This window comes from Bos mutus, chromosome 5, assembly GCF_027580195.1.
Source record: "Bos mutus isolate GX-2022 chromosome 5, NWIPB_WYAK_1.1, whole genome shotgun sequence".
NCBI classification, from domain to species: Eukaryota; Metazoa; Chordata; class Mammalia; order Artiodactyla; family Bovidae; genus Bos; species Bos mutus.
The window spans coordinates 60,736,332-61,889,764 of NC_091621.1; the positions used below are offsets into that span (position 1 = coordinate 60,736,332).

Genomic DNA, 1,153,433 nt, shown 5'->3' on the forward strand with positions numbered 1-1,153,433 from the left:
TATAACATGGGAAACATTTGAACTGAAAATGTTGAGGGAGTATATTATTGACCGATTTCATTGTTCTAAGAATTTAAGGGTGACTTCTTTAGAACAATCTGATTTCAAAAGAATTGCCTTTTGATTCAACTCTGTCAACTTCATAGCTGGTGTAATCTGCTGTTGGGTTATTGAATTAATTAATTTTTACATTTGCTTATTTAATTCTATACTCCTGAGTTCCATTTCATGTTTTTGCACAAAGATATCTGACCAATAAAGTAAATTCAACTTACTGTCAATTCAAACATTCATTTATCAAACATTTACTGAGCATCCAGTATTGAGGACACAGTGAACTAGAAAGTCCCTGCTGCTATGTTCATGGAACTACAATCAGAGAAAGTACATACTGAGCACTAACTGTACTTCTATTTCCAGTGACACAATACACTGTCTCGAGAAATTCTCTTGATATGTAACCTAAAATTTATAAATAAAATATCTAAGAAATGTAAACTGGAGGGAGATTTATCATAAGGTTTATTGAAGCTTAAGTTTCAAGGCCCATTCTAAGGCCTGAGGAAATTTGTATATATTCTTTGGCATTCTTTTTCTTAACAAATGTCCTCCAAATTATACAATGTTCAGGTCCTACCAAAGTGATCCTTCCCTGTATCTATTCACAGATGAGTGAATGAGAACACAGTAGAAAAATCTTAGAGGTAACATACATGGAAAGGCTGTGAATCCAGAAGGGTAAATACCACTAAAGTAGAATTCACCCTGGAAATATCTATGCATCCTCTGTGTGGAGAGACACACCACACTTTGGATGGAAGTTACATGGGAAAATCCCTTCACAACACCAGGATCCATAAAGGTGATATTGTCATTGGGAAAACCCCAGAAAACCAAACAAACAAACACCACCCCCTCAAGCCCAAAATACACCACAAAAAGCTATACTGATGATAGAGACTTATTTGGTATTTGTTCTGGTGGAGTGGAAAAAGTACTTCTTAATGACTCCTGAGCACAAACCTGACCTCAGGAAAATTTGGGGAAAGAATTAAATGCATTCATATAACCCCATGCTTAAAATTTAGTTAAAATGGCACACCAAATTCTGTTCATGTACTAAGCAGTTCTTTCTTGGGATTCCTTCTCTCTCCCTTGAAGGTAATGGACAATTCCAACATTCACCTTGGAAATCAATCACCTAAATCCTCAGGTTCATTAGAAATATTATATATATATAATTTATATATATAAATTATATATATAATATAATATATATCATATATATATGTATATATATATATATATATATATATATATATATATATATATATATATATTTCTTTTCTTTCTTTGTGGCTGTACCATACAGCTGGCTTGTAGGATCTTAGTTTCCTGACCAGGGATTGCACCCGCATCCTCAGCAGTGAAAACTTGGAGTCCTAACCAATGAATCACCAGGGAATTCCCAGGAATACTTTATATTTTAAGGTTACTGTGGATAACAAATTTACTAATTGCTTTGCTACTACAACAGTACAGCTCACCATGCTTCCAGTCTTTAGCACTGGATTCCTATGGCTCATTCAACCACACTGTTTCCTTGCTGCCTTTGGAGACTCTCTGCCCACTGCCCAGTCTCAAAAGTAATGTCACACGTTCTGAGTTTTGTCTACCATTTCTAGTACTAAATTCTTAATACAATAATGTATTGCTGCAAACAAATAACTCCACAACGTAGTGAGTTAATATCATAATTTAACCATTCTTTATGCTCCTGTGGTTTTGATGGATTGTTTTTCTGTTGGTTTCCAGTGGTTCCCCCATGCAGATGTACTCACCTCTAGTACTGACTGGAGACTGGTCCCTGTTTCACATGATACAGGTAGCATTCCAAGAGGGGAGGTTCATGAGTAAGTACTTAAGCTTCTGCTTGTGTTACATTTGCTGATATCCCCATGGTAAAGCAAGTCAGATGGCTAAGCCCGGAGTCACCTGTGGCGGATTCATTTTGATGTTTGGCAAAACTAATACAATTATGTAAAGTTTAAAAATAAAATAAAATTAAAAAAAAAGAAAATTATGAACATTGGAAAGTGTGATTCATTGAAAGTGGTTAGTGTACAATTTACCACAATGAGATAGAAGCCAAACTGCTGCTTTTATATGACAACATAGCCAGCCAGTTTCAACTTCATAAAACTATTCCTACTTAGAGGATGTTAGGTTAATCAAAATAAGAGACTTGGTGAATAGTTGGATCCATCATATCAGATAAACTGTAAACATTTATTAGCAATTAATCTTTGGATAATTTTATCAATACTGACTGGTAATATATTCTACAGTAGCTGATTCCCAAAACACAAGCTCTTAAATTTAAAAAGCACTACTTTACAGAGGAATGAGCAGATTTTGGATCACTTATTTGAGTTTCATTCCACTAAGTATATCGTAAAATGAGAATGTGAAGCTTCTGTTATTATTTTCTTTGCAGGGGCCATGCTGTGACAATGTCTTCTGCAAACAGAGTTCATTTTCCCAACAACAAATCTACAATATCTTGTAGTATATTCTGACACCAATGAGTCTTTGGTGACTTTAACTGTTTTCTCTCATTTCTTTTTTTGTTTTTCTTTTTCTCTTTGTCCTTACACAGTAGCACACATATTATTTATAACTGCAATAATTTATCAAATTGGCTAAATCTGTTTCCCAGGCCAAAAAAAAAATAAAAAGTTGCTAGCGATTTTGAATTTTCTACTGTCAATAGTATGTATACAAAAAAAAAAAACCCAGTTCAAAGGATAAACTATGGAAAAATTGATCTCAAAAAAATTTCTTGACATTTTTAACTCTTTTCCCAGAAATTTCACCATCACTCAATTGTATTTGAGATGGCAGTTAAAATGAGTAATGTTGATATTTAAAATAAGATATTCAGCATGATTAAATATATTAATTTACAAGATGGATAATCATACAAGATAACATTTGAGAGCTGATCATGTACTAGATATTATGTTTAGTTCTTTTTAGATATTATTTTATTTGATTCTTTAAAGCACGCCTATGAATTATCATTTACTGTTCTTTTTAACCTTTTAAAAATTGACTATAGTTGATTCATAATATCATGTTAGTTTGAAGTGTACAATATAGCAATTTGATGTTTTTATAGATAATACTCCATTTAAAGTTAGTATAAATAATTGATTATATTCCCTGTTGTATATATTACATTCTTGTATTTTATTTATTTTATACCTAGTAATTCATACCTCTTAATCTTTTTCCTCTATCTTGCTCCTCCCCTGACTTCTCTCCCCACTGGTAACCACTAGTTTGCTGTCTGTGTCTAGGAATCTGTTTCTGATTTGGTATATTAACTTATTTGTTTTATTTTTTAGATTTCACATATAAGTAATAATATCCAATACTTACTTTTCTCTGACTTACTTCACTCAGAAAAACAGCCTCCAGTTTCATCCGTTTTTGCAAAATCTTATTGTTTCTTATGGCTGAGTAATATCCTTGCTGAATCCACTTATTAGTTCTAACAGGTTTTTGGGTGGAAACAAGGGTTTTCTATATATAGTATCATGTTATCTGCAAATAGCAACAGTTTTACCTTTTCCCTACCAATTTTTATGCCTTTTATTTATTTTCTTTTTTCTTTTTTGTCTGATTGCTATGGCTATGACTATGACCAATATTATGTCAAATAGAAATGATGAGAGTGGGCATCCTTGACTTTCCCCTAAATTTAGAGGAAAACCTTTCCATTTTTCACCATTGAGTATAATGTTAGCTATGAGCTGGTAAATGACCTTTTATGAGCTCATAAATGACCTTTATTATGTTGAGATATGTTCCTTCTACACCAACTTTGTCACCAGTTTTTATTATGAATAGGTGTTGAATTTTGTCAAATGCTTTTTCTGCATCCATTCAGATGATCACGTGATTTTTATCCAATATGTCTCTTTTAAAGACTATGTGACTAAACCACCACCACCATCAAACTCAGGATTAGATAGCTTAAAAAAAATACTGAAGGTCACAGCTGGTAAGTGGTAGTGACCTAAATGTACTCAGTTCTAATTTTAAACTAATTGCCTTAACTGCTAAGCTGTATTGTCATGAGGACTAATTAGTAAATAGTAAAGAATTTTTAACGTCTCTTTTAGAAAAGTACCATTCAGACTTATCTAACTTAATATTGTGTTTTGTGTTAGTTTCTCAGTCATGTCCAGCTCTAAGCTGTAATGTCATGAGGACTAATTAGTAAATAGTAAAGAATTTTTAACGTCTCTTTTAGAAAAGTACCATTCAGACTTATCTAACTTAATATTGTGTTTTGTGTTAGTTTCTCAGTCATGTCCAACTCTAAGCTGTAATGTCATGAGGACTAATTAGTAAATAGTAAAGAATTTTTAACGTCTCTTTTAGAAAAGTACCATTCAGACTTATCTAACTTACTATTGTGTTTTGTGTTAGTTTCTCAGTCATGTCCAACTCTTTTCCACCCTGGGGACTCTATCCCACCAGGCTCCCCTGTCCATGGGATTCTCCAGGCAAGAATACGGGAGTGGGCTGCCAGTTCCTTCTCCAGGGGATCTTCCTGACCCAGGGATTGAACCCAGGTCTCCCACATTGCCTGTACTTTGCCCGCATTGCTCCCACAATGCTCCCACATTGCCTCCCACTCCGCCTGCAGTGTGGGAGACCTGGGTTCAATCCCTGAGTTGGGAAGATCCCCCGGAGAAGGGAAAGGCTACCCACACCAGTATTCTGACCTAGAGAATTCCATGGACTGTAGAGTCCATGGGGTCACAGAGAGTCAGACATGACTGAGTGAATTTCACTTTCTCCCACATTGCAGGCAGATTCTTTACCATCTAAGCCACCAGGGAAGCCTGAATTAATATTTTTAAACCGTATCTGATTGTGTAAGTTACATGGTGATAAATTACAGATTTCTTTGTATGAGAACAAAAAAGATGTTTCCTATGAACAAACATTTCCTGGGTAATATGTGCCACTATCTCTAACCCCCTCTCTGCATCTTTTCCTTCTTAGAGCAAAGGCTAGAAAATCAGTGAATAAAACAATTATAGTCCCTATCCTCACGAAGCTTACAGGCCAGTGGAGATACAAAAAATACGAAAGCAAAATATAATACGTATACAATCATAAAAATATAGTACTGTTGGGGTCCTGTAATGGACCGGAACCTGGCAGTCTGGAGTCGATGATAAGAAAGTGAAAGAGAGAAAGAGAGAGAGAGAAAGAAAGACATGGGGACACAAGCTCTGATGGAGCAAGGGTATTTTATTAGCAGAAATGCAGGCTTATATATCTTTAGTAAGATGATTACACAGCTATTACACAGAATGAAATTTTATCAATAGCCACAATATGGATAGTCTAATACATACAAGGTCACTGACTGCTGGAAAGAGTCACTGCATGTCTCATCCTATGACCTCAGTCCTGAGAACTGCGTGCAGCTCTACTTGTTCTCAGAACAGGAACTGATAAGGAACAGAGAATCCTTGAGAAATAGAAAACAGCATGCAGGAATCCTCCTGTTAAATGTTCCCTGACATGGTAAGTGCTCTGAAGCTAACACTCTGACCTGGAAATGTTCTTATCATCCTAGGTGATTCTGATTCAGGTGGTCAGGGGACTCACAGGTAAGGTCCTGGGAGGCCTAAACCAGAGGTTACTAGACATGACTATATAGCAAGGTGAGCTGGCCAGCTTTCAGAAAAGGAAGATTCTAGAGTTCCATTCAGCTAGCTAAAGCAATGTGCTCCCAGAATCTTTATTTGTATTTACAGCAAGTCAGAAGAGTTAAAAGAGCAGTGTTTAGGAAATGCTAGCATAGACAATTTTCTATGAACTTCTTATATAGCTACTTCCTGTTTAGAATGAAGGTTTCAAGTAAGTACAATAAAGGAAACATAAGAGTACACTGAGTATTCACTGAGGACTACATATTACTCCAAATAAAGACTGACAGGAGATATAAAGTTGTTAAGGTACTTACCCAGAGTATTTTAAAGGCTAGATCTAGATTTCTGAGAGATACTGAAAAACAGAAAATGTGAGGAAGTGAGCATGCATGAAGTCCTAAGCTCTGACAGAGATAAAGGAATAGAAAAAAAAATGCCCAACTTCAAGTAAGAGAAACTTCTATCTGTACCAGGGCTCAAGAATAGTGTTTTTTTCCTAATAATAACTCTTAAAGTACCAGTGAATTAGCTATTGTTTGTTACATCTCTATACACAATTAAGCATTTTCAAAGTACTGACTTTGATTTCTACTCTTTTTTGAAGCAGTTTACTCTTACTATCCTCATTTTTGAGGATGATCAAACTCAGGATTGAAGAGATCAAATAACTTTCTAGGGGGACATTCATCTTATATGTGGCAAAACCATGATTTTGATTTGTCTGACTTTCTGTTAGGACAGGTCTGAAAGCTTGAAGGGGTTGTATTCTTTCACCGATTTTAAGATGCACACTGTCCACATTTTAATACCTAAAAACTTAGATGATGTTTTATAATTATAATTGATAGCATTTTTTTCTTTTCTTAGTGGAATGTAAAATTGAGAGTACTGTTGCAATCACTGGCATTTTCAATTCAATAAAATGAGGTAGCAGGTCACCTTATGCAAATATTCTCTATAGTAATAGTGAATAATCTGCCTGCTTCCATGCCTAGTTTGCTATTCTTTATTTTCCAATCACAATCTATTTTCTTCAGCATTTAGCTTATTTTCATGTTATTGTCATAAACGTCCAGATACAAGCTTCTTGTATTGTGTTGCAGACCTCAGCTGCATCTGTGAGGGATTGTTGATTACCATCAATCCACAGATATCTTTTAAACTGATTCTGTTATACAAGGATCTCAATTTTTTACAAGCCTAGCACCACCTACTCACTTTCCAGATAAAGAATTTGAAAATTAGAGAAAGTAAATTATTTGCCTGAAGTCAGGCAACTAATAAGTGATAAAACTAGATCTTAATTTTTAGTTGACTAGCTTGTTGTTAGAGCCCTAATATACACTACTTTCTACATCAAGACATTAAAACTCATCTGTGTATTAAACTCCCTCTTCATTCTTTAAGGAGAAGTCTTTAAAAATGTCACTATTTGTAGATAAAGAAAAACTTATTTTAAAATGTTATGGAGTTGAAAGGAATTTAAATGCTGGAATCATTTTGAAAAACAAGAACAAAGTTGAAGGAAATTAAGTAATTAAGATAGTGTAGTACTGGTGGAGGAATAAGCTCATGTAATAATAGAATAGAAAAAATAAATATACTCATGCAAACATGCTAATTTCCTTCTGACAAAAGAGCAAGAATATTCAAGGAAGAATAGTTTTTTCACCAAATGACACTGGAACAATGGACACTGATTGGCAGAAAAATTAACTTTGACATAGACTTCACACTTTGTACAAAAATTAACTCAAAATGAATCAAATCTAAATGTAAAACATAAAACTGTAAAACTTGTAGAAGAGAACATATCTAAGAAGTCATCACATACTTTTCTATTAAATAGGTAATTTTAGTGATCTCTTTTACTTCCCTTGTTTCTATTACTATCTATTTTTAGATTATATTCTCTGGGGTTGCCCTGGGAATTATAATTAGCATCTTAATCTTCACATTAATAATAATTTCATTTTAATACTATACTAGAACTATGCTCTAAACTAGTCTTCTCCAAACTCACTTTTTGTGCTATTCTTTTTTTTAATTAATTAATTTATTTTAATTGGAGGATAATTGCTTTACAGTACTGTGGGGGTTTTTGCCATACATCAACATGGATCAGCCATGGGTGCACATGTTTATTCTTGTCAAGAAAATTGCTTCTTATATATTACAAGCCTATTAACAAAATTTTATAATATGGCTTTATGTTACCTTTTCAAATCAGAGAGCAGGAGAAAAGAGTACAAACAAAAATAACATACATCCTGTATTTTGTATTACCGATGTAGTTACATTTAGTGGTGTTCCTTATTTCTTCTAGTGGATTTGAGTTACTATCTACTATCATATCACTCTTTTTTAACAAACTCTCTGAGGATAGAGTCTTTTCACTGAGCAAACTTAGGTCAAATATAGATGAGTCCCGTGAATGGGGCTTTTCCAGATAGACGCCAGAATATAAAATAGTGACAATTCTCTGGGAATTAGACTTTTGAGGAAACTTCAAAATAATTCCTCCCCTTCCCGCCTCTGCTGATCTTTTGGCTTTCTTATCTACCACAGGGTGAGTCTGCTGGTTTCAAGGCTATGGTGGAACTCGGATGAGGGTAGTGGGAATAAAGCAAGTTCAGAGGTCATAAAATTCGCTGTTCTCATTAAGATTCAGCCCTCTTTCTTGAAATTGTGCTCCTTAGATTATTGCAAACCTTCTGTTTAACTTCCAGAGTTCTGAAATTTAGATTCTGCCAACTGCTGATATGGTTCTCATTGCATTTATGGAGTATTCATTCTTTAGAGGCAATAATTAGAAACTAACATACTTCCCCTAAAGTGATTAGTAGTTTTTGAGAAGATGGAATGTGAGAATGAATGCTGGGAAATCAGCCTGCAAATATTCACTACATCAAGTGGTTCCTGGAATCCTTCTATTGAGGCTTTCAGCTTATTGGATCTTACTTCATCCCTGGGCTTCCCTGGTGGCTCAGATGCAGAAGAATCCTCCTGCAATGCAGGAGACCAGAGTTCGATTCCTGGGTAGGGAAGATCCCCTGGAGGAGGGAATGGCTACCTACTCCAGTATTCTGGTCTGTAGAATCCCATGGACAGAGGAGATTGGTGGGGTATAGTCCATGGAGTTGCAGAGACTCAGACACAACTGAGTAACTAAACATGCATTTCTTCCCTATAAGGTGAGAACAAAAATGCTTGTTGTCCTGATATTTGGTTTAACAAAAAAATTTATACATTAGAATCAAACAGAATTTGGTTGCAATCATAATCTCTCTACTTATTAAGTATGTGTTCTTGGGCAAGTTATTTAACCTTTATTAATTTCAGTTTTTTCATCTGAAAATTGGGATTTTCTGAGAAAATCATGATATATGATAGATGCCATAAACATGTTGGCAGTTGTAAGCAATCATTCAATTTAAGAACATCTTTTGATCACAAATGCTAGTAAATGTTTTGATGCCTGTTGTGATGTCTTCCTATAGGACTTGACAAGTATATTTAAGTAATTTCATGTAATAATTATTTCTAGTTCAAAGTAGGGATCATGATTTGATAAGTATGTTTTTCTATACAGTGAATTTATTTATAAAATATTTTTAAAGTGTCAAAACACTTGGTAGTTAAATATCCTTTATTTGAAAGAAACACAATTTATTGGAATTAGGACTGTTGTGAACATCCTAGGACATAAAATATTCATTCCCAAATATAGGTGGTTATTTAGTGTCAAAAACTGATTAAAGAATGTAGCTAGTAAGTTATTATTAACTTTTGCTTGTTGTACTTATTATTCTAAATTGAACTTAAAAAAAAAAAACTCCTATTTTTGAACTTCAAAAAATATCCCAAACTTTAACTTGACATTTCATATTATGTTTTTTTAAAAATAAAGAACTAAAAAGTTTGTTTCTATCTTTGAAACATATAAACATAAGAGATGAAACTAACACACATGCAGACACAATCATTTTTTTTTTTCTTTCTGATACAAAAATAAGACTATGTTATGTGCACTTTACTGCGTCTTTTCTCAGGTCATGTCTCCTGTTTACATTGTGATAGTCCATCTGAGCCAGCTGAAAATTGTCAGGCAAGCTAATGCATTCTTCTGGGAATTAGCTAACATCCTGTGACATGTATTTATCACAGTGATGCACATTTGGCAATGATTGGAGATATTTTCAATTGTTATGACCTACAGGAAGTGTGGGAAGTGCTATTGGCATCCTCTGGGTAGAGGCCAGGGATGCTGCTAAAAATACTACACTGGACAAGATAGGCCCCCATAACAAAGATGAATCCAGTCCACAATGTCAATAGTGTCAATTTTGAAAAACTCTACTTAACTGTATACTTTCGCACCTCTTTCTTTTCTGGTTTTTTAATACCAAGTTGTGAAAAAGCCATTTCCTGTCTTGGTTATTATAAGCCTTTTCAGACACAAAGTTTCAAATAAAGTCTCAAGTTTTCTTCCAATATTTTTATTCTTTTTACATTTAAGTCTTTAATCAGTCTGATTTTTGTTTGTTTGTTTCATGCTGTGATTTGGAGTTCCAAGGAAAAAAGCCAATTTGCCAGCACCACTGATTAAATAACCTCTCTTCTTTCTGACTGTATTAAGATACTATCGCTTGGTACTGGGTGATCTTTATTTTGTTTCACTGATATAGTCACATACCCTCATACCAACAGCTCATAGTTTTAATTATATTGATTTTAACATCTGGTAAGCTGGTCAGGCTAACCTCCCCTTACTTTTACTATATCATACTTTTTGTTTCTTTTTTAACAGTTGTGATTTTTAAGATGATTTTTTCCAATCTTGAAAAAAATCTTTGAAAGGTATATAGTCTTTATATTGTAAACATAATTTATTTATAGGAATAAAACATTTTAATAAGTTTATATAGATATTTTATATAAAATAATAAATCAAATATATTGTTTTTACTTCTATCATAGTTTTGCTAATATATTTCTCTATTTTTATTGCTCTCTAGCTTTTCACTGGCTAAATCTACTTAAATTTATTTATCTAATCTATTGTTGATGGATATTTGACTTGTTTCCAGTTTTTGGCTCTTTTAATTTGCTATAAATGTACTGACACACATCTCTTGATGTACTTACCTGTGAATTTCTTCTGGTATATATATATATATATATATATATATATATATATAATAATAGAATATCGTGGTCACAGGGCATGGCCCATGTTCAGCTTTAGTACATACCACCAAAGAGTTTTCCAGCATGGTTCTTCCAATTCGTATTTCCACCAGTAGAGTCTGAAAACTCCTATTGCTTTGCAACTTTGCTAATACTTGATATTGTCAATCTTTTCAATTTTATACATATTGGCATTTGTACAGTTGTATTTCATTTAGGTTTTAATTTTCCTGATGTCTAATCTTCTCCATAATGGTACATTTTTTTTTTTTCCAATTGATGAATCTATACTGCAGTCCATGGGGTCACTAGGAGTCGGACACGACTGAGCGACTTCACTTTCACTTTTCACTTTCATGTATTGGAGAAGGAAATGGCAACCCACTCCAGTGTTCTTGCCTGGAGAATCCCAGGGACGGGGGAGCCTGGTGGGCTGCCGTCTATGGGGTCGCACAGAGTTGGACACGACTGAAGTGACTTAGCAGCAGCAGCAGCAGCAGCATACTGACACATCATTAACATCTAAAGTTTAGGGTTTGTATTAGGGTTTACTCTTAGTGCTGTATATTCTATGGGTGCATTTGATTTTTTATTCTGACCTAAACAGTCTAATTTAAACATTTTATTTTGTTGTGCTTGATGATGACATATACAAATACAACACTTTTAAAAATAACCTTCTGTCCAGCAAACTTGTTAAATTTACTTATGGATTAAAATTTTCTATAGATTTTATGGAATTTATAAAATGCTGTCAAATTATCTGCAAATAATATTACATTTCTTTTCTGATTTTTCAGGTCTATTTTTTCAATTTTTTTTGTATCTTGCATTTGCTTTTCTTGTTTTAGTGTTCTGGCTATGCCTCTAGTACAATAGAAATTGTGATATGCTTTATGTTTCCAAACATTTTTTAAGCTGAACTTGAATATCCTGAAACTTTTGTGGGGAGGTGAGGATAGAGGGTATTAAGATAATGCATTCATACTCTAGCAATCTAAGTTATTTAAGGGTGAGTTTATTTTGTTTCTCTTTGGATGCAGGATCACTTTGCGGTCTCTGGGTCTAATGGCCAGAGTGCCTTAACTTCACTGACAGTTACAGTGAAAGACACAAGGGTTGCTATTGTCATGGGTTACTGGTTCACTTGCAAGCAGTGTAGGGCTTTCCTGGTGTCTCAGACAGTAGAGTCCACCTGCAATGCAGGACAGCCGGGTTTGATCCCTGGATTGGGAAGATTCCTGCAGCTCACTCCAGTATTCTTTCCTTGAGAATCCCATGGACAGAGGAGACTGGTGGGCTGTAGTCCATGGGGTCACAAAGAGTCAGACATGACTGAGCAACTAACACTTTGCAAGTAGTTTCTTCACTGTGTGTTCCCTTTGCTTCTCAAAAGCTGGTACTCTTTAGTGACTCTAACAAAGAGAACTCAACTTGTCTATCTCACTTATCAGTTCTTTGGGAAAAATTAGCTTATTTTCTAAGGAACAAACATTGCTGTGAATAAACGTAAGCCAGGCTCTCTTTGGAATCAAGAGTTGGCTTTAATTTTCAGTTCAATTCTCTGCTGCTCTTACCTTGACTCTTGTCTGTACAGCTCTGTTCTTTAAGATCCCATCAGCACGCACAGCCTTGCTCACCTCCTCCAGGTACTGGAACCTGTTTGGTTTGAGAGAAACAGAGTTAGAGGGATTATATTTGGTGGACAAGGCCTGAGACAGCCATCTTCCTTATCTCTCATGTAGAAAAAACAGCAGCTGTTTCCAGCATTTTTGTTTATAAAAGGATAGTGAATATTCTCTATTAAGTTACCTATAAGTTTTATCCTATTTTTAGATATCCTGAAAGGAATAAAATTTTGCACATTTTAATACGAGAGAAAAATCCCCCTATTTTCAAGGCGTGTCCTTTTCAGTACGATAAGTGCTGCAATTATTTGAAAGAAAATATTACAAATAACTCATCTGAATGCTGAAATGTGAGCATTAAAGACTATTTATAGTGAAGGCCATGTCTAGTAAATTCCTTGTATTCTTTTGGAAGAAATGTTTGTAGAATTCTTATCAGGAATATGCTTTCTATGACACTTTAATAGTAGTTCTATTTTTATCTGGAAAGAAATGAACCTAACAATACTAATTTTCTAATTTAATGGATTTTCTTCTCTTAAATAGGCCCAGTTCTCTAATCTGGGGTGTGAAGTAGCTTGCTTTAGCCTGTGCAGAAAAGTGTGCTTACATTATATATAGGAAGTACATTCAAGTAAAATCTGATCTTAACCTCTCTTTGGGAGCTGAAGAAGTCTGTTCCTAATTTCCTTTCATGTATCAATTTAGAGGCTGGTTTTGCAACATCAAGGCTTTTAAATTACACATGAACAATTTTCTGTGATGTGTCAATTGGTAGGAAAGGACATTTTTTTAAATGCATGAAAAAATACAAAGAATATGTTTTTATTGATTTAGTAAGTATTTCATTGTGTGCCCACTCTGTGTGTGCTCAAATCACTGGAAAAACTGGTGAGCAAGACAAATGAAATACCAGTCTGAAGTCTTATTCTACAAATGTAAGAATATAAAAATTTCTCACTTGAAAAAAATCAAGCATTTCTTTTAGTCTGATAGTAATTAAAGAAAAAAAAAAACAAAAAACTGAAGACTTGCCCCTCACTAGATATTGTTTCATTATTGCCAAGGACATCTTTTAAAATAACAAATTTGATCCATTATTCCTCTGTTTAAAAACCTTTGATAGTTACCCAGGGATAAAGACGTTTTAATGTTTTCACCATATACCTAACTGGCCTGGTTTTCTGACATTTCCTCAGACTATAACATGGAAGCACCCAAACAATAAATGGCAGTAATTATTGAGTGTCATCTGCCCTATATTGGCATAAATTAGCTTCCAAAATACACCTGTGAAAAAGAAAGACAGTATCTGCCTTCATGGAGCTTACAGTTTTAAAGGAAAGAGAATTAAAAGGAGATCATATAGGGAAGGTTTTATTTTCTAAGCCTGGGAACGGAGGCTGTCACTTCTGTCCATGTTTTTTCACCAGAACCTGGTCACACTGCCAGGGAGTCTGGAGATGTGACATAGCCATCTACCCAGGAGGAGAATGCAATGGGTGAGCATTTGGCAATTTTTGCCACAGTTTTTGATAAACTTTGTGCATAAATGAAAAAGTGAATGAATAGTGCTTTTAAATTTCATAGGAAAAGGAAGACAGACCTCAGAATATAATCTCTTCCCTTTTGTAAAGGTATTTTCTTCGTGTTTTGTTTGGTGAAATTCTGGGTGTTCAGTTAGTCGAGACACTTAAGTTAGATAAAGAATGAAGAATGTTGAAGATCAATGACTTATCGACAGGAGACACAAGTAATGTGGGCACTTTCATTTTGCTTCTTCTTCCTGCCTATAATGTAGTCAATGCAAAATTAAAGTGTTGAGGTGGTTTTTCTTCCTTCATACACAGATTTTGACTTGGGTTCAATTAATTGTTGTACAGAATTCCTTGCAACAAGAATAAAAAGCTGAATTATAGTCACAAATGAATGAGTAATGTGGCATTTTACAATCTACGGGAATATAATCATCATTTAAGTGCTCACAAATCATTAAAGTTAATCTTCCATTACAGCGTTGCATGATTCCCTTATTCATTTTCTGAATATAATACTCGAATACCCTAATCTTTTTATATTTAAAAGTTCATTTTAAATGAATCCCTGTTAAATCAAAGAAATTATATCTTAAAGTGCATTTTCTTTTATACATCTCTAACAAATGTCATCGCCCATTATAAATATGAGTGGTTACTCATACTTGGTTGATTTTCTGTTGTTACAGTGAGAAATTTCCGGGGCTCAAGTATATTATTTGATAAAAATCAAACCATCTGAGAACTAGAAGATATAGAAAAGTCACCTAGTCAAACACTTTCATTTTACAGATTAGGAAATTTAAGTCTAGAAGATAAAGTAACTGGACTGAGGTCCTAGAACTTTCTAGCAACAAAGTGGAGTTTGATCCCCATGCTCATAGTCCAAAGATTTCTATTCTCATTAAATTTAAACTTAGTATATGTAAAATCCTCCTATTAAACATATATTAATAGTTTCTTTCCCAAATAGATACACATTTGTGTTTATAGTGAATATATAAAATGAATAAAATCAATATTGATAGATAATTATACAAATATTCCAGTGAGTTTTTATTATTTTACTACTAAGATCTCTTAGTGAAATATATGTGCTGTTTAATGGTGGGAGAGGCTTGCATATTGGGACATAGTAAGGGTTAAGCCTATATGAGAAACCTATATGCGGGTCAGGAAGCAACAGTTCGAACTGGACATGGAACAACAGACTGGTTCCAAATAGGAAAAGGAGTACGTCAAGGCTGTATATTGTCACCCTGCTTATTTAACTTACATGCAGAGTACATCATGAGAAACGCTGGACTGGAAGAAGCACAAGCTGAAATCAAGATTGCCAGCAGAAATATCAATAACCTCAGATATGCAGATGACACCACCCTTATGGCAGAAAGTGAAGAGGAACTACAAAGCCTCTTGATGAAGGTGAAAGAGGAGAGTGAAAGAGTTGGCTTAAAACTCAACATTCAGAAAACGAAGATCATGGCATCCAGTCCCATCACTTCATGGGAAATAGATAGGGAAACAGTGGAAACAGTGGCAGACTTTACCTTTTTGGGCTCCAAAATCACTGTAGATGGTGACTGCAGCCATGAAATTAAAAGACACTTACTCCTTGGAAGAAAAGTTATGACCAACCTAGATAGCATATTCAAAAGCAGAGACATTACTTAGCCAACAAAGGTTCGTATAGTCAACGCTATGGTTTTTCCAGTGGTCATGTATGGATGTGAGAGTTGGACTGTGAAGAAAGCTGAGCACCGAAGAATTGATGCTTTTGAACTGTGGTGTTGGAGAAGACTCCTGAGAGTCCCTTGGACTGCAAGGAGATCCAACCAGTCCATTCTGAAGGAGATCAGTCCTGGATGTTCTTTGGAAGGACTGATGCTAAAGCTGAAACTCCAGTACTTTGGCCACCTGATGTGAAGAGTTGACTCATTGGAAAAGACTCTGATGCTGGGAGGGATTGGGGGCAGGAGGAGAAGGGGATGACAGAGGATGAGATGGCTGGATGGCATCACTGACTCGATGGATGTGAGTTTGAGTGAACTTTGGGAGTTGGTGATGGACAGGGAGGGGTTGCGATTCATGCTGCGATTCATGGGGTTGCAAAGAGTCGGACATGACTGAACTGAACTGAAGGGTTAAGCAGGAATTATTTAGAAAATGAATATCCCCAGAAAAACTGTCGCAGTACTGCAATCCATTCACATACATACACGCAACACACACATACATACACTTTAAACTAACTGTCGTGTTTTTGATCAGTGATGCTCATCAGTTACCATGATCACTGTTGGTATTTAAGTGTCCATCATTCAGTCATTCATAGATTCACACATTTAACAAATACACAGAGTGTACACTGTGTGTCAGGCACCAGAGATGCTTAGTGGATATTTTAATAGCCATACAGAAATATGGAGAAAGATATTAGAATCCTGAACCCACTTATATACACATCATAACTTCTAAGGGCTGCGTTATACATGTAGGATAAAATTGAAAGAAAGAGGTCCTTGGAGGGAATTGCAGCTTAACTTGAGTGATCTTAATCTCTGAAATTAGGCTAAGGCAATCTCAGTATGCCTGTGTCCCTAGGAGACTAGAAGCAGTATACCTTAATCCTCTCTAGAAGAAGACAACATAATTTTAGTATCCAAACTGTTTCTACCAACAATTTGTCAGCTACAATGCCTGATACTAAAAGCCTAAATAAGAGAAACCAACATGAAAAAAATAAAGCAGTAAAAACACTTGAAACAGTCAGGCCCTATGATCTTAAGGAAATTGTATTGGGAAAGATGTTTTGTTGTCTATGAGAAGCCCCAGTAGGGAAATCTCATACACACACACACACACACACACACAATTCCTGGAATTCTGAAATAAGGTCATGCCATATGCAGTAGATAATGACATGCCTCTTGAAAGGTCATTTCTGGAAATGCATTTGATCCCTGATAGAGTGCTTGACCATAAGACATCAAGTGACTATTCATCTAGAACTGTCCACTGTAAGACATATGAGATCACCCAATTCATAAATAAAATCAGGCAAGACCAGTACTAATCTTAGAAGATAGAAGTGCTACGTCCAGACTGAACTCGGGCAGTCTGCATGAGCAGGTAGCTCAGACCCCCACACTATCTCCCACTCTTGTCTGGTCCCCTTCCTCAGTTGACACCTGTTTAGGGTATCCCTTATATGCAGCTGACAGAGAAGAAAAACGCCTGAGCTGTGCTGGCCGCAGTGCATGGTTGTCAAGATCAGAACACATGTCGACTCGCAGGCGGTGTCAAGTAGCCTGGCCTTTTCGTTAGGGGCCTGAAGGGGACAGACAGGAAGATCAGAAACAAAAAAAGGATTGGGGTGGAGGCACACTCATGGATATATAGGAGTGAGAAAAAGTATGAAGTTTTTATATCATGTGTTATCTCTACAGGAGAGAGGAAGGGGTAGGAGAGAGACTCAGGAGGAAGGGGATACAGGTATACTTATAGCTGATTCACATTGTTGTACAGCAGAAACCAACATAATACTGTAAAGCAATTGTATCCCAATTAAAAGTTAAAATAAAATTATCTCTCTATATATACTCCTTAAATGTGAATTTTTAAATTTTTTCTTAAGATTTTTAGGTCTCAGTTGATAACTGATAGATGTGAATTCATATTTAAGCATATTTCATCACATCAGAAAATAGATTTTTAAACCTCATAAAATTTGTGTAGCATATTTAATTAACCAAATAATGTATTCGGCAATTAGTGTAATTTTTAAACCTCTAGAGGACTGACTGTATAGTCGATGTTTCGGAAATGTTGATATTTGACATGCCCTATTTATATTATACTCTATTGATATACTATTATTCCTTAAATTATAAATGCTAAATAGATTTTTGACATTATAAATTTTATGGTAATGGTATATGTCTATATTTGAGGTATGTGCATTTGAAATAGAAAAATTCATCAAAGATTTTCAAATAATGAGTATGATATTTTTATACAATTAAAGAAAACTCAGTCTAAGGGTATGTTGATTAGATAAGAAAAACAAATGTTGATTAGATAAGAAAAACAAATGATAAGAAAGTTGTGCTCTGTTTAGCATTATGCAGAAGAAATCTGTTTACATGCTAAATATAGAAGGCATGATATTCAGCATGATAATATCTTCATTGATTTAATATTCAACATGCATTTGTGCTGAAATGGGAGGTACTTACTAATAAAAGCACGAAGATGCCTTTAAGTAAAGCACTGGAGGGGGTTGGTCATAAGTTAATAAAATAGATTTCAAAAGAGACACTTAAATTCTACCTTTTAAAAATTCATCTAAACACTAGTTTATAATTTATAGGATTACTTGGCTGATTTTAAAAATATACTAAATATTTTTTCTCTATGTGTCAATTTCTACAATGAATTTCTTTCAGAGATTTTGAAAAATATGTTTTACAGTAAATAGTTTATTTACAACCATTTTTCTGCTTTCTTTTTTTGTTCAGTTTTGCTATTGTTAAGTTTATCTTTAACTTATTTGTCTTGTGCAAATTCAAAATCTGGCTCTACTGGGTGTCAGCTGTATGACTGTGAACAATTGATTAATATATGACACTGATATAATAATGTATAACACAAAATTGTGGTGGAAACTAAATGAAATTATGCGCGCGTGTAACTAGCTTAAAATAGCACTTGGGGCATTTGGTAAGCACTAAATAAATGCCTTTTCCGGTTCTAGAAGCTAAAGAAATTCAATATCAAGGTGAAACTGATTTGGTGTTTAGTGAGAACACTTTTTTTATTTGCAGATCGCGATCTCCTCACTGTGTCCTCACATACTAGAGACAAAAAGAACTCTTTCTCTTCTTTTAATACCACTGTTCTGTCTGATCCAGGACCCACCATTGCAACTTCCTTTAACCTTAATTACCTCCTAACCACCCTGCTTCCAGATTCAGTTAAATCGGGGGTTAGGGCTACACCATGTGACTTTGGGGGGAGATATAATTCAGGCTTCCCTGGTAGTTCAGACAGTAAAGAATCTAACTGCAACAAAGGAGACCTGGGTTTGATCCCTGGGTTGGGAAGATCTCCTGGAGAAGAGAATGGCTACCCTTTCACACCAGTCACTTTCCTGAAAATTGGATGGAGGAAGGCTGCAAATGAGTTGGACACAACAACCCACTCCAGTTTTCACTTTCATGCATTGAGAAGGAGAACCCACCCAGTGTTCTTGCCTGGAGAATCCCAGGGACGGGGGAGCCTGGTGGGCTGCCGTCTATGGGGTCGCACAGAGTCGGACACGACTGAAGTGACTTAGTAGTAGTATCCACTCCAATATTTTTGCCTGTAGAATTCCATGGACAGAGGAGCCTGATGGGCTATAGTTCCTGAGGTCACAAACAGTCAGACATAACTGAGTGAATAACACTTTCACAGTTCAGTCCATAGCAACATATTTATAAAATGTCTATCAATATTTATTTTATTGAAGGAGTCACATGCATAAAACATGAATATATCCATACAAAACATATAACTATGCCTTATAGAAATAAATACGTAATACACAGTTGCACATGACATTGTCTATATTTGTGTTTAATGTATAAAATAATGGGTTTCCCTGGTGGCTCAGGCAGTAAAGAATCTGACTGCAATGCAGGAGACCTGGGTTCAATCCCCAGGTCAGGAAAAAATAATACACTTAAGTTTTTCTTATAGGAATATAATTCTTTCTACAATGAAAATGAGATTTTTGCATCTATTTACCTACAGTGATGGTGATTTTTAAAGAAAGCCACAAAAGATGCTATTGGAATGCACAAGTGTTTATACGAGAATAGATGACTGACACATTATTTAAAGATTTCCTCTTCTTATTTGTTTTCTTTACCCCACTTTTTCCACCAAGGTAGCAGATTGCTATAAATAACAATACATTGGTGAATAACTGCTGTTTTGTATGTTATTAATTTTTCCATTAAAAAACCACATGGTCATATATTCCAGTTTCAAATATAATCTCAAAGATAGATGGTCATTCTCTTCCTGGTGAATATCGAGGAAGAAGAAAATAAAAAAGAGATTATCATGGAGGATAAAAGGTAACACATGAAATTACCCAGCAAGTGTTTCTGAGATCAAATGAAATAGTTTTTTGTTTTTTTTTTTTCCAAAATGATTTCAAAACTGTCCTAACACCCTCTGTTTCATATATAATGGGAATCCAAAGGGGTACTGGTCTAGCTGAGCTGCTTGATTTGGTGAGAATATTGCTGGGTATGATGCTGTTATTGATGGGTATGAATGAATCATAAAATCAGTTTCTTTTCTGAAAAAAATTTTATAAATTTTTTACTCTTTGGGGCCTGAATTTTTTTTCGCCATGTGGTTTTTTATGGTTAAAATCAGGGGGTTAACATAAAATATCTCTTCCCACTGGGAAAGTACAAAGTAAAATATGCCATACATCAGAGAAAATAAGTATGGGTGACAACAGTTGAAGGTCTACGGTCTAAAGGGTTTTATTTTTATTTTTTAATTTTTATTGAAATACAGTTGATTCACAATGTGTTAGTTTCTCATATATATATATATATATATATATATATATATAGAGAGAGAGAGAGAGAGAGAGAGAGAGAGAGAAATAGTTCCCCACTTTATATAGCAGATCCTTGTTATCTAGTTTATGTATAGTAGTGTGTATATTTAAACCATAAATCCTAATTTATCCTTCTCCCCATATAGACAGAGAGAGACAGAGTATAGTTCCCCACATTATATAGCAGATCCTTGTTATCTAGTTTATATATAGTAGTGTGTATATTTAAACCACAAATCCTAATTTATCCTTCTCCCCTACTTCCCCTTTGATAATCATGTTTGTTTTCTGTATCTGTGAGTCTATTTCTGCTTTGTAAATAAATTTATTTCTATTATTTTTTTTAGATTGCACATATATGATATTTGTCTTCCTTCTGTTTGACTTACTTCATTTAGTATCATAATCTCTAGGCCCATCCATATTGCTGCAAATGGCATTATTTCCTTTTTTATGCCTAAGTAATATTTCACTGTATATATTTAATATATCTTCTTTATTCATTCATCTATCAATGGACCCTTAATTAGGTTGCTTCCACAATTTGGTTATTATAACTAGTGCTGCTGTGAATGTAGGGGTACATGTATATTTTCAAATGATAATGTTATCTGGATATAGGCCCAGGAGTGGATGGCTGGGTCATATGATAGTCCTGTTTTTAGCTTTTAAAAGAGCCTCCATCCTGTTCTCCAGAATGGCTGCACCAATTTGCATTCCCACAAACAGCTTTGGAGTGTTCCTTTTTCTCCACACTCTCTCCAGAATTTATTCTTTGTAGACTTTTTGATGATGGCCAGTGTGACTGGTATGAGGTGATTTAGACAAAATGAAGCAGAAATATGTTTCAGACGAGGGAACAAGAGAAAAACCCCAGGGGAACTAAGTGATACAGAGATAGGTAGTTTACCAGAGAAAGAGTTGGGAGAAATGTGCCTGACACTAAATAAATCAACACTGTTATAAATTATTTTTAGCTTATTGACCATATTTCTTTACTCAGTTCTCTTAAATCTGTTAACAGAGGTGTATCTGTGATGCTGACCCTGGACATTCAGAGTAGTCCATCTTTCTTATTGCACTAATGAGCTTGTTTGAATGTATGACCTAAAGTGGACCCATCAGAGTGTCTCCTGTGGACTTTTTTTTTTTTTTGACTTTATTTTTCTTAAACCAAGACTCAAGCTTAAGCATTGTACCACTAGTATCTATCTTCTAAAGAGAGCAGGGAGAGACAGTCTGGCAGGAGGAGGAGAGAAGAAAGAGAGTGAGAAATTTGACATTTTGAATATCTAAGTCCATTTATGCCATCAGATCAGATCAGATCAGTCGCTCAGTCGTGTCCAACTCTTTGCGACCCCATGAATCGCAGCACGCCAGGCCTCCCTGTCCATCACCAACTCCCGGAGTTCACTCAGACTCACGTCCATCGAGTCAGTGATGCCATCCAGCCATCTCAGCCTCTGTCGTCCCCTTCTCCTCTTGCCCCCAATCCCTCTCAGCATCAGAGTCTTTTCCAATGAGTCAACTCTTCACATGAGGTGGACAAAGTACTGGAGTTTCAACTTTAGCATCATTCCTTCCAAAGAAATTCCAGGGCTGATCTCTTTCAGAATGGACTGGTTGGATCTCCTTGCAGTCCAAGGGACTCTCAAGAGTCTTCTCCATCACCACAGTTCCAAAGCATCAATTCTTCGGCGCTCAGCCTTCTTCACAGTCCAACTCCCACATCCATACATGACCACAGGAAAAACCATAGCCTTGACTAGATGAAACTTTGTTGGCAAAGTAATGTCTCTGCTTTTGAATATGCTATCTAGGTTAGTCATAACTTTCCTTCCAAGGAGTAAGCGTCTTTTAATTTCATGGCTGCAGTCACCATCTACAGTGATTTTGGAGCCCAGAAAAATAAACTCTGACACTGTTTCCACTGTTTCTGCATCTATTTCCCATTAAGTTATCGGACGGATGCCATGATCTGTTTTCTGAATGTTGAGCTTTAAGCCAACTTTTCACTCTCCTCTTTCACTTTCATCAAGAGGCTTTTAGTTCCTCTTCACTTTCTGCCATAAGGGTGGTGTCATCTGCATATCTGAGGTTATTGATATTTCTCCCTGGCAATCTTGATTCCAGTTTGTGTTTCTTCCAGTCCAGTGTTTCTCATGATGTACTCTGCATATAAGTTAAATAAACAGGGTGACAATATACAGCCTTGATGAACTCCTTTTCCTATTTGGAACCAGTCTGTTGTTCCATGTCCAGTTCTAACTGTTGCTTCCTGACCTGCCTACAAATTTCTCAAGAGGCAGATCAGGTGGTCTGGTATTCCCATCTCTTTCAGAATTTTCCACAGTTTATTGTGATCCACACAGTCAAAGGTCTTGGCATAGTCAATAAAGCAGAAATAGGTGTTTTTCTGGAACTCTCTTGCTTTTTCCATGATCCAGCGGATGTTGGCAATTTTAATTGACTCCTAGACCATCAGTCAGTGAGCCATTATTTTCTATCCTCTTGTAATCCCTCCTTTCTTTCCTTCCAGTCTCCTGACCTCCTTTTTCTTTTTTCTCTTCTTTTATTTAAACTAGTTTAAATTGGCTTTCTGTCACTTGCAGTTTGACCAATACATATGGAAGAAATGAATATAATAATAATTTTAATATAGATTCAAAAGATTGGAATGGGGAATAATGCAAAGTAGACACAGCATTGAGACCTGAGGTAATTGTTTTTTCTTATGTAATATTGAATCAGTCCTATGAAATATCAGCACATATTCTATATATTTAACCTTAATACAAATTGCTTATAGGACAAAAATCACCCTAAACAGTGCCTGCTTATACAACAAAATTTATTTTGCTTCTTGAACTTATTTATTATGAAGGAAATCATTATGTGTAAACCTTTATTCAAGGAATTTGCTCTTGTATAATACACATATTGAAGTTTAATGTCATTAATGGAATTTCAATAAATTACAGCTTCCTGTTTAGATGAGAATCTATCATTGAAGAAAAAGATTCATTCATTCATTCATTGATTTCCCCCTGGTAAACATCAGTTTAATGCTTACAAGGGTAAAGAATACCAAGTTTGGAATCTTGTAGGCTTGGACTTATGATTAAACTTGACATACTTATAGACTCACAACAGCCAAATGGAGTGAGGTGATTACCTGATAATAGTTTTCAAAAATGGTACCTTGGCGTTTACGAAGATTTGTAGAAAACCTACTGGAATGAGTGCTGTGACAGTGAATGCAGAACATAACATTCAAAGAAACTGACAAAGTTCAGTTTCATTTGTGCTCTTACAAGAAAAAGGATTCAGAAGAAGAAGCCTTACAGTGGATCAGATTTGAGTATCTTAAAATGTTGCCAGCAAATAATGCATATAGGATCTCATTAAAGGCCTATTCACGGCCACATTATTTAATAGAATATGTCTGTATTTGCATGGATATGGCATATATTCAACACATCCTTGTCAAGCCATTAAGAAAAATAATGGTTTTGTATTACAGGGAAGCAAGGAAACGTACATTTCAGGACTTAACATTTCAAGACTGTCAGAATCTCTGTATTAACTCATTGACTTTTCCCTATCTCTCTTGTCTTTATTTCATTATGAAGATACAGTTTCAGAATTTTTTGTTGTTGTTGCTGATTTTACTTAGGGAAAGAGAGATAAGAAAAATGTTTAAAGCTCTAAAACTCTAAGTCTCATTAATCTTTCAAATCTGAGGTTAAGTTCTACCTACTCTCCAAATATTTGTTTGATTTACAGTCATTATTCTTTGTTCTGAGATCTTGTATTATCCTTACTAATTGTTCAGTATTCAATATTGAGGCCACTGGAGGTGGGAATAAAAATCATATCTCTATACTACTCAAATTCTGAGGCCATTAAACAAGACAAATGGGGCAAACAGGATAAGAAATATCACTTTCATTACTGATAAACTTGATATAGCTAAATGTGTCATATCTTACAGACAAACAGTGTTCACCAGAATATTATAATTCTACTGCAGCAGAAATATCAGCCACTTACCAAATCTCCATATGCTTTCAATATTTCCTGGCTCTCTTGTGTAAAACTAAATAATGTGATGAGTTCTAGAGAATGGGTTATGATGTATATGGTATATCACTTCCAGGTTAAAGCATCTAAAATGTGCCATGCAAGGTTTTGTCTTCACATTAACATTACCAGAAACTCATATGCTCAAATGGTACAATGATAAGATGCAAGCCAACTTGATCTCTGAGTCATTGTTTGAAGTGAGGAGCTTTGCAGAGCTCCTGACCCAAGCCAACTTTGTACATGATGCCACTGAGATTTTCTTATCTCGGAACTGCCTATTTCACTAGAACTAGAACTCATTCCCACCTGGTTACAACTTGTAGAATGGGGCAGCAGAATGGAACACATTCTTTCTGTAGAGAAAAAGAACAGCAAATGACTGGGTTGAACTTTCTTTTCATTAACTCATGGATCATCATGGAGGTGGAATGGGTAATGATATGCAAAAATAGTGGAGCTCCTGCCAGATATAAGTAAATACCAAGAGTGTAAAGAATTTCCTAACATCTAGCAGCTCTTTTTCTTTAGTGTAGTGGGTTTACGTAATGAGCCCGTGGATTACCAGCACTGTGGCTCTTCTCTTCGGGGGACGAAGTCACTGGCCTACCAGAAGTCCTGCTTATAGCTTCATGATACCGCTTCTTCCATATAAACTACTGCTCCTTGAATATTTTTCTCAGACCACTGATGGGCAGTACAATTTTGTTGCCACAAGGCTTTGAAATTGGATAAAAATTCAATATTAAATTAATATTCGGGTCACACTTGTAAAATACTGACAATTCATTTCCAGGTCTATTTCTCTCCCCAGATTGTTCCAATGTCGCCTATCAGGAGCTTATGACAACATCAAATGACAACATTAAGGTATTCAAATAATGAAGTCAACATGGAGATACCCCAAATTTAAACCTGAACACCTTCATTTTATCAATCATCAGGGAGAAGTTGACATTCAAAGAAATTCAATCCTCTTGCACGTAAAAAAATTCAAAATATAAAGGGATTGAAGTTTAATATCAAATACTCATGCTCTTGTTTTTTAAATTTCAAAGAAATTAAAGTTGAGGATTTCTTCTTCTTTCTCTTTTGCATCTCAGCTTTGAAGAATTTCCTGGGTTCAGGGTAATTTAGGACTTTGTCAAGAGCTGCTCCCTGGGAGAACTCAGGAGTTAATTAATTGAATTCCAAGTCTCTATGTGGCTCACTTCTTTTAAAATCCAAATACTTTTTAGAACACACATAAATATAGCTCTGCTCCCAGGCCTACTGAATTTAGAAAAGTAACCATTTCCCATTTAACAGAAGTTATTCCCAGAAAATGATATTGCCAAGAGCCATTAGGAAAGCTTCAGTTATTTGAGAGGAAGGGATTAGAATAGGGAAAGCATCGCTCCCACAGTTTAGTCTCACTAGGATCCTTGTTGCTGCTGGTGCTAAGTTGCTTCAGTCGTGTCTGACTCTGTGCAACCCCAGAGACGGCAGCCCACCAGGCTCCCCCGTCCCTGGGATCCTCCAGGCAAGAACACTGGAGTGGGTTGCCATTTCCTTCTCCAATGCATGAAAGTGAAAAGTGAAAGTGAAGTCGCTCAGTCGTGTCGGACTTCTAGCGACCCCGTGGACTGCAGCCCACCAGGCTCCTCTGTCCATGATCCTTGTTAGCCTACACTAGAAACCTGGGATTCATGATCGTGAGTCTAAGCACAAGAAGGGAAATTTTCACATTAGACTGTGAGTTTTGGCATCATAACATTATCATACCTAGGAACATAATGCTCATGCTTCCTATTTATGCATGATGAGTGAGGTGTCAGGCACAGTGTCTGGCTTAGCCTGCTGCTATAGCAAACTATCCCATAAACTTAAAAAAATCTTTTTTAAAAACATGTTAGCTACTAGTCACTTTAGAGCACCTGTGGGTCTGTTGCACATTTCTATTTTATTCCAGGATTCAGGCTGAAGAATCTTTGCTTATTTGGGACATGCTATTGTCAGAACAGAGGGAAAAGAGTAAGCAAAATGGCAACAATAGCAGTGGCTGTTAAAGCAGTTGTGTGGACGTGATGGATATCCCATTTGCTCACATGCTGTTGGACAAAGGAAGTGATGTGGCCAAATGCATCAAAGTGACATATGTGTACTCTTTCAATGGATGCACTGCAAGTCTATGGCAATGATGAGATTCATAATTCACCTACAGGAAGTAGGCTTAGTATTTGGGAACAATACAAGTGATTACTACCTCTTCTTTGCAAAATTTAAGACTTGTAAAGGAGATCATCTAATTTAATTGCTGGGTCTTCCTCATCCATTACACTAAATGTATTTTTAAGTTCTGTTTCCTTTTTGAGCCCCATACTTCAAGAGCCTTAGTATTTATTAAAATGTGGGTTTTGCCTAGTGTAATAGCATCTAAAATCTCTTGTGAGAAGACATTAATTTTCACACATTTTCAATCCCTCTTGTATGGATTTGTTTAGGCACCAAATAAACTATCCTCCTAGGAAGTTTTATTATAAATTATTTGACATGTAGTTTTGAATGGTGTATTTTTGGTGTTTGAATATACCTTTTGGATATTAACTTCCAATTTAATAGCAGTGTAGTCAGAAAATGTACAGTCAAGATAGTGATTTTTGAAATTTGTTGAGAGAGGTTTTATAGTTTAGTATGTGATGGATTGTGTAAATAAACCATATATGCGTGAAAAGAATGTGTGCTTCTAATTTGTAGGTGCAAAGTTCTGCATGTATTCATTTAATACAGACTGTTAGTTGTGCTTTTCAAACTTACTCTATTATTAACTTTAGAGTTTATTTATATAACTTAAAGAGTAAGTTTCTGCATGACTCATCAATCACTGAGAAAGGCATATTGAAATACTTCATTATAATAGTTCATCAGATTCATCCTTTATATTTGCCTTACATATGTTGAAGGTATTTTAACAAGGGCTTTCAGTTTTATAATCATATGTCTTTCTGTTCTGTTGAATTAGATGCCACATAGCCTCCTAGCAAGAGTTCCTTTTCTGGCCTCCTTTGCAACCAGCTGTATTCTTGTACCTAATTTGTAACTAATTATTGGGAGCAAAAGTGTAATAACTTATCACCTACACTGGAAAGAAAATGACTGCAGTCTCTCTGTTGGCTGAGACATGGACATGTTGGTGACCAAGCTTTATGCACCAAAAAACAAAAACCAGATGAACAACACTCCCACTGATGGTGGACCAAGGAAGCTGAAGGTCTGAGTCTTTTAATGACTTTGCTCCCTTTGCTACACTAACTCATCTCTTGCTCCTGGACTGTCTGTCCCCTGATAGAACAGCTGTACTCGAAGTATCACTTGTTTCTGCAGCTTAGGCTGTACCCTAACCAAGTTAACTGGCTTGAAGTCAAATTGGTCTGATAGGAAGAGCATCGCCCCAGCTCTCTTTTCATTAGTATTTTCCTGGTGTAATTTTTTCTAGCATCTTAGATGAAACTTTGCAGCCTATTATATTTTAGTTGCATCTTATAAAGCATATATAGGTAGAATGTTTTCTCTTCCAGTGTGAGAATCTCTGGCAAATTCAATATATTTAATTTTATTATTATTGCTGATAATTTGGGGCTTGTGTTAACTTTATTTTTTCTCTTTTGCCACATTTTTGTATCTACAGTGTTATTCAGAAGCTCTATTTTTTTTCTAATTCTTTCTTCATTTAATTTTGTCAGTGATATTGTAACATAGTTTTTACAATGATGTTTTGATCCAGTTTTGAGTTTTGTGTAAATTAAACAGCACACTCCTAAATACCTAATGGGTTAAAGAAAAAAATCAAAAGATATCTTGAAACAAAGATGAAAACATAACATACCAAAACTTATGCAACAAAAATAGTTCTAAATGGAAGTTTATTGTAATAAAGTAACAACAAATAAAAAATCTCAAGTAAACTAATACTTCAAGAGATTAGAAAGAGAACAAACTAAGCCTATGGTCAGCAGAAAGAAAAAGTACCAAAGGTCAGAGCAGAAATAAATAAAATTGAGAATAGAAAACAACAACAACAACAACAACAACAAATGAAATCAAGTTACTTTTTAGAAAAGATAAGCAAAATTGACAAACCCTCAACTAGACTATGAAAAAAGAGAAGACAAACATGAATCAGAAAAGAAAAATGAAACACTACAACTGATACTACAGAAACACAAAGAATCATAATAGTCTACTATGAATAATTATACACCAACAAAGTGAATAACTCAGAAGAAATTAATAAATTCCTAGATACATACAATCCACCAAGACTGAATCATAAAGTAAAAAATCTGAACAGACTGGTGAGTAAGGAGATTGAATCAATAATCAAAAACTTACCCAAAATCAAAAGTCTAGGATCAGATGGCTTCATTGGTGAACCAGACTTTCAAAGAAGAATTAATACGATTCTCAAACTCTTCCAAAATATTGAACAAGAGGGAACATTTCCAAACTCATTTTACAAGGCCAGAATTAGAACATTGTATATTTAAAAACTTCTTTCATATTAATGCTTATTTTTTCACAGACTATATTTTCCAAAGATGGCCATGATAATATAGTCCATCCCACAGTCCCTTCTGCAATGTGATCTTGCCACCACCTCAACAAGAAGTGAAATCAAATCTGGATGAACACTGTGACAGCTTTGACCAGTATTCCATGGTAGAGATGACACTTGTTTCAATTCTGAGCAAGGCCCTTAAATGGCTCAAAAGTCTTTCACTTAACTACTTCTTGGGATTAACATTATTAATACTCTTTGGTTTAAGTGTGTCCCAGGCAATATCCAGGATACTTCATACTAAAGCAAAATTTTTTGTTTACCTGAAATTCAAATTTAAGTGGGTATCCTATATTTGTTTTTGCTGAATACGGCAACCTTACTTGGAAGCCAACAAACATAACAGAAATGTGATTAATATGGAATTACCATCCTTGAGGCCAAACTGAGTGGCTAGAGCCTGGAAGATGAGACACCATTTGGAGAGAGAGAAAACCAAGGAGCAATAGGCAGTTGACATATCAACAAAGACGACATCTAGGAAGTAGCTCCTCCAGCCCCCAGTGATTTCAACTGATCCCAAGTGGATCAGAGATGAACCACCTGGCTAAGACTTTTCCAATTCCTGACTGTAAAAGTTTAAAAAAAAAAAAAAGAGGGAGAGAGAAAGAGATCTTTTTTAAGCCCCAAACTTTTGGAATGGTTGGTTATATTTATTAAAATAAATCTGGGGGAAAAAAAAAAAAAAAACTCATCTTTGTAGGTCTAAATTTGTTGTTAGTCCTGCTGAATCTTTTTGATTTTGGTCATCTTTGGTGACGTGCTTGTATCTGATTGCTTTTGATTGGTGAGAATCCTAAGTACCAGAATTGAAGATATTTCCCTGGAGGGAAAGGGAAACTTTGCTGGAACCAGATCTCAGGTTTAATGCAGGTGTCTCAATTACAGCTCCTTCATCTTACCAGAGGCCCAAAGTTTAGTATTATGATCTAAACAATTATATGGGCAACTCTACCTATTCAGGTTTCAGCTCTTGGGTTGTTGTCTTTTATTTTGAATAGAGGGGTGGTGACACGGAGATTTCTCTTGGTTCCTGTAAGTTTAGGTTTTATGCGGAAGTGTTTTTTAGGAGACATCCTCTCAGGTATCTGGCGTATTGCAGAATTTCCTTTGGCTGTTTCTTTAGGGATTTCAAAGACAGATTCTGAGAGACAGATTCGTATTCTGAGGTCCGAAAGGAATTACATCACCTCCTTGGTGGTTGTGAGTGAGCCCCAATTCCATAGGAACATCAATGACCCTCTCTAACACCCAGCACGATAAGAAGTTTGGGAAGAATTTTATTTTTTTAGGCCTTTCACTTAACAAAGAACAAGATGGCTCAGTTTGAGGCTTTTGTTCATTGGCTTTTGATGTCTTTAAATTTTGTCCCTAATTTCTTCCTTGGAATATAAAAAGGAAAGGAAAATTATCTCACATTTGGGAACCTTGCTTGTTATTATTACTAGCATATTCTAATTTGACATTTGATCCTATTTGTAGAATTTAGATAGTTTATATTGGACAATATTAGTTGAGTTTAATTTGAGATGGGAAATGGAAGCGAGGGTGTCCTGTTGGCTTTAAGTACAAAACAGCCTTGTAGTTAATTCCAAGTGGAACAGTCCTCCACTGTAATTAGTTGTACCCAAGGGAAAAATCATAAAGTTCAACTTTTGATGGCTCTATGCCTTCAGTTTAGATATTGTGCAGTTTTATATAGTTATATAACTTTACTTATCACATGAGTGATTGGACTGCTAAAATATTTTGAGCCATAGATCACTTCTCTGATTAAATAGAAAAGAGTAGCTGCTTGGCTAAGTAGGTCATTAGCTGAAATTTTCCAAGTAGATTCTTCAAGTTTGATTTGCAAGTTTGGCTATGGGACTTTTAGATAAGTCTTCTGAGTTAAAGTTTTAAAAATTTCTGGAGCTAAGAATAAAGATTTTTCTTCCTTGTCATCAAAAGCAGTCTGTAAATGTCCCTATTTCATAATAGTTAGATTAGCTCTAAACTTTTCATTATGAAGGGATTAGTCATAATTCTAATTTTTGTCTCAACCAACTTAATCGTTATTCTAAATCATTTCAGAAACTGAGAAATGAAGTGTACACTGTCCACCAATGATTCCAGGAAGGTACTAAAAGAAGTAAAAGTTTGGTAAGGGGAGAAGTAGGCCTATGAAAGAGGAAACAAACTGTCATGATTCTCCTGTGATCTCCATCAAAAGGACCGATAAACTCCCATTTGACCATAAACTTAATGTTTAAATTCAGTGGGTTAAGGGGATTAATAGCTAAAGAAGATTTGTAGGTGGATGCTTCTTCCCTACTCTGGATATTCCCTTCTATCTGGAGGGAGTTACAAAAGTGTAACCTTCCTGGCCTCTCTCCTACTTTCCCTTACTTCCTTCTTGCCACAGATGTAGGAAGAGTTATTTTATTGGAGAGCTCAGAAAGAGATGGCGTGCATGTGTATTTTAGTTCCTTTCTCTCTTTCAATCTTTCTTTATCTCTTTAATACAGGTGATTTTAGGATTCCTTAGAGATGCTCTTTAAAAACTTCTGGGCCCCCTTTCCAGAAATTTGATTCAGTAGGTCTGTGACTTTGCATTTTTGACATTTTCCCCGGTGATGCTGCTGCTACTGGTCCAGGAACAATGCTTTGAGAAACACTGTTGTAGTACAATTTTGCCCAGAGACAGCACACATTTCACTCTGCTCCTCACCACTAACAGTTATGCAGAGGCAGCTTCTTCCCCAATGGGAGGGTTAGCACTAGGGTTACCTCTAACAAGGTTGGTGTCTGTCCAATTCTGGGTCAAAATAAGAATGCCTTCTTTGCCACAAATGGAAGTACCCTCTCCAATTTCGATCTTCTAGCTGCCTTAACATTTTGTCTATATTTTAACTTGATTGGGATTTGAATAGGAAAGAAGAGCGCTATTGCTCCCTCTCCTCAAAATCTGAAAATGAGTATCTGTGCTCTTGTGTTTCAAAAAACAAAGATAATGGCATCCAGTTCCATCACTTCATGGCAAATAGATGGGGAAAAATTGGAAACCATGGCAGATTTTATTTTCTTGGGTTCCAAAATCACTGCAGATATTTGACTGAAGCCACAAAATTAAAAGACACTTGCTCCTTGGAAGAAAAGCTAGACAAACCTAGACAGGAAAAAGCAGAGACATAATTTTGCCGACAAAGGTCAGTATGGTCAAAGCTATGGTTTTTCCAGTAGTCATGTATGGATGTGAGAGCTGGACATTTAAGAATGCTGAATGCCAAAGAATTGATGCTTTCAAACTGTGTTGCTGCAGAAGACTCCTGAGAGCCCTTGACAGTAAGGAGATCAAAACAGTAAATCCTAATGGAAAACAATCCTGAATATTCATTGGAAGGGCTGAGGCTAAAGTTAAAGCTCCAATACTTTGGCCACCTGATATGAAGGGCCAGCTCATTGGAAAAGACCCTGGTCCTGGGAAAGATTGAGGGCAGGAAGAGAAGGAGGTGGCTGAGGATGAGATGGTCAGATAGTATCACCGACTCAATGGACATGAGTATGAGCAAACTCCAGGAGATAGTGAAGGACAGGGAAGCCTGGCATGCTGCAGTCCATGGGATTGGAAAGAGTTTGACACAACTTATCGACTGAACAACAATAAACAACAACAATAAATGCTCTCATGTAGTTTACCTATGTGGATTTTAGGAAATTTAGAGAGAAGGACAATAGTTCTCCATCTCTGTAAAGTCAGTATGCAATCCAGTAATGCTCTTTGGGCACTTGAACCCAGTGCTGATTAAATAAAGAAAATCATATATATAAATACTATTGTCACATCCAAGACAATGAAATGTTTCACTGTTAACTAGAATTTTAGAAGCTATCTCAAACATATGAAATTCCTCTTCTGCCAAGTGGACCATTAGCAACCTGCTTTGAAGGGCTGATGCTGCTGAAATTATTAAAACTGGACTTTCAGAATGATGTCCGGTGGTCGGTAAGATCTTGATATATGCTCTCCTGGGAAGTTAATTTTTCAGGTTTGATTAATCATTCACTTTATTCCTTCAAGGTTTTCTATCTCATGCTGGGTGGATTACAGTCCAGTGACTACTCTGAGCAGCTAGGCAGCTGGTGATAATTGCTGTTAATTTCCTAGTATTTGGCAACCGATTGTTTCTTGACAACTGGAGGGAGATAACGTAAGAAAGTGTCAGAAGGGAACTGCAAAAATAATACTTTTTTTTTGCCTGATTATAAAAAGTGATACATGCTTATAGCTGAAAGTTTAAAAATATGGAAAATATAAAGAAAAAAGCAAGAATTTAAACACAATCTTTGTAGTTATAGAAAAGCATAATTTTTGCATAATTTTAGTGAGTTTCTCATCTCTCATTCAGAGAAGGCAATGGCAACCCACTCCAGTAATCTTGCCTGAAAACTCCCATGGACAGAGGAGCCTGGTAGGCTGCAGTCCATGGGGTCGCGAAGAGTCGGACACGACTGAGTGACTTCCCTTTCACTTTTCACTTTCATGCATTGGAGAAGGAAATGGCAACCCACTCCAGTGTTGTTGCCTGGAGAATCCCAGGGACGGGGGAGCCTGGTGGGCTGCCATCTATGGGGTCACACAGAGTCGGACATGACTGAAGTGACTTAGCAGCAGCAGCAGCTGCATCTCTCATTATCTTTCCTTACATATCCTGATATTTACATACACACCACCACCATCACTTCTGCTAAAAATCTAGCATCATTCTGTTTTTCCAGCTCTTGATTCTACTTTTCTCCTTTTAAAAGTCAATCATCAGCATTTTCCATCTTTAATTTTCAGAAGGATTATTTCTCATGGCACTATAGTATTCTATTTTATGGTTGTGGAGTACACTGGTTTAAGAAATAACTAGGAGAAAAATGTTAATCAAATTGGCAATTGATACTGAAATTCATCGTAGAATCCAGTGGGACTGATTCTTGAAGCAGTCCGACAATGTTACTTCGCTTGTTAACTCTAGCCTCAGAGGGTCTACGCAGCCAAAGAAACAGGCCTAGTGCTGTAAGACACATGCTCTGTTTTTACTGTATATATTAATCACTCAAAAATTCATATATGGGAAAACGAACATTTATTTCATAATAACTAAATCTGAGTCCTAGCCTAGATCTATCTTCCTGAGTTTTAGATAAATTCACTCATTATCAGGACTTTCCTTTCTCCCAGGTATGCAATGTTTCCATAGTTCAATGCAGTGTCAAGATACTTTCTGCACGCAAGTGTTGTTTAAGGTATAATGCTCACTGGTCCAGCCTACAGGGGCTCCTCTGAATGCTTAAAGATTACCCTGAAAAATCAGTATTAGCCAGGATTCTTCAGAGAAGCAGAACTAATAGGGTCCATAGAGATAAATGTGAGGAGATCTTATTATTAGAATTGGCTCATCTGGTTACAAAAGCTGAGAATTCCTACAATATGTCATCTGCAAGCTGGAGAACCAAAAATGCTAGTGAAATAATTCGATCCTAGCTAAGGCCCGAGAGCCAGGAACTTGGATATCTGAGGGCAGGAGAAGATGAATGTTCTAGCTCAAGAAGAGTAAATTTGCCCTTCCTTTGCCCTTTTTTCCATTAGGGTTCCCAATGAATTGAACAATGCCATACACATTGGTGAGGGTGGATCTTCCTTAGCCAGTTTACTGAATCGAATGCTAATCTCTCCTGGAAACACTCTCACAGAAACACCTGGAAATGTTTTACCAGCTCTCTGGGCATCCCTTAGGCCTGTAAAGTTGGCACATAAAATTAACCATTATAGCATCCTTGGTGAGTACTCATTGGGCGCCTGTTTTTTAGGTGTAGAGCACAGGTATTTCTTCAGAGTCTTACCAACCTCCTCAGATTCTACCCCAAGTACTTAGGGATAGAATGCACTTTCTGGCCTCCAAATTTATTTTAGTATGTGGAATATATCTCTTTTATTTTCATGCTCTATGAAAAAATATTTTTATTGAAATAGTTGTTAAGTAAAATAAGAAGAAACACTATCTTGCAACTGTTTCTGTTTTGGTGAGCAAAAATGTCTAAGAAATAGAAGTATCAAGGACTTAGACCTGAGTGAAAAGGACATTATACAAAGTTTAATATATATATTTTGAATACAAAAATGGATGAATGAATGGTTGAATTGTTACCAAACTATGAATACCAAGGCTTTCTCTAGTGTGTTATAGTACAAAAATCATGTGTTATTTTACTTCACAACTCTGAAGTATAGAAATTATTATTCCCATTTTTAACAGAAATTGGTGGTCAAAATAGTTTTTATCTGCTCAGGGTCACATTTGTTTAAAAAAAAAAAAAGAATCAGGTGTGTGGAGTTTTCATTCTAGGATAAGTGTTTATTTTGCCAAACATGACTCATACAATGGAGTAATGACTAGAGAAAGAAGAAATAGTACAAAAGTCAAAGGACGTTGAGTATATAAAAATTCATAGCAAGCATTCAGAGAATGGAGACTGATGACTCAGGAATGAAGGAAAAAAGTCTGTACTTTCTAACTAATACATATGAGACATTGCATCAAAGGAGTCACTCAAGAGAAAATATGCTTTGTGAAACAGGATGAGAGAATATTTGGAAATCACAACAAAGCCACACAGATAAAGAGTTTAGAGAAGTGAAGTAAGCAGGAGAGTAGAAAAACAAGCTGCTCTACTGGAGCTCTAAAATCAATAAGCATGTTCTATTATAGGAAATTTAGATTTCTGGGAAAAACAATGTAACAGTGTAATAAATTCCAAGTGGCACTGATTCCAAGAATATAATATAGTTCCTGGAAAGTACGAATGGTTGAATTAACTCCCAACTGAGTGTTGTAGGCCTAACATGATCCACTGGGAGATGCGCTCATTGAGAATGGGAGGTAACAGACAGCCTACCTTCTTAATCTAATCTTCTGCATGCTAGTTGTCCCTGCTAATGTATAAGGAGGTGAATGATATTTCCAGAGAAAGGCTATCCAAAATCTTAAAGCAACTGTGCAAAGTGATTTTGAACAGAAAACTTTGAAGTACTTCAAAGAACAGTGATGTTTTTAAGTGAATTCAGATATTACAAGTGGTACTGTAAAAGGTCATTCGGAGTCTGAATCATAATGTCAGAATCCTTGGCAAAGAAATTAGCCCACCTCACAGGAATCACAAGAGTTTGCTTTTTGCCTGAAGACTACATGACTTGTCCAAAAAAATGCACTGAACTGAAAAGGGAGGAGAGATTCAAATTCTAAGATGAACAAAATTGAATACAAGTATTTTGTAGAGATTAGAAATACTGGCTATAAATAAACATAAACAATTCTTTAGAAGAGGCTACTAAGAAAATGTATGGTCTCAGATGTCTATCATAGACTAATGTTTAGTATATGGTTAATAAAAAAACTAAACATGAGATTATTGCATAATATGATAAGGTTTAACCTGGAGAATCCCAGGGACGGGGGAGCCTGGTGGGCTGCCATCTCTGGGGTCGCACAGAGTCGGACACGACTGAAGCGACTTAGCAGCAGCAGCAGCAGCAACCTCAGTGATGTCATGAAAATTGTTGGAATGGATTCACAAAGGAAATAAGTAATTGGAGATAGTAAAAAAAAAAAAAAAATTACAGATTAGGAGAGGAGAGCCAGCAGTAACCAACCTCAGGAAGACATGCTAACATGTGTTGGATTATAGAGTGAATCAGGGCTGTTACTGATAGACAGATGTGAGTACATTCTCCTCCTAACGGCAGTACATATATTTTACATCCATTCATCTTTATGGGGTTGCAAACAAGTCTTGACTTTTTCAGTACTGAGGGTGTCAGCTATATAGGCATTACGGTGAACAGGAAAGCATTGGAAGGCAAATTGTAACAGAGCAGGAGGGTAGGAGTGGAATGTCTGGCACCTGAGGAAGAATTCTTCTGAACGAAAGAAAATTTCTGATCATCAAAGGACAGCAATGGCTTTGACTATAATCGGAAACTGAAAGAAAAGTGAGTCTGTAGTTTACTTCTTACCATTTCCCTCAACACAGGCGATTTTGACCAGATCTCCTTGTCAATATTCTGAAATTTACCAGCTGGAAGATATATAAAGATTTTTCCAGGAGTCATGGTATACTGATCTTTTTAGTGGATAATTTCTGTTTTTTAGGCTGTTTATTATAAAGAAATCTACAGTGGAATTATAAGACATGATTATATTGGAGAAGAGAATTTAGCTACATATTCTTTGTAGTTACATGATTAATAGGCTATAAAGCCCGAGGGAAGCCCACACTAGGTAGCTTCCTTGTAAAATCTGTAACAGCCTTTGTTAGTGCTGGTCACTCTAACCTAAAACAGACTTCATAGGAGAAGTGATTTTAGGAAGATGGCTCTGATGGGGTAAGGGCATCCCAAGTTTTGATTTGGCATTGATCATGGCTCCTTTCTTGGGACCTTTGTGAGGTAGGAGTAAAGCTCGGTACTAGATAAAACTTATTCTTTGTGGGTCTGACTGAGAATTGTGCCCTGTGGAGGAGGGTGAGGCTATTGAGCTAAAGAAGAACTGAGGCCCTGTAGCCAGGCAGGTGAGACTGATGAGCTAGCAAAATCTGTCTTTGATTTCATGTCCAAGTGGCTTGAACGCTGGAGTGTTTATGCGAAGGTAAAAGGAGAGATGAGCTGAAGTAATATCATTATCATTTCAGTGCCAAATACGTAAAGGCTGCTTCTCTATAATCCTTACATTTGAAGGTGACAGACTAACAGATGGAAGGAATGGATGACGCATTCCTGACACAGAACACAGAACTGGCACCAAGGCAAACTGAGGGACTCTCTGGACATCTGCTGTAAGTCTCAGTTGGCTAAAATCAGAGTATCTGACAAGTTCTTGACTTGCTTTGCTGGTGACTTCATCTCTCAGAAGGCAAAGAGAGCAAGAACAGAAATTGCTATTCCAATTTTGAGCATCTCTTCAAAAGAACTGGTGGAATAGAAGAGATGGAAAGTCTTGAGGAAAAGAAACAATATTATTTTGTAAGTTACTGTGCCATGAAGGGAAGACGGCCTAACCTGACCTATAATACAGATATTGTGGAGGCTAACTCCATAAAAATCAGGAGAAAATAGGCTTCCTTCCATGAGCTAGAGCTCTATAAAGGAAGAGACCTGTGAGTGTATTGGTTTTCTATTGATATCACAAAATTACTACATAACTGATGGCTTAAAGCAATTATTACCTTACAGGGTTGTGGGTTAGAAGTCTGGGCACAGTGTGATTTAAACTGGATTCTCTGCTCAAGGCATTGAGAGGCCAAACTTAGCATCCTGGTTTATTTAGGCTAGAGTCTTATCTGGAGGCTCTGGGGAAAATTTCAAATCCCAGCTATTCAAGCTGTCAACCAAATTCATGGCCTTGAGGTCATAGGACTAAGGATTCTGTTTTCTTGCAAGCTGTCGTCCAGCGGCTAGTCTTTGTTTAGAGGTTGCCTGTGGTCCTCCTTCGGCTTTTCATGTGGCTTCTTTCCGTAACAGCAGATCGAGTCCTCTGACTTCTGCTGAATCTTTCAGATTCCATCTGGAGAAAGTCTCTGCTTCTAAGGGCTCATGTGATCACACTGATACACATGGATCACCCAAGGTCGTCACCCTTTCTTCAGGTCTATAACCTTAATTATGTCTTCAAAGTTATTTTTCATGTAAAAGTGGGGAGATTAATGCATGGCCATCTTTAGGGGTCAGCCATTCTGCACAATAAATGAAGATTTTCTTGATACTGTTTAAACTATACACAGGATCAAAGTAAGGGATGGAAAGTGCAGATAAAATTTGCCTTAAGCTCAACATTTTAAAGAATTATGGGTACCAAGTTTTTAGAAATTTAAATTTTAAGAAGTGTCAGGAAGACTAATACCCTGAATGAGCTGATGTATCTGAAAATGTTTAAAAAAAAAAACAAACAAAAGAACGATTACATTTATATTTTCATTAAGATGATAGAGAATTTTAGGCTTGGAGCCAGCTGAAAGAAGGATACTAATGAATATCCAAGAGTTGAGGGAACTTTTCCTTTAAGATAAATTATCTTCACACTGAAAAAAAATTTACTCAGAAAATATAAGAACTAATTGTTTCAGCTGCTCAAATGGGCTGCACCTTGGTGTACTCTAGCTGAATTATGTGCTAGGGCAGTGAGAGGACGTAAGGGAAAAAAGCACCAAACACAATCTCCGATATTGAATGGGGGAGATTCAAGAAATGCAAAGCATGAAAGCATTGGCTTAGTTTTGTTCCATTCGGTGTTTTGGAAAATGACATACACAGGATACAGAAAGATTTGCTTACAGTTATCTTGTTTTTTAATGAGGAAGATAAGGGTTAACACACATTAAACCTTCCCAGAATCCTGATTTGAATGTTTATTGCTGGAAACTAAGATGGCAACCCACTCCAGTGTTCTTGCCTAGAGAATCCCAGGGACGGGGGAGCCTGGTGGGCTGCCGTCTATGGGGTCGCACAGAGTCGGACACGACTGAAGCGACTTAGCAGCAGCAGCAGCAACAATGAATACTCATTCAGATATTATGAGTTGATGTTTACACAAATGGTGGCCAAATGATATTCTTAAAAGGATAAGGAGGATTGACAGTGCCTGAAGACTCTGTGTGTGCATGTGAAACAGAAATAACAAGATGATACATAACAAGTTCTCATATCAATCACTCGTCTTTCCACATTAAGGAACTGAAAATTGTTAATGAGAAAAAATATAAATTGCCTCTAGCCTGATCTGTGGTCTTTTTATTTCAGAATTTGGTAATTACAAAAAGATTGTGCCATATTCTTCTTGTCCTGAACAATTTATACTTAGTAACCACTTTTTATTTCAAATTGTAAATTAAAATAATATATTCATTTTTTAGCAACTGATTTTTGAATACCCGTTATAGGTCAGAGCTGACTTTAGGCAGAGTTGTATTCTTTCTCAAATTTCTGCTTGCTTGTGGGAGCAATTTTATTTCTGAAATGTGTTACTAGAGATGATTTCCTCCAGTGAGGATCTGTTGAAGCTAAACTTCCTCAATTCTTACGTGTCTGAAAATGCCTCTATCTCACAAGCATACTTAGTTTAGCTAAGTATAAAACAATATAATTTTATTATAAAATAAAATTCTCTTATCTTATTTCACATATTTAAATGTATAATTCCCTATTCTTACAATACTTTTGATGCTATTCAGAGAGCTATCATCTATTAATTATAATTATTCTATTGATCATCTGTTTTGTCTCTTTGGTGCTTCTTCTTGTCTTCAGCATTCTACAATTCCATTTTGATGTGTCAAACCATGGATTTGGCTTTGTTTCATTTCCTTGGAATTGTTTTTATACTACTCGATTGCTGATTTTTTATATCATTTATCAGTTTTATTTTGCCTGGGAAATCCCATGGACAGTGGAGCCTACTGGGCTACAGTCCATGGGATCACAAGAGTTGGATACGACTTAGTTACTAAACTGCTATCAACTCTATATATCTGTTAGCCATTTTTGTTCCTTGAAAATTTGATTTTACTCCACTCTCTCTACTTTTTACATTGTATACCTTTACAATTTGTCTTTTAGAGTCTTTAATCTCTCTTTTTAGAAAACATTTCTAACTCTGCCTGCCTGTTTCAGATAATTTCTTCAGTTCTAACTTCGATTTTGCTAATTATCTCTTTTTCTTTTCCTTCTGGTTTTATTGAGGTATAATGGACATACAGTACTATATAAGTTTAAGGCACACAGCATCATGATTTGCTTTATATACATTATGAAGTGATTATCACAATAAGTTTAGTAAACATTCATTCTATCATATAGATACAAAATTAAAGAAATGGAAAAAATGTTTTTCCTCTGTGATGAGAACTTTTAGGGTTCACTCTGTAAATAGCTATCATTATAACATAGAGCAATGTTAATTATATTTATCATGATGTACACTACATTCCTAGTACTTATTTATCTTATGAAAGTGAAACTGTTAACGTCTCTCAATCGTGTCCAACTCTTGGTGACCCCATGGACTGTGGCCACCAGGCTCCTCTGTCCATGGAATTCTTTAGGCAAGAACACTGTAGTGGGTTGTCATTTCCTTCTCCACAGGATCTTCCTGACCCAGGGATTGAACCCAGGTCTCCCACATTGCAGGCAGACTCTATACAGACTGAGCAACCAGGGAAGCCCATTAGCTGGAAGTTTATTCATTTTGACTACCTTGACCCAATTCCCCTTCGTTCTCATCCCATGTCTCTGGTAATGACTAATCTCTTTTCCTATGAGTTTATTTTTGAATTATAATTGACCTGAAACACTATCTTTCCTCCTGTTATACAACATAATGATTTGTTATTTCTATATGACTATCTCTTACGCAATTGGTCTACTATTTGATGAAGCCACTGAAGCTTATTTTTATTTCACAGACTACATTTTCAATTTTTGTAAGTTCCTTGGCTTCTTTTCCAAAGTTGCCTGGTTTTGCTTTCTATAGATTTATTTCTCTATTTTCAACTCTGTGCATGCTTCTGTGCTAAGTCACTTCAGTTGTGTCCAACTCTTTGTGACTTTATAGTCTGTAGTCCGTCAGGCTCCTCTGTCCATGGGATTCTCCATGCGAGAATATACTGGAGTGCCGTACCCTCCTTCAGGGGATCTTCCTTACCCAGGGATTGAACCCGTGTCTCTTAGGTCTCCTGCATTGGCAGGTGGGTTCTTTACCACTAGTGCCACCTGGGAAGCCCTTTTATTAACTTTATCTGTATAATTATTTAAAAGATACATTTGATAGAGCTACCTCATGACCCTGCAATCCTACTCCTGGGCATATATCTGGAGAAAAACATTATCCAAAAGGATACATGTACCCACAATGTTCATTGCAGCACTACTTAGAATAGCCAAGACACGGAAGCAACCTAAATGCCCATCAATAGAGATGGATAAAGATGTGGCACATATACACAATGGAATATTGTGCGCTTCCCTGGTGGCTCAATTAGTCAGCCATTAAAATGAATGAAATAATGCCATCCATGGATGGACCTAGAGATTGTCATACTGAGTGCAGTAAGTCATCAGAGAAGGAGAAATATTGAATGACATCCCTTATATGTAGAATATAAACAGAAATTATATAAACGAACTTACAAACAGAAAGAGACTCACAGACTTAATGAACGAACTTATGGTTATCTGTACACACTGTTATATTTAAAATGGATGACCAACAAAGACCTACTGTATAGCACGTGGAACTCTGCTCAATGTTACATGGCAGCTTGGGTGGGAGGGGAGCTTGGGAGAAAATGGGTACGTGTGTATGTACGGCTGGGTCCCTCTGCTGTTCACCTGAAACTATCACAACATTGTTTGCTAATCAGCTATACTCCAATGCAAAGTTAAAAGTAAAAAAAGAAAGAAGTATCCATTTGATAATTTTTGAACTAATAATTACATTGTCTGAAATTTATAAGAGTAATTACCATATATGTTGCTTTCACTGACTCTCACTGACAATGTCTGTTTCTTCCTATATTATGGAAATTTATATATTATACTTGTTTTCATAGGAGATTTATCTATAGGCACCCTGTGGGATATAGGAGATACATATATATATATATATATATATATACACACACACACACACACACATACACATATAGAATATATATACACACACATATATATAGTCAAACCCTGAAATTATATAATGGCAGAACTTAGAGAATTTTTAGGGGGAATCATTTATTCTATATTGGACAATGCTTTATTTGTTAGGGATTTAGTGATCTGGATATGAACGTAAGAATCCAAGCTAGCTTACACAGGAAAGGGGTTTAGTGGGGACAGATGACTTACAGAAAATCATAGAGTCCAGTTACTGGTAGATAAATAATACCTAACTCACCTGTCTGGATATATGTCTCTCTCTCTTTCTCTCCTTATGAATTATTGGAAAAAAATGCATATTGGATCAATTCATAAGGTCTGAAAGCATGTTCATATCATACAAAATGGATTCTAGAGGACCTGCTCTTCAGACAGCTAGGAAATTAAGGAAGGAATAATTATAGTTTTGAGAGACTGGAAACTCTTTTTGATGTTGTATAGAGCTATTAGCTCTCAGTTCTCCAATACTAGGCTATTTAAGCCAGTCATATTTGATCCTGGATGCTCTCAGCATGTGAATAGATGCACCCAGTGAACACCACAATCAGAGAGCAGAAACATTATGAAAAACCTAAGTTATGATTCTTAGAAAAGGAGGAAACTGCATGAGGTGCAACTACCCCCAAGGACTCCCTCATATATCACATCGAGCTTATGGGGGAGGGCAGTAATTCTCTGCCATAGTGAGCAGCACACCAAGGAGTGTGCTTGTCATTGCCCTCTGATGCTACAGACCAGAGGCAGCACAGTGGCCAGAACACAGACGTATGAGCTATGACACATGATTCCAATGTAAGATCCAATCCATGAACTCAAGCCAAAGGTTGGTCAGCAGCGTACTATTGGCAGCCCAGAGCCCTGAGTTCACCACATGCCCCATGTCAAAGAGCATCACACACAGTCAGCTTGTCCGCGCCATTCTGGAAGCTCATTCTTACATAAATAATCATGTGGAAGAAATGATAATACACTGGCTTGCAAGGAGCAGTTCTCTCTCTAGGTTACCTTCTTGGAAATAAGGCCTAGCCCAGGGGACCCTAAAGTGACCTCCTGGGCATGAGTCCTGGAGCTCTTTGGGGCCTCTGGTTGAACGCATGCATAGGACTGAAATTGGGAAAGTGCCTGGAGGGGAGGCACAAGGAATAGGGGCTGTAGGAGACCTAGCCTGCGCCTGAGAGTTGCTACCTGGATATCACTGCAGGCTTCAGGCTTTGGGAGGAGGACTTTGCCAATTTTGAGAAAGACCTTTCAACATCTAGGGCTCCCTAAAGAGCAGAGCCTGGGGCAGGGGCTTCACTTGCCTGGATCCAAAGGAGGTACTGGTCTCCACTGTGAGCTCTAAAGGGCCAGGGAAGAAATGCTTTCTTCACTGTTTCCTCAATACCAAACACTTGTTAAATAATTTGAAGAACGAATGGATTGGAACTTAATTACCACACACATGAAGGATTAATTAACCATGACAAAATTTTGACTTAGGGTTCTAGCCCTTTACATGTAAAGTATATATCATAATACCTTCCTCATAAGCTTTTTTTTTTTAAATTACTGTGATAATTCATGAAACTACTTAGAACAGTGACTGGCAGAACATATATATAATTAATACATATTAGTTGAACATATAAGTGAATAAATTAATCCATGAATGAAAAAGGAAAAACTTTTTAAAAGGATTTTTTCTGCTTCTGGAGCTCTAATTAGTCATTATATTCCTACCTTCTGACTCTAACATGATTTTAAAAATTAATTTTAGAAATGGTAGGTCCTGGCCCTGATTTGCCCTGGTTGGTGCTGGAGAATATGTAGACTTTCTCTCCACTATTCTTTTCTTATTTTTATTTTTTCTTTTTTAAAGAAAAGAACTTCTGAGGTTTCTGGGACCAGTATCTAGCTTAGTGTCTACATACGGTGGAGGCTTAATAAATTTTGTAGAGCTTGGTTGCTTTCACTGAAATAAAACTGATTGGTTACATTACTGTTACTCTGGCCTTGAGGGAGCCAAGGTCTGTATATAAGTTCCTAGGATTTTCTTATCTGCCCTATGTGTGCAGAGGCCTTGAAGATTCTGAGAAAAATCTGGGTTGAGGTTTAGAGACTTCCCACTAGAAGAGCTGGAAGTGAACTTAGAAGGGTTAATTTCCCTGTAATATTTCCATTTTTTTAATCTCAAAAATAGCACACTCAAAGGCTCAAAGATTACAGAAAACATAACTTAAATAATCTGAAGTCTGTAGAAAATGCTAATTTTTCTTTTATTCTTAAGTTATGTATACTGTATAACAAGCAGAAAAATGTTGGATATTTAATTTATCTGTAGGACTCTAACTCATATTAACAAAAAAGTAAGCTGAGAATTGTTCATATCATACTTTTCCTTGGAATGTCTTTGAGGGCTAAGATTATTCTTTTGTACATACACAAAACCCTCGCTCTCCGGTGTATTTTATCTTAAAATAACAACCACTGTCTGAGAAAAATGTATAATTCCTTTGTAGCTAAAAAGCTAGAAATATCTCTGCAGAGGTTTGGCATGTTCTGGAGGAGAATAAAAGGAAATCTATGTGATTTTATTTGAACTTAAGGTTAAAATAATCAAAATATGTATGCCTTTAAATTTAAAAATCATATTAATGATTTTGTATTTAAAACATCATTAGTATATAATAACACATAACTGGTGTCTCAAAACATTTCTCACCTTACATTGGGCTGCACTAGGACAGCAGCTGTTAGGATGGATGGTCTGACAGAAATTGAGGAAGCTGCTCTTTTCCTCTGTTGTCCCACATATCCATGAATTCCCAGATACCCATGAATCAACTTCAATAATGGTGCAACTGTCCTCCCCAGAGCATGTCATGATTTTCTTTATCACAGAGATTCAACCTGAACATTAGCATCATGCTAATTGATAATATATAGTTGACATTGGAGAGTTTATTTACTTTCCTACTTTGGCCACCTCATGCGAAGAGTTGACTCATTGGAAAAGACTCTGATGCTGGGAGGGATTGGGGGCAGGAGGAGAAGGGGACGACAGAGGATGAGATGGCTGGATGGCATCACTGACTCGATGGACGTGAGTCTGGGTGAACTCCCGGAGTTGGTGATGGACAGGGAGGCCTGGCGTGCTGCAATTCATGGGGTCGCAAAGAGTCGGACACGATTGAGCGACTGAACTGAACTGAGCTGAACTGAAGGAAATATGGAAAATAAATAGATGAGTTGCACCACGAAGAATGCATAGCTGCACAACAGCTATTGTTCCTTGATTGTGGATGACTAATCGACATAGCAATTGTCCATCTACTAATTTAAAATCACTGTTTGAACATAGCTTAAAATAATTCCCTAAATATTTTCTTACTTATAAATCTTAAAACAGAGACAATGACATGTACGCTTCTGATTGGCACTACGATCATTACTTAGGTTTCATTAATCTGGGATGGAGAGCACTTTCTGGGAAATGGCATTTGTTTCTATTGAGTCTCGCCATCAGACCTGTGAAATATATCAGTATACCACACACAGAATCATCTGTAAAGGTAGAATATGTTCCAAAAATGAGGAGGAGGGTGACATTTAGCCAATTTTCTTGCTGCATTTGATAATGAAAAGCCACAACATTCAAAATATTTTCAAATGCCAATTGCTCCCCACTGTATGCTTTTTATTCTTTCTTGCAATTGTAACTGGTTACAACATCACTAATTCACTTTTAGTTCACTTGTGCTCATTTAAGCTATTTTGGTATTGTGTGCATGCAATATGAATTATTAATGAAGAATGCAAAGCAACGATCTTGCTTTTTAATAAATGCAGTATGTGTGTGTACCTGTGGGTTCTAACAGGAAAAGAAAACTACTATTGTTGATACCATTCTTCTGGAATAATTTCATCAATTCAGCCCAATGCATATTACCCACATCTAGATATGGCTAACATTAAAGATATACTGTAGATAGTTACAAAAAAGTAATAACATCTAAATGAATAGCAGAAATTAGTGTCTATTTAAAGCAGATTAGTAGATAAAAAGGAAGTTCTAAGCAGGTATATGTTCCCTATATGTCTGACAGATTTCCAGATCTTATTTTTAGAAAAATATGTCACCATTACTTTAGGCTATTCACCACTGAAATAAGCAAGATTACAGACAAAATGCAGCTGTAGTAACCTAGTTTAGGCTTAACACATACTGGAAACATAGGTTTGATGTTAATTTAGGAAAAAAATTAGAATTAAGATTGCCCCATCCCCAAGCTCCTTCAACGTTCTTAGCAAGGGATATTCAAGAAATTTTAAAACAGCAGCTCGGCAATTAACTACTTTTGCTATTAGCCATGCTACAAGCTTTGCCTCAGAGCCTACAATCTGAGCTTTTGTCGGAAGTCCATCTCTCTTACGTGGGTCCCTACCACAGTTTTGTACCAATTTCTTTCATAACAGTAGATAACATCACTAACTCAACGGACACAAATTTGAGCAAACTCTAGGAGATGGTGAAGGACAGGGGAGCCTTTCGAGCTACAGTCTATGTGGTCAAAAAGAGTTGGATACACTTAGCGACTGAACACAACAGCTTTCATATTGAATTTAACACAGCTCTTATATTTTATGGTTATGTTGCATTTCCCACTTTGGAGTACCTGTATTAATTTGCTGGGGTCACCATAACAAAGCACCACAGACTGGGTGGCCTAAACAACAGACAATTGTTTTCTCAAAGTTCCGGGGCTGCAATTTTCTCCTCTTATAATGATACCAGTCATATTGGATTGACTTCAAACAGTCAATCCTAAAGGAAATAAGTCCTGAATATTCATTGGAAGGACTGATGCTAAAGCTGAAGCTCCAATACTTTGGCCACCTGATGCAAAGAGCTGTAATTAGGTTATATCTTTACTTTATAAAAAAGAAAGCTGAACGATGAAAAATTGATGCTTTTTAACTGCAAGAGCCTCTTGATGAAAGTGGAAGAGGAGAGTGAAAAAGTTGCCTTAAAGCTCAACAGTCAGAAAACTAAGATCATGGCATCGGGTCCCATCACTTCATGAGAAATAGATGGGGAAACAGAGGAAACAGTGGCTGACCTTATTTTTCTGGGCTCCAAAATCACTGCAGATGGTGACTGCAGCCATGAAATTAAAAGATGCTTACTCCTTGGAAAGAAAGTTATGACCAACCTAGACATCATATTAAAAAGCAGAGACATTACTTTGCCAACAAAGGTCCGTCTAGTCAAGGCTATGGTTTTTCTAGTAGTCATGCATGGATGTGAGAGTTGGACTGTAAAGAAAGCTGAGTGCCGAAGAATTGATGCTTTTGAACTGTGGTGTTGGAGGAGACTCTTGAGAGTCCCTTGGACTGGAAGGAGATCCAACCAGTCCATCCTAAAGGAGATCAGTCCTGGGTGTTCATTGGAAGGACTGATGTTGAAGCTGAAACTCTAATACTTTGGCCACCTGATGGAAAGATCTAACTCATTGGAAAAGACCCTGATGCTGGGAAAGATTGAGGGCAGGAGGAGAAGGAGATGACAGAGGATAAGATGGTTGGATGGCATCACTGACTCAATGGACATGGGTTTGGGTGGACTCTTGGAGTTGGTGATGGACAGGGAGGCCTGGCGTGCTGCGGTTCATGGGGTCACAAAGAGTTGGACATGACTGAGTGACTGAACTGAACTGCGGTGTTGGAGAAGACTCTTGTGAGACCCTTGGACTGCAAGAAGATCAAATCAGTCAATCCTAAAAGAAATTATCCCTGAATATTCATTGGAAGGACTGATGCTAAAGCTGAAACTCCAATACTTCGCAATGATGCAAAGAACCGACTCGTTGGAAAAGACCCTGACGCTGGGAAAGATTGAAGCCGGGAGGAGAAGGGGACGATTGAGGATGAGATGGTTGGATGGCATCACAGACGCGATGGACATGAGTTTGAGCAAGCTCTGGGAGCTGGTGATGGACAGGAAGGCTGGCGGGCTACAGTCCATGGGGTGTCAAAGAGTTGGACACAACTGAGCAACTGAACTGGGCTGAACTGAACATCCTCCTGTCAATGGTTGTTCAGCAGCTAGCTGCAATTTGGTGTTCTCATAGTAGGAGATGAACGTATTATAATGAAGCAAACTTGAAACTCTATCAGTTCAGTTCAGTCGCCCAGTCGTGTGGATCCTTTGCAACTGAACTGAATTAAACAACTTGATTTTAACTCAGTCACTTCTTTAAAGACCTTATCTCCAAATGAAGTCGCACTTTGAGGCCCTGGGGGTTAGGATTTCAACACATAAATTTGGAGGTGGCTGTAATTCAGCCTATGACAATTCCCATCTTTTCTTCTCCTTTTCACAACAGCAACAGTGATTCTTATTATGTTCATAGCTAACACTCATTGAGTATGTCTTACATGCCAGATACTATTCTCACTGTTTCACTTCTAATGTGTCAAAATGACTAGAGCTCTGATCCCACCCTTCAAATTGCAACCTTGTGACATGAAACTTGTTACCCTCTGCCAGAGTCTCTGACCTTAGCTGGTTGATACTTGACTTTGCAGAGGCGGGCTTGTCTGGTAGTTTTAAGTGTGGGCTTTTGGGCTGGGCAGCTCAAATTTTAATTATAGCCCTGCCCTTTACTGTTTGATTGATCTTGGGAAAGTTACTAAGCATTTCAGTTTCCTCATCGGTGTGAAGGAGTAGGTAATATTAGCTACAGAGTTGTTATTGATTAAATGAAGTACTCCAAGTAAAGCATTTAGTTTTTCTGGTATGTGGTAGGCACAGTGAAACACTGAGATTAATGCATCCTGCAACAATGCAATTGTGGATAAAAATGTGATTGGCAATCACCTCCCATCCTCTGCAGCAGCCTTAGGCCAGTCATTTCGTTAACTTCAAATAGTGTAACTTCACATTATAAAGGTTATGTGTTTTGGATCTCACATATGGTATAAGGGTGTACAGTTTCACTGTACTTGTTATATTTTACCTCATTACAGTTTCATTTTTCCTGACACTGGAATTCCTACTTCTGTTTCTATACTTGATAATAACATCTGTTATTATCATTTATGTAGGTATTACCTTCCCGAATTGCCACCTAACTGTTACTCTGAATACTACACCAGCCCTACTATGTTTCTGACTGCCGCTTGTCATAGGTTTGCCCCACTCCACTGGTGTCAAATTCCTCATCTGGTTTGGTCATTCCAGTGCCGACGTTCCATACTAGAATAAGGCATGAACCCTCAAGCTTCATCATCTGTTGTAAAGAACTTTGCTGTTAGTTTACTCCAGCTACTCAGCAATACTCTACTCAACAGCTCTACTGTTTTCTCAATATCTCATCCCATAGAAAGTTGTCAATAAAACTCTTTGTTTCCATGTGCTCAAAGTTGTGGGCATGGTAAAAGTATGTTTGGAAGGTGTTATGGTACATGAGTTAAGTCTATACCTCTGGAATCTATTGATGGGTCTGAGTATCAGCTCCGTCATTCACTAGCCTAATGATAGGAGCCTTAGTTTCCTCATCTGTAAAATTGGGGTATTTGCTCCATGGAGAGGATACAGTGAAATAATTTACTAATTAATTACATGTGCCAAATGCTCTGCAAACACTATCTTATCTTATTTGATACCCACAACAACTCTCGTTTCATTTATATGTGTTACGATTCAACAAGAGTAGACCTTATCATTCTTTCTACACTGTTCTACCTTTTTTTGTAAAATATCTTCTATGATTTTGATGTTCAAATCTTATTTATGAGCCTCCTGAACAGTGAAAGTGAATTATGTTTTGCATCATGCTAAAATAATCTCTTATTCCTGATAATTACACACTATTTTTGAATAAGTCACCTAATAAATTTCTTAAAAGTGATTTTATAATGAAGCTTTATCACATGGGGACATGTCAGGGCAATTTAAGAGAAGTGTATTTTTCACTTTTCTAACAGAGTAGTCATATTTGAGATAGAAATCCCATGAATAAGAATGATGATAGCAAATGACACTGACCAGAAGAGATAACTGTTTTCAGTAGAAGTCATATTTGGACTATCTTTCTTTTTTTTTTCCCTGAAAAAATGTTGCATTAGTAAAAGTTGCATTTGAAAAAAAAAAGAAGGTGCATTCATGGATTGGCACATCTCGTATTTAATTTTGTCTTATTTTAAAAGATGACAGTAGAAGCATTTTAAGAAAACAACTATAGTAGAAATGCCACACATTAGAAAAAGGTGAGACTGACTGGCATCAGAACTGTAGTCTATTTGGGCTGTGAAAGAACCTGCACAATGATCAAATCAATGCTCTCAAGATAAAAATAAGGAAACTGAACTCTGAATATACCCTGTGCTTTGGTCAAAATCACACACATAGCATCAGAGTTAGGTTTAGGACCTTGATCCTACGTTGCTAAAAATATATAATTATTGATGGATGTTGAAAAAATAGTCCTTAAAACTTTGTGTACTTTTTACAGATTTATTCTACTATAGGGGCTTCCCTGGTGGCTCAAACAGTAAAGAGTCTGCCTGCAATGCAAGAGACAAGTTCGATCCCTGGGTCAGGAAGAGTCCCCTGGAGAAGAGTCACTACCTACTCCAGTATTCTTGAGAGTCCCTTGGAAAGAAAGGAGATCAAACTAGTCAATTCTAAAGGAAATCAACACTGAATATTCATTGGAAGGACTGATGCTGAAACTGAAGCTCCAGTACTTTGGCCACCTGATGCAAAGAGCTGACTCATTGGAAAAGACTCCAAAGCTAGGAAAGATTGAGGGCAGGAGGAGAAGGGAGTGACAGAGGATGAGATCATTGAATAGCATCATTGACTCAATGGAGATAAGTTTGAGCAAACTCTGGCAGATAATGAAGGACAGGGAAGCCCGGCGTGCTGCCGTCCATGGGGTCACAAAGAGTTGGACACAGTTCTGAGCAAATGAACAACAGAACTCTACTGTAACAACCATGTTAGACTTACCTCATTTAGGTTCACATGCCATTACATAATTAATTCACCTACTAATTTGTGTATTTGTATCAAAGTCAGTCTTAGCTCTACACTGTACCCTCTTTGTCAAAACACTCATTTATGCTGTGTGCAGTCATTCAGTTTGCTCTTGGCTGTATTTTTGAATACATGAATAAATAATGTTATGTGAATATAATTTCATTTTGAATTCATTTAGAATACAACCTATGTCTAACCTCAGGGGAAGCTGCCATGACATATGGAACCCAAAACACCTATCTATCCTTCCTCTTGAGAAGACAGAGATCATCTATCCAAGAACTGGTAGAAGGGGTCGTTGTGAGGATGACCACATTTCCTGTTATTGTTCCTGTTCTTATTCTTCTCAATGTTACCACATGGCAACATTTCAGCGTAGCAGACTTTGCTGAAAACATGAAATTTAATACTACTCAATGAAAACTGCTTATAATGTCTAAAACATCCCCTTTACCCATAAGGAAGTTCTCCTCTGGTTACTTCATTTTAATTCTCTCTCTCTCTCTCCTCTGCCCTCCCCTCTCTGCACCATTCCCCTCACCAATGCCCTGTCTCACTCTCTTCCTTCCTCATCTTCTTTTTTTAAAATCCTATTTCTCACCCTGATCCTCCTTATTTCCTCTTTCTTTTCTGTTCTTTCTCCCTGAAATTCTCATCGGTTTATTATGAAGTTCTGTTTAGCTATGGCTTTTGTCTACTTCATTATTGTATAACCTAGATTCAGCTTCCTCCCTAATGAGGTTACATCCCTCTAGCAGATTTTGGAACGAGGAGTTTTGCTTCACATCTGCTGCTGAATCAGTTCCATGCTGCAGCTGCTAATCTTACCGCCTCGTCCTCTTCCTCCAAGCGATGTTTCAGGTAGATGTTATCCCATACAAAGAAGCCCGTCCCTCCCCGCCCGCCCCACCCCCCCCCCAACTTTTAAAAGCATCTAGGGCATCTGTGTTGTGATAATAATGTTTTTTTTCATCTTAACTTTAAAAAAATCTTGCTTTACTTTTGTATATGTCTTTACTCTTCATGTATGTCACTACTTGACCGTGTGTGTGTGTGTGTGTGTGTGTGTGTGCACGCGTGCTAAGTCGCTTCAGTCACGTCCAACTCTTTGCCACCCCATGGACTGTAGCCTGCCAGGCTCCTCCGTCCATGGGACTCTCCAGGCAAGAATACTGGAGTGGCTTGCCATGCCCTTCTCCAGGGAATCTTCCTGACCCAGGGATTGAACCCATGTCTGTTACATCTCCTGCCTTGGCAGGTGGGTTCTTTACCACTAGTGTCATCTGGGAAACCCACTTGACCTTGATGTTACCTAATTCAGTGCTTGCTCCTCTGGGCACTGAATTAGGATATTTCTAATTCATATTCTACTTGATTTCCACACCATTGTAGCAGGTGGTATTTGATAGGCATTCATGTTTCTTCTTCGAAGAAACACAAATGACTTATTGTATGATTCTAGTCTCAATTTTATTTCCTAACCATTGGCTTTGGCAAGTAGCATAAAAAATTAAGCAATTATGTAGCTAGAACTTTAACACAAAAAGAAAATTGGTTCTGTGCTAATAATTAACAAATGTTATATCTAATTTTATAGTTTTACTTATATTATAGAATTATATAACACATTTAACATCCCCTGAAATGGCAAGGCCCTGGGAACTCAAACAACTTCAAGGTTGTAGACCTGTCAAACTTATATCCAAAAATCAACCAATCGTTTCCTACCACAACTTGTTTTTCATCCTTGGTTTCCATGGTACCATCATACATGTCCCCTTGACCAACACATGGCTCATCCTTGACTGTTCTATTTCCTTCATTTCTTAAATCCAAATCTTCAATGTCTGCTTATTCTAACTGTTGAATATATCCTGAATATTTTATTGTCAGCCTATCCCTCCTGATAGAGACTGAGAGTCCCTTGGACAGCAAGGAGATCAAACCAGTCAATCTTAAAGGAAATCAACCCTGAATACTCATTGGAAGGACTGATGCTGAAGCTAAAGCTCCAGTATTTTGGTCATTGGATGCAAACAGATGGCTCATTGGAAAAGTCCCTGATGTGAGAATGATTGAGGGCAGAAGGAGAAGAGGGTTTCAGGGAATGAGATGGCTGGAAGGCATCACTAATGCAAAGGACATGAACTTGGGCGAACTTCAGGAGATGGTGAGGGACAGGGAGGTCTGGCGTGCTGCAGTCCAGGGAGTTGCAAAGAACTGGATGTGACTGGGCACCTGAACAGCAACAGCAATCCCTACAAATAACACATTACAACAACCTGCTAACTGGCCTCTTTGTTTCTAGTCTTGATTTTGTTCACTCTGTTCTTCACACTGAGTAACATTTTTAACATGAAAATCTGAGTGACTTCTTCCTTGGCTCAATTCAATATCTCTTAGTTGCTTTTAGGATACAATCTAATGTTACATGCTAAATACAACAAACCCATGCATTCAGTTTTCCTTTCACCATTTCCAAGAATCCTTGGTTTCTATTGGCTCCCTATGATTTTATGGATATTGATTCCATCCATGGTCCAAGCATTGAGCAGGAGACCTGGGAAAGACAAAACAGTCCATGCCTATACCTAGCTTCCATGTGATCTAAATTGACGCAACAAAAGTGAATCTCAGGATTTTTTTTGTAAACAGTAGTCACTTTCCCCTCCTTCCCCCACCTTTTTTCAATGCTGAGTGTAAAGAGGAAGCAAAAGTAGATTTGGAGAGCTGCCACTAGTCACTTTAGGACTATCACTGCAGGGGTTAGCTTGCCAAGAGTGAATCAGTGGTATCAGATTTAAGAAAAGGAAAGACTGAAGTGAACCCTAGTTTAATTGACTGCCACTGAACTGAGGATTTAGAGGTGATTTTTCTGTTGCTTGATGCTGAAAGCATCTTAATTGATACCTGTTACCTTTAATTTAAACTGTACAATAGAATTGTATGGAATTTCATTCAGGTCACTCCTTCTCTCTTTTCTGGGTCATTGTGCACACAGTTCTCCCATGTTGAACAGTTTTCTCTCTTTTATGGCCTTTAAAACACTTGGATAATCTCCAAACATTTTTCCATCTGAGTTTTGGTTTCAGAAAGCCTTCTCCCAGTTTCAGAGTTCATACTGCTGTTGTCTCTACCATCAGTAAAATTAAGCACTTTCATGATAGGGATCATATCTATATCATTTATTACTACATCTCTGGCACCTGGTTCAGTGCATGGCACACGATCATCATTTATTTATGCACTCAGTAAATATTTATAAAGTACCTAATATAAACCTGGGACTCTTCTATGATCTGGGTTTAGCATTGTTTATATTACAGAAAGAGTCCTCTTGTCATAGAGTTCATATTCTAGGGGGTGGATATACACAGCACATCATTAAAACAATAAATATATAACAGGTTGCTGCTACTGCTGTGTAGTTGCAAAGTTGTGTCTGACTCTTTGCGACCCCATGGACTGTAGCTTGCCAGGCTCCTCTGTCCATAGGATTTCCTGGGCAAGAATACTGTAGTGGATTGCCAGTTCCTTTTCCAGGGGAATTTCCTGACCCAAGGATCAAATCCACATCTCCTGTTTGGAAGGCAGATTTTTGATTGCTGAGTCACCTGGAAAGCCATATAATAGGCTATATGGTGATAATGGCTATGAAAATGAATATATTGGGGGAAAGCAGAGTAAATGAATAAATAATTTTAAGAAATTGGGCTTTTTGTTTGCTTGTTTGTTATGTTAATTTGAGAAACTTAATTATTCTGGGTATAGTTGACCTAAAATAGATTGCCAGATATTTCCCCAAGGATGGGTTTATTTGGGATCAGCAGAAAATTGCAATTTAGGGTACACAACCATGGCCAGCTGTGTGCAATAACCCTATGGCAAGGGTAGGAGAACACCTCATAGAGGGGGAAAGGAAGTTGGGATGGTTGTAACAGAGTCCACAGCTTTTCATTGGCTGAGACCTTGCCAAGAAAGAAGAGTGTCCATTTTTCCTTCCTGTTGGGCTTGGCTATTGTCAAAGGATGTGAGAGCTCCCCCTTCTGGTCTCCTGACTCTAGTGATGTTTTTGATTCATTTTTTACACACTTAAACTGTCCCTAAAATTATTTTCTAAAGAAAATGCTTTACTTTTTAAAATAAATATTCAGTAGTTAGGAGAACATTATTTAATCATCATCTACCAACATTTCTCTTAAACCTCCATCCAACTCTACATTTTTAATGCAATAAAATTATGAAGTAATAGTCCTAAGAATCTGTTTCACCTTCTTAGCCTTTTATTCATTGTGTTTGAATAGCTCAGATTATCATTAAAGTATAGGTTATTATAACTTAAAATAATAAATTCTAAAGATTATTTATGAATATTTAAATTCCTCAATCATATCTTTGAACAAGTTGTCACTTTAAAATTGCCTTTAAAATGATATCTCAGTCACTTTCACATTTTCTTTCCAGAATCATGAATTATATATTATACTATAGAAATATCTATGAAACAGGCCTGAAAAAGAGGTAGTTCATAACATCTTTGAAGTGGTTTTAAATTACCGTAATTTCAGCTTTTGAGTCCTGATATAAAATTCACTGAAATTAGATACATATGCTATGTAATAAAGGAAAGAGGTTTGTGTTACTATTTTTATGTACGCTGACTTTTAAAATATATTAAAAAACTTCTACTTTTTCAAATTATAGGTATTTGGAAATATACGTTTTTAATTTGATAGCAATATTTGTGTCCTGTGTATGTGCTTTTTAAGATTTACATATGGATATTTATTGATTTATAGTTCTTTTAAGAAGGTCCACTTTCCTTTGCAATATTAACAAAAAGCCTAACATATTTTCTTTTGTTACTTTATATAAAAAGGCAGTAGAAAGGTATCTTTAATTAATAATTTATGATGCCTACTATGTGAAAATTACTCTGTGCTCATTACTTTTAATTATTTGAGTCAGAATATAAATATAACATTATTAAAAATATCAACTAGAGTCATTAAGTTATATCATTGAAGTAAAAATTATATAGTTGTTTGGAAATCTTTCTGTACAATGGAGATGGATTCTGTAGCTCAGAGATTTAAAGGGCCGAGGGAGAAAGGATGCTTCTTCCAGAGGATAAATATGACTCAACTGGAGAACTCTCAAGAGTATCTAGACTTAAATGGATATGAGACGGTATAAAAAGTTTGCTTAAATATTTACTTGCTTGGTAACAGTGTGAGAAGCAGAGTGCTAAAGTGACATTTTGTGCTATTTCACTCTCTCAACTTTGCAACAGCGAGGCTTTCAGATTTCTCTGCTGGTTTTGCATTATACTCAGGTTAGAATAAAACCTATGCCTCTAAAATTTCCTGTTTGCTCAGTACACATTGTCTGGGCTACTGGGACAAGTAGGGCTCAGCTTACATGGTGGATCATGGCAGTTTGGTAGCCAGCCTCCTAGATTGTTCCTAATGATTCCTGCCTTTTTGTATTCATAACTTTATGAATTGTACCAGGGTTGAGATGGCTGGATGGCATCACCAACTCGATGGACGTGAGTTTGAGTGAACTCCAGGAGTTGGTGATGGACAGGGAGGCCTGGCGTGCTGCATTTCATGGGGTTGCAAAGAGTCGGACACGACTGACTGACTGAACTGAATTGAACTGAACTGTCTCTGTGATCAATAGTGATTAGCAGAGGTGATGGTATGTCATATGGTTAGGTGTAAAAGACAAGAGCATCCATCCTAGGACTTCTCTCAATCTCTCTCTCAAATGCCACTTTAGGGAAAGTCATAATGCTGTGTAAGCAGGAGAGGCCTCTATGGAGAGCCCCAGGTGGTAAAGAATTAAAACTTCCATCAGAAATTACATGAATGGACTTGGAAATGGATTTTCAGCCCCTTAAGAGGACAGCAGCTTTAGTTTATTTGACTGGAATGCCCTAAGAGATTTCAAGCCAAAACCACACAGCCAAGCCCTGCTTGAATTCCTGACCCTCTTAAATTATGCTGAGATAATACATGTTTGTCAAAGTAAGCTGATGATTTGAAGGGTATTTTGTTACATAGCGGACTTCCCTGGCGGCTGAGATGGTCAAGAATCTGCCTGCAATGCAGGAGACTGGGATTTGATCCCTGAGCCATGAAGATCCCCTGCAGAAGCGAATGGCTACCCTCCCAGTATTCTTGCCTGGAGAATTCCATAGACAAAGGACCCTGGCGGGTTACAGTCCATGGCACTGCAAAGAGTTGGACAAGACTGAGTGACTAACAATTTCACTTTCGCTTTTGTTACACAGTAATAGATAGATAAACCAGTCCATTCTGAAGGAGATCAGCCCTGGGATTTCTTTGGAAGGAATGATGCTGAAACTGAAACTCCAGTACTTTGGCCACCTCATGCGAAGAGTTGACTCATTGGAAAAGACTCTGATGCTGGGAGGGATTGGGGGCAGGAGGAGAAGGGGACGACAGAGGATGAGATGGCTGTATGGCATCACTGACTCGATGGATGTGAGTCTGGGTGAACTCCGGGAGTTGGTGATGGACAGGGAGGCCTGGCGTGCAGTGATTCTCGGGTCGCAAAGAGTCGGACATGACTGAGTGACTGAACTGAACTGACTGAACTGAATAGATAACTAAAACATCTGTAAATTGTTTTTGTCTTGTGGTTTTATTTTCCTACAAATGTGATACTTGATCAAGATGATCACAATATTTCCCTCAGTTTGATGAAACTTGAAAGTGTGTTCAGTCATGTCTGACTCTTTGTGACCCCATGGACTTTAGCCCACCAGGGTTTCTCCAGGCAAGAATACTGGAGTGAGTAGCCAATCCCTTCTCCAGGGGATCTTCCTAATCCAGGGATTGAACCCAGGTCTCCCACATTACAGGCAGATCCTTTACCATCTGAGCTACCAGGGAAGCCCAACTAGGCTACAGGTTCAGCATAATGAATTTTAAATAATTCAAATCTATTCTTAGGGTAAACTCAGGAAAACTTAGACACTTGCCATGTTTTCCATGAAGTAGAAAATGCTTATTTTTTCAGCTTTCTTTTTCTTAAACCCATGGACATGTCTTTAAGGAAGGAAAAGAAGGAGAGAGAACTTGAAAGAGGGATTGTGGAGGGGGGCTATCTTGAGGGCTTTCTATATTTCAGACCTTGTGCTAGACAACCTATATAATCTTGTCAACAATGTCAACTCATCTTGCCAACTTCCTTTTTACACAGAAAAGTTAGATAACATCATGCAGCTAAAATATTCACAACCAGAATTCAAGCACAGGTATGCTTGAGTCCAATGACTGATTTTAATTATACAAGGCTGTTAAGTGAAAACATTAAGGACTTAAGTCCACAGTAGATGAATGCCATTTTGTCCAGTTCATTTAAAATATTTGGGAAATCCACTATAAAAGGGGGAAAATATCTGTATGGACAGATTTAAGGATAAAATGAGAAAGCAAATGCAAATAAAGCTTTTACCACTGCAAAGCACAAGGCAATGTAAGACAACGATTTTTGTAGGTTTTGTGATGGATTATCTATTCATGAAAAAAACTGCTGAGTAGAAGTAATTTTAACAGTTTCTATGAAAAAATGAGTTGCCTCCTTAGCGCAGTAGGCAGCACGTCAGTCTCATAATCTGAAGGTCCTGAGTTCATAGTTTTTAATACATATTAGCTTGATAATCTACATGTTTCTACAAGGCAGCATAGATTTTAATTTTTTATATACATGTATTCAATATATACTTATTTCTTACATTTGGGAGTCTATTTTTAAAATATTTCTATACATACAAAATTTGTGAGAGAAAAAATAATCTTCAAGTATAAAAATAATCTTCATTCTACACTGTCTGAAGTACAAGAGTGTTGATGAAAGAGTTTTAAATTGCTGAAAACCTAAGTTTTAATGTCAGTTTTGATTACTTTAGTTTGCCTTATTTTTGCCACTTGGTTTTGTATGTGTGTATCATTTTCTGACTGCTTAATTTTAGCTGAGGCATTACCAATGTGCATTTCTGGGAATGATTTGTTTTGACTAATATCAAAATAGATTTGAAATTGTTCCTTTCAACTGAATGTTTGGTGGCATATTTGTACTTTTACTGAAAAACAATGTCAATTCTGAAAGCATCCATATTTACTGACAAAGAGTACTAACTTGTGGTTATAGCTAATTAAATAAGGGAGCAACTGAATAATGCTACATGTAAGCTATTGATTTATTATAGGGAAATGAAGAATCGAGTGAAAAAACCTGGAAATGGAAGTTTGGCCGGTTCTTAACAATTGCTTTGTAATTTTCAGAGCCACAGATTATATCTCAGTATTCCTATACAGAAATGTTTGTTAAATTCTTTTTGAAAGTATTTTGAGCTCCATGACACAAAAGACCAGTAATTTATTTTGTACCTACACATAATGTGTTAAGACTAGAGGTCACACAGCTGGCTGGTTAAGGCTTCTAACATGGGTTGTGGGGCAGGGTACATACTTATAGCCAAAGAATGGGAAATTGTGATTAAAAAAAAGAAACTACATAGCAGCAGGCTTGTGTTGGCTCCATATTTATTAAATCCTTAATAACTATATACATTTAACATAGGAAAATTTTTTAGACTTTTTTACTTATTTAAAAATAAAATAACTAAAAATTAATAAATGGATTAATGAAGTTGGAGAAGCAACTACGAACCAGTTATTCAGGTTAAGACAAGGCTTTTAAATAGTATCCTAACAGACCTGGGGAACCACTGAAGAGTCTTAAAGAGGAGATGAACACATCAGTTTTAGATTATAGAAAGATCATCTGATAGTAAATGAATTAAACTAGAGGCAATAAGACTGAATCTTAGCTGACCCAAGCAAGAGATGCTAGTTTGTTAGTAAGAATCACTAGAGTTAGGATGCAAATCTGAATGGTTGGCATGTTAGAAAGTAATATAAATAAAGTAATATGCTAATGTTTGGCTGTAAGTAGTAGCAAACCTGTCTTGCAGTGGTAAATGTCTAGTTTATTATTTTAACAAACTCCTAACAGTAGATGGTGGCTGAAGTTGGTTCAGAACTTGGTGATATAAGGACCAGCGTCTCTGTAGTTCTAAGGAAAATCTCCAGCTTGTTTTCTTTTGAATACCAATGTGATGTGGGATAATAGCTGAAGAGAAAAGGGTTCTGCTAGGTCCATATATTCCTTTTTTCCCATGAAAGGAAACACTTTCCCAGAAATTCCTTCAGCAGACTTCCTTTTAAGTCTTCTTGACCAGAGCTAGATCCCAAAGTCATCCTACCTTGAGGGGAGGCTGGGAACTCAGGGAAAAATATGGTCATGATTTAGTATCATGATTCATAACTAGGGAACCACATTGCTTCCCTAAATAAAATCATGATGCTACCACAGAAGAAGGGAGAATGAACAGTGTCTTCCAAATTTAGTCATTTTGATCCAAGTGGCACAGTGAAATAGGTTTCTGTGACTCTCTCTGTATTTAGGTATAAATGGGCTGCTTCACTGTGATAGCCTTAATGAATATGCAACCTAAAGGGATATGAAAATTAAATTAAAAAATAAAGTTTCTCAATTTAATTTTCCTTATCTCTTATTTTCATTTATATCATCCACCCACACAACCTGTACCCACTAAAGCATCTCTCTCTTCAGCCATGCTGCTATAAATCTTTTTGTTTCATGATGATAAAATATACGATTTTCATGTCAATGAGAAGAAACTGAAATACACGCTTCAGAATTAGAATGTCAAAGAATACCATACTACTGATTTGCATTTAAAATTTTTCATTATTCAGAATTTTATCATTTTAAACTTTTTTCATGAAGACAGTGGGTTTTCTTGCATTACTAGTTCCTCAATAGGAAGAAAATCCTATGATTATGCAGCCTTGCACAATCTGCTTCAGTTCTTTGACAACAACTGTGGAAAGGACAATAACTCCGGGATCCTTCATCAGCTGCAAGAGCTGTAGCATCTGGCATGTTAATCAGGGATTTTTGTAAAGTCAGTAAAAACAAAATATCTCCTATGTATTTTTAATTCATTTAAAAAAAAAACTGAATGCCATGGACCTTTAAATGTTATCAATTTAGTAATGAATAACAGTAATCAAGCTCTTTGTCTGTTGAAGTGCAAGTCCTATATGATTCCCTAAGATACAGTAAAAAGAGCTTGCTTCCTGATACTATGCAATAAATATTACTTAATTTATCTTTAAGGGGAAATTGAATGTCTTAAGCAGTTTTGTTATAGAGTAATATTTTTGAATAGGAACTAAAAAATATATGTCTAAATATATATAATCAGAAAAAAGAAAAGCTAATCATCGTAGTCAATGAAATTAAATGCATGTCATGTTTTCTATTTTCAAATTTTATATTTACATTATGATATACTTTTACTTTTATGTACTACAAATAAAAACTAAGATACAAATAGATGTGCCCTATTCCATAAGGTGCTAACATGTTAGATTATAGGCTGAATAAAAATATCCCACTCATATGAAAAACAAAACAATTGACAATGTAATTTTTAGAGTCATTGAATTTTAGATTATAGATATCATTTGAGATCAATTCCTTAAATCTACTTTCAAAGATAAAGAAATACATAGCTCAGGTCATTGAGTTACCTGTTTGAGATCTCATGGTTTATTAGGGACAGTCAGCACCAGGATCACAGACTCCTAATATTCAGTGTTCGATCATGATACCAAATGCATTTTCCTAATTAAATGGATATAGTAATATCTCAGTCCATGGGGTTGCAAAGAGTCAGACATGACTGAGCAACTTCACTTTCACTTTTCACTTTCATGCATTGGAGAAGGAAATGGCAACCCACTCCAGTGTTCTTGCCTGGAGAATCCCAGGGAAGGGGGAGCCTGGTGGGCTTCCATCTATGGGGTCGCACAGAGTCTGACACGACTGAAGTGACTTAGCAGGAGCAGCAGCAGTCATTTCTCAAAACAAGAAGTCCTTCAACTGTACCCCAACGTCATATTGGCCTATTATGCATCAAAGATGCCCCTAGGTAGTTACTCTTTGAACCTCAATTTGTAGAAGGGCGGAATCTGTGGGAGAATGGGAGACAGTTGACTGATAATCATTCAAGTTTTGTCTCATTCATCATTCATTCACATAATAGGTATATATGGAGTATCTGTCAAGTGCCACAGAGGGAGGAGGTGGGACTATAATAATGTATGAGACATGAATTTATTCTCATGGCATTTTCATTTAGAGAAGATAAATAGGGATTAAGCAGGCAAAGAAATAAACAAGAATTGTATTTACCTGAATACATTCATTCGAAAAGCAAAGGAGAAAAGGAACGATACACCCATTTGAATGCAGAGTTCCAAAGAATAGCAAGGAGAGATAAGAAAGCCTTCCTCAGGGATCAGTGCAAAGAAATACAGGAAAACAACAGAATGGGAAAGACTAGAGATCTCTTCAAGAAAAATTAGAGATACCAAGGGAACATTTCATGCAAAATGGGCTCAGTTAGGACAGATATGGTATGGACCTAATAAAAGCAGAATATATTAAGAAGAGGTGGCAAAAATACACAGAAGACCTATACAAAAAATATCTTCACAACCCAGATAATCACGATGCTGTGATCATTCACCTATAGCCAGATGTCCTGGAATGTGAAATCAAGTGGACCTTAGGAAGCATCACTACGAACAAAGCTAGTAGAGGTGGTGGAATTCCAGTTGAGTTATTTCAAATCCTGAAAGATGACGCTGTGAAACTTTACTCAATATGTCAGCAAATTTGGAAAACTCAGCAGTGGCCACAGGACTGGAAAAGGTCAGCTTTCATTCCAACCCTAAGAAAGGCAATGCCAAAGAATGCTCAAACTACCACACAATTGCATGCATCTCACACACCAGTAAAGTAATGCTCAAAATTCTCCAAGCCAGGCTTCAGCAATACATGAACCGTGAACTTCCAGATATTCAAGTTGGTTTTAGAAAAGGCAGAGGAACCAGAGATCAAATTGCCAACATCCGCTGGATTATTGAAAAAGCAAGAGAATTCCAGAAAAACATCTATTTCTGCTTTATTGACTATGCCAAAGCCTTTGACTGTGTGGATCACAATAAACTGTGGAAAATTCTGAAAGAGATGGAAATACCAGACCACCTCACCTGCCTCTTGAGAAACCTGTACGCAGGTCAGGAAGCAACAGTTAGAACTGGACATGGAACAACAGACTGGTTCCAAATAGGAAAAGGAGTACATCAAGGCTGTATATTGTCACCCTGCTTATTTAACTTACATGCAGAGTACATCATGAGAAATGCTGGGCTAGATGAAGCACAAGGCAGAATCAAGATTGCTGGGAGAAATATCAATAACCTCAGATATGTAGATGACACCACCTTATGGCAGAAAATGAAGAACTAAAGAGCCTCTTGATGAAAGCAAAAGAGGAGAGTGAAAAAGTTGGCTCAAAGCTCAACATTCAGAAAACGAAGATCATGGCATTCCGTCCCATCACTTCATGGCAAATAGATGGGGAAACAGTGAACACAGTGGCTGACTTTATTTTGGGGGGCTCCAAAATCACTGCAGATGGTGATTGTAGCCATGAAATTAAAAGATGCTTGCTCCTTGGAAGGAAAGTTATGACCAACCTAGACAGCATATTAAAAAGCAGAGACATTACTTTGCCAACAAAGTTTCGTCTAGTCAAGGCTATGGTTTTTCCAGTAGTCATATATGGATGTGAGAGTTGGACTATAAAGAAAGCTGAGCACTGAAGAATTGATGCTTTTGAACTCTGGTGTTGGAGAAGACTCTTGAGAGTCCCTTGGACTGCAAGGAGATCCAACCAATCCATCCTAGAGGAGATCAGTCCTGGGTGTTCATTGGAAGACTGATGCTAAAGCTGAAACTCTGATACTTTGGCTACCTGATGTGAAGAGGTAACTCATTTGAAAAGACCATGATGCTGGGAAAGATTGAAGGCAGGAGAAGGGGACAACAGAGGATGAGATGGTTGGATGGCATCACTGACTCAATGGTCATGAGTTTGGGTAATGGTCGGGAGTTGGTGATGGACAGGGAGGTCTGGTCTGCTGCAGTACATGGGATCGCTAAGAGTCGGACACTACTGAGCGACTTCACTTTCACTTTTCACTTTCATTCATTGGAGAAGGAAATGACAACCCACTCCAGTGTTCTTGCCTGGAGAATCCCAGGAATGGGGGAGCCTGGTGGGCTGCCGTCTATGGGGTCACATAGAGTTGGACACAACTGAAGCGACTTAGTAGCAGCAGCAAGGATATTATTTAGCCTTCTCCTAACATTGCAGACTAGAAAATTGTGAATAAAACACACCTAGGTTCCTATCTACACTCAAGTATACATCATATTTGTGACTTAAACTTTCATCAGCCTATCTCCTCACCTTCAAAATAGACTTAGCACTATGCCTAATGCATACTAGGTACTCAGAAGATGCTATTCCATTTTTTCCCACCATTCTTAGGGTTTGCTCTATACTGAGAAGTATATACAGTTTCAGTGTCGGAGTTAGGCCTGAAGAAATCTCCTATCTAAGGGACCTCTAACAAGAATATAATTCTGTTAGAAGTATAGAGCGAGTAATTACTAAGAGTTATTGGGTAGTAATATCTTGATATCATGTCCTCTAGCTGAGGACATAATCATATCTTCACTAGGCCTTCCTACCATTTTACAGATGATAAGACCAACAAATCCCATGGACACTAGCCCTTTGCCTATGTCTTTGCCATTAGTCTGATGATTAGAAGTAGTGTTGTGTGGGACAAAATGTCGATATATTAGTAAGTCCACAGATGGTGATTCTGAGAGAAGTATGATGAGGAAGAAAAGGATATTCAAAAACATAATAAGTGACTTTTTCAAAAAGGCTTTTTCACTCCCTCCTTCATGATGGAAGAGATCCAGTGTAGTCAATCTGTCACCTTCTAGCTGGCTGATTTTATTAGGGCATGATAGCATGCTGAGGTCCTAGAGTTAGTCATCATTTCTAAGAAACTGGGTGACAGCGGTGGAATACAGATCAGTCTTCAGGAAGACAACCCTGTGGTTCTATGCCCATGTGTATTCTTGTTCATGTCATGATGGCTGCCCACCTCATGCGTCCACTGAGCAAGCTCCAGTTTGCTCAGAAGGAGGCTAACCTAGCTTCAGAGTAGGGGAGTATGTACATCAGATTATTAATGGTTGGCTTCACTGTGGAAATGTTTTTGTTGAGTATTTCTTCCTTAATGTTCTTGGCCACAAGTCTTTAATCTTCTTTCTTACAAGTCTCTAATCATTAGCCATAGCCCAATATCAATTGGTACTGCTCCTTCCCTCAGGCCATCTATCTTTGCAAGCAAAGTGGACAATGAGGTTATATCAGCCAATATTCCACCAGCTGAAAAGATTTCCTTCAGTTTCTGACCTTCAGAGTCTTTCAAAATGTGGCTAAAGCAACCCCCTTTTGGATCTGTGCCTGGGCTTTAGCCATCTTCCACCTATTTGTCTGTGTCATGTGGTTTTGATTATATTTACTTTAGGGCAAATTTTAATAAACAGTATATATCAATACTTTCTTTCATGATTTTTCATTAAAAATATTACTATCAATACATGCATACTTCTTCTATGTGATTTTTTTTTACATTAATTTAGGAAACCTGGATAGTTCTATTGTCTAACTCATCAGTTACTCAGGACTTTTAGTAAAACTGAGTATATATATTTTTTCCTGGTTTTGAAGATTGTCCATAATAGAACTTCGTTCAAACTGTTTAACCCTGCCTCAGTGATCAATCAGGCTCTATTCCTAAGAGTCACCCACACAGCTATTTAAATTAATAACAGCAGTAAATTACTTTGAATGTACTCTAAGTTAGTTGCCAAGAACTTAGCAGAGTTGGGCAAAATATGCTTTCTTTCTTTGAGAAATTTGGAATGTAGTAAAGAGAAAATTTAACACAGGTAACAATGACACGAGTTAATTTGTAATAAATGTGGCATAGTAAAGACGTGATTCAATTATAAATGCAACCTGCCCCCATCCTGTCTCCATCACTTCCTCAGTGTTTCGTTGTTGTTGTTCAGTCACCTGGTCGTGTCCCACTCTTTGCGACCTCATGGACTGCAGCACACCAGGCCTTCCTGTCCCTCACCATCTCCTGAAGTTTGCTCAAGTTCATGTCCATTGCATCTGTGATGGCATCCAGCCATTTCATCCTCTGATCCCCTCTTCTCTTTCTGCACTCAATCTTTCCTAGCATCAGGGACTTTTCCAGTGAGTCAACTGTTCACATCAGATAACCAAAATACTGGAGTTTCAGCATCAGTCCTTCCAATGAGTACTCAGAATTGATTTCCTTTAAGATTGACTGGTTTGATCTCCTTGCTGTCCAAGAGCCTTTCAGGAGTCTTCTCCAGCACCACAGCTCAAAGGCATCAATTCTTCAGTGCTCCACCTTCTTTATGGTGAGCTCTCAAAACCCTACATGGCCACTGGGAAGACCATAGCATTGACTATATGGAACTTCATTGGCAGAGTAATGTCTCTGCTTTTCAACACACTGTCTAGGTTTGTCATAGTTCTTCTGCTAAGAAGCAAATGTCTTCTGATTTCATGGCTGCAGTCGCCATCCACAGTGTTTTTTGATCTCAGTGTTCACCCATCTTCAAAGCCCAGATCAAAACAATTTCTTATATGAGGTCTTATTTATTGACTATACTTCACAGTGATCACATTAATTCCATTATATTTCATAATATTAACTACATAACTAACACTGCATTTCCACTTTGTGCTAGATAATGTAGTAGGTGCTTTAGATTTGGAAGGTGTATTTTTCAAATTTTGCATGGAATGTCATTCTCATTTTACTGATGAGAGAACAGAGACTCAAAGAATTTTTGTCCTCTGAAGTTATTCAATTAATAATTAGTAGAATTAGAATTTGATCCTTTATCTTTTTGGCTTCTATGGTTCAGACTTTTTCCAACTTATTTCCTCTTCACTCAGATTAACACTAACTTAGATGCCACACTTTTTAGCTTCCCATTGAGCCATGTGTATTATTTTATTTCCTCAATGCCCATTTGTTAACAAAATTCTGTTAACATGTTGCCTGTACTTATTTAATGTCATAAACAATTCTTTTATATATTTAACAAATTTTGTGGTCCAATACTCCCTTAAAAAATCTTCTCTTTTACCTTGAAAATTTTTCAGTACATACTTTACTATTTTATCACTAGTTAATCCACAAAAATAGTGAGTTTAGCAAATAGTTCATAAATGTTCTAGTTTAAAAGGTCATGAGAGCCACAGTTTGATTGGCTCTACGTGATACTTAATTTTGTCTAAAATATTCACTTCATTCACTGTTCGTTTACTCAGTGTTTATGAGGGCATGGTTATAAATAAGTGAGGGTGAGAAGAGGCCAAACAGGCAGGAAACTGATTCTAGATTGCAGTGTTCCTGGAGCATGTGACACCTAACCTGAGATCAGATGGTGAGATGAAACAGAGGAAGAGCTTTTTAAACAATGGAAAAAGTATGTGTAGAAGTTCAGTGATTTAGGGAAGCATAAACAATTACTAAAATAGAATATATGTGTTGGTATGGAGTGGGACTTGGGATTATGTGACACTAAATTGGGAGACCCAAGACCTGAGTTGTGTGGAGGGGGATGGTTACACAGCTTCTGAGAAGTCTGGACTAAGTCGTGAAGTCAGCGAACTGACAGGAGACTTCAAAGAGGTGTATGGTACTCAGAATTGGGTGGTAGAAAGATTATTTTACTCTGGCTTCACTTTGGAGGATGCATTGAGCAGTGGAAGGTGATAAGACAAAAAGCAAAGAGCCTAGTTAAATGGACAAATTAAAAAGATACTCGAGGTGGAACCAGCAGGACTTTGTGATTGAATGCAGAGATTCAGGAGTATTGCAGACTAACAACAGTAGACCAGCCACATGCAACCTGAAGCTACAATTTTTTGAAGAAAATATTAAGGCATAATAAATGCAAAGATGATTATAATTATAGGTGTTACTTCTCGATAAGTTCTATAGTGGGAATGAAATATTTTATAAACAGTATTTTAAAATGGCCTTCAGGAAAAATAAATAAATAAATAAATAAAATGGCCTTCAGATGTGATCAACATGTAAAGGCTGTTTGAGATTTCTGAAATGCCATAATTTGCTCCATTCCTGGTTTAATTCACAAACAATATTTAGTCAAAGAGACTCAGGAAGACAGTGATTCTTCATTATATGCAGTTGCTTTGGCTAGTTCAAACCTAATTAACTACTGCTGCTGCTGCTGCTGCTAAGTCACTTCAGTCATGTCCGACTCTGTGCGACCCCATAGATGGCAGCCCACCAGGTTCCCCCATCCCTGGGATTCTCCAGGCAAGAACACTGGAGTGGGTTGCCATTTCCTTCTCCAGTGCATGAAAGTGAAAAATGAAAGTGAAAAGTGAAAGTGAAGTTGCTCTGTCATGCCCGACTCTTAGCGACCTCATGGACTACAGCCCATCAGGCCCCTCCATCCATGGGATTTTCCAGGCAAGAGTACTGGAATGGGTTGCCATTGCCTTCTCCATTAACTACTACAGTAACATTATTTCTGACAATGTATTTCAGAAATATGTTGCTATTATATGCAATATGTATTTCATTGTTATTATATGTCCTTGCAGCTACAAGACCCTAGTACTACACAGAAATCCATTTTTTTATCTGGTATTCATTTTCTCACTGCTATTAAACCTTGAATCTTTCCAAATTATTGCATTAACATTTTCTATTTTCCCTCAGATTATTCTGTTGTCCCTATAGGTGAAATGTGTAAGATGAAAATTAAACTAAAATTAAACATAATCAAACATGATTTCATCAAACCTCAATACATATTCTCTAATGAATGGAAATCTTTTTTCTCATTATACACTAATGTCCTAAGAATGAAAGGAAATTACATAGAAAAATCACCAATAAAGAAAAGGCAAAATGAATAAACTAATTGCAATGAGAGGACAAATAATTAATCTGTGAATATTTTTATGTTATTTAATTACAGTGCACTCTGTGGTGCCAATATTACTCAGTTATTTAATTCAAGTTACTGTCACTTGAAGTAATGTTTATTTTGTGGTACAATAGAAGGCAAAAACCATTGGTATAGTAACACTAATTAGAATTTTTTCATCATATTGGTGGGTTAAAATTGTTTTTAATGTTTTATTTATCTCTACCTACCTTTGAAAATATTTGGATATCACGTTTGAGAAAACTTTCATATTTTTTACCTTTTTTTTGATTCTACCAATAATTCTGTTAGAAAATTGTTTTTAATCAAGAAAAATTGAGATTTGGTGAGGTTAAGTAACTTTTCTGACAATACAAGCTGGTAAATATCAGAGCTGGCAGTCAAACTTAGATGTTCTGACTGCAAATCCTATTTTCTTTCTTACATCATTATGCTTAAAAAATGAATAATCATAATGGCTCATTTTCTATTCCACTGACACTCGCTGAATGCTAATTAAGTGTGTTCAGGTAGCGCTGTGCCACTCCAGGTGTAGAGTTGAACAGAAGCTCTCGTCCCAAATATAGGTAACTTCAATACATCTGGGATATGTCTTTTCATTTACATTTTTGTTGCATTAGTATAATCTCCAGTAAAGAATTTATGAATGTAAGCTTAATAAAATGAAAATATGCAAAGAAGTGCAAAAGAAATGCCATGCACTGTGAAAAAATGTGAAGAATCAAATTACAGTTCAGTTGGTTTTCACTAGATTCCAGTGGTAGGAAAGGAGGTGATAGTCTATATTAGTAACTCATCTTTGAGTACAGGTTCCTCCCCACTGTGGTACTAAAGAAAAGAGTTAAATAAATCCAATACGTGTAAGAACCCAAGTATGGCCTTCTGCCCTTTGTAAGATTTTGCACAGCTTTCTTCAGTCAAACCAACAATGCAGCACACCTCATTGCCCTATATCACAGGAACTAATGGAATATTCCAAATGCCACATTTAAAGTAACCTCTCTTCAAAGAGAACCTATCTTTCACAAAGGTTTGAGAGATGAACTCGAAGTAGCTTTTCACACACACATACGCAAAACAAATACATATTTCTAACAGGCTTCCATGTAGTCTGGGGAGCAACTTATTTTTGAAATAGGAATGGGACTTACTGGGTTTGTCCTTAAAAAGTAGTCTTAAAAAAAAAAAAATGATGTCAAAACTATCTTTTACCTATTGGAGGTAAACATTAAATCTAAGTTTATCACATTAAAAAACTTCCTCCATTATATAAACTTGAGTCTTGAGTGAGTTTAGATAATGTTTTCAATTATAAATAGTGATTTTATTAGGGATTTACTAGGAATGAAATGATTGCTGATAGAGCAAGCAATATTCTCAGCAGCAAGTTAATAGACTATAAATAGAAATCCTCATAGGTAAATGATCAATACTCTGAAATTATAATACTCTGAATGCAATTATCTTGGGGAATGTGAACATTTTAATATGCTTGCAATTTTCATTTGTAGTGTTTTTTCCCAGTTTACTTCTTTTCATAGCCAGAGAGAGAGAGAAAGGAAAAAAACTGCTTATTTATTTCTGGAAACAGTTATTAGTGCTACTTGCTGCTGAGATTCCATTGGAACCGACTGAAAGCTTAAAGAATACTGATAACTCTTCTTTCTGAGCATGAGATCACTGAAACAAAACAAGCCTCAAGAAAAAACCATACAAATTCCAAATTTTTGAACTTAGGTAAGAAGCTTCAATTTTACATCCTGAGTAGATTCTTGGTAATTATTAAGGAATTTTTAAAGAACATATCTTGAAAAGTACCAGTGAATTTACTCTGTCTTTAGAAATCTGTATGCAGGTCAGGAAGCAACAGAACTGGACATGGAACAACAGACTGGTTCCAAATAGGAAAAGGAGTACATCAAAGCTGTATATTGTCACCCTGCTTATTAAACTTATATGCAGAGTACATCATGAGAAATGCTGGGCTGGATGAAGCACAAGCTGGAATCAAGATTGCTGGGAGAAATATCAATAACCTCAGATATGCAGATGATACCACTTTTGTGGCAGAAAATGAAGAACGAAAGAGCCTCTTGATGAAAGTGAGAGAGGAGAATGAAAAAGGTGGCTTAAAGCTCAACATTCAGAAAACTAAGATCACGGCATCCAGTCCCATCACTTCATGGCAAATAGATGGGTAAACAGAGGAAACAGTGGCTGACTTTATTTTGGGGGGCTGCAAAATCACTGCAGATGGTGATTGTAGCCATGAAATTAAAAGACGTGTACTCCTTGGAAGAAAAGTTATGACCAACCTAGACAGCATATTAAAAAGCAGAGACATTACTTTGCCAACAAATATCCGTCTAGTCAAGGCTATGGTTTTCCCAGTGGTCATGTATGGATGTGTGAGTTGGACTATAAAGAAAGCTGAGCACCAAAGAGTTGATGCTTTTAAACTGTGGTGTTGGAGAAGACTCTTGAGAGGCCCTTGGACTGGAAGGAGATTCAACTAGTCCATCCTAAAGGAAATCAGTCCTGAATGTTCATTGGAAGGACTGATGTTGAAGCTGAAACTCCAATACTTTGGCCACCTATTGTGAAGAGCTGACTCATCTGAGAAGACCCTGATGCTGGGAACGATTGAGGGCAGGAGGAGAAGGCGATGACAGAGGATGAGATGGTTGGATGGCATCACTGACTCCATGGACGTGAGTTTGAGTAAACTCTGGGAGTTGGTTATGGACAGGGAGGCCTGGCATGCTGCGGTCCACGGGGTTGCAAAGAGTTGAACATGACCGAGTAATTGAACTGAACTTAAATATTTAGAAATGCCCTGTATTAGGTTGTTGGAAGATTTGAAAGCATTAGCAAGTGGGGAAAAAGTGACCTTGTGCTGCTGATGGCAGGTGAGGGAACTCCTGAGTCTGGTCACTAAGAGGCTATGTTTCTCTCTGTTACCACTATGAGAAAGTGGTAACACTTTCACTGTTGTTTGCCAGACACAGTAAGTCAAACGCTGAGATGCTGAGGTTTGCAGCAGAGAAAGGGTTTTTCATGAGGCAGCTAAGTGAGTTAATGAAGAACAAGTCTCAAATCGGCCTCCCCAAAAGAGACGAGTTCAGGATATACATAAACTTAGGAAGTAGGGTGGTCTGAAGTATAGGGAACATGGGGAAACATTATTGGAGATAAGAAAAAGGTGAGGTCATCATCATTCTATACAGACGCAAGTAAGCTACAGGCTTCTTCATGAAATGCGCATTTATAACAATTCTTAAATCATTTGACTTATCCAGTTTTTCCTTTGAAACCCAACTCCTTCACTAAGTCAAATCCCTCCTCCATTTTCTTCTTCCTCAGATTTTTTAGTCTGTTCAACATATTCTGTTCTCTGTACATGAGGCTCAAAGCTATTCTACGCTAATTGTAGTCATTAATACACAGCACACAATGCTCCCTAGATATTGCAAAAAGATTATATTGTACTCTGGGAAAACTTTCTAGAATCAAATATATTTCCAACATTTTTGTTAATTGTCTTATTCATATGTAGACCGAAGTTTCAACTTTCAATATTTTCCTCTACAGTTTACAACTTTTAATTTTAACTTAAGTTTTAAGTGTAACTTTTTATACTAGCACATGAGCTTTTCTAGGGCTCTTAATTCAATTATTTCCATTAAAATCTTTTAACTCATTTTTGAAGACATCTTTTAACTTAATAATGTGGGGGAGATAATAGCCAAAATACATTTAAATGACAGAAATGCAAAAACACGGTCCTGTTGGAAGAAAAGCTGAAATAGGATAAGTTAATTTTTAATTCTCTTTTCAGATTCACAAGCAATTTATTTTTTGTCAACACATGAATACATATTCACTGTAAAGATTTTTTATTTAGATATAGAAAATTGATTCTACATGACAGCACTCCATGGAAGCACATATTCAGATAGAGAAATTTGAACTGGAGAGAATGTGGCCAAACGGATTTCTGTTCCCGCTCCTCACTCTCTCTCCAGTAACAGAATAAGACATCCATACCCTGTACCAGGCAACTTTACAGTCCCTCCCACTGTGGGAAGACTCCCTTCTCCTGTCCCTTATCTGGGTTTAGCAAGTGACTTGCTTTGACCATATATTAGCAGATATAATGCAAACAGAGGCATGGAAAACCTTTGTAATTGTGTCTCCTTTCCACTGTCATGGGAAGAACATGCCATGTCAGTACTCTGGTCCTGGGAGGAGGATGACAAATACACGGAGCAGAACCAGCCAAGCCAGGATGACCACAGATCAGTCAACTCTCACCTTTTCCAGTGAATGAGCCAGTTGACACCAGCAGAGGCACTCAGTGAAGCCTGGACTAGAGCAGACCCTAGCCAACTCATAACTTGTGAACAATAACAACCGACAACTAGTGAACTAAAAAACATTATTGTGTGCTGAGATTTTTTTTTTTAATGTGTAATTATTGTAGCCATAGTTAATGATATAGAAGAATATTTATATAAATAACTGAAACATAAGTTTCACATAACAACTATTTTTGCATGCTAGCTTAACTTTATTGAATACTATGTACTCTGATTGTTCTATAACAATTTTATTTTCCCTCTTTTTTTTGTTTCTATTTATCCATCATTTAAAAGTGATGAATATAGTAAAGTTTCAGGATATAAAATTAATACACATAAATCCCTTGCATTCCTATACACTAACAATGAAAAAACAGAAAGATAAATTAAGGAAACAATCCTATTCACCATTGCAATGAAAAGAATAAAATACTTAGGAATAAATTTACCTAAAGAAACAAAAGACCTATATATAGAAAAGTATAAAACATTGATGAAAGAAATCAAAGATGACACAAACAGTTGAAGAAATATACCATGTTCATGGATCAGAAGAATCAATATAGGGAAAATGAGTTTACTACCTAAAGCAATCTATAGATTCAGTGCAATCCCTATCAAGCTACCAATGGTATTTTTCACAGAACTAGAACAAATAATTTCACAGTTTGTATGGAAACACAAAAAACCTCAAATAGCCAAAGCAATCTTGAGAAAGAAGAATGGAACTGGAGGAATCAATCTGCCTGATTTCAGACCATACTACAAAGCTACTGTCATCAAGACAGTATGATACTGGTACAAAGACAGAAATATAGATTAATGGAGCAACACAGAAAGCCCAGAGATGAACGCATGTACCTATGGACACCTTATCTTTGACAAAGGAGGCAAAAAAATACAATGGGGAAAAGACAATCTCTTTAACAAGTGGTTCTGGAAAAACTGGTCAACCACCTGTAAAAGAATGAAACCAGAACACTTTCTAACACCATACACAAAACTAAATTCAAATGAATTAAAAATCTAAATGTAAGACCAGGCAGTATAAAAATCCTAGAGGAAAACATAGGCAGAACACTCTCAGACGTAAATCACATCAAGATCCTCTATGACCCACTTCCCAGAGTAATGGAAATAAAAGCAAAAGTAAACAAATATGACCTAATTAAACTTAAAAGCTTTTGCACAACGAAGGAAACTATAAGCAAGGTGAAAAGACAGCCATCAGAATAGGAGAGAATAATAGCAAAAGAAACAACTGACAAAGAATTAATCTCAAAAATATACAAGCAGTTCATGCATCTCAATGCCAGAAAAATTAATGACCCCCCCAAAAATGGGCCAAAGAACTAAACAAACATTTCTCCAAAGAAGACATATGGATGGCTAACAAATATAACTAAAGAGCCTCTTAATGAAAGTGAAAAAAGAGACTGAAAAAATTTGGCTTAAAACTCAACATTCAGAAAACTAAGATCATGGCATCTGGTCTCATCACTTCATTGCAAATAGATGGGGGAACAATAGATACAGTGAGAGAGTTTATTGTTTTGGGCTCCAAAATCAGTGCATTTGGTGACTGCAACCATGAAATTAAAAAACACTTGCACCTTGGAAGAAAAGTTATGACCAAACTAGACAGCATATTAAAAAGCAGCAACATTACTTTGCCAACAAAGGTCTGTCTAGTCAAAGCTACGGTTTTTCCAGTAGTCATGCATGGATGTGAGAGTTGAACTATAAAGAAAGCTGAATGTATAAGAGTTGATGCTTTTGAACTGTGGTGTTGGAGAAGATTCTTAAGAGTCCCTTGGACTATAAGGAGATCCAACCAGTCCATCCTAAAGGAAATCAGTCCTGAATGTTCATTGGAAGGACTGATGCTGAAGTTGAAACTCCAGTACTCTGGCCACCTCATGCAAAGAACTGACTCAGGAAAAGACCCTGATGCTGGGAAAGATTGAAAGAAGGAGGAGAAGGGGATGACAGAGGATGAGATGGTTGGATGGTATCCCTGACTCGATGGACATGAATTTGAGCAAGCTCCAGGAACTGGTGATGGACAGGGAAATCTGTCATGCTGCAGTCCATGGGGTTGCAAAGAGTCAAGCATGAGTGAGCAACTGAACTGAACTGAACAAACATATAAAAAGATGCTCAACATCACTCATTATCAGAGACCTGCAAATCAAAACCACAATGAGGTACCATGTCCCGCCAGTCAAAATGGCTGCAATCAAAAAGTCTACAAACAATAAGTTCTGGAGAGGGTGTGGAGAAAAGGGAACCCTCTTACACTGTTGGTGGGAATGCAAACTAGTTCAGCCATTATGGAGAATAGTGTGGAGATTCCTTAAAAAATTGGAAATAGAACTGCCATATGACCCAGCAATTCCACTGCTGGGCATACGCATTAGAATTGAAAGAGACACGTGTACCCCAGTGTTCACCACTGCACTGTTTACAATAGCTAGGACAAGGAAGCAACCTAGATGTCCATTGGCAGATGAATGGATAAGAAAGTTGTGGTACATATACACAATGGAGTATTACTCAGCTATTTAAAAGAACACGTGAGTCAGTTCTAATGAGGTGCATGAAACTGGAGCCTATTATACAGAGTGAAGTAAGCCAGAAAGAAAAATACCAATGCAGTGTATTAATGCATGTATATGGAATTTATAAAGATGGTTATGACGACACTATATGCAAGACAGCGAAAGAGACACAGATGTAAAGAACAGACTTTTAGATTGTGAGAGAAGGCGAGGGTGGAATGATTTGAGAGAATCACATTGAAACATGTATATTACCATATGTGAATTTGGATGACCAGTCCAAGTTCGATGCATGAAATAGAGCACTCAAAACTGGTGCACTGGGACAACCCAGAGGGATGGAACGGTGAGGGAGGTGGGAGGTGGCAAGGGGCTTTGGGATAGGGGGACACATGTACACCCGTGGCTGATTCATGTCAATGTATGGCAAAAACCACCACAATATTGCAAAGTAATTAGCCTCCAATTAAAATTAAAAAAATAATTTTTTTTTAAAGTGATGGTTATAATCAGCTAGAAGAGATTACATGACCACTACAGGGTCTCCATCCCAAATATCTTCTCATTGTGTCAGTTCACCTGGACTTTTCATATGCTTGGTGACATCTTACGTTCTATCTTTAAATGCCACATACTCAATTTTGAGATGCTGTTACTGTTTAGCTAACAGACAAGATTGGCAAGGCCAAGCCCAAGGCTTGATTGATCCAATTCATGAAGATACAATGAGTCACTTGTAGATTTAGACTATTTATTACTAACATAGGCAATGAAAAGAAGATCAGGCCAAAGGTGCCAGTTCCTAGTGATTCATGTTCCACACACTAAGAAGGACAATAATGAAACCAAAGGAGCTGGAGAGAGCAATAAGATCTGTTGGACCACCACTGCTGAGGAACCAAAGACAGACTATCTATGTGGGTTTATATTCTGACAGTATACTGAGGGAGATGGGGTAGAAAGCCTCAAACTTCATCAAAACCCAGAGACCAAGAGAAACTGCTTTGTAGACTGCCTCCCAGGGGGACAACGATGAGTAGGAAATGGCCTCATAGCAGATCCTTAGAGTCATCGCATCCTCTTGTATTCTAAAAGAATCATAAAGCATCCTGCCAGGACTCAGATCTAAGCTGTGATTCAAGTGAAAGTGAAGCCGCTCAGTTGTGCCTGACTCTTTGCGACCCCTTGGACAGTAGCCTGCACCGAGCTCCTCCATCCATGGGATTTTCTAGGCAAGAGTACTGGAGTGGGTTGCCATTTCCTTCTCCAGGGAATCTTCCTGACCCAGGGATTGATCCCAGGTCTCCCGCATTGTAGACAGATGCTTTACCATCTGAGCCACCAGGGAAGTCATATGTGCAAGGTAACAAGGACATCATGATAGAGTTATTCCTCTGTAGTTAACACATTTGATTTTTGTTACAGCAAATGTTCAAAGTTCACAGATGTTACAGAAGTATGACATGCCTCCAGGACTCTATGTAAAAACAGTAATGGCCTGTTTTACTTGTTATCACAAATGGCTACACAATAAACATATTAGCATCTTTCTTTTAAATACACTTAGGAACTGATTTTTACCCCTGACCTAATAATTGTCTTCTCTTCAGTGATTAGTATTATGCTGTCCAAGGTATTTGAAAGAGTACTTAAACCTCCATTGGAAGGAAGACTAACTTTCTGTTTCAACTGTGAACTAAACACGGACTTAGTTTGGACAGTGACGTGGGGCTTCTCATGCAACACCAATGATTTTCATTCAGATCAATTTGTTCATCCAAAGATTTTAACATTTCATTTCATTTGATATTATCATATTATTACCATGCTCCAGTAGTTTTTTGATGACATTTAGGATTTTCTATATATAGTATTATGTTGTCTGCAAACAGTAACAGTTTTATAAATGAATCCTATAAAGTTAAAGGACACAAAATTAATATACAGAAATCTGTTGCATTTCTATATATGAACAATGAAATATTAACAAGAGAAATTAAGGAAACAATACATTTACCTACCATTAAAAGTAACCAAATACCTAGAAATAAGCCTATTTAGGGAGGCAACAGGAATCAAGACCATCCCTAAGAAAAAGAAATGCAAAAAGGCAAAATGGCTGTCTCAGGAGGCCTTACAAATAGATGTGAAAAGAAGAGAAGCAAAAAGCAAAGGAAAAAAGGAATGATATACCCATTTGAATGCAGAGTTCCAAAGAATAGCAAGGAGAGATAAGAAAGCCTTCCTCAGTGATCAATGCAAAGAAATAGAGGAAAACAACAGAATGGGAAAGACTAGAGATATCTTCAAGAAAATTAGAGATACCAAGGGACCATTTCATGCAAAGATGGGCTCAATAAAGGACAGAAATGGTATGGACCTAATAGAAGCAGAAAATATTAAGAGGTGGCAAGAATACACAGAAGAACTATACAAAAAAAATGTTCATGACTCAGATAATCATGATGGTGTGATCACTCACCTACAGCCAGATGTCCTGGAATGCGAGCCAAGTGGGCTTTAGGAAGCATCACTACGAACAAAGCTAGAGGAGGTGATGGAATTCCAGTTGAGCTATTTCAAATCCTAAAAGATGATGCTGTGAAAGTGCTGCACTCATAATGCCAGCAAGTTTGGAAAATTCAGCAGTGGCCACAGGACTGGAAAAGGTCAGTTTTCATTGCAATGCCAAAGAGTGCTCAAACCACTGCAGAATTGCACTTATCTCACATGCTAGTAAAGTAATGCTCAAAATTCTCCAAGTCAGGCTTCAGCAATATGTGAACTGTGAACTTCCAGATATTCAAGCTGGTTTTAGAAAAAGCAGAGGAACCAGAGATCAAATTTCCAGCATCAGCTGGATCATTGAAAAAGCAAGAGAGTTGCAGAAAAACATCTATTTCTGCTTTATTGACTATGTCAAAGCCTTTGACTGTGTGGATCACAATAAACCGTGGAAAATTCTGAAAAAGATGGGAATACCAGACCACCTGACCTGCCTCCTGAGAAACCTGTATGCAGGTCAGTAAGCAACAGTCAGAGTTGGACATAGAACAACAGACTGGTTCCAAATAGGAAAAGGAGTATGTCAAGGCTGTATATTGTCACCCTGCTTTTTTAACTTATATCCAGAGTACATCATGAGAAATGCTGGGCTAGATGAAGCACAAGCTGGAATCAAGATTGCTGGGAGAAATATCAATGACCTCAGATATGCAGATGACACCACTCTTATGGCAGAAAGTGAAGAAGAACTAAAGAGCCTCTTGATGAAAGCAAAAGAGGAGAGTGAAAAGGGTGGCTTAAAACTCAACATTCAGAAAACTAAGATCAAGGCATCTGGCCCCCTCACTTCATGGCAAATAGATGGGGAAACAATGAAAAAAGTGACAGACTTCATTTTGGGGGGCTCCAAAATCACTGCAAATGGTGACTGCAGCCATGAAATTAAAAGACATTTACTCCTTGGAAGGAAAATTATGACCAACCTAGATAGCAAGTTAAAGAGCAGAGACATTACTTTGTCAACAAAGTTCTGTCTAGTCAAGGCTATGGTTTTTCCAGTAGTCATATATGGATGTGAAAGTTTGACTGTAAAGAAAGCTGAGTGCCAAAGAGTTGATGCCTTTGAACTATGGTGCTGGAGAAGACTCTTGAGTGTCCCTTGGACTGCAAGGAGATCAACCAGTCCATCCTAAAGGAGATCAGTCCTGGGTGTTCATTGGAGGGACTGATGTTGAAGCTGAAACTGCAATACTTTGGCCACCTGATGCAAAGAGCTGACTCATTTGAAAAGACCCTGATGCTGGGAAGGATTGAGAGCAGGAGGAGAAGGAGACAACAGAGGATGAGAGGGTTGGATGGCATCGCCGACTGAATGGACATGAGTTTGGGTAAACTCCGAGAGTTGGTGATGGACAGGGAGGCCTGGCCTGCTGCAGTTCATGGGGTCGCAAAGAGTTGGACACAACTGAGCGACTGAACTGAGGGAGGCAAAACCCAAAAACTATAAGACACTGATAAAATATGTTGAATATGACACAAAAAGATGAAAAGATATACATTGTTCTTGGATTAGAATAGTCCATGTTGTTAAAAAAGACCGTATTACCTAAGGTACTCTGCACATTCAATGCAATTCCTATCAAATTACCAATAGAACTAGAATGGAAAAAATTAAAAATTTGTATGGAAACACAAAAGGTCTCAAATAGTCAAAGCAATCTCAAGAAAAACAGGTGAATGGAGCTGGAGGAATCATGCTCCCTGACTTCAGACTGTACTATAAACCTACACTAATCAAAACAATGATGGTGTCACAAAACAGACATAGAATCATATCGATTCTATCAAATGGGATAGAATGCCCAGAAATAATCCCACACACTTACAGTCAGTTAACATACCACAAAGGAGGCAAGAATATACAATGGAGAAAGGACATTCTCTTCAATAAGTTGTACTCAGAAAACTAGGCATCTACATGTGAAAGAATGAAATTTAAGCATTCTCTAAATATATATAAAATAATGTATAAAAACAAACTCAAAATGAATTGAATACCTAAAAGTAAGACTGGATACTATAAAACTGCTGAAGGAAAACGTAGGCAGGATACTCTCTGACATAAATCACAGCAAAGTCTTTTGATTCATCTCCCATAGTAATGGAAATAAAACCAAAAAATAAACAAATGAGGCCTAATTAAACTCAAAAGGTTTTATACAGCAAAAGAAACCATAAACAAACCAAAAGGTCCACAGAATGGAAGAAAATATTTGCAAATGCTGTGACCCGCAAGGGATTAGTCTCTGAAATTTACAAACAGTTCACGTGGCTTAATATAAAAACAAACAACCCAGTCAAAAAATGAGCAGAAGACTTAAGTAGACATTTCTCCAAAGAAGATACACAATGACCAAAAGATACTTGAAAAGATGCTCAACATCATTAATTATTAGAGAAATGTAAGTCAAAACCACAATGAGGTATTACCTCATACCAATCAGAATAATCAACTAATAAATAACAAATGCCGGGAAGGGTGAGGAGAAAAGGAAACCCTTCTAAACTGTTGGAGAGAATATAAATTGGTGCAACCTTGTGGAGAATGGTATGGAGGTTCCTTTAAAAATTAGATTTTCCATACGATGCAGCAATCATTCCAATCCCAAAGAAAGGCAGTGCCAAAGAATGCTCAAACTACAGCACAATTGCACTCATCTCACACGCTAGCAAAGTAATGCTCAAAATTCTCCAAACCAGGCTTCAACAGTACATGAACCAGGAACTGGTAGAGGAGCCAGAGATCAAATTGCCAATAACTGTTGGATCATCAAAAAACCAAGAGTTCCAGAAAAACATCTGTTTCTGCTTTATTGACTATGCCAAAGCCTTTGACTGTGTGGATCACAATACACTGTGGAAAATTCTTAAAGAGATGGGAATACCAGACCACTTGACCTGCCTCCTGAGAAACCTGTATGCAGGTCATGAAGCAACAGTTAGAACTGGACATGGAACAACAGACTGGTTCCAAATAGGAAAAGGAGTACGTCAAGGCTGTATATTGTCACCCTGCTTATTTAACTTCTATACAGAGTACATCATGAGAAACGCTGGGCTGGAAGAAGCACAACCTGGAATCAAGATTGCTAGGAGAAATATCAATAACCTCAGATATGCAGATGACAACACCCATATGGCAGAAAGCAAAGAAGAACTAAAGAGCCTCTTGAGGAAAGTGAAAGAGGAGAATGAAAAAGTTGGCTTAAAACTCAACATTCAGAGAGCTAAGATCGTGGCATCTGGTCCCATCACTTCATGGCAAATAGATGGGGAAACAATGGAAACAGTGGTTGACTTTATTTTGGGGGGCTCCAAAATCACTGCATTTGGTGACTGCAGCCATGAAATTAAAAGATGCTTACTCCTTGAAAGAAAAGTTATGCCCAACCTAGACAGCATATTAAAAAGCAGAGACATTACTTTGCCAACAAAGTTCCATATAGTCAAAGCTATGGTTTTTCCAGTAGTTATGTATGGATGAGGGTCTAAGAACTGATGCTTTTGATCCGTGGTGTTGGAAAAAACTCTTGAGAGTCCCTTGGACAGCAAGAAGATACAACCAGTCCATCCTAGAGGATATCAGTCCTGAATATTCTTTGGAAGGACTGATGTTGAAGCTGAAACTCCAATACTTTGGCTGCCTTATGGGAAGAGCTGACTCATTTGAAAAGACCCTGATGCTGGGAAATATTGAAGGCGGGAGGAGAAAGGGACGACAGAGGATGCGATGGTTGGATGGCATCACTGACTCGATGGACATCAGTTTGAGTCAACTTCAGCAGTTGGTGATGGACAGGGAGGCCTGGAGTGCTGCAGTTCATGGAGTCAGAAATAGTCAGACACGACTGAGTGACTGAACTGAACTGAACTGCAGCAATCTCATTCTTGTGCATGTATCTGGAAAAGACAAAAACTCTAATTTGAAAAGATACATGCACCCCAGTGTTCATGGCAGCATTCTTTACAATAGATAAGACATGGAAGCAACTTAAGTGTCCATCAACAGACAAATGGATAAAGATTGGTGTACATATATACACAATGGAATGCTGCTGCATCTGCTGCCGCTGATCACTTCAGTCATGTTGGACTCTTTGCAACCTCATGGAGTGTAACCCACAGGCTCCTCTGTCCACGGGATTCTCCAGGCAAGAATACTGGAGTGGGTTGCCATGCCCTCCTACAGGATAGAATGGAATACTAAGATTTTTTGTCTTAGAATGAAATAATGCCAGTTGAAACAACATAGATGAAACTAGAGATTATCATACTAAGTGAAATAAATCAGAGAAAGATAAATATCATATGATATCACTTATATGTGGAATCTAAAAAATGATACAAATGAACTCATTTACAAAACAGAAATAGAGTTACAAACATAGAAAACAGCTTTATGTCTACCAAAGGAAAAGGGGAAGGAGGAAGAATTAACTAGCAGTTTGGGATTAATAGATACACACTGCAAGGAGATCCAACCAGTCCATCCTAAAGGATATCAGTCCTGAATATTCATTGGAAGGACTGATGCTGAAGCTGAAACTCCAATACTTTGGCCACTTTATACGAAGAACTGACTCATTGGAAAAGACTCTGATGCTGGGAAAGACTGAAGGCAGGAGGAGAAGGGGATCACAGAGGATGAGATGGTTGGATGGGATCACCGACTCAATGGACATGACTTTGAGCAAGCTCCGGGAGTTGGTGATGGACAGGAAGGCCTGGTGTACTGCAGTCCATGGGGTAGCACAGAGTCGGACATGACTGAGCGACTGAACTGAACTGAACTGAGATACACACTGCTGCTGCTGCCGCTGCTGCTAAGTCGCTTCAGTCGTGTCTGATTCTATGTAACCCCATAGACGGCAGCCCACCAGGCTCCCCCGTCCCTGGGATTCTCCAGGCAAGAACACTGGAGTGGGTTGCCATTTCCTTCTCCAATGCATGAAAGTGAAAAGTGAAAGTGAAGTCGCTTAGTCGTGCCGGATTCTTAGCCCCTCTGTCCCTGGGATTTTCCAGGCAAGAGTACTGGAGTGGGGTGCCATCACCTTCTCCGGAGATACACCCTACTATATATAAAAAAGATAAGCAAGAAGGAGCTATTGTATAGTAAAGGGAATTATATATATATTACTAGGCCTTCCCTGGTGGCTCAGACGGTAAAGAATCCACCTGCAATGTGGGAGACCTGGGTTTGATCCCTGGGTTGGGAAGACCCTCTGGAGAAGGGAATGGTTACCCACTCCAGTATTCTTGACTAGAGAATACCATGGACAGAGGAGCCTGGTGGGCTATAGTCCATTGGCTCACAAAGAGTCAGACACGACTGAGCGACTTTCACTTTCACTTTATGTATTAGTATGCTAGATAAAGATATTAATTAAACAAAAAATAGTTGGGAATTTGTATTTCAAATAGTATTGCCAGATGTAAGTTTTCTGTGATCAGACTTTCAGAGGAGGCAAAATATTACATTAGGTCAGTGAAGATACTTTGCATGATGGATACATGTCATTATATGTTTATCCACACTCAGAATGAACCTTAAAGCAAAATGTGAACTTGAGTGACTGTGATGTGTCCAGTGTGGGTTCATCAGTTATAACTAGTGCAGTACCCTGGTGGGGGATATTGATAATGGGAGAGGCTACGTCTGTGTGGAGGAAGGGGTATACAGGAAATCTCTGTACCCTCTTGATTTTGCTATAAATCTAAAAATGCTCTTAAATAAACAGTCTTTCAAAAAGAAGACAAAAATCTATTACAGTTCAACCATTATGTTGTACTTATTAAAATGTGGTCTATTTCAAAGTAAATTTGGTTTCCTTATAAATATAGAAAAATTTGAATTAGACCTTTACTTTTATATACAGTCATAAAAATGTCTTTTTTTTTCAGAATTAGTATGATTAGAAAATTACAGAAATAATTACATTCATTATTTCATGAACATACATGGCTTGATTGTTCTGAAGGAAGTAAAACAATTAATTTTGCACATGGTTTCCACAAATGTTTTGACTAATAAATTCTTCAAGATAGTAATTTATGTCCCTTAAGATATGTTTTGTAGGACATAGGTAAAAGTAAAAACATCCCACAATATTAGAGCTAACTCTAATGATTTAAAATAGCTATTCTTGATGAAACTTTGCATGACAAGTTTAAAATTAGATAATAGTTGATGCAAAGTTGTTAAAAATAAAAGACGGGGAAAAATGTGTTCCTTTAACATATATAGTCAACAGTTTCAACACTTTATAAAAAGAAGGTTGTTTCACAACTTTCCTAGAAACTGCATTGAGAAAAAGTGCTATTTTTTGTTTCCTTTCTTCTCAGGATAAAATTGTACTCTTAATTTAGGGATCCCCCATGTTTTTGAACCACAGTCTTCCATTTTAACCTTGTGATATGTCACTTACAATTGTACCAAACATTCTTTGACTCACTGATGTCAGAGATAAAAATGGTAATGGGATCCCAATATAGCTTTCTAGTTGGGATTCCTATATATATTTAAAGTAATCTAGAACTGAGAGTACTCCTTTTGGCAGGGTGCATGGATGCAGTCTTGCTCTGGTAGGTCATCAATGAGTAGGGTGTTTTCCTGCCCTATCCCAGTAGGACATGCTGCTAATGTTAACATTCATGCATAATTCAACTCGTGTCTTCTGATTTCCCTAGACTGTGCCTATTGTAGCAAAAGGAAAAAAAAAAAATCACTGAAACAGAAAAAAAATATATGTAATGAGGCAAATAAACTGCTCTGTACGAGGAAAGGAAATATTTCAATATATTTTTTATTGATATGTTGCTGCTGCCGCTGCTGCTGCTAAGTTGCTTCAGTTGTGTCCGATTCTGTGCAACCCCATAGATGGCAGCTCATCAGGCTCCCCGGTCCCTGGGATTCTCCAGGCAAGAACACTGGAGTGGGTTGCCATTTCCTTCTCCAATGCATGAAAGTGAAAAGTGAAAGTGAAGTTGCTCAGTCGTGCCCGACTCTTAGCGACCCCATGGACTGCAGCCTACCAGGCTCCTCCGTGCACCGGATTTTCCAGGCAAGAATACTGGAGTGGGTTGCCATTGCCTTCTCCGATTGATATGCTGCTGCTGCTGCTGCTAGCACATACTAAAAAAACCCTGACACAAAGGCTAATATAATGAAAATTAAGGCTCTTTCCATTACATGCCCACAATACCACCATCCTCAGAGGAAATCACCATGAACAGACTTTTGTTTTTTTTTCCGGAAGTAGTATTCTATGTGTTTGCAAATATAGAAAGATATATTTTTAAAGGTAAAATAAGGGTATACCTTGAGAAATCATTTTAAATTAATATGCCATACATAAGTATTCATATGAGTAGAACCATTGAACATATTTCCAATGGATATATTTAAAATATTTTACTGGCAGTAGCTGGTTCTCCCTAGATTCAATTTACTGACAATAATTCAACATTACCTATAAATTATGTTAATAATCTACAAGATTCCTATAAGGAATACATTATTCAAATAGGGTATTATTAACTTGAATAATAACAATAATGAATAAATTACTGTGAGTGCTTATATTAAATCATTGAGTGCTCACTATGTAGCAAACCCTCTTCTAAGTGATTTACACCCGTTAGCTTATTTAATCATTATGACAAAAGCCTACAGTTTTTTCCATTTTATAGATGAGGAAGCTGAATGACAGAAAGATAAGTAACTTGTGAAAAATCACAGCATATAGATAGCAAAAGCTGAGTTTTAACCCAGATACTCTGATTTATGTTCTTATGTACCCTGTTATATTAGTTATCAATATTTAATTAAAACTACTTTATTGTTCTTAATTGAAAATATTCTAAATATCATAAAGCTTTTAAAGAAAATTTCTATTACATCATAATACTCCCTTTATTTTTCCTTCTCTGTCTTTCAAACACAAAAGACAAGAAATCGCTCTATTTTTTCTGTCATAATATATACTCCATGAATCACTCTCCACAATTGATAATCCTCTAAGTCCTTACTCTTTCCAGTAGAATGCTCAGAAAAAAAGTTTCTATGGGGCTGTCTTGGCAGCTACATAGAAAATGCTGGATTTATCTTGTATATCTAAGTTATAACATCAAGCTTTTGGCCTCATGCAGATCCATCTGAAAACTGACTTCCTGTCTGTTTCAGCATCGTGTGCCTCAGCTATGTGACATTTAGATAGCTATTGGGCTCTTCTTCCTGGCTTCTCTCCTACCTTCCCTGTCACTCCCATCAAAACCAAGGATCTTTTAGTGATATGTTACCTCTTCTGGGACCAAACCTTTCTTTAGAAGAGTAACTGTGATTTTACAAAAAGAAAAAGTCTTCATCAGTGCTCTGGAAGTGTTGACCCACATTATCTTCCTCAATAGCAACATTTTGCTAACTGTGTCTGAACGCAGCTGTGCTTGACCAAAATACTTCTGTATACACTTTCCAGTTGTCCTTACATAGCAGAAGCTAAACAATATTGCTGGAAAGAAAAATAACTAAGATTTGAAAGTTTTTGGGAAGATCTCAGCTTCCTTTGAAAATTACATCCAGTTCCTATCATTGTAATTAGGTATTTATTTTAAGCCCTATATCTTAAGTTATTAAATCCTTGGATTATGTCTAATCAGAAGTTGAGTCACCTGAATGAAAATGGAAAGAAAAAGGAGGGTGCCACAGGAAGATGTTCTTAAAATTATTCTAAGAAGAATAAAGGTCTAGAAGTATGATTTAGTCCTTCTCACCTGACGGGGGAGATCCTATATATGGTATTTTACATTCAATTTTATGCAAGGGGCAATTTTAATCACTTAATGATGAGCTAGATGGGAAGGACTGGAGAAGAAAACGGCAACCCACTCCAGTGTTCTTGCCTGAAGAATCCCGTGGACAGAGGAGCCTGGTGGGCTGCTGTCCATAGCGTTGCACAGAGTCGGATGCAACTGAAGCGACTAAGCGTGCATGCGTGCATAGGAGAAGGAAATGGCAATCCACTCCAGTGTTCTTGCCTGGAGAATCCCAGGGACGGGGGAGCCTGGTGGGCTGCCATCTATGGGGTCGCACAGGGTCGTACTGAAGTGATTTAGCAGCAGCAGCAGATGGGAAGGACTGCTTGGTGTCAGTTTCTACGTTTTTCATAGGGCGCAAGTCGTAAAATAGTTTTATAGGTTTGTCAGGAACTAGAGATTTTAACTGCTTAGTTTAACTGCTTATAAATATGTGTGTATGTGTGTGTGTGTATACATATGCCTATTTTTGAGAAAATGTGCTATTGAAACCATGTACAAGCCTCTGTGTCCTTGTCTTTTGACGTAAAATGTTAACTCGAGAGTTAATGATTGGGAAATATGAAGATGAAGCGAAAAATAGCTGTTGGGTTAGAGAACTGATAACAATTTAGACTATAATTCTGCTGCATAGCAGAATCACCGAGCTCCTAGTTTTCTGACAGATATAGATAAAGGCGTGACACACATTTCTAAGTTGTTTTTACAGGAAGCAGACCCCCTGCAGATGAAAACTGCTGACCACAAAAATATAGACCTTAGGCTGATTGAAACCAGAAGGTTGATGATGCTTGAAACTTCACCTTGATGCCAACCAATCCAAGAACTGACCATGAGCTGATCATGCTCTGCTCCTTAAACACTACATAACTCCTCACCACCCACTCCAAGGTCGGTTACATGGTCCTCAGGGCATTAGCCCCCTGTTGCCCCTCTTTGCCTGGCAAAACAATAAAAGCCAAACCTTTCTATTCACCCAAAACTCTGTCTCTGTGTTTATATTTGGTACCCGTCAATAGAGGCCAAGTTTTGGCAACATTATTTGGCTGGATTAGTTTCATTATAATTTTGTTGTGGTCATTATGGCTATTCACAAATCTTTCACTTCTCTGCCTTTGGCACGTTGGGAAATTGTGACCAGATATAGTATGCATAACTACCACCTGTTACCATACCAGTGCAGGATGGAGACTCTGTCAACCTGGGTCTTTTGAGTGACCTCTGTGAACAGCCATTCTGATGACCTACATTGGACATGTAGCATGAGAGAGAAACATTTACTGTCTCAAACCATGGAGACTTGTGGATTATCTGATACTGCAGCATAACTTAGCTATCCTTGGCTTATCCTAACATTCATGATTTCTGTCTTTCAAATATATCTCCATGTATGCTGAATAATTTTCTGACAAAGGTCCATATAGTCAAAGCTATGGTTTTTCCAGTAGTCATGCATGGATGTGAGAGTTGGACCATAAAGAAAGCTGAGCGCTGAAGAATTGAGGCTTTTGAATTGTGGTGTTGCAGAAGACTCTTGAGAGTCAGTCCCCTGGACTTCAAGGAGATCAAACCAGTCAGTCCTAAAGGAAATCAACCCTGAATATTCATTGGAAGGACTGATGCTGAAGCTGAAACTCCAATACTTTGGCCACTTTATACGAAGAACTGACTCATTGGAAAAGACTCAGATGCTGGAAAAGATTGAAGGCAGAAGGAGAAGGGGATCACAGAGGATGAGATGGTTGGATGGGATCACCGACTCTAGGGACATGAGTTTGAGCAAGCTCTGGGAGTTGGTGATGGACAGGAAAGCCTGGCATGCTGCAGTCCATGGGGTCACAAAGAGTTGGACATGACTGAGTGACTGAACTGAACTGATGCTGAATGATTTATAATTTGTTAAAATTTCTAAGAAATATCTTGTTGGAACACACTGGTTTTGTTATTCCAGTCATCATATGGTATTGTGTCATTAAATTACATTCCTCATAATTCTCATTCTTGTTTCAACTTCTAAGAGAATTCATACTTGATTCTCCATGCTACCTCTTGTTCAGATCATACTCATATGTTCTCTGACTTTATTGTCTTAGCCATCATGCTTTCATATAACCTTGGCAGTTAATATTAAGGAGCGCCTCCACTGACCATATGTTTGATTCTTAAAATTAATAAACAATCTTGTATAAATTGGTGCACCTGATGCATACTCATCCCACTGCTTATAATAGAGGGATATATCAGTCTTCTGAGAAGCTGCTCTGATCTCACATACTAGGAAAAGAAGTTTTCCCTCCCTCCATTTATAACATGGGGAAGACTTTCATTGGCAACACTGACTATAAATTCTTTTGGGGGTTGATTCACAAAGTCATGTAGTTTAACACCATTTAGCAATAAGGTTCAGAAATAATGCAATTAACTAAATTACCTTTTAGTCCAACAACAAAGCTTTAGATTAAGATGGATATTGAAGAACAGAAATTTTATACCAATCATCAGAACCAATAATGTTACATATGACATTCATTTCTCTTTTTGAGAAATATGACATTATTTCTTCTTTTGCAGTCACTCTCTTGTGACTTAATTTGGAGCATTTAAAAATATTTCCATAGATAATCTCTCCACCAACTGATGCTCTCTGGATTTTACCTCTTGTCCATCTATCTTGTCTTCTATCCTACCTCAGGCATGAGTTTCCATGGAAATACCTCTAAGGCCCTGTCCTTTCCACAATTACAACCACTCCAAATTTCAATTTCATGTAATCTACACCCTAACCACATCCTTCTATTTTTATTGTTTACCTTGAATACCCAGACCTCAAGCCTCCTTCAGTTTAACCAGTACTCTCACTGCATTCATATAACCTTTATTTCACTGTTCTTCACTCTCTACGTATCTTTTCTCCACTAAGATTAAAATTGTGATCTCTGATTGTAATTCCTTGTGTATATTCTCTATTCCCTTTATTTTATGTTATTCTTGCTTTATTTTACTTCCTTAGGAAAACACAAGTTTTGTCTAATTAAACTATTCTCCTATACCAGGCTTCCACCTGTGCAACATAAGGCTGGGGAGAAAAAGCACAGCTATGCTAACTTGTCTCACTTTATATTCATGACTTTGAGTCACAGATGAATCCTTCATTCTGCCCAGCTCTCCTACTCTGCATTCCTATTCATATTTCCTCTCTTTTAGATAACTATTTATTTTCTTCTCCTCCTTAAAATATCCATACCTCTTCATCCTCACCTCAATTCCTAGTTCACAGAGAGAACTGTAGCAAGTATCAGGGAATTTTCACATGAAAACCACTACTAACCATTTACCAGTATTAGCACACTCATACTCCAGTCTTCCTGCTTGCTGCTGTGTGAGTATTCAAAGTGTTTCTATTGAAAGACTACTCCTCTGTTTATACAGTAGATGCCATCTTCTGTCACCTACTCAATGCCATCGTTCTAGAAATCCTCTCCTCTCCAATATGTTAATTTTTTACTTGCTGGTGGATTAGTTTGCAAATATATTGTTACTTCTTCTGTCTGAACATATTTCTTTCCCCATTAATTTCAGTGTTGTTTTTCCAAAGAAGATATACAAATAACCAATAGGTATATGCAAAGGTGCCTAACATTATTGATCATCAGGAAAATGTTAAGTAAAACCCACAGTGAGAAATCACCTCACACCTGTCATGATAATTATTATCAGAAAAAACAGAGATACCAAATGTTGGTGAGGATGTGGAGAAAAGGAGCACTTGCACATTGTTGGTGGGAACAGAAATTGGTATAGCCATTATGGAAAAAAATTAAAATTGAACTGCTGTATGATCCAGCAATCCCACTTCTAGTAATGAAGTGAAACAAAATCACTATCCCCAAAAGACATGCACTCCCACCTTCACTGCAGCATCATTCACAGTAGCCAAGACATAGACACAATCTGAGTGCGTTTTCAGATGAATAGATAAAGAAAATGTAGCATATATGTCCAGTGGGATATTATTCAATTTTAAAAGAGAAGGGAATACTGCCATGTTTGACAACATGGATGAACCTTGAGGGGATTATACTAAGTGAAATAAGCCAGATATGGAAAGACAAATACTGTATGTTATTACCTGTATGTGGGCTTCCCTCATAGCTCAGTCAGTAAAGAAACTGCCTGCAATGCAGGAAACCCGGGTTTGATTCCTGGGTCAAGAAGATCTTCTGGAGAAGGAAATGGCAACCTACTCCAGTATTCTGGTCTGGAGAATCCATGGTTAGAGGACTTTGGCAGGCTATAGTCCATGGGGATTGCAAGACTCGGACACAACTTAGTAACTAAACCACCATCACCTATATGTGAAGTCTAGGCTAAGGAAAGTCAAACTCATAGAAACAGAGAATGGCAGTGGTTACCAGTGGCTGAGGATGGAGAACATGGGAATACGTTAGTCAAAGGGTAAAAATCACAGTTATAAAATAAATAAGTTCTGAGGAACTCACAGTACAGCATGGTGACTGTAGTTAATAATTCTGTATTATATGCTTGAGATTTGCTCAGAGCAGATCTTAAGTGTTCCCATCATACACAAAAGTATCCATGTGAAGTGATGGATGTGTTAATGAACTTGATTGTGGTAATAATTTCACAGTGTGGATATGTATCAAAACATCAAGTTGTACACTTTAAGTATATACAATTTTACCTATCAATCACATCTCAATAAAGCTGGGAGAAAATTCACTATTTCAAATTAATTCTTTTTAGAGTAGAATATGATCTATCCCAGACTTAGCCACACATTTATATATTTTAGCTTCTAATTATTTTTCATGTTGTCTACAGTTTTCTTATGAAAAATCTATTTTTATACCTTGATTTCATAATTAAAAATGAAATACTATTCCATAAAATAATTGGTATCCCTGATGTTGCAAGCTAACCCAATAGAAAATATACTCTTCAAAGAATTTGTCAAAATCCTATAAACATGTATTATTCCAATTGTATTTTTCTGTCCTCACAAGTCCTTTATAGAAAAAAAAAGGACATAATGCTATAAGTGTTTCAGATTCATCTGTGTATTTGTTTAAGAATTCTTCTAAACACGCAAAGGAAGTTGAACTTAAGGAGTATTATAAATGGTACACATTATTCTATAGAGAGGAAATATCTCATTTAAGTCATATGCCTGCTTAGTCTATAAATAATTCACAGATATCTTTGGCTAGCTCAAAATAGAGTCCTGCTAACTCATAAACTAAAAGTGGAAAATGTAAGAAAATAACAAAATGGGCAATTCTAGTTGCATAATTTTAATGGCAGATTATTGCAAAGTTTATTTGAATTTTTAACTGGTTTTCTTTATGAATTATATTTGACATATTTTAGATGAGCTCTTTACAGCATTTCATTTACAAAAATAATACCACACTTAATCCTTGCTTCTGGTTAACAGAGGTATACTTGTTTACTCAGAAAATGCTCTAAGATTCTAAGATTTTATTAGATTATAATTTATGATATTATAAATTGTTCCCTATATATTTAAGTAAAAGTTGCTACTTGTAAAATATTTTGAGCACCTTTATGATATTGTTTCAGAGTCAAGTTTTTGAGCAATAAAAGAACTAGCCTGATGAAACTGAATTGTGAATCACTCCATTTCACTGGTTTTTACATTTTTATATGCATGAGGAAAACTATGCCTGGAGTCCCTCTCTCTATATATAAATATCTACATACATATGCATATACATAGCAAAATTTTACGACATTCAACTAATTGAAAACACTATCAGACTTCTTCAACAATCACATACAGTTTTACTTGTGATCTTGATTTTTTTTTTTTTTTTCTGAAGAAGCAGACAAGGTGAGAAGGTGAGGTCATGAGACTTAAAAATGGAGTTATAGTTATATTAAGTGAGCTTTCCCTTACAAAATAATCACCATCGGGGACTGTATGTAATGTTTAAAATATTTTAGAGCACCTTCTCAAAATTATTTTGGAGCTAAATTTATGGATAAAATAATTAGCTCATTGTTAGGCTTCATATATAATGAAGTAATAGTAATATTGTTAGTCGCTCAGTAGACTGTAGCTATCCAGGCTCCTCTGTCCATGGAATTCTCCAGGAAAGAATACTGGACTGGGTAGCCATTCTCTTCTCCAGGGGATCTTTCCAACTGAGGAATCAAACCTGGGTCTCCTACACTGCAGGCAGATTCTTATACCATCTGGGTCACCAGGGAAGCCCCAATAAATAATGGAAATATAGCTGAAATTATATTCATATTTTTAGAGTCAAAACAGCATTCTGAAATTTTAGTATGGTAACTATGGGCTGCATATAAGTTTGAACAAAGAAAACTTGAAATAGTAAAAAAAAAAAATGTTTCATTTCATATATTGAATATAAGTTCTACTAATATGTGTTATACATTGCCTTAAGGAAATAATGGGGAAAAATGATTATGGAACACAATCACACATGCAAGAATTACCTGACATTATAATATAAATGTAACCGAAATTAGAATCCACTCATCAGTTGTATCATTTCATCAGTTCTTTTCAACCTACCATTGGTTTAAGACATGAATTAGCTACAGGCATGATCTATTGATTTCCATTGTCTAGAAAGTAAAATATTTCTATTGAGCCAATGCACCAATACTGAAGTTTTTTTGACAATATTTTTCTGACAACTGCACAATATGCTTCGGGCTTTGTTTAGAAAACCTATTTAAGTAAGATATCAGATCAGTTGTGGCTCTCTTTTGTAGTAAAATCAATACCATGACATTCTTCCATTAACTTTCTCTCTCTCTCTCTTTTTTATCTCCATAAGAGTAGTCATTTCTAAAATTTTTGTATCTTGTATTTATATAACTATGTAAATTAGCATAAACTTTTTAAAAAGGCATAAGTAAACAATAAAAATGTTGGTTGAGTGTAGAATAAAAAGAATAAAACTAAAAATGCATTTGTTTTTTACACAGTGAACTTGCCATGAACAAAACTAAATTCCAATTATTTAAGTAGCTTATAGGATAACTAAATGAACGATTAACTATTAACTAATCTTAAGTAAAAATTCTGGCATTCGTTCACAAGTCTTTCAATAGTACATTATAAAGGATTGAAAAATTCTTTGTTACTGAAATTTCAAATATCAACTTTTTAAACTACATTTCTCATGCTACTGAATTCTGTTTCTTGTAATTTTCACTGTGAGCTGGGAGGTAGTATGATATAATAGTTAAGAATTTGGTGGTGGTGGTTTAGTTGCTAAGTCGTGTCTGACCCTTGAGACCCTGGAGTGTAGCCCACCAGGCTCCTTTGTCCATGCGATTCTCTAGGCAAGAATACTGGAGTGGGTTGCCATTTCCTTTTCTAGGGGATCTTTCCCACCCAGGGATTGAACCTGGGTCTCCTGCATTACAGGCAGATTCTTTACTGACTGAGCTATGATGGAATTCCATTTATTTTAGGCTTTATAAAATAAATGAACAAACCAAACCAAATAAAACCAAATAGGCAGATACAGAGAACAAATTAGCTGTCACCACAGGGAAGGGTAGGGGAGGGTAAATGGGTAAAGAGGGTCAGTTATATGACGATGAATGGAAGGAAACTAAACTTGTGGCTGTAAGTACCCTGTAATGTACACAGAAGTCAAATATAATACTGCACACATGAAATTCATACAGTGTTACAAGCCAACGTTATTACCTCAATAAAATAAAATAAAAAATGAACACATTAAAAAAGAATATCCCTTAGTGGCACGTTAAAAAAAGAATTTAGGCTTTTTATTTAAACTATATATATCAAATGTTAAATGTGCCACTTTTAAGTTTTGTGACTTTTAGTAAATTAAATTCTCTGACCTTCAATTACCCCCCATGTAAAGTGGGGAGAATAAGGGTACTTGATCAGAGGTTGATTGAGGTTTAAATGAGACTGAATATGTAAAATGCTACTGAAAAAGAAAGCCTTCAGTAAAGGTAAAGTATTCAGGAGAGCATTCAATACACGTTGGCCTGTCAACTTGTAAAATTTAAGTCCTTTCTAGCCTTAAAATGGTAGATTTCTATTATTTTGGGTAATGTCTATGTAAAGCAAAGTAGAAATGTAGTCAGTTATTCGGTGAACAGAGAAAATATCCAATCTATAATCAAGGTTCATGAACAAATTGTAAGGATTAGTTTTATATTAATGACCTATTGAATAAGTACTCACTTTTCAACTGTAAGAGTCAATCTCATTAAATCTTCCTTTTAAAGTATTTATATATGTCACAGATATAGTTATATTGTATGCTAAATTGTCTTAGTTTCCAATTACCTCATCCTTTTCTTCCAAATTATATTTTTCATGTCTCCTTCACATTAAAGATTTTATAATTAGAACAAAGCATGTATAAAATTCAGTTGAGCTCAGTCACTCAGTTGTGTCCAACTCTTTGCAACCCCATGGACTGCAGCACGCCAGGCCTCCCCGTCCATCACCAACTCAAGGAGTTTACTCAAACTCATGTCATTGATCGGTGATGCCATCCAACCACCTCATCCTCTGTCGTCCCCTTCTTCTCCTGCCTTCAATCTTTCCCAGGATCAGGGTCTTTTCAAATAAGTCAGCTCATCACATCAGGTGGCCAAAGTATTGAAGTTTCAACTTCAATATCAGTACCTCCAATGAGTATTCAGGACTGAATTCCTTTAGGATGGACTGGTTGGATCTCCTTACAGTCCAAGGGACTCTCAAGAGTCTTCTCCAACACCACAGTTCAAAAGCATCAATTATTCAGTGCTCAGCTTTCTTTATAGTCCAACTCTCACATCCATGCATGACTACTGGAAAAATCATAGCTTTGACTAGATGGACCTCTGTTGTCAAATTAATGTCTCTGCTTTTCAATATGCTGTCTAGGTTGGTCATAACTTTCCTTCCAAGGAGAAAGCGTACTTTAATTTCATAGCTGCAGTCACCATCTGCAGTGATTTTGGAGCCCCCAAAAATAAAGTCAGCCACTGTTTCCACTGTTTCCCCATCTATTTCCCATGAAGTGATGGGACGAGATGCTATGATCTTAGTTTTCTGAATGTTGAGTTTTAAGCCAGCTTTTTCGCTCTCCTCTTTCACTTTCATCAAGGGGCTCTTTAGTTCTTCGCTTTCTGCCATAAGGGTGGTGTGATCTGCATATCTGAGGTTATTGATATTTCTCCCAGCAATCTTGATTCCAGCTTGTGCTTCTTCCAGCCCAGCATTTCTCATGATGTACTCTGCATATAAGTTAAACAAGCAGGGTGACAATATACAGCCTTTCCCTATTTGGAACCAGTCTGCTTTTCCATGTCCAGTTCTAACGGTTGCTTCCTGACCTGCATACAGATTTCTCAAGAGGCAGGTCAGGCGGTCTGATATTCCCATCTCTTTCAGAATTTTCCACAGTTTATTGTGATCTACACAGTCAAAGCCTTTGGCATAGTCAATAAAGCAGAAGTAGATGATTTTTTTGGAACTCTCTAGCTTTTTTAATGATCCAACAGATGTTGGAAGTTTGATCTCTGGCTCCTCTACCTTTTCTAAATCCAGCTTGAACATCTGGAAGTTCATGGTTCATGTACTGTTGAAGCCTGGCTTGGAGAGTTTTGAGCATTACTTTGCTAGTATGTGAGATGAGTGCAATTGTGCAGTAGTTTGAGCATTCTTTGGCATTGCCTTTGTTTGGGATTGAAATGAAAACTGACCTTTTCCCATCCTGTGCCCACTGCTGAGTTTTCCAAATTTGCTGATATATTGAGTGCAACACTTTCACAGCATCATCTTTTAGGCTTTGAATTAGCTCAACTGGAATTCCATCACCTCTACTAGCTTTGTTCATAGTCATGCTTCCTAAGGCCCACTTGACTTCACATTCCAGGATGTCTGGCTCTAGGTGAGTGATCACACCATCGTGATTATCTGGGTCATGAAGATCTTTTTATAGTTCTTCTGTGTATTCTTGCCACCTTTTCTTAATATCTTCTGCTTCTGTTAGGTCCTTTATTGAGCCCATCTTTGCATGAAATATTCCCTTGGTATCTCTAATTTTCTTGAAGAGATCTCTAGTCTTTCCCATTCTATTGTTTTCTTCTATTGCTTTGTACTGATCACTTTGGAAGGCTTTCTTATCTCTCCGTGCTATTCTTTGGAACTCTCAACTTAATTTAGTTTGGAATAATGTTTTTATCTTGTGTTTGGTGAAAAGACACATTTTTTTTCCTTTTCTAAAATATGTTTATTCTCTCTCTCCTTAGTACTGTCAAAGTAAATATTTGCTAAAGGTGATAACATTAATGGAAAGATGGGTCCACTTTCTCTTCCAATAGAAGAGCAAAATAGACTTAAAGTTAACAACAGAAAAACATTATTGGAATTTACAATTACAGAGGGTCTGACAGCAGAATATAACTAGGCAATTGTTTTAACAATTTAGAGATCATACACAACATTTACTTCATTTCACTCCATGTCTTGAATTGATAGAGTAAGCTATCTTACTTATAAGCAAAACAATCTTTATTCAAAATATGCTGTGGAATTTTTCCTTCAAAATTAATATCTCTAAAAATGTGTGCATGATGAATGAAATTTTATACCTTTAGTGATAATCTTCACAATTCTCAACTATTTCTTACTGTGAAGTACAAAGTAGCTATAGTAAAATAAACTTGCATCAGGCTGTCCATTGTTTTCTTTAAACTGTTCACTGATTTCTCAGTTTTGGATTTAAGTGCCTGACCTGAAATTGCCTCATTGATTGTGATTCACCTCTGTGTGCTTCTTCTAGTAATTGGTTGTCAGAAAATGTGGCTTATACATTAAATGTTAATGGTTTGTATAGGATTGGGAGATATTTGTGATGACCCAAGAATAAAACACCTAGTATATAATGAAATACTGATAAACCTTAATGACATAAATAACATTGCAACTAGCAAATTCCATGAAAGCCTTATAATTAAAAATGGCCTTATAGTCACAGACATTCATAATTCTAATATTGCTCAAATATTATCTAAAATATGGAAGAAATTAACATATATATATATTAATGATGAATGAGGAAATCTCAAATATGCTGTTGGAAAATCAGCTTAACCTAAGACAAAGAAAAGACTTCTGCCCTCTTCTCTCTGCTAAGTCGCTTCAGTCGTGTCCGACTCTGTGCAACCCCATAGATGGCAGCCCATCAGGCTCCGCTGTCCCTGGGATTCTCCAGGCAAGAACACTGGAGTGGGTTGCCATTTCCTTCTCCAATGCATGAAAGTGAAAAGTAAAAGTGAAATCTCTCAGTCATGTCTGACTCTTAGCGGCCCAATGGACTGCAGCCTACCAGGCTCCTCGGTCCATGGGATTTGCCAGGCAAGAGTACTGGAGTGGGCTGCCATTGCCTTCTCCACCTCTTCTCTCTAGTTCTCTGTTAATACTAAATTTAGACCAGGTCTCACAAGCATAAATGCCTGAGGGAACTGTACTGACATACTAACTCTACTAACATTAACTGCTAACATAAATGGGTAAAGAGAGTAGCGTAATAGACAATAAATGTGTTTAAGAATCCCATGCATGGCATCTACCTATTTTCGCTGCTGCTATTAACAAACAGCCTAAACAGATCACACCTTGGTTAAGACTAGTTTTAACAGTTTGGTTTAGACTGTGTCTGCATTTTTGTCTAACTTGTAGCACCTATTGCCTCTGCCTTCCATCTCCAATAACTCAAATATACTCTGCATGTCACTACACTGTTCTACTGGATAACCAAGCTGATATTATCATTTCCTGTTGAAAATGTCCTCAGTTTCCTTCTCATGTTCTGCTTAGTTGCTCAGTTGTGTCCGACTTGTGACCCCATGGACTGTAGCCTGCCAGGCTCCTCTGTCCATGGAATTCTCCAGGCAAGAATACTGGAGTGGGTTGCCATGCCCTCCTCCAGGGGATCTTCCCAACTCAGCGATTGAACCCAGGTCTCCCACACTGCAGGCGGATTCTTTACCATCTGAGCCACCAGGGAAGCCCCAAAATACTGGAGTGGGTAACCTATCACTTCTCCAGGGGATCTTCCCGACCCAGGAATCAAACCAGGGTCTCCTGCATTGCAGGCAGATTCTTTACCAGCTGGGCTGCCTGGGAAGCCCCAGTTGTATTTCTTTCTTGATGCAAACACTTCACTTTCCAGTACTATCTTCCACCTTTGGCTTCACTGCAGCAGCTCATGCTCCAGACATACAAATGTCTCACTGAGCCCTTCAAGTCCCTCAAGATTTTTCAAGACTAACATCCACCTTCTAATATCCCTCACTCCCTAAAATTTATGTGGGATATAATCCGTTCCTTTAAAACCAACTGTTTTGCATCCAGGACCCTGAGTCTACCTACATCAGTACCACTTCTCACACTGTATTGCAAATTTTAGTGTCTATGTAGGCTTCCAGGACAAAGAAAATTCTCATTCATGTTTAAGCAAAACCTAACAGTATCTAGTATTGAAGGGACTTTCGATTAATGTGTGTGTGTGTAGAAACAAATGAATGAGTAAGCTAGCCATGTGGTAAAATTAAAATTTGAATATGTGTACATCAAAGCATGGCAAATGTTTCCTATAATTTTTTACATAGTGAAGATTGCTTCCAACAAATGTGAAAGCATAGATATACACAAAAATGAAGCAAGAGTTTTCAAAGGAAACGTTTCCTTTATTTCCGTATTAGCTGAGATTAGTCTGTACATGTTATCTACCATTGTTTCTTAGCCTTGACCCAAATGACTTTCGTATCTGCAATTCTTTTATGATTTGCTACTTTTCTGTAGAATTTTCACCTGCTTTTCATTTAAGCAACAGAACTGTCCTTGAAATCTCAAAGTTTTTAAAATAACTGAGTTATTTAGCCTACGTTTTTGAGATAACAGAATGAGAGAGTCATTTCCTAGGCAGGTTGATAAGAAGTCTAGGGGTCCCCAAGGAGAGAGGGGTCTGGAATCCTCAAGGAGGAAGAAAGGACAAACTTTTTTTTCTTTCTCTACATTCCTTAGGATTATATAACAATAATGTATCCTGCCTGAGGACAGTCTCTGGATTAAGGACAGTCTCTGGATTAAATTTTCTGTTATCTTAAAATGTAAATTATGGGAGTAGACCTGGTCTTTACAAGGATGTATCCTGCCTGAGGACAGTCTTTGGATTAAACCTTCTGGCTAATTCTGTTATCTTAAAATATAAATTATGGGAGTAGGTCTGGTGAGGTCTTTACAACCTCCAGACATTCTTTGGATTCATTGGAGAGTATATAACTTCATTGTTAACACTAGCAAGCGGGTACTCTTTCTGCCCCCTTCTGATGCCTATGTCAGAAGCTTTCTCTATCTCCTTTATACTTTAATAAAACTTTATTACACAAAAGCTCTGAGCGATCAAGGCTCGTCTCTGGCCCCGGATTGAATTCTTCTCCCCCAGGGGCCAAGAATCCTGGTGTCTTCGTGTGATTCAACAACCTTTCAAGACTTTTCTATGATATTCTGCGCCTGGGTCTCAAATACACCTCAAAAGACACCCCCAAAAAAGCATAAAAACTTTCATTTGGTTCACAAATGTGTGTGTTTAATAGTGGGCTCAAGGTAGTGACTTAAAAATTCACTGTAGTATTCTAGAACATATATTATTACCTAGGAATTTATAAAAATCTTTATTTTTCTTTGCTAGACTTAAAATATTGCTACTGCCTATCTCTGTGATTACTCTGCTCTATTATGGGAACAACTTTTAATTGAACTTCCATTAAAATTGATTATAAAGACTGATGAAGGAATAAAGTCATTGTTTACTTTTTAAAATAAAGGCAATGGTGTATGTCTAAGATATGCCATAAAACTTTCTTTTTTTAATTTTTTGTATTTTTTCTGACATCTTTAAAACATTATCTACATTTTTATTAAATTACACTTCAAAAATGAGAAACATTTACATTTCATATTGTTGAGTCACTTTAACACTTCTTTGTCCTTCTCCAGTTCTCTGGTGTACTACAAAGTTCTAAAACTGTTCTCTGTGATTTCTGTGTTCACCAGAGAGCTAAAATTATGAATCAAAACTTTAGTGTCAGATCCAGTTAGAATAATATCTCTGCCAATTAGTTCTATCTTGATTAAGATATTTAATGTTTCTAAGCTGTAGAGAAAATAATACTATTAGAACCCATGTCATAAAGTTGGAAAGATTAAATAATAAAATGCATGTAAAACAGATTGCAAAGTGTATAGCACATAATGAACATTCATAAACATTGGTTGCTGGAATAATAATGAAGTCAATGATGATGATGCTATTTTCCCAGTGCCCATTTACATGGCAACACCCTTGCAGTCTAGCTTCTGCCTACATTGCTTTACATATATAACAACTGCTGCCTATAGTGATAACCATTCATCATATCCGTCAATAAGACATTCTAATATGCACCAAGCATTATTTAAATGGATGGCTTGGCTGGTAAAGAATCTGCCCACAATGTGGGAGACCTAGGTTTGATCCCTGGGTTGGGAAGATCCCTAGGAGAAGGGAAAGGCTACCCACTCCAGTATTCTGCCCCGGAGAATTCCGTGAACTGTATTGGACACAACTGAGTGACTTTAAATGTAAAAAAGTGAACAAAAATCCCAGTTTTTTGAAGCTTACATTTGGGCTGAGAGGCAATAAAGAATATGAACATAAAAGTGCACTGTGCTGTATTTTAGGTGTTAGTAAGTGCCATGGGGAAAAAAAAAAAGGCAGGAATGGAGTAAAGATAAATAGGAAGCAAATATGAAGTTTTAAATAGGGCAGTCACAGCCCTCCTACTAAGAAGGTGATATTTGAAAAAACACAAAAAGGGGTGAGCAAACAATGTCAATTTCCTAGGAAAGTGTATTTCAGGTATACAGCAAAAGCTTGCTAAGTGTGATGATCAGTACAAAATCAGAGGGTTATAGAGGTCAGGATATGGCTACAGATCAGTTCCACTGTGATAGAGGGCATTACCATATTTTGCTTTTCTTCAGGGGAGTGGAGGTTTTGAGCTCTTGATCAAGTCTTTTCAGTTTAGGATTGCTGTATGCGCCTGCTTACAGAAGCAATGGGACAAGAGAGCACCAGAAGGCACCCAGGTGTATCATTTGGTTTCTACACAGATCCTTTACTGTCCTTATTGTGTGAAAGCATTTCGACTTCCTACTGAATGGAGTCAGTATCCGATGGAGGATGGTGAACATCTCTTTTTGCCAGTTGCTCCTTTGATATTGGAAATCTAAAGCTCTGACAGCAGCCATATCTTAAAATTCAGTGGGTCCTTCCAACATCTCCTGACAAGAGTGTGCCTCCTTTGGGCACTGAAGCCTCCAACACTGATGAACCCAGAGTGATGGGGCCAGGAAGCACAAAATCCTCCAGTGAGTCTTTGGAAGGGATGGTATGTAGGAGAACTCCTGCTTTCTGGAAGGACATATGTATCTTTCCTATTTGAGAATATAACGCTATAGAATGGTCTCTGATTTAATGAATGCACTATGTCCCGAGGGGATAACACATCATCTTTTCAGAGTACTTTCTTCAGTTACACCTTTAGAAGATGGTTGCAGCTTTGTATGAGACTAGCTGGTTCTGGATGGCATGGTGCAAGGCTTGATCAATAGATTCTATGATCATGAATTCTATGATTCTCTGAATCATCTCATATCTCCTTCACCATTAAGAGGGTCCTCTGGTCAGTTGCTATGCTGTGTGGGATTTCATGTCTATAAATTGGACATTTCAGAAGCTCCTCACAGTAGGTTTGCCTGAGGATCTCCAGGGAGGAAAAGCAAACCCAACCCATAAAAATTTCTCATGCTATGAGGACAAAGAACTGGCCTTTCCATGATGGAAGGCAGGTGATGTAGCCAAATATTCTGCCTGACCTTACTGACAGTTACAGTAATTGCTGCCTCTTGGTTTCTGGCAATTAAGTGCTAGTTTGTGCTTCCCAGACGGCTCTAGAGGTAAAGAATACACTTGCCAATGCAGGAGACATAAGAGATATAGGTTTGATCCCTGCATCGGGAAGATCCCCTGGAGGAGGGCATGACAACCCACTCCAGTATTCCTGCCTGGAGAATCCCATGGACAGAGGAGCCTGGTGGGCTACAGTCCATGGGGTCACAAAGAGTCAGACACGACCGAAGCAACTTAGCAAGCACACACATGTGCATGTGTGCTCAAGTCATGTCTGACTTTTTGCAATCCATAGACTATAGCCCCCCAGGTTCCTCTGTCCATAGGATTTCCCAGACAAGAATACTGGAGTGGGATTCTTTCTAACCCAGTGACTGAATGCATGTCTCCTGCATTGCAGTCGGATTCTTTACCACTGACCCACCTGGGAAGCCCCATTAAGTACTACCTCTAGCATCTATTATTTCTAGGTTCCCATCATTCCATGAACATTAACAACACCAGCTTTCTAATCTCCTCTCTTACCATCCTTCCTGGACTAGAGAGGATATCCATCAAGGGACTTCTTAGTGATAATACCCCTCTCACTAAACATTGGTGACTTGCTGAATGGCGTGTTCTTTGGATCTTCTCATGGATTGTAATCTTCTGGTGGATTTTTTGCCCTTACAGAATATAGCTATTTCACTATGCCCACTTCTTTCAGCTTCTTAATTCCTTCCTCAGTTATCTTCCAGGGTAACGTAGGCATTTTTACTTCACTTAGACTCAACCATCATTCTTTCCTAGCATCTAAGAGCCACTACAGGAAGAACTTTGCTCCATCTGATGATGTTCTTAGTAGAGTATTAAATCCACACCCTGAGAAAATGCCTTGCCTCCTCAGTCAATGAATTCTTCCTTATCCTGTATTATGTTCTGGCACTCTTGAACAAGCCCTCTTCAAATGCAATCCCAGGAGCATCCCCTGGCTCCTTTTGGTAAATGCCTGCTAAATCTTGCAATTCCTTATTATATATTGTTTCTATCCCCCCTTATCAGCCTGAGCATATCCTCAGCTGGATTTTGTTGGGATTTAACATTCATTATCAGCTTGGTGTCCAGGAGAGGAGGTGGAAGAACACTTGGTGCTTCATAAGAGGGAGAGGCTCTGATTCCAGCAGAGTGACATGTTAGCTCTTACCAGTGAAGGGTGGATCACCTCTCTGCTAGACCAGAGAGTCTGAGTGGGCAAGGAGTCTCCATCTAGAGGTATCCATGTCATAGTTTAACATCTCAGGGTTTCTCTACCAGGCCCTAAGCTTTGTAAAACAGACTTGCCTTGACTGAGCATTTAAGAATTTCTGGGGTTTTGTGCCTTCAATTCATCCAGGTGCTATGTCTGTTCATCTTGTTCAGGTAATAACCTCTATCACAAAGGCTCTCTGTCCCACTTGGCCATTAACTGCTTTTGAATAGCCCTCAGTCTCTCTTAAAAGAATCTACTGTATAGCACAGGGAATTCTACTCAAAATTCTGTAATAACCTGTGTAGGAATATAATCTAAAAAAGTGGAGATATATATATATATATATATATATATATATATATATATATATGTATAACTGACTCACTTTTTTGTACAGCAGACACTAACACAACATTGTAAATTAGCTATATTCCAATAGAAATTAATTTAAAAGATAGCCTTAAGTCTCTCATTATCTTTCCATAAAGTATCAGTATAATTTAGCTGTACTCAGTTAACTTCACTGCCTTTGTAGGTATCCTCCCACTCCCAAATTTTTCAACGGCCTACATTATTTCATCTGCCAGGTTAAAATCTCCATTGGGACTGTTTTCTCACTTTTTAAATTTTCAAGTCACTACAGGTGAAATTTGTGCCAGTGACTATCCATGTCTCATTTATCAACCACAGTGACACTCTCTTCACCTTTTGGGCAGTGGGTGAGCCAACCCCAAATCCCCATCTTATTGCCCTCTTTCTCAAATCACCCTACTTCTGATATCACTTATAATAGTCCAGGTTCATCAACAAGCAGGTAGTGAGGAGCATTAAAAATAGGCAAGGACTTTAGTACAGAAAATGCCGTTAAGGCAGAAAATGAGAGGGAGCTGGAAAAAGCTGGTAGAAGCAAGTATGACCCAGGGTAAAGGAAGATTGAAGGAAAGCAGATTAGTCTGCCTAGGGAATTTTAGAAGCTTCAGCAAAGTCACTAGAGAGTCCTGGAACTATTTCAGGATGCACTCAATCATTGACTGGGAACAGCCAATAAGGAGTGTGGTGTTATTGAAGTTATAGTGGTAGGTTCAAAGTGCAGCATTTGATACCTTTGGCCAGTTAAGCTCCCTAGAATTGGAGGTTTGTACGTGCAACCTCATGCTTGCCATAATAGATGAATAAAATACAACATAGTAGTTCAGGGGGTGGAGAGGAGTGGATTATGAACTCAAAGCTATAGAGGTGAGGCAGGTAATACAAATTAAAAAAATAGGCAACTTGGTTACTGGAAACACTTCTCAAGCTTGAAGATAACTTAGTCTCAGTGTTGGAAAAACAAAGTTTGGTGTTGGGAGGGAATGATTGTTGCATGCAAAAATTGGAGTTCGCCATGGCTGCCTGGGGAGGCCTTACAAACAGCTATGAAAAGAAGAGAAGCAAAAAGCAAAGGAGAAAAGGAAAGATATAAACATCTGAATGCAGAGTTCCAAAGAATAGCAAGAAGAGATAAGAAAGTCTTCTTCAGCGATCAATGCAAAGAAATAGAGGAAAACAACAGAATGGGAAAGACTAGAGATCTCTTCAAGAAAATCAGAGATACCAAAGGAACATTTCATGCAAAGATGGGCTCGATAAAGGACAGAAATGGTATGGACCTCACAGAAGCAGAAGATATTAAGAAGAGATGGCAAGAATACACGGAAGAACTGTACAAAAAAGATCTTCATGATGCAGATAATCACGATGGTGTGATCACTGACCTAGAGCCAGACATCCTGGAATGTGAAATCAAGTGGGCCTTAGAAAACATCCCTATGAACAAGGCTAGTGGAGGTGATGGAATTCCAGTTGAGCTATTCCAAATCCTGAAGGATGATGCTGTGAAAGTGTTGCACTCAATATGCCAGCAAATTTGGAAAACTCAGCAGTGGCCACAGGACTGGAAAAGGTCAGTTTTCATTCCAATCCCAAAGAAAGGCAATGCAAAAGAATGCTCAAACTACCACACAATTGCACTCATCTCACACACTAGTAAAGTAATGCTCAAAATTCTCCAAGCTGGGCTTCAGCAATATGTGAACCGTGAAATTCCTGATGTTCAAGCTGGTTTTAGAAAAGGCAGAGGAACCAGAGATCAAACTGCCAACATCCACTGGATCATCAAAAAAGCAAGAGAGTTCCAGAAGGACATCTATTTCTGCTTTATTGACTATGCCAAAGCCTTTGACTGTGTGGATCACAATTAACTGTGGAAAATTCTGAAAGAGATGGGAATACCAGATCACCCGATCTGCCTCTTGAGAAATTTGTATGTAGGTCAGGAAGCAACAGTTAGAACTGAACATGGAAAAACAGACTGGTTCCAAATAGGAAAAGGAGTATGTCAAGGTTGTACATTGTCACCCTGTTTATTTAACATATACAGAGTACATCATGAGAAATGCTGGACTGGAAGAAAAACAAGCTGGAATCAAGATTGCTGGGAGAAATATCAATAACCTCAGATATGCAGATGACACCACCCTTATGGCAGAAAATGAAAAGGAACTAAAAAGCCTCTTGATGAAAGTGAAAGTGGAGAGTGAAAAAGTTGGCTTAAAGCTTAACATTCAGAAAACTAAGATCATGGCATCCGGTCCCATCACTTCCTGGGAAATAGATGGGGAAACAGTGGAAACCGTGTCAGACTTTACTTTTCTGGGCTCCAAAATCACTGCAGATGGTGACTGCAGCCATGAAATTGAGAGACACTTACTCATTGAAAGGAAAGTTATGACCAACCCAGATAGCATATTCAAAAGCAGAGACATTACTTTGCCAACAAAGGTTCATCTAATCAAGGCTATAGTTTTTCCTGTGGTCATGTATGGATGTGAAAGTTGGACTATAAGGAAAGCTGAGCACCAAAGAATTGATGCTTTTGAACTGTGGTGTTGCAGAAGACTCTTGTGAGTCCCTTGGACTGCGAGGAGATCCAACCAGTCCATTCTGAAGGAGATCGGCCCTGGGATTTCTTTGGAAGGAATGATGCTAAAGCTGAAACTCAAGTACTTTGGCCACCTCATGTGAAGAGTTGACTCACTGGAAAGGACTCTGATGCTGAGAGGGATTTGGGGCAGGAGGAGAAGGGGACGACAGAGGATGAGATGGTTGGATGGCATCACTGACTCGGTGGACATGAGTCTCAGTGAACTCCAGGAGTTGGTGATGGTCAGGGAGGCCTGGAGTGCTGCAATTCATGGGGTTGCAAAGAGTCGGACACGACTGAGCGACTGATCTGATCTGATTGTCAAATCATCTGATATTATTTTAAGAAGCCAGAAATGTAGATATTAATATCTATATATATTTATATAGATATTAGTTCTACACACTGAAAACTAATTTCAAAAAATCCTATTAGGCTATCAGAATAGATGGCATCAGTAAGTTGATGTTGGCTTAAAGACCTCAAAGTTTGTACTCCCCCATTTAACTAATCCTAGTAGGATTCATTCTTCTCAGCTTCTTCTCTATTTACAGACTACAGGGAGAACGCTCTAGCTCATTCTGCATTCCCAAATGTGAGGTGGGATAACCCTAGCTTCATCACCTACTCTTTCTTCTCTGTGCCTCTTAGTGTTTGAGTTCCTGGCAGTGCTGCACACAGATACCAAGTGAAGCATGTTCTGCTCCCTGTGCTGTAGTGCTGTCACGCCACTCCCAAGGATTCCTTCCACCCTTCCCTAAAAGTTTCTGGTGATCCGCTGCTTTGAGTTTTCTCTAGCCCTTGCCAATATCCTTCCCAGACATATTTGTCACCATTGTGTACCGGTCACCATTTCAACTCTAAAACTCTTTTGCTAGTTTTACACTATTATACTCTTTGCTTTAGACAAAATACTTTCCATGTGTACATACCTGTAGCTTGCCAGCTTTCTTCTTAATGCAGATGTACAAATGGAGATGATAAAAATGACAAATTTTTTCCCCTTGCTTTAGATCCTCATCATCAAAATTTTTCTAAAGCTAGAACAGGTTGAGACATCATGTCTGCTACATTAAAATGTGTTTCCCGCCCCGCGCCCCCCCCCCCCGCCCCCGCACCCGTGAGAAAATACATAGTTTTTATCTGAATCGTAAAGGAGTCCTTGACCCAGAAAATAAATATGAAAATTTGTGTTCTTTGGTGTTTTCTTTTTTCGGACTTAAACCCCCGCCCCGCCTCCCTTTCTTGGAAGGAAATGTAGTTGGCCCCAAGCACCCTTGGGGCACATTTTTGTGTTCTCTGTTTCAAAGCCTTGACTTCCTCATCTACCAATAATAGAAATTTAGAGAGGTAAACGTTCTCTTCTGCACACTCCTCCATGTCTGAACCATTCCGCCTTTAGAATTAGTCCCACTCAATAAATACATGATTGCATCCTTCCACCTTTCTTTGCTGAAGTGTTCATCCAAAGAAAAAGCATTTGAGAGGTTGAGGTCTATTCGCAAACATTATTTTCAACCCCTAGCAACCTCAATCTAAACTATTTACTTGCTAAAATGCTAAATGTTAAAATGCTAACAGCAGTGTAAGCTGAAAAAGAGGAATTATTATCTTAGCATGTGTAGATATAGAAGCCTCATTCATCCATTTCCTTATAAAAACAATTCCACATAGCTTACATGTCCCATAAGAATGTTATTGAAGATGTTGTTCAGTGCATTAAAGACGGTCTTCAGTCCACCAGAGAGGGTCTGTGGGATAAATATCACTCTGATCTCAGAACCACGAAGAGTTATTATTGCTTTTCTTGAGAAATTAGTTATTTTTATCTTAACATACTAAGAACATAGCTGAATAAATGCCATTCTTCTGGAAAGCTTGGAGCCAATCTGCGAACCCTTCAGAAAGGTTAATAGTATTTATGTTCTGTTAAGCTCATGCTGGTCCATTTTACTTCCCCATGCTTGTTTCTCTTTGTCTTGTTTCTCTTCTCGTTTTATTGTAGAATTTAATCTTACCTTGTTATATGGCATCATGTCTAAAATCACTGTATCTCTTAAGTCTTTTCTGAACCAAAGCAACATACAAATACATTGAACATAAAGTCAACACTCCTCCAACTAACAAGTTCCTAATTACCCTGAATGGCCACATCTGAGGCTTAAATATCATGTGAGATCTTATGAGAGCCTTTAGCCTGTCTGATTGCAAGACATATTACCACAGGTAGGATTAATTTTAGAGTTGTCTTCTGAGTACATGGTGACATTTATTGAAAACACATTGCAGAACGAACGCACCGAGTGAACTTCGGATATGTTTGCCAGCGGAAATCTTGTGAAGTGTGGCTGCAGAGGCTGACCTTCTTCAATCCCTGGTTCTCACGGGTGTCAGTTGTGTGAGATGAAACTTCCTGCAGAACTAATCTGAACTTCTAACCCTAGATATTTGTAAAGTAGAGAATAATTTGCTGCTCTTCCATCTAGATAGGGGTAAAGAGAAGAACATCATAAGCAGGCCAGGGTTTCACTAAATTTCTAAGGCTTCAACTCTTTCTTAGATCAATAACTTCTCATAAGAAAACACAGACCTTGGTTGATAGCGTCTTTATTTATTTATGTTTTGCTTGTAAAATAACAATTGTTGATTTCTCCAGTATTTTTTCCCTGCAAATTCTATGCTGTTTTATTGCAATGTGGATAAAATTACTCCTGCTATTTCACATGCTATCACTTAAAATGCCATTCACGTAGCTTACATTTAGTTAGACTCCTAATAGGTTAAATGGCCCCATGAAAATTTTCTATTTCAAAACGGTGGATATCACATCTCCACTGCCTAGGACCCTTCAAAAGCTCCCCACTGAATTTGGAATGAACCTAAAATCTATATCATGATATCTAATTCTCCCCTAATTTAAGGTCTTCCTAACTCCTCTGACCTCCCCCACCCACCATTCTCCCTTTTATTTCCTGGGCCCAATAATACAGATCTTCTTTTATTCCTCTAATGACCAACAGGGGTTTCCTCTCAAGCTTTTGCACTCACTCCTCCCTTTTCATGGAAGTGTCCCTGAGAATCTTGAAATGGCTGGTTCTTCTTCTTTATAAATAAACCTAAAGAGAAGACTTTAATAAATAATAGTCTATAATAGCAGAGAAGGCAATGGCACCCCACTCCAGTACTCTTGCCTGGAAAATCCCATGGATGGAGGAGCCTGGTAGGCTGCAGTCCATGGGGTAGTGAAGAGTCGAACACGACTGAGTGACTTCACTTTCACTTTTCACTTTCATGCATTGGAGAAGGAAATGGCAACCCACTCCAGTGTTCTTGCCTGGAGAATCCCAGGGACGGGGGAGCCTGATGGGCTGCCGTCTATGGGGTTGCACAGAGTCAGACACGACTGAAGAGACTTAGCAGCAGCAGCAGTCTGTAATAGACTACTTCCTTTTGTTTCCACCCAATCACCTCATCATATTATTCCATTGTTTGCTCTACACAAATTACACTAGTTTGTTTTCTTTTTATTAGTTTACTTACTTCCTGTTTGTTTTCCTTTTGGTTGACAGTAAGCTCCTTGAGGGTAAACTAGTTTGTCTAAGTGATTGTTTTTCTCCTTTCTGTGACAAAATCTAGTTGGCTCTCAATTAACACTTTTTACTGTTATTTTACTGAATGAAATAAAAAAGTACAATGGCTTATACAAACCATTGTATGTATATTGTGCTGGATATTAACCTCAGCTGTACTTTCTGACTTGGTGAATAGATATCCTAGGCATGTCTTCTCCCGCTGTTCTCTAGCAGCTGGACTGAGGAGGAGGACTAGACATGCTGAACCTTTTTTCACTCAGTGACAGGTTGTTTTTTTTTCCTACCTGCAAATATCTGGATCTGTGAAATATCTCCATCAGTTTTAGAAGGTTCAAATACATGGCAGAAAGGGCAATCTGTAAGATTTACTTCTCAATTTGGCAAATCTCAATGGTTTCACTTGCAGTTCAAGTATACTTTGTACTTGAGCCTCTTAATTGGAAATAATATATATTTTGCTTGTCTGCTTTATTTTAAAGTTAGTCTCAAAACCCTGAAACCTGGAGTCACACAATGTGATTATATAAATCAGAAAAGCATTAGAATAAAATTGGTTTCTAAATTCCATGCGACAGAGTCTTTATTCTTGTTTAACCACATATTTGATGGTAAGACTACTTCATGATGTAACCTCATATTTTGTTCAAAGTATATGAAATACTGTTGCAGAAAGTCACAATGATAAAGTAATATTAACTAAGTTCATATCATGTGCCAGGACCGACCTTCTTTTCTAAGTACATTGATGCATTATCTCATTTAATCCTAGAACAAACTTCCTAGTTCTATTTTACAAATGAGATGATGGAGGCAAAGAGTGAAGAAATAGTGTGGAATTAGACTTTCAGTCAAAGTAATCTGTTCAATGGACTTTGTGACTTTCAGAAGGGAAAAAGACGAGCATTTTCTTCCCTCTCCACAGAGGAGTCTGTGGATCACCACCTACTTGCTATTTGCTGGGATCACAGTCTAGGCAGATTGTGAAATCTTCGTTCTTCCCCAGGATTTTCCTTCACTTCTACCCAGAATTCTCCTGCCCATACTGTTGCTCATTCCTTCCTTAAACATTTGTATTTTGTTTTATTTTTCTTCCTTCCTTCTTTCTTTCTTTCTTGAAAGACAAATTTACTCAGATTTGGATAAGGAGGTGGGGGAGGCAGTACCAGCCAGTCACTTGAGGATCAATAATGCCATCAAGGCAGGAATGAACTGCCTCAGAATGTGTTGAGGTGGAAGCTTCCCATACCCTCCTGGGCAGTGTGTGGGGGCACAGGGCATGGCCTGTGACCTTCCACTCACAACTCAGATCACACAGAGCGTTAAGAGCTCACTTTACCTTCTGGGCAAACTGTGGGCTGAGTGAAGGAGCTGTCTTTCAATCAGGCGGAGGCAGACTCCTCTGTCCTCCATTCTGGAAGCACTCAAAGGGCTCCAGCTGCTGGAGCATCGTTTTCTGGCCTCTTTTGATGGCTTTTTATAAAAACATTTTCATTGGAGTATAGTTGATTTACAATTTTGTGTTAGTTTCAGGTGTATGACAAAGTGAATCTGTTATACACATAAATACATCCACTCTTTTTAGATTCTTTTCCCACATAGGCCATGACAGAGTATTGAATAGAGTTTCCTGTGCAACACAGCAGATTCTTATTAGTTATCTGTTTTATATATAATAGTGTGTTTATGCCAATCCCAGTCTCCCAATCCCTCCTTTTCCCTCCTCAACTCCTGGTAACTGAAGCTTATTTTCTATATCCATAAATCTATTTTTGTTTTGTAGATATATTAATTTGTACCCTAATTTTTGATTTCACATATAAGCAATATCATATATTTGTCTTTCTCTGACTTACTTCACACAGTATGACAGTCTCTAGGTCTTATCCATGTTGCTAAAAATGGTATTATTTAATTTTCTCTGCTTTCTCTGATTATGAAAATATTCTTCCATTCTGAACAATTTTTAAAGAGTAAAGATACATTTAAAAAATTATAAAAATTTCCTATAATCTCTAAATCGCTAACAATTCTTTCTTTTTTTCCAGTCTGTTACCATGTCTTCCCTTTATAATTAGAAGCTTTGTGCCCACATATCCTTATGTGTTGTTTCAGGTCTTCCTAGAAATAGATGCCAATGGGGCTAAACATGCAAGAGATTTACTGGAAGAAATGCCTGTGCCAGGACAAAGGGAAGAAGATGGGGAATCTTTAGATCATGATGCAGGCCTGATCCCAGGGAAGGAGCGTAGGAAGGAAAGAGGATGGAGTAGGAAGAGTTTTAACTGTAAGGCAGTTCTAAAAGTTTCAGTGCAATGGCAGATCACAGACATAGCAACTGCAGCTGTTCATCAATTATGCTCTGCATGGTTCATTGTTAAGGTCACCAAATGGCAACCCACCCCAGCATTCTTGCCAGGAAAATTACATGGACAGAGGAGTTTGGTGGGCTACAGTCCATGGGGTTGCAAAGAGTCAGACACACTGAGTGAGCAACTAAGCAGGCACTCATGAGGTCATTATGGGAGGGGTCCTAATGCAGGACTGCAATCTATTTAAGCAGATGGAAAAACCAGAACTCAGAAAAAGGCCATATGAGGACACAGCAAGAAGGTGTCAGTTGCAAGCCCAGGAGAGAGATCTCACCAGAAATGAACCAAGCTGGTAGCTTCATCTTGGACTCTAGCCTCCAGAACTGTGAGAAAATAAATTTGTGTTTTTTAAGCCACCCAGTCTGTGTTGTTATATTATGGCAACCTGAGCAGACTAACACTGCTGCCCACAGGATGGAAATTCAGGGAGGTAGCATCTGGAAGTGTGAGTCCAGTGGACTCTACAGCAGCTCTGAGAGAATGGGACAGAATCAAGTCTTCCACTCTGCATTTATTATCATATTATTCATTAGGCAGGCAACTCTGGAACAGCTGAGATTGTTTTAAATGTGAGTAAACTATAAAGAGGTGGCAAGAAAACAAAAATAACTATGCAAAAAAAGATCTTCACAACCCAGATAATCATGACGGTGTGATCACTCACCCAGAGCCAGACATCCTGGAATGTGAAGTTAAGTGGGCCTTCAGAAGCATCACTACGAACAAAGCTAGTGGAGGTGATGGAATTCCAGTTGAGCTATTTCAGTCCTAAAAGATGATGCTGTGAAAGTGCTGCACTCAATATGCCAGTAGATTTGGAAAACTCAGCAGTGGCCACAGGACTGGAAAAGGTCAGTTTTCATTTCAATCACAAACAAAAGCAATGCCAAAGAATGCTCAAACTACTGCATAATTTCACTCATCTCATATGCTAGTAAAGTAATGCTCAAAATTCTCCAGGCCAGGCTTCACAGTACATGAACCATGAATTTCCAGATGTTCAAGCTGGATTAAGAAAAGGCAGAGGAACCAGAGATCAAATTGGCAACATCTACTGGATCATGGAAAAAGCAAGAGAGTTCCAGAAAACATCTATTTCTGCTTTATTGACTATGCCAAAGCCTTTGACTGTGTGGACCACAACACACTGTGGAAAATTCTTCAACAGATGGGAAAACCAGACACCAGACCTGCCTCTTGAGAAATCTGTATGCAGGTCAGGAAACAACAGTTAAAACTGGACATGGAACAACAGACTGTTTCCAAATAGGGAAAGGAGTACTTCAAGGCTGTATATTGTAACCCTGCTTATTTAACTTATATGCAGAGTACATCATGAGAAACTCTGGGCTGGATGAAGATGAAGCACAAGCCGGAATCAAAATTGCCAGAAGAAATATCGATAACCTCAGATATGCAGATGACACCACCCTTATGGCAGAAAGGGAAGAAGAACTAAAGAGCCTCTTGATGAAAGTGAAAGAGGAGAGTGAGAACATTGGCTTAAAACTCAACATTCAGAAAACTAAGATCATGGCATCTGGTCCCATCACTTCATGGCAAATAGAGGGGAAACACTGGAAACAGTGTCAGACTTTATTTTGGGGGGCTCCAAAATCACTGCTGATCGTGATAATAGCCATGAAATTAAAAGACACTTGCTCATTGGAAAAAAAGTTATTTCCAACTTAGACAGCATATTAAAAAGCTGAGACATTATTTTGCCAAGAAAGGTCTAGTCAAAGCTATGGTTTTTCCTGTGGTCATGTATGGATGTGAGAGTTGGACTGTAAAGAAAGCTAAGCGCCAAAGAATTGATGCTTTTAAACTGTGGTGTTGGAGAAGACTCCTGAGAGTCCCTTGGACTGCAAGGAGATCCAACCAGTCTATCGTAAAGGAAATCAGTCCTGAATATTTATTGGAAGGACTGATGCTAAAGCTGAAACTCCAATACTTTGGCCACCTGATGTGAAGAACTGATTCACTGGAAAAGACCCTGATGCTGGGAAAGATTGAAGGCAGGAGGAAAAGGGGATGACAGAGGATGAGATTGTTGGATCGCATCACTGACTTGATGGACATGAGTTTAAGTAAACTCCAGTAGTTGGTGATGGGCAGTGAGGCCTGGCTTGCTGCAGTCCATGGGGTTGCAAACAGCTGGACATGACTAAGCGACTGAACTGAACTGAAACTATACAATTCCAATAAAAATTATTTTCCATTCACATTCTCATTAATAGTCTTGGATATTTAAGTTAACATTGCAAGAAAAGAAATAAAAAGGAAAAAAAATTAAAGCAAAAAGATAAAAATAACGTAATATTGAATATACTATCAGTTCAGTTCAGTCACTCAGTTGTGTCTGACTCTTTGTGACCCCATGAATCTCGGCACACCAGGCCTCCCTGTCTATCATCAACTCCCAGAGTTCACCCAAACTCATGTCCATCGAGTCGGTGATTCCATCCAGTCATCTCATCCTCTGTCATCCCTTTCTCCTTCTGCCCCCAAACCCTCTCAGCATCAGGGTCTTTTCCAATGAGTCAACTCTTCACATAAGGTGGCCAAAGTATTGGAGTTTCAGCATCATCATCAGTCCTTGCAATGAACACTCAGGACTGATCTCCTCTAGGATGGACTGGTTGGATCTCCTGGCCGTCCAAGGGACTCTCAAGAGTCTTCTCCAACACTACAGTTCAAAAGCATCAATTCTTCGGTGCTCAGCCTTCTTCACAGTCCAACTCTCATATCCATACATGACCACAGGAAAAACCATAGCCTTGACTAGATGGACCTCTGTTGCCAAGTAATGTCTCTGCTTTTTAATAAGCTGTCTATGCTAAGTCACGTCAGTCTTGTCCGACTCTGTGCAACCCCATAAATGGCAGCCCACCAGGTTCCCCATCCCTGGGATTCTTCAGGCAAGAACACTGGAGTGGGTTGCCATTTCCTTCTCCAATGCATGAAAGTGAAAAGTGAAAGTGAAATCGCTCAGTGGTGTCCGACTCCTAGCGACCCCATTGACTGCAGCCCACCAGGCTCCTCCATCCATGGGATTTTCCAGGCAAGACTACTGGAGTGGGGTGCCATTGCCTGATCATAACTTTCCTTCCAAGGAGTAAGCATCTTTGAATTTCATGGCTATAGTCACCATCTGCAGTGATTTTGGAACCCCAAAAAATAAAGTCTGACACTGTTTCCACTGTTTCCCCATCTATTTCCCATGAAGTGATGGGACCAGATGCCATGATCTTAGTTTTCTGAATGTTGAGCTTTAAGCCAACTTTTTCACTCTCCTCTTTCACTTTCATCAAGAGGCTTTTTAGTTTCTCTTCACTTTCTGCCATAAGGGTGGTGTTATCTGCATATCTGAGGTTAGTGATATTTCTCCCAGCAATCTTGATTCCAGCTCGTGCTTCTTCCAGCCCAGCGTTTCTCATGATGTACTCTGCATATAAGTTAAATAAGCAGTGTGATAATATACAGTCTTGACGTACTCCTTTTCCTATTTGGAACCAGTCTCTTGTTCCATCCAGTTCTAACTGTTGTTTCCTGACCTGCATATAGGTTTCTCAAAAGGCAGGTCAGGTGGTCTGGTATTCCCATCTCTTTCAGAATTTTCCACAGTTTATTGTGATCCACAAATCACTGCAGATGGTGACTGCAGCCATGAAATTAAAAGATGCTTACTCCTTGGAAGGAAAGTTATGACCAACCTAGATAGCATATTCAAAAGCAGAGCCATTACTTTGCCAACAAAGGCCCATCTAGTCAAGGCTACAGAATTGGCAATGGCATCCCACTCCAGTACTCGTGCCTGGAAAATCCCATGGATGGAGGAGCCTGGTAGGCTTCAGTTCATGGGGTCGCTAAGAGTTGGACACGACTGAGCGACTTCCCTTTCACTTTTCGCTTTCATGCATTGGAGAAGGAAATGGCAACCCAATCCGGTGTTCTTGCCTGGAGAGTCCCAGGGATGGGGGAGCCTGGTGGGCTGCCGTCTCTGGGGTCGCACAGAGTTGGACACGACTGAATTGACTTACCTGTAGCAGTCAAGTCTATGGTTTTTCCAGTGGTCATGTATGGATGTGAGAGTTGGACTGTGAAGAAAGCTGAGTGCCGAAGGATTGATGCTTTTGAACTGTGGTGTTGGAGAAGACTCTTGAGAGTCCCTTGGACTGCAAGGAGATCCAACCAGTCCATTTTAAATGAGAACAGCCCTGGGTGTTCTTTGGAAGGAATGATGCTGAAGCTGAAACTCTAGTACCTTGTCCACCTCATGCGAAGAGTTGACTCATTGGAAAGGACTCTGATGCTGGGAGGGATTGGGGGCAGGAGGAAAAGGGGACGACAGAGGATGAGATGGCTGGATGGCATCACCAACTCGATGGGCATGAGTTTGAGTGAACTCTGGGAGTTGGTGATGGACAGGGAGGGCTGGCGTGCTGTTATTCATGGGGTCACAAAGAGTTGGACAGGACTGAGCAACTGAACTGAACTGAACACAGTCAAAGGCTTTGGCATAGTCAATAAAGCAGAAATAGATGTTTTTCTGGAACTCTCTTGCTTTTTCCATGATCCAGTGGATGCTGGCAATTTGATCTCTGGTTCCTCTGCCTTTTCTAAAACCAGCTTGAACATCTGGAATTTCACAGTTCACGTATTGCTGAAGCCTGGCTTGGAGAATTTGAGCATTACTTCACAAGCGTGTGAGATGAGTGCAATTGTGTGGTAGTTTGAGCCTTCTTTGGCATTGCCTTTCTTTGGGATTGCAATGAAAACGGACATTTTCCAGTCCTGTGGCCACTGCTGACTTTTCCACATTTGCTGGCATAATATACTATAACACATGATTAATATAGTACCTGAGTCTTTCTGCAAGAAGGTACTTTTTGCCTTCAAAAAGACATTTTGCTGAGATTGACCAAACTAGAAAGTAGAATGGTTTGAATAACTTTTCTTGTCATTCATTTTTAAAGATCAAGTGTGAATAAACATAAATCTGATATATTTTAAAATCTTGAATACATAAGAAAACAATTTTCTACATATTTGGACATGACATCTCTGAGCCAGTAGATAAGTTCCTAAATTTTATTTTGCACCTACAATGTGTTTAGTATATGGTGGGGATAAAACAATGAAAAAGATAGATGATAGTTCCACCCTTAGGACTTTCCTGGTTGCTCAGATGGTAAAGCATCTGTCTACAATGTGGGAGACCTGGGTTCGATCACTGGGTTGGGAAGATTCCTGGATAAGGAAATGGCAACCCACTGCAGTACCCTTGCCTTGAAAATCCCATGGATGGAGGAATTTGGTGCAGGCACTATCCATGGGGTCGCAAAGAGTCGGGCACAACTGAGCAACTTCACTTTCTTTCATTTTTCACCCTTTAGAAGGTTATAGACTAAAGGATTCCTTATTAGAGTTTCACTGTAGGTGTCAAGGTTAAATATCTGTTACACCTTTTGATGTGTTTTGAGGCCTGTGTATCTGCTCTAATTCCATTACCATCTGCATCATCAAGAATAATAGCATAATGAGAGGAAAAACTGTCCAGAGTAGCTGTCATTTTATTCAGTTGAAACACACTGTGAAGATCAGAACAGATCAGATTAGTTGCTCAGTCGTGTCCAACTCTTTGCGACCCCATGGACTGCAGTACGCCAGGCCTCCCTGTCCATCACCAACTCCCGGAATTCACTCAAACTCACGTCCATCGAGTCGGTGATGCCATCCAGCCATCTCATCCTCTGTCGTCCCCTTCTCCTCTTGCCCCCAATCCCTCCCAGCATCAGAGTCTTTTCCAATGAGTCAACTCTTCACATGAGGTGGCCAAAGTACTGGAGTTTCAGCTTTAGCATCATTCCTTCCAAAGAGATCCCAGGGCTGATCTCCTTCATGATGGACTGGTTGGATCTCCTTGCAGTCCAAGGGACTCTCAAGAGTCTTCTCCAACACCACAGTTCAAAAGCATCAATTCCTTGGTGCTCAGCTTTCTTCACAGTCCAACCCTCACATCCATACATGACCACTGGAAAAACCACAGCCTTAAGTTGGAAATACAAAGAAAAGTGAAAATGAAAGTCACTCAGCTGTGTCTGACTCTTTGCGACCCCATGGACTACAGAGTCCATGGAATTCTCCAGACCAGAATACTGGAGTGGGTAGCCTATCCCTTCTCCAGGGGATCTTCCCAGCCCAGGGATTGAACCCAGGTCTCCTGCATTCAGGGAGAATCTTTACCAGTTGAGCAACAAAGGAAGCTGAAGAATACTGGAGTGGGTATCCTATCCCTTCTCCAGTGGGTCTTCCCGACCCAGGAATCGACCTGGGGTCTCATACATTGTAGATGGATTCTTTACCAACTGAGCTATGAGGGAAGCCCAAAACATAAGAACAAAGAAAGGAAACAGTGTACATGAATCAAATCCAGTTCAAACTGAATTCAAAGTCTACAGAAACGGGACCTTGATAAAAAAAAGTTAAAGTGTTTTATTATCCTCATAAGTTACATTCTATAGACTATTTCTGTAATATGTTCTAATGTGGAAAGATATTTACAAGATAATAAATAATCTCCAGTGATGGTTCTATGAAGATCTACAAGACCTTCTAGAACTAACACCTAAAAAAGATGTCCTTCTCATTATAGGGGACTGGAATGTAAAAGTAGGAAGTCAAGAAATACCTGGAAGTAACAGGCAAATTTGGCCTTTGAATATGGAATGAAGCAGGGCAAAGGCTAATAGAGTTTTGCCAAGAATGCACTGGTCATACCAAAAAGAGTTTCTTCCAACAACACAAGAGAAGACTCTACACATGAACATCACCAGATGGTCAACACCAAAATCAGATTGATTATATACTTTGCAGCCAAAGATGGAGAAGCTCTATACAGTCAGCAAAAACAAGACCGGGAGCTGACTGGGGATCAGATCATGAACTCCTTAATGCCAAATTCAGACTGAAATTAAAAGTAGGGAAAACCACTAGACCATTCAGGTATGACCTAAATCAAATCCCTTATGACTATACAGTAGAACTGAGAAATAGATTCTAGGGATTAGATCTGATAGACAGAATGTCTGAAGAACTATGGACAGAGGTTCATGACATTGTACAGGGGGCAATGATCAAGACCATCCTCAAGAAAAAGAAATTCAAAAAGGCAATATGGGTGTCTGAGGAGGCCTTACAAACAGCTATGAAAAGAAGAGAAGCAAAAGGCAAAAGAGAAAAGGAAAGATATATCCATTTGAATGCAGAGTTCCAAAGAATAGCAGGGAGACATAAGAAAGCCTTCCTCAGTGATCAGTGCAAAGAAATAGAGGAAAACAATAGAATGGGAAAGACTAGAGATCTCCTGATATGCAGATGACACCACCCTTATGGCAGAAAGGGAAGAAGAACTAAAGAGCCTCTTGATGAAAGTGAAAGAGGAGAGTGAGAACGTTGGCTTAAAACTCAACATTCAGAAAACTAAGATCATGGCATCTGGTCCCATCACTTCATGGCAAATAGATGGGGAAACACTGGAAACAGTGTCAGACTTTATTTTGGGGGGCTCCAAAATCACTGCTGATCGTGATAATAGCCATGAAATTAAAAGACACTTGCTCATTGGAAAAAAAGTTATTTCCAACTTAGACAGCATATTAAAAAGCTGAGACATTATTTTGCCAAGAAAGGTCTAGTCAAAGCTATGGTTTTTCCTGTGGTCATGTATGGATGTGAGAGTTGGACTGTAAAGAAAGCTAAGCGCCAAAGAATTGATGCTTTTAAACTGTGGTGTTGGAGAAGACTCCTGAGAGTCCCTTGGACTGCAAGGAGATCCAACCAGTCTATCATAAAGGAAATCAGTCCTGAATATTTATTGGAAGGACTGATGCTAAAGCTGAAACTCCAATACTTTGGCCACTTGATGTGAAGAACTGATTCACTGGAAAAGACCCTGATGCTGGGAAAGATTGAAGGCAGGAGGAAAAGGGGATGACAGAGGATGAGATTGTTGGATCGCATCACTGACTTGATGGACATGAGTTTAAGTAAACTCCAGTAGTTGGTGATGGGCAGTGAGGCCTGGCTTGCTGCAGTCCATGGGGTTGCAAACAGCTGGACATGACTAAGCGACTGAACTGAACTGAAACTATACAATTCCAATAAAATTATTTTCCATTCACATTCTCATTAATAGTCTTGGATATTTAAGTTAACATTGCAAGAAAAGAAATAAAAAGAAAAAAAATTAAAGCAAAAAGATAAAAATAACGTAATATTGAATATACTATCAGTTCAGTTCAGTCACTCAGTTGTGTCTGACTCTTTGTGACCCCATGAATCTCGGCACACCAGGCCTCCCTGTCTATCATCAACTCCCAGAGTTCACCCAAACTCATGTCCATCGAGTCGGTGATTCCATCCAGTCATCTCATCCTCTGTCATCCCTTTCTCCTTCTGCCCCCAAACCCTCTCAGCATCAGGGTCTTTTCCAATGAGTCAACTCTTCACATAAGGTGGCCAAAGTATTGGAGTTTCAGCATCATCATCAGTCCTTGCAATGAACACTCAGGACTGATCTCCTCTAGGATGGACTGGTTGGATCTCCTGGCCGTCCAAGGGACTCTCAAGAGTCTTCTCCAACACTACAGTTCAAAAGCATCAATTCTTCGGTGCTCAGCCTTCTTCACAGTCCAACTCTCATATCCATACATGACCACAGGAAAAACCATAGCCTTGACTAGATGGACCTCTGTTGCCAAGTAATGTCTCTGCTTTTTAATAAGCTGTCTATGCTAAGTCACGTCAGTCTTGTCCGACTCTGTGCAACCCCATAAACGGCAGCCCACCAGGCTCCCCATCCCTGGGATTCTTCAGGCAAGAACACTGGAGTGGGTTGCCATTTCCTTCTCCAATGCATGAAAGTGAAAAGTGAAAGTGAAATCGCTCAGTGGTGTCCGACTCCTAGCGACCCCATTGACTGCAGCCCACCAGGCTCCTCCATCCATGGGATTTTCCAGGCAAGACTACTGGAGTGGGGTGCCATTGCCTGATCATAACTTTCCTTCCAAGGAGTAAGCATCTTTGAATTTCATGGCTATAGTCACCATCTGCAGTGATTTTGGAACCCCAAAAAATAAAGTCTGACACTGTTTCCACTGTTTCCCCATCTATTTCCCATGAAGTGATGGGACCAGATGCCATGATCTTAGTTTTCTGAATGTTGAGCTTTAAGCCAACTTTTTCACTCTCCTCTTTCACTTTCATCAAGAGGCTTTTTAGTTTCTCTTCACTTTCTGCCATAAGGGTGGTGTTATCTGCATATCTGAGGTTAGTGATATTTCTCCCAGCAATCTTGATTCCAGCTCGTGCTTCTTCCAGCCCAGCGTTTCTCATGATGTACTCTGCATATAAGTTAAATAAGCAGTGTGATAATATACAGTCTTGACGTACTCCTTTTCCTATTTGGAACCAGTCTCTTGTTCCATCCAGTTCTAACTGTTGTTTCCTGACCTGCATATAGGTTTCTCAAAAGGCAGGTCAGGTGGTCTGGTATTCCCATCTCTTTCAGAATTTTCCACAGTTTATTGTGATCCACAAATCACTGCAGATGGTGACTGCAGCCATGAAATTAAAAGATGCTTACTCCTTGGAAGGAAAGTTATGACCAACCTAGATAGCATATTCAAAAGCAGAGCCATTACTTTGCCAACAAAGGCCCATCTAGTCAAGGCTACAGAATTGGCAATGGCATCCCACTCCAGTACTCGTGCCTGGAAAATCCCATGGATGGAGGAGCCTGGTAGGCTTCAGTTCATGGGGTCGCTAAGAGTTGGACACGACTGAGCGACTTCCCTTTCACTTTTCGCTTTCATGCATTGGAGAAGGAAATGGCAACCCAATCCGGTGTTCTTGCCTGGAGAGTCCCAGGGATGGGGGAGCCTGGTGGGCTGCCGTCTCTGGGGTCGCACAGAGTTGGACACGACTGAATTGACTTACCTGTAGCAGTCAAGTCTATGGTTTTTCCAGTGGTCATGTATGGATGTGAGAGTTGGACTGTGAAGAAAGCTGAGTGCCGAAGGATTGATGCTTTTGAACTGTGGTGTTGGAGAAGACTCTTGAGAGTCCCTTGGACTGCAAGGAGATCCAACCAGTCCATTTTAAATGAGAACAGCCCTGGGTGTTCTTTGGAAGGAATGATGCTGAAGCTGAAACTCTAGTACCTTGTCCACCTCATGCGAAGAGTTGACTCATTGGAAAGGACTCTGATGCTGGGAGGGATTGGGGCAGCAGGAGGAAGGGGGCGACAGAGGATGAGATGGCTGGATGGCATCACCAACTCGATGGGCATGAGTTTGAGTGAACTCTGGGAGTTGGTGATGGACAGGAGGGCTGGCGTGCTGTTATTCATGGGGTCACAAAGAGTTGGACAGGACTGAGCAACTGAACTGAACTGAACACAGTCAAAGGCTTTGGCATAGTCAATAAAGCAGAAATAGATGTTTTTCTGGAACTCTCTTGCTTTTTCCATGATCCAGCGGATGCTGGCAATTTGATCTCTGGTTCCTCTGCCTTTTCTAAAACCAGCTTGAACATCTGGAATTTCACAGTTCACGTATTGCTGAAGCCTGGCTTGGAGAATTTGAGCATTACTTCACAAGCGTGTGAGATGAGTGCAATTGTGTGGTAGTTTGAGCCTTCTTTGGCATTGCCTTTCTTTGGGATTGCAATGAAAACGGACATTTTCCAGTCCTGTGGCCACTGCTGACTTTTCCACATTTGCTGGCATAATATACTATAACACATGATTAATATAGTACCTGAGTCTTTCTGCAAGAAGGTACTTTTTGCCTTCAAAAAGACATTTTGCTGAGATTGACCAAACTAGAAAGTAGAATGGTTTGAATAACTTTTCTTGTCATTCATTTTTTAAAGATCAAGTGTGAATAAACATAAATCTGATATATTTTAAAATCTTGAATACATAAGAAAACAATTTTCTACATATTTGGACATGACATCTCTGAGCCAGTAGATAAGTTCCTAAATTTTATTTGGCACCTACAATGTGTTTAGTATATGGTGGGGATAAAACAATGAAAAAGATAGATGATAGTTCCACCCTTAGGACTTTCCTGGTTGCTCAGATGGTAAAGCATCTGTCTACAATGTGGGAGACCTGGGTTCGATCACTGGGTTGGGAAGATTCCTGGATAAGGAAATGGCAACCCACTGCAGTACCTTGCCTTGAAAATCCCATGGATGGAGGAATTTGGTGCAGGCACTATCCATGGGGTCGCAAAGAGTCGGGCACAACTGAGCAACTTCACTTTCTTTCATTTTTCACCCTTAAGAAGGTTATAGACTAAAGGATTCCTTATTAGAGTTTCACTGTAGGTGTCAAGGTTAAATATCTGTTACACCTTTTGATGTGTTTTGAGGCCTGTGTATCTGCTCTAATTCCATTACCATCTGCATCATCAAGAATAATAGCATAATGAGAGGAAAAACTGTCCAGAGTAGCTGTCATTTTATTCAGTTGAAACACACTGTGAAGATCAGAACAGATCAGATTAGTTGCTCAGTCGTGTCCAACTCTTTGCGACCCCATGGACTGCAGTACGCCAGGCCTCCCTGTCCATCACCAACTCCCCGGAATTCACTCAAACTCACGTCCATCAGTCGGTGATGCCATCCAGCCATCTCATCCTCTGTCGTCCCCTTCTCCTCTTGCCCCCAATCCCTCCCAGCATCAGAGTCTTTTCCAATGAGTCAACTCTTCACATGAGGTGGCCAAAGTACTGGAGTTTCAGCTTTAGCATCATTCCTTCCAAAGAGATCCCAGGGCTGATCTCCTTCATGATGGACTGGTTGGATCTCCTTGCAGTCCAAGGGACTCTCAAGAGTCTTCTCCAACACCACAGTTCAAAAGCATCAATTCCTTGGTGCTCAGCTTTCTTCACAGTCCAACCCTCACATCCATACATGACCACTGGAAAAACCACAGCCTTAAGTTGGAAATACAAAGAAAAGTGAAAATGAAAGTCACTCAGCTGTGTCTGACTCTTTGCGACCCCATGGACTACAGAGTCCATGGAATTCTCCAGACCAGAATACTGGAGTGGGTAGCCTATCCCTTCTCCAGGGGATCTTCCCAGCCCAGGATTGAACCCAGGTCTCCTGCATTCAGGAGAATCTTTACCAGTTGAGCAACAAAGGAAGCTGAAGAATACTGGAGTGGGTATCCTATCCCTTCTCCAGTGGGTCTTCCTGACCAGGAATCGACCTGGGGTCTCATACATTGTAGATGGATTCTTTACCAACTGAGCTATGAGGGAAGCCCAAAACATAAGAACAAAGAAAGGAAACAGTGTACATGAATCAAATCCAGTTCAAACTGAATTCAAAGTCTACAGAAACGGGACCTTGATAAAAAAAAGTTAAAGTGTTTTATTATCCTCATAAGTTACATTCTATAGACTATTTCTGTAATATGTTCTAATGTGGAAAGATATTTACAAGATAATAAATAATCTCCAGTGATGGTTCTATGAAGATCTACAAGACCTTCTAGAACTAACACCTAAAAAAGATGTCCTTCTCATTATAGGGGACTGGAATGTAAAAGTAGGAAGTCAAGAAATACCTGGAAGTAACAGGCAAATTTGGCCTTGGAATATGGAATGAAGCAGGGCAAAGGCTAATAGAGTTTTGCCAAGAATGCACTGGTCATACCAAAGAGTTTCTTCCAACAACACAAGAGAAGACTCTACACATGAACATCACCAGATGGTCAACACCAAAATCAGATTGATTATATACTTTGCAGCCAAAGATGGAGAAGCTCTATACAGTCAGCAAAAACAAGACCGGGAGCTGACTGGGGATCAGATCATGAACTCCTTAATGCCAAATTCAGACTGAAATTAAAAGTAGGGAAAACCACTAGACCATTCAGGTATGACCTAAATCAAATCCCTTATGACTATACAGTAGAACTGAGAAATAGATTCTAGGGATTAGATCTGATAGACAGAATGTCTGAAGAACTATGGACAGAGGTTCATGACATTGTACAGGGGGCAATGATCAAGACCATCCTCAAGAAAAAGAAATTCAAAAAGGCAATATGGGTGTCTGAGGAGGCCTTACAAACAGCTATGAAAAGAAGAGAAGCAAAAGGCAAAAGAGAAAAGGAAAGATATATCCATTTGAATGCAGAGTTCCAAAGAATAGCAGGGAGACATAAGAAAGCCTTCCTCAGTGATCAGTGCAAAGAAATAGAGGAAAACAATAGAATGGGAAAGACTAGAGATCTCCTCAAGAAAATTAGAGATACCAAGGGAACATTTCATGCAAAGATGGGCTCAATAAAGGACATAAATGGTAGGGACCTAACAGAAGCAGAAGATATTAAGAAGAGGTAGCAAGAATACAAAGAAGAACTGTATAAAAAAGATCTTCACCACCCAGATAATCACGATGGTGTGATCACTCACCTAGAGCCAGACATCCTGGAATGTGAAGTCAAGTGGGCCTTAGGAAGCATGACTATGAACAAAGCTAGTGGAGGTGATGGAATTCCAGTTGAGCTATTTCTATCCTAAAAGATGATGCTGTTAAAGTGCTGCACTCAATATGTCAGCAAATTTGGAAAACTCAGCAGTGGCCACAGGACTGGAAAAGGTCAGTTTTCATTTCAATCCTTAAGAAAGGCAATGCCAAGGAATGCTCAAACTATACACAATTGCACTCATCTCACATGCTAGCAAAGTAATGCTCAAAATTCTCCAATCCAGGCTTCAACAGTACATGAACCACGAACTTCCAGATTTTCAAGCTGGTTTTAGAAAAGGCAGAGGAACCAGAGATCAAATTGTCAACATCTGCTGGATCATCAAAAAAGCAAGAGAGTTCCAGAAAAACATCTATTTCTGCTTTATTGACTATGCCAAAGCCTTTGACTGTGTGGATCACAACAAACTGTGGAAAATTCTCAAAGAGATGGGAATACCAGACCACCTGACCTGCCTCCTGTGAAATCTGGGATGACCCAGAGGGATGGTTTGGGGAGGGAGGAGGGAGGAGGGTTCAGGAAGGGGAACACATGTATACCTGTGGTGGATTCATTTTGATATATGGCGAAACCAATACAATATTGTAAAATAAAAAATAAAATAAAAAACTTAAAAAAATTAATTAATTAATTTAAAAGAAAAGAAGCAACAGTTAGAAGTGGACCTGGAACAACAGACTGATTCCAAATCAGGAAAGGAGTACATCAAGACTTGTATGCAGAGTACATCATGAGAAACGCTGGGCTTGATGAAGCACAAGCTGGAATCAAGATTGCTGGGAGAAATATCACTAACCTCAGATATGCATATGACACCACCCTTATGGCAGAAAGTGAAGAAGAACTAAAAAGCCTCTTGATGAAAATGAGGAGGAGAGTGAAAATTTTGGCTTAAAACTCAACATTCAGGAAACTAAGATCATGGCATCATGTTCCACCACTTCATGGCAAATAGATGGGGAAACAGTGGAAACAGTGACAGACTTCATTTTTTTGGGCTACAAAGTCACTTCTGATGGTGACTGTAGCCACGAAATTAAAAGACACTTGCTCATTGGAAGAAAAGTTATGACCAACCTAGACAGCATATTAAAAAGCAGAGACATTACTTTGCCAACAAGGGTCTGTCTAGTCAAGGCTATGGTTCTTCCAGTGGTCATACACTGATGTGAGACTTTAAAGAAAGTCGAGCACCGAATAATTGATGCTTTTGAACTGTGGTGTTGGAGAAGACTCTTGAGTGTCCCTTGGACTGCAAGGAGATCCAAGCAGTGCATCCTAAAGGAGATCAGTCCTGAATGTTCATTGGAAGGACTGATGTTGAAGATGAAACTTCAACATCTTCAACAACTTCCAGTACTTTGTCCACCTGATGCAAAGAAGTGACTCATTGGAAAAGACCCTGATGCTGGGAAATATTGAGGGTAGGATGAGAAGGGGATGACAGAGAATGAGATGGTTGTATGGCATTGCCGACTGCATGGATCTCAGTTTGAGTAAACTCCAGTAGTTGGTGATGGGCAGGGAGGCCTGACTTGCTGTAGTCCATGGGGACACAGAGTTGGAATCAGTGAGCAACTGAAATGAACTGAAGTGAATATCCCCTAGGACTCAGTCTTACAGAAAGTAGCTTCAGTTCAGTTCAGTTCAGTCGCTCAGTCGTGTCTGACTCTTTGCGACCCCATGAACTGCAGCAGGCCAAGCCTCCCTGTCCATCACCAACTCCCAGAGTTTACTCAGACTCATGTCCATCGAGTCAGTGATGCCATCCAGGCATCTCATCCTCTGTTGTCCCTTTCTCCTCCTGCCCCCAATCCCTCCCAGCATCAGAGTCTTTTCCAGTGAGTCAATTCTTCGCATGAGGTGGCCAAAGTACTGGAGTTTCAGCTTTAGCATCAATCCTTCCAAAGAAATCCCAGGGCCGATCTCCTTCAGAATGGACTGATTGGATCTCCTTGCAGTCCAAGGGACTCACAAGTGTCTTCTCCAACACCACAGTTCAAAAGCATCAATTCTTCGGCGCTCAGCCTTCTTCACAGTCCAACTCTCACATCCATACATGACCACAGGAAAAGCCATAGCCTTGACTAGACGGACCTTTGTTGGCAAAGTAATGTCTCTGCTTTTCAATATGCTATCTAGGTTGGTCATAACTTTTCTTCCAAGGAGTAAGCGTCTTTTAATTTCATGGCTGCAGTCATCATCTGCAGTGATTCTGGAGCCCCAGAAAATAAACTCTTACACTGTTTCCACTGTTTCTGCACCTATTTCCCATGAAGTGATGGGACCAGATGCCATGATCTTCGTCTTCTGAATGTTGAGCCTTAAGCCAACCTTTTCACTCTCCACCCTCACTTTCATCAAGAGGCTTTGTAGCTTAGCAGGCAAATTACTCAAAGACCTTTGCCTTCCAGGGTAAGTCCTTGTTTTTGCTCTGTCCATATGACTTTTGTGAAAGGAATGTTCTTATGTGAATGAAACAGAAATGGGTCACTTGTAATAGCTAAGTGTTTGACAATCTCTAGTTAGGACCACAGCGGGCAGGCATCTTGAGGTAAGTGGTTAATTTAGCTCCTCACAGTGTTGGCTTCATGAGTTGCCAAGTTTACCTGATGATAGAGCTACTTCTGTAAAGTAAAGCAGTATTTTCATAGGAAAGTAATCCAAGGGCTTATTTCTCTGGTTTCAAAGGATCAGGCTTACCACTTGTCACAGCTTTACAGGAAAAGTGTATCTTATCTTTCTGTTTAAGAAGTGACAAGTATATTTCTGGCCTCTGTAGTGTTAGTAATGAAAATCTACATTTACTAAGTAATAAATTGCTGAATTTTTACTAACTACTCACAATAAAATTACATTAATTATATAATTATTTCTAAATTGGAATATATGTTGTCAAGTCAGGTAATACTTTCTTGTTTTGGTATTTTTCCAGAAATAAGATCTGTGAAATGTAAAATCTATTTGCAGAGCAATCATTGATCCAGAACATCTGAATAATACTCTGTGTAGAAGCTTCAAGAGTTTCTAAAAATATTTAGAAAAATTTTATGTCGTGGCAGGCTAACAGGGCCAAACAGACCTGAAAAATTATTATTGTAAATTCACACAATTGGGTTGAGATTTTGCTTTCAATTTCACATTCAATCTATTTACTTTCTCTGAATACACACACTCACACACATATATAATTGATTTACGAAAGAGAATATTGAAAATATTAGACTGATTGTACAAAAATGTCAGACATACTACTATAGACCTTACAATGCTGTATTTTAGCTGTGTCTTTTGTACTTAAGAAGTGTTTTACACAGTTGCTTAGCAACAGTCTGGTCATTTAGTTCAAAAGTGGTTTCTAAATCACAAAGCTTTCTGTCAAACAAATCAAATAATCTGATTTTCTTCATGTATAGGGGAAAAAAATGCAGAGGTCTTTTGTCATGCATGAAGAGCTATAACATTAAATGCTGAAAAATAACATTCTGACTAGATTACTTGTTGTGATCTTTAAGTCTTTCTATCTAATATATTAGTAACAATAAAGTCAATTGTTCTTCACTCTATTCAGTTGCTGGTTAATGTGACATCCAATTTATATCTGAAAGGTTAAGTGTGTAGAATGACTAATCTTTTAAGAAAAAGCTGTTTGAAAATGCATTCCTTTATTTTCTGTTTTTGTATTGCCTGAAGAAGAGATTAAGTAGGGACTTAATATATAAAAACATAAACATATAATATATGCATAGCACTGATTCCTATTATGGAAAACTTGTAACATCCTGCCTGGTAGAGCTTTGTGCATATTTTATCCTCCACACTAGTCTCTGTGTTCCTTAACACAGAACACTTTCTTATTCATCTTTGTGTCCTAAACCTAGTAGTATCTTGTATATAACAGACTCTACATTAATATGTGTCAAGTTGAGTATTTAATAATAGTAATAATCATAATAACAACCATGATATTTTTGAGCAGTTACCTATGTGTCATGTATTATGTCAAGTACTCTATTTCAACTGTAGAAGTATGGTTATTTTTCCTATTTATATTAAGGACAGAGGAGAAGGAAATTTACACTACAGCAATGAAATCAATGACCAAGAATTTGCAGTCTTCTATATTGTGATAAACAAGATACATTTAAGTGCTTATATTTTTAAGCACTTTTATATTTATGGGTTTAGAAACTGTCTTTCACAAACTTGGATCTCAAAACGTATCAAGAATAACTGGCTATCCCTTAGTGTGGCAGGTATCCTGATGGTGCCTCTGCAGCATCTACCATCTCTTCTGGTAACAATATACTGCTTTTATCTTGGGGAACCTCCTCTCCTCTATTCTCAGTTCCTGTGGTTATAGTGGGACAACCGAACCCATCCTCCAACTGCAGGTGTGGGAGCATGACCCCGGCTTGGTCTGTGACAGGGGCCTCCCCTTGGCTATCTGAGGTATCAGTTCAGCAATGAATATATGATCTAAACGAAGGAAACTACCCGTGGCACTCAGTGTTTTGTTGCAACTGGAGGAACTGGTTCTTTCATCGTGACTGCTGAGCTGGTTGGATGTCACCAAGAGCAACTTGTAGTCCCTATTTCTTTAGCACTGTCCCTTTGAGACTGAAGCTAATGAGGAAGCACAGCTGTGGCAGACATCACAGAATGATTTTTCCAGACAATACCTACCGAAAAGTGATAAAATCATTGGGTGAAAGTTTGAGAAGAAACAAGTTGTTTACATAGTCTCAAAAGTGGCTCTTCCAAGTTATTTATCAATTACAAAGAGAGAAATATTAACTAATGGGGAAACCTGGCAGAGGAAACCTTAACCAGGCGATCAAGGTGAACATCTTCAGAAATAAGATATATTGGCATTGTTTTCCTTCAATATGATGCACTTGGAGAAGAAAAAAGTCATTACTTCTATGGTGTTATTGCCAAAATTGCATGACCTCAACCTAATCATTAGATAAGGAATACCAGAAAAACTCAAATGAGACCTATCTACAAAAGTGAGTGATCAGTATTCATCAAAAGTATCAAGGTAATGAAAACAAGGAAAAAATGGAATTTTTACAGTAGGAAGAGACTGAAGTGACAAAACAACTTAATGCATGGTAGCATTGTTTATTTCCCAGTTAGACAATTGCATTATGGCTATCTAAATGACTAATGTTAGGGAAAGCTAAATAAAGGATATATGTGAACTCTTTGTAATAGTCTTCTGAATTTTCTGTAAGTTAATAAGATTTTCAAAATAAAATGGTTAAAAAAACACAAAGAAATGGAATTAAGGGATAAAGAACAATAGATTCCTGGCACCTTATATACCTCTATCCAGCTATATTTGAATACACTAGGCTTTTCAGATGCATAAACTAACTGAAAAATTCTTTAATCATTTTAGCTGGATTTCTCTCATTTCCAAGCAAAAGCCATATGCCAAATATATATCTCTTACCTTTACCAGGGAGTTTACGGTGGCTTGTCTAGAAAATGCCTCATGACCAGTGAAATGTTTCATAGAAGGGAGTTTTCCAGGTTGCTTCTATAATCAAGGCAGCAATTTTTTTACATTTTAATACTTTTGCATGGAGGCATTTCCATACTGTATTTCTCACTTTCATGTCTTTGTGGTAGAGTGTACTGAAGATGATTTTTCATTCTTCCAGCGATTTTTGAGGCATCACTCTAAATTTAAATCATCTTACATCATAGAATGTGTTGGTATCATGATCAATCGAGGTGCAGAAATGTATGTTTCTACATAGATTGACTCCTGATTAAGATTTATTTTGTCTCATGATTTTTATGAAACCCCCTTATCTTTATGGCTTTACAAATATTTTTCATCTGATAACCTTTTTATAGCAGTTCCTTCCCTCTGAACTTTCTACTATATATTTGCTGTTGGAGAACACAAACTTGTTGCAATAAAATCTGATGAGGGCGTCTCAGATGATCAGAATGGATGGGTTTTATGATATCCATTTAGGACAAAGCAATTTTGTTGGTTTTGTTTTCTTTGTATTTGTAACTATGGACTATAATCTATAATGGTGAATTTATTACATATGTGACTTTGGGATATGACAGTTGACTCGATTAGAAACTATAGTTTGTTTTTATTAATATTTTTCAGCACTTGCTTCCTTAATAAGTCATCAGTACTCCTGTTTACCATAATGCATTTCTCAAAATGGCTTAAGAAAAATGAACATCACATGATGACAAGAACTAGAAGTTACTCCCTTGAGCAGATTTAATGTGTCTCCATGTGCCAGGGCCTGTGATTACCTCTTCCTGCTTACAGAGTCATTCATGATGTCCTTCTTGTGACAGGTCCTTTATCCTAACTGATGTGAATGTAGTGTTTTTTGTCTGAATATCAATTCCCTACAGCCATCCTACCTGCTTACTCTCTTTTATCTTGAATTTCTTCAAAATGTGTCTCTGCACACATATTGGGCTCATAATTAATCTGAACTGATTGCACTTCTTCTCACTGCCCACATGCATCTGTTATTATCTATTCTTTTATTTTTCCTTCTTCAATCCAGCAGCAGCTACACTGTACTGTCATTTCCTTGGCTTGGAATCAATACTTTTCCTGCCAAGTGCCATAGATCCTACAAAGTGCTTCTGTTGCAGTAGTAATTTTGTTACCTGATATAAATGAACAGCATAGCTTCAGAGTCTTTACTATAAATAGCATGGAGTCTCTCAAAGGTCTCCCACTGATTGTGAACCAGATTAATTTAACCTCTACTAAGAGTCTTAATTCATAAATTGACATTTTAGCAGTCATTTCTAAATTTTTTTCCCATCGCAGTGTCAACTATTTTTTCTTATTGTTTGTAGGTACTGGCTCTTAATTGTTTATTCTTTGTTTACTTTACAGCACTTTCATGTAAATATATCTCCGTTTAAAGAGGAAAAGAAGAAATAAACAGGAAGATTCAGAATCTTCCCCTATTTCTTATTCTTGTGAACTATTCATTGCTTAAACCTCAGAAAAGAATGTAACTGTGAAGAGACTCTTCTGTGCTTTTTGTCAATTTCGATCAGCAGTTGTTAAGCAAATTTATTGATCGCTGACTTTGCTCAGAGTCTAGTGTTCAGTAAGAGAAATGATGTAATGGAGAAAACTTTGGGCAGGGAGCCAGGAGAGGTAGGTTTAATCCCAACTATGCCAATATATTTCTGTGTGCTATTGTGTAAGTTCAATTCCATTTCTGAAAATAAGCTGGACTACATAAACCTAAATTGATCTTATTTCCAATATTTTATGAGTCTACAATACTGTGTTACTTGAGGAATTCACAATTTAATTGAGATGTACACTGAGAAGAGTAGCATTGCCTGCAATTTTTGTAAGAGTTCTGTAGCACAGGGACCATGTCTTGCTCTACAGTCCTTAGTCCAAGTACAAAACTCAAACAGAAGTTCCAGTTTTTTCCAACTGAGACACAAATGACAGATGACATTCACATTCATAATACCGACTCAAAGGAGTACACAGGATTATGGACTATTCCATATCTAAATGGTAGCTTGCACCCTTCTCTGTCATGTCTAAACCCAATAATATTCTTGAATCTGTTCATTTATTAAAAAATCTTGTGAGCATAAATGATATACAATAAACTTTGCATACTTCAAGCATACAATGTAATATGTCATTATATGGATACACCTATAAAATGATCACAATCAGTATAATAAACATATCTATCAATTCCAACAATTTCCCTGTGATTCCTTATAATTCCCTTTCTACTTCTTCATAGTATTTTTCCATCTTCAGACTGCAACTGACATGGTTTCTATCACTAAAGATTAGTTTGAGTTTTCTAAAATTTTAAACAAATGAAATCACGGAATGAGGAGATACTATTTTGGCAAGAGGTGAGGTCTGGCTTTTTGTACTGAATAATAATTTGGTATCTATTCATCTTGTTATAAATATAAATAGATCATCACTTTTTATCCCTGTATCATTCATATTTTATTATATGAATATACCATAGTTTATTAATCCTTTTCACTGTTGATAAACTTTCACTTGTTTCAAGTATTTGACTAATATAAAGTAAAGCCTCTGTGAACATCTGTGTATATGACTTGTATGGACATACATTTTCATTTATTTTGGGGTAAATATCCAGGAGCAGAATAATTGGATCATATGGTTGCTATATAGATCATATGGTTGCTTTATGTTTACCTTTAAAAAAAATTTCTAAACATTTCAAAGTGATAGTTATACCATTTACATTCGTAGTAGCAGTGTATGAGTGTCCCGGTTTCTCCACATCTTAATCAGTATTATAGTCAATCATTTTAATTTTAGCCATTTTAATAGGTGTGGTGGTATATCACTGTGGTAAATTTCCCTTTCTTTAATGAATAATGATGCTGAGAATTTTGTGTGTGTATATGATAGATATCTGTGTATCCCTTGTAATATGTCTGCTAAAATTTTTGCTCACTTTTTACAAATTTGGGTTTTCTGTTTTCTTATTAAGTCTTGAGAATTCTTTACATATTATTGATGTAAATTATCAGATATATGACTTATACATATTTGCATTCAGTCTGTAGTTTGTATTCTTTTTTATAGTTTCCTTTGAAGAGCAGAATTTTTAAACTTTGCACTCATTTATTTTTAAAATAATAAATGGCTTGTATATTTTTGAAGAGTAATTTTGGAATACTACCCCTGAAAATAGGAGATGGCAACACAATAAGTTACTGTATGTAGAAAGATTAGGAAAGAGCTAAAGACAAATACTAGAAGTCCAATATCTATTCATTATCTCTCTAATTTTAGAGCTCCTAAGTTTTAGCAGAGCATATGGTTATCACGTACAGGATATGTTCCCAGTTTTCTCCACAGTTGGCATACCCGGGTGACTAAGTTCTGGCCAACAGGGCATAACTGGAAATAAAGAATGTCATTTATAGGCACATCCATAAAAGGAATTATATTTGCGGTCCCTTACCTTCTCCTTATTTCCTCATTGTGGCAGACAGTAAGTACTGAAACAGCATCTTTTGTCCCAAGGATGGAAGTCACGTATTTAGGACTACACATTGCCTTCTAATCTCAGAGAGATGAGAGATGAATCTACTTTCTTTGTTTCTATATTTTTTGATTTCTTTGTTATAGTAGCTTAGTAATTAGCAATGTCAAGATTATTAAGGAAAAGAGGTTATCATAAATTTCTAAAGAAGTATAGAATTTTGTTTCATATATTTTAATTTTTCTTAAGCTTGATAATATATGGACAACATTTTTAAATACTACCATTGGACTATTTTTTCCTAAATAAACTGTGTATGTTTTCACCTTATAAGAATGTTCAAAGGATTCATCTGCCAAATGATGTTTTTATATGTAACCTGAGTAAAATGGAATTCTTCAGAGATCATTTAAAAATCTCATGGATACTCTTCCGGAATGGTAAATAAAGTATCTGATCGCAAGATTAGGAATTATTGCCTAATTACATATTCAGTGGTTGCTGCTGCTGCTAAGTCGCTTCAGTCGTGTCCGACTCTGTGCGACCCCAGAGACGGCAGCCCACCAGGCTCCCCTGTCCTTGGGATTCTCCAGGCAAGAACACTGGAGTGGGTTGCCATTTCCTTCTCCAATGCATGAAAGTGAAAAGTGAAAGGGAAGTCGCTCAGTAGTGTCTGACTCCTAGCGATCCCGTGGACTGCAGCCGACCAGGCTCCTCCGTTCATGGGATTTTCCAGGCAAGAGTACTGGAGTGGGGTGCCATTGCCTTCTCCGATTTACTTCCTTCCAAACAAATTTGCTGATACACACATGTATGCATGCATATATACATACACATGATGATCAGATCAGATCCGTCGCTCAGTCGTGTCCGACTCTTTGCGACCCCGTGAATCGCAGCACGCCAGGCCTCCCTGTCCATCACCAGCTCCCGGAGTTCACTCAGACTCACGTCCATCGAGTCAGTGATGCCATCCAGCCATCTCATCCTCTGTTGTCCCCTTCTCCTCCTGCCCCCAATCCCTCCCAGCATCAGAGTCCTTTCCAATGAGTCAACTCTTCGCATGAGGTGGCCAAAGTACTGGAGTTTCAGCTTTAGCATCATTCCTTCCAAAGAAATCCCAGGGCTGATCTCCTTTAGAATGGACAAAACTGATAACTCAGTCTTTAAGAATTGTACGGATCTGTTTTTAATTGCATTATTAGGTCTAAGATTTGTACATTTCCCAAGGTCTGAGCATCTTCTGGTTAAGGCTTGACTGAGGTTTTAAGCCTTAGATTAGCATGTGGGAGTTGTGGTAGTTTTGACCTTAATAGTGTTCAGAAGCCTATGAGGTTCTTGAAGTCAAGTGTTTCCTGTTTTGCAGTTGACTTTTTATCATCCAGCCTGGGGACCTTGCCTTGATCTTAGCCTTTTGTAAGGGTTGTCCACGTGATTTTATGAATTTGCCAGGTCACTACACTTTAGGAAGGCTTTATTCACAGGCTTGTGGCAATTTTTATTTAGGTGAGCAAGTTCTATGCAGGCAAGGGGCTACCTTTAAATCAGTAGGACTATAGTAGCAGCATTAGGAAATGCAGGAGGACAGTATTGCCTTTAGCAATCTGGCACAGCAGAGGCAAGGATTCAGTTACAGACAAAAAGAGAGTAAATTAGATTATGTGACTGTGTCAACACATTTCCACAATTTTAATAGTTTAAAACAATACAAATGTACTATTTCGCTGTTTCCAGGGTCAGGAATCCAGGCAAGTGCTGGCTGAATCTTTTGCTCAGGTCTTCAACTGTTCCAATAAGGTATAAGGAGGGGATGCATTTTTCATCTGAGGTTTGAGGACCTCTTCCAAATCCATTGGCAGAATTCATGACATATTCCAGTTTTTCTCTTAGACCAACCCAGGGCAATCTTTCTCTTATACCTCATTTTATTCTGTGTCTCTGCCTATCTATCTACGCATTTATGTGTTTACTCATCCAGCTGTCTGTCTAGTTATCTACGTATATATCTACATATTATTTATTATTGTGGCAAGAATATTTAACATAAGTTCTACTCGACAGATTTTTAAGTGTACAATACAGTATTATAAATGGCAGGCATAATGCTGTATAGCTGACATCTACAACTTATCCACCTTGAATAATCAAAACTTTTTACCTGTTGACTGGCAAATCCCTATTTCCCCCTTCCCCCCGCCCCCTCCGGCAAATACTATTCTACCTCTGTTTCTCTAAACTTGAGTTTTTTAGATGCCCATACAAGTGGCAGTGTTTATCCCTCCGTGACTGCCTTATTTCACTTAGCATAATGTCCTTTAGCTTCATCCATTTACTGAATGGTGCTGGGAATGCTGAAAATTCACATGTGCAAGAATGAAATTGAACCCTTATTTGATACCACACACAATATCAGCTAAAATGTATTAAAGACTTAAACATAAAATCTAAAACTCTAAATCTCTAGAGGAAAACAGGAGGAAAGCCTTATGACAATGAGTTTTTTGGATATAACACCAAATGAAAATACAATAAAAGAAAACATAGACAACTGGGACTACATCAAACTATAAAACTCCGCACAGCAAAGAAAACAACCAACAAAGTGAAAAGGCAACCTATAGAATGAAAGGAAAATATTCACAAATCATATCCTTGATAAGGGGTTAATTTCAAAACATATAAGGAACTCCTGCAACTCAATAGTAAAAAAAAAAAAAAAAAAAAAGACTAAAAAGTAGGTTAAGGCCTTGAATAGATATCTCTTCAAGAAAGATATACATATAACCAGAAAGGTGCCCAAACTCACTAGTCTTCAGGGAAATGCAAACTAAGACCATGGTGTGAAAATACCTCAAACCAGTTAGAATCGCTATTACATATTAAAAAAAAAAAAAAAAAAAAAAAAAAAACAAGTGTTGGTAAGTCTATAAAGAAACTGGGATTTTTAAATGCTATTCATTGAAAAGATAAATGGTGCAGAACTATGTGGAAGTTCCTCAAAAAAGTTAAAAAAGGCAGTATCATATGAGCCAGCAATCCCATTTCTGAATATATGTCCTAGAGTTGAAATCAGGATGTTGAAGAGATACTTGCACTTTTGTGTTCACTGCAGCATTATTCACAACAGCTATCTCCATAACGGCATTTATAGCATAATGGCATTACCTGATATCTCCAATGGCAGGTGGCATTTAGACCACCTCAATACCTGTCAAAAGATGAATGGATAAAATGGATAAAGAAAATCTGGTATATGTATTAATAGAATTTTATTTTAGCCTTTAAAATGAAAGGAAATCCTACCACTTCACTTTACTAAAAGACTTACTGATCAGATCAGACTCCCTTAGGATAATCTCCCCGATTTAAAGCCAGTTGATTAGGGAGTTTAATTAAAGATGATTCAAAGAAATGGAAATATATCCTATGCAGTTGGATTGAAAGAATTAATATTGTTAAAATGGCCATACTACACGGAGTCTACTGACTTGATGCAAGCCCTATCAAATTGTCCATGACATTTTTCACAGAACTAGAACAAGTAATCCTAAAATTCATATAGAACCATACAAGATCACTCCAGTATTCTTGCCTGGAGAATCCCAGGGACAGCAGAGCCTGGTGGGCTGCTGTCTATGGGGTCACACAGAGTCAGACACAACTGACGTGACTTAGCAGCATACAAGATCAAGAATTGCCAAAGTAACGCTGAATAAAAAGAACAAAGCAGGATACGTAACCCTCCCAGACTTCAGACAATACTACAAAGCTATCCTAATCAAAAGAGCATGGTATTGGCACATAAACAGACATATGAATCAATGGAACAGAATAGAGAGCCTAGAAACACACCCACACACCTATAGTAAATCAATCTTTGACAAAGGACGTATGAATATCATTGTTCAGTCATCCAGTTGTGTCTAACTCTTTGTAACACCATGGACTGCAGCATGTCAGGCCTCCCTGTCCTTCACCATTTCCTGAAGCTTGCCCAAGTTCATTTCCATTGCATCACTGATGCTATCCAGCCATCTCATCCTTTGATGCTCTCTTATTCTTCTGCCCTCAGTCTTAACATCAGAGACTTCTCAAATTAGTCAGCTGTTTGCATCAGATGACCAAAATACTGGAGCTTCAGCTTCAGCACCAGTCCTTCCAACAAGTATTCAGGGTTGATTTCCCTTAAGATTGACCGCTTTGATCTCCTTGCTATCCAAGGGACTCTCAGGAGTATTCTCCAGTACCACAGTTTGAAGGCATTAATTCTTTGGCACTCTGCCTTCTTTACAGTCCAGCTCTCATAACCATATGTGACCACTAGGAAGACCAGGGAGAAGGCAATGGCACCCCACTCCAGTACTCTTGCCTGGAAAATCCCATGGACAGAGGGCCCTGGTGGGCCACAGTCCATGCGGTCCCTAAGAGTCGGACACAACTGAGCAACTTCAATTTCACTTTTCACTTTCATGCATTGGAGAAGGAAATGGCAACTCACTCCAGTATTCTTGCCTGGAGAATCCCAGGGACGGGGGAGCCTGGTGGGCTGCCATCTATGGGGTCGCACAGAGTTGGACATGACTGAAGTGACTTAGCAGTAGCAGCAGCAGGAAGACCATAGCCTTGACTATACAGAGCTTTGTCAGCAGAGTGATATTTCTGCTTTTCAACATACTGTCTAGGTTTGTTACAGCTTTCCTGTCAAGAATCAACTGTCTTCTGATTTCATGGCTACAGTCATCATCTGTAGTGATTTTAGAGTCCAAGAAGAGGAAATATATCACTAATTCCACCTTTCCCCTTCTGTTTCCCATGAAGTAATGGGACCAGATGCCATGATCTTAGCTTTTTTAATATTTAGTTTTAAGCCGGCTTTTTCACTCTCCTCCTTCACCCTCAGCAAGAGGTTCTCTAGTTCCTATTCACTTTCTGCCATTATAGTGGTATCATCCACATCTCTGAAGTTATTGACAAGCAGACCATCTTACTTATAAGTAAGGTGTCTCCTGAGAGACTGGTATGTGGGTCAAGAAGCAACAGTTAGAACCCTGTATGGAACAACTGTTTGGTTCAGTATTGAGAAAGGAGTACAGCAGGGCTGTCTGCTGTCACACTGTTTATTTAACCTATGGGCTGAGCACATCTTGAGAAATGCTGGGCTGGATGAGTTACAAGCTGGAATCAAGACTGGTGGGAGAAACATCAACAACTTCAGGCAAGAATATATAACAGGGCAAAGACAGTCTCTCCAGTAAGTGATGTTGGGAAAGTTGGAGAGCCACAAATCAATGAAGTTATAATGCACTTTCACATCATACACAGAGTTTTCTCTGACATAAATAGTACCAAAGTTTTCTTAGTTCAATTTCCCAAGGTAATAAAAATAAAAGCAAAAATAAACAAATGGAACCTAATCAAACTTATAAGCTTCTGCACAGAAAGTCATAAATAGGGTGAAAAGACAATCTATGGACTGGGAGAAAACATTTGCAAACAATGTGACCTACAAGGACTTAATTTCCAAAATATACAAATAGCTTATACAACTAACAACAACAAAAGAAAAACCCAAAAAACCCAATTGAAAAATGGACAGAAGACCCAAATAGACACTTCTCTAAGGAATACATACAGAGCCAATAGACACATGAAAAGTTGCTCATCATCATTAATTATTAAGAAGGGCAAATCAAAACTACAATGAGGTACCACTTCACACCAGTTAGAATGGCCATTATTAAAAAGTCTACAAATAAGGGGTTTCCTGGTGGCTCAGCGGTTAAAAAATAAAAAGAAAAAATCTGCCTTCCAATGCAAGAAACATGGGTCTGATTCCTGGGCTGGGAAAATCCCACATGCCACAGAGCAACTCAACCTGTGCACTACAGCTATTGAGCCTGTGCTCTAGAGACCAGGGGCCAAAACTACTGAGCTCATGTGCCACAACGACCGAAGCCTGTGGGCCCTGGAGCCTGTCCTCAGCAGCAAGGTAAGTCCCTGCAGTGAGAAGTCTGCTCGCCACGTAAAAGAGTAGCCTCCTGCTCACCACAACTAGAGAGAAGCCCACGCAGCCATGAAAACCTAGAACAGCCAAAAATAAATAAATAAATATATTATTTTTTAAAAGTCTACAAATAACAAATGCAGGAGAGGGTGTGGAGAAAAGGAAACCCTCCTACACACTTGGTGGGAATGTAATTTGGTACAGCCACTATGGAAAACAGTATGTAGGCTCCTCAATAAACTATAATTAGAGTTGCCATATCATCCAGCGATCCCACTCCTGGGCCTCTACCCAGATAAAACTATCATTCAAAAGGACACATGCTTCATATATTCACAGCAGCACTATTTGCAACAGCCAAGACATGGAAACAGCCTAAATGTTCATCAAAAGATGAATGGATAAAGGAAATGTGATTTATGTATATAAAAGGATATTACTCAGCCATACAAAAGAATAACATAATGCCATCTTGCAGCAACATAAATAGACCTAGAGATTATCATACTAAGTGAAGTAAATCAGGAAAAAGAAAAACAAAGACAAATATCATATGATATTACTTACATTTAGAATCTAAAATATGACACAAATGAACTCATCTATGAAATGGAAACAGACTCACAGATATAAAGAACAGACCTGTGGTTGCCCAGGGGGAGGAGTGAAGGAGGGTTTGATTGATAGTTTGGAACTGGCAGATGCAAACTGTTATATATAACATGGATGAACAACAAGATCCTACGGTATACAACAAGGAACTGTATTCAATGTCTTGTAATAAACCATAATGGAATAAAGTATGAAAGGGATATATATATATACACCAGAGAAGGCAATGGCACCCCACTCCAGCACTCTTGCCTGGAAAACCCCATGGATGGAGGAGCCTGATAGGCTGCAGTCCATGGGGTCGCTGAGGGTAGGACACAATTAAGCAACTTCACTTTCATGCATTGGAGAAGGAAATGGCAACCCACTCCAGTGTTCTTGCCTGGAGAATCCCAGGGACAAGGGAGCCTGGTGGGCTGCCGTCTATGGGGTCACACAGAGTTGGACACGACTGAAGTGACTTAGCAGCATATATATATATACACAACGTTGTAAATCATTTATACTTCAGTAATAGTTGATTTTTTTAATAGTTTTAAAAAGACATGAAAAGAACAAAAAAAAAAAAAAAGAAAAATTACCAGATCCTCAAGAGAAATGTGGAAGACCATTAAAAACACCAGTGTACATGTATGTAGTAGGACTACCACAAGGAGAGGAAAGCAAGAGAGACTAACAATTAAGGAAATAAAGGCTAAAAACTCCCCAAAACTGATGAAAAATAAGCATGTACTACAGCCAAGAACCTCACTAAACTATAGGTAAAATAAATGCCAAGGGTGAAACACCCAGACCAATCACAGACAAAATGTGGAAAAACAAAGAGAAAATCTTGAAAGGAACAAGAGAAAAGGAATCATAACATCAAACTGACTGCTCATAAGAAACAACAGAAGCCTGAAGGCAGTGGGATGACATATTCAACACACTAAAAGCAAAAATTGTCGCACATAGACTGTTATGTCTAGCAAAACTATTTTTCAAAACTGAGACCGAGAAAAAGCCATTCCCAGATAAGGAAAAACAGAGAATCTGTTGCAAGTAGATCTACCTTAAAAGAAATATTAAAAGAAGTTCTGCAGACTGAAAACAAGTGAAAGATAGTAATTCAAAGCCACAAGAAAAAACAGAGTGCCATTAAAAGTAATTTTGTAGGTAGTTATTGAGAGAGTCAATTCCTACACAGGTTGATAAGAAGTCTGGGGGTCCCCAAGGAGAGAGGGGTTCGGAATTCTCAAGGAGGAGAAAAGGACAAACTTTTTTGTCTATATTCCTTCACTTCAGTTCAGTTCAGTTGCTCAGTCATGTCTGACTCTTTGCGACCCCATGAATCGCAGCATGCCAGGCCTCCCTGTCCATCACCAACTCTTGGAGTTCACTCAGACCCACGTCCATCGAGTCAGTAATGCCATCCGGCCATCTCATCCTCTGTCGTCCCCTTCTCCTCCTGCCCCCATCCCTCCCAGCATCAGAGTCTTTTCCAATGAGTCAACTCTTCACATGAGGTGGCCAAAGTACTGGAGTTTCAGCTTTAGCATCATTCCTTCCAAAGAAATCCCAGGGCTCATCTCCTTCACAATGGACTGGTTGGATCTCCTTGCAGTCCAAGGGACTCAGAAGAGTCTTCTCCAACACCACAGTTCAAAAGCATCAATTCTTTGGCACCCAGCTTTCTTCACAGTCCAACTCTCACATCCATACATGACCACTGGAAAAACCATAGCCTTGACTAGACGGACCTTTGTTGGCAAAGTAATGTCTCTGCTTTTCAATATGCTATCTAGATTGGTCATAAATTTCCTTCCAAGGAGTAAGCGTCTTTTAATTTCATGGCTGCAGTTACCATCTGCAGTGATTTTGGAGCCCAAAAAAATAAAATCTGACACTGTTTCCACTGTTTCCCCATCTATTTCCCATAAAGTGATGGGACCAGATGCCATGATCTTCGTTTTTTGAATGCTGAGTTTTAAGCCAACTTTTTCACTCTCCTCTTTCAACTTCATCAAGAGGCTTTTTAGTTTCTCTTCACTTTCTGCCATAAGGGTGGTGTTATCTGCATATCTGAGATTAGTGATATTTCTCCAGGCAATCTTGATTCCAGCTTGTGCTTCTTTCAGTCCAGCATTTCTCATGATGTACTCTGCATATAAGTTAAATAAACAAGGTGACAATATACAGCCTTGACGAACTCCTTTTCCTATTTGGAACCAGTCCGTTGTTCCATGTCCAGTTCTAACTGTTGCTTCCTGACCTGCATACAAATTTCTCAAGAGGCAGGTCAGGTAGTCTGGTATTCCCATCTCTTTCAGAATTTTCCACAGTTTACTGTGATCCACACAGTCAAAGACTTTGGCATAGTCAATAAAGCAGAAATAGATGTTTTTTTGGTACTCTATTGCTTTTTTGATGATCCAGCAGATGTTGGCAATTTGGTCTCTGGTTCCTCTGCTTTTTCTAAAACCAGCTTGAACATCTGGAAGTTCACAGTTTACATATTGCTGAAGCCTGACTTGGAGAATTTTGAGCATTACTTTACTAGTGTGTGAGATGAGTGCAATTGTGCAGTAGTTGGAGCATTCTTTGGCATTGCCTTTCTTTGGGATTGGAATGAAAATTGACCTTTTCCAGTCCTGTGGCCACTGCTGAGTTTTCCAAATTTGCTGACATATTGAGCACAGGACTTTCACAGTATCATATTTTAGGATTTGAAATAGCTCAACTGGAATTCCATCACCTCCACTAGCTTTGTTCGTAGTGATGCTTCCTAAGGCCCACTTGGCTTCACATTCCCGGATGTCTGGCTCTAGGTGAGTGGTCACAGCATCGTGATAATCTGGGTCATGAAGATCTTTCTTGTATAGTGTTTCTGTGTATTCTTGCCACTTCTTCTCAATATCTTCTGCTTCTGTTAGGTCCATACCATTTCTGTCCTTTATTATGCCCATCATTGCATGAAATGTTTTCTTGGTATCTCTAATTTCCTTGAAGAGATCTCTAGTCTTTCCCATTCTATTATTTTCCTCTGTTTCTTTTCATTGATCGCTGAGGAAGGCTTTCTTATCTCTCCTTGCTATTGTTTGGAACTCTGTAGTTAAATGGGTATATCTTTCCTTCCCTCCTTTGCTTTTTGCTTCTCTTCTTTTCACAGCTATTTGTAAAGCTTCATCAGACAGCCATTTTGCTTTTTTGCATTTCTTTCTCTTGGGGATGGTCTTGATCCCTATCTCCTCTACATTGTCATATGGATGGATGAACCTCCATCCATAGTTCATCAGGTACCTTATCAGATCTAGTCCCTTAAATCTATTTCTCACTTCCACTGTATAATCATAAAGGATTTGACTTAGGTCACACCTGAATGTTCTAGGGGTTTTCCCCACTTTCTTCAATTTAAGTCTGAATTTGGCAATAAGGAGTTCATGATCTGAGCCACAGTCAGCTCCTGGTCTTGTTTTTGCTGACTGTATAGAGCTTCTCCATCTTTGGCTGCAAAGAATATAATCAATCTGATTTCAGCGTTGGCCATCTGGTGATGTCCATGTGTAGAGTCTTCTCCTGTGTTGTTGAAAGAGGGTGTTTGCTATGACCAGTGCGTTCTCTTGGCAAAACTCTATTAGCCTCTGCCCTGTTTCATTCTGTACTCCAAGGCCAAATTTGCCTGTTACTCCAGGTGTTTCTTGACTTCCTACTTTTGCATTCCAGTCCCCTATAATGAAAAGGACATCTTTTTTGGGTATTAGTTCTTACAAGTCTTGTAGGTCTTCATAGAACCATTTAACTTCAGCTTCTTCAGCATTTCTGGTCAGGACATAGATTTGGATTACTGTGATAGTGAATGGTTTGCCTTGGAAATGAACAGAGATCATTCTGGGTTTTTTTTGTTTTGATATTGCATCCAAGTACTGCATTTTGGACTCTTTTGTTGACTATGATGGCTACTCCATTTCTTCTAAGGGATTCCTGCCCACAGTAGTAGATACAATGGTCATCTGAGTTAAATTTACCCATTCCAGTCCATTTTAGTTTGCTGACTCCTAGAATGACGACATTCACTCTTGTCATCTCCTGTTTGACCACTTCCAATTTGCCTTGATTCATGGACCTAACATTCCAGGTTCCTATGCAATATTGCTTTTTACAGCATTGGGCCTTGTGTCTGTCACCAGTCACATCCACAACTGGGTGTTGTTTTTGCTTTGGCTCCGTCCCTTCATTCTTTCTGGAATTATTTCCCCACAGATCTCCAGTAGCATACTGGATCATACCGACCTGGAGAGTTCGTCTTTCAGTGTCCTATCTTTTTGCCTTTTTATACTGTTCATGGGGTTCTCAAGCCAAGAATACTGAAGTGGTTTGCCATTCCCTTCTCCAGTGGACCACATTCCGTCAGACCTCTCCACCATGACCCGCCCATCTTGAGTGGCCCCAAATTGCATGGCTTAGTTTCACTGAGTTAGACAAGGCTGTGGTCCATGTGATCACATTGGCTCATTTTCTGTGTTTCTGGTTTCAGTCTGTCTGCCCTCTGATGCCCTCTCTCAGCGCCTACTGTCTTACTTGGAATTACATTAAATCAGTATAAATGTGAAGTAGACTCTTATAAGTTAAGATGTGTATTATAAATCCTTGAGAAACTAATATCTAATACAAATTACTCAAAATATAGTTAAAATCTGTTTGTGACTAAAATTTACACTAAACAAAATCTGCTTAATATAAAAGAGGCCAATAGGGGAGAGACCAAGACGTGAGTTGGAAGACCCTCAGTACATGTCCTACTATGGACATGCCAAAATTACAACTATTTACAGAGCAATCACTGATGAGAAAGCCTGAAAACTAGTAGAAGATGTCTACAACTAAAAATACAAAGAAGAAACCACAACAAGACAGACATGTGAGGGAGAGACACAGCACAGTCAAGATCCACATTTCCTGGTAGATAACCCACAAGCAGGAGGATAATTACAATTTCTAAGGTTCTCTTCAAGGGCTGAAGGGTTTAAGCTCCACATCAGGCTCCCTAGCCTAGGGATTGTGCATTGGGAATATGAGCTCTGCCAACATCTAGCTTCAAAAGCCAGTGGGATTTGCTTTTTGGAGAACCAAAAGGATGTAGGAAAGGGAGACTCTGCTCTTACAGTGTACACAAACCTCACATGCTCTGAGATCTATGGCAGAAGCGGTAATTCAAAGGAGCCTGGAGGAGACTCAGTTGCTGATTTTAGAAAGCCTCTTGGAGAGGGCAGGAGACAATTTGGATTCACGCTGGGGACACAGATGCTGGCAGTAGTCATTCTTGGAAGCTCATTCTACCATGAAGACACTGGTGCTAGCAAGTGCCATTTTAGAGCTCTCCTTTTAGCTTACTAGTGTCAGAATCCAGTGCCAACTGTGGCCTGTATACACAACTCTCAGGACTTTCCAGCCAGCCTCACAGGGACACAAACCCACCCATTGGTAGGGTGTCAGCTGCCACAGCTCCCCACCTCCACCAAGACCCCCGCCCACCCTGGGACTTAGCACTGGCCACCATATGACCCGGCACCTAGTGACACAAACCAATGGGTCAGCACTATCTCTGGATCCTTCAGGACCATACATCCAGTCAAGTTGGGACCTGACCCTATCTACCAGTGGGCTGGCTCTGGGAGGACCTGAGCCCCGCATCCAGCCACCCCAGGAACCAGCTCCACTCACCAGTGGCTGGTAATCTATATATTAGACAACAAACAGAACCAGGGACAAACCATACCTACCAGTGCACCCACAGAAGTTGGTCCCACCACAACAGAAGGGCCAACACAACCCACATAAAGAGTGCCTCTAGACCATAAAGCTCTGAGGAACAGAGGGGAGTGTGTGCTGGACCCCGTAGGACATTTTCTACATCAGGACATGTCTTCAAGATTGAGAAAATAAATGACCTACCTGATACTTAGAAAGAAAAATAGAGAATCAGGCAAAATTAAGCAACAGTGAAACATTTTCAAAAAGAAAGAACAAGATATTTCAGAAGAAGGGCCAAGCAAAATGAATAAGCAATCTACCCAATAAAGAATTCAAGTTAATGATCTTTGAAAGTGAAAGTGAAAGTCACTCAATCGTGTACAACTCTTTGTAACCCCATCGACTATACAGTCCATGGAATTCTCCAGGCAGCCTTTCCCTTCTCCAGGGGATCTTGCCAACCCAGGGATTCAACTCAGGTCTCCTACATTGCAGGCAGACTCTCTACTAGCTGAGCCACAAGGGAAGCCCAAAAATACTGGAGTGGGTAGCCTATCCTTTCTCCAGTGGATCTTCCCGACCCAGGAATCAAACCGGGGTCTCCTGCATTGCAGGCAGATTCTTTAGCAACTGAGATATCGGGGAAGCCCCCAATGATCTTAAAGATGCTCAACTAACTCAAAAAAAAAGAATGGATAGTGACAAGTTTAACAAAAACCTGGAAAATATAAAGAAGAACCAAACAGAGATGAAGAATGCAATAACTGAAATAAAAAGTGCACTAAATGCAACAGCAAATTAAATGATACAGAGAAACAGGTCAACAAATTAGAAGACAGAGTAGTGGGAATCATCCAAGCTGAACAAAAAAACAAACAAACAAAAGCATTAAAAAAAAACTAGAAGAGTTTAACAGATTGCTGAGAAAACACCAAGTGTATTACATTCATATTGTACAGGTCCCAGGAGAAGAGAGACAGAAAGGGATGAAGAACATATTTGAAGACATAAAAATCAAAACTTTCCTAATCTAGGAGAAGAAACAAGTATTTGAGTCCAGGAAGCACAGGGAGCCCAACAAGATTAAACAAAAGACATCCACATCAAGACTGTTGTTCAGTTACCCAGTCATGTCTGACTCTTCATGACCCCGTGGACTACAGCATGCCAGGCCTTTCTGTCCCACACCATCTCTCAAAGTTTGCCCACATTCATGTCCATTGCTTTGGTGATGCCATCTAGCCGTCTCATTCTCTGACTCCTTCTTCTCCTTCTGCCCTCAATCTTTCCCAGCATCAGGGGCATTTCTGAGTCAGCTGTTTGCATCAGATGACCAAAGTATTGGAGTTTCGTTTCAGCTTCAGTCCTTCCAATGAGTATTCAGGGTTGATTTCCCTGAAGATTGACTGGTTTGATCCCCTTGCTGTCCAAGGGACTCTCAGGAGTCTTCTCCAGCACCACACTTTGAAGGCATCAGTTCTTCAGTGTTCCACCTTCTCTACAGTCCAGCTCTCACAACTGTTTGTGACCACTGGGAAGACCATAGCTTTAACTACACAGACTTTTGTTGGCAGAGTAACGCCTCTGCTTTTCAACACACTAAGTTTGTCATAGCTTTTCTGCCAAGAAGCAATCGTCTTCAGATTTCATGGCTACAGTCACTGTCCACAGTGATTTTAGAGCCCAAGAGGAGGAAATCTGTCACTACTTCCACATGTCCCCCCTCTTTTGCCATGAAGTAATGGAACCAGTTGCCACGATCTTAGCTTTTTTATATTTAGAATTAAGTCAGCTCTTTCACTCTCCTCCTTCACCCTTATCAAGAAGCTCCTTTGTTCCTCTTCACTTTCTGCCATTAGAGTGCTATCATGCACATATCTGAGGTTGTTGGTATATCTCTGGCCTATCTTGATTCCAGTTTGTAACTCATCCAGCCCGGCATTTCTCATGATATGTTCAGCATATAGATTAGACAAACAGGGTGACAGCAGACAGCTGTCATACTCCTTTCTCAATCTTGACCCAATCAGTTGTTCCATATAGGGTTCTAACTGTTGCTTCTTGACCTGCATACAGGTTTCTCAGGCAATATGTAAGATGGTCGGCTATTCCCATCTCTAAGAGCTTTCCACAGTTTATTATGATCCACACAGTCTGAGGCTTTGGTGTAGTCGATGAAACAAAGATAGATGTTTTTCTGGAATTTCCTAGCTTCCTCTATGATCCACCAAATGTCAGCAATTTGATCTCTGGTTCCTCTTCCTTTTCTAAGCCCCGCTTGATTATATCAAATTTCCTGGTTCGCATAATGCTGAAGCCTAGCATGCAAGATTGTAAGCATGACCTTACTACCATGGGAGATGAGTGCAACTGTCCAGTGTTTATCACATTCTTTAGTACTATCCTTCTTGGGAATTGGGATGAGGATTGACATTTTCTAGTCCTGTAGGCCACTGCTGGGTCTTCCAGCTTTGCTGACATATTGAATGCAAAACCTTGATGTCATTATCCTTTAGGGTTTTGAAAAGTTCTGCTGGAATTCCATCACATCCACCAGTTTTATTAACAGCAGTGCTTCTTAAGGCCCACTTGACTTCGCTCTCCAGAATGGCTCACTCTGGTGGCTGACCACACCATCATAGTCATCCTGTTCATCTGGATCTTTTTGTACCATTCTTCCGTGTATTCTTTTCATCTCTTCTTGATCGCTTCAACATCTACTAGGTCTCTATCGTTTATGTCCCTTATTGTATCTATCTTTGGGCAAAATGTTCCCTTGATATCTGCCATGTTCCTAAAGAGATCTCTAGTCTTTCCCCTTCTGTTGTATTCTTCTAGGTTTACACTCTATTCATTGAAGAAGGCCTTCCTCTCTCTCCATGCTGTTCTTTGGAATTCTGCATTTAGTTGGATACACCTTTCCCTTTCTCCCTTACTTTTTGCTTTTCTTCTTTCTTTAGCTATTTGTAAGGCCTCCTCACATAACCACTTTGCGTTCTTGCCTTTCTTTTTCTTTGGGGTGATTTTGTTTGCTGCCTCTTGTACAATATTACAGACCTCCATCCACAGTTCTTCAAGCACACTGTTTATGGGTTCTAATCCCTTGAATCTATTCATTACCTCCATTGTATATTCATGTGGGATTTAAGTCGTAACTTGCTGGCCTTGTGGTTTTCCCTGCTGCCTGATTTTTTTTCTATGAAAAGCTGATAATCTGAGCCACAGTCAGCTCCAAGATCTTGTTTTTGCTGACTGTATACAACTTCTTCATTTTTGGCTACAAAGAATGTAATCAATTTGATTTCTGTATTGGCTATTTGGTGATGTCCATATGTAAAATCATCTCTTGTGTTGTTGAAAAATAGTATTTGCTATGATTAATGCATTCTCTTGGTAGAATTCAGTTAGCCTTTGCCCTGCTTCATTTTGTACTCCTAGGCCAAACTTGCCTGTTACTCCAGGTATCTCTTAACTTCCTACTTTTGCATTCCAATTGTCAATGATGAACAGAACATCATTTTTTTTTTTTTTTTTGGTGTTCTAGGATGTCTCCTAGGTTTTCATAGAACTAATCAACTTCAGCTTCTTTGGCATTGGTGGTAGCGGCATAGATATGGATTATGTGATGTTGAATGAATGGTTTGCCTTGGCAATGAACCAAGATCATTCTGTCATTTTTGAGGATGCACCCAAGTACTGCATTTTGGACTCTTTTGCTGATTATGAGGGCTACTCCATTTCTTCTTTGGGATTCTTGTCCACAGTAGTAGATATAATGGTCATTTGGATTAAATTAGTTCCTTCCAGTCCATTTTAGTTCACTGATTCCTAAGATGTTGATGTTTATTCTTACAATCTGCTTGACCACATCCAATTCACCTTGATTCACGGACCTAACTTTTCAGGTTCGTATGCAATACTGTTCTTTGCAGCACTGGATTTTACTTTCATCACCAGACATATCCACAACTTAGCGTCGTTTTCACTTTGGCCCAATTGCTTCGTTCCTTCTGGGGCTACTAGTAGTTCTCCCCCACTCTTCCCCAGGAGTATACTGGGCGCCTTCAGACCTGGGGGACTCATATTTCAGTGGCATATCTTTGTGTCCTTTTACACAGTTCATGTGGCTCTCACATCAAGTATATTGGCGTGGTTTGCCATTCCTTCCTCCAGTGGACCATGTTTTGTCAGAACTCTCCACTACGACCTGTCCGTCTTGGGTAGCCTTACACAGCACGGCTCATAGCTTCATCAAGTGATGCAAACCCCTTTGCCATGACAAGGCAGTGATCTACAAAGGGGCCTCATCAAGATACAGTATAATTAAAATGGCGGAAATTAAAGGTAAAGAGAGAATCTTAAAAGCAGCAGGGGAAAGCCACTAGTTATGTATAAGGAAACTCTCGTAAGATTATCAGCTGACTTTGAGTGGAAACTCTATAGACCAGAAGGGAGTGAAACAATATATTTATTTATTTATTTTTTGAAACAATATATTTAAAGTGATGAAAAGAAAAAACTTACAACTAAGGATGGTTCAATATCTGCAAATTAATCAATGTGATACACCATATTCCAAATTGAAAAGTAAAAATCATATGATTATTTCAATAGGTGCAGAAAAGCTTTTAATAAAATTCAGCATCTATTTATGATAAAAACCATTCAACAAAGCAGTGGGAATATAACTCAACATAAGAAAGGCCATATATGACAAGCCCATAGCTAATATCATATTCAGTAGTAAAAAGCTGAAAGCATTTTCTTTCAGGAAGAAGACAAAGATCTAGGAGAAGACAAAGGTGCCCAACCTCGCCACTTTTATTCAACATCGTATTGGAAGTCCTAATCACAGCAATCATGAAAAAATAAAATAAAATTGAAAAGGAAGAAGTAAAACTGTCACTATTTGTAGATGACATGATACTACATATAGAAAACCCTGAGGATGCCACAAAAAACTCTTAGAACTCACCAGTGAATTCAGTAAATTTGCAGAATACAAAATTAATTGCAGCACTATTCATAATACCTGTGATATGGAAGCAGTGCAAATGACCAGTGATAGATGAATGGGTAGACGGGTGTTTGTTTGTATTTGTGTGTGTGTGTGTGTGTGTGCGCCAAAAGAAATAGTCAAAGAAGAACAAAGTTGGAGGGCTTAAACTTTCTGATTTCAACCCTACTGCAAACTATAGTAATCAAGACAGTTGTTATTCCAGCAGTACTGACATAATTATAAACATATGCTCAATTTATTTTTGAAAAGTAAGAAAAGAAAATTAAATGGTGAAAAAAATACTCATTTTAACAAATGCTGTTGTGACAACTGGATGACTACATGCAAATGAATGTAGTGGGACCTTACCTCAAATCATATACAAAAAATTATAATATAATACAACACAATATGATAAAATGAAAATAACTCAAAATTGATCATAGACTTAAATGTAAGGTCTACAAATATAAAACTCCTGGAAGAAAACACAGAAGTAAATCTTAACAACCATAAGCTAGGCAATGGTTTCTTTGGTACTACACAAAAAGCCCAAATGATGAAAGAAAAAAAAAAATGGACTACATTATTTCAAACTTTTGTGCTTCAAATGATACCATCAAGAAAATAAAATAAGCTTCACATACTGGGAAAATACACTGGCACATCATATATTTGATAAAGGGCTTTTATCCAGATATTTTAAAAGGACTTTTCAATAATAAAAAAAACAAATAATGAAAATTTTAAATGGACAAACAATTTAAATAGACATTTTTTCCAAGGAAGGTATATTAATGATCAACAAGCACATATAAACATGTTCTACATTATAAATGAAAATTAAAAACACTATGACATACTACTTTACACCCACTGCTGATGCTGCTAAGTCGCTTCAGTTGTGGCTGACTCTGTGCGACCCCATAGATGGCAGCCCACCAGGCTCCCCCGTCCCTGGGATTCTCCAGGCAAGAACACTGGAGTGGGTTGCCATTTCCTTCTCCAATGCATGAAAGTGAAAAGTGAAAGTGCAGTCCTTCAGTCATGTCCAACTCCTAGTGACCCCACGGACTGCAGCCTACCAGGCTCCTCCGTCCATGGGATTTTCCAGGCAAGAGTGCTAGAGTCGGGTGCCATTGCCTTCTCCATTACACCCACTAGAATGGCTATAATAAAAGAGACAGACAATAACAAGTTTGGTGAGGACGTGGAAAAACTGGAACTTATACCATCATTGGGGGTAGTATAAAGTGTAGCCATTTTGCAAAACAGAATGGTGGCTTTTCAAAAAGTTAAACACAGTATTATCATATGACCTGAAATTCCATTCCTAGGTATATATTCAAATGAAATAAAAATATATGTCCACACAAAAACTTGTATATGAATGTTCATAACAGCAGTATATAGCTCCAGAGTATAAACAACCCAAAAGACCATCAACTGACAAATGGGTAAATGAAATGTGGTATGTCCATATGCTGCTGCTGCTAAGTCACTTCAGTTGTGTCTGACTCTGTGCGACCCCATAGACAGCAGCCCACCAGGCTCTGCTGTGCCTGGGATTCTCCAGGCAAGAACACTGGAGTGGGTTGCCGTTTCCTTCTCCAATGCATGAAAGTGAAAAGTGAAAGTGAAGTCGCTCAGTTGTGTCCGACTCTTCTCGAACCCATGGACTGCAGCCTACCAGGCTCCTCCATCCATGGGATTCTCCAGGCAAGAGTACTAGTGGAATGTTATTCAGCAGGAAAAACTGAGGTACTGATATATGCTGTAACATGATGACTATTGAAAATATTATGCTAAGTTAAAGTCAGTCACAAAAGAACATATATTGGACTATTTCATTCATATTAAGTAGCAAGAATAAGAATATTTATAGAAATGAAATGTAAATTGGTGGTTGCTTAGTGCTAGAGTTTAATGGGGAGAATGGAGATTGATTGCTTATGGGAACAGGTTTTTTCCCCAGGGAGATTGAAGATGTTCCCAACTAAGATTTTCACAATGGCTGCACAACTTAGTGAACACACTGAAAAATGTCAAATTGTATACTTTAAATGGATAACACATAAGTATGTTAATTATATCTCAATAAAGCTGTTTGAAAACAAAAAACAACAAAAAGAGCTATGATATACAAGGCCTGAGACTTTGCAAAGCTGTACAAGACAATGTATTTAAGACCACCTGACAGAAGCTGGTCCATTCTAAGCCTCTGGGGTTACAAGCCACAAGGGGGGAAAAAAATCACAGGTAAGTTTTACCTTAGAGATATGCTGGCAGTGATTCTCCAGTTGAAAACACTAGAGGACTAGAGAAAACATTTCTTACGCCAAAGATTTCAGAAGCATCTACCCTTATTAAATGACCTAAAGTAGGAGGCTAAAATGCTTACATTTTAGTGTGAAATAATAATTGCTTACATAATAGTGTGAAAGCATACAACCCCAAAGAGAAATTGATTAGAAGGGATGGAATTAAATTTAAAGGCTAGACAGGGAAGGAGTAAGACAGCATATGGTGACTGGAGCTGACAGCAAATTTCTAGGCTTCATAAGAACGCAACAATAGCTCACATTCTGCATGAAAAGACAGCATGAGTAGGTGGCTTTCCCAGCGCCAAATGAAAAACACTTAGTGAAAAACATTAATCCCTCAATGGGAGCTTTCTCCTGATTTTGTTTATCACAAGTGTGTTTAAATATACACTGACAATGAGTAGTCTGACACTCAGCCATGGCTAAAATAAATGTTTCCCAATTTCTTCTCCTTCCTTCAAAACCAATTAAATTTCTGCTGTGGTCTATGGCAGTGATTTTTTAAACTCTGACTGGACATTAAAATACCCTGGGTCAAGATGTCCTTCAATGGGTCAATAGATATATAAACTGTGATATATCTTTGTGTTGGAATTTTATTCAACAATAAATAAATGAGCTCTCAAATCATAAAAAGACATGGAAGAATCTCAAATGCTTAGTGGTAAGTGAACACACTATATGATTCCAACCAGGGTATTCATGTGGAAAGGCAAAACTATGGAGACAGTAGAAGAATCAGTGGTTTCTAGATGGTGGGTGGAGGGAAGAAGAGATGAATAGGAGGAACCCAGGGGATTTTTAGGGCAGTTAAACCATTCTGTATAATACTGTAATGGTGGATACACATAAAAATTTTTTAATAAAGCACACAAGAGACTTTGGCTGAGATAAGCTGAACTTTATTGGTGCTGTGGGATTTATACTTTACTCAGTAGACAAAAACTGAAACTCTAGCTGCAAGTGTTGAGACCTCTTCTTGCAGAGATTAAATGATTCATGAAATTGGGGAAAACTTTAAATTAATTAGGCCTTAAAGTCATCTGAAAAAATTATTTTAGTTTTAAATATAAAATTTCTTTGGACTGCTTTTTCACATTTTCCTATGAATTAATAATGCAAGAGATTTATATTCAAATATGGCACGTATCTTAGTTGTTATTTTATCACTAGTATACTTAAAGTCACTTAATCTTATTGCTGAAGCTGATAAGCTATAATGACATGAACTGATGTAATTTGGGTTGGGAAATAGTAAAGGGTATTAATTTGGATTGAGAAACACTTGAACTTAATTTGATTGATGTATTAGGATGGGTTTAGGATGGATTGTGCAGCTTTTTCTGGAATATACCTTACCAAGCATAAGATCAAAGATAGTCTGAATAGGAGTTACTGGTATTTTGGTGGGAGCCTCTTGGGTATAGTAGTGGGATAATCCTAATGAAATTGCTGATATGCTTACCTGAGAGGGAAAACCACACCTAGGTAAATCATAAGTCAGATGATCAAGTCCTACAGCTGAGAGAAAAAAAAGTCCTGGGAGGTTGACAATGGCCGCTTCTTACTCTAGCAAGTCTTGCCTAGAAAGGAGGTTTCCAGGATGGGCTGTATATTAGATTCACCCAGAAAACTTTAGATAGTATCAATGTCTTGCTAACACCCAGGCTAATTAAAGAAGACTATCTTTGATGAGAACTAGCATCACAGACAAGTAGGCATGGCATTATTCAGTGAATTTTGGAGAACACACTGAATGTATGTAGATTACCCATTCTTTTCTTTGAGTGCAGAGAAATGTATTAGCTATACCACCTTCTTCAGGATCAGGACCTCATGAGTGAAACCTACAGTATTCCTTTTAGGTTTGTAACTGGGTATATATATCTGACAAATTTAGGGTAAGTTATTAGATTGCCCTTCTCTTAGATTTCATTACTAATTAAAGCTAACAATTTGGTCTCTGTTATGCTTCGAAGGTTGTCTCTCCATGGTTCTAGCTGGGACCTAATTGATGAGCTCCATTGTTGTTCAGTTGCTAAGTCCTGTCAGACTCTTTGCAACCCCATAGACTATAGCACGCCACACTCCTCTGTCCTCCTGTCTCTTGAAGTGTGATCACATTCATGTCCATTGAGTCAGTGATGCTATCTAACCATTGCACACTCTGCTGCCCACTTCTCCTTTTGCCTTCAATCTTTCCCCAAATCACAGTTTTTCCAGTGAGTCAACTCTTCATGTCAGGTGGCCAAAGTATTGGAGCTTTAGTAACAGTCTTTCCAATGAATATTCAGGGTTGATTTCTTCTGGATTAACTGGCTTGATCTCTTTGCTGTCCAAGGGACTCTCAAGAGGCTTCTCCAGCACGACAGTTCAAAAACATCAGTTCTTCAGCACTCAGCCTCCTTTATGTACCAACTCTCACATCTATACATGACTACTGGAAAAACCATAGCTTTGATTGTATGGAACTTTGTTGGCAAATGATGTCTCTGCTTTTTAATACACTGTCTATGTTTGTCATTGCTTTCCTTCTAAGGACAGAGTGTCTTTTAATTTCATGGCTGCAGTCATCATCTGCAGTGATTTTGGAGCCCAAGAAAATCTGCCACTGTTTCCATTTTTTGTACATCTGGAATTTCTTGTTTCACATACTGCTGAAGCCTAGCTTGAAGGATTTTGAACATTACCCTACTAGCATGTTAAATGAGCACAGTTGTATGATAGTCTGAATATTCTTTGGCATTGATTTTCTTTAGTCCTGTGGCTACTGCTGAGTTTTCCAAATTTGCTGGAATAATGAGTGCAGCACTTTCACAGCATCATATTTTAGGATTTGAAATAGCTCAGCTGGAATTCCATTACCTCCACTAGCTTTGTTTATAGAGATGCTTCCTAAGGCCCACTTGACTTCACACTCCAGGATGTCTGGCTCTAGGTGAGTGATCACACCATCATGGTTAACTGGGTCATTAAGATCTTTTTTTGTATAGATCTTCTGTATATTCTTGCCACCTCTTCTAAATCTCTTCTACTTCTGTTAGGTCCTTACTGTTTCTGTCCTTTATCGTGCCCATCCTTGCATGAAATATTCCCTTGATAGCTCCAATTTTTTTGAAGAGATCTCTAGTCTTTCCCATTCTATTGCTTTCCTCTATTTACATTTTTTCATTTAAGAAGGCTTTCTAATCTCTCCTTGCTATTTTCTGGAACTCTGCCTTCAGTTATGTATATCTTTCCCTTTCTCCCTTGCCTTTCACTTCTTTTTTTTCACTTGGCTGTTTGTAAAACTTCCTCAGACAAGGAAACAACTTATACAATTAGCTCTGTACCATCGTGATATGTCTGTGAAGCACTTAGGAACCAGAGTACTCTCAAGGAACCAAGTCATAAAGAATACAGATAGTTTCATGTGTATAAGGTTAATAAGTAGCCTCTGTTCTAATCTTTTGTCCTCTTTCTTACACTCAAATTCTCTCTTCTAATTATTTGCCTCAGGCTGCATACTGCACATTGCCTTCATTCTTTCCCTTCAGATAGGCAGTCTTGTCAATGAGTCTTTTCACAGCTCATGGTGACTCTAGGTTTCTGTTAACACTGGTTCAAACACTAATTGAAATGAACAATACCTTATAACTCCAAGAACCAATACCAACAAAGTAAGTCCCTGAATCAGAAAACATAAACTTCTGAAAGAAACAATAAGGTTAGGTTATTTTGGAATTTATGCCCACTTTTGTTCTCATTAGCAGTGCTTGCAGGGAAGTCACAGGTGCACAGGAGGGCAGTTTAACTCTTCATCAGAGCCTGGGTCTGGGGAGGCTTCTCAGATAATTATCGGCTGGGAAGATATCCCATAGTATACTTATAGAATCACTAGGTTTTTTTTTTTCTTTTCTATTTCCATATTTATTCCAGGTCTTCTATAAAATTTCAAAAAGCCATGGAAACTTTTCAACCCATAATTGCAAAATTATAAACATTCTCATTGTAAAAATAAATGAAATAATTGTATTTATCATTTTGAGAATCTGAGGAAAAGCCCAATTCATTGTAGTTTTAGATGGTTCAATTGTATATATTAAAATTCAGATGAAATAGGAGCAGTTGTTTAAACTTCAGATGTTGTTACTGCAGGTAATACTACCTTGGGAATGATAATAATCACAATCATTGTATTTCAACAATGATTCTTTTTTAGGTACTAATTATTGTTCTATAATGCTTATAGATCATGGCATCTGGTCCCATCACTTCATGGGAAATAGATGGGGAAACAGTGGAAACAGTGTCAGACTTTATTTTGGGGGGCTCCAAAATCACTGCAGATGGTGACTGCAGCCATGAAATTAAAAGACACTTACTCCTTGGAAGAAAAGTTATGACCAACCTAGATAGCATATTCAAAAGCAGAGACATTACTTTGCCAATAAAGGTCCATCTAGTCAAGGCTATGGTTTTTCCAGTGGTCATGTATGGATGTGAGAGCTGGACTGTGAAGAAAGCTGAGCACCAAAGAATTGATGCTTTTGAACTGTGGTGTTGGAGAAGACTCTTGAGAGTCCCTTGGATTGCAAGGAGATCCAACCAGTCCATTCTGAAGGAGATCGGCCCTGGGATTTCTTTGGAAGGAATGACGCTGAAGCTGAAACTCCAGTACTTTGGCCACCTCATGCGAAGAGTTGACTCATTGGAAAAGACTCTGATGCTGGGAGGGATTGGGGGCAGGAGGAGAAGGGGACGACAGAGGACCAGATGGCTGGATGGCATCACTGACTCGATGGACATGAGTCTGAATGAACTCTGGGAGTTGGTGATGGACAGGGAGGCCTGGCGTGCTGTGATTCATGTGGTCACAAAGAGTCAGACACGACTGAGCGACTGAACTGAACTGAACTGAACTGAATGCTTATTTTTTAAAAATTAGAGCTAACACCTATCCTGCTCAAACTCTTCCAGAAAATTGCAGAGGAAGGTAAACTTCCAAACTCATTCTATGAGGCCACCATCACCCTAATACCAAAACCTGACAAAGATCCCACAAAAAAAGAAAACTACAGGCCAATATCACTGATGAACATAGATGCAAAAATCCTTAACAAAATTCTAGCAATCAGAATCCAACAACACATTAAAAAAGATCATACACCATGACCAAGTGGGCTTTATCCCAGGGATGCAAGGATTCTTCAATATCCGCAAATCAATCAATGTAATACACCACAGTAACAAATTGAAAAATAAAAACCATATGATTATCTCAATAGATGCAGAGAAAGCCTTTGACAAAATTCAACACCCATTTATGATAAAAACTCTCCAGAAAGCAGGAATAGAAGGAACATACCTCAACATAATAAAAGCTATATATGACAAACCCACAGCAATCATTATCCTCAATGGTGAAAAATTGAAAGCATTTCCTCTAAAGTCAGGAAGAAGACAAGGGTGCCCACTTTCACCATTACTATTCAACATAGTTTTGGAAGTTTTGGCCACAGCAATCAGAGCAGAAAAAGAAATAAAAGGAATCCAAATTGGAAAAGAAGAAGTAAAACTCTCACTCTTTGCAGATGACATGATCCTCTACATAGAAAACCCTAAAGACTCCACCAGAAAATTACTAGAACTAATCAATGACTATAGTAAAGTTGCAGGATATAAAATCAACACACAGAAATCCCTTGCATTCCTATATACTAATAATGAGAAAATAGAAAGAGAAATTAAGGAAACAATTCCATTCACCATTGCAACGAAAAGAATAAAATACTTAGGAATATATCTACCTAAAGAAACTAAAGACCTATATATAGAAAACTATAAAACACTGGTGAAAGAAATCAAAGAGGACACTAATAGATGGAGAAATATACCATGTTCATGGATTGGAAGAATCAATATAGTGAAAATGAGTATACTACCCAAAGCAATTTATAGATTCAACGCAATTCCTATCAAGCTACCAACAGTATTCTTCACAGAGCTAGAACAAATAATTTAACAATTTGTATGGAAATACAAAAAGCCTCGAATAGCCAAAGCGATCTTGAGAAAGAAGAATGGAACTGGAGGAATCAACCTACCTGACTTCAGGCTCTACTACAAAGCCACAGTTATCAAGACAGTATGGTACTGGCACAAAGACAGAAATACAGATCAATGGAACAAAATAGAAAGCCCAGAGATAAATCCACGCACATATGGACACCTTATCTTTGACAAAGGGGGCAAGAATATACAATGGATTAAAGACAATCTCTTTAACAAGTGGTGCTGGGAAAACTGGTCAACCACTTGTAAAAGAATGAAACTAGAACACTTTCTAACACTATACACAAAAATAAACTCAAAATGGATTAAAGATCTAAACATAAGACCAGAAACTATAAAACTCCTAGAGGAGAACATAGGCAAAACACTCTCCGACATACATCACAGCAGGATCCTCTATGACCCACCTCCCAGAATATCAGAAATAAAAGCAAAAATAAACAAATGGGACCTAATTAACCTTAAAAGCTTCTGCACGTCAAAGGAAACTATCAGCAAGGTGAAAAGACAGCCTTCAGAATGGGAGAAAATAATAGCAAATGAAGCAACTGACAAACAACTAATCTCAAAAATATACAAGCAACTCCTACAGCTCAATTCCAGAAAAATAAATGACCCAATCAAAAAATGGGCCAAAGAACTAAATAGACATTTCTCCAAAGAAGACATACAGATGGCTAACAAACACATGAAAAGATGCTCAACATCACTCATTATCAGAGAAATACAAATCAAGACCACTATGAGGTACCATTTCACACCAGTCAGAATGGCTGCGATCCAAAAATCTACAAATAATAAATGTTGGAGAGGGTGTGGAGAAAAGGGAACCCTCTTACACTGTTGGTGGGAATGCAAACTAGTACAGCCACTATGGAGAACAGTGTGGAGATTCCTTAAAAAACTGGAAATAGAACTGCCTTATGATCCAGCAACCCCACTGCTGGGCATACACACTGAGGAAACCAGAAGGGAAAGAGACACGTGTACCCCAATGTTCATCGCAGCACTGTTTATAATAGCCAGGACATGGAAGCAACCTAGATGTCCATCAGCAGATGAATGGATAAGAAAGCTGTGGTACATATACACAATGGAGTATTACTCGGCCATTAAAAAGAATTCATTTGAATCAGTTCTAATGAGGTGGATGAAACTGGAGCCTATTATACAGAGTGAAGTAAGCCAGAAGGAAAAACACCAATACAGTATACTAACGCATATATATGGAATTTAGAAAGATGATAACAATAACCCTGTGTATGAGACAGCAAAAGAGACACTGATGTATGGAACAGTCTTATGGACTCTGTGGGAGAGGGAGAGGGTGGGAAGATTTGGGAGAATGGCATTGAAACATGTAAAATATCATGTATGAAACGAGATGCCAGTCCAGGTTCAATGCACAATACTGGATGCTTGGGGCTAGTGCACTGGGACGACCCAGAGGGATGGTATGGGGAGGGAGGAGGGAGGAGGGTTCAGGATGGGGAGCACATGTATACCTGTAATGGATTCATTTTGATATTTGGCAAAACTAATACAATTATGTAAAGTTTAAAAATAAAATAAAATTAAAAAAAAATATGAGAATACAAAAAAAATTATTTAAAGTGTATATTAACTGCTCTCTTGGATATGTAATTTTGTTTAAAAATAGTCGCCACAGAGTTTTACTTCTCTAGTGAACTATGTACAAATTGAGTTTTGCTTTTCAAGAAGAGTGTTGAAAGGTAGCTTGTTACAGAAAGACTGTTTCATTTTGTTTCCTTCCCCATGCGTTTCAATTTTTTTCATTTGGTTGTACTTTTGTGAATGCTACCCACTCCAGTATTCTTGCCTGGAGATTTCCATGGCAGAGGAGCCTGGCAGACTACAGTCCATGGGGTCACATAGAGTTGGACACAACTGAGCGATTAACACTTGTACTTCATGTTGTAGGACTTGAAAATTTCCTAGGGAGATGAAAGTGCCTATTTTGGTTTCCTTTTTTATTAACCAGTCATTGATTCTAAGTAGTACTTTTGATAGTTGAAAAGCACTGGACAGAACCTCAAAAGACCTGTATTTGGTTCTAACTCTCTAACTAATGAACGGTATTACTTTGGGCTGGCCACAATATTTCTGAACCTCATCTGTTTTCTGAAACTCATCATAGTTTTCTCATCCATGAAATGTTAAAATACATTTTCTTTAGTTACCCTTCTAGCTCTGACCTACTCTTCTATGAATGATTCTGTGGCATAATTCTTGCTTTATGGTTATTATGATAAACAATCACACAACCAGAGAATTACATTTTAAAATATCTATGAAACAGCATCAGAAGTTCACTGACAATGAGAGAGATTGTACCACAAGAATCTGACACAGGATCCTAAAAACTGCTAGTAAATCTTGATTTATCCACATAGGTGAGTTGATCTAAATGGTCTCTGGATTTGTCTGAATAGAATGGTATGATAGTAAAGGTGAAATAAAAGATATGTGCAGAGTAGGGTCTTTTCTGAGAAATCTGAAAGTAAGTCTCCCAAATACAAATTTAGGAAAGCTTCGTGGTTGGGGTCTACTCCTGGTTTTGTTCATTTATTCCATTATCTTTAACGTGTGCTTTGGAACAGGGATGTATGGATGATGGAAGGCATGCAAGACAGAAGTCCAGACTCTGAACTGGTATGACATCACTCCCATTGCCTTCCAGGGGTCAAAGCAAGCTACATGACCAAGCCCTGTGAGGAAAAAAGGCTTCATCTCTTAATGGGAGAAGCTGCAAAGTATTGAAGCTATTTTTCAAATCTATACATCCTTAATTGTTATAAGATTAACATATAATATATACCTGAGAGTTTTCATGAGCATTGAGTAAAATACAGTGCTTGTTTCAGTGTCTGACAAAGAGTAGCCACTCAACAGATGTACCTGTTTATCAGCGACAAGCTGCTGCTTCTGCTGCATCGCTTCAGTCGTGCCTGACTCTGTATGACCCCATAGACAGCAGCCCACCAGGCTCTTCTGTCCCTGGGATTCTCCAGGCAAGAATACTGGGGTGGGTTGCCATTTCCTTCTCCTATCAGCTACATAGCTATTGTTTAAAAATATACGGAATCTAGAAAAATGGTCCTGAAGAACGTATTTACAGGGCAGCAATGGAGAAACAGACATAGAGAATAGACTTATGGACATGGGGAGAGGTGAGGAGGGGGTGAAATGTATGGAAAGAGTAACATGGAACCTTACATTACCATATGTAAAATAGATAGCCAACATATATTTGCTGTATGGCTCAGGAAACTCAAACAGGGGCTCTGTATCAACCTAGAGGGGTAGAATGGGGAGGGAGATGGGGGGAAGGTTCAGAAGGGAGGGGATATATGTATACCTGTGGCTGATTCATGTTGAGGTTTGACAGAAAACAGCAAAACTCTGTAAAGCAATTATCCTTCAATTAAAAAAAAAAACTTACCTGTGTTTGTTGTTCAGTCACTCAGTCCTGTCTGACTCTTTGCGACCCCGTGGACAGCAGCACGCCAGATTTCCCTGTCTTTCATTATTTCAAGTTTGCTCAAACTCATGTCCATTGAGTCGGTAATGCCATCCAACCACCTCATCCTCTGTCGTCCCCTTCTCCTCCTGCCTTCAAGCTTTCCCAGCATCAGGGTCTTTTCCAGTGAGTCAGTTTTTGCATCAGGTGACCAAAGTATTGGTGTTTCAGGTTCCAGCATCAATCCTTCCTGTGAATATTCAGGGTTGATTTCCCTTAGGATTGATTGGTTTGATCTCCCTGCAGTCCAAGGTACTTTCAAGAGTCTTCTACAACACCATAATTCAAAAACATCAATTCTTTGGCACTCAGCCTTCCTTATGGTCCAATTCTCACATCCATACATACTGGAAAAAATAGAATAACCAAATCCTGTTACTTCTACTCCTATTTTGCACTATTTCTTCTCTACATTCTCAACAGTACCTGTTGCTACTGACTGAATTGTGACCTCCATCTCACCACATTTATTGAAATAACTTATTAAATTATAAGCAGTTGGCCATCTATCTCTGTTGAGGAACTATAAACTCCATGAGGGCAGGGAGCCTGACTTTCTAATTTATAGTTGCACTTTTATTTCTTGATACACTACATTCTCACAGTAGATGCTCAACAAATATTTGTTGAATATATGAAGAGAAGATTAAACTCTAGGTACAAAGAATATTTTGAAAAAAAAATCAAAATCTTGTTACTCTGCTTTTTTGTATTCTTCCAATGGCTCCCCAAAGTGTTCAGAATTAAAGTTTCTTAGTTTAATTTTCCAGAGAAGGCAACGGCACCCCACTCCAGTACTCTTGCCTGGAAAATCCCATGGACAGAGGAGCCTGGAAGACTGCAGTCCATGGGGTCGCTGAGGGTCGGACACGACTGAGCGGCTTCACTTTCACTTTTCACTTCCATGCACTGGAGAAGGAAATGGCAACCCACTCCAGTGTTCTTGCCTGGAGAATCCCAGGGATGGGGGAGCCTGGTGGGCTGCTGTCTATGGGGTCGCACAGAGTCGGACACGACTGAAGGGACTTAGCAGTAGTTTAATCTTCGTGGCTCCATGATCTAACCCTTGGCTCTGAAACTTCATCTATCACTCTTTTGGTACAAGTAACCTATTTGCTAGTTCTCTGTATCACTTACTGAAAGATGTCTCCTTCCCCTGGAGTAGCCAGATATCCCTTCGTTACCTGGCCTGGTTCTGCCTGCCTTTAAGGCTTAGGTCAATAATTTCCTTCTCTAGGACATCTTCTCTGAAGTTCCATCATTAGTCAAACATCTCTCCTTTAATGGCATGCGTAAGCCTGTCACAACAATTATCAATCCACAGATCCCATGCTACATTTTCATCTCCATTAGACCAGCAAACATCTAGCATATAGTAGATGTTTCATAATTACTATGTGAATAGACAGAGGCAGGATAGCAGGTGTGGAGGCAATGAAGCTTTCAAATTCATAGCCAGGAGTTTGATGAAGTATCCCTTGTAAGCCTGGAGATGTATATTTCTTCTATTATTAAAGTCTCATTAGAGTTTCCCCCACTCAAAGGACTAAATTGCCTTTCTTTGTTCTTGAAATAACTTTGTTGTGAGCTTGGTATTACTCTATCCCCAAAAGACTACTGTCCTAACTTTTTTTTTTTTTTTTTTACTAAAGCCTGACTTCATTTCTTTTTGACTGGTGCCTTATGTTTTATTCCTAAACAATTTCATATGAGTCAGACTACTCCAAATAAAGCTATGTTTGTATGATGCCAAACAATTCATTTGGTAGTGACTAAATTATTTTGGCATTTTGAGCACAAAGCCAGCCTCAGCTTCTTTAATAATAATAATGATACTTTGTTAGTATAAGTGCCTCCAGGAAGAAAGAGAAATCCAACATCAATTTGACAGGACTAATGCTTAAGTGGGTCCTGCTTCATTTGTTTTTCAATAGAAAAAGAAAAGTGATAGTCATACAAAGCACTGTGTGAATCCTGTGTGTGTCATTGATGCATCAGTTAAAGCAGCCCTGGGCAACCTTTTACTTACTCTTCTTTGATTTACTGTATTTGTTGAAGTGGAATACAAATGCATTCTAAACAATTTTAGGTCACCAAAGGATTTCCCCTATTTCCCAGCTATAGGTCAAATTTTAAAATTCTTAACCAGAGGAAGAGCAAGAAAAAGACACACAATTTAGTAAAGAAAAACATAGCAGAATTATCACAAATAATGCACAATATATGAGTAACCACAGTTTCCCATATTTTAAGAGTAAGTTGGAGCTAATCCTTTCATAAATACACTTGATAATTTCAGAAGATGAGGGGATTCTTTCTAGAAAAATTTTATCTCTTGCTTTTCTTTGTTATGTTACCTAAGATGAAGCATGTGCTTTCACTGTGTATTAATTAATTCCTCTCCTTATTGCACTAAAATGCAACCTAGGATGAGCAGAGGCATCCTTGATGAAAACTGACATTCTCTTTATTCAGGAGAGAAAAGTGAGGCCCAAAGAACCCATGAGACAAGGTCATACAGCTGCGGACAAAGAATATCATCTGACACTTCCATAAACAAGGCTGTCAGGGCCATAAAGCCATCACCCACTGTGACTGCCCAGAGGGTACACCCTGAAGGGAAGACAGTGTGGAGAAAAGCAGGTACGTATCAGGAGAGTGATTTCCATGAGCTTGGCATCTTGAGTTCTCCCATACATAGAAAAGCACTAAAATCATTAACTTTGAGTGTTTTTGTGATTAACAGTAATCTTTTGATGTTTTATTACTTTTTCATAAAAAACTATATATCCTGGCTTCTCTGCTACATCTTTGGAACAGTCCATCACAGCTGTCAGAGAGGCAGTTTCCTGGGCTTAAGTTCTCAATAAGTCCACCAAATAAAACATAATTCTCAAATTTTAGGTTGTATTTTTTTTTCAGTCAACAAAGGTATCTAATTCAAGAACTAAACTAGATACTAAAACATCAGTCTCTTTCTATTCTTTCTACTACATCAATATATATTTTTATTCTTTATTATTCTTTTGGTATCATCCTTCTGATTTCGTAGTAACTATGCTGCTGCTGCTAAGTCACTTCAGTCGCGTCCGACTCTGTGTGACCCCGTAGACGGCAGCCCACCAGGCTTCCCCGTCCCTGGGATTCTCCAGGCAAGAACACTAGAGTGGGTTGCCACTTCCTTCTCCAATGCATGAAAGTAAAAAGTGAAAGTGAAGTCGCTCAGTTGTATCCGACTCCTAGTGACCCCATGGACTGCAGCCTACCAGGCTTCGCAGCCCATGGGGTTTTCCAGGCAAGAGTACTGGAGTGCGGTGCCATTGCCTTCTCAAAACTATAAATTGTTTTAAAGGTAGCTATATTGTGGTACATATACACAATGGAATATTACTCAGCCATTAAAAAGAATACATTTGAATCAGTTCTAATGAGGTGGATGAAAATGGAGCCTATTATACAGAGTGAAGTAAGCCAGAAAGAAAAACACCAATACAGTATACTAACACATGTATATAGAATTTAGAAAGAAGGTAACAATAACCCTGTATGAGAGACAGCAAAAGAGACACAGATGTACTGAACAGTCTTTTGGACTCTGTGGGAGAGGGCGAGGGTGGGAAGATTTGGGAGAATGGCATTGTAAAATGTATATTATCATATGTGAAACGGATCGCCAGTCCAGGTTGGATGCATGATACAGGGTGCTCGGGGCTGGTGCACTGGGATGACCCAGAGGGATGGGATGGGGAGGGAGATGGGAGGGTGGTTCAGAATGGGGAACACATGTACACTCATGGCAGATTTAAGTCAATGTGTGGCAAAACCAATACAATGTTGTAAAGTAAAATTAATTAAATAAAATACTTAGGAATATATCTACCTAAAGAAACTAAAGACCTATATATAGAAAACTATAAAACACTGGTGAAAGAAATCAAAGAGGACACTAATAGATGGAGAAATATACCATGTTCATGGATTGGAAGAATCAATATAGTGAAAATGAGTATACTACTCAAGGCAATTTATAGATTCAATGCAATCCCTATCACGCTACCAACGGTATTCTTCACAGAGCTAGAACAAATAATTTAACAATTTGTATGGAAATACAAAAAGCCTCGAATAGCCAAAGCTATCTTGAGAAAGAAGAATGGAACTGGAGGAATCAACCTACCTGACTTCAGGCTCTACTACAAAGCCACAGTCATCAAGACAGTATGGTACTGGCACAAAGACAGAAATACAGATCAATGGAACAAAATAGAAAGCCCAGAGATAAATCCACGCACATATGGACACCTTATCTTTGACAAAGGAGGCAAGAATATACAATGGATTAAAGACAATCTCTTTAACAAGTGGTGCTGGGAAATCTGGTCAACCACTTGTAAAAGAATGAAACTAGACCACTTTCTAACACCATACACAAAAATAAACTCAAAATGGATTAAAGATCTAAACGTAAGACCAGAACCTATAAAACTCTTAGTGGAGAACATAGGCAAAACACTCTCCGACATACATCACAGCAGGATCCTCTATGACCCACCTCCCAGAATATTGGAAATAAAAGCAAAAATAAACAAATGGGACCTAATTCAAATTAAAAGCTTCTGCACAACAAAGGAAACTATAAGCAAGATGAAAAGACAGCCTTCAGAATGGGAGAAAATAATAGCAAATGAAGCAACTGACAAACAACTAATCTCAAAAATATACAAGCAACTCCTACAGCTCAATTCCAGAAAAATAAATGACCCAATCAAAAAATGGGCCAAAGAACTAAATAGACATTTCTCCAAAGGAGACATACAGATGGCTAACAAACACATGAAAAGATGCTCAACATCACTCATTATCAGAGAAATGCAAATCAAAACCACAATGAGGTACCATTTCACACCAGTCAGAATGGCTGTGATCCAAAAGTCTACAAGCAATAAATGCTGGAGAGGGTGTGGAGAAAAGAAAACCCTCTTACACTGTTGGTGGGAATGCAAACTAGTACAACCACTATGGAGAACAGTGTGGAGATTCCTTAAAAAACTGGAAATAGAACTGCCTTATGATCCAGCAATCCCACTGCTGGGCATACACACTGAAGAAACCAGAAGGGAAAGAGACACGTGTACCCCAATGTTCATCACAGCACTGTTTATAATAGCCAGGACATGGAAGCAACCTAGATGTCCATCAACAGATGAATGGATAAGAAAGCTGTGGTACATATACACAATGGAGTATTACTCAGCCATTAAAAAGAATTCATTTGAATCAGTTCTAATGAGGTGGATGAAACTGGAGCCTATTATACAGAGTGAAGTAAGCCAGAAAGAAAAACACCAATACAGTATACTAACACAAATATATGGAATTTAGAAAGATGGTAACAATAACCCTGTATACAAGACAGCCAAAGAGACACTGATGTATAGAACAGTCTTTTGGACTCTGTGGGAGAGGGAGAGGGTGGGATGATTTGGGAGAATGGCATTGAAATACGTATAATATCATATATGGAACGAGTTGCCCATCCACGTTTGATACATGATACTGGATGCTTGGGGATGGTGCACTGGGACGACCCAGAGGGATGGTATGGGGAGGGAGGAGGGAGGAGGGTTCAGGATGGGGAACACACGTATACCTGTGGCGAATTCATTTTGATATTTGGCAAAACCAATACAATATTGTAAAGTTTAAAAATAAAATAAAATGTAAAAAATAAAATAATTTGAAAAAAAAATCCGAGGATGCTTTTGCCCATTAAAAAAAAAAAAAAAGGTGGCATGCATGACACGGCAGCTCCGCCCCCTCGTCTCTGGCCTGGGCGACCTTGGGGGATGGTACCAATTAAAAAAATAAAAAAAAAAAAAAAAAAAGAAAAAAATAAAGGTAGCTATACATTTTAAAAGGAGTGAGCAATTTAGCTTAGCAAAATTATTTTTAAGAAGAATTTGTTTAAAAATAAAAGAGAATTACTATCTTGTCCTAATTTCAAAAAGCATTCTTTTTCATGGTATTTTACATAAATAAGAGAAATTACTATTTAATATATGTTACTATGAAGATTGTAAGTCTTATTAAGAGGTTATTTGGGGATATATACTATAGGGAAAATACATCTTGGAAGTAAAATGTATTATCTATTTTTAATTTGTATTGAATTTTATTTTTACTTGATGCATTGAGAATTGCTTGGAAGTATTCTAAACCATTGCTCTGGATCTGCCTATGACATCTTACGTTGCACTTAGCATCTAAAATAAAATAAATCTATATATAGAAACTAAGTATATTTATGATCAGTCTATTTTGCAGTTCTGGCTAGATCACTATTAATGCAGACAAGATATAAATATGTCTGTATAGTATTAAACAATAGCTGAGTTCCTTTCCTTTTAAACTAAATCCTTTGTATGCACATTCAAGTGCTATAATGTATATGAATTCTATACAGTTTACTATATTTGTAAATACATGAAAGAACTTGCAGTTTTATTTACAAAAGTAGGGTTATTTGAACAAGAATACAAATGTTGTATATTTCAAGATAAAAATTACATATAGGTAAGTCTGGAAAATAACATGGACGGAGGAGCCTGGTGGGCTGCAGTCCATGGGGTCGCTAGGAGTCAGACACGACTGAGCGACTTCCCTCTCACGTTTCACTTTCATGCATTGGAGAAGGAAATGGCAACCCACTCCAGTGTTCTTGTCTGGAGAATCCTAGGGACAGGGGAGCCTGGTGGGCTGCTGTCTCTGGGGTCACACAGAGTCAGACACGACTGAAGCGACTTACCTTACCTTACCTTAAGTATTTATATAGGTATTTCGTTTAAGATTTTGTCCATTTAATGTCTCCTAATTTTCTTTTACTTTTAAATGTGTATCTAATTCTTTGGAGATGTCATTGTCAAAGAACAATTTCACATGGTTCAATTATTTCAGAGCTCCTACTAATTAGGCTTTTGTAACATTGAAGGCTCAGCAGGTAAAGAATCTGCCTGTAATGCAGGAGACACTAGAGATGCGGGTTTGATTGCTGGGTCAGGAAGATCCCCTGGAGGAGGGAAATGGCAACCCACTCCAGTATTCTTGCCTGGAAAATAACCATGGACAGAGGAGCCTGGCAGGCTACAGTCCAAAGATTCACAGAGTCCTACACAACTGAGTGACTAAGTACACACACAACACTATGAGGGGTAGGTATTATAATTTTTATTAGGGGAGAGATAAAAATGTAGAAATAATTTTGTAAAATATGTGTTTCCTCAGGTAGTTTTATTGTCAAAATAGATGGGATGAGTCCCAGGTTTCTTGAGTTTATATTTTACTACCTGTCATGATCATGGCATCCGGTCCCATCACTTCATGGGAAATAGATGGGGAAACAGTGTCAGAATTTATTTTTCTGGGCTCCAAAATCACTGCAGATGGTGACTGCAGCCATGAAATTAAAAGACGCTTACTCCTTGGAAGGAAAGTTATGACCAACCTAGATAGCATATTCAGAAGCAGAGACATTACTTTGCCAACCAAGTTTCGTCTAGTCAAGGCTATGGTTTTTCCTGTGGTCATGTATGGATGTGAGAGTTGGACTGTTAAGAAGGCTGAGTGCCGAGGAATTGATGCTTTTGAACTGTGGTGTTGGAGAAGACTCTTGAGAGTCCCTTGGACTGCAAGGAGATCCAACCAGTCCATTGTGAAGGAGATCAGCCCTGGGATTTCTTTGGAAGGAATGATGCTAAAGCTGAAACTCCAGTACTTTGGCCACCTCATGCAAAGAGTTGACTCATTGGAAAAGACTCTGATGCTGGGAAGGATTGGGGGCAGGAGGAGAAGGGGACGACAGAGGATGAGATGGCTGGATGGCATCACTGGATGGACGTGAGTCTGAGTGAACTCCAGGAGTTGGTGATGGACAGGGAGGCCTGGTGTGCTGCGATTCATGGGGTCGCAAAGAGTTGGACATGACTGAGAGACTGATCTGATCTGATCTGATCTGATGTTTATACCTTATCTCTTTCTCTAGTGAAAACAGAGAACTGTGTTTAAATTAACTTTAATAGCTACACTTTCTCAAAAGAACTGTTTATTAAATAAGAGCAAAATGATAACTAGCATTTTGAGTTTGTTTCATCATGTCTGTATATGCATGCATGTGTTGACTTAGGAAAAGTTCATGATAATAGGAAAGTGAGAATGGTTCTGGAAGAGCATAAGACTATTTCCTGCAAAGGCTATTTGTCTGACCTTGGGAGAAAAATAAAGAAGTGACCAAGACAGGAACTCCGGGGCGAATGGCAGGAGGAAACATTGAGGAAGAAAGCAGTCTAAAAAATATCCCTGAATCAGCCAAATAAGCATTTGTTTGTAAGTAAGAGAAACTCAGCTCAATATGGCTTAAGCAAGAATTCTTATTACAAAACAACCCAGAGACAGATTTAGTTTCAGGTCAGCTAAATCCAAGGTTTTGACATTTTTGATGTCATCAAAATTTTCTCTACCTCTCTTAGCTCTGTTCTTGGCCTGTTACCTAGGAACAAGTTCTGTAAAAGAGGAATAAATTTAGGCATTATCACTGGATCAATGTTGATTATATCCTTGAAAAAGGATGAAATCACCCAGGAGAAGGTCCCAGAGAGAGAGGAGAAGAGGACCTTGAAGAGAATCCTGGAAATCACTAGCAAAATTTCAGGATGAGGGAAAATAGTCAAGCAAAGATTCTGAGAAAGATTCTCCTGAAAATAAAGAAAACTAGGAACGTGGGGTCCGTGGGAATGATGAAGGTGCCATACATTTTCTGACTAATTTACAGCAGTTTCTCTTTATCCAGAAGTAGTCTCTATACTCAGGTATGGCCGCCAGGATTATATGACTTGACTCCTGACCACAGCTGAACGCTTTAGTGGATCCAGTTGAGCCAAGCTGGCCCTGTCAGGGTCTTTTTTTCCAATAAATTTAAATTTAGAACTGAGAGACACAGATACCACACATGCAGGCTGGTTCAAAACAAACAAGTAAAACAAATTAAGTAAAAATGAAGCCAGGAACAAGTCGGGAAGTAAAAGAGTTTAAAGGGTCTCAGCAGAGAAAGAAGCAACTGTTGGAGAAGGTTGAGGAGCAAAAAGCATACAGACTGGGAAAGGTTTTGTTTTGTTTTAAAGTTGTAATGTCTTAATGTATTTGCCTCGCCATTCTCACCAGATGAACTTGATTCCTGAACCACAGAAAAAAAAAAAAAAAAAGAACTCAGGAAGGAGATCAAACCAGTCAGTCTTAAAGGAAATCAACCCTGAATATTCATTGGAAGGACTGATACCAAAGCTGAAGCTCCAATACTTGGCCACCTGATGCAAAGAGCCAAGTCACTGGAAAACACCTGATGCTGGGAAAGATTGAAAGGAGAAGGACAAAGGGGTGGCAGAGGATGAGATGGTTAAATAGCATCACTGACTCAGTGGACGTGAATCTGAGAAAACTCTGGGAGATAGTGAAGGACAGGGAAGCCAGGCATGTTGCAGTCCATGGGGTTGCAAAGAGTCGGACACGACTTAGCGACTAGACACCACCAACGAGGTAGAAAATTCCTCAACTCCTTGCTACCAACGCTGGAGCTATCAGCATCTTTGTTCCTTCCTTTGTTTTTCTTTGTACTGTGTCACAAAGGAAAAAGGTGTCTCTCAGGTAATTTACCCCACTCTAATATAAGTAGACCCCAAATTAAATAACGTAATATGTGAGGCTCACTTTATAGCAAGATTAATGAAATGGAGTCCAAGCCTGCACAGCAACCATCCTGAGTTCCAGGGATCTGTCTGCAAGGTACAAGTCCAGTTTGTTCTGGCTGCTGTTCAGTACCATTTAGTGCTGCTCCCCACTCTGGTTTAAATATATATGAAGATGATTTGAGGGCCTGAAGCTGGCTGTGACTTCCAGGATAGCACTTGCAATTCCAATGTTCCTAGTCATTTTGCCTCTGAGACCAGGACTGAAAAATACTGAAAGCATCACAATACTCGTATCAGATAAATTAGACTTTAAAACAAAGGCTGTGAAAAGAGACAAAGAAGGTCACTACATAATGATCAAAGGATCAATCCAAGAAGAAGATATAACAATTATAAATATATATCCACCCAACATGGGAGCACCATGAGTATGTAAGACAAATCCTAACAAGTATGAAAGGAGAAATTAACAATAACACAATAATAGTGGGAGACTTTAATACCCCACTCACACTTATGGATAGATCAACTAAACAGAAAATTAACAGGGAAAAAAAAAAAAAAAAAACATGTATCTATAAAGTTCACTAAAGCAAAGCACAGTAAAATGAGGTATGGCAATAAAAGGCGTTAAATTTATCAAATACAAAAAAAAAAAAAAGAAACTCTCCAAGCCAGGAGGGAATGGCAAGACATACTTAAAGCGATGAAAGAAAATAACCTACAGCCCAGATTATTGTACCCAGCAAGGATCTCATTCAAATATGAAGGAGAAATCAAAAGCTTTACAGACAAGCAAAAGCTGAGAGAATTCAGCACCACCAAACCAGCTCTCCAACAAATACTAAAGGATATTCTCTAGACAGGAAACACAAAAACGGTGTATAAATTCGAACCTAAAACAATAAAGTAAATGGCAATGGAAAAAAAAAAAAAAAAATCTGCAAGGCTTGCAGTTTCCCTGCCTGACTCAAACCCCCTTCTGTATACTTCTCTTTGCCTCAGAAAACAAAAGTTCTGATCTGCTTTAGTTTGAGAAGAGAAGCTGGAGGCAGGACAGGAGCCTACTGCCAGGATCCACTGGGCTGCATGTTTCTCCTCTTTTCTCAGGCACTTTCTCTAGGGTTATTGTGTCCTCATTGCCAAGCATAGTGCTCAGCACATAGTTGGATTGCCACAGAATTTTGCAGAATACGTGGAAGGATGAATAAATGAATGAACAGGTGGATGATTTATGCAGGTTTGGCAGAGGCCAGGATCCAGAGTACAAGGAGAGGGATATATTTTCAGGAAGAGGAAATTTTATTTCCATTAAAACCTTTCTATTCTGCAAGAAAGGGACAATATGGGATTCTGCCTCACACACTACAAAGAAAAAAGAAAATCAGATAATAGATATTTGATGTTCTTTTAAATTCTCAGAATAAGGTTCTTGTGAATAAAGAATTATAATAATTGGGAATATCTTTCAATGTTTACTTCTAATTTTCATTTACAAGTGAATTAATTAAAGTAGCTTGATACAATTTTCTTATTTTGGAACAACCAGAATTATTAAAATAAGTTATCATGATTTTAACAGTTGCAAGATTTAAACTAAGCATGACTATTAAAGCAATGTATCTTGTGTTTGAAAATAAAGTGGCTTATTTACATTGCTAAAATTAAAATGTGGTTGGGTTTGAAAAAAACCTTTAGGTTTTTTTTTTTTTTTTTTTTTAGAAAAATATGTATACATATCCTTTTAAAATACTAATGTTCACTTTCTGCACCTTCGTTCTTTAAAACAGGCAGAAACAAAATCATATTCCCTAATTCTCTTGGAATTTTAATCTAAGGCAGGAAGAAGCAACTATTTAGAATGGGCTTTATTTTTATTGTATGTCTAACAGTCCCTTGGACAGCAAGGAGATCAAATCAGTCAATCCTAAAAGAAATCAACCCTGAATATTCATTGGAAGGACTAATGCTGAAGCTGAAGCTCCAGTCCTTTGGTCACCTGATGTGAACTGCTGACGTTGGAAAGACCCTGATGCTGGGAAAGATTGAAGGCAGGAGGAGAAGAGGACAACAGAGGATGAGATGGTTGGATGGTATCACTGACTCGATGGACATGAGTTTGAGCAAACTCAGGGAGATAGTGATGGACAGAGAAACCTGGCGGGCTGCCGTTAATGGGGTTGCAAAGAATTGGACACAACTTAGCAACTGAACAACAGGTTACATTGGTCCTGAACTTTTTCATATTGCTTGGTTTTATCTCATTATGAAACTATCCTTGGAACACTCTATCTGTTTGATAGACCCTTTCTGATGAATAAAAAAGTAAACTGCTCAGAAATCTATTTTCAAATTGCAAAAGGTTGGAGATCCTTTAGTATACAGGGGAGAAGATCAAAAGAAGTGTAATTTTGTTACTTTAATTGCACTTGGCCTCCATGCATAGAGCAGAAACCAAAGTTATAGTGGTAATATAGTTTCTGTGGGGCACCTGTTAGGGACAGTTTCCAGTTATGGTTAATTTTGTGTCAACTTGAATGAACTAAGTTATGTCCAGGTAGGTGGTAAAACATTATTTCTAGTTAGCTCTATGAGGGTGTTTCTGGAAGAGATTAGCATTCGAAACAATAGACTGAATAAAGTTCTCCTCATCTCTGTAAGGGTGAGAATCATCAGTTCTCTGTGGGTCTAAATAAAATGAAAAAGCAAGGTAGAGGAAAGATGAATTCTCTCTTCTCTCTTCTTGAGCTGCCCTCAGACACTGGCACTACCTGCACTCAAACTTATGGACTCAGACTAAGAATTATACTATTTGCTCTGCTGGTTCCCAGTCCTTTACACTCAATTACACTACCGGCTCTCCTTGTTCTCCAGCTTATAGATGGCATACTGTGGGACTTTTAATCCTCCATAGCAGTCTGAATTAGCCTTTAATAAATCTCTTATATATATATATGATATAATTATTATAATAATTATTACATAGTTAATACATTATTATATATAAAGCCATATATATATATACATGGCAACCCACTCCAGTACTCTTGCCTGGAAAATCCCATGGATGGAGGGGCATGGTAGGCTGCAGTCCATGGGGTCGCTAGGAGTCAGACACGACTGAGCGACTTCACTTTCACTTTTCACTTTCATGCACTGGAGAAGGAAATGGCAACCCACTCCAGTGTTCTTGCCTGGAGAATCCCAGGGATGGTGGAGCCTGGTGGGCTGCCGTCTATGGGGTCGCACAGAGTCGGATACGACTGAAGCGACTTAGCAGTAGCATATGCAGACCATGTACACACAGAACTTAGCTTGAGGGGAAGAAGTCAGAAAACAGAATACCAATGTGTATGTTGGTTTTTGTTGATCACATTTGCCCAGGAATCACAGAAGGAAATGAGCTTAAAAAAGAATTTGCTAGTTCTGCAAGTAAGAAATAACGGGACTATATATCCCAGAAACTCAAAGTCTTAAAAAGCTGGCAGAGATGTGTTTTTTGAACCTAAACAGTGGCGATAACATCGAAAAACTCTTTAAGCAGCAAAGATATATGTGTGTGTATGTGTGTGAATGGGGGTGTGTGTGTGTGTGTATACCTATAATCACGTGTGATGCCATCTTACCACACTACATGTATCAGAATGGCTAAAATACAGGACACTGACAATATGAAATTCTGCTGAGCATATATAGCAACAGAAACTTTCATTCATTTCTACTGGGAATGCAAGATGGCACAGCCTCTTTGGAAGACAGTTTGATAATTACTTAAATATAGTCTTTCCATATGATTCATTAATTCTGGTCCTAAATATATACATACCAAAAGGAGATGAAACCTTATGTTCGCACAAAAAACTGAACATGAACATTTATGGCAGTTTTCTCATGATCGCCAAAACTTGGAAACAACCAATATGGCCTTCAGCTGTAAATCTTAAATTTATACAGCGATGTATGTCAATTCTTAATAAAAGTGGAAAAAAAGATGTCCATCAATAGATGAGTGGATGAGCAAACTGTGGTACATCCACGCAATGAGGTATTATTCAGTGATAAAAAGAAATGAACTATTAAGCCAGGAAAGACATAAAGAACCCTTAGATATATTTTGTTAAGTGAAAGAAGCCAGTCTAAAAAGGCTATATTCCGTGTGACTCCAACTACACAACATTCTGGAAAACTCAAAACTATGAAGACAGGAGCAAAACCGTGGTTGCCAGGGCTTCAGTGAGCCCTACTCTCTGAAAGTAGGTCAGACACTAAGATGTGGAACCAGCACAATCATTTCAGCTTTGACTGGAAATTTCTGCTGATATTTGAGTAGGCTTGATGAAGGATGAGGTTCAGCAATCAGCTTATTTCTCATCCTCAGCAAGGCCAAGGAAAACTACTTGAAACAAGAGTGAGAATCTAAGTGTTTGGTACAAATAGTTTGCATCTTTATGAGTTTTAATTCCATGTAAACTTTGGTAATATTCAAGGTAAATATTTACCTTCTTATTACACTATCTTATGTGAGGACAAATAGTTACCTTTTAGAATGTATATTGTGTGTGTGTGTGTGTGTGTGTAATTAAGTATATTGGACTCAGAGCTGCACACCTGTAAAATTAAGAATCTGTGGATATCACCCTTGTAAGAGATCTGAAGGAGAAGAGACTTGGATTGTCATAGTATAAGTGAACATTGCAGTAGTACAGTATAGTGGGAGGAACCTGGGCTTGGGGTCAGGCTTTACTGTTAGGGCCACTGAAGAATTTTTGTTAACCTCTATGAGCATGATTGGGCTTCCCAGGCACTAATGGTAAGGAATTTGCCTGCAGTGCAGGAGATGTAAGAGATGCGGGTTTGATCCCTAGGTTGGGAATATCCCCTGGAGGATGGCATGGCAACCCACTCCAGTATTCTTGCCTGGAGAATCTCATGGACAGAGGAGCCTTGCAGGCTACAGTATGTGGTGTTGTAAAAGTTGGACATGACTGAAGTGACTTAATGTGAAGTCAAGTGGGCCTTAGGAAGCATCACTATGAACAAAGCTAGTGGAGGTGACGGAATTCCAGTTGAGCTATTTCAAATCCTAAAAGATGATGCTGTGAAAGTGCTGCATTCAATATGCCAGCAAATTTGGGAAACTCAGTAGTGGCCACAGGACTGGAAACGGTCAGTTTTCATTCCAACCCCTAAGAAAGGCAATGTCAAATAATGCTCAAACTACCACACAATTGCATTCATCTCACACACTAGTAAAGTAATGTTCAAAATAATGCTTAAAATTCTCTAAGCCAGGCTTCAACAGTACATGAACTGTAAACTTCCAGATGTTCAAGCTGGATTTAGAAAAGGAACTGGAGATCAAATTGCCAACATCTGCTGGATCATTGAAAAAGCAAAAGAGTTCCAGAAAAACATCTACTTCTGCTTTATTGATTATGCCAAAGCCTTTCACTATGTGGATCACAAAAAACTGGAAAATTCTTAGAGATAGGACTACCATACCACCTGACCAGAAATCTGTATGCAGGTCAGGAAGCAACAGTTAGAACTGGACATGGAACAACACACTGGTTCCAAATTGGGAAAGGAGTACGTCAAGGCTGTATATTGTCACCCGGCTTGTTTAACTTATATGCAGAGTACATCATGAGAGACACTGGGCTGGATGAAGCACAAGCTGGAATCAAGATTGCTGGGAGAAATATCAATAACCTCAGGTATGCAGATGATACTACCCTTATGGCAGAAAGTGAAGAACGAAAGAGCCTCTTGAAGAAAGTGAAAGAGGAGACTGAAAAAGTTGGCTTAAAACTGAACATTCAGAAAACTAAGATCATGGCATCTGGTCCCATCACTTCATGGGAAATAGATAGGGAAACAGTGGAAACAGTAACAGATTTTATTTTTCGGGGTTCCAAAATCCCTGCAGATAGTGACTGCAGCCATGAAATTAAAAGATGCTTGCTCCTTGGAAGAAAAGTTATGACCAACCTAGACAGCTTATTAAAAAGCAGAGACATTACTTTGTCAACAAAGGTGAGTCTAGTCAAAGCTATGGTTTTTCCAGTAGTCATGTATGGATGTGAGAGTTGGACTATAAAGAAATCTGAACATGAAAGATTTAATGCTTTTGAACTGTGGTGCTGGAGAAGACTCTTGAGAGTCCCTTGGACTGGAAGGAGATCCAACCAGTCCATCCTAAAGGAGATCAGTCCTGAGTGTTCATTGGAAGGACTGATGTTGAAGCTGAAACTCCAATACTTTGGCCACCGATATGAAGAACTGACTCATTAGAAAAGACCCTGATGCTGGGAAAGATTGAAGGCAGGAGGAAAAGGGGACGACAGAGGATGAGATGGTTGGACGGCATCACCGACTCCATGGACCTGAGTTTGAGTAAACTCCTTGAGTTGGTGCTGGACAGGGAGGCCTGGTGTGCTGCAGTCCATGGGGTCACAAAGAGTCATACACGACTGACTGAACTGAATTGAACGGAAATGATTTAGCATGCACGCACACACCCAAGGGCAAGATTATATGTTAAGAAAGATAATTCAGAAGAAAAGGGAAATATAGGAGTGAAAGGGAGGAGCAAAAATAGACTGTGAAAAATCATAAAATGCAGTTGTTAAGTGACAGATAAAATCTGTGATAAAAATGCAAGTAGTCCATTTCTTATGATGGAAGTCAGGTAGAGAACACAAGTATTAGTGCAGTAGATTGAAGAATACCATGGTGAGAAAATGAGAATGTTCTGACAGACTAGGATATATCACTTTACTTCCTACTCTCTAAAAATTCTGAAAAAGATCTGATTTTTGAGCTTTCTTATTTCATGGGAGAGAAATGGACAAAGAATAAGAATACCATTTCTCCAAAGAAGATATACAGATGGCTAACAAACACATGAAAAGATGCTCAACATCACTCATTATCAGAGAAATGCAAATCAAAACCACAATGAGGTACCATTTCACGCCAGTCAGAATGGCTGCGATCCAAAAGTCTACAAGCAATAAATGCTGGAGAGGATGTGGAGAAAAGGGAACCCTCTTACACTGTTGGTGGGAATGCAAACTAGTACAGCCACTATGGAGAACAGTGTGGAGATTCCTTAAAAAACTGGAAATAGAACTGCCATACGACCCAGCAATCCCACTACTGGGCATACACACCGAGGAAACAAGAATTGAAAGAGACACGTGTACCCCAATGTTCATCACAGCACTGTTTATAATACACAGGAAATGGAAGCAACCTAGATGTCCATCAGCAGATGAATGGATAAGAAAGCTGTGGTACATATACACAATGGAGTATTACTCAGCCATTAAAAAGAATACATTTGAATTAGTTCTAATGAGGTGGATGAAACTGGAGCCTATTATACAGAGTGAAGTAAGACAGAAAGAAAAACACTAATGCATATATATGGAATTTAGAAAGATGGTAACGATAACCCTGTATGCAAGACACCAAAAGAGACACAGATGTATAGAACAGTCTTTTGGACTCTGTGGGAGAGAGAGAGGGTGGGATGATTTGGGAGAATGGCATTGAAACATGTATAATATCATATAAGAAATGGATCACCAGTCCAGGTTTGATGCAGGATACAGGAAGCTTGGGGCTGGTGCACTGGGATGACCCAGAGGGATGGTACATGGAGGGAGGTGGGAGGGGGGTTCAAGATTGGGAACACGTGTACACCCATGGTGGATTCATGTTGAGGTATGGCAAAACCAATACAATATTGTAAAGTAATTAGCCTCTAATTAAAATAAATAATTAGTGATATTCTGTTTAACATGTATCATGTTAAAGTTTATTCTTTAACAGATTTATTGAAATACAATTGGCAAAAATTATATAGATTTAAGGTGTACATCTTGATTATTTTTAGGACCTTACTTAATCCTGCCCCTGCCAGATCTATTAACATATAATTGACAAATAAAAATTTTGTATATTTAAGATATAAAAAAAAGAATAGGAATACCAACATTTTTTTAAATACCAACATTTATGGAATATTACTACATTCCACATACTCTAAAGAAATTTTTCTTGTTGTCACATTTTATCCTCATAAAACTCCTGAAATAAAGGCATTAGTGTGACTATTCTGTTGAGAAGAAACTGGGAGACAGAGACAATAAGCTCTTTGTCCAACATGATATGTTGAAACGACAAAGTCACTATTTAGCACAAAAGTTCGTTTGACTTTAGACTCCCTGCTCTTTCCATAACTCATCACTGCTTAAACAATTGAAAACCACATGCATGAAAACCTATTTAAATTCATTTTAATGAAAAATTAACACTAATATGTTTTTTAAGTACTTATTTTATTTTTTTAATATTTATTTTAATTGGAGGATAATTACTTTACAATACTGTGGTGGTTTTTGCCATACATCTTTCCTAGGGTGTAAATTTTATGATAGTGGTTGGACATTATTATAATCTTTCTTTCTTTTCAGTTTTCAAGGACGTAAGATCACATTGGCACTCTTGTAAGTACTTAACAGGCAATTCCTAAGGGAGGGCACTTAGAAACTAGTATGTATTTTTTAGAGTTCAAAATATGCCTTAATTTGCTAATTCATCCATTGTATTATATAATTTAATACCCAATAATTACTTATAATTTTTGAAACTGACAACACACCATATATTTAATGTAAAAAATCCACTACTATTTTCACAAAGCCTTGAATTTCAGGTAAAATATCCTCATTTTGAAAATAGTGCAATGTCAGAAAGTAACTGTACAGATGCTGCTGAATATAAGTAATTCTTTTCCATTTTTCTACACTAGGAAAATACACTGTGTATTCTTCCATTTTATTAGTGTTTACGGTTATTTATAAACCAACAGCTTAACTTTAACAAACATTTTACAACATTAGCAGATAAATATTTGATGCTATCCATACATAGGAGACTCAATAAGACTTGAGAAATCTTTATAAGTTGGAGAAAAGAAACCTCTATTCTGCTTTCTGTAGCTATTATTAATATTTTAAAAATCTCAGAAACATGTACATCACCAAAAGAGATTCTGTTATATACAAAGTTAGTAGAATGCAAAATAATTTCATGGCAGTCAAAACAAACTACACAAGGAACAAACTAATAATATATGTAACTCCACTCCCCTCATCCTTTTCAATGATGGAGACAAGTCACCAAGACAGAACAGGTCTTAGAAAATGTGAAAAAACATTAAGCCTGCTCAAAATGAAAATTTTCAGAAAAAGTATTATATGATATGTAGGGATGTATGAGACAAGTCTATTATGTTTCAAAACACAAATTATAACAATTAGAAATATTTAGACAAATTATTTTATGATGAACATTCTGGATGGTACATTATAGAAAGCCTGGATTATGTTGACTTTTTGAAAAGAGTATTGAGCTTCATTCTGGAAGGCAGTTAAGTAGAGCCTTTTGACCCCATAAAGTTTTATTCTTTGGGAAATTTATTTTAGTTTTATGCTTACTCCTAGGGTGTGTCATTTTACTCTATGCATAGTTCCCTTTGTTAAGATTTGGGCTTCTAAGAATTTTACCTGAGTAATGGCCTTACAGGGAAGTTCTCTTCACTTTCTTCAAGCTGGAATATCATGGTATGACCATCATTCAATCATGCAACACTAGGTCTTGCCCTTTGCATTAACATAGCTATTGATCAAAGACTAATAAGGAACCCCCACATAGGTTTCTGGATCATGATCCTTAGAGTTGAAATTGGCATCCATTTCATCATCCTTAATTCCAATCTGTGATCTTTAGTTCAGGGAAACCATGACTTATATTCTCTATGTAGTTTTATAATTATTTACATAGAGGATAGGTCCAATATCAATTACTCCATTGTAGCTGGATATAGATAAATTGTTTCTTATTTGTTTTTTATTCTCCCAAGACCTCTTTTCTTTCCTGAAATGTATGTATTGAGTCAATTTTAAAGTCATAGGCATCCTTTGTATGTTGTAAACGTGTCAGCCGCTCAATCATCTCCCACTCTTTGCAACCCCGTGGACTGTAGCCTGCCAAGCTCTTCTGTCCATGGAATTCTCCAGGCAAGAATACTGGAGTAGGTAGCCATTTCCTCCTCCAGGGGATCTTCCTGACCCAGGGATCGAGTAAATCAATACTATGCTTTGTAACTTATGCTATTTGTTGTTAACTGAGCTTTCTAGCCTAAAGCAACATGCTGCAGGTATTAAACCAAAGAAAGCAAGCAAATAAAAACCCTATAATTGTGCAATTCATGGGAAACAGCCATATGACCACTTTCGTTTTTCCCTTTTTAAAACTTTACACGTATTTTAAAGTAATTAACCTCCAATTAAAATAAATAAAAAAAAAAAAAAAACTTTACACATTCCTCAATTGAAAAGGCCTAGAGCCAAAGACTGGGCTTCCCTTGTGGCTCAACTGGAAAAGTATCCACCTTCAATGCAGGAGACATTAGTTCAATTCCTGGGTTGGGAAGATCCCCTGGAAAAGAGATAAGCTAACCATTCCAATATTCTTGGTCTTCCCTGGTGGCTCAGATGGTAAGGAATCTACCCACAGTGTGGGAGACCTAGGTTCAATCCCTGGGTTAGAAAGATCCCCTGGAGGAGGGCATGGCAACCCACTCCAGTATTCTTGCCTGGAGAATCTCATGGACAGAGGAGCCTGACTGGCTACAATCCACGGGGTCACAAAGAGTCCAACATGACTAAGTGACTAAGCACAGCACAGAGGCAATGACCACATACTAATATCGAGCTCTTCTAGCTCTCACATAAAATATTTTCACACTAAAAAGGGAGCCTTCTTGAAAACATGATTGATTTCAAGTCTGTGTCCTGAAATGCACAAGAAGGGCCTGGGACATCCCGGTTTTGCTAGAAAATAAGTTATAGAAAACAAATGGGGAGATATCAAAGTTCACAGGAAGTATCACTGACCAAAGATTGTTAACAGCCTTATTTGGGGATGGTAGATGAGCATTGGCTTCAACTTAAAATCACCAGCTACATTAGCTCCTAACAAGAAAGTTAGTCAACCTGTCCTTTGGAGCTCTGAAACCAGGCATTGACTTCTCTTCTCTAGCTATGAAAGTGCTAGACGGCATCTTCTTTCAATCAAAGGCTATTTCATCTACAATGAAAATCTGGTTTTCAGTGTAGCCACTGTCATTAATGATCTTAGCTAGATCTTCTGGATAAGCTGCTGCAGCTTCTACATCCGTTCTGTTTCACCTTGTACTTTGATATTAAGATGGCTTCTCTCCTTAAACCTCATGAGCCCACCTCTGATAGCTTCAGACTTTTCTTCTGCCGATTCCTTACCTCTCTCAGCCTTCATAGAATTGAAGGGAATTCAAGACTTGCTATGGATTAGACTTCAGCTTAAAAGAATCTTATGGCTGGTTTGATCTTCTATCCTGACCACAGAAACTGTCTCCATACCATCAAGAATGCAAGCTAGCTTTCTTATCATTTGCGTGTTCACTGGAGTAGCACTTTTAATTTCCTTCAAAACTTTCCCTTTGCATTCACAACCTGGCTAATTGTTTAATGCAATAGACCTAGCTTATGGCCTATCTCAGCTTTCAACATTAATTCTTTCCTCATTAAGCTTTTGTTGCTAAGTCACTTCAGTCGTGTCCGACTCTGTGCAACCCCATGGATGGTAGCCCACCAGGCTCCCCTGTCCCTGGGATTCTCCAGGCAAGAACACTGGAGTGGGTTGCCATTTCCTTCTCCAATGTGTGAAAGTGAAAAGTGAAAGTGAAGTCGCTCAGTCGTGTCCGACTCTTCGCGACCCCATGGACTGCAGCCCACCAGGCTCCTCCATCCATGGGATTTTCCAGGCAAGAGTTTTGGAGTGGGGTGCCATCGCCTTCTCCGTCATTAAGCTTAATCATTCCTAACTTTTGATTTAAAGTGGAAGATATGCAATTTTTCCTTTCACTTAGAAACTTAAAAGCCATTGAGGGTTACTAATTGTCTTAATTTCAAAATCATTCTCTCTCAGGGAACAGGGAGTCTGAGGAGAGGGAGTAAGATGAAGGATCTGCTAGTTGGTAAATGGAGCAGTCAGAACACACACATTTGTCAATTACGTTGGCCATCCTATATGGGTATTATTTATGGTGTACCCAAACAATTACAATAGTAACATCAAAGACCACTGGTCACAGATCACCATAACGGGCATAATATTAATGAAAAGTTCTGAAATATTGTGAAAATCACCAAAATGTGACACAAAGACATAAAGTGAGCAAATGCTGCTGAAAAAATGGTGCCAACAGACTTGCTCAATTCAGGATTGCCATGAACCTTCAATTTGCAAAAAAAATGCAGTATCTATGAAATACAGTAAAATGAGGCTTGCCTGTATCCTGTTCTCACCTAGAGATATATGCTTGCTGGTCCCTCTGCTTGAAATGTCTTCCCCTTAAATGACCATGTAGAATCCTCTTTAAGGTCTTTGCTCATATACCACTTCCTCAGTGGCCACCTTATTTAAAATTAAAACTTTTACCCCAACTTCTACACTTCCTATTGTTCCCTCTATTCTTTCAATGCCCTAGTTTTCCTCCATAGCCATTATCTTGTATACTATATATTTTGCTTATTTTGTTTCTTTTATGCACTGTCCCAGTGGGATGTAATCTTCCTGCCTGAAGACATTTTCTCTGTGTACTAATAATAACAAAGAGCCTGAAAGAGAAACGTAGTGCTACACATTCTCCATTTGCTTTACCAGATCTGCTTCAAGTTCTTCTCTTAAATGTTCTGTGCTATGGGAGGCTGGCCTCTACAGATTGCCAATCTGGACTTCCTTGCCCTCTGGCTTTACCCGTGTGGAATTTTGTGAGTAGGAAATACTTTCAGAGATTCAGAGGAGACAGGAAAATTAGGATGGCTGTTTATTCCCTTTAAAGTACCCAAGTAGCTAGTGGCTGTGCTCTCTAAGGCCACAGCTGTCCCATAACACCTTTCCAAAGGTTGCAGCATCCCCGGATCAGGTAACTACTAGCTGTCCTTGCCTCTCAGGGAACATGTCTCTGAATTCCTAGGTTTTCATCCTGTTTCTTTGGTTTCTTCATCCTTGTCATTTATCTTTCATCAAATTTCAGTTATTCACTAGAGTATGCCAACTATTTTCTGTAGGTATGCTGACTGATAAACTAAGCATTCAACAATAAGACCAAAAAAAAACTGTTAATAAAGCTATTTCTAGGAAAATTAGATGTGTAAAGCATGGTATATTTCTAAGTACACTGTTAATGCTCAATAAATGGTACTAATTATTAAGCCAAAATGTATTCTCAATATTGGCATCTTAATAAATTCTGTATAGCATATAGAATATAATATAACATTTTAGAATTTACTATAGCATGCAGTATAGCATTTTACTAAATCCATCTGCCCTTTCCCAGATTAAAATATGTCATCAATAACTAGAACGTAATATAGTAACAACTTGATTAAGACATAGGTTTTAATGATTAATTTGCTGTCCTTTTATAAAATGCATTCTTTAAAACTGCTGGAGAGGCAAAAATATATTTACTTTGTCTTATGTCAACTGGATGACTCCTCTGTGTACAATAATATAGTTCAAATACAGCTCAACTTATGATGCAAGAAGAAGAAGATAAATCATAGAACAATGATTCTAAAAATAGCCAGCAATTACATGTGAGCAATCTGAGTTTCAGACTGCTATAGCAAAGCAACTCACTTCTACTTAATTCAGACAGTAGCCACAAAATCCAAATGGCTTAATATAAAGCTATGGGGAATTCAATGATTAAAGGTAGGTTTCAAATTCTGTGTTCTTCTACTTAACGTTGTGGTGTGTATGTATATATATATGGAAGGTAAAATCTACATGATATTTATGACTTCTACAAATTCTCCCTAGTGGAGAAATCAAAGTTGCAGCCTTCTGTATGGAATTCCCCTTGAGCTCACACCTGAGCAAAATTTAATCTCTAAGACATTGCATGGAACCCCAGAAGATCTTTAATGAGCTTAGATAAGAATTATGCTGATGACTACAGGGAATCTTGCAAGCTCTTCACTGTCAAGAAGATAAGAGGGAAGACAAGGGTCTTTGGTAAAAAAAAAAAAAAAAATTCTGTAGTTTCACTTCTATAGCTACATCATGTAATTTATTTCATGCTATAATTATAATTTTTAAACTACATAATTAATAATTTTAGTCATTTAGTCTAGACATCTACTTTTATCAGCAGTACAAAATACATGATTCCAAAAAATCTGATGTTGTTTAAGGCCAAGTGTCCCTTGAGACATTCCAAATAAATCCATGTGGAATCTATATTTCTGTCATTCCTATTCACTATGATTACAAAAGGCAAAAAAATTCATATTCCCTTATTTTCCATAAATTCCTTTAATTCAAATTCTTCTGTGTCAACTACCTATTACATTTGTCTTCCAGATTTATAGCTAAGCAATTTGTCAGGCATCTCTCCACTCCTGGCACACAGAAACCAACCAGCTGTTTACAATTTTTATCCTTTCCAATTCTTTTGGCCCAGTGACAATATCTTACCTCAAAAAAAATCATTGATGCCTTGGAATATAATGATGAATAATAAACTTCTTTGGAAATCTCAATATGCACTATACACAAAAATTGTTGAAAATTTTATTCTATTCATCTAATCTCCAAATTGATTTGCACCTTCAACAAACAACATATTTCTCTTTTTTTTTTTTCCCACCCTGTCTGGAAATTTTTTCTCTATATTCTTATATCTCGGAGCTAGCAATGTCATACTTTCTGACTGTCACTGACATTCAGCTCTGGAGTATACAATGTCCTTGACCGTCTTCATCCGATGTCTCATTTCTGCCTATGCTAACTGTTTGAGAATGTGGGCAGACCCATAGCCACATTTCACAATTGTAGGGTCTGCTTAGGATTCTCCTGGAGTTGGGCAGTGTGGAAAGTAGGATTTCTCTGTTGATAGGCAAGATAAACAAGTTTAAAATCCTACAAAAACATTTGGTAAGTACACATCTAATGTCATGATAGAATTAATAAGGCTGACTACCACTACAAATGTGGGTACCCATGATATCACACCACAAAAAGTTGCTTCTGGGAATGAAAGGCCATTCCGGTTCTCCAATCTAATGATAAAAATGGCCACAAGTCCAGTTCGTTCACAGATTAAGATAAGGAAACGCCTTATGCTTCAGGGAGTTTAATTCTGAACATTTCCCACTCCAGAGTAAAATAAAGACTACTATGCTAACTATTTAACTTTTATGCAGGATGAAAGTGAAAATGAAAGTTGTTCAGTCGTGTCCGACTCTTTGCGACCCCATGGACTATACAGTCCACGGAATTCTCCAGGCCAGAATACTGGAGTGGGTAGTGTTTCCCTTCTCCAGGGGATCTTCCCAACCCAGGATACATCATGCTAAATGCTGAGCTGGATGAATCACAAGCTGGAATCAAGATTGCCAGGAAAAATACCAACAACCTCAGATACGCAGATGACACCACTCTAATGGCAGAAAGTGAAGAGGAATCTCTTGATGTAGGTGAAAGAGGAGAGTGAGCTGGCTGGAAACTCTGTATTCAAAAAACTAAGATCATGGCTTTGGGTCCTATCATTTCATGGCAAACAGAAGGGAAAAAGTGGAGGCAGTAACAAATTTTATTTTGGGGGACTCCAAAATCACTTGGACAGTGGTTATAGCAATGAAATTAAAAGACACTTGGTCCTTGGAAGAAAAGCTATGACCAAACTAGACAGTGTATTAAAAAGCAGAGACATTACTTTGCTGACAAAGGTCCATATAGTTAAAGCTATGGTGTTCCCAGTAGTCGTGTATGAATGTGAAAGCTAGAGCATAAAGAAAGCTGAATGATGAAGAAATGATGCTTTCAAATTGTATGATGGAGAAGACTCCTGAGAGTCCCTTGGACAGCAAGGAGATCAAACTAGTCAATCCCAAAGTAAATTAATCCTGAGTATTCATTGGAAGGACTGACTGATGCTGAAGCTGAAACTCCAATACTTTGGCCACCTAATGCAAAGAGCTGACTCACTGGAAAAGACCCTGATGCTGGGAAAGACTGAAGGCAGGAGGATAAACGTGTGACAGAGGGTGAGACTCTTGGATAGCATCACTGGCTTAAAGGACATGAGTTTAAACAAACCCTGAGAGATAGTGAAGGACAGGGAAGTCTGGCATACTGCAATCCATTGGGTTGCAAAGAGTCGGACATGACTTAGGGACTCAACAACAAAAACAATGCTAATTGTTGTGAGTGTTCATCTTAATTTGTCTAATCTACCTGCATTTTTAAAGATCTACAATGTCTAAGTTCAATGAAAATCTACAGAAGATTCTTAAAGTTAATTTAAACTTGTTGATATTAAAGTAGCTTCAAATGCAGTCAATAAGAAGATCAATAACTGTTTTTAACTCAATAATTTCATTAATTCAATAATTTTATTAATACTTTATTAATCAGACCATATGATCTTTTCTCCTCATAGAATTCCGATTCCCTACTTTGGCCACTCCCACTTGACCAACTGGAAGCTAGTCAAGAGAGGCAACAGCTGTGGCATATCCCTTTGCTAAATTGTAATACCTCATGCTTATGCCTGATGGTGAGGTAAAGGGGAAAGCGGATGAACTGGAAAGAGCAATGAGAAAGGTACAGATGATCTCTATGGTGTCTTTTGGCTTGAAGAGTCTGGGGCCTGAGATTATACTCTAAATTACTCACTTAATTGTGCTTCTGCCTAGACAGTGCTCTTTACATACACCCTCAGCAATTATAATAAAATTAAGTTTTGAGATAATTGCTGCATCAGGCATATTATAACATTTCTTTCCAAGGTTTTTTTTTTTTATGGAATTCATAGACTGTTACATTTTTCTCTTCATTGACTACTCACTACTCCAATTTTGCTTTCATATAAAGATATATATCAAAGTAATATGGAATGCAACTTAAAAATACATAATATTGCAAATCACAGTCTCCATTGCTAATCCACAGTAGTAATCATTTCTCATTCATTCAGTCGTCTCATGATATTTACCTACAAATTTCTAGGTAACATGTTAATATCATTACTTATTAATTTGTGTCTTTGTATAATAAATATTGGTTTACTTTTATTGCAGGTAAAGATTTTGTTTCCTTGTATTCTTGCTATTCCCTTTCTTTCACATAATAAAAAAACTCATAATTTTTAGTTAAATCAGTATTCAGTGTTCAGAATACCATGGCTATGTAAATGTTAAATTTTATTCACTGTTGAGTATATTGTGATTTATATTTTCTTTCTTGACTATATTTTCAAAAAGTTAGTGACTTTTTCTTTTTTCATAAATTTGTTATTGTTGTTATTGGATTCTCTGGTGAAAGTCTATAATCACAAAGATGACAAAATATGAAAAGATAATGTTGAAAAAGACACACTCATGGGAAATTCAAAATGATAACAGTCCATCATATGAGAGTTTTGTAGAGAAACAGAACCAATATGATGTGTGAATATATGTAATATGTCTATCTGTCTATCTATCTACCTATAGAGAGCGAATACGGAGCTGGCTTATACAGCTATGGGCACTGGCAGATGTCTAATGTGGAACAACAAGGTCAAAAACCAGGAGAGCTCGTGGTGCAGTTCTAGTCTGAAGGCCAAAAGATGAAGATTCAGGAAAGCCAATGGTACAAATAAACTCCAAAAGTAGCCTGCTGGAGAATTTGCTCCTTCCTGCTCAGGGGAGGCCATTCTTTTTGTTTTAATTAGGCCTGTAACTGATTAGACAAGGCTCACTCACACTATGGAGGGCAATCTGCTTACTTACACTTTACTGAATTAATTATCAATTTCAACCAAAACTACTCTCCAAGTTGATACATAAAATTATAATCATTACATCCATGATTTTATAAAGTACAAGAACTATATTGAAAATTACATCCCAGCATAACCATGTTTCCCCTAATATGCATAGCTTAGGAAAATTTTGAGAAAAAATATAATCTCCTTCATACATGATTATTTATTTAAAAGAATACTTGACTTTGTTGTATCCTCTGGGGATACAAAAGGTCAAATAAAGACAGGATATGAGCTTTGAGTGACTAGACATGAAGCAGAGGGAAAGAAATAAACTGTAATTTTAAAAATACTTTTCCTGTGCATGACATTTTAGAGGAAAATCAAAGTGCCTCATGTTTGGGGATGTGGCACATGAAGGAAGAGTGCAAGCCTATGGCAGGGCAGGTGAAGGACTAGTTTCTGAAGGTATGTAAAACATATTAACAAGTGTAGTTTTAGTCCCATGGAGAGTAGAAAAAACATTCAAAATTCTTGAACATCTAGGCAGCATAAGCAAACTACTTTCTTTGGAAGCAGCTCTCAGTTTTATGAAGAGAACAGGCTAGAAAGCAGATAGGATTTAAGAGTCAGTTTTCTGTGGATTCATATTATCTTTCCATCAGTCATAATCTGAATGGTCTGGTACAAGTTCCTTAAGCTCCATCAAGGCAAACCATTCAATATCACAGTAATCCAAGTCTATGCCCCAACCAGTAATGCTGAAGATGCTGAAGTTGAATGATTCTATGAAGACCTACAGGGCCTTTTAGAACTAATACCCAAAAAAGATGTCCTTTCCATTATAGGGGAAAGGAATGCAAAAGGAGGAAGTCAAGAAACACCTGGACTAACAGGTAAATTTGGCCTGGGAATACGGAATGAAGCAGGGCAAAGGCTAATAGAGTTTTGCCAAAAAAATGCACTGGTCATAGCAAACACCCTCTTCCAACAGCACAAGAGAAGACTCTACACATGGACATCACCTGATGGTCAACACCGAAATCAGATTGATTATATTCTTTGCAGCCAAAGATGGAGAAGCTCTATACAGTCAACAAAAACAAGACCAGGAGCTGACTGTGGCTCAGATCATGAACTCCTTATTGCCAAATTCAGACTTAAATTGAAGAAAGTAGGGAAAACCACTAGACCATTCAGGTATGACCTAAATCAATTCCCTTATGATTATACAGTGGAAGTGAGAAATAGATTTAAGGGACTAGATCTGATAGATAGAGTGCCTGATGAACTATGGAATGAGGTTCGTGACATTGTACAGGAGACAGGGATCAACCATCCCCATGGAAAAGAAATGCAAAAAAGCAAAATGGCTGTCTGAGGAGGCCTTACAAATAGCTGTGAAAAGAAGAGAAGCGAAAAACAAAGGAGAAAAGGAAAGATGTAAGCATCTGAATGCAGAGTTCCAAAGAATAGCAAGAAGAGATAAGAAAGCCTTCCTCAGTGATCAATGCAAAGAAATAGAGGAAAACAACAGAATGGGAAAGACTAGAGATCTCTTCAAAAATTAGGGATACCAAGGGAACATTTCATGCAAAGATGGGCTCAATAAAAAACAGAAATGTTATGGACCTAACAGAAGCAGAAGATATTAAGAAGAGACGGCAAGAATACACAGAAGAACTGTACAAAAAAGATCTTCACAACCCAGATAATCACGATGGTGTGATCACTGACCTAGAGCCAGACATCCTGGAATGTGAAGCCAAGTGGGCCTTAGAAAGCATCACTACGAACAAAGCTAGTGGAGGTGATGGAATTCCAGTTGAGCTCTTTCAAATCCTGAAAGATGATGCTGTGAAAGTGGTGCACTCAATATGCCAGCAAATTTGGAAAACTCAGCAGTGGCCACAGGACTGGAAAAGGTCAGTTTTCATTCCAATCCCAAAGAAAGGCAATGCCAGGGAATGCTCAAACTACCGCACACTGCACTCATCGCACATGCTAATAAAGTAATGCTCAAAATTCTCCGAGCCAGGCTTCAGCAATACATGAACCATGAACTTCCTGATGTTCAAGCTAGTTTTAGCAAAGGCAGAGGAACCAGAGATCAAATTGCCAACATTTGCTGGATCATCGAAAAAGCAAGAGAGTTCCAGAAAAACATCTATTTCTGATTTATTGACTATACCAAAACGTTTGACTGTGTGGATCACAATAAACTGTGGAAAATTCTGAAAGAGATGGGAATACCAGACCACCTGACCTGCCTCTTGAGAAATCTGTATGCAGGTCAGGAAGCAACAGTTAGAACTGGACATGGAACAACAGACTGGTTCCAAAGGAAAAGGAGTATGTCAAGGCTACAGAGTGTCACCCTGCTTATTTAACTTCTATGCAGAGTACATCATGAGAAACGCTGGACTGGAAGAAACACAAGCTGGAATCAAGACTGTTTGGAGAAATATCAATAACCTCAGATATGCAGATGACACCACCCTTATGGCAGAAAGTGAAGAGGAACTCAAAAGCCTCTTGATGAAAGTGAAAGTGGAGAGTGAAAAAATTGGCTAAAAGCTCAACATTCAGAAAACGAAGATCATGGCATCTGGTCCCATCACTTCATGGCAAATAGATGGGGAAACAGTGGAAACAGTTGTCAGACTTTATTTTGGGGGGCTCCAAAATCACTGCAGATGGTGACTGCAGCCATGAAATTAAAAGACGCTTACTCCTTGGAAGGAAAGTTATGACCAACCTAGATAGCATGTTCAAAAGCAGAGCCATTACTTTGTCAACAAAGGTCCATCTAGTCAAGGTTATGGTCTTTCCTGTGGTCATGTATGGATGTGAGAGTTGGACTGTGAAGAAGGCTGAATGCTGAAGAATTGATGCTTTTGAACTGTGGTGTTGGAGAAGACTCTTGAGAGTCCCTTGGACTGCAAGGAGATCCAACCAGTCCATTATGAAGGAGATCAGCCCTGGGATCTCTTTGGAAGGAATGATGCTAAAGCTGAAACTCCAGTACTTTGGCCACCTCATGTGAAGAGTTGACTCATTGGAAAAGACTCTCATGCTGGGAGGGATTGGGGGCAGGAGGAGAAGGGGATTACAGAGGATGAGATGGCTTGATGGCATCACGGACTCGATGGACATGAGTCTGAGTGAACTCCAGGAGTTGATGATGGACAGGGAGGCCTGGTGTGCTGCGATTCATGGGGTCACAAGAGTTGGACACAACTGAGCAACTGAACTGAAATGAACTGATCCTAGGTTCTCATTTGCAAAATGGAGCTAATAATATTTCATGAGCTGTTAAGCAAATGGAATACAGCATGTAAAGAGTCTTTGAATACTTGACATTTAATAGGGGTTTTGTAATTTGCTAGTGCATGGTCCTTCCCTTATTCACATATATTTATATTAAAGCTATAAACGATATGAAATATAAATAATGTAGGTTTATATATATTTGAGCCCATAGTTCAAGATGATTTATACACGATTTAATTGCAGGGAAGTGTAAGAAGTTTGAGACTAGTAAACAGTCTGTCAATCAGCCTGTAACAGCTCTGAGTCCAGCAACATCAGAATGTAAATGAATACCTTGTAATCGAGTGGAAGCAGACATCTGCAGATGTACTGACCACCTAACTAACCAGATATTCTAAGATCCATGGGTGTAACATTAGGCACGGTCATAATACACACAAGGGAGAAATTAGTTTTTATCATATAAAAATGTTTTTTTAGTTAGTGCTATGGTTCACTGGATACCACAAAACCACAGATGTGGTGTCAATCTTTAAGAGATGTGTATAACTTATATTTTCTACAACTGAGAATACATAATATGAATATACTTATTTGAGCCACTCATATGGCTAGAAAGCTTCCTTCCAAGAGATTCATGTCATTAATCTTTTGCTTCATTCAGGCATCTGCTCAAGTGTAACTCTTCCAAAGGCACCTCCTTGACCATGCCATCTAAACAGCAGTTTTCCATACTAATTTGAAAAGTTATGTAGGCACCCCAATGTTCACAGAAGCACTATTTACAATAGCCAAGTCAAGGAAGCAATTTAAGTATACGTAGAGAGATGAATGGATAAAGAAGATGTGGTACATATATACAATATAGCTGTGAAAAATAATAAAATTTTGCCATATATAATAACACGGATGGACTTGGAGGTTACTATATAGAGAGAAATAAGTCAAATAGAGAAAGGCAAATACTATATGTTATCACTTATATGTGGAATCTAAAATATAAAACAAACTAGTGAATAAAACAAAACAGAAACGAATAAATATAGAAAATAAACTAGTGGTTACCAGTGGAGAATGGGAAGGAGAGAGCAAGAAGGGGTGGGGGGCGGGATTAAGAGGTATATATTTTATATTAACTATAAGTGAAGTATAACTTTTAAAAATTATAAGTCCCACTCATATACCTGAAATTTGTATCATAGTGTAAATCAATTATATTCAATTTTTTAAATAAAATTTATAGAAAAAATAATTAAAAAAAGAAATGCTCAACTAGTGAATGCACTAGTAGTGCTGATAAGATTTGGTCTTGTAGTCTTGTGTTTATCTTGGATTATTCTCAAACTCTAAATTGCCACATTTGAAATCTTTCACATGTTATAATAGATGTTTATACATATAGGGACTTCCCTGGTGGCTGAGAGGTAAAAGCATCTGTCTACAATGTAGGAGACCTGGGTTCGATCCCTGGGTTGGGAAGATCCCCTGGATGAGAAAATGGCAATCCACTCCATTGTTCTTGCCTGGGAAATCCCATGGACAGAGGAGCCTGGCAGGCTACAGTCCATGGGGTCGCAAAGAGTCGGACACGACTGAGTGACTTCACTTCAGTTCTTCACTTTATACATATTGAGGTACTGTATATAATAGTAAGAAAGTCAGAAAATTTCTAAAAGTTTATGGATTAGTATATGGATACATTCTAAAAGTATACGGATTAAAAATAAGAGTTGTTATTGTTGTTTAGTGACTACGTTGTGTCTGACTCTCCTGCAACCCCATGGACTGTAGCCCACCAGACTCCTCAGTCCATGGAATTTCCCAGGCAAGAATAATTGAGTGGATTGCTATTCGCATCTCCAGGGGATCTTCCCGGTCCAGGGACTAACATGCATCTCCTGCACTGCAGGTGAATTCTTTAATGCTGAGCCCCCAAATAAGGGTACATCTAGATATTTTGCCTTCTCAAAAAATAATATACAGTAGACCTCTGAACACAACTACACTCATCTCACATGCTAGGAAAGTAATGCTCAAAATTCTCCAAGCTAGGCTTCAACAGTACATAAACAAGAACTTCCAGATGTTCAAGCTGGACTTAGAAAAGGCAGAGGAACCAGAAGTCAAATTGCCAATATCCATTGGATCACAGAAAAAGCAAGAGAGTTCCAGAAAAACATCTACTTCTGCTTCATTGCACTACGCTAAAGCCAATGACTGTGTGAATCACAAGAAAATGTTGAAAATTCTTGAAAAGATAGGAATACCAGACCGCCTGACCTGCTTCCTGAGAAATCTGTATGCAGGTTGAGAAGCAAAAGTTGGAATGGGACATGGAACAATGGACTGGTTCCAAATCATGAAAGGAGTATATCAAAGCTGTACATTGTCACCCTGTTTATTTAACTTATATGCAGAGTAAATCATGTGAAATGCCAGTCTGGATGAAGTACAAGCTGGAATCAAGATTGCCGGGAGAAATACCAATAACCTCAGATATGCAGATGACACCATCCTTAAAGCAGAAAGTGAAGAAGAACTAAAGAGGCTCTTGCTAAAAGTGAAAGAGGAGAGTGAAAAAGCTGGTTTAAAACTCAACATTGAAAAAACTAAGACCATGGCATCTGGTCCTATCACTTCATGGCAAATAGATGGGCAAGCAATGGAAACAGTGACAGACTTTATTTTTCTTGGGCTCCAAAATCACTGCAGATGGTGACTTCAGTCATGGAATTAAAAGACGCTTGCTTCTTGGAAGAAAAGCTGTGATAAACGTAGACAGCATATTAAAAACTGGAGACATTACTTTGCTGACAAAGCTCCTTCTAGTCAAAGCTATGGTTTTTCCAGTAGTCATGTATGAATGTGAGAGTTGAACTATAAAGAAAGCTGAGCACCAAAGAATTGATGTTTTTGAACTGTGGTGTTGGAGAAGACTCTTGAGAGTCCCTTGGACTGCAAGGAAATCCAACAAGTCTATCCACTGATGTTGAAGCTGAAACTCCAATACTTTGGCCACCTGTTGTGAAGAGCTGATCATTTGAAAAGACGCTGATGCTGGGAGAGATTGAGGGCAGGAGGAGAAGGGGACAACAGAGGATGAGATTTTTGGATGGCATCACGGACTTGATGGACATGAGTTTGAGCAAGCTCTGGGAGTTTGTGTTGGACAGGGAAGCCTCACGTGCTGCAGTCCATGGGGTTACAGAGTCAGACACACCTGAGCGACTGAACTGAGAGCTCTGAACAACATGGATTTAAACTGGAGGGGTCCACTTGTATGCAGATTATTTCAATATATATTTTGGAAAAAAATTTTTGAGATTTGCAGCATTTTGAAAAAAATCATAGATGAACTGCATAGCTTAGAAATACTGAAGGAAAACAAAAAAGCAGATATGTCATGAATGCATAAAATATATGTACATACCAGTCTATCTCCCATAGGTATAAGGTGAGTGGTAATATAAAATTAAGAATGTATTAGTGTTCTTACAGTTTTATAACTTTATTTTCAAAGGATTACATTACTACATAGTATGGCTCTCTCTATCATAATTGAGAAATTGTGTAATTTACATCAGCCTAGCATTACCAGTAGGTACCTTTTTTAAACAAAGTAACAATGTATCCAATACTGTAATAAGAATTTGAGTGTAGTACTGTATGCCAAAAAATTATGCAACAATCCATTCATTAGTGTATAGGCTAGGATATCTTGAAGCAATTGTATTGATTATACTAGTCTATCTTAAAGCAATCATATTACTTCTTCATTATCAACGTATGGATCATTTTACTTGTAAATAAACATAAATTTCTTTTCTCATTATCTTTTCATTTCTGATGTCTAGTGCTAGTAATATGTAGACCAACTCCAGTGTTTTGGATCATATAAGACAGTATTGATGTAGGTACTGACAAATAATTCATTTTGAAAACAGAGAATGTAAACACAGTATCAAAAAAAGACTGCAAATGTATTTTCTTTGCCTGATGACTTTCTTATAACATTTTTTCTCAGACTTACTTTATTGTAAGAATAAAGCACATAATAGCATATAATGCATATACAATACAAAATATGTGCTAATCAACTGTTTACCTTATCAGTAAGACTTCTGGTAAACCAGAGTCTATTCCCAGTGTAGTTAAGCTCTGAAGGAGTCAAAAGTTATATGCAAATTTTCAACTGCATGGGGTGTTGATGTCCCTTCCTCTCGCATTGTTCAAGGGTCAACTGTGTATCCATCTTTATTAACCTATTAAGCAAACCAATGCCCAAATTTGCATGTTATATCTACAATCAACCTGGAAGTTACTATGCATAGGGTATTCATAATTACTTTGAAACTTTGCTTATTAATTTTTTATTTCCAAATTTTCTGCAGTGAGGTTTTACTCATTATTATAACAGAAAAAATGAAATTCAGCAAAAGAAAAAGGGTATTTGTTAGGGCTACATTTATTCAGTTCAGTTCAGTTCAGTTGCTCAGTCATGTCCGACTCTTTGCGACCCCATGAATTACAGCATGCCAGGCCTCCCTGTCCATCACCAACTCCCAGAGTTCACTCGAACTCATGTCCATTGAGTCAGTGATGCCATCCAGCCATCTCATCCTCTGTCATCCCCTTCTCCTCCTGCCCCCAGTCCTTCCCAGCATTAGGGTCTTTTTCAATGAGTCAACTCTTCGCATGAGGCAGCCAAAGTATTGGAGTTTCAGCTTCAACATCAGTCCTTCAAATGAACACCCAGGACTGATCTCCTCTAGGATAGACTGGTTGGATCTCCTTGCAGTCCAAGGGACTCTCAAGAGTCTTCTCTAATACCATGGTTCAAAAGTATCAATTCTTCAGTGCTCAGCTTTCTTCACAGTCCAACTCTCACACCCATACATGACCACTGGAAAAACCATACCCTTGACTAGATGGACCTTTGTTGACAAAGTAATGTCTCTGCTTTTGAATATGCTATCTAGGTTGGTCATAACTTTCCTTCCAAGGAGAAAGCATATTTTAATTTCATGGCTGTAGTCACCATCTGCAGTGATTTTGGAGCCCCCCAAAAATAAAGTCTGACACTGTTTCCCCATCTATTTGCCATGAAGTGATGGGACCAGATGCCATGATCTCAGTTTTCTGAATGTTGAGCTGTAAGCCAAGTTTTTCACTCTCCTCCTTCACTTTGATCAAGAGGATTTTTTAGTTCCTCTTCACTTTCTGCCATAAGGGTGGTGTCATCTGCATATTTGAGGTTATTGATATTTCTCCTGGCAATCTTGATTCCAGTTGTGCTTCTTCCAGCCCAGCATTTCTCATGATGTACTCTGCATATAAGTTAAATAATCAGGGTGACAATATACAGCCTTGATGTACTCCTTTTCTGATTTGGAACAAGTCTGTTGTTTCATGTCCAGTTCTAACTGTTGCTTCCTGACCTGCATACAGGTTTCTCAAGAGACAGGTCAGATGGTCTGATATTCCCAGCTCTTTCAGAATTTTCCACAGTTTATTGTGATCCACACAGTCAAATGTTTTGGTATAGTCAATAAATCAGAAATAGATGTTTTTCTGGAACTCTCTTGCTTTTTCGATGATCCAGCGGATGTTGGCAATTTGATCTCTGGTTCCTCTTCCTTTTCTAAAGCCAGCTTGAACATCTGGGAGTTCACAGTTCATGTATTGCTGAAGCCTGGCTTGGAGAATTTTGAGCATTACTTTACTAGCATGTGAGATGAGTGCAATTGTGCAGTAGTTCTAGCATTCTTTGGCATTGCCTTTCTTTGGGATTGGAATGTTAAGAAATAATGTCAATTCAAATCAATATTTTCTTTTCTTTTTTTTTCTTCCTTTTTTAATTTTAATTTAATTTTATTTTTAAACTTTACATAATTGTATTAGTTTTGCCAAATATCAAAATGAATCCACCACAGGTATACATGTGTTCCCTATATTTTCTTAGTTCACTTCCTCAAGGCAATAGAAATAAAAGCAAAAATAAACAGGTGGGACCTAATGAAATTTACAAGCTTTTGTACAGCAAAGGAAACCATAAACAGAATGAAAAGACAACCTACGGAATGAGAGAAAATATTTTCAAATGATGTGACTGACAGGGTTTAACTTCCAAAATATAAAAACAGCTCATACAATTGAACAACAACAAAACAACCCAATCAAAAAATGGGCTGAAGACTCAAATAGACATTTCTTCAGGCATGCAGGTGGCCAACAAGCACATAAAAAATTACTCATCACTGCTAATGATTCAGTTCAGTTTAGTTCAGTCGCTCAGTTGTGTCCGACTCTTTGCGACCCCATGAATTGCAGCATGCCAGGCCTCCCTGTCTATCACCAACTCCCAGAGTTCACTCAGACTCATGTCCATCCAGTCGGTGATGCCATCCAGCCATCTCATCCTCTGTTGTCCCCTTCTCCTCCTGCCCCCAATCCCTCCCAGCATCAGAGTCTTTTCCAATGAGTCAACTCTTCGCATGAGGTGGCCAAAGTACTGGAGTTTCAGCTGTAGCATCATTCCTTCCAAAGAAATCCCAGGGCTGATCTCCTTTAGAATGGACTGGTTGGATCTCCTTGCAGTCCAAGGGACTCTCAAGAGTCTTCTCCAACACCACAGTTCAAAAGCATCAATTCTTCGGCGCTCAGCTTTCTTCACAGTCCGACTCTCAAATCCATACATGACCAGTGGAAAAACCACAGGCTTGACTATACAGACCTTTGTTGGCAAAGTAATGTCTCTGCTAATGATTAGAGAAATGCAAATGAAAACTACAATGAGGTAGCACTTCACAGTGGTCACAATGAACATCATTAAAAAGTTTACAAATAACAAATACTAGAGAGAGTGTGGAGAAAAGGGAACCCTCCTATACTGTTGGAACTATAATTGTGTGCAGCCACTATGAAACACAGTTTACAGGTTTTCAAAAAACTTAAAATAGAGTTGCCATATGATCTAACAATCCCACTCCTGAGCATATATCTGGACAAAACTGTAATTCAAAAAGATGCATGTACCACTATATTCACAGTGGCACTATTGACAATGGCCAACTCATGGAAACAATCTGATCTCTGACAACAGATAAATGGAAAAAAAATATAGTACCTCGATATAATGGAATACTACTCAACCATACAAAAGAATGAAATAATGCCATTTGCAGTGACATGGATGAGCTTAGAGATTATCATACTAAGTGAAGACAAAAAGATAAATATAAATTCCATATGATATCTCTTATATGTGGAATCTAAAAGTGAGAGTGAATGAAAGTGAAAGTGTTCATCACTTAGTCATGTCCACCTCTTCATGACCCCATGGACTGCAGTCCACCAGGCTCCTCTGTCCATGGAATTCTCCAGGCAAGAATACTGGAGCCAGTTGCCATGTCCTCTTTCAGGGAATTTCCCAACCCAGGGATCAAACCCAGGTTTCCTTCATTGCAGGCAAATTCTTTACCATCTGAGTCACCAGGGAAGTCCCATGGAAACTAAAATATGACACAAATGAACATATTTGTGAAACAGAAACAGACACACAGACATTGAAAACAGACCTGTGATTGCCAAGGGGGAGGGAGATGAGGGGTGGACAGAGTGGGAACTCAGGTTTAGCAGATGCAAACTATATACATATATACACACACATATATATAATGGATACACAAGGTTGTACTCTATAGCACAGGGATCTGTATTCAATATCCTGTGATAAACTATAATGGAAAGAATAGGAAGAAGAATGTGTGTATATATATATAAAGCTGAATCACTTTGCAGAAACAAATACAGCATTGCAAAATCAACTACATTACAAAAGGAAAAGAAATAATGTCACTGGTGATTAAACTGGTAAGAACTTCTAAGAATATTACATAACACATTAAATTTCTTTTATTTCCAATTAAAATATAGCCATATGGGAAAAGTGAATATTGTATATAACAATTTAAGCAGGGGCTGGGAGAATTGATAAGTTGATCATGCTAACTATGCCTCACTGATTTTTTTGAAAAATGTTTCTCGCCTACTATTTTAAAATTTTTGAAGCAAAAGCCTTTTTTTCTTGGATTTTTTCCATTTACAACAAACTTTGAACATTTCCAAAAGTTTCAAACTTCCTATTTCTGAATAGCTATGGATAATCTGGGGCTTCCCTCCTGGTGGCTCAGAGGCTAGAGCATCTGCCTGGAATGCGGGAGACCCGGGTTCAATCCCTGGGTTGGGAAGATCTCCTGGAGAAGGAAATGGCAACCCACTTCAGTACTCTTGCCTGGAAAAGCCCATAGTTGGCGGAGCCTGGTAGGCTACAGTCCATGGGGTCGCAATGAGTCGGACACGACTGAACGATTTCACTCACTCAGTCACTCACTCATGGATAATCTGATCTGGAACTACAATGGGTCCTCAACTTGAATGCTTCACTTGGAACTTTTCTGAACTGCAAAAGGCATGTTGTATTAGGAGTTAGAGCTTCTAGTCCCAAAGCACAATATTTTTATATAATTTATGTCACAGAGGTTGCAAACAGGATGCCCCCTTATCACATCCTGCTTCAAGTCATGTTTTCTTTGGCTTACATGGTATTTCAATGACAATTTAAAAATGCTTCATTTCTTAGCAACTGAAATTTGGGATTCTCGGCTCCATTCTTACTATCCTGCAGGACAGAAAATCTTCTGGAATAAAGCAACTGCAGGGCTACCAGGATGAGGGCTTCACATTTAAGTTTGCCACACAATATCTGCATTGCTCGTGTGTCTTACTTGCCAGACTACTTTACAGAATTTGAATTAATGATCACTTCTTTAAGCTATGTCCAAAGTCTTGCCTGACAGAAAGTGATTTCCCAAAGTGCTTGCTATGTCATCAAATTTCCATAAATAAACACATTTTTTGGTTTATGAAACTACAGAATTTTCAGGCAGAGAGCAGATATGTATCATGGAAAAGGTTAATAACTTCATCCTCATGTTAACAAAGGTAGTGTATTAATGCCCGAGTAGTGAGCAGAGATCTGAGAGAGGGCGATATAGAGAATATGAGAGTGTTCACAAGGGATGCACTTAGAAGCAATAGGTACCAAATGTCTATAAAAGTGTGAGTGGTCAGGCTGCAGAGAGTTAAAACAACAGTTCGCAAAAAATAAAAGAGTTAATTTACTTTTTAAGTTAATGGGTAACAATTCCCTGACCTAGATGAACACAAATAGGAGCAGATTACAAAGCTGCTACATTGGCTCTTGAACTATTTTGAGTACATTGCAGATTTTTTTAAATACGTGCTTAAATATACATCTTTTTTTTTAAAGAAGAATCTGCAGAGGATTCCCAAATTGAATGCTTCACTTGGAACTTTTCTGAACCCTGAAAGGCATGTTGGCTTAGGGGTTAGAGCCTCTAGCTCCAAAGGGGTTGTATTTTTGACACAACTTATGTATCACAGAGGTTGCAAACAAGATACCTTCTTGTCATACTCTGTTTGAAGTCACGTTTTCTTTGGCTTACAAGATATTTCAAAAGTGTTAAATGATTTAAAAATATACAATAATATGTTTAATATTCTATGGTCCATTGATCTCAGAAGTGCTTTTTTAAGTCTCATGTTTCCCTTGCTTTTCAATAGAAAAAAAATTGAAATCTGTTATTTTCTCTTTAAGATACAATAATTAGTTTTTTTTTACATTGAGTAAACATGATTAAATGGTAATGAAACCATTCCTACAGCCATTAATAAAATGTGAATTAAGTCTATTTTTAAAAATTCCCACGTTGTTCTTTCAGTAAATCTATTCAACTCTTTGAACTTTGTCTCAAGTAAGTTTGGAACTGAGATTTACCACAGTGAGCCATTATCAGAATCATTTGCTGCAGTAAAAGATGATGAAAACTGACTCAGGGAATATAGGTCTAATTGAGGAAACAGAGTATATGCTCTCTTTACACATTCAAAAACATTTATCAAAACCTGATTACTTGATTATATATTAATTAAACTACTCCTTGCTGAGAAGATTATATATATATATATGTGTGTGTGTGTGTGTGTGTGCGTGTGTGTGTGTGTGTGATCATTGTTATATATATTGTTGTTCCCATCCATAAGGAGCCAGCACCTTAACCAAGCAGAAAGTCAGCTAACTAGAACAACCCGATAACAGTTGTAATGATCTTGTGGCAAGTACAAAGGGAGCACAGTTCATTTCAGTTCATTTAGTTGCTCAGTCATGTTTGACTCTTTGCGACTCCATGGACTGCAGCACGCCAGGCCTCCCTGTCCATCACCAACTCCCAGAGTTCACTCAGACTCATGTCCATTGAATTGGTGATGCCATTCAACCATCTCATCCTCTGTCGTCCCCTTCTCCTCCTGCTTTCAATATTTTCCAGCATTGGGTCTTTTCTAATGAGTCAGTTCTTCGTATCAGGTGGCCAAAGTATTGGAGTTTCAGCTTCCACATCCGTCCTTCCAATGAATATTCAGGATTGATTTTCTTTAGGATGGACTGGTTGGATCGCCTTGCAGTCCAAGGAACTCTCAAGAGTCTTCTCCAACACCACAGTTCAAAAGGATCAATTCTTTGGCACTCAACTTTATAGTCTAACATCCATACATGACTGCTGGAAAAACCACAGCCTTGACTAGACGGAACTTTGTTGACAGGCAATGTCTCTGCTTTTTAATAAGCTGTCTAGGTTGGTCATAACTTTTCTTCCAAAGAGCAAGCATCTTTTAATTTCATTGCTATAGTTACCATTTGCAGTGATTTTGGAGCCCCCAAAAATAACGTCTGACACTGTTTTCACTGTTTCCCCATCTATTTCCCATGAAGTGATGGGACCAGATGCCATGATCTTCATTTTCTGAATGTTGAGCTTTAAGCCAACTTTTTCATTCTCCTCTTTCACTTTCATCAAGAGGCTCTTTAGTTCTTCACTTTCTGTCATAAGGGTGGTGTCATCTGCATATCTGAGGTGATTGATATTTTTCCCAATAATCTTGATTCCAACTTGTGCTTCATCAAGCCCAGCATATCTCATGATGTACTCTGCATGTAAGTTAAATAGGCAAGGTGACAATATACAGCCTTGACATACTCCTTTCCCAATTTGGAACCAGTCTGTTGTTCCATGTCAAGTTCTAACTGTTGCTTCCTGACCTGCCTAAAGATTTCTCAGGAGACAGGTAAGGTGGTCTGGTATTCCCATCTCTTGAAGAATTTTCCACAGTTTGTTGTGATCCACACAGTCAAAGGCTTTGGCATAATAAAGCAAAAGTATATGTTTTTCTGGAACTCTCTTGCTTTTTTGATGATCTGATGGATGTTGGTAATTTGATATCTGGTCATTCTGCCTTGTCTAAATCTAGCTGGAACATATGAAAGTTCACGATTCACATACTGTTGAAACCCGGCTTGGAGAATTTTGAGCATTACTTTGCTAGCATGTGAGATGAGTGCAATTGTGCAGTAGTCTGTCAACATTCTTTGGCATTGCCTTTCTTTGGGATTGGAATGAAAACTGACCTTTTACAGTCCTGTGGCCACTGCTGAGTTTTCTAGGTTTGCGGACATATTGAGTGCAGCACTTTCACAGCATCATTTTAGGATTGAAATAGCTCAACTGGAATTCCATCACCTCTGCTAGTTTTGTACAAAGTGATGCTTCCTAAGGCCCACTTGACTTCACATTCCAGGATGTCTGGCTCTAGGTGAGTGATCACACCATCATGATTACCTGGGATGTAAAGATCTTTCTTGTAGAGTCCTTCTCTGTATTCTTGCCACTTCTTCTTAACATCTTCTGCTTCTGTAGGTCCATACCATTTCTGTCCTTTATTGTGCCCATCTTTGCATGAAATGTTCCCTTTGTATCTTGAATTTCCTTGAAGTGATCTCTAGTCTTTCCCATTTTATTATTTTCCTCTATTTCTTTGTACTGATCACTGAGGAAGGCTTTATTATCTTTCCTTGCTATTCTTTGGAACTCTGCATTCAAGTGGATATATCTTTCCTTTCTTTTCTCCTTTGCCTTTTGCTTCTCTTCTTTTCATAGCTGTTCGTAAGGCCTCCTCAAACAACTGTTTTGCCTTTTTGCATTTCTTTTCCACAGGGATGGTCTTGATCCCTGCCTCCTGTATGATGTCACAAATCTCCGTTCATAGTTCTTCAGGCACTCTGTCTATCAGATCTAGTCCGTTAAATCTATTTCTCACTTCCACTGTATAATTGTAAGGGATTTGATTTAGGTCATACCCGAACGGTCTAGGGGTTTTCCCTACTTTCTTCAATTTCAGTCTGAATTTGGCAATAAGGAGTTCATGATCTGAGCCACAGTCAGCTCCCAGTCTTGTTTTTGCTGACTGTACAGAGCTTCTCCATATTTGGCTGCAAAGAATATAATCAATCTGATTTCTGTATTGACCATCTGGTGATGTCCTTGTATAGAATCTTCTCTTGTGTTGTTGGAAGAGCTTATTAGCTGTGACCAGTGTGTTCTCTTGGCAAAATTCTATTAGCCTTTGCCCTGCTTCATTCTGTATTCCAAGGCCAAATTTGCCTGGTTACTCCAAGTATTTCTTGAATTCCTACTTTTGCATTCCAGTCTCCTATAATGAAAAGGACATCTTTTTTTTTTTTGAGTGTTAGTTCTAGAAGGTCTTGTAAGTCTTCATAGAACCATTCAACTTCAGTCTCTTCAGCATTACCAGTCAGGGCATAGACTTGGATTACTGCGATACTGAATGGTTTGCCTTAGAAACAAACAGAGATCATCCTGTTGCTTTTGAGATTGCATCCAAGTACTGCATTTTGGACTCTTTTGTTGACTATGATGGCTACTCCATTTATTCTAAGGGATTCTTGCCCACAGTAGTAGATATAAGGGTCATCTGAGTTAAATTCACTCATTCCAGTCCATTGTAGTTCGCTGATTCCTAAAATGTCAATGTTCACTCTTGCCATCTCCTGTTCGACCACTTCCAATTTGCCTTGATTCATGGACCTAACATTCCAGTTTCCTTTGCAATACTGCTGTTTACAGCATTGGACTTTACTTCCATCACCAGTCACATCCACAACTGGGTGTTATTTTTGCTTTGGCTCCATCTCTTCATTCTTTCTGGAGTTATTTCTTGACTGATCTCCAGTAGCATATTGGGCACCTACTGACCTGGGGAGTTCATCTTTCAGTGTTCTATCTTTTTGGGTTTTCATACTGTTTGTGGGGTTCTCAAGGCAAGAATACTAAACTGCTTTGCCATTTCCTTCTCCAAGAGGGAGCACAGGGGATGGATAAATTAATATTGCTATGAGAATCAGAGAGTTTCCCCCTAAACATAATAACTGTGAATTGGAGTTAGAAGACTATGATATTATCAGATGTCACAGGGATATAGAAAAAGCACATTAAGTAGTTTCAGGGAGCCAATAAACAAACTCATGATTGAAAAATAACTTTGATGAAAGATAAGACTGTAAAAGGGTATTGAAACAAGATAGCACATTTCATACTGAGACCTTGTTGAAGGAAAATTGAGGACAATTGCAAAATAGTCCAAGAGTCTCAGAAGTTACATACGCCTCAAACAATTTAACGTACTGGAGTTTTTTCTAAGAAAACAATGTGGATAGAGTCTGACACCGCAGCAATGATGGGACTCACAGGCTTTTCTAGAAACAAACATTTGGAAGAATCTTTAAGTGGGAAACAACAGGGACCTGAAATAGGGATGGAAATTTGGAACAGACCTTTAGAATTACCTACATTTTGATATTCAAGGATAGGATTTTATAGTTAAAGGAAACTCAGTTATACAGAGACCAGCTTCCAATGTCTCTAACTCTTTCAGGAGTTAACTATTTCTCATATCCCCATCTGCAACATTCCCATTGACTTTAATCACTTGTGAAGAAGTCAGTAGACTCAGAAGCCTGGGGGAAGTGGTTGGTTGACAGCTGAGTCTTCTGGAGAGAGAGCTAGGTTTCTACATTTGTATCCATTTCTTCATTCCTCACCCTTTGGTATCTACTGTTCATACATTTTATTTACACTTTTCAGGACAAATTTATGATGTTTATGTAAAATGTGAGTCTTAGTATATCTAATATATACTAAGACAACCTCCTATCAAAGGAAAGTTTTTTATTTATTCTAGCTTCTAAATTCAGAAATGGCATGTGAAGTCAGACAGCTTGACTGCAAACTTTACCTCCACCATATTCCACCATATTCTATCTGGGTGACCTTTGGCAATAAACTTAACCCTTCTCTTTCTCAGTTTCAGTTCAGTTCAGTTGCTCAGTCATGTCCAACTCTTTGTGACCCCATGAACTGCAGCATACCAGGCCTCCCTGTCCATCACCAACTCCTGGAGTCCACCCAAACCCATGTCCATTGAGTCAGTGATGCCATCCAGCCATCTCATCCTCTGTGTCCCCCTTCTCTTCCTGCCCTCAATCTTTCCCAGCATCAGGGTCTTTTCAAATGAGTCAGCTCTTTCTCAGTTTAGTCATCTGTAAAAATTTAAAACAAATTAAATTTACCTGTTATGGCTTGAATTGTGTCCCTCAAATATTTAAATATTGATGTCATAACCCCTAGTATCTCAGAATAGCACCTATTTGGAAATAGGATCATTGCACATATAATTGTCATTGAACATATAATTAAGTAATAATCATTTAATTATTATTTAAATGATGTCATTTGGGAGTAGAGTGGGCTCCCAATCCAATGTGACTGGTGTTCTTATCAAAGGGGAAATTTAGACACAGATGTGGACAAAGGAAGAATGATACAGCGAGATGGAGGCACAGATCTTTAGGCCAAGGAATGGTAGAGAGGGCCAACAAACCCCAGAAGCCAGGAGACAGACATGGGACAGATTCTCCCTATAGCCATCAGAAGAAACCAAACCTGGGATATTTTGACTCTAGACTTCTACCCTCCAGAACTGTGAGACGATGTATTTCTGTTGTTTAGATCACCCAGTGTGTGGTATTTTGTTAAGGCAGTCCTAACAAACTGATCGGAGAAGTCAGTGGCACCCCACTCCAGTACTCTTGCCTGGAAAATCCCATGGATGAAGGAGACTGGTGGGCTGCAGTCCATGGGGTCGCTACAAGTCGGACACAATTGAGTGACTTCACTTCCATGCATTGGAAAAGGAAATGGCAACCCGATCCAGTGTTCTTGCCTGGAGAATCCCAGGGACGGTGGAGCCTGGTGGGCTGCTGTCTATGGGGTCGCAGAGAGTCGGACACGACTGAAGCGACTTAGCAGCAGCAGCAACAAGCTGATATTACTACCTCATAGGACATTTGAGAGAATCAAATGTAAAGCTTATGGAAGGATTTTTCTGACATAATTAGCTAACATTTTAAGCTATGTACTGAAATGAAAATAAAACTCTAGGTACAGTTGCTCTTTGTGATATACTCCCCAATTATGACAGCTACCCAGATCTAGTCTGTTTTCTATAAACCAGGTAAACTAAAACTTAGCACTGAAATAACCAACTCATGATTAAAAAAAAAAAAATGCAGCGTGAACCCTTCAGGAAGACTGCTCCCTATCCAAAGAATGCTGTCATTTTATTTTTTAACCCTTTCAATTTGATACAAAAGCTTCAACTCATTTTCAGCTTTTCTATTTTCTTCATTTTATTTTTTGTGTGTATGTTCAGATTTTCATAGCACAGAATTTAGACTATGTTAATGGTCTCCATATTGTTTTCCTGTTTATTGTAAACTTAGCTGCTCCCTGAAATGCTTTTCTGAGCAAGTCATTACCTTGCTAGAAAATGTAGTGTTTTCAAAAATTGGTTTAAACTTTTAAACTTGACATTCAAGACTCTTTATGATTAAACTAATATTTAGTTTCCCAAACTCATATTTCACAACCAAAGTTTATTTCCATATTCTCACATAGCAAAAAAAGAAAAAAAGGCCATCTGTGTTTGCATTTCACCTTCTGCTAAACAAATATTGTGGTTCAATTTTTTAATAAACTGTCTTCTTTGTTCCCATAATACTTCACTACTATTGTTTTTATTTTTAATAACTATGTTAGATGTAGGAAAAAGCTTAAAAGATAATATGATGCATACTTATACACTAATTACCCAGAATAAAATATGAAGCATTAAAAATATCTTCAGATGATTCATTATGTGCTCCTCCCTAATCTAACCTTCTTTCTTAACCCTCAGAGAAAGCCAGGTTCATAAATGTCTTTATATTTGTACAATGCTTCTATCTTTAAAAATACATAATATCATTTATACATTTTGTATGTTATATTTATGCTGTATGTATCCTTCTATAACATTTTTCTGCCATATTATGCCTTTGGGACTCATTCTGTTGGTTCATGTAGCTCTAGATCATTTATTTTTCCTTTTGTATGGATTTTTATGTGTGTATCAGAAAGAATCCATTGTACTGTTGGTGGATATTTAGTTCATATCTGATTATATTTCATTCATTTATCCTTCATTAAACAAATAGTTATCAAGCATCAAAAATATGAGGAAAATGAATTTGCTGTCCTCCTGAAGCTTATGTTCTAGTACAAATCCATCCTCTTTTACAAACAAACATGAGCTTATCTAGAGCAAATTTCCACTGATGAAATTGCTGGGATATTTGTTATACATATCTTTAACATCAGTAGAAAGTGTCAAATTTTTCTCCACAGAGATTGAACCAAAATATTAGAATCTTACTTGATCTACATCCTCTTTAATACTCGACAGTGTCAAACATAAATTTTACCAACCTGAAATGGTTTCTCCTTATGGTCTTAATATGTAATTCCCTAATTACTATTGATACATAGTTTATAGGACACTTACATTTTCTGTGTTTTTGTCTACTTTTTCTATTTTTATATTTGACATTTAAAAACTGATCAGTAAAATTTCTTTACATTTTTTGCATGCTAATCTTAATGCCTTTAAACACAGTTTTATAATTTTCTCTACAAATGTCTTAATATTATTTTCAATATATTAGCCTTATCCTATATATTAACTTTTGGAAATGACACTTATAAATTACATTTTCTAATTGTTTGTGTCTGTGATTAGATTTTGTTTAGAGATCTAAGTCAGGGATTAGCAAATTCTTTCTATAAAAGTTTGGTTAGTAAATATTTTAACTTTGTAGACCAAGGAGCAAAACCCATCAATTATTCTCAACAAACAGCTAAGAAGTTTTTTACATTTTAAATCATTTTTATCTCACAGTTCCTAAAAAAACAGGCAGCAAAATAGATTTTCTCTACAGGCTGTGTAGTTTGCCTATTGTTTGACTAAATTGTGCATGCGTGCCAAGTCACTTCAGTAATGTCTGACTCTGCGACCCCATGAACTGTAGCCCACCAGTCTCCTCTGTCCGTGGGATTCTCCAGGCAGAAATACTGCAGTGGGTTGCCGTTTCCTCCTTCAGGGGATCTTCCCCCCCGCCCCGCCCCCACTCAGGGATCAAACCTGTGTCTCTTAAGACATACATTGGCAGGCGGGTTCTTTACCACTAGCGCCACCTGTGAAGCCCAAGTGTCAGTACAGGGAAGCAATAATCACTGATCTCCAACGCCTGTGCTGCTGCTGCTAAGTCGCTTCAGTCGTGTCCAACTCCGTGCGACCCCATAGATGGCAGCCCACCAGGCTCCTCCGTCCCTGGGATTCTCCAGGCAAGAACACTGGAGTGGGTTGTCATTTCCTTCTCCAATGCATGAAAGTGAAAAGTGAAAGTGAAGTCGCTCAGTCATGTCCGACTCTCAGCGACCCCATGGACTACAGCCCACCAGGCTCCTCCGTCCATGGGATTTCCCAGGTAAGAGTACTGGAGTAGGGTGCCATTGTCCTCTCCGCCTGTGCAGTGCACTCTAAATTCTGTTGTTAAGCCTGGTGTGCTGCATTCCTTGGGATCACAAAGAGTCGGACACAACTGAGCGACTGAACTGAAGTGTGATAACCTGTAGATTGGTGTGAATGCTCTAGTTGGGCAATCATACTGTCTAGAATGTGGAGTACTTGTACTTATCCTGCTAGTGATCATAAAATGACACCTTTTCTATGGTATTTGCTTAGGATTTCCAGAAAAATATTTAGTAAAAGTGTGTTATGTACACTTCTGTTTTTTTAATTAATTGATTTTATTCTTTGGCTGCATCGGGTCTTTGTTGCTGCATGCGGGCTACTTTCTAGTTGCAGTGCACAGGCTTTTAATTGTGGTGACTTCTCTTGTTGCAGAGCACATGCTTTAGGGTGTGTGGGCTTCAGGAGTTGTGGCCCCCGGCTTAGTCATCCCTCACCATGTGGGATCTTCCTGGAGCAGGGACTGAACCCATGTCCCCTAAATTGGCAGGTGGATTCCCAACCACTGGACCACTAAGAAAGTCTTACACTGTTGTTTTTTGTATAAAAGGGACCATCTTAATATTTCACCATTCAGACCAGATCAGATCAGATCAGTTGCTCAGTTGTGTCCGACTCTTTGCGACCCCATGAATCGCAGCATGCCAGGCCTCCCTGTCCATCATCAACTCCCGGAGTTCACTTAGACTCACGTCCATCGAGTCAGTGATGCCATCCAGCCATCTCATCCTCTTTCGTCCTCTTCTCCTCCTGCCCCCAATCCCTCCCAGCATCAGAGTCTTTTCCAATGAGTCAACTCCTCTCATGAAGTGGCCAAAGTACTGGAGTTTCAGCTTTAACATCATTCCTTCCAAAGAAATCCCAGGGCTGATCTCCTTCACAATGGACTGGCTGGATCTCCTTGCAGTCCAAGGGACTCTCAAGAGTCTTCTCCAACACCACAGTTCAAAAGCATCAATTCTTCAGTGCTCAGCCTTCTTTACAGTCCAACTCTCACATCCATACATGACCACAGGAAAAACCATAGCCTTGACTAGATGAACCTTGGTTGGCAAAGTAATGTCTCTGCTTTTGAATATGCTATCATTGGGTGTGATTATTTGTTATGGGCTTGTATTGAAACATTTGTCAGATTAAGGGATTGTCTTCTTTTCCTAGTTTCCTGAGGATTTATTATTATAATTATGACTATTATTCTTATTTTATTATAAATGTATATTTCAGTTCAGTTCAGTTGCTCAGTCATGTCTGACTCTCTGCGTCCCCTTGAATCGCAGCATGCCAGGCCTCCCTGTCCATCACCAACTCCCAGAGTTCACTCAGACTCACGTCCATCAAGTCAGTGATGCCATCCAGCCATCTCATCCTCTGTCGTCCCCTTCTCCTCCTGCCCGCAATCCCTCCCAGCATCAGAGTCTTTTCCAATGAGTCAACTCTTTGCATGAGGTGGCCAAAGTATTGGAGTTTCAGCTTTAGCATCATTCCTTCCAAAGAACACCCAGGACTGATCTCCTTTAAAACGGACTGGTTGGATCTCCTTGCAGTGCATATTTAACCATGTTTAATTATTTTTCTTCATTTTAAAATTAAAATTATTATATATTCCTCTTATGACTAATGCAAAGCATATGGAGATATTTCTCATATTAAACTTTTCAATTACTTGTATTAAGGCTTTGCTGAATAAGATTTGCTGCTATTTTATTGAGAATTTTTCATCTATGATATATATGAGATTAATCTATAAATTTCTTTTCTCCTATTTCTCCTTTTCTGACTTGGGGATCAATGATGTATTAACTTCATAAAGTGAATTCAAAAGTATGCTCACTTATGATGCTTTGAAAGAATTTACATGTAAGTGAAATTATCTTGTTTCTTGAAAATAGGCTTCACCTGAAAAAATACTTGAGCTCAGTAGGTTTAGGTACGTATGTGTGCAGTTTTTAAATGATTGATTCCATTTCTTTAATAGTCATATAACAGTTGAGATTTTTATTTCTTAAAAGTGAGGTTTGATAAGATATGTTCTAGGAAAAATTGCCCATATTACCTAAGTCTTCAAGTTCACTGAGAAAGTAGATTTGTACTACTTTGAGTTTTAAGACATTTATTATATAAAATTTCCAAACATTCATCAAATAGATTAATAAATTTCCCTATATCCATTTGCCAACATCAATTAAAGTATATAAACATTCTACTGTTTAATTTCATTTATTTTCCTGACATATACTTTTTTGGCATAAACATTTTAAAACAAATCCAATAAACCATATATTTTCCCATAAATAATGTACTGTGTATTAATTTTAAAATTAATAATAATAAATATATTCTAATATCCATCTGCATTAAGCTTTCCTCTATTTTTTTGGAATGCATCCTTTGGGAGAAAGAACTAAGCTTCTAAGCTTAGTCTGTTTTTTTTTTTTTCCTGTAATTTCTCACTTAGAATTAATTAGTTTCAATGCTCATATGGCCCTGTTAGTCATTTTATCTTCATAGCTAAAAACTATTCTGTAATTATAAGATAATACTTCATACAGAAAAAAATATGCAACTTGAAATTAAGACAATCTGAATTTTAATTCCCACTTACTACCTATATGCAATTTGCAAGTTATTTAAGTCTTTGTATCCCTGTTTTCTTAATTGGTTCAACAGAGAAAAGTATTTTTATTTATCTCCTACTGATAATTCAAGAATTTAAATATATACTAATACACTTGTAAATTTTAAAATGCTATAAAGAGTGTCATTTGCAAAAGCAATTATGAAATGCTCTGATTAAATCAGTGCAAACGTCTCTCAACTTCTGGACTCAGTGTGCATGATCTTGATGGCATATAAGTAGCCCAATCTCTGTGTATTAGGGATCAAGTTATAAATTTGTTCTGTAATATTTGATATGAGCAGAATTTTGCAAAGGACATAATTTAATAAAAGTCTTACTGCTGTTGGTTTGGAATTGAATAACAGAGGTGATGATATTTTCCATTCCTCTTTTAAAGATTATGTTCTACCCAATGGCAAAAAGAAGAATATTCTACTGTCCCAGTAGAATTTATACTTTGAAAATTATGGCAGAGGTGGTAGGACTGTATGTATTCATACATTTTCCAGCTACCATTTGCAATCTCTTCCATTCATTCTCTTACTCATTTTCCTAACCCTTGTATTAAAATATTCCATTGGCTTCTAGGCTTAAGCCAATTTTTGGCTGCTGAGATAAAAATGAGCAAGAAGTATAAATGGAAAAGTGTGTTATGTCATCTTTTTTCTATATGCTTGTCTAATTGTGGTACTGGATACATTTGGGTGATGATGGAGTTAATTTAGCTTAGTAAAGAGGAAGAAAAATGAAGGCATCAAGGGTAAGTGGGTATCCTAATTGAGCTTATATAAAGACATTTGAAATGCTGAAATATGAGAAACTTGTTTCTATTTCCTGCCTTCCTCCCAATCAGTTTGCATATATACAGAAATGTGTTTGTTCGCAAGGACTGTTTCAAACTCTTAGTGTATGCAAGTATGTTTATATACATGTACACACCCCACCCCCTCCACACACACACAACCCTTTGGCATTTGCAATTTTGTCTTTGTAGCAAATGATGTGATTTTAGTCCAAAAAAGATATGATGAAATTGTCTTAGAAATAAAGGACATGGATATATTGTCTCTCTACTCTTCTTCTCTGTTTAGGATGATATTTGAATCTTAAATATCTACTTTCCACAATTGCTTATAACATATATTAATGTGACTATGGCAAGAGCCCATGTCAGACTGCTCATGCCAGCTGATGTCCAGTCATTAAAGAACTTTATCAGTCACCATGATGCTCAGAATTGAAAAGTAATTTTATCACACTATAGCTGGCCATGAATAAAAGGCTAGTGGCCATTTTGAGTGTTAGCCTTTTGTTTCTACAGAATATATAAAACTGTAAACTTGATCCAGCTAATAAAGTCTTGCACTTCTGCAGATACTATAAAGCTGTAACAGTTTTACTAGGACTATAACTCACTTACCATCAAAGTATCAAAAACCTCTGAGTTCTTATTTTTCACATCACACTGGAGAGTAGATATTGAATCAGCAACAATAACAACAAGAAAACCATGCAGGATATTGGCAACCTGCTCAAGCCACCATAAGATGAAACCTAACCTTGCTAAAGCTTTATACTATAGCTATATGATTCAGCTGGTCCTAATATATGCCAGTGTGACATACCAACTGGGTGTTCCGATTATTCAGGCACTTCTTTCGACAAACGAACTTCTAAAAACACTGAACTTTATCATTGTTTAAAGCTTAATAATAAAGTGAAATATGATCAGGAACAAGATACTAGTTAATATAGGGGAGAGAAAGGAAGGTTTTTGAAAAGTGGAGGCAGTGAAAAATTGGATGGGGAGAAGGACAGCACAAAATGGCTTATGCTCAAACGCTTCCACTTATTACTTTTGAAATCTCTAAAAAGAGTCCCATAATTTACAAGTGAGGGTAAATGTTGTCAAAGGGATTTTAGAACACAGGGAATATACAGTGTTGTCTCGGCTTAGGAGACAAAGTATGATGTTGAGTGATCAGAAGCCTTACTTCGATTTCTGTGAGGATCATCCTACAGCTCTGACACCATGAGAACTGAAACATTATTAATGTCCAAGAAAGCTTCACATACAGATGGAAATAAGTAGAAGAACTTGAGAGAATGTCTTTGGAATCATATAAAATACACATTGGTGACCTTCAGAAACAATTGGAGATTGGGGAAAGAGCAGAATGAGTGTTGTGCTGAAGTCATTCTCTTAAAACTAGAAGGTGGAAAAATAGGGTAACAACAATAACCTAATACATATAAGTTACATAGATAACAAGGGATGGTACTTCATGATCTGATCTTAATAGCCACTGGTATAGAAGGAGAATATGTTTTTATGTATCTCATAAGGTTAATAAATTATACATATTTGAATTCATATTCAAAAAAAAAGAGAAATTATCTCATATTCAGGGATTTTTGTGCAGACATTAACCATTTAAAAATAATTGATAAGTAGATGCTCTAATATCTGAAATTCAATATCTTTGTGGTTGAACATCTAAACATATTTTTGTTCATTGTTTCATCTGACTTTGACTTTTAGCGACTTCTTTCACATTTGATGATCTTTAATAGACTTTATGGCTTCATCTTAGCCATTGAGAATCAAGCATACCACAAATTGGGAAATCTTTTCTCTTAGACAATTTACTTCTACATTTACTAGTATCCACACTGAGATAATTTTAGCCTCCTGATGATCATAGTCAGTGTGGGGAATTATAGACTTTGTGTCTCAACTTCATTCCATCCAAGGATGAATATCTTTCAGCAGTGTTATTGCTGGAAGATGTCCCCAGAACAATCATTTTTAGGGTCATATACTGTTCTATTACCAGATCATATACATATGTAACTTTTACTATGAGGAAAATAATTAAAGACATCCTTATCTCTTATGAAACCAGCTCTGCCTTTTGGGGAGTGTTCTATTTAGGACATAGTTAGACTGTTGTAACAATGGCTTATCAAGTGTACACTTAGTCACTTAAAAACATAATGTGTGAAGCAGAAGTAACATTAACTATATACAGGCCTTTGTCATCACTATCTCCTAGAGCTTTCATTGTTAGAATCTACAAAATAATCTGAAATACTAGTGTGTTATGCTTCCTTTTTTAACTGATATTACTCTTTTCCCTTTTAAAAAACCTTGCAAGTCACCAATTAGAGAGTTTTCAAACAGTGTAAAATATTTTATGTCTGGGGTTTTTTGTTGTTAATATTAAAGTTTATGATTTTCTCATTTTGAAAAAAAATGTATACTTGGGCAATTATATATTTTAAAAAGAGGAAAAATGACAACTGTGATTCCCTCATATAGAAAAATTGTTGTTGTTCAGTCAATAATCATGTCTGACTCTGCGACCCCACAGACTGTAGCATGCCAGGCTTCCCTATCCTTCACTATCTCCTAGAGTTTCCTCAAACTCATGTCCATTGAGTCAATGATGCAATCCAAATATCTCGTTCTCTGTTGCCCCCTTCACCTCTTGCCCTCAATCTTTCCCAGCATTAAGGTCTTTTCCAATGAGTTGGTTCTTCGCATCATGTGGCCAAAGTGTTGAAGCTTCAGCTTCAGCATCAATCCTTCCAGTGAATATTCAGGACTGATTTCCTTTAGGATTGACTGGCTTGATTTCCTTGCTGTCCAAGGGACTCGCAAGAATCTTCTCCAGCACCATAGATCAAAAGCATCAAATCTTCAGCACTCAGCCTCTTTTATGGTTCAACTCTCACATCCATATATGACTACTGGAAAAAATCATAGCTTTGACTATATGGACCTTTGTCAGCAAAGTAATGTCTCTGCTTTTTAACATGCTGTCTAGGTTGGTCATAGCTTTTCTTTCAAGGAGCAGGCATCTTTTAATTTCATATCTACAGTCACCATCTGCAGTGATTTTGGAGCCCAAGAAAATAAAGTCTGTTACTGTTTCCATTGCTTCCCCATCTATTTCCCATGAAGTGATGGGGCCAGATGCCATGATCTTAATTTTCTGAATGTTGAGTTTTAAGCCAGCTTTTTTACTGTGCTTTTTCACCCGCAACAAGAGGATCTTTAACTCCTCTTCACTTTCTGCCATTAGAGTGGTACATTTGCATATATGAGGTTGTTGATGTTTCTCCCAGCAGTCTTGATTCCAGCTTGTACTACATCCAGCCCAGCATTTTGCATGATGTACTCTGCACAGAAATTATGTAAATAGGTTGACAATATACAGCCTTGACACACTCCTTTCCCAATTTTGAACCAGTCCATTGTTCCATGTCCAGTTCTAACTGTTGCTTCTTGATGGGTATACAGGTTTCTCAGGAGATAGGTAAGGCTCACTGGTATTCCCATCTCTAGAAGAATTTTCCAGTTTGTTGTGATTCACACAGTCAAAGGCTTTAATGTAGTCAATGAAGCAGAAGTAAATGATTTTCTGGAATACTCTTGCTTTTTTTATAATCCAATGGATATTGGCAAAATACCATTATCATTTTGAATTATTCAGTTTCAGCATACATAGGCATTATTACTAATATCTTTTCATTTAATATGAATAACATATTTTCCTTTAGGTAATATATTTCAAAATGAGTTCATGTGATCAACCTAGCAGTTCAAATAAACTTTAAAAGTTGAAACAAAAAATGACACAAAATTTTAGCACCCTTATGTAACCACTCTAATACTTTAATAAACACTTTCAAGATCTCTAAATAGAGACACACAAATACACACACCGTTTCCATATATAGCATATTATATAATATTATGATATACATGCTGTTCTGTAACTAGTCTTTTCTCTATGTTCCTAACTGCACAGGAACAATATTTTTTAAAAAATTACAATGAGGAGACAACTCAAGAGGATAGTTTAGTTGAGACACAGTGAAAACTTTATATGTATCATATTTATTCTTATCTTTTCAAGAGATCTTTCAAATATGTGCCTTTATAAACTAGTGCCATATGTAATTCGGTTGATTTTCATTCATTCTTGCATGCACTTATATATTAGGCATTAATTCTATTATCGAGAGTCCATTATTTTGAGTGCTAGAACTAGATGCTGGGAAACAAATGTAGCTCTGCCCTTGAGACACACCAGCTCAGTGAAGAAGAAACAGAATTAAATATATATGTAAAACATATTCATGACCTATATAGAAAACACTAGGGGTACTTAGAGGAACGGGCAATTTTTCCTAAAGGGGGAAAATGGTTTAAAAACTTTAAGGAAGGCCATCTGAGTTGAGTGCTGAAAATAAAAGATGCTTGTTTACATTATGGACTTGAAAGACTCAGAGTATAGGAGAAGAAATATGAAATAGTATCTGGTATTCAAGTTACAGCAAGTTCAATAGATTCAGTAAATCAAAAGCATAAGAGTATTAACCTATAGGTAGCAGTAGTAAAACTGCTTGCAGTAGTAAAACTAAGCAAACCTAATTAACAAGAAAGTTAATCAGGTTGAAAAAGACATTTTTCCAAATTCATTTTCAGTGATAGGTACTCCTTATATTATCAGTCATAGCAATATTATATGCTCTCCTGCTATGATGGTGAGATTAGATATTCATTTCAGTAAACACTTGAGTATGTTTTAATTAAAATGCCTTCTGAGAAAATGGAATGTCACAGTTTTAAATAGAATTTCAGGTTGCCATAGTAATGAATAAAACTGCCACTATTTATTCAAAATAACATAAAAACATCTTTAAAAATGGTAAATCATTTTCAAAGCATCCTGATCATTAGTTACTGATATTAAATTGAATTGCATTAACAATTAGTTGAATGTTTCATGTGTGAGAAACTGCAGAAAATGTATACAGAATAAGAGAAAATAGAGATACCTTTCAAAATCTTATGTGTTAAGATGGAAACAAATGTTTAATACAGCTTCTACAAAAGAGAAGACACTTTCCTGTTGCTCATCAGATCATTTGTTAAGTTCAAATCATCCAGTAAAAGTATTTTTTGTTGTTGTTCCCATGAAAGTACGCAAGCCACGGAAACATAAGGGTCGCTAACTGAGGGGAACAGTGAGTGACATAAGAGAGTCCTGCGTTCTAGAAATATGTAGCTCCTGTGGTAGAATTCCTGCAGGAATATTTTTTGCACACCTTCTGACACCAGAAACAAAAGACCAACTGCAAAACTGTTTAAATATTTAGTTTCTGCACAATATAATGAATGCAATTAAAATCTATGTGTGTGTGCTCAGTCGCTTCCATCATATCCAGCTCTTTGAAACTTCTTGGGTATCCCCCCAGGCTCCTCTGTCCATGGGATTTTCCTGGCAAGAAAACTGAAATGGGTTGCCATGCCCTCCTCCAGTAGGTCTTCCTGATCCAGGGGTTGAATCCGTGTCTCCTGAGTCGCCTGCATTGCAGGCAGATTCTTTACCACTGAGCCACTGGGGAAGCCCAATACTTTCTAATATAGTTTGAAAATTAGTGTAGTAAAATTAATACATAATCATGTCTATATTTATCCAATAATAACTGAGACTGGTATTTTTTTTTTAATTAAGTTAGGAGCTTGTGGTTAAGAATCCAAGTTTAAAAGTTAAGAAGAATGCCAGTCAATGGTTTCAAGGATATTATTCAAGGCTTGAAAGCAATTTCCAGAAATTACAAGTGTGCCTACTACTAGTGAACACCATGCTGCTTTCTCTTCTTTTAAAGAAGAAGATTAGTTGCTCAATTGTTCTAGTTGATCTTTCTCTGGCCTTCATTTCCTTATCTTCAGAATGGTGAAAATAATGCCTAACGCAAATTGATCAATGATTTTAAGGATTCGAGCACAATGCCAATAAGCCTTGTTTCCCTTCTTTTGCCCACCATCTTCAAGTTTCATAAGATTTCATAAATCCTACTTTGCCATAGGAATTTACAGAACAGTGCTTTCTTTGAAGCTATAATTTTGAAACTAAGGAAGAGTTAAAAAACTCATACAGATTTTAAAAAATGAGCCGACCACACATGGCGAAGCAAAGTAATTGCTTTCATCGATAAAAAGATGCAAAAATATTGTGAGATCTTTTGTCTTATTAGTGCTGACATGATTCATTACTTTCATTTAAGAATCCCATCCATATTGTTTTGCTTTTATGTCTTTGCATTTCCTAGATTAGTAAAAGAAAAAAAAAGTGTATTTTTACTTTTATAATGTTTTATTTGTATGTTTAAAGAATTTGAAAACTTTAGCTGAAATCCTCCTTACATTTTAATGTCTTTCAAGGTTAGTCATTTATCAGTGAGGTTTTCAGGAATTTTTTTATGAAGTAATAAAACAGACATAAGCATATCTTATCCATAAAAAAAAGTATGATAACTTGGAAAAGGAACTTAACTTTTAAATATAATTTTTTTGATTAACTATTTTCCTCATTTGTTTCAGCAATGCTTCACGGGTAACACATCTTTTCTTTAAGGTATGATCAAAAGAAAAAATTAAATTCTGTCAGAGGAAAAAACTGCTAGGCGTTCATAAGAAACTAATATTTTTGAACTAGCCCTGGACATATTAGTATTATTTTTAAAATAGTAAAACAACATAAAATGATGTCTGCTACTGCTAAGTCACTTCAGTTGTGTCCGATACTGTGTGACCCCATAGATGGCAGCCCACCAGGCTCCTCCGTCCCTGGGATTCTCCAGGCAAGAACACTGGAGTGGGTTGCCATTTCCTTCTCCAATGCATGAAAGTGAAAAGTGAAAGTGAAGTCGCTCAGTCGTGTCCTACTCTTAGCAACCCCATGGACTGCAGCCTACCAGACTCCTCCATCCATGGGATTTTCCAGGCAAGAGTACTGGATGGGGTGCCATTGCCTTCTCCAAAATGATGTCTACTAGCTAAAAATTATCCAAAAACCAGATGGCAAGAAAAAATTATTTTGGGTATCATCAATTAGTTCACATTAGTTCGAGAATTTTAAGGAAAGAAAAAATCTTAAAAAAATTTTTTTTCTAGTGTTAAAGATAATTACCCTGATACTAAGGTGGTGAAATCAAAGCATAAAAATTAGGTGCTAAAATTAGAAAATTGTGAGTTTTCATCTCATATCCACTGCATATATTGGGTATATTATTAACTGATGTAAAACCCAGTTTCCTCAACTATAAAATGGAGAAAACAGTTAACAACTACAAGTAAAATATGAGATTGTATGTGTGACACCTTTTGCAAACACTTTGTGTTGTTGATGGCAAACAATCAATAAATGTTATCATTGCACTTATATTTATTTTTCAGCATATAGTGTTTCATTCAACCTAACCAACATAAATTTACTTCATATTTTTATTCTCTTTGCATGGTTGCACTGTTGATCAAGGTAAAGCTAGCGGTGAAGCTTCAGGAAAAATACAATTTTCAACTTCATTTCTGCATTTCCCTCAAGTTTTCATGACCATTAGAAAAACATTACAACAAACATTCATACTTTTTTCCAAGGCATGCTATAATATACCAAATAATCAGCATTCTGTGAGGTGAAAGTGAAAGTTAGTCCTGTCTGACTCTTTCCAACTGCATGGACTATAGAGCCCCTGGAATTCTCTAGGCCAGAATACTGGAGTGGGTAGCCATTCCCTTCTCCAGGGGGTCTTCCCAACCCAGGGATCAAACCAGGGTCTCCTGCATTGCCGGTGGATTCTTTACCAGCTGACCCACTAGGGAAGCCCTTGCAAGGTGAAGGAGGGAACAAAATGACTACAGTTTCCTTGAGTACTTTAGTATTTAAAATACTTGCACATTCTGAATGGATATATGTTTAAGACACAGGAGTGTATCTTTATGCCACAGAATGCCCTGAAAAGCATAATGACAGATATTTAAGGATTAAAATATTAAAGGTAATTTTACCACATTATAGGAATATTCCTGAATTCCATCTAATTTTCAATTAAGTACAGTAACTTCAACCAAGTAACAGGAATAATTATACACTAAATTTGTATAAAACCATTTCATGCATACCTTTATAACTTTAACACATCAGAGGAAGGGCTGACAAATGTTTTAATCAGTGTTTTATAAACTATTTGGGGAAAAACTTGGCAATAAATTGGAGAAAACCAGTTTAGAAAGGGCTTACTGCAGTGTTTATCACATACAATCCCTCACTGTATACAATAATCACAACGTTTTATTGTTTCTGTATATAGGGATTTATATTTAAAACATTTATTAGTCTTAGAATGAGTTTCTGCATTATGTCATCAAATGTGTAGGTTTCTTTTCTCAAATCATGTTATAAATTCCTAAAGGACAGAACTCCTTTCCATCTGACTTTGAATGCACATCAGTCAGTACCTGGTACTCACGGCTGCTTGACTGGATTAAACTGAACTGCATTCAAGACTTCTGGAGTCTGATTTTAGGAGACTTAAATTCACATTCTAGGTCTTCTATAAATAATCTGTGGGAAACTGAACTGGTTGGAAACACCGACGCTATGATTTCTCAGCTCTGAAATAGGCATCATAACATTCTCTGTCCTGCTGACCTCTAAGGTCTATTTAGTGCAATAATATGAATGAAAGCCTTTGTTTTACCACAGAAGTATTGCCTCCTTTCTATCAGTCAGGAGCTGTCCTTTACCGAGTGATACTAAATTATAGGGCCCAGATTTTACAAGGCCAACCTTGGTTGGCAAAATAAACAGTCTTATTCCTATTTCTTTTATCAAAAACAAAACAAGCTATGTCCTCTAATATTAACTGATACACTTTTCTATAGAACCAATTATACAGTAAAATTAAGGAAATTGCCAAGGACAGGAGTATGGCTATTAAAATGTTGAGACTAATTTATACATCTGGATAATTTTATTACTTCTAGTACTCATTTCTAATTTGCACTGTACATTGTCAACTCTGACTGTTTGCATTTGATTTGCTTATTTATAAATTGCCCTGAACTGGGTTTGTGTCTCAACTGGGCAAAATTTTTTCAAACATAAAATCCTTCATAAACCAACTACAAACTTTTATTAGTGTTTTTATTATAGTATTTCTTGTAATTATTTTATTGAATTATTCTCACTATGATACCTAACATATATTTGACACTTTTATTAAATTCTCCATAACTACCTGTGTGAATGTACTACTTTTTTTTTTTTGAGAAAAGACATGACTTTTAATATTGTCTTTGAGGATAATACCTTTTTAAATATAAATTTATTTATTTTAATTACTTGAGGTTAATTACTTGACAATATTGTATTGGTTTTGCCATATATCAACATGAATCCGCCATGGGTGTACACATGTTCCCCATCCTGAACTCCCCTCCCACCTCACTCCCTGTACCATCCCTCTGGGTCGTCCCAGTGCACCAGCCCCGAGCATCCTGTATCATGCATCAAACCTGGACTGATGATTCGTTTCACATATGATATTACACATGTTTCAATGCCATTCTCCCAAATCATCCCACCCTCTCCCTCTCCCTCTCCCAGAGTCCAAAAGACTGTTCTATACATCTGTGTCTCTTTTGCTGTCTCGCATACAAGGTTATCGTTACCATCTTTCTAAATTCCATATATATGCGTTACTATACTGTATTGGTGTTTTTATTTCTGGCTTACTTCACTCTGTATAATAGGCTCCAGTTTCATCCACCTCATTAGAACTGATTCAAATGTATTCTTTCTAATGGCTGAGTAATACTCCATTGTGTGTATGTACTACAGCTTTCTTATCCATTCAACGTACTGTTTCTTTATGGACACTGGTGACACAGAATACACAAGATAGTAACTAAAAAGAAAAAGAAGCTTACTGTATGTGAAGGATTTTCATTTTGCTAAAGGAGTAATGACTTGACTTTATCCTATAATCAGGATTTTAAGCAAAAGAGTGGTATTGTCAAATTTCCATGATTGCCCTAATAGTAATAACCCAAGGTCATGACAACCCAACATATCAAGAGATTCTGAAACTTCAGTATGGAGAACATTCAGATCTCATTGTTTAATAAAAAAATAAATTAACAAATGGCTTGCTACTTCAGTTTACTGATTGCTGTTAAAGATATTTATCCCTGATGGGACATGATACTGGAAATAAGGAGTATCAATATTAGTCTTTTCTCAATAATACCTTCAGATTTCTCACACATTCATCAGCCTCCATTCTTAGCCCACTTTGTCATTATCATGATTTTTTCTTTGTTCTACTATATCAAAAGTACTAATTGGCATGCCCCTGACATCTTATCTTGATTTGATTTGTATGTCGTTCTCACTTCTGAGAAGTTTCAGGAACTTTACTATCCTGTATAACATATTATGCAATTTTTCTTACACTTTTTTGTCAAAGTCAGAAATTCCACAACTTATTTCTAGAGATGTTCAATAAATGTTATTTATTCTTTTTAAGGCTGCTGGAAATTTTCAAAATAAATTAAAGTTGCTCCATCTTAAATAAGTTGATGAGGGGAAACAAAAATTTCCATTTAAAATTGTGAGTGTGTGGTATGCAGGGGACCAAAGAATCTATAAAGTCAGATTTGGTTTAGAACAGCTATAGTTATTGTGTTGGAGGTTGGATGGGGTGAGGCAGGAAGCCCACAGGATGCATTTCAACAGTATCAATAAGCTAAGTGAGTGAGTATAGAGTGCAGGGAAGAGATTTATAAATGAGTCACAAAACACAGAAGATGACATTAATAGAAGAGCTGCTGGCTAAATGTGGAAGATAATATAAATAGAGAACGGTCATCATTGAGTGAGACCTGGTACATGATATGGCTATTTCTGTCATTCTATGTAGGATCTGATGCTTTTGAACTGTGGTGTTGGAGAAGACTCTTGAGAGTCCCTTGGACTGTAAGGAGATCCAACCAGTCCATTCTGAAGGTGATCAGCCCTGGGATTTCTTTGGAAGGAATGATGCTAAAGCTGAAACTCCAGTACTTTGGCCACCTCATGCGAAGTGTTGACTCATTGGAAAAGACTCTGATGCTGGGAGGGATTGGGGGCAAGAGGAGAAGGGGACGACAGAGGATGAGATGGCTGAATGGCATCACTGACTGGATGGACTTGAGTCTGAGTGAACTCCAAGAGTTGGTGATGGACAGGGAGGCCTGGCATGCTGCGATTCATGGGGTTGCAAAGAGTCGGATACGACTGAGCGACTGATCTGATCTGATCTGATGTAGGATCTCATATATCATTGCTGGGGTTATAAACTGGTACTTCTTTCTTCCTATTTTCTGTTATGCTACTCCAGTGGAAGTGCTCTTGGGAAGGACACCGATGCTTTGTATGTTGCTACATCCTTATGGTTAATCCTGTTCCCATTTTATGTGACCTCGTAGCAGTGTTTAACAACATTGATCACTGTGTACTCCTTAATATACTTTTGTTTCTGGCTTTCTGGACACCACACTCTTGATTACTTTCCTGTATAATTGCTACTTTTTACCAGTCCCTCCTCTTCTTGACCTTCTATTTTCTTCTCTATATATAATCATGTCCTTATAGTTTTGTTCAGGATATTCTAACTTTTTCCAAATTTATATTGCCTGCTAAGAATTTACTAACTCCAAACTCCCCTTTCTCAAACAGAGAATGAAGCTGTTTCTTTGATATCCAATGGCACCCCACTCCAGTACTTTGCCTGGAAAAATCCCATGGATGGAGGAGCCTGGTAGGCTGCAGGTCCATGGGGTCACAAAGAGTCAGACATGACTGAGCGACTTCACTTTCACTTTCCACTTGCATGCATTGGAGAAGGAAATGGCAACCCACTCCAGTGTTCTTGCCTGGAGAATCCCAGGGACAGGGGAGCCTGGTGGCTGCTATCTATGGGGTCACACAGAGTTGGACACGACTGAAGTGACTTAGCAGCAGCAGCAGCAGCAGCTCATACAACTCAATAACAACAATGACCCCAAAAATAACTCAGTCAAAAAATGGGCTTAAGACTTCAATAGACATTTCTTCAAAGAAGACATACCCATGGCCAATAGGCACATGAAAAAAAATGCTCATTGCTAATTATTAGAGAAGTGCAAATCAAAATTACAAGGAGGTACCACCTCACATTGGTCATAATGACCATCATTAAAAAGCCAGAAAGAAAAACACCAATACAGTATACTAACACATATATATGGAATTTAGAAAGATGGTAACAATAACCCTGTATACGAGACATCAAAAGAGACACTGATGTATAGAACAGTCTTTGGACTCTGTGGGAGAGGAGAGGGTGGGAAGATTTGGGAGAATGGCATTAAAACATGTATACTATCATGTATGAAATGAGTCACCAGTCCAGGTTCGATGCACGATACTGGATGCTTGGGGCTGGTGCACTGGGACGACCCAGAGGGATGGTATGGGGAGGGAGGAGGGAGGAGGGTTCAGGATGGTGAACACACGTAAACCTGTGGCAGATTCATTTTGATATATGGCAAAACCAATACAATATTGTAAAGTTAAATAAAATAAAATTAAAAAAAAAGTTTACAAATAACAAATTCCAGAGAAGGTGTGGAGAAAAGGGAACCCTCCTGTACTGGTGATGGAAACGTAGGTTGGTGCAGCCACTGTGGAAAACAGTATAAAAGTTCCTCAAAAAACTTTAAATGTAGTTGCCACATGATTCAGCAATCCCACTCCTGGGCATGTATCTGGACAAAACTATAAAAAGACACATGCATCCCTATCTTCAAAACAGCCCTATTTGCAATAGCCCAAGCATGGAAACAACCTAAATGTCCATTGATAGATGAATGGATAGGAAGATGAATATTACCTACCTACACAAAAGAATGAACTAGTGCCTTTTACAGCAACATGGATGGACCCAAAGATCATCACACTCAGCTAAGTAAGTCAGAAAGAGCAAGACAAATACTATATGATATCACTTAAATGTGAAGTCTAAAATAGGACACAACTGAACTACGAAACAGAAACAGACGCAGATATAGAGAACAGACCTGTGACTGCCAAGGGGCAGAGGGGGTGGGGAAGGGTTGCGTTGGGAGCTTGGAACTAGCAGATGCAAACTATTACATATAGAGAGGATAACAGCAAGGTCCTCTCATATAACACCAGGAACTGTATTCAATATCCCATAATAAATCATAATGGAAAAGAATATGAAAAACCCTGTATATTTGACATCTTTACTTGGGTGCCAAATGGATATTTTAAACTTGTATGAACATACCCAAAACTATGCTCCTGAGCTTTCTTCAACAAACTTTTTTGTTAGACATCATTTCAGTAGATGGCAACTCAAACTTCCGGTCACTCAGGATAGAAGTCCTGGGATTATATTTGACTTTTATATATCATTAAACATCATATACATTTTTTAAGAAAATCCTTGTCTGCTTAACCTTCAAGTGCAGATATCCTCCACTTTCTGAAATTTTACATTAGTCCATTTCACTTTTGTGAAAGATCTAAATACATTAGTACACACTGATTTTCCATAAAATAAAAATACTCTTTGAATTTCTTTTGGAGAGTGAAACTGGGTATTCAATTCTTGCTCGAATGAATTTTCAGTGGAATTAAATTCTTCCCTGTCCTTGCTCAACAGTCCTTTCAATACACTTAAACCTATTATACTTTACCCCATAATGCTTATCACCTTCTAGCATACTCTGTAATTTACTTGTCACATGAATCGTTTGCATTCTACACCTACCTGTAAACTCGGATGAAGGAAATATCCTTTATTTTCATTCACTAATATACCATGGGTACAAAATGATGCTTCTCACAGTATTTAAAAAAAAAAAAACTTTTTGAATAAATAAACCATTCCACAAATCACTTTGGCATTGTTTTATGATATAGAACATTTACATACTCTCCAGCAGTTTCACTTCAGATTACACATACCCAAAAGAAATGTTGGCATACACTAGGAGATATATACAATCCAAAACATATAAGGGACTCCTGCAACTCAATAGTAAATAAGAAAATAACTCAGTTTTTAAAATGGGCAAAGAACGTGAATAGTTGTTTCTCTAAAGAAGTCATCCAAATGACCAATATTATAAAAAGATGTTCAACATCATTAATTATCAAGCATATGCAAATCTAACCACAATGAGTTATCACCTCATATCTTTTAAGAAGGCTATTATCCAAAAAACAAAAAAACAAATATTACAAATGTTGGCAAGATTGTAGAGAAATGAAACTTTTGTACATTATTGGTGGGGCTGTTCAATACTACAGCCACTATGAAAAACGAAATGGAGGCGCCTCAAAAAATTAAAAACAGAATGACCATACAACTCAGTAGGAGCACTCTGGGTATATATCCAAAAAATTGGATTCAAGATCTCAAAGATGTATTTGCCCTCCCATGTTTGTTGCATTACTATTTACAGTAGCCAAGATATGGAAACAACTCAAATATCTATTAACAGATGACTGGATAAAGAAAATATGGTACATGCATGAATGTAATATTATTCAGCCATAAAAAGAAGGAAATCAAGCGATCTGCAACAAGATGGATTAACTTGGAGGACATTATGCTAAGTGAAATAATCCAGTCACAGAAGGAAAAATATTGCATGTAAGGTATCTTAAAAAGTCAAGAAATAGTAATAGTAAGAAATAGTCAAGTATAGGAAAATATGCAATGAATCTTAGTAACAATATTGAGAAAAAATGCAGGTTCAAATAGACTACATATGGTGATAATAAATATAAAACCCAGAATACAAATTTGATTAGGAAAGGAATAAATAGTAAATATAAATTAATGTTATAGCTATTTCTGCTTCATTGACTATGCTAAAGCCTTTGACTGTGTAGATCACAATAAACTCTGGAAAATTCTGAAAGAGATGGAAATACCAGACCACCTGACCTGCCTCTTGAGAAACCTGTGTGCAGGTCAGGAAGCAACAGTTAGAACTGGACATGGAACAACAGACTGGTTCCAAATAGGAAAGGGAGTACGTCAAGGCTGTATATTGTCACCCTGCTTAAACTTATATGCAGAATACATCATCAGAAATGCTGGGCTGGAGGAAGCACAAGCTGGAATCAAGATTATTGGGAGAAATATCAATAACCTCAAGATATGCAGATGACACCACCCTTATGGCAGAAAGTGAAGAACTAAAGAGCCTCTCTATGAAAATGAAAGAGGAGAGTGAAAAAGTTGGCTTAAAGCTCAACATGCAGAAAACAAAGATCATGGCATCTGGTCCCATCACTTCATGGCAAATAGATGGGGAATAGTGGAAACAGTGGCTGACTTTATTTTTCTGGGCTCCAAAATCACTGCAGCCATGAAATTAAAAGACACTCCTTGGAAGGAAAGTTATGACCAACCTAGATAGCATATTAAAAACAGAGACATTACTTTGTCAAGAAAGGTCCATCTAGTCAAGGCTATGGTTTTTCCAGTGGTCATGTATGGATGTGAGAGTTGGACTATAAAGAAAGCTAAGTGCCAAAGAATTGATGCTTTTGAACTGTGGTGTTGAAGAAGACTCTTGAGAGTCCCTTGGACTGCAAGGAGATCCAACCAGTCCATCCTAAAGGAGATCAGTCCTGGAGGTTCATTGGAAGGACTGATGTTGAAGCTGAAACTCCAAATCTTTGGTCACAGGATGGGAAGAGCTGACTCATTTGAAAAGACCCTGATGCTGGGAAAGATCAGAGGCAGGAAGAGAAGGGAACGACAGAGGATGAGATGATTGGATGGCATCACCGACTCAATGGACATGGGTTTGGGTGGACTCCAGGAGTTGGTGGACAGGGAGACCTGGTGTGCTGTGGTTCATGGGGTCACAAAGAGTCAGACACGACTGAGTGAACTGAACTATAGCTTTTAGTTGGTATTACATTTTTGGTACTATTTGTTTTTATAAAGAAGGAAAACAACTCAGAAGACTATATATTAACCAATGTTAAATGGTGTAACATGAGCTTCATAATATTTTACAATAAGCTATTTAACTAATTCTCTGCACTTAAGTTCCAAACAGAGAAAAAGAATAATATTATTTGGAATGTGGGGAGAAATTGTTTATATTTCTCTTGGTTGTACATCAACTGAATTTTTTTTTTTTTTTTATTCTTCCAATTTTATTTTATTTTTAAACTTTACATAATTGTATTAGTTTTGCCAAATATCAAAATGAATCCGCCACAGGTATACATGTGTTCCCCATCCCGAACCCTCCTCCTCCCCTCCCCATACCATCCCTCTGGGCCGTCCCAGTGCACCAGCCCCAAGCATCCAGCATCATGCATCGAACCTGGACTGGCAACTCGTTTCCTACATGATATTTTACATGTTTCATTGCCATTCTCTCAAATCTTCCCACCCTCTCCCTCTCCCACAGAGTCCATAAGACTGTTCTATACATCAGTGTCTCTTTTGCTGTCTCGTACACCGGGTAATTGTTACCATCTTTCTAAATTCCATATATGTGCGTTAGTATACTGTATTTATGTTTTTCCTTCTGGCTTACTTCACTCTGTATAATAGGCTCCAGTTTCATCCACCTCATTAGAACTGATTCAAATGTATTCTTTTTAATGGCTGAGTAATACTCCATTGTGTATATGTACCACAGCTTTCTTATCCATTCATCTGCTGATGGACATCTAGGTTGCTTCCATGTCTTGGCTATTATAAACAGTGCTGCGATGAACATTGGGGTACACGTGTCTCTTTCCCTTCTGGTTTCCTCAGTATGTATGCCCAGCAGTGGGGTTGCTGGATCATAAGGCAGTTCTATTTCCAGTTTTTTAAGGAATCTCCACACTGTTCTCCATAGTGGCTGTACTAGTTTGCATTCCCACCAACAGTGTAAGAGGGTTCCCTTTTCTCCACACCCTCTCCAGCATTTATTATTTGTAGACTTTTGGATCGCAGCCATTCTGACTGGTGTGAAATGGTACCTCATAGTGAATTTTCAATCTCTTTTCATTAGAAGGCCTCCAACTCTCCAGGGCAATTATTGCTTCCTTGTCCTGGAGTCTCAGATCTTCTTCTTCTTTTTTTTTTTTTCTCATTTATTTATTTATTTTGTTGCACTGGGTCTTCATTGCTGCACGCGGCCTTTCTCTATCTGTGATGAGCAGAGGCTACTCTTTGTTGTGGTGTACGGGCTTCTCCTTGCGGGGGCTTCTCTTGGTGTGAAGTACAGGCTCTAGGCACTCGGGTTTCTGTAGTCACAGCATTTGGGCTCAGCAGTTGCAGCTTGCAGGCTGAAGAGCACAGGGGCTCTGCAGTTTTGGTGCAGGGGCTTAGTTGCTCCACTTGAGGCATGTGGAATCTTCCCAGACCAGGAAGCCAACCTGTGTCTCCCCTACATTGGCAGGCAGATTCTTTCTTAACTATTGGACCACCAGGGAAGTCGTGAATGTCTCAGTTCTTATATAGGCATGCTCAATAAGCTATTTGAATAAACCTGTATCTGTGACCCCATGGACTGTGGTCCGCCAGGGTCCTCTGCCATGGGGATTCTCCAGGCAAGAATACTGGAGTGGGTTGCTATGCCCTCCTCCAGGGGATCTTCCCAACCCAGGGATCCAACCAAGGTCTCCCGCATTGTAGGCATTTTCTTTACCATCTAAGCCCCCAGGGAAGCTCAAGAATACCAGAGTGGATAGCTTATCCCTTCTCCAGGGAATCTTCTCGACCCATGAAACAGACTGGGGTCTCCTGCATTGTAGGCGGATTCTTTACCAGCTGAGCTACCAGGGAAGTTCCGTGATCCAGAATACCAGAAGTTCAAAACATCTCCCCACTCATGTGGTTTCAAAAATAGAAATGTATTCTCAGCATGTAGATAAGAGAATTTGGTTTGACAATATATTCTCTTTAAAACTGGTCAAAAGCAAAAGTAGCTTAATTTTAATAACACCAGATTCTCTGGTTTTTGAACTAATTTATGAAAAAAAGTAGAAATGTGAGTAATTAACTACATGGATGAATTAAAATGAAAACAGCTACAAATATGATGAAATAATATTTAAAAATCAATTTCTTTGAAATACTGTCAAATTTAATTCAGGATGTTTTGGCCACTAAGAACTCTCATTTGGCTCTCCCAATACAGATAATCATTTTATTGCTTTTAAAATATTTCTGTGTATTTTAAAATTCAGCAATATCTTAGGTTATGAATTTTATTTTACCCAATAGACATAAGATAGCAAATGTGATGATGATGGTGAAGATAATATACTATTTATCCATGATACTTTCTGAAAATAATAATTAAAAATATGTCATGAGTGCTTGCAATATAATTCAAATGAAAAATAAAATCTGGATCAAGTAATTGACATAATTTAGGAAAGAGCTAGAGTTTTAGCCATTATAATTAGTCATATTTTTCTTACTGGAACAGTCTTATGAAATATATATCTAATATTTATAATAGTTCCAAGAGAATGATAGGAGTTTTGTATTTCCAAACATGCTTAGCAATACATGAATAATATGCGGCAAATTCTGTAGAAACAATTAAAATTATTTTTTTTCTTCCTTTTTTAATTTTATTTTTTAACTTTACAATATTGTATTGGTTTTGCCATATATCAACATGAATCCGCCACAGGTATACATGTGTTCCCCATCCTGAACCCTCCTCCCTCCTCCCTCCCTGCACCAGCCCCAAGCATCCAGTATCGTGCGTTGAACCTGGACTGGCGACTCATTTCATATGTGATATTATACATGTTTCAATGCCATTCTCCCAAATCATCCCACCCTCTCCTTCTCCCACGTATAGAACAAAAGACTGTTCTATATGTCAGTGTCTCTTTTACTGTCTCGTATACAGGGTTATTGTTACCATCTTTATAAATTCCATATATATGCGTTAGTATACTGTATTGGTGTTTGGAATCAAAGAGTAGATGACAAATAGGGAAGCCAAGTTCTTTGAGTAGGAAATATTTTATTCTTTCTATAAGAAGTTATAACGTTTATCACTTTCCTGGTTCTTTACACTGCAAAAAGACTAGATAAAATTAACATGAAAAACTGTCTCTAGTGATAAAAATATAAATGCCATCACTAAAGACTTAGTAAAAATTTTTAATGAAGAAATGGTTTGTGATTTTATTAAGTATGATACTTTTATGTAAAAATTTCCATCTTGATTTTAAAACACTGGTTAAAGCCAGTTTATATTTTAAAATTTTTAAAAATAATAATATTTCACATGAAGCCAATGCCCCAAAATAAATCAGGTTCATTTATTGTGTTTTCCTAGAGATGTTAGCCAAAATTAGCCTTGACCATTATTATAACTAATTCAGGTGACAATGATAAGCAAAGCAGCATTAAAATTATTTTCACATTAAATAAGTATTTTCTAATGATAAAATTAAGTACATTAGAGTTCTTTTAATATGTGAGTAGTTGTCTATATACTCACAGAGCATAATCTGTTTGATATTGATAAACAACCTGCTGATTATTTCCTTTGTATTAAATATAATTCCATTTTGACCAATAAGAAAGCTATAGCCCTCTTGAAAAGAGAGAAGAAAACCAAATCAAAGGGGGTTAACTGATTTGCATGCTCTGAGATGTTACCAGATGTTGCACTTAATAATAAATGAAGTCATCACTTTCAACAATCTGGAAAATAAACTGAAATAATTATGTTTCAATTTTGATTTAACTGAAAAACAGTTAATGGGAAAGGAGCAAGCATTCTCCCAGTTGAAAAAAGTTGTAGTTCAATGACAACCAGGTCAAGTGTGTATTTTTCACAATGGCCTAATTTATTGTTATGCACATCCACTGAAGTGAAGGAGACTTCAGTGAGCCTGAAAGCAGAGCCCTAAGAATAAAACTCACAAAGCTCTATATTGACAGTTGCTAGATACTATTTAATAGCACTGTTTTGAGATTAATACTTATTTTTTATCTTATTTTATATCAATAGCTAACATTATCACTTTAACTTGTTTTTCTGGTACATTAAATATCACATTTAATCACCAAAATATACCTGACAGAGGTTGATGCTATTATGATGCCTATTTTAAATGTAAGGCAAGTGAGGCTTATTCACTTGCCCAAGGTCCCACAGTAAATGACAGAATATGAATTTCTACAGTCTTTCTAATTCAGAGCCTGAGATTTTTCACCCCTGTGATGCTGACTTCCTATGTGCTCATTATTAAAGCACTATTTACGATGAGGAATTAATATGTACATCACTTATTTGGTTTAAGGAATATTTTCAAGAGAAACATAACAACTGTTTATATGGGCATATAGCGTTGTACCCACAATCTAGTAGCATGAATATGTAAAAGGCCCAATATTCCAAAAGACAGAACTAAAAATATCTAGCAGATAAGTTTAAATATTTTTTTTACCTGATCTTATAAGCTAGTAGTTGTATACCTAACTAGAGCAACTCGGGGTTAACAATGTACAGTTGTGGTGCCGTACACACACAGATCTGGTGGGCGTTATTCATGTTGCAGACCGTGTAACTGAGATGAAGCACTATTAAATAAATATCCAACTTCTGTATTCGTACTTCCAGCACATTTTAGACTTTTGATTCAAAGAGCTACCACTGTAACCCATACCTTTTCTATGTATCTCACTAAGCAGAAAATAACCAGGGATTAGTATTTACCTTCTCCTAATCAAGGAACTAAAATACAAATTAAGAAATAATAGAATCTTACATGTGTGCTTAGTCATTCAGTCATGTCCGACTCTTTGTGACCCCATGGACTGTAGCCCACCAGGCTCCTCTGTCCATGGGGATTCTCCAGGCAAGAATACTGGAATGCTTTGCTATGTCCTCCTCCAGGGGATCTTCCCAACCCAGGGATCAAATCCAGGTCTCCCGCATTGCAGGCAGATTCTTAACTGTCTGAGCCACCAGGGAAGCTTACATAGTCAGGGCTTTAAATATGTTCAAAGACAGACTAAAAGCAATATGTCAACTGGAATAGGTTAGATTTTTCTAGGGAAGTAAGAGTTCTGGAGTCTGTTTTAATCTGATTTCTGGTTTTCCTTACTAGAATTTACTACTAAACTATTTTATACATAAGTTTCCTATCTCTAAAATGAGAGCTACAATAGCATCTTTCTCATAATTAACTTTGAGAATTTAATGAGGTAGCGTATGTAAACCCCTAGGCATGGTGGTTATGACATAAACTAGTTCAATTAGTGTTCAGTAAGTATTAACTAGTTTTAAAACAAAGTTGCAAATATGGCAGAAATAATTGCTTGTTTTATAAATAATTCTTACAAATTAATTAGAAAAGATAAAATAAATTATAATTATAATATAAGTAGGCAAACAAAAGAGGAAATATAAGTAGCAACTAAATGTTTATTTTTAAAAATTCAGCCTTGGTCATTATCAAACAAATGCAAAATAAAAAAAGCAATTCTTATATACTCTTTAAATAAAATTAAGCTGCAATACTTTGGCCACCTGATGTGAAGAGCCTATATTGGAAAAGATCCTGATGCTGGGAAAGATTGAAGGCAAAGGAGAAGTGGGCAACGGAGGATGAAATAGTTAGATAGCATCACTGACACGATGGGCATGATTTGAGCAAACTCTGGAAGATAATGGAAGACAGCGTAGCCTGGTGTGGTGCCGTCCGTGGGGTCGCAGAGTTGGATACCACTTAGTGACTGAATAAGAACAACAACATTCAGGAGAATATGATACAAAATAGTTTTATCCTTCACTGATGGTGACACTGTAATCACACAATTGTATTAGAAATATATTAGGCAATTATTAAAAGAAATCTTCATGTGAATAACCTTTGATCTAATAATATCTGTGCTGTGGATCTTATCTAATGAAATAATCCTGATAATAAGAACAAATATATATGTTTGGGGCACATACAGGAAAAAAGTTACTGGAGTTCAAGAGTTTAGAAAATATATTCTGGAGGGACTTATATCTCAGCCAAATCTTGATGGATGAGAAATGCGCAGAGTCAGAGAATACAGCATGAGAAGAGATATTATAGAAAAAAAATGTCATGGAAGAGGCAGTTTGGTATTATTATAATGTAATCTACCAGGCAGCGGTAGTAAGAGATGAAGGCAGGGAGATAGATATTCAGGTCATGGAAGAGCATGCGTACAATACTTAGGGAAATAAGCTCAATATTTCCTCTCTTGCTCTGGGTCATGGGCCTCTTATCACTCAACAAAACAAATTAACTGACTTCCCTTCAAAACTGTATATATTAAGAAATGTACTTGATTATTTTGTGCACAATTTACGACAGCTCACTAAGAACCTGAAATCTAATAATTGACTCACCGAATCCTGTGACAAGTGAAAAGCAAAACAAAGCAGCAAAAACTAATCTCATTAATTAAGTAAAAATTACTGCAGAAAAAAAGAAGCTGTAATTTCTTTACCAGAAGGTCTACCAGTAAATCTCACTTGTTCTAATTCTGAAATAAATTCCAAATCAATCCGCTTTTTTCCCTTCCAAAGCCCGCTCCCAGACCTAAACCACTGTTTGGCTACCTACAAGACCTCTTAGTTTATATCGTTTCCATTCTGCCTTCCTAAAATCTATTCTCTGCCTTGCAGCCAGAGTGATCTGTCTAAAAGGCATACCAATTCATGGTTGCCATTGATTAAAACCCTAAAGGCATTTTACTGCACTCTGATTAAACCCACAGCAAGTACCAGGGCCCACGAGATTGGTGCTCTGGCCAGGGTTGACGTCCCTAGACTCACCTGATACTCTGCTTTCCTGCTGTGCCTAAGCTCTAGCACTGATTTCTTCATCCTCTTCCCCTGCCAACTTGTTTCCGATCTCAGGTCTGTGAATCTGCTCTTTCCTCTGTGTTATACACTTCTCCCAGCCTTCTCGTGATTGATTCCTTCCTAGCATAAAAAAACTCAGCTCAAATGTTTATTATTGAGAAAGGAATGCCTTAATAACCCAAACAAAAGTACCCTCCCATCACTATATTAATAATGTATTTTATAGTGACTATTAATACCTGGTATGCTGTGATTATTTATAATTATTAGTCTTTTTCTCTCTTTCCCCCAAACACCTCTGAATAGAATTTGACTGTTTAGTTCCTACCATCCCTATCTGCTTGGCAAACAGTAAGTAGTCCATAAATATCAGTTAAATCAAATTCTCTAAATAACTGAGATTATGTACAGTGCAGTATTTAGACTAAGTCTAAAATATTAGCTTCCATGTGTGTCCTGAACAGATGTAGAAAGGAAAGGATAATATCTTTTAGTATTGTTTCATGTTGACATTTCTGAGATGAACAATTAACCTCTGCAAATGGATTTAGGTGTACATGCAGTGCTTTGTTTTTCAATTACCATTGTTAAAGAAATGACAAGCAATGTTGCTTAAAATTTTGACATTTCTGTATATATAAAGGGAACATAAAACTCTCTATATGTTTCCTCTCTCGCTCCTCTGCCAAGTTATTTTCTTGCTTATTTGAAGTATAAAACAGACATTGCTGAAAACTGTTTCTCAGTGTTGCTACTAAGTAGGCTCAATACAGTCAGTCCCAAGGATTTGGAATTAGTGAAATAAAAAAAAATTAGAGTTATAGATATTTAAATGCTGGAAAAACAATGACTAACATGTAGCATAACTTCTTTTTAAAATTCGTTATGAAATATAAGGGGGATGACCATATATTTTCATGTGTCTGGGCTTGTCCTAGGTTATGTCTGCTGTCTTACCTTTATTATTTATGCTTTAATTCTCAAAGTGTCTGAAAAAAGACAGCAAATTATATACTAACTATAACTACAGACAATATTTAACTTTGGCAGCATTCCTTGTCAAATGGTAAGAAAGGATAATCATAGTATCTACTTTTATAGGTTGCTTTTTTAAAGCATTTGCTGTATGTCATGTGCGTAGAAGGGGACCTGCATTTGATGCATGTGAATAAATGTTAGCCTTCACTCTCTAGTTCCAAAGGAAAGGATGGATGAGCAAAAGCTGCTCAACTAGGCAAAATGACAGCATTCAGCGGATCCAGAAGCACTGGCCTATCACAGATACCTTCTTCTATCTAGCTGTGTTCAAATTTTCACCAGATTTTTCTGTGTAAATGGGAAGCCAAATAATCACCCAGACCACCTGGAGTCCTTTGAAATGAAGCTTACTTTGTTGGTGGATTTTCCTGGCATTTGATTTCAGTAGGAATAGGTTATGTTGAACAAAAGACTTTCAAAAAATACAACATTCAGACATTATCTGGTCAAGAATAGAGTAATACATTTTTTTTTTTCATGTGAGGAAGGAATTAGATTTTGAATCATGTGAGAACTGCAAGACTGAGGTAATCTGATTAGAAGTATAGTGCTTTAGTTAATATAGGTGTTCTAGGCCTCTTGTTTTAGAATAGCATTCACTCATTTATCTTAGGTAAATCACCGTCAGATTCAATAGACTCACAATTGAAATGAAATTATATGTATTACATTCATGGTGAACACCAGAGGGCTGCACTACTTCATGTATTCATGTCTTATATTTTATAATAAAATAGGATTTGGGGATTCCTTTTTTTTAATGTTCAAGATATTAAGCAAAATTTAAGAAATAAAACACTTGTTTTCTTTATGGGAAACACAAGTTTGTTGTTTAATTTATGCATGGAGAATTCAATCATAATAAATATGAAACAGTTTACTTAAATTTCTCAGGAAACATCATCAGTAGCAGAAACATAATTGGTCAGGAGATAATCACTCTTGAATATGTCTGTGTAAAAGTTCATTATTTATTTCAGGATGACAAGTTACCAAGGTATTTATAATTATTTCTTCATTTATAAATCAATTATGGGAGGATTTTGGAGAAACTGCTGACATATTTGTATTTTTATCATTGTTATCCCATTCTAAAAATTCATCTATCAGCAGATACTTCTGAGAAATCTATAGATGAAATCATCCTGATTATTGATAGAGAACAGTTAGTTCTTCAACTCCCAAATTTTGAGTCAGAACAAAGAATTTTCAATGCTTATATTTTTAGTCCATACTTCTTCAGATTATTGTCTTCTAGGAGTATATCTGTGGGAAATGTTTTGATTTTTTTTAATTTATAAAAAGTATCAAAGTGACAAATATGGTGCATTTAAGTTGTTCATTACAGTGCAAAAGCAGATGCTTAATTTGAACTTAAAATCAGTATCACTCGCTTGGATTTATAATCCTTCCTATAGACTAAAACAAAAAAGTAACGATCATTTGCCAATAAATTGGTTGTGAAATACTCTGAGCCAGTGGAAAATATCTGGTTTGTGGATGACAGGAATCCTATATGATTGTAAGGAGCTAGAGAATAATGGTTTGTCATAAAAGGGTACTACTGTGAAAACAAGAAACTGATGACAGATACTCCAGAAGTGACAAAGAAAGTTACAGCCCAGGCAAAGAGAACTCCTAAGAAATAACATGTCTGATATAAGCTGTCAGGTAACAACTTCTGTGTTAGATAGGATTTATACATCCAACAAAACTGATAGATTGTTGATTATGAAACGAATTACTGAAGATGTGATTAGACTCCATTGAAAGGGCAACCAGAAAAATGTAGTGCTACCACTTTGTCAAAGTAACCATTTGGTTATTTTAGATACTGACTTTCTTCTACAAACATGAAGCTGGCAAAACAATTGCTGAACCCCCTAACCAGTCATTTTTAGCGCATTATCTGAAATTAATCAGTAGAGTTGCTACATGCTAGCTTTGGAGATGATTATCAACCTGGATCATGCATTTGTTCATTTATAAAATAATGACAATAACCACATAAAAAAGCATTGTGCAAAACCCTGGAGATCCCCCTTTGTCAGAATAGCTTGTTTTCTTTGACTAACACAAAATACTTTTTGGGTCAAATGGCATACAGGTAACATGGACCTAAAAAATTGGATTTATTATTTAATTCTCTCAAGTTAGAGTTGATTGACATTTTTTCAGCTGTCTTATAGAAAGAACTGATTGATAAGACAACTAAGCAAATTTCAGAAATATTTCACAGTAAAAGCACTATTTATAACATTTATTGTGCTTTTATTACAGATGAGGCTATATGTTAAATCGTTCCTCACAACAACCTTAGGTCATTTGTATTAGAGTAGGTAATCTACTTTAGGCTTTCCCTAGTGGCTCAGACAGTAAAGCGTCTGCCTACAATGTGGGAGACCCAGGTTCGATCCCTGGGTCGGGAAGATCCCCTGGAGAAGGAAATGGCAACCCACTCCAGTATTCTTGCCTGGAAAATCCCACGGACAGAGGAGCTTGGTTGGCTACTATCCGTGGGGTCGCAGAGTCGGACATGACTGAGAGACTTCACTACCAAGATCACTGTCACTAATCTACTTTAGGGGCTTCCCAGGTGGCTCAGTGGTAATCTGCCTGCCAATACAGGAGATGCAGGAGACACAATTTTGATCCCTGGGTTGGGAAGATCCCATGGTGTAGGAAACACAGCAACTCACTCCAGTATTCTTGCCTGGAGAATCCCACGGACAGAGGAGCCTGGCAGGCTACATACAGTTCATGGGGATGCAAAGAGTCAGACACAATCAAGCACACACACACAAAGTAGAAAAAATCTACTTTAACAGATAGCTCATCCCAATGGCTTAGCTAAGTAGTCAAAGGAGATTATTATGGTAGGTGGAAAGCAATACTCCACACACTGACCTGACAACAGCCAGTGAAATCAGAGAGAAAGCATTCAAGAAAAACATTCTCTTTTTAATAATCTCGGTTCAGAAGAGACAAAGATTACTTCTGTCCAGATTGCTTCAGTAAAACCTACACTAATAACATGGCCACAGCTGGCTGTAACAGTAACTGAGAAATGGAGTCTATAGTTGGGCAAATCTTGCCCAGCAAAACCTGACTAACATGGAATTGGAGAGAGTTGAATAGCCAACCTGCTTGCCTAGCATGTGTTAATGTGATCCTCATTTTACTGATGAGGAAAGTGAGTTATACAATTGTTAAGAAACTTGCTCAAGATTACATGGCTAATAAGTGATTTTGTTGAGAACGTGTTGCCTTTTTGTTTCCTATATCTTTAATTCTCAATTACTATTTTAATTAATTTATAGTTAATTGCAAGTTGCTTTTTAAATTTCTTTAGTTTTCTCACGTTTATATTTTGCATTTCCCTAGCTAGCATTTATATTTAACAACAGAGACTTTGCTTCTTCCCTTTTTTGTAACATTCTAATATCTTTGTGGTTCTGAGATCAACTCATAATTAATGTTCAATAAATTTTATCTGAAGATCTGACTACAGGTTAATGTTGAATCTAATTTAGAAACATAGGGTATGATGTAGAAATTGACATAAGAAAGAAAGGGTAGTAATCACTGAGTTAAGTGTCTTGGCAAATTTTCAGAAATAAATTACAATGTACCAAGTTGAATTATTAGCACAATTTCTGATTTACCAAAGATATGATGCATGTGACATAAAATACAACTAAAATTTTTTCTTTTGGTATCATTTGGAAAGATCCTTTCTAAATAAGCTGTTCATGCTGTATGATAAATAAAGGAATGATTGCTATAGAATGCTTAAGCTTATTTTTAAAATGCATCAAGCTCTGACTAAATGAATAATAACTATACACTTCTAATTTTTTTCAGAAACAACAGAAGCATTTTTCCAATAAAGGAACAAAATTTATTATGCAGGTAGTAATAAAAATATGCCACAGTAAGTACATTGTTAACTTACTGAATAGTCTCTAAAATATTTTATATTAATACAATGTTTCCCTTTCAATTTCTGTAGAATACTTTAAATCTAGACTTAAATGGGCAAATGTGTTGAGTATGTCCTTTTGGAAGAGAGAGGTCAGATTAAAATATGATCATATTGTAATTGTAGAATTGATGGAAATATTAAAAAAATTATATGAACCATTCTAAAACTTTATAGGTTGACTACATGTTGAAAAGATAGAGATAAAGCTTGGAATTAAACAAATGTTGAGTTTTACATAGGACATCTGGAAAAGTAATGTCTTTGCAAAAGACAAATTAAGCGGTCCTTATTTTGACACATTGAAATGCCTGGTCGCTGTGCTGGTTGAATTTAGAAGTTTCTTTATAGATTGCTTTCAAATCTTGAATATGCTATTTCCCCAAATTGAGGCACTTACATATGACTTTTGAAATTTTTACCATTTTGCAAACTCTATTAACTATTGTCTACTAAATATATTTAAATTGACTTTTTTTTTCACTTAGACTTAAAGGAAAACTTTATATCATGCTTTAAAGAAAAAAGCATTACTTTTTGAAAAAAAAATAAATGTAAATAAAAAGTTTAATCAATAAAAATAAAATTTATTAAAAATTTAACAAACATTCAAATTTTTTCCAGATAATTATTACTTAAAAAACATATATATCAAGTCTAGAAAGGTGTTAAAGACAAGCAGTAAAGTGAGATTTTCCTTTTGAAATAATTATAAATATTGAAGAGAATATTTGTCTTAGTATTTGATTTAATTTTTTAACATAGTGTTCACATAAATGAAATCATCTTTTACCACCAGTGGTATGATCCACAGTTGGGATGTATCAAGAAAAAGGTACTGGAAATTGTATTGGTATGGAAAGCATCAGTGTTTCTAAGGGAATTTGACTACATCTTGAGTTTTTGAGTTACTGCTACAGAGAATGAAAAAAATGGTTTACTTAAAGACAGTAAAATAGGTCAGGAATTTTTGCTACAGCCATTCTCTCTGCCTCAAGTATCTTCACTGCCATTTCTGCCTGTTAAACACTTCTTCACCTTTTAAATCCCAAACTTAGTGTTACTTCTTCTAAGAATTCTTTCATGATCACAGTCAGCAAAACATTTCTTCTCAGTTTATGACTGTTGACCTGGAATCTCAACTGATTTAATATATGTTCCAGAGTTTTCGCTGTTTAGTTATTACCAACAGTACATTAAAATAAACTGACATGCAATTGGTTGACCCTACCCTGCCCATTTTTTCCCATCATATTTTTTAGCAGTGTCTGAAATACATGTGTAGAGCACAGAGCTTTCACTTTAAAGTGCACACAAAATAGAAAAACAACCAGTATCAATCTACCTCTTTCCCACTGTCTTTTTCCAGGCACAAGAGAATAAACCCTCTCTTCACGGGCAGTATGAAGAACAACACTTCCCAGGTGGTTCAGTGGCAAAGAATCCTTGTGCAATGAAGGAAACATGGGTTCCACCCTTGGGTCAGGAATATCCCTAAGAGAAAGAATGCAACCCGTGCCAGTATTCTTACTTGGGAAACCCCATGGACAGAGGATGCTGGCGGACTATAGTCTATGGAGTCACAGAGAAGTCTGACATGACTCAGTGATTAAACAACAACACATGAAGATATTCTGGGCCTCTGCTGGGCACTGAAGTGACCATCAGTTCTGTCATGGCCCATTCGCAGTCTGTCAGATGTGTGAAGCTTTATGAAAACAGCATTATCCATTGGAAATTACAGGTTAGCTATATGAAATATGAGCAAGAAAAAGAGTCTCAGCCCTGTGGTTTAGAGAGCATAGAGATAATGAATGTTCCTGCTTCTATAGTTTTGCCATTTATTATTGGATATAAATGCATAGTATAAAATATGAATTTATTTCATGTTTGTTAACATTTTGAAATTTTGTTTGCTTACATTTAACATCTGCCATGGGCCTCATGATGATATCAATGGCCCATGAAAATTAAAAGTCATAAAATCTGCTTAAGAGGCATCAGCATCTACATCAAATATAAGTATTCATTTTAAGAAGATGGTGTTCCACAAGATGAGATTTCACTCTGAACCATGACTTTTTATTTAAAGCAAGTAAGTATTCTTCTAAATTAATTTCCTATTTTGCCCCAAATTTCTTTTACATGCAGAAGTGAAACACTAACCGTTAATGTGTTGTTCATTAGCAGAACTTTGGAAGCTGGTAAAGGATGGATAATTGTTTCATACCAACAATTAATTTTTTGTCAGTGTTATCTGATGCTTCAGAGAGAAAATCAGTTGTTGAGTTAATCTACAGTTTTCATGAAATCAAAGTAAAATATTAGAAGTTCATTTTGTACAAAGTGAAATACCTGACATAGTTATTAATACTACTATATTTCAGTTTAAAATTCAACATTAAACATAAAATGAGTGGTTTTGTAGTGAAAAGTTAAATTTTGATGGAGCACAGTCATGGAAAACTTGTTTTCTTATCAAACTCAGAACCCTTTCGAGGAGTAATATGGTTTGATTTTGATTACGGAACACCCCAATTTATGATTGCATAGAAATAAGCTGTGATATTCTACTAATCGAAATAAAATTGTCAACATTCACAAGTATTTTTTATACACTATTTATACTACCTAAACTATTTTACAATGACAAGTGAAAGTGTTAATTGCTCAGTCGTGTGCAACTCTTTGTGGCCCAATGTACTATAGCTCACCAGCCTCCCCTGTCCATGGAATTCTCCAGGCAAGAATATTGGAGTGGGTAGCTATTTCCTTCTCCAGGGGATCTTTGTGACCCAGGGATCAAACCCAGGTCTCCTGCATTGCAGACAGATTCTCTACTATCTGAGCCAGAAGCTGATGCTAAATACTGATACTTCAGCACAGCATTACGGGCTTGCTTTCTTTGCTGCCCATCACCAGCTGGATCTTTTAAATGTTGAGCCTTTGATGAAACTACCTTGTAAATTAAGTGCCTTAGAATAATAATGAGCTTATTTTATGAATTTGTGTTTTAAATCAGTTGAATTTGGCCAAAATTATTTAGAAGCCTAAAACCAATAAATGATGCAATAACAATCTACAGCTTTTGGAGATTTTAATAAGTTTCAGTTACTGAAATTGACACCTGCAAACAGGAATGGATGTTTCCTATCAAAGCAAGGGAGGCAGTGAACAAATTAGATGATGGAAACATAAGGGGTAGGAGAAGGCAATGGCACCCCACTCCAGTGCTCTTGCCTGGACAATCCATGGATGGAGGAGCCCGGTGGGCTGCGGTCCATGGGGTCGCAAGGAAGTTGGACACAACTGAGCCACTTCACTTTCACTTTTCACTTTCATGCCCTGGAGAAGCAAATGGCAACCCACTCCAGTGTTCTTGCCTGGAGAATCCCAGGGACGGGGAAGCCTGGTGGGCTGCCATCCATGGGGTTGCACAGAGTCAGACACAACTCAAGCAACTTAACAGCAGCAGCAACATGAGGAGTATATGAGATGTAGTTTTGAAATAGGGCCATTATTATTATATATTGATTTGTCTTAAAGCTCTTTGAAGGAATTGGTATACTTAACTGAATACACTTATATTCTATGCCAAAACTGAATGAACTGGAGAAGCCTAATGATTTTGTAGCATCTAAATTTTGTGACATGTTTAAAGAAGTAAATATAGAATTTATTTATTGTTTGTTGTTAAGTCACTAAGTCATGTCCGACTCTTTTGCAACCCCATGGGCTATAACCCACCAGGCTCCTCTGTCCATAGGATTCTCCAGGCAAGAATACTGGAGCAGGTTGCCATTTCCTTCTGCAGGGGATCTTCCTGACTGAGGAACTGAACCCATGTCTCCTGCTTTAGTGGTGGCTTAGTCACTAAGTCGTGTCCAACTCTTGTGACTCCATGGACTGTAGCCTGCTAGGCTCCTCTGTCCATGAAATTCTCGAGGCAAGAATACTGGAGTGGGTTGCCATTTCCTTCCCCGGTGGATCTTCCCAACCCAGGAATGGAACGCAGGTCTCCTGTATTACAGGCAGATTCTTTACCGACTGAGCTACAAGGCAGGTGGATTTGTTACCACTGAGCTGCCAGGGAAGCCCATTTATTGTTTGCTGTAAACTGTAAGAAAAGATTTTTGTGAGTGGAGGCATTTGAAAATCTGTGGGTTGAAATGACTATCTATTTCGGTATATAAAAAAAAAGTAGGGAGAGCCTCCATTTACTAGAATCTTCTCTGAGCTTCCTTTACCTCAGTGCCTATATGGAGATTATTTTCTCAAAGAAGATTATGGTCTCTAGAAGAGCTTCAGTTAAATATGTCAACCATAGCAAATGTATTAACCATAAATGCAATTTTGAAGATAATTCCAAAGGACAACTTTATGAAAAATTTTAAAAGAAACCCCTTATTCTTCAGAAATAGCAGACATGACATCAGAATAATACACATTTATGGATCACATTAAAGATTATGCACGCTCAGCAAGAATAACTTTGCTTATGGAGTATACCAGTGATTTTAAAGAAACTGTTATTTGAAGCAAATGTGTACAAGTTCACAAATATGTGTACATCTCTAAAGAGTTTCACTAATTGAATCCAATAATGTAATCAAGAAACAAAACACTACCAAAAGACATGAGCGCTATTTATGCCCTGCTCTACTTATTATTGGGCTTCCCTGGTGGCTCAGAGGGTAAAGCATCTGCCTGCAGTGCGGCAGACCTGGGTTCGATCCCTGGGTTGGAAAGATCCCCTGGAGAAGGAAATAGCAACCCACTCCAGTACTCTTGCCTGGAGAATCCCATGAACATAGGAGCCTGGTAGGCTACCGTCCATGGGGTCGCAGAGTCGGACACGACTGAGTGACTTCACTACTTATTATTAAGCTATACATTTGTTTTGTTAGTTTTCAAATTTTACATAAATGGAGTCATATACTACGTAGCCTTCATTTGGCTTCTTATCTAAAAATATTGATAATAATCTTTTCATATTCCCTAATAGTTATACTTGTGGGTATTTCATTCTTATTGCTCTGTAGATTTCCATTATGTGAATATACTAAATTTACTTATACATTCTCATTTTGATGGACATCTTGGTAATTTTCATTTGGGCTAGTGGATAAAAGTATTTTATGAATATTTTAATGTATGTTTTTGAAAATATATTAATGGCTTAGTGTTGAGTATATAAGTAGAAGTAATAAGGTCATATGATTGTAGTTATGGTTTAATCATTTTATATATCCACCACAAATAATAAAAGAATTTTGCAAGTCAATATTTATGTACTGATTTAATTTTAGGTCTTCTTATCCTCTCAAAACTGTCCCAGTTCAACAATAAAATAAATGACCACACTAATAATAACATTTTCTACTTTATCAGTCTGCAAACAAGAAGGGATTATTTTGTTGGGTGTGCTTTTTGTTCCCCAAGTAAAAGGAAACAATTATTCACTGTGAATAAAATATATCAGCAATTAAAAATTTTCTTTGAATGTAGCTCAAGTTGAACACAGTTCAAAATGGAGCATTAACAGAACATAAAATGTTCCTTGCCATTACTCAAATTTTTTTTTCAAATAGCGACCGAATCCAATTTCATGTGAGTAATCAGAAGCAGAAAAAATGGTTTAAAAACTAAAATGATTCCTTTTTTAAAATCTCTTTTATTTAATGGGCAAATAATATTGAAAAAGAAATAGTAACATAATTCAATATTTTGAATACCAAAACTTTCCATATTTGAAACTATTACTTAAAACTAATACTTGAAATAATTACTTGAATACTACTTTAATTACTTAAAACTAATACTTGAAACTATTACTTAAAACTAATACTTGAAACTAATACTTAAAATATTACTGTGCAAGTATAATTTAACACAGTGCTATTGCTTTTGCATAGCATTCAAAAATAGTTTACATAGAAGTATTATAGAATGAAAGAATCCTATTTGAGGTTTTTGGCTAACTATTCTTAAGAACCTATGTAATTACTTTTTTTTTATATTTAAAAGCCTTCTTTCCTATTAGTAAATAAACACATCTTTTGAGATAATATTATATAGCTAAATATATTATAAATAACCAAGTTTTAAGCTTCTTCCTATGAAGTGAAGTGCTTTGGGTTTGTAAATTTTAAATGTGTGTTTTAAATGTTTATTGTCAAAGGGTTCCACAAATAGCAAATACAGCATTCTCCAGTTACTTCATAGCTTTCAGTACTGATTGGCTTTAAAAGAAATGGTGAACTGTCAAAGGAAGATGAACTATGACATTGAAGGCATTAGGCTCCCGTCCAACAACCTGTTATGGTTGCTACAGATTCTTGACTTTTTCCACAGAAACACATCTTTAGGCTCCCATCCAACAACCTGTTATGGTTGCTACAGATTCTTGACTTTTTCCACAGAAACACATCTTTTGATATGGTGCCCACTGGTAAAAGTGTAACTAAATCAAATGATACTATCCTTTAGTAGGGCGTGTGATCATTAATCCTGATTTAGACTGCTTTTATGTATTTAACTGGGCTTCCCTGGTGGCTCAGCGGTAAAGAACCTGTCTGCAAATGCAGGAGAGGTAAGACCCGTGGGTTCAGTCCCTGATAGAGGAAGATTTCTGGGAGAAAGAAATGGCAACCCACTTAAGGTTTCTTTCCAGGCAAATCCCATGGAGCGAGGAGCCTGGTGGGCTACAGTTCATGGGTCACAAAAGATTCAGACATGACTGAGCAGCTAAACACACAAAGTATACAACTATTTGGTTTGAATTTCTACAAGCCATAAAGCCCTAGTAAATTCTTTCATTTATTTAATAAATATTAATTGAGAACTTACTTTGTGTCCACCACTGACTAGGTATCTGGACTATAGTAACGAAGTTAGATAACAACTCTAGTGAGAGGAAACAGATGGGAGGATATTTTAATATATGTTATGAGGAAATTAAAACGGTGTTGTGAGAGAAGACTATGTACTTACTGTATGGTGAGAGTAATACATCTTACATATGAAATAACGCTTAAGATGAGAACTTCCAAGTGAAAGATGATTTCAATTTTCCAAGTTATTTCAATGAGAACAGATGTTAACAAGACAATTCTATTCATATACTAAATAAATCATCGGTAAGAAGAAACAATATTTTAGTTATCAAAGTGTACAATAAGCAAATTACCTATCAATGTGCATTTCCGCCAGCCCTTTCAAAGTTCCATGAAGTAGTGCTCTTTTTTTCTCAGTAGATTTTTTTTATTAAATCACTTTGGAAATTGTAGCATACTTTATTTTACTATTACTAAATCTCAGAGTGGTAAAGAATCTGCTTGCCAATTCAGGAAACATAGGTTTGATCCTTAGGTCAAGAAGATCCCCTGGAGTAGGAAATGGCAACCCATTCCAGTAATCTTGCTGGAAAATTCCCTGGACAGAGGAGTGAGTAGGACCCAGCTGAGCTATTGTGTAGGACACACACAAGCTGTTACACTATTAAAGTGTCTAAGAAGTCCTGCAGTACAGAAACCTATTTAATTTTATTTAACCCCAAACTTTCCCAGTATTGTATTTGATATTTCACATATATATTTCATAAGCATTTATTAAAACCTTAGTAAGTTTTTGATGCATGAAATGCATTTTGAGGCATATTTGGAAAATATGTCTATATCACCAAACACTAAAAAGAGATTTGAAAATTTTAGTCACAGTCTAAAGGTACACTTTAGACTATATCTGGAACGGAAAAAAAAACCAGATTGCTAAGTCTCTATTGAATTCTGAAGGACTTAAGTCATTGATATTTACTGATGGTTGACATGAACAAGTATTATTTAGTTCTATATTTAGCTCTTATGTCCTGAATATACCTATGAACACCTGCAAGGAAAGGATACCTGAGAAACAATTATTTAAACATTATATGTAATAAATATTATATACTTAATAAATATATGCATATATTGATATTTATTTACTTAGTGTTTCATTCAAATAAATTATTAGTTGAAATGGAATATCTTAGAATATCATGGAGCTATTAATTTATTTAAATATATATTGTTGTAAAACAGGTTTAAAAATTTTCCTTATTTGTTTTGCATCCATTTTTGAAGAGATTTCCATAGCCATAACACCCTTGCTATGCTAAATGCATTTTAATTCCATAAGCCCAGCAGGATTAGGTATAAAATTTGCATAAAAAGAGGGAGGAGTTGGTCAGGATCATATCTTATTTTAAAGCATTTTATTTAGTATTTTTTGGAATATGGAAAGCATTGGGAATTTTACTCCAATTAGTTTGCTTCATTCAAGTGATTAGCTGAGTATATGTTTCTGGAAAAAACTACTTAGCTTGTAGAACACTGACTTTGTTAGGCAGGTACCAAATGATGTAGGCCATGTTGAAGATTTTTAATTCAATCCTTGGATCAAAAGAAAGACTGAAGATCTTCCAAGTACCATAATCATATTTCCAATTAAACATGATTTGAGGGGAATAGACTGAATCAAGGAAAAAACAGTGAGCTAAAGGTCAGTATAAAAGTTCAGTCTACTATTTTACCTACCTTTTGATTTTAGATCTCCTTCTTTGCCTGTTCTCCCAGTTTAAGCAAAAAATCCTGAATCTCCATTATGAAAGTTACACTCATCAAAACAAGATATAGAAGAACATCAAAGGAGAAAGAATCAAGAAATGGATTCTCAGTATAGGGCAGGTGGAATTACTTATAGGCAGGGGCATAACCAAAGGGAACCATGGAGTATGAATGCAATAGTGGTAGGCAATGTTTCAAAACCCAGAGCCTTAAAAGTCACTGCTCAAATCAATTTCACCTAATTTCTATTTCTTGGCAAGATCCTGAAAGAGAAAACAGTTTGTAGAGGTAAGGAGATAAGTAGGACAAATAGTAAGGAAAATTATTTTAAAATGATAATACTTAATCTTGAATGATATTTTAGATGTGTGAATTTTTATGTTGACTCACAAATCTGAAAATAAATCATATTCAAGTTGATTAATTATTTTTGCTAAATTCAGGTCATATTTAGTTTTCAAGTAGAATTTATCACTTTTGAAGTAACTTGCAATTTAAAAATGTATTGCTTACTTTCAACTCACCTCATGTATATTATGGCCAAATAGAAGTTATATCTTAAAAGAAAAGAATAATTATCTTTTAAATTATGTTTATAGTTTTAATGATTTTCCTTAAATTGTTTTATTCTGCAAAGCCTTTTGCTTTGATTGTATCAAAGAAAAAGCTTTATTAAGTCAAATATTTTATGTGAGATAGAACATATAGCTTTACATGTCTAAGAAATTCAACATATTTTACTTGATAATTGACACTCATGATTTTAAAAGGTTTTCTTGTGCAACTCAGAAAAATAAATAAAATGTAATCGGGTTAATAAACTATCTTTTATCTTTTATTTCTTTTTTGTACATCAATTCAAATTTTCAGTTCAGTTCATTTCAGTCACTCAGTCGTGTCTGACTCTTTGCTACCCCATGAACCGCAGCATGCCAGGCCTTCCTGTCCATCACAAACTCCTGGAGTTTACCGAAACTCATGTCCATCGAGTTGGTGATGCCATCCAGCCATTTCATCCTCTGTTGTCCCCTTCACCTCCTGCCCCCAATCCCTCCGAGCATCAGGGTCTTTTCCAATGAGTCAACTCTTTGCATGAGGTTAACATCAAGTATTACATGAAATAATACACTTGTGGCTTGTGGCTCAGATGGTAAACAGTCAGTCTGCAATGCAGGGATCCCAGGGTCAGGAAGATCCCCTGGAGGAGGGCATGGCAATCCACTCAAGTATTCTTACCTGGGGAATCCCAAGGACAGAGAAGCCTGGTGGGCTACAGGCCAAGGGGTCGCATAGAGTTGGACATGACTGAGCGACTAACACACATTACATGAAATATGTTCAATTCATTCACTTTTATCACATAAATAGTAGCCTATCAGTACTAAAAAATTAAGTATGCAACAAAATAACTTAATGTAAGCATTTTCAAAGAGATATAAAAATATGAGAGTGGATGGGAGAATGGTAGGCATCCTGAAAACTACAAATTGCTAGAGGCAAGCTCTACACTACATTTCTATTTGAAAAGCACACCCAGATTAACTATGGGTCTCATATTTTGAAGGAAAAAGGAAGTAACAACTTAAGGATATTATTATTATGGGGTAAAATTGCTAATCATTATAAAGAAAGAAATATTTTTTGAAAAATCCTTCCATCTTCAAAAGTGATTCATCATCTGTTCAATTCAGTCACTCAGACGTGTCCAGCTCTTTGTGACCCCATGAACTGCAGCACGCCAGGCCTCCCTGTCCATCACCAACTCCTGGAGTTTACTCAAACTCATGTCCATTGAGTCGGTGATGCCATCAAACCATCTCATTCTCTGTCATCCCCTTCTCCTCCTGCCTTCAATCCTTCCGAGTACAGGGTCTCTTCAAATGAGTCAGCTCTTTGCATCAGGTGGGCAAAGTATTGGAGTTTTGGCTTCAGCATCAGTCCTTCCAATTAATATTCAGGACTGATTTCCTTTAGGATGGACTGGTTGGATCTCCTTGCAGTCCAAGGGACTCTCAAGAGTCTTCTCCAGCAGTTCAAAAGCATCAATTATTCAGTGCTCAGCTTTCTTTATAGTCCAACTCTCATATCCATACCTGACTACTGGAAAAACCAAGGCTTTGACTAGATGGACCTTTGTTGGCAAAGTAATGTCTCTGCATTTTAACATGCCGTCTTGGTTGGTCATAAATTTTCTTCCAAGGAGCAAGCGTCTTTTAATTTCATGGCTGCAGTCACCATCTGCAGTGATTTTGGAGCCCCCCAAAATTAAGTCTGTCACTGTTCCCATTGCTTCCCCATCTATTTCCCATGAGGTGATGGAACCAGATGTCATGATCTTAGTTTTCTGAATGTTTAGTTTTAAGCCAACTTTTTCCACTCTTCTCTTTTACTTTCATCAAGAGGCTCTTTAGCTCTTCTTCGCTTTCTGCCATAAGGGTAGTGTCATCTGCTTATCCGATGTATTGATATTTATCCCGGCAATCTTGATTCCAGCTTGTCCCTCATCAAGGCCAGTGTTTCTCATGATGTACACTGCATATAAGTTAAATGAGCAGGGTGACAATATACAGCTTTGACATACTCCTTTTCTGATTTGGAAGCAGTCTGTTGTTCCATCTCCTGTTCTAACTGTTGCTTCCTGACCTGCATACAGATGTCTCAGGAGACAGGTCAGGTGCTCTGGTATTCCCTTCTGTTTAAGAGTTTTGCAGTTTGTTGTAATCCACCCAGGCAAAGCCTTTGGCATAGTCAATAATGCAAAAGTAGATGTTTTTCTGGAGCTCTCTTGCTCTTTTGATGATCCAATGGATGTTGGTAATTTGATCTCAGGTTCCTCTGCCGTTTCTAAAACCAACTGGAACATTTGGAAGTTAATGGTTCACGTACTGTTGAAGCCTTGCTTGGAGAATTTTGAGCATTATTTTGCCAGCGTGTGAGATGAGTGCAATTGTGCAGTAGTTGGAGCATTCTTTGGCATTGCCTTTCTTTGGGATTGGAATGAAAACTGACCTTCTCCAGTCCTGTGGCCACTGCTGAGCTTTCCAAATTTGTTGGCATATTGAGTGCAGCACTTTCACAGCATCATCTTTCAGGATTTGAAATAGCTCAACTAGAAATCCATCACCTCCACTAGCTTCGTTCATAGTGATGCTTCCTAAGGCCCACTTGAGTTCACATTCCAGGATGTCTGGCTCTAGGTGAGTGATCACACTATCATGATTATCTGGGTCATGAAGATCATTTTTGTACGGTTCTTCTGTGTATTCTTGCCACCTCTTCTTAATATCTTCTGCTTCTGTTAGGTCCCTACCATTTCTGTCCTTTATTGAGCCCATCTTTGCATGAAGTGTTCCCTTGGTATCTCTAATTTTCTTGAAGAAATCTCTAGTCTTTCCCATCCTATTTTTTTCCTCTATTTCTTATGACTGATCAATGACTAGGCTTTCTTATGATTCATCATGTCAGGATATTCATTGTAAAAGATTCTGGATGTTGTCAGCAAATCTCACAAAGCATGAAGAAAATAGAAGGGAGTCATTATGTATCAGCATAAAAGAATTTAACCAGACTAGGGCTTGAGGCATGTGACAGGATGATTAGGTATCTCTTCAGTTGAATGTGTCACAGGAAAAAGTAATGACTTTCTCCTCTACATTTCCAGAGCATTTGATCATACTTGTGTGAGCATGAGTGTGTGTGTGTGTGTGTGTTTATTTTAAAACTGAAGTCTCCATCCATACAGCTTATTGTTCTTATTTTAAGTGCATGGATGGATGAATTTTGCCCTATGATTTTTAACATGAATGCACTCATTTAACAACTACCCAGATCAAGATATTAAATTCTAGAAGTTCCCTCATTCTGTGTTTCACCCCACTGTCCTTCTACTAGAATTAACCAATATTCTGATATCTATCACCATTGGTTTCACCTATCCTTGAAGCTAATATACATTGAGTTGTCCACTGTGCATGAGTTCTTTTAATCAACAGTTTGTGAGATCTATTGATGTGTGGTTGTCACTAATTTGTTCTTTTTTATTGCTGTGTACTATTCCTCTATGTATGTATAATACACAATCTGTATACCCATTCTATTATTTAGAGCCATTTAAGTTTTTTCAAATACTTGGGTACTGTAAATAAAGCTCCTACAAATAAATCATTTATAAGACATACACAGTCTTGGGAACACCAAAATATTTAAAAGTAATGGGTCTAAGATAAATATAGGTTTAATTTTCCTAAATACTACCTAAAAGTTTGCCAACCTAGGTGTACTGATTTACACTATATTCAGCAACATATGTGGGTTTTCCTTACTCCTCTGTCCTAACACTTGGGATACACTCTCATTTTAATTTTTGCCACTCTGCTGGTTGATCTATGGTTTTAACTTGCATTTCTTTGATTAATAATTTGAAACTTCTCATATGCTTATTGACAATTTGAACATATTCTTTTGTTAGATGTTTGTCAGTCTTTTGGCCACTTTCAATTAAATAGAAACTTTTTTTTCAAAATGAGATTTTAAAAATATTTGCTTAGTAAATTTTTTATATTCTCAGTATGAGTCCTTTGTATAATATATTTACAGTGAACAATTTCTTAAATATATCTTATTTATTAACAAAATAATTTTTGATGAACAATTCAGTTCAGTTCAGTTCAGTCGCTCAGTCGTGTCTGACTCTGCGAGCCCATGAACCGCAGCATGCCAGGCCTCCCGGTCCATCACCAACTCCCGGAGTCCACCCAAACCTATGTCCATCAAGTCGATGATGCCATCAAGCCATCTCATCCTCTCTCGTTCCCTTCTCCTCCTGCCCTCAATCTTTCCCAGCATCAGGGTCTTTTCCAATGAGTCAGTTCTTCGCATCAGGTGGCCAAAGTACTGGAGTTTCAGCTTCAACATCAATCCTCCCAATGAACACCCAGGACTGATCACCCTTAGGATGGACTGGTTGGATCTCCTTGCAGTCCAAGGGACTCTCAAGAGTCTTCTCCAGCACCACAGTTCAAAAGCATCAATTCTTCAGCACTCAGCTTTCTTTACAGTCCAACTCTCACAAACATACATGACCACTGGAAAAACGATAGCCTTGACTAGACAGACATTTGTTGACATAGTAATGTCTCTGCTTTTTAATATGCTGTCTAGGTTGGTCCAACTTTTCTTCCAAGGAGTAAGAATCTTTTAATTTCATGGCTGCAGTCACCATCTGCAGTAATTTTGGAGCCCAGAAAAATAAAATATCTCACTGTTTCCACTGGTTCCCCATCTATCTGCCATGAAGTGATGTGAACGGATGCCATGATCTTAGTTTTCTGAATGTTGAGCTTTAAGCCAACTTTTCACTCTCCTCTTTCACTTTCATCAAGAGGCTCTTTAGTTCTTCTTCCCTTTCTGCCATAAGGGTGGTGTCATCTGCATATCTGAGGTTATTGATATTTCTCACGGCAATCTTGATTCCAGCTTGTGCTTCATTCAGCCCAGTGTTTCTCATGATGTACTCTGCGTAGAAGCTAAATAAGCACTGTGACAATATACAGCCTGACATACTCCTTTTCCTATTTGGAACCACTGTGTTGTTCCATGTCCAGTTCTAACTGTTGCTTCCTGACCTGCATACAGGTTTCTCAAGAGGCAGGTCAGGTGGTCTGGTATTCCCATCTCTTTCAGAATTTTCCACAGTTTATTGTGATCCACAAAGGCTTTGGCATAGTTGATCAAGAAGAAATAAATGTTTTTCTGGAACTCTCTTGCTTTTTCCATGATCCAGTAGATTTTGGCAATATGACCTCTGGTTCCTCTGCCTTTCCTAAAACCAGCTTGAACATTTGGAAGTTCATGGTTCATGTATTGCTGAATCCTGGCTTGGAGAATTTTAAGCATTACTTTCCTAGCGTGTGAGATGAGTGCAATTGTGTGGTAGTTTGAGCATTTTTGGCATTGTCTTTCTTAGGGATTGGAATGAAAACTGACCTTTTCCGGTCCTGTGGCCACTGCTGAGTTTTCCAGATTTTCTGGCATATTGAGTGCAGCACTTTGACAGCATCATCTTTCAGGATTTGAAATAGCTCAGCTGGAATTCCATCACCTCCACTAGCTTTGTTTGTAATGATGATTCCTAAGGCCCACTTGACTTCACATTCCAGGATGTGTAGCTCTAGTTGAGTGATCACACCATCATGATTAATCTGGGTTGTGAAGATCTTTTTTGTACAGTTCTTCTGTGTATTCTTGCCACCTATTAATATCTTCTGCTTCTATTAGGTCCCTACCATTTCTGTCCTTTATTGAGCCCATCGTTGCATGAAATATTCCCTTGGTATCTCTAATTTTCTTGAAGAGATCTCTAGGCTTTCCCATTCTATTGTTTTCCTCTATTTCTTTGCATTGATCACTGAGGAAGGGTTTCTTATCTCTCCTTGCTATTGTTTGGAACTCTGCATTCAAATAGGTATATCTTTCCTTTTCTCCTTTGCTTCCTACCTTTTCACAGCTATTTGTAAGACCTCCTCAGACAGCCATTTTGCTTTTTCGCATTTCTTTTTCTTGGGAATTATCTTGATTCCTGTCTCCTGTACAATGTCATGAATCTCCATCCATAGTTCATCAGGCACTCTATCAAATCTAGTCCATTAAATCTATTTCTCACTTCCACTGTATAATCATAAGGGATTTGATTTAGGTCATACCTGAATTGTCTAGTGTTTTTTTTCCACTTTCTTCAATTTCAGTCTGAATTTGGCAATAAGGAGTTCATGATCCGAGCCACAGTCAGCTCCTGGTCTTGTTTTTGTTGACTGTATAGAGCTTCTCCATCTTTGGCTGCAAAGAATATAATCAATCTGATTTCGGTGTTGACCATCTGGTGATGTCCATGTGTAGAGTCCGGAGAAGGCAATGGCACCCCACTCCAATAATCTTGCCTGGAAAATCCATGGATGGAGGAGCCTGGTAGGCTGCAGTCCATGGGGTCGCTAAGAGTCTGACATGACTGAGTGACTTCACTTTCACTTTCCTGCATTGGAGAAGGAAATGGCAACCCACTCCAGTGTTCTTGCCTGGAGAATCCCAGGGATGGGGGAGCCTGGTGGGCTGCCGTCTATGGGGTCGCACAGAGTCAGACACGTATGAAGCGACTTAGCAGATGTGTAGGATCTTCTCTTGTGTTGTTGGAAGAGGGTATTTGCTATGGCCAGTGCGTTCTCTTAGCAGAACTCTGTTAGACTTTGCACTGCTTCATTCTGTACTCCAACGCCAAATTTGCCTGTTTTCCAGGTGTTTCTTGACTTCCTACTTTTACATTCCAGTCCCCTATAATGAAAAGGACATCTTTTGGTGTGTTAATTCTAGAAGGTCTTGTAGGTCTTCATAGAACTGTTCAACTTCAGCTTCTTCGGCGTTACTGGTCGGGGCATAGACCTGAATTACCATGGTATTGAATGGTTTGCCTTGGAAATGAACAGAGATCATTCTGTCGTTTTTGAGATTGCATCAAAGTACTGCATTTCGGACTCTTGTTGACCATGATGGCTACTCCATTTCTTCTAAGGGATTCCTACCCACAGTAGTAGATATGTGAGTTAAATTCATCCATTCCAGTCCATCTTAGTTCACTGATTTCCTTGAATGTCAGTGTTCACTCTTGTCATCTTCTGTTTGACCACTTCCAATTTGCCTTGATTCATGTACCTAAGATTCCAGGTTCCTATGCAATATTGCGCTTTATAGCATCGAATCTTGCTTCTATCACCAGTCCCATTCACAACTGGGTGTTGTTTTTGCTTTGGCTCCATCCCTTCATTCTTTCTGGAGTTATTTCTCCACTGATCTCCAGTAGCATATTGGGTACCTACTGACCTGGGGAGTTCATCTTTCAGTGTCCTATCTTTTTGCCTTTTCATACTGTTCATGGGGTTCTCAAGGCAAGAATACTGAAGTGGTTTGCCATTCCCTTCTCCAGTGGACCACATTCTGTCAGACCTCTCCACCATGACCAGTCCATCTTGGGTGGCCCCCAAAATAAGTTTAATTTAATGTTGTAAGGTTAGAAATTTTTAGTCAATTTTTTGTGTGTCTTACTAAAGAAGTGTTTGCCTACTCTAAGATCATAAAGATATACTCCTTGGTTTCCTTCTATCTGTATTATTGTTTTACCCTTCTCTTTTGTATCAATAGTTGTAATTGAATTTCTTCTTTATTATGGTAAACATAGGAGCAGATCTTTCTTTGTTATTTATATTTTCTAGTGCCATTTATTGAAAAGACCACTCATTCTCCACTGTCTGACACTGGCATATTTATTTATAAATAAAATGACTCAGTATGTATAGGTCTACTTCTTGACTGTCTATTCTAGTCATTGGTTTATTTGACTAGCCTTATGGTAACATCACTTTGTCTGAACTGTTATAGCTTTATAGTAATCCTTATAATCTGATGGTGTAAATTCTATAAAATTACTTTCTAAAAATTGTCTTCAATATTGAAACTTCTTTGGTTTTTCAATAAACTTTGGGAACTCTAATTAGGTTAGAGAAAGACCAGTTCATCTTTCAGCCTGTACACCTTTACTACAGTAAGCAAGACTTTGTTATTTTCCTATAATATTACTTTTTTGCTCTTCCATTAGCCAAAATTCTTCCATAGAAAAACTGGAGAAATTAGCAGTGAGATGTAGTTTTTATTATGGGCAATTATAAATTTTTTAACGTACCACTGAAATTTTCCAGAATATCTAGACTCATCAAAAGATATGAAAGAATAAGAAATTCACAGTGTATCTGACCTCATTTTGACACAAAGGTCATTGAGTTAAAATTCCAAAGAATTAGCTAGGAAATTTTTAGTTCATCAGTTGAAGCTTTTAGAAAAATACTATAAGAGGGTTGTGATTTTGTTTTAATGCAATTTGAAAAGATCTTTATGCAGATTTAAGATTCAAAAACTTTTTTTTTTAATTTTAAAATTCCTCCATATATTCTTAGCAAAAGAAAAAAGGAAACAATTTGTTAGCTAGAAAAGTGTTTGATTTAGGAAGGTTTTGCTCTTATTTGCTGGATTATAGGCTTGATCATGCTTTAATGCAAAGACTTAAAAGGGAAAACTTGAATGTAAAGGAAAGAGAAATGATAACCTGTGGTGTGAGTTGAGGTTCCTGAGAAGGCAGAAAGGTGCAGGATAGAGTACAGATAGAAGAATTGGGTTGGGATGTGATGAGGGACAGCTCCATTGAAATGGGAAGGATAGATAGGACAATGTGGACAGATGGTTTGCAAGATTGGTGGAAGAAACTTAAATGACTTTTTCTTTCTTTTCTTCTGTGAAATAGCAAGGGAGATCACTTGATGACAGGGAAGGCCCAGAGGACAGGATGCACAGAGTGGAGAAGTTTGCAAATAATCTACAGAGTAAGAAAGCAATTTGACCAGAGAAACTTTGTAGATCAGTTGTTGGGTGGGATTCAAGGTTACTGTTAGTTTTGTTATTATACATTTGCTTACTATAGAATTCCTTCCAGAAGTAAGTGTAAAATTGTCCTCTTATGTCACCATAAGTTATTGCGTTTCTAAAAGTCTTTTCAAAATGTTATCTCACAGAAGTTTATTTCAATACAAGTCTAGGTATTCTGACTTTATAGGCAAACAGTCTTTGATACAGAATGTTGTTATACTTGGAAGTTTTAAGAAAAGTCTTTATTTTAATGTTCCTAGATTATAAAACCTCTTGTTCTGTCTGTGGTAAAGAAGGAAAATAACTGTGAACCATTACTTGTATGACTGATTATCAGCTACTTAAAAGTATTTTAAAGTCATTGCAGCTTTTTATCACCAAATTAGAGTTAGAATTATATATCTACATAGGTAGATATAGATGCAGATATACATAGGTGCTCCCCTCTAGTCAGATGAGCTTCCCTGCTATCTGCTTTATATCCTGTTTTTTGAATTTTTATTGGAGTATAGTTGCTCTACAAGGTTGTGTTAGTCCCTGCTGTACCTAAATGTCCGTCAACAGGGGAATGGATAAAGAAGATGTGGTACATATATATTACTTTTAATTGTCAGGTTTAGAACTATTAATGCCTTATGTGTGCATAAAACTTTAAAGTTTATGAAATATTTTCTCTTCTCTTGCCCAAGTTCATGCAACCATTATGCTATAGATCTACACCACAAATGCAATTCTTCTGAATCGAATTCCAGTGTTGTTTCCACTATGCTATAGGAGGAATAGTAATACACATTTACCTAAATTGATTTAATTATACTAGGAAGATTGGCTTGTATATATTCCCACATCTGCTGTTATTTGAACATTACTATTCATATACTTGCTTTTATCCTTTAGTATTTCATAAATATATTGTATAAACTCACTATAATTAGTCAGATGATGATTAAACAATGGATAAATGTTCTAAAAGGATCCTTTAATCATTTCTTTCTTACTTGTCTTAGCAAAATAACATTTTATAGTGTATATGTAATTTTACCTTAATTTATTAGTTTTATAAATGTAGAATCTTTTTTCATTCCAGTACTTTTTAGAAGGGGCATACTTGGATTTATAAAAAGGAATATTAAATAACATTCAATAACCAAGAATTTGAATACCTGCTTTTTAACTCTGTATATTTTAGGGAACAAGCACAAGCTTTGAAGACACACTTCATGGTTTAATGTCTATACTAGTTGAGATTCAAAAAGTAAACAGCATGACCAAAAAGGAAAATAAAAGCTTCTATTACCTCATGACCCACATGAAAATTTTTGTTGCTTTTTGGTAAATACTTGTTGCTGTTGTCCAGTTGCAAAGTTGTGTCTGACTCTTTGTGACTCCATGGACTGCAGCATGCCAGGCCTCCCTGTCCCTCACCGTCTCCCAGAGTTTACCCAAGTTCATGTCCATTGAATCAATGATGCCATCCAACCATCTCATCCTCTGTTTCCCTCTTCTCCTTCTGCCTTCAATCTTTCCCAGCATCAGGGTCTTTCCCAATGAGTTGGCTGTTTACATCATATATAACAGCAAAAAATAGGACAACTGAAATGTCCTTTTGAAAATCGTTTTAAACTTGAAATATTAAGACAAGGCCATTTTAAATTTCGATCTATGTGAAGGATTTGAACAGATATTACTCCAAAGATGATAAGCACATTAAAAGATGCTCAATTTCATTAGTTATTAGGAAATACAAATAAAAACCACAATGAAATATCATTTTATAATCACTAGACTTGCTGTGGAAAAAAATAGATAATAAAAAGTGGTGGCAATGCTAAGGTAAAATTTGAATCCTCATACATTCTTGCTCAGAAGACAGAATGGTGCAGCCACTTTGGGAAACAGTTTGTCAGTTACTCCAAATATTACACAGGAAGCTATACAGCAACTTCACTCTTTGGTATACATCCCAGGTAAATGAAAATATATCCACATAAAACTTGAACATGAATGCTTATAGCAGGCATTCATAAAAGACAGAAAACAGAAAGAACTCAAATGTCTATCACCTGATGAATGGATAAACAAACATGCTATAGACATAAAAATGAAATACTATTTGGCAGTAAAAAGAATTAGGGGTTCCCTAGTGGCTCAAACAGTAAAGAATGCACCTGCAGTGTGGGACCTGGGTTCAATCCCTGGGTCAGGAAGATCCCCTGAAGGAGGATCTATTCTAGTATTCTTGCAACCATTCTAGCAACCCATTCTAGTATTCTTGCCTGGAGAATCCCCATGGACAGAGGAGCCTGGCAGGCTACAGTCTATGTGGGCACAAAATGTCGCCCAAGGCTGAATGGCTAAGTACACACAAAAAGGAATTAAGTATTGATACATACTACAACATCATCAAACTTGAAAGCATTAAGTCAAAGGAAAGAAGTGAGTCAGTGACTTCAGTATTGTATGATTCCACTTATATGAAATGTCCAGAATAGCCAATAAATAGAGATAAAACATAAATTAATGGTTGCTTCCTATATGTAAAGAAAATTGCACAAGTTAAAGAAACAAGGAAGACTTTATTCAAGGCTATTGTAATAGAGGAGAGAAACTGAATCTCTAAACAAAAGATGTGAGGATTGTTAAGTGACTAAGGGTGTACGAATGCCAAGGTCAGTCGCTTCTAGGAAATAAATACAGGACTCTATTGACCACTTTTGGTTCAAGGTCACAAATGGCCTTGTCTCCATCCAAACTTCTCCATCTCTTTCACTCATTTTCAACACAGTCTGACAGCTTTTCCATCCTTCCATAGTTCCCTCTATTTCTTTATACACAAACATTTCAAGGACTATGGCAAACAGAATATGAGTTGGCATCAATACCCAGAGACCCAAAGTATTGTCTTACTCTCCTTCTTTCTCTCTTGAGTAAATGGGGACCTATGGGAGCCAGGTAATAAGTGGAGTTTTGGTGAAAGTCTGCCCCGCAGTGAGTCTACTGGGTCTGCACACCCAGTCAGTACTCATTTTCTCAATTCCTAACCATTAAGTGGAATTACTGTACTTGGCTGTAGGAGTGACTCCACATTGAGTCCCTGGTCTATGCGTATGTGCATGCTCAGTTGCTTCAGTCGTCCGACTCTTTGCGACCCTACAGGCCGTAATCTACCAGGTTCCTCTGTCCATGGGATTTTCCCAGCAAGAATACTAGAGTGGGTTGCCACGCTCTTCTCCAGGTGATCTTTCTGATCCAGGTATTGAATCTGCATCTGCTGCATCTCCTGCATTGCAGGTGGATTCTTTACCACTGAGCCACTGGGAAAGCCCCCCCTAGTCTACGGCATAAGAGCTAATGAAATTTGGAAAGTCAGATGGAATACTTGGAAGCTACCCCCCTTAACCTCGATCCAAGAAAACAATATGTTTTTCCTGAGGAGTATGATGAAGGTTAGCATTTAATTTGCTGTTGTGGTCATTGCAGAATTAAGAGAATTACCCGTAGACTATTTCAGGCTCTACCAACTAGCAGTTCCAATAGCAGCTGTTGTGTCACTGCTGGAGCAGATTAATAATACTTCAGGCACATGGTATGTGGTTATTTAGTTCACAAGTGCATTTTTTAATATTTCAATTATAAAATAAATCAGAAAGTGTTTGCATTCATGTGGGATGGACAAAATTTAGAGTTTTTTCCACAGGACTATGTCAACTCTACTGCCTTGTATCATACTTAAGTCAAAAAGATTTGGGCTATAGATAAATTCCATATAAACGATACCAAACTACATTGATGGACACAATGCCAATGTGACACAGTGAGCAAAAAGTGACCTGAGTTAAGAATTTATATAGATCCGTATTATTGATCATTGACTTGGTCAACTGGTCAGCAGCTTAGGTGAAAAAAGCCTGAAAGGTCAGAGACAAAATCTCCAGCAGAGGTGTGCAAATGGACATATGGTGCAGGGCACAAAGTAAAGTAAAATTTTATATTTACCTTACACAAGAAAACATCCATGATGGAAGAGGCACTGAATAATGAAGTAGACAAAATGATTTAGCCAGTTTTCTTCAGCAACCACCCCCAAAATGGGATGTTAAGCACAATAAAAAAGTGGCCAAAATGGCAGACATGGAGGCTATTTATGGGCCCAATTTTACAAAGTATTTCACCAATGAATATCTAGCTACAGTTGCTTCTGAATGTGTAACGTTAAAAAACAGAAGCTAGTGCTGAGCCCTCCACATGAGGCTACTCCTTAAGAACCATCCAGCTATGACCCTCATCAGCAGAAGTCTTTAAGACAGTTCTACATATGAGAGCAGGGAGTAATACATGTGAAACCCTGGTGATCCACTTGGGATTCCTCCTGATAGTCCCTGGTTCCTTGTAACTGGACAGGCATGCAGTACACTGAGAAGGGTATGACTATCAAGTGTTCAGACCATCAGAGGGAGCGTTTTATAAGGATTTTTTTTTAACTTAGTATTGATTAATTTACTCAATGTTGATGCCTTATACTGCTAAGTCACTTCAGTCATGTCCGACTCTGTGCAACCCCATAGACGGCAGCCCACCAAGTTCCCCTGTCCCTGGGATTCTTCAGGCAATAACACTGGAGTGGGTTGCCATTAGGCTAAAAAACAAACTAATTGCTTATTTTTAGAAAAAAATTTGTTTTCTCTATAGACTTTATCCATAGACTTCTATATGCACTATATAAAAGTGATAATGCAGATTACCTTGAACTCAGGGGGTATTAGCTCTGTAATACCTTGTTACAAATTCTCACAGTTTTATCTAGTATCATACCACTGTCTCACCATATTTTCATCAGTCGCTTCCCATATTAATTTAGATTAAGATTAATACAAGATTTTACTTAGAAACATATTTCAAAGATAATGATTCATCCATATATTTTCACTTTCAAGAAAGTAACGAATTTTAGAAACTATCTTCCCTTTGTTGGTTACCCTTAAACACTATTGTGTTGAATAGCATCTGTTTACCCCATCCACCTTTTTACACTCTGTTTTCTGACCTAAGAGACTGACCTGCATATCCTATATCAATGGGTTCCATTTCTGTATAGCTTGCGGGACAAAAAATTGGGAACTGTGGCAAAAGATAAGAACAAAATATGAAAATAATGTTGGAAAACTTGTTGCCATGAAATCTTTCCTGAAGAGGTTCTTTAAACTGGCTGTTTTTCTCAACAAAAGTTGTATTTCTTCTTGTCAGCCTTCTAAATATGATTATGTGCTTACAAGTTCTTTAAACTATTTCTCCTTTCTGTCTCCTTTGAGGTTAAAGTGCCTGCCTGGAATTCAGGAGACCTGGGTTTGATCCCTGGGTCAGGAAGATCCCCTGGAGAAGAAAATGGCAACCCACTCCAGTACTCTTGCCTGGAGAATCCCATGGAGGGAGGAGCCTGCTAGGCTACAGTCCATGGGGTCGAAATTCACTTTCACTTTTCACCCTCAGGTTATTACATTAACCTTTATGGTTTTCCAATATCCTTCTGCTTCTGTTGTAAATAATATTTTAAATAAAAGTATTGCAGTGGGTGGTATAACTACAGCCATGAAATTAAAAGATGCTTCCTCATTGGAAGAAAAGCTATGACAAACCTAGACAGTGTATTAAACCTAGACAGTGTAGCAGAGGCATCACTTTGCTGACAAAGGTCCATATTGTCACCCTGTTTATTTAACTTATATGCAGAGTACATCATGAGAAATGTTGTACTGGAAGAAACACAAGCTGGAATCAAGATTGCCGGGAGAAATACCAGTAACCTCAGATATGCAGATGACACCACCCTTATGGCAGAAAGTGAAGAGGAACTCAAAAGCCTCTTGATGAAAGTGAAAGTGGAGAGTGAAAAAGTTGGCTTAAAACTCAACATTCAGAAAGCGAGGATCATGGCATCCTGTCCCATCACTTCATGGGAAATAGATGGGGAAACAGTGGAAACAGTGTCAGACTTTATTTTGGGGGGCTCCAAAATCACTGCAGATGGTGACTGCAGCCATGAAATTAAAAGATGCTTACTCCTTGGAAGGAAAGTTATGACCAACCTAGAGAGCATATTCAAAAGCAGAGACATTACTTTGCCAACAAAAGTTCGTCTAGTCAAGGCTATGGTTTTTCCTGTGGTCATGTATGGATGTGAGAGTTGGACTGTGAAGAAGGCTGAGCACCGAAGAATTGATGCTTTTGAACTGTGGTGTTGGAGAAGACTCTTGAGAGTCCCTTGGACTGCAAGGAGATCCAACCAGTCCATTTTGAAGGAGATCAGCCCTGGGATTTCTTTGGAAGGAATGATGCTAAAGCTGAAACTCCAGTACTTTGGCCACCTCATTCGAAGCGTTGACTCATTGGAAAAGACTCGGATGCTGGGAGGGACTGGGGGCAAGAGAAGGGGACAACAGAGGATGAGATAGCTGGATGGCATCACTGACTCGATGGACGTGAGTCTAAGTGAACTCCGGGAGTTGATGATGGACAGGGAGGCCTGGCGTGCTGCGATTCATGGGGTTGCAAAGAGTCGGACACGACTGAGTGACTGATCTGATCTGATCTGATCTGATCTGATCTGATGGTTTTTCCAGTAGTCATGTATGAATGTGAGAGCTGAACTATAAGAAAGGCTGAGTGCTTAAGAATTGATGCTTTCCAATTGTGGTACTGGAGAAGATTCTTGAGAGTCCCTTGGACAGCAAGGAGATCAAACCAGTCAATCCTAAAAGAAACCAACTCTGAAAATTCACTGGAAAAACTGGTGCTAAAGCTGAAGCGCCAATATTTTGTCCACCTGAAAAGAACAGTTGACTCTGGAAAATACCCTGATGCTGGGGAAAATTGAGGGCAAGAGGGAAAAGGGGCAACAGAGGATGAGATGGTTGGATGGCATCACTAACTTAATGGACATAAACTCAAGCAAACTCATGGAGATAGTGAAGGATAGGGAATCCTGGCGTGCTACAGTTCACAAGGTCACAAAGAGTTGGACACGACTTAGCAACAACAAAATATAGTAACTCAATGTCTCTCAATGTTTCTTCATTATCTCTCTCCTACAGAATTTTTTTAGACATTGCTTTTTCTAATTGTGCCACCCCCACATCCTGCCCTTCTTCCATCAAATGCTATTTTGATATTTCAGATTTTTTTTACACTCAAAACTCAACATCCCCCACTTAGGGATACCCCTATTGAGAATGAATGGAAAAGCGATAAAAGAATAAGTAGCCTAATGGGGTTTAAGGGTCTTATATTCATTTCATCAAGGACCTCAATTTGGGGGAGGGAACAGGATATAGTAGGCTTACAGGATATGTGATATATGCCTTAAACCTCAGCTCATGTATACCCAGAATGCATAGATATGGGAACAAAGAGATGACAGTGAAGGTGGCCTCTCTCAATATTACATATGGTAACATTTGGAGAAATTTTTATTTTTGGCAATGCAACATTGAACTTGGTAGGTGTGGGGGCTCTAGTGCTCAAAGAAGGAATGTTAGTTCAAAAAAAATACAGTCATGATTCCAACAAATTGGAGGCTAAATTTTCTCCTGGCCATTGGGGGAGGGTTCTCATGTCCCTAAATCAATAGAAGAGAACTAACTGGGGTCATTGATCCCTTTAGTTGGGATGTACTGGACAAAAAGAAGACTGTTATTGGAATCCAGGGGTTCACTGGGTGTCTCTTTACACTTCTATGTGCTTGTTCATAACCCTGACCAGTGAAATACTGTGGCAACACAAGGCGTCAGATTCTATAGGAAAGATGATTTGGATTACCATGCTAAGGAACTCTGTCCAGAAAGTTACTGGCACAGGGTAAGGAGAATATGGAATATATCATGAATTAGTTCAGTTCAATTCAGTTCGGTGGCTCAGCTGTCTCTGACTCTTTGCGACCCCATGGACTGCAGCATGCCAGGCCTTCCTGTCCATCACCAACTCCCGGAGTTTACTCAAACTCATGTCCATTGAGTCGGTGATGCCATCCAACCATTTCATTCTCTGTCATCCCTTTCTCCTCCCACCTTCAATCTTTCCCAGCATCAGGGTCTTTTCTAATGAGTCAGCTCTTTGCATCAGGTAGCCAAAGTATTGGAGTTTCAGCTTTAACATCAGTCCTTCCAATGAATATTCAGGACTCTTTTTCATTAGGATGGACTGGTTGAAACTCCTTGCTGTCCAAGGGACTCTCAAGAGTCTTTTCCAACACCACATTTCAAAAGCATCAATTCTTCAGCACTCAGCTTTCTTTATAGTCCAACTCTCACATCCATACATGACTACTAGAAAAACCATAGCTTTGATTAGATGGGCCATTGTTGGCAAAGTAATGTCTCTGCTTTTTAATATGCTGTAGCCCTAATCAGTGAAATACTGTGGCAATGCAAGGTGTCAGATTCTATAGGAAAAATGATTTGGATTAACATTCTAAGGAACTTTGTCCAGAAAGTTACTAGCAGAGGGTAAGGAGAATGTGGAATATATTGTGAATTAAGACATTTATAATCAACCTAGATCTTTTAATCAGTTAAAGAAGTGATGACTTAGCCATATTTAATATTATTTAACTCTTTTTTTCTCTCTCTTTTTCTCCTACTTTCTTATATGAAAACTGGTTGCAGTTAATATTTTAGATGTCAGATAGGAGTTTGACTGACTGAACATGCTGTGGGTCTCTAAGTGTCTCTTGTATTTGCAACACATTCAGGCCAAAGACTACAGTGTATACTGAGAAACAAAAGAATGAATGGTGCCATATATCTTGCTTGTCTTATTAGATTCGCTCTTCACTCTACTCTCCTTCCTGGAAAGTACACCTGTTATTGACCATCTCTGAAGGCTCTCTTGTCCTCTTCCAGTTGAGTTTTGCCAATAAAGAATCCCAGGCAGATGATCAGAGAGAAGGAAGACAGACATGCTGGGTATTTAGTGTACCAGTTCCTCCCCTATGGAAGTCTTCAAAGGTTTTCACACTGCTAACTCTTAAAACAATCTCATTAATAAGCCTCTTCAATTTATCCCAAATGAATATACCATCTTTATCCTGCTGAGACCTTGACTTATACATTAACTCTGATATACTGATATTTCTGTTTATATGAGCCTAATTGCAAGATAATATATTTATATTAGTTATATCACCTATAACATGGTATTTAAAGCTAAACTGGAGGAGACAAAGAAAGTAATCTTAATCTTGAAAGCTATAAAATTAATTGGTAGTGTGTAAAAAACAGAACACAATCTGACATGATAAGTTGAATAATAACAGGGTAAGACATATGAAAACCGAGTTTGTTTTCAGAAGACTGCATGGTAATTTACATACTATTCAACTCATGGACAATAATCTTAATTGAACTATTCTCTATATTTGCATTTTTTCCACTCACATGCAGGTATAAATCATTGCATGCTTAATGAGTCTTAATGTATAATGTATTTGACTTGAAGTGAGTGAGTGAGAGTCATGTCCGACTCTTTCTGACACCATAGACTATACAGTCCATGGAATTCTCCAGGCCAGAATACTGGAGTGGGTAGCCTTTCCCTTCTCCAGAGGATATTCCCAACCCAGGGATCGAACCCAGGTCTCCTGCATTGCAGGCGGATTCTTTACCAGCTGAGCTATCAGGGAAGCAGTATGTGACTATAACCCTGTATACGAGACAGCAAAAGAGACACTAATGTATCGAACAATCTTATGGACTCTGTGGGAGAGGGAGAGGGTGGGAAGATTTGGGAGAATGACATTGAAACATGTATAATATCATGTATGAAACGAGTCGCCAGTCCAGGTTTGATGCACGATACTGGATTCTTGGGGCTGGTGCACTGGGATGACCCAGAGAGATGGTATGGGGAGGGAGGAGGCAGGAGGGTTCAGGATGGGGAACACATGTATACCTGTGACGGATTCATTTCAATATTTGGCAAAACCAATACAATATTGTAAAGTTTAAAAATAAAACTAAAAAAAAATAAAAACTAACAATTCTATTTATAAATTTTATAACCCCAAATATAAAACTAGAGGTCAATTAAAATATTTTTAAAATATAATTAAGATTATTTTCTTAGGAAAAGGAAAGTGAACATTGCTCAGTCATGTCCAACTCTTTGCAACCCCATGGATTATAGTTCATGGAATCCTCCAGGCCAGAATACTGGCGTGGTAGCCGAGCGCTTCTCCAGGGGATCTTCCTGGCCCAGGAATTGAACTAGTGTCTCCTGCATTGCAGGCAGATTCTTTACCAATGGAGCTATCAGGGAATTTTCTGATTAAATGTATCATCTTCACTGTTTCTTCCCCCAGGGTATAGCACAGTGAATGACCTACTTTCATGAATTATAATAAACAATCAATATTTATTGAATGAACAAAACCTAGTTTAAAAAAAAAAAACTACAAAAGATAATACATAAAGGATCCAAACACCTTATGTAAAATCTAAGCATCTAAGCTAAATTCAAAATAATAGGAAAATGAATATAATGTAAAATTGTTGACAATTTTCAAATTTTGTTTATATAATCTTTTAGAGATATAAAAGATAAAAAAGTAATCATTATCAATAACAAAAACATGAGATTATTCTAGTCAACTCTATCAATTAAAATGATGCATGACCCAGACATTTAAATTAATAATCACAATTTTCTAGAATGGGGAATGAACAACTTGGATTTTCCTCTTTGTAGTCCAATAAACTTTGTTGATTTAGTCCATTTTGGAAATCCACATCTTTCAAATTTGCATTGTGACCCATCAGATTAAAAAGCAGAAATATCTGTTCTATAATTCAGAGTAATCTCTGTATATAATGATGTATGTCTACCCACTTTATATATGAGAATGTATATTTATGGAACCAGCTATTGAGTAATTTTTATTAACTTAAACTGCCTATGACATTCTTGTTTATATGAACTGTGTCTATGTCATGACTTGATTGTCCATAAACCAGAAAGGTAAATGTTTATAAGTAAATAAAGGGAAGTTTTTAAAATTATCAACTAAAGTAATCATCTAACAAATTATATTAAACTCCTCTCTAGTGATTTTAATGAAATTACTAAGAACCCTAAAGGGAAAAAAATCAAAGTTCCAATCTATGTGTTCAGAAAATTTCATTCAAATAAGAGAGATAAAGAATAATCATCCTTCCCTGTTTCCTCAAGGCAGCCTGAATTTCTACCTGTGCTCCTGGCTTAATTAACAAGACGCTGCATTTATTTTCAAAGGTGGTGTTGCCATGTCAATAAATCATATGGTCACCCCAGAGATAATGCATACCCAATAACTAAAATATAAAGTGGTAAGTAATAACTATTAGGATATAAGCACAAACCAAGTACCACTGCAATTCCTATTTGGGTGAGTTCTATTCTCCCTGGAGACCAGGGAAGGCTTCAAAGCAGAGGTGGCAGTTATGTCAGATCTTAAAGAAAGAGTAAGATTTCAATAGAGATAAGATGTATGGAATTTAAAATGTGTTTATACTGAATATGGGAAAGATAAGATGTATGGAATTTAAAATGTGTTTATACTGAATATGGGAAAATCACATTAAAGTTTGAATGTATGTTAAATATGGATTTTTAAAATAACAAATTTGTTTCTCTTTATTACTGACCTTGAAGCCACTATTCAGTGGAAGAAATTTTAGATTTTAGTTTTATTCAGTTTCAACCCTCTCCCATGAAGATAATTTAATCAAGAGACAGACAATAAAACACAATGCTCAGTCTCTCACATTTTTTACTTTTTCATTCAGAAGAATATTTACTGTGAACTATTTGCAATGTTTTAACATGGTTGATTTTTTGTTAGAATTTTAAGAGTAGTACTATTGGTGTTGTTGTTCTGCTGCTGCTGCTGCTAAGTCGCTTCAGTCGTGTCCAACTCTGTGTGACCCCATAGACAGAAGCCCACCAGGCTCCGCCGTTCCTGGGATTCTCCAGGCAAGAATACTGGAGTGGGTTGCCATTTCCTTCTCCAATGCATGAAAATGAAAAGTGAAAGTGAAGTCATTCAGTCGTGTCCGACTCTTAGCGACCCCATGGACTGCAGCCGACCAGGCTCCTCTGGCCAGGGGATTTTCCAGGCAAGAATACTGGAGTGGGGTGCCATTGCCTTCTCCAGTGTTGTTGTTCAGTCAATTCTAATTAGTTAAGACTGCTATATTTTTTCACTCCAACAATATTTCCATCACAGTTTCCTCATCTTGAGTGAAAGGAGAGTGGCTGCTGGTATTTAGGGGTTCTGCTGAAAATGCTGTTGTTGTTATTGATTGGTTGCTAAGTCATGTCAGCTCTTTGTGACCCCATGAACTACAGCATGCCAGGCTACCCTGTACTTCACCATCTTCCTGAGTTTGTTCAAACTCATGTCTATTGAGTCAGTGATGCCATCCAACCATACCATCCTCTGTCACTCCCTTCTCTTGGCCTCAGTGTTTTCCAGCATCAGGGTCTTTTCCAATGAGTTGGTTCTTTGCATCAGAGGGCCAAAGTATTGGAGCTTCAGCTTCAGCATCAGTCCTTCCAGTGAATATTCAGGGTTTATTTCCTTTGGGATTGACTGATTTGATCTCCTTGCTGTCCAAGGGACTCTCAAGATCTTCTCCAACACCACAGTTCAAAAGCATTAAAAGAAAAAAAAAGAAAACACTCAGCCTTCTTTATGGTCCAACTCTCACATTCATACATGACTAGTGGAAAAACCATAGCTTTCATTATATTGACCTTTGTTGGCAAAGTGATGTCTCTGCTTTTTAATTTACTATCTAGATTTGTCATAGCTTTTCTTTCAAGGAACAAGTGTTTGTTGTTGTTGTTGTTGTTTTTAATTTTGTGGCTGCAGTCACCATTCACAGTGATTTTGGAACCCAAGAAAATTAAGTCTGTCACTGTTTCCATTGTTTCCCCTTCTATTTGCCATGAAGCAATGGAACCAGATGCCATGATCTTCATCTTTGGAATGTTGAATTTTAAGTCAGCTTTTTCACTCTCCTCTTTCACCTTCATTAAGAGGCTCTTTAGTTCCTCTTCATTTTCTGTCCTTAACATGGTATCATCTGCGTATCTGAGGTTATTGATATTTCTCCCAGCAATCTTGATTCCAGCTTGTGAGTCATTCAGCCCAGCATTTCACATGATGTACTCTGCATATAAGTTAGATAAGCAGGATGACAATATGCAACCTTGACATACTCCTTTCCCAATTTTGAACCAGTTCATTGTTTCATGCCTGGTTCTAACTGTCATTTCTTATTCTGCACACAGATTTCTTAGGTAATTTCTAAGAAGACAGTCTGGTATTCCAATCTCTTTAAGAATTTTCCAGTTAGGTGTGGAAAGCCTTTCCACACAGTCAAAGGTTTTATCATAGTCAATGAAGCAGAAGTAGATGTATCTTTGGAATTCCCTTGCTTTAGGTTAAGAGTGATATGTTTTTGAAGATCACCCTTACATCATATAGAGTTCTGTTATGCTAGCTATATCAGTGCAGCAATGGCTTCCCAGAATTGCTCCTACTACTCTCCACTGTGATAGCTCAGCCTACTTCATGACATGAAGATGGCAGGGCAAGAGGATTTAATATCATATGAACATGTCTGATGGCAGCAGAGATTAGAAGTGTGTGGGTATTGATGGAAGAGAAAAAATCTATAATGTATTAAATGTTCAGAGCCAGAAATTAATCTGTTAAAAAATGTCTTCCAATTATCAAATTATAAAATTGCCCAGGGAGTCTCTCTCTGTCTCTCTTTGTCCACCCTCCACTCTCTGTGTCTGCCTTTGTCTGCCTTTGTCTGTCTGTCTCTCTCTCAATATATATGAGATTCTATGTCAAACAATTCTATGATTGACATAGAATTGATCGGACTCCAGTTTTGTAGGGCACAAACCTGCAGCAATACTACCAAGAGTTAGGTCTGAAATCAGAGACCAGTAATACACAAAATCCATTTCCTTTCAGTTTGGTTAAAGCATGATGGTCCTTCCTTATAGACTTAGTTTCATCTCAGTACTTTCTATGACTTCCTACTTGGGTGACTCACCTGCATCAGTGACCTCAATACCATCCTCAAAACCTAGCAGTCAGCACTCTCACTACCTTCCAGGTCCCACCTCAATTCATGCAAGAATTTTGAAAAATCAAACCTTACCATTATTGTCTGACTCAGAGGTTAAAGCGTCTGCCTGCAATGCAGGAGACCTGGGTTCAATCCCTGGGTCGGGAAGATCCCCTGGAGAAGGAAATGGCAACCCACTCCAGTATTCTTGCCTGGAGAACCCCATGGACAGAGGAGCCTGGTGGGCTATAGTCCACGGGGTCGCAAAGAGTCGGACACGACTGAGCGACTTCACTTTCCTTATATGATATGACCATCTACTCCAATATTGGGACCCAAGGTTGATGTGGGAGAAAACACCTGGGAGATAGTTTTATACACTAATCCGAAAGGAAATGGATTAGGGCATGCTCTCTATTTCATTATCTGACTCTACATTCCATGTCAAAGACTAGAAAGAAAAATCAGAAGAGGAGTTTTAGCAATTTTGCTTTCTTCTGTCTCCCTGCTTCCACAATTGCATGGGACAGAGAAGGACTGGCTTGTTCCCATTCTCTATATCTTAACTCCTTTCTAGTAAGAACAAAGAACCTTCAAGCCTAGTTGTCACAGGAGGAAGAGGCATCTTCTATTTGCTATGGCTATATACTTTATTGCATGTTCAGATGAGTCTGACTCTTTGCAACCCCATGGACTGTGGCTTGCTAGGCTCCCCTGCCCGTGGGATTTTCCAGGCAAGAATACTGGAGTGGGTTGCCATTTCCTACTCCAGGGGATCTTCCTGACCCAGGAATCGAAGCCACATGTCTTGAATCTCCTGCATTGGCAGGTGGATTCTTTAGCAACCATGCCCCCTGGGAAGCCCTCAAAATGTTAAATGGGAGCTGAAACAGACTGGTCTTTTTTTTTTCCTCTTCATAGAGCCCATTCTTCATGTTCAATGTCTTACTAAAAACAGGGAGATTCTACCCTCTCTATACACTTCCTGACTTAGTTCTGGAGGTGGGAGGTGGAAAACTCAAACATGATTTAAGGGGGAAATTAAAATGCATGTGGGTCATCATTTGCAAAATATTAATCATGGTACACAGCTTGTGTCTTTAAGCAGATTTTCTTTTTCATTTATCTTGTTCATAACCCAACCCTCCTTTTCAGAATGGAAACAGAAAAATGATAAAATAAATCCTGAGATACTTTTTAAGAGTATATAATATAAAACTGATAGTTTTTAAAAAGAAAATCTCTGCTCCAGCCATTGTTAGTACCCTTTGAAACTATGAATTTTATTTTCCTGGGATAAAAGAACTTTCATGAGCAAAGTCCAGGAAACAATGCCTATATAAGAGTATTGAAACTTTTATGCATATGAATAAAAATAATATTATCAGTACTCTGTCATAACTTATAGCATAACTCTCAAATCACATCTCTGATTTATTTTCTTTTAAATACATATTTAATAAAAATAAACTGTATAGGTTAAAGTATCAAATGGTAACACAGAGTCTCAACTTATCCCACAGAAAATTCTGTTATTCTGATGCCTAAAAGTAATATAATAAAAACATCCCTTAGCTTTTGTCATATTTTCTGTGATAGGAAGAAAGGGAAGAATTCTGTCTTGAAAATCACTTTTAAAATTATTTTTTCCTATCACTGCAACTATTTATATTAGATATTTGCTCTATTGGGATAATGAGCTTGTTAATTTTCTTTAAGATCAAAAATCTGGAGGTTACAGGGTCCAAGTCCAGCAGAGCTACTCAAGAATATCTTCAGGGAACCATGCATCTATCCTTCTCTTCTGCCCCTAACACATACCTTTTCTTCCCTGACCTTAAGAAAAGTGCTGAACTTCTGGTCATCATTTTCAAGTTCTAGAGATGAGGAAGGTGATAAAAGAGGGTCAGAAGCAAAAGCCTTATTTTCAGGAGTTCTGACATTTCATTCATGAGGTAAATCCTGGGGTATCCTTCTACATTCTACTGGTCAAAACTCTATATCCTGACCAACTCTGTAAGGAAGTTGTAAAGAGACTGGAGTAATTAGTGTTTTGCTTCCTAGTCCACAGTAAAGGGATGAAGAAAGGTTTTCAGTAAGCTATGAGTATAAGCCAACTGCCAGCAGCCCACACTGGTATAAGGCTGTCTTTTGGCATGAGTTCAAACTTAAAGGATCTTTGAAATTACAAATTACATTTCTATGATAAGGATTTATTTATAGCAAATGTTCATGATTTGGGGTAAAGAGTGCATTAACTAGTGACTGTACCATTTTACATGCTATGTAGCATCTAGTACAATTAAAAATAATTCTGATCTATCATGGCAAAACTTTCTTCATGACTGAGACAAAAATTCTCAGTCAAGAACATAGTAAGCTGACAATATTTTCAGTTACAATAAAAAGTTAAGGTGCTCAATATTAATTTTTTCCCAGGAAACAAAAGCAATTGATTTTCAGCTGAAATTCTACCTGAGCCTCAGTGAAAAAATCTTTTGGTCAGCATATTCAAAGGAACACAAAAATTAAAAAAGGAAAAGGCAAAAGTCATGAATGAGGATGAACTTACTCAGGAGAATGTCATATGTAGCTCCTTTATTTCCTACAGGTAAAATTTTTATTACAGCTACAGTTAAAGGAATTATACTGGATTATGCACGATAACTATGACAGGATAAGTTTGAGGATAAGGGTCAGATGGCATCTTAAATTTGTCTGAAATAACTGACCGTACAGTGACAGACACCTAGTGACGAGAATACAGTAGCAAAGGAGAGCGATGTCAAGATCTTTGAGCCATGCTTTGAACTCAGCCTCCAGAACATGATATTACTATGCATCCTGAGTTTAGGGGCTATTAGGGTAATCAAGAATCACAGTCTAGGGTGGTGGATCTCCACTGTGGTAGAGGAACAGCACTTTAGCAGTGGCTACAATAAAAGGTCTAGATATCAGTGTGTTGAAAAACTAATGCTTTTCTAGTTGACATACTGAACCTCAGAAGTGGATTTATTTTAGTGACAAGTGTGGCTCTTGGCTATTATGTGAATACTACATTTGGGGATTAGCGGAAAACCTAACAATATTCAAGAAATAGCCACAGGTTAAAATGTCTTAGAACTACTTCCCTCCTTTGCACAATGGAGCATTAAAGGCTAGCAAATCATGAATCTTATGTCCTACAATCAACCTCAGGCAGGGTGCTGGCTTGCTGCCTGAAGATGACCATAACTATGATAGAACATTCTTTTATCAGCCCTTTGTCCAATGTGTAGCTGCCGTCCCTAAAAGGACAGAGAGCTGAGAGAAGGAAAGGAAGACTGTGGAGGAAGGCTAACCTACTTCAAAGACCTCTTTGCCAGGTACTGTAATCTACAAATGTGAAACTAAAAGAATAAAAACTTAAACACTGTGCATGACCAAGTCTACTTAAGTCGGATGACAACAAAAAATACCTTACCCTATGGACCTTACATTCTAAGAGAAATGAATGATATAGACAAAATATAGTGAAACAGTGCAAGACTTATGGAAGCTTCCCAGGACAGATCCTTACCCCACCTCACGTCCTCAGCTGACATTTTGTCTTTAGGAAAACTTTAGGCAAAAAGTAAATTTAGTCATAGAAGTGAGGAGATGCAGAATCAAAAGAAAAACAATCAAAACAGGTCAAAATAATAGTTTAGTCATTAAAGAAAATTCAAGGACCTTTAGTTTCTCTTCAAGGGCTATAGATAATATTCTGAGCCATATCCTTGGAGGTATTTTGTAGAGACTGGAACCCTCACCACGTGGAAGAAATTAATTACATAATGACTAGACTGTAGCCATGACACACACTGCCACAATTCTGAGAATTGGCCTCAAAGAAATGGGGCAAAAATCAATCCTTGGTGGTGAAGGTTAAATGCACTTAGAAAAATCAAGATAGTGCTGATCAGACCACCACCTAATTTCAAGATAACTGTCAGAGCTGACTACACTGTTATACATGTAGATTCCTCTGTCTGCAGATATACACCCGAAACTCCCTTTTAAAAACTCCTTCCCCTTGATTGACAGGGGACCTTGGCTTTCCCCCAGGTTGCAGACTTCCTGAATAAAGCAACTTTTCCTTTCTACAGCATGTTTCTCTTGAGTATTGGCTTCTGAGTGGCAAGCAGCTGGACCTGAGTTTGGTAATAGTCTATACTAAACTACTTTATTGAGTATTCATAGAATGCCTTTGAGTGAATGATGGTTGAGCCAAGATCTGAAGGAAAGGAACTGAAGCATTTTTTTTAAATTATATGAGATTTTTTTTTTTTTCCAGGTATCAACAGGATTTGGGAGCTCTTCTTCCTAAAATGTACATAAACCAAGGTTGTTGGAACTGCCTGCTAACCATATAAAATAAATAGTAGGTGGGAGAAAATAATCCTCAGTTTAAAAAAACAGTTTGGACATCTAGCTTTGACATGTGGAGAGAGACAGTGACTATACTGTACTTTATGATACATAAACTGAGACTGGAATATAAAATATTTAATGTCTCTTTCTATCCTAAAATTTAAGTGGTTCTTATTCTAAATAGTCAAGGACTAACTGCCATTGTAGACTTTGATATAAGTGAAAGTCTAGGCAAGTACATTTTTATAAGAGCTTCATTTTTCTATAATTCATATAATTTACAATTCATGGGCATACAATTCAATCACTTTCAGTAGATTTACAGAGTCATGCAACCATCACAACAATCAATTTTTATCCACAACCCCCCCAAAAAGACCCTGAACCTATTAGCAGTCTTTCACCACTTTCCTCAAACCATTCTTTCTAGCCCTAGGCAATCATTAATCAAGGTTCTATCTCTATGGATTTGCATACTCTTGAGTATCTAAAATGGCATCATAAATGGCATCATCATACAATATGTGGTCCTTTGTGATTGGCTTCTTTCACTTAGCATACCGCTTTCAACGTTCATCCATGTAATAACATTTATCACTACCTCATCTCCTTCATTGTCATATAATAATATTCTACTGTATGGATATACCACATTTTATTTATCCATTCATCAGTCGATTTACATTTTACTTGTTCTTACTCTTGCTTGCTATAAGCATTTTTGTGTGGATTGTGTTTTAATTTCTCTTGGGCATATATCTAGGAGTGGAATTGTTAGGGGAAGCACACTGATTGAAACTGCCCACTCTGGCCAGGCACCATAGTAACCATTTGCATGAGTTGTTTTATGACAGGAGATCCTGATAAGGAATACAGAACTAATAAGCTACCACCAACCGGAAGAACTCGGGAAAGGTCGAAAGGAGACACCGCATGTCCGTCCACTTCCCAGAATCCCTCTCGATAGCATCCATCTTGGCTAAGCGATGTGTGAGCCACCAGGAAAGACTCTGAATTAGAATGATTGGCCAAAGACCACCTGGAAATTAATCTCATCACCATAAAACCCAAGACTGCGAGCCATGCAGCAGAGCAGTTCTCCTGGGTTCCCTTACCCTACTGCTCTCCACCTACGTGCCCTTTTCCAATAAAATCTCTTGCCTTGTCAGCACATGTGTCTCCTTGGACAATTCATTTCCGAGTGTTAGACAAGAGCCCAGTTTCTGGCCCTGGAAGGGGTCCCCCTTCCTGCAACAAATGGTGACTCTGGTGGAACTCTTCTTCACTGAGACTGACATCCTGACCACTCGGGGTACTCAGGGGCCAGCTTGCCTGCCAATGGACCAGATCCAGCGGCCGCAACTGGGACCCTTTTGTCCCTAGTCCCCTCTGACGCAGACAACTGGCCAGAGTGCCCCAACTGGGTAAGGAACAAGAGACTTTATTGACCTCTCTCCCCTTCCCTCTCTCCTTTCCTTAACCCTTCCTATCCTTCCCCGTTTTTCTAGTCCCCCAGTCCTGAATGCAGGAATCTGGTCGAAAGGCCTCAGCCTGAGCTGAGGATTGGAGACTGATCACCATCCCTTGGCAGAGAACTCAAATTCTGGTTGTGGTCTGGTCTGATTTCTGGTAGGGCTGAGTTCCAGTCCTCCCTTTTCTGGAGGCCCAGGGTAAAGTCACATAACGCCTGGGTATCTGCAGGTGGCAGAAAACGTCTGTAAGGCCACCCCTTTTGCCCCCCTCTCCCGTCTCCTCCCCCTTTTTCTTTCAACCTGGCTTCCTTTCCTCCCTTTGAAATCTTTGAAGACCTGAGATATTTTCCTTTACTCTGTTAGTACTTGGATCTGAAATTCTGTGTCTCTATAGGACGTTTTCTGAGAGACTGTATTCTTGTATTTAAGGGAGTGTCTGATGAGGACTGCCAGGTTTATATGTGTGTTTTAACTCTGTGTTCTGTGTTGTGGTTTTTGATGGCCATTTTGCTTTGTCTGGCCACCATTTGGTTTAGACCTGCCGCCATTTTGTTAGAACTTGATTTTCTTTCCCTGTGCCTTGAGACCAGGGCTCTCAGGAACACTTATCTAGACCATCTCTAACTCCTGACACTGAGGAAAAATGGGAATGTGCCTTTAAAAGTTTTATTTATTCCAACGGTTTTTTTATAAACTAGTAAATTTTATATTGTAATGTCTAATTCATGACTAAACTTAGTAAATGAAGCTAGATCTTGCATTGTGTCTGTCTAAATATGTCTCAGTATGTCTTTATCTCTGGATAATATTTTTGAGGTTAATTTGTAAATGAGCTCTATTTAATTGGCTTAAAGAAAGGTAAGCACTTACAAATCAAATAATTCTAAATTAAACAATAAATTCCAGGTTCATGTGAACTGGTAAATATTCAGTATTAAATACCTGATATTAATGTTTGTTTGTTTGTTTGTTGATCTATCTAATATAGACATGTCTTAGAGTACTTAACATTAAATAGAATATTTACATTATACCTAGGTTTAATATAAGTTAAATATTATATCTGTTACAAGTTTGTCGACAAGGAAATTACCTTGAGTGAAGAAACTTCTAAAAAAATGTAAATGAGATATGAGCTTTTTTTTTGATATGAGTTTTATATAAACTCTATTAAGAATAATTATTCTTTAGGAATAATCTGTCTAAAATAGTCTCTCCAGATTGGCATAACTTGAATTTCTAAGGGTTGTGCTAAGTGTTGGAAGTCTATTGAGTAAGTTAGGTCATTTCCAAATAAAACAAGATTTTGAAACATTTACTACTAAACACTAATTTCCTTTTACAGAGAAACTAAAGAGATTTGGGACTATAAATGGATAATGTTTGGTGCCATACTAAAATGTTTTAAGAAACCAAGGGTTTTAGAAATTATCACGGTACTTATGCTCACCAATCTACAAAATGCTAATATAAAAGTTAGTTCTTGGTTGCTAAAGGAAAGTAGGAAGTGTGTTTTCAGTTAAAAAAAAAAGTATGAAAAAGTATTAAAAAGAATTATGCATGATCAGGATTTTCTAAAATTGGATTACAATTAGTTAGATTAATGGATGTTGTTAGAAATGGCACAGCCATAAGAAAACTGGTTAGAGTCAACCAGGACCAAGATGGCAGAGCTGACTTTCACTAGACCTTGAGCCTTGGTATTTAGGCCTATTGTGACATATCAACAAGCTAAATGATACACTCATTAACATTGACTAAATCTGACCAAATGTTCTAAACCCTTTTAATTGATCTTTTCCATAAAACTTCCTAAGTCGAATTCTTTTGAAGTTCTTTTGACCTCTAGCTAACTTTGGGGTGCTTCAGAGGGCCCCAAAGAGAGATATTAAACTGTGTTTATTTGGTTGGTTAAACTACGTGAAAAAGATTATCAAATGAGTAATAAATCCACTCATGTTATAATGTATGGTAAAATTACTAATACAGATATCCTAGAAATTATATGGAGTTTTAACATTCTGATATGTCCCGGTATTCTAATGGAAAACCTGATGACTTCACAGAAGTTAACAAAGGACAGAATGAAACAGTGAATATGCTTATTACTTTTATGGTTTCTATCTGAAAAATTACAGGTTTGAATCTTGTGTTTTCCAGGAGTAGGGTAAACCTTCCTCTCAAACTAATTATGAAAATAATTTGGTAAAATTATACATTATAAACAAAACAATTATATTTTCTCTCTATCTGACTCCTCCAGAAATTTGAAACTCTTAGGTTTCCAGTAAGTTTATCAAATGAGCTAGGAAGTTTATCTCCCTAACAGGTACAAAAATCTCAAGGAATTTTTGAGACCTTAAAAAGGGAAGAATTCACCTAGATTTGTTAGGCAAAATCTGTGATAAGCCTTTGGTGTGCGTTTCTCAGCCCTGTTTTATTTTAAAAGTTCAGTCTGAGATTCTATACATGTTTCAGCAAAATAAAAAGTCTATGATCAATTAATTCTTAAAGAACACCCTAAGTTTGTTTCTGAAGCTTATCTCAGTAATCTATCTTTGGATGAAGATCAGATGTCTCATGACTTGCAACCAGGACTGGAAAAAGACATAATTTAAGGGACTGTCTCCAACCTGGATGGAAGGACTTTTTTTATCAGGTACTCTTAACTGGCTCATGCACAATGAAACTGAAGGGAAATTAACTCTTAGATTAATTCCTACTTCCAAAGTCCCCTACACTGGATTGGTCTATAGAGAAGACAGCTGACCTGATCTCACCTTAAAATGATACTCAAGCAAGAGAAACTACACTGCACCAGGATGAGAAGATGACAATATCAGAGGTAGACAGCTTGCCCAAGATGCTGGACCTGATTCGTATGATCATTTATGTTTTCTTGACTTCTTAGACCTTTGCATATAAATCAAATGCTTTTCTATCATAGGCCTGATTCTATGCTAGTTTTAGAAATCAATTCAATTGTTGGGTTTGTGGCCAATTACCTGTGTCTAGTTCTGGGTTACCTTGGTAAATTTCTTAACTACAAGACTCTAACTGGTTGGCCCTGAGAAAATTTACTTAAAAAAAAAATTATAGTCATATTCAGGTCACTGTGATATTACTAGATGGGATCCCCTCACTGGGCCAATTAATAATGCCTGCTCAGACTCTGGCCATAAATTTGAGCTGTTTTTTATTACTCAAGCTCAATCAAAGCAACAAGAAAAGTTTCAGCAAAGGAGGAAAAAAATCTCCCACAATTATGGGATGGATCTATATATATAACACCAGACTATGGTAATTTAGGTTTAAGGTCTCCTCTGTGTTGGAAACAATTAAATCATGCAGGAGGAGAAGGGGACGACAGAGGATGAGATGGCTGGATGACATCACTGACTCAATGGCCATGAGTCTGAGTGAACTCCGGGAGTTGGTGATGGACAGGGAGGCCTGGCATGCTGCGATTCATGGAGTCACAAAGAGTCGGACACGACTGAGCAATTGAACTGAACTGAACTGAAGGATAATCAGTCTAGTAATACTAGAAAACTGGGCTATGTGCCTTATAGACGGTGGTGCCAATATATAATTTCCCTGGAAGATAAAGATTCTACAGAGCAGACTAAGTCAGATGACCTGAGATATACTGGGCTACATCTAATGGAAGCTCTTAACTTAAGTCTTACTTGTGACTTTACTAGTACTGCTGGCTATGTTATTTGTATTTCACTTGTTTTACAAAATTGCTGTTTCTTACACTGTCAAATGTGTGTCTCAGGCCTCTAATAGAATAATATATAGTCCCATATGAGATTGATAATGGTAACAGTGTAACTCTAGATATGGGAAGAAGCAACAAGAGGGAATATTTTCCTGGACCAAGAGGCTAGTAAGACAGGTGGTCCAGAGAATTTTGGATACTGTTTTACGGCCTAGTCCAGTAACAGCACACTGAGTGGCCTGTCAACAAAATCTTTGCCAAATCTGAGAATGGACATTCTCAGCACCAGGGGATAAAATGGTCATGAAATGCCTCCCTCAAAATCATGGTCAAGTTTATGAGCAAAAAGGGGCTCTTCCAACTGAAAACTGACACTTGCCATCTACATCTACAAAGATTAAATCATGGCCACTGCAACTGCTGACTTTCAACACCCCTGAAAGGAGTTCAGGGTGAAAATCAGGAATGAAGCATTCTGTGCTCTGGGAAAAACTGGCAGAACAGGCCTTCAGATAGTTAGATCTTTTCAGGAGAAGATTTTACGAGTTTCAATTCTTGCATCTTCTCATACCTTGAAAAACACTGACGTCATTAATGGTGACATCTGCTTTGGCTATTAAGGAAAAGTTTACAATTAAAAGTCAAAATAGAGTAACTATGGTTCAGACATCCTGGGAAATAACTAGGCGATGCTATGGGTGTACTTTCAGATTAGACCTTGTGTTGCCAACACTTGAGTTTTCTGAGTCGTGTCAGGCTTGGATGCCACCATTCTCAAAACAATGTCTGCTAGAAGCTAGTAACCACAACCTTACTTTTTATAAAGCTAGGTAACTGGCTACCTGGCTACAAGTCTCCCCGAAGTGCCAGGTCCAGACTGGGTTTCAGACCTATTCTTCTAAAAAGAAATGAGATTTATTTTGTCTATTAAAATTCCAGTTATCCCTCCTCCAGCTACTTCTAATTGGGTCTGTTACACCAAAATGGCAGACCAAGGGATTGAGATTTTAATCATACAAGGCTCAGATCTAGGACTTGGAACTCAGGAATACTTCCAATTCAGTGTCTGTTCTCCAAGCTGAGGCAGTCCGATGCTCCATTTTGACAGGAAGTTATCACAGTCATAGTTGCCTAGTTCCCTAAATTAAAACTGAGCAGGACTCTGTGGGGCTGTGGAGTAGAGATCTGTCCTGTATTCTCCTTTCTTGTCTGTAGGATATATGCTTTGTTCAGGCTCCTTGACCTTCCCTGAGTTCCAAAGGGTGGATTCAAACAGTTGCTAATCAGGAAAGGGAGGGGATCCAGAAACAGAGGAGAAACAACCAAATGGTGGTACAGCCTTGAGACAGGGTCCTGGTTCCTACTCAAAGAAATATGCATAAAACAATGTCTTTGAGTTCTTCTATAGAACTGGAGCCCCCATCCAGGTGGAGGATGGTAACTTTAGACTGAACACAAGATTCCTGGAGCATAGCTCTGTTGCTTCACCACCAACCATCAAAAAAAAAAAAAAAAAAAGTCACAAACCCTGCAGCCCTCACCCCAAATGTTGCCTCCTCTTTCTGGGGACCAGTGATGTGGTCATCACTGTTAGGTCACCTGTTTGGCCCCTGTCTATTTCATCTCTGAGAGGAGCCAACAGTTTCAAACTAAATTGCTGTTACTACAAGGGTGGAAGCTGGTTTCAGATGTGGAACACCCCAACTTAGATCAGGTAGAAAGAGACTTCTGCTCTGCTAGGCAGGCCTACGCCCATGCACAGCAGGAAGAAGTTACAGAAGAAAGAGACCTCTGCCCCAATTCCCAAGAAGTATCTTGAGTATGAAGTCTCTCAGGGGGGAGTTGTTAGGGGAAGCACACTGATTGAAACCGCCCACCCTGGCCAGACACCATAGTAACCATTTGCATGAGTTGTTTTATGACAGGAGATCCTGATAAGGAATACGGAACTAATAAGCCACCACCAACCAGAAGAGTTTGGGAAAGGTCGAAAGGAGACACCGCGTGTCCGTCCACTTCCCAGAATCCCACTCACTAGCATCCATCTTGGCTGAGCAATGCAGTGTGCCACCAGGAAAGACTCTGAATTAGAATGATTGGCCAAAGACCACCCAGAAACTAATCCCATCACCATAAAACCCGAGACTGAGGCGAGCCATGCGGCAGAGCAGTTCTCCTGGGTTCCCTTACCCTACAGCTCTCCACCCAGGTGCCCTTTCCCAATAAAATCTCTTGCTTTGTCAGCACATGTGTCTCCTCGGACAATTCATTTCTGAGTGTTAGACAAGAGCCCAGTTTCAGGCCCTGGAAGGGGTCCCCCTTCCTGCAACAGAATCACTAGGTCATATGATACTATATGTTTAAACTTTTGAGGAAATAACAGACTATTTTCCAAAGTTGATATAACATCTTATATTCTACAAGTAGTGTACAAGTGTTCCAGTTTTCGACATGAACATTTTAAAATAGTACCAACAGTGTATATGTATTAATCCTAATATCCTAACTCCTCTCATTCCCTCCCTTTCCTCCTTGGTATCTATGTATAAAACAGACAACTAAGGAGAACATACTCTATAGTACAGGGAGTTCTACTTAATGCACTGTGGTGATCTGAATGGGAAGGAAGTCCAAAGGGAGGGGGTCTACAAATATGTATGTCTGATTAATTTTGCTGTAAGTAGAAACTAACACAACATTGTCAAGTAACTATACTACAATAAAAATTAATTTAAAAATACGGGATACTGAAAAAAAGAGTCATGCAAAGCACCTAGAGGCTTTGTAAATTTTAATACTCCATATTATTTATTGAAGAATTGCTTTAAATTTTCTACCTTACCACATCTGAGCGTCTCACCTTTTCTGTCTGGAGAGTTTTGTGTATATGTGGACACTGTAAACAAACCCACATGGCTGCCGTTCTAGTTCTACATGGATCAAAAGGTATTGGCCATTTACATGTTACTTGTTTACAGTTCAGTCTTTTTCAGTAGATTTACAGAGTCAGGTAACCATCACAACAATCAGTTTTTATCCACCTCAAAAGAAATCCTGAACCTATTAGCAGTGATAATATTATCCACTGACAGTGCCCCGAGGGGAGTTTCAGTTCAGTTCAGTCGCTCAGTCGTGTCCAACTCTTTGCGACCTCATGAATTGCAGCACAGCAGGCCTCCCTGTCCATCACCAACTCCCAGAGTTCACTCAAACTCACGTCCATCGAGTCAGTGGTGCCATCCAGCCATCTCATCCTCTGTCGTCCCCTTCTTCTCCTGCCCCCAATCTCTCTCAGCATCAGAGTCTTTTCCAATGAGTCAACTCTTCGCATGAGGTGGCCAAAGTACTGGAGTTTAGGATGGAGGAAAAACAGGAAGCCTTCTATGCTGTGGAGTCTGGCCCTACGTAATTAAGTGAAGTAAAAAAGCCCTAAATATTCATTGGAAGTACTGATGCTGAAGCTGAAACTCCAATAGTTTGGCCAACTGATGCGAAGAACTGACTCATTTGAAAATACCCTGATGCTGGGAAAGACTGAAGGTGGGAGGAGAAGGGGACGACAGAGGATGAGATGTACATGAGTTTGAGTAAACTCCGGGAGCTGATGATGGACAGGGAGGCCTGGTGTGCAAAGAGTGGGATCGCAAAGAGTTGGACACGACTGAGCGACTGAACTGAACTGAAAAAAAGTAAAAGGGTTAGTTGCTCAATCGTTTACAACTCTTTGAGACCCATGGTGTCTGTGGTATTCTCCAGACAAGAATACTGGAGCAGGTAGCCAATTCTTTCTCCAGGAGATCTTCCTGACTCAGAGATCAAACCTAAGTCTCCTGTATTACAGGCAGATTCTTTTCTGTCTGAGCCACCAAGGAAGCCCAGATAGTTAAGATGCATATCTAAAGAAAACAATTTCAGTGAACCCAGATTCTTGCATCTTCCCACACACAATAAAGCACTAAAATCATTATCTTGAGTTTGTCTGTTCTTTGTGATTAGCAGTAATCATTTGACGTTGGACTACATTATTTTCTTCAGCAAAAAAAATTCATATACATTTTGGTTCCTCCTTTACCTCTTTGGAGTAGCCTCAGAGCTATCTGAGAAGCTGTTTCCTGGCTATACTTCTAAGTTAGGTCCCTGAATACAACTTAAATTGCAGCTATTAGGTTGCACATTTCCCTTTCAGTTCAGTCACTCAGTCCTGTCCAACTCCTTGCGACCCCATGGGCTGCAGCACACCAGGCCTCCCTGTCCATCACCAGCTCCTGGAGTTGACTTAAACTCATGTCCTTTGAGTCGGTGATGCCGTCCGTTTCAGTTAACAGTGGCTAAAACCTGAGTAATGATGTGATGTTACTGTGTCTTTCAGCCTGTCACATCATTTTTGTCACAACACTGTGTGTTCCAAACAGTGTTGCCTGGATCCCATAAACCACTGGGGGAAATCCCCTAATAGGTGGCCCCTTTACTCAACCCACCTACACAGTGCTTGGTGATAAAGAGGTTTTTGCAATTCTGAAAGCTTCCCTGGGGGCAACATCCTCAGGCCTGCCACTTGTGCGTAAATTTGTTTCTACTTTTGGGAAAGGTACCTTGTTTGCCCTGATAGAGAGACAGTCACTCAGTCGTGTCCAACTCTTTGCAATCCCATGGACTATACAGCCTGCCAAGCTCCTCTGTCCATGGAATTGTCCAGGCAAGAATATTGGAGTGGGTTGCCATTTCCTTTCCCAAGGAAGGAACTTCCAGCTCCAAGGAAGTTGCCGTTTTCCTTCTCCAAGTTATCATGCCATCTGCCATGATAACTCTCAGGCAAATATCTAATGGAGCTCAGCTCACATGGAATCCAGACTCCTAATTCAGTCCGGCATGGGGAGGGAAAAAAGCACCCTACACGAGCATATCAGAGTCATGGCTGGAAAGAAACAAACAAAATATTCTGAATTTTATGGATGATTTTTTTTTTTCAACAATGTTCACAGCAGTCCATATAATTTGATTTCATAAACACTATTTGGATTACTTAAGTGTGACATTCCACTGTCACATATGCATATGTGTAGAACACTTAGAATGCATCATCATATTTACTCTAAAAGATACCCTGGAATAGATATTATTAACCCCATTTTGCATTTGAAGAAACAAAGATGAAGATAAGCTAGGTAACTCAGAAAAAGGCACAGATAAAGGAGAGAATCGGGATTTAAATCTATGCCTACCTAATCTCCCAATAGCAGAAGGCTGTGCCAATGTGCTTTTAATCATTTTCCAAACATTGAACATGTAGGTTGTTTCCAATATCTTGCTAAGAGTTAAAAGTAATGCCACAATGATACACATGGATATTAATCTTTGTCAGAATTTTTATTGCCTCTAGTTAGAATAGTACAAAGTAACACACTAGGTCAAAGTGTATGCAGTATTTTTAAAGATTTTTTTTTAAATATATGAGATGAGATTGTTTCTCAGAAAAGTTGTTCTGGGCCATACTCGCAGTAGGTGTTAGAGTGTTTATTTTGTGCACTTTCACCCACACTGGGCTTCCCTGGTGGCTCAGAGGTTAAAGCATCTGCCTCTAATGCGGGAGACCTGGGTTTGATCCCTGAGTTGGGAAGATCCCCTGCAGAAGGAAATGGCAATCCACTCCAGTACTCTTGCCTGGAGAATCCCATGGACAGAGGAGCCTGGTGGGCTACAGTCCACGGGGTTGCAAAGAGTCGGACACAACTGAGCGACTTAACTTTCACCTACACTACTATTCTTTTCTCTTTGTGAATTTGACAGGTAATAGAATATTAATTTAAGCAATTTAGAACATTAAGCAATTCATGATGAGGATGAAAATTTTTGTATGTTTATTAGCCCTTCATATATCATCTATGAATTGTCTACTCATATCTTTTATACACACACACACATATATAAAAGCAATGCTAAAGAATGTTCAAACTACTACATATTGCACTTATCTCACATGCTACCAAAGAAATGCTCAAAATTCTCCAAACCAGGCTTCAACAGTATGTGAAGTGTGAACTTCCAGATGTTCAAGCTGGATTTAGAAAAGCCAGAGGAACCAGAGATCAAACTGCCAACATCCACTGGATCATCAAAAAAGCAAGAGAGTTCCAGAAAAACATGTACTTCTGTTTTATTGACTATGCCAAAGCCTTTGACTGTGTGGATCACAACAAACTGTGGAAAGTTCTGAAAGAAATGGGAATACCTGTCTCCTGAGAAATCTGTATGCATGTCAGGAAGCAACAGTTAGAACTGGACATGGAACAACAGACTGGTTCCAAATCAGGAAAAGAATACATCAAGGCTGTATACTGTCACCGTGTTTATTTAACTCATATGCAGAATACATCATGAGAAACACTGGGCTGGATGAAACACAAGCTGGAATCAAGATTGCCAGGAGAAATGTCAATAACTCAGACCTTCCTTTGTTCTATTTTCATGGGCTTTTTTCTGCATTGTCTTTTAGCCACCATCATTCTGGACTCCTTTTCCTTATTTCTAATAACATATATATATATATATATATATATATATATATATATATATATATATATATACACACACACACACACACACATATCTGGAGAAGGCAATGGCAACCCACTCCAGTACTCTTGCCTGGAAAATCGATGAATGGAGGAGCCTGGTAGGCTGCAGTCCATGAGGTCGCTAAGAGTCGGACAACGACTGAGCGACTTCACTTTCACTTTTCACTTTCATGCATTGGAGAAGGAAATGGCAACCCACTCCAGTATTCTTGCCTGGAGAATCCCAAGGACGGGGGAGCCTAGTGGGCTGCCATCTATGGGGTCACACAGGGTCGGACACAGCTGAAGCGACTTAGCAGTAAATATATATGTGAATATATATATATGTGTATCATGTATATATCATATATGTATGTATATATATCTTCACTGTTGTTGTTTATTCACAAAGCCATGTCCGACTCTGTGACCCCATGAACTGTAAAGCATGCCAGACTTCTCCATCCTCCACTATCTAGCAGAGATTGCTCAAATTCTTCTTCACTGAGTCAGTGATGCTATCTAACCATCTTATCCTCTGCCACCCACTTCTCCTTTTGCCCTCAATCTTTCCTGGCATCAGGGTTTTTTTCCCAGTGAATCAGCTCTCCATATCAGGTGGCCAAAAGTATTAGAGCTTCAGCAACAATCCTTCCAATGAATATTAAGGGTTGATTTCCTTTAGGATTGACTGGTTTGATCTCTTTGCTGTCCAAGGGACTGTCAAGAGTCTTCTCTAGCACCACAATTTAAAATTCCCTATGCTATACAGTAAACCTTTGTTGCTTATCTAGTTTATGTATGGTAGCTTGTATCTGCTTAAATTCTCATGCTTAAATTTTATGATGGTTTTCTTGTTTTAAAAGGTAATTATATTTAATAATATTTTCACATTAATTTTTTCCTTTATGATTTATTTCATGATTTTGTGCTTAGGAAGCTTTATTATCTCTCTCCCCTAGATCACACACACACATGTTCCTCTATAATTTCATTTGTTCCTTTGTAGTTGTGATGTAGGAAATAGATGGGCTTCAGCTTAGATATTTATAACTGGCCTCTAGTTTACATTTCATGGGGCATGAAGAAGAGGGTTTCAGGCTGGATACTTACACCTGTTAGCATTTTCTGGGACAAGAGATAGTTGTGCTCTAGTTAAGACATTTACAATCAGCCTCCTGTCTGCCCTTCAAAATGGATGCAGAAACAGGGTAATAGCAAGTGTTTGTCGCTTGTAAACACTTTAAGGTAACAGTCATGGTGAGAGTCAAGGTAATAGTCATGCCAAGGACAAAGAGGGGTAAAATCCTGTTTGACTAAAGGGTTAAGGGATCTCTCCTCCCCACTTTCAGGACATTGGAGGCACTACACATGTGCAGAAAGGCTCCCTGTTGGTCAAAAGTCAAGGGATAACACCAGATCATAGAGTCGTGTGCCTCCCAAAAACCTTCAGTTTGAGATCCATCTTGGCTGAGGGGTGCATGCCCACTCAGGAGGTTCCCAGGGTAGGTCAGGTGTGGAAAAAGAAATCAGATAATTTGCCTGAAGGAAGACGAAGACCCGAAAGAACTGACTAAAATGATTTAATCGCTCTTATTTTGCTCTTCTTCATGAGGCAGGGATGCCCACATCTTTTCTCTCCAGCTGTGCATCTCTGTCTTGCTTCTGTCTTAACTAAACGAACCATTTCTCTACGTGCACTCGTTGCTGTGCGATGCCTCTAATAATTAAACTCTGTACCTGCATTTGCAGTTTCTGCCTCCGTGATAAATGCATTTCTCACTGGCCGCTAAGATCCAGGAAAACACAGCTTCTAGCCTCTAGCCCTTGCTGATCTGGTGGCTGGGATTACTGATTCTCATCCAGGCTACCCAGGTTCAGTTCTTGGGCAGAGAATTCAGATCTGGTTTCACAGTAGAAGCTGTAAAGTCCACTTGCTGTTGCCTTGCCAAGATCAGTTGTATGTTTCACACATAATTCTTCAAACCGCTTGGCATTATTATATGGTATGAGGTTAGAATACAAGTTTTTTCTCACATTTTTGTAGATATGTCATGTATTGATTTCTTCTCAGTAGTTCTTAGTAAAGCTTTTAATTACACCTATATTACAGACATTATCCTCTACTTTTCTTTTTATATTTTTGTACTATTTTTCTAAATTTTTGTATCATTTTAATTTTCCTTTATTATCTGCAAGGATGCTTATAATTCAATAAAGCTAAATAATCAACTAAAATCATAGAGTTGATAACTGATGTGGCCAAACCTGGATTTGAATGCAAATTTTCAAGCTCTAATGCCATGGAGCTATCATCATGCCTGTCTGTCTCCATTTATTTTCCTTCCTTTACTTTCCTTCTTATTTCAGATAGCATGCATTGTTCATATATTTTAGTGACAGCACATAGTAAGTGCAGTCTAACATTTTCTCACATTTATTGAGGTACTACATTTTTAGAGTCAACTGTCTTCTACATTTTTAAGGCAATGTCCCCAATATGCCCTGCAATAGTCTTTTAATTACCCTAAGGCAATTTCCTTCCCTCAACACTTCCTACAGTTTCCTTTTTCATGAATAATGAAGCTATATCTTAGTAGTTTGCTGTTCAGCACAGACAAGATGTGGATTTTCCCCTTGGGCTCTTCAGGTCCACCTGGATGCTGCTAGAACACTCCTCTCAGATCTTCAGCTCAAGGACAGTTCAATGTAGGCATTTCCCATATTTGGCTGCCTTTAGCCAGTGTGGGCCTATAAGATTAAGGAATGGGCTTGTTCTTCTCATTTTCCCTGTTCTTCGAACTCTGAATGATGGCATTTCCCCTCCTGGATATTTTTGAGATAAATGATCTTTGTTTTGCTAGCCCCAGAATGGCTGCCCCAACATACAATGCCATTCACGTCCCAGGACTGAATCCCTGTCAGGAAAATTTCTCAGTTGGCCAAGCCACATCATGGATACTTAGTCTCCAGGGCAAATGCTTAGAGACAGGTCTAGTAATGACCTAACACTAAACAAAACAGATTCAGCTTTGGTGCAGATCGTGTTGCTCCAACGGTACCACCATTCATGTGATTGGGCCTGAATTTCAAATTAATGACTTCCCTGTGTGGTGGTGTTTGTTCCATCCACCAAAATATAGAGCAGCTCTGAGTCTTTGCAGAGTCTCGTATATCTGCTGTGTGGCAGAGGGAATGCCTCCCAGAATATGGCAAATCAGAATCAGTACTCTCCCTTCTAGAGGCATCGTGACTCGGACACTTGCGATTTCATGGGTAATCTGAAGGGAAAGTAGAGGAGGCGGATGAGTCAATCACTGAGAAGTGTTAGTCACCAACGCAAGAGAAAAGCCATACTTGTGTAAGAGTTCTAATATTACACAAACTACAAAGAGCTACAAACTTGTGACGCATCCATTCAATCCATTTCCCTGAGAACTGTTGTTGTAGTTCATGACTTCAGGCAAGCTAATGCAAAATTTCTGCCTACTTCTTGCCCAGGCTTTGTACTTTTTCCTGTCTATTTCTCTTCATGGAACCCAGCACTATCATGTCTTTGTGAGACATAACCAGTGGTTGTAGGTTGACTTGTTAGAGTCAAGTTTCCCTCTCTTACCATTTTGCTCTATAGTTTCCAAGCACTCCTAATTAGTTACTATGCTTTTCTTCATTTATGAAGATAAATGCAGATAAAAGTTGCTGCTGCTAAGTCACGTCAGTCGTGTCGAACTCTGTGCGACCCCACAGACGGCAGCCCACCAGGCTCCACTGTCCCTGGGATTCTCCAGGCAAGAACACTGGAGTGGGTTGCCATTTCCTTCTCCGGTGCATGAAAGTGAAAAGTGAAAGTGAAGTTGCTCAGTCGTGTCCGACTCAGCGACCCCTTGGACTGAAGCCTACCAGGCTCCTCCATCCATGGGATTTTCCAGGCAAGAGTACTGGAGTGGGCTGCCATTGCCTTCTCCGAGATAAAAGTTACACGGGCCCTAAAAAAACATCCGAATCATTTTCCATTCCTTCTACTTCACTTATCTTTAAAAGGCACACATGATGAAGTCCTGTACCTATTCTCTTGGATCAACAGTTTGTGATTTAAGAATATCTTCTATTTTGTTTCCTCCTCCTCATTCAGTTATTATTTTGAAACAATTTTCAAAATATAAGGCCAATTGTTAGCAGTGTTTTCAGTGGCTTTCCCATAGTCATATAACTGATATATAAGTAGTAGAGCTCAAAGTGGATGTAAGGATGTGAATCTTGTGAATCTGCAGTTTAAAATTCTTGCCAATATAGTCATTACCTCATTGGAGGTTATCATTCATATTAAAGATAATGATCACAAATTAATATGAAATATATTTTGATAAACTATGACATAATGTGAATCCTTCATAAAGCTAATAAAATAACCGCCTTGATTATATTACATTTTATAACAGCTGATTAAAGGGAGTAAATGAGACAATAAATATAAGTGGTTAGCACAGGGTCTGGCACATAGTAAGTACTCAATTAGTCTGTGCTATTATTATCTATTAAGTGGCTAACAGATGCCAAGTAAGCATTCACTCTATAGCCAAGGAAGCCTTTAAAGCAAATTACTTAATTGTTCTGGATTTACTTTGGGGCTTTGATATTTGCCTTAGGTTTATTATATTTACCCACTATCATTTCCAGTATAATTTAAATAATGGTATATTATCAAATGATTTAGAATTTATGTGTCAGAGTGGTCTGGTTTTTTTGGTTTTTTTTTTTTTTTTTTCATTTATTTAAGTTCCTTTACTTGTATGCTGCAATTAACCAGCCAGGAACAGAACTGTGTTTGATGGAAAGAAATACAGTCTCACAAGTCCAGTTATAACATTTGTCATAGTTTCTGTTTGAAAAAAAAAATGTTTAAAATGCTTTTATGCCCTAATATTTCTTACATACTTTGTATATCAAATGAAGCTCTGTGATTGAAAATAAGCAATTGCTGTGTGATAACATGGCTTCAGTTAGTACCAGATACACATTAAGGCCATAGCTGGGTAAGGGTAATTTCTAAATCTTCAAATGTTTAAAATGAAAGTGTATAATAATTCATTTCCCAAAAACATTTTTTACAGAGGGTGCCTAACAATTTCTGTGTATGAAACACTATCAGGCTGTATTTCCATTAGTAACCTAGGGTGAAAATGACAACCACAGCAATGCTCTTAATACTTTCTGTTCACAGAAAGTCTTATTTATGGTTATGATTGGGATTCCAAGACTCAGATCTTTCTGTTTTTCACAGTCTTCAAAGACAAGACCTTTCATACACCGTTTCCTGCCTGCTGGCTGGCAGCAGTGGCTAATCCTTTCAATTGTCCACAGCTGGCTTTCTGTCCCTTCTGGTGGGTGTCATGCTGACCTCTACTCATTCTTGGGTCTGTGTGAATGACTCAGACACAAGAAATGGAACATATGTGTACTGCTAGCCGTCAGGCAGGGCATTCTGTCTATTCATTTTCCTTTTCTGCCCTAATATAAAACAAGCCCACGTCAGAAGAGGTATCGTGTCTGAATATGAAGTGAGACGAACTAGGGCAACATAACATGTAGGGGGTGACATATCCCTTGAGGAGAGGCAGAGCCCATTTTCTTTGAGAAGGAAGGCTTAACCTGCAAGGAACACATATCCTTCTGTGTTATTTAGTTGTCTTCATTGAGTAATACAGATGAAGAAGCTTGATTACATTCGGAATCAGGGACATTTCCTTCAGGAATTGGAGTTTGCTTGTGGTAAATCACTCTCTTTTCAGTATTCCACATCTCCAATTTTTTTTTTTCTCCACTATAAAGAAAATCTCAGTTATTTGTAGGTCAATCCCACTAAGGTGCTGATCTGAGAGTAATCTAAGGGAAAGATTTTCAGACTACATGTATGTATGTATATGTGTGCACCAAGAGGTAAAAGAGAGAATTTGAAGCTCCAGAATAAACATAGTTAGGAGGGAAGTTAATTTCATGTTAAAGAACCTGCCTATCTACTCAACTAAATAGAGATATAGTCTAGTTGCACTATCTAATATAGTGGCCACTGGATATATGTGGCTCTTATTTAAATTTTAAAATGCATTAGATTAAAAATTGACTCTTCAGTCTTACTGCTGCTGCTGCTAAGTCACTTTAGTCGTGTCCGACTCTGTGCAACCCCATAGACGGCAGCCCACCAGGCTCCCCCGTCCCTGGGATTCTCCAGGCAAGAGTATTGGAGTGGGCTGCCATTTCCTTCTCCAATGCATGAAATTGAAAAGTGAGAGTGAAGTCACTCAGTGGTGTCCGACTCCCAGCGACCCCATGGACTGCTGCCCACCAGGCTCCTCTGTCCATGGGATTTTCCAGGCAAGAGTACTGGAGTGGGGTGCCATCGCCTTCTCAGTCTTACTAGGTGCATTTCAAATGCTCTGTAACTCCGTGAGGACAATGGCTAATGTACTGGACAGCACCTAACAAAGGAGAAATTTCCAATGGACATCAATGGCAGTCACAGCACGGGTGACACTCAGACCCCTACTAGATTCTGACTGGTGGTTCACTGTCACCTATCCATGATTCCACAGTTCAAAGTGACCGCCTCACCTTCAGGCCTCATGTCAACGCTGCAAGCAGGAGAAAAGGAAAGAGGAAGAGCCAAAAAGCTGATTACAGCTGATTCTATCCTCATTTTTTTTTTCCAGAAAAATAATAGCTTTTCCAGAACCTCTTTATAGCACATGAAACTGAAATAGGTCACACGGCCTCCCCTGACTGGGAGAAGCTCTAGGGTGGTGAATGTTTCTATTGAAATATTGCTATTAAAAACAACATCAGAGTTGTGATGTAAGACAGAAGAATCAAGTGAGTAGGCAACGTCCGAGTCCAAAACTCATGGATACCTCTTTTATGGCATCAATTTTACACAATTTTAAATATTTGCTTTAAATTTTGGGGAAGCAAATTTTAAGCAATATAGAAAACCATAGTACACATTAAAATAAACATAAATATTATGTACTGAATGGTAGAAAGTAAAAATATGGTTTGTTAGAGCTTGATAATACAAAGAAATGTCTTTGGCATGACCACTTCAGTATATACCCAAACTTTGGGATCCTTGTTCCTCTTCTGCTGTTAGGGAGATTTTAGCTAATTAAATATAGCATAATTATATTTAATTAATTATATATACATCCATACTAAATATACATACATATACATAGGAATGTGTGTGTGTGTATATATATATATACACATTTAGTTAATAATATATACATACACACACACACATATATATATACACATATAGTACTTCTTTTTGATTTTCATAGGGGAGTGTAAAAAGCTGGTAAGTCTTCAAGGTGTAAGGAAACAACGAGCTCTCCACCATGATGAGAGTTGAAAGTATCTTGGTTGTTTGGGGTTGTGTGGGGACCAAAGCTTTATGGAGTCCTTCAGATAAGCCTCAACCACAATTAAGTACATTTGTGATAATAATCATCTCCCTTAAGAGGCTCTTTAAAATTTATATACCATCTTCTTAAAATTAGAAATTAGACTTTGGATTTCCAAATAATATAGAGAGAAACCATCAATTTAATTCTTCTACCATCAAATGATTACTCTCAGGTTGTGACTATGCATTTATTAGCACATTTGTTTTGAAAGTCCTATAATATATCTTTTCAAACAACATTTGTATGTATAGAGAGGTGGGTAGAGAATGAAACCTTTTCTCCTTTCTGGCAAAATAAGCAATATTAGGAATGGCTTGCCTTTTTATTCCAATCACGGTAACTATTTTAAAAGTATAGTTTCTTTCACACATGCATGCTATGCTGCTTTAGTAGTGTTCAGTAGTCACAGAGTTGTGTCTGACTCTCTGTTACCTCACAGACTGTGGCCCGCCAGGCTCCTCTGTCCATGGAACTTCCCAGGCAAGAATACTGGAGTGAGGTGCCATTTTCTCCTCCAGGAGATCTTCCCAATACAGGGATCAAACCCATGTCTCTTATGTTTCCTGCACTGGCAGGTGGATTCTTTGCCACTAGCACCACTTGGGAAGCCCAATTTCTTTCATGGCCATTACATTCAGATCTTCCAGGATCTGAGCCCAGTTGACTCACAATGTCTTTCCTTAAGCCTCTACTTTGAATAAACTTAATAACTCATACTTCCTTGACAATGCTATTTGTTCCCTCTCAGAATTTTGATAATATTGTTCCCTTCACCAGCATGGACACAGGCTTAATGTACCACATGGGTGGGCACAATGAAGGCAAGTCTTAGTTGGGAAGAGCTATGACTTTGTAGAATAAGAGACCAACAGGGGATCAATTGTCCATGATTTTCCTGACTTCCCCTTCACACATTCTAATATTTACAGTTAAAAAATGGGTTTTGATACATCATCATTTCTTGATGACTTCATCATGAAAGTTTCATATTAGTCACAAAGACTAAAAAAAGAAATGACCCTTCATATTGTCTCTGTGGGTACACTGTTTAAGTCATGATTTAAAATATTTCATGTTTAATGTTCCTCAAGATGCAGCATTTTATTCTGTTGCTTGGACAAACCTCTACAAATTACTCTGCTCCGTATACTTCTAGGAAAAGAAAGCACCAATATAAGTAATCTCTCCCTTACAATTAGAATTTCACATGGATCCTAGGATATGTACAACACAGCAAATAGCAAGAAGTGAATAAATTTAATCATTTATGTCTCAAATACACAGAAACTGAAGCAGTAGACATTTTACCTTTGCTTTTGTTGGAATGACAAGATTGGACAAAAATTCAAAAGGTCACTGAATTCACTAATTTTTTTAACTTTTACAACCAAACTATATGGTACATACATCAGTTCAGTTCAGTCACTCAGTTGTGTCTGACTCTTTGTGACCTCATGAATCATAGCACGCCAGGCCTCCCTGTCCATCACCAACTCCTGGAGTTCACTCAGACTCACGTCCATCGAGTCAATGATACCATCCAACCATCTCATCCTCTGTCGTCCCCTTCTGCTCCTGCCCACAATCACTCCCATCAGAAGGGTCTTTTCCAATGAGTCAACTCTTCGCATGAAGTGGCCAAAGTACTAGAGTTTCAGTTTCAGCATCAGTCCTTCCAATGAACACCCAGGGCTGATCTCCTTCAGAATGGACTGGTTGGATCTCCTTGCAGTCCAAGGGACTCTCAAGAGTCTTCTCCAACACCACAGTTCAAAAGCATCAATTCTTTGGTGCTCAGCTTTCTTCACAGTCCAACTCTCACATCCATACATGACCACTGGAAAAACCATAGCCTTGACTAGACAGACCTTTGTTGGCAAAGTAATATCTCTGCTTTTCAATATGCTATTGAAGTGAATAAAATGGTACATACATAAAAGTACACAAATCAAACTGTATTGCCTAAGTGGTAAAATAAACACACCTAGGTAACCACCATCTATACCAGAATACAATAGAGACCCTGCACTTTGAAAAGATTCTTCCACATCACCCTCCAATGTTCACTCCACAGATCACCACTATTCTGACTTGAGTCACCAAAAACTATCATTGTTGCTTTTTTTGCATTTTACTATTTCTGTCCTTTATTAAGCCCATCTTTGCATGAAATATTCCCTTGGTATCTCTAATTTTCTTGAAGAGATCTCTAGTGTTTAAGAAGAGGAGGCAAGGATACACAGAAGAACTACACAAAAAAGATCTTCATGACCCAAATAATCATGATGGTGTGATCACTCACCTAGAGCTAGACATCCTGCGATGTGAAGTCAAGTAGGCCTTAGGAAGCATCACTACGAACAAAGCTAGTGGAGGTGATGGAATTCCATTTGAGCTATTTCAAATCCTAAAAGATGATGCTGTGGAAGTGCTGTACTCAATATGTCAGCAAATTTGGAAAACAGCAGTAGCCACAGGACTGGAAAAGGTCAGTTTTCATTCCAATCCCAAAGAAGGGCAATGACAAAGAATGCTCAAAGTACCACACAATTACACTCATCTCACACGATAGTAAAGTAATGCTCAAAATTCTCCAAATCAGGCTTCAGCAATACGTGAACCATGAACTTCCAGATTTTCAAGCTGGATTTAGAAAAGGCAGAGGAACCAGAGATCAAATTGCCAACATTCACTGGATCATCAAAAAAGCAAGAGAGTTCCAAAAAAACATGTACTTCTGCTTTATTGCCTATGCCAAAGGCTTTGACTGTGTGGATCACAATAAACTGTGGAAAATTCTGAAAGAGATGGGAATATCAGACCACCTGACCTGCCTCTTGAGAAACCTGTATGCAGGTCAGGAAGCAACAGTTAGAACTGGACATGGAACAACAGACTGGTTCCAAATAGGAAAAGGAGTACGTCAGGCTGTATATTGTCACCCTGCTTATTTAACTTATATGCAGAGTACATCATGAGAAACGCTGGACTGGAAGAAGCACAAGCTGGAATCAAGATTGCTTGGAGAAATATAAATAAACACAGATATGCAGATGATACCACCCTCATGCAGAAAGTGAAGAACTAAAGAGCCTCTTGATGAAAGTGAAAGAGGAGAGTGAAAAAGTTGGCTTAAAGCTCAACATTCAGAAAACTAAGATCATGGCATCCAGTCCCATCACTTCATGGGAAATAGATGGGGAAACAGTGGAAACAGTGGCTGACTTTATTTTGGGGGGCTCCAAAATCATGGTAGATGGTAACTTCAGCCATGAAATTAAAAGATGCTTACTCCTTGGAAAGAAAGTTATGACCAATCTAGACAGAATATTAAAAAGCAGAGACATTACTTTGTTAACAAAGGTCCATATAGTCAAGGGGATGGTTTTTCCTGTGGTCATGTATGAATGTGAGAGTTGGACTGTGAAGAAAGCTGAGTGCCAAAGAATTGATGCTTTTGAACTGTGGTGTTGGAGAAGACTCTTGAGAGTCCCTTGGACTGCAAGGAGATCCAACCAGTCCATCGTAAAGGAAATCAGTCTCGGATGTTCATTGGAAGGACTGATGTTGAAGCTAAAACTCCAATACTTTGGCCACCTGATGTGAAGAGCTGACTCATTTGAAAGAACCCTGATCCTGGGAAAGATTGAGGGCAGGAGGAAAAGGGGATGACAGAGGACGAGATGGTTGGATGGCATCACTGACTTACTGGACATGAGTTTGGGTGAACCCCGGGAATTGGTAATGGACAGGGAGGCCTGGCGTGTTGTGGTTCATGGAGTCACAAAGAGTCAAACACTTAGAATGTGACTCCATTCTAAGCGACTGAACTGAACTGAACTTGTGTTTATGGGAGGAGTAGAATCATAAAGTCTATGTTTTTTGCTTGGATTAATTTTGTTCAACACAATACATCTGACATGACCCATGCTGTTGTGTGTAACAGTGATTTTTTTTCAATTACTCTGTAATAATCCACTTTAAGAATGTAACACTATTTGCTTACTCTATTGCTGATGGTGATCAGCCCTGGGATTTCTTTGGAGGGAATGATGCTAAAGCTGAAATTCCAGTACTTTGGCCACCTCATGCGAAGAGTTGACTCATTGGAAAAGACTCTGATGCTGGGAGGGATTGGGGGCAGGAGGAGAAGGGGACGACAGAGGATGAGATGGCTGGATGGCATCACTGACTCGATGGACGTGAGTCTGAGTGAACTCCGGGAGTTGGTGACGGACAGGGAGGCCTGGCGTGCTGCCATTCATGGGGTCGCAAAGAGTCGGACACGACTGAGCAACTGATCTGATCTGATCTGATCTGATTGCTGATGGTTATTTGTTTTTTTTTTTTTTCCAGCTGAGTGTTACTATGAAGGGTGCTATTATGAATATACAGCACTGTATTCATATTATGTAGTTCTGTTTACAATTCTACTGTGTATCTGCCATGTATTATATCTACCTGGGGATGGAATTGAATAGATGATTAGAGTCTGTTTTTTTAGAAACCAGAAACCAGTTTCCCAAGGAGATTGTACCAATTTACTCCCCAGTAGCAGTATATAAGAGTTCAAATTTTTCCTTATCCTCAAGGACACAGCACTGACAGCTATACCTACTATTTTTTAAGGTCATCTTTTGGGTGTAGGGTCATATCTCATTATTGGTTTTCATTTTACTTTCCCCTGATGATTATGGATGTGAAACACTCCTTTATACACTTAAAGGCAATTTGGGTTTCCCCTTTTGTGAAGAGCCTGATCAAATCATTTCTCTATCATTTTTTTGTTTTGTTTTGATTCTGAAAGGGTCATCTATTTCTTTATTGGTGGATTTTTTAATTTGAAATATTCTGAATGAAAGGTCTCTTTAGTTACAAGTATTACAAACATCATCTCTAGGAAGATTGGCTTTACATAGTTCCTTTTGATAAATAAGTTTTTTAAAAAATGTATTGCAACTGGAGGGATATCGCTTCCATGCAGCAGAACTTAATAAAAATTTCTATAGGACTGTTCTTGTCTCATTCATCAGTATTTCCTCCTTCCCTTTCCTTTTCTGATGGCCTGTTTAACCAATTTGTGCCCACAAGTTCCTGTAAATCTGTGCTGTAAATTCCTTTTATTCTCCTATTCCAATCCCTAAATATATTTTATTTTCAGATATCTATTTCAATTGTGAATAAAAACACATTCATGGCAGGAAAATATTAAAATATTTCAAGACCCCAAAGCTTTATAAAGAACATGTGTTGCTTGCTGAGCTGGGTGATAAGAATGAGGAAATTGCAAGACTTGAGACGCTGAGGGATAACTGCATTCTGCTGAAGAAGAGCTGTGAAATAAGGAAACTCCGAGGGCAGATTCCAGAGGTTTAAAAGCCCTAGTCCTGAGGCTGGAGAGGCCTGTGCGGAAAGTTTGAGGGGAACAAGGAATAGAAGGTGCTTAGAAAGATTTTTCTGGAGTTCTGCTATGTGGTTGTGAAAAATTACCATTTTCAGTAAAATGTACACTGCAATTATTGCTTTCTAGAATTGTATCTACTTTGGGGAAGGGTATGCAAAACGTTCTTACTCAGGATGGGAAAAATAAATGAGATGACGACCACGGGAACGACATTGCACTTGCAGTTCTAACAATATCTGCACGGTTAAATACGCTATTAATATTTTTCAGTTGCATTTTCAGTAAACAATAAAAAATGATTTATAGCTCTACAGCAATGTATTTATTACAAAAATAAAATTATGTCATATTTCCAGTCTATTATACTTCTCTAAAATGTAGACATGGGAGAATTATACTAGATTACATTTGATTTGGGCTTACCTTCGATAATTAGTCTTTTTTGCTACATCCTTTTCATATTGTTATTAAATCACATTTAAATAGAAGGTCACTTGCTATTTTGTATCAATATTTACAAGTAGGATTTGTCTTATTTGACCTCCTTGTTTTTTCCTCTCAATTTACATAATTTAACTTAAGAGGCAGTGTGTTTTAATGTGTCCTGCAAAGAATACTGATAGGACTAAATAGTAATAGTAATAATTGCCTATCTTTTATATTGACATTTCTTTTTGAAAAATGAATGCTGCACCTTCGAAGGGTACTATCAACACTTTTATGTTTTAAAATTGTATTTCATCATGGTGTATCACTAATCTTCCCTTGATTCTCTAATGTTTTCTTTTCTATAGGTCTAGAAACTGATAAAATTTACTGAACTACTGTCCCTCATAGATAACTCCTGCCCTCCTTTTCACAAAAGAAAGACTTTCACCTAAAATTACTACCAAAAGAATTTCAAGATGTTTACCGGTTTCTATGCACGTAAAATCCTTGTAATGTACAGTCACAAAGGAACATACACTTACTGCTAAAATTATTGTTGGGGAGAACTGAGCTAATGGGAGGGAATGTCAACACGCTGCCAAGTGAAAAAGCAGAAGACGATTTTCATTGAGAACCTGGGTGTCAAAGCAAGAGTCTTGATGGAACACATTGCTTAGGTTTTCAGCGGAGATTTTCAAAGTCATGAACTTTAAATGCTGTTAATTCCAACATTTTAAAAAATGACAGATAACTCATTTTATGTTATCTTCTACCAAAATAAGTTAATTTTTGGTCTTTGTCTTGCTGTCAAGAGCTGATTAGATAGCACAGAATCTGAGTACTAAAAAAAATTCCTTTTTTAAATTAAGGAATTCATATCCACAACTTTCCAGAATGAAAAAGATGTCTACTGTTATGCCACTGGGATGAAGAGATTTTTTTTTTTTCTAATGGAGTGCACATAAAATCATGGAAAACATTCAATAGACACAAAGGGAATTTGCTGAAGTGCCTCCTCCTGTTTAGAGTATGGACATATGTCTCAGGAAATTACTGTTGCTGTATACACTGCCTTCTACACGTCTATAGACAATGACTACCAAAAATTCCCAGCAACCAGTGGGAAAAGTTACTTTGCATGAATTTCAACACCCAAGGAAGGTGGCCTAAAGATTCTTTTATTTTTTTCATTAGTCTAGAAAGAATGTTAATGAACAGGTGACAATTCTCACCATACTTTTTTTTTTTTTTCTCTTCAGTTTGCCTTACAAACTGGTGTTTAAATAAAGCAGACATTACTATTTCTGTATATTTTACTGACTCAGGGGAACTGTGTCATACAAGATCAATGTAGAGTGTCCCCAGTCCTGCTGAATGTTTGCTCAGCCATCTGTTTCATGATTTTTCACTTTGCTTCTTTTATCTGACTCCAATAAGCAAACAGAGAAGGCAATGGCACCCCACTCCAGTACTCTTGCCTGGAAAACCCCATGGATGGAGGAGCCTCGTAGGCTGTGTTCCATGGGGTCAGTAAGAGTTGGACACAACTGAGCGACTTCACTTTCACTTTTTACTTTCCTGCATTGGAGAAGGCTGGAGAAGGCAATGGCAACCCACTCCAGTACTCTTGCCTGGAGAATCCCATGGATGCAGGAGCCTGGTGGGCTGCCATCTATGGGGTTGCACAGAGTCGGACACGACTGAAGCGACTTAGCTAGCTAGCTAGCTATTGGAGAAGGAAATGGCAACTCACTCCAGTGTTCTTGCCTGGATAATCCCAGGGCAGGGGAGCCTGGTGGGCTGCCATCTCTGGGGTCACACAGAGTTGGACACGACTGAAGCGACTTAGCAGCAGCAGCAGCAGCAGCAATAAGCAAACAGAAAGGTATCAGCAGTCTCAGTGGTTTTTCTTTCATCCAGTATGTATCATCCGGATGATAATTTTGTTCTCTTGAGGCCAAATATCATTAAAAACAAAAACAAATTACTAAATGCAGTATGTTGTGGAATGAAGAGGGAGGGTTTTGAGGCCAAGAGTCTTCAGTTTAAAAGTGGCCTTATCATCTACTTGGGAGTATGGACTTAGTCAAGTCACATATTTTCTGTGACTTGGTTTCCCTAATATAAAATGGTGATAACAACACCTAGCAGGAGGTGCTGTGTAATTAGATATATGAGATATACAATGTTCTTAGAATACTACAGGCATGATTTAAATGATGCCAGAAGTTAAAAAGCTAGGAGTTAAAAGTAAAATTTAATTTCTCTGTCCTTAAGCAGCTTAGAATATAACTGGAAATACGCCACGCATACACACAATCAGTTTTAGAATACAGTGCATAATTTCACCAAATGATCGATAGGGATGGTGACTAGGGAATTTTAGAAGCCCAAGAAAAAGATTCAATGACATTCTTAATCTAGTGACCTTTTCTGAGCCAAAAACACCACAGTGAAATTCTTGTCTTAGGCAGGCTGTCTTGACAACAGTTGCCCCAAGACAGCAGCTGCAGCTGTGGAAAGTCAGAAAGCTACTGCAAAAATCTAACAAGGTGTTAAAGGCCAGAATTGTACAGAAAGATAATTCTGTTTACGTTAAAATTAACATTTAAGTACTGAGGGTGGCAAGCAGCACAAATAGGTAATTCGCTCACCAAATGTTACACAGAGATAAGTGTAATTTTCTTCCACAGAGAGATGGGTCGCATCATTGATTTAAAATGAATTAAATTGCATTGCGCTACTTATTAATCCATAGAAAACCAACTGGGGCTATGAATAAGTATCTTTCCAAAATTTTTCCCTAGCAACTTCACACCCTGGTGCTAGTGTTGAATTTAATAAAATGGGGCCAAAGAAACTGTAGCAACTGAAGCATGAAGCTTAGCTGCAGAGCTGAGGGAGGCCATGCAGGGCTCTATCAAGACCATTTCCCCAGGATATGTAATATCCACAGAATGTGCCTCATTTTTGCTCTCCTACAAATTCTTAGTCCTCCCTTTACTCTCGGCCTTCCACATACAGATACTGAAAAGATAATACTAATTCTAGTGTCCGGTAGAGTAATACAGTAACTGTATTATTCTCCATTTGCTTAGTACTTTGCCGTTGTCAAAGTGCAGTCACATACAATTTCAGGAGTTGTTATCGTCTCTTTCCTAAGTTCCTATGGATATTTTTCAAAAATATTTTATTTTTTCAAAGGCTATATAATATTCACATATTATTGGAGGCTTTTTCTGAGAATTAAATTTAAAAGGTCATTTAAGATGTCACTATTTTCAAATCACTTTAGAGATATTAGAGGAAGTTAAGTCAGACTTAGAAGTTAAGTCAGAATAATTATGTTTCTTGGTAGGAAAGACAACAGAAGTGTGAAGGATCTGAATTTTGTTTAAGAAATCAAACTGAAGTGTTTGAAATGGGGCCTTGAAGATTCTGGGCAAGAGAGAAAATGGTAACATTTCCCCCTATATCTCAATTCAGCTTCCTTAGTGCATCAGTGTAACATTATTCTGGTTTCATAAGTCTTTACAGAAAGAGATTGGAGTTTCTAGGACTGTAAACTCCAACACTGGGAAGAATAAGTATTCTCTGAGTACTAAAACTGTTTCAAATACAGCATCCTCAAGGACAAATGCCAAAGTTAACAAGTATGTCTTGTTTATCATCAACTCTAATAAAGATGAGCTATGCAAGTCGCAATGTAGCTACCAGCGTTTCTAACAAGAAATTGAGTATTTTTAAGAAGTATTGCCTTGAGTGGATGAGTGGAGATTCAGCTCTTCAACTACAGGATATCACTGGTAAAGCATAAGAAGCCAAGAACAAGTGAAATAGAGAGTCTTTTACCCTCTCTTGCTCTCTCTCTGTGTATAAGGCGGGGGAGGGGGGACACTTAGTACAGATGAACAATTGAGGTTAAAAAAAATTGAAAATGACTTTCATAAGTGCTGTAAAGCATTGTGAATTTCAAAGCAAATAGTCCAAGATTTTCATTAATACTACATTTCCTAAGAGTTTAAAAATCATATTTGGGGAAGGTATAGAAATAATTAAGACTTAATCATGTTATCTCTATTTTTTCAGTCAGTTCAGTTCAGTCACTCAATCGTGTCTGACCATTTCTGAACCCATGGACCGCAGCACGCCAGGCCTCCCTGTCCATCACCAACTCCCGGAGTATACTCAAAGTCATAACCATTGAGTTGGTGATGCCATCCAACCACCTCATCCTCTGTTGTCCCCTTCTCCTCCAGCCTTCAATCTTTCCCAGCTTCAGGGTCGTTTCAAATGAGTCAGTTCTTCGCATCAGGTGGCCAAAGTTTGGAGTTTCAGCTTCAACATCAGTCCTTTCAATGAATATTCAGGACTGATTTTCTGTAGGATGGACTGGTTGGATTTCCTTGCAGTCCAAGGGACTCTCAAGAGTCTTCTTTAACACCACAGTTCAAAAGCATCAATTCTTCAGCACACAGCTTTCTTTATAGTCTAACTCTCACATCCAGACATGACTACTGGAAAAGCCATAGCCTTGACTAGATGGGCCTTTTGTTAGCAAAATTGTGAACCATTGCAAAGAAAAGAATAAAATACTTAGGAATATATCTACCTAAAGAAACAAAAGACCTATATATAGAAAACTATAAAACACTGGTAAAAGAAATCAAAGAGGACACTAATAGATGGAGAAATATACCATGTTCATGGATTGGAAGAATCAATATAGTGAAAATGGGTATACTACCCAAAGCAACCTATAGATTCAAAGCCATCCCTATCAAGCTACCAAAAGTATTTTTCACAGAGCTAGAACAAATAATTTCACAATTTGTATGGAAATACAAAAAACCTCAAATAGACAAAGCTATCTTGAGAAAGAAGAATGGAACTGGAGGAATCAACCTGTCTAACTTCAGGCTCTACTACAAAGCCACAGTCATCAAGACAGTATGGTACTGGCACAAAGACAGAAATATAGATCAATGGAATAAAATAGAAAGCCCAGAAATAAATCCACGCACCTATGGACACCTTATCTTTGACAAAGTAGGCAAGAATATACGATGGAGAAAAGACAATCTCTTTAACAAGTGGTGCTGGTCAACCACTTGTCGAAGAATGAAACTAGAACACTTTCTAACACCATACACAAAAATAAACTCAAAATGGATTAAAGATCTAAATGTAAGACCAGAAACTATAAAACTCCTAGAGAACACAGGCAAAACACTCTCTGACACAAATCACAGCAGGATCCTCTATGACCCACCTCCCAGAATATTGGAAATAAAAGCAAAAATAAACAAATAGGACCTAATTAAACTTAAAAGCTTCTGCACAACAAAGGAAACTATAAGCAAGGTGAAAAGACAGCCTTCAGAATGGGAGAAAATAATAGCAAATGAAGCAACTGACAAACAACTAATCTCAAAAAAAAAAAAAAAGCAACTCCTGCAGCTCAATTCCAGAAAAATAAATGACCCAATCAAAAAGTGGGCCAAAGAACTAAACAGACATTTCTCCAAAGAAGACATACAGGTGGCTAACAAACACATGAAAAGATGCTCAACATCACTCATTATCAGAGAAATGCAAATCAAAACCACAATGAGGTACCATTTCACACTAGTCAGAATGGCTGCGATCCAAAAGTCTACAAGCAATAAATGCTGGAGAGGGTGTGGAGAAAAGGGAACCCTCTTACACTGTTGGTGGGAATGCAAACTAGTACAGCAACTATGGAGAACAGTGTGGAGATTCCTTAAAAAACTGGAAATAGAACTGCCATATGACCCAGCAATCCCACTGCTGGGCATACACACTGAGGAAACCAGAATTGAAAGAGACACGTGTACCCCAATGTTCATCGCAGTACTGTTTATAATAGCCAGGACATGGAAGCAACCTAGATGTCCATCAGCAGATGAATGGATAAGAAAGCTGTGATATGTATACACAATGGAGTATTCAGATCAGATCAGATCAGTCACTCAGTCGTGTCCGACTCTTTGCGACCCCATGTATCGCAGCATGCCAGGCCTCCTTGTCCATCACCAACTCCCGGAGTTCACTAAGACTCACGTCCATCGAGTCAGTGATGCCATCCAGCCATCTCATCCATTAAAAAGAATACATTTGAATCAGTTCTAATGAGGTGGATGAAACTGGAGCCTATTATACAGAGTGAAGTAAGCCAGAAAGAAAAACACTAAAGCATATATATGGAATTTAGAAAGATGGTAATGATAACCCTGTATGTGAGACAGCAAAAGAGACACAGATGTATAGAACAGTCTTTTGGACTCTGTGGGAGAGGACAAGGGTGGGATGATTTGGCAGAATGGCACTGAAACATGTGTAATATCATATGTGAAACAAATTGCCAGTCCAGGTTTGATGCAGGATACAGGATGCTTGGGGCTGGTATACTGGGATGACCCAGAGGGATGGTATGGTGAGGGAGGTGGGAGGAGGGTTCAGGATGGGGAACATATGTACACCCGTGGTGGATTCATGATGATGTATGGCAAAACAAATACAATATTGTAAAGTAATTAGCCTCCAATTAAAATAAATATATTTATATTAAAAAAAAAAAAACAACCTAAAAGATGATGTTGTGAAAGTGCTGTATTCTCTATCTTTTGGTCTGTTCAAATATGTTGTGAATATAAATTTAATCTACAGCCTATATGAGACCTTGTCCAGGGATATATTAATATGACAATACCATAATAATAATGTTTAAGTATTATTAACATGAGAAGTCTGTGCATTGCCCATGTTTTTCACCTGCTAGGTGAGATGATCGCAGAAGCTGGACATTTTGCAAGAGCAGTTTACCAAATACAACTTGCCATACTTAATGCAAAAGTTAATAGTTAGATTTTACCAAAAGATGAAAAGTCTCAGGCAAAAATAGAACTGCATTTGACACAATTGTTGTTGTTTGGTCACTAAGTCATAGAATATGACACCATAACAGCAACCATAATTCAAGTCTCTCCAGAGCAAACCAAGAAATCGCATCATTCTGATTATATAAAGACTGCAAATGCCCATTTGATTTAGCAATATGAAGCTCAAAGTTAATCTTAGGTAGAGAATATCACTGTGGGTTGTAGAATGAATGGAAGCTAATAAAATGGAGAGATCATAGATGAATATGTCAGGAGATTGGTTGTAAATAGGAAGAGACCTAGAGTAGTAATTGGGAGAAGAGATGGGTCCTTGAAGGGAATTTAAAAGATAGATGAGATTTGAGCAGGTTTATTTATTTCAAATAATAAGGAGTCAAAAGAAAATAAGAGGTTGATAATGAAAGAGAGAAAGAAGATCAATAGAACAAAACAGAGAGAGAGCTCCAAAACACAGGAATATATTTTCAACCTATTTAAATGAATTTTCAACGTTCTATAAAAAGTTCATTTGTACTTGTGTGAAACAAATCTAAAGTGAATCAGAACCAACAGAAATAACAGAAAAAATTACTCTTATTACTCTTATTAAGAAGGGATAAAATAATAAGTTATGAAGACAAGCCTTCAGCAGTTTGAAATGAATTTCCTTATAAAATACATTAAATAAATGAGAAAATATTACGAAGATTGATCTTGGCAGTAATGGGTTTTAAGTTTTATGAAATGCTGTGATAATTAGGATAGAATTTTCAAGTGGAAAATGAGTGATCATCCTTAGAGATGCAAAATATCCCTGAAACTTATAACAAGAATATCATTAAAGTACTCAAATAAATATAATTCTGGCTCAAAATAATGAGCTTTCATTTATCATCCTAATAAATTTTAGGATCCTAATAAATCCCAATAAAATTTACCTCTAAGTGTTTTTCTAGAAACTAAAATCTGTTTTATGTTTTTTACAGTTTCTGGATGAGAACTTCTAAAACTTCTAGAATTGAAAAAAAAATGCTCTTAAAGAGTTGAAAACCAGTGAAACTGCTGTTCAAATGAGATATAATTGAAAAATTCATTTGTTTAAAACTTTGATTCAATTTAGTCATTATTTCAACTTCTCACATAACCGTGTAACTCAATAAAGGTTGAGTTTATTGCCTACATTAGGCTGTGACATTCCATTCTTTTATTATTTATGCCAGTACTAGAAAGAAATCAGTACCTGTTTATCTGCTATCACTGATAAAAAGTAGGTTTCTTCATTATTAAGGTACATGATATGGTGACTCTAGTAAAAAACCTAATAATGAGAAATCCTATATCATATAAGAATGTGACTTTCTCATTGAGTAACAGTACAAAAATCAGTCTATCTTTTTGATATTTCACTGCTGCAAGTGAAACTGAATGAGTTTTCTTTTCTACAAAGATACAGCCATCCTATCCTCTAAGGCATTTTATCAATACTATTACTATCAATGATATAGTGTGTTACTAAGTTATTTTACCCAATGTGTTCAAAATTTTAATGAAATAGTTTTCACTTGCTGTCAAAGTGAGACAACATAATTTAAATGATTTTTATTTATAGTGGTGAAAAAGTTACAATGTGGGTAAGAAACTCATTCTTAATGCAGTGAAAGACTACACATAAGAGATGCCACATCTGCAGACACTTTGAGAATAACAGACAGATTTCAAAATTAAATGTCTTTTAATTGAAATAAAACATGTTTTAACGTGTGACTTCAGTCTGATTATTAAGATTATTCCAAGAAAAGGCAGAGCAACGTAAACTAAAGAAACATACATTTTGACTAGTTTTACTCTATTTTAGTGATTATCCATATGTGATTTAGTGATTATTCATAAACTGTAAAGCTGTATACAAAGATTTTCTTAGTATATTTGCATTCTGGCAGTTATTAATAAATTAATTTTATCAAAACTTGTGATATCAGGAAAGTAAACATTTAGGATGGATTTTATGAAACTGTGAAATTTTATTTTAATTTGCCATAAAGTTTGATAATTACATACCCACATATCCTGACACCAAGCTCTTTTGAAGTAGCATATTCTATGTATTCATTATTTAACTAATATATTATTAATTAACTAATTTGATGTTTTTATTGTTTTTGTGATGGACTAGGTACTATAAAACCAGAGGGGTCACTGGTTGCTAAGATGCTAAAGAATTTCCCTGCAGTGCAGGAGACCCAGGTTTGATACCTGGGTTGGGAAGACCCCCTGGAGAAGGGAATGACAGCTCACTCCAGTATTCTTACCTGGAAAATTCCATGGACAGAGGAGCCCGGTGGGCTACAGTCCATGGAGTTACAAAGAGTTAGACACAACTGAACAACTAACAGATGCTATAAAAGTATATATTAACTGTAGCTCATCATTTCTTAAGCTACATGCATTTAATTAGGTTTTGAAAAACTCTAATTACAAAATAATTCTTTCAGTGGCTTCATAGAGTTGACTAAAATTTTTCCCATATTACTGAAATAGCTTTCCTTAAAGCATCTTTTTGTTCTTCACTGTGAACTTAATCATATAATGTAAAAGTAAAGGGAAAAAATAACTTGAAAGATAATTCAGTATGGCATGTAAAGTGGAATAATTCTCCAACACTATACCACATTAGGGGAAATTTCTATTTCAAATGAATTTGGAAGCCAGAAATGCAGGGAAATTAATTTGTGTAGAGGAGGGCATTTATCCTAAAGTGGGGATGAGGGATGAAGGGTGCTTGTGAGTAAGAAGTAATTGGGAATGGTGATAGTAGCCAAAGGCCAGAGCTTGTCAAGGGGAATTCCTAGCCCATAGCAATGCTTCATGCCAGGCAAGAGTCGTTTTCCAGGTCCTAGTGGTCATCTGGCTTCCTGGAGCATATGAAGAGAAGCTGGAGTTGGGCAGCAGAGCCACTTGCAGGAGGTGGGAATCAGGAGCACTAGGCAGGGTATCGCCGAGAGCTATATGCACGGAGGTTCAGGGGAGAACTCCAACCTTGTGAGGGGACTGGAGCCGTCCGAGGAATTACAGTAGATCTTCAGACCTGTGGTTGCCAGAGGGGAGAAGGGTAGACGAGGAAAGGACTGGGAGTATGGACTTGGCAGCTGTAAACTATGTACACTATTAAGTATAGGATGGATAAGCAACAAGGTCCTACGTATAGCACAGGGAACTATATTCAATATCCTGTGATAAACCATAGTGGAAAAGGATATTTTTTAAAAAAGAATGTGTATATGTATATAACTGAGTCACTCTGTTGTACAACAGAGACTGGCATAACACTGTAAGTCAATGATACTTCAATAAAAGATAAAATAAAATATTGCTGAGTCTCTAGGGCATGCAGTCACTCACTCCTGTCTGACTCTTTGTGACCCCATGGACTGTAGCCAGCCAGACTCTTTTATCCATGGGATTCTCCAGGCAAGAATACTGGAGTGGGTTGCCATGTCCTCCTCCAGAGGATCTTGCCCAGTCAGGGATAGAACCCATGTCACCTGCATCGCAGGCAGATTCTTTACCACTGAGCCACTGGGGAAGTCCCGGGTCTCTAGTGAATAATAATAAAAAACCTAAGTGTGGACTTCTGCTTCTGGCCAAGATGACGTGACAGAAATTCAATTTAACCCAAAAACAATGAAAAAAATATATGGACAAAATCTGTAAATCAAAGATATTCAAAACATTGGACATAAAGCAAGGAAGGACAGTGATCCCTAAGAGATATGACAAAAATGAGATGAGACTTCTCCCAGCTTTTTGCCGTAAGAGAGTTCTCATGCTGTGTACACAGGGAGGGGGGACCTAGGTAGAGACCACCATCTCCCTGAGTTAAGTAGTCGGAGCTGAGGTCAGGAAAGCTGAGGTCTTTCCACAAAGGTGGAAAGAATTCTGCAAATCAGAACACCTGGGGGGGGCGGGGCGGGAACCTGCACAGAGCTCTGCAGTGGATTCCCTGAGTACTGAAGACAATACTGATCAGTGCATGGCTATGAAAAGACTACCTAGACTGGGGAGAGAAATGCCCTAAAGGATGGGGATGTTGTTTATAAGCATGACATGACACACAGTAACCCTAAAAGCAATAGGTTAATGGATTTCTTTACCAAATAGCTGAGAATACATCAAAAAGGACAGAAGACAAATAATGAGAGATAAAAATGTAAGCAATACATTAAACAGATGAGGGCCAGTCTCCTGAGTATGCAAAACAATCCATAATTAGTTAAGAGAAAGATAACAGCCCAGTGGAAAATGAAGAACCTGGGAAAGTTGCAAAGTACGTGGAAGTGTGATTATTAAGGGATCATTTCTAATTTTAAAAAACATTTTTCTATATTCTATCAACGTGAGTCTCAGTGAACTCTGGGAGTTGGTGATGGACAGGGAGGCCTGGTGTGCTGCAATTCATGGGGTCGCAAAGAGTCGGACACGACTGAGCGACTGATCTGATCTGATCTGATCAAGAAAAATGTGGTTGAATATATTTTGGTACACCCACAAACTGAAATATTACTTAGCACAGAGAAAGAACAAGAAAAACATCTATATCCAGATATGAGGAGACAAATAGGACAGATTATTTTGAAAATAACAAACTGAAGAATATCAATATAGTATAATCCTACATTTGTAAAATATGTGGTTATAATATAAAAAGAAGATGGAAGTTTATAAAATTATATACCAATAATGAATAAATATAAGAAAATCACATACCAAACGCCATCATATATGATTATATGGATGTATTAATAAAAAACTGATTTGTAAAAATATACAGTTGATAAACAGCAGTGTTTACATCTGCTGTGTAAAACAGATTTATCAAACAGGTGGTGTTAATATAACTGGATTGAACACTTTTGTTAATAAGACAATGAATGTTGAAATTACTCTTTTAAAAAACTAGAAATTCCACTTGCAAAAGTTTGGAATAATATATGTATAGTCACTCTTTATAATAGGCAAAACTTAATGACTATTTTTAAGGGACTGCATTAATAAATTAAGGCTTTAAAATAGAAGTAACATTCTGAAATATTTTAAAAGAATATGGTATATAAGAATTTTTGCCCTTCCAGATCAGCTCTCCATCTCTCCACTAAGTTTGTGCTCCCTGGTTGTGTAAAAATGTCACCAATAGACTACTTTGACTTTGGTTTGCAGTTGCTGCTGCTGCTAAGTCGCTTCAGTCTTGTCCGACTCTGTGCGACCCCATAGACGGCAGCCCACCAGGCTCCCCTGTCCCTGGGATTCTCTAGGCAAGAACACTGGAGTGGGTTGCCATTTCCTTCTCCAATGCATGAAAGTGAAAAGTGAAAGTGAAGTCACTCAGTCGTGTCCAACTCCCAGCAACCCCATGGACTGCAGCCCACCAGGCTCCTCGGTCCATGGGATTCTCCAGGCAAGAATACTGGGGGGGGTGCCATGCCCTCCTCCAAGGGATCTTCCCAACCAAGGGGTGGAACCCCCATCTCTTACATCTCTTGCATTGGCAGATGAGTTCTTTACTACTAACTCCACCTGGGAAGCTGAGTATGGGAGGCAATAAATCATAATGGTTGAACTTAAGAGATTCTGGAGTCTGACTTGAGTTCCAGCTGTACAACTAACAAAGAGGGGCTACAGGAAAATGGCTTAACTTCTTTCAGTCTTAATTCCACATCTCTAAATAAAGAAGGTGTTGTCTGCTCCACTGGGTTATCGTGAGAATTAAATGAGAGGATGAATGTAACATACCAGTCAGAAAGACTTGGGTTGTTGGTAATGAAAGGCAATCTTCACCGATTACTCACCTGTACCACATATTCTAGAAACTCTGTATTAACTGTTTAGTCTTCAATAGCTTTATGAATGGAGACCACTACATATGGTGATATGTATATATTTATATCCTATATAGTGCTCAGATTGTAGACAATATTATATAGATGTTTTATATTATTGTCACTGTCATCTTAATTTCCTAAACTTAAAGATGAGGGAACTGAGAGTTTAAATACTGAAGGTTAGTTTATTCAGCAAGAAATTTACCTTTACTGTGAATTTAGAAAGTGGGACTTTAGAACACAATCTTTATTTTATGTGCACTTACTAAGTAACACCTATGATTGTTACTGTTAAAGTATTTGATTTCTGTATAAGTGAATGTGTATGTTCAGAGACTATGTCAAGGAAGACCATTCATCAAGCCATTATTTTAAAAATACAATTTTATGAATTCATATGGATTGGAAGAATCAATATAGTGAAAATGAGTATACTACCCAAAGCAATTTATAGATTCAATGCAATCCTTATCAAGCTACCAACGGTATTCTTCACAGAGCTAGAACAAATAATTTCACAATTTGTATGGAAATACAAAAAAGCTCGAATAGCCAAAGCTATCTTGAGAAAGAAGAATGGAACTGGAGGAATCAACCTACCTGACTTCAGGCTCTACTACAAAGCCACAGTCATCAAGACAGTATGGTACTGGCACAAAGACAGAAATATAGATCAATGGAATAAAATAGAAAGCCCAGAGATAAATCCATGCACCTATGGACACCTCATCTTTGACAAAGGTGGCAAGAATATACAATGGATTAAAGACAATCTCTTTAACAAGTGGTGCTGGGAAAACTGGTCAACCACTTGTAAAAGAATGAAACTAGACCACTTTCTAACAACATACACAAAAATAAACTCAAAATGGATTAAAGATCTAAACGTAAGACCAGAAACTATAAAACTCCTAGAGGAGAACATAGGCAAAACACTCTCCGACATACATCACAGCAGGATCCTCTATAACCTACCTCCCAGAATATTGGAAATAAAAGCAAAAATAAACAAATGGGACCTAATTCAAATTAAAAGCTTCTGCACAACAAAGGAAACTATTAGCAAGTTGAAAAGGCAGCCTTCAGAATGGGAGAAAATAATAGCAAATGAAGCAACTGACAAACAACTAATCTCAAAAATATACAAGCAACTCCTACAGCTCAACTCCAGAAAAATAAATGACCCAATCAAAAAATGGGCCAAAGAACTAAATAGACATTTCTCCAAAGAAGACATACAGATGACTAACAAACACATGAAAAGATGCTCAACATCACTCATTATCAGAGAAATGCAAATCAAAACCACTATGAGGTACCATTTTATGCCAGTCAGAATGGCTGTGATCCAAAAGTCTACAAGCAATAAATGCTGGAGAGGGTGTGGAGAAAAGGGAATTCTCTTACACTGTTGGTGGGAATGCAAACTAGTACAGCCACTATGGAGAACAGTGTGGAGATTCCTTAAAAAACTGGAAATAGAACTGCCATACGACCCAGCAATCCCACTGCTGGGCATACACACTGAGGAAACCAGAATTGAAAGAGACACGTGTACCCCAATGTTCATCGCAGCACTGTTTATAATAGCCAGGACATGGAAGCAACCTAGATGTCCATCAGCAGATGAATGGATAAGAAAGCTGTGGTACATATACACAATGGAGTATTACTCAGCCATTAAAATGAATACACTTGAATCAGTTCTAATGAGGTGGATGAAACTGGAGCCTATTATACAGAGTGAAGTAAGCCAGAAAGAAAAACACCAATACAGTATACTAACGCATATATATGGAATTTAGAAAGATGGTAACAATAACCCTGTATACGAGACAGCCAAAGAGACACTGATGTATAGAACAGTCTTTTGGACTCTGTGGGAGAGGGAGAGGGTGGGATGATTTGGGAGAATGGCATTGAAATACGTATAATATCATATATGAAACGAGTTACCAGTCCAGGTTCGATGCACCATACTGGATGCTTGGGACTGGTGCACTGGGACGACCCAGAGGGATGGTACGGGGAGGGAGGAGGGTTCAGGATGGGGAACACATGTATACCTGTGGCGGATTCATTTCGATATTTGGCAAAACCAATACAATATTGTAAAGTTTAAAAATAAAATAAAATTTAAAAAATAAAAAAAATAAAAATACAATTGTATGAATTCAAAGTAAATTATGTAGGTATCTCTGTGTATATCTGTATACTCTTTACCTTTATACATGTGGATGTTAGTATCTATCTATAAATGTATACATATATACACTAAAATGTGACAATTTCTTTATACATGTACAACAAAAATTAGCATATGCATTTGGTTATTTTGCTTGCAGTTCCTAATGTAAAGAACATATATATATTTTCTTGTAGCCAATGAATAATAGTCAAAAGTTTAAAACTCGTTTCATTGAATAAAATAATTAAATATATGTGTTAACAATATATAACAGAGAAAATAAAGTTGTTTTCTATGGATATGAAGAAGAATATTTCTAGCTACCTGAGAGGCATTTTGGTTTTGTGCTAGCACTAAACTTATGTGATTATAATTTTTATCTGCAGAATGCTATTTTACACATTAAATGAAAGAGTATACCTTGTTCATTTCTGTTTTATTTAGAAGCCTCTGATATTGTTTAATATAGTTAGTTGATCTTTTAAAACCTATCTCTTATTGTATCTCCCTCATGAATAGAAGTTGCTTTAAAAATACTGGAATATGTCTCAAATGATGGACATAACACAAATTAATAGAATCTCTGACTAATGCAGAACTTCTTCTAATGTAACCATGGTTTCATAATTTCTATTGTTAGTTCTCTGTTCTAATGGAGAAAGGCAAAACTGCAGGACTTTTTGATACCAGGATAATTTGCATATAAAATGACAGAATAAAATACAAAAGGAAGGTAGCTGAGCTTTATGTGAGTATGGATTTAAGTATACATCTTAATTTCCAAAAGGTGATATGGATTCCTATGCCAAAGCAGTGCCTCTAATTTGAACTACAATCTGTTGTGAAGAATGAAATTCATGATGAAACATTAAGGCAAACTGTCAGTACTAATGCTTAAATGTTGTGATTATAGTTTCTATTTGAGGGTAGAGACCATTTTGCTTGAATTATTTGCTGGCAAATTTACTGTTCAAATAATACGGTCCCTAAAATGTGGTATACAACAAATAGCAACAATCAATAGACTTGTGATTTATGTATCTGTTGTAGGTATTTTCATTGTTAGTTTATTTTGTATAAAAAAATAAAGAGGGCAAACCTGTGGGAAAAATATTGAAGATGCAAATTACAGATTATGCTTTTCATTCACTCAGTGGCAGGGAAATTTTAGGCATACACCAGCTTCACACATTAATTGGAAGAGAGTAAATCTTCTAAAAATATGTAAAATAAAAAGCACAAGCTTCTTTGGTAAATAATATTGAACAATACTATGTGATGATGAAGTTAAATTACACATCATTTATATTGATGGACAGATTTGTGACATGCTGATTGAATTAATAGCTATAATGTGAAGTTTAAATTTAAAAGCTCCCAGAGCAAAACCTTCAAAGATAGTAAATTAAGTTCCCTTTGACATATCGAACATTGATGGACACAGAAAAGGATACTTCTTTTTCGATAATGTTGCTCTTACCCTCATCAAATTGTATCCAAATAAACAAAACCCTCCAAACTTATCCTTTAGAATGCTGTATCAGAGTTCCTAGTTAGGTTTTGGCAAGTTTTTAAAAAATTCTTTAAACTGAGATATAATAATGATGATCTAATGACCGACTCGGTTAAATAATTTCTTGAAAAATATCTCAGTGTGGCATTTTAAAATGCCCATGACATTTTTTTTTATGGAATTTAGAAAGATGGTAACAATAACCCTGTATACAAGACAGCAAAAGAGACACTGATGTATAGAACACTCTTATGGACTCTGTGGGAGAGGGAGAGGGTGGGAAGATTTGGGAGAATAGCATTGAAACATGTATAATATCATGTATGAAACGAGTCGCCAGTCCAGGTTCGATGCATGATACTGGATGCTTGGGGCTGGTGCACTGGGACGACCCAGAGGGATGGTATGGGGAGGGAGGAGGGAGGAGGGTTCGGGATGGGGAACACATGTATACCTGTGGCGGATTCATTTCGATATTTGGCAAAACCAATACAATATTGTAAAGTTACTACAGGCTTTACATATATATTTCTTAAATTGTTTAGTATTGGAAAACATTTCTTAACTAATCAGAGATGCAGATTACAGGAGTAAACGTTGTATTTGAGTTCTAGCTTTAATCCTAAAGCACTGCGCAAAATGAAAAGAGTAATTTAATACTTATGGCCTGACTACCTTAAACAGAAGGTTTTATTATTATTTGTGTCAGTATTACTAATCAATGACTAGTGGATTTTTTTTTTTTTAGTTCACAATAAGATAATGAAATGGTGTCATGTGTCGTGGTAGGCAAGAATTGGTCTTACTATGGAAATCATATTTTTCTCAAGTTCCTTACATGTGAATAAATTATTTGCACATGAAGGAGTTAGAAATTTACAAATGTATTTCAAGCCCTCCCATACTATATCTACTACTTAACATTTTATCTGATCATACTTGAAATTCTTTGAAGACATGCAGTATAATTAGCTTTATTATATTTGTGTGTATATACATATACGTGTGTTGTTGGACTTCACATGCACACAAGCATGTTTAATCACTAAGCTGTGTCCCAATCGTTGCAACTCCATGGACTATAGCCCACCAGTCTCCTCTGTTTATGGGATTTCCCAGGCAAGAATACTAGAGTGGGTTGCCATTTCCTTCACCAGGGGATCTTTCACACACAGGGATTGAACCCATGTCTCCTGCACTGCAGGAGAATTCTTTACCGCTTAGCCACCAGGGAAGCCCATATGTGTGTGTGCATACATAGAAAATCTAAATACATGTTTTTAATGTATGATACAAAGATAAGCAAATGCTTTTCTTCTGTGTGTTCTGCGCATTTTTAAGTTAAAGTTTTTAAAAGTGCCTTTACTCATTTTCAAAGATCTAAATGAAAGTGTAGTTGTAGCCCTCTGTTTAAAGCTGTCATATAATGACTACATTTTAATGCATTTTCCTTTTATAATAATTAAATTGTAAAGTGCATGGCCAGATTAGCTCCTGATGTGAACAGTTTGCACTACAGTGATATCACTTAGGAATTGATTTATCTTAGAAAACTGACAGTGTAATGGATATAACATCATTAACCTTGAAACCAAGATCTATAATTAGCCAAAGTTGAAAGGAACAAAGGTCACCATCCGAAGGTTATCCTCAATATCTTGATCTAATTTCTAAAGGACAAACTACTTCATCTAACACCCATTGTCGAACTGATCAGAAAACAATCATTGTAAATTAGTCTAAACTAAATCACCTTGTCCATCTGTAGATTTCCTTTTTCCCATAATAGGTAAATGACAAAGGAAGGGAATATTGGATTACTTTTGTTGATGTCCACCTGGTGCCTGCCCCATAAACATATGCAGCCTATTAAGCCCTTTGGTGTTTTATTAATCTTGGCCAGATTGGCCAGTGTGGTTGCTCCTTTCTAAAAGATGTTCTTCCTTCATCAAGTATAGATTTTTCTGAAGTTTTTCAAGAAAATGACATCATTGCAACCCTGGAGTCTTGAATAGTTTTCCCACTTGAATAAGTTTAAGCATATCTTGAAATGTAGCCTTCAATTTACATGATAAATACATCATTCCAGTAAAAGACAAGAAAATAAATAAGTACAACTATTATTTCAGAAAATCTTCTGATTTTAATATAATTTAATTAATTATAATTAATATAATATAATTATATATTTTATATAATATTATATATATATTATATATATAAATATTTTATTTATATATATAATATATTTATATATATTTATATTTATATATATATTTATATATATATTTATATTTATATATTTATATTTAAATATTATATATATTTAATATATTTAAAATATATATATATATTTATATAAATATATAAATATTTTATATATATATTATATATATAATAATTATATATATTAATTATATAATTATATATATATAATATAATATAATATAATAATTATAATAAAAAATAATTCTGATTTTAATATAATGTATAACATGGGTTTATAAGACAATATAAAGGAAGATATAAACGTAAATGGGCTTCCCAGGTGGTGCTAAAGAACCCGCCTGTCAATGCCAGAGACATAAGAGCCACAGGTTCCACCCCTGGGTCAGGAAGATCCCGTGGAGGAGGGCATGGTGACCCACTCTAGTATTCTTGGCTGGAGAATCCCATGGACAGAAGAGCCTGGCGGGCTACAGTCCGTGGAGTCGCAAAGAGTCAGACACGACTGAAGTGACTGAGCATGCTGCTGCTGCTGCTGCTAAGTCGCTTCAGTCGTGTCCGACTCTGTGTGACCCCATAGACGGCAGCCCACCAGGCTCCACCATCCCTGGGATTCTCTAGGCAAGAATACTGGAGTGGGTTGCCATTTCCTTCTCCAGTGCATGAAAGTGAAAAATGAAAGTGAAGTCGCTCAGTCGTGTCTGACCCTTCGTGACCCCATGGACTGCAGCCCAGGAGGCTGCTCCATCCAGGGGATTCTCAAAGCAAGAGTACTGGAGTGGGGTGCCATTACCTTCTCTCGTGACTGAGCATGAATGCATGCAAACTTAAATACCTAAAATAAGTGTGCATGTAGGAAGTAACTATAAGTAATATGAAGAGACTGGGTAAAATACTTCACAGAGATAGTTATTGATAAACGAAAAATATTCTTTAGTTGCAGGCTCATTTTACAATGTCATGATAAGTACTTATTCTATTAGTCATATCTTCAGCTATTTATCCAAATTTAAATATGCATAATGCCTTATGTACAGTTTTCATTTCTATTTAAATTATATTCATATGGAATATTATAATCTATTCATTAAAATTAGAGTTTTTGATATAAGTATGCTGCTGCTGCTGCTGCTGCTAAGTCGCTTCAGTCGTGTCCGACTCTGTGCGACCCCAGAAACGGCGGACCACCAGGCTCTACCGTCCCTGGGACTCCCCAGGCAAGAACACTGGAATGGGTTGCCATTTCCTTCTTCAATGCATGAAAGTGAAAAGTGAAAGTGAAGTCGCTCAGTCATGTCCAACTCCCAGCAATCCCATGGTTTGCAGCCCACCAGGCTCCTCCGTCCATGGGATTTGCCAGGCAAGAGTACTGGAGTGGGGTGCCATTGCCTTCTCCGGATATAAGTATAATGTAATGTCTTTTCTAAAATGAACCAAACATAAACAACACATTTAAATTCTTTTAATATAATGTTTATGGCAATAAACATAACAGGATATAATAATATTCTTAAACACTGATAGGAATAGAGTATTTTCTTACAGTTAATGGAGAAATTAAATTAAATTACATTTTCCCATATTAGAAAAACAAACTCCCAGTTTTAATCCCAATATAATTTTAATATTCAGTTTTTGATAATACAAACCAAAATATTCAAATCATCTCAGAGTCTTAAGAGATTTTCCTATAATTGTCTTCTGTTTGAAACAGTAGCTTCTGTGTAGTAATTACTTTTATTTTTTTTCTATTTTTTTAAATTTTATTTTATTCTTAAACTTTACAATATTGTATTAGTTTTGCCAAATATCGAAATGAATCCGCCACAGGTATACCTGTGTTCCCCATCCTGAACCCTCCTCCCTCCTACCTCCCCATACCCTCCCTCTGGGTCGTCCCAGTGCACCAGCCCCAAGCATCCAGTATCGTGCATCGAACCTGGACTGGTGACTCGTTTCATACATGATATTATACATGTTTCAATGCTATTCTCCCAAATCTCCCCACCCTCTCCCTCTTTTAGTAGCCCATATTTTATTTAAAATTTTGAAAATGTTTCCTTCTAAGAAAATGCAAAATCCCAAGATTTGGAGATGAAAATATTTTCTCATAAATGCTATCCTTGATGGTATCAGAAATTAACCTGAGACTGTTATCACTGCTCCATCAAATAAGTGACATTTTGGTGAAGAAGGAGGAGTAAACAAATAAATAAAACTGAGTTTTAACAAATACAACTAAGTCTGACTGAGAGTGAAGCAGTTTTGAAGTTATTCAAGTAAACTATCTTTGCATATTTCAATTTACAATTCTAAATGTAATTATTTTTTCGTTTCATGAGTAAGTTCAGTTCGTCAGCCACTTTATGCATTAGTAGAGTGATATTTAAGCACATACAACTTTATACCTTTTTAAAGCAAATATAATACCTTATAATAGTTTGATTAGATACTGTTTGCTTTTTAAAAATTGAAGTATTAGTTTCAGGTATATAGCAATATAATTTAGTTACATATGTTATATACATATATTTTTTTCAGATTCTTTCCCATTATAGTTTATTACAAGATATTCAATATAGCTTCCTGTGCTATATAGTAGGTCCTTGCTCCTCTATTTTATATACAGTAGTATGTATCTGCTATTTCCAAACTCCTAATTTATTCCTTCTCCACCCTTTCCCCTTTGGATACCATCAGTGTTTTCTATGTCTGTTGGTCTATTTCTGTTTTGTAAATAAGCTCCTTTGTATAATTTTTTCAGACCTCACTTATAAGAGATATCGTATGCTATTTGTTTTCCTCTAACATTTCATTTAGTACAACAATCTCTAGGTTCATCTAGGATGTGCAAATAGCATTATTTCATTCTTTTGAATGGCTGAGTAGCATTCCACTGGGATTCCCTGGTAAAGAATCCACCTGCAATGCCGGAGACCCTGGTTTGATTCCTGGGTCATGAAGATCCCCTAGAAAAGGGATAGGAGACCCACTCCAGTATTCTTGGGCTTCCCTCGTGGCTCAGATGGTAAAGGATCTGCCTGCAATATGGGAGACCTGGGTTTGATCCCTGGGTTGGGAAGATCCCCTGGAGAAAGGAACAGCTACCCACTCCAGTATTCTTGCGTGGAGAATCCCCAGGCAAAACAGAGGGGCCTGGCAGGCTACATACCGTAAACACAGTACAGCATGGTATTCCACTGCATATACAGTAACTCCTCTACATGTGAAAGACTTCCATTCCAAGAGCACGTAAGTCCAATTTGTTCCTAAGCCCAAAAAAGTTACCCTAGGTACCCAACTAACACAGTCAACTATATGGTACTCTACAGTAACAGGTTTATAATACTTTTCACAGAAATAATACATAAAAACACACATAAAAAAATACTTTTAATCATACAATACAGTACCTTGAAAAGTACTGAAGTACAGTACAATATCTGGCATATAGAGGCTGGCATTGGGTCAATAGGCAAAAAGAGCTACTGATTGGAGGAGGGAGAGGAGATGGGAGACGGCAGAACTGAAGGACTGTCAGCAAGAGGAGATGGAGTTGTTGTTCAGTCACTCAGTCATGTCTGACTCTTTGCAACCCCATGGACTGCAGCACGCCAGGCTTCCCCATCCTGCATTATCTCCTGGAGTTTGTGCAAATTCATGTCCACTGAATCTGTGATGCCATCAAATCATCTCACCCTCTGTCACCCTCATTCTCCTCCTGTCCTCAAACTATCCCAGTGTCAAGATCTTTTCCAAAGAGTCGGCTCTTCGCATCAGGTGGCCAAAGTATTGGACCTTCAGCCTCAGCCTCAGCCCTCCAATGAATATTCAGGATTGATTTCCTTTAGGATTGACTGGTTTGATCTCCTTACAGTCCAAGGGACCCTCAAGAGTCTTCTCCAGCACCACAGTTCAAAAGCATCGATTCTTTGGCACTCAGCCTTCTTAATGTTCCAACTCTCACATCCCTACATGACTAATGGAAAAACCATAGCTTTGACTATACAGACGTGATATCGCTGCTTTTTAATACACTGTCTAGGTTTGTCACAGCTTTTCTTCCAAGGAGCATGAATCTTTTAATTTCATTGCTGCAGTCACCATCTACAGTGATTTTGGAGCCCCCAAAAATAAAATCTGTCACTGTTTCCACTTCTCCCCCATCTATTAGCCATGAAGTAATTGCACTGAATACCATGATCTTAGTTTTTTGAATGTTGCGTTTTAAACTGTTTTTTCACTCTCCTCTTTCACCTTTATCAGGAGGCTCTTTACTTCTTCTTTGCTTTCTGCCATTAGAGTGGTATCATCTTGCATATCTGAGGTTGTTGATATTTCTTGATTCCAGCTTGTGAGTCATCGAGCCCAGCATTTTGCATGATACACTCTGCATATAAGTTAAATAAGCAAGGTGACACTACACAGCCTTGAGGTACTCCTTCTCCAATTTTAAACCAGTCAGTTGTTCCAAGTCCAGTTGTAACTGTTGCTTTTCGACCTGCATATAGGTTTCTCAAGAGGCAGGTAAGATGGTCTGTTATTCCCATCACTGTAAGGATTTTCCACAGTTTGTTGTAATCCACAGTCAAAGGCTTTAGCATAGTCCATGAAAGCAGAAATAGATGCTTTTCTGGCATTCTCTTGCTTTCTCCATGATCCAATAAATGTTGGCAATTTGATCTCTGGTTCCTTTGCCTTTGCTAAATCCTGCTTGTACCTCTGAAAGTTCCTAGTTCACACACTGTGAAGCCTACATTTTGGAGGAGATGGAGGGCAATCTGCAGTTTTACTCACTGACTCACAAAGATGGCACAGGTTCGGGCTCCTTGCTGGAACCAGATGCATGCTTGCGACTTGAATGTCTGTATGTAGGGGACTTAGTGTATATACCACGTTTTCTTCATCCATTCATCTGTTGATAGACATTTAGTTTACATCCATGTCTTGGCTACGTATAGAGCGCTGCTCTGAACACTGGGGCACATGTATCTTTTCAAGTTAGATTTTTCATCCTTTCTGGATCTATGTCCAGGAGTGGCATTACTGGATCACATGGTACTCCTATTTTTAGTCTTTTAAAGAACCTTCATCCTGCTCAAGTACTTACATTCTGAGAAAATGGAAATGACAACTATATTAAAAAGCATTTTATAAATTCATTAATAAACTAAATGGTATGTTGGTGGCATACATGCTAACATAAATTCTACGTAATTTAGCTAGGTATTTTCTAGATGAAATCTCAGAACTGAGAGGGTAAAGCAAAGTATGTTTATCTATCAAGACCATCCCTGACATTTATCTGTTTACACAAATTTGCTCTATTGTATGTGACCTCTACTTTTTATCTCAGCTGCAAATACTAGGTTTTGCCTGATTTCTCAGGTCTGGAATTACTGGTGCTAAGAATAGCTGGCATTTATTTAGCTGTGTATATAAATGATCTCCTTTATCCTATGATGCAGATACTCTTTTATCCCAATTTTACACATAATATAATGGGAAATACAGAAAATCGTTTGCCTAAGGTAAGCTGGCCTATGAGAAGACGTGAGACCAGGCACCCTGTTTAGGTGATGCTTTTAGTACTATATTTTATTTCCTTACTCAGGCAGATGCTCTCCCTTGCTCTTTCAACCTCTGAAGGACTGAAATTCTGCTTCTGTCTATTTTGGAGTAAAGCCCACATGCTGCCAGGCATTCTACTTGCCCTGCTTGATACTGGATTGTGACCTATTATGTATGGACATGATGACTCAGATGCTCTGCTTGCTGAATTATTTGTGTATAGTTTATCACTGCACCTCAGTGGTATATCTCTCTGCCTGATTTTAGTCCCAAGACTCTCTCTATATCCTGACTTCCTCCTACACTTGCTGAACTCCTTCAAGATTATTAAAAACAACTCAGTTACATGGTGCTGCTGCTGCTAAGTCGCTTCAGTCGTGTCCGACTCTGTGCGACCCCACAGACGGCAGCTAATGTGGAGTGAATATTGAGTCATGATGGTAAAAACAGAAAGAAAAATTGAGAAATATTTTGTAGTTAAAGCCAAACAAATCTAAGTATTACATTAGATACTGGATCGAAATTTAGAAATAAATGGAGATTCCAAAATTATGATTCTTACTTATTGGGAGGATGGAGGTGTCATACTCAGAAAATGGACACCATGAGGAGTTAGGAATAAAAAAAGGAAAGAAAGAAATTTGGTTTTGGCTACATTCAGTTTGAGGAAAAGGAGAAATATGTGCAGAGTATCTTGACACAACCATGTTCACAAGTTTATCAATAACTCTGCAAGATATCATGATTTTTTCTTTTACTTTTTAAAATATTTCATAGAGAGATCAAGTAGGAGCTTCGTAAGTTGCACTAAAATCTACACAATATTCAGAAATTTCATTGTAAATTTAATTGTAATTATTAGACAAAGGCATAGATGATATCTACTCGTCATTTTACTACACTCAATTGATAATGAATTTTAAAAAACACATCAAATACTCTCATTAAGGCAGAATCTGCTTTACAGATATATTCAATTCATCTCAAAAACTTTCAGTGTCAAATTTAAGAATACTGTTAATAATTTTTATTTGTGACTTTAATAACTTTAAAGTGGAATAAATAATCAGTCTAAAAGTTCCTGACTAATGATCTTAGGTCTTAACTGCAGGTAATTTTTAGATGTCATAGTAAGTATCTTAGATGTTATAGCAAATATCTTAATATAGAATTCTATATTATAAAGAAAGAGAGGTTTGAAGGAAGGTATTTTAAGATTTATTCCTGGTAATTAATGCATTAATATTTATAGAGCAAAAAATTGTTGTTTTCTTTGACTTTTTCTCATTCTCTCTTTGAATTATTTAATTCAAACACTGAAATCCAATTCAACAGAAATTAATTAAAGGAGAATTATATTCTTTGCTATAGCTTTAAAACTGAATGCCCTCAGATTCTGAAGGGGTCTAAAAGACACTAGTATAATTTTGTGCTTTTTAAAGTTTTCAAATATTATTCCAAATTTGTCAATTTTACTATAACCTGGAAATATCATAATAGTCCTAAAATCACATATGAAAATAAACAAATGCAATAAAGAAATAACAGTTTTGAAAAGAAGTTCATTTTGCATTTAAGCTTTTCTGTAACTTCATAGGAATATAGAAGTGAAATGCTTTTTTTTAATGTAGTTGACTTACAATATTATAATAGTTTCACTTGAATAACATAGTAATTCAATATATATTCTACTTCATGTAAAGTTATAAAATATTGACTATATTCCTTGTGCTTCACATTACATTATTGTTTCTTATTTATTTTATTCACAGTAGTTTACATCTCTTAATCCCCTACCCTTATCTTGCCCCTCGCTGCTTTGCTCCCTCCAAAGCTAACCACTTTTTGTTCTCTGTATCTGAGTCTGTTTTGTTATATTCTATTTATTTTTATTTTCACATTCCACATATAAGTGAAAACATATATTATTTGTCTTTCTTTGTCTGACTTATTTCACTAATCATAATACTCTCCAGGCCCATCCATGTTGCTGCAAATGGCAAAACTTCATTCCTTTTTATGACTGAGTAGTGTTTCAGTGTGTGTGTGTGTACGCATATATCTTGCTTCTTCCTTATCCATTCATCTTTGAGGGGTACTCTCAGTGTCAACTGAGGGACATTTCAGTTGCTTCTGTATCTTGGTTATTATAAATAATGCTGCAATAAGCACTGGGATTCATATATCTTTTTGAATTAGTGTTTTGGTTTTCTCAGATGTAAACCCAAGAGAAGAGTTGCTGGATTATCTGGTAGCTCTATTTTTAATTCTTTGAGGAAGTTCCATGATGCTTTTCGTTATGGCTGCAACAATTTACATTCCCATCAACAGTGCACTTTTCTCCATATCCTTTCCAACACTTGTTATTTGTTGCATTTTTGATGATAGCCATTCAAACAGATGTGAAGGGATATCTTGTGGCTTTGATTTTCATTTCCCTGGTGATTAGTGATGTTGAACATCATTCCATGTGCCTACTGGCCATCTGTCTTCTTTAGAAAAATGCCTATTCAGGCCTTCTGCATTTTAAAAGTAAGATACTTGTTATATGTTTCTAGGGTCAAAACAAATTTTTTTTTTTCTCTCTCTCTACAAACACACACAGACTGTGGGTCTATGGTTTGAAAAGTACCATATAATAATTGATATTTATAGTTATAAACTGATATTTATAATGATATTTGTAACTGAGTCCCATACTACTGATGAATCATCTGATGAAAGATATGTAATAAATATTTTGGGATGAATGAATATTAGAATGTAAACTCCATGAGCACAAGCTTGTTTTGTCTTGTTTTGCTTATTCATTGCTACATTCTCAGCATCTACAACATTGTCTGGAATATCATAGATGCTTAATAAAGCATACACGGGATGAAAGAAATTAAATTTATAAATAAAAGGTAATAACAGGGAAAATTATCTGAGCACAAAAATATATCTCAGACTACTTGGATTAACACTGCCCTCCAATCCCTATCTTCTTAATTCTCAACCAAGTATCAAGTCACACTTTGGATTTCTAACTTAATTTCTTGTTCTTCCTCTCCTGTATTTATTTTTATATAAAATTAATATAATGTCAAAAGATCTTTACACCAAATGTCTTTTGGTTTTTTTTTCATCACTAAAGCTTTAGTGATGTTTGAATAAGTTAATAGTTTCATGTCTGATCATTTAGATGTCTCACTCCTCTGTGCCCAGGTCATTCTCTCAGTCAGATGATCTTTCTCATTATTTTACCCTTTTCTCTGCTTCTCTCATGCCCCAAATAAATTCTGTATATTTGTTCAAGTTATGTACTCATACTTTCCCTTAGAGTTTCTACTGTAACTCATAAGGAACAGTTAAAACCAAATTCATATTTACTTGAGACATTACTAGTTTGATCTGCATAAATTTTTATTGGCTTATAATTTTGCTTTTTCATGCTTAAATCCCTTGTGATTTTGTCTTATTTATCCCTTAAGGGGCCAAGGACTGAGGCACCCCAGTTTTCTCTTTGCATTGTTCATATTAAGTAATATAATGTCATCATTCAATATATACTTGTTCTGTGAAAAATTTCTTGATGTAGTCCTTCCTTTTCATTACTTATATAGAATGGGGAAGGGGAAAACACCTGAAAATGGCAACAATATCCAAATAATAGTGATGTGAACACATTAGAAAAGGTATAGTTTTGAAGAGTATATTTATGTACTACTTGGGCTGCTGCTGCTGCTAAGTCGCTTCAGTCGTGTCCAACTCTGTGCAACCCCATGGACTGCAGCCTACCAGGCTTCTCCGTCCATGGGATTCTCCAGGCAAGAACACTGGAGTGGGTTGCCATTTCCTTCTCTTGTTGGGCTGAAAGAATAGCAACTATTTCAGATATATGACAGAGGGAAAAAAGGCATAGGAAGTTGTGATGATCTTTCACATTTCTATTAGGTCTTGACATGGCCACTTCTGCTCATATTCCATGAACAGAAAGAAGTAACATGACAAGGTCCGTGTCAGTATGGAAGGGATACATACTCCTTCCACAAAGGGCAGTAAAATGAGCATTGCAACAGGTAGTGATTTATAATCTTCTTCAGGGAATACTGTGAATAATGGCAAACAGTAATAAAATATACCATGATATGTTTTATAGTAAAGTAACAAGATTTGTTTTCCTGTCCCAAACCAAAAAAAAAAAGTCTCAATAATATTGTCATCATATATAAACTCAAGTCTCTTCAAGTTATAAAGATTATACAAATAGTGTATAAAACTAATGGCTATTTATTTAAATAATATACTATATACAACTCTGATTGGGCTTCCCAAGTGGTGCTAGTGATAAAGAACCCACCTGCCAATGCAGGAAACACAAGAGACGCGGGTTCCATTCTGGGTTGGAAAGATTCCCTGGTGGAGGGCCTGGCAAGCCACTCCAGTATTCTTGCTTGGAGAAACCCATGGACAGAGGAGCCTGATGGGCTATGGTCCATAAGGTCACAAAGAGTCTACTGAAGTGACTTAGCATGCACACACACAAATATAGCTCTGACTATTAATATTTTAATATTAGTATTAATGCTAATATTAAAATGAGAGTTGGACTATAAAGAAAGCTGAGTGCCAAAGAATTAATGCTTTTGAACTGTGGTGCTGGAGAAGAGATTCTTTTGAGAGTCCCTTGGACTGCAAGGAGATCCAACTAGTCCACCCTAGAGGAAATCAGTCCTAAATATTCACTGGAAGGACTGATGCAGAAGCTGAAACTCCAATACTTTGGCCACTTTATACGAAGAACTGACTCATTGGAAAAGACCCTGATGCTGGAAAAGACTGAAGGCGGGAGGAGAAGGGGATAACAGAGGATGAGATGATTGGATGGCATGACGGACTCAATGGACATAGTTTGAGCAAGCTCATAGAGTTGGTGATGGGCAGAGAAGCCTGGCGTGCTGCAGTACGTGGGGTCGCAAAGAGTCAGACATGACTGAACTGAACTGAAATAATATTTTGATCTCTGATTGCCTCAAGAATCTCATATTATAAATACTCACCTCAAATAAATGCACTTATGCATATACCCTGGTGGCTCAGAGGGTAAAGAATCTGCTACATTGCAGGAGACCTGGGTTTGATCCGTAAGTTGGGAAGATTCCCTGGAGAAGGGAATGGCTACCCACTTCAGTATTCGTGCCTGGAGAATTCCATGGACAGAGGAGCCTGGTAGGCTGTCATCCCTGGGGTCACAAAGAGTCAGACATGACTGAGTGACTTTCACTTTGATTCATATACATGCAAATTTTGGATACAATTTTGAGATTCTGGAATTTTCTAATGCCCAATTAATCACCACCTAGAGCTCTATTGACTCCAAAGAAAGGAACTTTTATAATATCTTTTCAGCTTCCTTCCAAATCTTTCATACCATTAGTAGCTACATTTCTTGGATGGCCACTATTTCAATCTGTAATCTTCTTAAGCCATAGTGATTTTTTCCCTGCAATTCCACTTCAGTAAAACTCCCCTTGTTAAATATTCTAGTAATGTCTGTTGCTAAATCTACAGAACATTTTCCAGTTTTTACCTTACTTGATTTCTCAGTCATATCTGACATTGGTCACCACTCAGCCCTTCCTTCAAATGTTTGCTCTCTTTCCCTGGTATGCATGACATGTGTGTGTGTGTGTGCACACGCTTATATTCAGGCATGTTCAACTCTTTGCGACTCCAGGGAATGCAGCCTGCCAGGCTCCTTTGTTTATGGTATTCTCTAAGCAAGAATACTGGAGTGGATTGTTATTCCCTTCTCCAGGGATCTTCCTGACCCAAGGATTTAACCTGGGTCTCCTGAATTGCAGGCAGATTCTTTACCACTGAGCCATAAGGGAAGCACCATCTGTGACATATACTCACCTAATTTCCTCCCTTGTCTCTGCCTAACTTGTTAGGATTATTTCTTAAATATTTGTATTTATTGAGGTTCTATGACTCGACCCTCATCTTGTCTAATTCTATACACTCTTCATTGTCGCAAATGTCACCAATGATTCTCAAACATTTATCATTGGCCCGGGTTTCTCATTTGATAGATTATCTTTTTCAGCTCTTTTTTAGTATCTCTAATTGGACGGCTCACAGTCAGATAACAAAATTCAACATGATCAAAAGTGAATTCACTCTGTTTTCACTGAAAATACTCCTGCCTCTTTCATACCCCCTTGAAGGATGGTTCCAACTTCATATCTTAACCATAGCTTGTTTTGTTCCCAATTTTTACCCTTTTCCTTCCAAAATGTGCTCTAACTTTTCTTGATTTAAAACTTTACTAGACTTTGCATTCCCCTCAATACATTTTAAGCTCTTTAATAAGATTTACATGTTCTTTCACACATGGTCCCTGCTTAGATTTCCATTCACTTCTGTCAGTCTAAGCCTGTCTTATCTCTATATAGCAGCCAAAGTGGCACTTTCCCCTGTTTCCTATGCAATCTATAGATTATCTGCCTCTGCTTACTTGCCCTTGCTGTTACATCTGCACACTATTCATTCACAGATTTATTTAGAAAATACTTCTCATCCTGGTCTTCCACAAGTAGATTAGATGGTTACTTGCTATGCTCCTACATCACTTCCATTATATCTCTTCATATTGTGTGACCCCTGACTCCCTACACAGCCACTTCCAAGATGATGTATGGACACCTAAAATTATGAGTGAAACCTTCATTTACAAATGTATAATATTATAACATAAGTTTCAGTACCAAAGACCCATTTTACAACTTCAAAACTCTAAAATTCATTGGGAAAGCAAATGCAAATAAAACACTGATGTATGCAGCAACAGTTATTTACTAACCATGGTGAAATGATTACTGAAATAAATTGAGTTACACAATATGCCAGTTTGCATAATTTCAAGATTACTCAAAGGGATCTTAGCAACACTGTAACCCCAGCTTGCCGGAGTCCACTTTATGGTTTCCCTGTGTAAATCTAAGTTGGGCCCAGTTACAGCTTGGCACTGTTTGATGATACTTGTCTTTCACAACATATGTTTCTGTGAGATGATTTTGCATTCTGTGACTGAAGGAGATTTCAGAGAGCATCCAGGAGGATGGCCCTTGGTTAATATCAGGGATTTTTGTTGCTGCTGTTATTGCTGCTTTTAGTTAGTTTGTTGTTGTTGTTGTGAGCCTAATCGAGAGAGTTAACACTGGAAAAATATAAAGATCCCCAAATTTCCCTTCCCACTTCCCAAGACAAAGTGTCATATGAGACATCACCCTGAGGGAATGGTAGCCTCCAAGTACATTACCAGCAAATGATGTCAGAGGTCACGGGATAGAAAAGCTCACAAAACAAAATAGTCAAAATCATTCATTTTATCAAGTCTATTAAAAACACACCAAAGCAAGGAAAAAGAGATAAGATATGTTAACACACATACGATAAGGTGCAGTGGGAAAGATCACACTATTTGAATGCTGGGTTGCTGCTGCTGCTGCTGCTATGTCGCTTCAGTCATGTCTGACTCTGTGCAACCTCATAGACGGCAGCCCACCAGGCTCCTCCATCCATGGGATTTTCCAGGCAAGAGTACTGGAGTGGGGTGCCATTGCCTTCTCCGGAATGCTGGGTTATCTATGTTCAGATGTCCTCTTCCTTCTTCTGCCGTATCAACTACACTGACTGGCGATGTGGTTATAAAGGCCAGAGATAAAGTCTGAGCTGGTGCCAAAATGCCAAAAGATGCTCTGGGTAAATGACACACACTTGTTCTACTAGAGAGATGGAGGGACGAATACACCTGGCCAATAGCTCTAGCTCTCCAATTAGCCTAACAAATAGCTAGGGATTTTATATGGTTACTTGAGCAGGTGACATAAAGGGTCACAACTGAAGTCACTAATGGGTGGCCAAATAAAGACTTCATGAAAGATAATTCTCATGTGTATCTTGTGTATCTTTATCTTTCTCAAGCCTACATTTGTATTCATTTTGTGAATCTTTAAACTACATCAAAAATGAGGATTACCCATATCAGTTATTTTCATCATTTAAGCTTGCACATGTCCTGAAGTAGTGAGCATTAAGGTAAAGCTCATTTTCACATTGGTGATTATTATTTTCCAATGATTTCTCATCCAAAGAATAGCAGTGATCACTGATCTCAACTTCATGCAGTTTATTTGTGCTGCCAATTGATTCAAAGAAATAACTGGATTAGTATCAGTGATACCAATGATCCAAGTAGGTAGGTAATCATGAATAAGTCTGAGTCAAGTTCTGCAAGATTTATATTTAATAGGAGGCATCAAAAAGTAGATATCAAAATTGAACCAGTGCCTGCTTAGTTTCTTTAGGTACTTGAGCCAGAAAACCCAGGAATTAGTGTTACTATATGCATCTGTAAGAATGGAGTTATATCAGAACTCTCAGCATAAAATTCCATGATTCTACAATTCTAAAGCAAGGCTCCCTGAATTGGAGTAGCAGCAAAAATTAAAATCTTTTCTTTCTAGATAATAAAACAACTACTGAATGCATTTAGAATGTTTCTTTTAATATTTTCCCTCACAGTAGTCTAAAGAGTAACGTAAGATAATTTTTCCCCATGAAATGTTATTTTTTCCTTAAAAAGGAGAAAATGTTACTTCATAAGGCATCACTATTCTAATTTATGTTTTCAGTGCCCTTATGTTGCTCTTCGATTTGATGTTACATAGTACTGAATGATGCAAAATAAAATTATCTGAAACCTGTCTTCTCTTATCATATTTTGACTTCAAAAAATAACAATTTTTGCTCTGCTACAACACTAAGATTCCTTAGTTATAAATTTAAATCCCTGTGACTATTTGTCAAATTGCTATATATTGTAATAATCTCATATAAATGCATAGATAAAGGCTGATTAATGTAGCCTCACAAAAAATTTATCTCGGTAGAATTGATACTCATATATTTGTGTGGAAGCACAAGAGTCAGCAACTATGTGTTTAAATAACTTTCATATTCTTCAGTTTGCTCTTTTAGACAGGTTAAAAGAAAAATGTGTAGGATAAACACAAGATACATGAAACCTCTATAATAAACAATGCTAACTGTGAGAGAATTGGGTACTGACTGTTATGACCATTGATTCCAATTAATTGCATTTTTTTAATGTACACATAACAGAAAGTTTAAACATAACATAGTTACATACTTTTTATTTCCACTGTCACTTTCACAAATAGTATGTGAGAGAAACTGGCTAAGTTTTTACCAAAAGGCTCTTTATTCTTTTTCCAGCCTTAAGGATAGACTGTCTTCCCAGGCTCTCTTGTAATTGAATGCTGCCATGTGAGTTATTCTCACCAGTGGCAAATGGAAAAAGTACGTATCACTTCTGGACCAAGGGTTTTAGAAGTGGTATGCTTATTTCTCCCATTTTTTGGACCATGTAGGTTCAAAACCCAAAGAAATGGTAGATATCAGACAAGGACCCTAAATTATTGTATGGACGAGAGTAGCCCACTGACCAATTCTTACCTTGGAATATTGAAAGAGTAAAAAATAAAGTTCACTTGAGTTTGTGACCCATTATTTATTTGGGATTGTTTTATTGCTCGCTCTAAATTATACAGCATAATAATATTATGTGGTCTTATTGTTTAATGGAAATAAATTCATGTTCTCACAAAACTATAGGTAGGTAAAGTGTATGGTAGAAGTTATTTATATTATCAATCTAAGCCATGTTAAATTTTAAATTCAACAGTAAGCATAATAAGAAAATGCAATTTAATTCTTTCAATAATGCTAGCATTAATATATATAACAATATGAATACTATTCATAATAGTTAATAAAGTGTCATGAACATAGACAAACTATGTTCATAAATGGTAAACTCTATAGCTGAAATGATGTGACACTGAAATTAAAATGTCTATTACAACTGTAAATATTTGCTTTACTTTGCATCAAAATTATATTTGAATTTAAAAGACAACTTACTGCAACTTCCTCAATCTTTGCTACTGTCATAGCCGTACTTAATTACTCATTTTCTTTGGTGCCTGATCTTAGCACACTTTATCTTGACATACAAAACCAAAGTGCTCATTATTATTATTATGCTATTATGTTACTAATATACCATGTGATATTTGGAATATCCAAAGAGATGGAAGGGCTGGCCACCACAGTAAATATGAGAGTAGCTGTATGACATGCTCCCCTTGAAAGAACATATAGACAAAAAAATGGTATTTGAAATAAAATATGTAGAATAAGAATTAATAAGTGTGGTTAGTGACACTGAATGCCTCTATGAATTACTTTTTTTCATTGAAGGTAGGCACTAAAATTAATGAAAGAGGTGGGTTCCACTACTTCTGCCTAAATGTAATTAACTTCTTAGAAGATAAGCATATTTTATCTTAACCATTGTTCCTTGGCTTCCAAACACCAGTAGGAGTAGAAGATAATCTCAGCATAATAATTAGTTTTATATTTGTGTGGGAGACTTTTTGCCTTAAATATATCAGTTGTTTTCTTGTTCTGTAATCATACTGTTCCCAAATTCCTTCAGATTTATTTATTTAGTGTTCTCAGAGTGGGATTCCTGACCGAGCAGTATTCTATTACCTGGGAACTTACTAGAAATGCAAATTCTCTAGCCAAACCACAGATTTGTGGTTGTTGTTCAGTTCAGTTGTGTCAGATTCTTTGCGATCCAATGGACTTACAGCAAGCCAGGATTCCATCTTTCATCACCTCCTAGAGTTTGCTCAAAGTCACGTCCATGGAGTCAATGATACTATCCAGCTCTCACATCCTCTGTTGCCCTCTTCTCCTCCTGTTCTCAATCTTTCCCAGCATCAGGGTCTTTTCCAGTGAGTTGGCTTTTCTGATCCGGTGGCCAAAGTTTTGGAGCTTCAGCTTTAGTATCAGTGCTTCCAGTGAATATTCAGGGTTGATTTCCTTTAGGATTAACTGGTTTGATATGCTTGCTGTCTAAGGGACTCCAACACCACAGTTCAAAAGCATTAATTCTTTGGTGCTCAGCCTTCTTTATGGTCCAACTCTCATATCTATACATGACTACTGGAAAAACCATAGCTTTGACTATAAGAACCTTTGTTGGCAAAGTGATATCTCTGCTTTAAAATATGCTGTCTAGGTTTGTCAGAGCTTTTCTTCTAAGGATTAAGTGGCTTTTAATTTTGTGAGTGAAGTCACAGTCCCCAGTGATTTTGGATCCCAAGAAAATAAAGTCTGTCACTGTTTCCACTCTTTCCCCATCTATTTGCCATGAAGTGATGGGACCGGATGCCACGATCTTCATTTTTGAGTGCTGATTTTTAAGCCAGCTTTTTCGCTCTCCTCTTTCATCTTCATCAAAATGCTTTTTAGTTCCTCTTCACTATCTGCCATTAGGGTGGTATGATCTGCATTTCTGAGGTTATTGATATTTCTTCGAGCAATCTTGATTCCAGCTTGTGATTCATCTAGTCTGGTATTTCCCATGATATACCCTGCATATAAGTTAAATAAGTAAGGGTGACAATATACAGCCTTGACATATTCCTTTCCCAATTTGGAACAAGTCAGTTGTTCCATGTCCAGTTCTAACTGTTGCTTCTTGACCTGAATACAGATTTCTCAGGAGGCAGGTAAGATGGTCTGATATTCCCATCTCTTGAAGAATTTTCCACAGTTTGCTGTGATCCACACAGTCAAAGGCTTTAGTGTAGTCAATGAGGCAGAAGTAGATGTTTTTCTGGAACTCATTTGCTTTTTCTATGATCCAACAGATGTTGGCACTTTGATTATTCATTCCTTTGCCTTTTCTAAATCTAGCATGTACATCTGGAAGTTCTTGGTTCACATACTGTTGAAGCCTAGCTTAAAAGATTTTGAGCATTAGCTTCCTAGCATGTGAAATGAGCTCAATTGTACAGTAGTTAAAATGTTCTTTGGCATCGCTCTTCTTTGGGACTAGACTGAAAACTGACCTTTTCCAGTCCTGTGGCTATTGCTGAATTTTCCAAGTTTGCTGGCATAATGAATGCAGCACTTTAACAGCATCATCTTTTAGGACCTGAAATAACAGCTGGAATTCCATCACTTCCACTAGCTTTGTTTGTAGTAATGCTTCCTAAGGCCCACTTGACTTCACACTCCAGGATGTCTGGTTCTAGGTGAATGATCACACCATCGTGGTTATCTGGGTCATTAAGATCTTTTTTGTATAGTTCTTCTGTATATTCTTTCTACTTTTTTTAAAATCTCTTTTGCTTCTCTTAAGTCCTTACTGTTTCTGTCTTTTATTATGCCCATCTTTGCATGAAATATTTCCTTGGTATGTCTAATTTTCTTGATGAGATCTGTAGTCTTTCCCATTCTATTGTTTTCTGTTTCTTTGCATTGATCACTGAGGAAGGCTTTCTTATCTTGCCTTGCAATTCTCTGGAACTCTGCATTTAGTTGGCTATAACTTTCCCTTTCTTCTTTGCCTTTCATTTCTTTTCTCAGCTATTTGTAAGGCCTCCTCAGACAATCACTTTGCCTTCTTGCATTTTTCCCCCCTTGGGGATGGTTTTGGTTACTGCCTCCTATACAATGGTATGAACCTCTGTCCATAGTTCTTCAGGCACTCTGTCTATCAGATCTAACCTCGTGAATCTATTTGTCACTTCCACTGTATAATCATAAGGGATTTGATTTAGGTCATACCTGAATGGCCTAGTGGTTTTCCCTAGTTTCTTTATGTCTGAATTTCACAATAAGGAGCTCATCATGATCTGAGCCACAGTCAGCTCCAGGTCTTGTTTTTGCTGACTCTGTGGAGCTTCTCCATCTTTGGCTACAAAGAATATAATCAATCTGATTTTGATATTGCCCATCTGATGATATCCATATGTAGAGTTCTCTCTTGAGTTGTTGAAAGAGGGTTTTTGCTATGACCAGTACATTCTCTTGGCAAAACTCTGTTAGCCTTTGCCCTGCTTCATTTTGTACTTCAAGACCAACCTTGCCTGTTAATACAAGTATCTCTTCACGTTCTACTTTTGCACTCCAATTCTCTATGATGAAAAGGACATCTTTTTTGGTGTTAGTTCTAGAAGGTCTTATAAGTCTTCATAGAACCAGTCAAATTCAGTTTCATTTGCCTATTTATCCATAGACTTGGATTACTGTGATGCTGAATGGCTTGCCTTGGAAATGAACTGAGATCATTTTGTCATTTTTGAGATTTCAGCCAAGTACTGCATTTCAGACTCTTTTGTTGACTATGAGGGCTACTCCATTTCTTCTAAGGGAGTCTTCCTCAGAGTAGTAGATACAAGGGTCATCTGAATTAAATTTGCCCATTCCTGTCCATTTTGGTTCATTTGATTCCTAAAATGTTGATGTTCACTCTTGCCATCTCCTGTTTGACCACTTCCAGTGCACTTTGGTTCATGAACCTAACATTCCAGGTTCTCATGAAGTATTGTTCTTACACCACCAGACACATCCACAACTGGGGCTGTTTCCACTTTGGCTTAGCCTCTTCATTCTTTCTGGAACTACTTCTGTGTTCTTCCCCAGTAGCATTTTGGGCACATCTGAACCTTTAGGGATGGGGCCCCCAAATCTGTTCTGTAACCATTCCTCTAGAGATTCTCTTGCATGCTAAACTTGACAGCCACTAGATTAGAACTAGTGTACAACTAGTGTAGGGTTGACTATATCACCTAAATGTTATTTACGCCCTTTGCAGTGGTTTTAAGGGTGAGAATGTGAGAACATATAGTTTCTAAGCTGAGGATGACCATAAAGACAATTTATTCTCTGTAAAATAGTCTTTACTATATGCTTCCTGCCATCCATTATCAAAATGTTCTCTTTTGTGCTATCAATTCTGAGTTGGCCTTCAACTCTGTTGTGTCAACTATATGTGGGCATTATATTTAGAATTAATATTTGTACTTCTTATATGAATAGGAATCAGACAAATCAAGACTTTTCTTGGAAATACTATTAATAACAACTTTGTGGCTATACTTGGCAAATGTTGATTACCAAGGAAATTGTAGGGAAGGAAGGAAAAAATTCTTGTACAAAGAGACATGTCAACTGTCTCTAAAAATAAGAACGTTTCTGAGGTATAAAGAACATTTTATATCTTCCAGGGGAATTCCAGAGAATGAAAATTATGAGTACTGATATATGATCAGTATGAAAAATCTGTTATTAAATTAGATCTATCTGAAAATGGGCTGGGGTGCTTTGTGACTTAGTGAGTTTTCCTGTGATTAAGAATATTTAAGTCAACATCACATAGTAGGTTGACTGGGTGATCTAGATCCTTGCTACCCAAAGTGTAGTTTCATCCAGGAGTTGTTACAGATGCAGAATCTCAGGGTCCACCCCAGTCCAAGTGAGTCAGAATCTACAATAGAACAAGATCTATGGGTGATCTATGGGGCTTCCCCAATGGCTCAGTGCTAAAGAATCCGCATACCAATGCAGGAGAAATGGGTTCAATCCCTGGGTTGGAGAAGACCCCCTGGGGGAGGAAATGACAACCATTATACTTGCCTGGGAAATCCCATGCACAGAGGAGCATGGTATGCTATAGTCCATGGGGTCCCAAAAGAGCTGGACATGATTTGGTGACCTAAACAATAGCAATAAATATGCTGTGTTTGAGAAACAGTGCTCCAGTTGACATCTAATGAATCCTTACATTAAGATTATACTTAATTCTAATACTTATACTTAATTCTAATACTTAATTCTCTTATACTTAATTCTAATAAGATTGTGTTGTGATACAGAATTTGAGTAACAGTCTAGAAGAGAAGGGGGTAAATATGTGAGCTTGAGCTCACATTCTACTATGAGGTCATCAACTTAATTAAAGGGCAACCCACTCCAGTGTTCTTGCCTGGAGAATCCCAGGGATGGGGGATCCTGGTGAGCTGCCGTCTATGGGGTCGCACAGAGTCGGCCACGACTGAAGCAACTTAGCAGCAGCAGCCTAACATAAAATAGTATGTTTCTTGAATACTGTACTTAATGTAAGTGAGCAGTTATTTGAATAGTATTTCTATAGTTAGCTTTGGACTATTTGCCTAACACAAAAGTGAAACATATCTTTTGGATTTATTGCACTACATCATAAAAGTATTTGTACTAACTTCCAAATTATACACAATGTTGAACCCTTCTCCCAATTTTCTTTTGCATGTCCTCTTCTTTATACTAAAACTAGGATATCTTAATTTCCCTTACTGAAACCTTTCCTTTTTGTTTAGAGCAGGTACCAGTTTTGTCTTCTGCATCCTCTCTATCCCTGATGGGTCTGTATGAATGGACAGAAGAGGCAGAAAGAAAGGAAAATATGTTACGGGTTGTTCAGGTATGAGACAACTGGAAAAGATCCAGGGAGCAGACCGCTCAAAGCTAAAATTTACTCTGGCAGGGAGTACTTAACACACAATTCTCATCTCCAAAGCTATGAATGGAAAAGAGCTGGAGAGGTAATGAGAAGTGACAGATGCCGCCACACCCTAGATTGACTCAGGTCTCTACTACCGCAACTACCATGCCCTTGGTCTTGAGAGAAGGAAGCCGGTTAAAGAAATGACAAGCACGGAAGGCCAGAGAGCCAGAAGGTGCTAAAGCCTGTTCTGTCCCTACCAGTACGGGCAACACACGTCTTCTTGTAGAGACCATTGTGCGTGAAGCCAGGGCAAGGAGGAACGCACCCGCCTTGTCACACCTGCCCAGCCCCAGCCCTTGCCTTTGCCGGGGGCACTGGGACCAGCGCACGCCTCAGCAGCTTTGAGGGAGTCGTGTGTATCCGCGAGTGCGTGTACGTGAGGAGGAGAGCAAAGACGTGATTACTTCAGAATTTATTTAAGGGCCGGTGGAAACCACTGCACCAGCTTCCAGGGGAAGCCCTTGTTTCAGAGGAAGAGGAGGTGGCGGCTGCCAAGGAGGAGGAAGGGGGTGGAGGTGGGGGAGACAGACGGAGGAGGAGGAGCGGCAGCAGCAACCGCACAGGCAAGTAAGAAGATGCTGTAGCATCCGCACCGGCGCCCAGCAGGTTGGTTCTCCCGGCCAACCGATGCCAGCAAAGAGGCTGGGAGGCGAAGCTGGGTGTGGGGGTTCTGACTGCTTGCCCTTTTGGAGAAGCAGCAGCTCTTTTAAGTGAAATAAGACACCTTTAGCTTGGAAATAGGCAGAGGGCCAGGAGGGGATCTGCCCTGCTTCTCGCATCCTTGCGGACTCGCTTCCCTTTAGCTTTTCAACTCCTGGAGGTAGACATAAACTCCAGAGGGGCTCCGGGTCGGGGGCTGGTTGGAGAAATTCCCTTCCAGGTTCTCCTCACACCTCTTCCCAAAGCTCACGTTTGCGGGTGACACCCTCCAGGTGGCCCGGTGGCGGAGTAGCGCCGCTTGGTTAAGTTTCTACAAGTCAAACCCAGTCCCCACATGCCGACTCCCCGCCCCGGGTCTCCAGCTGCACGCGAGGAGCTGCGGCTGCTCTGGCAAACGGGTCGCTGCTGCTTTAAGAGCCGCCTCCCCCTCTCCTCCCTTTGACAATGGTCTGAACCGAGCTCTGCTTCCCAAAGCAAAATTTGTAATATGCCATTTTTCCGATGGACGCTTCTCCTTTTGGCTGCTGACGGAGCCGCGGGAAGATGCCGAGCTGCTGCCACGCCAGCCTGCCGGGGCACGTTCCGGGAGAACGCCGGGGCACCCGAGTGTCTAAGCTGTTTTTCTCCTCCCGTTGCTAGGGAAATGGTCCAGGAGTGCCGGCTGTGAGCCTCCCCTCTCGTCAAGCCTGAGACTGCGGTTGTCATTGCTCAATTGAAGAAGCGGGACCCGAAATTACAAGACATTAGGTACAGAGACTGTGTTTGAGTTACCTGGTTTCCCATCTGCTTTATTTTTTTACCCCTTCCCCTCCCCAGCCCTGGCCCCACCCCGCCCCCAGGGAAGATGAGATGCAAATTCCCTCCTTGTCAATTAGTGTTCCTTACCTTTTGCTTTCCACCCCCACCCTCTGCCTTCTCCTATTTCCTCTACCTTGGCTGTCTCTTGTGGGGCAGGATGGACAATTTTGGTGTGCAGATCATGAAGTCAACTTCTTCAGGGTGGTGGGGGGGTGTGGCTGAGAGAGAACTGTCCAGCCAGCCTTATGGGGGTGAGCTGGCTCTTTGGCCAGCTGTAAATGCACTAGGGTGAAGATAGTGCAAAATGCTGGCATTAAAAATATAATAATATTTCCCGAGGACAGGGGACTTCAAAGAGTTAAATAGGAGGAGGAATATTCATGTAGTGTAATCAGACAATGGCTAAGATTTCTTTCACCGAATTATTCCTTGTGGATTAAGTGAGGCGGAGATAGGTAGGTTCTAAAGACTAAATCTTTGCAGAAGAAACTGACTACAGAGAATAATTAGATTTTTGTCTCCAGTAGGCTCTAAATCCTAATTATCTGTTTGAATAAAGTGAGTCATTGACAGAAAAAAAAAAAAGCTTTTGTAGTACTGTCATATCTGGATACATACTGTTGGAATAGCATATATTGCTAAGAAACACTCTGGATCTTGAAAGCCCTTGGGTAATGACTCCAGTGGGCATTCAAAAGTTTTATTTTGAAATCAGAGATTTAGAAGACAGTCAAGGTTATGTGCTAAGAATAAGGGAGTTGGTTTTCCTGGTATAAAATTCTTCAAGCTAAATTTCAGCACTGAGATAATTAAAACAGCTATTTTTTTTTTTTTTTTAACAAAAAAAAATAAACAATGTCTCTAACTAGCCCTTGAAACCTTCAGTAATTAAATGACCAGGGCATCAACACCTAGGAAGAGTATAACATAATTCATGTACCAGTTGATTTTGGGAAGGGAATGATGAAAAGGCAAATATCAAAGCAAATTGTTAGTATGCTCTCTCTAGTTTATTAGGAATTATGTCATACAATGAAGTTTTCAATATTGAAAATGATTCTAAAAGTTAAAAGTGGCAATATGAGGATGAAATAGAAGATAAGTTGAATGATCATAGCCTTCTGTACTATGCAAGTTACACTGAATACAGATTTTTAATTGCTTTTAACACCTAAAATGTACACTTAATAAGTTATAGTATATTTCAAAAAATATACAACTGTTTTGTAATTTATATTAGACGTAATATCAGTTTGATTGCAAAAAACTAAACTAGCTCATGAAAGTTGCCTTGTTTTTTGTAGACAAATGTTTTCCTTCTAATTTTGATGAAAAGACTTTAGATTTACTCATGCGGGTTGACTGTGAGGGAAAAAAAAGCATCTACCATGTGTTCATCTTATTTTCTAAGTAACTTTTGAATTGGATTTGAAAAGTCTAGAGCACCCACTGGAATTAAACCTTTAGGCATAGAAGCAGAATAAATCATAAAGGTAAAATGTTCTTTTTGCAAAGGTTAATGTTGGCCATTTTATAATAGGAATAAATAGTTGAATAAATAGTTCTTTATAATTTTACTGTGTGTTTTCAGTCAGGTATCCTATTGGAACTATGGGCTTGTTTTTTAAAAATGCCTACATTATTATTCCTACTTTACAGAAAAGAAAACTGAAGTTTGGAGACATGGAGTGAACTGCTCTGGCTCACATGCCTTGGGAATTGAACTGAATCAAGTTCTTTTGAGTGTAAATTTAATGGACTTTCTAAATCCCTTAGCTGCTTCTCATCATAGCATCTTCCAACTATGTCAAAGACCAACTTTTATATTTATTAATCAAAGAGCCTAAAGTTTCTGAATGTCTAATGTCTCCTGATGATGATGGTTGTCAGAACTAGAGTAGCGTATTCAGAAGAAAGCTGTAGCTGAGGTAATTGCTGCAGTTAAGTTTTTCCTCATAATTTAAAGTTATTATGAGTGACTTAGAGTAGAGGTTGGCTCAGAGCTTTCTTTCAGGAAGGACACATTTAGAACACAACTTTGAAAATGTCCAACCAACCTTAAACTGAAACCCTATAAGTGTTTTGGCACTGATTGTCACTGTACAACCATTTCCTCGCCCAGTATTTTGTTTTAACCTTAAATGTCAGTAGAAACACATTGGCTCTTTATAATGAGTCCTCAGAATGACACAGCTGTTCAGTGTTGTGGATTTTATGCATGGCATGTGAACCAACTGCTTTAAATATTCAAATATATTAGAGCTTTTTTTGGTTTGTTTTCCAATTTCGTTTTAATTAATGTAAAGAAATTTATAACAGAAAAGAGTCTCATTTTTCCCACCTTTGTGCTATTGTTTGAATGAAATTCAGGTTGAGAAAAAGAAAAAATAATTTATTTGCAACCATTAAGTGGTTAACAATATTAGCAAATGCATGAGTGTGATTGAGTGTGTACATGTGTGTTTTTAAATATTCATACATCCTATTTGAATCACTTACTTTAGTTTAGGGTGAAAAAGAAATTGAACAAGTCAAGTTCTTGCCTTCAGGGAGCCCAGTGTTTTGAATGATGAGCAGTAATTCAAAGCATTACTTTGAATTGTTCTAAAATTTACCCCTGCCTTAATCCTTCTGTATAGGCTGTCAGTCACAGAATACTTCCTTTTATCTTTTTAAAAGTATCTCCTAGTTTTCAGTGGGCCTTGACCAAATAATGCACAGATAATTGAATTTCTCTATTTAATAACTCAATTTATATGAAGAATTACATAAAAAGTAATTAACTATTGAACTGTTAAATCTTGACATTTTATTTGAAAATATCACCAGAAATATTTTCCCCAAGGACAGGAATATGTAGACAGAAAAATAAATTGACCTTGTATTATAAAACCAAAGAATGCTGCAGGATCAACAGCCAAACCAGCCTTTCTCCACATCAGACTTTTGCAAAACCAAGCCCTCTAATTAATAGCTTCTGGCTTCAGTGCAACTGAAACTGAGATGGATTTGATGTTTTCTTAAACATAAGAAAGAAAAGAGTAAATGAGATAATTTCTGATTTTTAAAATGCTACACAACAGGTCAATGTTACATCTTAATGTCTGTGTTTTCAATTTTAAGTAAATTAATTTAAAAATATTCTGAAGAGTTCAATTATTTTATGACTAGCTGCTTCTGATTAGCAGTTAGGATGTAAACTTTCTACATTAGCTAATGTAATTTATGGCATCTGTTTTGTGGAATATTTGAAAGAGTGTTAGTTTGTATGGTTTGGATGGAAAGCAGACAAAGTAATTTGCAGGAAACAAAAGAATAAGAATAATTAGTAGCATAATAATCTAAACAAATTTATGCATTTCAGTCTATATCCTAAAGCATGTGTCTAATTCAGTCAGCATTACTTATCTACTCTGTGTAGAATATTGTAGGAATTCAGGAAGAGAGCTTGTAATAATAAAATGGGAGTTGTAAAGTCAAGAAGCTTTAAAATAGTTGTATGAAAAAAACTTGATAAAATTAAAAAGTAAAAGCTGATTTTTACATAAATGAATACCCAATTATTTTCAGATCTTCTAAATGAAAGAATGAACATCAATTCATTCATTTATTTAAGTAACACAAACATCATTTGCTTCCTACCTGTTAAATGTCAGCCACTATGCTTGCTTTTAACAATGTAATAACAAATAAGGGTAAGATGGAGGTATTAGCTATAAGTGATTTGTAAATTTGAATGGGAAGAAAGGTGATCAATTAATAAGTGTTGTGTGACATCTTATTATAAATTGAATGAGGTGGGGTAAATCATTAAAAAAAAACAAATTTTGAGAAGTAAATGAAATCAAGCTGTGTTTTTGTAGGTAGGAGATATGTAGATTGTCATGCAAAGAGACAGCATGTTTGAGGAAGTCAGTGAATCATATTTCACTGATGTCAGATTTTTAGTATGGTAGGATTTGGGGCATTGAGGAGAGGAGAAAGGCTGATGAGCAGCAAAGAGTTGGGTGAGCTGAGAGTCAAGTGGGTTTATTGGAAATCTTGTTTTACTAAGATTTCTCTCCCCTTTAATTTCTTTAAGCAATGATGTGTGAAGTGATGCCCACGATTAATGAGGACACCCCAATGAGCCAAAGGGGTTCCCAAAGCAGTGGCTCGGACTCAGACTCCCATTTTGAGCAGCTGATGGTAAATATGCTGGATGAAAGGGATCGTCTTCTAGACACCCTTCGGGAAACCCAAGAAAGCCTCTCACTTGCCCAGCAAAGACTGCAGGATGTCATCTATGACAGAGATTCGCTCCAGAGACAGCTCAATTCAGCCCTGCCACAGGTATGCCTCCTGGGAGCTTCTGTCCTTCGTACTGCAGCTGAAAATGTGATAAGATATAATATGCTTTGCTTTATTTCCATTCTGATAATTATTTTTTCCCTTAGTAGAGATGATATGCAAATTTTGGTGAGAAAAATTTAAGAATAGATCATTAGTTCACATGCAACTTTGCCTCAAACAAAACAGTGGCACTTTGGTGGTGGGAGATTTGAAGCATGAGTCCCTATCTGGTGTTTCTCTTGAAATTTTATCTGTTTTTTGGTGGAGGTAGAAGATCACCTGTTGATCAGCTTTTAATTACCAGAGTGTGAGAATAGACAGTTTTCTCTTTCTTGCTTTTTAAATACTTTTATGATATTTGGGCTTCCCTAGCTCAGCTGGTAAAAAAAAAAAAAAAAAAAATCCACCTGCAATTCAGGAGACCCTGGTTTGATTCCTGGGTTGGGAAGATCCCTGGAGAAGGGATAGGCTATCCACTCCAATATTCTTGGACTTCCCTGGTGGCTCTGATCGTGGGAGACCTGGGTTTGATCCCTGGTTGGGAAGATTCCCTGGAGGTGGTCATGGCAACCCACTCTAGTATTCTTGCCTGGAGAAGCCCCATGGACAGAGGAGCCTGGGGGCTACAGTCCATGGGGTCACAAAGAGTTGGACACAACTGAGCGACTTAGCACAGATGACATTTGGAAAGATGTATTTTATATTTTCAGTTTTGTGGTCTGTCTTTGGATATGATAGTGCTTGGAAGTCTGTTTTCCAATAGTTTTTGTCTTTCTTTAGAAAAGGTTAATACTGCTTAAAAGTATTGAATTTATTGATGTATTACCCTCCCTTCGAAAAAACATTTCAATCAGTTTCTTTAAAAAAGAAAACTATTTTGGAAATAGGAGAATAGGCAAAAGTTCAGCTTTATTCTCACAAACTTAAAACTGTTAGATTTTAACAATTTTATTTATAAGTAAATATTTAGAAAATAATTATTTTATGTAATAACATGTTATATGCATTATTTATATGTATTAATAATAATATTATTATATGTAATAATACAAAATAACTTATTTTACTATATTATTGTCATATACTTATTTTACAGAAAAAGATATTTTAAGGATTTTCAGCTAATTTATGTACAAATTTAATAATTAGTCAGTTCTCTTACTTAAGAATTGCATATTTTAGGTATGAGAAGCATCATAGAATATGAACTAAGTTTTTAATAATCACCCCTCAATAAATGATATTTTTCTTTTAAAACAAGTTTGATTCGCCCTTCACTTAAAAGACAGTACAGCAAATGCTGAAGAGTTGATCTTTCTCCATAAATTTATATCTTGTAGGTAATATCTTTTCATAAATACTGAAAATTACATAATCAATGTTGATAAAATTCTAAACCAGCCATACAATAAACGTGTAGTATGATGTTGAGATATTTATGACTTTCAGAATAAAAAGGATCACCTAGATTGCTCTGTCACATTCCCATTAGGTAATTCCATAATTCCTGTCCCAGTTCTTTTCATTTTCAGTCTGCTTTGTGTTGAAATGCAATAATACTTCCAATAACTCTAACCTGTTGACTTACACTAACTTGTTTGCACAGAATGCATTGTATTGGTTCATTTCAAAGGACAACTGTCATACCTTCACCAAAAATTATATTTTTCAAACTAGACATTTCAGTGCTTACAACTGTTCTTCATACAGTCATTTCTAGAATGATTATCATCATGCTTACTCACCTCTAAAATTATCTGAGTTGGTTAATGCTGTTGTTAAAATATGGTCTTATAACCAATCACACTATTCATTACCTTCTGTGATGAGCATAGAATAGGGCAATCATTTCTCTTTCTGGATAGAGTGTTTCATTAAGAATCCTAGAATTGTATTATATTATAATTTGGGGGGCAAGTTCAACATAATTTTATTATGTATTAGAATGGCAAAAAACTGAAGTTTATAACTGAGTTGCAAAAATGCCATGTGTTTTTCCCACACTCTTCTTAGAAGTTGACTCTTTGGTTGTAAGTGTAGGACTATACAGGTACCCCTCCTAAAGTTATCTTTTTATATTTTATTTAAGCTTGATGCTATCAATTTGTGATCCTAACACTATTAAGATGATTCTAAGAATAATTTGGGTCTTACATTTTTTTTCTCTATCATGGTGATATGATAGAGACATGGGTGAATCTTTTATAAAGATGTTGTAAAAATAAAATATTAATGCTAGAACAAGGTATTCAGGAGGGAAAGGAGAAAACTGAAAATGTTTCGTATATAACTATATTGTGTAGATAAACCTCTTTTGAATGGTATAGGAATGAAAATATTTTAATTATAGCATTCAGTTATGTTGAAAATCTGTATAATATCATCAAAATTTGAAAGTGAAAGTCACTCAGCTGTGTCTGACTTTTTGCTAATGGGATTCTCCAGGCCAGAATACTGGAGTGGGTAGCCATTCCCTTCTCCAGGGGATCTTCCCAATCCAGGGATCGGACCCAGGTCTCCCACATTACAGGTGGATTCTTTACTGTCTGAGCCACACCTAAATTTAAAATTTTTGCTTTTAAAAAAAATAATAAATAAATAAATAAATAAAAATAAAATTTTTGACTTTTAATTATACTGGTACACAATCTCTTATTCAAACCCATTGTGTTTGAAAGTTCAGAATTTTCCTTATTATGCATGTATTGTACAACTTAAACTATGATCTCCTCTAGCCAGATTCTAGGAAACACTATATAATTATACACTTCATATTTCTGAAGAAATATGAGAAATTCCTACTGTGTGAAAAATATTAAGACTATAAATGGCCTCATACTTACAAATAAATGTCAGTTTTCAGAGTGTTTGAGTTTTGGAATTATAGATTAGGGATTAGGAGCCTGTACATTTAATGGGTATAGTTCTAGTCTCTTTTATAAACACTTTGACACAGTTTTCAATATTTATTTGTATTTTACTATTAGAAATATTTAGTACCCTTAGCAATCCACAGGTCATTAAAGATAGTGATGGTCCTGTCATTTGTTAAAGCAAATATTTAATAACCTAATCTACAACTTCAGGGATTTAAGTTTTCTGCAAGTAACAGAGGAATACAAAATTCTTCAATTTGCATCCTTGAACCTTTTAAACTATTTTGTAAGCAATGTACCTGAACTGTTTGGTGGCACTACATCTGACATTCGCTTGGGAGAAGAAAATGACTCCCACAAATGTGAGTTTTTCAGTTCAGTTCAGTCACTCAGTCATGTCTGACTCTTTGCGACCGCATGGACTGCAGCACGCCAGGCCTCCCTGTCCACCACCAACTCCCAGAGTTTACTCAAACTCCTGTCCGTTAAGTCAGTGATGCCATCCAATCATCTCATCCTCTGTCGTCCCCTTCCCCTCCTGCCCTCAATCTTTCCCAGCATCAGGGTCTTTTCAAATGAGTCAGCTCTTCACATCAGGTGGCCAAAGTACTGGAGTTTCAGCTTCAACATCAGTCCTTCCAATGAACACCCAGGACTGACTCCTTTAGAATGGACTGGTTGGATCTCCTTGCAGTCCAAGGGACTCTCAAGAGTCTTCTCCAACACCACAGTTCAAAAGCATCAATTCTTTGGCGCTCAGCTTTCTTTATAGTCCAACTCTCACATCCATACATGACCACTGGAAAAACCATAGCCTTGACTAGATGGACCTTTGTTGAAAAAGTGTCTCTGCTTTTGAATATGCTCTCTAGGATGGTCATAACTTTTCTTCGCATCTTTTAATTTCATGGCTGCAGTCACCATCTGCAGTGATTTTGGAGCCCCAAAAAATAAAAGTCTGACACTGTTTCCATATTTTTTTGCCACAAAGTGATGAGACCAGATGTCATAATCTTAGTTTTCTAAATGTTGAGTTTTAAGCCACCCTTTTCACTCTCCTCTTTTGCTTTCATCAAGAGGCTCTTTAGTTCTTCTTCGCTTTCTGCCATAAGGGTGGTGTCATCTGTATAGCTGAAGTTATTGACATTTCTCCTAGCAATCTTGATTCCAGCTTGTGCTTCATCCAGTCAGCATTTCTCATGATGTACTCTGCATATAAATTAAATAATTAGGGTGACAATAAACAGCCTTGACATACTCCTTTCCCGATCTGGAACCAGTCTGTTGTTCCATGTCCAGTTCTAACTGTTACTTCCTAACCTGCATAAAGATTTCTCAGGAGGCAGGTCAGGCGGTCTGGTATTCCCATCTCTTTAAGAATTTTCCAAAGTTTATTATGATCCACACAGTCAAAGGCTTTGCCATAGTCAACAAAGCAGAAATAGATGTTTTTCTGGAACTCTCTCACTTTTTTGATGATCCAATGAATGTTGGCAATTTGATCTCTGGTTACCTCTGCCTTTTCTAAATCCAGCTTGAATATATGGAAGTTCATAGTTCACATACTGTCGAAGCCTGGCTTGGAGAATTTTGAGCATTACTTTGTTAGTGTGTGCTGCTGCTGCTAAGTCGCTTCAGTCGTGTCCAACTCTGTGCGACCCCATAGACAGCAGTCCACCAGGCTCTGCCGTCCCTGGGATTCTCCAGGCAAGAACACTGGAGTGGGTTGCCATTTCCTCCTCCAATGCATGAAAGTGAAAAGTGAAAGTGAAGTCGCTCAGTCGTGTCCGACTCTTTGAGACCTCATGGACTGCAGCCTACCAGACTCCTCCATCCATGGGATTTTCCAGGCAAGATTACTGGAGTGGGTTGCCATTGCCTTCTCCATGCCAGTGTGTGAGATGAGTGCAATTGTGTGGTAGTTTGAGCATTCTTTGGCATTGCCTTTCTTTGGAATTGGAATGAAAGCTGACCTTTTCCAGTCCTGTGGCCACTGCTGAGTTTTCCAAATTTGCTGACATATTGAGTGGAGCACTTTCACAGCTTCATCTTTTAGGATTTGAAATAGCTCAACTGGAATTCCATCACCTCCACTAGCTTTGTTCATAGTGATGCTTTCTAAGGTCCGCTTGACTTCACATTCCACGAGGTCTGGCTCTAGGTGAGTGATCACACCATCATGATTATCTGGGTCGTGAATTTCTTTTTTGTGCAGTTCTGTGTGTTCTTGCCACCTCTTCCTAATCTCTTCAGCTTCTGTTAGGTCCATAGCATTTCTGTCCTTTATTGTGCCCATCTTTGCATGAAATGTTCTCTTGGTATTGTGAGTTTTTAGGCAGAAATAAAGTATGTAAAATAAAAACTACAATAACGTAAAAGTGAAATTTGTTTTAGGAAATGGATAGAATTTCAAAGCTGAGTCAAATTTCATGACATATTATGTTTTCAATCGCCTATACAATATTTTTTAGTTGATGATTTCATGCTTTGAATTAGTCATTTTCTCTCCTATCATTTTTTAGGAACAAATGCAGTGGTGATTTTTACACTCCTAACCATGAAAATATTTTGTAGTCATATTGTTTTCTTTTTCATTATGTAATTAAAGATAACCGTGTTTAACAAGAATTGATAATTCCACATCATTCCACATTTTAGGCCTGATGTTTCTAAGCAACACACTAATGTCTAATACACAGATCCATTTTAATGAGCCATAGAATCTGAGATTCAAGATGCTCAAACTCAGTTATCATCTGCTGCTGCTAAGTCGCTTCAGTCGTGTCCGACTCTGTGCGCCCCATGGACTGCAGCCTACCAGGCTCCCCCGTCCCTGGGATTCTCCAGGCAAGAATACTGGAGTGGGTTGCCATTTCCTTCTCCAATGCATGAAAGTGGAAAGTGAAAGTGAAGTCGTTCAGTCGTATCTGACTCTTAGCGACCCCATGGACTGCAGCCTACCAGGCTCCTCCATCCATGGGATTTTCCAGGCAACAGTAATGGAGTGGGGTGCCATTGCCTTCTCCTATCATCTGCCTTTCACTCAACCAAAGATTCTCTAACTCTTCACCCAGACACTTGATAGTCCTCATAGCTGACTGCCCAAGAATAGCCCAAGAATACTGGACTGGGTAGTCTATCCCTTCTCCAGTGGATCTTCCTGACCTAGAAGTCAGACCAGGGTCTCCTGCATGGCAGGTGGATTCTTTACCAACTGAGGTATCAGGGAAGCCCCTTTCCAGCATCGTATTTAGCATATACTGAGGGTCTTCTGTGTATTACTGAATGATTACATATGTTTGTAAAGGGGATAAAAAAAAAAAAAAAGAAACATAGTTTTTTTTTTCCCCAGAGAACTTAGGAAATAGGTATAACATTAAAAGATCAAAATTAATATAGTACCCGAAGATTACAGAGGTACTAAAAGTATTTGTACCACAACACTGATATGTAATAAACTACATAAAGTTTCATGTGGAAGATGATATTAGAGATATTTTTAAGAGAAGGTTAGAAGGGACTAGAGGATATTTTGTATCAGACAGTACAGTTATGCAGGGATGATCCTGCTGAAGGATATGTGGGGACTGGAGCTCTGCTCCAGGCTAGGTGAGGTGTTCCTAATTCCCATAAAGGAACCAGCTGGGCTAGCAGTATCCCTGATTAAAAAGAGAAGAGTAAATAGGGATTAAATAAGGAGAGTGACTCGGAGAAGGCAATGGCACCCCACTCCAGTACTCTTGCCTGGAAAATCCCATGGATTTTCCATGGGGTCGCTAGGAGTTGGACACGACTGAGCGACTTCACTTTATTTTTTCACTTTCATGCATTGGAGAAGGAAATGGCAACCACTCCAGTGTTCTTGCCTGGAGAATCCCAGGGATGGGGGAGCCTGGTGGGCTGCCGTCGATGGGGTTGCACAGAGTCGGACACGACTGAAGTGACTTAGCAGCAGCAGTAGCAGCAAGGAGAGTGACTGAGAAGTTTGTTGTTGAAGGGCTGTAGGGTAGGAATGCATCTTTTGTATAGTGACAGTGGAGGATTCTAGCCTGTTCATATGTGTGGTGAAAGGTAAGGATGGACATTTGTATACAGAGTAATCAGTAGAAGCTTGAGTGAACTAGTGACATGATAAGGCAATAATGAAGGGATATTGTTCTGCCATTTTGATTCAGAATAGGTTATATAATACTTGTGTATCAGTTATCTATGGCTAAAATAATGCTATGTAACAAACAACATAAAACCTAATTATCATGCAATATAATAGGTTTAAGGAATTCAGCTGACCTTTACTGGGCTTCCCAGGTGCTGCTAATGGTAAAGAATCTGCCTGCCAATGCAGAAGATGTAAGAGACATGGGTTAGACTCATAGGTTGGGAAGATCCCCTGGAGGAGGATGACACCCTACTTCAATATTTTGGCCAGGAGCATCCCATCTACAGAGAAGCCTGGTGGGCTACAGTCCATGGAGTTGCAAAGAGTTGGACAAGACTGAGTGCCTGAGCCTGACCTTGACTTGGATTGGTTAATCTTGGCTGGGCTTACTAGGCCACTTGTTGTCTGAAAGTTGACTCAGTTAACTGTATGTTAACTGGCTATTGTTTGATCTAGGATGGCCTTAGCTGGACCGACTTGGGCCCCTCAACTCTAAGTTTGTATCTGATCCTTCAATAAGATAGTCTTTGCATGTTTTCATGGTGATGGCAAAAGAGTAAGGGCAAAGCAAAAAAAAGCAAATACGTCTTACGCTTCTGCTTGGGTCATTTTTTTTTTTTTTTTGTAATACTCCTTGGCCAAGCCAAGAGACAGAGTGGAAAGCAATATTACATGGCAAAATTCCAAGGATGGATGCAACACAGTTACCATCAGTGTAACTAATCTACCATAAATAGGTGTTAAAAGAGTCATCTGGGTCATTATTATGTTAGAAGAACTTATTGTGATAATGTAATCATTCTGATGAGGTGTGGGAATTTGAAATAGGACTGTGAACCTTGAAACTAAGAAAGACATGTCAATGTAGAGAATACTGGGGAGAGAGAATGGACATAGCCAGAATATGAACTAAATGGCTGTGATTTGGGACTTGTTAGAAGATCTGAATTTGAATTGGAATTCTTCCACTTATTAGCTGAGCTGTCAAGGGTAAGTGACTGACTTCTCTGAAACTCTATTTTTTTAATTGGAAGGAGAGGATGATATCTATCATATGAGTGGTTAAAAGGAGGTGTGTGTATGTGCTTCAGAAACCTTAAACATTATTAAATGTCACCTGGTATTTTTCATAAATTGTGATGTGCCAGTATCTACTCTGATGAGGAATTAAGTTAAAAGAGGCTACTTGTGGAGAAGAGGGAAACATTTATACTTTAACATTAAAAAAAAAAAATTTAAGTGAAACTTACAGGAAGTGACAGAAGTCACTCTTATTCCAGAGACGCTGTACCCAGGTATATTTTTGGCTTGCTACTTACTAGCTTAATAACCTTGGTCAAAGTAATTAGTTCAAATAATGATAGAACCTGCCTCATAAGGTCATTATGAGACATAAATGAACTGGAACATGTCAAATGATCAGTTCCGTACCTCACAGATAGTACATGCTCAATAAATGTTAAATGCAGCTATTGATGTTATTATTACCATAGATATTACCATCATTATCCTTAGCCAATCTTAATGGCACAATTTTCCTAGGTAATAATGAACACCAGCACAAATTGAACGCACTAAAAACCCTACTCTCCACAATCATTATCAAATTTTGTAAGTTTTTGATTGATCTTATTTTAAAAAAATCTTAACTGCATTTTCTTTAATTGTTTTCCCAATTTCTTCACCTCCTTGATGGCCAGTCTCATGTCTCTTGATTAAGTCAAACAACAGCCTTCCTGTTGTGCTAAGAAGATCACATCTGGATTGAGAGCTCCTTCCTTTTCAGTGAGACTTAATGCCACCAGACCACATACAGAAGGGTTTTACCCCTCACTCCTGTCAAAAATAAAGATACTATTATCTTTTGCTATCTCTGATTATGGTTATTCTATCTTAAATGTGTTTCTCTTTCTTCCAGTTATTTTTCCCCCAGCCAAATGAAATGGTATTTACCCTCAGCCTTTATTGCCTGTTATTTATGGCCTTTTATTTGTCTTTATTTATAACTTTTTTGTGTGTGACTGTGCTGTGAGGCATGCAGGATCTTAGTTCCCTGACCAGGGACTGAACCCATGCCCACTGCAGTCAAAAAGTGGAGTCCTAACCATCAGACTGCCAGGGAAGTCCCTCTCTTTTCCTTTTTAGCTCTTATAATCAGGCTTCTATCATCACCATTCTCCTGAAAACACACTCCTTTGTGCCACCGATGTGTGCACATTTGGCAAATCCAGTGATCCTCTTTCATTCTTCATGTTCATGGCCTCTTTGTGCCAAAATGTGCTATTAATTATCTCATCTTGAAATTCTCATGTCCTTAATTCTTCATAACCATTCTCCTCATAGGCTACAAGGTGTGGTGTTCTTTATACTCACTCTTTTCCTACATATTCTCATATACTTATTTATATCCATACTCATCTTTATTTACCTATGTTCTCCAACCTTAAGCACTACCCTTCTTGTTTAATCCTTCCCTCCAAATCCCCAATCCCCTCCTTTGTATCTCTTCCTTTGACTTTTTTTTTGTCTCCTGTATCTTCAATTTCTCCCTCTCCTTCTCAATTGGCTTTTTGGTAACATATTCAAGTCTATTCCTTACAAGTACAGTGATGGTAAGTACAATAACAACAAAAGGCTTCCTTAACACCGTGTCTCCATTTAGCTACAAATCTCTTTTTTCCTTTATTCCCCAACTTGTCTATTTTCACTGTCTCAGTATCTTCATCTTCTATTCACTTTCTGAGCATCTGCAGTTGGGCTTTTCTTCTAAAACCTTACTAAAAATTATGTTACCAGTTACCAACTGATGAATGTAGGAGGTTTGTTTTATTAAAATTCACTGCAAAATGTGACATTGTGATTAACTCCCTTCTCAAAAAATACCTCCCAAAATAAACGAACAACAAAAATTTCACTCTTAACTTTCATGATACCACATTGTCTTCATTCCTAAATCTTTCAAACTTTTTTCTCCTAATACTTTTTTCTGTGAGCAATTCCTCACTTAGCCACTTTTAAAATACTAAATAATAAATAGAAGATGACTGACAGTAATATCTAACATTTCTGAACACTCCATCTATGCCAGGTAATATTTCATTTAAGCATCCAGATATTAAAATGGGAGGCTGTCTTTCTGTTTGAGGGGAGGCTAAATAAGTGAGGTGCAAGACTTTATTCGCAGGAGGTGCTAAGATATAATCCAACTAATTAATCCAATATTAGCTTAAACTCCATTTTAAGACTCTACAGAAGTTGGTAAAGCTAGAAGAGAGACAGAGCTGTTTTGCATGGCAGCTGGTCTGCTGTGCATAATCTACCACACCACGTATGAAGCATGGGGTGATTTCTGTTCAACTTAGTCAAGTGAGAAGGGCTTCATGAGCAATGTTCAGAGAGCTTGATGTGCTTCCTCCACAAGTTGAAGAATATAGAGGCTGAAGTCTAGAAGCCACAGGTGTGGCCAGAAATGCCCCTTTCTCTACAGCAGGTTGAAGAGTCACCTGTCAGATAAACTGCAACTCCTCCAATATCAACACAAAGGTTAGTTTTTTGAAGAGCAAGAAGTTCCCTCGAAAGGGGATATTACTTAGGGTAATTTCTGTGTAAACCCACAAAGTAGAATGTTAAAACCCCGAGTTTCTAAATGGTAAGCAATGAGAGACAAATTGGGATACTGACTTCAGAGAAGATACTGAGAGCAAGTCAATGAAAACCAAAGAAGAATCTACAGAGGGGTTTTTTGAGGAAGCCACAAATGCACCTCGGAAGAAGGACCACTGATTATCTATCTGCCATTCAGAAAGCCCTGATCCTGGATGACATGTAGGTCAGCCCATACCACTGTGATCTTTCTCCCCAGTTTCCCCTTCCACGGCCCTGATTCTTAGAATGGTCAGAAACTACTGCTATGAGTAGGGGATGTCAGGGTAAAGAGAGACCATACCCTCATCCTCCAATGCAGACCTGCTTCAAGGCTTGAAACAAGCCTGAACTATGTGTGGTGGGTGGATGGGAAGGATGGCAGGGGCAGGGAAGGACAGAGCACATCTTTAGATTGGGATCGGAGCTCAGAAGTAGTATGTTATTGAACTAGCACTATGGAATTGTGAGACTGCACAATTTCAGAACAAAAGGAAAGATAGTTTGTTTTCTAAGCATAAGCAAAAAAACGTAAGACATTTGGTGAAATTTCATTTGGGGCTAATTTCTTTACCTGAGGGAATAGGAAGAGATATAATAATATTAATTTCAGAATCAATCCTTAAAACATTCCAATGAGGGTGTTATCATTCCCATTTTACAGATGATAAAACTGAAGCATAGACAGGTTAAGTAACCTGTTCAACCAGGGTTCTATTCATGGCTTAATTTTGTTTTACTCTAAGTCATCTTTATTTCATTATATTCATAAAGAAGTATTTAACTTCTCTAGAAACCTTTAGGGCTTCCCTTAGCCTAGCTCAGTCAGTAAATAATCTGCCTGCAAGGCAGGAGACCTGGGTTTGATTCCTGGGTTGGGCAAATACCCTGGAGAAGGAAATGGCAACCCTCTAGTAATCTTGCCTGGAGAATCCCATGGACAGAAACCTTTAAGAGACATGGGCCACAGAAAGCACTCATCAGAAATACTCTTAAGTTCTAACAAGGAAGGAAGGAAGGAAGTAAAGTCGCTCAGTCCTGTCCGGCTCTTTGCAACCCCACGGACAGTAGCCCACCAGGCTCCTCTGTCCATGGGTATTTTCCAGGCAAGAGTATTGGAGTGGGTTGCCATTAAAGAAATGTGAAATGATTATTAGATCTGGTATAATTAGACTGAATATAAGTATTCAAGGACTCCAAATCTTCATATTTATGTTACCATGAATTTGCTTTTTATGTACTCAGCATACTTTTATAGCCCAAGTGACTTCACTTTCACTTTTCATGCACTGGAGAAGGAAATGGCAACCCACTCCAGTGTTCTTGCCTGGAGAATCCCAGGGACGGGGAGCCTGGTGGGCTGCCGTCTATGGGGTCGCACAGAGTCGGACACGACTGAAGCGACTTAGCAGCAGCAGGTCCATCTAATGAGTAGGACAGTATAGGCTTTATGGAAAAGTATTTAATTAGAAATTACAATACCTGGATTCTAGTTTCAATTTTTCCAAACCCTGTGACAATAGAAAACCACTGAACTTCTGAGGCTTCTGTTTACTTACATATAAAAGAAGGAATTCTAATACCATTTAATATGTTGTATACATTTGCCAATTTCAAATGATTATAAAGAGTATGCACCTCAGCTTTACTAATTTATTCACAGCCACTTAATACCCAATTATGGTTTATTCAACAATATTTTAGGGCCTACTCTGAGTCAGGTTCTGTGTTTACAGTATAGAGTGGCTGATACGTACTTTTTTTTTTCTTTAAGACTTTACCCAATTATGGTTTCTAGGAATCTGTTATGGTAATAAGAATCTAATGTCTATAATCCACTGAATATTATATTTATTTGTAAATTCTTTGAAACTATCATTTCTAGTTATTTTATTGCCTTTTATTCTCAACTGTGATGAACTGTCCATGTTTCTATAATAGGCTAGTTCCCTCTTTTGTGTTCTAAATCTCCTCCCCTCTTGCAATTCTAGGACAAAACATTTTCCCTCTTTTTTTCTACATCAACAATAATGTGTCCATCTCTAATGAATTATAACCAACAGCATTAAATATTCCTATATTTCTCCCATTTAAAAAATATATTAACAACCCTGCCATACCAAGCTGTCACCACATTTATCTTTCCATTTGCTGGAAAAGTTAATTTTTTTCCCCCTATACTTGTTCTAATTTCTCTCTCCTTATTTCTCTTGAATCTACACCACTCAGGTGTTCATCTCAACAACTTCATCTAAACTACTCTTGCAAATATTATTTATAACTTCCGTATTTGCTAAATATAGTGATAACTTTTCAGTTTCCATTTTTTTTTTTTTTTTTTTTTATCATTAGACACTTTCCTTGTACTTGGCTCTAGGTCAGCCCACTTGCCTGGTTTTCCTTCTACCCTCATTGGTTATTCCCCAGTCTTTGTTGTTAGTTGCTTCTCATCCCCCTGACTCATTAATACTTTTTACTCCCTGGGCTCAATACCTGTACCTTTTCTCTTTTTATCTCTATTGACACCACTGGTTATTTCTTCCATCTCCTGGTTTTAGACAACATCTAAATATTGATAACACTGGAATTTACATTTCTAATCCAGACATTTCCTCTGACCTTCAGATTCATAGTCAAAATGTAGCAATTTAAAATGTCCAAAACTGAGTTTGTCATCTTCAATTAATCTCATGTATCTCAATTAATAGCAATGCTAATCTTGTGTGTGTGTGTGTGTGTGTGTGTGCTTAGTCACTCAGTTGTGTCCAATTCTTTGCAACCCTATGGACTATAGCCCACTAGTCTCCTCTGTCCATGAGATTTTCCAGGCAAGAATACTGGAGTGGGTTGTCATTTCCCTCCAAGGGATCTTCCTGACCCAGGGATCAAACCCAGGTCTCCTGCATTGCAGGCAAGTTCCTTACCACTAAGCCACCTGGGAAGCCCAATCTTATGTGGGCTTAGGCCAAAATATTGGTGTCTTTCTTCTTTCACATTTGTATTCAATTTAGCAGTTAAACATTTCAGTTTTAGCTTCAAAGCATATGTAGAACTGAACCACTATAATCACCTCTACAGCTGCATCTTAATGCAAGTATGCTTGGATTTTCCTAATTGGTCTTCATGCTTGTATCCCTGTACTGTATCAGTTTATTGTAAAAAGAACAGCAAGAGAGATCTGGACTCTGATAAAAGGTAGGTCAGATTTTGTTTCACATCTGTTCAAGTCTCTGAAATGCTTTTCCATCTCAATGTAAAAGGCCAGGTCTTTAACCTGGTTCAAAGGTCTAACATCTGCCCCCTGCTCTTTATCTGTCTGATATCATCTCCTGCTATTATCTAGTTCACTCAGCTGTACTCCTACCATCCTGATGTTCTTTCTTTTCAACATGTCAGGCATTCAACTGACTTACGACTTTGCCATGACTCTTCCCAAAGCCTGGGAAAGTTGCCTTTCCATAAACACATGCTCTCTCAGCTCATTCTGGGCTTTACTCAGATATCACATTCTCAGTGAGACCCTGCCTGATCACCCTATTTAAAATTATAATCTCTCTTTCTGCTAAGTTGTGTCTGACTCTTTATGACCCTATGGACCATAGGTCGCCAGGCTCCCCTATCCATGGAATTCTCCAGGCAAGATTACTGGAGCGGGTTGTAATGCTCTCCTCTGGGGCATTTCCCAACCAAGGGATCAAAGCTGTAGGTTTCTTACGTCTCCTGCCTTGGCAGGTAAGTTCTTTACCACCACCACCACCTGGGAATAGCCCCTGCTTAATACTCCCAGTCCTGCTCTAGTTTTACTCTATAGCAATTATAAGCATCCATCATAGTGCATATTTTATTTCTTTGTCTTGTTTATTATCTCATTCTCCCTCACTATGTTCTATTCTATGAAGCCAGGAGATTCTTTTTTAATGGTTCACAGCTGTGTTTTCTGCCTACAGCAGTATCTGGCATTTAGTTGTTCAAAAATACTAAATAATAAAATGAACACAAAAACCAGTTCTTTGCTTTTTTGAACACATTTTCTGTATCCTGTGCTTATTTGGCAAGTCATATAGTCATAAACATGTTAGATAGCATATATTAAGTATCTTCATAAAACAGAAGAACAAATATAATTTATAAAGCCTTATGGCTAGAGTGTTTATAACAGTAAAGTTATAGTATATATGAGGCTGGTGTTAAAACTATACCTCAAACCCCCTCACATAATGAAATGAGTTTTATATCAAGAGGTGGTGGCGTTTTGAATATTTTACAAATCAGAGCATGGAAGATCAGAATGTAAATAACTTTCTTTGAAGATATGAATAAATTCTTCTGACTTCAAATTTGTTTTTGCATTTTAATACTTTTTACTAAGGAGTTTAGCTCCTAAATCAAGTCAGCTTTCATAAAAGAAATGGTAAAAATAGCTTTTGATGTTATAAAACTACTACCACTGTTTGGTATCTATATCTGACTTTCATTATGAGAAAACAATAAGAAAAGTAGAATGTTTGGGTTAGTTTTTTTTTTTAAGCCGTTTATTGTTCCACTCATTCTCATTTTCTCAAAAAAGAAAATATTAAGAGAAAAAGGCCATTAATATTCTCAAGATGAATTTCTAACCTGAATTTTCCAATAAATCTTATAGTCTACTTTAGTATACTTGATGTTAGCATCCATGTGATTCATTTGTTTCTTGTTCATCTTTGAAGAGAAAATCTAGATTCAATAACAAAGATATTGAAATTCACACTATTTTACTTGCCCTGGATATTTATTTTCAGAGCCTTATGGCTCAAAGCTAGGTAGCAACAACAAAAATGCTGTAGTTTGGGAAAAGAGAGTTTAGACTATAGTGAAATTCTTCTAAAACATAACTATCACACCCTGAGTAATTATATCATCCATCTTTGTATTGATTTCTAAAATTTAATTTACACAGAAGGCAATGGCACCCCACTCCAGTACTCTTGCCTGGAAAATCCCATGGATGGAGGAGCCTGGTGGGCTGCAGTCCATGGGGTCGCTAAGAGTCGGACATGACTGAGCGACTTCACTTTCACTTTTCACATTCATGCATTGGAGAAGGAAATGGAAACCCACTCCAGTGTTCTTGCCTGGAGAATCCCAGGGATGGCGGAGCCTGGTGGGCTGCCATCTATGGGGTGACACAGAGTTGGACACGACTGAAGTGACTTAGCAGCAGCAGCAGCTCTGTTCACTTATTCTGTATGGTCCTTAGCAAAACCTTACTATTTCTTGTCCAACAATTTAACAGTCATAAAGATTATGCAATTTAATCTTATTGAAGATTAGCATGTCAAAGGTACATAGGACTCAAATTTTAAATTACTCATTGTATTCTAATCCAAGTTTTATTTGTGATCCTAGTGATTTTTTTTTTTACATTAAAGTCTACTAATTTCTCCCAAACATGACAGAATTTATTAAATGAGATTCTGTTCAGTTCAGTTGCTCAGTCGTGTCCGACTCTTTGCGACCCCATGAACCGCAGCATGCCAGGCCTCCCTGTCTATCACCAACTCCCGAAGTCCACCCAAACTCATGACCATTGAGTCAGTAATGCCATCTAACTATCTCATCCTCTGTCGTCCCCTTCTCCTCCTGCCCTCAATCTTTCCCTCACTTTTCAAATGAGTCAGCTCTTCGCATCAGGTGGCCAAAGTACCGGAGTTTCAGCTTCAGCCTCAGAACTTACAATGAACACCCAGGACTGATCTCCTTTAGAATGGACTGGTTGGATCTCCTTGCAGTTCAAGGGACTCTCAAGAGTCTTCTCCAACACCACAGTTCAAAAGCATCAATTCTTCTGTGCTCAGCTTTCTTCACAGTCCAATGCTCACATCCATACACAACTACTAGACAAACCATAGCCTTCACAAACAGACCTTTGTTGACAAAGTAATGTCTCTGCTTTTTAATATGCTATCTAGGTTGGTCATAACTTTCTTTCCAAGGAGAAAGTCTTTTAATTTCATGGCCGCAATCACCATCTGCAGTGATTTTGGAGCCCCCCAAAAAAATCAGCCACTGTTTCCAATGTTCCCCCATCTATTTGCCATCAAATGACAGGACCAGATGCCATGATCTTCGTTTTCTGAATGTTGAGCCTTAAGCCAACTTTTTCACTCTCCACTTTCACTTGCATCAAGAGGCTCTTTCGTTCTTCTTCACTTTCTGCCATAAGGGTGGTGTCATCTGCATATCTGAGGTGATTGATATTTCTCCCAGCAATCTTGATTCAGCTTGTGCTTCTGCCAGCCTAGCATTTCTCATGATCTACTCTGCATATAAGTTAAAAAGCAGGGTGACAATATACAGCCTTGACATACTCCTTTTCCTAATTGGAACCAGTCTGTTGTTCCATGTCCAGTTCTAACTGTTGCTTCCTGACCTGCATACAGTTTTCTCAAGAGGCAGATCAGGTGGTCTGGTATTCCCATCTCTTTCAGAATTTTCCACAGTTTACTGTGATCCACACAGTCAAAGCCTTTGGCATAGGCAATAAAGCAGAAGTAGATGTTTTTCTGGAACTCTCTTGCTTTTTCGATGATCCAGTGGATGTGGGCAATTTGATCTCTGGTTCCTCTGCCTTTTCTAAATCCAGCTTGAACATCTGGAATTTCACGGATCACGTATTGCTGAAGCCTGGCTTGGAGAATTTTGACCATTACTTTACTAGTGTGTGAGATGAGTGCAATTGTGTAGTAGTTTGAGCATTCTTTGGCATTGCCTTTCTTAGGGATTGGAATGAAAACTGACCTTTTCCAGTCCTGTGGCCATTGCTGAGTTTTCCAAATTTGCTGGCATATTGAGTGGAGCACTTGCACAGTGTCATCTTTTAGGATCTGAAGTAGCTCAACTGGAATTCCATCACTTCCACTCGCTTTGTTCATAGTGATGCTTTCTAAGGCCCACTTGACTTCACATTCCAGGATGTCTGGCTCTAGGTGAATGACCACACCATCATGATTATCTGGGTCATGAAGATCTTTTTTGTACAGTTCTTCTTTGTGTTCTTGCCACCTCTTCTTAATATCTTCTGCTTCTGTTAGGTCCGTACCATTTCTGCCTTTATTGAGCCCATTGTTGCATGAAATATTCCCTTGGCATCTCTAATTTTCTTGAAGAGATCTCTAGTCTTTCCCATTCTATTATTTTCCTCTATTTCTTTGCATTGATCGCTGAAGAAGGCTTTCTTATCTCTCCTTGCTATTCTTTGGAACTCTGCATTCAAATGGGTATATCTTTCCTTTTCTCTTTTGCTTTTCACTTCTCTTCTTTTTACAGCTACTTTTAAGGCCTCCTCAGACAGCCACTTTGCTTTTTTGCATTTTTTTTTCCTTGGGGATGGTCTTGATCTCTGTGTCCTGTACAATGTCACGAACCTCTATCCATAGTTCATCAGGCACTCTGTCTACCAGATCTAGTCCCTTAAATCTATTTCTCACTTCCATTGTAAAATCATAAGGGATTTGATTTAGGTCATACCTGAATGGTCTAGAGGTTTTCCCCACTTTCTTCAATTTAAGTCTGAATTTGGCAATAAGGAGTTCATGATCTGAGCCACAGTCAGATCTGAGCCCGGTCTTGTTTCTGCTGACTGTATAGAGCTTCTCCATCTTTGGCTGCAAAGAATATAATCAGTCTGATTTAGGTGTTGACCATCTGGTGATGTCCATGTGTAGAACCTTCTCTTGTGTTGTTGGAAGAGGATGTTTGCTATGACCAGTGCATTCTCTTGGCAAAACTCTATTAGCCTTTGCCCTGCTTCATCCTGTACTCCAAGGCCAAATTTGCCTGTTACTCCAAGTGTCTCTTAAGATTCTGAATAATAGCTAATTTCTTTCTTGGTCCATGAATTAGGATAGATTTCTCCCAAAATTAAATTTTAAAATATTTTTGCCTCCCGTACTGAGATCCCTTATCCTGGAACTTGGAATGGGTGCCATGGGAGCAAAGTCAATCTCATCTCTCTTGGCTCTTATATCCTCCTCCCTCTTCTTTCAGAAGGTGCTGAAGAGATTTCAGGTTGCTTTCAAAAGCAGGTATAAGAACTGACAGTTATTCCTAGAGTATTTGGCAGAAGACTTCTGCTTTGAAGTGTTCCTTTGCCTGTAAGCCCATGTTAATTTTGCTATTTGCCATCTATTTCTGCTTTACTGACTATGCCAAAGCCTTTGACTGTGTGGATCACAATAAACTGTGGAAAATTCTGAAAGAGATGGGAATATCAGACCACCTGACCTGCCCCTTGAGAAATTTGTATGCAGGTCAGGAAGCAACAGTTAGAACTGGACATGGAACAACAGACTGGTTCCAAATAGGAAGAGGAGTACGTCAAGGCTGTGTATTATCACCCTGCTTATTTAACTTATATGCAGAGTACATCATGAGAAATGCCAGGCTGAATGAAGCACAAGCTGGAATCAAGATTGCTGGGAGAAATATCAATCACCTCAGATATGCAGATGACACTACCCTTATGGCAGAAAGCAAAGACGATCTAAAGAGCCTCTTGATGAAAGTGAAAGAGGAGAGTGAAAAAGTTGGGTTTAAAACTCAACATTGAAAAAACTAAGATCATGACATCTGGTGCCATCACTTCATGGCATACAGATGGGGAAGCAATGGAAATAGTGAGATATTTTATTTTCTTGGGTTCCAAAATCACTGCAGATGGTGACTGCAGCCATGAAATTAGAAGATCCTTGCTCCTTGGATGAAAAGCTATGACCAACCTAGACAGCATATTAAAAAGCAGAGACATTACTTTGCTGACAAAGGTCCATAGAGTCATAGCTATGTTCTTCCAGTAGTCACGTATGGGTGTTAGAGTTGGACCATAAAGAAAGCTGAGTACTGAAGAATTAATGCTTTTTACCTGTAGTGTTGGGGAAGACTCTTGAGAATCCCTTGGACAGCTAGGAGATTAAACCAGTCAATCCTAAAGGAAATCAATTTGGAGTACTCATTTGAAGGACTGATGCTGAAGGGGAAGTTCCAGTACTCTGGCCACCTGATGAGAAGGGCTGACTCATTAGCAAACACCCTGATGCTGGGAAAGATTGAAGGTGGGAGGAGAAGGGGATGACAGAGGATGAATGGTTGGATGGCATCATCGACTCCATAGACATGAGTTTGGGCAAGCTCCAGAGTTGGTGACGGACAGGAAGGCCTGGCGTGCTGCAGTCCATGAGGTCGCAAAGAGTTGGACAAGACTGAGGGACTGAACTGAACTGAATAACAAGACTATTGTTATTTTTATATATGGGAAACATCATTTAACAGTTCTATTAAAAATGCCATTTAAACATTTTATTGCCTGATATATTCTGTTATCAGAATATGGTCTTATGAACTATACAATATATTCCATACAAAATATTCCATCGCAGTTTCCATCGCCAGAGGCAGAAAAATTTTACCTACTGATGTCTTTTTCTTAGAAAATATTTGATCTCTAAAATCCTATTTTTCAGAACATTGTTAAGTAAATTTAATTTTTCTTCTAAAAATTCAACTTCACTTTACAATTCCAAGTTTAAAGTTCTATGTTGGTATAAATCCAAACTTTAATGCCCCCCACTATGTATAAAGTTCCCATTTCTCTTCACAATTCTATAATTTTTTGCATATGTTTTGAGGTTTTTATTAGTTGTATTCAGCTGCGTCCTTGTTCTCTTCATGGTCAATTTAATCTTATGTCATCATGAAGTTTCTTAGACAGGAATTTTCTCATCAATTCTGTTGTCTCTGAGTAATAGTATTTTAGCAGATTTCTTTTTGGTTAGCTTTTGCACTGTACATCTTTTTCTATCCTTTTACTTTCAATGTGTCTGCATCTACACATGTATCACTCACAAGCAGCATTTAATTTCTGGATTTTGTTTTTATGTAGTTTGTCAATTTTCCTTTTAAAATTATTTGGTCTTTTTATATTTACTGTGTTTACCTGGATATTTGTACTTCATCTATTGTCTTACTACAGGCTTTTCATTTTCTCTGTATGTTTTGCATTTCTGTTACTAACATTTCATGTCTCCTTTTGAATTGATTAACAATGCTTTTTTAATCATTCAGTTTTAACCTTGTACTACTCTGGCAGTTTTACACTGTTTTGCTATTCTTCTAAAAGTTAATGTATAGATTGCAACATCTATTTCAGTGTACCAAAATGTAATGTTAACGTGTACTTTTCCTGCTTTATATTTCCATGTGTATGATATGAAGATATTATTTTGTAGTTGTCTATAGGCAATTTTTATTCCTTTATTTTTTTTTATACATTTGCCATTTGTGTTACTAATCACTCTTTCTGAATCTTAGATCTTTCATTTGAGGTCATTTTTATTCTACTTGATGAGCAGTCCTTCCATATTTCCTGTACTGTTGATCTAAAGATAACTCATTTCTCAGCTTAGGACTTTCTGAAAATGCCTCTATTTCACCTTTTTCACTGGATATAGACTTTTAGATTAGCAGTATTTTTTTTTTGATGACTCAACATATCATTTCATACTGAACTTCATCATTGCTATCGAGAAGGTAGTTGCCAATTTAATTGTGGCCCCCTTAAGGATAAATGGGCTTCCCTGGTAGCTCAACTGGTAAAGAATCCACTTGCCATGCAGGAGACCCCAGTTTGATTCCTGGGTTGGGAAGATCCCTAGAGAAGGGATAAGCTACTCATTCCAGTATTCTTGGGCTTCCCTGGTGGCTCAGATGGTAAAGAATCTGCCTGCAATGTGGGAGACCTGGGTTCAGTCCTTGGATTGGGAAGATCCCCTGGATATGGGAACTGCTACCCACTCCAGTATTCTGATTTGAATTCTATGGACAGAGGAGCCTAGCAGTCTACAGCCCAGGGATCACAAATAATTGGACAAGACTGAGTGACTTTCACTAGGATAAATAGTACTTTTTGTTTTTCTTTTTGGCTGCTTTAAGGGATTTCTTAAATGAGTTTTAAAATGATGATCCTTACAATGAAATGTATTTTTTTTCCCCTGTTTTGTGTTCATAGGGATTATTGACATTGTAACTTAGTGCCTTTTATTATTTTGGGAAAAGTTTTTTTCTTTTTTTCCTTCCATTCTTGAGTTCTACTTCCCATATGCTTATTCTTCTCATTTTGTATTCTATGCCTCCTATAGCCTGTCTGTATTATCTACATCTTTGTCTATGATTTGTCAAAAATCTTATTTGTACCTAACTTTTGATTCACTAATTTTCTCTGCTGTGTCTAATCTGTTGTTGAGTTCATTTATTTGGTTCTTTATTGTGTTTACTTTCCTTTTAGTTCTACAATTTCCATTTGTTTTGCTTTTTAAAATTTTTGGTTTCCTATAAAAATTTACCATCTTGTCTTTTATCACTGAGTGCTGGAAGCATAGTTATTTTGTCTTCAATGTCTGTACCTCCTATGCCTATTTCTGTTATTTTCTATTTTTTCTTATTGCTCATTCCTACTGTCTTGTCATTTCATGTGCATGGTTATTTTTGACTCTGGCAGTCATTTATTTTAAAATTGTTAGTGGAAGTCATTTTAGTTCTAGGATTATATTATCTTCCTCTACAGGAAATATCGATTTATTTTGGCAAGGTGCCTAGGAAACACAGCAATCCTTAATTGCTGCTGCTAAGTCGCTTCAGTCATGTCCAACTCTGTGTGACCCCATAGACGGAAGCCCACTAGGCTCCTCTGTCCCTGGGATTCTCCAGGCAAGAATACTGGAGTGGGTTGCCATTTCCTTCTCCAATGCATAAAAGTGAAAAGTGAAAGTGAAGTCGCTCAGTAGTGTCTGACTCTTAGCGACCCCATGGACTGCAGCCTACCAGGCTCCTCCGTCCATGGGATTTTCCAGGCAAGAGTACTGGAGTGGGGTGCCATTGCCTTCTCCATAATCCTTAATTACCTCCATTCAAATAATTTCTGGGAAGATCCTTCTAGATTACAGGCCTTCAGAATCTCAACTCCAAATGAGGAGGACTCACCAGGGCCTTTCTACCTTGTCAGGAATTGACTCTAATATCTGTCTCTCTAGCCTCATGAAGCTGCAAAATGTGCTGATCCAGTCCCTCTAAAATTAGGGGAAAAAGCAACTAAAAGTCAGAAACCTAACCTCCTGATCCCATACTCTCTATTCTTTACTATCTTTTGTGTCATATTAGATTATAGGTGAACTTTTTTTTTTTTAATGTGAAACATTGGTAGTTTTCCTTATCAACAAAGCTGATTTTATTTGCAGTCTGCCATTATTGGAAGCAGAAGTCTACGAGCTTTAATGAGCTCAAAATGTAATTAATTGAAAAGACAGCTTAAGACAATTTTCTTAAAATAAACATAACTGGTTCTGTGAAAAAAAAGTAAGCAATTATCTTTCTTAATTCATTTCTGATGTATTTCTAGTCTTGTTACATGTTCCTGCTGGATTCTGGTTGTCAGTAACTATTCCAACAGTGTTGAAAAAATAATCTCTTTTGCTCCAGCATTTCCTCCTGCAAATACATACTCCTCACAGCTGCAAACTTATCTATTTAAAATTCAAATATGATTATACTACTCCCTTTCTTAAAATTCTTTCATGTGCAAAAGAAGACAGTGAGAAACCTCCCAAACTATCAGACCCAATAAACTAGTTCAGCAAGGTTACCAAATAAAAGAAGAATATACAAACATTATGTTCCTACCTAGTATGAAAAAGTAATAAAAGAAAACAATTCTATCCACAATAACATAAAAATAAAATAACTGAGAATAAATTTAGCAAAATACATAGCTTGTATGTACTGAAAATGAACACTGAAAAAACACATTAAAAGTTATAAAATATTGCTAATAAAAATTAAAGAAGATTTAAACAGAGACATTCCATGTCCATATTTCAAAGACTCAAAATTAAGAAAACACATATGCACACATTGATCTATATACTGAGCACATGTGTATGCTTAGTTGCTTCAGTCATGTCCAACTCTGCAGCCCTATGGACAATAGCCCTCCAGGCTCCTCAGTCCATGTGATTCTCTAGGCAAGAATACTGGAGTGGGTTGCCTGCCAACCCATGTCTCCTGCATTGCAGGTGGACTCTTTACTGCTGAGCCACCAGGGAAGCTCCATATTGAGCACAATTCCTATCAAAATGTCTGCAGACATTTTGCAGGTAGGGAGAAAGTGATTCTAAAATTTATATGGAAAGGTGAAAAACCTCAAATAGCCAAACAGTCCTGAAACATGACAAACTGAAGGACTTTCTAATTTCACAACTTATCCTAAAAGTGCTATAATCAAGCTAGCTTAAGAATAAACATGTCCTTAAGATATAATAAGCACAGACATAAGGATAGAACATGGAAGATGAGAGAATCCAAAACAAATTCTTCAATTTACAGTCAATTGATTTTTAACAAATAATGAGACAGTTTAATGTGGAGAATACAGTTTTTTCAACAAATGATGCTGGGATAATGGATATCCACATAAAAGCATTATTTTAGACCTTTATCTCATACCATACACAGAAATTAACTCAAATGGCCCAAAGATGTAAACATTAGAGCAAAACAGTACACATTTTAGGAGAAAATGTTTGAGGCCTTGGATTAGGCACAGATACATAGTACTAAAAACAATTCACAAAATACTGATATATTGGACTTCAACAGAATTTTAAAATGCATACTTTAAAAGGACCATAAAGAAAAATGAAAAGACAGAGACAACTAGGAGAAAATATTCCCAAAGTGTTTACCTGATAAAGGACTTGTATTCAGAATATAATAAAAACTCTCACAATTCAATAATGAGATATTTAAATTATTCCCAAATAGAAAGTGATATCAAAAACGTAGTCACTCATATTGCCCCCTCAACAACAACAATTTGGCACCAATTCATGCATTAAAATGCCTTTGTGGAAGCTGTGGGATTCAGCACTACATGCCAAGAGACCTGAAAGGGGTCTCCCCCATTGTGTATTGAGTGATAGACATATAGATCCTGCGTCCAACTGCAGATCATGCAGTGGTCCGTGAACCATCTCCAGCCCCTCTCGGCTGTGGGCTTCCCCGATGGCTCAACAGGTAAAGAATCTGCCTGCAGTGTAGGAGACACAGGTGACACCTTTTCAATCCCTGGGTTGGGAAGATCCCCTGGAGGAGGAAATGACAACCCACTCCAGTATTCTTTCTTGCCTGAAAAATCCCATCGTCAGAGGAACCTACAGGCTAAAGTCCAAAGGATCGCAAAGAGTCAGACATGACTGAGTGCCTAAGCACTCATGCCTCTTGACTGTGGTACGTAAGGCATTAGAGAACACTGTCTTAGACAATCACCAATAATCAGGAGAGGCTTTGCGGAAATCCAAAATTCCAGTAGACAGGCTGCAGCACCAACAAAATTGGTACTTTCACTATGGAAAAGAGTATGGAGGTCCCTCAAAAAAGTGAAAATATACCTATCATATAATCCAGCAATTGACTTATGTTTGTCATGAGATAGAAGGAAATCCAGTCCTGTAAAAACACAGATGGACTTTGAGAGCATTATGCTAAATGAAATGAGTCACATAGAGACAGAAAAACCTAAGTGATCTTACTTATATGAGGAATCTAAAAGAGTTGAAATCATAGGAAATAGATGATCATAGATTGTATGAATAGAATGATGGTTGCCAGAGATTGAGGGCAGTATGTGAAGAGAGACTAGGGAGATGTTGATCACAGGGTATAAACTTCAAGTTATAAGATGAATAATTTCTCAGGATCTAGGGTACAGCATGGTGACTATAGTTAACAACAGTGTATTACATTACTGAAAATTGCTCTCAGCACAAGGAAGAAATAGTAATTATTTGAGGTGATGGAGGTGTTAACTAATCCTAGTGTGGTAATCATTTTATGATGTATAAGTGTATCAAATCATCATGCTGTACACTTTAAACTGACACAATGTTATATGCTAATTATATCTCAATAAATCTGGAAAAAATTAAGATAGTGGAACATTAAAAAAAGTGGGCAATTTGAATAGATGTTTCACTAATAACGATAAGTGGCTATCAATGAACACATGTAAATATACTCAGTACCTTTAGTCATTTGGAAATCCAAATTTAAACCAAAATGAGATTACAGTTCACATCCAGAGAATCCTATAATCAAAAACAGAGCCAATACTAAGCGCTGATGATATTGTAGAAAACCTAAAACTTCCATGAATTGCTGATTGGCATCTAATATAATACAGCCACTATCAAAAACATTTTGGCAGTTTCCTAAAAAAAATAAACATAAGTTCAATTTAGAAATCTACCAGGAGAAATGAACTCATATGTCCACATATAACCTATTTACATATGTTGGTAAAGGCATTATTCGTAACAGCCAAAAATGGAAGTGGCATAAATATCCCTCAACTGGCAAATGTATGGACAAAACACTGTATATCTATGTAATGAAATGCTACTCAGAAATACCAATAGCGAACTACTGATACTACAGTATAAATGAAACTAAAAAGATCATGATAAGGGAAAGGAGCCAATCACAAAAGATTGCAAACTGTATGATTCCATGTATATGAAATATCTAGAAAAGGCAAAGCTATAGAGATGGAGAGTACACTAATAGCTTCCTAGAGACAGAGATTGGAAGACGGTGGTTGCTATGACCAATGCATTTGCTTGGCAAAACTCTGTTAGCCTTACGGAGTTTCATTCTGTACTCCAAAGTCAGGTGGGCCTTAGGAAGCATCACTGTGAACAAAGCTAGTGGAGGTGATGGAATTCCAGTTAAGCTATTTCAAATCCTGGAAGATGATGCTGTGAAAGTACTGTGCTTAATATGCCAGCAAATTTGGAAAACTCAGCAGTGGCTACAGGACTGGAAAAGGTCAGTTTTCATTCCAATCCCAAAGAAAGGCAATGCCAAAGAATGCTCAAACTACCACACAATTGCATTCATCTCACACGCTATTAAAGTAATGCTCAAAATTCTGCAAGCCAGGCTTCAACAGAATGTGAACTGTGAACTTTCAGATGTTCAAGCTGGCTTTAGAAAAGACAGAGGAACCAGAGAACAAATTGCCAGCATCGACTGCATCTTAGAAAAAGCAAAAGAGTTCCAGAAAAACATCTACTTCTGCTTTATTGACTATGCCAAAGCCTTTGACTGTGTGGATCACAGTAAACTGTGGAAAATTCTTCAAGAGATGGGAATAACACAACACCTGACCTGCCTCCTGAGAAATCTCTATGCAGGTCAAGAAGCAACAGTTATAGAACTTGACAAAGAACAACAGACTGGTTCCATATCAGGAAAGGAGTATCTCAAGGGTGTATATTGTCACCATGCTTATTTAACTTATATGCAGAGTACATCATGAGAAATGCTGGGCTGGATGAAGCACAAGCTGGAATCAAGATTGCTGGGAGAAATATCAATAATCTCAGATATGCAGATGACACCACCCTTATGGCAGGAAGCAAAGAACTAAAGAGCCTCTTGATGAAAGTGAAAGAGCTGACTTAAAACTCAACATTCAGAAAACTAAGATCATGGCATCTGTCTCCATCACATCATGGGAAATAGATGGGGAAACAGTGGAAACAGTGGCAGATTTTATTTTAGGGGGCTCCAAAAACACTACAGATGGTGACTGTATCCATGAAATTAAAAGATGCTTGCTCCTTGGAAGAAAAATTATGACCAACCTAAACAGCTTATTAAAAAGCAGAGACATTACTTTGCCAACAAAGGTCCATATAGTCAAAGCTATGATTTTTCCAGTAGTCACGTATGGATGTGAGAGTTGTACTATAAGGAAAGCTGAGTGCCGAAGAATTGATGCTTTTGAACTATGGTGTTGGAGAAGAGTCTTGAGAATTCATTGGGCTGCAAGGAGATCAAATCAGTCCATCCTAGGGGAAATCAGTCCTGAATATTCACTGGAAGGACTGATGTTGAAGCTGAAACTCCAATACTTTGGCCACTTGATGTGAAGAACTGACTCACTTGAAACAACCCTGATGCTGGGAAAGATTGAAGGTGGGAGGAGAAGGGGAGGACAGAGGATGAGATGGTTGGATGGCATCACCAAATCAATGGACGCGAGTTTGAGTAAACTCTGGGAGTTGGTCATGGACTGGAAGGCCTGGCGTGCTGCAGGGCATGAGGTCACAAAGAGTTGGACATGACTGATGACTGAATTGAACAGAGGTAAGAAAATGAAGTGACTCCAAGTGAACACTAGGGGTCTTTTTTAGGATAATGGGAATATTCTAAAATTGTATTATGTTGATTTCTGGTCCCATTACTTCATGGGAAATAGATGTGGAAACAGTGTCAGACTTTATCTTTTTGGGCTCCAAAATCACTGCAGATGGTGATTGCAGCGATGAAATTAAAAGACGCTTACTCCTTGGAAGGAAAGTTATGACCAACCTAGATAGCATATTGAAAAGCAGAGACATTACTTTGCCAACAAAGGTCCGTCTAGTCAAGGCTATGGTTTTTCCTGTGGTCATGTATGGATGTGAGAGTTGGACTGTGAAGAAGGCTGAGCACCGAAGAATCGATGCTTTTGAACTGTGGTGTTGGAGAAGACTCTTGAGAGTCCCTTGGACTGCAAGGAGATCCAACCAGTCCATTCTGAAGGAGATCAGCCCTGGGATTTCTTTGGAAGGAATGATGCTAAAGCTGAAACTCCAGTACTTTGGCCACCTCATGTGAAGAGTTGACTCGTTGGAAAAGACTCTGATGCTGGGAGGGATCGGGGCAGGAGGAGAAGGGGACGACAGAGGATGAGATGGCTGGATGGCATCACTGACTTGATGGACGTGAGTCTGGGTGAACTCCTGGAGTTGGTGATGGACAGGGAGGCCTGGCATGCTGTTATTCTTGGGGTTGTGAAGAGTTGGACACGACTGAGCGACTGAACTGACTGATAACTATATAACTCTATCCATTAAAATCATGGCAGTGTATACTTAAATCAGATTAATTTTGTTGTATTTAAATTATTCCTCAATGAAGGTGCTAGAAATATCTTTGTGTGGCTCTCAGTCCTTAGAAACTTTATTGAAAATAAGAATCACAATGCTTGTTGCCAATGACATCTTCATCTCTGGATATTTCGAGTTCATATTTTTAATAATCACCTTAGATAACTCATATAATTAGATTTGAAAACACTAATCTGGTAAAATAAATTATTAATCTTCTTACTATATCTCAAAATCTGATCTCAAATCTGCCTTTCTTCCTCCTCATATTCTATTGACTGCCTCATAACTTAAAATACAAGTCTAAATTTCTTATTAATGCTGTCTTACTCAGTGTCATTTCATTTATTTTCTTCTCCAAATACAGTGTAATCTCTTGAGAATATAGAGATTTTATCTTATATCTCCATATCTCCCCAAATTCCTAACACAGTGCTAAGCCTTGCCTTATCTAACAATCGTTAGATATTTGAAGAGGTTCATGTGGGTTAGAGAGAAAATCAAACTGTGAATACCACAAGCACAGGGAGAGCACCTGTCATTTTTACAACACGGTTCTCAGATTTGAGTGCTATCAGTTCAGTTCAGTCACTCAGTCATGTCCAACTCATTGCTATGCATGGACTGCAGTATTCCAGGCCTCCCTATCTATCACCAACTCCCGGAGCTTGCTCAAACTCATGTTCGTCAAGTCGGTGATGACATCCAACCCTGAGTGCTACATGTACCTTAAATAGAAAACAGTGGTAACATGAGACCATGGTTTTATCTAGGACAGTACTGAATGTTTTTAAGCTGGGAGACACTGTATTCCTACCCTTAATGATATTACATATCTTCAGAAGATACAGATTCCTAATCAAAACATTATAATAAAAGGTACATGTTACAGAGATTCATGTGACTAGCAGTAATGGAGCACAAAGGGTAGATGTTTAGGTTATACTGGGGAGTTATGGGTACTTTCCTTTATAGAAATGAAAAAGGTAAATGAAAAATATCTGTCCCTTCAAGGAATGCCTAGTTTATTTAAGGTGACTGATGATCAAACCTATATTTATGATGATGTATGATAGATGTTTGACAATGATGGAAGTATGCAGATAATGAACAAGGGCAAAAATCTCAGAGTAGTGGAATAGTGGGAGGGAAGCATGTTGATCATGTATTATATTAGTTGACTCCTTTAAATGTTCTATTTTGTTCTCAAAGAGTTTAATATAAAATAAAAATTTTTTAAATAAAAAAATAATATGACAGGAAGAAATATAAAAGAAACATCTGGATTAAAACAATCCCATAAAAGAAAAGAGTTCTGAAAGTAATCACTTTATTTTTATTTTATATATAGTAAGATAAAATCTCAGAAACATATGTTTTCTCTCTCACACTACAGGTAAATATTAGAAGCAGGGTTTAAATACAGGTTTCCCTAATTGTTTTATCATTTTATTTATTCATTACAAAATTTTATTTATTATGTTAAGGACACAGTATAAGATGTTAATTTTTTTAAGTGCACAATACAGGACTGTTAACTATAGGGACAATGTTGTAGAGCAAATCTCTAGAACTTATTCATTTTGCACAACTGAAACTTTCTACAATTTCATCTTTGAAATGCAATCTCTCTGAAAGCACTTAAGATTTAGAGTCAAAGATAGTAGAGAGCCTGTAATGCGGGAGACCTTAGTTCAACCCCTGGGTTGGGAAGATACCTGCAGGAGGGCATAGCAACCGACTCCAGGAGAATCCCCATGGACAGAGAAATCTGGTGGGCTACAGTCCATGGGGTCGCAAAGAGTTGGACATGACTGAGCGACTAAGCACAGCAAATACTCAAGAGCAATACTGAACAGTTGGTACTTACTAGTAGTTTTCTTGAAATATTATTTAACTGGAAACTTTAAGTAAAAAAATTCTTAAGAATGCTGACATACTTTAGAACCATAATTTTATCTGTATCATCATCATCATAAATTTAATATATTCTATACAATCCTACTATATAGAGACCTCAAAGGGATTGCTATCTTAATTTATAACATCTCTTCAGTAAGAGATTTGTCAAAAATACAAGATCAGCTATAACTATGAGAAATTTTTTTGGATGTTCTGAGCTGAAGATAACAAAGCAGAAGATATTAAGATATCAAGAAGATATTAAGATATTAAGAAGAGGTGGAAACAATACACAGAAGAACTGTACAAAAAAGATCTTCCTGACCCAGATATAATGATGGTGTGGTCACTGACCTAGAGCCAGACATCCTGGAATGTGAAGTCAAGTAGGCCTTAGAAAGCATCACTAGGAACAAAGCTAGTGGAGGTGATGGAATTCCAGTTGAGCTATTCCAAATCCTGAAAGACGATGCTGTGAAAGTGCTGCACTCAATATGCCAGCAAATTTGGAAAACTCAGCAGTGGCCACAGGACTGGAAAAGGTCAGTTTTCATTCCAATCCCTAAGAAAGGCAATGCCAAAGAATGCTCAAACTACCACGCAATTGCACTCATCTCACATGCTAGTAAGGTAATGCTCAAAATTCTCCAAGCCAGGCTTCAGCAATACGTGAACCATGAACTTCCAGATGTTCAAGCTGGTTTTCGAAAAGGCAGAGGAACCAGAGATCAAATTGCCAACATCCGCTGGATCATGGAAAAAGCAAGAGAGTTCCAGAAAAACATCTATTTCTGCTTTATTGACTATGCCAAAGCCTTTGACTGTGTGGATCACAATCAACTGTGGTTAAATTCTGAAAGAGATGGGAATACCAGACCACCTGATCTGCCTCTTGAGAAATCTGTATGCAGGTCAGGAAGCAACAGTTAGAACTGGACGTGGAACAACAGACTGGTTCCAAATAGGAAAAGGTGTACGTCAAGGCTGTATATTGTCACCGTGCTTATTTAACTTCTATGCAGAGTACATCATGAGAAGTGCTGGACTGGAAGAAACACAAGCTGGAATCAAGATTGCCGGGAGGAATATCAATAACCTCAAATATGCAGATGACACCACCCTTATGGCAGAAAGTGAAGAGGAACTCAAAAGCCTCTTGATGAAAGTGAAAGTGGAGAGTGAAAAAGCTGGCTTAAAGCTCAACATTCAGAAAACTAGGATCATGGCATCTGGTCCCATCACTTCATGGGAAATAGATGGGGAAACAGTGGAAACAGTATCAGACTTTATTTTGGGGGGCTCCAAAATCACTGCAGATGGTGACTGCAGCCATGAAATGAAAAGACGCTTACTCCTTGGAAGGAAAGTTATGACCAACCTAGATAGCATATTGAAAAGCAGAGACATTACTTTGCCAACAAAGGTCTGTCTAGTCAAGGCTATGGTTTTTCCTGTGGTCATGTATGGATGTGAGAGTTGGACGGTGAAGAAAGCTGAGCGCCAAAAAATTGATGCTTTTGAACTGTGGTATTGGAGAAGACTCTTGAGAGTCCCTTGGACTGCAAGGACATCCAACCAGTCCATTCTGAAGGAGATCAGCCCTGGGATTTCTTTGGAAGGAATGATGTTAAAGCTGATAATTCTAGTACTGTGGCCACCTCATGTGAAGAGTTGACTCATTGGAAAAGACTCTGATGCTGGGAGGGATTGGGGGCAGGAGGAGAAGGGGACTACAGAGGATGAGATGGCTGGATGGCATCACTGACTCGATGGACTTGAGTCTGGGTGAACTCCGGGAGTTGGTGATGGACAGGGAGGCCTGGCGTGCTGTGATTCATGGGGTTGCAAAGAGTCGGACGCGACTGAGCAACTGAACTGAACTGAACTGAGCTGAATATCAACACAGTTTATGATACATGTTTTGCTGATTTTTCCATTTTGAGTCACATACTAACCTTGTTCAATTTTGGTCTGTTCTTGGAAATTACTTTCTTATATATTGCTTTTTTTATGCTTTGCTGAAAATGTTCACTTATCTACACCCACAATTATTTAAAGTTCAGTTTAAATAGATCTTTGTCATCTCTCAAACTAGTTTAAAGGGCTTTCCTGGTGGTTCAGTAGTAAAGAATCCTCCTGCCAATGCAGAAGATCAAAGCAGGGTTTGATCTCTGGGTTGGGAAGATGCCCTGGAGAATGAAATGGCAACCCACTCTAGTATTATTGCTTGGAAAATCCAACAGATGGAGGAGTCTGGCAGGCTATGGTCCATGGCGTCACAGTCAGGCAAGACCCAGCAATGAAGCATAAGCATGAGCACACAGTTGAGACACTTTTCTCAAAGTCAGAATCATACTATGTGTAATTTTATATGCTGCTTTTCTCATTAAACTATTATGAGCAATTTTTCTTGTCTTCAAAATTTCTTTCCTTTTTCTTTCATGTTTTTTTTTTTTTTTTTTGCTTTGGCTGTTGAACTGGGTTTCTTTGGTTTATACTCTTCAATACATGACAAATACAAATTATTTGTAATCAAACTAGTGGATCCTGTTTTTCCTGAAAAAAATCACCTATATTTCTTTATTGTAATTGTATCATTTTTGCACAACTTAGAAAGTGGAAGAATTGAATGTTTCTGTATTCTTGCTCTTCTCCTGTACTAAACTTCTCCATCTCTGTTAACATAAATTCATATTATTAGAAACTTTTATACAATACTTCAATGTATATTGTCTATTGGGTCACAGCCTTATTGTGGTGAAGGGGCTTCCATAACTCAATGAATCTATGAGCCATGCCATGCAGGGCCACCCAAAATGCACAGGTCATAGTGCCAAGTTCTGATAAATCCTGATCGACTGGAGAAGGAAATAACAACCTACTCCAGTATCCTTCCCTGGAGAACCCCATGGAGAGTATGAAAAGGCACAAAGATAGGATTCCTGAATAAGAGCCCCCCAGGTTGGAAGGTGTTCAGTATGCCAGTGGGGAAGAGTAGATGGCAATTACTAGTAGCTCCTGTAAGAATGAAGCAGGCGGGCAGAAATGATGCTCAGCTGTGCATTTATCTGGTGGCAAAAGTAAAATCCAATTCTATAAAGAACAATATTACATAAAAACTGGGAATGTTAGGTCCATGAATCAAGGTAAACTGGATGTAGTCAAGCAGGAGATGGCAAGATTGAACACCAACATCTTAGGAATCAGTGATCTAAAGTGGACAGAAATGAGCAAATTTAATTCAAGTGACCATTATATCTACTACTGTGGGAAAGAATTCCTTAGAGGAAATGGAATAACCCTCACAGTCAACCAGAGTCCAAAATGCAGTACTTGAGTGCAACCTCAAAAAAGACAAAATGGTCTCAGTTTGTTTCCAAGGCAAACCATTCAATATTACAGTAATCCAAGTCTCTGCCCCAACCACAAATGCCAAAGAAGCTGAAGTTGCCCAGTTCTATGAATACCAATGACACCTTCTAGAATTAATACCTAAAACAGATGTCCTTTTCATAACAGGGGATTGGAATGTAAAAGCTGGAAGTGAAGAGATACCCAGAATAACGGGCACGTTTGGCATTGGAGTACAAAATGAAGCAGGGCCAAGACTGACCGAGTTTTGTCAAGAAAACTTGCTGGTCATAGTGAATGCCTTTTCCAACAATCCAAGAGACTCCACACATGGACATCTCTGGATAGTCAATACCGAAATTTGACTGACTACGTTCTTTGTAGTCAAAGATGGAGAAGTACTATACAATCAGTAAAAACAAGACCTGGAGCTGACTATGTGTCTCAGATCATGAGTTCCTTGTTGTGAAATTCAGACTTAAATTGAAGAAAGTATGGAAAACCAATAGGCCATTCAGGTATGACCTAAATAAAATCCCTTATGATTATATAGTGCAGGTGATGAATAGATTCAAGGGACTGGATCTGGTAGACAGAGTGCCTGAAGAGCTACGCATGGACGTTTGTAAAAGTGTACAGGAAGCAGTGATGAAAACCATTCCAAAGAAAAAGAAACACAAGAAGGCAAAGTGGTTGTCTGAGGAGGCTTTAGAAATAGCTGAGGAAAGAAGAGTAGTGAAAGGCAAAGGAGAAAGGGAAAGATATACCCAACTGAATGAAGAGTTCCAGAGAATAGCAAGGAGAGATAATAAGGCCTTCTTAAGTGGATAATGCAAAGAAATAGAAGAAAACAATAGAATGGGAATGACTCTTCAAAAGATTTCTACAAGGAAACTGGAGATTCATCAAGGGAATATTTCATGCAAGGATGGGCATGATAAAGTACAGAAATGGTAAAAACCTAACAGAAGCAGAAGAGAGTAAGAAGCGGTGGCAAGAATACACAGAAGAACTATACAAAAAAGGTCTTAATGACCTGGATAACCATGATGCTGTGGTCACACGTCTAGAGCCAGACATCCTGGATTGTCAAGTCAAGCTTGCCTTAGAAAGCATTATTATGAACAAAGCTAGTGGAGCTAGTGGAAGTGATGGGATTTCAGCTATTTTAAATCCTAAAAGATGATGCTGTGAAAGTGCTGCACTCAGCACATCAACAAAGTTGGAAAACTCAGCAGTGGCCACAGGACAGGAAAAGGTTTGTTTTCATTCCAATTCCAAAGACAATCAATGCCAAAGAATGTTCCAACTATCATAAAATTTTGCTCATTTCACATGCTAGCAAAGTTATGCTCAAAATCCTTAAAGGTAGGCTACAGTAGTATGTGAACCGAGAACTTCCAGATGTTCAAGCTGTGTTTCAAAGAGACAGAGGAACCAGTGTTCATGGGAAATTGCCAACATTCATGGGACCACATAGAAAGCAAGAGAGTTTCAGAAAAACATATTTTTCTGCTTCACTGACTATGCTAAAATCTTTGACTGTGTGGATCAGAACAAACTGTGGAAACTTCTTAAAGAGATGGGAGTACCAGACCACTTTACTCGTCTTCCAAAAAGCCTGTATGCAGATCAAGAAGCAAGTTAGAACCAGACATGGAACAATGGACTGATTAAAAATTGAGTAAGGAGTACATCAAGACTGTTTATTGTCACTCTGCTTATTTAACCTATATGCAGAGTATATCATGTGAAATGCCAGGCTGGATAAAGCACAAACTGGAATCAAGATTCCTGGGAGCAACAACAGTAACATCAAATATGCAGATAGGAAAGGAAAGTGAGGTCAACCAGGTGTGTCCAACTCTTTGGGACCCCATGGACTGTAGCCTAAACCAGGTTCCTCCATCCAAGGGATTTTCCAGGCAAGAATACTGCAGTGGGTTGCCATTTCCTTCTCCAGGAGATCTTCCCTACCCAGGGATTGAACCTGGGTCTCCCACATTGTAGGTGGACACTTTAAGGTCTGAGCCACCAGGGAAGTCTCCAGATGCAGATGATACCACCCTTATGGAAGAAAGTGAAGAGGAACTAACGAGCCTCTTGATGAGGGTGAAAGAAGACAGTGAAAAAGCTGGCTTGAAACTCAAAGATCAAAAAACTAAGATCATGGCATCTGTTCCCATTAGTTCTGTTCAGTTCAGTTGCTCAATCATGTCGGACTCTATGCAACCCTGTGGACTAAAGCACGGCAGGCTTCCCTGCCCATCACCAACTCCCAGAGTTTACTCAAACTCATGTCCATTGAGTTGGTGATGCCATCCAACCATCTCATCTTCTGTCATCCCCTTCTCCTCCTGCCTTCAATTCTTCCCAGCATCAGGGTCTTTTCCAATGAATCAGCTCTTCACATCAGGTGGCCACAGTATTGGAGTTTCAGTTTCAGCCTCAGTCTTTCCAATGAATATTCAGGACTGATTTCTTTTCAGAGGGACTGGTTGGATCTCCTTGCTGTCCAACGGACGCTCAAGAGTCTTCTCCAACAACACAGTTCAAAAGCGTCAATTCTTCGGCGCTCAGCTATGTTTATAGTCCAACTCGCACATCCATACACGACTACTAGAATAACCATAGCTTTGACTAGATGGACAGTTTTGGCAAAGTAATGTCTCTGCTTTTTAATATGCTGTCTAGGTTGGTCATAACTTTTCTTCCAAGGAGCAACCATCTTTTAATTTCATGGCTGCAGTCACCATCTGTAGTGATTTTGGAACCCAAGAAAATAAAGTCTGCCACTGTTTCCCCATCTATTTCCCATGAAGTGATGGGACCGGATGCCATGGTCTTTGTTTTCTCAATACTGAGCTTTAAAGCAACTGTTTTAACTCTCCTCTTTCACTTTCATCAAGAGGCTTTTTAGTTCCTCTTCACTTTCTGCCATAAGGGTGGTGTCATCTGCATATCTGAGGTTATCGATATTTCTCCCAGAAATCTTGATTCCAACTTGTGCTTCATCCAGCCCAGTGTTTCTCATGATGTACTCTGCATATAAGTTAAATAAGCAGGGTGACAATATACAGCCTTGATGTACTCCTTTTCCTATTTGGAACGAGTCTGTTGTTCCATGTCCAGTTACTGTTGCTTCCTGACCTGCATACAGCTTTCTCAAGAGGCAGATCAGGTGGTCTAGTATGACCATCTCTTTCCGAATTTTTCACTTTATTGTGATCCATACAGTCAAAGGCTCTGGCATAGTCAATAAAACAGAAATAGATGTTTTTCTGGAACTCTCTTGCTTTTTCAATGATCCAGTGGATGTTGGCAGTTTGATCTCTGGTTCCTCTGCCTTTTCTAAAACCAGCTTGAATATCTGGAAGTTCATGGTTCACATATTGCTGAAGCCTGGCTTGGAGAATTTTGAGCATTACTTTACTAGCATGTGAGATGAGTATAATTGTGCTGTAGTTGAGCATTCTTTGGCATTGCCTTTCTTTGGGATTGGAATGAAAACTGACCTTTTACAGTCCTGTGGCTACTGCTGACTTTTCCAAATTTGCTGTCATATTGAGCACAGCACTTTCACAGCATCATCTTTTAGGGTTTGAAATAGCTCAACTGGAATTCCATCACCTCTACTAGCTTTGTTCATAGTGATGCTTCCTAAGGCCCACTTGACTTCACATTCCAGGATGTCTGGCTCTAGGTGAGTGATCACACCATTGTGACTATCTGGGTCGTGACTATCTGCTATTCTTTGGAACTCTGCATTCAAATGGTTATATCTTTCCTTTTCTCCTTTGCCTTTCACTTCTCTTCTTTTCACAGGCTTCCTCACACAATCATTTTGCCCATTTGCATTTCATTTTGTTGAGGATGGTCTTGATCCCTGCCTCCTGTACAATGTCACAAACATCCATTCATAGAAACTTCAGGCACTCTGTCTCTCAGATCTAATTCCTTGAATCTATTTGTTACTTCCACTGCTTAATAGTAACAGACTTGATTTAGGTCATACCTGAATGGTCTAGTAGTTTTCCCCACTTTCTAAAATTTCAGTCTGAATTTGCCAATAAGGAGTTCATGATCTGAGCCACAGCCAGTTCCCAGTCTTGTGTTTTCTGACTGTATAGAGCTCCTCCATCTTTGGTTGCAAATAAAATAATCAATCTGAATTCGGTATTGACAATATAGTGATGTCCACGTGTAGAGTCTTCTCTTGTGTTGTTGGAAGAGGGTGTTTGCTATGACCAGTGCGTTCTCTTGGCAAAACTGTTAGCCTTTGCCCTGCTCATTCTGTACTCCAAGGCCAAATTTGCCTGTTACTCCAGATATCTCTTGACTTCCTACTTTTGCATTCCAATCCCCTATAATGAAAAGGACATCTTTTTTGGTTGTTAGTTCTAGAAGATTTTGTAGGTCTTCATAGAACCATTCAGCTTCTCCAGCATTAAAGGTCAGGGCATAGACTTGGATTACTGTAATATTGAATGGCTTGCCTTGGAAACGAACAGAGGTCATTCTGTCGTTTTTGAGTTTGCACCCAATACTGCATTTCGGATTCTTGTTGACTATGGATGTTTCTTCTAAGGGATTGTTGCCCACAGTAGTAGATATCATGGTCATCCGAGTTAAATTCGCCCATTCCAGTCCATTTTATTTCGCTGATTCCTAAAAGATGTCAACGTTCACTCTTGTCATCTCCTGTTTGACCACTTCCAAGTTGCCCTGATTCATGGACCTAACATTCCAGGTTCCTATGCAATATTGCTCTTTACAGCATCGGACCTTGCTTCTATCACCCGTCACATCCACAACTGGGTGTTGTTTTTGCTTTGGTTTCGTCTCCTCATTCTTTTGGAGTTATTTCTCCACTGATCTCCAGTAGCATATTGGGCACCTACCAACCTGTGGAGTTCATCTTTCAGTGTCCTATCTTTTTGCCTTTTCATACTGTTCATGGGGTTCTCAAAACAAGAATACTGAAGTGGTTTGCCATTCCCTTCTCCAGTGGACCACATTTTGTCAGAACTCTCCACCATGACCCATCTGTCTTGGTTGGCCCTACATGGCATGGCTCACAGTTTCATTGAGTTAGACAAGGCTGTGGTCCATGTGATCAGATTGGTTAGTTTTCTGTGGTTGTGGTTGTGTTTTTCATTCTGCCTGCCCTCTGATGGAGAAGGATAAGAGGCTTATGGAAGCTTCCTAATGGGAAACACTGACTGAGGGGGAAACTGGGTTTTGTTCTTATGGGCAGGGCCATGCTCAGTAAATCTTAATTCAATTTTCTGTTGATGGGCAGTGCTATGTTTCCTCCCTGTTATTTGACCTGAGGCCAAACTGTGGTGGAGGTAATGAAGATAATGGTGACCTCCTTCAAATGGGCCCCATACATGCACTGCTACATTCAGTGCCCCCAACCCTGCAGCACTTTATGGTAAATAGAAGCGGGGGCGGGGGGGTGGGCGGGGCGGGGAGTGGAAGCAGTGACAGATTTTCTTTTCTTGGGCTCCAAAATCACTCTAGATGGTGACTGCAGCCATGAAATTAAAAGATGCTTGCTCCCTGGAAGGAACAGTCTAGACAACATATTAAAAAGCAGAGAATCACTTTGCTGAAAAGGTCTGTATCATCGAAGTTATGGATTTTCTGGTAGTCATTTATCTATTTGAGAGTTCTACCATAAAAAAAGCTGAGCGCCAAAGAACTGATGCTTTTGAATTATGGTGCTGGAGAAGACTCTTGAGAGTGGAGATCAAAGTAGTCAATCCTAAAGGAAACCAACCCTGAATATTCATTGGTTGCTGATGCTAAATATCCAATACTCTGGCCACCTGATGTGAAGAACCGACTTACTGGAAAAGGCCCTGACGCTGTGAAAGAGTGAAGGCACAAGCAGAAGGGGTCAGCAGAGGATGAGGTGGTTAGATAGCATCACTTACTCAATGGACATGAATCTGAGCAAACTCTGAGAGATGGTGGAGGACAGAGGCATCTGGTGTGCTGTAGCCCAAGGGGTTGCAAACAGTTGGACACAGTTTAGGGACTGAAAAACAAAACATATTGTGTATAATTGTATTCATGGCTGCAATTAAGTGTTTAGCAGCTAATTAAATACCACTTATGTTTAATATGTTTGAATATTTGTATCATTCCTGAATACATCATTTATATATTTTTTTATAATTTTACCTTTCATTTCTTGGCCAGATGGAATGTAATCTTAAGTAACTTTTTCTGTGAAAAGATATTTGAGTGGTGGTATATTTTCTCAGTCCTTACATATTCAACAGTTTCTTTTGACTTTTTATATGGTAAAATTCCATATATATTCATCATATCATGTTATGACATAGGTTTTAATATTTGATTTTCATTATTGATCATGTTTTCTGAAATCTTTTATAACTGCTCTTCATGCAGCCTTGGACCACCAACTCTTCAGAGTGGTGACTAGGATCAGAAACAGAAATGATAGCTATTGTTTAAGAACTTATGTTCCAGAGACAGTTCTAAGGACTTTGCATATACAACATTCAATAGGAACCACTACCCTATGGGCCAAAGGTACTATTATTCTTCCTCTTTTACAGGTGAGGAAATTGGCATGGAGGTTTCATTCACCTTCTTCAGGTTGCAAAGGTAGTATAAGTCAGGGTTCCATTTCTAACAAAGTCTAATTTCTGAGCTCTCACACTGACAATCAGTCTACATTCAAACTTATCCGAAAAGGAAAGTTTAAGGTTTTTCCTGTTAAGATATTAGCAAAATAAAGCCCTTTAGCAAACCCAAGACACTGAGGTCTACAGACTCTAGACCGTGATATACAAAAAAAGCATTCCCTATGAAATTTGAAGTTTAGATTTCTAGTTACATCAATCTAGTGAAACTCTGTGCTGCAGATTTTTCACTTTTTAATAGTTACTAAGGTTCACATTGATAGCCAAGAAAAATCAGCAAAAAGGACTGAGCCTCCAAATTCAAGTATTTCACTTTGTCATAGTTCTTAGTTCTCCCAGACAGACCAGAGATAGTTTTCTTTTAACTGCTGAATTCAAAGAAGAAAAACAGAAAGGGGAATGAAAGAGAAGGCAGCAGCCAGCACCAGTCCACTGGATTAGCATCCAAAGCAAGACTTCTGAAGACAAAAACTGAATTTAGCTGAGCTTTGTAGCAGTGGTGGCAGTGATGTTCGTCAATGGAAATGGTGGTTCTTTCAGTCAGAGTTAGCAGATCCAGGAGGTCTGGAGCTACAGAGATTGTTGGCTCTTTTTTGCTATCATTAAAGAATACCGTTTGCGTGTATAACAATTTCACTGTGCCTTGTAAAAATTTTGCTTTAGTTAATGTATCTTTTTTTTACCTTAATTATTTATAATCCCAGGGAAAGTAACAACTGTTTTACACTAGAAATTTCTCAGAAGCAAAGCCTGTATCTAATTAAACTTTGGGTATCTAGCATATTGTATTAATAATTTTCATGCAAATTTTTGGTGAAGCAGCATGGGCAAAGGGCACTTTCTCCGAGTTTCAGAGAAAATTAATAGAATTAGAGATTTCAAGTACAAAGATATGTTTCAAGAAACTTTGCTATAAATAGGAAGATACAAACAGGTGGTAGTTGATAGGTAAAGTGGAATCAAAAGAAATAAATATTTTCTTTTCTTACAGATAGAATAACAGGATTTTTTATACTGTTGGTAATGATGGAAATAACCTCCAAAAATTTGTGATGTATGAAGATGGGGGGCCTTCCTGGAGTTACATCTTTCAGAAAGTTGTGGGAATGGGAGAATATATAGCATTTTACATAGATGAATACATGGTTGTTGTTGTTTTTTGTTTGTTTGTTTTCCTGTGATAGTAAATGAAAAGTTAAAGTATGTCAGCAGAGATGCTAGAGAGCCTGTAAAAGTTCTCTGCTGATTGCTTCAGTATTCTTAGTCCAGTAGAGAGCAAGGCAATCAATTAAGACTGAATATGGGAGAAGGCAATGGCACCCCACTCCAGTACTCTTGCCTGGAAAATCCTACGGATGGAGGAGCCTGGTGGGCTGCAGTCCATGGGGTCGCTAAGAGTCGGATACGACTGAGCGACTTCCCTTTCACTTTTCACTTCATGATTGGAGAAGGAAATGGCAACCCACTCCAATGTTCTTGCCTGGAGAATCCCAGGGACGGCAGAGCCTGGTGGGCTGCCGTCTATGGGGTCGCACAGAGTTGGACACGACTGAAGTGACTTAGCAGCAGCAGCAGCAGCATGGGTGATAAGTTGAGGATAGAAGAATAGATGTGAAATACATTTCTAAGAGAACAAAAGAAAAATGAATTTGAATGTAGAGTATGGTTGCTAAAAAAGCATTTAAAGATCCTCTTAAAGTTTATTATAGTACCTGTTGTTATTTTGCTGTTGTTCTCTTTGTTCATGCATTCTCCTCCTTCCTTTGTTCCTGATTAGAGTACTCCAAAGGTTATCTTTTTGTGTTGTTGTTGTTGTTGTTTCTCTTCACCTCGCTGACATTTATTTGGCTTGTGTGTTGTACTTTGTCGCTCAGTAATATCCCGGTCTTTGGACCACATGGGCTGAAGCTTGCCCGGCTCCTCAGTCCACGGGATTTCCCAGGCAAGAATAATTGGAGTGGGTTTTGACTTTCTTCTCCATTATTTGGCTTATTAGCTCTATAATATTTATGTTTCCCTATTCATCAATTTATTTTTTATCACTTTCAAATACTTTATTCTCTCACCTGTAGCTTTATTATTTGTTCTTTTTCTAACTTATATGTTGGATGTTTAAGTCAATTATCTTCAGTTTTTCTCATCATTATTTTGAGAACTAAGGATTTTTTTGCCCTGAGAATTGGATGGTGTCTCATCAATAGATTCTGATATGTAGTGTCCAAAATATTAGTATGCTGCAGTTTTTAAACATTAAATAATAGAGTAAGTAGTTTTGAACTTTTCAGATGAAATAGTTTTGGCTACTTTATCTAGTTTTATTGCTATTTTTATTTTTAATATATTCTGATCAGAAAATGTGGTCTCTACTAGTGCCAACTTTCAAATTATTGGCTTTTTAATATTCTTATATGGTAAAACTTGTGACCTTTCTAAAGCAACTTGGGTGAAAAAAAACTTCATGCTGTTATTTTCAAGGTAAAATTAATGTATATATTATGTAGACCTACCTTTTTATGCAATTCTTCTAAACTGTTATTTAATTTTGGTACAGTTGACCTCATATGAATTGAAAAAAGGGCTGAATTAATTATAAAAGAAAATTAATAACATTTTGACATTTTTAATAACTACAGAGCTTTCAAGTTATCAGCCATGTATATCAGCCAACTGTCATTTTGAAACATAATAAGTACAATGATTGACAATCACTATTAACGATGTCCAACACAATCTTTTAAAAGAAGATACTGTACAAATCTTTAGTATTATTTTTAAGATTATTCAAATTTAGAGATAACCAGTTGTGGCCAAACCAAAATATAATTGGAAATACTCTCATATGAAATAAGTTATAGTTTTCTTTCTTTCTAATATTTGCAGATAACCCCATTATTTAAAATAAGCAAAGCAATAATAATATGAAATTCCTTAAAATGTGCTTCAATCTTAGACATTTTAGTTGACAATTTAGATAAAATTAACATAAAATATTGTATATAATGCATCTCATTGAGAAATGTCTTTAATTTTATCCTCTAATTTGTGCTTTCAGATATAAAGCACCTTAAGTGGCAGGAATTATCCCATTGTATTACGAAAAATTTTCTCAATGAGCTGCTTTATAGACAGAAATTCTAGAGAGTGTTTATATTTCATAATTTGCATTATAATAGATGTTTTTTGCAAAACAATGCACTCAACTGGCAGCTCTTTAATGTGTACAGAGAACTGTATTCTATTAAGCTATGACATGATCTTTTTTATGAAGAAGAGTAATTATTTTCTTGGACACCTGGAGACTGTGTTAGAATTAAAATACCAACAACAGAATAGGTGATTGTATTGATAGATAAGACTGGGTCTCATTGATTCTCCTAAGTACATCAATATGGACAGCTTTCAACAGAGTGATAGTCTTTGGTCACTGTTTTCATGAAACTAAAAAGCGAATTATTAACATTTTATTAACATCGCTTTAACTTTATATATTGAAAAGCAGAGACATTACTTTGTCAACAAAGGTCCATCTAGCCAAGGCTATGGTTTTTCCAGTGGTCATGTATGGATGTGAGAGTTGGACTATAAAGAAAGCTGAGCACCAAAGAATTGATGCTTTTGAACTGTGGTGTTGAAGAAGACTCTTGAGAGTCCCTTGGACTGCAAGGAGATCCAACCAGTCCATTCTAAAGAAGATCGGTCCTGGGTGTTCATTGGAAGGACTGATGTTAAAGCTGAAACTCCAATACCCTGGCCACCGGATGTGAAGAGCTGACTCATTGGAAAAGACTCTGATGCTGGGAGGGATTGGGAGCAGGAGGAGAAGGGGAGATAGAGGATGAGATGGTTGGATGGCATCATCGACTGGATGGACGTGAGTTTGAGTGAACTCCAGGAGTTGGTGATGGACAGGGAGGCCTGGCATGCTGCAGTTCATTGGGTCACAGAGAGTCAGACAAGACTGAGTGACTGAACTGAACTGAACTGTAGGTGTGCCATATATTATTACAATTAATCATCACCATAAACTGAGGCAGCATGTGCAATCTTGCCTGTGTATTTTCTGTGGACTGACAATGCATGTCCTTGTGTTTTCAACTGTAGGCAGAAAGGGTGCAGTGAATTAGTATTTCAAAGTGTTAATTATAGGTTTCAAAGAGGTTGCATGGAGTTAGTGGTGCAGTGAAATATGAGGCAGGCAAGGAAAGGCACAGCATATTTCTAACCTGTGTGTTCCTGAACCTGTTTGCCTATATGCTTTAACCTGTACACATGTGCAACTAAGGTTTTAATTGAGGCTAGGCACAGATGATAGAAGGTTATGTGCTCAGGCTAGATTCTGTTGTTCGGTGTTACATAATGCCAACAGACATGTGATTCATGTGTTTCGGAGACTGGACAAGTTGAAGAGGTAATTAGTATCCTTTATGTTTGACACGAAGCACTCTGTGAACTATCAGAAGAGAAATCTGGAAATAAATCATGTCATGGCAAAGCAGCAACAATTTTGATAAGCATCAAGTAGGCAAGGTTTTTAGAACAGAGATCTTCCTTATGTGGGTTGGAATGAAGCAATCTAGAAAATCTGTATCAAGACCAACATTTTGAATACTAAAAAATTCCTCCATAGAACCAGAGCTTGCTGAGATGGTATCCTGATTTGTCTTTGGGGAGACAAGGAGAAGAAAATATAGTAACTATTTCTTAAGAGATTTTGCTGTGGGAAGCAGAAGTTTCATAAAAAGTGAAATGGGTGCTCTTTCTCTCATGTGGTTCTGTGATGTTAGACAATCCTTTGTTGATAAATAAGGAATTAAAAGAAATGTTTTTTGAAGCAAACTACAGAAGCATTGTTACTTTTTATCTTAAAATATTCCAGAAAGTTTAGTCTCAGATCTAGCCAGTTTAGATTTGGGAATAAGATATATGTACACTGTGAAAATTCCCATATGAGTTGATGGACAGTGAATCCTGTTTAGAGAAAAGTCTATATTAGAAATGGGTTGATATATATGACATCAAGTTCTTATTGTTGATTATTGTATAGTGAATTCTAATTCAATTCGAATGCAAGGTTCAAGATACCACTTGATTTTTGGTTAAGATCAAACTTTGCTGGGAAGTAGGAGCTGGGGAAGAAGAGTGAGGGTGTGTCACATCACTGAACTCTGTCTGGGTTATACCTGCTCTATACATTACATTATCTCTATGAAGTTCTGCAGAAAAACATTATTTTAGAGACAAATGCTGTAAGAAAGAGCTTTCTCTGAAAAATGGGTATTTCCCCTTCTGGACAATAGGAACAATTACAAAGCAGAGATCTAAACTAGTGACCTATATCTAACACTACAGATATATTCTGTTTTACTACACATTATTTTAAATAGTAAAAATAACTAATATCTATTAAATTCTTATATCATATATCCTATTATCTCACTGAAATCCTTTAAAAACCTCTATGAAGCTGATATTATTGTTCTTCCATATGAGGTGTAGAGAGAATGATTGTCCTGCCCACGGAAAAACAATAGTAAATGATGAAGTCAAGGCATGAGCTCCAGCAGTCATGAGCTCCAGCAGTCATGAGCTCCAGCAGTCTGATCCCAGAGCTAATTTTTTTACTTTAAACTGCTAATTATAGGTTAATTTCCAAGCTTCAAATCTGGGAGATTTCACATAAAGTCTGAAATTAAAAGTCTCTAAAAAATTGGGCAATCTGGTGACTAGAGTCTGCATTTCTTCATGGAACCAGTAAATGTGAGAGGAGCACCAAATGGCCCTTTAGACCCGTTTTGGCAGTGCTGTCACAACTGCTTACGCTCACAGGGGCTGAGATTCTAAACAGTAAAAGCGATCATGTTCTCCTCTTTGTTTCGGTCACCAGGATATTCAGAATGATGTTTGTGACTAGTAATTTTCCCCCTCTGGTATTGAATTTTAATCTTCATAGCTCACTAAATTTTTGTGTGCATTTATTTTTAGGCCTGTCAAAGCTTCATAGGATGTTTTGACTACTGTGCTGAATCTCTTCTGTAATTGTATAAAAGCCTTGGGATTTAAACAGACATAAATTTTGTCATAAATAATTTAAATAGATTGGCATTGAAGAGTATTAGAGCTTCTATAGTTCCACCGTGCTATCCTTAAGTATATGAAGTTTATGTAACTAAAAAATTCTGTGGATGGTACAGTACCAGTGCTACATATGAGATTATGAATAAAGTGGTACAGTTGCTTTTAGAAAAGACTTGTAGTAAAATAATATTTTTCTAATGGTAAAATGGTGCAAAATATGCTTTGTGAGACCCCGCAATTCTTCTGAAATTGTGTCTCAACCACAGTTACCCAATCATTCAGGGCACTCTTAGCAATCAAACTGTCACTAAATGTGTATATGTGTGTGTGTACTTATTAACAGGAATGAAGTCAACATGTGTTAATAGAATAAAAATTCTCCAAGAGTCACTCTACTAGATAGAGAAAACCTAGTAACCAAAAGCTCTGTCCAATTTCAGCTTTAAAATGCATTAAAGAATGCAAAAGAGCTTAGAACACATGGAAAACATGTCCCCCCTGCTGAGGGGACAGCAAAATGGATCAGTGGAATTTTCCTAGGAAATCTCTGGGATCAATGTGAAAGAATATCCAAACCTGGCTTCATCTACACCTGTATCCCTATTTCACTTTTTTCTTTATTGCTGATAATTTCTAATAGTAGCAGCTGAGCAATAAAAACTGTTAATTTGTTTTTCTTGATAGGGTGTCAACATTTATTCATTAATCAACTTCCTGTTTCTCTTTCCAACTTAAGGTCTAAGGCACATTTTATGTGGCAATTTTTATTTCCATACAGTAACATTTTTTTTTCTTAACATATAATATTTTATCATTTTTGTGAGCTTTCATTGGCCAGAGATTTTTGCTTATAAGTAACAAAAGTTGATTCTGGCTAACTAGAGCCAAAAAAGAATTTATTGAAAGTATGCAAGGCAATGTATACAATGTATGCAAGGTCTCAGAAAGGAAACCCAATAGTTCTCAGAAAGAATAGGAACCAAGGAAAATCCATGGATGTGAGCAGGAACAAAAGAACAGTTAATGGGGTGTTTGCATATGAGTTCTATCACCTTCAATTCTTTTCATACAAAAAGAATTTGGCAAATTCTGTTCAAAATTCACATACCCAAGTGAAAGAACTGAAGCAGGCCAAGTTGAATCACGTGCTTACATCCTGGCCACAAGGGATCAGTAGGTTAATTCAAGGTCCAAGTGTCTGTACTGGACTGGGTAGTGTTCCAAAGAATTTGAAGTCTCATTAACAGACAAGGGGAATTAATGCTGTGCTAGAAAATCCATAGATAACACTTCTGTTGTAGTCTTAAATTTATTCATTTTACTTCCATTTATATGTATATAGCTCTTAGCCAAAGAATTTACTGTGTATATGCATTTGACATGCAGACCCAAATGTATTTAGTGCCAGTAATTTCAACTCATTTTTCTTCCAAAAAACATTTTAAAATCAGTTAGAGCTTTTTCCAGAACCATTTCTCTTCCTAATTAAAGAATCCTGTTGAGAGCAACTGTCTTCACAGAAGAGAGTAACAATTAGGGATTTTATTCTATTTGAAATTTAAGATGTGGGCATATGTAGGCTATGCTTTCTCACCAATTATATCACAGATTGGTTCACAGGAATCATATTTAACTTCTTAAAAAGAGAATGCCAGACTATGTTTAAATTGCATTAAGTTTTCTTGAGGTTTACTAACTTTAAATACATTAGAATGGTTGCAATTTGTTAATAAAACAAAAATACTTTAACTGTAAGGAAAGGAAATAATGCTCTTTCACACTTAAATACTCTTTATATTTAAAACAGGGTATTTAAATAAATTAAGCTAAGTATGTCGTGATGTTATCAGAAACACCCTATTTTAGAAGTCAGTGGACACACACACTATTTTGAAATGACTTTGTCCCACCAAGATATTAAAATATATACAGTTGCAGGAAAGTACTGAATTTTTTATTCAATATCTCTTTTAAGATGTATGGTTGAATGTTGATTTAATATTGACTTAATTAAACTAAGATAGACACAGGTATTCAGGTAAAAAATTTAACTCCTCCAAATTCATCAGTGTGCCAAGTTTCTCTCTGATATCATTGGAATCTCAACATGTTTATAAAAAAAGAAGCAGAAGAAGTGTGACACAGAGATGAAAATTAGGCTTCTTTTCCAAGGACACCTCCTCAGTAAGGCTTAATCACCACATTGAGAAGTTTTTAATGGCAAATAATCAGGAAGCACTATTAGGATCAGAAATTTGTATTAGGAGAGAATTAACATCAGAGTAAGATGTGGGCTACTTAAAGTAAATAATAAATGTGTAGAAACTTAAAGACATTGTGTTTCAAGAAAACAAAGTATGGTTTTGCACTGGAGCATATAAACGTGTTTTGATTTAATAGAGGCACTGGATATAGTAACTCTTTATTAAGCAAAAACAACATCAGAGAGCTGAAGCCGTTAAGAAATATTTCTATGAAGGCTAATACTAATGAAATGGAATATTTCTCTCAAACTAATAGAAGCGACAGGATACATTAGTGTTATTGGGTATTCATATGCAGTGTTATTTTCAAATTACTTTATAACTAGTTACTGATTATCCTTCAAGGGTAGTCTGCTGTTCTCCATTCATCAACTTGAACATAAAAAAATACTTTGGACTTGCTGGAACTTGCAATTTATGGAGCTATAATCATCCTGGCAGTAGCTGACCATTGCATGTAAGGAAAATATGGCCTGCTTGCTTAAAACCATTATCACTATTTTTCTTCCCCAAAGTGATGGAATTACAGCTAGAATAAATGCCAAGCTAATGTCAGACTGTGAACATACATTCTCTGTATATCAGCCAGCTAGCTCTCATCATCAACAGTTTTGCCATGGATAAGATGACATTACGATTTAAGACTTAAACAAATGGAACCTATATATAGAAACTGTTCCAACATTTATAGCAGAATTTCCTTCAAATATATTAGACGGGAAGTTGCTTTTCATACACTTCAGAATTCTGCTTTTGCCTTTTAGCTTCAATGAGATTTTTCCACTGTAGAAACTCTCTAAAATGTAGGAGGCAGACCAGATGGCTTTGAGGGCCCTTCTGTTTTTAGCCATGAGGCAGGTATGTTATAGAACTTGGTGCATTTGTTCTCTTAGTGCAGGAGATTAATATCCTACTGTGATCTTCAAGGCTCTGTACAATCCGTCACCACCTCTTTCCTCTCTAGCCTCAGCTCCTGTCTCTCTACCCATTCTTAACTACTTCGGCCACATCCACCTTCTCACTCTTCCTAGAACATTCCAAGGCTAGTTCTATTTTCATTTATTGTCTTCCTTCTTTCAGATAGCTACATGTCCATGATTTCTAATGTCCTCATATTTCTTCTCAAATTTCACCTTATTGTAGAGGCCTTCCTTGACCACCCTAGCTGAAAGCAATCATTTCACCAACTTCAGTATCTGTCCTCCTTCACCCACACAACCATGTATGACCTGATATATTAAATATTTATGTGTTTAGTGTTCCTCTCTCCCTTTTAGTGGATGGGGATAGTTCCCTGGCTGGATCCCTCTACTGACCTCTCGCTGACGTGCCTATCTCCTTATCTTAGGAGAACTGCCCCCAGGTTAAATAGGAGCTGTCCATCCAGTGAGCCATGCTCACCCCCAGACAGGAATAATGAAGTCCAGTTCCCTCCCCTCAAGGTGCAGCCAACTGTGTGCATTCCTACTTCAAATCTTTTCCATGGGATTGATCTGAAACCAGTATCTAGGTAAAACTGTAATTCTTGCTTAGTTTTTACTTTCCTACAAAGCCTTGCTTCCTCCATTACCCTCTTCCTCAGGCTCTTGCTTCTGGAGAACTTGATCCAAGGCATCCCTCTGGAATGTAAGCTCTCAGAGGTTACACAGTTTGTCTCCTATATTCACTGCCATACCCTCAGCACCCAGGCTGGCACTATAAATGCTTAAGTGATTTTGAATGACTGTTTTGGACTTGAAGGCCCCCATTATTTTATGTAGAGCAACACCCTAGGTGGTTAGAACATGCCCTCTGCATTGGATGAAGACAATTAAGACAATGAAGACAATTAAATAACAAACAAAACGTCCACCTACCACCTTGCAAGCATCTTACAATTCAATTACAGTTTATTAACATAAATCTTTACTAATATTTTCAACTAACATTGCATTTTCTGAAGTTCTATGATAATTTAAGCCAAACTTAAGCCTGTGAGTCAAATACAGCCCTGTTTTGTCCACAAGATAAAAAATGCTTTTTATATTTTTAAATGATTCAAAAAGATTGAAGGAGAATACTATTTTGTGACACATGGATATTGCATGACATTCAATTTTCAGTGCCCATAGTTGCATCAAAACACAACCAGAACCATTTATTTATGTATAGTCTATTGCTACTTTCATGATACAAAGGCAGAGTTTTTAGTAATTGTAGCAGAGGTTACATGGCCCACAAAGCCTAAAATTTCACTATCTGTCTCACTGTAGAAAACATTTGCTGATTGTTTTCTTCTTCAGACCTAGACTCTCATGATGTCTCACTATCTCTTGGAGTCTTCTAAGCATTATTTTGGATCATGAAATGCCTTTAGTTCAATAAGACCTATGACATATTTTGTCATATCATCATTTTCTGACTTCTTTAAGCCAAACTGCTCTTCCTTGAAGAAGCTTCATTCTATTCCTTGTTAGCAGCTGCTACTTGTTCAGCTAGAATTCCTTCCTAGTTATCCAAAGCATTCACAACTAAATATATTTGGTGTCTCACCCAGGAAAACATCCCCAGCACAAGTCTTGCTAGCAGAAACAAGAAAAAAATAGAACACGAACAGAAGACAGAGGATTTCCATCTGTGGCAGTTTTCTTCTAAGAAGTCTTTATTCTTGTCATGCGTGTGTCCCACAATACTTCATTCCAAAATAATACTTCATTCCAAACTAATTTTATCTCCATCTCCTCTAACTTGCATTTCTTAGATCACCTGTATTTTCCTTCCTACACAGTGTATAGAGAAGAAAAAGTGCACACGTGTGTGTGTGTTGGCTTTCTAAGACGTAGTTTATTATCTAGTTGAAGAACAGTTGGGTGAGAAATAGAATCTCAAACAATAACCATGGATTACATTTTATATTAAAATTAAATGTCTTGGCAACTTTAGGAACTGCTTTATGCTTTAACTATCTCAGTAGTTAGACCATGATTCTAATGAGTTGAAAAGGATGAGCTAATTTTCTCTAAGCTAATTAGCTCTCTGTTCTTTGGTCACATAACTTGAATTGAGTGAAATGTTTTGCTGGTCTATTTCTTTAATGAGATAGAAAATATCAATTGAAGGAAAAAAGCACAATGTAAGATCAGTGAGTTTCAGTGTTACTGAGAACTATAACCGAGGAGACACTGTCAGATAGATATGAGGAACTGTTCTGAAGAGGTGGGGGAGAAGCAAGTATATATATATGATTTTTTGGGCGGGGAGGATCTGGGAAGTACATATAGTCAACCATAAAGCAATTACTGTTAATCATACAGAACAGATATCTCAAGTTAATGATTTTAGTGTTTTTCCATGAATTAGAAGATGCAAGAATCTGGGGTCACTGAAATTCGCCCCTAGATATGCATCTTCTCTATGGGTCCCTTTATCCAAAAACACAGAATGCATTCTATCTTTTTCATTCTAAAGTCCCCTCAGGGAGTACTGGCACTGGGCAGCTGAAGTGGGCTGTGACTTAACCCTGTGTAGAAGGGGATGATGAGTGGTACTCTTTGTTCGTTTTGTTTATGAGAATAAGGCAACAGAGTGGATGAATTTGGTAGAGTCTAATTACATATCTTGTAATCATATTCTAGAAGAAATCTTATTTTATATAAGAAATTTAGATTACATTGAATATTTAAGATTAATTTAATATTTATGAAGTTATTCTAGATGACATGTTGATAAATACAAAATCAAAGGTAAAAGTGAACAATTAGTCTTTATTATTAAGGCTATGACAAGCAGTACTAAACCAAATGTTTTTAGAACTATAGCAGTGTTAAATGTTATTATTTTATTTACTCAATAATGCTTTATTAAAGAAAATTTATTAAAGAAATTTACGTTGGTTATATCTAAAGTTTTTAACTGAACTATGAGTTGAAATTTAAAACTTATGGTTCCATGCAAATTTTAGGATATGTTTTCTATTTCTGTGAATATTGGAATTTTGACAGAGATTTCATTGTATCTGCAGATCGTTTTAGGTAACATGGACATTTTATCCATACTAACTTTTCTGATCCACGGACAAAGTCTATCTTTCCATTTCTCTGTGTTCTTTTCAATTTATTTCATTAATGTCCTACAGTTTTTAGTGTAGAGATCTTTCCCCACCCTGGTTAAATTTATTCCTATGTATTTTATTGCTGTCAATGCTATTGTAAGCAGGATTGTTTATTTTCAGATAGTTCACTATTAGTGTATAGAAATGCCATTGATTACTATATGTTGACTTCGTATCCTTAGACTTGTGTTGTTCATTCGCTCAGTCGTGTCCAATTCTTTGTGACCCCATGGACTGCAGCACACCAGCCTTCCTTGTCCTTCACTATCTCCCAGAGTTTGCTCAAACTCATGTCCTTTGAGTTGATGATGCTATCCTTAGACTTACTGAATTCATTTATTAGTTCTAAAGGTTTCTGATGGTCTTTAGTGTTTTATTATAACTTTATTCATATAACATGAATAAGTTCTGGGGATCTAATATACAAAATAGTGACTGTAGTTACTAATACTGTATTACATTTTAAAATTTCTACAACAACAATAAAAAGTAATTATGTGGGGAGATGAATGTATTAACTAATCTAACCTTATTGAGGTAATCATTTTACAATATATATGATTATCAACTCATCACCTTGTATACCTTTAACTTATACAATGTCATGTGTCAATTATATCTCAGTAAGGCTGGAAAAACTATGTATAAGGTCAATCCTAAGTATTGATATATAGTCATGTTGATAATGATATGCTTAACTTTGTTTTAAATTATTTTTATAGAGATATAATAGACATACATAACTTTGTATTCATTTTGGGTTTACCACACAGCAATTTGATATTCATGTATTACATTGTGAAATGATCACCACAATAAATCTAGTTACTATCCATCACCATAGTTACAATTTTTTTTCTTTTGATGAACTTTTAAAATCTACTCTGTTAGCAACTTTCAAATATACAATACAATATTATTAATTATAGTCCCCATGCTGTGCATTATATCCCCATGACTTGTTTATAACTAAAATTTTACCCTTTATTTTTAAATGGTAAAATATACAAGGTAAAATGAGATTAAGGATGTATAAGTTACTAGCTTCTCTTAAATGCATGTGAATCATATACTTTTGCCAGTAGTTGTTTATTTGATTTATATAATTTAGATGTCTTTGCCTAAGTTTTGTACATCCAGCTTGCAAAGCACTATTTAAATTACAAATGAGTCTTCATTATTCACCCTAGCAGTGAAGTTTATGTTCATAAAATCTGAGAGTAAATGCTGCATTCCTCTCATTAATGTTATGGCCTTAATGTTATGGAAAAAAAAAAACCAAACAGAAAAAAGCACATAACATTTGATTATTATCTAATCTGCCTATCCCCAGTAGCTTTTTTTCACCTGAACATTCAACATAAAATCATTTGATAAAAATGTACCCTTAATTATTATCCCCTATTTTAAAAATTTAAAATGTTTCTTATATAAAACTTACAGCACAAGCATGAATTTAAGAACATGTACCAGATTCTGCTATTAATATGTAGATATGAATGCAGCACATTCTCTTAATATAAGTAAAAGAGAGAAACAGGTGAATGAAGATTAAAAAAATTCTGTCTTATCAATGTATAGAAAGTGTTCTTAGAACTAGAACTCTATGTAAAAATTGTGTTATTTCTATGGTCTGTTGTGTATATTAGGAAATTTTCTGCACCAGGGTTCTTGTGCCATTTTGGGAGATCAGGGCCAAGGAGCACTTTCATTTCTCCACAACTTTACCTCCTACTGCCTGCCAGATTAATACTGAGAAAAATGACTCAGGGGAATTTGTAAACAGACTTTCCTTTCCATTAATATCAGTTGACCATTTAAAGATTTTTATAACAAATTCTCCATCTTTACCTCTTGGAAATGTTCAATGTTGACATATGCTCTTGGTCCAATACTATGCCAAGAATTAACATAAGTATCCCTGTTTATTGCCTTTATTTTCATAAAATAACATCAACTTCATATTCTTAGTTCACTGGAAATGCCAAAGGCTTTTCCTTTATTCAAATTCATTATCTCCATGAACTCTACCATGAATCTTTTATGAAAGTGTAGTTGCAAAACATAATACACATATTGTCATAGAATATCGTCTGAAGGATATTCAGATCCTATTCTTCCAGAATTTATATTCTAATTCTTCCTCATTATTTAAACAATGTAATTTCTCTATCATATTCCTAGCCTCTAAATGTCAGCTGACATCAAAGTTGGTCCTTTGTCTTTTCCTTTTACGCGGATTCTGAGGGTAAGCTCATTCAGTCTCATGGCATTGAATACAGTTCATAATGTTACACCTCCCAGATTACATCTCCAGCTAGTACTGCTTCCTCAAGAAGAATTTACAACTGCAACTGGTTATTCAATAGCTCTATTTTGACACTGAATAGGAATCTCAAATTTAACATGTCCATCAGATCAGATCAGATCAGTCGCTCAGTCGTGTCCAACTCTTTGCGACCCCATGAATCGCAGCACACCAGGCCTCCCTGTCCATCACCAACTCCCGGAGTTCACCCAGACTCACGTCCATTGAGTCAGTGATGCCATCCAGCCACCTCATCCTCTGTCGTCCCCTTCTCCTCCTGCCCCCAATCCCTCCCAGCATCAGAGTCTTTTCCAATGAGTCAACTCTTTGCATGAGGTGGCCAAACTACTGGAGTTTCAGCTTTAACATCATTCCTTCCAAAGAAATCCCAGGGCTGATCTCTTTCAGAATGGACTGGTTGGATCTCCTTGCAGTCCAAGGGACTCTCAAGAGTCTTCTCCAACACCACAGTTCAAAAGCATCAATTCTTCGGCGCTCAGCCATCTAACTTCCACCCCAAACCCTGACCCTAAATTGCTCACCCATTTGCCCTCAACATCTTTGATTAAATGCTAACCAGCATTTACTATTTCTAGCTCTACTTTAAATCTTTAAATACATAAAAATATGTGCATGTCTGCATATATGTATGTACACACACACACATTTCCCATTTCATATGCCCCTCTATCTCTTTGACCATATTATGTGTATGCTGAGTTGCTTCAATCGTGTCCAACTCTACGCGACCCTATGGACTGCAGCCTACCAGGCTCCTCTGTCTGTGGGATTCTCCAGGCAAGAATACTGGAGTGAGTTGGAGGTCCTCCTCCAGGGGATCTTCCTGACCTGGGGATCGAATCGGAGTCTCTTTATGTCTACTGCATTGGCAGGAAGGTTCTTTACCTCTATTGCCACCTGGGAAGCCCCTTTGATCATACCACTCTCCTCTATTTTTTTTCCCTCCAATCACATTGGATATTCTTCAGAACTCTTTCTGAAGAGGTCTTCTCTCAGAAATCTACCTGGATCATGCCTTTATTTCATTTAGGTCTTTAATCAAATATCATCTTATTGTTAAGGCCTACCCTTACCATCTCATATAAAATGACTCCTCCCATCTTTGATTTTTTCATCCACAGCACTTATTGCTCAAAAATTATTTATCACTTAGCACTGTTACCTAGAATATAAGCTTCACAAGAACAAGGATTTTATTTTATTCTTTCCTCTTTTCCCAGCGGCTAGAACAGTAACATATACATAGTAAGTATTGAATAAATTCTGATGAATAGAACCAGGCTGACCCAGGAGTTAGTATACATAGCAGAAAACTTCATGGCAATGACATGAGAAATATGCCTTAGACTAAATACATTGGTGAGCCCATAATACAACTCTAATGCATTAGGATTTCCAGAGCTTCTTAGGAGTAACTGCAATCAGGTTGCTGCAGAACTTGAGAAGCTAGTCTTGCTCAATCAGTGAAATGTCGATCACTTTCATTATAACCCCATCATAACTTCAGAGTATGGAAGCTGGAGAAAAGTGTAAGCTGTATGAAGCAGTTGGGGAGTGTACTCTTTGGAGGTGCTGTAGAAGCAGTCTGCCTGCCTTAGTGTTTTAGCTCTGGAACTCCTAGCTATGTGACCTTTGCTAAGTATTTTACTTTTCTGGTCGTTCAGTTTTCTTGCATGAAATAGAAACAAAATAGTACTAAACCTTATAAATTTGCTATGATGATTAAATGAATTAATATACTTAAAACTCTTAGTATACAGTCAGTCCTCACAACAACTTTGTTATTATTATTTATGGTATTTTCTAGCAAATCTGTACTGAAATAGTAAAGGGGACCATAGAAATATTAATCATGGCTATGAATCACACAGGTGAAAATTTGTCTTATGATTAATTTCTATTATGCCTAAAAAGAGCAAGAAAATTAAAAATGTTAGCCATGAAAATGAAAAATGCAGTATTTCAAGCTTCCAAAGCTGGGCTCCAGCCTTTGTCTTGAATAATGAGTTTATGATAAACGCAAACTTTACTTACACAGTGGGACTCTAGCCACATTATCACTTCTCTTGGAGATGTGGTTGAAAATAACACAACGTTTAAGGAAGTCTTAGGCACTGACAGGATGGTAGCTTCATTATCCAAGTTAAAGACAGTCAGCATAATTGGAAGTATAACTCAGTCATTTCTGCGTGTGGCTGGTGTCAAAAAAAGAACAATCATGTCCTCTAAAAATCCCTTTATGTTATTGTTACAGCCAGAGTGAAGGGGCTGAGTCACTCACTAAGCCACCTGTTAAATCATAATGTTTCAAACTGTATCTACCTTCAGAATATATTTAAGAGTGGGCTGTTCCTTAGTCACAACTGAAAACATTAGGTGGTACAGAGTGCAACCTTCACAACTGGTACTCATAACTAAACTCTTACTGTAAGTCTCTAAGTCTGTTTTGAAGTCTGCTGCTGCTAAGTCACTTTAGTCATGTCCGGCTCTGTGCAACCCCATAGACGGCAGCCCACCAGGCTCCCCCGTCCCTGGGATTCTCCAGGCAACAACACTGGAGTGGGTTGCCATTTCCTTCTCCAATGCATGAAAGTGAAAAGTCAAAGTGAAGTCTCTCAGTCGTGTCCGGCTCCTAGCGACCCAATGGACTGCATGCAGCCTACCAGGCTCCTCCATCCATGGGATTTTCCAGGCAAGAGTGCTGGAGTGGGCTGCCATTGCCTTCTCCAGTTTTGAAGTCTAGACAGCCCCTTTTAAGGCATATCCCTATAAACCAAAATTAAAGTCAGTTGGGAAAGACACATTTGCAATTAAGAGATTTTAGCATTTTTGTCCTATAGAGAAACAGTATTATTTGTGAGGTTCTCTTTGAGAGCAATAGAAAATATTTACCATTTTGCATCAGACTATTGGAATGATACATTGATATAAGCCTTAATATTTCAAACTTGCAAAGTAATTTCTCTGATACTTATAGATTTTTTTGAATAAAGATGCAAGTAAGAAAATATATAGTATATATATATGTGTGACACATTACAATATATACACATTTTATATATGAGTGTGTGATTTTCATCATCTTGGGATAAAGTGGCACTTTTTAAAACTTGATAGTAAAAATAAAAAACCTGAAGGAAACAGATTTTACTATCAAACAGCTGGAAAAAACTATATGTAACTGAGAGTTATTTGACTATATATTAAACAATCTTAATACATGAATGGGCTTCTCTGGTAGCTCAGCTGGCAAAGAATCTGCCTGCATTGCAGGAGACCCTGGTTTGCTTCCTGGGTCGGGAAGATCCCCTGGAGAAGGGATAGGCCCACCCACTCCAGCATTCTTGGGCTTCCCTGGTGTCTCAGACAGTAACGAATCCTCCTGAAATGTGGGAGACCTGGGTTTGATCTGTGGGTTAGGATGGTGGACTACAGTCCATGGGGTTGCTAAACACACATAAAAAAGATAGAATACATATTAAAAATTGGAAAAATTTATATGTAACTGACAGTTATTTGACTATATGTTAAATAATCTTAATATGTAAATAGATCTTAGAAACCATTGAGAAAGATAAACTTTCCAATGTTCCAAAGGCCATGAACAATTTATTCAAAGAGAAATGATATATCCTCCCCTTTTGAATTGACAAGTATTGATAATTTCCATATTGGCAAGACTATGGAGAGATAGTCATTTATATACAACGTTGATATAAGTAGAATGGGTAAAATATTTTTGTAGAAAAGTATGGTAATATGAGTCAAAATTTGTGTTTTTTTTTTTTTTTTACTTAGTTTATCTTAGGAGAACTTATCTGGAGGAAGTAATCAGGCAAGTGTTGAAATATCTACCTACAACATTGTGATTCAAAATATTGTTTATAACAGTGAAAAAATGATAGGAACCTAAATATCCAACAATAGAAGATGTGAGAACAAACTCTAGTATATTGAAATGGTGGAACACCCTGTAACCATTAAAACACATTCTGCAGAGATACGCTTACGAACTTTGAAAAGCTAATAGACTTTTAATAGAGAAAAATATGCTACCAAATATCAGGAGCAATATGACAATACATATATTTATAAATATATATGTGTGTAGCCTGTATGTATGTATATCATCATTTTAATAATCAGTTTGTTAGCAGAGGTGGACAACCCAAATAATGTTTCTGCTTTCATGGAGTGTGTGTTCTGCAAAGGAAAGGCTAACAACAAACGCTGCATACAAATTAACAAAATAAATTCTAATTTGATGATTATTCTGAGGCAAAGAAAGGAATAATTCCTGCATTAGGGAAAATGATGGCACTTTAATAAGGGAACTCTGGAAAGAGGCCTTCCAGGTAATAATGTTTGAATGGAGATTTAAATGAAAAGAAAGAGCTAATTATGAGAGATCTGAGGAACACTGCCTTCTTGGAAGAAGGAACAGCTAGGACGAGGATCCTCAGACTGGAATAAGCTTGCAGGGAGGGCTGCAGCAGAAAAAAGGCCTCCATAATAGGGGTCCCTGCACCCCGAGAAGTGTGTGAGAGAAAGTCTGAGATCCTGGCAGTATAATGGCCCTACTGGGTCCCGAGTATTTAAAAGAAAAAGTGTACTTTAATCTTAGTGCAGTCTATGAATTTTTTATAGTTACAAAAACAATGAAACAATTTTATTTTTAAAATTCCCTTGCCTTGGCAAGTAAAAATTCACATAGAATCTTCAGCATTGCCCTCTTAAGACAACACTGTTTTGTGTTCCCCAACAGTTTAACAGGGGATCAGGTTCACTGAATTGCAGCTAATTGTAAAGCTTTCAAAATTAGCAGAAATCTTCCATTAAGGGCCCACTGATTATGTGTACTGGTTTTTCTGGCCTGAATGTTACTAGGTAAAAGATGCCATTACAGTGTAATCTCATGCATTTTAAAAGCTGTGTTATTCCTGATCATTTGAAGAAGCTGACTGAGTCTCTTATATTAGCAGAGATTCCCTAAACAGTAAATACTAACAATCCATTTTATTTTAAGGCACTTCACAGAAATTAGTGAATCTATGTAATTAGTTAAATGTTACTGAATGCCACTATTGCTTCATGCTAACTCTGCTAAATAAATATTAGTTGTAATTTTTGTATAAGTAATAATTTTGTCAAACTCAGAAACCTTTTTTATTTTAGGTTTATGACAAGTAATTTCTAGGTATATTTTCTTAATTTTATAATAATTGGTAGATGGTCCCCCAAATCTCTAGTTTTAACCAAAAAATATTGACCATTTTAAGCCATTTTCAATTTGATTCCAAATTATGTTATCCTCTTTACTTTTATATTTCTCAAAATTAAAAGAAAAAACTAGTCACACTAAAAATAATTGCACTACATTTCTACCTTATTTTTAATTTTACCTTTCACATATACGAAGTGCTTTTAAAAATAAACAGAGTCAAAGGAAGGGTATCATACATGGATCAGAAAAGCATTTTTGTATGTTAATTTTGTATGGTTGTGGAAATAACAAAAGTAACACAATAAATAGCCTCATTTAAAAACTAAAAGTGAAGTGAGGTCGCTCAGTCGTGTCCGAAATTTAAAAACTAAAGGGGTCGTGAAATTCTCCGCTTTCTAAGTTTAATTAAAATTACAAAATACAGCTTCTCTAGGTGAAACCACTTTTTAAAAAATGCTCAATGTTTTCCCACGTGTGTAAGAGAATACTTCTGTGTCATAAAATACTGAACTTTTACGGCTTTCATTCTAATCACATAAATTTTAGAAAGGATTTTATGTGCTCAGTGTTGAACAATCCCTAATCTTCTAAATTGGTGTTGTCCATTCCTAGGAAATACTATTAATTTTGTTTTATAAACCTTTTTTAGAACAGTACTCTTTAATAGAAATAGCTGCACGTGTAGTTTAAAATTTTCTAGAAGTCATTTAAAACAGGAAAATTAAATACAGGCATACCTCATTTTATTGCATGTTGCTTTTTGTGCTTTGCAGATGTTGTGGATCATTTAAAAAAAAAACAAAAAAACAAATTGAAGGTTTGTGGAAACCCTATCTTGAGCAGGGCTTCCCTGGTGGCTCAGAAGGTAAAGAATATGCCTGCAATGCAGGAGACCCGGGTTCAATCCCTGATTGAGAAGATCCCCTGGAGGAGGAAATGTCAGCCAACTCCAGTATTCTTGCCTGGAGAATTTAATGGATAGAGGACCTTGGCGGGCTACAGCCTAAAGAGTCAGACATGGCTGAGCAACTACCACTACCTCAAGCAAGCCTGTGGGTGCCATTTTCTACAGGCTCTGCTCACTCTGTGACTCTGTCACATTTTGATATTTCAAACTTTTTCATTATTATTATATTGTGGTGATCCGTGATCAGTGATCTTTGATATTAATATAGCAAGAAGACTAAGACTCCCTGAAGGCTCAGATGATAGTTAGCATTTTTTAGCAACACAGTATTTTTGAATTACGGTATGTATATTGTTTATTTATTTTTTAGACATAATGCTATTGCACACTTAAAAGAACAGTTCAGTGTAAGCATAACTTTTATATGCATTGGGAAACCAAAATATTTGTGTGACTCACTTTATTGTGATATTTGCTTTATTGCTGTGGTCTGGAACAAAACTAGGAATATCACTGAGGCATGCCTGTAGGGAAATCATATTAATAATGTTTTATTTAAACCAATATATCCAAAATGTTCTCATTTCAGTGTGTGGTAATAGCCACGTTTCCAGTGCTCTGTGGCCACCTGTGGCTTGCAGCTCCTAATTGGGCAGTGAAGCTTTAGAACATGCACTGATCTATGTTTTAAAAGAGTTCCTATAGTTTCTCCAAAAGGTAAACTATTTTTCATTTAACGAAGATAGTTAACAAGGCAGAAAGAAATTAAATGACTGACTAGGCAGTTTTACATTGTGGTGAAACAACCAGCTGTATCACAGTATTTGGTTTGAGTTTTTGCATTTTTCCTTTAACTAGGATGTTTTAGCTTGGGTAGGCAAAGTCTTGTATGCTCCAAGAACCTACTGTATTAATTCACCAAGACTTCTTTGCATTCCATTTTCCACAGATACCTCATTTCCTCTCCGGCCTATGACTTTAAACAAGCCATTTCTTCTACCTGGAATAAGTGAAGTGAAAGTTGCTCAGTTGTATCTGACTCTTTGTGACCCTGGACTGTAGCCTGCCAGGCTCCTCTGTCCATGGAATTCTCCAGGCCAGAATACTGGAGTTCTCCCAGTACTGTAGCCATTCTCTCCTCCAGAGGATCTTCCCAAGCCAGGGATCAAACCCAGGTCTCCCACATTGCAGGAAGATTCTTTGCCGTCTGAGTCACTGACTTTGAATGAGTCATTCCTTCTACCTGGAATAAGCTTCTCTCATTTTTCCAGCAGTCAAAACACCAGGGCTTCCTTGGTGGCTCAGATGCTAAGCAGTCTGCCTGCAATGTGGGAGACCTGGATCTGATCCCTGGCTTGGGAAGATCCCCTGGAGGACGGCATGGCAATCCACTCCAGTATTCTTGCCTGGAGAATCCCCATGGACGGAGGAGTCTGGTGGGCTACAGTCCATGGGGTTGCAAAGAGTTGGACATGACTGAGAGACTAACACACACACACATTTTTCACGCAGTCAAAACTCTACTTATATTCAAGGCTTGGTTCAAATGACATACTCTCAGGCAAGGCTATTGGTGCCATTGACTCTGTGTAACTTCACTGTAGACCCCACAAGCAAATTAGTTGACTCTTCCATTGTGGCACTTGCATAGGATCTGTGTGTGCATTTCCTTCTATACCACCTGTTGATTCGGTATTTATATGATTATTTTACTTCCCTTTCCCTCAACTGCACTATGGAGACACTGTGAGTAGGTAGTATACGTTATTCATTTTTGCCAGCCTGACATCAGTCAGAATATAATGCAAGATAGGTTACTATTGTTTATATATTATATTTTGCCACCCCGAAGTATTATGTTATTTGACTTCTTCAGATAACTACAATTCTGAATTTTTTTCTGCAGGTATTAAAAATTCCCAAGGCACATTAACTTTGCATGTGTACACACATATGTGATGTGATTCTGTAACTTCAGTGGGACCTCTCATAGGTGGTCACTTTTTGAAGGGCCATGACTATTCATCAAAAAGACCATTCATTATCATTAAGTTTCCTTAAATATTCTACAGCTATTTTTCACAGTAGGAAATCATTTTCTGCATCTTTTCCATGTTGTGTATTTAAATATTAGCTCCTCTAGATTGGAACCCTTTTCAAGAGCAATGATTATCTTTATTTTTATTCAACTCTCCCTGTAACACCAAAAAACAAGCATAAGGTAGATACTGGTTTCAATAAAAACATATTGGTGAACTCAAAATATTTCTCCATAACACTTATGTATAATATTTAAACATTACTAAACTAAGCCATGCCCGTGGGGCCACACAAGATGGGTGGGTCATGGTGGAGAGATCTGACAGAATGTGGTCCACTGGAGAAGGAAATGGCAAACCACTTCAGTATTCTTGCCTTGAGAACCCCATGAACAGTATGAAAAGGCAAAATGATAGGATACTGAAAGAGGAACTCCACAGGTCAGTAGGTGCCCAATATGCTACTGGAGATCAGTGGAGAAATAACTCCAGAAAGAATGAAGGGATGGAGCCAAAGCAAAAACAATACCCAGCTGTGGATGTGACTGGTGATAGAAGCAAGGTCCGATGCTGTAAACAGCAATATTGCATAGGAACCTGGAATGTCAGGTCCATGAATCAAGGCAAATTGGAAGTGGTCAAACAAGAGATGGCAAGAGTGAATGTCGACATTCTAGAAATCAGCAAACTGAAATGGACTGGAATGGGTGAATTTAACTCAGATGACGATTATATCTACTACTGCAGGCAGGAATCCCTCAGAAGAAATGGAGTGGCCATCATGGTCAACAAAAGAGTCTGAAATGCAGTACTTGGATGCAATCTCAAAAACGACAGAATGATCTCTGTTCGTTTCCAAGGCAAACCATTCAATATCACAGTAATCCAAGTCTATGCCCCAACCAGTAATGCTGAAGAAGCTGAAGTTGAACAGTTCTATGAAGACCTATAAGACCTTTTAGAACTAACACCCAAAAAAGATGTCTTTTTCATTATAGGGGACTGGAATGCAAAAGTAGGAAGTCAAGAAACACCTGGCTGCTAAGTTGTGTCAGTCGTGTCCGACTCTGTGCGACCCCATAGACGGCAGCCCACCAGGCTCCCCCGTCTCTCGGATTCTCCAAGCAAGAGCACTGGAGTGGGTTGCCATTTCCTTCTCCAATGCATGAAAGTGAAAAGTGAAAGGGAAGTCTCTCAGTCGTGTCCGACTCTTAGTGACCCCATGGACTGCAGCCCACCAGGCTCCTCCGTCCATGGGATTTTCCAGGCGTAACAGGCAAATTTGGCCTTGGAATATGGAATGAAGCAGGGCAAAGACTAATAGAGTTTTTCCAAGAAAATGCACTGGTCATAACAAACACCCTCTTCCAACAACACAAGAGAAGACTCTATACATGGACATCACCAGATGGTCAACACCGAAATCAGATTGATTATATTCTTTGCAGCCAAAGATGGAGAAGCTCTATACAGTCAGCAAAAACAAGACCAGGAGCTGACTGTGGCTCAGACCATGAACTCCTTATTGCCAAATTCAGACTTCAACTGTAGAAAGTAGGGAAAACCACTAAACCATTCAGGTATGACCTAAATCAAATCCCTTATGATTATACAGTGGAAGTGAGAAATAGATTTAAGGGCCTAGATCTGATAGATAGAGTGCCTGATGAACTATGGAATGAAGTTCGTGACACTGTACAGGAATCAGGGATCAAGACCATCCCCATGGAAAAGAAAGGCAAAAAACCAAATGGCTGTCTGGGGAGGCCTTACAAATAGCTGTGAAGAGAAGAGAAGTGAAAAGCAAAGGATAAAAGGAAAGATATAAACATCTGAATGCAGAGTTCCAAAGAATAGCAAGAAGAGATAAGAAAGCCTTCTTCAGCAATCAATGCAAAGAAATAAGAGGAAAACAACAGAATGGGAAAGACTAGGGATCTCTTCAAGAAAATCAGAGATACCAAAGGAACACTTCATGCAAAGATTGGCTCGATAAAGGACAGAAATGGTATGGACCTAACAGAAGCAGAAGATATTAAGAAGAGATGGCAAGAATACACAGAAGAACTGTACAAAAAAGATCTTCATGACCCAGATAATCACAACGGTGTGATCACTGACCTAGAGCCAGACATCCTGGAATGTGAAGTGAAGTGGGCCTTAGAAAGCATCACTACGAACGAAGCTAGTGGAGATGATGGAATTCCAGTTGAGCTATTCCAAATCCTGAAAGATGATGCTGTTAAAGTGCTGCATTCAATATGCCAGCAAATTTGGAAAACTCAGCAGTGGCCACAGGACTGGAAAAGGTCAGTTTTCATTCCAATCCCAAGAAAGGCAATGCCATAGAATGCTCAAACTACCACACAATTGCACTCATCTCACACACTAGTAAAGTAATGCTCAAAATTATCGAAGCCAGGCTTCAGCAATATGTGAACCACGAACTTCCTGATGTTCAGGCTGGTTTTAGAAAAGGCAGAGGAACCAGAGATCAAATTGCCAACATCCGCTGGATCATTAAAAAAGCAAGAGAGTTCCAGAGAAACATCTATTTCTGCTTTATTGACTATGCCAAAGCCTTTGACTGTGTGGATCACAATAAACTGTGGAAAATTCTTCAAGAGATGGGAATACCAGACCACCTGATCTGCCTCTTGAGAAATCTGTATGCAGGTCAGGAAGCAACAGTTAGAACTGGACATGGAACAACAGACTGGTTCCAAATAGGAAAAGGAGTAAGTCAAGGCTGTATATTGTCACCCTGTTTATTTAACTTATATGCAGAGTACATCATGAGAAACGCTGGCCTGGAAGAAACACAAGCTGGAATCATGATTGCTGGGAGAAATATCAATAACCTCAGATATGCAGATGACACCACCTTTATGGCAGAAAGTGAAGAGGAACTAAAACGGCTCTTGATGAAAGTGAAAATGGAGAGTGAAAAAGTTGGTTTAAAGCTCAACATTCAGAAAACAAAGATCATGGCATCTGGTCCCATCACTTCATGGGAAATAGATGGGGAAACAGTGAAAACAGTGTCAGACTTTATTTGGGGGGCTCCAAAATCAAGTGCAGATGGTGACTGCAGCCATGAAATTAAAAGACGCTTACTCCATGGTAGGAAAGTTATGACCAACCTAGATAGCATATTCAAAAGCAGAGACATTACTTTGCCAACAAAGTTTCGTCTAGTCAAGGCTATGGTTTTTCCAGTGGTCATGTATGGACGTGAGAGTTGGACTGCGAAGAAGGCTGAGCACCGAAGAATTGATGCTTTTGAACTGTGGTGTTGGAGAAGACTCTTGAGAGTCCAACCAGTCCATTCTGAAGGAGATCAGCCCTGGGATTTCTTTGGAAGGAATGATGCTAAAGCTGAAACTCCAGTACTTTGGCCACCTCATGCAAAGAGTTGACTCATTGGAAAAGACTCTGATGCTGGGAGGGATTGGGGGCAGGAGGAGAAGGGGACGGCAGAGGATGAGATGGCTGGATGGCATCACTGACTTGATGGACGTGAGTCTGAGTGAACTCCGGGAGTTGGTGATGGACAGGGAGGCCTGGCGTGCTGCGATTCATGGGGTCCCAAAGAGTTGGGCACGACTGAGCGACTGATCTGATCTGATCTGAAATTGGCCATATAGTTAAATGTTTATATTGTCTAGTTTATAATAAACCCTACTTGGTTATTCAAGTGCATGTGGTATGCCTATTTGATACTTGAGTTCATTCATTTAGCACATTGAGTGCTTTAGGTCTAGCAAATGTGCTGGAGACTGAGTGTGCATTAATGAATACAAGGAATAAGATCCTGCCCTTTTCCATTTTATAGTGTAATGAGAAATACAGATAGCAAATAAGTAACAAATGTATACAGATAATTTTCTTAATTCATGAGGAACACATGATTGAGAAAGTACCAAGGGGAATCCACATAGATGAAGTGGGCAGGGCCTCCATGAGTAAAGGACATTTAAACTGGATTGGGGGCAGGAGAAGGGGACCACAGAGGATGAGATGCTGGATGGCATCACCGACTTGATGGACATGAGTTTGGGTGAACTCCAGGAGCTGGTGATGGACAGGGAGGCCTGACGTGCTGCGATTCATGGGGTTGCTAAGAGTCGGACACGACTGAGCGACTGAACTGAACTGAACCTGGATCTGAAGGACTAACACAGAATTGTTATTTGAAGATCAGAAGACACAGCATTCCCAGGAGAGCCAACAGCATGAGTAAGACAGAGCATGGTGACTGCTGGGATTTCAGAGATGGCCACTGCAGCTAAGACTCAGTTGCTTGAAATGAAGGTAGAAGGTTGGGCAATGCACAGGATTAAGCTGAGATCTGTAGGCAACAATAGGTTGTTACTTAAAAGATTTTGTAATGAGGGTGTCATTAATATTTAACAGAAAAATCTGCAGAAGCAAGTGGAGGAGGGCAGGAGAGGAAACAGAATAAGAGTAAGGGGCACACTCTGGGAATTCCTAGGATAGAAGACGGTTACTTGGGCAGAGTCACAGCAGTGGTGAAAAGAGAGAAGAAGACAACGTATTTTGGATTGATTTGGAGAAGACTTAAGGGATAGTACGGGAGGATTAAAGGCAAGTAAAGAATCAAGAATGACTAACACGCTTCTGCTTTGCAACTTGTGGGTGTGTTAAAACTTTTTTTTTTTTTTAATGGGCAAGACTAAGAGAGAAACACAATTTAGGAGGCTGTAAGACAAACAGACTTGAAACTTAAGTTTGAGTTATCTGTTTGAGACCCAATAAAATGCAGGATAAACACATTATTATAAAAATCTGGGGCTCGAGGAAATTTAGGAGGACAAAAGTACAAATCTGGAATTCATTGACACAGGTAAATAGTCTTTAAAACTCATGGAACTGGATGAAAACCTCTGGAGAAAAAGTTTAGAGAAGGAAGGAGGGGGTCTCCAGACTGAACCCTGGGGAACATCTGTATATGAGTTCAGGCTGCCATAATAAATACTATAGACTGGGTGACTTAACATCATTTAGTTCTGGAAGTTGGCAAGTCCAAGATCAAGCTGCCAGCAGATTTGGTTCTTGGTGAGTGCCTTCTCTCTGGCTTGCAGACATCTGCCTTTTCTTTATGTTCTCAAATGGAAGAGAGACTGAGAGCTTTGGTGTTCCTCCTCTATTTATAAGGGCACTAATCCCATCATGGGAGAAGGCAATGGCACCCTACTCCAGTACTCTTGCCTGGAAAATCCCATGGACGGAGGAGCCTGGTAGGCTGCAGTCCATGGGGTTGCTAGGAGTCAGACATGACTGAGCGACTTCACTTTCACTTTTCACTTTCATGCATTGGAGAAGGAAATGGCAACCCATTCCAGTGTTCTTGCCTGGAGAATCCCAGGGACCAGGGAGCCTGGTGGGCTTCCGTCTCTGGGGTTGCACAGATTCGGACACGACTGAAGCGACTTAGCATAGCATAGCAATCCTATCATGAGACCTTCACTCTCCTGACCTCATCTTAAGCTAATCACATCCCCAAAGCTCTCTCTCCTAATACCATTGCTCTGGGGATTAGGCTTCAACATGTAAATTTTGGGGAGATGAAAACATTTAGTTGATAACAACTGGCGTTTAGAGTTTTGTTTGAGGAGGCTGCACTGTAGAAGGAGGCATAAAGCCCAGACAGAATAGTGTCATTGGAGTCTTCCTGCCCCAAAAATCTTTCTGTGGTTTTGTAATGCACTTTGGATAAAACATCAAAAGGCTTATTGTGATGTATAAATCCCAGTGTTTTGAAAAACGATGTGAACAACTCCAGGAAATGCTGCTGAAATGTAGCAAAATGGACTTAAATAATTTGGTGATGTCAATAAGACTGGCTTCCCTAGAGTGAAGGTATTTGAAGCCAGACTGGCCTGAATGGGTGATACTTACAGAGGAGGGAGCTAGCGGAGACAAGGTTATAGTTGTGGCTGTCAGAGGCAAGAGAGCAACATAGTTACTGGGAAAGAACATGGACAGAGAAAAGATACATTTAGCAGGGACATGCTCTTGCAATTTCCATATGGAAGTGGGGTGTATGCAGAGCAACATCAGCTTGCAAAATCTGGGCTCCAGTGTGTCCCTGGAGAAGAGTAGCTGCAGTGCCTTTGTGGTGGGAGTGGGACTCAGAAAGAGAAGCTGCAGTCGGGTATTTGCCACCTGCACTATATTTCTCGTTCCTATCCAGCAGGCAGCTGCTAGGAGCAACTGATAGGAAATTCCTGCTGACATCACATGTTTTCTCTCACTTTCTTTGGTTACCAGTCTGCTGTTTCTTTCTCATTCCTTACTTATCCAACTCTTACACATCTCAGCTTTCAGCCACTTTCTTTTTCATTCTTTTTACCTTCCCAGAATATATACAGCTTACTTTTATGAGGTTAATTGAAAGCAGAAAAAGTTCAGTTCAGGCTTTACCAGAACAGTTTTGTGATGTAATGATGCATAAGTAATAAGCCTCTATTTAATAGTTTTAATGGATAACCTCATTAATATTTTTACAACACACTTGAAGGAGAAAATGGTAGATTAGGCAGTGATTGATATTTATCTATTGAGCACTATATTTCATATGCTGGTATAAGTGCTTTATGTGAAATGTTATTTAAATTTCACAATAACTCGGTCAGCCATTATTTTCATCCTCATTGTATAGATAAAGAGGTTAATGAATTAAGATCATGCATTTGCAAGTCTTGGAGCCAGGAGTTCATTCAAGTAATCTGACACAAAGCCTAAGCTTTAACCCTTAAATTCTACTACATGAGGGACCATTACATGGTACGGATGCAGGTCCAAGCAAAGTTCAGAATCATGTGGTTCCTCAGAGATGGTGCTCTCTGAAAGGATCAGTTTGATCCAAACGCCAAATGGAGAGAACCATGTCTCTGTCTAAAACTTATAAGCAGTAGTAATAGCAGCAGCTACAGCAGCTGCTTTTAATTAAGAGTTATCCTCTGAATGGTGCCTGTCAGGCACATCCCAACCACTTTACTTGTGGCATTTTCATTTCATCTTCCCAACAATGCTGTGCAGAGGGCTCATGCTGATATTCGTCTCACAGACGAGGGAAATGGGATTCACAGCGGCTGAGTAATGCACAACCTAGCCACGAAGTGTAGGAGGACTAAATATTCCTCTGCAGTTTAGGTTGTCAGTCTCAAAACCTTGGATACTTTCACTTGTTCAAAATTCTTACTGAGTATAGCCATTTCTCCATAGTCCATTTCTATTTTCTAAACCTTTTAATCTCAATTTGGGAGCCATCTGTAGGTGACATTTTGTTTATTTTTAATGAAAGCAAAATATAGAAAGTCCATATTTTGAGCATTCTCAGTGAAGCTTATTTCCATTCAAAATGCTTCCTTTTACTCAAATTTAATAGTCAACTATTTGGACTTTGTATTTTTTTGTTTTCTTCTTCCCTGCTGCCTTTACTGGTAATTGTCCTGTGAAATATTTCTGTAGTAATTTTTAGCCATCACTTTACTTTTTATATCATTCTCAACACTGTATACATTTGAAATGTAAATTCAAACATAATGCATAATGCCAGAAGTGGAACTAGTAATCTTTTATATAGTGATATAAAACTGTTTTGAAACACATGTTCTAGAACCATATGCTTTGGAATGTGAATAAAACAAAACAAAACTTTAGACAGAGAAATTTTCAGGTTCCATGTTTTATTCCTATAAAGAATAAGAATCTTTATTCCTTATAAGAATAAGCTCATCGTTTTTTCCATAAGCTATGACAAGTTTTATACTCGGCAGAAGAAAACAGCTTTAAAAAGCCTAAGAACAGGAATACCTTTTTTTTTTTTAATTTGAAAGCTATAGACATAGTAAAACTTTGCCTTTGATGAACAACTGTAATGTTTCAAAACATTTTCATTCACACATCAAGTACAATGATCTTTGTTATCACTCTTACAGTTACATAGGCTTATCTTTGCTTTTCAAAGGCTGTTTTGGTCTGCCGAGTGTGGCCTCAGAGAGCCAGATAATGTTATAAACAAGCAAGCCCAGAAATAACTAGATGGCAAAGATAGAACATTCTACTTTTCTTTTTTTGTGTGTGTCATTTTGGCCCTTACTCAGGGACATCGCTCACAGTAGGGAACAACCCTGTGGATCCAAGAGGTGTCCCCAAAGAGAATCAAAAAATACTACCCTCCCAAATCCAGTGCCACTCCTAAAGACAACAAGAAAGGATTCAGACAATTCCCAACAGTCAGTAGGAACATTAGCTGGAGAGTGCAACCCACATTTCTGTCCAGCCATGTTTTGGGGACCCCCCCACCCTCCGCGCCAGCCTGACTGTTAGGAAGCCAACAAGACAATCAAGAAGGCAATAGCTTTCCTGGAAAAGAATCAGCAACCAATCGACCTCCAAAAGCAAATTCACAAGTCAGTTCAAAGATCTTACTAGGGCTTTCTGCCTGCCACTATGAATTTGGGAAGGCAAGGACCACCTGAAATTTTACTTTCCTCTCTCCACCAAGCACCGCTGATAGAAATCTAGTAAAGCTGACTTTGATAAGCATTCTTACCCTTGGCTGTCTTCTGCCAGTTTCCCCCAGGATTCCGCAGACTCTGGAGCGAGTGGGATATCCCAGCTGGCTTTCTCCTGGTCGCCAGGAGCTCATGAGGAGGCGGAAAAATAGTTTTGAGTCTACTCTTGTTATTGAGTTTTAGCCCTCCCCCCTCGCCCTTTTTTTTTTCCACTAAGGCACGTCGTAAATGGAAAAGTTTATCCAGGTTAAAAGTTCTCGCGTTGGCCGCTGTAACTCAGGATTATCCTGGATAAGGTTAACCTGCTTTTTCGGCCTCAAAACACAATAGGATTCAGCTGATGCTTCACGCCGGGCCCAGTCCAGCTTCAGGCGGACCCACACTGACCTGGAACCAGCCCAGTCTCTAACTTGTCCGAGGTCCAGCCCCAAACCCGGTCCGTTTCTGAGTCGGACCGCAGTCAGACCCCTAGTTTGGTCCTGTTTCTATGTTGGACCCAGTCCGACTTCCGAAGATTTCCGCGCAGTCTGAAGCCCGGGAGACATTGAGAGGGAAGGACCCAGCACCTCCGGAGGCGAGGGGGCGGGAAGGATGCGCGCTCAGCACTCTGCAGGTACCGCGGCTGCTTGCTAGTGGCTCCTGGGGCCCTGGGCGTCTGCTTCGGTTCTCACACTAAGAGCTTTCAAAAGATAAACTGAGGCGTGTTAAAAAATTTAAAAGTTTATAGGAGCAAAAGTCAATTCAGTCGGGCAGCATCCATCTTAACAAATAGAAAGGGGCTCCAAGTTGAAAATGCAGAAGGGAGCAGGAAGAAGGAAAATAGGCCCAAAAGCGCGTTGGTTATAGCAGTTATTTTCTTTTAACGGATGGCAGGGGTCCTCACGCAGATTACTTAACTGGCTCTGATCTGGCGACTGATTGCTGACTGGTGTTTCTGATGCTGTTTCTGGGAGAGCCAAGCGCTGTTTGGTGATGTGCTTAGCATAAACCACTCCATTTTGGGCTTCTTGTTTTAAATAAAGAATAGTCTTTTCTAATGCAGTAAAAAATAGAAGAATAAAACATGAAAAAGAAGCAGAAAAAGGTATCTTACTGGCTTATACGGCTAAGAAAAGACAAGGTACCTTAATACATCCCCCACGCCTCCACTCCTTTCCAAGTGTTGTGCATTACCAAATGTTACAGGACTGATTTCACAACAGAGGGGTGCCTACATGCCTAACAACATTATTAGTTCCTTCTGTTCTTTGGTGTCTCCTTATCCACAGCCAATCTTCAGCCTGTAAGCGTGTTCAGATCTTGCCCATCCTAAAAACAAAATTCCTGTACTAGAAATGTAGATTTTCATCCCCAGAACCTCTGGATCACAAACTTTTGGGTGAAAGTGTGGGATATGTCTTTTTATCAGCTTACTCTCTGTGCACTGAAATTTGACACTTACAAGATAAAAGTAGCAGGACTGAGTAATTAAATATGATCAGATCAGATCAGTCACTCAGTCCTTTCCGACTCTTTGCGACCTCATGAATTGCAGCAGGCCAGGCCTCCCTGTCCATCACCAACTCCCAGAGTTCACTCAGACTCATGTCCATCAAGTCAGTGATGCCATCCAGCCATCTCATCCTCTGTCGTCCCCTTCTCCTCTTGCCCCCAATCCCTCCCAGCATCAGAGTCTTTTCCAATGAGTCAACTCTTCGCATGAGGTGGCCAAAGTACTGGTGTTTCAGCTTTAGCATCATTGCTTCCAAAGAAATCCCAGGGCTGATCTCCTTCAGAATGGACTGGTTGGATCTCCTTGCAGTCCAAGGGACTCTCAAGAGTCTTCTCCAACACCACAGTTCAAAAGCATCGATTCTTCGGCACTTAGCTTTCTTCACAGTCCAACTCTCACATCCATACATGACCACAGGAAAAACCATAGCCTTGACTAGACGAACCTTTGTTGGCAAAGTAAGGTCTCTGCTTTTGAATATGCTATCTAGGTTGGTCATAACTTTCCTTCCAAGGAGTAAGCGTCTTTTAATTTTATGGCTGCAGTCACCATCTGCAGTGATTTTGGAGCCCCAAAAAATAAAGTCTGACACTGTTTCCACTGTTTCCCCATCTATTTCCCATGAAGTGATGGGACCGGATGCCATGATCTTCGTTTTCTGAATGTTGAGCTTTAAGCCAACTTTTTCACTCTCCACTTTCACCTTCATCAACAGCTGTTTTAGTTCCTCTTCACTTTCTGCCATAAGGGTGGTGTCATCTGCATATCTGAGGTTATTGATATTTCTCCCAGCAATCATGATTCCAGCTTGTGTTTCTTCCAGGCCAGCGTTTCTCATGATGTACTCTGCATATAAGTTAAATAAACAGGGTGACAATATACAGCCTTGACTTACTCCTTTTCCTATTTGGAACCAGTCTGTTGTTCCACGTCCAGTTCTAACTGTTGCTTCCTGACCTGCATACAGATTTCTCAAGAGGCAGGTCAGGTGGTCTGGTATTCCCATCTCTTTCAGAATTTTCCAGAGTTTATTGTGATCCACACAGTCAAAGGCTTTGGCATAGTCAATAAAGCAGAAATAGATGTTTTTCTGGAACTCTCTTGCTTTTTCCATGATCCAGCGGATGTTGGCAATTTGATCTCTGGTTCCTCTGCCTTTTCTAAAACCAGCTTGAACATCAGGAAGTTCACGGTTCACATATTGCTGAAGCCTGGCTTGGAGAATTAAGCATTACTTTACTAGCGTGTGAGATGAGTGCAATTGTGCGGTAGTTTGAGCATTCTTTGGGATTGCCTTTCTTTGGGATTGGAATGAAAACTGACCTTTTCCAGTCCTGTGGCCACTGCTGAATTTTCCAAAAGAAATGCAAAAAAGCAAAATTAAATACAATAGAGCTGCTTAAATCCAGGGGTTCTTCAAAGTTTGCTGTAGGTAATGAGTGGTGATATTAATTGAGGTATGAAGGACAGTTGAAAGGATGAAGACTTCAGTTTGGATACAGTGTATTTGAGATTTCTTGATGACATTAAGCACCAGGAAAGGTAACAATTTAGAAACCATCAGTATATATTACTACTAGTGGTTATGACTCTATGAATGAATGAGATCATCCCAGGGAATCACAGTGCAAGAAAGACCGGTCAAGGATAGAATTCTGTGGGATACCAGTTTCAGGGGCACTCAGGTAAAGAAGTAATCATGGGGTTAAGAGTAGATGTCAAATATTTTATGGAAGAAAAGTTTCATGGATTAAAATTTTAAGGAGCAAAGATTCACCCATGTTATAGTAGTACTGGCATCCAGTAAGAATTTTATTTAGCAGCATTTGAGATCACTGTGCCTTTGACAAGATAAGATTCTGTACAATTGTGGAGGCAGAAATAGGTTTGGGATTGAATGATTAGTTAAGATATGGAGAGATATAAATTTATACTACATCTAGAGGATGAACTGGAAAGAGAGATAGGGAGATACCTGGGGACAATTCATATGTTCAGAGACAATAATTAATATTATTCCAATATTATAAGATGGAGAATTATCATGGTGATAAAATCCACTGAAAGCAAACTTTTGTATTTATAGAACTATCCAGAATCCAATCATTTACTTTCCTTTCATTATGACTGTACTTAATTAACCTCTTATAATCTGTAAGAGTTATCCTAAACTATTAATAATCAAGGGAGAAACTCACTTTTGTTTTAGAGTATGTTTCATAATTTTTAATCTCTATATTCTCAACAAAAGCTTATATTGCTAATATGAATAAAGTGATTTTACCACTACACAATTTTTTACATCAAATATTTACAATAAACTGAAAAAAAATTAAATCAAGAAGAAAATATCTCTGCAAAAAGTCATACTTACCCAATTATAACATCATAAAAAATTTTCAATAATTTTATGTATTGAGTTGACCAAAAGATTCATTTGTGTTTTTCTATAACATCATACAGCAAAACCCAAACGAATTTTTTGGCCAACACAATATTATTAAATTTATTCTTTAAAAAGCTTGCAATGTATAGCAGAATAGGGTCTGTGCAACCATATCACATTTTTAAACTGCTGTTGAAAACAAATCAAATTCAAATCAGTAGTCAATTGATCTGGTTTTATCTTTGAGGATAAATCTTCCCATTAAAAAAGGTTTAAACACTATGTACCACCTTTAGTAACTTTATAATTTCTTGAATCCTATAATGTTTTATTTCTGAGGTTTTGATTTTGCATATCCTTTGATGGTAGAATATCTGATCTAAAGGCTTTTCTGAGTTAGAGAAAAATAACTCTGCTTTCCATAGTTTGGAGAAGGAAATGGCAACCCACTCCAGTGTTCTTGCCTGGAAAATCCCATGGACGGTGGAACCTGGTAGGCTTCAGTCCATGGGGTCGCAAAGAGTCAGACACGACTGAGTGACTTCACTTTCTTTCCACAGTTACTAAAAGCTAGCAAATATCTTCAGAGAAGGCAATGGCACCCCACTCCAGTACTCTTGCCTGGAAAATCCCATGGACAGAGGAGCCTGGTGGGGCAGTCCATGCGGTCGCTAAGAGTCGGACACAACTGAGCGACTTCACTTTCACTTTTCACTTTCATGCATTGGAGGAGGAAATGGCAACCCACTCCAGTGTTGTTGCCTGGAGAATCCCAGGGACGGGGGAGCCTGGTGGGCTGCCGTCTATGGGGTCGCACAGAGTCAGACATGACTGAAGCGACGCAGCAGCAGCAGCAAATATCTTAGCTCTGACAATATTTGTTATAAAATCTCCTGTGCTCCAATGTATTTTATTACAGTACATGGTAATTATCATGGAACATGAAACAGATAACTTGCATTCAGGTTACTTGAAACCACTGCTTTAAAGAAGAAAAGGAATCAATCTGTTTCCATAACGGTGTTTGTGTGTGTCTGTCTGTGTGTAAGTGTGTGCATATATATGAAAAGGATAAGGTAGGTTAAATTAATAGCAACTCTAAGCCACACTTTCTGAGCACCACTCCTCCATAGGTGCAGGAAATGGTCAAAAGTTACACAAATTAAAGGATTTGCCTCAAATTAGATAAAAAGTATGTTTTATCCTCAGGGGCCTATATCTTCATGCTCCTTCTTCTGACTCTTTACCCACAGCAGTCCTACATAAACAAATCTCTTTTCTTAGAAACAAATATTTTCAACTCTTGCTCTACTAAATCAGAAAGTCTCTGAATAAGACATGACATCAGTATTTTTGTCATCTTCATGTTTCTCTTCTGGAATAGTAATATACATGATGAAATTTATATATATTTTTTGTGACTTATTTTAGAATGTCCCTCAGTAAACTTATCTGAATAGAGCTATTCTTATCACATTGGTTATAGTTGCTTGTATTGAAGACTTTTAAACACTATATATAGATTTGTTTAAAAAATTAATGTCAGTTATTTCCTTGATTGATTATTCTAGCCTGACTTGAATTGAAATGGTATATTCATCCAGTCACTCAGCCATATTCATTGAGGGCCTGTCTTATGTACACATTGATCCAGATTCTGGAAATTGAGCAGTGAATAAAACAAAGTCTTTGCCTTGAGGAAACATGCTGAATAGTGAAGGGGAGAGACAACTTGAGAGCATTTGTAACATTTTAGAAGTTTTTATTGATCGATTTTAATTTTACTAAAGAAAACCCATGTTCTCTTGCAGTTTCTAGGTCAATGTTATTGCTAGAAAGTGTAAAGTGCCCTCTTCTGAATAATGTAAATCTAAATCCAATAGTGTGATATAATTATATATAGATTTTTCAGCTGAAGTGGCCTATAAAACTCTTCATAATTACAAATATAACATTTAATTTCTCTGTTTTTCTTTTCCTTTTCTTCCCCAAACTAATTGGATATATCTCCCTAAGTCTGAGCTGAGAGTTGTTGTAAGGGAATAAAATTGTAACTACAGTAAATAATAATATTTTGTAAGTTGGTTTTAAATAGATTATTATATACTACAGCATTTAGTGAACAAACATAGCCTTAAGGTCTTAAAAATTGTTTACTGATAAATTATCTCATTTGGAATATATACTTTCCAGTAAGACCTCCCAATTGAGAGGGAGGAGGAAAGATATCTTCCTTTTTATGTTTAATTCATTACACAATTAGAAACATGTTCATTAAATAACATTTAGAAATCAGAGGAAAATCTACATTTCATATGGAAGCCTGACACTTCTCCCATTAGGTAATGTCTATCTATGATTTAGTTCAATAATAAAAATGATTCTACATTCATAATAAACCGAGATTTGAGATTAAAATCATTTACTTTCACATGCAAAAAAGTCTTTGATTTCTTAAGCGAAAAAATGAAGGTCAAAAGTCAGAACTTTTAAGTGTATGAGGTTTAAGGATGAAAGACTGTCTTTTCATCTAGTGGAGAAAAACAGCAGGGGATCAAATAGGTCAGGACTAATTGGATCCCATTTTAATAGGTTAACTTTTTTATTGCGTATTTTCAAAAAACTGTCCAAAAAAATCTTTAATTCCTTTCCTGAGAGAAGAATTCATGATATGGCTTTAAAAATTTCTTGATCAATAATGAATTCCAAAGAAATGAAAATACAGTAACATGTATTATAGATAAAAAGTTTTGCTGAAGCCATTACATATCAAGAAGACTTTAAGAGACCATACTTAATTATAAGTCCCAATTAAATCTGCAAAAATATCATGAGATCTGCTCACCTTGGTTTGTGTCTGTGCTTCTTTAGATAAACCTGGTTTCTTCATAGTTTTGTAAGTCAAATATAAAAGGTTTAAATGTAAAAACATGCATTTTGTGTCTTTTTCCTTAAACTTGACTCAGTCACAATGTATCCTGATGAAATTATAATCAGATCAGATCAGATCTGTCGCTCAGTCATGTCTGACTCTTTGCGACCCCATGAATCACAGCACACCAGGCCTCCCTGTCCATCACCAACTCCCAGAGTTCACTCAGACTCACGTCCATCAAGTCAGTGATGCCATCCAGCCATCTCATCCTCTGTTGTCCCCTTCTCCTCCTGCCCCCAACCCCTCCCAGCATCAGAGTCTTTTCCAATGAGTCAACACTTTGCATGAGGTGGCCAAAGTACTAGAGTTTCAGCTTTAGCATCATTCCTTCCAAAGAAATCCCAGGGCTGATCTCTTTCAGAATGGACTGGTTGGCTCTCCTTACAGTCCAAGGGACTCTCAAGAGTCTTCTCCAACACCACAGTTCAAAAGCATCAATTCTTCGGTGCTCAGCCTTCTCCACAGTCCAACTCTCACATCCATACATGACCACAGGAAAAACCATAGCCTTGACTAAACGAACCTTTGTTGGCAAAGTAATGTCTCTGCTTTTGAATATGCTATCTAGGTTGGTCATAACTTTCCTTCTAAGGAGTAAGCGTCTTTTAATTTTATGGCTGCAGTCACCATCTGTAGTGATTTTGGAGCCCAGAAAAATAAAGTCTGACACTGTTTCCACTGTTTCCCCATCTATTTCCCATGAAGTGATGGGACCAGATGCCATGAAATTATGATACCACATTCTTTATGACTGGATTATGAGAATGGGGAACCTATAGGCTATATACCTGGTAGAAGAATGGAAAAACCAGATTTTTCTCTCCTACTGGTATGTGGGGGCTTCCCTGGTAGCTCAGCTGGTAAAGAACCCTTCCTGTTTTGGGACAATCTCCTGGAGAGGGATAGGCTACCCACTCTAGTATTCATGGGCTTCCCTGGTGGCTCAGATGGTAAAGAATCTGCCTGCAATGGGGGAGACCTGGATTTGATCCCTGGATTGGGAAGATCCCTTGGAGGAGGGCGTGGAAACCCCCTCCAGTATTCCTGCCTGGAGAATCCCTATGGACAGAGGAGCCTGGCAGGCTACAGTCCATGGGTTCGCAAAGAGTCCTACACAACTGAGCAACTAAGCACAGCACAGAATCAATATGTGATTCAAAAAAAAAGCACATCAATGACCACTGTTGTTTCTACAATGGCTACTTATGCTACTACCAGCTAAACCTTATTTGTACTTGCTATGTGCAATCATTTACTCCCCTTTCAATCATGTGAGACAGTTACTCTTATTAGATAAATTTCATATATGAGACACTAAAGCACAGAAATGTAAAGTAGCTGCTAAGTCGCTTCAGTTGTGTCCGACTCTGTGCGACCCCATAGATGGCAGCCCACCAGGCTCCCCCGTCCCTGGGATTCTCCAGGCAAGAACACCGGAGTGGGTTGCCATTTCCTTCTCCAACGCATGAAAGTGAAAAGTGAAAGTGAAGTCGCTCAGTCGTGTCCAACTCTTAGCGAACTCATGGACTGCAACCTACCAGGCTCCTAGTCCATGGGATTTTCCAGGCAAGAGTACTGGAGTGGGGTGCCATTGCCTTCTCCGGTAAAGTAGCTAGCCAAGATTATATATCTAATCAGTGTCAAAGTCAAGATTTGAACCTAGCTATCCTGGCTTCCCTGGTGGCTCAGAGGTTAAAGCATCTGCCTCCAATGCGGGAGACCCGGGTTTGATCCCTGGGTTGGGAAGATCCCCTGGAGAAGGAAATGGCAACCCACTTCAATATTCTTTCCTGAAGAATCCTGTGGACGGAGGAGCCTGGTAGGCTACAGTCCGTGGGGTCGCAAAGAGTCAGACACGACTGAGCGACTTCACTCACCCACTCACTCATCCTGGCTCTAAAGCTGTGTAGACCCATGTATTAATAAAACACTAACATGAACTACATGACAAAACCATAATATATTGAAATTAAATTATCACCTTTGTTGAATTTCTGCTTGCAAAATTCTGGATAAATTTTGTCATTTGGGGGTCCTGCTTGTTCAGACAATTCTGTTACAACACTAGGAATTAGGAATGAGGTCAGGGAGCTGCCTAAGGAAATTAGAGTTGAGGAATATAAATGCAAAACCATTTAAAAGAAGCAGAAATCAGTCGAAGTGTAGAGGTGGTCATTGGAGGATAACATTTTTCTAAGGGAAACATTTTTTTTTTTTTGACTACCATGTGTATGTTCAGAGTGAGGCTAGACCATTTGTAAAAGCTCCTGTGGAGGAGGGGGGAATTCTATACATGGAGTTTTAGGATTGTCATATACTTCCTTGTGCCTTCTTGAATGGATGCTTTTTAATTACCTTACGTTTTACTCAAGCACTGCTGCTGCTGCTAAGTCACTTCAGTTGTGTCTGACTCTGTGTGACCCCATAGACGGCAGCCCACCAGGCTTCCCCGTCCCTGGGATTCTCCAGGCAAGAACACCGGAGTGGGTTGCCATTTCCTTCTCCAATGCATGAAAGTGAGAAGTCAAAGTGAAGTCGCTCAGTCGTGTCCAACTCTTAGTGAACTCATGGACTGCAGCCTACCAGGCTCCTCCGTCCATGGGATTTGCCAGGCAAGAGTACTGGAGTGGGGTGCTATTGCCTTCTCTGACTCAAGCACTAGATAGGAATACATTGGATGCGTATGTTCATATTTTTAATTCATGATCAGATACTGAATGAGGAATATTTTTAATCTATGTTATAAAATATCTCTGGTTAAAAATAACATATGAGTCATCAGCCATGATGGTATATTCAGCATCTAAAAATCACGATGCTATTTAAATATTCTTTTGTGTCAGTGTGACTGAGTCATTCATACATAATTGAAAAGAAATTGCTTTTTTTTTTAATAGAATTCCATGTCATAGCTGATAGTTACAAGTGGCTTTGAGGTATCAAAATTCAACCTAGTAGTAATCACAGCAAAAATTGTTTTTCTTAGAAATTTAAGAATTCTTAAATATTTAGAAATGGCTAAGACAACAGAAATGTGTATGGAAGAAGATGTGTTGTGAGTTTTGCATACTTTTATGATTCATACTGAGAGTTGTTAATAACCATGTAAGCAATTGGTTGATCACTTAGTGTTTATACCCCCAACATTCCTTTTAGAACGTTTTTGGAAACACTGTTTTTAGATAGAGTTGTATAAATGCATAAAAACCAGAACAAGAAAAATGTTATTTCTTTTATTGACTCATTGGTATAAAAATTTTAATTCTGTGAAATACTTCTACGTTATATTGAGCCCTTATGTGGCAGAAACTATTAGAAATGTATATTGAGTTTAGTTGCTGTATTAGTTATCCATTCCTATTTAGCTGCTATCCATCCCTGCATAAACAATTACGCAGTTTTATAAAACTCAAAACCAGCTGACTTAAAACAACAATATTTGTTATCTTATGGCCCCTGTTGGTAGGGATTTGGGGTGGTTTAGCAGGTTCCCCAGACTTAAAGTCTCTCATAAGTCTGCAATCAAAGAATCCACCAGGGCTGCAGCCATCTCAGTCTCACACAGGGAAGCAGTGGCTTCTGAGTTCACTTACATGAGCTCACAAGCTTTATGTCCTGGCTGCTTGTTGACATGAGACGTTAGTTTCTTACCATGTGGACGTCCCCATAATGATACTTGTAAGGGGCAGCTTCCCCTAAGGGTTGAGAGAGAAAGACAGAGACACAGAGAGAGATCACAATTTTTGCAGCCTAATCTTAGAATCTCGTCACTTACATCTCGTCACTTTTACTATGTTTTCAACAGATCCGATTCATATTCAAGGGGAGACGAGTACACAAACCTATGGAATTTAGGAGATGGGATCATTGAGATTCGTTTTAGAGTCTCTCTACCCCAATTTCTAAAGATATATTAAACAATATTGTAAAATAAGTGAGATATATCCTTTCTCCCCTTTCCCTTTTTGATAATTTTCTCCTTTATGGAATTCTCTCCCTGAGTGTTACCTCTGGTCTGAAATGATGCATCTCCTTTCCATGACTGATGAAAATTTGCTTTGAGCTATTATCCATCGGTAGGTACTTGTTGAAGTAATGTTTCATATGCAAGACATTTGGCAAATGCATTGTGGACAGTGAAAAAGGATCAACTTCTTCCCATTGAGTTTGCACTTGAGATGTTTGAGATTGGATAGAATCTGTGGAAATGATTCACTTAGTGTTAGTGACTAATTCCAATAATGTGTCATCTTTCAATGCCCTAGAATAGAAAAATAATTTATAATAGGAGAATATAAAGTTGCTGGGGCCTGAAGGAGATTACTTTTTGGCAGAGGCCTTAAGAAAGCTTTGCTACAACCCTACAGTCAGCTGTTAACTCCAAGCCTCCTTCCATGACTTTGGGGTTTTTTGAATCAATATATTTTTGAGAATCCACACAACATAGAGAGGTAGATAAATCTCTGCTAAGAGAGTTTGAGTTTCTATGGAAAGAAAGCACATAGAATGATAATATAGGGCATATATATATATATACATAAATATAATAGAAATTCAGTGGATGCAATTTTTGAAAAGTGTATTTGGCATTTTTATTTTAGGGTACAAAAACAACCTAACAAACTCCTGGCTGGGCTGGTCAAGAAAGTGTTGTTTGTTCTGAATCTGTAGTGTCCTCATACATCCTGTGATTCAGGCCAAGCCTACTCTGGCTTGCATTTTTAATATCCCCTTTGGTAGATTGAATAATGGATCCCAAGACATCCACATCATAATTCCCAGAACTTGAAAATATGTTACCTAACATGGTAAATGGGACTTTGTAGATTATGTCTAAGGATCTTGAGATGGGGAGATTGTTCTAAGTTACTTGGGTGGTTCAGTATTATCTTAAGAGTCCTTCTCAGAGGGAGGCCAGAGGGTTAGAGTCAGACAAAGGGGATGAGAAAGTGCAACAGAAATCAAACTGATGTTCTTTGAAGTTGGAGAATGGGACTATGAATCAAGAAATGTAGGTGTCCTTTATAAGCTGGATAAAACAAGAAAGTAGGTTCTCCACTGAGGTCTCCAGAAGGAACACAGCCCTGCCACCACCTTGATTTTCAGGTTTCTGGTCTCCAAAACTGTAAGAAAAAAAACTTGTTTGGTTTTAAGTCACCAAATTTGTAGTAATCTGTTAAAGCAGCAATAGAAAAATTAATAAACGTCTTCCCCCTGGGCATTCTTTTTATCCACCTCCGGGCTAGTTTGCTCTGTCCTTCTGGGTAGTCCTCTTGGGTCTACTACATTTCAGGATGCACCTTTCCTATGCAGCCAACAGCTAGTCTTAGGAATGAGTGTGTGTGCACACATGTGTGCGTGTGTGTGCATGTGTGCTTAGAGGTTAGGGAGTGAGAAAGAAAGACAGTCTTTGGTGCTCGTGTCTAAAGATGTCAAACGTCCTGAAAAACAAAGATACCATACTGTACACACAAAAAGGCAACAAATTTTGGTGAAGATATAGAGAAATTGGAACCCTCGTACACTGTTGGTGGGAATGCAAAATAGTGTAGCCACTATGAAAAACAGTAGAGATTCCTCAAAAAATTAAAAATGAGATACCATGTGATCCAGAAATCTTATTTCTGGATCTTTACACACAAGTATTTAAATCATAATCTCAAAAATATTTTTCACTGTGACACTATTCAGAGCAGCTGAGATGTGCAAAAGATCCACATGGATGAATGGATAAAGAAAATGTGGTGTTTATACACAGAGACTTACACATATACACGCACATGGAATATTATCCAGACTTAGAAGGAAATCCTGCTAAATGCAAGAACATGAATAAACCTTGAGGATATGCTCAGTAAAATAAGCCAGTCCTAGAAGAACAAACTCTGCATAATTCCATGTATACGAAATACCTAAAATAGTTCAAGTCATAGAAGGAGAGATTAGTGGTTTCCAGGGGCTATGGAGATGAGGAAATGAGGAGTTGCCAACCAACAAGTATAAAATGTCCATTATACAAAATGAGTAAGTTCTAGAGATCTGTGCAACATCGTGCCCACAGTTACTAGTGCCGCACTGTGCACTTGAAATTGTGTTAAGAGGATAGAACCCATTTTAAATGTGCTTAAGGTATGTAAAATATATATATATATATATTTATTTTTTTCCTTTCAATAATGCGAATAATGCCCCCATTAAGAGAAGAAGCTTTTTTATTCTGGCAGAACTTTTCATTACAGTAGTTTATCAAGACCTGGTGCAGCTACTTGCTTGAGGATGTGGGGATGCCTGTTACCTTAGCACTGTTCTTGGCCTGTGGGCCAACCTAAAATGGATGGAGGTTCGTGACATTGTACAGGAGACAGGGATCAAGACCATCCCCATGGAAAAGAAATGCAAAAAAGCAAAATGGCTGTCTGAGGAGGCCTTAAAAATAGCTGTGAAAAGAAGAGAAGCGAAAAGCAAAGGAGAAAAGGAAAGATATTCCCATTTGAATGCAGAATTCCAAAGAATAGCAAGGAGAGATAAGAAAGCCTTCCTCAGTGATTAATGAAAAGAAATAGAGGAAAACAACAGAATGGCAATGATTAGAGATCTCTTCAAGGAAATTAGAGATACCAAGGGAACATTTCATGCAAAGATGGGCTCAATAAAGGACAGAAATGGTATGGACCTAACAGAAGCAGAAGGTATTAAGAAGAGGTAGCAAGAATACTCAGAAGAACTGTACAAAAAAGATCTTCACAAAGCAGATAATCACGATGGTGTGATCACTAACCTAGAGCCAGACATCCTGGAATGTGAAGTCAAGTGGGCCTTAGGAAGTATCCCTACAAACAAAGCTAGTGGAGGTGATGGAATTCCAGTTGAGCTCTTTCAAATCCTGAAAGATGATGCTGTGAAAGTGCTGCACTCAATATGCCAGCAAATTTGGAAAACTCAGCAGTGGCCACAGGACTGGAAAAGGTCAGTTTTCATTCCAATCCCAAGGAAAGGCAATGCCAAAGAATGCTCAAACTACGGCACAATTGCACTCATCTCACACACTAGTAAAGTAATGCTCAAAATTCTCCAAGCCAGGCTTCAGTAATATGTGAACTGTGAACCTCCAGATGTTAAAGCTGGTTTTAGAAAAGGCAGAGGAACCCGAGATCAAATTGCAACATCTGTTGGATCATTAAAAAAGCAAGAGAGTTCCAGAAAAACATCTGTTTCTGCTTTATTGACTATGCCAAAGTCTTTAACTGTGTGGATCACAATAAACTGTGGAAAATTCTGAAAGAGATGGAATACCAGACCACCTGACCTGCCTCTTGAGAAACCTATATGCAGATCAGGAAGCAACAGTTAGAACTGGACATGGAACAACAGTGGTTCCAAATAGGAAAAGGAGTATGTCAAGGCTGTATATTGTCACCTTGCTTATTTAACTTATATGCAGAGTACATCATGAGAAACATTGGGCTGGAAGAAGCACAAGCTGGAATCAAGATTGCTGGGAGAAATATCAATAACCTCAGATATGCAGATGACACCACCCTTATGGCAGAAAGTGAAGAGGAACTAAAAAGCCTCTTGATGAAAGTGAAAGAGGAGAGTGAAAAAGTTGGCTTAAAGCTCAACATTCAGAAAACGAAGATCATGGCATCTGGTCCCATCACTTCATGGAAAATAGATGGGGAAACAGTGGAAACAGTGTCAGACTTTATTTTTGGAGGCTCCAAAATCACTGCAGATGGTGATTGCAGCCATGAAATTAGAAGACGCTTACTCCTTGGAAGGTAGTTATGACCAACCTAGATAACATATTAAAAAGCAGAGATATTATTTTGCCAACAAAGGTCCATCTAGTCAAGTCTATGGTTTTTCCTGTGGTCATGTATGGATGTGAGAGTTGGACTGCAAAGAAAGCTGAGTGCCAAAGAATTGATGCTTTTGAACTGTGCTGCTGGAGAAGACTCTTGTGAGTCCCTTCGACTACAAGGAGGTCCAACCAGTCCATCCTAAAGGAGACCAGTCTTGGGTGTTCATTGGAAGGACTAATGCTGAGGCTGAAACTCCAATACTTGGTCCACCTCATGCGAAGAGTTGACTCATTGGAAATGACCCTGATGCTGGGAGGGATTGGGGGCAGGAGGAGAAAGGGACAACAGAGGATGAGATGGCTGGATGGCATCACTGACTCGATGGACATGAGTTGGGTGAACTCCAGGAGTTGGTGATGGACAGGGAGGCCTGGCGTGCTGTGATTCATGGGGTCGCAAAGAGTCGGACACGACTGAGCAACTGAACTGAACTGATCTGAAAATTGAGAACAATTCCAGTTCTACTATTGGTTATATATAGCTATTGCACTATGTGTTCAGGATTCACATTCCAGTTTTGGGGATGCTGGAGGCAAAGGAATAAAGACTAATCTACCTTTTAAAAGTAACTGCAGGCAGTTCTTACGTTGCATGCCGCCACGTTAACTGAAACCAGTCCATGTTGAAAACTCAAGAGCTGTACTCCTGCTTTACACAGCAGCTGAATTGCCACAGACCAAGCCATTGAAAACAGGATGTGGTTCTTATATTCACCAGGTTTGATTAACACTGTATCAAGCAAAGTGTTGGCTGTCTGCATTTTCTGCCTGGGTGGCTTTATTTAACAGAAATAGTCAAATTTCTTTGCCACTGAGCTAACCTAAAGAGACTTTCACTTTGGAGTTTCTGGCTGTATAGCTCAGTTGAATTGCTCTCATTTACATCTAGAAGGAATGATAAATAAGGAAAAGTAAGTTCCAGAAATATTACAGAAAGGGGAGATAAAGATTCCAGTTTTATGTGATTTATCATGTCTTACAAATCAAAGCATATTTATTATAAACTTTGAAACTTGGTTTTGATTTTTTTTTTTTGCAACTTGTTCGGTTGAATAGAATAAAAGAAGACTATCTATAGAACATATACTGACTATAGAACATTTTGTAATTGCCTCTGAATCTCCAGGTTGGAAGACTCTTATACTATGCTATAATGTCAATTCATTTAGTAGCATAATATCAGTGCAATCATGATCTGATTTCAGTCAGTTTTATTCCTTTATTCCCTTTTATTTAATTGTATTTTTTAAATGTGATATTGATCTTGTGAACATGGATTAGTATCAGAATCTTGTTAGCATCAATTGAAATATAGCTGCCCATAAGAAAAGTAGAAAAATGATATATCCTCTTGCTATTTCTGATTACCATTATAGTCATCATTCTTTATTTCAAAAGGAGAAGAAACAGGAAATGAATGTAAAATTTACCTCTTGTGATCTAGAACTTAAGTTTTTCTCTTAAAAATAGCATTATGAAGAGAACTCGTCTGCATACCCATTAGATTCAAATTAGACTTCTTTCTGAAAATTTTGCATGTATTATTTTCCGTAATGCTACTTACCACCTGACCTGCCTCTTGAGAAACCTATATACAGATCAGGAAGCAACAGTTAGAACTGGACATGGAACAACAGACTGGTTCCAAATAGGAAAAGGAGTACGTCAAGGATGTACATTGTCACCCTGCTTATTTAACTTATATGCAGAGTACATCATGAGAAATGCTGGACTGGAAGAAGCACCAGCTGGAATCAAGATTGCCGGGAGAAATATCAATAACCTCAGATATGCAGATGACACCACCCTTATGGCACAAAGTGAAGAGGAACTGAAAAGCCTCTTGATGAAGGTGAAAGAGGAGAGTGAAAAAGTTGGCTTAAAGCTCAACATTCAGAAAACGAAGATCATGGCATCTGGTCCCATCACTTCATGGGAAATAGATGGGGAAACAGTGGAAACAGTGTCAGACTTTACTTTTTTGGGCTCCAAAATCACTGCAAATGGTGACTTCAGCCATGAAATTAAAAGACGCTTACTCCTTGGAAGGAAAGTTATGACCAACCTAGATAGCATATTCAAAAACACATGTATGCCTGTGGTGGATTCATTTCAATATATGGCAGAACCAATACAATATTGTAAAGTTTAAAAAAAAAAAAGCAGAGACATTACTTTGCCAACAAAGGTCTGTCTAGTCAAGGCTATGGTTTTTCCAGTGGTCATCTATGGATGTGAGAGTTGGACTGTGAAGAAAGCTGAGCGCTGAAGAATTGATGCTTTTGAACTGTGGTGTTGGAGAAGACTCTTGACAGTCCCTTGGACTGCAAGGAGATCCAACCAGTCCATTCTGAAGGAGATCAGCCCTGGGATTTTTTTGGAAGGAATGATGCTAAAGCTGAAACACCAGTACTTTGGCCACCTCATGCGAAGAGTTGACTCATTGGAAAAGACTCTGATGCTGGGAGGGGTTGGGGGCAAGAGGAGAAGGGGACGACAGAGGATGAGATGGCTGGATGGCATCACTGACTCGATGGACCTGAGTCTCAGTGAACTCCGGAAGTTGGTGATAGACAGGGAGGCCTGGTGTGCTGCGATTCATGGGGTCGCAAAGAGTCAGACACGACTGAGTAACTGAACTGACTGAATGCTACTTATTACTATTTTATCTATTTTTCATCTCTCTGATTCTTTCATGATTATTATTTCCAAAATTAAGGTATTATCTATACATACTTAATAGTTAGCTGAAAATCCTGTGTCAGACTTTTCTGGAAGCATGAACTTAATGAATTTAAAATGTTTTATCTGCATTCTCACCAGTTTCTCAAGATTAGCTTAAAAATTCTATGTGTTAGTTGGCCTAATACATAAAATTCAGAGAGATATTGTTAGATATTTGTTAGAAATATCTGATGTAAATCAAAAGGATACATGTCTTTGAGATACTAAGTCAGATAATAGTTGGATAAGAGTTATATTTTACTCTTTTCTCTAAAAAAGTCACCTCAGGATAATATTCAGATTTTTTTTAACCCAGTAAAAGTTTTAAGCAGTTATTTACTGAGTTAAAAATAAAACCTGATCTAAAAAAGGATAGGTAGGGTATTGTATTTTTTTCTAGTTATTTACTTGTGTTTGTATCAGATAGGAAAAGCTGATGCATCATATAATTGGAGGTTTAATTGTAAATTAAGATCATAGAAATTGAGTCTCAACCAATGAAGGATAATAAGATACATTTTCATGAATTTTGTGTACCTAGGATCATAACATTGATGCCCTCTTTTTAATGTTGTATTCTTCCTCTCACTTGCTATAGTGCATTTCAAACAGACTTAAAGCTGTTTACTATGGTATATAAATATGTGATAATGTCATATGACTCAACACTGAAAGAGGAATAAATTGTGTATACATTCATGAATTAAAAAAAAAAAATCATTGTTACTCTGCTGCAAAAAGATTGCTCACTTAGAATAAAAATATGCCTTTAAAAAAAGATACTGGTGAAAAATGTGTAAGAACTGAAGCCGTAGAAATGTGTAAAATTATAGGGATAGGTGAGGAGGTAGAATATGACACTTAGCATCTCTTGCCTTTCAGGGAAAATACATTCTATAAATTTAATGGGGATTCATACCTAGAATTAATCTGGATCTGGATCTCATCTACATGCCTGCTAATGCTTATGTTTCAATGTATATCAATATGTAATGTACCCGTAGCCCATCTTTATTTTATGCATGTGTAATCTAATCTATACCTGTGCATGCATAATAAAGCTACTTTTAATTGATAATTTACTATATAGTTTATCAATATAACTTTCTATGAACTATTATAATTAATAACCCAAGGTCCTTCTAGGATAAAGTAGTAAGACATAAGTTGACTTATATGAGACATATAAAGCAATTTGGCCACGGTAACATAGCTAGTAAGTAGTAAAACTAGGCTTGAACCTGTTCTCTTGATCACTAAGATATTTCTACTTGCATGTCTATTGCATTTTGTAGGCGTGAGGTAGAAATAAAGGGCTGCTGGCTACTCAGCCAGATTCTCTTGGGATGGTCCTCTGTTGTGTTAACAAAGATATCTAATCATCAGTTTTGTCATCTAGAAGTTTAAATTTTGCAGTAAACTCAAAGATAACCAGCTTCTCAATGGCTGGTATACACTAACGAAACCGGTAGATATATATCCATAATGAAAACGTTCTAATATAGGATAATGCACATTTCAGAGTGGTCCCAAATACTACTGTCAGCCATTTAGCTCTCCCTCTCCTTATAGGACTTCACGGGAGGCTAAATTCAACATAGATTTATTCCTTTAACATTTATTGGTCATGCTTCATAATAACTATTGAAGATACACAGAAGGCAAGTCCCTCACTGAGCTAATTTATCCCTCGAATGGCAAAGACAGATGAGGAGAATGACAATTATAAAATGATTTGGTAGAGTTGTGAATGAGTTAAGTGGAAGATGCTGTGGAAGTAGCAGCAGAACCATTACCCCAGCTCTTGGGACTCAGGAAAGTCTCCTGAGAAAAGATTGTGCCTGGGTGGAGTTTCAAAGGGTAAGATTTATCCAGAGGAGGGAAGGATGGCTTTCTAGGCAGAAGGATCTGTGGTACAGAAGCACAGAAGTAAGAAACACTTGTCACAAAAGGAAGTACAGGATTCATTATGAAGGGAGTATATGGTTTCTTTTGAGGAGGCGGTAAAAAGTGAAATAGGAAAAGAAGTCTAGAACCATATAATGAAAAACCATGCATAAAGATACTTGATATGTTTCTAAGAAGAATAAGATCTTATTATTAAGGATAGAGCATGCTGCTGCTGCTGCTGCTGCTAAGTCGCTTCAGTCGTGTCTGACTCTGTGCGACCCCATAGACGGCAGCCCACCAGGCTCCCCCATCCCTGGGATTCTCCAGGCAAGAACACTGGAGTGGGTTGCCATTTCCTTCTCCAATGCCTGAGATTGAAAAGTGAAAGTGAAGTCATTCAGTTGTGTCCAACTCTTCGTGACCCCATGGACTGTAGCCTACCAGGCTCCTCCATCCATGGGATTTAACAGGCAAGCGTACTGGAGTGAGTTGCCATTGCCTGCTCCGAGGATAGAGTATAGGAGTTAACATATACATGTTTGCATTTGAAACACATCATTCTGAAGTAGAGATTCTTAAACTTTACCCTGCATCAAAACTCAGCGGAGGGCTCAACAAGCATTAAACACAGAGTTTCTGATTCAGCCGGACTAGAGTAAAGCTCAAGAAAATGCATTTCTAAAGTTTCCAGGTGATACTGATGCTCCTAGTTTCCAGGTCACATTGCAAGAAGCACTTCTCTGGAGAAAAGACCATATTGATATAAGGATTAGAGTAGATAAAAAAGAACTCAAGAAAGACACTATTTTGGAGAAAGCTAGGAGTATGGGGAAAATTAGTTGAGGCTTTGAACTAAGGTAATGACTGGAGTGGATAATGAAAGGAGGTAGTAGAATGAACTAAGCGGAAACCCAGAAGGAAAAAATTGACTGACATTGTTATTTGAATACCAGAGTGAGGGAATACTCTACTGACCTCCAGAAATCTTGATAGACTGTTTTTTGGGAAATGCCAACAGAGATAAATGCTGAGGGAAGAGACTGGGTGGAAGCAGTTGGCCGGAGTAATGACAGAGGAGGAGAGGAGAGGAGGTCTGATTTGGCTATACTGAATGTGAGACAACAAGGACCCATCAGTGTGTAAACAAATGTTGGCAAAACCAGAGCTGAGTCTGAGTCAAGATTTAGCACAAGTTTCCCTTTATCACCTCAGCCATATGCAAGGGAGCAGACAGGGAAAAAAGTAACACACACACACACACACACATACACACACACACACGATAGTGGAAAGTGCTTCCAAGAGGGCCCTCCGTAGAAAAGGCAGAACCTTAAATCTCTTCAGTGCTTTCTTCAGAAAACCCTATTCCATGCAACGCTGACACAATTAGGTTTTTAAATTATGTAGAGTTCCTGTCCTGGTTTAAATTATTTGAGGAGGATACTTTGAATTTAGAAATATAGAGCAAAAATCTTTGGAATTTTACTTTTTTGCTAAATCCAGTGGTGTCAACGCTCCTATCTGTAGATCAAACAAGGGTGTTTTTTGTCCCATCAGAAAATATCCACCTCACTTCAGCAGAATTCTGCTTGAAATTTTATTCATTCCTTATACAAATATTAAACAAATATGTTTTATCCTAAGTCTCTGTGTGGTGTGCCAAGATGTCCTCCATAGTTTTTCCATACCTCCAGTTAGTCAAGAGAGCCTTGTTGTTAAAAATCATTGCCTCTGAAGTTAGCCTGTCTAGATTTGAACACTTATTAGTTATGTAACCATTGTCAAATCGTTTAAAGTCTTGAAGATTGTTTCATCATCTGAAAAATGATGAAAATATTAACAGCTAAATGAACTGGGATGTTAAATGAGACAGTAGAGCTCTCAGCATGGCATCTGGTACAATAGGTGCTTAATAAATGTTAATTATTGTGTCACCCAACCAAGATCTTAGGGCAGACTTACCTGGTATGCATTCAAAAATAAATACAATTCCAGCAACATGAAATACTCAGACTTACTGTCTCTCTGTGAAATTTACCCCATAACCCCGATGTGTTGTGAGTTTAGCACCTGATTTCTCTGAATTCTTCCTCATGTTGTTCTTCAGATCGATATACTGAAAGATCCTTGAAGTCAGAGAGGATGCCATAGCCTCTGGATTCCATCCATCAGATTCAGTGTGGTACCTTATGCTTATTTTGTGTGTGATATGTTTTTGACTAAGTTGTCATTGTCCTTCTGATGGCCAGCTAGACTCTGGACGCTTTGAGAGCTGTGACTTTGACTTATTCAACATCATGCTCTCTGTATCCAGCCCAGTGCCTCAGTCATAACAGGTGTTCAGTCATTCTCATTTTAAGGAATTAATTCTGTGGCTCAGAGAAAATTCATATTTGGGCCAGACTATGTTCAAAGTAAAACTGTAGCTATTTTCCTCTATTAAAAATTTTAAAGAAGTACTAAATAGAACTCTCTCTGACCTTCTTAAGGAAGACGATTTATGAAATTGGTTGTGTGTTTGTTGCTTCTCTGCCTCCCAGGAAATTTACCCTGTAAAGTTGCCAAGGGAAGACTAACAGCTTAAGTCTGGTAAAAGAGGAAAGATGCCTCATTAATAAACTCAGATTCATTATTTGGATGCTTGCCTCAAGGAGCTGGTGTTCTGTGATGAAAGATTGTTTCCATTAAGTCTTATGTAAAAAAATGAATGATTTTTTTAAGGAAATTTTGTTTTCTGACTTTTACTCATATCCAGTACTATGTACCTACACTCTGAAATGTTACATAAAAATGAGCATTTTTGATTTTTACTTTAATGTATTCAAACTGTTTATTAATGTTCAGTGCATATGTTATATAAAGTTTTCAACCATTGATTTATTTATTGTACAATAATTAGGGTATCAGGTCTTTAATTTGAAGTATTGGCAGTATTTCATCAGAAGATGAATTTAATGTTTCAGTTCAGTTGAGTTGCTTAGTGTGTCCGACTCTTATTTTCTATTAAATCATTTTGTATATTTTCCTTCTTTGAACTAGAAACCATGGGTATAGAGAAATGTATTGCCTCAAGATAAGATAATATAGAGTTGAGTGTCTTTTTTGAAGGAGGATATCTCTTTAGTGATGTATAATGGAAAAAAAAATGTATACTGTGCTTGAAGTTATAACACCCAGGATTTCAAAGGTTCTTTGGAGCATTTACCAGATGTGTGCTCTTGCACAAGTCATTCATTAATTTGTTCATTCAGGCATACTAAAAATACTTGGTATGCAGACACTATCGCCTTGAGCCATACTTTCAAAATGATACATTTATACAACAATGAGAAATACTTCAATTACATCCTCTGAGACTTGCCTTTTTTAAGTATAAATTGTATTACCTGATTTATCTGTTCAGTCATTCATCTACAAAGTACTTCTTGAGATCCCACTGTATGGCAAACTGCTCTAGAGGCTGGTGAGTGGTGATCCTCCCTTGCTGAACTCCAGACAACTCTGTTCTGTCACCAAACTCCTTTGGGCTTAGACTGGTTACGGCTTCCTGCCAGTCTCCATGCTTCACCATCGCACTGGATCCATTAAACCATCCATATCTCTGTAAAATACCCTCGGATTAAGCATCTTGCTTTTGAGTTTGCCTGTTGCTTTTGGGTGGCACCTTCACTGATTCAGACAGTCAATTGTATTTGGGTAGTTTTTCAAGCAGCAGTGAAGCCAGTGTGGCTGGGTGGCATGAGAGAGAGGGATGATGGCAAAAGACAAGATCAGTGGGACAGCCAAAACCAGATCATCAGGGGCTTGCATGCCATAGTACTAAGTTTGAATTTTATTCTAAGATTAATGGGAAACCATGGAGGGGTTTGGATCATGGGAGTAATCTGACCTAACCTTCATTTTAAATGGATAGTTCTGACTGTGTGTGGAGAATATATGCAGAAAGAAGGACCCATGAATGGACAACAGTTAGGAAAATAATTCTTTAGCCCAAGGGAGGATATTGTTGATACGGTCCAAGGGGTTAGGATGGTAGCAACATGGATGGCGGGGCTTCCTCGGTGGCTCAGTGATTCTTTAGAATCTGCCTGCAATGCAGAAGATGTGGGCTCAATACCTTGTTCGGAGAGATCCCCCGGAGAAGGAAATAGTAACTCACTCCAGTATTCTTGCCTGGAGAATTCCATGGAGAGAGGAGCCTGGCAGGCTACAGTCCATGGGGTTGCAAAGAGTCAGACACGACTTAGAGATTTAACAACAACAGCAATGGAGGTAATAAGAAATAGTCTACTCCTAGGCACCCCACTCCAGTACTCTTGCCTGGAAAATCCCATGGACGGAGGAGCCTGGTTGGCTGCAGTCCATGGGGTCGAGAAGAGTCAGACACGACTGAACGACTTCACTTTCTCTTTTCACTTTCATGCATTGGAGAAGGAAATGGCAACCCACTCCAGTGTTCTTGCCTGGAGAATCCCAGGGACGGGGGAGCCTGGTGGGGCGCTGTCTCTGGGGTCGCACAGAGTCGGATACGACTGAAGCCATTTAGCAGCAGCAGCAGCCATATTTTCGGAGAAGGCAATGGCACCCCACTCCAGTACTCTTGCCTGGAAAATACCATGGATGGAGAAGTCTGGTGGGCTACAGTCCACGGTGTTGCTAAGAGTTGGACACGACTGAGCGACTTCCCTTTCACATTTCACTTTCATGCATTGGAGAAGGAAATGGCAACCCACTCCAGTGTTCTTGCCTGGAGAATCCCAGGGATCAGGGAGCCTGGGGGGCTACCATCTATGGGGTCACACAGAGTTGGACACAACTGAAGTGACTTAGCAGTAGTAGCAGCAGCAGCCATATTTTAAACATAGAATTGGCAGGATTTGCTGATGGATTTGGACCTGACAAATTTGATAAATGGTGATGTCAAGATGGACAGTACTGGAACAGAAACCTACTTTGAGGGAGGCGTTGAGGTGAAAATCAAGTTTGATTTTGCAGTGTTAAGTGTTAGATGACTGTAATATACCCAAGTAGAAATTGGAGTAGGTAATGTAAATCTATGAGAATAAAAGCCATGGTACTGAATAAACTAAGGGGAAAAAAAGTATTTCAAAGTGGTTAGCTGTGTCAAATGTGGCTTACAGATCAAGAAAAATGATGATGGAACACTGACCATTGATTCACCCAATTAGATGTCATTACTTTGACTTTTCACTTTCATGCATTGGAGAAGGAAATGGCAACCCACTCCAGTGTTCTTGCCTGGAGAATCCCAGGGACGGGGGAGCCTGGTTGGCTGCCGTCTATGGGGTCACACAGAGTCAGACATGACTGAATCGACTTAGCAGCAGCAGCAGTAACCTTGATAAGAGGGGTAGCAATGATGTAGTGGGGACAGAAGCCTGCATTGAGAGGAAATGGAACATGAGGGACATTTGGGGGGTTTTCCATAAAAGAGATGAGAGAAATGCTGAACTTTGATATTTTTTAGTATATGAATCATGTAAACTTCTCTACAAACATAAGATACCTCATCATATTTTTGAAGACCTTGAAACAAATTTTATATGTAATCATTCAATAAATAAGTTAATGTTTTACTATTTTATATTTATTTCACTGTACTAATACATTTTTCATAGATTATTTTGTGCATAAAAATGTACTTTATATTGAAATATGGTCACTTTCCTCTAAAGAATTTCTAAAATAATTACAAGTTAAAAATATGCATACATCAAATTTTAACATACCCATAGCTGGTAACAATACTGTATTGCTTTAGGTATTTTCATATTATATAAAGTAACTAGAAGAATAATACTTGAATACTTGATATTAACTTTAAATGTAGCTATTAGGTTCTAAGATGTTCTGAATCTGATGATATGTGCAATGTTAGATTCAGTTGACTGTTTAAAACTTTATTTTCTTCATTTTAGCATATTTAATACCCAGATTACCTTATCATCTTCTCCTTAAACGTAATTGGCTGATTTTACTCTTCAGGGATAAAAATAAGGATCCATCAATTGCCCTGAGGAAAATCTCTAGTCCTAAAGTATTCCTTTTTCCCATCTCCACACAGAAGAAGCAGTATTTTCAACATCTGATCTTAATGATTTGCATGAAAAACCAAATTATGTGTCAAAGGGAAAAAAATATATCAATTTTTTGATCATGGGAAGGGGGTGCAGATAGGCACCCAAGAGCATCAGTGTAGCACAAAGTGGAATTTATTTTAAACCTGCCCTCAAAGGGCTGCCCTCAAGTCTCACTGTGTTCAGAGCTCTGACACTGATTGCTCCATCCCACTTGCAGTTCAGCCTTCCCAAGATTTCTGATTCATGGATCAGCCTTGAATTACTAACCTTCCATCTCAGGAGCAGGGTTTTCCCATATAAAAGAGACTGACTCTACATAGCTTGCGTCAAATACTGGCTAATAACCTCACTCAGGTGTTTGACACCTTGGAGAAGGAAGTGAAACTTTCATCACCTGGATTTTCTTTTAAGAAAGTTGATTACATAATTCATGCAGTTCATTAATCCTAGTTTATTTGGTTCTGTGTAGATGATAACCAGAGAAGGTGATGGCACCGCACTCCAGTACTCTTGCCTGGAAAATCCCATGGACAGAGGAGCCTGGTGGGCTGCAGTCCATGGGGTCTCTAAGGGTTGGACACGACTGAGCGACTTCACTTTCACTTTTCACTTTCATGCATTGGAGAAGGAAATGGCAACCCACTCCAGTGTTCTTGCCTGGAGAATCCCAGGGACAGGGGAGCCTGGTGGGCTGCTGTCTATGGGGTTGCACAGAATCAGATATGACTGAAGTGACTTAGCAGCAGCAGCAATAGCAGATAACAATCCATATAAAAGAGGCTATGTCATGCTGATGTTAAGCAGCAAGCCATCCCTGAGCAGCACATGGCAGGTGCCAGGTTAGCTTTCCACATTTCTGTAGATTTGACTGAGGAGACAATGAGTCCAAAGGGACTGAAAGAGTACATTACATATACAGCATGAACAGTCACCATTGTGTCAGCTTTCCACACCCCTAGAAAGGCCAAGAGTAGGGTGAGAGATATTTTATAAGACTGTTTATAATGTATACAAAGCATTTAAAGAGTATCTGCATGTAGTAAATGTTCAGTAAGTAGTAATTATTTTATTAGCTATTAAATCTAAATTCCATAACCTAAAAAAAAATCAAAGTTTGATTTGAATGTTTTAATCAAATAGCATTATTGCAATAGCAAATTTTAAAATTATCTATAAAATTAATGTTTTTACTTTCTAGTGTCTCCCTTTTTGTTATGTGTTTATGAAGACATGTAAAAACAAAATAGACACATTTATAAAAGATTTAAGTTATATTTGGCAGATGAAATATTCAACAACCATCTAAAAGACTGACTCCCTTTCAACTATTTTCAGAGTTTCTCAAGGGATTTGCTTATTTCATCTATTAATTTTACAAGATAAATGCATTTACACATGCTTCTCTTGTTCACAACTGAAAATTTTCTTGGCATCAAGTGATGGGTAAGCTGTGTTTAACTTGGGTTTCTGTGCAAGTAGGAAACTGTCTCAACTTCACTCAAAGTAGAATATAAGCTCAAAAATTGTTTTTTAATTAGAAGAGTAAAAGAATACATCTGTATTCTCTTTAAAGCCATGAATTCATAATTTGCTTTCATTCAGCATGTTAAAAATCTTGAATAACAATGCCTTTTCCATGCATCTTCAGAATTCTCTTGTTGATTAATTTTTCTCAAGACAGTGAGAATTAGAAGCATTCTTAATGACATCCAGGTGTTTGGCTGATTCTCTGATCATAGATATTTAAATTTCTTTGCCTTCTGTCTTTACTCAGTTGCCTTTCTTTCATCTCCGATTTCTGGCTGCAACTACTTCCCCAGATTCCTCAAACCTATGCATTCAACTAGAGGCAAACAGATAAGAAGTGACCAGAGTCTCAAGAAAGAAACATTTTAGCAAAAAGTGCGATTTGCTTATGTAACCCTAAACTTCTTTCTGCTACCTCTGAGCAGACTGTTTGTTTTCTTTTTTCTTTTTTTATTTGGGAGGAGAGGGGGCTGGTTTAAAAATTAAAAGCTGCAAACGTTAACATCCCGAGAGATTTTACTTAAAAATCTACAATTCTAGCTTCTTTTGAAAAGATCATGATTAGTAACCCTGGAACCAAAGCCATACAACTGATAAGAAAGAGCTGCAGTTGTCCCTAAAACAGGGCACTTGCTTTCTAGTCCGTCACAGCATCACCCATTTCTTCATTTGTGGTATCTTTGTCAATTGTAAATTTTACTTAGGCATGATCTACTGTGTCTACCAATTTAAGATTCGAAATCAGTCCTTGTGAAAGAATAGCTAATCTGTCCAGATCTGTTTAAATTTTCATCTTCTATATGTAGTAATTGGAGAAGGAAATGGCCACCCACTCCAGTATTCTTGCCTGGAAAAATCACATGGACAGAGGAGCCTGGTGAGCTGTAGTCCTTGGGGTCACAAAGAGTCAGGCACGACTTAGTGACTGAACATGTATAGTAATTGAGTGAACTGTAGATAATTCGATTTTTTTGTAGTTTGAGCATTTTTCCATAGGTTCAATATTCTTGCAAATAATGTGATAAATTGCAATTTCATTCAATTTTCTTTATTCAGTTCCACCCTCACTTCAGCTTCTTAGAGGACGAAACATCTGCTTTCTAACCTAGGGCCATTTTCTTTGCATATTTAAAGAATAATTAATGTTTGTATTTTTTTTTCTATTTACAGATTGTACAGAAAATATCTAGATCTTTAGATAACAACAATTGGCATAGCTTTACCATAAGCAAAATTATCTCAAGACAAAACAAAAATGTAGTTGAGTGCCCTCATTTTGTAGCTAAAAAATATAGTGCACTGTGGGACTGGGAAATTCTCCTTGCTGTTCAGTAGCATTTTACAATCAACACCTCTCCCCTTTTCAGGATATCGAATCCCTAACAGGAGGGCTGACTGGTTCTAAGGGGGCTGATCCACCGGTAAGTTAGATTCTTCATTAAATTTAACTATTGACAAATTGAATTATGTACATACCAGATCATCAGGATTACTTGTATACAAGTGGTTGTACAGGTAACTTTTTCGAATAGGTTCTTTACAAACTTTATAGCTATTGCAATAACTAATATAAAAATGTGAACTTGCTTCGAGGTATCATATGGTCTTTTAAAAAGTTTTAATAATTCATAAAATTCATCCCTATATTGACTCTAAAAATAAGAATGAAAGCTTCATCAGAACGTATAAACACTTTGCATCCTACTAATGCGCTACAACATCAGTTACAACATTTTGGAACTTGAGAGTTTATTGTTTCAAATAAGTGTATGATTTTGGTTGCAATATACTTTCTTGTTACTGATGGAAAAAAACACAATTTTTTTCAGGCCATTTTTTTCACAGTGTTGATTCTTGATATCATTTCTTTCCTACTTTACCCAGGAAATGCATGAAAATTTTAGAAGAGTATTATTTTTAGACAATAACAAGAGATTAATAGTCTGGTATTGGAACACTGTAGTCTTTTCTGTGATGTCTGATCTCAGAAAACATTCAGTAAAGTAACATTCCTGTGATTTCACGCTTCAGGCACAAACAAGTTCATGGCACTATCTCAAGTGATAAAATTCAGTGTATTTCAACAGATAGCCAATGTATAATTTTTTTTTTTCTTATCACTGCTTCCTTTTCTCTTAGCTCTGTGAGGTTTAATGTGAAACACAATCCTGTGTTATCAATTTTCAGCTATACTTCATCTAGGCATCTACCTGAAGTCCATAATTAAATTAAGACATGACTGAAGTGTTAAAGAAAGCTAATTGTAGCTTTTTCTCTCCTGTCTTACTCTCATGTATCTCCTGATGCTGTCTAATCTTTATCAGATTCCTCCTAAAGTAGGCTACACAACGTATTTTAGTCCATTCCTGTCCTTTTAGTTTCATTGTCTAAATTTATGCAGAAAGAAAAATGTATTTTCTTCAGATAGCTGCTTAAATTTAGTCCCTGAACCTATTATACTGAAGCATAAGAAAAGATGAAATGTAAGTCAGCCCAGCAAGTATATTATGACAGGATTTTTGGCCAGTCCTATCCACCTCCAATTTGATTGTTTACTTCGCTGCTCATTTTCTGGAGAAGGCAATGGCATCCCACTCCAGTACTCTTGCCTGGAAAATCCCATGGACGGAGGAGCCTGGTGGGCTGCAGTCCATGGGGTCTCAAAGAGTCGGACACGACTGAGCGACTTCACTTTCACTTTTCACTTTCATGCATTGGAGAAGGAAATGGCAACCCACTCCAGTGTTCTTGCCTGGAGAATCCCAGGGACAGGGGAGCCTGGTGGGCTGCTGGCTATGGGGTCGCACAGAGTCTGGACACGACTGAAGCGACTTAGCAGCAGCAGCAGCAGCAGCATAGCAAGTAGTGGAGGTCCCTGCTTCTGTGAAGCAATTCCACCCTGCTGCTTTGCATTATGTTTGTGTATAGCATTCCCCTTTTATTAGAAGAATAAGTCCATTCCCTTTAAAATACCTCCCCTCACTGTTCACTGATTCCTGAAAGAATTCTGCAATTAGAGATAAGTTGGTTTTAAGAGGATTTGTCTCCTGTTCAAAAATAAACAAAAGACCTCTCTTCTACATGTGGCCATAAAACTCTTACTTGCTATTTTCATGTTAAAATAAGTTAATCACATCCTTTCAAGAAGGCAAATTTCAAAACATGGAAGATTGAGCCAGCATTAAAGCCTCGTTATTAAAAGAAGCCACTGTAGCCAAAAGGTCACAGAAAGGAAAGTTGATGACCTGAAGGCAAACTTAACCAACTTCATTTCTAAGTGCTAAAGTGAAGTGAACATGTGTCTGTGTTTTCTACTACATGTTTGTCTTCTCTTTGGACATAATTTATAAAATCATGAGGACAGAGGTTCTCTCTTGGCATCTCCTACCATGAAGATGTGTTTATTTTATAACATTTTGTAGAGTGGAAATTCATCACACAAATGTCATTGTATTTAAGAGCTTAGACAATCTAGGGTGTTAACAGTGTACATATATTTACTGTTTCCCACTGTTAAAGAGATATCCAAAGCATATTACCAAGAGCTATGTAATAAAATCACTTTTTAATATTCTATATAGCTTATAAAAGTAGTCCAGATATGAAGGTGAAATGATAATAATGTCTACAGTTGCTTCAGTCATTTAAGACTTTGAATTGAGATACCGTTTTTGCACCCAGGGTAGAAAACTGAAAGTCAGATTAAATCATACATAACCTAAGTGCATTTGAAGTTTCATATTACTTTTTTCTTTCTTTAAAAAGGGTCTTTATAATAGATTTTCTAAATACTATTATTCATTATCCATTTCTAAAATTATGTATTTTTAATAAATGTTTACCGTGTATTACTAAAGCCATTCTGTGTTGAAATTTTCATTGGTAAGAAATTCAAGGTCTTATAATTTTTGCTCATTGAACAGAGTAATATAAAATGTTGAATGAATGATCTCTCACAGGAATGCATAGCTGTGGAGTAATAGCTTTACCAGTGTAATAGAAATACCAGATACATCTTTAAGTATGAGTGTATTTAAAGCTTGAAAAATTTTCTGTGAATGGATATAAATATTATTTCTGAAGCATTGAAAAAGAGAATGTTACATTTTTTCATATAGCAAGCATATATAAAAGTTTTTGTCAAATTTGCAAATGTGTTTATACATTTGCATATCTGGTAAGAATAAATTTGTGTAACTCTAGGAATTTAGTTTGCATTGATATTTTTAACTCTAAATGTTAAGGAGGTATTCTGAAAATTCAGTAGTCTCAGTTGTAATTCTAATAATGAAAAGGAGACTGGTTCATTCATTATTTTCAGGGAACAAGTCAAGATGTTTTATAATGGTTTTCTTCTGAAAAAATTTTGGGAAGTATGTTTTTAAATTCATAAACTGGACAACCATTGTTGCTTCATATAGAACTTACAGATTTTTCTAAACCACACAATTATCTTAGACAAAATGTCTTCTATCATTGAGAAAAATATTGCCTATTATGTTAACTTAAAATTATCTTTGAAAAATTGTATCAGATATTTTATATTCTGCATATATTTTTCATTCACAAAAATTAGACCACAGATTAACCTCTAGTGTAAGCACATTGCATATATTCACATATAGACATAGGGAAACTTCTTAACAGTAAAAAATCTGCCTGCAACATGGAGAGCCAGGTTTGATCCCTGGGTTGGGAAGATCCCCTGAAGAAGGGAATGACTACCCACTCCTGGATTCTTGGGGCTTCTGTTATAGCTCAGATGGTAAAGAATCTACCTGCAATGCAGGAGACCCAAATTCAATCCCTCGGTCAGGAAGATCCCCTGGAGAAGGGAATGGCAACCCACTCCAGTATTCTTGCCTGGAGATTTCCATGGATAGAGGAGCCTGGCAGGCTACAGTACATGGGGTTGCAGAGAGTCAGATGTGCTGCTGCTACTGCTGCTGCTGAGTTGCTTCAGTCGTGTCCGACTCTGTGCGACCCCATGGACAGCAGCCCACCAGGCTCCTCCATCCCTGGGATTCTCCAGGCAAGAATACCGGAGTGGGTTGCCATTTCCTCCTCCCAGTCAGACATGACTGAGTGACACACCCATATAAAATAAAGGGAAGACAAATAGATCATTAAAATGTCATTATTAAATTAAATAGTGCTTTTTAAATACACCATTTCACCATATTGTTTTAAATTTTAAATATTAAAAGTGAAAAACTTGTGAAATGTTAGATGTCAGGAATGTCTCATATTATCAAATTGTCAGGCCCTCAAGCCAGCCGATAGGAAGGTAAGGGTAAGGTCTAAACAACTCGGTTTCTGATGGCCAAGGGGATTTTGATGCTGAAAATCAGGTACAAAGCATAAACGGTTCACCTGCTACACCAGCTGAACCTTGTATCTGGAGAGCTGAGGCTATGCAGGACCATGTAGAATCAGCAGTATGACAGATCTCTGTCTTGTTTTGAGCCCATGAGCCAACGAGGCAGAGGTTTTGGCCACCCCTTGGCCCAAAAGCTCGGTACATCTAAGTCTGCAGGGGAGATTTAGTAGCTAAGCTTTGGCCACAAAAGTTAAGTTTAGTGATACAGAGCTAAGCAGACTAACGTACACAATGAGAGGAGTTTCTCTTTGTCATTTGGTTTAAGAAATGCTCTTACTATTTATATGCTGATATAAACCGGCTATTCACTTTCTTATTGTTTCTGATTATTTTTAAGAATTAATATGGACAAAATCTAATAAAGAATAATGTGAGAGAAACCCTAGACAGACTATGTGAAACAAATTTCTGAGCACACTGGTCAAATGTCAAAGTGTCCTGATAGTTCAGAGTGCTATGACCAGTGTTTGAATTAAGTCCACGCCATTGCCTAACCCAGGACTTAAACAGCAGTGCTGCTGGGGCTATTCAGCTCCTCCCTTAGTTTCTTTCTATTTGTTACCTTGGCGGAATAAGATCTATACATTTGCTTCCTACACAACTTAGTGTTTTAATTTTTCTAAGCTTCCTTTATTCAAATGCTACTGCTTCTCTTTATTTCTAGAGTATGGTGAATAAGTGACTATCCATCTAATCTGTATCCTTAGCTTGATATGCACACTGTCCTGAACATTCTCCATCTGTATTAATTTTTTTCCCACTGTGGAAGCAGAATTGTACATTCCATATTTTTGTACTTTCTGTTCTCTTTTTAATGGTCTTCCTGATGGTTCTTAGTAATTTGAGTAAACACGCCACAGGACTTAAAACCAATTCATTTTCCTGAGGGTGCTGTTTAGATCAGGTTATATATTTTTCAGATTGTAAATAGCATTAAAATTTTAAAGTTTCAAAACTGATTTTAATTTGATTATTCAAAAAATACCAATGTTCTAATCACTTGCTTCAAAAGATAAGGCAATGCAAAATGTGAGTTTGAATTGTGATCTAATTTAATTTCTTTCACCTTGAACATTCTATTGCTTTATTACTTACTTTCATGTCCTATTTGTTTAGTCAGATTTCAGTGTATATTTTTTTTTTCTTACAAAAGTTTATTCTTAAATGTACAATAGGTTCCAAGACAACACTTCATTCTAGCTATAGGTGGCAACAGATATTACGGCAGGGAATCCAGGTGTTTAAATAGAAATGGAACTAAGGGTCATCATTGCCTCAGGCACAAGGAACAGCTTACTTTTTGCCAGATTTCTTAATTCCACCGGTGGCCAGGGGGCCTTTCCCCGCGGCCTTTGCTTTTAGCTCCTCAAGTTTCTTCTGCTCCTCTTTCTGCTTCTGCTTGAATGCCTTATCTTCCTCGTCCATCTCCTTGGCTTCCTTCTTGGGCTGCTTCAGGGGCTTCTTCTTGCCACCTTCACGGCCCGACATGGTGCCTGCCGCCCCTTCCCCAGACCCTGCCACCGGAAGCGGTTCAGTGTATATTCGAGTGCACGCTGTGTGCTAGACGTTTACTTAGATTTTGGAAATACTGTGGTAAGCAATTCACAGTTTCTTTTTTCAGCATCTTATAATATAGTTAAAGAGACAGGTTGGTAGAATAATTACAATGTAATGTAAGTACAGGTTGAAATGAAAGTAAGTAAGACGATCATGTAATCCAAGTTGGGAGTAAGAGGTGGCTGGAGGATCAAAGAAGGCAAATAAAAGAAAACAAAGTCTAATTGTAGAATGAGTTGAAGTTTTCCAACTGAAAAAAGTCAAGCATGGAATTTTAAATAAGGAAATACTATATGTGTAAGTGAAAAATTAAAAAATAGAGTGGCTAGGGCAATGGAACCCCACTCCAGTACTCTTTCCTGGCAAATCCCATGGACGGAGAAGCCTGGTAGGCTGCAGTCCATGGGGTCGTGAAGAGTGGGACACGACTGAGCGACTTCACTTTAACTTTTCACTTTCATGCATTGGAGAAGGAAATGGCAACCCACTCCAGTGTTCTTGCCTGGAGAATCCCAGGGACGGGGGAGCCTGGTGGGCTGCCATCTATGGGGTCGCACAGAGTCAGACATGACTGAAGTGACTTAGCAGCAGCAGCAGCAGCGTATGAAATAAGCTGGAGGATGGTAGGTGGTGATGAGATAGAAGGTAAAAGATAACTCAGGGCAAGAGGAAGCAATTCCATGGAAAAACATTGAGCTCTGTACTAAAGAACATGAGGACCCGTGAAAGTCTTTAAATAGGAGAGTCACTTAATCAGCTCTGTCCTTTAGAAACAATTTTCTGGCTCTACTGAAGAGAGATTTAGAGAAAAGCTGAAGCAAGAAAGCCATTGAAAGAGGCTCTTACTGTCATCCCAAGGACAGATGATACAAATCATCATGGTGACTTTTTTTTTGGTCTTGTCCCAGTACATTATAAAACTAATTGAGGCACTATCTCAGGGGAAAGTCAACATTTTATTTTGTTAAAACATTAAATTTTTAGTTTGAGCCTATCAAGTGACAGTGAGAATGGAGGGGAATAAACTGATTCATGAGCTATTAAGGACTTGATGAACACAGGGATAGGTGGTTGGTTGGAGGGAGGAGAATAAAACTTCAGGCTGAATGAGAATGAAACATTCAGGCAGATTTTGAACTTTCTAATTTGGCAATTTAGTGAATAAAGGTACCATACATAGAGACAAGAATCCTACTGGGTGGAGCATTTCTGGAGAGGGGATTCTGAGTTCAGTTTTTCATACATTAAATTGAGGTATCAGAGGTGGGAATATATAAATGATTTTGGAATTTAAAGGTCAGATATTATTTGTAGTCACTGATTTGAACATGTAGAAGTTAGAATAGTTGAATAGAATAGAACATGTGAAATAGTTGACAAAATATTGGAGCTGATGAAATCTCTCCAAAAAATGTATTCTTTTTTTTTTTGAACTAATAACCAAAATTCATCTTTTTAAAATTTATTTTTAATTGGAGGAAAATTGCTTTACAATGATGTTTTGGTTTCTAGCATACAGCAATTCAAATCAGTCATAATAATATATTTATCCCCTCCATCTCGAGCCTCCCTCCCCTCCCCCTGACCCACTCCTCTAGGTCATCACAGAGTATCAGGCTGGGCTCCCTGTGTTATGTAGCCCAGCCCCTTCTCAAGAGTTGTCCGTTTTCCACATGGTAGTGTATATGTGTACTTCTTTCTCAAGTCCAATCGTCTCCTTCCCCTACTGTGTCCACAAGTATGTTCTCTACATCTATATCATCATTGCTTCCTTGCAGATAGGTTCATCAGTACTTAAAAAATGTATTCTTAAAGAGAAGATAAGAGAATTCAGAATAAAGCCCTGAGTAAGAAAAGTATTTAGAGGTCAGAGGAAAAGTAAAGGTAAGAGGAAGAAAAAAAGAAAAAACAGAGATGATTACAAGGAAAGAATACCAGAAAAATGTGCAGTTATGCATGTCAAGGTCACAAGAGGCTGGCGAAAAGGATTTTTAGCAGATTCATGATGTTGAGAGGGTACAGGATGGGGAACATGTGTATACCTGTGGCAGAGTCATGTTGATATATGGCAAAACCAATACAATATTGTAAAGTTAAAAAATAAAATTTAAAAATTAAAAAATAAATAAATAAAAGAACCTCTCTGGGAAAAAAAAAAAAAAGAGTTCAAAAACAGAGTGCCCCATTAAAAATTAGCAATAAGAGGATAAAGGGTGGTCTGCTATTTAGCTGCTAAATCTTGTCCAACTATTCTTCTCTTCTTGTCTAACCCCATAGACTGTAGCCGCTAGGCCCCGCTGTCCATAGGATTTCCCAAGCAAGAATACTAAAGTGGGTTGCCATGTCCTTTTCTAGGGGATCTTTCTGACCCAGGAATCAAATCTCTTTCTCCTGCATCGGTGGGTGGATTCTTTACTACTGAGACACCAGGGGAGCCCGAAAGGTGTTCTGCTGCTGCTGCTGCTGCTGCTAAGTCGCTGCATTCGTGTCCGACTCTGTGTGACCCCATAGACAGCAGCCCACCAGGCTCCACTGCCCCTTCAGGCAAGAACACTGGAGTGGGTTGCCATTTCCTTCTCCAATGCATGAAAGTGAAAAGTGAAAGTGAAGTCACTCAGTCGTGTCCAACTCTTCACAACCCCATGGACTGCAACCTACCAGGCTCCTCCATCTATAGGATTTTCCAGGCAAGAATACTGGAGTGGGTTGCCAATGCCTTCTCCGAAAAAGTGTTCTAGGTGAGAGTAATTATAGTGGAGTAACTCAAGTAGGATCTAGTTCATTTCCAAGGCAAACCATTCAATATCACAGTAATCCAGTCTATGCCCCGACCAGTAACGCTGAAGAAGCTGAAGTTGAATGGTTCTATGAAGACCTATAAGACCTTATAGAACTAACACACAAAAAAGATGTCCTTTGCATTATAGAGGACTGGAATGCAAAAGTAGGAAGTCAAGAAACACCTGGAGGAACAGGCAAATTTGGCTTTGGAGTACAGAATGAAGCAGGGCAAAGGCTAATAGAGTTTTGCCAAGAGAATGCACTGGTCATAGCAAACACCCTCTTCCAACAACACAAGAGAAGACTCTACACATGGACATCACCAGATGGTCAACACCAAAATCAGATTGATTATATTCTTTGCAGCCAAAGATAGAGAAGCTCTATACAGTCAGCAAAAACAAGACCGGGAGCTGACTGTGGCTCAGATCGTGAACTCCTTATTGCCAAATTCAGACCTAAATTGAGGAAAGTAGGGAAAACCACTAGACCATTCAGGTATGACCTAAATCTAATCCCTTATGATTATACAGTGGAAGTGAGAAATAGATTTTAAGGGACTAGATCTGACAGAGTGCCTGATGAACTATGGATGGAGGTTCCTGACATTGTACGGGAGACAGGGATCAAGACCATCCCCAAGAAAAAGAAATGCAAAAAGGCAATATGGGTGTCTGAGGAGGCCTTACAAATAGCTGTGAAAAGAACAGAACTGGAAAGCAAAGGAGAAAAGGAAAGATATAAGTATCTCAATGCAGAGTTCCAAAGAATAGCAAAGAGAGATAAGAAAGCCTTCCTCAGTGATCAGTGCAAAGAAATAGAGGAAAACAATAGACTGGGAAAGACTAGAGATCTTTTCAAGAAAATTCAAGATTTCATAATTCAAAATTCATAATTTCAAGAAAATTAGAGATACCAAAGGAACATTTCATGTAAAGATGGGCTCAATAAAGGACAGAAATGGTACAGACCTAACAGAAGCAGAAGATATTAAGAAGAGGTGGCAAGAATACTCAGAAGAACTGTACAAAAAAGATCTTTATGACCCAGATAATCACAATGGTGTGATCACTCACCTAGAGCCAGACGTCCTGTGATGTGAAGTCAAGTGGGCCCTCGAAAGCATCACTACGAACAAAGCTAGTGGAGGTTATGGCATTCCAGTTGAACTGTTTCAAATCCTAAAAGATGATGCTATGAAAATGCCACGCTCAGTATGCCAGCAAATTTGGCTGACAGTAAGTCAGCAGTTGCCACAGGACTAGAAAAGGTCAGTTTTCATTCCAATCCCAAAGAAAGGCAATGCCAAGGAATGCTCAAACTACCAAACAACTGCACTCATCTCACACGCTAGAAAGTAATGCTCAAAATTCTCCAAACCAGGCTTCAACAGTACCTGAACTGTGAACTTCCAGATGTTCAAGCTGGATTTAGAAAAGGCAGAGGAACCAGAGATCAAATTGCCAACATCTGCTGGATAATTGAAAAAGCAAGAGAGTTCCAGAAAAACAACTATTTCTGCTTTATTGACTATGCCAAAGTCTTTGACTGTGTGGATCACAATAAACTGTGGAAAATTCTGAAAGAGACGGGAATACCAGACCACCTGACCTGCCTCTTAAGAAGCCTATATGCAGGTCAGGAAGCAACAGTTAGAACTGGACATGGCCAGGTTTGGTGCATGATATAGGATGCTTGGGGCTGGTGCACTGGGATGACCCTGAGGGATGATTTCGGGAGGGAGGTGGGAAGGGGGTTCAGGATGGGGAACACATGTACACCCATGGCAGATTCATGTTAATGTGTGGCAAAACAAATAAAATATTGTAAAGTAAAAAAAGAAAAGAAGAACTGGACATGGAACAATAGCTGCTGCTGCTGCTGCTGCTGCTGCTACTAAGTTGCCTCAGTCGTGTCCAACTCTGTGCGACCCCATAGATGGCCTCCTACCAGGCTCCCCTGTCCCTGGGATTCTCCAGGCAAGAACACTGGAGTGGGTTGCCATTTCCTTCTCCAATGCATGAAAGTGAAAAGTGAAAGTGAAGTCACTCAGTCGTGTCCGACTCTTAGCGACCTCATGGACTGCAGCCTACCAGGCTCCTCCATCCAGGGGATTTAACAGGCAAGAGTACTGGAGTGGGGTGCCATTGCCTTCTCCGATGGAACAACAGATTGGTTCCAAATAGGAAAAGGAGTACGTCAAGGCTGTATATTGTCACCCTGCTTATTTAACTTATACGCAGAATACATCATGAGAAATGCTGGGCTGGAAGAAGCACAAGCTGGAATCAAGATTGCTGGGAGAAATATCAATAACCTCAGATATGCAGATGACACCACCCTTATGGCAGAAAGTGAAGAAGAACTAAAGAGACTCTTGATGAAAGTGAAAGAGGAGAGTGAAAAAGTTGGCTTAAAGCTCAACATTCAGAAAACGAAGATCATGGCATCTGGTCCCATCATTTCATGGCAAATAGATGGGGAAACAGTGGCTGACTTTATTTTGGGGGCTCCAGAGTCACTGCAGATGGTGATTGCAGCCATGAAATTAAAAGACGCTTACCCCTTGGATTGAAAGTTATGACCAATCTAGACAGCATATTAAAAAGCAGAGATATTACTTTGTCAACAAAAGTCCATCTAGTCAAGTCTATGGTTTTTCCAGTAGTCATGTATGAATGTGAGAGTTGGACTATAAAGAAAGCTGAGCACCAAAGTATCGATGCTTTTAAACTCTGGTGTTGGAGAAGACTCTTGAGAGTCCCTTGGACTGCTAGGGGATCCAACCAGTCCATTCTAAAGAAGATCAGTCCTGGGTGTTCTTTGGAAGGACTGATGTTGAAACTTAAACTCCAGTACTTTGGCCTTCTGATGCAAAGAGCTGACTCATTTGAAAAGACCCTGATGCTGGGAAAGATTGAGGGCAGGAGGAGAAGGGGAGGACTGGGGATGGCTGGATGGCATCACTGATTCAATGCACATGAGTTTGGTGAACTCCAGGAGTTGGTGATGGACAGAGGCCTGGCGTGCTGCAGTTCTTGAGGTCCAACGAGTTGGACACGACTGAGCAAGTGAACTGAATTGAACAATAGGAAGATAAGAATTGGATTCTGCTGTTAAGGAAATAATTGCAAAGAGTTTAATTATGAAGGAAGTGAAAAGAAATAATAGCCAACATTAGAGATGAGCTTGAGAAATTGTTTTAAGGAGAGAAAATTTGAGTGTGTTGAAGCCCATAGAAAGCTCATAGAGAGGGAAAAGAGTTTTTGAGACAAGAGAAATTAATAGGTCACTGGATGAAGCAGAATAAGATGGACTCCAGGGCATGCTATATAGAAAGAGCAATATCAGTTCAAATGTGAAATAAGGGTAGAAAAAATTATGGAAACTGATGCAAACATTTTTTTTTGGCGTGGGGTGGGGTGGGGCGGGGGGCTCTTATAAAGCTGAGATAGTTTCCATTGAATGGCTTCTATTTTCCCCACATTGTAAAAAAGAGCTAATTAGCTGACAGTGGTGGGGAGATGATGAGTTAAGATAGTTCAAGAACATAGAGAAGATATATTTAGCCTTTGTGGATTGCAGAAGAACTATGCAAACCATAGATGGATTAGTGGAAAGTGTTAGGGTCTGCTTGTTGTAGGTAGTGAATTTGTACTGGTTATAAATATGTAAAGCTGTGTTTGCTTTTGCTTCAACAGTGCTCTGTAGCTCAAGTATGGGACAGGGGAATGCCTGCAGTTATTTTGATTTCAGATTGTTGTTCTGACAGGCAATTACTGTGGAAGACCAATGAAGCAAGGTAATTGAAAGCATTAGCAAGAATATCATAAAGTCTAAGCTGAGTAAGAATTGCAGTGAATATAGGAAAGGATCTCAATAAGTTGAGAAACCAGTACAGTGAGGGTAAGGTGTTACAAGAGAGTAGGATGCTTGATTTAAGCACTATAAGACCAAAACATTCCCAGGTGCTGGTAAGATCCAGATTGTGGTCATGGAAATAGATGAAGTATAGAGGGCATGAAGTTCATTGGAACTGATGACATCAAGGAACTGAGAAGCCAGTTTGATGGATTATTTATGTGGACCCTGCAATCTTTTTTACCCATATTTACTCCCTTGATAATCCTAACCTATTTTACAGTTTAAGTGCCATCTAGACACTGATAATTGAATAATTTACAGCTCTAGACTGATCACTTCCCTGAACTTCAGACTTGTATAATCCAACTAAATATTTGACATACCTATTTTTATATCCAATAGAAATTTAAAGCATAATGGATTAAAAACTGGAGCTTCTGGTCTTCTCTGTCAGTTTCCACAAATCTGCATTTTACCCCTAAAAATAAATGTCTATTTCATACCACTATTTCCAAAAGTCAAAACCTTAGAGTCATCCTGTAGGTTTTGTCTTCATAATTTATTCATAATTTAACCAATTTTCACCACCCCTACAAAATTACTGCCCTGGTATGAATCACCATACTTTCTCATATATCCTTTCTCAGCGAACGAAGCAAGATAAATTTCTTAGAATATGTCAACTCGTGTTACATCAGGGCTTAAATCATTGTTGGCTTCCCATCAGAATAAAATTCCCAAAGCCCGTGGGGTAGTTTCTAAGACCCTTCATGACTTCTCTCCTTACAAAGTCTCTAGGAACTCAAGTCGTAGCTTCCTTTCCATAGTTCATTCCACTCTGATGGCACCAACGAGTTTCTAGCCCTTTACAAGGGCATGCTGTTGCCATTATTCCTTCTGCTTACCGTGATGTTTCCACAGATACCTGCTAGGCCTACTCCCTCACTTTCTTTAGGTCTCTGTTCAAAAGCTACTTTATCAGAGAGATCATCTAATATTCTTTTCTCTGCTCCTATGTGCTTATTGTTTGTTTTCTTGCTGGGAGAAATATCAATAACCTCAGATACGCAGATGACACCACCCTTATGGCAGAAAGTGAAGAGGAACTAAAGGGCCTCTTGATGAGGGTGAAAGAGGAGAGTGAAAAAGTTGGCTTAAAGCTCAACATTCAGAAAACGAAGATCATGGCATCTGGTCCCATCACTTCATGGGAAATAGATGGGGAAACAGTGGAAACAGTGTCAGACTTTATTTTTGGGGGCTCCAAAATCACTGAAGATGGTGACTGCAGCCATGAAATTAAAAGATGCTTACTCCTTGGAAGGAAAGTTATGACCAACCTAGATGTCATATTGAAAAGCAGAGACATTACTTTGCCAACAAAGGTCCATCTAGTCAAGGCTATGGTTTTTCTTGTGGTCATGTATGGATGCGAGAGTTGGACTGTGAAGAAAGCTGAGCGCCGAAGAATTGATGCTTTTGAACTGTGGTGTTGGAGAAGACTCTTGAGAGTCCCTTGGACTGCAAGGAGATCCAACCAGTCCATTCTAAAGGAGATCAGTCCTGGGTGTTCTTTGGAAGGAATGATGCTAAAGCTGAAACTCCAGTACTTTGGCCACCTCATGCGAAGAGTTGACTCATTGGAAAAGACTCTGATGCTGGGAAGGATTGGGGGCAGGAGGAGAAGGGGACGACAGAGGATGAGATGGCTGGATGGCATCACCGACTCGATGGACGTGAGTCTCAGTGAACTCTGGGGGTTGGTGATGGACAGGGAGGCCTGGCGTGCTGTGATTCATGGGGTTGCAAAGAGTCGGACACGACCAAGCAACTGAACTGAGTTGAACTGAACTGAATTATAATAAAAGCTCCGTGTAGTTAGAGACTGTCTCATTTGTTCACTATTATATTGCAAAGATCTGGAAGAATACCGGTCATATGACTGCATCAATGTATATTTGCTGAATGAATAAGAACACAACTCAGACACATGATATATATGATCATATTTGTGTGCTTAATGTAATAACTCTAGCAGAATACTGCATGGTGAAAGGGATTGAGCCTGTTATAATAATTCTGGAATCAGATTACATGAGTGTACTTCACAATATGTTAGTGGTAGCAGGAATTAAAATAGTAGAGAATAAAAACCTTACAAAGGCAGTATTAGTAGAATCTTCCAGTGGGAAAAGATTAAGGACTCAAGGGTAACTTCAAATATTGACCATTGGGAAACACAATGGCAATGCCAAAGCATAAGGATATATTTGGATACTGAATATCTTATTTGTCTCATTTAATATCACTAAATATAATCCCTTTGAAAGCAGAAAATTCTGTCTGGTTTATAACTATACACTTCAGTGAACAAATGAATGAAGAAGAATCTAGTAGGTCTTCAGACAGAATTAATGTGAATCAGGTACTGAAAATTTTCAATAAATAAGAGAGTAAAAGAAAGAAATGGAACTTTCATTGGTGGTTTAAAGTTATACTTAGGGCCTCAGAGCATAGTGTCATTGGTGGTAAGTATCTCCACATTGTATGGAGTAGTGCTAGACATACTCAGCACGCGTGCGTGCTCAGTCACTAAGTCGTGACCCCATAGACTGTAGCCCACCAGGCTCCTCTGTCCATAGGATTTCCCAGGCAAGAATGCTGGAGTAGGTTGCCATTTCTTTCTCCACATCTTCCTGACCCAAGGATGTAACCTGGGCCTCCTGCACTGTAGGCAGTTTCTTTACCATTGAGCCACCAAGGAAGACCATACTCACCATAGACTTGTTAATTAATAATTACAGTAGTGTCAGTACTGCCACTGTGAATCACCACCTTTAGCCTCTCTAAGTGGTGACCAGACAGGACTTATTAGCAGAATTTCAGCTGGTAAGAATTGGTGCAGAGTTTTAACTCTCATGATAAAGAGAAGGGTGTGCTTCTCCTAAGCCAAATGAGAATGGACCCAGAGCAATGACTCGTGGAAGAAAGCAGTGCTATCTCTCTTTGGATATTTATTCAGCAGCTACATCAGCAGGCAATTCCGTGGGATATAAGGCAAGGGGGAAAAAAATTAATGTGTATCCCTTAGAGTTTGGAGATACACATAACAACTGAATCAGATGTTTGCTTCCTCTATGCAAATATGGATAAGGGATAGGAAAGGAAGAAGTCAATAACTTCATTTTAACTATTTAATTTATTAATATTTTAGCTAGTCAGAATAGGTACTTAAACTATTAGTGTCATAAATATGTAGCAACAATAATGAAAGCTCATATACAGGGATTTTATCATGAGAGAAATGTAATGCTCAGTGTAAATAATACCAGAAGATTTACATGTTAGGTATTTTCCTGTTTATTAATGCTTTATTGATTAGACCAATTTAAATATATGTATTTCAACACTAATTAATTAGAGGGTACCTTTGAACATGGTTCCCTGTATTCAAAGATTTGAATCATCTTAAATATGAAAGGGAGCAAAAAAGATATGAATTATAGACTAACATCCAAAGGTTGCATTAGAATAACACTGAATGTGGAGGCATTTTTTTTTTTGAGATCTCTCAGGATATTGCTTCACTGGTGTTTTAATAGGATAAGAGACATTTTAGAAATGGTTTTTCTATTACAGGTGAAATTATATGAGAAGCTGAGAGTAATAAAACAATTTATTAGAAATAAGGGTCATGTAACTTACTATTAATTTCTTATCAATCTATAAAAATAAAGATATAGTACTTGAAATTTAGGCAAAAGGGAGCAATGTGATATATGAGGCAAAAGCAACATGTTAATGAAAAAGGACATAGTAAAATAAATTAGGAACTTGCATTATTGCAAAATATATTATTTTTGTTAATAATAAAACATTGAACTATATATTAATATATACTCAGTTTTCTGATCATATAAAGCTTAATATGAATCATTTTCATTTACTTATCTTTGTTCCTTAAAAGCTATATAATAATTCTGTCAAAAATAGTAATATACTTTCAATTATAGATATTGTACATGTATTATGTTATTTCCCTAGTTGCTTTTCTCTTTCTCTTTATTTTTATTATACAGGAATTTATTTATATATGTATATTTATATATATATACACACATTTAACTGTGTATATACATACATATTTATATATATATACATTTTAATATATATTTCACCCTACAAAAAATGGGATCTTTTTTAGTTTCTTGACTAAACAAGGGGCTGGTTTCTAATTAGACTGTTCTTATCCCACATAATAAAGTGGAACTATTTTTATTCTTGATCAAAGATGCTTATAATTTAGGATGTTTATCTGAAAAGACAGATGGATGAATACAGCTTTATGCATGTAACTGCTCATTAAAATGTGAAACATATAAAATAAAAATAAAGTTTTATTTAGGAAACATATTTGTAATGCCTATTATGTGTGCAATACTATTCTCAGCACTTGAGAAGAAATGAAAGATACTAATTAAGCTCTATAGATTTTTGTACTTTAACTGGTTAGCAGTTGTTTCTTTTTAAAACATGATTGATAAGTGTAAAAATGGTACATAGATAAATAATTGCTTTTCTTTTAAATGGAAAGAACCATGGTAAGTGTGTTTGGGGGATTTTATTTTTACTTTTTGTAAGACTTATTTTGAGAGGTGAATGTTGAACCAAATCTTGAAGATCTAATTTGCATTTAATTAAAACCTTTATTTTGGATGGAAGGAATTAAGGGTCTGTCTTTCTCTTGTATCCAAAAATAGTTCAATTCTGTAGACTTCGGCAACTCATAAAACTGACTATATACAGTATATCAGTTTAAATGTAATTACTTAAGCTTAGAATATAAGATTTAAGGGGTCTGGGGTATTTTTTAACTGTTTTTATTTTTTAGGAAACCCCAGACACCCTCCATGTGCCTGTGCAGCTTAATGGGGCTAAACACCTGTTCGGCCTCAATGAGATTAGGCTTCAGGCCAAGGGTTGTTTGGCTCTTCTCTAATAGAAGAGTCATAACTGCAAACAGTGAAAGTGAAAGTCACTAGGTTGTGTCTGACTCTTTGTGACCTCATGGACTGTAGTCCATGGAATTCTCCAGGCCAGAATACTGAGAGGGTAGCCTTTCCCTTCTCCAGGGGTCTTTCCAACCCAGGAATCAAATTGGGGTCTCCTGCATTACAGGTGGATTCTTTACCAACTGAGCTATCAGGGAAGCCCATGACTGCACACAGCTGGCTTTCTTAAAAGGAGGTCTGGTGGGCCATTTCATATAACCTGAGACAATAGGATTTGCACAGATTTAGGGCTGCTGCTGCTGCTCTCCCAGGGATCCCAATGAGGTGATACTCCACCTCCTCTGGGAAAATGAGAAATGAGCTCATTTTCTGAGGATTTTCCCTTTTCTACCATTCAGTTCAGTTCAGTACAGTCACTCAGTCGTGTCCAACTCTTTGCGACCCCATGAATCGCAGCACGCCAGGCCTCCCTGTCCATCTCCAACTCCCAGAGTTTACTGAAACTCATGTCCATTGAGTCGGTGATGCCATCCAGCCATCTCATCCTCTGTCGTCCCCCTCTCCTCCTGTCCCCAATCCCTCCCAGCATCAGAGTCTTTTCCAATGAGTCAACTCTTCACATTAGGTGGGCAAAGTATTGGAGTTTCAGCTTTAGCATCAGTCCTTCCAATGAACACCCAGGACTGGTCTCCTTTAGAATGGACTGGTTGGATCTCCTTGCAGTCCAAGGGACTCTCAAGAGTCTTCTCCAACACCACAGTTCAAAAGCATCAATTCTTCGGCGCTCAGCTTTCTTCACAGTCCAACTCTCACATCCATACATGACCACGGGAAAACCATAGCCTTGACTAGATGGACCTTTGTTGGCAAAGTAATGTCTCTGCTTTTGAATATGGTGTCTAGGTTGGTCATAACTTTCCTTCCAAGGAGTAAGCATCTTTTAATTTCATGGCTGCAGTCACCACCTGCAGTGATTTTGGAGCCCAAAAAAATTAAGTCTACCACTGTTTCCCCATCTATTTCCCATGAAGTGATGGGACCAGATGCCATGATCTTCGTTTTCTGAATGTTGAGCTTTAAGCCAACTTTTTCACTTTCCTCTTTCACTTTCATCAAGAAGCTCTTTAGTTCCTCTTCACTTTCTGTCATAAGGGTGGTGTCATCTGCATATCTGAGGTTATTGATATTTATCCCAGCAATCTTGATTCCAGCTTGTGCTTCTTCCAGCCCAGCTTTTCTCATGATGTACTCTGTACATAAGTTAAATAATCAGGGTGACAATATTTCTACCATTAGTATTCATCAAAACTTAGCGGGGTTAGAAACTGCAAACTCGTGGCTCCCCTTTTTCCTTATTGGGCTTCCAGAGGAGGCAGCATAAAGCTTCCTTGTCTTCTGGTCCTGTGTAGGAACTTGTGCCTCTATGTGAAAGAATACTCATCTGGAAGGAAAGCAACTTACTCTAGCTACTTCCCAGTAAAGATTATCTTTTTCAAATGAACACTCACGGAAACATGAATAAGCAAAATGTAAATGCTGAAATTACATGCATATGCTTATTTTTCACTTAACATTAGTTGCAACCACCAAAGGCACTTTAAAAAGGAATCTGATTATATGTTCATAATAAAGTTAATATTATACAGAATTCTTACTTTTCAAATAAAATCTGTGTTGTGTTAAGAACACCACATAATAGGAATCTGCCTCAGAGATGTATGATAGGCTATTAAATTGTTTTTGTAAAGATATATGAAGTTATTGGTATATAATTATAAAGTTATAAGTATTATGGGGGGGAAATGGACTTCCCTGATAGCTCAGCTGGTAAAGAATCCTCCTGCAATGCAGGAGACCCCAGTTTGATTCCTGGGTCAGGAAGGTCCACTGGAGAAGGGATAGGTTACCCACTCCACTATTTCTGGGCTTCCCTTGTGGCTCACCTGGTAAAGAATCTGCCCACAATTTGGGAGACCTGGGTTCCATCCCTGGGTTGGGAAGATCCCCTGGGGAAGGGAAAGGCTACCCACTCCAGTATTCTGGCCTGAAGAATTTCATGGACTTTATAGTCCTTGGATTCACAAGGAGTTGGACACAACTAAGCAACTTTCACTTTCACTTCATAGGAAAAATAGAAGAGTTATAATATTAAAAATTTAATATTTGTCCAAAAACATTCATCAAGCTTCCCTGAAATTTGCAAAATTATCTGTTGTCTACATAATACATTCTCCAGATATTCTTTTGTTTTACTCATAGGAATATTTTATATTCTTATTGGAGTATGGTGGAAAGTTTTGTGGTAATGCTAATTTTTCTTCTGTTTTTCCTTTTCTTCATCATAGATTAAAATGAGTAATCCACAACTGACTATTTTTTCTTCTAGGAACAACACTTTTTGCAAAAAAAAAAAAAAGAGAATTTAAAATCTTAGTATTCATATCTAGAAACACTAAGTTTCATTAAATTCGTATGACCATTCTCTAAAAGCCCAGATAATTCATTAAAGTTTGACATTGCAAACAAGATCATTATTCTAACTTTTAAGTAAATGTATGTAAGTAATTACATTAAATATAAGTGAAAAATAGTCAATGTGAAATAAAGATTGTCAGAAAAAAGTTTTTAAAGTATATGTAGTTTGTAAAAGAATTCTAAAATATAGAAATGAAGGTTGAAACCAAAATGATAGAAAAGGCATACCATAGAAAATGAGGTGACAAAATAAAGCAGGTATAACTACATGAATACCAGAAAGTGTAGTCTTTTATAAAGAAATACTAAATATAAAAAGAGAAACTTAAATATAAAAAAATGGTATACCAGGAAGATAGAAATTTTAAATGTTTATGTACATGATAACAAACACTTAAAATATATAGAAAACAAAAATTAGCAGAAATAAAAGGAGAATAAAAATGTCCTCTGTCATGGTGGAACATTTCAATAATTCTTTCAATACCTGACTGAACAAGAAGATAAAAACTGTAAAGATAATGATAATTTGATCAATGTGATAAACTTTTCCTCAGTAATGTATAAAGAATTTTGCATTTTATTTCCCCAAACTGAACAAATATGGGTCCTACAGAAAGTTCAAAAAATTTTGAAGACATGAAATCATACAAAGTATGTTCTTTTATACTATCAGAATTACACTAGAAATATAAAAATGAAGTTAAAAGTGATAAATAGGAAGTACATAAGTTTTTGGAAAGTATGCTTTATATTTTTAATTAACTCATGGTCAGAAAATTCAAAGTAAAAATAAGAAAAAAAATGTTGAATTCAGTGATATTGGACTACTACATACTGAAAAATCTTAGGATGAAGTTAGTGTCACCCCAGTCCAGTACTCTTGCCTGGAAAATCCCATGGATGGAGGAGCCTGGTAGGCTGCAGTCCATGGGGTCGCTAAGAGTCAGACACGACTGAGCGACTTCACTTTCACTTTTCACTTTCGTGCATTGGAGAAGGAAATGGCAACCCACTCCAGTGTTCTTGCCTGGAGAATCCCAGGGACGGGGGAGCCGGGTGGGCTGCCGTCTATGGGGTCGCACAGAGTCGGACATGACTGAAGTGACTTAGCAGCAGCAGTGCCACTTAAAGACATATTTATATCATTAATATAGATTAGAAAAGATTAAGGCCCCAAATCAATGATCCAAGCATTATATCAAGAAACTAGAAGTAAAACAGCAAGTAAAACCTAGGGTATAGAGAAAGAAGGCAAAAATGAAGCTGCTGCTACTGCTGCTGCTGCTAAGTCGCTTCAGTCGTGTCCGACTCTGTGCGACCCTATAGACGGCAGCCCACCAGGCTCCCCCATCCCTGGGATTCTCCAGCCAAGAACACTGGAGTGGGTTGCCATTTCCTTCTCCAATGCAGGAAAGTGAAAAGTGAAAGTGAAGTCGCTCAGTCGTGTCCGACTCTTAGCGACCCCATGGACTGCAGCCCACCAGGCTCCTCTGTCCAAGGGATTTTCCAGGCAAGAGTACTGGACTGGGGTAAAAATGAATCTAGCAACAAAAATTAATAAAGTAGAAATATTTAATATAGAGTATAAGCAAAGCAAAACATTTTTTTTAAAGAATTAACTGATTATTCCCTGGCGGGTTAGTAAAGTTTAAAACAATAGAAGTTTGAACACAGTTTATGTGGGTGCATTTAAAACTGTAGATGAAATGAGAAAATTCCTAAGCAAGCACATCTTAACAATGTTGACCCCCAAAATAAAAAAGTACAAATACTTTGTATGAAAGTAATGGAATCTTCAATTAAAAAAAAATCTCACAAAGAGAAATCCAGGACAAGATGGCTTCACCTGTGAATTATGTAACCATTTAAGAAAGGAATTGTACTATTAAAGTTCTAAGAGAAGAAGCACTTCTCAAGTTGTTTTATGAGGTATATCAGTTTCCTATTGCTGTATAACGGATTAATACAATCTAATAGAATTAAAGGAGCTTCCCTGGTGGCTCAGTGGTAAAGAATCCACCTGGCAATGCAGGAGGTGTGGGTTTTATCCCTGTTGTCAGGAAGATCCCCTGGAGAAGAAAGGGCAGCCCCCTCCAGAGTTCTGGCCTGTAGAATTCTATGGACAGAGGAGCCTGGCAAGCTACAGTCCATGGGGTAGCAAAAGAGCTGGACACGACTTAGCAACTAAACACACACAATAGACTCAAAACAACACACATCTTATCTCAGTTTGTGGGTCAGGAGTCTGAGAATAGCTTAGGGGACTCCTCTGTTGAGGGTTCTAACTGGTTGCAATCAAGTTGTGGGCTAAGTGATATTATTATATGTACATGTATGTATATGTGCATACACATATATAGACATGCATTTATATACGTATTTTATTTAATTAGACGCAAACTGTAGGCCCTGTAATGCTCAACAGTGGCCCTCATATTCATCCCTTTTGTCAACCCCCTGCAGTTGCTCAAAAAGAGGGTTTTATGGAAGGAATGAACATGGAAGCCAGCTTTGGATCTGTCTGTGATACAAGGCCAAAAAAACTTGAAGCAAAACATGATATATTAACTTAAAATTTTGGCTAGTTAAATGAAGCAATGCATAAGGTATGACATCATGGTATATCAGGAAGACAAATTTTAAATATTTATGTACACATTTATGTATACATGTTACTCTATGTCTTCTCTTATATTTATACATTTAGTGTGTGTGTGTATATATATATGTATGTCCATATATACGTATGTATTTCATATGATACATTTAAATATAGTATTGAAATTATAGTTGTTTGGCTGGTGTTGTGAAGGAAACAACAGAATGGAAGACAAGACAAGGATGTTTTCTCTGAGGAAGTGACTTCAATAAAGAAGAGTAGTAGATGAATATTTGGGCAGATGTAATAACCTGAGGAGTGTAGTGGGTTAAATAATGTCCCCTTCTAATTCATGTTTACGCAACATCTTGGAATGTGACCTTATTTGGAAGTATAGTCTTTATAGATAGAGCTTAGAATTTTGAGATGAAAACATCCTGGATATAAAGTGGGCTCTAAATCCAGTCGTTAGTGTCCGTATGAGAAGAGGAGAGCACATAGAAAGACACAAGGAAAATGCCTTGTAAAAATGGGGACAGGGTTTGGAATTTGGCACCTATAAATCAAAGACTGCTAAGGATTGCTGACAATCACCAGCAACTAGGAGAGAGTCTAGTTAGAATAGATTCTCCTTCAGACTTTCCAGAAAGAACCAAAGCTGCCCAGTAATTTGATTTCAGCCTTCCGGCACCCAGAACTATGCATTTCTGTCATTTGAAGCTACCAAGCTTTTGGTCATTTATTATAGCACCCTTGGGAACCTAAGACAGGGATCAAGAGTGACAAAAGCTTAGTAAGTTAACAACAAAGTGCATTTGCTTGGAGTTGTTGCATTTGATTGGAAGAAGAGGCAATAGCATGGTCACGTTGGGTCTTACAGGAGTTTATTTCAAGTGCTATAGGAAGTCGCTGTTGGTCAGTCACTCAGTCATATCCTACTCTTTGTGACCCAGTGCACTGCAGCATGCCAGGCTTCCCCGTCCTTTATCTTCTCCTGGAGTTTGCTCAAACTCAGGTCCATTGAGTCGGTGATGCCATCCAACCATCTCATCCTCTGTCATTCCCTTCTCCTCTTACCTTCAGTCTTTGCCAGCATCAGGCTTCTTTTCCAATGAGTTAGCTCTTCACATCCGGTGACCAAAGTATTGGAGCTTCAGCTTCAGCATCAGTCCTTCCAATGAATATTCAGGACTGGTTTCCTTTAGGATTGACCAAAGGTCAAGGTGCAGCCCAATGGACTCTCAAGAGTCTTCTCCAACACCACAGTTCAAAAGCATTAGTTCTTTGGCACTCAGTCTTCTTTATGGTCCAACTCTCAGAGAGAAAATTACTTAAAACTTATGTGCTAAAATAACATGGTGGATGCTTTTTAAAATTGAGTAGAACAGGATAAGAATTAAAGCAAGAAGAACCTAGTAAGGGGATAGGATACCATGGAAGTCCAGGTTAGAGATGGTGGGAGTTTGGTGTGGAGTCATGGCAACCGAGAAGTAAAGCAGGCTGAGATATATTTTGAAGTTAGAACTGATGACTTACTGATGGATTGTAAGTACATGTTGAGTAAAAATTAGAAATGTCTTCCTAAGATTTGAGCTGAGCTAATGGATACATGTTCATGAAATTTACCAAAACAGAGAGCATGAGGGAGATAAATTGGGGAGGAGTGAGAAAGAAGGATGATTTTTAGCTTGACATAGGTGAGTTTTTTTTTTTTTTTTGTATGGATTGAGATTTAAATTTCAGGGACTCCAGTATGTAAATAATATTGAAAGGCATGTGAATAGCTAAGGTCATTTAGGGAGAAAGTGTAGAGAGAGTTTTGTCCAAAAACTTTTTGTCAAAAGTTTTGTCCAAAAAAGAGTTTTGTCCAAAACACAAAAGTGTAGAAAGTTTTATCCAAGCCAAAACTGAAGAAAATTAGAGGAAAATATGCAATTTGTGTGTGTATGTGTTAGTTGCTCAGTCGTGTCCAACTCTCTGGGACCCAATGGACTGTAACCCACCAGGCTCTTCTCTCCATGGGATTCTCCAGGCAAGAATACTGGAATGGGTAGCCATTCCCTTCTCCAGGGGATCTTCCTGACCCAGGGATGGAATCCAGGTCTCCTGCACTGCAAGCCAGTTCTTTACCCTCTAAGTCACCATGAAAACCCCAAAATATGCAATACAGGACCTTAAATAAGAAGCTTCCTGCTGGAAAATTTATGAATGTTTGTGAATGTTATAGAAATAGAGGTAAGTAGGGAACTAAGTTCTACCCACTGCTATAGTGACTATAGCAGATTTATTTGTGTATAAATAAGGGATTCATGAGTCAAATGATTCAACGTTTAGGACTGTTTGCCTATCATCTCAAGAATTTTCCTCAGTAACACAGTCAGAGTAGTCTCTGCCACTTCTGTGTTTTTAGTCCTTATGCTACTTTTTACTATTTAAGATGGGATAAGGATTTCTGAAACAAACTGCCAATGACATTTTTGTAAATCCACAAATCTAATTCACATTGCTTTTGATAGCTTCTATGAGCAATAAATTTCAGTAGTATCCTATTCTTAATTTCATAACCAGTTCAAATAGTAAACTTTAAAATGTTTACATATGAAATCCAAATGAAAAAAAGGTGGGTATAAACCTATACCCAATCCAAACTTTGGATCATCTATATGGTAGAACTGGTCTTTTACAGTCAATTTTTATGTTTATATACTGTAGAACTAGAATTGACCTCACAGACTGTATGACTGTATACCTTTACTTTACAAGTAAGGGTGTCAGGATTCAGAAAGACAACCTTTCCATGGGGGTCATGTCTTGTTAGTGGCAGAAGTGGAACTAAGATCACTGGTTTTCTTTTGTCTGATCAAAACTGTAACTGGAAACTCTTCTTTGAAATTAATCTCAAGGGGGTGCTTCCTTTAAAATGCCGTATTAGATTTTAGTTTCATTGAGGGAAGCTAAATATTCTCTCTTTTGGAGAGGGAATATTTATTAAATACCGTGATTATATAAGATAGAAATAAAGTCTTAAGAAATGACCCTAGGGTTTAATCCCAAATTTTATCACTTTAATAAGTGTTTGGATTTTAGACCAGCTACTTATTCTCACAGAGCATCGGTTTTCTCATCTGTAAAATTAAACCCACATTTCACTGTTATGTGAGGATTTTTCATGTTCCTTTAGTAACTAATTAAGATTCTGAGCCTCTTGTAGCCTTCAATAGCACTATTAAAGTAACACAATTTTGAATCATCACCTTGGAAGCTGGCCTTGAGAGGAAGAATCAAGTAGAGGTTACTGGATAAACTCTGGCTTGTACTGATGAGTGATGTGAACAAATAATATACAATTTTGAATATTATTTTGAGCCTCAGAAAGGTGAAATATAACAATATTCTGAGAGGCTTGAGGGAACTAAGTTGCACTGAAGAAATAGCAAATTCACTCTTCTTAGCTCATATTCAAGATGGATGGATAAAAATAATCACTGTCATTATTCAACTTCTTCTTTATTTCTTTCCTTCTTTCTCACTTTTTCTATTTTTTTCTCCTGATCTCTTTGCTTTCCTCCCTTCTTCCCCGATAGCTGAAGTCTAGTTAATAAAATATGCTTACTGTATGACTTCTTTGTACTTAATAATGGAGATTTTCTAGACAGTTTCCATGTTGTACTCCAGCTTCCTTCTATTTCCAGAGAAGAACTTGTTGCATACAAACTTATATTCTTACTGTGTTTTCCTGCCATGTTTTTGCTTATGAATAGAATGCATTTTGCCATTCAGATCTTAACTCTTAAAACCTCTAAACTTTCAATAACTGAATTGCTACCACAACTTGATTGCTCATTTGATCATTTACAATATGCTGTGAAGCCTGCATTATGTCTCTGAGCACTATGCAAATACAGAAAAACTGCTTCCCATTGGAATTTTTAAATAAAGAGCACCACCTTGTGGGAATATATGCTTATATGTACTGGAAGACAGGAATATTAATAATAGTTCATTTAAAAAACAGTGCTTGTAATTTGTACTATACTAAGTTATTAACATAGAAATAAAACCTCATGCTTTTTCCTAAGGAAAATTTAAAAATGGAAAGATAAAATTAGAAAAATTTTATTTTAACCATATAAAATAATTTTATTGTACATCAACTTTTTCTGTTTAGTGAATCAATGAAAATCATCTGTAAAATTATATACTAATGATTCCTTTTATATGAACATTATTTTAGAACTAATATTTAGCATAAGATAATAAATTATAAAAAACTATTAAGACCTGATCCAAAAAAAAGCCTTACTTTAAAAATAAGGAAACCAAAATTGAGGGAGTGAATTTATTGTGTTCACCAAGTTACATATAACCAATGGAGGGCTAAATATGGCCATGAAAACATCAGTCCTGTCTGCCTGACTCTTTTTTTGATCAATTGTCAGATATTAGAATATAGTAATAGTTCATTGACCAGCACTAGGGAATCCTTCATTGACCTTTACTGGGAACTAGATTATTTAACAAAAATGAATTTTGTTATCTTAATAATAAAGCAATGCTCACATATACTATTGTGTACTTGAAGATAATACTTACTTTTCTAGCGTCTTTCTAGATTCTGGTGCATTATCCCAGTTTTTCTAAGAACAAGTAGTTTATCTAGTATTTCTTGGAATTTACCTTGAAAAAGCTTTACTATTTTTATGTATTATATTGATGCTGATTCTTTTAAGGTTCCATGTATGACATTATTTCATCTCAATTTACTTTGAAGGTTGAACTAAAGTTTTAAGCTATTCCTCTTGCAATGGAGAGCCCACAGCTGAAAAGTATTTCCTCCTCATGAGTATAAAAATAACATGGGTTTCATCATCTTGCAAACTCAGACATTGTACTCATGCTTTGGGATTCCAAATTACCTTACAGCGTTTTATAAGTCATATTACTCCTCTGTGTTGAAACTATGGAAGAATAAAATCCATTCTGGTTTTTGTGTTTTAATGGTTTATTGTTTGGTGGTTTAGTTGCTAAGTCGTGTCTGACTCTTGCAATCCTATGGACTATGGCCTGCCAGGTTCCACTGTTCATGGGATTCTCCAGACAAGAATCCTGGAGTGGGTTGCCATTTCCTTCTCCAGGGGATCTTCCTGACCCAGGAGTCAAACCTGGATCTCCTGCACTGCAGGCAGATTCTTTGCCGACTGAGCTATCAGGAAAGCCCCTAAACATCAAATTTTCTTAAGCCAGGTTTTCCTCACCACTATTCTAACATGTTTGACTTGGGCGACTTTTCTAATGAGTCTAAGCAATGTGACTTTCATCCTTCTAGTTTGTTAGAATCTTTATATGTCTTGCTTCTGTTCTTTGCTCCTTATTTCTATAACTTTGAGTGATAAACATAAATTGTAAAGGTGCCTTTCTGTCTTCATATACAGCAATGGCAAACTATTAATGGGTCAGTTAAAAAAACTTGAGTCTTATTCTGGGAACCAACATTCAGGTGACTTGTAGGCCACATATTCATGCCTTATCTTTTATCCAAAAACCTCAATTCAGATAATCATACCCACCAGGATTATTGCACTATAGCAATATTTATCTTTCTTTTCTTATAACAAATTGTAATTCAAATAAACATTTTTCTTGCATTAATAATTCATTATGTCTAATTAAAGTATGATTCTGAAGAACTGCTGCTGCTGCTGCTAAGTCGCTTCAGTCATGCCCGACTCTGTGCCACCCCATAGATGGCAGCCCACCAGGCTCCCTCGTCCCTGGGATTCTCCAGGCAAGAACACTGGAGTGGGTTGCAATTTCCTTCTCCAATGCAGGAAAGTGAAAAGTGAAAGTGAAGTTGCTCAGTTGTGTCCGACTCTTAGTGACCCCATGGACTGTGACCCACCAGGCTCCTCCGCTCATGGGATTTTCCAGGCAAGAGTACTGGAGTGGCGTGCCATTGCCTTCTCCATCTGAAGAACTAGTCACAGATTTATTGGATTTTGCATGATTTCAGACATCATTATATAGGGTAATTCATGGTAGCTTTAGGACAGGAATCTGTGAAGGCGTTTTAGTAGCTGAGAGGTCTTTGATGTTTTTCTTTTAGTTTTTAGATAGGGCAGGTGTGTTCAGTAGCCAGCAGTGGCAGAGGTTTGAAGATGGAGAGCAGAGCTTGAGAAGTCTCTTGAAACTTTGATTCAGGACTCATACAACCTCATTTCTGGACCATTCTATGGTCCTCAGTAAATCACATGCCAGCCCAGATTCAAGGTGTAGATAACTGTACTCCAGCTTCCCTGGTGTCTCAATGGGTAAAAAATCTACCTGCCAATGCAGGAGCTGTGCGTTTGGTCCCAGGTTTGGGAGGATCCCCTGGACAAGGAAATGGCAACCCACTCCAATATTCTTGCCTGGCAATCCCATGGAGAAAGGAACCTGGTAGGCTACAGTCCATGGGGTTCAAAAGAGTTGAAGACAACTTAGCAACTAAAACAGCAGCAGCAAACTGTACTTCACTTGTTAGTGGGTATATCTGCAAAAAATTGTGACCGCTTTTGTAACCTACTACAACCAGGTTTGTAGCAGTGGAAATGGAACTGGTACTTTTTTTGTATTCCTGGACCAAATTCCAGTGTGTGTGTGGGAAGAGGGATTGGGGGCAGTCTGATAATTTAGCTCAAATCTGACACTGTCTATCCAGAGATAAATCAGACTCCATAGGTTGAGGGTTCATTTTCTTAAGATTCCCCCAACCTCCACCCCATACACACACACTCAGATACCAGCCAGTTGTAAACCTAAGCATTGCCTGGGCTTTGACCAATAAGCTACAAATTGGAGGTTCCAATGGCCCACTCCTTTATTTTGATAATTTGCCAGTGTGGCTCAGCAAACCTGTTTACTCACTGGATTACCATTTCTTATGACAAGTCTAGACAGTATATTAAAAAGCAGAGATATTACTTTGCCAAAAAAGGTCCGCCTAGTCAAAGCTATGGTTTTTCCAGTATTCACTTGTGGATGTGAGAGTTGGACCTTACAGAAAGCTGAGCACTGAAGATGCTTTTGAACCATGATATTGGAAAAGACTCTTGGGAGTCCCTTGGACTGCAAGGAGATCAAACCAGTCAGTCCTAAAGGAAATCAGTCCAGAATATTCATTGGAAAGACTGATGCTGAAGCTGAAACTCCAATACTTTGGCAACCTGGTGCAAAGAACTGACTCATTAGAAAGGACCTTGATGCTGAGAAAGATTGAAGACCGGAGGAGAAGGGGACGACAGAGGATGAGCTGGTTAGGTGCATCACCTATTCGATGGACATGAGTTTGAGCAAGCTCCAGAAGTTGGTGATGGACAGGGAGGCCTGGCGTGCATGGTGTCACAAAGAGTTGGACACGACAGAGTGACTGAACTGAACCATTTCTTATAAAAGGCTTTAACTCAGGAACAGCCACACAGAAGAGATGCATATGGCAAAACATAAAGCAAAGGTGTGGTTTCACAGGTGCACCACTTTCCCCGAATCTCCACTTGTTCACCAATCCAGAAACTCTTGAAACTGTGTCCTTTGATTGTTTAGCTCTTTGGCCATTGGTGACTGAACTCAATGTCCAGCCCATCACCCTCCACAGAGGTCAGTGAGTGGGACTGAAAATTCAAATCCTCTAATTGTTTGGTTGGCTCCACTTTCATAGGAGCTAACCAAAAGACAACTTTATCACTCTCCACACTTAGGAAATTACAAGGATTTTGGAAGATGTGAGCCAAGAGCCACACAAAGACCAAATGTATGTGGGTAATATATTTTGGTCATCTGAATGACTATGTATGTGTCTGTGTATCTATGTATGTATATATATATATTTCACAATATTATTATATACCCTGTGAGATAATAATCAATGGTACCTGATATCAAGGAAAACATTGAAGAAGTGAGGAAAGTCAGGTTAAATCATTTGACCTAAGTGGCTTTGTTAATGAGAAGCAAAATAATTTTTGTGTTTAAAGATTTACAGTAAGACTGCCCTGGATTAAAAGTCTGTTCATTTTAGCACTGACTTCCCTTTCCTAAAAACTGACCTTAGACATGTCATTTATTTTCTGTAAGTTCAAATTTGTTTATTTGCAAAAAACTGGAAATGATAATAGCTACCTTATCAGGTAATTGGTTGGATTAAAAGAAATCATGCAAGTGCATGACTGTATGCTTAATATAGTAAGTGCTCAGAACATACGATTAGTATATTATTTATAGAATTAATAATTTCCTTAGTATTCTGAATAGTGTTCTGATTACAACAAAAACACATGTCAGAAAGAAAACTCTGTTGAAAGTAATCTGTGTTGGACAAGACTTGATTGGATTGTCAGTGGAAATAATTGCTGGGGCATTGAAAGTTTAAAACTGGGATTTTAGATGGAAATCACAGATAGAAGTGTCCATGTGGAGATGAACATAAAATCCTTGGCAGTGAGGTAAATTTAAAGCAAATATCTGTACAAGAAAAAGAGCAGGCAATCAAAAATAAATATTTCGGATTTTGGAAGACTAGATCATGATTAATTTGGCAAGCTTGATGAAATACATAGAATAAGATGGTATTGTGTTGTTTGCTTTTCTGGCACTATATTTTTGCTCATCGTGTTTCTAGTTATTGGAATTGTCAACTGCTAGAATCCTTTCCCTCTGAGGTGACATTTCGTACATCCCCAACTTTCCATGCTTAATGATCTCAGCCTGAAGTATAGTGTAGGTGAGTAACAATAGCTCAGGAAATATTTTAATTAATTTTAAAAGCGAAGATGCAAGGTTCATAATATAAATAAAGTTCCAAAAATGTTACGATTGTCCTTCATATTGCATAAACATTCAATCTAAACATATCTAACCGTGTATGTTTTTACATAATCATGTTCACATTTGAGGAACATCAATCATAGATAGCTAAGCTTCCCCTAAACTCAAAACTCAAATACTTATTTAAAAAAAACAACAAATAGTTATTCCCATAATTGAGTATAAAATTAACAGTACCATATACAAATGGTAGTAACTAACTGAATTGATATAGAAAACCATGGAATCATCTGGTTCTTTCAAAAACAACCTTACATTCATTTTATTAATGAATAAAATGAATTCATTAATTCATTTTGAATGAACTGGACAATATCTAGTTTGTCAACAGTCTTGGACTCCTATATAATGATCACAACCTTAGTGTGAGCTCTTTTTTAATTGAAGTCTACCTGATTTATAATGTTGTGCTAGTTTAGGTTTACATCAAAGTGATTCGGTTATTTTTAACTGAATCATATATGTATTATAGGTATATATTATTTTCAGATTCTTTTCTATTATATATATCATTTTTATATTCTTTCATATTCTTTTCCATTATAGGTTATTACAAGTGTGAACTCTTTAGTGAAATATGACAGTTTTGGTTCTATTTAATAGACATTTACTGAGCTTATATTCTTTGAAGGATGTTCTCATCAATTAAGAAAACATTTATAACCTTTGTGTGAAACACGTGTACTTTAACTTTCTTAGTTTAAATCCAAAAATATATTTCAGCATTGGTAAAACCTATTGTGGCTGAATAATGTATGATATTTTATTGCTGACTTTAGGAAAATTTAATTATTCAACTGAGTAGACATTCTCTGTAAGTGAGGTTAAAAGGAAAGTGTGTGTCTGAGTCATGTTGGCTGTGGGAGGGTGTTGTGGGTGGTTGTATTTTATTTTTCTAGGCTGTAGGTGGTGTGTTGATATATTGGGGGATATTTCAAGGCTTGGGAGTGAATGTTCTATTGTAGTTTCTGTTTTCTTTTGTCAGAGATCTGCTGAATGTTGTTTTTGTTGCAAGTGGTATTTGGAAATGTGATCCAGAGGAACATGTTTTCAGAGAAAAAGAGGGGGAAAATTGATACCAGTCAAACGTCCTCCCACACTACTCATCTGGTAGTTGTGACTGCTTCTGTAATTTTGTTCCTCAGGAGATGGATAGTGATGAACAAGATTGTTGGCTTTCCTATTTGACATAAGAAGGGCTTTGACAGTCCCCTTGCTAACAATTACTTCCTTCAAAGGACAGAAGGGAAAAGCCACAGGAACCTAGAGAAAAAATGTGGGAAGGAGACTTCAAAATATATTGGAGTGAGAAAGAAAATTTAAGGCAAGTAAAGAAAAAATTGAAATTACAGTTTTCATCTTACCATGCCATATTTGGAGCTCTAAGAAATCTTTGAATAGAGACTCCACACATTCATAAATGATAATCATCCTAGATAGAACATATGTGGATGAAATCAATTAGACAAATATTGCTTAAAGATCCCTCCTCAGATCTCTGCTTATCATCTCTCCATAAATCATCTAAACCTGTGACTGCAAATATAGTTTTAAAAATTATGTATCATTATAAAGATAAATTTATCTCAACATATGCTGCTGCTGCTGCTAAGTCACTTCAGTCGTGTCCGACTCTGTGTGACCCCATAGACGGCAGCCCACAAGGCTCCCCCGTCCCTGGGATTCTCCAGGCAAGAACCCTTGAGTGGGTTGCCATTTCCTTCTCCAATGCATGAAAGTGGAAAGTGAAAGTGAAGTCACTCAGTTGTGTCCGACTCTTAGCGACCCCATGGACTGCAGCCTACCGGGCTCCTCCGTCCATGGGATTTTCTAGGCAAAAGTACCTGAGTGGGGTGCCATTGCCTTCTCCCAACATATGCTAGTTATTACTTAATATTTATTACTTAGGCTTCTCTGGTGGCTCAGACAGTAAAGAATCTGCCTGTGATGCAGGAGACTGGGGTTCGATTAATGCATGGGGAAGATCCTAGATTTTATATTTCAGTAAATGGTTCCACCACCAAGTCGGGTGCTTTCACTGAAGCACTTAAATATTCTTGAATATTTTTTTCCTGAACTACTCTTTCATCACAACTTGCATCAATGTATTCTCCAAGCTTCATCAATTAAATCTTTAAACTAAATCTCAAACCCAAACATCCCTTCCACTGTTACAAACCTAGCCTCAATCATTGCTGTCTCCTAACTGAGCCTCTGCAATAGCCTTCTCATTAGGCTCCCCTATACACAGCTTCATTCCCTGAAATTTTCTCAAACTGCTATACTAAGTTGCTGCATGAAATGTAAATCTGATCACAGCACAGTTGCAGTGGAATACTGGAAGCAGTGAGTCGGAGCACAGGAGATGGTCGTCAAATAGATTCCTCAAGCTGGGCTTTAGAAGATCAGGACGTCACTGGTGATGAAAGATCAAGTATTGCCATATGAGTATGGGTGTCTGGCAAACTAATGGAGGCGAAGAGACTGAGAAAACTAAACTAAAAAAGGAGGCTTTTGAATGACTTTCCTTTCATTTTTTAAGCTATTAAAGATGGCAGTAGGAATAGATGGAGAACCTGGACTTCTACCTGGAATTAATGAGACAGCAACCTTTTCACCACTGGAGAGCAGACCGTGGAGGTTTGCTAAATATAAATTTTTAAAATAAGGTTTGGAATTCATACCATGATACCCAAAATGTGCAAGTTTCAATAGGGAATTATTAGCATAGCAAGAACCAGGTAGAGTTCAAACTGGATGAAAATTAACAATCAACAGACATCAATCTTGAGATGTCACAATTGTTAGAATTATTTGTAAAGCTTTTTAAAGCAGCCATCACTAAAATGCTTCAGTGAGCAACTATAAACATGTTTGAAACAAAAAGTAAAGTGTCTCAAAGAAATAATGAAGTTTTAGCAAAGTAATAGAGAATATATTGTTATTTAGTCGCTAAGTCTTGTCCGACTCTCCTGCAACACCTTGGACTATAGCCTGCCATGCTCCTCTGTCCATGGGATTGCCCATGTAGAAATACTGGAGTGGGTTGCCGTTTCCTTCTCCGGGGATCTGCCCCCACACAGGGTCTAACCCACATCTCCTGCTTGACAGATTCTTTACCACTGAGCCACCTGAGAAACCCTAATAGAGAATATGCTGCTGCTGCTGCTGCTAAGTCGCTTCAGTCGTGTCCAACTCTGTGCGACCCCATAGACGGTAGCCCACCAGGCTCCCCCATCCCTGGGATTCTCTAGGCAAGAGCACTGGAGTGGGTTGCCAGTTCCTTCTCCAATGCATGAAAGTGAAAAGTGAAATTGAAGTCGCTCAGTAGTGACCCCAAGGACTGTAGCCTACCAGGCTCCTCCGTCCATGGGATTTTCCAGGCAATAGTACTGGAGTGGGTTGCCATTTCCTTCTCCAATAGAGAATATAAATGGAACCAAATGGAAATTTTAGAACTGAGTAGTACAATAACAAAAATAAAAATTCGAGTGGCTGGATTCAATAGCAGAATGGAGAAGGCAGAGGAAAGCATTACTGAATCTGGAGATTAAAAAAGAAACAGATATCACCTAATCTGAAAAGAAAAGTCTAAATCAACTGAAAAGCAACATAAATAGTCTCATGAACATATGCAACTGAAACAAAATCTCTATCATTCATGTCCATGCAATCCAAAAAAGAAAGGAAGAAGAGGGTGGGCTGGAAAAGGCTTCTAAGAAACAATAGCTGACATTTTCCGATTTTCCCTTTCTACCTAAATTTCTGAAAACAAGACAAAGAAGATATCTTGAAAGCAACCAGAGAAAAATTACATGTTATAGATAGGGGAAAGCCAATTCAAATCACAGTGGAATTTCATCAAAAACCTTAGCTGTCTAAGAATGTACTGCGGTATGTTTTTAAATGCTGAAAATAAAAGATCTGTCAACAGAAAATTTTATATCCAATAAAAATGCCCTTTAAAAACATGGGATAATCAAGAAATTCTCAGATGAGAGCAAAGTAAGAAAATTTGGCACCAACAGGCTTCCTCTAAAAAACAATGTCTGAAGAAAATTCTTTAAACAGAAAGGAAATAATAAAAGAAGAAAACTTGGAACATAAGGGAAAAAAAATTAAAAACATGGAAGGGGCATAAATATAGACTTTCCTTTTCCTCTTGAGTATTCAAAATTATGTTTGATATGTGGAATAAAAATTATTACTCTGATGTGGTTCTCAAAACTAATTATGATGACAGGTAATATCTATGAAAATTGTATCATAATGTGCAGCATGTTCCTTAAAGGAAAAATATTTCACTTTTATCCACAAGAGGGCAATGCAAGAACCTTGGGGGAAAGGAACTTGTTTTAACTGTGGAGAATTAATGTGTAAGACAATAAAATGACTCAGTTTCAGAAAGTTATTAACAGCCTTCCCTGCTTTGAGGAACAGGAAAGTTACAGTTGAATTGGATCACTTCATCAAGTCACCTAAAGAGCAGAAATATTGCCTTTGCCATGAGGAATACAAAATAAAAGCTTAAATGTTTTCCACAAAATAAGCTTACAGAAATTCATTCTGGCTATGAAAATTAAGGTTAGTTAATTGCAGCAAGAACATTCAAAAAAAGAATGGAGACTTCTTGCCTTATCCATAATTTTAACCCTTAGTTATAGAGTTCATATTTCAAGCCACAGAAAGATGCCAACCTTCAAACTAACAATTTATGTACAGCAGTTCATGAGATCAAAACCTATTAAAAAGATTACAGACATTTCTAGAAGTGAAAGAAGCTCCAACTTCTATTTGCATTCATACTTGGTGTGGAAGGGCACAAAAACTGCTTTACTGACCAAAAAATGGTAATATTTTATGTATATTCCAAGTCATTCCAAAGTGAATACCAGCTTACCACAGTGAGTACCTGTAAGTAGACTTTCAAACTTTGCCAAAGAGTCCAGCAGAGTTTTGAGTACTTGATTCTCTCATTTTGGGGCTTCCCTTGTGGCTTAGCTGTCAAAACATCTGCCTGCAATACAAGAGACCTGGGTTCAGTCATGGGTTGGGAAGATCCCCTGGAGAAAGGAAAGGCTAACCTACTCCAGTACTCTGGCCTATACAGTCCATGGGGTCGCAAAGAGTCAGACATGACTGAGCAACTTTCACTCTCTCTCATTTTTGGCATGAATTTTCCTGAGATCCTAATAAAAATAGAAACAATCTCTCTATAACCCCCCGCAAACACTCACACACAAAATAAAAGTAAAATCACCTTAGATATCATCATAATAAGGGATTATGGCTCATTTTATACTCTCCTATCTTGTTTAATGGACTTCCCTGGTGGCTCAGATGGTAAAGCATCTGCCTACAATGTGGGAGACCGGGGTTCAATCCCTGGGTTGGGAAGATCCCCTGGAGAAGGAAATGGCAACCCACTCCAGTATTCTTACCTGAAAAATCCCATGGACGGAAGAGCCTGGTAGGCTACAGTCCATGGGGTACCAAAGAGTTGGACACAACTGAGTGACTTTCTTTCATTTTCTTTTCATCTTGTTTAATAGTTTTCATTTAGTCTTATTATCTTCTTCTATTTATACAGTTTTTATTTGTATAAATCTGTGATCTTTAGTTTATTTAGACTTCTTTCCTTTGATCATAAAATTCCTCCTGCCTGGAATACTTTATTACTGTATCTACCATATTGCACTTAGTCGCTCAGCGCTCGATTATGTCCGACTTTTTGCGACCCCATGGACTGTGACCCACCAGGCTCCTCTGTCCATGGGGGTTCTCCAGGCAAGAATACTGGAATGGGTTGTCATGCCCTCCTCCAGGGGCTCTTCCCCACCCAGGGACTGAACCCAGGTCTCCCGCATTGCAGGTAGATTCTTTACTGAGTCACCAGGGAAGCCTATTCTTCTCTATTCACCAATTCTGTTTTAGCTTTCAAGAACAAATTTAAAAGTCACTTCCTATGGGAAATCTTTGCAAGTATTTTCTTGCTGTCCTACAAGAAAAAGAAAAAAATGAAGAAGAAGAAGAAAAACCATCCTAACCTAACCATGACTACAACCATGTCTTAGCTGAGTTCCTAGGTGACCATGCATCACATTGTATTAGAATTGTTTTCCTGCTTATTTCATTGAAGAAAAATGTGCGCACCAGATTGTGGTTCATGCAGTGTATTATGTAAAGGAACATATATTAAAAGTATTTCTAAGAGAAAAATGCAATGTATTACAAAACACCTATTACTTTTTTATTTTAATGGTTTACTACAGTAGAAACATATGGACTAAATAAACATAGTATATGTCCCTAATAATGGACACAACTGTTATTCACTCAATATAGATTTGACTCATCCCTGGCTTAACATTACTGTATTTATAACTAACACGTACTGAGTAGTTATCCTCTACTAGATAATGCACCAAATCACTAAGGCCTTACGTCACTAAGTCATGTTTCTAACTTATGAGGTGAGTACTGTGATGACTACCATTTTACGGGTGAAGAGGGTTGTCGGGCGGTTGCAACTAGGTGAGAGCTAAAACTGGGTATCAGGTCTGTCAGGAATGCAGTCTTTGCTGTAGAACACAGTTCTATACTTCCTAAATGTTTAGAAGCCATTGTAATGCAGTATTGGGATGACAGTGTTCAGTTCAGTCGCTCAGTCGTGTCCGACTCTTTGCGACCCCATGAACCGCAGCATGCCAGGCCTCCCTGTCCATCACCAACTCCCGGAGTCCACCCACACCCATGTCCATTGAGTTGGTGATGCCATCCAACCATCTCATCCTCCGTGACAGTGTTATGGAAACATAAATACTGAGTAGTAGACATTGTGGTAATTATGTTGTAACTTGACTGAGATGATTATCTTCCAAATTAAAATTCAGCAATTCATGAGTTAGGTGTTATATATTTATCACCAGAAAATATTAAAAAAGAATGAAAGACCATTCTGAGTTTTGCCTTTTGTGTTTGTATTTTTATATGACAGTTCTGTAATTTCATGCAGCATTATCATTATCATTTTGTTTTCCCTTCACTTTAACACACTATCAGACCTTTGGGTTAGGTGAGGTAGAGGATTATTCCGCACACACTGCATCTTCTTTATCCAGTCCGTTCATCTGTTGGTGGACACCTCGGTTGCTTCCATATCAGTTGAATTGTATGAGCTGTTTATATATTTTGGATGTTAACCCCTTATGGGTCATAATATTTGCACATTTTTCTCCCATTCAATAGGTTGTCTTTTTGTATTGTCCATGGTTTCCTTTTCTGTGCAAAACCTTTTGTTTAATTAGGACCCATTTGTTTATTTTGACTGTTTCTTTTGTCTTAGGAGATAGATACAAAAAATTATTGCTATGATTTACATCAAAGAGTGTTCTGCCTATGTTCTCTTCCAGGAGTGTTAGAGATTAATTAGATTTTTTTAAGTCTTTACATCTAAAAAATTTTTTTTTAATGATGCATAAGTTTTGTGTTCCTGTCTACTTAAATCATACTATCAAAGCTCATTCAATGCAATATAAATTTTATTGGTATAATCAATACATTGTAACATCAACATATATATTATAGATAGGTACCTGTTCTCAGATCTGTTATATAAATATTTGCAAAGCTTAGGTGATCTAATCTATGTCCATTTTTTATTCCAGTGTTAGCACAGAGCTTATTTTACCTTTCTTCTTGGCATATATCCCTTCTGGAAGAGGTAGAAAGGTCAACTAGCTTCATTTACCCACGGGGGCCTGCTCAGCCTCCCTCTGCCTGTGGTCCTTTTCCTTCACTCTTTTGGCTGTGAGCCACATCTTGCCAACCAGCACTGAAAACAACAGGAGACTGTAAACATGGTGTGTCACTGAGTTCCTTTGTTCTGCAAAGAACCATCTCTGAAGCCTGCACACGTGAACCGGAGGCAGCAGCCTCAAAAAAAAAAATGAGAACTTGGTAGATGTTTTGACTTGCATTCTAGAAATCAGGTGGAGAGAGGAGAAATGAGAACAGAGCTGTTGATTGCTAGTTAGTTCTTGTGAATGGGATATATTAATAGATGAATCTAAAATAGGTGTTAATCAAGATCACCTGGCTCAAATTTCTTATTTTACCACTGAGGAAACCGAGGCCTAGAAAGCTTAAATAGTAGCCCAGGATCAATACATTTCAACAGCTTATGTGCCTGGTGTACCTGATTGTATATTGTTATTATTTTTATGGTGTCTTTGAGAATAAACATGCTTTAGTAAATATGTTAGAGAACCAAGAAGAAATTCTAACACCAATATCAGTACTTAGTACTAATCTTAGATATTACTATTCTATTCTAAAATTTCCTTTTCCTGAAAATTATATCATATATAGCACTAAAGCCTTATTTTATGATATTAAATCATTATATTAGTTTTATGGATCAATGCATGTTCATGGTTCGAAACTAATAAATAACCAAAGCAAACCTTTTACCGATTATATTTCTTGAAAAATTTTATTGCTGCCAATACTGAATTTTTAGAAATCAAGATTTTGCTTATAATTTAAATTGAAGAATATGCATGGTTATTTATCATTAACTATAAAGTGAATTTTCAGATGTTAATAAAACCTCAAGGCTTTTAGCTAGAACAAAACTAAACATATAGCATTTTCATTTTGTTGTTAGTAGCAGCATATATATGGCCACAAGAGGGCGATCGAAGAAAATAATTGAAATTCCAAGGATTATTTCAGCTGCATATAATGTGAGGATGTTATAAGTTATCTTTGATCATGAATTTAACATTATTGTCGGTTCTGACAATATAAAGCTCCATAGTACTCATCTTGGAAATGAAGACAAATTAAGCTCAATCTTTTCCTTTAGGTTGTGATATTCACAATTATGCAATTGATACATCATCCCATGTATGATATGAGAATAAGAATACATCCTTCTTTGTAACGATGTCATGGAAAAACAGTTGTAATGAACAGCCAGTACTCTCCCAGGAGACTGGAAGTCTTTCAGTGATCAAAATCACTCTAATTTTTAAAGACTGTCATGGATATTGATGACCTTGCCTGATCGCTGCTGATGTATGTAGTTATCTGCTTTCAAGCACATCATCTAAGACCAAGATGAAAAAAAGGATCCTGTATGAATTAAGATCTATTTTGAGAGTTAAAAGGAGATTGATTCGTAATATTGTCTGTATCCCCATAACTTAAGGTAATGTAGCATAAATAATTGCTTTTTCTAGGGCAAAGAAGAAAAAGTATTTAGAGGATAAAGAAAGATTTAATATACTGAGTACTTCAAAAATCTCTGTCCATGCTAACCTCAAATCCCCAAAATAATGCACATCATTCAAAATGTGCGTTTGCCTTGTTCCCAGGGAAATAATGCAATCGTTTCCCAATTGAATTTCTGGAAGCAGGTGTCCTTTATGATAGCATCACCTTAATTCTTGCCAAGAACATAATGTTCAGAACACAATTCCTGTTGTATTAATTTCATTATTGTTTGTAGTACTCTGCCCATTCTACCAGACATACTGCAGGGTGATTCAAATAGCTCGAGAGAATTCCTATTTATATCCAACGTTGTGTCTATTTGATCACATGCCTTAGTTTTGAAGATGATATGATTTTTTAATTTAATGAGGATGTAATAATATACTAGATTAAATAGTTTATGGATTTATATTTTTGATGGTCCCTCACACCATATAATATATAGCCTTAGATTTAAGATTTTGTAAGTTGAAATAGGCTATATTAGTAGAAAAACATCCCTTTGATGTGCAATGGAGAAAGCTTGAAAATAGCTTCCTTTTCAGTTTACAGAGAAGAATTCTTTCAACTTTAGAGTCTTTTTTGACCTAGAATAAGTCCTCTCCACTGGCTTTAATATTCCTAAAATAGGTAGGATATATAAATTACATTTACAAACTTGCTATAAATGCTATCTGCATGGGTTGCTAATCTAATTTAGAAAAGGAGTAACAAAAACTAGCTTTAAATATTCTGCTATGGGATCTAGAGATATCTGTCAATTAAGGCTCTATTTATTTAAATGAATGTAGTTTTGAGCCAAGTTTCTCTACGGCGCAGGACAACTGTAAGACAGTGTGAGTGTGGAGTGACAGTGCCTCTTCAGAGAGTGATTTTAATGAAATCTGAGAGTGATTGCTGTTGAGAATCGATCTCTCCTCTTTCTATGGCTTACAAATCATATTTCTCTCTATCACGAACAGCTAAGTCATAGCACACAAGATAATTATGGGGAGTAAAAACAAGAGAGAAAAAGTCAGGAAATGGCAATAATACTTAGAAAATACAGGAGAATAATAGAAATAGCAGAAATGAGTTTACTACTTATCATGATAATTATTTTCAAATAAGATGTTCGAATACAATCTGCTCAAGAACTCTGTCAGATATGTGTTATTGTAGCCAGTTTACAGCCTTAGAAACCATGACTTTCAAAGTCAAGAATCAAAACAAAGCAAGTCACGAATCTTGCCCAGGGACACAAAATAGCTGCTATACAAAGTAGCAGAGCCAAGATTCATGCCGTCTGAGTCCAAGCTGGGTGATCTTTTTTTTTTTCCATCTTGTGAAAGTTTCTAATGACAGTCACTAGATTACCTGAACACTGGAGATCAGCAAGTTTCCTGGCCTGATAGAAAAGATTGAGGAAGAACATAAAAGGAGGAAAAACGGAGTAAGAGCAAAGAAGAGGAAAAGTTTGCCAGAACGGGAAATGGAGAATTTGGGGCTCTGTATCTGAGAGGCCCCAGGGCCTAATGGATCTGTGTGGCCCTTCTCCACACAGATGCTCTTGCTCACCTGTGTTCCGTCCATCTTGACCCCTGCTCTATGCTCGTGCCGTCATCCCTTCTGGTCTGTGCATATGTCTCTCCCAAACGTGATAAGGCTTCCTCTCAGATATTACAGCTATGTCAGTCAACTTTGGCTGAATTTTGAAAGCTCTTTGGGCCTTTGGCTCAGGCTCTTTTTTTTTTTTTTTTAAAGCTGAGAGATTTTTGTTAAGTCTGACCAAGGAACCAAAGAAGATCATGCCGTGACATTACTATATCAGTGATACCAGCTGTGGATTTTAATACACAGCCTTCCTCTCTTTCCTTCACACTGAGTTTTCCTGCCTTGTTGGTGAGCCCTCCAAAGAGAGTTCACATTTCAGTAATGAATCTGAGCACAAGCATGATTTCTCTTGTTAAATTTCTTGTTTCAGGATGTAAACATAGGCTTTGAATCCTTATTCACATCTCTAACAACTACTTAGGGCATGTCCACACAAATCAGACATATCACAGGCAACCTTGACATATCAGTCACAGAGATTGATAAGGTTAGACCCCAAGCGTTACCCTAAAGTGTGTAAGTACATGACAGTGACATGTTCCATTCTGTCATGAATTTTTATTTAAATGAACTTGGTAGTTTTCAGCCAAGTTTCTCTATGGCGCAGGACAACTGCTTGTAAGACAGTGTGAGCGTGGAGTGACAGTACCACTGCAGAGAGTGATTAATTTATGTGAGCAGCATCATTCCATCATTAACCTCTATGCTTTAACAAACTGAGCTGATGTCATTCTACATGAAATTTGCTCAGTTATTCACATTTAACTGACTAATTAATTAAGTTACTTTGCAGTGTTTTGCTAATAATGTAGTTCATTGCAAGATAGCCTAACCTCCTTGACTTTTGCAAGTTGATATCATATTTAACATATGGAAAGATTTAAAAATGTATACAACCTGTAACTTGGAAGTAATTACTTCTATCAAAATTTTGCGTAAGGCCAAAACCAGTAAAGTGTATGTCATTATCTTAATTCTTGTTGTCTATGGTAGATTTGGGCTCCAAAATCATTGCAGATGGTGACTGCAGCCATGAAATTAAAAGACGCTTACTCCTTGGAAGGAAAGTTATGACCAACCTAGATAGCATATTTAAAAGCAGAGACATTACTTTGCCAACAAAGGTTCGTCTAGTCAAGGCTATGGTTTTTCCAGTGGTCATGTATGGATGTGAGAGTTGGACTGTGAAGAAAGCTGAGCACCGAAGAATTGATGCTTTTGAACTGTGGTGTTGGAGAAGACTCTTGAGAGTCCCTTGGACTGCAAGGGGATCCAACCAGTCCATTCTGAAGGAGATCAGCCCTGGGTATTCATTGGAAGGAATGATGCTAAAGCTGAAACTCCAATACTTTACCCACTTCATGCGAAGAGTTGACTCATTGGAAGAGACCCTGATGCTGGGAGGGATTGGGGGCAGGAAGAGAAGGGGACGACAGAGGATGAGATGGCTGGATGGCATCACCGACTCGATGAACGTGAGTTTGAGTGAACTCTGGGAGTTGGTGATGGACAGGGAGGCCTGGTGTGCTGTGATTCATGGGGTTGCTAAGAGTCGGACACGACTGAGTGACTGAACTGAACTGATGGTAGATTTTGAGGGGTAAACCTTTAAGATATCTCATCATTATCCTTATGATTAGATATTATGTATAAAAGTGTGTTCTGAGGTAAGTGCTAAGCAATGTATGAATTATAGGATTGGCCTGGTTCTGAACTTAAGAAAATTAATAATTAAAAATTGGGGTATACAGAGAGTAGTAACAGCCACATATCTACTGTGTATTTTTTGGATTTGCAAGTTGACATATGATTATCAACTACTCTAAGAAGAGTGTGTTTCGACCGTTAGTGCTTGTGGAAATGAAGATCCTCTTTTCAGCCTGTCTTCATTGAACCTGTTCCTTCCTCTGTACCGCTTCACATGGAATCTTTTCCTTTGGCAAAAGGAAGACATTGATCACAATAACCAATTAGTACAAAATAATATGACATGTGATTATATAAAGGATTACTAGCATAATGTTCTGATCAAGGAAATAGGGAATATTGTTTTTGGTTGTGTGTCTGTTCTTTTTCCTTTTTATGTAGTTATTTAAGTAGTGCCCAAAATTTAGCTGACTTGTTTACAGGAGATAAAAGAGTACTAGGTAAAATTTACCTTTTTTAACCCCAATATCACAGTCTTACTTTCATCACATCTTAGGTGGAAAATGATGTGGATAACACTTCTCTATTCAAAATAGACTCCAAACTCAAAACATGATATCTTTAGCTAGCACATAATAATTTCCATTTTCACACACAAATTTCTTGGCATCCTGATTCGTCTAACTTGAATTCTACTTGTTTAAGATTTCTTGTATAAGCTTTCTAAACTTATATGTATCGCAATAACACAGGCTATTTATTCTGATATCTTGTATTGTTAATGTAAGTTACTCTGACATCTTTAGGGCTTCCCTGGTGACTCGGATGGTAAAGAATCTGTCTGCAAGGCCAGTTTCAAGCCCTGGGTCGGGAAGATCCCCTAGAGAAGCGAATGACTACCCACTCCAGTATTCTTGCCCAGAGAATGCCATGGACAGAGGAGCCTGGTGGGCTAAAGTCTATGACATCTTTGGCAGGTCATTTCACTGCTCACCTTTGTAAACTAGTGATACATCTTTCAGCCTTAGAAGAAATAATGTCCCAATTCGATGTAGTAGATGGACGAAGTTAATGTTGTATCATTTAGGCTATTAAAGTTGCCAAAGTTCCTCATCACTTAAGTGAGCATTTATAAATACTGGTTTGTATGTCTCATGACTCTTATTTTATCTTATCTGCTCTTTTAAAATAGTCCATGCCTTTCTGATTGTCTCTATTTTCCCTATTTTGAATACCTCCTAACAGTCTCACATCTCTAAATAAGTTGGAATATTCCTCTTGAGGGACTCTGCAAGATTGTATTCTTATTCACACTTCCACTTAGTACTGGCAGGAAGGCTAATTCCCCATTTGATTAAAATAGATTAATATTGGATGCAATTGTAGGTTCATTATCGAGTGTGCTCCATCACAACTTCTGTCTTTCCCAAGGTGGTTGTGGAAGAGCATTTTCACTATCTTGTTTTCCTTTCTCTTTTAAAAACTTTTAAATGCATTTTTTTAAACCCCTTTACCTTAGAATCAATGTATTTGTGAAATGGATGAAACTCACTGAACATGTATATTCTTATTCACATCAAGTTTAGTTTTATTCTGGACTATACATTTTATCTCTTCCTTAAAATTATGGTTTATTTAACAGTATTGCTAGATGATTCTGGTCATCTCCAAGATGTTTTCTTTAGTTTGGAAGTTTTACAACTGAGATATCACAATTCTGGAGGCAGGAAAATCCAAAACATTGACAACCTGGGCTCAATCTGTCTATCTGGTCCTGTTTTCCCAGACCTTTCCTGAGAGCTTCAAATGCCAATTTTTTTCATGTCTAACCTGCTTTATGTTTAAGTCTCTGCCAGTGTTCCTAAGCCACGTTTACCAGGGCTCTAGGACTATGTCAAGATGCCCAAGAACAGTCCAGTAGGAGCTCTGAACAAGCATGTCTCTGATTCTGCTACCTCTGCTTCAAACAAAGACATCTCACTTTTATATGTCTATATCATGGGTTTCCACGTTTAATTTTATTTAACATACATTCTGTTTAGGAAAGAGTCTAAATTACTAGTTACTGGACTATATCAACATTTTATCAAAGAATCTGTAGTGTACCCCATAGCACTGACATCTGGCCCTCCAGATTATTTTGGTGTTGGTATTTAGTTCTGTGGGCTTCCCAGGAGGTGCAAATGGGAAAGAACCTATCTCCCGATGCAGGAAATATAAGAGATGCAGGTTTGATCCCTGGGGTGGGAAGATCCCCTGATAGGGGACATGGCAACCCACTCCAGTATTCTTGCCTGGGGAATCCCTTGGACAGACGAACCTGCTGGGCTACGGTTCATAGGGTCGCAAGGAGTTGAACACGACTGAAGCTACTTAGCATTCATACTCTGTATATCAGATTGCAAGCACATATTGTTTACTGATGTATTTCCATCCTGCCTGCCATTAAAGTCAGAATAGGATAATAATCACGTGATAATTTGTCACTTCATTGGTCACTACTGTGGATTTGGCAGACCTGGTTGGCTGGAAAGAGGCAACCTCCTTTTTCAGTCCACCTAGCTATTTGTCCAAATTCTTAGCTTGGACAAAAAGGCTGTCTGCTCTACACAGGAGGCTCTTTCTTCAGGAGAAGACTGCTCTGCCCATGGAACCCCAGTCCCAGCACTGTGATTGCTGACACCCCCTTTTAGGCCCCTTTAGCTACTTTTTCAGCCCTTCCTCATTTCACTGGATTCTGTGATGTCGGGGTGGAAGATTCTGTTGTTGAACTCTCCTCTTCTCGCCTTAAATTTACTCCTATACACTGAAGCCTTCCAAATGTATAGTTCTTGCTAGTACTCTACTGAAATCCAAGTTCATACATCTAACTGTCTACTTGACATCTCCCCGTGAATGTCTCATAGTTATCTAAAACACAGCTTGTTGAAAGCTGCACTCTGGATCATCCTTCCAAACCTGATCCAACCATAGTCTTCCCATCTCCGTTTATGGTTATTCTACCCTTTTATGTAGGTAAAATTCTTCAGTTTTTTTTTTTTTGTACTCCTGTTTTCCTCATATCCAAACCTACCTTCAGAATATTTTAGAGCGTAGGTAAGTCTCACCAGCTTCCCTCTACCACCTTGGTCTGAGCCACCATCAGTGTTCACCTGAACAGCCTTCTAGCCTGTTTTCCTTGTTCCACTCTGACTACCTCCCTCCATGCTTTTGTTCTCAACCCATCATTTTTGAATGGGGACTTAACTCCAAAGAAGTAGTGTGATGATGTTCACAATCTTTGTGTTTTGATTTTTATAATTATATATATAAATAGTTATATATATATATATAAAAGGCTGTTAATAATTAAAGATGCCATTTTAAAAATAATTATATCCATCTTCTGAATGTGTGTATATTCTGTGCTTAGTACAAAGTTTAGAATGTTATGAGCACTCAACAACTATTGAATTAATGAAGAGGATCTCATTTAAAGAAGTTTGGCAGGTCCTTGTTTTCTATAAAAAGTACCATGGGCATAAAAAGGCAGAATTTTAAAATAGAAATTATTTTCCCAATTATTAAGGAATAATATATTATTGAATAAATTTCAGTTTTCTTGGCTTTACCTTTTTCATTTAATAACCATGAGCTGAAGCTAATTATTACCTGCATTTATTTATTTAATAGATATCTATTATAACTATGGCAAATACTGTCCTAAGCACTAGAAATAAAACAGTTTTATATATATATATATATTCATTGTAAAATGAATAAATATATAATGTAGTGAAGAAAATAAAGCTAATTAGGGGAGTAGAGAGCTGCAGTGTGGGAGCGGGAGCATACATTTTACCCTCTTCAGATAATGATTTTCAGAAATGTTGACATTTAGGGAGACACTTAAATAATTGATATAAGGAACTATGTGAATATTGGGTGGGCTGGCAAGGGGAGAGCCAGGCAAAAGGATTAGCAGTTGCCAGTGCTGGGGGAGAACATGCTTAGCATGGATTTGAAATCACAACTAATCCCTTCTTCCCTGGCTCTTCTCCCTTTCCTCTACCCTGCTCCGCCTCTTTCTATTGTACTTATCCCTTTTGAAAGACAATATAATTTACTTATATTGCTGATCTCCACGCTTCTTCCCACTGGAGTGAAAGCTCTACAAAGATGGGTATTTGTTTATTGTATTCACCGATGTTCCCCAGATGCCTAGAATGGCATCTGACTCATAGCTTCTGATCAGTAGATCTCCACTGTATCAATTGATATTATATTCTGGGGCAGAGAAGGAGACTGTGTGGCCTCTGGATAGTGTGAAAGGGCATGGTGGAGTGCAGTGGACAGGCAGGGCCAGGATCAAATATTGATGGCTTTGTAGGCTTGGAAAGGACTTTGGATTTCCTCTGAAGTGTGATAGAAACGTACTAAAGAGATGAGAGTAAGAGAACAGCATGGTCTGATTCACATATTTACAGATATTATAGACTTCTGTATGAAGAAAGCAAGTCATATTTTCTAGGAGCTAGTTGAGTGGACAGGTGCACCAGTATGCTAATTGCTCACCTGTAGCAGGCCTTGGTAAGGGCTACAACTGAAGTACAGACTAGTGGTGTGGAAATAAAGTTTCTGGACTGGTGAGACTTCATAGGCAATGGACACTGGAGTTGGCCCCTGAATTTCAGTGAAAAGAGAATTCTGGGTGATAGCAGGCAATCAAGAAAGGCAGAAGTGCAATACAATCTATTGGTTTAAAAAAGGAAATTTAGAATGTAGATTTGATTCTGATTGAGAGTGGTGATGACACTTAGAGCTTTACCTACATAATCTTACTTGATTTTTACAACACCACCGATTGTTCAAACCTGTTTTAGTCCTCACTTCGGAGAGAAAGAAAACTGAGGCTCAGAGAGGCTAACTCAAAGTTTTATTAGTCAAGAAAATAGAAGCATGGGGATTTGAAATTGGGTCTGTTTGATACCGGTCTTCCCAGGTGGCACTAGTGGTAAAAACTTGCCTGCCAATGCAGGAGACATAAGTGATATGGATTTCATTCCTGGGTTGGGAAGATCCCCTGGAGGAAGGCATGGCAACCCACTCCAGTATACTTGTCTGGAGAATCCCCATGGACAGAGCAGCCTGGCGGGCTACAGTCCATAGGGCCTGAAAGAGTCAGAGATGTCTGAAGCGACTTAGCTTGCTCTCACTCTGTTTGACCGAGAGCCCTTGTACTGAGTCAATCATTTAATGATAATATAATTCCAAGAAATATCCAGTTCCTTGAATTTAATCAGTTCAGTCAAATTAACATTTTTTTATGACTGGAGTTGCCAGTGCTGCCCAAGACACTAAAATTATTTTGCTGATTATGTGCCCTTTTGATAATTAAAGCAAACTGCTGCTGCTGCTGCTAAGTCACTTCAGTCATGTCTGACTCTGTGCGACCCCATGGACAGCAGCCCACCAGGCTCCCCCGTTCCTGGGATTCTCCAGGCAAGAACACTGGAGTGGGTTGCCATTTCCTCCTCAATGCATGAAAGTGAAAAGTGAAAGTGAAGTTGCTCAGTCGTGCCCGACTCTTAGCGACCCCATGGACTGCAGCCTAGCAGGCCTCTCCATCCGTGGAATTTTCCAGGCAAGAGTACTGGAGTGGGGTGCCATTTTCTGCCTCTGTTATGAAGTGTTAATATTTATGTTCCTTTCATTTATGTATGTGTGGTGGATGTCAAGTACAAAGCAGATAAATTGAAGGAATTAATAAATGCCCACAATTTATCATGGAATAATAAAGTCTTAATTCTGTGTTTATACAGCTTCCTAATCAACAAGCTACCAAACTGTGACTTGATCACAGTCATTCAGTTATCTGTCTACATTTCCAGCTAAGAAATTGTATTCTGGAATAATAATTCACTGTCAGTATGTTCAAAATAAAGTTTTACTGAGGTCATTCCCTGTCTTAGTGGTGGTCAACCATTCATTCCTTATTTAATTATTGGACTGAAGAATGTACTAATAACACAAAACTGGTCACATGACCTGGATTTAGAAATGATCAACATTAAAAAAATGGAATTTAATAGAGAACAAGGTGAAAGATAATCTTCTCAGAGAAGAAATATTAGTCGGCAAATTTTGAGGATAAGGGTGTACTAGATCAGAGTTTCTCAAACTTGTTCACATAATGACACAAAGAGAAAATCATGGTATTTCTCTGTCACACTAATGCAGGCAGGGGAGGATGCTCAAGCCTGGAACTGAGCAACCTCAGGAACCTAGGAAGTCGCGACTTTGAGGAGTCACCCTGAAGCTGAGAGACTGGTGTTGCAGCGTGCTTGTAACCTATTTGCAGCACACTAGTTGAGATGCTGTGCCCTAGTTAGCTCAGAATGATTCATGGTATGACCAAGAAGAGCAGGACATTTTTATCTCTCTTATGTTCAGCTTGATTGCAAAATAAAAGAATTGTACTATGTCAGTGATCCCTTAGTGTTGACTGCACTTTGAAAAACACCAGGGGAGCTTTAGAAAAATACTAATTTGGCATCCTTAAACTAATTAAACCAAGAGGGCTAGAAGTAAGGCCTAAATATTAGTATTTTTTAAAGCACCCTAGAGAATTCTAATGTTGGAAGATTCTACTGTGCTGGATGATTGCTAGGGCCCTTTGTGTCTCTAACCGTCTGAAACTTTGTTTGGAGATAGTCTATAGCAAGCTAAGTTTGGAGGCCAATGAATAATGGATGCTTTAAAGGGACAATCAAGGAAAGAGATATGGATAAAAGATACCATAGAAGAATGATACTTAGGAAGATCCTCTTGTAGACTTGAAAAGGCCAGGAAACTTCCCTTTCTCCTTGTGACAAAATCGAGTGGAAGGATCAGTCTCAGACTTTGAGATGAGGTGAGACACAAAGATAAGCATGGGTGCAAATGTAGGTAAGAGTACAAAGAAAGGGATTTCAGTATAAAGCTTCTGTGAGTGAGTGAGCAAGCAGTGGAGAAAGACCTTAAACAGATTAGAGGAAAGTTTGTGGAAGTGCTGTGAAAGGAGACAAGTGGGAGATGAGGAGGGGCAGGCAGCACAGGGAGCACTGCTGAGGTGGAGAATGGCCCGCTTGAAAATGCATCAGTTGTGTGATGTACTCCAACAGCACATATCCACTCAGGCTGTAGGAGACAAAATGGACAATTGGATTAAAAAATATTTACTGAATGAATCAAATAAAAATGTATTAGGAAAATAGGATGAGAATAGCAAGAGAATGGAAGATGTAATAGATCATGGATTCCTGATTAGGTATGGAGAGAATGGAAATAAAAGTTAACTTATAAAGTAGGAGAAAACTGGGCCAGATGATTCCTATTTTTAATATGTCCAGGAAAAAATACAGTGAATCATAACAAACCGTGGAATATTGTTAAAGAGTTGGGAATACCATATCATCTTACCTGCCTCCTTAGAAACCTATATGCAGGTCAAGAAGAACAGTTAGAACCAGACATGGAACAACAGACTGGTTCAAAATGGGGAAAGGAGTACGTCAAGGCTGTATATTGTCACCCTGCTTATTTAACTTATATGCAGAGTACATCATGTGAATTATCTGGGCTGGATGAAGCACAAGCTGGAATCAAGATTGCTGGGAGAAATATCAGTAACTTCAGATATGCTGATGATACCACTGTAATGGCAGAAGAGGAGCTAAAGAGCCTCATGATGAAGGTGAAAGAGGAGAGTGAAAAAGCTGGCTTAAAACTCAACATTCCAAAAACAAAGATCATGGCATCTGGTTCCATCACTTCTTGGCAAATAGAAGGGGGAAAAGTGGAAATAGTGACAGATTCCATTTTCTTGTTCTCTGAAATCACTGAAGATGGTGACTGCAGCCATGAAAATTAAAAGATGCCTGCTCCTTGGAAGAAAAGCTATGACAAACCTAGACAGTGTATTAAAAAAGTAGAGACTTGACTTTGCCAACAAAAGTCCATATAGTCAAGCTATGGCTTTTCCAATAGTCATCTATGGATGTAAGAGTTGGACCATAAAGAAGGCTGAGTGACAAAGAATTGATGCTTTTGAACTGTGGTGTTGGAGCAGACTCTTGAGATCCCTTTGGACAGCAAGGAGATCAAACCAGTCCATCCTAAAGGAAATGAACCCTGAATATTCTTTGAAAGGACTGGTACTGAAGCTGAAGCTCCACTGCTCTGGCCACCTGATGCGAAGAGCCAACTCATTGGAAAAGACCGTGAGGCTGGGAAGGATTGAGGGCAAGAGGAGAAAGTAGCAACAGAGGACAAGATGGTTGGATGGCTTTGCAGTCAATGGACATGAGTTTGAGCAAACTCAGGGAGATAGTGAAGGACGGGGAAGCCTGGCGTGCTGCAGTTCATGCAGGTCACAAAGCGTTGGACACGACTTGGGGACTGAACACCAACAAGTTAGATTATGAGAATGAAAATGCGGGATGTTTGTTCTGGGAAATCCCTTCTAGTTTATGAGGCATTGTGCGTCCCCATGTGCATGTGTGCTCTGTTGCGAAGTTGTGTCTGACTCTTTTTGACCCAGAGAGTCACAAAGCCTGGACTCCAGCCAGGCTCCTCTGTCCATGGGACTCTCCAGGCAAGAATACTAGCATGGATTGTCATTTCCTTCTCCAGGGGATCTTCCCAACCCAGTGATTAACCCCCGCCTCCTGCACTGCACACAGATTCTTTCCTGCTGAGCCCTAGGGAAGCCCCCCGTGCGGCAGGGACACCACTGTAATAATGAAATGATAATGAAAGTTGCTCAGTCATGTCTGACTCTTTGCAACCCCATGGACTATACAGTCCATGGAATTCTCTAGGCCAGAATACTGGAGTGGGTAGCCTTTCCCTTCTCACTTCTGGCCTAACTGGTATTCTTCAAAGCCGAACTGATTTCCTGGGTAAGCAGTCGGAGAGAATTAACAAGAATCATGTCTTGCTTTATTCTTCCCTCCCTTCATTAGTCTCTGGAACCGCCTGCCTCCAGTGAGCCTCCATTCTAAACTGCCTTTTGCCAAGCTGAAAACTTTGTAGCTTCTCTCAGCCCAATCATCTATTGCCAAAGCCTTTAATTTAAAGAAGTAAAGTCAACTAATTTGCTCACATATCTAATCTGTGTTCTTTAATATGGATGTATTTTAATATTCTCTCTCTCCTACATGATTAATATATACCATTCTGTTACATCTCCAACATTCAAAGCACCCTTCCTCAATTTACTCTCAGCTGATAACCTTTCTTCTTAAGTCCCTGGAGACTTGCACCACCTCCCACCACCACCGTTACCAAAATAGGTATTCAGTACTCTGCCTTCCATGTGTTATCAAAGATGGGATCCTCTTCCTCTCTAAAGCTAGTCTTTTTTCTAATAGATTCTATCTCCTCTCATCTACTGCAGAAATTTGCCTCTTTTCATTCTACATCATCAGTTTTTTATCATCTGCCTAGAGCCTTTCCCTCCGCAAAATGTGTTCTTATTTCTGTCCTTTCTCTCTTTTTGCCAGCCAGTGTGCCATTTCTTTAATTCCCTTTGCAGCAATATGTTTTGCTGCACAGTTTCCAATTTCTCTCCTCCCATTTTATCTTAAGCTTCCTTTAATCAGCTTTTCTTGCAACCCTCCACTGAAGCCAACCTCTGCTTTGTTATTAATAACTCCAAGAGCCAATCTTCACCTTACTTGGTCTCAGCATCTGATACAGATGACCACTCTCACTTCTTGGATTCAGGCTGATCAGTGGTCTTTCAAACACATCATTGTTTTGGTCTTCCCTCTGCTTTGCTGATTAATTCTGCTCATTCTCCTTTGCTGGTCTACCAAGATGCTTATAAATAGAGTGCACTAGGGCTTTGGCTCTGACCTCTTTTCTTTTATATTTGCATTCATTCCAGTCTTTTGGTTTTCATCTGTATGCTTATTTGGTATCCAGATTTGTATATTCAACTGCCTTGTAAATCCCTATTTAGATACCTAGCAGAAACCTCAAGCTCACCATGTGCAAAACTGAACAACTGAATTGTCCCTAAACCTGCTTCTCTGGCAGTCTTCTTCATCTCAGTTGGTAGCTATTTCATTCTTCCATGGATAAGACAAAAAAAAAAAAAAACAAGCACACACAAAGAAAATGTTAGTTGCTCAGTTGTCCAACTCTTTCCAACCACGTGGACTGTAGCCTGCCAGGCTTCTCTGTCCATGGAATTCTCTAGGCAAGAATACTTGAGTGGGTAGCCATTCCTTTCTCCAAATATCTTCCCAACCAAGGAATCGAACCTGTGTCTCGTGTGTTGCAGGCAGATTCATTACCATCTGAACCATCAGGGAAGGCCCTTCCATGGATCAGACCAAACACTTGAGAAATTGCTCAGGTCAAAAGACTTGAAGTTGTGGATTCTTTTCTTTCACAACCCACAACTGATCCATTAGGAAAATCTGAGCACTTTAATAATATTAAAATAAATAGTTCATCAGATAGCCCATCATCTAGAGATTCTTAGATGTATGAAATCAATCATTCAATCAATCAGGTTTGTTTTTTTTTTCCTTTTTTTGTATTTCTGTACTAAATTAAAATCAGTGGTGGATAAGCAATGCCAACATATAATTTTGAGTTGTAGTGTGGTTTTGCCATTAGATAAACCTGAAAGTAAGTGACTCTCTCACATACCTGCTGGGTACCTTAGACAAGTTATAATTTTTCTAAGATTCAGATTCCTTATATATAAGTGAGAAATAAAATACTTCCTTTAACAGGTTTTGAAAAAGGCAACACTATGACTGACATATAATATCATTCAATAAATGGAAACTACTGAGCCATTGTTCTTGCTCTTAAAAGAAAATAAAACCATACAGTGATTGGCTTTAGCTTTCAAGGAAAATTCTTGGAAAAAATAAAATTAAGAAGAAAATAATGTACTTGCTACCTTGGCAACTGTGGCAGTAGAGAATTTAAAGAGTTAGAAATAAGATATTCTAAAGTTTGGAAATCTACTCCAGAGTTTTGCATAATAATGCCCTTGTTCCTGTAATCTTGCAGTCTTTCTAATTTAACATGGGATTATGAATGTCATGTACATCCATATAAATTAACGTTTTTTTAAATCATCTCATTATTCCAAGCAAACCATGGTAATAATGCTATCATGAAGGTCTTTGTATAGAATTGGTTACCATCATGATTTCTCTAATCCTATCAGTTAAATCTGTTTCTCCTGGGATGATATAATCAAGATGTTTAGTATAAAGTAAACTTATATGCAGAGTACATCATGAGAAATGCTGGGCTGGATGAATCACAAGCTGGAATCAAGATTGCCGGGAGAAATATCAATAACCTCAGATATGCAGATGACACCACCCTTATGGCAGAAAGTGAAAAGAAACTAAAGAGCCTCTTGATGAAAGTGAAAGAGGAGAGTGAAAAAGTTGGCTTAAAGCTCAACATTCAGAAAACTAAGATTGTGGCATCTGGTCCCATCACTTCATGGCAAATAGATGGAGAAAGAGTGGAAACAGTAGCTGACTTTATTTTTCTGGGCTCCAAAATCACTGCAGATGGTGATTGCAGCCATGAAATTAAAAGACGCTTACTCCTTGGAAGGAAAGTTATGACCAACCTAGATAGCATATTGAAAAGCAGAGACATTATTTTGCCAACAAAGGTCCATCTAGTCAAGGCTATGGTTTTTCCAGTGGTCATATATGGACGTGAAAGTTGGACTATAAACAAAGGTGAGTGCAGAAGAATTGATGCTTTTGAACTGTGGTGTTGGAGAAGACTCTTGAGAGTCCCTTGGACTGCAAGGAGATCCAACCAGTCCATCCTAAAGGAGATCAGTCCTGGGTGTTCATTGGAAGAACTGATGTTGAAGCTGAAACTCCAATACTTTGGCCACCTGATGTGAAGAACTGACTCATTGAAAAGACCCTGATGCTGGGAAAGATTGAGGGAAGGAGGAGAAGGGGATGACAGAGGATGAGATGGTTGGATGGCATCACCGACTCGATGGACATGGGTTTGGGTGGACTCTGGGAGTTGTCCACCAGAGACAACCAAAAAGTCAGACATGACTGAATGACTGAACTGAACTGAAATGTAAAGTGAACTGCATAAAAAAGCATTAGAATATCTGTCTTGTTTGCTTGGAGTATATGTTTATTTTCTTTAATATGATATTTCTCTCAAAGCTCTGTGAATATGTGGATGGAGATGAATTTATGTGTACATTTGGGTGAGTGCATTCATATAAGTGTATAAAGTGAGGTGTCTCAACATATATTTTTAAATATATTTTCTAAACCACTATACAGCATTATTTAATAAAAACAATATAAGTTGATAGAATATCTATATTTGTCCATTTTTATTTCTGTTCATTCATTCAGCAAAGACTTCCCTATTATATACCAAACAGTGCACTCAGCCCAAAGTTGGAACATTAAACATACCACATACTAGCTGTAAGAATCTGAGAATGAGGAAACAGATTTCTAAATGGTCCAGACTAGTCAACAAGTCAAAATGAGATAATATTAAAATGTAGTCTTTGAAAAGAGAGAAGCAAACCAATCAAAGGAGAATGTTTCAGTCATTACCCAAGTATTTATTGCATACCTGTTCTGTGGCATGGGCTTCCCAGGTGGCTCAGTGGTGTAAAGAATCCACCTGCCAATGCAGGAGATCTGAGTTTGATCTTCTGGGTTGTGAAGGTCCCCTGGAGAAGGAAATGAGAACCCACTCCAATATTCTTGCCAGGGAAATCCTGTGAACAGAGGAGCCTGGCAGGCTACAGTCCATGGGGTCACAGAGTCGGACACAACTTGGTGGCTAAACAACTCTATGCCTGCATGGCGCTGGCTCTTGTTAGGGACAGACTAGAAGATAAGTTCCATATAGGTCACAACTTTTGCACACTAAGGAAGATTCTTTTATCTCAGACTTTAACAAGGCATTATATTTCCTGATTAAAAAAGACTAAAATTCAGATCCTTTATGAGCAACTGAGAATTCTCTGAATCTTGATGCAATAACTTCAGTGTATAGTATCTGAGAACATATATGGAAACTGGGCAGTGAAGAAGAGAACACAAATTTGTCCAGAGTGAAAGTATTTGTCTGATCATGAGTAGATAAGAATTTTACCAATTTTTTAAGAAAAAGTGAAATTTAGTGCAAAAACTGTACTATATAGTACAGCATGTGGGGCATATCCAATTTCAGGTTCAGCATATAATACTATATATGGGTTATCATGCCATAGAATGGACCCACAGCTTCTCAGCTAACTGTTTTTATGTGTATAAAGTCAGAGCTCTGAAATCTTTTAAAGTATTATAATAAAAACTTGAGCTATTTGAGCATCTGATATCCAGAGTGGTAGATTAGGAAATAACATCCTGTTATAAAACTTTATGTGATTTTTATAAAATCAAATTGATGATATATATTTCAGAATATAAGCAATGTATTGTAACGAAATTACGGACTTGTAAAATTTAGAGTTCTAATCAGCTAATATTTTTTCTCTGTTATAAGACAAAACAAAATTGAATCCTGAATTTCAGACAATTAATATTTGTAATTTAAGAATTAAAGTATTCATAGTCTATCATCATAATACAGGTAAACATTTGTGGAAGATGTGGTTCAGTTAAAGAGAAACTAAAGTGAAAGAGAACAAAAAATATAAAAAGATAATATTTAAAAATTTTCTAATTTGAATTTTGAAGACAATATACTTGCATATATGTGTGTCTATATGCATATATGCAATGACATGTGTGCATGAACATGTGTATATGTATATAATTCACATATATGCATATACATGCACATATATGTACAGACATATATAAAACTTTATGAGATAATGTAAGAAAATGCAACATACTATTATCAAGATATGGATTAAAGCCAAATTTAATATTTTTGTTTTGTTATAAATGGAAGGTTGTAAAATTTTATTTCAATATGCCCATTTTTTTTTCTTGGTCTACATGGTCACAAATCTTGAAGGATACCAAGGATTGTCTTGATTTATTTGGGACAACCTCAATGAATGAATGATTAATTAGCTAAAAAACAGTCTTAAACTTGTCAAAACGTCTCTGAGACATTAGAAACTTTTTTTTTAATTGAAATACTTTAATCAAGTTCTCATTGCTAGAGTTGATGACACCTGTTGGATCAATCATGTCTTTGACATGCTACTAAATGAGTATTTCCTCTCAGTTCACCTGTCTTTCATTTCTGTCATAACTATAATGGGTATCTGACACATCATTTCTCTTCAATAAAGATTTGTTGAATTAATAAATAAGTGAATGAATGAACAACGTGCTGTGAGTGTCAGAAAATAGAAAACTCAGAAGCAGGATGTGACGTAATCTAAGAGTTTTGGCTATATGTATAGGGTCATCTTTGCTGCATCCTGAAAAGCTCATGATATAAAGACAATACAGATATGGATAGTGATGCATAATTATGAATATATATTTAGATAAATAAATAGATGTTTGATAGATAGGTAGCAATATATGCTTAACTGTCTTCCATATGCCATCCATATGGATTCACTAGGATGTATTTCCCATCTGGGCTGTAAATTTCACTCCATCTGGCATGACTTCTAACTGAATGCTTGGCTACAAAATTCTTTGTTACCTTATAATGCTATGATGAAAACTGTATTGATATCTCTCCTCTCTCCTTTCCTCCTCCACCTCCTCCTCATCTTACTCCTCTTCCTTCTTCTGCTCTCTCTCTCCTATTCTTCATCCAGTATGGCATTTATTGGAAACTAACAGCAAATGAACAGCCCTTTTCATTGTACTCCTTTAACTCTGCAAATTCTTATTTTAGCAAATGTTTGAGTGTGTTATCCAATGCCTATAAGTGAATGAAAGACAAATTATATTGAATTGCTTGTCTTGAAGCAGGATATGTTATTTGCTGGAAAAAAAATGTGTAGAGGGATGAAAAATGTTTGTGCTTAATCTTCCTGACAGGATATGAAATGGTAGCTTTAAACTATTCTCGAACTTTTTATAAAACCAAACTGATAACCTATATTTCAGAAGACTTAAGGGTAATTATTCCCAGAGGCAGAAAGATGTATTATATGATTTCTGGGAATCATCTCTGTAAGTCTATTAAAAACAAGTGTCTGGCTTGAAGAATTTTATTTTACTCATTTAAAAAAATGTAATTTATTTATCCTTTTTTATTTTCAGTTTGTTTTTTTCTGTAAAAATTCAAGCGCTTGAGATTGCTGGCATTAAGCCGTCTGGAGTTAATATTGTTAATTTACTTCTTTTTGTGGAAGATAGATCTTGAGAGATTTAAGGGAGTAATCTGTGTGTAGTAATTGAAACAGACATATTTACCCATCCTGTGGTTAATATTGCCTGGAAACTGATGATTGCTACCATCAGTGTATTAAATTTTATATTACAGAACAATAATGTACTCTTTAAACTTTTGAGTTAATACTTAACATAGTCTTAATTTAATTCAAAAACAGTCAAGCTAAGTATGGAATTTCTTGACAAGCCACAATCATCCTGGAAAGCTATTTGGAAAAGTAATTAACTATAAGTAAGAGAATATGTCTCTACACTTCTTATATTTTTAAAAGACAAGTATGTTCTAATTTCACTGGATTTCATAGGAAAAGGGTGTTGACTAAGTCTCTTTACTAATTTCACATGAGCAAATGTTTCTATATGAAAAAAAAAAAAAAAAACACCTAGCAGGGTCACTTCTTATGCCCCGCAATATTTTCAGCCATGCTTTCCCAGTCACTCTACTTCTATGCCATCTTGTGCCTTTTCACATATATATTCTTCTCTTCATCTCTTTTGAGACATTTTCCCACTCAGAACTCTTGGGGAGCAGGAGTTACATGACCCCATGCTTAACAGTAAATATGATCCCAATATTTATCTTTAAAAGGGAAGACAAAAAAAAAAAAAAATATATATATATATATACACCACTGATTACCACAACTAGTATGTGTGTATAGTTATTTGAGCATCAATGGAACAAATCCCACGTGGGCTAAGAAATCAGAAGGGGAAAAGCAGTTAATTTGAGGAATGAAATAATATGGCTACTTTACATAGAAATGGAAAAGGAAAACATGACTTTTCAAGTAAACTTGCAGTAGTAATTAGAGTTATAGTTAAGGAGACTAAAAGTAATCTTAGCAAATAATATTTATACCAGAAAAAAAAAATTTTTAAATAATCATTTGGGCTAAAAAAAAAAAAGATGGGAACATATTGAAGGGAAACAGGATCCAACCTGAAGGATTTCCCAGTGACCAATGCTAGGACAATTTAAGCATCAAATCAATTGTATTATAATCCAAAGTATGAAATAAACATACCTGAGTTCATGCCTACATAAATAAATAATTGAAAAAATAATCGAAGGAGAGATGCAAGGCTTCTGTATAGAAGAATTCCATATAATATACATACATACTCTCCCCTCAGGGAGGTAAAGCTTAATTTCATCTCTCCATATTTCTTCTTTGAGAGTGTGCAACTTCCAAAGAATAGAGTGAACAACTTCCAAAGAGTAGGGTATGGAAACAGAAAGAGAGTAATTTTATAGTTGAAAAACCTGACAAATACTTCTTTAACCAAATGACTAAAGTTAACATCGCTAGTAAAATGTGGATATCGTTCATGCCTAATATGATGTGGTGAGGTCACTTCACTAATATTAATATGATGTGATGAGACAGACACTTCACCCCTCTAGTATTCTCCAAAACCCATGCTAAGTCGCTTCAGTCGTGTCCGACTCTGTGTGACCCCACAGACGGCAGCCCACCAGGCTCCCCCGTCCCTGGGATTCTCCAGGCAAGAACACTGGAGTGGGTTGCCATTTCAACCTAGTCTAATCTTGAGGAAAACATCAGACCAAGCATTGGGAGATACCCTACATGATACTTGACCAGAAATTCTTTCTAGTCTTCAAGATCCTGAAAAATATGGAAAAGCTTAGAAGCTGTCACAGACCAGAGGAAACTATGGAAAAAAACAAAAAACGAAATAACTGTGGTACCCGCCACTGGCACCTAGATCAGAAAAGGGACACTATTGGAAAGACTAGTGAAATCCAAGCGAAGTCTGAAGTTTCATTAATAGTAATGTTCTGTATTGGTTACTTAGTTTTAAAAAATGTACCATAGTAATGTAAGATGTTGACAATTAGAGAAATTGGGTGAGGGACACATTTGCAACTTTTCTATAAATCTAAAATTATCCCCCAATTAAGCATTAATTTAACACATTATCTTCTGCTTTGTTTAGTAGCTTGGTAAGTAAACAGTTACCTACTTACATAACTTGCCAGAATATAGGAATTCTAGGAATTAAGAATTTCTTTCTATTTTCTACTATTTGATATTATGAATTAGAATCATAACTAGAAATTCAAAAGTAAAAAGGAATAGTAATTTAAGTTTTGAGAGCTCATCACCAGCATATTACTTTTATAGACTTCAAGTTCAGAACAGTTAGTTCCTGGTGGTTGGTTGTGAATAACTATGTCATCTTAGATACATTCCCAAAGACACATTTTTTGGTTCCTTTTAATCTCTGTCCTCCTGAAGTCTCCACTTTTGAACCATGTGTAAATGGAACGTTTATTTTTACCTCTGAAAAGTGTAAAGTCATCTGAATATGATCCTTTAGACAGACTGAGCAATTTGTGTAAAAAGACATAGAAAAATGGACATGCATCACAACACAGTCTAAATATTTATAATCAATATTTTGAGAGTTTGGGTCAAAATTTTCATGTATCTAAAGTATGTTTTATTAATTATTTTCTACATGTTTGAGATAAAGTTGTAATTATTTAGAATAAATGTATGGTACTTTATAAAGCATTTATTATGATATCATTTTTTTAATTAAGGTGAGGGAAATAAGAAAGCAATGATACATTCATATTCATGATGTTATTTAAAAGCAGAAATTAAAAATAATTGATACATTTTATTTGATAATATGCCTAGATTATATAGCATTACTGAATTATATGCCTTGCCCCAGAAAGTTTTAGCCAGCTGCAATATGATTTGATCTATACAATTTATACAATTTAAAAAGAACTGTTTTTTTTTTAAAGGCTTTAAAATTTAAAATCATGTTGAAAATACATGAGTAACAAAGAGATTTAGAAAGGTACAGAAATAATCGTGATGAAATTATGTTTTGTTACTAGATATATCTTTAAATGGTGTAGGAAACACGCTTCAGGTTAGTCAGGAGAGGTCCTCAGAATTACACCGTGCATGTTTCCCTGAATTGAAACTGTATGTTATTGGTTAACCAGGATATTTAGCATAATCACTCTGCTAGACTGTGGTGGAGGGAGGTGATTATCACTGAGAACAGATGGGCAGGTCCACAGCACTGCCAGATTCTGCACAAGCTCCATTTATTGTTGGTTCTTGCTTTTTTCCTTTGGTGTTTTAATTTTTTTTTTTTTTAAACACTGTATGTTCTAAAGAACTAGCTGCACAAAAGGTCAGTAGCTGATGACCTTTCAGCTTAGATTTCAAACGTAGAAGAAAGATTCAAAATGCTATCACTGTGTATCTAAGAAGGATGGAGCAGGTTTCATTTTACACTCTAGCCTCCCTCAATGCATGCACGGATTTATCTGTGTGCTAAGCTCTCTGCTCTGCATCTGTAGCTCCTTGTGGATTATATTGTCTCTCTGATCAGAAATGATCTTCTCGGATATGAACACCGTTTCTGGCTCCCCTAAAGTGCATCCTCCTAATGGGACCCGGTTTTATACTTTTCAAGTAAGTGTGCTTTAAATGGCTTCACTACCTAGGGAGTTAATCCATAGTCCAACTTTTAATAAAGAGAAAAATAAGGGAAGGAAAACTGCAAAATGGAAAGTATTAAAGAGGATGTAAGATGTAGAAAATGTGCATGTCCTTTTAATCCAGGTTTTTTGATATGGAAATTAGATAGCATTATGATTCTCTGTGAATTCAAGCCAAATAATAGTGAACTAATTTTCACAAGGATTTTTAAATCTGCTGTATTATCATATTTACAAGGTTTATGAGATAGTCTCCTGAAATTGTTCTTTATGGATATAATATGGTGAAAATTATTAAGTTCCTTCCCTGATATATTACAGAGAAGATAAAATTAAAAGACATTTTATGGAACTTTGCAAACTATGTTCTGTAGGCTTAGAAAAATTTTGTATTTCTTATACATAGCTTAACATGACTCTTGTTATTTACTTTTATGAGTGCAATATAAAATTAATCAATAATACAGTAGCTTAAGTGTCATGTTTAGTATGCTCTTTCTATTTGAGGTAAAGTAGAAACTCATTAAGATGGAAGATTTCCTGTGTTATCAAAAAGTCAAAATGATTTACAATATAAATGTAAATGTGTGTTACAAAGCTGTTACTGACTTTCAGTTGCCTTTGAATAAATCAGTCATCAGTCTAGAAAATGGTTACGTCTAAAGTAAATCATATTCTACCTCATTTTTATCCTCAAATTGCATTTTTCAGTGCTAAGGTTTACTTTGTAGTTCAATCATATCATCATTAGATTAAAAGGGGGAATGAAACTCTTCTCTGTATATTTTACACTCTGGGAATATGAACAGCCTAGCATTTAATTATTTTAGCTATAAAGTTATAATGTACTAAAAAATAAGTGCAAAAACCTAGAGAATTAATGTAGTAGAGGTAATATTTCTTGTAAAAAGAAGCTCTGAATAAATGCACATATGATTTATTAAAATCTCCTGCCTTTGCACACTCTAGCAGTAGATATAATTACTCTCTCTCTCTCCTCCTTCTTATACTTCTATTTTTAATCCTGTTGCCTCTCCTGCTTTACACTGATGTCTACTGATAGTGCAAGTCTGTGCTGTTACAGAATATTTTTGCTTCCCAGTGGCGATCAGCTTATTGTGGAAGTGATTCAAAATGCAACTGCCCTGGGGCTCTTGTACAGAATTATTACTTTTTTCTTCTCCGTACACTGAGATATAAACACTCCTTACAATATCCTGTAGCTGCCTCTTAGGGGCAGTTTTTGACATTGGGTATTCTGCTTCAGTCTCTTAAAGTTTAAGGGTCAGTAAATTCCATATGCTCAGTCACGACAGGCGTTTTACAATTCTTTCAGCAGGTCTTGCTGACACATTTCCTGACAGGTGATTTTCTTTGAAAACACACTGGAATGATTTTTAACCACTCTTTTTTTTTTGCTGATGTTATAACAATTCATGTAAAAAGCAGTAAGATTTCAGATAAAATAGAAATGTTGACAAATATGAGATCTATTTTGCTACATTTTTAAAATCACAAAAAGGTATTTGATCCTGACATTTGTGGTAACAGGCGTTGTGTGTTTAACTTTTTGTTGCTATTGTTTGTTTTTGCTTTTGGTGGAAGAGAAGGATGGTTTTTAAAGCATGAAAACTGGCTTATAAAAGTTAACTCTTTGCTTTTGTCTTCAAGGGACTGAATTATGCACGATTATCTTTCTTATTTATATATACATTAGCCTATTTTAAGGTGATGTAGTTTTGATTGTAGTACTGTCATGAGAAATGAGATGCTGTAAAATAACAGACCATTTGTCAGAAGTATATCTTGTGGAAATGATTAGTTAAATTTTTGAAAGTGGTTCTCATTATGGAATGGCATAAATGCATTTCTGAAATGATTCTGCATCAAGGAACTGAGATTTTAATGCTTACCTTCTTAAATTAATTCTAGCACAAGAGTTAACATATGCAAAAACATTTAAGATAGCTTAGCATGAATAATATTGAGTTTCAGTTCCATTTCTCATCAGATGTTTAAACTATCCTGTCATTTTTTGCTGAAATTGTATAATATCAAATTTTAAAAGTAAGATTTAGAACATATTTGACCTGAACTGTTTAAAGGTAAAAAGATGACAAATAAGAAGCTGAAGGATATTCTAATTACAAGCCTATATTTTTCACTGCATTTTAATTAGTCACATACATTTACACTTCTATTCACATGTGCAAATACTATCTTGTATAGACTAACACTTAATTTAAATTAATTTCCTTATAAGTGAGATCTCAGTTCTATATACTATGAAAATACTTGAATCTGCATTTTTCATTCAGAGGTCCCTGTACCCTGAATGATGCCAACACCCAATTTGCACTATATATTTAGTGAGTAACTTGCCTCCAAAAATTCAAGTTCTAGAGTATAGTTGTCTAGAATGATTTTTGATTGACAAAAATTAAAGTTAATTATAATATTTGAATGGATTAAAGCTGTCAGTCTATGGTCCTCAAATATGTACAAATGGGAAACCTACTTTAAAACAAAATTAAAGTATATATATGAATGCAATAAATTATTTTTAATTTTATGTCCATAAAAGATGATGTCCTAACATCATTTCATATTTAGTTCTATTTCTGCAAGTAAAACTATTTACTATATTTTACTAAACCTGTAGATAAGCTAACCAAGACATAATGTGTAAATTCTCCCAGAAGTATTGATGACCACCAAGCTACCCCGTCATTTCCTAGAAATTAAGTATCTTCATCTAGAGGTTTCATACTGTCTGCAGAATCCTAAGATTCGAGGGGTGCTTGTCAGTAGTTGCTAGAGACAGTAGGGAGGAGGAATACATTCTTCTGAGCTTATTAATGCTTCCTCATTCTACACTTACCTGTTTTATTCATTGGAACTCTATGCAAGCCTTCAGGCACAGCAAGTAACAAATGGCATATTCCTTTCAAAAACAAGGCAAAAGTGGTGTGCAAACCACTTCCTCAAACCAAAGGAGTTAATTTCTGATGGACCAGTTTTGATTTATTGAACCCACAGAGCAATTATTTCTGCTTAGGATATATTTCTTTGCCATTTAATCCTGGCATTAATAACATGTACTGCCAAGAATGTGTGAAAGTGTTTGACTCTGTTGCCTGCTGGCACCCACTGAAAACAAGAGAAAGACACTTTGCCACAAAGCAGGGAAACATATTAATGTGCCATTTCCATGTTTAGAATAGTTTGTGTCCCCTGTCCTTAGAGAGTAAAATTCATTTCTTTAGTTTGTTATAAAGAAGCTTTTCCTGATCTGGAGCTCATGCAACATACTGCTTTCTTGACTTGCTTTCCCAGAAAATTGTCTGTATGCTTCTGTTCTTTGCCTCTTCACTGAACCTGTCTATTGAAAAGTTGTTTTTATTTAAAGACTTGTTTTAAATGCTACCTCCCCATGAAGCCTTCACTCATTCACCTGATTTATTCATGATGTATTAAGTACATTTTCTTTGATCATTTGCTTGTTTATATCACTACAGGAGTACTTAATATGCTTTGTTTTAATCACTGAGAACATTTTATTCATCTACATCCCTAGCAAATGGATATAGTTATTATCCCTGTATAAAAAGTGGGGCTTGTTGGAAAGTAAATGATTAAAATTAGAAAATTCAACACAAAAACTATAATTTTTTGTTTAAACTATATAAGCATTTGTTGATATATATATATTATTAGAGAAGTAGCTAAAGATATTTAAAGGTAAATGTATTTAAAACTAAGCCTTTGAGTACCATCATTGGGTTCTTCAAAATAAATAACAGTTACATTATTGTTCTCAGAAAAGTTTTAATTTCATCGTTTTTGTAATAGATTTCTTTTACAGCTAGACAAAACATTTTTGAAATTTTTTTCTTTATACCTATGTATAATTCCTTAGTAATTGAGGCTTTTTATACTTTATCAAAAGAACTTTAAAATTGTTTAATGTATAATTTTTAATTTAGCAGATACTATTACTTGAAATATGTAGAAGAGTAATAGGCAAATTGAAAATCTCAATTGCATGAACAATTTCACTCAAAAGATATTACTGATAATTAGCGTGGGGTACCATATCTTTGTGATCATATGAGGTTGAGGTAATTCTGGCTTTTCAGAGGAAAAAAACAGATTTTTTCATATTCTATCATTTTTTTTAATACCTGGGAATCCACTGTTACTCATATTATTTGAAGCACATTATATTAACTTCCTACTGTTGATATTTTTTAAAAATGCACTGAATATATTTATCAGTATGCTTGGAACATGTTCTGTATTTAATAGAAAATGAAAGCAAAGTAGCCCAATAGAAATAAGACAGACCCTGTGGCTCTAGGGTTATAGAGTAACATAGGCAGATTTCCCCAGCTCAGTGAGAGAACCAAGCTTTTTCTCTGTCACCCAATTATATGCAGTCATGATTATGATTATAAATGGTAGAGACAACGCAATAAGTCTTTCAAGCAAGTAGACTGACAACTTCTTGGTGTGTGGGAAAGGCAGACTTTAATATAACTAAAACATAAACTGGAGACAGGAAATGGCTAAAAGTCAATGTCCAAAGTCAAGAACATAAAGGTAGGTTTGAATGTCAAGTCCAGATCCTCAGGAACTTGAACTTAGGATTCAAGGATTTTCAATGAGAAATGATAGGCTTCAATTTACCATTTAGCTGGAATACTGGATTATGCCTTGGCTGGTTGATGGGACAGCAAAAACTATTCAGTGGCTTTCCAAAGAAAAAAAAAAAAAAAAACCTAGAGGAATTATGAAATTATGATTTCCCTGCTTTAGAGATAGAAAAAACTGATGCTCAAAAATGTACTTAAAGTAGTTGTTAATAATATAAGACATATGTCTGAATCCAGAGTTACTGAACCCAAAATTCCATACTCTTTCCCCTATGTTCTTCTGCTGAAATTGTTGATGATTAAATACATCAGCAAAATTATTTCGAGGTATATAATTTCTAATCCTCTGTTGATCTATTAATTCAAAAACTTATAGAAATTTAGCTCTACTTCTTCAAAACATTGTATTTCAGACTCACTGAGTTTTTAAACTTGAGATTCTTGTTTAGTTACATCTCATTTAATCCTTATTGACACTTTTCTTTTAGTTAGAAATATGTTTTTATAGTAATCAAATTGCCAATCAAATTGTGCTGAAAGGTAAAAAGGGAAACCAAGGGGGGAAGTGTTTGCTTAATACACACCTTTATTTACACAAGAATGCTCTTTACATTAGTGAGACCAACCATAGAAAACAATGAGTAGCTCCTGGGCTCCCCATAGGAGATCATATCTCTTCCATCTGTAGAGGTTTCTGTTTAATAGATGTTGGCTACGCTATCTGTTCTGTGAGGACAGGCCCTTCTGTCCTCTTTTTTTTTTTTTTCTTTCGTTGTTAAATCACGAACACTAAGAGATTGTGCAGCACAAAACTGTAATTAGTAAATAGGTGTTGAATTGAATTATAGACTGAAAAGAATGTATCCTCATCTAGAATGACTTCCCCATAGGAATATATAAATGGTGGTAAAATTCCCAGCATGAGGTCCACAAATGTATTTCACTTATATACTTAGCTACAATAACTTAAGTTTTCAAGTATTGACTGAAGGAGAAGGAAATTGGCAGTAGGGACATTTAATTAGGGTGCTCTTAAGAGTTGAGCACCCTAATTAATGTCCCTACTGTCAATTTCCTTTCCCTTCAGTCAGGAAATGGCAACCCACTCCAGTATTCTTGCCTGGAAAATCCCATGGACAGAGGGACCTGGTGGGCTATACTCCACAGGGTAGCAAAGAGTTGGACACAACTGAGCGACTTCACTTTACTTTCTAAGAAGAGTTGACTCATTGGAAAAGACTCTGATACTAGGAGGGATTGGGGGCAGGAGGAGAATGGGATGACAGAGGATGAGATGGCTGGATGGCATCACCGACTCCATGGACATGAGTTTGGGTGATTTCCGGGAGCTGGTGATGGACAGGGAGGCCTGGCATGCTGCAATTCATGGGGTTGCAAAGATCGGACTCGACTGAGCGACTGAACTGATGCCAAGGTACCATGTTTCCTATGCCTGACTTACAGGAGGACAGAATTGCCCAAATCAAGGCGACTAGTGGGTCATGAAAGGTACAGAATTAGCTGGGAGCACATTTTCCACTCTCTGACTTCTTTATTTGGTAGACATGTATTTAGGTTCATTTTCTCTGTTTCTATTTGTGTACATGTACTCTACTGAGGGAGAAGGCAATGGCAACCCATTCTAGTATTCTTGCCTGGAAAATTCCATGGATGGAGGAGCCTGGTAGGCTGCAGTCCATGGGGTCGCTAAGAGTTGGACACGACTGAGCGACTTCACTTTCACTAAGATAAAGTATTTAATTCAGGGAGCATAGTGCCTGCTAGTTAGTAAGAGGTCAATAAGCTGCAGTCACAACAGAAGCAGGAGCCAAAGGGGGGGTCTGCAAAACACACTGGAGGTGGCAAGGGTATGAACTAAGAGATGTTAAGGGTGAGGGAAAAGTCATTAAGAGAGAGATTTTAAAAATTCATTAACATACTGAATATAGGAGACAAGACAACAAAAGGCAAGATTACCTCCGAAGTTTCTATTGAGGGAGAGAGAAATATAGAGGAAGAGTAGTTTTGAAAACCAATATATTGAGTTTGGTTGTGGGCAGACTGAGTAGACAGTTGGAAATATGGGTTTGGCTCTCAGGAGAGAGGTCTGTCTGAAGAGTTGACGTAAATGTGGGAGTCGTCTGTTTACAGGGTTAGGGGAAACTGGAAGTGGATGAAAAGACTTTGGCAGAGAATGAGGAGAATTGGGTAGAACGATGGGGCTGGGCATGAAATCCTTGAACCTACTGACTTCCCAGAATTACTGTCATTTGGAGTGTGTGTGCTTGGTTTATTTTGCAAATACAGTTTGAAAGCTTTTTCCTAATTACCTCTCCTTGAATATCACCTCAGAATCTAATTTAGAGGCTCCTGCCTTTTTGTGTGTGTCTTTGCTAAACTCCAGAAAAGCATAAAATTTATTTTACTTAACTACTTATATTTGTTTATTGACACCTAGCCTGATGCTTGTCGTATAGATGGTATGTGTTTTCTGAATGAATGAATTTGTGTGTAAATTGAAGAGTATCTAAAATTAATTCTCTTATATTAGTTTGTAAAATCATTTGATACACCTTGTTCTACATCCCCATTATGCCAGACTTTAGTGATAATGAGCAAAACACCAGATTTCTATGCTCAAAACTCTTAGAGTTGCCTTGTGGAAAATTATCCAAAAATAATAGCACATTGTTTGTTTCTCTGAAAATACTTTGACGTTAAGGGTTTATATGTTGTTGTTGTTCAGTCATTAAGTTGTGTCCGACTCTGCAACCCCATGAACTGCAGCACACCAGGCTTCCCTGACCTTCAGTGTTTCCCAGAGTTTACTCAAACTCATGTCCATTGAGTAGGAGATGCCATGGAACCACTCATCCTCTGTTGCCCACTTCTCCTCTTGCCCTCAATCTTTCCCAGCTTCAAGGTCTTTTCCAGTGAATTAGCTCTTCACATCAGGTGGTCAAAGTATTGGAGCTTCAGCTTCAGCACCAGTCCTTCAAATAACATTCAGGGTTGATATCCTTTAGGATTGACTGGTTTGATCTCCTTGCAGTCCAAGGAACTCTCAAGAGTCTTCTTGAGTACCACAGTTCAAAAGCATCAATTCTTCAGCACTCAGACTTCTTTATGGTCCAACTCTCACTGGTGTCACAAAGAGTCAGACACAACTGAGTGACTTTCACTTTCAAGAACATCCATACATGACTACTGGAAAAACCATAGCTTTGACTATACAGATCTTTGTCAGGAAAGTGATGTCTCTGCTTTGTAATAAACTGTCTAGGTTTGTCATAGCTTTTCATCCAAGGAGCAAGTGTCTTTTAATTTAGTGGTTGAAGTCACCATCTGCAGTGATTTTGGAGCCCAAGAAAATGAAATCTATTACTGTTTCCACTTTTCCCCCATCTATTTGCCAGACGTGATAGGACTGGATGCCATGATCTTCATTTTTTGAATGTTAAGTTTTAAGTCAGCTTTTTTATTCTCCGCTTTCACCTTCCTCAAGAGACTAGTTCCTCTTAACTTTCTGCCATTATAGTGGTGTTACCTACATATCTGAGGTTGTTTATATAGATATTACTATTATAATTTAGATAATTTCATGCTTATTCAGTACAACCTTATGAAGATGGTGATCATGAAGAAAAAAATACTTCCTCTAAGAGACTTTCACAAATAGTCTCATTCCTGAGCTAGCATGGTATTCTGAAAAGAGCAATGACTGTTGTTTTACTGTATCCTAAACATTCAACTTTTACTCTTTTTTAAAGCAAAAACTATTTTGCAAAACAAGAAAGAAACTATGTATTTCCTTTGACCATGTACATATGTATCCACAGAGGGTAGAGAAGACTAGAGAAATCAAGAAGGGTGAGGGTAAAGGAAGAACTGCAACATTGGCCTTGGAAGGAAGAAAGCTTCATCTTCTGAGAAATAAGGTGAAGAAAGTGAAAATGGATCAAGAGAGAGGAAGATGGCTGAGCCCGAGATAACAGACATCAAGTAGAACGAGAATTGAGCCAGGATTGGAAGCATAGTTTTGGATCAGTCTTAATAAATGAGTTTCTTGTTAATCTCCCTAAATGGAAATTGGAATGGGAATAAATATTGGCAAATGTGGCAAAAAAATCAAGCAATCAGAGTGCTAATGAGATTAAGGTTGAACTGAGTGTGGGTCAGTCTTCAGTGTTAATGAACATAGGAAGTAATTGATTGAAATTTCATTTTTTAAAGAAAAAAACTCACTGAAAAATTACACTTTACTCAATGTTTCTATAATATATTGTTAAAAACATAAATTCTGAGAAATTATATTTTATTTAACAGTGATTCCCAGAGCATTCTATCATGCCTAGTACTTAGTAAGCTCTCCAAAAATATAAGTAGAATGAATAGATGTTCTTTAATAATATAAATTTAAAGGGGTTTTTACCTCATGAAATATTACAACTGAAATAAAGTTAGTGTAGTTAGCACTATTAGGTAATTCTCATATTTATTTAAATATTTTGCCTGTATGTAATATTAAAGATTAAATGGAGCAAATAAAACATTGTAAGTAATAAGGATACAATAGTAACTTATTATAAGCTAAAGAAAATGTAGGAGACTTTGTGCCTCTGTGGGGAAAGATCAGCATTACAATCATATACATGGAATGCCCCAAACTAGATTATCCAGAAAATTACTCTTACTTTTCACATTACATTAATGTAATTTCATTATATATAGCCTGTTAGGGTACAATACTTTAAATTAAATACAGAGATAAATCTTTAATACAGAATGCTGCCAGCATAATTTATTATTGAAAAACAGATCTTTGAAGAAAAGGTGGAAAAAATTGTGGATGTTATGTAGTCAGGGAAAGAAATGTGGAAAAAAGACATCATCTCTGCTGCTAGGATTCCCTGGTGGCTCAGACGGTGAAGAGTCCGCCTGCAATGTGGGAGACCTGAGTTCAATGCCTAGGTCAGGAAGATCCCCTGGAGAAGGAACTGGCCCCCACTCTAGCATTCTTGCCTGGGAAATCCCATGGATGGAGGAGCCGGGCAGGCTACAGTCATAGGGTCACAAAGAGTTGGACACCACTGAGCGACTTCACTTTCATTGCCACTCAAAAGAGATGTTCTTTCGGTTTGAATACAGTGAAGTTGTTCAGCATATGTGGTAAGAAAACTTCAGGAATACGTGAGTCTGAATAAAAACAGAAAAGGTTTCAGTTGAATATAGAAAATGATTCTGTTCGAGTGATAAAACACCGAAGTGGGCAGTTGTCACTGACATCTCAATGGAACATTTGTATTGGAGATTTTCAACATGAGGCAGAGTACAAAAAGCAGGGAGCAAGTGAGACTCTTGGAGTCTCATATCTGCAACTTGAAATGGGTACATATACAAAAATTATTAAACTTCACTGAGATTCAATTTCTTTACCTTTAAGTAATGAGAATAATAAATATATTTTGCAGGGTTGATATGAGAAAATGTACTTGAAAGCATTTTGTACATTTAAAAACAAAGTTCAGTTAAGGCTCTTTTCAAGCAACAAAAAGTGACTGCGGTATGTTATTCAAAAGAGAAATATTTGAATGATATGGGAAGCACTTTTATTGACTCATGCAGTCAACTAAGTGCTTGCCCCTATTCTATGCATTGGATAAATTAGTGAGCAAGGAAAAATCACCTTATATTCAGTGGGGGGTGGGGAAATGGATTATAAATAGGATAATGTGTAGCAGGAGTAAGTGAAACATGAAGTTTATATTCTAGTTGGATGAAACAGTAAAATAAATAGGATAATGTATAGTCTGTTGCTGCTGCTGCTAAGTCGATTCAGTCATGTCCGACTCTGTGCGACCCCATAGATGGCAGCCCACCAGGCTCCCCCGTCCCTGGGATTCTCCAGGCAAGAACACTGGAGTGGGTTGCCATTTGCTTCTCCAATGTATGAAAGTGAAAAGTGAAAGTGAAGTCGCTCAGTCTTGTCCGACTCCTAGCGACCCTGTGGACTGCAGCCCACCAGGCTCCTTTGTCCATGGGATTTTCCAGGCAAGAGTACTGGAGTGGGTTGCCATTTCCTTCTCTGGTATCATATGTTAGATGTTGATAAATGCTAAGGAGAAATATAGAACATAGGAAGCAGATAGGAAGCATCCAAGTGCACAAAGAAGACATTCTGAAGAAGAGAACATATGAATCAGAACAGCTTTGCATCTTTGTACTGGAATAAATTGAAGAGTATTCTGTTCACAGTGCTGTCACTAAATAGGTTAACTCTACATGTATTCTCTCCATTCCCAAGATTTTAATTCAAGAGAGATAAAGTCTGTTTTATCCAACCTGGATCTCACTTAATCATAAACATGCCATCATCTGTATGTATTAACCTTCTATCTGGCTTGTTCAACCTAGGTCCCAGCAATTTTCTATTTACTCTAATGAGGTATGGGCTTTCCTGATGGCTCAGATGGTAAAGAGTCTGCCTGCAGTGAGGGAGACCGGGTTCAATCCCTGGGTCAGGAAGATCCCCTGGAGATGGAAATGGCAACCCATTCCAGTATTCTTGCCTGGCAAATCCCATGGATGGAGAGGCCTGGCAGGCTACAGTCCATGGGTCGCAAAGAGTCGGACATGACTGAGCAACTTCACTTATAATGAGGTATACTATCAAAAGACTGTGGTGCTCAAACAGGTTTTAGGCTTCCTTTAAGTCAAAAAAATTAGCAATTGCATCTCTATATTCCTCAGAGGTCCTAAAACTTTCTTTCCCCCTTTTCTATGTTTGTTCCAAACTCACTCATTCTTTCAAACCAAGTACAGTGTGTGTCTTTCATGAATGTGTCACAATTCCCAGTTAGGTTCACCACCATCCTTGGTGAGATCCTGTAAAATGCTGTGCTTACTTATTTAACACCAATCTAATTTAAGTAGGGGCTTCCCAGGTGGCTCAGTGGTAAAGAATCCACTTCTAATACAGAAAATGAGGAGACACGAATTCGATCCCTGGGTTGAGAAGATTCCCTGAGGTGGAAATGGCAACTCACTCCAGTATTCTTGCCTGGGAAGTCTGATGGACATAGGAGCCTGGTTGGATACAGTCCATGGAGTTGCAAAGAGCTGGACACAGTTAGAGACTGAGCACACACACACACAAAATTTAAGTAGGTGTAGAGTTTCCCCATTATACTATGATTTCCTTAAGGACACCATATATATTCGTTAGGTGAACAAATTGTGAGTGCTTAACAGGTATCAGTGGAGAAGGCAATGGCACCCCACTCCAGTACTCTTGCCTGGAAAATCCCATGGACGGAGGAGCCTGGTGGGCTGCAGTCCATGGGGTCGCTAGGAGTCAAACACAACTGAGCGACTTCACTTTCACTTTTTACTCTCATGCATTGGAGAAGGAAATGGCAAGCCACTCCAGTGTTCTTGCCTGGAGAATCCCAGGGACAAGGGAGCCTGGTGGGCTGCTGTCTATGGGGTCACACAGAGTTGGACAGGACTGAAGCGACTTAGCAGCAGTAGCAATAGGTATCTGACTATATAAAGGATACATGTCATTATCTCAGAAGTTACAAGTTACCTTTTATACCAAGCTTTCTGTTGAGACTATGTCAATTAAACTTGACATTGTCACTATAAAATATGAATTATCCAAGAGAAGAGAGGTGATTAACCCCATTATGTTGCCTAAGTGTCTGTGTATGCACATGTGCATGTGAGCACATGTTTATATTATTTTTGATGTTGTTTTCTTTTTTTGGTGGAGAGAAGATATAATTAACAAAATAAGTTTGGTAAAAATTTTGGAAAAAAAATTTTTAACATTCCAAAATTTTACATAAATATATTCTTTCTTATTTAATGTCTACTAAATGATGTCAGGATCAATGCACTTCATGTGAACTGCATGTAACACTTAGATGTTCCATTTCAATCTGTTTGATATTCTATATTACCATGCTGTACATCAGCTTCAATTTTCTTTGAATATCTAATATCTTCCTAAAGTTATCAGGCTTGAGTAGTAGTGGTGGTGGTTTAGTTGCTAAGTCGTGTCTGACTTTTGCAACCCCATGGACTGTAGCCTGCCAGGCTCCTCTGTCCATGGGATTCTCCAGGCAAGAATACTGGAGTGGGTTGCCATTTCCTTCTCCAAGGGATCTTCCTGACCCAGGAATCAAACCTGGGTCTCCTGCACTGCAGGCAGATTCTTTACTGACTGTTGGAAATGGCAAGCCACTCCAGTTATAGTGCTATATTATAGCAGTTTGAAGTCAGATAGACCTAAGTATTAATCATTCTCTGCCACCTACTAAACAGGTGACATAGTCTAACTTCAGTTGTTTCATCTGTAAATGAAATTGGAATATTGTCCTCAAAGGTTGTCATTAAAGTCAAGTGAATTGTTTACCATGGGGTTCAACAAGTACAGATACAACACAGTAGTATTTACAGCATAATTTTTAGTATTATTCTTATTAAAGTATCAAAGAGTTGAATGAAATACTTTGTTTTCCAAGGCTATGCTACTTCATACTGTCAATGCACATTCTCTCTGGGAATGGAAACTGGGCTTTCAGATTTTATGTTATTGACAACAGCTTATTTTATTCTTCTTCTGTTGTGGATCATAATAAAAACACTTAGAGCTGTTATATGGGTTGTCAAACTTTAGAATACGTAATTATCCAGAAATTCAAGCTACCATATTACCGCCCCCAGAGATGATTCAGAAAATCTGGTAAGGGCCAAGGAATCTTAATTTTTAAACAAAATTCCAGCTGATGTCAGTACAGAAATGTCACACATTGAGAAACAGTGGACAGGAGGAGATAGAGTTCTTTCAGCGCTATAAATGGTACTTTCTATTTGAAAGACAACTGCTGGGTAGAAGGTTAAATATCCACAAGGCCTTTTTCTAGTTATAAATAATTATTCTTCTGTTTTATAAAGGCATGATTTTGATTGGTTGTGATAAAGTCATTTAGTTATTTCTTCTTGGACCAATTTATAAGTTCAGTTGAGGTACTAATTGTGAAGATTCCAAACCATTTTTTTTTTCATTAAAATAAACTAATTATATCAAGGACTGGCCCTCCGTAATGATGACCTTTACCTTACTTCTCCTTTAGGGCATGTGTTTGTCAAGGAATTTTTCAAACTCAGACTTAATATATTGATGTGTCAAGAATGATACTCATCTGTTAGTAGTTAATGATTTATCTGTAACCCAGAAACTGTGTAAAATGAAATAAAACCTTTAAATTATCTACCATAGTAAAAGTGATCAGTTCTATTAAAAATTTTTTAATCAAATTTGATTAAAGTAATAAATGTTCATTAGAAAGGTGGTGTTACATGATTGCTATTCATTGACTAACTAATCTTGAATACCAAGAACACAGCCCTTGTGTGTTTGATGATTATGCCCTCAGCGGAATTTCAGTAATAAGGCCTATGAAGTATCACTTTGCTTTCATAAAATATCTGCCCTTATGTTAAGATATATTTGCAAGTTCAAAGTTACAAGTTCGTAGGGAAATTATGTTAAACTGTCATGAAGAAAGTCCTATTTTGTGTTTGGTTTCAGTTCAGTTCAGTTCAATTCAGTCACTCAGTCGTACCCGACTCTTTGTGACCCCATGAACCTCAGGCCTCCCTGGCCATCACCAACTCCTGGAGTCCACCCAAACCCATGTCCATTGAGTCAGTGATGCCATCTAACCATCTCATCCTCTGTCATCCACTTCTCCTCCTGCCCTCAATCTTTCCCAGCATCAGGGTCTTTTCCAATGACTCAGCTCTTTACATCAGGCAGCCAAAGTATTGGAGTTTCAGCTTCAACATCAGTCCTTCCAATGAACACCCAGGAATGATCTCCTTTAGGACGGACTGGATGGATCTCCTTGCAGTCCAAGGGACTCTCAAGAGTCTTCTCCAAAACCACAGTTCAAAAGCATCAATTCTTTGGCACTCAGCTTTTTTCACAGTCCAACTCTCACATCCATACATGACCACTGGAAAAACCATAGCCTTGACTAGACAGACCTTTGTGGGCAAAGTAATGTCTCTGCTTTTTAATATGCTGTCCAGGTTGGTCATAACTTTCCTTCCAAGGAGTAAGCATCTTTTAATTTAATGGCTGCAATCACCATCAACAGTGATTTTGCAGGCCAGAAAAATAAAGTCAGCCACTATTTCCACTGTTTCCCCAGCTATTTGCCATGAAATGATGGGACCAGATGCCATGATCTTAGTTTTCTGAATGTTGAGCTAAGCCAACTTTTTCACCCTCTTCTTTCACTTTCATCAAGAGGCTCTTTTGTTCTTCTTCACTTTCTGCCATAAGGGTGGTGTCATCTGAATATCTGAGGTTATTGATATTTCTCCTGGGAAATCTTGATTCCAGCTTGTGTTTCTTCCAGTCCAGCGTTTCTCATGATGTACTCTGCATATAAGTTAAATAAGCAGGGTGACAATATATAGCCTTGACATACTCCTTTTCCTATTTGGAACCAGTCTGTTGTTCCATGTCCAGTTCTAACTGTTGCCTCCTGACCTGCATATAGATTTCTCAAGAGGCAGGTCAGGTGGTCTGGTATTCCCATCTCTTGAAGAATTTTCCACAGTTTATTGTGATCCACACAGTCAAAGGCTTTAGCATAGTCAATAAAACAGAAATAGATGTTTTTCTGGAACTCTCTTGCTTTTTCTATGATCCAGCGGATGTTGGCAATTTGATCTCTGGTTCCTCTGCCTTTTCTAAAACCAGCTTGAACATCAGAAGGTTCACGGTTCACATATTGCTGAAGCCTGGCTTGAAGAATTTTGAGCATTACTTTACTAGCATGTGAGATGAGTCATCTGCATATCTGAGGTTATTGATATTTCTTCCTGCAGTCTTGATTCTAGCTTGTGCTTCCTCCAGCCCAGCATTTCTCATGATGTACTCTGCATATAAGTTAAATAAGTAGGGCGACAATATACAGCCTTGATGTACTCCTTCTATTTGGAACCAGTCTGTTGTTCCATGTCCAGTTCTAACTGTTGCTTTCTGACCTGCATAGAGCTTTCTCAAGAGGCAGGTAAGGTGGTCTGGCATTCCCATCTCTTTCAGAATTTTCCAGTTTATTGTGATCCACACAATCAAAGGCTTTGACATAGTCAATAAAGCAGAAATAGATGTTTTTCTGGAACTCTCTTGCTTTTTCGATGATCCAGTGAATGATGGCAATTTGATCTTTGGTTCTTAAAGTTTATTAATAGCTGTCTCAAGATTATATTGAATTTAGCTTCAATGAAGAGATAGCAATCTTATTCTAATATTATAAAATAAGTATCATCATCAAGTCAAAATACCTTAAAAATACCTGAATTATTTGTGGTGATTAATGTCTCTGTCTCATGCACTTTACGCTGCATTTAAGAGGTGCAGCAGTCACCATGCAGACATTTTTTCATCCAGCAGAATCATCCTAGAATGGACAATATTTTCTGAGACTTCATGGCATGGATAAAGGAGTGTAAGATTAGAAATCAGATCAACATATATCCTGCCACTAACTACCTGTGTGACTTTGGGCAAGTTATTCTACTCAATTTTAGTCCTCTCACTATAAAATGAACACAGTAAAAGCTATCTCTCAGGGATTTTATGCAGATTAAAAATGGGTAAACTACCAAGCATGGAGTTCAGTTCAGTTCAGCAGCTCAGTCGTGTCCAACTCTTTGTGACCCCATGGACTGTAGCACGCCAGGCCTCCCTGTCCATCACCAACTCTCAAAGCTTTCTCAAACTCATATCCATCGAGTCGGTGATGCCATCCAACCATCTCATCCTCCGTCGTCCCCTTCTCCTCCTGCCTTCAATCTTTCCCAGCATCAGGGTCTTTTCCAACGAGTCAGCTCTTTGCATCAAGTGGCCAAAATATTGGAGTTTGAGCTTCAGCATCAGTCCTTCCAGTGAATACCCAGGACTGATCTCCTTTAGGAAGGACTGGTTGGATCTCCTTGCAGTCCAAGGAACTCTCAAGAGTCTTCTCCAACACCACAGTTCAAAAACATCAATTCTTCAGCACTCAGGTTTCTTTATAGTCCAACTCTCACATCTATACGTAACTGCTGGGAAACCATAGCTTTGACTATATGGACTATATGGACCTTTGTTGACAAAGTAATGTCTCTACTAGGTTGGTCATAGCTTTTCTTCCAAGGAGTAAGCGTCTTTTAATTTCCTGGCTGCAGTCACCATCTGCAGTGATTTTGGATTCCAAGAAAATAAAGTCTCTTACTGTTTCCATTGTTTCCCCATCTATTTCCCATGAAGTGATGGGACTAGATGCCACGATCTTCATTTTTTGAGTGTTGAGTTTTAAACCAGCTTTTTCACTCTCCTCTTTCACTTTGATCAAGAGGCTTTTTAGTTCCTCTTCACTTTCTGCCATAAGGGTGCTGTCATCTGCATATCTGAGGCTATTGAATCAGGTGGTCTGATATTCCATCTCTTTCAAATTTTCCACAGTTTATTGTGATCCACACAGTCAAAGGCTTTGGCATAGTCAATAAAGCGAAATAGATGTTTCTGGAACTCTCTTGCTTTTGATGAGGCATTACCTTTTTCAGTCCTGTGGCCCACTTCTGAGTTTTCCAAATTTGCAAATTTGCTGTATTAGGTGCAGCACTTCTCCCAGTCATCTTTCAGGATTTGAAATAGCTCAACTAGATTTCCATCGCCTCCACTAGCTTTGTTTGTAGTGAGGCTTTCTAAGGCCCACTTGACTTCACATTCCAGAATGTCTGGCTTTAGGTCAGTGATTACACCATCGTGATTATCTTGCAGGGCAGGAAACTAGCATCCCATGCAACCAGAAGAAGACCCATTCAGTTCAGTTCAGTTCAGTTCAGTTCAGTCGCTCAGTCGTGTCTTACTTTTTGTGACCCCATGAATCACAGCACGCCAGGCCTCCCTGTCCATCACCAACTCCCGGAGTTCACCCAAACTCACATCCATCGAGTCGGGGATGCCATCCAGCCATCTCATCCTCTGTCGTCCCCTTCTCCTCCTGCCCCCAATCCTCCCAGCATCAAGTCTTTTCCAATATCAATTCTTGACGCTCAGCCTTCTTCACAGTCAACTCTCACATCCATACATGACCACAGGAAAAACCATAGCCTTGACTAGACGGACCTTTGTTGGCAAGTAATGTCTCTGAGGCTTTTGAGTTCCTCTTCACTTTCTGCCATAAGGGTGGTGTCATCTGCATATCTGAGGTTATTGATATTTCTCGGCAATCTTGATTCCAGCTTGTGTTTCTTCAGCCCAGCGTTTCTCATGATGTACTCTGCATATAAGTTAAATAAACAGGGTGACAATATACAGCCTTGAGCGTACTCCTTTCCTATTTGGAACCAGTCTGTTGTTCCATGTCAGTTCTAACTATTTGCTTCCTGACCTGCATACAAATTTCTCAAGAGGCAGATCAGGTGGTCTGATGTATCCATCCCTTAGGAGTCAACTGATAAGGAAAAAACAAACCAAGATAATGCTACTGTTTTGACTGGTACCCTTCTTTTCATAAGGTCTGTGACTGTCACCATTTATATAATTGGGAACTTACAGACCAGGCATGGGCCTCCTAGATGGCAGTAGTGGTAAAGAACCTGCAGGAGACATGAGATCTGGGTTTGATCCTGAGTCAGGAAGATCCCTGAGAAGGCAATGGCAACCCACTCCAGTATTCTTGCCTGGAGAACTCCATGGACAGAGGGCCTGGCGGGTACAGTCCATGGGGTCACAGAGAGTTAGACACGACTGAAAGCAACTTAACACTAGCACTAGAACACTAGAACATCTGTGTTATTTCTTTCCATCAATATGCAACCTAATCTGATAATCTAAAGATACTCATATTTGATATTTGGAGTATGATATTCAATTAAACTTATCATTAATTTAATTAATAAATTAGTTAATCAAACTTATCAATGCCTTCTTATGATATCAACCAGGCTATATTAGTTTCTATTATATATTTTACAAGTATTTTTGAATTTAGGTTATGAATTTTTGTTAATTTTCCTCAAGTACTTTCTTTACATATAATGTGTTAATAACTCACCCTTATTATTAAGCAACTAAAGGCTTTTCTAGGAAAAGAAAATGCTTTATTAAGCATTGAATTTTTTATATGATTATAATTAGGATTATAAAAACATTCTTATTATTTTTATAAACTAACAACAGCAAAGCTGACTTATTGTATACAGTTCTGTGAATTTTAACATGTATATAGATTCATGTAACCACCGCTGCAGTTCAGGTACAGAACTGTTCCATCACCAGGAAGACACCCCTCTTGCTCTCACTAAGTCATCCTACTCTCCCTCTGTCTCTGTCCCCTGGCAATTTGCTCTGCTCTGCATCATTATAGTTTTACTTTTATCCTTCAGAATGTCATATAAATGGAAGCATACATAATTTAACCTTGTGAGAATACCTGCTTTCATTCAACCTAATACCTATAGGATTCATCCAAGTAGTTGTATGTACTAATGATATGCAAGCTTTTAAAAGCTTCTTATACACTGTTCTGGTGGTAATTTTTGTTCCAAATGCCTGTATCTTTTTCTAGTAAATATGCCATGGATTAAATTATAATTGTAATATCTCTTACTAGAAGCGGCAAGCTTTAAGCTACCAGGCCAAAAATTTTTGTTTGATCTCTATTCACAATAATGGTGTGGAAAAAGGCAAGATTTTATTTTAAAAATTTGCCAGAGGCTTTATCATAAAAGCATTTTAAAATTGAATCCAAATATTATATTATGTATTGTCATTATGCCCATTTTAGGCCTTTCAAGTTTTGGCATATATTTCAACTTTTTGTTATGAAAATTTCAAAATACAGTGAAATTGAAAGAATAGTATAATGAAGATTTGAATTACCATATCTTGATTCAATATTGTTTCTTTATGCAATATTTGGTCATATTATTGACCTGCATAGAGCTTTCTCAAGAGGCAGTAAGGTGGTCTAACATTCCCATCTCTTTCAGAATTTTCCAGTTTATTGTGATCCACACAATCAAAGGCTTTGACATAGTCAATAAAGCAGAAATAGATGTTTTTCTGAACTCTCTTGCTTTTTTTCGATGATCCAGTGAATGATGGCAATTTGATCTTTGGTTCTTAAAGTTTATTAATAGCTGTCTCAAGATTATATTGAATTTAGCTTCAATGAAGAGATAGCAATCTTATTCTAATATTATAAAATAAGTATCATCATCAAGTCGAAATACCTTAAAAATACCTGAATTATTTGTGGTGATTAATGTCTCTGTCTCATGCACTTTACGCTGCATTTAAGAGGTGCAGCAGTCACCATGCAGACATTTTTTCATCCAGCAGAATCATCCTAGAATGGACAATATTTTCTGAGACTTCATGGCATGGATAAAGGAGTGTAAGATTAGAAATCAGATCAACATATATCCTGCCACTAACTACCTGTGTGACTTTGGGCAAGTTATTCTACTCAATTTTAGTCCTCTCACTATAAAATGAACACAGTAAAAGCTATCTCTCAGGGATTTTATGCAGATTAAAAATGGGTAAACTACCAAGCATGGAGTTCAGTTCAGTTCAGCAGCTCAGTCGTGTCCAACTCTTTGTGACCCCATGGACTGTAGCACGCCAGGCCTCCCTGTCCATCACCAACTCCCAAAGCTTTCTCAAACTCATATCCATCGAGTCGGTGATGCCATCCAACCATCTCATCCTCCGTCGTCCCCTTCTCCTCCTGCCTTCAATCTTTCCCAGCATCAGGGTCTTTTCCAACGAGTCAGCTCTTCGCATCAAGTGGCCAAAATATTGGAGTTTCAGCTTCAGCATCAGTCCTTCCAATGAATACCCAGGACTGATCTCCTTTAGGAAGGACTGGTTGGATCTCCTTGCAGTCCAAGGAACTCTCAAGAGTCTTCTCCAACACCACAGTTCAAAAACATCAATTCTTCAGCACTCAGGTTTCTTTATAGTCCAACTCTCACATCTATACGTAACTGCTGGGAAACCATAGCTTTGACTATATGGACTATATGGACCTTTGTTGGCAAAGTAATGTCTCTACTAGGTTGGTCATAGCTTTTCTTCCAAGGAGTAAGCGTCTTTTAATTTCCTGGCTGCAGTCACCATCTGCAGTGATTTTGGATTCCAAGAAAATAAAGTCTCTTACTGTTTCCATTGTTTCCCCATCTATTTCCCATGAAGTGATGGGACTACATGCCATGATCTTCATTTTTTGAGTGTTGAGTTTTAAACCAGCTTTTTCACTCTCCTCTTTCACTTTGATCAAGAGGCTTTTTAGTTCCTCTTCACTTTCTGCCATAAGGGTGCTGTCATCTGCATATCTGAGGCTATTGATATTATTCCCAGCACTCTTGATTCCAGCTTGTGCTTCATCCAGTCAAGGCATTTCTCATGTACTCAGCATATAAGTTACATAAGCAGGGTGACAGTATACAGCCTTAATGTACTCCTTTCCCAATTTGGAACCAGTCTGCTGTTCCATGTCATGCTGTCAGTGTTGCTTCTTGACCTTCATACAGATTTCTCAGGAGGCAGGTCAGGTGGTCTGGTATTCCCATCTCTCGAAGAATTTTCCACGGTTTGTTGTGATTACACAGTCAAAGGCTTTGGCATAATCAGTAAAGCAGAGGTCGATGTTTTGATCCCTGATTTGGTTTTTGACTGTGAGGATAACCACCAGTGATTCTCACCTCCTAAAATGCATGCCTTTTGTGTAGACCTCTCCTTCATTAAATTAAAACTGCCCTTATGTGAATAAAATGTGGCCTAAGTAAAAGTATATGCCTTCTGAAATGAGGTTATGAAGTCATTGCAGCTTCTACCTTGTTCTCTTGGAATTGTTCACAAGCCAGCTGCCATGCTGTGAGGGTGCTCCAGAAGCCCTGAAGCGATGCCCACAGAACTGAGGCCCCTAGCCAAGAGCTAGCACTAACTTGCCAGCCATGCAATTGAAATACTTTGGCAGTGGACCCTCTGGTACTGCAGTCAAGCCTTTAAACGGCTGCTGCCCAAATCAGTCTCTGACTGCAACCTTCTGAGATGCCCCAACGTAGAACTTCCCAAGTGAGCCATCCCCAAATTCCTGACTCACAAAATAATGAATAATAAATAATCACTATTGTTTTAAGACGCTAAATTTTAGGATTCAATTTAGTACTAGATGATTAGCACAACCCCCAAGGCAACCTTGTCATCTCTAAGCAAGTTCGTAGTAAGCAATTTTGTCTATATATATCTCATCACCCCTCACAGAGCTTTCCTACCCAAACCAACTTGCTCTTTCTCCACTTAATTTATCTTTGCTTTTCACTTACCTCCCTGTTTTACTTCATAAATACTTCAGTCTTACAGCGTCAATATCTTTCACATGAAAACTATTTCATTGGCCTTTCTTTCAGAAAGTCTTTTCTAAGATGTTTACAAAATACATGTATAAACTGCTTATCAGCAAGTACCTTAACTTCTCTTTTTTGTACTCTTCTGGCAGCTCATCTGGTGTAATCTCATTTTATGGAAGTTAAATAAATATATATATGCTCTCTGGTACTTACCAATGACTTTTCTTAGTAAAAAAGTCATGCAATTGAAGATCATGTTTGCTTGCTAAGATTATGCATATAGGACAGAAGCTTTTCAGGCCGTGGATAACCAGTCCAAAAACGAAATTTGGAAGAAAAAAGAAGCAACCTTCTATAGGATTTTTTTTCCCCCCAGTGGAATATTTTGATTAATTTATAGGTTTTTTTTTTCCTAAACGGAGGCATGTTTATTTTTGTAATCTGGATAGTTAATTATTTTATGAAGGATAAGATATACTATGTTTATTTTCCTTGAATAAAATAGCATTTTGCTTGGAAAAAATTGAACCTCTATTAAGTAAATATACAGATTAAAATAGCCTGGTTAGTAACGCGTTTTATTATCCTAACAACATTTGGAATAGCATGAATTCTCATATTTGAGGTTTGATAGTGTTTATGTGAAATTTTAGTATTGGCAGTGGTACTTTAAAACTATACCTGTCGACTCTGGGTTTGTCAGCAAACAAATGATTAGCTTAAAAGTATTTGAAATTGTTTTCGATAAATTTCTAATCCCCTCTCCTCAAAAAATATATTGGCGGGGATATTTTTGGAGAATGTATATATCAGAAGAAAACATATGCACTTAAACTGACTTATTTTAGCATATGTTTTTGGATAAATATTTCCTAAAATATGAGATTTTATTATCTAAACATTTTCAAAATTTTTGCTGTAGCTCAACAAAAAGTATTTCAAGCAGATCCCCTTATAGAATGTTTATGTATGTGTGTGTATGTATATATATGTGTGTGTGTGTGTGTGTGTGTATATATATATATATGTACTCATTCTTATGACATTTATGTGATCTTGACTAGATTTATTTCCTTATGTATCTGTAATAATGTTCGAAGCTTATATAAACTCATAAGAATAAACCTAATGTAATTAGTGAAAAAGCAAAAAACACTAATGATGTGCTGGGCTCAAAATAGTAAAATAGAGAACCTGGAACTTGTCTAAAGGGTTAGCAAGGGCTGTTATTTTAGATACAGTTAGGATTCAGCCGAATTGCATATCTCTAAATTCTCAAAATAGCATTGCCTACAAGAGAGAAGTTCTTTTCTCTCCTACTTAAAAGGATACTAAATACAAGTAGTCTATGTCCAGCCACGTTGGAGGCTATGTAGTCATGTGGATTGTGCATCAGCTGGGAATACGCTTCACTGTCCCCTTCCTCCCACCACTTGTTTAACATTTATGCATTCTGCAAACCTCATTTTCAAAGTCATTTTCCCAAGCAAGTTATGGTAAATACTGCTGCTGCTACTGCTAAGTCGCTTCAGTCGTGTCTGACTCTGTGCGACCCCACAGACAGCAGCCCACTAGGCTCCACCGTCCCTGGGACTCTCCAGGCAATAAGTGGGGTTGCCATTTCCTTCTCCAGCTACTTGCCTCCAAATATGTATTTTTATCTTCTCTATTTAAGTAGCTCAATTTTTAATTAGTGATATCTTATGTGACTATATCATCCTTCCTCAAAGCTAGGTATGACTGTATGAGCAAGTTCTTACCCACTAATGTAATAGGACTAGTCGTGCAATACTTCTAGGAAGCTCTTTTAAAGAGTTGAAAGGCACCATTCCCGACTTTACTCCTTATTGATAGTTGGAATGCAAAGCTGACTGTTGGAGCTCACGCAGCCATATTTGATGATGAGGTAAAAGCCCATGCTCAGATTGAGAGAAAAAAAAGAGAAGGAATATGGGCCTCCATCTTATTGGAACTTCCACAATTAGCCTTGGACCGCATACATCAATCAGTCTTTTTTATGACACAGCAGTGAACTTCTTTCTTGCTTCTGTCCCTTTTTTGTAATTTTTATGTCAACTGGACCTGATCCTAACTAGGAAAACAGCTATTGCTAACTCATTAGATAATGTCAAGTTCCTCTGTTTTACAGCTTTATAAGTGCCACACTCTTTGATGCTAGTTTTCTCAGTACATAATTATACACATATGTGTATTAGGTTTTTTAAATTGAAATCCAGAGAACAGAGCCAGTGTGTGTTTTTGCTCACTTTTCTTAACTGAAGCCTATCTTGATGCTGACCACAAACTCAATATTTCATAAATATCTATTCTATAAGGACGGTTAGTATGTATGATCTGAGATTGACAAGCTTAAGTGGAAATTTAAATTTCTCATAGATTCTCATGTTTGTACCGGTTGCCTGTCCAGCAGTAGTGGTGGATTTATAACTATCTGCTTTGTCATAAGACCTAGTTAATGAGAAAAGTAGTGTGAAATATTCTCTGTTTTGGTGTCCTCATCACTTTGATGAAGTTCTCAGTTTCCACTTTTCTTAATTACATTTATCTTTAGTTTCATGAACTATTTCCATTTGGAAATGGGAATATTGAAAAAGTAATTATTGTTTCTGATCTTACGTTTAGATCTTTAATCCATTTTGAGTTTATTTTTGTATAAGGTGTTAGAAAGTGTTCTAGTTTCATTCTTTTACAAGTGGTTGACCAGTTTTCCCAGCACCACTTGTTGAAGAGATTGTCTTTAATCCACTGTATATTCTTGCCTCCTTTGTCAAAGATAAGGTGTCCATATGTGCGTGGATTTATCTCTGGGCTTTCTATTTTGTTCCATTGATCAATATTTCTGTCTTTGTGCCAGTACCATACTGTCTTAATAACTGTGGCTTTGTAATAGAGCCTGAAGTCAGGCAGGTTGATTCCTCCAGTTCCATTCTTCTTTCTCAAGATAGCTTTGGCTATTCGAGGTTTTTTGTATTTCCATACAAATTGTGAAATTATTTGTTCTAGCTCTATGAAGAATACCATTGGTAGCTTGATAGGGACTGCATTGAATCTATAAATTGCTTTGGGTAGTATACTCATTTTCACTATATTTATTCTTCCAATCCATGAACATGGTATATTTCTCCATCTATTAGTGTCCTCTTTGATTTCTTTCACCAGTGTTTTATAGTTTTCTATATATAGGTCTTTAGTTTCTTTAGGTAGATATATTCCTAAGTATTTTATTCTTTCTGTTGCAATGGTGAATGGAATTGTTTCCTTAATTTCTATAATAGGTTCCAGTTTCATCCATCTCATTAGAACTGATTCAAATGTATTCTTTTTAATGGCTGAGTAATACTCCATTGTGTATATGTACCACAGCTTTCTTATCCATTCATCTGCTGATGGGCATCTAGGTTGCTTCCATGCCCTGGCTATTATAAACAGTGCTGCAATGAACATTGGGGTACACGTGTCTCTTTCCCTTCTGGTTTCCTCAGTGTGTATGCCCAGCAGTGGGATTGCTGGATCATAAGGCAGTTCTATTTCCAGTTTTTTAAGGACTCTCCACACTGTTCTCCATCGTGGCTGTACTAGTTTGCATTCCCACCAACAGTGTAAGAGAGTTCCCTTTTCTCCACACCCTCTCCAGCATTTATTGCTTGTAGACTTTTGGATCGCAGCCATTCTGACTGGTGTGAAATGGTACCTCATTGTGGTTTTGATTTGCATTTCTCTGATAATGAGTGATGTTGAGCATCTTTTCATGTGTTTGTTAGCCATCTGTATGTCTTCTTTGGAGAAATGTCTATTTAATTCTTTGGCCCATTTTTTGATTGGGTCATTTATTTTTCTGGAGTTGAGCTGTAGGAGTTGCTTGTATATTTTTGAGATGTTGTTTGTCCGTTGCTTCATTTGCTATTATTTTCTCCCATTCTGAAGGCTGCCTTTTCACCTTGCTAATAGTTTCCTTTGTTGTGCAGAAGCTTTTAAGTTTAATTAGGTCCCATTTGTTTATTTTTGCTTTTATTTCCAATATTCTGGGAGGTGGGTCATAGAGGATCCTGCTGTGATGTATGTCAGAGAGTGTTTTGCCTATGTTCTCCTCTAGGAGTCTATTATACAGAGTGAAGTAAGCCAGAAAGAAAAACACCAATACAGTATACTAACACATATATATGGAATTTAGAGAGATGGTAACAGTAACCTGTGTACAAGACTGCAAAAGAGACACCGATGTATAGATCAGTCTTATGGACTCTGTGGGAGAGGGAGAGGGTGGGGAGATTTGGGAGAATAGCATTGAAACATGTATAATATCATATATGAAACGAGTTGCCAGTCCAGGTTTGATGCACGGTACTGGATGCTTGGGGCTGGTGCACTGGGACGACCCAGAGGGAGGGTAGGGGAGGGAGGAGGGAGGAGGGTTCAGGATGGGGAACACGGGTATACCTGTGGTGGATTCATTTCGATATTTGGCAAAACTAATACAATATTGTAAAGTTTAAAAATAAAATAAAATTTAAAAAAAAAAAAATTAAAAAATAAAGAAAAAGTAATTATTAAGTGGAAGTTCACAAATCTACAGTAAGAGAGAAATTTAACAATCTTAAGGAGATTTTAAAATCAGTGATCTCACAAACATTGCATACTTAAATCTAGAGGATATTCTTCAACCTCCTACATATTTTGAAGATAATTTAAATATATACACACATTGCTTCAAGAGAATTCTGTCAGTTTTCAGAACCAAGACCCCACAGTTTGGTTTTAGTTTGTTTAGCATTCAAATTAGTTTTGATACAGTTCCATGAAAACAGGAGAAAATATCAAAAGAAACTGGGTTTCCTGTCATCTAACCTCAGGAACACAAAGCCTTACCAAAGCAATTTAAGCTTTGCAAATGTAAGAGCAGTGTGAAACACAAAAGAATAAATTAAATTAGGACTTTGTTTCTGTAATTGGACATGAATGTAAGCCTTCTCAGGGGAATAGAGGTTTTTTCCCCCAAGAACAACAAAGTCTATGGAGGTGTCATGGTAACTACACAGGTAGAAATGAATCTGTGTTTTGTTCATGGGAACTGGAAAGTTGAAGGCTATTCTAAGGCTTATATTACTAAAAAGGTAATTGGTAGGTTGATAATTGCAAATTATTATCATTGCATTCAATAGAAGGATGTAAACATTTATGTCTGGGAAGCTAAACACAGTGGCATAAAAATAAGAATCATCCTCCTCTAATTCTTACCATTTTCTACTTAGTGGGATTTCTCTAAGATTTTTTTAATACAAGTAATCTTAAAATACTGATGGTCCTTCTGAAACATCAAAAAAAAAGAGTCAATAATACTTCATGAAGTTTTAGTCTTAGATATATTTTAATTTTAAAAAGATAATAAATTTAAATAGAATCTTTTTTTTTTTCTAATTTTATTTTATTTTTAAACTTTACATAATTGTATTAGTTTTGCCAAATATCAAAATGAATCCGCCACAGGTATAAATTCCCCATCCCGAACCCTCCTCCCTCCTAAATAGAATACCATCCTCTCTTGCACCAGCCCCATTATCTAGAATTTTCCATTACTTCCCTGATTTAAAACAAAAATATATTAATAAGCAATACATCAACAGATGGTAAGGCGTGACATGCAACCTTCTGGCTGCACAGAAGTAGATGATAAAAGAGGAAATGTGAAAGTTATTTTTCCTGGGTGTCTACAGAAAATGGATATGCAGCCCATGATAACTATTTTTGTATTGCAGTATTAGAAGATGTAACATTAAATGTGCAATTGAATGCCATCTGTCTAATTGCAAGCCAAAATCATGATCACAGATCAGGCAAATAAAGTAAAGCTCTAATGATAGGGTGAAAGTCAGAGGTACAATTCCTGCTGAGAATGCTTCCAGCCTAGAACAGTATACAGATTGGATTTAGTTTTTCTTTCAGTTAAGATATTAGAGTATTTTAAGTTAGAAAGAAATATTGACCATTCTAGGATCTTGGGGTCAACTAAAACTTCTTTAACAGCCGTACATTTTAAAAATAATTTAATACATTTAAGGACTATAATGAATTGCTATTCCATAGGAGCGTTGTAATGAACAGTTCAGAACCTTCTAGCATCAGTGATTGAAAGCATGCTACTCTTTCTCTGTCTTCCATAAGGGGCTTATAAATTCTTGGGAAAGTGAAGAAAATGTTTGTGATTGTCAGATGAAACCCAGGATCAAAATCATCAGGTTAAGGCTCTGATGTTAGAGACAGAATGGAATGTGGGGATTCAAGTTTACCAAAAAGAGCCTAGAAGCAGACACAACTTGTGAAATCTAAGTATTAACGGTGTTATTTCCCCTTTGAGGATATAGTCTTGCTAAAGCCAAGTGGGGGTCAAAAATCAGAAGAATCGGAGTCTGTAAACATCTTTTAAATGCACACACATAATTGTTGGCATTCCAGAACCATGACATAAGGTCTAAGTATAGAACACTGTTATACTGTTCAGTTCAGTTCAGTCGCTCAGTCCTGTCCAACTCTTTGTGACCCCATGAATCACAGCACGCCAGGCCTCCCTGTCCATCACCAACTCCCGGAGTTCAACCAGACTCATGTCCATCGAATCAGTGATGCCATCCAGCCATCTCATCCTCTGTTGTCCCCTTCTCCTCCTGCCCCCAATCCCTCCCAGCATCAGAGTCTTTTCCAATGAGTCAACTCTTCACATGAGGTGGCCAAAGTACTGGAGTTTCAGCTTTAGCATCATTCCTTCCAAAGAAATCCCAGGTCTGATCTCCTTCAGAATGGACTGGTTGGATCTCCTTGCAGTCCAAGGGACTCTCAAGAGTCTTCTCCAACACCACAGTTCAAAAGCATCAATTCTTCTGCACTCAGCTTTCTTCACAGTCCAACTCTCACACCCATACGTGACCACAGGAAAAACCATAGCCTTGACTATACGAACCTTTGTTGGCAAAGTAATGTCTCTGCTTTTCAATATGCTATCTAGGTTGGTCATAACTTTCCTTCTAAGGAGTAAGCGTCTTTTCATTTCATGGCTGCAGTCACCATCTGCAGTGATTTTGGAGCCCCCAAAAATAAAGCCAGACACTGTTTCCACTGTTTCCTCATCTATTTCCCATGAAGTGACAGGACCAGATGCCATGATCTTCATTTTCTGAATGTTGAGCTTTAAGCCAGCTTTTTCACTCTCCACTTTCACTTTCATCAAGAGGCTTTTTAGTTCCTCTTCACTTTCTGCCATAAGGGTGGTGTCATCTGCATATCTGAGGTTATTGATATTTCTCCCGGCAATCTTAATTCCAACTTGTGTTTCTTCCAGTCCAGCGTTTCTCATGATGTACTCTGCATATAAGTTAAATAAGCAGGGTGACAATATACAGCCTGACGTACTCCTTTTTCTATTTGGAACCAGTCTGTTGTTCCATGTCCAGTTCTAACTGTTGCTTCCTGACCTGCATATAGATTTCTCAAGAGGCAGATCAGGTGGTCTGATATGCCCATCTCTTTCAGAATTTTCCACAGTTTATTGTGATCCATACAATCAAAGGCTTTGGCATAGTCAATAAAGCGGAAATAGATGTTTTTCTGGAACTCTCTGCTTTTTCCATGATCCAGCGGATGTTGGCAATTTGATCTCTGGTTCCTCTGCCTTTTATTAGAAAGAAATTGGCCATTTCCTCACAACTACAGAGAATGTGATAGCAGTTGTGTATCCATCCCTTAGGGAGTCAACTGATAAGGAAAAAACAAACCAAGATAATGCTACTGCTTTGACTGGTACCCCTTCTTTTCATAAGGTCTGTGACTGTCACCATTTATATAATTGGGAACTTACAGACCAGGCATGGGCCTCCCAGATGGCAGTAGTGGTAAAGAACCTGCAGGAGACATGAGATACGGGTTTGATCCCTGAGTCAGGAAGATCCCCTGGAGAAGGCAATGGCAACCCACTCCAGTATTCTTGCCTGGAGAACTCCATGGACAGAGGGGCCTGGCGGGTACAGTCCATGGGGTCACAGAGAGTTAGACACGACTGAAAGCAACTTAACACTAGCACTAGAACACTAGAACATCTGTGTTATTTCTTTCCATCAATATGCAACCCAATCTGATAATCTAAAGATACTCATATTTGATATTTGGAGTATGATATTCAATTAAACTTATCATTAATTTAATTAATAAATTAGTTAATCAAGCTTATCAATGCCTTCTTATGATATCAACCAGGCTATATTAGTTTCTATTATATATTTTACAAGTATTTTTGAATTTAGGTTATGAATTTTTGTTAATTTTCCTCAAGTACTTTCTTTACATATAATGTGTTAATAACTCACCCTTATTATTAAGCAACTAAAGGCTTTTCTAGGAAAAGAAAATGCTTTATTAAGCATTGAATTTTTTATATGATTATAATTAGGATTATAAGAAAATTCTTATTTTATAATTAGGATTATAAAAACATTCTTATTATTTTTATAAACTAACAACAGCAAAGCTGACTTATTGTATACAGTTCTGTGAATTTTAACATGTATATAGATTCATGTAACCACCGCTGCAGTTCAGGTACAGAACTGTTCCATCACCAGGAAGACACCCCTCTTGCTCTCACTAAGTCATCCTACTCTCCCTCTGTCTCTGTCCCCTGGCAATTTGCTCTGCTCTGCATCATTATAGTTTTACTTTTATCCTTCAGGAATGTCATATAAATGGAAGCATACATAATTTAACCTTGTGAGAATACCTGCTTTCATTCAACCTAATACCTATAGGGATTCATCCAAGTAGTTGTATGTACTAATGATATGCAAGCTTTTAAAAGCTTCTTATACACTGTTCTGGTGGTAATTTTTGTTCCAAATGCCTGTATCTTTTTCCTAGTAAATATGCCATGGATTAAATTATAATTGTAATATCTCTTACTAGAAGCGGCAAGCTTTAAGCTACCAGGCCAAAAAATTTTTGTTTGATCTCTATTCACAATAATGGTGTGGAAAAAGGCAAGATTTTATTTTAAAAAATTTGCCAGAGGCTTTATCATAAAAGCATTTTAAAATTGGATGTTTAAAAATACTCTTTTTTAGCAATCCATTCAACCATTTTTATCCACAAGTATCAGAGTAGAGACATATACTTTGAGTGTGTTTAATGGGAAGAGTTAGATTTTAACAAAGTTTATACTAAAAATGAATTAATTTTTATTTTTTAAATATCTGAAAAGTAGCAATTTGGAGGAATGGCCAAAATTTTTTTTTTTTAAATCAACATGTAAAGCAGTGCTTCCCAACCAGAGAAAATTTTGCTCCCCCAGGGAACATATGACAATTTTTATAGACATTTTGAGGGATTTTTTTTGGGGGTGAAGTGTAAAAGGACAGTATCCAAGCATGTAGTGGACACAAGCTGCAATATTTTTAAACGTTCTACAATGTACAGGACTGTTGCTCACAACAAAGCTATCCAAAACGCCACTAGAGCCAAAATAGAGAAATCTCAAATAGGGTGTTGTATTCCACAAAGGTAAGCAAGTCGTTTTCATTAACATTTTAAAATTGAATCCAAATATTATATTATGTATTGTCATTATGCCCATTTTAGGCCTTTCAAGTTTTGGCACTTATATTTCAACTTTTTGTTATGAAAAATTTCAAAATACAGTGAAATTGAAAGAATAGTATAATGAAGATTTGAATTACCATATCTTGATTCAATATTGTTTCTTTATGCAATATTTGGTCATATTATGTCTATTTTTCCTTTTTCTGAACAATCTCAAAGTAAGTTGTATACATTCATTGCAATTCAGCATGAGCTCCTAAGAGTAAATATTCTCCTCTATAACCACCATCACATCACATGTAAGAATATTAACACTATCGCCTGATACACAGTTCATATTTCACATTTTTCCAGCTGTTCCAGAAATATCCTTTATGACTTTGTCTTTTGAAGAAGAATCATGTATGACACATTGTATTTTTGTCTTTTTAGTCTCTTTTACTCTAGAACAGTTACCCAACTTTTTTAGCATTAAGGATCCATGGTCCTTAAGTGTCTTGTTTTCCTTTGACAGTTATGAAACAGTAACTTTGTATTTTCTCTTCTATTTATTAGCTGGGAAACCACTGTAAAGAAGGGCTTTCTCTTATGAACTGTGGATGAACTACAGTTCCACCTAATAACAGAGTTCGTCTGAATTACCAATAGACTAAAGAACCCATGCTATAGAAATTGTCTTATTTTGTATGTGTACATGGATAGAGATTTTATAGGTGAAATTTCTCGCATGTAAAATAGCACAGGAATCATGTTAGACATAGTACAATCAATATAGCTGGAGTTACACCTGTGCTGTGTTGCTCAATGCTATACAACTCTTTGCAACCCCATGAACTGTGGCTCCTCTGTCCATGGGAATTCTCCAGGCAAGAATACTGGAGTAGGTTGCCCTGCCCTTCTCCAAGGGATCTTCCCAACCCAGGGATCAATCCCAGATATCCTGCATTGCAGGTTGACAACTCAGTTGCCTCACAAAATTTGGATATATGATTTTAAAATATCTTTTCCATTCAGTAAGTTGCCTTTTCATTTTGATTATGGTTTTCTAGGTATGCAGCTTTTAAGTCTGATGTAGTCCCCTTTGTTTATTTTTTCATTTGTTTTCATTTGGAATCAGATCCACAAAACATCACTAAATCCAATGTCAATGTGAGCAGTGTCTACATTTTATGCTAAGAAATTTATGACTTAGGTTTATATTCAGGTCTTCAATTAATTTTGAGTTAATTTTTGTGTATTGTGTAACATAGCGGTCTAGTTTCGTTCTTTTGCATGTGGTTGTCCAGTTTTCCCAACACCATTTATTGAAGAGACTGTCTTTTCTCCATTGAATGTTCTTTGATCCTTTGTCATAAATTGTTGTTCATATATGTATGCATTTACTTGGGGACCTTCAGTTCTGTTCCATTTTCCTGTGTGTCTGTTTTTGTGCCAGTACCATATTGTTTTGACTACTGTAGCTTTGTAATTGTCATTATTGTTTAGTTGCTCAGTGGGTCTGACTCTTTGCAACCCCATGGATTGCAGCATGCCAGGCTTCCCTGTCCTTCCACATCTCCCAGAGCTTGCTTAAACTCATGTCCATTGAGTCAGTGATGTCAGCCAACCATCTCATCCTCTATCATCCCCTTCTCCTCCTGCCTTCAATCTTTCCCAGCATCAGGGCCTTTTCTAATGAGTCAGTTTTGTGCATCAAAGTGTTGGAGCTTCAGCTTCAGTAACAGTCTTTCTAATGAATATTCTTGACTGATATTCTTTAGGATTGACCGGGTTTGAGCTTGCAGTCCACGGGACTCTCTCCAACACCACAGTTCAAAAGCATCAATTCTTTGGAGTTCAGCCTTCTTTATGGTCCAGTTCTCACATCCATACATGGCTGCTGGAAAAACCATAGCTTTGATTGTGTGTACCTTTGTCAGCAAAGAAATATTTCTGCTTTTTAATGTGCTATCTAGGTTTGTCATAGCTTTTCTTCCAAGGAGTAAATGTCTTTTACTTTCATGACTTCAGTCACCATCTGCAGTGATTTTGGAGCCCAAGAAAATTAAAGTCTGTCACTGTTTCCATTATTTCCTCACCTGTTTGACATGAAGTGATAGGACTGAATGCCATGATTGTCATTTTTTAAATGTTGAGTTTTAAGCCCACTTCTTCAATCTCCTCTTTCAAGAGGTTTTCTAGTTCCTCTTCACTTTCTGCCATAAAGGCGGTATCATCTGTATATCTGAGGTTATTGATATTTCTCCCAGAAATCTTGATTCCAGCTTGTGCTTCATCCAGCCCAGCTTTTTGCATGATGTACTTTGCATATTAGTTAAATAAGCAGGGTGACAATATACAGTCTCGATATATTGCTTTCCCAATTTGGAACCAGTCCATTGTTCCATGTCTGGTTCTAACTGTTACTTCTTGACCTGCATACAGGTTTCTCAGGAGGCAGGTAAATCTGATATTCCCATTTCTTTAATAATTTTCCAAAGTTTGTTGCAATCCACACAGTCAAAGGCTTTAGCATAGTCAATGAAGCAGAAATAGATGTTTTTCTGAAATTGTCTTGCTTTTTGTATGATCCGGTGGATGTTGGCAATTTGATCTCTGGTTCCTCTGCCTTTTCTAAATCTAGCTTGAACATCTAGAAGCTCTTGGTTCATGTACTGTTAAAGCCTAGCTTGGAGAATTTTGTGCATAAGTTTGCTAACATGTGAGATGAATGCAACTGTGCAGTATTTCGAACATTCTTTGGCATTGCCTTTCTTTGGGATTGGAGTGAAAACTGACCTTTTCCAGTCCTGTGGCCATTTCTGGGTTTTCCACATTTGCTGGCATATCGAGTGCAGCACTTTCACAGCGTCATCTTTCAGGATTTGAAATAGCTTAACTGGAATTCCATCACCTCAACTAGCTTTAATTCATAGTGATCCTTCCTAAGGCCCACTTAACTTCACACTCCAAGATGTCTGGCTCTAGGTGAGTGATCACACCATTGTGGTATCTGGGTCATAATGATTTTTCTTTTTATGGTTCCTCTGTGTATTCTAGCCACCTCTGCTTAATATCTTCTGCTTCTGTTTGCTTCATACCATTTCTGCCTTTTATTGTGCCCATCTATACATAAATGTTTCCTTGGTATCCCTAATTTTCTTGAAGAGATCTCTAATGTTTCCCATTCTATTGTTTTCCTCTATTTCTTTGTATTTTTCACTTAGCAAGGCTTTCTTCTCTCTCCTTGCTATTCTTTGGAACTCTGCATTCAGATGGATGTATCTTTTTTTTTTTTTTTCCTTTGCCTTTCACTTTTCTTTTCTCATCTACTTATAGGATCTCTACACAGCCATTTTGCCATTTTGCAATTCTTTTTCTTGGGGATGGTTTGGATCACTGCCTCCTGTGAAGTGTCATGAACCTCCGTCTCTTGTTCTTCAGACACTGTCTATCAGATCTAATCCCTTGAATCTATTTGTCACTTATGAAGCTAATCAAAGAGTGTGATACCTCTAGCTATGTCCTTCTTTCGCAGAATTGTTTTGGCAATTCAGATCTCTTGTGGTCTCAAATTAAAGTTTTAGAAATTTGTTTTGTGAAGTATGCTATTGGAATTTTTATTGCATTGAATCTATAGATTGCTTGAGTTTTAGCAATATTGTACATGTGTGCTCAGACCCTTATTGTGTAGGACTCTTTGCAACCCTATGGACTGTGGCCCGCCAGGCTTCTCTGTCCATGGTATTCTCCCAGTAAGAATACTGGAGTAGGTTGCCGTTTCCTCCTCTAGGGAATCTTCCCAACCCTGAGATGGAACTCACATTTCTTATGTCTCCTGCATTGGCTGATGGATTCTTTACCACTAGTGCCACCTGGGAAGCCTTTTAGTAATATTAATTCTCCTAATTAATGAACAAGGAATATTTTTCCTTTATTTTTGCCTTCCTTAATTTCTTTTATCAATGTCTTATAGTTTTTAGTGTACAAGTCTTTCAGATCCTTCATTGATTTTATTAGTAGATATTTTATTATTTTTTGAGGCAATTGTAAATGGGACTATTTTCTTAATTTGTCTTTCTGACAGTTTGTCATTAAAATATATAAATGCAATAGAGTTTTTAAAAATATTTATTTATTTGGTTGCATTGGTCTTAGCAAAGTAATGCTGAAAATTCTCCAAGCCAGGCTTCAACAGTACATGAACCGTGAACTTCCAGATTTTCAAGCTGGATTTAGAAAAAGCAGAGGAACCAGAGATCAAATTGCCAACATCTGTTGGATCATCAAAGAAGCAAGAGAGTTTCAGAAAAACATCTACTTCTCCTTTATTGACAATGGCAAAACCTTTGACTGTGTGGATCACAACAAACTGTAGAAAATTCTGAAAGAGATGGGAATACCAGACCACCTAATCTGCCTCCTGAGAAATCTGTATGAAGGTCAAGAAGCAACAGTTAGAACATGACATGGAACAACAGACTGGTTCCAAATTGAGAAAGGAGTACATCAAGGCTGTATACTGTCACCCTGCTTATTTAACTTATATGCAGAGAATATCATGTAAAATGCCAGGCTGGATGAAGCACAAGCTGGAATCAAGATTTCTGGAAGAAGTATCAATAATGTCAGATATGCAGATGACATCACCCTTATGGCAGAAAGTGAAGAACTAAAGAGCTTCTTAATGAAAGTGAAAGAGGAGAATGAAAAAGTTGGCTTAAAACTCAACATTCAGAAAACGAAGATCATGGCATCTGGTCCCATCACTTCATGGCAAATAGTTGAGGAAATAATGGCAACAGTGAGAGAGCCTATTTTCTTGGGCTCTAAAATCACCGCAGATGGTGACTGCAGCCAAGATGCTTGCTCCTTGGAATAGAAGTTATGACCAGCCTAGACAGCATATTAAAAAGCAGAGACATTACTTTGCCAACAAAGGTCCATCTAGTCAAGGCTATGGTTTATCCAGTAGTCATGTATGGATGTGAGAATTAGACTATATAGAAAGCTGAGTGCAGAAGAATTGATTCTTTTGAACTGTAGTGTTGGAGAAGACCCTTAAGAGTCCATTGGACTGCAAGGAGATCCATCCAGTCCATCCTAAAGGAAATCAGTCCTGAATATTCTTTGGAAGGACTGTTTCTGAAACTGAAACTCCAATACTTTGACCACCTGATGTAAAGAACTGACTCATTTGAAAAGACCCTGATGCTGGAAAAGACTGAAGGTGAAAGAAGGGGACGACAAAGAATAAGGTGGTTGGATGGCATCACTGACTCAGTGGACATGAGTTGAGTCAACTCTGGGAGTTGCTGATGGACAGGGAGGCCTGGCGTGCTGCAGTCCATGGGGTCCCAAAGAGTCAGATACGACTGAGCGATTGAACTGAACTGTACTTAAAATTGCAGTTTAGACTGCAGGTAGACTTGACTTCAATTCTGTAACCTTGAGTAATTGACTTACCACATCTAACCTATTAAAAAAAATCAATAAAAGAAATAATGAGAGTGCTCATATAGTGTTTACATATTAAGTAAAATAAAATATAGAGTTTTTGTGCAATTGTCATTTTCATTAAGGGCTAGTGAAAGCTACTGCTTGGTGTTATTTAATTACTCCTGAAAGTGTTCTGAACTTTTTTAATATTGTAATTTTATGTTTATTATTTGATATTAAATTAAACATGTAGGGCACAGTGTTCCATGTACAGTGCAATCCTATTGTTCTAAATTTTATGAGTGACTGTATTTAAAAAATCCTGCAAGTATGCCCTGAAAGATATTGCAACCAGTTTTCTTTCTTTCCAGATCACTAAGGTTTTCAGTGATTTTACATGTCACAAAATACTAAAGAATTTTTTGGTAAGATTTGAAAAAATTTTAGATAATTTTTATTTTATTTTTGCTTATTTATACTTTTAATTTGTTTCAAAGTAAATGTAGTTCACTTTTTTGCTAGGAGAGATAAAATTTGCATACAGTACTAATCTTAAAACATCCTTGTAATTCTTCACTTGAACAACATAGTTAATAAATAAGGTCCAAAGTTCTTTCAAATCAAGGAAGCCTTCTAGGTATTTATCATGTGTTTTGGTTATTAAAGATAGAAGAACATAACAACTCTATAGTCACCAGTGCCTACTTTTAGTCTATATAATGTTACTGTGAGCTTGTTTATTGTTTCACTCTGACCTGAATAAACCTGAAGAACTGAAGCATAGAAAGATGACATCATTTATGCAAATTGTGATACCATGTAAGTAAATTTTTTTTTTTTTTTTTTTTAATTTTCACTAGTATTAATGAAAAGGCATGATTCAACATAAATGAGTATTGGTGACCGAAGTAAATACTTCAAATATTGGTTTGTTTTAAACAATTCTATTTGAATATATTATTAAGAAAAGTATAAAAATACCTAATTCAGTTTTACTGTAAACAGTGGTTCTTTATTTTTGGCTTCACATATTTTATTATTTTAAATAATTAAAAATCTATATCCTTATTTAATGAAAATAATGTTTTGAAAAAAGTTATTTTCCCATCAAACCATGGTTTCGTTGGTAGCTTCTGACCTCTGACACTGAGTAATGATGTAGAGAATGAGATAAAGCCTGACCATGTCTAACAAGGGGGAAAATAAAAGGAAGGATAGACAAGAATTGAGCAGTCCACATATGGTAGGTAAAAGAGTGGCCTATAAGGCAGAGGGATGTTTTGACTATAATGGACTTCTTATTAGTTACTCTGAGATGAGATTCCCTCAACTAGGGACAGTTTAAATTATCAGACAGCATTAAGTTCACTTCTTATCTATCACCTAATATGTGTAGCTCCTTGAGGAAAATTAGATGAATTACATAATAAACAGACAACTCACTCTACCTTCAGACATGGTGCTGGTCACATTTATGGCAAAGTTCCTGTAGTGCAATTCTGACACCAAATACCCAGCATTAGCGCAGACCTCATATTTGAGGGCATAAACCTCTACAAGAGTCTCATACTGCAGACACCAGTGACGAGCTCTGGGGTTCCCAATCCTCCCACACATCAGAACAACTGTCTCTAAATTTGAGGGTCCCCTCTACCTCTCAGTTTCAATAATTCACTTAGTTCAGTTCAGTTCAGTCGTGTCCAGCTCTTTGCGACCCCATGAATCACAGCACGCCAGGCCTCCCTGTCCATCACCAACTCCCGGAGATCACTCAGACTCACGTCCACCAAGTCAGTGATGCCATCCAGCCATCTCATCCTCTGTCATCCCCTTCTCCTCCTGCCCCCAGTCCCTCCCAGCATCAGAGTCTTTTCCAATGAGTCAACTCTTCACATGAGGTGGCCAAAGTACTGGAGTTTCAGCTTTAGCATCATTCCTTCCAAAGAAATCCCAGGGCTGATCTCCTTCAGAATGGACTGGTTGGATCTCCTTGCAGTCCAAGGGACTTTCAAGAATTTTCTCCAACACCACAGTTCAAAAGCATCAATTCTTTGGCACTCAGCTTTCTTCACAGTCCAACTCTCACATCCATACATGACCACAGGAAAAACCATAGCCTTGACTCGACGGACCTTTGTTGGCAAAGTAATGTCTCTGCTTTTGAATATGCTATCTAGGTTCGTCATAACTTTCCTTCCAAGGAGTAAGCGTCTTTTAATTTCATGGCTGCAGTCACCATCTGCTAGAACACATCAAAGAACTCAGGAAGCTACTATACTTCTATTTAAGTTTCACTGAAAAGGATACAAATCAGGACCAGCCAAAAGTAGAGACACTAGGGTAAAACTGGGAGGTTCCCAGCTGTAAATCTTCTGTGTTCTGAGGATACATCATCCTTTCAACATACTGATGTGTATCACCAATCAGGAAGTTCTTAAGGCTTCAGACGTCCAGAATGTTTATTGGGGTTTTATAATACAGGTATGATTAATTGAATCATTGGCAGAGTGAACTTGATCTACAGTCTCATCTGCTCATTGGAGGTCAGGTTAACAGCACCTGCTTCAAAGCCCCAATCTTCTAATCAATCACATGATTGATCTTTCTGGATTGCTCTGACCCTGAAACTACCTGAGGGCCTCTCTTGAGTCATCTCATTAGCATAAACTCAGGGGTGCTCCCTGGGACCCACCATGAATAATAAAGAGACTCATCACTGGGCACATTCCAAAATTTTAGAAGCTTCCTCTTAGGAGGATGGGACTAAAGACCAAATTTGTTATTAAGTAATAGTTACATATTTTAGAAATTTTATTATTAGAATTTTAACAAAACAGCATCTTTCTGAAACAAATCATTAAAACATTTTTTTCTACTATATACATGTGTATAGTTGAGTAATGGCATGCATATACATAGTATATATATATACGTAATACATAGCTGGTATACACAGTATAATATATATATCAGAGTATGTACACATATATATATGAACAAAGTGTATATTAAGCGAGATGGCACCATTTGGACATGTACCTTAGGTAAATTCAACTATTCATGTACTGCAACAGCCGAAAGGGAGACAAATAAAGATGTAAATATTATAGAAGATGCTATGCAATGAGCATATCCCCAAGTGACTGTGATATGGGGAACCTAAACAATTTCTATAGTAGCTCCTGTGCTTCTTATAGTGTGAGCACCTTGTGAAGCTGAATGTAATCCCTGTTTTAAAAGATAATTCTCATCCATCAAAAAGTACACATTGTACTTTTCATTCCACAAAACCCTGAGGCAGGGCAGCTCATCCATCCGGTGCTCTTCCCCAGTGGGAGTCATATGTTCTAAGTTGGGAGGGGAACGACCTGGGGTGGACTCAGTGGATTGTAGGATGCTGATCTCCATTGTGATGCCTCCCTGAGGTACTGTCTAGAGTGGTTTTGAATAAATTGGTTTTTGCCTTGTGCTGCTGCTGCTGCTAAGTCACTTCAGTTTTGCTTATGAACTGACTTTATTTTTTTTTCATTTTATTTTATTTTTAAACTTTACATAATTGTATTCGTTTTGCCAAATATCAAAATGAATCCATCACAGGTATACATGTGTTCCCCATCCTGAACCCTCCTCCCTCCCCATACCATCCCTCTGGGTCGTCCCAGTGCACTAAATCCTAACCCTCTCCCCAGAGAAGATGTGATTTCCCTGTAAACATATATATATGACAGGATTGAGGACACCATGTACAAGTCAGCCTTAGGCAACTAATTAAAAAAGAAAAAAAAGAGGGAATAGTTTCAGATTTGTCCTAAAATAAAGTGACCAGATGACAGGTAACATAAATATTTGTTGCATTGCCCGTGACAGTTTTTGAGACATAGCTCATAATTTTTTCTATGAAAGACATTTTTAGCAATCTAATTTTCTCATTCTTGTTTCTTAGGGCAACACAGTTTCAGTTATGTTAAGTAACATCAATTTGATCATTCCTGGGAGTTTAACACTGTGTTTAGAAGTTGGTTTATCATTTTATAATTGTGGGGGTAGGGGGTTCAAAAACACATGTGATACTAATTAAAATATTTTACTTTCAGTTCAGTTCAGTTGAGCTGCTCAGTTGTACCCGACTCTTTGCGACCCCATGAATCGTAGCACGCCAGGCCTCCCTGTCCATCACCATCTTGTGGAGTTCACTGAGACTCACGTCCATGGAGTCGGTGATGCCATCCAGCCATCTCATCCTCTGTCGTCCCCTTCTCCTCCTGCCCCTAATCCCTCCCAGCATCAGAGTCTTTTCCAATGAGTCAACTCTTTGCATGAGGTGGCCAAAGTATTGGAGTTTCAGCTTCACCATCAGTCCTTCCAATGAACACCTAGGACTGATCTCCTTTAAAATGGGCTGGTTGGATCTCCTTGCAGTCCAAGGGACTCTCAAGAGTCTTCTCCAATACCACAGTCCAACTCTCACATCCATACATGACCACTGGACAAACCATAGCCTTGACTAGATGGACCTTTGTTGGCAAAGTAATGTCTCTGCTTTTGAATATGCTATCTAGGTTGCTCATAACTTTCCTTCCAAGGAGTAAGCGGTCTTTTAATTTCATGGCTGCAGTCACCATCTGCAGTGATTTTGGAGCCCCCCAAAATAAAGTCTGACACTGTTTCCACTGTTTCCCCATCTATTTCCATGAAGTAATGGGACCAGATGCCATGATCTTCTTTTTCTGAATGTTGAGCTTTAAGCCAACTTTTTCACTCTCCTCTTTCACTTTCATCAAGAGGCTTTTTAGTTCCTCTTCACTTTCTGCCATAAGAGTGGTGTGATCTGCATATCTGAGGTTATTGATATTTCTTCCTGCAGTCTTGATTCCAGCTTGTGCTTCCTCCAACCCAGCGTTTCTCATGATGTACTCTGCATATGAGTTAAATAAGCAGAGTGACAATATACAGCCTTGACGTGCTCCTTTTCCTATTTGGAACCAGTCTATTGTTCCATGTCCAGTTCTAACTGTTGCTTCCTGACCTGCATATAGGTTTCTCAAGAGGCAGGTCAGGTGGTCTGGTATTCCTATCTCTTTCAGAATTTTCCAGAGTTTATTGTGATCCACACAGTCAAAGGCTTTGGCATAGTCAGTAGAGTAGAAATAGATGTTTTTCTGGAACTCTCTTGCTTTTTCGATGATCCAGCGGATGTTGGCAATTTGATCTCTGGTCCTCTGCCTTTTCTAAAACCAGCTTGAACATCTGCAAGTTCACAGTTCACGTATTGCTGAAGCCTGGTTTGGAGAATTTTGAGCATTACTTTACTAGTGTGTGAGATGTGTGCCATGAAATTAAAAGACGCTTACTCCTTGGAAGGAAAGTTATGACCAACCTAGATAGCATATTCAAAAGTAGAGACATTACTTTGCCAACAAAGGTCCATCTAGTCAAGGCTGTGGTTTTTCCTGTGGTCATGTATGGATGTGAGAGTTGGACTGTGAAGAAGGCTGAGCACCAAAAAATTGATGCTTTTTAACTGTGGTGTTGGAGAAGACTCTTGAGAGTCCCTTGGACTGCAAGGAGATCCAACCAGTCCATTCTGAAGGAGATCAGCCCTGGGATTTCTTTGGAAGGAATGATGCTAAAGCTGAAACTCCAGTACTTTGGCCACCTCATGCGAAGAGTTGACTCATTGGAAAAGACTCTGATGCTGGGAAGGATTGGGGGCAGGAGGAGAAGGGGACGACAGAGGATGAGATGGCTGGATGGCATCACTGACTCGATGCATGTGAGTCTGAGTGATCTCCAGGAGTTGGTGATGGACAGGGAGGCCTGGCGTGCTAAGATTCATGGAGTCGCAAAGAGTTAGACACGACTCAGCGACTGAATTGAACTGAGATGAGTGCCATTGTGTGGTAGTTTGAGCATTTTTTGGCATTGCCTTTCTTTGGGATTGGAATGAAAACTGACCTTTTCCAGTCCAGTTTTCCAAATTTGCTGGCATATTGAGTGCAGCACTTCCACAGCATCATCTTTACTTTAGACTATTGTAAATACTTTCAAAAAGGGATGTGTGCATTTCATGATGTAGAGTTACTATTGTGCTCAATTTTCCTATTTTAGAAAGATCATTTAGAAAAGAGCATCCTGAGTTCTAATTCAGTTATGCCCCTAAAATCTGTAATGTGGAGCAAGAACCTTCCAGAGATCAGTTCTTTCTTTATAAAATAATGGTGGTGTTTTAGTCACTAAGCTGTGTCTAACTCTTTGTGACTCCATGGACTGTAGCCCACTAGGCTCCTCTGTCCATGGGATTTCCCAGGCAAGACTACTGAAGTGGGTTGTCATTTCTCTTTCCCAGGATATTCTCTGACCCAGGGATCAAACCTGCAGCACATTGCAGGTAGATTAACACTGAGTCACCAGAGAAATCCTATAAAATAATAGGCTGGGGCTAAATGGTCTCTAAGATCCCTTCAGCTTTAAAAGACTATATTTGTGTGTGTGTGTGTGTGTTTCAGTTCAAATATACCACCTCTAAAGTGCCATTTGAATAATGATTAATTTCATGTTTTCAATGAAGATGAATCTTTTCTGTTTACAATGTTAATCAAAACTAATATCATTCAAAATAATCATTTTTCATACTCTAGTCTATTTTACAAAATGAATGAGTAATTTTATGTCATTCACACAGAACTCTTTAGAAGCCATTATTTCTATTTAAAGGATGAGCTTTATATTGAGTAACTTTTGTTGATTTTATATAGTGGAATTGAAGCAGTGATTTATATTAAAATTTTAAAAAATGATTCCTCTTCCCTGATACTGTATTGTAATGTAAATATCTCTACTACAGCATTTATCACATTTTATGACAATTATTTGTGTGCTTTTTTCCCCTAAAAGTTACAAGGACCACACCTTACTGAAGTTTATATTTTGGCATCTACAATAATGTCTGCCGAATGATAATGGTTTAATATCTGTTAAGTGGAAAAAATTAATGAATAGTGACTGAAGAATGTGTTATTATAAAAGGCATGAGTGGAGACAGTTTTAAAGAAAGGAGTAATCAACTGTATCAACAACAGATTATTAGAAGTAGACTAAAAGGATAATTGGATTTAATTCATTAGAAATGAAGCCAGATTGCAATGAACAAATTAAACTAAGTGGAAGCAGTGAAGTTAGACTACTTAAGAAGCATAGAGATGAAAAGGAAAAATCTAAGGCAGTAGAGGTTGTAAATATATTAAAGGCGTTTTTAGTGATATATAATATTTGAAGGTCATCATGCAGAAGGATCCAGTGGAGACCCTGGGAGAAGAAGGTACCCAAGGTGTGACACCTCAGAGGAGGTAGAGGAAGATAAAAGTAACTCATAAGCCAATTGATATGTGTGGAAAGGAATAGATAACTGGGTTCTTTGTTTAAGAAATTTTAAAAGTAAAATGAATACATGCATAGAAAAGAGGATAAGATAAAGATATTCACACCTAAAAAAGACTAAAAATGGAGACCATGACTTCTCTGTGTAGACAATATTCATTGTCCATTGTGATGAACAATGACTTATAAAAATTTCTCTCCTTGTCTGATACTCTGAATTTATATTAGCATGTTGGAATTCTCCAGAGTAAGTGGCTCTTGTTCAGTCAACACAAACTCTCTTATGAAGTGGTTATAAAGTATGAAGTGAAGTGTTAGTTGCTCAGTCATTTCTAACTCTTTGCAGACACGGGAGTCACAGACTGTAGCCCACCAGGCTCCTCTATCCACGGAATTCTCCAGGCAAGAATGCTGGAGTGGGCAGCCATTTCTTTCTCCAGGGGATCTTCCCTGACCCAGGGATCGAACCCAGGTCACCTGCATTGCAGGCAGATTCTTTACCAACTGAGCCACTGGGGAAGCCCCTAAAATGGCTATTCACTTTGAAATATTCCTCAATGAATTATTTTCAGCTATCACTGTTAGTCCTAACTACAGAAGAGTTTTAATTTTTTTCTCTAATAGTATTGTTTCTACAATTATCTGTAGAATAAAATTATCCATGGACATTAAAAAGAGTGCATAATTCTTGAATTATTTTCATTTTATATGCTGACAATCATCTCTTAAGTTATAATTTTATGATCAGAAAATATCTGAAATTAACCACTGTTTATATATCAGTGTGGTATATTAAACTTTTCAATTAATCTTCACACTATAATACTCTCTGGATTTTAGGGGCCTCTTCTTGAAAAGCTTTTCAAAACATTTATCTGAACTTTTAACTATGTATTTTAGAGTAATACTGAGAGCAGAGTTTTAAATTGGATAATTGTTGATGTTAAAATGCATTCATGCTTTTCATATTCTCTTGATTGTAGATATATAACAGCTAGTTTTTTATAGAAGATGTTGAACTGAACTCAAAATTCCTGAATTATTATCACTAGATGTATAACATCTTTTTTTTTTATAAAAGATGCTAAGCTATACTCACAATTCCTGAATTATTATTACAATTATTTTTATCAAAGTTATTGTTTTTTTAACTTATAAGCATGCAATTGGAAGAAAAGTAGATATTTTTACAATTGATTTTCTTTAAACTTTAATGTATGACTGTATTTATTCTTTTTAGTTATTTTAAAGTACCCACCTGGAACTTTTTCAGACCGATGATATGATGATTTTCAACACAATGAGTGCCTATTCCAAACTCTGTGGGTTGCTTCTCCGTATCAGGAAGCCCCTGGTTCCCTCTTACATCGTCTGTAAGATGAACTCTACATATGTTTTGTCTTACTTCCTCGATGAATCATCCTTGATTTTCTTCCCACACTATTCTCTTTTCCTTGAACTCCATGTGTTATCTCCTAATAACCATCTCAAAAGTTAACGAAAACATGAAATTAAATGACATCTGTACAATGACAAAGCACCTAGAATATATCAATCCTTGTACAGATGTCATCTAATTTCATGTTTGTGTTAACTTTTGAGATAATAATTCGGTGCTCAGTATATACAAACTCTCCCTTTGATGAAGTAAATAAGTATTTAAAGACAGACATTTCGACTTTAACCGAACCATGCAAAAATAGGTGCTGTTTCATATATATATGTGTGTGTATATGTATGTATATATGTGTGTGTATATATACACACACAGCCTAGGAAACACATACACACACATATACACACACACAGCCTAGAAAAAAGTTAATGGCTTGCATCTGATACTAATTCCATCAGAACTCTGTTGTAATTAGGACAAAGTGGTTTTTGAAACTGTGTCAGTAAATTCTCCAGAGAATACAAAAATTAATCACCAATAGAAGCCAAACCTTTTATCTACATAGGTTTAGGAACCCCTGAAGTGCCTGATGCAATGTCTCTACACACTGATTTTCACCTGACCCACACTTTATAAAGCCGTATCTTTCCTATACACAGTCTCATACCTGAGGTAAGCCTCATATGAAAGTTTTAATAAATTATGAGTTTAGTTGTATGTTTGTAAAATGTGAATAGAAATCAGCAATTAGCTTTTCAGTTTTAGAATCAAAACTTATTTTTTATAATTTGCGCAGAATGTCTTTGGCATAAAAGATGATTTGTGGATGTATATTCTTCATGATCAGAAATCTCAATTAATTAAATTTATCAGCTGTTTTTAGACAGAAATATTGTGTTAGCTTTTACAAACTTTGATCTCTACAGTCACCACAAAATCATTTTTATAATGACAGAATCCGAGGCACCTATACTAGAGATGAAACTGAACTTAGGTCTCTGTGATTCCAAATATGACTGCCTTCTCCAATCCTACGCTTTCTGTTGCTTACAAATATAAGGTTATATGATGTTTCAGAATAGTAAAGGCAAATTGTTGAAACTTTTAAGTCAAGTTAAAATATTTAGAGCTATACATTTAAGATCTGAAAAGTCTTCTGTGAGAGAAAGCCCAGTTTTCTGCCTGACAAAAATAAGTCAGCTCAGTTTTTATTTAAGGTATAAACAACTCCAGTTCTTTTCAAAATACATAAGATTCTCTGCTCATATTTTATAAGAACAATCAAATTGTGAGGTCATGGCAATACTTATAACTAATATATAAGTACACATTGCTTTTCACATATAATTCTTAATACAATGCTAAAGAATTCTCTCTCCTCTCTCTGTTTCTGTCTCTCACACATGCACAGTTATGTTTCTTAAAAAAAGAGAGAGATGCCGGTACTTTTTCAGGCTCTGGTACCTGTATTTCTCATGATTACAAGTATAGTCCAATAAGTGAAAGTGATAGGCACCTCAGTCGTGTCTGACTCTTTGCAGCTCATGGACTGTAGCCTGCCAAGCTCTTCTGTCCGTGGAGTTTTCCAGGCAAGAATACTGGAGTGGGTAGCCATTCCCTTCTCCAGAGGATCTTCCCAACCCAGGGATTGAGCCTGGGTCTCCTGTATTGCAGGCAGATTCTTTACGGTCCGAGCCAAAATGTCATTTAAAAAGACGAAAACAAGAAAGAAGGTATACAAGTCTTCTGCCTCTGTTGGTGTAAGCATATAAGGTGTTATACTTTGGTTGAAGGAAGCTACACTGGCCCACAAATTAGCATTTGAACTTTTTATTCAGGCTAAATGAGTCTACTGAGATACACTGTTTATTAATTTGAGCAGATGTATGTCAACATCACTCTGGGGAAATAAATGAGCCAAAAGACTACAAAAGAACTTAGCATTATGGAAAAAGTATTGGATAAGAGAAAAATGTAAAATCATTTAATAAATATTTTTACTTTGCAATTTTAAAGAGAACATCCTATTTAAATAAGAAAATCTTTTCTTTTGATGTTCTTGTGAACTCTTTGATATAGTAATGCATGAATTTATTCTTAAGTCTAGAATTACTGAGCCCCAAACAAAGAGTCTTTTAATGGCATCTTGGGTATAATTTTCCATATATTTATAACATTTTTTTAGCTTGAAATCATATGTTTGGTCATGCAACAGGAAAACCATAGTTTAACTTTGGGATAAATATTATTTTCCTTTCAAATGAATAAAACTATGGAATCCCATACCACTCAACTACGTGAAATTCCAATCTTGGATCATCTTTTCTTGGCCTTTAATTGTCCTACTACCTAAAATGTGTGCACACACACACATGCATGGACACACGCATATATATACACACACTGCTGTCATCTCACTCACCTTCCATTTTTAAAAAAAGAAAAACAAGGCTCTTTAACACTTATTTTTGAAATAGAGCTGTTACTATCTGAGTTTTGTACCACTTAGAGTATCATAAAACAATTCTTGATTCCTTTAGTGAAATGGAAATGACCTTTTCTCCCTGTGTTTTAAAAGTTTTTCAACTGTTTCATGAAACGTAGCATTTTTTAAAGGTTCAAAATTTCTTAATTTTCAGGGGTGTTAATTCTGAGATAAGTTTTAAAAAAGAGATTTAGCTAGCCAAATAGCCCTTTGTTGAAATTCAAGAACTTATAAAGCAAGTTTTATGCTGTTTCTAATGAAAAAAGGACTAAATTTCAGCTTTTTTTAATACATAGCTTCTCATCTAGAAATGGTGCTAAATCCATTGTGAGAGATGGACTGGTAGATAGAATGTGAGATAGTATGGAAAACATGCCTGAGATAGATGTGAGATAGAATGGAAACATGCTTATGGTTCATAATAGGCATTGCAGTGCATGCTTCCCCGGGCAACTCCAGCCAGAGTTTAAACTGACAAGTGTGTGCATGACTATAGCCTACCAGGCTTCTCTGTCCATGGGATTCTCCAGGCAAGAATACTGCAGTACGTTGCCATGCCCTCCTCCAGGGGATCTTCCTGACCTAGGGATCAAACTTGCATCTCTTACATCTCCTGCATTGGCAGGTGGGTTCTTTACCACTAGTGCCATATGGGAACCCCAATTAGCAAGTAGTAACCCATATTCCCCTAATGGCTCAAACAGTAAAGAATCTACCTGCAATGCAGGAGACCTGGGTTTGATCCCTGGGTCGGGGAAGATCCTGGAGAAGGAAATGGCAACCCACTCCATATTCTTGCCTGGGAAATCCCACGGACAGAGGAGCCTGAGGGGATACAGTCCATGGGGTCACAATCAGTCAGACACAACTGAGCAACTAACACATGTATTTCACTAGCTATACTCTCCTATGCCATTGCAGGACTTTAAATATTTAGCATAGGGCCAACCACATCTTTAAGTATTTTAAAGGTCTCCTGAGACATCTCAGGAGTTCTAAATAAATTCGATGAGCTACTGTTACCTTCATTGGCTGTCCTGGCTTCTATAATGTGCATTGCTTGATAGCTCTGTGATCATACTCAGATGGTCTTGTCTCCACTATCACCAATATTCCAGGACTATGCTATGTTCTGTGCAGAAACAGGGGGATGCTTTCTCTGGGTGGTCCAGAGAGAGCATTCTCATGTATTTCACTTGCCTAGTTTTCCTGACTTTTTTAGTGAGCTTATCTCATGTTATAAATGATAAAATATACTCACATTTGGGTAAAGAAATATAGATCATATTAACTATGTATCAGTCCTCCATTTGTTCTAAATACTGGTTGAAATCCAAACTCCAGAAATTGAGAATTATAGAGAACATTTGGAAAACCATGAATTTAATTTTCTATACATTTCAATTTAGTTGTGTGAATAATTGGGCATGATACAATAGTATTTCTTACTTATTATAGAGTGAATCATCTATATTTCCTTTGAGGAATGAGCCAACATCTGGGATCTCAAGAACCTATTGATAAACACAGTAGAATATTATCTTTTAGGGTGATTTTGTTCAAAAGGATATCTTTAAATAACAATCAGTCTAGTCACTCAGTCGTGTCTGACTCTTTGCAACCCCATGGACTGCAGCACACCAGACTTCCCTGTCCATCACCAACTCCCAGAGCTTGCTCTAACTCATGTCCATTGAGTTTGTGATGCCATCCAACTATCTCACCCTCTGTCATCCCCTTCTCCTCCCACCTTCAATCTTTCCCAGCATCAGGGTCTTTACCAATGAGTCAGTTCTTCACATCACGTGGCCAAAGTATTGAAACTTCAGCATCAGTCCTTCCAATGAATATTCAGGGTTGATATCCTTTAGGACTGACTGGTTTGATCTCCTTGCAGTCCAAGTGATTCAAGAGTCTTCTCCAACACCACAGTTCAAAAGCATCAATTCTTCGGTGCTCAGCTTTCTTTATGGTCCAACTCACATCCTTAGGTGACTACTGGAAAAACCATAGATTTGACTGTGTGAACCTTTGTTGGCAAAGTAACATCTCTGCTTTTTAATATGCTGTCTAGGTTGATCAGAGCTTTTCTTCCAAGGAGCAAGCATCTTCTAATTTCATGGCTGCAGTCACCATCCGCAGTGATTTTGGAACCCATGAAAATAAAGTCTGTCACTGTTTGCATTGTTTCCCCAGCTATTTGTCATGAATTGATGGGACTGTACGCCATGATCTTTGTTTTTCAAATGTTGAGTTTTAAGTCAGCTTTTTCACTCTTCTCTTTCACCTTCATCAAGAGGCTCTTTAGTTCCTTTTCACTTTCTGCCATAAGGGTGGTGTCATCTGCATATCTGACATTATTGGTATTTCTCCCAGCAATCTTGATTCCACCTTGTACTTCATCTAGCCCAGCATTTTACATTTAACATTCTGCATATAAGTTAAATAAGCAGAGTGACAGTATACAGCCTTCATGTACTCCTTTCCCAATCTGGAACCAGTCCATTGTTCCATGTCCGGTTCTAACTGTTGTTTCTTGACCTGCATACAGTTTTCTCAGGAGACAGATAAGGTGGTCTGGTATTCCCATCTCTTAAGAACTTTCCAGTTTGTTATGATCCACACAATCAAAAGCTTTGGCATAGTCAATAAAGCAAAAAAAGTAGATGTTTTTCTGGAACTCTCTTGCTTTTCTGATGATCCAATGTATGTTGGCAGTTGGACCTCTGGTTCCTGTGCCGTTTCTAAATCCATCTTGAACATCTGGATTTTCACTCTTCATTTACTGTTGAAGTCTGGCTTGGAGAATTTTGGGTATTACTTTGCTAGTTTGTGAGATAAGTGCAACTCTGTGGGTGTTTGAGCATTCTTTGGCATTTCCTTTCTTTGTGACTGGAATACAAACTGACCTTTTCCAGTCCTGTGGCCACTGCTGAGTTTTCCAAATTTGCTGCCATATTGAGTGTAGCACTTTCATAGCATCATCTTTTAAGATTTGAAATAGCTCAACTGGAATTCCATCTCCTAAGCCCCATGAACAGTATGAAAAGAATAACAATATAATGACTCAAAAATGTTTTAAACATTATTATTATTATTCCTCTGATACTGGCAAATTTCAGCCAGACCACTTGGTTCCAGGAGAAACCCTATAGTTGTGCCATCCTATGACTTTTATTTAAGAAATTCTTGAGTTTAATAAAATATATACATTTCTTGTCAGTGAGAGTGAGTTAGCTTTTACAACTATTTTTTCCCCAATTATAGCTTTTTCTCTGCATTCTGCAATATATATCTTTAAAAATGTATATCTTATTCTCTACTATTTTCAAAATGAATTATAGATTCATATTAAAATATTACTTATTTGCATTCTGTATTGGATAGTGTCAATAAAATGTGCAATATAATTTTTATTATAATACCAATACTTGCAAATCTAGATAAATTTGGTATATTTTCTTACTCCAGTAAAAATCATTTAATTGTTATTCAAAATAAATGAAATGTGTGGTATTATACTTCTGCATGTTAACATTGTAACAAAATTGAATTATTCAATCAGATCAGATCAGTTGCTCAGTCGTGTCCAACTCTTTGCAACCCCATGAATCGCAGCACACCAGGCCTCCCTGTCCATCACCAACTCCCGGAGTTCACTCAGACTCACGTCCATCGAGTCAGTGATGCCATCCAGCCATCTCATCCTCTGTCGTCCCCTTCTCCTCTTGCCCCCAATCCCTCCCAGCATCAGAGTCTTTTCCAATGAGTCAACTCTTCGCATGGGGTGGCCAAAGTACTGGAGTTTCAGCTTTAGCATCATTCCTTCCAAAGAAATCCCAGGGCTGATCTCCTTCAGAATGGACTGGTTGGATCTCCTTGCAGTCCAAGGGACTCTCAAGAGTCTTCTCCAACACCACAGTTCAAAAGCATCGATTCTTCTGCACTCAGCCTTTTTCACAGTCCAACTCTCACATCCATACATGACCACAGGAAAAACCATAGCCTTGACTAGATGAACCTGTGTTGGCAAAGTAATGTCTCTGCTTTTGAATATGCTATCTAGGTTGGTCATAACTTTCCTTCCAAGGAGTAAGCGTCTTTTAATTTCATGGCTGCAGTCACCATCTGCAGTGATTTTGGAGCCCAGAAGAATTATTCAATATGAATATATTAATGTAACAAATTCTTTGGAGTTATGTTAACAGCTATCATAAAATTTGACCCAGTACAATTCCATATTTCTACCTTTCAGATTTTAGAAAGTAAAGGCAGAAAATTTCTTTGCCACTTTTTACTTAATAAGATAGAAAAGCACAATGAACATTACATTTTGTTTGTATTAGTTATGCAAAATTCTTAAAATAAATGAATCATTTGAACATATTTTTAAATAGTATCACTAACATGTTTCTTATCCGATGAAGTAAAACACCATATTTTATGCCCAAACTTATTATATGAACCAAATAAATGCAATTAGAAAAGGATTGTTGTGTAATTGTAAAATTATGAACCATGGCCACTGACTCCCAGCACATACTTATAGCTGGAAACCCACCATACTTGAAGGACTTTGTTGATCACTTTTTCTATGATAATTCATTTGGCTCTTGAGAAACATGTTAGTCACATATGAGTGTGTGAGGCTTAGTACATTTATTAATTATTCATATAAATATTCATACATATTAGACCATGGCTTTTCTAGAACTCCTTTCCTGAACTTCTGATGATATTTGAGGCATAATTTATGGCCAGAAACTTTATAAGTGCATTTTACCATAAGTATTAATTTTCTCAAACCATTAATACTTTTAAGTAAATTACCCACTTAGTGAACTGAATGTTGTTTAATTTGAGAAGGCTCAGTTATGATCTGAAATTATTTAACTGAGTAATAGCCTAGATTTTCTGTATTTTCAGGAATTAGCTCTAATAATAGAGAAAGGAAATTATTGTAGCCATTCACCTATTCAAAGACTAACTTTAATGATAGCTAATAGAAATTGCTGAAATAATGCTGCTTCCCAGAATAATTGATAGCATTTGTGATAAGAACTTTGAATAAGAAAGCATAACTCAAATATATAACTTTTAAAAGTTGATAAGTTTTAAAGATCCTTCTCTGCTCAGGTAAGCAGAAAAAAAAATGCAAAAGTTCTAACCAGAGGGATTTTATATATCTGCAGCAGAAAATATTTTAAATATTCCTTTAAGGTTTTGGTATTTAGGTGTTTTGAGAGTCTCTCCTATGCAAGAAACTGTCTTGATCTGGGAATATCCTGATGAATGAAGGTAGTAGGCCTGATCTCTTCATTTGTGCAGCTTTCTTTCAGTCCTGCTGGCAGACAGTAATCAGTCTAAATACAATAATATATAACTGTAGATCACAGAAGAAAGTTCAGTTCTATAAAAATATGTCAGAATGTCCTTCCTTTCATTTGTAGAGGGAACACGGTAAGGTTCCATAGGTAAACATAATTATATTCCTTTTGATTCAAAAGTTAGTGGAGGGGGTAGATAAACTGAATCAAAACAGCCTGCTGCTGCTGCTGCTAAGTCACATCAGTTGTGTCCAACTCTGTGTGACCCCATAGACAGCAACTCATCAGGCTCCCGTCCCTGGGATTCTCCAGGCAAGAATACTGGAGTGGGTTGCCATTTCCTTCTCCAGTGCATGACAGTGAAAGGTGAAAGTGAAGTCGCTCAGTCGTGTCCAACTCTTCGTGACCCCATGGACTGCAGCCCACCAGGCTCCTCCGTCCATGGGATTTCCCAGGCAAGAGTACTGGAGTGGGGTGCCATCGCCTTCTCCCAAAACAGCCTAACATTCATGAAAAGCTTGCTCAAATTTCCCCATTTCCATTTCACTGCCTACCAAATCTCACCTTAAGTAAAAAGCTTTCACTCATAGAATGACCTATTACACCCAATCAACATATTTTACATTTAGTTGTTTAAAACAGTACAGAATTTTGCATCTTTTAAAATGCATGAAGTTATAAAAATAACCCTGTGTACGAGACAGCAAAAGAGACACTGATGTATAGATCAGTCTTATGGACTCTGTGGGAGAGGGAGAGGGAGGGGAGATTTGGGAGAATGGAATTGAAACATATATATCATGTATGAAACGAGTCGCCAGTCCAGGTTCGATGCACGATACTGGATGCTTGGGGTTGGTGCACTGGGACGACCCAGAGGGAGGGTATGGGGAGGGAGGAGGGAGGAGGGTTCAGGATGGGGAACACAGGTATACCTGTGGTGGATTCATTTCGATATTTGGCAAAACTAATACAATATTGTAAAGTTTAAAAATAAAATAAAATTAAAAAAAATATATATCCTATTTATTTTTTTGTGAAAATATTCTATAATCACAAAACCAAAGTGAATGAGGTTCAACAAGAAGCCTGTTTAAAATGTTAGAATGTCAATAAACCCACTCTGTTATGCATAGTAAGATACATTATTCATCTGATAGCCATAGATTTTTGTTTATTCCTTGGGTTAATTTTGGTAAAATAACCATGACACATTTATAAATGAATAATTATTGGACTATGGTGGTTTTTTAGTCACAAAGTCATGTCCAACTCTTGGGACCCCATGGACTGTAGCCCACCAGGCTCCTCTGTCCATGGGATTTTCCAGGCAAAAATCCTCGAGTGCATTGCCATTTCCTTCTCCAGGGGATCTTCCCCACCCAGAGATTAAACCCAGGTCTCCTGCATTGCAGGCAGATTCTTTACTGACTGAGCTATGACAGCTCTCTATTGGACAATCTTCACCTCAAAGTATTTTGCCTAATCAAAAGTTTTAAATATGATGAATAAGCCGTGATAACTAGAAAGTATACCAATATAATGTATATTATTTAAAGTATTTGGAAACCATTGGAAAGTGAACTAGGTATCTCCAATCTAGTGATTCCTCATGTCATGGCTAGTCATAGACGAGTGGTGTATATAAGAGTTTATTAGTTCCATGCCAACAACTTGTTATTCAGTTTATTTAATTTAGGGTTAAGCCCTGGAAGTCTCTCTTTCTAAAGATTATTTGAAGTATCCTGACAGGCAGCAATGTATAGGAGCTACTGAATTTGACTGTGTTCTGTTACAATATTTATCAGTGTCAAATTTAAACACCCAGAAGTGTAACTGTAGTATCCCTGAACCTTAAGTTTTGTGTTCTTCAGACATGGATTGAGATTCTGGATATATTTTTGTTTCTCATTTGCAATTAAAGTTCTATTGTTTATTTTGAAAACTATCTCAACTCTATCAAGTTACTGATTTGCTGATTTGCACTCAAATATTATTTTTGCCCTTTTATGGAATTAATTATAATGATTTGTGTTTTGCCTAAGTATCAGCAAAAAGATTAAATAACAGAAACCCATGACTAAAGACTGTTTTATCCTTTCATTAATTCTGTAACTGTTTGAAAATTATGCCTATTAAGATTTACATTATCAATTCAAAGAATCTCAGATTAGTGAGGCATAATCCCTTTTTGGGCTTCCCAGGTGATAAAGATCCCTCCTGCCAAAGTGGGAGACTTAAGAGACACTGGTTGGATCCCTGAGTCAGGTAGATCCCCTGGAGAAGGGCATGGCGACTGACTCCAGTATTCTTGCCTGGGGAATCCTCATGGACAGAGGAGCCTGGTGGGCTACAGTCCATGGGGTTGGCCAAGAGTCCGACACAACAGAAGTGACTTAGCACACGTGCAATCCCTTTCGGGAAAGATACGAAAAGAATTAGTGTCAGTGTTCTTTAGTTATAGTTATCATACTTAAAGAGATTTCCTTCTCAAATTTCTTCCTATCTCTGAGTCTTCATCTCTTTGGCCATTAACTATCAATTTCCACCAGAGTTCACTTCTTAATCTACTAGTCTTTTCACTTAAATTTTCTTTCTTCACATTTTTACTCACATATTTACCTTCACTCCTTATGTTCTAATGACATAGCAAAGGCATCTTGAGTTTATTTTAACGTTTATTTCTACTAAAGAATCATCCTGTGTGCATATTAGTTCAACTTAAATGGCAAATACAAAACACCATTAAACATTACTTTTACACTGCTCTGTGGAGACCTCAGCCAGAATCCTCTTAGTCCACTGAACCCAGATTCTGAATAGGAAGTTTGTTTATGTCCAAATCCTGTAAGTACTAGTTATTTCCACTCTCTGCCTTACCGAGATCATCTAAATATTAACCTACTACCTTCTGGCTAATTGCATCATATCATTTTATATATACCCTATCAAAAATATTCCATTATTATTTTTTCCAGATAAATTACTTTCATGATTTTACAAATGCTTTTCCCTAGATCTGGAATGCCTTAACCTCCCAAATGCCTAGCACATTCTTATCCATCTCTGAAGACTTAGATCAGATGTTTTCTGTACATGAATCCTCCCCTTCGGCCATGAGCTTGATAATCTCTGGATTTTCCCAGCTTCTTAAACACCCCGTAGAACCCTCTTACAGCATTTAATTAATTATATATAACCCTTTTCACTTTTCCCTCTTCCTGGCTAGACTGTGATTTTTTTTTTTAACTTTATTTCTTTTTTTAAAATTTTTATTTTATTTTTTTAACTTTACAATATTGTATTGGTTTTGCCATATATCAACATGAATCCACCACAGGTTTACACGTGTTCCCCATCCTGAACCCTCCTCCCTCCTCCCTCCCCGTACCATCCCTCTGAGTCATCCCAGTGCACCAGCCCCAAATATCCAGTATCGTTCATCGAACCTGGACTTAAACTTTATTTCTTTTTGGCTGTGCTGGGTCTTCGTTGCTGCTCATGGTCTTTCTCTAGTTGCAGCAAGAGGGGGCTACTCTGTAGCTGTGGTCCATGAGCTTCTGTTTCTGCAGAGCACTGACTCTAGGTGTGTGGGCTTCAGCTACTGTGGCCAGTGGGCTTAGTCGCCTCAAGGCATGTGGGGGTTTATCCTCCTGAACTAGGGATCAAACTGGTGTCCCCTCCATTGTAAAGCTTTTTCTTGACCACCAGGGAAACCCTAGACTGTGAATTCTGAAAAAGCAAAATTTATATCTCCTGTGTCTAGTGCTAATTGTATAATGGTCCATTTATTTGGTATTAAAAATTGTAAATGTTTTTGTACTAAATTATCTGTTTTACCAAGAAGTTCACAAACTCATCTCAGAAAGAAAGCTACTGTCTGCTTCAGAATGTATGTTAATGACTTATTTTCTTAAATTAAGATAAAATGATCTGAGGCTGATTTGGGATAGGCAGAGACAAGTTAATTGCTTTGCATAATAAGTTAATTGGGATCTGTGGATACGGAGAGAAAATAATAGACCTCCCAACCGAAAACCAGTCAGCTTGGCAGCAACAAATTCATAGTGATGTGGGAAGAAGTGGCTAAAATAGCATTTCAAAATAAGACTCCCTCATACTCATAGATTACTACTATTTTTTCTGTTGTTACTATGTGTAACTATTATTTATCCTATTACTATTATTAAACATGCAAATGAGTCATATAAATAATGCTTTGAGACCCTTTGGGGGAAAGGGCCAAATTCAAGAATTCAGTGAGACAAGAATTTTGAAATAGGCTATTATGAGAATGAGCATGCCCATATTTTTAAAAAAATCAAGGAATGTGTTGTACTTCCCACTGGACATGATATGGGAGTAACCATCAATATTACTTAAATCTCAAAATCTAAAAGGCCTCAGTTGACATCTAGGTCATATTTTTGTAGAAGCTAAAATCTCTTGTTTCTCTAGCATCTAACATATATCATCAGATATCTTAAAAGTTTTTTTTTTTTTCTTAGAATATATTAATATTTCACTTGTCAATTCAAATATTATCTCCATTTATGAATGGTAGTGACTGGCATCTTTCCAACAAAGCTTACTCAACATCATTAAAGGACAGAAGGCTCTCAGAATATAGTGGCAAAGCTAGAACTATATATAAATGAGAGGAATAATAAATATATGTGACAATGCTCTTTCCAAAGAGGCATGTGTTTCTAAAGGATGCAATCGGGTTGGGACAGATGGGAGAGCATGATTCACTACTTGTGTGGAGGCAAGCTATGGCTCAAAGACATTGAATTTTGCTATTTATTTCTCTTGTGAGAAACTAAGCTTCCTTATATTTTTTGCTAATTAAAAGCTTACCAACTAAGTCTTGGGAATGACAGAAATATCTTCTTTGCAAATGTGTTATGGTTGTATGAAAAGCACCTGCAGTCTCTTGTGTATAAATCATAGTACCTATTGTAACATTAGTTTAATGACCGACCTCATAATTCCTAACTAAGGCTATAGGAGTCATGAATTAATATTGTTATTATTTAAAGGAAAGTAAATATTCTAATTCTCTCTCACTTTTTAAAAAGTTATAATAATCCTTAGCTGGTAAAACACAACAGAGTTCCACTTCATTTCCTTATTACATTTTCCTAGATACTTTTATTGTTCTTAGATACTTTTAATTAAAGATCACTTATTATCCCTGTTTTCCATATTAAAATATTAGTCACATGGAATTTACATCATTTGTCAAAGAATTTTAAATTTGTTCCAGAACAAATTATGGTGAAATATAGCTCAAATTTGCTATTCTCTTCATACTTTCTATAATTTTGTTGTCTCTTTCATTAAATACATCACATCCATTTCATAGTCAGCCAGTTAACAGTTACCATAAAGTGAAGAGTGTGTAACTTTGTTTTAGACTGAGACTCAGAAGTAGACTTTTGATACCTGGATTTTAAATCATTCAAAATATATTATTGATCAATACATTTTTTGGTAATAAAATGAAATGCCAGTGAAACTTATACAATATAACTTAGGTTTGTAGTTAAAGTGAGCATAGTTCCATAAATTGAACACAGTTTCCACAGAAGATAAATGCAGATTGTCATGGACAAATAATTTTACTGCCAACACCAAAATCTAGATACTGGAAAATATTATTTTCTTTTCCCTTCCAGAACACCCACCCCCAGCATCTGCCACACTTATCACTGCCAGGCTTAGGGCATGATGAGACACTGAGGAGTCACAGCCTGCTGTCTCTATACTGCAGGAAAAAAGAAGACCAGAAGCTCCTGAACCAGTGGTGTTCAGACTTCCTAGACCCTACAATCCTGACTTATAATAAATCCAGTGTTTTCCATTGTGATGCTCTTTTTTATCTCCTTAAGTGAAACTCTTACAAAATATAATTCATCTAAATTTTTAAAAAGTCAATGTAACACTCTAATTGAAGTATAAAAGAAATGTAGTGGTTTATTTGCTAAGTCATGTCCAACTCTTGCGATCCCTTGGACTGTAGCCCACCAGGTTCCTCTGTCCATTGGATTTTCCAGGCAAGAATACTGGAGTGAGTTGCCATTTCTTTCTCCAGAAATGTAAAAGAAAATAAATGCAGTAATATATAGCACATATTTTAATATGTAAATGTTCAGGCACGTCCAGACCTAATGAATGTTTAAGGTGTGTTTAGTTATGTATAGAATCTCTGTGCATATGACTGATGAAATATGTTATATTGGTGACTTGAGTCACTGGTAGTTAGGCTTTCCAAAATGTTTTCATTTAAAATAGGATCTGGTCAGTATTCCGTTTGCTATCGGGGTATCATTACCTCTAGGCCCTTTCAATTGAAAGAGTAATTAAATACATGCATGCTAATCTATCTATTAATGTCTGTCTATCTACAAAGAAGTGTATCTAGATATCTGTCTAGATAAATTAGATAGATATATAATATAGATATATAGATCTATATTCATTTCCAGAGACTGCTATAATAAATTGTCATAAACTGAATAGCAAAAAAAAAAACAAAACAGAAATATATTCTCTCACAGTCTGGAAGCTAGAAGCCCAAACCTGAGGCAGAGCCATGCTCTATTCCAGGACTCTAGAGGAGAATTCATTCCTTGCCTCTTCCAGTTTTTGTGGGTTCAGGTATTCCTTGACTTTTGGCCACATCACTCCAGTCTTTGCTTCTGTCATAATCATTGCCTCCTCATCTTTTGTCTCAAAACTTCTTCTGCTTTCTCTTGTAAAGATACATGTGACTGCCTTTAGGGCCACCAGGATAAACTAGAATAAGCTAGGGGCTTGCCAGGTGGCTCAGTGGTAAAGAATCCACCTACTAATGCAGGAGACGTGGAAGGAGCCTTGAGTTGGATCCCTGGGTCGTGAAGTTTCCCTTGAGAAGGAAATGGCTGCCCACTCCAGTATTCTTGCCTGGAAAATCCCATGAACAGAGGAGCCTGGTGGGTTATGTCCATGGATTGCAAAAGAGTTGGACACAATTTAGTCACTAAACACCACAACTAGATTCTTAACTTAATTACATCTTTTGCCAGCTAAGATAATATTAATAGGTTCCAAGGATTAGGACAAATGTATCCTTTTAGGGTTCATTAAGTATCCCACTCAGGGCTTCCCCAGGGGCTCAGCAGTAAAGAATCTGCCTGCCAATGCAGGAGACGTGGCAGGAGCCTCGGGTTCAATCCCTGGGTCCCCTGGAGAAGGAAATGGCTACCCACTCCAGTATTCTTGCCTAGAGAATCCCATGGACAGAGGAGCCTGGTGGGCTGCAGTCATTGGGGTCTCAAAGTGTTAGACGCGACTGAAGTGACTTAGGACACACGCAAGTATTCCACTACAATGTTCCTCTTTATCTCTATTAAACTAAGCGTGAATTCATACTAATGTCTCTAACCCTAATTCAGTTTCATATTGATCATTCTGGTCTTCTTCCCTTGCTTCTCTATAACCTATCAATCCAAGAGAGAAACCTAGCTGCCCCCATTGGCCAAACATTACTTAATTGTTCAATTCCATTATGTGTCTACAGTGGTTTCAAAACTGTTAAGTTTAGAGCCTGGACAGGTCAATTCCGGAGCAAGTCAACTCAAGAAAAAGTGCTTTTTTGTCAGAAGCCTGATCATAGTTATCCTAAATATTCAAGAAAATACCATCCTTTCGTTTACTGATCACTTTAAAGACATAATCAATCTGATTAATATTTTTTAAAAAAGGAGCTATTTTGTTGAGCAATAACATTTTTTTCATAAGTCTGTTTCATTTTCCACAAAATAAAGCCTTTTTTCAAATTGTCATTGATACTGTAAACATCATGTGGAGAACCACCAAAACAAATTCACTGTGTTGTATATTCCTTCTTGAAGATTATGGTTTTTCCTTTGGCCCTTGATTTCCCACCACAAAGACAACTTTTTTCATGGAAACTTCTTACAGAAACATTAATTTATACATAAAATTATCTTACATTCGTATGGACAGCTGTTGAGGTGGGGCTTATGGTCAGGATTGTCAGATTTGACTGTGCCATGGAAAGTTTCCTACAGCTGAGTCCATTTGAATTGCACTCATTAAAAAGAGAAAACACTTGCCAATGAGCTGTTTGCAATTCAAGAAGAAAAAACAGTAAGAAATGACCTGATTTCTTTATGAAAGAATAAACTGTTTTTTCTTGTAGTAGAAGACTGTTTCTCAATGAAAATAAATGGACAACAGCTACATGTATCCATAGTGATAAATTTCAAAAATGTAATGTTAAGTAAAAAAACTAAGTTATTTATGCAAATTTTGGACACAATACTTATATATACATGTATAATTGTATAATATGCAAGAATCATTGTGGGAATAATATGCTCCATCTTCAGGATAGTGGATATCCCTGGAAAAAGAGATAAAGGCGGTTGAGCTGAGGGGGTACAGGCTTTAATTGTATGTCTGACATGTAATCTTTTTCCTAAGGAGAGATCTATAGTTAATATGGAAATATGAAGCATTTCTAAAGTCTTGATATGTATGGGTTGTCTGTCATATTATTTCTGTGCTTTTCTGTCTGTTACTTCCATTGAAATGGAACAAAATGTCTTAGAATTCTAAAATGTAATATTTTTAAAATATGGATATTTATTTGAGTGTGTAACTTTTTGTTTTGAACACTCCCTGTTTTTGTCAATAATAGCACAAATAAATACATAGACATATGCTTTATACTCTTAAAAATATTTTTAAAGCTGTAAAGAGCTATATTTATTTAATATTAAATGATTGATAAATTCCCCATGTCAAAGTTTCCTTTTTTTATGAGAGATAATTTCTTCCATCTATTTTGATAGCAACTTAACCTTTACTGCAGAGAAGGCAATGGCACCCCACTCCAGTACTCTTGCCTGGAAAATCCCATGGACGGAGGAGCCTGGTAGGCTGCAATCCATGAGGTCGCTAAGAGTCGGACACGACTGAGCGACTTCACTTTAACTTTTCACTTTCATGCATTGGAGAAGGAAATAACCCACTCCAGTGTTCTTACCTGGAGAATCCCAGGGATGGGGGAGCCTGGTGGGCTGCTGTCTATGGGTTTGCACAGAGTCAGACACAACTGACGTGACTTTGCAGCAGCAGCAGCAGCAACCTTTACTGAGTTCCTAGCTTGAAAAAGGTTTTGTCACATGAGAGATTCATCTCAGCCTTCATGGTGGGTTTGAAGGAAAGGCTTTCTAGTTGTATACATATTTGTTGTTGAACGTGAGGAGGTTCTGAGACGATAAATCACTTTCCACAGATTAGTCGTTGAGTTAGAATCCAACACAGTTCTTTTCATCCTTACTTGCTAACTCTTACAATAAATCATCCTACCTTCCTTAAACATTAGAGAGAACTTCAAAAGGTCTGTCAGGTATTTATTCCCTGATTTGTGTGTTTATTCTCTTGCTATTTGCCACTTTATTTGGTTTGTTTGCTCTGGTAAGGCAGGAGTGGTAGCTGACAAGAAGTGTAAAATCTGTGTAAAATCGGCCATTTACCCAAACCTCTACTGGTTCACTCATCCCCTCTCTGGCCCTCTGTCTTCCCTCCCACTATGGGAATTCATTTGGGTAAATGAGGTCCTATTTTGGAATGTTACTTATCCCTGGTTAAATAAAGCTTTAGTTAACTTCAGTTGCTTTAATCAGATTAAATAGAAAGACATTGAAGTTAATAAAACTTTGGGAAGATAAAACTAGCTCCAAGCAATTATGCCTAATAGAAATGGAAAATGAGAGAAAAAGGAATATGAAAGTAAGTAAAAGCATTAATATATGCACTGTGTCAGACCTTGGAAAACATTAGTGAAACAAAGAGTTTACTCACTAAGAAGAAGATGGGATTCTTAAAATACTTTGTGATCTGCACTCTAGTAGAGGTGTGTTGACAGTAGAATAAATTTTCTACCAAGGGCATCTACATTTACCAGGAGGTACAGGAAGCCACCTCAGGGATCTGGGTTAGGTGAGTAAATTATCCAGAAAATGTTGGTTGAAAGCAGGAGAGGGAATCTAGCTACAGGGCTCTGCATGGTCAAAGAGACAGACTGAGAAAAGCTGATATATTCTTAGATGTCCTCAGTTCTAGCTGGGGCCATTCTGTACTGTTCTCTCTCCCTCCCTCTCCTCCTTTACTTCTTTAACTTATCTTTTTTCTTGTAAGTTAGGGAGTAAAGGATTTAGAGATAGTGTCTGGATGGCCAGTGGGAAGGATTTGTGAAAAAAATGGTAAAAATCAGTCAAATGTCTAGATGCTGAATCTCATCTAGGACTTAATTGTCCCAGCAGAGATTTTTTTTAAACCTTATATCACATCAAATAATTATTCTCTGTCTCTGATTTCTCTATGACTGTTTCAGATTAAACTTTGTATTTCATCTATAAAGTACATATGTACATATTTAAGTGCTTTATTGGAAGATCCTTATTTTTAATTCTTTATCCTTCTACTTTCCACCTAGGTTTTAGGGCCTGTATTTTACAAATACTGCATGATTGATAAATTAGTATTTACTGATACAAAAAAACAAAATTATCAGGCATTGGCAGGGAACCATACATGACTTTTAAAAATATTTATTTTTAATTTTCTCTAATGAAGTCACTCAGGGGAATACAAGAAGTCTTTAGCTGATATCTAAAAGTAATTTTTAATATGGTACTTGAAGAGTTTGGAATATACAATTGAACTCTATTTGTAAAGTACAATAAGAATCTGAGCTTTAAAAGTATAGTTTATGTGTAATATTAAATATCTGACTATGTTAGATTAAAATGTAGACGTTATGCTGAGTCAGTGAGGATTGCTGGATAGATAATTCAGAATGGATGATACATTTATCTTGTTTCATGTTTTTCTTCAGCTAATCTCATGTGGAAATAAGTAATAGCTGTTAGCTTTGTCATGATAATTGATGAATTTTAAGTGCTTTGACATTTGATTCTTATAGTGTATTCTACACATGCTAAAATGCCTACTATATTTATAATACTCATATTTTCACTGAAGAGTTAGCTTTAATGATGTATGAAAATGAATTTGAGAACAGATCTGAAAATCTGACTTTGCTTGTCTTTTATGACTTGCCTAATTTAGTGATGTGACTAAACAGCACAGTTTGCTAATGTTTTTTTTCCTAGTTCTTACCTTATATTTTTATTTTGGTTTCATATATAAAAGAGAGACTTGTACTGAGTTACAACAAAGAACACGTGAGTGAGTTTTTCAAGTTATGAGTCTTATAATAGAACTTCAGTTCAGTTCAGTTCAGTTCAGTCACTCAGTCTTGTCCGACTCTTTGTGACCCCATGAATCACAGGACGCCAGACCTCTCTGTCCATCACCAACTCCCGGAGTTCACCCAAACTCATGTCCACTGAGTTGGTGATGCCATCCAGCCATCTCATCCTCTGTCGTCCCCTTCTCCTTCTGCCCCCAATCCCTCCCAGCATCAGAGTCTTTTCCAATGAGTCAACTCTTCGCATGACATGGCCAAAGTACTAGAGTTTCAGCTTTAGCATCATTCCTTCCAAAGAAATCCCAGGGCTGATCTCCTTCAGAATGGACTGGTTGGATCTCCTTGCAGTCCAAGGGACTCTCGGGAGTCTTCTCCAACATCACAGTTCAAAAGCATCAATTCTTCAGCGCTCAGCGTTCTTCACAGTCCAACTCTCACATCCATACATGACCACTGGAAAAACCATAGCCTTGACTAGACGGACCTTTGTTGGCAAAGTAATATCTGTGCTTTTTAATATGCTATCTAGGTTGGTCATAACTTTCCTTCCAAGGAGTAAGCGTCTTTTAATTTTATGGCTGCAATCACCATCTGCAATGATTTTGGAGCCCAGAAAAATAAAGTCTGACACTGTTTCCACTGTTTCCCCATATATTTCCCATGAAGTGATGGGACTAGATGCCATGATCTTCATTTTCTGAAAGTTGAGCTTTAAGCCAACTTTTTCACTCTCCTCTTTCACTTTCATCAAGAGGCTTTTTAGTTCCTCTTCACTTTCTGCCATAACGGTGGTGTCATCTGCATATCTGAGGTTACTGATATTTCTCCTGGCAATCTTGATTCCAGCTTGTGCTTCATCCAGCCCAGTGTTTCTCATGATGTACTCTGCACTTAAGTTAAATAAGCAGGGTGACAATATACAGCCTTGACGTATTCCTTTTTCTATTTGAAACCAGTCTGTTGTTCCATGTCAAATAATGTGTGTGTGTGTGTGTATGTAGCCATTGGTGTCCATTGTCCTGGACACCAATTTTGAGTACATATGTCGTATTTCAGACTGGACTGTGCCAGATCTGCTAAGGATGCTCTCATGTTTATTCATCTAGACAGCCTCTCCAGTCATTAATTATGGTGTTTTATTGTGGGGACCATAGCACCTCGTAACACTGGGGTTTCTCTGAGGGCATTGTGGCTTGCCAAGACTATACAGGAGAAAGCAGGGAATTTCCCCAAGATGATCAGTTTCTCTAATCAACCTGAGTTGATTCAATATACCTAAATCTATTTGTATGTCAGTTACTTTATCTGCTCTTTGTTCTGACATCATGGTCTATCATCTAAACTTTGTTTCTTGATAGATATAAATTCTCCTTTGATTGCTTGAAGAGAAAACGTTTAATCTTTTGAAAGTCTGCTTAGCTATGATTTTTGTAGTTCAGTTTGAAGTTCAAAGTTCAGCAATGAACGTTTAGTCCTAGAGGTTCCCTCATTGTTCCCTAAAATAATTCTTAAAGAATGAAAAGCAACAAGAAAGTAATTTAATTTCCAAGAAGGGAAAATGCATTGAAAATATTTCAAAACTTTGGGCCTTCTTAGTTGCACTCTTATTTGGTGAAATATCCAGCTAGGAAGTGATGATTGAAAGATAAATATAACATTTTTCAAGGTCATTGAGAACCAGGATAAGACAGTAGGATAGAACAATGATTTGAAGCAAGGAAATGTGAGTTTAGGAACCATTGTAATTGAAGAGGATCTTTGTTGTAATATTGATAAGTTGTAGTTTATATTTCACACATTTGTCACTATAGTACTATTCTAAGTCAAAATTTTCACACCCAATTTCATTCCCACTCAAAATTTTTACAGATTTTAAAATTAAAAAGTAGTGAAAGTAGTAAAAATTTTAAAGTAGTGAAAATCACTGTGGAAAGTCTGTAACTGAGTATAATCTATAAGCCCTTATTGCTGTGGATTTTGAGGTCTGCTGAGCTGTATTTTTTGTTTTTAAATAAACTGTACCTAAAGGATAGGATAAAAAGGGACACACACCATTTAAAGAATATATGTATATATTTGATAGACCCTAGATTTATATATGAACTTTGGAGGAGATTAGTACCTTTATAGAATACCCTTTTACATCAAATGTTGCAGCATTATTTATAATAGTACCATATTGAATACATATACATTTTGAACGTTTTGACCAGTGACCCTTCCATCTGGTTACCCACTGCATTTCATTCATCCCTTTCTTCAGCTGAGGCATTGGTAACACTGAATATGAAACTGAACCCTACTTTGCTCAGAAAGCTAAGTGCCCCTTCACAGCATTTCATACCAATGTTATGATACAAAGTTGAAATGTCAGCTACATTTTGGCCAAAACCAGATACATGAGACATACACTATTAATAGAAAATTCTTAAGTGATATTTGATAAATGGAGACAACTTAATTGAGATAAAGGGGCTTTTGCTCCTCTTAGTGAGAAGCTACTTCTATTAATATGTTGAAAGAGAGGAAGATGCAGATAACAAACTTAAAACCTTTCTAAGACATACTGCTAAAGATAGAAGGTTTGGGGATGAGGAAAAAAGCAAGCAATAGGCATAGTTCATGCTTTGATAATTTCATCATAATATCAAGAAACTGCTAATAATTGATACCAAAAATTCTAAAAATAAAATAGTGTATCCAAAAAAGATATACTTCTATTAACTAGATATTCACAAAGAAGCTGGATTTTCTTTTGTACATAAAATAAAAGGAAATCCTAACTGCAAAGCATCTAGTGTGTTTGATTATTGATTTCTTACATTTTCCACCCAGTGTTCTTTTAGTTGCAAGCAACAAATGCATGTGAACTAGATCAAATAACAGAGAATATTAATTATAAAGTGTTAAAGGACCTCACAAAACCCAAGGATAGGAGTGAAAGGATTAGCTGACTCAGAACCAGCAGAATGAGCCAGTTCAGGCTGGGCGCTGAGCTGCATGAAAAGTCTCTCTGGGACTGCATGAATATTTTTTCACTTTCTTTTTTATGTCTGCTCTATCCTCCTTTCTCTACAAGTTGGCTTAGTCATCAGTTTGCACAAGTCTGAATATATCCACCCCAGAACCTAAGGATACAAACTCTTCCAGCTATAAAGTCTACAGCTCACTAGTAACAATCTCTCAACTCTAATGTGATTGGATTAACTCATCTGTTAAAGCCAGACCACCCAAGTCATAAAGTCTGTCCAGCCAATGTCCTGGCGGCATTTATTTCAGAAGACTATTTTTATCCAATTAACTGTGACCAAAGGTTGTGGTTGGGGAGACATTAAAGATAATGCTGACCATTTCGAAAACCGAGCAACACAGTTCCTAGGAAATATGTCTATTACGTTTATTTTCTTAATTAACATCCATAAATCTGTTATTCCCAGAAGTGATACCGTAAACCTGGGAGTTGATCTCTGTTGTTTCTAATTTTCAATTTTGTTGTTCTCATTATTTCTTACCAAATTAGTTATTATCATAGCCCTTAAAATCACCTCCTTGCCTCCAGTCTTGGTCCATTTCAGTCTTACTCCTCCTGTGTCATTCTCTTTAAAAAAAACAAAAACCAAAAAAAAGCCCTTCAAAACTCCCCAGCACCCTTGGGAAGAAATCTTCCCTTTCACATCCTAAAACATATGTGGGAATGAAGAACTTCTTCCTTCCTGTCTCATATCTTCCCATATCCTCATATTCCAGTATATCAATCATCTGATCACTTGCTGGTTGCCAATTATTACCTTCTTCATCATTTCTTTGTTTTTTGTTTTTTTTTTTTTTTGCAGTTTGACTGATTAAGTCATAGCCTACGTAACTCATTATTCAGAATTCCATCCAAACATTAACTCATTGTGAAAGTCCCTGATTCTTTGATGTTGCATTTTTTTCCCCTTTTCTGTGATGTTATGGTATATTCTACTTACTCTATCATCATATTTTATTCTCCAGTTTTATTATCTTTTATCTTTGTGAGAGCTGGACTATAAAGAATGCTGAGTGCTGAAGAATTGATGCTTTTGAACTGTGGTATTGGAGAAGACTCTTGAGAGTCTCTTGGACTGCAAGGACATCCAACCAGTCCATCCTAAAGGAAATCAGTCCCAGATATTCATTAGAAGGACTGATGCTGAAGCTGAAACTCCAATACTTTGGCCACCTGATGCAAAGAATTAACTCATTGGAAAAGACCCGGATGCTGGGAAAGATTGAAGACAGAAGGAGAAGGGGATGACAGAGAATGAGATGGTTGGATGGCATCACTGAGGCAATGGACATGAGTTTGAGTAGGTTCTGGGAGTTAGTGATGACAGGGAAGTCTGGCCTGCTGCAGTCCATGGGGGTTACAAAGAGTTGGACATAACTGAGCAACTGAACCGAACTGAGAGCCTTGTTGAATCCCAGGCACATATTAAATAATTACTTAATTACTCAACAGGCATTTTTTAATGAATAAATGCTATAATACTATTTATGCCAGTGTGATTTGCTGGCATGGTTTCCATTTCCTAGATATTAGAAAAATAAAAATTTTCTCTTGAGAAAGGTGAATGATAGAGTAGAATAATAACATTCTATTTTATATTTTTATTTCCAAAGAATTATAACTTTTTGCACCTTAGATTTCTCACCAATAAAATAAAGAACAAGGAATCAATGATCTCTAGTAAGTTTTCAACACTAAAACATTGCCATTATAGAAAAATACTACTTTTTTAGGGTTTAGTACTAACATCAGTGTTTTTTTTTTTTTGAATTACAATAATGGCTATGGTAAATCAAAGTTCCCTTGGTATCTCTAATTTTCTTGAAGAGATTCCTAGTCTTTCCCATTCTGTTGTTTTCCTCTATTTTTTTGCATTGATCACTAAGGAAGGCTTTCTTAGCTCTCCTTGCTTTTTTTTTTGGAACTCTGCATTCAAATGGGTATATCTTTCCTTTTCTCCTTTGCCTTTTGCTTCTCTTCTTTTCACAGCTATTTGTAAGACCTCTTCAGACAACCATTTTGCATTTCTTTTTCTTGGGGATGGTCTTGATCCCTGCCTCCTGTACAATGTCACAAACCTCTGTCCATAGTTCTTCAGGCACTCTGCCTATCAGATCTGAACCCCTCAATCTATTTCTCATTTCCACTGTATAATCATAAGGGATTTGATTTAGGTCATACCTGAATGGTCTAGTGGTTTTCCCTACTTTCTTCAATTTAAGTCTGAATTTGGCAGTAAGGAGTTCATGATCTGAGCCACAGTCAGCTCGTGGTCTTGTTTTTTCTGAACGTATAGAACTTCTCCATCTTTGGCTGCAAAGAATATAATCAATCTGATTTCGATATTGACCATCTGGTGATGTTCATGTGTAAAGTCTTTTCTTGTGTTGTTGGAAGAGAGTGTTTACTATGACCAGTGTGTTCTCTTGGCAAAAACTATTAGCCTTTACCCTGCTTCATTCTGTACACCAAGGCCAAATTTTTCCTGTTACTCCAGGTATTTCTTGACTTCCTACATTTGCATTCCAGTCCCCTATAATGCAAAGGACATCTTTTTGGGGTGTTAGTTCTAGAAGGTCTTGTAGGTCTTCATAGAACCATTCAGCTTCCTCAGCATTACTGGTTGGGGCATAGACTTGGATTACCATAATATTGAATGGTTTGTCTTGGAAATGAACAGAGACCATTCTGTCATTTTTGAGATTGCATCCAAGTACTGCATTTTGGAATCTTTTGTTGACCTTGATGGCTACTTCATTTCTTCTAACTTATGTAACTTATATATAACTTTTTTAAGCGTATTTAACTTATATGCAGAGTACATCATGGGAAACACTGGGCTGTATAAAGCACAAGCTGGAATCAAGATTGCTGGGAGAAATATCAAAAACCTCAGTTATGCAGATGACACCACCCTTATGGCAGAAAGCAAAGAAGAACTATAAAGGCTCTTGATGAAAGTGAAAGAGGAGAGTGAAAAAGTTGGCTTAAAACTCAACATTCAGAGAACTAAGATCATGGCATCTGGTCCCATCACTTATGGCAAATAGATGGGGAAACAGTGAAAACAGTGACAGACTTTATTTTTAGGGGGTCCAAAATTACTGCAGATGGTGACTGAAGCCATGAAATTAAAAGACGCTTCCTCCTTGGAAGAAAAGTTATGACCAACCTAGACAGCATATTAAAAAGCAGAGACATTACTTTGTCAACAAAGGTCCATCTAGTCAAGCTATGGTTTTTCCAGTAGTCATGTATGGATGTGAGGGTTGGACTATAAAGAAAGCTGAGCGCCAAAGAATTGATGCTTTTGAGGTGTGGTGCTGGAAAAGACTCTTGAGAGTCCCCTGGACTGCAAGGAGATCCAAGCAGTCCATCCTAAAGGAAATCAGTCCTGAATATTCATTGGAAGGACTGATGTTGAAGCTGAAACTCCAATACTTTGGCCACCTAATGCCAAGAACTGACTTCATTTGAAAAGACTCTGATGCTGGGAAAGATTGAAGGTGGGAGGAAAAGGGGATGACAGAGGATGAGATGGTTGGATGGCAACACTGACTCAATGGACATGAGTTTGAGTAAACTCCGGCAGTTGGTGCTGGATGGGGAGACCTGGCGTGTTGCAGTCCATGGGGTCACAAAGGGTCAGACACAACTGAGTAACTGAACTAAACTGAACTGAAATCAAAGTTATGTTTGAGAATTATACTCTAGGCTTATGACCAAACTGATACAAATGAATTTGAAGCATATTAAAACAAAGAACCAAATAAACAGGTATAAGTCTCAAGTATATTTCTCTGCTGCCCTGACTTCCTAGCCGTACATAACGTGTATATCCAGCCACATACTTCACATCTCTACTGAGATGTCTAAATACATACCTCAGACATCCTCAAAGGAGGATTTTCCTCCCTCAAGCCTTGTGTACCTCCAGCCATCTCCATTTCAGTAAATAACATAGTCTCTTTCAGATTCTCCTGAAACTCTAAGATTCATTTTTTCCTTTTTAGGATTCATTCTTGATCTCACCCTTTTGCTTTTGTATACCTCATCTGCCAATTCTCAGTGAAAATCAGCACATTCTGTCAACTTTCCCTGATGTCATACATCCAAATACTCTAATTCCCTTCCAGCGTAAGACAGTGTCACCTCTTCAGTGAAATAGAATAGCCATTCAGCAGGCCTTCCATGCTTCCATTTCATCTCCCCACCATAGCAACCAAGGTGGTCTCTTAAAATACATATCAAGTCTCCTGTCTTCCATACTTAAACCCTCTAAGGTTTTCCAGTGTACCTGGTAAAAAGAATTCTTCACATCCTGACTCTTGCCTACATAGTCCTCCCCTCCTATTCTCATGCATGATAGGAGTGCTCTGCCCCCAGATTTTTGACTTCCTCTTAAATGGCACCTCCTTACCACTGGGTTCCCTAGTCAAGAGTTCAATTCATGTTTCTCTCATCATACTGTGATCCACTTTCTTTTAATAAACATTGCTATGTAAAATAATATGCATTAAGATTATTGGTTTTTGTTTTTGTTTTTGTTTCATTCCCACCCTTCAAAAATATCTAGAGAGACATGTAGAAAATATTTATTAAATGATTATTTTAAGAATTAGTATTCATTGGTTTAAAGTTATATCTCTCATTTTTAAACCTTAAATTTTAATTGGTAGTCATATTTTTCTGCTCGTAATTGTAGCAAATTTTAACATTTGCAGAGCTTTGTTAAATTTATATGTTGTCATTTACAAACTTAGTACCTTTTTATATTTTGGTTTGCATTTGTACAGTGTATACCTTAATTTCCCTTTAATGGTTTAAATTGCTTGAAAGATAACATTATAAATTGCTTAAATTACACTTTAATAAGTATAATATATGGAAGTCTAAATTTCCTTAAGTATTTTAATATTGCAAACTTAGCAAATATGTTACTTAAAATAACAATTATAACTGACATAGAATTGGAAATAACCTTGGTCACCATTGTAACTAGAACAATCTTGTTACACAGATAATTTCTCTCTGTCTCTCTGTTTCTATTTCTATCTCCCTCTTCCTCTCTCATCTCCATCTATACACCTATAACTGGAATAAATACACAGATTATATTCTTCCTAGAGGTTAGTCCTTCTTGGTGGACTATTGGATTGGGATTTAGTACTCTCATTTGCACCCCACTCCAGTACTCTTGCCTGGAAACTCCCATGGACGGAGGAGCCTGGTGGGCTACAGTCCCTGGGGTCGCTAGGAGTCGGACACAACTGAGCGACTTCACTTTCACTTTTCACTTTCCTGCATTGGAGAAGGGAATGGCAACCCACTCCGGTGTTCTTGCCTGGAGAACCCCAGGGACGGGGAGCCTGGTGGGCTGCCGTCCATGGGGTCGCACAGAGTCGGACACGACTGAAGCGACTTAGCAGCAGCAGCAGCAGCACTCTTATTTGACCTTGCATTTTTTTTCTCTCCTTCCCCCCCCGCCTTTGTATTTTGTTTTTTAATGCCTTACTCATTATTTTAGAATTGTAAAATAAAACATTAAGAATATTATATTGAAATAGGAAAATATAATTTTGAAGAAATTAAGATGTTAGCTTATCACTTGATCCTGGAAAGGAAAATAAGATATTAGCATTAGGCTCAAAAGTCTTCTTTGACTAGCTGGAGAAATCTATAACAACCTCATTTTTACATTTTGTTTCTTAAATCTTTATTTAATATACAGGAATGTTTTCTTTGTTAATGATGTTCATTAAAATGAAAATAATTCTCATTTTGGTGGTCAGTTGTTTTTTTTTTTAATTTCTCTGACACATTGACTCTACTAGTCTGTGCCTTTCTTGTTTTCAGATGAGTTGTTCTTTGTGCTGAGAAGAAAATAGTTTCCTGAATGAGTTATAAATGAAAATGATTTCTTGCATGTCTTCTTTTAAAACTGAAACTCTTGATGCAATGCTTTAATTTTAGAAATAATACAAAATTGGAATATGATCCATTTTACTGATGTTGAAAATACCACTATTGTTTCTTTTCAAAGCTATTGTTATAAAGTATGTTTTTTACACTCACTGGTTTCTGTATGATTTTAGAGTGCACAATGGCTGATTTATGTGTAAAATATAATTCCATGCTACTGATTCTGTTGTGTGGGTAAGCTCCACAGTCCCATGAATCTGAGAAAAATAAAACTTGGTTTTAGTGCATTTCCTCTGCTGCTGATTCTAGGATAATTATTCTGATGTTGCTCTGGAAGTACTTTTAATCATGCTTTTGGTAGCTGTGTTGCTGTATAATATTTCTGCTTACTTATTTGCAAATTTGTGAACTTAAATTGTATTTTGTGGGCATAGACAGTTATAAGTCACTACTGCTTAGGGCTGAACACATAAGTACCCAGTAATTTGAATGGAATGTAGATTCCCTCTCATTGTTAGGAACTCATTTTTATTTCACCCCACAGAAGTTATATTTGCCTGCTTCCACTTATAAAAAAAGCTCTATTTAAAATAAGTTCTGGCTTTAGAATATATGAAGTATGTATGAAAATTACATAAAAGCTGATGTTTTATCTAGTTCTGTTCTTTCATTTTACCTAGTCTTTTGTAGAATCTGAATTCCTGTTACCTATACTATTTTTTGACTTATTAATCCTTTTAAATCAGCCTGTGTGTTTTAGACTGTATCCTGACATCCTCTGTCTACCAATAGTGGCTTCCTTAATTCTTGCTTACTTGATCAATGGTTCTCTCTCATTTATTCAACAAAAATTATTGTGTGTCTACAAATGGCCAGGCATTGTTCTAGGACCTGTGATACTGCAATGAAAAAACACTAGAAGCCTTCTTTGTGGAGCCTACATTCTAGTGAGAGTGACTGGTAATGATGACAAATATATAAATAAAATATAGAGAATATCAGATGATCATTAGGCACTAAAGAGAATGGTAAAGCAGGGTGCTGGAGGTTTGCTGCTGCTAAGTCGCTTCAGTCGTGTCCAACTCTGTGCGACCCCATGGACTGCAGCCTATCAGGCTTCTCCGTCCATGGGATTCTCCAGGCAAGAACACTGGAGTGGGTTGCCATTTCCTTCTCCTTCTGGAGGTCTAGGGAAGGCTAATCTAAGAATGTTACATTTGGACATGAACTCAAATGAGGTGAGGAGGGGACTGTGCAGATATTTGAGAGTGAGTGTGTGTGTGGTGTCACTGTGTACCTTGTCAAAAATAAGCTTTGGTCAAGAGGATTTAAGAGGAAATAGCACGAGTGTAGGTAAATACCGTATGTAGAGACACTTTTTTAAAAGAATTTTATTCTAAAGGAAAGTAGAAAAATGGTAGGAGTAGGTAGGAGGAGACAGAAGGATAAATAAAGTGTCTTTCAGGATGGAAATTATCCAGTGAAAAGAGGAAAGTAATGATGCGTTAGATGCATAATTCTGGGTAATTAGTCTGTTTTCATCTAGTACTGACACCTATTAAGTTTAAATATTGATTATCCCAGTTCCTATATTATGGTTAAAAAATAGATCAAGACTCAAACACTTTGACTATATAATTTGCATGCATTTTCTTATAAAACTAGCAGAATTTCCCATCAGTTTTTCTGTTAGATCAATGCCTTGGTTTTAATCAAAGGCTAATTTAAATTCTCGTGGAAATTCTTTAGTTTAACCATTAAGTCATACTCCCATCTAGAACCATAAATTTATTATTGGAATTCAAAAATATGAATAACTATATCATTTAAAACAGATATAAATCATATGTAGCCTAAACTTATGCAGAACCACTTGAGTATGAGGAGCTAGAGATAAACACTATCAAGAAATTAAGCATATTAAATGTTTTAAAGTATCTGATATTGATTATTCTAGTTATATAGCAACATGAAGGTAAGAAATGCATTATTTTCTGTTTACATTATCATATAAGGACTGTATTAACATGTCAAAATTATCAGTTCATTTATTTGACATTCCATAAACAACTAGTCAAATGACTAAATGTTTATATCAAGTCCTAAGAATATCATTTAAGAAACTGTAAATATGTTAAAGCAACGAAATCTCATCTAAGACTAATTTTAAACCATGAAGAGATTTACCAGTAACTCATCCAAAAATAAGGTAGGATTCAGCACTGGGTGAACAGTGCTTCAACTATGTTATCAAGAACAGTTTCATGTTTCTCTGCTCAGCCCTCCAGAAATGTCATCACCATCCCCAAACAGGCAAAACTCAGAGCCAAAAGTTATCTTCCGTTAGCGAGTAGGACCACGTGAATATTTATTCACATCTAGTAGAAGACAAAACACTTTCTGTTTCCAGGATTCCAAGTAAGAGATTCAATCAAGGGTACATCCCTAGGCTAGTGTCCGAGAACAGAGAAAAGAAAATTCTGGTTCTCTCAAGTCAAAAACGTACTCTGAAATTAGGAGATTAATTAGCTTTTCCCAGGCTACCTGGGATGCATGTAGGAGGGAGAAATAACTGTTCTAAAATCTAGATATTTAGAAAGAAGAAAAGGACACAGCAGTGTCCACTACTGAGACCTAGATTTTATTAGAATGTCTTGATTTTTAAATTTTATCTCTTTTACTAATGACTAGATTTCTTAGACATGTAAGTATGTTATTTAATTCTGCAAGAAAATATTTACTGATTTATTAAGTTTTATAGATGAAATGTGCTTCCCACCTTCAAGGAACTTAGAGTCTCACCATGAAGAAAGGCATGAATGTGGCATACTTACAGTATGTTAAGTGTTCCTCGGTGTTGAATAATACATTACCACAAACATAGCAACTTAAAACTGGATATAGAGAGAGCATCACTGGGGCCATTGTTTAACAGCTATTGATGGGTTAATATGGGTTTAGCAAGACAAGAGATTTAGGTGGGAAAATTCAGACTAATTTGCTGAAGTTAGTATAAATTTTTTATTTTTCAAAATCCTTCACATTACAGAGTTAAGTTCTAGTTTCTTAGATAACACAGAGTACAGATCCATCTTCAGACAGTAGAAGGAAAGGCCAGGAAAGAATCCCTTGTAAATAGAGCTTAATAACAGTGGCAAGAGGGATGCCGATGAGAAAAAGGATGCAGAATTCAAGAACTACAATAATTCAAATGTCCAAATGACAAGAATGCGTAAAGCAGTTCACACAAGTGTACGTGAATATGGGTGGCAGAAGAGATGAAAGGTAAAGAACAATTACTTATGTTGAAATAAATTTTTTAAAAAATCTGGAAGCTAGGTTTTGGAATGGGTCGACCACATAAAGACTAAAACTTCTCACATTGATGAAAATATAGAAGGCAGTCAATTCTAAGATGTGATTCCTATGCAAGTCTCAATGAATAAAGAACTGTTTTATAAATAGAAAATGCCAGCAACATGTGCCTGTTGTACGTGAAGCATAGAATACTGAGAGACTGCTTAGTTATTTAGCAAAACCGGTTTCCTTTCCTTCCATGCACTTGGCTATAGGATATGTCCCTTCTTCCCTTGTTCTTAAGAGCATCCAACCGACAGATTTGTGGCCCATGAATGAGTGGCCACAAAAGCAAACACCAATTTCTGGCCTATAAAATCCCATGTCATCTTCTGAGCCGTGGATGTTGATTCCACAAGTGTACTAGAAGCAACATATTAAAAACTGCAGAACCTCCATCACCCTGGGTCCTTGATAGAGGACGTGGAGCGAAGTTCCCAGCCTACTAATTAGAAAATGCTTCTATTGAGATTTAAGACTTTCTCTGCTCCAGGAATTGGTGAGGGACAGGGAAGTCTGGCGTGCTGCCATCCATGGGGTCACAAAGAGTCAGACACGACTGAGTGACTGAACTGACTGACTGTTATAGAAGCTACCATTCCCTTAACTGATACGGAATACTATCCCCACAAGTAAGGGAACAGGAGAGTGATGCCTTCTAAAGAAAGCTTGCTTTCAGTAAGGGCAGGCAATTGGAAAAGTATTTTGTAAGGAAAGCAAAGAAGAGAGTTATTATTGTGGAAAAGGGTTTCTAAGGAAAAATTTGGTTGGGAGGGAAATAAAATGGGGTGAAATAAAGAACTAATGTAGCTTTTACAGTAATATGTAGGATAGACCGTACTACTGAACTAGCAGGAGCTTGGAGGAAGAAAGCTTGTGTGATTTCCGAGTCAGAAATACTTCTGTGTATTTCTGACATTGTACAAATAGAAATACAGATGTATTTCTATGTATTTCTGACATTGTACAAATAGAAATACAGATGTATTTCTACATCTGCTGAGACAGATGTAGAATGATTGACTCAAGTTTTTATATCTAAGGTTTTCTGTATGAGAATTGTTAAAACATTTTTTTTTAATTTTATTTTATTTTTAAACTTTACATAATTGTATTAGTTTTGCCAAATATCAAAATGAATCCGCCACAGGTATACATGTGAGAGAGCTAATCTTCAGATGGCTTCCCAGGTGGCTCAGTGGTAAAGACGTGGTTTCAGTTCCTGGGTCGGGAAGCTCCCCTGCAGGAGGAAATAGCAACTCACTGGGCTATTCTTGCCTGGAGAATCCCATGGGCAGAGGAACCTGGCAGCCACAGTCCATAGCATCGCAAAGAGTCAGACACACACACAAAAAGCGACTTAACAGGCATGAGATAAGTCAATTTTAATGTATCATACCTTCTGAACATAAAGACACATAGAGTTACATCAAATGTTGCCTATATTGTGTTTTATGTATAGGATCCACAGTAGAGAGTCAATGCATATTTCTTGGATGAAGTTAAATGTATACCTAGGAGAATACATGTCCATTTTGGAGGGAGGTGTAGGCAGTGGAATCAAAGGAAAAATATAACCTGCAATAGATTATTTTGAGTCAGTGAAATAGCTAGCTTTAAATATCTTGAATAATGGATGCTTGCAGCCCAGTTCACATTGCTTATATATTCAAGTCTACAGATTTAATATTTTCCAAAAGTCATGATGGATCAAATATCTGAAAGAAGCTATATTTTTGGTGTTTTCCTTAATGCATGACAATTATTCGCTTAGAGAAATGTATTCTCTGATTATGTTTGGTTGGAATGAGAACCACTGAAAAAATCAATTCTTGCTGTTTTCTTTACATATTGATAACAACCTATAGTGTAAATTTTATGTTACAAAGTCAAGCAGTCCTGGATATAATTTATCTTCTTCAGAAGATAAAAAATTGATAAATATATAAAATGTGAAGTTTTAACATCTATTAACATTAAAATTTTTTTCATTTGGATGTCTCATCACTACTTAAAATACTTCAGTTAATAAAATAGCCATATTGAGTGCTTACTGATACATATATTGCTCTTGCAGAAGCTTGCAATATATTGCTTCTTTTCCAAGAATTCATGATTAGTAAAGATTAAAATAAACCTCCATTCACTCAATTAGATGATTAATATCTCAAATTACCACTCACCAGAGTTACTGCATTAAGCAGTATTTAATAAGGACTGTTATCTAGGGTGTGCAGAAGTCTCAAAACTCACTTTGATTTTTTGTTAATGATCATTAAGCCACATTTTCCTTCATGTGACTCCTTAAATTTGTAAGGGTCAACAATACATTGTTTTCCATTAACTAATCATTTAGTTATACTCTAGCAATCCATCTATGAATATTTAGCACCATCCTTATTTAAAATATATATATACACTATAGATTTTGGATTTATGTCATTCTCTAACATTAAACACAAAGTAGGGCATTATATAATAAAAAGAAGTTTCTGCTATTATCTTTTATATGATGCTTAGGTAATTTGACACTAACCCATCTGGGCTCCCTCCTGAAAGGCACTGTGAGCCCTGCTCGGTCGCCTTAGTCCTGCCTGACTCTCTGTGGCCCCATGAATGGTAGCCTGCCAGGTTTTTCTGTTCATGGGATTTTCCAGGCAAGAATCCTGGAGTGGGTTGCCATGTCCTCCTCCAGGGATCTTCCTGACCCAGGGATTGAACTCGCAGCTCCTGCATCTGTCTCCTACACTGCAGGGGATTCTTTTACCACTCAGCCACTGCTACAGGGGGAAGACCCAAAAGCACTATACCGGCTTCTCATTGTGCACACAACAGAATGCAGATGCCCGCTCTGGGCCACCAGACACTGCATGGTGTGAATGCTGACCACCTACTATCCCCGTCCTTTCATACACTCACTTGTCATCCCTTCTGTCCCAACACACTAACTCTTAGAATATGCTTTGCTTTTCCCACCAAAGAAACAGGAAAGCATGCTGACCCCCTTTCTTACAGCTATTCTCTTAATTGACTGCTTCTTATCTTTCGACACTTTTTTCTGTCTTGCTATGTGTTATCCTGCCAAACTTGTCAAAGTACCTGGCACGTAGCAGGTAACCAAAAAATATTCGTGGAAGGAAGGAAAGAAAGAAATCAGAAAGGAAAAGGGGAAGAAAGCAGCAGTTGCCTTTTGTACTGTGAGAGGTTACAAAATACACAAAATCAGATAATTCCATTCTTTAAATAACCCATCATAAATATTATTATGATAATCTCTAAATAGCATTTTGTTGTGATATGCTTCTACAGCTAAAGACTGTGTAGCTTTTAGGAACATGTTAATTACAAAAAGACTTGAAACTTTTTTTTCTTAATAGACTACCTCATGCAATTTGACATACTATAGATCTCTGGAAGGTTCACTAGAGTAATGAAAGCAACATCACTGTCAGCAATCAAAGTTAGGTGCATGTAAGTGTACAAATATAGGCTCTCCTTTTGCATGCTTATGTAATATGAGCCTCTATAATTAGGTAATCAGTTTAAGTAGTTTCCTCTAATTTAATTTTCTTCTTCATTTCCTATTAACAGATTGTCATGGTTGACTTACCTGATGTAATTAATAGCTTGGGAACTACATTATGACTGCTGAAAGGCATCATTAAAATGAATCTTTAAATATTTTCAAGCTATTTAATTTCCTTTCTTAAAGACAAATTGAAGAGAGTAGAATCAATTTGAAAAGAATAAGAGTTTCAGTACAACATTAATATATCTATAGTTATTTTAATTGACCAATCTGAGAATTCATTCATTTAGTTATCTCACATATTTTTAATCTTTAGACATTATATTGTTACTTTGTGTGCTTAGTCACTCAGTTGTGCCCAACTCTTTGTGACCCCATGGACTGTAGCCCACCAGGCTTCTCAGTCCATAGGGATTCTCCAGGCAAGAATACTGAAGTGGGTTGCTATGCCTTCCTCCAGGGGATCTTCCCAATCCAGGGATTGAATCCAGGTCTCCTGCATTGCAGGCAGATTCTTTACCATCTGAGCCACCAGGGAAGCCCATGAATACTGGAATGGGTAGCCTATCCCTTTTCCAGTGGATCTTCCCAACCCAGGAATCAAACCAGGGTCTTCTGTATTACAGGTGTATTCTTTACCAGCTGAGCTACCAGGCAAGCCCATTGTTACTTTATTTGAAGTAATTATCATCAAAAAGGTGGCAAATTTTATAAGGGAAAATAAAAGAGGAAAATTTTTAAATTTTATATTATGAAAATTTTAATTTTATATGAAATTTTAAATTTCATAAAATATAAATAAAACATCAAGATAACTTTGTATTTCTTAAGTATTATTGACTTTACAAAATGGCCTTTTCCACTTACCTTTAATGGATATACCAAATACAATTGTAAGGGCTTACTTCATCTTAGAATTGCGGTTCTTTATGACTTATTTATTCAAAAAAGTATTTGAGCACCTACCATCTGACAGCCACTGTTCTAGTTAAATTAAAGAATCATTATAAGATAACTATGTCATTTATTTACTCAGAAAATATTATTTGAGTTCTTATTACATCCCAGACATTACTGTACAATCTGGAGCAGCAGCAGTGAATAAAACAGTCTTTGGCCTCATGGCAATTGCAGTCAAGTGAAAAAAAAAAAAAGATAGATGGCTACACAGGTGTTAGGGAAAATTATACATCAGGAAAAGTGGTTTAGAAAGTACTTGAGAAGACAAGGAGATGCTTGGAAAGGTGTAGATGTCTGCACAATTTTAATTATGAATTACAGTATCTAAGATGGATGTTAGGGATGTAAGGACTTGAGATAGAATGAAGAGATGATATGTAGTAGATTCAGGCCCTTCTCACTTTGGAGAATTACTGATTCTTGGGTATTTAAGGGAATAGTTAGAAATCTAGAGGATGGTATATAGAAATGAGGTATTTATAATTTAGATTATGATATTAGGGTATAGCTATTGATGTTAGCAGTGGGCTTCCCTGATAGCTCAGTTGTTAAAGAATATGCCTGCAATGTGGGAGACCTAGTTTCAATCTCTGGGAAGATCCCCTGGAGAAGGGAAAGGCTACCCACTCCAGTATTCTGGCTTGGAGAATTCCAAGGACAGTCCATGGGGTCACAAAGAGTCGGACATGCCTGAGTGACTTTCACTCACTTATTGATGTTAGCAAGACAAAGCATGACCTTGAAAGCTGGTGGTAGTGTTGTTTAGTTGCTAAGTCGTGTCTGACTCTGCAACCCCATGAACTGCAGCACACCAAGCTTCCATGTCCTTCACTATCTCCCTGAGTTTGTTCAAACTCATGTCCACTGAGTCAGTGATGCCATTCAACCATCTCATCCTCTGTTGCCCCCTTCTCCTCTTGCCCTAAGTCTTTCCTACCATTAGGGTTTTTTCCCAATGATTCAGTTCTTCGCATCATGTAGCCAAAGTATTGAAGCTTCAGTTTCATCACCAGACCTGACAATGAATATTCAGGGTTGATTTCCTTTAGGATGGACTGGTTTGAACTCCTTGTAGTCCAAGGGACTTTTCCAGCACCACAGTTTGAAAGCATCAGTTCTTTGGTGCTCAGCCTTCTTTATGGTCCAAGTCTCACATCCATACATGATTACTGGAAAAAACATAGCTTTGACTACATGGACCTTCACTTGCAAAGTAATGTCTCTGCTTTTTAATATGCCGTCTAGGTTTGTCATAGGTTTTCTTCTAGGGAGCAAATGTCTTTCAATTTCATGGCTGTAGTCACTGTCTACAATGATTTGGAGATCAAGAAAATGAAATCTGTCACTATTTCTATTTTTTCCTCATCTATTTATTTGACATGAAGTGATGGGACCAGATGCCCTGATCTTAGTTTTCTGAATGTTGAGCTTTAAGCCAACTTTTTCACTCTCCTCTTTCACCTTCATCAGGAGGCTCTTTAATTCCTCTTCACTTTCTGCCATTAAAGTTGTTCTTCTACATATCTGAGGTTATTGATATTTCACCTGGCAATTCTGATTCCAGCTTGTGTTTCATGCAGCCCAGCATTTTGCATGATATACTCTGCATATAAGTTAAATAAGCAAGGTGACAATATACAGCCTAGACGTACTACTCTCCCAATTTGGAACCAGTCATTTGTTCTGTGTCCAGCTCTAAATGTTGCTTCTTGTCCTGCATACAAGTTTCTTAGGACAGGTAAGGTGGTCTGGTGTTCCCATCTCTTTAAGTATATTCCACAGTTTGTTGTGATCCACACAGTCAAAGGCCTTGGTGTAGTCAATGAAGCAGAAGTAGATGTTTTTTGGAACTCCATTACTTTTTCTATGATCAAAAATGGGTGACTAAGGTACAATTGAGGATCAAAAAATAGGTCAAGATTCTTTTCTATGCATCAAAAATTCTGATTGGAAAAAAAATGATTTTGAGCCAGGTGTTAAAATATTTAATATATGAAAGAAAGTAATTAAATCACATCTTTAAATTACTACAGAAAGAAGTGTGGCTGGCAGTGCAGCATAAGAGTTGAGTTTCAAAACTGGAGGCTTTTAGGAAGGAAACAGTCTGCAAGCAGCAATGAAGAGTAAGAACTGCTATACAAGAGATTTCATTGTGCGCCTAAGTTGCCTCCATATCAAACCGACATTGCTAGTTTATCTGGTGGTATGGTAGGTTGGTGCTCAACACCATCCTACTTCTAATGGGGCGTGATGACTAGCAGAAGGCAGACAGCTACAACCTACATTTTTAAGATTCTCTTGCAGTCAGAGCTCCTAAACTGATTTTATTCAGGTTCTGTCAATGTCCGAGAAGGCAGTGGCACCCCATGCCAGTACTCTTGCCTGGAGAATCCCATGGATGGAGGAGCCTGGTAGGCTGCAGTCCATGGGGTCGCTAAGAGTCCAACACAACTGAGCAACTTCCCTTTCACTTCTCACTTTTGTGCATTGGAGAAGGAAATGGCAACCCACTCCAGTGTTCTTGCCTGGAGAATCCCAGGAACAGGGGAGCCTGGTGGGCTGCCATCTACGGGTTCGCACAGGGTCGGACACGACTGAAGTGACTTAGCAGCAGCAGCTGTCAATGTCATATCTCTCTCTGTGGCTTCTGTCCTGTCAGCTGAAATGCACAGCAGAGAGGAATGTAGGACTTCTCTGGCGGAGTTAGCAAAGGTCTCAGCATCCTGTTGGGCACTTTGTGGATGCTGAGAGGCAGGACATGTGGCACAGATCTCACTGGTGCCGGCTCTAGCAGGGAGACTGGGCTTCTGGAGCTTCTGCCGCTGCTGTTTTCCTGATCACTGTGTGTTGTCTGAAAGCTGGAGACTTCCTGATTGGGAAAAGAGAGCAGGTCCCCTGGGTCCCTGTTCTCTGGGTTTACTTTAGGGTTAGTTACTAAATGTTTAATCTAAAGTTTGTTTATTTAGCCCTCTCAGTGATTCACTTAAACTATGTTCTTTCTAATAGAAGCCTCTTTGCTGCTAAGTTGCTTTAGTCATGTCCAACTCTGTGCAACCCCGTAGATGGCAGCCCACCAGGCTCCCCCATCCCTGGGATTCTCCAGGCAAGAACACTGGAGTGGGTTGCCATTTCCTTCTCCAATGCATGAGAGTAAAAAGTGAAAGTGAAGTCGCTCAGTCGTGTCCGACTCTAGCGACCCCATGGACTGCAGCCTACCAGGCTCCTCCGTACATGGGATTTTCCAGGCAAGAGTATTGGAGTGGTGTGCCATTGCCTTCTCCAGCTATTAAATAGAAGCCTCTTTAATAGTACAATAATCCAGCAGTTAGAGAAATTACACAGAATTTCAATGGTAGTCATACAGAGAGGAGTTAAGGAAAATGTTACACGAATGACTTTGTTCAGCTTCTCTTGATCATGAGGGCTTCCCTTTGGCTTGGTAGAATGTAAATGTAATTATTTTGACATGTTTCCCTCTGAGATTTATAGAATTTCATGTGTGGCATTATAAATGTCTTGAATTATCTAGTTACCTGTGTACTAAGTGACACATGATCTACATATTCAAGTGTGTCTTTTTTCTTACCTAACCCTCTAAAATGGTTAACACAAGAATGGACACATTTACATGAAACAAAACTGCTGCTTTACTTTGCTGGATTTTCTTTTACAAGGTATTACAAACCAGGTGGCTTAGACAGTATACATTTATTGTCTAATAGTTTTAGATGCTCAAAGTCTGAAATCAAGCTATTGGCTGAATTAATTTCTTCTGAGAGTTATATGGGAGAATCTGATCCATGCTTCTTATTGCCTCCGGGATTCCATGGCTTTAGATAACGTTTTCCCTGTGTCTTCACCTTGTCATTCCTCTGTAAGTGTCCGTCTACCCAAGTTTCCCCTCTACTTATAAGGACACAAGCATATTGGATTAGGATCCAACCAAATGACCTTATCTTAGTGTGATCATCTGCAAAGATCTTATTTCCAAATAAGGCCACATTTATAGGTACTAGGTCTTAGTACTTTAGTATCTTTCGGGGTAACACAATTCATCCCATAACAAAAACCTAGTAAAAATGTAAATGTCTGACAACTGAAAAGGAAATGTATAGTAGAGTTGATAAAGAGACAAGATTGTATATCTAATTCACTAATCTCCATAAGAACTCTGTCAGAAAATATCATCCTTATTTTATTAATGACTAGACGGTCAGGATATTCTTTCTTAATTTGATAAATGTACCAAGATTATATAGGATGTTGACATTCTGGGTATTTGCACTATTTAGCTAAATTTAAACAAGAAAAAAAAACTATTTGAACTCTAAAGTTCTAAAATTAGTCTATTTGAAACAATTCCAGTTCACTTTTCTACTCTTCTATACTGTTCTCCCCAAATATAAATCTACACAAGAATTATAAATCTACTGTAGAAAGCATATTTCCTTGATTTTCACAGTATTCGGGGAAAAAATAATGTTGTGAGAACTATTTCAAGCATGAATTTAAGTTTAGTTGCTCAGTCGTGTCTGACTCTTTGCGACCCCATGGATTGTAGACTATCAGGCTCCTCCGTCCATGAGATTTTCCAGGCAAGAGTACTGGAGTGGGTTGCCATTTCCTTCTCCAAAGGATCTTCCCAGCCCAGGAACTGAACCTGGGTCTCCCACATTGTAGGCAGACACTTTACTGTCCGAGCCACCAGGGAAGTCCATGCAGGGAAGTTTCAAGAATGAGGAACAGAAAATTTGATATGCTGAGAATTTAAGGTCCTTCCAGGTATGTGATGCTACTGTGTGGAAACTCTGGTAATAGTTTTTGTAAGAGGTGATGATTGTGGGGAGGGAGAGACGAATAAGATCCTATAGATGTATCTGGTGTAAAGTTTATAAGTCTTATGAGTTATTGGATGTATAACAATGAGAAAAAAAAGGTTTTGAATGACTCCCAAGTTTCTGATTTGAAAAAAGTTCAGTCACAAACTTCTCTGGTGGCCCAGATGGTAAAGCGTCTGCCTGCAATGTGGGAGACCCAAGTTCCATCCATGGGTCGGGGAGATCCCCTGGAGAAGGAAATGGCAACCCACTCCAGTACTCTTGCCTGGAAAATTCCATGGATGGAGGAGCTTGATAGGCTACAGTCCAGGGGGTCGCAAAGAGTTGGACATGACTGAATGACTTCACCTTCTTTCTTTTCTGTCTCAGTTATAAAAGCATTCATGTATATATAAAACTGTATTCAAAAAGAGAAGATGCAGAGAAAGTAAGTTTTGAGGACATTGAGTTTGAGGGGACTGAAACATTCAGGCGATGTGCACTAAGTTCAAATATGAGAATCTGAGCTGATGGAAGAAGCTGGTGATAGTCTTTGGAGGCCTGGACTGAACATCAGAGTAAATGTTGAAAAGCAGCCAATTCCATATATGAGTCAGAAATCGGAAAAATAGATGATAAAGCTGACATAATAGTGGCACAGTGTTGAGAATGTTTTGCCATTTCCTTTTTTATTAAGTAAGCAAAGTATGTTGATCAACATAAATAATATCCTTTTGGATTTGTGTATGATTTATAATCATTAAAGCGTATTTATGCACATAAGTTGATACTCCAGATTTCTAAGAAACAACAGGTTTTGTCCTCCATGTAAGTTGCCTTTTGATTTACCCTTTGCTGATGATCCAGCACATCAATGGGGTAGGAAAGAGGCAAGTAGACTTGTTGTAGATTACATTACTGTTGAGTTAGCATTATCTGTTATTTTTCAAGTGTCAGATACTGCTCATTACACATAAAGTATAGCATTAATTGTCAGTCCACTTTTATAGTGATTTAAAAATACTTAAAAGTAAATGAGTGTTATAAAATTCATGGAGATGTCAATAATAGGAACATATTATACTTTTTCTCTTGTTGAATCCCTTTTAGTTTCCATGTGTATCATCTCACAGATTAAAGTTAATGCAGGAAAGAACACTGAAGGAATGCCAAAAAAAATACGTAAGAAGGAAAACACAAAGTCCACAAGTGATTCTTCTTTATAATAAAAGCATTGGTGACAGCTTAAATACTAGAATGACATAGAATAACAAATGAGTTAATTTATTTCCACAATCTGTTATCAAGGAAAGGAAAAGGATTGCAGAAAGGAAAAAAATAAACCATGCAGCATAGTTTAGTATGTTTACTATAAGCAATAGAAATCAAATTTATTGTTATTGTATAAAAGTGATTATTTTGAATTTCCAACTTTGTCAATAATGTATTGTTTAGTTGCTTCAGAATACTATGATACCTCCTTAAAGATGTTTTTCCACCTAATTTCCTGGCCTCAATAAAGTGTTTATTGATATGTGAATAAATTATGAGAAAGTGCCTGAGTGCATCCTAAGTCACTTCAGTCGTGTCCAACTCTTTGCAACTCCATGGACTGTAGCCCACCAGGCTCTTCTGTCCATGAGGATTCTCCAGGCAAGAAGACTGCCGTGAGTTGCCATTTCCCAGGGGATCTTCCAAACCTAGGGGTTGAACCCAGAGGTCTCTTGCCTCTCCTGCATTGGCAGTTGAGTTCTTTACCACTAAGTGCCACCTGGGAAGCCCTATGAGAAAGTACGTGTCTCCATACAGATCCTAACTTTGTGTGGGTGAAAATGCTCATTTGTATAGAACAGTCTTATGGGCTCTGTGGGAGAGGGAGAGGGTGGGAAGATTTGGGAGAATGGCATTGAAACATGTAAAATATCATGTAAGAAACGAGTTGCCAGTCCAGGTTCGATGCACGATACTGGATGCTTGGGGCTAGTGCACTGGGACGACCCAGAGGGATGGTATGGGGAGGGAGGAGGGAGGAGGGTTCAGGATGGGGAACACATGTATACCTGTGGCTGATTCATTTTGATATTTGGCAAAACTAATACAATTATGTAAAGTTTAAAAATAAAATAAAATTAGAAAAAAAAAAAGCAAGGAACAAAATGGAAAAAAAAAATAAAAAAAATAAAAAGATACTTCTAAAAGAGTTAAAGTATCCTGACTTATAATTAATTCATTTTCTCAGATGATTGCAAAAGATAGGTTACAGGCCTTTATTATTTAGCAATTCCGTATGTAATTACTGTCATAGGATGTAAAAGTCAAGGCCTTCGTTTTGCTTGTAAATTAGTCTGCCCCCAGGGTAAAAAGAAGGTGATGTATGCTGAATGATGGCATCAATAGGATTGTACCTGTGGGAGGGCTTAAAGAAAAGAAGAAATTTTCTGAGCAGATCAGCTTATTAGACTGACTCTGTGTATTTAGTTTGTGTCCAAGGGTTCAGGGGAGGAATCTGGGCTGGGACAAAAAAGGGCAAGACCAATTAACAAATATAGTTTTTACTTAGATCCTTCTAAGAATTCTGTTGAAACAGAACTTAAAAAAATTTTCTGTGTATCCTCACAATTCCAACTCAGTCTGCTCATGTAGTACTGGTTCAGGTCTTGTACTGGTTTAGTACTGGTTCAGTACTGGTCTTCAAGAAATAATCATATAAATAAATGAGAAGATGAAACACAATTTCTTGCATATCACACTTATTTTATTTTTATTGTTTCATTTGTTTATTTTTATAGAGCAGTGTGGTTTAATTGTGGCACAGAAGGGAAAATCATATATAAGATGGGCTGCTAATTTCTTGCTATTTAAATGTCACAAATGAGAAGTAAATCTAGATTTGTCTGATCAATTGCTATTAGAAAACTGATCTTGAGACCAGTCTACCTATCTATGCTTGGTTAGTCTACATTTATTATGTGTTATTGATCTACTTCAAATGATGTAGCTTTTTAAAAATACATAAATAATTTTTTTAAAGTGTTAATTTCTTAGTTTGATAAATATATCAGCATTATGTAAGACGTTGATATTAAGAACATTAGGATACAGAGTATATGGGAACTATATATTTAGAGCTCTTTGAAAAGAATATAAACTGTCTTTGTTCAAAGATGACATAATAGTCTCTGGATAAAATCAAAAAGAATCCTGACAAAAACTTCGGGCCTGATAAACAAGGTGATAGGCTAACACACTAAAGTCAATTGCTTTCCTATATACCAACGATGAACAAGTGAAATTGAGATTAAAAATACAACATTCACATTAGCTCCCAGCAAATGAGAGGCTTAGGTATTAATGAAATAAAATATATACAAGATCAATATAGCACAAAATACAAAACTGATGAATGAAATCAAATAACTAAATCAATGGAGGAATATTTCATGTTGATGGAAAGAGGTCTCCTATAAATCTAAAAGTATTTTGTAATAAACTGTTAAGAAAGTAAATGTTGTTTAAAAAAAAAAAACTGAAGTTATAAAAGAAAACTCAGTAAAAACTAAAACACACAATCTACTTCTTTTAATGACTGTATAGTATTCCATTGTGTGGATATATAGTACTGCATGTAATCATACGTGAATGATGGCTGTTGAGTTCTTTCCAGTTTTTTGCTGACAGAAAAAGTAGTGCAGTAAGTTTCTATTTACATACTTTTAAATACTTTTAATAGTATATGCGTGCATGCTCAGTCGCTTCAGTCATGTCTGACTCTTTAAGACCCATGGACAATAGCCTGCCAGTCTCCTCTTTCCATTTTCCTGGCAAGAACAATGGATTGGGTTGCCATGCCCTCTTTTTTAGAATTATATGGTACAATAAGTTTTTAGAAGCAGAATTAAAGAATACCTGCATTTTCAACTTTGCTAAATATTACTGAGTTCTTTTCCAAAGAAATGTGTGACTTACGCTTCACTAGTTGAATGCGTGCCTCTTCTGCCTAAATCACCTGATCAATGATATTTGTGACTTTTATGATCTTATATGTGACAACTAGACTATGAGGTAACACTAGCTTCCTTTTATAAATGAGGAAAATGTATATATAGTCATATGGATATTTATTTTTTCTGTTTACTGACCTGTTGTGTTATTTGACAAAGCCTTTTTCTGCCTTTTACCCAATTTTACAAAACAAGTTTGGTTTCGTTTTTAAAAATGCAAGGTATTCATGTTTTTAAATTTATCTCTAAATTTTTATTGTTTTGTTAATCTTACCAAGCCCTTGTTTTTCACTGATAGCCACTGACACTGTTTGCCAATAACTCTATGATGGGTTTTATGTATCTATCTAAATATTAACACTATTCATACATCCCAATAAAAAAAATGAACGAGAGTATTAACTTTTTGGTTTCCTTATTTTATATTTTCCCAAGTCTCCTCTTTGAAGACATTAGGGAATAAGTTACATGTACTCTCAAATATAATTTTTTTAGTTTTATTAGAAACTATTAAGGCCTTCCCATTAGCTGTTAGACTATTTTAGGAAAGAAGTCTTAATGGTATTTGAGATATGATAAATGACTTTATCACACACAAGGTTACACATATATTTATGATGGAAAAAAGGCAGATGATCAAAGCCTGTAACAATAAAGTACTGTGTTAGGAAAAGAGGCATGCCAATGAGATGCTCATGAACATAAGTATTTCGTTTCTAATTTGCAAAGTACCTTGGAAAGCTAGATCCATGTTGAGAGTGCTGTTAGGTTTAACTTGTCTCTTTGGTAAACCTGCCTTAAAGAATTAAAATTTCTCTGAAAATTTAAGCCTTTTTTGGTTCTGAAAATACTGTAATTTTTAAACTAATTTAGTATAGCAGCACATCAATGAAATGACTTCATAAATCTCTATCTGGGGCTAAGCTTTGTTTTGAGCACTGGAAAAGAGAGTATAACACAGTACTTGACTTTGAGCGTGTGCCAGTTTAGGGGGAGGACAGTCAAGGAAAGCTGCAGTGATGTTGGAGGCACGTAGGGGCTTCCCAGTTTTGCTAGTGGTAAAGAACCCACCTGCCAGTGCAGGAAATTTAAGAGACACTGGTTTGATCCCTGGGTTGGGAAGATCCCCTGGAGAAGGGCGTGACAAGCCAATCCAGTATTCTTGCTTGGAAAATCCCATGGACAGAGGAGCCTAGCGGTCTATGGTCCATAGGGTCACAAAGAGTCAGACAGGACTGAAGTGACTTAGCATGCAAACATGCAAATATGGAAGAAAGACAAGTCCAGCTGAAAGAAAAGATGGCAAGTTTTAAATTTTAAAGAAAGATTGGAAATCAGGCCAAGGGAAAAGTGTATTCTAAGCTGGGGTACAGCATGGCAAAGTCCACAGAAGAGAGCCAGGGAGTATAAGTAATGTGGTTTGGCTGAGGGCACCTACTTTTGGGAGATGGGATAGGACTGGTTGGGAGGTGCCAGGCTGTCCAGGGTGTCTTGTGTCATCATGAGGAGTTGCGACTTTGTCACACAAACAATGGGGAGATATTGTGGGATATTAAATGAAGGATGATAAGTCAACTAAGTATTGAACACACTGTGAGCTAACATGCTGACATTTATGGACACTATAGAAAATACAGCTGAAAGTAGGCAGAAAACATTGCATCTCAGTAGGCCCTAAGGGCTTCAATTTGCAGTTAGCACTTCGTATCCCCAGGTTCTGCCTCCCAGGATTCAACTTAGGGCAGGTCAAAAATACTAAAAAAAAAAAAAAAAAAAAATCAGGAAAGTTCTGTAAAGTAAAACTTGAATTTGCCACAGGCTGGAAATGATTTACACTGTATTTACATAATATTTATTTGTTATTAGGTATTATAAATCATCTAGAAATGCTTTAAGTGTATGGGAGGATGTGCCTAGGTTATATTCAAATACTATGCCGTTTTATATGAGGGACTTGAGTATCCTCAGATTTTGATATCTGTGGGGTGCTGGAATGGATTCCCCTCAGATGCCAAGAGACAACTGTACTACAGTAACTGCAGCACTTATTTCTTTCATGCTATATCTTTATGTGTAAAATGCTTTCCGTGCCCTGTGTCGTCTAAACTGCACAAAAATTCTATAGATTGTAACTAGGCTGTTATCTTTTATTTTTCATGAGCAAATAAAAACACTTTACTACTTGACTTTGCAAAAGAGTGAGACAGGATTTAGCAGCTAAACAACAGGAACTTAATTTTGCAATGCTGAAAGAGAATGCAAGAATATCTGCCTGTGTAGATGTGCTTGGTCTTTTGAGATAAACAATCAGTTCAGGAGTTGGAAATGGTAAGATCTTTAAAGGATCTTCTTACCAGATGAAATGAAGTGAAGTGAAATGAAAGTTGCTCAGTCATATCTGACTCTTTGCAACCCAATGGACTGTAAAGTCCATGGAATTCTCCAGGCCAGAATATTGGAGTGGGTAGCCTTTCCCTTCTCCAGGGGATCTTCCCAACCCAGGGATTGAAGCCAGGTCTCCCTGGTCTCCCACATTGCAGGCAGATTCTTTATCAGCTGAGCCACAAGAGAAGCCCAAGAATACTAGAGTGGGTAGCCTATCCCTTCTGCAGTGGATCTTCCCAACCCAGGAATCGAACCCAACCCAGGTCTCCTGAATTGTAGGCAGATCCTTACGAACTGAGCTATGAGGGAAACCCCCTTACAGATATCCAACTATAAACATTCATTCGGTTGTTAATTTTATTTTTTTGCATTGAGCATTCAGTTCAGTCACTCAGTTGTGTCCAACTCTTTGCAACCCCATGAACCGCAGCATGCCAGGCCTCCCTGTCCATCATCAACTGCCGGAGTTTACCCAAACCTGTCCATTGAGTCAGTGATCCCATCCAACCATCTCATCCTCTGTCATCCTCTGCTCCTCCTGCCCTCAATCTTTCCCAGCATCAGGGTCTTTTCAAATGAGTCAGCTCTTCACATGAGGTGGCCAAAGTATTGGAGCTTCAGCTGCAACATCAGTCCTTCCAATGAACACCCAAGACTGATCTCCTTCAGGATGGACTGGTTGGATCTCCTTGCAGTCCAAGGGACTCTCAAGAGTCTTCTCCAACACCACAGTTCAAAAGCATCAATTCTTCAGGGCTCAGCTTTCTTTATAGTCCAACTCTCACATCCATACATGACTACTGAAAAAACCATAGCCTTGACTAGACCGACCTTTGTTGGCAAAATAATGTCTCTGCTTTTTAATACACTGTCTAGGTTGGTCATAACTTTCCTTCCAAGGAGTAAGCGTCTTTTAATTTCATGGTTGCAGTCACCATCTGCAGTGATTTTGGAGCCCCCAACCATAAAATCAGCCACTGTTTCCCCATCTATTTGCCATGAAGTGATGACCCGGATGCCATGATCTTAGTTTTCTGAATGTTGAGCTTTAAGCCAACTTTTTCACTCTCCTCTTTCACTTTCATCAAGAGGCTCTTTAGTTCTTCTTCGCTTTCTGCCATAAGGATGCTGTCATCTGCATATCTAAGGTTGTTGATATTTCTCCCAGCAATCTTGATTCCGGCTTTTGCTTCCTCCAGGCCAGCATTTCTCATGATGTACTCTGCATTGAGCATTACTTATGTAAATTACATGCCTGAGACATGAAAGTGAACAGCACAATTTTTCCCCCAAAGATTCTCCAGTATAGAGGGGAGCTTTATGTAGCTTTCAGTGTATTTTTATGTATTTGAAATAAAATTTTATATATACATATACATATTATTGTCCAGTGCTTTATAAACAGTACTGTTTAGGAATATTTTTCTAAACCATTTAAATTTGAATGATTATAAGTTGTATTTTAGTCAATTTTATTTACAGATATCTTCATACATAAAATTTGATTTGCATTTCTGATTATTCTTATGGTGATTCCCTTTAGGGTATATTATTTGTTTAAAAAATTAACTTTGCAGAAGGCTATACAAGTTAACTGGAGAAGGCAATGGCACCCCACTCCAGTACTCTTGCCTGGAAAATCCCATGGATGGAGGAGCCTGGTGGGCTGCAGTCCATGAGGTCAGTAAGAGACAAACATGACTGAGTGACTTCACTTTCACTTTTTACTTTCATGCATTAGAGAAGGAAATGGCAACCCACTCCAGTGTTCTTGCCTGGAGAATCCCAGGGACGGGGGAGCCTGGTAGGAGGATGTCTACGGGGTCGCACAGAGTCGTACACGATTGAAGCGACTTAGCAGCAACAGTAGTTACCAGTTAACACCTCCCACAAAGTGTTCAGTAGCAATGATTAGAGGGTTTTTTGTAAAATGGTTTTTCAAATGTAAATATTTTCTCTTGACATATTGTTGGGAAATATTCAAAGATGGGTCAGAAGTGGTCACACAACTGAACTAGAATTTTATGGAATCTTCTTTGTATGCCAGAGTTTTCTGCTTTTTATTTGAATTTTTTTCAGAATTTTCTATTGCTATTACTTTCAGAAAATCTGTCATATATTCTGCAATGAAAATCTTACAGTATGTGGCTTTTCCTTTTACTAGTAAATTATTATTGTGAATTTAACAACTATACATCCATCCCGCTTCCTTCTGAAGACTATGGAAGAAATAAAGATGGAAAACAAAGGGAAAACAGAAGACATCTAATTAGAGTACTTTAAAAAGTGCATAAACTTCACTAGCTGAAGCTCAGTTAGTTTTGCATGGGTGGATATGTGTTCAGACTTGGCTCTTTTTATTTTTCCTTGTCATGAATATTTCGTTTGCAATAGCAATTTCTTTGAAGACTCTCCTTTTATGATAACTGTACAAAATTAGTGTACCATAACATTGATTTGGAAAAAAATAAAAGCAGAAGTAGTTTTGAATGAAAACTCTGGGTCATAGCCTGTGTTTAAATCCCTGCCTTGCCATACGTATTTGTAACTTTCTGTACCTCCCTTGTTTTCACTGAAATTGGTGTAAAATTGGTGTAATGAAACTTATCTCATAGCATTGTTTTCAGAATTAAACACATTAAAATTTGTAAAGAGCTTTGAATACTACTTTGTATCTAACAGGTGGTAAATCATGTTAGATATAGGATTCTATATTTTTCTTTTAAAATTCTTTTTAGTAGTCAATGATTTTATTATGGCTGTACTGATAAAGTTACATAAGGATCAAATTCAAACTTAAAAACAAATGTGAATTTATATGTAAAAATTGGAAAAACTAACATATAGACATTTGAGGTTCAAATAACCTGAGAATGGTATATTTCTGAGGAAAGTTATTATGCTTATAATATGTACACATACACACAAATGCATCTCTTATGTGTCTATTTGTATATATATTATTATGGGAATATATATAAAATAGCTGTTTGAAAAATATTCAACTTCAGGGGGTTTAGCTGAGATTTGGAATATGTATTAAGATAATTTGCAATGTGCCAAGTGAAGAAACCAAATTATAAGGCATAGGCAATCAGGTAGTTAGAATAGTTAGGTTGCTGTATGTTTGTGGAATATGTACCTTTCTTTTTACCTCTTCTAGTCTTCCTTAACATCTAATAGATAGAGAATAATGGTTCTGAACTTTTAAAAATGTTCACATTACTTCTGATGAAGAAGCACAAAGTTGAGTTCTCACAGAAAAGATCTTGAGTTCTTTGTTGTTAGAGAAAAAGGGAGAATATTTTCTTTCAAGGTGGTGTCTGGCTTTCTCTTTTGTTCAAGCTCCGTTTTCAGAACCTGACCTGTCCTGGATTGAAAGGAGCCACATTTGATAGGGGAATGAGCAGAGGTGACCTAGAGCTTTGAACTTAGGGCAGAGAGAAACCAAAGACTGAATTTCACACAAGAAGGCATTATACAATTTCAGGTTTAAAGAGAAAAATGGATCCATGTCTACGTATGGCTGAGTCCCTTTGCTGTTCACCTGAAGTCATCACAATATTGTTAATCATCTTTACCCGAATACAAAATTAAAAGTTCAAGATTATGTTTAAATTTTTTAAAAAATCAAGAACTAAACTTGAAGTGAAGGGTCCTTATGTGGGGTTAGGTAGAGTAAGCAGGTTTAGACAGCAAGGCCTGGAAGTGCTCCCTGAAGCAAGAGGACATGGTTCAGGGGCACATCAAGAGTCCCAAGATCCCTGGGACAGAGAGGACTTTATATAAATCACTGTAAGTAAAAGCTTGTTCACCTTGGCAGTATATTTTGGATTTGGCCTTGATGTACGATCTCAGACCAAAGGTAGGAGAAGAGAGTGATGGAACAGGTGCACTAGTAATATAATTTGAAGGACTTCTCTCATGAGCAGAAGGGCTAATGTTAAAAATCTTTTTCCCCTTACTATTTTCCAATTTCTGTGTAATATCTGAAGTCTGAGAACCACTGTGGAGGGGCACCACCCAGATTTCCACCATCTATACATCCATACTTAACCAGGAATTAATGGACAGATAGCTCTGCTTTCGTTCAGACCCCTGTGAGGTGGTCTTGTTTCTGTTCTTTAAAATGCCTTATTTTGTGTGTAATATGATTGAGGAAGACTGCTCTAGAGGAGAGCCACATCTGTCTGGTCCCCTGTTTTTGTAAATAAATGTTTATTGGAACAACCACACCCATTCATTTACATAATATCCATGCTGCTTTTGTGTTGCAATAGTAGAGTTGAGTGGTGGGAAAGAGAGTGTATGGTCTGCAAATCTGAAAATATTTTCTATCTCGCCCTTTACTATCCAACTGATAGTCTGGATCAATGAAAATAATAGACCGACTGTAGACCTTTCTGGTTATATAATATCTAAATATTATGTCACATTTATCACAAAAGACATCAGTAAACATTAGTTTTGAGATAAAAATGAACAGAACAGTATAGGCATAGTAAACCTAATATCAATTTATCAACAAATAGTATCTTTAGTATATAACAGTACTGTATTTTGTTTGGAGTAAAGAATGAGCTGCAGTCCATGTTGTCAATGTCAATCAACTAATATCTAAATACAGAAAATATACATAAAAATATAATGCTATGTGGCAATATTAAGGGAGAGTTATAAGCTAAGTGGTATCCGAATGTTAGTTAGTTCTGGTGGTGAAATGGGAAAGTTCTATACAGAGTAGGCATTTGACCTGAGCTGTTAAAAAACAACAACAACAGCAACAAAACAAAACACCTTGGAATTTGCTAGGAAGACAAGAAAGAAAAATTATTCTAAGAGAAGGCCACCCAGGAGCAAAGTATATGAAAGTTATAAAAATATATGGGATCTCTTCAGTTCTTTGGCATGCTATAACAAAAAAAAAATGGAGTTTTTATTGCTTTTTAACAAGTTTTATACCAAGTATTACTTAGAAGTCTGACTCAGTTTTCTATACATTGTAGATTCAGATTAAAATAACTTTTTTGTATGTTTATTCATGAGCTTTGGCATGACTACTTGGTCTTTGAGGTCAATTTTTAAATGTAAGACACATAGGAAATAATGAACAATCTTCTCAACTTTACCAGGGACCCAGGAAAATAAATTTCTATACAAAGATTGAGATTTCAGTTCATATTTTACCAAAAGGCTATCAAAAATGCATTGAAAACATCTGCATCTTTTTGTTTTGTTTTTTCAGTTAGTAAAGGTTTTCTTTTTACAAAACAACAAAGGAGTGAATAATTCTGTATATCTAGACTTGGCTAGCTAGAGTTGCACCAGAAAATTTGATCAAAGTTATGGAAAACTTTATACATCATGCCAAACCTCTTAATCTTTGAACTTTATCATGTGAACAATGGGAATCTGTTGGACTTCTTTTTTTTTTAACAGTGTGATGAAAAGATCTGAGTTTCAGGGATATCTTTTGGAGATGTGAAGTGTTATCTGGAATGCAAAGATTTTAGAAAGGAAACTCGTTAGAAGGCTGTTACCATAACCCTTGCCAGAGGAACCAATCTGGACCAGGGCTGTGGCAGTGAGGAGAAAATGAGAGAAAAGGATGCAATAGAGAGAAGTGGTTATAGGAGATGGAGACATTCAGTCTGAGAATAAAAAAGTCGCACACAGGGTTTCAAAATGATTGAAGTGTTCTTGTTTGTTCTTAAAGTAAATGTTCTCTGTCTGTCTGTCTGTCTCCCTCTCCCTGTCTCTGTCTCTACTCTTTTGAAGTTTCTGATGGCAGGTAGCTTCTGATGGAGGCTGGGCTTTTTCCGAGAGGACTTACCAAGTAAAGGAAAAGTGTAAGTGTTATTAGATAAGAGACAGTGGCCTACGTTTATGAATCTTAGATCTTATTTAGATTAATGATGAAAAATAACTGTAGATTAGCTTGAGTTCCAATTATCTAAGGCTGAAACTAAGAAAGACTGAAAAGTTTGCTTATAATAAGAAAAGGTAATTTTATCTATTTTCTTAAAATTATAAATCAGGTCAAGGCATGGATTCCACGAAAATACGGTATTCCACTGGGAAACAAAGAAGTGCCCCCCAAATGCACATCCCTTTTTCTGAGAGAAAAATGTTCCTTATTATGTAACTTCCTCTCCATGCCAGTGCTCAGATCTCTCTCTCTTCAAAGCCACACTAATGTCTCTAGCTCTGGGCACCCTTGGCTTTCAGTTCTTCTTTGATCTACCTTAGCAGTGAATTGACAATAGGAGTATTAGAAGCACTAAATATACTTAAGAGACCATCTTCATCTTGGAAATAATACTGCCTTTAGCATATTATTTTAAATTTTTCATTAAAAAATAAAAATACTAATTTTTAAGTATAAAGATTTAGTACAGTAAGACCACATATCAGCTTCTAAGAACTAGCTCATATTATTTAGTAAAAATAATCCAAGCCACAAACATTTGCAAAAGTTGATAATGACATGTCCATTCATTTATTCAGTCACTTGATAAATATGTTTCAAGCATCTGTTAGGTGCCAGGTATTTCTCTAGGCTCCATAATATAACAGTGGTCAAAATACAGAAACGTGCCTTTATCATGGAGTTTACAGTGTTCAGGGGGACTAGACAATGAACACAACAATCTAAGCAAATATACAGTATGTTGGATAGTGATAAATATCCTTATTGCAAATAAAGCAAAGAAGAGATATTAGAAATTTTAGTAAGGTGACAGAATGCCTTGATGATGTGAGGGAGAAACTCTCTGGGAAAGGCAAGGAGAATAGCAAGTGGAAAGTCTTTGTGGTGAAAGCATTCCTGGAATGCTTGAGCAAAAAAGGACAATTCTGCTATAAAAGAATAGATTAGGGGGAAAAGTAATCAGTGATAAAATCAGAGAAGAGGTGTGCAGATCATGTAGGACATTGTAGGCAATAGCAGTGACTTTGTCTTTCTTCTACTGTGAGTGAAGAAAGAGGCCCCTCAAGGATGGTGAGCAGTGGGTGGAGGTGCTGAGCTCACTTTGGTGTGAACAGACTCTCCCAGCTAGTGTTGAAAATAGACTGAAGTAGGGCAACTACTATTATTGGCAATGGTTTTGACCTCTTCCCTGATGCAGCTTTATCTGAATTAATCTGATTATGAGTAGCAGAAATCAGGAGTACAAGAGTTAAGTCCATGGACAAACTGAAACAGCACTTGAGAAATCAGGCTCAGATTAACAGATAAAATTCAGAAAAGCCCACAGTTCAAAGATATGGGTCATATAGCAGGTCAGGATTTGAACATTATTAGCACAAATGAATGAGTGACCATGTGACACCCTAAATGCTACTTTCAGTAAATAGCGTCTTTAATGCTATTTAATGTAGCATGATACCCAAGTAAGACAAATATGTGAATTATGTTGTTAGATTTTTAAAACAAATAATTTACTGTATTGTTTGAAACTAGAAAGTGAGCAGCTTCTACTGTGTATCAGGGGCAGCAGGTTTTTATCATGACAAGATGTTGGATGCTGTTTGCCAAAAGTAGTGTTGTACGCGGAGTGTGTTCTTTGATCTGGAAGCTTTCCAACCTGAAGTGGCTAAAATTTGGGGTAAAATTATAAATGAACTCGAAATGAAAAATGAACCCAAAAAATGAACTCAAAATGAAAGCTTATGGCAATTCTCAAAGTGGTGGAATGCTCATTGTGTTCAAAGGATCTTACAAGAAGGGGCTGGGCAGGGCTGGGTGTTGCAAGCATGCACAGGATAGAGTGTCTTTGGTTCAGAAGTCACGTTTTCAGCCAAAGAGACTAGAACTTCAGCACGCCTACTGGGTGGTTTTATCACACTGAGTAAATAATTTAATCTTTCTAAACCTCAGTTTCCTCAAGTGTAAATGGGGCTTTGTATTATAGGGCTGATGGAAGATTACATAACTATATAAAGTACTTGAAGAGTTCAGCACATCACAGCGACTCAGTTAATGGTGCTAATTGCTCTGTTGCTGCTTTTTGTCTAAGTTTAAGAGTTTACCAGTTTTATGATAGCAAACTCTGCAATTCACAATGTTATGTGTTATAAAATAGATTGGGTAGTATATAGAGATAGATGGCTCAATGTAATTGCAAGAAAGTTTATCTAAAGGTGTCTGGTGGAATCAAGAAAGATGTCAGGAGGGAGCCAATAAGCCGAATTTTGAAGAATGCATTTGAGTTTCCAGGTGGAGGTCATCATTCATTCATTGTCAGTCATTTAATTAACATGCAAGGAGATGGCAACCCACTCCAGTATCCTTGCCTGGAGAATCCAGGATGGATGAGCCTGATGGGCTACAGTTCATGGGGTCTCAGGGAGTCAGACACGACTGAGCAACTTAACTAACTAACTAGCATGTGTATGCTATATCCTAAAATTGTCCTGGAACTGAAAATGCAAATCTTGATAAGAAATGATCTTTGCCCACCCTTTTCCACTATGATGAGAAAAAGAACTTGTAAAATATCAACTGTTAAACTATGTGAATGTGTGTTTTCCTAAATCTGCCTGTAAGTTATATGCCCTGAGAGTGGAGTGGCAACAAGGTAACCTTTGAGTCTGTTTGCAATAATGAGAAAAAGAAAATGAAAAGAAAATCCTGCAATATCCATTCTTGATGCTTTACATACTCTCTTAACCCTTACAACAAACCTATGAATCAAGTAGGTGTTCCTCATGTCACAGATGAAACTAAGGTTTGGGGATGTCAACTATCTTGTTCAGGTTACTAGCAAAGGGAAGAATTAGGATTTGAAGGTAACCACAGCTAACTTCAAAGAGGGAAGGGAAGTGTGTGTTGCTATGTGCCCAAAAGAAAACAAGACCTGGGACATTTGTAAGCATCCCTAAAGACATCCACAGATGGCTTCCTTGAGGGGCTGATCAGAGTTGCACCGGCTGAAGTAAGTCAGATCAGGAGGATCATGTCCTTAGATGTAAGGTTTCCTGGGGATGGTGGTTTAGTCGCTAAATTGTGTCCAACTCTTGTGACTTGTGGACTACAGCCCTCCAGGCTCCTCTGTCCATGGGATTTCCCCGGCAAGAATGTTGGATTGGGTTGCCATCTCATTTATTTTCCAGGGAATTTTCCTGGCCCAGTGATCGGCCTGCATCTCCTGCATTGATTGCAGGCAGATTCTTTATGCTGAGCCACCCACTAGTGAAGTCCAGTAAGTGAAGTTTCCTGGTAAGGGCTCAAAATCGCAGTGCATAATATTGCAAGAGTAGTGTTCTGGAGAGATTGTAACGTAGGCATTTAGGCATAAGAATAATCAGAGACCCAGACATGGAATCTCTTAAGAAATTAAGTTTTCTGAAAGTGCTGGACAGCCCATGCTGCCGTGAGAAATAGGGAGCCCTACAACCTTGAGTAGTAAAGAATCTGTCTGCTATGCAGGAGATCCAGGTTTGATCCCTGGATAGGGAAGATCCCCTGGAGAAGGAAATCGGCAAACCACTCCAGTATTCTTGCCTGGAGAATTCCTTGGACAGAAGAGCCTGGCAGGCTACAGTCCTTGGGGGCGCAAAGAGTTGGACAGTACTGAGTGACTAACACTTTCACTTTATCACTTTAAGGCCTTGAGCATGAAGAAATTTGTTCTTTAAATTTAAGATCTTTACAGATAAGTAAAGCCAAGAGTTAAGGTAAGAATCTTTGTCTTTAGTCTCTTATTTTGCCACGTTCCTACAAGGAATTCTTAGTTATAGTTGTATATGACACAGGGAGCCATCAGAAACAGGGAAAAACCATTTTTGTTTGTGCTTTTTTGTATTAGAGTAGGACGAGCCATGTGAAAGGAGAGGCACTGAACTCTTAGGGAGATGAACAAAACCCTCAGACCTCTAACAGGGTCCAGTCCACATACAATCAAACAGAATTGAATAAGAACTTTGTGGAACCCTTTGTGTTTTGGATATTATTGTTTACATCCATCTCTTCCTTTTAAAAGGGATCAGAGTCATAGAAATAGCCTTTGCCAATTATTTCAGGGTGATTATCTGGGTACTCACCCTCTAGGGGAATGGTATCAGGATTGGATTTGATTGGTCAAAGCGTGAAAATGTATGCCTTTTAACCTTGAACTCAGACAGTGTGCACGATCTATATCTCCGGTGAGAAAAGGAGGGACCTTTGGCTTTACCCCTTACTACCTGACTGTCTTTGAAGAATTTTTTTAATCCTACTGAACTCTTCTCTCCTCATCTGTAAAACAGGCAAAATAATATTCACCTCATAGGTTCTCAGATTTAAATAGGATCTGATGGAAAGTGCTGAGCATGGTACATCCATCATGACTCATCTTCCCTTCCTCCCCTTTTGTTGTTCTTCAGCAATATAATTAGTATTAGCTGAGCCAATATCTCCAAGGTGAGAATTAACTTAGGGAAGAGTGTGGACTCCCCTGGGGCACAGCTTTTGACTGTGTCTCTCTGCTCTGATGTAGATTAAAAGAGACGATTGAGAAAATGAAAGAGAGAATAAAAGTTAATAGCCATTTTTTGAAGTTATCAGCAATTTTCTTAGCTTGAACAACAACAACCACAACAAATAACAGTCAGGGACTCCCTTTATGGTTATAACTGTTGACAATAGAAGGTGGAGAGCAGCTGTGTAATGGCGCACCCTTTGAAGGGGCATTGCAGAGCCATGGTGCCCACTCAGGATGTGTGCCCTGGCAGAGAGAACATTCCATGCATTCGCTGCAGGGGCAGTAGGGCCTGCAAAGATGAATGTGGTAGAGGTACCTGAGTCCTTTCAGCACCCTGCATGCTGACTTCTAGTGTTGCCTTATGGGAGCAGGCCAAAAATGCCAGCAGGGAAAGAGTATCATAGTAACTTTTTTTCTTCCATCGCTTCATGCATTATGCTTTTCTTTCCCAAGGGGAAACATGCATTTCTAAATCTCTATAACTGCATGCCCTGAGGATGCAATAAGAGGGGCATAAAAATTCATCATCTCCATGTAATCATGAGGAAATATCAGATAAACCCAAGTCGAAGGTCATTCTACAATATATGTGGCCAGTCCTTTTCATAAATGTCAAGATCATGGAAGACACAGAAAGACTGAGAAATTGTCACAGATTAGAGGAGGCTAAGAAGACCCGATGACTAAATACAGCATGGTGTCTCAGGATTGGATCTGGAATAGACTAACATTATTAGTGGAGAAACGTGGGAAACCTGAAGAGTTTAGTTGACAATTTTGTACCAGCGTTAATTTCTTAGCTTTGGTAAATATTCCATGCTTATATAAGATGTTAACAGTAGGTGAGCTTGGGTACAGGATATATGGGAATTCTCTGTGCCATATTTGTAACTCTTCTATAAATTTAGAATTAGTTCACACTCCATTTGTGGTGTTGGAGAAGACTCTTGAGAGTCCCTTGGACTGCAAGGAGATCCAATCAGTCCATTCTAAAGGAGATCAGTCCTGGGTGTTCATTGGAAGGAATGATGATGAGGCTGAAACACCAATACTTTGGCCACCTCATGCTAAGAGTTGACTCATTGGAAAAGACTGTGCTGGGAGGGATTGGGGGCAGGAGGAGAAGGGGACGACAGAGGATGAAATGGCTGGATGGCATCACTGACTCGATGGACATGAGTCTGAGCGAACTCTGGGAGTTGGTGATAGACAGGGAGACCTGGCGTGCTGCAATTCATGGGGTCACAAAGAGTTGGACCCGACTGAGCGACTAAACTGAACTGAACATTTGAAGAAAAAAAAAAGTCCTCTATGGCGTATACCACAGTATGCCCTCACCAGCCAAGCCAACTTTATGTAAATTTTTGAGAGAAACATCTATTAGGGTTTTCTGTTTATAAGCATTTGTAATACTGTGTCCCCTTCCTCCAAATCAGTTTTATTGAAGAGCCTGGGAAAAGCAAAATTATGGAAAAAAGAAATTGAGCATGACCCATGAAATGTGAAAGAAACGCTTTAAATCTAGAACTTAAGCTTGTGCTTAAGAGGATCAAAAAGGACCCTAACTGTGAGTTATGGGGCCTTATTGAGACACAAGATCATCATGACTGCTATAAGGGCAGAGAGGAGGCCTTTTATAATTCATCCCTATTACGTTTTCTTACGTAATCCATATGCCAGAAACACATAGGGAAACCTGTGTTCTAGTAAAAAGATTGATTTACAAATAATCTCAGTAAGAAAAGATCTCAAGTCACCAGTCTCATCTTAGGAATTCAAAGACATCTCATTTTTTTAATCCTTAATTTTCAATATTGTTGAACCAAATATAATCATGAAATGACCTGAAAATGTGGCCTCAGCACAATGGTTTCTGTTTTCATTGCTATTAATCACAAAGAACAATCTGTAAGAGGATTATTTCTGTAGTCACAACTGTCATTAGTGAATAAAGCATTTGGTTGTCTCTAGGGAAGTGGGGCTGCTGCCAAACAGCTCATATGCATGAGAAACTAAGCATGGGTTAGAACGTATATTTTGACCTTTATGATTTTGGAGTATTCATTATGGCAGATTTTCAGTACTGACTGTTGCATTTTAGAAAACAATCTGTACCCTCACTCTCCAGGGAGACAGTGGGCCAGTAGGACTAAAGCCATTTTAATATTAAGGCAGCTCCATTTGCTCTGAGGCATGCTATAGTCAAGAAGAGCAAGTTGTGGTACCTTGCATAATATACTAGCTTCTCAAGTTTATTTTTATGCCTCAAATCTATCTCCTTTTCTATTGTACTAAACCATCCATCTAGTCTTACTCATATAAACATAACATCATCAAGATCCTATGATACATATATATTAATACTTGGCATATCCCTTCTGTTTCATTGCTGGGTGTTGAATTATCCCGTACTATACAGCAGGTTGGGAGAAGGCAATGGCATCCCACTCCAGTACTCTTGCCTGGAAAATCCCATGGACGGAGGAGCCTCATAGGCTGCAGTCCATGGGGTCGCTAAGAATCAGACACGACTGAGTGACTTCACTTAAACTTTTCACTTTCATGCATTGGAGGAGGAAATGGCAACCCACTCCAGTGTTCTTGCCTGGAGAATCCCAGGGACGGCGGGGCCTGGTGGGCTGCCGTCTATGGGGTCGCACAGAGTCAGACACGACTGAAGCGATTTAGCAGCAGCAGCAGCATACAGCAGGTTGGGTGCTGTTAATAGAAACACTGAACTCCGACCATGTGTATTAAAGCTGACAAAACATAGAGTCAAAAGTTTATTCTTATCAAGTTTTCCCTTCACCTACATTTATGATATTTTGCACATTTGCTTCACTTCTTTCTCTGACTTTTTATCTGAAACATTATAAATTAAGTGGCAAATTACATTGTGCCTCAACCCAACCCTAAAAACCTTAGCATCAGTTTAGTTCAGTTCAGTAGTTCAGTCATGTCCAACTCTTTGCAACCCCGTGAATCACAGCACGCCAGGCCTCCCTGTCCATCACCAACTCCCAGAGTTCACCCAAACTCATGTCCATCGAGTCGGTGATGCCATCCAACTATCTCATCCTCTGTTGTCCCCTTCTCCTCCTGCCCCCAATCCCTCCCAGCATCAGGGTCTTTTCCAATGAATCAACTGTACGCATGAGGTGGCCAAAGTATTGAAGTTTCGCCTTCAACATCAGTCCTTCCAATGAATATTCAGGACTGATTTCCTTTAGGATGGACTGCTTGGATCTCCTTGCAGTCCAAGGGACTCACAAGAATCTTCTTCAACACCACAATTCAAAAGCATCAATTCTTTGGCATTCAGCTTTCTTTATAGTCAACTGTCACATCCATACATGACTACTGAAAAAACCATAGCCTTGACTAGACGGACCTTTGTTGGCAAAGGAATGTCACTGCTTTTTAATATGCTATCTAGGTTGGTCATAACTTTCCTCCCAAGGAGTAAGCGTCTTTTAATTTCATGGTTGCAATCACCATCCCCTCTTGCCTGCTGCTGCTAAGTCACTTCAGTCATGTCTGACTCTGTGTGACCCCATAGACGGCAGCCCACTAGGCTGCCCTGTCCCTGGGATTCTCCAGGCAAGAACACTGGAGTGGGTTGCCATTTCCTTCTCCAATGCATGAAAGTGAAAAGTGAAAGTGACATCGCTTAGTCATGTCCGACTCTTCCCAACCCTATGGACTGCAGCCCACCAGTCTCCTCCATCCATGGGATTTTCCAGGCAAGAGCACTGGAGTGGGCTGCTATTGCCTTCTCCAATCGCCTCTTGCCTACTCAGAGACAATTTCTGTATTCTTCCTCTCTCTCTCTCCTTTTCTTTTCCATCAATGTTCAAAACTCTGTTACTTTCCATTATTAATAATCACATTTGTACAAGTTCTCTTGACTCCATTGTGGCTTTACTTACTCCCCACCCCAGTCTCTCTCATTTCCTGTACAGCAAAGTGACTCAGAAAATTGTGAATGCTCATTGTTTCCAATTTCTTCTAATTCTCTCAGGCTCTTGTCACCAGCTCTCCAGTGAAACTGATAATATTAAGAACATTAGTGATCTCAGTGTTGCCAAATCCAGTGATTAGAGTTTCTAGTGTTCAGGGGTATTCAGCAGACTTGATTACTCTCACCTCGGAACATCTTCCAGCCTTCTAGTAATAACATTTCTTTTTTTTCCTTCTGCTGCCTCTTAGACTCTATTAGTTTCTTTTATTGACTCCTTTCTCATCTCCCCCATCCAAACACTGAGACGTGCCCCAGACTCAGTCTGTGAACCTCTTCACATTTTATTCATTTTATCTCATCCATTTGATAATCTTGGCTAAATTACAGATTTAAGTACCATTTTATATATAATGATTCTCACATTAGTGTTGCCAACGTGTATTCCTCTGCTAAACTTCAGACTTCAAAAAAATCCACCTTAGTTTTCTAAATGACATCTGCATTTAAGACATCAAAAACTTACCTCCTAACTCCCTGCCCTTGCTCCAAACCTGCACTTCTCATAATTTTCCAGATCTCTATTCTGTTTTTCAGATGCTTTGGACCAAATTCCCCAAATCGTCACCCATCATCCTTGACTTTCCTCTGTATCTCACACCCAGATATAATTTTACAACATATCCTATTAGCTTTATCTTTAAAGTATATTCATATTATACCCTGGTTCCTGAAACTGGCTGCCTCAGTCTGGTCCAAGTCACCATTGTCTTTCTCTGGATTTTTGCAAGAGCCCTTTCACGGGTCTCCCTACTTCTTTTCTTGCTGCTCTTAAATTGCTCTCTCTCTCAAGCAGCTACTCAAAGGATTCCATTAACACAGAAATCCCATCATGTCACTTCCAAATGCTTCCCTAAAGCCAAGTCCTCACACTGGCCTACAAAATTCTACATGCTTGAGCCCCAGGTTAGCTCTGGGACTTGGTTGTCTTCTCTTCCTTGCTCCCTTTGCTCAAAATATGCATGCATGCTAAGTTACTTCAGTTTTGTTCAACTCTTGGCAACCCTATTAGTCTGTAGCCTGCCAGGCTCCTCTGTACCTGAGACCAGGCGACAATTCTGGAGTGGGTTGTCATGCCCTCCTCCAAGGGATCTCCCAAACCAGGGATCGAAGCCACATCTCCTCTGGCTCCTGCCTTGCAGGCGGATTCTTTACTGCTGAGCCACCAGTATTGCTCAGAATACTCCATCCTTTATATTTGCCCTTCCATCATACCAGAAGCACTTCACCCACCCCTTAGATATTCATGTCTAACTCCCTCATCATCTCTGGCCTTTCCTCAAATGTCACACTCTCCCTGAGTGCTTTCTGCACTTTTTATCTATGTTGCAACCCCTTCCCTCCCTGTTTTGTTATACTCCTTAGCACTCACCAGGGCTTCCCTGGTGACTCAGAGGGTAAAGAATCTGCCTGCAATGTGGGAGACCTGGGTTTGATCACTGGGTGGCAAAGATCCCCTTGAGAAGGGCATGGCCACCCACTGCAGTATTCTGGCTTGGAGAATTCTGTGGACTGTATAATCCATGGGGTTGCAAAGAGTCAGAGACGACTGAGCGACTTTCACTTAGCACTCACCACCATCTACTGTTCTCTATATTTGCCTATTTGTCTTCTTTACTCTCTGTCTTCTTAGCCCCTACCACCATCTCTTCAAGAATGAAGCTCCCTAAGGGCAACAATTTTTGTCTGTTTTGACTGAATATGACTCTATTTCCATTTTCTGACAGAGTGCTTGATCCTCAACTAGGAAGCCTATCAGTGTTTTGGGGTGAATGTGATGAATTTTTTAAAAAAATGATAATTGAAAGGTTTTTTTTTTATTTTACAACTTTATCAAATACAAACAGCATAATGATCCTTTCATACAACAATTTATGACTATTTTAAATTGTCTTAATATTTAGGAACACAAAAATCTTTCTGCTTAGATCTGAGTAGGTATGAATAAAAAGGGAATGATCGTTAAATTCTGGAACAATTGGAGAAGTGTTCATTGAAGTGTTAGTAAAACAAAGAAAAAGATTTATATATGTAGATGAGTGAATGAGGCAATAGAAATGATGTGATACTGAACTGAACAGGCAAGAATGTATGTTAACATGATTTTTTAGTCCCTGAGGCAGAGCATTCCTTTTAAAGGACTAATAGAAGTTGTAGTTTGAGGTTTTCCTGGTGGCTCAGTGGTAAAGAATCTGCCTCCAATGCAGGAGACTTGGGTTCAATCCTGGGTTGGGAAGATTCCCTAGAGAAGAAAAGGCCAACCCACTCCAGTATTCTTGCCTGGGAAATCTCATGGGAAGGGAAGCCTGGGGAAGGATACAGTTTATGGGATTGCAAAAGAGTTGGACATAACTTAGCAACTAAACAGCAAGTTATGCTTTAGGGCTATAGATAGAGGCTCCACGTGGTGACTTTGAACAAAGGGCTAAGGACTTTTACTTTTATCCTCTAGGCATGGGGTATGTATCAAATATTTATTATATTTTAGTAGGAGAGTGGAGGAATGAGATGGTTAAACAAGTGTTGGGATCAGTGCATTCTAACTGTAAGATGAATTAAACATAAGAAAGATTGAAGGCAGAAAATCCAGATTGGCAATTATTTTAGTAGAGTGGGACTAAAGCAAAAAAAAAAAAAAAAGCTAAAATCAAAGAAAATATCTTTCTTTGAAGGTAATTTTCCAAAAGCATGAAAGAATAGAGAGAAACTCTTATGGAGAGGTTGCAGAAACTTAACTTAGAGTGGGTGAAAAAGAAGCCCTCTCTCAGAAGATCGCATTGAAGACAGAAGAGCATTTCAGGCTTAAAGAAAAGCAAATGGGAAGCCCATCTTTAGGCAAGAGTCTGATGTAACAGAGGAATGGGTAAAAGTAGCATTATGCTCAAGTGAGAAATGGCAGCAGATGAGGCCAGAAATTGTCAGAGGCCTTGAAAAAAACGAAGGCAAATAATCACTTACAGTTGACAAGTTAGGCTGTCGTTTCCTTGCATTGGAAGATTCTTAGCAGAGGACTTTATGTCAAAGAAAGGATGAATTGAGGGTGAACGTGAGTGAAGTCAGTGGAACATGTTTAAGCAAATGCCTAAGTTTCAAAAGAAGAAAGCAGGAAAAATCTAGTGAGACTGAAGGAAAATGCATATTTGAAAAGTAAGGGAGAGTTCTGTGATAAAGAATCCAAGGGTTTGGAAGTCTATGAAGTCTGAAGAAATTTTTGTTGCTTTTTCCCTTGCATAGAGCTATGTAGCAAAAATTACTTTTATCTGATATGAATATGACACACACAATTCCTATAGTATCTAAATACATAAATTTAATTTAACCTCTAATTGTATTTAGTTGTCTTATTTTTGCATTTTCTTAAACATAAGCATCCAATTTAGAAGAAAGAGTATGTTGCTTATTTAGAAACATTATTGGTTGCAAAGTGGTGATAAAACAATGGAAAAGAAAGATGTTGATACCCAGATACACTTTTCTCTCTTTGACAATTATGAGCTTCCACTGAGGCAGGTGTTTATGTTTATGCTGAGTTTCTAATATTTGCATTTGCAATTTTCAGTGGGTTGCCTTTCTATGATAGAAATATGCTACAAAGCTGTATGCCCAGGGTAAAATTAACAACATAGACAAAAAATCAGAATTTTCCGAAATGTGACCTTACAGCTCCTAAAATTCCCTGGGTAGACACAACTATAAATCAGCAGATGTCATAAGTTTGAGATTTGTATTTCCAAACTAATTAATCAGTTTAATTACCATATGAATTTTTTAGTCATCTACCATATGCTCAACACTGCTAATGTTTGTTTATCATAATACCAAAATGAATGTTAAATCTTATAACAGGAAAGATCTTGAATGGGGAAACTGGACATATATACAAAAGAAAGACTGCAATAATGAAAGAGAAATATAAGTAGCACTTATTTCTAACTAGGAGGATATTTGAGTAGGCCTCTCTGTAGTGGTAGAATACAAAATGAGCCTTGAAAGATGGATACTATATCAAAAGGAAATTATGCATAAATAAACCCATGTTCTTATTTATGATTGATTAACCTACAACCAAGCAGGAAATAGTATATATTTTTGAGGAAAGACAGTCTCTTCAGTAAGTGATGCTAGGAAGCTCCCTGGTGGTCCAGTGGTTCAGACTCGGAACCTTTGTTGCCTTGAGCCTGGGTTCAGTCCCTCACTGGGGAGCTAATATCCCACAAACCCCATGGTACAGCCAAAAAAAAAAAGTGGTGCCAGGAAAGCTGAACATCTAAATAGAGAACAATGATGTTAGAAGATTTCCTCACCCTGTAAACTAAGACAAACTCAACATAGATTAAAGACCTAAGTATAACATCTCTCATCATCAGAGCAGTGCAAAACCCACAATGAGATACCACATCATACCTATCAAAATGGTTATGAAAACGTTTAAAAGGAACAAAAGTTAGTGAGGATGTGGAGAAAAGGGAACTATTGTACATTGCTGGTGGGATTGTAAATTAGTGCAGTTACTATGTACGGAAAGGATTATAGAGGGGCCTCCAAAAGCTAAAAATTGAACTAGCAAATGATTCAGACACTAAAGAAACTGCCTGCGATGCAGCAGACCTGGATTCCATCCCTGGGTCTGGAAGATCCCCTAGAAAAGGGAGTGACTACCCAATCCAGTATTCCTGCCTGGAGAATTCCACGGACAGAGGAGCTGGAGGAATACAGTCCATGGGGTCGCAAAGACTCAGGCATGACTGAAGCACTAACACTTTTCACTTTCATATATATGTATAGGCCTGGCGTGCTGCGATTCATGGGGTCGCAAAGAGTCGGACATGACTGAGCGAGTCGGACATGACTGAGCGACTGATCTGATACATATATATATATACACACAATGGACTATTATTCAGCCAAAAGAAAGAAGGAAATCTTGCCATTTGTAACAACATAGATGGAACTTGAAACTGATTTTCACTATGCTAAGTAAAATATATCAGACAAAGACAAATAGTGTATGATCTCAATTATAGAGGGACTCCGGAAAAAAAAAGAAAGGCGCTTATAGATTCAGAGAACAGATTGGTGGTGGCCGGAGTCAGGGTGAGGGATAGGCGAGTGGATGCAGGTGATGAAAAGGTACAAACTTGCAGTTATAAAAGAAATGCATGGGGGTGTCATGTACAGCATGGTAACAATAGTTTGCAATACTCTGTTGCATATATTTGAGAGTTGCTGAGACATTACACCAGACTAGACTTCTTGTGGTGATTATTTCACAATATATACAAATATTGAATCTTGTTGTATACCTGAAATTAATATAATGTTATTTGTTAATTATACCTTAATTTAAAAATCCTGAAATGTCATAACGGCAGGTGATGCAAATTATCAGTAGTGCTGGTGGGAGGAAACAGATGACAAAGTAGTGCCTTTTACTAATTTGCTCATGAAAATTGGAGTGGATTCTGGTTCAATATGGCCATACCCTCTGTATGTGACAAATGTTTCACATTTGTCCCATCCTATTCTCCAAATGCAAATATTTAAAAAACTTGGAATAATAAAATAACAGGAAAAGACTGAAAGACAAACTTAAAAGAGAAACTATCAACTCTGTAATTTATTTTGTGTAGTATTATTACATAAAAGAACTTTTCTTTGGATAAGTGCTAGAATTCTCAGCAATAATGTATTCATAAAGCATTTAACAATTAATATATTTTAAATCACTAATTTAAATATGAAAATAAATAAAAGTTTAAATGGAAATGCTAACGCTAATCAAAATAGATTATGAGACTCATTATCCTCACACACATTCTAACTTGTTTGTTAGTATGATATATTTTTTACCTTTTATATCTGTGGTCATTTATATTAATTATTTTTTTTGTCCAGTTCTGTTCAGATCCTTTAAACATCAGATTGACCATCGAACATCATATTTTTATGATATTCGACCCAAATGCAACCGTTTTTTTCTCTATATAACAGAATTAATTGAAATTGACTATCATAGAATTCTGAGGAGGGACTTGAGAGCATGGATGTGAAATATCGTCCATGCAAGCTGGTGATTAATGTGACAATATCAGACCCTATTGATAGGTGGGGCTTAGGAATATAAAGTTTACTCCTATAATCACCTGTGACATGAGCTTCTGTCCTTAAAGATACAGGCTCTGAGTTTGTTCTAGTAATAATAAAAACAATTAATAATAATAATAGTGTTAATCAGCAAGTACTTATACTTCTAAGCACTTTACATGAATAAAGTAGTAATTTCTCACAGCAACCCAAAGAGATGTGAGATTAGTTCTGTGATTCATCTCTATTTTACAGATGATACAGTATGAAATATAAAAGGTAAATTTCCAAGCAGCTGCTAAAGGGATGGGGCTAGGATTCTAACAAAAGATTGCCTCCAGAGTTGGAGATTTTAATCAATTTCCTATTTTACCTTCCCAGAAGTCACCTTTCTCTCTCATGTAAATGAACTTATGATAGACTCAATGACAGATTTAACCAGAAGGCCCTATCCCAAGTATATAGCTATCTGCTTTGTTTTTCCCAGTAGATAATCAGAATCAATGTGGTTGAAACTACATCTTATTCAAAAATGTCTAGCAGAGAGTCAGGCATAAAACAATGTGGACTAATTTTTTTTAATGTGTGCTTTATACCTACCTCAAAGAGTATTTGATTCTTACCCTGGTGGCATTTTCAGCCATTTATTTGATCTTAATAGGGTAGTAAAATGAAACTAAAATTATTAGAATATAATGGAGATTTTTAATAAGGAAATGGCCTTTGCCCAGGCAATCCAACATTTAATTTTTTTCAGTGTCTTTTAAGAATATATGACTGCAGATGAAGGAGTACGGCATTTTGAAAGTGATCCCTACCCCAAAGGCCCTTCAAAGGCCCCATGGCCTCAGTCCATGGGGTCACAAGAGTGTGACATGACTGAGTGACTAACACTATTTTCACTATATTCTATAGAATTGAAAATAATAGATTTCAAAAATTGGGGAAACTGTCTTCTATGAAAGTCATTTTCCATTTTGATTTTTTTCAAATAATTGAAGGTAGCTCCCATCCCCTCTTCTCTCAGTCCTGAGGTTTTGTTTTTCTTCTTCAGACCAAACGTCTTAACAGAAAGCACTTTCAGTGAGGAAATATGAATATTTTAGTTGACTGAATTATTTTAAATACAGATCATATTTTATGTTATATAAACCTAGATTCCTTGTGTTTTCTTTTATGAACTCATTAATTCTTTATGTCACATTTGATCATATGTCTCACAAACTAGGTAACCAGCAAAGAAAAAAAAAAATTCCCAATGATAATTCCCTGATGGCTTGAATTATGTTTAATGTTAATTCAGTATGGAAAATAAGCATCTATGAATATTTTATCATGTTCAACTTCCACTTTCTGCTAGTGTAGCAAATAGGAAAGCCTCAAGGACCTTTATAGTACAAAAGCCTGGATAAAAAATAACAGATAGGCTGTTGAAAAACTAATGCAGTGTTTTCTGAAGACGTAAGCATCCTGATGACCTTTCCTGATCCCAGGAGCTAAAAATTTGGGGCTTATTGTCAGTGCAGTACGCTGGGAGCAGGGCCTTGAATCTAGGAAGAAAAATAATTAAAACCCCTGTATAAATCCAGAACCACTGAAGGGCTATCAAAGTCAGGATAGCCTAGAAGAAGACTACCATCAGCAAAAAGATGTTCAGACTGTCACTATGAACCTGAGTTAAGGCCTAGGAAAAAACAGTGATTCCACAGTGCTCTCTTTGAACTTAGAATTTTAAGTTACTAGCCCCTGCTTCACAGTACCTACCAGAAGGAAAAATATATTCTCTCTGAAAGAAGTTCTTTCAGCCAGACCTCACAGAATTCCCACACATTAAAATAACCAAACATGAGCTTGCAATCACTATTTTAAATCCCAAGAACTAAGTTGCCTTATGCAAAAATCAGATAAAACAGTTTCTATTCTCAAGGATGTCAAATATTAGCATTATAAAAAATGTAATATGTATTCAAAATGTTTAAGGAATAGCACTTTTAAAAGAATGAACGTGGTATGTTTTAAAATTCATACCGCAGTAGCTTTATCAGAATAATATTTTAGTTGTGTTTTTTTCTGTTGCTAATTCATCTGCATTAAAGTTTTCATTACTAAATGTGAACAGTTTAATACTGTCTTTATTTAACAAATATAATCTCTTTGACAAATCCAGAGTGAGGAATTGGCACTATAACAGAGGAAAGAAAGCCTTAGATCTGGCCCTCACAGAATTTACCACCTAGATGCAGAGTTATTTGTTATATTGGATTAGAATGAAAACTTCTAGTCTGCTGTCTTACTGGGATCTGAAGACTTACTACCCTTGAGTAACAAAAATTCAAGCAGGAGTGGCATGACTAATTTAAATGAGATAAGCCACGTACAGAATCTCATTAACTTTAAAAGAACATTTCATTTTAATGTTATATGTATCATTGTGCTCTAAACAATTTATATTTAACATCTCTGAGGAGTCTTCAACCAATCTGGGTCCTCCTTTTGCCTGTAACATTGACTTCATCACTTAAATAATTCTAAGAGTAATTTTTCTCAAAATGAGCAAACTCGTGGCTGAATAAGTGGAGAAGGCAATGGCACCCCACTCCAGTACTCTTGTCTGGAAAATCCCATGGATGGAGGAGCCTGGTGGGCTGCAGTCCATGGGGTCGCTAAGAGTCAGACACGACTGAGCGACTTCACTTTCACTTATCACTTTCATGCATTGGAGAGGCCAAATAAGACTAAATTTTCTTTAATGCATTAAAAGCAGATAAATAGAACAGCTAATTTGATTTTTGCTTACTTGTGAAGTATAAATACAAGATTTTTTAAAAACACAGTAAAGCCTAAGGCAGTAATATATTTCAGAGTAATTAATGCTATTATAGTGAGTCTGGGTGCTAGTATGTATTCACAAGTGTGGTGCTGTTAAATGAAAATGTAAAAACTCAGCATGAAGGAAGTGTGGAAAATGTTTTCTTCCCTGAAAAAAATAATATCCTTTTACTTTTCGCTGTATAAAATTCTTACTCATAAAATATAATCTTCTTTTTGAGGAATATTAAACTATTTCCACACTGAAAGCTAATATTAAACAAATTAAGCAAACTAATATTAAACCATTTCCACATTGAAAAATAAAATTGGGAAAAAGGAACATCTGAATATTTACTTTGACTCATAGCTATTTTCCATTCTCCCAAGAAACATTAGCTTAAGTAAATTAAAAACAAATAAGGAGTGCTATGGACTTTCAGTCAAATAAAGAGACTTTCCAGCGTTGCTTTATCTGCATAATGTGGACAAGAGTCAATCATTCTAATTCTTTTGAATCCTTCTAATATCTTTTGTCTACACACAAAAGATAATCTAAGATATGATTCCACAGTTGAAAAAATTGTCTATAGAAGTTAATGGTTTGGACTATTTGCAATACTTTATTTTTTTAAGAAGACATGAAAAAAATGTACAATTTTTGGGTCCACTTTTCAAAAATGAAAAGTAAAATGAAAGTCATTGAGTTGTGTCCAACTCTTTGCAACCCCATGGACCGCCGCCTGCCAGGCTCGTTCTGTCCATAGAATTCTCCAGGTAAGAAAACAGGATGGCAAATAGGGTTCATCTCCTCTGCCAGTTTGGGTAACTAAGTAGTTGCTACTTAAAGTTCAACATCAAGGACTATTACAAGACTGCTTCAATAAATAAGTGATTATTTCATGTTGTCTCAAGCAAGGGAAGATATGGTGCCAACGCACATGTGATTTATTTCATGAAGTTGTAGAAAGGCCTTATAAGATAGTAAAAAAATCTATGTATTATATACAGCATTATACATTATACCCTATATGTAATTTTATGCATATGTATGTTTGTGTGGCAATTCAGTATTGATAAGATTTGTTTTATAAATAAATATCTATAGGGTAGAGGGAACTCAAAAGTTTTTCCTAGCTTTGGCTAAGTCTTTGTAGATTTCTTATGAGCAATTGAAGAGGTTAAGAATATATGTGAGATATTTTCCACATATCTTCTTCTTGAAAAATTTATCTTGAAGAGTACTTCCCGAGAAAGTAGCCTCCTGAGTTTCTTCCTGCATCTACTGACCAGAAAGATACTCAGATGTTAGGGGATGTTTCCTTGAAGGAGAAGTTAAAGTGGCATATTTCTTATGTAAAGTGTTGTTCTAACATCTTTTGTTCCTGGAGAGAGGATATCAAGATGGTCCAAAAAACAGGAATGGAAAAATTTCTAATGACAACAATCAATGTATGTTATTGAAATTAAAAGAATTGGATGTCTGTAAGAAGATTGAATGGTTATTAAAAGGAATTTGCCAGGGTATTGTTACCTTATACTTTTAATAAGACCCAGAATCCTTCCTTTAGCTTGGCAAGTCCAGAATTTCGTTGTTTTAGTATCTCTGAGTAGTTGCTGAACTCGTAAGAAGGAAGATAAAATTAATAATGTCATTCTCCTGCTTAAATCTCTCCCATAGCTGCCACCAAAGTTCAAAATATTTAGCATATCATACATCACACTGAAGGGCTTCCCAGGTGGCTCAGTGGTAAAGAATCCGCTTGCCAATTCAGGAGATGCAGGAGACACAAATTCGAACCCTGGGTTGGGAAGATCCCCTGGAGAAGGAAATGGCAACCCACTCCAGTATTCTTGCCTGGAAAATTCCAAAGACAGAGGAGCCTGGGGGCTACAGTCCACGGAGTCGCAAAGAGTCAGACACAACTGAGCACACATCCCCACTACACTGAATCCACACTGAACTGTCTTTTTCAAACAGTTTTATTGAAACATCATTCACATGTCATCTAATTCACCCACTTAAAATGCAGTCCATTGGCTTTCAGTAGAATCATGGTGCTGTGCATTCATCACCACAGTCAATTTTAGAACAGTTTATTACCCCCAAACATCACCTCTTCCAACTTCCCCTTCTCCCCTAGTATTAGCAAGCACCAATTTCCTGTTTCTATATATTTGTCTTTTCTGGACATTTAATATGAATCGAATTATAAAATATACCATCCTTTGTGACTGGCTTCATTAGCTTAGCACAAGATTTTTAAGGTTCATGAATGATATAGTAAATATTAGGACTTTTGTTTCTTTTATTTCTGCATAATTTCCATTTTATGTATATACTACCCTTTTCATCAGTCCTTTAATTGTTGAACACTTAGTTTGTTTCCATTTTTTAGCTATCATGAATAATGCTACTGTGAACATTCATGTTCAAGTTTCTGTGTGGATGTGTGTTTGCCATTTTCTTGGGTATATTCCTAGTAGTGGAATTGTTGGATCATATGATATCTCTTTTACCATTTGAGATATGACCTGACTGATTTTCAAAGCAGCTGTGCCATTTTACACTTCCATCAGCAGTGTATGAAGTTTCTCTTTGCTAACATCTTTGCTAACATTTATCACTTATCTTTGTGATTATATCCATTCTAGAACATGTGAAGTGGTATCTCATTATGGTTTTGATTTGCGTTTCTCTGATGGTTAATGATGTTAAACATCTTTTCTTTTGCTTATTGGCCATTTGTACATCTTTGGAGAACTGTCTATTCAGATTCTTTGCTCATTTTAAAATTGGGCTATTTGTGTGTTTATTCTTGAATTGTGACAGTTATTCATACATTCTAGAAACAAGTACTTATAATAAGGTACATGATTTTCAAAAATGATCTTTCATTGTATGGGTTGCCTTTTCCGGATGATTTCATTTGAAATGCAAAATTTATTAGTTTTGATAGTGTATTAGTCAATTTGGACTGCCATAACCAAATACCATAGACGTGGTGGCTTAAACATTTATTTCTTCACAGTTCCAGGGACTGAAAATCTGAGTTCATGATACAGCATGGCCACATCCTCTTCCTGGCTTACATATGGCTGTTTTCTGACTTTTCCTCAAATGGCAGAGAGAGAAATCTCGATTTACTGCCTCTTTGCTTTCTTACAAAGGCCAATAATCTCACGGCCATGACCTCATCTAAATTGAATCATCTCCCAAAGGCCCCATCTCCAAATACCATCACACTGGGGGTTGGGGCTTAAACATGTGAATTGGGTGAACACATTTCAGGCCATAGCAGATGGTGTACAATTTATCTATTTTTTCATGTGTTGCTTGAGCTTTCAGTGTCATCTCAAAGAAGCCATCGCCTAATCCAAGATTCTAATTTATCCTTGTGGCTTTTTTAAAAGTGTTATAATTTGAATGTTTTAAGGGGTTTTTTTGGCATGGGGGGGTGTTGTTTGTGCTGCTTCTTTGATCTGGAAAAATTTTTACTGAACAGATACTTTACCTGGCTAACTCTTACTTATTTTTCACATATTGTGTTACATGCTCCCTCCATACCCATACCCACTCCAGGGGTTAGTTGAAACATGCCTGTGCACGCTGAATACCCTGGTTATAGCTCCACCGTAGTGTTTCTCATATTATATTGTAATTGCTTCACTTACCTTGGTTTATTGTGTCTTTTTCACCCTTGTTCACATTGCAACATCTGAAAAAAATTGCAGAATCCCCTACATATTGGGCAGTCAATAATATTTTGTGGAGTTAATAAAAGAATATTCAAAATATCAGTTTATTCATTTACAGTGAGAAAGAATTGTCAAATAACCTGGTATCCAAACTGGGCTGACAGATCTCTTCACTGTAGGAAACTACACAAAAAATTCAATTATTCTAAGAATATTTCTTGGTATCCATGGACTCAGAACATGTTCATTTCAGTTCAGTCACTTGGTTATGTCTGACTCTTTGCAACCCCATGAACTGCAGCATGCCAGGCCTCCCTGTCCATCATCAACTCCTGGAGTTTACTCAGACTCATGTCCATTGACTCAGTGATGCCATCCAACCATCTCATCCTCTGTCATCCCCTTCTCCTCCTGCCTTCAATCTTTCCTAGCATCAGGGTCTTTTCAAATGAGTCTGTTCTTTGCATCAGGTGGCCAAAGTATTAGAGTTTCAGCTTCAGCATCAGTCCTTCCAATGAATATTCAGGACTGATTTCCTTTAGGATGGATTGGTTGGATCTCATTGCAATTCAAGGGACTCTCAAGAGTCTTCTCCAACACCACAGTTCAAAAGCATCAATTCTTTGGCACTCAGCTTTCTTTATAGTCCAATTCTCACATCCATACGTGACTACTGGAAAAACCCTAGCTTTGACTAGATGGACCTTTGTTGGCAAAGTAACGTCTCTGTTTTTTAATATGCGATCTAGGTTGGTCATAACTTTCCTTCCAAGGAGCAAGCGTCTTTTAATTTCATGGCTGCAGTCACCATCTGCAGTGATTTTGGAGCCCCCCAAAATAAAGTATCTCACAGTTTCCATTGTTTCCCCGTCTATTTGCCATGAAGTGATGGGACCGGATGCCATGATCTTGGTTTTCTGAATGTTGAGCTTTAAGCCAACTTTTTCACTCTCCTCTTTCACTTTCATCAAGAGGCTTTTTAGTTCCTCTTCACTTTCTGCCATAAGGGTGGTGTCATCTGCATACCTGAGGTTATTGATATTTCTCCCGGCAATCTCGATTCCACCTTGTGCTTCTTCCAGCCCAGCGTTTCTCATGATGTACTCTGCATATGTGTGTTACTGAACTTTTAATGGTACTAAGTCGTGTAGTGTGTCCTGCCAGTTCTAGACTTCTAGATGGAACTCCACATCTCTCTCCTCTCTCCCTGATGACTCTAATCCTTGAGATTTGACTCCCTTTCAAAGACAGAGTACCTAGAAGGGCCCTGCCAGCTCTTCCTCTCCTATGGCCTGTGTTTCTTTGCTATTTGGTGCCATCATCTCCCCCATTTCAGTGACAATTTCTGCTTTAGTTATATATCAATACAATATAATAGAACACAGTGTTTTTCTCTGGGCCTTGATCCTCTTATAAACACTGCACACAGTAGAATTCTCCAACACAGAACAGTGCATTTTAATATATTTTATAACTTCTATAACACCTCCTGCAGCATTTTAATTTGTGTGTGCACGTGCTCAGTCGTTCGTCTGTGTCCTTCTTATGTGTCCTTCTTATGTGTCCTGGCAGAGGCCTGCCAGGCTTCTCTGTCTGTGGAATTTTCCAGGCAAGAATACTGGAGTAGATTGCCATTTCCTACTCCAAGGGATCTTCCCGACCCAGGAATCAAACCCACCTCTCTTGCGTCTCTTGCAATGGCAGGCAGATTCTTTACCACTATGCAAACAATGTCATAGAGCAAATATTTTTGGCTATATAATTATAACTCTTGTTGATTTCTAGAGAGACATGATTTAGTTTTGTTTTATTTAGAGTTAGAGCTTTGTTGGGCTATGTTGGGAGATTTAAATATTCAGCTTGAATGCTATTTTATGTGCCTGGGGGTGCTCGCCACAGCAGGTGTTACCTAACCAGATGCTAAAGCCTTTTAAATTAATACACAGCATCTTGTCAAACATGCCTCCTGCTTTACACTGTCAGAGCTGTTGAAAATTGGCTTTTCCTGCCAACAAGGTTTTTGGCTGGCAGTGACTAAGCCTGACATGCTTTAGCTACAGTGCTTGCTGGGCCAGGTGATTTTACTAATATATCCAGAATGTTGAGTTTTAATAAGTGTCCAGATTTTTCAAGCACAAATAAGCAGATATATTTTGGACATTGGTGGAGATAAAATATTATTTCCCCCTTTCCATAAAGATGAGTCTAAATCAAAGACAAGATCATTAACTGGGTTATAGAACTAGAAGCCTTGGTTCCTCTGTGAGGATTTCTCTCTGGTGATCTCCCTCTCTCTACTTCCATACATCTGATGCAATAATATCAGGCCCAAGGGCTTTTTCTGTTTGACTAAAAAGTACACTGGGAGCTGGAGGAGGTTAAAGGGAAAGGATTTGTGAAATGGGTAACTTTAATCTTGATTCTAGGCCTTTGGGTTTGTCTTTCTCGTTCTAATTTGTAATACTAGGCAGAGGGCAGGATGAGGAAGTCAGAGAAGCTGCTCAAGCTTAGAGACCGAGCCCAAGGAGGAGAGCTCTTCATTAAACATCGTTCGTCCTCATCTCTTGGGTCAGGAAATCTATAAAAGGTTTTACATTATAGCCCTGGATTCTGGCCAGACTTATAGGCAGCCACACTCCTCTGAAATAGGATCTTATCAAAGCCAACACAAGGATTCATTGAAAGCTCCTCAAATATGTTTTACTCTGTCATTTCACCTCTTACACCAGACAATATCTTGAGAGTTGTGTAAACCCCAGGGTAATGGTAATAGATACAATCAAAAAAAAAATGCGGACAGAATAATAGCAGATAAGGTCAGAGACGTATTTTCTAAGAAACTTTAAAGAACAATTTTGTGATGTTCAGTGACTTTCCTCGTAGTTTCTGTCTTTACAGCTGTTAACATTACGGCTTAGTTTAATAAGAGGACATACTGTGTTGCTCAGTGTGTTGCATAATAATAACCTCATTAATTGATCAGCAATAGTTTACCAACTGCAAAGGAACAGAGGGGTAAAATAAGCACTTTCTCTTTCAAAAATGTGCTGAGTTTACTGTGTCACATTGCTTTGGATAATTTTTTATCATTCTAGTCCACTAATGATAAAGTGGAACCCTCTCTTCTTTATAGTTACTCTTGAGAACAATCTTCCTCTCCCTGATTTATTATTAGGAGTGATATCAGGATCTTCCTCAAAAAGAGGAGATAGATAATTAACGAGATTCATGTAATTTCAGTTACCACAAAGAAAAAAAAAAAAAAACATGCATTTTCTTTAATTTCCTGAAGCACCTAATGAAATGTCCCATCCTAACATGGAAAATTTTTTCTTGGAAGAAAAATATTAACTGTCAAATAACTACATTTAGCTCAAAAGCTACTAGTATATATCACTTATGAACATCTATTATAACGAGGACCTATGCTATTCACATTTCCACTAATGTCTCATTTTTTTTATTCTTAAGACTACGTAAAATATCATGTATGAAACGAGATGCCAGTCCAGGTTCAACGCACGATACTGGATGCTTGGGGCTGGTGCACTGGGACGACCCAGAGGGATGGTATGGGGAGGGAGGAGGGAGGAGGTTCAGGATGGGGAACACATGTATACTAAAAAAAAAAAAAAAGATGTATAGAATAATGATTTGATTTATATATGGCATGAAATGATTACCCCCAATAAGTTTAGTAAATGTCCATCATCCCATATGTTAATAAATACAAAATAAAAGAAAAAAAAAAGGCTTTATTTTTTAGAGCAATATTAAATTCATAACAAAATTGAGAGGAAAGTACATAGACTTGCCTTATACTCCTGTCCCCCGATGTGGATAGCCTCCCTATTATTCATATAGCCACCACCAGATGATACTTTGACTCATTATCATTTAGAAGTCTATAGCTTACCTTATAGTTTACTTTTGATATTGTACATTCTGGGGTTTTGAAAATGTATAAAGACATGTATTAGTCATCACAGTATCGTAACAGAGATTTTTCACTGCCCTAAAAATCCTCTGTGCTTTGTCTATTCATCACAGCCCACTCCAGTTCAAACCCTGGTAACCACTGGTGATAAAAGTGTCTGTCTCCACAGTTTTCATTTTTTCAGAATGTCACATAGTTGAACTAATACAGTATGTAGTCTTTTTAGATGGCTTATTTCACTTGTAAAGTGCATTTCAGGTTTCTCTATGTCCTTTTATAGTTTGGTAGTTCATTTCTCTTTAGTACTGAATAATATTCCATTGTATGGATGTGCCATTTCTCTTTTTAAAAGTTGGTTTATCTCTGTACCTATTGAAGGACATTTTTGGTTGTTTCCAATAAATACATTGCCTGCTCTTGAGAATTCAACAACAAAGCTGAATCATGTCAAATGATGCTGTTAAAGAGCACCCAATACCCGGGGCAGCTCTATACACATACTGACAAGTTAAAGTCTGCAAAACCAGCAGGGGTAATATATAAGATAGGCACATTTCAGTGGGAGTGAGTAAGTGAGGCATGATAGGAACATGACTTGATGGTCAGAGAGCCTGAAGCAGCCTGACAGCACTGTATCTGACTCAACAAACATCCACTTTTGGATAATGACAATTACCTTGATTGGAAGATTTTTGAAAATAAAATCACCCAGTACCCATGTCCACATCTACCATGAAGTGTCATTTGTAAGCATGTTTGATTTTAAAGACACCTGCATCTCTCAGGTCATTATTAACAGAATCTTCTTACATTAACATAATCTTCTATTATGCAGTTTTAGCAAAAAGACAAAACAGTGTCTTATTGAAACAGGCATACATAAAAATCAAAGGGATACAAAATAGTATTTGCATAAAGTTTGAATCTAATTTTCCTTTTAAATTAAGCAGGCTTACTCAACAATTTCTGTGAAGACTCTGGAAGTCCAGTTGTGCCTGTCTAATTGTATTAGTTACGCGGGCAACTCTACCTTCGAGCTGTCTAGCCCAGGGCTGCCTGTGAGACGCGGCTGTTTCTCACAGTAATTTTGGATGACAGCTTTCCCTGGGCTCATGCAAGTCTAGGAGGCAATTATAAGACCAGAGGTCATTAACACCACATTTGATTACATAACATAATAAAATAGGAAACAATATATGTAGAGAAGAAGAGAGAGGGATTCCTAGGAAATAAATGTGTTTTTTTGTTTGTTTGTTTCCAAACTAAATTTATAAAGACTCTTGTGAATTTATAGCAACTAATATTCTGAGATTTGTACACATATAACATTTAGGGACTATATCAATTATTTTAGCTGATTTGTTTTCACCTCTCTAGTGTAATACTTCCGTTATTAATTCCAGGATGTGTGGTGTGGAGAAGATGTATATCTTTATACCTGTAAACTTATGACAAGTTATATCCAGCTAAATGTAGGGTTAAAATCCAGAGCTTTCCACCAAGTATTACAAATAGAATTGCTTGAAGAATTTTCAATTTTCAAAAGAGGAGAAACCAAAATATACTAAGTTGGGGGCACAGCCTAAGGAAGTCATTATAAAAACATGTTGAAGTAGTTAATTTGTCTAATTTAAATGCTAGATGGTCAAGTCAGCATGCTTTCATGCCATATGCTTTCCTCAGAGCTATTTTTGAATTGCACAAATGTTAGATGCTTGGAGAATAAATTTTAAAAATGCTTTCTGTGGTTAGGGAGGGTGTTGGTGGTATGTAGGAAAGCTGCATTTTAGCTCATCCTTTATGTTTTTTCTTCTCTGTCTGATTTTTCAGCCAGTGCTTACTCATATATGGTTGCAGAAATAAGGCCATTGTCAGTTCATTAATTAAGTGGCCCACAGAATGCAGGTTTAATTGAAAGATAAAGAGTGTTAAAATTGTAATTATGATGAACGGATTGTCATAGATTACTCTGGAGACTGCTGCCAGGTGTCAATGACATGAAATTAAAAGGCTGAATTCCCCTCCTGTCATGAAGCTTCTCCTGACCTGCTTTTAGGAGGTGAGGACTCATCTATTAAGTCAAGACCTTTTGGACATTTAGTTAGTGAGAAAATATATCATTTTTTCTTCAAATAAATCTCCTCAAGTAAGCACACCATCCTGAACTGAGGCAAAGAAGTCAGTAGTCTCTTTCCATCCTTCCATCTTTAATATTAGCTATCAAAAAATGCATTTGAAGATGAACATGTATACTGTTCTGTATCTGTGTGAAGCTGGCAGCCTGTAATCTGTGGTGATTCACAAGGTAGAAAGAGACATAAGGAGAAGAGAAGAGGAAGGATGGCCTGAGGAAGCTCTGAATCTATACACTTTTCACCTGACCAGATTCCCTCTATAGAGGGTAAGTAGGCACAGGATCTGAGTCAATCTACACTTTGCTGATGTATCTTTTCCTTTGAAAATATACATGGAGGGACCAAAACAGGAGAAGTTTCTCTGCACTAAACTGAGAACACCCCACGAACCTAAGGGATATTAATTGAAGTATTAGCAGCTCAGGCATGATATCCTGATGACCCTCCTTAGCTCACTTGCCAGCACGCACCAGCAAAACCACTGTTAAGATACAAAGGCAGGCTAGCTCTCTCTGGGGAGCTGACAAGCTTGAGGGATGTTGATACCAGCATGGATATTGTTGTGTATCAGCATGAGCCTTGCTAGAGCTATTTAGTCTCTTTCATTCAGGTTTTCTCATCCAGAAAGAATAAAGCTGTCATCATGAATAAATGATGTAACAAATGTAAGGATCCTAACACTATCTCTAACCTTTAATAAGTGCTCAAGAAACAATAGCTTAAAAAAAGGATGAGGTGGGCAGGAGAGAAAAGAAGTAATACCAAGAAGTTAGTGTTAAAAATCGACAATAAAGAAACTAAATTTCATGCAATTTCTGAAACTTGTAACTTAGAATTAGGAGGGTGCAGAAATTAGATAACTTGTGCTGATTTCTAAGAAGTGATACCTTCTTCTGTTGTACAACTGAAACTAACCCAATATTGTAAATCAGCTATAATCTGATTTAAAAAAAGGAAAGTAGGGGAAAAAGGCAAAAAGAAATTATACCTTCAATTTTTTTAAGAAATGTGTTTTATTTTGCTCTCTTTCTAAAGGAACTAATGCTCTATATCATGAGTTGAATTCGTATTAAGAGGGGATTGACATAACTAGAAATGATTTGCTCTGAATAAAAGTATTTTGAGTGCTAAGTACCTGAAAGTGTATAAACATTTTGAGAGTAGGGACTTTAACTTGCTTCTTTCACTGTCATCTCCCTAGCATAGAGGGAGTGGTCATGTGAAGTGTGTGTGTGTGTGTGTGTGTGTGTGTGTGTACACACACACATATGCGTGTGTGGTGTGCATGAATACATGCTAAAAAGGAAACAGGACACTCCCTTCTGTCTGGGGGCATTTCTGTGGCACTTTGTGTCCTGACCGCTCTTAAAATAATTCCAAGAAAAAAGTGCAGACTGGGGGAAGTCATTTTGGTTCTTGGGAAAAGTAAGAATTTTGGCAGGCTATGTTTGGGGAACAAAATGACTAGTCTGAAAAGTTGTTGAATATGGTTTCTGATTGGCAACTGACCTACTAATTCTGTCTCAGTGATTCAAAGCATTCTCCTTTGACTTTAGATGGGGAGGCAGAAATGAAGTTTTCATCTAAAATTTATCCTTCGCTGCCTTTAGCTTCTGACAGTGCTCTGTGTTACACATTATGTTCTGTATAACTTACCTCTTTTCATGCAAGATTGTATTTTTGAAACCTTCACGTGATATTATATAAAGCTCTAGCCAACTTGTTCTGCCTTTTACACATGTACATTTACTATATTTGATTCATCCATTTTCCTATAGATAGAAATCTAGATGGTTTCCATTTCTTGGCCACAAAACCAGCTTTCGTCATAATCTCTTATGTGCTGATGTCTATAGTACATTTTCAAGAGCAAAATATATACCATAAATCATTTCTCAAATCTATTTGGCCTTTTCTTTTGGCTAGGAAACTTGTGGAAATACTGTTCTATGGAATATAGTTTAAGAAACTCTAGATTAGAGAAGTAACATATGAGTTAAATATGCATTTTTATTTTGAGAAGGAATAAGACTGAAATAGCATGTCCAATGAACAAATGATAAATATGAATGTGTGATTTGATAGGAACAATAGTATTACTTCATATACATGCAATAAAATATAGCAGACAGTAAAACCATTGCTATGTAGAATATAGAACAGCAGAACAATAAAGTTTCAGATATTGGAGAAAACAACAGAAATGAAGCAAAAAGAATATTGGGCATGTTCAGTTCAGTTCAGTCTCTCAGTCATGTCCAACTCTCTGCGACCCCATGGACTGCAGCACGCCAAACCTCCCTGTTCATCACCAACTCCTGCAGCCTACTCAAACTCATGTCCATTGAGTCAGTGATGCCATCCAACCATCTCATCCTCTGTCATCTCCTTTTCCTCCTGCCTCCAATCTTTCCCAGAATCAGGGTCTTTTCAAATGAGTCAGTTCTTCGCATCAGGTGGCATGTTATAAATGATCAAGTTCTAACAATCTCAGAAAAAAGAAATGACTCTTAATTATTTACACTTTTTAAAAAAGTGTTTTTAGTATTAAAAGCAAGCATTTAGGAAATGAACTATTCACTTACAAGGATTTATAGAATATCTGCAATTTGTCCAAAACTCTGCTAAGTTCTAAAGCTATAAAAATAAACAAGGTAACAACACTGTTTTAAAGGATCATGCTGTTGATTTGGAGGAGATGCACAAATAATTCAATTATTATGAAAAATACAGTAACTGCATTGCTAGATCTTGAACAAGTTATAATAGATCATTAACAAGTCAAGCAGGTACTTTACACATATGTCAGTTAGTCAGAAAGGATAGGGAAAAGCATTCTTGGTAAAGGAAATAGTATGTGAAAGAAGTAGAAAATAAGAGAGATGAGAAAACCTAAAAATGGAGATAGAAACAGGAATAAATCTTTGGTAGAGGTAGAAGATAAACCTGCTAAGAGGAAGGTACTAGAGCAAGAGTTAACCTGTTAGTCAACAATGCCTCTAAGCACATAAACCAGTATTACCTCCTGTGTGGCACTTTGGAGATGGGTTTTCAGTGCTTATCAGTGATGAAAGCTCCTGATATGAATGAAATGTGAATTCCAAAAGATCTATGAGGGCAAGTGCAACAACTATGCCTAAGTTATTTCCACATCTTCAGCCCCTAACACAGGGTCTGGTATGTGTAGCTCAGTTCAGTCGCTCAGTCATGTCCAACTCTTTGCGACCCCATGGACTGCAGCATGGGACAGGCTTCACTGTCCATCAGCAACTCCCGCAGCTTGCTCAAACTCATGTCCATTGACTCAGTGATCCCATCCAACCATCTCATCCTCTGTCCTCTCCTTCTTCTCCTGCCTTCATTCTTTCCCAGCATCAGGGTCTTTTCAAATGAGTCAGCTTTTCACATCAGGTGGCCAAAGTATTAGAGTTTCAGCTTCAGTATCAGTCCTTCCAATGAATATTCAAGACTGATTTCCTTTAGGATTGACAGGTTGGCTCTCCTTGCAGTCCAAGGAACTCTCAAGAGTCTTCTCCAACACCACAGTTCAAAAGCATCAATTCTTCACCTCTCAGTTTTCTTCACAGTCCAACTCTCACATCCATACATGACCACTGGAAAAACCATAGCCTTGACTAGACGGACCTTTGTTGGCAAAGTAATGTCTCTGCTTTTCAATATGCTATCTAGGTTGGTCATAACTGTCCTTCCAAGGAGTAGGCATCTTTTAATTTCATGCCTGCAGTCACCATCTGCAGTGATTTTGGAGCCCCCCCAAAATAAAGTATGACACTGTTTCCACTGTTTCCCCATCTATTTCCCACGAAGTCATGGGACCAGACACCATGATCTTAATTTTCTGAATGTTGAGCTTTAAGCCAACTTTTTCACTCTCCACTTTCACTTTCATGAAGAGGCTTTTTAGTTCCTCTTCACTTTCTGCCATAAGGGTGGTGTCATCTGTATATCTGAGGTTATTGATATTTCTCCCGGAAATCTTGATTCCAGCTTGTGCTTCTTCCAGCCCAGCGTTTCTCATGAAGTACTCTGCATAGAAGTTAAATAAGCAGGGTGACAATATACAGCCTTGACGTACTCCTTTTTCTATTTGGAACCAGTCTGTTGTTCCATGTCCAGTTCTAACTGTTGCTTCCTGACCTGCATACAGGTTTCTCAAGAGGCAGGTCAGGTGGTCTGGTATGCCCATCTCCTTCAGAATTTTCCACAGTTTATTGTGATCCACACAGTCAAAGGCTTTGGCATAGTCAATAAAGCAGAAATAGATGCTTTTCTGGAACTCTCTTGTCTAGGTGCACAATGCTATATGTGTGGATGGAGAGTTAGAGGGATTATATGTTTATATCAATTGTTACTATTGAAAAATTTGATGATTTTCCATTTTCAGTGAGGAAGAAGCAGTGTTGCAGAAATTAGAATTTTGTAATCAAGGTGAATTATTTTTAGCTGTGTGACCTTGAGCAAATTATTCATCCATGCTAAGCTTCAATATTCTCATCTGAAAAATAGGAAAGAAATGAAGTAATTCATATAAAATACTAGGTTCAGCATGAAGTGGCTCTTGCTCAAAATGGTAGTTTCTGTTTTTTGATGAAAAAGAAAGCTAATTAATTGAGAAAGGTCGTGTTTTGGATGGTTTGGATTTTAAAAGTTAAAAATATATTTAAATTTGATGTGCTTAAAAGTAGAAAGCTCTGAAAATTTTTGTGAGCTTGAGGAAAGTATAACTTTTCAAAGACTAAGAAAGGGCAAATTAGAAGGGGAAAGAATGTGGTCAGGAGAGGGGAAAATAGAAAAATAGTCTACTGTAGTCATCCAGTGTGAACCAGCTTGTCTGATTTCAGAACCCAGCTATACCATGACTAAGTGTCCAACTTTGCAAATTTTATTCACTTATCTAGGCCTCAGTGTTGTTGTTTTTTTTTTTAAGATTTTATATTCATAGAGTAGTTTAGGATCATAGCACAATTTAAAGGAAGGTGCAGAGGTTTCCCATGTACCCTCTACCCCCACATATGAGTGATCTCCACCATTAATTACATCACACATCAGAGTGGTACATCTGCTACAATTGATGAAACGACATTGACACATCTTTATTACTACTGGTCCATAGTTTGGATGTTGTATGTTTAGAGGTTTGGACAAATGTTTAATTACATGTCGCTGCTGCTAAGTTGCTTCAGTCGTGTCCGACTCTGTGTGACCCCGTAGACGGCAGCCCACCAGGCTCCCCCGTCCCTGGGATTCTCCAGGCAAGAACACTGGAGTGGGTTGCCATTTCCTTCTCCAATGCATGAAAGTGAAAAGTCAAAGTAAAGTCGCTCAGTCGTGTCCGACTCTTAGCGACCCCATGGACTGTGGCCCACCAGGCTCCTTCATCCATGGGATTTTCCAGGCAAGAGTACTGGAGTGGGGTGCCACTGCCTTCTCTGTTAATTACATGTATAAGTCATCAAATACCACACAAAGCTTTTTCATTTCCCTAAAAATCCTCTGTCCTCTGTCTGTTCATCCCTTCCACACCTGCAACCCCTGTGGCAACCATTCATCTTTTTACCAGTCCCCAAATTTTATTTTTTTAAGAATGTTATATGGTTGGAATCATACAATAGTAGCAATTTCAGATTGGCTTCTTTGATTTACTAATATACATTGAAGGTCTCTCCATGTTTTTTCCTGGTTTGATAGCTCATTTCTTTTTAGCACTAGATAATACTCCCTTCAGAGAAGGCAATGGCACCCCACTCCAGTGCTCTTGCCTGGAAAATCCCATGGATGGAGGAGCCTGGTGGGCTGCAGTCCATGGGGTCGCTAAGAGTCGGACACGACTGAGTGACTTCACTTTGACTTTTCACTTTCATGCATTGGAGAAGGAAATGGCAACCCACTCCAGTGTTCTTGCCTGGAGAATCCCAGGGACGGGGGAGCCTGGTGGGCTGCTGTCTATGGGGTCGCACAGGGTCGGACACGACTGAAGCAACTTAGCAGCAGCAGCAGCAGTACTCCCTTGTCTAAGGGTGCTACTGTTTATTTATCCCTTCACCTACTGAAAGGCATCTTGATTGCTTCCAAGTCTTAGCGATTATGCATGGAACTGCTATAAATGGTGTATGCAGGGTTTTGTGTGGACATAGTTTTCAACTTCATTGGAGTGTGATTTCTTTGGCATGAGATACCATGGAGTGAGATTTGCTGAATTGTATGGTAAGCGTTTAGCTTTGTTTAGCGAGATTTTAGTATCACCTTACAGAATTTCATTAGGATTAATGAGATAATCAATATAAATTGCTTGGCAGAGTACCTGGTGTATGGTAAGGGCTCACTCAATGTTAATTACCTCTTCTATTATTATTATTAATGTTATCTAGGAAAAGTTGATTTAAAAAACTCAGTTCATGTGACAGTATGGATGGAGAAGTTGGTACAGAATAGAGAAGTGTCAGAGAAAAAGTGTAAAAACATTTGATGATTAACTCCATACAAGACAGCTGCATCTACTTCAGTCCTAGATTTTCAGGATGTCCTTGTCTCACACTTGTAACCCTGCATGGAAGAAATATGCCACTTCCTAGATCCCCACACTCCCTTTGGACTAATTAAGAAGGATCATATCAGGTAATTATAAGTAATGGTTATGTAAATCTCCAGATAAAGAAGAAGATTGCTGAATGTCCTCCAACTCTGAACCATACATACATGCCAGGTCAAAATGGTATAGTGGGAAAGCCCTGGAAGTCCAGTCTGGAGAGCTGTATTCACAATATACCTCACTATGGGTTATGAGCTTTGTGAACTTGAACTTTTATCTTGGTAATTCAGTTTCCTCAGCCATGAAATGGAAATGAGACTCCCCCACTAGTTACTGAGAGAGTAAAATAGGATAATGAATGTGAAAATAGTGCCTGGAATTTGAGAGAAAGTTAATAAATGTAAGATTAATCTTAATACATGGAGTCACTAAATAGCTTGTTCAGAGTCAGCGCCATGATAGTAAACTAAAAATGCAAAGTCGTCTGTCACTAGTAACATCTTGACTAATATCTGTCATTGGTTATGAACACATGACTGTTTCAGTGAATTTATAGATTCGCATTTTCTTTTATTCACTAGGCATAAAAGCATATTTATTCTAGAGAGTTTTGATAGCAAAATACATAGCATAAAGCCAAAAAAACAAAATTCACTTATAATTTTACCATCTGGAGATAAGAAATGTTAAAATTATAAATTATTTTCTTCTGACCTTTTTTCTTTCTGAAGATAGTAAGTTAAACCTCTAAAAAGATAATCCAGATATGTTTCACTTTAAAAAATGGTATGATACTACATTTACAGATTTGATTAATATTTTGTCTTATGATATTCGTGTAAGTTTGCATGTGTTCATGCTAAGTCCCTTCAGTCATGTCTGACTCTTTGCAACCCTCTGGACTACAGCCCTCCAGGCTTCTCTGTCCATGGGATTCTCCAGACAAGAATACTGGAGTGGGTTGCCTTGCCCTCCTCAAGGGAATCTTCCTGACCCAGGGATTGAACTCACGTCTCTTCTCTCTCCTGTATTGGCCAGCGAGTTCTTTACCATTAGTGCCATCTGGGAAGCCCTATTCGTGAATATAGGATTAATTTTAAAAAGCAGTGCAGGTTCTTTCTTACTCTCTTCTTTTCTCCATCAAAACTATGCAGTTTATATGAAGAAAATTTTGTTTTCTATACAAGTGTTGTTTTTTTTTTTTCTACTTGTTGCTTATTTCCATTCTCCACTTGAATAATATACTCAGAATATGAACATTTAAGCAGGCAGCAATCAGAGGAGAAAACATTTATCTGTAATGCCAGCCAAATGAAACAATGAACTCTTTCATCTTGATTCTAAACTCTAAATGTCTGCTCCGAGGTTTTTGAAGTATCCAGTTGGTTTGAAGCCACTCAGAGAACCAGCAAAATAAGTGGTTGAAGCGGGCAAAAATATAAACCCTAAACCTTTCCCAGCTTTGCATAATCATCATATTCATTTACTTTTTACTAAATTTGCCTTTGTGAGGGTTAGGTCAACCAAACCTATCTCTCCATTTTTGCTTTTTCTTTTTGATATTCTGACAGTTCTTTCCCAGTCTAGTCCCAAATTTTCCCAAATACTTAACACATTTGACAGCCATCAATTTTATTAAAGAACCACTGTGAAGAATTTTATAATAATATGGATATGTTAAAATTACTTAAAAATATTTATTTGTAAATTGGAGTAACAGAATAGTTCAATAGGTGTTTCTGCCTTCTTTTTAAGCATTCTTTATTGTGTCTAAACACACTACCTAATGGTAGAAATACTCACATTATTTAATCTCTGATCCCATTTTGGGGAAGGAAGCCATTGACAATTACTCCAAAGTGTCATTTGTAATGGAGAAAGGATTACTCCAGAATATGTTGTTGTTTACTTGCTAAGGCGTGTCCAACTCTTTTGTGACCCTGTGGACTGTACCCTGCCAGACTCCTCTGTCTAGGGATTCCCCAGGCAAGAATACTGGCTTGGGTTGCCATTTCCTTCTCCCGGGCATGTTCCTGATCCAGGGATTGAACCCCCATCTCCTGCTTGGCAGGCAGATTCTTTACCACTGAGTCAGTCACCTGGGAAGTCCTCCAGAATATATTACCTGTGTTCTTTTATTGAAAATAAATACTAGTTGAGCACCCACTATGTCTTAGACACTAGGACTTTAGCAGTGAAGTCAGTTAAGTCAGTAAAGTCCCACTTCACATGAAGCTTACCTTTCAGAATGAAAAACTGAGCAATACATAAATTAATAGGAGACTCTCAGATAATGATATCAAGTATTAGATGCATTTTATTATTATATTATATATATAATTATATATTATAAATATATTATATTTATTATTTTGTAGGACACAGGTGTATTCTCTTTCTTCATCCTATTTAATAAGTACACTTCTTAATCTCTAAGTAGTGTATTTAAGAATTTTAGCTTGGTGTTGATGGTAGCTGTTTTTTCCTTATGATGTAGTACACCCAGTCTAAACTTTGTGATACGGAGTGAGAGTGTAAGATCTTCAGAGTTGTTCACAAAATTAGCAAAGTTTAAATTATTCCATATTATCAATATGTTATCATACTAATGTTAAATTCAATATGCTATATCTGATACATTCTGAAATATATTTTATACTCTCATCTGAACAGTGTATTATAATATTATGTGTATGTTAAGTATCATGGACTAGCATTTGTTGAAGGTTGGAATGAGGTTGATTTAATGACAGCAATGTATGTATACATAACAGCAAGGTATAGTCAACTAGGCCATTTCTTTCTATTCTTTACACTCAAAAGTTTATATTTTGATGGTTTTTTTTTCCTTCCTGCTAGAATACATTTTTTAAAAATCTGGTATATGTCTTCAAAAAATTTTTTTATTCCCCTTTCAGGAATTTGCTGCTCTGACAAAAGAATTAAATGCTTGCAGGGAACAACTTTTGGAAAAGGAAGAAGAAATTTCTGAACTTAAAGCTGAAAGAAACAACACAAGAGTAAGTATAAAACTGCCTCTGCTTGGAAGTAATTCCATAGTTCAGTGTCTTATCTCTAATACATTCATAAAAATAGAAGCCTTTAAAAACTTCAGGAAGACTTCAAGCAGACACCAACTTATTGTCTGTTACTTAGAGTAAAAGAGAATATACTACAAAACTCAGAACAGGAAGACCAGAAACCTAAATTATAGCCTTGCCTACTGAATCATGGTGTTGCCTTAAAAAATGTTAGTGTTTCTTCTGACCTTTTTTTTTTTACTTTAAAAGGAAAAGTGGCATTTCCATTGTGAGTTCCAGACTGTTTTGCAATGGAGTAGGTGGGTCATGCTTTAGACACTGGGAGTGGGTAAGATGGTAGGGTCACAGGTTTGAAAGGGGAGCATGATTTTGCCTTCTGGGTACTATGAGGGAATGGCCTGACATTCATCCTCACCTCACCCTCAGAAAAACAATGATTTTTTAAAAAGATGTTAAAAATGTAAATCACTGAAAGAGGACTCTCCTAATTAAAAGAGGCATACCTTTTCTATTTTAGAAGCTCATGAAGGAGACTTCCAGTTATGATATTTTTATTTCATGAACCTGATGGAAATTACAGTAGTCTGCTCTTGAAAACCCATGTATTTGTTTAATCACATGACTTGCTATCATCAGAGGTACCTTATTTTCTAGTTCAGAAGAAAAATTTACTAAATTTCAGACTGTGTAAACTGTCATATTACTTATCAATGAGAGAAGTTTTTCTAGTAAAATAATGTAAAGTAAAACCACTTTGGTGTGACTGTAGTTCAATTTCAATATGAAGTAAGTGAAAATATTTGAAGTGTTAAGAGTTCTGGCAGATTAATACTGAGAGAGTAAGGTATGTTAATTATGTACTCATTGTATGCTTGGTCTTAGTAACATAAAAATGACAGCTGAATATTGTAAGACAAAACATGAATAAAGCTAGAAAACATTTTTTCTACCTTTCTAAATGATGTGGAGGATTTTTGTTGTTGATTACATCAAGGGAAATAGATTTATGAAGCCTTCCTTGTGCAAACCATTGATTTATATGTAACAACTTAGTTACATAATCACCTCCCCCACCACCTCAGAAATATCGAGGTCTGAAAATCAGAAAATCTTTACTCTTCCCCTATAATGCCCTATTCTGTTCAGTTCAGTTCAGTCACTCAGTCATGTCTGACTCTTTGTGACCCCATGAATCGCAGCACGCCAGGCCTCCCTGTCCATCACCAGCTCCTGGAGTTCACTCAAACTCACATCCATCGAGTCAGTGATGCCATCCAGCCATCTCATCCTCTGTCGTCCCCTTCTCCTCCTGCCCCCAATCCCTCCCAGCATCAGAGTCTTTTCCAATGAGTCAGCTCTTCGCATCAGGTGGCCAAAGTACTGGAGTTTCAATACCCTATTAAATGTTGCTAAATATAAGATTTTTAAATGGATTTACATAATAGTTTCTCCTTCTGTGTGGTGTATTTTTCTTCTTGCTATAAACACCCACTTACTGGTCATGGAGAGAAAGCAACAAAGTAATGTGATCTCACACCCAAAAAGAATTTTTTATTAGATTGTGGGAAAGTTTGAGTAGAATTGAGTGTCTCAACTTCTAGGGTCATGATAAGCTTGTGACTCTCTCTTTTAACATTGAGAGGTTAACATATGCTTACAAACTAAAATAGATAACACAGAAAACACAGTTCATAAAGAGAACTCATAAGTGGATGGAGGTTTTGTTGTTCATTTTGAGTATCAGCAAAAACAATAGATCAAGAGGTAGGATATTTGAGTGAATTATATCTGTTCTCAAATAGAAAATAGAATTTTCAGAGGAAGATGAATGAATAAATTTTATCTTGTGTATCGCACAATAATAATGGTAATCATATAGTGACATATTGATTAAAGGTGAAATGTCTCTCTCTCTGTTTTACGTGTTTCACTCACATTATCCTCACAGCAATCCTATTGTCCCCATTTAACTGATGAGAAAACTAACACAGCAACTTGCCCCAAGACACACAGCTTGTAAGTGACACACCCAGAGAGTGCGCTCTGTGGCTTCATCAATGGCTGTATATTTTAAAAAGCATATTCCTGTTACTCACAAGTAATGTGTGACCTAAGGGATTATCTCTAGGAAGGAGCAGAGTTTGTTCAACTTCTTGTAATTCAGCCCCAATCTGTTTAGTAATCTATTTTCTATCAGCTGTGTGGAAAGTAATGTGCTAGGTATTTATTCTGATGTCACAGGTAAAGCTGTGGCCATTTATCATTTTGTCACTACAGATAAACCTGATCCTTGCCCCCAAAATAAAAGTGTACAAAAAAAAAAAAATCAAAGTAATCACTAGAGTTGCTCCTAAACCCAACTGCCTCAAGTAATTAAATTGAGAAAATCCAAATAAAGTCATGTTAATCTTATTCATGATTGTACAAAAATAAAAACTTCAAAAATTGTAGTGCATATTTACAGAAACATTCAAAAATCTTTATTGTTTAATATTTCCACACTAAAAAGAATGTAGAAAAAAATAATGAAACAAAATTTGTTATTCCTAAAACTTCTCTAACCATACCCATGCAAGTTGTATTTGTAGAAAACAGCATTCCTGCCATTTTTCAACATACTGAAATCAACTGCTGAAAATTACCATATTTTTGCAGAATTATTCGAATTAAAGGGTGAGGGAAAAATATAAATATTTATATAGTTACTATTTCTTAATATAAGAGTAGAAAAGTTTTGTTGTTGTTTCACTCTTGCTGTTTGTTGTTTCAACTGCTCTGGTACCTGAAGAGCTCAGAGATGACTTATTAACAATGATCCTTAGTTTAAATTAAAGACTGAGTTTGAAACATTCCTTACTATGCCCTTACTTTTGTTTTGAGCCAAAAGAATTATTTTAAATGAATGTTCAAATAAAATCAGACACTAAAGAAAAGCTTCCCATTCTTGATCAGCCTGTCTGTACAAGTTAAAATCCCTCTAAAGTTGTTTCCTTGAGGAGTAGAAAGTATAATCCAGCTGAGAAAAGGAAGACCCTGGTAGTTAAAAGCAGATAAAATATGTGTGTGTTTGGGTTCATGTATATTTTTTATCAAGTGCTACAATAGGTTATGACAAACACAAGAGTGAGTAAGGTACAACACATGTTCTCCCTACAGCTATTCAGTGTGGGACTCAAACGTGCATAAAACCCATTGTCAAACGATGGGTCATGTCCAGCCCTTTTGCAACCTTATGGATCATAGCCCACCGGACTCCTCTGTTCATGGGATTTCCCAGGCAAGAATACTGGAGTGGGTTGCCATTTCCTTCTCCAAGGAACTCTTTTCTTAATGTGAAAAGAAAACAAGATCCTGTAGGGTACCTAAGCCATGTTTGAGAGTAAAGGATACTAAGTGGACTGATTAAGAAAGCAATTTGACTGTTTTCATTTTCCGATGCTGCTATTGTGTTATTTGACCGTATTACAGAGGCCAAATTAGTTTACAGGGCAGAATACATTTCTACTTGAATATTGTATGTGATTGAAGATAATTGCACACAAGGTGATGTTGTAGAAAGACTTATAGTTTTAGAAATTTAGTTTAAAAATTCTCAGTGAGGCAATATGTGTCTATGGATATAGGATTTGATATGTTTATGTGTATAAATATCCAGGCTGTGGTCATTTAAAGTGAATTCCAACATAAATTAATGGCCACTCACATCGTCCCTCCAGTCCTTTGAGTGTATACCAAAGGGTGCCTTCTGCAAGATTCATTAAACATCAAAGTTTTGTTTCTAGCAAAGGTGTACAAATTAGTAGACTGTTAGTGGCATCTTAGGTAAGTTCCTTTTTATTTGTAATAGGTTTTCATTTAAAGCTTAAAAGCCATAGATACCTTCTAGATTAGAACATTTTCTGGCCACGTTCTCCAAGATAGATAATTTACAAGCATTATTACTTCAGTTCAACAACTATTAAGCCTCTATTATAGAGAATATTTTTCTAGGCATCAAAGAGTGTTCAGAATATTTAAACTGTCAAACTCTTTAAAGAGTCTGGTTTATATCACTAAAAACACAACTGTTTTTGTTATTACATGGACGAGAGTTCCCAATTGCACAAAACAGTACAGTCTGCCGTTTTAATCAAGAAGGCTTTAATTAAAGCCTATGAGAAATGTCTAAACTGAGCTTACGTGCATGATTTCTAGGACAGCATTTCTTAGCTTTGTGTTTTTCTTCCATCCGATGTCCCAGAGACACGCAGCCTCTGCTAATACCTGTACCAGCAAGAGGGATGCCCCCTGCCCAGCTCCTGTCCTCACCTGACTCCCCTCAGAATCTCTCCTGTGCAGGGGGCCGGCTATTAAGTCACACGTCTGCCACCTGGTGGTGAACATGCCTGAGAAGTGTTTTTTGGAGTGTCCATTGGAATGATGGCATTCAGAATGTGGGGGCCTATCAAACATGGAAGATACATTCAAAAGATTGGGGGCAACCTGAGATGTTAGCCTGCATTACCACCCAGATTTTATCATACTTGTTTTCATATTAAAATTCCAAAAAGCAGCAATACTGATATGTATCTACCCAACAATACAAATAGACTTCTTAGACAAAAATAAAATCTCCTATTCACAAAAAAAGATTAATAATATCTCAATACTGTATTCAGCCACGTGCATATGGTTCTTCAGTGCACAGTTATGCTCTCATTAAATATCAATATTATCCTAATATTTTGTAACCTATGGACTACATAGGTATTCATCAGAATCAACATCAGTTCAGTTCAGTTCAGTCGCTCAGTTATGTCCAACTCTTTGTGACCCCATGGACTGCAGCACACCAGGCTTCCCTGTCCATCACCAACTCCTGGAGTTTACTCAAACTCATATCCATTGAGTCGATGATGCCCTCCAACCATCTCATCCTCTGTCGTCCCCTTCTCCTCTCACCTTCAATCATTCCCAGCATCAGGGTCTTTTCTAATGAGTCAGTTCTTTGCATCAGGTGGCCAAAGTATTAGAGTTTCAGCTTCAAAATCAGTCCTTCTAATGAATATTCAGGACTGATTTCCTTTAGGATGGACTGATTGGATCTCCTTGCAGTCCAAGAGACTCTCAAGAGTCTTCTCTGACACCACAGTTCAAAAGCATCAATTCTTCGGCACTCAGCTTTCTTTATAGTCCAACTCTCACATCCATACATGACCATTGGAAAAATGATAGCTTTGACTAGATGGGCCTTTGTTGGCAAAGTAATGTCTCTGCTTTTTAATATGCTGTCTAGGTTGGTCATAACTTTCCTTCCAAGGAGTAAGCGTCTTTTAATTTCATGGCTGCAGTCACCATCTGCAGTGATTTTGGAGCCCAAGAAATAAAGTCTGACACTGTTTCCCCATCTATTTCCCATGAAGTGGTGGGACCGGATGCCATGATCTTCGTTTTCTGAATGTTGAGCTTTAAGCCAACTTTTTCACTTTTCTCTTTCACTTTCATCAAGAGGCCCTTTAGTTCTTCTTTGCTTTCTGCCGTAAGGGTGGTGTCATCTGCATATCTGAGGTTATTGATATTTCTCCCGGCAATCTTGATTCCAGCTTATGCTTCATCCAGCCCAGCGTTTCTCATGATGTACTCTGCATATAAGTTAAATAAGCAGGGTAACAATAAACAGCCTTGACATACTCCTTTGCCTATTTGGAACCCGTCTGCTGTTCCATGTCCAGTCTAACTGTTGCTTCCTGACCTGCATACAGATTTCTCAAGAGGTGGGTCAGGTGGTCTGGTATTCCCATCTCTTTCAGAATTTTCCACAGTTTATTATGATCCACACAGTCAAAGGCTTTGGCATAGTCAATAAAGCAGAAATAGATGTTTTTCTGGAACTCTCCTGCTTTTTTGATGAATGTAAAATAGAATAAAAAGTAAAAACATAACAAGAAAATGGGAAAATAATTTAATATATGCTACGTATATGATACCATAAAGTAGAAAGATCTTGTTTTCTCCAACTGGTCACAAAGCCCTATTAGCAAATATAAATTCCAATTCTAAACCTTGATTCCTGGACCTGTGTATATAGACCCATACATATCCTGAGAAAAATTGAACCTTGCTTTCATCACTAATTCTGAGTGTATACTTACAGAAAGGGAGCATCCCAGCCTAGCAACGTGTTGTCTCTCAGCTTAAATCAACATAGTTTCTTCCTTGGATGACTTAACCATTCTTTAGGATTAGCAGCTTCTGAAGATGTGATGGCATGGTAAAACCAGGGCTGAGAGCATCAGGCCATTGCATTAGCTCTTTCACTGTTTTTTTTTTTTTTTTTTTTTAAGGAGGTAGTGTTAAAGTAGTGTTGTGTATGATAACAGGATTGTTAGCAAAAATCTAATAAGATGGTGTTACTGGTAGAAGCATAGCCATTAGAGAAGGCAAATCTATATTCAGAAAAAGGGTTTATTACAGTAACAAAAAACGGCTGCTTTTTTGATGGGAGGATTTGACTTAATCTGCTTGCTTCAAGATAAATAGTTGGTTTCCAATTATATTGTATTCAGAAGTTCAAGGTTGATGGCTACAGCAAATAACTTGGCTATTGGTCTTGGGTAGTATCCTATCAACCTTGATGATGAGAACCCCATTTTGTCAGGCCAGTGAATAAGTCCTATCCCTGAAACCATGGTCACTATTTTATGCCCACTGAGAAAATGCTGTGGTGGTCAAATAAATAGGCCAGTTTATCCACAGGATGAATCATTATGTCTACCAGATTATTGAAAAGCTGTACACCAGTGAGCACCAAAAATGTAGTTTTAGCTTAGAGCTAATATCCAAAGAAATGTTTGCATTCTCTTTTCCTTAGGGAAGATTTCCTGATTATCTATTGCTTCAAAACAGACCATCCCAAAATGTAATGACACAAGCAATATTTTGCTACACTCACAGTTCTATGGGTCAGAGATTCAGAAAGGGCACGGGTACGACAGCCCTTTTCTGCTCCGTAAGTTTTGGGCTCTCAGCTGGGATGACTTGAGGTCTAGTGGGCTTCCCAGGTGGCTCAGTGGTGGAGAATCTGCCAGCTGATGCGAGAGATGCAGGAGACACAGTTTCAGTCCCTGAATCTGAAAGATGCCCTGGAGAAGGAAATGACAACCCACTCCGGTATTCATACCTAGGAAACCCCATGGATAGAGAAGCCTGGCAGGCTACAGCCCATGGGATTGTTAGGAGTTGGACACGATTGAGTGCACATGCAGTGACTGGTAAACAATTTATTTTTTTTAATCTGAAAAAGAAAAAAATATATAGTGTTACTCATTTTCCATGGTGAAAATACTCCCATTGTTGCTGATTTCAAACTACCAACATGCTGTCACCGAATGCAGAGTTGGGAAAAAATGCACAGTAGTGAACCATTATATAGTATTTCTATTATTCAAATAAATTGAAGTAAACAACGCCGTGGACATTGGTAATAGTAAAATATAATAAGATAATTAGGAAGTGATATATTTTGAATGGTTACTATTTTTTAAAAATATTTAATTATTTGTTGTTGTTCAGGCTCTAAGTCATGCCTGATTCTTTACGACCCCATGAACTGCAGCACGCCAGGCCTTCCTGTCCTTCACTATCTCCTGGAGTTTGCTCAGACTCATGTCCATTGAGTCATAAGCTTACATAATTTAAGCTTTACTTAACTGTGTTTAACCACAAGCTCACAAGATTTCTGAAAATTATCCTTTACCATAAGATGGTATGGGCCAACTTTAGCCTATGGTCTTCAGGTGGTGACTCAAATATCTGGGGATTGAAAGGTCTACTTGTGAGATGACTTCTTTGCTCTTGTGTCTGGCACCTAGGCTGGAATGACTGAAAGACAGACAGGTTTAATTGGGACTTTACGTATAAGAACCTCCATATGAGCTCTATGGCACAGTGGTCTCAGCGTAGTGAGTTTTTATGCAGTGGCTCCAGGACCTAAGAGCAAGTGTTCCAGTGAGCTAGCTGGAAACCGCATTGCCTCTTAGGACCTAGACTCAAAAGTCACAAATTGTAACTTCACTGTACAACGCAGGTTGGTCAGAACAGTCAAAGGCCTCCACAGATTCAAGAGGAGGGAACATAGGCTTTGTTTTGCAAGGTAACTGCTCTAAGTGAAGTCATGCGTGGTCACCAAGACAAATGAGATGTAACTTATCAGTAAAGTGTGGCAGCTCATTGGAGTTTGGGGGATAAGAGTATTTTCTAAATTTACTTTTTCTAATTCTTGGGGGTGCCTTTTTATTTTCAAAGTAGTTCCAAGTTTTCCGAATAAGATATCTGGTAAGGCTCTGAATTCATCATACATTGTAATTCAGTGACCTCTCCTAGATCAGGCTCTTTCTCTTTTTTTCTGTTTTGTCTTGGGACCTCAATAAGAGGCTCTTCTGAGCAGCCGCAGCAGCTTCTGGGTTCTCTGAGCTTTGACCTACATCTTAAAACCTTATGCTAGTCATTTTATTTCTTTTAACTCTTCAATGCAGTTCAAAGCAGCCAGCTCACCTCATTGTCCTTATATTCCTCCTGCCCTTCAAAATGGTCTATTGTCCCTATGACTCAGTCCATCAAAGCCTTACTTTCAGAGACACCTCATTTCAGAATAACTCAGGTGGTCATTTAACTATCCATGAATCATAGAAGATACTGTTCCTTCTTTTGATGTTAATTTAATTATTGATTTTTCAAATCTATCTGGGTCAGATATCCCAGATTCCCATTTGTCTGAGGAGTTCTTACTTATAGACAGAGCTCTTACAAACTCCTGTTTTAATCAGGGTTCATTTATTCATTTAACAAAAATTTGTACACATCTATTATGTGCCAGTCTTCTAGGCACTAAGAGATATGGCAATGGACAAAATAGGGAAAATATTAATAAATAAAAATACTTTCTTTCCTCATGGACCTTACATTGTTTTTTGAGAGACAGACTTAAACAAGGTGAATGTGTACAATAAATGGTGAATTAGATATAGACAAATACCGAGAAGGGAAAACTAATATTAGATAAAGTTGGAGAAATAGGCAGAGCTCTATAACTTATGTGAAACAGCTTGGATTTAAGCAATGCACACATCTATAGATGTGTCTATAGAATCTATATAATTCAGGGGAGTAGAATACCATGATTATAATAAGAGGTTGGTAAATAAAAGCTCTTTGAAAATAATGATTATATCATCTTTATACTGAAGAACTTTAAATATTATTTTGATGCTTAAATATGATTCCTACTGACTGATCTATATACATTTAGTATCTCAGATATTTGTGTTTTTTTGTGTTAATAATAGGCAAAGTTTTCTGACATACTGAACCATAATTAATGACAGTGAATACAGAAAAAATAACATATTAAGAACTGAGAAACATGACACTAATATGTGACACTGAAATTAATAGTAGTTTTGTGGGAAAACTAAATTTCTCACTATAGTATGAGCTTTAGGAAAACTCTTGAAAGATAATAGTTTTTCTTTACATCTTTCCAACTCAGTATCTTATATCTGCCTTTTCCTATATTGTTTCAGTAATCCTGCTTGTTTTGCCTAGACACCATTTGTTAGCCTATGCTTTCACTAGCCTTCTGAAAATCTTTTCTCCTTACTAGTCATTTGTTGTTCAGTTCAGTTCAGTCGCTCAGTTGTGTCTGACTTTTAGTGACCCCATGGACTGTAGCACGCCAGGCCTCCCTCTCCATCACCAACCCCCAGAGTTTACTCAAAATCATGCCCATTGAGTCAGTGATGCCATCCAACCATCTCATCCTCTGTCGTCCCCTTCTCCTCCTGCCTTCAATCTTTCCCAGCATCAGGGTCTTTTCCAATGAGTCTGTTTTTCCCATCAGGTGGACAAAGTATTGGAGTTTCAGCTTCAGCATCAGTCCTTCCTATGAATATTCAGGGCTGATTTCCTTTAGAATGGACTGGTTGGATCTCCTTACAGTTCAAGGGACTCTTGAGTCTTCTCCAACACCACAATTCTTCACTAGCAAAATTTTAATAACTGATAACAGCTTTTTCTTTTTTTCATATATCTTTGCTTTTAGTTGCAGAACTGCGTTATAAAATAAAGGTGAAACTCCAATTCACAAAACATTTAAAAGCAAAATTTATTTGGGAAAAGTCAGAGCATAAAGTCTGTGACAGAATGAAACATTGTTCACTGGACTTGCCCCTAATCTCTGTCGTGGCACCAAAGACTACTCTGGGTGAATGTACATTCCAGAGCAGACAGTTTAATAATTATGTCCTTAATCTCTTTCCCCAAAATGACTACTGCTGGTCTCAATTACTATATTCCAGTTGGCTGCATATATTTTTCTGTTATGTAATCCAAGAATTTAATTGTGAATAAAATCATTAGTGTTACCACATTAATTACTATAGCAACATGTGATTGTCATTATAATCAAGTTTAAAGCAACATGAAGTTTATGCTCATTTCCTTCAATTTAAAAAATTTAAATTATCAGATATAAGTGAAATTAATTTTGACTTTGAATTCTATTTTCTAATAAAGTCATCATTGTATAACATTTTTCAATAGTTATCCTATTTATTGGATCTTCCCCTGTGGCTGAGCTGGTAAAGAATCCACCTTCAAAGCAGGAGATCTGGGTTCAATCCCTAGGTGGGGAAGATCCCCTGGAGAAGGGAAAGGCTACCCATTCCAGTATTCTGGCCTGGAGAATTCCATGGACTGTATAGTCCGTGGGTTTGCAAAGAGTCGGACTCGACTAAGCAACTTTCATTTTCACATATGGTGTTTTCTAGTTCTCCTCAACTTAAACTGAAGTTATTAAATCTTATAAAAGAATGCATATAATTCACATTATATTTTAAATTTAATAAATTGTTATGTGATAGAAATGCAATTTACTCTTAGTATATTTTTGAACCCTGGTTTATGAACTCAGGTTTGTGTTTCACTGATGCTACCTGTAGGATAATCTGATGTTATCATTAGATAATATATAAATCTTCAGTCTGCTAAAGTAGAAGTCCTCTCTGTGCATTAGTGACCTGTATTCATAAGGCAATTACATTTTCTGTTAAACCCAATAGCTATTACTGGAGCATTTGGAGTGCCTTGTGTCACGACACGAGAGGTCGCTGAGAATGACGGTGGTGAAGCGACAAGCCCAGTCACCCTCGGGAGTGTCCAGCGAAGTTGAGGTTCTCAAGGCGCTGAAATCTTTATTTGAGCACCACAAGGCCTTGGATGAAAAGGTATAGTACTGGGAAAGGATTATTACAATTTGATATGTCAATTATAACTTCAATAAAGCTGAAATTAAAAATCAAACTACTGGAAAAAAGGTATAGTATTACCAAAAGATTTCAAGCTTAACTCTGCTTTTGTCATCATCGTCAAGCTCCTTGTCTTCATCCACGACTCAGTTGATTGCTGTAGTCAGGCAGTTCAGAGGAACATATTTGAGTTACAGGAAAAAATCACTCAAAAAATGCAACTGGACTATTTCATGTATATTATTAATATTCATAACCACATTCTTTTGTTTAATCCCACTGAATCTATGGCTTATTAAGACTCCTATTATAGCACGCTATAGTCCTAGTCTAGAGGGCCATTTGAAATTTAATACTGTCATTTAGCCTTTCTTTCTTTCTCCCTTTCTCTCTTATTCTCTCCCCACCCCGCAGTCTCTCTCCTCCCTGCCTCTCTGAAGTGTGTCGCCATATAGAAGACTCCTAGCTGACAGTAAAACATCTTGAGATGTAAATTGGATGTACTTTAACCTTTAGAGATTCATATTAGAAGTTTAGGGTTTTATTTGGGGAATTTCTAATAGCTTAGTACTGAACACACATTTTAAAGAGTCTCCACATGGGGCAGCATAAGGCATTAGTAGCAAAATCTGCTTTAGGTCTTTTTTAAAGTAACTGTAAGTTCTCTTAACTGTTACTCAAATAAGTTCTATGGACATTAATAAGCCAATATGATGATAATATTCTTTGGAGATTAGTAAGGCTTATGACACGATTTCAATTTTGTTAAATTTCAAAGATTAAAATTTTAAAATTAATAAGGCTTTAGGATTTTCTACAGTGGGAATTGGGGCACTTCATTGTAAATTATCTGACAAGTTCTGAGCACTAAAATCCAAACTAGGGATTATTACTCAGTTATATATAGATTTTGAGCATACAGATACTTTTGCTCTATTTAATATTTATATCCATACATATTTTTATCATCAGTCTTTCAGATGTTCTTAGAGCAGGGGATTTTGTGCATGTATAAGGATAACTACAATTCTGTCTTCAAGATTATTAATAAGAAACTGTATCTTATTTTTAATTTTAGTATAAGAGGCAATTAGTTTATAAATAATTTTGAATAAAACACAAATGGATATTATATAAAAATCCCTATCTATATAATATCAACTAATATAAAACAGTAATTTAATATCTTTAATGTTTACTTTCTTATTATATTTCTTTTCTTAGTATAAAACTGCATTAATAAGAATTAGCAAGACTGTACATTTATACAATAGTTTATGTGTTAGACTTCTTGGCATGTATTTGGCACACTTTCTTTACAAGTAAGGAGTTCATAGCGCTGGAGTTCACATGTCAATAACAGGCTATGTGAAGCAAAGATATATACAATGTGATATGGAGTCACAGGAAGAGTTGCAACTAATTGTGCCGGAAGAAGTAATAAGAACATCAAGAATGTCTTCACAGAGGGGGTGACATTTGATCTGGGTATTAAAATGTGTAAGGGTTGTTAGGCAGAGAAGTAAAGATACTCTAAGCAGTATGCTCAATATGTGAACTAACCAAGAGTGTTGAAAAGAGCATGGCCTATTCAGAGAAAATCTAGCAGTTTTGAGTGACTTGAGTGAGGGTCTAGAGAGTGAATAGTTTTGGCTGTTCCCCAGATGTCCCACATCACTTAAATGAGGGATGCTGTTATGAAAAAAAAATGAATAGATGGCAATAAATAAAACAGCACTTCATACAAATATGAGTACATTTAAGAAGAAAATGGTTGTTGTACAACTTAGGATCTAAAAGTAATTTAGTACATATTAAAGTTCAGTGAGCTTAGCATAAGCTATTTCATACTGTGACCATAGGAACTGTAATAGGGTTTAGTAACTCACCAGAAGTACCCTGGATGTTGCTAAGTTCAGGGCCAACTGAACTGATTGTCAACTAAGTAATAACAAATAGCCTAAAGGAAAAGTATTATGAGCATGAACTTTGGAGTTAGACTGAATTAGACAAGTGTCTTAAGTTCTCTAAGCTGTTTTCTCTTCTTTTGAATGAAGAAAATAATAATACCTACCCTACCCAGTAGAGTTGTCTGACATATAAAGCTCCTAGCCAGTACTTAGTAAATGACAAATGCTCAGTAAATGTTAATGAATGTTATTGTTAATGATAAATTTCAGCACTTGACAAAAATTACAAACTACGTAAAGATATTAGTATCACTGTTGATTCACATGCTTATTTAAATTAGCATTTCATTTAATTATTCAGGGGTTGACGTGTGCCTAAGCATCTTCATAAACAATTTTCCTAAGAATAGCTAACAGCTTCTTGTGGTGATCAGGAGAGGTGAGGAGAGACCCATATAAACAAGTACTTACAATATTCTATTTTAAGTGCTATGGTTATCAACATAAAACATATATGAAAGATCAGAAGAAGATGTAATGAAAAACTTTGCCACAGAAGGTTTAGAACACAAGAAGAGCTAAATAAAATACAAAGACTGAGCATAGCTCTGGACAATTGCAATGACTGGCAGTCTTCATTATTAATGTCCTCATTTATATATTCACTGAGCTGTAGGGTAGAATACACACCAATTAGCTAAGACCAGCAGTGATTTTGACATAGTTCTCCAATATGTGTACCAATTTTGTGGGCTAGAGGAAATGAAAAATGTATGTCTTTTAAACATAATACTCTAACCTCTTTATTTCAGTCTAAATGTGATCTGATTAGTGTTGCATATGTTGAGATTAATTTACATTTTGACTATTTCATATTGCTCTTCTCATCAACCAAGATTCTTAGATTTTTATCAGAATATCCATATTTTATATCTAGTATTTTAGGAAATGGTGCATAAAACTTTACAGTCATCTCTGTTAAATATCAAGAACTTCTACTAAGGTTTCTGTTGATATCTGCATTCAGTGGATCAGCAGTCCTCCTCATTTTCATGCCTACGGAATACTTGTTTTGTTTGCATCTTTCCAAGCACTCACAGAAAAAAGTATTTCCCAAGTCAAATCATCAAAGATTTCCTTCTAAGTCACTCTTGTTTGGTTATTAATCAACATAAGTTTCATGCATTTTTATGAACAGTTGGATATTTGTCTAACAGCATTGGTACCTGGCAGCCAATCTGGCATACTTAAATATCGTGAAGGATCTTGTGTAATTACATTTGATATCACATATCCATTTATGCATGTATTATTAATTTTCAGATGTTAAACATAATGAAATATAATGAAAATATCAATGAAATTAATATTAAAACTCCACTCAGGCATTAATTCTTTCTTATTTAAGATGTATTTCAAGAGTTAAGTACACCCAGTGACCTGAATAATTTCAGTTTCATTATGCTGTATTAAAATAATTGAGATTTTTTTTAAAATCTGATTAGAGTCTAGATTCATAAGCTATCACTTGTTTTTTATGTCTGCTAACTAGAAAATGTACTTCAATTTTAAATTTATTATGTATATAGGTTTCTAGATATTCTGTGTATTTAACTTATATCCCCAGTTAAATCTTACTTTAAAAAAGAAAAAGTATTAATTAAACTATACCATTAATAAATTAATAAAATTGAATTTTATTATGTAATTTATTTATATAATTACATATTAAAATGCTTACTGTTATATTCCATGGAAAATCAATGTTAATCATAAATAATCTAAAACTCACCATGCATTCTATTTTAAATTAAATTTATAAATTTTCTTGATGTTTTTAAGGAAAATTAAACTGCTGTAGTCATTTATTTTAGTTTAGCCAAACTTCTTTCTCTGAGCTTTTCTACTTTTGATGCATTTAATATGAAGCATATCTATAAATCTGAACATAAGATAACTAAAACAATTTTAGAAGTTCTAAGAAAACAAAGATCAAAGAAACTTTTCTCTGAGTTTCATTTGTATATGAAACATTTGGAAATCATTACTTTCAAACTGAATGTGCATTCTTTGGTTCTGTAAAATATAATGGTTTAACCTTTGGTATCTGAAAAGTAGTTAGGAATTCCAGAGTAATTACATACTTTCCAATCCCTCAGTTATGATGTAGACCTCTAACTAATACAAAATTAATTTTGTGAGCAATGGGCAACAATTTTCAGGTTCTAAGAATCCTTTGCTTTTAGACAAATTATTTTGTACTAAACATCAAAGGAAAAAACTTATTTTTTAAAGCAGTAAATTTTTTGCCTTTATCTTATGCTTAATCAGTGACTGTTTTTCAGATGAATTCATAATAAACTTTTGAACTTTGCCTCCACTTTGTATCAGAATTCAGTACAAGAGGAGTTGATCTTAACTGAAACACTAGAAGGACTTGTTTGCAAGAAAAATCCCTTGTTACAGTCATATTGTAAAGTGACAACATAGTCATAGTATTCCTGAGCACTTAGGGATATAAATAGTTTAATAGTTTGCCAAATGTGACTGTCTCTGGTAATATTAATGGATTCAGCACAGTTCAATATGTATGGGATGTACATTACTGCACATATTTTGGTTTTTCTTCTAGGTAAGGGAGCGACTGAGGGTTTCTTTAGAAAGAGTCTCTGCACTGGAAGAAGAACTAGCTGCTGCTAATCAGGAGGTAACATACCAAACTTTCTCCTCTTTCGAGGTGCAATATCGATAACATTATATCCCTTGTGTTTCACGTCACATTTATTAAAACTGTCACAAAAAATAAATTACATTCTGTATATGCCACTGAACAAGGCCTGTTCAAACTAGCTGCCAGAATTATGTTTTCTGATTTCTGGTGATTCAGATCTGTCACTAAGAGAGGAAAGGAAAATTATCAAGAGCTAGTGATATGAGAGCTACTGAGATGGGGATTTAGAAAGACTGCAGTCAGAATGCCAGTCCTTTTAAGAAGTAAAACACAGCTCCAAAACTGGAACACATGTCAAATATCTCTTAAATTAGGAAATTGTTACAAATGAAGCATTGTGCCCATGTTTAGTGGCATCATTGAATCCACTCTTTTGCTCTCATTCATGACGTTAAGAAAGTATTTTATAATCATAATCATCCATGAGATTTACAGAGTTGTTTTTCCTTTAGAATATTTTATTTCCTTGTTTGTCTACCAGTGAACTTGGGTCATTGGATAAGATATAGATGAGTGATAGATAGATAGATGGATCTCAAATTAAATGTATTCAGGCCACTAAAATAGCCCCATCTCGCTCTGTCTCTCTCCTTTTCTCTGATAATTATTTACAAGGCTACCTTTTTTCAGAAGTCTGTTCCAGGAATGTAAATACAGGTATTATTATTACTAAACAATTTAGCAAAATCTTCGTACTTTTAAATACTTAAGCAAGTGGGAGATCAGTGTCCCTAATTATAGGTTTGCCAAGAGATTCTTAACAAAATAATACATTTACACTTCACATACAAACAAGTATATATTTACAACCATGCTAAAATTCTTGTCTGGTACGAACTCCCTTGTTTTTTTAAAATTAGCTAGGCTAATGAAATAAGCTTCTATAGGCTTTTGTTTGTTCTAGGTTTAACAATTTAAACTTCAGAAATAATGCATTTCCCATTCTCACAGATGATTTTAGAGTTAGCACCCTTTAACACTTTTCTTTATGTAATCTATTCTTCGGAGACTTCATCCATATCTCCTTCATCCAAGACTTCAACCATGACTCCTGTGAAAAAAGAAACCAAATCTGTAACTCAGCATTCATGCTCTTTTCTGAGCTCCACTAAAGGTTTTAAAAATTGGTTTGGAATCTTCAAGGGCTCTGCTAATGTTTGTATAGATTGTTCTCTGCCACAGGTGTCCAGCAAGCATGAATCAAGGATTAAACCATTTTAGGATTTAATAATGAAGACATGCACTAAAGGGACTGTAAACATTTATAGGCACCCATTGTTCTAGTTAACAAAAAGTTACCATGTGTGCTGACGGGCCTCCCTAGGTTCCCTCGTGCCCCTTAGATTCTATGTGGCATGTTAATGAAGTGAAATAAGCAGTCTTATTAAAAAGAATATGAGATAACTGTATGTTCTGTTCTGAAAGCTCCAAAGCATTCTACTATGGAAAAAGGAAGAGGTTGTACAGAGTGCTCCCAATTTTGCACAACTACAAATAATAGTAATGCAATTTTTAAAAATTAATTAATTAAGAAAATAATGTATTACTATAGGACTAGAAAAAAAACTAGCCAAATTGTTACCATTAGTTGTCTTTGGTGTTTGCAAACATGTACTATATATTTCTATAGTTTTTGATTTTTTAATTAACTTTTCATTATACTTATAAATAAATGAAATAATAAACATTTTAGAGTCAGATGCCATTTTCCATATTAGATTATTCTATTGGTATGTTAATAATAGCAATAGCTAATATTATTGAGTGCTTTAAATCTCTAGGCTTTACGCTAGGTACACATATATCAGCAGAATAATACTGGAAGTTCAGTTCAGTTCAGTCACTTAGTCGTGTCTGACTCTTTGCGACTCCATAGACTGCAGCATGCCAGGCTTACTAGTATTATTTTACAAGTGAACCCAGAGAGATTGTTTCTCCTAATGTACCACTATTCTCTCTTGAAAGTGTGATTGTCTTTGAATTTATCTTAGCTCTATGCATTCACGGGGTTTCGATGCATACATTTAACCTTATCCACACTCTATCCTGCACTAATTTGTTCTCATTTTTCCATATACATCAAAACCACCATAGTTCAGATCTTCCTTATTCTCAACTGGGATATTACAGTAGGGTTTCTGCTGTATAATTCTTCAAGGTTAAATACACTAAGCAAAGCTCCATTCATACTGATTATTATCATATTTTCTGATATATAATGTAATCTATGCCATATTAATATGTTACTAACATAATGATATAATTTACATATTCAGTTCAGTTCAGTTGCTAAGTTGTGTCCGACTCTTTGTGACCCCATGGACTGCAGGACGCCAGGCCTCCCTGTCCATCACCAACTCCTGGAGTTTACTCAAACTCAAGTCCATTGAGTCAGTGATGCCAACCAACCATCTCATCCTCTGTCATCCCCTTCTCCTCCCGCCCTCAATCTTTCCCAGCATCAGGGTCTCTTCAAATGAGTCAGTTCTTCACATCAGGTGGCCAAAGTATTGGAGTTTCACCTTCAATATCAGTCCTTCCAATGAATATTCAGGACTGATTTCCTTTAGGATGGACCAGTTGGATCTCCTTGCAGTCCAAGGGACTCTCAAGAGTCTTCTTCAACACCACAGTTCAAAAGCGTCAATTCTTCGGCACTCAGCTTTCTTTATAGTCCAACTCTCACATCCATACATGACTACTAGAAAAACCATAGCTTTTACTGGATGGACCTTTGTTGGCAAAGTAATGTCTCTGCTTTTTAATATACTGTCTAGGTTGGTCATAACTTTCCTTCCAAGGAGTAAGTGTCTTTTAGTTTCATGGCTGCAATCACCATCTGCAGTGATTTTGGAGCCCCCAAAAATAAAGTCTGACACTGTTTCCACTGTTTCCCCATCTATTTCCCATGACGTGATGGGACCAGATGCCATGATCTTAGTTTTCTGAATGTGGAGCTTTAAGCCAACTTTTTTACTCTTCTCTTTCACTTTTATCAAGAGGCTCTTTAGTTTTTCTTCACTTTCTGCCATAAGGGTGGTGTCATTTGCATATCTGAGGTTATTGATATTTCTCCCAGCAATCTTGATTCCAGCTTGTGCTTCTTCCAGCCCAGTGTTTCTCATGAAGTACTCTGCATATAAATTAAAAAAGCAGGGTAACAATATACAGCCTTGATGTACTCCTTTCCCTATTTGGAACCAGTCTGTTGTTCCATGTCCAGTTCTAACTGTTACTTCCTGACGTGCATACAGATTTCTTAAGAGGCAGGTCAGGTGGTCTGGTATTACCATCTCTTTCAGAATTTTCCAGAGTTTGTGGTGATCCACACAGTCAAAGCCTTTGGCAAAGTCAATAATGCAGAAATAGATGTTTTTTCTGGATCTCTCTTGCTTTTCCAAAAATTTACATATTTATGAATGTTAATAACATAATGATCTCTACTACTAGGGCTAATAACTCTTATTAGCCCAATTTTCTGAGTCATTCTAACATCTTGTTAAATTATAGTATTCATTGTTTTTGAAAGCAGCCAGCATTTTTCCTGACTCTAAATCTTACTTACGTTAATGTCTCTCTTGGAATGTGTCCACAACCCCTATTCACCCATTGAAATCGTACTTCCCCATTTAAACTCAAGTTCAGACATCACCTTTCTAATGAAATCTTTTATGATTTCTATCCGATAATCATTGCTTCTTTGTTTAAATTGCTTACTCTCATTGCTTCAGCATTTGTTTTGACTGTTAAACAAGTATTAGAGTTTATTATATACCTAAGTCTAGGTTGTTAGTTCCCTGAGAAAGTGAGCTATGTCTTGCTTATTTGTGCTTATTTCACTCAGTACAGTGATATCAACTTTGTGATCAATATATATTTGTCAGCTTGCATTGTATAGAGTTCCTTCTATTTGGTTTTCACATTGTTCCTTGGGTATTTCCTTAATTAAGTAGTTGGAACAACCTTCATCATGCTCAATAAACAGCACTACATTGATCATGTCTATAAAATAAGGGTATTTGTCTTTTCAAAATATAATTTTTGAGTAACTACTATGTACAGAATATTCTGTGAGTCTCTGATGGTAGAAATAGAAAAAAAATGAAAGGATAAATAAGCATTATGCAAATGTTTATATGGACTTCCCTGGTGGCTCAGAGGTAAAGAATCAGCCTGCCAGTGCAGGAGACTCAGGTTTAATCTCTGGATTGGAAAGATCTCCTGGAGAAGGAAATGGAAACCCACTTCAGGATTGTTGCCTGGGAAATTCCATGGACAGAGGAGCCTGGCAGGCTACAGTCCATGGGGTCTCAAAGAGTTGGACATGACTTAGTGACTAAGCAACAACAAAATGTTTATATAATTTGTCCTCCAGTGATGAAGATAAACATATAAACATAAGTAAAATGTAATTTAGTACAAAACTAAATAAAAATAAAACAGAGACTCAAATAAAGTACAAAAGAGCAGAGAGATGAAGAGTATTTGTTTTGAATCAAATTATCAGAGAAAGTTTCACCCATGAAGGAAAATTATGATTTGGATTCAAAACTGTAGGGAAACATTTTAAGCTGAGCAAACAGTATGATTAAGGAAACCTGAATTTGCCTGTTTCAGAAATAATGGATGATATTGTATTGGTAAGAATCTAAGTATGAAAAAGTGTGGAAGAGGAGGGAAGAGAGGATAATAGGACTCAGATTCTAGAAAACCCTGAAGTCATGCTCAGAATGTGGCATTTACTCTTTATGAAATTAAAAAGCACTGAGGTGTAGTTTTGTATTTGTTTTGTAGTGTTTTATTTTTGGTTTTTGTTTTTGTGTTGGTAAAGTGAAATCCACTGAAAATGTGTTCTCTTTTTCTCTTTTATAAACTGTGGGGTTAGGGTGGAGTAGAGCTGGAAAGTTGACAATCTGATATGGCTAGCTGACATAATAAAATGTGATTTTGAGCATGATACATCAATTCAACAGACATTTATTGAGCATTTTCTGTTTACCAGCCATTATATTAAGTACTGGGTATAAATATATTGATAAACTCAGATATTAATAAAGCAACAGTTTTTTTTTTTTTCAAATCTGTTAGGGAAAATAGACACAGTAAAAAGTAACTACAATGAGGAGTTACTATTTAAGGGTCCAGAATCTCAGTTTGGGAAGATAAGAAAATTTTTGAAGTTGAATGGTGTTGATGGTTATATAACAATGTAAATCTATGTATTGCCACTTAGCTGTACACCTAAAATGTTTTAAATGGCAGATTCTATATACTATTTACCACAATAAAAAGTAATTATAATGCAATAATACTAAAGTGAAAATGAAACCACAAGCTTTAGTAGTAATTAATTGTATGGACATGAATGAGGAAAAGCAGATGGTATTACAAAAAACTTCCTAGAGATATCCTGCCATTTACAACAACATGGATAATGATGAACTTTGAGGGCATTATGCTAAGTGAAATAAGTTAGACAAAGAAAGACAAATACTATGTGATCTCATTTATATACAGATTCTAAAAATGTCAAACACACAGAAAGACTAGATTGGTATTGCTAAAGGCTAGAGTTTGGGTAAAAAGGGGAGATGTTTGTCAAAGAATATAAACTTTCTCTTATACAATGATTAAGATTAGGAGATCTGATATACAGAATGGTGACTATAGTTCACAACACTTATCAGTTCAGTTCAGTCACTCAGTCCTGTCCAAATCTTTATGTAGTATACCTGAAATTTAATAAGAGCAGGTCATAAATGTTCTCAGCACACACACACACACACACACACACACACACACAGACGTGAAGTATTAGATATGTTAGTTAGGGCTTCCCTGATAGCTTAGTTGATAAAGAATCTGCCTGCAATGCAGGAGACCCTGGTTCAATTCCTGGACCCAGAAGATCCACAGGAGAAGAGATAGGCTACCCACTCCAGTGTTCTTGAATTCCCTTGTGGCTCAGCTGGTAAAGAATCTGCCTGCAATGTGGGAGACCTGGATTCAGTCCCTGGGTTGGGAAGATCTCCTGAAGAGGGGAAGGGCTACCCACTCCAGTTAGTTAACCTTATTGTGGTAATCTTTCATAATATATACATATATCAAATATTCACATTGTATACCTTAAACTTATAAATGTTTTTCATCAGTTATATATCCATAAAGCTGGAAAAAAATTTTAAATATTCCTAGGGAAAAATATTTACCTAGAATTTTGAGGGTGACTACAAAGAGCTTGTCAGATGAAGCTGGAGGAAGAAAAGAGAAGCAGGCAGTATTACAGATGGGGATGAGGCTGCAGAGAAAGGCAAATCTGAGTCTGGGATGCCTAGAGCCTGGCTTCATCCTGTAAACAATGGTGAATCAGCAACAAGCTTTTTTAAAGGGAAGAAATATAATCAGATTTTTAATGTTGCAGACTAGCATACAAGAGTTACAACTAAAAAAATATATGTCTGAGTCAATATTCTATGTTTATAGTTCAGATAAAAATCACTACTGCTTCTTGAAAGAAAGAGGACTCCTGATGCAAAATACAGAAGTTAAACAGAGAACTTGAACAATCTGGCATTTCTTAAGTTCTTTTACTAATGGAAAATACTAATAAATGAAAGAATCAAAACAACATTGTAAATAAATACATATACATAATGAAAATTTGCTGTTATTGTATGCCTCTTTGAATAGCCCCACAAGGGCAGACTGTATTGTTAACATTGAATACATCTTCCAGGCCATTGTCCTAAAAAAGTGAGTCCAGATTCTTTAGACAGAGAAAATGCAATCAAGTCTTTATTTCTTGAAGAGTACTTTTGTTATTGCTTAAAACTGGAAAACTACAAAAAAAAAAAAAAAGTACAATAAAGGGAAGTACAGAGGAATAAATAGATTACATTCTAACAATGTGTTCTCTTTTAGCAGAAGCCCATATGCTTTTTTAATTATTTAATTAAGCCAGACAAAATGGATTATTCGGAAGCTACAGTAAAAGTTCAATTGACAGACTAATTTCACTGAGTACACAGCTGTACTTATTTTAAAAGCTTTTCTACGTGATTGTGTTATATCTAAAATGAACTGGCACATTTAGTTGTAGACTGTATTTTTATGTTACTTTTATTCTATGTTTTCATTTTATTCCAGCCACTGAATCTTTCAACTTTCAATAAGAATTATCTTAAAGAAATTAGCATTTCATGTTACTTCATCTACAACCAGCCTTATTCCTAAAGTCTTATTTCCTAAGGAAAAATTAAATAACTTTATGGGCAAACCAGGTATCATTCACATTCAGAATACTGGATCAAGATCATGAGAGGGGCTAGAGACAACAAATTCACATTTGAGGAGTTTATGGAACCTTGGAATATGGCCATTGTATTAAGTACATTGCACTTTTAATCATCACTACAGTCTTTTGAGTTAAGAACCAGTACTGTATTGAATCCATGGATGTGGAAAAGGTAAATAGGTACAGGCAAAGGTGAAACCTACACCAAAAAGTAAAGTAGTCAAGAGCAAAAAAAAAAAAAAAAAAAAAAAATGATATTGATCAATGGAACAAAATAGAAAGCCCAGAGATAAATCCACGCACGTATGGACACCTTATCTTTGACAAAGGAGGCAAGAATATACAATGGATTAAAGACAATCTCTTTAACAAGTGGTGCTGGGAAATCTGGTCAACCACTTGTAAAAGAATGAAACTAGAGCACTTTCTAACACCATACACAAAAATAAACTCAAAATGGATTAAAGATCTCAATGTAAGACCAGAAACTATAAAACTCCTAGAGGAGAACATAGGCAAAACACTCTCCGACATACATCACAGCAGGATCCTCTATGACCCACCTCCCAGAATATTGGGAAAAAAAGCAAAAATAAACAAATGGGACCTAATTAACCTTAAAAGCTTCTGCACAACAAAGGAAACTATTAGCAAGGTGAAAAGACAGCCTTCAGAATGGGAGAAAATAATAGCAAATGAAGCAACTGACAAACAACTAATCTCAAAAATATACAAGCAACTCCTACAGCTCAACTCCAGAAAAATAAATGACCCAATCAAAAAATGGGCCAAAGATCTAAATAGACATTTCTCCAAAGAAGACATACAGATGGCTAACAAACACATGAAAAGATGCTCAACATCACTCATTATCAGAGAAATGCAAATCAAAACCACTATGAGGTACCATTTCACGCCAGTCAGAATGGCTGCGATCCAAAAGTCTACAAGCAATAAATGCTGGAGAGGGTGTGGAGAAAAGGGAACCCTCTTACACTGTTGGTGGGAATGCAAACTAGTACAGCCACTATGGAGAACAGTGTGGAGATTCCTTAAAAAACTGGAAATAGAACTGCCTTATGATCCAGCAATCCCACTGCTGGGCATACACATGGAGGAAACCAGAAGGGAAAGAGACACGTGTACCCCAATGTTCATCGCAGCACTGTTTATAATAGCCGGGACACGGAAGCAACCTAGATGCCCATCAGCAGATGAATGGATAAGAAAGCCGTGGTACATATACACAATGGAGTATTACTCAGCCATTAAAAAGAATACATTTGAATCAGTTCTAATGAGATGGATGAAACTGGAACCTATTATACAGAGTGAAGTAAGCCAGAAAGAAAAGCACCAATACAGTATACTAACGCATATATATGGAATTTAGAAAGATGGTAACAATAACCCTGTGTACGAGACAGCAAAAGAGACACCGATGTATAGATCAGTCTTATGGACTCTGTAGGAGAGGGAGTGGGTGGGGAGATTTGGGAGAATAGCATTGAAACATGTATAATATCATGTATGAAACGAGTTGCCAGTCCAGGTTCGATGCACGGTACTGGATGCTTGGGGCTGGTGCACTGGGACGACCCAGAGGGAGGGTAGGGGAGGGAGGAGGGAGGAGGGTTCAGGATGGGGAACACGGGTATACCTGGGGCGGATTCATTTCGATATTTGGCAAAACTAATACAATATTGTAAAGTTTAAAAATAAAATCAAATTAAAAAAATGATAGAGGGAGAGAGAGACAAGAGTTTTAAATGGAGATTGGATGTGTCAGCAGCATCAAATGTTTCATAGAAAACTGTGAGATCATGTCTAATATGAGGTTATTTGATTTGCAATTAGAAAGTCTCTGAAAATGTTTGCAAAGACATTATAGTAAACTATAATGGAAGGAAACTATAATGGCACTATAATAGAATAGCTGTGATGAAAAGAATTTGAGTAAATTAGAAGTCTAAAAATGGGAGACAGTGAGGAATACTCATCTGAGAAGTTTGGCAATGGAGAGAGGAGGGTGAAAGCTAAATAAGTAGGCAGTATTCAGGGACAGCCTGTTGAAGATGCTTACAGCCACTACAAAAAAGGAGAAAGAAGGGGTTATTGATGGACAACAGGGAAGAGGATAAAAGTGATTTGGAGATCAATGGAAAGTAGTAGCACTCCTACCTTTGAGAATTGTGGGAAGGAAAATGGAATGTGTAGTAGAGACGTGAATGAAGATTTTGATCTGGAGAGGAAAGAAGACATAGCAATTTTATCAGAGGGTCATCCCAAGGAAATGGATTATCTGCTAAGGGAGGTGGAAACAGAGTTACTTTTGTGAGTTCAAAAAGCTTGAGAATACCATAATGTAGAATATGGCAAAGAGTCAATTAAGACTAAGCAAGAACAATTTGGGGTGGTGTGGTAGACTCAGAGGAAGCTCTCATTAAGTTACCCTGGCAAATTAAATAAAGCCAGTTTCCACAGCACTTCGGAGAAGGCAATGGCAAGCCACTCCAGTACTCTTGCCTAGAAAATCTCATGAACTGAGGAGCTTGGTAGGCTGCAGCCCATGGGGTCACTACTCGTCGGGCACGACTGATCGACTTCACTTTCACTTTTCACTTTCACGCATTGGAGAAGGAAATGGCAACCCACTCCAGTGTTCTTGCCTGGAGAATCCCAGGGAGGGCAGAGCCTGGTGAGCTGCCATCTATGGGGTCACACAGAGTTGGACACGACCGACCGAAGCAACTTAACAGCAGCAGCAGCAGCCACAGCACTTATGAACTGAAACAACATAGATTCGTCATGGTATTTCCTTATCTAAATCTATGAAGTTCTGTTCTGTTATTCATCATAATTTGAAAGAATGAGATACAAATATGAAACTAAAGTTGTCTCAGGTGACTTTGCTTCAGAGGTAAAATGTTGCCCTAAAACTTGATAGAAGTAAAATTCAGGAAGCTTCTGAAATTCATGAGCAACTCAATATTTAAATAATTAGAAAGAAATTTGTTAAAGATAAACCAGAAGAACCAGGGGGAAAGTGGAAAAGTGGTTGAGCAGTGCTTATTAGAAAAATTTGCCTTGGGGGAGCTGATAGCAAAACTTATAGAAATTTGTAGGATCACTTATTTGCAGAATTAATGAAATGACCAAGTAATTTTTCTCTTTAAATTAAACCTGCCATTTCTGTTAGTGGAAAACTCCAGATATAGAAAAGGACACCACTGAAAAAGTTCTTGAGTTAAATTATTTCATAATCCTAAAATTGGTAATTATTTATGTTGATAGGCCTTTTGCCAATTACTCATTTTTGGGGTTCATTTCATTCTATCTCTTTCCCAGTTCTATGAGATAAAAGCAGATTTAATATTTTATGTCTCTCACTGCCTTTATTAAATGATTAATCTTAAAACAGCTTGCTGATTTCCTACATGTTTATGTACACAACATATCCTAATTCAACTGGTTGGTTTATTTTCATCATTAGTAAATGAAACTTTTCATTATCAGTAAGTTCCTTGATCAACTTGAATTCTCATTCCAACAGAAAGTCTAATGTAAGTTTCATGTCTTATTAGCATTTGAGTCATCATGACTCAATTTTATTAGCATTTGAGTCATCATGGCTCAGTTTTATTTTTTTTCTAGATGTTTATTTGGATTTTATTTTTTTATTTATTTTTAATTGAAGGATAATTGCATTACAATATTGTGTTTGTCTATCATCAACATGAATCAACCATAGGTTTTCCCATGTTCCCTCCCACTTGAACCCTCCTCCCACCTCCATCCCCATCCCACTCCTCTAGGTTGTTAGGAGCCCTGGTTTGAGTTCCCTGAGTCATACAGCAGATTACCATTAACTGTCTATTTTACATATGCTAATGTATGTTTCCATGTTACTCTCTCCATACATCCCACCCTCTCCTTGCCCACCCCCGCCAGCCGTGTCCATAAGTCTGTTCTCCATGTCTGTGTCTCCATTGCTTCTCTGCAAATAGGTTCATCAGCAAAACTTTTTAAATGACAACAGTGTTTGCATAAGATAATGCCATTCTTGCAGCTGCAAACTTAGATCCCTTGAAGGTAATAAAAAATCCTCTGATATGGTCTTTTTAGATTGCCTGCAAACTGTTATGAGTTTCCACAAAGCCACTTACTGGGAACCTACTCTTCCTGTTGGAGTTGTATCATTTGGAGTTAGAAAATTGTGTAATTGTTAATTGATTTTATTTAATGGTAGCGTTTAAGCATCGTGAAGGATGTCCTTTTTTGCTTGATATTGATCAACTCAAAGTTTCAGCATTGTCAAACCTATAGTTGTTCACAAAGGCTTACACTTCCCTATGACACCTCTAGATGTTCCTTTGTGATGGTACTCCACTATGAACATAAGTATAGAGACTGTAAATTACCCAAATTATTATCATCAATAGAAAATGTCTTCTTTGTTGCTGATCATTGTATTGTTCCAGTACAAAGAATATTTCCCAAATAGAAAGGAATCAAGACATCTTACAACAATGTAGGTTAAATCTCAGCAGTGAAAAGAGAGCTAAAGAAACTGCTATTTGCTACTTCCATTATTTTTACTATTTTCAAGACCGGTGTGAAGCAATTGTTTAAAATATAGTTTAAAATTGTCTCCTGTTGTTTATGAGATGTTTGAAGTCTGTCTTCAAGTCTTTTAAAAGTCTCTGTTTTGGTTAGAATCTTGTCTTTGATGAAAGTATAAAGTTTGTTTTTCTTGTAATAGCAGACTTGGTTGTTTTATATTTGCATATGGAGATCATGAATTATTTTTTTCTATTAGCAAAATCATGCTTGATATTAGTATTAATACTTTGGTCATAAACATCATAATTGATGGGTATTACTTTACCCATGTGTTTATTAGCATATTATTTTTAACTCTAAAACTAAAAAGTTGAGCAAGATTATTTATCCTTTTTAAGTGTAGTACTGAATTTAGTAAGAGACAAGGTACAAAATAAAAATTAAAAAAGTATGTTAAATTCAAGTCAAAAGATTTCAGTTTCAGTTGACTCCTATATCTATCATTTATTGATTCTATAACCCATGGTAATTCATTTAACCTCTGCACCTCAGCTTTTTCATCTGTGAAATGGAATATTAATAAATTTTGGAAAATAAATAAATAAATAAATTTTGGGCTAGCCTATCTTTCAAGGGAGTCATGATTTTAGATAAAATAGTATACAAGGAAACACTTTGTAAACTTGAAGTACTTAAGTTGTATTACTTTTATTAGGTTTAAAAAGTGAATATCAGCTAATTAGTTAAATAGATGAAAACTCTCTTCTGTTGACAGTGCAAACTTGATGATATAATAGCAGTGCTTTATTTAAACTCGGAACAAAATCCCCTTTTATTAAAGAAACAAAAAATATATTCATTCATAGGATGATTCTGTAGCACTACACAAATGTTATATATGACTTTTCAATTCACTCATTTATGCAGTTCATAAAAATAATAGCACCTGCGAATCTGAGGGAGATTATTCTGTGCCTGGCATTATGCTAGGCACTGTTCCTACCCCCCATTAGACAAGCACACACACAGACATATTTTTCAGTTAATCATTACAACCTATGAGAAAGTGTAGTTATTAGTTGCATTTTGAAACTGAAACTTCAAGGAAATAAGTGAATTGTTTAGCATGTTGTCACTACTCAGCAGGGATCCAAAGCCAGGATGTCAGAAGACTTCAGATTTTAGTGTTTAACAGTAGCCACAAGACTACCTGGCCTTTCTCTTAATAACAAAATTTCTTTAAATATGAAAACTGTTTCTAAATCAACAGTTTACTTAGTAGTAGTTATTTAAATTCATCATGACATCTTTATATTTGTTGTGTTTCTATGGATTACTTCAAGGATCGTGGCTTCATTATATTGACAGAAAGATGCAACAGGCATTAATTAATGACATGCATTAAATCAGTTGGGCTTTCCTGGGTGGCGCAGTGGTAAAGAATCTGCCTGCCAATGCAGGAGATGCAAGAGATGCGGGTTTGATCAATGGGTCCAGAAGATTACCGGAACTAGGAATTGGCAACCCATTCCAGTATTCTTGCCTGGAAAATACCAAGCACAGAGGAGCTCAGAGGACTGTAGTCCATGGGATCACAAAGAGTCAGACACAGTGTTTAATGTTCAGCAACTGAACACACATACACAAACAAATCAATTAGTTAAATTAACGTGCATTTGAACTGCCTTATATTGTGTTGAAATTAAACATTTCACTGTATAGAAAAAAGCACATTAAAACATCTAGATGCTTTTGTAATTATTTGGATAAATTTAATTACTAGATTTTGGACCTTGCATCTAAATGTTTTCCCTTGGTGTAAACTACAGTATAACTCTGCCTGGAATCCTGAAGGAAACAGCATGAGAGCATCATGGTTGTTTTCAGTCAGTCAGTTGTGTCCGATTCTTTGTGACCCCTTAGACTGCAGCTGTCTAGGTGAACTCCGGGAGTTGGTGATGAACAGGGAGGCCTGACGTGCTGTGCTTCATGGGGTCGCAAAGAGTCAGACGTGACTGAGCGACTGAACTGAGCTGAACTGGACTGAAGCATGCCAGGCTTCCCTGTCCTTGACCATTTCCCAGCGCTTGCTCAAACTCCATTGAGTCAGTGATGCCATCCAACCTCTCATCCTCTGTCTTTCCCTTCTTCTCCTGCCTTCAATCTTTCCCAGCATCAGGGTCTTCTTCCAGTAAGTTGGCTCTTCATATCAGGTGGCCAAAGTATTGGAGCTTCAGCCTTAGCCTCAGTCCCTCCAATGAATATTCAGGACTGATATCCTTTAGGATGGATTGGTTTGATCTCCTTGCAGTCCAAGGGACTCTCAAGAGTCTTCCCCAACACCACAGTCCAAAACCATCAGTTCTTCAGCACTCAGCCTTCTTTCTGGTCCATCTCTTACATCCATACATGACTACTGGAAAAACCATGTCTTCGACTAGATGGACTTTTGTTGCCAAAGTAGTGTCTCTGCTTTTTACTGCGCTGTCTGGGTTGGTCATAGCTTTTCTTCCAAGGAGCAAGTGTCTTTTAATTGCATGGCTGCAGTCAGCATTGGAAGTGATTTTGGAGCCCAAGAAAATAAAGTCTGTCATTGTTTCCATTCTTTCCCCATCTATTTGCCATGAAGTGATGGGACCAGATGCCATGATCTTCATTTTTTGAATGTTGAGTTTTAAGCCAGGTTTTTCACTTTCCTCTTTCACCTTCATCTAGAGGCTTCTTTATTCCTCTTGGCTTTCTGCCATAATGGTGGTGTTATCTGCATATCTGAGGTTATTGTTACTTCTCCCAGCAATCTTGACTCCAGCTTGTGCTTCATCCAGACCAGCATTTCACATGATATATTGTGCATATAAGTTAAATAAATTGACAATATGCACCTTGACGTACTCATTTCCCAGTTTGGAACCAGTCCATTGTTCCATGTCCAGTTCTAACTGTTGCTTCTTGATTTCTCAGGAGGCAGGTAAGGTGGTCTGGTATTCCATCTCTTTAAGAATTTTCCACAATTTGTTGTGATCCACAAAGTCAAAGAATTTAGCATAGTCAATCAAGCAGATGTTTTTCTGGAACTCTCTTGCTTTTTCGATGATCCAACAGATGTTGGCAATTTGATCTCTGGTTCCTCTGCCTTTTCTAAATCCAGCTTGAACATCTGGATGTCCTTGGTTCTTGTACTACTGAAGCCTAGCTTGGAGAATTTTGAGCATTACTTTGAATTTGAATTTGAGAGCATTGTATTGGTCCCTAAATTTTCAGTGTAGAAAATTTGAGACCTCACTTTTACTAAACAAAATCAGAGGATTTCTGTAGCACTTCTCTATTCCCATTTCACTTTGGCAGGGAAGGACAATGGATCTCAAATGTTGAGAAATTTGGAAGTTCCAAAAAGGTGAGCTACGGTGATACTAAAAGGAAATATATGGAACAGAAAGTTTGCATGGATTTCTTTAATCTGCTTTGTGTGTGTATGTCAATGTGTGTGTAACTATTAATTTGACTGCTCATAATTTTACTTTTTAAAACCTTGGTAGCAGAAAACATCACAAGTGTGATCAACTTATATTTGCCGTATACTATTTGTTTGTCTTAGCCTTTGGTGGTGGTGCTTGAGTCACTAAGTCATGACCGACTCTTAGCCTTTAGGGATGCTAAAACAAACCACCATAGGCTGGGTGGCTTAAACAACTGTTTACTTCTCACAGTTCTCCATGCTACCTAATCAAAGATCAAGACCTGGTAAATGTGGTGTCTGATAAGAATTTGCTTCCTGGTTCATCAATGGTGTGCAGAATGAATGAGAGAGACCTCTAGAGTCTCCTTCATAAGGGCACTAAATCCCACTAATGTGGACTCCACCCTCATGGTTTAATCATCTCCCAGAGGCTACACCTCCTACAACCATCACATTGGGGGTTTGGATTCAAGATATGGATTTGGGAGCGGGGGTGGCACATAAGTCTTCAATCCGTTAACACCATTACCAGCATTTAGCCAAACTTCAAATTCCAGGGACACAGTCATTCATAAGACTGGCCTCACTTTTGACACCAACTCCAAGTTTACGGGATTCACTAGAAAGACTCACAGAACTCACTGGATGCTATTACATTTACCATTATGGCTTATTACAGGGAAATGATACAGCTCAAAATTAACCAAGGAAAGAAATCTATAGGGCAGAGTCTGGGAGGGTTTCAAATGCTGAATTTCCATTGTCCCCAGGATATATTACCCTCCTGGAACTGACGTGAGATAATTCTCCAAGCTGGGAAGTTCACTCAAGCTTTGACTCTCCAGAGTTTTTATTGAGTTTTATTTTACTTATTACATAAACATAACTGATAGTTTGATTGTCCATGTGGTTGATCTCAGCCTTTAGGTCAAGACACAAGCCCTCCTAAACCATATGGTTGGTCTTTCTGATATTATCAGTCCTGAAATAAAACTATTAAGTGTGACCAACCACATCCTATGATCCTCTATAATTAGATAATTAGACCTCATTCTAAATGAAGACATTCCTATCAAAGTTTGATGCAGATTACCTCCAAAAGCTATAGGCAGAGGCCTGACCTCTCTTCAGGCAGAGCCAAATTCTTCACTACACAGCTAGAGATCATCTTAACTGTCTCTATCCTAACTGAAGATTTTTTAAATGAATGATTAGTGTTGATAATATCTCCTTATTTAATAACATGCTCATAAAGCCAATATGTTATTTTCTACTCAGAAAATACTGGGATTGGGAGATAAGGAGGGAGAAAAAACCCTGTAAGTAGAATCAGAATATGTGTTGAGAAAGTTTTATAAAACCAATTAACAAGAAACTGAGAGGGACAGAGAGAGAAAAAGAGAGAGAGGGAGGGAGAAAAGCCTGGAAAGGAGTAGGAGAAAGAAAATATAATTTTCTTAAGATGACATTTCAATACAGTTATAGTGTCAGAAATATTTTAGGGGAGCCTACTATTTGGGGCAGTGGACGGGGTCAAGCACTTCAGTGCTGCGTTTTAACACACTTCCAGGAAATTTCACTGATTTGCCCTCCTCACCTTTATGGAACTCCAGATTATGAGATAATTGCTGCTATTAACAGTGAGAAGTTATTGAGATCCTGCTAATGCCTCATCACTGTATAAGGCAAAATGTGGTGTCACAATTTTAAAGATGCAGAAGACATGGTTCTAAAGCATAAAGTAACTCACCTGAAATACAAAGCTAGTAAACATTTGAGCATCTGTTCTTTCTTTGAGTCTATTCATTTCTTCACATCTCTGCCTTTTAAAACGTTTTGTAAGGTAGTGATTAATTCCCACTGATTCCCAAAGGAATAGCTATTTTCTATCCAAGGAATTGGATGGGTTTGCACCCTTGCTGATATTTTTGTTGTATCAAGAACAAAGTGACTAGGTGAGGAAAATAAGTTACTATTTCAATATTAGAAAAAGAGAAAGCTACTGATATCTTTTTTAAAATATTCTTTCTAACACAGAGAAGCCTGTCATACAGAGGAAGAATAGAAAGGTTTGTCCACCCTGGGGCACTAGTTCTCAATCTTGACTGAACACCAGCTTCACCTGTAGAGCTTTGAAAAATACAACCACATCTAGAAATTCTGATTCACGGTTAGCATGAAGCCTGACTATCTGCATTTAAAAATTATATAGTTTAATTCTGATTTAAGAACTATAGGGATATAGTAGAGAAAAACTATAGCAGACAGACATAGGTCTGTCTAGTTGACTCAGTCTGCCAATTAAAAAACTATGTGGCTTTTACAAATATTATCACTTAATAGAAAAGGAGAAAGTCACAGAGAAGGTAAATAAGGTCATATTGTGAGAAAGTGGTAGAACCAGAATTCTGCTTCACAGTTCATGATCTTAATAAGTGCTCTGCAGAATCTACTGGACAGCTATCAAGTACTGTTTTGTGTCTTGAGGACATACCACACTAAGTAAGAAGTAACTAACTGCCTGCTCTCAAAGAGCTTATGTTAGAAATTTATAAACCTAAAATTAAGTTTAGGTAGAGAAAGATTCTATAAAGCAAATTACACAGAGCTGTGAATAGAAAGCACTGCAAATATAATCTACACTTATTTTTAGTTTTTTTATATATTCTCTCAGTTCTTACATTTGTAATGTTAACCAATGTCATCTAAAATATTCCTATTTAGACACAAGTTAGCAAAGAGTATGTGGGAAAAAAACTCTACTTCATCAAATAATTCCTTTTCAGGGATAATTTATTCTGTGTTTCTACTGATTTAAATGAAATTAGAAATAATGTGTGAAAGTGAATAGAAAGCATAAGTCTAAAAATCAGGAAGTAGAGTTATAATTCTGATCTTCCCTAAGTCCACTTGAATAGTTTTAAAGAAAGAAATGGACATGAGCCGCTACACCAAGGATCAGCAGACTTCTCTTGAAGGACCAGCTTGTAAATATTTTAGGTTTTGTGGGCTGGAAGCTCTTTATCACAACTTTTTATCATTACAGAGAAAAAGCAATCAGACAATTATGTAAATAAATAAGCTTGGCCCTGTTCCAATAAAAATGTATTTATGGATAGTAGAAATTTAATTTCTTTTTATTTTCATGTATCACAAAGTATTATCCTTCTTTTGATACTTTTTAGCCATTCAAATATGTGAAAACCATTTTTAGCTTGCGGGCCTGACAAAAATAGGCAGCCTGAAGGCTGTAGTTGGCCCCCCCACAATACATGATCCCTCAGGTCATGTCCTGAGGCTTACTGTCACAGCCTTCAGAGATCTTTCACTGGGCTGCTGCCTCTGCCCGCCATACAGTAATAGACAGGAAAGAAACCCTCTGTACCCGAAGACCTCATATGCATTGGTCCTCAAACAAAGGGGTGTATAACAGTCACCCCTGTTAGAATATTAAAATATTAATTTTGTTAATTTTATATTAATATTAAAATAATAAAACCCACTGAAAGAATATTAAAAAATGCAGATTCATTAAAATGGGATCTGCATTTAATTCATTTATTTGTTTTGCAGTGAGTTATTTATTTTTTATTAATTCATTTTTATTCACAACGTTGTGTTAGCTTCTACTGGACGGCAAAATGAATCAGCCATACATATACATACATCCCCTTCGTTTTGCATTTCCCTCCCATTTAGGATACCACAGTGCATTAAGTAGAGTTCAGATATCATATACTAAGCTGTATATGTAGAATCTAGAAAAATGGTTAAAGAAGCATGACGATGATGTTGAACTGCTAAGAATCCTGATCTAAACATAACATAAATATAGGACATAAAACCTATAAACTGCAGATTGCAACACAGTGAGATATATATCACAATAAAGAAGAGACAAAAATATGAACTGTTCTATGAAAAGTGAGTAGTAAAGAGCCGTTAGAAGTTAGTATTGGCAAATGGAGAGAAAGTAGCAAGTGGTGTACACAACCGTCCTTCTATATAGATTATTCAGCTGAGTGCTGTGCATATATTCTGCCCTGGCCAATGACAAGAAAGGCCTGAGCACACTCTAAACAGGAGCTGTAATCTCCACCTGGGGAATTCACTTTCCCCCTGAATAGTTCTGTTCTTTGCTAGCTCTTGACTACAGGCAATTTCCTTATAACCTGTTTCCCTCAATTGCATGCATGCTAAATCGTTTCAGTCGTGTCCAACTCTTTGTGACCATACAGACTATAGCTGGCCAGGCTCCTCTGTCCATAGGATTCTCCAGGCAAGAATACTGGAGTATGTCGCCATGCCCACCTGCATCTCTTATATCTCCTGCATTAGCAGGAGGATTCTTTACCACTAGCACTGCCTGGGAAGCCCAATACCTCAATTCTAATAGAATATTGCTCATCAGATTGTCAAGAGGTTTAAATGAGTTAATACATTTTTGACTGAAAATTAATGCAGAATGTGAGAGTTGTGAGTTAAGTTTTATTTGGGGCAAAATGAAGTCTATAGTTTGGGAGACAGCATTTCAGGTAGCTCTGAGAAACAGCTCCAAAGAGTCAAGGGGAAAGTCAGAAAACAGGTGATTTTTGTGAAGGGGGAGTCCATGCAATCCAGCACTTATGTTTTGCAGAAGGTTATTGCTAGTCATGAAGGATTTTAGTGCTTTTCTAGATATGAGGAAATGTGAGAATTGGGCTCATAAAATCTTCTCGGAAAATATCTAACCATCTGAAGACCAGTTCTGCCAGTTTTTTTTTCAGTGCCTCACTCCTGATCCCCACCCTGAACTCTTTTCAGGAGATGTTGAAGCCAACACCTTCTGGAGCTCATACCTTGCAGACTGCAAGTGCCAATGGCAAGCGCCAATTTGTGGGTGACACATAGAGTGCTTAAAACTGTGCTGGGCACATAGTATTTTTCAGTAAATCTTATTGCTATTGATGTTGACATTGATCTTTTCAGCCATGATACTGTTGGACCTGTGTTTAATAAGACGATTGAATTGAGATCTGTAGAGGTGGAGTGTGTCCACAGTAGGACTGACCAGCTGGCAGTTATCGAGTGTGGGACGTGGTTTATCGTTTACTCTCTGTAAATATCACTTTCTTCATCCATTAACAAAAGGTATAAAGACTACATAAGTTCTGGACAATTCCCATTTTGACATTTTATAATATGTACACAATTTAAAGTCATATAAATACAATATTAGAATGCATGCAAATGAATATAACACAAGATTATTACTGTTAGAACCCAATTAAATGGATTGTTTTAAAAGGGATTGTTAAGAATAGTGGGTTTAGTATACTTCCTTTGTGATGTCCAAGGAAGGAACTAAATGGATGAATCCTTTTTATTACCCTGGCTTGCTTTTTTATACGCAAGAAATACTAATGGATATGGTTTCTGCCTTCTACAGTTTTTCAAGTACTTTCAAGCACCTTGAAATACTTTTATTTGCCTCAAGACTCTTTCCCTTAGCATAACAGAGCTAAAAGCAATTGTTGCAAGACATAGCCTATAATTTTGTCACTTTTGCCCTGATTGAAGGGAAAAAAATCAACTGTGTTCTTACAGTGTTAGCCCTGCCTGGCTGAAAAAAGTGAAAAGGTCATTTCTCATGGTACTGAAAGGATAGTATAGTCCATCTCCAAAGAGATTTATTTTATTTTTTTCATATGCCTGTTGGCCATTTTGATTTTTTAAGCATTATTGAGGTATAGCTGATATATAAAAAGTACACTTTAAAGTATGCATCTTGATGAGTTTGGACATACGCATACACTCATGATAGCATCACCACAATCAAGGTACTCAACTTATATATCAACCTCCAAAAATTCCCCTTGGTTCTTTTTTTGGTTTTGTTTTGTTTTTATTTTTGCTTTTGTCATAAGAACACTTAGATGAGATCTATCCTCCATTAAAAAAATTTTGAAGGAAACAATTAAGCTGATACAGACCAGCTTTATATAACACCCCATGAAACAGTCTCTTTTCAGAGAACTGCAAAATGAGATGGAAGGCAAGAAGGTTTTATAAGATAAAGAGTAAAGAACAAATAATAGAAAACATCTGATTGGCTGGGGCGGCATTTGTCACCTTTATAGGAGTGAAAAGGCCCAGGGTTGGCTTGGCATTTGGCATTGGCTGACCAGACATGCTGCTTTTCTGGTCGAGCAAAGCATTTACAAGGACACAAAAGTTACCCAAGTTCTGGTGTGCTGATGTGGCTTCATGTTGGACCTAGGAAGTTATTCCAACACCTAACATATTTTAAAGTGCACAGTATCATAGCGTTGACTCTAGCCCCATGTAGTGCAGTGCATCTCTAGAAAGGATTCATCTTGCATAACTGAAACTTCATACCTATCAAGCAACAACCTCCCATTCTCCTCTACCCCCAAACGCCAGAAGGTCCTAATATTTTGTCTGATCTCTGAAGCAGATTCCAAGCCTGGTTAGTACTCAGATCGCAGGGATGAATTTTAATGCAGTCTTTTCAAATATTTGTTGATGGAAATACAGCATGTTTGGATTACTAAAACATAATGTTCATTCTAAAACACCCCAAATTTCCTAACAGCGGATGGGCTGCACTTGAATAAACAGATGACAGAGATGTGATTAATATTATGTAGACTTACCTTGATTAATTTAATAATCAGTATTTGCTTGATGAATTTTAATACTGCTTAATATACATGAAATAACTAAAGAAGCTTTTATTCATGTCAGCATAATTCATAAAATATATTGAGGATTTTGAAGACAGAGATTCATAAGTCTCAGAGTGTACTTGCCGCTGCATAAATACATCATGTAGGGAGTCATTGGACCCACTCCAGTGTTCTTGCCTGGAGAATCCCAAGGACGGGGGAGCCTGGTGGGCTGCCGTCTATGGGGTCGCACAGAGTTGGACACGACTGAAGCGACGCAGCAGCAGCAGGGAATCATTGGACTATTCAGGTTCCTGTGACCTTCTTATTCTCAGCATAACTTGGTCTCCTTACTTTGCCCTCTTTTTTATTTCTTTGGAGGAGGAAGGATAATTACTTCAGTCATTCCTCTGCTTTTGGCTGAAGCCCAAACCAAATTAGCATTTTTGATACTTCTGACATTATAGAATAATGGTCCTTAGGGGAAGTGATTGTGGCGAGTATGAAGAAGGAAGCCTTGTTCTCTGTCAAGAAGTATTGATACTTTATCATAATCAACACCTTTAGTAAGTCCTATTTGCTTTTTTTCATTGTGACCCAAGAGTTGAAAGATAAACTGAGGCAAATTAAAAATTTGTAAGAGTTTATTTGAAAACAAATCAACTCAAATCAAGCAATGTCAAACCAGGAATGCATGATCAGGAGTGCTCCACCACAGGAGCCAAGGGAGAACCTCAGATACAGTGCAGAAACGAAGAAGAGAAATTACAGTATTCAATTGATGACAGCTTAAAAAATAAAGCCTGGTTGGCCGTCCATGGATGGTTATCCTAAGCGTTTCAATTTCGCAACCTTGAGGCATTACAGGCTTAAATTTTGGTTTACTTCTATAGGTTACCCTGGCATTAAAGCCACCTCAACTTACTGGTCTCCTTTTCTAATTAAACAGACACCAGTTTATTTTTAAATAGAATTCTGCTGTCCTCTTTGGGCAGGGAAAGTTGTAAGCAATGGCATCTTCCTGGGTGATAGAGATTGTAATATATTTTTTCCATGACATTCAAAACCTTCAGCTAAGTGGCTGCCAACATTCTCAGCACTCAACACCAAATTTTGCCTCTCACGTGTGGTGGTGCACTTCTCAGTGTCTTTCGTGTACTTCAGTGAATATTTTCCACCTGTCCTCATTTATTTATTTGCTTATTTATATTTTCAAAGGAGGCTTGCCTGCTTTCAGTGAAAAAATTTTTTTCCAATGTGTGTTTTCCTATTTACTGATACTTTTAGAAAACTCTTTTAGGATTTAATTTTTGCTTTTGTTCTCTGAACTAATTCTTGTACTTTATCACACTAGCAGTTTCCTCGGTCATTTTTATTCCTATTCTTTTATCTTTTCCCATTCTTAGCTGCTATCTACTACAATAGCTTTATAGTGCCTTAACAATATCCACTAATTCTGTCCAATTTAAGTGGTTTATATTTTCTGAAGCCATTTATATGCTTCTAATGAAAATGCTGGCATTTGATTTTATTGTCATTTAAAATATCAGACAACAATTTGAGTAGTGGAAATAAATAAAAATAAAGAGTAACCAAGTATCCAAAAAATGTAATGACTGAAATACCGATTAGATGAACAGAATAGAGATTCATTTGATAGGGAGTTGAATTTATATTAGAATTATATATCAATCACTATATTAAAAACATAGCTTTTTTGAATGCTATAGTTAATGTTGGAGATAGAGATTATAATTATCCACCATAAAAGCAAATCTATCTAAGTGAACATCTGAAGTTTTTGCTATTGCTACTGTTGTCTTAAACTTAAAACTAAAAATAACAGTTTTCCAGGCCTGTTATTTTAAGAATCAGTCTTAAAATGTTTAATATTATTTTTAAAAGAATTTTTTCATCATTAAGAACTAAATAAGCTTAGATTCCACGGTCAGAGAGAGTATCCTTGTTTTTAGAGATAAGCCAAATCAGTTCAGATATAAAATTTGAAAGCAGTCAAAATTCATGTAATGTTCATATACTATATTTTTCATCAAAAGATCACCAGAAATTTAAGGTGATGTGCATATAAATTAATGGAGAGGGGAAAGGCTACCCAGTCCAATATTCTGGCCTAGAGAATTCCATGGACTGTATAGTCCATGGGGTAATGAAGAGTCGGACACAACTGACCGAAATTATAGTTCCTAGTCAATTTATCTAATGGGAATTGGGGAGGTTCATCAGTCAAAATGGAGGAATTTTTTTAAAAAATGTATAGTGTGTTCTCATTCATTCAATAAACATTTGTTGACTGAACAGAGATAGAGCAGTGGTAAAAATTCTAAGCAACCACCAACTTAAACTATACTTCCCCCTTCCAAGCTATTCAGTCATTCATTAGAAAAAATGGATTCACTCATTAAGTTATTAAGTAACTATTTTTTTGAACTTGACAAGAGATGAATCCTCACAATGTAAACCTCTGAGTCTCATCTCAAAGCAATTTGATCATTCAATGGACCAGTTCTGTTATATAGGTTTTTAGTCTATCCATTCTCACGGACAAACATTGAAAATGAATATTACACATGAACTGATCAAACTGCATTGAACTACATAAAGTTACTTTACACTGGTTTTAATATGCTTCAGTGATGCTTTTAAGTCTCATGTCCAAAAGCCAGAGTTGGAAAGTGAAATTGCTATTGGCTTAGTGTCCTTAGTTCTCTTTGGAATAAGTGTCTCAATCTTTTTGGTTTCCCAATTAATAGATAACAACACAAATCCAAACTGTTGTGTCTGGAGAGTTGCTTAAATGTAAATTATGAATCCCTATGCTCTACTAGTTTCCTGTCTTTGTTTTTTGTTGTTGCAACATCAGTATAATCTAAGCAGAAAATTCAACTAAATTAGAATAAGTTATTTGTGCAGAAGCCAAATTATGTGTTGGTGTAGTGAGACTTCTCTAAGTCTCACTCTTGGAATTGTTAATTGAGTTTGGAGTAAAAATAGATGAAAAGAATCTTGCTAATTAGATGTGGGCACTGTCTGGAAGTTGTTGTTGAATAGGTAAAGGCAAATATGAGTTTAAAAGCATCAGAATGAAAATCTCTAGAGAATTAGCATGAGGATGGTAGACATGATTTATTTAAAAAGTTTGGAAAGTTTTCAACATAAAATGACATACCTGTGCCACAGAAGAGTTATAAATAAAAATGATAAATAATGTAAACAGCATGATTTTTATTCCAAAAAAATAATTGAAGACATATTTTGTGTCTAAATTGTTTGCCAAATCAGGGCAGGTAAATTCCCTACCATCAGACCACAGAACTGTAGTCATGACCTAGATAAATATTTGGATTGTGTATACAGTGAATGACTTCATTACTTTTCAAAAGGCATTATAACATAATACTTAAAAACCATCCCTTTGAAAGGTATCATACCTGGATTGAAAACCTGTCTCTATCATATCCTTTTCTACAGACTTTGAATATATTACTTATTCCCCTTATGTTAATTTCCTAATTTGTAAAATAAAAATAATACCAAATATATAAGGTTACTGGGAAGATTAAATGAAATAATGTAAGAGTATATGAATTGCTTTGCATATGAAAAGTGAAAGTGAAGTTGCTCAGTCATGTCCAACTCTTTGCAACCCCATGACTATAACCTACCAGGCTCCTCCATCCATGGGATTTTCCAGGCAAGAGTACTGGAGTGGGTTGCCATTTCCCTCTCCAGGGGATCTTCCCAACCCAGGGATCAAACCCAGGTCTCCCGCACTGCAGGCAGATGCTTTACCTTCTGAGCCACCAGGGATATGTGGCATATGATTAATTTTCAACATTCAGCAACTGTATTATTGTTAGCTGTTCTTAATTAGAAATTTAATTTCTAAACTCCTATTTCTTATTGTCTTCCTTCCTCATTCAACCTCAGGAAACATCCTGTGCATTAACATTTTCAAAAATATGAGGGAAAAGGGGGAAAGTGACAGTTAATTTACATTGCTTTTCTGTGTCCAGTTTAAGAATTTTTGGCATGAATAAATTCCTAGATACCCTTGGAATTACACATTGCATCTAATGTAAATCTCTTCTAAATCTAAAGCATTTAAGCACAGTGCTGCTTCAGTGCACCTGAATCACATTACCTAGGTTACAATTGTGAATGTTTTTTAATGTTTTAAGACACAATGACATTTCCTATTACTTTGTATTTATGTACTATTTCTTATAGACGTTCCTTAAGCTGCCCTTCCGTGATCCTATTCTGACCTTCCTGTGCAGTTGCCTGTGCTGTCTACTTTGTCTGCCTCCTCACACCGAGACTTGTGAATACTCTACAAGACTATGGCAATATTTCTTGTTCTTTTCTTTCTTTATCTACCCAGTGAGCTCTTCCACACCCAGGGTGCCTTTTTTAACCTTGAATCATGTAATATGAACATTAGGAAAGACTTCAAGTTCATGTGGTCTTTACTGTGGATAACTAATTTTCTTCTCCATATATACATTCTTGAGTATTTTTCCAACTCCCCATAGGTCTTTTCCATTCATACAGTCTGCTGTCATTCAACACTCCATAAATATTTCTAGAGTGCTCTCTACTTGTCAACAAGTTACTAAGAACTGGGAATAATCAATCAGATATAGTTTCTGATTTCAAGAAACTCAGTGTCAAAATGGGCAGTCACAGAAAAAACAGCCAGTCAGTCATGCTGAAGAGTGATAATTTGTATGATATGAGTTACTGGAGAATGCTAAGGAATTTTGTAACTTAAATCACTGGGGTGCCACCCATCCCAAAAACATAATAGTTCAGTCAGCTCAGTTCAGTTGTGTCTGACTCTTTGCGACCCCATGGACTGCAGCATGCCAGGCCTCCCTATCCATTAAACAACTCCCAGAGTTTACCCAAACTCATGTCCATAGAGTTGGTGATGCCATCCAACCATCTCATCCTCTGTCATCCCTTTCTTCTCTCACCTTCAATCTTTCCCAGCATCAGGGCCTTTTCAAATGACTCAGCTCTTCACAGCAAGTAGCCAAAGTATTGGGGTTTCAGCTTCAGCATCAGTCCTTCCAATGAATATTCAGGACTGATTTCCTTTAGAATAGACTGGTTGGATCTCCTAGCAATCAAAAGGACTCTCAAGAGTCTTCTTCAACACCACAGTTCAAAAGGATCAATTCTTTGGTGCTCAGTTTACTTTATAGTCCAACTCTCATATCCATACATGACTACTGGAAAAACCATAGCCTTGATTAGATGGGCTTTTGTTGGCAAAGTAATATCTCTGCTTTTTAATATGCTGTCTAGGTTTGTCATAACTTTTCTTCCAAGAAGCAAGCGTCTTTTAATTTCATGGCTGCAGTCATCATCTGCAGTGATTTTGGAGCCCCAAAAATAAAGTCTGTCACTATTTCCATTGTTTCCCCATCTGTTTGCCATGAAGTGATGGACCCAAATGCCGTGCTCTTAGTTTTCTGAATGTTGAACTTTAAGCCAACTTTTTCACTCTCCTCTTTCACTTTCATTAAGAGGCTCTTTAGTTCTTCTTTGCTTTCTGCCATAAGGGTGGTGTCATCTGCCTTAAACCTAGGACTCATAAGACACTCTCCCTTTGAACTGAGGTTCCTTGAATATCTGAAGTTATTGATGTTTCTCCCAGCAATCTTGATTCCAGCTTGTGCTTTATCCAGCCCAGCATTTTGCATGATGTACTCTGCATAGAAGTTAAATAAGAAGGGTAACATTGTACAGCCTTGACGTACTCCTATCCTGATTTGGAACCAGTCTGTTGTTCCATATGCAATTCTAACTGTTGCTTCCTGACCTGCAGGTTTCTCAGGAGGCAGGTCAAGTGGTCTAATATTCTCATCTCTTGAAGAATTTTCCACAGTTTGTTGTGATCCACATAGTCAAAGGCTTTGGCATAGTCAATAAAGGAGAAGTAAATATTTTTCTGGAACTCTCTTGCTTTTTCAATGATCCAACAGATGTTGGCAATTTGATCTCTGGTTACTCTGCCTTTTCTAACTCCAGCTTGAACATCTGGAAGTTCATGGTTCTGGTACTGTTGGAGCCTGGCATGGAGAATTTTGAGCATTACTTTGCTAGCATTTGAGGTGAGTGCAGTTGTTCAGTAGTTTGAGCATTCTTTGCCTTTCAGAATGCCTTTCTTTGGTATTTGAATGAAAACTGACCTTTTCCAGTCCTGTGGCCACTGCTGAGTTTTCCAAATTTGCTGGCATATGGAGTGCAGCACTTTCACAGCATCACCTTTCAGGATTTGAAATTGCTCGACTGCAATTCCATCACCTCCAGTAGCTTTGTTCGTAGTGAAGCTTCCTAAGGCCCACTGGACTTCACATTCCAGAATGTCTGGCTTTAGGTGAGTGATCACACCATTGTGATTATCTGGGTCGTGAAGTTCTGTTTTGTACAGTTCTTCTATGTATTCTTGCCACCTCTTCTTAATATCTTATGCTTCTGTTAGGTTCATACCATTTCTGTCCTTTATTGTGCCCATCTTAGAAAAGTTCCCTTGGTATCTCTAATTTTCTTGAAGAGATCTCTAGTCTTTCCCATTCTATTGTTTTCCTTTATTTTTTGCATTGATCAGTGAGGAAGGCTTTCCTATCATTCTTTGGAAATTTGCATTCAAATGGGTTTATCTTTCCTTTTCTCCTTTGCCTTTAGCTTGTCTTCTTTTCACAGCTATTTGTAAGGCCTCCTCAGACAGCCATTTTGCTTTTTTGCATTTCTTTTTCTTGGGGATGGTCTTGATCCCTGTCTCCTGTACAGTGTCATGAACCTCCATCCATAGTTCTTCAGGCAATCTGTCTATCTGATCTAATCCCTTAAATCTATTTCTCACTTCCACTGTATAATCATAAGGGATTTGATTTAGGTCATGCCTAATGATCTAGGGGTTTTCTCTACTGTCTTCAATTTAAGTCTAAATTTGGCAGTAAGGAGTTCATGATTTGAGCCACAATCAGCTACTGGTCTTATTTTTGATGACTGTATAGAGCTTCTCCGTCTTTGGCTGCAAAGAATATAATCAGTCTGATTTCGGTGTTGACCATCTGGTGATGTCCATGTGTAGAGTCTTCTCTTGTGTTGTTGGAAGAGGGTGTTTGCTATGACCAGTGCGTTCTCTTGGCAAAACTCTATTAGCCTTTGCCCTGCTTCATTCTGTACTCCAAGGCCAAATTTTCCTGTTACTCCAGGTGTTTCTTGACTTCCTACCTTTGCATTCCAGTCCCCTATAATGAAAAGGACATCTTTTTTGGGTGTTAGTTCTAGAAGGTCTTGTAGGTCTTCACAGAACCATTCAACTTCAGCTTCTTCAGCATTACTGGTCAGGGCATAGGCTTGGATTACCGTGATATTGAATGGTTTTCCTTGGAAACAGATCATTCTGTCATTTTTGAGATTGCATCCAAGTACTGCATTTTATACTCTCTTGTTGACTATAATAGCTAAGTCATAAAAGATGATGAGAGGCAGTTAAGGAGAAAAGGTATGTAAGAAAAACTCTCTTCTTCCTCCTATGATTCTCCTTTACTCTCACACTACTATCATACTTACCAACACTTCTGACAGCAACACTTCCCCTACCAAGCAATTCACTGCAACACCAGCAGGATGTCCTAGAGTTTAACTCAGTTCTGACACTGCCAACAGTTCTGACACTGGAGGTAGCATCAGATCCTACAGGTCAAGGGCTCAGTTCCACTAGAGCACGCCCAGCCTCCTTCAGATGCCACTTGCAAGTCCAATTTGTCATTTGTGCTTCTGGCTAATTGGGTACAAATCAGAGACTCCCACTAACCCATCCTTGGGTTTGATTAATTTGTTGGAGCAGTTCATGGAACTCAGGGAAACATTTACCTACATTTATGGCCACCTGATGCAAAGAACCAGCTCATTGGAAAAGACCTAAATGCTGGGAAAGATTGAAAGTAAAAGGAGAAGTGGGCAGCAGAGGATGAGATGGTTAGACAGCATCACTGATTCGGTGGACATGAATTTGAGCAAACTCTGGGAGTTAGTCAAGTATGGGAGAGCCTGGAGTGCTGCAGTCCATGGAGGTGCAAAGAGTCAGACACGACTTAGCAACTGAACAACATAGTAATAAAGGATACAGATTAACAACCAGATGGAAGGATACATAATGAATAAGGTCTGAGAGGGTCCTGAGTTCAGGAGCTTCTGTCCCTGTGGGGTTAGGATGCATCACTTTCCAGTATGTGGATATGTGCACCAACCTGGAAGTTCCCCAATCCATGTACTTTTGGGAATTTTATGAAAGCTCCATTACATAGGTATGATCAATCATTTATTGAATGAGTAATTAATCACTGATTCATTTCCCTGTTCCCTGTCTGGAGAATGGTGGGTGGAGCTAAAAGTTCCAAGCTTGTAATAATGACTTGATCCTTCTGGTGATGAGCCTCCATCCAGGAGCCCACCCAGAATCCCCCATTAGAAGAAAAGATGCTCTGAATGAGTACTGTTATCACTGAGGAATTTACAAGAGTTTTAGGATCTCTATGTGTGAGCATTCCAAATGAATATAAAAGCATACGGCCAAGGTGGCATTTTGAGTATGTGTGACTGCAAATCCTTCATCAGCTAGAACATGAAGTATGAATAAGAAGATAAAGGTGATCCTCATTATTACATTATGAATATTGACATAATAAACACTTAATGTACATCATATTTGACTAAGAACTTTACAAACACACTAAAACATAGGTATTATTATCCCTCATTTTATAGCAGAGGAGCATTACCTTAAGGTTAAGAAACTTTTACAAAGTCAGACAACATTTTCCCCCAATTAAAAGTAAATTAAAAATGAAAAAAAAAATAGAGTCAGAAACCAGTAACAACTAGATGGGCCAGGATTCCTCCTAGGCCTTTTAGGAATATTTAAGAATGCTATGCTTCTGGGAATCACCTCCCAAATAAACTTGTGTGCAATTATTCATCTTAGGGAGGGTCTGCTTTCAAGAAATCTTGAACTCGGAAAGAAAAGATACTCTAGATGAAAAGATGATGTAAAGAAGTACATTTATATAATGTGTTAAGCCCAGATTTTGGCACATTTTAAGAGTTCATTAGATTGTTGGTGTTTGTTGCTGCTGTCTTAATGTTCCTTTCCTTTGCTAGAATGTAAGCTTCTTGAGGGAAGGGCTTTTCTCCCAGTGGTGTCTCATGCTTAGAACAATGATCAATGAACATTTGTTCAATGGATGAATTAATATAGTCCCAACACTTGAGAAATCCCCAAATGTGAGAATATAGAGATACAAACTACACTGTATTATTTTCTTCCAAATCACCTTTCTCTTAAGAATCACATGTTTCTGTGCACTTCTTGACACCTGAAGTTTCCAAGACATCAATTTTCAGTGATCTTTTGAAGGAATCAGTTTTCAAGATGTCGACTTTCAGCTATCTTTTGAAGACATCTTACATCATATGAAGAACTCACTAAAACATTTTTATGAATCTCAGACTTTTGTTTTCAATAATGATTTTCATTTTCTGAACCCTCTGCCTGAAAAGTTTTCTCCCAGGTATCCACATTGCTTCCTCTGTCTCATTCAGATTTATACTCAGAAAGCACCTAGTTCCTAATTGTATCCCTCCCTTGCTTTAATTGGGCTTCCCTGGTGGCTCAGACAGTAAAATGTCTGCCTACAATGCGGGAGACCCAGGTTTGATCCCTGGGTCAGGAAGAGCCTCTGGAGAAGGAAACGGCAACCCACTCTAGTATTCATGCCTGGAGAATCCCATGGACCGAGGAGCCTGATGGGCTACAATCCATGGGGTCACAAAGACTTGGACACGACTGAGCGACTTCACTTCACTTGCTTTAATTTTCCCTTTACAATTATCACCATTTAAAAATGTATTCCACTTATTTTTTTTACAGTTTCTCTCAGCCAACAAGAATGAATTAAAAGTGTTTCTGCCTTTTCCCCCTAATAATTTCCCTAACACCTGATACATCATCAGTGAAATATCAATGAATATTTGTGAAGTGCATGAATGTCTCCAGACCATCAAGGAAAACTGTTTTTCAAAGAAAGAAGATAGAAGAGAATCTGTTGTAAAGCATACTAGGATCCTTGAAATAGTCTGATAGAAATAAAGGAATGGGGACTGGGGAATTTTCCTGACTGGAAGACAGGCCACCAAGACCAGCCGTAGTCCACTGTGTGAGATCAGAGCTTATCAGAGATTGATAAGGGCCAGAAGCAACCTGACAGAGGCAAAGGTTAAAAAAAAAAAAGAAAAAAACTTGGAAAGTTGCCTTGGAAATATAATGGGTTTGGGAGTGCCTAGAAGCAGAGTCAGGCTGTCAGAAGCTTAATAAGCTATCAAGAAACCCAAAGAAGGGTCAAGGCAAACCAATAAGCTGAAGAGAAACAATCACACAGATGCCTGAGTTTTAGTTGAAATACTTTAGCTTCCTGAGTCACCTGTCATTCTTCTATCTTCTTCCAGATATGTTTCCCACCGGAATATTAAACAGCCTGCAGTACTCGGAACACAAAGAGCTCATGCTCTCCTGACTACTGAAAAGTTGTCTCCTACTGTCTCTCTCATAAACTCTTAGTCATTTTTCCAAATCCCCATGTAGATATTGAGTGTGTTGTGTTGCTTTCCATGTTCCCTGTTATATTTCCAAGGACACTTTTAGTTGCAATTGAGAGAAAATCAATACAAAGTTTAAGCACAAAGACAAAATTTGGGGCTCATTTTATGGAGATGTCAGGGATAGAATTGATATAAGATGGCTAAAACCAGCAGTAGAAGTCATTCATCAGGGCTCCATCATTTCTACCTGCTTCTCTATGAGGAGGAACTGATGGTAAACAGTACTCTGATTATATCCCACTAGCCTACTTTCCATACTAGAAAGAGGCTCTTACCCTATAGTTCTGCAAGAAGCTTCTCTCAAGGAAGCTGCTGACTTAGACCATGTGCTCACCCATCTTCCATGGGCTCTGGCTGCCTAGTGTCTCTAGGATTAAAGTGCATGCTAAGTTGCTTCAGTCAAGTCCAACTCTTTGTGGCCCTATGAACTGTAGCCTACCAGACACCTCTGTCCATGGTATTCTCCAGGCAAGAATACTGGAGTGGGTTGCCAGGCCCTCCTTCAGGGGATCTTCTCAACCCAGGCATCAAACCAGCATCTCTTACATCTCCTGTATCAATAGGCAGGTTCTTTACCTCTAGCACCACCTGGGAAGTCCAGGATGAGAGCTGAGAAGGAAAATTCCCCAGTGAAAATGTAAGATGTCTTCACCAAGAGAAATATGAATGAATTCCGGGCATTTAAAAACAAATGTCAACAAACACTTGACAAATCATGGTTTATCAGTTAAAAGGATTGTGGAAAGACTCTTGACCAGAGTGTCATGGGCCTTCAGTGGATTGATATGCGTAAAAATGCGTGCAGAGTTCTGCCTACAGGTGCCTCTCTTTAGGGAGGGGTCCATAACTTCAATGAAGTACAGGGAAGCCCAGGGTGGGCAGACAACAGTACTTGGAAAAGAAATGCTTCCTACCCACCCTCACCCACTGTTAACTTCCCCTGACTTATCAGAGCCCAAATGCAAAGCCATGCAAGACAATGTGATAGAGTAGAAAACCTAAAGATAAGGACTTTTATTTGATTCCTTAGTTCTCATTAAGTTCTCTTTGTCTCAGTTTAATCACTTGCTAAATGTGGGTCTTAAGACCTAACTTGCAGATGAAAATAGTTTAACATGGTGGGTTCCCAGTACATTCTTGCAGTTACATAGCAACTGAGTAAGCTACAGAGACTCCCCAGAAATGACTCCTCTTGCCCACCACACCACCCTATTTGCAGTAGGGTTAGCAGTTTAGCAATGAGGGATTCAGTCCCTCTTTGGTATTCCAGGCAAGTCACTTGCACCCTCCCTTTAAGAGCATCCACTGTCAGTACAGCCAGAGAATCAGTCGCTTTCATTCCACTTGCTATTTGTGAACTACTTCCCAAGCCACCTTCTGCATTCGTTTGTGAAGTCAGCCGGGAGAATTTCCTAAAGAGGCCTGTGCTACCTTCAGCTACAGATTTCTAGGTGACCTTCTCTGCCCCTTTGAACACACACAGAAGAGCGAGCCCTACCCCCAAAGCAGTATTCACAGGAGAGAACCTCTCACTTTCCCCAGTGTGAAAGGAAGAATCAAGCTTATTAACACCTACAATTAAATCAGAGGCTGGAGCTTTGCTTTCAGAACTACTTAGGATAATTTGTTGCTGGGCAAAAATAGAACAGAATATAACCATATTAGAATGATAGAGAATATAGAGGATTTTGCATCAGTTCTCCAGTTTCAGAAATCTAATTTGTGAGAATGATTTTAGAAAAAGCAGGGTTTGCACATTAATGGCTGAAAAGTTTGTCTTTCTTGGAATTATCATGGGTATATGTTATGAAAAACTGGAAGTTTGCAATTTTTAACATAGTGGCACAACCATATTGGCGTAAGTTTTCTATATGAATTTGACATTTTGACTTTTTTAGTTAAGGTCATTAATTAATCCTTTCACTGAGTCATTTCAGTAAGTCTTTACAGATGACCACTTTATTTTAGTCACTAGGGTATATCTGATATTTATCTGAATTACTATACAAATGTAAGTTATTCTGTAAAGTGAGAAATTTATTTAAAAGGTCTCTCTTCACTTCTGAGTAAATTACATAATGGAAGAAAATGCAAAGAATTTTTAAATTAGTTGTTACCTTTGCCTTAACATTATTTGTTAAGTCATGAATGTTATCTGGGATTCCCTGGTAGCTTAGATGATAAATAATCTGCCTGCAATGCAGGAGACTCTAGTTCGATCCCTGGACAAGGGAATGCTACCCACTCCAGTATTCTTTCTTGGAGAATTCCATGGACAGAGGAACTTGGTGGTCTATAGTCCATGGAGTTGCAAAGAGTTGGACATGACTGAGCAACTAACACTGGTGCTGGATGTTGTCTTAGTGAGATTTCAATATACAATTCTTTAATTTTTAAAATTCATAATAAAGTTTTATTATGTACTGATAGTACTATAGTATTATTGCTTTCTGCAAGAGACAAGATGTTAAGAATGTAATATAAAAATGGTATATTCAGAGACTATTTCACTCCTGTTTTTCCTTTGATGTAATTCATTTCTATGCCAACATGAGAGGAATGTCCCTGAAGATTCTCAAGCACTCTAAATCTTTATCTATGGTTATTTCTGAATAAGTTAGATCTATATTCTTTGGTTTTCCATACCCATTCATTTTTTAATTCAACATTTATATTGAATCCCTGCACATACTAATGTGATGTGCTGCTTCATTTGAAAATGTTGTTTTCAATAAGGTATTCCTTTGAAAATTATTTTCCCATGAGATGTCATTAGGACTTCTGCTAGCTAAATAAACAAGCAAAGTGAGTAAGTAAATAAAGGAATAAAATATTAGATTTTAATGAGTAAGAGGCACACTGAAATAAACACAGATATATTATAAAACATGTAATGGTTAGGTACACTTTCCTGGAGGAGCATGTTTTTCTGCTGAGTTTTGAAATATGATTGTGTCAGGTGTACTCTGAGCTGGGGAAGAATGCTTCAGATGGGAAGATGAGCAAGTCCCTCAGTTCTGAGTGAGAAAGAGTCCAGTCTATTTGAGGGACTGAAAGGAAGCCATTGTAGTCAAAAGGATCCTGAAGGTCAAGAAGTTTAAAATTATGCTAAATAGGGAAAAATAGAGAGGTTGTTTGGAAAGCTAAAGAGAGACACAATATAGCTTAAATTTAGAAGATGACTCTGGCTGCTTTGTGGAGGATAGGTTGTAGGTGGGCAAGAATGGTATTTTTAGGGAACCAATTATTTGGTGATCACAGTACTGCAAGAGAGATGCACCTTTTCAGAGTTGTTCTTCATTATGTTGATATGCCCTTAAGAAATGTGTTGAACTGCTGGAGGTCATATGCACAATCACTTTTTCTCAAGAATACGCTGCTGGCATATAAGCAGCAGAGGCAGACAGTAGGACAAATGACCAGTCTCTTGATGTATTTTGTTTATTGGATAATTATTTGTCTATGTGACATGTTCATCTTATAATTTCAACATATAAGTTTAATATGATTCCATATTTATCGTGTACTGAATACTATGGACATTAATTTCCTCTAGAACCAATACTGACTCAATATTTGAGTTGACATTATAATAAAACTTGCTAAGAAATGACTAATTTGTGGTATTGATATAATATAAAGTACTTTTGAAATAATATGCATAAATAGCAAATATATTTTAAAACACCATTTTAAAATGCTAGAACATGATCTTCCACTCTGTACATTAAGATCACTTAAACTGCAACTATCTGAGAATCTGTTTCTTAGTTCAAAGTATCATGTGTATCAAACTGAGCTAAGGTTTTACAAGAATTAATTGCCTTCTGAGAATTCTTTTTGTAAATTAACTATATTTGGACTAGATCTACTAAGATAATGACTGTTAAAATAATGACAGTGAGACCAATTTAACTCTAAGTGCTTATGGTAGTGGTACAAAATTAAGTCCAGCTTACTTATTTGCTTGTTTTAAAGCTGCAGATGTACTGTCTCTTAGGGAAGATGAATGTGCTCATAATTGGTCTTCAGTATTCAGTCTTATTTTTTTTTATACTTTAAGGATTCAGACTAAAACAAATTTTATTGCATTTCATAAACTAAGAAGTAATTTCAGAGTTAAAAACTCATGGATCCTACCACTTTAGAAACATTTCAAACTTGATAGATACATTTTCCAACTAGAAAATATTTTAAGTAAATTTTACAATGCATAAATATTATAAATATTTTTAAAAATGCTAATCTAAATTTTAGAAATATTTATGAAATAATGAGTACAATTTAACGGTTATTTTATGGTTATTTGTTTGTGTTCACTAGTTCTTAACCACATTCAAGTAAGCTCAATTTTTGTATACTTCATGTTGGTATTTTAGATTTTAAAGGCACGATGGTTTTATTTTGCAGATTGTGGCCTTGCGTGAACAAAATGTTCATATACAAAGAAAAATGGTATCAAGTGAGGGGTCCACAGAATCTGAACATCTTGAAGGGATGGAACCTGGCCAGAAAGTCCATGAAAAGGTATCATGCATATGACATGCTCTTACATGCAAATGTGTACTTGCTATACCGTTTGACAGGAATATGAAATATCTGTGTAATTCTTGTAATAAACACTATGTTTTGACTTGGTCAAAAGTGCCTTATGATTTCCCTTATTAATTGCTCATAGTCTGATTTTCTCAAACATATTATGTGTGTGGATTTGCACATATATATATTTATGTGCATAAATATAAATCAAATATACTTGTTATTAACTTGATTCTCTTAAGAAGAATTTAATTATATATCTGACTGAACAGATCTATAATTGAATAAATATGTCTGTGTATATATATATATATTAGTAATATATATACAGGACTGTTTAAAGTAAAATAAGTTTGATTTATAACTGGTTCTATGTATAACTGGTGACTTATCTGTGGCCTATCACTGCAAAAAATGTTGATAATATCTTATTTGACTTTTCATTTTCCATGTGTTTGATGCTAGAGGTACTCTAGCAGTACCTCTGTTAATGAGAAATTACATGAAAGGATATCTGAAGTCATCCAACTTTTGCTATTTTTTTTAGAAGGAATTGATTTTCCTTGTGGGTGGGGCATAGACCAAGGTCAAGGAAACCAACAGTCTCTTCTGGCACCTTTCTGCACTCTTCTGTGCTGAACCACTTGTTCCCAGCCCAAGAGAAAGAAGGTCAGATGCTGGTAGATCTGGAATCACATGAATATTAAATATGGGTATTTGTACATCCTGCGTGAGGCTTGGACCATCTCCTGGGTGTTTGCAAGTTATAGCTTTGGATGGCTGAGCTCCTTAATCATCAAGAGCTCATGAAGCAGGTGTCTAAACTGGTATCATTGTGAATATCAAGAGGTTTTGAAACATAGAGATTAAGAAGTAAGTGACTGGACCACAATACAAATAGTCCTAGACCTTTGTTGTTCAGTCACTAGGTCGTGTCCAACTCATTGAGACTTCACGGACTGTAGCCCGCCAGGCTCCTGTCCATGGTATTTTCCAGGCAAGAATACTGGAGTGAGTTGCCATATCCTTTTCCAAGGGATCAAGCTTGCATCTCTGCATCTCCTACATTGCAGGTGGATTCTTTACTGCTGAGCCACCAGGGAAGCCCTAGACTTCTTACCATAAAATAAATTGCACATTTCCTCATTTGTCCAGTTGAAACAAGTGAAGGGGCTTCTTATGTTTCCTCCTTTAAGTGTTAAAGCAAAAGAAGTCAAGTAAATCAAACTAGTTTCCCAGGAACGCCATCAATTCTGATGGCTGAGACGCAAACAACTCTTCATTAAAGGCCTTAGTATTTTAGCCTTTATCCATGTATTTTATAGAAATCTTAAGCTAGGTATTAAAAATAAGCTACAATCTGACAGCCAGATTTCATGAACTATATTTCAAATTTGAGTAAAACTTATTTCTCTTTTCTTTAGATAACTTAACTGGCATTAACTCAGTAAATAAACCACCAAGCTCTCAAGAATAAGGCATCTACATGAAATATTCAGTTTAGGAAACTAGCATGTCATTTTTCTATTACTGTTTCAGTTTAATTATGTCATCAGTGATACAGTGATATATCTTTTCTCAGAGAATTACATAATCACACTGTTTTGAATGTGAAAATGAACTTTATGGTCATTTAGTCTTTTTCTTAGAAATCTTCAAAATATAACGATGCCACATTATGCTAATCCAAAGTAAAATTAAAAAAATATGCTTTCAAAGGTATAAAAAGTTTAAGACCGTATCTATTTGCTAACAAACCATTTTGTGCTTAAAGCATTTCTTTAATACTTCTGGGGAGTGAGCAGTACTCATACATGTATTTTGTTTTCAAATTTATTTCTTTGAAATATAAACCCTAAATATTCAGGCATTATAGAATGTAAGACAATTGATGTCAGATTAATTACCTAATTACAGAATTAGAATGAGAACCTACAAATAAATGATGTTTGTCTCTGTTGGACTCAAAAGATAGTGGTGTATATGTGGAGGATTCTGAGTATTTTAAAACCCAAAGAACTTGTTTTTAACGATCTTTGCCTTCTAGTTCTGGGTGAAGGCTTTTCAGCCAGTGCAGAAGAGAAACTCTGTGCCATTGCTAACTCACTCTTTTTAAAAGGGTGTAAAGAATGGATGTAAATGGATTAAAGATTTTTAAATATTGTAATTAACAGTATTCTGTTTTTCAATTTCCCTGAATTGTAGGAAGAGTGATTGCCAAATGCTCAGAGTAGTGATATACTAGGGTATTTCCAAATATCATGTACCTATCCTGAAACATAATCCTAAAATAAGTATTATTTTATCATCCTTATATAAACACTTAAATTATATAGATGAACATTATAAATCTTTTCAAAAGTATCCCTTCTAACAGGATTATTTAAAGTGTGTTAATACCATTGAATAACAAGTGTTATAAGGTTGTAATTTAATTCCTTACACTTAATTTTTCTATAAGGAGTATTTAGAAAGTATGTTAAAGCAAAGGAAAAGAGATTATTTGGGGGAGTGTCTGTGTAATGAAGGTTATCAGTGTAGGATGACTGGAGTATTCGTGTATAAATTGCAAAGTGGTTGTTGGGAAGGAAAACACAAAACTATTACTAGATGCTGTGGAACTGTCAGAAAGTGGCTGGTAAATCCTAGTCACAAGGATTACTCTTTGTTTAGGGCAGTAAAGTTATTTAAATTACATGGTCAGAGTGGGTTATTAGCCAAGAGGAGATGTTTTACGTCAGTGGCTTGAACACTCTGTTGACAAAATAGTTGATAAAAATAGTCTTACAAAGCACACTCTGAAACAGGCCTATTACTCATAGAAAAGTTGTGTAATTATTACCAACATGTAAAAAATAAAAATGAAAAGAAAAAATAAGTTTAACTGAAACAAGTCTGTTTCTTTATGCCACACATTTAATCGGTTGTTCTAGAAGAACATAAATATCCACAGGATAATAACAATTTTTCAGAACACTAAATTTTGCCTCATTAAAAGTTCAGACTAGGACCAATAAGTTTCTTCCTGTTGCTTTCTACAGGGGAGTTAATGTGTGGAAAAAACTTAGTAAACACACTGCTCTGGTAAAAGAGGCAATAATGCTCCTGACTTATAACTCTACTTGCAATTATTTTTTTCAGCTGAAAATGTTTGCTAAGTAGAATGTTAGACAGTGATTGAGATTCAGAGGACATAGTCACTAAATTTTGCAGGAGTGAAAATAATCTGCCCAAATTAATATTGCAAAACGTGATGAATAAAGTGATGTCAAAAATGATAATAGATTTTAAAGGAGAGATGCATCAGTTGTGATAGGAGGTGTCAGTGAGGCAGCATGGAATAGTAATTTGGTTGAAGTCAGTAAACCCGGATTCAAATCCCGTCTGTGCCATTTAAATAGTAGCTGGGTGTCCTTAATGCTACAACCTCCCTGAGCATCAGTTACAAGTAACTAGTCATGCCTTCGGAGAAGGCAGTGGCACCCCACTCCAGTACTCTTGCCTGGAAAATCCCATGGATGGAGGAGCCTGGTAGGCTGCAGTCCATGGGGTCACTAAAAGTCGGACACGACTCATCGACTTTACTTTCACTTTTCACTTTCATGCATTGGAGAAGGAAATGGCAGCCGACTCCAGTGTTCTTCCCTGGAGAATCCCAGGGACGGGGGAGCCTGGTGGGCTGCCGTCTATGGGGTCACACAGAATCGGACACGACTGAAGCGACTTAGCAGCAGCAGCAGCAGCAGTCATGCCTTGCTTGTAACTTTGTTGTTAGGAAAACAAGCAATGGATAAGCACTACGGTCATTATATTTATTAATACCGGGTTCTCATGGTCATTGATTTTTCAGTAAATTTTTAGTGGTGAACTTACTGAAGTGCTCAGAAATAGGTTCTGTTCTGGGTGGTTGGAATGCTAATGAATAGGGCAGAGGTAAGTAAAATAAGTACGTACACATAAAGGGAAATGAATGTGATCACGGGGCAGGTGCAAGGTCGATGTGAAGGTTGCTAAGTAGGCAGGGCACTGAATGGTTTCTCAAGGGGTGGTGTTTGAACTGGAACCTGAAAGAGCACAGGGAGTCTGTGGAAAAGCGTCAAGAGTTCTTGAAACGAAGGCAACGCTAAGTGCACATGCTCCAACAGTGGGAAAGAACTTCTTGGGCATATTCTTGGGAAAAAAGGAGCCTAGTTGTCAGGAGAGGGAGAAGCAGGGGACACGGCACACAGGGGCAGGGTGTGTGCCAGACAGTCTTGTTGGCTGCAATAAGAAGTCCAGTTTTATTTTCAGAGAAATGGGAAGGATTTTAAACGTGGAAGCATCTTGATTAGATATTTTTTAACAAATCATTTGTACTACATCTTTATATCCATTTATCATTTTTTCTCATATCAGACTTCTGAACCTGTGAGAGATTTTTTTCCCTTTTCTTAATTTTATAGCCAATGAAATTGAGGTCTGCTTAGGTTGAGTGACTTATTTGTCCAGAGTAGGACCAGAACTTTGGTCTTCTCACCTCCTCTGTGCTCTTATGTTCCTTCATGCCAGGATGCTTTCTCTAGGTGTTATATTGGTTTCTGGAAAGTCATTCTAATCCAATATTATTTTTTTCTGAACTTTTAGTCTTTCATAATTATACATATGTCCTTTTTTTCTAGAGTTATTTTAGTCTATTTAAGAGTATGCTTTTAAAAAATTTCTTCCATTTTTTCTTCCCCCAAATCTCCCAGTTATATTCCTTTTTACTCTGAACAGGTGCTTGAAGACAGTGGCATTTACAAATGTTGATTGCTATGAATATGGTTTTTAAACCTAGGCAAGAGGGGTCCACAGTTGAGCAGGGTCTTTCTCTGGCCCCTCGTGCCCCTCTCTGAGGATGGGCACAGGGAGAAGTTGCAGAGGTGTGAGTCACAGCAGCACCTCTTCTTGACAACCTGCCAAGTTCCTAGCAGCCCAAACTTTCAGATCAAACAGACCTTACCCTCCAGAGCCTTTGTGAGTTTCTTCTTAGGAACAACGTCTGTCTCTGCCCACACTCCAGTGGACCTCAGAAGAAGCTAAGGGACACGTATTTTTAGAAGCACTGTTTATGCAGATAAAGCATACCAGGATTCTGGAAGGAGCTGAGGCTGGGAAGAGAAGCAGGCTACAGTCTAGGGCATATCTGGGTAACTAAGCTCTGCTGTGGAACTTCATTAGAATTATTCATTAAATCTAGCCCAAAAGTCAGTGTGAAAGGCATTTCAAGGAAGATAGTAGGATGATTTTTTTATTTGACTGTCATATTTGGATTTATGGCATGTAAGCCTCTTTGTTCTTTTGCCTTGGGATCCACAAGCACTAAGGACCCACCTGTCTACTCCCCATTGTAAAAAATGTAATTCAGTTGCAACATTTTACTACGCACTTTTATGTTTGTATGTATGTATGTATATATATATATCTGTGTGTGTGTGTGTGAAACTGAAGTCTCACAAACCAGTAGTTACATTTGACACAATACATTTTGATGTTTGTTGTTCATTAGTAACTAAGAGATTACTGTGGTTCTTCTCAGAGCTCAGGGTGAAGTGGGTGGCCGATCTTTCAAGTGATCACACAACGCATCCTTGGCACGTCATAGGAGATCCTTTCCCAACTGGCTGACCTCTTCTCACCTTTCAAGCTTCTCTGCTTGTCACCCCACTTTGCACTTAGGTACTCTTAGTGAACCAAGCTGGTGCTTCCCTTTCCAACAGCGCTGCTCTCATTATTCATTCCTCTTAGAATTTGACATTAATTCGTGACTGTTCTTTAATACAATGCAACAAAATAATTGGGTAACAGTCAATGTAAATGTGCACGCTGAGTCAATATAAAATCAGAAACAGATTTTTGTTGGCATTTTTTTCAGTTTTTTAATTCCTGCCAGGAAGGCAGAAGAACTTTGGCCAAACACATATAAAACAAAATGAAGGATCGGTGGCAAGAATAATACTCAGATCAAAAAATATAGCAATTAAGTGTCTAATGGTTGCATTCTGTGCATAAAAGACACTGAAGTTTTATAAAAGATGAAATATGGAATGTGCCTTTACCAAAATTAAGGGTTTTGTGGATTTTTAGTGATGCAAGACTGTTTCAGACTGAACCACCAATAACAAAAATGGGCACTTAGAAAAAGTTAATATAGCTTTGTGAGCAATGTGCTCCTCACTGGTGACGAAAGGGCTTTATTTTCTCATACCATGGCACTGGATTATAAAATACTGTAATACGCAGATTCTACATAGTCTCACACAAACCTATTAGCTATACATTTAAATGTTTGGCTTATGAATATACTACATATCTATTTTAAAAATACTATAAAAGACCATTAACACAAATGCCATTCTTTTAAAGATCACTACTATGTTACAGCCGAAATCCCTCATCCATAGGGATATCTCCAGTAATTAATTGTGTTTTGCCAATTTTTATATGCTTTCCTCATCCCATGTCAACTACTTTCAGTAACTGTTCATCAAAAAATTCAGTTCTTTCTTAATTATGGCTTGTTTTATTCATTGTTAAGTTTCTTCTCTGTTTCAAAGGTAATTATCCTTGGGATTTTTGTTTTACCTCTTAATCAGGCTTCCCAGGTGGCTCGGTGGTAAAGAATTCAGCTGCCGATGCAGGAGACTCCAGACCTGGATTTGATCCCTAGGTAGGAAAGATTCCCTGGAGGAGGAAATGGCAACCCACTCCAGTATTCTTGCTGGGAAATCCCATGGACAGAGGAGCCTGGTGGACTACAGTCCATGGGGTCACAAAGAGTCAGACATGATTGAGCCAGAAAAGGTGCAGCCCTAACAGAATAGTTTCTTCTGTGTGTTGATCCCCTATGCAGTGATGTAATTCCTCATAATAACATTATAATAAAGTATACAGTTCCCTTTTATCCATCAATTGAATTTTTAAGCATTGGAGCCAAACAAAAGGATGAGATTTATGAATTTGCCATTTTGGGATTGGTGCACCTCCCAGGAAATAGAGGGTCCAAGTACGGCTTACATATATAAGGCTTGAGTGGCCTAGAAGTCTATGATTGGCTAGAAAAGGGCACAGAAGAGGCAAGGTTAGGCTGTTTCGTGGTTCATCCATATGCACAGGAAGTTATCCCGTATCAACTTTATAGGAGCTGAGTTGGAGAGGAAGATTATAACCAAAAGCCATCTTTTATAAACAATGGCAAAAATAAGAAGCAAAAATCTTCTAATGTTGTGAGTGAAAATCACTCAGTTGTGTCCGACTCTTTGAGACTCTAGGGACTGCATAAGTAAGTAAGTGTTAGTAGCTCAATCGTGCGGACTCTTTGCGATCCCATGGACTGCAGCCCACCAGGCTCCTGCGTCCATGAGGTTTTCAAGGCAAGGATACTGGAGTGGGTTGCCACTTCCTTCTCCAGAGGATCTTCCCAACCCAGGGATCCAACCCAGGTCTGCTGCCCTGCAGGCAGATTGTTTACTGACTGAGCTACAAGGGAAGCATAGTCCATGGGATTCTTCAGGCCAGAATACTGGAGTGGGTAGCCTTTCCCTTCTCCAGGGGATCTTCCCAACCCAGGGATTGAATCCAGGTCTCCCGCATTGCAGGTGGATTCTTTACCAGCTGAGCCACTAGGGAAGCCCAAGAATACTGGAGTGGGGAGCCTATCCCTTCTCCTGGATCTTCCTGACCCAGGAATCCAACCAGGGTCTCCTCCATCACAGGTGGATTCTTGACCAACTGAGCTTTGAGGGAAGACCTCTAATGTTGTATGAGAACTTAAAAAGTTCAAAACAAATCCTTTGAATCCAGTGACTGGGTTTTTATATTTCACTATACTTTTAATAGATGGGAAGTGAAATGGACTCCTCTATCTTTAATAACAGATTTAGTATCATTTGTATCATTAGCCCAAATCCAGGGGAAGCAGGATAAACACATCTTTGCTGAAGCAGGATAATTTCAGACTTTAAAAGGCTGACTGATTCACAAGAGTTTGACAGAAAATTTGTTCATCTACCTCTGTCCTATTGGTATAATTTGAGTGTCTATTTTGCGCCAAGGACTCTGCTTTCATATAGGGATATAAAGAACAAGTACTTTTCCTTCCCTCGGCATTGTTTTGTCTGATCTTTAAGCCAATTCAGGAGAATTTTTAAGTCTATCATTCAGATGTTCTGCAATTGACCTAATTTTATTTTTCATTTTGGTAGGGTTTATCCATCTTAATATTTCTCATAAAGCAATAGTCTCCAGAAATTTAATGGGTGTTTTATAGAACCCATTTCCCCCCAAAAAAAGATTTCTTGGGGATAAGAATATTAAGATATATTATGCTATACAATTTTGAACTGTTATCTTTACTGTAGTATTTATTCAAATTCCCCAGTACTACATGTTAATATTATTCAGTGTTTCCTAAATTTGTGTGACCAAAAATCTTATTAATCCTCAGGAGAATTGCACATGCCAAGACAAGTATTCTGAAAAATATTCCCTAATGGTGGCTCTGGACTTATAAAGATAGGCAGACTGTTCTTCAAAGTTGTCCGTAAACCTCATTAACAAAAGGGCTACATGCCAATGAGAACAAGATAAATAACTTCTGTAAAGCCCTTTACAGTTTCCAAAAGTGCTTTTATATAGTTGTTTTACTTGATCTCTGTAATAACCCTGTAAGATTTATAGACCAAGGATTATTGGCTCTAAAGTCACATAGCTTGTGAGAAGGAGGAGCCAAGATAAATAGTGTAACAAGTATATAAATATTAAAAGTGAACATGAGTGAAAAGGTATCACTGAAAACTACATGATTTAATGAATTTTGAAATATATGACTATTTATGAAGTCTGAAATCTGGTCAGGTACCTAGAAGCATGAAAGAGCTTTTTAGACAGAAGCATAAGCCTTTAAGAACTTTTTAAAAAGACCTCAGACAAAGGAAACTTTGTTACACCATGTCAATGTTTCCCAGTCATCTGGTCAGGTGTGCGTGCTCATGTTCAGCTGTGTCCAACTCTTTGCGACCCTTTGGCCTGCAATGTGACAGGCTCCCCTGTCCGGGATTTTTTAGACAAGAGTACTGGAGTGGGTTGCCATTTTCTCCTCCAACGGCTCCTTTCCACAAGGGATTGAACCCACCTCTCTTGTGTCTCCTCCTCTGCAAGTGGATTCTTTATTGTTGAGCCATCAGCAAAGTCCCCTTAGTCACATGTCCTTCTCCAGCAATTCTTACTGTGCTTTCCTTTGTCTTCAATTTTTTTTTCTTCATATATCCTATTGTAACGCACTAAGTTCTTCAGCTTAAATTCTTTTTTGGTCCTACTTATACAATCAGCTATTGCTTCATTTTTTACTCCCCTGTGTAGCAAAGTTCTTCAAAATAGTGGTCTACTCACTGTCCACAATTGCTTTCTTTATGAACCTACCCCAGGAAGGTCTTTGCTCCATCACTGCACAGGAACATCTCCTGTTACCATCATCTCTGATTTTATATTGCTAAATAAAGTGAACAATGCTCAGCCCTTTTTGAGTTAACGTCATAGTTGTTTCAGGGCTTCCTAGGTAGCTGAGTGGTAAAAAATACACCTGTTGATGCAGGAGACTTAGGAGATGAGGGTTTGATCCTTGGGTAGATCCCCTGGAGGAGGAAATGGCAACCTACTCCTGTGTTCTTACCTGGACTATCCCATGGACAGAGCACCCTGGTGGGCTACAGTCCATGGAGTCACAAAGAGTCGGACATGACTGAGCAAGTGAGCGTACATGCATGCATGCGGAGCTTTTAATTTACTCATTCCTTCTAAATTCATTTTTATTTTTCATTTGCAGTATAGGAAAGTATACTCTGTTTTTCTGTTACCCCACCAGTTATTCTTTCTCAGTCTTTTTTCCTGGATCATATTCTCCTTGATTTTTTTAAAGCATCTAGATATTCATGTTCAATGAGAGTATTTTATACTGAGAGTTACATTAAATTTGCTTTAAACTCCTATTCCCATAAAGTGGAAACTCCTATATACTTGCCAAGATTTCTTCAGATTCAGAAAGATTACATTCTCATGGTCAGAACTTGCTCTAATATTTATTTATTTATTGAAGTATAGTTGATGCAAATATTATACTAATATTAGTTTCAGATGTACAGCATAGTAGTTCAGTGTTTTTTAATAGATTATTTAAATAGAGTTACTTCCTGTTTTCTTCTTGAATTCTTAATGTTGGGATAATTCAGGGTTTAGTCCTCCATCTTTTCTCTCAGTGATTTTGATCATAAATGCTATCTGTGTGTGAATAACTTATAAATCTTTACTTCTAGTTCAGACCCTACAACCAAGCATATATATTCACCTGCCTATTGAACATCTATCTCCACTAATATATCTAAAAGACACTGAACCTTAAAATGTCAAAAAACTTATCTTTTGAAATTCCCCTCCAAAATTCCCTGCATCTGCTCTATCTCAGATAGTGCAAATCTCAGCTTTCCAGTTGCTCAATCAAAAGAATTTGGAATTATTCTCAGGTCTTCCCTATGTCTCATGAAAGTGAAAATCACCCAGTCGTATCTGACTCTTTGTGACTCCATGGACTTCCGTGGAATTCTCCAGGCCAGAATGCTGGAGTGGGTAGCCGTTCCCTTCTCCAGGGGATCTTCCCAACCCAGGGATCGAACCCAGGTCTCCCACGTTGCAGGCGGATTCTTTACCAGCTGAGCCACCTATATCTCATACTGCACATCAAACTGTAAAGAAATTCTGTTTGTTCTACTTTCAAAATATGTCTAAAATCTGCCACTTCTCACCACCTCCAGTTAGCACTCGGCTCTAAACCACTATCATCTCTCACCTGGATTATTGTAGTCAGACTCCTTCCAAGGCTCTCTGCTTCTCTCATGGGCTCTTACTGTCTATTTTTTAACATAGCATGAATCAGTGATTTTTAAAACCTAAATCTGAACATGTCAATCATATGCTTAAAACTCTGCAAATATTTCCTATTTACCACAAGACTCTACATGATTTATGGGGATTCCCAGGTGGTGCGGTGGTAACAGGAGCTGCGGGAGATGTGGGTTCAATCCCTGGTTTGGGGAGATCCCTGGGGTAGGAAATGGCAACCCACCCCAGTATTCTTGCCTGGAGAATTCCATGGACAGAGGAGCCTGGCAAGCTACACTCCATGGGATGGCAAAGAGTAGAAATGGACTGAGCAACGAAGCATGCCCACTTCATGATGTGACTTCCCTTATCTTCCGACTTCATCTCTTCCCTCACCCCAGCTACACTGGCCTCCTGTTGACTTCTTTATGGCAGTTGATATCTGCCATACCACATTGTGAATCAGCCTTAAGTATACATATGTCTTCTCTCCTGAGCCTCCTTCCCATCCCCCCACCACATCCTACCCCTCTAGGTTGAGCTTCCTCTGTTATACAGCAATTTCCCACTGGCTATCTATTTTCAGTTCAGTTCAGTTCAGTCACTCAGTCGTATCTGATTCTTTGTGACCCCATGAACTGTAGCATGCCAGGCCTCCCTGTCCATCACCAACTCCCGGAGTTTACCCAAACTCATGTCCATCGAGTCGGTGATGCCATCCAGCCCTCTCATCCTTGTCATCCCCTTCTCCTCCTGCCTTCAATCATTCCCAGCATGAGGGTCTTTTCAAATGAGTCAGCTCTTCGCATCAGGTGGTCAAAGTATTGGAGTTTCAGCTTCAGCATCAGTCCTTCCAATGGACATTTACATATGATAATGTATGTTTCAGTGCTACTCTCTCAATTCGTCCCATCCTCTCCTTCCTCCACTGTGTCCACAGATCTGTTCTTTATGTGTGCGTCTCTATTCTTGCCCTACAAATAGGATCACCAGTACCATTTTCCTGTTGACTTATGACTTGATCTCCCCTCTGTCTAGAATGCCCTTCCCCCAGATATCTGTGTAGCTATTTCCCTCTCTTGCATCAAGCCTTTGTTCAAGTGCCATTAATGTATTCTAATATAGAGTATAATTCATTTATTTATAATACCTATAATTTATAGTCTGTTGCTCTAGCTAAGAATAAACTCCATGATGTTTAAAGTTTCTGTTTTATTTCTGATCCGGCTTAAGTACCTAGAACAGCTCCTGGCACGTGGTAAGCTCTGAAAGTGAAAGTGTGAAAGTGTTAGTCCCTAAGTTGTGTCCAACTCTTTGCAACCCCATGGACTATAGCTCACAAGATTCCTCTGTCCATGGACTTCTCCAGGCAAGAATGCTGGAGTGGGTAGCCATTCCCTTCTCCGGGGAGTCTTCGTGACCTAGGGATGGAACCTGGGTCTCTTGCATTGCAGGCAGATTCTTTACCATCTGAGACACCAAGGAAGACCAATAAGAATATGTTAAGTAATTAAATGCCACACTATTTTAACTAGTATTACCTAAATCCTGATTATTAGAGCTTAATTATAGTAACAGTTTTTGAAGTCCCATTTTAAAACCCTATCATATTTCCATTGGAATTGCTTAAGTAAATAAATGAATTTTGGGAGAATAGTCACCTCTATGATACATTTTTTTTTTTTTTTTTTTTTTTTTTACCATGGGGATGGTCTTGATCCCTGTCTCCTGTACAATGTCACGAACCTCATTCCATAGTTCATCAGGCACTCTATCTATCAGATCTAGTCCCTTAAATCTATTTCTCACTGCTACTGTATAATCATAAGGGATTTGATTTAGGTCATACCTGAATGGTCTAGTGGTTTTCCCTACTTTCTTCAATTTAAGTCTGAATTTGCCAATAAGGAGTTCATGATCTGAGCTACAGTCAGCTCCCAGTCTTGTTTTTGTTGACTGTATAGAGCTTCTCCATCTTTGGCTGCAAAGAATATAATCAATCTGATTTCGGTGTTGGCCGTCTGGTGATGTCCACATGTAGAGTCTTCTCTTGTGTTGTTGGAAGAGGGTGTTTGCTATGACCAGTGCATTCTCTTGGCAAAACTCTGTTAGTCTTTGCCCTGCTTCATTCCGTATTCCAAGGCCAAATTTTCCTGTTACTCCAGGTGTTTCTTGACTTCCTACTTTTGCATTCCAGTCCCCTATAATGAAAAGGACATCTTTTTTGGATGTTAGTTCTAAAAGGTCTTGTAGGTCTTCATAGAACCATTCAACTTCAGCTTCTTCAGCGTTACTGGTTGGGGCATTGACTTGGATTACTGTTATATTGAATGGTTTGCCTTGGAAACAAACAGAGATCATTCTGTCATTTTTTAGATTGCATCCAAGTACTGCATTTCGAACTCTTTTGTTAACCATGATGGCTACTCCATTTCTTCTAAAGGATTCCTGCCCACAGTGGTAGATATAATGGTCATCTGAGTTAAATTCACCCATTCCAGTCCATTTTAGTTCACGAATTCCTAGAATATCAACATTCACTCTTGCCATCTCCTGTTTGACCACTTCCAAATTACAAATACCTGTGAAAAGAAGAGAAGTGAAAAGCAAAGGAGAAAAGGAAAGATATAAGCATCTGAATGCAGAGTTCCAAAGAATAGCAAGAGGAGATAAGAAAGCCTTCCTCAGTGATCAATGCAAAGAAATAGAGGAAAACAACAGAATGGGAAAGACTAGAGATCTCTTCAAGAAAATTAGAGATACCAAGGGAACATTTCATGCAAAGATGGGCTCAATAAAGGACAGAAATGGTATGGACCTAACAGAAGCAGAAGATATTAAGAAGAGGTGGCAAGAATACAAAGAAGAACTGTACAAAAAAGATCTTCACGACCAAGATAATCATGATGGTATGATCACTCACCTAGAGCCAGACATCCTGGAATATGAAGTCAAGTGGGCCTTAGAAAGCATCACTACGAACAAAGCTAGTGGAGGTGATGGAATTCCAGTGGAGCTATTTCAAATCCTGAAAGATGATGCTGTCAAAGTGCTACACTCAATATGCCAGCAAATTTGGAAAACTCAGCAGTGGAAAAGGTCAGTTTTCATTCCAATCCCAAAGAAAGGCAATGCCAAAGAATGCTCAAACTACTGCACAATTGCAGTCATCTCACACGCTAGTCAAGTAATGCTGAAAATTCTCCAAGCCAGGCTTCAGTAATACGTGAGCCATGAACTTCCAGATGTTCAAGCTGGTTTTAGAAAAGGGAGAGGAACCAGATATCAAATTGCAAACATCTTCTGGATCATGGAAAAAGCAAGAAAAACATCTATTTCTGCTTTATTGACTATGCCAAAGCCTTTGACTGTGTGGATCACCATAAACTGTGGAAAATTCTGAAAGAGATGGGAATACCAGACCACCTGACCTGCCTCTTGAGGAACCTATATGCAGGTCTGGAAGCATCAGTTAGAACTGGACATGGAACAACAAACTGGTTCCAAATAGGAAAAGGAGTACGTCAAGGCTGTATATTGTCCCCCTGCTTATTTAACTTATATGGAGAGTACATCATGAGAAACGCTGGGCTGGAAGAAGCACAAGCTGGAATCAAGATTGCCAGGAGAAATATTAATAACCTCAGATAAGCAGATGACACCACTCTTATGGCAGAAAGTGAAGAGGAACTAAAAAGCCTCTTAATGAAAGTGAAAGAGGAGAGTGAAAAAGTTGGCTTAAAGCTCAACATTCAGAAAACGAAGATCATGGCATCTTGTCCCATCACTTCATGGGATATAGGTGGGGAAACAGTGGAAAGTGTGTCAGACTTTATTTTTTGGGCTCAAAAATCACTGCAGACAGTGATTGAAGTCATGAAATTAAAAGACGCTTACTCCTTGGAAGGAAAGTTATGACCAACCTAGTTAGCATATTCAAAAGCAGAGACATTACTTTGTCAACAAAGGTCCCTCTAGTCAAGGCTATGGTTTTTCCAGTGGTCATGTATGGATGTGAGAGTTGGACTGTGAAGAAAGCTATGCACTGAAGAATTGATGCTTTTCAACTGTGGTGTTGGAGAAGACTCTTGAGAGTCCCTTGGACTGCAAGGAGATCCAACCAGTCCATTCTGAAGGAGATTAGTCCTGGGTGTTCATTGTAAGGACTGATGCTGAAGCTGAAATTCCAATATTTTGGCCACCTCATGCAAAGAGTTGACTCATTGGAAAAGACTCTAGTGCTGGGAGGGATTGGGGGCAAGAGGAGAAGGAGATGACAGAGGATGAGATGGCTGGATCACATCACCGACTCAATGGTCATGGGTTTGGGTAAACTCCAGGAGTTGGTGATGGACAGGGAGGCCTGGCATGCTGCGATTCGTGGGGTTGCAGAATCAGACACAACTGAGCGAGTGAACTGAACTGAACTTACAGTTTTGTTGCTATTGTGATTGTTAGTTCCTTTTAATTTTTCCAATAAATTAATAAAGGCATATAAAGGTACAGTTGATTTCTAAACAGTAGTATGACATGCAGCAAACTTGCTAACCTGTTAGTAATTCTAAGGGCTTGCTCTTGAACTTTTAAGTAGTAATTAAATAAGGAGTTTTACTCTCTTCCTTCTCAATTTTCATTTTACTTCTTATATACTGGTCCAATACAGTGTGAATAGCATGGGTCAGAGTATCATGCTTAATTTTATAGTCTTCAGAGTTTCACTTTTGGAAATCAGTGGCCCCTCAAAATCAAATGCCATCCATGTACTATTGCAATAACCCACTGACATACAAGCTAAATGAAACCATTCCATCCTAATTACTGCCCTGGTTTTGAAGTTTTGCCAGCAGCAGTATCATTCCCTAACAGAGTGGTTCTTCAGAGAACCTTTGCTCTTTACAAGTTATGCTAGATTGAGGCTTAGTTTCACACTTAAGTTCCCAAATGCATTGAGATGACTGAGCCAGGAAGGTTATACTCTTACTTCCCTCATGACAGGGTCTCCTTGTTAACCCTTAGAGACTTTTCTCATCCAGTCAATTGACTTAGTCTGTAAGAGAATTTGGAATAACATTAAACTTCACAATTAAAAGGTGAGTAATTGAAACTCTGGTTTGCCTTCTCCCTTTGGAGATTTCATTGTAATTATGCAAATGCCCCTCCTCTCATCAAGACATAGTGGAAGAAATAGTTTATCGAGGCTGTACTAAATATTATTCCTCTAACACAGGGTGTATACTTTTTATATTTACATATCTAAACGGACTGCTAAGTAATTCTTGTAGCTGGAAAGATCCTCGTCACTCTTACTTGTTTGTTCTATAGCTGAACAAAGAAACACAAGAAGACTTTTAATTGAAAACAAAAATAAAAAACAAAATCAGACCAAAAAATCTTTATGTACTCTTCATCTCCTTATATCTTCTAGTTATATAGATTATTTAAGAATTTTACAGAGGAATGTTTTTCCATATTAATATTTTAAGATTTGTATTTTATGTTGTAATATGGGAAACAGCTACTTTTCCCATTTATGAGTGTTGTTAATCTTGATCATAGGAACATTGACTAGAAATTTCTTGATATTTTATTTAGACTTAAGAGTATAAAAAAGAAATGTATTTCTATTAAGCCACATACATCAGAGAGTGAGTGATTTGTATTCTAATTTAAACATAATGAGAGCACTGGAACTTCAGAATAACTGAGGTTCCTCTGATGAAACGATCCTTCTTTTAAATTTTGTGGAAATTTAAATGGCTTAGAACTTCTGTAAAAATAATAAATCTATTTTATACTTATTAATAAACACTGTTGATCACATTAAACTAAGAACTGACAAAGGCCTTTTGCTGGGCATTTGGATTGAATAAAATTATCAGGAATTTAATATATCATAATGAATTTGCAAATCTCAGTTTTGAACAAAAAAATTATTAATGGAGAGCTAACTATTAATATAAGAAATCATCTGGTCTAGAAACCTTCCAAGAAGAGCAACATTTAGCCAACTCTATTATAGAGGTGTTTTTCTTCTCATCTTTCATGAATAAGAAATAAAGTCAGGTCATTCCATCTGAAATGTACATTAAAAATAATTAGTTTTTTATTAGGATAAAAAATACTAATTTCTTGGGTCTATTATCAGATCTTTTATTAAAATTCATTTCATCAATCCTTATTTTATTTTATTACTTTGAAGCTTTCCTCTTTGGGCCAGAGAGTTTGTTTAGGTTTAATAAATAAATTGGATATAGTTATTAGTAAAGTACCTGCATAATAGAGGTCTGTGGTTCTTAACCTCAACTAAACATTGCAATTACTTGGGAAGATTTAAAAACAATTATATGTCTGGACCCCACAATTGGATGGAATATAGAGTGATTTCCATTCTATATTTTTATTCAATTCTTCCAAGGATTCTAATGTGTGGTCATAATTGAGAATAACTGATATGTAGTACAAATATTAGTGCTTTGTTCTAGGCTCTAGGTTTGTAGGGATTGTAAATAGATGATTTATATATAGTAAAACAGGTTTAAAGAGCCACTGTGGAATTGAAAATAACAGCTGTGAAATCTGTATTGGAGAATTTCAATTCAAAGACAAAATGTTATTTGTTGAACAATACTTGAAATCTGAGGTCAAGTCTGATTTTCTGAGAGCTAAAAAGCAATATGTGTGCTGGAGATTAAAAAAAAAAAAGAAAGAAAAACAGTTTAGGCAGGCTAAGATGCCCAAAAGCAATAACCTTGAAGCATTAGGAATCCACATTGTTTAAATGCTATCTGGTCCTTATGAATTTTATTTTGTTGTCAATCAGTTGTGTCTGACTGTTTGCTACCCCATGGATTGCAGCCTGCCAGGCTTCCCTGTCCTTCACTATCTCCTACAGTTTGCTCAAACTCATGTCCATTGAGTCAATGATGCCATCCAGCCACCTCATCATCTGTCACCCACTTCTCCTCCTGCCCTCAACCTTTCCCAGCATCAGGTGACTTTTCCAATTAGCTGGCTCTTGACATCAGGTCGCCAAGGTATTGAAGCTTCAGCATCAGTTTCAGCATCAGTCCTTCCAATGAATATTCAGGACTGATTTCCTTTAGGATTGACTGATCCCCTTGCAGTCCAGGGGACTCGAGTCTTCTCCAGCACCACAGTTCAGAAGCATCAATCAATTCTTTGGTTCTCAGCTTCCTTTATGGTCCAACTCTCACATCCATATATAACTGCTGGAAAAATCATAACTTTGGATATATGGACCTTTGTCGGCAAAGTGGTATCTTTGCTTTTTAATACACTGTCTAGGGGCATCATAGCCTTTCTTCCAAGAGTCAAGTGTCTTTTAATTTCCTGGTTGCACTCACTATCCACAGTGATTTTGGAGGCCAAGAAAATAAAGTCCATCACTGTATCCATTTTTACCCATCTGTTTGCCATGAAGTGATGGGACTGGATGCTATGATCTTCATTTTTTAAATGTTGAGTTTTAAGCCACCTTTTTCACTCTCCTCTTTCACCTTCATCAAGAGGCTCTTTAGTTCTCTGCTTTCTGTCATTAGGGTGGTGTCATTTCTTAATTGGTTGCTTTATTTGATTTATTCTTTTTCCCCACATTATGTTGTATTTAGGCAGGAATCTTCATATTCCTGTTTCACAGCACATCCAACCTAGTATCTGGCATATGGTAGAAGCAAAGGAAATAGAGTCTTGGTGATTGAATGAATGAGTAAATGAAACAACAAGTAGGTTTAATGAATGGTTAAATGATATAATAAATGAACAAAAGAGAATGAACAAAGACATAGAAAGAGAGAGAAAATCAACAAAAGAAATAAGAGTGACAGGAGTAGATTCCTAGGAATCAGAAACTTGAATGCCTTCATTCAAATCTCCATCTTACGACGTTTCAGTAATTTGACCCTAAAATATTTACACTCTGTGCTTCAATTTCCTTTACTGTATCCAATAGGTTGTTATGGACCTAGAGTTTGTCATATAGAGTAAAGTCAGTCAGAAAGAGAAAAACAAGTATATTAACATGTATGTAGAATCTGGAAAAATGGTACAGATGTACATATTTTCAGGGCATGAATAGAGATGTTGACATAGAGAATGGATTTGTGGACAGTGGGGTAGGGATAAGGTATGGGATAAACTAGGAGATTGAGATTGATGTATATGCACTGCCATATGTAAGTCAGATAGCTAGTGGGGACCTCCAGTAGAGCACTGGGAGCTCAGCACTGTGTTCTGTGGTGACCCGGATGGTTGGGATGGGAGGGGAGGTGGGGCTGGAATGGAAGGCCAGGAGGGAGGGGGATATATGTATACCTGGAAGCTATAATTTTCATCATTCTAATGAAAATGCAGTCTTAGTTTGGATTTGGAGGCAAATCCAAATTTGAAAATTTAAAGTAAAATGAGGAGTACAATGATCTCTTGGAATAAAAGGAAATACTTGCAAGGGTATCAGATCAAGAGAATAATGATTTGGAAAAAAAGCTATATATTCTTTTTTCAAGACATAAATCACAGGTTTAAAATGACCTTTCTACTCTGAAATTATGAAAGCGTATATTAAACTCAGCACAGAATATATTTAAGATGATTTGAATAGATGAAATATATATTTTTTTAAACAGATAATGCCGTAGTATTCTTGCCTGGAGAATTCCATGGACAGGGAGCCTGGCAAAAATTACAGTCCATGTGTCACAAAGAGTCAGACATGACTGAGCAACTTTCACTTTCATGTACTTCAGAAGATAAAAATGAGAGTTCAAAAAATTTCCATGGATAGTCCAAAATTCCAAAGTAGCATAAAGACTTTGTAAGACACATCTGTTACTTAATGGACTTAAAGGAATTGAGGAGGTTAACATTATGAAAGTGTTTTATTTTCGTTGTCTGATTACTGTTTATATTTACTTAAATTTCTCTTGCCTTGAGCCCATTAAAACTATGCAATTTTTAGATAAGATTTTAATGGACTTCAGATGCACAAAATTGGAATAATCGTTTTTCTAATTAGAAAATTAAGATCAATCAGTTGCAGTGAACAAATATTTGCAGAATTTATATACATATGTGTGTGGTTGTGTACGTGTGTGTGTGCTGTTTTATGTATGTTCATATAGCTATATACACACACACAGCCGTATTCTTGGTACTTGTCAATACCATCCAACATGTGTTGTTTATCCTTTAGATTATATGTCCTAATTAAAAATAATAAAGTATAGATGAAATGAACTGTGAATTCAAAGTTTTGCATTTTAATTCAAGTCAGCTTTGTGTAATTACCTAAGTCTCAGTTTCTCCAAAGTTCTTAAGGACTTTAATCTTGAATGTAATATTTCAATAACATAAAACATTTTTCAAATAAAAAAATTTATTTTCTAATTTTCATAGTTTCTAAAACTTTCCTTTTTTCTAGTTGGCTAGAGAAAATTCTCAATGTGAAGATGTAGAAATTCTATTAAAGCTCAAGGTTTCCTCCTTACTTATAGGTTGTATATAGAGATCAAAAAAATTTGCTGTTATTATAGAAATTCAGTAATATAATACCCCAGTGATCCCAAATTTGGACATAACTGACTGGCAATTGGCTCTAGCCTTTCTTCCTAAATCAGTTCTCAGTTGCTGTCTAATGAATGTAAATTGGCTCTTCCCAGTTCAACGTATAGATAATTATGTCATATTTTAGACCAGTTCAGTCACTCAGTTGTGTCCGACTCTGTGTGACCCCATGGACTGCAGCATGCAGGGCTTCCCCATCCATCACCAACTCCCAGAGATTACTCAAACTCATGTCCATTGAGTTGGTGATGCCATCCAACCATCTCATCCTCTGTCATCCCCTTCTCCTCCCACCTTCAATCTTTCCCAGCATCAGCGTCAGTTCTTCGCATCAGGTAACCAAAGTAATGGAGTTTCAGCTTCAGCATCAGTCCTTCCAGTGAATATTCAGGACTGATTTCCTTTAGGATGGACTGACTGGATCTCCTTGCAGTCCAAGGGATTCTCAAGAGTCTTCTCCAACACCACAGTTCGAAAGTATCAGTTCTTCGGCACTCAGGTTTCTTTACAGTCCAACTCTCACATCTATACATGACCACTGGAAAAACCATAGCTTTGACTAGACAGACTTTTGTTGGCAAAGTAATGTTTCTGCTGTTTAACATGCTGCACTGAGTGCCCCCAACCCTGCAGCAGACCACCGCTGACCCACGCCTCTGCCGAAGACTCCTGGACACTCATGCAGTGACCCCAAAAGAGACTGATCCAGACTTGCCCATGAATGTCATATATAAAGGTCACAATCAATGTTTTTCCATTTTGTGTTCTTAAAAACTGTCTAGAATGTTGGATTTTTATTAGCTTCACAATATTACTGGTCTATGTGGTCAAGAATTCACCTGCCAGTACAGGAGACACAACAGATGCAAGTTGAAGAAGATCAACCTGGGCCAAGAAGATCCCCTGGAGTAGGAAATGACATCCGTGTCTAGTGTTCTTGCCTGGAAAAAAATTTCATGGGCAGAGGAGCCTGGCGGGCTACAGTCCATAGTATCGCAAACAGAGTTGGACACAACTGAATGACTGAGCACAAACACAATACTGGTCTGTGTTGTATGTGGTACTGCATACCCCAGGAAGGACTTTTAACTCTGGAAAGGCAGTTCCCTTCCACCAACAGCAATTCCTGGGCATGTTCTCAGCTCTGATCCCTCAGTGAGCATCAGTCCCAGCAGCTAAGGGAATCAAAACTGAAGGAGCATCTGGTCGACTGATCTGTGGTTCCTCTTCAAAATCCCTACCTAATTGTAACACCTCTTACCCATTTTACTAAGTAATTAGAAGTTTGGCACCTGCATTACAGACATTCAGTAATATTTTTGAAGTACTAACTGCAGATCCAGCTGGTATCTTAAGATGCTGTCTAAGACTGTCTTTCTCTGGCCTTTTAATTTTGATGTGTCCAGCTGTTTCTCCACATGTTAGGTAACTGGACTTATCAACATGCCTTGCCATTTGTTTGCTTTCCCATTCTCTCTGTTTTATCTTTCTCACTTATCTTCTGTGATGCAGTTGATAGCCCTCCTTTTCTCCTATGGGCACATGTGCTAAATCATTTCAGTTGTGTCTGACTCTTTGCCACCCTTTGGACTGTAGCCCACCAGGCTCCTCTGTCATGGGATTCTCCAGGCAAGAATACTGGAGTGGATTGCCATGCCTTCATGCAGGGAATCTTCTCAACCCAGGGACTGAAGCTGAGTCCCTTTTGTCTCCTGCATTGCAGGCAGGTTCTTTACCACTAGTACCACCTTTTGTCTAATGTGACATTTGCATTCCCAAGTGTCATGAGTTATGCAAAATCACAAAATAAAAAACACAGAGCTCATGGGGGAAAGGGGTTTGCAGCACAGCTTAGTGACTTCGAAAAGAAATAGAATACTAGTAAAACTGGTAGCACAGTTTTACCCATGTTAAATGGTTAAGAATTGCATAGCTATGATAAATTTAACTCTTTACCTTGAAAAAGAGGTGAAGTTTGCTTATTAAAGTGGGTGTCGGAAGGGGTATAACTGTGAGCTGTTGTGAAGTGGTGGAAGGAGCGGGTAAGTAAAATCGGACAGGCGTACAGATATGGATGGTTTAACCCGAACTGCTCCCTGAAGTGTGAGTTCGGTGTTTGATGCTTGAGAAATGAGCATGTGTGGCATTTTGATTAATATATTCCTACACTGATTGATTCAGCAAGGTCTGTTTTTCTGCGTTCGGCCAGTGATTCTCAAGAATGAGATTGCACGTGAGAAAACACAAATTACATTATGTTCAATTTGTTCCTTAATGTATTTATCATGCTAGAACAAATTCACGTTTCTCAAACAGGCATTCTAGCAGAATTGATAATACTTTCTTTGCTCTCTCTCCATTCTTTCCTATTTCTGCTTGATTGTAATCCTTTTGTTTTAGAACTTATTTCTCCCCAGTTCCTGCACTGTCTTCACCACAAAACTCCAGTGCAGCTTGGCTGTAGGGCATCAGTCTGAAGACATGGATCACCCTGGTTTCCAGGCAGCCCCTTCAAAAAGAGGACAAATCAGTCTCAAATTATTTAAACTCTTTCAGCCTCTTTCCTGTGGATTGTGCACACTCATAACTTTTATGTTGATACCAATATAGAAAGCAAGACTTTTCTATGCCATACCTTTGTTCCAACAAGGTCAGATTCACAATAGGAATAATCTTATTTAAAAGAAAAATGTTGTGTAAGCTCATTTACTGAGTGTCATTGAAAATTAATTGCAAATTCATAAAGGATCTTGAATAAAAGTAGAAAATATTACATAGTTTCTTACTAATGATAGGCTGTATTACATAAATATAATATTATTTTATAATAAATTTCATATGTAATTGATTAAAAATAGCTGCCACTTACTGAATGCTTAGGGTTTACCTGTGTTTTGTGCTAAACTGTGTATAATGTGTATATAGTAGCTTCCAGTTCAAATGCGCCTTTTAACCTACTTGAAAATTACTGGTCTACTTTTATATTTTAATGTCAATTAAGAGTTTTCTCAGAAGCTTAGTTTTCCTCCAAAGTTAGTTCTATTAGAGTTCTTACTGTTCAGTACGAAATGTTTATCAGTCTTAGATCTTTAAGGTCATGGATTTCAAATTAAAGAGGTAGATAATTCTCAGTGTCATTTCTTTCTTTTTTCCCACAGCGATTGTCCAATGGTTCTATAGACTCAACTGATGAAACAAGTCAAATAGTGGAACTACAAGAATTGCTTGAAAAACAAAACTATGAAATGGCCCAAATGAAAGAACGTTTAGCAGCCCTTTCTTCCCGAGTGGGAGAGGTGGAACAGGAAGCTGAGACAGCAAGAAAGGATCTCATTAAAACAGAAGAAATGAACACTAAGTATCAGAGGGACATTAGGGAGGTAAGTGATTCATAACACTTTCAGTCTCTGCTTCCTAAATGCTGCCTCTGAGATATTTTTCCATAATTTCCACTGATGGCATGTGCTCATATATTTTCCCAAAAGATCATAAATTGGAATACATTATGTTAGTTATGAAACTTATTCACTAAGGCAAAAATAGTTTATTTCATCACTTCTCTAAATATGTACAGAAAGAAAATGTTGGTAGCAAGTCTCAGAATTAATGAAAACTATAGTTTTTTAATGAATTTTTAAAAGTTTAAGCTGTTAATTTTAAATAACCCTAGATTTGGGTATGAATAATGAATTGCTATACTCTTAGCAGATGGGAATACCCACAGACATTACTTTAAAAATGTCTCTCTTATTTTGGTTTTGTATCTATGAATGTGAATGTACATGTGTGACAGTGGGAACCTTTCTTTTTCTATATATTCAGTTCTTCCTAAATGTAACATCACTTCATCTATTTGAAAAAGAGTACTTTATGACAAAAGTTACAAGGAGATGTCTTATTTGTGACATTGCGGGATCATCTTACCAACTACAGTGCAAAGTTTAGAATCTTCATTTTATCACTCCATTTAATTAAAAAGAAAAATTATCTACATTCATGAACTTTTTATGATTTTCACATTTTCCATTTTACATGTTCTTCTAAATCACATTTTTAATTTTTTTATCTTTTGTGTTTCATTAATTAGCTATTATTGGAGTTGATTCTGTGTATCCAATTCTTTTCTTCCCATTCTCCTTTGAGCCCCTTTTATCTGTCATACTTTTGCTTCCACAGTCCCGTCAAAACAGTTCTTATTTAGTTTAACTTCCATGTTGCTAAATCCAGGAGCCACTTCTCAGTCCTTTGAAGCACTTGATCTGATTCCTGATGTACTTTTTCATCCTGCTACTAGCTCACTACACTCTTCCTGATTTTCCTGCATTTTTGCTTGCTACCCCATCTCAGGCTGCTTTACGTTCTCTGCTTCTCATCCCTAACTGTGGAAAGCCTTCCCTCTTCAGTCAGCCTTAACGCCCCTGGTAAACCCATGCTGTTTCATAGCTCCAAAGACTACCCATGGCCTTATGATTCCCAATTTATATCTGCAGCTTATCTGTCTCTCCTGATTTCCAGATGCCTGAATCTAGATCTCTAATGGGGGTCTCAAAATTAACATCCTCAAGACTGGTTTATTGCTATTCCCCCTAAGAAGTCAGATTTATTTGCAGCCTTACTTATCGCAGCTGATGGCAATACTACTTATTGGTGTTCAGACCAAAAACCTTGGAACTGTCCTTGGTACCTCTCTTTCACTCACACTGTATTTGATACATCCACAAAGCGTATTACTTCCAACTTCAAAATGAGTTTGTCACATGACCTCTTGCCACAGTCTTCGTGGCTCTTGCTTACTCCACACAGCAATCTTCTGCCATTAGAGCATCATGATAGTGTATACTCAGCACTGCAGCCTGAGTAACCTGTTACCGTGTAAGTCAGCTCAAGTCACTTTCTCCTTGAAGCTCTTCAATGACTACCTATTCTACTTATAGTAAAAGCAAGGTCCTTGCGGGGGTCTACAATCATACTATCTCACTGCCACCCTCTGACCTCTTGGAACTCTACTCTTTCCCTTTAATCCATTCAATTCAATTACTGTGGCCTCTTAAACAAGCCAGATCTATTCTGTTGCATTTTCTTTTCCTTCTGCTTTTTACTCAAATGTCTTCTCATGGAGCGTTCTCTAAACCTAGTGTTTATAAATATACACTCTCCTTCTTTCATTTCTTAAAAATCTCACAGAATTGCTGCCATCTGACAGCAGCATATACTTTACTGATTTACTTGTTTGTCATATGCCTCCCTCTCCAGTGTACATAAATATTCATAAGAGCTGGGATTTTGTGTTTTGCCTAGTTTTGTTCATTGCTCTATTTTAATCACATATACAACTATTGAGTATATAATAGGCACTCAAAAGCTCTTTGTTGAAAGAATGGATATTTATGAGTGTTTGGTGTAAACATCGAAAGGCATGGATGAAACCAGGATATGTCTGCAAACAATGCCTACTATCTCAGAGTAAGATAGATGATCCATGAAGTGAGAGACCAATCTGCCACTGCTTAGATAATGCTCTCTATGCCTTTATATTGGAGAAGGAAATGGCAACCCACTCCAGTGTTCTTGCCTGGAGAATCCCATGGACAGAGGAGCCTGGCAGGCTATGGTCCATGGGGTCACATACAGTAAGACATGACTGAAGCAACTTAGCATGAATGCCCGCCTTTGTATGAATTAACAGTTCACAAATGCATCTCTCATCTTCACTCCTTCCAGCACTCAAACTCAGATAATTTATAAAGTAGGTGAAGTGTAACCTCTCTTCTGTATTACTGTTATGAAATGCTACAATTTTTGAGCAGTAAACCACCAGGGCCATTCTTGAACTTTTAATCATTTTCTACTTCTTCATCTCTTAGTCTCACAGAATTAGCAGTGTTTTGTTTTATTTTGTTTTCACTTAACACTCACCTGTTCTATTTACACTTGTTTAATCCAGTGTCAACTTAGACAGCATATTAAAAGGCAGAGACATTACTTTGTCAACAGAGGTCTGTCTAGTCAAGGCTATGGTTTTTCCAGTAGTCATGCATGGATGTGAGAGCTGGGCTATAAAGAAAGCTGAGTGCTGAAGAATTGATGCTTTTGAACTGCAGTGTTGGAGAAGACCCTTGAGAGTCCCTTGGACTGCAAGGAGATCTAACCAGTCCATCCTAAAGGAAATCAGTCCTGAGTGTTCATTGGAAGGAATGGTGTTGAAGCAGAAACTCCAATGCCTTGGCCACCTGATGCGAAGAGCTGATTTATTTGAAAAGACCCTGATCCTGGGAAAGATTGAAGGCAGGAGGAGAAGGGGACGACAGAGGATGAGATGGTTGGATGGCATCACTGACTCAATGGACATGAGTTTGGGTGAACTACGGGAGTTGGTGATGGACAGGGAGGCCTGGCGTGCTGCAGTCAAGAGTCAGACACAACTGAGCGACTGAACTGAACTGAATCCAGTGTCACTCGCAGATAGAGCCCAGTATCCCCAGCTACCCGTTTCTTATGATCTATGTAAAAATAAAACTTTGATTCTAAATAGTTTGGATGTAGGTGACAAAAAGTTGAGTCAGATTTAAAATATCAGTCACATATTTGATGCCGGATATTTTTGTTCAAATTAGGAATTCCTTTCAATAGCTAAGGTGTGTTCTGCTTTCAGAAGGAATTCTTTTAAAATAGAACTATTCTTATCAGCTCATAATTTCTATGTAGTTATAATATAGAAAGGTTTCATGAGAAAGGAATATTTCTCATCACTCACATTTGAGGGAGAGTGGTGCAAACACAAATGCTTCCGGAGCTCAGGCAAACAATATAACTGTGTAAAGAGGAGATGCATACAGTAGGAAGTGATAGGGTTAATGAGATCTGGACGAGGAACCTATATTCTGCCTGTCTTTTGGATGCGTCGTGTGTGTGTGTGTGTGTGTGTATTAAGGACACTGTGAAGGCCAAATAAATTATGTCCCATAACATCCAGGTCACAGGCCCTGGGGCTCTGGTTTGCTGCTAGAAATCACTTGAGAAGCGACCTTGGAATCGATTCCAGATGGATTATGTTTAATTTCTTTCATTTCTCCTGTCCTATAGGGGAGCTACTTCTAATTGTGCCATTTTTCTCAGGTTATGGAAATAACTTGTCCAAGGCCTACCCACTGTTCTCCCAACACACCACTTCCCCACTTCCCAGCACCATGAAGGACGGAAGACTATTCCATCTTCAGAATCCGTGCTTCTTCCTTTAGGGGTAGCTTCGAAATCAGCAAGATGCAATCATTTATTCAGAGATAGCAGCCATCAAAAAGAATGCAGCTCACTATAACTACTTCCTATATTATCAAGCCTTTTACCTTTTATACAAGCAAGAAAATATGAAAATCATGTACTTTCAAAAGGTATCATATAAACATTAAAAATTTCAGACTTTGCTTAGTATCCTTGTCTACTAACTTGCAAGCTACAAAGACTACTAGCTTGCAAGATTTCTAAGTAGCAAACAAAATAAGGTGATCCTCCTTGCTATCTCTATAATGCTGCCAGCACAGTATCATTTATATATGATATACGCAATAAATATTTGTCTAATTAAGAAAAAAAATAGAGAATAGGAAAAATTGACCATAAAATTAAAAACTTCGATGCAGTTGCTGTGCATATGCATAGTCGAATATATCTGAAACAAATTGTGTGCTTATCTTTCATTAATGGTTTCCGACTATATTTTAGCAAATATTCTTTGTCAAGAAATAAATCTATTCAAAATTAATTTTTAAGTTTCATCTTAAGTGCTCCTTAAATTGACTGTAGCCTGTTAGAGTAGGGCCTTGGTTGAAGCTTTGCACAGGACTCACACTAGAAAATATAGTCAGTCTCATGACAGAGACTGAATTACCTCTCCACTCTTTAAAAAAGGCTACTAGTTAGTAGTAATGAGTAATAGTAATACCTCCTTAAACATATTGCTAAGTAAAGAGTTAAAATTTTCTGTGAAGTATTTCAGTTATATTTTATTTTGTGAATAAAAACAGCTCATCACTCTAACTTCTTAAGAGCTCTTTGAATGTTCCCTAAGTGATTGTATGAATGACTACATATAATTTAATCTTTTCTGTTATCTGAAACATGGAGTTATATTTTTTCACTTTAGTAACTCTAAGTTATTATAGAATTACATTTATTTGTTATAATAAAATATAGTCTATAACCTTCAAGTCAAGAGAAAATTAATTATGCAGTTTTCTCCCTTTTTTAGGCTGAAGTTTTTAGGAACTAGGAAAAACTTTCTTGCTTAGAATTTCTTAGTAATACACAAGGAAAAGATATTTCTCCAACTTGTAAATTCAAAATTTATTTTTGGCAACACAGCCTGTAGTTATAAATTGAATCTCCTATATGAATCATTGAAATAAAAGTGAAATACTGAAGTCCCATCCAATGACTCTTACACATAACATATGTCATAGTCAGATTAGCTATTAATAATTGTAGGCATAATAGTAATAAAAATAATACATAAATAATAACAAAAAGCTATTATTTATTGAGTGGGTATGGTACATGATAATAAAAAAGAAGCTAGCATTTACTGAGTGTGTATTATATACAGGACATCATGCAAAGCACTTACAATATTATATCACGACAGTGTTACGTAGTAGGTATTAATATCCCAACCAAAGTCCAAATTTTAAGAAAAAGAAGATGACACATAGAAAAATTAAGCAATGTGTACCTAAAGCAGAGCTAATAAGTATCAAAAACTAGGATTAAAAGCAAGTATATGCTACTTCATAGTCACATTCTGAAGAAGCACATGTATGCATTTAACTGAATTTTGCAAGACATTTATATATGTAAACTAGGTTTAGAATTTTTTCTTGGGCTACAAAATTGACATAATATTCCCAGAGTTCTGAATGAAAACAAAATTAACACTACGATATATAACAATATGATTAATAATTGTAGGCACTCTGAAGGAATACTCTGAAAACCCTACCATCGTTGGACTAAAAAATATAGAAAATAGAGTAAGTCTAAATTTTAAGGAAAAGTTTTTTAAATTGTAGCTTCTGTTTGGATGGCTATGATCTAGGGAAGTGTATATACTGTTGAAAAAAATAATTTGGATAATTTTTGACAAATTGATGGATTAATTTTCACACTTTTGAACATTAGTATAAACATAAATAACCAAGGAGGTGTTAAGCTGGTCTTGAAGTTCAGTAGGATTAAGGTAGTCAAAGAAGGCAACAAAGCCTAATTTCAATCCTTTTAGCCATTACTTTCGGTATTTCTCTCTTATTTAAACTTAACCTAGATGTCTAAGAAAATTATCAGCTGTGGTTTTAAAGACTGAAATGCTCTGAGACTTTCTGAGCCAAAAAATGTTACCTTTATATTAATTGTTGTTTGACAAGTCGTAAAGTCTTAAAGCCTTCTGTGAGAGGTATTTAAAGTACTTTGAGACCTGGTTCATGGCCTTCACAGGCTGCATTTAAAAAAGAAGTATTACTAGTAGTAGTAGTAGCAATGAAAGAAAGGAGATCTAACAGAAACCTTTAAGTGCCTTTTGATTTGAAAACAAAAGAAAAAATCATTTTGCCATATTCTACAGGAAGGAAGACATGCTGTTGCGCTTCTGCTTTGGATATGGTTGTGATCGCTTACCTTTCGTTCCTTCCTTCTGGGTGTGGACATTCCCTAGGAGTGAAGTTGGGGTCTGAGATTCTATTGCAGCTTTATAGCTTCTACAGGCAGACAAGTTTTCAGAGGAGTGCCGTTGTCCTCTAGAACTGCTTCTATGCTATGCTAAGTCACTTCAGTCGTGTCCGACTCTGTGAGACCCCACAGACGGCAGCCCATCAGGCTCCACCATCCCTGGGATACTCCAGGCAAGAACACTGGAGTGGGTTGCCATTTCCTTCTCCAATGCATGAAAGTGAAAAGTGAAAGGGAAGTCGCTCAGTCGTGTCCAACTCTTAGCGACCCCATGGACTGCAGCCCAACAGGCTCCTCTGTCCATGGGATTCTCCAGGCAAGAGTACTGGAGTGGGGTGCCATTGCCTTCTCCAGAACTGCTTCTAGTCTTATATAACTGCCTGCGTTAAGTGATATTTATTGAAGACAGTACTAAAGAGCTATATTTTATATTTGAGGCATGTAATTTCTAAACTAGAGTGGGTGAAAATCCTATTAATTTAAAACAGGTATAGAAAACAGTTTTGATATGATCATAAAACCAGTTCTTACAATTTAAAAGTTCTTTACTTTAAAAAGAACCAACTTTCTGAAAGGAAACTTTCACTGAAGTCTTTTTTTTCAATGAGCTTAAAAAGCCCTATGTCAGTTGTAACTTCCTTTATACCAGTTTAGTGTGATAAAGTGTAATTTTCCAATATGAGATGCTGGCTTAAATAAATTTGACTTTGGATATGAAGGGTATTTTTAACATAAGTAGTTTTAGCAAACAATTGTATTGCTTTTTGATAAGCTTAAAAATTATTTGGACTAGTGGGTGATAGGGTTGAGGATTTTGCTATTACTAAAAGAATTCCCAAAAGAACAGACATTTTATTGAAAATGAAATTAAAAAACATGTTTTTATGTATCATGAAAGCATGCTTGTAAAAGAAGCGCCATATAAATGAATTTATTTCTCTAAAAATATGTCTGTTACTTAGAAATAGCAACTGATGTTGAAGTATTATTCACATGGTTACATTTGTGTTAATTTGTTTAAAAAAAAATGCCAACAGTTTGGCATATGTTTTTTGTGAGGTCTAGAAGAGTTGTATACTTTAACAATAAAATAATTCCTTTCAACAACTTTAATTATAAAACTAACACTGTTAGTTAATAAAATAAAACCTTTCTGTGTATAAATTGATATGATTTAAGAAATGTGTATGAGCTTCCCTCATAGCTCAGTTGGTAAAGAATCCGCCTGCAATGCAAGAGACCCCGGTTTGATTCCTGGGTTGGGAAGATCCGCTGGAGAAGAGATAGAGTACCCACTCCAGTAATCTTGGGCTTCCCTTGTGGCTCAGCTGGTAAAGAATCCACCTGCAATGCAGAAGACCTGGGTTTGAACCCTGAGTTGGGAAGATCCCTGGGGAAGGGAAAGGCTATCCATTCCAGTATACTGCTCTGGAGAATTCCATGAACTCTGTAGTTCATGGGGTCACAGAGAGTCGGCACGACTGACCAACTTTCACTTTGACTATGTCTTGCTATCATATGAGGATTTTTTTTTAATTTAATTTTATTTTTAAACTTTACATAATTGTATTAGTTTTGCCAAATATCAAAATGAATCTGCCACAGGTATACATGTGTTCCCCATCCTGAACCCTCCTCCCTCCTCCCTCCCCATACCATCCCTCTAGGTCGTCCCAGTGCACTAGCCCCAAGCATCCAGTATCGTGCATCGAACCTGGACTGGCATCTCGTTTCATACATGATATTTTACATGTTTCAATGCCATTCTCCCAAATCTTCCCACCCTCTCCCTCAATCAAAAAATGGGCCAAAGAACTAAATAGACATTTCTCCAAAGAAGACATACAGATGGCTAACAAACACATGAAAAGATGCTCAACATCACTCATTATCAGAGAAATGCAAATCAAAACCACTATGAGGTACCATTTCACACCAGTCAGAATGGCTGCGATCCAAAAGTCTACAAATAATAAATGCTGGAGAGGGTGTGGAGAAAAGGGAACCCTCTTACACTGTTGGTGGGAATGCAAACTAGTACAGCCACTATGGAGAACAGTGTGGAGATTCCTTAAAAAACTGGAAATAGAACTGCCTTACGATCCAGCAATCCCACTGCTGGGCATACACACTGAGGAAACCAGAAGGGAAAGAGACACGTGTACCCCAATGTTCATCGCAGCACTGTTTATAATAGCCAGGACACGGAAGCAACCTAGATGTCCATCAGCAGATGAATGGATAAGCAAGCTGTGGTACATATACACAATGGAGTATTACTCAGCCATTAAAAAGAATACATTTGAATCAGTTCTAATGAGGTGGATGAAACTGGAGCCTATTATACAGAGTGAAGTAAGCCAGAAAGAAAAGCACCAATACAGTATACTAATGCATATATATGGAATTTAGAAAGATGATAACAATAACCCTGTGTACGAGACAGCAAAAGAGACACTGATGTATAGAACAGTCTCATATGCAGATTTTATCTGTTTTGTTCCTTTCACTTCCTTTCTCTTCCATCCAGCCTTCCACTATACTCATCTCAAAATTACATTCAGTGTTGTTATTGTGTGAATGTGTGTGTGTGTGCTCAGTCATGTCTGACTCTTTATTATGTTCATCATTATTATGACTATATAAACAGTTTCCACAAATGATCCAAGGAGTGGTTTTTAATAATATTTTCTTTTGAACAGCTTTCTGTTTCTCTAGGATTTTATTAATTACCTGATAAATTAATTTGCTTACTTAATTTTAAAGCTATGGTGAATCTTCCCATCCTCTCCAACAGTTCGGTTTCATAGTTTCAATTCAGTTATGGACAGTGGTAAAGCAAATGATTTATCTTTTTTATTTTTATTTTCTTTGAATCATCTCTTTTTCCTCTGCCCTCCACCTTTAATGTATACCAAAACTTTTATAAGCCTGTTTCATTCTTTCAGCTATTGTTTTGAGATTTACCTCTACTATCAGCTTGAAAATTCAGGAGAAAAAAGTGATCAAGATCTCTACAGTAGAAAAAGCATAAAGCCAGAATACATATAATGAGTAAACTTTGAGGAAGGCACAACAGCTGTTCTAAAGTGAAAGGTAGAAGTTAAGGATGTGTGGATGTGGTTAAATTTCCAGATGCTGGTGAGGGAAGTTCAGGATGCTAAAAGGCTGTCCATTTAAGGGCTTCTATTTCTCTTGGAAAATAGGAATAGAATTTATCTCTTCTGTGGTGTGGCAGGATTGATTCTGCCTGTAGGAGAGTAAAAGAGACTGGTTAGGAACAAGTGATTAAAGAGACCTTGATAGTAATATATGGAAGCTACCGCCATCTCCTCAGTTTTAGGCTTTTTATACAAAAATGGAGAAGGAAATGGCAACCCACTCCAGCTTTCTTGCCTAGAGAATTCCATGGACAGAGGAGCCTGACAGGCTACAGTCCATAGGGTCGCAAGGGTCAGACACAACTTAGAGGCTAAACCACCAACATGTAAAAGCGTTTTCCGAATTATCAGAAAACCACACCAAGCCCAAGGTGTTCACTTCTGGAGCCGATTTTCCCCAATAGCTCAAAGAAGTAGGTTATCTGCCTATTAATAAATTCTCATCTAGGCTCTTTGGAAGATAAAATTATGTCCGTGTTATCTGTGAATTATATGGTTTAAAAGTATTGCTTAATGTAATATTTAATATTATATTTATAATATAATATTTAGAATTATTGCTCCTTTTGCACCAATAGTTGATTTTTTCCCTAGAGATCTGTGTTTGTTGAAGTCTCTAAATTCTTTTTCAATTGAAAAATAACATATTCCAATTAAACAAGGGAAATGGTTAAGTTCCAAAGTAAATTTGTCAATTCATTTGTGTGACTCAAGTTTACTTTTTATTTCATTTTTGCCCTGTTTTAACCACTGAGTTATTCTTACTTATAAATGAAGATAAGGATACTGATGATATTTATTATCATCATTTGAAAATTCCAATGCAATTTGGAACTGCAGGTACCATTGTGCCAATTTTATGGTTTGTAACTCTATCCATATTTGTACTTATCTCTACTGTATAACGAGCTAATTTTTCTGCCGCTTCTTTTCTAAGAATACCAGTTGTGCAGTAGGTAGATTTAAAATGTACTTTGTTGCATTCTCAAAGAGACAATGCTTTTTGCTAACCCAAGATGCAAGAATTCTGACAGATATGCTGAGAAAATACATATGAGATCCTGCATCCCTTTTATGAAAAGAAAAGAATGAAATTTACCTCAAGGAAGCAATAGTTTTTTTTTTAATATCTTACTATTTTATTTAAATGATAATAAGATAATACACAAACTGAGAATCTGATTTGATTTTTTAATTATTTTCATTTTAGGCTATGGCTCAGAAGGAAGACATGGAAGAAAGAATCACGACCCTTGAGAAGCGTTACCTCAGTGCTCAGAGAGAATCTACCTCCATACATGACATGAATGACAAACTAGAGAATGAATTAGCAAATAAAGAGGCCATCCTACGGCAGGTTCAGTATCTCCACCTTGGTTTCGTTCTGGTCTGTATGTGTTCTCACCATGCTCACAAAGCATGGAGTACGTAAACTATGGTATTCCTTAGCAATAAATTATTCTCTGCAATTTAGAATCAAACTAACTAAATAGATGTGATTTTCAGTATATAATCTAGAAATTTGTCTTAAAAATTATGATTAATATTTACTTTGGATCTGGACATGAACCAGAAACTGTGGTAATAATATATATATATATATATATATATATATATATATATACACACACACACACACACACACACACACACATATATATATATAAAACCTCAGTTAAATCCAACCACCACCTGTAAGTACAATTATTATAGTGTAAAGGATAACAATTATTATACAATTATTTTACTGAGAGTAAAATAAGTACATTTATTATACAGAGGAAACTCAGGTTCAGAGAACATGACTGCCTTCCCAGGGTCACAAGTACAGTAATTGCAGAGTCAATAATGGAAGCCTAGGTCTATCCGGCTCTGGAGAAGGAATGGGCAAACTATAGCCCACATGCCAAAACTATGGCTCTGTTTTACAAGTATAGTTTTATCAAAACATAACCATACCCATTCATTTAATCATCATCTCTGACTGCTTTTGTGCTACAATAGTAGAATTGAATAGTTGAATTAGAGACTTTGTGATACACAGAGCCTGGAGTATTTACTATCTGGTCTTTAGCAGAAAAAGTTAGCCAACTTCATCTCTAGAGCCTGAACTCTCAATCACTGTGATCCGTTCCCTCTCCTACTCTAGCTATTGTTAAGATTTTCAGTCAATTGATATTATGGTGCATTTGAGGTTTGAGTACTAAGTTGTGTCTCATTTGTCCAAGTTAATTCTCACTATTCATTCCTTTTTGCTGTTGTTGGTAAAAGGTTTTCATTTTTTATGTGCTAAATTTATTAAGGCATATTGATAAGCAATATATGAAAACAAGTGGTAGTAGTAGCTGATTTTAACTCTAGGATAAAGGCTGAAGCCCACAGCCCCTAGTGACTGGTGTTTGCTATCCTAACTGTGACAATTCAAGTGTCTCTTTCTTCATCCCTGGTTCAGATGGAAGAGAAGAATAGACAGTTACAAGAGCGTCTTGAGCTGGCTGAGCAAAAGTTGCAGCAAACTATGAGAAAAGCTGAGACCTTACCTGAAGTAGAGGCTGAATTGGCTCAGAGAATTGCAGCCCTGACAAAGGTACTACAATAAAACAATTGGTCAATCTAGATATATTAATACTTTTAGAAATGACTAGTAATCGAGATGGAATCTATAAAGATGTTCTTCAGGCTTTATGGAGTTTATATTATATTGGTCTGTTGTTTAGATGACTTTTTATATTACATATATCTTATTTATGTTGAAATGAATGATTGATAAATGAATATGATTATTTCTTTGCCTATTTAAACATTAGCAAAAACAAAGTTTCATGTTCTTATAGCTAATTTTCCATGGTAATATTTGTACATAAGAATAATCAACAAATATAAAAACATAATGATTTTAACATGGATATACATGAGACATAGTAATTTAGTAAGCTTAATATAAATTGTATAGTTTTAAAAATGCAGGAAGTATCATAAGCAGTTGATTTCTTTCTGATTACAGTATGAAAAAAATTTGTTAGAAGTTGAAAATTAGATTTGTAGAGCCATAAAATCTAAAGGTATTAAATAGGGAAAGTGATTTTAATAGTTGAAATTTCTTCTGAACCAATAAAATCGATAATATTCTGAAGAATGTTCAGAATTAACTGCTCCATTATGGACATAAAATTCTGCAATTTGCTTACTTTAGAACTTAGCAACCATTATAATGTTGTAAAGTGAAAGTGAAAGTTGCTCTGTCATGTCTGACTCTTTGCAACCCCATGGAATAGTCCATGGAATTCTCCAGGCCAGAATACTGGAGTGGGTAGCCTTTCCCTTCTCCAGGGGATCTTCCCAACCCTGGGATTGAACCCAGGTCTCCTGCATTGCAGGTGGATTCTTTACCAGCTGAGCCACCAGGGAAGCCCAAATGACTGCTCTTACCTTTCACGGTTAAATGGAAATGGCAATTGCTTCAAAGTGTATATGCATGTCACTAGAATAAAGATCCAGATTTTGTCACTAAAAGCATGTTTGAATATTAATATCAATTCAAAAAGGTACACACGTTTTAGATGTTTAAACATTGTTGGTGAAAAGTGAAAGTGTTAGTCACTCAGTCATGTCTTGACTCTGCAACCCCATGGACTGTAGCCTGCCAGGCTCCTAGGTCATGGAAGCTTTTTTTTGCGCCATTGTAATAAATGGCTCAGATAGATATATGAACTGCAAATGATAAACTCTGATGTTAGGGATTATCCCAAACAACTGATGCAGCAAAGTAAAAGTAGGCACACATTGTTGCTTTCAGAAGAAGCACATGGTTAGAAAGAAACAGTAAACTGATGCCTGTTCATTCAAATAGGGTAGTTAATCAGATAGAGAAAGGAAAACAGTTGACAGAGTAGAAAGTATTGGAATAGTTGGGTGTCGGTAGAGTTACTGGACTAACTAGCTGAATAGAACTTTTGTCTGATTAGGGTGATAAAATGTGGATCCTTCTATAGTCACAGATCAGAGTACCATAAACCATTATGGCAGTTTCAGAAATGTATGCTTTCTTTCTTTTTTTTTTTTTTATCTTGTTGTTATTTTATTTTTTTAATTAACATTTTATTTTATTTATTTTTTGATGGTTTATTTTTATTTTATTTTTTAATTTAATTTAATTTTATTTTTAACTACAATATTGTATTGGTTTTGCCATATAAAATAAATATAAACTTATTTAATTTGAGAAATATTCTTGAAATTATATAAAAGTACAAACAGATTAGTAGTATTCTATTTTTTTGGAAGCACATTTTAAATTACTGTAATATGGATTAAGATATGCATACTTAGGATTTTCATCTGAGGAATATAAAGGATTTTTATAGTTATCTTATTGAATTGAAATATTTTAGAAGGAGTTAGGCAAGTGGTTAAATAATAAAAGTAACTTTTGTGATATTTTAGTATAAAATAGTCATCAATACTGTGTGAGTAAAATACAAGAACGTCTGGAATCTCTCTCCCCAAATCACAATTTAAAATTCAGCAAATTTGCCCCAAATTAACCTCTGATTGATTGAGAATAAAGCGTAATTTAAAACATAATACTTGACAAATGAGGCTTTAATTAAATATCCCTAAGAATCCTTAATTTAGAATTTAAAAATAACTTAAAGTAGGTATCTCATCTGTCTCGCCCTCCATTTAATTGTATTGGGATCCTATTTGATACCTGTATTCATTTATGCACCCAAAGTACTTCCTCAGTTTATTGGACTTCCCTGGTGGCTCAGATGGTAAAGCATCTGTCTACAATGCGGGAGACCTGGGTTCCATCCCTGGGTCGGAAAGATCCGCTGAAGAAGAAAATGGCAACCCACTCCAGTACTATTGCCTGGAAATTTCCTCCGTTTACTCCTACCTAATAATACTTTGGGCTTCCCAGATGGCTCAGAGATTAAAGCATCTGCCTGCAATGCGGGAGACCTGGGTTCGATCCCTAGGTCAGGAAGATCCCCTGGAGAAAGAAATGGCAACCCACTCCAGTATTCTTGCCTGGAGAATCCCATGGACAGAGGAGCCTGGTGGGCTACAGTCCACGGGGTTGCAAAGAGTCAGACACGATTGAGCGACTTCACCCAGAACCTCTCCAATAATACATTACTAAAATTCTACTTCATCTAGACCTTTTGGTTTCCTCCCTTTTGAGCAGTTTTATCTCTCTTAAAATGTGTGAAGCTGCTAGAATTCACTCTGCTTGTCCTTTTTGCTGTTTTCTCTACTGACTGGCTGTGTATCAACAGATTATTTCAGATATATAGTTTTCGGATGGCCATATTTAATTCATTATTCACGCTCCTCCGGTCCTGAGATTTTGTTTTCAATTTACTCCCTCTGCTTGTAACCCTTTTATAACATTTGAAGATCAGTCTTTCAGTCTTTCATTTGCTCTCCCAAGTTTGATGGCTAAAATAATTTTTAAGCATTTTTTTATCTTCTGTTCTCAAGACCTAAAGGGACTGTCTCTAAAACCAGCTTTAGTTCATTGTTTCCATACCCGTTTGTTTTTGAAACCTTACTGTTATTGACCTCCGTAGTCTTTTTCTACTTCATAATATTTTTGACTTCTCACTAATTTATGATGTATGCTTAATTTAAATCTAGACTCCCTATCCTATGTTTTGAATGATTTTATTAACAACCTTTCATGTATTTTATTTGGTCTGTATGTATTTTTTCTTTTATTATCTGCTATGTATTTTTTATTCTCTTTGGCCCTCCTCTCTTTAATTTTAATTCCTTCTCCATTTCCAAATATATTCCCCTTCTTCTCAAAACCATTTTTTCCTGTAATTTTTTCTAAAACTTTAGCTTATTTGAAAATTGTCTTGTCACATTAGAGAGTGAAACCACTATACGCCCTATATCCCATCAAGGAGTCATAAAATTGCAGACTGTTTTTGCGTGACTCTAGCATTTACATCATTTCCTTAAATTGCAGTCTTCCTCGGGTTCAGATGAACATAAATCAGTAGTGCTTGCACATTTATCCAGTGCTTGTTTAGAGATGATGTCTGAATTTACCTTTTGGTTGATAAGACAACCTTTTCTTCTGCTGGTGGTGTGTATGTATGTATGTATGTGGGCTTATGTGTAAAAATAGGTAGCTAAAGCTCAGTTAAGGCTTTCAGAAAGTCAAAAGATTTGAATGCTGGTGGCTAGGGATAAAATGAAAAATTTGGCTTCGGTGAGTGAATACACAACTAATAAACATTTTGGGCTCCCAATCTTTTGATTTATGATGTTTACTTTTTTAATTAAAATGCATATTCCCTCAGCAAGGACATAATTCATCTTGAATTTCATAAGGTATTTCATCCATTTTTAGTACCAATAAAAAATATGAACAAAATAGTGACTTAAAAATATCAACAAAATAGTGACAGAATTCTTGTTTAATCTCTGAAGTGGAGTTTCACAGTGTTTGGTGTGTTTTCAGTCGTTAAGATATAAACAGTAGCAGTTTTAAGGACCTTGGAAAGATATACTAACTCTACTTTTGCAAATAGAAATGTTCATGCTTTGACTACCTTGAATCAATCACCTGACTAATTGTCATAACATTACTTGTTAAAATTTAATTTTGAGAGATTACAGATCTGTTTAAGAATTTAAAGTATATCATTTCAGTAATATTTTGACCCATATACAGTATTAATAATTGAATTATAAATTTTAAATAATATTATAAAATTGTCTTGTAGCATTTGAAGACTATGGTAGCATTCTTTATTGCTTCTGGTTGGAGATTTGGGGAGAGAAATTGTTTATTTCTTTTTTCTTCATTACTTTGCCAATTTATGAAATAAAAATATCAGAAGGAAAATCTTATAAAATATAAATGTTGAATTATAATTCACATAAGCCAATTAGTTAAATGTTAAATGTTCATTTTATAGATTAAGTTGGAATTTGTTGGATAAAATAGTACATATGCATATGAACCAATACATGAATAGGTTACTATTTCTTTTCAGGTACTGCATGACATATTTATATATAGTCTCATATTTGCATAAAGTAAGTTTCTCTGTTTTAGAATAAACTTATAAAATGTAATAGAATATGCTCTGGAGTTAAATATTGTTTATACTGATATAAGGTACTTTGGCTGTTGTGATCATTTAACTTGTAATTATGATTAAAATGTTGATGTAACTTTACATGTAATCTGTGCATAACATACTAATACAATTCAGCTATCAGCAATGTCATGTGTTGAACACTCTGCATCTGTGGTTACCTGACATTCACCTCCAAGACATGTAACTAACCTTGTGACGGGGCAAACATTAAGTGCCTCACAAAGGCACTGTCCCGCCTTTTCACTTTAGGGCACTCTTTAGTTTCCATAGCAACAAATCAACGCAGAATCGGTTTTGGAATGGCCCCTTGTGTCTTTCAGGAAAGTTCACCATAAGTATTCTTGTCCTCACGGCACTACTATCCCTTTGGTAATTTGAGGACTTTTAATCGTTTTCATTTAAAATGTCAAATTAAGGCTATGTCTAAGAGTAGATGCTAAGGTTTTACACCTACAACCATAGTGTGTATTCAGAGACCAGAAGTCATTTTGTAAGTTTGCCACTGTTGCTGAGGAAACTCAATCCTGCTTGAATTGGAGAATACTCCAATTATTAATTAACCCCATAGCTTAGCTTCTTCTCTGATTTCTACAGAGTTGGGTTTATAATAAATACTGTTCCAAATTTATTTCACCTGAGATCATTGCCTTGGCCTACTCCTCAACATTGAGGTACACTGTTTCCATGATTTTTAAGTAATATAACAAACCAAAACACAAAACTTATGACAGTGTATCAGAAACATATTCTAGTGTTTGGTTTCCCATAATTCCAACGATTACATGACTCTCAGAGTTGCTTTAATTCGTTCTGTAGTAATCGTTCATCGCCAGCCATCACTAACCTTTCATACCTTAGGTTGGTAGCTTTTTATTTGAGCATATCATTGTTTTTCACTTACAACCATCAACTGCATCATGTTCACCAAATATCAGTGTAGTTCTTTCCACATAAAATTCTGTCTATTAAAGTATTAAATTTGCTGTCACACTTTTCTTTTAAGCATTCTGTGCTATGTTCTGTTCAGTGTCAGTGTCTTTAGTTCTGATTTTTCAATTTTGTCCCTCTCCTTTTCCTTGACTTGTTAGTCTGATCCAACCTCTTCTACCTCATCTGATGATTATCAATATGTTATGGAAGCTAAACTACAAGAAATGATCTCCATACGTAGGAAGGTAGTCCTACTGGACTTTACTTTCTATCGCTAAATAGAATCCATCTAATTTTTTCTTTTCATTTCTAAAAATTTTGTTACTTTTTGTTTATTGATAATCGACCATCTGTGCAGTTGAGTGCTTCAGGAGCTTAAGATTGGACAATGGCAGGTTTGTGTTCAAACCATGCACAGTCTGCATGTTACATTTGGCTGATCTCATTGCTCATAAATAACTCCAATGTTTTGCTGATGCTTGGATGTGACAGGCCTTTGTAGCTGACACATTTCAAGCAATGCTGTTCAGCTGCCTGTTGAAAGAAAGTTTATTTTTTGAAAACTACATTTGCAGTTGGTAGTAGCTTGCTTTACATTTTATTTCAGTTTATTTAGAGGAAAAGTCTTAGCCACATCTTACGTGTCAGATGCATTCTTCATATTTCTTAACAGGCTGAAGAAAGACATGGAAACATTGAAGAACGGATGAGGCATCTCGAAGGTCAACTGGAAGAGAAAAATCAAGAACTTCAAAGAGTATGTATTTTAACAGCCATCCCTCTCAAGCCTCAGTTTATGGATTTATACTCTACATATAAGAAATGAATGCCTTTCTTGATTATGGGTTATATTTAAAAATCATATGGATATGCCAGAGCTTCTGCCAATTTAATCAAAACAGACATAAAATTAAATCCAATATTTAAACTAGAAAAAATATAAAAACAAACCCAAATAATTTTTAAACGATTCTTATGTTAAATTTATTTATTTGGATATAAGGCTAGGCAAAGAGAGAAAATGAATGAGGAGCACAACAAAAGATTATCTGATACTGTGGACAGACTTCTGACAGAATCCAATGAACGCTTACAGCTACATTTAAAGGAACGGATGGCCGCTCTAGAAGAGAAGGTAAAATGACCAATCACATGATTATTAGCTATATTCTTATGATCATGCTTGCTTTCTGCTCTGCTGCAATCATAGTATTGGTCAGAGGATCCATTTACTTTCTTTAATTTGAAAGGAGCCTGATACATCTTAAAAGTGAACAAATGGCTTCTATAAAAATATGTAAGATCAATTTTTAAGTGAATAAAAAAAGTTACATGTTATATAATATATGTAGCATGATCATATAGACAAATGTATTGAAATGTGGTATGGTTTTGTGATGAAAGTGTTTCATTTATTTCTCACCTGGTGTGCAAAAAAGATTAAGACAAAAAATAGTATTTTGGATATGAACCATTCAAATGTTTCAAGTATCTGAATCTGCTACTAATCTAAAAGCCAAAATGTGAGTGAGTTTATATCACCATAAAACCAGTGTCAATCTCACCACAGAATTTAGAAATGCAATACTTTCAGCCATATTGTTTCCAAAAACAGGCTTTTGTACCATCTGCAATTTCACTCACAATTTATATGTCTCATTAATAGTTGTCAACTACCAGATCAACAAAAGTTTTGTCAGCTGATTGCCAGTTCCATGGTATAAAAAAGGTAGGAATTAAAACCCAGGTGGAGAAATCATTTTGGAAATTTAGACTGAATGCCAGTCACTACTTAAACTAGACATTTCCCCCTGCTCCATACAGTAAACCAAAACAGGAAAAATGTTTCAAGAAAATGTTAAAGAAATTTGATCAGTTTACCCATCAAGTCATAAGGCATACCTTCTTCCTATTCCGTTCCAAGTGCATGCCAGTTCCCAAACTCTTACTTTTTTACTCTATGAATTTAAAAAGAATACATTATTATAAATCATGCTTTGTAATACTACAAGAAAAATATAAAGATTCTAAAAATAGTAATACTTTTATGGCAAGGATTTTTTTTTAATCTATCATGCAAGTTATTTATATATCATGTCATGTAACATTAATTTTTAAATAGCTAAATTTTATTTTTATTTAATAATTTAATCATTATTAGAAATTGTTCATTCTGTATATGAAATAAAGGTTCAGAAATTGAATCTTTAAAATATATGATCTTAAATTTTTCTTTCTTCAGGTAATAAAAATGAGTTCATCTGAATTCTTCTCTGTGACAGCTTTAGCTAATATTTTGCTTTTTATTCACTTTTTCTCATTTAAAGAGTAAACTGATTATTTCAAATTTTATTTTATTTTTTTTTAAAAGACTAAGAAGAGGTTGACAAAAATAGTTTAAAAGTTAATAGTTATCTTATATGTCAATCCAACTGTTACAAAATGACACTTCCCATTTTAATTATGTATTTCTAAAAATGTTCAAGTGTCTTGTTTAAAGATTCCATTGAAACTTAGTTTCCATGGAAACCAAAAAATAAATGGTGCCAAGGAAGGAATCAAAGAAAATTCTTGAGTCATAGAAAATTAATCTACACATTGAGTGATTTTCTCTTTACTTTATTAATTATTTATCTGTTCTTCTTTCCTTTTCTGTAGAATGTTTTAATTCAAGAATCAGAAACTTTCAGAAAGAATCTGGAAGAATCTTTACATGATAAGGTATTATGGAACCTTACATTTTGTCCACTTTTCTATTTCACCATGGTGAATGTTTTTTTGTAAAATAAATTTGATAATAATTTTAGGATATTATCTTTTAAAATAGTTTAAATTTTATGTAATACATACAGAAAAGTGTACATATAGAAAGAGAGCCTGATAAACTTTTACAAGCCAACACACTAAAAATCAACAGCCTGGAAGCCCCCCGTTGTTAGCCTATAATTGCAACTTTTATGCTAAAGGATAATCACTATCTTGACTGCTAACAGAAAAATAAAAATTATTTTTACTTTTTTGAACTTTATATAAAATTGTATGCACTGATTTGTGTCTAGTCTGAGATTATTTTAGCTGCAATGTATTAAATAACTACTGTGCATAACAGTTGTGATAAGTTACATCTTTGCGAACAAAATCTTAGTTCTAAAGTATCTGAAAAAGTCTCAGGGGAAAAAGCACAAGGCAATGAATTGTAGAGTAGCAGATGCCAAGTGCCAAATGAGGGAAATAGACGATAAGAACTACAGGTAAGAGAGATCACCATATACTGATGCTCTGAAGAAGGTTTCAGAAAACTTTAAGGAAAGATAGGACTGTGGTGCAGGTCTTTCAAATACAGTACCTGTGCCCTGATTGCAGGTGCTTAGAGTGAGGAGAGGATGAGTAGTTAGGTTTGAGATCTTAAATAATAATGGGCTTAGCAGTTTTACTGGAATCAGTTATTCTTATTGTAGAATACATGAGAGACTAGACAGATAAGGACCAGATTATGAAACATTAAAAGCTGTCATTGATAATGTCTTTTCCTCCTTCCTTAGCGTGTAAAATTCTTGTTAGCAATTTTGTCTTATTTTGTTCAGCATAGGTAAATGAAATAATACCTAATCACTGTCTTAATAAGTGTGCTCAACAAAAGACGAAAGGAATGGAAACAGAGATGGGCAGGAGGGAGGGAAAGAGGGAGTAATAGAGGGAAGGAAGAAACAGATGGAAGGAAGAAAGGAATGAAGGGAGAGAGGCAGAAAAGGAGAGGGAGAAGGAAGGGATGGAAGATCTGACAACATATGACATTTGGAAGGTATTGGAAAAGATGAGAGAATAAAGAGAAGAAGGAACAATTGTACATCTAACCATATTGAATGCTACATATTATGGTATTAATTTAAAAATAGCTATTTTGTCCCACAGTCAGGATGCACATACTCTTATCCCCTGAAAGATAGGTGTATAAGAACAATTCAGTATGGTGCCTACAAGATAGCATCTAATTCTTTCTGGAGTAGTTCAGAATGTCTCCATGAAGAAGATGATGTTTCATCCAGCTCTTGAAGGCACATATGATCTTAACCAACAGAGAAGGGTAGGGAAGAGGACATACCTATGCAGTAGTGTGGAGAAAAAACAAAGATGGTTGATTTGCTGAATCACCAGAAGTTTGCTGTGACTGGTATGTGTTTAAAGGACTAGAGTGTTACCAGATTGTGAATTTTGGACTCGATCCTATTCTGGAATGTTATGTTATTCAAAGCTCTGTGTGCTTCTGGCAAGATCCCCAGAACCCACTCCCAAACCACCTACCTGAACCTTATAACTCCAACAATCTGCCCAGGCAATCAGCAGTACAAATCATTCCATGCTTTACATCCCTGTTCATGTCAGTATCTAGAGGAAGCAAATCCCAGGTCATACATCATTTCTAAATGCCATTCCATACAGCTGAACACATTTCCTAATCTAACCCACATCTATAACTTCTCAAATTTCCACTCAATTATCTATAACTCAAAGTCCATTATGGAGAAAGCAATGGCACCCCACTCCACTACTCTTTTGCCTGGAAAATCCCATGGACGGAGGAGCCTGGTGGGCTGCAGTCCATGGGGTCACTGAGAGTTGGACACGACTGAACGTCTTCACTTTCACTTTTCACTTTCATGCATTGGAGGAGGAAATGGCAACCCACTCCAGTTTTCTTGCCTGGAGAATCCCAGGGACGACGGAGCCTGGTGGGCTGCCGTCTATGGGGTCGCACACAGTCAGACACGACTGACACGACTTAGCAGCAGCAGCAAAGTCCATTATGAGTAAAATCCTTCATATACTCAACTTATTTTCTTCATGTTTCTCTTCATTATCTTGATCTCTAAAGTTCCTAGGACCATCCTTGGATATATTCTGTATGTTCAGTCCTTGGTGAGTTCATAGATTTTAAATACCATTTGTAAATTGAGTACTTACAAATTTAGATCACCTACTGGGTCCTCGTTCCTGAAGGAGTTCATTTATTCAAGAGCCAATTCAGTATCTCTATTTGGACTCACGGGCATCTCCATCTTAACAAGTAATCCCCTCAACTCCCAAAACACCACTACCAATTAACCTAATCAACACCCAGCAGTCATATCAATAGGTCACAACTTCTTCCCCTTAATTATTCAGGTTAAAAATCTTGGAGCTATTCTTGACCTCTTTCTTGATCCACACCCCTTAGCCAGTTCAATAGCAAATTCTCTCAGTTCTATCTTCAGAATGCAACCAATATCCTTGCCATTCTCTTCTGACACCACGGTTGTCCAAGCCATAATCCTCTTGGCCTGTTTTTGGAAGAGCAGTAATAATTTCATTTCTTCCCTGCCTTCCAGTCCCATTCATCAGTTCACCTCACAGCCATCAAAATCATCAGGTCACTTCTCTACTCAAAAATCCCCAAGTCATTCCCTATCTCACTCAGAGTAAAAGCCAGACACTTTAAGATGGTTTACAGAGCTTTCAGGCCTACCCTTACCAAATCCTGTTAGCATGATTTCCTAAACCGATTACCACTTGCCTTTCTCCTTAACTTTTCCAGTCCAGACACAAAAGCCTCCTTGCCCTCTCCCTCACCAAATGTGGTCCCCCAAAGAGGCCTTTGCACCCACCATTCCTCCTACTTGCCATTCCTTTCCTGAAGGTATTTTTTTTATCTCCCTCCCTTTCTCTCCGTCTTTGATCAAGTATCACTTAATTCAGAGCCTTCCTTTACTCTGCTATTTTCTACTTCCTACCAACATCCTATAAACCCAAATTGTTTACTGTCTTTTCTGCTAGATTGTAAATTACATGAGGGCAGGAAATTTGACAGTTCATTGCTGTAGCATGCATGCTGTATCTTAAAGCCTACCACACAAGAGGTGCTCATTGTATATTTGTGGAAATAATGAATCAATGAATTAATAAATATAATAAGAATGTATCAGATAACTATAAGCAAGAGTTTTATTTGATCATATATGTCTTTAAAGATGATACAGCTAGCAGAGGAATGTGTGGGCAAGAGATGGAAGGGAATGATGCCTCTGTGGAAGTTGGTAAAATAATTCAGGAAAAAGGTAAAAATATGTGTAATAAAGGATGGCAGTAGAAAGAATAAAAAGAACAGATACGATAAACATTGCAAAGGCCACACTGAAAAAAGGTCATGGTGAGAAAAGAAGTATGGGTCCAATAAAATGGCCATCATTGGCCCCTGCAGAGGGGGAAAAATAATAGCCATGGAAAATACAGAAGGACACATTTAAATATTTATAATGCTATAAAATTTATAATCACAAAAACAAAACTGAGTGCTTACATGAGCATTTAATTAAGGGCTATAAGATCACTCTTGTCTTCATAAATTTACAGACTGAAACTGATAATGCCAATCTTAGAAAATTCTCAGATGCACAAGTTATTGTACCAATACCAAGCTAATAACTTTAGCTCATATCAGGTGATGACTTTTTATCATCCTTTTCTTAACCTTTTCTTGATTTTTTAAACAGCTATGCTTTCTACTCTGATTTTGAAGTGATGTATATATAGCTAGTCATGATCTTATTTTTCCCATATGTTTAGAAAGATTTAGGATTAGTGAGTACTAGAGAATGTGGGTAAAATTGTATTAATTTCTTCTGTCACATTTTCATCTCAAGGGGAAAGTCAGGCATTTTTTGCTGTCATATCTAACAATACTTAATAAAAATATATTAATTCTTTTTCCATTTTTAGAAAGTTATTAAGCTTAGTAGTTGGTTTATCATAATTGAATGTTGGTATTATTGGTATATGCCTATCATCCGAGTAACACCTCTTTGATTTTTAGGAAAGGTTAGCAGAAGAAATTGAAAAGCTGAGATCTGAACTTGACCAGTTGAAAATGAGAACTGGCTCTTTAATTGAACCCACAATACCAAGGTAATATTAAATTAAAAGCTTATCTATAGTTCACCAAAAATCAATGTGAACTTTCTTATGGGTTTTGTATCTCCTCAAATAAAATAACTAAATGCCTTCTGTTGTTCAGCAGGCATTGCCCTATTTTGATTCCTTACTGATTTATAGTTTCTATGCTCCAAAATAATTCTTTAATTTAGTAATTCTTTCCTCACACATGCAATAAAATATAAATCATTACCTTTTGTATTCTTCATTTAATATATATAGAAATATATGTCTTCTTATATATTATAAACCATACATTAAGACATGGAGCTATAGATACAGAGATTACATGTTTTTCTAGTAAGAGGCATCGGTCATTTTCTCTATATGCAGAAATGCTTTCAGTGTTTCCTGTTACTGAAGAAGCATCATTGGTTATGATTACTTATATTTACTCATCATTGGTAAAGATCTGTTTTTGTCGAGGCAAAAGAGGAAAGGAGAAATATGTTAAAAATTTTTCAAGTAAATTTATTTGTACTCAGCTGCTTTGAGTCAATACCTCATCTTTAAAAAAAAAAGCAAAGAGATGCTTATTTACTATGTAGATAGATATATATCTAAGTTAATAACAAGCATTTATTTGTTAAACAACACAGTATCAGCTATTTGAAACTTTTGACCACCACAGACTTCTATTATAAAAGTCCATTTTTTTGGTCTTAAGCTTATCCTAAGAATGTTAGCTCCACAAGGGTTGGAGTTCTTTGCCTGTTTTGAGTACTATAATTTCAGCACCCCACATATATATATATATATATATATATATATATATATATATATATGTGTGTGTGTGTGTGTATATATATATATATGACTCTCAATAGATATTGTTGAAGAAATGCATATCCAGTAAAGCATTTTTCAAGCATTCAAGTGAAAAATCCAAATAAAAAAAAATCCTAAAAGTACTTATATTCTCTTCAGAATTTTGAATTCAGTTTAATATAAGAATCAGTTCTACAGATGTAAATACACCCAAGGAACTTTTAGATATGTAGATCTTTGATTTTGAAAATAATGTTTAGTTTTCTAATGTTTTATTATGATTTGTGTATCTGAACTTGTTATTGATTCAGTGATATACATGGTGATGATGATGCTGATAATGGTAAAGATGAAAGAAAACGCCAACAGAGTAAATACACAGAACTAGCATTATTCAATCAATAAATGTATATTTTATTAGGACCAAATGGCCATTTCATTGTCTTTTTTACCTTCAGTCTCAGAAATACAGAGTTGTAAAAGTGCTATCTAAAAGTTTATCACTGTAGTGAGTCATCATGGCAGCTGAACAATGTGACATTTATTGACAGTGAAGAATCATCAGGGAAGCCTGGGAACTACATGCTGCTGCTGCTGCTGCTAAGTCGCTTCAGTCGTGTCGGACTCTGTGCGACCCCATAGATGGCAGCCCACCAGGCTCCGCCGTCCCTGGGATTCTCCAGGCAACAACACTGGAGTGGGTTGCCATTTCCTTCTCCAGTGCATGAAAGTGAAAGTGAAGTCGCTCAGTCGTGTCCGACTCTTAGCGACCCCATGGACTGCAGCCCTCCAGGCTCCTCCGTCCGTGGGATTTTCCAGGCAAGAGTGCTGGACTGGGGTGCCATCGCCTTCTCCTGGGAACTACATAGGGAACAACTATTCTTTGGTACAACAGGTTGTAGAGGAAACACTAGACTAAAAACAACTAAGTCGACATTCCTAGGTCTTAGGCATATAATAACAAAATAACTGTTTGATTTTGGAAAACCCTTTTTTCCTTAATAAATTCAAATTAAATATATATATATTTACATTAATTACATATAAAATAACATTTTATGACAAGTTTACTTTGCAGATGAGACAAGTGAGAAAAGGGTGTTTTGTAAACAGTAAATCAACTCACAAATATACAGTATTATAGGAATTATTAAGACAGCTAATTTATAAAAAGTTAAGAGACAACTGAAACTTTATTAAACAAATTATTTCTTGAACAATCATATTCTGAGTGCACACAATTGAAAAAGAAATAAAGAAAACAAAGTACACGAGAACTTCATCTAGTTTTTGATCTTACAGGTGGGAAAGTAGGAAGAGATGAGCTGGAGTGCGTAAGACAGTGACTAATATCCTCTACTAATATAGTGTTTTGAAAATAATGTTCATTTTTCTAATGTTTTATTATGATTTATATATCTGAACTGAAGTTATTAATTCAGTGATATATATGGTGACAATGATGATAAGAAAGAAAAATGAGTTCCAAAGTGACTGGAAAAAGGCCTCATTTGGCTCATCTCTGGAGAAAGGTTAGGATCTGGATAATTGCAGAGGACAAGAAAGGACATCCCAGGAAGCAGAGAAATGAGCAACAGGTTTTCTCCAAGAAAATTCATATCTACTTATCTGTGCAAGTTCCTTTATGAGATTGTATTCAAGAGTCCCAGGAGATCCTGGAGGGGAAACCTCATGGTTCCTTGTTTAAGGGAACCAGGGACTGTGTTGTAACTTCCATCTATCTGCCAATGCCTCTCAAAATATTGTACACCAAAAATAATTTAAAAATTGAAATATAGGGAAATACTGCCTCTGACAGATCAGAGTTGAATAAAAGGAGAGAGGTGAGGAGTAACTGCTTCCAATAAAGTAATAGCAACGCTTTCCTACAATTAGTGTTGCTTCAGGTCTTTTGTTCTTTCAAGATAACTTAAGTGCTTTCTACTTGTGAGATGTTGTAACATTGGAGATAGGTGATGGTAGTGAAGAATACATGTTCCAGATGGAAAATGCACAAATACGAATTTGAGGATTACAGGGCTTCCTGTAATCCTCAGGAAGTCAGGGCTTCCCTGCTGGCTCAGACAATAAAGAGTCTGCCTGCAATGCAGGAGACCTGGTCAGGAAGATCCCTTGGAGAAGGGAATGGCTACCCACTCCAGTATTCTTACCTGGAAAATGTCATGAACAGAGGAACCTGGCAGGCTACAGTCCATGGACTCTCTGTGAGTTGGACACAACTGAGCGACTAACACATTCACATTCATAGGGAATTCACAGGGAATTCATTCACAGGGAATTCACGTTCATACAGGAATGTGAATACATTCACCAGGAGCTAGAGTAGTATATGACGTTGAGACTTTTAAGCCTCAGCTTAAATAGAAACAAGAAATAGTAATCATATAAATGTGTGAAGAGACAGAAAGAATAGCATGTTCAAAGGCTTGAAGCAAAAGAAAGTTTGACTTTGAGAGTAAATGGAAATGAAACTGGGAAGTAGAAGCCCAGGTAGAGGGCTTTGTAAGAACAATGAAGAGTTTTGAGGAGGGCATCAATGGGACCAGATCTGTGTTTGTTTAGTGTTTTTATTGATGACCTGGAATTGAGAGATAAAACAACATGAAAACAATACTCCTAGCATGATGAGTTATAATTTTAGAAACTCTAGTGCCCAAAGAGACATTACCCTAAGCAGCCACAGACTAATAAAGGTCCTTAAACAGGGAATATGCTGACCTGGACAGTCTGGACTATATTATTAATATAATCAATTGCATTCATTTCTTGTCTTACCAGATATTTATCAAGTTCTTATTATATTCTAGGAATATCTCCTTGAACACACAGTGGTGACTAAAATCTGATCTTTGTCTTGATGAAATTTATATCCTCTGCTATAAATAAAGACTGACAGTTGTGCCATTTAATGGCTATGGCCTGATTGGCTAGTTTGTAATATATAACTAATTCACAATAAAGCCATTTTGCCTGATTAAGCCTCAAGTTCGCTGCTATAAAAACAATAGCTGTCATCTATTTGGAGAATGATTCCTTAGTTCGTCTGTTTTAACATCCAATTGGGCTAAACAAGAACCTGCATCAATTAAGTCAGTGTCTTCTACTTCTTCAAAAACCCAGAACTCACCTAACCTTTTATAGTCTTGCCAAGTATTTGGAGATGTTTGTTTTTGTCCGCAAAGAGAACTGAGAGTAAGAGCAGAGTAGATCAACAGAAGCCCCAGGTTCAAGAGAAAACAGCTTTAAGAGTATTTCCTATTGATGATGGATCATTTATATGACAGCATGTTGCATTTGTTATTATCATCATTACTATAGCTGCAAACTTAATTTTATATAAATCCATATATAAATAATATACTTGGAGAAACCTTTAGTGCACTTCAATTACAATGTACTTTATTTTCATGTTTATTGAAAACTAGTCTGATGATATTTTCCAATTAGAATTTTCAAAGTGTTTTATCTCTAAGCAGATTTCAGAATTGAATGTGCTTATTAAAAGATTCTTCCTTAATATTTTTGGAACAATGTCTTATCCAAACCTGAAAAACTGTTCTGATGGACTATCCTATTTTATTTTCAAAAAAAAAAAAAAAATTATTAACCTTAGGTCAATCTGATTTTAAGTATTTTGTTAATTTCCTAAATTGAAAAATAAAACAGTAGAAAATAGATAATGCAGTGACTCAAAATGTTTACTCATTTTTCTCTTAGGTTAATGAAGAATATTTAAAACAAACACAGTGATAAATAAAATGTATTGGATTATCCACTAAATAGCTCAAAATAAAACAGAGTTGTCAGAATGTAAGCCAGTGGATTTTGGTTGTCAATCTTAACATGTTTCAATTGACTAGGGAGTTTGAAAATGATAATGAATGAACAGAAAGGCTTTTTAATATTCTAAAAAGAACCTGATCTTCAGAATGAACCTGAGACTGGAATGTATGACGTAAGCCTCTGAAGAGACCTCTAAGATTCATAACATATTTTCTTCCCCCTTGAGCGTTTGAGTTTTGTTGCCAATTAAGTGGTGGATGGTGATTTGCTGATAAGTTTTCCTCATTTCCAGAACTCATCTAGACACCTCCGCCGAGCTGCGGTACTCTGTTGGATCCCTAGTGGACGGCCAGTCTGATTACAGAACAACCAAAGTGATAAGAAGACCAAGGAGAGGCCGCATGGGTGTGCGGAGAGATGAGACAAAGGTTAAGCTTTTGATTTCAAGTCTTTGATGGTTTAAGTAAATACACGCTTCCATTTTGGATAGTATTTTTATACTGAAAGCATTCATTTGTGTTAGTTTCAAGTGTGATATATGACAGATTTTTTTAACTATAGCTAACATAAAACCCCTGTGCACGTGCTAAGTTATTTTAGTCATATGTGACTCTTCATGACCCTATGGACTATAGCCCACCAGGCTCTTCTGTTCGTGGGACTCTCCAGGCAAGAATTCCCTTCTCTGGGGGATCTTCTCGACCCAGGGATCGAACGTGCATCTCTTATACCTCCTGCTTTGACAGGCAGGTTCTTTACCACTAGCACCATCTGGGAAGTCCAACATAAAACACCTTCTAGGTACCAAAAGTTGAACTAAGCATGTGTCAAGTATTTATTCATGTAACCTTATAAATTGAGTACTATTTTATACTAATTTCATGTATGAAAAAAATTGAAGCCCAGGAATTTTATGTGTCCTCCCTTGCATAGTCAGCCAAGTGATAAGATAATTGTATCTATATTTGAGTGATTTCAAATTATGCCATGTGGCCAAAAATGGCTTTTTGGGCAATATCACTTTTGTGGTCCCCCCCAAAATCATTTTACATCATCACAAAAATGAAAACCCACTTGTAAATAGCAGGAAATCTAGGACTGCTCTCTTTCTTTCAGCCATCTCCTGCCTTCAGGTCATAGCCTGAAATTTCAAGCACTGGTCTCTTGGTTACTTAAGACTGTTACTCATATGGAGGATTTATTGTATTAATTTTAAAAACATAGTCATGTAAATTGATGTGCCTCGGGCTTAAAAAAAATCAATGAGGCATTTAAGCAACCAGAGCAGTGGAGATTAAATTAAATCTTTGCAATGTTTTTGCTACTTTGTTAGAATACAGGAGAAAGAATTCCTGTGTAATTTATTGTGTGATAATATGTGTTCCCTCAGGCTAATTATTAATAGTATAAGAAATGGAAATGCTTAAGTACAAGTAAATAGAGATTGTTAGATTTACAAAACGTGAAAACATTGGAAACATAGATGCTTTAAAATAAGTACTACCTTGAATTGAGGTTGAACTAAAAATCATGCAGAAGTTTAACATTTTTATTCCTATTAAAATATTGATATTTATGCTGAAATTAGTACCTTCCATTACTTAAGTATCAAGGAACTATCTTATTGACATGATAAATAAAATGTTAATAATCAATTCTGCTTTTGCCAAGGAAGCTATAAAAGCGTGTGTGTTTTTGGTTTTTATTTTCAAAATAGTGCTTTGAAAATGAGCAAGATGAAATATACTGTAATTTTTCCTTTACCATCCAGGTGAAATCTCTTGGAGATCATGAGTGGAATAGAACTCAACAAATTGGAGTGCTAAGCAGCCACCCTTTTGAAAGTGACACAGAGATGTCTGACATTGATGATGACGATAGAGAAACAATTTTCAGCTCAATGGATCTTCTCTCTCCAAGTGGTCATTCTGATGCCCAGACACTGGCCATGATGCTTCAGGAACAACTGGATGCTATCAACAAGGAAATCAGGTGAGTTCAATGATTTCTGATGGTCTCAAGGGATTGGTAGACCTTGATTCTAAAATTGTGATCATCAAATCAGAAGCACTGGCATCCAGATACTCAGACCTCACCCTGCGTCTACGGAATCATAATGTACAGTTTCACAGTTTCCCAGGATAAACTTAGGACAGCTTTCATAAGAAACATATGTGAAAAATGCAGATTAATGATGTTCACGTCAGTTCAGTCACTTAGTCGTGTCCGACTCTTTGCGACCCCATGAATTGCAGCACGCCAGGCCTCCCTGTCCATCACCAACTCCCGGAGTTCACTCAGACTCACGTCCATCGAGTCAGTGATGCCATCCAGCCATCTCATCCTCTGTTGTCCCCTTCTCCTCCTGCCCCCAATCCCTCCCAGCATCAGAGTCTTTTCCAATAAGTCAACTCTTCACATGAGGTTGCCAAAGTACTGGAGTTTCAGCTTTAGCAGCATTCTTTCCAAAGAAATCCCAGGGCTGATCTCCTTTAGAATGGACTGGTTGGATCTCCTTGCAGTCAATGATATTAGAGCAATATAAATGAATGACATAAAGGTGAAATCTTCGATCAGTTTTCCAAATGAATTGAATATCTGAGTAGAACTGGATCTTTAGTTTGATTAAACTTCAACCTATCTCTTACTCAACTAGTTCCTCTAATTTGATTTTCCTTTACAATTAATAGAATGCCTAGAGTTTAAAACTGTATTTTTTATTTAGCAAAACCATGTCACCTCTCACCAGGTTTTTCTGGAGTCGTGTATGGCCAATCATTTTAAAGTACAAAATTTCTTTTTTTTTGAAGAGGAGGCAGTTTTTCCATTGGAATGTGTTTAAACATTATTAATGTTGTACTATGTTACGTTATTAAACCTTGCTTTGGGATTCTGATCTTTCAGATCAAATCAGATCAGTCGCTCAGTCGTGTCCGACTCTTTGCAACCCCATGAATCACAGCATGCCAGGCCTCCCTGTCCATCACCAACTCCTGGAGTTCACCCAGACTCAGTCCATCGAGTCAGTGATGCCATCCAGACATCTCATCCTCTGTCATCCCCTTATCCTCCTGCCCCCAATCCCTCCCAGCATCAGAGTCTTTTCCAATGAGTCAACTCTTCGCATGAGGTGGCCAAAGTACTGGAGTTTCAGCTTTAGCATCATTCCTTCCAAAGAAATCCCAGGGCTGATCTCCTTCAGAATGGACTAGTTGGATCTCCTTGCAGTCCAAGGGACACTCAAGAGTCTTCTTCAACACCACAGTTCAAAAGCATCAATTCTTCGGCACTCAGCCTTCTTCACAGTCCAACTCTCACATCCATACATGACCACTGGAAAAACCAGAGCCTTGACTAGACGAACCTTTGTTGGCAAAGTAATGTCTCTGCTTTTGAATATGCTATCTAGGTTGGTCATAACTTTCCTTCCAAGGAGTAAGCATCTTTTAATTTCATGGCTGCAGTCACCATCTGTAGTGATTTTGGAGCCCAGAAAAATAAAGTCTGACACTGTTTCCACTGTTTCCCCATCTATTTCGCATGAAGTGATGGGACCGGATGCCATTATCTTCGTTTTCTGAATGTTGAGCTTTAAGCCAACTTTTTCACTCTCCTCTTTCACTTTCATCAAGAGGCTTTTTAGTTCCTCTTCACTTTCTGCCATAAGGGTGGTGTCATCTGCATATCTGAGGTTATTGATATTTCTCCCGGCAATCTTGATTCCAGCTTGTGTTTCTTCCAGTCCAGCGTTTCTCATGATGTTCTCTGCATATAAGTTAGATAAGCAGGGTGACAATATACAGCCTTGACAAACTCCTTTTCCTATTTGGAACCAGTCTGTGGTTCCATGTCCAGCTTTAACTGTTGCTTCCTGACCTGCATACAGATTTTTCAAGAGGAAGGTCAGGTGGTCTGGTATTCCCATCTCTTTCAGAATTTTCCACAGTTTATTGTGATCCACACAGTCGAAGGCTTTGGCATAGTCAATAAAGCAGAAATAGATGTTTTTCTGGAACTCTCTTGCTTTTTCCATGATCCAGCGGATGTTGGCAATTTGATCTCTGGTTCCTCTGCCTTTTCTAAAACCAGCTTGAACATCAGGAAGTTCACAGTTCACGTATTGCTGAAGCCTGGCTTGGAGAATTTTGAGCATTACTTTACTAGCATGTGAGATCAGTGCAATTGTGCGGTTGTTTGAGCATTCTTTGGCATTGCCTTTCTTTGGGATTAGAATGAAAACTGACCTTTTCCAGTCCTGTGGCCACTGCTGAGTTTTCCAAATTTGCTGGCGTATTGAGTACAGCACTTTCACAACATCATCTTTCAGGATTTGGAATAGCTCAACTGGAATTCCATCACCTCCCCTAGCTTTGTTCGTAGTGATGCTTTCTAAGGGCCACTTCACTTCACATTCCAGGATGTCTGGCTCTAGGTCAGTGATCACACCATCGTGATTATCTGGGTCGTGAGATCTTTTTTGTACAGTTCTTCTGTGTATTCTTGCCATCTCTTCTTAATATCTTCTGCTTCTGTTAGGTCCATACTATTTCTGTCCTTTATCGAGCCCATCTTTGCATGAAATGTTCCTTTGGTATCTCTGATTTTCTTGAAGAGATCCCTAGTCTTTCCCATTCTGTTGTTTTCCTCTATTTCTTTGCATTGATCGCTGAAGAAGGCTTTCTTATCTCTTCTTGCTGTTCTCCGGAACTCTGCATTCAGATGTTTATATATTTCCTTTTCTCCTTTGCTTTTCACTTCTCTTCTTTTCACAGCTATTTGTAAGGCCTCCCCAGACAGCCATTTTGCTTTTTTGCATTTCTTTTCTATGAGAATGGTCTTGATCCCTGTCTCCTGTACAATGTCACGAACCTCATTCCATAGTTCATCAGGCACTCTATCTATCAGATGTAGGCCCTTAAATCTATTTCTCACTGCCACTTTATAATCATAAGGGATTCGATTTAGGTCATACCTGAATGGTCTAGTGGTTTTCCCTGCTTTCTTCAATTTAAGTCTGAATTTGGCAATAAGGAGTTCATGGTCTGAGCCACAGTCAGCTCCTGGTCTTGTTTTTGCTGACTGTATAAAGCTTCTCCATCTTTGGCTGCAAAGAATATAATCAATCTGATTTCGGTGTTGACCATCTGGTGATGTCCATGTATAGAGTCTTCTCTTGTTGTTGGAAAAGGGTGTTTGCTATGACCAGTGCATTTTCTTGGCAAAACTCTATTAGTCTTTGCCCTGCTTCATTCCATATTCCAAGGCCAAATTTTCCTGTTACTCCAGGTGTTTCTTGACTTCCTACTTTTGCACTCCAGTCCCCTATAATGAAAAGGACATCTTTTTTGGGTATTAGTTCTAAAAGGTCTTGTAGGTCTTCTTAGAACCGTTCAACTTCAGCTTCTTCAGCATTACTGGTTGGGGCATAGACTTGGATTACTGTGATATTGAATGGTTTGCCTTGGAAATGAACAGAGATCATTCTGTCGTTTTTGAGATTACATCCAAGTACTGCATTTTGGACTCTCTTGTTGACCATCATGGCCACTCCATTTCTTCTGAGGGATTCGTGCCTGCAGTAGTAGATATAATGGTCATCTGAGTTAAATTCACCCATTCCAGTCCATTTCAGTTCGCTGATTCCTAGAATGTCGACAATCCCCTCTTGCCATCTCTTGTTTGACCACTTCCAATTTGCCTTGATTCATGGACCTGACATTCCAGGTTCCTATGAAATATTGATCTTTACAGCATCGGATCTTGCTTTGGGTGAATTTAAAAGGCACCATGATAATAAACTTCAGACTAACAGAATTCATATTCTTTGTGTAAATGAAATATTATAAATAAGAGTAGTTATATTAGAATTTTTAATAATGTCATTTCTTAGAGAAGTCTAAGATTCAGAGCAAAATTGAGAGAAAAGTGGAGTGAGTTCCCATATACCTCCTGGCCTCAAACATGCATATCCTCCCCCATTGTCAACATCCTTAATAAGAGTAGTTTTTGTTACAACTGATGAACTTACATTGATGCAGCATATTTTTCAAATCCATAATTTACATTATGGTTCACCTTTTTTTTTTTAAATGTCATTTTATTGTGGTAAAGAGGCTTCCCTGGTGGCTCAGACAGTAAAGGCTCTTCCTGCAATCCAGGAGACCTGGATTTGATCTGTAAATTGGGAAGATCCCCTGAAGAAGAGAATGGCTACCTACTCTAGTATTCTTGCCTGAGAAATTCCATAGACAGAGGAGCCTGGGAGGCTACAGTACGTGGGGTCACAAAGAGTTGGACATGACTGAGCGACTAACACTATTGTAGTAAAAGTCACATAATATAGAACATACTATTTTAACCATTTCATGCAAAAACTGGCACAATAAAGGACAGAAATGGTATGGATCTAAGAGAAACAGGAGATGTTAAGAAGAGGTGGCAAGAATACACAGAAGATCTATACAAAAAAGATGTTAATGACCCAGATAACTGTGATGGTGTATCACTCACCTAGAGCCAAACATCCTGAACTATGAAATCAAGTGGGCCTTAGGAAACGTCACTATGAACAAAGCTAGTGAAGGTGATGGAATTCCATCTGACCTATTTCAAATCCTAAGAGATGATGCTTTAAACTGCTGCACTCAATATACCAGCAAATTCAGAAAACTCAACAGTGGCCACAGGACTGGAAAAGGTCAGTTTTCATTCTAATCCCAAAGGAGGCAATGCCAAAGAATGTTCAAACCACCACACAATTGCACTCATTTCACATGCTAGCAAGGTAATGCTCAAAATTCTTCAAGCTGGGCTAAAACAGCATGTGAACTGAGAACTTCCAGATGTTCAAGCTGGATTTAGAAAAGGCAGAGGAACCAGAGATCAAATTGCCAAATCCATTGGATCATCGAAAAAGAAAGAGTTTCAGAAAAACATCTACTTCTTCTTTATTGACCATGCCAAAGCTTTTGACTGTGTGGCATGGAAACTTCTGAAAGAGATGGGAATACCAGATCACCTAACCTGCCTCCTGAGAAATCTGTATGTAGGTCAATAAGCAGCAGGTAGAATCAGACATGAAACAATGGATTGGTTCCAAATTGGAAAAGGAGTATGCCAAGGCTGTATATTGTCACCCTGCTTATTTAACTTATATGAGGAGTACATCGTGTGAAATGCTGGGCTGGATGAAGCACAAGCTGGAATCAAGATTTCCAGGAGAAATATCAATAATCTCAGATATGCAGATGACACCATCCTTATGTCAGAAAGCAAAGAGAAACTAAAGAGTCTCTTGATGAAGGTGAAAAGAGGAGAGTGAAAAAGCTGACTTAAAACTCAATATTCAAAAAACAAAGATCATGGCATCTGGTCCCATCACTTCATGGGAAGTAGATGGGGAAACAGTGCAAACAGTGGCTGACTTTATTTTCTTGGGTTCCAAAATCACTGAAGATGGTGACTTCAGCCATTAAATTAAAAGACACTTGCTCCTTGGAAGAAAAGTTATGACCAACCTAGACAGCATATTAAAAAGCAGAGACATTACTTTGCTCACAAAGGTCTATATAATCAAAGCTATGGTTTTTCCAGTAGTCATGTATGGGTGTGAGACTTGGACCATAAAGAAGGCTGAGCACCTAAGAATTGATACTTTTGAACTGTGGTGTTGGAGAAGACTGTTGAGAGTCCCTTGGACCGCAAGCAGATCAAACTAGTCAATCCTAAAGAAAATCAGTCCTGAATATTCATTGGAGGGACAGATGCTGGAGCTGAAGCTCCCATACTTCGCCAGCTGATATGAAGAACCAACTCATTAGAGAAGACCCTCATACCGAGAAAGATTGAAGGCAGGAGGAGAAGAGGATGACAGATGCTGAGATGGTTGGATGGCATCACTGACTCAGTGAACATGAGTTTGAGCAAACTCCAGGAGATGGAGAAGGACAGTGAAGCCAGGCTTGTTTCAGTCTATGGGGTCTCAAAGAGTCAGGCATGACTGAGCAATTGAACAACAACATTTTAACCACATTTATCTGTAGAGTTCAGTAACGTGAAGTACATTCACATTGTTCTGCAACTCTTAACATCACCCATCTTCTGAATTTTAACCTTCCTGGACTGAAACTCTGTCCCCATTAAACACTAACTCCCCATTCACCCTCCCCACCCTACCCCATGTCCTGGTTCCTGGCATCTACCAATGTACTTTCTGATGCTATGAACCTGACTATTCTAAATACCTCATATCAGAGGAATCAAACAGTATTTGCACATTTTGGTTCACTGTTGGTTGTCTGGAAAATTTATGATGATATATACCCAATATCATGATATCATACAGACAGAATATTTTTACTGCCCGAAAAACTCACTGTGCTCTGTCTATTCATCCCTTTCCCCATCCCAACCCCTGGAAATCCCTAATCTTTTTTTTGTATCCATGGTTGCCTTTTCCAGAGTGTCATATATTTGGACTCATACAATATGTAGCCTCTTCAGATTGGTTTATTTCGTTTAATCATATGCATTTATTGTTCCCCCATGTCTCTTCATGGCTTGATAGCTCATTTCATTTTAGCACTGAATGTTATTCCATTGTATAAATGTACCAATTTATGTATCCCTTCACCTACTGAAGGATATCTTAGTTGTTTTTAAGTTTGGACAATCATGGATAAAATTGTTCTAAACGTCTATGTGCAGGTTTTTGTGTGGACCTCAGCTTTCATATTCTTTGGGTAAATATCAAGGAACACAATTATTGAATTATATATTAAGAGTATGTTTAGTTTTGTAAGAAATTGCCAAACTTTTCCAAAGTAAATATGTAAAAAGAAAACTTTGTGGTGATCATTACCTTGAAATTAAAGATTATATATCATTGGAAATCACAGTAATCCATTTATACTTAAGAGGAAGATATCTCAGGATGGATCAAATTGCCAACATCTGCTGGATCATGGAAAAAGCAAGAGAGTTCCAGAAAAACATCTATTTCTGCTTTATTGACTATGCCAAAGCCTTTGACTGTGTGGATCACAAGAAACTATGGAAAATTCTGAAAGAGATGGGAATACCAGACCACCTGACCTGCCTCTTGAGAAATCTGTATGCAGGTCAGGAAGCAACAGTTAGAACTGGACATGGAACAGCAGACTAGTTCCAAATAGGAAAAGGAGTATGTCAAGGCTGTATATTGTCCCCCTGCTGATTTAACTTATATGCAGAGTACATCATGAGAAATGCTGGACTGGAAGAAGCACAAGCTGGAATCAAGATTGCTGGGAGAAATATCAATAACTTCAGATATGCAGATGACACCACCCTTATGGCAGAAAGTGAAGAGGAACTAAAACGGCTCTTGATGAAAGTGAAAGAGGAGAGTGAAAAAGTTGGCTTAAAGCTCAACATTCAGAAAACAAAGATCATGGCATCCGGTCCCATCACTTCATGGGAAATAGATGGGGAAACAGTGAAAATAGTGTCAGACTATTTTGGGGGCTCCAAAATCACTTCAGGTGGTGATTGCAGCCATGAAATTAAAAGATGCTTACTCCTTGGAAGGAAAGTTATGACCAACCTAGACAGCATATTAAAAAGCAGAGATATTACTTTGCCAACAAAGGTTCGTCTAGTCAAGACTATGGATTTTCCAGTGGTCATGTATGGATGTGAGAATTGGACTGTGAAGAAAGCTGAGTGCCAAATAATTGATGCTTTTGAACTGTGGTGTTGGAGAAGACTCTTGAGAGTCCCTTGGACTGCAAGGAGATCCAACCAGTCCATCCTAAGAGACCAGTTCTGGGTGTTCATTGGAAGCACTGATGTTGAAGCTGAAACTCCAGTACTTTGGCCACCTCATGCAAAGAGTTGACTCATTGGAAAAGACCCTGATGCTTGGAAAGATCAAAGGCAGGAGGAGAAGGGATGGCAGAGGATGAGATGGCTGGATGACATCACCAACTCGATGCACATGAGTTTGTGTGCACTCCGGCAGTTGGTGATGGACAGGGATGCCTGGCATGCTGTGAATCATGGGGTCGCAAAGAGTCAAAAACGACTGAGCGACTGAACTGAACTGAACTGATCTCAGGAGAGATGTTTCTAACCCCCATTTTTCAAATAAATTATATGGGTACACAGTTTTATTATAACAATATGCAAATTGTGTATAGATTCAGCTTAAATAGGATCTTTGCAGCAACCCCGCTAATGTTCTTTATTCTTTCTCTTTGTAATAAATAATTTATGTATATTCTTGAAATTTCTCCCTGATAAAGAAAAATAGTAATAGTGATTTGTCTTCTCAAAAGCATTTACAGCAATAGTTTTTCTTAAAACATTTAACTATCTAGCATATATACATTATTTAAATTGCTTAGTGCTTATGTAAAAGCAAGTTGGCTAAGTCAGGGTTTTATTTGGTCAAATTATAATTATGAATGACCATTTTTTGAGGAGTCTATCAATCATACTTTTTCACTGGATAGGAGGTAAGAGCCAATGACCTTGTTGAGACTTGAGTTCTTAAAAGTCTCACATATTAGTTCCTAAGTACAAATGTAAGATTAAGATTAGAGGCAGTAATTAACTAGACACTCAAAGTTTTAAAAGAGTTTTAACAGGTAGCAGTATAGAAAACGGAGAAGGCAATGGCACCCCACTCCAGTACTCTTGCCTGGAAAATCCCATGGACGGAGGAGCCTGGTAGGCTGCAGTCCATGGGGTCGTGAAGAGTAGGACATGACTGAGCAACTTCACTTTCACTTTTCACTTTCATGCATTGGAGAAGGAAATGGCAGCCCACTCCAGTGTTCTTGCCTGGAGAATCCCAGGGACGGGGGAGCCTGGTGGGCTGCCGTCTATGGGGTCTCACAGAATCGGACACGACTGAAGCAACTTAGCAGCAGCAGCAGCAGCAGTATAGAAAGGGTATCAAACTGTAAACCCAAGGGATTATATGTCATTTGAAAAAAAAGATTTTCTAGTTCTCAGCCAAGAATTCTCTGGAATTTATTGAAAGTTATATTGTCTAGGGAAAAAATAAAAATGTTAGATTTGATATAAAAATATTCAGTTATTTATTCATTTATTTATTTGATGAATTCCAAATATTAATAACTTTATAACAACATGTAATGTATCAAAATTAAACTAATATCTTTCAGACTAATTCAAGAAGAAAAAGAATCCACAGAGTTACGTGCTGAAGAAATTGAGAACAGAGTGGCTAGTGTGAGTCTGGAAGGCCTGAATTTAGCAAGGGTCCACCCAGGTACCTCCATCACTGCCTCGGTCACAGCTTCTTCGCTGGCCAGCTCGTCTCCCCCTAGTGGACACTCAACACCAAAGCTCACACCTCGAAGTCCTGCCAGGGAAATGGATCGGATGGGAGTCATGACACTGGTATGATGTGTCCAGAGAACCTTTGCTTCCATTAGAATTACTGATGCATTAGCTAAAATTTATTGGATATTTCTTCTCATCTAAAAGCTTTCTGTGTGTTTTATCATTTTTCTCTTTTTCTTAACAAACCTATGTGATAAGTACAAATATTAATCCAACTATTTCATATTAATATGAAATATTAATAAATATGAAATTAATATTTCACATTAATATTTCCTCATTTCATAAATGAGGAAACAAAGCCTAATAAAAACCTATGTGATAAGTACAAATATTAATCCAACTGTAAAATAAGGAAATGAAGCCTACACAGCTATAATTTCCCAAGGCCACATAATTAGTAAATGGAAGGAAGAGCAGAAATCTAAATATCACATCAGAAATCTGAATAATTTAAACCGTTAAGTTCATTTTTACTGATGACATCTTGATGAAGTACATTGAGACTGGGTGTTTTTTTTTTAACACAGTTTCAAAAATATTTATTATAATTGCTTCAATACACCAACATAGAATGTTATAATTTTATAATGTAAAATTATAATTCTAAAAGAAGAGCTTAAATTCTAAAACAATAGCAGCAATTTCCTGAGCCTTATAATTCCATGTCAAAAGTTTCACCCTTCTTTATCCTTTAATCTTTTATTTCATGTATCTTCCTTTGAGATTAAAAGTCAGAAATCTAAATTACGAAGTACTTTTAACATATGAAAGAAAAATTAAAATACCCCTTGCCAAAAATAATATAGGCAGAGTGACTGCTGACTGTCATGATGTTTAGTCACTTTATTCTCATGATAACATTTGAAAATCTAAGGGCATTATCTTGACCATAAGTAATTGAAATGTTGAGAGTATGGATAAGTGTCCTTGTTCAACACAGCTAGTAAAGAGGAGCTGAATTTTTCTTCAAATTTGCTAAGTCAAAAGCATATACTATTTTATCTTTGTTGTTTTCAGTGATTAGGAGGGAAATATATTTCAATATATTTTCTGTGATTACCTGGGAAATATGTTGAAAGGACAACAATAGTGAAGATGTAAATATTCTGAGGGGAAAATCTATGTTTTGTCATGAATATTAGAACTATATTAAAACAATAAAATTTAAATTAAAAATAAAAGTTTGGAGATGGAGATTAATTAAAATGTAAATAGATAAAATACTAGATGATATTCTGCAAAAATCTAGTACAAGTATAACAAATGGAGGAGAAATTAATAATAGGACAGAAGAATATGAATATAAGTGTATATAGTATTTCTGGTCAGAAGGCTGTGAAGCCTCTATAAAAAGTGTCACAATGCCTGCATCTGTGTACGTGTGTATAATATATGAACAATGAAGTTTAATTCAATTTCTAAATGATCGTTAAATAAATCTTTAAAAAAATATGTTGCAATAATGTGTATTGTGGTAAAAAATGGCATTAGAATTAATATATATAAATGCACACATGTGTGCATATATGTATGTCTGTGTGTGTGTGTGTGTGTGTGTGTATATATATAATATTCTCACCCCAAGGGGAAAACTACCTTGTAAATAAATGATTTTTAGATTTTATCTTCATAAAATTTCTCCTATGTATATCAGTTTAGGTATGTTTTTCTTTAATTTTGCACTGAAAATTGGAACAGAAGGCTATTTATGAGGCAGTATTTCCTATATCCAAAGTCTTTACAATTATGAAACTTCCAGGCAATAAAATCTATATAAAAGAGAAATGATGAAAAAAAATTAAAAAGGAAATACCTCCTTCAACCATTGAGTATCCTGCTGCTGCTGCTGCTGCAAAGTCGCTTCAGTCATGTCCTATTCCTTGCTTATTTCCAGATGGAAAATCCAAATAAAGACCAACTAATCAAAGCGGATCCCAGCTAGATACAGCACAACCTTTTAGCCAGTGTACTAAGATAAACTAACCCAATATACTGAGCTACATTTTGATCTATGACCAAATTATGATCTCCTTATTTTAGAAATCTAGGAACCGAACTTCTTGGTGGTCCAGTGGTTAAGACTCCACACGTCCACTAAAGGGAACACAGTTTTGATCCTTAGTCAGGGAACTGAAATCCCACAGGCCGTGGGGTATGCCCTCCCCTCTAAAATCCGGGAACCATCCATCTGATTAGAGTCATTAAAAATGATATTGTATTTGGCTTAGTTTCTGCATGTGCAATTTATGCTATGTATATTGATGATCTACTTGTCATCAAAGCTGTAGTAAGAATATTGGCCCACAAGGGTATAATTTACTTAGCATTCAAGCCAAGAGAACTTTGATTATTTCTGTACTGCTATTATTTTCTACACTTTTTCAGCCTATTATTTTGACCTTTTAAGTATTTTCATTATATATTAGCATTATAACCCTTGATAGTGTTGTTATTTTTATAATAACAAAATAATATATTTGTATCCATTTAGACATAATGTTTGGTTGTGTATGAATAGGATGCCACTGCTCTCATGCATTTTCTTGAGCAGTTATAAATAAAACAATGGTAAATGAACATTACTATACTATAATTAGAGTACTTAAAAGCTATTTAGAGAATTTCCTGAGGGTAAAAAGGAAAAAAGTAAACAAAAATTAAACATTTAAAATGTTTAATATCTGACTCAATAAAACAAAAAATAAAATCCAGGAGGTCCTTATCACCTAGTAGAACTCTGTCATCAAATTCATTTTTGTTACGGTGAAAGACAGGTTTTCCTTTACCTGTAGAAAATACTGGAGAAAAAAATAATTTTGTTGGATGTAATTCATGTTTGAATATAAATTTGAAATAAAAGCAAAATTTGAAATTTTAGGGACAGACAAGCAGAGATTTAAAAGACATTGTATTCACTCATATTGTTTATATTTACATATTTAGCAAACATAGGTATTTGTCCTGGTGGTAAAACCTATTGATATCTACCTTTACCTCACCACAAATCCAGAGGCATAAATAACGTTAGTGATATCTAGTTATTTAGAATATTGAATGAGGTAAATCAACCCAATTTTCCATGGCAACAGAAATGTAAAGTGTATTGAAATAGTTTAACAAGTGTTTTCCTTACATAAGAAAAATTAACAAATATTAAGTGAATAAGTTTTATCTGAGGTCATAAAGAAATAACTTTTTCATTTTGTTTAATTCTGTAAGAGAGCACTATGAAGAAAACAGAAGCCGCAGATATATGCTGTACTTACTGAAGCCAGAGTTTTCGGTATTTGGGTAATAGCATCTGAGAAAGCAGAAGCTTTCAGTATTTCAGATGTCAGAAAGTTTGAGATCACATAGGAATAGCATAACTGCCCAAAGGAGGTCCAAGGCCCGCATAGGCAAGATAAAAGGGAATGTTTATAAACTACTTATGTGTGCATTGGCTCTCCCTTTACACATAATCTTCTTTACTCCCATCTATATTTCCTTGGGAGGATATAGTCCCATATTTACTTCTGGCTAGTCACTTCATGTATGTTTCATATTCCCTAAGGTCTGTGTCTCACAGCTCATGTTTCAGGCACGTACACATGATCCCTTCATGAAGACCTGCCCCTCTACCTTGCCATCTAGGAAGTTTCCTCTTGAAAATAGCTCCCTGGAAGAATGCTTTTATAGTGATTAAAATACATTTATTTTGAAAAGAATGGAATGAAAGTTTAAAAAAAGAAAGTTAAATTATAGCTACTATTTAAGTTTGTGACCTGGCCAAATGATAATCATTAACTGGTTCTGTTTTGTGTTGTTTTTATTACTGCCAATCATAGCCAAGTGATCTAAGGAAACATCGGAGAAAGGTACTGTACATTTCTTTGATATGATTATTAATTGAATGTTGTTTTTTCTATGAAAGATTTAAAATTATCTTTCTGATAATTGAAGCATTTTATTAACATAAAAATATTAAAAATATTTAAGTGCTTTTGAATTGCTTAAATGCAATCATAAGAACAAATGTCTAAAGATAAAATTGTTTATACTTTCTAGGGTAATATTTAGACTGTGGGGACTAAATTATCCTGATCTTCCACAGAATTTATAGACCTCTTTTGGAATAATTAGACAGTTTACTGTTGATACTAGAATAGTGATGCTTGTTTTAAAATGTAGGTTTTAACATTGTTGTTGTTCAGTCACTATGTCATGTCTGATTCTTTGTGACCTCATGAACTGCAGCACACCAGGCTTAGCTGTCCTTCACTATCTCCCAGAGTTTACTTAGTTACATAAGACAAGCAAATCAAGAAACAATTACCAATAAAAGATAAAAGATAGCTTTTACTATCTTTAGTAAATAAAAGATAGCTTTTATTTTTTAATAAAAGATAAAAGATAGCTTCTTACTCATACTTCCCAAGAGCCCGGGCATGCCATGATATGTCTGGCCAAGGGGAAGCACCAGGTCAGGACTCAGAAAGTGTGAGGAGAAATCATGGGCAGGAATGTTTATTGTGAAGGTAAATAGGGTCGCAAAGAGTCGGATACGACTGAGCAACTGAACTGAACTGAAGGTAAGCAGGCTTAGGACTGACTAGTTTGAATCATTTCAGTGGGTCATAGGGTCTAGGGTCTATCTCTAGTTGTCTGACACCTAGCCTGTGATGATTAAGGCAGAAGAATAGTGCCTCCTAGAGGGTAAGGACTTCCCTAATAGCTCAGCTGGTAAAGAATCTGCCTGCAGTTCAGGAGACCCAGGCTCTATCCCTGGGTCAGGAAGATCCCCTGGAGAAGGGAATGGCAACCCACTCCAGTATTCTTGCCTGAGAAATCCCATGGACAGAGGAGCCTGGCGGGCTACAGTCCAGGGGTTTGCAAGAGTCAGACACAATTTAGTGACTGAACCACAATCAGAGTGCAAGAGCCAGATAGAAAAGATGATTTGGGATACTGATCTAGAGTGTTTGGTGTGCATATGGAAGGCACACTCCAGGAACATAGTTTGCTATCTCTAGGAATTAGCTAGCCCAGGGAGGGGCATTCTCAGCATGGCTCCAGATACTACTTTCCTGTTTAGAATGAAGTCAAGAGAATAAATCTTGGGTATAGGAAACAAGCTTCCCTTGTGGCTCAGCTGGTAAATAATCTGCCCACAATGCAGGAGACCTGGGTTTGATCCCTGGGTTAGAAACAAAATGGAATAAAGTTCAGATTCACCAAATAACATTGTGTTAGATAATTGAGAGTGGAAGAGCTCAGATTCAGGAAATCAGATGGGACAAATTTTAAAGATTCAACCTACTATCCAATACATAAATAAATCTATTTTTCAGCATCTTCAAGATGTGATAATCAGCCTATGCCCAAATACTTCTGCAACTAGGGAACTTTTTTTTTTTTTAATTAAGGGAATCATAGTATGCTTACATGACCTAAATTGATTGAATTTTCTTTTTATTGTCCATCATCTATCTTCTTTTAGTATCTTCTCCTTGACGCTATCCGTTAGTTCTCAACTGCCAAATTTATCACGCATAATGTTATTACCATTTGTCTTTGACTTCCTTCACCACTTAAAAGGATTATACTGGAAATACAGGAAGAAATCTGAGTATATGATTTGTGAAATAATTTCAGTGTGCATAAGAGGGAGGAAAAACGTAAAGGAAGATCTTGTGCAGAAATAAAGCCTCAGGGAATTTAGGGAATACAGAAAGATGATTGGTAAGAAAGGAAGGTTATAGTGCGATGACTTCCGCTCCGCGCAGACTGTGGCGCGGACTCAAGCGGCGCCTGCGTGGGCCCGGGACTGAGTTGCTGAAGGCCAAAGTCCTCCTTGGGGGCCCCTGCGAGAGTGGAAAAACCATTTTGGCCTACTTTCTGACATAAGCTTCTGACATCACTGAATACAACCTAACCCAAGGAGTGAGAATCCTGGAATTTGAGAATCCACGTGTTACCAGCAAACAACGAAGGCGCGGGGTGTGAATTTGAGCTCTGGGATTGTGGTGGTGATCCAGAATTCGAGTCTTACTGGCCAGCCCTGATGAAGGACTCTCATGGGGTGGTGATCGTCTTCAATGCCAGCATCCTAAGTCACCTGAAGGAAATTGAGATGTGGTATTCCTGTTTCGTTCAGCAGCAGTTCTTACAGAATACTCCGTGTCTGTTAATTGCACACCACAAACCAGGCTCCAGAAGTTACAAAGAAAACCCAGCTCTGGCACCACCCTTGAACAAGCTGAAGCTGGTGCACTTGAATCTTGAGGACTACCCGGAAGAGATCAGGATGGAATTCATCCAGTATTTAAGAAGCATAATCAACTTAGTGTCCGAGAGCAGAGACCCGGAGGAGATGTCCACATCCCAAATGAAGTTAATATCAGTGCAGAGCCTGAAGTCCATCCACCTAAGAAGGTTCTCATTTCCCTTTGGCTGTGAAGGCATTTTCCTTATTTGTCCCAAAGACCAGTCAGCCAGGGAGTTGACTCCCTACCGTCTATTCTCTATCCTTAGTTCAGCTGAGAAAATCCTACTGTTGAATTCTGATTCCTTTGCCCCAGATCTCTCCAAAGAGCTGAAAAAGCAAGGTGTTTTTTTTTTTTTTTGCCATCTTCCATATGTCATGTCATTCAAGTTGTGGAATTGTAAAAAAAAAAAAAGAAAGAAAGAAAGATAGGTTACAGAAAGAAAACCACAAACTAACATTTATTGTATATCAGGGTAAGGAGTTATATGCGTGATTTAATTTGCACTTCAAAAGAAATTAAACTGAGTATATTCACTTCTATTTTATTGATAAGGAAATTTAATCTTAGAGTAGATAAGTAATTAGTACATGTCACTCAATAAAGAAGAGAAGTCAAGATTCAAATCCATCTCTGAATCTGAAGTCTTTCTCTTCCACTTTACTCATATAGCATGAGATTTAAGTATTATTCAGCGAAAGGGTTTGTGTATAATGTTTTTAAGAGCTGATATTTTGAGAGTTGGCCTAGTTTGACCTGCCATCTGGAGAGAAGAAGGTGTTTTATAAGAGGGTGTTTCAGAGGAAAAGTCTGAAAACAGAAATAATCAGGCTTCCCAGAAACAATTGTGGAAAACAATCTTGGTAAAATAATGGAACTGTGAAAACATAAATATGTATTAGGAAGAGTTTTGAAATATGCTTTACAAGTTTAGATGAGATGTGAGTTTAGAAAGGGTTTTCCATAGTATCAACATTATGCTGAAAGCAGTTCTTGAAAAAGATTCTTCTAATAGCACTATATTCATTGAAATGGAGAAAAGAGATCTTATTAACATCTCCTATCCTGTTAAGGGCTTCTCAGGTGGCTCAGTAGTAAAGAATCCACCTGCAGTGCAGAAGGAGATGAGTGTTTGATCCCAGGTCAGGAAGAGCCCCTGGAACAACAGATGACAACCCACTCCAGTATTTTTGCCTGGAGAATACCATGAACGGAAGAGCCTGGCAGGCTACAGCCCATGGTGTTGCAAAGACTGAAGTGACTGAGAACACATGCACTGTGCTGGTAAAAGTAACCTAGGTTTGAATGACAAGAGCCCAGACAGACACTTGTATTGTTTCTCCAATACATGAAGTATCACATATAAACACACTTAAGTATAATAGCTTAATGTAAAGAAACTAGCGAGACATTTATAGACAGAAGACGAGAACATAGTTTTAAACCTTTTGTTATAGCCCTATTGAGACATTTCTTCATCAGAACTTCTAGAACCATACATCTTTCAGCTACGGTTTCCACAATCTTTCTCTCTCTCTCTCTCTCTCTCTCTCTCTCTCTCTCTATATATATATATATATATATATAATGCACAGTGGTACTATGAAAAATGCAGCATTGTTTTTAAAAATCTTTATCATACAATTCAGTTGGTTGTTGAAAAGTCTTATTTTAATACAGTTCTGTATATCCATCTCTGGCAAAATTTATGGTATCGTGAATTGTTCTGGACTTGGAACTAAATTCTTTAAAGAAATCCCTTTCATCGCATCTGCTTATGGTGAACTGTATGTCTTTCTCAATTTTCCCATAAGAAGTAGTGAAATTAAACAGTTTGCGAAAATTCCATTCTTACCTTTATTATTCTCACTTTAAAAAGAAAGTTTTTTTCTTATAAACTGCAGCTTTTTTTTTTAATATCTGGGAACACATTTAATTAGCCTGATTTAAAACACCCTATCTGATAACATTTTATTTTGTCAAATTCTCACTTCAAAAGTCTCCCACTTAAAAGATGACTATGCATATTTTTAGTGAATTAGTTCAAATATGTGTTCAATAACTTTGTAAAGCTTTTACATTCTGATATATTTAATGGATTCCAAGATAGCTTTTCCATAGTCCCTAGATATTGATGTATGGTGTTTATTTACAGTTAACTAATATTTTTATGTAGTAAGTCCATTTATGTGTGTGTATGTCTCTTTTAACTGGAGTGTCTTAACTTTTAAATAGTTATGAAATTCCTGCTCTTTAATAATGTGAGTTTTTATGTGTAAGACTTATATGCCCTAAATTTCTTGTTTTGCTTTTATATTATAATTACTCAAATAGCCTTGCTTTAATGAGTCTCTATTTTCATCAGTTTCAGTTAAAATTTAGAAAAAGTGAATCTGGTGTATTTTTTTTTGCTTCCAGATTGCAGTGGTAGAAGAAGATGGTCGGGAGGATAAAGCAACCATTAAATGTGAAACTTCTCCTCCCCCTACCCCTAGAGCCATCAGGATGACTCACACCCTCCCTTCTTCCTACCATAATGATGCCCGAAGGTATGACCTTCCCAGCGCACTGCCACTGTATGTCCTCCTCCCCCAAGTATTCCTTTTAGTGTTATCAGACTGCTTAAAATTTATATAAAGTTTTTTATTTGAGCTGTAATTCTCCTGCTCCCTCTTCACAATATCACTTGTGAAAAAGCCGAATTTTCATTCTGAGATCAAATTTTCATTTTTAGAATTAACTGTATATTTTTAATCTTGTTACTAAATGGAGTCAAAGTATAGGAAGTACTGGTCAGGACTAGTTACCAAAAACTAAAGAGATTCCAAGGCAAGACTATAAGCTTGGCTTCTAATGTAAAGATAATGAAGATCTTCAAGTCCATGATTGAACCCCAGCTACTTTTAACAGACAGGTATGTAAATCACCCTATGGGTGCTGCTACTGCCAGCTATAAAGCTCCTCCTTAGAGAAGGAAAAAAAAACTGAAATATTAAAAGAAGAGATAAGTTTACATGGGAAAATACCCTATTTGTCATAGCAACTCATCATACTGTCCTTTCCATCTGCCTAAAAATTGAAGCAGATTTCTATAATAACTAATGCCATAAATACATCTAAGCATACAATTTACATCTTAAATGTATGTTCTTTCACTGTCATCATTTATAGCATCTCTGAACATGTAACTGAATATAATGATTTAAGTAAGAATCTATCGTCTAACTAATGTGTTTTACAATAAACATTTTTGAAAAGACTTTTTTGTGATATCAAGCATTTTTTCTTTGTTTTATTTTTATTTCCTAATGTGAAAGTTATTCCAGGTTCAAAATTTATACTTAGTGTGTTGTGTGTGTTAGGCACTCGGTCGTGTCTGACTCTTTGCAATCCCAGGGACAGTAGCCTGCCAGGATCCTTTGTCCATGGAATTCTCCAGGAAAGAATACTGGAATGGGTTACTGTTCCCTTCTCCAGTAGATCTTCCTGACCCAGGGATTAAACTGAGGTCTCCTGCATTGCAGGCAGATTCCTTACTGTCTTACTGAACTCAGATTAATTAAGATGAATAAGTACAGTTAAATAATTCATCATGATACTGTCAAATTAGCAGCTATAAAAATGATAACAGTATCATCGAACCTATCCTATTAAAAGTGTTAAATACATTGACCAGGGATGGAACCTAGATCAGCTTGCTTGGAAATCATTTCAGCTTATCATGTACCTACAAGACCTGAGAACTATAAGGAAAATATACAGTGATCACTAGGGTATATGATTTGTTACTTCAAAATCTCACCCAGATGATTTAAAATTCAACAAATTAAGCACAAAAACTGAGAAAGATACCAAGAGGAAAATCCAGTTAAACCATGGGCTAGAATATGAGCATAAACTTCATTAGTTATATTTAAATTTCTTGTCATAGGTCATTATGTTAAAGATCTAAAAAAATAAACTGCAAGAAAGAAATATGTAAAGGGTCCAGGACTAAATTATAGAAGGTCACTTCACATGAACTTAATAAACCAATCTATGTTCATTGATTGGTTTGATATTGTATGAAAAATAAGGAAAAATACTAGGAAAAATATTTTCTAGAGAAAATTTGGAGGCTGAGGGCCCTAAGGCTGAGGAAATCATACTTTAATGTGCTTAAGAAGAAACATGGGAGGCAAAGGAGAAAGTAGCATTCAAGTCTACTTGTTCCTCCTTTGGTGCCTTTATCAAGGAATTAGGTCTTATGTACCCTGTGGAAGATCCCCTGGAGGGCATGGCACCCCACTCCAGTATTCTTGCCTGGAGAAGCCCATGGACAGAGGAGCCTGGCGGGCTGCAGTCCATGGGCTCGCAAAGAGTCAGACACGACTGAGTGACTTAGCACGCACGCCCCTTGTGGATGTTGCAGAATTGTCTTGTGACAGGTACAGTCTTGTGTGCCTGCTGAATGTTGCACCAAAGCAAGCAGTTTTCCCTCTTTTATGTTTGCAGTAGTTTATCTGCCTCCCTCGAGCCCGAAAGCCTTGGGCTTGGCAGTGCCAACAGCAGCCAAGACTCTCTTCACAAAGCCCCCAAGAAGAAAGGAATCAAGTCTTCAATAGGACGTTTGTTTGGTAAAAAAGAAAAAGCTCGTCTTGGGCAACTCCGTAAGTATGCATGTTTGACTTTCCACTGCCACTCATTTTCCTTACTTTTTAATACCCATCTATCTTTCATCTTATTTCCCCTACCTGATAAACTTTCTAGTTGAATCATCTTGTAACCAATTTAGCTGAATAATGCTTGGTAAAAGTTTCAAAGGAAGATATTATAAAATTTCCAATCCTTGTGATTCCTCTGTTAATAATAAGAACTAGAATATAGGTAATTTTAACATTGTGATAGACACAAGGACTCTCAAGACAGGTGTTACTAGTGTCATCCTTGTTTATTGATGAGTAAGGAATGTATTAATAATTAGCCAAACTGAAATATTCGTCCAAGGCCACGTTTCAAAACCAGCTTGAAACCATTGAGCACACTACATAGATGTATATAAAAACTAGCTGTGTGTATTTTAAAAGTTTTTCTGTTGAAAAAATTAAGAAACCTACAAAAAAAAATCCAAAACAACTATTTTTAGGTCAAAATAAAGCATTTAAAGGACCTAGATGTAAAGGGTAAGGTTTCTTTGTTTTAAAATATTACAACTTTGTATTAACAAACTCTATAGCCTATAAATGGGGAGACAGAGGAAAGGGCAATAGGAGTTTCATTAGAATTATTGTCAGTGACTAATTAACGAAATATGGATCAATACATCTGAAATGACCCTAGGTAAATATATACATATATAGATAGGTTGATAAACGGATGGATAGATAGGTAGATAAATAAATAGATATAGTCTGAAACAAAAAGAATATGTGAATTGTATTTTCTAAATGATGATATATACTCTTGGCTTTTTTTTTCCTTTGATGTCATTTTACGTATTGAATTTTTATCCTGAAATCCTTTTCGTCATCTTGCTTATTTATGCTTACCTTTAATTTTTCCCTGCTCTTCTCATTCTGCTGAGTTCAGAACTAGAGTTAAATTACAGAGAAAAAGATTTAGGAAAAAATTTAGCTCCTGCTTCTGATGGTAAGTGATGAACAGAATGCGGCACTCCCTTAATATTCATTTTGAGTTCTCAAATAAAGGAATGATTATTCACAAATAATGTCCCATCCCCCAGAATTAGTTTACTGCCCTGGCACTACAAGAATTTCTGAGAATAGTGTTCATATTTGCAGATTTACAACTGTAGTATTATTCAAAAATACCTTCCCCAAGTTCCACAGTGTGAAACCCATAAAAAACGTCAGAAGCCATAGGAAACCCATCTCTGTAACACATGGGCAGTCAACTCTGTGACTGTTACTCAACAGAAGAACATGTTCCTTGGGCTTCTCTTTCTCAGGAAAGGACCCTTTTATGCTAAAAGAAGGTGGTTATTTGGGGGATATAAAACACACCAAGACATTATTTTAAAATCTGTTTCACTTGACAACTATTTATTGTCAGAATCAAGATATCAAGGATATAATTTCAAGCCTGCAAAAATATAAAAGCTTCTAGAAACTTAGCCTTTTGACTCATTTTCAGTGACCATGTGTCTCTATGTTAGAACAGATGAGAAGAGAATTAATTACAATTATGTTCTTATCAACTCCATCCAAATCAGAAAATAGCAATAGTTTTTCAAGATCACATTGTAGACCTGAGAAGATTTCTGAGTTCTGAGCAATTTTGTTTTGCTCTGTAGAACAATAGAGTATAAACAAAGCTAGTGACAATAGCAGAGTAAGAGCTACAATGCTGATGAGGAAGACAAAGACAAAAATCTGTACTTCCGGAGCTGTAGAAAAGCTACATGGTGGGTGGAACAAAGTTCCTGCAGAAACCAAAAATAAAGGTCTTTGTTGGATATAGTACTTGAGAAAATAAGGAAACACAGGCACAAGTGAGCTTCAGTACATCATGTTTTGATGTGTTTTGTTTTCTTTTCCTGAAGAAATGGTACCTGGTACCACTAGTGCTTTGGCTGAGGAATACAGACTCATGTTCACGTCTGTCCTGAAAGATGGGCTTCCGCCTTGTGAGGGGAAGACCGTGGAAGCGTAACCAAGTCCACGGCTTGCCACCTGGTGCTGCTGATGCACACATTAGAAGGAATTAGGGAAACATCTCTAAGGATCATGATTTTAATAACTTGATCTAGAAAATTCAGACATGGGAGCACTGTGCCAATATTCTTTCTTTCATCAATGAAAAGAGAAATAGGAGATAGAAGATGATGCCGTGGAAAGTAACATGGTAGAGGGCTGATGGTGTCAAAGAACCAAAATTGAGATTTGGGACTGTGTCCCAGGTCTTAGAACTCTTGAAGAGTTTAGCTCATAAAGGCAAAGAAACCTAAGTTAACTTGACAATAGCTACGCTGCTGCTGCTGCTGCTGCTGCCAAGTCATGTCAGTCATGTCCGATTCTGTGCAACCCCATAGACGGCAGCCCACCAGACTCCCCCATCCCTGGGATTCTCCAAGCAAGAACACTGAAGTGGGTTGCCATTTCCTTCTCCAATGCATGAAAGTGAAGTCTCTCAGTCATGCCTGACTCTTCACGACCCCGTGGACTGCCGCCCACCAGGCTCCTCAGTCCATGGGGTTTTCCAGGCAAGAGTCCTGGAGTGGGGTGCCATTGCCTTCTCTGGACAATAGCTATGCTAGATGCATTTAAATGAAATGTGGTGCAGAGGAAGGAAACTTTCTAAATAAAACTATGAAAATCTTCACTCAATTCTGTCTAGTTTGACAAACAACAAAGGAGAAATTCATAGTAATTCACAGAATAGAATATTTGTAAAGGGAGTGTTATTCACCTTATAGATTGTTATATACAGTCTGAAAAGCTAAGGTAATAAAGTGAACATCAGATGTGATGGATCAGTCAATGTGACCGCATTGATAACTGCTAACCATGGAGCATCAAATTCAATATACATAGATCTATTTTTTATTGGAGAAGGAAATGGCAACCCACTCCAGTGTTCTTGCCTGGAGAATCCCAGGGACGACAGAGCCTGGTGGGCTGCTGTCTATGGGGTCGCACAGAGTCAGACATGACTGAAGCAACTTAGCAGCAGCAGCAGCACATCTATTTTTTATGAATATGTTGCTATCAGAGGCAGTATAAATGTGGAAACTCCAAAACTCAAAGGAAGCAACACATTGAAAAGCATTTGAATAAAGCTAAAAATACTTTACAGATAAAGGATTTAAAACGATAAACCGTATTTATGAGCCTTGTCTCCTTGAAGGTCACAGTTGAATTTGGGGAGAGTGTCCTGACAGAGGGAATATTGTTTTAGCAGACTTGGGGGTCTGGTTTTAGTTTCTCTCTCTATTTTTTCTTCTTTGATTTTCTCTCACTTTCTTTCTATATTACAAACCCCTAAAAAAGATGGAAAAAAAAAAAGGTTTAATAATCTCATTGAGAGACATGGAAAAAGCAGTCCAATAAATATCTCTGCTTACTTCCTAGAATATAGAATAGATTCAGGATGTAATAACATGCATTTTTTTAGATTAGCTTTTATTAGAGGTTAGTTGATTTATAATGTTGTGTTAGTTTCTGCTCTACAGCAAAGAGAATCAGTTAAATGTATACATATATCCACTCAGTTTTAGATTCTTCTCCCATATAGATCAATACAGAATATTGAGTAGAGTTTACTGGGCTATATAGCAGGTCGTAAAAGACTTAACAGCCCAGTGACCATGGTTTCGCCCCCCTGATTTATGCATCCAGATGCAACGCATCTCTGTTGCTTCCATAAATGTTTAAACATGCTCATATCTAACCTTCATTTTAAAAGTCATTACTTGATCCTGCCATCTTCCCTAAATATTGACTTATTTTTCCCTACCCGTATCATCCAAGCTTAAGTGAGTTTTTTCTTCCTCATCTGTCAGTCACATTACAACCTACTATATGCTGACTTCCACACATAAAATTCTAGACACAAGTTCAATCTTAACCAACCTGGAAGACTGGTTAGGACATCAAAGCTAGATATTATCAAAGAAATAAACTCACAATTATATTTATGATGATGTAAACTTAAGCAGTATATCTAAAATAGGTGACCTCTTCCTAAAAACAAATTCTAAAATGTTTTTTACATAAGTTGTATCTATGTGAATGACAGATACAGTTGAATGTCATAGATAAGTAAGAACAGTATCCAAAAAGGCACCAACCAAAATAAAGTGATAATTGAAAAAACTGCCCAGGTCAAAAGGGGAATTATAAAATTCCTATTTTTTATTATTTTTGTTTATTATTTTTGAAAGTTTAAAGAAAATGAATAAAACAAAGATTTAATGTATTTGAACAAAATATGCAAATAAGTGCAACTATTCCAAAACACTTTTGCCTCTATCTCCTTACTTGAAAAGCAAAACTTCAACCAGAAAAGAGGCATTAACAAGAGGACATGGAAGCCCAAGAGAATTGATATTTTGATGGGTGGGGGCAGGTAGAATGTTGATCATCCAAAGTCATTTATCTACTCCTATTTTGAACAAATAGCATATGATGAGCCACCGTGAAGTACAGAGTACTGACCATGGACTTCAGGAAAATGGTGAAAGCATGGCACTGACGTCAAAGAACACTGAATTTAGCAACGGGGATGGTATATAAGCATAGACAGCCTTTCATTTAAAAAACAAACACTTCATACTGAAACGTACTGTTTCAGGCCCAAAAGAGCTTTACCTGCTACATTGTCTGAACTCAAGACAATCAGGAACAGAGGTTCTAAATCTCAAGATCCACGATTATGCATCAGTAATCAGAATGTTGACTGGCTTGACTTGTAATTTTATCCAAAGGCATCAACCTGTTTCGAAGCAAAGCAAATTAAATTGTGTTCAAAACAGCCATGTCAGATGAAGCCTGTTTGTTTCTCTGACAAAGTTACTCAGTAATAGAACAGGAAAGGCATTTGGGTGAGCTGGGATTCATGGCAGCCCTGTACACAAGATGACAAAATGGAGCCTGAGTGATGGAAAAATTAGGTGGAATTTGCAACCAGGTGAATAATCCTCCTTTAATAGTGATGATGAGTAGAGTGATGACATCCTGAATCCAGGTTTCTAATGGCTTGATGAGGATTCACTGTTTGTGATCAACACATCCCCCAATCACTTGAACATGAATATTTCAATAGCACAGTGATCTGATTTATGGATTGGTGATATGGAAAGAAATCACAAATAGAAGAAAAATAAGTGTTCTTCCTTTAGGATTACCTTGAAAACCTGAGACATGGAAGGCCCAAAATATCCTATTTTTAAAAGTGTAACTCTTGGGAGCATTTTTTGCAAGAAAAATTTGGTTATTCATGTAACTTTAAAGTTAATAAGTCAATGAATTTAGGACACATTAACAGACATACAGTATTGAGATAAAAGAAGACCTTTTCATCCTGTTCTTCTATTGTAAAACATGAGTCAGGGAATAGAATCCATCTCTCATAACTACACTTTCAGAGGCATATCATAACTTTGAAGTAAGTTTGGAGGGAAATATTAAGCTAATAAGGAGAATTGAAATTATGTGAGAAGTAACTAAGTAGAAGAGCATGCTGTTCCCTTTGCTGACCTGTCTGGATGGCTGATTATGAATATTTGAAAAGCTTGTTATATGCAGAATCTTTGGCCTTTTCATTGTTTAGTAAGGCTACAAAACTCTAGCCAAAGTGTTAAAAGACCAACTTCATCTCAGTAAGAAAGAGAACACTACAGAGTCACAGTTATATACAAACAAACTGGCTTGTGGAATAATGGGTTATTAGTCACTGGATATCATCAAGCAGAAGCTAGGTAAATAGTAGGAAGAACTGTTGTAGAAAGGGGTCCAAGAATTGGAAGGGCAGTTGGACAGGATGATCTTTAAGGCCTATTTCAAACCTAGTAGTCCTGAATCTATGAAGCTCTAACATTTAAGCCTTAGACCCAGCAGCTCTCCTTTCTATAAAATACGTAACATGAGTTTTGTACTATGAAAATGCATTTTATTTTTCAAATTACAGACTTTTAGAGATAGAAGATATCTAAAGGCCATGTAATGACCCATGCTCTATACTGTACAGAAACAGATGATTTTAACAATCATCCAGGCAAAGCAGCCACTGGTAGGAGGGTTGGCAGTGGTTCCCAGCTCTCATTGCTCGGCGAGTGCTCCAGACAATATACTCTTGGGACTGTTTCCATCAGAAAGAACTTCAGTGAGCTCTTATGGAACATGTTTGGAAACTTAATGAAATTAAACTTTTTTTTTCAAAAAGTTTATAACTTCTTGAGGGTATTACACATAAATGCATAAAAAGTAAAGAACAATTCAAGGCAATAGTAAAAGCATCACAGAATATATTATAAACTTTCTTATAGAATATATAGACATAAGGTTAATTTTTTCCCTCCCTCGGTATGTTTGACTCTACTCAGAACAAAGTGCAGTTTTCCTTTAGAATTGAAAAGGTATAAAACTTGAGTTTCAAATAAGACTTATCTCTCAAAAAAAAGTACTGAAGCCACATGAAAAGATAAACTCCATGGGAGATGTGATGGAAAGGAACCTGGGTCTTTATAGGGTTAGTTAGGAAGTGGATGCCAGGCTGGGGTGTGAAGTGTGAAACCAAATGATCAAGCCAAAGAAGTGATAAGGATTGAGGATCAAGTTGCCTAGCTGTGGAGACACTGGAAATGCATAGACTAGGAGGCAGCCCCCTGAAGGAGGCACAGCACGCCAAGGAAATGGTCTGGGTCCCGGGATCAAGTATCCGAGCACAAGCGAGAGTGAGGAGTCGGAGCGATCGCACACCATGCTGTGCTTCAGAGGCAGTTAACCAGTGAGGAAGATGGCAACAGAGGGTCAAGACGTAGTGATGCTAAATGCATTTATTACCTCTGGTGGGTCATCTGTTCCACATGATTTTAACAGATTTACTACCTGGGAAATACCCAGGTAGAAGACCCACCCAGGACTTCAGAGTCCTAATAATAATGACCGTAAACAAAAATGAACAGAGCACACGTGATTACCCAAGCAGGTGGGAAAATGCTAAAAGCAGAAAATACATATAAATCATACAGGCAGTATCCCTAATTAAAGATACATAAAATGTGTATATTATTGAGTAAAAAAATTAATAAAAACTACTGTTGCAAGTTTCCCTTAAATGCATATGAGAAGCAATACATTTCAAAGACACGTTTATGCCTGCTAAATTGCAATTGTCTTCATGGTTATCTGTCAGATTGTATTATATCATAATGGTCTGATTTCTATTATTTATTATAATAAGCATAAGAAAATAATGGGCAGAAGCAATAGCAACATCAGAGCAACATTGTTTAGCAAGCATGTTTCTACACATAAAATCTGGGTTGCTGTGCTAGCCTTTACCTCAAAATTCAGATTGTTCCTAGATGTTATGGGAGTAGTAAATACAATATAAATTCTCAAAGCATCAGTTAGAGATGAGTCATGCTCTACATAATAAAAATGTCTTCTTCTGAAGGAAGCAGTGTTTAGGTTCAGTTATGAATGCATTTATTACATGCCATTTAGGAGCCAGGCACGGTGCCTAGGTGCCTCCTCCAGAGAACTAATAGACTGAGTCATGAAACAAGTCATCATTTATACATTCAAGTGTGTTTAAAATCAAAATGAGTAGTATGGATTCATTCCAAAGAGAGGTCAAGTAGACGAAAGATGGAAATACTGATCAGCTGCAGATTATAGTTTTAATCTCTCTGGGATTAGATTTTCTTTTGAATACAATAGCAAGGAACTCTGCTGGACAAATGGAGATATAGAGCCCTTGCCATGTGGGTCTTGGCCTGAATTTCCTACAGATTCTTACCTCAAGTGCCAACAGGAAATAAATTATACTCAGTAGAGTCTAAGGCCAGGCAACATAGAGATATTTGCCTTCACAATCCCAATGAACAGATATCTCTATATAGTACCCGTGGAGAAGAAAATGTCAATCCTCTCCAGTGTTCTTGCCTGGAATACCCCATGGACAGAGGAGCCTGGCAGGCTACAGTTCATGGGGTGGCAAAGAGTCAGATACAGTTTACCGACTGAACAGTAACAAAGCCATCCATAGATCTAGGCCTTTGCACGTCCTTTGGTAAATTTCTCAGCCTGGATCTTAGGAGATCTTATGCTGTAGCACCTCTCCTGAAATTTCTCCAAGACCTTCCTCTGGTGCCTGGGAGAGCTTGGGACTGGCAATGCTATCCCGGCAGCACACCCTTTTCCCAGACCTGTAACTGTGTGGGTCGAGTCTCTGCTGCTGCCAAGTCACTTCAGTTGTGTCCGACTCTGCGTGACCCTATGAACCGCAGCCCACCAGGCTCCTCTGTCCATGAGATTCTCTAGGCAAGGGTACTAGAGTGGGTTGCCATGCCCTCCTCCAGGGGATCTTCCCAACCCAGGGAATGAACCTGAGTCTCCTGCATTCCAGGCAGATTCTTTACCACTGAGCCACCAGGGAAGCCCCAGGTCAAGTCTCTAGAAGCATTCAATATTTTTGTTACCTTTCAGATGGAACCAGACAGGAAGGCAGTGCCATCTGGGCACGATGCCTGATACAACCAAACCATGTGCACCTGGGTCCCTGTTTCTCCCTAATTCTCTGAACTGTATCTGGTATTCTCCGGATTCCTGGGGGAGCCTAGAGACTTTACCTGTAGGGTTGCTCTGGGCCAGAACCACCTGACCTTGTTGCCTGACCTTGGTTCCAGAAGGATGGCCTAATAATTGAATCACTCCTGCTGACAGAATGGTGTCATATGAGATTGGATCACAATAGATTGTTGTTCCACTAATTTTGGATTACTCAAAATATTTGTCTAGAAAGGGGTCTGGAAGAAATATTTGACTAGGCCCCTCACACCCTAAAAGCGATCCTGTCTCAAACACTTCAAAGTCCTTGAAAACCTCACAAAAGAGTCTGCGGAGTGCCTGATGGCCCAGAGAACTTCATAGAGGGTATGGATTTTGCCTTGGGCTTTTGCATGTGCCACCTCTAGGGGGCCACTGACAAGGTGATAAGCAATATATTACCTGAGTATCCACTGAATCATGGGACTCAAGCCTTCTATGCCTAAACACCTTATGCCGTGAGATGGGGTATAGTAATGATGCTCTTGCCGTATCACTAGGCGCTTCCCAGGTGGCACTGGGCTTCCCTGTGGCTCAGCTGGTAAAGAATCCGCCTGCAATGCAGGAGACCTGGGTTCAGTCCCTGGGTTGGGAAGATCCTCTGGAGAAGGGAAAGGCTACCCACTCCAGTATTCTGCCTTGGAGAATTCCGTAGACTATACGGAGGGGTCACAGAGTCGGAACAACTGAGCGACATTCACTCCTTGGTGGCGCTAGTGGTAGAGAACCCACCTGCCATGTAGGAGACATAAGAGGTGTGAATTTGATCCCTGGGCCAGGAAGATCCCCCTGGAGGAGGGTATGGCAACCCACTCCAGTATTCTTTCCTGGAGAAACTCATGGACAGAGGATCCTGGCCGTCTACAGTCCATAGCATTACAGAGAGTCAGACACAACTGAAGCGACTTAGTATGTACACACTCCGTATTACTAAGAGGTCTCCTGGAGAATGAATGTTTCTCACTGGGCAAACTCTTGCAATTTCAAAATGGGTAAACTAAAGGATTTTCTACTTACTGAAGGGTGTTTATAATTCTTGACTCCTATCTAATGTATATCTGTTGCACTTCGCAATCGTTGTGACATATAAAAATTTGCCTCCTTTCCCCCACCAACATATGCAAATATTTACACTCCCTCTGAAAACTGGTATTGTCTCCTGTATAGAACCAATACAATGGAGATATAATGCAAGCCGCAAATATGAGTCACATAGGTAATTTTCAATTTTCTAGTAGCTATATTAAGAGGGTTAGTAAAAACAGACAGGTGAGATTAAGTTTAATAATGTTTTTATTTAAACCAATATAGAAAAATTATCATTTCAACATGTTCAGTTCAGTCGCTCAGTCATGTCCGACTCTTTGCGACCCCATGAACCGCAACACGCCAGGCCTCCCTGTCCGTCACCAACTCCCGGAGTTCACTCCTGGATCAGTGCTATGAAAGAATGTTTTTCTCATCTATAAATGTTTTATTTGGACTTAAAAGTGCACATAATTAGATTTTTTTCCTGCTTAAGGGTACAGCCCATGCCACTTGAAACTAATTTTGCCTACTGTGGCTTATGTGTCATTTTCTATTGGCATTTTCAAACACGATGTAGCAACAATTCTTTATCAGATTTCTTTAAAGAATATTAGATTTTGAAGTGATCAGAGTATTTCCAAGCCCCTCATGCCTTCTACTTTTAGAACTGTATTTGTGAGAAGAAAAGTCTACTATTTTTTTCTGGATCTAGTTTGGACTCACAAAATTCCTCTAGAGCTCTCTTTGTTTCTCTTCCAGAGCACTAAACTTTTTAAAATGTTCTTTTCTCTAATTAAAATGTAAAAAATTTAAATCATAATTTACATGTTCTTTCCTCAGAAGAATAAAAAGCCTGATTTATCCAACCACATAGTGGTTGAGAATATCTCATTGTTTATGAAATAGGTCTACTCATCAATTTCTGTGTCCCCATCTGGACTGATGAAGAATTTTGTGACTTTTAAGTGAATCGCTATTCATTTCCATTTATATTTCCAGAGAGCAATTTTATTGTTATTGCATATGGTGAATAGTAATTTATAGATGTACAGTAGGGCAGGGATACCAATGAGAAAAATAAAATGAAAATATTCACTCATTCTGCATAGTGGAAATTTCCACATTTAAAAATATTCCATGAGTACTTTAGTCAACTAGTAGGTGACTTCCCTGATAATACCCATAATGAAAATCATTCACAATATAAAATTCTTTAAGTTTTAATTGCTTATGTGTATAATTGAATAAAGTAAATTTCATTCCTCAAACTCTGAATCCCTGAGTAAGATCTAGATAGCAATCAATATGTTTTCAGTTGAAGATGACTTTCTTGTAATTATTCAGTTCAGTAACAGAATAACTGGGCTATGAGATTAACTTATTTATGACAGTGTTCCTGAACTAATAGTATTGAGTAGTTAAATTATTCTCTAAAATAAATTATGAAAAACAATTACAACAAAATTATCTTTAATAGTACATACCTACTGATATATTGGTGAATGTTTTTGTGTAGTCTTTGTAAGAGGATTAGCTTAAATCTCTCTACCTAATCTTGAGCTTAAATGGAATTTAAATCTCTTTTAATTAAAAGCATATGTATACCATAATGTACTTAAAGATAAATTGACTTAATGTTTTCCACACAGTAAATAGCAGAGAGAAAACAGAGCCCAGGTTTAAGTTTTCATTTTTCAATTACAACTGATAATTTATGAACAATGATATGTTAGAGATGCTAAATAATTGCTCTGTAAAATTGTTCAATGCCCAACACACTTACATTCTCCTCTTACTCCAGGGTTATATAAATATATCATATATATCCCAAAGCCAAATGAAACTGACTCTATATCAAATAGTTTATGAACTGCTTGGTAAAAACAATTCTTACCAGGGTCTTTTGAAAAAAGATTTAGAATTTTTTTCAGGTATTTCATTAAAATTACGAAACAAAGCAAAGCCTTCCAGAACGTAGTAAGCTCTGAAAGTCAGGTTTGTACTGAAGGATATAGGAGTCAGCCAGGTGAGCAGAGGAGGGTTCTAGAGCAAAAAGTTTTAACTCAGCAAATATCTCTACATTCTCTCAATTTGGAAGAGAAGACATACACTTGAGTTTCTGTGCATTGGGCTATCATTTATTCCATCATACATGAAAAATTTCAAATATTTCAAACAGTGGAAAAAACCTCACACACAGCACAAATTTTTTCATTTTTCGTAAGAAAAGTAGAAAAACAAACCTCAAAGCTTGCAGACTATATAGTTAAGTGTTTTTCAGTGTGTAGGTCACATGTGTTAGTTGCTACTAGGTGTGATTGAATGGCCTACCTTTTTTTTTATAGGTGCTTTTTTCCCCCATTCTCTTGGTGTGTGTTTATGTGTATACCCACCCCCATTCTCTCCGTGTGTATACCCATGCCATTGAATGCATATTGAGTTGGAAATACAAAGACCAGCCAAAAAAGAAAAAAAAAAGAAAAAGTGATACTAAACAGTTGCTCAAATAAACTTTAAAAAATGTAATTCCAGAATTGACACAATGTATCCAACCTAACATGAACGGTTACTTCTTCACAGGAGGCTTTATGGAGACCGAGGCTGCAGCTCAGGAGTCCCTGGGGTTAGGTAAATTGGGAACTCAAGCTGAGAAGGACAGAAGACTGAAGAAAAAGTAGGTTTGGAGATTTTTTTTTCCCTTCTCTTTCTAACTTTTACTTACTTTGTATCATTGTTTGTGGGGAATTAAAAACAGAGTAATTGGAAAGAAAACAATAGCCCGAGGCCAGTGTTATCCTGGTATTCCCTGAAACTATTTGGTGCTTCAATGTTATAATCATCCAACTATTAAAAGATTTTAGTCCCTAGTATAAAGTTTTTTTTTTTTTTTAAAGAGATCAAAGCTTTTATTTCAAAACTCAAAAATATTTAAAATATTTAAATGTAGCCTTACAAATAATATAATATTCCATTTGAAGTTGAATTCAGTACTGAACTGGCATGATAAAATGGAGATTATACCATCCAACTTTTATTTCCTCTCTTGACAATTAAAGAACCTCCTCTTAAAATGGAGTATTTAAAAGGAGACCATTTCTCTGATTGAATGTAAACTTATTTTAGAATCACAGCAGATTGTTTTGCATCTGTCAGGAAACTGATAGTATATTTTTTCATTCACATATAAGATGGAACATTTAAATGAACTTGCAAAATTGGCAATTTTGGAGTCTCAGCAGCTGTTAGACACAAGTGGGTCTATATGTAACATATTTTTTAAATGCATAGTAACATTTTCAATGATGAAATAGCACCTTTAGACCATGTTCTTTAAAATCCAAAGAATTTCTCTTTATTCCAGGATCTATTAGTTGGTTATTCCTTTTCTTCCCTCTCAAATATTTATTATGTTAGGCTTGTAGTTTTCCTATTTATCTTCATTCCTATGAAAGTATGTTCATCGCTCTAGTCATCATTATTATTGACATGCAAGTGGCTATACTATGCTAATTAATTTACCTCATATTTTCCCTTCTCACTTGCTTTGCAGATGTTTGCTAATAATGAAAAAAATATGTATTTAAAAGTTGTAGAAGAATCCACTGGTATAACTGTTGCATTAACTTTCTACTTACTAAAATTAATTATATATCCAAATTTAGTGGAAATGCTATACAGAAAAAAGAAGTGACCTTGGGAGCATTCTCTCTTGAATACAATTAAATGCTCGATCACATTCCATACTAATAAATATTACCTTTTTATTTACTGGTCACTCAAAGTATATATATAAATATTAAATTTACTTGAAGTCTAAAGGATTTTCAGTGTATTTATTTGAGATTGCTTTAAGTCTAAAGTAGTAATAATAATCAAACCCTAGCCTGGCTAATCCACTTAGTTTATTTCCCTTAAAAGTTAATTCTCATTTTCCCCACAATGAAATATTTAAAAATAATGGCAATCTGTCCAGTTTTCATCTTACATATAAGGCAGTATGGAGGCAATGCCTCACATAATTCGTTTGTTGTTTAAGACCAAGTTAAATGTCAATTTCAACAGCTACTGAAGTTAAAAATTCCAATTATACCATGACTTAACAAAATCATAAATTTAGAATTAAAGTTTAGGAATTGTTAACTTTATACACTGTTTGATTGATTTGATATTAATCTTATGGAATTATTCCTTAAATCCTAAGTATTCTCACCGTAAGAAAATGATTTTAAGTTCTGGACTTGGTTTAAAGATCTTCCTGTGCTTAACTTGATTACTTCATTTTGAAATACATTTGGGCAAAATATAATTTTAAAATGTAGTACATAGAGTCCTTGTCTTGAATATCAAGAAGAATATTAAGAACAAGCCATAATACAACAAAGGCTAACATTCCTTAGCACAACTATTTCCTATAGAATAATATTATTTGAGTTAAAATGGATACAACAAGGCAAAGTGTTGTTGCTAATTAGTGAAAAGACCGAAGCATCTCTCTTATTATTGACCATCTCATAGCAAAAGACCAATAAGCATAGATATTCAACCTATATTTGTAAGACATATAAGGAAGTGCTAATGCTCATCCGTGCCTTCTATGGCACCGTGTCTGGGTTTCTGGGTTACTAAAAAGTCACGTGTACTCATGTAATGGGTTTTACCAGATAAGCAAGGTAAATTATTTTTAAATGATATAGTTTCAAACTTTACTGCCATCAAATTTCTTATTACATGATTAAACATTGGTCATGTTCTCAAATTTTCTGAAGCATTTAAATTTTTATTTAAACAATTCTCATGTTCTATGTTTAAAAGACACTATATCCTCTTTAAATGTGCTTCAATGAATCATACTCTTTTCTGTGTTCAAGTTTCATATATCTACTTTCAAGATGAAAAATAAATTCAAGTACATTTTTTAAAAAAAATACACAAAAAAATGGAGAAAACAATTTCAAATCTTTAAACACTATAGTTTGTGCATACGTGGTTACAATGACTATGGCTTCCCACCAGTTCTTCTACATTCTATCCAATGACCAAGCCAAGTGATGTGTCCGGGACCCAGTACTTATACTTATGATCACTGTACCAAAGTTCATATCAGAGATTCATTTCATTAGTCTCCCTGTGGAAATAGCATAGCTGGAAAATCTTATTTTTAACTTTACTAAGATATCAGGTATCTCTGATTGACAATCTGTGAGTTTAAATTTAATTGATTGAAATCTTTAAATAAGTTACTTATGACACATTTTGAAAAACCATATGGGAGAGAAATCAGAGAGCAGCATTCAAGATATTCCAAATGCTTGCAAAGTCCAGAAATTTACAATGTTGGCAGTCCCAGACAAAGTCTAATTTGAGGTACACTTACCATCCAGCAACTAAAGACAGATAGATTAAAACATCTTACTAGGTCTGTGTTCCTACTTTGTTCTGCTTTTGCTTTGCTTCCCGGTGCAGACATTTGTTTTTCTTCTATTTCTAGCTACTGTCCTATGATGAGAAATAGGAAATTAAGAATACCAGATCTGTTAAAGCATCCACTGTTTTAAAAATTCTTAAGCTGAGTACTATCTTCCTGAGTTGTGTATTATCACACAGGTGCAATTCTTCCCTGAGAACAGCATCTAACCTGAAGGTCTAAAGTCAACCTATTGTTGTTCTGCCTGGTTCATTTTTATTACATCTTATCTTTGTTATACATTCCTTAAAAGCTTCAGTTCCATAAATTTCTTCAGCAGGCTTATATGGAATACAGTTAATACCTATGATAATTATGTCAAACTGAAACTCATCTTGAAATTCTTTGAGCTGTAGTTGTTTAGTAGCTAAGATGTGTCTGACTCTTTGCAACCCCATGGACTGCAGCACGCCAGGCTTCCCTGTCCTTCACTATCTCCCAGAGTTTGCTCAAACTCATGTCTGTTGAATCCATGATGCCATCCAACCATCTCATCCTTTGTTGCCCCCTTTTCCTCCTGCCCTCAATCTTCCCTAGCATCAGGGTCTTTTCCAATGAGTCAGCTCTTCACATCAGGTGGCCTAAGTATTGAAACTTCAGCTTCGGCATCAGTCATTCCAATTAATACTCAGGGTAAGTGAAAAGTGAGTGAAGTCACTCAGTTGTGTCTGACTCTTTGCGACCCCATGGACTGTAGCCCAGCAGGCTCCTCCATCTGTGGGATTCTCCAGGCAAAAATACTGGAGTGGGTTGCCATTTCCTTCTCCAGGGGATCTTCGCCACCCAGGGATCAAACTCAGATATCCTGCATTGCAGGCAGATGCTTTAACCTCTGAGCCGCCAGGGTACTTCACATTAATTTGTCTAGTCTTCCTCTTTAAAATTGGGCCAGTGTTTCTTTAGCCTTGTGGTATAGTTCTCCAAATCCTAAAGGATTGCATCATTTATTATTTTCAATATGTCTCCGTATTAAAATTGTGATTCTCCAGAGTTCTCTTAATGTGTCACTACTATGTGAGGTCTTTTCCACCGTCCTTTGTTTGATTTCATCGGATGGCAAGCATCTTTTCTAATTAATATCAATCGGCTATCTTTGCTATTCCTAAGACTAGACCTGAGAACTTCACTTCTTCCCTTTTATACCTTCCATCCTGATCTTCAAGAACCTATTTCCCTATCTTAACTCTCCAGCAAATGTTTTAGACTAAACCCTAAACCTTCTTTCTCAGGATGGCCAGTTAGTCAACCACACAACTCTATAAAAGAACTGCACCTTATTAAAAAGCTACTGCAAGATCCAAAATGTACATGGCCTAGCTCACCAAAAACCTCAGTTTATAAATATCCTTTGACTCCCTAACTCCCTGAACTTCTCTTAGAATCTGGATGTTGGTATTAATATTTTAGTACCCAGTGAATAGAAACTCTGTTCTTTGCCAAAGTTTAGAATTTATTTGCTGCTAAACAGAGGAGTCAGACAATAAGAGATAAAAATGTCAGCTTTGTTACTGATGCAGCTGTTACAACACAGCTTAGGTATATGGAAATAAAAGGAGGTTCCTAAAACTGAACCGCCAAGTTAAAGTCACTTGGCACAGAAAGAAACGCTAGTCACACGTTTCCAGGATGTACAAGTGTAAGGTATATGTAGTGCAGTGAAGTCGCTCAGTCGTCTCCAACTCTTTGTGACCCCTTGGACCTCCATCCATGGGATTTTCTTCTTAAAAATAGCATTTGCATCATTATGATTCCATAAATATGTTACTCTAGAATCAATAACTATGAACTCACAAAAAAAGAAAAGAAATTTTGTCCTTAGCATCTTTGCCTAAAAAAGAGCTTTAGAAGTATCCATTATATGTATTAATACCTCTTCAGATTTCTTACCCTTTTTTTTTTTTCCTCCTGGAACATATTTAGCTGCTAATTTCCCATATTACCATCTCCATAAATGTTGGTAAGGTTTATGACAAACTTCTTATATGCTTAGAGATCTGTAAATATATTTTATACCTAAATTAATGGAAAATTATAAAAGTATTAGTTTAAAATAATTTCCCCTCAAAGCTTTAAACATACTACTCTTTTGGCTGCCACTTACGTCTAATGTCAGTTGATTGTCATTGTTTCCTGGTATAACATTCCTTTCTCTTTCACTGAAAGCTTGATTTCTCACTTAATCCTGAGGTTCAGAAATGTCATAATACATTTATATTCAAATAATTTCTATGTTTCATTTTTCTACTTTATACTTTCAACCTAAAGACTTGTTAGATTAGACTGCCTTTCATATATTGACCTAAAAGATTTTTATTGCTAAGCTTAACTTCAATTCTAAGAAGCTTATTTTTACAGAGACTGATGAGATTAAAGAGCAGTTGTCTGTTTCAGTAGTAATACACTTGTCTAACACTCATGACAGTTCATGATAGTCAGTAAGCATATTAAAATCTACAGTTACCCAGTGAATAGCTCCAGAAATATAAATCCTAAATTTTTGTATGTTTTTTATCTGCTTGTTTATGTTTTATTTTTGCATTTTTAACACGGTGTAATTTTTTATTAAAACATATATACATGTTGAAATCGGTATTTTGAGACTAAATTGGAAGATACTATATGAATATTAATATACTAATTTATCATTTTTAATATTTAGTTATAGTATAGGTAATATATTATTATATGTTAGATTTGTTATGCTCTCCTGAATGGATACCACTATGAAGTGAATATGGATTCTGTATTTGAAATCAATTTTTCAGCATCATTAAAATGAAATTAACATTCCAACTTGGCAATCAGCAGCATCCTCCAGAGAAGCAGTTTTATCCTTGGAGCATAACACTCACAGTTAATCACTACCAATGAATCTTTATGTTAGAACATCAAAGACATAAAAGTGAAGCTCTATAGATTTAGTTAATTTATTTCTATTGCAATCCTAAGGGTCTCCTTCAGTGCATAAACATTAATGTGTTTTGAGACTTGGCATTTTTAATCTTTAGCATTTGGAAGTTTCAGAGCTTGCATATCTCTAAGCAAAATAAATGTCACTGAAAATATTCATACCTAAAGGTATCACAGAATCTCCACAACATTCTTTCATTCAACAAATATTTATTAAGTACCTGGGTGCCAAGTTAAACTTGTAAAAGAGTTGTATTCCATAAGTTAATCTGTAAGACATGTATTATAAGCTTTGAATACATTTTTCCATCCAAGTAAGGTCATATACATGGAAGGTAAATGTCTTTGCTTCCCTCCACAAAAATATGTTTTGAAGAATGTTATAGAAACTAAATTTGGCTGAACAAAGCCAAAAAAAGAAAAAAAAGGAATTCACTTGTAGGATATTAGAATGTCTTAGAAATTGCAGAAACAACAGAGCCAGGACCACTCTAAAACTTCAACCATGACAGATTATGAAATGTTTCTCTAGAGTATTGTCAATAACTTATCTTTTCCATTTCACATTTTTAAGCTCCTGGGTGAAAGAATCTGGTTGGCCTAATATGGAAGAGATATTTGTACTTGAATCAATTAGTTATAGTCAAGTGTTCCTTTAGTACAGACATGGTTAAAGGGAACACTCGTGGGTAATCAACTCAAAAAGATCTAATAAAGTAGAATATTTCAGAATCTAAACCCAGTGTTCTCAGTATTTATCTGGGAAATATATCTCAGTTTCCAGCTTTGAACTTCGGAAATTTGCCCTCTCTGCCTGCACTGAGTTAGAGCTATCATTGCCTTACCATCTGATCATGCATGTCCTGCCAAGCTCCTGCCGCGAACAATTCTAAGACTTCCCTGAATCTAAAAAATAATAATAGACAAAGGCTAAAGGCCAAAATCTACTGAAATTTGTTAGGAAAAAAATGAATCTAAGGAAAACCAATGTGCCCTCTTGGAGGAAGGAAAAAAACATGGAAGAAATAGGGATATTGTTATGAACCTATGGTGCAATGTTAGTAGATTACAGAGTAAGTATCAATAGAATCAGAATCCCTGTATAGCCTCTGTATTTTCTGCCCATGAAAAATAAAAAGAATACACCCACGGCAGATTCATGTTGATGTATGGCAAAACCAATACAATATTGTAAAGTAATAAATAAATAAATAAATAACAAAACAACAACAAGAATAATAATAAGTGAAAACTCAGATAGTTACATGTACCAGAAAAATGACCTCCTTCTATAAAAAGATCCATATTGTTTGTCTTGACTGAAGTAAATCCTGGATTAATGAAACATGCAAATGATAACTTTTCAGTCATTTACTTAGTGCCCATTTTTTTCCAGGAACTGTGTGAGAAACGACTGATATTTGAATTATACAGCCCTACTTTTCAAAGAGCTTGTAGAGAGACAGTCATGAAAACAAATGATTGCACTTTAGTATTTCAGTGCCCATGATCCTTTCTCTAAGTTTCTGGCCTTTGAGCAGAACGAGAAGAGTGCTATATGACTAAAACCACATAACGTTCTTATTTAAAGGATGTTCTCCAAGTTAAGGCTGTATATTGACACCGTGCTTAGACTGGTTAGCTTTTCAAAATAAACAAAACATCCAATAGGTTATTTTTGAACAGTAAGAAAGGGATTTTCAATCACCAAGAATAAATGGAATCCCTTAAGAATGAACTGTGTCCTTAAACATTTCAGACATTTTCTATACATGTAGATGAGAAAAAGGCTGTAGAAACACCACACATTGAGTTCAGCAAAGTGTTTTGATTACTTTCTAAACGAACATAAGATTGGAATGAGACTAAAACCATGAAAATATAACTGGTGGAGTCCTTGTAATCACAGGGGCTGGACAAGTGAATTCCTGATGACTGAGTGAAATGGAAGTTGGCAAACTCAGCACTTTAGTATTTGACTTAAATATGAATATGATATTTGTGAAAGCACGAAGCTAGAAGACGTAGTTAAGTTTAGATAAAGAATTTTGTTTAAGGGAAACCTTTGAAGAGAGATGCAAATCTAAGAAGATGAAGTTTAACAGGGTCATTTATACGTTAATAAATCTGCATCCAACTTCATATATGCTGAATGCTTATGTATAGGGGGATATGTATAATTTAACTGCAACTCCTGAGAAAAATGTTTCTACAAAAAAAGATAAATTGCCAATGCCTATAAAGATATTAATGATTTTCAGTACCCAAAAAGCAGTTGATAAGGCCAAAATTCTATGTACTGACCAGAACATACCTGGATATTGTATTAATTTCTGGGAAATATGCTTGAAGCAGATATATTCAAGCAAGCACATATTCGGAAGAACATGATCAGCATAGCAAGATGACACTGAACGCCTTCAAGGAGTGTTGCAAACAATTAGGAATATGTGGGGTACGGATAACAAAGATCCAGACGCTCCAAAGAAAAAAGAGCAATCAAATGTGTTCTTTTGGCTGCATGAGAAGATCTTGGGCCCAAAGTGAAAGGCTGTTAACAGATAAATGTGAGCTGCGTGTAAGTGAGGACTGCTAACAATCACAGATCTGAGAAGAAAGAATTGACCCCCTAGAAAGAGAGCTATTTCTCGTGATTAAGTCCAACATAGACCTACCAAGTGTATGAATGTGGCTAGATTATTATATGAGGGATTCAGATTTCAGTTGAGAAATTGAATTACATGCTCTTCAAATTGCCCCTGCCCTGGATTCTGTGTTTTTCTACATAATTCAAAAAGCTGGACTCAGAGAACCTCTGCTTTTTTAAACAAGTGCAGTGCCTGGCACAGTGTAGATACTCAAGACATGCATTTTGCATAACTGAATACATAAATAGCATCTGGGTGGAAAAAGAAGAACAAAAACCCAAGAATATGGAACAGGAACTGGGGCAGTGACTTCCACAAACTAACCGAACTGGAAACCAGGGCTTCGTCTCTGCCCTCATCCTGCCTTGTCCTTGCTCTTCGCTCTGTGCGCCTCCACACAAGGTGATCTAGATGATAGCTCTTTAAAATCTCTCAAGCTTGCTGATTTTCTTCTTTCTTGCTCAGACCATCATACTAAAACAGTGTCTTCTAGTCTTGCCTTCCTCAAATTCATTCTTCACACTTCAGCTAAAGAAATCTATCTAAATCATTATGTCTAAACTTGCCTAAAATCCCTCAATCATTTCCTAGCATCCCTAGGATAAATCTCAAATGCCTTCATATAGTCCCTAAATCCCCACATTATCTGGTTCCTATCTATCCCTTTGTCTCTGCTTCCCATCCTGCACGTTCTGTTCTTAATATACTTAATATCTATGTCTTTTTTATGACTACTCTTGTCTCCTTGTGTGTATGTATATCCTGTTCTGTGTTCCTCCTCATCCTTTTTGCGGTAATGATAATAATGATCTTCTTTATATGTAAGAAGTATTTAATAACCACATTGAGTAGTTGCAATATGCCAGGCACTGTTCTATACATTTACATGTATTTTTGTCTTGTAGTTTTCACAAAGCCTTTGAGGTAGAAATGCTGTTGCTTCCACAATGAAAAAACACAGCTTTCCAAGCACTGTGGTATACAGAGGTGCAGACCTCTGGAGCCCTATTTTCTCTGAACTATTTAGAATCTCAGGATAAGGCTGCAATTTAAAGATTATGTAGTCCAAACTTTCAGCTGGATCTTAAGTCTCCTATCTAATTTTAAATAGTCTCCATGGGGAGTCAAAAAAGAATCTCTCTCTTTATACTCTGAAAAGAGAAGCATAGTTTTTTCCATAGGGAATAATTAGTTTCTTATCTGACCCCATCCCATCCTTCCAAATTAGCAACAAATGTATTTAAATCAGACACTTATTTAAGAATGAGAAATGGAGGTAATTTCAAAGTAGTGTAGTTACTTTATAAAGTTGATTTTTTTCTAATGTAATTAGCCACACATACTATCACCAAAGTTTGATATAAGTATAGTAATGATTACTAATAAGTTATGTAAGAAATGTAAATGTCTGCTTGAATCAATCTAACATTATTTGTCCCAATAAAATTTTCAAAGTCGGTGTCTAACAGTAAGGATGATTAAGTTCTTTCATTAAAAGAAAAGAAAAAAGTGACTAATTAGGATACATTCAAATATAATGCTGACTGACATCTTGATCTAAAAGGTATTCTCTATATTTGTTTCCATAATATAGAAGCTTATATTAGCTCTATATGGTATTTTTATAAGGTCTTTGAAGATGTGCTTTTTGCCCATAGTTATTTAAAGTTAGCCTTTCAGAAGCAAGCTTCTCTACCTTGTTCCCACATTTCTAAGGTCAGTGATTATCTATATCCTATTGACAGGGTTTTATAAAAAAAATAGATAACAAGAGACTTTTCATTCAAAAAATATATGTATGCATGTATACATATATATAACTGATGCCGGGAAGGGCTGAAGGCAGAAGAAGGGGCCGGCAGAGGATGAGATGATTGGATGGCATCACTGACTCAATGGACATGAATTTGAGCAAACTCCAGGAGATAGTGAAGGACGCGGAAGCCTGGCATGCTGCAGTCGATGGGGTCACAAAGAGTTGAACATGACTTAGCGACTGAACACACACACAGATATATATATCTAGGCAGCATATTAAAAAAGCAAAGACATTACTTTACCAACAAAGGTCCATTTAGTCAAGGCTATGGTTTTTCCAGTAGTCACGTATGGGTGTGAGAATTGGACTATAAAGAAAGCTGAGTGCTGAAGAATTGATGCTTTTGAACTGTGGTGTTGGAGAAGACTCGAGAGTCCCTTGGACTGCAAGGAGATCAAACTAGTCAATCCTAAAGAAAATCAGTCCTGAATATTCACTGGAAGGACTGAAGCTGAAGCTCTAATACTTTGGCCACCTGATGTGAAGAACTGACTCCTTGGAAAAGACCCTGATGCTGGGAAAGATTGAAGGTGGGAGGAGAAGGGAACAACAGAGGGTGAGATGGTTGGATGGCATCACCAACAGAATGGACATGAGTTTGAGTAAGCTCTGGGAGCTGGTGATGGGCAGGGAAGCCTGGCGTGCTGCAGTCTATGGGGTCAAAAAGAGTCAGACACGGCTGAGCGACTGAACTGATTGATACATATATATATATTACATATATATACAGCATACAGTTAAATGTATTTATTTCAGATTCTACATACTTAAATTTTTTAATTGGGCCTTGACTGGAATATAATCACGGGCAAAAGAATAACAAAATTCTTGAAAAAGTAAAGATTTCTCAGCCAGAAAAATTACTTCTGTAGAAGTATAATAAACCATACTTAACACTTCTGAATCATTTTCTTTAATTTATAAGGATCACTATAAATGTGCTTGGCTATTTATTTTTATCTGTATCCCATCACTGTATATAAAGCAATTTCTGCTATCATCCCTGGGTGCTCTTATATCCACATAAATCAGCTGTTTGCAACTTAACCTTTAAGTTCATGGCTTCATTACTTCCAATGTCATTCTCTCTTCCAAGTCAGACACATCCTATGTTATATTCTGAATCCTGTCGTTGCTCCCAGACCACCCCTACTCAGAAGTTACTAATTCATGCATATCATTCCTTCCTATCTCCTTCTTTCAGCTTGGTTTTATCAACTTCTTCTACTATCATCTTTTTAAAAACTTCTATCACTTTTTAGTCTATCAGCTGCATTTGGTCCTCTTCTATCTCCCTATTTCGCTTGGATTCTATGACCATAATTTCACCATGCTCAGAAATTCCAAACCCATGATTTTTTTTCATTTGGTTATGTCCATATCATAACTAGAGTCACCAATGAATTTTTCTTTCTCCATGGCTATGTTTGGGTTACCTGAGTGCTACAAGAGAAAATTAATGCAAGGGAATTTGAATCAGCTTCATGTGGGAATTCAACACTGCCAGGTATTCCCAATATTTTTCTGTTACCGGTCTTCTTTCTATTCTCTGCAGCTTTTGTCAGAGACCTCCACTGTCCTCAAACCTGTGTCTTCTGCAGGTGCATTCACATTCTACTCTAGAGGGAGAGAGAAAGAGACCACCTCAGTCCTCTGAATTATTTGCTGCTGAATTCACACTAACTCTTGCCCCCATCCTGCTTTAACACAGCAAACTAGGTTAATTTCTTCTCATTTAAGACCATCCCTGCTTATTTTGTCTGTCTGGTTGTGCCAGTTTCCCACTTGTACTTCAAATTCTCTTCCAATCCTCCTCTCTTCTGGATTGTGGTCATCAGCATTTAAACATGCTCAAGTTTCACCTATTAAAGGAAATCATTTCTTCATTCTACTTTTTCACTTCAGTCACTATCTGTTCACTCCTCAATCTCAATTGTTAACAATTGATTTTTTAAATTTCTGAGTCGTTAACTTGAACTTTAAGAAGCAAAAGGCAACTACATTCCACATATGAAGTTCATTTAATAAATATTTCTAATGTGAAATTTTGCATTCAAAGTTAACTAGTTTATAAATAGACGGCTCATTCATTCAGTGGAAGATCTAGAAGATTAAAGTGAGGCAATTAAACATTTAAGAATCCTGTTTTTAAATATAAGATATATGTTAGTTGATAATATCTTCTTGTTTGTGCCTGGATGTATGCTGATGTTCCCAAGGAAAATATTGTGCCAATAACTGACTTGTTCTTATTGGTTAGAGGGTAACTTAAAACCTATTTTTTCTAGGTCAGTGAAAAATTATTTGTCTATTATGTACTACAGTGGTCTTTAAATGAAGAAGATTAATTTTTGACAGAATCTCTCTTGGTATTCTCATAATTTTGACAATCTGGAGTAGAAAGAAAAAAATAAGTTATATGTTCCTATAAATAATTGCATGTAGAAAAGAATATCAATTTTTATAAGAAAAAAACTGTCTTTATCTAGACCAAAAGCACTACAAATATGTATTATCTCTGATATGAATTTATAATATATTATCACAAACTCTCTTAAGAGTCATTTATAATTACAGCTTTTTGTCCGTTGCAGAACATGTCTTTTTGAAAGTTGTGAGCTGAAATACTTAATTCTAAAATGAAATAGCTAGTCAAGATTGCTCTTAAATTAATTGCCTGTGGAGGAGAAGAAAGTTAGTAAAAACTATGAGAAGTCAGATAACTTATGCATACTGATAAATATATTAGAACTTTAAGCAATACTTTTTGAGTCATATGTTTGTATTTCCTGTTTATTTTCACAATTTCTCATGTTTTATATTTAGGGTATTTCTATAGGTACAGATTTCCTATTTTAAAAATGATAAATATGTGAAAAAAATTAATATTCCACTGTGTGCATATTTATTCAACTTTATTAGAGAGCAATGCCTAGGTAACTTGTAGGCTGAGGAAGATTATTTTGTCCATGGTAATAACTGGCCCCAAATGCTTCATGAAAAATAGTTTTCATGGAGAGCTCAGAAATTGCTTTTTTCTGATAACTCATCAAAGAGTTCACAGGTATGTTGACAGGAAAATCATTCTAACCACCTAGAATGTATTTCTTTGGGTCTTAATTTCCTTTCTGTTGCATATATGATGCAAGAAAGATGCCTTAAGTTTCTTAGGACATTGAGATGCCAATGTGTATGGGCTGCTGTGTTTTTGTTTATGTGAAAAATTTAAAAACTGGTCCCAGCTGTTCTGAAGCTAAGGTCAAAGAACTGCATTTCTCCAAAATGCACATTTAGTGAAAGAATACACAGTTTCTCTGAATGAATGCATTTGGAGGAGGCACGTGCAGGGTGTTCATCGCACTTCCAGCTTTTCTTTATAATGATTGTGTAATTAAAAAAGGGAGCTCTCTAACTTGCTTCATTTCTTAGATAGGAGTCTCTGCTTCATATTTTGTTACATTGACTATATTTTATGTAGTAAAATTTTATTTTTCTAAGAATTGGTCTAGTATGCTTTTATAAAAAAATTTAAAATAATATTCTCATGGCTTTTTATTGGGTTATTTAAATTCCATATTTTCCCAGTGCCTCTACTCTCCCCAGGGAACAAGTGGGCTACTTCAAACACCACAACAAAATCAACCTTTCTGTGATGACATCTGGTAACATTGGTGAACTAATCTAGTTCATTTTCCCCCTCAGAGCAATGTTTACCAACATCTGTCCAAATAAATAAATGTGTCTACTTAAAGACACCCAGTTGCCAGCTTAAATAGAGGAGGAGGAATTACTCTTCTAGAGGGGAGAAGACTGACAGAATTTTTTAGGACTTTTTCATGACCTGATTACTGGCACATAATTATTACTATTGTTATACCACATGTGTAATGTCACAATAAAATTATGGAACTAGGATGTGAAAATTTCTTCTTGCCTCAAATTAAGTTCGGGAGATTGAACATCAGAACCTTACCAGTGATTTTGATCAAACCATGTATGTGAACCAGAATCCAGATAGACCCACCCTCAAACCAGTGCTTTCTTCGAGTCACTTTCTTTCCAGAAGTCTGCTGTATTTTTCTTAAGCTCTAAGCTTATAAATCTGTTTGAGATCCCAAACATCACTTAATAGGTTACTGCTTCTATTTGTAAAATAACCTGAGTGGCCCGAGGTGAAGAATCTTCTTTAACAAGCTGCCTGACTTCCTCCCGGGGTTTACTATAGGCTGGGAAAATGTGGTCATGCATGTTTCAGAGTGGCTCATTTTCAAGAGACAGACTACTGGTCAACTATTAGAACTGCCTTCAGCCTGATTATGCTTTTGGATGCAGTGAGTATCTGTGTCATGGTGAAATTAAAAAAAAAAAAAAAAAAACAGAACACCATGTCTTTCTCATATCTGAGCTTTAGCACATCTGAAATGATGCTCTTGTTTTATTCCATGGCTTTCTTTGGATTGAAATGTATCCATTAACATTTGTGTGCTTTTCTTTTTCATCTGTCCTCCTCCATCTCATGAAAAGCACATCAGGGTAAGTTGAATCACAATGGCTGCTGAACATGTTTATTTTCAGCACCATCCTCTTTTTCTTTTGTCTTTAGTATTTCTCCTTTCAGTTGTAACACAAGCTGCACGGCCTCTGACCTAAAATGAAAATTGTGAAGTGTATTCATTTTCTTACCATAAAAGGAATCATTGGTTCAGAGAAATGTTCACATTTAAATGAATCATGTTGGCCTTTCAGACACTTCAATTTCTTCAGTTCTACTAGACACACATCAAAAGACAATCCAGATGACATTTTCCCTAGTTCTTAAGTCACTCTCTAGGGGTGAGTATGACATTCAGTGAGGCTTAAGTAATAGCTGCAGGTCACTTGGGTATTTTTGACTATGCTGCATGGCTGACTCTGCCTGTGTGTTTCAAAGTGCTTCATGGTTCTCCACTAGCATTATATTCAAGAGATAAATTTATTTGTCAGTTACCAGAACTGCCCTTTGATGAAGAGGGTTAAATGTTGAATCTCCCCCAGTAGAACTTATACGTAATCCTTGGTTTTGGCTGAACCCTTTGGTCTCATGTGTTCCTTCTCCTGTTTCCTATACTATGAGTTAATTCTTAAAGCTTTGAAAGGTGTATTACTAAGATTACTGTTCCAAATTTCAAATCCTGCTTTTTGAACTAAATTTAGAATATGTTATGTATTTCTAAAACCAAGTAGGCTTCAGTTTATGCATAATATAAAGTATTACGTTTCTATAAATGCCCACATGGACAACATGATGAGCTATAAAACACTTTAGATGGAGAGAGGTATTGATTTTTACACTTTAAGCAAAACATTTTGAGGGAGCAAATAAAATGGCTCCGGCTCTACTGAGATGCAGTTTTTCAGGAAGCTATGGAAAGTGTCACTAATGGGCAATATGGATATTTTATACACCAATACAGGTCATGTGCTTTGTTTATTAGTTTGGTTTACATTTGTTACATTTTTCCTACTCTAAGATATAATTACTACTACTAATTATTTAACAATGCAGTATTTTCTTAAGTTAGGATAATTTATATTAAGGAAAGCTCTAGGAAGTGTTCTTTAAAATGCAAGGCAAACTGTGATTGGAGTACTATTCAACTACATTGGCCAAATGCAAATTGTAAGACCTTACTTTTTTAAAATATTCAATACTCTGACCCTGGATTTTAAAGAATTATTTACATGTCATCATGTAATAGTGGCCTTCTGTTTTCTAATGATTTTAAGTTTCATGAGAAAAATAATGCCAAGAAAAAAACTTTATTCTCCCTTTTCTTTTTGAATGCAATATTGAAAAATAATAAATTCATAATACATCAATGTCTGTGGACTTTAAGAAACTGATATAATTACCTTAATTCTAAAATTTAATTTCTTGTCTTGTGCATGCTCCTAGAATTTAAACATTTTAAGGCCCCAAAATCATTTCCTTGGTCCAATTACTAAAGGAAGCTTGGGAAGTTAAATGTCAGGAGAAGACAGTACGAACATAGCATAGATGTGGGAAGATTTGGGTGGAAAGAATATTGAATTAGGAACAGAAGACAAGACTTTAAGCTCCATGTGTTTTCTGCATACCTTTGAGTGAATGACTTATATTATCTGTACTTTCTGCCAACTTCCTAATACTCACAAGAGTATGGGAAAAAAATAATCTCAGAAGCTTAGAACTATAAACTTCAAATCTGATTTAAAGAGGACACAAAATTAATGAAGCACCAAAGCAGTCTAGTCTAAATGGCCTCCAAATAAACCTGCAAACTTCCCAGTGTCTCTCCAGTAAGTTCCTATTTAACAATCAGGAAGGGACTGGGGAGGACAGACCACAGTGTACTGCAAAAGGGAAATTGTTTACCGGGAAGAAATACAAGCCCCGCTAGCTGTCAACAACAGCATGAGTAACTGCATTGCTCCATCACATTTGTGCATGCATGTGTGTGTTTACACCTTTTTAGCGGTTTTGAAAGTAATTAAATTCAAAATAAAATGAGGAGTGAAATTATGTAAATCCCAACTCAAATTCACAAATATATTTCTTTCCTGAGGCTCTGCCCTCCATTTTTGCAAAAAAAAAAAAAAAGGTTTCAACATGAATGAACTTAGGATTTATGTATTCAAATAATTTCAGTTTCAAGCAATGTAGCATGCATCTGAGGATCTAAATAAAGCACCACTTAAATGTGCAATGGACTTTTATATGTACTACATGTGAAAATGTGCCAAATAGGATATACCTACATGTACACTTGCACTAACCCACATACAGAATCACAGCATGCTGCGCTTTCAGATCAAGTCAACCTTGTTAATGTTGGATTTGAAACTCTTAATTTTATGGAGCTAAATGTGTATATTTAGGTAATCAATGTCTGAAGCAGTTGATTGGGATTTGGAATATATTTCTGTTCAGAATAATTATGTTAATTAATATATATATATTTTCAACTTACATATGTTTAAAAAAATTGACATGGTGCTATATTTCCTTCATGTTTACTGACCAGAGTTTGAAACAGTTTTTTGTACTTTTGATTCTCACAGAATTGGTCAATAGATATAGATTTCTGAAAAATGGCATTATAACCCATTGTCTGGTTGAAATTTGAAGAGATCATGTTTTATTTACCCTCTTCACTGTTGAAGTTTATAGGAATAGGATACATTTTATAATTAATAATAGTGCAAAGTTATATAAATTTGCTTTTAGAACTATGTATAGATTTATTCTCTGTACTATACTGTTAAGTAGATTCAACTGTCAAATTATTTTGACTTACATTTCATTCTTGGTTCTTATCAAGTCATTTATTTCTCCTGGTTATATTAATAAGTAAGTACTTGCTGTGTGCCACAGTAAATAAATAAACCCTAAAGATAAATTTTTCAACCAGATAATTACTTTGTATTACAATAATGCAAAATTAAACTGAAACAAATTACAAATTCAGCTTTTCCATCCTGATTATATAAATGGGGCTAACTTCCTTCCTCTGGCCAAGATTCAGAACCTGTTTTTAATAGGAAACAGCAAGAAAAGGAAGGTTCCTTTTTTATCTTATAGTGTTGGGAACTGATGTGTGATGGTGAAGGTGGTAAAGACTATCTATATTACCAGAAATCAAATTAATGTGAGTCTACATGTGAATGAACAATGAGAGGAGAAATAAAGGTGGGAGAGCATCATTGCCTTTCATTTTAACAAAGACATGGTTACTCCCATCCTCCTTTCATGATTGTGAAAAGTTCAGAGAGGTTAGTTAGCTAAAGGATAATGTGGGGGGTAAGAGGCTGACTCTAACCAGGTTGTTGGTGCTCAGATTCTGGCTCTGGCTCACTGACTGTGTGTTCCAAGTGGTCTCATCTTCAGTGTCCTCATCTGCAAATGTGTATCAGCATGTATCTTGTTGGATGTGAAGGTTCATGACTTATACGTATAAGGCACTAAGGATCGTGCTTCACACTGTCACTCAGTATCACAGAGTAAGTGGTAAATGCATGTCAGCAATTATTATCCAAGATCCAAAGCCTAATTCGTCTGCATACAGAAACATAAAATTTTCAAACCATGATATTTTATCTCAGAATATGAAGTGGTTCATATAAACAAGAAAGTACAATAGATTCAATTACTCACTGTAGTCAATTGTAATACATTTCAATTACATTTAAATACAATATTAAATCATAAATGAGAAATACAGCAAGTGCAATAACTAGAATGTATACAAGTTATAATATTTGAAGAGAATATGTATTCTCTTCAAATATATGTATTTGTATTATATGTACAGAATATGTATTCAAATTTCTCTTTCTCTCGTAGAAGAGAAAATGAATTCTGCCTGGGAAAGGTCTTGGAATCTTGACAGGAAGGATAAAGTTTAGACTGAGTCAGGAATATAAGTGTGAGTTTTCCACAATTATGGTGCAAAGAAGGATGTCCCAGGCAGAAGATAAAGGCATATACAAAGTCATGGAGGGTAAAAAAATAGAATGAGGTATTTGGGACATAGCAAGCACTGCAGTATTGGTTGAGCAAAAGAAGCTGGGAGAAATCCAAGGGCCATTTCACCAAGGGTCTTTTTAGTTGTGCCAAGATATATGACCTTTATTTTCAGTTCTCTGTGTGCGCTCAGTCATGCCCAGCTCTTAGTGATCCCATGGGCTGTAGCCCACCAGACTCCTCTATCCATAGGATTCTCCTGGCAAGAATACTGGCATGGGTTGTCATTTCCTCTTCCAGGGGATCTTCCTGATGCAGGGATCGAGCCTGCATCTCATATCTCCTGCATTGGCAGGTGGATTCGTTACCACTGTGCCACCTGGGAAGTTTATTTTTAGTTGCCTGCTTTAAAATCTTCCCTCCCCCTTTGAAGTTTTTAAAGCAGGCAACCCTTCCAAAAATATTTGTGTTTAGAAAGGTCTTTCTGGAAGGTGGAACAAGGATGAGAAGTAGGGAATACCACCGGAGAGGCAGACTGGGAGTTCACTGCCATGATCTACAAATGAGTTTGAACAAAAGCTTTGGTAGTAGCCAATCAATTTACAAAATATCATATTTAATTTTAGAGAGGACATTTTAATCTCTTTCTGCAGCCAATCTGTGTAACTGATAAGCAAAATTCTTACTTCTTATTAAGATGTAATAAGTAGTTGGATCTTAACAAAAACATAGAATACTTAAAAGTCAACCTTCGACCAAGGATCCTGGATGGTTGTCAACACTGAGAATTTCATGGATTACGAGACAGCAATCTCTCAAAAGATGTTCTTGGCTAGATCAAGCAAAGATGCATGGTGCAGTAGACTATACTTACTTCTGAATGTTAGTCTTGGGAGGAAGATGAACCTCATGCATTTGGTGCCGTTAATGGGCTTCCTAAGTGGCACAGTGGTAAAAAATCTGCCTGTCGATGAAGGAGACGCAAGAAACGCAGTTCAATCCCCATGTCAGGAAGATCCCTTGGAGTAGGAAATGGCAACCCATTCCAGTATTCTTGCCTGGGAAGTTCCATGGACAGAGTGGCCTGCCAGGCTAGAGTCCATGGGGTCACAAAGAGTTGGACATGACTGAACACACACGCAGGCAAGAAGGAAACAGTCTTTATGAATGACGCTCACACTATGAATTTCCAGATTTTGAAAGATAAAAGAGTCATTGTGGGATCTGGGATGATCAAAAATAAGAGGATGTTTTATGATTTAGGTGTCCCAGAGCTTCTCTGATAGCTCAGATGGTAGAGAATCTGCCTCTGAGGCATGAGACCTGGGTTCGATCCCTGGGTCGGGAAGATCCCCTGGAGAAGGAAATGGTAACCCACTCCAATATTCTTGCCTGGAGAATCCCATGGACAGAGGAGCCTGGCGGGCTACAGTCACAAAGAGTCAGACATGAGTGAAGCAACTTAGCTAGCACTCAAGATTTTGATCATCAAAGACAAGAAACAACTTACTATTGCTAGAAAATGGTACTTGCAAAGATGGAATTATTCATGTTCAAATTATTTGGCAAAGTAAGTTTCTAGGTCTAATTAGAGGTCAGGGAAGATTATTAGAAAGGAAGGTTTAGTCTTTGTAATCCAAGTTGATGATTGTGTTGTAGGCATTTGAGTAACTATTGAATGATTTTCAGAGGACAGTTCAATAATAAATAGCTCATATTTATTGGTTGTTTCTTTTGTACACATTATAGTTGTCATCACATTAAATATATTTTCTTATTTAACTCTCATACCAACCCTCTGAGATAGGTACTGTTATCAACTTCATCTTACACATGAGGAAGCTGACTCTTTGTGACTCTCTTTTCACTGATACCAACGAACCATCCACATTGGGAAAAATATGGAGAAGGAGACTTCACTGCCCCCAGGGTTGTGAATTTTTGAATAATGAATTTCATTTCTCAGCGTTTAACATCTTAGTGAATTTGTTGATTTACAAGTTGTTCTCCCAAACTATAAGAGCATGAGATCAGGGACTGCGGACACCCTGGGACTAGGGTCAGCAGGCAGTCAGTAGATTCTTATAGACCTACTATGCATTGAATTTTTGACCTCAAAACAAAATAAAACTAACAAAATTTCTGACTCAGCAAAATGTTAAAGATATTCTAGGGAAAATTGTTTGGTACTGAGGGGCCTAAAAAAATAAGTACTAAGTATTGCCTCCAGGTCTAGGGTAGGCTGGTTTCAGAGAGAAAGCGTTTTTGTTGTGTCTTGAAAAACAAGACACAGTGGGAAGACAAGACAGGAAAGCATATGGATATCATTCAGTATGAAAGACACAAAGCTAAGAAACGCAAACATACTCTACTTGTGAGGTCAAAACTGAAACAGTTGAAGATATAAAACCTAGAAAGGAGGAACCAGACATTTCTATTTGGATGGAATCATTCAAGCAAAGCCATACTTGCTTAAATTAGTCTGGATTAGGATTTAGGAACTACAAGCCCAGAAAATGCCCTTGATGGATTTACATTTTTTAGACATTTCCAGCCCTTTATCTAGATGTCCTTGGTGGTAGATATCACTAGGGTGCCCACGCTTTGCTCCTGTCTTCGGATCAGGTGCAGCAAGTGCAGGCTGCCTTCAGCACGTTTCCCTGTGAACTTGCCAATTATTCACACCCCTGAGTGTTCCCCATGTGCTTCTCGACGCACCGCATTCCATTGACAGTAACTCACTGACACCCTTCTCAAGAGAGTCTGAGGCCTTTGGGGAAATCTAATGGCATTCTTGGAGAAGGCAATGGCACCCCACTCCAGTACTCTTGCCTGGAAAATCCCATGGATGGAGGAGCCTGGTAGGCTGCAGTCCATGGGGTCGCTAAGAGTCGGACACGACTGAGCGACTTCACTTTCACTTTTCACTTTCATGCATTGGAGGAGGAAATGGCAACCCACTCCAGTGTTCTTGCCTGGAGTATCCCAGGGACTGGGGGAGCCTGGTGGGCTGCCATCTATGAGGTCACACAGAGTCGGACACGACTGAAGCAACTTAGCAGCAACAGCAGCAATGGCATTCTTTCCTGCAGACAAGAATGTGTTTGCTGAAAAGACTCGGCAACTCAGAAGTTTTTCTGATTCCAAACTGACCTTCCTTTACAACCAGTACTTTGTTTCCACACAGGAAATGACAGTCTTGTACCTGAAACTTCCTGTACAAGGAAGTGCTACTGACTGTCCTCTAAAATCTGTTCTAAAATTTAAAACAAATGTGGGTGCCCAATATTCTCTGGTGGCTCAGACGGCAAAGCATCTGCCTACAATGCAGAAGACCCAGGTTCGATCCCTGGGTGGGAAAGATCTCCTGGAGAAGGAAATAGCAACCCACTCCAGTCCTTGCCTGGAGAATCCCATGGACGGAGGAGCCTGGTGGGCTACAGTCCATGGGGGTCACAAAGAGTCGGGCACGACTGAGCCACTTCACTTCACTTCATGGGTGCCCATGTGTATAGTGATGGGTAGATGTAGGTGATTTGAGGGGAAAGGATGGCTAGATATTAGATTATCTAAAAGAGAGAAAGGAAGAAGGAAGGGAGAAAGCAAGAAACAAAGGAACAGAGAGAGAGAAAGAGAAGGAAGGGAGGGAGCAAGGCAAGAAGGAAGGAAGGAAGGAAGACAAAAGCAGAGAACACCAGTGTATCCAAAATGCCTATTTATCCCGTCACTTTTTTTTAATTTAGTATTTCCTAATACTGCAGGTCACTATTTCTCTGAAAGTATCTTCAAAATATCTGATGACCACAAGCATGCCTTCATGCAATTAATGCTATACTCATTCTTAATAATCTCTCGTGAGATCACCATGTATTAAACTCAGTGATTTCCAAGAACTTCAGCAGTAACCATATTGCTTCATTTTCCTAACCATGCCTCTCTCCCAAGCCAGTGTGTCCAGATATATGTCACTTAAATAATTTCCATATGATGCAGATTTTTTTTAATAGAGAAAAATTAAATGAAATATTGCTTTGAGAATTTCAGTGCATTGCTTTACATAATTAATACCGCCCTTGGGTTAAGGAAAAGCAGATCTGGATTAATATCATGCAACATACAGTCATCCACTCCAGTCTGACCTGTTTCTCACAGTTTCAAGTGTATCAGTTCAGAGGCCTCTATTTGGGATTTAGCCCTGCCAGCCAAGGGCCAAAGGCAGAATCCCCTGGACCCTTACCTCATTATCTTTGTGTTAGGTAGTTAGAATAGGAAAAAGGAGTCCAGAATGGCAGTGGCTAAAAGACAAAGTAGGGAAAAGCCCTCGAAAATAGAACAAAGGAAGGTCCGGGGACTGGAGTGAGACCCTCAGGTAAAACAAACAGCCCTCCTGGCTCGCCCAATTTACATAGGGCAGGCTCAGGGGGAAGAGAAAAAACATTTGAAAAGAGCCAAAATTGGGCCTCTGGCCTCTCTTCTCTTCACTTTTCCTTTAAGGTCAGCTTGCCTTCATGCCTTGAGGGTGTATGTTCCTTTGCTTGCCAAATAAAATTCTGAGCTGTAATCGAGCTGTGACACTGGTCTGCTGTTTCAAATGTTTGCGGTGAGACAGAACGAAGGAAATTACACGCTCCCCATGACATTTGCATACTCTTACTAAAGCTGCTGTGCTATGAGTGTTTGTGATTTAAACATAACAAAGCACAAAGAAAAATTTTCCATGGGATATAATGTCCGATGATTTCTCAGACAACTGTATGATAAATTTCTGTTCAAAAGGAGAATAGGATTATTTGAGCTCATTGGATTGCCTCTTAATCAGATTCCTACCAGGAATCTCAAACCAGATCGAACTCTTAGAATCATCTGTCATGGGTGCTGTTCTCATAAAGTGACTGGAAAAAATATACTAAAAATATATTATGAGATGTAATTTATTGAAACAAGAAGCAACTAAATGTAAACAAATACTGGCTGACATGTTCAACATTCACTACTGTTTACCGAACACCTCTTTGGTGCCTGGCTTTGTTCTGGATGCTTCAGATGCACCTCTGAACAGAGTATGTACTTGAAGCATTGGTCCCCCTTGAGCTTACTTTCTTTCATGAGATGACAGGTCGAGACATAAATGATACGTTATGTTAGAAGATAAGTGATGTGGGAAAAAATAAGACAAGGAATGGGGATAAGGAATGTCTGCTTGGTATTATGGGAAAGAGGGGAAGAGACATTCAGAGAGAAAGTGACATTTGAGTAAAGATTTAAAAGTATACAAAGAGTAAGGCATGTGAAGATACAGGAGACAAGCATTCAAAATGAGGCAACAGCATATGCAAAGGTCCTGCGGCAGAAAAAAGTCTGGACTGTGTCCAGGGAACAAGAAGGAAACCAGTGTTGCTTGCTGAGATGGGAGTTGAGTCCGAGAACAGAGGGTAGAGTGGATCCTAACAGCTGCTTTAGCTTTTATTCTCAGTGAGGCAAATAGTAATTGGAAAGTTATGAGCAGAGAAGTTACATTATCTGACTCAGCTTTTAACAGGATCACTCCAGTTCCTGTGGTGTGCTTTTTAAATTAGGGAACTCATTAGAAGTTTCACAATTGAAATGTTCTACTTTCCAAAAATGGCTTATGTATGATTTATGTCATTTCCTTGTGAAAATGTTATGTGCTTTCTAGGTGGTGAGTGCATATTGACTTTTTTTTTTTTTTTTTGCTAAATGTAGCAAAAACCAGTTGTAAATGTGTATTTGTTTCTTCCCCTTTAATGCTACTCACCTGTCACATAACTGAAGTGTTTTCCCCCCCTAATGGATATAACGTTGCAACTCTTGATAATGCTCCTGGGCTCTGTGGAAACCTACTCTGAATTTTCTTGCATGTGTCTTGTGTTCAGTCCTGCCTCTGCCCCTCCGCCCTTACTGCTCGTCATGCTTGGAATATCATCCCTAACTCCTTTCCACCAGCCCTTCAAAGTCAGTTCAGTTGCTCTAAAGTCTCCACTGCTCATTTCCATTGCTACGAATATTAACCCCTTCTCCAAAACATCCCACTCAGAATGTGCTTCATTGAGGTTAGCATCTATTTGTGAATTGTACTATATTTTTAAACAGTTTCTTGTATTTGCTTTTTCTGTTTAACCAGGGATCTCCTGTAAAACTGGGTGCTTGTCTGTGTGAGTCTCAGGTCTCAGCTCACAATAGGTGCTCGATAATTACCTGATGGTTTGTCGTTTAACCCTTCAACTCATTTATATTCAATATATTGAATATATTGATATATTCTATAACAGTGAGATTAGGCTATTCAAAAAGCCCAGTTCTCAGTGCAGGAATGTCATTGGAAAGCCTGAGGGGATGGGTGAGAGGAGAGCAAGCCAGGTTCGAGAACTGCTCTAGTTTCACTCTGGAGTCAGGGCGCCAGTGTCGCTGTCCCCCTTCCCAGGTGCTGAATAGCTTACGCACGCTTTCTTTATTACCCTGTGAAGTGAAAAAGCAGTTGATTTATGTGTCTCTTCAGCTACAATTAACTTCAATCTTTGTTTTGCCTCCTCATTTCTTTGTTGCGCTGCATTTTGTGGTAGCATCTATCGCAGACATGGAAAGCTTTTGTGTTAGAAGACATCTTTATTATATATTCTAACATGTTATAGTCCACCTCAATAAGCAGTTAATCAGTTGATAGCAGGAAATAATCAAATGCTTCATTTTGGAGTTCCTAAGCATGAAAGACACACATTCAAAATAAAACAATATGTATAAAATGTGTGTGTAAGATCAATGTATCTAAGGAATAGAGAATATATTTTCCAGTATAGTCCTGGCCAGGGATATATCAATTTGAGTTCCAAAGAAACACAAACTTGTTATTTCAATCATTAACAAGCTGAAATTGGTTTTGTAAATGGATGTCAAGGGTCAGTAGTAGGGATAGTGATTAAAGATGCATTTGTCTAGGCTCTTCACATATTTTTGTTTTCAGAAACAACCATTTGTTGTCATTGAGATGCTTTGCTTTTATTAAAACCAGTAGTGATTGTAAATGAAAATAAGTGTACTATTGAATTTTATACCTTACATTGTTTTTAAAGATGGAAGTCAATGTACCTCAGAGTTCCCTTCAAATGAGAAGTAATGTTGTAGTCTATACAAAAAACTAACTCCTAAGATAGCCACCTGGACCCAGAAAGCACACTAAAATCAAGTGTATCATTTAAATGGGGCTAAAATTATGGACTTGATCTTCTGCCTCTATAAACAGGCATTTTTTTTTACTATTGAAATAATAAAGAGAAGCAGACAAGACAGATGGAAGAAACTTCATTTAGACCCTGTAATGCATGCAGGAATATGTATATGTGGGCCACTTTCTTGTTTAAGGGATAAAGATATTTGCTGATAATATAATTCAGTTTCTTAGTCCATTAACATTTAATGTTTGAATTTCAGAGAATCAGTGTTTAGATTATGTTTAGATATCAATGTTTCATTTCTAATAAAATCAATGGATGATTTGCATGTATTATTCAAAGAAAGAAAGAATTCTGTTATTCTGTATTAACTCATTAAAAGCTTATAAAGATTATTGGGCTTTTAAAAAATATTGTCATTAAAAATAATCACAGCCATCTTTTCCCATATTACCTGACTAATAATCCTTGCTGTATACTTCAGGCATGAACTTCTAGAAGAAGCTCGGAGAAAGGGATTACCTTTTGCCCAGTGGGATGGGCCCACTGTAGTCGCATGGCTAGAGGTAAGAGAATTAAATCAGAAGACTCTCATCCAATCCAATGTTTAGAGACAAGTAAAGCTGGGTTCCTGACGTCTTCATTTTTCCCATAGTCTGGAATAGCTTATAAAGAGAATGTTTGCTTTATCTAGGGACCCACAGTCATAGCTGTGACTTTACTCTGATGCTTTCTTGTGACTGTGGCAGAAGCAGCAGGCAGTGAGATGAAAGAAACTCTTAGTAAATTCCGTGTTCTTTATATCTAGAGTAAATCAAGAAGCAATTCTTGAGTGACACTCCTCGGACAGTAAAGAATCTGCCTGCAATGTAGGAGACCCGGATTTGATCCCTGGGTCAGGAAGATCCCCTGGAGAAGAGAATGGCAACTCACTCCAGTACTCTTGCCTGGAGAATCCCATGGACAGAGGAGCCTGGGGGGCTACAGCCCATGGGGTCACAAAGAGTCAGACACAACTGAGTGACTAACACTTGCGCTGTGTTGTTGCTAGGAAGCATCTGTCCAGTACATTAGTCCAGAGCCCTTCCTCATCAGCAGGTTAACAGAAAAGAGCCATCTCCGTATTTTTAACACTTCTGTGTGATTCAAGACATTTGCAGCCATTCCTTTGCTTGTAGTATAGTTCCTGAACATGAAGGAGCCAGCTAGATTTAGACATTTGGAATTTTGCAGAATACACAAACCCTTGTTCCCTTCTGGGTCTAGACTGAATGTTTTTAATGAAATGAGAACTACATTTAGCATATCCTGCACAATACAAGGGCCTGGATAAATGAATCAATACCTGATCAGCAGAAGCAGACGAGAATGGGGAAGGAAATACATATTTGACCACAAGGGCCCTTTCATGCCACTTATCAATAGTTTCACCACCCCTTCCATTCAGTTCTCTAATGTGGGCTGTTGGCAGCTGCTAGGAGATGCTGATGTCAAGATGAAGGGGAGTATAGTCAGTCCACCGTATCCATGGGTTCCCCGCCCGTGGATTCAACCAAACACGTTCAATCTGAAACAAATCCATGGATGATAAGCCCTGGATAGTCAGGCCCGACAGGGACTCCAGCATCTGCAGATTTTGGTCTGCGATGTCCTGGAGCCAATAGCCCAAGAACACCAAGGGACTGACTGTATGAACTTTTGTTGCTTGGCAGAGGCAATTAGAAACCATTGTTTTAAAAGGTTCAGGATTCTAAAATTGTTCACCTTCATTATTATATCAAATCCAGAGCTAACGAATTAATCAATGAGGGACAACAAAACATTTAATTTTAAAAAATTATCTTACACAGATAAATATAAAAACATGCTTTGCATTTTTTCTTGGACTGAGTGAAAGAAGCCTGTGTCTTGCTTTATTCTTTCATATCAGTCAGGAAATTTTTTAGCTTATTAGTGATCACAGCTGTTCTTCCGAATATGTCTTTAAAATTACTATATTTTAAAAATCAATTTATAAGACAAAATGTTTAAGAAAGCCCACTGCAAAACTGAGAGCAACTCATTGTGCAGTTTCTCTCCAGCGAAATGAGCTACAGTTTCACAGAGTTAGCTGCTATTTTGGCAAGTGATGAACAGATCCTTTATTAAAAAAAGATTTACTGACATTAAGGGCCTAGGGAATGACAGGCAGTGACGTTTCTGCTAATTAAAACTATCCTGAGCACACAGAAATTGCTCCTAGTGTGTTCCCTAAAGTGACTGAAATTATAAAATGGAATAAACATGATGAATGAGGTGGGTGATCCAGTGAATGAGAGCTCTTAACTTTCACCTCCTTTAGTACTTCCTTGCTTGCACAGCCCACTGAGTGATGGGTACAAATAAGTCTGATGCTTCATACACCGTTTATAGACACCAAGAACTTTGTGAAAGTCTAATCAGGAATGGGGACTTTCCGGGTAGCACTAGTGGTAAAGAACCTGCCTGCCAGTGCAGGAGATGTTAAGAGTCATGGGTTCCATCTCTGGGTCTGGAAGATCCCCTGGAGAAGGGCATGGTGACCCACTCCAGTGTTCTTGCCTGGAGAATATCATGAATGGAGGAGCACGGCAGGCTATAGTCCATAGGGTCGCACAGAGTCAGACATGACTGAAACGACTTCGCACACAGAACAATCAGGAATGACCTTGGTAACTAGGTATTGGCAACCATATATTGGTAATGTTAACTGGTATGGAAGTCCAAATATCTTAGTATAGAGGAGGTGAAAAGAAGTGAAAATCATTCAGGTCCAGTGAAGGTATATTTAGATGTTTAGTTATTTTGAACTTCAGGTTACAAACTATGAATTCAAATCCCGTCTTTACTCGTATATAATCATTATCTGTCAAGGCAAGGTCAATTCCCATGCCTAACATGTAGGAGATGCTATCGTCAGTCATGCATTGCACCTGTCTCCTTTCTCTCTCCATCACAGCCCAGGCCACATTGTGTGAACAATTTGACTTTTTAATTCCTCTACAGAAGCAAGCAACCCCTTAACATAGAAGAATTTTTAAAATTAAAAAAAAAATCAGTATTAGTTATTTACTATCATGTAGCAAATTATCCCAACACGTAGCATTTCTTTTCCTCATGACTTCTGTGGGTCAGGAATCTAGACATGGTTTACTACGGCCTCTTTCCAGAGTCTCTCACAAGACTGCAGGCAGAGTGTCAGCCCAGGGCCCCAGTCGTGTCAAGACTTGACTTGGGGGAAAATCCAGTTCTGAGCTGACTCCATTCCTTGCTAGCTGTTGGCCAGAGACATCTGTTCCTTTCCACATGAGCATCTCACAGGACTGCTCGCAGCTCGACAGCTGGCTTCCCCCAGAGCAAGAGCTCAGAGAATAGAGGCAGAGAGGACCAGCTGGAATGAAGCCCGTCTGTTCGTAACCTAACCTGGAAAGTCATGTCCCATCATTTTGCATGTGTGCTAAGTCGCTTCAGTCGTGTCTGACTCTGTGCGATCCTATGGACTATAGCCTGCCAGGCTCCTCTGTCCATGGGATTCTCCAGGCAAGAATACTGGAGTGGGGTGCCATGCCCTCCTTTAAAGGATCTTCCCAGGGATCAAACCTGGATCTCTGGCACCCCTTGCATTGACAGGTGGGTTCTTCACCACCAGCGCCAGTCACTTTCATCACACAGTCTTTTCATTACAGTAAGTCTCCAGGTCCAGCTGCAACTTGGAGGAAGAGGGTGATACACGTGCAGGAATATCAGGGAGTGAGATTATTTGGAACCATCTTAGAAGCTGCCTAAAACAAAGCCTTAGAAATAATAAAGCCAAATCCCTTCCATTTTACAAAGGAGGGAAATAGGGCTGAGGTACAGAGGACTTGTACAACTCACTGATGACAGGGAAGGCCTGAGCCTTCTGATTCTTAGTCTAGAGCTCTTGACGCTATATATTGCTGATTTATGGTTGTTCTTCACTTTTTCCTTCACTTGCTCTCACTCTCCTTTTGCTCAGTCTGTTCATACCAACAAATAAAATACCCCTCCCCCCAAAATAGTACTTTAGCTTTTTAAAAATTTAAACTCACCAGCACGTGCCCCGCTTCTTCTTCATAGGGGAGCGGGAGAGGAATGGCAAGAATATTCCTTATTAAAATAGTGTGTGTAATTCTGCTGCTACAACTCAGCACATCCACCCTGGGCTTCAGATGCGTGCTGGGCATTATGCTGTGTTCATTGCACTGCCAATTCAACTCTTTCCAGAGTCTCACAGCAAAGTTGAAAAATCAGAATCCGTAATTTCTAGAGCATTATTTGTTTCATAACTCTCTTTAATTAATGTTTTACAGGTGTTTATACTGTTAGCCTCTTGCATTAGCCCATCATTTCGTTCTCCAAAAAGTATTTTCCTATTTAGCATCTAATTGAGCACATACAAATTAGCACATAGCATAGGTAGGTAGGTTGGAAATGTCGCTTAGCCACATTAAAGCCTTTGATTAAAAGCACTCAGAATTCCAAAGGAGAATTCTAAATTGAAGTCATTTATTAAACAAATGTGTTAATTGAGCCTTTACCAAATGCAGCTTGTAGCCATTCTTGTCCTTAAACTCTAGAGGAGGTTTGGTGAGGTGCAGCTATTATATTTATCCCTCATAAATTCGTTGTTAAATTGCAGACCCTGAAGGCTACCTTTCCAATCTTTATTTCCATTACTGCCTAACTGGTTCTTTGAATAAATTATTTAATGTCTTTATGCCTCTCTCTCTCCTGGGGGAAATAAGAATTGCATCTCTTTCATGGGGTTGTGGTAATAAATGAGTTCATACAGGTCAGGTAATTAGAATACGATGTAGCACATAGCGTTAATGGTTAACTATGATTATAATCTGGGTACGTTTTCCCCCCAATCCAACAGCTCTGGTTGGGAATGCCTGCTTGGTATGTGGCAGCCTGCAGAGCCAATGTGAAGAGCGGTGCCATTATGTCTGCTTTATCGGACACTGAGATCCAGAGAGAGATTGGAATCAGCAACCCTCTGCATCGCTTAAAGCTCCGATTAGCAATCCAGGAGATGGTTTCCCTAACCAGTCCTTCAGCTCCTCCGACATCCAGAACTGTGAGTCCCTTTGTGCTCCTTCCCTCTCCCAGGGCTGGGCAGACAGCAGCCTCCCCAGGCCCACAGAGCAGAACTGTGGCAGCAAGCATGTCAATGTCAGCATGCATTATTCTCAGGAGATCTAGCTTGCTCTTCATTAACCTTGCTACTACTTTTAATAGGCTTTCAATTGAAGAGCTATGATTCCTATCAGACTTGAAGGCTGCAACCAAAATAGACTTTTGAGCTAGCCTCTAAAGTTTAGATTTTTCTCCCAAGCAAGACCAAGAGTTTATTCTTTCATGAGATTTTTCCTTTTTAATGTAATCCAGCATCTCAAGAGATGAACTCTGGGCAGCAGTACTTTTTGAAGATGTAACGCTAAACTCACTACCTCTTAAGCAGTTTTCATAAATCAAAGTACCTGATATTTAATGTTTTATAAATACCATGTGAATTACCTGCCCTCAAAACCTGTTTGCTTTTTATTTATAAATCCCTATTTCTCTCATAATTTTGTCCCTGTCTTAATATTAGAAAAGAACAAAATATTTTAAAAAGGAATGCCAGATGACAAATTCAAACACTGAGAGAAACTTGCAAATAACATTCATTCCTTCCTTAGTCCTTCTCCAAATTATATCATTTTCTGATAAAGAATGTGATTTCTGATGTTAATTGGATTTTTCTTATCCCATGTCTTATACAAAAAAAAAAAAAAAAAAATGAGGTAAGTTCAAATAGTGGGCAAAAGATAAGAAAGCAAAATTATTTCAGTTTTCAGGCACACAGCTAACTTGAGTATAACTTTTTTTCATATGGGTCTTAAACATCACCGTAAATTGGAGAATTGGCTTCATTTTGTTATATATATTCTTATATTCCTTCCCAGTGTACTAGATTCCAGTGCTAGAAACACAAAGTCAAAATTTAATTGTTTATCTTTCTTATATAATTCCATTTTAACTTTTTCCTAAGATATATTTAGGAGAAAATATATACTTTAACAAATTCTTATATATGACTTGTTGAAAGTGAAAGAGGAGAGTAAACGTTGAGTAAAAACTCAACATTCAGAAAACTAAGATCATGGCATCTGGTCCCATCACTTCATGGCAAATAGATGGAGAAAGAGTGGAAACAGTGACAGACTTTATTTTGGGGGCTCCAAAATCACTGCAGATGGTGACTGCAGCCATGAAATTAAAAGATGCTTGCTCCTTGGAAGAAAAGTTATGACCAACCTAGACAGCATACTGAAAAGCAGAGACATTACTTTGCCAACAAAGGTCCGCCTAGTCAATGCTATGGTTTTCCCAGTAGTCATGTATGGATGTGAGAGTTGGACTTTACAACTCTTTACAGCATTGCTGAAGAATTGATGCTTTTGAATTGTGGTGTTGGAGAAGACACTTGAGAGTCCCTTGGACTGCAAGGAGATCCAACTAGTCTATCCTAAAGGAAATCAGTCCTGAATATTCATTGGAAGGATTGATACTGAAGCTGAAACTCCAATACTTTGGCCACCTGATGTATAGAACTGACTCATCTGAAAAGACCCTGATGCTGGGAAAGATTGAGCGCAGGAGGAGAAGAGGGCAACAGAGGGTGAGATGGTTGGACGGCATCACCGACTCAATAGTCATGAGCTTGAGTAAACTCCGGGAGTTGGTGATGGACAGGGAAGCCTGGTGTGCTGCAGTCCATGGGGCCGCACAGAGTCGGACATGATGGAGCAACAGAACTGAACTGATAGCATATTAAAATGTATATAAATGTTATATACTATAGCTGAAGTATTACTGAAGCTAAAAAAGTAATTCAGAATATATTTAAAATAAAAACTGAGAAGGCCATTAAAATAGTTACTACAGAATTCAGATCTGATGATGAGTTTCCTGCGTAACTTCCAACTGAGAGAGAAGTATCATGACTGGTTTATGTTAACATTCTCCTCCCAAGAGCAAATTTGAACAAAAATGTTTAAAATTTCTAATCTTGCAAAAATAAAAGCAACAGAAGTCCCAATTTAAATATGAAAAGTAGAGTATAATTTATATATATTTAGCATCCTATTTCTTAAAGGAAAATTGAATAATTAAGCACTATTTTTCTAAAAATCTCTAAACAAACTGAAGGAACTTAAATCACAAGCTGTTAAAGGTAAGAGCATACTCAATTGTTCAAAGAATAGTCAAATGTAAAGAGAGCTTATGAGACCCTTCATCATCTATTCTCAATTCCCCTCAAAGGCTTTATTTCCTCAGATCAGGATCCCAGGAACACAGACCTGATTTCAGTTTCCTAAACTTTTATGATTTGGGTTGATCATTAGCTTTTTCAGTCATTCTTCTCTCTGCCTGGAACATTCTTTCCACTCCAGGGTCACTGTCCTCCAGTGATGACCCCTGAATGTCCTTCCTCTAAAAAGTTTTCACCAAACTCCAAAGTCTGGGCTTGCTTCCCTTCCCGAGTCATCGCTCTGTATACTTAGAAGAAAGGACTACATAATTTTCTATCCTTGATTCATCCCACACTAGAGCAAGTGTATTATCAGGTTTTCCTGATAATACTTAACTCAGTATTAAGTATAGTATAAGCCTTAACTCAGTACCTGTCAAATTGTAAATAGTCAATAAATATGCACCTTAAAATGATGATTTTATAAGTCATGCTACCCACCACTACACAGGATATGAAATATGTATGCCCTGATTACAGAGAGGGCAACCATGCTAAGAAAAGGAAGACATAGAAGCAGAGTGCTCTGGCATTCCAATGAGGGAAAAGTCACTTTTGATTAAGGCTCAAAGAGAAGTTAACATTTGAAAGACAGCTAATATATTGCTAATTATTAAAATAATTCATATTTTCACTATTAACTCTTTGATAGAGACCTTTTCATTCTACTTTCTTTCTCATTTTATAAAAATATTTTCACATAATACATTATTTTGTACTTTTAAAACTCAGTAATATGACATGAATGTTTCCCCCATTTTATTAATATTAAATATGTAATTGTAGTATCATTGTTAATTGCTGCATACCTCCTTTAATTTATTTAACCAACCCCCTTATAAATTGGACATTTTGCTTATTTAGCAATTTTCATTGTATTTACAATACAATAGTATGAATATAGTTATGTTATTACATTAACTGTGGTTATTTCCATACCAATATTTGTATATAGGGCATTTATATTTTTATTACTTTTGAACCTTAACTGCCAGATAGTATTGTGTAGTCTTTTCTCCCCCTTTGTCAAAGTTAATGACTACATTGCTTAAGTTTACATTTTAAAAGTTACTAGTAAAGTTAAGATGTTTTCATATTCTTATTTATTTTAGTATTTAAATGAATTTCCTATTCATAGCTTTTTTCATTTTTCTGTCAGATTATAGGAATATTCTTTTTTTTTTCTTTTTGCTAATGTGTAAAAGCTCTTTATTCACAGAAGACATATGCCCTTAGCTAAATATTGATACAGGTTACACAAGAGAGAAGTTGTCTCTATTTGCTTTAAAAATAATCTACTGAGTGCTTTTTGTAAATACTTCTTTAACTCTATCTACATGAAAGTATTTACTTATTTTTAATATATTTCAAATACGATTTTCTTTGCAAAAAAATTACATGTCAATTTATAGTAATTAATCTACTACATAAAGTGAAGATGAAAACATTTTAAAGTCATCACCTAAAATTATATACTAGGATTCACTCTTTGAAATTTTAAAAGGAGTTGACTTTTTTTTTTAAGAAATGTTATCATGTCTTCTGGAACACTGCCAACAGTTCTGATCATAAAAGATATTCCGTGTGTTTAGGTTTGGGTTCCTGAGAAAGATGTACCTTATTCATTCACTCAAGTTCTTAAGAGAAAAAAACAAGATACTTAGATTAAAAAAAAAAAAAAAAAACTGAACAGAACTCTGCCTCCTTTTGTGTTTAGATGAAATGGACGAATAGAAAAATCTAGTGTTTTCATTCATTATTATTATTTACATTTACTATTTCCCTGGGCCAGCCCTAATCTTCCAGCTTTCTGTTTCTTTTTCCTAAGCTGTTACTATAGTTACTATAGAAGGCCTCCTATATAATAGAATAGAGATGGAGATATCAGATAATTGAAATATTTGGTTTAAGAGGTATATCATAAAGAATACATAAATTCTTTAAATATTTCATCTTAAGTAAAAATATGTAAATATTCAGGCACTTGCAAATTTAGATGAAACCCTAAGGACTTTTCTTTTAGCTAATTCCAGTGCCTGGAGTTTCACATTATGTTTATTTGATAGCTTCATCCTTTAAACATTTTCAACTTTTTTAGTTTGAGTTTCTTTTTAAAGTGATAACTAAGATACTCGAAAAGCTATGTGAATGTAGAATCCTCTTGGAAATTTACAGATTCTTCCCTAGACTTTGCTGAAGTTGTATTTCTGATTGATAATGTGTTTTAATATTTATCCTTATCTAGTCTTTCCCAATAATTCAGCTTAATGTTCAGACATGAGCCAACTTCATTTAATTTTTGGCTCTATATAATATTTACTTAAATTGCCTGATTTTTTTTTAAAGTGCTGTGAAAGTAGAAAGGTTTGGAAACAAAAACAAGTGATCTTTGGTAAACATATAATTTAGCAATTTTGAGCAGACATGGAAGGCATAAGATAAGTTTCAACAAAATGTACAGGGGAAATAAAGAGCATTTATTAAACTAAAGATTTGCTTGGGCAGAGATTGTTTACGAGAATTCTAGTAAAACTGTAGTAACAGCCAACATCAATGGAGAACTAAGGTCAGGCCCTGGTCTAAGTGTTCTACATGCAGTAACTGATTTGAGTCTGAGGACGATATGAGATGGGTACTTTCATGATACCTATTTCACAAATGGGAGGAATTGATGAACAGAGAGGTTAAGTGACTTGTCCTAAGGTCACACCCCAGGTGGTTTTGCCCATAGTCTGTGCTCGTAACAAGTGTAGTTTCCTGCTTCCTGCACTCTACCAGTTTTCCTTCTTTTTCACAACATTCTTTCAGTCTACTTTGGTTCCCCTTTACATAATTATTAACCTCCTAAACCTCAACCTTTAAGTAAATAAGGTGACATACAGTTGTGTTAAACTAGTCTTATTATAATGAGAAATATTTTTCCTTATGGTAGAGAAACATGAAGTCAGATTAGGGAGAAATGTGGATACAGGCCATTTTAAATGTGGAAGATAAGATCAGATCAGTCGCTCAGTCATGTCCGACTCTTCGCGACCCCATGAATCACAGCACGCCAGGCCTCCCTGTCCATCACCAACTCCCGGAGTTCACTGAGACTCACGTCCATCGAGTCAGTGATGCCATCCAGCCATCTCATCCTCTGTCGTCCCCTTTTCCTCCTGCCCCCAATCCCTCCCAGAATCAGAGTCTTTTCCAATGAGTCAACTCTTCCCATGAGGTGGCCAAAGTACTGGAGTTTCAGCTTTAGCATCATTCCTTCCAAAGAAATCCCAGGGCTGATCTCCTTCAGAATGGACTGGTTGGATCACCTTGCAGTCCAAGGGACTCTCAAGAGTCTTCTCCAACACCACAGTTCAAAAGCATCAATTCTTTGGCGCTCAGCCTTCTTCACAGTCCAACTTTCACATCCATATATGACCACAGGAAAAACCATACCCTTGACTAGACGGACCTTTGTTGGCAAACGAATGTCTCTGCTTTTGAATATGCTATCTAGGTTGGTCATAACTTTCCTTCCAAGAAGTAAGCATCTTTTAATTTCATGGCTGCAGTCACCATCTGCAGTGATTTGGGAGCCCAGAAAAATAAAGTCTGACACTGTTTCCACTGTTTCCCCAATTATTTCCCATGAAGTGACAGGACCAGATGCCATGATCCTCGTTTTCTGAATGTTGAGCTTTAAGCCAACTTTTTCACTCTCCACTTTCACTTGCATCAAGAGGCTTTTGAGTTCCTCTTCACTTTCTGCCATAAGGGTGGTGTCATCTGCATATCTGAGGTTATTGATATTTCTCCCGGCAATCTTGATTCCAGCTTGTGTTTCCTCCAGTCCAGCATTTCTCATGATGTACTCTGCATATAAGTTAAATAAACAGGGGGACAATATACAGCCTTGACGAACTCCTTTTCCATGTCCAGTTCTAACTGTTGCTTCCTGACCTGCATACACATTTCTCAAGAGGCAGATCAGGTGGTCTGGTATTCCCATCTCTTTCAGAATTTTCCACAGTTTACTGTGATTCACACAGTCAAAGGCTTTGGCATAGTCAATAAAGCAGAAATAGATGTCCTTCTGGAACTCTCTTGCTTTTTCATGATCCAGTGGATGTTGGCAATTTGATCTCTGGTTCCTCTGCCTTTTCTAAAACCAGCTTGAACATCAGGAAGTTCATGGTTCACGTATTGCTGAAGCCTGGCTTGGAGAATTTTGAGCATTACTTTACTAGCGTGTGAGATGAGTGCAATTGTGCGGTAGTTTGAGCATTCTTTGGCATTGCCTTTCTTTGGGATTGGAATGAAAACTGATCTTTTCCAGTCCTGTGGCCACTACTGAGTTTTCCAAATTTCCTGGCATATTGAGTGCTGCACTTCACAACATCATCTTTCAGGATTTGAAATAGCTCAACTGGAATTCCATAACCTCCACTAGCTTTGTTCGTAGTGATGCTTTCTAAGGCCACTTCACTTCACATTCCAGGATATCCGGCTCTAGGTCAGTGATCACACCATCGTGATTATCTGGGTGGTGAAGATCTTTTTTGTACAGTTCTTCTGTGTATTCTTGCCATCTCTTCTTAATATCTTCTGCTTCTGTTAGGTCCATACCATTTCTGTCCTTTATCGAGCCCATCTTTGCATGAAATGTTCCTTTGGTATCTCTGATTTTCTTGAAGAGATCCCTAGTCTTTCCCATTCTGTTGTTTTCCTCTATTTCTTTGCATTGATTGCTGAAGAAGGCCTTCTTATCTCTTCTTGCTATTCTTTGGAACTCTGCATTCAGATGTTTACATCTTTCCTTTTCTCCTTTACTTTTCGCTTCGCTTCTTTTCACAGCTATTTGTAAGGCCTCCCCAGACAGCCATTTGGAAGGTAGATTTCAAATTAATTTACTTTGACATTCAGTTATAAAGTAAAAAATGCTTCAAAATGATGTAAGTCATTATAGCAGTGACAGCTAGATAAGGTTCAGGGTTGTTCTGAGGTCTGGCTGCTTTATTTATTTTGTATTTCTGACAGCAAGAGAATTATTTTCCCCCAATTAGTTTTCATAAGTTATCCCTTAAACTCATTTTAATATTTATTTTTATATCATAAATCTCTCCTGAATGATTTAATTAGGTAAGTGCTTTAATTCTTAACCTCCTTTAGGAACTTTCCTTCTAGATTTCAATTGATAATAGTAGCTGCATATTCTACTGCATCTGGGCTAAGGTCAGGCTAGCAAGGCACCTCCAACGAAACTGAATGACGGTCTCACTGTCAGTGCCGACCTTGCACTTCCATGACCCTGAGAGTGAGTGCTTCCTTAAACAGAGCCCCCTTGACACCTCACCTACCTCATCCTAGTCCCAGCCCTGGATCAGAATATATTGCATCATAATTTAAAATCATTAGGGTCTTTTACAGTATGAGTATGTAGTTTTAGCCTACTTAACAGATGTAGAATCTAGAGAAGCTTGGGAAATGACCTAGTTACTGAGAAGTGGCGCTGCTAGAACTCAAACCTCTTGATTCTGATTTAGTAAATTTCTAGATAACTAAAATTTTAGAAATCATTTTCTGGGCTCAAATGGTATTTGCCATACACACACAAAAAATCATTTACTGGTTTGCATTCTCCAGTTCATTTATCAGGGTTTGCAGCATTGACACCAAGGGCAGTAAGTAAATGATTTTCAGTGGCTCTCAGAAAGCCACAGCCAAATGATATGATGCTTGTCCTTTATGCTTTTCCAGGCCACTTTTTGCAGTCTTTATCCCTGGACTCAAGGCACCAGTGTCCTATATCCTTTGCTTCTCAAAGCATCCCAACTCTAGCTATTCTCTAAGATGTGCTCTTTGTTGAAATGCTCATGCTCTAAAGCACCCTTTTTATGACTTACCCAGATGAAAGTTCCATCCTTGAAACTGGTGATAAAAAGAAACAAATCTAAATAATTGACTTACTACCCATAGGTGTGCTTATAAAATAAACTTGTTGAAAACCTCAACTAATGCCTAAGTGGTTGGGTCGTATAGGAGTCATTTTATGAGTTACTTTTCAAGACTCTAGAGCAGGCAGTGCTCCTCACAAGTAAAACTGCAGAGCACAAGTGAACAACCAACTTACAACTTCGGGAAGTTTGCCAACCATACTTTAGAAAATTGTCCTGGATATATACTCATTTTGTATATAAATTGTCCTGGATATACACTCATTTTGCATGCAAAGATACAGATTAAGTCATAGCTCCTTGAATCCTACTCCAAAATATGGTGATAGACCGGCAGATACAGACTTTAAATAACCTGTGAAAGAGATTATGTGAAGTGAAGTGAAATCACTCAGTTGTGTCCAACTCTGTGACCCCATGGACTGTACAGTCCATGAAATTCTCCAGGCCAGAATCTGGAGTGAGTAGCCATTCCCAGAAGATCCAGAGGATCTTCCCCAACCAAGGGATTGAACCCAGGTCTCCCACATTGCAGGTGGATTCTTTACTAACCAAGCCACAAGGAAAGAGATTATACGTGTCTGCATTTCAGTATGAAATAATACTGGTCAAATTTCTTACAGAAGGAGGGCAATCTTCATTTCTTGGATTCACAAACAAGGTGGAATCTATAGACATCATTGTAAAACAGTCTGGCTTAAATGAATTTCCTCTCAAGTAACCATCATTGAAGCTTGTGATGAAGAGACAGTACAGCCGTTCAGGCAAAGCAGTGTCATCACTGAGTGTAAAGGGAATGTGACAGATAAGTGTAAAAACACTTTTTGAGCATAGTACACTCCTCAAAAAGGCAGTGAAAGCAGTTTCTGCCAAGTGATTTAATAATCATATATTCATATGCAACTTTCTGTTTATAATGAGCACCATTTTTAGAAGCTGGGGCTAGAGGGAGGGGCTTTTAATGACATGGATGGCTGCTGTATTCCAAGTATATATTACAGTTGTGCAGTTTTATCTTTTAAGAAAAAAGTTCATTTATACTCAGAATTCCAAAGTGGTAGGAAAATGAGAATTCTATATGTATAAATGATACTTATCCCTTGAGATCTTTATGCCTATATGATTTACTTATAATAATGAATATTTACTGTTTCATTGCTCAACCATGAGTAATTCTCTTATACAGGAGATTTACCATATGTTGAATTATACTCATTGGTTTAGTTTATATGCAGTTATTTTTTAAAATATTAAATTCCATCATCTATAATAGAAGCTAAGTTAACATGGCACTGTATCGGTAGAAAAGGCCAGAGAAAATTATGGTAATGACATATTGGGGTGTCAGTTTTGCTACCTCCAGTTCTTTAAAATGAGACCCCTTCCAAAATAAGTAACAAGTAATACATAGGATGTAAATGCCACTGTAACTATAGAATTGCTGTACTTAGACAACGTTGAAATGTTCATAATGATATCCCAGTTAAATGGTGGAATTTGATGGGAAGTGGTTCCCAGTGATCTGTGTGTTACTAAATGGACTTTGGTTTAGAAATTGTATGTAACTCGGTATATAAAAGAAATATCATGGGTTGTTTTTATTAAAAGAAAAATGAGACTTCATAATAGAATAGTGCCTGCTAGAGGGAAACTTTCCGTTTCTCTATAATGGTGTAGGATACTGCTGAAAAACCAGATAACCCAAGTTTTGTGACTTCTAACAATATTTACTGAAAAAAAATAACTTTTATTACATCCAAAATAGCATTTCTTTTTTTTTTTTAATAATATAGGAAAACAACATATTTACTGAACTATGAAAGGAAGAGGTCATTTGGGAAAAACTGATATCGATTTCCAGACAGGTTATGATAGTACTTTCAGCTTTGTATTGACAATCAATTTTTTCTTTCCAAGGACATTGAAGAATCAAAACTCTGTGAAGGAAATATTGGCAATAACATGACAAAACACATGTGTCTTTGTTTACTGAAGAAAAAATATTCTTCTACAGATCAAATTTATTCGGTTCTCCATGATTACAAAAAGATGGATCCAATAGCCTCATACCTTTGAAATGCAAATTTTGATTAAGCCTTTTTCCTAATTAATAATTACAGAAGTATCATTTTAAACCTATCCCACGTGAGCTTCACAGCATGCCTCTTTCTATTTAATCTTTTGAAGTAGAAGCAAAAGGGAGCTGTGAGAAGCCAGCAATGCTGTCTCTTGCACATGCTGTAGAAGCAAGAGCATGGTGCGTTACTGTGGTTCCGTTAACTCACAATGGCGCTGCCTTTCTTCTTTACCACTGCTTCCTCCCGTGGATCCCACTGCTTCCCTCTGGGCCTCCTCACCAGCCTTCAGGAAACGTCTGGGTGACCCATGAAGAAATGGAAAATCTTGCGGCTCCAGCAAAAACGGTTAGTCTTTACAGCTTTGTTGAACATGCAAAACCATTATTTTGCTGCTATTTGGATGGAAAAGCTATTTGGTTTATACCATAGGATCAGAGTAATGGGTATGTTTACACAGTGATATGCAATGATTATGGTCTAATTTCACTGCACTTAGACATTTTTAAATAAAGCCGTACTAGATTGTCATAATGTGGTTAATATAAGAGTTTGTAACATGCAAACAAGTAATCAAGAATTCAATAATATTTATCTATTTCACAACACTGGAAATGTTTTATAGCAAATATCACTTAAAACTTAGCATATTCCCAGGTAATGCATGTTATGAAACCCAATTAAATTTGTAATAGAATGTATAGATTGAATATCCTTTTTTTTTTTTTGTAAATCTATGATTTATTTTTTTTTTTTTTTTAAAATTTTATTTTATTTTTAAACTTTACATAATTGTATTAGTTTTGCCAAATATCAAAATGAATCCGCCACAGGTATACATGTGTTCCCCATCCTGAACCTCCTCCCTCCTCCCTCCCCATACCATCCCTCTGGGTCGTCCCAGTGCACTAGCCCCAAGCATCCAGTATCGTGCATCGAACCTGGACTGGCATCTCGTTTCTTACATGATATTTTACATGTTTCAATGTCATTCTCCCAAATCTTCCCACCCTCTCCCTCTCCCACAGAGTCCATAAGACTGTTCTATACATCAGTGTCTCTTTTGCTGTCTCTGAATATCCTTTTTAAATGCAATCATTTAGCTTCTTGTACTTTCCCAATCTCAGATACAGAGCTTCACCCCCCATCATCCCCATGAAAAGTGTTCAGTTTTTAAAATTATTAAAAGTACATGCTTAAAGAAATTCATGGTGACTCATAATTGTCAGCTTTTAAAAATACAATATTATGTATAGTCATTTCTCATTTAAAGTTGCAAAGTTGGGCATGCCATGCATTTTATTATGAGCAACTTATTTTTAATTTAATGTCCTTTTCATTTTATTCATTTGAATTTATTTAGCCTATGATGAATAAAAATGCCAATGTTGTTTACTAATTACATTTTTACTTTAGCTTGTGGTACTTGGTCTTTTCTTATTGAGTTTTGTTTGTTGCTGCTTGTTGTTGAGACCCATTTCATTACCACAAAGCTTAGTTGGAAGGATGCAGTTCCTTTGTCCACTCCATTAATTTACTTTGCACCGGATTTCTCCATCATATGTATATATACGCATTTGTGCATTGTATATTTGTATGTATATAATCAAAATTTTTTATTATAACTTATTATGAAAAATCCCACAGTTTTAAGAATCAAAAAGGTTCAGAATGACCAGATCAAATGTATCATGAAAATTCCATATGTCACATGTGTGTATTTAATTAGCCTAAATTAGAAATTACATAGGTGCCCTCGTAGTCACCCTTGAACTCCTCAGTTGATTGCTGTGATCTCAATAAGGATTGTGTATTTATTTGCCTGTGTCCTAATTAACACTTTATTAGCAAAACAATTTTACTTCTACTAGAAAAAAAATTACTGTATCAATTTTGAGATTAATTTATATTTATCTGCTTTATTAATCATTTCCTGCTGCTAACACAGAAAGAATCTGAGGAAGGAAGCTGGGCCCAGGTAGGAAATTCATATGCTTTAAAACAGTATCATTTAGTAGGCTATGAATATATAAAGTAAGAAAACTGTATGTCATAATATTATAAATCTTCACTTAGCTTAAGATTAGCTTAATCGTGTATTCAACTTTATTATGTTTAATACTATGTAAGTCTTTTTAATCACCATATTTTGCAATCAAGAAGCTGATTGTCATTTTACACCTGGCCTCTTTTGAAAGGAAAATTTCCTTTCTCCCTTAAAAGAACTACAAATTAAACTTCTTGGAAATCGCCCTCTGAATATATTTAATCAGGAATCATTTATGTTGGATGTAAGGGGAAGAGGAGAGATTTCAAAAAAATTGTTTGGAATCACCTATTCTTTAGGTGGCACTGGTAGTAAAGAATCCTCCTGCCAATGCAGGAGACGCAAGAGACATGGGTTCAATCCCTGGGTCAGGAAGATCCCTTCGAGGAGGAAATGGCAACCCACCCCAGTATTCTTGAGAAACCCCATGGAAGAGGAGCCTGGAAGGCTATGGTCCATGGGGTCACACAAAGTAGGACATAACTGAATGACTGAGCACACACAAGCTGTATAGTATAATGAAAAGTGTGTGAGAAATGGAGTTGGAGGGGCATGGGTTAGCTTTGCAACTGCACATCAGAAGTCACTCCCATTTATTGAGATGGCGTTATGAGCCAAACATCTGTAATGTGAACATACATATATGTTTGTAGAGAAGTTATTCCTTTTTCAACATTTCCGCACTATACTACTAAAGTAAAAGAATTAATGTGTTTTAGGTAATGTGATTCAAACTTTGACTGTATGAAAAATTTCGGTAGTTATTACTAGGACCTTGCTGCTGTTGCTGTTTAGTTGCTCAGTCATGTCCAACATTTTGTACCCTCATGGACTGCAGCTGGCCAGGCTCCTCTGTTCATGGCATTTCCCAGGCAAGAATATTGGAACGGGTTGCCATTTCCTTCTCTAGGGCATCTGCCTGACCCAGGGATTGAACCCGCGTCTCCTGTGTCTCTTGCACCGCAGGCCCATTCTTTACCTCTGAGCCACCAGGGAAGCCCAGATACTACTAGGACCTACATTTAGTAAGTTAGGGTTGCATTAGGTTTTTATTTTGGTAAGCATTCCATTTTTTAGGAACACACAAAATAAGAGGAACACCTCAGTTTTAATGAGAAATACATGTTCTAACTGTGACTTTGATAAGGACCTGAATGGAAAATACTGTCAAATTAATAGAGAGTAATAATTCTTTTTAAAAATTGCTTTAGTGGTGATGGTTGATCTGAGTTTTAGACTTTTACAAACAGGGTTTGGTAAGATCAGTTTATATTGTTATATTAAATAATTAGATTATATTTTACCATTTTGGTCCTGCTCTGATTCTTTAAATACAAAGTCTGTATTGACTGATATCTAGAAAAGATTGCATCAGTTTTTATAGAGTACTGGTTGCATGCTTCACTAGGTAATGGCAGAGGCCACATAAAGCGTCAGCATTCTGCCCTCTAGCCTTGTGGCTCCTTTCTCTCTTCATTTACTGAGGCTTCTGTTTTCACAAGATTTGCCATTACACCACAGCAATATAATAGTAGCACTGAAAAGAGGGAAATGGTGGCATACTGGCTGACAGATAAAGATAAAATTAGTTGAATTAAATAAATCCATCTGTACAAAGTAAGGATCTTTCAGCTCAGCATTTGTTTATATCATTCATTTTAACTTTTGAATTTAAAATGTATTTTGTATAAAATGTAATTCCTTTTGAGAAAACAAAGTGAACATAATCATTCGCTGTAAGCAAGGACCCTGTAGGCAAGGACACAGACTTCCACTTTGTACAAAATACATCAAATTTAGAGGCTAACTATTATTTCTGCTCCATTTCAATATATAAAAGAATTAAATATCAATTAAAATGACAGCCCATATCCTCCAATTACCATCTCATTTTATTGGTTAAGAAACTTGACTGCTATAAAACAATTCTAGTGTCCGGTTTTTCTACAGACCCTGGCATATGGAGATATGAACCATGAGTGGATTGGAAACGAATGGCTTCCCAGCCTGGGGTTACCTCAGTACAGAAGTTATTTTATGGAATGCTTGGTAGATGCAAGAATGCTAGATCACCTAACAAAAAAAGATCTCCGCGTCCATTTAAAAATGGTGGATAGTTTCCATCGGTAGGTTTTAGGTTTTTTCTGAAATAATTTAAGTGAAAAAGTAATTAATGTATATATTACTAGAACATAAAGAGATATTTAAGAAATATAGAGTATGTGCTCTTTGAAACATCTGTGTACATCTAGTTGGCAAAAATATCTTCATGCAATTAATTGCAGGGAGTGTCTAATGTAGAGCTGGGTGCATATTACATGCCCCAAATTTACAGAATTAGACAGTACTAAATTCCATACAGTGTGGATCTTTTCTCCCCCCTGTATATTTAGGAAATTTCATGTTTGCAATTTGAATCTATGTGTTCATTGTAGAAAAATATTTATTAAGAGTAAATTCATCAGTTTCAACTATAGATATATGTAGTTATAAATTAAATAACTTAGGGATATGCTAGAAAAAAATTTTGAGAAGGAATTCTCCGCTGAAAAACATTTTTGTTTTTATATAAATCTTTCAGTGCTTTTGCTTATTCGTGCATTAATTTTCAGGGAAAAAACCACTGAGTAGGACATGAGACAGTGGGAGGAAAACAGAGCAGTAAATTGCTGTGATTAAAAATATGAAAATTCTTTTTTCAAGTTGTTTATTATCCAGGGGGTAGAAAAACACTTCTTATAATACCATGTCATAGATGTTATGTTATAGCCTGATCTCCTTGTAAGTTATCTGCAAAACTGTCAGTTGTATTATGATCATTTTATGTATAGTTAATTATAGTAAATTAATAAATATAAATCTAGACAATTTGGCAAACTATTTGCTCACATCCTGTCCAACATTTAATTAATGACTGAAATTAAAATGGTATAAAAATCATTTATGTTAATGACATACAGTTAGGAGAAAGAGATAATAATTGAGATTCTTCAGTCAAATTTATCAAAATCTTTTGAATCTTAACAGTTGTTGACACTATTGGATTAAATTTAGTAGAAACAAATATAATACCATTTTTAAAAACCATTAAAATGCCGGATTGGGAATTCATTATTTAAAAGCAGTTCAAGTGAAAAATATGTTATTTATAGTTGACTTCTGTGACACCTGTCAAGCCATTAACCAGCACTGAGACTGTGTTTATTGGCAGGCACAATAAGAGTCCTACAACGTGGTGAGATGACGATAAGAAACTGTGTTCATTGATGGATATTAAACTGTGATAGAGTGGTAGAAGTCTAGGGGGAAAGAAGGAATTAAATTTAGCTTGGATAGGGAAGAGTTCAGATAAATTTACTTATGTTTTAACATATGTGATAGAAGAATAATATTTGCTGTCTTGAACATACACTTTCCTATTTCAAACAGGTGTAGATTATAGAGTGAGTGATTTATGTCCAATAGAAAAAACCTTTGTATCACTATTGCTGAATAGCGTACATTGTGAGGTAGTGAGTTCTCTGTCATTGAATGTTTAGGCCCTCAAATTTTGTGTAGTTGCAATAGGCTTTTGAATACTAGAATTTTTGATGACACACTTATGCCTGTTTTGTATTCTTCAGTAGATCGAATTTAGTTATTATTATTATAATAGATATGGTTAATCCAGTGATCAGGTTTTTAAAAAAAAAAATAAACATTGTTAATTAGCCATAGCCCAATCAAAAATGTTTGGGGTGTTAAAAAATATTTCAAAGAAATCAAAATTCCTCAAATGGCAGAGTTCTTGTTTGTCCTGAGCTCTGACTTAAAGCAGGTAGGACTTGACTGCATATGACAGCCCACTGTCTTTATAGCTCAGTTTGCCACCTGTCAGACATTGTTATAACAATATATATATCCCCTTTACAGCACAATTTTACATTACATATAAAAGTTTGGCAGAAATTAGGCAAAGAGCCACTGGTTTAATCTCAAGCTGGCTAATGTCTATGATGGTTTTCACATCAGTATTATCTGGCATCCACTGAATTAGTTTAATTGGGCTAACATAACCAAATACCACAGATGGGTGGCTTAAACAACAGAAATTTACTTTCTTAAAGTTCTGGAATCTATAAAACAAAGTGTCAGCATTGCAGGTTTCTTCAGCTTGACTTGCAGATAGCTGCTTTCTCAGTGTGCGCACACATGGTCTTCCCCGTGCCAGAATACTTCCCAGTTTTCTCCATGTTCCACATTTTCTCTTCTGTAAGGACACTGGACATACTGGATCAAGGCCTACCCTGATGTCCTTATTTTATCTTAATTACCTCTCTTAAGATCCGATCTCTAATTACAGTCACATTCTGAAGTAGGGTGTGTTAGGGCTTCAACACAACAATTTAGGGGAATACAATTCATCCAATAGTAGCAATTAATGTAGAATTTTTTTTTTTCATTTTCCTCTGATTCTGAACTATTTGAACTCAGCATTGTTTTACGAAAAATGCAGGGCTTAGAAGTGCATCCAGCACGTAAGAGTAGCCTGGCCAGCGTGTTGTGTCTAAGTGAAGTGAGGTGAAAGTCACTAAGTCATGTCCAACTGTTTGTGACCCCATGGACTAAGCCCACCAGGCTCCGCTGTCCATGGGATTTCCCAGGCAAGAATTCTAGAGTGGGTTGCCGTTTCCTTTTCCAGTGTATGTCTTTGTCTGTAATTCTAAACATTTAAGAAATCACTAATAATCAGTGTTCTTCATTCCTGAGGCCTAGAGATTCTTTCTACCTATTATACTCTTTCATAACCTTTATATATAGTATCACTAATTCTTCTTTCTTCTCTTCAAAGATCCCTGGGTTTTGGATTTTCTTTTCATGCTTTTCATTGTCTTTATCGTGAGCATTATTTTGACAGCACTGATTCCTCATTTCCCTGTTACCTAGAATTACCTATTTCTCCCAACTCCTCTTTTGCTATCAGATTCATTCTTTCTTAAATCAAAACCTTTCATGCTTTTCTCCTTTGAAAATCGTCCAGTAATTTTCTGTCATCTTGATATGTCCCACATTATTGTGAATGCACACTTTTCTTAATGTAACCCCATTCTCCATGTGAAGTCACATTCCTCCTTATTTCCTGACATGGATTCTCAACTCTGGACAGTGGGTCTCAGTACCACCACATATTTAACATTTCATCAGCAATCCTATGTCATGGTGCCCCATAATCTTTCTCTGCTTGATCTTTAAGGATCAGTTTTTCGTTCATCCACAATATCTTTTCCATAGGGAGTTCCGTTGTTTATTGACTTTTTCCTTTCACATACTTCTCTGTCACTTAGAGTTGGTGGCTATTTATTTTATTTGCTTCTGTATGTTAATATTTTACTTACTCATATTTTTATATTATTTTTCTCATCATGAAAAGGAGGGTAACCATTTCCTATAAATTCCTTCTTGACTCCATAATAGTGACTCTCTTTAAGTTATTTTCAAATGAGTAAGATGTTCATTTGTCTTCAAACAATACTAAAATAGCTTAACGGAAAACAAAAATGTAGATGAACAACAAAATCCAAGATTGTTTTAAGACTATGCTTAATTTATTTCAAAAATACTTTCTTTACTCTTTAGAAACACTGAGTGCTTAAAATAACTATAGTTTTATTTCCCTATAATCCTAAATAATTTAATTACAGATATAACATTAACGTATTGTTGAAGAAGTAAGACATAGTGTTGACTATGCTTAATCATCTACCAAGTAAACTCACTGTGTTTTCTCCTTTTTTAAAAAAATAACAGAACAAGTTTACAATATGGAATTATGTGCTTAAAAAGGTTGAATTATGACAGAAAAGAACTAGAAAGAAGACGAGAAGCAAGCCAACATGAAATAAAAGGTACTATGTCTTTCTTTCATACCAAATCATAAGTCTTTCTTTGGGGGGCGGGATTTTTAGTTTTCTTTTTTATGAACATAAAGTGTTGTATGCATTACAGTTGTCATTAAATAACATAAATATTCGACTAGAAGTATCATCATTATTTCTTTTTCATAACTTTTCTGATTAAAACTCAGAAAAGGATATCATCACTATATAAGATAGATATCCCATTGGGGTCATATTCTTGATTTTCTGAATTGAGGTCTATTCCTCTGAACCTATTAATTATACATTCTGTTTATCCTACAGATGCCTCCACATAGCTATTTTTGTCAAACTTTTAATAGAACCTTCTCATTATGATTCAGAGAAACATGGTATATAATTTATTTATAGCAGTTCATCTTTGACTTGTATCATTTGATTTTATTTCAGTGCCCAGAGATTTTATTTCTGTAAGACATATAAATTATATAGGAATTTTTATATAGAAGTTAGAGAGGAATTTTTCCCCTATGAGACTAGTTCACTAATAATTTTAACTAGAAATGATTTTAGAAAGATTACTGGCTGCTGCAACTAATATTTGTATGAAAATATTTGATTTGAATTATAAGAAAAGACATTCCCTGTAACAGACTTTTTAGAAAAGTACTGTATTTAGTAATTGACCTTTAAACATTGAGATATACCTTAGTATACAGAGGAAAGAACTGTTTAAAAAGAACAACATGTTAGGTCTTATACTTGTTAGAGACCACTTTATTTTTATTATTGTTATTGTTGAAGGAAAATTTAATGATTTGATGTAAGATATAAGTTATCATGGAGAAGGCAATGGCACCCCACTCCAGTACTCTTGCCTAAAAAATCCCATGGACGGAGGAGCCTGGTAGGCTGCAGTCCATGGGGTCGCTAAGAGTCAGACACGACTAAGCGACTTCACTTTCCCTTTCCACTTTCATGCATTGGAGAAGGAAATGGCAACCCACTCCAGTGTTCTTGCCTGGAGAATCCCAGGGACGGGGGAGCCTGGTGGGCTGCCGTCTATGGGATTGCACAGAGTCGGACACGAGTGAAGCAACTTAGCAGCAGCAGCAGCATAAGTTATCTATAGGACTTTTGTGGGGGGAATCATGTCCTTTTATGTCTATTTTTAATGGAAAAAAGGCTCAAAGTTTTTGAAAAAAATTTTGAGTATAAGCTCAAAATGAACTCCGTATAAGTTATTATTTGTTTGCTATTTCCTGGGAGTTTATGTTTAGAAGCATTTCATTGAATTCAGTAAGTGTTTGTAATTAATTGTTCAAAGTTAGACGTGACTTTGTTGTTATTTTCACTGCCTTTAGGGCTTACTTTAGATATGAAAACAGTATGTATTACATGTTATCTATCTTCCCCATATTAAAGTTTAGCACTGTTTTATTCTTTAAGATGTTAGACTTCTATAGTTTTCATTTGTGATAAGCATTGTCAGAAATTACTTTTACCTTTGGCATTTCTTGGACAGTACATTAGTTATAGTAGAATGGGTCTGAATGCCTGTGAAGGTGATTGATTAAAAATATTTTTCGATAAATGGTTCATTGGAGACTAGACAGACACAATGGATTTCTTGTAACACTTCATTTGACTCACTGCTTAGGAGCAAGAAAGTGTCTTTCCATTATCAAAATTGAGTTGTTTGATTTCACTTTGTTTTGGGGACCCAGGAAATTGCAAGCTATCTTTAGACCACTGCTGTTCAGGTGAATTGAAATTTGGGGATTAATTGGCCAAGAAAGACCCCAGAAGGAAGTCTGTGTTTAACCTAACAAAAGATGCTTTAGCACACAAATAGACTTTACCATGGGACATGCCTTTCTGGTTTTCTTTTTGAAGTACTGTTTTCCAATTAGATTTTATTATGCTTGGTTTCACCACGGAATGCTTCAGATATAGATGTTTTTGGCACTACATCAAATATTATATTAGTACTTGGCAATTGTAAGCATAACTCTGAGAAAAACTGCCATGATTCACCGTGATTATACACAGGCAACTCCATGTGTGATGTAGCTCTGAGTGAGATCATAAAAATAGCCCATTTCCTATGACTGATCTGATACCATTTACAGGAATAACTCTTGACTGTGACTAGGGGGTCTCTGTTATTATCTGAAGTATTAATTAACCTTGACCTTAATAAACAGCTTTCTGAAGTGAAGAGACCATGTGCATATCAAGGATCTACAAGCATTTAATTTGTTGCTAGGAAACCGTCAACACTGATCTTTAGCCATTTATTGTTTAGGTCAAGAGGATCCTTACAAAGTTTTAAAGTCAGAGCATAAGTTTTGCTTCAAAACAGATTTATAGAATGGGATCTAATTTACAATATGAAAAAAAAAAAAAAACCTATAATGTTCTGAGGAAGAGCAGTTGGGATTAGTATCTTATTTACCTTCAGCCTGTAAATAAATTATTTTATATTATTTCATAAACAGCTACAAGTATGTTAATAGAATTTTTGATAGACATATATTTATAGAAATATGGTAACTATATATGTCATAGAGTAACAAAACATAAACCCAGCTCTAGAAAAGAACGCTTTCTATTTACAAATTTGTTTAGCATAAAGAGAACTCGACATTTTTGTTGAACTGTTGTGCCATTAGTAAAAATAATTACAGAACTGTTACTGCCAACCATACATACCTACCCAACTTTTGACATACAGTGTGGTATAATCAGTAGATAGAACTATAGTAACTGATTAGTGAAAGTGAAGTCACTCAGTCATGTCTGATTCTTTGCAACTCCATGGACTGTAGCCTATCAGGCTCCTCCCTCCATGGGATTCTCCAGGCAAGAGTACTGGAGTGGGGTGCCATTGCCTTCTCCAGGGGATCTTCCGGACCCAGGGATCGAACCCAATGTAACCAAAATATAATACCACCAACTTACATCCTGTTTTCTGAGGTCTAACACCTCAATGGAAAAAGTTAATGAACACAGAGGAACACATATACTTTAGGACTGACCCAGGGAGACCCAGTGAACATACATAATATAAAATGTCCTTAGATAGTAAAGATCATTACTGAAGTCCTTTGCTTTGCTGAAGACATGGGGAAAGAAAGAGCTAGAATTCTGAGACAATAAACATCCTACTTCCTGAAGAAATTCATTCTGCCTAGGCTGGAGCAGGATATAGTAAAGTGATTCTGAAAAGTGGGCATTTTGAGTCTTTCCTCAGATGTTTCTCATTAAACCAAATCCAAGAGACTCTTAGGGGCTTTGCTTTGAAGATTGTTTGCTTGAAGATTGTTCAAGCCACAATTGAAGTTAAGTAGAGGTATGTGAAGTAGATATGCCTTCCAGATTCATATGCAAATACTTTACCATCGCTGTGGATTGGCAGAGACAAAAAGAATACAAACTAATCTGAGGAATTTCTACTTCTGACTATAAATGGAATACATTCAATCAGATCAATCTTCAACCAAGAACAAGTAGAAAAACTAGATCAATCAATAAATAGCTGTTTGAAGGCAGCAGAAAGCAACTAAGAAACACCCAAGCCTTGAGAGGCCATGATCTTGAGAAAAAGAGAAATGTGTTGAGAGGTAAGCCTGTAGCACTGGGTGTTTTAAATTGTGAGAGTGGGTATTTATTTAGCAATATCTGCTAACATTAACTGTATGTATATAACATGACATCAATTCTATCATTGGCTACTCAATAGCTGTATATATATTCACAATATACACCAAAATACACAAATAAGAGTGTTCAAGGCAGCGCTATTCTTAACTCACAGTAGAATCCACATTTCCATCCACAGTAGAGTGGATCCATCGTGGCATAATCATACAATGGAATATTAAATAGCAATGAAAATAACCATAGCATGGGAGAACTATTGAGTGAAAGACACAGACACAAAAATACATGTTGCATGATTTCATTTATAAAATGCTAAGAAATCAGACAAATCTAACCTGTGGGGAGAATAGTCAGAATATTGGTTACCGTTGGAGTGAGGCTCGTGACTTAGAAAGGACATGAAGGCCTGGTGCTGAGGTATCACTTAACTGCTTTAATATTATACAAGAAATCCTAAATTGGTGATTAATTAATGTATTATACAATTAGTATAATGTTTTTGAAATTCATGTATAAATACTACATACACACATTAAGAAGAAAATAATATTAAGATTTTTGCAGATAATTTGGAAAATAAGCAGTTGAAGAATGTTTCTCAATGTATTCTTTATACTTTTTGTGGATAAGGTATAAATTTCACTCAGAAAGAAAAAAATATATAAGTAAGGAAAACTTATTTTTACTGTACTAGTAAACTATGGACTACATTTCCCTTTCTACAGGATTGAGAAAAACTTTTTTTTCCCCCTCATTTCCCCTAAGTTCTTAAAATATGAAACAATCTGGTACTTCTATTTTGATGTATTTCTGTCACTCATAATGAAAGAAAATGAGGAAAAAGTGATAAAACTTTTGATATGTTTTGATATTTTTGATACTTTGATGTGTTTTGGTCCAAATAAAGGTGTACCTAATATTTTTCTCTAAAGGTTTTAGTTTTAGAAAATAAAATTCAAAGTATTTGTACCTCAGTAAAATACTGCTTTTCAACCTGAAAGGAAAAAAAAAAATTATGACTTGAGAGTCATTGATTTTTGGATTAATATGTAATTGAGAAATAGTGGGTTGACAAAATAGTAGGGTAAGTATTAAACTATTCAATGTCTGTTCTATCTTATTCTGACTTATTGCTTCAGATGAAAAAAGAGTTTCTTCTAGTACATAAGTAATAATTAGGTAGTAGTTTGAAAACCACTCTGATGAAGAACCATACTAAACTCTCATCTTGCTGTCTTGACAGAAGAGCTGTATATCGACACAAATAAGAAATGTCCCCAGTTCAGTAAATTCAGTCATTCAGTCGTGTCCGATTCTTTGTGAACCGCTGGACTGCAGCACGCCAGGCTTCCCTGTCCATCACCAACTCCCGGAGTTCACTCAAACTCTTGTCCATCAAGTCAGTGATGCCATCCAACCATCTCATCCTCTGTCATCCACTTCTCCTCCTGCCTTCAATCTTTCCCAGCATCAAGGTCTTTTCTAGTGAGTCAGTTTTCACATCAGGTGGCCAAAGTATTGGAGTTTCAGCTTTAGCATCAATCCTTCCAATGAATATTCAGGACTGATTTCCTTTAGGATAGACTGGATCTCCTTGCAGTCCAAGGGACTCTCAAGAGTCTTCTCCAACACCACAATTCAAAAGCATCAATTTTTGGTGCTCAGCTTTCTTTATAGTCCAACTCTCACATCCATAGATGACTATTTGAAAAACCATAGCTTTGACTTTTTTGACCTTTGTTGGCAAAGTAATGTTTCTGCTTTTGAATATGCTGTCTAGGTCAGTCACAGTTTTTCCTCCAAGGAGCAAGGGTCTTTTAAGTTCATGGCTGCAGTCACCATCTGCAGTGATTTTGGAGCCCCCCAAAATAAAGTCTGTCACTGTTTCCATTGTTTCCCATCTATTTGCCATGAAGTGATGGGACCAGATGCCATGATCTGTTTTCTGAATGTTGAGTTTTAATCCAACTTTTTCATTCTCCTCTTTCACTTTCATCAAGAGGCTCTTTAGTTCTATTTCACTTTCTGCCATAAGGGTGGTGTCATCTGCATATCTGAGGTTATTGATATTTCTCCTGGCAATCTTGATCCCAGCTTGTGGTTCATCCAGCCTGGCATTTCTCATGATGTACTCTGCATAAAAGTTAAATAAGTAGAGTGACAATATGCAGCCTTGATGTACTTCTTTCCCCATTTGGAACCAGTCTGTTGTTCCATGTCCAGTTCTAACTGTTGCTTCCTGACCTGCATACAAATTTCTCAAGAAGAATCTCTTGAAGAATTGTCCACAGTTTGTTGTGATCCACACAATCAAAGTCTTTCGCATAGTCAATAAAGCAGAAGTAGATGTTTTTCTGGAATTCTCTTGCTTTTTCGATGATCCAGTGGATGTTGGCAATTTGATTTCTGGTTCCTCTGCCTTCTCTAAATCCAGCTTGAACATCTGGAAGTTCACAGTTCACGTGCTGTTGAAGTCTGACTTGGAGAATTTTGAGCATTACTTCGCTAGGGTATGAGATGAGTGCAATTGTGCAGTAGTTTGAGCATTCTTTGGCATTGCCTTTCTTTGGGATTAGAATGAAAATTGACCTTTCCCAGTCTTGTGGTCAATGCTCAGTTTTCCAAATTTGCTGGCATATTGAGTGCAGTACTTTCACAGACTCATCTTTTAGGATTTGAAATAGCTCAACTGGAATTCTATCACCTCCACTAGCTATGTTCATAGTGATGTTTCCTAAGGCCCACTTGACTTTGCAATCCAGGATGTTTGGCTCTAGGTGAGTGATCATACCGTTATGGTTATCTGGGTCATGAAGATCTTTTTTGTATAGTTCTGTGTATTTTTGCCACCTCTTCTTAATAATGAGTGTAGCAGTGTGTGTATGGGACCTTTGGAAGGAGGTGGCCATTATCTTCACTACCTCCATCATAGTTTGGCCTCAGGTCAAACAACAGGGAGGAAACACAGCTCCACCCATCAACAGAAAATTGGATTAAAGATTTACTGAGCATGGCCATGCCCATCAGAATAAGAGCCAGTTTCCCCCTCAGTCAGTCTCTCCCATCAGGAAGCTTCCATAAGCCTCTTATTCTTCTCCATCAGAGAGCAGAGATACTGAAAACCACAATCACAGAAAACTAACCAATCTGATCACATGGACCACAGCCTTGTCTAACTCAATGAAACTATGAGCCATGCCGTGTAGGGCCACCCAAGACAGATGGGTCATGGTGGAGAGTTCTGACAAAACGTGGTCCACTGGAGAAGGGAATGGAAACCACTTCAGTATTCTTGCCTTGAGAACCCCATGAACAGCATGAAAAGACAAAAAGATAGGACACTGAAAGATGAACTCTCCAGGTCGGTAGGTGCCCAGTATGCTACTGGAGATCAGTGGAGAAATAAATCCAGAAAGAATGAAGAGACAGAGCCCAAGCAAAAACAACACCCAGTTGTGGATGTAACTGCTATTGCCTAGGAACTTGGAATGTTATGTCCATTAATCAAGGTAAATTGGAAGTTGTCAAACAGGAGATGGCGAGAGTGAACATCGACATTTTAGGAATCAGTGAACTAAAATGGCAATGGCACCCCACTCCAGTACTTTTGCCTGGAAAATCCCATGGACGGAGGGGCCTGGTAGGCTGCAGTCCATGGGGTCGCTAAGAGTTGGACACGACTGAGCGACTTCCCTTTCACTTTTCACTTTCATGCCTTGGAGAAGGAAATGGCAACCCACTCCAGTGTTCTTGCCTGGAGAATCCCAGGGACAGGGGAGCCTGGTGGGCTTTTGTCTATGGGGTCGCACAGAGTCGGACACGACTGAAGTGACTTAGCAGCAGCAGTAGCAGCAGCAGAACTAAAATGGACTGGAATGGGCGAATTTAACTCAGATGATCAAGAAATGTCTCCATCTGGTGGTAAAAGCACTGAACTTCATACAGACCCCTAGAGAATGAAAACAAGAAATGCTTTGAGACATTATGTTCCATGTGATGGAAATGCTCTCATTTCAGTGATAATAAGCACTCTTAAAATGACAGAATTTTTCTAGGCTAAAAGTATAGTTATTCAGACAGTAAATATGTGTAACACAAGGGTGCCAGGTGCCTTAGGAAGTAGATAAAGAAGTCAGCATAAATGATGATCTGGCCAGACACTCTTGGCTTATTTTAGTTAGCAGTTTTTTATTTATTATGCAAAATACCGAAGCCTAAAATATTGCACCTCTTTTCCTAGATGTGTTGGTGTGGAGCAATGATCGTGTTATTCGCTGGATACAAGCAATTGGACTTCGAGAATATGCAAATAATATTCTTGAAAGTGGTGTGCATGGCTCACTGATAGCCCTGGATGAGAACTTTGACTACAGCAGCTTAGCTTTATTACTACAGATTCCAACACAGAACACCCAGGCAAGCCCCTCTGTGCTGCAGTTGTGCTGTGTCCTAGCTTATATAAGTGAGAGTGAATGTCACTCCACCATATCCAGCTCTTTCCGACCCCATGGACTGTACAGTCCATGGAACTCTCCAGGCCAGAATACTGGAGTGGGTAGCTGTTCCCTTCTCCAGGGGATCTTCCCAACCCAGGGATCTAACCCAAGTCTCCGACATTGCAGGTGGATTCTTAACCAGCTGAGCCACCACAGAAGCTGTACATAAGGACAAAGTAAACTTTTCGGGAAAAAAAAAAAAAGTTGTGTATTCATGATTCTTAATGGGCATTAGCTCAACCTTTGAAATATGTCACTGGGGCTTTAATTTTAAGCTACTGGATTTCTAGCCAAAACAAAATCATAAAATGAAGCAGCACAGGATTTAGAAGTTATGTGGTCCACCCTCCCACCTGAATGCCAGATTCCCCCAAGTAATGTCCCTGACAGATGGCCTTTAGTCTCTGCCTCTCTGTGGGCCAGTCATTTCTATTCACATGTCTGAATTAGACAGACAAGCAGCTTTGCTTTTTGCCATTGATTCCCAAGCCTGGGTAATTATTTGAATCACGGGAGCTCCTTAAAAATTTAAAAGAAAATTTGCAATCTACATCACAGGCCTAAGAAATCAGATATCAAGAGAGAGGACACAGAAATCCTAATTATCTAGTTTCCCTGAATGATGATCCTTGGTCAGATTTGAGAACTGTCTGCATAGATTTGATAAAAGTATGGCAGTCTAACTTTACTTTCCAATTCATTTTTACATATTTCAAAGTTTACATCAAGGACTCAATTAGAAAAAGTAATAAGTGAGGTCAAACCCCTTTACCTCAGATATTTAGGCGAGGCTATATGTCCGCTGTCCACACTAAAGAAAATTGTCCTTCCTTGTGTTTATAGTTAAAATTTACAATGGCTTATATATGGAGGACAAAAAAATAAGACCCTTATAAATAAAACAGGGTATTAGGATATTTTCGGAGGTAAATATAATCGCTATCATTTTTTTCAAATAAACTGTGACTTCCGTGATGGTAACTGTAATTGGATGTCAACAGGCAAGGCAGATTCTCGAAAGGGAGTACAATAACCTCCTGGCTCTGGGAACCGAACGGCGCCTGGATGAAGTAAGTCCTTGTCTGTCACTCAAAAGGGGCCTTAGTGCAAGCAAAATGGCTTTCAAGGACCACTGCTCAAGTGTTCCAGATGCTTGTATAGATGGAATCTAGAATTTCCTCCACTTAGATATTTGTTATTCATTTGATTTGGAAAAGAACTTTATGAATTCCTAAGTATTATCATATCAACAGTTAGATACAGTAAGAAATAATTCAGAATCAGCCATTTTTCATGAGTTGTTAAAGCAAAATACTGTTGAGCAACATTTTTTAAATTATAAGTAATGGTAACACTAGTCCTGGTAAATTCAGCTTTTCAGTAAGGCATGTGCTTATTTCTAAATACCAGTTTATCTTCACAGGAAACTTTAGGATATTTAAAGAAACAGAAAACTTGCTTTCAATAAATGGGAAGCTTTATTTTAGATATTGTTATTGTGTTTTCCTTAAAAACATATGTGTAACATTTTAACAGTCATAGGAATTGAAAGCTATATTGAGTATGAGAAATTCTATGCATCGTATATGCATGTTTAAATGATTTGAAAATAGTAAACAGGTAAGTAGCCTCCTGAGATGAAGGAATACCAGGGACTTTATCACACTCTGTGCACTGATGAACTGTGGATTTTAATAGTCCTTTTGAGGTTTTCAAAGATCTTTCTGGAAGAAATGGGGAGGAAAATCTGAGTATGAGGTGGAAAATACAGAGATGCATAATTATGCGTTGCAAAATGCAGGTGTTTCTAAGCTGTCAAGAAAAGCTGATTACAATAGCTTTGTGAGTGAACCCCGAAATTCTTAAAATGGCACAGTAATACCACATTCAAATGGGCAGGGAACATGATCTTGGTTTTATAAAACTCAAGCTTGTCCTTTGTGGAGGAGGTTAGAGGTAGACAAGTTCTACGGTCTGAACCTCAACTAGCTTCCTAAAATTCTTACTCCTGTGCGATTAGGATAATATTTACTATTTTTAAAAACCAATATAATATTGTAAAGTAATTAGCCTCCAATTAAAATAAATAAATTTAAATTAAAAAAATAAATGCTTGTAAATACAAAAACAAAAAAAGTTATTTAACTGACCTTAATTTTATAATTTGTTGGATAATCTTTTCAATCCTTAGTCCTTTTTAAAAAATTTATTTAAGTATAGCTAATCTACAATGTTGTGGTTTCTGGTGTACAATAAAGTGATTCAGTTCTGTATCTATTCTTTTCATATTATTTTCCATTATGGTTTATTATAGGATATATTATTATTATACAGTTTCCTGTGCTATATAGTAGGACCTTGCTGTTTATATATTTTGTACAAAATAGTTTTCATCTGCTTTTAATCTTTATTCTTAATTGTTGAAACAGAAAGATAGTCTACATAAACCCATACACACTTTTAAATACAACTATCCTTACTTAAAAGGTAGAAAAGGAATTTTAATAAAAATTGTTAAAGATCTGTCATAGTGTTAGATTCTAAAACACAGACTGACCTGAAGCAGAGGTCTAGGCTGAGGTACATGTCTCTGTGGGTTCTAGTGTTGCTTCTTGAAAATCATGGACAAGCTGAAAAGCCTAAATGGAACACAACTATCTGCCTTTAAAATATGCTGCCTCTTTTTCTTAAGAGCAGCACATGACTTTATCACTGAAACCCTCTAGTCTCTTGTTTTAGTGTTTTGTTTGTTGCTGTGCTTGATTTCGGTTTTGTTCTTTGAATGTGAACAGAAATATCTAAACAACTTAGCTAGAGCCAGAACAGACTTGTTTCTGAGAGAAGCTGATTATTCATATCCCACTGAAATAATCTCATGGGCTTCTATAGATGCCACTGAGAGCATATCCTCAATTGAGATTAGAGAGCATATCCTTTAATATCCTCTCATGGAAACCTTTTCCCGTGATGTTGTTGCTTATCGTTCTCATTAACTTTGTTACGTGTTTCTAAGAACACAGTTTTAAGCACTTAGACTAGTTTACTTGTTTTCATTACATCAAATTATAACTCTGTGCTGGCAGAGTGAGGACAAGAATTTCAGGCGTGGGTCAACCTGGAGAAGGCAGTTTCCTCCCCGTGAAGTACATGGAATCAGCATGATGCCCGGGTCCTCAGAAACACTGCCAGCTGGATTCAGGTTAACTACAACGTCTGGGCAGTCGAGGAAAATGACAACGGATGGTACAGTAGTTTTGCATTTGTGCTTACAAAGTAAAACGCTTGTTTAGCAAATGCTATCATTCTCTGATCTTGCACAGCTTTCTGAAATTGACTCTTTCCTTAAGTTGGTTTGCTTTGCTTGAAGTTTGCTTTGCTTTCATCAGACTATTCTCTTTTGTAAATTGCTAATGCATGAACTCACAGCACTTTATTCACATTTAAAAAAATAATTTAAAATTAAATCCTGAAAAGGACAATTTTGGCTAATGTCCACATCTAGGAAGAAAAACATCTGCATGATTTGTGTTTCTTTACTCTTCTATTCACCAAGTAAATAATTTGTTTAGAGTTTGGATTTGGACTAACTGTCCTTAATAAATGGAAATTAACTCCACTGTTGCCCTACATGCTTGAATATTGCAAAGTTTTATATTTCATCTTAAAAACTTGGACTCATCAGATATTTTCATCTCTGACCAAGGCAGAAGGCCTTAAATAAACAAGCACAACCATGAGAAGAGAATTAAACAAACACAAAACCAACAGTAATTTCCCAATTAGTATTTCCTTCTGTGGACATTAGACTTGTGTTGTATATTTCACAAAGGAAAACAGCCATTCTGGAGGAGAGAGACAGCCCTGAAATTGTAGTCACCAAGTTTTGTCTGTTGGGTAGGCACTGAACAAAAAAGTCCCACTCTCTTTTACTGAGAAAACCACCTATAAATCACTATTTCTTTGTAAGGTGGGAGCTATCATGGCCCTTAACATTAGTTCTAGTGTAAGCCGTGAGTTTGGTCTACATTTCTTCTAATGTGTTCCTATTATGGATACAGTATCAAAATTCATGAGGAAGTTAAGATGATCAAAATGAGTGTAGAAGCTTTTCACTGTCGGAGGGGAAGAAAATCCATCGTACTGAATTCTCCAAGAGCAATCTTTGCTTCAAAAACAGGAGCACCCAAGGGAACTGTTGCTATTAACAGACTTCATCTTAGGAGGAATACAACTTGAAAGCTCAGTTGACTCACACTGGAATACATTTTCATTAGTAGCTTGGTCTCAAGGAAAGGAATATGAGTGGCTTCTGTCTGAGAGAAAGAAGATCTATTAATATGTCCAGATCCCTTTATGCAGGGAAAGTAAACCTTTCTCATCGGAAATTTTGTACTCCATCACCTGAGTCCCTCTAAAGCCCTTTTCTCCGTTTGCAGTTGCTTCATCAAGACTGCAGAGGTTAGACAACTCCACTGTTCGTACATACTCATGTTGACAAGCCACTCAAAGGAGGCAGCACTGACTTGCTGTGAGTAGTTTTCGTTGGCTGACAAAAAACAAACCACCAAAAAAAGAAAAACGGAACCTACATAGACTAGGAAATATATACATGATACTCTTTGGTATGGCCTAGCAGTACAGAAGTGAAAATAATAACCCCTTTGAATTTCTAGAGAGTAAAAGGCCTCTTCATAATGTAACTCTTCATCTAGGATTTTCTATCACTGTCTGTCTGCTATGGTTTAAGGCCTGTCTGTTGGAGGCCTGTTACTCTCTTATTTCACATCAATGCATTGCTACCACCTTGGCTTCTACTTTTTAGGAGCATTTTATATTGATGCACATAGCATTTGATGATGAGAGTCTGGCATTTATAGAATAAGACACTATTAAGTGAGTACTTTATATAGGGGAAGCGGAAGTAGGCAAACAGTTATTCTTGTAGGTGTCCAGAGTCAAAATAGTAGTAGAGACAGGCAAATGACTTGGAGGTGATTTCATATTAAAAAAAACACAAAAATATAACTGAGAAAAACTGAACGTCTGGTATGTTGTTTTTCATCAATATGATTTATATCTGTTGAAATACATAGGAATTTTAAGTATCTCAGATATACAGCATAGGAACAAAGTGAAATAACTTTATAACAATGGTGGACAGAATAGAAAACCATGCTGTATAATCATTAAGGTATAAGGTATTTGTACTTGGAGAAATACTAGTTGATGGAACCTACTTCCAAAGTTTTATTAAAGAACAGTCTTTAGCAAAACTAAGTTTTCCTAGAGTATAAATGTCAAGGACATTTTTTTAATCTACAACTCTACTTTACTAAAATAGTCTACCATGGACAATGGATCGATATTTTGGAAAAATGTTTTTTAGGGCAATATTTAGAAACAAATGCGTGCACAGGGATGGGGAGAGGAACAGCTCATCTTGTGCTGTTTATTCATTGCCTTGAACTAAAAGCTCCACGCGGTTTACTGATGGTCTTCGGGGCCTAATATAGGAGCTGGTATGCTGCCTTATTTGGGTCACTATTTTGAAACTGCTGATGATAAAACAAAAGCTTTCAGATAAGAGTTGTAATTTCAGAATGTAAAACCCTAACATTAAAAATTTAATGACAGTATCCAATTAATAATTTGGCTAAATGAGAGGTTTTCCAAAATACCATTTTTAATAGTTTCTACACATAATATAACAATTTACCAGGAGCAGAATACATCACTAATTCACAAATGACTATTTAATATATTGAGTACTGCTTGCTTCTTAGCTCTTAACTGATGGGTAGAACTACTCTTTAACTATTTGCAGTCTGTATTTTGTGCATGGCATTCTAGTTCATACTTCCTAGCTTTTACCATTAAATGGGATAAATGTATTTATTTCCAGTAAATTAACCTGGGACGACCAATTTCTATTTTGAGGAACTATTAGCACGTTTGTCATTAACGTAATTCAGAACATATTGGGCTGGCCAGAAAGTTCATTCTGCTTTTTCCATAAGATCTTATGTATACATATGTACGTCTGCGCACACTCCGTCACGTCCAACTCTTTGTGGTCCCATAGACTGTAACCTTCCAGGCTCGTCTGTCCATGGAATTTTCCAGGCAAGGATACTGGAGCAGGCTGTCATTTTCCCCTCCTCCAGGGGAATTTTAGTGACCCAGGGATCAAGCCCACATCTCCTCTGTCTCCTGCATTGGCAGGAGTGTTCCTTATCACTAGCGCCACCCAAGAAGCCCCCATAAAACCTTATGGATGGAAAAACCTGAATGAACTTTTTGGCCAATCCAATGTTAATATTTTTCTTGTGTTGGGATAGTAATTGTGATCTTTTCCTTATTATGACTGGAAAGAATCTGTGATGACCCAGATTCTTTATGTTACTGATTATCACTGTTTTTGTCACTATTAAACAACGGTATCTTTTGAAGAGCACATAGAAGTTAGAATACAGATCTATTCCATGGAAAAAGTCAGCTCAGTGTATTAATGAGCAAGCCATACATTTTTCAAAAAGGACTGCTGACATTTTCTCTGAATACCTTTGTTTGTATTACGGCCATACTTTCCATGAAGTTGAACAAATCTTATTTTTGAAACTTGCCTGCACAAAATTAGAGAGGAGCAAATATTAATTACATACAGCTATTAGTTGGCCCCAAGATAATCCCCTACTCATTATCTCTTAGGACAAAAGTGGGCAAGATGCATGGAACTGCACCAAAAATAGCAGAGGGAGAGTTTCCAGTCTGGGGTCTTTCTGTAAACTAACGCTGTCCATTACACATTTTAGATGTCGTCTTTTCAGTCTACTCTACCTAAAGTGCACTACCATCCAAGAAGACAAGCAGTGAAAACCTTTGTGAAGACTGGATTCCAAGGAAATAACCACAAGTAATGCTTCACTGACTGAAAATGTGATTCTGGGGGGAGTCAGATATTAAGTTTGATTAGTTTACTACACTTGTAAGAAAATGCTCAAGTCATTTGAATACTAAGCATCATCCACATCATAAATTCTGTACAACAGATGCTTTTATGAAATGGAGCCACTTGTTTTTTCATGTTTTATTGTAATATACTAGGCCTTTATGTATTACTGTGTATGTATTTCTTTTTAAATGTGTAAGTCTTATGTAAATGGATATAAATATGATTTTTTTAAAAATAAAATATATGGTTCATGGAGTCCTGAGTGCAAACATTTGACAATTCCAAGTACTGTTTGTATTTTACCATTCCACCATTTTTACAGTTTTTGAATTGTAACAGTCAAATCGGTATGTTTCCTGGAAGCATGCTTCATGCTTCCACATGGTTCTCCTTCAAGTCTGTCAATCCTTAAAGCTGAAAACCTGCCTCTGATCATGTAAAAAAAGAGTGATTTAACCTGGAACTGGAGCCAAAAACAGACCTTTAAAGGCAATCAGGGATGTCCTATATCTTTAGAAATAGCACTGTGATGGCTCGATCTCCTTTTCAATACAAAACAAAGCCAAACTGTTTACAAGAGTCAAAGCAATTATTTAAAAAAAAGAAAATATTTATAAAGAAAAAACATTATCTTCTCTTGTTACCTGTGGACCAAGGAACAAAAAACCTCTTTACTAAGAACCCCACGTTCATCCAAATACCCTGCACGGCCAGCCGTCAGCAGCACTGTTCAGTGACTCAACCACTGCAGAGTCTGAGGTCATCTCCACTGGAAAAACAGAAATCCCCAGAAACCCTTCCTTTCTGTCAATGTAACAGGGCATTAGCCAGACTCATGTCTAATGTTTTAAGCTTTTAGCCCAGAAGGCCTTGTTGGGACTTCCCTGAAGTCAGTCTTATCAGAGGAAATAACTGAAAGACAGAATGATGAACATATATAGTGTATAAAAGTATCGAAGAGTAATCTCTTCCCTGTGGCTTTATTTGGTGGTGTTAACTGTTGTTTATTCTTTGTTTATATGGGAGATTTCAAAGTAAAATCTATTTAATAATATCATTTATCTAACTGCTGATTTTCTGCTGCTTGATCTTATTAAGAGCAAGACCTGTCATTAGTAATTCTTTTTTTTTGTATTTAATTTGCTGTGTTTGCACGTACATTACATTTGTTTGGATGTCGATTTTTTGTTTAACAGACTCAGTCAAAAGGTAATGGTAACAGAAAACCTCTCCATTGTCAATAAAAAAAAATACTTCCAGTTCTCTGTTTAAGCTTTATTTTCTAGTCACATATAAAGGTTTTACTCAAACTATAATGAAAATCATTCTTTTTAGTGAGTCTCAATCTAATATTTAGCTACAAAGGTGAGGCTGCCACAAGAGGGTGCACTAAACTTGCTTGTGAAAGTGATTTTAAATTTTCTAAAAATGCTGCTTGATTGGAAACAATGGTAAAGAGCTTTTTAGGTTCATCTGAATATGGGGATCTTGACTTACAGAAATGAAGTATAACATAGAAATTATGGTATCATAATAACAAAGTAGATTTGTATCTACTGTTATGCATGACTTAATTGTGTAATAGTTTTTCCCCTTTAGAGATCACCTAGCAAGACATATTAATCATTTAGAATAGACTCAAACATACAGAGATATAGAGTTACTTACCTCAAAACCCATAAAATATTCTTCAGTGTATAAGATCATTTGTGTCAGATTCTAAAACCCAATTAACTGATTAAGCTTAGAACCTTGGTTTTCTTGCTTTTAACCACCATCATCATGAATTTTTATATTTTTAATAATCAGAAATTTACACGTATAATTTCCTATAAATAAAACTGCTTCTTGTAAAACAGTTCTCACTTATATACACTTAGTACATTTTAAAAAGCAAACTAGCTTCATTAATTGGCAAACACTTTTCTATAGATTTTAAAATATTTACATTTTAATTTTTCTAATACCTTACAGTAAAAAAATTCTATGAAATGACAAATGAAGATCATACAGAATTTATTTCAGCAAATTACATTTTTTAGTAACATTATTAGTGTTATTTTTAAAGACATGTTTAATTCAAAATATTTTAAATACTTTCGAGTGAAAGTACCTTATAGTCAGTATTAAGATAGAAAATTCCTTTTTTTCCTTCAAAATTTAAGCAATCTGTTGGCTTGACTGTATTTTTCTGGTCCCACATTCAGTCTTGTGAGAATAACAGTACTTTCTCTGACCCTGCAAAGGAGATCAATTTCCTCAACCAGATACAAGAAAACATTACTTGCCTGGTCTTGTGCACTGTTTCCCAATCCCACTCAACTGGAAAATAGCTCAAGCCTGCTTGCTGAAGTGTCTTCTCCAGGAAAAATGTACAAGAGGATCAAAGACAATCTGTATGCAATTGTTGGATCTGCCTGAGCTTACACCTCACAAATGAACAGCTAACGAATGTGCCATTTCAAATCAACTGAATTTTATATGAAAAACACGGCAATACATCCTAACGCGAAGACATTAAAAAGTGTATTATTTGTTAAGATTACAGTTGTGATAATAGATAAAATGTACGGAAGAGAAGAGACAGTTTAAGGAACCTAACAGCTTCAAATTATAAATTGAATATCTATCTAATCAGTGTAACTCAGGCTTCTAAAATAAAGGGAACAATTAGATGAATGTATTTTTTCAGGTGTAACAATCAAAAAGTCAATTTTAGCAAATAACAATTTACTCTGAGAAGCCATTTGTTTTACAGTCTACGATCCAAAGAATCCTAACATTTTCAGAATGTCTTCATACAATTTGTAAGCAATTTTTATGGAACAAACAAGTAAAAAAGCTCATCTATTATTTCTCATATATACTTCTTCATGTGTTACCGGACTTTTATGTTAGGACAATTGCTCTTAAAATAACGTTACTGATGGACTGAAAGATTGAGGAATACTTTGAGAACCATCAAAGACTCAATAGGTATGGCATTTTTTTTTTTTTTTAGTTTGAATGTATTCTTTAATAACTGATACCATGTAGAACCCTAAGTAAACCAAATGTTTAATTATCTGTATATACTCTGGTTAACTGGCACAAAGACTCATTTCTAGTTCTTTGTTAATGCTCAATAATTTTACAAAAGTTTAAATAGAAAGATGTGCTTTGGATGTGACAACTTTTTTTCAGTGAGTTATTTTAAAATTAGAGATTTCACATAAAATCTGGAATTTTGGTTTCTCGTAAAACTTCTCCTGGTCTTTAGCATATGTAAAATGTAAAAAATTTTACATTTCTTCCTTAAGAGCTTTCCTTGACAGTTTACCCATTTCTATGTCATTTCCTTTTTTCCAAAAGAAGTTGAGATCATTACAAAGTATCTAGTCAACTCTGAACCTGAAGCAGTAAGAGGGGCTGCAAAGAGGCCTCATCTGCATGACTAAGAGATTGGATGAATGGACCTCTGTGCTCTCTACCTGGCCTGTGACCTCCCTTGACCAAGTGACACAGGACTGGAGAGAGCTGTACCTTTGTACCCAGCGTTCCCTGAGGATGTGTGAGGAGACAAATTCTCCTACCTAGAAAATTATGTCTCAGTGATTATCTAAAACTTCCCATTTCACCCATTTCATTTAAAATAACCAACCCTGTGAGCATCTCAAGAATATTCAAAGATATTCAGAACTTCTATAAGAAAATAATAACTGTTTTCTGACTTCAACTTGAGTTTTAGGTCTTGGATCAAAGCTGCAGAGTCCTAATTTAAGGAAGTGGCTCGATAGTAGTGTCATTTTTTTGGTGGGGGTAGGAGTTACAATTTATAAAAATCACACATTAGATATATTTTTCTTAAATGCAAGTTCTAGAAAATCTATATAATAATGAGCATGATACAGACAACTGGTGACAGTGCTAATTGGGCTAATCAAACAGAAGGCACAGGTCTTATTAGTCTTCAAGTACAGTCTTTTAGACTAAGCCCTACAATTTACATTTCAGTTTGCATATTATTTCGATATTTATTTCTGGGAAGTAATTCTAAAAACTTACTCCAATTAGAAAAGTGACTCAAAAAAGAAGAAAAAAAGTCATGATGCCTGCTTCAACATGTCTTCTATGTGCTCAAAAATTCCAGGATCTTCAATTGTAGGAGACACCTGGAAAGAAGATTAGAGTCTGATGAAGGTGCTTTCATGAACCCCTTCCACTCTCTGTATTAGCAGTTCAATGCAATTTTGTATTCCCTACTATCATATATATATGGAAAGGTTCAAAAATAGCAAACTTGAACTTAATATTTTAATATGGCTTCCCTGGTGGCTTAGACAGTAAAGAATCTGCCTGCAAAGCAGGAGACCTGGGTTCGATCCCTGGGTCAGGAAGATCCCCTGAAGAAGGGAATGGTAACCCACTCCAGTATTCTTGCCTGGAGAATCCCATGGACCTAAGAGCCTGGTGGGCTACAATCCATGCAGTGGTAAAGAGTCGACATGACTGAGCGATTAACATTTTAACAGTAAAATAAATGGTTCAGTTAGCAAAACGATCAGTCCTAGATGCGCAGCATTTAGTCACTCAGCCCTGTCAGTCCTAAATGGTACTTTTTTTATCGGTCTTTGAATGAACCTCCATAGAAAGATTTTTGTTTGTTTGTTTTGCTTTGCCCACACAACCACTCTTTATTGCTGTATCACTTTTTGCAAGACTTTTATGATTAAAATGTATAACTATGCATATATAATATGCACACAAATTAAAAGAATGCATATGTTTGAATCAACTTAAATACCCTAAAATAATTTTCACTCAAAGCAGGAAAGATAATGAGCATATATATCAAATTAGAACTGTTAAAATATCTTATAGCCAGTCTCAAGTGTTTACTTTCTCACTAACAGTCGCTATTGACTGCAATGAAGCAAAATTTATCCTTAATAAGACTGAGTTTCCACAATTTGTTTGAAATTAACTGACATATTCACTAATACTTTATTAAATAATAAAGATATTTAAAATATTTTTATTTAAAAAATAAAATTTTAAATTAAAAAATAAAATATTTCACATACTGGTTCTTATAATCAAAGAATATGATCTTAATGTTTCCTCCAAAACCGTCATTCCTATAGAGAGAATGGCTATGCAATCTGCTCCTTAACATTAAAAAAAAGAGAAGTACTATTATGTATTTTTTAGGAATATAATTCATGATTGAGAACCATTTAAAGAGTTTTGTTGACACCAAAGAAATGGGGGAGAACATTTCAGAACCAAGCACTAAACGGCCTTGATAATTTACCTTATATGGCTTGCCATTGACAAGGGCAGACAGAGTTGAGCGGGGAATTTTGCCAGATCTGGTTTTGGGTAACTGTTTGACAAACACCGCTTTCCGAAAAGCAGCCACAGGGCCAATGGTCTGTCTAACGTGTTTCACAATTTCTTCTAAAACTTGTTCCTCTGTTGTATTTATATCTAGGGAGAAAGTTCAGATGGTAAGCTCTGCATTAACCTTAATCATTCAGGGCCCAAACAGGGAAGACAAAGACAGCTTACCTTTTTTCAACACGCAGAGGGCTAATGGGATATGACCTTTCAAAGAATCTTCCTTCCCAACAACAGCACAGTCGGCCACAATGCCAAGGGAAAGGATGGACTGTAATTTAAAAAAGCGTTCATTTAGATGTTTATACACATATATATGCAGTATATATAATTTCAACTCGGAAAAACAGTACGTGACAGAGAACTTAAAAACCCAGAGCTGCCTCTGTGAAAATGACTATCAATTCACTATTCATATCTTTATGACTGAGGTGAATGGTTAAGATCCCAAAGTCACTAAAGACTGGCAGTAATTAAGACAAATTGCTTAGCTTACCTGGAAAGTAAGGGAATGACTTCTTCATCTCAGTTGTTTATTAATGAAGTCAGGGAAACTATGCAATGGATACCACTTGGGAACAAATTGCAATGGGCCTTGGAAAACAGATGGCCTCATGGTGATTTGACTTCAGTGCTGGCTACCAGAAGAACCCCAAATCATGAATAAACAGTGATTTTATTTCTCTTCTTGAGTGCCCACCTATCCAGAGAGGATTTTCCAAGAAGTGGAGAAAGAAGTTGGACAGAAAGTAAAGCCCTGACATCAGATAATCACCATTGTTGAGCACCCATTTTCATATTGTTCACCCTAAGCTCTAGAAAATGGGCTTCCCTGGTGGCTCAGACTGTAAAGAATCTGCCTGCAGTGGGGAAGACCTGGCTTAGATCCCCGGGTTGCGAAGATCCACTGGAGGAGGGCATGGCAACCCACTCCAGTATTCTTGCCTGAAGAATCCCCATGGACATAAGAGCCTGGTGGGCTACAATCCATGCAGTGGTAAAGAGGAGCCTGGCGGGCTATAGTCCATAGGGTTGCAAAGAGTTGGATTCAACTGAGAGACAAAACACAGCACAGCACAGGCTCTAAATGCCTTAAAGAGCAAAGCAATTTCTATCCGGAATCATGAGAACCCACAGAGTAATCACATGAAATAGAGAAGCTTAGGATTAAAAAACAAAACAAAACAAAACATTCTGTTATGATGGGACTTTTAAAAATGAATGTTCAAAAATTTCTTTTCCATGAGATTAATATACATTTCTTATGACTTCTCCCCTGTGGGAAGCTGGTGCCCATCGAAGGCTGAGTTTTCAAGGAAGGATTTCCCACACTCACTACATTTAGAGGGCTTCTCTCCTAGATGAGATATACATTTGTGTGATATACATTTCAGTGACTCCAAACCCTTAATGGCTGGAGAAAACAGTAAGCAAACTTGTAACCAAGGGCTAGTGTGGCAGTCCCCATTCTTTCTTCAGCAAACATTTACAAATACCTCCTAACCTCCAACCCCCTATATTGCAGAAGGCTCGGTGGTGAACAAAAATAGGCTGGGTACTGTCTTAATGGTACTTGCAGTTTAGAAAGAAAGGCTTCCCAGGTGGCGCTAGTGGTAAAGAACCCCCCATGCCAATGCAGAAGAAGGAGAGGAGCTGGGTTCAATCCCTGGGTCAGGAAGATCCCCTAGAGAAGGGAATGGCAACCCACGCCAGTATTCTTGTGGAGAATCCCATAGACAGAGGAGCCTGGGGCTACAGCCCATGGGATCACAAAGAGTTGGACAAGACCAAGCAACTGAGCAGGCAGAGAAGTGATTAGACCAAGAGGAAGACAGGGCCAAAGCCAAAGGGAAGGGCTGGGCATGTTCCATTCAAATAAAAAGGAGACCAGTGTGGCTGGAAGTTCAGTTCAGCTACTCAGTCGTGTCTGACTCTTCGTGACCCCATAGACTGCAGCATGCCAGGCCTCCCTGTCCATCACCAACTCCCGGAGTTTACTCAAACTAATGTCCACTGAGTCGGTGATGCCATCCAACCATCTCATCCTCTGCTGTCCCCTTCTCCTCCTGCCCTCAGTCTTTCCCAGCATCAGGGTCTTTTCCAATGAGTCAGTTCTTTGCATCAGGTGGCCAAAGTAATGGAGTTTCAGCTTCAGCATCAGTCCTTCCAGTGAATATTCAGGACTGATTTCCTTTAGGATGGACTGGTTGGATCTCCTTGCAGTCCAAGGGACTCTCAAGAGTCTTTTCTGACAACACAGTTCAAAAGCATTAATTCTTCAGTGCTCAGCTTTCTTTATAGTCCAGCTCTCACATCCATACATGACTACTGGAAAAACCAAGGCTTTGACTAGACCTTTGCTGGTAAAGTAATGTCTCTGCTTTTTAATATGCTGTCTAGGTTGGTCACAGTTTTTCTTCCAAGGAGCAAATATCTTTCAAGTTCATGGCTGCTGTCACCATCTGCAGTGATTTTGGAGCCCCCAAAAAATAAAGTCTGTCACTCTTTCCATTTTTTTCCCCATCTATTTGCCATGAAGTGAATGGGACCAGATGTCATGATCTTAGTTTTCTGAATGTTGAGCTTTAAGCCAACTTTTTCACTCTCCTCTTTCACTTTCATCAAGAAGCTTTTTAGTTCCTCTTCACTTTCTGCCATAGGGTGGTGTCATCTGCATATCTGAGGTTATTGATATTTCTCCCAGCAATCTTGATTCCAGCTTGTGCTTCATCCAGCCCAGCGTTTCTCATGATGTACTCTGCATTTAAGTTAAATAAGCAGGGTGACAATATACAGCCTTGACGTACTCCTTTCCCTTTTTGGAACCAGTCTGTTGTTCCATGTCCAGTTCTAACTGTTGCTTCCTGACCTTTATCCAGATTTCTCGAAAGGCAGGTCAGGTAGTCTGGTATTCCAATCTTTTTAAGAATTTTCCACAGTTTGTTGTGATCCACACAGTCAAAGGCTTTGGCATTGTCAATAAAGCAGAAGTAGATGTTTTTCTGGAATTCTCTAGCTTTTTCGATGATCCAACAGATGTTGACAATTTGATCTCTGGAAAGCCTAGAGCAAAAGTGAGAATGGTGCAAGAGGAAATGAAGCTACAGAGGCAGAAAAAGGGCTGTGCCTGTGAAGGATTTTCTTATTGTACTAGCATTGTCTGTGTTCATTCACCTCTGACTCTTTACAACCCCTGGGATGGTAGCCCTCCAAGCTCCTCTGTCCATGGGATTGCCCAGGCAAGAATACTGAGTGGGTTGCCATGCCCTCTTCCAGGGGATCTTCCTGACCTAGGGATCAAACCCCTGTCTCCTGAGTCTCCTGCACTGCAGCCGGATTCTTTCCTGAGCCACTGGGGTTTCCCTTTAGTAGCACTGGAAGATGGTAAAGCACTTTCAGGAGGTAAGGAGGCTATGAAAGATCAGAATGGATTTTTTAAGACTATTTTTTTCAGAATAGTTTTAGATTCATAGCAAAACTGAGCAGAAAGTCCTGAGTTCCCATGTATCACCTGTCCCATTTACACACAACCTCCACATCATCAAAATCCCTCACCAGAGCAGTGCAGTCGTTACAGCGGGGGAGCCACCACGAACACCACTATCACCCCACTCCAGAGCTGACATCAGACTTGGTGTACACTTTATGGGTTTTATGCCACATAGCCATGATTACAGTATTCTACTGAGTACATTCACTGCCCTAAAATCCTCTGTGTTCCGCCTCTTCATCCCTCACTTCTCAATAACTCCTGGCAACCACTGATCTTTTTGACTGTCTCCAAAGTTCTTATCCAGAACATTAATACACCTGGAACTGTACAATATGTAGCTGTTACCAATTGGTTTCTTTCCCTTCAGTGTGGATTCTGAGAAACACAGACTTTGGTTTCATTGTGAAGAATAAACAAAGGGTTGTTGAATGTGGGTGCAATGATTTACACAGAGAAAACCCTAGAGAGGCTATAAGAGTAGACTGAAGTCATAGGAGGGGGTATAAAAAGATCCAGTTTTTTAGAGGTAAAATGGACAAAATTTGATGATAAATGGGATATGAAGCAAGAAGTTAAAGGGGTTAAAAATGATTCTGTGGTTTTGGCCTGAATAGCTGGTGTCATTTTTTCTTTTCTTTTCTTTTTTTTTTTTTTTTTTTTATTAAGTTTATTAAATATTTAAAAAAAAAATCACATGCTCCCCATCCTGATTCTTTTCTTTTTTTTACAGTTTTTCAATTTTATTTTATTTTTAAACTTTACAATATTGTATTGGTCCTGCCATATATTGAAATGAATCTGCCACAGGCATACACGTGTTCCCCATCCTGAACCCTCCTCCCTCCTCCCTCCCCATACCATCCCTCTGGGTCGTCCCAGTGCACCAGCCCCAAGCATCCAGTATCGTGATCGAACCTGGACTGGCGATTCGTTTCATATATGATATTATACATATTTCAATGCCATTCTCCCAAATCATCTCACCCTCTCCCTCTCCCACAGAGTCCAAAAGACTGTTCTATACATCAGTGTCTCTTTTGCTGTCTCGTATACAGGGTTATTGTTACCATTTTTCTAAATTCCATATATATGCATTAGTATACTGTATTGGTGTTTTTCTTTCTGGCTTACTTCACTCTGTATAATAGGCTCCAGTTTCATCCACCTCATTAGAACTGATTCAAATGTATTCTTTTTAATGGCTGAGTAATACTCCATTGTGTATATGTACCACAGCTTTCTTATCCATTCATCTGCTGATGGACGTCTAGGTTGCTTCCATGTCCTGGCTATTATAAACAGTGCTGCAATGAATATTGGGGTACACGTGTCTCTTTCAATTCTGGTTTCCTCCATGTGTATGCCCAGCAGTGGGATTGCTGGATCATAAGGCAGTTCTATTTCCAGTTTTTTAAGGAATCTCCACACTGTTCTCCATAGTGGCTGTACTAGTTTGCATTCCCACCAACAGTGTAAGAGGGTTCCCTTTCCTCCACACCCTCTCCAGCATTTATTGCTTGTAGACTTTTGGATCGCAGCCATTCTGACTGGCGTGAAATGGTACCTCATAGTGGTTTTGATTTGCATTTCTCTGATAATGAGTGATGTTGAGCATCTTTTCATGTGTTTGTTAGCCATCTGTATGTCTTCTTTGGAGAAATGTCTATTTAGTTCTTTGGCCCATTTTTTGATTGGGTCATTTATTTTTCTGGAATTGAGCTGTAGGAGTTGCTTGTATATTTTTGAAATTAGTTGTTTGTCAGTTGCTTCATTTGCTATTATTTTCTCCCATTCTGAAGGCTGTCTTTTCACCTTGCTTATAGTTTCCTTTGTTGTGCAGAAGCTTTTAAGGTTAATTAGGTCCAATTTGTTTATTTTTGCTTTTATTTCCAATATTCCGGGAGGTGGGTCATAGAGGATCCTGCTGTGATGTATGTCAGAGAGTGTTTTGCCTATGTTCTTCTCTAGGAGTTTTATAGTTTCTGGTCTTACGTTTAGATCTTTAATCCATTTTGAGTTTATTTTTGTGTATGGTGTTAGAAAGTGGTCTAGTTTCATTCTTTTACAAGTGGTTGACCAGTTTTCCCAGCACCACTTGTTAAAGAGATTGTCTTTAATCCATTGTATATTCTTGCCTCCTTTGTCAAAGATAAGGTGTCCATATGTGCGTGGATTTATCTCTGGGCTTTCTATTTTGTTCCATTGATCTGTATTTCTGTCTTTGTGCCAGTACCATACTGTCTTGATGACTGTGGCTTTGTAGTAGAGCCTGAAGTCAGGCAGGTTGATTCCTCCAGTTCCATTCTTCTTTCTCAAGATAGCTTTGGCTATTCGAGGTTTTTTGTATTTCCATACAAATTGTGAAATTATTTGTTCTAGCTCTGTGAAGAATACTGTTGGTAGCTTGATAGGGATTGCATTGAATCTATAAATTGCTTTGGGTAGTATACTCATCTTCACTATATTGATTCTTCCAATCCATGAACATGGTATATTTCTCCATCTATTAGTGTCCTCTTTGATTTCTTTCACCAGTGTTTTATAGTTTTCTATATATAGGTCTTTAGTTTCTTTAGGTAGATATATTCCTAAGTATTTCATTCTTTTCATTGCAATGGTGAATGGAACTGTTTCCTTAATTTCTCTGTTTTCTCATTATTAGTGTATAGGAATGCAAGGGATTTCTGTTTGTTGATTTTATATCCTGCAACTTTACTATAATCATTGATTAGTTCTAGTAATTTTCTGGTGGAGTCTTTAGGGTTTTCTATGTAGAGGATCATGTCAACTGCAAATAGTGAGAGTTTTACTTCTTCTTTTCCAATTTGGATTCCTTTTATTTCTTTTTCTGCTCTGATTGCTGTGGCCAAAACTTCCAAAACTATGTTGAATAGTAATGGTGAAAGTGGGCACCCTTGTCTTGTTCCTGACTTTAGAGGAAATGCTTTCAATTTTTCACCATTGAGGATAATGTTTGCTGTGGGTTTGTCCTATATACCTTTTATTATGTTGAGGTATGTTCCTTCTATTCCTGCTTTCTGGAGAGTTTTTATCATAAATGGGTGTTGAATTTTGTCAAAGGCTTTCTCTGCATCTATTGAGATAATCATATGGTTTTTATTTTTCAATTTGTTAATGTGGTGTATTACATTGATTGATTTGTGGATATTGAAGAATCCTTGCATCCCTGGGATAAAGCCCACCACTTGGTCATGGTGTATGATCTTTTTAATGTGTTGTTGGATTCTGATTGCTAGAATTTTGTTAAGGATTTTTGCATCTATGTTCATCAGTGATATTGGCCTGTCATTTTCTTTTTTTATGGGATCTTTGTCAGGTTTTGGTATTAGGGTGATGGTGGCCTCATAGAATGAGTTTGGAAGTTTACCTTCCTCTGCAATTTTCTGGAAGAGTTTGAGCAGGATAGGTGTTAGCTCTTCTCTAAATTTTTGGTAGAATTCAGCTGTGAAGCCGTCTGGACCTGGGCTTTTGTTTGCTGGAAGATTTTTGATTACAGTTTCAATTTTTGTGCTTGTGATGGGTCTGTTAAGATTTTCTACTTCTTCCAGGTTCAGTTTTGGAAAGTTGTACTTTTCTAAGAATTTGTCCATTTCTTCCACGTTGTCCATTTTATTGGCATATAATTGCTGATAGTAGTCTCTTATGATCCTTTGTATTTATGTTGTCTGTTGTGATCTCTCCGTTTTCATTTCTAATTTTATTGATTAGATTTTTCTCCCTTTGTTTCTTGATGAGTCTGGCTAATGGTTTGTCAATTTTATTTATCCTTTCAAAGAACCAGCTTTTGGCTTTGCTGATTTTTGCTATGATCTCTTTTGTTTCTTTTGCATTTATTTCTGCCCTAATTTTTAAGATTTCTTTCCTTGGTGTCATTTTCTAAGCCAGAAAATGCTAGTGGAGGGCTAAGCTTGGGAGGAAAAATCATGTATTAAGTCTTGGAAATATTCCATTTGAAGTACTTTTAAAGATATCCAAGTTGAGGCAGTTGGATCTGAAGAGAGTCTTTACCTTAAAATGTGTATTTGAATGCAATTAATGATCATGAAGGACATGGCAACACACTCCAGTGTTCTTGCCTCGAGAATCCCAGGGACAGGGGAGCCTGGTGGGCTGCCATCTATGGGGTAGCACAGAGTCAGACACAACTGAAGTGACTTAGCAGCAATGATCATGAAAGCTATGGACATGGATGAAATTATTTGGGGACAAAGCAGTAGGGTGGGGGGCAGGAAAGGGCAAAAGCCTTAAAGAATCCTGATATCTAATGACCATATGAAGAGGGAAAAGCTGAAAAACTCAACAAAAAAAGTTACATTCAGAGAGAGAAGAGAAGAACCAACAAAATTTGACATGCCACTAAAAATCCCTAACTTTCCACAGAAAAAAGTTAAAAATGGGTCCAAGCCGAAAACGAGCTTTCTCTTCTCCAAACTCCTAGAAGCCTCAATGAACTGCTAGAATGTTTGGTACAAACGCAGTGGACACACTGCCCCTAATTAAGCATGCAAGTCAGCATTTCCCATATCCTATCATCAGCATTAGTCGTGAGATGTTCAGTTGTGAGGTTTGCCATCCATATAGTTTTTGATTCCTACAATGCTCTTGGACAATATGAGTTAAATAAACGATTTTTATACTATTGTTTTCTTAACTTCATTGCTGAGGTAAAGGTGTCCACACCCTCTCCTTCAGTTGGTACAGACTCAAAAACTTCTGCAAGCACACTATGCAGATGCCAAAATACCACTTTCTCTCACTGCTTGAGCATGAACTCTCAAAATGTTTCCTACAGCTTTGCCATTTGTTAAGGTCTTATTTACTTTTCAGTCCATATGCTAAGAGTAGAGACACATTTTACTGCGAGAGTTTTGTTCGGGCAGTTGGTATGGACAGTCGCCCATCATGGAAAACAATACCCTCTTGACAGCAGGGAGGACACAGACTTGCTAGATTCAATCCTTTCATCCCAATTTAACACTACCTTTGTGGATAGAGAAAAATAATTTAACCTAGCTAGCCAGAGTTTTACATATACTGAAGTGTTCACTGCTGCTTCTATACCTGAGTTTTTAAAGTTTTAGTTTAAATCACTGTTTAAAAATTCATACATCCAGATATTTTGTCATCTAACCACTATGACTATGATTCTCATTGAATTGAACAACAAAAACTTCTAATGTGCTATTATTTCACCTGGTTATTTTAATTTCCATCCTCAGTTGCAGTGTTTTTAGAATAGGATGGGAAAATGCTAACTGGTTTTTCCATAAGGGCAGAGAGCATTTTAAAATCAGAAGTCATATATAACACAATTGTAGTATCAAAGCGTCCCATTTTTGCAGACTGAAGACAAAGTCTTAAAAATCTGTGGAAAACATGTCGTTTTCCAGAATTCCACGTCATCTGTAAATACAGTTCATTATAGTGGATAAAACATTATATTAATCTATCAGTGCTAAAAAGATGCCATACAGGCAGGAGGCAGCTTTCTATGTTGGCTCCACAAATGGTATTTGCATGCCAAATAATGATTTCAACAACTGACTCGTTAAAAAGAAAAGCATCAAAATATGTCCTGGCAACATTTAAGAGACAGAAGCCAACCAAATGTCCTACGGGGTGGGGGAGGGTGGGAATCAAAAGCCACATTCATATATTCCCTCCATATAAAATCCATGAAGCATCTGTAGTGAATTGGCACTCAAGTACCCAAAATGTGATACAACTTAAAAGGTGATTGTTTCACCCAAAGCGAGCACATAAATGCTATGGCAACAAATTGCCTTTGTTTCTGGGGTACTGCCAGTTTTGTGTAAATTTTAATGAATTTTAGGGTTTTAGTTTGCTAAATTATACAGGTTTCTCAATTATGCTTTAAATATTTTAATTTTAGAAGAATTAATTTAAATCAAACACCCTGGTAAGATGCAAGGAGCCACTGTGCCGTGGAAGATTGTCTCTGCAGTAGGAAGAGGAGGAATATTGTTTTCTTTGCTCTGATACTGGAGTGATCTAGAAAACCATCAGCTTCCACATCTTCATCAATATTCATATCAGTGCCTAGAAAAATATTCAGCAATTTCACAACTATTTAAATCAATATTCGTTTAATATTGGGTAGAAATGAAATTGCATGGCATCTTTGTTGAATGCATCCTTTATAGAAATGTATCCAATCTAGAAGAAATCATTCCTAAAATAGCGAACAAAATAGCTAACTTGGAAAAACAAACAGTGACAGTTTGGTCAGAAAAAAGGGCAAATTTTATGTGAACGCTCCCCTAGGCTTTGAAAGTGAGTGTTAGTCGCTGGGTTGTGTCCAACTCTGTGATTCCATGGTCTATAGCCCACCAGGCTCCTCTGCCCATGGGATTCTCCAGGCAAGAATACTGGAGTCAGTAGCTATTCCCTTCTCCAGGGGATCCTCTGGACCCAAGGATCAAACCTGGGTCTCCTGAATGGCAGGCAGATTCTTTACCATCTGAGCCACTAGGGAAGCCCTAGGCTTTAAATACAGTATTTTAATACCAGATTTCCAAGTTCCCAAGGATACTCCTAGGATTCTTTAGCAAACTAAAACTTAAGTTACAAGCAAACAAATGAAATCAGGGAGCCCAATTTGCTCCCTGCAGATGTCTTTGCATGAAAAGATCTGTTATCAAAAGTAAAAGAGAGCTAAGCAGAAGGACCACACTGACTCCTAGTAATCTGGGCTCACAAGACCTGAACTAGGAGATTCAGGACAAAACTTTTTTAAGAATACCTTGAACTAGCTAGATGCTAGGCTTTCAAAGATCAACTGTTCAAAGCAGATTTGCTTATTACCTAATATTTATAGAAGGCATGTGTTAAGATCTGCAAGAATAATGCCCTCTTAAATTTCTAAAAGCCATCCTAGAATTCTGTTTTCTTACGGTGGGGCTTCCCTGGTGGCTCAGTGGTAAAAAATTCGCCTGTAATACAGGAGACGCAGGTTCGATCCCTGTGTGGACGATCCCCTGGAGGAAATGGCACCCCGCTACAGTATTCCTGTCTAGGAGATCCCATGGACCGAGGAGCCTGGCAGGCTTACAGTGCATGGAGTCGCAGGAGAGTAGGACACGACTTAGTGACTAGACAACAATGTTGAGAAGAGAAAACCGCACATTAATAGTTCCCTGATATATTTTTGATGTCATTTTAGTAGAATTTCTCTTTGATTTAGTCTTATATAAGGTAATAAACTGTCAAATGAAATTTTAAAAGGTTAGATGTTTTCACTGTATATAAAAACAACAGTATTTTTATTTCCACAAATAATACTCCCAGTGGATTAAGACACTCAAGTCCTATTTCAAAAAAAATCAGAGTAGAATCCAGTATTCATTGCTGAGAATCCTGAAAAAGCATTTAAGGATAAAATTTGGGGCACTGTAGTAAAAGCTGGTAATGTCATCAATATAAACATCTCATACACATATTATCAATTTGTTAAGCAATTTTTCTAGGTGCTAGGAAAAAGCCAGTAAAAATATTGGTTCACAAGCCCCTAACAGATTCTAATATGGAGAAGACAAACTTGATATGAATTAAGATATGATTAATAATTTCCTTATTAGACATAAATATGCAGTAAAGAGAATCTTGTCATTCATATGAAGGGAGACATTCACTTCAAGAAGGCTTAACCCTGAGAGGTGTCCTGCTGCGTGCTATAAGAACTCTTAAGACCCAATGGCAAAATTCTTATTAGATGCCACAGGTCCTGTCCTTTTATTTTTTAATTTTGCCATTTTTAACTGCCTATCTTCTGCTTGCCCCACTCTTCTGTTACATACAGTGAGAAGCATGTCAGTAGAAACATATTAAAGCACAATATATATTTGAATAAGTTGGCATTTCCTTCTAAAAAATAAAAGAGAGAACCAAGAATTTCAACTGAAGAGTTATGCATATGTAAGCTCTGTATTTGGATCAGCCGAGTCTGGAAGAAATGCAGGTGAATACTGGAGGTAATCTATGAGTAAGAAATTAAAAGTTCATGCACCTGCAACCACCTTTTGTCAACGCGCCAAAACACATGAAGCGTAAATTTCAATTTCAGGTTATCACAAAATTCACAGTTGGTTAAAAACAAGGCAATATTATAATAGCAGGTAAAAGTCACATGTTCCAAAATATTTTATAAAATTCTTTCCTTTTACTCAAATAATATCACACTGACTATCACTAAGGGAAAAGAAGGCCTTCATGACAAGTAGTGTTAAGTCAGTAAGTCTGAGCTGAAGTATAACCTTTAGAGAAAGTGACCATCGTCTAAGTAGAGAGAACTAAACTATGTTTCTGCATACTCTGATCATACTGCATTATCAATCATACTATTTTAAGCATTTTCTTTTATCTTTATGGCAGTGTTCCCCATTTCATCCAAAAACTATTAGGGGTTTGGCTCCAAAAAAACCGGAGTAGATACATTCCACCCTATCACTTCCACTACTTGCGATGGAGTACTCTGGGCCATAATTTGTATAAGAAGACTCCATCAGAACTTGAGAGGCAACCCGGTGGTTGAGTCCCCTGTTTTCTGTTTGCTCAGAAGCTTCTGGGTTTTGTTGTGGTTATGGTTTGTTGGTTTTGCCTCCTATGTATTCTGGCTTGGGTTCTACTGCAGTCCAAAATATGGACAGAAAAAGCCCTAGAGATGCTCGCAGGGTCTACCCAGACGTCCAGGAAAAGAAGCAAAGGAGCCGGGGAACAGAAGCCTTTGGTTTCATCCTCCCTACTCCAAACCAAGAAGCGGTGCCCCTCTTCCTTCCTATAGAGATGTAGTGACCTTGTTGACTCTCCACACCTTTCACCAGGTGAACACAGCCACAAAGCTGTGTCCTTTCCCTTCTCCACCATCACTATGCAGCAGATCCTGGGGATGGAGCCCTGCCCACTCTCCTATCCCAAACCAATAGAGCCTGGGAAGATTCCGGGCCACTTGCCCTGCCCACTAGTGAACATCCAGTCCCTGAGCGTGAATCCCTACTGACTCCCTTTGTCCTATGGGAGGCGAGTGCTAGCAAAGAGACGAGTTCCTTCCTCCCCTCAGGGACACTGTGCAGGCAGACTGTGCAGGACGGAACCCTGGGAGGGCTGCCAGGAGGCTGAAGCCCTGACTTTACACTGAGTAGAACAGTAAGGGAGAGCCCTGAGAACCAAAAGGAGAAGATCGCAGAGAGAAAGGAGCTAAAAAAGGGATACTTTAAATCCAAGTATGATGTCCTGGTCTGATCTAACTGGGCTGACCATCTGCTAAAAGAAACAATCACAAGAACTTAAATCCAGATGACTTTAAAAGGATCCAGAATACCATAATGTAAAAGTATAATCATAATGTAAAAGAATTCAGAAAACCTAAACACCTCGGGAAAGGAGCATTTCAAGGCTGTATATTGTCACCCTGCTTATTTAACTTCTATGCAGAGTACATCATGAGAAACGCTGGACTGGAGGAAGCACAAGCTGAAATCAAGACTGCCAGGAGAAATATCAATAACCTCAGATATGCAGATGACACCACCCTTATGGCAGAAAGTGAAGAAGAACTAAAGAGCCTCTTGATGAAAATGAAAGAGGAGGGTGAAAAAGTTGGCTTAAAACTCAACATTCAGAAAACTAAGATCATGGCATCCAGTCCCATCACTTCATGGCAAATAGATGGGAAAACAGTGGAAACAGTGTCAGACTTTATTTTTTTGGGCTCCAAAATCACTGCAGATGGTGACTGCAGCCATGAACTTAAAAGACACTTGCTCCTTGGAAGAAAAGCTATGACCAACCTAGACGGCGTATTAAAAAGCAGAGACGTTACTTTGCAAAAAAAGGTCCATCTAGTCAAGGCTATGGTTTTTCCAGTAGTCATGTATGGATGTGAGAGCTGGACTATAAAGAAAGATGAGCACTGAAGAATTAATGCTTTTGAACTGTGTTGTCAGAAAAGACTCTTGAGAGTCCCTTGGACTGCAAGGAGATCCAACCAGTCCATCCAAAAGGAAATCGTTCCTGAATATTCATTGGAAGGACTGATGCTGAAGCTGAAACTCCATTACTTTGGCCACCTGATGCAAAGAACTGACTCATTTGGAAAGACCCTGATGCTGAGAAAGATTGAAGGTAGGAGGAGATGGGGCCAACAGAGGGTGAGATGGTTGGATGGCATCACCAACTCAATAGACATAAGTTTAAGTAAACTCCGGGAGTTGATAATGGACAGGGTGGCCTGACATTCTGCAGTCCATGGGGTCACAAAGACTCAGACACAACTCAGCGACTGAACTGAAACACCTCTTTAAAAAAGATGCTCAACAAACGCCAAACCCAAGATGACCCAAGTATTAGAAATACCAGATAAAAATTTTAATGTAGCTATTATATCTGTAGGGCAATATTCCCCAACCATTTGGCACCAGTTACCGGTGTCATGGAAGACAATTTTTCATTGGTACAGGGGTTGGGGGGAAAGGGGGGATGGTTTCAGGATGATTCAAGCACATTGAATTTATTGTGTACTTTATTTCTATTATTATTATATCAGCTCCACCTCAGATCATCAGGCATTAGATCCTGGAGGCTGGGGACCCCTCCAGTGCAGGGAAATAAAACTTTTCCAGATTTCTCATTGCTCCTATAAAAAACCTAGCCTTCTGAGACTCTTCAAATACCTTGAGAATTTGATCAACACCTGTTGGTTAGTTAATTGCTCTGATACGGCAGGATAATAAAATTTTCTAATTTTCCTGGGCTACAAAATGCTTACAGCCTAGACGAGATCCCTGGGGCTTCTGAGGTGGCACTAGCGGTAAAGAACCTATCTGCCAGTGCAGGAGACTTAAGAGATGCTGGTTTATCCCTGGGTCAGGAAGATCCCCTGGAGGAGGAAATGCCAACTCACTCCAATATTTTTTTGACAGGAGAATCCCACAGACAGAGGAGCCTCGTGGGAAATAGTCCATAAGGTCGCAAGGAGTCGGACAAGACTGAAGCAAGTTAGCATGCAAGCACAAACTAGATCCCTAGGTTAAACTCAGAAGGTGCCGAGGAGACTGGCTCACTATCTTCCTTGGTATTTACATGTCAAAAAAGAGGGTTTTAGAAGTTGGAAACATTTCTAGGATATAAAGGTAGAGACACACAGGGCTATCTGCCTCCTGGAGAGACGTTATGTACATATCAAAGAGCTGGAGTTTAGATTCCAGCTCTTTGTTACCAAGGAGACCTCTTTAGGAAGAGTGAAGCATAGGTGCCTCCCGCCTCTTTATCAGCAGCTGCTGCTAAGTCGATTCAGTCGTGTCTGACTCCGTGCAGCCCCATAGACGGCAGCCCACCAGGCTCCCCTGTCCCTGGGATTATAAGCAGAGAAAAGTTATTTTCCTTGTCTCTCATCTATGGTGTGTTTATGTAGGGAAATTTCCCATAGGCTCTTGTTGGGTCATAGGGATAAGCCCTGGAGTAAGAGAGCACTTAGCCTTAAGAAATCTGTTTTTGACCCAGAACATCACATTTACACATTAAGGGTAAAATTAACAAAGATAAATATTAAAAACCCCACAGCAGCATGACCCAAAAGTATGGGCAAGCACCCTTGGAATGAATGGAGAGGTTCTCAGCAAAGAAATGGAAGTTACAAAAAAACAACCAAACGACTTAAAAGAAGGGAGAGGGATTTCCCTGGTGAACAGTGGCTAAGAATCTGCCTGGGATGCAGGGCACATGGGCTTGATCCCTGGTCTGGGGAAGATTCCACGTGCTGCAGAGTAACCAAGGCCGTGTGTGTGCCACGACTCCTAAGTCCGTGTGCCGAGAGCCTGTGCTCTGCAACAGGAGAAGCCACCACAATGAGAAGCCCACGCACCCCAACAAGGAGTGGCCCCTGCTTGCCACGATTAGAGGATGCCCACGTGCTGCAATGACGACTCAGCGCAGCCAAAAATAACTAACCAAAAAAAAAAAAGGGGGAGAAAATATAATATGAAGGAAATAAAAAGAGAAAAGGAAAAAAGGAAGCTAATAATAAACCTGGAGACATAAATATATCAACACTTGATTTAAATGTAAATGGTCTTAAAAAACATTAGTCAAGAGATATAAATTGTAAAATTGGATTAAAATAAAAACTAGGCCCAACTATATGTTATCTACAAGAAGGGAAATATAATGATCCATATATATCAAAACGGAAAAGATAAATATAATATAATGGTTCATATATATTAAAACGGAAAAGATAAACAATACTAACACTATTTAAAAAATGCTTACAATCAGTTGACTTCAGATCAAGAAAAATTACTCTAATTTTTAAAACATCAATATATTAAAACAATAATATACTGCAAATAAAGCTTATCCCAAGTAGTGCAAGATTGTTCAACAGTTAAAAATTAATTAATGTGATTCACCATATTAATAGGCTTAAAAAGAAAACCCATACAATCAAAGCAATAGAGGTAGAAAAAGCATTTGACAAGATTTAACATTCATTCAAATAAGAAAAAACCTAGCAAATCAGGAATAGTAGGAAATCTGATTTGATAAAGTTCATCTTTAGAAACATCTACAGATGACATCACTCGTAATGCTAAGAGATTGAACCCTTTCAGTTTAAAATCAGCAAAAAGATAAGGGTAACTGCCACCATCACTCTTACTCAATAGTATACTGGAGATTCGAGCCAGTTCAAGAAAGCAAGAGAAAGAAAGAAAACACATTCAGGTTGGAAAGAAAGCAATAAAACTGTCTCTAATGAGAGACAACGTGATTGTCTACACAGAAAAATCCCAAGGAATCTATACACACACACACAATTTTTAGAATTAATAAGCAAATTTAACAAGATCATAAGATACATATCAGTTCATAAAAGTCAACAGTATTTTTATATCCACTGTGCTGTGCTGTCCTTAGTCCTCAGTTGTGTTTTGTGACCCCGTGGACTGTAGCCCACCAGGCTCCTCTGTCTATGGGGATTCTCCAGGCAAGAATACTGGAGTGGCTTGCCACCCCCTCCTCCAGGGGATCTTTCCAACCTAGGGAATGAACCTAGGTCTCCTTCATTGAAGGCAGATTCTTTACCAGCTGAGCTACCAGGGAAGCCCAAGAAAATTTGGAAACCAATTTTTTTTTTTTTTAACTTCTATTTACAGTAGCTAAATGGTGACTGCAGCCATGAAATTAAAAGACGCTTACTCCTTGGAACGAAAGTTACGACTAACTTAGACAGCATATTCAAAAGCAGAGACATTACTTTGCCAACAAAGGTCCGTCTGGTCAAGGCTATGGTTTTTCCTCTGGATGTGAGAGTTGGACCGTGAAGAAGGCTGAGCGCTGAAGAATTGATGCTTTTGAACTGTGGTGTTGGAGAAGACTCTTGAGAGTCCCTTGGACTGCAAGAAGATCCAACCAGTCCATTCTGAAAGTGATCAGCCCTGGGATTTCTTTGGAGGGAATGATGCTGAAGCTGAAACGCCACTATTTTGGCCACCTCATGCAAAGAGTTGACTCATTGGAAAAGACTCTGATGCTGGGAGGGGTTGGGGGCAGGAGGAGAAGGGAACGACAGAGGATGAGATGGCTGGATGGCATCACTGACTCGATGGACGTGAGTCTGAGTGAACTCCAGGAGTTGGTGATGGACAGGGAGGCCTGGTATGCTGCGATTCATGGGGTCACAAAGAGTCGGACACAACTGAGCAACTGAACTGAACTGAAGGTATATATTAGGAAAATATTCTACATACTTAAAAATAAAATGTTAATGAAACATCAAAAAAATAGACTAAATGGAGAGATGTATGAAATTCATGGATTAGACAATTCACTATAATCCAGATATCAATTTTTCTCAAATCTGTCTACAGATTTAACATAATCGCAATTAAACATCCATGCAGGATTAATTTTAACTATAGAAAAGCTCACTCTAAAATATATATGGAAAAGGAACAGAACATCCACAACAATTTTGAAAAAGTGGAGCAATTTTGAAAACTGTGGACACTATTCAATTCTTAGACATTATACAATGCAATAGTATCAAGACAGAAAAGTATTGGTGACAAGATAAACACAGAGATTAAAACAACAGAAGATACTCTGGAAACAGATCCACTCAAATACTGTCAGCTAATTTTCTACAAAGGTGCAAAGGCAATTCAATGGAGAAAGTCCAGCCTTTGCAACAAATGACACAAGGAATAATTAACATCCATATTTTAAAAAATCCTCAGCCTGTACCTTGCACCATATTAAAAAAAAATGCTCAAAATGTAAATGTAAATTGATGTAAAATGTAAAACAATAAAACTAAGGGTAAACGACAAAATTACAAAATGTTTAGGTGAAAAAAAAAAAGAAAATATGACCTTGGTTTAGGAAAGAGTTCTTAGATAAACACCATGATCCATAAAAGAAAAAAAAAATGGTGAATTAGACTTTTCTCTATTAAGATGGCTTAATCCTGGATCGGGACGATCCGCTGGAGAAGGGATAGGCTGCCCACTCCAGTATTCTTGGGATTCCCTTGTGGCTCAGCTGGTAAAGAATCCACCTGCAATGCAGGAGACCTGGGTTGGATCCCTGGGTTGGGAAGACCCCTTGGAGAAGGGAAAGGCTATCCACTCCAGTATTCTGGCCTGGGCAATTCCATGGACTATACAGTCCATGGCGTCACAAAGAGTAGGACACGACTGAGCGACTTTCACTTCACTTCATTAAGCAGTAAAGAATTCACCTGCCAATACAGCAGATGAAGTAGATGCAGGTTCATTTGATCCTTGGGTCAGGAACATCCCCTGGAGTAGGAAATGGCAACCTACTCCAGTATTCTCGCCTAGAAAATTCCATGGACAGAGAAACCAGGCAGGCTACATTCCATGGGATTGCAAAAGAGTTGGACATGACTGAGTGAGCAAGCGCTATTAAGAGTACTTTTAAGAGAATAAAGACACAAGTCACAGACTAGAAAATATAGGACTTGTATCCAGAACATTATATATATATATATATATATATATATATATATATATATATATATATATACACATATACATATACACACACATATATGTATCTTCTTTGGTGAAATATCTGTTAAAATCTTTTGCCTATTTTTTAAAAATTGTTTTTTTTTCTTATTGCTCAGTTTTGAGAGTTTATATATATATAGGAGCCTGACAGGCTACAGTCCATGGGGTTGCAAGAGTTGGATACAACTTAGCAACTAGATCATCATCATATATACATATACATATAATCCCCAGGAGTTCATATATTTTTTAAAAATAGGCAGAAGATTTTAACAGATATTTCACCAAAGATATACGAATGGCAAATAAACACAGGAAAAGGTTTCTAGCATCACTAGTCATTGTTGCTGTTGTTTAGTCACTAAGTCATGTCTCACTCCTTTGTGATCCAGGACCAGGCTCCTCTGTCCATGGGATTTCCCAGGCAAGAATACTGGAATGGGTTGCCTTTTTTTCTCCAGGGATCTTCCCAACCCAGGGATAAAAATCCACATCTCCTGTGTTGGCAGGCGGATTCTTTACCACTGAGCTACCAGGCAAGCCCCATTAGTCATTACAGGCAAGCAAATTTAAAGCACAATGAGATACCTTTACATATCTATTAGAATGATTAAAATTAGGAATAATGACAATTCCAAGTACTAATAAAGATGAGATGAAACAGGAGCACTCAGACTCTACGTATGGGAATATAAAATGGCACAACCACTCTAGAAAACCAACTGGCAATTTCTTAGAAGCTTAACATACACTTACCAGTGTAACCTAGCAAACTCACTATTAGTATTTAACCTAGAGAAATGAAAATTAATTTTTGCAAAAAAACTTGAATGTATACAACAGCATTATTTACAACTGCCTCAGACTAGAAGCATTTAGGGAAAGTGAAGTTGTCGCTCAGTCGTGTCCGACTCTTAGCAACCTCATGGACTGCAGCCTACCAGGTTCCTCCGTCCATGGGATTTTCCAGGCAAGAGTACTGGAGTGGGGTGCCATTGCCTTCTCCGAGAAGCATTAAAAAAAAAAACAAAACCCTTTAATGGTGAAGGACACACAAATGGGTTAGTACATCTACACAATGAAATACTGCACAGAAACATAAAAGGACTAATTATCGATACACACAACAACTTGAATGGATCTCAAGTAAAATAACCCAGTCTCCAAAGGTTACATACTGCATTATTCCATTTATACAACATTCTAGAGGAGGCAAAAACAACATAGGAACAGAAAAAAATGAGTGGTTCCCAGGGGTTAGGCATGGGAAGGGTCACAATAACTCTTTGGCAGCGCTGAAATTTTTCTTTATCCTATTTGTTTGTGATAGTTACAAGAATCTATACAAGTAAAAAGCTCATAAGTGAAGTTGCTCAGTCGTACCCGAATCTTTGCAACTCCATGGGTAGTAAAGTAGGAAGTCAAGAAACACCTGGAGTAACAGGCAAATTTGGCCTTGGAATACAGAATGAAGCAGGGCAAAGACTAATAGAGTTTTGCCAAGAAAATGCACTGGTCATAATAAACATCCTCTTCCAACAACACAAGAGAAGACTCTATACATGGACATCACTAGATGGTCAACACCGAAATCAGATTGATTATATTCTTTGCAGCCAAAGATGGAGAAGCTCTATACAGTCAACAAAAACAAGACCAGGAGCTGACTGTGGCTCAGACCATGAACTCCTTATTGCCAAATTCAGACTTAAATTGAAGAAAGTAGGGAAAACCACTAGACCATTCAGGTATGACCTAAACAAATCCCTTATGATTATACAGTGGAAGTGAGAAATAGATTTAAGGGCCTAGATCTGATAGATAGAGTGCCTGATGAACTATGGAATGAGGTTCGTGACATTGTACAGGAGACAGGGATCAAGACCATTCCCATAGAAAAGAAATGCAAAAAAGCAAAATGGCTGTCTGGGGAGGCCTTACAAATAGTTGTGAAAAGAAGAGAAGTGAAAAGCAAAGGAGAAAAGCAAAGATATAAGCATCTGAATGCAGAGTTCCAAAGAATAGCAAGAAGAGAGAAGAAAGCCTTCTTCAGCGATCAATGCAAAGAAATAGAGGAAAACAAAAGAATGGGAAAGACTAGGGATCTCTTCAAGAAAATCAGAGATACCAAAGGAACATTTCATGCAAAGATGAGCTCGATAAAGGACAGAAATAGTATGGACCTAACAGAAGCAGAAGATATTAAGAAGAGATGGCAAGAATACACAGAAGAACTGTACAAAAAAGATCTTCATGACCCAGATAATCACGATGGTGTGATCACTGACCTAGAGCCAGACATCCTGGAATGTGAAGTCAGGTGGGCCTTAGAAAGCATCACTACAAACAAAGCTAGTGGAGGTGATGGAATTCCAGTGGAGCTATTCCAAATCCTGAAAGATGATGCTGTGAAAGTGCTGCACTCAATATGCCAGCACATTTGGAAAACTCAGCAGTGGCCACAGGACTGGAAGAGGTCAGTTTTCATTCCAATCCCAAAGAAAGGCAATGCCAAAGAATGCTCAAACTACCGCACAATTGCACTCATCTCACACTCTAGTAAAGTAATGCTCAAAATTCTCCAAGCCAGGCTTTAGCAATATGTGAACCGTGAACTTCCAGATGTTCAAGCTGGTCTTAGAAAAGGCAGAGGAACCAGAGATCAAATTGCCAACAGCCGCTGGATCATGGAAAAAGCAAGAGAGTTCCAGAAAAACATCTATTTCTGCTTTATTGACTATGCCAAAGTCTTTGACTGTGTAGATCACAATAAACTGTGGAAAATTCTGAAAGAGATGGGAATACCAGACCACCTAATCTGCCTCTTGAGAAATTTGTATGCAGGTCAGGAAGCAACAGTTAGAACTGGACATGGAACAACAGACTGGTTCCAAATAGGAAAAGGAGTTCGTCAAGGCTGTATACTGTCACCCTGTTTATTTAACTTAGATGCAGAGTACATCATGAGAAATGCTGGACTGGAAGAAACACAAGCCGGAATCAAGATTGCCAGGAGAAATATCAATAACCTCAGATATGCAGATGACACCACCCTTATGGCAGAAAGTGAAGAGAACTCAAAAGCCTCTTGATGCAAGTGAAAGTGGAGAGTGAAAAAGTTGGCTTAAAGCTCAACATTCAGAAAACGAAGATCATGGCCTCCAGTCCCATCACTTCATGGGAAATAGATGGGGAAACAATGGAAACAGTGTCAGACTTTATTTTTCTGGGCTCCAAAATCACTACAGATGGTGACTGCAGCCATGAAATTAAAAGACACTTACTCCTTGGAAGGAAAGTTATGACCAACCTAGATAGCATATTCAAAAGCAGAGGCATTACTTTGCCAACAAAGGTTCATCTAGTCAAGGCTACGGTTTTTCCTGTGGTCATGTATGGATGTGAGAGTTGGACTGTGAAGAAGGCTGAGCGCCGAAGAATTGATGCTTTTGAACTGTGGTGTTGGAGAAGAGTCTTGAGAGTCCCTTGGACTGCAAGGAGATCCAACCAGTCCATTCTGAAGGAGATCAGCCCTGGGATTTCTTTGGAGGGAATGATGCTAAAGCTGAAACTCCAGTACTCTGGCCACCTCATGCGAAGAGTTGACTCATTGGAAAAGACTCTGATGCTGTGAGGGATTGGGGGCAGGAGGAGAAGGGGATGACAGAGGATGAGATGGCTGGATGGCATCTCTGACTCAGTGGACGTGAGTCTGAGTGAACTCTGGGAGTTGGTGATGGACAGCGAGGCCTGGCATGCTGCGATTCACAGGGTCGCAGAGTCGGACATGACTGAGCAACTGATCTGATCTGATCTGATCTGGGTAGTAGCCTGCACCAAGCTCCTCCATCCATGGGATTTTCAAGGAAAGAGTACTGGAGTGGGTTGCCATTTCCTTCTAGAGGGAATCCTCCCAACCCAGGGATGGAACCCAGGTCTCTCACATTGTAGACAGACGCTTTACCGTCTGAGCCACCAGGGATGGTGGCTCATAGTATTACACAATAAGGGCTTCCCAGGTAGCTCCACAGTAAAGAATCCACTTTCAATGCAGGAGAGACACAGGAGTCATGGGTCTGATCCCTGGGTCAGGAAGATCCCCTGGAGAAAAGAACAGCAATCCACTCCAGTATTCTTGCCTAGAGAATCCCATGGACAGATGAACCTGGTGGGCTACAGTCCATGGGGTTGTAAAGGGTCAGACACGACTGAGCAACTTAGCACAAGCATTACACAATAAAAAGGAGCATTTTAGGGTAAACAAAAAAAAAAAGAGAATATTTTAAAACACTCTTCTGGAGACTTGGTATAATTTACATTGGAAGAAAATTCTCAGGATTTAAGAATACAATAAAATGTTTAAATATCACACCAAGTAAAGACTATATACAAACCTGGTTATTAAACAAGAGCAAATCAAGATGCTAGAAGCAATCAAGTAGCAAAGATCGAGGTGCAAATGTATACAGAGTCTCCCATAAATTACAAATACATGTAAGTGCTTAAAATTCCTCTCTATTATGCAGGCAGAAATCAGAGGAATATGGAGAACAGGAAAATCTACAGGAGAGAAAGGAAGGTGAGGGAAATACCTGAGTGACCACCAAGCCTATGCTTCAGAGGAAGGGCCTGATCATTTTTCAGGTCGAATGACAACCTCAGTATTGACTTTAACTTAGATTTGTCCCTAAATACTATCTAGAATAAAAGACCAATATTCATCAATACCTCCTCAAGGGCACCTGCAGAAATCCTGTGACCTGCAACATTTATCACGTCATCAACTCGAGACATAACATAAACATAGCCTTCTTCATCCATGTACCCAGCATCCATGGTGTCATAGTATCCCTGAAAATAAAGAATAAAGAATGTCTGATTAGCATCTAGTATTAGGTAATGTAATTATTTTTAATCTTGGTAAAATATAAAATAGGATAAAAATAGGTTTGCATTTGGCTTTCTCACAACTAGCCTATTGAATTCCATTACTTCTGGTTTTGAAAGCTTACTATTAATAGAATCTGTTTGCTCCGTTGACATCCAGGAATAAATTAAAGTGTTCTTATATATGTTGAAGCTAAGCATTTGGACTGAAAGTTCCAAAGTTTATGAACCCAATTTCTTCTTTTAATGGAGAAGTAATAGCTCAATATTTCCAGTAGGCTTTGGTATTGCAAAAGTAGTTCTTTGATAGATTTCTTGTGTTAATTTCTAAAGGTGTTAAAGCTCTCTATTAATAATTACAAAATAGACCACTAATTTATTAACATAGATTTGGATTGGACTCGAGCTTCACTGAAATTATAGTTAAATAGTAAGTATAAAACTTAATTTTCTGTCAACTCAGAGTAGCAGTACAGTTTCACTGGTCCAGATGTTACAACAGAATGAAAAATCAAGAAGAATAAAATTAGAAAGAAAGAAATATTCCTCCCCCTAATGCTTCAGAATTGCGTTAATACCTGTATTATGAGCTTGGGCTTTCAGATAAATCCAGGCAAGTCACTATTTGTGCTTCTTAATCTTCCTAAAACTCAGTATGCTCATCTATTAAATAGGATAATGGACCGTGCCTTATAAGGCTATGAGTAGCATAAATGAGACGAAGCATATGAAGAGGGCAGACTGACGCACATCATAAATCCTCAATAATTGGCAACTCTTACAGCAATTACTACAAGAAAGGCCATCTAGAATACAGTTAAGAACGTGGGCCCTGGAGCCAGAAATTACAGGTCCAAAAGTCAGCTCTGTTCCTCTAAACAGTGAGCAAGTTACTCAACCCTTCTGAGCTGTTCAGCTGACAGGGCTGAGGTAACAAGACAGAGTATAGGTTCACTATATCTAGTTTAATCATAAACTACGGTCCATGGGGCTTTGAAGGAGCTTTCCATTTTGTTAAAGGTGCTCATGTTGAAAACTACATGCGCATATCCTGTGTCACTGTCAGGCTGTAATTAATCACATCAGTCCTCTGATGATTTGACTGGGGCCCATCGGGCAGATAGATGGGGCTTATTGGCGTCAATTCTAGACAAATCTTCTCAGCCACAGTCCTTTGGGGCATGTTTAACCTTGGCTACTGAGGTCATTTAACCCTGAGATGTCTTTCTCAAGGAAGCTATTTTAATTCTTGTCATTTGTCTAGTTGATTAGATTAGGTTTCCTTCACTCACAAATAATAAGGATAGAATGCTAAGTACTTAGACTCACCTTTGTTTTTTAATGCAATTCTAATCATTCACTCTTTTTTTACCCGGTGCATAATGAGGACCAGGTATTTCTCTAAGGGAAAGAAATAGAGGTGAAAAGACAGCAGCAAGATGAGAGTGGGGCCCTTTTGCGTATTATCAATTACATACTATTATAAACATAAACCACAGAGTAACAGGAAAATGATAAAACAGAATGCCAAAAGATACTTTTCGTTATCCAAAGCACTACAGTTGGATGTTGAGTATACTGTCTTTATCCTGTATTTGTATTTCAAAATAAAGAACTCAGAGGGCACTCAGGAATGAATGCCAATAATAGGCAAAGGGATTAAAAAAATATAATTTCTGGCAAACAGAACAAATGTTCCTCAAATTTTGCTCATACAGAGGAGTTGTGCATGCATGCTAAGTTGCTTCAGTTGTGTTCGACTCTTTGCAACCCTAGGGACTGTGGCCCGCCAGGCCCCTCTGTCCATGAGATTCTCCAGGCAAGAATCCTGGAGTGGGTTGCCATTCGTCTTCCAAGGGATTTCCCCAAGCCACAGATCGAACCCATGTCTCTTATGTCTCCTGTACTGGCAGGTGGGTTCTTTACCATTAATGAGGTTCTAATGACAACTGTCCAGTTCTGATCAAGTGTTCTCAGTCTGTGAGGAGAAATCCAATGCAAGAAATCATATAGAAAGTCTCCAAAAGTTTTAGTTTAGCAAAGGGAAGTCGCTCAGTCGTGTCCGACTCAGCGACCCCATGGACTGCAGCCTACCAGGCTCCTCCGTCCATGGGATTTTCCAGGCAAGAGTACTCGAGTGGGGTGCCATCAAAGGCTGTTAACTTTCAGAAAAAAATAAGAGAAACTGAGATATTTCTATGTCCAGAAACTGATTAAAAAAATATTAAAATGACTTATTTAGACATTTGAGCTTTGGGCATTCTTTCCCTCTGAGGTCTGGAAACTGGTCCAGATAACCTTTAAGGGTAGTTTTGCGATCCATGATTCTAAGAGTAAGCTCCCTAAAGTAATAGGCGAGAACTACAGAGAAGTATGTAAGGTGAGTTTAAAAAAAGAATAATAAAATTCTTACAGGAAATTTTTCAAAGTATAAATGCTTGAATGCCTCTTGATTCTTCCAGAGTCCTGAAAAAGCTCCAGGTGGTAATGGCAACCTTGTATAAAAACAGAGCATGGGAATTAGGACAAAAGTGGTAGTAAAGACAGATTGATTAGAAGTACTCATTTTCCGCCATGATGAGTAAGAACAATTCAAGTCCCACATTGAATTGTAACCCTTAAACCTGATAGATAGATCATGTCTAACTGAGGGTGAGCAGCTGACCAAGACATAGCAAATTCACAGAAGGGTAACTATAGTTTCTGAGAAGGGCACCAAAGGCACACCATCTTGGCATTCAGATAGTGATTAGCATCAATCACTCTTTTGGTAAGAAGGATAACATCTGCAAAAAGGAACCAGAAATGCATCATTATATTACTTTTTAAGGGAAATTTCCTTCCACCATAGGCAAATAAATCAAAAAAATTTTTGACGTATCAAGGTACCAACTGCCACCTTTGCCAGTCTCGTTGTGCAGTGAGATGATCCAATGAAACGTCCCATGCATAGTCTTATCTTCACAATCAGTGTGTCTCCCCACTCTTCCATCTCCTGTTCTTCCTTTTCATGACAATCCAGACCTATGTTATTTCTCACCCCTATGAACCCATGAAGACATGTGAGCATATAAAATAGAAGATAGCATATATCTGTTCTTTGTAATCAATTTCCTCTTCAATTTCTTCTTCTTTTTTCCCATAATATTAAACAGGGATTATACATAAGAATCTGCCTGCAATGTGGGAGACCCCAGTTTGATTCCTGGGTTGGGAAGATCCCTTATGGCTCAGATGGTAAAGAATCTGCCTGCAACGCGGGAGACCTGGGTTCGATCCCTGGGTTGGGAAGATGCCCTGCAGGAAGGCATGGCAACCCACTCCAATATTCTTGCCTGGAGAATCCCCATGGACAGAGAAGCCAGTCCATGGGGTGCAAAGAGCCAGACACGATTGAGCAATTAAGCACACACATATGACAAGGGCTCACCTCTATCTGCACGCATGTGTGCTCAGTCATGTCCGATTCTTTGTGACCCTGTGGGCTTAGCTCGCCGGGCTCCTCTGTCCATGGAGTTTTCCAGGCAAGAATACTGGAGTGGGCTGCCATTTCCCACTCTACAGGATGTTCCAGATCCAGGGATCAAAACTGCGTCTCTTGTGCCAGGTGCATTGGCAGGCGGATTTTTTACTACTGTACTACCTGCTGAAGCCCATACCTAGCTACCTATCTTTACATGAATAAATACGTAAATTCTTATATCAGTTCCCTGTAGGAAGTACCACCTATCAAAAATAACCGCTCAGAGTACTTTCTGGACACAGAAACTTTTGAGATGCTTTATAGTTTGTAAATTCAGATACTGTCAATTTAAAGATTTTCAAAACCCTACCCTCTGGTACTCACAAAAGACACCAAGTGAAGCAGTGATTTCACAGTGCTGAGGTGGGAAATGGAAAGGGAGGCAGACGCGGAGACTGCCAACATGAGGCAACATCAGCCGCTTCCAACCCCAGTCCCAGACTTCTGAGACACTGAATTGTATTCTCACATTCTGTCAGGAGAAAATGCTGTTCCCGTTGGGGTCAGCCACCAGCTAGGATCATCCTTTTCCCCCATGTTAGCCTGCCCACAGCTCTTCCTTGCTGTCTCCTTTTTGTACTTTTTTAAGATGGAGGAAAACTGTGACCCCAGTGTTTCTGGACCTCGTATCGTTTCATAAAACACACGGGAAAGCATTTTATAACCTGAGAAATTAAAGACCACAGAGATGCTGCTGTATCGTTACTGCTGTTACTATTACTGTTCATTGCTAATCTGCAGGAAGGCAGCAAGCTGAAGCACACAGTCCCTTCAGGTCCTTTAACTGACTTTTCTATGTTAGGCTGTACTGGAGACAGCAGAGCTGGGTGGGGTCTGAGGTACATTTGAATGTACACGTTGGGTAGAGGGGGGAGCAGTTTTTACTTAGTTCCACCTGATACAGAGATACACAGAACTGCTGATCCAAATTCTTAAACACGTAACATTGCCCATACGAAGAGCCATGAGTACAGAAGGACATGCTGTTCAAGTGTCTCATCCATTGTATCTACCCCAAATGTAAGATTTCCAACATCCATGCACGGCCTCTTCCCAGTAAACAGAGACTTCTGAGGATCTGCAATAATAATCCAAATGAGTTAGTACTTCATGTACAGAACGTGAGCTGCGTTTCCTCAGTCCAGTTCAGTAGCTCAGTCATGTCCGATTCTTTGCGACCCCATGGACTGCAGCATGCCAGGCTTCTCTGTCCACCAACTCTTGGAGCTTACTCAAACTCTCGTCCATCAAGTCGGGGACGCCATCCAACCATCTCATCCTCTGTCATCTCCTTCTCCTCCCACCTTCAATCTTTCCCAGCATCAGGGTCTTTTCCAACGAGTCAGTTCTTGGCATCAGGTGGCCAAAGTATTGGAGTTTCAGCTTCAGCATCAGTCCTTCCAGTGAATATTCTGGACTGATTTCCTCTAGGATGGGCTGCGTTTCCTAGTGGCCTACAATATACCTAGTTCAGTGTGTGCACATAGGACCAGGAGTTTAGCATTTTCTGGTAAGAGTGTTCCTGGAGAGAAAAGGAAATCTTACACTTCCCAGAAGTTGATTAAGTTTGCAGTCTCTATTCATAAAAGAAGACATCCTGATGATCTGTTTTCTCTTACTTCCTGAAAAAGTTTGATACTAGCGATTAGTAACATATAGATTGTATGTGTTAGTCACTCAGATATGTCTGACTCTGCATCTCCATGGACTGTGGCCTGCCAGGGTACTCTGTCCATGGAATTCTCCAGGCAAGAATACTGGAGTGGGTTGCCATTCCCTGCTCCAGGGTATCTTCCTGACCTAGAGATCCAACCTGGGTCTCCTGCATAGCAGGCAGATTCTTTACCATGTGAGCCACCAGGGAAGCCTAACAGATAGATTATATTCTTATAATTAATTAAAGTCTAGAGGGTTACAAGTACAGATAGCAATTCCTTCAGAAAAATTAAGCTTTAAGGATACTTGCTTTCTCAGCCACTGCACAAAACTTTATATAATCTTCACAAATTTTCTGAAGAATAGGGACAGCAGGAATTTTTATATCATCTGTGAGAAAGGTTTGCCTAAGTTTGGATACACCTATAGACCCTGGGAATTAAGTATAACACAGCAAGAGTATGATCCATGGAGAGGAGTACAGAATATTAAGGAGAAATACAAGGTCAAATATGAGTCTTAGAGAGGGACCAAGAAAAAGAAAAAAAAAAAAGACCATGAAGAAAAAGAAGAAAATCAGAGTTGTATGAGAACCAGGAGACACTCGTATGTGAAGAGCCTCCCAAGCAGAGTTTTAGTAATACTGAGTGTTCAACAAGGTCAAGTGAAGGGCAAATTATTTTCCAAGTGGATTCAACAGAGGTCATGCAACTCAGTGACCAAGATATTGTGAATTTCCCTCAGGACAGCCATTTCTGCAGAGTGGAGCTGAAATGACTGCAGTGATCAGAGAGTAATCAGGAAAGTGCAGACGGTAAGGTTAGACTATACTTTTTAAAAGTTTGTGGGTGACCAGAAGGAGAGAAGAAAATTGGGGTTTAATGAAGAGACAGGCAGATTTAAGACGTGAAATACTTAAGCAGAAGTAGCCAGTGGAGAGAGGGTGGAGATTTGACAGTTAAAGAAGAAAACACCAGAAGAATTCTTTGACCATTTAATTAATTTATTCATTCATGCACACATTAACTCATGCATTTGTTTTCTGCACTCAATCGCGTATTTGTGGAGTGTCTGGCATTCCTCAGTCACTGTGTTAGACATGAATGGTAAATATATATAAACCATTTTCCAAGATGAACAGAGATTCTGGCATATTGTATATTACAGGAAATTTAGTACTTTTTTAGAAGGCAATGGCACCCCACTCCAGTACTCTTGCCTGGAAAATGCCATGGACGGAGAAGCCTGGTAGGCTACAATCCATGGGGTTGTGAAGAGTCGGACACAACTGAGCGACTTCACTTTCACTTTTCACTTTCATGCGTTGGAGAAGGAAATGGCAACCCACTCCAGTGTTCTTGCCTGGAGAATCCCAGGGATGGGGGAGCCCGGCGGGCTGCCATCTATGGGGTCGCACAGAGTCGGACATGACTGAAGCGACTTAGCAGCAGAATACATGTAGGGAGAAAGACTGTAAAGAATGATGTCTAATCCATTAAATTAATGACATAACATCAAAACATCTTGAATTTTTATATTCAAGAAAATTTGTCAGGCAAGTTTTACAGCAGATGGTTAAACTCTATACTATCAGGAACTCTTGGAAGGGAAGTTTTTTCATCACCAGCCAAGGTATGGATCTGTGGCAAATGGCATATGTGTCTGGTCCTGAGTCATTTTTGAGATGCCCCTAGGAAACTTCTTTATTATCCCCAAATCTAACTGAGGAACAGGCAGGAAAGCAAGATATGAAGTTGCAGTTGATAATTAGTAGGATAAAGTAAGAGAATGCTACCGATTCTTCACTAATAAAGTCTGGTGAATTGAAAAATTCAAATGTTAATCGACTATTGAAAAGAGACTCTAAAGAAGGAACCTTGGAAGGTAACACTTAACGGTCCTAATGCAAAGCAAGAAAGAAGAGGGAGTTCCAGAATTGGAAGTATCAGTGATTTTGTACATGAATATGTATAAAATATGTTATAAGAGAAGCAATAGTCTCCAGAAAAAAAGTTAGGTGTATATGAACTAGAGCAGAATTGTTTTCTGCAGTATTCAAAAGTAACACTTTTCTTGTTGCTAACCTAATGCTTATTCTATATTAAATGCAGGTTTTACTTAGAAAAAGAATATTTTTTTTTTCTGTAGTTACAATAACATAAAAATTCATTGGAAAGGTAGACGGAAGGAAATTTTCTGAAAATACTAAGGAACATGCTGGTTAATGCTTTGTTGTCTGCAAGTTCAGTCACTAAGTCCTGACTCTTTGTGACCCCATGGACTGCAGGACCCCAGCCTCTCTGTCCTTCACTATCTCTCAGAGTTTGCTCAAACTCATGTCCATTCAACCATTTCAACCTCTGTCGTCCCCTTCTCTTTCTGCCCTCAATCTTTCCCAGCATCAGAGTCTTTTCCAATGAGTTGGCTCTTCACATCAGGCGGCCAAGTATTGGAGCTTCAGCTTCATCATCAGTCCATTCAATAAATATTTAGGGTTGATTTCCTTCAAGATGGGCTTTGCTTGTAACTCAGCCGGTAAAGAACCCACCTGCAATTGGATTCGATTTCAATTGGGTTGGGAAGTTCCCTGGGTTGGGAAGATCCTCCGGAGAAGGGAAAGGCTATCCCTTCCAGTATTCTGGCCTGGAGAATTTCATGGACTGTATAGTCCATGGGGTTGCAAAGAGTCAGACTTGACTAAGCAAAATTCACTTTCCTTCAGGATTGACTGGTTTGATCTCCTTGCTATCCAAGGGACTCTCAAGAGTCTTCTCCAGCACCACAATTCAAAAGCATCAATTATTTGGTGTTCAGCCTTCTTTATGGTCCAACTCTCACATCTGCACATAACTACTGGAAAAACCACAGCTGGGACTGTATAGACCCTTGTCAGCAAAGTGATCACTCTGTTTCTTAAAACACTGCCTAGGTTTGTCACAGCTTTTCTTCTAAGGGGGAAGATTCTTTTCTTTTCCTGGATGCAATCACCATCCTCAGTGATTTTGGAGCCCAAGAAATAAAATCTGTCACTGTTTCCTCTTTTCCTGTTCTATTTGCCATGAAGTGATGGGACTGAATGCCATGATCTTTGTTTTTTGAATGTTGAGTTTTAAGCCAGCTTTTTCACTGTCCTCTTTAACCCTCATCAAGAGGCTCTTAGTTCCTTAGAGTGGTGTCATTAGTATCATCTGCATATCTGAGGTTGTTGCTGTTTCCCCTGGAAATACTGATTCCAGGTTGTGATTCATCCAGGCCAATATTTCACATGATGCACTCTACATATAAGTTAAATAAGCAGGGTGACAATATACAGCCTTGATGTACTCCTTTTCCAATTTGGAATAAGTCTGTTGTTCCATGTCCAGTTCTAACTGTTGCTTCTTGACCACATACATACCAGGCACATAAGGTGGTCTGGAATTCCCACCTCTTTAAGGTGGGATTTTCCACAGTTCGTTATGATCCACAAACGCTTTAGTCAACGAAGCAAAAGTAGATATTTTTCTGGAGTTCCCTTGTTTTTTCTATGATCCAGCAGATGTTGGCACTTTGATCTCTGGTTCCTCTGCCTTTTCTAAATCCAGTTGTTATATCAGGAAGCTCTCAGTTCACATACTGTTGACATAGCTTGAAGGATTTTGAGCATTACCTTGCTAGCATAAGAAATGAGCACAAGTGTATGGTAGTCTGAGCATTCTTTGGCATTGCCCTTCTTTGGGATTAGAATGAAAACTGACCGTTTCCAGTCCTGTGGCCACTGCTGAGTGTTCCAAATTTGCTGGCATATTTATGGCAGCACTTTAACAGCATCATCTCTTAGGATTTGAAATAGCTCAGCTGGAATTTCATCATATCTACTTTGTTCATAGTAATGCTTCCTAAGACCCACTTGACTTTATACTCCAGAATGTCTGACTCTAGGTAAGTGATCACACCATCGTGTTTATCCAGGTCATTAAGACCTTTTTTGTACAGTTCTTTGCATTCTTGCCACCTCTTCTTAATATCTTCTGTTTCTGTTAGGTTCTTTGCCTCTTCTGTCCTTGATTGTGCCCATCTTTGCATGAAATGTTCCCATGCGATCTCTAATTTTCTCAAAGAGCTCTCTAGTCTTTCCCATTCTATTGCTTTCCTCTATTTTTTGCATTGTTCACTTAAGAAGGCTTTTTTTCTCTTCCTACTATTCTCTGCAACTCTGCATTCAGTTGGGTATATCTTTCCCCTTTTCCTTTGCCTTTTATTTCTCTTTTCTCAGCTATTTGTAAGGCCTCTTCATACAACCACTTTGCCTTCTTGCATTTCTTTTTCTTTGGGATGGTTTTGGTCACAGTCTTCTGCACAATGTTATGAATCTCCATCCATACTGTTTCAGGCACTCTGTCTACCAGATCTAAGGCGTTGATTATCATCCTTCAAATACAAGGTCAAATGCTACCAGCCTGTGATATATTCCCTAAGTCTTCCCAGAGTGAAAAGGAGAGTTCTATTACAACCCATCCAATTGAGAATGTGGAGTTCCTCTTAAAGAATATTTTTTCCAAGTGTTAGTCGCTCAACCTGCCAGGTTCCTCTGTCCATGGAATTCTCCAGGCAAGAATACTAGAGTGGGTTGCCATTCCCTTCTCCAGGGGATCTTTCTGACCCAGGAATCAAACCCGGGACCCCTGCATTGCAGGCAAATTCTTTACCATCTCAGCCACCAGGGAAGCCCATTCTTTCCAAGGAAATCCTTAAATAGCTAATAAAGGAAGAGAAGATCCATCACTGTAGAAGGTAAACATCCCTGACCAATCTGAAAAATAAAATTCCTAGGTCCCTCCAGTCCCACACAAAAGATGGTCTATATTCAATACTCTGTCAGGAATGCCCGTTTGTATCAGAAATAAGTTGAAGACAAAACACCTGTTACCTAGAGAATTCTAGAGTCATATCCCAACTTTGCACTCTCAGAATTTCCTGTGAGGTCTTTAGGCTATACTGGAGATTTTCCTATGAAGTTATTTTTCATCTCCCCAGAAGTGACTTCAGTCAGTTCAGTTGCTCAGTTGTGTCCGACTCTTTGCGACCCCATGAATCGCAGCACGCCAGGCCTCCCTGTCCATCATCAACTCCCGGAGTTCACTCAAACTCACATCCATCGAGTCGGTGATGCCATCCAGCCATCTCATCCTCTATTGTCCCCTTCTCCTCCTGTCCCCAATCCCTCCCAGCAACAGGGTCTTTTCCAATAAGTCAACTCTTCGCATGAGGTGGCCAAAGTATTGGAGCTTCAGCTTTAGCATCATTCCTTCCAAAGAACACCCAGAACTAATCTCCTTTAGAATGGACTGGTTGGATCTCCTTGCAGTTCAAGGGACTCTCAAGAGTCTTCTCCAACACCACAGTTCAAAAGCATCAATTCTTCAGTACTCAGCTTTCTTCACAGTCCAACTCTCACATCCATACATGACCACAGGAAAAACCATAGCCTTGACTAAACGGACCTTTGTTGGCAAAGTAATGTCTCTGCTTTTGAATATGCTATCTAGGTTGGTTATAACTTTTCTTCCAAGGAGTAAGCATCTTTTAATTTCATGGCTGCATCACCATATGCAGTGATTTGGGAGCCTAGAAAAATAAAGTCTGACACTGTTTCCACTGTTTCCCCATCTATTTCCCATGAAGTGATGGGACCGGATGCCATGATCTTTGTTTTCTGAATGTTGTGCTTTAAGCCAAATTTTTCACTCTCTTCTTTCACTTTCATTAAGAGCCTTTTTAGTTTCTCCTCACTTTCTGCCATAAGGGTGGTGTCATCTGCATATCTGAGGTTATTGATATTTCTCCCAGCAATCTTGATTCCAGCTTGTGCTTCTTCCAGCCCAGTGTTTCTCATGATGTACTCTGCATAGAAGTTAAATAAGCAGGGTGACAATATACAGCCTTGACGTACTCCTTTTCCTATTTGGAACCAGTCTGTTGTTCTATGTCCAGTTCTAACTGTTGCTTCCTGACCTGCATACACATTTCTCAAGAGGAAGGTCAGGTGGTCTGGTATTCCCGTCTCTTTCAGAATTTTCCACAGTTTATTGTGATCCACACAGTCAAAGGCTTTGGCATAGTCAATAAAGCAGAAATAGATGTTTTTCTGGAACTCTCTTGCTTTTGTGATAATCCAGTGGATGTTGGCAATTTGATCTCTGGTTCCTCTGCCTTTTCTAAAACCAGCTTGAACACCTGGAAGCTCATGGTTCACATACTGCTGAAGCCTGGCTTGGAGAATTTTGAGCATTACTTTACTAGCATGTGAGATGAGTGCAATTGTGCAGTAGTTTGAGCATTCTTTGGCATTGCCTTTCTTTGGGATTGGAATGAAAACTGATCTTTTCAGGTCAGTTTTTTTTCAGGTCTTTATTGACATTAGTAGGCCACAATTTCTTTCTCTCTGGGTTGACAAACAACTGGGTAAGAAATGTGAGTTCTGGCTGCATGACTACTAATGATGCTTAGATTTTAATGATGTTTTAGATAAAAAATTAGATAATATATGTCCCACTGCCAAACTCACAGTGTTGTTTTAAGGTTAATAAAAAGATCATACTAAAATCTGCATAGGAGATGCAGGAAGGAATGGGATAACAACCCCATGCCACCCCTGGTTTAGTCACAGGATACACTGGTGAACAAAAGCTATCCTGATCTTCTCCCGAGACGGCAGCCCAGGGAGTGACCAAGTCACTCTTGCCAAACTGTAAAGATGCAAACAGACATCATTAAGGGCCGTGTTCAATATCCAGAGGCTGAGAAACCAGCAGGCACCAGAGTAAAAGCCCCCCAGACGAGGCCATCTAACTCCCTGGCACCCCATTACTGTGTGCAGGGCACAGGCCAGCGGGACACACAGCAGGAGGCAGACAAGCTGTGCTTCTGAGAGCAACAACTGTGTCTGGTCAAAGAAAAACGTGTGTCCACAAGTCAGGAAGAGGCAGAGACCTATGGCTTTAATAACAGTGAGCGCTGTGGCACTGAGGAAAGCAACTGCAGTTCAACTTTTCTTTCATGCCCTGCATGGTGTTGTCTGGAAATTACTGACTCACAGTTTTATTTCTGTACTTTGGAGCTCTGGATGCAATTACAGAAAAACCTTCTAAAATTCATGAACATTCTGTATTCATAGCAATTCAGATATCATAACTTACCCACAAAATTAACTGCCTGGAGTAAGTTTCAAAATCAAAAGAATTTTCTACCTCCATGCAGGCATGTCGTTTTCTCTTCTTGTAGAAAGATAAATTCTTTGAAAGCAAGAAATCTACAAGAACTGTAAGATTCATGTTTATTACATCATAGGATCTACAGGAGTTTAGGAATCAGTAAAATGTCTACCTTCTCGTTAGGGATCCTCAAGAGAAAAGCAGAGATTTTCAGAAAGCCTTAACAAAGGAAGTTAAAAGAGCAAAAGTGGATCAAGAGGGTTTTTTTTCAAAATTACCACATATTATTATTTCTGATTTGGGGATGAGTCATCGTAACATGATAAAATGAATCATATAATGGTGCTAAGCATAGCTTAGCACCTTGTAAAACTTGGACATATGATTATAGCTTCAGATTTTAAAGAAACTGCCAGAGAAAGATAATTTCAAATATCATTTACACTAGTCAAAACAGATTTTATAGTGCAACAAGAAGCTACAGCTGTATTTACAAAAAGCAAACAAATTTGGAATTAAAACAGTGAGACATAATATATATTTTTTTACTGAATTACTTTAATGTAGTTTGAGCCCCATACATCCCAAATATTCCATGTAGATTTTTCTTTCTATTCTTTCTAATCACTACAAGTATAATTAGTGAACATGAACAGCATTACAGAATCTTGTTCTTTTAAAGAATATTCCTCTTAATTATTATATAAGTACTAACAAAAAGTGTAAGTAGGAATAATAGAGAAGAATGACACCTAACTCTGACTGGCAGTCACCCCCCACAATGGCTTTTAAAACCAGATCAGTTTTAAGTCCCTCATGGACTGAGTCATTCTTATTATTGGTGGCCTTACTTTATATCCATGCAAAGATAATAAAACATAGCAATACACCATACAAACTAGAACATTTTCTGAAAAAGAAAAGGTTATATTTTTGCTTTTGAAATCATACAGCAAGTAGACACACCTATAGTTTACCATTCATTATTATTTCTTAACGATCACTGTACAGATTTAGCAATGAGGGGAAGAAAATACAACCTGCATGTTTGCAAATAAAATGAAACATTTATGAAGACTATATTGACAATGAAGTTGTTATGATGTTAAATGTTATAAATTTTTAATTTCTCAATACAGTTGAGAAATACAATGTATTGAGTCAATACATTTCTTAAAGATTAGAAGCTCAGATATTTTGTGAACCTTAAATATCATATACAATCCTTAACCAAAAACCTTTTGAAAGTGAAAGTGTGAGTCACTTCAGTCCTGTCTTTGCAGCCCCATTGGCTGTAGCCCACTAGGTTCCTCTGTCCACAGAATCCTCTGGGCAACAATACTGGAGTGGGTTGCCATTCCCTTCCCCAGGGGATCTTCCCAACCCAGGGTCTGAACCCAGGTATCCTGTATTGCAGGCAGATTCTTTACAATCTGAGCCACCAGGGAAGCCCACAGCCACCAAGCGGTTCTGGGGACCCAGGTAGCTACTTTAGAATACGATTTACCTAGAAAATTATTCTCTTCTCAGACTACACAGTTTTTTTAAGCCATGGTAATGTTTTTAAGTAAAGAAGGTGTGCTTTTCACTTAATTCACTTAAACATATATCTATTGTGTGCTCTTAAAAAGCATTCATTGGCCATTTTCCATTCTGGATGAATGATACATCCCCTCAAGGCACACAGAATAGCTCTAGATGAATACACACAAGCCTTGATAGACATTAAATATGAAATACCCTATGCATACTGCAAGCAACTATTGGGATGCGTGAATAATTTTCAGGTCAATGAGTTCAGAATGGAATGGCTACTGCAGATGAGAGTTTCAAAATGAAATCCTTACTATCACAGGTAAAAATGAGTTCCTGAAATAAGGTTTCAAGAGTCTGAGATTTTAAAAAAAAAGGAGAGATCTTGGTGGTAACTGTTTTGGGTTTTTTTGGTTTTTTTTTTTCATTATTTCTACCTTACTTTTTGAAAATAACTATAACTATCTATCTATCTATCTATCTATATATAAATATTTACAAACACCTAGTTTCACTATTAACCTAAGGGAGGAATCCAAGTCCACTGCATGTCATAATATTCTGTATCATCAACTAATTTATAATGAAATCTCAGAATCCTGAATCTGTACAATAAAATTCCCTGTTTATGAACAGAGAGGGGGAAAAAAATCATTCTGAATTGGAGACAATCTAAAGCACTGAATATTTTAAGACAATAGTTGTGTCATTTTCAAGTACTTGAAGTAACACTAATGGGTATGAGAAAAAAAAATTATAGTTTATTTGCTTTATTATTTTGGAATGGTTGTGGGGTGAAGCCACCAGTGATTAGAGTCACAGGATGCATGAGGGATTAAAACTGCGCTGGCATCAAACGCTACCTCTGGGATCTTGCAAGCACTGTTTTATGAAACAGATGACTCACTTAGAGTTAGGGTGATATAAAAATGTAAGCTGCTGGAGTGCTTTTAAAAATTCTCACAAACCATGTACTTCCCTAAGCGAGCTAGACATTCACCCACAATTTTGTTCAGATTTATTATTTAGCAAGCCCTCCCCTTATTTCAATCAACTGAAAGATTTCAATCAATTCTATGTTAATATGGATTCCTATTCAGAAAAAATATGAATGCAAATGGCATATTCAGAATTAATTTTCCATTTGCCAACACATCTTAACATTTAAATTAAAATAATGATAAAGCGTTTTCGTGTTTACTGATTACAATAGGAATCTGAGAAGAACTGTATCATAAGGTGCATCTCCTCTATAGAATTTTGTAAGGTTACAGCATCTCTCCCTGAGAAAAAACACATGCTTTTAAAAATTACTACCTATCATTTAGTCTTTAAAGAATTTAAAATGTTCATTAACCTGAGAAAAATTTTAGACCAATTTGAGAATGCCAAGTAATAAGAGTTCTTTTAAATAAATAGAAAATAAAACTTAAAAACACACATGCAATGTTCTTTACTTATAACAGCTCATTCTGGCAAATTCTACTATTTAACACATGTCAGTAAAGATGCCAACATTGTGCTAATCAGAGGCACTAAAGCTACCTGTATCAGTTATTAAAATGTCACATACTATGTGTCTCTAACTTAACTTCCATTTCAGCTGCTCCAAGCTTAATAACTTCAAAGTATTGATTCAACCAAAGTAAATTTGAATATTTTTATGATAAATTCTAACACTTTATCTGTCAAATGAACAATGATGAAAACTGTTAGCGAGGAACTGTGGTACCTGAAGAGTCAGGAATTACATGTCATGCTACTATTTGACCCACGCTACTAATTACACATTTAGAAATTTATTCAGTACCATTGTAATGATCAGAAAAGAAAAGACAACACAGAAAGGATATTCAATACAGCATTATTTATAATCATAATATTCAAAAAAGACTAAGAGGCCTAGAAAGGGATAAACATTTTTAAGAGGTAGATAAAATTTAAAATGCTGTGAGATAGCATTAAGTAAAAACAGGAATATATGAGAATAAACTAATCTCAATAATCCAAAATCCTTGTCAAAAAAATGTCATGTATATTTATATATTACAAAATCAACACTGTATTACTGAAGGGCTACAGTATAAAAACTATATACTTCTTTATATTTTTGGTATTCATATTAATTTTATCATCTGTGCATTACTCATATAATCAGAAACATTTTTTAAAAGATGCAAGATTTATCTTTTTAAAAATCGTATCTAAATTGGTTCCACTTTATGGGGCTTCCATGTTTAAATTACAAGACCAGGCAATGAGTATTCTCAAACAATACACAAGCTTCTTCTGCAACCTCTTCACTAGTAATACCATTGCAACCACTCTACTTTTTCTTAATCTTATATATCAATTCTTGCTCTTTTAAATAATAGATGGCAAATGTTGCTTACTTTACCACGATGTTTCCTAAACACCGAGCCTTCAGTTTTTGCATGTTGTCATCCAAAATCATAACTGCAAAGTAAAATATGGATAAATAAAAACAAATAACCTTAAAGCATGAAAGTTTTCATATTTAATCTCCCAACTCTAGCTTAAAAAAGGCATCCTTTAACTCCTGTGAGGTCACGAACATATATAAATAAGCTAAAATGTCTCACAGAAAATTTAAAGTGTACATGTCTTTGATTTTTAATTAGATAATTCATTTTCTTCGGAGCCTTCCTTAAATAAGGACACAGTATTTTAAACACTCTGGTACTATTAAAGTCTATGTTTATACCCATTTGGTTTTAGGAAACCAAAGCTTGCACCCATAGCAGTAACCTAGTACAAACTAGAAATAAGGACATATCATTATGTTTTAAGCTTTAATAGATCCTTTTTGTGGCTTCATCCATCCAAGTTATGCTACTCAAAAAAGCGATCAGAAAAGAAGAGCATTACTTATAGAAAAAGTTAGTCGCTCCCATCTCTGTGTTCCCAGATCACTATTCTATTCTGACAGTTATTAGTGGTGTCAGTATCTGTCTCTCCCTAGATGTGAGCTCCTTAAAGGTGAGGCCACAATGCATGATAATTCATCTTTGTTTCCCCAAATCTCAGGACAGTGGCCAATTTACTATGTGCCCCAGAACATATTCTCATTCTATTACCCTCCAATTTCTCTATCTAAAAACTGGAAATAATTCCCTTCTCATAGTGTTGTACAGTAATCACTTGAAAAGAAAACTCAGTGACAATCTTGCATAACGTACTAATTGAATGAGAGATTAAGTATTATATTACATTGCATATTTTTTACACAAAATGGTGTTCTTTCCTTTCCCAAAAGGATATGGCTTTTTTCATTATAATATTAAATGTTACATTATACTTTTGAATCTCTGAATAACCACAAAACATAAAAATCATGAGTCATAAAGTCTTTATTTCCTTGGTTATACTTTAGTTCTAGTGCTTAAGCTGTGCTGTCTGTAAGCCAATGACTTTCAGACAATGAGAAATGTCTGTACTGAAATTCCATGAGGCCTCAAAGCTTTAACTCTTTCTTATAACTGGATATAAAAATGGTACTGAAATGCTGAAAGGGAAATGGAGTCAACATCTCCCACAGTCATCAGCCCCCAAAATGGCCCAACACAAAAGCATTTTTTCTGATAAAAGGAGTAGAGATGACAGAACTGTTCAAAGGGAGGATTTCACTGAAGTTGGGTTCACCCTTCCATGCCTGGAGAAGTCACTGACTTCACAAAGTATCTATTCTTACACACACAAAAAAACTTGTGTCTTTTTATAAATATATCTGCTAGGCTAAACCAAATAATCCTTAACCAGTCATTGTCCTAGAAAGAAAATATAATGGTTTTATATTAGAGAAGTAAAAGACAAATCTCAAAACTTTGTAATTTTCATGCAAATACAAACTGCATGCAGGAATTATCCTCTTTCCAGATGCTGGGTTTAAGCTAAATGTGTGACCTTATGCAAATAGCGTAACTTCTGTATCTCATTTTTCTTGTCTGTAAAATGAATGTGTACATCTAAAACAAGTCAGTCCCTCTGGCTTCTCTGAAATACTAATGATCCTACTAGCTAAGACTTCGTTCGGTTTTCCTACCAGTAGGCATTATGCCACTGCTTCACTGTTTCATCACAAAACACAACCCTACGAAGCATACAGAATTATTATTCCTGTTTAGAAATAAGGAAATTGAATGTTTGACTTGTAACACATACAACTAAGAGGTGAAATCCAGAGGAAATTATTGAACTATTATAATCACTACTGATGACTTTAAAAAACTTAGATGGAAAAGACAGTGTATCTCATTGTCACATACTGCCAACAAGGATGAAACCATTTTTTCTTTTTAGAATCTTTACTCTTCATATTCATCTTCTAGCCAACAAGTTTTAAAAACTTTATTATCACCCCTAAAATAAAGATAATATATATAATGGGAACAACTGCAGCTTTTAATCCAGAAACAAACAAACAAAATAAAACACAATGGTCTGCACTGTCTTCAGGACCTAACCAGCTGAATTACTTTAGTGAAGTTATTTAGTCTCTCTGGGCACCAGCTAACTTATTGCTAAAATGGGAATATCACTAAATTAAATAAACTCATGATTAACTGAAATAATGTATGCAAAGTACTCAGCACCTAGCATATATTCCATAGGAATTAATCTCTCACATAGGTTCTTGTACGCATGCTAAGTCACTTCAGTCATGTCCGACTCTTTGCGACCAGGTGGACTATAGCCCACCAGGCTCTTCTGTTCAAGGGAGTCTCTAGGCAAGAACACTGGAGTGCGTTGCCATGCCCTCCTCCAGGAAATCTCCCCAACCCAGGGATTGGACCCGTGTCTCTTATGTCTCCTGCACTGGCAGGGGGTTCTTAAGTGCCACCAGGGAAGCCCATAGGTCGTTAACTTGTCTAATATTTTGATAGTCATTTACAACATGCCCTTAGAAGTCTACAATATCACTTCTGACAAAATTGGCTAATAACAAAAGTTATCACAAAAAGAGGTTTTTAATACAAGGCATGAACTCAATCAAATACTTATTAAGCACCTACTACATTTCAATCAATATGATTCACGCTAAATACAGAAAAATACCAAATTTATTAACATTAAATATTTCAAGTAATCAAGGTAATTTCTCACCATTGTATCCTGGAACACTTTTTCCTGCTTGCCCTGGAGGAGGTGTTTTAGAATTACCTAATCCAATGCAAGATGCTGTAATTGGGGATCCAGTTTCTGGAGAAACAAGCAATATTTATGATTTAATATTTCAACTTGAGATGATGTTTCTTTGGTGCTTGCACCACCCCTCTCCCTCCACAGAATTTCATTGCATGAGGAATAAATAGGGCAAGTCTATTTTTAAAAATGAAACAAATCCAATAATTTATATCATATTGACATTTTTAAAACTTAGGCATACAAATTTAGAAACACATACATAGTAGTGCTCCTTTTAAAGAAAGGCTTCTTTAGTGTTCTCAGTTGTGAATCAGCAGGCATGAAGAATGGAGAATTATGTGACTGTAACAGTTTTACAAAACACAGTAAAAACTGAAAAATCTCTAATAAAGATGCTTTCTTTTAATTCACCTAAAGTTATTTTATCAGGGTAAGTAACAGCGATAGGAAAAATATTTCTGTAATTTATAACTTAGTCTCTGGAATAGGTAACACCAAGATTTTTAAAAATATATATGAGCAGTATCATATTCTAATGTTTTAAGAACTACTTTTGCCTAGAAACCTTGCTTCGAAAACTAAATTCATCAATGTTTTATCAAATTCCTTAATCTGCTGCTCCTGGACTTCTGAAGGCCCAAAACCTAGGGAGGAAGATATTTATGTTATGCTGATTATTTCCTCAAGACCAGAGACTTACAATTAGCCTGCATTGATTATCGAAAACTTTTAAATTTGTCTTCTCTGTCTCAAGTTATAATAGAATAATAGCAGCTATTATTAATACATGATAATCTTAAGTTCTGAAACTTTTATAATTTTTTATAAAGCAATGCATTTGTTATTATTGGCAAATGCAAGTTTGAAGTTACCAGAATATTCTGAATATGAGATTTGTCTCTGTGAGGGGCAAGTGGGTATTGATACTAAAAAGTTTCAGAACTACTTTACATACATAAATGTACATCTACATACACGCAAGGGATTGACTGTCAAAATAATGAGATACAAAGTAATCCAAAATATTAATAACATCTATCTTCCTAAGGACCCAGAATGTGTTTCTTTCACCATGATTTGTCACATATTTGTGTCACTTTAGAATACATCTATTACTGTTCTTTACCTTCTAGAGTAGTTCAGTTTATTATTCACATTCTGATGGCAGCTCAGCTGGCATCAGTAACAGAGGAAGACCTCTCAAACATCAAAACCTAGTTCCTGAGTCACAGTCCAGTGCTTAAGATGCTAAGCCAGATGGTCACTGCTGAGCAGAAGCAGTGAGTAACCAGAGCAGACATTGTTGATGTTTAACAAAGAATTCTCAAATAGTTTCATATGATGACAAAAAATCAAGAGGTATTTTATGACATGGCATTCTATCAGCTATGAGCATTCTCCCCGCAGCACAATCAAAGCATGGGAGGAAATCCACAGGTTTGGAAATTTAGCAGCATTTTCCCTTTGCCTTTTGGAAAATATCTGAGTACTCATCTCATCTCAGCTGCCCTTGAAGAGCAGTGAGACAAGAGCCGTGGTGATGACAGGAAGCAGCCCTGCAGAATGAGGTGGTTAAAGGAAGGTACTCCGAACAAAGTGACAAGAGGAACAGAAGCTACTAAGACACAGTAGGAAAGAAGACGTCCCCTTCGAGATGCTGCTGCTCCCTCCCACCCTGGAGAGAAGCAGCTGTTGAAATCAATCTGCTATTTCTGAAGCATATCTTGTCAAGTTGAGTTGATGAGTAGGGCCACTCCAGTCATCTGAAGTTCAAATTCTCCACATTTCTCAACACCATGAGGCCTCTCAGCAACTTATCAGTGGACAGCTCCGGAACCTACAAACGGACCTTCCAGGGGCTCTAATGCCTATCGACACTTCTAGAAACGGCTGCCTACAAGAAAAGCAAACAAACTACCACAACCAAACTCTGAGCTGCACCCTGCTTCATCTCATCTCAGTTTGGATTTTTATAAAGGACGTGGGCTCTCTGTTCTTCTGATAATACTGGGAGTAGGGAGGATGGGAAGGAGAGGTGAGAAGAAACCTACTCTGAAACAAAGACTTGAGAAACCGGAGCACTGTCAGAAGCTGACACTCTGGGGCTTTCCAAGTGGCTCAGTGGTAAAGAGTCTGCCTGCCAAGCAGGAGATGTGGGTTTGATCTCTGAGTAGGGAAGACTCCTTGCAGAAGGAAATGGCAACCCACTCCAGTATTCTTGCCTGGGAAATCCCATGGACAGAGGAGCCTGGGGGCAACAGTCCATGGGGTCACAAAGAGTTGGACAGGACTTAGCAACTAAACAGCAACAAAGCTGACATTATATATCTTTCCCAAGATTCTTAACCATCTTCTCATAGTGATTATGTATTCATAATCTTCAACCTTCAATTGTCTTGTTTATGAGTATAAAACAACTATGAAAAGTAGAAACTTACAATAATACCATATGTAAAATAGATAGCCAATAGGCATATGCTGTATGACTCAGAGAACTCAAATAGGGACTCTATAACAATCTAGAGGGGTAGGATGTGGAGAGAAGTGGGAGGGAGGTTCAAGAGGGAGGAGACACATGCATACCTATGGCTGACTCATGTTGAGGTTTGACAGAAAACAACAAAATTCTGTAAAGCAATTATCCTTCAATTAAAAAATAAATAAAAATTTTAAAAGTATATTCTTTTCTTCTGTATGATCATTTTGACTGACTTTTAAGAGCAATGGAAAGGATTATGCATTCAGTTACTTCAAGTAGATAATATAAGTTTATATGTTGAAAATTAGTAATTTCAGTACCTTGTTGATTTTATTTTGTGCAGGGGCCACACTCATCTTCTCTAGATTTTTTTTTTTTTTTTTTTTAAATGATAAAACATTTTAAATTTTATTTTATTTTATTTTTAAACTTTACAATATTATATTAGTTTTGCCAAATATCGAAATGAATCTGCCACAGGTATACCTGTGTTCCCCATCCTGAACCCTCCTCCCTCCTCCCTCTCCATACCCTCCTTCTGGGTCGTCCCAGTGCACCAGCCCCAAGCATCCAGTATCTTGCATCGAACCTGGACTGGCGACTCGTTTCATACATGACATTATACATGTTTCAATGCCATTCTCCCAAATCTGCCCACCCTCTCCCTCTCCCACAGAGTCCATAAGACTGATCTATACATCAGTGTCTCTTTTGCTGTCTCGTACACAGGGTTATTGTTACCATCTTTCTAACTTCCATATATATGCGTTAGTATACTGTATTGGTGTTTTTCTTTCTGGCTTACTTCACTCTGTATAATATTAGTGTATGTGCTACCAGAGAGAGCACTCATTGACTTTATTTGGATATTCACTTTGGGGATTAAAAAGAATTGTTCGTGGTGACATACAAAGGGCAGAGACAAAATGACAGATCCTAGGAATCAAAGTCTAATAAGGAGCCACAGTCAGGACAAAAATGGGATGCGAAAGACCCAAGACTGGTTGGTAGAGACTTTGCTTTTTCTCTTTATACCTCTGAGCGTCCTGAGACCCAAGAACTGATCCATCATTACTGGAGGCACACAGGTGCGTGCTCACACATTCCTGCACACCCACTGATTGTATAACCACCCTGGCTGCCCAGTGGGTCTGTATACAGAATAGGCTTCCAGCTGGGGAAAGCCCCCAGGAATGCTGCAGTCCTTAAACCCCAAAGGACTCCCAAAGCCCCATTTCAAAGATGTGCTAAACCCATCTGCTTCATATTGCGCAGGCTGTAATTAACTGGCTCACAGTAATCTAAGCTGACAGGAAATCCAGATGTAACACGTGGACTGGGAAATAGCTACAATGAAGAAACCACAACATTCTCTTTGAAGTAAACAACTGGACATTTCATTTGGAGAACTTTCCAAAGACATCCAACCTTAGAAAGGTACAATGCTCAGCAACTCACCAGCACAATTTCTTCAGATAAGAGACAACCAGGAAGAAGATCAGTGGAAATAGAAAGTTGTGAAGAATAAGTCACCTGGGTGTGTTTATATCCATACTGTCTTAGAAGCTAATACAGACACTTCACTATTATTTCAGCATTTTTACTGCCTCACTCTACCTTATTGCATCAGTGAGCTATTATCCCCATGAAGTTTCCTTAAAACCTCTAAAGTAGGAAGAGGAAAGAAAACAAGTAAACATAATTTTCTCAAATATGAATTATGCTGTGTACCATGTGTAAGTGCTTTTTGCCTGTATTATTGCACTGAATTCAACTATAAGCAGATAGAAAAGGAAATATCATTTTAACAGATTTAAAGTATTGAAGCCTAACATAGAAAATTTAAACCATTACCCTAGTCCACATAGTTCTTTTCAAAGAGCAGAATGGAACAGACAAGTGTACTACTTGGAAGGCTCTCACGTAGAACGCAGACGATGAGAAGAAAAGAGAGCTCATCCAGACTACGTAACAGCAGAGGAAGAAAAACCTTTCTGACAGGGAGTGAGTCCAGTCTCTCATATTTGCAAATGGAAGTAACGTGGGTACATATCACTTACTAGCAAATATTTATTGAGCAGCTATTATGAGCTAGGTGCTGTCATTAGAACCGGGGATAGAGCAATAAACAAAAGTGATCAAAATCTCTATGGAGTTCATAGTTTATTTGGGGAAACAAACAATAATAACAGATAAAAGTATAATATATAGCATGTTAAAAAGAGATAATTACTAAGAAAATAAAGACAGTATAGACAGGATATGAGATGAGATGTGAAGGGAAAAGACTGCAATTTTAAACTGGGTAGCCAGAAAATAAACTCCTAGAGAAGTGACCTTTGAGTGAAGACCTGAAAGAAGAGAGGACATGTGCCTTGGATCTAGGGACAGAGGAGCCTGGTGGGCTGCAGTCCATGGGGTCGCTGGGAGTTGGGACACGACTGAGCGACTTCACTTTCACTTTCATGCATTGGAGAAGGAAATGGCAACCCACTCCAGTGTTCTTGTCTGGAGAGTCCCAGGGACGGGGGAGCCTGGTGGGCTGCCGTCTCTGGGGTCGCACAGAGTTGGACACGACTGAAGCGACTTAGCAGCAGCAGCAGGGACAAAGAGTCAGGAAGAAGGAACTGCAAGTGCAAAGGTCCCAGAGGTAGATGTATTCCTAGAGTATGTGAGGAACAGTGAGGCAGCCAGTTTGACTGAAGCAGAACAAATGAGGAAAGTATTAACAGGAAATAAGGTAAGAGAGATACTGAAGAGGCAGCAAAACTACTTCAAAGTTCTCATCAGTTCAGTTCAGTCACTCAGTCATGTTGGTCACTCTTTCTGACCCCATGGACTGCAGCACTCCAGGCTTCCCTGTTCATCACCAACTCCCAGAGCTTACTCAAACTCATGTCCATTGAGTCAGTGATGCCATCTAACCATCTCATCCTCTGTTGTCCCCTTCTGCTCCTGCCTTCAATCTTTCCCAGCATCAGGGTCTTTTCAAGAGTCAGTTCTTCACATCAGGTAGCCAAAGTATTGGAGTTTCACCTTCAACATCATTCCTTCCAATGAATATTCACAGTTGATTTCCTTTAGGATTGACTGGTTGGATCTCCTTGCAGTCCAAGGGACTCTCTAGAGTCCTCTCCAACACCACAGTTCAAACAGCTGAGAAAAGAAGAGAAGCTAAAGGCAAAGGAGAAAAGGAAAGATATACCCATTTGAATGCAGAGTTCCAAAGAATAGCAAGGAGAGATAAGAAAGCCTTCCTCAGTGATCAATGCAAAGAAATACAGGAAAACAATAGAATGGGAAAGACTAAAGATCTCTTCAAGAAAATTAGAGATACCAAGGGAAAATTTGTGGCGTTAAGATGGCAGAGTAGAAGGACATGCACTCATCTCCTATGAGAACTCCAAAGCTACAACTTGCTGCTGATCAACCGTCAACTGGAAAATGTTGGATCTCACCAAAAAGAGATACCCCACATCCAAGGGCAAAGGAGAAGCCCCAGCAAGATGGTAGGAGGGGTGAAATCGCATTTAGAATCAAACCCCTTACCCACCAGAGACGCTCAGAGGGTTCAAACAAACCTTGTGCATACCAGGACCCAGGGACCCAAGAGACTGAGCCAGAACTGTGTTTGGGTGTCCCCTGAGGAGGTACGGGTCAGCAGTGGACTGCTGCAGGGCAGGGGCTCTGGGTGCAGCAGACCTGGGTATGGCAAAGCCCTCTTGGAGGAGGTCGCCATTAACCCCACCATAGAACTGCCAGAACTTACACAGGACTGGGGAAACAGACTCTTGGAGGGCACAAACAGAACCTTGTGTGCACCAGGACCCAGGACAAAGGAGCAGTGACCCCACAAGGGACTGACCCAGACTTGCCCTGAGGTCAACGGTGGCCCCGGCAGGGTCAGGGGCACTGAGGGCAGCAGTGTGAGCATGGCCCTGCCCATCAGAACAAGACCCAGCTTCCCCCTCAGTCAGTCTCTCCCATCAGGAAGCTTCCATAAGCCTTTTATCCTTCTCCATCAGAGGGTAGACAGAATGAAAACCACAATCACAGAAAACTAACATGAGACCTTAAATTTTTAGTCTGAGTAATGTTGCCATCTCAGATATGCAGATGATACCACCCTTATGGCAAAAAGTGAAGAGGAAGTATAGAGACTCTTGATGAAGGTCAAAGAGGAGAGTGAAAACTCTGGCTTAAAAACTCAACATTCAAGAAACTAAGATAATGGCATCTGGTCCCATCACTTTATAGCAAATAGATGGGAAAGCAATGGAAACAGTGACAGACTTTATTTTCTTGGCTCCAAAATCTCTGCAGATGGTGGCTGCAGCCATGAAATTAAAAGACATTTGCTCCTTGGAAGAAAAGCTATGACCAACCTAGAGAGCATATGAAAAAGCAGAGACATTACTTTTCAACAAATGTCCATATAGCCAAAGCTATGGTTTTTCCAGTCATGTATGGATGTGAGAGTTGGGCCATTAAGAAAGCTGAGTGCTGAAGAAATGATGCTTTTGAACTGTGGTGTTGGAGAAGACTCTTGAGAGTCCCTTGGACTGCAAGGAGATCCAACCAGTGTATCCTAAAGGAAATCAGTCCTGAATATTCATTAGAAGGATTGATACTGAAGCTGAAGCTCCAAGACTTTGGTCACCTGATTGAAGAGCTGACTCATTAGAAAGGACCCTGATGCTGGGAAAGATTGAAGGCAAGAAGAGATGGGGATGACAAAAGATGAGATGGTTAGATGGCATCACCTACTCAATGGACGTGTGTTTGAGTAAGCTCAGGGAGTTGGTGATGGACAGGGAAGCCTGACAAGCTCCAGTCAATGGGGTCACAAAGAATCAGACATGACTATGTGACTGAACTGAACTCAATGTTGCAAGCTAATGAAGACTTTCAAACAAAGAAGTTAATGAATCACAACAATGCAAGCTGGGAAAGACTGAAGGCAAAAGGAGAAGGGGATGGCAGAGGATGAAATGGTTAGATAGCATCACCGAATCAAGGGACATGAATTTAAGCAAACTCTGGGAGATAGTAGAGGACAGAGGAGCCTGGCAGGCTACAGTCCATGTGTTGCAAAAAGTCAGACATGATTTAGTAACTGAACAACAAGAACAATGCAAATAGAATTTACTTAAATATTTGAGCATCATACGGGTTCTATGATCAGGTTTATTCTATCTGGGGTTTTGAGAGGGATATATGGGACAAAATGGACAGATGGGAGCTGTTTTAGGATGGTTGGTTAATGATAGAGATTCCTGTGGCTTCCTGAACATCAAGAACCAATTCAAAAGACTGACAAAAAGACTAGAGCCCGGTTAGGCGGCAGACAGGACACAGACTGCCCAGACAAGCCAAAGACGGTCATTTTTGTTATGTAAGAGTTGTGCGTGTGTGCATGCTCAGTCATGTCCACCTCTGCGACCTCATGGACTGCAGCCTGCCAGGCTCCTTGGCCACAGGATTTTCCAGGCAAGAATACTGGAGTGGGTTGCCCATTCCAGTTGCCATTTCCTCCTCCAGGGGATCTTCCTGACTGGAGTTCGAGCCCACATTTCCTGCATCTTCTTCACTGGCAGGCACATTCTCTCCCACTGTCACCAATACGTGCGTGCGTGGTAGGTCGCTTCAGTCATGTCTGACTCTTTGCGACCCCATGGACTGTAGCCCACCAGGCTCCTCTGCCCATGCAGCATTTCTGAAAGGCAACATGGCAATTCTCATAAAAAGCCTTAAAAATGGCAATTCTTATAAAAACTCTTAAAGACTGATCATAGCCTTTCACGCAGCTGTTCCACTTTATGGGATATACACAAGGAAATATTTGAAAGAGCTCACAAACATTAAGCACCAAGGATGTTTATCACATGTAAATGTTTATATTAGAGTTTAAAAGATTATCCAAAAAATAGGAATTTTTCCATATTAAGGAGTAATGCAAAGTCATTCAAATACCATAGAAAATTGTCTAGTGATAGGAAATAATTCTTACCAACCACTATTTAGATAAAAGTTGTAAAACAATGAATACTATGATTTAAGTTTTTTATAAATATTATACATTGGGGAAAAATATATATTTTGGCAAGGGACACATTCAAGTATTAACAGAATCTCTGAACACCACTTATGAATTATGAGCAAAGGGGAAATTACACTGAAGAGTCCTGAGGCTACATCTACAACTCTGAAATCTCTCCATGGTGGTGAATTAAAGGTGGATGCAATTTACTTTGGGCTTTTGATGGCTTTGAGTAACAGAAAAGAGTGAAAGTGATGCTTTGTCAGTTTCTAAGCACAGACCTTAAGAAATTCAGAATACTGTCTCAAGAGTGAAATGCCATGTAAGACGGTCCGCTACTCCAACACCTCCAAGCTAAAAATGCCACTTGCAAGCTTTCCAGACAACAGTCCTATCTGAGTCCAGCCTTCCAGCCTATCCCGGCATGAGTGGGATGCCATCTAGGACCCTCTGGACCAGCTCATTCATCCCACAATTTTCTCTGGGTTGTCTCAATCAATCGTACAAAATCCCTAATTGAGCTCAACTCATATATTTGATCCAAAACACCATGAATTAGGGTGGCTGTAATAAGCCATTAGGTTTTAAGTATTTTTTGCACAACAACAGATACTTGGAACACTTGCCATTATAAATGTGACAAAATCTTTCAGAAGAGAATTGTGCACGTAATTATATGAAAACACTCTCCTGGCCTGCAGCTGAAATTAGATGCTTCTTGGATGCTTTGAGAATCATTTGTATCAGTAGGACCAAAGTGTAATCCCTGACATTTTGTGCTTGGGAAATGTTTTCTGACTAGTAAATACATACTTACATAATTTAGGCTCAGGCTCCCAATATTAAGATCAGGGTTCTTAAAAAAATAAGCAGCAAATCACACAATGCAATCCCAAAATGGATAAGGGAGCAAGACAAAGAGAAGACTCAGGTAAGCAAGGAAAAAAAAAAAAAAAGCTGTATATTACTGTTATGATTCTGCTACAATCTTTTTCTTATTCTAAGAATGATATTCAAAGGTCAGTCCTTCAATAAATATTTATTAAATATATGAGAGTTACTTAACGCATTTCTTTTGGGGAAAAAGGAGTGTTAAAGGCGGAAAGACATGCCTAACAGAAATAGAAGGATGTGCAAAGTTGAGAAGTTAGATCAACCACCAAAGGACTGACTTCAAGCTGTTTAGCAGAGCAAACTTTGCGGGAGTTAGGGGTGGGGGGTTGAGTGTGAGAAGAAGAGGTAAAGTAAGAGAGATAATAAGGACCAAAATGAGAGGGGGAAAAGGAGGACCACTAAGCACCTTCTGTGCCATGTTAAGAAGTTTGGCTATTATTCTGGGAACACTGGGGGACTCAGGGATTTGTTCAGAACTGCATTTTAGAAAAATCTCTTCAATTGCACACTGGAGCATTAAAATGAGAATCCCAGCCCAGAGCAAGAAATCAATCAGACGGTGGTGGTCTGAGGCAGCGGTAGTAGACGACGAGACCAACTTGGAGTGACACTCAGCGTTAAAAGGCCTTGCTGATGGTCTGGATACAGAGACAGGAAAAGAGGGAGAAATTTAGGACAAGCTCCAGGGTTTTGGTTTACAGATGAAAGACAACATAGAAAGAAGAGCAGATGTGAGTGAGGGCTAAGAGGAAGAACGTTATGCAGGTTTAGATCTATAAATAAGAGCTCCTGCTATATCTGGAAGTCGCCACTGTGCTCCCACTGAGGCTCTAGAAACACACATTAAAACAATATGGATTTTAGAAGTTGGTGGCCCATGCAGAGAGTTAAAGTCCTGGAAATAAATCAATTCAGTGGCCCAGGGCCCTTGAGTCATATTAATCACAGCATCATGATGGGCACAGAAGCAATGTGTAAAGAAACCATTCTCTACACCTCTAAATCTATACTGTGAGCTATAAATAACTTGAATGGTGGTAGCAGAAAGAAAGCAGAAACAGTGAGATGTACCGCAGTGAAAGAAAATCAATTTAATCTTTTGTGTTCATGAGATAGGACGATCACAGTTTAAAATACTTAATTCAAAGCAGTCTAACTTTTGGTACTGGGAGTAGATCATTAATTCAAGCTGTGAGACACTGGTCTTATCCTACTCTCTTACCAGCAAGCTGCCTCTCACCTTAGAGACTTTCATAAATAACCTGCAGCTGAATTAGATAAGAAATGCTGAATTAATGAAGGCATAAGATAAAACATACAAAGAAAGGGCTCTAATCAACACAGAACAATGAGGCTCTGGTCCTAATCTTAACTAGTTGACTCTAAGAAATTAAATTCTCTATGATTAATATTTTCTTTTATGAATTAAGCTCTTATGTTCTAAGTTTTCTTGGGTCTGAACTACCTACAGACCAGAATGCTAAAAGATGGCCTTTATATTCATGAAAGGTTATTATTCATAGAAATGAAAGGAAAAGAAAAACATTCATTGAGTGTTAGTAAAAGCCAGAACTCGCTGCATTGTTCATACATATTTCACTTCATTTCAGGATTTCTACAAACCTTTGAGCAAACAGACGTGCCCTAGAGATTAAGGACTTGCCAGTGGCTACACAATAAGTGGCTAAACCAGGATTTAAAGTCTTACTGGGATTCAGTGTCACTTTTTACTACCTGTGTTGCTTGTTAAAGAGAATAGCCACTTTTTGTTTCCTAATTAGAACTGACAACAAAAGAGGAATCGGGAACTACTACTTCATGGGGCCAATGGGCCCACAGTGCAGAGAATTACATGCAGGAGGGGAAAATCAAATTTCCAGACAATAAGGTTTATCAAGGGAGGGTTTCGGAACTCTTTTCCTTATAAAGATCTACAAAATCATTACATATTTTCACCCTTCTAGAATGGATTAAATGTGATTCTTGCCAAGGGTAGGACAATTAAAATAGATGATATTTCTAAGACCAAATCAATTTTACATTCTTAATTTCTCAGTGTTTAGTCACTAAGGGACTTCCCTGGCAGTCTAGTGGCTAAGACTTTGAATAAGGGGAGTATGGGTTTGATTCCCTGTAGGGAGTTAATATCCCACATGCTTCATGGCCAAAATTAAAAAACAAACAAACAAACAAAAAAACACAGAAGCAATATTGTAACAAATTCACCAAAGACTTTAAAAATGATGCAAAAAGATTATCACTGATATAATAATGGGCATAAATAGAGATTCTAAAAAGCAAGTATACATATCTGAACAGCTTCATGTATAGTAATCATACCTGAAAAAATAACAACATGGAGTTCTTCCCACATTATAATGCTATTGAGATGAAAATGTCTGATTCAGTGGCTGCTATTTGACTTGGGATATTCATTAGCAGGTGGATTAACAATCTGTAAACAGTTAACTCATTTCAAAAAGAGAAAGCCTCATCATGCCTGTCTAACATTTGACAAAAGATTATTCCTTCCACAAACCAAATTCATGTAGCTTACCTTTAAGCTCGTGTTCTCAAATTATCAGTAAACATTATCTACTTTAGACTAATGAAGTCTTGCTCTAAATGAGAAAAAAATCCGGTTGCCAGGCAACAAAGACACCATCAAGACAAATTTTTCCCCTCTCACCAGATGAACACTATCACAGCATCACCAGCTGAATGTTGCTGAGATGACTCTGTGTCTATATGATGGTTCTTCCCAATCACAACTTCTCATGCCAAACTATCTACAATTTCTTTCCCATGAATGAATAAAAAAAGAGATGAATTTATTTTCCATGGTTATGTTGAGAAAAACAAAAATGCATCAGACAGTACTGATTCATTCATATTACTAAAGACTCTTCACACTCTAAATCATAAGGTACATTCTGGACAAACCAGTTCATGGGGCAGTGGCCTTGTCTGTTCAGTCTGACCCAGCTCTCTGAGTTCCATAATGTATATTTCAAAAGTCCAGTGCAATCTATTGTCTTTAAAAATGTAGGCCTATACTTTAACCAAACCCTACAACCACAGCCCAAATTTGATGGGCTCAGAAAATATTAAGGAAAACCCAGAAAGCAGGGGATGACAGTTTACAAGTATTAAAATCTAGGAAGGCAGCATTTGGTTGTATATAGAAATTTTTTACTTCAAGATCTGCAACAAAAGGAATGTTTGCTAGAGACTATAGGCACCCAAACCACAGAAAACAGATTTTTGAATAATTAAAGATAGTGTCATCAAGATCAAATTACCAGGAAGATACTTTTCCTCGCTGTACTGTTAGCCATACAGAGCTTTTTATCTCTTAGCCCTAGGAAGCCATTTTTCAGGAAAATATATAGGATTTTGCATGGGGCCAAGCTAGGTATATTAAGATGGAAGAAAGTCACACATCCAGCACGTAGTTGTAACATGGCTTTTTCAAAGGCACAATAACCAGACTCATAAAATTCCCAATAGAGACGTCCAGGGATGAAGAAAATCCCCTATCACGGACTAAACTCAGGACTACACACTGACAGGTAGAAATTCCTCTGCAACAAGTCCATCAATCCAGATGCCTGAAGGTGGAATGTGTGAAACACAAAGGTGACAAAGGAAGAGGATGAGTCAGAAGAAAAAAAAAAAAAAAGCACGACAAACTGACATTCTGCCTCCAGTATCAAGTCACAATGCGTCTACCCGGGAGGAAGGAGACAGAACTACATTTGAGTCTATCATTTGTCATAGAGCTCTCTGTTTAGGATAACTGTTGTTAAACTACAACGAACTATTCCATTTTGTGGTTTTGATTCTTGCAAATAAAAGGGATTGCCGCCTTTAAAAAATCCTAGGCTGATGGATATTCTCCAGATACACCTAATGATATCGACTGAATCTGGTCAACCTAACCAATCTTCGTGGCCCTCAGGAAGTATATCCTACTGAATACTACATAAATAAGGATTACTGGATCAGGCAGCCTTGACATATTTTAATAATATGGTATTAGGATGTATGTGCCTTTAGGATCAATGATTTTGATTTAAGAGCCAGCTTGATTAAAGTTTGCTGGAGCCTGTGGGTCTACTTTAATAAAATCTAGAATTATCAGATTCCTCCTCAAAGGAGGAGGATTTAGGCTATATATAGAATATATTTACTTCAGAAGTAGCAATTGCAATTAAAACTGCAGCAGTTCAAACAGGGAGAGAAACACTGTGATTACTTTAAAATATAAGAACTCAGCAAAGATGGCTCAAGGCAGCTAAAGTAAGATCAATAACTTCAATCGCCACCAATGTCTCAATCCATTAGGAGACTACCATTTTCTCATTGAAATCCCTCCTAGAGGCTTTAAAAATTCTAGGAAGAAATTTACTCCTCCATTAAAGTGATGGAAACAAAACAAACAACAAAATCACCCAGTGCTACTCAAGTTGGTGGTCATTACCTCATTTCAATTACTTCATCACTACTGGGGCATCACTTAAAACACTTTCAACAGAAGCTTTGTATCTTCTGATGCAAACCACAGACATCTGTTCTGCTAGCAGGTGGAAAGAATCATGGATTCTTTTGATCTGAGCCCTTCACCAAGTTGCCTCTTATAAAAGCAACTGTGGAACTCAAGTATTCTACCTTTGCAGTCAATACCTTTAACAGACTGATAGCAAATGAAAGAATACAGTATTTCTACTTAAAATTAAATAACATAACAAAGCAGGATGCCCAACTTTTTTGTTACAATCATTTCCAAACCAGTGCCACACGTGCTCAGGCACCTCAGTCATGTCCAAATCTTTGCCATGACCGAAGTGACTGAGCATGCATGGCCAGGTCTGGAAATGACTGTGCCACATCTTACAGTAAATAGGGAGGAAGGAGAGAAAGAAGGAAAGAAAGAGGAACAAGAAGAGGAGGCAGGAAGGAAACAAGGGGAAAAGGAAGGAGGAAACTTCGAAAAGGAGTAAGGTCTACTATGTTTTGGGTTTTAGTAGTCCTCTTGCCTGGAAAATCCCATGGACGGAGGAGCCTGGAAGGCTGCAGTCCATGGGGTCGCTAGGAGTCGGACACGACTGAGTGACTTCACTTTCGCTTTTCACTTTCATGCATTGGAGAAGGAAATGGCAACCCACTCCAGTGTTCTTGCCTGGAGAATCCCAGGGATGGGGAAGCCTGGTGGGCTGCCATCTGTGGGGTCGCACAGAGTTGGACACGACTGAAGTGACTTAGCAGCAGCAGCAGTTACTTGCTTACACTAGACGATTCACTCATAAGGAAAACATTTCCTTCATAGTCATCTTAAGTCGGGAAAAAAAAAAATTCTTGCCAGAGACACAATGCACTGCACTGAGAGTTCTTTCTTTGTGCAGTTTGATTACTGGAAAAGCTCATCTTAGGACTAAAAATGATCTGCAACACTACAGTGTTTTATTAGTGATTGTACAACTGAGGATAATGAAGTTCTGGCTGTTTATATTTTTGTGCACAAATTATCATATCTTAAGGGAAGAATCATCAATTCTCTTAATTTACCCTTCTCAGATTATAACTGTGACACCTCTGTTTCTCAAACTCCAGGTTAAAAAAAAAAAAGAAAGAAAAATTCAGTCAATAATCCAAATGCTTTCAATCATTTTATGGATAAATTACTGTGAAGATAAAGCACCTGGGTAAATGACATTCATCTATTACCCAGAATTATGAATCATGTATATACAACTCTCCTATATAAACTAGCAAGACCAATTTCCTTCATGAAAGCATTTCATGTTTACATTATTACAATCCAAAACAAGCGTTTAATGCTTCAGTGGTGTTGAACGGTGACAATTCTTTATTAAATGCCCGTACAAGGAGTTGATCTGTTCCTGGATTTTTTTACAGATTAGTTTGCAGTTTAGAATCTTAGGTGCTATTTAAATCAGACATCAGAGAGTGTTGATATTAACAGATCAAAAAAGTCACTAGAAATGTTGTTGCTAATAAAAATTTCACTTGAGTAACAAAAAAAAAATGCTGCTGCTGCTGAGATGCTCAGTCATGTCCAACTCTTTCTGACTCCACAGACTGCACCCCACTAGGCTCCTCTGTCCATGGACTTTTCCAGGCAACAGTACTGGAGTGGGTTGCTATTTCCTACTCTATGGGAACTTCCCAACCCAGTGATCGAACCTGCATCCCTTACATCTCCTGCACTGGCAGGCAGATTTTTTACCACTAGTGCCACCTGAGAAGCCCAACAAAAACAATGTCGTAACATAAATGGATTGACTGCAGAATGCCTTCTTAGAACCCAAGTCACAGGAACTAATCAATTTTCACTCATATGCTTTAGTTACTTACCATATCCCTTACTAATTCCAAATTATACATCACGGTTTCTTAACAGCTCATTTGTATACATATATTAATGTAATCAGAGAGCAAATTCATAAATTATGCATTGTATCTGAGGCTCATAAAAGTGTATGATTATATAAAATAATATCAATTTCTAAGTCAATAACAAGAACAACCTTGTAGAAAATTTGAAATTTTAAATAAAGAAAAATATTCCTTTGGTGAAATATTAACCTTCCTCGAAATGTTATCAGGTTTATACTGACATACCTCTTGGTGAGGCATACACCATCTATTTGACATGCAAAATATTAGGAAACTCATAAACGAGCTAGAAATATCAAATCTTCTCTTCTTTCTGAGTTAATAATAACCCATAAAGTGTTTACCTTTTCCCCTAGTAATCTGATATCTTAAGAAAAGTGAACAGTTACAAACATTAAACTTCATTTTTCAATTATTTACCACAACATATATCATTGAAAATAGTGAACTAATTTCTTTTATGCCAATGAATAAAGATTCTAACTAAATTTTCTGTTAGTTGCAGACACCTGCACCACGTAGGATGAATTTTTCTTTATAATGATTAAAACCACTAAAATAGCTAGTTCTCTGAAGGCAAAAAGTGAAAGTGTAGGTTGCTCAGTCATGTCTGACTCTTTGCAACCCCATGGACTGTAGCCCGCCAGGCTCCTCTGTCCATGGAATTCTCCAGGCAAGAATATTGGAGTGGGCTGCCATTCCCTTCTTCAGAGGACCTTCCCGACCAAGGGATTGAACCCAGATCTTCTGCATTGCAGGCAGATTCTCTCTCTTTTTTTTTTTTTTTCCAAAATCAAAATATATAAGCCTTTATTCTAGGACCATTTCCAACTTGGTCTTTTTTTTTTAAAAATTATTTATTTTAATTGGAGGCTAATGCAGGCAGATTCTTTACCTACCATCTAAACCACCAGGGAAGCGCAGCTAGATACTTACCCATCTACATACCTATCCCTATGTATGTATTTGCGTACTCAAATGGATACAGTATCAAATGCTGTAAAAATAAATGTGGTGGATGGAAAGAATCAGTTATTGTTAGTAGAAATTCACTGTTTTCCACAGTAATGAGCAGCCATTAAAAGCTGATTAAGGTGACTGCACACTGACATAATGTGGTGATTAATTCCCTCTGAACGATACATTAAAGAAAAACTGCAAACTCACATGGAACTCAGTACTCACCAGAGACCTCTTATGCTTGTTTCTCAGGCTTCAGTGAGCTTTTCTGTAAGCCTGGATTCACTAACTGCACACATCTGCACAGGCTATTATGTGCAAATATCAATAAGAAAAAGTAAAGGAATCATAATTTTATTTATTAACGCACTGATTTCCTTCAACAATCTTCAGCATAGTCACCTTTAATGGAGCCAGGGGTGGGGGACAGAACTCTTGTGCAAGTATTTGTGTAAGGTCACTTGTATATTGGAAACAAACTGTACGTTGACCAGGAAAGGAAAACCATCATGGAAAGCAATCTTAACGGTAATCAAATATTTTCCTCTTTATGCCCAGGAAAATAACTGTTGGAATTTTCCTGGTGAATAGGCGATGCATCAAGTCTATAGACACTCTTCCATACAGAGCAGTAATTCCTCACTTGTTTTCTTTTTTTTCTAATTTTATTTTATTTTTAAACTTTACATAATTGTATTAGTTTTGCCAAATATCAAAATGAATCCGCCACAGGTATACATGTGTTCCCCATCCCGAACCCTCCTCCCTCCTCCCTCCCCATCCTCACTTGTTTTCTATATGTATTTTACACAAAGCATTGCTTCCTCCACATTCAATCTTATCTTTTTTATTTCCCAAATAGTTACAAATCTGAATTTAGATAAGAAATTTCTTCCTTAGCAAATCAGACAGAATAGAACATTTCTTTCTAATTTTCATCTTATTTAAAGAACATGTATTCTTCTCTGATCATTCATTTTATATTTCAAGTTACAAAGAATATAGAAAACACATTTTTTCCAAAAGAGCAACATCCAAGAAGATAATACAAAAAGTATAATTTATCAGAATCAAAGAGTTCCAAAATATTAAACACCAAACTTCAGTTTTAGTCTCTCAATCTTCTAGACTGAGTCATTTTAAAATGAGACCTAACTTTTACTAAGAAATTTTATTATTTTAATTCAAATTTGATGCCCTGCCTAAAATGTTCAGAAGATGTAAATTCTGAAAACATTCATATACAACTGTTGATCTAATTAGTTGAACTAAGTAGGATTGAACTGAAATATATCCATATGAAGGCTACAAGGCTCTCATAACTCATAGCTATTTTCAGTGAGCCAAATGGCAAAGCCAGCAAAATCACTACCTTCGGTGACAGGGAAAAGAAATTCCAGATGAACTACTTACTTGCACATATGTACATAATCATCCCTCAAAAGAAGTTACCAAAGTTTTATTCTATCTACTTAATATGACAAGTTGTTTCCCAAGGATCACTCAGTGGGAGGAAAATAGAGAATAAATAAATTACACATATAATGATAAGTGTGTTGGAGAAAAATACATTTGTCTGTCGAGTGCTAAGCAGAAGAGATCTGATCCTAAGAAAGGACTAGAGAAGCACAGGAAATTCTATAAAAGAAACAGAGTTTTTAAAAAGTACTCTTGGAGCAGTTATAGGAAAGCTAGGTTACAGGACAGCAGAGAGAACAGAGATGAGTGATGACGATAATTTCAGTAAGGGTAGATGACAGCGCGGCTGCTGCAGCTCAAAGGCAATCAGAGCGCTGAAGGTGGGATGAATCCAAAGGAAAACCTGAGATTTAGTGACTCACCAGATATATGAAACAAGGAGGATGAGAAAGCAAACGAGGTCTCAGGGCTTTATATCCAAGGTCAAGAGAAAGATAGAATCAATGTAATTTAAGAAGATTTTTTAACAAAAGGATAATCAAATAATTGCTTCCTTCTACTGAAGCCAGAACCGCCTGATTGCTGAGTTTGTGCCTGATGGTCACAGTTCAGAATTCCCTCCCATCCCCGCGTGTCTCTCAGCATTTCTGCAATATTTATGGACATGTTTGGGAAACTCTCACCAGTTTGCCACCAGTGGTCTAGCACAGGTACTCTGAAGACCTTTTTGGACCATTCCAGCGTCTCCACATCACATCGTTCTCCAGCCACAAACAGTGTTTTGAACCTGAGTGTTAAAGGGAGAGTGAATTGAAATTATTCATTGAAACTAAACTGAAACAATTTCAGTTTTTGCCTTCTTTTAAACACTGTAGAATCTAATCACATTAATTCTTGGAGGAAAACACTGTAGAATGGTTGTAGAAAGCAGGCATCACTTGTTTGGACCCAGCACGCTACGCAGGGCTAATTCACTTCAGTCGTGTCTGCCTCTTTGCAACTCTATGGACAGTAGCCCGCCAGGTTCCTCTGTCCACGGGATTCTCCAGGCAAGAATACTGGAGTGAATTGCCATGCACTCCTTCCAGGGGATCTTTACGACCCAGGGCTTGAACCCATGTCTCTTAAGACTCCTGCATTGGCAGGTGGGCTCTTTATCACTAGCGCCACCCAGGAAGGCCCCAGTATAACTAAATACATATCACAGCACTGGAGAGAAATGCTTCAGAAGCATAATTCACAGCTATAGCTTTCCAGTTTTGAGAAAAGCAACTGAGTTGATCTTCATAATATATCTGTCATATTCATCTAATAATCAAAAAATGAAAAATCTTTTCCTCCTTGACATTACCTCAGCTAATTTTAGCTCCAAATTTGATTGCTGTATGCTATTTAAGTCCATGCACAAAAATATACTCTAGAGTATCAGCTAAGGCAACAAATGTGCTCATACATATGATACACTTGCTCCTTCTCATGAGTTCCTTCAATAAACATTACTCTGATTTCAACATATATTTCTCCTATTTCAAGGACATATAGGAAAGGTAGGTGATTTAAAAAGAAATGGCATTGTGGCCTTCCAGGATAAAAAGGATCTTATCAAAAGGAATAAATGATTACTAAGAGATGAACAATCCTTTGCAGGGAACACTATGCCACAGTGTATAAAGGATGAAATAGAAAAAAACAGAATTGGCTTGACACCATTGGTGGTTCATTGAGAGAAAAACTATTTTTTTTCTTCCATTCTCAATGGCCTGTCTGTCAAAACAAAGAAGGTGTGTATGAAAACCTAATTCACTATCATTAAAATAAAAACATATTAAATACAAATCAAATGTAAAAACCTGCCTACCCATCCTGTATAATGTAGTACAGCCACAGAAGATTTCTCATTCCCTTAACTTATTTCATAAAAATCTCATGAAGATTCAAATATTCCCACACTATGCTCCACAACCATGGAGCCTCTATGCTGCCTCCGTTACAAACATATATCTCATCCTATAATTACTTGCTTCTTGCTAATTTCTCACAGCTCCTTAGGATCATTCATCTTTATGACATCAATACCAATCAAAATATCTGAGAATTTTAGATACTTAAACTTTATGCAAACTACATATATATTTGTAATTCAAGCAAATATATTACCTAATATTACCTAAAATTTAGGTAATCAAATATGTATTCACTTACAACTTGCTTGAAATTAAAATCTGGATTATCAATTATGACCTCATCAGGCAGACATGTTATAGCAGGGTGAAATAGATAGTAACACATTAAGCTATTAAAGTAGGCTAAAATATAACAAAGACTAAAGTTGTAAAGTTTAAAATAAGGTTGATATATCTATAATTTTAGATACTATATAAAAACAAGACAAAATAAGGATATAAATGCCACACTGTTGATAATCTTATGACTGAAAAACATGAACATATTTTAATTGTATCTTATTCAAACTATCAAAACTATTTTTTTAAACTTCTGTGATTAAGTATATTATACGTTTCTAGGGTAAATGAGGAGCAAGTGAAGCCATCTGGAGAGCCAGTCCTGGGCCTTGTCACAAAGGAGCTTATAGAACTTTCTAAAGAATTTGGATTTCATCCTGAAGGTGGTAAGAGGTGTGATGACTCACCTAGAGCCAGACATCCTGGAATGTGAAGACAAGTGGGCCTTAGAAAGCATCACTACAAACAAGGCTAGTGGAGGTGATGGAATTCCAGTTGAGCTGTTTCAAATCCTGAGAGATGATGCTGTGAAACTGCAGCACTCAATATGCCAGCAAATTTGGAAAACTCAGCAGTGGCCACAGGACTGGAAAAGGTCAATTTTCATTCCAATCCCAAAGAAAGGCAATGCCAAAGAATGCTCAAACTACCGCACAATTGCACTCATCTCACATGCTAGTAAAGTAATGTTCAAAATTCTCCAAGCCAGGCTTCAGCAATATGTGAACCGTGAACTTCCAGATGGTCAAGCTGGTTTTAGAAAAGGCAGAGGAACCAGAGATCAAATTGCCAACATCCGCTGGACCATAGAAAAAGCAAGAGAGTTCCAGAAAAACATCTATTTCTGCTTTATTGACTATGTCAAAGCCTTTGACTGTGTGGATCACAATAAACTGTGGAAAATTCTGAAAGAGATGGGAATACCAGACCACCTGACCTGCCTCTTGAGAAACCTATATGCAGGTCAGGAAGCAACAGTTAGAACTGGACATGGAACAACAGACTGGTTCCAAAGAGGAAAAGGAGTACGTCAAGGCTGTATATTGTCACCCTGTTTATTTAACTTCTATGCAGAGTACATCATGAGAAATGCTGGACTGGAAGAAGCACAAGCTGGAATCAAAATTGCCAGGAGAAATATCAATAACCTCAGATATGCAGATGACACCACCCTTATGGCAGCAAGTGAAGAGGAACTAAAAAGCCTCTTGATGAAAGTGAAAGAGGTGAGTGAAAAAGTTGGCTTAAAGCTCAACATTCAGAAAACGAAGATCATGGCATCTGGTCCCATCACTTCATGGCAAATAGATGGGGAAACAGTGGAAACAGTGTCAGATTTTACTTTTTGGGGGCTCCCAAATCACTACAGATGGTGACTGCAGCCATGAAATTAAAGACGCTTACTCCTTGGAAGGAAAGTTATGACCAACCTAGGTAGCATATTCAAAAGCAGAGACATTACTTTGCCAACAAAGGTTCGTCTAGTCAAGGCTATGGTTTTTCCAGTGGTCATGTATGGATGTGAGAGTTGGACTGTGAAGAAAGCTGAGCGCTGAAGAATTGATGCTTTTGAAGTGTGGTGTTGGAGAAGACTCTTGAAAGTCCCTTGGACTGCAAGGAGATCTAACCAGTCCATCCTAAAGGAGACCAGTCCTGGGTGTTCATTGGAAGGAATGATGCTAAAGCTGAAACTCCAATACTTTGGCCACCTCATGCGAAGAGTTGACTCATTGGAAAAGACCCTGTTGCTGGGAGGGTTTTGGGGCAGGAGGAGAAGGGGACGACAGAGGATGAGATGGCTGGATGGCATCATCGAATTGATGGACATAAGTTTGAGTGGACACCGGGAGTTAGGGATGGACAGGGAGGCCTGGCGTGCTGCGATTCATGAGGTCGCAAAGAGTCAGACGCAACTGAGTGACTGAACTGAACTGAAAGATTTTCAGCAGGAGAGTGGCACAGTAAGATTTTAGGTTTAGGAAGATGCTACTGGCAGGAGTGGGGAGGATGGAAGATAGTCAGGGCAGGATCCCAGGGCCCTGGGTTTGGGAGGCTATTACCATCACAGAGAAGTGGTGAGACCTAAACCCAGGCAGCCCTAGGGGGAAAAGATGGAGGTGGGTGGATTATCTGAGAAGTCTGAGCAACAGGACTTATCACCACTGACAACTCCTGTTTCCTTGAAAAGCCTTTTAGAAATATTTGTATGTTGTTGGAAGAAGAAAAACCAATACATAAACAACACCAAACCCAAACTTTAAAATACCTGATCCTGACTATGTCAAAGCCTTTGACTATGTGGATCACAATAAACTGTGGAAAATTCTGAAAGAGATGGGAATACCAGACCACCTGACCTGCCTCTTGAGAAACCTATATGCAGGTCAGGAAGCAACAGTTAGAACTGGACATGGAACAACAGACTGGTTCCAAATAGGAAAAGGAGTACGTCAAGGCTATATATTGTCACCCTGTTTATTTAACTTCTATGCAGAGTACATCATGAGAAATGCTGGACTGGAAGAAGCACAAGCTGGAATCAAAATTTCCAGGAGAAATATCAATAACCTCAGATGTGCAGATGACACCACTCTTATGGCAGAAAGTGAAGAGGAACTAAAAAGCCTCTTGATGAAAGTGAAAGAGGAGAGTGAAAAAGTTGGCTTAAAATTCAGCATTCAGAAAACAAAGATCATGGCATCTGGTCCCATCACTTCATGGCAAATAGATGGGGGAACAGTGGAAACAGTGTCAGACTTTATTTTTCTGGGCTCCAAAATCACTACAGATGGTGACTGCAGCCATGAAATTAAAGACGCTTATTCCTTGGAAGGAAAGTTATGACCAAACTAGATAGCATATTCAAAAGCAGAGACATTAGTTTGCCAACAAAGGTTCGTCTAGTCAAGGCTATGGTTTTTCCAGTGGTCATGTATGGATGTGAGAGTTGGACTGTGAAGAAGGCTGAGCGCCGAAGAATTGATGCTTTTGAACTGTGGTGTTGGAAAAGACTCTTGAAAGTCCCTTGGACTTCAAGGAGATCCAACCAGTCCATTCTGAAGGAGATCAGCCCTGGGATTTCTTTGGAGGGAATGATGCTAAAGCTGAAACTCCAATACTTTGGCCACCTCATGCGAAGAGTTGACTCATTGGAAAAGACTCTGATGCTGCAAGGGATTGGGGGCAGGAGGAGAAGGGGACGACAGAGGATGAGATGGCTGGATGGCATCACTGACTCGATGGACGTGAGTCTGAGTGAACTCCGGGAGTTGGTGATGGACAGGGAGGCCTGGCGTTGAAACATTTTCCAACAGTGAAATTTCTCATTAATGACATTGCCACTATTTTATTAATTTCACAAACAGATGAATGCCCCATTTTAAAAATTCAAAAATGTATTTTTATTTAAAAATTTATAATAGTGAAAATTAGCCATCTTTTCACAGGTATTTGGACTCTCTGGAGAGAAAATTTACTCATATTCATTATATACATCCTGTCTCTGCACTGTACAATACGGTAGCTACTAACTATCTCTGGCTATTTAAAATGTAGTTAAAATTGAAAAAAATTAAAAATATCAGTTTCTTCACAGTAGTAACCCTTTGTCAAGAGTTCAGTAGTGACATGTTGCTAGTAGTTACTGTGCTGTAGATATCAGTTTTACCGGATAGCGCTGCCCTAGATTGTAGAGTAACTCAGTATATGAGAGATACTCAGATGATGGCAACACATGGAAAGATGAACCTACTTCCAAATGTGTAACACTAAAAGGATAAACAAAATGACAATATACAGTATCTAGAGCAGAAAAAATGGAGAGAGAGATGAATGGGAATGAGACCTATACATCTTTCCTCATTTTTATATAAAATCAAGCACAATTCAACACTCAAATGAAGTTGAAAATTAAGCAATAAGGGAAACAGTAAAATGGCATTGTTGTTAAATTAATTTTATTCCTAAATACATAGGAAGCTGCATAGTAATGGATAAAAAGCCAAAGCCAAAATATGGTGAAGAATTTTTGGTAATAAAGTATAAGCAGAAGAAAACTAAAATGAATATTTTCTTTGAAGGTCCATAAACTACCAAACAATAGAAAACTACTCTTTACTTGTGCCAACATAGGTTAAATAAAACATATCATTTCAGTAATGCCTTATCAACTTCTAGTTCACACAACAGAACATCATCATTTTTTACATCAATGTCCCAGTGGTTAACTCCATCTTTTTCCTTCATTCTATTTTCTCCCGACTAGAAAATTCAAATAACCTTTTGAAAAAAACTCTCCACCATTTTATTACTGTTATTTTGGCTTCTGTTCAAACAGAACCGAGTCTTCCCTCCAAGTCTCTTAACTGTCCTTTCAGACTTTTTATTTTGTCTGTTTTGCATTCTGAGTAATTTCGTCAGTAATATGCTATCATTTTAACAGAGCCTTTCATTGTATCCATATACTTATTTAGTTTACACTATCCACTGTACTTTTTTATTGTTTCATATCCAAGTTTAATAATTTTACATAGAAGTTGTTAGTTTACGACTGATTATCCTCAAAATACTTATTTTCAAGTTTGATTTGACTATATTACAAAAATAAGGTCAATTGGAATGAATCCATGTTCTGTTGATTTAAATAGCATTAGAGTTCTTCATGTATTTAGAATTTTATTTCCCACAATCTTTTCAAAATAGAAGTTCTCTGTTGTCATTTGTATCTCTTTCTCTCTCTCTCCTATGCTCACCTTCTCTGTTCAATAGGTTTGTGACATCTAATGCCATAATGATGGTTCAGAATTATTAATCCACAGTGATACTTGGGATATCACAGATCCTATTCCAGGATGACGATGGGCAGTTTTGTTCAGTCTCTGATTGCTGGATGGTCCTTTGTCTGATTCAGACCCCTGGACCAACGTCTGCTATAAGTCACAGTCCCAGAAAACAATTGACAGTCATTATTATCAGCCGCCTTTTCTGAGTGGTGTGTTAACACCCCAGCTCACCCTCAATCAGTGAGCAAACTCTGACTCCATAGGGAGTACAAGGCAACACTGGGTCCCTATTACTCTGCCAACACCTGCCTGCACACCTAGCAAGCCTCTGGCTTCGGCCACCCTTGCCATTTTGCCACTCTAATCCATTTCTAGTCCACAGAAGAGTTTATTTTTCAGCTCAGCACTGACGCTCTGCTTCTTCTTTTTCATATTAACTCTCATTGCTATGTAATTGGAAAAGAAAGGCTACATCAAAGTATGAGGTACTGCGCTATCTTGAATGGAAATCCCAGCAGAGATTATTTTTCTAACTTTACTGAAATTGAACTAGAAGATCATGGGGAAAAAAAATCACTATGATGTATGAAAAAGAGCAGTGAATTAGAAAGCAGATGATAATAATAGCTAAGACAGTCTATGTTAAGAATAGTTCCAAGTGCTCTGCATGAATTACGTACCTTCTATTTTCATTATATTCTTGCACTAGCTCACACACACACAAAAAAGAACAGAGAGACTACATAACTTTCTGAAGGTCACACAGTCAGTAAATGGTAGATTTGAACCCAGGGAGTCTAACTCCATAGTCAGAATCCAAATTACCATACAGTACTGCCTAGCCCAGCTCTTGCCCTATAGTAGCTTTATAATCCTGGGAATGTTATTTTACCTCTTTGTGGCAAAGTTTTCTCTACTGTGAAATGAAATGATTTCACTAGACGATGTCTTACCTATTTTTCCAAACTCTAGTTGTCTGATAAAATAACATAGTTCTGGTTAGTTACCTATTTCAGAGTACCCTCTTAAATTTAGGGGAAATCTTTAAATTTATTTTAAAACAACCTTTGATGAGCTATATAACATTTAAAAAGAAAATACCATCACAAAACATTCTACAAAAGGAGAGAGAAGCAAACTGCAAATCAATCTCAAGGCTGCGATTATAATATCTAAGAAATATCCATTCAGTAAGTCATCATGAAATTGCCTTGAACATAAATATAAAATTAAAGGTATAGTTGTATGAGAAGACTTGGGTTCTGGTTTTCATTCTGTCTCTAATCCAAACTTAACTTTTTTTGAACTCCGGTTGCCTACAGTAAGATAATTGGATTTTGGAGGTCTCTTCTAACATTCTGTTAGTCCACTAGTCAGAATCTATCAAAGTAGATCAGTGAAGGTACTATTCGTATAGACTATAAATATATGAAAAGGAAAAGCTGCATTTATCCCATGAGTGACAAAAATCCCTAGGTCAAGTTAGTCTGCTAACTTACTTTATATAGAAAGTGTTATGTTAATGGTATTTAGTTAGGAGTGTAGGCTCTAGTTAGATCGCCTGAGTTAGTTTCTTGCTAAGAAGTCACTTAACTTCTGGCCCTAACCTCCCTTACCTGTAAGATGAGAGTAATCATAATTCCTACTTATTGTGATAACCAGTGAGACAACAAACTATGACTGCTTATGCCTAGCACATAGTAGGTGATCAGCAAGTGTTTGCACTTATTAATAGTAGTCATTTGAATAATTAAGGCTGTTTTAGAGTCTGCATTCCTAAATAGATACTTAAAACATAGGTTCACTTCATCATGAATAACTTAAATGCCTAAAGACAAAGGGGCTTGATCAGGGGAGTTTATTGCAATTTCTCTTACATTAACATCTCATGGACTAAAATCTCATACTCTGTGTCTATACCTATTAGTTTGAAAGAGTTGGTATTTTGGTATTGAAATTCATTCAATACCAAATGAATACCTATTAAATCTGATATTTAATAGGTGTTCATTTATTGGTGATTTAATAGGTATTCATTTGGTATTATTTGACCCTTTATATGGAGAAGGCAATGGCACCCCACTCCAGTACTCTAGCCTGGAAAATCCCAGCCTGGTGGGCTGCAGTCCAAGGGGTCGCTAAGAGTCTGACACGACTGAGCCACTTCCCTTTCACTTTTCACTTTCATGCCTTGGAGAAGGAAATGGCAACCCACTCCAGTGTTCTTGCCTGGAGAATCCCAGGGACGGGGGAGCCTGGTGGGCTGCCATCTATGGGGTCGCACAGAGTCGGACACGACTGAAGCGACTTAGCAGCAGACCCTTTATCCTTCAGGCAAATTAGAAATGGTTTCTTGCCTTTCCAGTGAAGGATGTCATCTGAAACCCATGTACCAAATGGGAAACGATGATGTAGCAAACAACAGACTGTAGCTTGGTCGTCACACCCCCCTGCCCTGTGATCAGAATGCCTTTGTCAGAAAGGGACGCTGCAAGAATCAGGGCACTATTTCTTCAAAACCCCTGCACTTACTTGTGTTAAGACATGGAGACTATACACAGCCTCAGATGTTTTTACCAAAACCTATGTTTCTCTTCTTTTACTGAAACAGAGTAAACGAAATCACAATGTAGTAAATAAAGTGAATAGAAATATAAGAGTATTTTATGAACACATTGTATGCTCATTTTATGAACATTTTATGTAAATCCAGATCCCTTCTTTTTTTTCCAAAAAGGAAACAAATGAACCAAATCACTGACCCTGCCCAAATTGAAATCTTCTTGCTTACATCTGCAATTGCTGTACGGTATCTGTTTTAACCCCTTCTTTGGGTCATAGCAGCATAAAATTCATAACATCTGGAATTTAATTTAAAAATTTCAAACTGACTTAATTTAAAACCAATTTTGACTTGAAGAAACTACAAAATCCTTTTAGTTTATGATAGCAGTGACCTATTTCAGAAAGGTTCAATGAGAACTGATGCTGGAAACTGCCTTGAAGATACAAATTGCTATAATGTACATATCATTAAGCTAAAATGAATGGCAATAAAACAGCACAAAAAAAGGAAGAAATGAAGAACCCCAGGGTTAGTAGAAGGAAAGAAATCTTAAAAATTAGAGCAGAAATAAATGCAAAAGAAACAAAAGAGACCATAGCAAAAATCAACAAAGCCAAAAGCTGGTTCTTTGAAAGGATAAATAAAATTGACAAACCATTAGCCAGACTCATCAAGAAACAAAGGGAGAAAAATCAAATCAATAAAATTAGAAACGAAAATGGAGAGATCACAACAGACAACACAGAAATACAAAGGATCATAAGAGACTATTATCAACAATTATATGCCAATAAAATGGACAACGAGGAAGAAATGGACAAATTCTTAGAAAAGTACAACTTTCCAAAACTCGACCAGGAAGAAATAGAAAACCTTAACAGACCCATCACAAGCACGGAAATTGAAACTGTAATCAAAAATCTTCCAGCAAACAAAAGCCCAGGTCCAGACGGCTTCACAGCTGAATTCTACCAAAAATTTAGAGAAGAGCTAACACCTATCCTGCTCAAACTCTTCCAGAAAATTGCAGAGGAAGGTAAACTTCCAAACTCATTCTATGAGGCCACCATCACCCTAATACCAAAACCTGACAAAGATCCCACAAAAAAAGAAAACTACAGGCCAATATCACTAATGAACATAGATGCAAAAATCCTTAACAAAATTCTAGCAATCAGAATCCAACAACACATTAAAAAGATCATACACCATGACCAAGTGGGCTTTATCCCAGGGATGCAAGGATTCTTCAATATCCACAAATCAATCAATGTAATACACCACATTAACAAATTGAAAAACAAAAACCATATGATTATCTCAATAGATGCAGAGAAAGCCTTTGACAAAATTCAACATCCATTTATGATAAAAACTCTCCAGAAAGCAGGAATAGAAGGAACATACCTCAACATAATAAGAGCTATATATGACAAACCCACAGCAAACATTATCCTCAAAGGTGAAAAATTGAAAGCATTTCCTCTAAAGTCAGGAACAAGACAAGGGTGCCCACTTTCACCATTACTATTCAACATAGTTTTGGAAGTTTTGGCCACAGCAATCAGAGCAGAAAAAGAAATAAAAGGAATCCAAATTGGAAAAGAAGAAGTAAAACTCTCACTATTTGCAGATGACATGATCCTCTACATAGAAAACCCTAAAGACTCCACCAGAAAATTACTAGAACTAATCAATGATTATAGTAAAGTTGCAGGATATAAAATCAACACACAGAAATCCCTTGCATTCCTATACACTAATAATGAGAAAACAGAAAGAGAAATTAAGGAAACAATTCCATTCACCATTGCAACGAAAAGAATAAAATACTTAGGAATATATCTACCTAAAGAAACTAAAGACCTATATATAGAAAAAACTATAAAACACTGGTGAAAGAAATCAAAGAGGACACTAATAGATGGAGAAATATACCATGTTCATGGATTGAAGAATCAATATAGTGAAAATGAGTATACTACCCAAAGCAATTTATAGATTCAATGCAATCCCTATCAAGCTACCAACAGTATTCTTCACAGAGCTAGAACAAATAATTTCACAATTTATATGGAAATACAAAAACCTCGAATAGCCAAAGCAATCTTGAGAAAGAAAAATGGAACTGGAGGAATCAACCTACCTGACTTCAGGCTCTACTACAAAGCCACAGTTATCAAGACAGTATGGTACTGGCACAAAGACAGAAATATAGATCAATGGAACAAAATAGAAAGCCCAGAGATAAATCCACGCACATATGGACACCTTATCTTTGACAAAGGAGGCAAGAATATACAATGGATTAAAGATAATCTCTTTAACAAGTGGTGCTGGGAAATCTGGTCAACCACTTGTAAAAGAATGAAACTAGAACACTTTCTAACACCATATACAAAAATAAACTCAAAATGGATTAAAGATCTCAACGTAAGACCAGAAACTATAAAACTCCTAGAGGAGAACATAGGCAAAACACTCTCTGACATACATCACAGCAGGATCCTCTATGACCCACCTCCCAGAATATTGGAAATAAAAGCAAAAATAAACAAATGGGACCAAATTAAACTTAAAAGCTTCTGCACATCAAAGGAAACTATTAGCAAGGTGAAAAGACAGCCTTCAGAATGGGAGAAAATAATAGCAAATGAAGTAACCGACAAACAACTAATCTCAAAAATATACAAGCAACTCCTACAGCTCAACTCTAGAAAAATAAATGACCCAATCAAAAAATGGGCCAAAGATCTAAATAGACATTTCTCCAAAGAAGACATACAGATGGCTAACAAACACATGAAAAGATGCTCAACATCACTCATTATCAGAGAAATGCAAATCAAAACCACTGTGAGGTACCATTTCACACCAGTCAGAATGGCTGCGATCCAAAAGTCTACAAATAATAAATGCTGGAGAGGGTGTGGAGAAAAGGGAACCCTCTTACACTGTTGGTGGGAATGCAAACTAGTACAGCCACTATGGAGAACAGTGTGGAGATTCCTTAAAAAACTGGAAATAGAACTGCCTTATGATCCAGCAATCCCACTGCTGGGCATACACACTGAGGAAACCAGAAGGGAAAGAGACACGTGTACCCCAATGTTCATCGCAGCACTGTTTATAATAGCCAGGACATGGAAGCAACCTAGATGTCCATCAGCAGATGAATGGATAAGCAAGCTGTGGTACATATACACAATGGAGTATTACTCAGCCATTAAAAAGAATACATTTGAATCAGTTCTAATGAGGTGGATGAAACTGGAGCCTATTATACAGAGTGAAGGAAGCCAGAAAGAAAAACACCAATACAGTATACTAACGCATATATATGGAATTTAGAAAGATGGTAACGATAACCCTGTATACGAGACAGCAAAAGAGACACTGATGTATAGAACAGTCTTATGGACTCTGTGGGAGAGGGAGAGGGTGGGAAGATTTGGGAGAATGTCATTGAAACATGTGAAATGTCATGTATGAAACGAGATGCCAGTCCAGGTTCAATGCACGATGCTGGATGCTTGGGGCTGGTGCACTGGGACGACCCAGAGGGATGGTATGGGGAGGGAGGAGGGAGGAGGGTTCAGGATGGGGAACACATGTATACCTGTGGTGGATTCATTTTGATATTTGGCAAAACTAATACAATTATGTAAGGTTTAAAAATAAAATAAAATCAATTAAAAAAAAGAAAAAAAGAAAAAAAAATAAAACAGCACAAAAGTATCTATTCTGAGCACATTATTACAAAACAACAGGAAAATAATCTCCTTCACTCTTTCAACATAGGTAATTTGGACTATAATTTGCACATTTTATCTTTATAAGTAAAATCAAGTATTTTCCCTCTATTTAGACTATTAGTCTATTTTCAAAAGGTAGATATTATATATATACATATATATTTATATATATGTACATGTGCAGGCTAAGTCGCTTCAGTCTGTCCGACCTTTTGGACTGTAGCCCGCCAGGCTCCTCTGTGCATGGGATTCTCCAGGCAAGAGTACTGGAGTGGGTTGCCAAGACTTCCTCCAGGGGATCTTCCTGACCCCGGGATCAAACCCGCGTCTCTTATGTTTCCTGCATTGACAGGTGGGTTCTTTACTACCAGAGAGAGTGGGGCTTCCCAGGTGGCACTAGTGGTAAAGAACTACATTACAAACTCACACACATATACATATATATTTAAATCACAGTTAGCCTTCTGCTTTAAGGAAAATATAAGCAGAGTAGTTTTAAAAAGAGAACTATTTTGAGAAAATTTGAACAGAAATAAACAGGACGTGGTATTAAAAAATATTCACAGTATAGCTAATTTCCAACTCTTTCAAAAATACATTTAGAACAGCCATTCTTAACATTCAGAACCTCTGACATCTTCCGTAACGGTACTGCCGTGCTAGAAAAAATGTACAGTGTTCGGTTATTCACTGTGATTGCAGTTTTTAATGTAATTTGCCCTGCGTATCCCAAGTTCACCTTGTCAGCGAGTACTGCTTCCCCAAGGCTGCCCCAGGGTCCTGTTGACGGATCGCTCTAATTGCAGTCGGCGCTGTAAACAAGGCAGCCACTCCATGCTCCGCGAGCACACGGAAATAGGCGCCAGCATCTGGTGTCCCCACAGGCTTCCCCTACAACGAGATTCATTCAAAGTGTCACCGGATAAAATCTCTCCTATTTCATTGACTGTTCAATACTTACACATTTAACATAGCAATATTAATAAAATGGGGTTCTCACCGTATCTTAGTTTTAATATGTTCCCATGTTCTGTCATAAATAAACAAAATGCCCAGGCATCAGACAAGCGATTTGCTCCAATACTGTATCCTAAAAGCTTTTCAAATAGCAGCTTCTCCTTTCTTAAGTTTTGAAACACAAAGGACTAGAAAATATATATATATATATATATATAATTAAATCAATAAAACAGTCTTCTATTTTCCAAGTAATTAAATATATTGTTTTGTCTGGCAGACTAAATGAGAAATGTGGTTGCTATGAATTTCTAACATTACACATTTTTCATGATCTCCATTAAAAATGACAATAGCAAGTCTCAAAATATATGAGAAGACAGAAAAACCTGGAATCACAATGATTTCTCAGCACTGACCTTTTCAATTAAATGTCTCACTTCAAGAAAACCAATTTCTAAGAATTTAAACAAATCTAATAAGATATCTCAAAATGTAGGTTTTCTACAGCCTCAAAATGACATTATGCATGTTCAACAAATAATCCACTCACAAAAACTTAACAATCTTTGTGGACTATGCAATTCAAAAGGACACAAAACATTTTTAACTGAAAATGAGCATGGCATAAATAAATCAGTAATTCTGTAAAAAATCAAAGTATCCCATAAAATCTATGTTGGTTCAACTATATTCCTTCATTCCTCAATCCATTCTCATCACTGGTACTTCTTCCTTTGTTTCTGAAGTCAGGTCCTGGAATGTTTATATGTATATAATGTATATTTCACAATCAAATCCTTTTGGAAGTGGTTGAGATAAATAGGTTTCCTATTTTGGACCATTTCTTGAAGACTGAAGAGCATATGAGCATCCTTTGGACCTTATATCCTGGAAAACACACTTGGGAAACACTGAGCTATCGTAAGCAAAGAAAAGAAGAGAAAAAGAAAGAAGGAGGGAGGGAGGGAGGAAGGAAAGAATTTGCTGCTGCTGCTAAGTCACCCCAGTTGTGTTCGACTCTGTGTGACCCACAGACGGCAACCCACCAGGCTCCCCCGTCCCTGTGATTCTCCAGGCAAGAACACTGGAGTGGGTTGCCATTTCCTTCTCCAATGTATGAAAGTGAAAAGTGAAAGGGAAGAATTTGCTAGAAGCCAACTTAGAGGTCTCCCCAAACAACTAATAAAAGTGGATAATGATATGACATTTATCATAAGTATGATATGATAGCCGTTTAATAATTTTGATTCACTATCCACTTCTAATTGGATCTCTCCTAGGGTACTATTTAGTTTTCACATATTTTTTAAAGTTATTCTCAATATTCTTTAATATAGTTATACTTTCCTTTTTTTAATTACCTCTTTATTTTATTGTTACTTCTCCTTTTGCTCTTTAAATACCAAAGATACTTCTTGCAATTAGAAATTCATTTTTATTATCACAACTACCCTGAAAACCTGATTTTAATTTATTTCACTACCATCGTAGGATTTCATTACCATCGCAGGTCAACACATTGATGTAGTAGAAAAAGCTGCCAAATACATTCTGGCAACTCAGGTATGTAATTTAACTTATACATTTTGAAGGCATGAGCATATCAGCACCAACTTTATTATTTCTAACCAAGGCAGGTAAAGATTTGACTTTTACTTCTTCAGTCTGTCTTAGGCACTGATCACCGGGGGCAGTAGACTGTAACCTTGGAAACTTCACCTCACCCTCATATAAATGATTTTTCAACTGACCTTACACAATTGGCTTGCCCTGTCAATGCTGCCATTTTCTTGTCTGCCAAATAAGAATAAATTGCTTTTCCAATAAGTCTTTGATAAGCTAAAAGCACTGAGATAATATTTTAAAGTGGTTTGACCTCTACTGAAGAAGGTTATTTTATAGCCAATTTGAGTTGAATTCTACTACAGCGCCAGTGTCACGAGACAATGATAGTATACTCACTGAAGAGTGACATTAGTCACCAAGAAAATGCTACACCACAGTGACGACCTACACACGGGACACTATTTATTGTATTTTACAGCACCTTCAAATTAATTATATCCAAGGATAATGAAACAATAGTTCCTTAGAAATAATAGTTAAAACTGTACCATATTTTTATAGATAATAAATTCTGACCCTGCATCAAACAAAATTCCATTAATATTATATTTATTAAGCATAAAAAATGATGATAACATGTCATTACAATTAGGATACTAATGGAAGTGATGAATAAAAGCTCACACTTTTTTGTAAGTTAGTTGAACTACGAAAGGTTCAGTTATCTTGCATTAGATTGTCTATTCCTCAGAAGAACATGAGGCAATGAGTGATATTTTTTTATTATGGAATTCAAGTTCTTTCAGCCGCTCAGTTGTGTCCAACTCTTTGCAACCCCATGGACTGCAACACGTCAGGTTTCCCTGTTCATCACTCACTCCCGGAGCTTTCTCAAACTCATGTCCACTGAGTTGGTGATGCCATCCAACCATCTCATCCTCTGTCATCCCCTTCTCCTCCCGCCTTCAATCTTTCCCAGCATCAGGGTCTTTTCAAATGAGTCAGTTCTTTGTATCAGGTGGCCAAAGTATTGGAGTTTCAGCTTCATCATCAGTCCTTCCAATGAATATTCAGGACTGATTTCCTTTAGGATGGATTGGTTGGATCTCCTTGCAGTCCAAGGGACTCTCAAGAGTCTTCTCCAACACCACAGTTCAAAAGCATCAATTCTTTAGCAATCAGCTTTCTTTATAGTCCAACTCTCACATCCACACATGACTACTGGAAAAACCATAGCTTTGACTAGATGGACCTTTGTTGGCAAAGTAATGCTGTAGAGGTTGCTCATAGATTTTCTTCCAAGGAGCAAGCATCTTTTAACTTCATAGCTGCAGTCAACATCTGCAGTGATTTTGGAGACTATCCCCGAAAAAAGTCTCTTATTGTTTCCATTGTTTCCCCATCTATATGCCATGAAGAGATGGGACTGGATGCCATGATCTTAGTTTTCTGCATGTTGAGTTTTAAGCCAGCTTCTTCACTCTTCTCTTTCACTTTCATCAAGAGGCTCTTTAGTTCTTCGCTTTCTGCCATAAGGGTGGTGTCATCTGCATATCTGATGTTATTTCTATTTCTCCCAGCAATCTTGATTCCAGCTTGTACTTCTTCCAGCCCGGCATTTTGCATGATGTACTCTGCATATAAACTAAATAAGCAGGGTGACAATATTCAGCCTTGATGTACTCCTTTCCAGATTTGAAACCAGTCTGTTGTTGCATGTACAGTTCTAACTGTTGCTTCTTGATCTGCATACAGATTTCTCAGGAGGCAGGCAAAGTGGTCTAGTATTCCCATCTCTTTAAGAATTTTGCATAGTTTGTTGTGATCCACACAGTCAAAGGCTTTGGTGTAGTCAATAAAGTTGATGTTTTTCTGGAACTCTCTTGCTTTTTTGAAGATCCAGCGGATGTTGGCAACTTGATCTTTGGTTCCTCTGCATTTTCTAAAACCAGCTTGAACATCTGAAAGTTCACGGTTCATATACTATTGAAGCCTGACTTGGAGAATTTTGAGCATTACTTTGCTAGCATGTGAGATGAGTGCAATTGTTCAGTAGTTTGAGCATTCTTTGGCATTGCCTTTCTTTGGGATTGGAATGGAATGAAAACTGACCTTTTCCAGTCCTGTGGCCACTGTTGAGTTTTCCAAATTTGCTGGAATATTGAGTGCAGCACTTTCACAGCATCATCTTTCAGGATTTGAAATAGCTCAACTGGAATTCTATCACCTCCACTAGCTTTGTTCGTAGTGATGCTTCCTAAGGCCCTCTTGGCTTCACACTCCAGGATGCCAGGGACTAGATGAGTGATCACACCATTGTGTTTATCTGGGTCATGAAGATGTTTTTTGTATAGTTCTTCTGTGTATTCTTGCCACCTCTCCTTACTATCTTCTGCTTCTGTTAGGCCCATACCATTTCTGTCCTTTACTGTGCCCATCTTTGCATGAAATGGTGTCTTGGTGTCTCTCATTTTATTGAAGAGATCTAGAGATCTCCTTCCCATTCTATTGTTTTCCTTTGTTTCTTTGCATTGATCACTGAGGAAGGCTTTCATCTCTCTCCTTGCTCTTCTTTTGAACTCTGCATTCAGATGGGTATACTTTTCCTTTCTCCTTTGCCTTTCAGTATCAATAGCACTTCAGCTCATGGCTGCAGTCACCATCTGCAGTGATTTTGGAGCCCAGAAAAATAAAGTCTGACACTGTTTCCACTGTTTCCATCTATTTCCCATGAAGTGATGGGACCAGATGCCATGATCTTATTTTCTGAATGTTGAGCTTTGTCAACTTTTTTTTTCACTTTTGGAACCAGTCTGTTGTTCCATGTCCAGTTCTAACTGTTGCTTCCCTGACCTGCATACAGGTTTCTCAAGAGGCAGATCAGGTGGTCTGGTATTCCCATCTCTTCAGAATTTTCCACAGTTTATTGTGATCACACAGTCAAAGGCTTTGGCATAATAATAAAAAGCAGAAATAGATGTTTTCTGAATCCTTTTGTTTTTCCATGATCCAGCGGATGTTGGCAATTTGATTTCTGGTTCCTCTGCTTTTCTAAAACCAGCTTGAACATCTGAAGTTCACGGTTCATATACTATTGAAGCCTGACTTAATGCTGTAGAGGTTGCTCATAGATTTTCTTCCAAGGAGCAAGCATCTTTTAACTTCATAGCTGCAGTCAACATCTGCAGTGATTTTGGAGACTATCCCGAAAAAGTCTCTTATTGTTTCCATTGTTTCCCCATCTATATGCCATGAAGAGATGGGACTGGATGCCATGATCTTAGTTTTCTGCATGTTGAGTTTTAAGCCAGCTTCTTCACTCTTCTCTTTCACTTTCATCAAGAGGCTCTTTAGTTCTTCGCTTTCTGCCATAAGGGTGGTGTCATCTGCATATCTGATGTTATTTCTATTTCTCCCAGCAATCTTGATTCCAGCTTGTACTTCTTCCAGCCCGGCATTTTGCATGATGTACTCTGCATATAAACTAAATAAGCAGGGTGACAATATTCAGCCTTGATGTACTCCTTTCCAGATTTGAAACCAGTCTGTTGTTGCATGTACAGTTCTAACTGTTGCTTCTTGATCTGCATACAGATTTCTCAGGAGGCAGGCAAAGTGGTCTAGTATTCCCATCTCTTTAAGAATTTTGCATAGTTTGTTGTGATCCACACAGTCAAAGGCTTTGGTGTAGTCAATAAAGTTGATGTTTTTCTGGAACTCTCTTGCTTTTTTGAAGATCCAGCGGATGTTGGCAACTTGATCTTTGGTTCCTCTGCATTTTCTAAAACCAGCTTGAACATCTGAAAGTTCACGGTTCATATACTATTGAAGCCTGACTTGGAGAATTTTGAGCATTACTTTGCTAGCATGTGAGATGAGTGCAATTGTTCAGTAGTTTGAGCATTCTTTGGCATTGCCTTTCTTTGGGATTGGAATGGAATGAAAACTGACCTTTTCCAGTCCTGTGGCCACTGTTGAGTTTTCCAAATTTGCTGGAATATTGAGTGCAGCACTTTCACAGCATCATCTTTCAGGATTTGAAATAGCTCAACTGGAATTCTATCACCTCCACTAGCTTTGTTCGTAGTGATGCTTCCTAAGGCCCTCTTGGCTTCACACTCCAGGATGCCAGGGACTAGATGAGTGATCACACCATTGTGTTTATCTGGGTCATGAAGATGTTTTTTGTATAGTTCTTCTGTGTATTCTTGCCACCTCTCCTTACTATCTTCTGCTTCTGTTAGGCCCATACCATTTCTGTCCTTTACTGTGCCCATCTTTGCATGAAATGGTGTCTTGGTGTCTCTCATTTTATTGAAGAGATCTAGAGATCTCCTTCCCATTCTATTGTTTTCCTTTGTTTCTTTGCATTGATCACTGAGGAAGGCTTTCATCTCTCTCCTTGCTCTTCTTTTGAACTCTGCATTCAGATGGGTATACTTTTCCTTTTCTCCTTTGCCTTTCAGTATCAATAGCACTTCAGTCACTCAGTCGTGTCTGACTCTGCGACCCCATGGACTGCAGCACGCCAGGCTTCCCTGTCCATCACCAGCTCCCAGAGTTTACTCAAACTCATGTCCATTGAGTCTGTGATGCTATCTAACCCTCTCATCCTCTGTCAGCCCCTTCTCCTCCCACCTTCAATCTTTCCCAGCAACAGGGTCTTTTCAAATGCATCAGCTCTTCGCATCAGGTGGCCAATAATTGGAGTCTCAGCTTCAAAATCAGTCCTTCCAATGAACACCCAGGACTGATTTCCTTTAGGATGGACTGGTTGGATCTCCTTGCAGTCCAAGGGACTCTCAAGAGTCTTCTCCAACACCACAGTTCAAAAGCATCAGCTCTTCGGCACTCAGCTTTCTTTATAGTCCAACTCTCACATCCATACATGACTGGAAAAACCATAGCCTTGACTAGACGGACCTTATTGGCAAAGTAATGTCTCTGCTTTGTAATATGCTGTCTAGGTGGGTCATAACTTTTCTTCCAAGGAGTAAGCGTCTTTTTATTTCATGGCTGCAGTCACCTTTGCCTTTAGCTTCTCTTTTTTCCTCAGCTATTTGTAAGGTTATACTCCTCAGATAATCATTTTGCCTTTTTGCATTTCTTTCTCTTGCAGATGGTCTTGATCCCTGCCTCCTGTACAACGTCATGAACCTCCATCCATAGTTCTTTAGGCACTCTGTCTATCAGATCTAATCCCTTAAATCTATTTGTCAATTCCATTGTATAATCGTAAGGGATTTGATTTAGGTCATACCTGAATGGTCTAGTGGTTTTCCCTACTTTCTTCAATTGAAGTCTGAATTTTGCAATAAGGAGTTCATGACTGTGAATTCCTTATTTCAGAATTACTTTAATATTTATGAATTTATTTACTTTCTTAAAACTTCTATTCAATCTCAAATCTTGATATAAATATGTTATATCAAAGAAATTATTGTTTCCCAAAACAGCCTGCTGATTAACATAAACATTAGGTTCTGAATGATGTAACAGCTCAGCAAATACAAGAGAGCACAAAATAAGATCTGTCATCAGAAACCATTGTTTCATACAATCATAATACATTAGACTGTGCTAACATATTCATTAATTTAATGAATATTTATTGGTCATCTACTATGGGCTAGATACTCTTCAAAATCCTAGGAATAATTTTTTGAACAAGCCAGGAAAGGTCCTGCTCTAAAGGAACTTATACTCTAGTAATTATGGGGGGTTACAGAGGACATGGTGGCTCAGATGGTAAGGAATCCACCTGCCATGCAGGACATATGGGTTTAATCCCTGGGTTGGGAAGATCCCCTGGAGAAGAGGATGGCTACCCACTTCAGTAGACAGAGGAGCCTGGACAGGCTGGCAAGCTTCAGTCCATGAGGCTGCAAAGAGTCAGACATGACTGAGTGACTAACATCTTCAATTTCATGTAGTAATACTATTAAAAATTACATAGTAGGTGCTGTAAGCTATTTTGTGTCTAATAAATGGAAAAGACCATCATGACAAACATAGGACCCGTATATCTTCAACACTAGTAGCTTCAGAAAACTGAAGCAAAGCTAGTAAGCCTCCTGAGCCACAAACTCTAAATGAAAATGACTTAATAATAATCAAACAGCTTATTGATTTGATGGAATACTCTCCGCTCCTCCCCTCCTGTACATCATTGGCTCACGTGCACATATACACATCCATGCACACATAAGTAATACAACTCCTTTACAATGCTTTTAAAAATTAACCATTAATACACTAAGCATGCTGAGTTGCTTGGAGACACTGACTCCAGAACTTGCATATTCAATAAGGGGCAATAGTCCCAAACCCATTCAATTTTAAAACAAGAAGAGTCTAAGATTATAGGAATTTTCAACAAACACACACATCCAAAGCAGTAATACAGCTAAAAGGTAGCAATAACTGAAAATCTCTTTAAAATTCAGTCAATGTCATTACCATTTGCTTTGATTTCCTTCCTCTGAAGTCTACAGTGTTTTGGTTGCTACCCAGAAAACAAAGGCAGGAAGCAATCGCTAAATGGCAAAGCAGAGATTATGAGCTTTCAGCTGTTACAAATCATGAATTTTTAACATCGGAGATTTATAAAATGTCAACTGCTTATATTTACACATTGTGGTTAGCAATGGTACAAAGCATGGAGAATGTGACAGTTTTCTTAGACACCAAATATCATAAAATTAAGCTTCACTTACAAACCATCTAGGCCTTACTGCTTCAAGGTGTTAATATTAATGCACTACAAGTGTAAGTTCAGAGTCAGAAAAAGGTAGTATCTAGACTTCTCACACAGTTTCCAATAGCTTAATTTTTCAACACAGAAGACTGTGGAATACAACAACTTAAAACAAAGGTATACTTAAATATTAAATTTTTGAGCAAAAAAAAATTTAATTGACTTAATTACTAATCCTATGATTTCATTTTATTCAAGGCTTGGGGGTCAAGAGTATGTATGATTTCTTAGACTCTGACATAACATTTTTGAGTCAACTACAGTTTTTGCCTCTTTTTGTGGCAAGATTTGAAATACACTTGGTCTCTTTTTGAACACTACTTCTGAGAATGTCATCGAAGGCATGTTTTTACTGCAGTTTGAAAGTGAAGACAGCAAAAACCCCTTATGGACTACTCCTGAATTTCATTTCAGGAGACAGGTGCAGCAGAGTTGGCTGATTTATTTTGGGAGAATGATGAAATTGGCGATAGCATTTGTTGAGTTCCTATGACATGCCTGGTGCCTTTATCAAGGGATACGAGTTTGGACATGCAAAATCTAAACTGGAGACTTGTCAACACATAAGCAATTCTCCAGGGTATATTATTTAGTGAAAAAGCCAAACATAGACTAGTGTGCATACCATTTGCACAAGGCTGTTTTTAGACAAAAAGAAAAGATGCGGTTTATACATGAATGAACTACTGTAAACAAGAGATTGACTGCTTCCAAGTAAGAGAAATTGGATAGCTGAGCACAGAGAACACGGAGATGCATGCTCTTTACTCTTTTGTGAGCTCTGAAATATGTGCCAAGTGACTATATGCTTTGTTTTTGTTTAGTTGCTGAGTCATGTCCAATTTCTGTGACCCCATGGACTGTAGCCTACTATGCTCCTCCGTCCATGAGATTTTCCAAGCAGGAGTACTGGAGTGGGTTGCCATTTCCTTCTTCCTGACCCAGGGAGTAAATATACCTATAAAGACAATTTAATAACTAAAAAATTATATCGACTAACTCTATTTGCTAGAGATTTTTCACCAGTCCATGGGCTTCACCTGTGAGGATATGCTTTTATCTTGCTTTCCTTCATTGTATCCATGTTGCTGCTGCTTCTTAGTCACTCCAGTCATGTCCGACTCTGTGCGACCCTAAGGACTGCAGCTTGCCAGGCTCCTCTGTCCATGGGATTCTCTAAGAGTGTTAGAGTACATTGCCATGTCCTCCTTCAGGGGATCTTCCCAACCAAGGGACTGAACCCGGGTCTCCTGCACTGCAGGAAGATTCTTTACTGCTGAGCCACCAGGGAAGCCCCCATTATATCCATACCACCATCTAAATCAATTCTAAACCAGTGATTGCCACAACTAAATATACATTAGAACTTCTCAGAATTCCTTTGAAAGGTACCAATGCCTGGTCGCCACTCCTTGAGAGTCTGATCTAATCAGCCTTGATATGGGGTTGGATATTGTTATGTTTTATGTGTCCTCAAAGTAATTATTAATATAATCCACAGCCAGGATTGAGAAACCAATGCCTAGTCCTTAGATTAAGCATTACCTAAGGCTTCTCTGGTGGCCCAGTGGTAAAGAATTCGCCTGCCAATACAGGAGTTGCAGGAGACCCAGGTTTGATCCCTGGGTCAGGAAGATCCCCTGGAGGAGGACATGGCAATCCACTCCAGTATTTTTGCCTGGAAAATCCCATGAAGAGAGGAGCCTGGCAGGGTACACAGTCCATGGGGTTGCAAAAGAGTCAGACATGACTGAAACAATTGAACACATTACCTAAGGCTAGGCTATTTTTTCGCTATCTACATGCCTGGTTATCCCAGTAGAAGAGCCTAGAATTTAACACTAAATTTTGCTGCTTTTTTCCATTTGTTATCAGTAAATGAGCCAATCTAAGTATTGATAAAAAGAATATATTGATATAAGTGAAATCTGATAATAGGAGGCCATTTACTGAGAAAACAATCAAAGAGAAATGCCTTATTCCCCCAATTACTTATGCCTTGATCCCTAAATCAGATTCCAGACTGGAGATACCTATATCTATATCTATATATCATGATTTGTAGACTTAGCACCCTGTGTAAAACTGCCTTATCCACAAAGATGAAACAATTAACCCCTGCTCAGCAGAGGTTAATGTGTTGTCCAGAGACCACTGAAAATTAAGTTTTAGTTTGGGGTTTTACTTTGGTTTTATTACTGCTTGAAAGCAATATACCTTTATCTTTAAATGAAGGGTTTCTGATCTGAATTTCAGAGGGGTTCATAAATATTCTGATTTTTTTAATGTGTATATGCTCTTTTTCCTAGGGAAGGAAGTCAATTGCTTTTATCAGTTTCTGAAATCCTTCATAACCAAAAGATTTCTACATATATCCCTAGGTTTCTAGGTAAAATCTCTTTAAGATTTTGTTTCACTCTGAGAAACAGCTTGATGAAGCTAGAGGGCAGATGATCATAACTCAGTTCATTTTCCCCCCAACAGGGTGGATAAGCCTCCCTATTGCTACCCTCTTAATCCACTTTTACAAAGGGCTGCAAATAGTCTCAAAAATCCAAACTTAGTGCCCTGTCTGAGGTCCCCAACCACACTGTCTTCTTTATCCCCCTATTATTTTGATTACAAGAATTTGCCATTTTTGTAAATCAAAGCCAGTCAAATATCAGAAGTTTCATGTGGTTCAAATTAATGCTTTGAATACATTTGCTATTTTGACAATCCCTCTTCACTATCTCCTGTGGTAGATACCACAGAGTTGCAGTTCCTCAGGTTTGAGTCCTTGCCTTTCTTCGGTTAGGAAGGATAGGCTCTAGCTTCCAGCCTGAAAAGGTAAGACTTCTCCATGCCTACATTCAGGCTGCATATGTTGATCTATAACCTCATCTAGATCTGTCCCTTTTGTACAAACTTTCAGCCATAAGGTGAATAGCACCTGGGGATCTAATATATAATATAGTGACTAACAGTTGACAATACCATATCACTGAAATTTGTTAAGAGTAGAATTTAAATATTCTCAACAGGAAAAGAATGATTAATATGTGAGACATTTTAGTTAAGCAAATGGGAGAAATCCCTTCATAAGGTACATGCAGGCATGCACGCTCAGCTGTCATGTCTGACTGTCTGCGACCCCATGGACTGTAACCTGCTAGGCTTCTCTGTGCATGGGATTCTCCAGGAAAGAATACCGGAGTGGGTTAGCATTTCCTCCTCCGGGGAATCTTTCTGACCCAGGGATGGAAACTGCGTCTCTTGCATCTCCTGCATTGGCAGGTGGAGTCTACCACTGAGCCGCCTGGGAAGCCCTTATGATGCACACATATATCAGACAGCCTAAATTTTATTCGCCAATTATACCTCAATAGAGTTTTAAACAATCAAAAATAGGTCTGTCCGTTTTGGTTTGTTTTCTTCCCCTGCCTTTTCCCAACTCTGAGAGTTGACCATACTGACACTTTTGACGATCTTACCCTCAATGGGATAAACCATTTCTTTCACCTAGGTAATAAACGTTATTAAAAAGATGCTTACTTTCAAAAGTTATTAATGCCAAGTAAATGAAGCAGAGCACAGTAATCGGTAATTCCACAGACCCAGTGCTGAGCTAATTAGGGACTCTGACATATGTACCGTTCTCAGCAATCAGAGAATATTTATCACTAGGATAGCTGGTAGTTCAAGGCTAGATAAAAGCAGGACTGCTTTCCTCTCTGAATTCCTCCATGCGGATGAGCAATCACTCTGCTATATCCTGTAATGAAGGAACAAATTCAGGCTCTCTTTACTCATAGCAAGGAGTGAGAATTCACTGTTAGAGAAACTAAATGGCCTCTTGCATTATTACACCAACAGGTTCCCGCCCAGAAAATAAAGTGTATTCCGTATGTATACTGCAATTCAAAGTGTATTCAAAATAAAGTGTATTCAATATGTATACTGCAATTCAACCTGAGGCTGTACAAAGTCTAACTCTTCCACACCGTTCCATAATTTACCAAATACAAACTTCAGCATGCTCTTGTTTCTCCATGTTAAAAATAAAATGAACACACAAACTTTCCTAGGAGACTGCCCTCATACACCCAAATTGCCAAAGCTCTCTTCAGTCTTGTTCTGCCAGCCCTCTCTCCATAGCACTTAGCTCACCGATTCCTCATCTTCTGGAAGACCTCCCCTCCACTGGTTTTAGGAAATGGCTTTCTGATTCCTTTATCACTTTTCACTTTCTCATCCTCAATTTATATTGCTTTCCTTTCTCAGACTTCACCTCGCTGCATAACCTGATCACTTTAGGTACCTGAATTATTAACTCTTTCACATCTCTAATTCTGAAAGTTCTTCTGAGTTTCAAACCTCACTTCCCAACACCACACAAATGTCTGAGTAGCTCCTTTAAACTCAACATTACCAAAACTAAAAGTACCGTTCTCTCCTCCACAATAGCCGTCACTCCTACTACAGTATTTCAGTTGACAACTGCCACTACAGCAGCTGTCCTAGCTGAAGACATCTCAACTATTTTCAATTTCCTTTTTACCTTTGTCCTACAATATCCACCTGACACTCTAACATCCTGCCTTCTCCTTTATGTTCAGATCACGGATACTCTGGTTCTGGCATATAGTAGAGCAAACTAGTCTGCACTACTCAAGTTTCCCAACTGTTCATCTCAAAATTATGAACCCAAGGACAGAGACTTTGCAGCCAGAAAACCTTGCTTCGAATCCCAGCTCCATCACTCTTATGCTATTGGCAAAGTTATTTAATGTCTCCGAAACTAAGTTTCTACAACTGTAAATAGGTAGGCAAAATATTTATCCCATGAGTTTGGAGACAGAATTAATTAAAACCATATAAACTGCTTAGAGGAGTTACTATCACCCAACACTCATCCATAGAAGCTGCTGTTATTACTTGGACTATATCATCCACAAACCTTTACTGTCTACTCTAGTCCTAAACTTCTCTTAAGGGACTAATAGAAAGATTTTTGAGCCAGGATATAATCCATTTACAAGGTATGTGACCTAAGGCAACTTATTTAATTTCTTTGATCTTCATTTAGTTCTGTCATCAGAAAATTGCACCAAACCAGGTGCAAGTATCTAATGTAGAGTATTAATGGTTCAATGTAGCTTCTGGAAATTTTTTCACATTTTCTACACACTGTAATACATTTCTTAGGTGGTGTCTTCAATTTTGCTTTCTATCCTTTACACTACTCTTAATTCTTTGACTATATTGTCAGTGCTTTTATTGCAAGGAGGGCATCTGATACTTTCTCTGTTTCTCTATCAATCCTAGCAAGATGCTACGCTCACAACAGGTACCCAATAAATATTGTTGTTGGAGCTACGACAATAGTTGCACTTGCCTGTTCTATCATGAAACACAGGCACACACAGAGAAAAATACTCAAAAAAAGGAATCTTTCAACAACTAGTCTTGTAAGAAACCTAAAAGATGCTAGCATCAGGTTTACAATCGGTTCCAATTGAGATACTAAAATTATACAGCCTGAATCAAAGTAATAACTGAGTCATCATTTTTCTTATTTCATACAAACACAAAAAATACATTGTTGTTATACTATACTTAAAAGAAAGAAATAAATTTCCATTATACGAGGAAAAAGAGAGAAAGTCTTTGGTGTATGCCTATGGAGTATATTAGTTAACAATATTATGGCAATTTGTGGTTAAAAAAAAAAGGAACAGATTTCATACTTGAAAGAAGCAAATCTCTGTCCTTGAAAAGGGGATAATCAATAAAGAAAACAGGTTAACATAGATGGAAGTGCAAATGTCTTGCAAAAGGATTATAACTCTATACATGCAAGTAACAATTACACTGTTAAAATGAAGCCTGGGAGGCACTGAGAATTCAGAACATCCACATGTGGAAATACATCATAGGATGTCTTCACAGAGATTACAAACACAAAGCCGAACAGAGCAGATGACAGCCATGGAGGAAACACTGGGGATGACCTAACAAGAGTGTTCAATACTAAAATAACTTGAAAGTAGTTCAAAGAAGTATCCTCAATATTCTGCAACATGAGACTTTCATACTGTAAAATGTTTTAACGTTTTGATCCAGGTATATATGGTGATGATAATGTCACTATTTCATATAAATTGATATTATACATGCTATATTTTGTATATATTTTATAGATACATATCCATATCATAATATTTCTTTGAAGCTTTCACACTGACTTCACGTACATTATTTTACTAAACTTTTACACAAATAAAGGCGAGTGCAGAGTTCATTTCTACACTAAGCATACTGTAAAGAAAAAAAAAATAGGGCTATCTAAACTTTTCCTTCCTCCCATGAAATCAGGAAAAGAACATTCAAAAAGAGACTATCAAGCTGAATGACCTGAAGTTTTCAAAGATATACAGGCAGTTTAAAAGCTTGTACTGATAAAGCCCATCAAAAAGTAGAAGTGAAAGGTTATATATGTTTGGATAATAATGAACCATGAAATGTTCTGTACTATTTGCAGATGAAAGACTTCCAGGCCACTCTCATTTCAATCACAAGTTCTACTCTGAAAGGACAGATTCTTGAGGGGAGAGACCACGGGGTTATTTTCCACATCTGCTGCCCATTGTTCAAAGATGGTAGGAGCAGGATCAACACATGCCCGTGTGCTGATTCCTTTGACTGGTGCTCAGAAGAGAATGAATGGGATCCAAAGGGAGCGGACTCTAATGTGCTGATGACCACGTCAGAGTTGGGAGGACAAACACTTTGAAAGAAGAAATGCGGAATATGTGAAAATTCAAGCATTACAATGGCTGGACTGCATGGGAATGAATGCCTGGTGTTTATATTGTAGAATTTTATTCTGGGAAAGAAAATATTCATAGCTTTGAATAACAGTAGCTTATAATATCTAGCATTTATGGCACAATTATATTCTGGCAACTATCCTAAGGTATTTCAATGGATTAACCAATTTAATGTCATGTAAGAGAGGTACTATTAATAGTAATATTTATAGATGAGAAATAAAGGGCTGAATTATTCAGAATTGGTTTGTATATTTTAATTGGGCAGGCCAATGTGGCTTCCAGAATTGCATATATTAAATATGTACACATCAGTGAACAAAAATAAATCTTTGTTTCTTGAAAAAGATACAATGGATTACTTAATTTGTTCATGAAGTTCTCTACTAAAGAGAAAATCAGAATTACTTTTTCCTTTCTTGGGGGGAAAAAGTCTTTACTTACAAATCAAGTTTTTTTTTTTTTTCCTGATATCTCCATTCAGGCATTTATTAACAAATATTTATTGAGAACTGAAAATCTGTCCCGAACAAGACAAGAAGCTGAGACTCGATGGTGAGCAAACACTAACATGATTCCTTCCCTCACAGAGTATGGAGCAGAGAGAGGTAGATAAATCAGAGGAGCATAAAAATTAAAGTGAAATGGCAATGGTGACATAAACCAAGAAGGAAAAAAACCCAGGTGCTTAAGAAAAACTACGTAGATTTGCCCTAGTCAGAGAGGTCAAGGAAGGCTTCTCTGGGGAGGTGACACTTGGCTGCGCTGTAAAGGATAAGAGGTATATATTTCAGGCAACGAGTCAGAAGATTCCTGTAGCAGATATGAGCATAACAGTAACATCAGAAAAATAGAAGCATGTTTTCCTCAGAAGGGAAGAAAGTAACTAAGATAGACGAAAGTCAAAACTTCCAAACATTGAAGAGTCAAATATGAAGAGGACTGAAAATGTCCACTGGCATATGCAAAATATAATTACTAGTTGCTGTTGTTGTTTAGATGCTAAGTCCTGTCTAACTCCTTGTGACCCATGAACTGCAGCATGCCAGGCTTCCCTGTCCTTCACTACCTCCCTGAGTTTCCTCAGACTCATGTCCATTGCATCAGTGATCCATCCAACCATCTCATCCTGTCTCCCCTTTCTCCTCCTGCCCTTAATCTTTCCCAGTATCAGTGTCTTTTCCGAACAGTTGGCTCTTTGCAACAGGTGGTCAAAGCACTGGAGCTTCAGCTTCAGCATCAGTCCTTCCAATGAATATTCAGGACTGATTTCCTTTAGGATTGACTGGTTTGATCTCCTTGCAGTCCAGGAAACTCTCGAGAGTCTTCTCCAGCCTCATAGTTTGAAAGCACCAATTCCTCAGCGCTCAGCCTTCTTTATGGTCCAACTCTCACATCCGTACATGACTACTGGAAAAAATCATAGCTTTAACTATATAGAACTTTGTTGGCAGTGATGGCTCTGCTTTTCAATACACTATCTAGGTTTGTCATAGCTTTTCTTCCAAGGAGAAAGCGTCTATTAATTTCATGGCTGCAGTCACCATACACAGTGATTTTGACCAGGAAAATAAAATCTGTCACTGTTTCCACTTTTTCCCAATCTATTTGCCATAAAGTGATGGGGCCAGATACTACCATCTTTGTTTTTTGAATGTTGAGTTTTAAGCCAGCTTTTCCCCCTCTCCTCTTTCACCTTTATCAAGAGGCTCTTTAGTTCCTTTTTGCTTTCTGCCATTAAAATGGTATCATCTGCATATTTGAGGTTGTTGATATTTCTCCTGGCAATCTTGATTCCAGCTTGTGAGTCATCCAGCCCAGCATTTCATATAATATACTCTGCATATAAGTTAAATAAGCAGGGTGACAATACACAGCCTTGATGTACTCCTTTCTCAATTTGGAACCAGTCCATCATTCCATGTCCAGTTCTAACTGATGCTTCTTGTCTTCCATTCAGGTTTCTCAGGAGACAGGTAAGGTGGTCTGGTATTCTCACCTCTTTAAGAATTTTACAGTTTGTTGTGATCCACACAGTCAAAAGCTTTGGCACAGTCAGTGAAGCAGAAGTAGATGTCTTTCTGAAATTCCCTTGCTTTTTCTATGATCTAGAGGATGTTGGCAATTTTATCTTTGGTTCCTCTGCCTTTTCTAAATCCACTTTATACATCTGAAGTTTTCCGTTCACGTACTGCTGAAGCCTGGCTTGGAGAATTTTGAGCATTACCTTGTTAGCATGTGAAATGAGTGCAACTGTATGGTAATCTGAACATTCTTTGGTACTGCCTTTCTTTGGGATTGGAATGAAAACTGACTTTTCCAGTCACTAAAGAAATTATCAAAAGCTGTTATTATGAAATGAAGATGACAGATGTCAGTTTGAGAGGATTGTGGAGTTAAGTTCTAGGTTAGAAAGTGGAGCTATTGGGTATAGGCAAGAGCCTTCCAAGATGAAGAAAGCTGTAACTGCATGGGGACAGGGAATCAACAATTTATGGTTTTGTTTTTTTTTTTTTGCTGCTGTTTGTTTGTTTTACTGAAAGAAACAGGAATGTGTTGAAAATTTGGCAATTGTCAGGAAGCTAAAATCAAAGCAGACAACCAGGAACATGTAGGCCTACATGGCCTGTATGGCAGGAGTTCCCAGCTTCCAGGATCTAATGCCTGATCATCTGAGATGAAGCTGATATAATAATAATAATAAAAATAAAGTGCACAATAAGGATAATGTGCTTGAATCACTTGAAACCATCCTCCAACTCCAGTCCGAGGAAAAACTGTCTTCCACGAAACTGGTCCCTCGTGTCAAAAAGGTTGGGGACTGCTGCTCTGTGGCAAAAAAGAAAATCTTATTTAAATATCCATTGTAAGTTTTATGGTGAAACAGATTGCTTCAAGTGGGTAACTATTCTGTACTTGGAGGTTTCACTGAATATCCAACTTAATTATAACCATTTTTAATTTTTTTTCAGCTAATGTAATTATTCATTCATAATATCATAAACCATTTGTACTCAATAAAAGAGAAATGTTTCATGAGCTGATTTTTGTACTCTAGATGATTTGGCACAGAGTAAGCTGCAAATCTCCTAATACTTCAGAACATCAATTTTTGTTAAATTAAAATGCATCACTAGGGAAAGATATCATCACAGATACCAATTCACTGTCTACCTCATACTATAGTTTTAATATGCTATAATTCATTAAGAATAAAAATAAATCTTTGATCAATGAAATTTACAAGTTTATTTTTATTCAGAAAAGATAATCCTATGAAGACATGAATGATCTACTAAATTATTCTGTTCACTATTCAAAGAATGCATTTATATTATGTAATGGAAGATTTTTGTTTCCTAAATTAAAAATAATAATAACACTAAAATAAAACAATGTCAATTTAGCAATCAAACTAAAATTGGGGCACAAGTGGGACAATTATTTTGTGGAAGTTAATAAAGACTTTTTTCATTTCCTGGCCTAGTGATGAGTCAGGACTCCGTTATACTTTAGTTTTGCTTTAATTAATCAAGCAAGTTTTCGCCCTGTGTTCTGCATGCTCCAGTTGTCAATTAATCCTCTTAGAAATTCATTTACACAATGAATTTTCTGTGTTTCCTGAAAGGCACTGTGCTGGACACTGCACGTACAGAAATGACAAACATCCCCGTCCTCAGTTGACAGTATCACAGGCCTGTATTCACAAGACCAAAGGAATCTAGACGGTATAATGCAATTATAAAGAACTTCGATCAGCCAGAGGAAAGCACGGAAATATCAGAGAGAAGATGAAATCCAAGTTGATCCCTTAAGAAAAAGAACCACTCTGCTACATGATCAGAACAAAAGTGGAATTTCAGTAGAGGAGACAACTTAATCACTGGCAGTTCGATCCTGGGTTGGGAAGAGCCCCTGGAGAAGGGAAAGACTACCCACTCCAGTATTCCGGCCTGCAGAATTTCATGGACTGTATAGTCCATGGATGGCAAAGAGTCGGACATGACTGAGTGACTTTCACTTTCACTTTTTTCTGTTCATGTAAGTGCTAATAATGACTGGATTGCTGAGTAGGAAGCTGAATTAGAGGTCAGAACAAGAGACAGATGTTAAAGATGGGCAAAGAGCAGATGACTACAGATCATTCATATCATGCAAATAAGTTTGAATTTTGTTCTTTGACATCTCTTTTAGTAACTTTTCTAAAGGAGATCAGTCCTGGGTGTTCTCTGGAAAGAAAGATGCTAAAGCTGAAACTCCAGTACTTTGGCCACCTCATGCGAAGAGTTGACTCGTTGGAAAAGACTCTGATGCTGGGAGGGATTGGGGGCAGGAGGAGAAGGGGACGACAGAGGATGAGATGGCTGGATGGCATCACTGACTCGATAGACATAAGTTTGAGTGAACGCTGGGAGTTAGAGATGGACAGGGAGGCCTGGCGTGCGATTCATGGAGTCGCAAAGAGTCGGACACGACTGAGCGACTGAACTGAACTGACTGAATTAAGTTTTTTATATGAGATAATTTTAGATTTACAGGGAACTGTAAGAAATAATACAGAAATATGTCATGTACCCTTAACAGCTTTCCCAATCAGTAACATCTTGCAAAACTATAGCTTACTATCACAATTAGGACACGATATAATCAAGATAAAGAACAGTTCCATCTCTACAAGGAGATGTTGTTGCCTTTTTGTAGCCAAAGGTGTTTACTGCAGTATGTAGGAAAACCACTGATGTTTGCATGTTTATCTTGTATCCTGAGATCTGGCTGAACTCACTTATTAATTACAGGTTTTTAAATATGTTTTATAATTTCCTAGACAATCATGCCATTTGCAAATAGAGACAATTTTATTTCTTCCTTTCTGATATGTTTCTCTTTTTGTTTTCATATATTGCCTTATCAAATTAACTAGGACCTTTATTGAATGAAGAGGTGAGAGTGGACATCCTTGCTTTGTTCTCAAACATAAGAAATACTTAGTCTTTCATTATTAACTACTGGCCATTAGCTGTCCCTTTTAGAGAGGCTTATGGCTCCTCCAGTGGCTCAGCAGTAAAGAATCCACCTAAAGCGCAGGAGACGTGGGTTCGATCCCTGGGTCAGGAAGATCCCCGGGCATAGGAAATTGCACCCCACACCACTATTCTTGCCTGGGAAATCCCATGGACAAAGGAGCCTGGCAGGCTTCACACTCCATAGTGTTGTGAAAGGGTCAGACACGATTTAATGACTAAACAATAAGAAAGTGGTAACACATTTTCCAAATTTTTCTTTCCCTTGAGAATGTCTTTATTTCTCCTTTATCTTCAAAATATATTTGCATAAATACAGAATTCTGATGGACAGTTCCTTTCTTCTCACACTTGAAAAACATTCTGTCACTTTCCTTTGACCTCCCTAGTTTCTAAAAAATCCTATCTTTCAAAGGGATTTACCCATACAGATGAGAAATCTTTTCTCTCTCACTACTTTCAAGATAATTTTTTTTGCCTTCAATTTTCAGAAGTTTGATTAAGGTTTTTTTGTGTATGTGGATTTCTTTATAGTAACGTTGTTTAAGGGTTTACTCGGTCTTGAACCAATAGATATATATATCATTGGCCAAGTCTGAGAAGATGAGAAGTTTTCAGAAGTTTTCCATTATTTTTTTCAAGCCCGCTGTCTTTCTCCTCGCCTTTCACGACTGAAATCACAAATGCTATATTTTTTGTTATCATTCCATATATCCCTGAGGCTCTGTTAGTTGTTTGTTTTCAGTCTGTTTTCTTTCTGTTGTTTAGATTGCCTAATTTCTATTGCTTCTTCTTCCAGTTCATTAATTGTTTCCTCTGTCCCCTCCGTTCTGGTATTGAGCCCATCCATTGAGTTTTTATCTTTGCTATTACGTTTTTCAACTCTAAAATTTCCCTATGATTATTCTTTATAGTATCTATATCTTTGCTGGAACTTATTTTTTAAGGTATTTTTATTTATTTATTATTTTTTAACATAGATTTATTTAAAGCAGAGGCTAATTACTTTACAATATTGTACTGGTTTTGCCATACATCGACATGAATCCGCCACGGGTGTACTTGTGTTCCCCATCCTGAACCCCCCTCCCACCTCCCTCCCCATACCTTCCCTCTAGGCCATCCCAGTGTACCAGCCCTGAGCACCCTGTCTCATTCATCGAACCTGGACTGGAGATCCATTTCACATATGATATTATGCATGTTTCAATGCCATTCTCCCATATCATCCCTCCCCCTCCCTCTCCCACAGAGTCCAAAAGACTGTTCTATATGTGTCTCTTTTGCTGTCTCGCATACAGGGTTATTGTTACCATCTTTCTAAATTCCATATATATGCATTAGTATACTGTATTGGTGTTTTTCTTTCTGACTTACTTCACTTTGTATAATAGGCTTCAGTTTCATCCAACTCATTAGAACTGATTCAAATGTATTCTTTTTAATAGCTGAGTAATACTCCATTGTGTATATGTACCACAGCTTTCTTATCCATTCATCTGCTGATGGACATCTAGGTTGCTTCCATGTCCTGGCTATTGTAAACAGTGCTGTGATGATCACTGGGGTACACGTGTCTCTTTCAATTCTGGTTTCCTCAGTGTATATGCCCAGCAGTGGGATTGCTGGGTCATAAGGCAGTTCTATTTCCAGTTTTTTAAGGAATCTCCACACTGTTCTCCATAGTGGCTGTACTAGTTTGCATTCTCACCAACAGTGTAAGAAGGTTCCCTTTTCTCCACACCTTCTCCATCTTTGCTGGAACTTTTTATTTCTTAACTGTAACTATTTTGTTGACCTTAAAAAAATAGAATGTTTAAAGAATGTTCATCATCACTTGTTGAAGCATTTTTACCACAGTTGCTTTAAAATCTTTGTCAGATAATTCTAACATCTCTGTCATCTCAGTTCTGGTACCTATCAACTGTCTTTTCTCATTCAGCTTGAGATGTTTTTAGTTCTTGGTATGAGGTCATCAAATCCTGGATAGTTTCTTGGTATTACATTATGAGACAGACTCGTATTTAAATCTTGTTTCAGGTGGCTTATTTAGATTTCACTCCAGCAAAGAAGGAAGACATAGGGGTAAAAATCCAGGTTCCTCATTTGACCTCCATTGATACCCAACTGGGTACCTTGGTGGCTCAAATGGTAAAGAATCTGTCTGCAATGCAGGAAATCTGGGTTTGATTCCTGGGTGGGAAAGATCCCCTGGAGAAGAGAATAGCTTGGGAGAATGCTCTTCATGACTCTGGGTTGGTTCCCGTTCTAATTGTAGGCTTCTAAAGGCACCTCCCTGCCTGGATAAAGTAAGAGCTCCCTGTTACTGCTCCCAACAAGGCCTCCACTGATATCACAGGGAAGAGACAGGTGGTCTTGTTATTGAAAATCCCCAAAATCCTGACTCTCTACTAGGCTTCCACTGACTCTATCCCAATGGAGAATGGAAGGGGTATCTCATTACTGGTAGGTTAGGGAGATAAGCCCAGGCTCCTTATTTGGTCTCTACTGTTATTGCTTGTTCAACGGGTCCTCATTATAATCTAACAGGAAGGAAAATCTTGGCTTCCTATTCAAACTCCTCTGACACCACCCTGTGGGAAGAGGGTTAGAATTAAGCTCCTCCTTAAAGCCTAACAATTGTGGAAGTCTAAACTTCCCACTCAGCCTTTGCTGTTGGCAGTGGGGTTGGGACCATGGATGTGTGTGTGTCATCTGTCTGGAGTGCAGCCATCTAAAAGTTTCATGTCTTAGACTGCTCCTTCCTAAACCTTTGGCTTGAGAGGTCAGGCTTGTTGTTTTTGTTATTGTTGTTTTCCTTTTCAGAGGGTTTAGTTTTGTTGTGATTTGCTTTGTCTGCAGTTGTTGGCACTTATAGGTTGTCAGCTTCTTTAGACACAAATCTAAGAGGGAAAAATAAAGCCAAGGTGTCCTCACTATGTTATTTCTCAAATTTCAAGGTCCCTAAAGTCAGTTTTCCTTCTTATCTCCATCTTTTTTTGTTGTTGTTTTTGTTTTTTTTTTATCTCCATCTTTTAGTCTTACATTTGTTTTAGACATAATGCCTAAAATGTTCAGTTCTACTTAGTGGGAGGAATAGAGAAAAGTATGCCATCTCTAACTTCCTGGAGGCAGAACTCAACCCTTTGAAAAAATTTAAGCAGCGAAGTTCTGCATTCATCTCTGCATTTTAGATGGACAGTGAGGAGAGCTCAGAAATTAGAGTTTTGGCAGAGATGGCCTGGAAAGACATCTGAAGGCAGTATTTATTAGAACATGGTCTAGACTGGCTGTCTGAAATATACAACTGGAAAGCACAGGCACAAGTGAGATCAGAGGCCAAACACAGAATGCACACCAGTCAACAACACGCTTACTAAATTGTCACAGCCTCGACTATGCGGCAGGAGGCATGGAAACAAGAGGACACTTTTGACATGTGCTAAAATATGGGAATACCAGACCACCTTAAAATATGGGAATAAGACCACCTTACCTGCCTCCTGAGAAATCAATTTGCAGGTCAAGAAGCAACAGTTAGAACTGTTCATGGAACAACCGACTGGTTCAAAATTGGGAAAGGAGTACATCAGGGCTGTATATTGTCACCCTTATTTAACTACATAAGGATACATCATGTGAAATGCCTGGCTAGATGAATCACAAGCTGGAATCAAGATTGCCGGCAGAAATATCAATAACCTCAGATATGCAGATGACACCATCCTAATGGCAGAAAGCAAAGAGGAAATCTTGATGAAAGTGAAAGAGGAGAGTGAAAAAGGTGGCTTAAAGCTCAGCATTTAAAAAATGAAGATCATCGCATCCAGCCCCATTACTTCATGGCAAAAAAGATGAGGAAAAATGGAAATAGTAACAGACTTTATTTTCTTGGGCTCCAAAATCTGGCCAGACTTCTTATAGGCAGCTGGACTCCTCTCAAATAGCATCTTATTTGCTATTGTGACCAACACAAGGATTCATTGAAAGTTCCTCAAATATGTTTAACCCTGTCATTTCACATCTGACAGCAAGGAGATCAAACCAGTCAATCCTAAAGGAAATAAACTGAATATTCACTGGAAGGACTGAGACTGAAACTCCAATACTTCGGCTTCCTGATGAGAAGAGCTGACTCATTGGAAAAGACACTGATTCTAGGAAAGATTGAGGGAAGAGGGAGAAGGAGGTGACAGAAAATGAGACGGTTGGATGACACCATGGATTCAATGGACATGAGTCTGAGCAAACTCCGGGAGACAGTGAAGGACAGGGAAGCCTGGAGTGCTGCAGTCCATGGGGTTGCAGAGAGTCAGACATGACTGAGCAAATGAACAACGAGAACAAAAAAAAATGTAAATCAACAAGCTGTAGTGAGCAATAGAATATGATACATAAGGAGAATGAAGTTAGAATCACTTCTTGATTCTTAGTTTAGCTGACTGTAACGTTAACAACAGGGCAGAGTACATGGAAAGAAATGTCTTTGGAGGGAAAAGTGGAGACTGTGAGTTCATTTCACAGCACCTTGACCATAAGGGATGTCTGGGCCATCTGAAAATCCCTAATAATAAGCTGGTGCTTAGCAGGAAGGTTAGATATAGATAGGAGGAGTTAGGAGCCTGGGTTTAAATAATAATACTCAAATTCAATTGCATGGAGATTATCCAGGAAATATAAGCAGAATGAGAAAAGAGGGCTAAGAACAAGACTCTACTATCACCCAATGTTAAGGATCAAAGTAAAAGAAACCAAGAGAGGAAACGGAAGACAGGATGTCAGAGAGGCAGAATGAGAACAGAGAAGTAGCATCCAATTTAGTTCCATAAGCACTTGCTACATGTTTAGTGTGTATTGTCTACTACACTGAGACTGGCTTGTGACGCCCTCACACTTGACTAGATATAATTCCAGAATAGTGTGGTCAGCTAACTAACAGACATATGTTCAAGGGGCAATGGAGCCACAGACAGGGGAACTGAGCAGTCAAAGACTTTGAGGAAATTTTCCAAGCGATGATTACATCTAATCAGAGTCTACAAAATAGATGGAATGAACCAGACAAGGAAGGACAGAGGGAAAGTCATGTAAGGCAAAAGAAACAGCCTAAACAATAGCAAAAGGATATAGGGGACTCAAGAGGGCAGAGAGAATTACCATCACCAAACACAGGCACCAGGGTTGATGCCATTGAGAGAAAAAATAAAATCAAACTGAAGAAAATCCTTGATTTTGTTCCTTACTAAGCCACCACTGACCTCTGATATAGTAGCTTTATGAAACAATGTGGAGAAAAACTGGACTTCACTGGGTTGGAGAATAAGTGGAAGAATATAAAGTTCAGACAATACAGGAAGGGTATTTTTTCCAAGGACTCAGTGGAGAAGAATATAAAAATGGGATAGCTAGAAATGTGCAGAAGTCTAAAAGGCTTTGTTTTATGATAAGAGAGAATTGAGGATGTTTATAAGTTGTAGGAAAGAAACCTGAGTTCACAGATAAGATTTAAAAGGTTAAAAAAAGAAAATCACCCTTTTGTACAACAAATACTAATAGAGCATCTAGACTGTTCTTGAGCTCATCATTTCAAGATAAAGACAAGCAGAGCCCTTTTAATGGTGTGGCAATTATGTTTTAAATAAGCTTAAAAAATAAAAAAGGCCAATGGTAAATGCACAAAAATTACATGTACTATAATCCTAAAGGCAAACTAATACTTAATAAATACTTATCAATATAATGGCATCTTTGGCTTTGTCACTTTATATTAGCAATTCCACAATTCATTATAAGTATTTAGTGTTAAGGCTTATTTTGTTTACTTCCGTGGGAATTATTATTTTAATAAAAACACTTATTCTATTGCAAGGACTTCAGTATGGACATAATTGTCAAGATTATTTTATGTTTTAATTATTATAAATACCACAGGGCATATTAAGTCTACAAAGGACAGAGGGATAGTATAAAAGACAAGGAGTAGTACAAGATGGCGTAATATTTGTGTCAAAGTTTGCCTTAATATCTCTGAGCATTTCAATACAGAAAATCAGCCAGCTGAAAATGCAGGAATAATCATGCTTTTAAAAGTTGACTGGGACTAGGAGATTGCCACAAAGATTAAGAACAGTCTCTGATTCTTTCAGAATCATTGACTTGCAGAATGCTAAGATTTTAAAGAACTTTGACATAATCTAATACTATTATCCACACGTCACATAAAATTCTCTTTTTCATATTCCTCTCTTGATGTTGAAAGACTTTAAGTGAAAGAGAGCCTTCTATTTCAGAAGCTGCCTATTCTACCAATGAACAGTTAAATTTTCTCTGATTTCGCCCAAAAGATAGGTCTCTGGAATTCCACATTACTACATTACTATGTGGCCACTCTTTAAATGTCAAAAGGTTCTTAACAAATATGCACACTAAATATATTACTATTATCAGACTAAACCATTCACAATTCCTTCATTGCTTTCTTGTATGACATTTTCACTCTATTTCCTTTCATCCAAATGCTTTCTAATAAGTTAATGATTTTTTTCTTCTCCTCATTAAACTGAACATAAGTTTCCAAATGTAAGAAGGGAAAATAAGATACTATTGCATATGGTGACTATTTTTTAAAGTCATCCTATCAACCACTGATGTTTGAACTACAGACAATTATAATCACAGGGATTTAACCACATAAATTGTAACCAACTCAAAGTTCCCTGACTTTATTTTTGCAATTATATTTTAATATAATTATAAAAGGATTTCCATATTCTCCCATCTTATGTGTTTTATCCCAAAAGTCCAAGATTATTTTGTGTACTGATTTAGCAAACTACCATTTTACTGTTCCTCTCAACTTCCGATATCCTACAAATCTGATGGACATGTGTTTTAAGTATTTATTCTAGGCACTTACTAAAATTAAATAGAATAGGCATAAGAGCAGAATTTTCTAGTATACACACAAAAGTATTATTCCTGGTTAACATTAATCCATGCAACTGAATCTTAAAGCTACGAAGATTCAATCTGATCAGTCTAGAAGCATATATACCTCCAACAATTATACATACATACAACATCATCAGAAATTATACATACATCATCTATTATACATACAGAAATTATGTATACATCATCTATTATACATACAACAATCATCAGAAACTACCAAAAATATCTGCTAAAATCAAGAAACCATACAGTTGAAATCCATTAATTCTCTAAAAACACAAAAAGGTGAATCTCTGTTTTGTGATGACTGTTTTCTAAGGTTCTAAATCAGGATCAGTCCAATGATATTTTCTAGAAAGGGACAGACATAAAGTTTTTTAGTGTACATTTTTCAGAATATAATTTTATGGCTTTGTTCAACACAATTTAAATAGTGTATTTTTTTCTGTGTATTTCTCTGTCTTATGAAATCATATTTTTAAACTGGAAGAAGACATAAAAATGTTCCCTGTCCCCATTTAATTTTTTTTGTTCCTACTTAGACTACTTCTCAGAAACTTTCAGTGAAATTAACACTATGTATATGTGGTGTGAATTTTATTACCTCATATAAAACCGTAGTATTTCCATGTAGAAGAGGTCCGTAACAGATATAGGAATGTCCGACAACCCAGCCTAAGTCAGAAGCTGCCCACCACACCTAAACAATAAGAAGAAAATAAAACGCATATATCTTAATCAGATAAATGTCATATAATATGAACTTAAAACCATGATTACCTCTCCAGGTTTAAGTCCATATATGGAAGACATCGACCAGTTAAGCATTACAGCGTATCCTCCAGTGGGCCTCACCACACCCTAAAGGAAAGAAGAGATGAAGTTAAAATCAATAGACAATGTGTTAAAAGATCCTCTTTCTTCATACTATCCACTTAAGAAAAGCACCTGTTTAAAGTATTTCATATTCTCAAGCTATAAATAACTTGGGCTTTCATGTATTAATAATTGTATCTGAATCACCATTTCTTTGACACCTCCAATAACAAACACAGAATAATTTGTTCATACCAGTCCATTTGTAGAATTCATTCTCACAGACCATTCTGGACTTTCTAAAGAAAATATGATTTCACAGAATCACATGCAATAAAAAGAAAAATTTCCAGGGGTAACATCAATTATCAACACTGCATTTTAACACATATTTCCAGAACAAAAATGAAAACCTTCAAAATAAAGTCCACAGAAAGATCAAAGATAGCTGTGTGCCTAAGACACAGACCACCATAAGGATATTTATTCCTTAATAGTATTAAATAATAATAGGATGCCTAGAGGAAACAGTCATATTCTAACTAGAGTCTTATTAAAATGCTAACCTGAAGGACCATGCTATCACAGTAGTAGAGCTGAGCAGTTCTTTAGATCTAACTTCTGATGAGTTAGATCTAAGGCTGACAGATTTGATGGTTACAGCATAGCACCATAGCGTTCATGAATCAGTTTGTGAGCAGATATTCTTGAGAGTGAATGTATTCAATGTTAATACAAGATTAATATTTGAAAACTAAGTGCAAGAGTCATCACAGATAAGAACTGACAGCAAATTTAATAACTAATTTCATTTATTGCTTCATTATAAACATTAGTCATTATTGGCTCACAATGACTTAATGATGTGAATATTCAGAACGAGAAAGTGAATGCTTGCTAAGAAATATGTTATAGTTCACTCACAAGTATTTTCAAACATCTCTTAGTAGAGCAACTATAATCACTCAGTGAAGAAAATAATTATTTTACCTGAAAGGCCACACATGGCTGTAATTAATGTACGTGCTACTGGTTGAACTATTTTGGCACAGCTCTGTAACTATAACACACATGCATGCATCAGGAGAATGAAAAAGAAGCTGACTTCCTGTTTGTTACTAAAATTGCTACTTTCCTCAGGTACCACTAATAAAACATAGGTATCAAGCTGTGGAATACATTTTATCTACCAGCAGCAACACCTGGTCTCTTGGCAAATGTCACAGGAAGCTTTGCTGGCATTTGACAGGTATGCTTTCTAGCTTGTATGACATGGGTAGCATGCAGCTGGCTCTTTTGATCATCTTGGGAGAGTTAGAAATCCTAAGCTCCTACCAATAATTTTCACACATGCATTTTCCCATGTAAACTGAGCAGATCTTCAATTGCTATATACTATACATGTCTTCCATGTACATTGTTAATTTTTTGTCTTATTGAGAAGATCTTTTCCTACAGTTCAAAATCTTGATGAATTTGAAACGAATCCACTTGCATACACTCTTTTCTAAAAAGTTTTATTCATTTGGTAAAGGATAAAATTGGAGGTTTTTTCATAGACAATATGCTATCAATATTCTGTGAAATTTAATGTCAGGCATGATTTCACTTAAGATGTTTTAGAATTTCTCTTCACCTGTCTGTTGTCCCTGCATTTAGAGGTCATGTTTAATTAATAATTCTAAATATCATTACAAAAGGGTAAATTTTTTATATTAAATGATAGAGAGTAAGAGTAATCAACTGGAAGTGATAGAAAGGAATAAAAGGCTAAGGAGAACATGAATGAGTAGTAATTCATTTGTAAAACTTAGAAGATAATTTAAAGGACAGGTTGTCAAATTTCCGCTTACCTCTCAAGTGAACCCTTCTTTAAAGGTTATTTACCAGTGTTACTTTGTCTATATAATGGTGGCTACTTAAATTCATTTAACCCCAAGAAAGTTAGACTTAAAAATGAAAATTTGCATGAAAAAACTAAGAATTATACAGTCAATAATTTAATGTCTTACTAGCAAAATTATTTTCTTAATTCTAGCAATTACTGTTTTTTATGTTTCCCCACACAAAAGACAGAAATGTCAAAAAATTAGAGGTTGTTATCAGAGATTCTCATTAAAAACAATGAAAACAGAGTTAACAGAGACAGAAAAGCCATGTCTGTTTTTCACTGATATTAACATCCACTTACTTTTAATTTTTTAACAATGAGTATAAAATTTTCATCTGGCATCATTTCTCTATTCATTGATCTATATTCTCAATATGAAATTTGGTCTTGCCGCTAACATATTCAGATGACAGCTTTCAATTTTCTGGTTATTTAGTACAGTGTAGGGAAAAAGTGCATAATATCATACTCTCCATGTAGATCTTTTTTTTTAATTTTATTTTATTTGTAAACTTTACATAATTGTATTAGTTTTGCCAAATATCAAAATGAATCCACCACAGGTATACATGTGTTCCCCATCCTGAACCCTCCTCCCTCCTCCCTCCCCATACCATCCCTCTGGGTCGTCCCAGTGCACTAGCCCCAAGCATCCAGTATCGTGCATCGAACCTGGACTGGCATCTCGTTTCATACATGATATTTTACATGTTTCAATGCCATTCTCCCAAATCCTCCCACCCTCTCCCTCTCCCACAGAGTCCATAAGACTGTTCTATACATCAGTGTCTGTTTTGCTGTCTCGTACACAGGGTTATTGTTACCATCTTTCTAAATTCCATATATATGTATATATCCATGTAGATCTTTCATAAGAAGTTCAAGAGTAAAAACACTGAAAGATTAGTTTTAAAAAGATAGTTTCTTTCTTATAATATTCAGTTCAGTTCAGTTCAGTCGCTCAGTCATGTTCAACTCTTTGCGACTCTATGAATGCAGCGCCAGGCCTCCCTGTCCATCACCAACTCCCAGAGTTCACTCAATATTAACATGTGGTTAAAATTAATATGATAAAGCATTTTTGTTTCTAGTCATTTTTTCCAGGTAATGATAATTAAAATGCAACAGATAAACTCTGTTCAACCTCTGAAAATACATAAACCGTGCTCAAAAAAAAAAAAAACAAAACCCACAAATCATTATATTCCAGTATGCATAATTAACCAGAAACAAAAACTGGCATTCTGAAGTCTATTTGAGTATGAGGTAAAAATACTGGTGACCATCAGTGCTTACCCCTACAACACAAGCATGCTGCATTTCATTCTTTTGAATCTGTTACTTTATGCACTTATATCCTACCTTCCTTAAAAGTAAAGACATTAGATGACCTAATATATTTTCAGAAAAGCCCTATAGCCTCCCAATACACTGCTTTGGTTTTTGTAGGATCAGCATAATACTTAAATTCTTCTGGAAAACTTAAAGACGTTCAGGTGGGAATAAAACTCTGTGCCCCAAATAAAGACACAGAAGTGAATTCTATCTCAGTACAAAAGTAGACAATGTGAAAGTGTTCTTTAAACAACACAAAACACTTTTAATGTATATAGATATTCAAAAAAATTCAATCCACACAAGTGAAACTAAAGGCTAATTATTTATCCCCCAGGAATAACAGTTAGTCACAGATGGTTCTTTACGGTTTCCAGTTTAATGAGCTGCCTTTGAACAAAGACAGCCACAAAATATCATAAATGGGTCAATTACTGTAAAACAGAAAACTTGTTTATATCAAGTGTGCACTGTTTGGGTACTAGAATTTATGAAGAATGCAATCGGAATAACATCAGTTGTAGTACAAAAAGTAAGGAAGACTGAGATATGTGGTAAGATTAAGACTTTGGGAGTCTTATCTGAAAAATGTTTTATAATAGATCTAAAATTTGAATGGAAAATCTCAAAATATTCAGGTAGGAGAAGTCTACATAGAGTAACCAACAAAACATTCTTCCCAAGTTAAGCCCCGCTATTAACCTGTGCTATGAGTTTAGTCACTCAGTCGTGTCTGACTCTTTGCGACCCTGTGGACTGTAGCCCGCCAGGCTCCTCCGTCCATGAGATTTTCCAGGCAGGAATACTGGAGTAGGTTCCCATGCCCTCCTCTAGAGGATATTCCCGACCCAGGGATTGAACCCACATCTCCTGTGTCTCCTGGAATGCAGGCAGATTCTTTACCTGCTGAGCCAACAGGGAAGTCATAAAGACTTGTACAAGACAAACACACAAATATACATACATATAATATATATCCATTCACACATACATATGTAAATACATATGCATATATGTCTACATGTACACACACATGCATATGCTTTGTATGTATGCATGCTTATATATACATTTCAATTCAGTCTGGCAAATTAAGTAGAAACAAAAGAAGAAGAAAGGGGAAACAAAAATATTACCTGAAAAAAAGAAATCCACCACCATGGGACCATTGGAGTCAATGAGTTGAAAAGTATGAGGTATTGCTCTGCTTACTTAAAAAATCCACCAACCAACAATATTCTTGTTCTTATAATAGTTTTATGGATAATATCCCCTCTTCCTAAAACGAACCCTCACCCCTTTTCTGCACCTGGTAACCTCCTACTTCATCACAGGAGTACCTAACAACATTGTGGAAGTGCTGCCTCTTCTGGAAGCCATCCAAACCCACTGCTTGTGTTAAAAGCCTCTCCCCCCTTTTTCATGGCCACAAGTCCTGCACACTTCGCTGAGCCTCTGGGCACTAACAACATCCACCCACTGCTCAGACTTCTCCTCCACTCTCAGCACCATAAGAACGCCTTTGTATCTTCAGCATAGAACAGACAATTAATATATATGTCAACTGATTTAAACAGTGAACGATTTAATGAATAAGCAATATATGAAAACTATAATTAAAAAAATATTATTCTTTGTTCAAGAGAAATCCTTGAAATTTACAGAACTTAATGCCATATTAGTAGAAATGAAATGATTCCATTTGGTTTATTTCTTCAAATATAAAATCTCTTGCTGCAGGCTTTCTGATGACTCTGAAGCCACCTCTATGGATGATACTTCAGCAGCAGTAAAATTTTTTATGGATCTGAGCAACTGTGAGATCAGGGACAAAAGTGTAGTGAGTTCAGCCTTTAGCTGCAAGAATTGTGAAAGTGAAAGTCGCTCAGTCTTGTCCAACTCTTTGCAACCCCATGGACTATATAGTTCATGGAATTCTCTGGTCAGAATACTGGAGTGGGTAGTCTTACCCTTCTCCAGGGGGATCTTCCCAACCCAGGGATCAAACCCAGGTCTCCCACATTGTAGGCAGATTCTTGACAAGCTGAGCCACAAGGGAAGCTGCAAAAATTGTACTACAGATTAAAAAAATTTTTTCACAGGTTTTTTTATTTAACTTTCTCTTATCTTTCTCTATGGTCTAGAATATAAATAAGTCACCTAACACATAGGAATAAAAGTTGATGTAAGTTATAGAAAACTCACATCAGAACAAAGGCCTTGCCTACCACCTTCCTATTACGTCCGTCTTCCTAATTATTTCCCCTGTGCTCCTGTGGCACTTTTTATTTTTTTGGTTATCACCATACCTCCATGACAGCAAGCTGAAAGAAGGTAAATATGACCATCACTAAATCTCCCATTCCCAGAATGACACCCAATCCAGAGGAGGTATTCTTCTACTGTATAGTTCCTTGAAGTACCTTGAATACAGTCAACCAAACCAAACAGAATAAACACGCATGACAATACAGAAATGTATGCAAAGCAGCTCAGTTGTAGAATATGCTAGAATATGTGCAGCAGCTAGCAGATCAATCTGTCATACAACAATCTGACAAATCCAGAATTGGCAGATGCAGAAATGCAAATATGCCCTAAATATATCTGCAAATTACAGCCAAAGAAGAGAAAGAATTATGTGTCTTATAGGCACCTATGGGAAACGAGCAGTTTTAAGTAGAGTATTTTTATGGGTTCACAACACTATTTTTCTTCATGAAGATCAAGAAAACAAACTAAATTATGACATGAAATTTATATTTAAATATGTCATAAATTCATGTATGCTCATCTTTCCTGTATTTCTATTCCTGGAATCTCAATATTAAAAATTCAGATCCTATTAATCCTGATTATACCTGCCAAAAATGAACTGAGAATCTTGTGAATAAAGAGGCATCAGGATACTCAGTATTTTGTGATAATCTATAATGGAAAATAATATTTAAAAAGAATATATATTTATATATATATGGGATTTTTGGTTCATGTAGTTGTTATTAAATTATGAATTGATTTTAACATATATATATTTATATATGATTGAATCACTTTGCTGTATACCTGAAATTAACACAATATTATAAATCAACTATATTTCAATTTAAAAAATTAGAGGAATCTGGAGCTAACTGGAAAAGTAGATTATTAAATATTTTGGATCTGCTATGGCCCAGTTCTAAGGTTAGTGCCATAGTATATTCAAAGGTGTATGAAATATATTCTACACTTTTAGAGAACATGCAATGTTATGAAGATAAGTAAATGAAAAGTAATATATTTCAAAAGTAGAATAAAATAAGTGGCAAAAGTATTTGTTGGCAACATATACTTTCAATGCAATTGAAATTCTAAAGTGCACTGAAGGGATAAGAGAAATATTTCTGAAAGACCTTTAAAATTGACTACTTTGTGTTGCCATTCTGCATGCCCTGCTCTGTAAAACCTACTCAATCCCATGAATTAAACACTAGTCCTCTACATCATCTAGCTGATGATATTCCAAGGGTCTAGCTCCAAATCGAGATGTACTCTTGAACCCAGAACTTCATTTCCAACTACCGGCTGGGCATTTCCATGTTAATGTCCCAAAGAGACATCATACTCAGTATATACAAAACCCCCCACTTTTCCCAGCCCCAAACCATTCTCTTGTTTCTAGTTTAGTAAATAAACAAAACCACTTTCCTATGTTCTCAGGTTCAAAGCCTTGTACTCTTCCTCTGTTTTACTCTTATCCTTGATTTGCTGCTGCTGCTGCTGCTGCTAAGTCGCTTCAGTCGTGTCCGACTCTGTGCGACCCCATACACGGCAGCCCAGCAGGCTCCCCCGTCCCTGGGATTCTCCAGGCAAGAACACTGGAGTGGGTTGCCATTTCCTTCTCCAATGCAGGAAAGTGAAAAGTGAAAGTGAAGTCGCCCAGTCCTGTCCGACCCTCAGCGACCCCATGGACTGCAGCCCACCAGGCTCCTCCGTCCATGGGATTTTCCAGGCAAGAGTACTGGAGTGGGGTGCCATTGCCTTCTCCGATTGCTCCCTAATAAATGGTCCAAAACTAAGCACAGCTTGAAATCCAATCTCCTTGCTTCCATTGTGTAATGGTGCAAGGGTTACCTTCCTTCATATTTTTGTCTCCTTAAGAAACATCGGTGCTCTCCATTCCTTACAGGCAGTATATAAGTTAAACTTCTTGGGTAAATTTTAAACAATTGGCCCCTGCCTATAAATCTGGCCATTTCTCTACTTTTTTTTGCACCAACTGCAGTAGCCATCCTGGAGCCTTACACGCTCCTGTCTTTACTTATATTGACCCAATCAACCTGGAATGCCCTCCTCCTCATGAGGTCACCTGATGTAAAATTTCTACTCGTCCTTCAAATGTCATACCATCCAGTGCTTTCCCTGACATCTCCCTGATAAAACAGCACTCTCACTCTCCCTCACCCTTCCTTTGTTTTATTTTTCCTCATAACACATCACCTATTACATAGCTCTTTGTTCAGTGCCTGTATCCAGCCACAGAACTCTAAAAAGATGGTCAGATATGTATTTGGGTGCTCAGTAATATTTGTTGAACTAATGGAATTTAATCCTTCAGATGCCATTCAAACTCATCTTTTCTTCAAGAGACCAAAGTAGGGTTTTTTCCTCTTAGGGAAAGATCACAGTCTATCTTACATTATCTGTGTTGATATATATTGCAACCCCACTACGCTGAAGGGACTGTGGTTTACTAATTTTTTATCTCTTTTAGCACCTAATGAACATCCATGAACTAAATTCAGCGTGAATAGAAATCTTCAAACAATTAAAGCTTTCTCCAATCTATAGAAATAGATTAATCTTTGGGATGGTACTGTTAATGTAACAAAAAAAAAATGAGGATGATAAAAACATCAAACAATCTTCAGTTTGGGCATCTAAGAATTCCAGAAAGTAGTTCTTGATGCAAAGAAAATATGTGATATCTAGGTTTCTTCTTTATTTGGAATCATCACTTTTCAGACTGAATGCCCTATATATTACTTTTATTTCCACTACACTAGCTGAGTCAATTTTAAACTGATGGCAAACTATTCTTCTGCCCTCTCATATTGATCCCCATCCAGGCAACAGTGAATTTCAGTGATTAAAAGTCTCAAGGTAGCACCAAAAGTTTTTGTAAGATTCCTTCAGGCTTTTAAGGAGCTAAAGTGATTTTTATTTTTTGGTTAGGCTCTACTATGTTTTCAGGGTCAGTGGTTGGCTCTCATGTTGATACTTTTATATTAGATTATAACTTGCTGAGTCCCTTTTATTTCACAGCCAAATGTTCATTTGGATTCATTGTGGCTGGTACATAATGCTTAACTGCAAAAAGTGGAAGGGACAGACTGCATCCAGTAATCATTTGGACTGCTTAAACAGACAAATCTGCAATATAAGAAAATTTTATTTTTCAGATGACCAGAGTTCTTAAAAAAGCACAGGGCTTTGATTCTACAATGACACAAATATTTTTATGTATATGCATTAATTTATTTATTCACACAACAAAAGTGTGGGTACCAACTACATACAGAACACGATGGTAGACCAAAATGTAACAAAACATTGTGTCTGTAGTCAGAGAGAATATACCCTTCTACCAAATGTTTTCTTTTTCACAAGCAAGTGAATTTCATATAAAATGTTTTAAGTCTTGATCTTCCTTTGCTGCTGCTGCTGCTAAGTCGCTTCAGTCGTGTCCAACTCTGTGCGACCCCGTAGCCAGCAGCCCACCAGGCTCCACCGTCCCTGGGATTCTCCAGGCAAGAACACTGGAGTGGGTTGCCATTTCCTTCTCCAATGCATGAAAGTGAAAAGTGAAACGGAAGTCGCTCAGTCGTGTCTGACTCTTAGCGACCCCATGGACTGCAGCCCACCAGGCTCCTCCGTCCATGGGATTTTCCAGGCAAGAGTACTGGAGTGGGGTGCCCTCGCCTTCTCCGTGATCTTCCTTTATTTAAATCTAAACTAATAGAATCACTATTTTGAGAATATTAACAGGTTATGGTTCAGAATTCTGATGCTATAGAGTTCCAGTATTAATAGTGGGCCAATGTCATATAGGATTTGAGTGACTGTGAAAAGTCCCTTTGCCTACTAACATTCTGTGATTCAATGAATACTGAACTCCCTAATAAAGATGAAAGATGATTGCATAAATCTTTATGAAGTTGTATAAAGAAACAGTGTTATTTGGAGATACCAGGCAAAAGTGGTAATGGTTTGGTATCTGACACGTTCAAGAATATTGACATTGTTAACTTTGCTTTGTGAAAACACCTTTCAGGGTAAAAAGACTTAAAAATCCTTGAGTATCTTCAGCGCTGCAAATCAAATAGCTCAACACTCTGGATAAATTACCTGCTGATCAAACTGTCTAGGCCAGTTCTCCAAGCTGCATTTATAATGATAAATCAAATTCCTCTAAATAAAAAATCAACTTCTGTATGAAAGTTATACTTCAGTTTAAAAAATAAAAATATTTCACTTAAAATATATTTTATAAAATTTTATTAAGCCAACTGATATTCAATCAAATATATGTTAAAACCTTACTAAAGCAATTGAATATTGCTGATATTGTAAAGATTTTTAATGAAATACAGACAAAGCATTTGGCATTAAATATAATGAATAGTTCTATATATTTAGACACAGGATTTAAGATATAAACTACTTAAGCCTAAACCTCAAGATAAAGTCTGCAAACATTTTCAATCAGTAATCAAATATTCTACGTGCAAAAAAATCTGTCACTATAACTATCCCTAAGAGAGTGCCTATTTTGGCCACCTGATGGGAAGAGCTGACCCATTGGAAAAGACCTTGATGCTGGGAAAGACTGAGGGCAGGATGAGGAGGGGGTGACAGAGGATGAAATGGTTGGATGGCATCATCAACTCAATGAACATGAGTTTGAGCAAACTCCGGGAGATGGTGAAGGACAGAGAAACCTGGCGTGCTGCAGTCCGTGGGGTCACAAAGGGTCAGACACGACTGAGTGACTGAAGAACGCAACAAGAGAGAGCATACCTTTGGCAACCCCGTCGTTCCAGATGTGTAAAGGATATACAGCGGATGTTCAGAAAGAACGGGAACACAATCATGTGACTGTGCTTTTGAGAGCTCTTCATCCCAATCAAGATAACAACCTGGAGCCAAGGGAACCATATCCTGCAAAACAAAAACCCAGGAATATGCACTGAACAAAGGAGATTACATCAGGAAAACACTGGAGAGTAACGAAATCTACATTAGTCTGAGTGTCTGACTGAAATCTAGGCCTATACAGCTAAATGTCAGACCTATAAGTCAATATCTCAGGGTCATGAGTTTGGATAAATGTTCATAAGAAATTCAACAGTTTGATGTTGACTTCAACTGAACTTATCTCAGAAAATGTTTTATTTAAACCTAGAGATATATTGAAGAAATTAAATGTGATGCAGGCATGATTTCATCAACAGTAAGAGCTTAACTAACAGAGGTTCATGATTCTACAACTGTATGTACACTATCGACTTTAAAAACTAACTTCTATTTATCATAATCTATTTCTTTTTACTTTAGAACTACTGTCTTCACAATGAAACCTCAACTAACCTACTAAAGTTTCTCTTTACACAAGGGTAATACTGCCATTTAAGGGTAATACTGTGGTCATTTTTCCAAACAGGAGAATATTAAATCACTTTCAGGGGAGGAGGGTTAATCTACTTTCACTTTTTTAAGGACAAAAATCAGTTCTGAAATTAATGAGAGTATGAGACATGTATACAAAGCTACCCAAGTTTTTCTCCACCTACAATACTAATATGGTAGAAATGTGTGTTTTCTTTTGTGTTCCTAGAACCAAGCTCTGTGTTGCAAACTTATGATAATAGAGCCATGAATTGGACAGACACATCTTAAGTTAGACAGGTGTCTTTAAAAGGTGCCAATGAAACAAGCCAGTGAAGAAGAAAAAAGTGGCTTAGGGAAAAATTATTGTAGTGGAGAGTTATAGCTATTTAGAGTTATGATCCAGTACATGTCTAGTTATTTTCTGAAATGTTGACTAATCTCAAGATGACAAAACAGTAAATTTACAGTTGCTGAACCTGTTAGTAAAGGCACAAGGCAAGACTACACAGTCCTCACTGAAAATAAGTTCACCACCTAGAGAGCATATGTAACTATTACACTTCATTCAGGTAATCCCTCAACTAAATTCAGAGACACTGACAGATTTTTACAAGCCAGGTCATTTCCGCTTCTCTGGTTCCTTAATTTATTGATTGAGGTTGTAAAAAAAAATGGTCATATATTTAAATGGATACAATTACAAACTGCTACTTCAATATATTAATAGTATCACAAATATAATGCCTATATGAATAAGCACATGATAGACAATAATCTGAATTGACCTTCAAGAAGGGGACGTTTTAGCCCCAACTGATTTTTCCAGCCCTACCGTGGATGTGTCCTGGAGGCACCATTTAGATAAATAAATATAATTAACTGTGATCAAACTTTCCATTTCCATTTGTTTTTATGCATCAGATAAACACAACTCAATTCAAACTATCAAGCCTAGGGCATCACAGTTACAGACCTATAAAAAAATCATCACACTGTGTAACAAAAAAAAAATGTCAATTGAGTAATCACAAAAATAACTGCAGTTCAAACAAAATGAGGATTTGAATGAAGGGTTATTCTTCAGGCTAAGAAATGCAGGCATGTTTAAAGAAGATCTAATGAAAGGAAGACAGGGGAAAATCAACGTTAGCCTTTCCATACATGCATTTACTTCTATAGACATATCCCTCCTAGTTGTTATCACTCTTAAAAGGCAGTCCTGGGGGAGCACAACAGATGAGTGATGTGACCTGCCAATGGAGCCCTCACAGCCTCCCTGAGGCTTAGGAGTGGCAGCCAGGTTTTTATCTTCTCTGGCAAAAAAGCAATCCTAGTTAGGAGATGCATCAGCGAGCCTCATAATTTGTATCTTTTCTAAACTCAAAGCAAAGCCAATCCACTGGGTTTAATTACTGCCTCAACAGAAGGTCAGATATGAAGGACAAGAGACATCCAGCTGAAATAAAGGAGAGTCAAAACAGAGGAAAGGTCTCAGGAAAAATAAGGAGAGGGAGAAAGGGAGCTAGTTATGGGAGGGGGGAAAGTGACAGTGGATCTCTACCTATTAAGAGGAAAGAGAAGGCTGTCATCCTTTTTAATCAAATGTACATGGATTTAATATTAATACTTTATTTAAAAGGCAGAGACGGTCAGACTGGATGAAAAAATTAAGATCCCAAAATGTTATCTATGAGAGTTTTTTTTAAAAATACAAACACATTACTGTTAAAAAGAAAGACATGGGAAAACGTTACATCATGCAACAGAAAGTACAAGATTAAATAGTTATATATCAAAGTAGATTTTTATAAAATACCAAACAATAAAGAAAATGAGCAACTAGAACTCATAATTTTCTGCTGGAATAATAAAATGATTATGTCCACTATGTAAAATTGTGTCAAAGTTCTTAGTAAAGTCAAATATACATCTACTATATGAATCAGCAATACTACCTCCATATATTTACTTAAGAGAAATGGAAACACATGATCCACACACAGCCCTGATTAAGAATGTTCATAGCAGCTCTAGTCATAATAGCTCCAAAGTGGAAATAACCCAAATTTCCATAAATAGAAGGATAGAAAACCAATTTTTTATATATTCATGCTAGGAAATACTACTCAAAAGTAAAAAACAATGAACTATTGATACATGACACACAAGAAGTGTAGCTTCAGAACATTATATTGAACAAAAGAAGGGAGACATAAAAGTCTATGCATGGTATGATTCCATCTATTTGAAGCTTGGGAATGAAGCAGCAACAACAAAAAATCTATGACAGTACAAATCAGAAAGCATGTGCCTCTAGGAATGGGGAATTGTTGACTGGAAAAAGGAACAAATATGGAAAAATTCTCTATCTTGATTCGGATGGAGTTATGCAGGTGCATGCAATTTTGAAAATGCATCAAAATGTACTCTTATGATCTATCTTAATGTATTAAAGTGAAAGTGAAAGTGAAGTCGCTCAGTCGTGTCTGACTCTTTGTGACCCCATGGACTGTAGCCTATCAGGCTCCTCCGTCCATGGGATTTTCCAGGCAAGAGTGCTGGAATGGATTGCCATTTCCTTCTCCAGGGGATCTTCCCAACACAGGAATTGAACCTGGGTCTCCTTCATTGCAGGCAGACGCTTTACCATCTGAGCCAGCAGGGAAGCCTAATGTAATAAATTATCTCAAAAATTAAAATAATAATAATCTTCTGAGTGCCTACAATATGCATAATATTGCATTAAGATGTGAATGTTAGAGATGTATGCAAATATTAATAATAAAAAAGGTAAAAGATTATATTTGCTTGAGAAAAATCTGATTGGAAACATATCCATATCCACAGCATTTATAAAGCAAAAGAAAACAGCATATATCTCATTGGTTAAAAGTCATTAAACTGAGTTTAAATGCTGGCTCCACCACTTCGTGGCTGTGACTCTGTGGTGTGACCTGTCCATGACTGTATTTTCATCTGTAAAATTGGGCCAGTAATAACATCTACTTTACTGGTTTATAAGAATGTAAGAATTGAATAAAGAATATCTGAAAATCCTTTGGGTCTAGCCTTAAGTTCTTTGGAAATTCTACATGAATTCATACATGTGTGAATAGCATACACACACACTGAACACTTGTGTTATTGTGTTCCTACCCTTCCCCTAGCCTTTTCTTACTCAAAGCCTTCTGGATTACTGACTTTACACTCCCTGACCCAACAGCAACAAGTCTTTTTTAAAAACATGCTGGAGGTCATCTGAAAGAAATTTAAAATTCTCCTTCAAGACATTGAAAATATTAAAATCACTGAGTGCAGCCTTTCCTGAGGAACCACAGACTACTCAGACTACACTGGAACGTAATGCGGTGATGGGACTTCCTAGGTGGTAATCAAACTGAGAGAGCTCTAATGCTCTCTGTTCTTACATCTTGTCATTTAAGCATTTTCCACAGATAACCTCTCAAGAGTTCTACAAATTATGCATGATTCTTTGCACGCTTGCAATTTTCCTTCTGCAAAAAATTTTAATCTGCTAGAAACCCAAGTCAGTCTAACTATAAATAGCTGGAGACCTAGCTTGGGATGTAGAAATAAGCTGATTATTTGGGCCAATTTACTAGGAAAAAGCATTGTAAAATACAGTCATTTATGTATTATACTGCTTTTTCTTCCTTCATGGATCACAGTAATTTATCTGTTTAAAATATTCATATTTTGTTTTCCTGAACATAGTTTTTATTTCCAGACCGATTACTTTTTCTAACATTTTTAAAAGACATTTTAAAAAGAAATTAATCACACCTCACCACAGGACTAGGTAGCTGAGAGATTAAGCATACTGTCAGAATGCACGCATTCAGATCGTGACCCTGATGCTAGCTGGACAAGTTACTTTATCTCTCTTTTTCCTGGACTCCTCTTCTTTAAAACAGAAGTAATGCCAAGCTCATAAAGTTATCAGGAAGTTTTAAAAAAATTATCCATGAATGGAGTGTCTTAAAAATTATACGGTAAGCTGTCAGTAAATGTTTCTGGTACAGTTGAACCTTGAACAATACAGGTTTGAACAACAAGGGTCCACTTACATGTAGATTTTTTTCAGTAAATATGTTGGAAAAATTTTTGAAGATTTATAGCAATTTGAAAAACTTGCAGATGAACCATACTACTTAGAAATATCAAAAAAGTTAAGAAAAAGTGATGTCATGAATACATATGTGGAGATACTAGTTTGTCTTTATATAGGCATAAAGTAAGTGATATTTAATATAAAATTAATAATGTGGTAGTTTCCCTACTGTTTCCTAACTTAGAATTACATTACTTTACAGTATACCTCTTTCTCTGGTACTTAGAGAAACTGGGTATCAGCCTATCATCACAGGGAAGTGATTTTTTTTTTAAGTTAACAATGTTTCCAATATTATAGTATGAATATGACTATAAGGCCATGCCATATGCCATAAAAACTGTATATTTCATTCATTAGTGTATAGCCCAGGCTATCATGAAGCAATTGTATTGTTGCTTCTTTGCTATGAATGTGTGAATCATTACATCTGTAACTAAATATGAATTTCTTTTTCACATTATCTTTTCATTTTTGATGTCTAGTGTTGTAATATGTAGTACATCTGCAGTATTTTGTATCATATAAGACAATATTGATGCAGGTACTGATAGACAATTCATCTTATAAACAGACATAAACTTACAATATGGATAAGTATAATTCAGGTAAATACAGTTCTTTCTCTAGTTAAATTCATGGGAAAGCTATTAGTTAAATTCATGGGAAAGCCAAAAGTTATAAGCAAATTTTCAACTGTCTGGGGGCTGATGTCCTTAAACCCTGCATTGGGTCAACTGTATTATTATTAAAGTTATAGTATAAATTAATAAAGGACACCACAATAGACTATTCACTGGATCCAATTCATTAATATTACAGATATTTCTATGTTTCAATCTTTTTAAGTTAGTTTTTTATAAAGACAGAAAACATCATTGTCTTTTGCCCCAAATAGTGACATTCATAAAGGATACTTAAGAGTTTATAAATCAAGTGCTCCTGTCAAATCGTCAACAACAATCATCCTTAGCACACCAGCATAAGCAAGAACCAAATTCAGTATTCATATTACCGTATGTGGACGATTATAGATGAGAACTTTATCTGGCTTGTGTTGTCCTATTCTCAGAGCCTCTTCTACAAGTGGTACGTACTCTACCTTCCTTCCAGGTTCAATGCCAAATGATGCTGTAATAACCAGCTTGGGCTACAATGAAAAACAAACGACAAAGCTGAACCATCCTAGTTAAGGTAATCACAATATTTCAGATGTAGGCTGACAATTTAACATTTCTAAAGAAATGTTTGAATGATTCTGTTCTCTCTTGAATAAATGGCCTGAAAACCAAGAAACTAGTTTTAAATGGTATAGCCCTAACCACTTCCACATAAATCTCCCTTACCTGTTCAGAATTCCACATTCAATGATGCTTTTGGCCAACAAACAGGAGCTGTTAAAAAAATACTTCCCAAAGAATTCATTAAGCCAGGTAGATGTAAATTTGCCATGAACCAGTGAAATGGAAGCTTAGAGTCCCCTCACTTGCATACGCCCACATAACAGCTGGTTGTTACTGAAGTTGTAGCATTTCTTAGAGGGGAGAGACCCACCCTGACTGCTATCAATAAGCATTTCTAAGGTTTTTCATGTAAGCGTCTTTGCTTAAACACCTAAAGTGACCTCAGAAGGAAGAGACTGGAATCTCTAATACTTTTTTATGATTCTTTCTCATTTCAAATGCATACTCATTTTCACAAAATATTATATTGCAAATTTGTCCTGTGTTTCTTAAAAGGGCCCTCAAATGATTTAAGTTTCAAGTCCCACAGAGTCTGAGTCTGCATTAAGACACACTTGGCACTTTCTTTGGCCGACAATTGGCCAGTCATTCTTCAAGATATGTGCAGGTGTAGCCCAAAGAGTCAAGGTGAGTCTTCCCTCCTTGGTAGATCCTGAGCAGGCCTCAGATATCCATGTAGAGTCAAGGTGCTCCTTCGTTCCCATCTCTGCACAGGGAGCTCTCCACGGACAAGTCTGGGCCCCAGTACCTCCCTGTCTCCTATGCCTGGTACAACGCTTGTCGTAACATAAGCTCTCAACAAAATACTTGTGGCATGGAACCAAAATTCTCAGTAATTTACAAAACAAACATGCCTTTGTTCTTTTAAGTACACTGCTTCTTCACAGAGAAATCCAAAGCAAAGGAGACAGATAAATTATTCAGGAGACAGAAAAATCAATCCCAGAAGGTGCATCCATTCCTGAATTTTGATTTCTGGTTACAATATGCTTCCTCTAGGGAAGGTTTATATTGTGCCAAATATATGCATATATAGCACTTTCCAGTTTTCAGTATCATTCAATATTCGCGGAACTGAGGCCCAGTGTCAGCGGCATAGTGAGCCCCAGCTTATAAGTGGTGGAATCAGAAAGAGGGCCAGTTCTGACAGATTTCAAAACATTCCTCTTTCCACTATTTTAAGCTGCCTTTTAAAAGCAAAAAAAGAAAAAAGTAAAAAGTAAATCATGTATCCTTTTATTATATTTTTAAAGGTCAGACGTTTGAATATAATTCACATATTAACGTCTGTAATATGTACAAAAATAACTCTAGATAACACTCCCTACAATTAGAATTCTGAATAAATGAAAGTTACACATCAAATTAAAAACATGTATAGAATATATCAAAAGTTGAATAAGTTAATAAAGTCAAAATTAGATTCTTCCTCTAGAAAATCATTCTTTTGCATTTCTATTAACAGCCTTTTATTGCAGGTTTTATTCCATCTCAATCAGAATACATTTTTCCCATCTTCATCTATTAAAATAAAACTCTTCTCAAGCTATTTAGTTGAAAATCATGACATCAAAATCATTCCTGGTTTCAAATATTAACTATTTTCAATTATCTCAGGTATGTATTGCTGTCTCCATCTTCTCATCATCAATTTGACCTGCTCAAAAGTCTTGCCCGTAAGAACACACACTTATTGCCTAAACTCCTTAACAAGATTAGGGTACGTATGTGTGTGTGTGTTGTTATGAATGAAAAATGCCAGTGATGCAGCATAAGTTTTACAAATTCTTATTATGTGTGTGTGTGTGTATATGTTTTTTCCCCATGTCATATAAAAGCTTTTTATAAAAAACAATGTATCTCATGTGTTAGTTGCACAGCTGTGTCTGACTCTTTTGATCCCATGATCTGTAACCTGCCAGCCTCCTCTGTCCATGGAATTCTCCAGGCAAGAATATTGGAAAGAGTAGCCATTCCATTCTCCAGGAGATCTTTCCAACCCAAATGCCCAAATGCTGTTTAAGAATTTCTGTAGCTAAAAAACTAGAGAAGTCTCCAACTGCCCACTGATTTGCAGATCAGTGACACATTTCCCCCTAGACTTCCCTTCAAAGGACTAAAGGAAGTGAAAGTTAATTCGCTCAGTTGTGTCCAACTCTTTGTGACCCCATGGACTGTAGCCTACCAAGATCCTCCATCCATGGGATTTCCCAGGCAAGAGTACTAGAGTGGGTTCCCATTTCCTTCTCCAGGGGATCTTCCCAACCCAGGGATTGAACCTGGGTCTCCCACATTGTAGGCAGATGCCTTACCATCTGCACCACCAGGGAAGTCAAAGGACTAACTCAACATGTTTTTAAAAGGAGAGAGGGAAAAAAAAGAACCAGCCAATTTGTGTGCAAACCAGCTTCCTAGTTCTAATAACTGATCTATTTATTACCAGATGAAGTCACATATGTAAAACCTCACTCCCTGCCTAGCACTCAGGGGACCCTCAGTATATACTAGTTCCCTTTTTGTTAAGAATGTCTCATCCTGGGCTTGCAAAACTCTCCGGATCAATCATCTCCTACTCCCATAATGACAGTCCTTCTTTAACCTTCCCACTGCTATTCCTCTCCTGCACATCGCTCACTGGCCACTGATTCACAAAGAGACCAGCGACCGAAGGTTCTCATTCCCGCCTTTCTCCCATTCACACCATATTGCCAGACTTGCCTCCTCTTAATTAACATTGCTCAAAACATGAGAGTCACCTGCTCAAAAACTTGACTGGTCGGCATCTACAGGATGCAACTCAGACAAAAACTGCCTTTGCAAGCTCACCTTCTCTTCCTCTTCAATCACATTGATCTATTTGCTGTCCTTCAAAAGGGTTTTACCCTTTCCTGCCTCTAGTGCTAGCCTCTAATTCTTTTTCTCACCTTTTGGATCCGACTACATCATTCTTTTCAACTACCTGAATCATAACCAAGATATTATATAACTCAAATCTCACCTCTTTCAGGAAGCCTTCTTCAGCCACCCCAACCAAGAGATATCATTCCTGTCTCTAAATCAGGGGTCTGAAAACTATGATTCAGAGCCCAATCCTACCCAAATTACATTCTGTAAAGTGTTGTTGGGACACTGCATGCCCTTTGCTTCTGTAGTGCTTAAGTGCTACAACACAGCTCCGTAGTTTCAACAGAAGCTCACATGTGACCCACAATGCCTAAAATACTTACTACCCGGTAACTTACAGAAAAAAGTTTGCTAATCCCTGCTCTAAATTCATAGAATAATAACAGCTAATCTTTTTTTAATGGGTACTATATCCCAGACACTATGTTAAGTGTTTTAAATTCAATATCTCAATGATATTTCACAACAGCCTTTCAAGTTTGTGATGTCAGTACCCCATCTAAATGTATAACTTCACCCGTCCCTGACACTCCCTCTTAACCACTATGCTATATACCACCATTCGTGGAAATATACAGGTTATAAAACTAGTCATGTGCCCCATCCATGTGATAAGTATCATTTATTAACCAGTTCCAAGGAGAGTACCAGACATAGAGTGGAAGCTTAATAAATACATGCTGAATGAGTATATTAGTTATTATCTTTCTTAAAGTTCTTATACATCCAAATGTAAATGGCAAGTTAATTTGAAAGACTTGCACCTTATATGTCATACTCTTCACAGTATTTAGAGTGATATCTTTCACATAGGACCTACTCACAAATAAAATTTTGGTTAATAGTGTATGCCAAGTAAAAAGTCAACTTTATCTCATTTGATAAGAGGATCTAGTAAACACAATCACTCTTGCATGGTTCATTTGCAGATGAACACAGCTGTACTATATGTGGTTATTGCTTGATTTCTCCAAACAAAACACTTACCTTTGCATGATCAATGCGAGTGCTTAGTTCTTTGGATGCAAATCCCCCAAATATGAGACTGTGGATGGCTCCTATCCTGGCACACGCCAGCATGGCGTACATCGCCTGTGGGATCATGGGCATGTAGATAACCACGGTGTCACCCTTCCTGACACCATGCTTGACCAAAACACCAGCCAGCTTAGAGACCTGTAACAGCATCACCAGATCAGCAAAGTGTTCTCTGTATTAATTCACTAAACTTGTAAGGTATAGGAGTAACCCTACAAGACATTCACCCCATTGGCAGTGGATTATAGAAGCCTGAGTAATACATATTGATGATGATGATAAGTGTTTAGATGGTGACAATAACAGACATTTGGACTATTGTAATAGACTACAGGGCTTTCCTGATAGTTCAGTTGGTAAAGAATCTGCCTGCCATGCAGGAGACTCCAGTTTGATTCCTGGGTCAGGAAGATCCCACCCACTCCAGTATTCTTGGGCTTCCCTTGTGGCTCAGCTGGTAAAGAATCTGCCTGCAATGCAGGGTACCTGGGTTCAATCCCTGGGTTGGGACGATCCCCTGGAGAAGGCAATGGCCACCCACCCCAGTATTCTGGCCTGGAGAATTCCATGGACTGTACAGTCAATGGGGTCAGAGAGTCAGACCCGACTAAGCGATTTCACTTTACTTCACTTGACTACAAGCCGATTTACTATTATTATGCCACGTGAATTTCATGGCTTAAATTTGCTTAATTATTCACTCAACAATATTTTTACTGAAAAACTATCATATGCCATTGTGTTTAAGGTTGGGAAAACAACACCAAAAAAAACAAAGACACAGGCTTTTCCCTGTGGAGCTTGTATGTTAAAGGGTAATCTGTCAAGTGAACAGATAAATAAATGAGTCTCAAATTCAGATATATGTTGGGCTAATTGTTGAAGGAAACAAGCATGGATTAACAGGGAAAACATATCATCAAACATTTATAAAGTAAATAAGACAGATTCTATTATTATTATTATTCCTATTTTAAAGAAAAGGCAACTGACACTCAGAAATAATAAATAGCTAACCTTAGGTGTAACCAGGATCCATTACAGGCCTTTTGACCTCATATTCTTGGTTCTTTCTGTTGCCCTAAAACCAAGTATTTTTTCTTTGCTGTTTTTAATACTAATTATCTACATAAAGTGACTGCCCTCTATATTAAGAGCATACATTCAAACTTTTTTTTTACTTCTAACATGCATTTAGGAATCAAACAAATATTTTTCATCTTAACATGTACTTCTAGTAATAAAGACAAAAATGGGTTTTTCCTGGTGGCTCAGCTGGTAAAGAGCCCATCAGCCAATGCAGGAGACACAAAGAGACACAGGTTCGATCCCCGGGTAGGGAAGATTCCCTGGAGAAGAAAATGGCAACCCACTCCTGTATTCTTGCCTGGAAAATTCCATGGACAGAGGTGGCTGGCAGGCTAAAGTCCATGAGGTCGAAAAGAGTTGGACACGACGGAGCACACACGCAAGTCCAAGTTCAAAGATAAAATAGATCATAAGCCTACACATGACATAGTTTGTTGCAAGAAACCTTTCCACTGCAGCAGACTGCAGGAAGTATGCACAGATTTAAGTGAATAAGAACTTCAACATTTTTTCATCTAAAAAATATATATTGAGTTTCCATACATCACACACATTGTTTTCTGACACATCAGTAAACAAACAAGACAGAGATCTCTACCCCCAGAGTACTCGTGCTTGTTTTAACAGAGAGTATGAAATGAACATAATAATCATATATTACGTTAAAAGGTACTGAGTGCCATTTGATGGGGGGAGTAGAGCAAACCAGAGGGGACTGGGATACAGGGGATATAATTCTCAATGGGACCATCAGGACAGACCTAAGAAAGCAACCCTTGAGCAACGACACGCAGGAGGTCAAGAATAAGTAGCTATCTGTGAGTATACTATTTCAGGCAGACAGGACACCAGTACGGTGGTGTAAATGGGATCATATGTGATGTGACTGTGGAACAGAAAGATCAAATGAGAAAGTAGTCACGTATCAGGTCAGAGCACTTAAGGGGTGGAAGGGATCCGCTGGGCAAATGGAAGGACTATGCTTGCCTTTAAATGTGACATTTAAAAGAGTGAACAGAGGAGGCCTGGGAGAAGGAATTAGGCCACACCGCTATTAGTGGTTCCTTTCATTTCACTCTGCCTCTCCTACTTTTTGAACAAGTTCAAAGGATTCAGAATCCTGATCATTCTTCCTTTTTCTCTCTATTCACTTCCTCTGTGCAGATGGCAAAAGATGTGGTCAAGGTCAAGGGCTCTGGGGAAATACAGAAAGTAACAAACAACTATCTCAGTGTTTCATCCTGCCCTGTATTGCAAACTCTAATTTTGTGCTATTTTTTTAAGAACCCCAAGTTGCCCAGTAGGAAGTTATAAGAAAAATAAATCAAAGTAACATCAACCATGAACTTAAATTCCTAATGGAGTTTAAGAACCAAGGTAACACCAAAAGTTATATCCAAACATCTCACTGTAAACCCTGCAGAAAGTAGCCACGCTCTGGGGTTGCATTACTGGGTGTTCCATTTAAGGTGGAGCACTGGGAGAGACCAACGAGAAGAGTTTGTCCTATTCACAGCTATAGTCTTGGCATCTTAAATAGTGTTGAATAAAAAGAATTTTCAACCAAAATCCAATCCAGCAGTGATTCAGTAACTTTAAAATCCAGTCTCACTTCACAATGTTGCTGGAAGATGTCTAAAATTTGTCTGTCCTCTTAAAGAAATGAAAATCACTAAATTCAGCTCTTAAAAAAAAAAAAAAAAAGATCTCACAATGGCTAAATGTAGCCCCAAGATGTATTTAAGGTGAGGTCATGTCACACCTAAAAAAGACAAAGAGCCAACATATTAAAATCAGAAGATTTCATATGCAAATTCAGATTTCTAGGTTCTCTTAAAAAACTGGAAGGTCTAGTCACAGTGGCTTTGTGTTCTTGAATGACAACAATCAACTGAACCCAAAGATCAGCTGCTGGGTTTGCCATGAACTTGCCATTCCCTAGGGTTATTCATAACAGAGCTTGCATTGTTCTTTCCTTCTCAGTTTAAAATATATTCTTCTGCAACCTGTTTATTTTGTCATGTGCTTACACCACAGTTCCATAATTAAAGAGATGTGAGTTTTGTTGTTACTTAGTCACTAAGGCATGTCTGACGCTTTGCAACCCCTGGGCACTGTAGTCTGCCAGGCTCCTCCATCCATGGGATTTCCCAGGCAAGAATACTGGAGTGGGTTGTCATTTCCTTCTCCAGGGGATCTTCCCCAACCTAGGAACTGTACCCATGTATCCTGCAGTGGCAAGCAGATTCTTTACCATTGGGTCACCACAGAAGCCCACAGAGATGTGATAACTGATGGATAACTGATTTTTCTCCCATCCATTTCTCCCATACATACTACCTGCCGGGCTTCTGCAGGCATCTGAGTTGTTAACCACGGCCCTGGAAGACTATCTCGTCAAATTAAGCTGCACTATGTCTGTGTCACCACTAGATGGTGCACTTTTGGCCTTGTTACCCTCCCTCCAGGCAGCTACTCCTCAGTGTTTAGATGCTATACTAATCACGCTTGAGTCGCTAGGAAGACACACGTTTTATACGATCGATAGAGAAAATACCTTTTTTAGTACTTTTTGGGACTAAATGTTACTCCAGCAAAATTTTCCACCGTTACTTGTAAATTATAAAATAAATATAATTAATATTTTTTATAAATTTGAAAATGAATGGGGAAATAGGTTTCAAGACTTTTTAATAAATACACTCATGAAAAATAAAATATTAGCTCATAAAAAATGGGATTTATTAATATGAAAGCATTTGAGAATGTTTCATTAAAAAATATTCCCTCAACACAAATATGAACATTAGTCAAAACTGATCAAAGATTATGTTCCACAGAGTAAACAGCACTTGCTTCACAAACCACCAGTGTGTCCATCTAAGGAAAATCACTGTTTGTAAGACAATGAGAGCATTGTTGTCCAAATTATAGTAAAAAGATAACAATCAGAGGCAACCTTAGGGCCATGTCAAAGAAAATTATATGAAAGAGAAGACAAGAGAAAGCATATTTCTAAATAGCAATGATGTTACTCTGCAAACTCTGCTTGAATCAATATCAGAAAATGGAAGTAGCTTAAAAATAAATTATAGGGGCTTCCCTGGTGGCTCAGTGGTGAATCTGCCTGCCAATACAGGAGACATGGGTTCGACCCTGATCTGGGAAGATCCAACATGCTGCAGAGCAACTAAGCCCGTGCACCCCAACTACTGATTCTGTGCTCTAGAGCCCGGGGGCCGCAACCACCGAAGCCGGCGTGCCCCGAGCCTGTGCTCTGCAAGGGAAGCCACTGCAAGGGAAGCCTGTGGACCACAGTTCAGGAGAAGTCTCAGCTAGAGAAAAGCCCACGCACCAACAAAGACCACGCACAACCAAATGAATACATACAAGTATTATTTAAAAAGCATCTCTTTACCAAAAAAAAATTAATTATAATATCTGAGGAAACAGTTTACTAAAGTTGGATATGAATGACCTGCTCTTCAGACTATACTTAATTTCCCATAGAAAGAGTTAAGTACCTAAAGTACCTATATTTTACTTTTAAACATATAAATTAATCACATATTTTGTACCCACACATCATACAGACATGGTTTTGCTTTTTCTTTACTTGTACATACATAGAGAGCCACCAAGAAGGTAAAAATTTATCTCTAATGAATTGTTTCTTCTTTTGGTCATGCACCAACCATGCATCCAGGTAAATAAGTATCTGTGAAAAGAATAAATTATATCAAAACAGCTTAAGATGTGACATAATACTAAAATTATTTGAAAGGAACCTTTCAGGAATGCAAATATTTTCATCTAACATAAGAAGTTTCTACAAATGTAACTTTTTAAGACAGTGACTACTTATTGGATATGACATTGAGATAATTTTCTGTTAAATATGATGCTATATTAAGTCCATTCAATTGTAAGCTATGCTTTTCAATAGAAAGAAGGTAGAGGTGATGTGATGTTAATTAAAAGAAGAGAAATCAACCTTTCCTCAAAAGATAAAACTATACCATTTATATTCAAGAATAAAATGTATTATTACTATCTAAAACAAATAATATGCATTCATATTTTAAAATGGAATTCTATTGAGTTTTAGAAAAGAATATAAAGTAGTATCTTATGTTCAAAACAGTTATCTGATAATGAACTAGAAAATCTATACTAACACATTTCTTCCCAAATAGTTTTCCCCAAATGAAGGAATTAATATCATTCCTGAGAGTAATCATTTTTCTCATTCCCAACTTTCTTCACAAGTGGGTTTCAATCATTATTTGGTCATTTTAAGGCTGTGTATTTGCAAGCAGAATGAAATGGAGAATTGTTTAATCTATTTAGTTCAGGCTCAAAATAACCACAATTTCAATAATCTGTGTACTTTCAAGACTAATATGATTTTCAGACTGTATTTCACAGAAAATTAGTTCAATCCTACCCTTTTCTATGCATGTTGCTCAGAGACTTGATAAGGAATATGCTCTCCATTTCTTTAATGTTGATATGCTGCGATTTACAAGCAGATCATCAAAATTTATCACATCTTAAAAAGGACATCTTGTTCATTTTAAAATAGTACTCCTATTTCAGTCAGGCCATTGTTGACAGAGAAAATAATCCTCCATAAAGGAGAAGTCCAAGGTCTAAAAGAATAGAAAATGTAATTGACGCCTATCATTTACTCATGACATGACTACTGTATGTATAATTAAAAGGAAAGAAACTATATAGAAAAGAATAATTAAGGATTGCTTCCACTTTTTACCATTTTAACATCTTTTCACTCAGGGCATTAATGGTTGAGTAATAATGACTTTCTCCTGCTTTTACTCACTTGATAGTTTCTGCCAAAATTCCTAATCCTCAGGAAATTTGCTATTTTGATTAGGCATTTGTCTGAGAAAGTAAAGCAGTTCAGAATAGACAAGCAAGAATTCAGGGTGAAGAATGTTGTGAGATGACTTGGAAAGATATAGAGATTCAGTACCATGTATCTTTTAGAACCTTGCTAAGCTTTGTTAAGTTAGATTTATATTCAGGTTAAGATCTCTGTAGAAGTAGGCACTTTCCTTATCCTTACAATGAATTATTTTTGCAAGATCTAGGGCTGTGACAGTGGTGATAAAAATAAATGACATGATTTGAGAAATACTTTGTGTAGACCATATAGGAAATGATGGTTGAAGGATGCAAGAAGTAATGGTAGGAAAGAAAGAACGGGTTCAGGTTTGGGTTCCAAGAACTGGTTGGCAAATGCTTTCATCCACAAAAATCAGTTGCCAGGCTTGAATCAAAGTTCCCTGTTAAGCTTGAGGCACAGAAATGGGACAGTCAAAGGTTTAAAATAGGCTTTGGAGGGCAGAAGACAAAACTTATCAAAGAAATGCTAAAGGAAAAAAGATACAGGACTGAAATCCCAATGGATACTGGGGATGATGGATTTGTAGTAAACCCCTATTTGCAGTTAGGACATTTTTCTTCAATTTTTCAAGGGAGGTGGGCTTCCCAGGTGGCGCCAGTGGGAAAGAACCTGCCTGCCAATGCAGGAGACATAAGAGATGTGGGTTCAATCTCTGGGTCAGGAAGATTCTCTGCAGAAGGGAATGGCTACCCACTCCAGTATTCTGCCTGGAGAATCCCATGGACAGAGGAGCCTGGCGGGCTATAGTCCATGGGGTTGCACAGAGTCAGACACGACTGAAGTGACTTAGCACACACAGCATGCATTCAACACATTAAGATACAGAAATGGAGATGGCAAAAAACTAGGCTGATCAAGGTCTGCAGTTCCATCATGGAGGTGAGATGGAACAACAACAGGTTAGACAGGTGAGGACATTAGCGAGAGGGCTGCGTTGTTAAAGAGTCTAAGCAGGGTAGCTGAGAAAGAAAAACAGAAGAACCCTTAGGTGGTGACTACACACAGAACCATTTAAAACTATGATATTAAAACTTTGAGACATTTGTCTGCCATCTTCTCGGTCAGCCAGCTTTTTAAATAAAGTCATATTCTTTGTCCAACAACAAGAAAAAAATGATACTCTGTCTAAAACGCAGACTGTGTGTAAACGTGGTTTTGCTGCATTATCTACCAGAGGTTTAAAACAGACACTATGAAAGTTATAAACCCCAATTTACATGTAATCTTGACCCTTTCCCCACCTTCCATCTACCAAAAAGCCAAACTCCGGGGTCCCCTCCTGGATCCATTTCCAGCTGATCCTCACAACATCCTCCTTTTGTCCCTGGGACATCATACCATGTCCCCTTTCCTGCCACTGTTTACCCTCTCAGTTTATCCCACCTTAGGCAAACCTCCTCCTTACAGACCACCTCCACTTGTCTTCTTCACAGTAACATCCACCTCTGTAACTCTTTAAACTGCCCAGAAAGACTCCTCAGAACTAACTCATTGGTCTCTATCTCTACACTCTTCTCTAATTGCACGTGTTTTTTCTCTAGCACCAATATTTCCAATAAATTCTCATTCATTTTATTTTCTTCGCTTAAACCCTGAATTACAAGTATTGCAAGCATACTGACTGTATTATTTGTCACTGCTAATGCACTAAATTATGCACTAAATTATGTCCAGCTAAATTATGTGTTAAACAGTTTGGTAGCCAGCCTGGAACCCAAGCACCACTCAGAAAAGCACCATTCAGAGACACATGGAGAAATATTATACAGATTCCAATTAAAGACTTCTCAAATGAATTTTTAAACCATAGCTCAAGTCAAAGTTGATTACTTTCTGTATGCTTTCTAGAGTGTTTCTAAGGGAAATATTCCAAGTCCTAAAGCAAGTTTTATTACATTTTTTTACAATAAACCCACCTGGACTACAATGAAACAGAATTCAACTATTGGAGAAGTCATTCTTCATAATTTTGCACTCTCATAGCTTTACAAAGATATTCTAGAAAAACTACAGTATAATGTAGTTAATGTACACATTTTTCCAAATGTATTATATGTTTAAAAGGTACAGAATCTACTATGCTCTATTAATAAAGAACATTCAATTAAATATAAACTCATGTAAGTCATCTGGATATGGCTATATTCTTCAATGAACATAAAGACCATGATAAAAAATCACTGCCTTACATATTTGTGTATATAGTAGTAAACAAGCAAATTGTAAAATGAAATCAATATTTACAAAGAAATTACAGTGTGACTGCTATAAACACCATGTTAAAAGACCAACGGAAAATATTTTAAGTAGCACTAAGTGAATTAAAACTATATTCCTTTTTCTCAGTCTAATAAATTGTTTACTGTTGTGTTTCTCAACCTGGGGTCTGTGGAGACATTCTCATGGTCATCCATGAATTCTCTATGAGAATTTTTAAACCTGGTGTTTTCATTTTGATGACAATTTTTAAAAAATTAATCATGTAAAGCATATTCTGGATTTATGAGCACTCATGCAGTTTCACTGTATTTATTTGTAATTTTTTTTATAATTCATGCATATTAAATAAAAGCCAGGTGATGTAATGATTTTTATAACAAAACTGTAAAATAAAAGGCTTTATGAAAGTTTAAGCACTACTACGCGACTTCACTTTCTTTCTTTCTATAGTTCCTTTTGGAGAAGGAAATGGCAGCCCACTCCAGTGTTCTTGCCTGGAGAGTCCCATGGACAGGGGGGCCTGGTGGGCTGCAGTCTGTGGGGTTGCAAAGAGTCAGACACGACTAAGCAACTAACACACACACACACACACACGTGACAGAAGAATTGAGGCATCACAGAGAACGGGTTGCCTAAACTCAAAGGACCCAGGGCCGCAGCACTCAAACCATAAGCACCTTGCAGTTAGATGTTCAGGTCTACCTCAACATTACTCACTATATGAAATTAATTTTGTCAATCTGAGCTTGGTTGAACTTGTAGATTTGTTTTTATCCTGGCTTATAAATCATAGATGGCTTTATGTATCTATTGAGCTATAAAGAAAAGACATTAAAACCTAGTTTTAATTGCACATTAAAAAACAATTTGTGTCAATACAAAAAGTATGTAAGAATGCTTTTCCTTTATGAAGTATTCATATGTCTCCATTTTTAAGAGGAAAAAAATTGCTTCATTGATCTTTTTTCTCATAAAGAAAGACAAATATAAAAGCAGCAAGAGATGGCAAGAGATGTCAACAGGAACCTTGCATCATTTAGATCGATTCTACACTGATTATTTAATCAAAGCTTTAATTAAACAAACACCCTCAGCATTTTTATAGACAGTACATAAACATGACAACTACTCCGGGTACACCAATCATACTTTCCAGAATTTGCCTGTGTTCCTGTTAACCTTTATGATTTCATTGGTCAATACAATCTAGAAGTCAATGAATATATACAAATGGCTCACAGAGAAGTTGCTAAATATCCCAGGAGTTGTACAAGGACACAAGATCATTGCAATAGTTGGGTCTGTTCCCAATAGCATTAATATCACTCACCAAAAAGAGGCACACATTATCTTTAAAAAATGAAAAATTCACAAAGATAATGCACACACTAGTAGGTAATAAGGGCTTCCCAGTGGCTCAGTGTTAAAGAATCTGCCTGCCAATGCAGGAGACACAAGGGCACAGGTTTAATCCCTGAGTCAGGAAGTTCCCCTGAAGAAGGAAATGGCAACCCACTCCAGTATTCTTACCTGGAAAATTCTACGGACAGAGGAGCTAGGTGGGCTACAATTCAGGGGGTCACAAAGAGTCAGATGCAACTGAGCAAGCATGCATGCAGAGTAGCTAATAAAGCAATGTAGATCATCACAAATGCCAAGAATATATCATAAATACCCATAAATAGATAAAATTTCCCATAAAAACTATATATGATATCAGATCAGATCAGATCAGTTGCTCAGTTGTGTCCGACTCTTTGCGACCCCATGAATCGCAGCACGCCAGGCCTCCCTGTCCATCACCTAAAGTTAACATAATTCAGCTTTATAATGAAAACAAAATTATCTTCAATCAAGTATAGCATGAAAAAATGAACAATCAATTCCCCCACGATCTCCAGTCTTCACAATAACTCTACTGAATGCAACATGCATTGATTTATTCACATTTATTTTACTTAACTAGTACAAATGTCAAAACTATGAGTATAAAACTGTCAAATGAATTAAACTAAAGTTAATAGCATCATTTCCCATGTGTAGATCTTTACTGATTTCAAAAAGCCTAACAAAACATTTCACACACTTGAAATATGATTCTATCCTCACATCTCTATTTGCATCACTTAAGCCAATGTCTTCCATCATATTAATTAGCTTTATCCTCAACTTGCTTTGAAAATTCTATCAAGTCAAATAATTTCGTAGCTTCAAACATTTATTATTAAAGGTCAGAAGCTGAAAGCTGATGACACGCTCAGCTGTCCTAAAGTCGCTGACAGTACAGCGAGTGCAGGTGGTGGTCAACAGAAGAATAACTGTTACCAGTTCCTCGCACTTCCACATGGAGGAGCACAGTTTCTCTTTCTACTCAGTACCTTCTTGACTTTAGTAACTGTCTCTCTCGTGTTCTTCAGCCATCTTTCTACTTGGGATCCCAAGTAATTCATCTTGTTGGCCTCCCCTAGGTCAGCAAACACAGCCATTCTTGCCTTCACAGTGCACGCCATCATTAACCATGTCAGGTCCAACTCTGGCACAAATCTGCTGCAGACCAGGGACACCTGTAGGGAGGCCATCTGTGTATGGGGCACAGATTCCTCTCCATCTGTATCTCCATTCCTGCCCTGAAAACAGGTTCATCAGAACCATTTTTCTAGATTTTATATATATGCATTAATATATGGTATTTTTCCATGTTGGAGAGGATGTGGAGAAAAGAGAACCTTCTTGCACCGTTGCTGGGAATGTAAATCGATACAGCCACTATGGAGAACAGGATGAAGGCTCCTTAAAAATCTAAAAATAAAACTATCATATGATCCAGCAATCCCACTACTGGGCCTACACCCTGAGAAAATCAAAATTCAAAAAGACACATATACCCCAATGTTCACTGTAGCACTATTTACAACAGCCAAGACAGGTGGCACATATTTCTTTCTTTCTTTTATGATCCAACTAATGCTTCACTTTCACAGCAAAGCCTTCTCTCAACTACTGGAGCCAGATTAGTCCCTTCTTCCTCTGTGCTATAAATGTTACATTACACACAGTTGCTTTTGTGTTCTTCTCACCAGGCAAACTAGGAGTTCCTTGAGAGTAGGAAACATTCATTTTTCTGAGCCCTCTGCCTCATACAATAAGCATTCAATATCTGGTTGAATATGCATTCCTCGGAAGACGTCTTCCTTCTCCATCTCTCGTACGCCACCTATGGGACTTGGTTTTCAGCTATTATTTGTCTCCCTGAAGAATTATTTACTGTTCAAACAAAATGTCTATTATAACATTAACAGGTTAAAATATTTATATATCAAAATCTGGGATTTGTTGTGCACGTGCTAAGTTACTCTGCTGCTGCTGCTGCTAAGTCGCTTCAGTCGTGTCCGACTCTGTGCAACCTCATAGAGGGCAGCCCACAAGGCTCCCCCATCCCTGGGATTCTCCAGGCAAGAACACTGGAGTGGGTTGCCATTTCCTTCTCCAATGCATGAAAGTGAAAAGTGAAAGTGAAGTCGCTCAGTCGTGTCTGACTCTTAGCGACCCCATGGACTGCAGCCCACCAGGCTCCTCCGTCCATGGGATTTTCCAGGTAAGAGTATTAGAGTGGGGTGCCATTGCTATGGACCACAGCCCACCAGGCTCCTCTGTCCATGAGATTCTCCAGGCAAGAATACTGGAGTGGGCTGCCATGCCCTCCTCCAGGGGATCTTGCCGACTCAGGGATCAAATCCGTGTCTCCTGCATCTCCCGCACTGGCAGGCAGGTTCTTTACCACTACTGCCACCTAGGAAGCCTTTTGCCCAATATCATTTCCTCCAAATGTTGACATGGTTTCTTCCAGCCTTTATCTGAGTCCATGTCACTGGGTTATCTCTTCAGTGATAAGCAGTTTTCTCAGACAAATCTATATAAAAGAGAGGCCAGGTCACTCTAGCCTTATGCTTTTCTTCCCTTATGTCATGGTATCTTTTCACTTGTATTATCTTTTTATTCATAACCTATCTCCCCAATTAGAATGCAATTTTCCTGTAGGCAAAGACTGTATCATTCACTACTGTAATGCATGGTGTCCACAGAAGCGCCAAATACATATTAGGTATCTAAAAGTATATTTTGAACAAATAAATAAACTTGGCTCCATCATCATTCCAGTCCAAGAAAATAAATGGAAAGCAGATCATCCACTGATCTTACCGAGTTAACTTTCAAAGAGGTCAGAGTTTAACCACCTTGTAGACAAGACAAATCATCTAACAAGAACCTACCAATGAATGATAAAAATAAATTCATTAAGCAAATGCAGGAATAAAAACTACTAGAGACCAGACTTCTACATTTCCAAAATGACCAAATCAGGTAAATGTTTTAAGCAGAACTTTGAGATGCAGATAGAAACTTTTAGTCAAGCAAAGCATTAAAATAAAGAAGATTTTTGCCCTATTAAAAAATTTAAATTTCCCAATATATAAAAAAAATTACAATGTGGAAGAGACAAGTGATATTTTTGGAAATGATTATTTCTCTTAGACAATAGTTCAATTTTTCTTTACTTTTTAATGAAAGTTACTGAATATTCTATTCATGAATTCATTCAGTATGTAATTTGAGCTTATGCTATGAGGCCTATATTAAACACTGAATCAATTCAGTTCAGTCACTCAGTCATGTCCGACTCTTTGCAACCCCATAGACTGTAGCACTCCAAGCTTCTCTGTCTATCACCAACTTCTGGAGCTTGCTCAAACTCATGTCCATCGAGTCAGTGATGCCATCCAAGCATCTCATCGTCTGTCATCCCCTTCTCCTCCAGCCTTCAATCTTTCCCAGCATCAGGGTCTTTTCCAGTGAGTCAGTTCTTTGCATCAAGTGGCCAAAGTATTGGAGTTTCAGCTTCATCATCAGTCCTTCCAATGATATATATATTGGAATATATATATTATATATATATATATATATATAATATATATATAATATAAATGATAAAGCATTGTATAAATAAAATAAATTGATAAATAAAATATAACCCTTATTCTCAAGAAGCTTTTACTATGGTCACGAGGTACATTAATAAATACGTAGGTATACCAATAGTGTAGGTACACTGCTAAGTAAAATAAAAAGCAAAAAGAAACCAGTGCTTAGAGAAAGGTACAAGTAAAGTGGTCTGGACTTCGAAGCATGGTGAGGATTTCTGGCATAGGGAGAGTGGAAAAGAAGTGAGTTTATACTGCAGACAGAAAATTGATTTCAGAAAATTAGAGAAATATAATTTCTTTAAAAACCTGGCTGAGACAATTCAAAAGGGTTGCCCATATTGTTGCTATTCTGTGTTGATGTAAAAATTATCTTTAGACATTTCTAGTGTTGAATGCATGGCTCTAACAATAGGGAAAAAAGAAGCCAGGAAATACCAAAATGTTGTTTTCTGATTTAATTTATTCCCTTCTATATTATCTATTAGATTGATCTAATACCTATTTTCTTTCTGTGGAGTACTCTCAGAATCTAACTTAAATTTCATTAAGCTGAAAAGTTACTCAAATAAAGTTCCAGCTATAATTTAGATAAAAACTTAAATCAGTAGTTCATATGTAAACATCTTCAATTTCAAATGAAATATAAGTGTTTCTGCTAAACCACATTATACAACTTTGCACTGCCCAAATTAGCTCACAAAAATAACAAGGTTTCTGGGAAAATTAGATGAAGCCAGACCACTCAAAAATCAATGTAAGTAGAGCCTTTTAACATCCATGAAAGTACTAACACAGCATCATCTTCAGTAGATCATTTACAGCCTTAACACTGGGGCTCATGCTTCCTGCTTCTACTGTAAGGAATTTGCTTCCAAACTTTCTTCAAAAAAAAAAAAAGGTTAGTCAAGATTAGTAAAGCATAGACTTTCACATTAATTATTTTTAAAACAGGCAACAATGTCCTCATCTTTAGATTTCTAAAACTATTTAATCATCATTTTTACTAAAGGACCTTCATCTTTTATTCTTAAGGTTTTCAGATATTGATAAGCTATTCTCTTCAATTGTGAGAAAATCTCTCACCAAAACTTCCTGACGTGGAAACGATCCAAAAGAAAAGTAAATGCACAAAAGACCTGACTGGGCTCTTCAGAAAAGTAGAACAATAAATGGCCCCAAAGCACAGGACAAGGAGTTAACTGCATTAGCCATTAGGGATGATGAAATTAAATCCAGACTTCTCCAGGGGTCCGGTGTTAAGAATCCGCCTTGCAATGCAGGGGACTCGGGTTCAAACCCCAGTAGGGGAACTAAGATCCCACATGCCGTGGAGCAACTAGGCCCGTGCACCACAACTGCTGAGCCCACGTGCTGCAACCACTGAGTGTGGGCAGCATAACAAAGATCCCGCATGATGCAATGAAGTTCACGCAGACCACAACTAAGACCCGACACAGCCAAATAAATCATAAATATTTAACATGTATTTATTGCCAGAAGGCAGTATCAGTGCACAGCTACTCGAAAGGCCCAGACTAAAAAGACTTGGCATGGGCAACATCAAGTTTTGGCAACTAGCACTCTCCTACCACCAACACTCAAAATGTTAAGTTGGTACAACCACTCTGCAAATTGTTTGACCTTATCTATGCAAGCCAAGCGGAGAAGGCAATGGCACCCCACTCCAGTGCTCTTGCCTGGAAAATCCCATGGACGGAGGAGCCTGGTAGGCTGCAGTCCACGGGGTCACTAAGAGTCAGACAGGACTGAGCGACTTCACTTTCACTCTTCACTTTCATGCATTGGAGAAGGAAATGGCAACCCACTCCAGTGTTCTTGCCTGGAGAATCCCAGGGACGGGCAAGCCTGGTGGGCTGCCGTCTATGGGATCGCACAGAGTCGGACACAACTGAAGCGACTTAGCAGCAGCAGCATGCAAGCCAAGCATGTGCCTGCTCCATAATCTGCCATCTTACTCCTAAGCTTGTCCCTCCAATTAATGCACACATATTGTCACCAAATTTTGCTCACAAATATATTCATATCAGCATTATTTGTAACAGCCCCAAACTAGTCATTAATCAAGTGACCCAACTACAGCCTCTTACAATTAAATGAAAGAGTCTCATAAACAAAAAGTTGGAAAAAAAAAAAGTATATTGATTTATTCCGTTTCCACAAAGTTGGAGAAAGCAAGGCAACCTCATCATAGATGGTGTTTAGACGTCTGGATAACAATCACATGCGTGTTGAGAGAGAAATGACTAAAAGGAAGCATAATAAGTGCTTCTGGGAGCTGGGAATACTCTGTTTTCTGATCTGGTGACATGAGTGTGTTCTGTTTGTGAAAAATCTAACAAGTTTATACTTATGACCTGTACACTATTCTAAATGTATATCACATTTCAATAGAAGTTTAAAAACCTGCATGCTAGAAAAATACATGAACTGCTTTAAATTCAATCTCATAATAGCCTCGTTCACAATTTACCAACCATGGAAAACATAAGCTGTCTTACAGAGATATAATTTTTAGTGGTGCAGACTGTAACACAACTGAAGTATTTATTGTTTATTTAGGAAGTTTAAGAAAAGAAAACTAAGTATACCCACTGCTGTATATCTTCTCCTCAATAAGGCAACCTCTGGCAGGGCTGGACTTCTGCGTGTTCTGGTTTTGGTGATTTAGGGGTTTGCTTCTGGAAATACTGATGATGTGGCAAGCAAAGAAATATGAGATGATCTTACCCTGACATGTTTCTGAGAAGACAAAATTCACATTTTGAAGAGAGCTTCCTAAAGGGGGCAGAGGTTGGAAGGAGGCCTTCTCATGGGATATAGCCCTTGATTTCAGAGTAATTTTCTCCTCTAAATTATTCAGCCTTTATAACTACAGCTCCTGCCGTAATTATATTTCAAAAGCTACCTTTAGTAAAGATAATAGACACTTTCAGTTTGAATTAAATCAGGAAAATGTAGTACACACTGGGCTTCATTTTCCCTGCATACATATATTTATGAAAATTTCTCAAATGCCCTTTAGGGGGTCATATTTTTGTTTAGTGAATACACACATAAAAATTTACAACTGTATGAATACCAAAAAAACACAAACTTAACACATGTAGAAGTAAATTTAAAATGTAATTAGATGCAGAGAAGATAAACTCATAGTAGGAATTTCTAAAAAGAATAACTACATATAATATACACATACACATGCAACATAAACTCACACACACTTTTATTTCAATGAGCTTTGCTATAACTAGTAATTTGGAAAAAAAACAAAGAGAAGGAGAAACGCTGGGCTAGAGGAAGCACAAGCTGGAATCAAGATTGCCAGGAGAAATATCAATCACCTCAGATATGCAGATGACACCACCCTTATGGCAGAAAGTGAAGAGGAACTCAAAAGCCTCTTGATGAAAGTGAAAGAGGAGAGTGAAAAAGTTGGCTTAAAGCTCAACATTCAGAAAACTAAGATCATGGCATCTGGTCCCATCACTTCGTGGCAAATAGATGGGGAAACAGTGGCTGACTTTATTTTGGGGGCTCCAAAGTCACTGCAGATGGTGACTGCAGCCATGAAATTAAAAGACGCTTACTCCTTGGAAGGAACGTTATGACCAACCTAGATAGCATATTCAAAAGCAGAGACATTACTTTGCCAACAAAGGTCCATCTAGTCAAGGCTATGGTTTTTCCAGCGGTCATGTATGGATGTGAGAGTTGGACTGTGAAGAAAGCTGAGAGCCGAAGAATTGATGCTTTTGAAGTGCGGTGTTGGAGAAGACTCTTGAGAGTCCCTTGGACTGCAAGGAGATCCAACCAGTCCATTCTATCTTTTTTTTTAAAATTTTATTTTATTTAACTTTACAGTATTGTATTGGTTTTGCCATATATCAAAATTAATCTGCCACAGGTATACATGTGTTCCCCATCCTGAACCCTCCTCCCTCCTCCCTCCCCATACCATCCCTCTGGGTCGTCCCAGTGCACCAGCCCCAAGCATCCAGTATCGTGCATCGAACCTGGAAACCAGTCCATTCTAAAGGAGATCAGTCCTGGGTGTTCTTTGGAAGGACTGATGCTAAAGCTGAAACTCCAATACTTTGGCCACCTCATGCAAAGAGTTGACTCATTGGAAAAGACTCTGATGCTGGGAGGAATTGGGGGCAGGAGGAAAAGGGGACGACAGAGGATGAGATGGCTGGATGGCATCACCAACTCGATGGACAAGAGTTTGGGTGAACTCCGGAAGTTGGTGATGGACAGGGAGGCCTGGCGTGCTGCAATTCATGGGGCTGCAAAGAGTCGGACACGACTGAGCGACTGAACTGAACTGAACAATTCAAAGATAAAAAATCCCCACAATAAAGGAAGCTACAGTCACTTAGAAATTCCAAATGGTAGCTCATTCATTAATTTTTTTTGCACGTTCATGCTAAGTCACTTCAGTCATGTCCTGAAGTGACGATCCTATAGACTGGAGCCTGCCAGGCTCCTCTGTCCCTGGGATTCTCTAGGTAAGAGTACTAGGGTGGGTTGCCATGCCCTCCTCCAGGAGGTCTTCCTGACTCCGGGATCGAACCTGCATCTTTTATGTCTGCTGCATTGCAGGAAGGTTCTTAATCACTAGTGCCCAGCTGGGAAGCCCATTCATTCATTCATTGCTTCAGTTCAGTTCAGTCGCTCAGTCATGTCCGACTCTTTGCGACTCCATGAATTGCAGCACGCCAGGCCTCCCTGTTCATCACCAACACCCGGAGTTCACCCAAACTCTTGTCCATCGAGTTGGTGATGCCATCCAGCCATCTCATCCTCTGTCGTCCCCTTCTCCTCCTGCCCCCAATCCCTCCAATGTTTTTTCCAATGAGTCAACTCTTCGCATGAGGTGGCCAAAGTATTGGAGTTTCAGCTTTAGCATCAGTCCTTCCAAAGAACACCCAGGACTTATCTCCTTTAGAATGGACTGGATGGATCTCCTTGCAGTCCAAGGGACTCTCAAGAGTCTTCTCCAACACCACAGTTCAAAACCATCAATTCTTTGGCGCTCAGCTTTCATTGCTTCACCAGTCAAAAAATGTTTACCATGTGCCAGGCACTATTCTGTGAGCAAAACAAAAATGCCTTCCTCCATGGAACTGACATCCTATTTTATTTATAAAATAAAATATCAAGAGTGGTACTCAGTAATAAATAGGTAAATTTTAAAAGGAAAAAAGGAAAGCAGTAAAAGGACTCATGAAGTGGGGTGCATGGGAACCTCTGTATTTAACATGGCCAAGGAAAGTCTCACTGAGAGAGTAATATTCAGGTACCATGAATCATAAGATATCTGGAAGAAACACCATCTGAAGCAGAAGGCAGGCAAGTAGAAAGGCTCAAAGGTGGGTGTGCAGCAAGCCTGGGGAGTTGACTGCAGTAGGTGGGGGGCAGTGGGTGCTTGCTGGGGTGTGTAGTGTAGTGCAAGGGGGTGTTGGGGAGGAAGTCCCAGGACTCATATAAGACACTGACTCTTGCAAAAGCTTTCCTAAACCCTATTTGCCTCTGGCTGAGTTGGGTGCCTTACCACAAAATACTATGCTGCTAAGTCGCTTCAGTCGTGTCCGACTCTGTGCGACCCCATAGACAGCAGCCCACCAGGCTCTGCCATCCTTGGGATTCTCCAGGCAAGAACACTGGAGTGGGTTGCCATTTCCTTCTCCAATGCATGAAAGTGAAAAGTGAAAGTGAAGTCGCTCAGTCGTGTCCGACTCTTAGCGACCCCATGGACTGCAGCCCACCAGGCTCTTCAGTCCATGGGATTTTCCAGGCAAGAGTACTGGAGTGGGGTGCCATTGCCTTCTCTGACAAAATACTATACTACCCTACACAACCAGTCTTATGTTTCCATGATTTTTTTTAGCTCTTTAAATATAGAGAATAAGTTCATTTACCTTTATTCCTTATTCCAAGGAAGGTGTGGCATGCAAACTAAGTATGTGTTGAATGAACAAGGGATCTTGAACCAAACCATCTCTTACAAATATCTTAAACAAGCGTTTTCATTATCAGCTCCCCCCAAGAGATGACAGTTTGAGAAAAGCTCTACTTCTGAATCATTCTGTAAAATCTTCAGATCCTTCATGTCACTGAAACACTTTACCCTAAAATGTTCTGGTTCACTAATTAAGAAGTATGGACTTTAGTTTTACCTAGACAGAAACTCCCAAGAAATGAAGCAGCAGAGATAAAAACAAGTAAAGTACAAAGGCTCTTCTTTTTGTTTGTTCTCAATGGCCTTACCCATTAAACCTTTGTCTGTCTTCTCTACTTAATAAAGTAAAAGCCACAGGGAACCAGGAGCAGGTAATCAAAATACAGCACAATGCCCCCCTCTTTCCTAACAGTCCTTCCTTTAGTACTTTCAGAGAAGAAAACCCTGGGGAATCAGAAGCTGTCAGCAGATGAGAGAAACAGGCCTTTTAAGTACTTTGATGTCAGGCCAATCTGAAACCAATGAACCAGTACAAACCTCAAAAGGGTCTAAGAGTCCAGACTCCATATGAGAAAACCAAGAGGAGTTAGCAGAATGGCCTCTAAGCAAACTGTGTGTGTGTACTTATCAGATACACTTACTAATTAAAAACAAAACAGCAGAAAATGAGAGTAAGAACAATGTATTTAACACTTCCTAGTGTATGTTTCCAAAGTGTGTTCTCTGACTCTGATGTTTGGTCATGTATCAAATTCAACATACTGATATAGATCATATATGTTAAATACATAAGTAAGTTTCCTCATCAGGTTAGCAATTAAGATTAACCAGGACCTTAATATTGTTGTTGTTACTGTTTAGTCACTAAGTCGTGTCTGACTCTTTTCGGAGCCCACCAGGCTCCTCTGTACATGGGATTCTCCAGGCAAGAAGACTGGAGTGGGTTGACACTACCTTCCCCAGGGGATCTTCCTGACCCAGGGATTGAACCCATGTCTCATGCATTATAGGTGGATTCTTTACCACTGAGCCACCTAAGAAGCCCATCTTAATATCAACCTGTCTTAATTATGAATGAGACTATGACCATATACCCAAATCATAGGATTAAGGTTTTGAACACAGGCTATAAACCGTATCTAAAAGCTGAAAACACAAACATAAAATAAAACACAGAATATAACAGGTTATCAGATTTATGTTATCTTTTAAAATAAAACACAGCCTCAGATGAAAACCAAAATTGTTTGATAACAGACTGCCTTTCCTCCTCATACCACTGTAAACTCTGTCTCTAGATACTTCATTCTGAAAATACACAGTTCCCACGTTACAGACTCACGAAAAGTATCCAACACTGTATTTGCAACATTATTTTCTTTTTTTCTGTAGTCAGCTGCCCAGTATTTGAACTCTCTTGTTAGACTGGAATTTCCCTAGTATGAGTCCCAGAAAGAGGCAAGGCCCTATTCCTGCTATGAAATGAAAAGACAAGACAGTTCCTCCCAGCTGCCCGGGACTGGAGGCGTGTAACCTAGTTAGCCAACCAGTGCGCTTTCTCTGGCAGTCTAGAAGTCGAGTCAGCAGCTCTACTTCTTAGGCAATTTGTGGCTTCTCCTTAACTCTTCACTGCTACCCCTTCTCCCTTGGGGTCTTCACTTTTCATAAATTCCTCTTATGTTCCAGTGAGCTGGAGGTAGAATTTGTTGCTGTAGCCAGGCTGCAAAGCCTCCTTGTTTCCTCCCTTTATTGCTTGCAGCAACTCGGGACTGGGGCAGTAATAGTTTTCTCTCAGTTGCTTTGTTTGAAATCCCTTAGAAGGCTAAACAGAAACAAAGATGGTGCCAAAGGATATTATTTCAGAGAGCCAGGGGGAGTTGACCAAATACTCTAAAACTTGCATGGAAATTCTACATGAGTTTAAAAAAAAAAAAAGCAAAATAAAGGAATGTGATTCAAAAACCCTCCATATAAAAGTAAAGGCATTTACATGGGAGATTTCAGCAATACCTGCAGACATTTTTGGTCATCACGACTGGGAAAGGGGTGCAAGTAATGAATGAGAGCAGAAATGCCGCTAAGAACCCTACAGTGTCCATGACAGCTCCCCACAACAGAACTACCTGACCTAAAACGTCAACAGTGTCAAGGCCGGGAAACCTTGCCCTCCAGTCTACCTCCCTTCAAATCACTAACAAAATAAAAGCCCTCCCCAGAGCAAGAATAAGTCTCCTTCAGTCCACAATACCCAAATACTTTTTTTTTTATTTTATTTTTTAACTTTACAATATTGTATTGGTTTTGCCATATATCAAAATGAATCCACCACAGGTATACACGTGCTTCCCATCCTGAACCCTCCTCCCTCCTCCCTACCCATACCATCCCTCTGAGCGTCCCACTGCACCAGCCCCAAGCATCCAGTATCGTGCATCGAACCTGGACTGGCGACTCGTTTCATATATGATATTATACATGTGTCAATGCCATTCTCCCAAATCATCCCACCCTCTCCCTCTCCCATGGGAATGCAAACTAGTACAGCCACTATGGAGAACAGTGTGGCGATTCCTTAAAAAACTGGAAATAGAACTGCCTTATGATCCAGCAATCCCACTGCTGGGCATACACACTGAGGAAACCAGAATTGAAAAAGACACGTGTACCCCAATGTTCATTGCAGCACCGTTTATAATATCCAGGACATGGAAGCAACCCAAATACTTTTATAATTACTTAGGACATCTCATTTCTACCCTAATATTGGAAGAAAAGAATCTCATAACTTATCTGCCAATATCATGATTCACCTGAGAACCACCCAGATGGGGGGAAAAAAAACCTAAAAAAGAGCGAATAAGGGAAATGAATGAGCATGTACAAAGACCTTTAAAGGGCCAGGAGTGCCTGAGGGAGTGTAAGGACATCTAGGGTGAAAAAGGGTTGTATTCATGGCCAAGAGCATTGGGGAATGAAGCTTGGAGGGAGGCTGGGATCAGATTCCAAAGTGTCTTATACATCACAGGAATCCAGATTCTGCTCTCTAAATAACAGTAGTTTTTAAAGAAGAGGTTTGTACATGGGGGTAGAGTAATAAGTCGTTTCTTAGGAAGAAAATCTTAGTGTCATCTTGGTGGCAATGTGTGAGTCAGAAGGCGAGGGGACCGCTCCAACAGCACAAGAGTTGGAGAGAGTGGCCAGGTGATGCCAGCATGGACGGAAAATGAAGGCCAGAGACAGTAAAAGCACACTATTAGAGATTCGTTGACCTCTTCCTTTAAAATAAGGTCCCATTTCCAGTTTATTTCTGTGTATGATGTTAGGGAGTGTTCTATTTTCATTCTTTTACATATAATTTTCCAGTTTTCCCAGCCTCTTATTGAAGAGGCTGTCTTTTTTCCATTGTATATTCTTGCCCTCTTTGTCATAGATTAAGTGACCACATGTGCGTGGGTTTATCTCTGGGATTTCTGTCCAATTCCATGGATCTAGACAGTGTCATACACAGTGAGGGAAGTCAGAAAGAGAAAAAAATATCATATGTTAATGCATATATGTAGAATCTAGAAAAATGGTATAGATAATCTCATTTGCAAAGCAGAAACAGAGACATACACGTAGAGAACAAACATATGGATATCAAGAGGGAAAGGGGTGGGGTGAGAAGAACAGGGAGTTTGGAACTGATACATATAGCCTTTTGATGTTTGCTGTCGTTGAGTTGCTAAGTCACATCCAACCAACTCTTTTGCAACTCCATAGACTTCAGCCAGCCAGGCTCCTCTGTCCATGGGATTTCCCAGGCAAGAATACTGGAGTGGGTTGCCATTTCCTTCTCCTCACCTAGGGATCGAACCCATGTCTAAGGCATTTACCACTGAGCGACCTGGGAAATGCTACATGATTGATACTATACATAAAATAAACAACTGATGGGAACATACAGTGTAGCCTGGTGAGCTAAATGGGAGGGAAATCCAAAAGGGAGGGGATATTTCTATATATATGGCTGATTCATTTTGTATGCAGTAGAAGCTAACACAACATTGTAAAGCAACTATAATGCAATAAAAATGTTTAAAAATAATAAAATGAGTATCTTTTAGTACTGTAAAATATAAAGAATAAAAACAATTTAAGTGAGTAAACACACATCTATTTACAGTGTGCACTAAAAGTACAATAACATGTCAATGAACTAAGAGAATTAAGGCTATGCAATGAGAATGTATGCTATTTAAATTAATTTCTGTATGATTTCCAAAGAACATGTATAGAAAGTTAATAATATTACCTGTTCCAGGACTTCTTTATAGGTAATAGTGGCTTTAGTGTTTGTAACAGGACTGTCATAAATGATAGCAATCTTATCTCCTTTACCATTTTCAATATGACGATCGATGGCATTGTAACAAATGTTCAGCATCCCTTCCACAAACCTGAAAAATAATTGGAAAGTCAAAGTGAATGACTCTTTTCGAAACATAAACGTTGCTTAACTAGGTTTCTGTAGTTCTAGTTTGGCGAGCTGCCCTTAAAACAGTGTTTTCCCAGGCATGTTATACCAAGTAATGATGATTGTAAACTATTTAAGATGGTACAGAAGTGACATTTTGATTTTAATAAATATGTGCTTATTTTCATGTGCACTAGAAGAAAACATACCTCGCACTTCAAGGGGGGCTTCCCTTGTGGCTCAGACGGTTAAGAATCCGCCTGCAAGGTGGGAGACCTGGGTTCAGTCCCTGGGTTGGGAAGATCCCCTGGAGAAGGAATGGCTACCCAACCCCGTATCCTGGCCTGGAGAATCCCATGTACTATACAGTCCATGGGGTCACAAAGAGTCGGACACGACTGAGTGACTTTCATTTCACTCACTTCACTTCAAGGTGACAATTTTGTGGATATTATTGCTTAGGATGAAACCAGAGTATACAGCACCAAAATAATCTACTTTATATGAAATGAATTGTAACCAACTGCAGCACAGATGCACAAAGTTGAGAGGGCAAATAGTAGATGCATGACTGAAGTCTGGGTCTCTGCTATAAAAAGACAGACTTACTGGAAAGAAATCAATTCTTCTTTGAAATATTTATATTCCTTGAAAGATATATATTTGTTTCAATTAAATGTAATACCCCCAATTTCACAAAGTATAGGTAAGTTCTTTTCAGAATTTTGAGACACTTCATAATTTGAATAAGCAATCAACATGTACATATGGTTAATAAATTTTTTAAACTTCTCAATTCACTACCTTATCTCTTAATTGCTGAGTGCATCCCTTGGAAAACACAGATATAATGTAGATAGATGGAGATAATTTTTAAGAAAATATAACTCATTTCCCTGAGAATTGAATTTTCTACTTTTTTAGGAAGAGAATGTTAGATAAAAAATACAAGTATAGTAATGGTTCATTTGTTCCAACATCAGACTAGCAAATATTATAAAAATGCAAAATAATAGGAAAATATTGAAGCAACAATAAAAAGTCCCCTTATAAAACTGAGTGTCACCATCAGGTACTCATTCAAATAGCCCTGTGTGAAAGGAAGCAGGTAATACACCTATAGATACAGTGGCAGCAATAAGAAATAACAGATACAGAAGGCAGTAGGAGGAGGGATCATTTAATCAGCATCAAATGAGGTTGCACGCATCAGTGATGGTGAAAATGATGACCTTACAGTACAGCACAATGAGTAATTAACACAATGATTCTGAATTGCCAAGTGCAACAGATTCCACGTTTGTTCAAAAACACGGTCTCTTCTCCTCGCCTCTTCTATTAAAAATACTTTGTTTCTTCCTCTTGCCTCCGTTTTCATCAGTGGAGAATACTTCCCCTGACTTTGGGGCCATCCATGTGACTTGCTTTGGCTATCAGCAGACAAGAGGCATGCACTTACTTGAAAGCACTTGACACAGCAGATATAATTAGGCTCGCTTTCCAGCACCTCTACCCTCTCCTGGAGGAGAGCCTCCAGGCATTCCTGCTGCCTCCTCTTCAGCCTGGAGCCCGGAATGAATATTTGCAGGTGGAAGCAGAGCCCAGAAAGAAGCAAGGAGCCCAACTCAGCCAGATAGATAGATATCTGAAAGCAACATTTCCAGTCATACCGATCCCATGACAACCTACAGATTAACTGATGAATGAGCGACTTCCCTTTCACTTTTCACTTTCATGCATTGGAGAAGAAAATGGCAACCCACTCCAGTGTTCTTGCCTGGAGAATCCCAGGGATAGCAGAGTCTGGTGGGCTGCCGTCTCTGGGGTTGTGCAGAGTCGGACACGACTGAAGCGACTTTGCAAGCATCTTCTGACTCAGATTTTTGTGGAGATATGAAGCATAATTATGGCCATAATTAACTAACACATCAAGAGAAAAGTAAAAAACGTTTACTCAGGCTTAAGTTCCAGCTCCTCATTAGGCCTCAAAGAAGGACCTCCTTACCACTGAGCTAGGGTCAAAGTTCAGGCTCCCACTAGGCTTCCAGTACATCATTCTGGCTCCAGGGGGAATGGCATCCAGGCTCCCACTAGGCTTCCATTACATCATCCTGCCATCCAGGGGGAATGGTACCTCACTAAGACTCCCCACATGGACTCCACTGACACTGCCAGGGCCAAGAGCCTCCTTACCTCTTTATCTCAGCTGTAATGAAAGTTCCGATTCCTGATAAAACCTTTTCTGATACCGCTAGGGGAGCTGGCAATGTTTAGGGTACCCTTGACACAGCCTGGCAAAGTAGAAGCCTAGATTCCTCACCATCTTTTCACTGGTGAGGATGGGATGGGGATCCCAGTTTGCTGTACTGTTTGACTGGATTAGGGTGGTGACTGTCCAAAGATGTCCCATCTTGGCAGGCTGCCCTTCCCTACCCTTTTTTATTTTGGGTGTAGGGGGGAGGGATCCAAAGAGAAAATTTGCTGGTACTTTTTTTCTACATCCATTGGCATTTCTGAATTGCCACCTTCTCCAGCGCTCAGTCTAGGATAATATAAGCAAAAAAGAAAACTTGGGGAATTCACGTGTCATGTCATTTCTCCGGTCCCAAATCTGAGCTGATCTGGTTTCTTCTCTTTTCCTTTCAGAGTCTTCTTATGTGTGTTTTATACATAATGTCCTATGTTTTTAGCTATATTTAACGGAATGAATAGGAAAAAGTACATTTTGTCCACCTTGTCATGAAAGTCTCTAAGTAATATTTATTAATAGCTTACTCTAGACCAATATTTCATGTGTATTAAGTCATCTAATCAAAAAACAACCCTAGGGACCCTTGTGCACTGTTACTCAGAATGTAAATTTGTTCTGCCACTATGAAAAACAGTATGGAGGCACCTCGAAAAATTAAAAACACAACTACCATAAAATCTAGCAATTCCATTTCTGGGTATTTACCAGAAGAAAACAAAAGCATTAATTCAAAAAGATATATACACCCTTATGTTCACTTCATCATTATTTACAATAGCCAAGATATAGAAGGCACCCAAAATTCACCTATACTCAAAGAACTTTGTTTTTTTTTTTTTTCCTCCAATTATTTTCAAATTTTGGGTGGCTTAAAATGTAAATTATTTGCACACTAGCATTTTCTTTTTTAAGTATGCCCTTAGAGAAATTTAAAGAATTTTAAGGCACCCTTCGGGACAGACAGGAAAGAAATTCAAACAGAAGGAAAGGCCTGCAAGCAATAATAAGCAAGAACTGTTGAATGGAGTGACATGTTGGCGTGGCTCCAGAGGTGGTTACAGGTAATGAATATACTGCTATAAACTGGCTAAACTTAAGGGCTGGATTACTGCAGATAACGGGACCAAGTGACCTGCAAAAGGCCTCACAGCTCAAAGATCTGATTACTCTACTAATACAAGATTTTATTTCATTTCAAATCAAATCATTTCAGTAAAGATTAACTGGATGCCTTCTATGTGCTGTCTCTTCACTACCCCTTCTAAAAATTTATGAGATTTTAAATGGTTTGTCAGCCCAGATTATTAAAATCACTAATGCTCACTGTAGAAATTCCAGAAAATCTACTATGGAGTATTTTCTTTTATTTTTTTTACATGTAAATATTTTGCCTCTGTTTAAGAACACATTATAAGTTTTTTCCAATGACCTGAAAAATTCTCAAAACATGCTTAATCAAGGCATTATATCCCATTCAATTGCTGTTCAAAAATAGCTTCTGCAGCACTATTTAAGCACAAAGTTCCCTTGCATTGTGGCAAATTGCTTTTCACAATGCTGTCATTATTTTAAATGATCCCAGGATGATGTTTCTTTTACAGAAACATTGGTCACATTGCTTTTTATTATGTATGCCAACAAGATTCCTACAATCACACACACACATACACACACACACTTTCACACACCAAATGACCAAATTGCTTTCTGGACATGTTGAATCAATTTATATTACCATCAGCATTACCTGGAAGTTCATTTTATCACACTACTCTAAACACAGACTGTTCTCAATTTTCTTCAATTTTAGAAGTAAAAAACTGTTTTAGTTTTGCTTCATGTGACTACTAGTATTAAACACAATGCCTTGCCAATTTTTAAATGCTCTTTATATAGGATATTGAATTTAAGTCTAACATTTATAAATTATTTTAATTTATTCACAAATTTTAATTTATGGTATTTCCTTCTGAAAGACATGGGAATACCAGACCACCTGATCTGCCTCTTGAGAAATTTGTATGCAGGTCAGGAAGCAACAGTTAGAACTGGACATGGAACAACAGACTGGTTCCAAATAGGAAAAGGAGTTCGTCAAGGCTGTATATTGTCACCCTGCTTATTTAACTTATATGCAGAGTACATAATGAGAAATGCTGGACTGGAAGAAACACAAGCTAGAACCAAGATTGCCGGGAGAAATATCAATAACCTCAGATATGCAGATGACACCACTCTTATGGCAGAAAATGAAGAGGAACTAAAAAGCCTCTTGATGAAAGTGAAAGAGGAGAGTGAAAAAGTTGGCTTAAAGCTCAACATTCAGAAAATGAAGATCATGGCATCCGGTCCCATCACTTCATGGGAAATAGATGGGGAAACAGTGGAAACAGTGTCAGACTTTATTTTTCTGGGCTCCAAAATCACTGCAGATGGTGATTGCAGCCATGAAATTAAAAGACGCTTACTCCTTAGAAGGAAAGTTATGACCAACCTAGATAGCATATTCAAAAGCAGAGACATTACTTTGCCAACAAAGGTCCGTCTAGTCAAGGCTATGGTTTTTCCTGTGGTCATGTATGGATGTGAGAGTTGGACTGTGAAGAAAGCTGAGTGCCGAAGAATTGATGCTTTTGAACTGTGGTGTTGGAGAAGACTCTTGAGAGTCCCTTGGACTGCAAGGAGATCCAACCAGTCCATTCTGAAGGAGATCAGCCCTGGGATTTCTTTGGAAGGAATGATGCTAAAGCTGAAACTCCAGTACTTTGGCCACCGCATGCGAAGAGTTGACTCATTGGAAAAGACTCTGATGCTGGGAGGGATTGGGGGCAAGAGGACAAGGGGACAACAGAGGATGAGATGGCTGGATGGCATCACTGACTCGATGAACATGAACCTGGGTGAACTCCAGGAATTGGTGATGGACAGGGAGACCTGGCGTGCTGTGATTGATGGGGTCGCAAAGAGTCGGACACAACTGAGCGACTGTTCTGATCTGAACAGAAAAATATTTTAAATTCATATGTCATCAAATAAATTCACAATTTTCCATCACAATTTCCCCTCTAAGATAATTCATATTACTCTCTTCTGATTTAATTTTTTTATACTGATGTCTTAAAGGTATTATTAACATATTTATATACATATATAATCTGTGTGTAAAATCTGTTATATATTATATTTTAATGCTTATATTATGATATATAAGCCTCCCAGGTGGTGCTAGTGGTAAAGAACCTGCCTACCAATACAGGAGACACAATAGACTTGGGATCGATCCCTGGGTCAGGAAGATTCCCTGGAGGAGGGCAAGGCAACCAACTCCAGTAGTCTTGCCTGGAGAATCCCATGGACAGAGAAGACTGGCAGGCTCCAGTCCATGGAGTCACAAAGAGTCAGACACAGCTTAAATGACTTGGCATGCACTATGATACATGTGTTATATGTGTATATATATAGATATATATATATTTTGATATGGCAGTACAGTTAAATTTGTTTATTCATCAACAAATTGCCAAGCATCGTTTTTTTTGACTAATCCTGTTTTCATTCATTTGTGATGCTCCAATATTCCCAAATTTATTAGTATTTCATGTATCACACAGAAACACACATATATTTGTGTGTATGAACATATATATATGGACATCAGCATCTGTATCAGGCATATACAGCCCCTAGACATAACCTCTGGAATGTTCTGCCAATACAGTCTTTGAATAGCTCTCTTTTTAAACTCAGATTTAATCCTGCTGCAAAGAGGAAAAAACTTCATATTCTTTATCCTACCCAACCCCTGCCCTGAATTTCTTCTGCAGAAAATTGGAAGCAATCTGAAATTGCCATATCTACCTGAATAAGAGAGAAAATATAAAACTAAAATAAAATTGAAATCAATATGGAACCCCTAGAAAATGGTGCTGCCACTAGATCAGAAAAGTGGAAAAAATTTTAATTTATAAAACAGATAGGATCAATGACTGGTAAATCCAGAAATCATGAGAAACATGGCAGACCCATAGAATTTGTGACATTTTATATACTGCTAAGTTAAAATAAAAAAATAAAAAAGGAGGAGCAGAAAAATGTATACAGCCCTACCACAGAATACATTCATAAGGAACCTATAAATACTAAGCAGGAAATACAAACACTTATCAGAAAACCTCTCTTTTAATAAAGCTCTGAAATAACTCCCAGATCAGAGGGAGGTAGGAATAAAGAATGGGTCACTGGTGTTTAGATGGAAAATTAATAATAATCAAACACACTCACTCACATGCATCATGCAAAAGTTTACCTTTCTAGAGTCTTTCTGAAACAAGTATAATCTCTGCATGCATAATTGTCCTGAAGATTTAAGACCTGTAAAATAGGAACAATGCTCTACATAACTTCCAAGAGGCCCAGAAACTTTGTATACCACTGCCACCTGGCAATTCCCTCTTCTCCCTGAAAAATTATAGAAAGAAGGACTGTAGCAATCAAAACCTGCATCCACTGATGAGTGAATATGGATCCTTACTTGGATTTTGAAATGTTCTCCACTCAGCTACCTGCTATACCTCACACTCAGATGAGCACATTTGGGTGTATGTGTGTGTGTGTGTGTGTGTGTGTGTGTGTGTGTGTGTATTATGTGTTTATGTGTGCATAAAATAGAAGACAAGATAAAGTCGAGGTGTGGGGAGGGTGGGGAGGGCATATTCTCAACATAACTAACAAGTAAGTATGTGTTAGTTGCTCAGTCGTGTCCAACTCTTTGGGACCTGATGGACTGTAACCCGCCAGGCTCTTCTCTCCATGGAATTCTCCAGGCAAGAATACTGGAGTAGGTAACCATTCCCTTCTCCAGGGGATCTTCCCAACCCAGGGATCAAACTCAGGTCTCCTGCACTGCAAGCAGATTCTTTACCATTTGAGTTACCTAGGAAGCCCTAACTAACAAGGGGAAAGGTACATTTGCAACTTCAGTAATATTCAAAGTGCTCCTATGAGTCAATAAGAAAAAAAAAAATTTAAATCTAATAGACAAAGAATTTCAGCACACTATCCACAGAGGAAAAATATAATAGCTAAAAAGCATAAAAATGGTACTCAGTCCTACAAACATCAGAAAAATGAACATTAAAACAATAATGAGAAGTCATTTTTCTACACTGAAAGTGAAAGTGAAGTCTCTCAGTCACGCCGACTCTTTGCGACCCCATGGACTATAGCCCACCAGTGTCCTCCATCCATGGAATTTTCCAGGCAAGAGTCCTGGAGTGGGGTGCCATTTCCTTCTCCCGGGGATCTTCCCGAGCCAGGGACTGAACCCAGGTCTCCAGCATTGTGGGCAGAGGCTTTATCGTCTGAGCCAACTGGTATAAAAAATATAGTATACACACTGTTGGTGATAGTAAAGAGAAACTGGCATTCTCACATAAAGTAGGTGACCAAGTAAATTAGTTCAGCAATTTAGGAATATGCATACAGACACACACACACATACAAAATGTACTTTTAACATAGCCATAGCAAGTTGCATACATGTTCATCTCTGTGTTGCATAAAAGCACAAGAAGTCTAGAAAAATGGACAGGAAAATATTAACAGTGGTAAACTCTGCGTAAGAGAAAGTTGAGGGACAGAATGGACAAGGGATAGTCTATATTTTTATATGATAAATACTTCCTGTGTTATTTAATTTTCATGAGCATGTATTTATATATTGAATAGATGATTTAAATATATTTCAGTCAGTTCAGTCACTCAGTTGTGTCTGACTCTTTGTGACCCCATGAATCGCAGCACGCCAGGCCTCCCTGTTCATCGCCAACTCCCAGAGTTCACTCAGACTCACGTCCATCGAGTCAGTGATGCCATCCAGCCATCTCATCCTCTGTCGTCCCCTTCTCCTCCTGCCCCCAATCCCTCCCAGCATCAGAGTCTTTTCCAATGAGTCAATTCCTCGCATGAGGTAGCCAAAGTACTGGAGTTTCAGCTTTACCATCATTCCTTCCAAAGAAATCCCAGGGCTGATCTCCTTCAGAATGGACTGGTTGGATCTCCTTGCAGTCCAAGGGACTCTCAAGAGTCTTCTCCAACACCACAGTTCAAAAGCATCAATTCTTCGGCGCTCCGCCTTCTTCACAGTCCAACTCTCACATCCATATATGACCACAGGAAAAACCATAGCCTTGACTAGACGAACCTTTGTTGGCAAAGTAATGTCTCTGCTTTTGAATATGCTATCTAGGTTGGTCATAACTTTTCTTCTAAGGAGTAAGCGCCTTTTAATTTCATGGATGCAGTCATCATCTGCAGTGATTTTGGAGCCCCAAAAAATAAATATATTTAAATAACTTTAAATAATTTGTCTAGATGGCTTTTCTCCTGATTTGACTGAATCTCAACTCTGTAATCAGCATAGCTACCATTAGTAAAAAAATTTTATAACAAAAACATCTTTTTTAAATATTCTTCTGGTAAAAAAGAAGCATTGCTTACATATATGATAACATCTAAACTCAGTTTATTATTCTGTTCCTGCATATTTGTGGTCCCCTGTTTGGTGCCATGTGTTTCTGAATTCAGGTAATATAAAATGTTTCTGTGCTTACTGGATACTGTAGGTAAACCAAATTTTGATATTATTTAATTTTAAAAGAATGAGAGTCTTTATAACTATATGTATATTTATTTAGCCACAGAGCATAGCTTATTAAATAGCCATTACAGATGTGTTTCCTCTTCCCATCTCACCGTCCCCAGTTCCAGCTAAACTTTAGGAAGTGAAAAATACAAAGCAGCTGGGAAAATGATTGTAAGAATTTAACAGCTGTATTTGAATGACTTAAATATTTTAGAGTCAAGTACAAAATAAAAATTATCTGATTATTGTTTAATAAAATTTCTTAAAGATATTTAAATGAAAAAAAAAAAAGAAACCAAAATTTGGGCCATAAAAACTTTGTTCTTTTTATTTTTTTTCACCAGAATTAACCTCAAGCAGCTGAAGAGTCAATAATAAATAGCTAGATAGAACCTTGAAATCACATAAAGATATCTGTCATAAATTTGTGTCATTATTCCTGCTGTCCACTATGATTTTGGCTGTCCTCATTCCAAGCACTTGTAGGACTGCACTTTCATATCCACTTGAAATGAAGTATAACTGCATGGCTTGCTGTGGCCCATGAAATGGCAAGAGAGGTAATATACGGAGTCTTCAAGAGCAAATGCAAGCTGACAACTTCTCCTCCTCCCTGCCACAAGGATACTCCAAATGGAACTGCACTATCAGCCTATATCCCTGAGTTAGGATGGATGACATGGAGCGAATCTCCTGGGTAACCCAAAATAAACCTGTAATATGAGTGAGATACACCTGGGCTATTTTAAAACACAGAGATTTGAGGGCTGTTTATTCCTGCAGGATGACTTAATCTATCCTGATACAAATCTTGAGATCTAGACACTTTCACAAATGCAAACTAGCTTTAAAAATTGTCCTATTTTATAATTTAAGAGCCAGTGGAATGAATTCTAGGACAAACAAAATGGGAGAAATCTCAGCTAGTGTAATTCTGTAGCAGTAATGTTAGATTCCTTGAAAAGAAGTCAGAGATGAGCTATTATCAGTGTCTGAGCTCACAAAGGCAGGACTAAGGGGGGCTCTGGAGAGAAGAAACATCTTGAAATTCCTTCTAGATTTCCTGAAGACAATTTACTACTTTTCTTTGCCTCTTTCTCATCAACCCCTGCTAGCTTATATCTGGCATAAAATCTTAGACTTAGCTCTTCAGAAAAAATCTGCCTTGAGTTGTATTCTTCTTCTGTTTCTTCACTTCAGCTTACCCTGAGTCTTCCCTGTCGTTCCTAATAGCTGATTCTAGCCAATGGTGTATTTGACTTCAGCTTTTTCATCATATGAGTTAGACTGGAGTGTGTACTTGGCCCACACCATGAGCTAAGGTGGTGACTGTGGATGGATGTCTGAAATTTTTTTCAGAAGCAGGGAGCCTAACAAGTTTCATGGTCTTGATCTCTTGAAGCCAGAAAGAGCTAGTGGCAAATGTGTATATGATTCTTCTGTTCCCATCAGTTCTCATCACCACCACCCTTCCCTTTGTTTAAGGCTAACTTTCCTTTTTAAGGATGTATTTATTAAGTCAATCTTCAAACATTACAAAAGGAAAAAGAAACTCTGACACTCAAAAAAATAATAATCCTTGTTTCAGAAGGGGAAATTGATAGAAATTTATTCTGTGAATCTGATTATCCAGCAATGAAAAGTTAAATCAGTAAAGTCTAAAATGTTCCTCTCAATTCTACCACTGCCTCCCATGCCAAGAATAACATTTAATAAAGCAATGCTTTTAACAGGGTGGCCTATGAAACTCTTTCACAAACTACAATATTTCAGTTTCCATGAAATAACTATTGAAAGCTTCCTCCAGCAAAACCATATTTAGTGGTGACAATGTTGTAACCCTCTCTATATACTCAACTACTGATTTCTCTACTCTGTAAATTTTCATTACTAAATAACTGGAAAGTCTAACTTATAATTTACCTTCTGATATGAGCTTTCTTCCTTGGATCAAATTATAATTTCCTTCTTTGAAGATCTCCTATGGGGGTCTTCATTTCATCATAGTTTCAGGGGAAAAAAAGAAACTCCAAGCTCTTTTTCAAAAATTAAATAAACCAGAAGCAACATACTGAAAACAATTTGATGATGGTGAATACATTTAGTTATCTGTATACGGAAATACTGAATCTATAAACTAAAATAATAATAAACATATAATTTTTATAATAATTCATTATTTTTTAAGACGACTACAGCTGATTACAGTCTCCTCTATTAACTGTCAATAATACTTTTAAAACATTTTTCTATCCGAAAATTTTAACAATAAATAATCTGTTGTTGATTAGCTGAGACTGTGAAGGAAGGGGAAAAAGTATAACTGGGTACATGTTCTCTACGCTGAAAGGCAGACTAATTTGCAATAACTATAATAAGAAGCAAAATGTGGCAAATTTCCTGACAGAAGTACAAACCAAGTATGATGAAAGCACAGCAAAAAGAGATTAATTCCAACCATGGACATGTGTAAGGAGTGGTGGATGTTGAAATGAATGTAGTAAGCCTGGGCTTTAAGGTCAAAAGACCAGAGTTCAAATCTCAGACATGTCATTTACAAGTTGCATGAATGCAGACATATTAACATATCTAAGTCTTTCTTCAATCACCTATGAAACTAGAAAAATAAAATGAAAACCAACTACATCGCCCTTACTCTATATCAACATAATACTATGAGCATTTAATACAAATTAATTTAATTATCCCAAAAATGTTATGTGTATACTAATATCCCCATTTTACAGATGAGGCAACTGAGGTACACAGAGTTTATGTGGCCTATGTCTGGTCCATAGTGAAGTCCGACAAGCTGGAACTGGATGTCAGGATGTCACACGCTGGGTCACAAACACTATTCTATGTGGATAAGTTAATGTGAGAGAAATCTAAATCCACCATGAGTACAATTTTATACACATTTCATTGACCCCTTTCAATAACCCTATGAGGTGATTACCATCACTACATACATTGACAAGTGATGACATGACTTCGATGAATTATGAAAGAACAGTTCTGTGCCAGTGGGTACAATGAACTGCAGCAGGAACAGGAGAGGGGACTAATGAGATTTTTTGCAGTAATCAAGTACTGGGATGATAAAGATGGAAAGGAAGGAGAGATCTGAGAAATACAGAAGAATGAAAAGAAAATGTTTTAGGAAGTGAAACCAGGGCTCGAGAAGGGTCAGCAAATTCTGGCCACATGCCAGATCTGGCCCACCACTTCTTTGTATAAATAAAGCTTTATTGAAACACAGTCACACATAGTTGTTTATATATTTTCCGTAGCTGCTTTTGTTTGACAACAGTAGAATTAAGTGGTTGCAATGAAGCCTATCTAGCGTGAAAAGCCAAATATTTACCATTTTGCCCCTTAAAGAAAAATTCTGCCAATCTTTACTCCAGAGAAGCCCTGTCCAACAGAAATTTCTGTGATGATGCAACTGTACTATATCTCCACTGCTCAACAGAATAGCCCCAAGTGGCTGGCTAAATTTAAACTAATTAAAACACAAATTAAAAAAAAAAAATTTTAAATGTAGTTCCTCAGTCACACTTACCACCTTTCAAATACTCAAGAGCCATATTAGCTATGTAAATTAAATTTTATTTGATTCTAACTAAACAAATTTCAGTAACCACGTGTGGCTATAGGCTACCATCCTGGACAACAGAGCCATGGGGAATTTCAGAGGTAGAGATGGTCCCCAGAGTCAAATACTAAAGAGAGATCAAACAAGGTAAGGACTTGAAGTCAATACGTAGAATTAAGCAATAAATTGACACTGATGAATATTTGGAAGAGAATCTGGGTCGAGTGATGAGGCCTGAGGCCACCTTTCAGTGGACGCAGGAGTGTAAGAGAAAAGAGGACTTGGAAAACAGACAACAAGGTAAGACTTTATGATGTGAAGAGAAGTATCTCTTTATTTATGCCGATCTTTCAGCTGGATTGTATTCAAAGAGAAGGGCAAAACCTGAAGGTAGCTGAGGGGAGAAGGACAGAACACCAGTGGAAATACTGTTTGTTTTTTAATGGCACTGGCAAGTGGGAAAGTGAAAAACAGGGCAAAGTTCAGGTTCTGTTTTACAAGTGCATCAGTGCTGCGGAAAGAAGAGATGTGTGTTTGGGGTGGGAGCATAACAAGAGCTAAGGCAAGAAAGACCCGTGGAAGCCTTACCTTAAAGGCCTGGAATACCTTGTCAAGGAAGGGGAGGCCTTTTAAAGGGAATGCCCTGTTCAGGATGGGATTTCAGGTCACAGTGGGAGGCAAACAAGGAAAGATAATCAGTTCGGATCTATTGACTAGCCTAGAAAATCACAGGAAGTAAAAAAAAAAAAGAAAAAAAGGTGGTGAAGTGTAGAAACAAATCAAAGGAGCTTAAAGTAGGAAGAAGGGTGTATCAAAGAAAACTGAGGTCTTATCATCTCTGGGTATCAGGTTTATGTTCTCTTTAAGGGAGACCTGAAATAAAAAAGAAAAATAAATATTTTTTGAAGTAAGAGAAGGAATAGCATTTTGTTAATTACCCATAATGGGCCAGGTTCTGAGTTTGGTCGTTTAAACCGAGTTTGGTAAAGCATTTAATCCATGCGCTATCCCTTGAGAAAGACAATATTATATCTATCTTACAGATGAGAAATGAGGCTTAAAGAGGTCAAAAAGCTTCCCAGAATTATCAAACTAACACATTGCAGACTAGAACCCAATACTTTCCGACGCCAGGGAAAATGTGAAGAATTTCCAGTTTTCCATGTCTGTATGCTAATTTGAGTAATTCTTGTACCCTCACTAGATACCACGTCCTATGGGCACAGGCCATGTGCTAGCTCATTAATGTGAAGTCACTCATTCATGTCCGACTCTTTGTGACCCCATAGACTGTAGTCTACCAGGCTTCTCAGTCCATGGGATTTTCCAGGCAAGAGTACTGGAGTGGGTTGCCATTTCCTTCTCCAGGGGATCTTCCCGAGCCAGGGATTGAACCCAGGTCTCCCGCATTGTAGACAGACGCTTTACCCTCTGAGCCACATTAATGGCATATTGCAAATGCTCAATTATTATTTTTAAATTAATGCTGCAAGTGTGAATGAATGTATATTGAAATAGCACTCTTCTGACACATTAACACAAATAAGAATAAGGGTTTCATGAGGTAACTGCTCAGCAAAAACAACGACTAGCTCAAAAGACTACTATTGGACACAGAGAAGGCTTTAAGCATTTTTAAGAGGGCATCATATTGCTTTTCTCACACTGTGACATCTCATCTAAGTTACAGGTACTTGGCCTTGGACAGTATCAACTGACTGTTCCAGGAAACCCTCCAAATTGGGTAATTGCTTACTTGGGGCAGCATAATAACCTCATGCTCATTTAACCACTAAGGATATTGTGTTTGTAAAAGAAGCTAGAAAGCACATCTCTCTATAGGACAATATTTTAACAGAGAAACCTAACATAAAGTGAGAGGTGCTCTTTAGCCCTATTGATAATGTCCACACTAGTAAATACACTCAGAACCTGGCCCCAGTCTACCAGCTTTCACCACAAACTGTCCCACCTCAGCATGAAAGGACATGAAATAATGATCTACACCCTTGCCAGATCATCTCGGATTAAAACAGAGAGAACTGCCAGTAGTGAGAAATGCAGCCAACAGGAAAAAGAGTAAAAAGAAAGGCCTTCAAGAAATCAATACCTGTTATCTGAACTGGATCCATTGTCAATAGACAGAAAAGGCATGAATGAGTGATCCTAAAGAGCCCTAGGTTGTGAGTCATGCCTGGCAGCTAAATTCAAAGCAGAAGAAGAGGACACAATTTTATCTTGCTTGTTTTATTTTTATTCTAGAGGAAATGCAGGAAAAATGAAGAATTGAAGCAAAAGGGAGTAGGATTCAACTCAATTCAAAAAAGGAAAAGCTAAAATCAAAATTAAGTAAAGTTAAAGGTCAAATGTAAAAGTTAAGATCAAGATATTAACATTTCAAAGCATAAATTTATTAAAATATAAATATAATCCTCAATAAATATATATTTAAAAGTACATTCTAAAGGAAAGTTAACTTTATCAGTCAGCCCTTTTCAAGAGAACTACTTAGGGCACTCAGGAGCAACCTGTCAACCAACTCAGTCAACCAACTCAGAAACAGATCACGATGAGCTCATAAGGAACAGAACTCCAAATCAGAGCAGGTTCCTGGAAAACCAGACCTACAGACCAGGATGCGCATGGAGACCTTAAGCAGGTAACCCTGAAATCTCCGAACCATCCAGAAAATCAGAGGGGGCCGAAGAGGGTGCACACTCTCCAATGCCAACCTGTACTGATCGAAGAAAGAGAAGATGCCTTTTAGCATTTAATCCTGATGATAGTGATGACGTGATAAAGAAAGAACGTGATGACGTGATAGAAAAAAGGAAAGGATAGAAAGAAAGAAAGAGCAACCCTAGCACCCAAGGGAAGAAAAAGCCAATTTGATGACACGGTATTATTTTGCTCTGGTTTTCATGTATTGGAGAAGGAACTGGCAACCCACTCCAGTGTTCTTGCCTGGAGAATCCCAGGGACGGGGCAGCCCAGTCTATGGGGTCGCATAGAGTCGGACACGACTGAAGCGACTTAGCAGCAGCAGCAGCAGCAGCAGCAGCAGGGAGAAATGGGAAGAAGAGAGAGGGAAAGTAGAGGATTGAAACTAATGTGCTCTAAACCTGAGGACTTCAGGGCTGTATTTTTTCTACGTTCACATTACGTCTTCATCCTAGCTATCCATTTCTTTCTCGTTAAGGCTATAACTCAGGCAGAATGACACTGCAATGTTCTGAGGAAATTGTCCTCTACAGTTGAGGCTCCCAGAAGACAGACACCACATTTATTAACTCATTCTACACACTTAGCTCATGTCCGCAGAGAAATGGTCTATACAAGCTCTTATTAAAGAGGAAGAATACAATCAATCATTTTAGAATGTCTAAAAAGAACTTTTCTTCCCATTGAGACTTCTAAATTATTCTGAGATTGTTTCTATAAAGACTATATAATTGGGGGAGATACACAGGGAGCATCAATTTTGTTTTATTTCTTAAAATAAAATGATCTGAAACAAATGTGACACAATATTAAGATCTTAAAACACCCAATGTTCAGTCCACTAAATTATTATCTTTATTTATTCTCTAAATATCTCATAAGGAAAAAGGCTGTGGAGCCTTACAATATTTACTAATATTTTTGGAGAAAAATTTTGACAATATATATCAGAAAGCGTATAATTCCTCTTTGACTCAGAAATCTAAGAATTCATCTGCAAGAAGGAAGGAAAGAAACAGAGACAGACAGACAGTCAGACACAGAGACACAGAGATCTTTAGAATGCTGTCTCCAAAGAAGAAAGTATTCTTGCAAGTAAAGAGAAACCACCTCAAAATCAACAGGAAGGGATTGTGAAAAAAATAATTTTACATTCACCCAGTATGTTTAAATATTCTGCATACATAAAAATCACGGAATAGAAGAACAGAGGTATGAAAAAAACCACAACTTACTCCAACTGGGAAAATAAGCTATCAAACAATATAACAGTATAACTCTAAAGTTCTATGTTTTTATAATTCTATTTCTCTGTAAGAAAAACAGTAGAGAGTCAAACAAACTGACAAAGAGAAATAGATACTAGATTTTTTAAAAGCACAACACATACACAAAACAAAACCTGGTGAATCTGAGTAAGTTGGTTGGTCAAGTTAATTGTATTGAACCAATGTCAATTTGTTTTGATAATTTACTATAGTCATGTAAGGTGTTGCCATTGGAGGAAGCTAAGTGGTGGATATAAATGACCTCCTCGTACTATTTTTGCAACTTCTTATGAGTCTATAATTATTCCAAAATAAAAACTTAAAAAGAAAATGAAAGACTGAAGGGAAATATACCAACTATACCAAGATACATATGAGATTAGATATTGAACTATAATTGATATTCCATCTATTCTGGCTTTCCTGAGTTTACACAATTAAAATTTAAAGTAACACTGCATCTTTCTGGGGAAAAAAAAGCATAAACCTAAATTTCAGTCAGAATTACTTTTGAATAAGAAATGTCAATGAAAAGTTATTCAAAATCTATGTCTCAAACCAAGGCTTTTGGATGATAAAATCTCTGCTCTTTTAATTAAACCCCACTAAATCTCTTCCAATTTCCCACCTTTACTCTTGCCAAAACAACCTTAACACACAGCTGGAAACTAAAGCCAACTTAACCAACCAGATACCATTGAGTGTAAATTAAAACATTAAGAAAAGTAGACAAAATTGTTATTGTCTTTTCCCCTAGTCTTATCCTCAAAATAATCTAACAAGGTCAAAAACTGTCTTTGCTTTATCCTTGCCCATTCCCTCACTGTCTACATATAATATCATAGATTAAACATTTTCCATTCACATTTCGTTAATTTGAAACTTGAATGCAGTGCAGCCTGCTCAATTATCCAAGAGTTCATTATCTAGCTGATGCTAACAAAGCCCATTATTTCTCTTTATTCTTTTTGTGTTACTTGTCTTTTCCTCACTTTCCTGGGTGTTAGCACTTCTGGCAGAAAATGAGAAGCTACACAAAGGGATAAAATTAAAATTGGTTGATTATTTTATGTATCAAAGGATTTCTTAGTTAGAAAATGGCCACGGATCACCATGATGTGAGCCTGTATATTCTAGTTACTCACACCTCAATGGTCAAAGGTAATTCAGAGTAGACTTGATTGCAAAATAAAGCAAATTTTATTACCCGTATTTTCAGAAAATAACTCGATAGTCCATATCACCCATGATTACTCTCCTTTTATTAAATAGGAAAATGAAAGCTATCTTATTACAAGCAAAAACACTTTTTCCCTTTGATGTATGAAATCACTCCTCAACGTTATACTCTACTTGGACTCTTATTCAGCACCTGGAATAGTGCCTGGCCTAGATGACCATTCAGTAAACATTAATGAGTGAACAATAGAAAGAAAGGAAGAATAAAAGAAGGAACAAACAGATTAAGAATTAATAAGTTCTAGAACCAAAAAAAACAGAGAAGGCAATGGCACCCCACTCCAGTACTCTTGCCTGGAAAACCCCAAGGACGGAGGAGCCTGGTAGGCTGCAGTCCACGGGGTCGCAGAGTCCGACACGACTGAGAGACTTCACTTTCACTTTTCACTTTTGTGCATTGGAGAAGACAATGGAAACCCACTCCAGTGTTCTTTCCTGGAGAATCCCAGGGACGGCGGAGCCTGGTGAGCTGCCGTCTATGGGGTCACACAGAGTCGGACACGACTGAAGCGACTTAGCAGCAGCAGCAGCACCAAAAAAAACTCCACTTTTATAACAGGTCAGCAAACATGTCACCAAAAAACTATGGTAAGGAATATTACTGGTGCTATTCTTACTGTAATAATATATATTTGTGTTCTGTAATGCTTTAACACACTCAAGCAAGTACTTAAGTATTTAAGATGCCCCTCACCCATTTCACCTGCACCCAACTCCATCTCTGACAACCACCAATCTGTTCTCAGCATCTGTGAGCCTGGTTTTTGTTTTGTTTTGTTGTTTGTTATGGTTTTTAGAATTTACATATAAGATCAGGGCTTCAGAGAAGGCAATGGCACCCCACTCCAGTACTCTTGCCTGGAAAATCCCATGAATGGAGGAGCCTGGCGGGCTACAGTCCATGGGGTCGCTAAGAGTGGGACACGACTGAGCGACTTCACTTTCCCTTTTCACTTGCATGCATTGGAGAAGGAAATGGCAACCCACTCCAGTGTTCTTGCCTGGAGAATCCCAGGGACGGGGGAGCCTGGTGGGCTGCCGTCTATGGGGTCGCAGAGTTGGACACGACTAAAGTGACTTAGCAGCAGCAGCAGCAGCAGCAAGATCAGGGCTTCCCTGGTGGCTTAGTGGTCAATAATCTACCTGCAATGCAGGAGACATGGGTTTGATCCCTGGGTCAGGAAGATCCCCTGGAGGAGGAAATGGCTACCCAGTTCAAATATTCTTGCCTGGGAAATCCCATGGGCAGAGGAGCCTGATGGGCTACAGTTCATGGGGTCTCAAAGAGTCAGACATGATTTAGTGACTAAACAACATAAGTAAGATCATATGGTATTTGTCTTTTATTACTTTTAAACAGTGAGTTTTCTTTTGCTTATCTGCTAATATGTTTACTAAATAAGGTGACTAAAACATGACAATCTGGTAAAATGACATGGATACAACTCTTAAACCTGAAATAGTTTGACAGACATATACAAGGTCAGGTGCATTCCACGGTAGAGACAGCGAAGATGACTGAGACCTGACCCCTGCCCTCTGTCACCTAGCTGTGATCTTTTAAGCTACTGGTAAAGAAAAGTATCAGTGGAGGATGAGCTTACATAGTGGATGTATAGTGACCAAATGCAAATGGGAATTGAACATTCTTTGCCAAACTAGTTTAAAGGGAAATAAGATTCAAGGTGATAGGCTTTTTAGGAAAGAACCATTTACCAAGAAGACAGGTACAAGGTGACTCTGGGAAAATAGTGAAGATTTAAATTCCACTAAAATGAGAGAAGAAAATGGAAGACACATAGAAACATCAGTGACAAATGAGAGAAGGGAAGTTACATCTCTGATTAAAAAATGTTTTTAATTCAAACATTGCTCTCATTCCTTTGTACTTTCCAGGTACAGTCATGTGACAATCAGGCAAAAGACGTTTTAAAGAGTGTAGTCACAATTCATTACAGAAATTGGGCTCTTACAGTGTGACCCAACGGGTGTGAAAAATTAAGTCTACCACTATATTACAAGTCATTTAATCACTCTGTCCTTCAGTTTACACAGTCATAAAAATGCATTATATGTATCTCATAGGGTGTCAGAAGGATTCAAAGTACACATATAGTATTAGCATAGAGTCTGACTCGGCACAAGTGCTCCACAGTGATTTCTGTTGTATCGCCATGATTGTTATTACTGTTATTATCATTATTGAAACGCATTCCTCAGTCTTACAGAAAAGAATGAATAACTCAGTCATGTGCTAGAGAACAGTCATGTGTGTTTTCTTCTCAATCTATTACAGACTCTTCAGATATTGCTGTGGCTCATCCCTTAGACACTCAAAGGAAGGTTTAACATTTTCAGATTATTTGTTCCCTAAAGTTTGGCAACACCTATGGAATAACACAGGTTAGTGAGAGAGCCCACAGTTCATGGTTCTTGTACTGGATTTCAAAAATAAGATATTCATCTTAGAAACAAGAGAGATGGATGCAATATGATTCCTTGGGGAAAAAACTCATCCCTGCACTTAACATATGTTATGTATCAAGGTCTGTCCACCTGCATTAGGATCAAGATGAGAAGCAATGGAAGCAAAACAGCAAAGAATACTATACTTGAATGCACTAAAAAAAAGTAATCAAAACAAACAACTTCCATAATTACAAACATGTAACAAGTCCTATTATTTTTTCCTGAGAAGTTGGAGGAAAGGAAATTTTTCAAGTACTCATAATTAGATGAATTAATTAGGCTATTTATCATGTGTTCTCATAAAAATAATGCTAAAGCACACTACAAGCAATGAGTAATAATGTGGTCATTAGATTTTCCTTAAGACAGAAAACCAACATAGCATTCTTAAGAGAAGGGATTAATATCGCTTTCTACTGTTCAGGAAACATTTCTAAAGTAGGTAACAATTAATATAAAGTCCCTCTCCCACCACTTTTGGGACTGTTGTATACATTTTAAATATTTTACATCAAACATATAGTTTATTTTTTCAAAGAACATCAGTCTATCATTCTAAATAAAACAGAGATACTTTCCAAATGCTTCTGAGATATAAATCCAGATTTTTAAAGTTACTTTTAGTAGTTTCAGTGGAGAAGGGGTAAGAAAAAAAAAAGCAAAAATTAAATAAGACAATTATTATGGAAACAATATAATGTAGTGTATATTTAGAGCACAGATGCTAAATTCAACCTGTACCATGCTGTGCTATGTTGCTGTGTTTAGTCATATCCAGCTCTTTGAGACCCATGGACTATGGCCCGTCAGGCTCCTCTGTCCATGGGATTTCCCAGGCAAGCATACTGCAGTGGGTTGCCAGTTTCTTTTCCAAGGGATCTGCCCCAACCCAGGGACTGAATCTGAGTCTCCTTCATTAGCAGGCAGATTCTTTACCACTGAGCCACCTAGGAAGTGCAAATTCAGACTGCCTGGGTTCAAATCCTAGATCTGCTACTTATTAGTTTTATATGTTTAGGCAAGTTTTCTTAAACTCTCTGTATGTTCATTTCCATACACACTAAACAAGAGTATAAGGTCCCCTACCTCACAGGGTTATTAGAAATATTAAATAAATTCAAGTACTTAGTATTCTATCTGGCTCATAGCACAGATACCGTAAGCCTAGCTGTTTTCACTATATGCTGGACTGCTAAATTGCTGCTAAGTCACTTCAGTCGTGTCCAACTCTGTGCAACCCCAGAGATGGCAGCCCACCAGGCTCCGCCGTCCCTGGGATTCTCCAGGCAAGAACACTGGAGTGGGTTGTCATTTCCTTCTCCAATGCATGCAAGTGAAAAGGGAAAGTGAAGTCACTCAGTCGTGTCCCACTCTTAGCAACCCCATGGACTGCAGCCCACCAGGCTCCTCCGTCCATGGGAGTTTCCAGGCAAGAGTACTGGAGTGGTTCGCCAATGCCCTATGCTGGACACTTTCATTCAAAAAGTTCTATGTTATTATTATATGTTATTAATATATACATTAATGATGTCACAATCAATAAAATAGGCTGGATTACACACAGTAACAATAGCGAATACTCAGTAACTTGAAACAATGTTCATTCCTCACTCATGCACCCTTACTGAGGCTTCAAGTGGACTCCCCAGAGAACCATCCCCTGCATGTGCTCGGTTCCCCAGGCTACACATGCTTCCACCATGGCTCTGACTGACAGGGAGGACTAAGCATTGAAGCACTAGCCACTGATTGTTTCACAGGAAGTGACACGCCTTTCTCTGGCTGCTTTAGCCAAAGCTAGTCACATAACCACCCCTGGGAGGGAAGCTGGACCCTCCTGTGGGCTCAAAAGCAGAGAACAGACACTGCTGAACAGCAGTACTCACCATGGTCCACATTTTGGTACAGTAAACTGCTCAAGGACTGGGGACCTAAGTTTTAACCCAGAAATCAATTTGTTTTTCTCCACTAATAACAATCCTCAACACTTTTTCCCCTACCCACATTTTTACCCAAGGGGAAAATGATAGCATATGGTACAAATTTGCATCGGTAACACTGGCAAACTTCATTCAGCCTTGATTAAGCAGGGAGAGTTGGGAGCAAGGCAATGTCACGGCATTTGTGGCTTAGAAAAGCACTTAACTCACAACTGAGAATCAGTGAAACTGAAAATTTTAAAAAGCGTGGAGAGAAAGCAAAAGAGATTAGTGCAAAAGTAGACTTTTCTAAGTTCCAGGGCTTTCACTTACGGTTATTTTAGCAAACAGTCAATAATAATGATTTTACATCCCTTGGGCTATTTAAATTTTTTATCATTTTATTGTACTACTTTTTTTGCACAGATATCTATATTGATCATGTCTACAGAGCAATCTTTCCTTTCCCTTAATCTTCCCAAATTTCTTTTACTTAACTAATGTCACTTGGGAGAGATATCTCAAAAATTATACTTGGGAAATGTTGCTATTCTAACATCAAAACCTGGAGAAGGTATTCCTCTTGCCTAGAGTTATCTCTTAAGTCAAGACCTAACTTTAGATGCTTTTATCCCACTTAGAGCAACTAGTATTTTAAATCAGTAAAATTCACTACTTACCTAAAAGTTATAAATCGAACTCTCCTCTAACGTAGTTACCTGATCTGTTTTCAGCTATTCTAAGACTTTCAGCTGGACGATTTCAAACTGGAAATTCTTAAACTTCAATTTTCCTAGATAAGAATAATACTTCTCCTTTCTATGCATTGTCCCTTACCTCATTTGGCCATAATGCCAGCAAAAGTACATATAATTCATACTTTTTATAAGTTCTCTAACCACATGGTTTACATAAAGAATATAAGTTTTTCAGATGTGTTTCCTAAAACTGTAAAGAGGTTATTACATTCAGATACATTATCACAAATATTCATTAGCCTCCCACATGTTTCTCTCACAAATTTCACACAATAGAAAGAAATGCCACCTTCACAGAGTCACTGCTTAAGTGGAAATTCTTTTAAGAAAAAAAGAAGAAGGAGAAGAACAAGGAAGGATGCAGGGAAGAAGGTGGGGGGAAGGGGAAAATGAAAAAAAGGAGGAGTTGGAGGGGGAAAAGGAGAACAAGAAGAGAAAAATAACCTCAACTACTGGATTTTTTTCGCAACTAATAGTATGTGGCATGAACAAAAGAAAAAGTAAGCCACCTTCCAGGAGGTCCTAAGAGCGTGGACTTTACCCCACACTTGGTAGAAGACTGGTCACAGCTGATTGAATTTCCATTGTGCACTGACTGTGCATTTGTCAGGCAATCCATCCCTGCTTATGTAATCGCAGCATTCCAGTAGTTCATTCTGTTCTGTCCTGAACCTTCAGCAGCATGACAGACTGAGAAAATTAGATACAGCACAGCACCAAGCTGTTGACCTTCAGAATATAAAATAAAGCCCATCTTTTTAAATTGGTCTTTCTTGATGAGTCTATCTGAGGGAGAGTATTGCTAACAGGCCATTTTTCATGCTCACCATGTACCCTCATAAAATATTTTTTCATTTCTAAAAAATGATAATTTAAAATTTAAATGTATCTGTACTGTGCACAATATTATGAATAAATTCATTTCATTTAGAGTTTGTCAGAAAGGGATACATTTTTTTCATCCCAAGATAAAACTCTTACCTTTCAACTAGAACTAAATACACTGATAAATATGAAGGAAATTTTATTAGAGAAAAGAAAGAGAGGGAGGGAGGCTGAATTTCCAAGACAGCTTAATGTGGCTAATTGTTTGCCAAAGAATCAAAATTCAATAGAGGAATAAATTACTTTCTGATTATATAAAATCCACATTATATTTTCCTTATTTGTTTTCCTTTGAAAGAATGTCAGACTCAGAAAAGTTGCAAGTAAAAGATAAAGAACTTTTTTCCCTCTGAACCACTTACTGACAGGTCTGAAACCCCAGAATAATTTAACAAATCAACAAATATTAGTTCTTTCATCTTTTTTTTTAACTGTCTCTTTATCTTCCCTGTTAAACTCATCATCAAATGCTTAGCTATCTACCTCATGTAAATCTATTAAGTAGCTTTTTATTCCATCTTTTAGACTTTTCCATTTTGTTTTTTCCATGAACTTCTGGCATCTAAAGAAAACAACAGATAAGAAACCACACAAAGTTCAACTTGTAAAAACAAGGAGTCCTATTAATGAGGAACAGGTTTCAAAATAAGCAAAATTCCCTTCATTCCTATTTCCCAGATTTCTTCACTTCTTCCTTTAAACAAGAGATGCTCTTAAAGGGGGAGGTGGGGAAAGGAAAGATAATGAGGAAACTTCTTTTCAGGTAACCCAGACACCTCCACGTGCTGTCATCTCGCCTCCCCTTCCTGTCATTGTCCAATATATTCCTGGACTGTTTTTGCCTACCACCAGTTCCCTCTGTATTTCGGGATCCTGGTTTTGGCCTTCACTTCTCCACTGACATCACATTATTAAAAATCACTGAAGATTTCTGCGTCAAGACTGTTATCTTTCAGTCCTCAATAGACTCAAAACTTCTCTAGAGCCCTTGACCACTGTCGACCTTCCCTATTTTTATCTCTTCTCTCCCTCTTACTCCATGGCACCAAAATATTCTGCTCTTCCTTATCCTACTTCTCTCAACAAGCCTCATCCACTCTCACAGGATTTTCCCCTCTTCCATTTATCTCCCCAGTTCAGTTTTTAGTATTTTGTTCATTCTCTCTCTCTAAATTGCGCTCTCTCTCCCCGCCAACTCAACATTCACCAAGCTTTAGCTCTCAGGTCTTTACAAATGTCAGTCAAACCTATAATCCTATAAGCTCATGCCAAGTCTTCAAATCAGTATCTTTAATTCACAATCAATTCCTCCACCTGGGTACCTGAGTCAAATTCTCAGGTTTATCATAACTCCTTTACTTCCCTACACCCCACCTGGTGATCGGTGTGTCTAATCTCACCTGGGACAGCAGCTACTCAGTTCCAGCCAAGTGTTGCCATGTGAAAATGCTGACCAAGCGCTGACAGTTAATCTGCTTTTTTTCAAAAGAAGACCCCCCAGCCTGAATCATTAAAGGAAATTTAAATTTTAGATGAAATCCTCCAATGTTTAAATACTGACAACTACTTCAAAAACAGACAAACAAAAAACCCAGCACCTAGGTCACACAAAACCTATCTGCAGACTTACAGACAGGTTGTGACGTACAGCCTAAAAAGCGAATGCAAATGTCTTAGCTTGCTATTCCAAGCCTTCCAAAACCATCCTGAAACCACCTTATGGAGTAACTGTAACTCCACAATAACCACTACAAGCCAACTGATCTCCTATCCATTCTGACCTACAAGCATATTTGGTTCTTTCTCTCCTCTATGCCTACGTCATGTTTGGTTTGGACACAAAAGTTTTTCTTTTGCACACAAAAAGTGGTTTTCTTCCTCTAAATCCTACTTTAAGATTGAGTCCATATGCTACCATTTCTCTGAAAACTTTCTGGTCCACACTAGCTTCTGGGAATCTCGCTTCCAAATTTCAAAAACATCAGTAACGAGGTCTGTGCGCCAGGTACAGTCCTAGGCACTTTATGCTCCCACCCACCTCTATAATCCTAAGAAATTGATCTTATCGTTGCTCTTATTTTACCAGTACGGATATTGAAGCCTATCCAAAGGAAGTGGCAGAGCCGGGGTTGAACCCAAACATTTCTTGTTCCAGTGCAGAAAGAAGAGTAGGAAGTTCAAGTTTTGATCATCCACTATGGGACCTGTTTGTGCTAGGAAAAAAAATTTTAATCCTTAACATGACTCACCAGACCATTCACAATATGGCTTTCTCCTTCTGTTTCTTAATTATTACCTGCCAAGTCAGCCTTCTTTCAGTTCCTAGAACTTATTGAGCTACTTTATACCTCACGACCTTTTCATCTGCTGTTCTCTTTGTCTGGAATGTTCCCTCCTCCTTCTGAGTCTAATCCCTACACATTGTGATCTCAGTTTAACCATCATTTCTTCAAGACTCCTACCACAATCCTTCCAGAAAAGATTATGGCAAATCCCCTTATTATTTCATAGCATTTACTACAACTCTAAAGAAATAGTTTTGTAATAATTTACTGTATGTCTCCCATCTCTTTCATCATTTTCTTTATACTATACACACAATGAGTGAATAATTGATATCTTTAACACTTATAAGCCCTTTTAAGACTTGGAGACTTAAACAACCTTTATCTCATAGTCAGTCAGAAACTGAGATCCTGCATGTTAAAAAAAAGTACCTACACGATTTCCATTGTAGATATGTTAACCAAGCAGAAATCATTTTCTAATCATCTGCATTTAGACTTTTCTTTGTTAGCTTATGGTCACTGTTAATACATTTAAATTAAATAATCAAAAAAAATAAATCAAACAGTATGTGAGAGTCTGATTATTGAATGTTGTTTAAATATAAACAAACTAAAATAGGACTGCAATGTTTCCAGACAAAGGGATAATTAATGACCCAGACCGCAAAAATTAACCACAATGCATAATGCAAAAGTGAATTGCCTAATTCTTCTGAGAGGGGTAGCTGGATTTCACTTTCAGGAAAGGCAGTAGGATGTCTAATTCATCAGGAGAAAACAACCAAAACATCCTTTCTGTGGTCCCAGGACTACAGAAATTACTAGGGGTTCTAATTGCTTCACCATATAGTCAGTTCTCCACTGAAGTCTAATAGAGACTTTATTCTCCCCAAAGCTAGGTGTCAACAATGTGAATGAACCAACAAACTATGAGGAAAGGTAATTCTTCACATGTTCCTAAAGCACCTACATGGAATTTGTTTTTCAAAGATCTCAGAGATTACAGAGAATACAGAAATCTATTCTACAGGGCTATTCACTACAATGGAAGGTCCCTAAAGTATCACCCTCAAAGACTTCGATTCCATGCTCATACTACTGCATGTGTAAACTACTATTGAGTAGTTTATGTCACTGTGAAACCTAATATGCATTACTATTTATGTGTTGGGGCTTTTGGTAGGCCTGTAGATTCAGAGGGGAGTTTGCTTCCACAAAAAATAAACAGATAAGCGTATAATGAGGAAGAATCCATCCAACTTCTGGGAAACCATGGGGCTTCAGCAATCTTGACTACACACCTCTGTCAGCTCCACCTCGAAGAGAACAGCTAGCTGTAGCAGCCCTTCCTCATTTTACTTAAGGATTGGTGGTCAACAGCTCCCTTCCCCAGATCCCAGCTTCAAAAAGTAAGTAAAGCACCTTCATATCAAATTGTGCCTGTATCCACTTGCCACCTCCCAAGACATGCAGAATCAAAAATCATTAAGTCTGTGTATCCTGTTACCTATCACTTTTTAAATTCATGTGTCTGTTCTGCCCTAGAATATAGGGGTGTAAAGGGGGGCGGGTGAACATTTGCCCTGACCTTGAGTTTACCTTTGCAGAAAAATGTTAACGAACGAAGAATAACTCCAAATAGGATTCAGATTGAAACCATTTTTTGAATGGAGTTTCAGATTGGATGGATGGTCTCCTATGTCTACTTGCCTCTCCAACTCTGCTCTGCCAACCAAACTCCTCAGTAAGATTGAATCACACTGCTAAAACAAATACAGACTCAAAGACTTATCTGTTATTCACTTTGATCTGTTGGGCTGCTATAAAACAGGTACAGCCACGTGATTCCAAGAGTACAAAGATGAAGAATTTGGATACAATATTATCAAATACTGTGACCTACAATGTACTGATACTGGATGCTTGGGGCTAGTGCACTGGGACGACCCAGAGGGATGGTATGGGGAGGGAGGAGGGAGGAGGGTTCAGGATGGGGAACACATGTATACCTGTGGAGGATTCATTTTGATATTTGGCAAAACTAATACAATTATGTAAAGTTTAAAAATAAAATAAAATTTAAAAAAATAAATAAAATACATACAAAGACCCTTTGGCCAAAAACCTCTTTAAAAGTAGACATTTTATGCCTACAATTTTTAAAAATTCAGGCAAGCAACTAGAAATTAAGAAGAGGAAAAACATAGAGGGAAAATCTCCAGATCTTAAAGGTCGATTTGATGGACATTTTGAGTTCCACATTCTCTGTACTCCCTTGAGCCCTCCCCAACTTCAATTAATCCTCTAGAGACCCGTTCTAGAGGTAGTGCCACTGCCACTACCTTATGTCTGGCCCTCATTGGTTTTGATTTGGAGTGTCCCAGTGATTTCTTGAGTTTTCTGCACAGTTTTATGGGACGGTGGTCACATAAATAATTTCAGTTCCATACTTTTTGACAGATATATGGACACAGAACTTTGAGAACACATTCTCAGGTGAGACAATAATCTCGGTGTTTTGATCTTCTCAGATCTAGAGATTTCCTGCTCTTAAATAATTGTGGAATGAGAGTGCAAAGATAGCTATTCTTACTCTAACATTTATAGGGTCTATTTCTTTTAAGACTTGGTCTTAATCCTTTACTAAATTAATCTTACTAGTTACACATTTATATATGACAAAACTGAAGAACAGAGCGATTAAGCAACTTGCCTATGAACACACAGCCAGTAACTATAAAAGCCAGAACTCAAACACAAAATTATGGCCCCAGAGAACAGGCTGTTAACCATCATGACACCTCCCCGTGCCCCTTGCCACATGCATGCCACATGCTTGATTCGCTGATGGGTACATAAGAGAGGATCAATCAAACACTACTGGAAAACTTGAACTGGATGGGGAAACGTGCTAGACTCTAAAGGTAAAACCATGTAAATAGCTCCAAACAATCATGAGGGGACAGAGCATGTTGGTGACAGAGAACAGTCTCTGGTCGAGAGGTCATTCTCCCTTCCAGATTCCTACTCCCAACAAGAACACATTCATCAAATGCAAACCTGACCATGTCATTCTCCCATTTCACTGCTGGGGACTTGGAAATGGCAGTGGGAAACCTCACTGCAGTGCTTTGCAGAATTTTTTAGAGAAAACATCTCTCCCTCGGGGCTGCCTGAGGAAAGCAACCACATTCTTAAGGGCTAGGCACATGGCCCAAAGAGCAGCCATAACTCGAGTCCTCCTGTGTGATTCACCCTTAAGAATCTGACAAGTTTGGCATTTATTCGACAAATGTATCTTTTGTTTGTTGTAACACAAAAACAATGTTTATAACTACTTACAATCATAACTCTAAAAGAAAAAGAAAAAAGCACCTTTATTCCTACCATGATTTCTAGCACCTCCTAGGCAGGTATATTACCTATTCTCTCTATGCAGAGAGAATAGGTCTCTCTATACAGCCCTATCCTGTATATGCAGCTTCATATACAGGATAGGGCTGTGGACCCGATCCCAGCTACTTGGCGTGATGCATAAATCCTTTCCCAAACCAACCCCTGACTCACCAGTCCCCTTTCCCACCAACACAATTATTCGCAGCCACATCAACAGTCAAATTTCAACCTGTGTTCCACCTCCTGGACTTTAATAACTGAAGCCTTGTGAACTTTGAGAGGATATATCCATTTTTCCAATCTCTACTTAGGTGTGATCTTACTGAAGTCTTTCACCAACTCTCTTCCTCCCCACAGCCTGAGGATACTTAGAAACCCTTAGTTCATCACTCTGCTTGCACCTGTTTCCATGGTTGCTTACCCTTCCAGACTGTGTGTCTCTCGGGGGCCGGCTCTTGCTCAGCTAAGCAGAGCCTGGCCATACAGGTAAATTTCTGGTCTACAGGAACCAGGGCTCTCACCCTAGGTAACCGAATCCCTCAAGACAAGGCAAGAGAGCTTGACTTATGAAGTTGAAATTAAACACGGATTTAAAAGGTGTGATCACACCTCCAGTCTCACTCTCTTTTCCCAAAAGAACTCCAGGTTCCGATACAGGGGACGTCGAGCCTAGACGCCCAAAAGAGATGGGGGTGGGCGCAAAGTCACTCACCAACTGGTGGAAGGCGAATGTCTGTTCTCCAGCGTCTTGGTCCAGGGCTTGTACCAGCTGATCTGCTCCGCGGCTTTGCCCCAGAACCTCTCGGGGTCGGTCACCGAGGCCGCGAAGTGGGTCTTGTACTCGCCGCCGCCCGAGGACAGCGCCCTGCAGCCCCGGCCCCCGAGAGCGCCCCGCGGGCCGGGGGCCACGTACGCCCGGCGGGCCGGGCCGGCTCCGCGCGCGGGAGAGGACGCGGGCAGGGACCCGCCGAGGCCCCCCGCGCCGGTGACTTTGCGACACTGCAGCCAAGACGGCTTCATAGCTGCCGGCGGGGTCGCCCCTTCCTCCCCAACTCCTTGCAGGCTCCGCCGCGCGCCGCCCGGAACGCACCACCCGTGGGGCGCTCGCGACTTCCTGGGGCCCCAAGGAGAGCAGGCGGGAGGCGGGAGAAAACCCCGAGGTGTGCCCAGGGCCCTGGGACTTTGGAAGGCACCACCAGAGTCGCCGGGAAAAACCGACCTGGAGCGGCGGGGGGAAGCTGGAGAGGGGGCGCGGAGTCGGGGAGGGGTGTGGGGTCCCCGCGTCCTGGAGAGAAACCCGGCGCGTCCGCAGCCCCGCGACCCCGCCGGGAGGGGCGCCCCCGCCCCGACACTGGAGAGCCCCTAAGGCGAGGACCGCCGGCCCAGCCCCCCCTGTTTTCCAGCAAACAAGTAGTGTGCAGCTGATCGGGGTCGGTCTCCGAGAACCGGCGGGAAGAGCCGCCTCCCCCCGGGGGGGCGGGAGCCGTCGGCCGAGCCGAACTCTGCGGCCCTCGGGCCCCTGAAGTCTCAGGTTTTTTTATTTACTTCTTTTGAAAACAAAGCTCCATCCCTGGCCACTTAGAAAACAAGTGGCTCCGGGGCGAGGGCGGCTCCAGGATTTCCTGACAGCTGAGAGAGGAGGAGTAGAGGGAGGTTGCCCAACCGAATTGGAAAGAGCCTCGTGGGGGTGACTGACAGGCCGCAGGGAAGGTAGCCCCCCACCCCCAACCTTGGGATGGGACCTTCGGCTCAGAGCCCCCACGCGAGCTCGGCAGAAAGCAGGACGACCTGTTGCTTTCTCTCTCTTCCCATTTGCCTCTTCGGAGTTTCTTTGGCCCGTTTTTTGTTGTTTTTTTGATGAGTCAAAAAAAACCCAACAAAACAAAAATTTAAGTCAAAAGGAAGAGCAAAGTCAAGATGAATCAAAAAAGAGGAAGCTGAGGAAACTTTAAAAAGAAAGGCAGGAGGTGTAAGTTACTGTCTGGTGGACTTAACATTCTTTAAACTCCTCACTATTCTGTTTGGTTTGGGGTTTGGGTTTTTTTGGTTTTGCTTTTCTAACTCATTAGTGAAATTCAGAGTCTATCTCGTTTGCCTTGTATTATGCCACATGCTGTTTGGTGTGACAGCATTTGCACTTTTAACTGTAAACATGTGTGTGCCCAAATCCGACATAACAAATGAAGAATGCCCCGACCCTAGGAAGATTGTAAACTTGAGAAGCTGTAAACAGATTTTTTTGTGTGCAGGAAAAGAATAATGTGAAAATAAAGGTTAAACAGAACAGGGATAAATATAATAAAACAAAGAACATATCTTTAATCACCTCAGCCCTTTCCTTTCATCTAAAAAACAAGACACTAGACTTTTCCTTAACACCTGCAGCCAACTCTTCTAAGGCCTCAGGGCCAGTGATTTCCAAAAGCAAAGGCACTTCAGTGCAGAGGCAGGAAGCCAGATAACCTCCTGCCTCCTCCTGTCCTCTGCCCAGCTGTGTGATGCTGCTCTCTGGTCTACAGAATGCTCTGACCCCAGATCATCCTCTGTGGTGTTACAGTGCTGTCCATCTTAGTCATCTGATGAACAAATACGTTGGCCCCTGCATTGTGTAAGTTGAGACTGACTCAGGGGGATATAAAGGAAGCAAGGAGATCTCTGCTGGCTCCTACTGTGTGTCAACATTGTGCTGGCACTTTCAGATATGTTTGCTCCTGCATTTCCCAACCAGTACTAAGAAGCAGGTGAGAAAGAATTCGTAGGGCCTGAAACTCCATGTTAGGCCTGTTCATGCTGATCATGCTCAGCCACCTTTCCAATGGACTCTGAACTCTGGGTTTAGTGCCTATGAAAACAACAACAGAAGGAGAAGACCCTCTCCAGACAGGGGAACCTTGAAGATCGTATCTAGCTTACTCATCGCCTAAGAGAAACCATACACTAATCACCCCTTCCTCCAGACAGGCCGTAAATTTTTCTGTATCTACTGGAGTGTAACCTCGGCTTTATTGATTATTGGCTAACTGTTTGACTGTTTGAGCACATGAGCACATAGCACATGAATGATGGGGTTATTGGGACTGTATTTTCCTTGGCTTATGTAAGTCTCAAGGGATTTGGAGTGGTGGGTTCAGATACGTACACATGGGGTATAAAAGATTTTCACAAATGCTGGTCGGGGTCCTTGGCTAAGAGGAGACTCTGCCTTGGGCCCGCCGGTGTAATAAACTGCACTCCACTATCTGCATTGTCCTTCTGAGTGAGCTTGTTTCCCGGAACGCGTGGCTACAACACAGGAACTGTAATCCCCATGTTGACCACCTTGAGGCAGTGTGGTGGATACCTTGGCACTCCTGTGATTCAAGGTGCACTGACCTGTCGTGTTAGTGCTGCCACTTACCCCAGCATACAACACAAATACATTTCCTCTCTGTGCCCCAACTTGGAAAAGGTGGGGAATCTGACTCCAAAGTCCACAATTTTCACACCAGGCTAATGATTCAAAAGAAGAAAGATTTTAGACTTCCAGCAAAATATAACAAGGTGACTACCCACATCCATTCCTCTTCTTCATCTTCCTTTTCTTTCTAAAAAAGAAAGGACAGTGGTGATGGTTGTGGTGGTGACTGTGATGGTGGTGGTAAAAATCTGTAAGAATGAAGAAAACAGGAGAGGACAACAAGCCAAATGAGACAATGGAAAGAAATTAAATTCATGGTGTATGATTTAAGGGGGCAAGAGGGTGGCAGGGGGAAGCTGAAAGGAGAAAATGCATTTCCTTATCAGAAACCTGAAATGTTTCAGCATTAGGAGGCCCTGGCTTCCTCTGAAAGTTCAGGATGAAGTTTAAGGACTGAAAAACAAAAGGGCTGATTAAAAGATTGTGTAAGAAAAGTTAGACCCCCACACTGCTGGATTAAACTGTTTTTTCTGGACCCTGCATTGTGCTGTTTTGGTTTAAGTACTTTTTGAAATAGATTGTGATTACCAGTTTCATTTCAAGAAAAGGGAAGAGCATAAGTAAAGGTCAGTCCACAGGAGGAGTAGTGGAGATGAGAACTGGAGTGAGCAATAAAACTAGAAACTTGAGCCAAGCTCCCCCGTCCCTGGGATTCTCCAGGCAAGAACACTGGAGTGGGTTTCCATTTCCTTCTCCAATGCATGAAGGTGAAAAGCGAAAGTGAAGTCGCTCAGTCGTGTCCGACTCTTATCGACCCCATGGACTACAGCCCACCAGGCTGCTCCGTCCATGGGATTTTCCAGGCAAGAGTACTGGAGTAGGGTGCCGTTGCCTTCTCCGAGGAAGCTAGAAAGTAGTGTGCAGATCTGCCTGAGGTTAGACCATTTCACCTTTAACACCAAACATTATTTGAGGCTGATAATCCTTATCTCACAGGATTGTTATAAAATTTAAATATGTATAAACTGCATAGCACCTAGGCATTAGCAAACCAACACTCAGTCCAAAAAATAAATCCCTCAAATCTCCAACTTCACTAACACCCTTAAAATTTTAGTCAGAAATTTTTGTAAGAAATTATTTTAATTGAAGCATGCATGTACATTCTCTACTTCTTCAAAAAAAGCAAAATTATATTTTTAACTAATTTGGGGGCAACGTGGTTTTCACGCCCTCTAAAATTCTAGCTTTTTGTAATAAGTACAATATTTCATTGTATGGCAATAAGTGGTATGTTTAATATGCTATTCAAGATGACATATTAAACACCTTGAGCAAAGATTAGTAGATCAAGATTATCTGAAACTTTCATATGATGAAGAGGCATGCAGGGAAAGTGCATAGAGAATCAAAGAAGTGTGAAAGACTGCTTGAGAAAGAATGAGAGAAAGGAAGGAAACTGGAGTTGGAACACTTACTGCCTAAGGAAAAGATGCTGAAAGTTAGGATGACAGAGTAGAATTAGAATTAAAAGAGGAAAAAGATACAGGATCCTACAACTTTTTCCTAGGATTATAACAGCCTCTGATCAGTCATTCTTAGTACAGGCTAAACTTTTAGAGTTGTTATTCAGTCGCTAAGTCTTGTCCGACTCTTTGGAACCCCATGGACTGTAGCATACCAGGCTTCCCTCCCCTCTAGTATCTCTTGGTGTTTGTTCAAACCCATGTCCATTGAGTCTGTGATTCTATCTAACCATCTCATTTTCTGCCTCCCCTGTCCCCTTTTGCCTTCACTCTTTCCCAGCATCAGGGTCTTTTCTGATGAGTCAGCTTTGCACATTAGGGGGCCAAAGTATTGGAGCTTCAGCTTCAGCATCAGTCCTTCCAATGAATATTCAGGGTTGATTTCCTTTAGGATTGTCTGGTTTAATCTTGCTGTCCAAGGGACTATCAAGAGTCCTGCTGCACCACAGTTCGAAAGCATCAATTCTTCTGTGCTCAGCCTTCCTTATGGTTCAACTCTCATATTCATATTCATACATGACTATTGGAAAAATCATAGCCTTGGCTATCCAGGCCTTTGTTAACAGAGAGAGTAAAAGGAATGAAAAAGTACACAGTTTAAAAATAAGTGTAGACTACCCTGATCATGTATTCTGCTGGCTACAGAATTTTCACATAAATTTGTTTAGAGTTAAATGTCTACCTTTGTGTATTGGAACTAGTAAGATTTTTACTACCGACAAAAGTAAGAATGTCCTCATATATCAAATTTCCTGGATATTATGAAAACTTGGCATGGAAGTATTTGCATAAATTATTTCTGCAGCAGGTAAAGACTGTGCTGAAATTTGAGCCTGCAGAAACACTGCAGATTAATTCTGATTTAGTAAAGAATTTCTGGAAAATATGCTAGTTTTCATAGCTCAGTAAATATTTTTTAAACTTCTGAAGTGAAATAGCTAATAGTAATGTAATTATAGACTCCTGTTTTGAAACTTTCTTCTTTTTTGCTCACACAGTAACTTCAGTAAAGTCAAGGAGGAAAAGGCAGATGAAAGAATTGTTTTAAAACAAATAATATTTCGGTGGATGGGAAGAGCTCTACAACTTCAGTTCATCCTAGCAACCAAATATAAGGTATGGGATTCATCAACCAGCTTAATTTTTATTTTTTAAAGACATTCCTTATCAGTTGCATGAGTGCTAAGTTGCTTCAGTCATGTCCAAGTCTTTGAGACCCCATGGACTGTAGCTTGCCAGACTCTCCTGTCCATGGGGATTCTTCCTTCAGGCAAGAAAACCCAAGTGGGTTGCCTTGTCCTCCTCCAAGGCATCTTTCCGACCCAAACCACCATCTCTTACATTTCCTGCGTTGGCAAGCAGGTTCTTTACCACTAGTGCCACATTATCCTTTTTAAATAACCAAAAAGGGTCTATTGTATAGCACTTGGAACTCTGTTCAATGTTATGTGGGGCAGTCTGGATGAGAGGGGAGTCTGGGGGAGAATGGATACATGTATATATATGGCTGAGTCCCTTCACTGGTCACCTGAAACTAACTATCACAATATTGTTTGTTAATCGGCTAACCCCAACACAAAATTAAAGATTTTTTAAAGTAAACAATAAAACATCTTAAAATTTATTTTTAGTTAGTAAAAGTTAATAAAAATATAGTTGCTTTTATTTGAAGAAAACTGAAAAGGAACAACCTAGGCAAATACTTCTAATCATTTTTTTCAAGTTCTTGGGGGTTTTGTTTGTGTTTGTTTTTCTCTGTATAACAATTTACAGTTGGGGGGGAGAAAAATCTCATCAGTGGAGCTGTGAATAAAAATGGTTAATATTTTAATCAGATCCCCCAAATCCTTTAAAGATCATTTTAATTCTTTTTCAGAGGTAATTCCTTAGAAAGTATTGCTTCTACTTTATTGTCTTAAACTAAAACCACTGCTTGTTACTCAATTTTTGTATTAATAATAAAACTTTATACAAGAAAGGATCTCATTATCAGGGAACAAATGATGAAAAGGAAAAGAAATATCCTTTATAATAAAAGTTTTTGTAAAATGTAGTTGATTGCCTAACATTACTTCAGGTTCCCAGTTTGTGTGTGCATGTGTGTGCACGTGTGTGTGTGCACGTGTGTGTGTGTGTGTGTGTATTTGGAAGATACAAAGTTAAACCAGAAAATGAAACAAGTCCAAAACAAGAGTTGCTGTTACATAACAAGGAAGTGGGTAATGACTTTGAGGTTTTAAAGACAACACAAGTATTTCAGATGAAGTACTATTTTAAAATGGAAGAAAATATGAAAACAAAGAAATTACTTTTAGTAGATCGTAAAAACGGATATCTCATTTATATGCATAAGACAGTTTTAAAGTATTTGGACATTTTTTCCAGCCATTATTCTGAATGAGAAGAGTTTAGCTGATTCTTGTGATACTAGTATGTGCTACCTGTTGATTCAAATCCCTACCTTTTAAAAAAGTAAATAACTGAATATTTAGAGTTCTAGGGTGTGTTCACAATCTCCAATGAAGATATTTTGTGTATAGCAAGGATTTCAGTGGACTTCTCTTTGTTACTTGATTACACTTGCTTTTTTGCTTAATCCAGATACTCCTATAACTTGGTATGAATATAAAATTTGTCTCTTTATATCTGTTTACTTTTGTAGATATGATACAGGGTTTATTTCTTTATAACATTATACTGCTTCTTCCCATTGAAACTTTTATTAGCCTAGTATAAACCAACTCATAAGCTTTGAAAGAGTAAGACAACTGTGGTTGCTATTTTTACTTTTCATCACTTTTTGGTAGCATTGTTTTATATCTACGAACTACAAATAATATTGCTGGGTTCTGCCAGACTATTCCAGCCACCAGAATTCTCTTCCTTTGATCTCTGCTGTGACAACACCAAGAGACAGTACAAAGATTTAAGCTTTTTAATAGGTGATCGCACCTGCAAAGCTAGCTATTAGTGTGTGTGTGTGTTGTGTGTGAAATGACTGATTTCTCCTTTCTTCTCCTTTGACATCTCTAAAGGCCATTCCTTCATCATTCCTTCAGCAAGCTAATCTAGTCACTTGCTAGCCCAACTGCCTTTCTGCAGGCTCTACCACCTCCTATCACTCAATTAATTCGCAAGTGTTTACTGAGTCCTCTCCCTACTAATGCTCAGCAGAGTTCTAGGAGCACCAAGAATCATTTATAAATGACCAAGAGGTACTAATAGATCCATTTCTGATCCTGAGTAGCTTATAGTATAGTCAGGAAAATAACACAGCAAGTGTCATATACTGTTAGGTTCTTCAGAGGCAGATGAAAAAGCAATAGTGGAGGAAGGACCCCAAAATGGAATGGAAAAACCCTATGACTAAGGCAAAAGTAATCATCCTAAAACATGAATCAATTTTATCACTCCCTTGCCTAAAATCTGTCAATGGCTTCTCACCACCTATAGTAAGGAGTCTGAAGCTGTTAGCATTGATCTGTCATTTTCACTTGGGATCTATTCTGCTCCCCTTAGAAGTCATTTGAAAATGAGTAGTATATTATTATCTATTGCTGTTTAATAAATTATTCCCTAACTGAGCAGCTTAAAACAACAGACATTTATTCTCTCATGTGAGCGTCTGTGGATCAGGAATCAGGATGAGTTAGTTAGCTGGGTGGTTCTGGCTCTAATGAAGTGGTAGCCAGGCGGTATCTTGCTCAGGACTAAGACCATCTCAATGGGCAGGAGGATCAGCTTCATGCTCACTAGCATGGCTGCTGCCAGGAAGCTTCAGTTCATGGGGCTGTTCAGAAGACACGACAACTGACATCCCCCTGACAAGTGACTGAGTGATGGATTGATTGAGTGATGTGCTATGTGTGGGTGTGAGAGAAAGACAGAGAGAGAGAGAGCAAGACAGACCCCACAATCTTTTATATAACCCAGTCCCATTAGTTCTGCTGCTGCTGCTGCTAAGTCGCTTCAGTCGTGTCCGACTATGTGCGACCCCATAGACTGCAGCCCACCAGGCTCCCCCATCCCATCAGTTCAGTTCAGTTCAATTGCCCAATCATGTCCGACTCTTTGCAACCCCATGGACTGTAGCACACCAGGCTTCCCTGTCCATCACCAATTCCCGGAGCTTACTCAAACTCATGTCCATTGAGTCAGTGATGCCATCCAACCGTCTCGTCCTCTGTCGTCCCCTTCTCCTCCCACCTTCAATCTTTCCCAGCATCACGGTCTTTTCCAAGGAGTCAATTCTTCACATCAGATGACCAGAATATTGGAGTTTCAGCTTCAGCATCATCCTTCCAATGAACACCCAGGACTGATCTCCTTTAGAATGGACTGGTTGGATCTCCTTGCAGTCCAAGGGACTCTCAAGAGCCTTCTCCAACACCACAATTCAAAAGCATCAATTCTTCAGCACTCAGCTTTCTTTATAGTCTGACTCTCACATCCATACATGAGTACTGGAAAAACCATAGCTTTGACAACATGGACCTTTGTTGACAAAGTAATGTCTCTGCTTTTTAATATGCTGTCTAGGTTGGTCATAACTTTTCTTCCAAGGAGCAAGAGTCTTTTTTTTTTTTTTTTTTGAGTGAATGAATGGGCTTGCTCAAAGCAGGTTTATACTTTCTATGACAAAATAATTAAGTGATTAGATCTGCCTTTTTTTTTTTCGTTTCATACATGACATTTCACATGTTTCAATGCCATTCTCCCAAATCTTCCCACCCTCTCCCTCTCCCACAGAGTCCATAAGCCTGTTCTATACATCAGTGTCTCTTTTGCTGTCTCGTATACAGGGTTATCGTTACCATCTTTCTAAATTCCATATATATGCGTTAGTATACTGTATTGGTGTTTTTCCTTCTGGCTTACTTCACTCTGTATAATAGGCTCCAGTTTCATCCACCTCATTAGAACTGATTCAAATGTATTCTTTTTAATGGCTGAGTAATACTCCATTGTGTATATGTACCACAGCTTTCTTATCCATTCATCTGCTGATGGACATCTAGGTTGCTTCCATGTCCTGGCTATTATAAACAGTGCTGTGATGAACATTGGGGTACACGTGTCTCTTTCCCTTCTGGTTTCCTCAGTGTGTATGCCCAGCAGTGGGATTGCTGGATCATAAGGCAGTTCTATTTCCAGTTTTTTAAGGAATCTCCACACTGTTCTCCATAGTGGCTGTACTAGTTTGCATTCACACCAACAGTGTAAGAGGGTTCCCTTTTCTCCACACCCTCTCCAGCATTTATTGCTTGTAGACTTTTGGGTCGCAGCCATTCTGACTGGTGTGAAATGATATCTCATAGTGGTTTTGATTTGCATTTCTCTGATAATGAGTGATGTTGAGCATCTTTTCATGTGTTTGTTAGCCATCTGTATGTCTTCTTTGGAGAAATGTCTATTTAGATCTTTGGCCCATTTTTTGATTGGGTCATTTATTTTTCTGGAGTTGAGCTGTAGGAGTTGCTTGTATATTTTTGAGATTAGTTGTTTGTTGGTTGCTTCATTTGCTATTATTTTCTCCCATTCTGAAGGCTGTCTTTTCACCTTGCTAATAGTTTCCTTTGATGTGCAGAAGCTTTTAAGTTTAATTAGGTCCCATTTGTTTATTTTTGCTTTTATTTCCAATATTCTGGGAGGTGGGTCATAGAGGATCCTGCTGTGATGTATGTCAGAGAGTGTTTTGCCTATGTTCTCCTCTAGGAGTTTTATAGTTTCTGGTCTTACGTTGAGATCTTTAATCCATTTTGAGTTTATTCTTGTATATGGTGTTAGAAAGTGTTCTAGTTTCATTCCTTTACAAGTGGTTGACCAGATTTCCCAGCACCACCTGTTAAAGAGACTGTCCTTAATCCACTGTATATTCTTGCCTCCCTTGTCAAAGATAAGGTGTCCATATGTGCGTGGATCTATCTCCAGGCTTTCTATTCTGCTCCATTGATCTATATTTCTGTCTTTGTGCCAGTACCATACTGTCTTGACAACTGTGGCCCTGTAGTAGAGCCTGAAGTCAGGTAGGTTGATTCCTCCAGTTCCATTTTTCTTTCTCAAGATCGCTTTGGCTATTCGAGGTTTTTTGTATTTCCATATGAATTGTGAAATTATTTGTTCTAGCTCTGTGAAGAATACTGTTGGTAGCTTGATAGGGATTGCATTGAATCTATAAATTGCTTTGGGTAGTATACTCATTTTCACTATATTGATTCTTCCAATCCATGAACATGGTATACTTCTCCATCTATTAGTGTCCTCTTTGATTTCTTTCACCAGTGTTTTATAGTTTTCTATATATAGGTCTTTAGTTTCTTTAGGTAGATATATTCCTAAGTATTTTATTCTTTTCGTTGCAATGGTGAATGGAATTGTTTCCTTAATTTCTCTTTTTTTCTCATTATTAGTGTATAGGAATGCAAGGGATTTCTGTGTGTTGATTTTATATCCTGCAACTTTACTATAATCATTGATTAGTTCTAGTAATTTTCTGGTGGAGTCTTTGGGGTTTTCTATGTAGAGGATCATGTCATCTGCAAACAGTGAGAGCTTTACTTCTTCTTTTCCAATTTGGATTCCTTTTATTTCTTTTTCTGCTCTGATTGCTGTGGCCAAAACTTCCAAAACTATGTTGAATAGTAATGGTGAAAGTGGGCACCCTTGTCTTGTTCCTGACTTTAGAGGAAATGCTTTCAATTTTTCACCATTGAGGATAATGTTTGCTGTGGGTTTGTCATATATAGCTTTTATTATGTTGAGGTATATTCCTTCTATTCCTGCTTTCTGGAGAGTTTTTATCATAAATGGGTGTTGAATTTTGTCAAAGGCTTTCTCTGCATCTATTGAGATAATCATATGGTTTTTGTTTTTCAATTTGTTAATGTGGTGTATTACATTGATTGATTTGCGGATATTGAAGAATCCTTGCATCCCTGGGATAAAGCCCACTTGGTCATGGTGTATGATCTTTTTAATGTGTTGTTGGATTCTGATTGCTAGAATTTTGTTTAGGATTTTTGCATCTATGTTCATCAGTGATATTGGCCTGTAGTTTTCTTTTTTTGTGGGATCTTTGTCAGGTTTTGGTATTAGGGTGATGGTGGCCTCATAGAATGAGTTTGGAAGTTTACCTTCCTCTGCAATTTTCTGGAAGAGTTTGAGCAGGATAGGTGTTAGCTCTTCTCTAAATTTTTGGTAGAATTCAGCTGTGAAGCCATCTGGACCTGGGCTTTTGTTTGCTGGAAGATTTTTGATTACAGTTTCAATTTCTGTGCTTGTGATGGGTCTGTTAAGGTTTTCTATTTCTTCCTGGTCGAGTTTTGGAAAGTTGTACTTTTCTAAGAATTTGTCCATTTCTTCCTCGTTGTCCATTTTATTGGCATATAATTGTTGATAATAGTCTCTTATAATCCTTTGTATTTCTGTGTTGTCTGTTGTGATCTCTCCATTTTCATTTCTAATTTTATTGATTTGATTTTTCTCCCTTTGTTTCTTGATGAGTCTGGCTAATGGTTTATCAATTTTATTTACCCTTTCAAAGAACCAGCTTTTGGCTTTATTGATTTTTGCTATGGTCTCTTTTGTTTCTTTTGCATTTATTTCTGCTCTAATTTTTAAGATTTCTTTCCTTCTACTAACCCTGGGGTTCTTCATTTCTTCCTTTTCTAGTTGCTTTAGGTGTAGAGTTAGGTTATTTATTTGACTTTTTTCTTGTTTCTTGAGGTGTGCCTGTATTGCTATGAACTTTCCCCTTAGGACTGCTTTTACTGTGTCCCACAGGTTTTGGGTTGTTGTGTTTTCATTTTCATTCATTTCTATGCAAATTTTGATTTCTTTTTTGATTTCTTCTGTGATTTGTTGGTTATTCAGCAGGGTGTTGTTCATCCTCCATATGTTGGAATTTTTAATAGTTTTTCTCCTGTAATTGAGATCTAATCTTTATGCATTGTGGTCAGAAAAGATGCTTGAAATGATTTCTATTTTTTTGAATTTACCAAGGCTAGCTTTATGGCCAGGATGTGATCTATCCTGGAGAAGGTTCCATGTGCACTTGAGAAAAAGGTGAAATTCATTGTTTTGGGATGAAATGTCCTATAGATATCAATTAGGTCTAACTGGTCTATTGTATCGTTTAAAGTTTGTGTTTCCTTGTTAATTTTCTGTTTAGTTGATCTATCCATAGGTGTGAGTGGGGTATTAAAGTCTCCCAAAGCGTCTTTTAAGTTCACAGCTGCAGTCACCATCTGCAGTGATTTTGAAGCCCCCCAAAATAAAATCTCTCACTGTTTCCACTGTTGCCCCATCTATCTGCCATGAAGTGATGGGACCAGATGCCATGATCTTAGTTTTCTGAATGCTGAGTTTTAAGCCAGCTTTTTCACTCTCTTCTTTCACATTCATCAAGAGGCTCTTTAGTTCTTCCTTGCTTTCTGCCATAAGGGTGGTGTGATCTGCATATAACAGTTTATTGATATTTCTCCCAGCAATCTTCATCCAGCCCACATCCAGCTGTGCTTCATCCAGCCCAGCATTTCTCATGATGTACTCTGTATATATTCCATGAGCTGGTACCTCAGACACTAAAGAATCTGCCTGCAATACAGGAGACGTGAGTTTGATTGCTGGGTTGGGAAGATCCCCTGGAGAAGGGAATGTCAACCCACTCAACTATTCTTGCTTGGAGAATTCCATGGAGAATTCCTGGCAGGCTACAGTCCATGGGGTCTGAGGTCAGGGGCGGTGGCCAAGAGGAGTTACCCCATGCCCAAGGTCAGGGGCGGCAGCTGAGAAGAGCAACCCCATGTCCAAGGAGCGGCAGCTGCATGGGTGCAGGAGGACTGAGAGGAGCTACTCCACATTCAAGGTCAGAAGGGGCGACCATGAGGAAATACCCCTCATCCAAGGTAAGGAGCAGCGGCTGCACTTTGCTGTAGCAGGCATGAAGAGATACCCCATGTCCAAGGTAAAAGAAACCCAAGTAATACGGTAGTTGTTGCAAAAGGACATCAGAGGGCAGACACACTAAACCATAATCACAGAGAACTAGCCAATCTGACCACGTGGACCACAGCCTTGTCTAACTCAATGAAACTAAGTCATGCCGTGTGGGGCCACCCAAGACCGGCGGGTCATGGTGGAGAGGTCTGACAGAATGTGGTCCACTGGAGAGGGGAATGGCAAACCACTTCAGTATTCTTGCCTTGAGAACCCCATGAACAGTATGAAAAGGCAAAATGATAGGATACTGAAAGAGGAACTCCCCAGGTTGGTAGGTGCCCAATATGCTACTGGAGATCAGTGGAGAAATAATTCCAGAAAGAATGAAGGGATGGAGCCAAAGCAAAAACAATACCCATTTGTGGATGTAACTGGTGATAGAAGCAGGGTCCCATGCTGTAAAGAGCAATTGCATAGGAAGCTGGAATGTCAGGTCCATGAATCAAGATAAATTGGAAGTGGTCAAACAGGAGATGATAAGAGCGAATGTCAACATTCTAGGAATCAGCGAACTAAAATGGACTGGAATGGGTGAATTTAACTCAGATGACCATTATATCTACTACTGTGAGCAGGAATCCCTTAGAAGAAATGGAGTAGCCATGATGGTCAACAGAAGAGTCTGAAATGCAGTACTTGGATGCAATCTCAAAAATGACAGAATGATCTCTGTTCATTTCCAAGGCAAACCATTCAATATCACAATTATCCAAGCCTATGCTCCAAACAGTAATGCTAAAGAAGCTAAAGTTGAACGGTTCTATGAAGACCTATAAGACCTTTTAGAACTAACACCCAAAAAAGATGTCCTTTTCATTATAGAGAACTGGAATGCAAAAGTAGGAAGTCAAGAAACACCTGGGGTAACAGGCAAATTTGGCCTCTTCCAACAACACAAGAAAAGACTCTACACATGGACATCACCAGATGGTCAACACCAAAATCATATTGATTATATTCTTTGCAGCCAAAGATGGAGAAGCTCTATACAGTCAGCAAAACCAAGACCAGGAGCTGACTGTGGCTCAGATCACGAACTCCTTATTGCCAAATTCAGACTTAAATTGTAGACAGTAGGGAAAACCACTAGACCACTCAGGTATGACCTAAATCAAATTCCTTTAAGTGGAAGTGAGAAATAGATTTAATATTAAATCTATTAATTTAATAGATTTAATAGACTAGATCTGATAGATAGAGTGCCTGATGAACTATAGACAGAGGTTCGTGACATTGTACAGGAGACAGGGATCAAGATCATCCCCATGGAAAAGAAATGCAAAAATGCAAAATGGCTGTCTGGCAAGGCCTTACAAATAGCTGTGAAAAGAAGAGAAGCAAAAAGCTAAGGAGTAAAGGAAAGATATAAACATCTGAATCCAGAGTTCTAAAGAATATCAAGGAGAGATAAGAAAGACTTCTTCAGCGATCAATGCAAAGAAATAGAGGAAAACAATAGAATGGAAAAGATTAGAGATCTCTTCAAGAAAATTAGAGATACCAAGGGAACATTTCATGCAAAGATGGGCTCGATAAAGGACAGAAATGGTATGGACCTAACAGAAGCAGAAGATATCAAGAAGAGGTGGCAAGAATACACAGAAGAACTGTACAAAAAAGATCTTCACGACCAAGATACTCACGATGGTGTAACCACATCCTGGAATGTGAAGTCAAGTGGGCCTTAGGAAGCATCACTACTAACAAAGTTAGTGGAAGTGGTGGAATTCCAGTTGAGCTATTTCAAATCCTGAAAGATGATGCTGTGAAAGTGCTGCACTCAATATGCCAGCAAATTTGGAAAACTCAGCAGTGGCCACAGGACTGGAAAAGGTCAGTTTTCATTCCAATCCCTAAGAAAGGCAATACCAAAGAATGCTCAAGTGAAGTGAAGTCGCTCAGTCGTGTCCGACTCTTTGCGACCCCATGCACTGTAGCCTACTACACTCCTCCATCCATGGGATTTTCCAGGCAAGAGTACTGGAGTGGGTTGCCATTTCCTTCTCCAGAGGATCTTCCTGACCCAGGGATCAAACCCAGGTCTCCCGCACTGTACACAGACGCTTTACCCTCTGCACCACCAGGGAAGTCCAAGAATGCTCAAACTACCGCACAATTGCACTCATCTCACACGCTAGTAAAGTAATGCTCAAAATTCTCCAAGCCAGGCTTCAGCAATATGTGAACCGTGAACTTCCAGATGTTCAAGCTGGTTTTAGAAAAGGCAGAGGAACCAGAGATCAAATTGCCAACATCCACTGGATCACGGAAAAAGCAAGAGAGTCCCAGAAAAACATCTATTTCTGCTTTATTGACTATGCCAAAGCCTTTGACCGTGTGGATCACAATAAACTCTGGAAAATTCTGAAAGAGATGGGAATACCAGACCACCTGACCTGCCTCTTGAGAAACCTATATACAGGTCAGGAAGCAACAGTTAGAACTGGACATGTACCAATAGACTGATTCCAAATAGGAAAAGGAGTTCGTCAAGGCTGTATATTGTCACCCTGCTTATCTAACTTATATGCAGAGTACATCATGAGAAACGCTGGGCTGGAAGAAGCACAAGCTGGAATCAAGATTGCCGGGAGAAATATCAATAACCTCAGATATGCAGATAACACCACCCTTATGGCAGAAAATGAAGAGGAACTAAAAAGCCTCTTGATGAAAGTGAAAGTAGAGAGTGAAAAAGTTGACTTAAAGCTCAACATTCAGAAAACTAAGATCATGGCATCTGGTTCCATCACTTCATGGGAAATAGATGGGGAACAGTGGAAACAGTGTCAAACTTTATTTTGGGGGGCTCCAAAATCACTGCAGATGGGTATTACAGCCATGAAATTAAAAGATGCTTATCCTTGGAAGGAAAGTTATGACCAATGTAGATAGCATGTTAAAAAGCAGAGACATTACTTTGCCAACAAAGGTCCGTCTAGTCAAGGCTATGGTGTTTCCAGTGGTCACGTATGGATGTGAGAGTTGGACTGTGAAGAAAGCTGAGTGCTGAAGAATTGATGCTTTTGAACTGTGGTGTTGGAGAAGGCTCTTGAGAGTCCCTTGGACTGCAAGGAGATCCAACCAGTCCATTCTAAAGGAGATCAGTCCTGGGTGTTCATTGGAAGGACTGATACTGAAGCTGAAACTCCAGTACTTTGGCCACCTCATGGGAAGAGTTGACTCATTGGAAAAGACCCTAATGCTGGGAGGGACTGGGGGCAGGAGGAGAAGGGGACGACAGAGGATGGGATGGCTGTATGGCATCACCGACTCAATGGACAGGAGTTGAGTGAACTCCAGGAGTTGGTGATGGACAGGGAAGCCTGGCGTGCTATGATTCATGGGGTCACAAAGAGTCAGACATTACTGAGTGATTGAGCTGAACTGAACTGAACTCTGTATATAAGTTAAATAAGCAGGATAATAATATACAACCTTGAGGTACTCCTTTATCAATTTGGAAGCAGTCTGCTGTTCCATGTCCAGTTCTAACTGTTGCTTCTTGACCTGCATACAGATATCTCAGGAGGCAGGTAAGGTGGTCTGGTTTTCCAGAACTTTTAAAGAACTTTCCACAGTTGTGGTGATCCAGATAGTCAAAGGCTTTGGCATAGTCAATAAAGCAGAAATAGATGTTTTTCTGGAGCTCTCTTTCTTTTTCGATGATCCAACAGATGTTGGCAATTTTATGTCTGGTTCTGACTTTTCTAAATCCAGCGTGGACATCTGGAAATTCACAGTTCACATATTGCTGAAGCTTGGATTGGAGAATTTTGAGCATTACTTTGCTAGTGTGTGAGATGAGTGCAATTGTGTGGCAGTTTGAACATATTTTGGCATTGCTTTTCTTTGGAATTGGAATGAAAACTCACCTTTCACAGTCCTGTGGCCACTGCTGAGTTTTCCAAATTTGCTAGCACATTGAGTGCCGCACTTTCACAGCATCATCTTTCAGGATTTGAAATGGCTCAACTGGAATTCCATCACCTCCACTAGCTTTGTTCATAGTGATGCTTCCTAAGGCCCAGCTGACTTCACATTCAGGGTGTCTGGCTCTAGGTGAGTGATCACACCATCGTGGTTATCTGGGTCATGAAGATCTTTTTTGTACAGTTCTTCTGTGTATTCTTGCCACCGCTTCTTAATCTCTTCTGCTTCTGTTAGGTCCATACCGTTTCTGTCTTTTATTGTGCCCATCTTTGCATGGAATGTTCCCTTGGTATCTCTCATTTTCTTGAAGATATATCTAGTCTTTTCCATTCTATTGTTTTCCTCTATTTCTTTGCACTGATGACTGAGGAAGGCTTTCTTATCACTCCTTGCTATTCTTTGGAACTCTGCATTCAAATGGGTATATCTTTCCTTTTCTCCTTTGCTTTTTACTTCTCTTCTTTTCACAGCTATTTGTAAGGCCTTTTCAAACAACCATTTTGCCTTTTTATGTTTCTTTGTCTTGGGGATGGTCTTGATAACTGCTTCCCGTACAGTGTCACAAACCTCTGTCCATAGTTCTTCAGGCATTCTGTCTATCAGATCTAACCCCTTGAGTCTGTTTGTCACTTCCACTGTATAATTATAAGGCATTTGATTTAGGTCATACCTGCATGGTCTAATGGTTTTCCCTACTTTCTTCAATTTAAGTCTGAATTTGCATTAAGGAGTCCATGACCTGAGCCACAGTCAGCTCCCAGTCTTGTTCTTGCTGACTGTATAGAGCTTCTCCATCTTTGGCTGCAAAAAATAGAATCAATCTAATTATATATTATATATTGACCATCTAGTAATGTCCATGTCTAGAGTCTTCTCTTGTGTTGTTGGAAGAGGGTGTTTGCTATGATCAGTGCATTCTCTTGGCAAAACTCTGTTAGCCTTTGACCTGCTTCATTCTGTATTCCAAGGCCAAATTTGCCTATTACTTCAGGTATCTCTTGACTTACTACTTTTGCATTCCAGTCCCCTATAATGAAAAGGACATCTCTTTTGGGTGTTAGTTCTAGAAGGTCTTATATGTCTTCAGAGAATCATTCAACTTCAGGTCCTTCAGCATTTTTTCTTGGGACATAGCCTTAGATTACTGTGATATTGAATGGTTTGCCTTGGAAACGAACAGAGATCATTCTGTCATTTTTGAGATTGCATCCAATTACTGCATTTCAGACTCTTTTGTTGACTATGATGGCTACTCCATTTCTTCTAAGTGATTGTTGCCCACAGTAGTAGATACAATGGTCATCTGAGTTAAATTCACCCATTCCAGTCCATTTTAGTTCGCTGATTCCTAAAATGTTGATATTCACTCTTGCCATCTCCTGTTTGACCATTTCCAATTTATCTTGATTCACGGACCTAACATTTCAGGTTCCTATGCAATATTGTTCTTTACAGCCTTGGACTTTACTTCCATCACCAGTCACATCAACAACTGGGTGTTGTTTTTGCTTTGGCTCCATCTGTTCATTCTTTCTGGAGTTATTTCTCCACTGTTCTCCAGTAGCATATTGGTCCCCTACCCACCTGGCAAGTTCATCTCTCAGTGTACTGTCTTTTTGCCTTTTCATACTGTTGTTGGGGTTCTCAAGGCAAGAATACTGAAGTGGTTTGCCATTTTCTTCTCCAGTGGACCACATTTTGTCTGAACTCTCCACCATGACCTGTCCATCTTGGGTGGTTGTGCACAGCATGCCTCATAGTTTCATTGAGTTAGACACGGCTGTGGTCCATGTGATCAGTTTGATTAGTTTTCTGTAGTTGTGGTTTTCATTCTGTCTTCCCTCTGGTGGATAAGGATAAGAGGCTATGGAAGCTTCCTAATGGTAGAGACAGGAGGAAACTGAGTCTTGTTCTAATGTGCAGGGCCATGGTCAGTAAATCTTTAATCCAATTTTCTGTTGATGGGCAGGGCAGTGTTCCCTCCCTGTTGTTTGTCCTGAGGCCAAACTATTGTGGAGGTAATGAAGATAACGGTGACCTCTTTCATAAGGAAGTCAGCATGCACTGCCAACCTCAGTGCCGCCAACCCATGCCTCCGCGGGAGACTCCTGGACATTCATGGGCAAGTCTGGGTCAGTCTCTTGTGGGGTCACTGCTCCTTTCTCCTGGGTCCTGGTGAGCACAAGGTTTTGTTTGTGCCCTCCAAGAGTCTGTTTCCCCAGTCCTGTGTAAGTTCTGGTGGCTCTACGGTGGGGTTAATGGTGACCTCCTCCAAGAGAGCTAATGCCATACCCAGGTCTGCTGCACCCAGAGCCCCTGCCCTGCAGCAGTCCACTGCTGACCTGTACCTCCACAGGAGACACTCAGAGGGAGGTCTGGCTCAGTCTCTCTGGGGTTTCCTGGTGCACACAAGGTTTTGTTTGAGCCTTCCAAGTGTCTATGGCGAGTATGGGGTTTAATTATAAACATGATTTCACCCCTCCTACCATCTTGCTGGGGCTTCTCCTTTGCCCTTTTATGTAGGGTATCTTTTTTTGGTGGCATCCAACATTCTCCTGTCAATGGTTGTTCAGCAGCAAGTTGTAATTTTGGAGTTCTCGCAGGAAAAGATGAGTGCATATCCTTCTACTCCACCGTCTTGTACTTGTACTCCCAGTCCCATCTCAGAAGGGCAATTTATCACTTCTGCTTTATGGTGTAGGTCACACAGACAAACTTTGGTACAGTGTGGAAGGAAACTATACAAGGGTGTGAGTAGGAAGAGTTTGAATGATTGGGGACCATCTTGGCAGCTGGCTGCCAAAAGTAAGAGCACTTTTGGCTTTTCATAATTACTGGAGTTTACTTATTAACATGGGCAAAGACCAGGGATAGTAAAATCTTGTACAGGAATCATGACCCCCTAGCAAGCTGCCAACAGTGTTGCCAAATAGCTCTTCTACACTTGTGTACACTATCTTTTCCTACATATTCACACCTGGCTCTATTTGTACCTAGCTTCTTACAGTTCCCTATAAAATCCTAGTCCTTCAACTTCCACAAATCTTCCTTCAGCTGCAGTGCCTTCTTCACCTTGGCAACCCTTTCAACTCCCTCTTTAGGGTTTAATATATGCAAATCTCTTCATCTCGCGAATGTGTCCCTGATGGCATTAAGCAGATGAGCCCTTGCTATTCTCTGCCCTATCCATATATTTGTTATATCATCTATTACACTGCTGTAATTATTACCTTCTCCTTCAGAAGATTGTGAGCCCCTGTAGTAATGTGTGTTACAAGTTTACTCTCAGTGTCCCCAGGCCTTCCACAGTTGCCACACATGGAAAACACTGAATACAACAAGCTAGTTAAATGAATGACCAACTTAGTGGCATGTTGTCTGTGTTTGTGTATGTGAGCGTACAAGGATGGTGCCACTTAAGAGAGAATTGCAGAATGCAAAAGCTTGGGAACAGCTGATCTGCTCTGTTTTAATCCAGACTCTGCTTTGTTCCATTTGTTTCCTATTAAAATACAAATTTGCCTTCATATCCCATAATCTATTTTTTAAATAAATGTTTTCTATCTTTGCCAAAAGGATAGCTGAAAGTTATATTTTCATAGACATGTCTATGAATTTTAGGAGGCACTACCTGATTAATATACTTATTTTTCAGAAAATGTTCATGTTAAGGAATTTAAGATCCTCTCTAAATCAAGAAAGAATAATTCTGCTTCAGTGCATTTAATGATGTTTAAATGTTAAGCTCAAAGAGTTAATACAAATTCTAAATGTGCTACAGCCAATTGAATTTATTAAAATGAATCTGCAGTAATAGATCAAAAGGTTATTATCCTAAAAGAGTTATGACAAGCACCAAATGGGCCAGGTTATGGGAAAGAGCAATCTGAAGCTATGAAACTTAAAGTTTTCTATTCTGAAAGAGCTAATGTAATATCCAAATGCATTTACCTGAGGATTATTTTATTAACTAAAGTATCTATGCTATTTAAAGTGAAAGCGAAGCGAAGTCACTCAGTCGTGTCCGACTCTTAGTGACCCCATGGACTACAGCCCACCAGGCCCTCTGTCCATGGGATTTTCCAGGCAAGAGTTCTGGAGTAGGGTGCCATCTGTGCTATTTAGAAATAATTTAATATCCTACTAGGGCTCGGAGTTTTGCTCCTGGTGCTGGATTCCAGAATTGTCCATTTTCATGAATTTCTCTTTATGAAAGATTCAGCCTGCCAGTCATGAATGTACCCTGATACACTTCTGCCAAATTTTCCAGATGTTGGTGACTTCCTGGACCTTAACCTGCTTCAAAATGCCTCCGATATTCAGTTTAGAGATATGACTGGTTCAACATGTTGGGGAAGTTTGTAATTTCCTCAGTTCTGTCTCGTCACAACAAAAATTTCAAGCGACGAATGGACCAGTGTTACAGCCCCATATTACAGCTCAGTTTTATTTAGAAAGTAAAGGAAAATACATCCTAGAGGCGTAACGGCAGGCCGACCCAAAAGACTTGAAGAAAAGAGAAGCCCCCAATCCTTCTAGGCTTCCTCCTTTTATACCTTTCTTTCCTCCCCTCTGAGCCTGCCCTATGTAAATTGGGCTAGCCAGGAGGGCTGTTTGTTTAGGTCCTTAGGTCCTCACTCTGGTCCTCGGACCTTCTTTTGTTCTATTTTTGTGGGCTTTTCTCTTCTTTGTCTTTTAGCCACCACCATTTTGGACTCCTTTTTCCTATTCTAACTACCTAACATTCCCCCCTCAAAAGATGGGAGGCCCAATTCTTTGTGAATAGGGGTGTGAAGGTCTCTCTGGCTACTTCCTGCTGAACTGGGATGGCGAGGGGCATTGGGCCTCCCTCTCTTGCTAGTCTCAAGGCTCGGAGTCCTTATAGTGGTGTTCATCTAAGGGTGAGTGATATTTCCTGTGGTCAGGTGTAGTTTTACATATCCTTGAACTGGCACTGCATGTTGTAGCTTGTTGACCTGGGCAGAGACAAAACAGGTTAGACAACTGATAATACATGGAGCAACCATAAGCAGCACCAATATCATGATGACAGGGACTATTGGGGCATTCAGTTCAGTTCAGTTCAGTTCGGTTGCTCAGTCATGTCCGACTCTTTGCGACCCCATGAATCGCAGCATGCCAGGCCTCCCTGTCCATTACCAACTCCCGGAGTTCACTCAGACTCATGTCCATCGAGTCAGTGATGCCATCCAGCCATCTCATGGGCATTAGCCTACTCCAAATTTCCCGTCACCAGGAGGATCCCCCAAAGAGAGATGGTAGCCACCCCAAGAACTCTCCAGCTCATTCTTTGAGGTACTGTAGGATCTATAATGTTTTAATTGAAGCCTGAAACTCCAACACTTTTGCCACCTGATGCAAAGAACTGACTCATTTGAAAAGACCTTGATGCTGGGAAAGATTGAAGGCAGGAGGAGAAGGGGACAACAGAGGATGAGACAGTTGGATGGCATCACTGATTCGATGGACATGAGTTTGAGTAAGCTCCGGGAGTTGGCAACGGACAGGGAGGCCTGGCGTGCTGCAGTCCATGGGGTGGCAAAGAGTCGGACATGATTGAGTGACTGAACTGAACTGTAGACTTTCTTTAACTTAGCTGGAGATATTTACCTAAAAACAATACGTCTCATTCAAGATGGCTCAAGTCCCTCCTTGTTCAGGGATCAGGAGATCTATCTACTCTCTATTTTGGAGTACAACCCCTCCCAAGCTGCATTGGCTCTTTAGCTCTATCATGAGAAATCTTATCCCCAGAAACTTGATTTTGGGGGTGTTCATTGGAATGGCACTCATTTGTAGTTCTGAATAGGTATCTGAGACCTCCCAGGGGCTCACAGGTGGATTGAGTGTCCTCTTCTGTTTTCTTCCATGGTTTGACTCATAAGTAGTGAATCCAGGAGTTGTGTCCTGGAACTGTGACTGCTGTGGGGGTAGAAAGATATACAGGGTAAGGGCCCATCCATGGGGGCTGGAGTTGAGCCTTCGGGGATCCATCTTTCCAGACTTTAATTAGGATTTGAATCCATGGAGCATATAGTGCTGGCTCTTTAGAATCTTTTGGGTCCTGGTTGACATTCCACAAGCGTATATCCTGTTGGAATTGCCTAGTGGTCATAGTATAAGACTGGAGGGTCTGAGCCTCTGATCTAGGAAGAGGTCATTGACATAAATAAAAGGTCTCCCATATAGCATCTCATAAGGACTAAGACCAACCTGTTCCTTAGGGGCAATATGGGTGTGGAAGAGAGCTATTGGTAAAGCCTCATTCCATCCCAAGGAGATCTCCTGGGTTATTTTTTTATCTCTGATTTTAAGAATTGGTTGGCTCTTTCTACTTTTTCCTGAAGACTGAGGCCTCCAGGCACAATGGAGATAGTAAGTAATGCCCAGTGCTTTAGAGACCCCTTGGGTGACCTTAGAAATAAATGATGTCCCATTGTCACTTTGTAATGATCTGGGCAGACCAAATCTCAGAATGATTTCATGGAGCTTTTTTTTTTTTTTTTTTTTTTTACCATTTCTTCAGCCTTCTCAGTCTGGGTGGAAAAGCCTTCAATCCATCCTGTGAATGTATCTGTCATGACTAATAGGTATTTATACCCTTGAGAAACTGGCATCTGGGTGAAGTCCATCGCCAGTCCTCTTCTGGGTAGGTCCCACACTGTTGTACGGGTTGGGCCAGCTGGGGTCTTCGAGCTCCTTGGGCATTTGTTTGACTGGCAAGTGGGACAAGAGTAGACCACTTGCCTTATAGTGGTTTGGAGGCCTGTTCCTCTGAAGGACCTTTCTAGTAATCTTTGGAGGGCCTTTTCCCCTAAATGAGTGGTGGCATGTAAGGAGTTAACCAACTTCCACTGGAAGTTTCCAGACAGAAAACGGCGTCCCTCCTTTTGGAACCACCCCATATGATCTTCTTGAAAGCCCTCACTCCTAGCATTAAGAGTTTCACCTTCAGTATATGAAGGAGTATCTGGCAAATTAGTCTGTGAAACTAAGGTAGCAACACCTATTAGGTCATTGTTCTGTAATGTTGCTCTCTTAGCTGCCTGATCAGCTTCTTGGTTCCCTTATGCCACTTCTGTGTTCCCTTTTTGGTGTCCTTTACAGTGGGAGACTGAGACCTCAGTGGGCAGATGGACTGCCTCCAAGAGCCTAAAGATTCAATCACCATATTTGATTGGGGACCCTCGGGTGGTCAGGTGGCCTCTTTCTTTCTAAATAGTGGCATGTGTAGGTAGCACCAGAAAGGATACTTGGAGTCATTATAAATGGCTATTTTTTTTCCTTTTCCCAGCTCTAAAGCTTGAGTCAGGGCTATGAGCTCAGCTAATTGGGCTGAAGTACCTGGTGGCAAAGGTTTAGCCTCTATGGTCTCAAAATTGGAGACTACTACATATCTGAGTGTCCTTTGATCAGACATCCATAAATGGCTTCTCCCATTCAGGAGTTGTTTCACTTGCTGGCTGGGAAAAATAGTCAGTTTGCCCCCAAGAGAGAGTTTTAAAGCATCTTCTATCAGGACTGCAATATCTGCAAGACTTGAAGGCAGGGAAAGATCTTTTCCCAATAAGGGACCAATAATAGGACCCAATAATAGGGACCACCAGAAACTGGTGGGAAAATATTTGTCCACACCAGCAACAAAGAAGTGCTCAGGTGAATATTTTTGTAATTTTTTTTTTTTTTTTCTGTAGCACCCAAAATAGTACAGGTTTGGGAAGAGAAGGCTTCGGAGTAGGAGGTCAGGACACAGTAGGTAGCCCCTGTGTCAACCAAGAAATTCTCAGACCTACCTGCCACATGCAGTTGTACCCTTGGCTCCAGCCCCATGATGGTTCTCTGTGCCAGGCAGGCTGGCTGGAGCGGCTGCTTTAGCCAAGGTCTTGTTGAACCATCACAAGGGAAGTCTTGGCGCTTGACCTTGAGGCTGTTGGGTCCTGAGGGCACAATGCCGCCCAGTGTCCCAACTGATGACATTTGCAGCATCATTTTAGGAGACTTGTTTTGGTTTGGACACTCTTTGGCCCATTGTCCTGCCTGTCTACAGATTAGGCATTTGCCTCATGCCTTGTCCTTCAACGGTTGTGCTGTAGGGCTTCCCTGGAGGGCAGCCAGTGTCTGGGCATGCCTTATCTCTTTCCTTTTCTCCCTTTCCTGGGCCTTGGCCTCCCTCTCCTGTTCTCTGTTACAAAAGGTATTGGTGGCTGTCTGGACCATCTCATCTAAAGAGGCAGCAGGGTTCTGCTGCTGTAGCTGTTGTAGCTTTATCCTGATGTCTGATGCACATTGGGACAGGAATTTGTCCTTTAAAATCACTTGTTCCTCATAATAGTCCAAGTCCAGATTGGTAAACTTTTGGAGGGCTTCTTTTAGCCTTTCCAGAAAGGCAATGGTGTTCTCATTGGGCTCCTGAGTTTTTGCTGAGACCTGGGCATAGCTGATTACTTTTTGCTGGGCTGCTTTCAGTCCTACCTTTATACAGATCAGAAAATGATCACTTTCCCAGATGTGCTCAGGGCCATTATAATTCCAATTAGCATCTGAGGAGGAGACCACATTCCCCTACTGGGCATTTATCACTTGATGTGTGAAGCCCCATAGCATACCTTTGGGCTTCCTTTAAGATCTTAGCATGCTCAGTGTCAGATAAAGTTTGACTAAATATGACCATGATGTCCTTCCACATCAAGTCAAAGGCCAAGGTAATGTGTTGGAATGTATCTATATATTTGCCTGGGTCATGTGTATAGCTTCCCAGGTCTTGTTTGATCTGTCTTAGTTCTAAGAGGGAGAAGGGCTTACAGACCTGGGTTGGTCTGATTTCTGCTCCAGTTCCGACTAAGGGACATACTCGAGTTGGCTTTTGTGGAGGGGGTGCTCCCAGATATGGGGGGGGATGTTTGGATACAAGAAAGAAGCACCAGGTAACTTGGGGGCCACAAGCTCCTTCTCTTGGTTGTCTGTGTCTAACACCATTTGCCTAGCATGCTCACTTTTAGGGCATACAACAATCCCATAAGTTAAGACAGAGTTCCTTCATGTCTCTTGAAGTGAAGTGAAGTTGCTCAGTAGTGTCCGACTCTTTGCAACCCCATGGACTGTAGCTTACAAGGCTCCTCTGTCCATGTAATTTTCCAAGCAAGAGTACTAGAGTGGGTTGCCATTTCCTTCTCCAGGGGATCTTCCCGACCCAGGGATTGAACCCGGGTCTCCTGCATTGCAGGCAGACACTTTACCCTCTGAGTTACCAGGGAAGCCGCCATGTCTCTTAGTTGGAAGAAAATTTGGACATAGGGGATCTCTGTGCATTTCCCTTGTCTTTTACAGAATAAGTCTAGCTACAGGATGGTTTTGTAATTTAAGCTCCCATCCTCAGGCCAGTGTTCCTTGTCCCCCAGAGGATACCGTAGCCACTCAGTGGCACAAAAGAATTTTAAGGAACTTCTCCTTAGAGATAGAATCTCCTTAGAATCTGCCTGCAATGCAGGAGACCTGGGTTCTATTCTTGGGTCAGGAAGATCCCCTGGAGAAGGAAATGGCAACCAACTCCAGTATTCTTGCATGGAAAATCCCATGGACAGAGGAGCCTGATGGGCTACCATCCATGGGGTCACAAGAGTCGGACACAACTTAGTGAGTAAACCACCACCACCACCCTTAGAGACAGAGGATCAATCAGCTTCCAGTTATTAAGGATGCATCTCAAGGCCATCTGTCAAGAAGTAGATTGGTTATTTCCCCTCTGAAAGACAGTGATGACAGGGAGGAAAAGAAAAAACTAATAGGCCTCCTTCAATTTCCATGGGTGGACTTCCTTAGGGGTAAGTCTTTTTGAAGCTTATCCTACCCAGTACTGTTACAACCTGAGAACCAGGCATCCCCAGGTCAGGGTGCAGATCACTAGGCAAACTGAGGCATGACAGCCTATTGGAGATCGAATCCCCAGGCAGGTCGAAGCATGTTGACCTCCTGGGACCCCTGGACTGGCAGATCCCTGAGCAGGTTGAGGTATGACAACCTTTTGAAGACCAGATCCCTAGGCAGGTCAAGGCAGGTCGACCTCCTGGGATTCCCAGGCTGGAGTTGGGCATCCCCGAAGTCTCCAATGTGACTAGTACTGGGTAAGATTAAGGGGTTGTAATCTTAACTTATTGCTGGCTTGTCCACCACGGATAGGAATAGATACCATGATGTAAAGCAACCCAAGCCTGTCCCTGAGACTGGGAACCTGGAGAAATAGCCATAAGCCTTATCCTCTTATTGCTCTGAGGGAATGTAAGTCACCAGTTTCCTCCCCTAATCCTCCATAAGAGCAGGTTAGGGTGTCTCCAATGGTAAACATTGTCAAAGACCCACTCTAGGTAATAACAGAAGTAATGACAAAGGAGTGGGCTATCTGGTCCCGTTAAGGGCATTAAGAGTATTTTAATAATAATAAGTGGGGTGGAGTGATGTTGCCTACAAGTGGGCAGGGTCCTAGTTGTAGGAGTTAGTACGTGGCTTAAGAACAAACTGATAAGAGGCAACAGACCAGATGTTCCATAAAAGTGGAGTGGAGATTTGATCCAGGGGTATTTTTGTAACTCTTAGGAGAAGTGTAGTAAGTGGGCCCAAATGGCCTGCAGGGTTAACTCCCAAAGTGGCAAACATTATCCCTGGAAGCCCAGTTGCCCTTGAAGGGATGCCAACAGATGGACTTTTAACAGGCGTACCTGTCACCCATCCTAGCGGGTTCAATGAGAGATGCTGTTGTTGCACATGTTGTAGGAAACACGGAAGATGAAAGCCTGAATATCTAGAGAGACTGGATATTATACAGTATTTTCCTCCCAAGGGCCAGCTATTTTCTGTTTGTTCCTCCAGAAGATTGTAGAGGCAATATTGTGGGCCCAGACACGGCTCAGGAAAAGAGCATGAAACAGGAGGGAAGGGAGCAGGGCACAACTTTTGAAAGAATGACATAGCACAAGGGCATAACGTAAATGGATTAAAATAAAATGGGTCCAAGATGACAAGTCAAATTCAACTAAGCATTGATCCTCAATCTGCAAGCTACACCCAGAGGTGACAGGACAGTTCCAAGGAGTGAGTGGTTCCCTTATTGTTGGAATGATCCTCCCACTCATTAGCATATGAGATCACCCAGCTTGGAAATCACACCACATTCCAACACTGAAGCCCTCTCCTCCTGCAATGGCCCACATCCTGCGGGGTGTGTTTCTCTCTGAATCCAAACAAATCCACCTCTTACCTGTGCTGTGTCTCTCACTGAATTTTTGCAATGAGACATCAGAGCCTGAGCTTCATTAGGTCCTGAGGCCAGGCACGGTGGGTTTTGGTTGGGCTCAAGTCCCAGGAGAGAGGAGCTGAAGGATGGAAGGAAAAACACAGTGGGAAAAACGTGCCGAGGAATCCCCTTCATAACCTGCCAGAAAATCTGCTATATACCTGACCTGTGCTCACAGTTTTCATTGGCTTGATCCTTGGCATAAAGAAAAGTAAGGACAGAAGGGCCCCTACCCTCTTGGGCAACAGCTCCTGGGGCCCACCAGATAGTGGAGCCTTTGGGACACACTGAGGAGTAACCCCTGCCAGAGTCCCTCAATTGCACCCAGTGTTGCTCACCTGTTCATGGTGGGGGGTTGGGGGGCGGGTTCTGTGAGGAAACAAGAGACACAAGGTTGTAAAGGAATTAAGATTTTGTTAGCCATATGTCCTTCCAGCCATCAGAGCAAGGACCTCCTACCTTAACCAGAGGTCTTCTGGAATCTGAGACTGAGCCATGTGAGCTTTCTGCCAAGTTTGTTTTTGCTGTCCGGCTTCCAGCACGCTGGGCTTCTTGATACTTCCCTGGAGCTGGGTTTTCTTTGCATTCTGCTTTTACCGTGGGAGCTTTCACTGTGTTGGGCTTCCACTGTGCTTGGCCTCTGCCCTGTGGGGGCCAAGCTGAGGTTGTTTTAGCCAGGTTAAATCCGAGTCATGGCACCATAGATGTCAGGGGAGTTTGTAATTTCCTCGGTTCTGTCTCGTCACAGCAAAAATTTGAAGCGACGGACGGACAAGTGTTACAGCCCCATATTAAGCTCAGTTTTATTTAGAAAGGAAAATACATCCTAGAGGCGTGATGGCAGGTAGATCCAAAAGACACAAACAGAAGAGAATCCCCCAATCCTTCTAGGCTTCCTCCTTTTATACATTTGTCTCCTCTCCTCTGGGCCTGCCCTATGTAAATTGGGCTAGCCAGGAGGGCTGTTTATTTTACCTGAGGTCCTCACTCTGGTCCTAGGACCTTCCTTTGTTCTATTTTTTTGTGGGCTTTTCCCTTCTTTGTCTTTTAGCCAGAACCATTTTGGACTCCTTTTTCCTATTCTAACTATCTAACTCATTTATTCAGGTAGTCTTGAGAGGGAAACAGACAGGAAGGCCAGGGGTCTCCAAAAGGAGGAAATAGGCTGCAAGTGTCAGACGTTTTTTCTCTCTCTCTTAAGTGGCAGGAGGAAACAAACAAGTGTTAGATTTTTCCCCTTCTCTATAAAAATTTAAAAAGAGGTTTTGGTTAAAATTCTGTGTTGCCAGGATGACACCTGACTCCACCTGAACTTAACTTTTCTCAAACCTTGAGCTAACCAATGTGTTTTTCTTATGGAAATGTTTTTCTTAAGCCATGTTAATGAACTTTGTATTTACCCTAGACTCTGTCTTTCTTCAGGTTGTTTCCACTGAAGACTCAGAACTGATAAGGGCTCAACAAACCAGTATGTTTTACTCCTATCATTGTTCTCCTAATATATGTTAATGAAACTTTATATTTACTTGGAAACCTGCCTCTCTTCAAGATTCATGCCAATGGTTTTATTGCCTGGAATGACTCACCTGATGCCAATGTTATCTCAAAATGCATGCTGTGGGTGAGGGGCCTGGTGTCACTCTGAGTTTTGAGACATCTCCTTTCCATAATTAATAGTTTGCTAGTAGCTCTACAACATCCAGCTAAAGACTAGCACTCTTTCTGTCCCCTTCTGATGTCTATGTCAGACGCTTTCTCTATCTCTTTTATACTTTAATAAAACTCTATGACACAAAAGCTCTGAGCAATCAAGCCTCGTCACTGGCACTGGATTGAATTCTTCTCCTCCAGAGGCAAAGAATCCCAGGGTCTTTCGTGGTTCAACAATAATCTTTCAGTCCTTTTAGCAGAGAGCTATTGAATATCAATTTATGTCAGGAGTATATGGAAAACAGACACTTTTTGTTATATCTCATAGTGTTTACATTCTAGTGATCAGATATAGAAAATAATAACCTAGCATGTACTATAACACAATGCATAAATACATAAATACACCATGATGCTGGGAAAGATTGAGGGCAAGTAGAGAAGGGGACGACAAAGGATGAGATGGTTGGATGGCATCACCGACTCAATGGACATGAGTTTGGGTGAACTCTGGGAGTTGGTGATGGATGGGGAGGCCAGGCATGCTGCGGTTCATGGGTCGCAAAAAGTCGGACACGACTAAGAGACTGAACTGAACTGAAAAGGCAAGTGAGTGAATTCTTTTAGGAGGTGATATTTAAATGAAGACCTGATCTATAGGGAGGAATTGCCAATATGACTATCTGGGGGACGATAAAAGAAAAGAAAGAACTCCTGCAGGGTCTCCATGGGTGGAACAAGCCTGATGAATATGGGAGTTTGAAAGTTAACAGATGATGCTGGAGCATGTTAAAGGATGGAGAGATGCTGTTTAGAGACAGGAGGAGTTAGATCATAAAGGACCTTATAGAATACAGAAAAGAATTTAGATTTTTAATCTAAATGTGGTTGAGAGCTGCTGGATGGATTTTAAAAATAGAAGTGTGTCTGATTTATGCTTATAAAGTTTTGGGATTTGGAGCCTCCTATTCTGGTCCTTGGGGCTTCCCAGGTGGCTCAGTGGTGAAGAATCCACTTGCCAATGAAGGAGACATGGGTTAAATTCCTGGGTCATGAAGATGCGGGAAGGCAACCACTCCACTATTCTTGCCTGGAAAATCCCATGGACTGAGAAGCCTTTCAGGCTACAGTCCATGGAGTCGTGAAGAGCTGGACACGACTGAGCACACACACACATTCTGGTCCTTACGTCTATGACAAAAGGCCTTCAAAGAGGTGGCTTGGGGTTTGCTAGTGGGATACTGTCTCCTTTTATCTATGATGTTTGTATTTCATAAAATTTTAATACTGAGTCCCACCCTGACTCAAGTTTAGGAAGCTCTTTCTCCTAGACTCTGTATTCCAGTTTTACCTGTTGTATAGACAGGCATTTAATTCTTCAACCATTCTCAGCCTTTTGCTGATTCTCTTGTCTTGTCCATATTAGAGAGCTATAAAGAAATTTTATTCTCCTCACTTGCAAAAACAAATTTAAAAACCTAAACAAACAAACCCCCAAGCCTTCAACATCTCAAACTCCATTCTAGACTTCCTGAGACTCAAGAAAAGTTGAGTGCATTAGCACCGCCCTCCCAAAGTATATAATATTAATGGTGTTAAATAATGCCAAATGCCCCCTACCCCTTATTCATTCACTGTCATAACTGACAGTCATTTTCCAAATTGGAGTACACTTAATGGCTATTCTAGACCCAGGATATCCAGCCTGCTTAACAAAAGTCTTAGCCTACTAACCTAGACAAAAGATCAGTGATTTTAAAGATATTCCTCACCTCTTTCCTCAAAAACATTTTCCTCAACATTATCAGTTCAGTTCAGTTCAGTCACTCAGTCGTGTCTGACTCTTTGCAACCCCATGAATTGCAGCACGCCTGGCCTCCCTATCCATCACCAACTTCCGGAGTCCACCCAAACCCATGTCCATTGAGTCGGTGATGCCATCCAACCATCTCATCCTCTGTCATCCCCTTCTCCTCCTGCCCTCAATCTTTCCCAGCATCAGGGTCTTCTCAAATGAGTCATCTCTTCACATCTGGTGGCCAAAGTATTGGAATTTCAGCTTTAGCACCAGTCCTTCCAAAGGACACCCAGGACTGATCTCCTTTAAAATAGACTGATTGGATCTCCTTGCAGTCCAAGGGACTCTCAAGAGTCTTCTCCAACACCACAGTTCAAAAGCATCAATTCTTCGGTGTTTAGCTTTCTTCACAGTCCAACTCTCACATCGATACATGACCACTGGGAAAACTATAGCCTTGACTAGATGGACCTTTGTTGGCAAAGTAATGTCTCTGCTTTTGAATATGCTATCTAGGTTGGTCATAACTTTCCTTCCAAGGAGTAAACGTCTTTTAATTTCATGGCTGCAATCACCATCTGCAGTGATTTTGGAGCCCAGAAAAATAAAGTCAGAAGAGATACCCCACGTCTAAGGTAAGAGAAACCCAAGTAAGATGGTAGGCACTGAGAGAGGGCATCAGAGGGCAGACAGACTGAAACCACAATCACAGACAACATTATCAAGACCATGCTTTTTGATGTATGTTCTCTGTGATGAGAAAACACTGAAAACAAACAGGAGTCACTTTGTATAAACAAGTACAGAAGAGGCAGAGACTCAGTTAAGTAGATGCCTCCTTTGTAATTTATAATTTAAGAGATCAGATGCACTAAGAACTGAACTAAACCTTTATTTTGTCATTGAACAATACTGTTTTGAATGACACTTAGACCACAATCAATATTTGAATTAAAAGTTTAACTCAGAAAACACAGTTTTCTTAAACATACACATTTCTTCTTTTCAGAATTAGGTAAGCAATAATAGAAAAGTGACTAACTTTTGCTCTGTATTGTTTGTTACTTACTTCATGGGCAGTGCCCATTGAGTCAAACAATGCTACGTGTAGTAGCACTCTATTAGACTCTATAGAAGCAAAACAAATTTGAGCCTTCACACTGTAAGTGCATTTGTGGTAATTAGATAGACCAAACAATTATAATCAAGTTATAATTAACATATGTAACAAAATTCTTAAATTTCTATGAAAATCAAAATACCTATGTAGAGCAGAGTAAAGATGGTTACTGTAAAAACTAAATTAAATCTATCCTAGGGATTTTAGTTATGGTGTATATAACTGAATGGTAACCAAATATTTTCGTGATTGTTATGATAACCCCAAAGTTGACTCGTTTCTCCACAAATATTATTAGAAAGCAACATTTAAGTGACTTATTGCAGTACACTTTTAAATCAATTTAAAATAAATAATCCTGTGAATATTTAACTGAACTTGCTGCAGTTTTACTTTTGGCAATTTGATCAGGATTTTTGTGCCAGATCTAGATCTAAGAGATTTGGGGTTTGCAGGCAATATTGCTCTGTTTCACAAAAATATGCTTAATCAGTTCCAGTTAGAAAGATAACAATCAGAAAAGCTTGCCAAGGAAAGAACGCAACCCACTTCAGATTTCTCTTTGGAAATGGAACATAGGTTAAAAAACATTTAAAAATAATAATACCATTGATATGCAGTCAAAACAGATTTATTAAGAGAAAAGAAGCATAACTCTTTTAACTCTAAACTTAGCTGTAACCTGTGCTCTTATTAAGAAAAAGAACCGAGAAGCTTAATAGGTAGCACTAGTGGTAAAGAATCTGCTTGCTGATGCAGGAGACGCAAGTGATGCAGGTTTGATCCCTTGGTCCGGAAGATCCGCTGGAGAAGGGAATGGCTACCCACTCCAGGATTTTTGCCTTGAAAATTCCATGGATAGAGGAGCCTGGCAGGCTATAGTCCATGGTGTCTCAAAGAGTTGGACACAACTAAGTGACTGAAGCACAAAGCACACATAACAGGAAATAAGGGGAAAACTGTTATAATTGAGTGGATGAAAGTTCAGTTTCTTGAGTAAGATAGTCCTTGCTTTCAGTCCTTACTCTGTTGCTTACTAGCTGTATGATCTGAAACAAGTCTCTTATTCTAATAAGAATCCACCTGCAATGTGGGAAACCTGGGTTCGATCCCTGGGTTGAGAAGATCCCCTGGAGAACGGAATGGCTATCCATTCCAGTATTTTGGCCTGGAGAGAGTCGGACATGATTGAGCAACTTTCACTTTCTTATTCTAAGACTCAGTTTCCTCATGTGTAAAATGGCAACAATACTGGGGAGCTTAAGTAAGAGTGTAGATAAAGCAGTTGGTAAAATGCTTAACTCATAATTGGCACTAAACAGATAGTTCTTTCATTCATTCATTCAATATATATATTTTTTAGTTATCAGCTATATGTCAGGCATTCTGTTGGCTACTTGGAATATCACAGGAGCAAGATTCTTGTTGTCATGAATTTATAGTTTAATAAGAATAAATTAAAATAATCAATTACAAGAAAAGGGCTGTGGGAGTATGGAAGCACTTGATAATTCATGAAAAAAGTTGGGGAAGGAGGTAAGCCAGAGAAGTCTGCTTGAACGAGATGATTTTTAAGCTAGAAATGCAGGGACAGACAGGTTGAGCAGGAAATAAGGTGCCAGAGTGTTCCAGACAGAAGAAAAAGCTTATAAAAATGGCTGTAATTTTTTCAGAGATTCGGGTAGGCCTATGCTTTTCTCATCTTCACCTCTGGCCATTTTCATGTGTTGTAATCTCTGTCTGGAACACACTTGAGCCTTGTTGTACTTTCCCCCTGTGTACTCGCTGTAACACAGAGGTTGTTACTAATTGTCGAGTGAAGATGTGGCCAGGATTTATAAGATCGTATTAGGTCAGTGCAAATGTAATTGCAGTTTTGAACCATGAGTTTTAAATCATCATAACTGGGGAGGGAGATGGGAGGGGGGTTCAGGATTGGGAACACGTGTACACCCGTGGTGGATTCATGTTGATGTATGGCAAAACCAATGCAATATTGTAAAGCAATTAGCCTCAAAAAAAAAAAAAGACATAAAATATAACTAGGCTCAAATGCATCTTTATTAAACAAATAGGAGTTGTAAAAGCAACACATTTTTGCCAACAACAAATAAGTCTGTTTATTCCTGTAGCATAAAAATCCATGCCTCAGGATTCAGCAAACTCTTGGAAAGTACTTTCTGAATCCTGCTGATTGTGGAAGACTTTTTGCTGCCAAAAGTTGTTGAAATGCCTGAAGGAGCAGTAGTCCGTTGGTGAGAGGTCATGTGAATGAGTGAATATGGGTTGCTAGGAATTTCCTAGCCCAATTGCTTCACCTTTTGGTTGTGCAACTTACTGTAGGGTGTTGTTGTGGAGAAGAATTTGGCCCTTTCTGTTGACCGGTACCGGCTGCAGGCATTGCAATTTTCTATGCATCTCATTGATTTGCTGAGCATACTTCTCAAATGTAATTATTTTGTCAGGATTCAGAAAGCTGTAGTGGATCAGACCAGCAGCAGGCCACCAAACAGTGATCATGACCTTTATTTGGTGCAAGTCTGGGCTTTCCTGGTGGCTCAGATGATAAAGAATCTGCCTGCAATGCAGGGGACCTGGGTTAGATCCTTGGGTTGGGAAGATTGCCTTGGAGGAGTAAATGGCAACCCCTCCAGTATTCTTGCCTGGAGAATCCCATGGACAGAAGATCCTGGTGGGCTATTGTCCATGGAGACACAAAGAGTCATACACAATTGAGTGACTAACTTTGGCTCTGGGAAATGCCTTGGAGCTTCTTCTCAGTCCAACCACTGACCCTGGTCATCACTGGTTGTCATATAAAATACACTTTTCATCAAAATCACAACCCAATAAAGAAATGGCTCATTGTTGTTGTGTAGAGTAAGAGAAGACAACACTTCAAAACAATGAGTTATTTTATTTGTGGTCAGCTCATGTGGCACCCACTTATCCAGCTTTTTCATGCCACTATGCTCTTCATCTCCAAGGCTCTCATCTCCTTTGCAAAACTTCTTGAATGACCACTGCACTGTATGTTCATTAGCAGTTCCTGGGCCAAATGCATTGCTGATGTTGCCAGTTGCCTCCACTGCTTTATGACCCATTTTGAACTCAAATAAGAAAATCGCTCAAATATGCTTTTTATCTAACGTCATTTCCCTAGTTTAAAATAAACATAAAATAAACATCAAGAAATAAGTGATTTGGAAAAAAAATAAAGCAAGAAATATACATTAAAATAACATAACCACATTCACTTAAGCATGTATTCTAGTATCAAATGGCAAAGTTCAACAATGCAAAAACTTCAATTACTTTTGCAGCAACCTAATATTAGTGCCTTTTAAGCCACTTAAAATTATATGGAATTTATCTATAAAATCACAGGAAATTGAAATTTTGTTAAATATGTGTGCATGTACCTCTGTGTGTGTGGTAGTGTAGTTTCCTGAAGGGTTATACTCCCCATTATACTTTATTAATTACCTTGAAGAAAGGAGAAATGGATGTTCCTGGGCTGCTAAGAAAAGAGACTGATAGGTGGAATGGTCCAGAAGCTTCAAGTAAAAGCATTAAGTTTCAGATAGCCCCAGGGTCAATGTGAAAATGGTATCTGCTGTGATAAGAGGCCAATAACGTGAATCAGGAAGGAAAACTGTACCCAACAGGATATAATGTTTAAGTGTGCAGAATAAATCGGTTCAGTTCAGTCGCTCAGTTGTGTCCGATCTGCTACCACATGGACTGCCACATGCCAGGCTTCCCTGGCCATCACCAACTCCTGGAGCTTGCTCAAATTCATAGCTTGGACTATATGGACATTTGTCAGCAAAGTGATGTCTCTGCTTTTAAATATGCTGTCTAAGTTTGTCATAGATTTTCTTCCTAGGAGCAAGAGTCTTTTAATTTCATGGCTGAAGTCACCATCTGCAGTGATTTTTAGAGCCGAAGAAAATAAAGTCTGTCACTGTTTTCATTGTTTCCCCATCTATTTGCCATGATGTGATGGGATCGGATGCCATGATCTTAGTTTTTTGAATGCTATGGCAGTGACAACAGACACATGACTGTATCCTGAGAAAACTCGCAGAGGACTTTATGCTAAAGCAAAAGCAAAAGTGTTAGTCACTCAGTGTGCCGACTCTTTGTGACCCTGTGGACTGTAGCCCAACAGGCTCCTCTGTCCGTGGGATTCTCTAGGCAAGAATACTGAAGTGGGTTGCTATTCCCTTCTCCAAGGGATCTTCCTGACCCAGAGATCGAAACTAGGTCTCCTGCATTGCAGGCAGGTTCTTTACTGTCTGAACTACCAGAGAAAGCTAAATTATGACCCAAGATATGCAGGTCAGAGACAGAAGAGGAACTGGAAAAATGTTTTGATTTGCCTATTCCACTCCTTGGATGGACATCAAGAAGATAAGACCAGTCAATCTTAAGGGAGATCAACCCTGAATATTCATTGTAAGGACTGATGCTGAAGCTGAAGCTCCAGTATTTTGGTCACTTGATGCGTACAGCCAACTCATTGGAAAAGTCCCTGATGCTGGGAAAGATTGAGGGCAGAAGGAAAAGAGGGTGTCAGAGGATAAGACTGTTGGATGGCATCACTGATGCAATGGACATAAACTTGGGCAAACTTCGAGAGATGGTGAGGGATAGGGAGGCCTGGTGTGCTGCTGTCCATAGTGTCACAAAGAGTTGGACATGACTGGGTGACTGAAGAACAACAACATTGCAATCCAAATAGACTAAAAATTATTCAACCTAACTTACAAGGCCCTCCATGACCTCGCCTCTCTTTAGGTCCCCTTCCTTATCTCTTACTACATCTCCAAGTGGTTCCCTGGACTTTTAGTTTCTTTAAGACTGGTTCTCATACTTCTCTGCTAATACACAGTATTTTGTTTTGCCTGACATTTTTTTTCTGAGATAATTCCTCCATAGCCTTAAGATCTCTCCTTATACATTGCCTCTTCCAAGAAGCTCTAAGTACAGGAGATGCCTCTGCTTCCACTGTCTTAGCACTCATCACACTCCACCCTCTGCCAGAATAAACTCCATCTTGTAAGGGTAAGGATCAAGCTTACCTTGATATCCATGATATGTAGCATGGTACTGTTACATAGTAGATATTTAGTAAGTGTTTTTGGAGAACATATCTGATTTGCCAACTGAGTTAATGGGTGAGTGAATTGATAAGGCAAAAAACAAACAAACAAAAAAACCCACATAAAAAGTCAAAAATCAAAATGACAAAAAAACTTCAAGACCATGGATAAAAAAGAAAAAGCAAGACACTCTTGAGCTTTGCCCATAGTGTTTACAAAGAGTTTACCACTCATGTTATTTAAGTTTTTTTTACAAAACCTTGTTAAAATGAAAGGTTTATCCCTATTTTATAGGCAAGGAATTTAAACCTCAGAAAAATAGTTGTTGTTCAGTTCCTAAGTCATGTCCAACACTTTACAACCCTGTGGACTGCAGCATACCAGGCTTTTCTGCCTTTCCCTATCTCCCAGAGTTTGCTCAAATTCATGTCCATTGAGTGGATGATGCTATCTAACCATCTTATCCTTTGCCTCCTCTTTCTCCTTTTGCCTTCAGTCTTTCTCAGCATCAGGGTCTTTTCCAACGAGTTAGCTCTTCAGGTGGTCAAAGTATTGGAGCTTCAGCTTCAGCATCAGTCCATCCAATGAATATTTGGGGTTGATTTCTTTTAGGATTGACTGGCTTGATCACCTTGAAGTCCAAGGGATTCCCAAGAGTCTTCTCCAGAACCACAATTCAAAAGCATCAATTGTTTGGTGCTCAGCCTTCTTTATAGTCCAACTCTCACATCCATACATAATTACTGGGGAAACCATAGCTTTGACTATCCGGACCTTTGCTGGTAAAGTGATGTCTCTGCTTTTTAATATGCTGTCTAGGTTTGTCATAGCTTTGCTTCCAAGGAGCAAGTGTCTTTTAATTTCATTGATGAAGTCACTATCTGAAGTGATATTGGAGCCCAAGAAAATAAAATCTGTCACTGCTTCCACCTTTCCTACTTCTATTTGCCATGAAATGATGGGACTGGATGCCATGATTTTAGTTTTTTGAATGTTGATATTCAAGCCAGCTTTTTCACCTTCATCAAAAGGCTCTTTACTTCCTATTCAACTTCTCCCATTAGAGTGGTATCTGAAAAATCAATACCTTACTAAAGACTAAACTCATAGTATTAGAAGAGCTTGTCAGTCAGTCAGTTCAGTTGCTCAGTCACGTCTGACTCTTTGTGATGCCAGGCCTCCCTGTCCATCACCAACTCCCAGAGTTTGCTCAAACTCATGTCCTTTGAGTCAGTGATGCCATCCAACCATCTTGACCTCTGTCATCCCTTTCTCCTCCTGCCTTCAATCTTTCCCAGCATCAGGGTCTTTTCGAATGAGTCAGTTCTTCATGTCAGGTGACCAAAGTATTGGAGTTTCAGCTTTAGCATCAGTCCTTCCGATGAATATTCAGGACTGATTTCCTTTAGGATTGACTGGTTGTTCTCCTTGAAGTGCAAGGGACTCTCAAGAGTCTTCTCTGACACCACAGTTCAAAAGCACCAATTTTTTGGGATTCAGCTTTCTTTATAGTCCAACTCTCACATCCATACATGACTACTGGAAAAACCATAGCTTTGACTAGACGGGCCTTTGTCAGCAAAGTAATATTTCTGCTTTTTAATATGCTGTCTATGTTGGTCATAACTTTTCTTCCAAGGAGTGTCTTTTATTTTTTTTTTTTTCAAGGAGTGTCTTTTAATTTCATGGCTGCAGTAACCATCTGTAGTGATTTTGGAGCCCAAGAAAATAAAGTCTGTCACTGTTTTCATTGTTTCCCCATCCATTTGCCATGAAGAGCTTGGACTAGAATCAAATCAGAAATGAAAAGGTTTTGAGTTAGAGAGTAAAATGTAAATACAAAAATATTGTTAAGTGCTGTAGAACTTCGATTACTAAGTAGACTCACATGTATTGATATTTAAAGTGAAATAAATATGATCACCTTTGATGTGAGTATAAAGTTTGGTTTTCCACAGTTTTATGGACATGATAAAATTATTGCATTTTTTAAAGTTTGAAAATATGTAGGTAAAAGTATTGTAGTCCACCTAGTATTTGGATGAGTAAATGCTTTACCCAAACAAACAGTGGGTCATGGACCACACGATCCAAAGCATACAGTGAGTCATGTGGTCATGAGTTATTTCACTGTGGGAAAGCTGAGAGTTGGAAATTCAGCCCCAGATATCTTACATCTCCCCTTCTTGGATCCCAGCTTTGTCATGATAAAGGGGTTTGCATAAATCAGTGAAGCTATAAGCTAACTCTTGCAGGACCATGTGTAGGCAGAGGACCCAGAGATCAAATTTGCAACATTTTTTGGATCATAGAGAAAGCAAGGGAATTCCAGAAAAAAAATCTGCTTCTGCTTTATTGACCATGCTAAAGCCTTTGACCACGTGGATGACAACAAACTGTGGAAAATGCTTAAAGAGATGGGAATACCAGACCACCTTACCTGTCTCCTGAGAAATCTGGAAAAGCAACAGTTAGAACTGAACATGGGAACAACAGATTGTTCAAAATTGGGAAAGGAGTCTGTCTGTATATTGTCACTCTGCTTATTTAACTTTTATGCAGATTACATTATGAAAAATGAGAGGCTGGATGAACTACCATCTGGAACCAAGATGGCTGGGTGAAATATCAACAACCTCAGATATGCAAATAATACCACTCTAATTGCAGAAAGTGAAGAGGAAGTAAAGAGCGCCTTGATGTGGGTGAAAGAGGAGAGTGAAACTAGCTTAAAACTTAACACTAAAAAAACTAAGATCATGGCATCCAATCCCATCACTTCATGGTAAATAATGAAAGTTGCTCATTCATGTTTATCTCTTTGTGACCCATGGACTATACAGTCCATGGAATTCTCTAGACCAGAATACTGGAGCTGGTAGCCATTCCCTTCTCCCAGGGATCTTCCAAACCCAGGGATCAAATCCAGGTCTCCCACATTGCAGGTTGATTCTTTACCAACTGAGCCACAAGGGAAGCCAAATAGAAGGAGGGAAAGTGGAAGCAGTTACAGATTTTACTTTTGGGGGCTCCAAAATCACTTTGGACAGTGACTATAGCCATGAAATTAAAAGACGCTTGCTCCTTGGAAGGAAAGCTATGACAAACCTAGACAGCATATTAAAAAGCAGAGACATCACTTTGTTGACAATGGTCTGTAAAGTCAAAGCTATGGTTTTCCCAGTAGTCATGTGTGGATGTGAAAGCTGGCCCATAAAAAATGCTGAGTGCCAAAGAATTGATGCTTTCAAAATGTGGTGCTGGAAAAGACTCTTGAGAGTCATTTGGACTTCAAGGAGATCAAACCAGTCAATCCTAAAGGAAATCAACCCTAACTATTCATTGTATGGACTGATGTTGAAGCTGATGCTCCAAAACTTTGGCCACCTGACTCAAAGACTCTGATGCTGGAAAAGATTGAGGGAAGGAGAAGAAGGGGGTGACAGAGGATTAGATGGTTGGATATCATCACCATCTCAATGGACATGAGTTTGAGTGAACTCCAGGAGATACTGAAGGACAGTGAAGCCTGGCGTGCTGCAGTCCATGGGGTCACAAATGGTCTGACATGACTTAGGAACTGAACCACCACAGCAAATCTACATCTGCTGATAAACAAATATCACCATTTTTAACCAACAGCGTTTGCCCAGTTTTTCTCAGAGTAAACATATTTTTAGGAGTGGAGATTTAAAAAAATCTATATCTCTAACATTTTTAATGTACATTAATTAAAATAAATGTAAATGGCACCTCCAAACTTGAGTGACTAGAATATTGAGAGAATTAAAGTTAAACTTAAAGTTCTTGATACAAATATTTTGCAAATTCAAATCAATGGGCCAGGCTTTAACATCTGGTAAATAGTAGTACAATAGATGATGAAGAATATCTATACTTCAAACACCTTTAACTTAGCAAGGTTTGGGTATTGTTCCTTTCTTGTTAGATCCTGTCATCATAAGATTTATGTCTTAAACATAGTATGTCATATTTATGTCAAATATAATATGTCAAATTTCTGTCATAAATATAGTAATTTATTTGCAAGAAGATCTCTTACGAGATTTTACTTTTATGATTGTCATTTTTATTATTAACCTTGAGCTTTGATGCTTGTTTACTTGAGTATTATGGAAAATTGTACTTAATCTTTGTGGATTCTTTTTAGGAAATTAGATTTTTAAATCATTCATATTTAACCAGCTGGCAATTACTTAACTGATCTTGTTGTAACAGATGTAATCTCTTTACAATAGAATTAAATCCATATGTATACAAGGCTGTTTAGAATCTCACAGAGTTAGAAATGAATGAATTAATATCAATTATGATTAAATAAAAAGTTTCTGAATGTAACAGAAACATCTGTAAAAGAAACAAAAATCAATAAGAATTTTTGAATTTAAACCAAATCCTGAATTTCTATAGAGGATTAGCAGAGCCCATCCAGTTGGGACTAATATCAATGTTCTCATCTTTTTTTTGAATGATGTATACTATCCTCTTGAGAAATCTGTATGCAGGTCAGGAAGCAACAGTTAGAACTGGACATGGAACAGCAGACTGGTTCCAAATAGGAAAAGGAGTACGTCAAGGCTGTATATTGTCACCCTGCTTATCTAACTTATATGCAGAATACATCATGAGAAACGCTGGACTGGAGGAAGCACAAGCTGGAATCAAGATTACCGGGAGAAATATCAGTAACCTCAGATATGCAGATGACACCACCCTTATGGCAGAAAGTGAAGAGGAACTCAAAAGCCTCTGTTGCTGTTGCTAAGCCGCTTCAGTCGTGTCCGACTCTGTGCAACCCCATAGATGGCAACCCACCAGGCTCCCCCGTCCCTGGGATTCTCCAGGCAAGAACACTGGAGTGGGTTGCCATTTCCTCCTCCAATGCATGAAAGTGAAAAGTGAAAGTGAAGTCGCTCAGTCGTGTCTGACTCCTAGCGACCCCATGGACTGCAGCCCACCAGGCTCCTCCATCCATGGGATTCTCCAGGCAGGAGTACTGGAGTGGGGTGCCATTGATGAAAGTGAAAGAGGAGAGTGAAAAAGTTGGCTTAAAGCTCAACATTCAGAAAATGAAGATCATGGCATCCGGTCCCACCACTTCATGGGAAATAGATGGGGAAACAGTGGAAACAGTGTCAGACTTTATTTTTGGGGGCTCCAAAATCACTGCAGATGGTGACTGCAGCCATGAAATTAAAAGACGCTTACTCCTTGGAAGGAAAGTTATGACCAACCTAGATAGCATATTCAAAAGCAGAGACATTACTTTGCCAACAAAGGTCCGTCTAGTCAAGGCTATGGTTTATCCAGTGGTCATGTATGGATGTGAGAGTTGGACTGTGAAGAAGGCTGAGTGCCGAAGAATTGATGCTTTTGAACTGTGGTGTTGGAGAAGACTCTTGAGAGTCCCATAGACTGCAAGGAGATCCAACCAGTCCATTCTGAAGGAGATCAGCCCTGGGATTTCTTTGGAAGGAATGATGCTAAAGCTGAAACTCCAGTACTTTGGCCATCTCATGTGAAGAGTTGACTCATTGGAAAAGACTCTGATGCTGGGAGGGATTGGGGGCCAGATGGCTGGATGGCATCACTAACTCGACAGACCTGAGTCTCAGTGAACTTCAGGAGTTGGTGATGGACAGGGAGGCCTGGCGTGCTGCGATTCATGGGGTCGCAAAGAGTCGGACACGACTGAGCGACTGAACTGAACTGATACTATCCAAGGGCTTTCCATGTAGTGCCAGCAGTAAAGAGCCTGTCTGCCAGTACAGGAGATGTACTAGATGGGGTTCGATCCCTGGGTCAGGAAGATCCCCTGGAGGAGGACACGGCAACCCACGCCAGTATTCTTTCCTGCAGAATCCCATGGACAGAGGAACCTGGTGGGCTACAGTCCTCGGGTCGCAGAGTTGGGCACGACTGAGGCGACTTAGCATGTACGCAGGCATACTATCTGAGGTGGGTCCCAAACCCTTGGATGAGATACTCTCGATATTTTTTCTTACGTCTGCTGTCTGCCTGCAAAAGTTCTGTGGAAGACTCTAAGACCTTAGAAAATGCTAAAGCTGCCTGACAGGAATCTATGTCCTAGAAGTGTACCATTTCCTAGGTTAGATGGAACGTGAGTGAGAAATAAACCTCTATTGTGTTAGGACATTGAGATTTAGGGATAGTCTGTTTTGGTAGGTAGTCTAACCCGAATAATACAGAGGATGTGAGGGAAATCCCAAAGATTCAGTGTGTCTCATGTTTTCCTCTCAACATCCTCAACCTTGCTGCATATTAAAGTATCATTAATTATGCACCAATTGGTCTAAATAAGAGTAGCTTTGATTTGGATATTGCTAGGAAATCTATTTGTTGCTTGTTTCCAGCATTTCTGCAATAAGAAATGTAAGTCTAAATTATAATTATACAGTGCTTACCACAGGGCCAAAATATTCCCTTTGTCCCACAAAACATTGAAATGATTTTGTTAATGATTACTGATGTTTTCCTCTCCCACAAGCTCCATATTTTATGCTAAGACAATTTCCTATCAGTAGAAAAAGCACAATTTGGAATTCTGGGGAGTCTGATTTAATGAAAAGCTGTATTGATAGTTAAAACTCATTTCAATTACAGTTAACCCTCAACTTATCTGCACTTATAAAATGAATATATTTTCTATTAGAAAACCACAATTTTATGCTAGCTATCAGACTGATTAATTTTTAGCAATATAAAGTTTCTTATTCTTTAAATGTACACCAAAAATTTGGTCCTGAAGGCTAACAAAAATAGTACAGATATTTCTGAAGCAGTGTGCACTACTTTGACTTAATTATACACAGAACCCAAACAATAAGTCTCTGTTGTTCTGAAATAGCATTTTTGACTTATTGATTTTATGGGTAAATGAAGTATTTATCTTGATTAATTCAACCTAAGAGGATATGAGCATTTTACATTGTCATTTTACGGATGAGAAAACTGAGATTCAGAGAAGAAAGGAAACTTCCCCAAGGATCCACAGCTGGTAAGGGGGAGAGCTGCAATCTGAGATTGACTCTGATGGTCTGAGCTCTTAATGACAGTCCATTAACCAAAATTTCTCAGACCTGAGGCCCTGCAGATTGTTGAGAATGTTTCTGTGGATCCCAAAGAGTCTATGGACCCTAGATTGAGAAATACTATAATTAAATATTAAACACATGTTTAAAATTTCTACTCAGCACATATGTCTCATTTGGTAATATCTTGGTCTAGTAAAACCAGAAACACAAATTTACATGGAAAGTACAAAACAATTGCATGATGACAAAATAGTCTATCAGATGAAAAAAAAATAATCAGATGATCTAAAATGTGTGTATACATACATGCAAATCTATCTATTTTTTCAGTTATTGAAGACTCTAGACTTCATTGCGTACAAAAAGAGAGCTTTAGTTTTCTTAAATCACTGGCTTAATAATCTGTGGAGCAGTTTTTAAACCTCAGTATGCAAACCACTATAATGCCAAGACTTTAAAAGGAATAATGGAGCAATAATGTATTCTTTCCTGAGACAGATATAGCTGAGGGTGACTGTAGAAAAGACTTCGAGGCAGTTTCCTCGCTTCCACTTTCCTCTCCCTATCTGTTCTATCCTGCTTCACAGAAGAAAGGCACACCTCTCAAAAATCTCTCTGGACATCCAAGAAAGTGACTTCAAAATATTGGTGTAAGAGAACAAATCAGTATCAATGGATAGCCAAGGAAATACAGACCACCTCAGGATGTGTGTCTCTTTCGGTCTTGCAGATATTTCTGTTAACACGTGACTACTGACAGGGGAATTTTTGCAGAAACTAATGCCTACGTCATTAATATGCCTCAGCTCAATAACGTGTTACAAGTGAAAAACTGGTGTTTAAAAGGCAGAGGGAGAGGGTGGGGAGATTTGGGAGAATGGCATTGAAACGTGTAATATCACGTATGAGACGAGTCGCCGGTCCAGGTTCGATGCACGATGCTGGATGCTTGGGGCTGGTGCACTGGGACGACCCAGAGGGATGGTACAGGGAGGGAGGAGGGAGGAGGGTTCAGGATGGGGAGCACGGGTATACCTGTGGCGGATTCATTTCGATGTTGGGCAAAACTAATACAATATTTTAAAGTTTAAAAATAAAATAAAATTAAAAAAAATAAAAGGCATCGGTATTGATAATTGCTGTTTAAAGATTTCATTTCTTCCAACTTTTCATATTGTCAAAGAAAGCATCAATTTTTGAGGTAGTTCCAGAAGAGCAAAGCAAATAACATAGTTAAGAAACATTTAAAAAAGAAAATAGCTTTTTTTCCCCATGTATTTAAATATAAGCAGTTCTTTTCAGCTGGTCTTAAGACTCATCCTTGGGAAACATCATTAGCTAAAAAAAGAAAAAAATACTTTGAAGAGTTGGAGCACTCTAGCTTAATGAAGTAGATCATAATTGGAATATGTTTAACATAATTGGAATATTTTTTGAGATTACCAAAATTTTCAAGATACACTGGATAAAACTCATGGGCAAAATCTTTATGCTTTCTTTCAGATTAGGTATGTATTATTGAAATATTTATCATAATTGGAATATTATTTGAGATTATCAAAATTTTCAAGATACACTGGATAAAACTCATGGGCAAAATCTTTATGCTTTCTTTCCAATTTGGTATGTATTATTCAAAGTAGTTAAAATCTACTTTATCAAGTCAAGTCATATTGTGAGATATTTAATTATTTAATTCTCCTCTTATTTCATCTTATGAAATGACTATATTTTCTACCTTCTATTAATAAAAAGTAAAAGTAAATGCTAGCCAGACTTGTTAGTTTTGGCTATAGAGAAGTTTCTCCATTTAGATACAAGATAAGTTTGTTTGATCATGATAGCTAGTAAAATTAGTAGAGTTCCTTCTGGTTTTACACATTCTTTATTTATTCAAATGACCAAGCATCAGAGTTTGATACATGTATACATAGATTTAACAAGGAAATATTTCTAGGTAAATAAATTACTTATGATCTGAGCTATGTAATACATTGCATTATTAAAAATAAGTAATAAGAAATAGTATATTGCTTTATAAATTTATTTTATGAATTATAAAATTGTATGAATTAATCTTAAGAGGATGCTATCTTACATGTTCTACACTCTATTTCTCAGTGGTTTTGAAATACTTTTCAAAATAAGTATTGACATACTTATTTGACTAGAAAAATAAAGTTAGGCTTTCCATGATAGTGGCTTTTTATTTTGACAATGAGAACTGACTTTACTAATTAAATTGCTTGGTAATCAAGTTTAGCTAAATCTGCAGCTCCAAAGTTTTTTAAAGTCTATTTAAAGCATATGGCAAGATAAAAACCTTTTATCAAAAAATATTATATTGGTAAGTATGTATTGAAATTGAGAATGCTTTTATTTTCCAAATATTTCTGAGTACACTGAGGAGCAACTTTTAATTCAGTTGATAACAGAACAAACCAGAGTAAGATGACCTGAATTCACATTCTGAATTTATTGCTTTTTATCCAAGAAAAATTAAGCAAATGACTTAACATCTCCTTACTTCAGTTTTTGTCTTTAAAATGGAACATCAGCAGGACCTATCCATAAGGCTGTGACGAGGAGTGAAAGGTTAAGATATAGGTTAAATTGTATGAAATTTCTGTGTTCAATCACTTTTGACCTATAATTACAGCAATTTCATATGATTCCTGATATAGTTAGGAATATAATTAGTATTCCTAATATATTTCCCAGAAATGGAGAAAGTAAATGATTTTGACCATGAGGTAATAAGTCCTTTTGGTCCGTGTTTTTCAAATGTTTAGATTTTGACAAAATCGAAGGAGGACCTAATTGAGCTATGAGAAAATAGGTTATTAACAACAATTTTTGATAATAATGTTATTTTTACTTATAAAAAGAATTCAAATAATTGAGAGATATTTATATTAAAAAATAATGTCATTCCAACCAAAATGTTTATAAAAGCCATTTTTGATTCATACAACTATAAAAATTTGAAATAGAAATAGAATTGATGTGAACTTGTTGCATTCTAATGCTAATATAAAAAATATTCTAACACTAAGAAATATGACATAGTCATCTCTGCATACATTAATATTTTGAAATTACTTAATCTCACTGAGACTCATTTCTAAGAAATTATTATATATTTTAATAAAATTTTACTTTTAGTTATTGTGTTTTGATGAATTACAGATCATATTGAACCAACTGGTTCCAGAAAAAATACATGTTAAGTGTACAATTATAGGAAATTTTAAGTAAATCACATTCACTTTATATCCATAATCTAGTTCTCTTACCTCTGAACAGATATGCATAAATCAACAAGTATGCTGCATAAGAAAACAACTCACCTGGGTAGTAAGATAGCAATGTTGTTGAAGATACCAGTGTTGACTTCTCATTTCTGGTGGTGGCATTTCTTGAGACTTCTCTCATGGATTTGGTAAACACCATTTCTTCACTCTTAAGGCAAGGAAGTGAAAATCCATAGTTTCTTCTTTAGGTCAATAATTCACAACTTAAATACATTTCAGCTCTCCCGGTTTGCCGGGCTTGTGCTTAAAACAGTTTAGAGTTGGGATAGAGACCAGGAATAATGAGTAGTGGGAACCAGCCATCAGAGAGCTTGAAGCCACTGTTATTTTCAACATTCTTTAAAATGCAGAAAATTGAGTCTGCTTTTTTCTCAACCTTCATTTTTTGCTGTTGAATTTAGGACTTAATAAGAACATTGCTACTCATCATACATACACAGAATGCAGCTCAATTTTTTTAAAATTGAACAGTGAAATGATTGTTAAAAACCGCAGAATACATCCTCAGATCCATGTGGGCTGAAGATCCCAACTTCAGGTTCTATAAGCAGAATGCTTTCCAATTTTTAGACTGATGCCATCTGAATCCAAGACAGTCATGAACTAGAGATTATATCATTCTCCACAGAATAAGTCTATCCTACTGTTCATAAAATGAATTTCACTGGAGATGCATTAAAAATATCAAAATAGATATGACCATTTCTAAGTAATCTGCCATTTTATTGAGAAATTTCAAGAAAAATCATGAGGAAAATTAAGATTATCAAAATCAACATTGTAGGTTAAAATTCAGAACAATTTTTAGTACTTCAGTATCAATTGATTCTTTAAAAACTTTATTAAAGAATAAATATACCAAAACTACAAGAGAATGAATAAAAATATAGAACTATAATTGTTCTAATTAAGTTATATTTTTGTAGGGACTCCAACAATCTAGATGAAAAGAATATTGCTTCAGTACACAAATACTTACTAAAAATAATTATCTAAAACATTGCTTTTTTTGACTTGTTTTTGGTCACTGTTTTCTAATTTATCACCCACTTAATCAAGTTTACATCACTAGCGTCTGGGAATAGTCTTCAAGTACATGAAAAAAAGTTTGGGAATATATAAATAAACCCAGAGAGTTCCCAAAGGATGCTCACTAATCACAGGTTTCAACTTATATACCACATTATCCTCTCAGGGTACCATTGAGTACAACTGATTCTGGCCCCACATACAGAAAGACAGCAAATTGTAAAGTTGATGTGTGAGTTTTCTTTATAGCTAAATCAATAACTAAATATAAAAATCATTTAAGGCAAAGCATAGCTCAGTCGGTAAAGAATCCACCTGCAATGCAGGAGACCCAGGTTCAATTCCTGGGTCGGGAAGATCGGCTGGAGAAGGGTTAGGCTACCCACTCCAGTATTCTTGGGCTTCCCTTGTGGCTCAGCTGGTAAAGAATCCACCTGCAATGTGGGAGACCTGGGTTTGATCCCTGGGTTGGGAAGATCCCCTGGAGAAGGGAAAGGCTACCCACTCCAGTATTCTGGCCTGGAGAATTCCATGGACTCACTATACTGTCCATGGGGTCAGAAAGAGTTGAACACGACTGAGCGACTTTCACTTTCACTTTTTATATGCTTGTTAATAATAGTATTCCCCAAGAGCACTATGTATTATTTCCACGTGTCATTTCTCATTGATAATAACATCTGATTTATTCAGTGATCAATCTTTGGTAAATTCAACATCTAACAACTCTGAGAACTTGACAGTGAATGGATAAAGTTCTGATCGACTGAAATACCTGGTATTGAAAGATTCATGTGACTTGTCTACTGGCTAGACCATTGAGTCAACCTTAGATATATAATGAATGTACACTTTCAACACTTGGGTATCTTACTTCTCTGTCCACATTACATTAGTAAGGGCTTCATCTGAGAATTCGTGTGTTAATTCCATAAAATTTTTTTAAAACTTCTCATGTGCTCAGCACTTCACTGACAAACTAAATTGTTATTTAATAACTAAATAATAGTAAGAAATGAACTAGCAACCATACTAAAGCCAAGCATAAAACTGATGATTGTAAAAATAACTCTAATTGTTAAAAGAAAACCTAAATTATGCTTGATATTTTCTGCTTAAAAAAAGCAGGTAAGTGTGTTTATTTTATTAAAAAATAATATTGTATTTTCAGGTTAGTAGAATCATAACTTGAAATACATATTATTTTAAAAGGTTATTCTTTATACTTAAAGAAACAGTTTGTTATCTGAAGTTCATTTATTGAAGCAAAGTAATTCGTAACAGCAGCAGGTGTATGATGTTAGTAAGAGGCAGTGTCTCACTGCTTCTTTAGGAACTTTTAGAATGTATTCTTATAAAAATAGTCACCCCTAAAGGCTGGTACAGAAAGTTAATAAGCTTGAGATTAATGATGATTGAATTATGTGTCAGAAAATGGACACTGTGAGAGAAAGCACAGCTAGGGTCCCTGGAGAAACCACAGTGATTATTTTCAATTGGCTATTTCTATTAGATACAGGAATAGCATTGTGAAGCTTTGAAAATTTAATAGTCTCTGTCCTTCCTAGAGGACTAAATCAGCACATTGAAATGAAATGTTATGCTGGATTTCAGAATAGAATATTGGGAATTATGAACACAAAAGAATATTAGTGGTCATTCAGAAGAACAATCAAACATGGCACGTGTTAAACCAACCATGTAGACTGGCGTGGGTTCATAAGTTCAGGGGCTTCATAAAATACTGCTGTGTACAAGTAAACATTTAAATCAAGATGGAAAATATATCCCTCAGATTTGCAGCATCGTGTACTTTTCAGTCTGAGCTATATATGCATTAACCCATTTTGTGACCATATAAAATACACAGGTTCCCGAAATAAACAAAGTTACCTCCAATCAAGTTATTAACAACCCAGTGAAATTGAATTTGGCTAAAAATCAAAATTGGCAATCTGATCTTCTATAGATGTCCTTTCTTCCCTGTACAATATATCCATTGTTTTAACCTAACGACATGCACCAGTACTAATCATTAACAAAAACAACTCTGCATGAGCATCCATATATTTTGATACGTAAAGCTGACAATGGTTTCTGAGAAAATGTTTCATATTTTACTTGCCACCTACTGATTTCTAGACTTTTCCCAGAAATGGCAGCTTTGAATTAATAATCCTACATTGTTATTATTATGTTCCTATAAAAACATTCTAACTGTTCTTAGCACTCCATTATATATAATTATAGTTATAAGTTCAAATGAAATAAAAATAAAAATTCTACTGGATGTTTGATTCATCCATTGGTAAAGCAATTGAATAAAATGAAAACCTGCCATCTGTTCTATGGATTAAAAATCCACACATTTGTAACATGGCCTTTTATATAGCTTTTTGATAGCTATGATTTCCAGAGGGAATGTATTAATATAATTTTTGTTATACTTCTCAAGTTATTTTGGATTCCCAGGAGTTTTATGACTTTATGTTTCTTGATCTGATGAGTTTTTATTTCCATTCCTTTATATTATGAATCATATAGGTATTTTAAATAATGAAAATAAACTTTTAGCTTATTTTGTTTAATGCTAAAAAAGAATTAAAGAAAAATGTGTTTTTCTGGACCCTATCACTGAAATCTCAAAAGAATGAGTTTTTAGACCTATTACAATTGGGGAAAATAGAGTTTTTTTTAGTACTGATATTGTATAAAGTCACCAGATGGCATCTTCTAGTCAGAAGATTTCTGTTCTCTTGGTAGACAAAACATTTAAAAGAACAGCAGAAAAATTATGCTATACTAAAAAGGAGCCATTTCCATGTACTAACTACTTGTTTTGTATTGTACTTTTCTCACTTGTTAGTCTCTTGCTTCCATTTGTACTGATTTCAAAAAACATTTATTGCCTATGTAAACTGTAAGGTTTATAGACAAGGAGAGGTCTCAAATCAATCACTAAAATTCTCTTCTTGAAATCTCTCTCCAAGGACGTTTAAGTCCAGGGTGAATGTCAAGTATCTTTCTAAAGCCCATAATATGATAATGGTACTTCTAATTTAAAGCTGAGCTTTGCTACAAGAGACAGAGCCCAGAAGACAAAATTAAATGCACAGTGTCTAAACTGAGCTCACTGATCATTCTTCTTTCCCTCTGAGAATCTCAAGCTGTGGTTTACAGACAGTTTTCTTGCAGGAAGTGCTGTGAAATAGCAAATGGAGTTTAACTTATCTGTTACCTTGGGGCTGTGTTTACTTTCCTAAATGGAGAAGCAGCAGGATGTAAAGAAAGAATCCTGGAAAAGTAAACCATCTAGAACTGTTTCCCAACCACTCTTCCAAAGAAAAACATTATGGTCAAATATATTGTAGAAATAACTGATTAAACACAGATAAACATTTTTGTTTATTTGCTTGTTTGAGATGGCTCAGGTTCAGTTCAGTCGCTCAGTCGTGTCTGACTCTTTGCGACCCCATGGCTCAGGACTTCTATTCTAATGTGTCTGCTGAATTTCTCAAAAGGAAATATGGATTGAAGGAGTATAAACAGTTCCTTCACCCCAGTATATGTATTTTGTTGATTTCTTGTCAAGATTTTTATTCGAATGAATATACTTTGGGAAAAGTTGACCAGGAGGAAGGTAATATTAATCATCAGTTTTAAGGGATCAATTATAAAAGTTTTCTACAGTATCATTTATGATGTAATCTTTTTGCTTGCAGTGTGATGTTAATGAATGAGCACACTTGAAATAATTTTCTATTCCAACTTCTATTGCTATTTTCTTTCACTGTTTAAAAGTAGAATGTTTCTGTGACAACTTTGGTTAGCAGAAATAGAGTAAAGTAAAAAAGCAATTACCCTAGGGCACATCTTGTTAACAGCATACAAAAATAAATAGAGATAAAGCACAGATGCCCACAGACAGTTCAAAGCTATGGCGGCCTGACACGGAGATGCTGAGCGTAATCCCAGGAAAGGAGTTTCGAAGTGCCCTTTTGCTGCTGGGGGGTAAGCGCTGCCTCTACAACTGGATCCCTGGAAAACAAATACTGAATACTTATGTCCGTTTTTGCCTTTTTTCCTAAAAAGGAAAACCCTCTTCAGATTTGTTTCAGTTAGCAAAAACAAGTGTTAATGTGGGTCTTCTGTAAAAGCAAAGTGGTATAAAGCAAACTTGAAAAGAGGCAGATACCTGTATGTTGTATTCCATTTAGGTATTTTGTATGGTATCGTGTTTTCTCAAAGAGAAACTTCCCTACATTTGAGAATACCTGAGTAATTGAACTTTTTACTTCTATGTGAGATGTGTTGATGTAAAGTGTGACATGGTGCACTTGCTCAAATAGATTTTTTTTTTAATTTCCTGCTAAATCATACAGAACGTTAAGTATGAAGATATCAATGGGGCTATCTTAACAAAGTTACCTCCATCATTGTAAGGAAATTCCAGCTCAGGGAGGCAAAATAATATGTTCAAGTTTGAGTATTTTTAAAGCAAAATAACATAAATGAGACAAGTTCAAGTCTTTCACACATCCAGAGAGCCCAGAGGTTTCCAGCCTAGGCTCCTGTCTTGTTACTATGCTAAAAAGGACTCCCATTCCCAAGGCCACCTCAAGGTCCCTGATAACTGTTAGAGTCTCAGAATTTAGGTGCTTATTTTAACCAGCAAGAAGAGAAGGATAAAAAGATCCTCTTTAAAAGCATTTTCTAGAAGTTGTGCACCCTGTTATCCTTAGAGTCATTTGCTAATACTTAGACATACGATCATACCTAAAGGCAAGGAAGGTCTGTGCCCAGCTAAAAATTGAGAATAAAATAAGAATAGTAATCAGGAGATAATTAGAAGCCTCTGTACTCAGGTAGCTGGTGAAGGCAGAACTTGAGATTTAATTCAGCTCGTTAGAAGGTCTGTCTTTTCTTTCTTTCTCACATTTCCACTTACTGTGTGAATATACTCAAGGTTCTTTTTTGTTACATTCTTCAAACTATAATTCACATCTCCCCTACTTCACGAAGTTTTTCCTAACAACCACATCTCAAAATGAGGATATAGCTCTCTAATTTTGATGTTCAGTCTCTACCTCCAAGTCGGAGCTGTATTGGATTGTAGATGGTTCTGTGTCTGTGAGGCCTTTCTACAACAGCATTGCAACTTTCAAGAAGCAAGGCAGTATAACTTTATTACAGGGTTGTGGCTGGCCCTAGGTTTTGATTTTCTGGATCGATCCAATGGTCTTTGAGTCCACATCCTAATTTACTGGGTGTAATCTTGTCTTACCCCTTGGCTTCTGTGGCATACTGCCCAACTCTTCTTATAAGTGCCAACTAATGTGGTAATTTTGGAAAACTGTGTACCCAAAACCCACAGAAAAAGAGATCTTTAACTCTGATCCCCCTCAGTGTTCATTTATAGGATATTTTATTTAGTACCATCAAAGTTTGTAGACTATTACCCTGTAGACTGGATCCAGCTTGGACACATATTTTGTTTGACTCATATAAGGTCATTAAAAGAATGATTTAATTGCCAACATATAAAAATCAGAGATATCAAATTTTAAAGAAAACTGAATTTCTATCTGCTCTTAAAAAATAGAAAGGTCTGGCATCACAGGTCAGCATTCCCACATGCTGAGCAGCTGTCATCTCTCGTGGAAGAGACAGTGCTTTGTGCTCACTAAATCTCATTTCTTTCCCTGTGCACACAACTAAATTACATTTCCCAATAAATTAGGTATGGCTGTTTGATTGAGTTCAATCTATCAAGTGTAGATTTGTAACTTCAAGGACTGGCTATCGAAAAAATTACCCATAAGATGCTCAGTGCTCACCTTCTCACCCAGTATGTCAGAATGATGTGCTTTTACTTTGATAGTTCCTAATATCAAAAACAGATACATAAGCTTTTATGTTTTTTATGTGAACTCCATCAAAACAGGTCCAATAACTATACAGTATAGCTATGTTTAAATTTCATGCTGATTTGTACAGAATTCCATCATCAAGATATAAAATATGTTTAAGTGGCTTTCCTACAATAATTCCTTTACCCAAAAGCATCAAGTATTTCCACACTTCTATCCTTCTCTGTACTTTTTCAATTTGTATGACCTAATTTGAAATGAAAATGTGAAAGATACAGTTGAAGTCACTTCGCTTCTTCTCCAATTTTATTCATATCTTTCTCTTTCCAGAAATAACTGTTAGCCTAAATTTGGAATTTATCATTCCCGTGCATTAAAAATTATTATTATGTAAGCAAGTATCAAGTTGCATATTATTGATTACATATTATTTTGAGTTATATATTGTTGTTGTTCAGTCACTCAGTCCTGTCTAACTACTTGTGACCCCATGGACTGCAGCACACCAGGCTTCCCTGTCCTTCACTATCTCTCTGAGTTTCCTCAAACTCATGTCCATTGAGTCAGTGATGCCATCTAACCATCTCATCCTCTGTAGTCCCTTCTCCTCCTGCCTTCAGTCTTTCCCAGGATCAGAGTCTTTTCAAATGAGTCTGCTCTTCGTATCAGATGGCCCATCTGATGGGCCATTAGTATTGGAGCTTCAGCTTCAGCATCAGTCTGTCCAATGGATATTCAGGATTGATTTTCTTTAGGATTTACTGGTTTTTTCTCCTTGCTGTCCAAGGGACTCGCAAGAGTCTTCTAGAGCACCACAGTTTGAAAGCATCAATTCTTTGTGGTCCAACTCTCACATTCATACGTGACTACTAGAAAAACCATAGCTTTGACTATATGGGTCTTTGTTGACAAAGTGATGCCTCTGCTTTTTAATTCATTGTCTAATTTTGTCACCGCTTTACTTCCAAAGAATAAGCGTCTTTTAATTTCATGGCTACACTCACTGTCCTCAGTGATTTTGGAGCCCAAGAAAATAAAGTCTCTCACTGTTTGCATTTTTTCCCCATCTATTTGCCATGAAGTGATGGGATCTGATGCCATGATTTTAGTGTTTTGAATATTGAGTTAAAAAAAAAAATAAGCCAGTTTTTCACTCTCTTTTTTCAGCTTCATCAACAGGCTCTTTAGTTCTCCTTCACTTTCTGCCTTTAGGGTAGTGTCATCTGCATAGCTGAAGGTTTTGATATTTCTCCCTGCAATCTTGATTCCAGCTTAGCTTGGACTATTAATTTTACTGCTGCTATTATTTAAGATGCAACAAGTTCTGTTTTAGATCTTGATCTAGGCAAGGAGAGAGGACACAATAAGAGCAGAATCGGGAGTGGACAGTGAGAAGTCAGAGAAGGATGGGCTGGCGAGTGGCATCAAAGGATTGGGCAGTAAGTAGAAAGGACTGAAATGAGGATTGGAAAATGAGAAGGGGGGCACAGGAGTAATAAGCCTTACATACATCCAGTAATGTTACTTATATATTACATAAACAAGTGTCAGTAAGTTATATAATGTTTGCCTATTGTAAAAACATATACATGCACCACACAGAATGCAATTTTCTTTTTCTTATTCAATTTTATGTTGTGTTTTAGAAAAAGAAAATGAACTTCTGTTAAATATTTTACTTATTTTTCCCTTTAAGCCTTTAAACATTTAATTAATTTGTGAAGCAGCTAATTCATTCACATAGATTCCAAAGTCAATTAGCATAAAAAACTATAGAGTTGAAAGTCTCCCTCCCACTTCTGTACTTACAGCCACTCAGTTTCCACCCACCTCAGTCCCCCAAAATAGGTACCCATGGTTACTAGTTTTTTCTGTATCTTTCCAGAACAGTTTTATAGGCATAAATACATGTTAGCGTGTGATGTATTATTTTGTACATTGCTCTTCCATTTAATAACTTATTGATTATCTTTTCATATCAGCGCATTAAGAGCCTTCTTATCCTTTTTTGGTGTAGCAGCATGTTTTATTTTTGAATGAACCTCCACTTATTTAACTATTATTCTATTAATGTACATTTAGATTGACTCTATTTTTTAGCAATTATAAATAATGCATCAACATATAACATACATATATAATTTTTCCTATATGAGTTATGGATGGGTGCTAAATCACTTCAGTCATGTCCAACTCTGTGTGATGCTATGGACTGTAGTCCACCAGGCTCCTCTGTCCATGGGATTCTCCAGGCAAGAATACTGGAGTGGGTTACCATGCCTTCCATGTATGAGTTATATCAGCTATTTATTATTACATAATAAATTAGCATTTTAAAATTGATAAGCATTGATTATCTCACATTTTTTTGTGGACCCAGAATACAGGCAGAGTTTATCTAGAGTCTTCTGCCTCAGTAAGTCTCACAAGACTGTAAAAATTTGGATCTGCCAGTTCTGTGTCTTCATTTGAAGGCCTGCTTGGGGAGGATCTGCTTTCCAGCTCATTCACACAGTTGTTGTCAAGATTCAGTTCCCTAAAGACTTTTAGACTGAGGGCTTCAGTTCCTCATGGATTACTGGCTAGAGGCTTTCTTTACTTCTTTGCCAGATTGGCCTCTTTATAGGGAAGCCAATAACATAGCAGCTTGCTTCTTCTAGAACAAGGGCTGTATGACAGAGAGAGAATGTAATGTAAACAAGGAGCTACACAGAATAAGAAATACATTAATAAATGCACATGCACGGGTGTGTTTGTGTATGGATGAAGAGGCTGCCGGTGGAGGGGAAGTAGAAGCAAGCAGTGGAGCCAGAGGCAGAGCATGAGAAGGGAAAACCCTGCAAGATAGTCACAACCAGAACTGACACTGTGGGGGAGTTTGGGCATGCTCCAAATGTTGGTAAGTGCAAGAGCTTGTAGCAAGGAAGTCTAAAGGAGAGGGGACATTCTATCTCTAAGAAGGCTTGAAATTGACCCGCCAAGGCTAGCTTCCAGGGCAGGGCCCCCAGGGAGTAACTTCTGGAAGTTGAACCCAAATTTAGCATGACAAAAATAACAGAGAAGAAGGAAAAGAGGTGTTCAGGTAATAGCTGGGGAGAGAAGAGAGCCAGGTATGTCAGGAAGCAAGTTGCTACAGCAAATGACAGAAGAGTGAGCTCTGTGAGATTGGAGAACCAATCAAATCAAATCAAAGCTTCCTTTAAAAATTCAAGAAAATTAATTTCACAGAAAAAAATGAGTAAGAAAAATAATGCGTGAATCTCATAAGTAAAAAGAATAAAAAAGACATGGAAGAACATCTACACAATTCAAAGACCCCAGAAAAGACATACAATAGAGAAATATTAAAACCATGCTGAGCGAGCTAGAAGATATCAAGAAAAAGACATAATAAATAAACTAATAAAGATGCAACATGGAATCAGAATTAGAAACTCTCAGCAATGATATGACAGAACTAAAACAACTCAGTTTGACTTTTTAAATGCTCTTATAAATATTTTGTTCCTTGAACTTGGAACACATGTGCTACAGTTTCACTGAGGCGTGTGCCTCGATGTGAGATCGCTCTAGCAACGTATGTGAACATCTTCAAATTTGTTTCAAATGTTCCCAAATTACTGTTTAAAATGGTTGTGCTAGTTTACATTCAATCAGTATCTTGGAGAATCAACAGTTCTGTTTTATTACCCACCTCTTTTGTCAGCCTGTTATGGTTTTTTCTATCTATTGGGTGCGAAACAGTATCAAAATACTATTTAAAGTTTTATCTCTGTGATTACCAATGAGCATTTTTAATGTAATTTTATCAAGCTTTTTCTGAGTCATCTGCTCACATCCTTTATTTTTCTTCCGTGTTGGTTCTGTTTTCTTTATTGATTCATAATAATTCTTTTATTTATTCTGAAAAACAGTATATTCTGTTATATAGATTTTTAGGTATTTTTTTAAGCTAAAGATCTATCCAGTCCAGGTTCGGTGCATCACACAGGGTGCTCGGAGCTGGTGCACTGGGATGACCCAGAGGGATGGGATGGGGAGGGAAGTGGGAGGGGGGTTCAGCATGGGGAACCCATGTACTCTCATGGTGGATTCATGCCAATGTATGGCAAAACCAATATGATATTGTAAAGTAAAAAAAGAAAGAAAGAAAAAAACTAAAAAAAAATTCATTAGAAAATTAAAAAAAAAAAGATAAGTCATTTTAGTTTACAATATCTCTTCTCAAAATAAACCTGGTAATTTTAATATAGTGTATATTTCAGTAAGTTTTCATACATGGTTTGTGGTATAATGTTTTGTGCTCTTTTTCTCTTCTATCTCAGTAACCAAAATAAATGCCCTCTAAATTCTTGAACATTTTTATTAAGTTTTGCTTTTACATTAGAGTCTTTAACCCATGTGGAATAGATGTTAGGTATAATGTAAGAAATGGTTCTAATAATTTCTGTTTTCATGTCAATAACCCCAACCTAGATAGCATATTCAAAAGCAGAGACATTACTTTGCCAACAAAGGTTCGTCTAGTCAAGGCTATGGTTTTTCCTGTGGTCATGTATGGATGTGAGAGTTGGACTGTGAAGAAGGCTGAGCACCGAAGAATTGATGCTTTTGAACTGTGGTGTTGGAGAAGACTCTTGAGAGTCCCTTGGACTGCAAGGAGATCCAACCAGTCCATTCTGAAGGAGATCAGCCCTGGGATTTCTTTGGAAGGAATGATGCTAAAGCTGAAACTCCAGTACTTTGGCCACCTCATGCGAAGAGTTGACTCATTGGAAAAGACCCTGATGCTGGGAGGGATTGGGGGCAGGAGGAGAAGGGGATGCCAGAGAATGAGATGGCTGGATGGCATCACTAACTCGACGGACCTGAGTCTCAGTGAACTCCAGGAGTTGGTGATGGACAGGGAGGCCTGGCGTGCTGCGATTCATGGGGTTGCAAAGAGTCGGACACGACTGAGCGACTGATCTGATCTGATCTGATCAATAACCACATTGAAACCAATTTTCACTAATACAAACAATGCTGCAGCTGGTACCGCTGTGCTTCCTTTTGGGAGCACCTAGAAATGGAGGCGGAGAAGGCAATGGCACCCTACTCCAGTGCTCTTGCCTGGAAAATCCCATGGACGGAGGAGCCTGGTAGGCTGCAGTCCATGGGGTCGCTAAGAGTCGGACACGACTGAGTGACTTCACTTTCACTTTTCACTTTTAAGCATTGGAGAAGGAAATGGCAACCCACTCCAGTGTTCTTGCCTGGAGAATCCCAGGGAAGGGGGAGCCTGGTGGGCTTCTGTCTATGGGGTCGCACAGAGTCGGACACGACTGAAGCGACAGCAGCAGCCACAGAATTGAAGGGCTGGGATGAAAAGGATGCACATTTTTTTAATTCAGTAGCTGCTATTAAGAAATTATTCTCCTAATGGAATTTTTGAATTGACACTATCACCGAGGAAGTGTGAATTCTGCTTCCCTATGAGTGTCATCAGACATTAATTTGAACCCATCTGATAAATACTAATTGCTTTATCAGTAGTCATTTTACAAAGATTTTTTCTTTCAATTTGTTTCCTTGAACTATATAATTACTTCAGCTTCAAAGTGGGCTGTCTGTTTTCTGAAGTTGTATGATTTGTGAATCCTAGTCTATTTCTTTCAGAGTGATAAGCAAATATCCCAAAGAAGGTATTAAGCATTCCTCCCCTGCATTGTTACCTTGTATGTAAGATACTATTTTACAGAAGATCAAGGAAAAGGAATTTGATTATTTATTTGAATTTTCTCATGCCCATGCTTTAAATATTCATACTACTATTAATAACATATATGTATGGGCCCTGGACAATTTTTTCAAAAAAATATTAAATTGGAGGGTGATTGCTTTACAATGTTGTATAGGTTTCTGCCATACAACATTGTGGATCAGTCATAAGTATCCATATAGCCCTTCGCTCTTGAGCCTGGCTGCCACCACCCACCCCAACCCACCCCTCTAGGTTGTCCCAGAGCACTGGGATGCAGTCCCTGGGATACACATCAGCTTCCCACTACTTGTTTCACAAATGGTAACCTATATGTTTCAATGCTACTCTCTCAATATGTCCCACCCTCTCCTTCCCCTGTTGTGTCCACAGCACTTGACAATTTTAAAGACTTCTAGAGATGGCCGGATGGAATCACTGACTCGATGGACATGAGTCTGAGTGAACTCCAGGAGTTGGTGATGGACAGGGAGGCCTGGTGCACTGCGATTCATGGGGTTGCAGAGTCGGACACGACTGAGCGACTGAACTGAACTGAATTGAACATTCATTTGGACAAGAATTTAAAACTCAGATCAGAATTTCTCATAACTAAATCTTAAGAAAAGTGATAAAATGTTCTTTTTTTGTGTCAATGAGTCACTTCCAGTTTTCAGCTACCTATTATTTTATATTTTATCAAAAATGTTTGCATATTTATATCAACTTTCTATTTACCCCTTAGATTATTCATGCCTGAGTGGTGTGCCAGCTGTAGAAATGGAAGTTTAATGAGCTTCATGGGAATACCTCATTCCAGGAACAAAAACTAGAAAAGGAATAAAACACAAGGGCTTGCATACTAATACGGCCCCTTGTTAGAACCAATCTCAGAACACAAAATGATAGATAGTCCCTACATAGTATACATTTCCTTTAGAGAGGCCTTTACTTCCAATCTGGCTTTCTTCATGTAAATTAATCTCCTGCAGACACCACACTAATTCCAAGCACATAAATGATGACAAATAGCCAAAGACAGAGGTTACTGTATTTCTCTGCACCTGCTCAGGTTTTATTTTATAGACTACTGCTTTGTTCTGCTGCTTTTTTCATTCTTCTTCTTCTTTTTTATTTTTAAAGAACCACTATTGTTTGTAATAGAAATGGTTGCCATAAAAACAAATATTTAACTTATTAGCATTCTACACAGACATTCTTTTCCATTGGAAGAGAGCCTTAATTTACTTTGGTGAAGATAATGCATTATAAAGCACCTGTTTTACATATTTAATATATGCTAGGTAGTACTAGTCTATTGGGACAGCAAGCAAAGTTAATTTGAAAGAGTAAAATTTAAAGTTGATCTATGAAATGCATAAAAATGGAGAACTAAGGTAATTACTCATGCTTTTCAGATTAAAAATTCTGATATACATATAAATAAAAAGAGAAAGACTTTAGACCTCTATAATTTAGACACATTATTTTATGTATAGTTTCCTTTTTGTGTGTGTGTGTGGGCATACACAGCAAAATATATGGAATTATAATCTTGATATTCTAATACTCATGATAAATTTGATATTAAATTTCACAGTAAATAAAAGATTTTCAAAGAACTCTGCATTTCTTAAACCCAGGATAGTTTTGGAAGCAATATTATCCAGTGGTATTTGGAAGAAATCCATTAATTTGTCTTAAACATAGGGAGAAATAGTGCTTGATTTAGTTTTGGTCACTTTGAACACTTTAAGTGGGTACCTTTAAGATGGATAACTCTAAAATTTTCCAATTTCCTTAGATTTCAAAGAAAATAATTTTCACTCATTAAAGGAGAAAAGTGCTGATTCCTCCACACATTAAAAAAATACTCTGATGTGGTGCTTAGGTGACGATGGTGAAGGAGACAGACAAGAGAGACAAATAGAAATGAACATTAATGACTAACTTATGGTGAGAACTTTATACATATTTATATTATCATTGTGTAATATCTCTTGTAATCCACTCATTTCATTAAGAAGAAAAAAGCATTCTTCTTTTTTTGACAAAAGACCTGAGACAAGTTAGCAATTCCTCTGTTTGCATGGTTGGTATTAGAGTTGGGATCAAAATCAAGATTTGAACTATTTAGTCTGTATGAGTACAAAGTCTGTATCCTATCCTATCTAAAACACCATGCAACAAGGAGAAGTAAATAGGAAATTTTGACTAAGGGTGATAATATGTGCAAATGTGTTCATTAAGAGCATAAGTGTGCTCTTAATGCTATTCAATATTGTAGAGAAGGAATGAATGTATGCCAACACCATTTACCTAAGGAACACAGGTGGCCCAGACAGTAAAACCTCTGCTTGCAATGCGGGAGACCTGGGTTTGATCCCTGGGCTGCGAAGACCCCCTGGAGAAGGAAATGGCAACCCACTCCAGGACTCTTGCCTGGAAAATTCTATGGATGGAGGAACCTCGTAGGCTACAGTCTACGGGATCTCAAAAGAGTCGACTTCAATTTCACATAGTGATATATTGCTGCTGCTGCTGCTAAGTCGATTCAGTCGTGTCCGACTCTGTGTGACCCCATAGACGGAAGCCCACCAGGCTCCCCCTTCCCTGGGATTCTCCAGGCAAGAACCCTGGAGTGGGTTGCCATTTCCTTCTCCAATGCGTGAAAGTGAAAAGTGAAAGTGAAGTGGTTCAGTCGTGTCCGACCCTCAGCGACCCCGTGGACTGCAGCCTACCAGGCTCCTCGGTCCATGGGATTTTCCAGGCAAGAGTGCTGGAGTGGGGTGCCATTGCCTTCTCCGAGTGATATATTAGTTTGGCACAAAAGCAACTGTGGTACTTTTAACCTACTAGAATTTACAAAAATCTTTTATGATTTAGATACCATTTACTGAAGGCTCATTTTCTGCCAGTTATAGTCCTTTTATCACATTTCATCTGTTCAACACGCCAGTGAAGAAAAGAAAAAAGTATTAAAAGTATTATTAACCACTCTTTATAGAAGAAACTGAAGTTCAAAGACTAATCAACATCATAGAGCCTTTCAGGGGTTTATCAGAATTTAATCTAAGGTCTCCAAACTCCTCTAAACTCATGCTCTTTCCACTATTTCAAATCAATTGCTCAATACATCAGATAGAGAGGACTTGCAAAACCCCACCAATGATTCCAAGTCCTCTAAACTCATGCTCTTTCCACTATTTCAAATCAATTGCTCAATACATCAGATAGAGAGGACTTGCAAAACCCCACCAATGATTCCAAGTTAGAGAAGTGGAAGAAGTGTTACGACTGTTCATGCTTTGAAAATTCCTCTTTTTATACAGAGTGGTCCAACTATTTGGATTCCAAAGCATCCACATTATGATGTCTATCCTTTAGTTCACATTGTTCCAAACAAAGCAAAACCAAAAAACTCAAAACCCCAAACAAAAACCAACCTCACCATCACCATTTTTTCAATTAGGTGAAGAAATAATAAAAAATACTTCTTTAAACTTTTTTGAACGTGATAGTAAATGCTACAGTGTTTCCCAACATCGTTTAGGAAGACCGTCTATTGTAATGGTTGCACACTCTAACGCTAGAGTTCTGACTTCCAGAAGCCAAATTCTACTTTTAGAACTTACATTCTTAGGCAATGACATAGCAAATTTAATTTTCCCCATGTGTGTAATGGAGATAATAATACATCTCTGACTCAATTTGGATTCTTGATTATAAGTTTCAAAAAACTACCCCCCCCCAATTTGAATAGCCAAAATGTATTAGCTCTTGGAAATTGAGAATTCAGAAGTTTCAAGGATGCTTTGCTCACAGCTCTGGCTCCATTTTTATGAGGTTGTGTGCCAGTGCTAGCTGGCTGTGGACTAGGCAAATGTCTAGCCGTTGAGATCCTCTTGTTTCACCGTGTTCCCTCCAGAGTAAGAAAGCCCTACTCTCCCCACAAACGTCAAACACCAGCCCTTCAGACTTCATCTGGATTTAATCATCCAGAGGCTCATGCCTACCCTTTAAAATCATTTCTATCAGAGGAAAAATGGCAAAGAGTGCTCTTACAGGTTTAGAGCAATGTGTTGATCTGGGGCTGCGTTCAGTCTTAAACAGACCACATAGCAGCTTCACAGTGACGGGAGAGAAACGATGGCTGGGGATGCCAAAATCAGCGTCCCGTGCAGCCTCTTTATTAGGGTAGTTGTAGACTGAAAGAAATCACGTATGTAATGCACCAAGCAGAGCTTCCGATACACAGTAAAAGACACATAAATGTTAGATGATATCCTTCTACTGTTTTTACTTTATTTTTATTTGATTTGATAATTTTATTAGTAGGCAAATGAAAATATTGAAGGAAAGATTAGATACAGTATCTTAAAAATAATTGTTCTGGGTATAATTCTGCTGCTGCTGCTAAGTCGCTTCAGTCGTGCGACCCCATAGACGGCAGCCCACCAGGCTTCCCCGTCCCTGGGATTCTCCAGGCAAGAACACTGGAGTGGGTTGCCATTTCCTTCTCCAGTGCATGAAAGTGAAAAGTGAAAGTGAAGTTTTTCAGTCATATCTGACTCTAGCGACCCCATGGACTGCAGCCTCCGTCCATGGGATTTTCCAGGCAAGAGTACTGGAGTGGGGTGCCATTGCCTTCTCCGTCAGGATAAAATTCTATACAACCAAATTAGACTGTTGTAACTTTATGTGTTGAATTTGGTCTTAGAAGAGAACCAAATCATATATCTTGATTTCACCAATTCCTTTCTCACATCCTCCTTCATTTTTTTCCATGAAAAATATTTATATATTAAATTAATCTTTCAGCAACAGTTGCTTTGCCAATAAAAACCACAGTAATTTCATTAACTAGTCCGTTGGTTCTCAAACTGCATGCATTCATGATACACTTTCAAATGCATCAATTTTGGCTGAATACTTAAAGGGATTAAAAGAAAATGGGGGATTTTTTTTAAGCACACTTTAGAAAACTGAAGGGAAGAAAACCCTCATTTCACAGTTATATGGCTATCCACTCCAGAGCTGAGCCGCTGTGTGGTTTTATTTTCTACTGTGACCACCACACTGTCATGAACTTGCAGGGCAAATTTGTCACATGTTCTGATGAAAATGTCATTTTTTTCTTCTTCACTTTCCCTTTCCTTCTTATGCTTATAAGAGATTCACCAAATCCAGTTTTTCATAACGATGATAATAGCTAAAATTTATTGAGTGCCCATTATTTCTCACAGACCGTTTGAATTTTTTTATATGCATTAATTCCTTTAAGCCTCAAAATGGTGACCTTTCTTGTGAAAGGTTTTTATGGTCCTTTATGCTGTAGTACACATTATTTGTGAATCCTTGAGTATGCCTGTCTTTTAATACAGTGTATGCTTTACGAAGTTATCTTTATAGTTTGAATAACGTACTATGAGAAAGAATGCTTTCATAGTCATCCTCTAGCACAAACACAGACACACATGCACACATCTAGTCTATGTAGTAAGTCTCAAGCTCTTTATTTATTTTTATTGGGGTAGTTTCTTTACGATGTTGTGTTAGTTTCCGCTGTACAACAAACAACTAAATAAGCTGTATGAATACATTCACCCCCTCCCTCTTGGACCTCCGTTACACCTCCACATCCCACTCATCTACGCCATCACAGAGCTCCTTGATATACAGCAGGTTCCCACTAGCTATCTCTTTTACACATGGTACTATATAAATGTCAGTCCTAGTCTCCCAATTCATCCCACTTGTGCCCAAACGTCTGTTCTCTATGTCTGCATCTCTATTCCTGCCCTGCAAATAGATTTGTCTGTACCATTGTTCTAGATTCCATTTACATGTTTTAATATGTGTTATTTGTGTTTCTCTTTCTGACTTACTTCATTCCAAGTTTCGAGCTCTTTAACTAGCATCGATCTCCATACACAGGAGCTCTGCAGTTCCTGAAGTTACAACTTTGGATTCACGTACACATGAAGAATTGATGCTTTTGAACTGTGGTGTTGGAGAAGACTGTTGAGAGTCCCTTGGCAGAAAGGAGGTCAAACCAGTCCATCCTAAAGGAAATCAGTCCTGAATATTCATTGGAAGGATTGATGCTGAAGCTGAAGCTCCAAAACTTTGGCCTATCATTACTATCATTACTGTAGTGTGAGTTGAATCATTTTCATTCAGTTTCTCATAATTTGAGTCAAAGAAACTATCCTAATATTGTCATAAACCTATATTGGAATAGAAACTTCCATCAGAAATTATAGTTAATATTCTTATACTAGCGCAGATCACATAATTAGCAAAATTTGTAGAACACTGCAGTAATGATACATTGCTGTCTGCAAGTATTCTGCCATTATACTTATTATTTTTTAGTTATTTCTACAAGAAAAGAATTGAGGAAAGACTATAAAGGCAAACAAAACACAGAAGTGCAATAATCAGTTCCCTGGACATGATGTCTCTAGAAGCTTCTTCACATCATTTCATAGAGAGTAATATATGCTATAACTGAGTTCTGTTCGCAACTTTCTATGAACCCCTCTCTTCTTGTCTTGTTTGTGCTTTCTCCCCACTGTACTGAAGAATACCATAGTTTTCTTTGTTAACATGAAGAACCACAGACTTTCTTCCAAAAAGCGTACTAGTTAGTAACTGTAATGTTCCCTGGGAATATTAACGTGTGCAGTAAAAGAAAGAATAAAACCCTGCATTAGACATAGAAAACAGACTTACGAACACAGCTGGGGAAGCAGAGGGGGGGACAAATTGAGAAAGTAGCATTGAAATATACACTCTAACATGTATAAAATTAGATACCCAGTGGAAATTTACTGTATGATGCAGGGAGCTCAAACCTGGTGCTCTGTGACAACCTAGGTGGCAGGTGGGAGGAAGTTTCAAGAGAGAGAGGACATACATATATCTATGGCTGATTGATGTTGATGTATGGCAGAAACCAACATAATATTATAAAGCAGTTATCCTCCAATTAAAAATAAATAAATTTTAATAAGACCCTAAAAGAGCCTGAATTAGCAATTTAAACTGAATCTCAAATCAAGAATCTGAAGTTCATCTCATATCCAAGTTTTTTTTAAAGAAGGCAACATTTGATATTATTAATCTTCTAATTTTAACAATTCCAATTTCTGTGCAGTGATACCTCACTATATTTTTAATTTGCATTTTGCTGATGACTAATGATACTGAACATGATTTCATGTTTTTGGTCACTTGGATCTCCTCTCTTTGTAAGCCTTTACCTTTTCCCCATTTATAAAATCGTGATCTGTGGTTTTCTTATTGATTGATTTTCTTAATCTTATTGATTGATTTCTACTGAATAAGAAGTATACATATTCTGAAGACAAGTTTTCTGATGGATGTATGTGAGGCAGTTATCTTGTTCCACCAGTGGGTTAGCTCTCCACCCTCAAAACGGTGTCCTTTGTGGAACAGGTATTCTTAATTTCATCAAAACCAACTTATCATTTTTTTTTTTCTTTCATCATTTGGTTTTTGTGAACTGTTTCAGGGATCTTTGAGTACCTCAAGCACTTGAAGACTGCCTATATTTTGTCTTGAAAGGTTTATTATGATCATTTTATAATTATATCTATGATCCATCTCAAATTAAATTTTTATGGGTAAAGGTTTATCCATGTTATTTGCGAATATTCAGTTGACCCAGCACCATTTATTGAAAAGACTATTTTTGTACAACAAACTTCAGTGACGTTCTCATCACCAAACATGAACATTGAGTCGTGCATGAGTCCTCAGTCGTGTGCAACTCTTTGTGACCCCATGCATTGCAACCCACCAGGCTCCTCTCTCCATGGTATTTTCCAGGCAAAGATACTGGACTGGGTTGCCATTTTCTTCTCCAGAGGATCTTCCTGACCTAGGGATGGAACCCATGTCTCTTGAGTCTCCTGCATTGGTAGGTGTGTCCTTTACCGCTGAGCCACCTGGGATTTCAATGAGCACACACATGTGAATCTGAGAGCTCTCTGTTGTGTGTTTTTAATTTGCATGGCTATCCTTGCACCAATATTTCTGTAGATTTATGTATTGATGTCGAAGAATATAAGTAATCCAGCTTTATTCTTTTTCAAGATTTACTTGACTCATTTTTTTGCATTTTCTTAATAAAGTTTTAGAATTACCTTGTTAATTTTAATTTTTTAAAAAGCTGCTAGGATTATTATTGGAATTTTGTTAAATGTATAGATTAATTTGGGTGTGATTTAGAAATTTTAGTTTGGGTTTCTATTACTGCATAACAAATTACCAAAAATTTGGGGAATTAAAATGACACCCACTAATTATCTCATGTTCCATAGTACAAAGTCTAGGCATGATTTATATGGGTGCTCTACCCAGGGCAAGGGCTCACAAGGTTGCAGTCAAATTGCTGGCAGAGTCTGGGATCTGATCTTAAATTCAGGGTCCTCTTTTACGTATTCATTTCTTCTTCCTTTGTTTTCCATTTTTGCAGCACAGAGCACTTTATTTGACTGATTGTTGTAACAATTGAGGTAGCATCACAGTTCGCTCCGGATGTAAAATAAATTGGAAGATAGGGGATGGAAAGGGGAGTGGGAAAAGACAAATGAAGAGACAACTAAATAATCCAGGAAGAGAGGAGCGCAAAAGAGGAAAGGGATTTGGAGCAAGAGGAAATGTATAAGCCGTGGAGAAAGCCACCCACCAAGAGTGCCCTGAATTAAACACTTTCAACAGGTAAAAGCTGGTTCAAATTTTTCAAATCTGCATTTGGTAAGTCATACATGGCAGGTGGAGTAGTTAAATAACCAGCATAAAGTAAAGAAGCCGGATACCCTCTAAGATGGGGGTGGGAGGGCAGAAAGCTACTAACTTGAGGGGTGGAGGAGTCGGATGGAGGGAGAAACAGGTTCCTGCTGCCCTCCCAAACCTCCTGATCTTGTTCTTGGATGAGTTTAGAAGTAAGCAGGTAGGCAAAGTATTACAATGAGGTTTTGACCAACAGTTTCATCAACATAAGCTTTCCCTTTCAGGTTAGTCCTGTCCCAAGGCCAGGTACCCCTAATCCAGTTGGCTCTTCAACCTCACAGTTTGTGAATGTGTGAAAGTGGTCCCAAACATATGTCAATCCTCTGGATCAACTCAAATTTCACATGGGTCTCATAGACTTGGACTGTGATTTTATTGTTTATTTCTTGGATACTCCTGGAGCCCTAAGGCTGAAGGTGGACTAAGTTGAAGTGGTAGATGCTCGTGGTGAGACTCATATAAGTGTCAGCTATCTGGAAGACCCAGTAGTGACCACAGAACTGAAAAAGGTCAGTCCTCATCCTGATTCCCAAGAAGGGTGGGGCTAAAGAACGTTCCAACCATTGGACAGTTGCACACATCTCCCATGCTAGTAAGGTGATGCTTAAAATGTTGCATGCTAAGCTTCAGCATTACATGAACCAGGAACTTCCAGACATCCAAGCTGGATTTAGAAAAGGCAGAGGAACCAGAGATCAAATTGCCAACATTTGCTGGATCATAGAGAAGGCAAGGGAATTCCAGAAAAACATCTACCTCTGTTTAATCAACTATGCTAAAGCCTTTGACTGTGTAGTAGTAGTAGTAGTAGTTAAGTCACTAAGTTGTGTCTGACTCTTCAAACTGTGGAAAGCTCTTAAAGAGATGGGATTACCAGACCATCTTATCTGTATCCTAAGAAACCTGTATGCAGGTCAAGAAGCAACACTTAGAACCCTGTGTGGAAGAGCTGATTGGTTCAGGAGCAGGACGGGGCTGCCTCCTGCCACTCTGTTTGTTTAACCCGTATGTGGAGCACATCATGAGAAATGCCAGGCTGGATGAGTTACAAGCTGGAAGATACATGGGAGAAGCATCAACAACCTCAGATATATGGATGATAGCACTCTAATGGCAGAAAACAAAGAGGAAATAAAGAGCCTCTTGATGAGGGTGGAGGAAGAGAGTGAAAGAGCTGGCTTAAAACTAAATATTAAAAAAACTAAGATCATGGCATCCGGCTGTGACAAATAGAAGTGGAAGGTGGAAGAAGTGACAGATTTCCTCTTCTTGCTCTCTAAAATCACTGTGGATAGTGACTGCAGCCATGAAATCAGAAGGTGATTGCTGCTTGGCAGGAAATTTATGACAAATCTAGACAGTGGGTTGAAAAGCAGAGACATTACTCTTCTGACAAAGGCTTGTGTAGTCAAGGCTATGGTCTTCCCAGTGGTCATGAACGGTTGTGAGAGCTGGGCTGTAAAGAAGGCAGAGTGACAAAGAATTGATGCCTTTGAACTGTGGTGCTAGAGAAGACACCTGAGAGTCCCTGGACTGCAAGGAGATCAAAACAGTTAGTCTTAAAGGAAATCAACCCTGAATACTCATTGGAAGGACTGATGCTGAAGCTGAAGAAGCTCCAGTATTTTGATCACCTGATGCAAATAGCAACTCATTGAAAAAATCCCTGATGCTGGGAAAGATTGAGGGCATAAGGAGAGGAGGGCATCAGGATGAGATGGCTGGATGGCATCACTGATGCAATGAACATGAACTTGGGCAAACTTCAGGAGATGGTGAGGGACAGGGAGGCCTGGTATTCTGCAGTCCATGGGATCGCAAAGAGTCAGACATGACTGAGTGGCTGAACAACAGCATCTGTGTTACAGTAGTCACTACAGTAGTAGTTACGGGCTAAGACTGACCTACAGGAATATGGATTGCATGATCTGATAGAGCAGTTGGTAGCCCAAAGCTAGGTCATCAAATTGAATGATGAATAGGGGTCAAAGGCATTCAACATGTGGAACTGGACACAGTAAACAGTTCTTAATGAGCTCTAGGATCTCCTGACTGTCAGTGTAGGGTATGTCTGGGAGTTGATTTTGACCTGAATCATTGGGAGCAAAAATACTTACTTGACCCCTGCATCAAACATGGTAAATGTTATGAAGGGCCTTATCAGCTCATTGGTTATGTGATTTCTCTTTATTAATTTGAGACCTTGGTCTCTTTCTATATTAGATCTGCCTCAGGCTCACTCAGAGGTCAGGAATCAGTGTCTGTTCTTTCACCATATAGAAATCAAGACAGCTTGTTTCGTCAAGACCAGGAGGAATGAGTTTCTTGACTTCTTCCTTCTTTGCTGTCTAAACTCTTTTTAAATGGTTCATGTGATAGCCAGACCCACTCAGGACAATGACCCTTTTAAAAAAAATAATTAGAGATGTTGATTATATCTGTAAAATCCCTTCACCATTGCCATCAATTCAGTTCCGTTCAGTCACTCAGTCATGTCCAACTGTTTGTGACCCCACGGACTGCAGCACGCCAGGCCTCCCTGTCCATCACCAACTCCCAGAGTTTATTCAAACTCATGTCCATTGAGTCAGTGATGCCATCCAACCATCTCATCTTCTGTCGTTCCCGTCTTCTCCCGCCTTCAATCTTTCCCAGCCTCAGGGTCTTTTCAAATGAGTCATTTCTTTGCATCTGGTGACCAAAATATTGGAATTTCAGCTTCAGCATCAGTCCTTCCAATGAATATTCAGGACTGATTTCCTTTAGAATGGACTGGTTGGATCTCGTTGCAGTCCAAGGGACTCTCAATAGTCTTCTCCAACACCGCAGTTCAAAAGCATCAATTCTTTGGCGCTCAGCTTTCTTTATAGTCTAACTCTCACATCCGTACATCTTCTATAGATTAGAAGCAAGTTAAAAGTCCCACCCATTGTTTCAAGAGGAGGAAGTAATGCAGTAGTGTAAATCATTGGGGCTCTTTAAAAAATTCTACATGGTACAAAGTAGTGAGTTCCAATGCAGGAATGTGGCATTCTTTCTATTCATTTTTGTTATTTTTAACATGTCTCAACCATATTTTGTAGTTTTAGCACATCCATTGGAAGACTTATTTCTAGGAGTTAGATTTCTGGTGTTATAAATGATATTTTATTGTTATTTTCCTTTTTTATTAAAATTTTTGTTTTGTATTCCAGTATAACCAATTAACAAATATTGTGATAGTTTCAGTATTATTTTCTATTTTTTGTCTTCAACATATAGAAATAAAATTTACCTTTGTATATTATTATTAGTTTTGAATCTTGATAAACTTATACAGTAATTTCTCCTAGCTTATCTGGAAATATTATTAGATTTTATAAAGATACACAATCATGTCATCTGTTTCCCTTTATCCTCTCCACCTTTATCCTTTTCAGTACTTTTTGACCTGGACAGAGGCTACAATTCAGAGCTTAATAGAAGTGGTAATAATGGCATTCTTGCCTTTTCCAAGCTAAAGAAAAAATGTTAAATATTTCATCATTAAATGTAATCATAGCTGTGGATTTTTAAAATAAATATCCTTTATGAAATTTAGGAAGTTTTCCTCCATTGCCATTTGTAGTTTTTTTTTTTTTAATCATCATTGATGTTGAATATTGTCAAATGGCTTTTCTGCATTTATTGATTTATTGATATAGTTAAATTATTTTTATTTTTCATTCTCTTAATGTGGTTAGTTATATTAACTCCTCTAATATTAATGCAAACATGCTTTCCTGAAACAAATCACAATTCATCATGATAACACATCATATATTTTATATATTACTTTATTTGACTTGCTAATGTTTATTTAAGGATTTTGCCTACATGTCATGAGAGATTCTGGCCTGTAATATATCTTTGTTACATTGTCCTTGTTATATTTTCATATCAGATTTATTCTGACTTCATAAAATACACTGGAAAGTAGTCCCTCTCTCTATATGCCAAGGAAGGTTTTGCATTGATTAATGCTATGTGTTTTTTGTATATTTAGAAGGACTCACAAGTAATGGCTGGTATTTACATTTTTGTGAATGTTAATTTACAGATTCGGTGTCTTCCATAGATATAGAACTGTTCAGAAACTGTTTTTTATTTTGTCATTTTTGGTAAATTATCTTTGTTAAGGAATTTTTCCTGTCGTCCTTCTGTGTTAGTCTCAGTCCAGGCTTCTAGAATCTCCAACCCTACTCAACTACCAATAGAGAGTAAGTTAATTATTGGCACAAATTCTTTTGAAGCTGTTAAGTAAGCTTACTATTAATGGTTGATATATTTGAAAATTTTCTATTTCTGTCTCATAACTAATTGACCATAAACAATAATCAAGTAAATTTTGTTTATATTTCAGTTCAGTTCAGTCGCATAGTCGTGTCTCTTTGCGACCCCATGAACTGCAGCAAGCCAGGCCTCCCTGTCCAACACCAACTCCCGGAGTTCACTCAAACTCCTGCCCATTGAGTCGGTGATGCCATCCAGCCATCTCATCCTCTGTCATCCCCTTCTCCTCCTGCCCCCAATCCCTCCCAGCATCAGAGTCTTTTCCAATGAGTCAACTCTTCGCATGAGGTGGCCAAAGTACTGGAGTTTCAGCTTTAGCATCATTCCTTCCAAAGAAATCCCAGGGCTGATCTCCTTCAGAATGGACTGGTTGGATCTCCTTGCAGTCCAAAGGACTCTCAAGAGTCTTCTCCAACACCACAGTTCAAAAGCATCAATTCTTCGGTGCTCAGCTTTCTTCACAGTCCAACTTTCACATCCATACATGACCACTGGAAACACCATAGCCTTGACTAGACAAACCTTTGTTGGCAAAGTAATGTCTCTGCTTTTGAATATGGTATCTAGGTTGGTCATAACTTTCCTTCCAAGAAGTAAGCGTCTTTTAATTTCATGGCTGCAGTCACCATCTGCAGTGATTTTGGAGCCCAAAAAAATAAAGTCTGACACTGTTTCCCCATCTATTTCCCATGAAGTGATGGAACTGGATGCCATGATCTTTGTTTTCTGAATGTTGAGCTTTAAGCCAACTTTTTCACTCTCTTCTTTCACTTTCATCAAGAGGCTTTTTAGTTTCCCTTCACTTTCTGCCATAAGGGTGGTGTCATCTGCATATCTGAGGTTATTGTTATTTCTCCTGGCAATCTTGATTCCAGATTGTGCTTCTTCTAGCCCAGTGTTTCTCATGATGTACTCTGCATAGAAGTTAAATAAGCAGGGTGACAATATACAGCCTTGACGTACTCCTTTTCCTATTTGGAACCAGTCTGTTGTTCCATGTTTATATTTAGTGTCTTTTAAATCCTTTTTTTTTAAAAGAGATTTTGGTTTCTATAAATTTTGCTAAGTGAAATCTCTGGAGAAGGCAATGGCACCCCACTCCAGTACTCTTGCCTGGAAAATCCCATGGATGGAGGAGCCTGGTAGGCTGCAGTCCATGGGGTTGCTGAGGGTCAGACACAACTGAGCGACTTCACTTTCACTTTTCACTTTCATGTATTGGAGAAGGAAATGGCAACCCACTCCAGTGTTCTTGCCTGGAGAATCCCAGGGACGGCGGAGCCTGATGGGCTGCCATCTATGGGGTCGCACAGAGTCAGACACGACTGAAGCGATGCAGCAGCAGCAGCAAGTGAAATCTCAGTAGCTGAAGTAGAGAGCTGCTAAAAAGTCTGAAAGGACTTCAAGCTGTTCTTTGCATGCTACTCCAGCCACTGCAGTTTGTCATGAATTAGTCATATAAATATCCTCTCAATAAGTCACCTAATGTGGATATACCTTATAATAAAAATGAATTTTTTCATGTCTTCATAATGTCAAAACATCCTAATAAAAAGTGAAAAATCTGAATAACCATTTGAATATTGATAGCTTCTACCTAAAATACATGATGGTTTGACTAGTTCATTCATTATATGGATATATATTTTTAAGTATTCTAGAGATACTTTTGTACATGGGTACTAGAATATTAGGAAATACACCTAAAATTGGGGAAATCTGGAATTAGTTACCATATGTTGTTGTTTAGTCACCGAGTCTTATCTGACTCCCTTGTGACACCAGGCTCCTCTGTCCATGGGCAAGATTACTGGAGTAAATTGCTGTTTCCTGTTCCAGGGAATCTTCCTCATCCAGAGATTGAACTCACGTCTTTGCATCTCTTGCATTTCAGTCAGATTCTTTACCATGGAGTCACCTTAGCAAACACATTTGAATTTGGGGAAATCTGAAATTTGTTACCGCGTGTGTGTGTGTGTGTGTGTGTGTGTGTTAGCTGCTCAGTCCAACTATTTGCAGCAATGGCACCCCACTCCAGTACTCTTGCCTGGAAAATCCCATGGACGGGGGAGCCTGGTAGGCTGCAGTCCATGGTGTCGCTAAGAGTCGGACACAACTGAACGACTTCACTTTCACTTTTCACTTTCATGCATTGGAGGAGAAAATGGCAACCCACTCCAGTGTTCTTGCCTGGAGAATCCCAGGGACGGTGGGGCCTGGTGGGCTGCCGTCTATGGGGTCCCACAGAGTCAGACACGACTGAAGTGACTTAGTAGTAGCAGCAGGACTGCAGTCCTCCAGGCTCCTCTGTCCATGGAATTCTCCAGGCAAGAATCCTGGAGTGGGTTGCCATTTCCTTCTCCAGAGAATTACTATCCGGGGATCAAATCCAGGTCTTCCACATTGTAGGCAGATTTTTTTACTGCCTGAGCCACCAGGGAAGCCACTTTTTACCATACAGTTAATGCTTATGTAAATACTATTTTAATATTTTTTAAAGATTGGGCATACTTCATGAATCTGTGAAATGACAGTATTAGACTAAACATTTGGGAATTTTGAGTTTTAAGTCTTTATTATCTCTTTTAGTTTTTACTTATTACCAACACTTATAATTGTACCAAAATTATACTTGTTTGAAACTAATCTTAGAATACTATATCATTCTCTTGTCTAATCAAATAGAGAGATACTTATTTTTACAAAGTATAAAGAAACAAGGTTTCAATTTATACTGTTCTGTATAAAGTAAAAAACAAAAATCAGGCAAATAAAAATTGCCTGATTTTGTTCATTGGTTGATTGGTGTTTGCACTCTCTTGCTTGTTTCAGGTACACTTGGAAGGATATAGAAAGCTATTGGAGGGGTTAGCGAGGGATCAGATGGAGGGTATGCATACTCAGACAAAGACATGTATGAGTTAAATATTCTGTGCTGTGTAATAAGCGTGATCAGTGTTTCACACACCAGTTACATATACTGTGTTTGCTCTGAAGTCCAACAGAAGGCTGTCCTTTCTGTACACTTCAATGCTTTATCCCCTCTCACTGCCTAAGTAGTTTCCAGCTGATACTCAGCTGACATGCTAACTACTCTTTCCTGCTGCCAAACATTCCTTTGATGGCCTCTGTCTAGACCTCAGTCCCTCACTACCTATATCTTTAATGCTTAAATGGTTTACACCATTTATTTTCTTCTGCCAAGGTAAACCTGAGTTGGTGCCTGAAACCCAAGGAAATAGATCTGTAACTGTTTAATACGGAGGTGCAAATGTATGACCAGCTTTCTCTGGGAGTATCTATTTGGTGGTCTGATGAATGAGAACATTGCTTAAATATACTATAGTATTCAGATTCCACCACTTAAGTACCCATCCCCTTTTGGTCCTCATTGTTAAAATCCACGTATATTTCACAGGGTAGGCTCTACCTTACACTGTTGAACACTTGCCTTATAGAGAACAATCATTTGAAAACTAGAGTCCGTGGGCAAAAGAACCTTATTGCCAAGGTTAGAAAATACATTGATAATGGAAGAAGGAGCCCAGCATGAAGATTAAATGTTTGGGATGCAGAAAGCTGTCTTCCTATAGATTTGTCGTATCTTTACCTATGTTGATTTTGTCAAAATACATTTATTTTGCAAGTGGGATCAACTGAAAAAGACACTTTGATAAAAGTTGCAGATTATATTTTCAATCCTTTCATATGGGTTATTTTAAATGAAGAGAAGAGTTATTTCTCCTGTCTGCTATATTTGAAAGATTTTCAGTTAAACAAATACCTCTTCTTTGTGCATAAAAGATTTTTTTCTAAACACAGTGGATATATACAGACTGAGATTAAACTATGGGAAAGAAAAAGATAAGACACACAACTTATCTTCTGGCAAACCCTTTGTATTTTCCATTAAGCCCTTGTTTCAGAATCTTTGCATTCTAGTATCAGCGTCATGAAACTTTAGAGCTGATAAAGACAATCTAATTCACACCCCTCATTTCCCAAGTGACGAACAATCTCCTAAATCCCAGTTCAGAGGTGATTCCACAACATCAAATGCCATTGTCTCCCTTACATATTTATTTTTATTTATAGTTGTTTCAGGGATGGAACTAATATCTGTACAACAATAATGTTCAGATTAGTTAGCATATTGGGGTAATTTTTGAGTAAGTGCTTTAGACAAAGCAGTGTTGACTAGCTATTAGTATCAAAGGTCATATGTTTTAGTGTATATTTTGTTCAAAGACTAAGTATTTATTTTCATGTCATGTGAAGATGCTAAAATGACATTATCAGTATTAAATGCATATAAATTAATATAAAATCTAGTCAAAATTCTCCCTTGGCTAAGTGGACTTATACATAACACATATATCATTTGGAATTTCCATTTTAAAAAGCATAAATCCAAGTATTCAAGTGAGACGTATTAATAAACCATCTGTCTTTAATTACAGTTCAAATTACTTGCACTTTAAAGCATGAAACTTTACTAAAAATCCTTAGTTTAAATTCACTCGGTGCTTTTAATTTTATGCAGCTTTAAGTATTGAGTGTCCTGCAGCTCTGTATCCTTCTATTCATTAAACGAAGATTTTGAACAAAGAACTGACTCCTTGAAATGCATGTTGTTACATTTTACTAAGTGAATGACTAAGTAGATCAAGAAATAAACTTAAATTCTTCTGACTTAACACACTTAGCACTAAAATATTTTAGTGCACTGTATTTTAGAAGTTATATTAAGTAAGAATAACTGGGAGGAAATATTTTCATAAAGTACATAGACATAGATGTGTAAAATTGTCAGATTTATAGGGTACTTTCTGGCAATCTAGCAGTTAGGACTTCACACTTCCTTCACACTGTTGGAGGGCCTGGGTTCAACATCTGGTTGGGGAACCAAAATCTCGCCAGCTGTGTGGAGCTTCCAAAACATAAAAATAAAAATATTAGATTTATCAAATTTCTAGATCTATAAAATTTAATTGTAAGAACATTTATTAGTTAGAAAGACTCTATCTTGAGCAATTTTCCCCTCCCCTTCCAACTTCAGAAAATGGAAAACTATGGCAAAAATAAAGTAAATGAAATTAAAGAAATATTTTTTAAAAATATCTGACCACTGTTCTTTCAGGTTAGCTGTATTTTGGTCACTACTTCCTGTGCTCGTCTAAAATTGTGGGACCACATTTCAAGAATCACTGAATCACTTGACTTTTATCTACTTTTTCTTCATATCTTTTCCAATTGCCTGTTATTCTAAAGCTTTATTTGTCATTCTGAAAAGTGGAATCCTTGAAAGTTTTCCCCTCTTCTGAATAACATATTATTCTGATACATGAATGTATTTATTATCTGCTATTGTTTTGAATCATATAAAATTGCCATTTGACTAGACAAACATTAAAATATTGGTAGTTTTTTATAATTCAAATTAATATATGCCAAGCAGTTCATTTATGCTTTCAAATGTGTGCTTTACTTCATTCCGTCACATCCTCATTGTATACCACATTTTACTTTAATATATGTAATTAAATATGTATCAATTTCCCATCTAACTTATAAACTCCCAAAGAAAAGAATAGTTACATTTTTTGTTTTTACTAAAGTAGAGCAAAAAAAAAATTTTTGTTGAATGAGCAAGTAGAAAAGAAGTAAATGCTATCATTGCATTAACAAATGCACTTTTAATATCTCTTAGCCTGAGTTCTGACTTCTTATATAGCTTCTTATTGGTTAAGAAAAAAACAGAGAAGCAATATAAAATTTCTTCAATAAGTGATATGTATCTTTTAATACAGAAACATAGGTATTCATTCATTCAACAATATGTTGGCTGCACCTACAATATTTTGGACATCATAATCTAGGCATGAGAGGAAAATAATATCAAATATTTATTGAGTTCTTGTATGCCAGGCTCCATTCTACTGGTTTACGTATTTTAAGCTCACATGGAAACTATGAAATACTATTGACAATTATCAAATGGTGAAAATGAGGCACAGAGAAGTAACTTTTCAAGGGTATTTAGCTCGTAAATAGTAGAGATGGGCTTCAAACAGTGCAGTCTAGTTCCAAAATCTGTTCCCTTAACCACTGTCTAGGTACTGCTTCTCAAGACAAAATCTGAACACAACACCCAATACATTCTGCGGTAAAAAATCATTTCTATTGTTTTCATCATGGTATCCTGAGCACCTATACCAATACCTCTTACATCTTATGTACAGAATAGCTGTTGTTGAATAAATGAATAATGTTCAAGAATTCCACTAGAGAACTGGTATGATGAGATAAAATCTGTTATAGACACATGAAAAAAGTATTGTTGAGGGTCTCAGGATGCAGGACCTAACCTTGTCTAATAGAATTACGACATGTTTTTTTGAGTAATTTGTGAGTAGTATTGAAAAGATATTAGCTATAAGCCTATTCTTGATGTAGAACACAGCATTTGCAAAAATTTAAGTCTTGAACAGAGTTAGGTTCTACTGCTGGGTGTTAGAAGACAGAAGAGACTGGAAAACTGGAAAGGTGCTCTGAGATGGGACTATAAAGAGTGATATATCTCAATTTGGGGTGATTGCATTTATCCCAGGGGCAAGGGGAAGGCAACCAACTTGTTTTCTTTCTTCTTTTCTCTCTTTCTATTCGAATACCTTTTAAAAGTGATTGTCAAATAATCCACTAGTGTTATTGTTATTGCTCTCAACTACATCTTACTTAGATTTACTGAAATATCAGTCATTAAAATGACAAGTTTCAGATTTTAAAGCAAAGTAGTAATGTATTAAACCAAGCCTCCAGAAAGTCAAGGTGAATGAACAATAATTTAACTGTTAGAACAAAAGTAAACACTTTCAGAGGAAGATGACAGAATTCAGTTTTTACATCTTTCCCCTACAATGTCTAACACTGTCTAACATGTAATAAAGATGTTAGATGTCTAACATTTAATAAAACGTACTCAACCTCAAAGAATCAGGGAAAAGTGATTCATTGTCAAGAAAAAAGAATTTTAAGTATTCAGTAGGAAAAAACTCTAAGATGGCTGATGTATTGAAAATAGCAGATAAGGGTTTTACATATGTTCAGTGGGCTTAACAGCAGATTGGAGACAACAGAAAAAGATGTCAATGAAATTGAACTTAGGTCAACTGAAATTCTCCAATATGAAGATAGAAGAAAAAAATGTAAGATAAATAAATAAAGAGTATCACTGAACTGTGATAAATGCTACGTGGTCTGCCATACATGCAAATGAAGTTCTAGAAATATAAGAGGGAGAATAGGGCAGATTAATTGGAGAAATTTTTCACAAGCGTGGAAACCAATAAGAAGTTCAGCTAACTCCACACAGGATAAATACAAAGAAAATACACTGAGAGACATCATAATCAAACTACAAATGAGTATCAAAAACAAAGAAAGTGTCTTAAGTAGCAAGAGGGGGGAAAACATACATTACAATCAGAGGAATAGCTATATGAATTAAGTGGACTTGTTTCTCATTAGGAAAAAAAAACAAAGAAAATGCAATAGCATCTTCGAAATCAGAATTTGATGTTATGAAAATTATTCTTTTAACAGTAAGAATAAAAAACACTGTTTTTCAGATAAGCCGAAACTGAATTCATTTCAGATATCTACACTCGTGGAAATGCTGAAGACTGTAAAATGTGGCTGGGCACACTGGTTTTCTTCCTTTGTGCATTCTTCCTATTGCATGTTACAATACCTGACACAGGTAATAATAATCTTCTCAGAATCCATGTTTGCAGTTAATTAACAAATAAAAAGTAGTTTCGGATTAGTTATCTGCACTATGGATCCTATCATTCTCCAACTTCCACAATTTTGTTTTCCTAGTCCAGTTTTTTTTTCCTGGCATTTTTAGGTTTTGATTTACTTATATTCTTCAAAAAACTACTAAATTTAGGTCAATGTTTAAATAGAAAATGAGATTTGTGATAGCCAAACAAATTCTGAACAACCAACCATTTTCCTTGAAAGATTCATGACTTCATTTAATCATTCTTTATGCCTGAAGCATCCAAGTAATTGCCTTTTGTTTACTTACACTTTATCATGGTGTAATATATTTAAATATCTGTACCTTTATTTTCTGAGCTAAAATATAATTTTAAAAGTATTAGTGTGCATTTTTCTGGAATATGCTTTAAACTACGGTCTGGGAGAAATAATTATGAAAAGCGTTTTGCTGCATGTGCGTGTGTGTATGTGTTTGGCCTGGACAAAATTTATTATACCCCTATTCGGAGAGGGCAATGGCACCCACTCCAGTACTCTAGCCTGGAAAATCCCATGGACGGAGGAGCCTGGTGGGCTGCAGTCCATGGGGTCTCTGGGAGTCAGGCGTGACTGAGCAACTTCACTTTCACACATTGGAGAAGGCGATGGCAACCCACTCCAGTGTTCTTGCCTGGAGAATCCCAGGGACGGGGGAGCCTGGTGGGCTGCCGTCTATGGGGTTGCAGAGTCGGACACGACTGAAGTGACTTAGCAGCAGCAGCAGCAAACCTTCTATTATGTATTTTTATTATCTTAATTTCCAAAACTGGAATACAAATTCTCATGAACAGAATATAATCTGGAATCCTTTGCTACAGTGTTTTCTCCCTAGCAGCTGCTCAGCTATTGGTGAATGAAAGAATGAATGAATATGACAGATGATAGAATCTCTAGTTGGGTGTACAATCCTCTAAATTCTAGTTATTCCAAAGTTTGATATTAAAGTAGTTGTATTGTTTGCCACACAATCCGATTATTTGCATGTTTTTGACCTCATAGCCAATATCATAGAGTTATCTATATTTCCTTTCTGTGTTTGTACTCTACTCTCCCTTTTTTTACACCCTGCATTCCACTGAAACTCTGTTTATCTTGGTCACAGTACTTGCCATCTTAATGCAATTGCTTTCTTTCTATCTTCATAATATTTCAACTTTTAGAACTAAAACCCAACCCGTTACTGAAACATTTTTCTCTACATTTCTATAATGCCATATTTGCCTAATTTTCCTCCTGGTTCATCAACTTCTAGATGTGTAATTCTATTATATAGTTTTGATAATTTATTGAGATGGTGATTTTTCTGTACTACATTGATGATGTAATATCAATATCTTTCCCAATATTAATATATCCTTGAATTCCTATGGATAACTCTATGTGGTTGTAGAGGGTTATTAGCTTGTTATGATTTTTTTACTGAAGCATGTGCTCAGTTGATCAGTTGTGTCTGACTCTTTGCAACACCACAGACTCTAGCCTGCCAGGCTCCTCTGTCCATGGAATTATCCAGGTGGAAATACTGGAGTAAGTTGCCATTTTCTACTCCAGGGGAACTTGCTGCTGCTACTGCTGCTAAGTCGCTTCAGTCATGTCTGACTCTGTGCGACCTCATAGACGGCAGCCTACCAGGCTCCCCTGTCCCTGGGACTCTCCAGGCAAGAACACTAGAGTGGGTTGCCATTTCCTTCTCCAATGCATGAAAGTGAAAAAATAAAGTGAAGTCGCTCAGTCGTGTCCGACTCCTAGTGACCCCATGGACTGCAGCCCACCAGGCCCCTCCATCCATGGGATTTTCCAGGCAAGAGTACTGGAGTGGGGTGCCATTGCCTTCTGATCTGGAATTGAATCCCGATCTCCTGTGTCTCCTTTGGTGGGCAGATTCTTTACCACTGAGCCACTGCAGAATGTTGAGTTAGTTTCTGATGTATAGCAAAGTGATTCATTTTCTTTTTCCATTATAGTTTATTACAGTATATTAAATATAATTCCCAGTGCTCTGCAATAGGGCCTTGTCGTTCCTCTATTCTCTGTATGATGGCTTGCATCTGTTAGTTCCAAACTCCCAATTCGGTCCTCCCCCCTTCTCGTCCCCCTTGGCAACTCTCTGTGAGTCTGTATCTGTTTGTGTTGTGATTTTTTAGTGAATCCCGAAGGTGCTTTTTTTATTCTACATATTCATAAGCAGGTTTGCCTACAGTGAGTGAGGGAGAGAGAATTTTCCTATATTCTGAGCTCAGGAGGATGTTCACTTAGAAAATGACAGAGAAACGTTCTATGTTTCTAACCTGTGGTAGTTTGTATAGAATCAGTTGCATCTACAATTAAGCCATTAAGGAAAGAATTCTTTAATAAATTTAATAATGTATTTTTTTATTTTTCCATGGTTATTATTCAATTTTTTTTTTTACTCTGGAGTGAGTATTGGTAATTTTTCAGAAAATTGCCACTTGCAATAATATTTTCAAATTTATTAGTGGGTCTATGAAAGGTCTCAAATTTCTTATCTCTGATTTTATCTCCTATTATATGTTTAAAATTAATTTTTTCTTTTGTCACATTTGTTACAGAGTTTATGTTCTATGTGTTACACATTCTTTCTATCCCTACTCCCCACAAACATGTAAGAACAAAGATAAGTACAATAGAAATCACAAATTTTGGATTTACTTATGAATGGTTTCTCTTCTAATATTTAAAAATTTTTCATCTTTCTACTTTGATCCCATTTATTTTCGTTCTCATATTTCTATAAACTATTTTCATCTCTTCTATATTCTTTATCTGCATAATTTATTAATGTTTTCTTTTTTAAAACATGATGCCCTCTTTGAAGCATGTTATTTTACTTCTGAGTATACATTTGGCTGTATCCCCTAAGTTCTCATTTTTCTTTTTATCTAAGTAGTTTTTTAATGCAGATTTTATTATCTATTTGAATAAATAGTTGCTTTGGGAATTTTTAAATTAAAATTTTAAATTCTTACCCTTTGAAGGGCTCTCTCCTGAGAGAGATTATTTCCTATCAATGTTTAATACTTGCCAGTCAGAACTTCCTTTTCTCCCCTGACATCCTGCACCCAGCAGTTTCTCCTTTAGATTCCACAGGTCTCATATGCTTTCTTTATATGTACATGTGGTTTCCATAATCTCCATGCTTCCTAGTTTTGTAGAAAATATAGTTTGCAAATTCATCCTTTTCCCCTCTCCATTCTCCTTGATGCTCTCTATGGTTTCTAGAGGAGCAATGAGAAGATAAATAACTAAGCCGTTGCTGCTATATTTTGGAGACTGAATTTGTAAAATATTTATAGTAACTTAATAAATCTGCTACAGCAAAAAGAGTCTTTTCTCTCCACCAAAGTCTCTGCTCATTGAATATATGAATATACTTTTTATACTGTCTCATTACTACCAAAGTTAATTTTAAATTAAACTTTTTCATCAACTAATCTAACCTTAATTAATGTTCAGGCATCCTGTATCTGTTCAGAGAATGTATGATTAACATTTTAAAAACTAAATTGATTTTATACCTATTATTGGAATTATACCAACAGTGGTAGCTAGATTATAAAGCATTTTGCCTGAATGTTTTTAATACTTAGAAAACTAAGTAAATGGCTAGAACAATCTATTTTTTAAAATTTTATTTTATTTTTAAACTTTACATAATTGTATTAGTTTTGCCAAATATCAAAATGAATCCGCCACAGGTATACATGTGTTCCCCATCCTGAACCCTCCTCCTTCCTCCCTCCCCATACCATCCCTCTGGGTCATCCCAGTGCACTAGCCCCAAGCATCCAGTATCGTGCATCGAACCTGGACTGGCATCTCGTTTCATACATGATATTTTACATGTTTCAATGCCATTCTCCCAAATCTTCCCACCCTCTCCCTCTCCCATAGAGTCCATAAGACTGTTCTATCTATTTTTTATCATGGACTCAGTTATTTATATGACTTAATGAGTATTATTGTTTGACTTCTTTTCTGAGTTTGATTTGATTAATTTGTATGTATGATATGATCAAATCACCATATATTTTAGACTCTTTGAGCTTTTAAATATAAAATGAAAGTCCATTCAGATTTCTAAATAGAGGAAAGTATTAATATTTATTAATGTAAGTTTAAAAATATCTTTCGTTAGAAGAATATTATTGAGATCCTGATTTTCAAGTTTTAAGTTACAGGCTATAAATAGTGAGATGGCACCCCACTCCAGTACTCTTGCCTGGAAAATCCCATGGACGGAGGAGCCTGGTAGGCTGCAGTCCATGGGGTCGCTAAGAGTCGGACACGACTGAGCGACTTCACTTTCACTTTTCACTTTCATGTATTGGAGAAGGAAAGGGCAACCCACTCCAGTGTTCTTGCCTGGAGAATCCCAGGGACGGGGGAGCCTGTTGGGCTGCCGTCTATGGGGTTGCACAGAGTCGGACACGACTGAAGCGACTTAGCAGCAGTAGCAGCACACACAAGATCCACTCTTACCAAAGGTACAAATGAGCCTGCTACATATAAGCTTATTATTCATCACAATAGCATAGTCTCTCTTCCAGCTAACAAAATTGTCTTTAAAAATTCTGGTGGTAGATTTATATTCATGAGCACTAACCTGTCTCATAATACTAAATTGCATGCACATTTCAAACTATCATATATGATTACCTTTAAAAGTTGCTACCTTTTGCTTGCCTCATTTCCAACACTATTTTGGTTTCAGTTTTTTTTAAATTAATTAATTTATTTATTTTTGGTTGCACTCGATCTTCGTTGCTACATGCGGGCTTTCTCTACTTGTGATGACTGGGGGCCCTTCTTGGTTGCAATACACGGACTTCTCATTACAGCCTCTCTTGTTGTGGAGCCCAGACTCTAGGCAGGAGAGCTTCAGTAGTTGCAGAGCAGAGGCTCAGTAGTTGTGGCTCCTGGGACAGGACTGCACAGATTTCAGTAATTGTGACACAAGGGCTTTAGTTGCCCCAGGCACATGGAATCTTAACAGTGCAGGGATGTTTAATCTTAACAGTGTCCCCTGCATTGGCAGGCGGATTTCTATCCACTCTACCAGCAGGAAAGTCCTTGGTTGTAGTTTTGAACACAGCATATTGTGTTTTGTTTTACACTTATTTTGCAATTTTAATTCATACCTTTTATGGTTACTTGCCTGGGGCTTCCCAGGTGGCACGAGCGGTAAAGAATCCACCTGCCAATGCAGGAGACTCAAGAGAGGAAGGTTCAATCCCTGGGTTGGGAAGATCCCTGGAGTGGGAAATAGCAACCTGCTCCAATATTCTTGCATGGAAAATCCCATGGACAGAGGAACCTGGTGGTCTATAATCCATGGGGTCGCAGAAGAGTCGGACTTGACTGAGCATACACGCATACACATCCATGGTTAACTTGATTAATAATTTGCAGAGGTTCTATGGACCCTGCTAAGAGTAAACTGGATACTTCTGTCAAAAGTATTATAGTAGCATTGTGGTAATTACATTAATAATTTCTACATTAATACATTTTAATGTATTTCACACCAACCACACAAACCCATTTTCTTACTAATAACGTAACTGTGATATCTACGAAGTTCAATCCTTTTCTTTCACGCCGTAACTCAAGTGTTATCTTCTTGGCAACATCTTTCTTAGCCATCCTATTTAAAAATATACCTCCAATGTCCCGTATCCTCTAACCTGAAATATTTTGCTCCATAGCATTTAAAAATTTTTTTCTATTTCTTTACTTTTTTTTGGCTTAATGGGTCTTCCTTGCTGTGAGGACTTTCTCTAGTTGTGATGAGTAGGGGCTGCTCTTGATAGCAGTGTGTGGACTTTTCACGGCCGTGACTCCTCTTGTCGCAGATCTTAGGCTCTAGGGCATGCAGGCTTCAGTACTTGCAGCACATGGACTCGGTGGTTGCGGCTCCCAGGCTCGGGGGCACAGGCTCAGCAGCTACGGTGCACAGGCTTCGTCGCTCCATGGCACATGGGGTCTTCCCAGACGAGGGATCGAACCCCCATGTCTCTTGCACTGGCAGGTGGATTCTTTACAATTGAGCCACCAGGGAAGCCCGCTCCATAGCATTTATCATCCTCTGATACTGTCTGTTTTACTTATCTGTTGTCTGCCTTTCCTCTTTAGAATTTATGTTTTCTGATGTCAGGAATAATATGTGCCCTCTCCATGTTCCAGTCTCTGCTGCCAGAATAGTTTCTGGAATGCAGTAGGTGCTCAATAAATATTTGTTGAATAAACAAACAACAACAACAAAAAAACAGAATAATATGGACCTTATAGAAAAAGATACATAGAAAGTGTCAGGGGTGTTATAAAGAAAGTAACGTTTGGCATAATCTTGAGATAGAAAAGAAGAATGGAGTCTCAGCCATCTGGATTCATGTTTACAATAAAGATGTTAAATCAGTAGTGAAATGATGATCTGGGCATGGGTTATGAAGGGGTGAGAATGTAGTAGGAGCCAGAAAACTGAGTCAGTTATGTTCGTGCTAGGTTGCTTCTCCGTTTCCCTTCAGATGCTGGGTCCCATTCAGTCATCCTCACTGTGACCTGACTCTCACTGTAAAGAATACTCTGCTTGAAAGATTCAAGACAGCTCCGATCCGGCTGATTGTTTTCCTGTCTTTGGCATGGATGGTACTCTGGGGAATAAAAAACCCTTGATATAGTTGGTTTCTCTACTATTTAAGGTGTTTCTCAGTGTTTCACGAAGCAAACTGTTCTATAACTGAGAAGGCAGGCGCATCACTACCAAAGCAGCTAAAATCATAGCTCATTTTGCCACTAGTACCTGAAGCAGAATGAAGAAAGCAGCAATGTGCCAGGTGGAGAATAGTCACTTAGCTGACTGATTACATCAAATTACTCCCAATGTAATCAGCCGGGACACATTTACCAAATTGGCATTTTAAACCATTGTAAGGAAGTTGAATTAACTACCTCGGTATGTGGTTTTAACATTATGTATTTGGTATGTACTCATAGCAAGCACTTAATAAAAAATAGAATAAAATCATAACTGATTTCTTGGTAATGCTAGACTTATCTTTACATTGTGACTCTGCAGTATTGTCCTAATGGTAAACTCGGTTAGGCATCAATGAATGTTTTTGATTACCCGAAAATCTGTACTGAGACAGAACAGGCTACAACTTCCAACACTCAGCACCTGAAATTTCCTTGTGTCATTTTCCATTTAGAGTCAATCAAAACTGGATTACAACTTGTTTTTAAATGTCCCTGGTTCTTCACTGCTATGTCTGCCAGCCCCTGAATCACACCTCAGCTGTGCTATGTCCCACATACAGTTCCCTTGATTAAGAGGCTTGTTAGTTGGTTGTGATGAGGTTGTGATTGGGATCCCGTGATCCCACAGAGCTCACTGTCCTGACCATTTTACATTTCATTACATGGAGAAAACGAAACTTGGGAAAGATTGGGGCATAATATACATCATTTTTCTAACCTTTGAAACTGATGACATGACCAATGGCAATAAAAATGCATTTTAAATCCTAGTACAGTGACACTGAAATTAATATAAATGGTAAGTTCTGTGACTATCTTCCTCTTGCACTACAAATAATTGTTGAATACCATTGCCTTTATATCATAACAAAAGATTTTTAAAGCTTTTTTAAAGCTGTTTCCAAAACTAAATTATCTTTTTCTTAGCAACTTTAAAATTCTTAAAACATCAAAATTACAAAGATAAAGAATTTATGAAGGCTTTTTAATCACTTCAAAATAATTCAATCAGAGAGCCTCTAAAATTTTACTCCTGGCACATATAAAAAAAAAAAAAAATCCTACCTAACTATTAACATTGGCAACCTTATGAAGGACTGATTTTTTAAAATTTGACTTTATTAAAACCAGAAATATAATTTTTTTAATTTAAAGTATTTAACAACATGCTATTGCTGCTGTTTAGTCACTCAGTCGTGTCTGACTCTTTGCAACCCCATGGGCTGTAGCCCACCAGGCTCCTATGTCCATGGGATTTCCCAGGCAAAAATATTGGAGTGGGTTGGCATTTTCTACTCCAGGGGATCTTCCTGACCCAGGAATAGAACCCAAGTCTGCTGGAAAAACTATAGTTTCCACTATATGGATATTTGTCAGCAAAGTGATGTCTCTGCTTTTTAATATGTGGTCTAGGTTTGTCATAGCTTTCCTTCCAAGGAGCAAATATTTTTTAATTTCATGGCTACAGTCACCATCTGCAGTGATTTTGGAGCCCAAGAAAATAATATATGTCACCACTTCCACTTTCTCCACTTCTATTTACCATGAAGTGGTGGGACTGGATGCCATGATCTTATATTTTTGAATGTTGAGTTTTAAGCCAGTGTTTTCACTCTCCGCTTTCACCCTCATCAAGAGGCTCTTTAGTTCCTCTTCACTCTCTGCCATTAGAGTGGTATCATCTGCATATCTGAGGCTGTTGATATTTCTCCCTGCAATCTTGACTCCACCTTGTGAGTCATCCCCCTGGGCATTCCTCATGATGTACTCTGCATATAAGTTAAATAAGCAGGGTAACAACACACAGCCTTGTAGTACTCCTTTCCTAGTTTTGAACCAGTACGTTGTCCCATGTCTGGTTCTAACAGTTGCTTCTTGACCTGCATACAGGCTTCTCAGGAGACAGGTAAGGTGGTCTGGTATTCCCATTTCTTTAAGGATTTTTCACAGTTTGTTATGATCCACACAGTCAAAGGCTTTAGTGTAGTCAATGAAACATAAGTAGATGCTTTTCTGGAATTTCCTTGCTTACTCCATGATCCATCGAGTGTTGGCAATTTGATCTCTGGTTCTTCTGCCTTTTCTAAATCTCCATCTGGAAGTTCTTGGTTCAAGTACAGCTGAAGCTTAGCTTATACATCTGGAAGTTCTTGGTTCAAGTATAGCTGAAGCTTAGCTTGAAGGATTTTGAGCATAACCTTGATAGCATGTGAAATGAGCAAAACTGTACAGTAGTTTGAACATTCTTTGGCATTGTCTTTCTTGAGACCTGGAATGAAAATTGACATTTCCTGGTCCTGTGGCCATTGCTGAGTTTTCCAAATTTGCTGGCATATTGCACTTTAACAGCATCACCTTTTAGGATTTTACTTCGTTCAGCCAGAATTCCATCACCTCCACTAGCTTTGTTTGTGGTAATGCTTCCTAAGGCTCGCTTGACTTGACACTCCAGGATGTCTGGCTCTAGATGAGTGATCACACCATCGTGGTTATCCAGGTCATTAAGACCCTTTTTGTATAGTTCTTCCATGTATTCTTGCCACCTCTTCTTAATCTTTTCTGCTTCTTTTAGATCCTTATTGTTTCTATTTTTTATCATGCCCATCCTTGCATGAAATATTCCCTTGGTATAACCAATATTCTTGAAGAGATCTCTGGTCTTTCTCATTCTATTATTTTCCTTTATTTCATTGTGTTTTTTATTTAAGAAGGCTTTCTTATCTCTCCTTACTATTCTGTAACTCTGGAACTCTGCATTTGCTTGAGTGTATCTTTCCCTTTCTCCCTTGCCTTTTGCTTCTCTTCTCTCCTCAGCTATTTGTAAAGCCTCCTCAAATAACCACTTTACCTTCTTACATTTCTTTTTCTTGAGGATGGCTTTGTTCACTGACACCTGTAAAATGTTACAAACCCCTATCCATAGCTCTTCAGGCACTGTGTCTGTCATATATTTGTCTCACTCTGTCTGACTTACAACACTCAGTATGACAATCTAGGTTCCTCCATGTTGCTGTAAATGACATTATTTCATTTTTTTTTTTTTAATCACTGAGTAATCTTGCACTGTGTATATGTACCACATCTTCTTTATCCATTCATCCGATGATAGACATTTAGGTTGCTTCCCTGTCCTGGCTATTATAAATAGTGCTGCAGTGAACATTAGGGTGCAGAACTCACGTTTCTGGCTCAAAATTTATGGCACTGGTTCAGAAAGAGTAAAGATGCAGTGGATATGGTTATATAAGTGAGATTATTAGGATTTGAAAACATGCGCTCATTATCCAATCCTATTAACCAGATTTAAAAAATCCTTTTCATTTGCTTAACAGCTAATCACCTTGCACGAGAGTATCCTGTAGACAATTAAATCAATTTCCTCATATCCAATGGCCCAATCATACTCATGATCTCCAGGCTTCCAACTGGAGCCATGTATCGGCATGTTTCATACAGACTCAGAGAGCTTCAGAACTTTGATATTTATGTGTGTAAATGTGTGAAAACAGAGGGTGCTCCACCAAAGAGGGAGCGATGTAATTTGAAACTGCACTGAAGGGCTCACTATGAGCACGCTTCTCAGAGAGTCCTGATTCATTCAGTGTGTTACCTCAATTTGCTCATATGGGTCTACTTATTTGCTCCCCTAAGATGACTTATGACTGGTTACCCAATTGAACTGAGCCACGTTAATGCCCAGTATCCCAGACTGCCCCTACAGAGAGTGAGAATGAGAGTTTACTGCAGTCAGATGGTTGGTTGAGTTCTGGCCAAAGTCTGCCTCTTGGTTGGCCCAACTGAAGACAAGTCCATGGTGATTTTATTTCACAGGTCCTGACACTGTTCTGCCAATTTCATTTCTGCTGAAGTTAATCGGAGTTCATTTCTATTGCTTACAATAGAGGTCACTCACTGGCTGATGCAGATCTGTGGAACTTATCCATGTCTTTCATTGATTGGAAAAGGGACTGGTGTTAATATGAATACACCTACTTTTATTTTTTTTTTACTTTTTTTTTTTACTGCCTTTCATTCTGTTTCAATACAGTCATCATTTTAGAAAATAATGGTTTGGCCGCACCAGGTCTTGGTTGCAGCAGGCAGCGTCTTCGATCTTCACTGTGGAGTGCGGGATGTTCAGCTGCATCATGTGAATTCCTAATCGCAGCATGTGGGACCTAGTTCCCTGACCAGAGATCGAACCTTGGATCCCCTGCATTGGGAGCTCAGAGCCTTAGCCACTGAGCCACCAGGGAAGTCCCCTCTACTTTTAATTTCAGCTTTGAAACTAAATAATGTGTTACTTTGAGCACCTACTTTCTTCACTTGTAAAATGAGAAGATCTGACCATCATTTGGCTTGCTCCCAAGCCTAAAATTCTTGATTCTTTACACCATAACTGAGTCTACATGTAGCATCTCCAAACTGCTTTTATTTTTAACCCAGTGGTTTGACAGCTCCCAAATACGAATGTGTCAATAGAATTAGAATTATTGATAAATCCTGCTCGAAATCTGGGTGTTGTTGTTGTTGTTGTTGTTGTTTTTTCCACTTTCCTGCTCAGTGATATAGTCACCAAAGTTCTAAAACATAAACCTACGTTCACTAGTTTATCCCCTGAAAAAGTGTTTTTTCCTGTTTATTTTCAACCATATGATTATTGTCTTTGTTAATTTACAACAGTTACAACTAGATCAATTTCTTTAGTCTACAGTAGAACATAATCTCCAGGCCAAAGAGGAGACAAATACAAAGAGAATAATTTTACAAATAGAACAACTGTGGCAAGTGCCACCGAGTTTAACAGGGAGCTGTGAGATCACATAATGAGACAGACACCTGGCAGATAACTGCCTCTGCGAGAAGCATTGTGTGTTTCCGGGGAATGCTAAGATGAAATCTGGATCACTCTAAGGCTGGCAGCTGACAGGTACAGGGCTTCTCCAGCTAGTATGTTAAAGTGAAGTGAAGTCACTCAATCGTGTCTGACTCTTTGCGACCCTGTGGGCTGTAGCCTACCAGCCTTCTCAATCCACGGAATTCTCCAGGCAAGAATACTGGAGCGAGTTGCCATTTCCTTCTCCAGGGGATCTTCCCGACCCAGGGATCGAACCTGGGTCTCCCACATTACAGGCAGACGCTTTACCGTCTGAGCCACCAGGGAAGCCCCGCTGATATGCTAAATGCAGATCAAACTGAGGCACAGGGTAATGTGTGGTGTGCCAGTTTGCTGACATCAAAATGCTGTATTAATCCTCACTTCCTCTTGGAGTTCTGGAACCTGAAACCTCAAAGAGCTAAGATCCAGGTTTCTTCCCCTCATCAGCCCCAAACAGTGTTCATTTCACTTGAGAAGGAGAGGAATGGAAAGGCAAATGCATGCCTTCTGCTTCAAACATCAAGATATCTGCAAAACTCTGCCTTATATCTCTGCAGCCTCCTCTGGTTAGTTCCACTTTCTTTAAACTAAGCAAATAAAAGTTCTCACCTACACGAAATAAATCCAAAATTCTCCTTAAGAAGCAGTGTCCTATAAAAATCCACTATCCACAAAGCAGAAAGTAGATTTTCTTTTAGGCCTCCTGTCCTCATTTGCTTTGCCACTTTCATTTAATTTAGGCCCTGGGCATGAGTTTATTTTCGCAGAGGTATTTATAAAGAGAAGAAGAAAAGAGAGAGAAGTTTACACTTTAATTTCTCCAATGCCTTCAAGATGCTGGGGTTTTCTCTAAGGCACATAAATGTATGGATTTCCTTCATGGTGACAGTTTTCTGAACATGATAGCCTGATTAAGTGCCAGGCTCTGGAGAGAGTAGGCTGGGTTATTATTGATGCTGTCATCTACATGGAAAAAGCACTCAATCACCTAAGCCTCAACTTTTCCAGTCTGTGAAATGAGAGCGGTAATAAGGTTGAATAACACACATTTTTGAAATGCTTGGCATGGTACCTGGCCAATATCTGCTCAATAAACATTAGTTATTAACATAGCCATCATCATTACTTTTAACAAATAGCCAATACCAGAAAAATGGTGGGAGTCAAGAGAAGGGGGGTGCAGAAAGACAGGCAAAGGAGCATAATTATGTTACAAGAGACAGCCTCTGAAAACATTCTAACTTAATATGCTCACCTACATTATACATTTTAACTACTTTTATTGACTATACCTCTTTGGATTAACTTTTTATTTATTGCTTGTATCAAAAAGCAGCACATTGCAATGTTTAAAAGTAAGGTCTTGGTAAGATTTTCTGTTAGGTCCTTGCGTTTTTGTCCTTTATTGTGCCCATCTTTGCATGAAATTTTCCCTTGGTAGGGCTTCCTAGATAGCTCAGTTGGTAAAGAATCTGCCTGCAATGCAGGAGACCCTGGTTTGATTCCCGCGTTGGGAAGATCCCCTGGAAAAGGGATAGGCTACCCACTCCCGTATTCTTGGGCTTCCCTTGTGGCTCAGCTCACTGTAGAGTTAGCTACCATCTGAAGTTTATTTTGACTTCCCTGGTGGCTCAGACGGTAAAGCATCTGCCTACAATGCAAGAGACCAGGGTTCGATCCCTGGGTCAGGAAGTCTCCTGCAGAAGGAAATAGCAACCCACTCCAGTATTCTTGCCTGAAAAATCCCATGGACATAGGAGCCTGGCAGGCTGTAGTCCATAGGATCACAAAGAGTTGGATTCAACTGAGCCACTTCACTTCACTTCCTTTGGTATCTCCAATTTTCTTAGAGATCTCTAGTCTTTCCCTTTCTATTGTTTTCCTACATTTCTTTGCATTGTTCAGTTAAGAAAGCTTTCTTATCTCTCCTTGCTATTCTCTGGAACTCTGCATTCAGTTGGCTATATCTTTCCCTTTCTTCTCTTTTCTCAGCTATTTTAAGGCCTCCTCAGAGAACCACTTTGTCTTCTTGCATTTCTTTTTCTTTGGGATCGTTTTGGTCACCATCTCCTGTACAATGTTACAGACCTCCATCCATGGTTCCTCAGGCACGCTGTCTACCAGATATGGTCCCTTGAATCTATTCGTCACCTCCGCTGTATAAACATAAGGGATTTGATTTAGGTCATACCTTAGTGGTAGTAAAGTAATGCTCAAAATTCTCCAAGCCAGGCTTCAGCAATATGTGAACCATGAACTTCCAGATGTTTAAGCTGGTTTTAGAAAAGGCAGAGAAACCAGAGATCAAATTGCCAACATCTGCTGGATCATGGAAAAAGCAAGAGAGTTCCAGAAAAACATCTATTTCTGCTTTATTGACTATGCCGAAGCCTTTGACTGTGTGGATCACAATAAACTGCGGAAAATTCTGAAAGAGATGGGAATACCAGGCCACCTGACCTGCCTCTTGAGAAACCTATATGCATGTCAGGAAGCAACAGTTAGAACTGGACATGGAACAACAGACTGGTTCCAAAGAGGAAAAGGAGTACGTCAAGACTGTATATTGTCACCCTGCTTATTTAACTTATATGCAGAGTACATCATGAGAAACGCTGGGCTGGAGGAAGCACAAGCTGGAATCAAGATTTCCAGGAGAAATATCAATAACCTCAGATATGCAGATGACACCACCCTTATGGCAGAAAGTGAAGAGGAACTAAAATGCCTTTTGATGAAAGTGAAAGAGGAGAGTGAAAAAGTTGGCTTAAAGCTCAACATTCAGAAAACGAAGATCATGGCATCTGGTCCCATCACTTCCTGGGAAATAGATGGGGAAACAGTGGAAATGGTGTCAGACTTTATTTTTTGGGGCTCCAAAATCACTGCAGATGGTGACTGCAGCCATGAAATTAAAAGATGCTTACTCCTTGGAAGAAAAGTTATGACCAACCTAGATAGCATATTCAAAAGCAGAGACATTACTTTGCCAACAAAGGTCTGTCTAGTCAAGGCTATGGTTTTTCCAGTGGTTATGGATGTGAGAGTTGGGCTGTGAAGAAGGCTGAGCGCCGAAGAATTGATGCTTTTGAACTGTGCTTTTGAAGACTCTTGAGAATTGATGCTTTTTGAACTGATGCTTTTGAAGATTCTTGAGAGTCCCTTAGACTGCAAGGAGATCCAACCAGTCCATTTTGAAGGAGATCAGCCCTGGATGTTGTTCTTTGGAAGGAATGATGTTGAAGCTGAAACTCTAATACTTTGTCCACCTCATGCGAAGAGTTGTCTCATTGGAAAAGACTCTGATGCTGGGAGGGATTGGGGGCAGGAGGAGAAGGGGACGACAGAGGATGAGATGGCTGGATGGCATCATTGACTCAATGGATGTGAGTTTGAGTGAACTCCGGGAGTTGGTGATGAACAGGGAGGCATGGTGTGCTGCGATTCATGGGGTCACAAAGAGTTAGACATGACTGAGCAACTGAACTGAACTGAACTGAACTGACCTTAATGGCCTAGTGGTTTTCCCTACTTTCTTCAATTTGAGCCTGAATTTTGCAGTAAGAAACTGATTATCTCAGCCACAGTGAGCTCCAAGTCTTGTTTTTGCTGACTGTATAGAAATTCTCCATCTTTGGCTACAAAGAGTATTATCAGTCTGATTTTGGTACTGACCATCTGGTGATGTCCATATGTAGGGTCATCTCTTGCATTGTTGGCAGAGGGTGTTTGCTATGACCAGTGTATACTCTTGGCAAAACTGTTAGCCTTTGCCCTGCTTCATTTTGTACTCCAAGGCTAAATGTGCCTGTTATTCCAGATATCTCTTCACTTACTACTTTTGCAAGAATGCACAGAAGAACTGTACAAAAAAAGGTCTTAATGACCCAGATAACCACAATGGTGTGGTCACTCACCTAGAGCCAGACTTCCTGGAGTGTGAAGTCAAATGGGCGTTAGGAAGTATTACTATGAACAAAGCTAGTGGAGGTGATGGAATTCCAGTTGAGCGATTTCAAATCCTAAAAGATAATGTTGCTAAAGTGCTGCACTTATTATACCAGCAAATTTGGAAACCTCAGCAGTGGCCACAGGACTGGAAAAGATCAGTTTTCACTTCAATCCTAAAGAAAGATAATGGCAAAGAATGTTCAAATTACCACACAGTTGCACTCATTTCACATGCTAGCAATATTATGCTCAAAATCCTTCAAGCTAGGCTTTATCAGTACATGAACTGAGAACTTCCAGATGTTTGAGCTGGATTTGGAAAAGGCAGAGTAACCAGAGATCAAATTGCCAACATATGCTGGATCATAGAAAAACGAAGGGAATTTTTTTTAAAAATCTACTTCTGCTTCATTGACTATGCTAAAGCCTTTGGCTGCGTGGATCACAACAAACTGTGGAATAGTCTTAAAGAGATGGGAACCCCAGACCACCTTACCTGCCTCCTGAGAAATCTATATGCAGGTCAAGAAGCAACAGTTAGAACTGGACATGGAACAAGGGACTGGTTCAAAATTGGGAAAGGAGTACATCAAAGCTGTATATTGTCACTCCGCTTATTTAACTTGAAATAATGCAAAATTATGGGCTGGATGACTCACAAGCTGGAATCAAGACTGGCAGGAGAAATACCAACAACCTCACATATGCAGATGACACCACTTTAATGGCAGAAAGTGAAGAGGAACTAAAGAGCCTCTTGATGAAAGTGAAAGAGAAGAATGAAACGCTGGCTTAAAACTCAACATTCAAAAAAACGAAGGTCATGGCATCTTGCCCCATCACTTCATGGCAAATAGTTGGGGAAAAAGTGGAAACGGTGTCAGATTTCATTTTCTTGGGCTCCAAAATCAATGTGGACAGTGACTGTAGCCACAAAATTAAAAGACACTTGCTCCTTGGAAGATTAGCTATGACAAACCTAGACAGTGTATTAAAAAGCAGAGACATCACTTCGCCAATAAAGGTGCATATAGTTAAAGCTATGGTTTTTCCAGTAATCATCTATAGATGTGAGAGTTGAACCATAAAGAAGGCTGAGTGCCAAAGAATTGATGCTTTTGAACATTGGTGCTAGAGAATACTCTTGAGAGTCCTTTGGATTGCAAGGAGATCAAACCAGTCTATCCTAAAGGCAGTCTGAATGTTCATTGGAAGGACTATGCTGAAGCTGAGGCTCCAACACTTTGGCCACCTGATGGGAAGAATGATTCATTAGAAAAGACCCTGATGCTGGGAAAGATTGAAGACAGGAGGAGAAGGGGACAACAGAGGATGAGATGGTTGGATGGCATCACCAACTCAATGGATATGAGTTTGAGCAAAGTCAGGAAGAGAGTGACGGACACCTGGAGTGCTGAAGTTCTTGGGGTCTCAGAGTCAGACATGACTTAACTGAACCACAGCAACAAGATTTTCTAAAAAATATTTTTAAATCATTACATCACTCTTTTGCCTTACTCCAACTTTTCTAGCCTTCTTTCAGCTGCTTGTAGTCACTGTGCTCTCGCTCGCCAAAAGATTTCTGTGGCTAGCAACCTTCTCTTTCCGCTTTTGCTAGTAAATGCCCATTCATCCTCAGGTTTCCACTGAGCTTTACTTCTTTTAGGAAGCCTTCTTCAGTCACTCTAACTACCTCAAACACCTTCTTATGAGTTTTTATAGTGCTAGAGACTTTTCCTTTGAGAAATATTAAGGGTTGAATTGTGGCCCCTCAAATTCACATGCTGAAGTCCTAATCCCAGTACCCCAAAGTGTGACTTTATTTGAAGACAAGGTCATTACAGAAGTAAAGTTAAAATGAGGTCACTAGGGGGATTCCCCAAACCCCTTCCTTTTTGCGGGGTTTCCCAAGTGGTGCTAGTGGTAAAGAATCCACATGCCAGTACAGGAGATGTTAAGAGACATGGGTTTAATCCTTAGGTCAGGAGATCCCCTGGAGGAGGACACAGCAACCCACTCCAGTATTCTTGCCTGGAGAAAACTATGGACAGAGGAGCCTGGCTACAGTCCATAGCTACAGTCCATAGCATCGCAGAGTAGCAACTTAGCATGCACAGGGGTTTCCCAGGTGGCACTAGTGGTAAGGAACGCATCTGCCATTGCAGGAGACATAAGAGGCTCGGGTTTGATCCCTGGGTCAGGAAGATCCTCTGAAGAAGGACATGGCAACCAACTCCATTATTCTTGCCTGGAGAATCCCATGGACAGAGGAGCCTGGCAGGCCACAGCCCATGAGGTCGCAAAGAGTCAGACATGATTGAAGCCACTTAGCACGCATGCACAAGGTCACTAGGGTGCTCCCCAATCCAACAGGATGGGAGTCTTTTCAAAAGGGGAATTTGGACACTGAAACTGTCAAGAGAGGGAAGATGATGTGAAGAGACACAGGGAGAAGATGTCAAGGAGAGAGACTTGGAACAGATCTTTCTGTCAGAGCCCTCAGAAGGAGCCAAACCTCTTGACACCTTAATTTGAGACTTTAGACTTCGAGCCTCCAGAACTGTGAAGCAATAAATATCTGTTTTAAAACCAACATCATAATAATAATAATAAATGTAAAAAATTTTAATACAAGTCATATCTCTGGAGTCACAATACCTGGATACAAATGTAGTCTTTACCATTTTCAAATTCTACAATGTTAGGCAAATTACCTATCTGAGACTCTGTTACTATATCCTTAAAATAGGAGTAAAAATAGTGCCTGCCTCATAGGATTGTTGTGAGGATTGTAAAGCTTTCAGAAAACAGTCCAACACAAAGTAGGCATTCAGTAAGTATTAACTCAATATAATCATAAAGTATCATAAATTTTTTATATTCTTCCCCAAGAATCAATAGTGTTATCTCATTTCTTACCCTGCAAAGCCTGTTTAAGGATTTTGTTTAGTGTGGTAAGAGTTGATCTATAAAATTTTCATTTCAAAATTGAGGCTAAAACAAGAAGTATTGCCAAATCTCAAAATTTTTAAATTGATTTCAGCAATTGCGTGGTATCAGTCAGAATTCAGACATAAAAATGAAGAAACCAGTCTGGTATTGCAAGCAGGAAGACACTTATTTATTTATTTATTTATTTAAAGCAGAAGCCACTTTTATTACATTATTCCTGTTGAAATCTGTTCTGCTTTTGCCTGTAAGACACAGGGAGCAACTTATTAATTTTATTTTATTTTTAAACTTTACAATATTGTATTGGTTTTGCCAAATATCGTAATGAATCCACTACAGGTATACATGTGTTCCCCATCCTGAACCCTCCTCCCTCTTCCCTCCTCATACCATCCCTCTGGGTCATCCCAGTGCACCAGCCCCAAGCATCCAGTATCATGCATGGAACCTGGACTGGCAACTCGTTTCATACATGATATTCTACATGTTTCAATGCCATTCTCCCAAATCTTCCCACCCTCTCCCTCTCCGACAGAGTCCATAAGACTGTTCTATACATCAGTGTCTCTTTTGCTGTCTCGTATACAGGGTTATTGTTACCATCTTTCTAAATTCCATATATATGCGTTAGTATACTGTATTGGTGTTTTTCTTTCTGGATTACTTCACTCTGTATAATAGGCTCCAGTTTCATCCACCTCATTAGAACTGATTCAAATGTATTCTTTTTAATGGCTGAGTAATACTAAGACATTTAATACAGTGAACTAGTGGCTTAAAAATACATTGGAAGGGCTGGAGAAGCAGCGACCGTAGAAAGCATTCATTATTAGTCACTATTGCGTCCCCAGCCATAAGGGCATTAGGAACTTCTAGGATCCCAGGCAACTTCCAGTGATGATCTCAGGTCACTGCTACACCAGAGGAATAACTTCCAGGAGGATGCAGTGGAGCTGCAAAGCATCTCTTGTTGAAGCCCAGGAGGTCTCCTGATTGGATGAAGAGCAATGATTTCTGTTTCCCTTGGCATTTCAAACTTTGTGGCCTCTGCCTGGTGGACTCCAAACTAGAAACCTACTGATAAGAGATTCTGGGAAATGTATTTCCTAGGCTTCCAGCCACTGTGGCATAAGGCCAGCAAGGAAAAGAAATTAGAGTTCAGGCTGGTTGGTTCCCCTAAAATAATACACAACACAGTCATTGCTTTGGCTATTCAGCATTCATAGAGAACCTTCTACCTATATTCAAATTTTAAAATAACATTATTAACTCTAACATAATATAATTATTTCTTCTTCAAATAAATATATGCTAGCTCTCTCCCTGTAAAGGTATGGTCCCACATTCCATCAGTTACTTTATCCAAATCAGATGATATACTTATCCTTCTAGTTTGGTCACAGTTCTTTTGGTATAAATAGCCCAAACTTTAAAAAATAAGTGATAAAATTAATCGCCCACCAAAATAATTGAAATAGGAGGAAGTGAAAAAATGACATAGGTTAATATACATAAATATATTCATAGCAAATTAAGCAAGAAAGTATACCATACCTGGGCACTATGGTGATTTCTGCATCTGGATGTGAATCAATAGTTGATATTAGTTACTTCCTTTCTCTGGTACCTGTTCTTTGTCCCCTTCTCCCTTGGCTGCTCTTCTGGCTTTTTATCTGGTGGAGTGCCAGGTAAAGAATTCTGTGGTCCCCACCTTCATTTGGCGGCTGTAATCCTCCATTCATTTCTTCCACCCTCAGAGAGATCAGAGATCAGTCGCTCAGTCGTGTCCAACTGTTTGCGACCCCATGAATCGTAGCACACCAGGCCTCCCTGTCCATCACCAACTCCCGGAGTTCACTAAGACTCATCTCCATTGAGTCAGTGATGCCATCCAGCCATCTCATCCTCTGTCGTGCCCTTCTCCTCCTGCCCCCAATCCCTCCCAGCATCAGAGTCTTTTCCAATGAGTCAACTCTTCGCATGAGGTGGCCAAAGTACTGGAGTTTCAGCTTTAGCATCATCCTTCCAAAGAACAACACCCAGGGCTGATCTCCTTCAGAATGGGCTGGTTGGATCTCCTTGCAGTCCAAGGGACTCTCAAGAGTCTTCTCCAACACCACAGTTCAAAAGCATCAGTTCTTCGGCACTCAGCCTTCTTCACAATCCAACTCTCACATCCATACATGACCACAGGAAAAACCATACCCTTGACTAGACGGACCTTTGTTGGCAAAGTAATGTCTCTGCTTTTGAATATGCTATCTAGGTTGGTCATAACTTTCCTTCCAAGGAGTAAGTGTCTTTTAATTTCATGGCTGCAGTCACCATCTGCAGTGATTTTGGAGCCCAAAAAAATAAAGTCTGACACTGTTTCCACTGTTTCCCCATCTATTTCCCAGGAAGTGACAGGACCAGATGCCATGATCTTCGTTTTCTGAATGTTGAGCTTTAAGCCAACTTTTTCACTCTCCTCATTCACTTTCATCAAGAGGCTTTTTAGTTCCTCTTCACTTTCTGCCATAAGGGTGGTATCATCTGCATATCTGAGGTTATTGATATTTCTCCCGGCAATCTTGATTCCAGCTTGTGTTTCTTCCAGTCCAGCGTTTCTCATGATGTACTCTGCACATAAGTTAAATAAACAGGGTTCTTCCACCCTAGATGGAAGCAATAAGAGTTTCCCAGAGAATCCCTTCTATATCACAAGCCACTCCACTGTGTAGCAAAGACCTATTTTTCCTTAATTATCAGGACCCTTCATCTAAGACAATTCAGTAAACCTCTCCTTTGCCTGTTGGTTCATTGGCAATCTCAACTTCTAGTTTTATAGAAATGTGTTTTGTTCCAGGGTAGGAGTATTCCTGCCTTAGGTATCAGGGAGCCCGAAGTTATTAGGACAGGAATTGAAACAATAGTACTGGTTTGAATCATTCCCACTTATTCTGTTAGTTCCACACCTACATGTTCTCATTGTACTTTTAGATGTTTGAGGACCAGTAAGGTCAGTAAATCCTTATTTTATTGCATCACACTGCACAGTAAATGAGTTTCTTGGTCAGAAACAATGTTTGAGATTCCATGACAATGAATAAGACATTCAGGGGCCCAAAACTTTGTGAAAGGATTACAGAACTAAGGAATATTCATATACAGTGACAGACTATTTTTGTGGGCTCCAAAATCACTGCAGATGGTGACTGCAGCCATAAAATTAAAAGACACTTGCTTCTTGGAAGAAAAGCAATGAGCAACCTAGACAGCATATTAAAAAGCAGAGACATTATTTTGCCAACAAAGGTCCATCTAGTCAAAACTGTGGTTTTTCCAGTGGTCATGTATGGATGTGAGTTGGACTGTGAAGAAAGCAGAGTGCTGAAGAATTGATGTTTTTGAACTGTGGTGTTGGAGAAGATTCTTGAGAGTCCCTTGGACTGCAAGGAGATCCAACCAGTCCGTTCCTAAAGGAGATCAGTCCTGAATATTCATTGGAAGGACTGATGCTGAAGCTGAAACTCCAATACTTTAGCCACATGATGCAAAGAACTGACTCACTGGAAAAGACCCTGATGCTGGGAAAGATTGAAGGTGCAAGGAGAAAGGGATGACAGAGGATGAGATGGTTGGATGGCATCACTGACTTAATGGACATGAGTTTGAGTAAACTCTGGGAGTTGGCAGGGATGCCTGGCGTGCTGCAGTCCATGGGGTCGCAAAGAGTCGGACATGACTGAGCAACTGACCTGAACTAAACTGAAGTGTCCGTTCAACAGAGCACAAATTGCTACCCTTAATAAGATATAAAAATTCAACATGTCAGTTTGTTACCAGGTGAGTGGTTGGTCCTGGGAAATGGTGCCATATTAGGGACTCAGCTTTCATCTCAAGTCTTGACAGACTGCATGTTCAGCAATAGTGTTCACTGGCCAGATAACCCTTAGAGAAAGTATGCCCATGTGGCTTAACTTTGGTACTTCCATCTGAATGGCCTTGGACACTGTTCTTTAATCATTGAGCAAACACTGGGGTGGCTGTTGAGAGAGACTGATTAACATCTATAGGTCATGTCATCATATCTACTTGATTATGGAGAATCTTGGCACTGTATGCCTTTTGATGAGACAGGGTATATATGGGATACAAATTTCTTCTCACTCAGTAATTACCTAAAAGGTTCTCTTCTGTTGATTTCCCATTTTCTTCCTCCTCTGACTTCCCTATTACCTATGCTCCAATTACGTTCCTTCCATAGTCATTATTACTCAGTAAATTCATTGAGACCATCTATTAATTGGTATATACAGACTTATGATGGTTTGACTTATGATTTTCCAACTTCATGATGGTGCAAAAGTGATACACAATCCAGTAAAGACTCTACTTCAGATTTTGAATTTTGATCTTTTCCCAGGCTAGTGATATGCAATCTGATACTCTTCAGCGATGCTGTTCAGTTAAGTGAAGATGAACGATGGACACTTTTACAGCCATCCTGTGTCTGCACAACCATTTTGCTTTTTACTTTCACCACAGTATTCAACACATTATCTGAGATGTCCAACACTCTATTATAAAATATACTTTGTGTTAGATGATTTTTTGTTTCCAGCTGTAGGCTTGTATAAGTGTTCTGAGCACGTTTAAGATAGGCTAGGTTAAATTATGATGCTGCAGTCCATGGGGTCGCGAAGAGTCAGACACAAATGAGGGACTTCGCTTTCACTTTTCACTTTCACTCACTGGAGAAGGAAATGGCAACCCACTCCAGTGTTCTTGCCTGGAGAATCCCAGGGACGGGGGAGCCTGGTGGGCTGCTGTCTGTGGGGTCGCACAGAGTCGGACATGACTGAAGCGACTTAGCAGCAGCAGCAACCCCATTATAAGTCAAGGAAGATGTGTTTCCATGTATCTTGTTATTTTATCTTGTTATTTCCATTACCAGCCAAGTGAAACACTAAATGTAGTGTAGCTCAAGCTGCTGCCCACTAGGCGGGTCTCGCTGTGTCTTCTAGGACCCCAGCTGAGGGGAGTTGTTATGGTATATTGTGTCATTCCGACTGGCTGAGTTCTGTTTTCTTGTGTAAACCATCCTTCAGAGTTTCTTTTCTCATACAACTGGCTGTAAGAACCTTCCCATGAGGTCACAAAGCATGTGGAGGGAGTTGTGGCAATGCAGGTTGCCTGTGAAGTTTAGAGGGGCCTTTTTCTCAATGATAAGGGGTGAGATGCAAGATGAAGCAATGTGTCTTTTACTCTGGAAGGACTGTGTCACCATAACACAGGCCAATGACACTTTAGAAAATTCACCAAGATAGCAAGCCCTGGAATAATCCTGGAAATTATTACTCAGCTTCTGGTACATTGTAATGCCAAGGCATCTGAGATATTTGTTGGTATATCAACCAACTAGATGTTCAAAGGATGTTATTAGTTAGTAAACTCCAAACACTATGGGTTGAAGAGATGATTAAGATTTCTATACAGAATTCCTGTGGTGTGGTAGAAAATTAAAATAATCCTGGTAGGTGAAAAAAAAAAACTGCTACCAGCAATAATTTTTATGAGTTTAACTTCAAAGACAGACTACAGGGTTTTAATTTATGTGAATTACTGCTTTAGAAAGATTCAAAATTGGATGAAAAAATATTTTCATATCTAATAAGCAGATTTATAAAATAAAGCCAGTGAATAAAAGTGATATCTAAGAATAGGATAAAACTATTATGTAAAAATAAAAAATAAGCATGTCAAATGGCAAGAGCTAACAAATAGGATCATAGGATAGAAGTTAGAAATTAAAATAGAATTTTAGAGAGATAATGAATATGAGTTTGGAGAAGACTTTTGAGAGTCCCTTGGAAGGCAAGAAGATCAAACCAGTCAATCCTAAAGGAAATCAACCCTAAATATTTATTGGAAGGACTGATGCTGAAGCTGAAGCTCCAATACTTTGGCCACCTGATGTGAAGAGCTGACTCATTAGAAAAGACCCTGATGCTGGGAAAGATTGAAGGCAGGAGGAGAAAGAGATGACAGAGATCAAGATGGTTGGATGGCATCAATGACTCGAAGGACATGAGTTTGAGTAAGCTCTGGGAGTTGGTGATGGACAGGGAAGCCTGGTGTGCTACAGTCCATGGGGTTGCAGAGTTGGACACGACTGAGTGACTGAATTGAACTGAACTGAACTGAACTGAATGAATATGAGGCAAAAGTGCGGATAAGGCAAGGGGAAAAAAGCAATGATTATAAAGAATGCTGGGATAATCTACTTATGAATTATTCTGTCTACTATAATTATTTTTTTTTAAATTAGTATCTACGAAAGCGAAAATATCCCTGGTGCTAAAAGCAAATATGACTGGTATAGAAAAAAATAACATTTTGCTACAATGCTGATGCAGCAAAATCATAGGTTTTATTTGAAATTTAAATGTGCCCAGTGTTCATCTTTATGTAGATATTTAAAACTGAAATATGCTGATGCATTATTTCATTTTCTTAGTTGCCATTGTTCTAAAAAATTTAAATATTTCTCTTGAATAATTCAATGTCATTCTCTCCTAGTAAAGTTAGTCACCTTCATGCTACTGTTTTAAATCAGAAAGATATTGCTAGTTTTAAAAATAGATTTCTTTAGTTCAGCTTTAACATAATAAATACAAAAGCATATTTCCCCCCAGTTTCTTCCAGTTTAATGCTATTTAATAATTATTTTGTTTCTTTTAAAATTCACATTTTATACCTTTATTTTATGTTAATGAGCAAATAACAGACTTATTAAAAATCAGAATATATTTCTAGATTATTTAATTTCACTAAGTCTAAAAGTTTCAGAAGTTCACATTCTTAATACTGCAGTGCTGGAAGAAGTTGAGAGAGAAGCATCATTAAAACTTTGTATTAGGCATCCATATTGTAGAGTTGACACCACGTTAAATATAATATAAAGCATAAGTGCTCATTTTCATCTGGTAGCATGTAATCTAATTTATAAGCCACTCCATATCCCTCCTCATTTTATATAAAATGAGTAAATAAAATTTTAGAATCTCATTTCATTGTTTTATAGTTTGTTTTGTGTTTTATAACTTACAATTCTAAGTGTCAGAGTAGAAGGTTAAATGACTAGCATTCTGTTCTTTGTTTTTATTTTCAGATTTCAGCTTTGCCAGTTTAAAACTTACAATTATATTGAAATATAATTCACATACCATGAAATTCAGTTACTTAAAGTGTATAATTCAGTAGTTTTTGGCATATTCATCACTATCTAATTTTAGAACATTTGATTATTTCCAAAAGAAACTTGGTAGCAATCATTACTCATTCCTCCTTTACCTCAGTCCCTAGAAATCACTATCTATTTTTTGTCTCCATGGATTTTTCTATTCAATATATTTCATGTAAATGAAATCATGTATTTGTTGTTGTTGTTCTGTCACTCATTCGGGTCTGACTCTTTGCAACCCTAGGGACTGTACCACACCAGACCTCCCTGTCCATCACCAACTCCCAGAGTTAACCCCAAACTCATGTCCATCGAGTCGGTGATGCCATCCACATCTCATCCTCTGTCGTCCCCTTCTCCTCCTGCCCCCAATCCCTCCCCGCATCAGGGTCTTTTCTAATGAGTCAGTTCTTTGTATCAGGTGGCCAAAGTATTGGAACTTCAGCTTCAGCATTAGTCCTTCCAATAAATATTCAGGGTTGATTTCCTTTAGGATTGACTGGTTTCAAATCATGTATCTAGTTTCACTCACTTACAATGATATTTTCCAGATTTATCCATGCTCTAGCATGTATCAGTACTTTATTCTTTTTAGGATGAATAGGACTATAGGATTATACCACGTTTTGTTTATCCATTCATCAGTTGATTGACATTTAGGTTGTTTCTAGTTTGACTACCATGAATAATGCTGCTATAAGTATTTATATGCAAGCTTTTCTGTAGACTTGTGTTTTCAATTGTCTTGAGTATGTATATATATAGGTAGGACTGGACATGCTACATCATATTGTAACTCTATGTTTAACGTTTTGAGAAAATGTGAAGCAGTTTTTCAAAGTGGTTGTAGCATTTTACAGTCCCATCAACAGTATATGAGGGTTCCTGTTCCTCCACACTCTGATATTTGGTATTATCTGTTTTGTTTAAGCCCTCCTAGTGTGTGTGCAATGGCACCCCACTCCAGTACTCTTGCCTGGAAAGTCCCATGGACAGAGGTGCCTGGAAGGCTGCAGTCCATGGGGTCGCTGAGGGTCGGACACAACTGAGCAACTTCACTTTCACTTTTCAGTTTCATGCATTGGAGAAGGAAATGGCAACCCACCCCAGTGTTCTTGCCTGGAGAATCCCAGGGATGGGGGAGCCTGGTGAGCTGCCGTCTGTGGGTTCACACAGAGTCGGACATGACTGAAGCGACTTAGCAGCAGTGTGTGTGAAGTGGTACTTCACTGTAATTTTAATTTACGTTTAGCTAATGAGTGGGCATTTCCCTGGTGGCTCAGATGGTAAAGAATCTGTCTACAGTGCAGGAGACTTGGAGAAGGGAAAGGCTACCCACTTTGGTATTCTTGCCTGGAGAATTCCATGCACAGAAGCGCCTGGTGGGCTACAGCCATGGGGATCACAAAGATTTGGACACGACTGAGTGACTAACACATACACACAATGAATGAATGACGGTGTTGTGCCTCTTCATGTGTATTTTTTTTCTCATTGGTTTATCTATATTAAAGTTCTTTTTGCCTTTTAAGAATTAGATCATTTGTCTTTTTATTGTTGAGTTGTAAGAGTCTTTTGTATATTCTTGATACAATTCCCTTATCAGATATATGATCTGCAAATTTTATTTCCTCCTGCAAATATTTTTTCCTCCTCTTTGGGTGGTCTTTTTACTTTATTGATGCTGTTTTTTTGAAGCTAAGCATTTTTGTTTTGATGAAAATGAACTTACCCATTTTTTTTCTCCTGCTGCTTATGCTACTGGTGTCATGTTTAAGAAACCATTGCCTAATCTAAAATTGAAGATTTACTCTTATGTTTTCTTCTAAAAGCTTTATAGTTTTAGCTATTACATTTAGGTTTCCGATCCATTTTGAGTTAGTTTTTGTATATTATGTGAGGTAGGGGTTCAATTTCATTCTTTTGCATGTAGTTTTGCATGCATATCCAGTTTTCCTAGGGTTTTTCCATGGAAAGACTATCCTAATTGCTAATGCCTACAATTAGCATTTATATTTGATTGTTATTCATCTATGAAATATATATATATTTTTAACATAACAGTATAAATAAATAAAACTGAAAATATGTGTATCAGTAAAAGTAAATTTCATTCTTTTTTTTTTTTTTTTTTTTAAAAGGCCAGGCTAAAAACTTTGTGAATGCCTTTATCTCACTTAGCATGTACCTACTTGGATTAGTATAAATGTCATTTTCCCTCATCTATGTTAGTTGGAAACTTAGGACCATTTCTGAATCATTCTATTCGCTGTCTGTTTCCCTTGCCAATGAGATTGTGGCCTAGATTTACCAAGAAAGGCTCTCATGTGAGAAACAAAAAGCATTGCTCCCGGTCAACAGTGGGATATATTCGAGCTTCAGTGGATGTGAAATTTTGCAATAACCTCTAAGAATTTTTCTGCAAATTATCTGCCTTGGAGCTTCAGGCAACTGTAAACCTACATAGTAGATCCCTACAATTTCCTTAAATGGCCTGAGTCTCAGAAAGCTAGCAGTGAATCTACAAGTTATGGTAGCTTTTTCTTACCTTTACTCTTCTAACATAGACAATGGTTTTCCAAGCTTCCAGTTCTTTATATTAAATCTCTTCCTCTTAGATTATGTAAAGTAATTTTTGTGTTTATTTTGCAAGTATAACTGATATATTTATGTTGGAAGATATGCCACATACATATTTTTAAGTACCATGAGTCAAAATTATACTCACACATTTAAGATTTTTTTAAGCCTTAACTATCATTAGATTCTTTCTCTTGCTGCCATCTCCCTTGCTTTGAAACTGCTGTAGCTTCATCTGGAATATCTACAAAAGAGCAAAACTTTTCCACTCATATGCCTTACTGAGATCAGTGTTTTAGTCCCTGTTGCATAATGGGTTTTGCTTCCTATCCCCTGAAAAGCCATAGCCCCTAGAATGTTCTTTCCATTTTCATCAGATGTTTCCTCATGGATGATATATAGAACCTTCTCTGACTTCTTATGGGAGGACTGAGTCTATATTTAAGCCTTTATTAAGGAAGTTTATGCCTTCCTTCTATATTATTCCAATCCATCCTCCATTACCATGGGATGCTTTTTTTCATAAGCACCTAATATAGTCCCCTTTGCTCATAAATTTTCAGAGGTTCCCTACCACCTACACTCTTTAGTATGGCTTAAATTTCATTCTATACTATACATACCACACTTGGTTATTTGACCCCCAGAACCTACTGTCTTGCTTCCTTTTCTTCCTCCAAACTATATCTTATTCTACCATGTTTTCCCTCTGTCTTGCAATTCTTACACGACTGGCAAGCTCCTAATCATTCTTCATGTCTTGCCTCCAAAGAGCACCTTCTCTGTGAAGGTTCTTATGATTTGATTTCTTCAGGGAAACTTGGACAGACCTTTTCCTCTGCTCCCATAGCTTCTTGCATATGTGTGTAAGCAAAGTATGCCTTGGTCATAAGTTCACTGTGGAAATTAATTATCCATGTGAAAGACTCAACAGAATGCCTAGCACACAGTAAATGCTCGTCAAAATATTTGTTATTATTTTTCTGTTTTTATTACTAAGCATTACCCAAAAATATAAAATTAGCACATTGAAATTTTTAGTTCTTATTATAGCTTTCCATTTTTTAATTTTTCTACCTTTTATATTATAAATTCTTTTTACGTAGTATTTGTGTTTCTGACCAGAGAAAATCCTGGGAATATTCTAGGCAGGGCTTGATGGCTATAGTTACCTCTTGCCAAAGACTGTCTAGTTGGTTGACAAACTTGGCAACTTGAAAAATTTTGAAAAAGTTCTTAGGCCCCTGTTTTTGTAATGTTTATTTATTTGGCAGCGTCGAGTCTTAGCTGTGACGTGTGGGACCTCGGTTGCATCACTCAGGGTCTTTTATTGTGGTGCACAGGCTTAGTTGTCCTGCGGCATGTGGGATCTTAGTTCCCAGACCAGGGATCGAACCCATGTTCCCTGCATTTGCAAGGTGGCCCCCAGGGAAGTCTCTTAGGCTCTTATTGAAGACAGTTTGTTATGATGATGTACATGTCGCTTTGATTTAAATTGCATGATGGACTGGGAAGAGCTGAAGTGAACCAGCTGAGTATCTCTGGTCATGGCAGAGGAGAAACACAGTTTCAATTGCTCAGCTATCTGAAAGGTGGTGGTGCCAGGCTGCTTTCAGGAACAGCTTAATGGAACCACACAAGCTCCTTGCCTGCTCTGTTGGCTGCCATGACAACATGCTTATAAAGGTTTCATCATTTAACTAAAGCATAGAACTTGACACAGACATGGAGTCAGGTCTATAACCAGAGTAACATCCTTAGACATCACTAACGCACTTAAAAAAAAATCTTTATAACCATAATTCTTAGCAATATATTTGTACCACATCAGATATTGGGTGAAAGATAAAAGAAAAAAGGGGGGAAAAGAGAGAGAGGTAGAGGGAGAAATGGAAAGAAAAAGAAGGAAGAAACGAAGAAAGGAAAGTAAGGAAAGGAAGGAGGTTATTTCCTCCTTCAATGAAAGTCAATGTAAAGAAAGGAGGAGATGGTTGGAGGTGACATTTGTCACTTTTACTGAATTCACCATGCCCATCTTCACTTTCCTGTTGCCTATATCTCTGGATTGTTTGCTAAAGAGTGTTTTTTTCCCCTCCACATCTTTTTACATTATGCTACCCTGCAACAGCCAGTTTCTATTGTAACTATTCTTTTATACTCAGAGCTCTTATGGCAGACATAACTAAAATTTTCTTGGATAGACAAGAAGAAAATCAGTTCAGTTCAGTTCAGTTCAGTCGCTCAGTCATGTCTGACTCTTTGCGACCCCATGAATCACAGTACGCCAGCCTCCCTGTCCATCACAAACTCCTGGAGTTCACCCAAACTCATGTCCATTGAGTTGGTGATGCCATCCAGCCATCTCATCCTCTGTCGTCCCCTTTTTCTCCTGCCCCTAATCCCTCCCAGCATAACAGTCTTTTCCAATGAGTCAACACTTCTCATGAGGTGGCCAAAGTATTGGAGTTTCAGCTTTAGCATCAGTCCTTCCAAAGAACACCTAGGACTGATCTCCTTCAGAATGGACTGGTTGGATCTCCTTGCAGTCCAAGGGATTCTCAAGAGTCTTCTCCAACACCACAGTTCATAAGCATTAATTCTTTGGCGCTCAGCTTTCTTCACAGTTCAACTCTCACATCCATACATGACCACTGGAAAAACCATAGCCTTGACTAGATGGACCTTTGTTGGCAAAGTAATGTCTCTGCTTTTCAATATGCTATCTAATTTGGTCATAACTTTCCTTCCAAGGAGTAAGCGTCTTTTAATTTCATGGCTGCAATCACCATCTGCAGTGATTTCGGAGCCCAGAAAAATAAAGTCTGACACTGTTTCCACTGTTTCCCCATCTATTTCCCAGGAAGTGATGGGGCCAGATGCCATTATCTTCGTTTTCTGAATGTTGAGCTTTAAGCCAACTTTTTCACTCTCCTCTTTCACTTTCATCAAGAGGCTTTTTAGTTCCTCTTCACTTTCTGCCATAAGGGTGGTATCATCTGCATACCTGAGGTTATTGATATTTCTCCCAGCAATCTTGATTCCAGCTTGTGCTTCTTCCAGCCCAGCGTTTCTCATGATGTAGTCTGCATCTAAGTTAAATAAGCAGGGTGACAGTATACAGCCTTGACGTACTCCTTTTCCTATTTGGAACCAGTCT

At 37.7% G+C, this 1,153,433-nt stretch overlaps 3 protein-coding genes, 1 long non-coding RNA gene and 1 pseudogene across 11 annotated transcripts; 3 read left to right on the top strand and 2 right to left on the bottom strand.

The window, feature by feature from the left end:
• Window positions 1-353,686: 353,686 nt before the first annotated feature.
• Window positions 353,687-857,659, top strand: PPFIA2 (PTPRF interacting protein alpha 2). Of its 7 annotated transcripts, none has more exons than XM_070370959.1 (30): window positions 353,687-353,935; window positions 454,326-454,379; window positions 652,476-652,577; window positions 663,695-663,859; window positions 668,423-668,497; window positions 705,609-705,725; window positions 729,365-729,586; window positions 740,292-740,438; window positions 741,534-741,668; window positions 747,809-747,892; window positions 748,139-748,270; window positions 749,794-749,856; window positions 753,983-754,074; window positions 758,966-759,101; window positions 760,445-760,665; window positions 769,845-770,082; window positions 773,856-773,885; window positions 778,692-778,822; window positions 780,768-780,922; window positions 793,154-793,247; window positions 819,568-819,649; window positions 824,002-824,202; window positions 834,716-834,778; window positions 836,379-836,408; window positions 838,410-838,603; window positions 842,265-842,362; window positions 850,239-850,414; window positions 851,496-851,564; window positions 853,578-853,737; window positions 857,307-857,659. In XM_070370959.1, exons 1-30 carry the CDS (start codon window positions 353,687-353,689, stop codon window positions 857,333-857,335), a joined length of 3,744 nt encoding a protein of 1,247 aa, XP_070227060.1. In that variant the 3' UTR covers window positions 857,336-857,659. The 7 variants fall into 7 exon arrangements, with proteins under 7 accessions (XP_070227060.1, XP_070227063.1, XP_070227059.1 ...); XM_070370962.1 differs by lacking the exon at window positions 454,326-454,379 and adding an exon at window positions 807,939-807,947; XM_070370958.1 differs by lacking the exon at window positions 857,307-857,659 and adding an exon at window positions 854,931-854,989.
• Window positions 459,472-459,862, bottom strand: LOC138987839 (translation machinery-associated protein 7). Its single transcript, XM_070370010.1, has one exon. It carries the CDS (start codon window positions 459,824-459,826, stop codon window positions 459,632-459,634), a length of 195 nt encoding a protein of 64 aa, XP_070226111.1. The 5' UTR covers window positions 459,827-459,862; the 3' UTR covers window positions 459,472-459,631.
• LOC102274654 (intraflagellar transport protein 22 homolog pseudogene) lies at window positions 775,774-777,764 on the top strand (annotated as a pseudogene).
• A 1,570-nt stretch (window positions 857,660-859,229) lies between the features above and the next one.
• On the bottom strand, window positions 859,230-1,040,255 carry ACSS3 (acyl-CoA synthetase short chain family member 3). Of its 2 annotated transcripts, XM_005892327.3 has the most exons (16): window positions 1,039,795-1,040,255; window positions 1,009,486-1,009,630; window positions 985,937-986,125; window positions 981,817-981,951; window positions 976,079-976,219; window positions 965,755-965,835; window positions 965,579-965,674; window positions 937,644-937,795; window positions 924,243-924,346; window positions 905,306-905,401; window positions 902,575-902,638; window positions 888,690-888,771; window positions 886,118-886,240; window positions 862,997-863,096; window positions 862,740-862,915; window positions 859,230-861,597 (listed from the first exon to the last, which is right to left on the bottom strand). In XM_005892327.3, the coding sequence occupies exons 1-16, from the start codon at window positions 1,040,100-1,040,102 to the stop codon at window positions 861,529-861,531; spliced, it is 2,061 nt and encodes a 686-aa protein (XP_005892389.3). In that variant the 5' UTR covers window positions 1,040,103-1,040,255; the 3' UTR covers window positions 859,230-861,528. The 2 variants fall into 2 exon arrangements, with proteins under 2 accessions (XP_005892389.3, XP_070227066.1); XM_070370965.1 differs by lacking the exon at window positions 985,937-986,125.
• A 401-nt stretch (window positions 1,040,256-1,040,656) lies between these two features.
• LOC138987952 (uncharacterized) lies at window positions 1,040,657-1,069,988 on the top strand. The gene is made up of 3 exons (XR_011464257.1): window positions 1,040,657-1,041,051; window positions 1,045,004-1,045,121; window positions 1,069,669-1,069,988. It is a non-coding gene; the product is annotated as an uncharacterized lncRNA (long non-coding RNA).
• Window positions 1,069,989-1,153,433: the final 83,445 nt, after the last annotated feature.

Bases quoted from the DNA above. Each gene is read 5' to 3' on its own strand.
- PPFIA2 (XM_070370958.1), top strand. From the start codon at position 353,687: ATGATGTGTGAAGTGATGCCCACGATTAATGAGGACACCCCAATGAGC. The intron at 652,578-663,694 runs GTAAGTATAAAA...TAAACCCAATAG, and splicing joins CTGAAAGAAACAACACAAGA to CTATTACTGGAGCATTTGGA. The intron at 773,886-778,691 runs GTACTGTACATT...TTTTGCTTCCAG, and splicing joins TAAGGAAACATCGGAGAAAG to ATTGCAGTGGTAGAAGAAGA.
- LOC138987839 (XM_070370010.1), bottom strand. From the start codon at position 459,826: ATGTCGGGCCGTGAAGGTGGCAAGAAGAAGCCCCTGAAGCAGCCCAAG.
- ACSS3 (XM_005892327.3), bottom strand. From the start codon at position 1,040,102: ATGAAGCCGTCTTGGCTGCAGTGTCGCAAAGTCACCGGCGCGGGGGGC. The intron at 863,097-886,117 runs GTATTGATGAAT...TTTAAATTACAG, and splicing joins CTGCAGGTGCCCTTGAGGAG to TCCATCCTTTCCCTTGGCAT. The intron at 861,598-862,739 runs GTAAATTATCAA...TCTTCTTTCCAG, and splicing joins TCAATGGCAAGCCATATAAG to GTGTCTCCTACAATTGAAGA.